Consider the following 1,153,433-nt stretch of genomic DNA (forward strand, 5'->3'; position numbering starts at 1 on the left):
GAATAAAAATGTAAAATTTAATTCATTTAATTTTAATGTAATTAATTTAATTTTAATTTACAAATTGCATAAACTGCCCTGCCCAGCGGTTTCACTTCTTGGTGTATACTCTTGAGAAACTCCTGTGCATGGAAACCAGGAGACCCGACAAGAATGTTTACAGCAGCTCTGTTTCTGCAGAGAGCCAGAAACCCACACAGCATGGATGAATTCAAGAAACATATGCTAAGTGACACAAACATGAAGTATAAGAAAGTAGATAGTAAAATGTCATTTTCAGAAAGTTAAAAGACAAGCAAAACTATAGAGCAGTGTGCAAGGATATAGACATAGTGATAAATCTATGAGGGTGATTCTAACATTTACGATACTGGTTAGAGGGTGAGTGGTGGTGGCGGCTAGGGGCAAGGTCTAGAAGGATCTTATTACGGGCAAAGTTGTTTTGATGTTGACTGGTGGGTCTGTTTCACTGTTAGGCTTTGGAGCTGATCCGTGACATCAGTTCTCAAGGTGTCGATGTCAAAGGCTTTTTTTAAAAATGGAAGAAAGCTGAGCACGGTGGCTCACGCCTATAATCCCAGCACTTTGGGAGGCCGAGGTGGGCAGATTGCCTGAGCTCAGGAATTTGAGACCAGCCTGGGAAACATGGTGAAACCCCATCTCTACTAAAATACAAAAAATTAGCCAGGTGTGGTGGTCCATGCCTGTAGACCCAGCTACTCAGGAGGCTGAGGTGAGAGAATCTCTTAAACCTGGGAGGCAGAGGTTGCACTGAGCTGAGATTGCACCATTGCACTCCAGCCTGGGCAACAGAGTGAGACTCTGACTCAAAAAAAAAAAAAAAAAAAAATTTGTGCATGGAGCACCCCAGCTGAGTTTCTGTCCTCAAATGGTTCAGAGCCCAGCTCCGCCCCAGACCAGCCAGCTGAGAACAGGAGGGATCTGCATGATGAGAAGGCAGCTGGGATCCTGGGACCTTCTGAAGGAACTCTGGGGGAGGCTAGGCATCAGCCCTCCCAGCCGAGATTCTTGCCTCTGTTTCCCTGGCTCTGCCCCACATCAGCTCTTGCTTGGGGGACCTTGGTTTTGGGATCCCTTCCACCAGCTGAAGCCCCGACTTGGTGGGTGTGAGGCCCAGCCCCAACCCCTGGACTTCCTAACCCTTCCCCAGGCAGACTCCGTGGCCTCAGCTGTCTGTACTGGACTTAGCTCCAAGTTTGTCTCCCTCCTGGCTGAGGGCTTGATTCATACCCCTTCCACCTCCACACCCACCTCCACCTGCCACACGGTGGCCTATTCCCATGGGTGAACTCTTGTAGGTGCCAGGCAGCTCCAGCCCCTCTGTCTACCTGTGTACCCTCACTCCCTTGGGCCTCCCCCACCTCCACCCAGAGAGGGTGCTCTCTGAGCTCCAAGCTCTGTGAAAGTGAGGGGCAGAGGGAAAGCATGGAGCCACCATCTGGCTGTGAAGACGAGTTTCAGATATGTGAGCCAGTTCACTAGGGAACAATCGACACAGCAGATACTTAGGAAGGAGATTCTGCGGGAAGCTTCAGAGGAGCAGAGATGAGGGGAGGAGGACATGGAGAGTTGAGTAGGTACGGTGGGGGGCCCAGGGCCTGGTCCCAGCTCTTGTATCCGGGGTTAGTTCCCTTGCTTTCCTAAGGATGCCCTCTCTGTGACACAGTAGACACAGATAAAACTGCCTTTCTGGCGCTGGTCCTGGAGGGTTGGAGGCTGCAGCCCTGGACAGCAGGCACTGCTGGGAGTTGGGGGAGGGGACTGAGAGCTCTCCCAGGTGGCTTGTGAAGGACTATGAGAAAATGCGCAGGCAAGGCTACAGACAGAGGAGGCCTGCGGGCAAAGCGGGAGTGGGGAAGGGATCGGGTTCAGGCAGCCCTGGGCCAGTCACCCCCATGCGCCCACAAGCACAGCACAAGGGCCTCCCCTACATTCTGGGGAGAAGTTCAAGGTAGCACTTTGGGCCATGGCTGGGCAGTGTCTGCGGGGAGGCATTTCTGATGTCGTCTGTGTGCCCTTGAAGCCTGAGCTCAGCCAGGAGCACAAGGGTGAGTCTCCCGGCCGCGCTGCCTTGCTTTCTCCCGACCGAGAAAGGAACCAGACCAAAAGCCAGTGAAGAGTTGGGGACTCTGAGAAGTGTGACTTTCCAAGGCTTGGACCCCTTAGCAGCCTTGCAGCCCAGGGGCACTTGACCCGTGTGTTAAGCTGAATCCCCGCTGTCTTAGGTGGCGACTTGGTGGCTGGCTCATGGGCTGTTTTGTCATCCCTTGTCCCAGCAGTGTGGCAAACACTTGACCAACTGTGGTGAGGGACTGGACGACAGAATCCCATGACTGCTTCAATACTGACCCCCTGAGGGCACTGAGAAGGCTCTGAAGTTGTCCCCAAGAGCAATTTCATGTGTGCTAGGAGCTGCAGCTGCATGGGACTGGGGCTGTGTGTGCTGTACTGGGGGTTCAGGAGAAACTAGCCCTCTAGGCTGCTAAGCAACCAGCAGCAGTGCTGGGGCCAAGGCCCTGCATTCTGCCACCGGCCACCCTTGGGTGGGTGAGGCTATAGGGGTCTGGACTGGAGTTCATGGTTGGGAGCCACAGGTCTAGAGCAAAGGGAGGCAGGTAGGTGGGCCTTGTAGGGAGCTCCCAAAAGTCCATCAGATGTGGTGGTCCTGAAGCAGGTTCTTGTTATCTGCCCAGGCAGCCATCAGGGGCCAGTCCCTTTCACCAGGAACGGTGAAGCTTGCCCACCACCCCCTTGGCCTCACTTCCCCACCCCCTCAGTTTCACTTTCCCCACCCCCTTGGCCTCACTCTCTACCCCCTCAGCCTCGCCCCCCACCCCCTCGGCCTCACTCTCCGCCTAGTGCAGCCACCATGGCCATTCCCAGTTCTCTATGGGGACCCCAGGACTTAGCACTGCCAGGCCCTGCTGCTGGTGGATCTCTCCAGGTCTTCTGTTAAGGCATTTTTATCTTTTTTTTTTTCCTTAAAATTCTCATGACAGATTACATAAAAGCATTTTTAAAGCATGTTCACTGTACTAAAAAAAATTAGGATTTAGAAGAAAACCTAAAGCAGGAAAAAGCACACCCTGTAATCCTGCCCCTCGGGAAGCACCAGCAGTGAACCTGCAGTGGACTTGCTTCTGGGCAGCAGCCGAACTCCCATGCAGGACAAGTGCTAGGCAGGCTTTGAAGATGGAGTGGGGTGACAGGAGTAGGAGGCAGAAGAAAGCCTCAGTGTTTTGTTCTTTTTTTGAGACAGGGTCTCACTCTGTCACCTGGGCTGGGGCGCAGTGGTGCAATCCTGGCTCACTGCAGCCTCAAGCTCCTCAAACTTAAGTGATCCTCCTGCCTTGGCCTCCTAAGTAGTTGGGACTACAGGCTTGTGCCATCACACTGGGCCAAGTTTTTGATTATTTAGAGAGATAGGCATCTCCCTATTTTGCCCAGGCTGGTCTCAAACTCCTGAGCTCAAGAGATCCTCTCACCTCAGCCTCCCAAAGTGCTGGGATTACAGGTGTGCGCCACCACACCTGGCCTTGGGAGGTGTCAGGAGGGTATAAATAGTGTCCCGTGAGAGCATGATGCCAGAGGGTTTCCATCCTCAGGATGGAACCACCTGGGGCACATCAGGATCCTAGATAAAATGAGGGGTCCCCAGTGCTCCTGTGGCTCCCCAGCGTAATGTGAGGTCCCAGGGGCTTAATTCCTTTCCTGTCACCTTCCTGCTGCTGGTGGGGGTGGGCTCAGAGCCCCTCAGGGAGGAAAATCAGGCTGCTGGCTAGACCAGAGGGGTGCGGGCCGCCAGGGCTCTCTCCAGAATTTGCTAGCATTGCAAGATTTGCAGATGGTCCCCAATATCAAAGCAGCTTCTAAACATCCTGGACATTCAAGGGGACAAGATGCTCAGAGGTCAGGAAGAAGGCAGGAGTCGGGCGACAGAGTTCAGAACTCGTGGTTTATTGACACTTCTGCACGGTGGGCCCTTGGGAGACTGCCTTTCTGGCATCTTGGGACTTGTCCCTAAGAACGGGGAAGACAGTCGCCCTGTCCTGGAACAAGACTCCCCTTGCACAGGAACACAACTCCCTCGCAGAAGCCCACTGAGACGCACACAGATAAACCCTTGGCAAGGCCTTCATGGCACATGAATGGCAGAGTTATGGAGCCTTCGCAGAACACTCAGGACTCCAGGGGCTGCCTGCTCTCTTTGAGCTACAGATGCAGAATCGAACCAAAAACACCACTTCCTTTAACACAGCCCACCACACTTCCATTTAGCTTGGGGCGGGGCTAGGCCTAGGAAGGGCCAGAGCTGTCCTTCCAGCCCCAGGAACACGGCTGAGGAGGCCTGGTGTTCACACTGGGCTCACCAAGGCAGGGGAGGGGAGAGGGGGTCGAATGCTGGCCCTGCCACCAGCACCCTATCCCTCTCCCCTGGAAACACACACATTTCCTATCCTGGGTTCTGAGGCTGGAGCTGCCTCTGCGATTCTGAGGGACCGCCCTCCGCCCCTGCAGGCCTGGGCTCAGAGTCAGTCACACCTGTAAGGCAGGCCCTGCTTCCCTGGCTTTTGTGTTCCATATACGGTGCTGGCATCTGGAGCTCCATTCTTCTTCAGCCCACTTAATTTTAAGAATAGACACTAATAATATTAAACCACCCCACCCCACTAGCAGTGGGAGGGGCCCCTAAGCGCTGGCAGCATCTCCCCAGGACACGCTGGCTCACCTGCATCCACAGCATTCCAGGAGGTTGCAGCCTCTGCAGAATCAGTGCAACCCTGGACCTTACAAAAGGGACACTCAGAGGTGCACTGCCTGTTCAGCTCATACAAGGTACAAGTGGAGAGCTGAGGCTGGAGAGAGGATTACAATGTACAGACCAGCGTCCCTGGCTAGGGGCCCTCGTGGGACTGTGGCTGGAAGAGGTCGCCCAGGAGGCTGGGGGCTGAAGACGCCTGGTGGCTCTTGGTGCAGTACCAGTCAAGATGGAAGAGTGCTCCTCTGTGCCCAGCCACTGTGCAGGGGTGGACGAGGGCTCCCTCGGCCCCAAGGCAAGGATGGAGCAACTCCCAGTGCTTGCACCAGACCTCTGCCAGGCATGGGGCACAGCCATCCTCTGGGGTCCTGGCTCAGGGGTGGGGAGTGGTGGCGCTGGGATGAGCCTGGGGAAATGGCTTCCTGTACACTGAGGCTGCGAGATCTTCTGGTGGATCCTCAAACCAGGGTATGAATCAGACCACCAGGTGATATGAGCCAAACCTCCACAGGGTGAAACTCCACTCTTGGCAGCCAGGAACAGAATTATTAGCAAAGAAAAGAGAAAAGTAGATGCCAATCATTCTTTCCCTTTGTCAAGGTTATGCCCATGGTGGGGTGGGCTGGTGCTGAGGGTGGACCTGCGTCCCTGTGTCTGGCCGGGCTGAGAGGGCACCAGGGGCTCTGGTTGCTGACCCTCAGAAGGAGGCAGCAGGACTTCAAGTTAAGCAAGCAATTCCCAGTCATTGTTGGTAGCCAACCATTCTCTGAATGTCTAAATGACAATTACTATGTTGAAGATTTTTTTTTTTTTAATCAAGAGACCCTAAGTAACACATTGACTGCAGGGTCTCAACCTAATCTGTGCTGTGAGAATGAGGGGTAAGGCTGGGTGTGCAGGTGGGGCCCCAGCAAGGCTGGCTCCCCGCTCCCTGTGGGACAGAGGGCTCCTCTCAGGAAGGCAGCTCTAGCGTGCCTCCTCGGCCAGCTGAGACGAGGCTGAGACGCTTGAGGTGCAGCTGTGCAGATCTTCCTGGGGTCCCCGCTGTCTGCAGGTGAACTCTGAATGCCTCTATGGAGACCACATAGCCCAGCTTCTTCCCTCTCTCCTCTCTTCCCCCTGCCCTGCTTGGAACAGCCCTGCCCACCTTTAGCTCAGCCCTTCCTGCAGCTCGGCTCAGCCCTGCAGGAAGCCTCTGAGTCCTTCCCCAGTCCCCTGACCTCTTCCCTCTGCCTGATGCCCTCCCCCAGCCTCACCAGACGCCCTCAGTGAGCTCTCTGAGGCACCCCGAACTGGTTGCTTGTGAGCCCCCTCTCAGGGTGCGCTAGGATATGTGGAGCTCTCACACCTGCTCAGGGCACGGGGCAGAGCAAGGCAGGTGCGCTGCCAGCCACCGCAGCAAGGCAAGGGGCTATGGCCTGTGCTGTGGACTCCTAGCAGCATCCCCGCTGCCTCCAGACTAAGCCAGAGACCCATGGGCTACCTCTGTGCTTGCTTGAGCCTCTTAATTAAGCGTCTTTCCCAATGAGGCCATTTTGATTACAAATTCACAAGACATTTGGGAATGTTCCAATCACACAGCAGCAAGGTCCAGCCAGGCCAGAGAGGGTGGGAATGCAGGCAGACGGGCCAAGGTCACGTGGGATGCCCAGAGCCCCACTGTTGGGCCCAGGCACCGTCACATGGCAGCCGCAGGTCCTGCCAGTCACCTGGCGGGGGGAACCTTGGGGGTACTCAGCATCACCAAGAAGCAGAAAACTCTTCCAGAAAGATCTCACCAAAATCATCCCTCCCTAACAAAACAAATCCTGCTTTTCTAAAAAACTCAATGGGCCTCTCCGAGCCCACTGCATTCCTAGTTTCTTCAAAGCTGTGTAAGGCACTTGAATGGCTTATTAACACCACCTGGAAAAGTTCCTGTTTCAATCCTGATTTAGAAAATAAACTCAATAATACTGCAAAAAAAGGTTTCTTGAAAAATAGCTTTAAAAAAGTAAATACTTAAGTCTTCTAAGGAATAAAATAAATGCTAAGCTCTGCTTAAATTATATGACACAACAGATCATCTTGGCACTGATAAAACAAAGAGAAAACCTGGAATACTGCTTCTGAATTAGACTTCCCTGGAAAAAACAAACATACCAACAAAAGACACATGTGCGTCACCGGTTCTGAGCTCAGGGAAGAGAGCAGCCCAGAAGGCCTTGGTGGGTCCAAGCACATCATGGCTGCCCTGGAGTGGGGGTGGGGGTGGCTGCTACAGAACAGTTCCCTGGCCCTGCTGTGCTCTCCTCTTTGAGACACCAGTATGGCCAACAGGACCTGCTGGGCATAGCTGTAGATATGAACCCATCCGGCCCCGGCCGTAGAGAGGAGCCATGGGAAACCCGGGCTGGCCACCCCGCTGCTGGGCCTGACCCAGGGGGCGCTTCAAGAGTTTGGCTCCTGGGTCCGCCCCAGGGTCCCACATGCATGACTGTGCTGCTCCACGCACACTGTGTCTTTGGTTTGGCTGCCGCTGGGCACCTATGACCTCTGGTCCCACCTTGGCCCCATGGGAGCCGGGAACAAGAGCTAGTCCATCTTTTCTTTGGTGAGGTCTCCTAGGCTGCCTTCTATCATCTGCCTGCCACTCAGTGCAGTTCCACAGCCACCAGGACGGGCTGCAGGGGGAACCCTGAGTGGCTCTGGGTGGGAATGCACTGTGGGGCGGGCGCCCTGTCCACTGCCTGCTGCCTGTTGGGTCCTGAGGCCTCTGAGTGGGAGAAGGACAAGGGCAGGAGGAAGGGGAGGGCGGGGGTCTGGACCACCTAGCTTCTTGGTAGAGCCTGGGTCTCAGGTTCTGGGAGGCTGGAGGGCAAGTCCTGGCTCCTCCCATCTGCCTGGGAGTCCCCTGCTCCCTGGTTCCCGCCTTTCAGCAGCTCTTGGGGGTCCCTGAGGAAGACCACCATGACCGTGATGTTGTCGTGGGAGCCCCGCTCCCGGGCTGCAGCCACCAGCTCCTCAGAGACATGGAGCCCACTGCCCTGCTGCCTGGCCAGGTGGCTCTGGACGAGGCCAACAACTTCCTGGTGGGGGACGACGTCGAAGAAGCCATCGCAGGCAAGCAGCAGGTAGTCCTCAGAGCCCGTCAGCACCCGGGAAGCTGCATCGGCCTCCCCAGACACGTAGGGCTTCTGGAAGACATCCCCTAGAGAGGCAGAGAAGAACCTGGGTCAGAGGACTCCAGTGTCTGCGGCTTCCTTCCCACTCGCCCAGGCCCTGACCTCACATCTTGCAGAGACAGAGACCAGCCTGCTCTCATAGGGTCTGTTGCTCCCTTATGCAAACTGCCTAGTGCTTCCCGCTTGCCTGAGAATGGAACCCCCTTGCCTTGACCTATGAACTCCCCCTTTGTCTGTCCTAGCCGCCCCATCCCAGCCTTGCTTCCTGGAGTGTCCAGAGACACAAGGGAAGACGCAGCCTGCGGAGGAGTTGTCAATAAGGTGCTATATCTGCCAGGAAGGACAGAACGTTTCAGTGGGGTCAGAGGGATAGATGCCAAATCCCTGGCAGTCAGCTGGGCAGGGAGAGGTTTTTAAGTCAGGAAGGAGCAGGTGTGGTCATGGGACCCCCAGACTGAGACCCAGCAGGGACAGCATGCTGAGACAATGAGATGCAGGCTGGACTACTTTTTTTTTTTTTAATTTAAGACAGAGTCTGGCTCTCTTGCCCAGGCTGGAGCGCAGTACCATGATTTCGGCTTACTGTAACCTCTGCCTCCAGGGTTCAAGCAATTCTCTTCCCTCAGCCACCCGAGTAACTGGGATTACAGATGTGTGCCACCACACCTGGCTAATTTTGTATTTTTAGTAGGGATGGGGCTTCGCCATGTTGGCCAGGATGGTCTCAAACTCCTGACCTCAGGTGATCCGCCCAGCTTGGCCTCCCAAAGTTCTGGGATTACAGACATGAGCCACCATGCCCAGCGGTACCCACTATTTTTTTTTTTTTTTGAGATAGAGTCTTGCTCTATCACCAGGCTGGAGTGCAGTGGTGCGATCTTGGCTTACTGTAACATCTGCCTCCAGGGTTGAATCGATTCTCCTGCCTCAGTCTCCTGAGCAGCTGGGACTATAGGCGTGCACCACTACGCCCAGCTAATTTTTTAATTTTTAGTAGAGACAGGGTTTCACCATGTTAGCTAGGATGGTCTCAATCTCTTGACCTTGTGATCTGCCCACTTCAGCCTCCCAAAGTGCTGGGATTAGAGGCGTGAGCCACAGTGCCTGTCCTTACTTCTTAATTTTCTTATTATTTTATTATTTTTTATCCCCACCCCTTGTCCTTACTTTTTAAAAAAATATTTTATTTTTTTGAGACCGATTTTCACTCTCGTTGCCCAGGCTGGAGTTCAGTGGCACAATCTCGGCGCACTACAACCTCCACCTCCCGGGTTCAAGCGATTCTCCTGCCTTAGCCTCCTGAGCAGCTGGGATTATAGGCATCCGCCACCACGCCAGGCTAATTTTTTGATATATTTTTTAGTAGAGATGGGGTTTAATGTTGGCCAGGCTGGTCTTGAACTCCCGACCTCAGGTGACCCACCCATCTTGGCCTCCCAAAGTGCTGGGATTACAGGTGTGAGCCACCATGCCTGGAGAACCCACTACTTTTTTTTTTTCCCAAAAGAGAAGGATCATCAGCATGAATTGGGGAGGAGGATAAACCTCATTTTCAGAATACTGAAAGCGCTACTTCCAGCACATAGGGTAGAGAGCCACAGGTTTCCACTAGATTTGGGGAGAGCTGTCTTAGATGAGGTAATAATATACAGTATAACTTACACTGAAATCACTTGTGCTGCAGTCTCTGAATCTGCCCTATTCCCTTTACAAAACGAAGGTATCACCACAGCGCATGACAAATCCCCCTTGGCTCATTGCACTGCCACCCCGAACCCCGGTGAGCTTCGGGCCACACTCTGGAGGCCTGGGCTTCTGAGTGACCTTCCCCCACTTGGGTTGGCCTCCCTGGCTCTCACCGATGGCTCTGGAGACGGCCAGGGTCCCGTTGACTCTCCAGCAGTCCATGTGAGACACAAAGCCACCCAGTGCTTCAATTCGCGCCTTCTCATCCTGCAAGGACACAGCCAGAGTCGGGGGCCTGGGCCAGGGGATGGGGCGTGGGGGCCCCTGCTGCCGCTTGAACAGAGGCTGAGCTGCTTCTAAGACAACATTCAAAACTGCAGCATTTGAACAAAGCCAGGAGGTTCAGAGATGCACCCAAACTAGGATCATTAAAAACTGAGAAATGATAAACAACTCGCATTTCCTTTAGTTGCAGGAACGGCAAAGTGAACAAATCATCTGAGGTCACCGAGCACTGCCTGCGCCCCTGGGCAACGTTCTGGGGTTAGGAAGGCACTCTGTTTCCCTGTCTCTAGCTCGGGGACACTGTCCCTTTCCTGAAAGTTGCTGGGCCAAGATGGATCACGTGACATGAGTGGTGGCATGTGATACAGCAGGGTCAAGGAAGCCTGAGCCAGGCCCTGACTGCAGCCTGTGCCTGCCCAGTTATTTTCTTTCTTTCTTTTCTTTTTTTTTAAGACAGTCTTGCTCTGTTGCCCAGGCTGGAGTGCAGTGGCACAATCTTAGCTCACTGCAACCTCCACCTCCCGGGTTCAAGCAATTATCTTGCCTCAGCCTCCCAAGTAGCTGGGACTACAGGTGCACGCCACTGCACCCGGCAAATGTTTTTGTATTTTCAGTAGAGATGGGGTTTCACCATGTTGGTCAGACTGGTCTTGAACTCCTAACCTCATGATCCGCCCGCCTTGGCCTCTCAAAGTGTTGGGATTACAGATGTGAGCCACTGTGCCTGACCTAGTTCTTGTCCTCCTTGACCCAAGCTCAGCCCAGGCACAGTCTCCACTCACCAGGGGACCACAGCACCGCAGGCCTAGGGTTCCTCTAAGGACAGGACAGAGGCTTGGTCCAGCCACAAGTCCTCTAGAAACCTCTTTGTTCCGCCGCGCACGGTGGCCCATGCCTGTAGTCCCAGCTACTCAGGAGGCTAAGGTGGGAGAATCGCTCGAGCCCAGGAGTTCTGGGCTGTAGTGCGCTATGCCAATGAAGTGTCTGCACTAAGTTCAGCATCAATATGGTGGCCTCCCAGGAGCAGGGGACCACCAGGTTGCCTAAGGAGGGATGAACCAGCCCAGGTTGGAAACGGAGTAGGTCAAAACTCCCATGCTCATCAGTAGTGGGATCATGCCTGTGAATAGCCACTGCACTTCAGCCTGGGCAACATAGCAAGATCCTGTCTCTTTAAAAAAAAAAAAAAACCAAAAACCTCTTTGTTCCTATCAGCCTCTGCTGGAAGGAGAGGCCGCCCCAGTGACAGTCTGCTGCCTGAAGGCTGCACAGCAGCATCCCTGATGGAGTGACAGAGGCACCCTGGGATTGAGGCACCTCCCAAGCCTATTGGGGAAAGAGGGAGTCCTTTACCTGTTTCCCTATCAGGTAAACCTCCTGACCCCACACAGCGCCAGCTCTTCTGGTCCCCGGCATGGTACCAGCTGGGCATGAGAACTCTGATGCCCCAGGTGATGGTGTCCCCCAGACAGACTGAGGTATCAGCCAATCCCCTCCCCGGAGATGCACACACACTGCGGAGGCCTGGGGGACAAAGCCCTCTCCAGACACCCCACCAAGGACCAGGCGTCCTTGTGTGGCTCCCTTGCAGAGGGCATCACGGTGGGAATGATGCGGGTGTTCAGGAGTCCTGGTCTTACTGGACACCCCATGGGCCTGTGTGGCGAAGACAGGTGCCTGGTAGGCTAGGTGCTCCTGTCCCAGCTGAGCTGAGGAATCAAGCCAAGGAGGAGGCAGGAACAGGGACCTTGAAGGCTCTCTCCGGGTCTGAAATCCACCACCCTGGGGTCTGAGCAGGGCAAGAGAAAGGCAAGGAGGACGAGGAAGGAGGGAATATAGGAGGAGAGAGCCAAGAGGAGGAGGGCAGGAGAAAAGGCGTGGGGAGAGGCAGGTGGATGAACACACAGTACAGATGCATATTCACACATACATGTGCCCACACACATGCATGAAGATGCCTGCAGAAGGCGAGGAGCTGCAGAGGAAGCAGCGCCTTCTCCCCTGTGCCTCAGAGGCGTTCCCTGGGGAGGGGCTGTGAGAGTGGGAGGCTCCAGGGAGAATCGGGAGCCTTTCTCTGCTTTTGTCTCCCACACAGTCCAGCCCACTCCAGCCCCTCAATGTCCTAGAGGCAGGCACGTGGGAGGGTAATGGAGGAGGAACTGCAAGCTGGTCCCCATGCCCTCTGGAGGTGGGCTCTCCCCCACAGGGGACCATGCAGGCTTTCTGAGCTTAGAACCTTTCTTCCTGAAGCCCTTCCCCACCACCAGGGATGGCTGTGAGGACAGGGCGAAGCCAAAGGGCAGGAGGGCACTGGGACTACGCTACTACCCTGCAGCCTACAAACCCTCTGCCACCATGCCCCAACTCCCGTGCTGGATGGGCTGCACTAACCCTGGCTGCACAGCCTCCCCGGGCTCACCGCTCTAATCCTGGCCCTGCACCTGGGTCCTCCTACCTTCCAGTGGCTCCCACCTCTGTCACGTGCTGGTCAGGCTCAGCCTTGTCTGGACCAACACATCCGTAGGCTAAGGTGCCCATGTGTATTCCTCAAAGCTGCTCTGGGCTGCAGCTAGACCCCCGTTGAAGCTCGAAGCTTGCCTCCTGACTCCCCAGCGCCCACTCCCGACTCCCCAGCGCCCACTCCCTCAGCAGCCAGCTCTTCCCTCTGCTCCTCACACCTCGTTCTTCCCACCTGCCTAAAACAGCTTCACAGGTCAAAGCTGGAGCTGATGGCCCATGGGTTCCTGTGAATAGCCATTTCCTGCCTCCTAGGAGCACAGTGCTCCACCCAGCCGGGCCACAGCAGCTCATCTACAGCACCACCATCATTCTGGACGCCCAAGGCTCTCTGTGACGTCTCTGCTCGCAGAGCCAGGACTCCTCCCTTTCTCTCCCAGGCTGCCCACCAGGTGTGCCAGTGTGACCTGTGACCACTCTCACTGCCCTCCTGGATGCACTTTTGTGACCCAGCCCTCAACTCGTCCTCCAGTAACCTGATCACTTTGGAAGCTTCTAGAGAGTTCTTACAGAGTTCCTCCCAGCCTGGGGCAGCCCAGCTCCTCCAGCTGTAGGGGAAGCATGTGGGTGGTCTTCTCCCCTTCCCCTTGAATCTCCTACCCACTGATTCTGGCTTTTTTTTTTTTTTTTTTTCTTGGAGACAGGGTCTTGCTCTGTTGCCAAGGCTGAGGTGCAGTGTCATGAACACAGCTCACTGCACCCTCGACCTCTAGGGCTCAAACCATTCTCCTGCCTTCTGAGCTTAAGAGGTGGGAGGATCGCTTGCGGCGCGCCTCCATAGCCAGCCCTGATTCTGTCCTTTCCTCCTAGTCTCTCCCCGGGCCTGCAGGAGTCGCACCTGCCTGAGATGCAGCTCCATTCCATTCATCTCTCTGCTACATCCTGCCTAGCTCCTTGCCCTCCTCCTGCTTCCCCATTAGACTTGGAGGCAGGAAGGGGGTCCTGTTTTATTTCACTGCCTCAACAAAGTATCCTGTGCAGAGTGGGCACTCAGTGTTTACAGGCTGAACTGAGTGCAGAGGCAGGAGACTGCTCAGACAGCTGCAGAACAAGGCAGAGCACCACACACTCCCCACATACTCCTCGAAGCTGCTCTGTGCTGCAGCTGGACCCCCGCTGAAGCTTGCCAGGTTGAGGCAAGTTTCCTGTCCTTGTAACTGACATGATGCTTGCTTTTGTGGGAGAACCTTGGCCTGGATCTGTGATTAATTCTCTAGGGTGGTGAGCTGTGATCAGGATCACAGCAGGAGGAGCCAAGCCTGGAGAGTGTGGCAGCAGAGAAGGGGAGGTGGGGATGGATCTGAACTCCTTGGCCCATGCAGGCTGCAGCCAAGAACACAGACACCTGTGTGTGCTTATCCTGTGCGGGCTCTGATGTCTGCACTCCACATGCACTGAGCCACTCAATCCTTAGCCCAAACTTCAGGGACTCCTGTGTGATAGACTTGGAAGTGGTGGAGCCAGGACCAGGCAAGGCCATCTGTCCATCCTCTTTGTCACGGTGCCACATTGCAGGGCTCAGGCAGTGTTTGAAAAAGTCCCCACTGGGCTTCAAGGGGGTACTGAATGCTGAGCCAAAAGGGGTGCAGGCAGCAGGTGGGAGTGGGCCCAGCACGAATCTTGACTTGACCATATTTTACCTGACTGCATATTCTGGGGAGGAAGAAGGTGCCAAATGCCCCATGGTGGTGGAGGCAGGGGAGTGGCAGAGACTATCTGTGACTTTGGCGGTGTGCTCTGGGCAAGTGACTGAGCCTCAGTTTTCTCCTCTGTACAATGGAGACAGGACGTGCCGGAGGCCCAGCCCAGACAGTGAGCCACAGTGAAAGGCCAAGGAACATGGCCACCCCTGACTGTTAGAATCATCAAGGCCCGGTGGTCTCTGCCGTGCTTTCCAAACCCAGAAGCCACAAAAGGAAAGACTGCTCAACTCAACTACAGAAAAACACAAAGCTTCCATGTGGCAAAAGCCCATAAACAAAAAACAGAAAAGACGTGGGAAAATGTCTGTAAATCATCACAGATAAGGAACCAATTTCCTTAACATATACAAGGAACCTATACATTGGTGAGAAAAATGGGCAAAGGAAAGAAACGGTGTCTGCAGGAAAGGCTGAGTAAATGATCTTCAACTTTTGAAAAGATGCTTAAACTCACTCTGTAACAGAAAAGCAAACTTAACAATTGCCCTGAGACAGCCTTCTTACCTGACAGGAAGAATCCTGTAGGCTGGTAGAACTGTGGGGAAATGGACCTTCTTGAGCAAGTAGTGCCAGTCCAGGCTGGCATGGCCTGAGGTGGGCAGCTTGGCAAATCTACCCAGACTGTATGTGTATCAGTTCCAACCCAGCTATCCCACTTCTGGGGATGTGTCCTACAGATACAGATACACTTGACTCTGATCAATTAATGCTGCACAAAGTAGGCACAGATGCATTGTTTTTAGCACCAAAAGACTGAAAAGATCTCCAGGCCCACCCACGAGGGAGTGCATGATGAACGCAATGTCTGCAGCCCCAAGAAACGGCGGGTGCTCCTATGTGCTGGTATACAATTACCTGCCAGGTGCATGGATAATCTAACGTAGCTGGTGGAGAGCAGCATGTGGGAAAAGTGGGGTTTCAGGGATAAACAGTCATTCTGTGATATCTAAATGCTCGTGATCTGACCTCAGGAGACACACAGATGAGACAGTTTTGTGACATGGGGTCTGAGTGGGACTGTCATCCTCAGGTGAGTGACCTGAGTGCCAAGGTCCCAGGCAGCCTCTACTCAGTACAGCCCTGAGCCAGGTTCCCTCCAGCCCCAGAGCAGTGTCACCTCCCTGAAGCCCACCTTGCCCACACACAGCCTGTGGCCTCCCTACCCGTGTGTATGACGGGTTCTGGTCTGCACTGGGCTGCGTTGACTGCACTGAGCTGCCTGTTAGTGGGGAGGGCTCTGCTCTACCTTGGAGCTCTGGGCTGCGTATAGCCTGTGACCCACAGAACTCTCAAAAAGTGCTCACATGGGACTCCCCGGCCACTCAAGTCAGGTGGGGAGCCCTCTGCTCTTGAAAGGTGCCAGGATTAGTACTTCCCAAGGTTCCCAGGCTGGGGCTCCCCTGTGGGCCCAGCATGACGGGGGCCGGGAACATCCTGGGCCTGGGCGCAGGGATCCCCTTACCTGCCGTTCTGGTCTGTGTGGCTCCATCAGCTTCACCACCTGTCCCTGCTGCACCAAAATGACCTGGGAGTCCCCGAGCCAGGCAACATGCAGGGTCGGTCCTGCAATGAGTGCACACACACCCGTAGTGCCGCTCTGCAGCCGCTGCAGGGAGAGAGGGCCCACGAGGGTTGAGAAGAGGCGGGGACTGGGCCCACACTGCAGGCACATGCGGTGCAGGCTGAACAACTCTAGCCAGAAATGGGACTGAACCACTGAGCCACGCAATGGCTCGGGTGAATCTCATACTGAACTTCACACTGAGGGGCAGAAGAGTGTATCCTGAAGCTTCCCGTTCATATCCACCTTTGGAAACTGCAAACCGTCTGCAGTGTCAGAAAGGAGATGAGTGGTTGTCTGGGGAGTGGGCAGGGAAGAGCAGACGATGAAGCTTCCAGTGGTCCTGAATATGCCTGTTATTCGTATAAGCCAAAATTTGCCAAATTGCGGACTTTAAATTTGTAACACTTACTATGTGTCAATTGTATCTCAATAAAGATATTTATTTACTTATTTTTTTAGACAGTCATGCTCTGTCACCCAGGCTGGAGTGCAGTGGCGAGATCTTGGCTCATTGCAACCTCCGCCTCCTGGGTTCAAGTGATTCTCTTGCCTCAGCCTCCCAAGTAGCTGACATTACAGGCGTACACCACCCCATGGGCTAATTTTTTGTATTTTTAGTAGAGATGGGGTTTTACCACGTTGCCCAGGATGGTCTTGAACTCCTGAGCTCAGGTAATCCACCTGCTTTGGCCTCCCAAAGTGCTAGGATTACAGTTATGAGCTACTGCACCCAGCTATTTATTTATTTAGAGATGAAGTCTTGCTCTGTCACCCAGGCTGGAGTGCAGTGGCACAGTCTTAGCTCACTGCAACCTCCACCTCCTGAGCTCAAGTGATTCTCATGCCTCAGCCTCCCAAGTAGCTGGGATTATAGGTGCCCGCCACCATACCTGGCTAATTTTTGTTTTGTTTCTGAGATGGAGTCTCACTCTGTTGCCCAGGCTGGAGTGCAGTGGCACGATGATCTTGGCTCACTGTAACCTCTGCCTCCCAGGTTCAAGCCCTTCTCCTGCCTCAGCCTCCCGAGTAGCTGGGACTACAGGTGCCCATTTTGGCCAGGCTGGTCTTGAACTCCTGAACTCAAGTGATCCACCCGCCTCACCCTCCCAAAGTGCTGGGATTACAGGTGTGAGCCACTATGCCCAGCCTCAATAAAGCTGTTATGCTTGCAGAGAATCCCTTTTCTACTCTGAGAGGCAGCCCTGAGCTCAGAGGTCTTTGTCACTTCCTGGGGTTGAAGTGAGGGGCCAGGAGTGGAGGCCTGCCTGCTTTTCACTGGGCTCCTTGCAGCTGCAGAGACCGCATGGTTTTCTATTGAGATGCAAAGCTTGGCTCTGCTAATTTCCATGAAGGTCTGCTCAAGCTTGTGATAAAAGTGCGGCTTTCCCCTGGTGTCTTCTCACTGGGGCATGTCTTTTAAGCAACCTGAGCCTCAGTCTCCCAGTGTCTAAAATGGGTACGATATTAGTATTCACCTCGCAGGGCTGCAAGGAGGACCTAGTGAAATTATGCTAGTGAGGTTCAGAGTGGGTAAGTTCACAGAAGAGGGGCCTGATGCATCTGTGTTCTTTCTTCTTTCAGAAACAAATGTCTCATACCTACCTGTGGCTGTAACTCCCTAAGAAGGAATGTTCCCAGAGGACATCAGCAGCCTGCTGAGAACCTGCCTAGAGGAGGAAGGGGAGGTGGGCAGTAGATTAATCAGGTTTTTTATTTTCTGCCTTTTGATGCTTTGACATCTTGGGGCCTTGCTGGTCCTGGAGGGGCTGATTCTCGAGACAGAAAACACCTGGGGAGGCTGTAGAGAAGGCTCCGGGTCCAGCTTGCCTCTTTCCCCTCTGTGTGCCAACTACCTCGGTGCTTCCCACACATGGCCCTGTGTGGCGTGGCCCCTCCTCTCAGGAACTTTGAGTAGCAGACTCTTTGTTAAGGTACAGGTCTGTGTCTGTCACCTTGCCACATTTCATTAAAACAAAATCCCAGGAACGCTTGACCACAGGCTGCCTTCCTCAAGGCCTGCAGACCCTCTGTGGGAGGAAGGTCTGTGGAGCCGAGAGGCCCAGCATGCTGGGTCGGGGCAGGCTTTGTGTTGCTTCCATTCGAGTGAGAACCAAATCCCCTTTACCCCACACTGTAGAAGAAATGGAAGGAGCACTGGCAATGTTCAGTGAGGACCTTCCGGCACCACCAGCCCCTTTGGCATTTTTCCCGCTGCAGAGGCAGGGACTCTCACTGGCCTCTAAACTGCACCTGAGGCCCAGCTGCTGGTTCTCACCTCTCGTTTGGCTTTCCTGAGAAACATCCGGTCGGTGTGCTGGAAGGCTTCTTTGAGGGCTCCCGCAGGGTCTGTGGGCAACTCTGGATGGTGGGCAGTGTTGGTGTGCACGTGGACAGCGGCGTACCTTGCAGCATCCACACCTCCGTGACCGTCAAACACAGCAAAGTAGGCGCGGTCCACGGGGTCCTGGTGGGGATGCAGTGGGAGTCACAGACCCGCTGACCTTTCCCGGGACCCAGGCTGCTCCCATGGGGGTATGGCGGCAGGCACTGATGGGGTAGAGTCTGAGAGAATCAGTATGGCCTTCGCCATCCAATAGGCAGCCCGGCTTATGTGTGTATGAGCTGGGAGGTTTGCAAAATAACAGCTCGCAGGAGCCTCGGTTCCACCATCTGCTCTGAGTTGCTACAAGCATAAAATGAGGGGCTGCCCAAGGTGGCTCCTGGTGCTGGAGTCTGGGGAACATGGTGCCCAGGCCTCCCTTATAATAGATTCACATTGTTGCCCTTCTTAGTCTCTTGCTGGGCAAGTTCAAGACCTGGCGACTGCCCTGGCGCAAAGATGCTGGGATGATGAACTGGGCCTCCCAGACTCCCCAGGGAAGAGGATTCAGAGCTGCCTGCACTTCCACCTGGAGACAGCGGCTGATGGGTGTCTCTCTTGCCTCAGCCTTGGTGGGCAGCTCTTCTCGGTACCCAGGGGACCCCCACCCTCGCCCCAGCCCTCCGAAGCTGTCCCCAGGGCCCGCACAGGAGCACTCACAGACAAGCCGAAGAGCTGGTTGAAGGCAGGGAGGGACACATGCCGGTCTTCCATCTTGCGGCGAGTGTTCCGGATGGCATGAATGGAGACCAGCCACTGCCGCTGTGAGGCCTGGGCAGCCAGTGGCATCTGATTCTGCCACTGGCTGGCGACTTCCCAAAGCTGGTTAAAGAAACTCCGTGCCAGGCCTTGGGCATCTAGCACTGATGGGCACAATGGAGGGATTGTCAGGGAAGTGCCAACCAAGCCAGCTGAAGCCTTGCTGGCTCCCTGACAGCTCCCACAAGGGCTTGCACAGCCCCCATCACCTCCCGGGGCATTCTGAGCACATCAACTCAATAAAGCGCACATGGCAGCCTGTGACCAGAATTAGAAATGTCTAGTTTGGCAACTTGGCCCTTGAAGTCTTCCATCCCGCCATGGAGCGACTACTCATGGGAACCCACCCTAAAGAAATTGTCAGAAACACAAAAACAATTTAAAGACAAAGTACAGAATCACTTATAATTGCCCATTAATTATAAATGCTATATATCCAGTGACAAAGGAATGATATTTAACTTATGATCTAGTCTTTTGATGAAGAATTAAGCTGCTATTGAATATGATTTTCACAACGAAACATGCTACTCCCATATGACCCCACCATGGCACTGCTGCAGACTTATCCCAGAACGATGAAGGCTGTTCACATAAGAGCTTGAAAAACTAAGAAAAACTAAGGCTGGGCGCGGTGGCTCACACCTGTAATCCCAGCACTTTGGGAGGCTGAGGCGGGCGTATCACCTGAGGTCGGGAGTTCGAGACCAGCCTGACCAACATGGAGAAACCCTGTCTCTACTAAAAATACAAAATTAGCCAGGTGTGGTGGTGCATGCCTGTAATCCAGCTACTTGGGAAGCTGAGGCAGGAGGATCACTTGAACCCGGTCGAGGCAGAGGAGGTTGTGATGAGGCGAGATTATGCCACTACACTCCAGCCTGGGCAATAAGAGCTAAATTCCATCTCAAAAAAAGAAAAAAAAGAAAAAGAAAAGAAAAACTATCCCAGGCACTTTGGGAGGCAGAGGCAGGAGGATCATGAGGTCAAGAGATCGAAACCATCCTGGCCAACATGGTGAAACCCCCTCTCTACTAAAAAATACAAAAATTAGCTGGGCATGGTAGCATGTGCCATGTGGTGGCAGCTACTGGGGAGGCAGGGGCAGGAGAATTGCTTGAACCCAGGAGGCGGAGGTTGCAGTGAGCCGAGATTGCGCCACTGCACTCTAGCCTGGTGCCTGGCGACAAAGCAAGACTCTGTCTCCAAAAAAAAAAAAAAAAGAAAAGAAAGAAAAAAAAAACGATTCCAGGCATAGTGGCTTATGACTATAATCCCAACACTTTGAGAGGCTGAGATGGGAGGACTGCTTGGGGTCAGGAGTTCAAGACCAGCCTGGATAATATAAAGGGACCTTGTTTCTTAAAAACAAACAGGCTGGGCACAGTGCCTACTGTCTGTAGTCCCAGCACTTTTCTAGGCCAAGGCAGGCAGATCACTTGAGGTCCGGAGTTTGAGACCAGCCTGGCCAACAAAGTGAAACTCCGTCTCTACTGAAAATATAAAAATTAGCTGGGTGTGTTGACATGCACCTGTAGTCCCAGCTACTTGGGAGGCTGAGGTAGGAGAATCACTTGAACCCGGGAGCCAGAGGTTGCAGTGAGTTAAGACCGCACCACTGCACTCCAGCCTCTGCAACAGAGCGAGACTCTGTCTCAAAAACAAAACAAAAACAAAAACAAAAAACAAAAGAGAAAGATTAGCTGGGTGTGATGGTATGATATGTAGTCCCAGCTATTCAGGAGGCTGGGGCGGGAGGTCAAGGTTACAGTGAGCTCCGATTATACCACTGCACTCCAGTCTGAGTGACAGAGGGAGACTTGGTCTCTTAAAATAGAAAACTAAAAATGGATTTTTATAGTTTACAAGCACGTAAATTGCTTATGTCATGACATTAAGTGAAAAAAGGAGGAAAATTACATATGCAGTTTAACCACAAGTCCATGAAAAACCACCAAAGCCAGAAAAAAAAAAAGGCAGGAAGAGCACACAACCAAGGTGTCAGAGCGGGACTGCAGGTGGCAGTTCCATGGGCAGCTTTTTTCCGGAAGTACGCTTTCTTAATACTTTCCCAATTTTCCATTACAAGTGTTAGTTTTGTGTGGCGGTGGCTTTAAAGCACGTCCACAAATTCTCTGACTTCTCCTTTTGCAAGGTGGAGCTCACTTCCTGCTGAGCTCCTCTGGCTGAGTGAGAGACTTGATTGCTTCTGATGAAGAGAGTGGCAGTGACCATGCGTACTTCAGATGCTATAAACTCAGAGGATCTGTGCCTCCTGCCTATGTGTAGAGCCCTCTTCCTCCTTCCCTCTTATCGCTTGATCTGAGCTGTGAGGATGCTCAAGCAGCGCCATGGAGAGTCCACAAGGGACAGAACCGAGGCCTCCTGCCAATGGTCGTGTATCAGAACCACCTTGGAAGCAGACCCTCCAGCCCAGCTGGCATCCATGTGATCACAACCCGCTGAGAACCAGCTAAGCTGCTCCCACATTCCAGACCCACAGAAACTGGAAGAATAAACGTCTGTTGTTTTAAGCCACTACATTTGTGGCAATTTGTTACGTAGCAACAAATAATACAAGCTACAATACTCACTTGAAAAGGAAAAACACCCAAATCCTACCTAAGCCTGGCTTCTCAAGAAAAGATCAACCAGTAACAGGCCCAAAGGAGACCATGAAGGCTCTGCCTTCAGAGACTCACATCACTTCAATGCACAAACCCTCCTGGAACTCCTGCCAGGGTGCATGTGTCAAGCACGGTGAGTCTGGGCCAGTTACCTGAGGGCAGGAGTTCAAGGCCAAGCAACTGAAAACAGGGCAGAAGCTGAGTGTCACAGGCCATACCCAAAGGACATGGGGAACTGAGAGAAGGAAAGAGTTCCTGCCCAAAGGAGGAGGCTATGGAAGAAAAGGAGGAGGGCTGAGGTCAGAGGGGCCCACTGAAGAAGAAACATGAACACAAGGGCTTGTGCACACAGGAGGTCACAGAAAGGTCCTTGGGAATCCATGCATCAAGGCAGGGGTGGGGGCATCCAGAGCCAGCTGCTGCTGCCACGGCCAAGACAGGGGCCCATTCAAGCATATGGCAAGAACTGGGGACCGGCAAGGCTGTGGGTGCAGGAGGGGCCTGATAACTCATTTGGGCAGGCCCAGCTCAGGGAAGGTGGCTCCATACAAGTTTGGCCAGTGGATCCCCTGCAAACCAGGAAATCCCCCCTTGTCCAGCCAGTACTCGCAGCGCTGCCTCCTCTTCCTCTCCCTGAGAGCAGCTGTGCCCAGAAAACTGCCCCTAAATGCCATGAGCTCCTCCTCACTCCCTTTGGAAACTGTGGGTTCCTGGTGCCTACCAGGCCTGAGCTTGGGGGGAGACTCGGCTGCTGCTGTGGCTCATGGTCTCGCCCCTGGTGCTGCTGCTATTTTGATCAGCTCGCTTAGCCTAGACTCTGCTCAGGCAAAGGCCATGGCTGAGGCAGTGCTGCCCGGCCCACAGACTCCCCATGCCAAGGGCTGCAGCCCCACGACCTCAGGAATCGCTTCTGGATTCTGCTCTGATCATAGTCATCCCAGGGTCCTGCCTGGGACATGCCCTAAAGGCCCTCAGCCCTGAATCACTGCACTGTGCAGATCTACCCTGATTCCGGTCTCTGCAGGGCAGGCTCCTACACAAGACAAGAAGATGCTCCAGGGACAAGCCAAGGTGTGTGCAAGGGCCAGGTGCCTGAGAAATATTTGTCTTGCCAACCTTGGGGCAGGGGCAGTTATAGCGGTTTACAGTCTAGTTGCAGAGATGAAAACTACACTCAAATTATTAGTGTATGGTATGCACTGCTCAGGGATCCAAATATGTGACAGGAGGCTGCAAACAGGAGGGCTGGCTGGCAGCCACACAGAGGTTTTAGCCACTTGCTTCCCTTCAGTGGCGATTCTTATAATATAGTCCCCGCCCCGATGCAATTTTGTAAGAATGGCTCAAAGTCCAAAGACTTTACTACATTCTACTCTCGTGACAGGGAGGGCATGATCAAGGCCGCTAGGCAGGTCTGCGTTCGAGGCGCTCTGACAGACAGGGAAGCTCCCAGGCCTGTAGGAGCCCCGGGCGTGGGACTGGGCTGGTGCTGGCGCGGCAGCACTCCTTCACACCGGCAGGTGGCGCTGTCTCCCCCGTGGACCCACAGAGACCCTCGGGCGGGGCCAGGCGGCAGCGGCGGCGGCCCCTCGGTGGGGCCGCAGAGCTGAGGAGCAGCAGCTGCCAAAGGCCGGAAGCCTGCTGGCTCTGCCGAGAACAATGGCCGCCTGTCACTGTGGACAGCTGTCTCCCAGTCGAAGGCGAGGCTGCGCTCCCAGGCAACGCGGGCAGGAAGCCAGGGCAGAAGGCAGGGGACCAAAGGGAGGAGGAGAGCGCCGGCACCGACTGATGCTGGCGGCTTCGGGTATTCGCCTTCTCTCTCTTCCCCCATCTTGTTCCTTGCTTTTCCTTCGATGCATGCATGCATGCACTAGTAATGCTGAATTTAGAACAACAGGAAAAGGAAAGGAAATGGCAAAGGAAGAAGGGAAAGGAAATGGCAGACAGAAAATGGCAAGGAAGGGAAATCCACTGCGCCTCTGCTGCCTGCTGGCCTGTGGAGGGACAAGTTTTCAGCTGGGTGGGGCGTTGCTACCCCCTTGTGGCACCCCTGCTGCAGCCTGCAACTCTCACTCCCTGTATTTCTGGTCCAACATCAACCAACGCTTTGGTGAAATATAATAAAATGTAATTACTAGGAGAATGAAAGAAAGTCACATAAAATCTCTGCTTTTTAATTAGATCCTCTGTCAAATGGCTCTGTGTCCTCTCCATTTCTGTGTCACATTGTGCTGATGGCTGTCCCAGGAGCAGGCTGACAGACAAGTGTCCACCAGCGCCTAACCATGGGGCTCACAGACACCATAGAGCGTCTCCGCCTGATAGCATCCTGACTTCGGCCGCTGAGGTAGGGGGCCCGAGTGTTGAGGGGACCACACTGCTGCCCCTGAGACCCGCCGGTGTGCCACCTGGCTGACCCTGACTTCACCTGCCTGGGCACATGTTAGCTGAGGTACAACAAACAGTGCACCTGAACCTGGCTGTGTGACTGTGAGATTGCCTGTGAGAACCTCTGTGAAACGAGACAAGCATCATTCATTTCCTGGGCTGTTCTGGAACTTCAGAGAGACCAGGACACAGGAGGGTGTCTGTGCCACCCACCCCTGCCTCATGGGCTGACTAGAAACTGCATGACCTGAAGAGGGGTATGACTGCCACCCTCCACCTTGCTGGTGCCCCAAGCCGCCTCTGATCCTTGATTCTGCTGCTGTTATGAGCGAGGGCCCCAGCACCCTTAGGGACCCCAATCAACGGGGCTTCCCACAATGTCCTCCTCACCCTTTGTTACCTGCTAAGCAGCCCTGGGGCTACCTCAGAAGAAAGAGAACTCACAGGTCACAGGGGCATCCTCCTCATCTTCATCCTCCTCCTCCTCTTCTTCCTCTTCCCTGGGCAACTTCCTGAATTCGGAAAGGTCCGTCTGTAGTAGCTGGGAAACTGCTGCGTGGGCCAGAGCTGCAGCAAGTGGTGGTGGGGCCTTCCTAGGGATGAGGAGAGGAAAGTAAGGGGCAGCTCCCAGCAGGAGACCACACCTAGCACCCCTTCCCCAACCATCAGCCCATATGCTGAGGAGTCACAGCGAGCAGGGTGGCCCCTGTCCTCGGGGAGCTGGGACAGGAAAGTCATACAACAGCAGAGGCAGATGCGCAAGCATCTGCTGAGGCACTGGACCAAACTTGGGGCTAGAGTTGGCAGGGAGGGGGCTGTTGATGGGTAAGCAAACTGCCTGACATCCATGCAGATGATGGCTCCCGGCCACAGGAGGGCAGAGGAATCACCCATGCCACTGGGGACCCTGGGGGATGAGGAGTGTTCTGGGTTGAATTGTGTCCCCCCAGGATTCATACCCTGAGGCCCTTACCCCCAGTACCTCAGAATGGAGCTAATTTGGAAACAGGGTCATTACAGATGGAATTAGTTAAGATGAGGTCATGCTGGAGCAGGCTGGGCTCCTACCCCAATGACTGACATCTCTATAAATAGGGGGAATTTGGACAGACACACACACAGGGAGAACGCCATGGGAACATGAGGCAGAGACCCAGGGGATGAGACTACAAGCCAGGGAACGCCAAGCGTTGCTCACACAGCACCAGAAGGAGCCAGTTGTGTCAACATCCTGATCTCAGACGACAGCCTCCAGCATGAGGCACGCTTCTGTTGTTTAAGCTGCTGGGTCAGTGGTTATGTGTACAGCAACTCCAGGCAACTGATCCTGGGGTGTGGGACCTGTGGGCACACTTGGCAGAGGCTGTGTGTGGTCTACGAGGTCCCTGGGCAGATGGGGCCTTAGGGGCCACTGGGGTGAGGGGCTGTGGGAACAGGGCAGGCCAAGCTTTATGGTAACAGGGAAGCACTGCCATTGGTTTGTGTTTTATTTATTTTTAGAGACAGGGTCTTGCTCTGTCTCCCAGACTGAAGTACAGCTGTGCAGTCATGGTTCACTGCAGCCTCAAACCCCTGGGCTCAAGAGATCCTCTCACCTCAGACTCCAGAGTTAGGGCTGCAGGCATGCATCACCACGTCTAGCTAATCTGTAAAATTTTTGTACACGTGAAGTTTCACTGTGTCGTCCAGGCTGGTCTTGAATTCCTGCCCTCAAGTGATCCTCCCATCTCAGCCTCCCAAAGCCCTGGGATAATGGCATGAGCCACTGCGCCTGGCCAACTTTGGTCTGTTCTAAAGAGGGACATGGTATTATCAAATGGGGCTTTTAGGCCTCTCTGACCCTGGTGTGGAGGGTGGGCTGGTGGAGAATGATGACTGTCCAGAGGAGAAAATCCAAGACCTGGGCTGGGCAGGGCTGTGGTGGCGAACAGGAGGGGACAGAGCTGGGCAGTATAGAGGGAGGGGCAAGGATGGTGTCGAAGTTTCTGTTCTGAGCAACTAGGAGGCTTGTGGTAGAGTTAACTACCCTACTGGGAACAGAGCAGGGCCAGGCAGGGGATGGGCAGTGGGCTCTGTTTCCATGGAGACTCTTGGGTTCCATGGAGGTCAAGAGGCTTGAGGGCCTGCAAGAACAAGGTCTGGGCAGGAGATGGAGCTGCGGAATGAATGAAGATGGGAGGCTGGTCCCACAGGGCCAGAGCATGGCTAACAATGTGGGGATGACCCAAGGGTGGCCTTCTGGGGGCCACGAAGGAACGGTTCTAAGAATTAAGACTCGGTCACTGCTTTCAATGTCACAGAACAGAGCTGAGGAGTTGAGGAGGTGTAGATGGGTGGAAAGGGAGGTCACAGCAGGCTGAAAGCAAAGCGAAGGGAGGAAATGTTAACCTTGAGTTAGCATCTTTTAGCAGGTAGGCAGTGCAGAAGAGAGACATGGGGCAGATCAGGGAAGAAATTTAGGGGTAGGGACACTGAAGCCAGCTGTGGCTGAGGAGGGCAGTGGAGAGAAGTGTCTGAACGGAGCCATCCCGGAGTCTTCTGGGCAGAAGGGATGGATCCCTCAGTGGCCCTATGACCTCTATCATGCATTTTGACTCCTGGAATCTGCCTACCCTACCCAGTGGGGGCCCCGGGAGCTGGGTGACACACATTCACCCCTGTGTGCCTGTCCCTGAGAGTGGGGGCCAGGGGGTCATGCCTGGGGTGGCGAGGTGATTCAGCACTGGGCTGACACTCCCAGCTTTAACTGGAAGGCGAGGACCTTCCAATAGCATGGGCTGACAGACAGGTCTTGTTCCATGGGGGCTGGGCGCCCGAGCTACTGATGGTCTGAGGAATCTACCGGGATGGATTCCTGAGTTTTTAAAATGAAAGGGTGACTCACAGAAGCCTCTGGAACTGTCTCTGAAAAACAACTAGCCAAGACATGAGAAATGAGTTCCTCTGCCATTTGGGGGTTTCCTGCCAACTGCTGGGTTTTCCTCTTGTGCAGCGGGAGGAGGGACGCCTGTTCCCCTTGGTCCCGGTGAGGTCAGGCCTCAGCTTCCTGCCCACCCACTGCTGCTGCTGGGGGCAGGGAAGCAGCTTCCGGCTGTGGGGACCCAGACAATGCCTGGCTAAGGCCACCAGCATCCCCTTCCTGGACACAGTTCCCGCCTCATCCCAGGGTTCTGACTGGGACACACCCTAGAGGTCCTCAGCCCTGAGTCACTGCACTGTGCAGATTCACCCTGATTCTGCAGGGCAGGCTCCTACACAAGGCAAGAAGATGCTCCAGGGACAAGCCAAGGTGTGTGCAAGGCCCAGATGCCTGAGAAACATCTGTCTCACCGACCTTGGGGTAGGGGCAGTTACAAGGGGTTTACGGTCTAGTGGCAGAGATGAAAACTACACTTGAATCATTAGTGTGCAGTATGCACTGCTCAAGGACCCAAATATGTGACAGGAGGCTGCAAACAAGAGGGGAGACAAGACGTAAATAGCCCCCTGCGGACTGGGTGTTCTGACTTCTGGACGGCCTCCAGAAGCATGCGTTTTACAATCTGTGAAAGAGCCCAGGGATTGAGATGCTCAAAGCCCTTCATGCCCAAGAGCCCATCCTCAGGCTGGGGGATGGGAAGCAGAGCTCAGAGGTGCAACTTGTGACTATGTATGAGCATGTGTGAGTTTGTGTGTGTGGACAGTCGGACTCAGTGTAGACAACATGTGAGGTTCAGACCCCAAGTGCTGACTACACCTATGCACATCCACACCTGTGTGTGAAAGAAGATGCTAGAAAAGAACAAAAATGACTTAAAAGATAAATCCAGTAAGACGGCAGGAAAATATAAGACCTTCAAATACTCCACTTTACTCCACCATGTAGGGTGGGTTTCTGGGGGCTGAGGAGGCTCGGGAGCTCTGTGCCCCTCCCGCTTGCACCCATCGCTAGGCAGCTCACAGAGTGGCCGCTCAACAAGTCCTGCTGCTCCCTCATTAAACCTGAAACCCACTGCCTCCCCTGGACCCCTGGCACTGACCCCAACTTCAGCTTGGGGCCCTGCTGGGCAGGTCACCTGTGCTGCCTACTCACTCCTCAGCCATCCAGGCCCTCCCACCTTGGATCCTTCCCCAAGGCCCTGTTCTGTGCCCTTCTCCCCTCCGTCCAGGAACTGAAGGCTGATGTCGTCACCCTGTTGCTACGGCCCGTCTGTCTTCCGCACCTGTGCTGCACGCAGGTCCAGCAAACGCCTGGGCTCTGTTGTTCCCCAGGATGGCTTCTCTACCCGATTCCCAACTTGCAGCTGGCACCGCTTGGCTCTGCCTGCTCACCTCATGCTTGGGCCAAAGTGCACCAACTCTTCTGTCCCGGTCCTGGGTTTTCATCTCAGGGCAGCGACGGCCCCCCGCCACCTCCGCAAAGGCCCAGTGGCTGTAGAACTCCCTGGTCTGGACTCCCCTGCTCCCTGCCAAGTGCCACCTGCTCCTCTAGAGAAGGCAGAATGTGGGGCCTTCCCTCACTTCCCGTCCCGCTGGGCCCACTCTGCTCCACCACTAGGGGCTGATTCACTTTGTGCCACATCTCTAAAATACTTCCCCAGAACAAGCCAATAACAGCCTTTGCACATGCCACAACCCTATGGAATGTGGTCACCAGGCGTTTCCTCCTGAGCTCTGGGCAGCTGTGGGGGATGCTGGGTGGCATGGCCTTTGCATGTGGCTGACACTCAGCAACGTTTGTGCCCATACCGCACAGGGAGAGTGCAAGTCATTGACTCTGCTGGGGCCTGGGGTCAAGGAAATTAGGCCCTTGATGGGTGTCAGGAACAGTGTTGCTTTGCTGCAAGGGGCAAAGGAAGTGCATGCTTGGATACTGAGGCAGCTGCCAAGTTCGGAGGCTCTGTCAGAGGGAGCTATGGCTGAGGGCCCGTCACAGCTTCAGGGGATATTTCAGGTGATTTGGGTGATGCTTGGACTGGGGACCATGGGCACATCCCCTCAGAGAGGGACTAGGTCCACAGAAACAGCACGTGGCCCACCAGCTCGCTTGCCTCTATGAGCAGCCCCTGTGCCAGACAGAGAGCCTGACTCTAAGACCCTGTCTGAGCAGAGAGGGTTAGAGAAGAGACCTTGTCCTTCACCATCTCTCATGGGACAAATACTTGCAGAATGAATGAATAAATGAAGAAGGGGAGGGCATGGCAAGGAAGGGACCTCTGAGGTCAGCCTAGGAAACAGCTACACCATCTGCTGGTGGATACACTACTCTCTATCTTCCCCAAAATCTGCTAGCTGGTTGTGCCACTTTTCTGTGCCTCAGCTTCCTCACCCGTGGAATGGGGACAGCGCCAGCTACCTCTCAGATCGTGGTGGCCAGGGTGCTATGTGGCCCTGCCACTCTTTGACTATAAGGCCTCGGGTCAGTCCCTTAATCTACCAACCTCTGCCTCCTTGTCCATCACACGGATCAGAAACCGGACTTACTGCTTATCACCTCTTATGCATTAAATTGTGTTCCCCAAAAAGGTATGTGGAAGTCCTAGCCCCCTGTGGCTCAGAATGTGATCTTATTTGGAGTTAATGTCTTTGCAAATGTAATTAGTTATGTTCATATGAGGTAACAGTAGCTGGGCACAGTGGCTCATGCCTGAAATCCCAGCATTTAGGGAGGCAGAAATGTGAGGATCCATGGAGCCCAGGAATTCGAGACCAGCCTGGGCAACACAGCGAGACCCCATTCTCCATGAAAAGAAAAAGAAATAAAGATGAGGTCACAATGTAGGAGGGTGGCCCCTGGTCCAAAATGTCCAGTGCCCTTACAAGAGGAGGAGCCACAGAGACACACAGCAGGCAGGGAGGGGAGGTGTGAAGGCACAGACACACAGGGAGATGCCGCGTGCAAGAAGCCCAGCTAGGAGGGATAAATCTGTAAGCCAAGGACCTCCAGGAAGTCAAGGCCAGGCACTAACAGAAAGGCCTGGAGCAGACTCTCCCCTGCAGCCTTTGAGAGAGCATGGCCCAGCTGCCACCTTTATCTTGGACTCTGGTCTCCGGTCCTGTGAAGGAATAAGCTGCTGCTGCTTTAATAAGCGCCCAGTGTGTGCTTTGCCACAACAGCCACAGGAAATCCACACAGTGCTGCCACAGGGATCTGGGGCTGCGGATCCCTGTGTGGAGCTGGATGTGTGGGGGCCTGGTCGGCTCTGGCGCCATGCCCTCACTCCCCATCCCCTTTGGGGGTGCACAGGCCTACCTGCTGGCCAGAAAGCCCATGGCCAGCTCGGCCAGCTCGCCCTCCACCTCCTCCTGGCTGAGCACGGTCCCCAGGGCCTTCCACGGCAGAGGGTCTTCCAGGTTTAGTGGGGCTGGGAAGTCTTGCAGGAGTGCGTCCAGGAAGCCTGGGGTCTCCTCAGCTCCACCGGCCATCTGGCTGCTCTTCTGTGGGGCTCCAGAGGCCATGCCCAGAGCATCCCGGGGGCCTGCAGCTGGGCCAGGGCGAAAGGGTCTCCAGACTTCACCCTAGGGAGAAATGTCACAGTCAGCAGAAATCAGGCAGCCATGGCACCAGCAATGTGAAGTGCAGGTATGCAAGCACCATGCGGCAGGTGCATGGCCTCATGGTTCAGGGCCACTATTAAGTGGAGGGACAACCCTGGCCACTGTCCTGACATGGGTCCAGGTGGGGACTTGTGGGCATCTAGAGATACGGCCTCAAGAGACAGTGCCAGGAGCAACAGCTGGGTGGACATCTTTAAGTGACAGAGAAGGAAGACTGCTCCTGGCAGAGGGTGGCTGGCATGGCCAGAGATGAGCTGGACAGGGATGCTGGGGCCAGGCACTGAGGCAGGTGAGGGGGTTCAACCTGATCACAGGTCCTGAGCAGCCAGAAGGGCTCTGGGGTGAAGGAGTGAAGCCACCAGGTCTGTGAGTCTGGACGTGGTAACCAGATGCCAGGAAAGACACCTGCTGGGGCTCCAGCAGTGTTCAGGGAAGGAAAGAGGAGGGTGAAGATGCAGGAGGGCTGGCCCAAGGCTGTTGTGGAGACAGGCCAGAGTGGGAGCAGGAAGGGATCCCCAGAGGCTGCTGGGGCCACCCGACGGGTAGCCAGGAGAGAAGCAGAGGCTTAATCCCAGACAGACAGGAGGTGCTCTGGGATACCATCAAGCCTATTCAATACTCTCTAATCGTGGGAGGGAACTGTGAGCCTAGAACGGCTCAGGCCTGCTAAGCCCTGGCTGGAGGAGAGGCACTGGGATGGTTCCAGGCACTGACTCACTGTGGGGCACATGGGCTCTTCTTCCGTAAGTCCTTAGGAATGCCCAGAGATGACCACCCCTGTGAGTTTCCCCTAACATCCCATGAGCCAGGACAAGCCCCCATTTCACAGATGAGAACCCCAAGGCTTAGAGAGGGGTAGTCCCTCACCTGAGGTGTCAGGAAGAAAGATGGAGCCGAAGAGGGATCCCAAAGCCTGTGCCTTCACTCCCTCACCTGCTCCCCTCTCACCGGAAAAAGGCACATGGTGCCTCAGAGCCTCCTCCCTGGGTGACTCCAGCTCCTCTTCTTTCCTAACTCCTCAGAACCTCCACAGTCGCCTCCCCAGCCTGCCTGCCTCGCCTATACCCAAACAGCCCTTGAGCACCCTGCTTCCATGCTCTTTCCATTGCCCTGGGGGATTCACCTCCCAGCACCTGCTCAGTATGGGCCCTTCTCTTTCCCACCCCCTTCCCCAAGGGTGCCTGACCCCTCCGATCCTTCCCACAGTGGGGACACCACCTTTGGCTTTTTCACAAACGGGCTGGGAAACTTTCAACAAGTCCCTACATAGAAATAGATGAGATTGGATACAGAAAAAAGTAAAAAAGAAGTCCTACACAGTTGCTAACCTGGGGAGAAAAACTGCGTTCCTCTATGGTAACAAATGGACATGAAACTCCAAGAAACACCCCAAGTTCTAGGATGGAGAATTTGGGGAACAGTTTCATAGCCCATCACCTTCATGAGGACTTCCAGGTTCTGAGAACTGAATGAAGAAGGCAAGGAGAATCTCCTAGAATCATCAGTTTTAGAATATCCACAGACTCTGCCTACAAACTTTGCTAAAAGACTGGCTGTGGCAGGGGCCTGCGGTGCAGGATGGAGAGAGTGGGTAGTAAGAGATGCAGGGAGTTCACAGCCCACAAAAGGGCTGTCCTTATCAGGAATTGCTAACTTGTAATAAGCCTTCTGGAAGCCTAAAGACACAAAAGAGAATAGGGTGGGCAGGGGGAAAGGTCCCAGCACCAAGTTAAATGTCTAATCAACGAGGGATTTGGAATGCAAGAGGTGAGGGTGGTAAATTAACAAAACACAAAACCTCTCTCTTCTTTTAGAGGCAGGAATCGAAAAGTAATTTAAGTAGAAATATACAAATAATGTAGAAACAGGGATGCTTGTTACTGAAGGTTCTGGGTTCTGGGGATAGATTAAATTCATTGTCATGGTTCACATTTGCTCACAAGTAGGAGTAAATTTAATGCAGCCCAAGTTACAGAAGGCAAACAGGTAAAAAGATAACATAAACAACTGGTGAGACGCTGTGGCTCAGGTCTATAATCTCAGCGCTTTGGGAGGATGAGGCAAGAGGAGTGTTTGAGGCCGGGAGTTCAAGATCAGCCTGGACAACACAGTGAGACTGCCTCCCCCTCCATCTCTACCAAAAAAAACCCAAAAAACAAAAAACACATAAATAAGGAAAAATCACTCTGAGAGCAAGAGAGACATTGACATTTGAATCACAAAAGGAAGACTGTCAGCCGGAGAAATGAGCAGAGGCTGGGAGCCCTAGCCCCCATCAACCAGGAGGAGGCAAGGCATGCCAGCCACACCCCACCAGAGCTGCAACGCATGCAAAGATGGTGTACATGTCCCAGCAAGCTTGGCTGCCCTCAATCAGTGAAAGTGGCCAAGGCCCCCTCTTCTGCCTGGCACTGCCCTGGCCCCTGGAGCTTCTGGGAGAGAAATGTGAACAATGCAGAGCTGCCCCCAGCAACCACCAGTGCCTGGGGCCTCCGCCCACTTCCTTGCAATTCCAAGTGATCTGGAGGCTCTGCCATCTCACCACAAAATGAGCTCATGTAAATTTATGCTTAGGATTCAAGTGAGAGGACAGCCTGCTTCTCCCTAGAGCACACAGAGACCCCACTGCCCACCCTGGAGAAACCCCTGCCCACAGTGTAAAGCCCCACTGTCAAGGGCACAATTCAAGACCCTTCACTTCCATCCTACTTGTTGGTGATGTCTGCTGGACATTTTGGAACGCAGGTGCCTCCTTCTCACCTCCTGACCTTGGGGTACTCTTTCCTGTGCCTGGAGCCCCTCCCCACAATTGGCTGGTTCCCTCAGGGAGGGCGGCCCCTCCTCTCTGCAATGCAGACCCTGATTCACCGTGGCCACCTCCCCGCTCTCTCTGTGCCTTGTGCCCACTGTCTGCGCAGGCCTCAATGGTGTCTGTGCCATGCATGCTAAGTGGGGTCTGGGGGTGTGTGATGATGTCTGTGTGCGAAGCTCTGCCTGTATCTGTAGAGGAAACGGGCTGGCTTACTCTCAGAGCCTGTGCCAACTGCCTGCTTTTGCTAGAAAGGCAAGGTGTCCAGGGCCATCCTGCTTGCTGGGGACCAACTAAGCACTCTTGTTTCTGCAGCACCAAACTAAGGCAAGGGGTAAGGAGAGAAACCAGGACCCAGCTTTCCCTCCCTGAAGCCCAGATGGTGAAAGGGCCAGGAATAATTTCCTTCCTTTTCCCAATAAGCTCCTGAATCTGATGCATACCATGGTACATCCCACAGGAGGGAGAAATTCCTCACCTACGGGGAACCAGAGGCAGCCCTGGGAGTGCCTGGAGGGGCAGGGGACAGTGCTGTGGCTCTGAGTTGTTTGAGGGATCCACTGTAGGAGATGGTATCAGGAAAGGCGTGGCCAGCGGCAAGCCGCAGGGAAGAGGCAGCGGGCTGGGAGAGCACCAGAGGTGGCGGGGCCTGGTGCAGGGCTGTCCTGACCAGGGCACACTAGTGAAAGACTTGGAACGAGAGGGACATGTGCATGAGCCTGTGCAAGTCACCAAGAGCCTGGGGTGGGCATGGGAAGGACACTGGGCTCCCGCATCCCACTGCCGCCTGTCTGGACCAGTCTGGCCAAATGCAACTGGCAGCTGGTTCCTCCTAGATCAGGGTCTCTCTGCACACCAAAAGTGCACTCACCCTCCTAGAACCTATTTGTTTAAGGTCTCACACAGGTGGGAAAGGGCAAAGCAAACTCATCAGGGGGCAGCTGCAGGGGTGGGGCTGACGGTGCTGCCAGCTGCCACTTGCCCCTGCTCCGAGCACTCTTTCTGGGATGGCTTTTAGCCTCCCAACAACCTCTTGTGGTTATCCCCACTTCACAGGGCAGACTGTAGCAGAAAAGCTAAGGAACTTGCCCAAAGTCCCAGGGTGGGGTTCATGCTGGGGAACGTGGCCTCTAACCATGACGACACCTGGGAAATCATTCTGATTCCTTCTGTCCCTGACCTATCCCTCATCGGCCACCAAATCTGAACTTTGGCTCTCTCAAAGCTCCCCCTCCTATTTCTGCACCTCCCCAACCCAGGGAAGCCCCTCCCCTCCTTGCTTTGTGGTGTCATCTGGCACCCTCCTTCCATTTTGCCTCCCAAGATATCTCAGATCCTTTCAGGCTTTGCTGAAATCTCCCCATCTTTGGATCCAGGATGCTCTTTCATGTCTCTACGGCATTTTCGCTCACATCTGACTTGTAAAAAGTTTTCTTTTTTTTTTTTAAAGTTTAAAATACTTATTTTCCTCTAGTACACCAGTTTTGACTCCTAAGTTCAATGAATGCAGGGTTTAACAACTGCGGTTTTTTAGGGGGTATAGAAAAAATACTTGTGGAGTCTTGCTTAACTGCAGAACTGGGGTAAGGAAAAAACCCCAGCAATCCTTAGAAAAGGAAACTGCATCACTACGGTGTAACCAAAGTATCATATTCACTGTTAACTTTATATATATATTTTTGAGGCCAAGTCTTGCTCTGTCGCCCAGGCTGGAGTGCAGTGGTGCAATCTTGGCTCACTGCAACCTCCGCCTCCCGGGTTCAAGCAATTCTCCTGCCTCAGCCTCCCTAGTAGCTGGAATTACAGGCAGCCGTCACTACACTCAGCTAAAATTTTTGTATTTTTAGTAGAGATGGGGTTTCACCATTTGACCAGGCTGGTGTCGAACTCCTGACCTCAGGTGATCCATTCACCTCAGCCTTCTAATGTGCTGGGATTATAGGCATGAGCCACGACACCCAGCGAACTTTATTCATAACTACTGAGGTTAGATGCAAATCCTTCTAGATTTTTTCCTACATATATAAATCTATTGTTGCAAAATATACATATTATGTATCCTTTTAACCATCTGTTAAGTGTACAGTTCCATTAAGCATAGTCACACTGTTGTACAATGAGCACTTCTTTCTACAGGCCTGACTTTCTCTATATACTGTAAGCTCCCTCTGGTCAGGGAGCCCATGCTGGCCCTTTGTGTACAGCAGGTGGTAAGTGTGGTGGCAGAGGGAAGAGTGACTGGCGGGTGGCATGGGCTGAGACAGCGACACTACTCAGTGGGCAGCAGTGCCAGGTCTTAAAAGACTTGGTTAGCTTCAGGTGGTTTTTGAGACAGATTTTCGCTCTTGTTGCCTGGGCTGGAGTGCAATGGTGCAATCTCAGCTCACTGTAACCTCTGCCTCCTGGGTTCAAGGGATTCTCCTGCCTCCATCTCCTAATTACCTCTGTCTCCTGAGATTACGGGCATGCGCCAATCATGCCCAGCTAATTTTTGCATTTTTAGTAGAGATGGGGTTTTGAAAAGCTGGTCAGGCTGGTCTTGAACTCCTGATCTCTGGTGATCCACCCACCTCAGTCTCCCAAAGTGCTGGGATTACAGAGGTGAGCCACGGCACCCGGCCTTCAGGCCATATCTCAAGGAATTCCACAAATGAACTTGTGTGGAGGTTCATGGCTTTCAAAAAGGCATTCATTTTGTTTACCTCTCAAACTACGCTGAGAAGTACATACTGTCTGGCTACGGTGCAGCTGAAGAAATAGATTCTAGGAGGGCAAGCGCCCGTTTAAGGTCTCACACAGGTGGGAAACGGCAGAGCGAACTCAATCAAGGTCTCTGGATGCCTGGTGCCTCTGGCACTTGCACCTTACCCCGCAGGAGGAAAAGAGCGAAATGTGACAAAAGGAGTGACTGGAGATAACCTCAGAGTGCTGGCCGGCTCCACTCTCTATACCCCGTGGTGAGAGCACAGCTAGGCCCAAGAAACTTGTCCCGGGGAATGCCATCACCACGTGTGACTCAGTCTCTCAGGGTGGAAGGCTTCGAAGGAGCCGCCACCATGCAGTGGGCCTCACTGTGCGTCAAGCCCCGTGCTGAAATCCCTGCGGTCAGAGCCAGTTCTTCCTGTTGCACAGACAGGTTCAGGGGCTTGCCTGACCAAACCCAGCGGCAATGTGCTTGGCCTCCGTGCCTGAGGCTCCGGCTCACAGATGCCTGGGAGGCCGCGGAGCCGGGGCCCCTCGGGCAGAGAGTGGGCCGCTAGAAGGTGCGGGAACTGGGGGGGTATGGGCAACGTGCCAGTCCAGGGGCTCCTGGGGGGTGGGGAGAGGCCAAATCTTGGAAAATGGGGCGCGTCCCCTCTCAGCACCCCATTCTGCCTCATAGCCCTCGGTCCCTACCAGGCCCTCGGCTCGGCCACACCCCCTCCGACCCCCTAGTTGTGCCCCCTTGGTTCCCCAGCACCCCCAACTCCCAGTCTCAGGTTCCTCAGGTCCGCAGAGGCCCCTCGCTCCTCAGCCGCCCGCACTGCAACCCCGCACCCTTTGGGTGCCCCCATGTGAGCCTCGTCTCGGCCTCCTTAGCCTTCTGATTCCGCCCCTCCGGTTCCTCGGTCCCATTTCACCCCTGTGCGCCTTGGGCGCTCGCCTGACCCTCGCCCCAGCCCCATCGGCCCTCCAATCCCGTCCCCCTGGCCTCACCCTAGGTCTCCGCGGGCCTCAGCAGTCTGCTCACCGCTCCGCGTCCCGCAAGCTGCTCCCGGTCGGCCCCGCCCACTTCCCGTCCCCAGCCGCCGCGGGCGCCGCGCAAGCGCAGTCGGGCCTTCAAGCTAGCCGGGGGCCGGGCCTCTGCTGTCCCCTGGCGGCCGCGCGAACCGTGACTACGGCCCCTTCGTGGTAGGCGAACAGCAGCTCCATCTCGGCTCTAGACCCGCCCCACTCCCCGGGCTCTTGTTTGTTTTGTAGCTTTGGGTGGGCGGCTGGACGGGGAAAGCAATCTCTATCTCACAGCGCCCAGAAATTAAGCAACTTGTGCCACCACCATGTGGTACGTGGCAGAGCAGGGATGCAAATGCAGACTGCCTAGGCAGGCTCATCCATCAGGGAAGGAGCCACAGTCCTGGGCCCATTAGGGGTTGTTTCCACAAACGTTGAGGCTTACAACTACACAGATTTGTTATCTTTCCATTCTGGAGGTCAGAAAGTCACTTGGTCTCAGTGGGCGAAGATCCAGGAGTAGGCAGAATGCGTTCCTTTCTAAGGACTCTAGGGGAGAAACTGTTCCCCTGCTTTTTCCAGCTCCTAAGGGCAGCCCACATAGCTTTTGGCCCCTTCCTCCAGCCTCAAAATCAGCAATGACCAGTTGAGCCCTTCTCACACTGACACCTCTGGTTCCCTCCTCTGCTTCCCTCTGCTACTTCTAAAGACCCTCCTGATGCCATTGGGCCTGCCCAGACAATCCAGGATCATCTCTCTACTTTAAATCAGTTGATCAGAAACCTCAATTACCCTTTCCCAGGTAATTTTTTTTTTTTTTTGAGACCAGGCTGCAGTGCAGTGGCATAACCTGGACCCACTGCAACCTCTACCTCCTGGGTTCAAGTGATTCTCCTGCCTTAGCCTCCCAAGTAGCTGGGACTACAGGCACATGCCACGACACCAGGCTAATTTTTTTGGTATTTTTTAGTAGAGACGGCATTTTACCATGATGGTCAGGCTGGTCTCAAAACTCCTGACCTCAAATGATCCACCTGCCTCGGCCTCCCAAAGTGTTGGGATTACAGGAGTGAGCCACTGCATCCAGTTTGCCATGTAATCTAACACAGGCACAGGTACAGGACATGAACATCTCTGAAGGGCCATTTTTCTGCCACCACAGAGGTTCATAAAAATATTTTCTCTGTTTTTAGAGACAAGGTCCTTCTCTGGTGCCCATACTGGAGTGCAGTGGCATGATCATAGCTCACTGAAGCTTCAAACTCCTGGGCTGAAGTGACCCTCCTCTCCTGCCTCAGCCTCCCCAGTGTCTGGGACCACAGGCAAGTATCACCACGCCCAGCTGATTAAACAAATTTTGTAGAGACAGTCTCACTATATTGCCCAGGCTGGTCTTAAACTCTTGGGCTCAAGTTGTCCTCCTGCCTCAGCCTGCCAAAGTGCTGGGGTTACAGGTATGAATCATCACACCTGGCCAAAATATTTTATTTTAAAGGCAGAAGAAATAAACCTTTAAGTCAAAGAAAATGGTGTAGTATTACATAATATTATATTAATCTTTGTACCAATGCAGTTGTAAACTATATATATATATATATATATATATATATATATTTTTTTTTTTTTTTTGGGATAGAGTCTCACTCTGTGTCCCAGGCTAGAGTGCAGTGGTGTGATCTCGGCTCACTGCAACCTCTGCCTACCGGGTTCAAAGTGATTCTTCTGCCTCAGCCTCCTGAGTAGCTGGGACTACAGGTGCGTGCTAACATGCCTGGCTAACTTCTTTGTATTTTTTTTTTTTTTAATATCTGAAAGCAAGTTTTTAAGGATGTGGAAACTTCTTTGTATTTTTAATAGAGACAGGGCTTCACCATATTTGCCAGGCTGGTCTCGAACTCCTGACCTCGTGATCCGCCTGCCTTGGCATCCCAAAGTGCTGGGATTATAGGCATGAACCACTGCGCCTAGCCAATATTTTTAAATGGAGAATGGGGCACCCAGATCTTACTGTGGCTCTGCCCACCTGACCTTCAGGCCCATAGGCCTGTGTCCTTGCCAGGAATGAATGTCCCTGGGATGGTTCTCTAACAGGAGGGTTTCAGTGGGTGAGACCAGGAACCTGGAGAACTAGCAGCTGGGTTATTAGAAAGGAAACCATTTGGGGTGGGGTTGGGTCTGCAAGGCAAGAGGAGTCTGGGCAGGGAAAGCAGGGCTGGGGCAGAGGGTCCTGCCTCATCCCACTCTCCTGCTCACTCCTTCCTTGATCCCCGTCAGGGCAGTCACCACGAGCAAGGCTTGAGGCTACTTATAATCAGCGGCCTTGGGCACATTCCTTAGCTCCCCTGAGTCTCAGTTTCTTGATCAGTAAAGAATGGGGACAATAGCAACCATCCTATCTCAGAGAGCTGTTGCGAGACCCTGAGCCACCGTTTCTCAAACTGCCCCTGATTTCACCTACAACAGAATGGCTGTGGGGTGAAGTTTGAGAACCACAGCACAGGTGAGGTGGTGCAGGCGCAGGCCCTCCCACACTGTAAGGTGCAGTATGGTGCAGCAGAAGCTGATATTCCCACAGGTCTCTTCGGAGGGAGCTGTATTAGACTCTTGAGCACTGATTGTATTCGAGGTCTGTGGCTTAGAGATCATGGCAAAGTGAGGTACCACCAAGAGTTTGTCCCTATGGGCTCTAGTCCAAGGACATGCCTGTGAGATTCCTGCCACGTGGCTCTGTCAATGCCTCACTGTCCGCATTCCATCATGCCTGAGCGCCTGGCTCTTGGCTTATCCAGGTGAAAACAGTCTTTCAATATCACCTACCCAGCCACAGATGCTTTTCTGTTTCTCTGGCAAGGCTACGCCCCAGGCTAGGTGGGCCGGGCCGGGGCTCTCTGGGCCAGCCTGCAGCCACTGACCTCTCCAGTCTGCAGGGCAGAGGTACAGTCCCTGGAGTGTGGCTGATCTGAAGGCAGTTCTGGCCTGAAATGGGCCTTGTCCCTTCCTTGTCCTCATTGCTCCCAAGGCCAGGCTGGCAGCAGTAGCAGCGGGGTTGGATGCTACTGGATGGGAGAGGTGAATGGACTTGGGAGTGCAGAATCAGGCTGTGGAAGCCAAGGGCCCTGAAGGAGGGTCCTGCACAAGGGCCAACCGCAGAGGAAAATAAACGAACATTTGTATCAGCCCTGCCAGCGGCTGAAACTGCAGTGCAGAAGCATGGTAAGGAAGGAGTGGCCTGGGTTTAAGGCCCAAGACACTGTCTCCACTCCTCTACGTCTGAATTAGCCCTATAACCTAAGGGTCCTGGAGGTCCTAAAACCTTCTACAGAGAAGGCTCTGGGTCCACTGGGCCTTGTGGGTGGAAGAGCAGTCACAGCCCTGCACTGGGGACCCAACAGATGTGGCCTTGCTAGGGCCTCAGAATTGGACCAGAGTGGGTGGGAGGGGGCACCCCCTCCTTGGAGACACTCCCTCCTTCCTGAACCCTGTACCTCTGAGACACATCCCAGGACCCACTGCATGGCTCCCCATGTCACTGCATATTTTCATTCAGCTTCGAGTAGCTCTCCAAACTGTGTTCCAGGGAACCCCCGCCTTAACCTGTGAGGGCCTCCAGGAGGGGAATCCAGGTGGGTCGTGCTGTGCGGGCTCTGCGTTTCCTTACGGGAGCTCTCATATATGTCCTGGTGCGGACTGGGAATCTACTACTTAGTAGGGGGTCTGCGTCCAAAACATTTCTGACCTGCCCCTTAAAGAAAGGTTCCACTGAACAGCCTGGAAAGCTGTTTTGCTGAGCTCCTGCCACACTCAATGAGGCACGGGCAAAGTGTCGAGTGGGTTTCCAACAGTGGACCCTGCACAGGTGTCCCTCCTTGGAGAGGGGCGCACCAGAAGGCACTGCGGTCAAAAGGCACTGTCCGCATTCCATTACACCTGAGCTCCTGGCTCTTGGCTTCCACCCTGGTGAGAGGAATCTTTCAACATCACCCACCCAGCCACAGGTGCTTCTCTGCTTCTCTGGCAAGGCTGTGCCCCTGGCTAGGTGGGCAGGGCTGGGGGCTCTCTGGGCCAGTCTGTTTAAGTGGTCTGGGTTTAAGGCCTGAAGTACAGTGTGGTGCCATAAAAGCTGATATTCCCGTAGGCTTCCTCAGAGGGGGCCGTATTAGACTCCTGAGCACTGATTCAATTTGAGGTCCGTGGCTTAGAGATGACGACAAAGTGAGGTACCACCAGGAGCTTGTCCCTATGGGGACAGGGGTGGGGATGCAGGGAAGCCGCTGCCAGCACCCGCCACCACAGGGTGGTCTGGCCTCCAGGGTATTTTCTAAACCTGGCAGGAGAAGCGTGGGGTCAGGAGGGTGACCCCGGGCAGGAGGCTGCAGCGAAGACCAAGGGGATTCATGAGCCAGATCCAAGGAGAGTGTCTCCTAGCCCAGCCTGCTTCACTAGACTCCTCTCCTGCTGGAGCCACGGGCTGTCAAGGCTGCCTTCCTTAAGGCATCAGGGCTGCTGCTTGTGCACAGAGCCACCATCAGCTGCACAGACTGAGATGGGGCGTGAGTGCAGACTGGTCTATTCTCCAGGGCTCCGGGCTTGGGGCCTCCCTGCTTACACTGCCAGAGTGTAGGGAGAGCAGGGAGCACTCTGGATATGTGTGTGCAGGCTGAAGGGAGTATTGGGTTTCAGAGAGGGAAGGAGGGCCCCACAGGTGCCCAGTGACACAGTAACCCTCTGACATTGTTGCACCAGCAAAGGGTTCCCAGCTCAGGAGAAGACAAAATGCATTTTAATAGTTTGAAGTGCCATGAGGTGTCTGCACAGCACCGCAGCCTGAGTGAGGGAGGGCAGGGCCATCATACGAAGTAGGCGGCCAGGGCTGACATCTTGTCCTTGGGCCGCCTGGGGTTGGGCTTCCCAGGGGGCCTTCTGGCCCGGCCCCGCCCTCGACCCTGCCTCCTCCCTGGTCCACCGCGGTGCATCGGGTGGCAGGAGGCCGCATGCTTCAGCTCCACCAGCTCCTGGAAGACGGGGTCACAGAAGACACAGCCCATGTGCTGTGTCTCGTCGCCCGGGAGTGGGGACTTGGCCTTGTTGAAGTCCACGTCAAGCAAGGCGGCCTCACAGACACTGCAGGTGTCGGCGGACACCCGCACGCGGTGGGCGTTCTCGAAGCAGTGCGCCACCACGTTGCACTTGTTGCAGGCCACCTTCCACTTGGGGCCCGAGGTGGGGTCCAGCACCAGCACCCCATTCTCGCATTCCACACACTGGCCGATGCCCAGCATGCTCAGCGAGTGCTGGCAGGAGGGGTGTGTACATTCATTGCAGCCCATGCCTGGTGGAAGACGGGAGCCCTGTGAGGCACGCTTGCCACACCTGCCTGCCCTCTGCGGCCTGCTCCCAATGCCTCAAGCTCCTGGATCCCTCGTCCCAGCAGAAGGAACTCTTCTTGGCCTCGCTCCTGGGAATAGCCTTGCTTATGCTTCGGCTCCTGGCTGCCATTACCTGTTTTCTGCTTATCTGAAACCTCCTCAACTCTCGAGGCCCCCTGCTGGCGCCATCCCAGTGGGTTCCAGCTGACTCCATCCACCCTTTGCTTTGCTGCCATAGCTCGTTACTGGTAATGCCACATGACCCTCATGTCACTGGGCCACATAGACCACCCTGTCAGCTGCTCTGGAGGCAGCAGGAGGGTGGAGATGGGGCCTCACTCTCCCAGCAGCTCGGGGCAGACTGAGGCCTGAGGGGGCTTCCTGCAGAGCCCACGGTGAATGTGGGCAGACACCTCACTCCCGCAGGTTCCTGGTCTGGCTCAGTGCTCTCTGACCTGCCTGCCTGGACACATGCTCTCCCTTCTCCAGTAATGAGGATGAGGATGGAGGACAGTGGTGGACGCTGACTGGGGGTGCCCGCTCACTGGGTGAGTCCTCGTGCTCACTCAGCTCCAGAGGGAGCACTGCACACCTGTGCCCAGGTCCTGAGAGTAGACCAGGGTTGCCTGCTTGATTCTGACACAGAGAGATGGTGGCACTGGCTGGCTGAGACCTGAGCAGTGTCCCAGCTATATCCAGGGTCTCTCGTCTCAGTGCCAATGAGTGCAGTAAAGGCCAGGTTGAGGGGTCCCCTCGGAGTCCAGCTTGGTGCAAGGCAGGAGATGGCACTGAACAGAGACTGCAGCTGCCTGTGGACAGGAGAGAGCGGCCGCACTCACCTTTCTTCATGTCTCGGAAGGGTGGGTGGTTGTAGCAGTAGGGGCACAGTGGGTAGCTCTTGCCCCGAGAGCCTGATGACCACAGGACCAGCTCAAAGTCGTCCAGAGGGCAGCGGAGCTCCTTGTAGAGCTTGATGGTGCCATTTTGGGGGAGTGTGTAGGTCTCGTCGCAGTGGGAGCAGTGCAGGCGGCTTGGCTTGGCCTGCGGTAATGCCAGGCAGGGGGTGTGAGGGTCACTGAGGCCACCTACTTGGCCCCTGCCCCAATCCCTCTCATAATACACAATATGTAACCTGTCATGCAGAACCTGTGACACACTACCAGGCAAAGACCCTGAGTCTCTGGCCCTTGCCCCAAGCATGCAGAAAGGCAGTGTGAAATCCCTGTGCATACGTCAATGCCCACAGTGGCAAGTGGCGTGCTGTTAAGAAACGCACCATGTGTTTGCGTGGCTCAATGGCTGTGTTTGAGGGGTCACGGGGACACTGGGTATTTTTTGGCAAGTTGCTTTATGCTCATTCTTCTGTGACAATCAGGACAAAGAATATAATTCCTATGTGACCAACGATAAAGCTGAAGCCTACAGGGGTGAGGCAGCCTGCCCGAGTCAGTGCTCCCCGCACCTACCTGGATGTACTTCATGAAGCGGTGGCACTTCCCGCAGCGTGACAGGGGCTTGCCTGTGGCCGCCAGGGGCGAGAAAGACACCTCCATTAACTCATCCATGCCTGTGGGCAAGCAGAGTGCAGAAATCACCTCTCTCATAGTCTCTGGCAGAAGGCGCCACGATACGTGGTCAAGGGTCTGAGTGTGAGAGGGTCCCTGCAGGCGCTGGTTTCTACTGTCCGTGGCAGAATGGCAGGGCAGCAGCCCCATGCATCAGAGCGCATGCTCCTGGCCATGTGTGGTGTAAATGCACCTGCTCTTTCAACCTAGCCAGGTGGTGTCACTGCCATGACCTACAAAGGCCTGGGGCCCAGATCTGGGAGCTGGTCTTATGTGGGGACCTGGGTCCCCAGATGTTGGCTGTGCTGACAGAGGGTCCTCTGGTGAGGGGCAGGCCAGAGGCAGACTCTACCGGCAATGGAGTCGACGAAGTAGTGGAACTTCCTCTTGAACACATCCAGGGTGTGGCCCAGGACCTGGCGGTAATCAGCCTTGCCCTGGGCGATCAGGTTCAGCTGCTTCTCTACTGCACTGCGGATGGTCGGGAGCACCAGCTCTGCATCTGTGAGTGGGCAGGGGGCAGATGCTGCCCTGAGTACTCACACCCAGAGCTATGCCACCCCCTCCCAGGCGGGGCTACTGCCCTGCCCACTCCTCCTGCTCTGGCCTGTCTTCCTGGCCTCTGCCCTGCCCACCAGTCCATAGCCTCAGATGGTACCAGGCTGGCTCCTATGCCCCCAGACCTTTCCTGACTTCTCACCTGGAAATCTCAGGCAGAGTGGCCAGTGGCTAGAACCTCATCACAGATGAGCTCCAGGCCGTCCTTGGGCCAGTTCTGTGCTCCTCCCTCTCCTCTTGGCCTCTGGGGAACCTCCAGAGGATAGAGCTGAGGCACCTTTGCCTCCCCTTTTGGTTCCCTCACACATGTCCGTTCAGCTTTCAAACACGCAGCTCCTGCTCTGGGCAGGTCCTGCGGGTCCTGGGGTAGCGTCCCTTCAGTGGTGTTGAGGGAGAACATGTGGGGCTGGGGGATCACTGCAGGGCAGGGCCTGTCTGGAGGGAGCGGCAGAGCCAATGCCCAGGAAGAAGCTAGGGATCCCCGGTGAACCCTGGGGGCAGGGCTGAGGGACTCACCAATCTTGTAGTAGCCGTGCACCAGGACGATGCCGAGGTTGGTGGGTTTGAGCCGGCGCCCGCTCTCCACAGTGACATAGTTGCGCTGGCAGATGTTGTTGATATGCACAGGGATGCTGGCATCTGTGCCTGCAACGTACAAGGCCCCAGGGTTCCTGGTCTACGCTGGACACGCCCCACTGAACTACATGCTATAGCACCTGCCACAGGGCCCCTGGTGCTCAGGCTCTCTCACGGCACCTGGCTACCCACAGGAGGGAGGGCTGTGCTTTAAGCACCCACTGCACTGTGCTGGGCACCAACTGCATGCCTTTCACGTTCTGCCTTGAGAGCACAAGGGCAGCCCTCCCTGCATGGGGTCTACTGCTTTATGTAGAGGCTCAGAGGTTAAGCAACTCTCCAAGGTCACAGTGCTTATTCTGTGCCTGGTAAACGTGACTTCTTTGGCTTCTCCTGCCTGGATCCTGTGACACCCACCTGGTCCTGGGGCCAGAGCCCCCTCCACCGGAACATGGAGGTGCTTACAAGCTCACTGCAAAGACACTTCCTGTCTTCCATCTCCTCCCTCTCTGCAAGGCCTGTCACAGTACCCAGGGCAGGCTCCCAGTCCCCAGGATTCCACTCTCCCGCCCAAAGCCTTCCTGGCAGAGGGGTGCAGCAGAGGCTGAGGCGTTCTGACTATGGTGGGTGCCAGTCAGAGGGGCAGAAAAGAGGCTTAGGCTCCCTGCACGCTCACCAGCATGGGCAGGTGAAACACACCTTCCCAAAGCAGCTCGCAGAGAATCTCACACGGGAAGAAACTGGCCTCCAGGGGCTAAGGAGCCTGCCGAAGCTCGGCACCTGGTGTGGCAGGCTGTGGGTGGTGTGTGCTGCCACCGTCTGAGTCTGACGGGTGCCATGATGTGTGGTGTGGGCTCCTCTACAGCATGTGCCCTGCCCACTGCATTCTCACCCCAGACCTGGGTGGCAGCTCTGGTTAGGCCCCTTTTACACACTCCTGAGGGCTCAGTCACAGGCTCAGACCATTCTCCTGTTTAGAAAAGTAACACCAGAGCCCTCTTCACTGTCACAAACTTGTACTGGTGATTGGGTCTGGCTCACTGGCTACCATAGGGCTGCCAGGAGCCACAGTATCCCATCAGTGGGAGACGGCAGCGGACACAGGCGGAGCACAGCCCACACTCCACAGTGGGCCGAGGGCTGCTATTTCAGGACCTTGGCAGGTGCCCTGGACCTCTGGGAGGAGCAAGCCCAGAGCTCTGCTCTCCTGCCAAGGTTGCCATGGTCACCAGGACCCTAGCCTGGGGAGAGACACTCTCTGAGAGTCCACCTCAATGACCACTGCTGGAGCAGAGCCTGGACACAGTGGCTGTGACATTCCACAGGCCTCTGAAGCCCATCAGTCAGGCGCAGCTGGAGATGGAGCCACAGGCAACAGGCAGTGCCCAGCAGTACGAGTGGCACCTGGGAGAAGGTTCTGTCAGTGAGGCTGGCCCCCAACATGTGAGACCTTACTCAGCCCTAGGCCTGAGAACTTGTGAGGCCACTTCTCCTGTGAGGAATGTGCACTGGTGACTACATTTTTGCTTTGATAAACTCCCCTGGGCTGCCTGTTCTTGGTTAGAAACTTCCTGGTCACCCTTTGGGGAGCCCTGTCCCTTGGACAGGCATTTCTGTTCTCTCCACCGGGAAGCAGCTCCTGTGAGAGCTCATTTCCCTGTCATGTGACTTCAGGACAGACCAGGCTGGCTGTGTGGACTCAGGAGACGGCCAAAATGATTTCTATGAGTCATTTGGCATCTGGGCCAATCTTCAGCCCTGTGGGCATTAGTCAGTGTGCGCCCACCCCACAGTGCACGAGGGCACATCTGGGCCTTCACAGGGAAGGCCAGGTCCTGAGTGGAGGCCTCGGGAGGGGATGCCTGCTGTGGACCTGCCTGGCTGGCCACATGCGGGGTCATCAGTTTCCAGACATCAGCCCGTGGACGGGTGCTGGGCTGGGCACACAGGGGTGGCTGGGCAGCTTTGTGAGTAGACTCTCAGCCTGAGTGCTGGAGACAGAGCTGGCTCTGGGGCCTGGGCAGGTGTACCCACCGATGCCGTGCTTCTCCATGAGCGTGATGAGCTCAGCCTCTGTCAGGTAGTCAGGTGGGCTCGTCTGTTTCTCCAGCATCTTTACCTCACTCACAGTGAAGGTGTCGCCCCGCTGGCAGGTGGGCAAGCTCTCCTCTAGGGGCACGCTCTGCCAGGGCATGATCTCCGTGAAGCCTGGAAAGACAGGTGCCATCACTCAGGGTCTCCAGCCTGGGGGGACCCAGGTCTCAGACCCTGGGCCTCCCATCCCCAGACACGATGTAGAATGGTTTTTTTTGTTTGCCCATGAAGGCGGGGAGGAGGAAAGCTGGGCCCGCAGTGTGACCTGGTGAGAGGACGGTCTTCCCGGAGCAGGTGAAGAGCTCGGGCCCGATCCTGAAGGAGATGGTGCTCTGCAGGTACTTGCAGTCATGGCTGACTGTGGCGATGAAGTGTCTGGTGATGTACTCATAGAGCCGCCATGCGTCACCCCCTGCAACAGGCCAGGGCTAGTTAGCTGGGAGCCAGCTGAGGGCTCTGGCCATGAGGAGCTCCCAGCACTCTCGCTTGAGCAGCAAGGTCCTGCTTACAGGTCCACTGTGCGGGACACACTGCAAATTCAAGGAAGGAGGAAAGAAAATGTGCAGGAAGGCTGGACGCGGTGGCTCACAACTGTAATCTCAGCACTTTGGGAGGCTAAGGCGGGTGGATCACTTGAAGTCAGGAGTTTGAGACCAGCCTGGCCAACATGGTGAAATCCCGTCTCTACTAAAAATACAAAGAAATTAGCTGGGTGTGATGGTAGGCACCTGTAATCCCAGCTACTCAGGAGGCTGAGGCAGGAGAACTCCTTGAACCTGGGAGACAGAGGTTGCAGTGAGCTGAGATCTGGCCACTGCACTCCAGCCTGGGTGACAGAGCAAGACTCTGTCTCAAAAAAAGAAGAAAATGTGGAGGAAGTGAACACCAGCCTCTGTGCCTCAGTGGTTCCTTCATGGCTGCAGCTCCCCTAACTATGCACAACCTCCTGCCCCTGCTTCTGGCAGGACTGCTCTTCAGGTGTGGGCCTGTCCTTCTACTGTCTCGTGACATGACACCATCACTTCAAACTCAGACTGTCCACAAGTGGCCTCTGTCTCTACCTGCACCGCTCTCCCTTCCCCATCTGCCTTCTCCTGGCACTTGGACCACTGGTACTGCCTCAGGCCAGCTAGGAGGTAGGAGGCGCCCCCCACCCCCCACCGCTGAAACCTGCCACTCTCTGCCTTGGTTTCATTTATGTCCCCTATGGCGTCTGCCCCTGCGCCTCCCTGCAACAGCCACCTGCACCTGCTGCCACCTCTTCATTCCTGTCCTGGTCCCACAGTAATGAAGCTCGTCTTCCAGGTGACTGCCCCCTCGCCACAGCCAGGGCAGGCAGAGGCTGAAGGAGCCCCACATTGCCAGCAGGGCCTGCAACCTTCACTGTCGCAGCTTGCCTTTCCCTTCCTGGAAGCATGGCGGGTATGGGGTGAGAGGGGTACCTAATTCGGCTTCTGTGGCAGACCTCATGGGGGTGATGGGGGGATGGTCACCGGCGTCGTGGCCTTTCCGTGGGCGGTTGATACCTTCTGCTAACAACTGCTTCACCTGAGGCAGAGAAGACAGAGCAGAGTCTGTGGCTGGGCTCGGCTGCCTGCCTGGGTTTGGCTGCCTGCCTGGGTTTGGCTCAAGTACCAGACCTGGTCCTAAGGCCTCAGTGACACACGCATATGTGGAGGCTGACCTGGTTCAACTCACCATGTCAGCCCAGTAGGGGTGGTTGGCCTGCTGCCGCAGAGCGCCCTTCAGGTCAAAGTTCTCAGGGTAGTGGGTGGTCTCTGTCCGTGGGTAGCTGATGTAGCCTTGCGTGTAGAGCCGCTCGGCTGTCTGCATGGCGTGCTGAGGTCCCATGCCTGTGAGACAGGAGGCTCTCAGAGAGCCAGGTGCCTGCCCTGGCTCCCCTCAAGGTGGCCAGCCCCTCCTGGAGGGTATGGGTGGCTCTGAACAGGCACAGCTAGAGTGCAGAGCTGCTGGCCAGGTGGGCACCTATGCCACACCGCCTTGTCTGAGGCTGAATCCTGCACCTTTGAGGGTGGGCCCAGGAGGGGCCTGATGGGAAATGCCACTCACTTGGGACTCGTGGCCATGGGGATGAGACATGGACTTCAGAGCACTGCTCCCCACGCACTGGCCACGAAGCCATAACCATGCCTTGGGTTGGCTGATGGCAGAGTTAGCACATAGCCCCATTTTGAGCCCTTAGGTGTTTCTGTCCTCACGGCACTCTGGGGCCACTGAGGGGGGCTCGTCCTGCTACTTCCTGGCCAGCAGAGGCTGGCACTTAGCTAGCAACCACTCCCAGCATTGCTGCCCTCTGAGGACACTGGTGCCACCACTCTGAGAGGACACTGCCCATAGTTCCCTGCAGGGGGACACCAATGCCTAGGGGCTGCCAGCTGCCAGAGACCACCAGCTTTCCAGCCCAACCCCCTCCTCGCTACTGAGGAGACAAGGCTAAGAGGTGACGTTCACACTGGTTCCCAGAAGGTGACATCTGGTAGAGGCCTCTCCCCTCACCAGGGATAGCTGCTCAGGGACTCTAACATCAGGATGTCCCCTCAGGGGGCAGCCAACTTTACCACCTTTACAACCTAAGGAGGAGTGAAATCCTCACGAGGCTCAGATCTCCTTGAAACCTCAGGTACCGCCTTGCCTCCTTGGGCACTCACTGCTCCAGGCGGAACCTGCTTCTACAAGCCTGCCTTAGGAAGCCTTCTGGAGACTAAATTTAGAGAAATGTCCCTAGGTACCCAGAGAAGAGCTGGCCACACGCAACATCTCCACGGTGTTCAGGGCCAGAGGCCTCTGCTTGGCCTTTTCTTTCCTGCTTGTGGCCTCCACCTGGAAGACAGGACAGTCAGTGATTTAGGGGAGGAGGAAGACACCACCATAAAGGAAACCAAGATGTGTGGATAATGAGACTTAGGAATTCTCTAAAAAAAAAAAAAAGACGTGGACGAAGGGTCTGGTCTCATTCATTTGGTCTCCCTGCTTCTCCAATTCAATTCATTTCTTCTCAACAGTTTAAAGACTTGATTGAATATTTATTCAGGACCAGGAAGGGTAAAAGAATAAAAATTCTCTTTAAAAAAGAGGCTGGAGTGCAGCTATACCATCAGAGCTTACCCTCAGGTACCATCAGTCTTGAACTCCTGGGTCAAGTGATCCTCCTGCCTGAGCCTCCTGAGTGGCTGAAACCACAGGAACATACCATCATACCTGACCAATTTTTTATTTTTTCAATTTCTTGTACAGACAGTGTCTTGCTATGTTATCCAGGCTAGTCTTAAACTCTTGGCCTCAAGTGATCGTCTCACCTCAGCCTCTCAAAGTGCTAGGATTACAGGCATGTGCCACTATGTCCAGCTACTTTTTAAATTTTTTTTTTTTTTTTTTTGGAGACAGGGTCTCCTTGTGTTCCAGGGTGGTCTCAAACTCCTGGCCTCAGTGATTCTTTCCTGAGAATTTTCTAGGGGAAGAGAAAACCTGGAAGACTGAGGAGGAGTAAGAAGAGTTGCAGATGGAAATCCTACAGAAGTCAGCATCAGCCAGACTACAGGGAGGGCAAGTGGGGCCCGTCCCAGGGCAGTGCTGCTCCTTGCTGTGGGGAGGGCTGCTGCCTGCGCCTGGTAGTATTGGTACCTCTTCTGATTTTTCAAGAGAAGCTGGAAGGCAGAATTTTAGTGTTAAATCTCCTAATTTTTAAGTACTGGTAACTACTCTGGAATTTTTGTAAACACCATATAGGTAGTGAAGTGCATCCGTGGGCTGTGCTTGATTGGGGTCCTACCACTGTCTACCTCTGCTGAACGCTTGTTCAAAGAGACAACTCTGTTTTGCCTACGGCGAAAACAATCCAAACAACTCAACCCCAGCCCCTTGCCCTTGCCAACCCCATGTAGGCTGGTCAGGGCAGTGCCTTCTGCATTCCTGACTGACAGATGTGGGTGCTAACACGGAGACCAGTTGTTATGTGCAGCAGGGAGGCTGTGCTCCCTGGAGTGAGGGCTGGAGGTGGCGACAGTGTCTCTCCAGGAATGTGATCAATGCTGACAACCTGGAGCAGCTTTAGAAGTCTCAGATGCCTGAGACAATGGCATGGTGGGCAAAAGCGCACTCAAGGAAGGCCGGAGAAGGACAAGGAGAAGGCGGCTAAGGAGGCCAGGCTGTGTCTCAATGGGTCTGGTAGCTGTCACACCTGTAGCATGTTTACTTCAATAGCCACAGATGTGCCCCAGCCCACGCAGCCAGGTCACCTCATCCTTTTCCTAACAACCAAGCAGCATGTCCTTTCGATTCATAGAAACCCTGAGTAAGAAACATAATCCCATAAAAGCATGCAAGCTGACTGAATTGGGATCTCCAGCCTCTCCCCTGCTAGCTGTGACCTTGGGCAAGTTCATCAATGTGCACACAGGTCCCTCTACAGTTGCTAGCTTGAATCTCTGTGTGAAATGGAGACCTGCCACACAGGGGTAATACCTGGTAGGTCACAAGGAAAGGGGAGAGTGGAAGGGGCCTGACAAGGTCACAGGTGTACACAGCGCCTGGTACGGAGTGGCCATGCAGTACACTGTGGCATTGGGCAGAAATATCTTAGTAGGAGTATATAGGGGAGTAACCATTCTGCTTTCCAAAAAGATGGCTGTGTTTCAGAAAGGGGGAGAAAGATGTGGCCTATGGTCACAGGCTGTTCCTCCAGTGGGAGCCATCTGAGACCCACCCTCACCCAAGGCAACTGTGATAGGTGTGGGTGGAGCAGACGCACCTGGGCTTCCTTCTCCAGCTTTGTCATGTTTAAAAACATCTGTGCGATCTCCCGGTCAAACACTCTTACTCGGTCCCAGTCCAAAAGGAGAGATCTGTCTTTGTCAGTGTTAACCTGCAGGAAAAAGGATAAAGGGTGAACACACAAGAAAAAGTCTCCAGGTGAGCCCAATACCAGGAAGAACCAGGACAGATGAAGCTGGTCCTTGTCTGGGAGCAAAATAGCCCTGGCTCTAATGGCTCACTGCTATACCTGTTGGGGTGGGCAGATATGCAAGCTGACATCCCATCCTCTCCACCCTAGCCCCGAAACCAGGCAGCCAGTCTCAGGAAGGTGGCCCGAAGCTGAGGCTGATGTGTCCTTAAGAAGCACCTGAGCCCCTTCCTCTCACACCACCCCTGCCTATTCCCAGTGCCTGGCCAGTGCTAGGTATGGCCACCATGGGGTTCCCAAGCCTCGTGGGCTTGGGGGCTCCCAAGCCTGTTAGCCAGAGCAGCTCCAAGACAGGGTCTTACTATGTAGCTTGGGCTAGAGTGCAGTGACATGATCATAGCTCACTGCCCTTGGACTCCTGTCCTCAAGCAATCCTCTTGCCTCAGCCTCCCAGGTTGTTGGGATTACAGACATGAGTGACTGGCCTAGCTGTATTAAGTCTTACAGTGAGCTTCTGCGAAGGCTTTTAGTTGAAGAAATGGTTCTAGGAATTTTAAAAAGTTTGAAAGTCAATGGCCTCAGTCCAGTGCTTGCACCTGACCACTGCAGCCACTGCTTCCTGTGGGGTAACCTCAACCTACACTGCCAGAATTGAACTCATTCCCACTTATCTAGATTCAGCACATACAGGCCCAGTCTCTTCCCACTGCCCTCATGAAGGCTGGGGTCCCTTAGCCCTGGGCATCACAGACCACTTCCAGGAAAGCTGCCCACACTTCTGCCCTCAGCCTGGGGCCTGCAGGCTGATGATGATGGAAGATTCTCAGAATCCATGCCCCAATCCCAGAAAGCCCCAGCATGAATGCAGAAAGGCAAGGAACCTTGGCCTGCAGCACCCAGTAGGTCTCTGGTTTGAAGGACTGGATTTTATCATGTCTCTCCACACAGAAGCCCAGGGTTGGAGTCTGACATGGCCCGAAGGAGATGAGAGAGCTGTCTAAATCACCGTATTTCCCCTGGAAATATTTAGTTTGAAACCTGGAGGGAGTGGTAGGGTAGGGGGGAGGGGAGAGAAAGATATTTTTGTCACCGATTCACTCAAGACACTATTATGGCCACCCATGTGAGTCCAGCCGGGGGTGGTTCGTGAGGGAGATGGCACCAGGTGGTGTCCCCGCTTAGAACCCAGTGAGAGCAGAGTGGGCACAGCCTTAGGGAAGATTCGTGTACATACATGGGTGATAGAGCCAGTGAGAGAGTAGATAGAGGTTTCTACTGTCTCGGGCCAGGAAGCCTTCTATTCTATTCCCTCTACTGCACACTCTCCTCAGGACTCCATAGTATGGACAAACATACTTTATCAAGCAGGGCCTATGTGATCTCTGTCAGCTAAACAAACAATTTTCTTCAGGCCCTTTTTGTTTTTATAGAGATAGTAGGGTCTTGCTGTGTTGCCTAGCAGGAGTACATTGATGGGGAATCATAGCTCATTACAGCCTTGAACTCCTGGGCTCGAGTGATCCTCCCACTTCAGCCTCCCAAATAACTGGGACTACAGGCTCACACCACCACACCCATCTAATTAAAAACAAATTTGGATAAGCACAGTATCTCACACCTTTAACCCCAGCATTTTAGGAGGCTGAGGCAGGCAGATCACCTGAGGTCCGGAGTTCGAGAGCACCCTGGCCAACATGGTGAAACCCCATCTCTACTAAAAATACAAAAATTATCTGGGAGTGGTGGCACACACCTGTAATCCCAGCTAGTCGGGAGGCTGAGGCATGAGAATCACTTGAACCCAAGTGGCAGAGTTTGCAGTGAACTGAGATCGTGCCACTGCACTCCAGCTTGGGTGACAGAGTGAGTCTCAAAAAAAAATTTTTTTTTTTGTTTTAGGTTGGGCACAGTGGCTCACATCTGTAATCCCAGCACTTTGGGAGGCAGAGGTGGGTGGATCACTTGAGCTCAGGACTTTGAGACCAGGCTGGGCAATAGAGTGAAACCCTGTCTCTACAAAATACACAAAAATTAGCCAGGCATGGTGGTGCACACCTGTAGCACTTGTAGTGGGAGGCTCAGGTAGGAGGATCACTTGAGCCCAGGAGGCAGAGGTTATAGTGAACGAAGATTGCGCCACTCCACTCTAGCCTAGGCAACAGAGCAAGACTCTGTCTCAAAAAAAATAATTTTTTTTTTTTTTGTAGAGATAGGGTCATTATGCTGCCCAGACTGGTCTCAAACTGCCAACCTCCAGCAATCCTCCCATCTTGGCCTCCCAAAGTACAGGGATTACAGGTGTAAGCCACTGTGCCCAGACTTCTTCAGGGTTGGTGAAATCCCCTGTTGCTCATCCTGGCTCCGGGAGGCCTGGGGGCCCCTGAGGGGGACCAGTAGAAGCAGGGCTCTGGCTGAGGGAGAGTAAGGGTGTGCCCAGGACTAAGCGAGTGTGGCCAGCACCTGGTGAATGCACAGCCGATGCGCAGGTCCAGCTCCTGGCGAGCATCCACTGAGAGCGCCTCGTTGTGGTCGGGCTCGCCCAGGCAGGCCATGGCATTACAGATGTCTGTGTCTGTGATGGAGCTAAACTTGGCCCGGAACACAGTCTTCTCGCTGCCATGAGCCTTGTTCATGACAGGCAGAACAGCATCAAGAACCTGGGGGTGGGGAGTGGCCATCTGTGACCCACCTCCCAGATCCCTGCCATGGCTCCCCACCCCACTGCGAAACTTGGCTCCTTCCAGGGAAGAGCACGTGTGCTCAGCCCCCTCTCCTGCCCCTGCCGGACCCTCTCTATCCCTTTGGCTTTCCAGAAGCCCTGGGTTCTCCACAACACCTCACCACGTGGCTTCCTTTCCTTCCATCTCAAAACACATTAAAACACTCCCTTCTCACTCCCACCCTCTCTGTTCTAATCTTCCACTTTCATCCCCACCAAATCAAGAAACGCTACTGCCAAGTACATGAGGGACCTCTTAGTCCCCAAATCCATCCCACGTGACCCAATTCCCTGCCTTCTAGAAGGAGGGAAGGCTTGGAAGGGTGGGTGGAAATTTTAAAGGACTGGAGAAAAGACAGGGAAGGAAAAAAGAATGAAGGGAAAAGGAAATGGGCAAGAGAAGGAAGGCCACAGGTGGTGCCAGCTTGTGGTGGGGGCAGCTTGGGCTAAAGCACAGCAGAGGTCCTAGAGCCGAGACTCACTAGGAAGGCCGTGCAGTGGGACTAGGGTCGCCGCTGGAGACTGGCCACACAGCTTCCTTACGGGGAAAAAGTGGCTTCATTTCTGAAGGGAGAAAGCCCCATGAGCTGCCCCCATTCTCCACTCCTAGATGCAAAGGCCCCCAGGGAGGATCCACCCTGCAGGGGAGGAAAGGGTATCTGAGAAGGGACAGTGTGATTGCATTTGCTGAGGGTGCTGTACTGTAATACCAGGTGCCTGAGCTCCCTGTCTTGCTGGAACCAGCTCTTGAGCCTTGGGTGAGAGCTGGGGGTGCAGGAGCACAGGGATGACCCATATAGAACAACAGCCTGAAGGGCACCAAGTGAGACCAGCAGTCACAACCACTGTGAGGGCACCATGGCCAAGGCAAGCATGGGGCTTGGGGTGTGCAAAGGGAGCTGCCACCTGCTTCTCTGCGGGGCTCCCAGAGGTGGCTGGAGGCGGGAGGCATCCTGGGTAGGGCAGGAGATGAGCAGAGTGAGGCCTGCAAAAGGAGCTCAGTGTTGAGGTCGGGAATCAAACAGCATCAAGCCAAGGTCCCTGAGAGGTCACGCTGGGCATAGGATGCTGAAAATCAAGCTGCCCTAAGACAGCCCCATTCCGAAACCTGCATCTACCCAGACAATTCTGCCCCTCCTATGTTCACTGATACAGTGCATTCCCAGCCGTGGAGGAACACTTGACCACCCTTAGTAGAGCCTATGCAGTTAAAAGCATCTGTGGAATTTCAAAATAAAGGGAGGGAGGAGGTGTTTTTAAACCAGTAGGGTATTCCCTCCTTTGGCCCCAGGAATGATGTGACTGCTGGTGTCAGTTTGGGGATGGTGTCAGAAAGACCATAAGTGAGGACCAAACTGAGCCTCACACTCACCTCAAAGCAGATGTTCTCCCCCTCCTTGTCACAGTCCAGCCACAGCACGATATAGTCGCAGCCTCTGCCCTCCACCTGCCACACAGCACACGTTCACAGGCACCCACTGCAGGCCCGGCTCGTGCCGCCTGCCCCCAGTGCTCCCATCCAGGACAGGGCTTGGGCCCAGGCCCTGAACCTCAGCTAGGAGAACTGGTACCGGGGCTGGACAAGGGGCTGGCTGTGGTGAGGCTGGCTCAGCTAACAGAAAACAATTAAGTTTATAACTGCTGTTTTTGGATCCCCCCCACCAAAAAAATATATATATATATATAGATATAGATATAGATATAGATATAGATATAGATATAGATATAAATGCAACATGATCTCAAACCCCAAAACTGCCCAGAAAAAGGGTTAAAATGAAATAACCCTAAATGATAGCAGTTGTCTTGGGAAGTATGATTATAAATAATTTTTTTGTCTTTCTACTTATCTGTACTTTCTAATTTTCCATATCTGTATGCATTTGTTTTAAAATTAAGGGGGGAAAAAAATCCCCAACCAAACAAGCTATTTTCTTTTTTTTTTGAGATGGAGTCTTGCTCTGTTGCCCAGGCTGGAGTGCAATGGCACAGTGTTGGCTCACTGCAACCTCCGCCTCCTAGATCAAATGATTCTCCTGCCTCGGGCTCCCAAGTAGCTGGGATTACAGGCATGTGCCACCACACCCGGCTAACTTTTGTACTTTTAGTAGAGATGGGGTTTCACCATGTTGGTCAGGATGGTCTTGAACTCCTGACCTCAAGATCCACCCACCTCCTAAAGTGCTGGGATTACAGCCGTGAGCCACCGCACCTGGCCGAAACAAGCTATTTTCAAAGCAGAAGACCTGCTCTCCAGGACTGAGGGCTGGCAATGGCAACTGCCTTATGTGTGTCGGAGGCGCCTGTCCTGGGCCAGCAGGGGGCACTCACAGAAAGAGCTAGCAAAGGCCCCCCTGTCCAAGGGGAATTAGGACTCAACCAAGGGTGGGCAAGGACATCCGAAACTGCCAGCTGTGGAGGGGTGGGGGCCCTGGTGTGCTCACGCCCAGGCCAGCCCCACACACCTGCAGGAACTTCACCATGTTCAGCTTGGGGTTAGCTTCTTTCTTTTCTGTGGGAGCTTGGCTGAACAGCTCTGCGGGGTCCACTTTGTCCCACTTGTTGTATTTTCCTACAAACCAGTCATAGTGACATTGAATCACATCTCAGTTTACAGGGGCTCAGCCTCTGAGACCATCATAACCCCAGGAGGATGTTGGTCTCATCCCACAAATGAAGAGGGGAAAGCCTGGAGAACAGTTTGCCCAGGGTCATCCTGATGATCAGAGGCAGAGCCAGGATACTGGATTCAGGCTTTTGGTAACCCCCTCCCATCCAGTCTCCTTTCTGCTTGGCTGCTGAGCTGACATCACACCCCGGCCAACCATAGGAGCCAAGTAAGCTCTCAGAGGGCTGCTGCTCAGGTCTCACTTCTGGGACTTTCCCTGTGGTTGGGAGCACCATTCCTGGACTGGCTCGCTTTGCCTGAGCACTGGATCCCACCACTGGTGCCTTCACTGGCACTTCCAACCTGGGTTTCTGGAACCCAGCACTCTGTGGGGCACACATGTGCTCAGTTATTCCCATTAGAGGACCCATCTTTTTAAGCCTCATGCTCAGCATATTCACCTAATCATCTACAGAGGCCCAGTTCTTGCATGCTCAGCCACCTGGCTTTCTTTTAGGCCCCATTTCTTTTTTTTTTCTGAGACAGGTTCTCTCACTCTTTCAACCAGGATCAAGTACAGTGATATGATCATGGCTAACTGCAGTCTCGACCTCCCAGCCTCAATCCATCTTCCCACCTCAGCCTCCCAAGACTACAGGTGCACACCACCATGCCGGCTGATTTAAAATGAATTTTTTTTTGTAGAGACAGGGGTCTCACGATGTTGCCAAGACTGGTCTTGAACTCCTAGGCCCCATTTCTTGCATCCTGGGAAAATAAGGTCAGACAGAGCCAAATTCAAATCCTGGCTCCCCACTTGCCAGCTGAAGATAAAACTTGGAGTCCAAATGCTCAGCCACACAAGTCAGTCACCATCGTTGTCATTGCTGTCATCAATGAGCAGCAAGAACTAGGGCTGAGGCTTTGCTGTGTGCCGGGCCCTGTGCTGAGTGCTCTGCCCTCACTGTCACACTGAATCTTTACAGCCTTGGGAAGCAGACGGCATTGCTGTGAGATCCATTTCACTATGAGAAGTGGAAACTCACAGAGGCTGTCATTGCCCCCGTCTCCAGCTAGTGAGCCAGCAGAGCAGGGGGAGAAGCCTGGAATAGACTCTTGCCAATCACACAGCCCTGCACCTACATCCAGCGGGTCCCTAATGTAGGCCCTTCCAAGGTAAGTGATAACAGTAATGATATGGGAATGACGGCAGCCACCAAATGACCAACAGATGATGGTCAAGTAGGAAACAGCAGCAGCCTTCTCTCAAATGCCTGCACAGGTCAAGCCCTTCCTAAGACAGGTGCTGTCACTTTATCTACACAGGAAGGTGCACAGGGAAGGCAGTGGCTAAGGGGTGCCACTACAATGGGCACCCAGGGCTGAGGTCCAGAGACTGGGTTCTGGGCAGCGCACTCAGGGACCCTCTCATCACCACTCCATGATCTGCTGGCCTTATGACTCATGGAGTCGGAACAAACTTCCCCGCCTAGAGGCATTTCCTGGCTTCAACTGGACCCAGGCCAGTGCCATGCAGAACTCCCTTTGGTACAATGGAGGGTAGGAGGACTTACCCAGGAAATCCAGGGTCATCACGTGACCACAGACAGATGTCATCTTGAAGCGCACCGGCTGGCCAGCAAAGGTCCCAGTGTACTCATGGACTGAGCAGGCTCCATTCAGTCCTTTGTGTGAGGATAGGCTCCCTGGGTGTGGGGAAGCACAAAGTGACTGGCTGCTCCAGCTGAGCTGAAGACACTGTGGAGACTCCGGCCCAGATGCCACCTCTCAGAGGGCCAGAGTCTTCCTTCCCCAGAATGATGAGTTTCTGCAGCTTCCGCAGACCTCTGCAGGTAACTGGGCACTGAGAGATGGGACGGCACTCAGGGAAAACAGCATCTGCCGACAACCTAGCACAATGCACTCTTGATGTAGAGCTCCAGGCTGCCGAGAGCCAGGAGCAGGAAGGGGTGGGCTCTTTCTCTACATTTATACTTTCACTCTTCAATTCCATTTTTGCCTCACTTCACTGAAACATTATTCATCATTTACTAAAACGGATTCTAGATCTACTCTAGGTTACCAGGGACCTTCTAATTATCGAATTCTCACCCTCTCCACTGACCATACTCAATCATACTTTTTCAGCTTCTGGGCACTAGGCACCATTTTTGGGGCCTCCTGTCCCCTGAGGACCATGCCTTCTCAGCTGAACTAGGGTCTCTTCCTCCCTCAATTACTGGACCAAGGGGAGGTCAGGTAGAGGCCTGTCATTTCTGGGTACCCAGTATCCAACACTCTTTCTATTTGGAGGGAATTCAAAGATGGCAGGAAACAGCACCCTACCAACCACCCTAGTGACCAGAGTGGGGAGTGAGTGGCAGACATTTCCTCTCCAGCTCCCTGGTGTCTCAGGAGTGCCTGTGGCCACAGCTCAGTGTATTGGCTACTCTGGAGTGACGTGAGGTCCAGAGGACAGTGGGAGTGCCCAGGGGTGACAATGGCTGGGGCATAGCCTCATCAGACCTTGACTGGGGTGTGGTCCTGGCTGTGTCTCCTTATTTCCAGGGCTGGTTTCTGCTACCCGTAACCAACAGCCTTGCCAGGCCCAGCACTTGGATAATGACTGTGCCTTCTGCTTTACTGTAAGCTGTGCCTTGTGCCTTCTGAGAACCCCAGCTTTGGCACATGCCAGAAGTGGAAGCAAATGCACCCCAAAGTGACATACTGAGACGCTTCATTACCACCTGCTGAACTGAATCAAATCTACCCCAGCCAGCGTGGAATCACATTAGGAAAAAGAAGTGTCCTGCAACACATAAATGACCATGCTTACAGACCAAAGCCAGAAAGCAAGCGTAGGGCTGGTTTCTCCTACCTCTAGAGAGGATTTTGGCAATTGACTGCGCCAAGGATGGCTTTTCAGCAACCATGAGCACAGTCTTCATCTTGTCTCAGCCCTTCACACTCCAGTTTCAGGGCACTGGCAACGAAAAGTTTAGACTCCACTCTTCTGCAGCACAGCACTATTATCAATGCTGACTCCTAAAGAGAAGAAAAGACACTTAATGCTGTCGACAGAACCTATACCACTACAAGGAAACTAACTTTAACAAAGAAAAATAAGACCAACCTGAGGTAAGAAGAAAAATTAGGGAAATCTGAAGACCTCTGAGATATAAAAAACTACCAGGTCAACTGAAGTGGCTCAGAGATGATCCTGGGAATCTGGTTCCATGTGGGGGAAGGTGAAGTGGCCCCAATTATATCAGGTCAATTTTATTCCTAAATCCATGCCAGGAAGAAGCTGGGGGCTGGGGATCTGCAGTGACGGGTCATGGCAGGTGGATGCCTGGCCCTCCTCTCTGGACTGGCTCTTCCACCTACAGGTGGATTCACCTGGAGAGAGGAACCATCGTGGCTGAGAGCAGCACCTCCACCTCAGGTAAGCACTGGGATGCCCTGGGACACTTCACAAAATGCAGATGACCAGGCTGGGATCCCCAGGTCCTTCCAATCCATGATTGGGCCTGAGACCCTCTGGCTGGTGGGCCCAGCCCCAAGCGGACATCAGGGCCCTGTCACATCTATCTTCTACCTACTCCGCTCCACCTCTTGCTTTGCAGGCCATGCTCTGGCCAAATTAAATCAAATACCATCATCAAAGCAAACATGCATTTGAAGCCTCTGTGCCTGTGCTCACCTGCCTGAGGGAAAGCTCCACCAGGCTGGAGGATGCAGCTGGACAGCCCACAGGCCCAGCTCAAGTTCTGACTCTTCTTTAAAGAGGTCTCCCAACACCACTGGCAGGATAAGTCAGCCCTCCTGTGACTGTGGCTCTTGGGCTAAGTCTCCATTCTAACCCATTCACATCATGTCATCATCAGCGACTACCTCACCCTTCAATAGGACACGACAGGCTTTGTGTCTGAATCACTGTTGGCCTTTGCAACAGCTTTCTGTGACTGACACATGACATTCAATACCTGCTGGCCAAGTAAAAGAGAACCACATGAACGCTTTTTGTTTTTTTTAATCATTATAAATGTAGCACTGATGTTTATAAATACAGCATTGTATTGAAAAAAAAGATTTGTATTGAGACAACTGGGAAAACTGCTGGGGAAAAAAGTAAAATTAGACTCCTGCTACCTAACTCCCACTAAAACTGATTCCAGATCTAGCAAAGGTTTGAGTAGAAATAATGAAACCAGAAGAATATTAGGAAAAACACGTGCTTTTAAAATAAATCTCATGAGCTGGGTGTGGTAGCACATGCCTATAGTGTCAGCCACTCAGGAGGCTGAGGCAAGAGGATCACTTGAGGCCAGAGTTCAAGACTGTTGTGTGCCATGACTGCACCTGTGGATAGAACAGCCACTGCACTCTGGCTTAGGTGACAGCAAGACCCCATTAAAAAAAAAAAAAAATGGCTAAATGAAATAATCTCAGCATGAAGAAAAAAAAAACCACCTAGCTGGGCATGGTGGTTCATGTCTGTAATCCCAATACTTTGGGAGGCCAAGGTGGGCAGATCACTTGAGGTCAGGAGTTCAACAATAGCCTGGCCAACACGGCAAAACTCCATCTCTAACAAAAATACAAAAAATTAGCTGGGTATGATGGTAATCCCAGTTACTTGGGAGGCTGAGGCAGGAGAATCACTTGAACCCAAGGAAGTGGAGGTTGCAGTGAGCCAAGATTGTGCTATTGCGTCCCAGCCTATGCAACAGAGACTCTGTCTCAACAAATAAATAAAATAAAATAAAATAAAACAACCACCTAAGTACCTCAAAACTGAGAAGTACTTGAGGCAAGTTTAAAAGCACTTGCTCTCCTTTTCTGTGAGCTGTCTATTCCCATTTGTTACCCACTTTTTTTGACTGTTGTTTTCTTATTTTAGGAATTGTTTGCATAATGAAGAAATTAGCACTTTGTGGTATCACATCATGTTCAACAACACTCAAGGAAGAAACTCAGAATACAATGAGCTTGTGCTTATCTCATAGGCAGACACTCAAAGTTGATGCACACACAGCAGACAAGGGTGTAGGGAAGTTAAATAGGAACAACCTCTATGTACAGCAATTCAGGGATCCTTCTCAAAGGACAAGTGTACATCCCAGCAATTCCACTCCTTGGAATGAACTTACTAGTCCAGTTATGTATTAAGCACCTACTGCATGCTTGGCCTAGTCCTGGGTGCAGGGAATACAGCACAAAGCAACACCAGGTCCTGTCCTCCTGGAACTCATGCTGTAGTACAGGAGCAGGGGAGGGAAAGGGCAGGGCTGGGTGACACCTGGGGGAAGAGTCCAGGCAGAAGGAGCAGGGAAGGTGAAGTCCTTGGGGAGGAGGTGGCTGGTCATGGGGGCTGGTGGAGCTGAGGGAGGGAGCAGGGGTATAGAATGTGGATCTGCTCTAGGGGTGCTGGGAGGCAGCAGAGGATTTGCATAGGCCTGGGATGATCTGACTTCAAGTGTTAAAGGGAACTCACTGGCTGCCACATAGAAGAGGGTGACTGGGCCCTGGGTAGCAGTGGTGGAGGCTGAGAGGGGAAGTCAGAGTCTGGGCAGGCCTGGGATGGGTGGGACATGGGAGGGGGAGAGGAAGGTGAATCAAAGATGACGTGAGGCAGGGGTTGGGCATGGGCTCACACCTGCCATGGGCTCACACCTGCAATCCTAGTGCTTTGGGAGGCCAAGGCAAGAGGACCACTTGAGGCCAGGAGTTTGAGACGAGCCTGACTAACATAGTGAGACCTTGTCTTTACAAAAAAGAAAAAGGAACAACCCATGAGTTTGGTTTAGGCATGACAGGAAGGGATTGGCAGTCTGAAGCGGGGCTTCAGGTGTGTTAAATGTGACCTGCCCAATGGACAGCCTGAGTGGCCTGGAGGCGGCGGCAGCAATGTGGAAGGAGCCCAGGCTGGGGGTTGGGAGATGAGGGGCTAGCAGGGTGAGTCAGGAGGGGTAGGGTCACGAAAGCCATAGGAAAGAGCACTTCAGGGCAGTCATCACCACATAGGGGACACTGACAGGCCAGGCGAGGTGGCAGCTGAGACCTGACCACGGGGTCTGGCAAACTGAGAGCCCTGGGTAACCCTAATGGAGCCATCTGGTGAGTGATAGAGGTGAAAGCTGCATGGGGTGAGCTCGACAAAATCTGGGAGAGGGGAGAAGGCCAGTGCACTGTCCCCTTTTGTTTTAGGATGGAAGCTGTGCCAACATGTTCTCCGTTGATGGGACTGCTCCTGCAGAGAATGAAAAGATGCATGCAGGAGGGGGAGGAACTGCTGGAGTGATGGCCTTGGGATGGGGAGGAGCAAGAGAGACAGCCAGTCAGCACCCAGGTGGTGCAGAGCTGTGAAAGGGCTACACTTCTCTTGGTGGAGGAGCCATGGTATGGCTGTCCACGGAGGAGGACAGGTGGTGACACTGCGGGCAGGCCCACAGCAGAGGAAGCACTGTAGTTAGTTAGATGGGAGAGTCCAGGTGAGTAGAAGGGAGAGGGAGTGGGGCAGGGGTTGAGGGGAGAGATTATGAGGACAGAACCTGACTCTGAGTTGGGTAAAGAGGGAGGTGAGGGTCCACAGAGGGTGTGCTCTGTCGGGTCCAGGAACTGATGCACGAGAGCAGGAAGTGGGCGTCAAAGAATCAATTCCCAGGGGGTGGGAGGCTCAAACAGGAATTAGAAGGGGCCCGTGTGGTGGTGACCCATGGAGGGCAAGGGCCACGAGACAGGTGGAGAGTGAAGTCACCTGGGAGAGTCACAGGAGCCAACAGTCGGCCCTGGCAAGACTGTCCACGTGGACCCTGAGTCCCCAGGAGGCAGGACATGGCACACTGGAGTGGCCTCAGGCTGGGCATGGTGGCACCTGTGATGAACCACATCACTGGAGGTTCTCTGCAGCATTGTTAATCATGATAAAAGATTAGAAACAAGCTGGTGTCTGTCAACAAGGAGGTGGTGAAATAAAAGCATGGCATTCTCTATAGTGGAGCACCCGGCAGCATTAGAAAGGAAAACATCTGCTTGGTACACACTAATGTGGACTGGATCACTGAGATAAACTATGCTAAGAAAGCTGGCGTGTACAGAGTGTTGCCATCTGTGATCACGCATATGCATGCACACATGTGCACTTGATTACAAAGAGGCGGTATGTGTGCGTAGGATGCAAAACAAACAGTCAAAGCAGTCACCTGGAGGGGTGTGAGGGACTGGAGGTTAGGGCTGGGGGGGCCTCCTCATCCCTTCTGTACCTTTTACAGTTAGCATCTGGACACAGGTGACTGAGGGAAAAGAACTAAGACAGGGGATTTTAAAATAAAATAAAACCAGAAAAATAGAGGAGGGTTGGCAAGCGGATGCTCAGAAAGGATGCCAAAGGAAGCTCCTTCACTAAAGGGGCTTCTGCTGCTTGTCAAGCTGTGCGGGAGGAGGCCCAAGGTCAGCCTTGGGCTGTCAACCTTGTCCTCCACTTCAGAGATCATAGGACCACAATGAAATCAGTAATACTGACCAGAAAGCTGCCCCAAATAAAATGGCAATTTGCTTTTTTCCTCAAAATAAATACATGGATGTTCCCCCTAAATACACAACCATCCCAGAGTGAAAGAGCCGAGACCTTGTGGAATGACGGCACTGTCTACAGATGAGCTCCCTGGCCCATGATAGCTCCAGCTGCATCTCTCACGGCCCTACTCTGCATCTGGCGCCAGCAGTCTCTCCCACAGTTGTCAGGTTCACTGCCATATTTCTGGCACCCAGCATGCACTAAATGCCTGCTGAGTGAATGAATGAACAACCGAAGTGCTTGTGATTGGCCTCTGCTCTGTTATGTGGACGTTTTCATTCTATCAAAATCAGAGGCCCAAAACTGAGGTTTAAAGGAGACCTAGAAATTAGACCTAGAAATTCCCCCTTCTCTCACCCTGAGAAGCCAGAGGCCAAAAGGGAAAACCCGCAGCAGAGAGGGATTGGTCGGTGAGGGTTTGAGTTTCCCATCTCTTCCAAAGTAGGAAGTTTTGTCCTAAAATGTTTCCTCAGATTTTCTCATGTCGGCACCACAGAGTAGGCAGCAATTATGTATGACATAATGAGGACACACCAGGCACCAGGCAGTCCTGCCAGCATCCTAGGTAGGGATGTTAACGGGTGTGCCATCGTACTGGCCTACAGTGGGACTGTGGTGTCAGAGAGACCAGAGCTCTAGTGCCTGGACTCCAAGCCTGATCCTGCCATGGCTCTATGAGCACTCTGATGGAACAGCAGCCTGGCTTTGCTTTCCTGTAGCACTCACCACTACACCAGGTACAGCCTCCATCTACTTATTTGGTTCTTGTCTTAAAGCTCCTAGAATGTAAGTAAGTGGCAGGAGAACAGGGGTTTTGCTTTGTTCATTCTCATGGTAAACAGATGGTGAACAAATACCGGTTGAATGAATGACTGAATATATAAAACAATAATTTTACCTGCAAGGTAAATAATAATAATGCTTTTAGCTCTCTAAAATGTAGAGTGAACATGTAAAATAAATATTGACTTTAGGCTGGGCAGAGTGGCTATTTTTCCATTAAGGCACATCTCCCATTTCAAAATGGAAATCAATGAGAACAAAACCTGAAAGCAATGGTCTGTAAATTTCATTTATACATCATTTTCAGTTTTGCTTTACCAACATTATTATTCACCTAAGTTTTTGCTTTTTTTTTTTTTTAAAGCATAAGTATACAAAAATGACAAGAAATAGTTTCTTCTCTTTTTTTCTTTTGAGATGGGGTCTCACTCTATCACGTAGGCTGGAGTGCAGTGGCACAATGATGGCTCACTACAGCCTCAAACTCCTGAGCTCAAGGGATCCTCCCGTCTCAACCTCCCAAGTAGCTGGGACTATAGGTGCACACCACCACGCCTGGCTAATTTCTAATTTTTTTTTTTTTTGAGAGATGGGGGTCTCACTATGTTGCCCAGGCTGGTCTCAAACTCTTGGCCTTCAGTGATTCTCCTGCCTTAGCCTACCCAGCCCTGTCCTCCTATTTCAAGAAGGGAGATTAGCAACAGCTGAGAGGGTGCTGACAGCAAGCACCCCAAACTGGCCTGTAATTAGGAGAACTGAAAGTGAAGTAAAAAGGGAGTAGCAGGTTAAGCTATTAGTACCTTGTCAATTCTCACCAGCAATACTACCAACGATTTGTGTCTTTGGGGACAGAGTAAACCTAGAAATTTCCTTTCATGTCTCTGTCTTAGAAACAAGCAGATGTGGTTTGGGAATAGAGGCCTAGCAGTAGTCTGAATAGCATTAAAATTCCTAGCATCTACCACCTCAGTAACTTTACCAAATACTTCTAGAATCAGGAAAAGAAGGAAACAAACGACCTTTTCTTAAGCTCCTCCTTTGTACTAGGCACACCATAGCTATCAACACTCTTCAATCTTGCCAAGAACCCTATAAGGCAGCCGTTGTAATTTTTTTAAACCGTGAGTAAACGGAGGTTCAGAACAATTCACACTAGTGTCAGGTGACCTTGGCAAAGAAATCCCAGGACTGGCTAGCGATCAAGCCCAAGTTAGGCTGGCCTCTCAGGTCCTGTTTCCAAAGGTGAGAAGATAAAAAGGCAAGACGAGGAACATCTTACCTTTCACTTCTGCGAGAAATTATTGCCCTGGATTCCAGCTAATTTGTTCACAAAGGTACCCTACTTCATTGACAGATAACAGGTCAGAGAACCTGGGCGCCTTTAAACGATCTGGGCCCCGGCGGATGCACAGCCTCCCTGAGCCTCAGTTTCCCTACCAGTGAGTGTTCCTACAGCAGACCTCACGTCAAAGAGCTGTGGGAGGGTTCGAGGAAGAAAGGTATTAACCACAGCGCCTGCTCCTTGCAGGCACAGGGCGGGCCCATCTCCACCTCCCTGAACAACCACAGCAAGCCCCGGGGGAGAGGGTCACGGCCGCCAGGAAAGAGGCTACAAGAATGCAGAGCCCGCCCAGGGCCCCCTCCCGAGCCCGCGGGTCTGCCGCCGGCCAGCGTTCAGGAAACAAGCCCGAAAAAGGCCCGCGCTTCCCGCTTTTTTGAGCCGCCCGGCGTGAGGCTGGCAGCCTGCCGCTCACCCGCAGCCACACCGCGAATTCGGCTCCGGTCCTTGCTCCTGGGGCGGCCACAGGCAACACCTACTTCCTGGTCCAGCCGCTTCTGGCGTCCCCGTGTCCGGTGTGCTAGCGTCTGCCCTCCGGCTCCTGCGCGTCGGCGTCCTTAGGTTCCGTGGCTCGCGGGATCCGGGGGCACCCCAGAGAGTGGCACTTCCACGCTGCGCGGACCGCAGGGGTCCCCAAGCTCTGCACCCAGATTCTTCCCCGCCACGGAGAGACAATCATGACAATTATAATTACAATGATTATGAAAACTGACATGAAAACATCTATGAAGCTAATAATTAAAATAATAATAATGCACAGATGTGTGTATAGCAGGCTTCTTTCGATGCTGTAAAACAAATGTGGAATGAATGAATGATCTGTGTAAAACATATCTGGAAGATACATTGTAAAATTAAGTTATTTATTTATTTATTTATTTATTTATTTATTTATTTTTTTGAGACGGAGTTTCGCTCTTGTTACCCAGGCTGGAGTGCAATGGCGCAATCTTGGCTCACCGCAACCTCCGCCTCCTGGGTTCAGGCAATTCTCCTGCCTCAGCCTCCTGAGTAGCTGGGATTACAGGCACGCGCCACCGTGCCCAGCTAATTTTTTGTATTTTTAGTAGAGACTGGGTTTCACCATGTTGACCAGGATGGTCTCGATTTCTTGACCTCGTGATCCACCCGCCTCGGCCTCCCAAAGTGCTGGGATTACAGGCGTGAGCCACCGCGCCCGGCCCTATTTATTTATTTTGAGACGGAGTTTTGCTCTTGTAGTCCAGGCCAGAGTGCAGTGGTGCGATCTCGGCTGCAACCTCTGCCTCCCGGGTTCAAGTGATTCTCCTGCCTCAGCCTCCCAAGTAGCTGGGACCACAGGTGCGTGCCATCATGCCTGGTTAATTTTTGTATTTTCAGTAGAGACAGGGTTTCACCATGTTGGCCAGGCTGGTCTTGAACTCCTGACCTCAGGTGATCCTCCTGTCTCTGCCTCCCAAAGTGCTGGGATTACAGGCGTGAGCCACCATGCCCGGCCTTAACTCTTCTTTAACATCTGCCTGGTACTTTATATTACACAAGTAAAATAAATTCTTTAATACATGTTGATTTTTTTATCTGTATAAAGTCATAATTCTACTTTTCTGAAAATTATCTTTTAACAATTAAAAGCTAAAAAGGCTAAAATAGGAAACAGCTAATATAATAATAGGAGTATTATTTCTGCTGATGTGACTGCACAAGTGTGCCCAGTATTTCCAGCAAGAACTGATTTGTAAATGTATAACGGCAGAAGTAACTTAGACACGTGGAATAAACCATTCACTCGTATTTTTTCTGTCATCTAGGGATGACAATGAATGTGAAAACATTATTAAGAATTTAAATATTTATGTAATGAAGTGAAATGAATAAATGGAAAGACATGTAACTGGATGAGGAGAGCAAATATTTAAAATAGAAATATTGTTACAATTAGGATATTATAAGCAATGTCTAAATAATTATAACTTTAATCTAGAAGAAATAACAAAAGAAAAACTAAGAGAAGACTATTGGAGAGATAATAATGTGAAATTAAACAACTCAAACTTTCAAGGTTTTGAAACTTGAAATTATTCTGAGCCTTGAGAGGAACGTGGCTATGTGGACTGAGTCATGTAATATGCAGCTGCAACATCTACTTCTCTGATTATAGATCAACTTTCTTCCTCATTCTTGTACTATAGAAAATTAGGAAGACCAAACGGCACCTAATAAGAGATAAGACTCCTTCAGATCACTACCTCTTCTCAGGGAGTAATAAACTTCCTTGGAATACAGCATTCTATAAACAATCAAATCACTATAATGAATGCACTGGTTTTGTATGGAAAATGCTGTAATCTTGCTAAAATTTCTCTGTCTCTGCCTATGTAAGGGAAACCTTAACTTCACTGCTTTGGAACTCTGACCCCATTCATCTGCAGTCAGTGTTTCCCAGGTGGCTACACTCCAGCTCTGTGCTCAAATAAACTCTATTTTTAATCATGTGTTCCAATCTCATTGTTTAACGTTAACACTAATATTACCATATGTTTACATAAAGCAATATTATATTGACCTGAGAACAGAAATCTATCAATGAAAACAAACAGAGGAAGCTCTTCCAAGAGCTTATAGTGTTATTGAAGGACCTGATTTTCAGTATCCAGAGCCTGACATAGGTAGCTTAGGCAAAAAGAGGAGACTTCTGGGAGAGGTTTCCACTGTACCTTACCTAACTGAAGAAAGCTGTTTAACAAAGTCAAGACCTTGGCAGCAGGAGACCCTGTCTACCCTCTGTTCCCTGCCCTCAGGGCTCTGCCACAAACCCAGCAGTAAAAAACCCTCCAGGATGGTTCCCTGGCTCTGTCTTCTCTTGTCAAATGTCAAATGTCTATGAGAGAGACAGATATGTAAGATGCATCACCTAGAAAAGAAAAAAACTCCTGCCAATAAAACTGATACCTATGAAGGTAAGACCCATACTGATTTTTCTGAGATTTCCATCTCTGACACATAATGAACAATGAGTGGGACTCCTTGGTTGATAAATGTATGTTAAAAGGTGGTGTACAGTGTTACGGTGAAAAGATTTGTTTTTGGCCAATAAACATATAAAAAGCTTTCAATATCACTAATTAGGGAGACACAAATCAAAAGCACAATGAGATACTACCTCATATCCATTAGGATGGCTACTATTAAAAAAAGATATGGCAAAATTGGAACCCTTATACAATGCTGGGAATGTAAAATGGTGGAACTGCTGTGGAAAACACTATGGTGATTCCTCAAAAAACTAAAATTAGATCCAGCAATTTCACTTCTAGGAATATACCCAAAAGAACTAAAAGCAAGGTCTTGAAGATGTATTTTTCCCCCAATTTCACAGCAGCATTATTCATAACAGCCAAAAGGTGGAAGCAACACAAATGTCCATCAGCAGAGCGGATGAATGGATGAACAAAATGTGATATGTAAACACAATGGGATAGTACTCAGCCTTAAAGGAAAATTCTGACACATGGTACAACATGCATGGACCTTGAGAACCATCGGCTTAGTCAAATAGGCCAGTCACAAAAGGACAAATACTGTATGACCCCACTTGTACTTCCAGGTTGAAGATTATTTTAAGCTGAAGACATTTTGAGATCTAGCAGATGCAAAAATAAGCCATTTTGGAGATTCTCTTATCTGGCTAAAGGCAGGGCCTTCTAAGAATGAAGCTGTCATAAATCCTCTCTTCAGGAGAGCTTCACTCCCAGCCAGGACCACTTGCAATAGGATGAGAAACTGCATAAGCAAACATTATCACCAAGTGTCATACCTTCCATTTTTTCTCCTAAAAGGCCATTATCTTTCCCATGGAAACCCTTTCTCCCCCAACCCTTTCTCCTATAAACCTGGTGTACAAATCCCTATCTCTACTTCTTTAGGGAGCTTCTCATTTAAATGCTCCTCCCCTACACATAAGTAAATAAATCTTGCCTTTTTCCTGTTAATCTGTGTTGTTTGGTTACTTTTTTTCCCCTGTTAATCTGTTAATTTACTCATTTGCAGCTCCCACACACCACTGGACCTGAGCTGGCAGAAGAAAAGCTTTCCCTTCCAGCACATTTATATACGATATCCACAGTAGTCAAATTCATAACAACATTAAGAATGAAGGTTTCCAGGAGCTTGGGTGGAGGAGAAATGACAAGACAGGGACCTCGTTCTTAGGGGCCTGGAAGCTCCCAAACATAAAAAATTTTAAAACACTTGAGTTCCTCCAAGGGAAATCCTAGATATAGATATCTAGCTAGTCCTAAAAAATAAATAAGTAACTTGCGGCTGGGTATGGTAGCTCATGCCTGTAATCCCAGCACTTTGGGAGGCTGGGATGGGCAGATCACTTGAGGCAAGGAGTTCGAGACCAGCCTGGCCAACATGGTGAGACCCTGTCTCTACTAAAAATATGAAATTAGCCAGGTGGTGGGACACCACCTGTAGTCCCAGCTACTCGGGAGGCTGAGGCGTGACAATCGCTTGAACCCAGGAGGTGGAGGTTTCAGTGAGCTGAGATGGTGCCACTGCTCACCAGCCTGGGCAACAGAGCAAAACTCCCTCAAAAAATAAATAAATAAAAATAAGTAACTTGATAAACAAAAGGTAACATGTTTTATAGGGTCTTATTTTTAAAAAAAGGTAATGGTAGCCTAAAACAATTGCCAAGGAAATTAGATCCAAAGATGTTTGGTTTTCCTATAAGAACTAAAAATAACATCTTAACATCTATCTCTGAGTTGGCTTTCAGAAGCCTGGACCCTCACCAAATGCAACCTGCTGGCTCATAGACCTTTGATAAGAGAGTTGGGGACTGAACTTTGACCACCATTCTTTTTTTTTTTGGTGGGGGGTGGAGTCTTGCTCTGTCATTCAGGCTGGAATGCAGTGGTGCAATCTCTGTTCACTGCAACCTCCACCTCCCAGGTTCAAGCCATTCTCCCACCTCAGCCCCTACACCCCCAATCAAGTAGCTGAGATTACAGGTGTGCACCATCATGCCTGGCTAATTTTTGTATTTTTTTTAGTAGAGACGGGGTTTCACCATGTTGGCCAGGCTGGTCTCAAACTCCTGACCTTGTGATCCTCCCGCCTCGGCCTCCCAAAGTGCTAAAATCACAAGCATGAGCGACTGCGCCCAGCTGACCACCATTCTTTGTTCTAAATTTTTTTTTTTTTTTTTTTTTGAGATGGAGTTTCGCTCTTGTTACCCAGCCTGGAGTGCAATGGCGCGATCTAGGCTCACCGCAACCTCTGCCTCCCAGATTCAAGCAATTCTCCTATCTCAGCCTCCTGAGTAGCTGGGACTACAGGCATGCGCCACCATGCCCAGCTAATTTTTTGTATTTTTAGTAGAGACGGGGTTTCACCATGTTGACCAGGATGGTTTCGATCTCCTGACCTCTTGATCCACCCGCCTCGGCCTCCCAAAGTGCTGAGATTATAGGCGTGAGCCACCGCGCCTGGCCTGTTCTAAATTTTTTCCTGAGAGGGCCGGGTGTAGTGACTCAGGGCTGTAATCCCAGCACTTTGGGAGACCGAGGTGGGTGGATCATCTGAGGTCAGGAGTCTGAGATCAGCCTGGGCAACATGACAAAACCCTGTCTCTATGAAAAATACAAAAATTAGCTGGGCCTGGCAGCATGTGTCTGTAGTTTTAGTTACTTGGGAGGCTGAGGTGCGATGATCACTTGAGTCTGGAAGGTGGAGGTTGCATGAGCCAAGATTGTAACACTCCACTCCAGAACCTGGCAAAATAAATAAATAAACACATGTGAAAGATGTTATTTAACTGGTTAGTGAGGAAACTGAGAAGGTGTTACAATCAGTTTTAGGGAGACTCCAAAATAAGATCAAGAATATTGAAATGAATATGCAAAAGGAGGTAAAATTGGCTTCCAGTGGGGAAAGAAGCCAATTGAATAGGACAAAATGCACGTGTCTAGATATAGGAATTATGCTGCAATGCCATCACCAGTCCTCCAAAGTAGCTCCAAACAGTGAAAGACTAGAGATAACCTGGAAGGGTTGTGATCTGAACAATGCAGTTTTCCACTGAAGTATTTTTTTCTTTTTCCACTTAGGATAGGACAGAATCTGTCATTCAGCCAGCTTATTATCCCAGGCCATACTAGATTCAAGTTTGAGTTCTATGAGACAGATTAAAATTTACAGGGCTATTTCATTACAAAATTCTAAAACATAAATTGACAATGATGGTGTCTAAAAAGAGAACAACTGACCAATCTCACTTACTAATATCAATGCAACGGTACTGTTAAGACAGTTCATTGGGAACTTGGAGCTAAGATGGCTCCAGCACCTCGAGTTCCTACCTAAGCCAACCAAAACCCAATTCAGTGTAAACAGCAAAATGAAACTTAAGCTTAACCAATCAGGAACTGCCAACTAACCTCTAACTAGGGACTTTCCACTTTAACCAATCAAATATGTTTTCTTTGTCTTGCTTCTGTGAATACTTGATCAGATTCCTCTGGTGCCCCCTTTCCAACCCACCCGCAGTGGAGCACTGAACTACTTGTGGTCGGTGCTGCCTGGTTCATGAATCAATGAATGCTCAAACTAATTCAAATTTTAATGTGCCTAAATTTGTATTTTAACAGCATCCAGCAGCACATGAAAATAATAATGGAGTATAAATACATGAGAAATACTAGTAATGCAAAGAGAGTTCAACATGAGCAAATCAAGTCACCATATATAATAAAACTTACCAAATTAATAAGACAAAAGAGGGAAAAAAGAAACATCTCACAAAATAATTTCCCCAAAGAAAAAAATACATAAAGATGCCAGGTGCCGTGGTTTAAGCCTCCCAGAACTTTGGGAGGCTGAGGTGGGCGGATCATCTGAGGTTGGGAATTCGAGACCAGCCTGACCAACATGGAGAAAGCCCAACTCTACCAAATATACAAAATTAGCTGGGCGTGGTGGCACATGCTTGTAATCCCAGCTACTCGGGAGGCTGAGGCAGGAGAATCACCTGAACCTTGAAGGCAGAGGTTTTGGTGAGCCAAGATCACACCATTGCACTCCAGACTGGGCAACAAGAGCAAAACTCCTTCTCAAAAAAAAATGTAAAGATTATTACATATTTTATTAAAAATATGTAATGTGTGAGACACCAATCCCGGTTAATTAAAAACTAATTTTTTTTTTTGTAGAAGTGGGGGTTGGTCTTGAACTCCTAGGCTCAAGTGAGCCTCCTGCCCTAGGCTTCTCAAGTGCTGGGGTTACAGATGTGAGGCACCTCGCCCAGTCTTTTCTCCCTTCTCACAATGAGCACATCTCCTGCTGTGTTGTGCTGGGACTTAACCCTTGTTCTATGCCAAGAGGAAAATTGGGCAAGATGGTGAAGAAGTCATATTTTGTCTTAGTAAGAGCAGCCTCTGAAAACAAAGGAGTTTAGCTCTTAATAGGCTGAGTTAGTCCACTTCTTCAGGCTCAGGAGATTAAGGAAAATCAGTGATTTAAGATTTTAGGGGCCTCAATCCAGATAACTCTATCAATATGTGGGGGTGTTGGCCAGGTGCGGTGACTCATGCCTGTAATCTCAGCACTTTGGGAGGCCAAGGTGGGTGGATCACTTGAGGTCAGGAGTTCGAGACCAGCCTGGCTAATATAGAGAAACCCCATCTCTACTAAAAATACAAAAAAATCCTACCTGGGCATGGTGGCACATGCCTTTAATCACAGCTACTCGGGAGGCTGAGACACGAGAATCTCTTGAACGTGGGAGGCAGAGGTTGCAGTGAGCCGACATTATGCTAATGCACTCCAGCCTGGGCAACAGAGTGAGACTCTGTCTCAGAAAAACTTAAAAATTAAAAAATCCCTGACTTTTCTCCAGCAGTCTGGATCAATCACCCCAACCAGTCCAGTAACCCCCGATGGTTAAGCAGCACTAGAACCCCAAATTTCTGGGGGCAGACCCTGCTTCCAGTTTGTTTATTAAGTTCCATGCACTTAATTCTTGTTCTGCTTGATTTTGGGTCAGCAGCTTCATGAACTCATGCGTTTCTCTACCAGTGTTCTGGAGATCTGGCTCAGTGCAGGGCTGTGGTTTCAAAGTTATTCAGGCAATGACACCAGAAGCCTGTACCCCATAATACCTGTCATAGGCCGTCCTGTCGATCCCTGAGACAGTGCCTTCTTGTTGAGGATGAAGCACTTTGGCCTGCAGCTGGTTGCTGGGGGAGGTGCCTCACATCTGTAACCCCAGGGCTTTCAGAAAAGCATCAGAGTAAAACAACCATCTGTGATAACAAACTTAAAATGGCTGTGAAGAGCTCTATTCATTCCTCAAATATTCATTGCTCTATGTTTTTTTTCCCTCTCCTTTTATAACTCCTGCTGTCAGGCTATTGGCCTTTCTACTTCCATCCTCTCCCCAGCATTGCCATCTTAGTAAATGACTCTACAAGTACTTCGGCTCCCATTCAAAGACCTTGGATTACCTTTGGGTCCTCTGTCTTACTCAACAGCCCATCCTATACCAACTCCTATAAATGCATCTCTCTCTGCCTCTCCAGACACACACACACTCACACACACACTCACACACACATTTATTTACAAACAATTATTTAAAAAAATCTCTCTTCTGAGGTTCCAGCTTTCTTTTTTCTTTCTCTCCTTCCCTTCCCTCCCTCTCTCCCTTCCTTCCTTCCTTCGTTTTCTTCCTTCCTTTCTCCCTCTCTCCCTCTCTCTTTCTTTTTCTCTTTTTTAATTTCTTTCTTTCTTTATCAGAGTCTCGGTTTGTCACCCCAGGCTGGAGTGCAGGGGCGTGATCTTGGCTCTTGGCTAACTTCAATCTCTGCCTCCTGGTTTCAAGTGATTCTCCTGCCTCAGCCTCCTGAGAAGCTGGGACTACAGGAATGTGCCACCACACCCAGTTAATTTTTTTTTTTTTTTGTATTTTTAGTAGAGACAGAGTTTCACTATGTTGGCCAGGCTGGTCTTAAACTCCTGACCTCAAATAATCTGCCCATCTTGGCCTCCAAGGTGCTGGGATTACAGGCGTGAGTCACCACCCTTGGCCTCCTCCTCTTCTGCTTTTTTTGAGACAGGGTCTTACTCTGTCACCCAGGCTAGAGTGCAGTGGTGTGATCTTGGCTTACTGCAGCCTTGATCTCCCAGGCTTAGGATGTCCTTCCACCTCAGCCTTCTTAACTAGCTGGGACCACAGGCATGCTCCATCGTGCTCAGCTAATTTGTGTATGTTTTTGTAGAGACAAGGTCTTGCTATGTTGCCCAGGCTGGTCTTAGACTCCTGGGATCCAGCGATCCTCCCACCTTGGCCTCCCAAAGTGTTGGGATTACAGGGATGAGCCACCACACCGAGTCACAGCTTTCTTTTTAGAGGTCACCACGGTTTGAGTGGTAATTTTTAAGTAGCAAAAATTACAACAATATATTTGTAAATAAGAGAGAATTGTGAAATGTATTTGAAATTTTAATTTTAATATTTTATTTAAAATACCCATAGTGAATGAAAAACATCAAAGTAATTACTTCTAAAAAAAAGGGCTTCATTTGGGTTAAAACACAAGAACAATGAACACGATAAAAATTCTTCAAAGTGCTTGCTTGGAATGATATGGAGAAGATTAGCAAATAAAAAAATATATATTTTTTGGGTAAAGATGGGGTCTCACTATGTTGCCCAGGCTGGTTTCAAACTCCTGAGCTAAAGCAATCCTTCTGTCTTGGCCTCCCCAAGTGGTAAGATTACAGGTGTGAGTCACCACGCCTGGCCAAGATGCTAATTTTATGGGAAAAAAAAAAAAAAAACCAAAAAACCAACAACAAAATCTAAATACTAAACTGTGCAAAATGTATTTAATCATTTTAATAGTACAGATGAGTTAACTCACGACGTGTCATCCCAGGCACTGCAGTGTCACATTGAATTTCACGTTCTAAAGAAACATCCTTGGCTGGAGAAACGCACTTGCATATCACGGCAGGACCCAGTGTCTCAGATTTAGTCTGGCAGCTTTGAATTTTGAAATCCTCTTTGGAGCTTCTTCTGACAGAGCGTCTTTTCTCTCTGGGCAGGTAGGTGACACCTGAAGAACAGAGGCGTGGTGGGGTGTCAGAGATGGAGGTAAGAATTCTTTTTCTCCCACAATCCCAGGAAATGCCTCTCCTGTTTCTGGTGAGGGTGAGAGCTCTGGCTGAGGATTTCCCCATTCTTCTTTCTCCTCCAAAGAGGATTTTGCAATCTCTCTGCAAATGGCTGCTTCACAGCCAGGGTTCATCAAAATGCAAACCACGGCTTGTCATGGTCAGTGGTTGGCGTCTCTCCAGTGCCACTCCATGCAAGAGTTTTTCCGTATCCCAGTCTCATGATGAATTCTGAGGGCCATGCTCCTCGTTTGCAGGGTTCACAAATATTCTGTAAATATCTGTCAGTGTTCCCATAACTGGATGACCCAGGACAAACTGACCATCTCCAGGGTTCAAGTCCTTGGACTTGACATCATTTTCAGAACCTAAGGATTTGGGTTTTGAATGAGGTTTTTGTGCAATCCAGGGTTTTCTCTTTAATTCAGATTTGTTTTGAACATGTTCTCTTACATCAACAAGATCTCCAGCCCCACTGTTCCATCCCTGCAGATCTGCTGTCAATGCAATTTTAGATTCAAAGTTTCTCCTGGTTTTTGTAAAGTCATCTGGCGCTTTCCTCACGCACCCCTTCCTATGCTCTGCTAGCCCAGCTGCTTGCTTTGCAGAGCACTGAACAAAACCAGTTGTCCCTGAGGAGAACAGTGATTTTGTTGGTATCCATAAGCCTTCCTGGTATGAAGGCAAGAGGCCCAATTGGCACCATGACCTTGTAAGACAGCCTATTGGGGAAGGTTCGGAGTCGTTCTTGGAGGGTGCTATAGTCTCCCCTACCTTTTGCCAGTGTGTGATTTCATCTTGGCACCTAGAGATTATCCTTTCCTGTGCTGCTTGGAGGCAGCCGAGGAGGCTGCCTGGTTGGGCACACAATGGGGCTCCATGCCTCCTGGTTTTGCGTGTGTGCTGCGGTCATCACTGCTCAGGCTGCTGTGCCCCCAGGCATGCTGCGCACAACTTCCTCTAGCTGGGTCCTCATAAGATTCCTTCTCCAACCAGTGCTCCCAGCTCCTCAGTCCCATCAAAAGATAAATCATTCTGGAGATAGATGGTGGTGATGTAGCATGACAATGTGGCTATATTCAATGCCGTAGAACTGCATACCAAAAATTGGTTTAAATGCTAAATTTTACATTATGTATATTTTACCACATTAAAAAGAATTAGCTGGGCACAGTGGCTCACACCTGTAGTCCCAGCACTTTGGGAGGCTGAGCCAGGAGGATAGCTTTTAGCCCAGGCATTTGAGACCAGCCTGGGCAACACAGTGAGACCCTATCTCTACCAAAAAACCCCACAAAATTAGCTGGTCAAGTTGATTACGTGCCTGTAATCCCAGCATCTCTGGAGGTGGAGGTGAAGGGGATCGCTTGAGTCCAGTAGTTCAAGGCCTCAGGGTACTGTGATCACACAACTGCACTCCAGCCTGGGCGACAGAGCAAGACACAGTCTCCAAAATAATAATAGTGAGAATAAATAATAATTAATCAGTTCCAGTTGGGATAATTATCACAAGAACTTTGCTGTTATGGCTGTGATTTTTTTTGGAGCAACTTCTCATGGTTCTAACTAAACCCAAATCGAAAGCAAAATTCATTTGAACGTCCATGCTCACAGCAGCATTATTCACAAAAACCAAAAGGTAGAAGCAATCCAAATGTCCATCAACAGATGAATGGATCAACAAAATGTGTCTCTCCACACAATTCGGCCTTAGAAAGGAAATTCCAACACATGCTACAACATGGAGGAACCGTGAAGACTTTATATATACTATCTATATACCCCACCTCACTGTATTCCTGTGTTGAAATCCCAACCCCCAAGATGTTTGTATTAGGATATGAAATTATTAGATTCAAACTTTGAATTCCTGACCTCAGCTGATCCACCTGCCTTGGCCTCCCAAAGTGCTGAGATTACAGGCGTGAACCACCTTACCTGACCTGTACTGTATTCGTATAATAAAGTAAGCTGGAGAAAAGAAAATGTTATTAAGATAATCATAAGGAAGATAAAATCTACTTAGTATTCTTTAGGTAGAAATGAATTATCCTAAGGAAGGTGGAGGAAGAGGAGGCGGTTGATCTCACAGTCTCAGGGGTGAAAGATGCAGAAGAAAATCAGTATATAAAGTGGACCCATGAAGTTCAAATTTCTGTTGTTTAGGGTTAGCGGTACACAAGGGACACTAGATTAGCTAAAGGTTGGGCTGGGCATGGTGGCTGACAGCTATAATACCAGCACTGTGGGAGGCTGAGGCGGGCGGATCGCTTGAGACCAGGAGTTCGAAACCAGCCTGGGCAACATGGTGAAACTCTGTCTCTACTAAAAATACAAAATTAGCCAGGCATGGTGGCACATGCTTGTAATCCCAGCTACTCAGGAGGCTGAGGCACAAATGACTTGAACCTGGAAGATGGAGGTTGCAGTGAGTAGAAATGGTGCCACTTTGCTCCACCTTGGGTGACAGAGTGAGACTGTCTCAAACAAGCAAGAAAGCAAACAAACAAAAACAGATTCGCTAATGGTTGAACTTTCAGTGATGAACTAAACAGAAACAATCTCGGAGACTGTGGACAGGAGAAGCAGCAAGCACAGATGCAGTTAAAACCCATGATAAATGCCCTGGCAAAAACAAGTGTTAGGCTGAGCGTGATGGCTTCTGTCTGTAATCCTAACACTTTCGGAGGCCGAGGCAGGAGGACTGCTTGAGGCCAGGGAGTTCAAGACTGCAGTGAGCTATGATCAAAGCACTGCACTCCTGCCTGGGTGACAGAAACTCTGCCTCTTAAAACAAAACAAAAAACTCAAACCCAAACCAAAACCCAGCATAGTCCATGAGAGAGGAAGAGCAGGGCAGGCCTACTCACCTGGGGCAGTCAAGGGAGGATGCCCAGGAAGGGTCTCTGAAGTGAGCACCTGGAGGAAGAGGGACTGGGATTCATCCTGGCTTTGGGATCATGGGCAAAGGTCCTGTGGTGACAAGGAGCCTGGTGGCAGCCTGGCTTAGCACCATGTGAGAGCAGAGGGGTGGAAAGGCACTAAGTAAGCATGCCTTCAGATGAGAAATGAGGGAGACAGGGACTGGGGGATCCTGACACGAGAGGAAACAAAAGGAGATGGGGAGAATGGGTGACCAGAGGGACCACTGGACCACCGAGGGTGGGGACTTGCTAAGATCAGAGAGCCACGTGCAGGAGAATGAGGTGCAATCTTGAACAGACCTCCCAGCGCAGCTGGTCCAGCCATCAGTGACCACAACCACATGCATGATTGCAAGTGGAACCGGAACCACCCAGGCAACCCACAGAACTGGGGAACTCATCAAGTCTTGCTTTAAACGACTGCATTACGGGTGGCTTGTCACATATCAGTGGATCACTGAAAGAGTCTCAAATATCTATCAGGTCAAGTGTGTGGTGAGTGGTTCACACCTGTAATCCCAGCATTTTAGGAAGCTGAGGCAGGAGGATCCCTTGAACACAGGAATTTGAGACCAGCCTGGGCAACATGGCAAGACCCAGTCTCTACAAAAACTAAAAAAAATTAGCTGGGCGTGGTGATATGTGCCTGTATTCCCAGCTACTTGGGAGGCTGGGGCAGGAGAGTTGTTTGAGCCCGGAAGTTTGAGGCTGCAGTGAGCTGTGATTGCACCTCTGCACTCCAGCCTGGGCAAGAGTGAAACCTTGCCTCTAAAAAATATCTACAAACCAGGCAGGAGTACTGAATGGCTCCTGTCTCCCCCAAGACCCTTGCAGACTTTGAGGTCTGTCACAGAGCTCACCAACCTTCTCTTGGTCTAGAATTATCTAAAAAGAGTCAAGTGCAGCCAGAGAGGACGGAATACATGGTGTTCTTCAACCGCATCAAACTGCTGTGCCCTACAGATGATCCTTGGGTCCAGGTGTGGGTGGGTTGAGGAGCTGCCCAGGGCTAGGAGAAGGCAGAGTTCAGAATGCATGACCTCTATCTAACTCCAGATGCTCCAGGGGTCTGAGGCCATCTCCATCAGGGTCTGGAAGGCCCTTCCCCAGAACACATAGTCAACACTGGAGACAATCTTTCCCTGTGAGTGGTGCAAGGGTCCTGGGGCAGTGAAGGTTGTGAAACAAAGTTGGGACCAGAGTGTCTCTATGGTTGAGGGGTGGGTATTTGCTCTCTCAGTGTAACTGTGTGCACTTACCTGTAAGTGCAAGTAGAAACACCTATCCTCTGAGCTTAAAAGGATCAAAAAGCTCTGACGGAGTCAGTGGTAGGGCTGGTTCAGGGGCTGCAGTAGTGCTGGTGCGTACAGGTGGGACCTTCTCCTGCCCTAATTCCCAAAGACTGGTGCTCTAGGAAGGTTCTGGGAGGCATGTTTCTCTTTCACAAATACATGCACGACACATGAATCAGCTACTGGATGAGGGAAGAAATGAATGACTGAGTGAACAAAGCTTCCTTTCTCCTCTCCAGGAATTAGCACTCTGATTAGTTCCCCACTGCCCACCAGCCTGTGCAGAGAAGGGAGGAGCAACAAGTCACAGACGTTGCAGCTGTGACTAGACAGTGGTCAAGATGCCCTGTGTCTGCAAAGCCCCACCCCAGCCCTCACCTGGGCAGCGGATCTGTTGGCCAGAGAGGCAGCGGGAAGAAGGGTGGGGCTCCCGGAGTCACCCAGCTGGCTGAAACAGGTGGGTTCTGCACCTCGCCAGGTAGAGAATGGATGTGGGCAGCTTGACACTGAGCAGGAGGCTCATCTGAGCCTCAGGGGTGGTTGCTCTATCAAGTGTTTGTGAGTAACGAGTCCCAGTGCACACCCAGCTGCTCAGTGCCACCTTGCCCGCCCAGAGCCACTTCAGCCCGATCACAGGCCTGCACAGGTTCCAGGGGAGGAGACACTCCAGTTTTTGGTGAGAGAGTGAACATGTGGGATAAGAGACTTTAAGTCCCTCAAGCCTGTAATCCCAGCACTTTGGGAGGCCGAGGTGGGTGGATCACAAGGTCAAGAGATCGAGACCACCCTGGTCAACATGGTGAAACCCCGTCTCTACTTAAAAAAAAATACAAAAAATTAGCTGGGCATGGTGGTGCGTGCCTGTAGTCCCAGCTACTCGGGAGGCTGAGGCAGGAGAATTGCCTGAACCCAGGAGGCGGAGATTGCGGTGAACCGAGATCACGCCATTGCACTCCAACCTGGGTAACAAGAGCGAAACTCCGTCTCAAAAAAAAAAAAGAGACTTTAAGTCCAAATTTTCCCTTCAATTTTTAAAAAACTATTTCAGGCAGTGTGTAAGCACATCTTTAATTAATTTATTATTTTTATTCTTATTTATTTTTTGAGGCAGGGTCTCCCTCTGTTAGACAGGCTGGAGGGCAGCGGTGAGATCTTGGCTTGGTGCCCCCTCAACTTCCCAGGCTCAAGTGATCCTCCCACCTTAGCCCCCCCAAGTAGTTGGGACTGTGGGTGTGGCCACCATGCCCAGCTAATTTTTTAATTTTTTTTTTTTGTAGAGATGGGTTTTTGCCATGTGGCTCAGGCTGGACTCAAACTTCTGAGCTCAAGCAATCCTCCCACCTTGGCCGCCCAAAGTGCTGGGATTATAGGTGTGAGACACTGCATCTGGCCTCCAAATTTCCCGTTTGTAAGGACACCAGTTGTACTGACCAGACCCCACCTCTATGACCTCATTTAACCTTCATTAGTTCCTCAAAGGCCCTATCTCCAAATATAGGCACATGGGGGGTTAGGGCTGCAACCTATGGATTTGGGGGATGCAATTCAGTCCATCACAGCACCAAAGTGTGAGACAGAAGGGGGTGGGGAAGGCGCCAGGGCCCTGGGGCTTCTTTCCCAAACATGAGTCACTCTGCTTGGTTCTAGGAGGGAGAGGAGCATGGGCTGAAGGCAGTGCTGGAGTGTGGAAGGGGCAGAGAATCCCAACCCGCTCTGGGCCCCCAGTGTCTTCTGCTGTACAAAGTAGGTGTTTTTACCCGCCAAGGATGTGTCTTCCCTTCCTGGCTTACCAACTGTTTAAGCGTGGACGGAAAATTTATTTTTCTGGGGCTCAGCTTCCTCAGGGGAAAGCTGAGGTCATGCCCCCTGAGGGACCCCAACCCGAAGGCCTTCAGGGCACTGGCCCAAGTGCCTGCAGCAGGTGCTTCCGCCCTGAATGCTTCCACATGGCAAGATCAGGGCCACAAGTGCTGCCCCCAGGCTGTTCCGGTAACCGACACTGCAAACCCAAGAAAGTCTGGGATGGTAGTGGCCAGGAACAGGGCATGCCACAGTCCCCCCTCTCAGAGCAGGGAGGAGGATGCTGGGCCAGCCCTGGGGACCCCAGGCACCGTGGCCACAGGAGGCAGAGCTCTGTGGGTCTGCACCATGTCCTGCACGCCTGTCCTGCTCATGCTGCTTGTCTACTGCACAGGTGAGGAACCCCCAGAGCCCGAAGATCCCAGCCCCTTCCTTCACCCTGCCCTGTGCCCACAGCCCACTTGCTTCTTTGTCACCAGGTTGTGGTCCTCAGCTAGTGCTGTATCAGCCGCCGGCCATGTCCTCGGCACTTGGAACCACAGTCCGCCTCACCTGTACCCTAAGGAATGACTATGACATCAGCGTGTACAGCGTCTATTGGTACCAGCAGAGGCTGGGCCACCCTCCGAGGTTCCTGCTGAGATACTTCTCACAGTCAGACAAGAGCCAGGGCCCCCAGGTCCCCCCTCGCTTCTCTGGATCCAAAGATGTGGCCAGGAACAGGGGGTATTTGAGCATCTCTGAGCTTCAGCCTGAGGATGAGGCCATGTATTACTGTGCTATGGGGGCCCGGGGCTTGGAGAAAGAGGAGAGGGAGAGGAAGAGGGAGGAAGAAAAGGAACTCACTGCAGCCGGGACACATGTCCTTTGAACTGAAGACAGCCATTGACGTCAGTTCTCCAAGGGGCATGCATCCCCTTGGAGAGGATGTCATGGAAGAGGCTGGAGCCATGGCCTGAAGTGTCGAGGAGGCTGAGCTACTCAGCTTCTCCTGGTCCTGCAGTGTTGCTGTAAACCCTCATCGGAGGCTGCATTAGAGAATTAAAGCTGCTTGCGACTTTTTGCTGAGTTTGGCCTGACTTGTATGATCTCGTAGTACCAGTCTCAGGCAAAGGCCCAGGGCGCCGGGAGACTGGCAGATCACGATCTGTTCAGCTGAGGCATTGTGGTGAGTACTCACCGGAACCCCTACTCTTGTGGGCCATGGGAGGCAAGGGACTGACTAAAACACCTTGGAGGGGCATCCCTGACAAGGACAGGAACCTCTAGTGTCCTCTGACTCTGCCCAGGAGTTACAGGGTAAACAAGCTTGGAAAGCACCTGGCCTGGGCCTCTGGGGAGAACAGGAGCCGGGTGACAGGCCTAGAGCGGGCTCTCCACCTTGGTTCTATCGATGTTTTGGGCTGGACAGTTCTTGGTTGTGGGGCTGTGCTGTGCATTGTCACATGGTGAGTGGCATCTGTGGCCTCTACCCACCAGATGCCCCCTGCCCAGTTGTGACAAACAAAAAACATCTCTGGACTTTACCAAATGTCCCCAGGTCGCAAACTCAGCCTGACTGTGAACCACTGGTCTAGATGAGCAAGTAAATGCATTAACTTCTTTGCACAAGAGAGTGGCAGGTGCTGGCAAACATGTTTTTTTCTTCCTTTTTAAAGAGACAAAGTCTTGCTCTGTAGTCCAAGCTGGAGTGCAGTGGTGCATTCATAGCTCACTGCAGCCTCACACTCCTGAGCTCAAGTGATTCTCCTGTATCAGCCTCCTGAGCAGCTGAGACGACAGGTGTGTACCACCATGCTCAGCTATTTATTAAATTTTGTTTTTGGAGATATAAATATCTCAGTATGCTGCCCAAGCTGATCTCAAACTCCTGAGCTCAAGTGATCCTCCTGCTTGGGCCTCCTAAAGTGCTGGAATTAGAGGTGTGAGCCACGGCACCCAACCCATTTTCTATAAAGAGCCAGATGGTAAATATTTTTGGCTTTGCTGGCTATGCGATCTCTGTCACAATTGCTCAGTTTTGTCCTTGTAGCAAGAAAGCAGCCACAGACAATATGTGAACAAACGTGTGGCTGTGTTCCTATTAAAATGTATTTAAAGAAACAGGTGGGGCTGTACTGGGCTGCGTATGGCACTCAGGCTGTAGTGTGCTGAGCCCTGCTCGGGAGCACTCCAGCTCTTGACTCCAGGTTTTAAGTAGCTCATGACTGGTGGGATGATCAGAGTCTCTCTTATCTCCTCCTGCCTGTGACTCCAGGCAGGAGCTTCAGGACCCATGGAGGGAACTAGAGGAATAAAGGACGTGGTCTCACTGAGACTGTGTTGGACTGGCTGGGTGAAGTAGAAATGCGGAGCTTCCTGCAGCCCTGGCCCATAGTAGGGCCCCCTGAGCCTGTGGGTAGAAAGTCTGAGTGTGTTTTGCAGAGAGGGACTCTCTACATTGGGTGTCCACACAACCTGTAGACATGCCTCACTCAGAGAGGTGCCAGGCAAGGCAAACCACCTCCCTTGTGACCCCAACTTGGCTTAGAACATGCATTCAACACAGCTAAAGAGATCCTGATGCATCTCCCCAGAGAGGTGAACGCATGTCAATATCAGCCTTCCATGTGTGGTCATGAGTCCTCTCTTGTTAAACAGTGGTCTCTAGAACTTTGAGGTCAGGAGTTCAGGACCAGCCTGACCAACATGGCGAAATCGTCTCTACTGAAAATACAAAACTAGCCAGGTGTGGTGGCACATGCCTGTAATCCCAGCTACTCACAAGGCCGAGGCAGGAGAATCACCTGAACCCAGGAGGCAGAGGTTGCAGTGAGCTGAGATTATGCCACTGCATTCCAGCCTGGGTGACAGAATGAGACTCAATCTCAAAAAAAAGAAAAAAAAAAGAAAAAGAAAAGAAAAGAAACAGTGATTTCTGGGCATCTGCTTCCCCAAATGCACTGGGTTCTTCCTGCATCAGGCTTTTACCCCTGGGCCAGGCCCACATTTTAAAACATTTATTATTTATTTGTTTATGATTCTATTTTAGAGACAGGATCTTGCTATGCTGTCCAGGCTGGACTGCTGTGGCTAGGTTCAATCACGATGCTCTACAGCCTATTTGGGCGCGAGCGATCCTCTCACCTCAGCCTCCTGAGTAGCCGGACTACACGTGTGAGTCACGGCACCTGGTCTAGGCCCACAGTTTTAAAGGCCAGCTAGATGGTTCCAGAGGAACTCTGTCTTCTGCTTATAGCCTGCCCCTCTCTTGTTTTCATCCTCCATGATTCTGGAATTCCATGCTACAACAAGAAATCTAGAAAGCAGGGAGCTGAGCTGGACTCCGCTGTCACCCTCACGCCCCTGCCCCATCAGCTCAATGGAGGATGTGACCTGGAACTCAGGCTTCAGGTCAGACCGGGCATGAGTCTTAGCTCTGGAGGAATCACTTGAAATCTAAGTCAAAATTTCCAATGTTGTATGTAAAAGTAATAATCATAGAACGGATTAACTTACATAAAAACTTTTTATCTGGCCTTGCGTGGTGGCTCATGCCTGTAATTACAGCACTTTGGGAGATCGAGGTGAGCAGACCACCTGAGGTCAGGAGTTCGAGATCAGCCTGGACAATGCGGTCAAACCCTGTCTCTACTAAAAATACAAAAATTAGCTGGGCATAGTGGTGGGTGCCTGTAATCCCAGCTACTCAGGAGGCTGAGGCAGGAGAGGGTGCACTGAGCTGAGATTGCACCACTGCACTCCAGCCTGGGTGACAGAGTGAGGCTCTGTCTCAAAAAAAAAAAAAGTTTTTATCCATCATAAGTGCTGAACAAAATAGTAGTATTATGATTTCCCCATCAGTCACCTGCCTGGCCTTTTTTCTTGTCAAATCCCTTCCTTTAGTCTGAGTCGTTGCTCTGGTCTCCTTCCCATCTATCCTCCTGCTGCATGCAGCCTGTACCCACCACTCCTCATCTTTGTTGCTCCTAGATCCAGCCTTGCCTGCACTCCTTCTCTCTAACCCTTTATTGTCTCCCACACTCTAAGGAACATATGCAAGCCACATCTGTAATTCCCAATTTTCTAGTGGCTATATTATTGTTAAAAAGTAAAAACAATTAGGTAAAATGATTTTTAATGATATATTTTATTTAACACAATATATCCCCAATATTACCAATTCAACCTACAATCAATATAAAAATTAGTTACTAGATAATTTAAACTTGTTTTTCTTTTTTTAATTCAGTCTTCAAAATCTGGTATGTATTTTATACTCATGTCTCGGATAATTGGACCAGCCAAGTGGTCCAGAGCTGCATGCGGCTTGTGAAGAGATAGCGTGGGTTGAAGGGTTGCAATTCAGCCTCCTTCCCATGACACAGCGTTTGAAGGCTGGCTCAGGCTCGGTCCCAAGTCCTGTTTCTCGTGCACCTTCTCCCTGTGTTTCAAGCCAACTGCAATTGACCAAACACCCGAGTCTCTTAGTTGCTTCCAAACATTTGTCCAAACTGTTTCCTGCCAGGACTTCCTGTCCCTTTGTGGTGGCCTGCAGCTGGCTGCACTGACTCAGGGCTCCACAACTGTCTTAAATCTCACTCCCTGGGCAAGACTCCCCTGAGTTCTTCATGCAGTTATCAACTTCCTCCACTGTACAAACAGCAGGTTTTCCTAACTATATTTAGCATCTGCTGTACAGTTCAAAATTTATTTAGCAAAGCTTCCTCCCCTACTAATCTGCAGATTCTCAGTGGACAGGATCTACTCAACCCACTGATGTGCCTGATAACCACTTGGCAATTAGAGAGTTGAATGAACAAATGTTGAATGAATGTGTAACTGAATGAATTCTCAGGTTCCAAATACCCTGCCATTCTGGGATCCCATCAGGTGGCTGGGGTCACAATTGTGATTCTCTAAGAAGGGAGAACCAGCCCAGACCTTCTCTGTCACACTAGTGACTGGCCACATTTCCTCTCCTTTCTCTCTCTCTCTCCCTCACCCCTTTCATGCATGACAATAATGATAAAATCCGCCTGGTCAACCCAACTACAACTTTCGGCCTCATCCCCATCCCTCCCTCAGCTTCTGACCAGGGCCACAGTCACCCTGTGAGTTCTTCCTCTTAAACTTCTGTCACTTACTTCCTCCTCCGTATCCCCTAGACCAGCCCCTATCCCCCCGGCTTGCTCTGCTGCCTTTTGGCTCTTTGTTGAACCCAAGACCAGGGATGTCCTTCTAAAGAGTCAGTTCCTTCCATCCGGCCTCCTTTTCACAATGTCTATCAACCCCAGATAAGGAAACAACCTAACCCCTCACTGTGACACATAAGGATATCTGCGCTCTGGATGCAAACGATCTTACCCAACTTTCCACTCCCACTTCACGTGCTCAAGTCCACTCTTAGCGGTATATTTTGCCATCCTCACTAAGCCATTTAAAGGGTGCGATTATCACCCCAAATTCCCTCTCTCTTCTTGGACTATGATATGCTTTCTTTGCCCCCAGCAGGACCCCACTCTCCACTCACACACCCAGGTTACAGTCGCCTCCTTTCCTGGCCCCCGTGGAAGGAGCTGCTCAGGCCTTTGCTCCCAGAACCCTCTGCATTCCCCGCTCCCTGCAGCCTCCTTAACTTGGACGGTCATCATATTTCCCAGGTGTCCCACGTGTCCTCCTAGGAATGCAGAAGTCCTCTGTGGAAAGGCTGTTTATTAATATTAGTTACTTTGGTCTGGGCACAGTGGCTTATGCCTATAATCCCAGCACTTTGGGAGTCTGAGGCAGGTGGATCACTTGAGGTCAGAAGTTCAAGATCAGCCTAGCCAACATGGTGAAATCTCATTCCTACTAAAAATACAAAACTTAGCTGGGCATGGTGGCATACACCTGTACTCCCAGCTACTTGGGAAGCCGAGGCACAAGAATCACTTGAACCTGGGAGGTGGAGGTTGCAGTGAGCCAAGATCACACCATGGAACTCCAGTTGGGGTGACAGAGCAAGACTTCATCTCAAAAAAAAAAAAAAAAAAATCTGTTACCTTGAGACAGAACAGGGGTGTGGCCATGGATGCTGTGGACCAACAGTAACCAGGCTGTCCGGTGACTCCACTCACAAGACTCCCACTGAAAGACTCCAAGGTGGCCAGTGAGCAGACAGGCCCACTGTGGGTCTGTCTCAGGGTCTGCACAGCGGGTACCCACAGTGGAGCCTGTGTTTGCTGCTGGGACTCATTGTCAGATCTACTCTTCTGGGGAATATCAGGTGCTCATAATGCAAGTTCCTCCAGGGCTAGACTTGTCAGAGCCTCTAGGAGGGGTGACTGCAAAAGATCCAGAGAGAAGAGGGGAGGCTTCTGTCTCACTTCCCCTGGGGTCTAGAGCACCGTGTACGCATCCCCGAGTTAGTGGAGGCATCTTTAGATCCAGAGAAGCAGCTGGGGATCCTGGAGCCCTGGTTGCTTCTCTGAGTCTGACTTAAAACTCATGAGCTATCTCCTGGCTTGTGCTGGTATCCACGTTATCACAGTCACCAACACTGAGGCCACTGCTCAGGGTGCGGGAGAGTCTGGCAGATGCTCCCAGAGATGCAGAGGAGGAGGTAACTGAGTCAGCACATGCTGGGAGAGGGAACCTGCAGACACAGACACTCGTGGGTGCTGGGGCGAGACCGAGATTATGTGTCTTGATGGTCAGAACCACAGGAGCTAACACAATCTAAGGAGGTAACCCTGGACTCCTGAAGCCTGTACTCACCTGTGCAGTGAGAATGGAGCACGAGGGGGAGAGGGGTCCAGGCCATGGTAAACACTGCCTCTGAGGCCACAGAGGGCTGGTGGTCCTGGCTTCTTTTATCTTTTTATCTTCTCCACTGTCCTGAAAAGGGAGGGGCCGTTCACACAAATTTGTTTTGCCTACTAGTGATTTCTGCTCCACCCTGAGAATCGGTTGAGATCTGACCTTGGTCTGAGGTGTGAGACTCAGAGTTGGCCCCACGGGAGAGATGAGGGAGGAATTAGCTGCTGGTACCTTCCACAGACCGGTGAGCAGAAGCCTTTGCCTAGCCTGGGAGCACACAGCTGCAGCCTGAAGACAAGGCTATTATTGTAACATACAGAATGACGTCACTATGCTTACACAGTGCTCTAGATCCAAGGGGAAGTGAGACAGAAGCCTCCCCTCTTCTCTCTGGATCTTTTGCAGTCACCCCTGCTAGAGGCTCTGACACGTCTAGCCCAGAGATGACTTCTATTGTGAGCACCTGATATTCCCCAAAAGAGTACATCTGACAATGTATGCTCTCTTTTTCAGTTCAACTTACGGGATGATCCATGGGTTTTTCTTTCTCACCTCATTGATGTTTCTGCTGGCAGAAATCCTTTGCTCAGAGATGAAAACTTCTCAGTAGAGATGTTGGAGCCATCAAGAGACTGATGCCAGCCATGCCTCACTCAAAGTCCAGGAGTGACTCACAATGCTGGCTGGGGCTTCAGTTTGGGTTTTTATGACACAATGTCCATCTGTAGAAATGAATTGTATTATATACACTAGCCATGAACCATCAAATATTACAAAATAAAAGCAATACCATTTATAATAGCACCAATAGGACATGCTTAAGGACAAACAGCAAAACAGAAAGTCTTGTAACCTGAAAACTGTAACAAAGCGTAAGATAATAGATACTATATTCCCAGTTGGTGTTTCCAAACACTCAATGTGGTGAAGATGATAAATCTTCCCAATTTGTTTGATAGATTCACTGCAAGGCTTTCCTGTAAAATAAGTTTGCAGTTAATAGGTAGAAATTTAAGCAAATAAATAAAAATATAAGAAAGGATGTCAAGGAAACATAGCTCTGGTATGTTAGCCCCAAACTTTGAGCTCTGACTCAAGGGAGGTAGGCTGTGGTCAAGTGAGTCCCTCACCCCTGACTTCAACGTCTTTTAGGTTCTCATTTCCAGGCTGGGCTGAGTCATCCATCCACGATGTTGGCTCAGAGCTCAGGAACATCCTCATCTGCCTCAGGAAGGCAGCAGCATTGAGACAAACAGTGTGGTCTGGCGGCAAAAGTCTCCAGGCAGAAGTCCTGGAAATGTGGGCCCTGGGAGTTTAACCCTCAGAGGCACTAGGGGTGGAAGTTCTGGCTACAGATCTCCTCTGGCCATCCTCCTGGGACAGCCCCACCCAGCCAGGCCCTGGCCTCTGCCTTGTGCCTCCTCCCTTCATCCCCACGCATGTGGGAGACTGCAAAGGAGGTGGCCACAGTCCCTCCCCTGCAGAGCTGCTCAAACGGGAAAGAGGCAACTGAGAATGGTGAGATTGAACAGATACATTTTCAGTGTAATGCAGTTGGGTTCCTCACAGTGACTGGGTTATAAAGAACCTCATGAATGAAGGAAATCTGAAATTTGAGTAATGAAACTGAAAAGAAGAAAAAGCAAGCTGCTTATAGCTTTCTTCCTCCACCCACTCCCTTCACAGTCCAGTTTCTCCCAGGACCTCTGTGGTTGGGGCCACATTAACTGTGGAGCCTCCTCTTACCTGCCCAGAGTGGGTGAGCTGCTACGGGTCCCCCTGGAAGCAACCAGGAGCTCCATGGGCAACACTCAGCATCAGTTGGTGACTGCGGGGGCACGATTCCTGGGAAAGACAGAGTAACCCCGGGGCACAGTGTCCCGCTGCTTCTCCTCTCCTGAGAGCCAGGGATGGGGGCTGGCCTGTGGCGGGCATATCATCTGTGTGTGTTGAATAACAGTTGAAAAAGTGAAAGATGGGACAGGTGCCTTGGGCAGGCTCCAGGATTAACTGATCTGGTGGCTGCGTCCCACTGCAGGGCCCTACAGGGACAGAGGTTTTGTGGAGAGGCCCGAGACATGGGAAGTAGAGCCTGAGGATCGTCCGGGACACCCATCTGGGCTCCACTCACAGGTGCACACACAGGGGCTCAGGGAGGTCTTGTCTGAGCCCTGAGTGTGAGGCAGCGCCTGGTCACTAGGGGGAGGCAAACTCTGTGAAACCAAATGGACCTGCGCTCTCGCTCTGAGCCCTGGCCTTGATAAACCCCAGCCTTGGGAGGGAGATTTGCAGGGAGGGCGATGTCCTGCCCAGTCCTGTGCTAAGGGGATAAGAGGCTGGGGCCCAGGTTCAGCTGAGGGCTCAGCATTGCGGCATCTCCACCATGGCCTGGACCCCTCTGCTCCTCACCCTCCTCACAGATCAGGGTGTGCAGTGATCAGTGCCTTAAAAGAAAACCCAACCTCCCAGACCTCAGACCCCCACCCCTGCTCTTTCTCCTCCAAAAGCTCATCGCTTGCCGCCACCTGGAGCCCTAATGGCTGCCTGTGTTTCCAGGGTCCCTCTCCCAGCCTGTGCCTCTGCCTCCCCAGGAGCATCAGTGACCTGCACCCTGAGCAGTGGCTACGGTGGTTATGCTGGGGCCTGACACCAGCAGAGCCCAGAGCCCTGGTTCATGATGAACATGGTTGCTGGGATCCAGGAGGGACAGGATCCCTGCTGGCTTCTCAGGCTCAGGCCTGGTTGTATACCTGACCGCCCAGAACACCCAGGAAGAAGCCGAGAGTGAGCCACACTGTGGGGAGACCATGGCAGTGGGAGCAGCCCTGTCTCACCCACAGGGACACATGCAGAGGGGAGCGAGGCAAACCCCTCCCGGCCCACCTGCCCTGTGCCCTCTTCCCTCCCACCACTGACTCTCAGCTCAGAGGGGGGTTATCCCAATCCTGCTTGAGAGTTTCCACCTTTCTAGACATTTTGGGAATTTAACTCACAGCAAATGTTGCCCTTTGTGCAAGTATTTTTCAGGAGTTTTTGAAGCATTTGGGTCTGCACATGGACATGTGGGGCTGCTGCTCCTCACCCATCCCCTGATGGAATTTTAGTTTCCAGGTTGCAGAACTGCTCACAGGGGCACTCACAGGACAATCACTGACACCTCCTCCTGCTCCCTTTGTCCATAGTCAACATCTGTGAGCTTCCCACACAGTGACAGAAACGAAGTTTCCTGGAGACCCAAGACCTTGACCCTGACCTACAGGGTCAACTGTGCTCATGGTCCACCTGGATCTAAGGGCTTTCTTGAGTTCCGTGACTAACCATCGTGAATTACCAAACCCCAGGTGTTCATGGGAATGCCTGAATTTGCAGCGTGTCTGTCCTAAGTGTGGTTCACCTGAAACCCTTAAACTTAGAGCCGGAGTGTCCACCTCCCACCATCTCATGCACATGGAACTCACAGTGCAGTAGGTGCCTGACTGCGACGGGTGGGGGAAGGGAGGAAGGGGGGAGGGAGAGAGAAGGGGGAGTTGTCCCATACTGGAGGATCTGCACCTGCTCAGTACCTGAGGCTTTGGGAGACGCCCTCTGCTCTCCAGAGTGAATTTGCTCACATGTGGGGAGAAAGCTTTGGGATAACCACTCTGCATTGCTTTTCTGACACTAACTACCTTAATTGAGGTCAAAGTTCACAAGATAAGGGAATAGCCCTTCACAGCATTGCCCCCAGTTCACACTCCAGCCCTAAGTTTAAGGGTTCCAGGCAAACCACACTTAGGACAGACAGGGGGCAAATTCAGGTGTTCCCACAAACACCTCAGGTTTGACAATTCACGATGGTGAGTCACGGAACTCAAGAAAGCCCTTAGATTACAATTTTATTATAAAGGATATAAATCAGGATGAGTCCATTGAGGAAACACCGGGAGTCAGGGCCAGGGGCTAGTGACACGGAGCTTATGTGTCCTCAGGATGCATCCCCTCCTGTGCACTGATGTGGGAGCACCGTGCATGGAAACGCACCAAGACGGCAGTGTCCAGAGCACTCAGGGTTTACTACAGAGAAATGACTGATTGAATTGAACTCAATCTCCAGCCCCACTCAACCCCCCGAAGGTCAGGAGGATGGAGTTGTATCAGTGGCTCAGAGCCCCAACTCTTTAGGGACCCAGGTTTTCTTTCCTACATGGCCACCCCACTTCCTGAATCAGTTAGGGGCCTACCATGAGTCACCTTGCTCTCATAAACTCAGGTGTGGTACTGGAAAAATTGGAGGATTGAGAGGTTACCTTCTAGGAGCCAGGACAAAAGTCAGACTTGTCTTAGCATAAAGCAGAGTCTTCACAACACACACCCTACTGGTTAAAGCATGTGTGATTTTTTTTTTTTTTTTTTTGAGACACAGTTTCACTCTGTCGCCCAGGCTGGAATGCAGTGGTGCAATCTCGGCTCACTGCAACCTCCACCTCCTGGGTTCAAGCAATTTTTCTGCCTCAGCCTCCCAAGTAGCTGGGACTACATGTGCACGCCATCATGTCCGACTAATTTTTTTTGTATTATTAATAGAGACGGGGTCCTGCCATGTTGGGCAGGCTGGTTTTGAACTCCTGACCTCAAGTGATCTGCCTGCCTTGGCCTCTCAAACATGTGGATGTTTAGGTTATGACATGCCCCCTGCTGTGAATGGCTGTCACGGCCTAGGCCTGGGAATGAAGCCAGGATGGAATGAGGATGGTGAGAGGATGCAGGGTTGTCAGGACCAAGTTCAGGCTCCATGTCTGCAGGACTAGACTTTGGGTGTCTCACTCACCACCCAGAGGAGACTGGGGTATTACAGAAAATTCAGGTCAGCCATCCCGCATGGAGTCAGACGTCTCAGGTAGTGAGCAAGAAAGCCCAAATCTAGTCAGTAGGTGTCCAGGAGCGGGCAGGCCTCCTGCCAGCATTGGCCATATGTTTATGGTTCCCATTAAGAGTAAGGCATGCCGGGCGCGGTGCTTGCCTCACTAACCCGGAGGGTGGGTGTCTGTGTCCTGAGGCTGAGCAGGGGGAGCTGGCCTCGGGACAGGATGTGCATGGGTGTGGAGCAGGAAGTTCCTGGAATGATGGGCAAGAGGGAGCAGGTCACTGGGGGCAGGTCCAAATCCTGGGGGCTCCGTTTGGATAGCAGAGGCCTCGGGCAGGTCCGCCCAGCACATAGACACCCCTCCCTGGCCCCTTCGCTAGGATGACAGTGGAGGTCCATCCCCAAGTGATGGTGAGGACAATCCTGACACAGAGACCCCAGCCCAGCCGGCAGGGGAAGGGGAGCCCCCAAGGGCCCTGTATGTTGGGGTCTGTCCCACCAGGTGGCCCTCCATGGTGCCCAGCAGCAGCCCTGCTTGCAGACCCTCTTCTGTTTTCATTGTTAAAACGTATTCAATGAGGCCGGGTGCGGTGGCTCACGCCTGTAATCCTAGCACTTTGGGAGGCCGAGGTGGGTGGATCACCTGAGGTCAGGAGTTCAAGACCAGCCTGGCCATCATGGTGAAATCCTATCTTTATAAAACAAAAAAAAATAAAAAATAAAAAATAAAAAAGTATTCAATGAAAAATGACCCTTGCTAAAGCACCGTACTATTCAGGACCATCTCACCAGGTGTAAGGGACCATGGCGATAAGACTCTGCAGTCGGGGAGAGAGACTGGGCTCAATTCCGAAGACAGCACGGGCAAGTGGGAAGTGACAGTCAAGGAGCAGGGTGGGGGACAGTGCATGGAAAGTGACTAAAAGGAAAGAAACTTCAGCGGCCGGAGATTCTGGCTAAACTCCCCTAACAGGATTCTTGCTGAAGGCGGGCCAAGACAGTCAGACCGCACCTGGGGGACATCTGACATTCTTGATCAGATGTCAAGGATGGGGGCTTCTCGCTAAACTGACTTTGCAGGATTCTTGCTAAAACTGGAGTTTATAAGGAAGTGCTCAGATGTGCCTAGGAGAAGCCTCAGGAGCCTAAATAAAGTTTGACCAAGCAGAGACTCTGTGTCACCAGCTGTGATGAGAGTGAGGCCCAGAGTGGGTCAGGGCTTACCTGCCCCAGGTTGTGCATTTAGGAGGGGTCCGTCAGGAGTCCAGAGTTTTCCCACTGGGGGCTGAGTCTGGGGCCCTCAGGGCACATACAGATGCTGGCAGGCCCCACACTCCACACAGGGCAGGCTGGGATGCCGGGGCCCGTGGCACAGACTGGTCAGAACCATCCCAGGCCAGGCGTTGTTTGCAGCGAGAGCTGAGGCTGCTGATGCCAGGAACATACAAACCAGGTTATTACCAGGTAATGAGCTCATTACCCACGTCAGGCAAGGCCACTACTGGGTAGAGTTGGCCTCCTGCGGAGCCACCTGCCCTGGGATGGGTCCCAGAGATCTGGCTAGCGAATGCCACAGGAGGCCAGGGCACAGTGCCAGGGCACAGTGGGCAGGGCAGGGGTATTCAGGGGCAAGGTGTGCCTGAGTCCCCAAAGGAAGTCCCAGACCCCTGCCGTAAGACCTGGAGCAAGTCATTCTCCTCTCTGAGCTCTCAAAAAAAAGGTCACCTCAGGGCTCTGGGAGACAAGATCTCTTAGAGTAGACTAAGCTGACCGCTGCCGTGGTCATACACATCCTCCCAGCCAGCCGCTGGTCCTGACAGATGAGGAAACTGAAGCTAGGCGTTTCACGAGGCCGCTGAACCCAGAACCCAGTACCCAGTGTCCTGAGCGAAGTTCAAGCCGGCCCTGCCAGCTTATGTCTACAGAAGCCCCACTATGCAGCCTGCACTCCAGGGATCTGAAAGGACCATCACCTTCCCTTCTACAAGTCCGAGCATAGCAGTTCTGCCCCAGCCAGGCCAACCTCCTTCCTCCTCCAAAGGCCCAGCAGCTGCTCCCAGAGCAAGCAGTGCAGTCACAGCAAAGGACGGACAGGTGTCCTGTTCTCTGTGGTCTGAGCAGAGGGCCAGGGGCCATGACCAGACCCTTGGCCCACATGGCCCCTCCAGGATCAGTTCCAGGATGAGCCTTCCTATCCCAACCAGCATGGCCGGGCCCTCAGCGTGGATCAGACAACCTGCTGGATGCTCCTGTTCCCTGCTCCTCCCGAATCTCCCGCCACCTTTAGGAGGCAGCTCCAAGACCCTGCCACCTCCCTAGCTTACCTCTCAAGCCCCTGCCGCGTGTGCCCCTTCCCACACAGACCCCAGAGCCAGCTTCAACGACTCTGCCTGCATCTCTACCTTCACTCTGATCACACCCTCTGCCTCTGCCCTAACCCTGCTGGGTCCCTGCAGCAGCCCTTGGAGGCCCCAGAGCCCCCTCCCACACGCAGAGCTGGCCTGGCCCTGCCGCCTGAGCGCTCTGCTGGCTCCCAGCTACCCTTGGGCTCTGGGACATAGAACCTCCAGCCGAGGTGGCTGCCAGGGTTTATTTAACAGCCATAGAGCACAAAAGTGATGACAATTAAGTCACATGGAGAGACGGCCCCATTGGGACCCCTGGTCAAGTTAGGCAGAGCCCTGGAGTTTCCTCTGACCCCCCACTGTGAATGTATTACTGAGTGGCAAGGTAGCTAGTCGCTCACCCAGCCTGCACGCCTGAATGCACAGAGCTACAGCCTGGGCCCAGGGACAGCCCTGGGAGTTGGTGGCTTCCCACAGGCACAGCCAGTCTTCCTGCCCCCACCGTGCCTGGCCCCTGGCCCAAAGCACACTGAGGGGGACAGGAGGGGAAGGAGCAGGCCCTTCCCGGGAGCCGCAGTCAGCTCCTCTATGCCGGGGCAGCTGGGGCTGGCTGGATTTGAGGAGCTTCCCAGAGGAACTGGAGAGCAGACCTGTGTACAGGCCCCACCCTGCCACTCTGCCACGCTCCCTGAGGGACAGCCCCCACGCCATCTCCTCTCTGCCAGTCCCCGGTGTCCACCCCAGCCCCACCGCTGCTGAAGCTCAGGCCAGGGTCCCCAACACCTACTTCACGGCCATCACTGCACTTGAGCTCGGGGGCTCAGGGTTGTGCTGACACACCTGCACGCCCGCCCCTCACCAACACCTCTGCAGTCCTCCTCAGGGCCCAGCAGGGTCCCTGGGACACCGCTCCCATTCTGCGCTTGCTCCCACCAACCCATCTTCTCCATGCCCATGACTTTGGGACCCTCTGCCACAAGAGCCAGCCCCCACATCTGTAGCCCCTGCAGGAACAAGCCCTAATCTGGACTCATTGCAAAGGCTCACCTTATCTTCCAGCCTGTCCATAAACCTCCAGGCAGAGATCACAAAAGTAGCAGCTCTTTCTGCCAAATCTGGACTCTCTCCTGCACCTTCTTCACTGCCCGGGCCTCCCTGTTACCCCTCCTGGGGACCTCAGAGGTATTTTCATTTCACACGTGAAGGCTTGGCTCAGAAAGGGCAGAGCCCCTGGGGTCACACAGCCAGTCTCCAGCAGGGCTGGGGAAGGAAACCAGGGCTCCTTTGTTGGCAGTGTTTTAATGACTGGGGGGATGGGAAGCATGGCCAATGAGGCTCTAGGGATCAGCAGAGCCAGCTGCTGGAGGTCCCAGGGGACAGGTGACTCAGCAGGAATGGGGGAGTCTGAGAGGTTGACAGAGTGCTGAACTCTCACCTCCTCCTGCACCTTCCAGAGAGGCAGGCTGCAGGCAGTGATCGAGTGAATGAACAATGACTAGAGGGACCCAGCCTTCTCCTCAGCAGCTGCTTGAGGACAACATTACTGGTCCCCTCAATTCCCCACCCACACATGCACACATGCACTGACCTGCAGCCCCCGGGGACACAGCTTCCAGGGGCTGTCTTGCCATGTCCCATTCCAGACCAGCCTGTGTTCGTGCCAGGCCCCCCTCCACAATTTGCTGAGGGAGGCCCCAGGGTCCAGGGCACCCAGAGTGCTAACTGGCCCCTGGGGGTACAGGGAGAACCACAGGCTGTGTGGGATACTACCCTCTGCCCATACCTAGGGCCCTGCAACGGCCACAGGCGGCACTGCTCATGCAAAGGCACTGGGGTGAGAAGGAACGGGGTGCAGCGGTGAGCGCTCCACAGAGGGTGGAAGGGCTGCAGGGGCAGGCATGCCAGCAGGGATACCATGAGGGCCTCAGATGCCAGGCTGCAGAGGTGGATGGGCTGGCAAGCTCCTCTCCCCAGCCTCCTACTGTAAAAGGGAAGAAGATCCCAGCCCTGCCGATTCATCCCCTCACTCCATGGCAAGACAGCCACTGACAGCTGTGTCCTGGGGCCCACGCGGGCCTGGCCTCTGTGCAGACTAGCACTCAGCATACTTAGTGCCACACTCAGTCCAGGAGAGATGACCCAGCCCTGGGCTCAGAAACCCCACTGTGGGTGGATGGAAAACAGAGTCATTTAAATACAACTGTGAAGGGTGTTGCGAGGGAGGGGCTCGAGGTCCCCAGTGTGGGATGGGGTGGTCAAGGAAGATTTCCCGGCCCAAGTGGGAATTGAGAGCCACCAGAAAAATGAGGGTTGGGGGAACTATGGAAAGACCCAGAGGGGCGAGGAAGTCTGTTGGGTTAGAGGAAGTTAAGGACAGACAGGGTTGGACATGGTGGCTCACGCCTGTAATCCCAGCATTTTGGGAGGCCAAGACAGGAGAATCACTTGAGGCCAGGAGTTCAAGACCAACCTGGGAAACACAGTGAGACCTTGTCTCTAGAAATTTTTTTTTTTTTTTGACGGAGTTTCACTGTTGTCGTCCAGGCTGGAGTGCAATGGCATGATCTCAGCTCACTGCAACTTCTGCCTCCCGGGTTCAAGCAATTCTCCTGCCTCAGCCCTTGGAGTAGCTGGGATTACAGGCATGCGCCACCACGCCCAGCTAATTTTTGTATTATTAGTAGAGATGGGGTTTTATCACATTGGCCGGGCTGGTCTTGAACTCCTGACCTGAGGTGATCCACCCACCTCGGCCTCCCAAAGTGCTGGGATTACAGGTGTAAGCCAATGTGCCCAGTTTACAAAAATTTTTTAAAAAATTTAGCGGGGCATGGTGGTGCACACTTGTAGTCTCATCGACTCAGGAGGCTGAGGTGGGAGGCTCATTTGAGCCCAGGAGGTGGAGGCTGCAGTGAGCTATGATTGCACCACTGCACCCCAGTCTGGGCAACACAGCAAGATCCTGTTTATAAAAACAAAACAAAACAAAACAAAAACCCAGCGTAAGATGGGCAGGGATTTCCAGAGGCCCTAGGCCGGCGCCTTGGAGAATAAGGGAGACCCTGAAGAGCTTGCATGGAGGAGGCGGCAGCTTGGGGCTGGAGATGCCACTAGGATGGATTCCTTCAGCTGTGTGGACTGGGGGCAGGGTGAGGAGGTAATGGCCTAGACAACATGGAAGGAGGTGGCCCTGAGCCATTGAGGAGGGCTGTGGAGCCCATGACCACCCCCGGCCTTCCCTTGACTATGATGGAGACAGTAGTTTCCAGTGGAAAATGTCAGCTCGGTTCCTGACTTGGGTCTGTGGGGGCTGGTCCCTGGGCTTCGGTTGGCGATGCTCTATGTCACCTCTGCCCAGAAACTGGGCCATGCCCTTTGTGGGGACCTGCCCACAACGTCTTTAGTCCTCCAGGGTCCCCTGGGAGCCGGACCGCCGCGATCAGCCCTGCCGGGGTTCCCTGCGCCCCAGGCCGGATCCCCCAGGGCTTTGGTGGTTCCCACAGCTGTCCCGGGGGCCCCCTCCACGGTGTGTCTCCCGGGCCCCAGCGGTCGCTAGGCTGCAACCTGGGGCTCCTGGCACTGGCAGCGGTGGAGGCGGCAGTGTGGATGGCGGAGCCCGGCTGCGCGTGGGCCCAGTCGCGTAGTGGGTACGGAGTCACTGAAGCTCTGCGGCGCGGCACCGGCCGCCGGCGGGACCCGGGGCCACAGCCCAATGGGCTGGGCCATGAAGAAGCCCGAGCCTCGGGCCGCCTGGCTCGCCTGCCGGGCCAGCTCCGGGCGGAGGCGGAGGCGGAGGCGCGATCCGAGATGCCGCGGTTGCTGAAGCTGGTGGAGCGCACTGGGGCCCGGGCGGCAGGTGCGGACGAGAGGACCGGTGCGCACAGCCGCGGCTCCGTGTGCTTGGTGTGTGGGGAGCCGCGCGGCGGGGCCACCTACCCAGCAGGGGTCCTGGAGGTGAGCGAGCGGCGGCTGCAGGAGGGCCTGGCGGCGGTGCGCACGGAACTGGGCGCCGGGATCCAGGCGCTGCGCGCGGAGCTTCGAGCGGAGCTCGATGCCCTGCGCGCGCTGCTGCCTCCGCCACCGCCACCGCCACCGCCGCCTGCCCGACGCGAGCGCCGCGCTGCGTCCCGCGGCCCCACCCTGCTGCGGACGCTTGGCACCGTGAGCGCCCTGGTCGCCACCTCCAGGCCCACCGACGACGCCCCGGACGGCCCAGCAGACAGCGGAGCGCACAGAGCCCCCGCCCGGAAGAACCACAAGAAGATGCTGGTGCCGCCTGGGGCCCCGCAAGGTGGCGGGGACTGAGGGCGGCCGCACGGAGGGCGGCCTAGGCAAGGTGCGGAAGGCGTCGCCGCTGGCTGGAGGGGCTCTGGTACTCCCAAGACGGGGCAAGTGAGCAGCTCGGTTCCCCTCGTGGACGGCGGCTCTGAGCCAGAAGGGTCCCCGGGTGCCGCCAGCTAGGGTTCTGGTACTGGCGAGAGGGGGTGGGCGCGGGATGGGCGGAGGGTGGGGTACGTGCATCTGGGGAGTGTGGATGACAGCCGGGGTCCTTGCTGGAGACTGAGTCCGGCTGGAGAACCGGGTGGAGCCTCTTGGAACCTTAGAGCTGGGCCTTTAGGCCTTTGGGCCTTGGGTCGGGATCAGGGCTGGGTCAGCCTCCAGAGGAACAAACAGCCAGGACTCCCATTCCTCCGGGCTGACTGCATGCAGGGTCTTTTCCTTTCCAGATCTCAGTGAGGAGGCAGGATCTCCATGCACAGGAACAGTGTCACCCACACATAAGGCCACAGACCCCAGGGACACAGGGTGGCTGAGACACGCAGACAGTGATGTACCTCAAGACGGTGTTAAACGGTATGTAACCACATTCCACATGGCACCAACTGCACAGCAACCTCCGGTCAGCCTCACTCTGACAGCGGCCCCCTCTCACTGGAGAGCATCACCTGGACACAGAGCCTGACCTAGTCCGTGTCCCGTGGACCCAGCTTTGCTTTGGACAGTGACACCAAGAATACTCACCCCTTTACTTAGACCCACAGGCAGCCACCTGGACACAAGCACCTCTCCAGAGTCACCCTCTATGCAGACTCCACAGCCCAACTCCCAGGGAGGCTCTGGGGCATAGTACACCAGGCAGCCCTCCACAGTGCCCAGCACCCACCCAGCTAGGAGAGCCTGCAGCGGAACCTGGAGCCAGCGGCTTCTCATCTCTTGGCCTTGGGAAATGGAGCCTCCCCTGGAGCCTCGGTCCCTGCGGCAGCCCCTTCTACCCACCAACCCTGCTCTTCCCCCTCCCTAGCAACCCTAGCACTGGGCTCTGATGGGCCTGGGGCTCAGCTTGTGGTTCTGTCAAGCGTGGGTGACCCTCCATGTGAAATAAACAATGTACAGGGTAACCTTAATGTGATGTGTGTGTGTGGGGTGTGTGTGTGACCCGGCATGGTCCCCCACTGCAAGAGGGGCATTTCCTGCCCTAATCCCACTGAGGCCTCAGTGTGCCTGCCTGTTCCGTGGGAGTCCTCTGAGTGACCCTCTCCTACCTCATCAGAACCCGGGCCTCTCCAGATTCCTCTCAGAGGGGGAGGGAGGGGGATTGAAACCAGCCTCCTCGTGCCCCGCTGACGCCATCCCCAGAACCCCCCAAGCCGGAAGACACCTTCTTCAGGCCCAACACAAAGGCGGAGAAATCGGTGTTGCTACAGTCCTGCTCCTGGGAGGGGCTCCAAATGGGAGGGGTTCTGAGTGGGGGCCTCTAAAGGGGGAACTCTGCTGGGGGAATCTAAGCAGGAGGCTCCCAGTGGCACGGGGCATCTGGCATCTGGGAAATGGGCTGGAGGGTTCTCACCCCCACTGACCCTGCTGATCCATACACTCCCACCACCCCATCCCCCCACAGATCCCATAGACCCTAGTGATCCCCCACAGACTCCGCAGGCCCAGCCTGTCCACTTCCGGGATCCCCATGGACCCCTTTTTCGGAAACATATGTAGAGTCACAGCCTTGCCCTCACTACCAGCACTGTGAGTCCACCAGCGTGGTGTGACGCCACCTCCACGTTCTGGTACTTTGTGTTCATGTGGACCGTGTGCATCTGGGGGGAGGCACAGATGGTGGGAGATACCCGGCTGCCCCCACTTTGCTCCCCCTCACCTCTGTGGGGCCCTCTGGCCACCCAACCCAAGTCCACCTCCATAGGCTGGCGCTGCCTGTCCAGGCTTTGCTCCGAGCCTGCTCGCCTCAGGCCCCCGCAGTGGAAGTGCAGCAGCAGTGTGAAGCAGGCAGGCAACAGCAGCCCAGGCCCCTGAATCTCCAGGTGGTTCTGAGAATCAGTGTCCATTCGGAGTAGCCCTGAAGGTTAGAAGGCACATGGCACCCTCTCTACCCCACCACCTGCCCACCTTGTGCCATTAGGGCAGGAGCATAGGGCCCTCCTCAAGCCAGGCTGCTCCCCAGTGGAAGGGGACCCATGGTGTCCAGAGCTCCTGCTGGTCAGAACAGGGCTCCACTGACTGCAGGGGAAACCCTGCCCCCACTACCACACACAGCATGGCGTGGAAGAGGGCATGGGGCAGCCCTCCGGGGGTGGGGCTCTGAGCCCAGCTATGTGTGGTCAGGGGTCCTGGCCCCATTCGAGAGCCTGACTACTGGTCCTCAGGGGCCACGGCTGGTTGTGATTTGTAGGGTGGGGCCTGGCACCTATGCAGAGGGTGAGTCTGGACTGCTGTGTGAGAATGCTCCTTCCCTGTGGAGCTAGCCCCTATGGAGGATTCTTGGCCCTGTAGGGTGTCTCAGCTCCCATGTGTAGGGGCTCCTGGTCCTTGCCTAGGAGGGGTCCTGACTGCAGGGTGCTGACCTGTGTGGCTGTCATTCTCCGGGGTCCAAGGACCTAGAGGTGCTGAGTCGTAGGTTCGGAAGATGAAGGGCCCTAGGGTAGAGATCCACCAGCCCCTGTGAAGGTCAGTGTTGATGGGGGACTGGCCTGGGCCCCCACAGGCAGGGGCCAGCTTCTTCCGGTGGGTGGGGCCTGTAGGAACAAGGACTGCCATCTCTGGGTTGGGTGGGAGTCAGACAGGCAGCCTGGGGGTGCAGCAGCACGGCCCCCATATACCCAGAGAATAGCCCAGCCTCAGGAAACCACTCATTCTCTGCTTCCCTGCACCTGAACAGGTCACAGTGCCCCCCTTCTCTTGCACCCTGCATCTGACCTAGCCACCTAGTCTGCAGGTCGACTGCCCCATGGTGAGATGAAGGCAGAAGGGGCTCCGGCATACAGCTGCACACCCACACTGGGACCTCTATCACATGCATGCGTTTGACCTGGCCACAGCAACAGGCACACCAGCCTTGACTGACTCAGGACTGGTGATCACAGCAGACCCAGTCTCACACACAGGGGGACAGTCACGCACTTGCACTTGATGCCCAGTCACTGGGGCAGAGGACTGCAGACAGAAACCTGCAGAGACCACAGAGTGCAGTGTGCAGACTGTCTCTTGGCCACTCTTGCACCACTGGCATGTGCTCTGGTGGTCCCAGGACACAGCCTCACATGACACTGTCCTCACCACACTTTGGGTCCTGTAAGTCGTAGCACCAGGCACCGACAGAGATAGTGGGCAGGGGCTGAGCTGAGAGGCCAGTCATGTGGGCCCTCTCCAAGCCCCATCCCGTCAGCTAGAGTCCAAGAATGAAGTAGGGGCAGGGGCTTAGGCCAGTGGAGGCCCTGTCACCCCTACCCCAGTATTTTCTGCCCCCAGTCCCTCTCCACCCTCAGTGGCAAGACCTAAGGGGGGGTGGAGCGTGGCGAAAGAGGGTAGATTGGAGACCAGATGGACAGAGTCCTGGTGCGCAGTCTCAACTGCACCACTAGAAAGGTGAGCACTCGCCAGGGGCCTGTGTGGTGCAGTGGCAGAGCAGCTCTGAAGGACTAGAAAGCGGCTAGAGCTCGGAGCCAGGCTGCTACATATTTACTCATTATCTAGGTGGACTAGGGGTGTGGCCGTCGAGGAGAGGGTGGGAGGGGGCGGTGCCCAGGCGGGGCCACCAAGAAGAGATGGAGTGCTCCAAACCCACCCAGATGCGCACTGGTCCCAGGGCTGTGCTGAGTGTCAGCAACAATTGCTGAGGTTAATCCTGCAGGGGAGGAGTGACCTATTATTACCTCCATTTATAGTCAAGGAAACAGGCTGGGGACCATAATGACATGCCAAAGCCACCAGCAAGAAAGTTCAGTGAGGGCACCTTTGACCCTAGCACCCATGACTTTCGGGCAAGGATGGGAGGAAGGTGTAGGACGTCTCCTGCCCCACTGTGGGCATGGAACCTCCACCCCACCCCAAGACCACAGCCTCCCTCCTACCTGGGCCCCTCTGGGGATCCAGGCCAAGACGGAGCCCTGCAGGTCAGAGGAGGGGACTGCTTTGCACCTTGAGCCTCTTTCCATTTCCAGAGGGCAGGGCCCTTCCTACGTAGGGGATGGAAGGTGGCCTCTACCCAGAGGCAGGGCTTGGGGCTCTGTCCAAGATGCTGACATCAACCTGCGTGCCCAGAACTCAACAATCCCATTCCACTCCTGCCACAGCAGATGGGATTCAAAAAAGAGGGGCTGCCTCCTTGAGGCTCCCATCCCTGCCAAGGGACTTACCAGTTCCTTTCCTAACCCTGACCCCTCTTGTATCCAGCCGCAGGACTTCCTCCAACATACGCACCTGGAACGCCCCAGGGCAGGACATGCAATTACCCTTCCTGGACCCCCTACCCTCTGAAACCTTGAGATGCCCCTGCTGGACAGGTGTGAAGCCCCAGAGGACCTAGACTACTCTGGAACCCTAGGTGGCTTGCACTGCAGGGAAGGTCTGTTTCCAGCCACCTGGATAGTAAGGGGAGCTTAGAGGAGATGGGGCTGATGGCCAAGTTCCAAGCCTTGCCCTTGCACCCCATCCCATGGTTGCTCTCAGATGGTGCTAAGCCTTTATGTGGATCCTGTGCAAGTCAGGAAACCCTGCCAAAGCAGCAACCAATGTCCCAAGCAGGGATGTGTGCTACAGGATAACTGTAGGCAGCCCAGGGTTGCTGCTCTCTGCACACCCCACCTGGGGGCTCCAAGCTCAGCTCTGCCTGGTCCTCAGGGGATTCGTGATATACCTGCAAGGGCTGCAAAGCCTAGGAGCATTCTGCTGAAAGGTGGGTGCTGCCTCTTCCACCTTAGCCTGTGGCAGCCATGGGGGTCACACCGAGGACCACGCCTCTTCCAGAACACAAGTTTATTTGGCATTTGGATGAAATGGTTCTCACAGCATCTTAAGAGTTAGTGCCAACCCAACCAAAATTAAACCCAAACTAAAAACCCTTAATGAAAGGAAAACATTAAAAAAGAGGCATTGAGACAACATACAGTATCAAATCCCACCTCTGCAAGGCAGGTCAGAGGGCACCTGGTCTCTGCAAATGTGGCAAGGTGGTCCTGGGGAAGGAGGATCCCTGGAGCACAGGGCTCGGCAAGCATGGCCCCAGGACTCTGGTGAGACTGGGGGCTGCAGCAGGCCTTGTAAAAGGGGCATTCTGGATGGTGGTGCAAGGACAGATGAGCGAGTCCGGCTCTCCTCACGCACCCTGGAGCTGCAGTGGCTGCGGAGTTCTGGGCAGCCATGCAAATGGGCATTCTGCCCAGCCTAAGGTGCCAGTTGACCTAAGTAATTGTGGAGGCCCATGGGGAAAGGGCCATCCAGAAAACCCTGGCCAGCTCAGAGGCCCACCCTCTGCAGCTGGCATGGTCCACTTTAGCCCCTTCCTCAATGCCCCCTACATGTCTAACTGGCCCTAATGTTCCTCTGGTCCCCAAAGGAAACTTTCCAGTCCTACACATCTCATGGTAGCCACCCTGTCCTGCACAGAGCTTTGAGGCCCGGTAGGAATTCTCTGAGCTCTTGGGCTCAGGTCCGTGGGGGACTCTGCAATGTGGTCCTCAGGCCCTCGACGGTCACCAGGCACCCGGAACGCACATGCCGCCTGCTCTGGAACCTGGCTGCTCTGTCCCATGCATGATGCGCTTCCTGCTTTGTCCTCTGCAGCCAGCATGGGAGTCTTGTGGCCAGAACTTCCTTGTCAAGGAAGTAGCAGCCCTTCTGCAAGGGGAGCACAAGCCTGCCAGCACACAGCCTCCAGTAGGCCAAGCAATTCAGTGACAGAACACAGATCTGGCATGAAGGCCAAGTCTGTGGCAACTCAAGATTCTCATTCCACACAGGATGGAAAAAAACGGGTCTCAAGACACAGTGTGAGAACGTGTCAAGAATTGTGGACTGTGTGTGGAGTCCATCCCCAAGCAGCACCACAGAACGGCATGCTCCTGCCAGACCTGCCAGGTGCTGTCATGCTGGTCTGAAAAGACTAAGCGAAACACAGCCCTGCCTCAGCACAGCCCAGGATGCATCGATGGCCCTGGAAGAGTGGGCCCCCGCCCATCAGCAAAGTTCCATGCACCACCCTCACCTGCAAACACTTGGCCACATACACACACAGAGACACAAACATATAAAGGAAAGATCCAGACATTCAACGTAGAAAAGATATGGATATGCTAAAAATCGCACAGAACCCGCTTAATCTGCAAACCTCAGAAACGTTAAAGGCCCTGTGTCAGGCTTCAAGACCACTGCCCGGTAGCAGGTAACAGGGTCTTTTAGGGGAAAGGGTCCCAGGCAGAGCCCCCAGCCCCTGCACTGCTGAGGAGGGGCCGAGGTGTGCATGCGGCTGCTGGGCAGAGCTGCAGCAGTGGTGGTGGTTTAAGGAGTCGACTCTAAGGAGACAGATACAGCCCAGGATGGTGGTTTCAGTCACCCCTCCCCCAATGAAGCAAATCTTTATGGCACAAACCAGGTCGGGGGCAAGCCCAGGGGCAATTCGACAGGAGGCAGGAGCTCATGGCTCCAGAGAGGAGAGGCAGGAGGCGGCTCAGCCCCCAGGCCCTGGCAGAGCACCTGGGGCCTCAGCGCCACTCCAGAGCTTCCTCCTGGGGAAGCCATGCACAGCAATGCTGGGAGGGACTGATGGGCTGGGGTCAGGCCTCCTGCCACAGAGCTGGGCTGCAGAGCGCCCAGATGGAAAGACACAGTGAACAGCTCAATCTCCTTCCAAGCTCTCCTTCTCAGGGCTTCAGGTTCCAGAGCCCCAGGGAGCTCCCAGCCAGGGGCAGGGCCACCGTGATGTTCACAACTGGCCTCGTGGGGGCCATCTCCAGGGCAGTCGTTGTGGCAAACTCAGAGGCTGTCTCCCTGAAGCAGACCCACTGCCTATACCACCCGAGAGCCCAGAGGCCCCTTCCTGAGGGCGGCCAGCAAGGGGCACCATGGCAGCCCCCGCTGTGCCCAACCCAGGCTGGGTGACTGGTCAGCAGGCCTCTCTGGACAGCACACTGAAGCAAGCAAGCCCGCCAAAGACATGTCGGGTGTGGCCATGGCCCCACAGTACCTTCTTCATTCCCTGCCTCTAAACTGTGGGTCTGAATAATTTTGTCACTCTTCTGCCATTTAAAAATGAGGAGACAGTGACCCAAAGCTATGCATGTTTCTGAAGCCCTCAGGGAAGCTTGGTGCAAGCCATCACTTCTTTTGGCAGGAGGCGGGCCATGGTCTTTGTACACACGCGTGCCTGCCAGTGATGTGCGGTAGTGCACGGGGTCGAGGCTGGGACAGGGGCCTTTCAAGTCTCCTACAGGTGTTTTCGACAGCATACATGTGCTCCCAGACCGTTAGGGTACAGGCTGGACCATCTACACCACAGTATTGAGGGAGCTGCAGCTGTGGCGGCCGCCCCCTGGCAGTGCCTCTGCAACTGGGGTGCTCCCACTCCGGGCAGAGTCAGGGGGCACAAGCAGGGCACTGCTGCTGTCGGCAGAGTCTTCCAGGTCTGCCAGAGAGACCCCTGCAGTGGGCAGAGGCTGCTCCAGGCACCGGGGTAATGCACCTTCACTGTCACCATCCCCAGGTGCTGGCAGGCTGACCTCCTCGGGCTCAAAAACATCATCATCTGCAGAAAGAGAGAGAGGGGTATGAGGCAGGTATGGGCCTGGCACAGGGGATGCAGGGGAGCTGGGCAGAACCAGGGAACACCTCCTGCCTGAATGCCCCGAGCCTCAGATTTTGAAGGGGAAGCCTGCCACACACAACCCCTGTTGTAGCGATCGCTCCCTGTGGCTGGGAACCTGGTATATGCAAGGTGCAGGGCACATCCCGAACAGCTGACACCGGCCTGTCCCGCCATCAGTGTGAGGTGAGGGAGACACACTGACCAGAAGTCACTAGAACAGAGGGGCCCAAAGGGAAACAGTCTCAGACTCAGTACGGGTGGAGACCCCACTCGGCAGGAAGGCAGCGGCATTTGCCATCAGGAAGGCACTGGGCCCAGGGTGGGTGGAAGAACATTCAGGGCTGCAGCTGGAATGTGGCAACCAAAGTGTGGGCAACAGGGCTGAGACATGCGAGCTGGAAAACCACACGGGTGTCTACAGGAAGCTCCAATCCAAGGCAGGCTGTGTGGTAGGGAGTCGACTCGCTTTGTTTTGCCTGATTTTTAGTACTTTTTTTTTTCTTTTAAGAGATAGGATCTTAAAAGGCTGCATGTCGGCGTGCAGTGACATGATCGTGGCTCATGACAGCTTTGAATTCCTGGGCTCAGGTGATCCTGCAGTCTCAGCCCACCCAGTAGCTGGGACTACAGGTGTGCCCACTATGCCTGGCTAGGTTTGAATTTTTTATGGAGATACAGGTCTCACAGGCTGGTCTTGAATCAACCTGGGCAACACAGTGAGACCCCTCCTCCCGCCTCAGCCTTCCAGAGTGCTGGATTACAGGCATGAGCCACTGTGCCTAGGCTGCCTGTCATTACCACAGGCCATCTCTAAAAGCTAACAGCACAAGGCCCTGGTGATGCACCTAACTCCTGGCCAGCCCCTCACAGCCCCCACCCTGCTCTGCAGCCTGGCCCACAGAGGCATCTGGGACTTGCTGCCAGCCACCGACATCCTCTGCGGGAAGCTGGTCCTAGCCTGGAAGACTGACAATCTGTGTCCTGAGGGCAGGGGTCGAATGCAAGTCTTTTCCGCACCCCCCAATCATGCAAGAGCTAAGGCAGCTAACCAAACAAGCAGGACCGAGACCTTTCAGCCAACAGCACCAGCCCCATGATGCCCATTCTGCTGAGACGTGTGAGTATGCGAGGAGCTGGCCTCCTTAGGGTGGCATTGCCTCCAAGTACACTATAGGTTTTTGTGTGTTAGGGGGCCTCATGCACAGGGGAGATGGGATTGGACACCTCTGCACTTCTCATCAGAGACAGAGACAGACCAGGGTTCAGCGGCCTGCCACTCCTCCTTAGCTACATAGCCTTGAGGAATGGTGCCCACTTTCAGATGGGTGGCAGACTCCAACTCTGGGCCAGCAGCACAGAACCAATGCTTTCCTCCCACCTCACAGAGCTGCCTGACATGACAAGAGGGACTGTCACCATGGTATCTTTACATACGAGTGACTGGCTCCTGGGTCTGGGCTATTGCCAGCAGGTGCCTTGTGCCCATACATTGCCCCCTCCGCAGCCATTGCCAGCAGGCGCCTCACGCGCACACCTTGACCCCTCCCCGCCATTGCCAGCAGGCGCCTTGTGGGCATACGTTGTCCCCTCCCCCGCCACTGCCAGCAGGTGCCCTCGTGCCCGTACCTTGCCGCACCGATCCATTAATGTCTCGCGTGCTTTGTGTGCCTGCCCCTCCCTCCAGTACCTATTTCGCGCACACCGCCCCGGCTCCTAAATTTGCCCGCGGTTGTCAGCAAGTGCCTTGTGCCCTTACACTGCCCCCTCCGCCACCATTGCCAGCAGGCGCCTCGCGAGCACACCTTGACCCCTCTCTGCCATAGCCAGCAGGCGCTTTGTGCGCATACGTTGCCCCCTCCCCCGCCATTGCCAGCGGGCGCCTCGCGCGCACACCTTGACCCCTCCCAGCCATTGCCAGGAGGTGCTTTGTGCCCATACATTGCCCCCTCCGCCGCCATTGCCAGCAGGCGCCTCGCGCGCACACTTTCACCCCTCCCCGCCATTGCCTGCAGGCACCTTGCGCGCATACGTTGCCCCCTCCCCCGCCATTGCCAGCAGGTGCCTCGCGCACACCTTGACGCCTCCCCGCCATTGCCAGCAGGTGCCTTGTGCTCATACCTTCCCGCACCGAATCGTTAATGTCCCGCGTGCTTTGCGCACGTGCCTCTCCCTCCAGTACCTATTTCTCCCGCTCCGACCGGGCCCCTCCATTTTCCCGCGGTTGCCAGAGGGTGCCTCGTGCGCGTGTCTTGCCACACCAGTTCGTTAACGTTCCGGGTCTTTTGTGCTCGCCTCTCATCCAGTACCTAATGCCTGCGCTGCCCATCCACCCCACCACCGCGCCGCCAATCCCGCAGTTGCCAGCAGGTGCCTTGTGCCAGTACATTGCCTCCTCTGCCGCCATTGCAGCAGGCACCTCGCGCACACACGTTGACCCCTCCCTGCCATTGCCAGCAGGTGCCTCGTGCTCACCCTTTGACTCCTCCCCGCCATTGCCAGCAGGCGCCTTGTGAGCATACGTTACCCCATCCCCCGCCATTGCCAGCGGGCGCCTTGTGCGCACATCTTGACCCCTCCCCGCCATTGCCAGCAGGTGCCTTGTGCACATACCTTGCCGCAACGAACCGTTAATGTCTCGCATGCTTTGTGCGCGTGCCTCTCCCTCCAGTACCTATTTTGCGCTCCCCGCCCCGGCCCCTCCATTTTCCCGCTTTTGTCAGCAGGTGCCTTGTGCCGGCCCCTCCATTTTCCCACGGTTGCCAGCAGGCGCCTTGTGCCCGTGTCTTGCCATGCCAGTTCGTTAAGGTTCTGGGTCTTTTGTGATCGCATCTCCTCCAGTACCTATATCTGCGCTGCCCTCCCACCCCCCACCGCGACCCCGTCGCGCAGTTGCCAGCAGGTGCCTCGTGCCCGTACATTGCCCCCTCCGCCGCCATTGCCAGCAGGCGCCTCTCGCGCACACCTTGACCCCTCCCCGCCATTGCCAGCAGGTGCCAAGTGCGCATACGTTGCCGTACCGATCCGTTAATGTCTCGCGTGCTTTGTGCGCGTTCCTCTCTCTCCAGTATCTATTTCGCGCGCCCCGCCCCGGCCCCTCCAGTTTCCCGCGTTTGCCAGCAGGTGCCTTGTGCGCCGGCCCCTCCATTTTCCCACGGTTGCCAGCAGGCGCCTTGTGCGCCGGCGCCTCCATTTTCCCACGGTTGCCAGCAGGCGCCTTGTGCGCCAGTCCCTCCATTTTCCCACGGTTGCCAGCAGGTGTCTTGTGCCCGTGTCTTGCCATGCCAGTTCGTTAGTGTTCCAGGTGTTTTGTGCTGGCCTCTCATCCAGTACCTATACCTGCGCTGCCCCTCACCCTACCACCGCGCCTCCTGTCCCGCAGTTGCCAGCAGGTGCCTCTTGCCCGTACATTGCCCCGTCCGCCGCCATTGCCAGCAGGCGCCTCGCGCACACATCTTCACCCCTCCCCGCCATTGCCAGCAGGTGCCTCGTGCCCGTACATTGCCCCCTCCGCCGCCATTGCCAGCGGGCGACTCGTGCGCACACCTTGACCCCTCCCCGCTATTGCCAGCAGATGCCTTGTGCGCATGCCTTGCCGCACCTAACGGTTATGTCTCGCGTGCTTTGTGCGCGTGCCTCTCCCTCCAGTACCTATTTCGCGCGCCCCGCTCCGGGCCCTCCATTTTCCCGCGGTTGCCAGCAGGCGCCTTGTGCGCCGGCGCCTCCATTTTCCCACGGTTGCCAGCAGGCGCCTTGTGCGCCGGCGCCTCCATTTTCCCACGGTTGCCAGCAGGTGCCTTGTGCCCGTGTGTTGCCATGCCAGTTCGTTAGGGTTCCGGGCCTTTTTTGCTGGCCTCTCATCCAGTACCTATACCTACGCTGCCCCCCACCCTACCACCGCGCCCCCTGTCCCGCAGTTGCCAGCAGGTGCCTCGTGCCCGTACATCGCCCCCTCCGCCGCCATTGCCAGCGGGCGCCTCGCGCGCACACCTTGTCCCCTCCCCGCCATGGCCAGCAGGTGCTTTGTGCCCATACATTGCCTCCTCCGCCGCCATTGCCAGCAGGTGCCTCGCGCGCACACTTTCACCCCTCCCCGCCTTGCCCGCAGGGGCCTTGTGCGCATACGTTGCCCCCTCCCCCGCCATTGCCAGCAGGTGCCTCGCGCGCACACCTTGAACCCTCCCCGCCGTTGCCAGCAGGTGCCTTGTGCGCATACCTTGCCGCACCTAACGGTTATGTCTCGCGTGCTTTGTGCGCGTGCCTCTCCCTCCAGTACCTATTTCACGCGCCCCGCTCCGGGCCCTCCATTTTCCCGCGGTTGCCAGCAGGCGCCTTGTGTGTCGGCCCCTCCATTTTCCCACGGTTGCCAGCAGGCGCCTGGTGCGCCAGTCCCTCGATTTTCCCACGGTTGCCAGCAGGCGCCTTTGGCGCCGGCCCCTCCATTTTCCCACGGTTGCCAGCAGGCGCCTTGTGCGCCGGCCTCTCCATTTTCCCACGGTTGCCAGCCCGTGCCTCGCGCGCATAGTTTGCACCTCTCCCCCCACCGCATTGTCAGCAGGTGCCTGGCGCGCATACCTTGTCCCGCGAATCCGTGAAGGTCGCCCTTCTGGCGCGGATCTCTCACTTGGCGCCCGTTTTTGCACGCGCCCCCACTCGCGCACGTTAGAAGGATGCGTTGCCCGGCAACAGGAGAAACCGCTGGCTTAGTCTTTAGCCGCGTTGGCAGCTAGAGGACGACGCTCAGAGCCTGGCTCTCGAGAGTTTAAGAATCGGAAATTTCCCCGCTGCTCCCAGAAGGGGCTACCTGGGCACTCTGTGCCCCTTATCCCTGTCCCAGCCCGAGAGTCGGGGACCTGCCAGTAGGGCTCAGTTGCCTTGAGCCCGCTCTCCCCATCCCTCCGTTGACTTTGCTTGTGGGATCTCCTCCTTGCTCCTGCCCCTGGGTGGAGTGGCAGGTCATCCTACAAGGGCCCGGACACTTGGAATCAGCAGTGTGTCCAAACAACTTCAAGAAGGTTTTCCAGCGGTCCTGCCTCTGCCTTCAATTTGGATGCACAGGTACCATAGCGAGAGTCCAATTCCACCCAAAACTCTCTGTGGGGCCCAGGAGCAGGGAGTCACCCCTTTGGGGCCCACAACACCCAGCTGTGGCCCAGACTCCTGTCCGGAGGAGATCATGTTGAGAGCACAAAGGGAGAGTGAGGCAGCGATGCCTGAGCAGGATGAGGACCCCAGAGTCCAACAGAATACTGACCATGTCCAAAGGGGCCCCGAGGGCACCAGGGATTCACGGTCTGCATTTAGGCCCGTACCGGATAATGGAGACCCCTTGCCCTTAGTGCCCAGGCCCGGGCCTCGGCAGAGAGACCTCCATGCCCAGAGGTCAGAAGGCAGACAGGACCAGAGATCCCAGCCTTGCAGGATGAGCCCCTGTCCCAAAAGGAATGCCATTTCCAGCTCCTACAGCTCCACGGGAGGCTTCCCGTGGCTAAAGAGGAAGAGGGGGCCAGACTCATCCCACTGCCATGTGACCGTGTCAGGAGTCACATGTCACAAGACATCCCAGCCTTCTGGGATGAGCCCTGGCCCAAAAAGAAATGCCATTTCCAGCTCCTACAGCTCCACGGGAGGCTTCCCGTGGCTAAAGAGGAAGAGAGGGCCAGACTCATCCCACTGCCATGTGACCGTGTCAGGAGTCACATGTCACAAGACATCCCAGCCTTCTGGGATGAGCCCTGGCCCAAAAAGAAATGCCATTTCCAGCTCCTACAGCTCCACGGGAGGCTTCCCGTGGCTAAAGAGGAGGAGGGGGCCAGACTCATCCCACTGCCATGTGACCCTCAGTTCCTCAGAGACAGTGAGTGAGGACAACTCTCAGGCTGTCTCTCAGGCTGTCATTCACACCCAGGGTGCAAAGGCAGCAGAGGCACCACCAGGGGAGAAATTGGCCCCCAGGAATGGCTCCCCCACATCTCAGGAGTCTAGGCCTCGTAGAAGAAAGTTTCCTCTGCTGCCACGCAGGCGAGGGGAGCCTCTGAAGCTGCCATCTCCCTTACGGCTGGGGTTCCGGGTCACTGCTGAAGACCTGGACCTGGAGAAGGAGGCGGCACTCCGGCGCATTAATAGTGCACTGCAGGGTGAGGCCAAGGCCGTCTCAGACTGTAGAGCCCCACGGCCTTCCCAAGCTTTGCCCTCACCTGCAACAGGGACTTCTTCTCCGCCTGCTGTCCCTAAAGCACCCAGCATGGATGCACATCCGGGGACTCACATGTCCCAACAGTACCTGGGCCGCGTGTCCCTCCTAGCATCTGCTGCAGGGGCCCCCTCTACACCTGCCGTGTCTGGGAGGAAGCGCCGCGCCTCCTAAGATCCCCTTCCTGACACCTCTTCACACTCCCGGGACACAGCCCAGGTCACCTCGCTGATTCCTGCCCCCTTCCCAGCTCCAAGTGTGGACTGCAGCCTGAGAAGCCCAAGGCCTGGCACTTGTGCTGCTGCTGCAGCAGCCGCAGGGGCCCTTACCCCTTCTACTTGGGACCCCATGTGGGGGGCCCCACCGAATGGAGGGCAAAGAGGCCCCTCACATCCCTGGGCCTCAGCCACAGCTGCAGCAGGTGCCCGGTCCGCCTTTCCTGCCTCTCCCGGCAGCAAAAGGATGAAATCCCCAACCCCAACGTGTGTGCATTTCCCTGTCCCCTTCACACAGGGACCCCTTGTTTCCACTGACCCTCTCTCTCCTGGTCTGCAGATCGCTGTATCTGGATCTGGTTCCAGTTCTGCAGCCAGCACATCTGCTAACCTGGCACCCAAGGTGGCAAGTGACTCTGAGGTTACCCCCTTAGATACCTGTCCCTTTTCCCAGCCTCTCTTTCTGGGGCCTCCTGCTGGCTCCAGTGTAAGCTTCCTCCAATCTCCTCAGGCCCATCTGATGCCCCTCAGGCACAGCACAGCCTCAGGAAAGGACACCAGCAGCCCGGCAGGATGAAGGGTCTGTGGTCCCAGCCCAGTACTGAAACTTCCTGTTACCGCTGCAGCCACCGCCCAGCCCAAACCTGCGGTCCTTCATGGGCAGCAGCCGGGAACCCGCACCTTGAAGCGCTCTCTTTTGTCTTCCGATCTGGCAGCTCCAGCTGCAGCCCCAGCCTCATCTGCTCCGAGACAGCCAGCCCAGGGCACCACAGCACACTCAGCTGCAGGGGTCTCATTCATTACCCACCACTTGCAGCTCGAGTCCCCCCGCCAGAAGCAAGTCGGTCTGGGCTGCTGGCTCAGCTGGGTCCCTTCCTGAGGCATCCGCTGCCTCTGTCTGTGAGGTGCATGCTGCCTCCTCACACGGTGCCTCTGCCCAAACTAGGCGGCCCCGCTAAAGGTTGAAAGCAGGGGCCCAGCCCCCTCGAGGTTGGTGGTTTCTGCAACACAAATGGGCCTGGGGAGCAGAGAGGCAGCCCCAGCTCTGAGTTCCAGAAATGGATCCCTCAGCAGCAAAGTGGCAAAGAGAAAGGCCCTGAGCACCACACCCAGCAATTGGGTATGAGGGGGCCTGAACACCAGGGGACCCCCAACCAGGCAGAGCACCCACATGGTGACCGGGGGAAGCAACACGAGGAGCGATTCTATTGGCTGGCACTTTTGTCTTTCCTTTCCATCATATTTCTGGGGGACCATTTAAGCAGTCACCCCCAATTGCAAGGCGGGGACTCAGTGCCACTGCAAAACAAGGCAGGCTTGAGGTGCATGTCTGGGCCAGCTTCTGAGCCTGGCAACCCCACTTCCCACGTGGGCACAGCAAGGAGGAAGCTGGCCTTTAAGGCTTCTTCGTTTGCTGTCCAGGGTTCTGCTGGACACAGGTCCGCTGGGCCATCCTCCAGCTCATCCTTCTTAAGGTCGGGCTTTTGAGATCTTCCTCACCGATTCCTTGCCTAGAGCGAAGTCCAGAAGAGTTTTCTCTAGGTTTTCTTCTAACATTTTTGTAGTTTCATATCTTACATTCAAGTCTTGGATGCAGCCGGAGGTGATGTTTGTATATGGTGAGAGATAGGGGTCCAGTTTCATTCTTCTGCATGCAGCTATCCAGCCCTCCCAGTGCCATTCATTGAAGAGGGCCTCCTTTCCTCTAAGTGTGTTTCTGGTGGCTCTTTTGAAGATCAATTGGCTGTCTGAATCTGTGACTGTCTTTCTGGACTCTCTCATGTGTCTGTCCCATTGAGCTATGTGTCTATTTTCATGCTGTGATCACGCTGTTTTAGTTACCACTCACTTGTCAAAAATTTTGTTGTTCTAATTTGTAGTAAAATGGGATGCCTCTAGTTTGTTTGTTTGTTTTTCTATTTGCCGAGGATGACTTTGGGTCTTTGAGCTCTTTTTTGGTTCCATATGAATTGCAGGATTTCCCAGTTCTGTGAGTGATGACATTGGTACCTTGGTAGGGGTTGTATTGAGTCTCTAGACTGCTTTGGGCAGTATGGTCGTTTTAATGCTCCGAATTCCTTCCATCCATGAGCACGGGATGATTGTCCATTTCTCTGTGTCCTCTTAAACTTTTTCATCAGTGTTTTGTAGTTTTCCTTGTAGAAATCTCGTACCTCCTCGGTAAAATTCATTCTGTGGCATAACGTCTCTCATTTTGTTGCTATTGTAAACGGGATTGCCTTCTTAATTTCTTTCCCAGTTAGACCATTATCGGTGTACAGAAATGCTGACTTTTCTATGTTGATTCTTTATCCTGCTAATAACTGTATTTACTTATTTATCAAGTCTAGGAGATTTCTGGTGGAGCCTTTACATGTTTCTAAATCCAGGATCACATCTTCATCAGACGAAGATAATTCGATGTCCTTGTTTCCGTGACTTGGGTTATGCAAGGCTCTGCCTGTCAGCTGGGCATCGCAGACCAGCTCTCTTCTTTCCCAGTGAGAACGCCCAAGCTCTTCCACCCTTGCCCCAGGTGTGACCGTGCTCCCCCTCCCAGAAGTGACCTCCAACCCGATCCTGCTCCCTGTCTTGTCTTGTGGCATCTGCTCTGGGGAAGGGCATTTTGGCCTCAAGGGCTGAGCGTGTCATTCCCTGTTTTCTGTTGATCTTTCCAGAGCTGTGTGGGAGAGCCTGTGCATTAGTCCGTGTACTGCTTCTATGGAGGCAATCACGGCTTTCTTTCAGGGGTGGATATAAAAGATCTTGAGGCTTCTGTATAAACTCTGCCTTCACCACATGGAAAGGACCAGCACGCTTCTGCTACACGACTGCGCAATCTGCCTTTATTTATTTATTATTTATTTATTCATGTATTTATTTTTACCAGGGCCTCAGACATAGATGGTTGTTTGACATTTATGTATTTTTTTTGAGACAGAGTCTCACTCTGTCACCCAGGCTGAAGCATATTGGCGGGATCTCGGCTCAATGCAACCTCGGCTCCTGGGTTCAAGTAATTCTCCTGTCTCAGCCTCCCGAGTTTCCAGGACTGTAGGCACATGCCACAACTCCCAGCTAATTTTTGTATTTTTAGTAGAGACCTGGTTTTGCTATATTGGTCAGGTTGGTCTCGAACTCCTGACCTCAAGTGATGTATTTGCCTCAGCCTTCCGAAGTGCTGGGATTACAGGTGTACATTAATTAATTAATTAATTTGATAGGGATTCTTGCTCAGTGGGCCAGGCCAGCGTGCAGTCGTGCATTCTAGACTCACTGCAACCTCGGTTCAAGCGACTTTCCGGCCTCAGCATCCTGAGCAGCTGGGGTTACGGGCGCCTGCCACTGTATGTAGCCAATTTTTGTATTTTTAGTGGTGATGGGGTTTCACCATCTTGGCCGGGCTGGTCTTGAACTCCTGCCCTTGTGATCCACCCTCCTTGGCCTCCCAAAGTGTTGGGATTACATGGGTGAGCCACCACACCTGGCCACATTTGTTTATTTATTTAGAGACAGGGTCTCCCTCTGTCACTTAGGCTGGAGTGCAGTGGCACCATTTCAGCTCACTGCAGTCTCTGCCTCCGGGGTTCAAGTGATTCTCATGCTTCGGCCTCTTGAGTAACTGGGACTACAGGTGTGACACCATGCAGGGGCAATTTTTTCTATTTTTTTTTGTAGAGACGGGGTTTCACGATATTGGTCAGGCTGGTCTCAAACTCCTGACCTCAGGTGATCTGTCTGCCTTGTCCTGTCAAATTATGAAGATTACAGGTGTGAGCCACTGCGCCCTGTCTCTCACTAGGTTTAAATGATGCAGTGACTCACGCCTATAATCCCATCACATTGGGAGGCCAGGGCAGGCAGATCACCTGAGGTCAGGAGTTCGACACCACCCTGGCCAACATAAGGAAACCCCATCTCTACTAAAAACACAGAAATTAGCCGGGTGTGGTGACGTGAGCATGTAGTCCCAGCTACTTGAAGGCCGAGGCAGGAGAATCAGTTTAACCCGGTAGGCAGAGGTTGCAGTGAGCCAAGGTTGTGCCACTGCACTAGAGCCTGGGTGACAGAGTGAGACGCCGTCTCAGAAAAAAAAAAAACAACGGGGGGTAAAATACATGCTGCCTGGTTATCTCAGTCTGAGTGCCTGCATGAGCACAGCCATGTACAGGCCAGGACTGCCGGTCGACGGCATGTCCCATCTTGTCCAGCAGAAAAGGAGTGAGCTTGTGGGGAGGCTGGAGAACAAGATTCCAGGATCTCAGCCTCTGCTCATGGATCGACTCTGAGACCCCAAGTGAGCTGGGGGTGCTCTGTGTGCCTTGGTTTCCCCAGCTATCAAGTAGAGAGATTGGCTGAGGAAGTCTCTTCAAGGTGGAATGAACTCAGATTTGGGGCGAAATGAATCGTCCTGCTCCCTGGTGGTGGTGACGCTCTATAAACAGGGTTGTTGAGAGAAGCTGAGAAGGGTCACACTGCAGGCAGGGGCCCGTGTGACAAGCCCCTCTCACCCCGAGAGAGCTGACCAGGCAGCTCAGGAACAGAGGCACCTCCTGGGAGCCTGAGAAAGGTCCTGGCTGGGCTCAGCAACCTCATTGGCCGCGGTAGGCTTTGCCGTGTGAGCCTTGCTCTCCTGGGGAGGCTCAGGCTGACAGCTGATGTGGACAGTGCTGAGGGTAAACCTGTGGCGCAGTAGATGTGGTCGGGTCTCCTCGAGCTGCACTCACCCAAGTAGGACCCAGGCTGCACGCCCATCTCCAGCCCATGGCAGCTCTCCTGTAAGCTGGACAGGCTCCTGAGGGCAAGACGATAGGTGGCTGAGAATACCCAGGGCCCACGCACAGGAGGTGGAAAGGCTGGACTCGGCAGCAACACCAAACCCCAGAGCAAGCAGAAACCACCCGAGACCAGGGGCTCGTACCAGAGCAGTGGCCGCAGGTAAGAACCCGGGCCCAGGCTGTGCGTGGCGGGAGTCCTCCCTGTCCCAGGGCCCAGCACAGCAAAGGAACACCAGCCGGGTCATCCTGGCAGCCATCTGTCCCGGACCCACCTGAAGGGGTAGAAAAGCCTCTCCCAAGGGGGGATTGTCTCTCTCCAGCAAAGCAACAGCGGTCCCTGCCCTAATCAGACTGCCCGACTCAGTGGAGTTACTGCTGCTGCTCCAGCGTCCTGATGCTGTCCAGCCGGCCCCTGCCTGTGCTCACCCACACCCCCCAGGCCTGCCTTCCCTGTGGCCTGTGCTTGGCCACCTTGGCCTGATTGAGCACTGAGGCCTCCTGGGCACCCAGCCCATCACTGCACCTGCGTTTTCCAGCCCCCACCCCACCGGCTCAGGGGTTCCACCCAGCGGCGCTGATGATATCAACAAGCACGCAGGTCGTGTCAGGACTTTAATGAAAGTGTCGGCAGTTCTTGCCACCACGATTCTTGCCACCATCTTTCAAAGCTGCGCGACGACTGGGCGGGCAACGGGTGAGTATAACGGATTGGCATGGTCCAGTCACGCGGACAAGGCACGTGTAAGTAACCAGGGGCGCATGCAATAGATTTCGGAAGGAGCCAGCTGGCTCAGAGGACGCGGGAGGAACAGCCCTGCTCAAAGGCTGCGGATCTGGCCCCTGAAGATCCCTGCTCTCTTGCTGAGGGTTGAGGGTGTTCGGCTGGAGGTGGCTGAGCTTCTTGCTAGGGTAGCGGTCCCTTCTCCTGGCCCCACCAGAAGGGACCGCTACCCTAGCAAGAGCTGTCGGTGCATTGTCTAAAATTGGGTCCCCACCTGGCAGAGGGGGCGATATAGGGGAGCAGGATTCTGGTGCCCAGCACGTGGTGCAGGGGATGACAGCTTTGAGATCAGCGCCTGTGGGTCCTCTTGCCCCCTTGCTGGAAGCCCTGGAGGGGAGAGTCGCTTAGAACAGCATTGCACAGGTCACCCAGATCCTGCTGAGGTGGCAACTGTGGTGGTGGCCAGGGTAGGTTGGAGGAACCTACTTTCCATAGGACTCAGCACTCCCCTTCCTGTGCAGCTGACCAAGAGAAATCAAAGAAAGCTTCCTTTTCTACAGATCTGTTTGAGTGAAGCTGGGTTGTTTTTCTAAGTTTCAATCAAACAATATCTGAGACAGGTTGAATGCAGGAGGAAACAGAAGAATCCAACTGTCCTTCACTTTGCAAAAATGTACAACAAGGTCACTCAGTCCCTTCTTTGTTTATTTGGTTTGGAGATTATCATCGCTTCTCTTTTTTCTTATAATGCTTTCCTGAAGCAGAGAGGATATTTTTCAGAAAAGGGTATTATTTGCATTTGCATGCAAGTGTGTTATTTTTCAATCCATTAATGGTTCTCAATTGCCCATCTTTCATTTCATATTTTGTTTTGAAAGAAATTTAGGCAGAAAAGCTGCAAAAAATAGGCAGAAAAGCTGCAAAAAATAAGCGCAAAAGTTCTATCTGTCCTTCTGCCAGCTTCTAATGTCAATATCTTGCACCACCTTAGTTACAAGTGTGGAAACCAGGACATTCCCATGGATATATGATTATCAAGTGAACTGCAGACCTTATTTTAATCTCACCAATTTTTCCATCACTTTCTTTTTTCTGTTGCAAGATCCAGTTGAGGATCCCACACCGCATTTAATTGGCAGGTGCCCCTTGGATGCTTCCATCTGTGCCAGTTTCTCACTATTTCCTTGTCTTTCATGCCCTGGAAATTCCGAAGAGTACTGGTCAGGTATTTTGTGGAGTGTCTCCGAATTTGTGTTCTTCTGATGTCTTCTCATGATCAAATTGAGAATTTGCTTTTAATGGAGAGGACACCACACATGTGATGCTTTTTTCCTCAGTGTGTCACATCTGAGGGTACCTGATGTTGCTGTGTCGTTTGTAAGGTGATATTCACTTGACCACAACGTTCATCTGGTGTCTCCCATGCTTTCTTATGGGAAAGTTATTATGTTATTTTTTGGTGTTAACTTTCCTTCCTTCCTTCCTTCCTTCCATCTTTCCTCCCTCCCTCCCTCCTTCCCTCCCTCCCTCCCTTTCTTCCTGCCTTCCTTCCTTCCTTTCTCTCTCTTTCTTTCTTTTTGTTTGTGACGGAGTCTGGCTCTGTCGCACAGGCTGGATTGCAGTGTTGCAATCTCTGCTCACTGCAACCTCCGCTTCCTGGGTTCAAGTGATTCTTCTGCCCCTGCCTCCTGAGTAGCTGGGATTACACGCACACACCACCACACCTGGCTAATTTTTGTATTTTCAGTAGACGCGGGGTTTCACCATGTTGGCCAGGCAGTCTCCAGCTCCTGGCCTCAAATAGTCCACCCACCTCAGCCTACCAAAGTGCTGTGACTACAGGCGTGAGCCACAAAGCCCAGCCCATACACAGAATACCATTTTTTTACTTAAGCATATTAATCTAAAGGAATTTTTTTTAAAAAATACAATATATCATTTTTATTTATAACACTTAAAGACAAGCAAAGCCAAACAACGCTATTTCAAGATAGCACATACCTAGGAAAAAAATCTATAAAAAGCAAGAGAAACATAATTCAGGCCCGTCTGGAGAGTAGGGAGTGAACCACTGTACTGATGTGGGGTAAATGTTGGTTGACAGGCAGTCCCTATGCTGACGTAGATGTTACATACTATTTCACATGTTATCACACACTCCAGTAATCACACCACATGAGAGAATAATTAACTGCCATCAAGCGTTCTCATTTTGAGACAGGAAGATGTAGAGAAAAGACCCTGACGTGGGTGTTAGTTACAAAGATACACCTATGACTGACATGACTTGTTGCAAATCTTGGGTAGAGATCTGCACTTAGGCTGTCTCATACCCACCTGCCAAGGCGTAAGGCCTCAGAGGGAGTTCCGTGGGGTGGGCAGGAATGGTAAGGGCCCAGGTGCGGCCACAATTAGGTACAGCCCCACCCCGTGCCATGTGCACACCCTCTCCCTGCTCCCCACCCCACGTGCACACCCTCTCCCTCCCGCTACCTCATGTGCGCATGCTCTCCCTGACCCCACCCCATGTGCATATCCTCTCCCTCCCCCCAACCCATTGTGCACACCCTCTCTGCCCCCAGTCCCTATGCACACCCTCTCCCTTCACCCACCCCTTGTACACACCCTCTCTCTGCCCCCAGCCCCGTGTGCACACTCTCTCCTTTCACCCACCCCTTGTACACACCCTCTCTCTGCCCCAGTCCCTATGCACACCCTCTCCTTTCACCCACCCCTTGTACACACCCTCTCTCTGCCCCCAGCCCCGTGTGCACACCCTCTCCCTCCCCCATCTCATGTACATGCCCTCTCCCTCCCCCTGCCTTGTGTACACACACTCTCCCTGGCTCCTCACCCTTGTGCACACCCTCTGTCCCCCTCTTCCTTCCTAGCCCGTGCATGCAGTGCTGCAGGGTGGCTGCAGCCTTCGTCCCCTCAAGGTTGGAGGGCTGGGAACCCTTGGGATAGGGCTGGGATGAGTACTTTGCCCCTCCTCAGGCATTCCCAGGCAAGGGGCACAGAGACACAGCCAGCCCAGCAGCTGAGCCCCTCCTGTCAGGCCAGGTGGGAAACTGAGGCATGAACACAACTCCAGATTGGAAATAACGAAGCCATCATGTACTGCATGCCTACTGAATGCCAAGCCCTATGCCCTATTCTTTAATGTCTTTAATGAGATGCCTTCACTCACTGATAGTGCACAGGATTTACGATGTGCCTGCTGCATGCTGGGCACTTTTCTGGGCTGTGAGGACTCAGGGAGGTCCCTGTTCTGGTAGAAGTCAAATCCAATAGAAGACACAGACTAGGGTCCCACACGCCAAGAGGAAAACCCAGTGCAGTGAGTGCCAGCAGGAAGCCACAGGAGCAAAGCCCGTAATCCCAGCATGTAATCCCAGCACTCTGGGAGGCTGAGGTGGGCGGATCATGAGGTCAAGAGTTCGAGATCAGCCTAGTCAATATGGTGAAACCTCGTCTCCACTAAAAATACAAAAATTAGCCAGGTGTGGTGATGCACACCTGTAGTCCCAGCTATTTGAGAGGCTGAGGCAGAAGAATAGCTTGAACCTGGGAGGCGGAGGTTGCGGTGGGCCGAGATCACACCACTGACTCCAGCCTGGGCTACAGAGTGAGACTCCATATCAAAAAAAAAAAAAAAAGCATAAAACTACAGGGCACAGGGACTGAGAGGTTACTACAGAAAGTAAAGTTGTGCTCTGAAGCGCCCCCTGCAGGACTCTGTCCAGAGAGACAGTAGGAGGTGAGGCCGCTGGTCAGCACTCTGGGCTATTCTGTGCTCCCTCCCACCTGCCCCTCCATTGGCCCAAGTTCTAGTCCCACTTGCTTTGTCACCCACTGCCTCTGGCAGCTTCCTCTCTGGTCTTCAGTATCCTCATTTATCCAGTGAATACAGCATCTCTCCTCTAATCACAGGTATTCATGCAGCGATATAAATGATGTGGAAGTGCTTTGAAAAATGTAGTAAGTGAAAGACTGGGGCACTGACTCCCATTTTCCCAAGTCCTGCTTCAGAACCACTCTCCTAGGCCCCAAGCCCCTAACTCCATCTTGGCCCTTTGACCAAACTTTGCCTACTGAGGGGCATAACTACATGGTATCCCCAGAACGGGGATTAATATTACAGCTCCCATTTCTTCTCTTTGCTATTTGCCATGATCACTCTTAAACCTAGAGACTGGGCCCCTTTCCCTGGTTGGTGGGGCACTCTCCCTAGACCAAAAGGGTGGGGCACATAGGAATCATAGTGGGCATTCTGACGCGGTGTGATGTGAGGGGTGGGCGTGACATAAATGCTGGAGCAGCTCTGGGCACACCCCAGTTACTCATTTGGACTCACTGGGACAAGTGATTAACTAGAATCCTCACTGAAGAAATGACAAGAAAGCTCCCTCTGATTTCTCAACCTCCATCCCACCTGATCCCACACCCTCCTAATACACCCCGCCCTCCTAATCCATCCTGTGTTCCTCATCCAACCCGCTCTCCTAAGTCAATCTGCTCTCCTAAGTCAACCTGCCCTCCTAAGCCAACCCACTTACCCCGTATTTCTCCTCAGTCTCACAGGCCTCTTTCTCTTCAGAAGTATGTAGATTTTTCAGTTTTCTGCTCTAACTGTTATCCCACTGTGGCTCATGCCCACCTTCCCCACTACCCTACCCTAAAACTCTTCCTGCCCTGCTCTTCTGCTGTTCATTACACAGCATTTATTTGCAAAAGCTGTGGTTTGAGAAGCTATGTGTCTAGCCCTCCTAAACCTGCTTGCCACTGCTGTGGTTCCAGAACTCTTGCCTGTGACTTCTCTACCTCTTCCCCTACTCCTCCTAACCCTGCTGGCCAACATGGTGGTCCCAGAACTACTTCCCATGACTCCTCTAGCTCTTCCCCTACTTATCCTTCTAGCCCTGCTTCCCAATGCCATAGTCCCAGGACTCCTTCCGACGGCTCCTCTAGCTCTTCCCGTATTCCTTCTTCTAGCCCTGCTTTCCAATGCCTTGCTCCCAGAATTTCTTCCTATGGCTCCTCTAGCTCTTTCTCTACTCCTCCTTCTCGCCCTGCTTTTCCATGCCTTGGTCCCAGGACTCCTTCTGATGGCTCCTCTAGCTCTCCCCCTACTCCTCCTTCTAGCCCTGCTTCCCAATGCCATAGTCCCAGGACTCCTTCCTATGGCTCTTCTAGCTCTTCCCCTACTTCTCCTCCTCGCCCTGCTTCCCAAAGCCGTAGCCCCAGGACTCCTTCCTGTCACTCCTCTAGCTCTTCCTCTACTCCTTCTCACCTTATTTTCCAATGCCGTGGTCTCAGAATTCCTTCCCGTGACTCCTCTAGCTATTCTGCTACCCCTCCACCTAGCCCTCCCCTTTTTTAGTCCCCAGCCTCCAGCCCCACCACCCACAACCAGACCTGGCGGTTCACACATCTCATCTTGGGGGTGGTTTTCCTGCTCCTGGAGCAGTGCTGGTGCCGTTCAGAATGGCCGGGACCATGGCTTCAGCAGCCTGACCTGGTGGACAAAGGAAAGCAAGACAATGGCAAACCAGCATTCTGCCTCAGTAAGTCACAGGAGCCCTTTCCGTGGCCAGGTCCTGGTCACCTACTGCCATCCGTATTTTGCCTTCATTCCCATTGTTAATCCTTTTCAATTTTCTTTCTCTAAACATTCTGCTCCTTTCCTTCCCTGCCTGATCAGCCAGGCTGCCTGAGCTTCTGCATGTGTCCTGGGCTTCTCCATGGAAGTCGGTCTGTAGCCACAGAGCAAACCACAGGGCCGGTGACAGAGAAGGTAGAGGGGAGTGAGGAGTGGGAAGCACCTCATCTGTTCTCTAGGAGGGTAAGTCCTGCCCTAGGTTCAGTGAGTATAAGAACCATGACCCCTGAGAGCTCACAGGGCACAAGGCCCCTGCTATAGATAGATGGAGACTCAGTTTTGGTTTTGTTCATGTTTTTAGGGTCTTGTTTATTTTGGAATTTATTTGTATTTACCCTAGGATTCCAGAACCATGGCAGGGACTTTAGATACAGAATCTCAATCAAAATCCCGCTATATTATTGAGAACTTGACAACTAAAATTTATATGGAAATGCAAAAAGCCAAGGTTAACCAACACTCTCCTAAGAAGACATTTTTGCCTACCAGATATCAGAACTCATCATGAAAATTATGGAAATTAAGGGAGTGGGGAAAGCACAGACAAATGGCACAGAATGAGAGCAGGAAGAGACCGCACACTGGTCTGCGCATGCGTGACTACTGAGCACTTGAGATGTGTTATTAAGTGTAGAACTTGCACTGGAACTTTTTTAAAAAGAATTGTTTATTTACCAAATCTGGGGCATATTAGATACAACCAATTTTAAACTTACATCTTTTAAATAAATTTTGAAGTGTTTCACACACAAAAATTGGCATGCAACGATTGTCCTAAGGTGAAAGTCACCTTATCAATAAACTGTTGCAAGTGTTCTCACCCAACATTGAAAAATTATTTATCCTGAACATGAAAAACGGTAACAAATTTCATTAATTATATAAAACTCATCACTTTTAGTTTTCCCCTTGCAAAGATCCAAATAAATGTACAAGTAACTAATATATATGAGTCTTAACACAATCCTGGATCATCCCCACACCAAAACCAGATGCTCTTTTAATTTCAAACCCATCATCAGAGAACAAGAGAAAGCCATGTCTCAAACAAAACAAAAACCCTAGTGCTGACACTGATGTCCGGTGCCCCAGTTAAACAGTGGCCCAAAGGTCACTGATCAAAAATAAAATAGCGGCTGTATATCACTGCAATTAAATCTAAGAGGCTTTAAACCTTTGGCATCAGAAATCCAGATGTTTCCAATTATGTAAATGCATATTTCCTACATGCCAAGAGTGGGGGAAGTGGATGTGCCAGTGTGGAAAAAGAAAGAGACACCCTTTACTGGGACATGCAGAAAATTGGCTTTAACAGACAATTAGAAGGTTAGGTAGAAACCCAAAAATGGTTATTAGCTGCTTGTGTCATCAATTTAAGTGGGCTCAGTGTTAAAATGTATAGGGCAAAATGTATGCCGAGTCATAGCTTTAGCAAAACAAGAAAACAAAGTATAAAACTACCCAGCCTGGCAGCATATGCCCAAGTCAGAGAGCTCTGCCATTAGGATGGACAGAAACTGTTAAGTTCTTACTGTTTTTTCTCATAAGGACTCAACAAAAATGAATCTTGAACCACAGAATGAGGAAATCCAAAGAATGCAGTCATTTTAGTAAAGTACTACCAGGCTTTGTGCTGATTTCATGGACAAAGTGCGACCTCAGATGAGGTTCATTTATTATGAAAACAAGAAAAGAAGAAATAATAAAAACTATACTCCCATGTTTCACTTAATAGTGTTTGAGTTCCTGGAAGAACCTATATAATGGAGGCAGCTTTCAAATAAGAAATTATGCCGATCAACTGTCAAGTTTTCAGTGTAACTTTCCTCCATCACACTCAGCTAATTTTTTGTATTTAGTAGAGATGGGGCTCACCATGTTGGTCAGACTGGTCTCAAACTCCTGACCTCAGGTGATCACCTGACCTCAGGTGATCTGCCTCGGCCTCCCAAAGCGCTGGGATTACAGGCATGAGCCACCGTGCCCGGCCATGTCTTAATTTTTATATTGAAACTTTGAAACTGTAATAATTTGGATATACAGAGTTAAATAAAACGTTAAAATAGCTTTATCAGGTTCCTTTTTCTCTCTCAATGTGGATACTAGATGATATTTAGTCTAGATGATAGACAATACATTAAAGATGCTATAAATGTCAGTGAAGAAGCAATAACCATAAAGGGAAAGACTAATATATCTGACCACATTTAAAGTTTCGGTGTCAAAAACACAGCATTGAGAGACTAAAACGGCAAGCCACACAGAAAATATATTTGCAGCACAGACGATTCTCAATAAAGAACTTCAACAAACTAATAAACAGACAACCAATCCAATAGAAAAACACGTTCAACACTGTCTCCCAGACACTCAAATGCACCCCGCAGCACATGGTGTCCAGAATGAATGAATGAACATACGGTGGAGAAGAGCACAGGCTTTAAAGTTGGTGTTTAGGTGCTCACTAAACTTGGGGTGTCTAATTCCCCCATCCTGGGCATACTTTTGGAATTTTTAAAGTAAATGATATTGTATAAAGTATCTAGAGTCATTCACAGAAAATAAAAAGGTAAGATGGGGGCTGCCAGGGGCTGGAGGGACAGGGAGATGCAGAGTTGTTTCATGTGCGTGAAGATGTTCTGGGGGCAGGTTTTATGCAATATGAATATCCTTAGTATGACTATACTGTGTACTTAAAAATGCCTAAGATGAGGAGGCCGTGGTGGGCAGATCAGAAGGTCAGGAGTTGGAGACCAGCCTGGCAAATATGGTGAAACCCTGTCTCTTCTAAAAATACAAAAAAATTAGCTGAGCATGGTGGTGCACACCTGTAGTCCCAGCTACTCGGGAGGCTGAGGCAGAAGAATTGCTTGAACCCGGGAGGCAGAGGTTGCAGTGAGCCGAGATCCTGCCACTGCACTCCAGCTTGGGTGACAGATCGAGATTGTATCACCAAAAAAAAAAAAAAAAAAAGCCTAAGATGGCGAGTTTTACATTATGTGTATTTTGCGACAATTCAATATTTTAAAAAACTCTGAAGTCCCCATGTTACTGAGGATGGGAAAGAGCTATTCTGTCTATATTAGATGTTGGTGATATTGGCTACATTGGCCAGAATGTTCTCTCACATGGAAAACCTCCAGTTTTCTGAGATAGAAACAGAGTTTAAATTCTGGACGTCTGCTTTTAAGTGGGAGAGATTTCTGGCTCCTTACAAAATTTCTTTTAGGGAATGATTGGCCAAGATGAGATCCAATCACATGTACATTGCCTCCTGGGTCGGCCACTTGGTGGTGAGTCCTTTCCAGGCCCTGTGCAGGGGCAGTTCCAGTGACCACGCAGGTGCTCAGAAGCCCGGGCAGGTCAGTTGAGCATTGGAAGGGGGTTGGGTGTGAAACAAGATCCTGAGAAGTGGGAGTGGGGAGGGGTGGATGGACAATAAGAACAAGATCTACTCCAGCAGGGTGGTACCACAGGGACATTTGCCTGGAGAAAGCATAGGATGCTGTTGCCTGGAGTTGGCAGAAGGCACGGAGCAGGCAGGCAGCAAGGGGGCGCTCAGAATCATCCTGACCAGACCAAGCAGCGTGGAGGCCACGGTGGGACACCAGAGGAAGAAGGTGACCTCAGATGAGGTTAATCAGGACCAGGTCTTGTGGGGACTCCCCGACCATATCAAGCAGCGTGGAGGTCACGGTGGGACATATGGAGAAGGCGATCTCACATGAGGTTAATCAGGACCAGGTCTGTCTGGTTTAATTGCAGTGATATACAGCCACTATTTTATTTTTGATCAGTGACCTTTGGGCCACTGTTTAACTGGGGCACTGGACATCAGTGTCAGCACTAGGGTTTTTGTTTTGTTTGAGAAATGGCTTTCTCTTGTTCTCTGATGATGGGTTTAAAATTAAAAGAGCATCTGGTTTTGGTGTGGGGATGATCCAGGATTATGTTAATATATTATATATATTTTATATCTAGGATTGTGTTAATCAGGACCAGGGGACTCCCTGACCATCAAGCAGCGTGGAGGTCACGGTGGGACACCAGAGGGAGAAGGTGACCTCACATGAGGTTAATCAGGACCAGATCTTGTGGGGACTGCCTGACCAGACCAAGCAACGTGGAGGTCACAGTGGGACACATGAAGGAGAAGGTGACCTCACATGAGGTTAATCAGGACCAGGTGTTGTGGGGACTGCCTGACCAGATCAAGCAGCGTGGAGGCCACGGTGGGACACCAGAGGGAGAAGTTGACCTCAGATGAGGTTAATCAGGCCCAGATCTTGTGGGGACTGCCTGACCATATCAAGCAGCATGGAGGATACAGTGGGACACCAGAGGGAGAAGGTGACCTCAGATGAGGTTAATCAGGCCCAGATCTTGTGGGGACTGCCTGACCATATCAAGCAGCATGGAGGATACAGTGGGACACCAGAGGGAGAAGGTGACCTCAGATGAGGTTAATCAGGACCAGATCTTGTGGGGACTGCCTGACCAGATCAAGCAGCATGGAGGCCACGGTGGGTCACCTGAGGGACAATGCGACCCCAGATGAGGTTCAGCAGGACCAATTTTGTGGGAATTGCATTTGAAAGTATTATGAACTCACAAATACTATGTGCAGCATCTCAAGTGAGGGACCTGGCAGGATGGAGGAAAGGCCAGAGAGGGGAGTTCACCCCTGGGAAGAAGGAGAGTCCTGGGGGCTGTGGAATGAGGGGTGTGGGTCCCAGTGAAGGAGAAGATGACTTCTCACACCCCACCTCCTTTCATAGACTTTAGAAGCGATGTCTTTGGAGGGGGCCTCGCCCACATCACATCAGGTGTATTAAATATGCTAAAATGCAGCCTCATCCCATGAAACATGTTCATTGTAGAAATGAGAGGCTGAATATTTTTTTCTAATTTTGCTTTTGAAATATAATTGTATTTTGGAGAATTGTTACATTGTGGTTTTCTTGGCATTCTGGTTTCTTTCTAATGAGCTAAAGGTTTCTACTCAGGCTTCTGATCTTCTCTCAGACCTTTGGAAAGCTCAGGGGTAGGAGCCTCCCTGCCCTCCACTCTCATCAGTGTGCACACTCCGTGGGCAGTCGCATCTGGGCCTGTCACATCAGCTCCCCCTAGGATACTGCGCCTTAGATGCAGCTTCAGACCCATGCACAAAACCACCTCCCAGCTGCCCTTCCTGGACAACCCACAGGTACTTAATTTACTGGGTGGAAATCCAGGCTCACCCTGCATCTTCTCCCCCATCTTCGCTACTCTAGAACTAGAAGGTCCTGTGTCTCATCCAAAGGCGCCAGTCATCTGCTCTCCCTGTTAGAAGCCCAGGACTCATCCCCAAGGTCTCTCCCTCACTCCACACACATAGGGAGACACGAGTCCTGTGAGTTCTTTCACATGAGTCTCACCTGATCCACCTGTTCCCACCTTGGAGAAAGACTCCACTGCGCATGCCTGCATCTCTACTCACACTGGTTCACCCTCTAAGCAGCACCTCAATCTGCCTCTCTCTCCATCCTCACTCTGAAGCCTCAGCAGGGCCCTGTTCTCTCCTGCCTGGATTGGTCTGATGGGCTTCCCAACTACTCTCTTTCTCTCCCATCCATCCCCTCCACCCCTGCTAGCTAGGGCTATGCTAGGAGGCCAGTTAGATCACATCAATCTCCACACAAGGTCTTTCAGTGGCCCTCACAGCTCCTGAGCTTAAATCAATCAGCACACATGGCTCCTTTGGTTCTGGCTCTGGTTCCTGCCTAGATTCACCCCGTACTCCCCTTTACCTCTTTATCTACATCTCTACTTATTTATATAAATAATAATAATTATTATTTGAGTTGGAGTCTCCCTCTGTTGGCAGGCTCGAGTGCAGTCGTGTGAGCTTGGCTCACTGAAACCTCCGCCTCGCAAGTTCAAGCAATTCTCCTGCCTCAGCCTCCTGAGTAGCTGGGACTACAGGCGTGCATCACCATGCCTGGCTAATTTTTGTATTTTTACTAGAGATGGGATTGTACCATGTTGGCCAGGATGGTCTCAATCTCTTAACCTTGTTATCCACCCACCTTGGCCTCCCAAAGTGCTGGGATTACAAGGCGTGAGCCACCGTGCCTACCGGCTCTTTTTTAAGAGCCAACTCTTAAAAAAATAGAATTTTTGAGAGAGGTCTGACTCTGTCACTCAGGCTGAATTGCAGTGGTGCAATCACAGCTCACTGCAGCCTTGAACTCCTGTCTGCCTCAGCCTGTGAAGTAGCTAGTGGTATAGATGCATGGCACCACAACTAGCTTTTTTTCTGTATGGAAGGATCTCAGTATGTTGCCCAGGTTGATCTCCATCCCCTGGCCTCTAGCAATCCTCTCACCTCAGCCTCGGACTCCCAAAGTGCTGGGATTACAGGCATGAATCACTGTATCCACCCATATAGATATATATAAATTCTTTGCTTCTCACTTTTGATCAGTGTAAAAAACCCAGACAGGGTAGACAGTTCTGATTTTAAATCCCTGCTCTGTGACACTGGATGTTCACTTTTCCTTTTCTGGACTTGTTTTTTATCTGAAAAATGGAAATACAGGTACAATCCATCACCTCCTGAGGGTTTTTTAAGAATTGAAGATTTATTTAAAGCATGGAGCTCAGAGTAGGTATACAATAAATAATGGCCATCACCACCCTATTAGTCACTACCCAGTGATTATGAGCCTTCACTTGTTCTTCTCTCCAGATAAAATAAGTTAATTTCAGCAGTGTGTTTCCTTACTGCCCACTCCCCACGCCTCTCTTTTCTGGCATCACCTCACATCACAGAGCAGCTCAGTGATGGTGCTGGCCAATCGAGTGTGTTTTCACATCTGTGTCCCTAGCACTCCATGGCACTAGCTCTACAGCCACCACTGTGGCCTGGCACAAAAGATTCATAAGCAAGATGGGTGAAAAGATGTGGCCCCAGAGGCATAACTAATCCAGAGGAAGGCCACCAGGAGCGCTTCTGGATCTACCAGGTACACTCTACTCTGACATCGACCTGAATTCTCCCTTTTAGGATTTTTCACATGGTTCTTACCTGGTATATTCAAACAGGCATTTTCTCCAAAAGTCTTTCCTTCTTGTCTTTTTAAACCAGCTTGGTTAGAATAGGGAGCCGGGCATTATTAGGCCAATGGAACCAAGGAGATGACTGACATGAAATTGCTGGTGAAGATGGAACTGACCTAAGATGATTAGGAAACTTTGTCTAGTAGAAAGTGGCTATTGTTTTTGTAGTTTTAAAACTTGTCAAACTCAAATGAACAGGGCATTAGACTTAAATTGATCATTATACAATGTGCATGTGTATCAAAACATCAAACTGTGCCTCATTAAGTATATACAATTATGTTTTAATTACATAATTTGGGCATATATCCAAAGGATTATAAATCGTTCTACTATAAGGACACATGCACACGAATGTTCATAGCAGCACAGTTTACAATAGCAAAGACCTGGAACCAACCCAAATGCCCATCGATGATAGACTGGACAGGAAAAATGTGGCACATATACACCATGGAATATTATGCAGCCATTAAAAACGAGGAGTTCGCGTCCTTTGTAGGGACATGGATGAACCTGGAAACCATCATTCTCAGCAAACTGACACAAGAACACAAAATCAAACACCACATGTTCTCACCATAGGTGGGTGTTGAACAAGGAGAACACATGGACACAGGGAGGGGAGCACTATACACGGGGGTCTGTTGTGGGGGAGTGGGGGGGACAGCGGGGGGGTGGGGAGTTGGGGAGGGATAGCATGGGGAGAAATGCCAGATATGGGTGAAGGGGAGGAAGGCAGCAAATCACACTGCCACGTATGCACCTATGCAACAACCTTGCATGTTTTTCACATGTACCCCAAAACCTAAAATGCAATTAAAAAAAAAAAAAAAGTGTCTTTCAATTAGTTTGGAGAACTAAGTGACATTATAAAAAATTAAAAATTGCAGGACAAATTTTAATGCAAGTTTTTACTTAATTGGCATATGGGATTTAAAACTGAGTATCATGGTTTAATAAGCAGGGAAATGAATTCTTCCTACATGTTACTGTGAGGTATCGTTTCCACTATTACAACCTTAAAGAACAGTGAAATAAACTCATATTAGAGTCACACACTCAAAGTCTTATAACAATAAAGCACTGAACCAGGTTTTCAAACTTAATAACTATATTTAATCACATTTTCACATAAAAAATAAATTCTATCCTTTCCTGATTTAATATATTAAAGGCAAATTCACTGACAACAGGACCTGTAAAAAGCAACAGCATTCAGAGAATGTTGAGATAGTACTATGTTTCAGATATGACGTGTAATTCAGTAAATGCTGCCAACATTTTTCAAAGACTCTCAAGTGTAAATTTAAAAAAAAAATCTCAATAGTAGAAGGAAATAACTTACGTGCATGTTTCTTAAACACAGAGTAAGTTATTGCCAAGGAAATAGCGACTAGGAAGAAATCAGAAAGAAAAGGGATTTATTTCCTTTTTAGGATTATTTTAAGAATTTCCCCCTAGCTTAGCTAATGATCTTCAAATCCCAAATACTAGATTCTCAAAGATCACACTATCACCTACTAAATCACATAGCAGGTTATAAGGTGTGAAAGGAAATAAATCTCAGGACTCCAAATCACTAACCCAAAGGGAAGTCAAGCTGGGAACGGCATCAGGCAAACCTGCTTCCAGTTTATTCCTAAATAAGAAAGCTACAAATATAAGGAAGCTCCATACCCCCTCACCATTAGCCACACAATGGACAGAACACAATGTCATCTCTCTGCTCACCTGAGACAAATGCACATCTCATTACTGCTTCCGCCCTATGGCTTCACTAAGCCAGACTAGGGCATAAGTGAAGAGTCCTCCTCTCCTTCCACATGTAAATTGTGTATTCAAAAAAAGGCTATGTTGAACCAGCCTTGCATCCCTGGGATGAAGCCTACTTGATCATGAGAGATAAGCTTTTTGATGTTAAAGGATGATAAATCATTCTATTATAAAGACATATGCACACGTATGTTCATTGTGTCGCTGTTTACAATAGCAAAGACCTGGAACCAACCCAAATGCCCATCAATGATACACTGGACAAAGAAAATGTGGCACATATACACCATGGAGTACTACGCAGCCATAAAAAACGATGAATTTGTGTCCTTTGTAGGGACATGGATGAATCTGGAAACCATCATTCTCAGCCAACTGACACAACAACAGAAAACCAAACACCGCATGTTCTCACTCATAGATGGGTGTTGGACAATGAGAACACACGGGCATAGGGAAGGGAACATCACACACACGGGTGGGTTGGGAGTTTGGGGGTTAGGGAAGGGACAGCGAGGGGTGGGAAGCCTGGGGAGGGAAAACACTGGGAGAAATGCCTCAGGTAGGCAATGAGGGCATGGAGATTGCAAATCGCCGTGGCATGTGTGTACCTATGCAACAACCCTGCAGGATGTGCACATGTATCCCAGAGCTTAAAGTACAAAAAAAAAAAAAAAAAAGGCTAGTCAGAGACTCAAAAGAATGCAACCATTTGTCTTATCTACTTATGACCTGGAAGCCCTCTCCCATGCTTCGAGTTGTCCTGCCTTTCTGGACAAAATCAATGCATGTCTTACACATATTGATCGATGGCTCATATCTCCCTAAAATGTGTAAAAGCAGGCTGTAAAAAAAAAAAAAAAAATGTGAAAACAAGAAAAAAAAAAAGCAGGCTGTACCCCAACCACCTTAGACACTTGTTCTCAAAACTTCCTGAGGGTGTGTCATGTCCATAACCTTGGGAACATAAGCTTCCCAAATTTATCGAGAGTTGTCTCAGATATTTTGGGTTCACAATGGAAAAACTTACAGAGAGAGGCCCCCTCAGCTTCCTGCTGGATAGAGTCTTCTTTGGTGATCACAGGGAGTTCTCATCAGGCCCCCTCCGGTGGAAGAGCACGCGGGCATTCGGTATCTTTGGCTTACACAAGTGTGTGTGTCTGCTTTACAGCATGGCATTAAGAAGCCTAAATAAAAAAGGTTTTCTTGTCATGACAATCTAAAACAAAGGGCCCACGAATCCCACAAGTAACTACTCACTGAATGTGTTATGTGTAAAGTGTAGGTAAAATGAGGGTCTTTTTAGGGTATTGCTTAGAGTGGAAGTCAAGGGACCTCAGTTCTGGCACTAAAATCGATCCCTCATTTGGAGGGTGATATTAGGGAGGAAGGGTAGGAAATAAGAGAGTTGTTTGGTAATAGAGTAAGGGAAAGAGGGTAAATATCCTATGGAAGGAAAATTTCAGCAAATGGCAATTAACATTTAAAACTATGTTCTGTGGCACAGGGTGGGATCATCTCTGGCTTCATTTGGCCATTTCTGCAGACCGGCCAAATCTAGGTAACTTCTGGCAGTGATACTCTGTGTAATCCTTAAAATTTACCACCATCGAATGCCTGACTACAGAGGCATGATCTAGAACTCTAATATAGTGAATCTAATACGGTGGACATTTGGAAATGCCCCTAGAATATCTCAAAATTAGGCTTCAGATAGCAAATTGTGGTTGGGTTTTTTGATGTACTTTCCCTCATACATTTTTCGTCCTGGGAGTGGGGGGTTTGGAGGTAACGACTGCTTTGCCACACTGACGAATCAATACAGTGGTAAAAGGCAGGGGCTAAAAATAGGTTCTCTAATTAATTATGCTCCTACATAAGTTAAAAAGAAATCTGAAAATTTTAGTGGACAACTACTTCTTCTGAAACTACTTTTAAGGTTAGATTTCTTTATTAGTTTCTCTTTGATACTCATTTCATCCCTTTACAGCATGCCTCCCCTCCCCCACCTACTCATGGTTCCACAGCTAGAGCAGCAGTACTAGGAAAAAATAAAGTCCATTCCATTTTCAATTTAAAGAATCCTACTTCCAATTTTATAGAAAACTAAATTAAAAACCAAAACTAATGGAAACTATCCGTTTGTAAATCCTTACCTTGATCATAAACTTGTGCTCTATTTTCTTCGCCAAAGCATTCACACTCCAGGGTCTCATCATTTAGGTCTAAGTCTTCTGTGACTGTGTCATTCAATTTATAGCACTTTCCTTTTCCATACCCCCTAGAACCCAGAGATCAGACAAACACGATAAGGTTAAAAACAAGCATCCTCATCCCCAGCATTTATCTCTATGCACCGTCTACAAATAAAGCAGCTAACATTTTAAACATCTAGAAAAATGTGGCAACAATTATTTCAATGTATAAAATAAACGTTTTAGTTTGAAGGGGTAAAACCAGTAACATCAAGCTATAAAAATTCAGAATGAAATGAGGTCAAACAAAGCCAATGTGTCCTGTACATAAAGGTGAGTGTGGCTGATAAGGGAGGCAGAGAGAGCAGGGGAGAGGCTGCTGGCTGGGTGGATGAGTGCGCACCGTCTCCAGGGATCCTCCCGACCTGTCCTTCATGAAGGAAGAGCAGGGGCCTGTGTGTGCTGTCCATTGTAATGACACTCAGTGCACGGTTTTCTGTGAGGGCACCTTTTTTTTGTGGGGACCCTCCACCTTCCTGGATTTATACTTCGCCCGTCTTCACCAATTTCCAAAGAGGAATTCTGCCGAGCCATTCCCGAAACTGTAAGGCTCCACGTTTAGCATCCAGGGAAAGTATGCTTTAGCAAAAAGACCATATTAATGTGGATTAATAACTACAGGATCCAATTAGGTCAGATAAAATAGGAAGATGTGATTTCCTAGTTTAATCCCAGAATAACTATCTCTTCAATTTAATTACAGTATCTCAGAAAGGCCAACTCTGGAAAAGCCTAAGTTGTCCCTGGTTGGAGCATTAAACATTTTCCTTCACAGCAATGACAAGGCTTCCCTCTAGAAATGAGGGCTGCTGTGCAGAGAATCTGCCTGTTTATGAGCAGCAGCTGCTTCAGACAAGGGGCTCCTCAAACACCAGGGCCACAGCCTTTCACATGGTGAATGAAACGTGAAAACAGAAGAAAGAATTGAGTGAGGAAATGGTTTTTAAAAATTTCAGGAAGAGAAAAAAGTTACCCCTTAATTGTTCATCATATTTAGTGGAGAATTTGATCTCCCAGTCAAATCCAAATCCCTTTAGGTCAATTCCCAAAACACCAGGTCAAGGCTTAATGTAGGTCCTTTCACTGGAACAGAATTCACAGACAGGTAAATACATAGAAAAGGTAAATGTAACAATGAATAAAATCCAGCTTGCTACAAAGTAGTTATCTAATTTTCTTTTCTGTTTTTTTTCCCCTGAAATTTAAAACTGATTATTCTGATAGAAAGTTGGTGTCGGTGGGTGGAGTCTAGTGTATCAGCTGGGTTGAGCGACAGGCAGGGTGTGGGAGGAGTCGGGAAGTCTGATTTTAGACTTGGCTTGCTACTCATCCCAGTGTTTCCCAGGAGAGGTACTGTACCTCAGGTTTCTCACCTGTAAAATGAGAGAATATTGTCTAGATACCTCACAAGCTGATCATTTCAAAGGAAGGTTTAAAAAATAAGGTAACATACAAACCTATGAAATATGTTTTTTGAGAACGGATACTTTATAATGGGTTGATAAACTACCCCAGTGGGCCCAGTGCAGCCTGCCACCAGCTCTCACAGCCAAAGTCTTGTTAAAGCACAACCATGCCCATTTATTATTGTCCATGGCTGCTTTTGCACAGCAGCAGCAAAACTGAGTCATCAGAGACCATATGGCCCACAAAGCCTAAAATATTTACTATCTAGCTCTTTATTTAAAAACAAAAACAAAACTCACCAACCCCGATCCATAATGTAACTTTGAACTTGATAAATGAATGTGTAAAGGTGATTTTAATGAATTATTGTATACTACTCCTACTGCACGTATCTTCATCTTCCTTCTAAATGGTCATGACCCCAAATCTCCTTCCTGGTTATAAAGTGATGTGGTAGAAAGATTCCTTTTGTTTTTGTGGCTTTTTGACTACAGTCCCCTGAAGAGACAATACAACGCTCATTGCATTTTATGGGTCTCTTCCCCAGAACTGACCTTTGGAGGGCATTTATTGGAATGGCAAATCTTCCTTTAATTAGAGTGGATGTGAATACTGAAAACACCTATATGCATAGACTCAAATGTGAAGAAGAACAATTTTCAAGTGTGCTTCAGGCTTCTAGGCCCCAAAGGGGCCCCATGAGTTCCCCTGCTCCCTGCCTGGCTTGTTCCCCTGTCGGCTGAACCAGTGTCCCCCATCAATCCTCAACCTCACGTGTCTCCAGCCCCTGCCAGCCCATGATGCAAACAAGCCAACCAATCCTCCCACAGGCACCAGAGGCCACCACACCCTCTTGTTCATATAAAGCCTGCCTCTGTGTCCCTCCGCTTTACTCTATTCCTGAGTGCACCCCTCGTGTGGCCCTGCCGGGTGTGTGGTGTCCTCTTCCTCAGGCTGTGAGTACATGTAATTTATAAACTGCTATTGATGACATCTGTCCAGTGCAAGGTGTCATGTAGTCAGCTACCTTGTGCTATTTAGGGTGGGAGATTCTTCCTTCACCAACATGATGAACAATGATGCTAGAACGGGGTGCAGCTGGGATCCACAGGCAGCCAGGCTATGGGTAAATCATTTCTTTTTTTTTTTGAGATGGAGTCTTGCTCTGTTGCCCAGGCTGGAGTGCAGTGGCACAATTTCAGCTCACTGCAACCTCCACCTCCTGGGTTCATGCAATTTTCCTGCCTCAGCCTACCAAGTAGCTGGGACTACAGGTGCATGTTGCCATACCTGGCTATTTTTTTGTATTTTAGTAGAGACAGGGTTTCACCGTGTTGCCCAGGCTGGTCTCGAACTCCTGATCCCAGGCAATCCGCCTGCCTCAGCCTCCTAAAGTGTTGGGATTACAGGTGTGAGCCACTGTGCCTGGCTGGGTAAATCATTCTAAGAAAGGATCTTGGCAAAGCACCATAATATTCACTAAAGTTAATCCCTTCCACTGCACAGATCAACTTGCTTTTTACATGGAGTTTGTTCCATTTGAGAAAAGCACTGGGATCCCTGAGCACTGAAGAAATTCTTCCCTCTGCTATTTGTGTGGCAGCAGGCTGACCTCCCACTGATAATCAGAGTCAATTTTCCTTGCAGGCTGTGACTTTTTTCTTTTCTGGATAATTTCTTGGCACCAGAGCTAAAAGTGATCAAGCAGCAGCCGTAGCTGAAATTTCAATGAGACTCTTATGCCCACTGATGGAAGTAATTTCCTTATGCAAGCCAGGACCTCTTAACATGTAGGGCTGGAAATTGCAGGGGCCAGAGCATAAATTTCAAGTGAGTCAGAGAGAGCCATGAAAAAGGTGGTGCCATCTCTATTTTCCATCCCTTATACCAAGTGAAGACACAGCGGTGTTACATAACAATCACTGATTTAAGGCGTATACTCTGCCCTGGAAAACAGTACATGTGGTAAATTGAAAATGGCTGAAGATTTTTTGCTACTGGTTCCATTGAGATATCATTGAGAGGGAGGGTCTGTTTCCCCTCCTCCTGAATCTGAGCCAGGTCTGTGACTCCTGCTGTTAACAGTGTGCTACAGAAGTGATACCCCTTGGGGTGGGGCGCAGTGGCTTATGCCTGTAATCCTAGCACTTTGGGAGGCCAAGGCAGGTGGATCCCTTGAGGCTAGGAGTTCGAGACCAGCCTGGGCAACATGGTAAAACCCCATCTCTACAAAAAATACAAAAATTAGCCAGATGCAGTAGCAGGAACCTGTAGTCCTACCTAATCAGGAGACTGAGATGGGAGGATCACCTGAGCCTGGGAGGTCGAGGCTGCAGTGAGTTGTGTCTGTGCCACTGCACTCCAGCCTGGATGACAGAGTGTGAGGCTGTCTCAAAAAATTAAAAATAAATTTAAAAAAGTGGATGAGATAAAGAAAATGTGTTGCTTATACACCACGGAATACTACACAGTCATAAAAGAAAGTCACTTCCTTGGCAGCAACGTGGATGGAGCTGCAGGCCATTATCATAAATGAACTAAGGCCTGAACGGAAAACCAAATGCTGAACTACGAATACACCCGAACATAAAGAAGGGAACAACAGACACCGGGAATGACTACCAGACCAAAAAAAAAAACAAGGGAGTGGGAGTGTGTGCTGAAGACCCATCCTGTGGGTCCTCTGCTCACTGCCTGTGTCATGAGACTGTTGGGACCCCAGGCCTCTGCGTCGTGCAATCAACGGATGTAACTAACCTGCATGTGTACCCTTTAATCTATAATAATAAGAGTAAAGAGCATTAAAAGAAAAAGTCAAGATTAGAAGCAAATAAAAACACAATCTATAGTTATCCAAACAATCCATGACTGTCACAAACACAGAACAAGGACTCAATGGACAGAATGAGGCAGCCAAATACTCAACCCGACATGATATGTAGGGAACATGTTTTTCAAAACACCAAAAAGACACCATGGGAAAGGGAGAGTCCGGTTCAATCAATGATTTTGAGAAAACTGAATATCCACATGCAAAACACTGAAATAGGACCCTTACATTGCACGATACACAAAATCAGCACAAAATGAATTAAAGACCTAAACTCAATCTTGAAACTGCAAAGGTCCTATAAGAAACATAGGTTGGATGTATATTTTAGGAAATCTGTATCTACACACACAGGCTGCAAAAGGTAAAAAATAATCATAACACTAAAGGGAAAATTAGGGGAACTACACCCACAGACAATGCAATGGCTTGGCTGTGTGTGTGTGTGTGTCTGTGTGTGTGTGTGTGTTGTGGTGATAGAGGTTTGGATTCAAAAATTACTGCTAACATGTGCAAATATAAATCATGACACTAGTGACACTTTAGAACTTCTACAGGGGAAGGAAGCAAACAAAATGCATCTTAAAGACTGGGAGAGAATTATGGAGGATCCTACCTCTGAGAGAGGCTGTTGTCTAACACCTACAATAAACTGACATCACTGAGTGAAAAACAACAAAAACCACAACAAATACCCAAGCTAAGAGGATCTGAATAGCCGTGAGTATAAAGAAGACACGTAACCTTTTCTCAGTATCACTAATCCTCACAAAAATGTGAGTCAAAACCATACTCAGATACCATTCAATTCCACTTGAATGAATGTTACAAAAGATAAAAATCAAAATTGTTCAAGGTGATGGCTGGTGTAGACTTGCTGAAAGGAGAACTCTTGTACGCTCTTTGTGGGAGTGTAAATTCGTATACACGCTATGCAAAACTGTTAGAGGTCCCTTTAAAATGTAAAAGGTCAAAGTAAAACTGCCACTTCAGGTAGCAATCCCACCACTGGGTACACATTTAGAGAAAACGAAATCCCTGTGTTGAAGAGGTATCTGCCTTCCCATGTGTCTTGAAGCACTAATCACAATAACCAAGATACGGAATCAATCGACCTGTCCATCCACAGATGAAGGGATAATGGAACCCTGTATTTACACAACAGAACACACTTCAGCCCTAACACTTTGGGAAATCACGTGATCTGCAGTCATGTGGAGAAACCTGAAGACAATTAGATGAGATGAAATGAGCCTGCTAAAGAGAGACCCACGCTGCATGACATTAGGCAAATGGAATCCAAAAAAACACTGTCTCCTAGAAGCAGAACTTTCAAGAGGGGTTACTAGAGGCTGGAGAGAGGAGGGATTGGTAATGGGTACAGAGTGACACTCAGAGAAGAGGAATCCACTGCGGTGTTCTATTCCACAGCAGGGTGAACACGGTCAACAATGTCTAAGGGAATTTTTCCAAATCAGCTGGAAAGGATGGTTCTGAATGTTCTCGCCACAGAGAAACAGTAACCATGGAAGGTCACAGACATGCCAGATGCTGTGATTTGATCATGAAACTGTGTATACATATATCAAAATGTCCCTTGCACTCTCTGGTTATATACATATACTCTACAGCAATGAAACTGCCATCAAATCTTGGTAGTACTCATTCTAACTTGAGTGAGACAGAACCTGAGTGTGGTTTTCATTTACGTTTTTGTGTGCAGTAGCCGTGTGGAGAATCTTCTCTTTTACCTGTGCATCAACCTTATGTTTTCAGGTCCTCTGCCCAATTTTACATATCAAATTAAAAACAAATTCACAATAACTTGGCAAATAGAACTAATCACCCCCCCCCACACACACACACACAATCAAAACCACCACTCAGATTCTATCTCATTCTAGATGGGATGAATACTACAAAAAAAAGTTTAAAAATATTAAAAGAAAAAAATGGTAGTGTGGATTTCCACAGACGGGGAACTTGTCTTCACAATTAGTGGGAACATAAACTAGTATCCACACTGAACAAACCACTTGGAGGTTCCTTCAAACCTCAAAACTACAACTATCATTTCATCCAGCAATTCTACTACTAGGCATATATACAGAGTACATGAAATCAAGCCATGGAAGAGATTATCTGCATTCCCAGGTGGAATCCAGCTCTATGCAGAATAGCAAAGATAAGAAATCAGCCTACCTGTCCATCTGCAGATGACAGGATAAAGGAACTGTCCCATGCATAGACACTGGAACATTCTTCAGCCAGACAAATACAATACAAATCCCATCATGGGAACTAATGGTTGCACCTGGAGGACATGATGGTAAGTGAAATGAGCCAGGCAGAGATAGACAACCTTTGCATCCTCTCACTCATGCAGAAGCTGAGAAACTTTACCTGAAAGACCTAGAAAGCATAATCATGGTTACCAGAGGTTGGGGAGAAGAAGGGGAATGGGCAGGGATTGGAAAGGGGTACAAAGTTCTACATAGATGAGAGGCAGGAAATCCTGTTCTTCTATTCCACAGCAGGGTGACCAGGGTTAACAGTATCATTGCATCTTCAAAACAGCCTGAAGAAGGATATGGAAGCTTCTCGCCACAAAAGAATAAACAATGGTACAAAATAACAGAGACACTAAACACCCTGATTTCATCATTCTACAATGTACGTAAAGACCAAAACATTGCACTCTACCCTCTCATTGTATTCCTTTACTGTTTGGCAAATTTGTTTAAATAAATATAAATACATGATGCTAAAATTCACATGGGACCATGAAACACCCTGAATTTCTTCCAAAGCAATCCTGAGACATCCAGACTACATCAGATGCATCTCATCCACTGATTTCAAATTTCATGGAAAAGCTGGGGACCTGCTTCCATACATAATGGTGGAACACAAGAGTGGACCCAGAAGTAAACCCACACACCAAAAACTGTCTGATCCTCAACAGAATCCACAACAATAATCAAAGGGGAAAGCATGCCCTATTCAATCAATGGTGCTGGGATAAGTGGCTAGCCATAGGCAGAGGACTAACACTGGGCCCCACCTCTACCAGGCACAGAAAGAAACTCCAGATGAATGACAGATTTAAATGGAAGACTCCAAACTATTAAAATCCTGAATGAAAACATACCAAACACCTTTCTCCACATAGGCTTTGGTAAATAATCTATTTGGCTATGTCCCCAAAGAAAATGACAACAAAAATTGACAAGACAGGTTTAATACTCTAAAGAACTGCCACAGCACAAAATAAATTAGCCACAGAGTAATAGACAGCCTACAGAGTGGAAGAACATGTTCCCTAACTGCATCTGACCAAGGTCTAATATCCAGAATCTTCAAGGACCTTATGCCAATCATTCAGCAAAAAGCAACAAAAAGTCCCATTAACATATGGGCAAGGGACGAGAACACACACTTCTCAAAGGACAATGTGCAAGTAACCAACAAACAGGAAAGCATGCTCAAACTCACTCATCAACGGAGAAATGCCAATCAAAAGCAGGTCGAGACACCATCCCACACCACCCAGAATGGCGATGACTATGCAGACAAACAGAACAGATACTGATGAGGCAGCAGAGGAAAGGAAATGCTGACATGGTCTGGGTGGGGATGCAAACTAGTACAGACACTGTGGAAAGAAGTTTGGAGATTTCTCTCTTTTTTTTTTTTTGAGACGAAGTCGCAGTCTGTCGCCCAGACTGGAGTGCAGTGGCACGATCTTGGGTCACTGCAACCTCTGCCTCCTGGGTTCAGGCAATTCTCTTGCCTCAGCCTCCTGAGTAGCTTGGATTACAGGCATGTACCACCATGCCCAGCTAATTTTTGTATTTTTAGTAGAGACAAGGTTTCACCATGTTGGTCAGGCTGGTCTCGAACTCCTGACCTCATGATCCACCCACCTCGGCCTCCCAAAGTGCTGGGATTACAGGGGTGAGCCACCGCGCCCGGCCAGCAGTTTGGAGATTTGTCAAGGAACTTAGAACTACCATCCAACCCAGCAATCCCACTCCTGAGGATCTACCCAAAGAAAATATTTCCTTCTATCCAAAAGACACAGGCACTTGTATGTTCACAGCAGTGTTATTCACAATGGCAAAGAAATGGAATCAACCTAGGCACTGATCAACAGTGGATAAGATAAAGAAAATATGGTACATATACACCATAAAACACTGCATGGCCACAAAAAAAATTCACATTTTTGGCAGCAACATGGATGGAGCTGCAGGTCATCATCCTAAGTGAACTAAGGCCAGAACAGAAATACAAATGCCACACATTCTCACTTATAAGTGGAAACTAAACTATGAATGCCCCTGAACATAAAGAAGGGAATGGGCGTGGTGGCTCATGTCTGTAATCCCAGCACTTTGGGAGGCCGAGGCAGGTGAATCATGAAGTCAGGAGTTTGAGACCAGCCTGGCCAACATGGTGAAATCCTTTCTTTACTAAAAATAGAAAAAAATTAGCCAGGTGTAGTGGCAGCATCTGTAATCCCAGCTACTTGGGAGGCTGAAGCAGGAGAATTGCATGAACTCAGGAGGTGGAGGTTGCAGTGAACCGAGATCATGACAACTGCACTCCAGCCGGGTGACAGAGTGAGGCTCTGTCTTAAACAAACAAACAAAAAACAAAAAAGAAGGGAACGATGACATCGGGAATGACTGCCAGACCAAAAAGATAATGCAAATGGGAGGGAGGGGGCACTGCATCCTAAAGACCCACCTTGCGTATCCTCTGCTCACTGTGTGGGTCATAAGGTTGTTGGGACCCCAAGCCTCAGCATCATGCAATCAACAAATGTAACTAACTGTGTGTGTACCCTTTAATCTATAATAAAAGTAGAAATTATTACACATACACACACACACTTAAGAGCCACATAAACAAAAAACAAATAAAACCTATAGTGATCCAAACAATCCCTTACTGGCAAACACACAGAAAGACTAACCTATGGACAAAATGAGAAAGCCAAAAATGCAGCCCCAAATTACACATGGTGAATGTATTTTTCAAGAGAACACCGAACATCACAACAGTGAAGAGAAGTCTGTTCTGTAATTGTCTTTGAGTAAAACGAACTTCCACCTGCAAAACACTGAAATGGGTCCTCATGTTACACAAGACACAAAAATCAATGTAAAGATCTCCATCCAAACCTGAAAATACAAAACGCCTACAAGAAAACATAGGGTAAGCATTTACTTCAGTGAAACTTGAATCTATGCACACAGATTGCCGAAAACAAAAGGGAAAAGCAGAAGGAAGAAACACACAGACGATGCAATCTTTTTTCCTTGTTCTGTGATGGGACACCAAAATCACCACGAACTCATGCAAATATAAACACGTAGGACTAGGGAAACCTTTAGAGGAGTTCCATGAGAATGATACCAATGAACCGAAAGAGAAGATGTCCTACAGATTTGGAGACAGATCTGAAAAACCATCTCTGAAAGCAGTAGTTATCTAACATGTGCAAGAAACTGACACCACTTTGGGAAAAAAACCAAAAAACCAAGACAAAACAAAAACAACACTAATGCCGAAGCTAAAACTGGGCAAAGGCCCTTGACAGACATTTCTGAAAAGATGACGTGAATTAACTAATGAGTCAAGAAGAAGTTGCTCAACTTTATCATTTCTCCCACAAAGGTTAAGTCCAAACCACAGATCTGCTGGGATCTTGGAGAATGTGAATTCTGACTCAGTAGGTCTGGACTGAGCCTGAGATTAATTTAGCTCATTGCTAAAAGGTTTCTTCCCTCCAAAATCCACAGATGTGTATTAATATTACCAAGTTAATAAGAATGGTCAAAAATAAAAAGGGAAGCCATTAGCAGACAACCTCAGTCTTCCTCTTCAGTCTCCTCCACTGTATAGGTTAAAGGATGGTCTTCAGCATCTCGATGACCCAGGTCACTGACACCAACTCCAAAACTCATGCCACGAATGTCCTTCCCTCTTCTCCTTCCTTCAGACCATAATGGGTGTCTCTTTTTCCAGCATCTTTCTCCTAACCTGTCTTCATTCAGCCACCCTCTGTATCTGCTACCCTGGGACGAAGGGTCAAACTCGCCTGCACCTTGAGCAGAAGCTACAGCTGCTGCCACGCAGACTGTCCCCTAGCAGTGCTCGGCGATGGGCACCAGGTTCACGATGCCAGTGGGGAGTGGTGCTGTTATTGTATCCTGTGAGGATGGAGTGGTTGTCCAGGCACAGACAGACAATCACACAGGAGGAACAAGTGCACATGCTGAAATTTAACAAAGACAGAATTACGGACACTTGGGGAAGAGAGGTCTCAATTGCAGAAACAGCGAGTTCCTCAAAAGTTAGAGGACTGGGGCCATCTCTGCCATGGCCAGGATTCCTCTCTCTTTCATCTTCCTCAGTCATCAAATAGATTCCATTAGGGTGTAAGCAAAGGAGGCTGGGGCCTGCTACTCACTCCCAAAAAACAGCAGCAAGTATTTTCCTGGGGAAAAAAGAAAATGCTCACAAGGATGGGGTTAGATTTAGCCATAAACCAGATTGTGTGGCAGGAGGGAAAACACACCTACCTCCTTTGGTCACTCAGAAATTGGGGGAGCTAATCTGGGGAAAGGCACCAACACCCATTCATCAGTGTCTCAGTCCTGTGTGGTCACGGGTCTGTGTGAGGTCTCAGCAGCTGCCTCTCTCAATGTCTCCCCAGGGGACAGCAGGGTGAACCCTGGGGCAGGAAGAGAGGGGAAGTTGATTTGCATAAAGAACTTTTTTATCCTGTTGGGTCTGGGGAGGCATGAAAAGGCCCTGAGGAAAACAAACCCCAGCTGAGAAGCCTGAAGAAAGACACTTAGCCTTCGTGAGTGTCCTCACCATGGCCTGGATGATGCTTCTCCTGGGACTACTTGCTTATGGCTCAGGTCAGGGGAAGGGACTCTATCCTTGCGGGGACCACAGAAAACAGGGTCCAGGTTACTCTCATCCTTATGATAACAACTGTGTCTCTCCTGTTGGTTTTAGGGGTGGATTCTCAGACTGTGGTGACCCAGGAACCATCGCTCTCAGTGTCCCCTGGAGGGACAGTCACACTCACCTGTGGCCTGAGCTCTGGCTCAGTCTCTACCAGTCACTACGCCAGCTGGTACCAGCAGACCCCAGGCCAGGCTCAACGACTGCTCATCTACAGCACAACCGGTCGCCCTTCTGGGGTCCCTGATCGCTTCTCTGGCTCCATCCTTGGGAACAAAGCTGCCCTCACCATCACGGGGGCTCAGGCAGATGATGAATCTGATTATTACTGTATGCTGTACATGAGTAGTGGCATTTCCACAGTGATTCAAACCTATGGGGAAGTGCAACTAAAACCTCTTTATATACTCAGAACAGTTCAGCCCTTAGAGACAGGAGGGAAAGGGAGAGGGTGGAAATGGTCAACACTGTGAGTGAGGAGTCCCCTTGCCTCAATCTCTTATGCAGGGGTTCAAATGCCAGGTGCCTCATCCAGTCTCTCCCTGGGTGTGTCCACCTCCCCAGTGTGACTTTTCCATGACTGTGCTTCCTCTCTCCCTCTTTACCTAGAATAATGTGGAGGGAGAATTATCTACAAAATATATAAGCTCACAGCGAGTCACAGAAACCCCAGTGCTCCTTAAGTAAGACACTTCTTATTCAAAGAGAATTAACAGGTACATGCTCATTCATTAATTTGACCATGGAGGCTGACAATATTTTATTACTGAAGGGGGAGCATTTTCAGGGGGCTTGTTAAAAATGCAATTCTCCAACCTAAACCTACTAAGTCAGCAACTTGTGTTGGTGCCAGATAGCCAGTATTTAACAAGCTGTACATGAGATTTTTTTTATTAGCCTTAATGTTTGGGAAGAACCCACTTTCATTATTATAAAATTATTCCTAGGGATCTCCATTTAAAATGATCTCAGGTCATATTCCATGATTCTACTCTCCTAAATTTTCATTTAAAACCCACCAATTACTCAGAAACAGATTGAAAATCTCAAGCCACAGCAAAAATTATAACTTGATTTATGCAGACAGAGTTGGGAGGAATTTCTAAAAGCATACATTCCTAGGTGCCAGGTGTGGTGACTCATGCCTATAATCCCAATACTTTGGGAGGCTGAGGCAAGAGGATTGTTTGAAGTGGGAGTTTGAGACCAGTGTCCTCCACATAGCGAGACTCCTTCACCACGAAAGAAAGAAAAAAGATACAAGTCCCTTTATCAATTTCCAAAAACATGTTTCCTTAGGGTATATTTAGTGGTGCATATGAATATCTGTTATTGAAAACCATTCCATAAATGACTGGCTTCCAGCATGACTTCTCTCTCTTACTGAGCTCACCTACGGCACTGGCTCTCAAGGTCTTCATAGGACACAGGACTCAGCCTTCCCCATCTTCCACCTCTTATCACAGATTGTTCCACAGAATCATGGTTCCACTGAGATCCTCTCAGCATAGATATGTACTTGTTTTGAACAGTGTCTCTTAACATAATGTTGCCAAGACAGAAAGGACCGAGGGGTGACGGAGCCTCAGAGCCACCAGAAGATGGCAGTAACCTCACTGCTGAGCTTTGCTGGGCTAGACTCAAGCTCCCACCCCCCTTCCTTCCTCTGACTCTTTCTCCCGGGCACCGGGGGTCCAGGAACTTCCTACACTCAATCTGAGCTCTGGGGTCACCTCAGGGAACCTCTCAATAAGATAGAGGAGGTGCTTCAGCAGATCTAACAAAAGTGAGGGCAGATCTTAAGACTATCCATACACTGTGAAAAGAAACAAACCAGCCTTACTTGTGTCTGTGCACCTGAGTCCTTAGGACTGTTTTCCTGATCTCCTGGCTGTGCTGAGATTGCAAATGTGCAGTTTATTATCCAGATCAAGAGAAATCCATGACAGTTTATGAGGACGAAGACGACAACTACCCCATCTACTTGTCACACAGTTAAGACACTGGCCTTAGATCTGTCAGTGGCCTGGAACATTCTGGAAGAAGAGGGTGATGGTTACTTGGCACATGTTGGGACTCAAACATGAGGATCTCATAATGACCCAGAAGGATAAAGGTGGGATCAGTTGTGAGGGTGGAAAATATGGATTTCTTGTCTCGTCTTCACTTCTCTGTGTCCTTTTCTCCTAGATGCCTAGCTTGTGTGGCCCTGTGACCTGCAGGTATTGGAGATCCACAGCTAAGACGCCAGGATCCCCTGGAAGCCTAGAAATGGAACCGTTGACATTTAGGGATGTGGTCATAGAATTCTCTCTGGAGGAGTGGCAATGCCTGGACACTGCACAGCAGAATTTATATAGGAATGTGATGTTAGAGAACTACAGAAACCTGGCCTTCCTGGGCAGACAAGCAACTTCATCAAGCAGCTCCCTGACAGCACAGCCAGGTAAATCCACAAAGATGGGAAAAAACCAGCACAAAAAAGATGAAACCATCAAAGACCAGAACACCTCTTCATCTTCAAGGCATCACAACTCCTCAACAACACAGGATCACAACTTGACCGAGGAGTGCGACAAATTGACAGAAACAGGCTTCAGAAGGTGGCTAATAACAAACATTTCTGAGCTAAAGGAACAAGTTCTAACTCAATGCAAAGAAACCAAAAACCTTGAAAAAAAGTTAGACAAAATGCTAATTGGAATAACCAGCTTAGAGAAGAACATAAACGACTTGATGGAGTTGAAAAACACAGCACGAGAACTAAGTGAAGCAAACACAAGTTTTAATAGTCAGATCGATCAAGAAGAAAGGATATCAGAGATTGAAGATCAACTCAATGAAATAAAAAGAGAAGGCAAGACAAGAGAAAAAAGAGTGAAAAGAAATGAACAAAGTCTCCAAAAAATATGGGATTATGTGAAAAGACCTAATCTACGCTTGATTGGTGTACCTGAATATGACGGGGAGAATGAATCCACGCTGGAAAACATGTTCCAGGATATTATCCAGGAGAACTTCCCAAGCCTAGAAAGGCAGTCCAAATTTCAAATTCAAGAAATACAGAGAACTCCACAAAGATATTCCTCAAGAACAGCAACCCCAAGGCACATAATCATCAGATTCACCAGGGTGGAAATGAAGGAAAAAATGCTAAGGGCAGCCAGAGAGAAAGGCCAGGTCACCCACAGAGGGAAGCCAATCAGACTCACTCAATGAAGATCTCTCTGCAGAAACCCTACAAGCCAGAAGAGAGTGGGGGCCAATATTCAACATCCTTAAAGAAAAGAACTTTCAACCCAGAATCTCATATCCAGCCAAACTAAGCTTTGTAAGTGAAGGAGAAATAAAATCCTTTATGGACAAGCAATTATTGAGAGATTTTTGTCACCACCAGACCTGCCCTACAAGAGCTCCTGAAAGAAACACTAAGCATGGAAAGGAACAAGTACCAGTCACTGCAAAAGCAAACCAGTTGGCAAAGACCATAAATGCAATGAAGAAAATGAGTCAACTAATGGGAAAGAAAACCAGCCAGTAACAAAATGACATGATCAAATCCACACATAACAATATTAACATTGAATGTAAATGGCCTAAACGTCCCAATCAAATGACACAGACTGGAAAACTGGATAAAAAGTCAGAACCCACTGGTGTGCTGTATTCAGGAAACCCATCTTACATACAAAGACACACATAGACTCAAAATAAAGGGATGGAAGAAGATTTACCAAGCAAATGGAGAACAAAAAAAAGCAGGGGTTGCAATCCTAGTCTCTGATAAAACGGACTTCAAACCAACAAAGATCAAAAGAGACAAAGAAGGACACTATATAATGGTAAAAGGATCAATCCAACAGGAAGAGCTAACTATCCTAAATATATACGCCCCCCAACACATGAACACCCAGATACATAAAGCAAGTTCTTAACTACCTAAAACGAGATTTAGACTCCCACACAATAATAGTGGGAGACTTCAACACTCCACTGTCAATATTAGACAGATCAATGAGACAGAAAATTAACAAGGATATCCAGGACTTGAATGCAGAGCTGGACCAAGTGGACCCAATACACATATACAGAACGCTCCACCCCAAATCCACAGAATATACATTCTTCTCAGCACCACATTGCACATACTCTAAAATTGACCACATCATTGGAAGCAAATCACTCCTCAGCAAATCCAAAAGAACAGAAATCATAACAAACAGTCTATCAGACCACAGCGCAGTCAGACTAGGACTCAGGATCAAAAAACACACAGAAACCCGAACAACCACTTGGAAACTGAACAGCCTGTTTCTGAGTGTTGACTGGAAACTCTGTCTCAAATAAAAAGAAATACTAGACTTCCATAGAATCAACCCAAATGCCCATCAATGATAGACTGGACAAAGAAAATGCGGTACATATACACCACGGAATACTACGCGGCCATAAAAAACGAGTTTGTGTCCTTTGTAGGGACTTGAATGAATCTGGAAACCATCATTCTCAGCAAACTAACACAAGAACAGAAAGCTGAACACCGTATGTTCTCACTCATAGGTGCGTGTTGAACAATGACAACACGTAGACTCAGGGAGAGGAGCATCACACACTGGGGGCAGTTGAGGGGGGTAGGGGAGAGACATTGGGGGGTGGGGAGGGATAACATGGGGAGAAATGCCAGATATAGTATGCACCTAAAGTAAATAATTTAAAAAAATACAAAATAGCTGGACATGGTGGTGCCTGCCTGTAATCTCAGCTACTCGGGAGGCTGAGGCAGGAGAATTGCTTGAACCTGGGAGGTGGAGGTTGTAGTGAGCCAAGATCGTGCCACTGCACTCTAGCCTGGGCAACAGAGCGAAAGTCTGTCAAAAAAAAAAAAAAAGGCACTTATTTTTGAGATGGGGTCTTGCTACATAACCCGGGCAGGTCTTAGTGTTTTGACCAGAAGCAATTCTCCAACTTTAATGTACCATGTAGCTATTACTACAGGTGTGAACCATGATGCCTGGTTCTCTGATAAAGGGATTTTTGTCAGCAGTCAGTGACAGATTTTCTTGGTGTCAGAAGACAAGCAAATAGGGCACCCTTTACTTTCTTGTCTTATTAATGTCACTGTCCATATGAATTTTTACTTTTTATTTTCCACTTCAAATTTGTCTATAATTTTAGATTCAGACATTTAGGGCAATATACTAGAATTTACATGTTGTGCCTGAATTAAATTAGATAATTAGTATGCAGGCAGGCAAAAAGGAATTATAAAATTTTAAACTGCTTCTGTTAGCCTATATCTAGAGAACATAATTTATTCCCCAAATATTTGTTTTTTATATGAGACTCTTACCATATTCTGCTAAATATGTGTGTGTGTGTATGTGTGTGTGTGTGTATACATACATATATAATTTAGCAATGAAAGGCTATTCTTTGCCTGTAAACTTGGATTACAGTAGTTTTATTTTGTGTAAAAATAGCATATATTTAAAACTTAAAAATTGACACTAGTTTCTTTTAAATGCTTATCTAGTAAAGTTTCTCATTAGCATCTCCTATTTCTGATTGTAGTGCATTTTCCCTGAAATTTTATTGCTATACAATAGATGCCAGTAATTTAAAATTCCTGCCTTCCACAAATGCACAAACGTTGCAGTTATCTAGACAAAATGTTTTTATTTATTTTTTTGAGATGGAGTTGTGCAGGCTGGAGTGCAGTGGTGAGATCTAGGCTCACAACAACCTCCGCCTCCCAAGTTCAAGCAATTCTCCTGCCTCAGCCTCCCAAGTAGCTGAGATTACAGGCATGTGCCACCACACCCAGCTAATTTTGTATTTTTAGTAGAGACAAGGTTTCTCCATGTTGGTCAGGCTGGTGTCAAACTCTGGACCTCGGGTGATCTGCCCACCTTGGCCTCCCATAGTGTTGGGATTACAGGCGTGAGCCACCATGCCGGGCCTATTTGTTAATGTACATTAATGTTGCAAACTAGATTTTATGAGTAAACATTTCTGTTATTATTGTCTTGCAGTTCTATATTAGTGTAATTTCTTAACATCAGTTTATTGTGTCTATTGGTTTTACTTACGTATTATAATTTTAGATAATTTACAATTGTTTGTATACTTTAAGTTAATGTGGGGTTAACTAAAAGATAAACGAGCCATATGTCTATCACCATCAGATTATATATATGTGTGTGTTTATATCCACAGATATGACCCCAATTTTGGTTATACCTTATCTTGTATATATTATTTCTTAGGTCACTTTCTTTATTTTTTCACTGAAATGGAGTTTTGCTCTTGTTGCTGAGGCTGGAGTGCAATGGCACAATCTCGACAATTCTCCTGCCTCAGCCTCACAAATTGCTGGGATTATAGGCATGTGCCACCATGCACCGCTAATTTTTTATTTTTATTTTTAGTAGAGACATGGTTTCCCCATGTTGGTTAAACTGATCTTGAACTCCTGACTTCAGGTATTCTGCCTGCCTCGGCATCCCAAAGTGCTGGGATTACAGGCATGAGCCACCTTGCCCAGTCCCTTAGCTCATTTTCAGTGTTGGTTTTATCTTGTTTAAGTGAGTAGCTTTGGAAATAGTCTTATTTTCACCATGTGTTTAATGATGAATATGTATATCCTTTGTGTGAGAAAAACACTTTTATGATTTAAAGGTGATTTTTTTTTTTTTTTTTTTTTGAGATGGAGTCTTGCTCTGTCACCCAGACTGGAGTGTAATGGTGCGATCTCGGCTCACTGCAGCCTCTGCCTCCCGGGTTCAAGCAATTCTTCTGCCTCGGCCTCCCAAGTAGCTGGGACTACAGGCACGTGCCACCACCCCCGGCTAATTTTTGCATTTTTAGTAGAGACGGGGGTTTCACCGTGTTAGCCAGGATGGTCTCAAACTCCTGACCTCATGATCCGCTGGCCTTGGCCTCCCAAAGTGTTGGGATTACAGGCATCAGCCACCACATCCGGCAATTTAAAGGTAATTAAAAAAAAGATTTATAATTACATATTTTTTCAAGTTTTTTTAAAAAATTGTAAAGATATATAATATATAATTTCCTTCTTAAATCTATTTAAATGTACATGTCAGGAGAAGACATGGTGGTGGGTCACATCTGTAAAACCAGGATTTTGAGAGGCCAGGACAGGAGGATTGCTTCAGTCCAAAAGTTTGAAAACAGCCTGGGCAAAATATGGAGACATCCTCTCTACAAACATTTTTTTTACAAGAAATGGCCAGGCATGGTGGTGTGCACCTGTGGTCCCAGCTACTTGGGAGATTGAGGGGCAGGATTATTTGAGCCTGGGAGTGTAAGGCTGAAGTGAGCCATAATTGTGCCACTGCACTCAAACTTGGGTGACAGATTGAGACGCTGTCTCAAAAACAAAACAAAACAAAACAAAACTATATTTCAGGCATGTCAACTACATTCACCTCATTATGCAAAACACTTCTTGAAATTTTACCATTTGTAAAACTAAAACTCAATATGCGTTAAATAACATTTACCCATTTTATGCTGTCTTGAGCCCTTGACAAACACCATTTCACATTCTGTTTTTATGAGTGTGACTGTTTTATATCTCATATAAGTGAAATCATAACATCCATCATTTTGTTACTGGCTTATTTCACTTGAAATATATTCTCAAAGTGTATCTTTAAATGTCACAAGATTTTTTTTAAGACTGAGTAATATTCCATTGTATTAACTATGTCTTCAAGGGTCCCATGTTGCATGTTTTATATATAGATTCATAAATGGAATTGCTGTATTTGATATTTTTATTTTTAATTATTTGAAGTACAGTTATAACATTATAAAATAATAGGTGTGTCCTCGTTTTCCCCCCGACAACCTAGTTAATTTTTGAATTTTTAGTAGAGATGGGGTTTCACCATGTTGGTCAGGCTTCTCTCAAAATCCTGGCCTCAAGTGATCCACTTGCCTCGGCCTCCCAATGTGTTGAGATTACCCGTGAGCCACAGCGGCCGGTAATTAGGCATCGTTACAAGGTAGTGATTTACAATTGCTTAGAGCTTACCTGGTTAGCCAAGGCCTATCTTTCTCAAATCTGTGCTGAAATTGGACCTGCTTGGTTACAGTATCTTTTTAAAAAAGTGACCCTGACTTAGAATGGTCAAAAAAAGAAAAAAAATCTGACCGAGAACTCCTGTGTTAAGAAACAGAGCGGTGAGCCTGTAATCCCAGCACTTTGGGAGGCTGAGGCGGGTGGATCACCAGATTAGCAGATCGGGACCATCCTGGCTAACACAGTGAAAACCCGTTTCTACTAAAAATGCAAAAAAAATTATCAAGGCACAATGGCACGCACCTGTAGTACCAGCGGTTCGGGAGGCTGAGGCAGGAGAATCCTTTGAACCCTGGCGGCGGAGGTTGCAGTGAGCTAAGATCGCACCATTGCACCCTAGCCTGGGCGACAGAGCGAGACTCTATCTCAAAACAAAACAAAACAAAACAAAAAACGGAGCTGCGAAAAGAAAATAATTTTTAGATTACCGCAGTTGGTTTTTGTTGTTTGTTTATTTGAAACAGAGTCTCGCTCTTGTTGCCCAGGCTGGAGTGCAGTGGCGCGATCTCTACTCACCGCAACCTCCGCCTCCCGAGTTCAGGCGATTCTGCCTCAGCCTTCTGAGTAGCTGGGCTTACAGGCATGTGCCACCACTCTCAGTTAATTTTATATTTTCTCGAACTCCTGAGCTTGGGTGGTCCGCCCGTCTCGGCTTCCTAAGGTGCTGGAATTGCAGGCGTGAGCCACGGCGCCTGGCCTACCACAGTTATTTCTAAGAAAATAAATGCTTCAAAGTCAAATCAATTTATTTAATTAAAAATTGTAAATATAGTAGTAGTAAATAAAATTAAAGGTATTGGCCGGGCGTGGTGGCTCATTCCTGTAATCCCAGCACTTTGGGAAGTTGAGGTGGGTGAATCACTTGAAGTCAGGAGTTTGAGACACCAGCATGGCAAACATGGTGAAACCCCATCAGTACAACAAATACAAGAATTAGCCACGCATGGTGGCACATGCCTCTAAAATCCCAGCTACTGAGGAGGTTGAGACACCAGAATCGCTTGAACCTGGGATGCAGAGGTTGCAATAAGCTGAGATCGTGCCACTGCACTCCACCCTGGGTGACAGGGTGACACTCTTTATAAAAAAGACAAGATAAATAAATTAAAGGTTTCTGCCTTCACAGAGTTTACACTGTCAAGTTTGAAAAATAAAGACAATTAGGGAATAAATGATCCCTCATGTGATGCTGGTAGCCAATGCCTACACGAGCTGAAGATACAAACATATGTTAATTATATGTGTGGTTATATATTTACATAATTGCACAATTTTTTCTTTAAAAATGCCCGACAGTTTATAGGAACACTAAAATATCTGAAAAATCACCAAAATGTTTATGCACAGTAAATAAACTAATTGTAGTGTATTTATATCACCTCACAGTGTAGAGCAATAAATGTGGATAAAGCACCACTACAGTCAACAACAGAGATCAATTTCACAATGTTGAATAAAATAAGATGACCAAGAATGAGAACTTATTGTTTTAATCTATTTATTTAAAGTTCAAAAACACGCAAATCTTATTTATTGTATAAAAAGTCAGGCCAGGTGTGGTAGCTCATGCCTGTGATCTCAGCACTTTGAGAGGCCGAGGCCGGTGGATCACCTGAGGTCAGGAGTTTGAGACCAGCCTGACCAATATGGTGAAACCCCATCTCTACTAAAATAATACAAAAATTAGCTGGGCATAATGGTGGGCACCTGTGATCCCAGCTGGTTGGGAGGCTGAGACAGGAGAATCACTTGAATCTGGGAGGTGGAGGTTGCAGTGAGCCAGGATCGCACCACTGCACTCCAGCCTGGGGGACAGGGTGAGACTCTGTCTCAAATAAAATAAAATAATTAAAAGCCAGGATATAAGTCACTCTTGGGAATAGTGACTGAAAGGGAGAATTAAAAAAAAAGAGAGTGTCCACGTTGTTCCCACTCTTCCATCACTGGGCCCTGGGTTCATAGTGTGTGCATTTTGTAAAAATGTTTCAAGCTGTTTTTAATGATATATGTGTGTAAAATTAAAAACAAGATTTTTAATGATATATGTGTGTAAAATTAAAAACAAGGTTTCTCATTAAAAAAATGTGGATTTCTTAAGGCCATTTTGTTGGGTCCTCTTCTCACTGCAAAGGATTCAAAGTGAAACACACATAATTTTTCTAATAAATGCTTATGAGGCTTTCCATTAAAATTAATCGTATTTTCTGCCATTATGAAAATAAAAATAGAAAGAAATAACATATACTTCCATAATGCATTACTGATAGTGTATCTTTAAACTAGAAGGAATCATTACTTCTAAAGAAAAATTACTAGGATTGTTTGCATTTTATCTGGGATCCTACATGATGGTGACAGATACAGCTGTTGTCCAAGGTTTTAGCCTGGAATCTCTGCCAATTCAATAGTAGAGGCAATAAAAATAGACACAAGTATTATAAAGACTTTCATTCATTTTGAAAGTTTTGAATGCTATGAATATCTACAAAGAATAAAATAAATTGTACTGAAAATTTGTTAGGATGAATTAAAAAATGCCAAATTCACAGTAATAAAATTTATTCCAAACAGTTCAAAATTCTTATCTTTGGCCGGGCGCAGTGGCTCACGCCTATAATCCCAGCACTTTGGGAGGCTGAGGCGGGTGGATCATGAGGTCAAGAGATTAAGACCATCCTGGTCAACATGGTGAAACCCTGTCTCTACTAAAAAATACAAAAAAAATTAGCTGGGCATGGTGGCGCACGCCTGTAGTCCCAGCTACTCGGGAGGCTGAGGCAGGAGAATTGCTTGAACCTAGGAGGTGGAGGTTGCGGTGAGCCGAGATTGTGCCATTGCACTCCAGCCTGGGTAACAAGAGGGAAACTCCGTCTCAAAAAAAAAAAAAAAAAAAAATCTTATCTTTTTTGTCTCAGTATAAAAAAATAAACATCTAAGGTATCTATTAGGAAATAATTAGCAATTCTGTAAATGATATAAAAGAAAATTTGAACAAATGGTAAAATATTTTCTTTTTTTTTTTTTTTGAGGCAATTATTTACTCCAGCCTGGCGCCTGGTGACAGAGCAAGACTCTGTCTCAAAAAAACTAAAACAAAAACAAAAACACAAAAAACAAAACATTATTTCTGGGAAAAAAAAGAAAAACATGCTTCTGGAGAGAGTTATAAAACACCCGGAAATAGGAATCCAAGAAGCCAAGCCAGGAGCCCAGCAGTCAAGGCTGGAAGCCCAGAACAGGTCCCACCAGGGTGATGATGGTCACGCCCAGAAATGGAAGACTGTTCTTTTCCTACTGGAATATTCTTTACCAACCACTTTCCTCTACATTAGATGTTAGTGCACTTACATTTAATGGGATCCTATAATTAGCAGCACAACAGCAAAATGGTGCTAGCAACTTTGGTTTTGAATTGCTACAAAATGTACTGTTTTGTAGTTACACACTATACAGAAAACACTAGAAATCAAGTGCTCCTACAACAAAAACCCATCTGGCTAAATCACTGACTTTGCTGCTCTTTTCTAACTTTGTTCATTTTCAGTCTTCACAGCAAATGTATTTTTTTGTTTCAGGGCTTGGAAGAGGTAATTTTTCTCAGAAAGAAGCTAACATTAATGTGTGCTGGGTACTGTCTGATGTCTTGGCTCTAAGTCCAAGGAAGTTGCCCTTGTCTTCTAAGTACTCTACAGAGTCAAAAGGTAAACCACCTTGAATTAAACAAATCTGAATGAGGAGCATCACCATTCTTTGTGTGTTTTTAAAGCCTTTGCTGTTTCCAAATGAAGAAATGCAGTATATTACACCTCTATTAAAGTAATTAAGACTCAGACATCTCAATTCCACCCTCTTCCTACCCCCCCCACCCATCAAATGTTATGACTGCTAGTGACACTGAATTGAAATTACAACCCATAATTGTTGCTCCAAAAAGCAAAACACCCGAGAAAAGCTCATTGTTTTAAAATCAAGAATCTATGAAAGCAATGTCACCCTAATCCTAAGGTGCTTCTAAGGTATTTCCAAAGCTGTTTGCTCTTTTATACTGCAGCATTTTCAGGAGGAGTCATGAGATACTGTCAAGATCCAAGAAATCACTAAAACAAAAAAAACCCTGAGACTCTTTTCTGCATTACCACCAGCTGCCCAGTACCCTAGGTCACCTTTTGCAGCAATGAGCACAGCAATCCATGCCACAAAAATCTTCACAAAACAAGGAGGAAAGGTAAAAAAAGAATTATATCAAAACAGTAACATACATTTGTGTGTGTAAGGGAGGGACATTTAAAATTAAAATATTGTATCATCACAAAGATCAGAGATTCCTTGCTCTGCCCTTGGGCAATCAAGAAAATTAAAGCCTGTCTCATGTCCCCAAAATAAAAGAGAGACTTGATGGAAGTAACAGCACTCAGTGCTTTCAATCCAAGTCAATTTATACTCTTGTTAGAAAAGTTCAAATTCTAAAGGCTACAAAAATTCTGTTAAATCAAGAGGAAAAAATTCATTTTAGGATGAAGTTATTCAAGATAAAAGAAAGGCATGTCTTCAGTGAGAGAACTGCTTGCTGTCGGATGATTTCTTGCGAATGTGTTTAAAGATTTTGGACTTCTCAACTTTCTTGGTTTTCTGGTGGCCAAATCCACCACCACCTCCTTGCTTCTTCTGCTTGCTTTCATTGCTGCTGACGTTCAAATCAATAAAGGGAGGCACCTTGAAACCAAATGACAGAGCAACTTGAGGCAAATTTAAGTTATTAACATTGAAGATCTGTTTCAGAGAATGGGAATCATAGGCTCATATGTATGACTTATATGCTTCCTAGGCTGACTTATGAAGAAAGTAGTTCTTTTTAATTTCTCAAGCTGAGACTGAATGTCAGAGATTTTAGAAAAAGGAAAAGTCAAATTCACTTAATGCAACCTTGGATTGTATCAAGTAGTGAAGAAAACCCAATTCTTCTGGGTGCAAAATGAGCAAGGCATGCCCTCTCCCATTTAGGCCTCTGGCTGTTTTACCCACATTCCGCAGGGTCATCTGGAGGATCATACCGAACGATCCAGTTGACTTCAGGAATGACCAGTCCTCTCGCTGCCACATCTGTACACGATAGTGTTCCTGAATCTGCCTTGCAGAACTGAAAGAATGTGGCTGTATGCTTATTTTGCTTTTGCTGTCCATGAATGGCACATCAATGTAGTTTAGCAACTCACAGTGGTATTTCACAGACATACAAGATGAAAGAAAGACCGTAAGCTTCTTCTTTTGATTCTCCTTAAGGAATGTAAAGAGCAGAAGGAATCTCTTTTCAGAAGGACAAACAATATATCCCTGCTCAAGACCATCCACTGTTGCATTAGTTTTATCATCATCAACACCAACATACAACGGGCTCCTTTGCAGAGGAGTTTGAGTAGCAGAAAAGAGCACAGTCTGTCTATGTGTTGGCAAAAGTTTAATAATTTGCTTTAATTCATCTTCAAACTCAACATCCAAGATACAATCAGCTTCATCAATAACCAGACACTGCAGGTTTTTATGCATAAACCCTGGGGTATTTTGCATATGGTCCAGCAGGTGACCTGGTGTGGCCACAATGATGTTGACCCCATTAGCAAGTTTCTGTGTTTCAGCAGATCTGTTACTGCCACCCATTATCGACCCCTAGGTGTGCACCTGGTGAGTCATTAGCTCCTTAAGAATACCAAAATTTGCATGGCTAGTTCTCTAGCAGGTGAGAGAATAAGAACTCCCTTTCCATTCCTGGGCATAAATTTTAACTTAATGAGTTCAACTGCAGGGATGAGGAAAGCCAGGGTTTTACCACTGCCTGTTTTTGCAGCTGCTAGATGATCTCTGTCTTCCAGAAGTGGTCTGATACTTTTATGCTGAATTTCAGTCATGTTTGTAAAACCCATTTCTTTTACTGCCTTCGGAGCGTTTTCACTGACAAGATTACATAGAGAAGCAAATGATGTATCCTCAAAAGCTCCTGTCAGTCCCAGGGCAGGCTGGGTACCTCATTGTCATCTCCATCATTATCTGGCTTCTCCACATTATTTTCTGTTTCTTTAGGAGTCTAGGCAATTTCTTCTTCAGATTCTCCTTTGTTTTCGGTTTTGGCTTTTTTTGTATCAGGCCCAGCATCGTTCACCATTTTTCTCTTTTTCTTCTTCTTTTTCTTTTTTGATTCTGAATTGGGAGACTGCATTGCTGCTTCTCCATTAGTTAATACAGCGGATTTCTGGGGAGATTTAAAAACTTTAAAATTTTCCACTGCTTCTTGAGACACATCTCCATTTCGAGCTTCTGACAGGCCCAGATTCATAGAATGTTTTGATTTTTTAACCTTTCTACCTCCCATTGTTTCTTTAGACACATCTCCATTTTCAGTTTCTGATAGGGTCAGATTTGAGGCTCCCTGCAACTTTAGGTTCCGCTGCTGCAATTTGAGGTTTTGCTTCTTGATCTTTTTGTGCAGGAGTTTCATCAGTAGGTGAGACATGCTGTCCAAGAAGTGCCTAGACCACAGTACCACTCAGTACATCTACTCAGCTTGGCGGGCTGATGTGACAACATTTTCTCCGCCCCAACCCCGCCCATTAACCTCAATAGGGGAAACATTTTCCTTTTTTTTTTTTTTGAGACAGAACCTTGCTCTGGCACCAGGCGCCAGGCTGGAGTGCAGTGACGCGATCTTGGCTCACTGCAACCTCCGCCGTCTGGGTTCAAGTGATTCTCCTGCCTCAGCCTCCCAAGTAGCTGGGACTACAGGCGTGTGCCACCATGCCCAGCTAATTTTTGTATTTTAGTAGAGACAGGGTTTCACCATCTTGGCTAGGATGGTTTCGGTCTCTTGACCTTGTGATCCGCCCGCCTCAGTCTCCCTAAGTGCTGGGATTACAGGCGTGAGCCACCACACCCAGCCAGGAAAACATTTTCTTATTTAAGGACACCAAATTAAAAACATTCAGGAAAGGTGCGGTGGCTCACATCTGTAATGCCAACTACTTTGGGAGGCCAAGGCAGGAGGATCTCTTGATCCAAGGAGTTTAAGACCAGCCTGGACAACATAGTGAGATCTCATCCTTACAAAACTAAACAAAATTAGCCAGGCATGGTTGCACGTGCCTATAGTGAGACCCTGTCTCAAAAAAAACAAAAACAAAAACAAAAAAAAAAACAAAACCCAACAAACATAAAACAAAAATTCAACAGCATGTAGATTAGTAATGTTAGTACTTAATTTTTTAAAATTATTGTTCACTTCTATGAGTTTTCCTTTGAGAAGGTGCACTGGAGGGTGCCAGCAGAGCAGATAGCACAGACGCCTCAGATTTCAGAAGCAGGGATCTGTGGTAAATTCAAAATGCCAGTCACCTGTCAGCATGCACAAGTGGCTATGCCCTCCCTACGTCAGGCTCTGTGTCGTAGTAATGTGCTCTATGAGTCCTTTTCAGAGTCCTGCATGCCATCTATGCTCAACCAGCCAGGCCTGTCACCTGGAAGTAACAGGCAACTCCTCATGCACTGGAATTAGCGTCAGACAGACTCAGGTGAATAATGTGGCCTGGCCACACCACCTCTCAGCAAAAGTCCAAGATATGTTGGACTTTTGCCTGATAGTTCCCAGTTCTCCTTAAGTAATTGATTCACTTCAACTGAATTAAAAAAAATCAATCACTTCACTATGACACACAAGGACATTCGCTCTCTGGCTTTGACAATCTTTACCTGCCTTGTTATTATCATTCCATGTGCCCAATACTGTTAAAAGATGTATTTTACCCTCTACATGCATTACATATGTGTGATTTTTATTTTCAAATTCTATCTCTCTTCTAGGAATATGGTATGTTTTATTTGTCCTGCTGCAGGACTGACCTCCCTACTCAGATTAAATTATTAAATTCCAGATAAAAAATTAACTTGGAATACTGTTGAATCCATACTAGAAGTAACAAAATAATGATATTTCAAAACAAAGATTCATTTTTAAATTTAAAAACATTACATACTCCACCTAGAAGAGACTGTGCTACAAATTCATTAGAACATCCCCTTCGTGTCAGGACTAGTAATGTCCCTGAACTTAACCTCTGTCTTCTCGGGTGAAGTTACAGGCCAGGGCCAGCATCAGTAGCCCAGGTTCCTCGTGGTGGAAGCTGGGAGTAGAGGCAGGAGCCTGAACTTGAGGCCTTGGCTGGGTGAAGGATGACATTTCCAAGGCTTCTTGCTTGGCAGTCATCCTCATGTGTGTGTGGCTTGGCAGCAGCACCGCAAAACCCAGGCATGGGATGCCCCTCCTACATGACCCAATGGCAACTGTGATGGCCGTTGGCATCTGGGGCAGATGCAGCCATGTGAGTTGTGAGCTGTGGCAGCCACCCTAATGATGGTTTCCACCCCTCCCAGGTGGTGGTGGCTAAAACCACCCAGTAGGCTATCCAACAGCAGCGGTACCATTAAGAGCTCCTGGAGGAAGACTAGAAGCAACTACTTGCATTGAAAGACTGTAGCTAGAGTGGAATAATTGAACCACATCATATTTGCAGCAAAGATGTAGAATGTATTATAGATTATGGGATGCCAAAGTTGAGGTTTATCTAGTAGAGAGCAGTGAATATGACACGGAAGCTGTCTATTGGGCGGATGCTATCACAGCGGCAGGAGGTGATGGTGCAATGCTTTTGCCAGTGAGTCAAGTCTCGTACAAACTTAAACCAGTTATGGGGTAAAGCCTGATCCAGAACCACCTGAGGGTTACTTATGTTGGCCTGTTCAATATACACATTTCTTCCCAGAAGCCTTACCAAAGGCCTATAGTAGTGAGTTCAGTATGGAGGCAGTGATCAGGTCATGCCTTGAAGGAACTGGCATAAACTCCAATCCTGTGGGACATGATGGACAGCAACTAAATTTGAATCAACAGAGTAGAGCCCTTGACACTGCAAGAGTTGACGGTGAAAGATCCGAGGCTTCAGGACTCTGACATTTGTAAATGAGAGCACTAAATGAAGTCTTTATTGGGGAACATCTATCCAGAATATCTTTTTTTTTTTTTTTTTTGAGGCGGAGTTTCGCTCTTGTGACCCAGGCAGGAGTGCAATGGCGCGATCTCGGCTCACCGCAACCTCCACCTCCTGGGTTCAGGCAATTCTCCTGCCTCAGCCTCCTGAGTAGCTGGGATTACAGGCACGTGCCACTATGCCCAGCTAATTTTTTGTATTTTTAGTAGAGATGGGGTTTCACCATGTTGACCAGGATGGTCTCAATCTCTTGACCTCGTGATCCACCCGCCTCGGCCTCCCAAAGTGCTGGGATTACAGGCTTGAGCCACCGCGCCCGGCCCAAATCTTTTTTTAATTGCATTTTTTTTTTTTGCTTTTTTAAAATTACACTTTAAGTTCTGGGGTACATGTGCAGAACATGCAGTTTTGTTACATAGGTATATAGGTGCCGTGGTGGTATATCAGGGCATATGTCTCAGGGAAACAGTATTCACAATAGCAAAGACTTGGAACCAACTCAAATGTCCATCAATGATAGACTAGACAAAGAAAATGTGGCACATATACACCATGGAATGCTAAGCAGCCATCAAAACGGATGAGTTCATGTCCTTTGCAGGGACATAGATGAAGCTGAAAACTGTCATTCTCAGCAAACTAACACAAGAAAGGAAAATCAAATATTGCATGTTCTCACTCATAAGTGGGAGTTGAACAATGAGAACACATGGACACAGGGAGGGGAACATCACACACCAGGGCCTGTTGAGGGGCGGAGGGGCGAGGGGAGGGAGAGCATTAGGAGAAATACCTCATGTAGGTAATGAGTTGATGGGTGCAGCAAACCGCCATGGCACATGTATACCTGTGTAACAAAGTCGCACATTCTGCACATGTACCCCAGAACTTAAAGTATAAAAACAAACAAAAAAGAAATGCAATCCCAAAATATAGCATATATTTTATTTCAGTTACATCTATGGATTAGTTTTATTTAAATGTCTATATTAGATCTCACCATTCCGTTGTTTAAATAGAGCATTTAAAATCTCATTGTACTACAACTGCCTGGTGATACATTCGCCAGTGTAAATATCAACATAACCATCCTGCTGTTTTTCTCCATCCTCATAAAATTCCCCAAACAAATATTTGTTAAGAGTCCAAGGTGCATCATGCCAGAGCTCATGCAGCCATAGACATAACCTGTTTCATTTTTTATTCTGATCAACAGAATTATCTTTTTTTCTTAAGTTTATTGTTTTTAGTTCGTTATATTCTAGATGCCATTACAGATCAATTTCTATCATTACACAATCCTTACACAACAATACGGAATAATTTATATTATCTTTAAGCCACCCCCACAACACTCACTACTGAATTTAAACCATAATTTTTCCCTAGAAATCCTAGTTGGGGTACTCAGTACTAAGAGCTACCATGTATCAGGCTCACCTGAGGACAGACTCTGGTCAAACCAAGTTAAAGTTTTAATTCTTCCCATCTTCAATGACTGAGCATCTCTGCTCTTTTTGCTCATGAGAGAAACATTCCAAAGTCATTTGCCAGGATCCCCTGCAGACTGGCATCCAGTGCTTGGAGAACAGACTCCTAGGCGAGATCCCTGGTCACAGTATTCAAATGATTATGACGGCAAATCTGGGGAAGTCGAGAGAGAACAAAGATTTACCAGAAAAACGCTCTGGGAATTCCTCCCCAGGGAATCCTAGAGGGAAGACTCCCTTTCTCTTCAGCACTGCAAGATCCATGGAGGAAGGAGAACCCTGGCCATCAGGAAGGAGCCAAATGAGAGGAGAGGACTTGGTGTCAAGCACACATGGGGAAGTGAGACCGTGCTGCTGGTCTCTGCTGTGGCTTGATCCTGACATAAGAGAACTTTGTGTTGACACCACCTGAGTCCTCTACAATGAATAGCTGAAGAGCCATAGATAGATTCACTCCTGAGGAGTCCAGCAGAGTGTGAAGACTGCCTTGAGGTTTCAGGGAGGAGACAGGCACCCCTGGGACTGTCTGATAGAATTCAAATGTGAATCTGTTTGGTCCTGGACTTTTTTTTGGTTAACATTCTTTTATCATTATTTTCATTTCAATCTCGCTACTTGGTCTGTTCAGAGTTTCTATATCTTCCTGGTTTAATCTAGGAGGGCTGCATATATTCAGAAATTTATCCATCTCCTCTAGGTTTTTTAGTTTATGTGCACAGAGGTGTTCATAGTAACCTTGTATAATCTTTTGTATTTCTGTGGTATCAGTAGTAATATCTCCTGTTTCACTTCTATCTGAGCTTATGTGGATCTCCACTCTTCTTTTCTTGGTTAATCTATTCATTTTATTTATTTTTTCAAATGATTTTTGTTTCATTTATCTTTTGCATTGTTTTGTGTTTCAATTTTATTTAGTTCTGGTCTGATCTTTGTATTTCTTTTCTTCTGCTGGGTTTGGATTTGCATTGCTCTTGATTCTCCAGTTACGTGAGGTGTGACCTTAGATTGTCTATTTGTGCTCTGTCAGACTTTTTGATATATGTGCTTAATGCTAAACTTTCCTCTTAGCACTGCATTTGCTGTATCCTACAGGTTTTGATAGGTGGTATCAAGATTTAGTGCAACTGCAACCTTACTATTGACTAACAGCTTATTTATTTATTTTTTTGAGACGTAGTCTCACTTTGTCACCCAGGCTGGAGTGCAATGGCGCGATCTCGGCTCACTGCAACCTCCACTTCCTGAGTTCAAGCGATTCTCCTGCCTCAGCCTCCCGAGTAGCTAGGACTACAGGCGCGTGCCACCACGCCTGGCTAATCATTTTTTTTTTTTCAGTAGAGATGGGGTTTCACTGGGTTAGCCAGGATGGTCTCAATCTCCTGACCTTGTGATCCACCCGCCTCAGCTTCCCAAAGTGCTGGGATTATAGGCGTGAGCCACTGTGCCCTGCGACTAAGGGCTTTTTAATTCCTGAGAGTGTGACCTCATTTTATCCTGACAACAGCTTTGTGATTGCTTTTCATGTAGTGGGCCCTGATTGGCGAGGGAGTGCTTGTTGCCTGGAGGTAGGATTCCACCATTTATCAAATAAAACACTGGAGGTCAGTTAAATTTGAATTCAGTAAAACAATAAAAAAGAATCAGTATGTGTATCTCGTACACGATATTTTTTATTTGAGATACAAACTTACCTGGGTGCCCTATAGTTTATCTGCCAACTCCTCACAGGGTTCAAAGCCTGGGGCAGAGTTGGGGTTGGCTTCCTCTTCCTGATGCCAGGTCTATGAGCTGAACCTCAAAGACAGAGCTTCTGTAACACAGCTATCTTCAAGTGAGCATGTTAATTAGCACTAAATACAGGGTATGTGACTCCCAATGAATAATGCCTTCTCACTTCCCTAATTCTTCTTTTTATTATTCTTCAAGTATGCAGACTCCAGATCTCTCCAGGGGTTGTTGAAGCCAGAGTTAGCAGTGAGGGACCTCATATGTCTCTTAAAATCAGATGCAAGGGGGCTCCTTGGTCTCTACACAGTGGGGTTTTAGCCAGAGGTAAATAAGTAACATGTAAGAGATAGAAGAACTCAGCCTGGCTCTCCCTCTGTCAAATGAGAGACCAAGCTCCAGGGTCCTTTTGATGCTGAAGGTGGGTGGACTGAGAGCAGTGGAAGACCCATCCTGAGAGCCCAGAGCTTCCAGGACAGAATGCAGGAGCCTGAAAAGGGGCCACATTCTTGAGTGGGGAAGAAGGAGGCATCTCTGGGCACAGACCTGCATTTCTGGTGGCTTCCCCTTCACCAAACTGGGCTCCCTGCTCTGGTGCCTATCAGAGAATCTCTTTCAGTGAGACCAACATCCCAGGACTTGACTAAAAATAGCAGCATGGACCAAACAGGTATGTCATGATACAGGAATTCTGTGCAGAGCAATAAGGACAAATGCAGCTTAACAAGGGCCATCACAGTCGGATCACTGGTGAAGGATAAAACAGACAAAGGCAAGGAGAAACTGAAGGACCCAGCTGGTCTAACACTGGGGCAGCACTGAGTGCTACAGGCTTGTCCTTGAGGGGTCTGCAGATAAGGACAGCTGGGAAGCCATCTTGCTGTGACCTGTATTATCTGTTCACTGCTCACTGGGCTCAGCAGCTGTGTCATCACAGGGAACCAGATTCAGCCAACTTGGCCTTCTCCACCCCACCTGGGAAATGTATTCCAGTGACTGTCTGGACTGAGGTTCTAGAAAGGGGCTGGAAGACAAGAAGAGGGGGCTGATGTGCGTGAAGAAACCATTGCACACATGCTTTTATCTAAAACCCAGTAATGGAAACTCTGGGGCCATCCATAAAAGTCTAGCCAGTCTCCTAAATTTGGGAGTTATGAAGGATTCATTCCTGATCAATCTACAGGAAGAGGGGCCATAGGCAGCAGGTCATCATAGTGAGGGAGAAACTGGCTTGAGAGACTCATCAACACAGCTGCCAACTCTGGGACAAACGGAGTCATTTGCTATAACAGTCACCCCAAGCTACTCACAGGAGCCTGAGCCTAGTCCTCTAGCCTTGTTGCTTCTGATCCTGGTCCATGACTCTGTTGTCCCTGGACCCCTTGCCCATGTCTGAGTCCAGGGTGGCAGGGGGAGCTCCATCCTAGTTAACATCTATACAGAAGTAACAGCTACTATGGCTTGAAGCAGAGAAAGAAAAAAGAAAAGAAAAGAAAGAAAGAGAGAAAGAGAGAAAATCTCTTATATTTAAATAAGCAAACAGGAAAAACCCCAAAACAAAATTAGGACCCACACCCATTAGAACGGCTTTACCAAAATAATAGAAAATAACAAGTTCTAGCAAAGATGTAACTCACAGAAAACTGTGACATTCAATAATATCATTTGTGTACAGAACAATAATACAGATTAAAATAATTCAAGAGAAGAGGCACACAGGCAGAGTTCAGGAGAATTCCAGGCACAAGGATCTAGCCGTCCTCTCCCAGGGGAGTAATCGGCAATGCTGCATTCTCCCGTCAACAGTGTATGACTCTATGTGTGAAGCATTGCCAGCCAGGAAAGCTCACCCAGGCTTGGCGTCTAGAGGATTTTTGAGTGCTGGGGTGGGTAAGAGTGGGATTGTTATGTAGACTTTGTTGATCAACCTCATGGCTCATTGAGTTTCCACTGAATTGACAATAAAACTTCAACCTTTGGTCATTTTCTGTTTAAAAATTATCTAAAGTAAATTATTTAAAGAATTATCACTTAAACCAGCTGTTTATCCAATATGAGGCTCAAAACAAATAGTTTCAAAAAGTCAGTAGGTCATTAAAACATTTTTTAGTCGTTCAAAACAGTTAGCTAACAATTAACACCATATAACACTTAAGTCACATTACAGTCACAGGGGCAGGATTTCAGCAACAGCAAGAGAAAGTACTACAAACAGGAATGAGCGAAGAGTAGACAAATAATGGGTATGAACTGGCCTGGGATATATTATGGCAATGTCAAAACATAAATCAATTGTGATTTGTTAAATAAGTGAAAACTACGCATTCTCAGTCCAGGAAAGCCACCAGGGGGCCCTCTGGGTGTCTTGGATTTTAAGAAGCTCAAGAGGTTGAGAGTTAATGAACCCTGCACAGTCGCTCACTGACTCATGTAAATGTTAGGGCAGCTGCTTCCTCCCACAGGGCAAATCCACAGCACACAGCCACCCTGGGCTGGCGTCTCACAGTGTAGCTGCTCTCGGGGCTGAGACCTAGGTGGAGGTAAAGGTAGCAAAGATTTGCATAAAGCAGCACACAACACACCCCCTCCATGCAGAGAGCTCAGTAGGAGATAAAGAGCCATCAGAATCCAGCCCCAGCTCTGGAGCCAAGGGTCCCTTCCAATATCAGCACCATGGCCTGGACTCCCCTCTTTCTCCTGTTTCTCTTCACTTGCTGCCCAGGTTAAGTGAGGTTTTAAATACCAGACTTTGGAGGGATCTCTTTTTCTCCCTTTCTAATTCCTAATGTGTTTGTTTTTTGTTTCAGGGTCCAACTCCCAGGCTGTGGTGACTCAGGAGCCCTCACTGATTGTGTCCCCAGGAAGAACAGTCACTCTCACCTGTGCTTCCAGCACTGGAGCAGTCACCAGTGGTAATTATCCCTACTGGTTCCAGCAGAAGCCCGGCCAAACCCCCAGAGCACTGATTTATGATGCAAACAGCAAACACTCCTGGACCCCGGCCCGGTTCTCAGGCTCCCTCCTTCCCTGACCCTCTCAGGTGCACAGCCTGAGGACGAGGCTGAGTACTACTGCTCACTGCACTATAGTGGTGCTCGGCACAGTGACAGACTCAGAAGAGGAAGGAAGACATAAACCTCCCTTGGCCCTTGCGATGTGAAGATCACATGATCACACATACCAGCTCTCAAGGCAGCCTACATGTGGACCAGCCATAGAAAGGGGAAGGGAAGGGTCTGAATTGATTTCTATCCCTGCTGAAGCCCTGAAGTGGAAGAAATGTTTGAATGATCTGGGAATAACTGGATCAAAAAAAGCAAAAGTTAATTGTTCTATATTCTATGAAGAACACCAACAGCTGGATCAGATTTAAAGGCTTAGTCTAAATGTATTTCCTCCAGAAAGAAGCATCTTTAATGTATGGGCTTTTTGAGATAGGAGCAAAGGGAAGAAGTTCCTTTTTTTTTTTTTTTTCTTTTTTTGGTATATTTCTGAAGTTTACTTTATTGAGTTACTTTCAAAGCAATACATGCCAATTATATAAAATAAAAATCTTACAAACCACCAAGTTCACTGCAAATCTACCTTATCCCAAACAATCAACATAAGTACATTTCTTCGTGTGGATGCATTGTTTCATTTTTGTTCTCAATATTTCCACAATGGTGACCATATTTTGTTCTTTTCCCTCTGGTTTGATGCATCTTTATGTTCCTATGTCATTTAAGGTTAATACAAGTAGTGTTCCATTTCTTAAAAATGATTAAAATACTTGAATATTTGCTAATTTTATTTTGATTTGAACACCAATGAAAAAATATAGCTTTATAGATAATTCCAATGGTTTTCTTATCAGACAAAAGCGTGATATTGTATTATTACTAAAAAACACCAGATTATTTCTGTGGATTTAGTGAAGTGAGGGAAAATGCCTGCAATTTTCAGTGGAAAGCCTTGAGTACATTATGCCTGATTTCAGAATGCACAACATAGACAAACGAGAGTTTCCAGCTCATGTTTGCTGAAGCGTAATAGGTTCAGTTATGAGGAACAATTTATATGCAAAACTGTATCAACGTCTTCATGCATGTGTTAGAACACTCCATCGCAAACTCAATTGTTTATCCCCATCCCCACAAATTATCTGGGATCCTACAAAATGCAGATTCTGATTGAATAGGTATGAAATGATGATGCAGTCTCTGCATTTCCAAAATATTCCTGCCGCAGAAAATCCACATGTGTTTTAATAATAAGTCCAGTCAGGAGAAGAGGCTCATGTGTGTAATCCTAGCACTTTGAGAGGCTGAGGCAGAAAGATTACTTGAGCCCAAAAGTTTAAGACTAAAAACGATTAACAGAGCAAGATCTTTTCTCTGCAGTTAAAACAACAACAACAACAACAACAACAAAACAAAGGAATTAGCTGGGCATTGCTCTGCATGTTTGTAATAAGGAGGCTGAGGCAGGAGAAGAGTTTCAGCCCAGGAGTTAAAAGCTGCAGTGAGCTATGATCATGCCACTGCACTCCAGCCTGGGTGGCAGAGTGAGACGTTGTCTCTAATAATAATAATAATAACGAGTCCAAAGGAATAGTATAAAATAAAGAGAATCCTTGGCAGATGAGAACTTAAGAAAAATCTCTGACATAGGAAACCAGTGAGCTTGAACGACGGAAGAACCCCACACTCCATGCAGTGAGATGACCAGGGAGGACAGCTGCAAAGCTGGGAGAGGCTCCCCTTTCTTTCACAACAAAATCAAAAGCAAACAAACAGCAAACCTGACCTCCCCTCTGGCTCCTGGCCAACATTCTTACCGTCTTCTCTTCCATTCATTCCTATAGTGTGGCCCATCCTTACTCTCTCCCCTGCCACATCTCTGATTCCTGAATTCCCTTCTTGGGTCTCTCATTTTTTCCTACCACTTCTCCCCTCTAACTTCCTGAGTGAATTGTTAAGGGCTCATTGCATTTTTCTAGATCTGCCCTTGAAAGTTGGCACTCATATTTTTTTTCTTTTTCTTGAACTTCTCTGATATCTTTAGTTCTGAAGAAGCCCAAAGTTGGCTGATTCTTCTTGTTCACCTAGGCCAGCACCTTCTCCTTCTCCTCCCTGGGGTTCTCTGTATTTCCAGTGAATTTAGCGAACCACACAAATACAATAATCAGTTATTTCCAACCCTCACCACTCTGTCTTATGTGCTGATCTAGCGAGGAACTAGAGAGACCCATGGATTTCTGTGCAGCCTGAGAAGGGAGTTCATGGCTGGACTCAGCTGCAACACCAGACACCTGACTGCCTGTTGACGTTTAGTGTTCACAGGGCCCTGCAGCAGCTGTGTCCTCCCAGGCTGCCTTGAGAGTCACTGGCCATGCTCTCCTACCTCCCACTCACCTCTCCTCAAGAACAAGCAGACTCAGCATCTTGTGTGAGAGGCACAGTCAGGGGTCAGGATAGCTTTGCACTGAGTCCCCTCCTCTAAGAGAGGCCAGGAAAGAGGGGCTGTTCCCCATAGTCTGTGTGGCCCAGGAAGCACAGATCTAGGGGCATGTCTACCATGGCATGGACCACCTCCTCCTCACCCTCCTCAGTTTGCACAGGTGGCTGGAGACAGAGAGAGAGGGACTGGCACTAAGAGAACCAGGGCTCTGCTTTGCTTCACTGGCTCACTGAGCTACCATCCTCACCCTGTGTCTCTCTCCTGACTCAGTACTGGGCAATCAGGGCTCATTTGGTAGCCTGCATAGTCTGTCTGTGGCTAAACCAGTCACCATATTCTGGACTGAAAGCAGCAGCAGTAAGGTTCTTGGAATTGTGTCCTGGTACCAACAATAACCGGGAAGTACCTTCAGGGATCCCAGATGGATGCTCAGAATACCAGTCTGGCAAGAAAGCCTTGCTAAGCATCTCTAGGCTCCAGGCTGAGGACAAGGCTGATCTCTCCCGTGGGCGTCAGACAGCCCCCTGGAAATTCAAACAGTGCTGAAGTCTGGGGAAGTGAGATGGGAACACGCCAGGTCTCCTAGGAGCATGACCTACAAACAGCACCACCCACAACCAGGACAGCTGGTCTGTTTACCATTCGTGTGGATGTTTCCTGGTGCTGCTGCTAACCAGGACCCAATGCTCAGCTCAGGGACAGTGATGTAGAGAATACAGCATTGTTCTCTCAGAGCCAGCCCACAGAGGAAGCCTTAGTAACAGCATTGTCAGACTGCCTGAAAAGAATCAGAAAGTCTTTAATTCCAGGTACAGGCTGTCCTGGGGGCAGACACAAGATGAGTCAGGGAAAGCAGGGACAGAATCCACCTAGGTCTGTCTCATACATGTGCACTAATGCAAAGGTCTGTTCATCCTTATCGTCTACTAAACACCTACTACGTGCCAGGCTCAGGGGAGGGCTCAGGATACGGAGTTTACAAGACAGGCAGGGTTTCTGCCTTTGCAGGGCTGATGCCACACAGAAGACTGAGCACCAACAAGGCAATGGGAATAAGGCACATTGTGATGTATATAAGAGGTGACATGGCAACAGGAAGCCATTAGGAGGTTATAAGCAAGGAAGACACACTCTAATTTAAGATTCAGGAGGAAAAGTTCAGCTTCTCTGAGAAATATGAAAAAGGAGGAGACAGAGTGAAGGCAGAGGGCCCAGTTAGGAGATGGTGGCTTTGTACACATGAGATATGAGGTCTCTGGCAAGGTACGTGGCAGCTGAGCTGGGAGGAATGTGTGTGACCCACACCATGGTGAGAAGAACTAAAGGAAAGAGGTCACTAGGGTGAGGCCCTGAGCTTGTCCTTGTGATGGAAACCCGACAACAGCCTGCAGCTGTGATCCAGTGGGTCACATTTCTTTCTGGAAAGCTCATAGGACTCAAGAATTAGTGCTGCCCGTCACGTTCAATAAGATTTATGTGAACCATTACTTTTCACACCTGAGAAGCCACCTGGTTATTTTCTTTTGAGCAAAACCACTAAGGGTCTGGACAGAACATTGTAAAGTGCATGGGATGATGCCCTACACACTCAAGGGGCTGCTGTTAATGCTCACAATCAAACCTCCCCAGAGCTCTGTCAGAAGGCATGAGAGGGGAGGTGTCAGTGCTGAAGTAGCTGATTTGGGGGTGCACTGCTTTGCAGTGTGTGCAGGTGCAGGAGAGTGAGGGCCTCAACACAGGCAAGAGGCTCCCAAGGTGTCACAACGGGGCAGGTGCTTATGAGCTGCTCCGTGACAGGTGTGGGTAACGGTCAATTAAAAAGCTAGAGAGTGGTGGAAAGGAAGATTTCTGTGTCTGGGCAAGGAAAGAAGGTCCAGCCCCGCCCAGGCATCTCTATCCACCCATCTCTTTACTTTCATTCCTCCCCGCCTTTTTTTCAGGGGAGGCTTTCAGGGCTGTGGTGTCTCTGCTGCTCTTTCTCCATCACAAACAGAGCAGTAGGGAGGTTATCTGAAGACAAAGTTGTCTCTTCACACTCAGCTGTCTGGTTACCCTTAGGAATTCCTCTGAAGGACGGGAATGTTCTGTTTTACTTCTGACCTACAGTAACATCCCAGCCATGAGTGAGGCAAGAAGAATGACCACATTCTGTTTACACGGGATTATTTATAACACACATAGTCAAATAACACCATCAAGTTCTGAACAAGTCAATCCATTCTTCAGAATTATAGAAATGCATGCCACTCAACTGTCAGCAAAGGGCTTTAAACCCCCAGGGAGACTAACTGGTCACCCTGTCACATGAAGATTATTTCACAGATAGTGACTCTATTCAATGTGTTTCCCCTGCTGAGATTTAAGCTTCATGAGATCGTTCATTGTTGTAGCTGTTGCCGTTTTCTGTCGTGTCATTGCTGTAGCTACAGAGCACAAAACACTGCCCGGCACTAAGGACAGACTCAATACATGTTTGTTAAATATATCAGTTCACCTACACTGGAATCACAGGAAAAGGTACAGATCTGAAGTCAAGATAATAATTTTTTTTAAGTTCTGGATATTTTGTGTTTGAAGTTCCATGTTCATTCACTAGAAGACATTAAATAAGAACTTTTGCCTTTGAGTTTGGGTAGCAGAAGGATATGGATATGAAAATACATATCTATCACACATACTTCCCCATGGCGTAGAGACTTGAGGGCCCAGCTAGTCTCTGCAGCTCCCAATCACTGCCTCTGTTTACTCATATATGGTCTGATTTCCATGGATCCATATATGCTGGATTCCATGGGTTCGTGTGGAGAAAGTGGAGAGGATGTGATGGGCTTTCCCAATCCTGCTCAAAGAAGCCACAGGAAGCAAGCAGATCATGAAGCAAATTCTGGGGAAAGAAAACCTCAAGAGCAAATAAACTGCAGAATATGGGTGAGTTTGGAAAGTTTCTGCATCATTTATATAACTAAGAAGCTTTACATTAGATATCCTTCAAGAAAATATTAATTATGGAGCTTCAAATCAGCCCTATGATCAATGCAACCCAAACATTAAACTCACCAACGCCAAGTCCCATAATAGGCTTGGATGAAGAAATTGTTGAAGGAAGAATGATGGCTTTGTGAGCTCTGTGTCCACAGAAGAGATATTTCTGCACTAGGAGAACTGGGTAAAGCCAATAAATAATTAGGAATGTAAGTGCTCATCTGCACTTTATTCTAATCCAATACGCAGTGTTGTGAGTCCTGCATCTGCAAACCTTAGCTTTCATTGTACTTACTTCAGTTTTCTAATTATTACAATAAATTCACTTTAAACATGGATGATTAAAAAACAAATCAATTAATGTGAGAGTCCTTAGAATCTGCCTTAATGCACAAGAATGATGGAACACATCAAATGTATATATTTGTTAGTTCATGTACCAATGATACGATACTGCTTCATTTATCTGTTGTAAAAACCATCTAGTGAGGGAGTAAGTTGATGGGTAAAAGAGTCTGAAAAGTTAAAAAAAGATGAACCACACTGATGGGTGCAAACAATTCATTAGAAAATTCTCTGTATATTTGTATGACTCAAAAGTTTCCATGTCAACCAGTGTTTAAAATATCCTTAGTTTGTGATGAGATGTTTATGTTCTGCTTTGACAGGTGTAGAATGTGACCAAAATGTAAGCTTATACTTTGATTTCAAGTAGAAGCCCATCACATATCAATAATCAGAGGAGAAGCTGGTTTGGAGGCTGTGGAAAAGAAAGAAGCTCAGGGTTTCCCAGGAAAGAGAAGTGAGTCTGGAGCTCTAAAAGTAAGGGGAGGAGCTATGAGTTGGGCTGTGAATGTGAGCAGGGGCCACAACGTGAAGGGCATGCTGCAGAGGCCACAGGGTTCAGATTTTATAATAACAGTGAGGAGTCACTGAAGGGGTTTAATCCAGGTAGTGCCCTGCCTGCCTCATCTGAATGAGAGGGATCTCTATGAATGCCTTGAGGAGAGAGTGCCTGAGAAAAGTGAGTGATCCTGATTCTAGATTATTCACTAAAGCACCTTGTGAGTCTAAAAATCAAGAAGCCATTTGCACAGTTAGCACAAGAATAGACGTGGCTACATTGAGAAGTGATGGTCTCTGCCTTTGTCTCCTCAGACATTCGACTCACTTTCAAGAACACTGTGAGGGTAAAACACGTACTAATCTTTCTAATTAAGTGAAAACATCAAGTAAACAGATAGAGGTGGTAATATCACAATACAAACAAATTGTATAACATCTAGTACAAATTTTTCACCAAAAAATCTCACACAACTGTGAAGAACATGACAAGTTTTACTTAGGGAGATAATGGCTAACTTCATTAAATAGAGAAATATGTCATGCTGTTCATTGGTAAAGGTAAGTCTACCAAATCTATTAATTTTGCTGTATCACTAAATTGAGTCAAATCTGTATAAAATGTATGAAAACATTATATATATAATGTAACTTTTGCTGAATTGCTGCCTTTAACATGTCATAGATCATTTATTTTTCCCGGAAAATTCTAATTTTTCACCGTACTTTTGAACGGCCCCTAGCTGCCCTTCAGCCTAACTCCTTAGCTGACCCCTTTTCCTTAATGCTTATCCTATAGGAATATGTGGGCAATCTGATTTTTCTAGAATGCTCTGTGGGGGTGCTGACACCATTAAAAGTTATACACGTCTGCACATCCCACAGACCAAGACTACTTTTGGGAGTGAGACATCACAGTAATAATGCATAGCATGGTTGAAGAAGTTTCTAGGAATCAGACCATGGATATGTGAATGCAGACAGTGACTGGTGAGCTGCAGAGACCAGCTGCATTCTGAAGTCTCTGAGCCATGGAAAAGTGTGTGTCCTGGGACCAGCATCGGATGCTGGCGGGCTGCCCTGTGGTTCCTACACAGCTGCTCGGTAAGGACCATTCACTCAAAGAAATCCAGGCCTTGGGGCTGTGCCCTGTGCTCACTGATGGGGACTCAGCAGCTGTGTCCCCTCTGGCCTGGCAGAGTTTCCTCAGCAGAGACCTGTGTATGGTCTCAACAGGTGCTTCCTCCCAGGGCCTTGCAAAAACAAGCGCAAACCTTCCTCCTGCTCAGTCTACAGAGTGAGTTTTTCTGCATCCCCAGGGCTCAGGGAGGGGCTGGACAGTCCCTGGGTGGAAACACATTGGCATGAGCAGCCCCTCCTATACAGAGGGTGGGAAGAAAAGGAGGCCTGAGGCAGCCCAGTCCTGCTGCTGGGATGAGAGGCTGTTTTCACCATGGCCTGGACTCCTCTCCTCCTCCTTCTCCTCTCTCACTGCACAGGTAGGAACAGGCATCAGAGACCAGGGCCAGTCACACAGCCTGATTCTGACTCTTCTGGGAAAGATTCCTGAAAAACTTTACCCTGGTTTCTGTCTTATCACCCATAAACGTCTGTGTTTCCAGGTTCCCTCTCCCAGCCTGTGCTGACTCAGCCAGCATCACTCTCAGCGACTCCTGGAGCATCAGCCAGACTCATCTGCACCTTGAGCAGTGACATCAATGTTGACAACTACTACGTACACTGGTGCCAGCAGAAGCCAGGAAGTCCGCCTCGGTATCTCCGGTACTACAACTCAGACTCAAATAAGCACCAGGGCTCTGGAGTCCCCAGCCGCTTCTCTGGATTCAAAGATGCCTCAGCCAATGCAGGGCTTTTGCTCATCTCTGGGCTCCAGTGACACACACAGATGTGGAAGTGGGACAGAAACCTCAGCCTGTTCTCAATCTTGTTCTGTAACAGTTTTTAAATTGAAAAAATAACTTGTCTATTTACAAACCATATTTGGAAGTACTTTCTTGTGGTAACAGGATTTCTCTCCATTTCCCGTTCATTGTTTCTGAAGTCTCGGTGTAACAAAAACAAACAAAACCACCTGAAGACACTAAAATGTTGGCTGATTGTCCATATATGCTGAAACCACTGCCTGTGGAGCTGGGCCTTTTTCTTTTGAAAGAAGCAAAATGAGCCTTTTCTAGCTCACATTACAGTCAGGGCCTGGGAACATTCTAGCAGGTAAACAGTACCCTGCAGCATGGATTCTGCTCTTCCAGCGTTTAAACCAGAGACCTCCCCTTCCATTTCCAGTAGTCTGCACTCAGAGCTATCTAAGGCTCTGGCTGTATCCCAGGAACAAAGCACTAAAATGTAAAATGCTCCATGAGGACACAGGTCAGGGAAGAATTCCTCATATAAAGCTGGGATGGCCCTGTCCTAGGTAACTGCATTTTCAGTTTCAATATCAGAAGAGCAGATTAGATGTGGGGATAACTAGATCCGAGGCCAGAAAACCTCTCTTTTTTTAAAAAAAAAATATATATATATATATATTTTATTGCACTTAGGTTCTGGAGTACATGTGCAGAACATGCAGGGTTGTTGCATAGGTACATACATGCCATGGTGGTTTGCTGCCTCCATTCCCCTGTCACCTATATCTGGCATTTCTCCCCATGTTATCCCTCCCCAAACTCCCTACCCTGTGCTGTCCCTCCCCTATTCTCCCACCAAAGGACCCCAGTGTGTGATGCTCCCCTCCCTGTGTCCATGTGTTCTTATTGTTCAACACCCTCCTATGAGTGAGAACATGCGGTGTTTGATTTTCTGTTCTTGTGTCAGTTTGCTGAGAATGATGGTTTCCAGATTCATCCATGTCACTACAAAGGACATGAACTCATCCTTTTCTATGGCTGCATAGTATTCCATGGTGTATATGTGCCACATTTTTCTTGTCCAGTCTATCATCGATGGGCATTTGGGTTGGTTCCAGGTCTTTGCTATTGTAAACTGTGCTGCTATGAACATTCGTGTGCATGTGTCTTTATAGTAGAACGATTTATAATCCTTTGGATATATACTCAGTAATGGGATTGCTGGGTCAAATGGAATTTCTATTTCTAGATCCTTGAGGAATCACCACACTATCTTCCACAATGGTTGAACTAATTTACACTCCTACCAACAGTGTAAAAGTGTTCCTATTCCTCCACATCCTCTCCAGCATCTGTTGTCTCCAGATTTTTTGATGATCGTCATTCTAACAGGCATGAGATGGTATCTCAATGTAGTTTTGATTTGCATTTCTCTAATGACCAGTGATGATGAGCATTTTTTCATGTTTGTTGGCATCATATATGTCTTCTTTTGAAAAGTGTCTGTTCATGTCCTTTGCCCACTTTTGAATGGGTTTATTCTTTTCTTGTAAATCTGTTTTAGTTCTTTGTAGATTCAGGATAATAGCCCTTTGTCAGATGGGTAGATTGCAAAATTTTTTCCCCATTCTGTTGGTTGCCAGTTCACTCTAATGATTGTTTCTTTTGCTGTACAAAAGCTCTGGAGTTTAATTAGATCTCATTTTGTCTATTTTGGCTTTTGTTGTCAATGCTTTTGGTGATTTATTCATGAAGTCCTTGCCATGCCTATGGCAGAAAACCTCTTTGTAGCATATGAGAGAGTAAATGGGAGGGGGGCTCCATCATGGCTTAGACAAGGCTGAGCCTGTTCTTGGGCCACTGGTAGAAGTAAGACCCCAGATGTGACTTTCCTCTACCTCATCCCACTCGGAATCAGGGGGACTGCTGAGGGTGAATTTCCTGGTCCCTTGGGGTCTGACTATGTTCTCTTATCTTCTCTTACACCATTAGAGCTTTTCACTGAGTCACAATCTAGTCAGTGCTATATCTGAGTAAAAAAGCTGCCCAATATTTGCTTCAAGTGACTCCTCCCTGTAAAACTCTTGAGGAGACCTATATCTTGAGGTCAGCTTTTCCTGCATGGGTAGCAGCAGAAACATTGGACATTCCCATGGAAATGGCCACTGAGGGTTCCCAGGAAGAACTGCTCTATTTGTGACCTAGGACAACAGTGATGAACCTCTAGGGGTCCCAGCCTGATTCTTCTGCTCTGGGTTTGTCCACACAGCCTCCTTGACCAGCTCTGGACTCCAGGTTGAGGACAAGACTGATTATCAGTGTCACAAAGCTGCATCCACACACCATGTAACCAAGAGCTTCTGATCCATGGAGAAGTGAGAAAAAGATCTGTCCCCCATTCCTCCTGTCTGACTCATCTCTCTCCTATCCCTGCCTGTTACCAACTCCAGTTCATGCCAAGGCTTCTGCTGTCACTTGTACTAATGAAAGCAGAGCATGGCTTCAGTGAAAATAATTTTTTTCTTACTAGCTCCAAATACAAACAATCAATTCATTTCTAGAAGCAAAAGGAGTTGCTCACACATGGTGGGATTGGATGAGGTAGAGATGACAAGGAAGAAGAATCCAGTCTGTGTGACCCAGAGACCCAGATGTCCTCTGCCTGGCCCCATAGGTGTCCCCTCCTTTTGGTGCAGGTGTGCTAGCCATTTCCTGAGCTCTGAGACTGACGGAGAGATGACAAGAAAGGGGAATCCAGCCTGTGTGACCAAGAGACCCATATGTGAGAGTGGAAGTCTGATACGACAGCTTTTAGAATGGTGAAAAAAGCTTTTAAAAGGTTTTTTTCCTCAGGTAAAAATTCTTAGAGGATTGACTCAAGAGTTGAGGGGAGACTGAGCCCCACTCTCAAGCCAAAAGAGCATAAGGCTTTCAAGGGAATTTGATATAATTGGTAGAATTAAATAGAATAGAAGGGAATTGGAAAAAGTTGACGCTGGCAACTGAGACATAAACCGTCTTAGCAGGAGCCCAGCACTGATACCAAAATGGATGACGACTGATAGATAAGTCTATAATAGCCTAGATGAAATAATCCTGGGGGCTTAATCCTAAATCTAGAAAGAGAAGTAGCTTTTACGGTATAAAGCAGATTGAGGATTGGATCTCGAATCTGAAGACTTTGACTTGAAGTCAGACACGGTAATGTGCCTCTGTAGTCCCAAGTTTTTGGAAGACTGAGACAGGAGGATCGCTTAAACTCAAAAGTCTGAAGCTACAGTGAGCTGTGGTTATGCCACTGCACTCCAGCCTGGGTGACAGAGTGACACTTTATCTCTAAACAAATAAACAAACATGTGGACTTGTGTTCTGGCATTTACTGGCCATGTGGCCTTGGGCAACCAAAATTTTTTTTATTTCCTGCCTTGAAAAATGGAGACAATGATGATAATTAATATCAGGAGGCAGAGCTGTGTGGGGGTTCTCCCCCGTCTCAATTACTGCACAGGTGGCTGGGCTAGGCATCAGGGCTGCGGGTGAATGGAACAAGGACCCTGCATGCTTCCCTCTCAACTGAACCACCTCTCTCAACCTGTGTTAGTCCAGATATAAAGTTTTTGGGACAACTCTGTGCTGATTCAGTGGTGTAAAGTGTTCTAGTGGGTGGGGCAAACTGCCACCGTCTAGCTCACTGGAAGCAGCAGCGAAGGTGGGTGTGTGCCTTTGTCCTGGTACCAACAGTGCCCCCAAACTCCTCATGTATGGCAGCAGTCATTGATCTGCACAGGTCCAAGCCCAGTTTGCAGGCCCCAGGTTGGGGATTATGGCCTCCCTGAGCATCGCTGGGCTCCAGGGAGAAAAGAAGGCCGATTCTTACGCGCATCTTAGGACACAAGCATCTATGCTTACAAAGCGCTGCAGGAAAGTGGAGAAGTGGGAGAAAAACATTCTGTCTTCCCAGTAACGTGTCTTGGCTGTTTCGCCTCCACCCCTTAGCCAAGTCAGCCGATTGTGTAACACTGGTCAAAATTTAAAGTTCTAGACCCACTCCAGTGAACATGGTCTAAAAAATGTGTCCCCTTCTGCTCAATTCTACCCACACATCCAATTCTTGGCAGCAACACATTTTCATCTTATTTTGTATTGGGGAAGAAAACATAAATACCAGGGTCAAGTTGGCCTGGGAACCAAGTCCATGATGGATCAGGACAAGACCAAGGACACAGAGTCCACCATGTCTGACCCAAGATGGTCGACGACCAGAAGCCTGTTTATCTACAGCATTCACTGAGCACCTACTGTGTGCCAGGCTCAGGGTAAGGGGCTCAGGACACAGGAAGGACAAGACAGGAAGCTTCCCAGTACACGTGGAGCTGATACCATCTGGTGGAAGAGGAAAGACAAGTAAGTAAAAATATCACTGCGGTAAGACGTCTTCACAGGAAACAGAGGAGGGCTTGGTGGGGGAGGGTAATGGAGCCATTAGAGGCTTGCACTGGGAGGACACAGGATCTGAGGTAAGTTTGTAAGAAAAAGTGCAAATGTCCCCAAGAAGATGGACAAGAAGGTGAGAAGAGTATGCCATGAGGCCAGCTGGGGTCACTAGAGAAAATGGTTAAATTCAGCACAAGTTTCTGGGGAGGAGGGACTGAAGCCTGGGTGAGAAAAAGGGTCAAGGCTGGCCTTAGGACCTGCACGGGGCACAGTGATTCCCCTGCTGAGGGGGCCTTCATGGGCAAGAAGGCTGGGGGAGGTCCTGAGTTTGTTTTCACAGTGAAAACAGACAACAGCTCCCCAGCCTTGTTCAAAGGCATCACAGGACCTTTTCCTCTTCTGATGCCAAGGGGGAGAATCTCCCTCTGAGATAGACGAGAAGTCACTTCCCATGGCCTGTCCTGCCACCTGGAAGAATTTGTATTTGAAAACCAAATGCCTCCCCAGTATCAGGCATTACACCCTCACAGAAAAAAAAAAAAAACCTTCCAGAATGAGGAAGATCTGCCCTCCTTGACTCAGTGGTGAGAAATCCCAGACATTAAGATGACTGGAATAGATCAGTCGTGCCACCTCCCATGACATCATTATGGTGGGCTAAGCTTATGGCTGGATGATCTCTGGTCCAGAAACAAGAGAAAAAGAACAGAAGTCTTGCCTACGTGGCCCATTGTGTGCGTCACTCTGCCCTCCACCTTCATTATTAGTTCATGATGGGTGTTGTCTAGTCAAGGCTGGAACCTGGGAAGCAATTCGGTCAGTGTATTTCCAACCCACAATATTTTATTTGGGATTTCTTGCCTTTCTGATATTCCTTTCACAAATCAATTCCAGGCTAAGAAACACCCATGCCCATACAGGAGGCAGCAATCTGAGAATTAGGTAGTATCAGGACAGACAGAAAGCAGATAAACACCCTCATGTTGGCCTCATAAGCCCAGAGGAGCTTAGGGAATAAAAGGAATTCAAGAAGAAACATAGGTGGTACTGCCCACCATCCCCTGGGCACCTGTTCTCCACCTGCCCCTCTCTCAGTGAGGACCAGACTCAGAGGCCTTGAGAAACACCTCTTCATCTGTTCACACTGCGGGTGTGAATAGGAAGTTCTGCGGGAAGTGCTGCTTCCCCAGGTCACCTGTGTCACTGCTAAAAGTCTTTACAGAGTCCTGTTCACAGGGTCTGGAATCAGTGTCAGCCTGGTTGTGACTCAGTGGTGGCCCTGCCCCTTCCGGACAAAAAGTGACTATTAGAGCTCTAATTGAACTCTCCTGGATTACTTAAATCTTAGATTCTCCTTCTCGGTATCCTTCTAAAAGTTCTGTCTCTACCCAATAGTATCATGTTATTTTCTCAGGTCCAGAGCCATTTGATTTCCAAAATTCTACACTCACTCTTTTGTTCTCATTCCCTCACATGGCTCATTTTCCACTCAGCAGCTAATGACGCCCACCATGCATCTACAGCCCATTGTCACAAAAAAATGAGGGGGAGGTTGTTCCTTCGTAAATATGGGGTTAGCAAAGAAAAGTTTCAATAACTTAGAAATCACTTCAGGATCCAAGAAAATTGATTCCAGAGCTTCAAGAGTTTACTCCTAAGAAACAACAGCATTAATACATTAGGTGTTGGGTCTTCAAAAAGATAGTGCATGACATTCACAAAAATGTAGTATTCACACATGTCAAAAATTTTCATTGTCTCATATGTTTTGGAGAAAGAGCAGTATGATGATAAGTAAGAGAAATGTTAAAAAGCATTTTAAAAACTCAGTGCTTACACCCACCAGGATAGCACCTGTGAAGCAAACTTCTGTGTTGAAGATACACTGTCTTTTAGAATAACAATATAGCTATGAATTTGTATTCTCATCTCACAATCTACAAACTAAAATGACCCCGTTTATACAAAATACCTAGAAAAATACCTGTACATTTGGACATGTCCATTTAACACCACCCATCCAGCCTCTTCTAAAGTGGAATCTTTTCTTTCTCTGCTCACATTCTCCCCCTCTCCACGCACCTGCCTGATGACATGTGGCTCCTCCCTGCCTTCCTTTCCAGTAGCGCCAGCAGATGGGGCCCACCAGGTGAACAAGCTCTTGGACTTGGGGTACAAAAGTGCATCTTCTTGGACTGCTGAGGACCTGCCCTGGCAGGGTCTCTTTCTGGATCACAACCCCTCTGTTCCTGGGAGTCCACTTTTGCTAGATCCTGTTATTCATCTCTGTGTTACTCCATCTAGGTCTACCCTGTGGACTTTCCTACATCTTCACCTGAACCCCAGGAATCTTCAAGTCAGGCCAATATCCCCTCAGTTCTCCTGTAATTACTTGTTTTCTCTTCTCCTGAGATCCCACCAAGTCATCCCTTCTCAGAACCCTGAGTGCAGCAGGGGCCTCTCTGGTCTCTGCCCCAGTGATGAAGGAGGAGAATGGGAAGTCCTCTGCCCCCTTACCGCTGTGTTACCATCAGGGTCAGCTTTATGAGGCAGGGATGAGGCTGTCTAGATCAACATGGCATTGCAAACATTGAGCTCTGTGCCCAGCACAAAGTAGGTGCTCAGTAACTATTTGAAAAAACCTACTTTTTTATCACACCGGCCACATTATACTGAACCCAGGATGGGGCTGAACTGGAAGAGCTGGTGGTAGAAATCTTCCTCTCTCTGCTTTTAGCCTAAGAACTGATGGGACAATTAGGAGGGAGAGCATCCCTTGGCAGAAAGCAGTCTTGGGCAGCCTTGTTTTGTATGGTAGACACTGCTGAGTTTGGGGGAACCCCTGTTCATGAAGGTAGGAGAAAAAAATAAACAAAATTCACTGTGAACATCTCTGCATCATCACAGAGGAGGCAATGACAGGAAAATACAAAGTGCAAGCCCAGTCGTAACAATTTGCTTTTACTTTATAAGAAATAAAACTTAATATGCCTGGTGTGTTATGTAAACACAGCAAACATTTTTCAAACACTATAAAAATATTTTGAGTAACATGGCTTACAATGAAAAGGAACATTTCAAATAATGACACCCTTGAAATGCAATCCTAAAAAATAGCACACATTTTATTTAAGTTACATATCTAGACTGGTTCTATTTAAATGTCTGTATTAGATAGCGATATTCTGTTGTGGGTTTGCTTTGTTTTGTTTTCAGATGGAGTCTTTCTCTGTCACCCAGGCTGTAATGCAGCATCACAGTCTCAACTCAATGCAGCCTCCACCTCCCAGGTTCAAGCCAGTCTCCTGCCTCAGCCTCCCATGCAGCTAGGACCACAGGCATGCACCACCACCACGCCTGGCTAATTTTTGTGTTTTTAGTAGAGATGGGGTTTCATCGTGTTGACCAGGCTGGTCTCAAACTCCTGACCTCAAGTGATCCACCCACCTTAGCCTCCCAAAGTGCTGGGATTGCAGGTGTGAGTCACCATGCCCAGTCTAGTTTGCTATTTAAATGGCGCATTTAAAACCTCATGGTACTACAACTGCCTTGAGACACATTCCCCAGTGTAAATATTGACATAACTATCCTGCTGTTCTCCAGCCACATGGGATTCACCAAACAAACATTTGTTGAGTCCAAGGTGTATCATGCCAGAACTCTTGTAGTCATATATACACTCTGTTTCATTTCTCATTTCAATAAATAGGATTATCTTTTTTCTTAAGCTTATTGTTTTTAATGTATCATATCCTAGATAAATCATTACACATCAAAGATGAATAATTTTTATCACCTTTAAGACATGCCCAAAGCGCTCATTACTGAATTAAACCATATTATTTCCTAAACATTCTAGTTGGAATGGTTGATCCTGAAAGCTACCACATGTCAGGCTCACCTGAGCACAGACTCTGGTCAAGAAAAAAGTTACAGTTTTAACTCTTCCTATCTTCAAATACTGAGCATATCTGCTCTTTTGGCTCTTAAGTAAAACACAATAAAGCCATTTACCAGGATCCCCTTCAGACTGGCATTCAGTGCTTGGAGAATCTCCTAGACGAGATCTCCCATCACAGGATCCAGATGGACCACAAGTCTGGCAAAGTAGATAGAGAACAAAGATTTACCAGAACAACCCTCTGGGAATTTGCCCCACGCATCCTGGAGGGAAGACTCCCTTTCTACTCAGCACTGCAGGATCCACAGAGGAAGGAGAGCTCTGCCCACCACAGGGAGCTGCATGAGAAAAGAGTACCAGGTGTCCCCACAGGTGGCGAAGTGAGTCCCCAGAGCTGGTCCCTGCTCTGGGCTTGATCCTGATCTAAGAGGACTTTGTGTAGTCAGCACCTGAGTTGTATATAGTGAACATCCAGGGAGTCGTGGACAAATTCATCCCTGAGGAACCCAGTAGAGGGTGAAGTCTGCCCTGGGGTCATGAAAAGGAAACTCAGGGGGCTGCCTGGCCTGGCCCCAATGGAGAGGGCAGTGGACAGAACAATGGGGAGGCAGGGGTTTCTCTGAGAAGCTCTCATCACCTTGTCATATACACGGTGTTGTACAATGTCGCACAATAGACACCAGGGGGCGCATGGGGACCATTCCTGTAAGACTGGAGGTGATGAGAGCAGGACCAGCCACCTGCTCTGCTTGGTGCCCTATGCTTAGGGCTCACAGATGTGAACTCTTCAACCCCTGGGACCATGAGGCCCCACCCCTGCCACCCCCTGACATCCTCAGGCAGAGGAGTTGGGATCAGAAAGCTGGAGGGTCTGATTTGCATAAATGGACCCTCCTTAGATGAGTATAAAGAGGGGCAGGGAGGATTGGAGGGAAGCTCTGCTTCAGCTGTGGGCACAGAAGGCAGGACTCGGGACAATCTTCATAATGACTTGGTCACCTCTCCTCCTCACCCTTCTCATTCACTGCACAGGTGCCGAGACACAGGGTCAGGGGAGGGGTCCTGGAAGCCCATGAGGCCCTGCTTTCTCCTTCTGTCTCTAGACTAAGAATCACCATGTCTGTGTCTCTCCAATTTCCAGGGTCCTGGGCCCAGTCTGTGCTGACTCAGCCGCCCTCAGTGTCTGGGAACCCTGGGCAGAGGGTCACCATCTCCTGTTCTGGAAGCAGCTCCAACATCGGAGGCAATTATGTAAACTGGTACCAGCAGCTCCCAGGAAAGGCCCCCAAACTCCTCATCTATGATAACAGCGATCGGCCCTCAGGGGTCCCTGACCGATTCTCTGGCTCCAAGTCTGGCACCTCAGCCTCCCTGACCATCACTGGTCTCCAGCCTGAGGATGAGGCCGATTATTACTGCTCAGCATGGGATGACAGCCTGAAAGCTCACACAGTGCTTTAGGCCAATGGGGAATTGAGACAAGAACCCCCTTCTTCCTCTACCAGGAAGGTGAGTCCCTGGCAGCTATTGCTCAGTCCTGGTCTGTGGCTTCTGCTGCTGAAACTTCCCTACTGGTCCCAGCAGCATCCAGGGCCCTGCCTGAGAGTAGAGGCTCCATTTCTTTGTACTCAGAGTCAGGAACAGGAACTCTAAGAAACAGAACTTCCTGATCCTGCATCTTGGGACACAGGGTCTCTGCACTGCAATCCTGGGCTGAGGTGGCAGGGCCAGCTGTGTCATCACAGACCTTCCTCTGATGGGGAGCCTGTGTCTCCATCATCCTCCTTTCCCCAATTCCAAAAGTTTCCAGAGGGGTGTCTTTCTCTCCTTGGTCCACAGTGTGAATCCCAGTTCTTTTCTCCTAAGCCTATTCTTTATTAATAAAATTCTTGGCCAGGCGTGGTGGTTCACGCCTGTTGTCCTACCATTCTGAGAAGTCGAGGTGGGTGGATCACTTGAGGTCAGGAGTTCAAGACCAGCCTGGCCCTCATGGTGAAACCCCATATTAAAAAAAATAATAATAAAATAAAATAAAATAAAATTCTTTTCATGGAGGAATTATGCACATAAAATAAACCACCCATAGTTTTTGTAGGAAATTAGACACATTTTAGCTTTTATCTGGATCCTTGAAAACCTCACCACCACTGAGCTATGCAACCTGTGTCCAACCCCAGCAGCTCTGCATGACGCTTTGCTGGCTCCCTCCCTCCCCGAAACACTGTCCTTAGAAGCCACAGATCTGCCTCTGTCACTGTTCGGCTTCCATTTTCTGGAATGTATCAGAGTTATCACACCTGATCTACCTATTTCTTCAGGCTTCGTTCACCCTGCACACTTCTTTTGGGATTCTCCCGGTCGATGCTGAATTGCACCCATCCCATAGAGGGCTAGTATATTTGACGGTCCCTAGGCCATTTCGCCTTTTTTACAGCAAAATCATATAGATGAAAATAATTCATGTGAAGAAACACATGGGCAGAGTTCAAGAGAATTCCAAGCACAAGCATCCAGGTGTCCTCTCCCAGTGGAGTAATAGACAATGCTGCAATCTTCTGGCAGCAATGTGTGATTCTGACCTGTGCTCGCCCTGGAGAGGTTTAACTGTGTGCTTCAACAGCAGTGATAACTGATGTGTTCTAGGTCAGAATCCATGAGAGCGGAGGTGTCAGTGGTGAGGTGCCTGTTTAGGGACACACCGATTTACAGAGTGGGCAGCTCTGATCTGGGGGTGCTAGTGGTGTCAGCCCCATGAAGACTTTTTTTTTAGGTATTCTTGGAAGACACGAGGAAATCCAGGGCAGAATTTGAATGGCAGCTAGAGAAAGTAGGACAGAATAAGAATGAGCAGGGTATAGACAAGGAATGGGTGTGAACGGGACTGGAAAATGCAGTGGTAATGTCAAAGAGATACATCAACAGTTATTTGTTAAGCGAGTGAGTCTAGAAACCCAGGGAAAGTTTGCACAGTTAGCACAAGAGTAGATGTGGGCTACGCTGAACAAGTGATGGTCTCTGCCTTTATCTGCTCAAACATTTAACACGTCTACAAAAAACAGTTTGAGGTTAAAATATCTACTGAACTGTCTAATATGCAGAAAATATCCAGGGAGAAAACAGAGGTGGTAACATTAATAGACAAAAATTTTATAACATTTAGGTCAAATTCCTGGCCAAAAAATATGACACGACTGCACGCAAAATGGCAAGTTTTACTGAGGGAGATAATGGCTAACTTCAAAAATAGAGAAACGTGTCACGCTTTCCACTGGTAAATGGAAGTCCACCAAATCTATTCATTTCCTTATATGACTAAATAGAGTCAAATCTCTGTAAAATGTCTGCAACAATTGTATACATAACTTCTGCTGAGTTGCTGCCTTTAACATGTCATGAATAATTTATTTTCCTTGGAAAATTTTCACTTTTCACTGTTCTCCTGAACAGCCCCTACGTGCCTGTCAATCTAGCTCTTCCGCCGCCCCCTTCTCTGTGATGCCTACCTGGAAGGCACACGTGAGCAATTAGATATTTAGAAGGCACTGTGAAGATGCTGAGCCCTTTAAAAGATGTACGTACATGTGAGCACACCCAAATGGACCAAGAAAGTTTCTGGGATTGAGAAATCACAGTTATCATGCATAGCATGACGGAATCTGTGTGTATGAATCACAGTACGGATGTGTAAATAGAAACAGTGACTGGTGAGCTGCAGAGACGGAATGAGCCACGGGAAGGTGTGTGTCCTCTAACCAGCACGGGATGCTGTGGAGCTGTCCCATGGTCCCTACACAGCTGCTCAGTAAGGACCATTCAATCAAAGAGCCCCAGGCCTTGGGACGAAGGCCCCATGCTCAGTGATGCAGACTAAGCAGCTCTGTCCTCCCCTGGCCGGGCAGAGTACCCCGAGCAGGGACCTGAGTCCAGTCTCAGCAGGTGCTTCCTCCCTGGGCCCTCACAAGAAAGAAAGCAAACTTTCCTCTTCCTCAGTCTGCAGTGTGAGCTGAACTACAGCCCAGGCTCAGGGAGCAGCTGGGTAGTCTCTCCTTAGAAACACATTTGCATGAGCAGCCCCTGCTCTGCAGAGAGTGGGAGGAAAAAGAGACCTCGGGCAGCTCAGCCCCACTGTGGGGTCAGGGGCTGAATCCACCATGGTTTAGATTTCTCTTTTTTCCCCACTTCTCTCTCACTGCACAGGTAGGGACGGGCTCCAGAGACCAGGGGCAGTCACCCTGCATGATTCTGGCCATTCTGGCAGAGATCCATAAAACATTCCACCCTAGGAGGTGTGTTTTCAGGTTTCCTCTCTCGGCCTGTGCTGACACAGCCAGCCTCTCTCTCTGCATCTCCTGGAGCATCAGCCCGGCTAATCTGCACCATCCGAAGTGATATGTTGGTAGCTACTGGATATGGATTGCTCCCGGGTATCTCCTGACCTACTACTCAGACTCAAGTAAATGCCAGGGTTTTGGAGTCCTCAGCCACTTCTCTGGATCCGTATGTGCCTCGGCCAATGCAGAGCTTTTACTCCCCTCTGGGCTCCAGTCTGAGGATGAAACTGACTATCACTGCATGCTCCGGCACAGCAGCGCTTTTCACAGTGACACATACAGAAGGAGACGTAGGAAAAAAAACAAGACCTACTCTCACTCTGGTTCTGTGACAATTTTCAAACCCACCCAAGGCTCCCCCTCTCTCTTCTCTCCCAGACACCCCCTGGCTTTCTCTTTCTACAGAAATAAAAAGGAGTTGGCCACAGAGGGCAAAGCGAGGTCCAGGCATTATCCTAGACAGCAGATCCAATGCTAAAATAACTGGCTTATACAGAAACTACATTTGGAAGTACTTTCTAGTTGCAAAGCACTCTTCCTTCAATTTCCCATCCATTTCTATAAAGTCTCAGTAAGACAAAAACCAAACCAAACCACCTGATGACGCCGAAGTGTTGGCTGATTGCCCACATGTGCTATTCATTCCGTAACACGAGTGACGGCAGCTAACGCCAGTGCCTGTGGAGCTGGGCCTTTTTTCTTGAAAGAAGAAAAAAGAGCCCTTCCTAGCTCAACTTACGGTCAGAGCCTGGGAACATTCTAGCAGGTGAACAGTCCCCGGGAGCATGGACTCTGCTCTTCCGTGGTTCAAACCAGAGACCTCCCCTCCCACCCCAGTGGTCTGTGCTCAGGGCTGTCTGAGGCCGACACTGTCCCAGGAACAAGGCACTCCAACGTGAAATGCTGCATGAGGACGCAGGTCAGTGGGGATTTCAAGCACAGAACTGACCTGGCTCAGTGCTGGGAGCCTACACTTCAGTTGTAATGTCAGAAGAGAGGGCTGGGTGTGGGGCTAACTAAGGCCGGAAAACCTCTATGTAGGACGTGAGACGGCGAAGGGGAGGCTCCACCATAGTTGAAACAGTGCTGAGCACGCTCCTCGGCCACTGGGAAGTCAGTTCCAGGAAGTGTCTTTCCTGCAGCTGATCTCACTCAGGACCACGGGGACTGCTGAGGGCGGGTTTCCAGGTCCCTCAGGGCCTGGATGTGTTCTCTTCTCCCCTTACACCACTGCAGCTTCTCACAGAGGCAGGTTCTAATGGTGGGTCTGTGGAACATCTGGCTACAGAAACTGCCGATATTTGCTTCAAGTGACTCCTCCCTGCGAAACTCTTGAGGAGGCCCATACCTTGAGGTCAGCTTTTCCTGCACGGAAAGTGACAGAAACATTAGGCATTCCCATGGAAGTGGCTGCCGAGGGATCCCTGAGAGAGCACACGTATTTGAGACCCAGAAGGGCAGTGAAGGACCTTCAGGCGTCCCAGCCTAACTCTCCTGCTCTAGCTTTGTCGACACAGCCTTCTTGGCCACCTCTGGGCTCCAACCTGAGGACGAGGCTGACTATCACTGTCACACAGCTGCATCCAGACTCCGTGTCACCAAGAGCTCCTGTTCCACCGAGAAATGAGTGAAAGATCACCCCGCCTCCTCCTGTCTGTGCAGTCCCTCCCCATCCCTGTCTGTGACCAACACCAGGTGACGCTAGGGCTTCTGCTGTCACTTGTGTTGCTGAAAGCAGAGCATGGCTTCAGTGAAAATCACTCCTTTTCTTATTGATGTCGCCGCGCAAACAGAATCAGTTTGTTTCCTGAAGCAAAAGGAGTTGCCCACACGTTGTGGATGTGGACGGAAGAAGAATCCAGGCTGTGTGACTCAGAGACCCAGGTGCCTCTGCCCGGCCTTTTCAGTGTTTCCTCTTCTTGGTGCAGGTACGCTGGCCGTTATCTGACCTCTGAAACTCAGGGAGAGACGACAAGAAAGGGGAATGCAGCCTGTGCGTCCCAGAGGCCCGTAGGTGAGAGTGGAAGTCTGATACTTAAGGAAAAGTGGGGTCAGCAGTTAGAGAGGTCTGGCTCTGGCTTGGCCTAGGGCTGGTCTAGAATAGAAGCAAGAGAGATGCTCAGCCTTGTAGAGCCCGGTCACAGCTGTCCTGTCAAGGGGCTGATCTCTCTGCAATGTGAACATCCTGCAGAGATGTCCATAGAGAAGCTGCAATCCCAGGATGATGCAAAAAAACCCCCAAAAAAACCAAAAAAACAAATTGAAGTGAGCAGGGGATGTTTTTAGGGGAATGAGGAATCAGGTGTGGGGTCAGATTGGTAAGGAAAGTGCAGCCTGAAAAACTACTGTCCATTGTGACCCTTAAGAGGAGGAGCCCCGGAGACTAGAGTGGTGACAAAGAAACCCTGGAAGGCCCTGGGCCCTGGAGACACATAGGGACAGGGGTTTGGTTCTGTCCTTCAGGGTCCCTGAGAAGTATCGTTAAAAAACCATGCGCAGTGTTTTCTATCCAGTGCTCACTGACCCAGCTGCTCACTGTCCCGCCCGGACTTTCCTGGTGTCCAGTTTCCTTCCCTGGGGTCTTTTCACCAGCCCCGGATCCCAGGAGTAGATTCGCCTTCTGTGCCCAGAGTGGGACTTGCACAGCCAAGTGGAAAAGACCAGATTTAGAAGAATACCCTGTGTCTGCCCAGGCTGTGAGGTTTGGATGATGAGGTGTGGACATCTGAGCTTCACCAGAGGCCTGAGGGAGCGGAGGTGCTCCTCAATACCTGCACTCCTTCCTTCACTCTCCTCCCGTTTCTCCACTTATGTTAGCTATGGCCAGGGAGGGCTCAGAGCTACCTGAGGTCCTTGCTAAGCTCAGGGCCTCTAGCCAAGGCATTGTCTTCAAACTCTGTAATGACTGTCTCTGAAACTGTGGAAACATTTATTTCCATGTGCCCAGGACAGGGTTCGAGGACACCAAACCCACCCATTGCAAGCTACTCAGCACCTCTCAGTGCCCCAGTGAAAAGAAGAGTCAGAAATCAGAAACCTACTTAAGTCTCCCCTCTCTCCTCTCTCCCAGACACCCCCTGGTTTCGTGTTTCTGCAGAAATAAACAGGAGGTGGCCACAGAGAGCAAGGGGAGGGCTAGGCATTATCCTAGGCAGCAAAGCCAGGCAGTCACCCCAGATGGTTGGGGGAGGTGGTGGAGGTGTCTGTGACCAGGGAACAGTGAAGACCCACTTACTAAAGTGAGGAGGGATGGCATAAACTGAGGCTCAGATGGTGGACCAGCCCTCCTGAGCCATCTACTTATTATTTTCTTGTGTTCCAGTTTGGGTAAGAATAGGACACACACACACACACACACACACACACACACACAATGTCTGGAAGATGTTCCTTTCCTCAAATAAGAATTCTTAGAGGATTGACTCAGGCATTGAGCGGAGAATGAGCTTCACTCTTAGGCCAAAAGTGTTGGGGGCTTTCAAGGGAATTGGATAGGACTGAAGTTCCCAGACTCCGGCATCAAAGACTTATGCCCTTTAGCAGAGCCTAGCACTGATACCAAACTGGATGAGGGCTGATAGATAAGTCTAGAATAGCCCAGATGAAATAACCCCAGGAGCTTAATTCTAAATCTAGAAGAGAAGTATGTTTTGTGGTATACAGCAGAATGAAGATCTGCACCAAACTAAACATCTGGGCTTGGGTCCTGGCATTTACTGTCCATGTGGCCTTGGGCAGCCCAACCTTCCTGAGCTTTATTACCGCACCTGAAAAATGGAGATAATGGTGATTACGCCTTCTCAGTAAAGTTGTTTGAAAGAGAAAATGAGATCAATACAAAGCCATTCCCTTACTATGAGAGATAAAAGCTTAGATACTGGAGGCCAGAGTTCCTCAGGCCTTTGAGGATTTCAGAACACCCTGTCTAGAGGCCAGACTGGCAGAGACATGCTTGGGACAGACTGAAGCCAGTAAAGGGCCTGATTGTGGGAGAGCTTCAGGGCCAGGATGCACCAGGGTTGCTACCGAAGAGCAGGGGCTAGAAAACAATCATTAATTAATTGCGCTTGGTGTCTTCATCATCCTAGAAGTTATGCCTGAGATTGACAAATATTCTATCTATCTATCTAGTGTATCTTTGTGCAATTTGTCAGTAAGGGACTGAGAAGGAGTGAGAGTTCAGAGGGAGAGGCAGGGCCTCTGGGAGCAGGCTCTGATCAGCCCAAAGAGAGAAAAGAGAGAGTACCTCTCAGTGCCTTGGAGGGAGGTGCTGTCCTGTCCCCCGGGCTTCCTGCTTTACAGCCCCCGGGGAAGGTTCCTCAGGGAGACCAAGCTCCCAGGACTGCCCTGTAAGCCACACCATGAGCTGAACAGGTCCAGGGGGAGAAGGGCTATGTGGAGATGTGAGACTCAGATGCTTTCTGGCCTGGACACGGCCCGGCTTCAACCTACTGGGAGAGGACAAAGTGTGCAATGGAGACAGTTACTTGGGCCTATCTCAGCCTTGGGCAGCAGGGGGTGCTGTGGATCCCAGAGGCCTGTGCTGTGGATCCCAGCTGGGAGCCTCATGCCAGCCCTGGGCTGAAGCCCCCTGCCCTTTCTCTGCAGGGTTAGCAGCTGAGTACTCACAGGTCCCTGGGGAGCCACAGAACAGACACACATTTCTGCCTTTCTTCCAGGGTCTGCTTTCAAGACACGGGTCAGAGTCAGGGCCCAGGTGGGGCTTGAACCTGAGGCTGCTTTGCATGAAGAGTTCCCCCTCACCCTGGACTGCTGGAGTGATAAGAGAGACTTGGGGAGCCCAGGTCCAGCTGAAGGTCCTCAGGATGCAGAACTGTGGGGGGTCCCTACCATGGCCTGGGCTCCTCCTTTTCTGTCTCTCCTCATTCACCGCACGGGTGGCTGGAGCCCTGTCTCAGAACTGTGAATGACAGGAATGAGGACTCTGTTTCCCTGTCCACTGACCCACCACTCTAACCCTGTGTTTGTTCAGATATCGTGGTTCTGAAACAATCTCTGCTGACTCAGTGGTGTGCCGTGTTCACATCCGTGGGGCAAACGGCCAGTGTTTATCGCACTGGAAGCAGCAGCAAGGCTGAGTGTGGGCCTGTGTCCTGGTACCAGCATCACCCAGCAGTGTCCCCAAACTCCTCATATGATACCAGTCACTGGTCTGCACTGGTCCAAGCCCGGTTCTAGGGCTTCAGGTCAAAGAACGTGGCTTCCCTGAGCATCTGTGGGCTACAGGTAGAGAACAAGGCTGACTCCTATGCTCCGCTGGAGACACAAGCATCCATACTCATGCAGTGCTGCAGGCCAGTGGGGAAATGGGAGAAAAACCTGCTGTCTACCCAGTGATAAGGCAGCCCTGTGCAGTCCCTCCCCTTGCCCAAGTAAGGTAATGAACACTGTATGGCCACAATTTAAAGTTTCAGACCTCCTCCAGTGAACATGGTCTACTGAATGTGTCCTGTTCTTTGCAATTCTATCCACACATCCCACTCTTAGCAATAACACATTGTCATATTGCCTCATAGAGAGAAAAACCTGTCAATATCACGGTCAGGCTACCCTGGGAGCCAAGTCCATGGTCGGTCAGGAAAAGACTAAGAGTCCACTGTGTCTGACCCAGGACAGCCAGCTACCAGAGGTCTCTCCACCCACAGCATTTGCACCTACTGTGTGCCAGACACAGGATGAAAGACTCAGGACACAGCGAGGACAACACAGGATGCTGCCTGTCCTCATAGAGCTGACACCGACTTGCAAAAAAGACACCCAAGTAAAAATATTAATGCAATAAGATGGCATCGCACAGTGAGGGGAAGAGAGCTTGCGTGGCGGAGGGTAGAGGAGCCGTTAGAGGGCTGGGCAAGAAGGACACAGGATCTGAAGTAAGTTTGTGAGGACAATTCCAGTTGCTTCAGAGAAGATGGACAAGGAGGCAGAAAGCGTGAAGGCCGTGGGACCAGCTGGGGTCACTGGGAGAGAGTGGTCAGACTGAGCACCGGCTTCTGGTAAGGAGGGACTGAAGCCTGGGTGAGGGGAGAGGCGGGCCTTAGCACCTGAGTGGGGCACAGTGATCACACTACTCGGGGGTCCTTCAAGTCTTGCGGGCTGCAGGAAGCCTTAAGCTCACTGTCACAGTGAAAACTTAGACAACAGCTTCCCAGCCTTGATCAGAGGTGTCACAGGACCTTTTCCTCTCCACGTGGAGCAAGAAGGAGAGAAAACATCTCTCAGATATATGAGATGTCAATTCTCCAAATCTCTCCTATCCACTGGCTGAATTCCTATTTGGAAAAAAATGGACTCCCCAATTTCACATATTACATCCTCACTATAAAAAGTTCCAGAATGAGAAAGATCTGCCCTTTCTGACCCACTGGTCAGAAATCTCAGCCTTCAGGACAAACAGACTTATTCATGCCGTCTCCCACGACAGCTTCACGGTGACCAGGGAGCCTATGTGACTGCTTTGGGCCACACATGGCCTGTCCCTAACATTGCAGCTGGGGACATTTATATGCTAAACTCATGGCTGGGAGATCTGGGGTCCAGACATGACAGGAAAAGAAAAAAAAAACAGGAGACATGCCTAAGCACCCCAGTGTGTGAATCACTCTACTCTCCACGCTCATCTTTAGTTCGTGATGCATGTTGTCTTGTGAAAACTGAAAGCTGGGCTGGGACACAGGCAAGCGTGTCTCTGTCTCATAAAACTCCATCTTGGGCTCTCTGACCTTTCTGATATCCTTTCACAGATCAGTTCCAGGCTAAGACACACAATGCCCATCAAGGAGGCACTGATAGGAGAATCAGGTAGTGTTTGGAGAGACAGAAAGCAGATAAACACCCTCATGTTGGCCTCCTAAGCCCAGAGGAGAAAACAATTTAAAAAAAAGGAAAAAGGATTTCAAGAAGCCACACTAGAGGTCACTGACCGCCACCACCTAGTCACTTGTTCTCCATCTGCTCCTGCTCCTCTTTCAACTGAGGACCAGACTCAGGGGACAGCACCTGCCCCTCCCCTCTGTTCACGTACTCCGCAGGGTGCCTCCTTCTGCTCACATCCCAAGGCTGCTGCTCCCCTAGGTCACCTGTGTCACTGCTGAGAGTCTTCCCCGGGTCCTTGTCCCTGGGTCTGAGATCAGTATCAACCTGGCTCTGACTCAGCTGTGGCCCTGCCTCTTCCGGACACGAAGCCAACTATTAGAGACATAACTGAACACTTCGAGTTTACTGAAATCTTAGTTTTTTCTTCTCCGTGTCCTTCTAGAAAGTGCTGTCGCTACCTAATAATGTCGTATTATTTCCCCAGGTCTAGGGCCGTTTGATTTCCAAAACCCTATACTCACTCTCATGTTCTCATCCCCTCACATGGTTCATTTTCCAGTCAGCAGCTAATGATGCCACCATGCACCTACAGCCATCGTCACAAAAAAGAGAGGTGGGAGCGTTCCTTAATAACCTATAGTCTCCTATAGTCTTTTCTTCTTTCTCCCTCTGTGATTCCACCAAATCATCTCTTCCTGGACCCTGGAGTGCAGCAGGGCCTCTCTGGTCTCTGACCCAGGGATTAAGGAAATGGAAGAGGACTGCGGTGCCCCTCTGATGCTTTTGTTTTTATCAGGATCAACTGCAAAAGGGAGGGATTAGGCTTTCTAGATCAACATGGCATTTCCAACACTGAGCCCTATGCCCAGCAAAAGATACATGTTCAATAACTATTTGACAAAGACCTACCTCTTATCACATGGGGTACATCCTACTGGCCCCAGGATGGGGCTGAACTGGGAGAGGTAGCTGTGGACCTGCTCATCTCTCTGCCTCACCCTAAGAGCTGCTGTGGCATCCACCAGAAAGAGCATTCACGGGCAGGCAGGGGACGGTGGGCAACCTTCTCCTGTCTGTGAGACACTGCTCAGCCTGGGCACAGAACCCAGGTGACTATGACCGCAATTCTGGGGAAGTAGAGAACACAGATTTACCAGAATAACCATCTGGGAATGTGTGCTGGGCATCCTAGAGGAAAGAGCTCCCTTTCAACTCAGTGCTGCAGGATCACAGAGGAAGGAGAGCTCTGGCCACCAGGGAGGAGTCACATGAGAGGAGAGGTCCCGATGTGGGGAAGTGAGTTCATGAGGGTCAGTCCCTGCTCTGGTTTGATTCTGACCTATGAGGACGTTGTGTAGTCACCACCTGAGTCCTCTACAATAAACAGTGAGAGCGCCAGGGGCAGATTCACCCCTGAGGAGCCCAGTAAAGTATGGGGACCACCCTGAGGTCACAGGGAGAGGATACAGGCACCACCTGGCCTGACCCAGAGAGGGGACAGAGAACAGAACAGCAGGGAGGCAGCGGCATCTCTGAGAGGCTCTGATCACCTTGTAAATGGTTTGTGTTGGTCTGGACACCAGGAGGCGCTTGAGAACCATTCCTGAGAAGACTGGGGGTGATTAGGGCAGAACCAGCCACCTGCCCTGCCTGGTGTCCTCTTCTCAGGGCTCACAGCTGGGTCCTCCCCACCCCTTAGGACCACAATGCCCCACCCCTGCCACCCCCTGACATTCTCAGGCATAGGGACCTTACCGAGGGCCCAGGGTGGGATTAGAAAGCTGGGGAGTCTGATTTGCATGGATGGACCCTCCCACTCTCAGATATGAAGAAGGGCACGGAGACATTTGGGGAAGCTCTGCTTCAGCTGTGGCACAGAAGGCAGCACTCAGGACAATCTCCAGCATGGCCTGGGCTCCTCTCCTCCTCACTGTCCTGGCTCACTGTACAGGTGACGGGATGGGGTCCAGGGGAGGGCCTGGGAAGCCTATGGATTCTTGCTTTCTCCTCTTGTCTCTACACCCAGAATCGTGATGCCTGTGTGTCTCCCACTTCCAGGATGCTGGGCCCAGTCTGTGCTGACTCAGCCGGCCTCAGTGTCTGGGAACCCTGGGCAGAGGGTCACCATCTCCTGTTCTGGAAGCAGCTCCAACATCGGAAGTAGTTATGTAAACTGGTACCAGCAGCTCCCAGGAACGGCCCCCAAACTTCTCATCTATGCTAATAATGAGCGACCGTCAGGGGTTTCTGACCGATTCTCTGGCTCCAAGTCCGGCAACTCAGCCTCCCTGGCCATCACTGGACTCCAGGTTGAGGACGAGGCCGATTATTACTGCTTAGCATGGGATAACAGCCTGAAAGCTCACACAGTGCTTTAGGCCAATGGGGAACTGAGACAAGAACCCCCTTCCTCCTCTGCCAGGAAGGTGAGTCCCTGGCAGCTGCTGCTCAGGCCTGGTCTATGGCTTCTGCTGCTGAAACTTCTCCAGTGGTCCCAGCAGGATCCAGGGCCCTGCCAGAGAGCAGAGGCTCCATTTCTTTTGTACTCAGAGTCAGGAACAGGAACTCAAGAAACAGAACTTCCTGATCCTGCATCTTGGGACACAGGGTCTCTGCACTGCAATCCTGGGCTGAGGTGGCAGGGCCAGCTGTGTCATCACAGACCTTCCTCTGATGGGGAGCCTGTGTCTCCATCATCCTCCTTTCCCCCAATTCCAAAAGTTTCCAGAGGGGTGTCTTTCTCTCCTTGGTCCACAGTGTGAATCCCAGTTCTTTTCTCCTAAGCCTATTCTTTATTAATAAAATTCTTTTCATGGAGGAATTATGCACATAAAATAAACCACCCATAGTTTTTGTAGGAAATTAGACACATTTTAGCTTTTATCTGGATCCTTGAAAACGTCACCACCACTGAGCTATGCAACCTGTGCCCAACCCCAGCAGCTCTTCATGACACTTTGCCGGCTCCCTCCCTCCCCCAACACCCTCCTTAAAAGCCACAGATCTGCCTGTGTCACTGTTCGGCTTCCAATTTCTGGAATGTATCAGAGTTATCACACCTGATCTTCCTATTTCTTCAGGCTTCATTCACCCTGCACACTTCTTTTGGGATTCTCCCGGTCGTTGCTGAATTGCACCCATCCCATAGAGGGCTAGTATATTTGACGGTCCCTAGGCCATTTCGCCTTTTTTACAGCAAAATCATATAGATGAAAATAATTCATGTGAAGAAACACATGGGCAGAGTTCAAGAGAATTCCAAGCACAAGCATCCAGGTGTCCTCTCCCAGTGGAGTAATAGACAATGCTGCAATCTTCTGGCAGCAATGTGTGATTCTGACCTGTGCTCGCCCTGGAGAGGTTTAACTGTGTGCTTCAACAGCAGTGATAACTGATGTGTTCTAGGTCAGAATCCATGAGAGCGGAGGTGTCAGTGGTGAGGTGCCTGTTTAGGGGCACACCGATTTACAGAGTGGGCAGCTCTGATTTGGGGGTGCTAGTGGTGTCAGCCCCATGAAGACATTTTTTTAGGTATTCTTGGAAGACATGAGGAAATCCAGGGCAGAATTTGAATGGCAGCTAGAGAAAGTAGGACAGAATAAGAATGAGCAGGGTATAGACAAGGAATGGGTGTGAACGGGACTGGAAAATACAGCGGTAATGTCAAAGAGATACATCAATAGTTATTTGTTAAGCGAGTGAGTCTAGAAACCCAGGGAAAGTTTGCACAGTTAGCACAAGAGTAGATGTGGGCTACGCTGAACAAGTGATGGTCTCTGCCTTTATCTGCTCAAACATTTAACACGTCTACAAAAAACAGTTTGAGGTTAAAATATCTACTGAACTGTCTAATATGCAGAAAATATCCAGGGAGAAAACAGAGGTGGTAACATTAATAGACAAAAATTTTATAACATTTAGGTCAAATTCTTGGCCAAAAAATATGACACGACTGCACGCAAAATGGCAAGTTTTACTGAGGGAGATAATGGCTAACTTCAAAAATAGAGAAACGTGTCACGCTCTCCACTGGTAAATGGAAGTCCACCAAATCTATTCATTTCCTTATATGACTAAATAGAGTCAAATCTCTGTAAAATGTCTGCAACAATTGTATACATAACTTCTGCTGAGTTGCTGCCTTTAACATGTCATGAATAATTTATTTTCCTTGGAAAATTTTCACTTTTCACTGTTCTCCTGAACAGCCCCTACATGCCTGTCAATCTAGCTCTTCCGCCGACCCCTTCTCTGTGATGCCTGCCTGGAAGGCACACGTGAGCAATTAGATATTTAGAAGGCACTGTGAAGATGCTGACCCCTTTAAAAGATGTACGTACATGTGAGCACACCCAAATGGACCAAGAAAGTTTCTGGGATTGAGAAATCACAGTTTTCATGCATAGCATGACGGAATCTGTGTGTATGAATCACAGTACGGATGTGTAAATAGAAACAGTGACTGGTGAGCTGCAGAGACGGAATGAGCCACGGGAAGGTGTGTGTCCTCTAACCAGCACGGGATGCTGTGGAGCTGTCCCATGGTCCCTACACAGCTGCTCAGTAAGGACCATTCAATCAAAGAAACCCAGGCCTTGGGACGAAGGCCCCATGCTCAGTGATGCAGACTAAGCAGCTCTGTCCTCCCCTGGCCGGGCAGAGTACCCCGAGCAGGGACCTGAGTTCGGTCTCAGCAGGTGCTTCCTCCCTGGGCCCTCACAAGAAAGAAAGCAAACTTTCCTCTTCCTCAGTCTGCAGTGTGAGCTGAACTACAGCCCAGGCTCAGGGAGCAGTTGGGTAGTCTCTCCTTAGAAACACATTTGCATGAGCAGCCCCTGCTCTGCAGAGAGTGGGAGGAAAAAGAGGCCTCGGGCAGCTCAGCCCCACTGTGGGGTCAGGGGCTGAATCCACCATGGTTTAGATTTCTCTTTTTTCCCCACTTCTCTCTCACTGCACAGGTAGGGACGGGCTCCAGAAACCAGGGGCAGTCACCCTGCATGATTCTGGCCATTCTGGCAGAGATCCATAAAACATTCCACCCTAGGAGGTGTGTTTTCAGGTTTCCTCTCTCGGCCTGTGCTGACACAGCCAGCCTCTCTCTCTGCATCTCCTGGAGCATCAGCCCGGCTAATCTGCACCATCCGAAGTGATATGTTGGTAGCTACTGGATATGGATTGCTCCCGGGTATCTCCTGACCTACTACTCAGACTCAAGTAAATGCCAGGGTTTTGGAGTCCTCAGCCACTTCTCTGGATCCGTATGTGCCTCGGCCAATGCAGAGCTTTTACTCCCCTCTGGGCTCCAGTCTGAGGATGAAACTGACTATCACTGCATGCTCCGACACAGCAGCGCTTTTCACAGTGACACATACAGAAGGAGACGTAGGAAAAAAAACAAGACCTACTCTCACTCTGGTTCTGTGACAATTTTCAAACCCACCCAAGGCTCCCCCTCTCTCTTCTCTCCCAGACACCCCCTGGCTTTCTCTTTCTACAGAAATAAAAAGGAGTTGGCCACAGAGGGCAAAGCGAGGTCCAGGCATTATCCTAGACAGCAGATCCAATGCTAAAATAACTGGCTTATACAGAAACTACATTCGGAAGTACTTTCTAGTTGCAAAGCACTCTTCCTTCAATTTCCCATCCATTTCTATAAAGTCTCAGTAAGACAAAAACCAAACCAAACCACCTGATGACGCCGAAGTGTTGGCTGATTGCCCACATGTGCTATTCATTCCGTAACTCGAGTGACGGCAGCTAACGCCAGTGCCTGTGGAGCTGGGCCTTTTTTCTTGAAAGAAGAAAAATGAGCCCTTCCTAGCTCAACTTACGGTCAGAGCCTGGGAACATTCTAGCAGGTGAACAGTCCCCGGGAGCATGGACTCTGCTCTTCCGTGGTTCAAACCAGAGACCTCCCCTCCCACGCCAGTGGTCTGTGCTCAGGGCTGTCTGGGCCGACACTGTCCCAGGAACAAGGCACTCCAACGTGAAATGCTGCATGAGGACGCAGGTCAGTGGGGATTTCAAGCACAGAACTGACCTGGCTCAGTGCTGGGAGCCTACACTTCAGTTGTAATGTCAGAAGACAGGGTTGGGTGTGGGGCTAACTAAGCCCGGAAAACCTCTATGTAGGACGTGAGACGGCGAAGGGGAGGCTCCACCATAGTTGAAACAGTGCTGAGCACGCTCCTCGGCCACTGGGAAGTCAGTTCCAGGAAGTGTCTTTCCTGCAGCTCATCTCACTCAGGACCACGGGGACTGCTGAGGGCGGGTTTCCGGGTCCCTCAGGGCCTGGATGTGCTCTCTTCTCCCCTTACACCACTGCAGCTTCTCACAGAGGCAGGTTCTAATGGTGGGTCTGTGGAACATCTGGCTACAGAAACTGCCGATATTTGCTTCAAGTGACTCCTCCCTGCGAAACTCTTGAGGAGGCCCATACCTTGAGGTCAGCTTTTCCTGCACGGAAAGTGACAGAAACATTAGGCATTCCCATGGAAGTGGCTGCCGAGGGATCCCTGAGAGAGCACACGTATTTGAGACCCAGAAGGGCAGTGAAGGACCTTCAGGCGTCCCAGCCTAACTCTCCTGCTCTAGCTTTGTCGACACAGCCTTCTTGGCCACCTCTGGGCTCCAACCTGAGGACGAGGCTGACTATCACTGTCACACAGCTGCATCCAGACTCCGTGTCACCAAGAGCTCCTGTTCCACCGAGAAATGAGTGAAAGATCACCCCGCCTCCTCCTGTCTGTGCAGTCCCTCCCCATCCCTGTCTGTGACCAACACCAGGTGACGCTAGGGCTTCTGCTGTCACTTGTGTTGCTGAAAGCAGAGCATGGCTTCAGTGAAAATCACTCCTTTTCTTATTGATGTCCCCGCGCAAACAGAATCAGTTTGTTTCCTGAAGCAAAAGGAGTTGCCCACACGTTGTGGATGTGGACGGAAGAAGAATCCAGGCTGTGTGACTCAGAGACCCAGGTGCCTCTGCCCGGCCTTTTCAGTGTTTCCTCTTCTTGGTGCAGGTACGCTGGCCGTTATCTGACCTCTGAAACTCAGGGAGAGACGACAAGAAAGGGGAATGCAGCCTGTGCGTCCCAGAGGCCCGTAGGTGAGAGTGGAAGTCTGATACTTAAGGAAATGTGGGCTCAGCAGTTAGAGAGGTCTGGCTCTGGCTTGGCCTAGGGCTGGTCTAGAATAGAAGCAAGAGAGATGCTCAGCCTTGTAGTGCCCGGTCACAGCTGTCCTGTCAAGGGGCTGATCTCTCTGCAATGTGAACATCCTGCAGAGACGTCCATAGAGAGGCTGCAATCCCAGGATGACGCAAAAAAACAAATTGAAGTGAGCAGGGGATGTTTTTAGGGGTATGAGGAATCAGGTGTGAGGTCAGATTGGTAAGGAAAGTGCAGCCTGAAAAACTACTGTCCATTGTGACCCTTAAGAGGAGGAGCCCCGGGGACTAGAGTGGTGACAAAGAAACCCTGGAAGGCCCTGGGCCCTGGAGACACATAGGGACAGGGGTTTGGTTCTGTCCTTCAGGGTCTCTGAGAAGTATCGTTAAAAAACCATGCGCAGTGTTTCCTATCCAGTGCTCACTGACCCAGCTGCTCACTGTCCCGCCCGGACTTTCCTGGTGTCCAGTTTCCTTCCCTGGGGTCTTTTCACCAGCCCCGGATCCCAGGAGTAGATTCGCCTTCTGTGTCCAGAGTGGGACTTGCACAGCCAAGTGGAAAAGACCAGATTTAGAAGAATACCCTGTGTCTGCCCAGGCTGTGGGGTTTGGATGATGAGGTGTGGACATCTGAGCTTCACCAGAGGCCTGAGGGAGCGGAGGTGCTCCTCAATACCTGCACTCCTTCCTTCACTCTCCTCCCGTTTCTCCACTTATGTTAACTATGGCCAGGGAGGGCTCAGAGCTACCTGAGCTCCTTGCTAAGCTCAGGGCCTCTAGCCAAGGCATTGTCTTCAAACTCTGTAATGACTGTCTCTGAAACTGTGGAAACATTTATTTCCATGTGCCCAGGACAGGGTTTGAGGACACCAAACCCACCCATTGCAAGCTACTCAGCACCTCTCAGTGCCCCAGTGAAAAGAAGAGTCGGAAATCAGAAACCTACTTAAGTCTCCCCTCTCTCCTCTCTCCCAGACACCCCCTGGTTTCGCGTTTCTGCAGAAATAAACAGGAGGTGGCCACAGAGAGCAAGGGGAGGGCTAGGCATTATCCTAGGCAGCAAAGCCAGGCAGTCACCCCAGATGGTTGGGGGAGGTGGTGGAGGTGTCTGTGACCAGGGAACAGTGAAGACCCACTTACTAAAGTGAGGAGGGATGGCATAAACTGAGGCTCAGATGGTGGACCAGCCCTCCTGAGCCATCTACTTATTATTTTCTTGTGTTCCAGTTTGGGTAAGAATAGGACACACACACACACACACACACACACACACACACACACAATGTCTGGAAGATGTTCCTTTCCTCAAATAAGAATTCTTAGAGGATTGACTCAGGCATTGAGCGGAGAATGAACTTCAGTCTTAGGCCAAAAGTGTTGGGGGCTTTCAAGGGAATTGGATAGGACTGAAGTTCCCAGACTCCGGCATCTAAGACTTATGCCCTTTAGCAGAGCCTAGCACTGATACCAAACTGGATGAGGGCTGATAGATAAGTCTAGAATAGCCCAGATGAAGTAACCCCAGGAGCTTAATTCTAAATCTAGAAGAGAAGTATGTTTTGTGGTATATAGCAGAATGAAGATCAGGCCTTGAATCCAAGACCTGGGCTTGAAGTCGGGCATGGTGGTGCACATCTGCACCAAACTAAACATCTGGGCTTGGGTCCTGGCATTTACTGTCCATGTGGCCTTGGGCAGCCCAACCTTCCTGAGCTTTATTACCGCACCTGAAAAATGGAGATAATGGTGATTACGCCTTCTCAGTAAAGTTGTTTGAAAGAGAAAATGAGATCAATACAAAGCCATTCCCTTACTATGAGAGATAAAAGCTTAGATACTGGAGGCCAGAGTTCCTCAGGCCTTTGAGGATTTCAGAACACCCTGTCTAGAGGCCAGACTGGCAGAGACATGCTTGGGACAGACTGAAGCCAGTAAAGGGCCTGATTGTGGGAGAGCTTCAGGGCCAGGATGCACCAGGGTTGCTACCGAAGAGCAGGGGCTAGAAAACAATCATTATTTAATTGTGCTTAGTGTCTTCATCATCCTAGAAGTTATGCCTGAGATTGAAAAATATTCTATCTATCTATCTATCTATCTATCTATCTATCTATCTATCTATATATCTAGTGTATCTTTGTGCAATTTGTCAGTAAGGGACTGAGAAGGAGTGAGAGTTCAGAGGGAGAGGCAGGGCCTCTGGGAGCAGGCTCTGATCAGCCCAAAGAGAGAAAAGAGAGAGTACCTCTCAGTGCCTTGGAGGGAGGTGCTGTCCTGTCCCCCGGGCTTCCTGCTTTACAGCCCCCGGGGAAGGTTCCTCAGGGAGACCAAGCTCCCAGGACTGCCCTGTAAGCCACACCATGAGCTGAACAGGTCCAGGGGGAGAAGGGCTATGTGGAGATGTGAGACTCAGATGCTTTCTGGCCTGGACACGGCCCGGCTTCAACCTACTGGGAGAGGACAAAGTGTGCAATGGAGACAGTTACTTGGGCCTATCTCAGCCTTGGGCAGCAGGGGGTGCTGTGGATCCCAGAGGCCTGTGCTGTGGATCCCAGCTGGGAGCCTCATGCTAGCCCTGGGCTGAAGCCCCCTGCCCTTTCTCTGCAGGGTTAGCAGCTGAGTACTCACAGGTCCCTGGGGAGCCACAGAACAGACACACATTTCCACCTTCCTTCCAGGGTCTGCTTTCAAGACAGGGGTCAGAGTCAGGGCCCAGGTGGGGCTTGCACCTGAGGCTGCTTTGCATGAAGAGTCCCCCCTCACCCTGGACTGCTGGAGTGATAAGAGAGACTTGGGGAGCCCAGGTCCAGCTGAAGGTCCTCAGGATGCAGAACTGTGGGGGGTCCCTACCATGGCCTGGGCTCCTCCTTTTCTGTCTCTCCTCATTCACCGCACGGGTGGCTGGAGCCCTGTCTCAGAACTGTGAATGACAGGAATGAGGACTCTGTTTCCCTGTCCACTGACCCACCACTCTAACCCTGTGTTTGTCCAGATATTGTGGTTCTGAAACAATCTCTGCTGACTCAGTGGTGTGCCGTGTTCACATCCGTGGGGCAAACGGCCAGTGTTTATCGCACTGGAAGCAGCAGCAAGGCTGAGTGTGGGCCTGTGTCCTGGTACCAGCATCACCCAGCAGTGTCCCCAAACTCCTCATATGATACCAGTCACTGGTCTGCACTGGTCCAAGCCCGGTTCTAGGGCTTCAGGTCAAAGAACGTGGCTTCCCTGAGCATCTGTGGGCTACAGGTAGAGAACAAGGCTGACTCCTATGCTCCGCTGGAGACACAAGCATCCATACTCATGCAGTGCTGCAGGCCAGTGGGGAAATGGGAGAAAAACCTGCTGTCTACCCAGTGATAAGGCATCCCTGTGCAGTCCCTCCCCTTGCCCAAGTAAGGTAATGAACACTGTGTGGCCACAATTTAAAGTTTCAGACCTCCTCCAGTGAACATGGTCTACTGAATGTGTCCTGTTCTTTGCAATTCTATCCACACATCCCACTCCTGGCAATAACACATTGTCATATTGCCTCATAGAGAGAAAAACCTGTCAATATCACGGTCAGGCTACCCTGGGAGCCAAGTCCATGGTCGGTCAGGAAAAGACTAAGAGTCCACTGTGTCTGACCCAGGACAGCCAGCTACCAGAGGTCTCTCCACCCACAGCATTTGCACCTACTGTGTGCCAGACACAGGATGAAAGACTCAGGACACAGCGAGGACAACACAGGATGCTGCCTGTCCTCATAGAGCTGACACCGACTTGCAAAAAAGACACCCAAGTAAAAATATTAATGCAATAAGATGGCATCGCACAGTGAGGGGAGGAGAGCTTGCGTGGCGGAGGGTAGAGGAGCCGTTAGAGGGCTGGGCAAGAAGGACACAGGATCTGAAGTAAGTTTGTGAGGACAATTCCAGTTGCTTCAGAGAAGATGGACAAGGAGGCAGAAAGCGTGAAGGCCGTGGGACCAGCTGGGGTCACTGGGAGAGAGTGGTCAGACTGAGCACCGGCTTCTGGTAAGGAGGGACTGAAGCCTGGGTGAGGGGAGAGGCGGGCCTTAGCACCTGAGTGGGGCACAGTGATCACACTACTCGGGGGTCCTTCAAGTCTTGCGGGCTGCAGGAAGCCTTAAGCTCACTGTCACAGTGAAAACTTAGACAACAGCTTCCCAGCCTTGATCAGAGGTGTCACAGGACCTTTTCCTCTCCACGTGGAGCAAGAAGGAGAGAAAACATCTCTCAGATATATGAGATGTCAATTCTCCAAATCTCTCCTATCCACTGGCTGAATTCCTATTTGGAAAAAAATGGACTCCCCAATTTCACATATTACATCCTCACTATAAAAAGTTCCAGAATGAGAAAGATCTGCCCTTTCTGACCCACTGGTCAGAAATCTCAGCCTTCAGGACAAACAGACTTATTCATGCCGTCTCCCACGACAGCTTCACGGTGACCAGGGAGCCTATGTGACTGCTTTGGGCCACACATGGCCTGTCCCTAACATTGCAGCTGGGGACATTTATATGCTAAACTCATGGCTGGGAGATCTGGGGTCCAGACATGACAGGAAAAGAAAAAAAAAACAGGAGACATGCCTAAGCACCCCAGTGTGTGAATCACTCTACTCTCCACGCTCATCTTTAGTTCGTGATGCATGTTGTCTTGTGAAAACTGAAAGCTGGGCTGGGACACAGGCAAGCGTGTCTCTGTCTCATAAAACTCCATCTTGGGCTCTCTGACCTTTCTGATATCCTTTCACAGATCAGTTCCAGGCTAAGACACACAATGCCCATCAAGGAGGCACTGATAGGAGAATCAGGTAGTGTTTGGAGAGACAGAAAGCAGATAAACACCCTCATGTTGGCCTCCTAAGCCCAGAGGAGAAAACAATTTAAAAAAAAGGAAAAAGGATTTCAAGAAGCCACACTAGAGGTCACTGACCGCCACCACCTAGTCACTTGTTCTCCATCTGCTCCTGCTCCTCTTTCAACTGAGGACCAGACTCAGGGGACAGCACCTGCCCCTCCCCTCTGTTCACGTACTCCGCAGGGTGCCTCCTTCTGCTCACATCCCAAGGCTGCTGCTCCCCTAGGTCACCTGTGTCACTGCTGAGAGTCTTCCCCGGGTCCTTGTCCCTGGGTCTGAGATCAGTATCAACCTGGCTCTGACTCAGCTGTGGCCCTGCCTCTTCAGGACACGAAGCCAACTATTAGAGACATAACTGAACACTTCGAGTTTACTGAAATCTTAGTTTTTTCTTCTCCGTGTCCTTCTAGAAAGTGCTGTCGCTACCTAATAATGTCGTATTATTTCCCCAGGTCTAGGGCCGTTTGATTTCCAAAACCCTATACTCACTCTCATGTTCTCATTCCCTCACATGGTTCCTTTTCCAGTCAGCAGCTAATGATGCCACCATGCACCTACAGCCATCGTCACAAAAAAGAGAGGTAGGAGCGTTCCTTAATAACCTATAGTCTCCTATAGTCTTTTCTTCTTTCTCCCTCTGTGATTCCACCAAATCATCTCTTCCTGGACCCTGGAGTGCAGCAGGGCCTCTCTGGTCTCTGACCCAGGGATTAAGGAAATGGAAGAGGACTGCGGTGCCCCTCTGATGCTTTTGTTTTTATCAGGATCAACTGCAAAAGGGAGGGATTAGGCTTTCTAGATCAACATGGCATTTCCAACACTGAGCCCTATGCCCAGCAAAAGATACATGTTCAATAACTATTTGACAAAGACCTACCTCTTATCACATGGGGTACATTCTACTGGCCCCAGGATGGGGCTGAACTGGGAGAGGTAGCTGTGGACCTGCTCATCTCTCTGCCTCACCCTAAGAGCTGCTGTGGCATCCACCAGAAAGAGCATTCACGGGCAGGCAGGGGACGGTGGGCAACCTTCTCCTGTCTGTGAGACACTGCTCAGCCTGGGAACAGAACCCAGGTGACTATGACCGCAATTCTGGGGAAGTAGAGAACACAGATTTACCAGAATAACCATCTGGGAATGTGTGCTGGGCATCCTAGAGGAAAGAGCTCCCTTTCAACTCAGTGCTGCAGGATCACAGAGGAAGGAGAGCTCTGGCCACCAGGGAGGAGCCACATGAGAGGAGAGGTCCCGATGTGGGGAAGTGAGTTCATGAGGGTCAGTCCCTGCTCTGGTTTGATTCTGACCTATGAGGACGTTGTGTAGTCACCACCTGAGTCCTCTACAATAAACAGTGAGAGCGCCAGGGGCAGATTCACCCCTGAGGAGCCCAGTAAAGTATGGGGACCACCCTGAGGTCACAAGGAGAGCATACAGGCACCACCTGGCCTGACCCAGAGAGGGGACAGAGAACAGAACAGCAGGGAGGCAGCGGCATCTCTGAGAGGCTCTGGTCACCTTGTAAATGGTTTGTGTTGGTCTGGACACCAGGAGGCGCTTGAGAACCATTCCTGAGAAGACTGGGGGTGATTAGGGCAGAACCAGCCACCTGCCCTGCCTGGTGTCCTCTTCTCAGGGCTCACAGCTGGGTCCTCCCCACCCCTTAGGACCACAATGCCCCACCCCTGCCACCCCTGACATCCTCAGGCATAGGGACCTTACCGAGGGCCCAGGGTGGGATTAGAAAGCTGGGGAGTCTGATTTGCATGGATGGACCCTCCCACTCTCAGATATGAAGAAGGGCAGGGAGACATTTGGGGAGGCTCTGCTTCAGCTGTGGCACAGAAGGCAGCACTCAGGACAATCTCCAGCATGGCCTGGGCTCCTCTCCTCCTCACTGTCCTGGCTCACTGCACAGGTGACGGGATGGGGTCCAGGGGAGGGCCTGGGAAGCCTATGGATTCTTGCTTTCTCCTCTTGTCTCTACACCCAGAATCGTGATGCCTGTGTGTCTCCCACTTCCAGGATGCTGGGCTCAGTCTGTGCTGACTCAGCCACCCTCAGTGTCTGGGAACCCTGGGCAGAGGGTCACCATCTCCTGTTCTGGAAGCAGCTCCAACATCGGGGGGAATAATGTGTACTGGTACCAGCAGCTCCCAGGAACGGCCCCCAAACTTCTCATCTATGCTAATAATCAGCGACCGTCAGGGGTCCCTGACCGATTCTCTGGCTCTAAATCTGGCACCTCAGCCTCCCTGGCCATCACTGGACTCCAGGTTGAGGACGAGGCCGATTATTACTGCTTAGCATGGGATGACAGCCTGAAAGCTCACACAGTGCTTTAGGCCAATGGGGAACTGAGACAAGAACCCCCTTCCTCCTCTGCCAGGAAGGTGAGTCCCTGGCAGCTGCTGCTCAGGCCTGGTCTATGGCTTCTGCTGCTGAAACTTCTCCAGTGGTCCCAGCAGGATCCAGGGCCCTGCCAGAGAGCAGAGGCTCCATTTCTTTTGTACTCAGAGTCAGGAACAGGAACTCTAAGAAACAGAACTTCCTGATCCTGCATCTTGGGACACAGGGTCTCTGCACTGCAATCCTGGGCTGAGGTGGCAGGGCCAGCTGTGTCATCACAGACCTTCCTCTGATGGGGAGCCTGTGTCTCCATCATCCTCCTTTCCCCCAATTCCAAAAGTTTCCAGAGGGGTGTCTTTCTCTCCTTGGTCCACAGTGTGAATCCCAGTTCTTTTCTCCTAAGCCTATTCTTTATTAATAAAATTCTTTTCATGGAGGAATTATGCACATAAAATAAACCACCCATAGTTTTTGTAGGAAATTAGACACATTTTAGCTTTTATCTGGATCCTTGAAAACGTCACCACCACTGAGCTATGCAACCTGTGCCCAACCCCAGCAGCTCTTCATGACACTTTGCCGGCTCCCTCCCTCCCCCAACACCCTTCTTAAGAGCCACAGATCTGCCTGTGTCACTGTTCGGCTTCCATTTTCTGGAATGTATCAGAGTTATCACACCTGATCTTCCTATTTCTTCAGGCTTCGTTCACCCTGCACACTTCTTTTGGGATTCTCCCGGTCGTTGCTGAATTGCACCCATCCCATAGAGGGCTAGTATATTTGACGGTCCCTAGGCCATTTCGCCTTTTTTACAGCAAAATCATATAGATGAAAATAATTCATGTGAAGAAACACATGGGCAGAGTTCAAGAGAATTCCAAGCACAAGCATCCAGGTGTCCTCTCCCAGTGGAGTAATAGACAATGCTGCAATCTTCTGGCAGCAATGTGTGATTCTGACCTGTGCTCGCCCTGGAGAGGTTTAACTGTGTGCTTCAACAGCAGTGATAACTGATGTGTTCTAGGTCAGAATCCATGAGAGCGGAGGTGTCAGTGGTGAGGTGCCTGTTTAGGGGCACACTGATTTACAGAGTGGGCAGCTCTGATTTGGGGGTGCTAGTGGTGTCAGCCCCATGAAGACATTTTTTTAGGTATTCTTGGAAGACATGAGGAAATCCAGGGCAGGATTTGAATGGCAGCTAGAGAAAGTAGGACAGAATAAGAATGAGCAGGGTATAGACAAGGAATGGGTGTGAAATGGACTGGAAAATACAGCGGTAATGTCAAAGAGATACATCAACAGTTATTTGTTAAGCGAGTGAGTCTAGAAACCCAGGGAAAGTTTGCACAGTTAGCACAAGAGTAGATGTGGGCTACGCTGAACAAGTGATGGTCTCTGCCTTTATCTGCTCAAACATTTAACACGTCTACAAAAAACAGTTTGAGGTTAAAATATCTACTGAACTGTCTAATATGCAGAAAATATCCAGGGAGAAAACAGAGGTGGTAACATTAATAGACAAAAATTTTATAACATTTAGGTCAAATTCTTGGCCAAAAAATATGACACGACTGCACGCAAAATGGCAAGTTTTACTGAGGGAGATAATGGCTAACTTCAAAAATAGAGAAACGTGTCACGCTCTCCACTGGTAAATGGAAGTCCACCAAATCTATTCATTTCCTTACATGACTAAATAGAGTCAAATCTCTGTAAAATGTCTGCAACAATTGTATACATAACTTCTGCTGAGTTGCTGCCTTTAACATGTCATGAATAATTTATTTTCCTTGGAAAATTTTCACTTTTCACTGTTCTCCTGAACAGCCCCTACATGCCTGTCAATCTAGCTCTTCCGCCGACCCCTTCTCTGTGATGCCTACCTGGAAGGCACACGTGAGCAATTAGATATTTAGAAGGCACTGTGAAGATGCTGACCCCTTTAAAAGATGTATGTACATGTGAGCACACCCAAATGGACCAAGAAAGTTTCTGGGATTGAGAAATCACAGTTTTCATGCATAGCATGACGGAATCTGTGTGTATGAATCACAGTACGGATGTGTAAATAGAAACAGTGACTGGTGAGCTGCAGAGACGGAATGAGCCACGGGAAGGTGTGTGTCCTCTAACCAGCACGGGATGCTGTGGAGCTGTCCCATGGTCCCTACACAGCTGCTCAGTAAGGACCATTCAATCAAAGAGCCCCAGGCCTTGGGACGAAGGCCCCATGCTCAGTGATGCAGACTAAGCAGCTCTGTCCTCCCCTGGCCGGGCAGAGTACCCCGAGCAGGGACCTGAGTCCAGTCTCAGCAGGTGCTTCCTCCCTGGGCCCTCACAAGAAAGAAAGCAAACTTTCCTCTTCCTCAGTCTGCAGTGTGAGCTGAACTACAGCCCAGGCTCAGGGAGGAGCTCGGTAGTCTCTCCTTAGAAACACATTTGCATGAGCAGCCCCTGCTCTGCAGAGAGTGGGAGGAAAAAGAGACCTCGGGCAGCTCAGCCCCACTGTGGGGTCAGGGGCTGAATCCACCATGGTTTAGATTTCTCTTTTTTCCCCACTTCTCTCTCACTGCACAGGTAAGGACAGGCTCCAGAGACCAGGGGCAGCCACCCTGCATGATTCTGGCCATTCTGGCAGAGATCCATAAAACATTCTACCCTAGGAGGTGTGTTTTCAGGTTTCCTCTCTCGGCCTGTGCTGACACAGCCAGCCTCTCTCTCTGCATCTCCTGGAGCATCAGCCCGGCTAATCTGCACCATCCGAAGTGATATGTTGGTAGCTACTGGATATGGATTGCTCCCGGGTATCTCCTGACCTACTACTCAGACTCAAGTAAATGCCAGGGTTTTGGAGTCCTCAGTCACTTCTCTGGATCCATATGTGCCTCGGCCAATGCAGAGCTTTTACTCCCCTCTGGGCTCCAGTCTGAGGATGAAACTGACTATCTCTGTATGCTCCGACACAGCAGCGCTTTTCACAGTGACACATACAGAAGGAGACGTAGGAAAAAAAACAAGACCTACTCTCACTCTGGTTCTGTGACAATTTTCAAACCCACCCAAGGCTCCCCCTCTCTCTTCTCTCCCAGACACCCCCTGGCTTTCTCTTTCTACAGAAATAAAAAGGAGTTGGCCACAGAGGGCAAAGCGAGGTCCGGGCATTATCCTAGACAGCAGATCCAATGCTAAAATAACTGGCTTATACAGAAACTACATTTGGAAGTACTTTCTAGTTGCAAAGCACTCTTCCTTCAATTTCCCATCCATTTCTATAAAGTCTCAGTAAGACAAAAACCAAACCAAACCACCTGATGACGCCGAAGTGTTGGCTGATTGCCCACATGTGCTATTCATTCCGTAACACGAGTGACGGCAGCTAACGCCAGTGCCTGTGGAGCTGGGCCTTTTTTCTTGAAAGAAGAAAAATGAGCCCTTCCTAGCTCAACTTAACGGTCAGAGCCTGGGAACATTCTAGCAGGTGAACAGTCCCCGGGAGCATGGACTCTGCTCTTCCATGGTTCAAACCAGAGACCTCCCCTCCCACCCCAGTGGTCTGTGCTCAGGGCTGTCTGAGGCCGACACTGTCCCAGGAACAAGGCACTCCAACGTGAAATGCTGCATGAGGACGCAGGTCAGTGGGGATTTCAAGCACAGAACTGACCTGGCTCAGTGCTGGGAGCCTACACTTCAGTTGTAATGTCAGAAGAGAGGGCTGGGTGTGGGGCTAACTAAGGCCGGAAAACCTCTATGTAGGACGTGAGACGGCGAAGGGGAGGCTCCACCATAGTTGAAACAGTGCTGAGCACGCTCCTCGGCCACTGGGAAGTCAGTTCCAGGAAGTGTCTTTCCTGCAGCTCATCTCACTCAGGACCACGGGGACTGCTGAGGGCGGGTTTCCGGGTCCCTCAGGGCCTGGATGTGTTCTCTTCTCCCCTTACACCACTGCAGCTTCTCACAGAGGCAGGTTCTAATGGTGGGTCTGTGGAACATCTGGCTACAGAAACTGCCGATATTTGCTTCAAGTGACTCCTCCCTGTGAAACTCTTGAGGAGGCCCATACCTTGAGGTCAGCTTTTCCTGCACGGAAAGTGACAGAAACATTAGGCATTCCCATGGAAGTGGCTGCCGAGGGATCCCTGAGAGCGCACACGTATTTGAGACCCAGAAGGGCAGTGAAGGACCTTCAGGCGTCCCAGCCTAACTCTCCTGCTCTAGCTTTGTTGACACAGCCTTCTTGGCCACCTCTGGGCTCCAACCTGAGGACGAGGCTGACTATCACTGTCACACAGCTGCATCCAGACTCCGTGTCACCAAGAGCTCCTGTTCCACCGAGAAATGAGTGAAAGATCACCCCGCCTCCTCCTGTCTGTGCAGTCCCTCCCCATCCCTGTCTGTGACCAACACCAGTTGACGCTAGGGCTTCTGCTGTCACTTGTGTTGCTGAAAGCAGAGCATGGCTTCAGTGAAAATCACTCCTTTTCTTATTGATGTCCCCGCGCAAACAGAATCAGTTTGTTTCCTGAAGCAAAAGGAGCTGCCCACACGTTGTGGATGTGGACGGAAGAAGAATCCAGGCTGTGTGACTCAGAGACCCAGGTGCCTCTGCCCGGCCTTTTCACTGTTTCCTCTTCTTGGTGCAGGTACGCTGGCCGTTATCTGACCTCTGAAACTCAGGGAGATATGACAAGAACGGAGAATCCAGCCTGTGTGTCCCAGAGGCCCGTATGTGAGAGTGGAAGTCTGATACTTAAGGAAATGTGGGGTCAGCAGTTAGAGAGGTCTGGCTCTGGCTTGGCCTAGGGCTGGTCTAGAATAGAAGCAAGAGAGATGCTCAGCCTTGTAGAGCCCGGTCACAGCTGTCCTGTCAAGGGGCTGATCTCTCTGCAATGTGAACATCCTGCAGAGACGTCCAAAGAGAGGCTGCAATCCCAGGATGATGCAAAAAAAAACCCAAAAAAACAAAAAAACAAATTGAAGTGAGCAGGGGATGTTTTTAGGGGAATGAGGAATCAGGTGTGGGGTCAGATTGGTAAGGAAAGTGCAGCCTGAAAAACTACTGCCCATTGTGACCCTTAAGTGGAGGAGCCCCGGAGACTAGAGTGGTGACAAAGAAACCCTGGAAGGCCCTGGGTCCTGGAGACACATAGGGACAGGGGTTTGGTTCTGTCCTTCAGGGTCTCTGAGAAGTATCGTTAAAAAACCATGTGCAGTGTTTTCTATCCAGTGCTCACTGACCCAGCTGCTCACTGTCCCGCCCGGACTTTCCTGGTGTCCAGTTTCCTTCCCTGGGGTCTTTTCACCAGCCCCGGATCCCAGGAGTAGATTCGCCTTCTGTGCCCAGAGTGGGACTTGCACAGCCAAGTGGAAAAGACCAGATTTAGAAGAATACCCTGTGTCTGCCCAGGCTGTGAGGTTTGGATGATGAGGTGTGGACATCTGAGCTTCACCAGAGGCCTGAGGGAGCGGAGGTGCTCCTCAATACCTGCACTCCTTCCTTCACTCTCCTCCCGTTTCTCCACTTATGTTAGCTATGGCCAGGGAGGGCTCAGAGCTACCTGAGGTCCTTGCTAAGCTCAGGGCCTCTAGCCAAGGCATTGTCTTCAAACTCTGTAATGACTGTCTCTGAAACTGTGGAAACATTTATTTCCATGTGCCCAGGACAGGGTTTGAGGACACCAAACCCACCCATTGCAAGCTACTCAGCACCTCTCAGTGCCCCAGTGAAAAGAAGAGTCGGAAATCAGAAACCTACTTAAGGCTCCCCTCTCTCCTCTCTCCCAGACATCCCCTGGTTTCGTGTTTCTGCAGAAATGAACGGGAGGTGGCCACAGAGAGCAAGGGGAGGGCTAGGCATTATCCTAGGCAGCAAAGCCAGGCAGTCACCCCAGATGGTTGGGGGAGGTGGTGGAGGTGTCTGTGACCAGGGAACAGTGAAGACCCACTTACTAAAGTGAGGAGGGATGGCATAAACTGAGGCTCAGATGGTGGACCAGTCCTCCTGAGCCATCTACTTATTATTTTCTTGTGTTCCAGTTTGGGTAAGAATAGGACACACACACATACACACACACACACACACACACACACACACACACAATGTCTGGAAGATGTTCCTTTCCTCAAATAAGAATTCTTAGAGGATTGACTCAGGCATTGAGCAGAGAATGAGCTTCACTCTTAGGCCAAAAGTGTTGGGGGCTTTCAAGGGAATTGGATAGGACTGAAGTTCCCAGACTCCGGCATCTAAGACTTATGCCCTTTAGCAGAGCCTAGCACTGATACCAAACTGGATGAGGGCTGATAGATAAGTCTAGAATAGCCCAGATGAAGTAACCCCAGGAGCTTAATTCTAAATCTAGAAGAGAAGTATGTTTTGTGGTATACAGCAGAATGAAGATCAGGCCTTGAATCCAAGACCTGGGCTTGAAGTCGGGCATGGTGGTGCACATCTGCACCAAACTAAACATCTGGGCTTGGGTCCTGGCATTTACTGTCCATGTGGCCTTGGGCAGCCCAACCTTCCTGAGCTTTATTACCGCACCTGAAAAATGGAGATAATGGTGATTACGCCTTCTCAGTAAAGTTGTTTGAAAGAGAAAATGAGATCAATACAAAGCCATTCCCTTACTATGAGAGATAAAAGCTTAGATACTGGAGGCCAGAGTTCCTCAGGCCTTTGAGGATTTCAGAACACCCTGTCTAGAGGCCAGACTGGCAGAGACATTCTTGGGACAGACTGAAGCCAGTAAAGGGCCTGATTGTGGGAGAGCTTCAGGGCCAGGATGCACCAGGGTTGCTACCGAAGAGCAGGGGCTAGAAAACAATCATTAATTAATTGCGCTTGGTGTCTTCATCATCCTAGAAGTTATGCCTGAGATTGAAAAATATTCTATCTATCTATCTATCTATCTATCTATCTATCTATCTATCTAGTGTATCTTTGTGCAATTTGTCAGTAAGGGACTGAGAAGGAGTGAGAGTTCAGAGGGAGAGGCAGGGCCTCTGGGAGCAGGCTCTGATCAGCCCAAAGAGAGAAAAGAGAGAGTACCTCTCAGTGCCTTGGAGGGAGGTGCTGTCCTGTCCCCCGGGCTTCCTGCTTTACAGCCCCCGGGGAAGGTTCCTCAGGGAGACCAAGCTCCCAGGACTGCCCTGTAAGCCACACCATGAGCTGAACAGGTCCAGGGGGAGAAGGGCTATGTGGAGATGTGAGACTCAGATGCTTTCTGGCCTGGACACGGCCCGGCTTCAACCTACTGGGAGAGGACAAAGTGTGCAATGGAGACAGTTACTTGGGCCTATCTCAGCCTTGGGCAGCAGGGGGTGCTGTGGATCCCAGAGGCCTGTGCTGTGGATCCCAGCTGGGAGCCTCATGCTAGCCCTGGGCTGAAGCCCCCTGCCCTTTCTCTGCAGGGTTAGCAGCTGAGTACTCACAGGTCCCTGGGGAGCCACAGAACAGACACACATTTCCACCTTCCTTCCAGGGTCTGCTTTCAAGACAGGGGTCAGAGTCAGGGCCCAGGTGGGGCTTGCACCTGAGGCTGCTTTGCATGAAGAGTCCCCCCTCACCCTGGACTGCTGGAGTGATAAGAGAGACTTGGGGAGTCCAGGTCCAGCTGAAGGTCCTCAGGATGCAGAACTGTGGGGGGTCCCTACCATGGCCTGGGCTCCTCCTTTTCTGTCTCTCCTCATTCACCGCACGGGTGGCTGGAGCCCTGTCTCAGAACTGTGAATGACAGGAATGAGGACTCTGTTTCCCTGTCCACTGACCCACCGCTCTAACCCTGTGTTTGTCCAGATATCGTGGTTCTGAAACAATCTCTGCTGACTCAGTGGTGTGCCGTGTTCACATCCGTGGGGCAAATCGCCACTGTTTATCGCACTGGAAGCAGCAGCAAGGCTGAGTGTGGGCCTGTGTCCTGGTACCAGCATCACCCAGCAGTGTCCCCAAACTCCTCATATGATACCAGTCACTGGTCTGCACTGGTCCAAGCCTGGTTCTAGGGCTTCAGGTCAAACAACGTGGCTTCCCTGAGCATCTGTGGGCTACAGGTAGAGAACAAGGCTGACTCCTATGCTCCGCTGGAGACACAAGCATCCATACTCATGCAGTGCTGCAGGCCAGTGGGGAAATGGGAGAAAAACCTGCTGTCTACCCAGTGATAAGGCAGCCCTGTGCAGTCCCTCCCCTTGCCCAAGTAAGGTAATGAACACTGTGTGGCCACAATTTAAAGTTTCAGACCTCCTCCAGTGAACATGGTCTACAGAATGTGTCCCGTTCTTTGCAATTCTATCCACACATCCCACTCTTAGCAATAACACATTGTCATATTGCCTCATAGAGGGAAATACCTGTCAATATCACGGTCAGGCTACCCTGGGAGCCAAGTCCATGGTTGGTCAGGAAAAGACTAAGGGTCCACTGTGTCTGACCCAGGACAGCCAGCTACCAGAGGTCTCTCCATCCACAGCATTTGCACCTACTGTGTGCCAGACACAGGATGAAAGACTCAGGACACAGCGAGGACAACACAGGATGCTGCCTGTCCTCATAGAGCTGACACTGACTTGCAAAAAAGACACCCAAGTAAAAATATTAATGCAATAAGATGGCATTGCACAGTGAGGGGAGGAGAGCTTGCGTGGCGGAGGGTAGAGGAGCCGTTAGAGGGCTGGGCAAGAAGGACACAGGATCTGAAGTAAGTTTGTGAGGACAATTCCAGTTGCTTCAGAGAAGATGGACAAGGAGGTAGAAAGCGTGAAGGCCGTGGGACCAGCTGGGGTCACTGGGAGAGAGTGGTCAGACTGAGCACCGGCTTCTGGTAAGGAGGGACTGAAGCCTGGGTGAGGGGAGAGGCGGGCCTTAGCACCTGAGTGGGGCACAGTATCACACTACTCGGGGGTCCTTCAAGTCTTGCGGGCTGCAGGAAGCCTTAAGCTCACTGTCACAGTGAAAACTTAGACAACAGCTTCCCAGCCTTGATCAGAGGTGTCACAGGACCCTTTCCTCTCCACATGGAGCAAGAAGGAGAGAAAACATCTCTCAGATATATGAGATGTCAATTCTCCAAATCTCTCCTATCCACTGGCTGAATTCCTATTTGGAAAAAAATGGACTCCCCAATTTCACATATTACATCCTCACTATAAAAAGTTCCAGAATGAGAAAGATCTGCCCTTTCTGACCCACTGGTCAGAAATCTCAGCCTTCAGGACAAACAGACTTATTCATGCCGTCTCCCACGACAGCTTCACGGTGACCAGGGAGCCTATGTGACTGCTTTGGGCCACACATGGCCTGTCCCTAACATTGCAGCTGGGGACATTTACATGCTAAACTCATGGCTGGGAGATCTGGGGTCCAGACATGACAGGAAAAGAAAAAAAAAACCAGGAGACATGCCTAAGCACCCCAGTGTGTGAATCACTCTACCCTCCACGCTCATCTTTAGTTCGTGATGGGTGTTGTCTTGTGAAAACTGAAAGCTGGGCTGGGACACAGGCAAGCGTGTCTCTGTCTCATAAAACTCCATCTTGGGCTCTCTGACCTTTCTGATATCCTTTCACAGATCAGTTCCAGGCTAAGACACACAATGCCCATCAAGGAGGCATTGATAGGAGAATCAGGTAGTGTTTGGAGAGACAGAAAGTAGATAAACACCCTCATGTTGGCCTCCTAAGCCCAGAGGAGAAAACAATTTAAAAAAAAGGAAAAAGGATTTCAAGAAGCCACACTAGAGGTCACTGACCGCCACCACCTAGTCACTTGTTCTCCATCTGCTCCTGCTCCTCTTTCAACTGAGGACCAGACTCAGGGGACAGCACCTGCCCCTCCCCTCTGTTCACGTACTCCACAGGGTGCCTCCTTCTGCTCACATCCCAAGGCTGCTGCTCCCCCAGGTCACCTGTGTCACTCCGAGAGTCTTCCCCGGGTCCTTGTCCCTGGGTCTGAGATCAGTATCAACCTGGCTCTGACTCAACTGTGGCCCTGCCTCTTCAGGACACAAAGCCAACTATTAGAGACATAACTGAACTCTTCGAGTTTACTGAAATCTTAGTTTCTTCTTCTCAGTGTCCTTCTAGAAAGTGCTGTCGCTACCTAATAATGTCGTATTATTTCCCCAGGTCTAGGGCCGTTTGATTTCCAAAACCCTATACTCACTCTCATGTTCTCATCCCCTCACATGGCTCATTTTCCAGTCAGCAGCTAATGACGCCACCATGCACCTACAGCCATCATCACAAAAAAGAGAGGTAGGAGCGTTCCTTAATAAATACAGGGTTAGCAGAGAAAAGTTTCATTACCTCTTAGAAAATACTCCAAGATCTAAGAAAATTCATTCCAGAGCTTCCCGAGTTTACTCCTGAGAAGCAACAGCATGAATACATTAGGTAGTGCACATTCCTGGCCTTCTCAATGAATAACCTCAGAAAGGTTCAGAGTATACATTTCCAAAACGTAATTGCGTGACTTTTACAAAAATCTAGTACTAACTAATGTCAACAATTTTACTTGGAATATATATTTTTGAAGAAAAGCAGTATGATACTTTAAAAAAAAGTTTAAAAGCCTGTTAAAAACACAGTGCTTACAGTGTACCAGGATGGCACCGGTGAAGCAGATTTTCTTTGCTGAAGATACACTGTCTTTTAAAATAATAGCAAAACAGCTTTGAATTTGTCTTCTTCTCTCACAAGCTAAAAATTTACACGTTCCCATTTATATGAAACATCTTTTTAAAAAAAGCCTGTACATTTGAACATTTTCGTCTCACACCTCATGCAGGCTCTCCTGGAGTGGAATGTCCTCTTCTGCTGCCCACGTTCTCCCTCTCTCCATGCCTCTCCCCACTCACACGTGGCTCCTCCCTGCCTTCCTTTCCAGTAGCCCCAGCAGATAAAGCCAAACCAGTAAACAAGTTCCTGGATGAGGGGAACAAAAGTACATCTTCTTGGATTCCTGAGGACTTGCCCTGCAAGGGTGTCTTTCTAAATCACAATCCCTCCTTCCAGGGAGTCCGCTTCTCCGAGATCCTGTTATTTATACTATGCATCTGTGTCTACTTTGTGGACTTCCCTATATCTTCACCTGAACCCAGGAATCTTCAGGTCAGGCTGATTTCCCTTGGTTCTCCTATAGTCTTTTCTTCTTTCTTCCTCTGTGATTCCACCAAATCATCTCTTCCTGGACCCTGGAGTGCAGCAGGGCCTCTCTGGTCTCTGACCCAGGGATTAAGGAAATGGAAGAGGACTCCGGTGCCCCTCCTATGCTTTTGTTTTTATCAGGATCAACTGCAAAAGGGAGGGATTAGGCTTTCTAGATCAACATGGCATTTCCAACACTGAGCCCTATGCCCAGCAAAAGATACATGCTCAATAACTATTTGACAAAGACCTACCTCTTATCACATGGGGTACATCCTACTGGCCCCAGGATGGGGCTGAACTGGGAGAGGTAGCTGTGGACCTGCTCGTCTCTCTGCCCTCACCCTAAGAGCTGCTGTGGCATCCACCAGAAAGAGCATTCACGGGCAGGCAGGGGACGGTGGGCAACCTTCTCCTGTATGTGAGACACTGCTCAGCCTGGGCACAGAACCCAGATGACTATGACTGCAATTCTGGGGAAGTAGAGAACACAGATTTACCAGAACAGCCATCTGGGAATGTGTGCTGGGCATCCTAGAGGAAAGAGCTCCCTTTCAACTCAGTGCTGCAGGATCACAGAGGAAGGAGAGCTCTGGCCACCAGGGAGGAGCCACATGAGAGGAGAGGTCCCGATGTGGGGAGGCGAGTTCATGAAGGTCAGTCCCTGCTCTGGTTTGATTCTGACCTATGAGGACATTCTGTAGTCACCACCTGAGTCCTCTACAATAAACAGTGAGAGCGCCAGGGACAGATTCACTCCTGAGGAGCCCAGTAAAGTGTGAGGATGGCCCTGAGGTCACAGGGAGAGGATACAGGCACCACCTGGCCTGACCCAGAGAGGGGACAGAGAACAGAACAGCAGGGAGGCAGTGGTGTGTCTAAGAGGCTCTGGTCACCTTGTAAATGGTTTGTGTTGGTCTGGACACCAGGAGGCGCTTGAGAACCATTCCTGAGAAGACTGGGGGTGATTAGAGCAGAACCAGCCACCTGCCCTGCCTGGTGTCCTCTTCTCAGGGCTCACAGCTGGGTCCTCCCCACCCCTTAGAACCACAATGCCCCACCCCTGCCACCCCCTGACATCCTGAGGCATAGGGACCTTACCGAGGGCCCAGGGTGGGATTAGAAAGCTGGGGAGTCTGATTTGCATGGATGGACCCTCCCACTCTCAGATATGAAGAAGGGCACGGAGACATTTGGGGAGGCTCTGCTTCAGCTGTGGCACAGAAGGCAGCACTCAGGACAATCTCCAGCATGGCCTGGGCTCCTCTCCTCCTCACTGTCCTGGCTCACTGTACAGGTGATGGGATGGGGTCCAGGGGAGGGCCTGGGAAGCCTATGGATTCTTGCTTTCTCCTCTTGTCTCTACACCCAGAATCGTGATGCCTGTGTGTCTCCCACTTCCAGGATGCTGGGCCCAGTCTGTGCTGACTCAGCCGGCCTCAGTGTCTGGGAACCCTGGGCAGAGGGTCACCATCTCCTGTTCTGGAAGCAGCTCCAACATCGGGGGGAATAATGTGTACTGGTACCAGCAGCTCCCAGGAACGGCCCCCAAACTTCTCATCTATGCTAATAATCAGCGACCATCAGGGGTTTCTGACCGATTCTCTGGCTCCAAGTCCGGCAACTCAGCCTCCCTGGCCATCACTGGACTCCAGTCTGCGGATGAGGCTGATTATTATTGCGAGTCGTATGACAGCAATCTGAAGGCTCCCACAGTGCTCCAGGCCCAGGGGGAAGTGAGACAAGAACCCCCTTCTCCTCTGCCAGTGGGGTGAGCGCTCAACAGCTGCTGCTCAGTCGTGGCCTGTGGCTTCTGTTGCTGCTTCCCCCACGGTCCAGGCCATCCAGGGCCCTGCCTGGGAGTAGACGCTTCTCTTTTCTTGTGTTCTGAGAATCAGACACAGCACCTCCTTCCTAGGAACAGGGCCTCCAGGAAACAAAACGTTCTGTTCCCTGTATCTTGGGACACAGGGTGTCTGCACGGAAGTCCCGGGATGAGGTTGCTGTTCCGGCTGTGTCACCTCAGACCCACCTCTTATGCGGAACCTGTGTCTCCATCATGCTCATTTCCTGATTTCCAGAAGTCCCCAGACTGGTGGCTTTCCCTCCCATCTCCTCAGGGTGAATCCCGTTGCTTCTTTCGTCCCCAGAATATTCTCTTTAATAAAATTCTTTCCAAGAAGGAATAATGTACATAAAATAAATCACCAATATTTACATTGTACTATTACACTCATTTTCAGATCTATCTGGATCCCTGAAAACATCACCACCGCCAGCTGTGCAACCCGTGTCCAGCCCCAGCAGCTCCTCCTCACCCTTTGCCATCTCCTTCTCTCCCCCAAAGCATCCCGGGAAGCCACAGATCTTTCTCCATCACTACTCCTTGGTTTTCATTTTTGGGAATGTTAGCGTTATCAAACATTGTCTTCCCATTTGTTCAGGCTTCCTTCTCCCTGCACACTTCTTCTGAGATTCTCCCTGTTGTTGCTGAATTGCATCTCATCCCATAAAGGGCTTATCAGTACCTTGGAGGATTTCTGGGCCATTTTGCATTTATGGCTATTTTTACGTTTGTAGAGACACATATACATCATCTAGGATAGATTATATTCCTTTTTTCTGATTAAAAAAAAAAAATACATTTTCTGGGGACTCTAACCGTATCGAGCCCTGCAGGCATTTCATCTTCTCTCTGCAGTGATGCACAGCCCTGCCTGCATCTTATGCTGTTACTTACTCACCTCTAACCAGGGCTGGACAATTTTGTTTTATTCTCCTGATTTTGAATGGGTACCACACAAAGAAGATGCCTCACGAGAACTATGCAAAGCACCTCCCCCTCCTACCTCCTGTCTCCTGGCCTGTTGGTTTCTCCCAGCAGAAGTGACCCAGGATGCTGATACTTACGTTCCCTCCCAGCCACGGTCTGCGTGTAGAAACCTGGGGGTCTGTCTGCGTCTCTTAGGGCAACCACATGACGTTTTCTTTAGCACATGCACAACCTTATATTGACAAACAACTTTTTAATTCCTGAGACTGTGACTCCATTTAATCCGGACAGAAACTCTACTATTGCTTTTCAGGCAATCGGCTCTGATTGGAAAGGAAGTGTTTGTGGCCTGAAGGTAGGGTTCTCTAATTTATCAATATAAACACTAGAGGTCAGTGACATTTCAATTTAGTAAAACAGTGATTAAGAATCAATATCCAGGCTAGGTGTGGTGGCTCACACCTTCATCCCGGCACTTTGGGAGGCTGAGGCTGTTGCATTGCTTAGCCAGGAGTTTGAGACAAGTCTGACCAACGTAGTGCACCTTCACATATCCTGAAAACATGAAAATTATCTGGGCCTCATGGCATATTCCTGTAATTCCACTTACTCAGAAGATTGATGCATGAGAATCACTTGTGCCCAGCAGGCAGAGGTTGCAGTGAGGTGAGACTTGGCCACTCTGCACTCCAGGTGGGGTAACAGAGTGAGACTCTGAGTCAAAAAAAAGACAGCATCTCTATCTCTGAGACAATATTGTTTATTTAAATATAGACATAACTGGGTGCCCCTTATTTCACGGGGAAACCTTACACAGTGTTGTAACCTGGAAGAGGCAAAGCTGGGTCCAGCCTCCCTTACTGATGCTGGGTCTAGGGGCTTAACCTCAAAGACAGAGCTTCTTTACCACAAGTACTCTCAAGTAAGCACATTAGTTTGCACTAAATGCATGTGATATAATTCCCAGGGAATGATGCCTACTCATTTCCCTAATTATTCTTTCTATTATTCTTCAGTCTGCAGGTTTAGGGCCTCCCCAGGGGTTGCTTCAGTCTGAGCTCTGGACAAGGAATCTCATGCTCTGTCACAACCAGATGTATGAGGCCCCTCAGTCCCCACGCAGAGGGGGTTCAGCCAGGGATGCATAAGTAGCATGTGAGAGACAGACGAGCTCAGCCTGGCTCTGCCTATGTCCGGTGAGAGACCAACTTCACGTTCATTTGATGCTGGATGCGGATGAGCTGAGAGCAGAGGAGAGACCAAGCCTTAGAGCACACAGCTTCCAAGAGAGAAATATGGAGCCTTGAAATGGGCCATACTCTTGAGTGGGGAAGAAACAAGCAGCTCTGGGCACAGCCCTTCATTCCTAGTGGGTTCCCCTTCATCAAGTTGGGCTCCCTGTTCTGATGTCTATCAGGGAACCCCTTCAGCAGGTTCAAGATGCCAGGACTTTACTACACATGGCAGAGTGGAGCAGGCAGGTATGTCACCATTCAGGAGTTCTGTGCACAGCAGTAAGTACAGATGCACATTCACCAGGACCCCCACAGCGGTCTCTTTTGGAGTGGAAGAAATACAGAAAGGCAGAGAGAAACTGAAAGACTCAGTGTGTCTGGGCCTGGGACAGCACTGGATGCAGTGGGCTTATCTCTGGGGGGTCTGCAGGTGACCATAGCTAAGAAGCCAGCCCCTGATGTGACCCTGTGTCATCTGCTCACCATTCACTGGGCTCAGCAGCTGCATTCTCACAGGAAACTGGGTGCAGCTAGCCTGGCCTTCTTCACCCCACCTGCAAAATGTGTTCATGTGACCGTCAGGACTGAGACCCTTTAAAGGCATGGGAGACAAGGGAAGAGGGCTGATTTGGATGACGCAATCATTCCACACCCTTTTCTTTAAATTAAAATTCATTAATGGAAACTCTGGGGCCATCCAAATCTAATCAACCTAAAAGAGGGGTTATCAGCTGGAGGTGGTCAGAGTGACGAAAAAAACTGGCTTTCTTGAAAGACTCATCAAAAAAAATAATAATAAAAATAAAAAAAAAGAAAGACTCATCAACACAGACACAAACTCCGGGACAAATGGGGTGAGTCCCTGTAACTGTCACCCCATATTATCCACAAGAGCCTGAGCCTAGTCCTCTTACCCTATTGCTTCTGATTCTGGTCTATTCCCCTTTTGTCCATGAACCCTTGCCTATGTCTGAATATAGGGTGGTAGAGGTAGCATCATCCCAGTCCACATCTATAGAGCGGTAACAGCTACTATGGATTCAAGCAGAGTCTACAGGTGTATCCATGAAGGCCTCCTCTGCTCCCCAACCCTCTAACACAGGTGACTACAGTTGTGGCTCTGGCAGAGTGGCCCCTGTCCTCTGAAGGACACAAGGTTTTCCTTTCTCTTTAAACAACGCATATAGTGAAGGAGGTATGGGTGGGTGTAGAGGAGATTGGCACTTTCAGATGCAAAGCACTAAGACCATTGCTACAGAAAAATTATTTCACAAAATCCCACACCCTTTCCTGACAAAAACACTCAATGAATTCCAACTAAAAGGAAACTAACTTAGCAGAGTAAAGCGCGTCTATGAAACTCCCTCAGTTAACATCATATGCAGTCTGAAGAACTGAAGATATTTTCTGTAATTTCAGGAACAAAGCAAGGATGTACACTTTCACCACTTCTTTTCCAAATAGTATGGAAAGACCTACTCAGAACAGTTAGCCAGGAAGAATAAATAAAGAGAACAGAAATTAGAAATCAAAAAGTAAAATAATCTCTGTTTTCAAACAACATAATCTCATATGTAGAAAAACCATAATACGCTTACCAAAATAGCATACTTTTTTGGGCTAAGGAAGCATGTTCTAACTCAATGCATGGAAGCTAAGAACGTTGATAAAAGTTTACAGGAACTGCTAATTGGAATAATTGGTTTAGACAGGAACATCAATGACCTGATGGAGCTGAAAAACACAGCACAAAACCTTTGTAAAGAATACACAAGTATCAATAGCTAAATTGATCAAGTGGAAGAAAGTGTATCAGAGATTGAAGATAAACTCACTGAAATAGGTGTGAAGACAAGATAAGAGAAAAAAGAATGAAAAGAAATAAACAAAGCGTCCAAGGAATATGAGACTATGTGAAAAGACCAAACTTACGATTGACTGGTGTACCCGAAAGTGATGAGGAGAATGCAACCGAGTTGGAAAACACACATCAGCATATTATCCAGGAGAATTTCCCCAACTCAGCAAGACAGGCCAACATTCAAATTCAGGAAATAGAGAGAACACCACTAAGACACTTCTTGAGAAGAGAAACCCCAAGACGCATAGTCCTCAGATTCCCAAGTTTCAAATGAAGGAAAAAATGTTAAGGACAGCCAGAGAGAAAGATCAGGTTATCAACAAAGAGAAGCCCATAAGTATAACAGTGAATGTTTCTGCAGAAACCATACCAACCAGAGAGCCTTGGAGCTAATATTCAACATTTGTAAAGAAAAGAATTTTCAAACCAGAATTTCATATCTAGCCCAACTCAGCTTCATAAGTGAAGGAGAAATAAAATCCTATACAGATAAGCAAATGTTGAGGGATTTTGTCACCACCAGTCCTGCCTTACAAGAGCTCCTGAAGAAAGCACTAAATATGGAAAGAAAAAACTGGTTCCAGCCACTGCAAAAACACACCAAAACGGAAAACCCAATAACACTATGAAAACACCGCATCAACTAATGTGAAAAATAACCAGCTAGCATCATTATGACAGAATCAAATACACACATAATATTAATTTTAACTTTAAATAGGCTAAATGCCTCCAATTTAAAAACACAGACTGACTAATTGGATAAAGAGTCAAGACCCTTTGCTATGCTGTATTCAGGAGACACATCTCATGTGCAAAGACACACATAGGCTCAAAATAAAGCGATGGTGAAATATTGATCAAGCTAATGCAAAGCAAAAGAAAGCAGGGGTTGCAATCTTAGTCTCTGATAAAACAAACTATAAACCAATAAAGATCAAAAATACAAAGAATGGCATTACATAATGGTAAAGGAATCAATGCAACAAGAAGAACTAACGATGCTAAGTACATACGTACCCAATACAGGAGCACTCAGATTCAAAAACCAAGTTCTTAGACACCTACAAAGAGACTTAGACTCCCAGACAATTATAGTGGAAGACATTAGTACCCCACTGTCAATTTTATACAGATCAATGAGACACAAAATTAACAAGGATATCCCATTCTTAGAAAACCCCATCATCTCATCCCAAAACCTCCTTAAGCTGATAAGCAACTTCAGCAAAGTCTCAAAATATGAAATCAATGTGCAAAAATCACAAGCATTCTGACATATCAGCAATAAACAAGCAGAGAGCCAAATCATGAGTGAACTCCCATTGCCAATTCCTACAAAGATAATAAAATACCTAGGAATACAACTTACAAGAGACATGCAGGACCTCTTCAAGGAGAATTACAAACCACTGCTCAAGGAAATAAGAGAGGACATATACTCAGCTCTGGACCGCGTGGACCTAATTAGATATTTGCAAAACTCTCCACCACAAATTAAGAGAATATACATTCTTCTCAGTGCCACATAGCACAAATTCTAAAATCAACCATATAATTGGAAGTAAAACACTCAGTAAATGCAAAAGAATGGAAATTATAAGAAAACATCTCTCAGACCACTGTACAATCAAATTACCACTCAGGATTAAGAAACTCACTCAAAACCACACAACTGAACAAAAATGGAACAACCTGCTCCTGAATGACGACTGGGTAAAAATGAAATTAAGGCAGAAATAAAGAAGTTGCTTGAAACCAGTAAGAACAAAGAGACAATGTACCGGAATCTCTGGGACACTGCTAAAGCAGTGTTCAGAGGAAAATTTATAGCACTAAATGCCCACATCAAAAAGCAAGAATGATCTAAAATTGACACCCTAACATCACAATTAAAAAAACTAGGCCAGGCGTGGTGGCTCAAGCCTGTAATCCCAGCACTTTGAGAGGCCGAGGCGGGTGGATCATGAGGTCAAGAGACCGAGACCATCCTGGTCAACATGGTGAAACCCTGTCTCTACTAATGCAAAAAATTAGCTGGGCATGGTGGCGCGTGCCTGTAATCCCAGCTACTCAGGAGGCTGAGGCAGGAGAATTGCCTGAACCCAGGGGCGGAGGTTGCGGTGAGCCAAGATCGCGCCATTGCACTCCAGCCTGGGTAACAAGAGCGAAACTCCGTCTCAAAAAAAAAAAAAAAACTGGAGAAGCAAGAGCAAACAAATTCAAAAGCTAGCAGAAGATAAAAAATAACCAAATCAGAGCAGAATTCAATAGAAACATAAAAAACCCTTCAAAAAAATCAATGAATCCAGAAGCTGGTTTTTAAAAGATTAGCAATATAGATTGACCACTAGCTCAACTAATAAAGAGAAGAATCAAATAGACACAATAAAAAAAGACAAACAAGATATCACCACTGATCCCACAGAAATAGAAACTACCATCAGAGAATACACCAAACACCTCTATGCAAATAAACTAGAAAATCTAGAAGAAATTGATAAATTTTTGGATACATACACCCTCTGAAGATTAAACCAGAAAGAAGCTGAATCCCTGAATAGACCAATAACAAGTTCTGGAATTCAGGCAATAATTAATAGCTTACAAACCAAAAAAAAAAAAAAAAAAAAAAAAAGCTCAGGACCAGACAGATTCACAGCCAAATTCTACCAAAGGTACAAAGAGAAGCTGATACCATTCCTACCGAATCTATTCCAAACAATAGAAAAAGAGAGACTTCTCTCTATATAATTTTATGAGGTCAGCATCATCCTGATATCAAAATATGCAGAGATATAACAACAACAAAAAAAATCAGGTCAGTATCCTTGATGAATATCAATGTGAAAATTCTTAGCAATATACTGGCAAACCGAATCCAGCAGCACATGAAAAAGCTTATTCATCACGATCAAGTCAGATTCATCACTGGGATGCAAGCCTGGTTCAACATACACAAAACAATAAACATAATCCATCACATAAACAGAACCAAAGATAAAAATCACAAGATTATCTCAATAAATGCAGAAAAGACCTTTGATAAAATTCAACATCCTTTTCTTCTGAAAACTCTCAATAAATTAGGTGTTGATGGAACATATCTCAAAATCATAAGACCTATTTATGACAAACCTATAGCCAATATATTACTGAATGGGCAAAAACTGGAAGCATTCCCTTTGAAAACCAGCACAAGACAAGGATGCCCTCTCTCACCACTCCTATTCAACATATTATTGGAAGTTCTGGCCACAGCAATCAGGCAAGACAAAAAATAAAGGGTATTTGTATAGGAAGAGAGGAAGTCTAATTGTCTCTGTTTCCAGATAACATGATTATATACTTAGAAAACCCAATAATCTCAGCCCCAAAACTCTTCAATAAGCAAATTCAGCAAAGTGTCAGGATACAAAATCAATGTGTGAAAATCACAAGGATTTCTACACAACAGAAATAAGACAAGCAGAGAGCCAAATTATAAGTGAACTCTCATTCCCACTTGCTACAAACAAAATAAAATACCTAGGAATACAACTTACAAGGGATGCGAAGGACCTCTTCAAGGAGAACTATAAACTACTGCTCAAGGAAATAAAAGAGGACACAAACAAATGGAAAAACATTCCATTCTCATGGATAGAATCCATGATATTATAAAATAATATAAAAAATCCATGATATTATGAAATATTATAAAAATGGTCATATTGCCCAAAGTAATTTATAGATTCAATGCTATCCCCATCAAAATACCACTGACTTTCTTTGCAGAAGTAGAAAAAACTGCTTTAAATTTTATATGGAACCAAAAAAGCTGGAGGCTTCATGTTACCTAACCTCAAACTACACTACCAGGCTACCATAACAAAAACAGCATGGTACTTGTACCAAAACAGATATATAGACCAATGAAATAGAAGAGAGGCTGCAGAATTAACACCACACATCTACAATTATCTGATTTTTCACAAATGTGACAAAAACAAGTAACGGGAAAGGGAAAAGGATTCCCCATTTAATAAATGGTGCTGAGAAAACTGACTAGCCATAGGCAGAAAACAGAAACTGGACCACTTTCTTACACCTTACACAAAAATTAACTCAAGATGGATTAAGGACTTAAATGTAAATTCCCAAGGCACAAAAACCCTAGAAGAAAACCTAGGTGATACTATTCAGAACATAGGCATGGGAAACACTTCATGACTAAAACATCAAAAGTGACTGAACAAAAGCCAAAATTAATAAATGGTATATAATCAAACTAAATAGCTTCTGCATGGTAAAAGAAATTATCATCAGAGTGAAGAGTCAACCTACAGAATGGGAGAAAATTTTTGCAAGCTACCCATCTGACAAAGGTCTAATATTTAGAATCGACAAGAAACTTAAACAAATGTACAAGAAATAAACAACTCCATCAAAAAATAGGTGACAGATACGAACAGACACTTCTCAAAAGAAGACATTTATGTGGCCAACAAACATATAAAAAATAGCTCATCATCACTTGTCATTAGAGAAATGAAAATCAAAACCACAATGAGATACCATCTCATGCCAGTTAGAACGGCGATTATTAAAAAAATCAGAAAATCATGGATGCTGGCGAGGCTGGGGAGAAACAGAAACACTTTTACACTGTTGATGGGAGTGTAATTAGTTCAACCAATGAGGATGACAGTGTGGTGATACCTCAGGATCTAAAACTAGAAATACTATTTGAGCTCAGTAATATCATTACTGGGTATATACCCGAAGGATTGATGATAAACAATTCCACTATAAAGACACGTGCACATGTATGTTTATTGTATCACTATTTACAAAAGCAAAGACGTGGAACCAACCCAAATGCCATCAATGACAGATTGGATATAGAAAATGTGGCATATATACAACATGGAATATTATGCAGCCATTAAAAGGAATGAATTCATGTTCTTTGTAGGGACATGAATAAAGCTGGAAGCCATCATTCTCAGCAAAGTAACACTGGAACAAAATACTGAACACTGCACATCCTCACTCATAAGTGGGAGGTAAACAATGAGAACATATGGACACAGGGGAGAAACATCACACACCAGGGCCTATAGAGAGTTGGGAGCAAGTAAAGGGAGAGCATTAGGACAAATGCAGGGCTTACAACCCAGATAATGGGATGATAGCAGCAGGACACCACCATGGCACATGTATATCTCTGAAAGAAACCTGCATAATCTGCACACATGTATTCAAGAACTTGAAGTATAATAAAAAAACAAATTAACAAGTCCCACCAAAAAACTGTCAGAATTAAATAACTATTAAATAAATTTGGTAATGTTTCAGGATACAAAATCAACACGTAAAACCATCTAATGGCTAGGCATGTTGGCTCGTACCTATAATTTCAGCACTTTGGGAAGCTGAGGTGAAAGAATTGGTGAGGATCAACAGTTCAAGACCAGCATGGGCAATGAAATGAAACCCTATCTCTACAATAATAATAATAATATTTTTTAAACAAAAAAGGGTTCTTATATTTGTATACTCAAACAACCAAACAGAAAACAAGCAGAAAGGACACAACTCAAAATAAAATTAACAATTCAATTTACAACAGCATCAGAAAAAATAAAATAATTAAGAATCAAGAAGGGGAAACACTTTTACAAGGAAAACTATAAAACATTGCTAAATGAAATTAAAGAATAAAAAATAAGGGGAAAGCAAGCCTTTGTTCATGTATTGGAAAACTTGATATTGTTAAGATATTAATAAAAACCAAAAGAAATCTACAGATTCATTTCAATCTCTATCAAAATTCTGATAATCATTTTTGCAAAAGCAAAAAAAATTAATTCTAAAATTTATATAGAATATCATGGAACCCCAAATAGCCAAAATAATCTTGTAAGAGAAGAATAGTGTGGGAGATTTTACACTGCCTGATTTCAAAACATACTACAAAGCTATACCAACCAAAACCGAGTGGTACAGATAGACAGACACAGAGACAAATAGAACAGAATTGAGCACAAATAATCTCTCAGTTATATGGTTAAATGATTTTAAACTAGGGTGCCAAGATCATTCAGTAGGGAGAAAACAGACTCTGCAAAAAATGTTTTTGAGAAAACTCTATATCCACATGCAATCTGGAAATGGATAAACGACCCAAATAGAAAAGCTACAACTATAAAAATCTTAATGAAAAACACTAGGAAGAAGTTTCACAACATAGGTTTTGGAAATAATGTTTTGGATTTAACGCCAAAAGCACAGGAAAAATAGAAAAAGGGGAATACAGATTAATTGGATTTCATCAAATTGTAAAACTTATGTGCATCAAAGGAGGCTATCAGCAGCGGGGCGCCAAGATGGCCCAGAGAAGCCAGCACAGGAATGTAGCTCCCAGCAAACGAGGCGCAGAGGGCTAGGGGACTTCACCATTGCAAACGAGGTGCCGGGTTCGTTTCTGTGGGACTCATAGGGCTCTGAAAATAGGCCCAGGAAAGGAGCCACAGGGCGAGAGCCACCCTGGGGGCAAATCAAGACGGGATGGGCGGGGGTTGCGTCCCCACCTGAAACGTGCAGCTGGCTTGGAGGGCCGGGGGAATTAAGGCCCTCGGTGCTCCAAATCGGATTCTGTGCTTACCTCATCTCCTGCAACCCATGGTCGACGAGAGCCCTGCCCCATGGTTGGGCGTCGTGGGCAGTCGATGTAAATCAGAGCTGCAGCTGCCGCTGGGCATGGCAAGTTGTCACGGGGACCTGGGCGGGAGTTTGGACTAAGGCCAGTGGGACAGACCCTCCCACGGAGGGAGGCAGAGTTCAAAGCAGGGAAACAGACCATAAGGCCTGGCAGGCCCCACCTCCACAGAGGTCAAACTGAAGCCCTCGCTAGAGAGCTGGGCAGCAAATACACCAGCTTGACCCCAACCAGGAAGATCTAGCTGGGGGAGGAGAGACGCCGTTGGGAAGGCGGGTCCAATCTCACCTGCAGACAAGCTCCAGGGAAGGACCACCCACCCAGCAACCGGACTGACCCGAGAGAGCCCAGCATGGCCCTCTACAGGCCAAAAGAGATACAGCTCCAACCTCAACAGAAAAAAACGTCCACTCAGAGACTGCTCCTGAAATCACCAACTTCAAAAATTAAAGGGAGATAAATCCTCGAAGATAGGGAAAAAAACACAGCGCAAAAAGGTTGAAACCGTCAAAGAACAGAACACCTCTTCCCTTCCCAGGGATCACAACTCCTCATCATCAAGGGAACAAAAAAAGACAAAGAATCTGACGAATTGACAGAAGCAGGCTTCAGAAGGTGGGTAATAACAAACTTCTCTGAGTTAAAAGACCATGTTCTAACCCAATGCAAAGAAACTAAGAACCTTGAAAAGAAATTAGACGAAATGCTAACTAGAATAACCAGCTTAGAGAAGAACATAAACGACTTGATGGAGCTGAAAAACACAGCACGAGAATTTCGCAGGGCATACACAAGTTTCAACAGCTGAATCGATCAAGAAGAAAGGATACCAGAGATAGAAGATCAAATGAATGAAATAAAATGAGAAGGCAAGATTAGAGAAAAAAGAGTGAAAAAAAATGAACAAAGCCTCCAAGAACTATGGGATTATGCGTATCACCTGAACCCAGGAATCTTCAGGTCAGGCTGATTTCCCTTGGTTCTCCTATAGTCTTTTCTTCTTTCTTCCTCTGTGATTCCACCAAATCATCTCTTCCTGGACCCTGGAGTGCAGCAGGGCCTCTCTGGTCTCTGACCCAGGGATTAAGGAAATGGAAGAAGGCTCCGGTGCCCCTCCTATGCTTTTGTTTTTATCAGGATCAACTGCAAAAGGGAGGGATTAGGCTTTCTAGATCAGCATGGCATTTCCAACACTGAGCCCTATGCCCAGCAAAAGATACATGCTCAATAACTATTTGACAAAGACCGACCTCTTATCACATGGGGTACATCCTACTGGCCCCAGGATGGACCTGCTCGTCTCTCTGCCCTCACCCTAAGAGCTGCTGTGGCATCCACCAGAAAGAGCATTCACGGGCAGGCAGGGGACGGTGGGCAACCTTCTCCTGTATGTGAGACACTGCTCAGCCTGGGCACAGAACCCAGATGACTATGACCACAATTCTGGGGAAGTAGAGAACACAGATTTACCAGAATAACCATCTGGGAATGTGTGCTGGGCATCCTAGAGGAAAGAGCTCCCTTTCAACTCAGTGCTGCAGGATCACAGAGGAAGGAGAGCTCTGGCCACCAGGGAGGAGCCACATGAGAGGAGAGGTCCCGATGTGGGGAGGCGAGTTCATGAAGGTCAGTCCCTGCTCTGGTTTGATTCTGACCTATGAGGACATTCTGTAGTCACCACCTGAGTCTTCTACAATAAACAGTGAGAGTGCCAGGGGCAGATTCACTCCTGAGGAGCCCAGTAAAGTGTGAGGACGGCCCTGAGGTCACAGGGAGAGGATACAGGCACCACCTGGCCTGACCCAGAGAGGGGACAGAGAACAGAACAGCAGGGAGGCAGTGGTGTGTCTGAGAGGCTCTGGTCACCTTGTAAATGGTTTGTGTTGGTCTGGACACTAGGAGGCGCTTGAGAACCATTCCTGAGAAGACTGGGGGTGATTAGAGCAGAACCAGCCACCTGCCCTGCCTGGTGTCCTCTTCTCAGGGCTCACAGCTGGGTCCTCCCCACCCCTTAGGACCACAATGCCCCACTCCTGCCACCCCCTGACATCCTCAGGCATAGGGACCTTACCTAGGGCCCAGGGTGGGATTAGAAAGCTGGGGAGTCTGATTTGCATGGATGGACCCTCCCACTCTCAGATATGAAGAAGGGCACGGAGACATTTGGGGAGGCTCTGCTTCAGCTGTGGCACAGAAGGCAGCACTCAGGACAATCTCCAGCATGGCCTGGGCTCCTCTCCTCCTCACTGTCCTGGCTCACTGCACAGGTGACGGGATGGGGTCCAGGGGAGGGCCTGGGAAGCCTATGGATTCTTGCTTTCTCCTCTTGTCTCTACACCCAGAATCGTGATGCCTGTGTGTCTCCCACTTCCAGGATGCTGGGCCCAGTCTGTGCTGACTCAGCCGGCCTCAGTGTCTGGGAACCCTGGGCAGAGGGTCACCATCTCCTGTTCTGGAAGCAGCTCCAACATCGGGGGGAATAATGTGTACTGGTACCAGCAGCTCCCAGGAACGGCCCCCAAACTTCTCATCTATGCTAATAATCAGCGACCATCAGGGGTTTCTGACCGATTCTCTGGCTCCAAGTCCGGCAACTCAGCCTCCCTGGCCATCACTGGACTCCAGTCTGCGGATGAGGCTGATTATTATTGCGAGTCGTATGACAGCAATCTGAAGGCTCCCACAGTGCTCCAGGCCCAGGGGGAAGTGAGACAAGAACCCCCTTCTCCTCTGCCAGTGGGGTGAGCGCTCAACAGCTGCTGCTCAGTCGTGGCCTGTGGCTTCTGTTGCTGCTTCCCCCACGGTCCAGGCCATCCAGGGCCCTGCCAGGGAGTAGACGCTTCTCTTTTCTTGTGTTCTGAGAATCAGACACAGCACCTCCTTCCTAGGAACAGGGCCTCCAGGAAACAAAACGTTCTGTTCCCTGTACCTTGGGACACAGGGTGTCTGCACTGAAGTCCCAGGATGAGGTTGCTGTTCCGGCTGTGTCACCTCAGACCCACCTCTTATGCGGAACCTGTGTCTCCATCATGCTCATTTCCTGATTTCCAGAAGTCCCCAGACTGGTGGCTTTCCCTCCCATCTCCTCAGGGTGAATCCCTCTGCTTCTTTCCTCCCCAGAATATTCTCTTTAATAAAATTCTTTCCAAGAAGGAATAATGTACATAAAATAAATCACCAATATTTACATTGTACTATTACACTCAATTACAGATCTATCTGGATTCCTGAAAACAGCACCACCGCCAGCTGTGCAACCTGTGTCCAGCCCCAGCAGCTCCTCCTCACCCTTTGCCATCTCCTTCTCTCCCCCAAAGCATCCCGGGAAGCCACAGATCTTTCTCCATAACTACTCCTTGGTTTTCATTTTTGGGAATGTTAGCGTTATCAAACATTGTCTTCCCGTTTGTTCAGGCTTCCTTCTCCCTGCACACTTCTTCTGAGATTCTCCCTGTTGTTGCTGAATTGCATCTCATCCCATAAAGGGTGCATTAGTACCTTTGAGGGTTTCTGGGCCATTTTGCTTTTATGGCTACTTTTACGGTTGTACAGACATATATACATCATCTAGGATAGATTATATTCCTTTTTTCTGATTAAAAAAAAATCAATACATTTTCTGGGGACTCTAACCGTATCGAGCCCTGCAGGCATTTCATCTTCTCTCTGCAGTGATGCGCAGCCCTGCCTGCATCTTATGCTGTTACTTACTCACTTCTAACCAGGGCTGGACAATTTTGTTTTATTCTCCTGATTTTGAATGGGTACCACACAAAGAAGATGGCTCACGAGAACTATGAAAAGCACCTCTCCCTCCTGCCTCCTGTCTCCTGGCCTGTTGGTTTCTCTCAGCAGAAGTGACCCAGGATGCTGATACTTACGTTCCCTCCCAGCCAGGGTCTGCATGTAGAAACCTGGGGGTCTGTCTGCGTCTCTTTGGGCAACCACGTGATCTTTTCTTTAGTACATACACAACCTTATATTGACAAACAACTTTTTAATTCCTGAGACTGTGACTTCATTTAATCCGGACAGAAACTCTATTATTGCTTTTCAGGCAATGGGCCCTGATTGGAGAGGAAGTGTTTGTGGCCTGAAGGTAGGGTTCTCTAATTTATCAATATAAACACTAGAGGTCAGTGACATTTCAATTTAGTAAAACAGTGATTAAGAATCAATATCCAGGCTAGGTGTGGTGGCTCACACCTTCATCCCGGCACTTTGGGAGGCTGAGGCTGTTGCATTGCTTAGTCAGGAGTTTGAGACAAGTCTGTCCAACGTAGTGCACCTTCACATATCCTAAAAACATGAAAATTATCTGGGCCTCATGGCATATTCCTGTAATTCCACTTACTCAGAAGATTGATGCATGAGAATCACTTGTGCCCAGCAGGCAGAGGTTGCAGTGAGCTGAGACTTGGCCACTCTGCACTCCAGGTGGGGTAACAGAGAGACTCTGAGTCAAAAAAAGAAAAAGACAGCATCTCTATCTCCAAGAAAATATTGTTTATTTAAATATAGACATAACTGGGTGCCCCTTATTTTACGGGGAAACCTTACACAGTGTTGTAACCTGGAAGAGGCAAAGCTGGGTCCAGCCTCCCTTACTGATGCTGGGTCTACGGGCTTAACCTCAAAGACAGAGCTTCTTTACCACAGGTACTCTCAAGTAAGCACATTAGTTTGCACTAAATGCATGTGATATAATTCCCAGGGAATGATGCCTACGCATTTCCCTAATTATTCTTTCTATTATTCTTCAGTCTGCAGGTTTAGGGCCTCCCCAGGGGTTGCTTCAGTCTGAGCTCTGGACAAGGAATCTCATGCTCTGTCACAACCAGATGTATGAGGCCCCTCAGTCCCCACGCAGAGGGGGTTCAGCCAGGGATGCATAAGTAGCATGTGAGAGACAGACGAGCTCAGCCTGGCTCTGCCTATGTGTGGTGAGAGACCAACTTCACGTTCATTTGATGCTGGATGCGGATGAGCTGAGAGCAGAGGAGAGACCAAGCCTTAGAGCACAAGGCTTCCAACAGAGAAATATGGAGCCTTGAAATGGGCCATACTCTTGAGTGGGGAAGAAACAAGCAGCTCTGGGCATAGCCGTTCATTCCTAGTGGGTTCCCCTTCATCAAGTTGGGCTCCCTGTTCTGATGTCTATCAGGGAACCCCTTCAGCAGGTTCAAGATGCCAGGACTTTACTACACATGGCAGAGTGGAGCAGGCAGGTATGTCACCATTCAGGAGTTCTGTGCACAGCAGTAAGTACAGATGCACATTCACCAGGACCCCCACAGCGGTCTCTTTTGGAGTGGAAGAAATATAGAAAGGCAGAGAGAAACTGAAAGACTCAGTGTGTCTGGGCCTGGGACAGCACTGGATGCTGTGGACTTATCTCTGGGGGGTCTGCAGGTGACCATAGCTAAGAAGGCAGCCCCTGATGTGACCCTGTGTCATCTGCTCACCGTTCACTGGGCTCAGCAGCTGCATTCTCACAGGAAACTGGGTGCAGCTAGCCTGGCCTTCTTCACCCCACCTGCAAAATTTGTTCATGTGACCGTCAGGACTGAGATCCTTTAAAGGCATGGGACACAAGGGAAGAGGGCTGATTTGGATGACGCAATCATTCCACACCCTTTTCTTTAAATTAAAATTCATTAATGGAAACTCTGGGGCCATCCAAATCTAATCAACCTAAAAGAGGGGTTATCAGCTGGAGGTGGTCAGAGTGAGAAAAATAACTGGCTTTCTTGAAAGACACATCAAAAAAAAAAAATAATAAAGCCAAACTCATTTTCTGGTTTTTGGTATATATCCATTCCATGCCTCTAATTTTAATGCCAACAAAATTGGTTGTAATCAAATTTTAAAATAATAATAATTTGGCCCCCTCCTTTAAAAATAATAATAATAAAAATAAAACAAAAAGAAAGACTCATCAACACAGACACAAACTCTGGGACAAATGGGGTGAGTCCCTGTAACCGTCACCCCATATTATCCAGAGGAGCCTGAGCCTAGTCCTCTTATCCTATTGCTTCTGATTCTGGTCTATTCCCCTTTTGTCCATGAACCGTTGCCTATGTCGGAATCCAGTCTACATCTATAGAGCAGTAAGAGCTACTATGGATTCAAGCAGAGTCTACAGGTGTATCCATGAAGGCCTCTTCTTCTCCCCAACCCTCTCACACAGGTGACTACTGCTGTGGCTCTGGCGGAGTGGCCCCTGTCCTCTGAAGGACACAAGGTTTTCCTTTCTCTCTAAACAACACATATAGTGGAGGAGGTATGGGTGGGTTTAGAGGAGATTGGCTCTTTCAGATGCAAAGCACTAAGACCATCGCTACAGAAAAATTATTTCACAAAATCCCACACCCTTTCCTGACAAAAACACTCAATGAATTCTAACTAAAAGGAAACTAACTTAGCAGAGTGAAAACACGTCTATGAAACTCCCTCAGTTAACATCATATGCAGTCTGAAGAACTGAAGATATTTTCTGTAATTTCAGGAACAAAGCAAGGATGCACACTTTCACCACTACTTTTCCAAATAGTATGGAAAGACCTACTCAGAACAGTTAGCCAGGAAGAATAAATAAAGAGAATAGAAATTAGAAATGAAAAGTAAAATAATCTCTGTTTTCAAACAACATAATCTCATATGTAGAAAAACCATAAAACGCTTACCAAAATAACATACTTTTCTTAGCTAAGGAAGCATGTTCTAACCCAATGCAGGGAAGCTAAGAACCTTGATAAAAGTTTACAGGAACTGCTAATTGGAATAATCAGTTTAGACAGGAACATAAATGACCTGATGGAGCTGAAAAACACAGCACAAAACCTTTGTAAAGAATACACAAGTATCAATAGCCAAATTAATCAAGTGGAAGAAAGTGTATCAGAGATTGAAGATAAACTCACTGAAATAGGTGTGAAGACAAGATAAGAGAAAAAAGAATGAAAAGAAATAAACAAAGCGTCCAAGGAATACGAGACTATGTGAAAAGACCAAACTTACGATTGATTGGTGTACCCGAAAGTGATGAGGAGAATGCAACCGAGTTGGAAAACACACATCAGCATATTATCCAGGAGAATTTCCCCAACTCAGCAAGACAGGCCAACATTCAAATTCAGGAAATAGAGAGAACACCACTAAGATACTTCTCGAAAAGAGAAACTGCAAGATGCATAGTCCTCAGATTCCCCAAGTTTCAAATGAAGGAAAAAATGTTAAGGACAGCCAGAGAGAAAGATCAGGTTATCAACAAAGAGAAGCCCATAAGTGTAACAGTGAATGTTTCTGCAGAAACCCTACCAGCCAGAGAGCCTTGGAGCTAATACTCAACATTTGTAAAGAAAACATTTTTCAAACCAGAATTTCATATGTAGCACAATTCAGCTTCATAAGTGAAGGAGAAATAAAATCCTATACAGATAAGCAAATGTTGAGGGATTTTGTCGCCACCAGTCCTGCCTTACAAGAGCTCCTGAAGAAAGCACTAAATATGGAAAGAAAAAACTGGTTCCAGCCACTGCAAAAACACACCAAAACGGAAAACCCAATAACACTATGAAAACACCGCATCAACTAATGTGAAAAATAACCAGCTAGCATCATTATGACAGAATCAAATACACACATAATATTAATTTTAAATTTAAATAGGGTAAATGCCTCCAATTTAAAACACAGACTGACTAATTGGATAAAGAGTCAAGACCCTTTGCTATGCTGTATTCAGGAGACACATCTCATGTGCAAAGACACACATAGGCTCAAAATAAAACGATGGTGAAATATCGATCAAGCTAATGCAAAGCAAAAGAAAGCAGGGGTTGCAATCTTAGTCTCTGATAAAACAAACTATAAACCAACAAAGATCAAAAATACAAAGAATGGCATTACATAATGGTAAAGGAATCAATGCAACAAGAAGAACTAACGATGCTAAGTACATACGTACCCAATACAGGAGCACTCAGATTCAAAAACCAAGTTCTTAGACACCTACAAAGAGACTTAGACTCCCAGACAATTATAGTGGAAGACATTAGCACCCCACTGTCAATATTATACAGATCAATGAGACAGAAAATTAACAAGTATATCCCATTCTTAGAAGACCTCATCATCTCATCCCAAAACCTCCTTAAGCTGATAAGCAACTTCAGCAAAGTCTCAAAATATGAAATCAATGTGCAAAAATCACAAGCATTCTGACATACCAGCAATAAACAAGCAGAGAGCCAAATCATGAGTGAACTCCCATTGCCAATTCCTACAAAGATAATAAAATACCTAGGAATACAACTTACAAGAGACATGCGGGACCTCTTCAAGGAGAACTACAAACCACTGCTCAAGGAAATAAGAGAGGACATATACTCAGCTCTGGACTGCGTGGACCTAATTAGATATTTACAAAACTCTCCACCACAAACTGAAAGAATATATATTCTTCTCAGTGCCACATAGCACAAATTCTAAAATCAACCACATAATTGGAAGTAAAACACTCAGCAAATGCAAAAGAATGGAAATTATAAGAAAAAGTCTCTCAGACCACTGTACAATCAAATTAGTACTCAGGATTAAGAAACTCACTCAAAACCACACAAATGAACAAAAATGGAACAACCTGCTCCTGAATGATGACTGGGTAAAGATGAAATTAAGGCAGAAATAAAGAAGTTGTTTGAAACCAGTAAGAACAAAGAGACAATGTACCAGAATCTCTGGGACACTGCTAAAGCAGTGTTCAGAGGGAAATTTATAGCACTAAATGCCCACATCAAAAAGCAAGAAAGATCTAAAACTAACACCCTAACATCAGAATTAAAGGAACTAGAGAAGCAAGAGCAAACAAATTCAAAAGCTAGCAGAAGATAAGAAATAACCAAGATCAGAGCAGAACTGTAGGAGACAGAAACACAAAAACCCTTCAAAAAATCAATGAATCCCAAAGCTGATTTTTAAAAGATTAGCAATACAGATTGACCACTAGCTCAACTAATAAAGAGAAGAATCAAATAGACACAATAAAAAAAGACAAACAAGATATCATCAGTGTTCCCACAGAAATAGAAACTACCATCAGAGAATACACCAAACACTTCTATGCAAATAAACTAGAAAATCTGGAAGAAATGGATAAATTTTTGGACACATATGCCCTCTGAAGATTAAACCAGAAAGAAGCTGAATCCCTGAATAGACCAATAACAAGTTCTGGAATTCAGGCAGTAATTAATAGCTTACAAATTACCACCCCCACCCCCCCACACACACACAAAAAAAAGCCCAGGACCAGACAGATTCACAGCCAAATTCTACCAGAGGTGCAAAGAGAGGGTGATACCATTTCTTCCGAATCTATTCCAAACAATAGAAAAAGAGAGACTTCTCTCTATATCATTTTATGAGGCCAGCATCATCCTGATAGGAAAATACGGCAGAGATATAACAACAATAAAAAACATCAGGTCAGTATCCTTGATGAATATCAATGTGAAAATTCTCAGCAATATACTGGCAAACTGAAACCAGCAGCACATCAAAAAGCTATTTCTCGACAATCAAGTCAGCTTCATCACTGGGTAGCAAGGATGGTTTAACATACACAAATCAATAAACATAATCCATCACATAAACAGAACCAAAGATAAAAATCACAAGATTATCTCAATAAATGCAGAAAAGACCTTTGATAAAATTCAACATCCTTTTCTTCTGAAAACTCTCAATAAATTAGGTGTTGATGGAACATATCTCAAAATCATAAGACCTATTTATGACAAACCTATAGCCAATATATTACTGAATGGGCAAAAGCTGGAAGCATTCTCTTTGAGAACCAGCACAAGACAAGGATGCTCTCTCTCACCAATCCTATTCAACATACTATTGTAAGTTCTGGCCAGGGCAATCATGCAACACAAAAAATAAGGGTATTTGTATAGGAAGGGAGGAAGTCTAATTGTCTTGTTTGAAGATAACATGATTATATACTTACAAAACCCAATAATCTCAGCCCCAAAACTCTTCAATAAGCAAATTCAGCAAAGTGTCAGGATACAAAATCAATGTGTGAAAATCACAAGGATTTCTACACAACAGAAATAAGACAAGCAGAGAGCCAAATTATAAGTGAACTCTCATTCCCACTTGCTACAAACAAAATAAAATACCTAGGAATACAACTTACAAGGGATGCGAAGGACCTCTTCAAGGAGAACTATAAACTACTGCTCAAGGAAATAAAAGAGGACACAAACAAATGGAAAAACATTCCATTCTCATGGATAGAATCCATGATATTATAAAATAATATAAAAAATCCATGATATTATGAAATATTATAAAAATGGTCATATTGCCCAAAGTAATTTATAGATTCAATGCTATCCCTATCAAAATACCACTGACTTTCTTTGCAGAAGTAGAAAAAACTGCTTTAAATTTTATATGGAACCAAAAAAGCTGGAGGCTTCATGTTACCTAACCTCAAACTACACTACCAGGCTACCATAACAAAAACAGCATGGTACTTGAACCAAAACAGATATATAGACCAATGAAATAGAACAGAGGCTGCAGAATTAACACCACACATCTACAATTATCTGATTTTTCACAAATGTGACAAAAACAAGTAACGGGAAAGGGAAAAGGATTCCCCACTTAATAAATGGTGCTGAGAAAACTGACTAGCCATAGGCAGAAAACAGAAACTGGACCACTTTCTTACACCTTACACAAAAATTAACTCAAGATGGATTAAGGACTTAAATGTAAATTCCCAAGGCACAAAAACCCTAGAAGAAAACCTAGGTGATACTATTCAGAACATAGGCATGGGAAACACTTCATGACTAAAACATCAAAAGTGATTGAACAAAAGCCAAAATTGATAAATGGTATATAATCAAACTAAATAGCTTCTGCATGGTAAAAGAAATTATCATCAGAGTGAAGAGTCAACCTACAGAATGGGAGAAAATTTTTGCAAGCTACCCATCTGACAAAGGTCTAATATTTAGAATCGACAAGAAACTTAAACAAATGTACAAGAAATAAACAACTCCATCAAAAAATAGGTGACAGATACGAACAGACGCTTCTCAAAAGAAGACATTTATGTGGCCAACAAACATATAAAAAACAGCTCATCATCACTTGTCATTAGAGAAATGAAAATCAAAACCACAATGAGATACCATCTCATGCCAGTTAGAACGGCGATTATTAAAAAATCAGAAAATCATGGATGCTGGCGAGGCTGGGGAGAAACAGAAACACTTTTACACTGTTGATGGGAGTGTAATTAGTTCAACCAATGAGGACGACAGTGTGGTGATACCTCAGGATCTAAAACTAGAAATACTATTTGAGCTCAGTAATTTCATTACTGGGTATATACCCGAAGGATTGATGATAAACAATTCCACTATAAAGACACGTGCACATGCATGTTTATTGTATCACTATTTACAAAAGCAAACACGTGGAACCAACCCAAATGCCATCAATGACAGATTGGATATAGAAAATGTGGCATATATACAACATGGAATATTATGCAGCCATTAAAAGGAATGAATTCATGTTCTTTGTAGGGAATGAATAAAGCTGGAAGCCATCATTCTCAGCAAAGTAACACTGGAACAAAATACTGAACACTGCACGTCCTCACTCATAAGTGGGAGGTAAACAATGAGAACATTTGGACACAGGGGAGAAACATCACACACCAGGGCCTATAGAGAGTTGGGAGCAAGTAAAGGGAGAGCGTTAGGACAAATGCCTAATGCATGCAGGGCTTACAACCCAGATAATGGAATGATAGCAGCAGGACACCACCATGGCACATGTATATCTCTGAAACAAACCTGCATAATCTGCACACATGTATCCAAGAACTTGAAGTATAACAAAAAAACAAATTAAAAAGTCCCACCAAAAAACTGTTAGAATTAAATAACTATTAAATAAATTTGGTAATGTTTCAGGATACAAAATCAACACGTAAAACCATCTAATGGCTAGGCATGTTGGCTCGTACCTATAATTTCAGCACTTTGGGAAGCTGAGGTGAAAGAATTGGTGAGGATCAACAGTTCAAGACCAGTATGGGCAATGAAATGAAACCCTGTCTCTACAATAATAATAATAATATTTTTTAAACAAAAAAGCGTTCTTATATTTGTATACCCAAACAACCAAACAGAAAACAAGCAGAAAGGACACAACTCAAAATAAAATTAACAATTCAATTTACAACAGCATCAGAAAAAATAAAATAATTGAGAATCAAGAAGGGGAAACACTTTTACAAGGAAAACTATAAAACATTGCTAAATGAAATTAAAGAATAAAAAATAAGGGGAAAGCAAGCCTTTGTTCATGTATTGGAAAACTTGATATTGTTAAGATATTAATAAAAACCAAAAGAAATCTACAGATTCATTTCAATCTCTATCAAAATTCTGATAATCTTTTTTGCAAAAGCAAAAAAAATTAATTCTAAAATTTATATAGAATATCATGGAACCCCAAATAGCCAAAATAATCTTGTAAGAGAAGAATAGTGTGGGAGATTTTACACTGCCTGATTTCAAAACATACTACAAAGCTATACCAACCAAAACCGAGTGGTACAGAGAGACAGACACAGAGACCAATAGAACAGAATTGAGCACAAATAATCTCTCAGTAATATGGTCAAATGATTTTAAACTAGGGTGCCAAGATCATTCAGTAGGGAGAAAACAGACTCTGCAAAAAATGTTTTTGAGAAAACTCTATATCCACATGCAATCTGGAAATGGATAAACGACCCAAATAGAAAAGCTACAACTATAAAAATCTTAATGAAAAACACTAGGAAGAAGTTTCACAACATAGGTTTTGGAAATAATGTTTTGGATTTAACGCCAAAAGCACAGGAAAAATAGAAAAAGGGGAATACAGATTAATTGGATTTCATCAAATTGTAAAACTTATGTGCATCAAAGGAGGCTATCAGCAGCGGGGCGCCAAGATGGCCCAGAGAAGCCAGCACAGGAATGTAGCTCCCAGCAAACGAGGCGCAGAGGGCTAGGGGACTTCACCATTGCAAACGAGGTGCCGGGTTCGTTTCTGTGGGACTCATAGGGCTCTGAAAATAGGCCCAGGAAAGGAGCCACAGGGCGAAAGCCACCCTGGGGGCAAATCAAGACGGGATGGGCGGGGGTTGCGTCCCCACCTGAAACGTGCAGCTGGCTTGGAGGGCCGGGGGAATTAAGGCCCTCGGTGCTCCAAATCGGATTCTGTGCTTACCTCATCCCTCCTGCAACCCATGGTCGACGAGAGCCCTGCCCCATGGTTGGGCGTCGTGGGCAGTCGATGTAAATCGGAGCCGCAGCTGCCGCTGGGCATGGCAAGTTGTCACGGGGACCTGGGCGGGAGTTTGGACTAAGGCCAGTGGGACAGACCCTCCCACGGAGGGAGGCCGAGTTCAAAGCAGGGAAACAGACCATAAGGCCTGGCAGGCCCCACCTCCACAGAGGTCAAACTGAAGCCCTCGCTAGAGAGCTGGGCAGCAAATACACCAGCTTGACCCCAACCAGGAAGATCTAGCTGGGGGAGGAGAGACGCCGTTGGGAAGGCGGGTCCAATCTCACCTGCAGACAAGCTCCAGGGAAGGACCACCCACCCAGCAACCGGACTGACCCGAGAGAGCCCAGCATCGCCCTCTACAGGCCAAAAGAGATACAGCTCCAACCTCAACAGAAAAAAACGTCCACTCAGAGACTGCTCCTGAAATCACCAACTTCAAAAATTAAAGGAGGATAAATCCACGAAGATAGGGAAAAAAACACAGCGCAAAAAGGTTGAAACCGTCAAAGAACAGAACACCTCTTCCCTTCCCAGGGATCACAACTCCTCATCATCAAGGGAACAAAAAAAGACAAAGAATCTGACGAATTGACAGAAGCAGGCTTCAGAAGGTGGGTAATAACAAACTTCTCTGAGTTAAAAGACCATGTTCTAACCCAATGCAAAGAAACTAAGAACCTTGAAAAGAAATTAGACGAAATGCTAACTAGAATAACCAGCTTAGAGAAGAACATAAATGACTTGATGGAGCTGAAAAACACAGCACGAGAATTTCGCAGGGCATACACAAGTTTCAACAGCTGAATCGATCAAGAAGAAAGGATACCAGAGATAGAAGATCAAATGAATGAAATAAAACGAGAAGGCAAGATTAGAGAAAAAAGAGTGAAAAAAAATGAACAAAGCCTCCAAGAACTATGGGATTATGCGTATCACCTGAACCCAGGAATCTTCAGGTCAGGCTGATTTCCCTTGGTTCTCCTATAGTCTTTTCTTCTTTCTTCCTCTGTGATTCCACCAAATCATCTCTTCCTGGACCCTGGAGTGCAGCAGGGCCTCTCTGGTCTCTGACCCAGGGATTAAGGAAATGGAAGAGGACTCCGGTGCCCCTCCTATGCTTTTGTTTTTATCAGGATCAACTGCAAAAGGGAGGGATTAGGCTTTCTAGATCAACATGGCATTTCCAACACTGAGCCCTATGCCCAGCAAAAGATACATGCTCAATAACTATTTGACAAAGACCTACCTCTTATCACATGGGGTACATCCTACTGGCCCCAGGATGGACCTGCTCGTCTCTCTGCCCTCACCCTAAAAGCTGCTGTGGCATCCACCAGAAAGAGCATTCACGGGCAGGCAGGGGACGGTGGGCAACCTTCTCCTGTATGTGAGACACTGCTCAGCCTGGGCACAGAACCCAGATGACTATGACCACAATTCTGGGGAAGTAGAGAACACAGATTTACCAGAATAACCATCTGGGAATGTGTGCTGGGCATCCTAGAGGAAAGAGCTCCCTTTCAACTCAGTGCTGCAGGATCACAGAGGAAGGAGAGCTCTGGCCACCAGGGAGGAGCCACATGAGAGGAGAGGTCCCGATGTGGGGAGGCGAGTTCATGAAGGTCAGTCCCTGCTCTGGTTTGATTCTGACCTATGAGGACATTCTGTAGTCACCACCTGAGTCTTCTACAATAAACAGTGAGAGTGCCAGGGGCAGATTCACTCCTGAGGAGCCCAGTAAAGTGTGAGGACGGCCCTGAGGTCACAGGGAGAGGATACAGGCACCACCTGGCCTGACCCAGAGAGGGGACAGAGAACAGAACAGCAGGGAGGCAGTGGTGTGTCTGAGAGGCTCTGGTCACCTTGTAAATGGTTTGTGTTGGTCTGGACACTAGGAGGTGCTTGAGAACCATTCCTGAGAAGACTGGGGGTGATTAGAGCAGAACCAGCCACCTGCCCTGCCTGGTGTCCTCTTCTCAGGGCTCACAGCTGGGTCCTCCCCACCCCTTAGGACCACAATGCCCCACCCCTGCCACCCCCTGACATCCTGAGGCATAGGGACCTTACCGAGGGCCCAGGGTGGGATTAGAAAGCTGGGGAGTCTGATTTGCATGGATGGACCCTCCCACTCTCAGATATGAAGAAGGGCAGGGAGACATTTGGGGAAGCTCTGCTTCAGCTGTGGCACAGAAGGCAGCACTCAGGACAATCTCCAGCATGGCCTGGGCTCTTCTCCTCCTCACAGTCCTGGCTCACTGCACAGGTGACGGGATGGGGTCCAGGGGAGGGCCTGGGAAGCCTATGGATTCTTGCTTTCTCCTCTTGTCTCTACACCCAGAATCGTGATGCCTGTGTGTCTCCCACTTCCAGGATGCTGGGCTCAGTCTGTGCTGACTCAGCCGCCCTCAGTGTCTGGGAACCCTGGGCAGAGGGTCACCATCTCCTGTTCTGGAAGCAACTCCAACATCGGGAGGTATACTGTGCAGTGGTACCAGCAGCTCCCAGGAACGGCCCCCAAACTTCTCATCTATGCTAATAATAAGCGACCGTCAGGGGTTTCTGACCGATTCTCTGGCTCCAAGTCCGGCAACTCAGCCTCCCTGGCCATCACTGGACTCCAGTCTGCGGATGAGGCTGATTATTATTGCGAGTCGTATGATAGCAACCTGGATGCTCCCACAGTGCTCCAGGCCCAGGGGGAAGTGAGACAAGAAACCCCTTCTCCTCTGCCAGGAGGGTGAGCGCTCAACAGCTGCTGCTCAGTCGTGGCCTGTGGCTTCTGTTGCTGCTTCCCCCACGGTCCAGGCCATCCAGGGCCCTGCCAGGGAGTAGACGCTTCTCTTTTCTTGTGTTCTGAGAATCAGACACAGCACCTCCTTCCTAGGAACAGGGCCTCCAGGAAACAAAGCATTCTGTTCCCTGTACCTTGGGACACAGGGTGTCTGCACGGAAGTCCCGGGATGAGGTTGCTGTTCCGGCTGTGTCACCTCAGACCCACCTCTTATGCGGAACCTGTGTCTCCATCGTGCTCATTTCCTGATTTCCAGAGGTCCCCAGACTGGTGGCTTTCCCTCCCATCTCCTCAGGGTGAATCCCTCTGCTTCTTTCCTCCCCACCCTATTCTCTTTAATACATTCTTTCCAAGAAGGAATAATGTACATATAATAAACCACCAATATTTACATTGTACTATTACACCCATTTTCAGATCTATCTGGATCCCTGAAAACAGCACCACCGCCAGCTGTGCAACCCGTGTCCAGCCCCAGCAGCATCTCCTCACCCTTTGCCATCTCCTGCTCTTCCCCAAAGAATCCTGGGAAGCCACAGATCTTTCTCCATCACTAGTCCTTGGTTTTCATTTTTGGGAATGTTAGCGTTATCAAACATTGTCTTCCCGTTTGTTCAGGCTTCCTTCTCCCTGCACACTTCTTCTGAGATTCTCCCTGTTGTTTCTGAATTGCATCTAATCCCATAAAGGGTGCATTAGTACCTTTGAGGGTTTCTGGGCCATTTTGCTTTTATGGCTATTTTTACATTTGTAGAGACACATATACATCATCTAGGATAGATTATATTCCTTTTTTCTGATTTAAAAAAAATCAATACATTTTCTGGGGACTCTAACCGTATCGAGCCCTGCAGGCATTTCATCTTCTCTCTGCAGTGATGCGCAGCCCTGCCTGCATCTTATGCTGTTACTTACTCACCTCTAACCAGGGCTGCACAATTTTGTTTTATTCTCCTGAATTGAATTGGTACCACACAAAGAAGATGGCTCACGAGAACTATGAAAAGCACCTCTCCCTCCTACCTCCTGTCTCCTGAATTCTTGGTTTCTCTCAGCAGAAGTGACCGAGGATGCTGATACTTATGTTCCCTGCCAGCCAGGGTCTTCGTGTAGAAACCTGGGGGTCTGTCTGCGTCTCTTTGGGCAACCACGAGATGTTTTCTTTAGTATATACACAACCTTATATTGACAAACAACTTTTTAATTCCTGAGACTGTGACTCCATTTAATCCGGACAGAAACTCTACTATTGCTTTTCAGGCAATGGGCCCTGATTGGAGAGGAAGTGTTTGTGGCCTGAAGGTAGGGTTCTCTAATTTATCAATATAAACACTAGAGGTCAGTGACATTTCAATTTAGTAAAACAGTGATTAAGAATCAATATCCAGGCTAGGTGTGGTGGCTCACACCTTCATCCCGGCACTTTGGGAGGCTGAGGCTGTTGCATTGCTTAGCCAGGAGTTTGAGACAAGTCTGACCAACGTAGCGCACCTTCACATATCCTGAAAACATGAAAATTATCTGGGCCTCATGGCATATTCCTGTAATTCCACTTACTCAGAAGATTGATGCATGAGAATCACTTGTGCCCAGCAGGCAGAGGTTGCAGTGAGCTGAGACTGGGCCACTGCACTCCAGGTGAGGTAACAGAGTGAGACTCTGAGTCAAAAAAAGAAAAAGACAGCATCTCTATCTCCGAGACAATATTGTTTATTTAAATACAGACATAACTGGCTGCCCCTTATTTTACGGGGAAACCTTACACAGTGTTGTAACCTGGAAGAGGCAAAGCTGGGTCCAGCCTCCCTTACTGATGCTGGATCTAGGGGCTTAACCTCAAAGACAGAGCTTCTTTACCACAGGTACTCTCAAGTAAGCACATTAGTTTGCACTAAATGCATGTGATATAATTCCCAGGGAATGATGCCTACTCACTTCCCTAATTATTCTTTCTATTATTCTTCACTCTGCAGATTTAGGGCCTCCCCAGGGGTTGCTTCAGTCTGAGCTCTGGACAAGGAATCTCAGTTCTGTCACAACCAGATGCATGAGGCCCCTCAGTCCCCACACAGAGGGGGTTCAGCCACGGATGCATAAGTAGCATGTGAGAGACAGACGAGCTCAGCCTGGCTCTGCCTATGTCTGGTGAGAGACCAACTTCACGTTCATTTGATGCTGGAGGCGGGTGAGCTGAGAGCAGAGGAGAGACCAAGCCTTAGAGCACAAGGCTTCCAAGAGAGAAATATGGAGCCTGGAAATGGGCCATACTCTTGAGTGGGGAAGAAACAAGCAGCTCTGGGCACAGCCCTTCATTCCTGGTGGGTTCCCCTTCATCAAGTTGGGCTCCCTGTTCTGATGTCTATCAGGGAACCCCTTCAGCAGGTTCAAGATGCCAGGACTTTACTACACATGGCAGAGTGGAGCAGGCAGGTATGTCACCATTCAGGAGTTCTGTGCACAGCAGTAAGTACAGATGCACATTCACCAGGACCCTCACAGCGGTCTCTTTTGGAGTGGAAGAAATACAGAAAGGCAGAGAGAAACTGAAAGACTCAGTGTGTCTGGGCCTGGGACAGCACTGGATGCTGTGGGCTTATCTCTGGGGGGTCTGCAGGTGACCATAGCTAAGAAGGCAGCCCCTGATGTGACCCTGTGTCATCTGCTCACTATTCACTGGGCTCAGCAGCTGCATTCTCACAGGAAACTGGGTGCAGCTAGCCTGGCCTTCTTCACCCCACCTGCAAAATGTGTTCATGTGACCGTCAGGACTGAGATCCTTTAAAGGCATGGGAGACAAGGGAAGAGGGCTGATTTGGATGACGCAATCATTCCACACCCTTTTCTTTAAATTAAAATTCATTAATGGAAACTCTGGGGCCATCCAAATCTAATCAACCTAAAAGAGGGGTTATCAGCTGGAGGTGGTCAGAGTGAGAAAAATAACTGGCTTTCTTGAAAGACTCATCAAAAAAAAAAAATAATAAAGCCAAACTCATTTTCTGGTTTTTGGTATATATCCATTCCATGCCTCTAATTTTAATGCCAACAAAATTAGTTGTAATCAAATTTTAAAATAATAATAATTTGGCCCCCCCTTTAAAAATAATAATAATAAAAATAAAACAAAAAGAAAGACTCATCAACACAGACACAAACTCTGGGACAAATGGGGTGAGTCCCTGTAACCGTCACCCCATATTATCCACAGGAGCCTGAGCCTAGTCCTCTTATCCTATTGCTTCTGATTCTGGTCTATTCCCCTTTTGTCCATGAACCGTTGCCTATGTCGGAATCCAGTCTACATCTATAGAGCGGTAAGAGCTACTATGGATTCAAGCAGAGTCTACAGGTGTATCCATGAAGGCCTCTTCTTCTCCCCAACCCTCTCACACAGGTGACTACTGCTGTGGCTCTGGCGGAGTGGCCCCTGTCCTCTGAAGGACACAAGGTTTTCCTTTCTCTCTAAACAACACATATAGTGGAGGAGGTATGGGTGGGTTTAGAGGAGATTGGCTCTTTCAGATGCAAAGCACTAAGACCATCGCTACAGAAAAATTATTTCACAAAATCCCACACCCTTTCATGACAAAAACACTCAATGAATTATAACTAAAAGGAAACTAACTTAGCAGAGTGAAAACACGTCTATGAAACTCCCTCAGTTAACATCATATGCAGTCTGAAGAACTGAAGATATTTTCTGTAATTTCAGGAACAAAGCAAGGATGCACACTTTCACCACTACTTTTCCAAATAGTATGGAAAGACCTACTCAGAACAGTTAGCCAGGAAGAATAAATAAAGAGAATAGATGTAATTACAGCACTTTGGGAGGCCGAGGCGGGCAGATCATGAGGTCAAGATATCGAGACCATCCTAGTCAACATGGTGAAACCCTGTCTCTACTAAAAATACAAAAAATGAGCTGGGCATAGTGGCATGTGCCTGTAATCCTAGCTACTCAGGAGGCTGAGGCAGGAGAATTGCCTCAACCCAGGAGGCGGAGGTTGCGGTGAGCCGAGATCGTGCCATTGCACTCCAGCCTGGGTAACAAGAGCGAAACTCCATCTCAAAAAAAAAAAAAAAAAGAGAATAGAAATCAGAAATGAAAAGTAAAATAATCTCTGTTTTCAAACAACAGAATCTCATAGGTAGAAAAACCATAAAATGCTTAGCAAAATAACATAGTCTTTTTAGCTAAGGAAGCATGTTCTAACCCAATGCAGGGAAGCTAAGAACCTTGATAAAAGTTTACAGGAACTGCTAATTGGAATAATCAGTTTAGACAGGAACATAAATGACCTGATGGAGCTGAAAAACACAGCACAAAACCTTTGTAAAGAATACACAAGTATCAATAGCCAAATTAATCAAGTGGAAGAAAGTGTATCAGAGATTGAAGATAAACTCACTGAAATAGGTGTGAAGACAAGATAAGAGAAAAAGGAATGAAAAGAAATAAACAAAGCGTCCAAGAAATATGAGACTATGTGAAAAGACCAAACTTACGATTGACTAGTGTACCCGAAAGTGATGAGGAGAATGCAACCGAGTTGGAAAACACACATCAGCATATTATCCAGGAGAATTTCCCCAACTCAGCAAGACAGGCCAACATTCAAATTCAGGAAATAGAGAAAACACCACTAAGATACTTCTCGAGAAGAGAAACTGCAAGATGCATAGTCCTCAGATTCCCCAAGTTTCAAATGAAGGAAAAAATGTTAAGGGCAGCCAGAGAAAGATCAGGTTATCAACAAAGAGAAGCCCATAAGTGTAACAGTGAATGTTTCTGCAGAAACCCTACCAGCCAGAGAGACTTGGAGCTAATATTCAACATTTGTAAAGAAAAGATTTTTCAAACCAGAATTTCATATGTAGCCCAACTCAGCTTCATAAGTGAAGGAGAAATAAAATCCTATACAGATAAGCAAATGCTGAGGGATTTTGTCACCACCAGTCCTGCCTTACAAGAGCTCCTGAAGAAAGCACTAAATATGGAAAGAAAAAACTGGTTCCAGCCACTGCAAAAACACACCAAAATGGAAAATCCAATAACACTATGAAAACACCGCATCAACTAATGTGAAAAATAACCAGCTAGCATCATTATGACAGAATCAAATACACACATAATATTAATTTTAACTTTAAATAGGCTAAATGCCTCCAATTTAAAACACAGACTGACTAATTGGATAAAGAGTCAAGACCCTTTGCTATGCTGTATTCAGGAGACACATCTCATGTGCAAAGACACACATAGGCTCAAAATAAAGCGATGGTGAAATATCGATCAAGCTAATGCATAGCAAAAGAAAGCAGGGGTTGCAATCTTAGTCTCTGATAAAACAAACTATAAACCAACAAAGATCAAAAATACAAAGAATGGCATTACATAATGCTAAAGGAATCAATGCAACAAGAAGAACTAACGATGCTAAGTACATACGTACCCAATACAGGAGCACTCAGATTCAAAAACCAAGTTCTTAGAGACCTACAAAGAGACTTAGACTCCCAGACAATTATAGTGGAAGACATTAGCACCCCACTGTCAATATTATACAGATCAATGAGACAGAAAATTAACAAGGATATCCCATTCTTAGAAGACCTCATCATCTCATCCCAAAACCTCCTTAAGATGATAAGCAACTTCAGCAAAGTCTCAAAATATGAAATCAATGTGCAAAAATCACAAGCATTCTGACATACCAGCAATAAACAAGCAGAGAGCCAAATCATGAGTGAACTCCCATTGCCAATTCCTACAAAGATAATAAAATACCTAGGAATACAACTTACAAGAGACATGCGGGACCTCTTCAAGGAGAACTACAAACCACTGCTCAAGGAAATAAGAGAGGACATATACTCAGCTCTGGACTGCGTGGACCTAATTAGATATTTACAAAACTCTCCACCACAAACTAAAAGAATATATATTCTTCTCAGTGCCACATATCACAAATTCTAAAATCAACCACATAATTGGAAGTAAAACACTCAGCAAATGCAAAAGAATGGAAATTATAAGAAAAAGTCTCTCAGACCACTGTACAATCAAATTAGTACTCAGGATTAAGAAACTCACTCAAAACCACACAACTGAACAAAAATGGAACAACCTGCTCCTGAATGATGACTGGGTAAAGATGAAATTAAGGCAGAAATAAAGAAGTTGTTTGAAACCAGTAAGAACAAAGAGACAATGTACCGGAATCTCTGGGACACTGCTAAAGCAGTGTTCAGAGGGAAATTTATAGCACTAAATGCCCACATCAAAAAGCAAGAAAGATCTAAAACTAACACCCTAACATCAGAATTAAAGGAACTAGAGAAGCAAGAGCAAACAAATTCAAAAGCTAGCAGAAGATAAGAAATAACCAAGATCAGAGCAGAACTGTAGGAGACAGAAACACAAAAACCCTTCAAAAAATCAATGAATCCAGAAGCTGATTTTTAAAAGATTAGCAATATAGATTGACCACTATCTCAACTAATAAAGAGAAGAATCAAATAGACACAATAAAAAAAGACAAACAAGATATCATCAGTGTTCCCACAGAAATAGAAACTACCATCAGAGAATACACCAAACACTTCTATGCAAATAAACTAGAAAATCTGGAAGAAATGGATAAATTTTTGGACATATATGCCCTCTGAAGATTAAACCAGAAAGAAGTTGAATCCCTGAATAGACCAATAACAAGTTCTGGAATTCAGGCGATAATTAATAGTTTACAAATTGCCCACCCCCCCACCCGCACACACACAAAAGCCCAGGACCAGACAGATTCACAGCCAAATTCTACCAGAGGTGCAAAGAGAGGCTGATACCATTTCTTCCGAATCTATTCCAAACAATAGAAAAAGAGAGACTTCTCTCTATATCATTTTATGAGGTCAGCATCATCCTGATAGGAAAATACGGCAGAGATATAACAACAATAAAAAACATCAGGTCAGTATCCTTGATGAATATCAATGTGAAAATTCTCAGCAATATACTGGCAAACTGAAACCAGCAGCACATCAAAAAGCTTATTCTCCACAATCAAGTCAGCTTCATCACTGGGTAGCAAGGACGCTTTAACATACACAAATCAATAAACATAATCCATCACATAAACAGAACCAAAGATAAAAATCACAAGATTATCTCAATAAATGCAGAAAAGACCTTTGATAAAATTCAACATCCTTTTCTTCTGAAAACTCTCAATAAACTAGGTGTTGATGGAACATATCTCAAAATCATAAGACCTATTTATGACAAACCTATAGCCAATATATTACTGAATGGGCAAAAACTGGAAGCATTCTCTTTGAGAACCAGCACAAGACAAGGATGCTCTCTCTCACCAATCCTATTCAACATATTATTGGAAGTTCTGGCCAGGGCAATCATGCAACACAAAAAATAAGGGTATTTGTATAGGAAGGGAGGAAGTCTAATTGTCTTGTTTGAAGATAACATGATTATATACTTACAAAACCCAATAATCTCAGCCCCAAAACTCTTTAATAAGCAAATTCAGCAAAGTGTCAGGATACAAAATCAATGTGTGAAAATCACAAGGATTTCTACACAACAGAAATAAGACAAGCAGAGAGCCAAATTATAAGTGAACTCTCATTCCCACTTGCTACAAACAAAATAAAATACCTAGGAATACAACTTACAAGGGATGCGAAGGACCTCTTCAAGGAGAACTATAAACTACTGCTCAAGGAAATAAAAGAGGACACAAACAAATAGAAAAACACTCCATTCTCATGGATAGAATCCATGATATTATAAAATAATATAAAAAATCCATGATATTATAAAATATTATAAAAATGGTCATATTGCCCAAAGTAAATTATAGATTCAATGCTATCCCCATCAAAATACCACTGACTTTCTTTGCAGAAGTAGAAAAAACTGCTTTAAATTTTATATGGAACCAAAAAAGCTGGAGGCTTCATGTTACCTAACCTCGAACTACACTACCAGGCTACCATAACAAAAACAGCATGGTACTTGAACCAAAACAGATATATAGACCAATGAAATAGACCTGAGGCTGCAGAATTAACACCACACATCTACAATTATCTGATTTTTCACAAATGTGACAAAAACAAGTAACGGGAAAGGGAAAAGGATTCCCCATTTAATAAATGGTGCTGAGAAAACTGACTAGCCATAGGCAGAAAACAGAAACTGGACCACTTTCTTACTCCTTACACAAAAATTAACTCAAGATGGATTAAGGACTTAAATGTAAATTCCCAAGGCACAAAAAACCTAGAAGAAAACCTAGGTGATACTATTCAGAACATAGGCATGGGAAACACTTCATGACTAAAACATCAAAAGTGATTGAACAAAAGCCAAAATTGATAAATGGTATATAATCAAACTAAATAGCTTCTGCATGGTAAAAGAAATTATCATCAGAGTGAAGAGTCAACCTACAGAATGGGAGAAAATTTTTGCAAGCTACCCATCTGACAAAGGTCTAATATTTAGAATCGACAAGAAACTTAAACAAATGTACAAGAAATAAACAACTCCATCAAAAAATAGGTGACAGATACGAACAGACACTTCTCAAAAGAAGACATTTATGTGGCCAACAAACATATAAAAAATAGCTCATCATCACTTGTCATTAGAGAAATGAAAATCAAAACCACAATGAGATACCATCTCATGCCAGTTAGAACGGCGATTATTAAAAAAATCAGAAAATCATGGATGCTGGCGAGGCTGGGGAGAAACAGAAACACTTTTACACTGTTGATGGGAGTGTAATTAGTTCAACCAATGAGGACGACAGTGTGGTGATACCTCAGGATCTAAAACTAGAAATACTATTTGAGCTCAGTAATTTCATTACTGGGTATATACCCGAAGGATTGATGATAAACAATTCCACTATAAAGACACGTGCACATGTATGTTTATTGTATCACTATTTACAAAAGCAAAGACGTGGAACCAACCCAAATGCCATCAATGACAGATTGGATATAGAAAATGTGGCATATATACAACATGGAATATTATGCAGCCATTAAAAGGAATGAATTCATGTTCTTTGTAGGGACATGAATAAAGCTGGAAGCCATCATTCTCAGCAAAGTAACACTGGAACAAAATACTGAACACTGCACATCCTCACTCATAAGTGGGAGGTAAACAATGAGAACATTTGGACACAGGGGAGAAACATCACACACCAGGGCCTATAGAGAGTTGGGAGCACGTAAAGGGAGAGCATTAGGACAAATGCCTAATGCATGCAGGGCTTACGACCCAGATAATGGAATGATAGCAGCAGGACACCACCATGGCACATGTATATCTCTGAAACAAACCTGCATAATCTGCACACATGTATCCAAGAACTTGAAGTATAATAAAAAAACAAATTAAAAAGTTCCACCAAAAAACTGTTAGAATTAAATAACTATTAAATAAATTTGGTAATGTTTCAGGATACAAAATCAACACGTAAAACCATCTAATGGCTAGGCATGTTGGCTCGTACCTATAATTTCAGCACTTTGGGAAGCTGAGGTGAAAGAATTGGTGAGGATCAACAGTTCAAGACCAGTATGGGCAATGAAATGAAACCCTGTCTCTACAATAATAATAATAATATTTTTTAAACAAAAAAGCCTTCTTATATTTGTATACCCAAACAACCAAACAGAAAACAAGCAGAAAGGACACAACTCAAAATAAAATTAACAATTCAATTTACAACAGCATCAGAAAAAATAAAATAATTGAGAATCAAGAAGGGGAAACACTTTTACAAGGAAAACTATAAAACATTGCTAAATGAAATTAAAGAATAAAAAATAAGGGGAAAGCAAGCCTTTGTTCATGTATTGGAAAACTTGATATTGTTAAGATATTAATAAAAACCAAAAGAAATCTACAGATTCATTTCAATCTCTATCAAAATTCTGATAATCTTTTTTGCAAAAGCAAAAAAAATTAATTCTAAAATTTATATAGAATATCATGGAACCCCAAATAGCCAAAATAATCTTGTAAGAGAAGAATAGTGTGGGAGATTTTACACTGCCTGATTTCAAAACATACTACAAAGCTATACCAACCAAAACCGAGTGGTACAGAGAGACAGACACAGAGACCAATAGAACAGAATTGAGCACAAATAATCTCTCAGTAATATGGTCAAATGATTTTAAACTAGGGTGCCAAGATCATTCAGTAGGGAGAAAACAGACTCTGCAAAAAATGTTTTTGAGAAAACTCTATATCCACATGCAATCTGGAAATGGATAAACGACCCAAATAGAAAAGCTACAACTATAAAAATCTTAATGAAAAACACTAGGAAGAAGTTACACAACATAGGTTTTGGAAATAATGCTTTGGATTTAACGCCAAAAGCACAGGAAAAATAGAAAAAGGGGAATACAGATTAATTGGATTTCATCAAATTGTAAAACTTATGTGCATCAAAGGAGGCTATCAGCAGCGGGGCCCCAAGATGGCCCAGAGAAGCCAGCACAGGAATGTAGCTCCCAGCAAACGAGGCGCAGAGGGCTAGGGGACTTCACCATTGCAAACGAGGTGCCGGGTTCGTTTCTGTGGGACTCATAGGGCTCTGAAAATAGGCCCAGGAAAGGAGCCACAGGGCGAAAGCCACCCTGGGGGCAAATCAAGACGGGATGGGCGGGGGTTGCGTCCCCACCTGAAAAGTGCAGCTGGCTTGGAGGGCCGGGGGAATTAAGGCCCTCGGTGCTCCAAATCGGATTCTGTGCTTACCTCATCTCCTGCAACCCATGGTCGACGAGAGCCCTGCCCCATGGTTGGGCGTCGTGGGCAGTCGATGTAAATCAGAGCCGCAGCTGCTGCTGGGCATGGCAAGTTGTCACGGGGACCTGGGCGGGAGTTTGGAGTAAGGCCAGTGGGACAGACCCTCCCACGGAGGGAGGCAGAGTTCAAAGCAGGGAAACAGACCATAAGGCCTGGCAGGCCCCACCTCCACAGAGGTCAAACTGAAGCCCTCGCTAGAGAGCTGGGCAGCAAATACACCATCTTGACCCCAACCAGGAAGATCTAGCTGGGGGAGGAGAGACGCCATTGGGAAGGCGGGTCCAATCTCACCTGCAGACAAGCTCCAGGGAAGGACCACCCACCCAGCAACCGGACTGACCCGAGAGAGCCCAGCATCGCCCTCTACAGGCCAAAAGAGATACAGCTCCAACCTCAACAGAAAAAAACGTCCTCTCAGACTGCTCCTGAAATCACCAACTTCAAAAATTAAAGGGAGATAAATCCACGAAGATAGGGAAAAAACACAGCGCAAAAAGGTTGAAACCATCGAAGACCAGAACACCTCTTCCCCTCCCAGGGATCACAACTCCTCACTATCAAGGGACCAAAAAAAGACAGAGAATGAATCTGACGAATTGACAGAAGCAGGCTTCAGAAGTTGGGTAATAACAAACTTCACTGAGTTAAAAGACCATGTTCTAACCCAATGCATAATCCCATAGTTCTTGGAGGCCTTGTTCATTTTTTTCACTCTTTTTTTCTCTACTCTTGCCTTCTCGTTTTATTTCATTGATTTGATCTTCTATCTCTGATATTCTTTCTTCTGCTTGATCAATTTGGCTGTTGAAACTTGTGTATGCCTCTTGAAATTCTCATGCTGTGTTTTTCAGCTCCATCAAGTCGTTTATGTTCTTCTCTAAGCTGGTTATTCTAATTAGCATTTAGTCTAACCTTTTTTCAAGGTTCTTAGTTTCTTCGCATTGGGTTAGAACAGACCTCAGTGTGTGATGTCCCCTTCCTGTGTCATGTGTTCTCATTGTGCAACACCCGCCTATGAGTGAGAACATGCGGTGTTTGATTTTTGGTCTTGTGTCAGTTGACATGTGGTTACTTTCTATTGACCAAAAGCACTGAGGGTCAGGGCAGAGTATAGCACAAGGAATGATACCCCTGTACACGGAAGGGGCTGCTGTTAAAGCTCACGATCAAACATCCCCAGAAATAGGTCAGAATCCATGAGAGGAGAGGTGTCAAGGGTTAGGTTCCTGATTTTGGGGCACAGTGATTTGCAGTGTCTGCAGCCCTAATTTGGGGATCCAGGGAAGTGAGGGCTGAGGCCCAGCAGAGGGAAGAGGGTTCTGAGGTATTATTATGGGTCATGGTGCTTGTGCTTACCTTGGTGATGGGTGAGAGTAAAGGTCAATTAAAAAGCTTGAAAGCAGTGGAAAATCAGGGTTCTGTATCTGACTGAGGGTGGGAGATCCAGCCCCACCTGAGGCATTCTTATCCACCCACTCTCTCCCTTTTTTCTCCCTGCCTCCTTCCAAGGGAAGGCTTCCACGCTATGGTGTCTATGCTGCTCTTTTCCATCACAAACAGAGCAGGAGGGAGGTATCTAATGACTAAGTTTCTTCCTCACACTCAGTTTTCTGGTTCTCCTTAGGAATTCTTCTGGAGAATGGGAATATTTTGTTTTATTTCTGCCCTTCAGTAAGTAAGATTCCAGCCATTAGTTAGTCCAAGGAGATTGACCACCTCCTGTTGACACAGGATTATTTACAGCATACATTGTCAAAAAACATCGTCAACTTCAGAACAATTCAATTAATTCTTCAGAATTATAGAAACGAATGTCTCTCAGCTGTCAGTAATGGGCTTCAAATCCTCAGGGTGACTAACTTGTCAGGGTGGGGTCAGCCACATGAAGACGTTTCATTACAGCTGGTGGCTTTATTCGCGGTGTTTCCACTGCTGATATCCAAGCTCCCTGAGAATAGGGATTGTTTATGGCTACAGTTTTTGTTTTCTTTCTTGTCATTGCTGTATCTACAGAGCCCAAAACACTGCCTTGAACTGAAGACCAACTGTATATATGTTTGTTAAATAACATGTGAGTTCACCTACATTGGAATCTCAGAAAGAGTTGTAGATATGAGGTCAAGGTAATAATTTTTTGTTTTGAATTCTGGACATTTTGTGTTCAGATTCCAAGTTCATTCAATAGAAAATATAACTCTCCTTGGCCCAAAGTCTTGAGAGCCCAGCTGTTCTCTGCAGCTCCCAATCACTCTCTGTTCACCCATCCATGGTCTGATTCCCATGGAAAATACAAGTGGTGATATTACAATACAAACAAATTGTATAATATCTAGGACAAATTCTTGACCAGAAAATATGAAACAACTTTGCAGAAAATGACATTTTACTGAGGATATAATAGTTAATTCCATGAAACAGAAAAATATGTCATACTGTTCACCGTTAAAAGTAAGTCTGCCAAATCTCTTAATTTTCCTATAGCATTAAATTGAGTCAAATCTCTGTAAAATATGTGAAATCATTGTATATATAATTTTTGCTGAATTGTTGCTTTTAACATGTCACAGACTTTTTTTTTGAAAATTTTTATTTTTTACTGTTCTCGTGGACAGCGCTTACCTGTCCTTCAACCTAGCTCCTCAGCTGACCCTTTTACTGTGATGTCCACACCGATGGCACCGTGGGCAAGTAGATTTTTCTAGAACGTACTGTGTGGATGCTGACACCTTTAAAATTTATATATTTACTTATGTGCACACCCTGTGGACCAAGACTTCTTCTGTAAGTGGGAGATCACAGTAATCATGCATAGCATGACGGAATCAGTGTCCAGGAATCAGAACATGGATCTCTGAATAGTGACGGGTGAGCTGCAGAGACCAGCTGGACCACAGAGTTTTGTGTCCTCCAACCAGCATGGGGATACTGTGAGACTGCCTTGTGGTTCATACTCCGATGCTCAGTAAGAACCATTCACTCAAAGAAATCCAGGCCTTGGAGCTAAGGCACTGTGCTCACTGATGAGGACTCAGCAGCTGTGTCTTCTCTGGCCTGGCAGACTTCCCTGAGCAGTGGCCTTTGTATGGTCTCAACAGATGCTTCCTCCCTGGGCCCTCACAAGAAGGAATGCAAATCTACCTCCTCTTCAGACAGCAGTGTGAGCTGAGCTCTGAACACAGGGCTCAGGGAGGGGCTGAGCAGCCAATGAATGGAAACACATTTGCATGAGCAGCTCCTCCTCTGCAGAGGGTGGCAAGAAAAGGAGGCCTGGGGCAGCCCAGTCCCACTGTGGGTGCATGGGCTGTGTCCACCATGGCCTGGACTCCTCTTCTCCTCCTGATCATCTCTCACTGCACAGGTAGGAACAGACCTCAGAGACTAAGGGCAACCACCCAGCCCGACTCTGGCCCTTCTGGCAAAGATCTCTGAAAAGCTCTACCCTCGTCCCTGCCTTTCTCTCACGAGTGTCTGCATTTCCAGGTTCTCTCTCCCAGCCTGTGCTGACTCAGCCATCCTTTCTCTCTGGATCTCCTGGAGCTTCAGCCAGACTCACCTGCACACTTCGGAGTGACATAAGTGTTGGTGGCAAAGGTATATTCTGGTACCAGCAGAAGTCAGAGAGCGCCCCCAGGTATCTCCTGTACTACCACACAGACTCAGATAAGCACCAGGGCTCTGGAGTCCCCAGCCGCTTCTCTGGATCCAAAGATGCCTCAGCCAATGCAGGCCTTTTGCTCATCTCTGGGCTCCAGTCTGAAGATGAGGCTGACTATTACTGTATGATCTGGCACAGCAGTGCTTCTCACAGTGACACACACAGATGGGGAAGTGGGGCAAAAACCTCACCCTTTCGTGCTCTTGTTCTGTGAAAATTTTCAAATTTTAAAATAACTTGCCTACATACAAACTGTATTTGTAAGTACATTCGAGTTGTAAAAGGCTCCTCTCAATTTTCCATTTGTTGTTTCTGAAGTCTCAGAAAATGAAAAACAAAATAACACGACCTGATGACGCTGAAATACTGTCTCGTTGTCCAAATGTGCTAAAACCAGTGTCCAGATCACAAGGTCAGCTTTTCCTGCATGTGGAGCGGCAGAAACACTGGGCATTCCTATGGAAATGGCTACTGAGGCCTCCCAGAGAAAGCTCCTAAGTTTGTGGCCTAAGACAGCAGTCATGGATCTTCAGGGCTCCCAGCCTGATTCTTCTACTCCACACAGCCTCCTTGACCAGTTCTGGGCTCCAGCCTGAGGATGAGGCTGATTATCACTGTCACACAGCTGTGCCCAGCAGACTTTATGTCACTAAGGGCTTCAATTCCATGGAGAAGTGAGAGAAAGATCTGGCCCCACTCCTCCTGACTGCCCCATCCCTCCCCTATCCCTGTGACCAACACCAGTTCATGCTAGGGCTTCTGCTGTCACTCATGCTACTGAAAGCAGAGCACGGGTTCAGTGAAAATCACTGCTTTTCTTACTGGTCTTCCAGTGCAAACAAATTTAATTTGTTTTTTGAAGCCAAAGAAGCTGCCGATACATGGTGGGTGTGGATGGGGTGGGGACAGGAAGAAAGAAGAATCCAGCCTGTGTGACCCAGAGATCCAGGTGTCTTCTACTGGCCCAGAGGTGTCCCCTCCTTTTGGTGCAGCTGTTCTTGTTATTTCCTGAGCAGCAAAACTGTGGGAGAGATGGGTTCTGTCTTTCTTCTCAGATTACACCCTGAAGGATGTTCTGAAGTCTTAGGTATAGCGTGGAAGCTCCCCATGGTTCTCGGGAGTCGGTCCTCAGAACCACACATGCTCCATTTCCCCTCTTTAATCTCTCAAATTCTGGTTATTCTTGCTCTGTATGTTTTTTAAAATCAATTGTTTGTTTGCGATGGCCCTGGATAAACCTCAGTTCTTTGGACCTAGAGCTTATGGTTCCAACCTACATTATCACAGGCGATCTCAATATTCATGAACATTTCCCAATCATCCTGTTATTCTTCACTGTCAGTTATGAAACATTTACCAGACAACCTTGATCAGGGATCAACATGTGTGAGTGTGGCACGGGGGACAGGCCACCGGGAACCCTTACCCAGGAGTGGAAGAAAAACCTCTAAAGAGGAGGGTCTGTTTATAGCTATAGTATATTTATATCAAGCCCCATGCCCAGAGCAATTTAAAAACAGACTCAAAAATCTTTATGACGTCAGAGAGTCACAAGAACATAATGAGGGCCAGGCTAACAACCAAGGACAAAGAAAAACCCAGAGTGGGAAGCAAGAGCAGAAAACAAGTTTTCTGGACAGCATCATATTCTCCTAGCAAAAAAGACACCAAATTCCTGAGCCTGTGCCATGAGGGTCGGGGGAATCTAGCAGTAAAGCCTCACACCAACAATAACTGATAATACTAAGGGCAACTATGGAAGAGACACACGTAGAATTTTTAACAGGTTAGAACTAATGGAGTCGTCTGGGGGAATTTTAAGCCTTAAACTTAGTTTTAGATGGTGCTGGATTGATAACGACTCCAGGAACCTGGAAAAAAATCTTGAATGCCCAATTATAATGAAATATCTGGTAACAATAAGGATGGTACAATGCTGTATGTATTGGGCAGCTCAGAGATCAAGAGTGACCAAAACGTAAATGATGTCTCAGCTCAACTCCGTTGGAGAACAACAACCATTCTACTGTCATGAGTGGTGGCATCAGAAAGATCCATCTGCAATAGTCAGGTTGCCCCTCCAGGAGAGCTGGGCAGTGTCAGAGGGACTGGAGGACCTGGGAACCGAGGCCAGCAGGGGGCGCTGTGGGACTGGTCCTGAAAGGAAAATACTCCACTGGCTCTCACATACATGAGCAGGCAGAGTCCTCCCTGAAGTGTGATCCTTACTTACTTCACATGTGATGAAAAAGTGTGATCTGACACCTGTTTGAGAATAAGAGAAAATTTAGGAAGAGACACTGTCAGTCCCAAAATTGAGGACTCAGACAGTTCAATTCTGGAGGCATATTCTTCATGCCCTGGATCTGCCTCCAGTTCAATCACTGAACAAGAAGGTCCTTCAGGGGCAAATATAAGGACTCTGAGGGGCACCCTTCATTCCCTTACCCTCCTGGCATGTAAGTACAAGTGTTGGCTCATCCTGTTCTTCCTGGAATTTGCCATGTGCCCTCTATTTTATGTCTTTGAAAAATTTTTCTTCATGTTTGGTAGCACTGTGTCATGACACCACATGACTTGGACTTTTGAATGAGAATGTTTGATCATTGAATACAGACACACACACACACACACACACACACACACACACACTTAGAGAGAACAGAGAGAGAGAGATCTGTGGACAGTTGAGCTAGTACAGGCTGGCCTAGGACACAGTGAGTAAAGAGACAAGCCAGGATGAATTAAAAAATGCCAAATTCATAGTAGTAAAATTTATTACAATCAGTTCAAAATTCTTATCTTTTTTGTTTCAGTATAAAAAATAAACATTTAATGTATCTATTAGGAAATAATTAGCAATTCTGTAAATGATATAAAAGAAAATGAATGAATGGTAAAACATTTTCTTCTTTTTTATTTTTTGTTTTTTTAAAATATGTATTTTATTGCGTTTTAGGTTTTGGGGTACATGTGAAGAACATGCAGGATTGTTGCATAGGTACACACATGGCAATGTGGTTTGCTGCCTTCCTCCCCATCACCTATATCTGGCATTTCTTCTCATGTTATCCCTCCCCAACTCCCCACCCCCACTGTCCCTCCTCTAATTCCCCCCCACAGACCCCAGTGTGTGATACTCCCCTCCCTGTGTCCATGTGTTCTCATTGTTCAACACCTGCCTATGACTGAGAACATGTGGTGTTTGATTTTCTGTTCTTGTGTCAGTTTGCTGAGAATGATGGTTTCCAGATTCATCCATGTCCCTACAAAGGACATGAACTCATCATTTTTTATGGCTGCATAGTATTCCATGGTGTATATATGTGCCACATTTTCCCGTCCAGTCTATCATCAATGGGCATTTGAGTTGGTTCCAGGTCTTTGCTATTGTAAACAGTGCCACAATGAACATATGTGTGCATGTGTCTTTATAACAGAAAAATGTATAATCCTTTGGATATATACCCAGTAATGGGATTGCTGGGTCAAATGGAATTTCTATTTCTAGGTCCTTGAGGAATTGCCACACTGTCTTCTACAATGGTTGAACTAATTTACACTCCCACCAACAGTGTAAAAGTGTACCTATTTCTCCACATCCTCTCCAGCATCTGTTGTCTCCAGATTTTTTAATGATTGCCATTCTAACTGGCGTGAGGTAGTATCTCAATGTAGTTTTGATTTGCATTTCTCTAATGACTAGTGATGAGGAGCATTTTTTCATATGTTTGTTGGCCTCATATATGTCTTCTTTTGTAAAGTGTCTGTTCATATCCTTCACCCACTTTTGAATAGGCTTGTTTGTTTTTTTTCTTGTAAATCTGTTTTGGTTCTTTGTAGATTCTGGATATTAGCCCTTTGTCAGATGGGTAGATTGCAAAAATTTTTTCCCATTCTGTTGGTTGCCGATTCACTCTAATGATTGTTTCTTTTGCTGTGAGGAAGCTCTGGAGTTTAATTAGGTCCCATTTGTCGATTTTGGCTTTTGTTGCCAATGCTTTTGGTGTTTTAGTCATGAAGTTCTTGCCTGTGTCTATGTCCTGAAGATTTTGCCTAGATTTTCTTCTAGGGGTTTTATGGTGTTAGGTCTTATGTTTAAGTCTTTAATCCATCTGGAGTTAATTTTAGTATAAGGTGTCAGGAAGGGGTCCAGTTTCTGCTTTCTGCACATGGCTAGCCAGTTTTCCCAACACCATTTATTAAACAGGGAATCCTTTCCCCATTGCTTGTTTTTGTGAGGTTTGTCAAAGATCAGATGGCTGTAGATGTGTGGTGTTGCCTCCAAGGCCTCTTTTCTGTTGCATTGGTCTATATCTCTATTTTGGTACCAGTACCATGCTGTTTTGATTACTGTAGCCTTGTAGTATAGTTTGAAGTCAGGTAATGTGATGCCTCCAGCTTTGTTCTTTTTGCTTAGAATTGACTTGGCTATGTGGGCTCTCTTTTGGTTCCATATGAAGTTTAAGGTGTTTTTTTCCAGTTCTGTGAAGGAGGTCATTGGTAGCTTGATGGGAATAGCATTGAATCTGTAAATTACTTTGGACAGTATGGCCATTTTCATGATATTGATTCTTCCTAACCATGAACATGGAACGTTCCTCCATCTGTTTGTGTCCTCTCTTATTATTTATTTATTTATTTATTTATTTATGTTGAGACAGAGTTTTGCTCTTGTTACCCAGGCTGGAGTGCAATGGCGTGATCTTGACTCGCCGCAACCTCCGCCTCCTGGGTTCAGGCAATTCTCCTGCCTCAGCCTCCTCAGTAGCTGGGATTACAGGCACGTGCCACCATGCCTAGCTAATTTTTTGTATTTTTAGTAGAGACGGGGTTTCACCATGTTGACCAGGATGGTCTCGATCTCTTGACCTCGTGATCCACCCACCTCGGCCTCCCAAAGTGCTGGGATTACAGGCATGAGCCACCGCACCCGACCTGTGTCCTCTCTTATTTCGTTGAGCAGTGGTTTGTAGTTCTCTTTGAAGAGGTCCTTTACATTCTTTGTTAGTTGTATTCCTAGGTATTTTATTCTCTTAGTAGCAATTGTGAATGGCAGTTTGTTCTTGATTTGGCTCTCCTTAAGTCTGTTATTGGTGTATAGGAATGCTTGTGATTTTTGCACATTGATTTTGTATCCTGAGACTTTGCTGAAGTTGCTTATTAGTTTCAGGAGATTTTGGGCTGAGATGATGTGGTCTTCTAAATATACAATCGTGTTGTCTGCAAATAGAGACAATTTGACTTCCTCCTTTCCTAATTAAATACCCTTTATTTTTTTTTCTTGTCTGATTGCTCTGGCTAGAACTTCCAATACTATATTGAATAGGAGTGGTGAGAGAGGGCATCCTTGTCTAGTGCCATATTTCAAAGGGAATGCTTCCAGTTTTTGCCCATTTAGTATGATATTGGCTGTGGGTTTGTCACAAATAGCTTTTATTATTTTGAGATACATTCTGTCAATATCTAGTTTATTGAGAGTTTTTAGCATAAAGTGCTGTTGAATTTTGTCAAAGGTCTTCTCTGCATCTATTGAGATAATCATGTGGTTTTTGTCTTTGGTTCTGTTTATGTGGTGAATTACGTTTATAGACTTGCGTATCTTGAACCAGCCTTGCATCCCCAGGAAGAAGCTTACTTGATTGTGATGGATAAGCTTTTTGATGTGCTGTTGTAATTGGTTTGCCAGTATTTTATTGAAGATTGTTGCATCTGTGTTCATCATGGATATTGGCCTGAAGTTTTTTTTTCTTGTTGAGTCTCTGCTGGGTTTTGGTATCAGGATGTTGGTCTCATAAAATGATTTGGGAAGGATTCCCTCTTTCTGGATTGTTTGGAATAGTTTCAGAAGCAGTGGTACCAGTTCCTCTTTGTATGTCTGGTAGAATTCGGCTGTGAACCCATCTGCACCTGGGCTTTTTTTTTGGGTGGTAGGCTCTTAATTGCTGCCTCAACTTTAGCCCTTGTTATTGGTCTATTCAGGGTTTCAACTTCTTCCTGGTTTAGGCTTGGGAGGATACAAGTCTCCAGGAATTTATCCATTTCTTCCAGGTTTACTGGTTTATGTACATAGAGTTGTTTGTAGGACTCTCTGATGATAGTTTGTATTTCTGTGGAATCTGTGGTGATATCCCCTTTATCGTTTTTTATTGCATCAATTTGTTTATTCTCTCTTTTTGTTTTTATTAATCTGGCTAGTGGTCTATTTTGTTGATCTTTTCAAAAAAACAGCTCCTGGATTTATTGATTTTTTGAAGGGGTTTTTGTGTCTCTATCTCCTTCAGTTCTGCTCTGATCTTAATTATTTCTTGTCTTCTGCTAGGTTTTGAGTTTTTTTTTTTACCTTGCTTCTCTAGCTCTTTCAATTTTGATGATAGGGTGTTGATTTTAAATCTTTCCTTGCTTCTCATGTGGGAATTTATTGCTATATATTTTCCTCTAGACACTGCTTTAAATGTGTCCCAGAGATTCTGGTATGTTGTGTCTTCGTTCTCGTTGGTTTTGAAGAACATCTTTATTTATGCCTTCATTTCATTGTTTATCCAGTCAACATTCAAGAGCCAGTTGTTCAGTTTCCATGAAGTTGTGCAGTTCTGAGTTATTTTCTGAGTTCTGAGTTCTAATTTGATTGCACTGTGGTCTGAGAGACTGTTTGTTATGATTTCTGTTCTTTTGCATTTGCTGAGGAGTGATTTACTTCCAATTATGTGGCCAGTTTTAGAGTAGGTGTGGTGTGGTGCTGAGAAGAATGTATACTCTGTGGATTTGGGGTGGAGAGTTCTGTAAATGTCTATTAGGTTTGCTTGGTCCAGGTCTGAGTTCAAGTCCTGGATATCCCTGTTAATTTTCTGTCTTGTTGATCTGTCTAACATTGACAGTGGAGTGTTAAAGTCTCCTACTATTATTGTGTGGGAGTCTAAGTCTCTTTGTAAGTCATTAAGAACTTGTTTCATGTATCTGGGTGCTCCTGTATTGGGTGCATATATATTTAGGATCATTAGCTCTTCTTGTTGTATTGATCCTTTTACCATTACGTAATGTCCTTCTTTGTCTCTTTTGATCTTTGTTGATTTAAAGTCTATTTTATCAGAGACTAGGATTGCAACTCCTGCTTTTTTTGCTCTCCATTTGCTTGGTAAATCTTCCTCCATTCCTTTATTTTGAGCCCATGTGTATCCTTGCATGTGAGATGGGTTTCCTGGATACAGCACACCAATGGGTTTTGACTTTTTATCCAATTTGCCAGTCTGTGTCTCTTGATTGGGGCATTTAGCCCATTTACATTTAAGGTTCATATTGTTATGTGTGAATTTGATCCTGCCATTTTGATGCCAGCTGGTTGTTTTGCCCATTAGATGATGCAGTTTCTTCATTGTGTCGATGCTCTTTACCATTTGGTATGTTTTTGGAGTGGCTAATACTGGTTGTTCCTTTCTATGTTTAGTGCTTCTTTCAGGAGCTCTTGTAAAGCAGGCCTGGTCGTGATGAAATCTCTGAGCAATTGCTTGTTCATAAAGAATTTTATTTCTCCTTCGCTTATGAAACTTAGTTTGGCTGGATATGAAATTCTAGGTTGAAAGTTCTTTTCTTTAAGGTTGTTGAATATTGGTCCCCACTCTCTTCTGGCTTGTAGGGTTTCTGCTGAGAGATCTACTGTGAGTCTGATGGGCTTCCCATTGTGGGTAACCCACCCTTTCTCTCTTGCTGCCCTTAGCATTTTTTCCTTCTCTTCAACCCTGGTGAATCTGATGATTACGTGCCTTGGAGTTGCTCTTCTTGAGGAATATCTCTGTGGTGTTCTCTGTATTTCCTGGACTTGAATATTGGCCTGCCTTGCTAGGTTGGGGAAGTTTTCCTGGATAATACCCTGAAGAGTGTTTTGCAGCTTGGATTCATTCTCTCTGTCACATTCAGGTACACCTATCAAACATAGATTAGGTCTTTTCACATAATCCCAAATTTCTTGGAGGCTTTGTTTGTTTCTTTTCATTCTTTTTTCTCTAATCTTGCCATCTCATTTTATTTCATTGAGTTGATCTTCAATCTCGGATACCCTTTCTTCTGATTGGTCAATTCAGCTATTGAAACTTGTGTATGCTTCGTGAAGTTCTTGTGTTGTGTTTTTTCAGCTCCATCAATTCATTTATGTTCCTCTGTAAGCTGTCTATTCTCGTTAGCATTTCATCAAATCCTTTTTCAAGGTTCTTAGTTTCTTTGCATTGGGTTAGAACATTGTTCTTTTAGCTCAGAGAAGTTTCTTATTACCCACTTTCTGAAGCGTGTTTCTGTCAATTCATCAGACTCATTCTCCATCCAGCCTTGTGAGGAGTTGTGATCCCTTGGAGGAGGAGAGGCATTCTGGTTTTGGATGTTTTCATCCTTTTTACACTGGTTTCTTCCCATCTTTGTGGATTTATCTACCTGTTGTCTTCGTGGTTGGCGACTTTCAGATGGGGTCTCTGAGTGGACGTCTTTTTTGTTGCTGATGAAGTTATTTCTTTCTGTTTCTTAGTTTTCCTTTTAACATTCAGGCCCCTCTGCTATAGGACTGCTGGAGGTCCACTCCAGACCCTGCTTGCCTGGGGATCACCTGCAGTGGCTGCAGAGCAGTAAGGGTTGCTGGCAGTTTCTTTTTCTGCTATCTTTGTCACAGAAGGATACTCACCAGATGTCAGCCTGAGCTCTCCTTTATGAGGTGACTCTTTGGATATACTGGGGTCAGGGAGCTGCTTGAGGAGACAGTCTGTCCTTTATAGGAGCTCAAGTGCTGATCTGTGAGCTCTGTTGCTCCCTTCAGAGCTGCTGGGCAGGCATGTTTAAGTCTGCTGTAGTGGAACTCATAACTGCCTTTTTTTCCCAGGTGCTCTGTCCCGGGAAGGTGGGGCTTTATGTATAAGTTTCTGTCATGCTGCTGCCTTTTTTCAGAGATGCCCTGCCCAGTGAGGAGGTGGCCTAGCCACAGTCTGCCAGCAGAGGTATTGCTGAACTGCCGTGGTAATGGCAGTCTGCCTCAGTAATGGTGGAGTGTCTGTGTAAAGGCAGGTTGCCTCGGTAATGACTGACTGCCTCGGTAGTGGTGTACTGCCTTGGTAATGGTGGACGCCCTTCCCCCACAGAGGTGAACTGTCCCAGATCCAGCTGTACTTGCTGTGAAACTCTCAATCCAGAGAGTTTCAGATTGCTGGTCTTTGTGGGGGTGCCGAGCCAGATCACCTGGCTCCTTGTTTCAGCCCACTTTTTTTCAGTCACATGGGCAACTCTGTCTCCCAGGTGTTCCAGTTGCCAGTTGAAAAGGCGCCCAGATTTGTGTAAGTTTTTGTGTGAAGGCCTGCTGCGCTGGCTGAAATGGTGGCACTGGGGGCTTGTGGCACTTTTCCACCAGGGAATCTCCTGGTCTGTGGGCAGTAAAAATTCGTTTGGAAATGCGGCCTCATCCTCTGCATTTTCACTGGGAACTGCAATCCAGCTGTTCCTTTTCAGCCATCTTGGATCCTCTCAGAATAGGTTTTTTTTTTTTTTAAACGTGCAGTGTTGAATCATTTCTTCATAGTGCTATCCCAAGTTGGGACAAGGGCTTCAATTTCACTTCTTAAAAAACATCGTCATATATTTGATATGCCCAGACTATATACAATTTTAAGCGGAGTACAACTACTATTGTAAAGCTAATGTGAAGTTACTATTAAAAAGGAATTTTTTCCAGAAATCTGGTGTCTTCAAATTATACCTTTACCTTGACATTTGAATATGAAGCCATTATATTTCTTAATGGTATAAAATTTCATTTTCAATAACTTATTAGTGCTGAAATTGTTCACTAGCTGTGGTCTGACCTAGTTAATTTAGAAACAGATTGAATAGGACCTACTAAAGCAGTATTTATAGAGTTTGATGGCAAATACATTAGGCAGAACTTCATCTAAAATATTCTTAGTAAATAATGTTGACATGTTTTCCATTTCTCATCAGTTTCATTCAACATTTTAAAATTTTTAATGAAGCTCTTAGAATTTACACATTTATATTTAAACATTGATATATATTGATTGATTGCTCATAAGTTAAACTGGTAAAGTTTGAGACAAGTATTCCTAACACTTCACCATTGAAATCTATATGCCACCTTGTCTTTCATAAAAACTGAATTGTTACCTAAAATGAAAGTCGACGTTTTGAAGATAGTTATTGATACTGTTCTTTGTTACAATTTTGGGCACCACATATTAAAACATAACTTTTATTGTTCCAATATGTAACATGGAGGGCCATGTCATAAATAATAACAGGGCTTTTGTACTGTTATTATTTTTCCTTTGGAATTTGAAGGTCTGCATGAGGGTTTTGGTTTTGAATGTTTCAATGTTTTTGAGAAGCCTTGCTTACATTTTATGGTGTAGTCATTGGAAATGGAAAAATAGCATTATATTATATGTATTATATATACAATTATATATTACGCATATTCTCCTTACTTTATTTCAGTTACCATCCCCATGAATCTGACAAGAATTGCTATGACCGAACGGTTTTCGAGTCCTAATTAAAACTTTATTTATGACAGCATTCATAATTAGCCTGAAATGCATTCTGTAGGTAATCTCTGAGTTTCTGGAATGTTTTCTTAGACTTTTTGAATGTGCAGCAGCTTACATGTCTGAAGTTACTTGAAGACAGCACTTTCAAGAAAGCTTACAATTGGGCCCTGTACCATCCCAAGTCCTTTGTAGCTCCTCTTGAACATGCTTGCCATACTTTTGAAAGGATAGTTGAATAAATACCATCACCTTTCTTTGCAGTGGCACAGGTTATAAACTTAAGTGGAGTTTACCTGCAGCATCAAATGTTTCAGCTTTAAAAAACAAAAATAGGGTACAAGTTAAATGTTTAGTTCTAGAAATTTTGTGCAATATGTTCATAACGATGGCTGTGGTTGCCACAAAGTGCCTCATTTACCTTTAAATACTGTTAATGTGTCACGCACGCAGATGGAAGGGGTGGAACTGGGCACTAAAGTGGGGGCTTTAATTGTAGTGTTTGGCAGAGTTTCCTTCTACCTGCTAGTCCAAAAGTTCAACCTGTTTTCATATGGAATATATATACTAAAAAATTTCAGTCTGTTAAACAGCCTTACTCTGATTTAGCCTCTTCAGATACTCTTGTGCTGTGCAGCAGTAGCTCTGTGTGTAAATGCTACGCACTGAGGATACACAGAAATACCAATATGCTGTGTACAGGATAATGCCTCATACCAATCAGATGTCCATTTGTTATTGTGTTTGTTAATAACCCTTTATCTCAGTGTTATAAACTTCACTTAAAACTGAAAAAAAAAACCTCTCTGTTAAACACCAAACATGACAAGACAATTTAAAAATAAAGTTAGCATTCCGAAGTTAAATGTGTAAAATATTTTCTTACAGATAGTAAAACATTTTGTTTAGGTGACTAATTTATATATAATACTCACTAATCTATTTTTAAAACTGGATGCATTTAAAATGCCACAGTAATGGACACCATATGAAATGTTCATCTGTAGAGATATTGAACTGATAATGCTATGATGCTTCTGTTCTGTAACACCATGGGGAACTCTCTCTCTGTCTCTCAATATATGACTTATATGTATGTATGTGTGAGTGCATACATATATACACACCATCTGGTGCATATATTTCTAGAATTTAAGTCATACAAACTTTTGTTTCTTTTTGTGGTTTTGTTCAATGTAATATTTTTTCAAAGCTTGATTTTAATGACAAAATAAAAATACTGCATATTCTTTTAAGAAAAATATTCTTAAATGTGCTTGTCATTTTTAAACAGACTAACAGCACTCACACCTGAGTATAATCCCATATAAATTTTTTCTTTAGCCCTATATTTGCAGTGGTTGATTCTAACACCTCTCACAAAGCAGGCTCCTGTGGGTCCTGGACAGAGGACAGAACAGTTGGCAGGCAGAACTAACTCTAGGGGGCTCAGATGACCATGTTGCAGGAAGGTGTGTCTATGTCAACACGAGGGGGTGCTCAGGGCCCATTCCTGAGGTATCTGGAGGTGATCAGAGCTGGCATCAGCCACTTGCCCTGCTTGGGCCCTCTGCTCCAGCTCACAGCTGTGACCTGCTCAGTCCCTGGAACCACATAACCTAACCCCCACCTACCTCCTGAGAGCCTCAGGAAGAGGAGCCTGATCTTTTTTTGTATTTTTTTATTAAGATAATGAAACATTGTAAAAAAAAAAATTAAAGTACTACAATTTAAAAATAGTCATTATTTCCCCATTTTGAGTCTTCTTCATCCATGGTATGTGCACACACCCTTTTGGTTCCCTGAGATCAAGAGATCCAAGAGCTCCTGTGTCACTCTCCCTGAATAGATCACCATAGAGATCTTGCTTTCCTCAGAGAAGCCAAGCTCACAGAGCCTTCCGTGCTTCCTCCAGTGAAGCTAAGATGCATGAGGTGGACAGTTTCTGAATGGAGAAACTGTGTCCAGTCCAGTTTAAAATAAGCATTATCTTCAGAAAATAGGAAACACAAAAAGATAAATTGAAAAATTGATGAAATCTGTGGATAGAGGTGTGATTTTATATTTAATTTTGACATATGTTTCTAAGGTTCCATGAGATTATATGGTTTGGATATATGTCCTCACCCAAATATCATGTTGAATTGTAATCCCCAGTGCTGGAGGTTTGGCCTGATGAGAGGTGTTTGGATCATGGGAGTGGATCCTCAGGAATGACTTGGGCCATTGCCTTGGTGATGAGCTCTCTTTCTCTTTGAGTTCACAGGAGATCTTGTTGTTTAAAAGTGTGTGGCATGCCCCTCCTCTTTCTCTCTCTCTTGCTCACTGCTTTTTTCACCATTTGAGATGCCTGCCCCACCTTCACCTTCCGCTGTGACTGAAAGCTTCCTGAGGCCTCCCCATAGGTCATGCAGATGCCAGTGTCATGCTCCCTATATAGCCTGCAGAACTGTGAGCCAATTAAACCTCTTTAAATTACTCAGTCTTGGGTATTTCTTTATAGCAATGCAAGAACAGCCTAAAAGAGGCATGTTAAATCTGTTTGACTTACCAGCTATGAAGATAAAGACTTAATCTCACTTAATTTGTGGTCTTTACAAAATCTAGTACATAGTAAATAGACCAAAACACTTATTGGATATGAACAGACACTTTGCAAAAGAAGACAAATATGAGGCCAACAAACATAGGAAAAAATGCTGATCATCACTGGTCATTAGAGAAATGCAAATCAAAACCACATTGAGATACCATCTCACACCAGTTAGAATGGTGATCATTAAAAAATCTAGAGACAACAGATGCTGGAGAGGATGTGGAGAAATAGGAACGCTTTTACACTGTTGGTGGGAGTGTAAATTAGTTCAACCATTGTGGAAGACAGTGTGGCGATTCCTCAAAGATCTAGAAATAGAACTTCGATTTGACTCAGCAATCCCATTACTGGGTACATATCCAAAGGATTATACATTTTTCTGTTAAAAAGACACATGCATACATATGTTCATTGTGGCACTGTTTACAATAGCAAAGACCTGGAACCAACCCAAATGCCCATCAATGATAGACTGGACAAAGAAAATGTGGCACATATACACCATGGAATACTATACAGCCATAAAAAAGGATGAGTTCGTGTCCTTTGTAGGGACGTGGATGAATCTGGAAACCATCATTCTCAGCAAACTGACACAAGAACAGAAAATCAAGCACCACATGTTCTCACTCATAGGCGGGTGTTGAACAATGAGAACACATGGACACAGGGAGGGGAGTATCACACACTGGGGTTTGGTGGGTGGAGCTAGGGGAGAAACAGCAGGGGGTGGGGAGTTGGGGCGGGATAACATGGGGGAAAAATGCCAGATATAAGTGATGGGGAGATGGAGGCAGCAAACTGCATTGCCATGTATGCACCTATGCAACAATCCTGCATGATCTGCACATGTACCCCAGAACCTAAAGTACCATAAAAAATAATATAAATAATAAAAAAAAAGATCATTTAAAATGAAAAAAAAAAAAAAAAAGGAGAGAGATGGTGGCTAGGGTGGCAGACAAGCTTGCATAAGATTACCTGAATGATAATACGCTTCACAGAGCCTTGGTAGGATTAACATGGAAATTTTTTTATTCTTGAATATGCCATCCTTTCTTGTGGAAGAAGGATGAAAGAAAGAAAGGATGAGCAAGAAAGAAATTAGAAACTGAATCCTTGTCTTTTTAGATAAAGGCCACCTAATGTAACATAAAATGGTCAGCTGACATATGGCCCTAACTCTTTGCTGTGATTCGGTGACAGAGCTCCCTCAGTCTGCCTGCCCTGTTTGATGCCTTGTTTAAACCTAAACTGCTTTAAATCTTCTAATTCCATTGGGTGCACATGTGCTGCTGCTGTTTTACCTGTTATGGAGGACTCACACTTGATTTAAAGCCAACTTTTATTGGGGGGCTGGAATGAATCCTAAAAAAAACAAAAAGCATTCTATGTAGTTACTCAGTATTGCTATGTCAAAGGATAATCATTTATAGGCTACTGGAAAATACCGCTACTTTACCAATGAAAATAACCATAATCCATGCTGTGTTTCCTTCACATCCCCAGTTTCTATGCCATGTGTGTGGGTCCATTGGGTTGGTGGCTGTATTAGGCCACAAATGCCAGTCAGCAGTGAGTTTGTTCATTATGGAGGACAGGCCGGGTGAATGCAGACGGTGCACAAGTGAGTTGCAACAGATGATGGAAACCAGGTTATACCCGGGTGGTATTTTGAGCATTATTGTAACTCTGTCTAGGGTTTTTATCTCACAGGATTCGAGCATTTCTGGGTCCGTGGTGGCAATATTAGCAAGTACACTATAAAATATCAATTGTATATGTCCTGGTCCAGCTGCTATAGTTATGACTTCAGAACTGAAGGTGTGGGCCACTATTTCCCACATGGTCTCTCACACTTGGGGACCTCTGTAGGCCAGAGCACCTCACAGCCCCTGAACTCCCTCACATGAGCTCTCCTAAGCCAGTGGCTGAGACATAGAAAGAAAGCACATTCCTTTCTGTGTTCTGCTATTTCACCAGGAGAACTGCTCTCCACTTGTCCTTCACAAGTGAATTAGAAGAGTACCCCCTCTGAGACGTTCTCAAAATGTCTGAGTGATGAGAGAGACACACAGTTTTATCTGTTTCATTGAGCTCCTAATATTTATAAGATTGTGTATGTATTTAGGCGTTCTGCCTGAGTTGAAGCCTCTAAAATGACAGGCAGTTTTTGATACTTGTGAAGTTAGACCCACGCATGGTGCTTGCACAGACATCTCAGTCATCACTGTCTCAACTCAGTCACTGATGGTGACACATCCAAGGGCACTAAAAACCAGAATCCTGAGGACACTGAAGGTGGGCCTATGACCAGCAGTGGGTGCTGTGAACGGTCCCAGGTCCTGCCTGGGGATTCTTCATGGTGGAGTGAGCCCCACTGGTCTCAGGCTGTCAGAGGCAGAGCTGCCCCTGTGCTCATGGTGAGACCCAGTGGCCTGGTGCTTTCAAGGCACCACAGAGGCTGCTGGGTAGGGGCCAGTGTGTGTTCCTGACAGCTTCTCCCTCCACAACCCTCCTGGGTTCACACTCACAGCAGCCTCAGCTTCCTCCATCTCAAGTCCCCTCTTAGCTTCCTGAATCAGTGGCCAGTTTGAATCTAATGGATCCAGGAAGGTCAAAGTCAGGGGTGATGTTACATAAGTAGCCTTTCTCCCCCTGGGGCAGTTGGGAGAATACCACAAGCCTGGAGCAGCCCAGACCCACTGTGGAGCCTCAGGACAGGGTGGACACCATGGCCTGGTATCATTTCCTCCATGTGCTCCTCTGTCACTGTACAGCTGGGGACAGGCTTTCAAGACTCAGAGCAGACCTCCAGTCTATGTCAGCCTCTAGGCTCAGAGCCCCCAGAGTTGAATCTGGCTGGGGCCCCATTTCCAATGCGTATGAGTGTTTGCAGGTTCCCTCTTCCAGCCTGTGCTGACTCAGACACCCTCTCTCCTTGCATCCCTGAAAACATCAGCCAAACTCACCTTTACCCTGAGCGGTGACATCAGTGTTAGTGGAAATGATCTGCACTGGACCAGTGAAAGCTGATGAGCCTTCCCTGCTATTTAGTGAGCTCCATCTCAGATTCAATACAAACCAGGGCTCCAGGGTCTCCAGCCACTTGTTTGAATCTAAAGATGCCTTGGCCAGTGTTGGATTTTTGTTTATCGCTGGGCTCCAGTCTGAGCATGAGGCTGATTGTGATGGTCAGATCTGATCAGAAAGTGCTATTTACAGAGACCCAGTCATACTGGGAAGTGGCACAAAATTTCCATCCTGCCCAAGGTCCCAGACTGTGCTTTGTTTCTGTCATGAAACTGTCAGTAGTTCTGGAAAAAGATGCCATCCCTCCCAATTCCTTATACAATATTTCTGAAGTCTTAGGCAAAAAAGAAAGAAAACAAAACACATGAATAAAAATGCACCTCAATGCCATACATGCCCCATAAAGAGAGCAAACCAACTTTCCTAGCTTCCTCGGTCAGAGCCCAGAAACCATCCATGCAGGTCAACAGTTGGCTGCAGTATGGACACTGCTCTATAAGGGGTTAGAGAAGATAGGTCCTCTTCTGTCTTCCCTCTCTGGTGGGCTGTGCTTGGGGCTGCTCAAGGGTCCCTATGCTCCAGGATGAGGCACTAGGATGTGAAATGTTGCACACAGTCTCCTTGAACAGTCCTGGTCTCTAGCCCAAGGACAAGTCTGATGATCATAACACAGCTGCATTCAAGCCGATGCCACCAAGAGTCACTGTCATATGAGAAAATCAGATTGAAATTGGCCTTCCAATTCTTCTGTCAGATCCATTGTTGTCCTCTTTCTGCCTGTTTGCATGAATATGACCAAGATCAGCCCAGGTTTTTGCTGGTGATATCACATATGCTACAAAACCCAGAGGGCTTAATGGTATTTTCTGTTTAATCTTTATGGGTTCGGTGAAAAGACTCCCTTTCTTACTGGTCTCCAATGAAAACAAAATCACTCTGTCCGCAGTAACAAAGATAGCCCTCATGATTGTTTGATGGGATGAGAAGGGTAGCAGAAGTTTGGCAGGTGTGGCCCTCATGGCCTTCACATATCCCCTACATCTGGCCGTGACTTTGCTGATGACCCTTTGGGCTCTGAACCCACAGGGAAGTTGGGTTTCTCTTTCTTTTGAGATTGCCTCTGGAAGAGCTTCTGTGTTCTCAGGTGCAGGGTGGCCGCTCTGCAGTAAGGACCCAGCTCTCAGAGCCATTAAGGCCTCAGGCCTCCACGTTGACCTCACATTTCTGGTGCTTGTCTCTGTCTGGTTCTTTGGTTGAAAAGATGTTGGATAAATTGAAGTTCTCTGAGACCTAGACTTTCTACCTCCCATTAGATCCAGGGAGGTTTTTAATGAATAAAATAAATCAAGATCCAATGAGGATGGGGAAATGGGACATGAGGGTTCCCTGGGCCAGGAGTACGGGGAGAGCATCTGAGAAGGAAGGAGGGGTTTCATTTGTAAGAATGGTCTTTTCATATTCCCCGGTTGAGGAAAATTACAAAATTACACTAAAATACCTTAAATATATAACATAGTCAAAATGAAAGAGGTATTGCCAGGATAACATTAAAAACAAATGAACTGAGAGGCAAAACAGAGCAAGAGACACTTCTTTTCTGACAGCATCATTCTTATGGGATATAATGCCAAGGCTTGTACAGTAGGAGCTGAAGGAATCTCACAGGCGACCCTCACAACAATGAGAACAACAATAACAAAATAAGTCTACCTCTAAAAGGAGCCCATGTAGAATCATCCCCAGGTATGAAGCACCTGGAGTCTCAGCAGAGCAGTAAGCCTTAGATTTGGTTCAAGATGACCACGGACTGGCGATGACCACAGGCCTCTGGGAGCAACATTCACATGGCTGGTTATGCTGATACCTTGTCAGTCATCACTGTGCATCCTGAAACACATCCTGTGATTAGCTCTCTGTAGGCCATGACTAACCTGAAAGAAACAATGTCTCAGCTGTAAACACTGCAGAGAGGACCTACTCATTCTTCTCCCTTAGGTCAAGAGTAGAAAGATCCATTTGCAATGGTCAGGATGCCCTTCCAGAAGAGCTGGGTCAGTGTCTGAAGGACCAGCTGACTTGGGATCCTATCTCAGCAGGAGGTGCTGTTGGACTGTTCCTGAGAGGGCAGAGCTCTGGGCCAGGCCACATAGGAATACTCTACTGGCTCTCACACGCTTGAGCAAGCAGTGTCCTCACTGAAGTATGACCTTTCTGCACCTGTACCACCGAGCAGGAGCCATTTTCTACACTTCAGGGGTCACTGAGCACTAGATTCTGACACACACCAATGCTTCGCTATTTTATCCTCCACCCTCATGGAGTCCTTGTCCAAGCCTGTTGTTCAAGCAGAGACAAACCACACAGTAGGAATAAATTTGCTCAAAGAAATTTGAACTACAATGCTTCCTGGGCAAAGAATGAGAAACAGGCCAGGCACAGTGGCTCATGCCTGTAATCCTAGCACTTTGGGAGGCCGAGGTGGGTGGATCACCTGAGGTCAGAAGTTCAGGACCAGCCTGGCCATCATGGTTAAACCCTATCTTTAAAAAAAAAAAAAAACACACTTGAGTTGGAGAAGTTTCCATCTCAACAACTTAGACTCAGGACGAAGAACTCTGGGGCTTCTCCAGCATGGCCAGACTCTCACTCCACTTCAAAATCCTTAGTCATTAGACCAGGAGTTCCTTTAGGGATCAGATCAAGAGTTTCTGGGTGCACATTCCACGGCCTTTTAGTCCTATCATCTGGGCATGAGTAGCTTGTCATCTCATTGTATCCACCACTTCTAAACCTCCTTCCTGAGTGCTGGGTTACGGGATGCTAACTGCCATTTATACAGTCTTATAAACACACACATACACGTACACACACACAAAAACACAAACACACATGCTTATTTTGATGTTCCAGCAAAAATAAAACTAAACTCAGCAGGAACAGAAACAGATTTGAATAATACAAGACAATCTTAATGAACATTGAAGCAGAAATTTCTCAGAATATCAGCAATTAGAGTCCATGTTATCTGAATGAGGAATCACCTTGACCATCTGGGGGGATGTGGGTTGAGACATTTACACAGTCATTGGAGGATGATGGACATGTTCTTTGAAAAAACAGCAGGTTTAGAGATATCAACCAGGGGTCAGAGGCTTCAATTAGAGAAAGAGCCTATGACATCTCAGTGCCGTTTCCCTGAAAAACTCTGGGAGAAAGCAATGGAGCGACTGGACATGATGCCATGGGGTTCATTGATCCTGTGTCATTGCTTGAGCAGCATGTACCAGCATGGCCTCACAGGGATGAAAAAGGGCATCCCTCAAAAAAGGCCATTTCCTGATAAATTAGTAAAGCCATATCACAATATTTTTACCAGTGAACTTCTGTTTCAGTGTATATGTTGAGTTAAATAATATCTAATACACACTTTTCTAAATGGATTTTTTTCTCACAAAATTGTAGAATTAAATTTTTTTTTTTGGATAAGAAATCAAGAAACACGTACATTCTTATGCTCTCATGAAAACCAGTTAAAGGAAAGGAAGTGTCCACTCCCAATTCATTTAAAAAGTGAAGATTTTGGTTCAAAGATAAGGAGTTGTCATGGTCAAGATGAGGTCAGTACCAGTCGTGGCATTTAAAGCTGTGGTACACGCATCTGTGATCGCCGCCCCACCCCAAAGAGAAGGAGCAAAACTAGAAAACAGATTTATCTTTTTGAGTTTCCAGTTGGAAGAGAAAATGAACAAAGAGTGAAAAATATGTTAGGAAGAATGATGGGAGGAGTAGGGTGAGAAAGGTGATGAGGAGCAGCTCAGCCTTCCCATTTTGGGAATCATCTTAGTGGAGCAGAGAAAGCTTCCTGTTGCCACCTGACTCTCCACAGTAGATAAAGAATAAATAACTAAACATAATAAAAAAAACCCTTAGGAAAAAGATTGTCATAATATCAATGCTATTAATAGTTCAGTTAATAAATCTGTAAAAATATGCAGAAACTTACTGGCTTTTATACGTGGAATAAGAACCTGAAAGGCTGCAGAACATGAAAGGAAGAAAACTCATATTGCAGTGTTCATTTCTTAAAAAAATATTTTGAGTGTCCTCCAAGAGCTATATATATTATTATGCAAAAACCAACAAACAAGGAAACAAGAATTATCCAGCCTTAATGGTGGAATTAAATGTGCATTTTATTTTGCTCGTAGGCATAGGTGAGTAATTCAGGCAAGGCTGCTGTGCGTGACTCATTTCCCCTTATGATGGAGGCTCAGCAAAAAAGTTTCGCGGGTTGGGGCTGGTATTAAGGGTTGGAATCAACTGAAGGTGACTTCATTCTGTAGTGAAGCTGGACTTGGCTGAATGACCTGCGACATCTTCCCATGTGGCCTGGGATTCTAGGAAGCTGGACAGTCTTAGAGAATTCAGAGCTCTGACTTGGTTTACAAAGTGTCACTTCCACAGAAACTGTCAGATCAGTACAGGGAGGGGCCTGATCTCACTGGAAGGTGAGGGAAAAAGAAAAAGCTGTGTTCACATAAACACAGGCAGATACCACTTTAAAACATACTCCAGGGCAGGGCTCCCACTCCAGAAGCTATGGTGCTGGATGTGTCACCTATGGCATGGGTCAAGGTAGAGTAAAGATAAGTTTGACATCTGTCTTGGTCACCCTGAGGTTTTCTGACAACTAAATATAAACACGTAGGGTGTCTCACAGCACGATTATATGACAACAAATGTAATGTGTGCCTTGAATGTTGCTCTATCAAGGAGGCAGTACCAGGTGTGAGCACATGACTTGCATGTCCCTCCAGCTCCCTGCACTGTGGTCATACCTGCTGCTGCCACATTCTCAGCGGGAGCATCCCTACACGGGCACAAATTTTATGGCTCAGGCTGGTCATCACTCTGGGTCCAAAGTAGCTGGTCTGAGAGAAACTGTCTCCAGCCCTGCCCAGCAGAAGAAAAGAGCAGTCCAGACTGATCAGCTGGGTTCCTGCCATCCAGGCAGAAGTCCTTATCTGTCTGGAGGCCCAAAACATGACTGTGCTTCCTTTGAGGATTCCTCCCACACCAAGGCTGTGGGCTCTGCTGCCCTCCTCAGGCCCTGTGCAGTCTGTTCTATCCCTGCTTTAGCTGCGGGCTAACCTGCTCCCCACAAGCTTCCTGCACACAGGACACCGGAGTCCTTCCAAGGGCTGCTCTTCCTGGAGAAGAAGGAGAACCAGGCAGTAAGGTCTATCTGAGCATCATGGGAAGGAAGTGATCCGATTCTGACTCCAGTGGGCACACACACCCTTGGTGTCTCCTGCTGTTACAGCCACAGGAAGAGGGGGAAATGTGTGGGTTGTGGTTCTAGCCAGGAATAATCCATAAAGGGTGAAGGGGCAAGGACACTAGGCATGGGGTCTCCTTGTTATCCTCACGGTGTCAACGGCCTGTGTTTTGCGTTTCCTGAGAGATCTATGGCTGGAGGTGACACTCACTAGCAGAAGACAGGAATCAAAGAGGAAGATCTCTAATAGAAAGATTCACAAAGGAGGAGGGAGAAAAAATTGGGCAACACGCTCAGGGTGAGAAAGATGGATTTGTGTTAAGGGCTATTTATTTAGCTTCTCTCGTTTTTTTTTTTTTTTTTTTGATGGAATCTTGCTCTGTTGCTAGGCTGGAGTGCAGTGGCACGATCTCAGCTCACTGCAACCTCTGCCTTCTGGGTTCAAGCGATTCTTCCGCCTCAGCTTCCCTCGTAGCTGAGACCACAGGTGCATGCCACCATGCCTGGCTAATTTTTGTATTTTTAGTAGAGATGGGGTTTCACCATGTTGGCCAGGATGGTCTCGATCTCTTGACCTTGTGATCTGCCTGGCTCAGCCTCCCAACTCTCATTTTTACTATTAAATAATTTAACAACAAAAATTATTTTTCAATGAATTTTCAGGAAATTCTAATCACCATTCCTTTATTAAATATCTAGATATGTACATCTAAACATATGTATATACATGTGCATATATAAAACATATGTAATATATATTTGTGTGTATGCATGTGTGTATTTTTATATATATGTATATATGCATGTTTATATAAACACAAAAAGACAAATTAAGAAATGGGGAGACTTCCTTAATTTCTTAGTAATGGTCTGTTTATATCTAATAAAAAGATATCCCTTAGGTTGAACCACTAGAATTATTTTATTTATAATGTGGAACAATAGAGTGCTTATGGCTTATAAAGATATTGGATCACATTTTTCTAGCAATATAAGAAATAAGCAAAAGTGTAAAACATTTTAAATTTAAATCAATACTTTTATTTTTTTTAGTTGCTATGTTTATCTACCAAGTAGACATTATATCATTCTGATGTTCTTATAAATTGTTGAATTAAAGCTTGTAAATACAAATGTTTTATGTGCAAATAGCATATCAACATTTATGTTTCTCACATATGCTTTCAGAAATCACTTTAAAATGTAGCAGTTTATAATGTTGACAAAATACCAAAACCTATAAACTCCAGGTTTAAAAACAACAAAATACACAGTGTACTTAAGAAAATAGTGTCAAAATGCACTACTATGAGAGACCATGATCAATATTGGAATTTTCTTTTACATGAAGACACTAAAAAAATTTTAGCAGTGACTAGATAAGGTTGTATAGATTCTCTTACATTTGTATTGCTGTCCTTGAGAAGGAGTGTGGGTGGGTATAAGCAGAGGTGGCTGTGCAGACCCAAGATGCTAGCCTGGCCCCCTTATACAGCCCATTACCCTAGTCCCGTCCAGTCTCACACGTGGTCCATCATCATCTTCTTGACTTGAGTGGAGAGAAAGACAGGTGGTAGAGAGAGAGGAAAAGAGTTAGTTTAGAGCATTAGAGACACAGTCAGAGAGTCGGCAGTGGGAGGGAAAGAGGCAGATAGTGTGGGTTCATGTAGTACTTTGACAACGGTGGACTTATTTCTGAATGAAGCATAAGTCATTGAGAGTGTGGAACAGTAAAACAGTATTTCAAAATAAAATAAAAGAAGATTCCAGTGAGCATGTGGGGAATCACAAACACAGCTGGGTGAATAAACAAGTTCTGCCATCTGGGGAAAAGTTTCTCTGTACACAAGGAGAATAAGTGTGTTTGCCACTGTCATGCAGAAGTTCACCCATACAGAGACACGAGGAAATGTTTATAAAGAGATCCTTATTGGGAGCAAAGTATTGGAAGCAATGTAGGTGTTCAACACAAACAGAAATTAGGAATTCAGAACACAAATAGAAGATAAATTGCTAGCCATTTGGAAGTAATATAATAACTTCTCATGCAATGTGGATAAAAATATAATTATCAGTTGAAAAATAACAACAAAAACTTTCACCAAATTAAAAACATCAAATGCTCTCAAGAAAAAAGCAATGTTCCACTGATTTAAAAACAGAAACATGCATAAAGGATTCTTCAAGCCTATATAATGGGCTTTTTGGAGAGTTGACTTGAAGCACATTATTTCACATAAATGGGTGTCTTAGGAAGAGATGGGGACACATATAATGGCTAAAAATTGAAATAAATCCGTAGAGAGGTCTTTTAGTGTCTAGTGATGAGAGTACTAATAATATTATGTAATTAAATTCCAAAATATAAAACAGAAAACTATTCTTGATTTGGGGGTTGTAACAGATGATTAAGTAAAGTGAGGATTCATGAGGGGCTGACGCAGTGAACGACAAGCTCTCTGCATCTCATTGTTAGTGGGAAGGGCATTGCTTTGCCAGAAACCCCTGTTACTTAGGTTTCACAGAGTCCCTGGGTCCCTCTCCAACATCATGAGCATGTTCAGAAGAGGAACAGAAAAACCCATGATTCTCTGGCTAACATGGCCCGGGTGTGTCAGAAGGGTTTGTGATCTTGGACAGAGTGAGACAGTGGGAGACACTCCTGAGATGACCCCACCCAGCTCAGAAACTACTCAGGGACTGCAGGGGAGTTTAGCTATCAGGGTGCTCACGAGACTCAGTTTGGGCTGCAACTCAGACCTGCTGGGACCCAGGGGTCACCATGACCCGGGCCACCTCCACCCCTGGATCAGTGCATCTCTTCCCTCTCTCCTTCTGATCTGTGAGTAACCAGGGCACAGAGGCCCAGGAAAAGTCAGATGGCAAGGTCTTATGTAAATGCTATGACTCCACCCCCATGAAGATTTGGGGGCTATAAAGAGACTTACGGGAGCTATCTCCAAAGCAGAGCTTCAGGAAGCACAGTGGGAATCTGCACCATGCCTTGGGCTCTGCTCCTCCTGTTCTTCCTCACTTACTCTGCAGGTGAGAGTGGATCTTATCCAGGGACAGGCGGGATCCACACCCACCTCTGGTTCAGCCCCTCCACTTCCTGCATCAGTGGATTCTGATCCTGCTCTCACATTCCTCTCTGTCCCCCCTGCAGTGTCAGTGGTCCAGGCAGGGCTGACTCAGCCATCCTCAGTGTCCAAAGACTTGAGACAGACGGCCACACTCACCTGCACTGGGAACAGCAACAATGTTGGCAACCAGGGAGCAGCTTGGCTGCAGCAGCACCAGGGCCATGCTCCCAAACTCCTGTCCCACAGGAATAACAACCGGCCCTCGGGGATCTCAGAGAGATTCTCTGCATCCAGGTCAGGAAACACAGCTTCTCTGACCATCACCGGGCTCCAGCCTGAGGACGAGGCTGACTATTACTGCTCAGCATGGGACAGCAGCCTCAGTGCTCACACAGTGCCTCAGATCAGTGGGGAAATGAGACAAAAACTCAAGAGCTCTCCAGGCCTCACTGAGCACACGGGGACCTCACAGTTTTACTGAACCCCCTCAAAAGTCAAGGGATGTATTCACAACAGTGTACACTATTTAGGACTGTTAAAAATAGAAACATGAGGCTGGGTGCGGTGGCTCACGCCTGTAATCTCAGCACTTTGGGAGGCTGGGGTGGGTGGATCACGAGGTCAGGAGAGTGAGACTGTCCTGGCTGACACAGTGAAAGCTTGTCTCTACTAATAATACAAAAAATTAGCTGGGTGTGGTGGCACACGCCTGTAGTCCCAGCTATTTGGGAGACAGAGGCAGGAGAATTGCTTGAACCTGGGAGGCAGAGGTTGCGGTGAGCTGAGATCGCGCCACTGCACTGCAGCCTGGGGAACAGGGCAATGAAGCGAAACTGTCTCAAAACAAAAAACAAAAAGGAAACATGAAGTGAAATTAGTAAGACTCCATTATTCACAAATGTGTGTGGGTAACATCATTGTTTTATATTAGTAGATATATATATGTATAAATATATGTGTATATATATAATTACTAGTGCATAAACATGCATATGCACTAGCAATTAGTAAGAAGGGAAACATATGTTTAATTAAGAAAATATTTATTATTCCAGAGTTTTCTTATCCATTCCATTTGAAGATGCTGGGATCAGTGCATTGAGGGTCCAGCTCTCTGGTCGTGAGAGTCCATTCAGCAGGGCCACCAGCAGCCTCTCCCTTCTGTGGCCTGGGCCTATGCCCTGCCTTCTCATTAGAATCCCCTTCCTCTCTGTCACAGGGATCCCTAGACTCCTCCTCCAGATCCAAACTTGTCCACCACAGTTGGTTGAAGCCTCCTGGGCCCCACATTACTGTGTACCCTCAACAGGACAGTGTTCCCAAGCGTGTTCTTCTTTTGCCTCATCACTGTCCTCTAACAGCCATGGGCAGTGTGTGGAGAGAGCAGGTGAAGCTGGAGCTTTGGGGTACAGTTGGCAAAGATGTTGACATTTTGAAAAAAAAGAAGAAAATGTATATAGCTGTTTTAAGGATAATTGTCCATCAAGATAAAAATCCATGCATGAGAGCGTCACTCTTCCAATGATGGATGTGTGGAGGACCCTTCTCACTCTATTGTTGAGTGGTGACACCTGGAAAACTTACTGTGCTATTTAGTGTGCAGACAGCTTGTAAATCACTTAACTGACACTAGGGAAGTTGACCAAACACTGTCCTCACTGATGTGTGACTTTTCTCCGCCTGTGAGGCCCTGCTACCCTGTCACTTCTTGAGTCTGCCTCTCCAATTCTGTTCCTTCAGATTTAAGGCATCTCTCCCTTATCTCTTTAAAGTCGTTGTCCAGGTCTGTTCAGGAAGTGCTAATGCACGGTGAGAATCCAGGGTGCATGTTGAGGGAGTGATTCTGCGCCTAGGAGAGCCTGGCCAGGGGACACAACACAGCTTGTGGGTGGGCATCCTCCCCACAGTGGAGCTTCTGGAGACAGAGCTCTGAGATGTCCCCACCACACCCTGGAGTTGGGAAAAGGCATCAGATAAAGCCTGACCTTCCTGGAGTGTTCAGCTGTGTCAGTCAATAAAGTAGAGGGTTGTCATTCTGTGGCCCTTAGGAGCTGCTATGGGTCTGATGAGAGAGAAAGTTTCCAGGAGGCAACTGGCTGAGCCTGTTCTAGTGGGAGTGGCTACAATTTCCCCATGGGTATGTGACTGTCCCTTAGCTGGAACTGCTCTCATCCTATAGGAATGACAAAAGTTATTTCTTCCTTTTCCACCCCAAATGGAAGTTCTATCTAAAGAAGAGACCAATCCTCAATCACAGCACAGGTCAGAACTGGGAAGAGAGCATGGCAGCAACGTATTTGCAGGAAGGGATTTTACTGCACAAAGATGAAGAGAAAGGGTAGAAAAGACCTAAGCATCCCCAGACCCCACTGTGGACCCCAGGAAGCTGTGCTGGGCATCCCCACGTGGATCCATGGACATTCACTTGTAACATACAATCCACATGAGAACACTGCCTGCTAGGCAAGTGCAGCGCAGCGGCAGGTTCTTGCCCTCACATATAATGAGGTGGTTGATGGCCCCTCACCCCAGGAAGAATTCCTGACCTGCCATCTGCCCCCATTCTGAAGAACTGACAAGCAGCAGCAAAATCAGCACAGTTCAGGTCCCTCCAGTAGTGACCACAGCATTGGGAAGGGAAAGTGGGGACAGACATCTGTGACTTAGAAGGGGGCTGTGAGGTGTGCTGTGAAGATGAGGGGCGGCAGATTGTTTCATATTGGAAGTCACATGAGGATGACAGACGGTAGGTGTGTGAGCCCAGAGGCTTCACTGAACTGGTACTGGACTGTGTTGTGACCAGGTCATTCTCCCCATGGGTTCTCTGTGCCCATCCAGTGCCTCACAGCCTCACACATTCACTCCACCCACTTCTGCATGTGCCTGGGGCCTTCCCTGGAGGACAGATCTTTCTGTGCAGATCCCAAGTGAACCAGGCCAAGGTGTCCTTCCTTCTGGCTTGGATGCTTCTCCCTCCCCTGCTTCTCCTCATGTTGCCTTTTTATCCTCTCCAGGGGGCCCCAACCTCAGAGCTCCTGTCCCTCAGGGCATTTACCAGCTCCTCCCAGGCCTAACACCCTGTCATCTTCACGCACATGAAGCGCATCTTGACTTTCCCTGGGACCCGGTGAGGAGCCCACTCTCCTTTGGTCAGTTTCCCAGTCACAGCCCTGCCCTGGGCCACACTCCTGCATGCCCCTCTGAATGCACTTTTTCTCTTTTTGTCTTTGCTTATCCTCTCACACCTCCCTAAGTGTCACACTGTCTTTGTCCAGAACTGGGATGCAGAGCCTGGCTCATCTCTGTGTAATGAACACAGGGATTGGACAACAGTCATCTATGGAGAAGGGACCCCTCCCAAGGTAATCAATGTGTGGAATTTCACGTGCCCTCCCAAAGGTCCTCAGTCCATTTCTCACTCATGCAAAGAGGTCAGATTTGAGGTAGACAAACAACAAGAAGGGGACTAATGGTCTATGAAGGCCTTCACATCTGAGAAGGCTCTTTGGTAGAGCTTGTTTCTTCACAACATAAGCCGTGCTTTGATGAATAAACATAAACTTTTGTCTTAAAATATGTCTTCATTTCTTTGTTATGTCCCATTTTAGACATTTATCAACTTTTAAAATAGCCTTCCTATATTTGAAAAACGCATACTTTATAAATCTCTGACTCTTTCTGCAGAAGATAAATGTCTGATATCTCCCAGGAACATGTACATATGTCATTGAAAATATTTCAGTAAATGAGCAGATAATCCCATAACACAGAATTAAAAATACATGGAAACTATATGAGAAGACAGTTGCAGATGTCAGGTGTAACAAAAGAAAACTTGAGAAAAATAAAGTTGATAATGTTGGTCCTCCACCACAAATTTCCCAAATGTATAAGATTGGGGAGAAACGTTGGAAAAGTTCTCTTTGATGGCCTTGATCTTGAACATCATGTCATGGCCATGGAAAGGGGAATAAAAGTCAAATTGGAGGGAGAATGAGGAAAGGAGGCATTGTAGGTTAGAGCAGAAAGTGTGACATGTTTAACAAGCAAAGAGGCCCTCGGTTGGTGAGGGCGTAGTGCCCTTGCCCAGGTGACACCACCTGTCACAAAGCACCATCCTCATTACTGAGGCACCCACGGGTGTGAGCACAGCAATGGTCTGAGAGTGGAGTCCCCTCCTTGATCTTCATGTGACTTTGTCACCTGCTATCAAGCAGAGGCAGCAGGTGCTTTTAAAACATGCCTTTCACTAATACTTGCATAAAGTATTAGTGAAATACATAAATTACGGTTTCCTCAAATGTAAAATGAGTGTTTGTGGCTTTGTATCCCCTTAAAGTAGCAGATGCTCTCATAGCTCCATGTTAATCATTTAATGCATCATCCCCACACAGTCCCCCATGACGGCACAGCCTGCTGTTTAAGCATTGCAGAGCTTCCTTTTATGTTGACATCTGCATCACTACCTGGCATCTAGCTTTCCAAAACAGAGAAACTAACACTCATCACAGCACCCTAAGCAGGTCCTAAAAAATATCTTCAATGAGAGCAGCATAACACCCAACTTGTCCACAGATGAGAACTTCAAGTTATGTCGACTTTTTTAAACCTTACCAAGGAAGCCAATTCATCACTAGCTGTGTAAATTCTCTCCAAGCCTCTTCCAAAGCTATCTGGTCTATTGACTTTCTATTCTACCTTCATGAAACTTACTGATTAAGAGCTCTAATTAAATTTTCCCAGACTCACACCTGGGCCTACCCCTCTCTGTGTCCTCAGAATCTTTCTGCTCTCCTGGTGTCTCTGATGGTGAAATATGACCCCTGGTCCCAGGCTTTCTCCATCTTCCTGCTTGAAAAGCTGGGTCTCCTCTCAGTGAAGGGTCCACGACCTTACCATGTGTGGTCCTACCTAGAAAAGACAGAGACATTGCTTTTGTTTCATTTAAACAGAGCCCATTTTCTCTGATATTCATCACCTCCAACCACACAAAGTGAATCTAAATGTTTTAACCAGAGTACTGGCTCCACTAGCTTTTTGCTAATCTGAACAGATTTGAAAGTTTAAAATAAAGTCAGTATTGGACGCTGAGCAGAGACCCCCTGGGCAGCAGCTGAAATTGTAAGGAGTGCAGGATGGAAGGACAGGGGCCCTGGGAACCAGCATCTGCCCGGGATCAACGTTACTTCTGCATCCACCAGAGGCCTCTGTGGTTTAAGCACTGCTCAGGCTCCCCAGTTCCCCAGCTAGTTTTCCCCCACCTGCAGGTGTTCCTGTGCCCTCCGTGGGGCGTAGCTCCTTATCCTTGTACAGCCTCTCCGTTTCTCAGCCAGAGCCAGTCTGAAGTCAAAGGAGGGGCTTGTGCAGGCTCCAGAAAAGGAGACATTTGCATGGAGACCTCCCACCCTGAGCATTACAGTGAAAGATAAGAAGGGTTGATGGCTCATTCCTGGCTGTGGTTCAGGAAGCAGAGCCTGAGGCATCTTCACCATGGCCTGGGCTCCACTCCTTCTCACACTCCTTGCTCACTGCACAGGTGGCTTCCTGCAGGGAATTCAGGGAGGGCTCCTGGATGTCACCTGGGATGATGACCTCTGCCTTCTCCCTGGGAACCAACTCTGATCTGTCCTCACTGATCTCTGTGTTGCTTCCTTCTTGCAGAGTCTTGGGCTGAGGTTGTGTTCACTCAGCCCCATTCTGTGTCGGGGTCTCCGGGGCAGACAGTCACCATCTCCTGCACCCGTAGCAGTGGCAGCATTGACAGCAGTTTTGTGCACTGGTACCAGCAGGTCCCGGGCAATGCCATCACCACTGTGATCTATGAGGATAAGCAAAGACCCTCTGGGGTCCCTGATCGGTTCTCTGGCTCCATCGACAGCTCCTCCAACTCTGCTTCCCTCACCATCTCTGGGCTGGAGCCTGAGGACGAGGCTGACTACTACTGTCAGTCTTATGATGACAGCAGCAATTATCACACAGTGCTCCAGCCCCGTGGGGAAGTGAGACAAAATCTCCCCAGAATGTCCCTACCTCGATCTGCCCTCAGCTTGTCCCCACTAGGGAGGGCTGCATTTTCCTGCCTCCTGCCTGAACTTTGGAGGTAAATTTTTCTGTTAATAGTTCCTGTATTTTCTTTCCAAAACACGAATATTTTCTCCCAAGTCTTGATGGGCGATCCTTTAATCCCTTTGTAATCACTTCATGGAACACATGTAGTTCAAAACTGTGTTGACATTATGGGCTGGACCATTTCTTGTGATGAGGGAAGCTATCTACATTACAGTTTATTTAGAAACATATTTTGTGTCCGTGAGTCAGATGCCAGTAGCAACATGCTCCCTGATATGACAAATAACAATATATCACTATTTCCATATATGCCCATGGAGGGGTCACATTAGTTTGAGAACAGGAGAACTTGGAAAAGCTGCATCTATTAAGACGACTGTCAAGGAGTCCCATTCATACCATTCAGCTGGACATGAGGCGGGGGCGTTAGCTCTCTGCTTCTGCTTTCCCATTTGGTCAGGAAACAGGTGCCCAGAAGCCAATTTATGGTTTCCATGGATGGATAATATTCTATGCAAAATGGGATCAGAAAGCCCATCACCCATCAAATGGAACCTTCTCTCACCCACTGTGGAGTGTAACTTTTGGCAAACCAGATGTGCTATAAATATTTTAAGTTTTTACAGAAAATTTATGAAAACATATAGACCCATCTTTGTTTATTCTTCCATGGAGTATTTTTCAAGCATAGGATACAAAGATTAATAATTATCTAACACAAGTTCTTGTACCCTTAGAGTTTAGATTTTAGAATATATGAGACAGCAAACAAGACCAGTCACAGAACTGAGTGGACAATGGTGTCCTTCCTTTTCCCATAGGGCTGGACCAAATTTGGTCCCACCTCTACCTTCATGCCCTTGACCCTACAGTGTCCACTGCACCCCCACTAACTGCATGTGGATATTTAAATTTCAATTACTTGAATAAGATTAAAAATTATATTTCTCTGTCCCACTGACTGTGTTTCAATTGTGTCATTAACTCATGTGCCCCATGGTTCCCATGCCACAGAGTGCAGACACAGGATAGTCCCATCATGTCAGAAGATCTTACTGGACAGTGCTGCCTTGGACAATTTATTTAGCATGACTTTACCTCGTTTCCTCACCTTCAAAATGGGAATAAAGTAAAACTCATAACGTGCAGCACCCCTCTTTGTTGGAAATGCATATTGTGCCTTATCACCCTGCTATCCTCAGGCTTGGCCATGTGACTAGCTTTGGTCAATGAGATAAACAGACAGGACTTGTGTCATTTCTGAGCAGAAGGTGGGAGACTGGCTGGTGCTTTTTCGAGTCCCCTGTCTCTCTGACATTATGTCATCAGGGTTCTCAGCAGAATTTGGTTTGCCAGCCCAGATCCTGGAATGAAGATGTAGTGAACCAGAGCCACAGCTGATCGCTGCCGGGGACAGCAAGGGGTGCCCTACAGCAGCTCCTCCGAAGGTCTGATGGGTGTGCTATCCACGGGAACCAGCCATCTGGCTCCCAGTGTGGGTCCTACTGCCTGGTGTTCCCTTGACCCCCTGGGAAATGCCAGGCCAGGCTCTTCCCATCTTTCATTTTTCAAATTAGCACCCGAAAAGGACAAACTTAGGGCACAGGTTTGGACTAAGACAGTCAGGGGGAAGAATAGATTTGCAGGAAGGCCACTTCCCTCCCCTAGGGTATGGGCAAAAACAAAAGGAATTAGAGGTGTTCTGTCTACACGGAGAATCTCAGAAGGCAGAGCCCAGTAGGGCCCTGCCATGGCTCGGATCCCTCTCATTCTCACCCTTCTCACTCCATACAGAGGTGGCTGACCCTTAGATTCTAGGAACATGGCCCAAGGAGGACTTAGGAGCTCTGCCCTTCCCCAGGTGCCCAGGCTATGCTGATGGCTGGAATTCCAGAATCACTCTCCCTGTGTCCTCCTCTTCTTTATTCTGGGTCCTGGGAACAATCTGGATTGACAGAGGAAGCATTGATATTAGGGTCTCTGAGTCAGATGGTCACCGTCACCTGCACTGGGAACAGCAACAACATTGGATACAATGGTTCTTACTGGTTGCAAGTTTCCTGGTGCTTTCTTCAAACTCCTTATGTATGATAGCACCAATTGACTCTCAGGGATTCCAGCTCCCTTCTCTAGCTCTCATTCAGGCAACATACCATTCTTCACCATCTCTGGGCTCAGCCTGAGGATAAGACTGATTATTATTGTTCAACTTTGGGCAAAAACATGAACACTCGCACAGTGCTCCAGACACAAGGAAAACTGAGACACAAACCTCCCCTCTGCCTCCCCTGGGTTGTCAATCACTCATTCTAATAGCCTGTAACCAAGAGCAGCTGAAGGATCATTTCTTTGTCATCTTCTCCCTAAGAATCGAGGGGTCTGATGCTGTTATGTCAGCCGTCACTTAATGTAACCTGCAACAGTGCCCACACTCATCCTGTCCTCCCAGGTCCACTAGCACACCAGGAGCTACACCCGTCTAGCACTACACTGGTGACACTCCCCTGAATCTCTGGTGAGGAAATTGTCCCACAAGCACACACCCAACTTTGCAAGCCATAATCTGTGCACATGGCAGACCACAGTGGGATAAAGAACTTAATGTCTGAAAAAGTAGTTCTGGCCCTTGCCCATGGTTCCTGAGAAGCCTTCTCTGAGCCCCCAAGAACTGGCCTACCGGTTAGGAGTTTCTGTGTTTGCTTGGAGACGTAGGACTGGGCAGATAGTGACAGCATAATGTGATAAAGGCTGGGAACTTTGGCCCAGTCTCAAGAGCCTTCTGAATAAAGAGTCAAAAATAAAAATAAAGATTACAATAAAGCAGATTTGTCAAAGTATTTATACTTATTTAATCTTGGTGATAAGTATGTGAAGATTCAATATAATGTTCTCTTTATACACATGCTAAAATTTTGTTTTTCTAAATGCCTCAATAGTAGCGTTTCTAAATTCATTCCTCTTATGGCACTTTTATATTCACTGTAATAATTTCTAGTGAGTTTTTTTAATTGGCAAACTACATAGTTTATTGGTTAGAAATCATTCAAGATAAACAAAAATTCTTGATTAAGCACCAATAAGTCAATACTAGATTATACTTAGCATATTAGTTTCTATTACTGTGTGACAATATTACAAACTTGGCAGCTTAAAACAACTAAAATGTATCACTTTACGGTTGCAGTGGGTCAGGAGCTGCGTGTGGCTTAGTTAAGTTCTCTTGCTCCAGCCTCACAAGGCTGCAATCAGGATGCCAACTGGAGCTGCAGGCTCACCTAAAGCTTAACTGAGAAAAGTCTTCTTCCAAGTCCCTGTGGTTATTGGCAGAACTCAGTTTCTTGGGGCTGGTTAGATGTAGGTCCTTGGTTTCTCAATGGTTGCTGGCGGGAGGTCACTCTCAGTTCCTTACCACATGGACCTTCTCAGCATGTCCACTCGTTTCATCTAAGCCAGTAACGGAACATTTCCTTGCAAGAAGCATGCTGCAATTTTTTGTAGTATAATTACATATATTCCATCATCATTGTCATACTCTATCAGAAGCAAGTCATAGGTCCTGCTCACACTCAACGGGATGAGATTCCTGGTGAATTTTTACTTTGAAATTACAAATCTCTCAAAAACACAGATCCCATTCATGTTAATTATATTGAACTGAACTCAGGGCTTGCAATCAAATGTTGCAATAAACACGAATGGACTCACAGTGAAAATATGAATGGCAAAGACTCTGGACCTATTTGCTCCACAGGGGCAATCAGGGAGCAGTTGCTGGGGGCCCATAAAGTGTGTTCCGAGATAAAGAAATCCCATAGAGACTGCAAATCTGGATGGATGTGGGCAGAGGGAGGTGGGTCCTGTGGTCACTGATGTGGACTCAGCAGCTGTATCCTCTCTGTGTGTGGTCTGTGCAGTCCCACTATCTGACTCCTCCCAGGTCTCTTCCATCAGGCAAACAGGAGCCTTGCTGATTGCTGCACTCGCTAGCCCGCAGGTTTCAGACTCTGAATACATGCAGAATAGAGAGACATTGCATGGAAAGGCATTCGCATAAGCATCCCCTTTTTGGGGGGACCAGTGCGCCAGGGATAAAAGAGGCCTGAGGCAACCCAGGTCCACATAGGTGGGGCCACAGAAGCCTACCTCCACCGTGGTCTGGCCTCCTCTTCCCCTTGTGCTTCTCTGTCATTACAGAAGACAGAAATCAGAGACCACAGTTAGCACCCCCATCTGTGCCATCCCCTCTGTCTCAGATCTCACAAGCAGCCTTATCCTGGTTGCTGCCTCAGAACCCATGAGTGTCTGTGTTTCCAGGTTCTCTTTCCCAAACTGTTCCCTCCTCCCACTCAGCTGCCCTCCCTCTCTGCATCTCTGGGAGCACCAGCCAGACTCCTGTACCCTGCACAGTGGCCTCAGTATTGATATCTATGCAATACACTATCATCAGCAAAAGCCAGTGAGCCCTCCCAGGTATCTCCTGACCTACTACTCAGACTCAAATACGTCCAGGGCTTCAGGTTCCCCAGCCACTTCTCTGGATCCAAAAATGCCTTGGATAATGCAGAGCTTTTGGTCATCTCTAGGCTACAGCCTGAGGATGAGGCTATTACTGTGTAATCTGGTACCATACTAACTTTCAGAATTACATAGGAAGATGCGGAAATGTAACAGAAACACAATCCCTGCAGGTGCTAGCTTATGATGTTTATTTTATTAATGTTAAAAACATGTATTTCTACTATTATAAAAAGTAAATGTCCATGTGAAAAATTGTCATCCAGTATTTCATCAAATAAACACAAAGTACTTTTAAAACTTCTTAATTGAATGCAACAATACAATTGCAAGAGACTGAGAGAAATTTTACAACTAATGTATATATGATGCTGAGGTTCAATCACACCCAGAAAGCAAGCTGCAATGACGGGTCTCGATCAGTCTGTGCCAGAGCTGACATGCCACCCTCCCCAAGGTTCTTGGCTCAGAGACCCCACCCCCCACCGTTGGCACATGGAGACTTCTGTCCTCCCTTCAGTGTCCACAGCAGAAACAGTCCCAGGGCTGGCCTTGTCACAGCAGGCTGAGAATTAATGTAGTGCTGAGAATCAAGTACTTAGTTGTAAGGAGGAGCGTGGTGGCAAAGACGACAAGAAACTGAAGGGTGGAGGTGGGGCTGACATGAGGTAATGTTCTCATCCATTAGTTCATAGAGTCAAATAGACTGCAGATACCAGGAGGTTAGTGCTCACTTCTGATGTCTACTTCGTATTTAGACTTGACACATTCACTACTGCTCATAGGACACTAAAGCCTGCACCCTCACAAATCCCATCTGTTGTAATAGCTTAATGGAGAATGCTATTTGATTAGATTCAAGATTTAAATATAGCAGGTAAAAGAGAGAAATACAGCATACTTCTACAGTAAAATTAATTCTGCAGCAAAGTTAATCTCTGTGGGTCGCTTTGGAAACTCAATGACCACAGCGATGATTTTTGTTTCAAAGAATTTAGGAAAGATCTTGCGACAACAGGGCATGGATTTCATGGAATTCATTCCTCACATTGGTTCTGAAAATATAAAAGAGTAAAGGTGCTATTGAACACATCTCATAACTCCAAACTGGTGTGGATTTCTTCTGCACTTGCTAGAATATTGGTGGAAATATAAGTGGTTTAACTTCCAGTCTGTGTTGTTATTTTAATTTCAAAATTGCAATGATATGAAAGTTGTGTGCAAGTGTTTGTCTTGAAAAATCACATCCTCGTTGTTGCTGTACTGAAAGTGAACAGGGGCAAAATCTTTGACTATAAATTTATCAAAGGACACGGGCCTCTTCACTCATTGATGTTTTAAAGTGGAATTCCTCCACATGAGGAATGTGATCCTCCTTTTCAGTCTCAATCAGAAGTGAAGGCCAGTGTGGACACTCCCCCGCCATTCCTTCAAGCATGAGGAGCACCTGTGACCACCTCTGCCCCTTAAACAAAGGAGATATACACTGTTTTAACAAGAGGGTCCCTGGGCGGAAATAAGAGAAACAAATATAGAAAACAGTTTTTCATTCAGTGAGCTGGGGAGTGAGCTTCCCACACTGCATTTGAGAAGAGGAGCTCAGCACTTGATCTACCTCAGGAGGAGAGAAGCAAGTCTCAGCCTTAGATGGAAAATGTCCATGCAGGGAGGACAACACAGCCCTCAGAGCTCTTCAGTGAATGTGGCGTTCAGACCCTCTTCCGGCTGGGGCAGCAAAGGAAGATGAAGGAAGAGAGGACCCCGAATGTCAGAAAGCACAAAGACCTCAGTGATTTTTCACCTCATGAAGGTCCAGGGGACTAAGGTGACCTGAAGAAGTAACTTTGTACCTCAGTGGACAAACCTGGTGTTGCCCCTGGGTTCTGTCCCCTGTCCTCTGCTTCGCCACAGCTGCCTCCACGGTTTCACCTCCACAGCCTCATGCCTGTCTCACTGCTGCTTTGTCCTGGTCTTTTTCTAATATTTCTGGAGTGGACCGAAGCATGCCCCTACGCACCATGCAAAACAGACCCCACACTCATGTCTCAGCGTCCAGGGCCCGGCTGTGCTGATCCACCCGTCCATGGTATTGGGGCCTCAGGAGAAACATCCTGTGTGGCAGGAGAGGCAGCAATGTGTGTAGCCTAAGAGCAAAATCATCCCGGATGGAGCCCAGAAATGTGAGACATTTTACCATTTACAATCTCCAACTATCAGTCGCCTCCTTCCCTGGCCCCTGGGGAAGAAGCTGCTGAGGCCTTCGCTCCCAGAGCCCTCTGCATTCCCACCTCCCTGCAGCCTCTTCACATTGGATGGTCATCAGATTTCTCACATGGCCTTCTCTTGGAAATCCAGAAAAACTTCATGAGTAAAGGATTTTTATTCATATCAGTAACATGGCACAGAGCCAGGGTCTTGCCTAAAAGATTATGTGGCCTGACAGTAGCCTGCCTCTCAGGTGATTCTACTCACACAATTCCCAAAGAGAGACTGCAGGGTGGCCAGCGAGCAGCAGAGGGCACTGCAGATCTGTTTCAGCGTCTGCACAGGAGCACCTGCAGCTGTGACACCCCGCAAACTCCCCAGGGCTAGGGCGGCAAAGCCCGTGTTTGCTGCTGGGGACTCAGCAGCTGTGTCCTCCCGAGCTGGGTAGAGTCTTCTACTCACAGGTCTATGGAAGGTCTCAGCAGCTGCTTCTGCTTTGGTCTCTCTCATGGGACAAACTCTGAGTCTCACCCCTCAGACCCTCTGTCTAAATAACCAAGCTCAGACCTCAACTGGTCCTCAGGGTGGGGCAGAGGTCACCAGTGGATCAAACAAATTTATATGAACAGTCCCTCCCCACCAGGAAAGTGGAGAAAATAAAAAAGGCCTGGGCAGCCCAGCACAGCACTCAGGTTTCAGGACGGCTGTGTCCAACCTGGCCTGGATCCCCTCCTCCTCATCTTTCTCTCTTATTGCACAGGTAGAAACAATTTTTTGATATCCAGGGTCAGGTCTTGAGCTTGTGTCATCCTCCGCTGGCTCATACTCCCAAAGAGCTTAACCTTGGTCACTGTTCCAGCACCCATGACTATCTGTCTGCAGGTTCCCTCTCCCAGCCTGTGCTGACTCAGCTGCCTTCCATCTCTGCATCCCTGGAAGCATCTGCCAGACTCACCTGCACCCAGAGCAGTGGCTTCAGTGTTGGCGACTTCTTCATACGCTGGTACCAGCAGCAGCCAGGGATCCCTCTCCAGTTTCTCCAGAGAATACTATTCAGACTCAAAGAAGCTCCAGGGCTCTGGAGTCCCCAGCTGCTTCTCTGGGTCTAAAGATGCCTCGGCCAATGCAGGGATTCTGCACATCTCTGGGCTCCAGCCTGAGGATGAGGCTATTACTGTAATGTATTACTGTAATGTAATGTGTAATGCATGACAACTCTAAGACAAACTCAGTGCCCAAGACCTATGGAGAAATGAGACAAAAACCTCCCTTCTGTTCTCTCGGTTTGTACAGTCATCTTGGCTGGTGACTTTTACCAAGTCTAGCTCAGGGGTGACTTCTGTTGTTAGTTATTCAAATGACACCTGATTTTCCTCAAACAACTAGATCTTTAGCTGTACCCATTGTTCATACTTTCTCACCGTAATTATGTTTTTTCAAGGAGATATTCTTTGTTTAAGATAAAAATATCTCAATGGAGACTTTAGTGGAGGTTGAAAGATGCTGATTTGGGTCAAGCCAAGCTTAGTTTGAAAAGTGTAAAAAATCTGAAGTAAAACTTAAGTCCTGAAAGAATCCTGTTCTGGGTCCACATGAACTGCTTCAATCTGAGGAAGGGGAGGTGAAGGATGTTGGTTAAAAGTCAGAGGAACCAGAGAAGGCGAGCCAAGGAAGCACAGCTTCAGTCGGGGAAGAGGCACAGACCAGTGCATGACACGCTGCTCTGGGGCTGATGGGCAGAGTGTGGGTGCAGCAGGCCTGGGGCTGGGCATTGCTGGGCTAAAACCATGCTGTCACCTATAACATGGATCTGGGGTGACATGGACCTGATAAGGCTCTCACCCAAGTAAGGTCTCTGTCATCTCCACCTTGGTGATGTGTTTCTTACTGTAATCTTGGAGGTAACTATATGGCTCAGTCTTTTTCCTATTTCTATCAAAGCTGTCAACTGATTGGGTAAAGGACATGACTCACATTATAAATAATGGACATTGCCAGGTATGGTGGTTCACACCTGTAATCCCAGCATTTTGGGAGGCTGAGGTGGTGGATCACTTGAGCTCAAAAATTTGAGACCAGCTTGGGCAACATGGTAAAACCCACTCTCTATAAAAAATAAAATAAAATAATTGGCCTCATGTGGTGCTGTACACTGTAGTCCCAGAAACTCAGGAGGCTGAGGTGGGTGGATTGTTTGAGCCTAGGAGGTTGAGGCTGCAGTGAGCCATGATCACACTACTACACTCCAGCCTGTCTCAAAACAAAAACAGAAACAAAAATCAACCAAACAAACAAAACAAGCAAAAAACAGATGAACACTAATCAAAGTCAACTACTTTACATGTGAATCCCATCTTCAAATATATGTTCATGGACACATCTAGAATTATACTTGAGTACATGAAGGGGTTCTGTGGTCTACCTAATTTGACACATAAAATGGATTATTATTGGATTTGAGGCAGCTCTGCCTTCTCTTTGGGTCCTCAGGAGCAGGGTTATGGGTGCCTTGGTAGTGGTGGACGCCCTTACCCCCACGGAGCTGGACCATCCTGGGTCCAGCTGTGCTTGCTGTGAAACTCTCAATCCAGAGCATTTCAGATTGCTGGTCTTTGTGGGGCTGGGACCAGCTGAGCCAGATCACCTGGCTTCCTGTTTCAGCCCGCTTTTTTTCAGTTGAATGGGTGACTCTGTCTCCCAGGTGTTCCAGTCGCCAGTTGAAACGACGCCCGACTTTGTGTGAGTTTTTGTGTGGAGACCCGCTGCACCGGCTGAAACAGCCGTGCTGGAGATTCTTGGCGCTTTTCCACCCAGGAATCTCCTGGTCTGTGGGCAGTAAAAGTTCCTTTGGAAATGCGGTGATCACTCACCCTCTACATTTTCGCTGGGAGCTGCACTCCAGAGCTGTTCCTATTTGGCCATCTTGGATCGTCCCCCTGTGAATACATTTTTAAAACCATAGAATTGTACATTTTAAATAGACGCGGCTCTTTTCCATCACAAACAGAGCAGGAGGAAGGTTATCTGATGACTAAGTTTCTTTCGCATACTCAGTTTTCTGGTTCTCCTTAGGAATTCTTCTGGAGAATGGGAATATTTTGTTTTATTTCTGCCCTTCAGTAAGTAAGATTCCAGCCATTAGTTAGTCCAAGGAGACTGACCTCCTCCTGTTGACACAGGATTATTTACAGCATACATTGTCAAAAAACATCGTCAACTTCAGAACAATTCAATTAATTCTTCAGAATTATAGAAACGAATGTCTCTCAGCTGTCAGTAATGGGCTTCAAATCCTCAGGGTGACTAACTTGTCAGGGTGGGATCAGCCACATGAAGACGTTTCATTACAGCTGGTGGCTTTATTCGCGGTGTTTCCACTGCTGATATCCAAGCTCCCTGAGAATAGGGATTGTTTATTGCTACAGTTTTTGTTTTCTTTCTTGTCATTGCTGTATCTACAGAGCCCAAAACACTGCCTTGAACTGAAGACCAACTGCGTATATGTTTGTTAAATAACATGTGAGTTCACCTACATTGGAATCTCAGAAAGAATTGTAGATATGAGGTCAAGGTAACAATTTTTTGTTTTGAATTCTGGACATTTTGTGTTCAAGATTCCAAGTTCATTCAATAGAAAATATTATGTAAGAACATTTGCCTTTGCATTTGTTGAACAAGAGAAGGATATAGATATAAAAATATGTGTATATTACACGCACCTCTCCTTGGCCCAAAGTCTTGAGAGCCCAGCTGTTCTCTGCAGCTCCCAATCACTCTCTGTTCACCCATCCATGGTCTGATTCCCATGGAAAATACAAGTGGTGATATTACAATACAAACAAATTGTATAATATCTAGGACAAATTCTTGACCAGAAAATATGAAACAACTTTGCAGAAAATGACATTTTACTGAGGATATAATAGTTAATTCCATGAAACAGAAAAATATGTCATACTGTTCACCGTTAAAAGTAAGTCTGCCAAATCTCTTAATTTTCCTATAGCATTAAATTGAGTCAAATCTCTGTAAAATATGTGAAATCATTGTATATATAATTTTTGCCGAATTGTTGCTTTTAACATGTCACAGACTTTTTTTTGAAAATTTTTATTTTTTACTGTTCTCGTGGACAGCGCTTACCTGTCCTTCAACCTAGCTCCTCAGCTGACCCTTTTACTGTGATGCCCACACCGATGGCACCGTGGGCAAGTAGATTTTTCTAGAACATACTGTGTGGATGCCGACACCTTTAAAATTTATATATTTACTTGTGTGCACACCCTGTGGACCAAGACTTCTTCTGCAAGTGGGAGATCACAGTAATCATGCATAGCATGACGGAATCAGTGTCCAGGAATCAGAACATGGATCTCTGAATAGTGACGGGTGAGCTGCAGAGACCAGCTGGACCACAGAGTTTTGTGTCCTCCAACCAGCATGGGGATGCTGTGAGACTGCCTTGTGGTTCATACTCCGATGCTCAGTAAGAACCATTCACTCAAAGAAATCCAGGCCTTGGAGCTAAGGCACTGTGCTCACTGATGAGGACTCAGCAGCTGTGTCTTCTCTGGCCTGGCAGACTTCCCTGAGCAGTGGCCTTTGTATGGTCTCAACAGATGCTTCCTCCCTGGGCCCTCACAAGAAGGAATGCAAATCTACCTCCTCTTCAGACAGCAGTGTGAGCTGAGCTCGGACCACAGGGCTCAGGGAGGGGCTGAGCAGCCAATGAATGGAAACACATTTGCATGAGCAGCTCCTCCTCTGCAGAGGGTGGCAAGAAAAGGAGGCCTGGGCCAGCCCAGTCCCACTGTGGGTGCATGGGCTGTGTCCACCATGGCCTGGACTCCTCTTCTCCTCCTGATCATCTCTCACTGCACAGGTAGGAACAGACCTCAGAGACTAAGGGCAACCACCCAGCCCGACTCTGGTCCTTCTGGCAAAGATCTCTGAAAAGCTTTACCCTCGTCCCTGCCTTTCTCTCACGAGTGTCTGCATTTCCAGGTTCTCTCTCCCAGCCTGCGCTGACTCAGCCATCCTTTCTCTCTGGATCTCCTGGAGCTTCAGCCAGACTCACCTGCACACTTAGGAGTGACATAAGTGTTGGTGGCAAAGGTATATTCTGGTACCAGCAGAAGTCAGAGAGCGCCCCCAGGTATCTCCTGTACTACCACACAGACTCAGATAAGCACCAGGGCTCTGGAGTCCCCAGCCGCTTCTCTGGATCCAAAGATGCCTCAGCCAATGCAGGCCTTTTGCTCATCTCTGGGCTCCAGTCTGAAGATGAGGCTGACTATTACTGTATGATCGGGCACAGCAGTGCTTCTCACAGTGACACACACAGATGGGGAAGTGGGGCAAAAATCTCACCCTTTCTTGCTCTTGTTCTGTGAAAATTTTCAAATTTTAAAATAACTTGCCTAGATACAAACTGTATTTGTAAGTACATTCGAGTTGTAAAAGGCTCCTCTCAATTTTCCATTTGTTGTTTCTGAAGTCTCAGAAAATGAAAAACAAAATAACACGACCTGATGACGCTGAAATACTGTCTCGTTGTCCAAATGTGCTAAAACCAGTGTCCAGATCACAAGGTCAGCTTTTCCTGCATGTGGAGCGGCAGAAACACTGGGCATTCCTATGGAAATGGCTACTGAGGCCTCCCAGAGAAAGCTCCTAAGTTTGTGGCCTAAGACAGCAGTCATGGATCTTCAGGGCTCCCAGCCTGATTCTTCTACTCCACACAGCCTCCTTGACCAGCTCTGGGCTCCAGCCTGAGGATGAGGCTGATTATCACTGTCACACAGCTGTGCCCAGCAGACTTTATGTCACCGAGGGCTTCAATTCCATGGAGAAGTGAGAGAAAGATCTGCCTTTATTCCTCCTGACTGCCCCATCCCTCCCCTATCCCTGTGACCAACACCAGTTCATGCTAGGACTTCTGCTGTCACTCATGCTACTGAAAGCAGAGCACGGGTTCAGTGAAAATCACTCCTTTTCTTCCTGGTCTTCCAGTGCAAACAAATTTAATTTGTTTTTTGAAGCCAAAGAAGCTGCCGATACATGGTGGGTGTGGATGGGGTGGGGATAGGAAGAAAGAAGAATCCAGCCTGTGTGACCCAGAGATCCAGGTGTCTTCTACTGGCCCAGAGGTGTCCCCTCCTTTTGGTGCAGCTGTTCTTGCTATTTCCTGAGCAGCAAAACTGTGGGAGAGATGGGTTCTGTCTTGAGGATGTTCTGAAGTCTTAGGTATAGCATGGAAGCTCCCCATGGTTCTCGGAAGTCGGTCCTCAGAACCACACATGCTCTATTTCCCCTCTTTAATCTCTCAAATTCTGGTTATTCTTGCTCTGTATGTTTTTTAAAATCAATTGTTTGTTTGCGATGGCCCTGGATAAACCTCAGTTCTTTGGGCCTAGAGCTTATGGTTCCAACCTACATTATCACAGGCGATCTCAATGTTCATGAACATTTCCCAATCATCCTGTTATTCTTCACTGTCAGTTATGAAACATTTACCAGACAACCTTGATCAGGGATCAACATGTGTGAGTGTGGCACGGGGGACAGGCCACCGGGACCCCTTACCCAGGAGTGGAAGAAAAACCTCTAAAGAGGAGGGTCTGTTTATAGCTATAGTATATTTATATCAAGCCCCATGCCCAGAGCAATTTAAAAACAGACTCAAAAATCTTTATGACGTCAGAGAGTCACAAGAACATAACAAGGGCCAGGCTAACAACGAAGGACAAAGGAAAACCCAGAGTGGGAAGCAAGAGCAGAAAACAGTTTTTCTGGACAGCATCATATTCTCCTAGCAAAAAAGACACCAAATTCCTGAGCCTGTGCCATGAGGGTCGGGGGAATCTAGCAGTAAAGCCTCACACCAACAATAACTGATAATACTAAGGGCAACTATGGAAGAGACACACGTAGAATTTTTAACAGGTTAGAACTAATGGAGTCGTCTGGGGGAATTTTAAGCCTTAAACTTAGTTTTAGATGGTGCTGGATTGATAACGACTCCAGGAACCTGGAAAAAAAATCTTGAATGCCCAATTATAATGAAATATCTGGTAACAATAAGGATGGTACAATGCTGTATGTATTGGGCAGCTCAGAGATCAAGAGTGACCAAGAGGCAAATGATGTCTCAGCTCAACTCCGTTGGAGAACAACAACCATTCTACTGTCCTGAGTGGTGGCATCAGAAAGATCCATCTGCAATAGTCAGGATGCCCCTCCAGGAGAGCTGGGCAGTGTCAGAGGGGCTGGAGGACCTGGGAACCGAGGCCAGCAGGGGGCGCTGTGGGACTGGTCCTGAAAGGAAAATGCTCCACTGGCTCTCATGTACATGAGCAGGCAGAGTCCTCCCTGAAGTGTGATCCTTACTTACTTCACATGTGATGAAAAAGTGTGATCTGACACCTGTTTGAGAATAAGAAAAAATTTAGGAAGAGACACTGTCAGTCCCAAAATTGAGGACTCAGACAGTTCAATTCTGGAGGCATATTTTTCATGCCCTGGATCTGCCTCCAGTTCAATCACTGAACAAGAAGGTCCTTCAGGGGCAAATATAAGGACTCTGAGGGGCACCCTTCATTCCCTTACCCTCCTGGCATGTAAGTACAAGTGTTGGCTCATCCTGTTCTTCCTGGCTTGTCTCTCTACTCACTGTGTCCTAGGCCAGCCTGTGCTAGCTCAACTGTCCACAGCTCTCTCTCTCTCTGTTCTCTCTGCGTGTGTGTGAGTGTGTGTGTGTGTGTGTGTGTGTGTGTGTGTGTGTGTATTCAATGATCAAACATTCTCATTCAGAAGTCCAAGCCATGTGGCATCATGAGACAGTGCTACCAAACACGAAGAAAAATTTTTCAAAGACGTAAAATAGACGGCACATGGTCCATAGTTATTTCTGATTCCAGAAAAGAATGGCACACAATCAACATGAATAGCAGTAGATATCAAAACTATAGTACAATCTCTTTTTTTCCCATAGACTCAAACTCTCTTTAGCATATTGGCAAGCAGTATCAATGTTCTACTGATAAAATTCTTCTTGACCACCATGAAGAAATTGGACTGAGAGCAGGATATCTCTGAAGTCTCTGGAGGAAATGTAACGTGACTGTGGGAGGAATGCACATAGGAAGAGGTAATGAATTACGTGTCCTGTGCCCCAACAAAATTCCTGGGCTGTCAGTGCTTATTTCTGACTCATTGTAGGGGAGAAAGGTACAATCACAGGACACACTGCCATTAGACTCATGAGACCTGATACTGCATCCCACAGTGGGCAGTCTGCATCGTTGTGGTTTTTCAGGGATAGAAACACAGCCACAGCCAACTCTCACCTGCTCAAGCAGCATCTCCCAGGAGCCAGCATGGGCGGGTCTCTGCTCTGCTTCTTCCTATACTACGTCCTAGAGCCCTGAGTTCTCCCTCATTCAGTTTTCCAATCTCCACCTTATCCACTGGTTACCAGGGACTAGGGGAGTGGGGATAAGAAATAAATGTTTAAAGAATAGAAACTTTCCACTTGGGATGATGAGAAAGCTATGGAAATTAATAATGGTGATGACTGTATCACTTTTTTTTTTTTTAGAATGGGGTCTTGCTCTGTTGCCCAGACTAATGTGCAGTGTTGCAATGATAGCTCACTGCAATCTTACACTCTTGGGCCTAGGCAAGCCTCCCGCCTCAGACTCCTGAGTAGATGGGACTACAGGTGCAACCCACAAAGCCGACAATTGCATTACATTGTGAATGTACTGAACACCACTGAATTCTGCAGTTAAAAGTGATTTAAAAGGCAAACGTTATGTTGTGTGTATTTTATGACAATTAAAAAATACACTTGTTCAAATGTCAAAATATATAAAATGTTATATTCATAAATTTTTCCTTTTCACACTTATATATTTATTCTATTATAACTCATTCCCATCAATTAAAAAAGTACTGTATTAACTGATCATTATAGACTAAATTGTCCATAATTCACATTGAAGCCTTAACCTCCAATGTTACTGTATTTGGAGACAGAGCCTTACAGAGAGTTATTAAGATGAAATGAGAGTATAAGGACCGGTATCCTTATAAGAGGAGGATATTAGAACATGGACAACATAAAATGAGATGAGGACACAGTGAGAAGGTGGTCATCTACAAGTGTGGACACATCTTCTGTATGCGTCGAATACCAGTTAAAGGGCTCACCTGTCCTATAACAAAAGTTGGAACAGGTGCCTTCGGAGGGCTCCAGGATTAACTGATCTAGTCACTGCATCCAACTGTGGGACCCCAGAGGGAAAGAAGCACTGTGGAGATTCCTGAGACATTAGAAATTGAGCCTGAGAAATTTCCAGGAGACCCACTTGGGCTCCAGGTGAAGCAGGGGCCCAGGGAGAATTTGTCTGAGCCCTCAGTGTGAGGCAGCACCTGGCCACTAGAGGGAGGCAAACTCTGTGAATCCTAAGGGACCTGCGCTCTTGCTCTGAGCTCTGCCCTTGTTAATCATCAGCCTTGGGACAGACTAGATTTGCATGCAAGGTGATGCCCCTGCCCAGTCCTACGCTGAAGGAATAAGAGGCTTTAGGGGCTCAGGCACAGCTAAGAGGCTGGAGAACACAGCATTGCAGCATCTCCACCATGGCCTGGGCCCCTCTGCTCCTCACCCTCCTCAGTCTCCTCACAGGTCAAGGTGAGCAATGGACAGGGCCTCCAGAGCGACCCCCACCTCCCAGCCCCCTGCTCCCCACCCCTGTTCTTCCTCCTCTAACAGCTCATCAGCCACCCACCAACAGGAGCCCTGATGGGTGTCTGTGTTTCCAGGGTCCCTCTCCCAGCCTGTGCTGACTCAGCCACCCTCCACATCGGCCTCCCTGGGAGCCTCGGTCACACTCACCTGCACCCTGAGCAGCGGCTACAATAATTATGCGGTGGACTGGTACCAACAGAGACCAGAGAAGGGTCCCCGGTTTGTGATGCGAGTGGGCACTGGTGGGATTGTAGGATCCAAGGGGGATGGAATCCCTGATCGCTTCTCAGTCTCAGGCTCAGGACTGAATTGGTACCTGACCATCAAGAACATCCAGAAAGAAGATGAGAGTGGTTACTACTGTGGGTCAGATCACAGCAGTGGGAGCAGCTTCGTGTAACCCACAATGACACAGGCAGAGGGGAAGTGAGACAAAAACCTCCTGGCTGATCTGCCCTGTCTTTACTTTCTTCCTGTTGGCCTCACTTGCAGTTCAGAGGGCTGTCTCCTAACCCTGTATTTAAAGTTTTCCCCTTCCTAGACATTTCGGAGTTCTAATTCACAGCAAATGTTCCCTGTGTGCAAATATTTTCTCAGGGGCTTTTGAAACAATAGAGTTTGCACGTAATCATTTATGGTTGTTGCCACTCACCTGTCCCCTGATGGGATTTAAGTTTCCAGGTTGTAGAGCTGCCCACAGGTGCATTCATAGGGAAATCACTATCACCAGCTTCAGTACCTCTGTTCATATTCAACATTTGCAAGCTGCCTGTACAATGTTGGCAACTGATAATTTTCCTGGAGACAGAAGGCCTTCACCCTGACTCATAGGGTCACATAATTAACATGGACTTCAGCCATCTCCCATCACCTCCATGTGCACAGAACTCTCGTGGTGCATGTGCTTGGCTGTGCTAGAAAGAGAGAAAGAGACAATTGACACATATAGAAAATAGGAGAATGTGAACCTGCTCTGTATCTGAGATTGTGGGGAGGCCCCCACTGCTCTCCGCAGAATGAATTCCCTCTCATGCAGGGAGAGAGCGCTCTGGAATTACTCTGCAATGCTTTCTGATGACAAATTCCTGAACTGATGTCAAATTTCACAGGTTAAGGGCACAACCCCCCTACAAGACTACCTTCACTGCAGATGCCAGTTCTCAAGCATTAAGCCTGAGGACCCCTGTAGACACCCAAGATGGGCCTGTGACCAGCAGAGGCAATGGGTGACTGTCCCAGGCCCTGCCTGAGGACTCCTCACAGCTGGGTGAGCCCCACTGGTCACAGGCTGGCAGAAGCTGAGATGCTCCCTGTGCTCACTGATGAGACTCAGCAGCCTGCTGCTCTCAGGGTTCCACAGAGGCTCTAGGGCAGAGTTCTGTGCCTGTTCCCAACAGCTGTTCCCTCCAGGACCCTCCTGGGCCCACACTCAGGGCATCTCCTTCCTCAGCCTCCTCTGTCCTCAGGTCTCCTCTCAGGCTTTTGAATCAGTGATGAGGTAGGGACTGAGCTAGCCAAGAGGGAGGGAGTGGATTTCCATAAACATCTTCTTATTTTCTCTGGGGGCAGGAGGGAAAATAGACAAGCCTGGGGAAGACGAACCCCACTGTGAGGTCGAGACTGTGCCCACCATGGCCTATTCCCTGAACTCCTCTCATACTCAAGCCTTTGTCTATGTTTACAGAGTCAATGAAAATATTCCCTTTTCTTACTGGTCTTCTAAGGCAAGCAAAATCATTTTGTCCCCAGAAGCACAGTCTTCTGGGTTGCTGGGTGGGATGACAAGTAGCACGGAAGTCCACCATGCATGGCCCCTTCCTGGCTCACTCATGTCTATGCTTTGTGCTTAGTCTTTGCTGGTCACTCCCTGAACTCTGAAACTTCAAGGAAGTTGTGTTTCTGTTTCTCTTGAGATGGTGGTCTTGAGGAGCTCCTGAATTTCCAGGCGTAGACTGACCCCTCCTCATTAAGGACATGCTCTCAGGCTCATCACTGGTTTACTTTTTCAGGTTTAGGTCAGTGAGTTTTAAACAGTTTCCCTCTGTTTCTTTGGTTGATGTAACATTGGGCAAATATATTCTTATAGATATAAACATTATAAACCCTTCCCCCAATAAGCCCTTAAATAAACTTGTTTGGGTCCCAGTTTAGATAAGAAGCTTGAGGGTTTGTCCGTTTGTTTCTTTGTTTACTGCAGGAGCAGAGGAGAATCTCTTAAAAAAAGAGAGAAGTTCAGAATATAATACTGTTATTTTTATATGAATCCTCCTACTTTAAAAATTATAGCTAGACCGATACCGAAAATATTTTTGAACATATCAGAGTCAGAAGAAAATGAGAAATTTCTGGACTAATATTCAAGGGCAAATAGGAATGCAGAGCAGTAACAAAAAGAAGAAGATAATTTTCCCTGTCAGTTTTATATTATTTTGTCAGGCAGACATCAATAGCTACACCCTCTACAACAGCAGCTGATAATATTAACAGGAGATTCTACCAACAACAGCAGCAAAATAATTCAACCTGTACAAATCACCCATGAAGGATTATTACCAGGTGAAAAACCCCTGGGAACACTAAGCCTTGAACTTGGTTAAAAATGGTCATAAACTGGTAATGACCCCAGGCACCTAGTGAAAACAAACTCAAATGGCAGGTAATCCTGAAATATCTGGGAACATAATTGCTGTGAAACACACCCTGAATGTAGCTGTCTGGATGTCATTGGTAACCCAGAAGAGTTAATGTCTCAGTCTCTAACACCACAGAGGTGACCTATTCATTCCACTGCCCTGGATAGTGACCTCAGAAAGATCCATGTGCAATGGTCAGGATGCCCTTCCAGGACTGCTGGGTGGTGTTGGAGGGGCTGGAGGAGGTGGGTCCTGAGGTCAGAAGCAGGTGCTGTGAGACTGGTCCTGAGAGGGCGCTCAGCCAGGCCACATAGGAAAAGATCCTACAGGCCTTCACCTACTTAGGCAAGCAGTGACCTCGCTGAAGTGGGATTTTGCTGTACCTGGGTGCCCAGGAGCCACCTGAGCACTGGGCTCTGATGCACACCCTTGCTTTCTACATCATCCTCCGCCCTCGTGAAGTCAATGTCTAAGCCTGACATCCAGGCAGGGATAGATGGATGGTCATACAGGAGGAACAAATCTGCATGAAGAAACTCAACCTACACAGCTACCTGGGCATAGAACCACAGAAACATGGAGAGGGGAGGGTCCACATGACCACTACTAGATTTCGGCAAGCAGAGCTCCAGAGACTTCCCTACCATGTCCTGGATTCCTCTCTTCACCTTCCTCACTCACTGTTCAAGGAGTTTCCACTAGGGGACTGGAGAAAGGACACAACAGGAAGATTTATTTGCATTGCCTTTTGCTCCTACCGTCTGGGAACGCGTGATCAGTCATCCCATTCTTTCTACCATCTTCTCACCCTCTTTCCAGAGTCCTGGGCCTGGGCCACGTGGTGCTGACTCTGTCATTGACAATGTCTAGGTCTCAGTTTTTTTGCTTTTTTTTTTTTTTTTACAGCTACTCATTCTTACCTCCCAAATCCTCTTTCCCACTTTACCATTCCCTCTGCTCCAAAGGCACTAAAGGGTGTTTTATTGTTTCACAATGTTCACGCCAACCAATTTATATACATCATTATTTCTATTTCTGATGAAGAGCATGTTTTCCCATTTTATATCTCATGTTGTGAGGAATTTCATAATTTCATGGGATCTTGTTACATTTCTCCTCAAAATTGCAGTTCCACTGAAGCTACTCCATACAGCTAATGGCTTCCTAGAGTTCCCTCCTTCCCCACAACCACTGCTACTGGAGGCAGATAAGAGAGCAAGAGAAATAGAGAGGGAGAAAGAGAGGGAGGGAGGGGAAGAGGGGGAGAGAGAGAGAATTAATGAATTAGTATGAGACACAGAATGTGGCCCAAACTCATTTTCTCATTCTTGCAAATTAATGAAGCCCCACTCAACAGAAACAATATCAGATTTGATTGAAAATTATGGCCATTTATTTATGAACATAGCTGATAATTGCAAAGCTTCCTTAACACATTAGCCATAAAATCCATGTTATATCAAGACAACACCAGGGAGAATTTGGGCTGAGGCTAGGATTATTTCTGCAATCCTGGATGACGAACTTGGAACATGGAGGGAGCCGGGCTGAAGAGGCACTGAGCCATAGTCAGATACCCTGATGAAGAAAGGTAGGACTGGGCTCAGTAGTGGGTTGTAGGGCACTGAAATTGGTGAGATGTCAACCCGCATCCCTCAGTGTCTCAGTCTCCATGTGGCCTTGGGTCAGTGTGAGATCCCAGCATCTGCCTCTCTCAAGGCCTCTCCTAGGGGATAGCAGGATAAACACAGGCAGGGAAAAAAAAGGGGAAGCTGATTTGTATAAATAACCTCAGTTAGGGGGTCTCCGGGAGACACGAAAAGGCCCCAAGAACAGCAATCCTAGCTGAGAAGCCTGAGGATGCTGAGGTCTCCTGAGTGTCCCCACAGTGGATGGCCGGGATGATGGTGTTTCTCCGCCTCCTCACTTATGGCTCAGGTCAGGGAAAGGGGCTTTGCATCCACAGGGCCACACACAAATCTAAGTGAAGGTTGATCCTCATCTCCATAGCAATAACTATGTATCTCTTATGAGTTTTAGGGACAGATTCTCAGACTGTGGTGACCCAGGGCCATCACTGTCTGTGTCTACATGAGGGACAGTCATGTGGTCTTAGCTCTCAGTCAGTCTCTACAGGTCACCACCCCAGCTGATCCAGCAAACACCAGGCTGGGCCCCCCATACACTTATCCACAGGATGAACAACCGCCCCTCTGGGGTCCCTGATTGCCTTCCAGGGAGACAAACAAAGCTGTCTTCACAGGGGCCCAGAATGAGAATGAGTATTACTATGCACTGTGTATGAATAGTGCCATATCCACAATGATTTAAACCTATGGGAGAGGTATAACAAAAGTTATTTTCCTATGCTCGGAGTGCCTTAGCCTTCAACAGCAGGAGTTAGAGTGAGATGGTGAAAAAGATAAACACCACAATGGGGAGAGAGTCTCCTTGCCCCATTCTCTGACACAGTGCTTCATTGCCTGGTGTTTTATCTGGTCTCTCCCAGAATGCGGTCCTCTCCCCAGTGTGCCTTTTCCAAGCCTGTGAATCCTGTCTCCTTCTTTGCCTAGAGTAGGGAGAGAAAGAGGCTCTGCTCCAAAATATATACACCACAGTGACACTCAAAGACCCACCACTACCAGGAAGACTCATTTTATTCAAGCAACATTAGAAAACCCATCCTCATTCATAAATTTGTCTATGGAGATCAAAAACTATTTCATTTAGTGTTGACATTAACTGGGAGCTTCTTAAAAAATGCAATTGCCCATCTTAAACCTACTAAATCAGAAACTTTTTTGGTGCCCAAAAATCTGTTCTAACAAGCTCACCAGAATGTTTATAAATATTAATATTTGAGAAGAAACCTTATTAATTATCATGAAGTTATTCTGCACATTTGTACTTGAAATGCAGTCAGTATTATATTCTGTGCCTCAGTCACTCCCAGTTTCTCATTCAAAAATATAAGAACAGAAACAAATTTAAATTCTCAATCCAATCCAGTGCTGAAAACTATGACTTGATTTTAAACTACAGTATGAAGATGAGAAAAATTTCCACCAACATAAGTTCTCTAAGTAATAGTTGATGGAGCAGATGAATATTGTTATGTTATTTGAAACCTTCCATGTGGGATTGGTTTCCAGAGACACTCCCACCACTCACTGAGATCACTCACCTGGTACCAGGACATGAAGGGGCAGAGTTGAAAGTTACATAATTAAATGAATGTTCCCACAGCATGCGGTAGATTGGAGAAACAGTGTGAAAGTGTGATGATTTATTTTTCTGCTGTCTCTATATAAACTAATATTAGAAAAGCATTAGGTTGAGGCAACAAACAATTTGAAGAAAAAAGAACAGATGAAGTTTGGGTCAACCTGCCATGTAAAGACCCATGAGAGGCGGAGGTACTTGTAAAAGCTTTCATGAAACAGAGGAGGAAGGGCCTGAACAGTTTTATTTAGAAGATTGCCAATAACTCATATGTATGTAAGCACCCTGGAATTTGCCCCATCTTGAAAATCTCTCAACCTCAGGAGCCTAAGCTTATAAATGCCAACCCTTATCCTCCATCAAATCCTTCTCAGCCAATTGAGCTGGGTCTATCATCCAGTCTTAATGCTAAACCAATACTTTCATTGTCTGAAAGAGGCTTAAAAAAAAAAAAAAAAGAAAAAGAAAAAAGAAAAGAAAAAAAAGAGCATCTGGTTTTTCCAATATCTGATTAAACCCCATCTTTACTGAAAATATTTAAAAATGAGCCAGGCGTGGTGGTGTACACCTGTAGACCCAGCTACTCAGCAGGATGAGGCAGGAGAATTGCTTGAACTCAGGTGGTGGAGGTTTCAGTGAGCCAAGATCATGCCACTGCACTCCAGCCTGGGTTACACAGTGAGAACTGGTCACAAAAGGAAAGAAAGAAGAAAGGAAGGAAGGGAGGGAGGGAGGGAGGAAGAAAGGAAGGAAGGGAGGGAGGGAGGGAGGGAAAAAGGAAGGAAGGAGAGAGAAAGAAAGAGAGAGAAAAGAAAGAAAAGAAAAGAAGAAAAGACACTGAGAATTTGGTTTCCCAATGCCATCTGCTCCCAGGTAAACACCAAGGGATCATACAATATTAGAAAACAATATACCCTTTGTATATTTTGGACGTCCCCTCCAAATCTCATGTTGAAGTGTGATCCCTATTGTTGCAGTGGAACCTGGTGAGAGGTGCCTGGTCCTGGCGGCGTGTCCCTCGTGGATAGCTCAGTGCCATCTCCTCTGGATGAGTGAATTCACAGGAGATCTGGCTGTTAAAATGTGTGTGGCACCTGCCTTGTTGCTGTTCTTACCATGTGATATACCTGCTTTCACTTCACCTACTACCATAAATAAAATCTCTCTGACGCCCCCCAGAAGCCCAGCAGATGCCAGCACTATACTTGTACAGCCTGCAAAACTGTGAGGCAATTTCTTTTCTTTACAAATTGCACAGTCTCGGGTAGTTCTTTATAGCCATGCAAGAATGGCTTAACACAGATCTCTTTTGCTATTGTGCTGAAGGTGAGGTTTGTACAATAGATAGAATTGAATGGCTTTTATGATTTTTCTTTCAAAATATATTACTTTTATCAAACGTTATATTTATCAAATATCACTGAATTAACTTTTTCTGAACATTTAAAAATCATAATTTATTTTACTTTGACAATGTTATTAAATAGATGGTGAAAAGCTGCAGCCTAGTCGAAACTCATTCTTTTTTTTTTTTTTTTTTGAGATGGAATTTCGCTCTTGTTACCCAGACTGGAGTGCAATGGCGCGATCTCGGCTCACCGCAACCTCCGCCTCCTGGGTTCAGGCAATCCTCCTGCCTCAGCCTCCTGAGTAGCTGGGACTACAGGCACACACCACCATGCCCAGCTAATTTTTTGTATTTTTAGTAGAGACGGGGTTTCACCTTGTTGACCAGGATGGTCTCGATCTCTTGACCTCGTGATCCACCCGCCTCGGCCTCCCAAAGTGCGCGCCCGGCCCAATACTCATTCTTTTACATTACAATAATTCATGTATCGTTAGAAGTTTTAGCACTATATAAAAAATTATTTTTGTTTGACTCATGTTTGTTGTTACTTATATTTAAGTAGTCTATCACTGTAATTTAAAACCTTGTCACAAGTACAATACCAGGTCCACAAGTACAACGATAGCTTCATTGGTAATTTTTTGTTTGTTTTTTGAGACAGAGCCCTGCTTTCTTCCTAGGTTGGATTGCAATGGTGCAATCTTGGATTACTGCAGCTTCTGCTCATTGGGTTCAAGTGATTCTCCCACCTTGGCCTCCTGAGTAGCTGGGATTTCAGTTGCACACCACCATGCCTGGCTAATGTTTGTATTTCCAGTAGAGATGGGGTTTCATCATGTTGGCAAGGCTAGTCTTGAACTCCTGACCTCAAGTGATCCATCCACCTCAGCCTCCCAAAGTGCTAAAATTACAGGCATGAGCTATTGCACCCAGCCGATAATTTCTGTAAAATATTTACAGTACAAATAGAAATGATCCTCTCAGAAAATACAGTGGGAAGCAACAATTCTCCACACTTTTATGAGGCCAGGTCTATCCTGACATTATAAGCAGATAAAGACTTTATGAGAAAAGAAATTAAAACCAGTATCCGAAATTCTTCACTATTCAAACCAGTGATAGAAAAATACTTACAATTCCATCTAACATTACAGAAAAAATGACCAAACTCAGGACTCAAAGTTGCTTTAACATTTAAAAATCAATGTAACTTACCCTTAAGGAGAATAAATTTTAACATTTAATAATTTTAATAGATAAAAAGTCATTTGAAAACATTCATCCACTCAACCTCCGTGCATTAAAAAAAAAAACCTCCAGAAATTAGGAACATAGGGGAATTTCCTCAACCCAATAAAATGCATCTATGAATATCCTGCAGTTAACATCATACTAAATGGTTAGAGACTGGATTGATTTCCCCTGAATCAGATACATGCTTCTGTATGCAACAGATCTTAATATTCCAGAGTTTCTATTTGCTCTAGAGATGAAAAAAGCATCGGCATTAGAGAGTCGGAGTGGAGTGTGGCATAATATATTCAAAATCTCTCCTTCCCTAACCATATCTTCTCATGTTCTTGACTCTTGTTTCAAGCTGGGAATCCAGACACTGAGTTATATCTACTTCAAGAACTACAGCTCCCAAATCTGATGGACGCCAGGTGACTTGCAACATCTTCTCTGTGAACACTAAAACGCGTTAAGGGTGAGCTTAGAGCACTGCATACAGCTGTGGAATGCTCCTGTAACCCGTGGCAGGAGCTTCAGGATCACCATGTGTGAGTACTCCACACCCATGACAACTGGAAGTGCGTTTAAAGACCCATGAGAGTGAAAATTGCTTGCATGAAGATTCTCACCTCCACTTGTTATACATGAGAGCTGTGGAAGCTCAACCCAGTGGCCAGTAGCTGAAAAGAACACCCTAAGGCTGGTGGGAGGCGTGTCCACCCTAGTATGAAAGCCTCTCCTGTCCTCACTAAGGGCTTATTGCACAGGTCACAGTAGACTTTCTGGGTTAGGAGTGGGGAAGAGAAACACTGATACTGCGTCTCCCATTTCCTGTCTTGATGATGTTTCTCTTTTCTGGGTTTCCAGAGCCACTTCACAGGCTGTGGTGACTACATTTAAAATAATGACACCCTTGAAATGCAAACTCAAAATATAGCATACATTTTATTTCAGTTACACATATGGATGGTTTTATTTAAATGTCTATATTAGCTCTCACTATTCCATTGTTTAAATAGAACATTTAAAATTTCATTGTACTGCTACTGCCTGGTGATACATTCGCCAGTGTAAATATCTACATAACCATCCTGCTGTTTTTCTCCATCCCCATAAAATTCCCCAAACAAATATTTGTTAAGATTCCAGGGAGTATCCTGCTAGAACTCATGTAGTTATGACATAATCTGTTTCATTTTTCATTTTGATCAACAGAATGATCTTTTTTCTTAAACTTACTGTTTGTTATATTCTAATGTCATAACAGATCAAAGATTAATATTTCCTTTTTATTATTATATTTTAAGTTCTGAGGTATATGTGCAGAACGTGCAGGTCTGTTACGTAGGCATACGTGTGCTATGGTGGTTTGCTGCATTTAAAGATGGATATTTTCCATCATCTTTAGGCCACCCCCACAACACTCACTACTGAATTTGAAACATAATTTTTCCCTAGAAATTCTAGTTGGGGTGCTTGATACTAAGAGCTATTGCATAGCAGGCTAACCCAAGGACAGGCTCCTTTTGCACATAAGTGAAATACTCCAAAGACATTTGCTAGGATTCCCTGCAGACTGGCATTCAGTGCTTGGAAGACAGACTCCTAGGCAAGATCACTGGTCACAGTATCCAGAAGACTATGACTGCGAATCTAGGGAAGTCGAGAGAAAGTAAAGATTTACCAGAAAGACCCTCTGGGAACGCCTCCCCAGGGCATCCGAGACAAAAGAGCTCCCTTTCTCTTTAGTGCTGCAGGATCCGCAGAGGAAGGAGAGCTCTGGCCACCAGGAAGGAGCCACGTGAAAGAAAAGATGCAGTGCCAAACAAAGGTGGGGAAGTGAGTCCATAGGGCCAGTCTCTGCTCTAGCTTGATCCTGACATAAGAGGACTTTGTGTTGACACCACCTGAGTCCTCTACAATGAACAGCCAAAGAGCCATGGACAGATTTACTTCTGAGGAGTCCAGTAGTGTGAAGACTGCCCTGAGGTCACAGGGAGGAGACACAGGTACCACCAGGACTGGTCTGGATCTGAGAGAGGGGGCAGTGGAAAGAATAGGGGGAGTCAGCCATGTCTCTGAGAAGCTGTGGTCTTGTCACACAATGGTTTGTCTTGGTCTGGACACAAGGGGGCGCCAGGGGACAATTCCTGAGAAGACAGGGTAATCACAGCAGAACCAGCCACCTGCCCTGCCTGGTGTCCTCCGCACAAGGCTCACAGCTGTGTCCTCCCCACCCCCTGGGACCACAGGGCCCCACCCTTGCCACCCCCTGACATCCTCAAGCCAAGGAGCCAGACCCAGGGCCCAGGGTGGAGTCAGAAATCTCGGGGCGGGGGCCTGATTTGCATGGATGGATTCTCCCGCTCTCAGAGTATGAAGAGAGGGAGAGATTTGGGGGAAGCTCAGCTTCAGCTGTGGGTACAGAAGGCAGGACTCAGGACAATCTTCAGCATGGCCTGGTCCCCTCTCCTCCTCACTCTCCTCACTCACTGTGCAGGTGACATGATATGGGGCCTGGGTTGGGGGGGTGCTGGGAAGCCCATGGGACCCTGCTTTCTCCTTTCGTCTCTTGTCAATCACCATATTTGTGTTTCTGTCACTTCCAGGGTCCTGGGCCCAGTCTGTGCTGACTCAACCACCCTCAGCGTCTGGGGCCCCTGGGCAGAGGGTCACCATCTCCTGTTCTGGAAGCAGCTCCAACATCGGAGGCAATTATGTGCACTGGTACCAGCAGCTCCCAGGAAAGGCCCCCACACTCCTCATCTATGGTAGCAGCAATCGGCCCTCAGGGGTCCCTGACCGATTCTCTGGCTCCAAGTCTGGCACCTCAGCCTCCCTGACCATCACTGGTCTCCAGCCTGAGGATGAGGCTGATTATTACTGCGAAGCATGGGATGACAGCCTGAGCGCTCGCACAGTGCTCCAGGCCCACGGGGAAGTGAGATAAGAACCCCCTTCCTCCTCTGACCAGAGGGTGGACCCCTGGCAGCTGCTGCTCAGGCCTGGTCTGTGGCTTCTGCTGCTGAAACTTCCCCACTGGTCCCAGCGGCATCCAGGGACCTGCCTGAGAGCAGAGGCTCCATTTCTTTGTACTCAGAGTCAGAAACAGGGCATCCAGGAAACAAAACATCCTGCTCCCTGTGGCTCAGGACACAGGGTCTCTGCACTGAAGTTTTGGGCTGAGGTGGCAGGTCCAGCTGTGTCATCACAGACTCACCTCTGGTGGGAAACCTGTTTATCTCCATCATCCCCGCTTTTCCCATTTCCAGGGGTTTCCAGAGTGGTGTCTTCCTCCCCTTGCTCCTCAGTGTGAATCCCTGTGCTTCTTTTCTCCCCAGCCCATTTTTTAAAAAAATAAAACTCCTTGTATGTAGGAATAATGCACATCTAATAAACCACCCATATTTATAACTAAGAAATTATATAAATTGTGGCATTTTTCTGGATCCTTGAAAACATCACCACCCCCATGGAGCTATGCAACTTGTGACCAACCCCAGCAGCTCCTCATGATCCTTTGTCATCTCCCTCCCTCCCGCAAAGCTCTCCCAGGAAGCCACAGATCTCCCTCTGTCACTCCGGTTTGGTTTCCATTTTCTGGAAGGTATCAGTGTTATCAAACATTATCTTCCCGTTTGTTCAGGCTTCTTTCACTCTGCACACTTCTGAGAGTCACCCTATTGTTGCTGACTTGCACCCATTCCATAGATGGCTCATTACTACCTTTGCGGGTCCTTTAGTTGTTTATTCCTGACTTTATTTATTTATTTATTGTAAAGTTTGAATTTATTGTCCATCAAAATGAAACTCTAGAAGTGGCATTCATCTAAGGTGACAAGAGAGTCTGTGATGGTTTGTCCGGATTCTTGGTTTTTCATCTCTTGCCTCTGTTTCTCTCTATAGTGGAAGAATTTCTCATCTTCTATTTATTTATTTATTTATTTATATTACTTATTTACTTATTTATTTATTTGGGTTTTTAAGACTTTTAGTGGTTTTTTCTTTTCAATTATTTAAAATTATTTTTTTAGTTTTAACAGGTTTTTGGGGAACAGGTTGATGTTTGGTTACATAAGTAAGTAAGTTATTTAGTGGTGATTTCTAAAATTTTGGTGCACTCATCACCCAAGCAGTGTACACTGTACCCAGTCTTTTATCCCTCACCCCCTCCTACCCTTTCCTCCAAGTGTCAAAAGTCCATTGCATTGTTATGCCTCTGTGTTCTCATAGCTTATCTCCCACTTATGAGATGAGTGAGAATATACCATGTTTTGTTTTCCATTCCTGAATTACTTCACTTAGAATAACAGTCTCCATTTCCATCCAGGTTGCTATGAATGACATTATTTTGTTCCTTTTTATGGCTGGGTTGTATTCCATAGTATACACACTCATACACACACACACACACACACACATTTGCTTTATCCACTTGTTGATTTATGGGCATTTGGGCTGGTTCCATGTTTTTGCAATTGCAAATTGTGCTGCTATAAACATGCATGTGCAAGTATTTCTTTGTTTAATAACTTCTTTTTCTCTGGGCACTTACCTAGTTGTGAGATTGAATGGATGAAAGAGTACATCTGTTTTTAGGTCCTTAAGGAATCTCCACATTGTTTTCCATAGTGGTTGTACTAGTTTACATTCCCACCAGTATAAAAGTGTTTTGTTTGAAGGAGATGGAGACACAGAAATCGCTTCAAAAACTCAATGAAACCAGGAGCTGGATTTTTGAAAAGATTAACAAAATAGTTGGACCACTACCTAGACTAATAAAATAGAAAAGAGAGAAGAATCAAATAGACACAATAAAAAAATAAAGGGGATATCACCACTGATCCGACAGAAATACAAATTACCATCATCTAATACTACAGACACCTCTATGCAAATAAACTAGAAAATCTAGAAGAAGTGGATAAATTCCTGGACACATACACCTTCCCAAGACTAAACCAGAAAGAAGTTGAATCCCTGAATAGACCAATAACAAGTTCTGGTATTGAAGTGGTAATTAATAGCCTACCAACCAAAGTAAAAAATGCCCAGGACCAGACAGATTCACAGCCGAATTCTACCAGAGAAAGGCACAGAGAGAAGCTGACACCATTCCTTCTGAAACTATTCCAAACAATAGAAAAAGAGACTCCTTTCTAAATCATTTTATGAGGCCAGTATTATCCTGATATCAAAATCCAGCAGAGACACAACAAAAAAGAAAATATCAGGCAATATCCTGGATGAACATCACTGCGAAAATCCTCAGTAAAGTACTGGCAAATCGAATCCAGAAGCACATTAAAAAGCTTATCCATCACGATCAAGTCAGCTTAATCGCTGGGATGCAAGGCTGGTTTAACATATACAAATCAATAAATCTAATGTATCACATAAACAGAACCAAAGGCAAAAACCATATGATTATCTCAACAGATGATGAAAAGGCCTTTGATAAAATTCAACATCTCTTTATGCTAAAAACTCTCAATAAACTAGGTGTTGATGGAACATATCTCAAAATAATAAGAGCTATTTATGACAAACCCATAGCCAATATACTGAATGGGCAAAAGCTTAAAGCATTCCCTTTGAAAACCAGCACAAGGTAATTATGCCCTCTCTCACTACTCCTATTCAACTTAGTATTAGAAGTTCTGGCCAGGGCAATCAGGCAAGAGAAGGAAATAAAGGTATTTGAATGAGAAGAGAGGAAGTCAAATTATCTCCGTTTGCAGACAACATGATTGTATATTTAGAAAACCCCATTGTCTCAGCCCAAAGACTCCTTAAGCTGATAAGCTACTTCAGCAAAGTCTCAGGATACAAAATCAATTTGCAAATATCACAAGCATTCCTAAACCAGAAATAGACAAGCAGAGAGCCAAAACATGAATGAACTCCCATTCCCAATTGCTACAAAGAAAATAAAATACCTAGCAATAAAACTTACAAAGGATGTGAAGGACCTCTTCAAGGAGAGCTACAAACTAATGCTCAGGAAAATAAGAGAGGACACAAACAAATGGAAAAACATTCCATTCTCATGGATGGGAAGAATTAATATCATGAAAATGGCAATACTGCCATATTGCCTAAAGTTATTTATAAATTCAATGTTATTCTCGTCAAGATACCACTGACCTTCTTTGAAGAATTAGAAAAAAAAAAAACTAGTCTAAATTTTATATGGAACCAAAAAATAGCCCGTATAGCCAATCCTGAGCAAAAAGAACAGAGCTGGAGGCATCATGCTACCTGACTTCAAACTACACTACCAGGCTACAGTAACCAAAACAGCACTATACTGGTACCAAAACAAATATATAGACCAATGGAACAGAACAGAGGCTTCAGATATAACACCACACACCTACAACCATCTGATCTTTGACAATCCTGACAAAAACAAGTAATGGATAAAGGATTTTCTATTTATTAAATAGTGCTGGGAAAACTGGCTAGCCATAGGCAGAAAACAGAAACTGGACTGCTTCCTTACACCTAATACAAAAATTAACTCAAGATGGATTAAAGACTTAAATGTAAAACCCAAAACCATAAAAAATCCAGAAGAAAACTTAGGCAACACAATTCAGTACATAGGCATGGGCAAATACTTCATGACTAAAAGACCAAAAATGACTGCAACAAAAGCTAAAATTGACAAATGGGATCTAATCAAACTAAAGAGCTTCTGCACAGTAAATGAAACTATCGTCAGAATGAACAGGCAACCTACAGAATGGGAGAAAATTTTTGCAAGCTACCCATGTGACAAAGGTGTAATATCCAGAATTTACAAGGAACTTAAACAAATTTACAAGAAATAAACAACCCCACCAAAACAATGGGCAAAGGATATGAACAGACACTTCACAAAAGTAGACATTTATGTGGCCAACAAATATATGAAAAACAGTTCAAGTTCATCATCACTCATCATTAGAGAAATTCAAACCAAAACCACAATGAGACACCATCTCATGTCAGTTAGAATGGCGATTATTAAAAAGTCAGAAAACAGATGCTGGAGAGGTTGTGGAGAAATAGGAGCACTTTTACACTGTTAATGGGAATGTAAATTAGTCAACTATTGTGGAAGACAGTGTGGCGATTTCTCAAGGATCTAGAAATACCATTTGAGCCCAGCAATCCCATTACTGGGTATATACCCAAACGATTATAAATCATTCTACTATAAAGACACATGCACATGTATGTTTATTGCACCACTATTTACAATAGCAAAGACTTGAAACCAACACAAATGCCCATCAATAATAGACTGGATATAGAAAATATGGCACATAAACACCACGGAATATTATGCAGCCATAAAAATACTAAGTTCATGTTTTTTGCAGGGACATGGCTGAAGCTGGAAACCGTCATTCTTAGCAAAGCAACACTAGAACAGAAAACCAAACACTGCATGTTCTCACTCATTCATGGGAGTTGAACAATGAGAACACATGGACACAGGGAGAATAACATCACACTGGGGGCCTGTCGCGGGGTGGAGGGCAAGGAGAGGGAGAGCATTAGGACAAATACCTAATGCATACAGGGCTTAAAACCTAGATGACAGGTTGATATGTGCAGCAAACCATCATGGCACACGTATACCTCTGTAACAAACCTGCACCTTTTGCACACATATATCCCAGAACTTAAAGTAACATAAAAAATTAAAAATTAAAAAGTCCTACCAAAAAAAAGGACTGTTAGAACTATTAAATAAATTTTGGTAAAGTTTCAGATAAAAAATCAACACAAAAAGCCACCTAATGACTAGGCATGGTGGCTCATGCCTGAATTCCCAGAACTTTGTGAAGCTCAGGTGAAAGGATTGCTTAAAATCAAGAGTTCAAGATCAGCATGGGCAATAAACTGAGACCCTGTCTATCCAAAAAAAGGGTAGGGGGTGTCTTATATTTGTATACTTAAACAACCAAACAGGAAAAAACCAGACAGGACATAACCCAAAATGAAATTAAGAAAACAATTCAATTTACAACAACAGCATCAGAAATAATATTCTTTCCCCTTCTTAAGAATCAAGAAGGGGAAAGACTTCTACAGTGAAAACCATAAAACACTGCTAAGATAAATTTAAAAATACACAAATAAATGGAAAGAAAATCTTTGTTCATGTATTGGAAAATGAATTATTACCTTTTTATTCATACATTGAAGTAACTTCCAAAAAGCCTTATGCCAATTGAAACTCCTTTTAATATACCCTCACTGACAGTAAACATTATAATTTATTTAATATTCATCAGTAAGCTACCATTGCTTTAATTTCCATTTTTGTTTTTGCAATGGAGACTGAATATTTTGCATTTATTTATTAATCAGCCATATTTACTCTTTATGAAATGGACAGGGATTTTTTTTCTTTCTTTTTTTTTTTTATTGCATTTTAGGTTTTGGGGTACATGTGAAAAACATGCAAGGTTGTTGCATAGTTGCATACGTGGCAGTGTGATTTGCTGCCTTCCTCCCCTTCACCCATATCTGGCATTACTCCCCATGCTATCCCTCCCCAACTCCCCACCTCCCCGCTGTCCCCCCACTCACCCACAACAGACCCCCGTGTATAGTGCTCCCCTCCCTGTGTCCATGTGTTCTCCTTGTTCAACACCCACCTATGAGTGAGAACATGTGGTGTTTGATTTTGTGTTCTTGTGTCAGTTTGCTGAGAATGATGGTTTCTAGGTTCATCCATGTCCCTACAAAGGACGCGAACTCCTCGTTTTTAATGGCTGCATAATATTCCATGGTGTATATGTGCCACATTTTTCCTGTCCAGTCTATCATCGATGGGCATTTGGGTTGGTTCCAGGTCTTTGCTATTGTAAACTGTGCTGCTATGAACATTCGTGTGCATGTGTCCTTATAGTAGAACGATTTATAATCCTTTGGATATATGCTCAGTAATGGGATTGCTGGGTCAAATGGAATTTCTATTTCTAGGTCCTTGAGGAATCGCCACACTGTTTTCCACAATGGTTGAACTAATTTACACTCCCACCAACAGTGTAAAAGTGTTCCTATTTCTCCACATCCTCTCCAGCATCTGTTGTCTCCAGATTTTTTAATGATCGCCATTCTAACTGGTGTGAGATGGTATCTCAATGTAGTTTTGATTTGCATTTCTCTAATGACCAGTGATGATGAGCATTTTTTCATATGCTTGTTGGCCTCATGTATGTCTTCTTTTGTAAAGTATCTGTTCATATCCATCGCCCACTTTTGAATGGGCTTGTTTGTTTTTTTCTTGTAAATCTTTTTTAGCTCGTTGTAAATTCTGGATATCAGCCCTTGGTCAGATGGGTAGGCTGCAAAAATTTTTTCCCATTCTGTTGGTTGCCGATTCACTCTATTGACTGTTTCTTTTGCCGTGCAGAAGCTGTGGAGTTTGATTAGGTCCCATTTGTCTATTTTGGCTTTTGTTGCCAATGCTTTTGGTGTTTTGGTCATGAAGTCCTTGCCTACGCCTATGTCCTGAATGGTTTTGCCTAGGTTTCCTTCTAGTGATTTTATGGTGTTAGGTCTTATGTTTAAGTCTTTAATCCATCTGGAGTCAATTTTAGTGTAAGGTGTCAGGAAGGGGTCGAGTTTCTGCTTTCTGCATATGGCTAGCCAGTTTTCCCAACACCACTTATTGAACAGGGAATCCTTTCCGCATTGCTTGTTTTTATCAGGTTTGTCAAAGATCGGGTGGTTGTAGATATGTTGTGTCACCTCTGACGCCTCTGTTCTGTTCCATTGGTCTATATCTCTGTTTTGGTACCAGTACCATGCTGTTTTGATTACTGTAGCCTTGTAGTAGAGTTTGATGTCCGGTAGTGTGATGCCTCCCGCTTTGTTCTTTTTGCTTAGAATTGACTTGGCTATGCGGGCTCTCTTTTGGTTCCATATGAAGTTTAAGGTGGTTTTTTCCAGTTCTGTGAAGAAGGTCATTGTTAGTTTGATGGGGATAGCGTTGAATCTGTATATTACTTTGGGCAGTATGGCCATTTTCACGATATTAATTCTTCCTAACCATGAACATGGAATGTTTCTCCATCTGTTTGTGTCCTCTCGTATTTCATTGAGTAGTGGTTTGTAGTTCTCCTTGAAGAGGTCCTTTACGTTCCTTGTTAGTTGTATTCCTAGGTATTTTATTCTCTTTGTAGCAATTGTGAATGGCAGTTCATTCTTGATTTGGCTCTCTTTAAGTCTGTTATTGGTGTATAGGAATGCTTGTGATTTTTGCACGTTGATTTTGTATCCTGAGACTTTGCTGAAGTTGCTTATCAGTTTCAGGAGATTTTGGGCTGAGATGATGGGGTCTTCTAGATATACAATCATGTCGTCTGCAAATAGAGACAATTTGACTTCCTCCTTTCCTAATTGAATACCCTTTATTTCTTTTTCTTGCCTGATTGCTCTGGCTAGAACTTCCAGTACTATATTGAATAGGAGTGGTGAGAGAGGGCATCCTTGTCTAGTGCCAGATTTCAAAGGGAATGCTTCCAGTTTTTGCCCGTTCAGTATGATATTGGCTGTCAGTTTGTCGTAAATAGCTTTTATTATTTTGAGATACGTTCCGTCGATACCTAGTTTATTGAGGGTTTTTAGCATAAAGGGCTGTTGAATTTTGTCGAAGGCCTTCTCTGCATCGATTGAGATAATCATGTGGTTTTTGTCTTTGGTTCTGTTTATGTGGTGAATTACATTTATAGACTTGCGTATATTGAACCAGCCTTGCATCCCCAGGATGAATCCTACTTGATCATGGTGGATAAGCTTTTTGATGTGCTGTTGTAATCGGCTTGCCAGTATTTTATTGAAGATTTTTGCATCTATGTTCATCATGGATATTGGCCTGTAGTTTTCTTTTCTTGTTGAGTCTCTGCCAGGTTTTGGTATTAGGATGATGTTGGTCTCATAAAATGATTTGGGAAGGATTCCCTCTTTTTGGATTATTTGGAATAGTTTCAGTAGGAATGGTATCAGTTCCTCTTTGTATGTCTGGTAGAATTCTGCTGTGAACCCATCTGGACCTGGGCTTTTTTTGGGTGGTAGGCTCTTAATTGCTGCCTCGACTTCAGACCTTGTTATTGGTCTATTCAGGGTTTCAACTTCTTCCTGGTTTAGGCTTGGGAGGAGGCAGCTGTCCAGGAATTTATCCATTTCCTCCAGGTTTTCTAGTTTATGTGCATAGAGTTTTTTGTAATAATCTCTGATGATGGATTGAATTTCTGTGGAATCTGTAGTGATATCCCCTTTGTCATTTTTTATTGCATCTATTTGGTTATTCTCTCTTTTCTTTTTTATTAATCTGGCTAGTGGTCTGTCTATTTTGTTGATCTTTTCAAAAAACCAGCTCCTGGATTTATTGATTATTTGAAGGGTTTTTTGTGTCTCTATCTCCTTCAATTCTGCTTTGATCTTAGTTATTTCTTGTCTTCTGCTAGGTTTTGAGTTTTTTTTGATCTTGCTCCTCTAGCTCTTTCAATTTTGACGATAGGGTGTCAATTTTAGATCTCTCCTTTCTTCTCATGTGGGCACTTATTGCTATATATTTTCCTCTAGAGACTGCTTTAAATGTGTCCCAGAGATTCTGGTATGTGGTGTCTTCGTTCTCGTTGGTTTCAAAGAACGTCTTTATTTCTGCCTTCATTTCATTGTTTATCCAGTCAACATTCAGGAGAAAGTTGTTCATTTTCCATGTAGCTGTGCGGTTCTGGGTTGGTTTCTGAATTCTGAGTTCTAACTTGATTGCACTGTGGTCTAAGAGACTGTTTGTTATGGTTTCCGTTCTTTTGCATTTGCTAAGAAGTGATTTACTTCCAATTATGTGGTCAATTTTAGAGTAGGTGTGATGTGGTGCTGAGAAGAATGTATATTCTGTGGATTTGGGGTGGAGAGTTCTGTAAATGTCTATTAGGTTTGCTTGTTCCAGGTCTGAGTTCAAGTCCTGGATATCCTTGTTAATTTTCTGTCTCGTTTATCTGTCTAATATTGACAATGGTGTGTTGAAGTCTCCCACTATTATTGTGTGGGAGTCTAAGTCTCTTTGTAAGTCTTTAAGAACTTGCCTTATGTATCTGGGTGCTCCTGTATTAGGTGCATATATATTTAGGATCGTTAGCTCTTCTTGCTGCATTGATCCTTTTACCATTATGTAATGTCCTTCTTTGTCTCTTTTGATCTTTGTTGCTTTAAAGTCTATTTTATCAGAGATGAGAATTGCAACTCCTGCTTTTTTTTGCTCTCCATTTGCTTGGTAAATCTTCCTCCATCCCTTTATTTTGAGCCTTTGTGTATCCTTGCATGCGAGATGGGTTTCCTGGATACAGCACACTGATGGGTTTTGGCTTTTTATCCAATTTGCCAGTCTGTGTCTTTTGATTGGGGCATTTAGTCCGTTTACATTTAGGGTTAATACTGTTATGTGTGAATTTGATCCTGTCATTTTGATGCTAGGTGGCTGTTTTGCCCTTTGGTTGATGCAGATTCTTCATTGTGTTGATGCTCTTTACCTTTTCGTGTGTTTTTGGAGTGGCTGGTACTGGTTGTTCTTTTCTATGTGTAGTGCCTCCTTCAGGAGCTCTTGTAGAGCTGGTCTGGTGGTGATGAACTCTCTGAGTACTTGCTTGTTCACAAAGGATTTTATTTTTCCTTCACTTATGAAGCTTAGTTTGGCTGGATATGAAATTCTGGGTTGAAAGTTCTTTTCTTTAAGGATGTTGAATATCAGTCCCCACTCTCTTCTGGCCTGTAGGGTTTCTGCTGAGAGATCTGCAGTGAGTCTGATGGGCTTCCCTTTGTGGGTAACCCGACCTTTCTCTCTGGCTGCACTTAGTATTTTCTCCTTCATTTCAACCCTGGTGAATCTGATGATTATGTGTCTTGGGGTTGCTCTTCTAGAGGAATATCTTTGTGGTGTTCTCTGTATTTCCTGGACTTGAATCTTGGCCTGCCTTGTTAGGTTGGGGAAGTTTTCCTGGATAATATCCTGAAGAGTATTTTCCAGCTTGGATGCATTCTCTTCATCACATTCAGGTACACCTATCAAACGTAGATTAGGTCTTTTCACATAGTCCCATATTTCTTGTTGACTTTGTTCATTCCTTTTTACCCTGTTTTCTCTAATCTTGCCTTCTCGTTTTATTTCATTGAGTTGATCTTCGATCTCTGATATCCTTTCTTCTGCTTGGTCAATTCGGCTGTTGAAACTTGTGCATGCTTCACAAAGTTCTCGTGTTGTGTTTTTCAGCTCCATCAATTTGCTCATATTCCTCTCTAAGTTGTCCATTCTTGTTAGCATTTCGTCAAGTCTTTTTTCAAGGTTCTTAGTTTCTTTGCATTGGGTTAGAACATGTTCTTTTAGCTCACGGAAGTTTCTTATTATCCACTTTCTGAAAGCTGGTTCTGTCATTTCATCACACTCATTCTCCATCCAGTCTTGTTCCCTTGCTGGTGAGGAGTTGTGATCCCTTGTAGGAGGAGAAGTGTTCTGGTTTTGGGTGTTTTCATCCTTTTTGCGCTGGTTTCTTCCCATCTTTGTGGATTTATCCACCTGTTGACTTTGAAGTTGTTGTCTTTCTGATTTTGGTAATTTTAAGTCTGCAGTGGCAGAACTCATAAACCCCCTGTTCTTCCCCCCAGGTGTTCTGTCCCAGGGAGTTAGGGTTTTATGATGTTCCCCTGTGCGGTTGCTGTTTTCCCTGCCCACAAGGTGGCAGCCTAGTCACACTCAGCCTGCAGATGCTTCGCTAAGCTGCTGTGGGCTCCGCCCAGCTTCCCTGTGAACTTCTGGGTGTAGTTAGAACTGCTTCCGTTATGTTGGCCCGCCCCTGTAGTGACGGAGTCTCTGTAGTGGCGGGTTGCCTTGGTAGATTGCCCTGGGAACAGCAGGGTGCCTATGGAGAACGCCCCTCCTCCACAGAGCTGGACCGTCCCGGGTTCAGTTGTGTTTGCAGTGGCGCTTTTTTTTTTTGCTCGGGAATCTCCTGTCTTCACTCCCTGTTTCAGGTCCTCTTGCTGGCTAAGAGGGGACACCGTCTCATCTGCTCTGCCTCTGGAGCCGCTGCGTTGGCTAAAGCCGCGGCTCTGAGATTCGTGGCGCTGGCCTGGCTCCCCATTTCAGCTCCCCTTGCTGGCTTATAGGGGAATCAGACTCTCTCACTCTGTACAGTGAGCCGTTGCCTCAGGGTGCCGGCCCTGCAGCTGCGCCTTTCAAACCAGCGGCGCTGGCGACCCGTGTGGCTCCTCTGCCTGTGAATCTCCTGGTCTGTGGGCAGTAAAAATCAGTCTGGAAATACGGCGTCCACTCACCCTCTGTGCTTTCTCTCGGAGCTGTATTCCCGAGTTCCTCCTAAGCGGCCATCTTGGATCGATCCACCGGATTTTTTTTCTTTACAACAGTTTTATAATAGTGCATTAGAGATTTTTCTTAGTAATCTTTAGAAATACTTCAGAAATATTTTTAATTAGCCCTTTCATAATCTCAGGCAATAATTTTCCTGTTTAGATGCCATAAAATGTGAACATGTTACATTATCAAAAAAAAAAAGCAAGGTGCAGAAGACTGTGCAAAATATAAATCAGTTATTTAAAAAAAAGAAAGAAAAAATAAGAGACTATCTGAAAGGTTACAAGAAGAATCTGAGTTGTTACATTTTTTGATGTTTGAATAATGTGAATATTATTCAAATATACTCAATGTTTTAAAATAAATGAACTTTTAAAAGAGTCCTCTCAAAATGGTCAGTGTCAGCCACAATGGCACACCACAGAGTGGGAAGGTAACACGATGATCATTAACTCAGTTTTAACTGTGTTCCTTGTGTCTATCTGTATATGGTCCACTCCCACATAGCCTCAGGGTTGCTCTGGGTGACCAACAGTATAGAACAGGGTGAAGTTATTTTACCTCCAAAGCTGTTATAAAAAACACTGCAATGCCTTCCTTGTTCCCTCTTGGATCACTCAATCTGTAGGAAGCCAGCTGACATGTCATTAGGACCACATCACAAGGAACAGAGGGAGACCTCCTGCCAATACCCAAGTGAGTTTGAAAGTCCCAGTCAAGCCTTCAGATGATATAGCCCCAGTCAACATCTTAACTGCAACCTCATGAAAGAAGCTGAGACAGAACCACTCAGCTAAGTGACTCCAAATTCCTGACCCTTGGAAACCATGAGATAACAAATGGTGGTTGTTTTAGCTGGTAAGTTTGCAGTAATATATTATACAGCAATAGGTAACTAATACAGATTTTAGTACCTGGAAGGGAGGTGCTGGTGTAATACCTAAAATGTAGAAGTGGCTTTGAAACTGGGCAGTGGGCAGAAGCTAAAAAACTTCAAGGAGATTGTTAGTGCAAGCCTTAATAGAAAACTGGACTCTGAGAAGGCTCTGGTGTAGCTTAAAATAAAGTGAGGAACACGTTATTAGAAAATTGAGCAAGGGGTTATGTAGTTATGTAGTGGCAGAAAGTTTAACAACTATCACCTAGTCAGGTGAAAGTAGCAATTGTACCTGAGTCATCTAGTTGAGATTTCCAGCCAGAATGCTGAAAGCACTGACTGGTTTCTTCTTGCTGCTTATAGTAAAATCTGAGGGGAGAGAAATAAGCTAAGGGAAGAAGTGTTAAACAAAAGGCCAATATTTGCTGGTTTTGAAAATTCCCAGTCTTTCCGGATGGCAAAGGATGCTAAAATTAACTGCTCCCAAGCAAAAGTTATATCCAGGACACTAAAGAAAGGTGCAGAAATGTGAAAGATGAGGGTAAAATCCTTTTTTTTTTTTTTGAGATGGAGTCTCAATTGTTGCCCAGGTTAGAGTGCAATGGCTTTATCTCAGCTCACAGCAAACTCTGCCTCCCAGATTCAAGAGATTCTCCTGCCTCAGCCTCTGGAGTAGCTGGGATTACAGGTGCATGCCACCATGCCCAACTAATTTTTGTATTTTTAGTAGAGATGGTGTTTCACCATGTTGGCCAGGCTGGTCTAGAACTCCTGACCTCAGGTGATCCACCAGCCTCAGCCTCCCAAAGTGCTGGGATTACAAGTGTGAGCCACCACACTTGGTCAGAGGGTAAAATCCCTTAAGGCTCTGAAAGATCAAAAATGATGCTTCAGAGTACAGTAGTCTCCCTTATCTGTGGTTTTATTTTCCATGGTTTCAGTTACCCACAGTCAATTGTGATCCAAAAATGTTAAGTGGAAAATTCCAGAAATAACTCATAGGTTTTATTTTATTTATTTATTTAGAGACAGGGTCTTGCTCTGTTGCCCAGGCTGGAGTGCAGTAGTGTGATCTTGGTACACTGCAACCTCTGCTCCCTGGGCTCAAGCAATCCTCCCATCTCAGTGTACTGAGTAGCTGGCATTAAAAGTGTTCACCACCACACCCAGCTAACTTTTGTATTTTATTAGAGATGGGGTTTCACCATGTTGGCCAGACTGGTCTTGAACTCCCGACCTCAAATGATCCACCTGCCTCGGCCTTCCAAAGTGCTGGGATTAGAGACATGACCCACCACACCCAGCCAACAATTCTTAGGTTTTAAATTGCATGCCATTCTGGTTAGTGTGATGAAATCTAGTGCAGTGGCACACACTTCCACTGAGGACATAAATCAACCCATTGACCAGCATCTCTATGCTGTGTATGCTGTGCTCCTATGGTGTTATGATAATCTATATTGGTTTTGTCCACAGTTCATAACTCCTATAGCCCTTGTTACAGTCTTTTGTTATAATGTTGGGTGTGTCAGGCTTCAGAGGCAGGCTTCTGGCCTTCTGCCATTCTTTTACCTGTCCCAAGGCAGGACTCTAATCTTTCTGATTGTGAGTTCTAAGACCCTCCCCAGAAAGAATCCTGCCCTATATTCTGGTGGGAGAGAATGCTTAAGTCATGAAGCTTCCATAAAAACCCAAGAAGTTTGGGTTCAGGGAATTTCCAGTTAGCTGAACAACACTTGGAGGTTCCCAGAGGGTGGCACACTCAGGAAAGCCAGGGGAGCTCTATGCCCCTTCCCCGACACCTTGCCCTGTGTGTCTCATCTGTATCTTTTGTAATATCCTTTATAATAAACTGGTAAACGTGTTTCCTCAGTTCTGTGAGCTACTGCAGCAAATTAAACCCAAAGAGGGAGTTGTGAGAACTCCAACTTGAAGTCAGAAGTTCAGGAGATACAGACTTGCATCTGTTGTCTGTGGGTATGGGGGCAGTCTTGGGGACTGAGCCCCTAAACCTGAGGGATCTGACACTGTCTCCAAGTAGACAGTATCCATAATAGCCACTGAGGATGTGAAAATAATAATAATAAAAAAGATAGTGTTGGAATTAAATTGGAGAATACCCAGCTGGTGTGCGTTGCTTGGTGTATGCAGAAAAACTCCCACATTTTTGGTCACAGAAGTTATCTTCTGGGCTGGGCGCGGTGGCTCATGCCTGTAATCCCAGCTACTCAGGAGGCTGAGGCAGGAGAATTGCCTGAACCCAGGAGGCGGAGGTTCCAGAGAGCCAAGATCGCGCCATTGCACTCCAGCCTGGGTAACAAGAGCAAAACTCCGTCTCAAAAAATAAAAAATAAAATAAAAAATAAATAAAAAAAAAGAAATTATCTTCTGTGTTGATGACTGTTGTGGTAAGAGTAGAGGAAAAACAGTTTGAGAGTTTTTCTGAAAATACCCCAGTTAGTCCCTTAGTAGCTGGATTTGGTGATCAGATTGCCACAGTATCACTTATGTTTAATTAACCCTTATGTTACTTAAAGCCCCAAAGTGCAAGAGTAGGGATGCTAGCAAGCTGGATATGCCAAAGAGAAACCATAAAGTGTTTCCTTTAAGTAAAAAGGTGCATGTTTTTGAAATAAAAGAGAAAACAGAAGATCTACATTAAGAATGAGTCTTCTATCCATGAAATTGTAAGTAAGACAAAAGTCAAGTCTTCTGTCTGTAAAATTTTAAATAAGAAAAAAAGTCATGTGTTATTCAGTACTATCTTTGGGTTCAGGTATCCACTAGGGGTCTTGGAATTTATCCCCCATAGATAAGGGTGGGGCGCACTTACTGTAACATTCAGTGAGGCTAAGGCCCTCTAAGGACTTTAAGGTTGTGCCCCAGAGATAATCTCAAACAACAGCACTTTCAGAAGCTTCACGTTATTGTGTCTCAGCTACCTTAACAGAAAACTAAGATAGAGAAGGCCTTATCCTGGCAGGCACAGTGGCTTACACCTTTAATCCCAGCACTTTTGGGAAGCCACTGAAGGATGATGCCATGAGGCCAGGAGTTTGAGACCAGCCTAGGCAACATAGTGAGACTTCCATCTCTAATCTTAAAAAAGGCCTTATCCTGAAGAGACATATGGTCGGTTTTGGAGTGGAGTTCTTTGGAGTAAACACCAGTTAAGATGAACAGGAAAAAAAGATTTTAAGAGTATGTATTTAGAGAAATGTCACTAAGCTTGAACTGAAAGGACCAGAAGGAGTACAAAATGAAGAGGTCACTGGACCTCTACCTTCCACAGGCAGAAAACAGGCTGAGAAAACTATTCAGCTATACCATATGCTACTTTTTATGAAAAAGGAAGTATGCTATAGGGCAAAAACCAAGAATCCAGAGTTCAGAGCCAAGAACCAAGAGAATTTCCAGGCATTGAGTCCTAATCAATGAACTGCTAACACGTGCCTGGTAGGATTTCAGAATTGCTACTAACTGGTGGTTCCTATGTGACACCTATTCCCCTATCCTCATTCTTTTTGGAACGGCAGTGTCTATGGAGGTTATCCCATACCTGTTCCACCATTCTATGTTGGATGGGGCTGTAGGCTGGCAGATAATTTGTCTCTAGTTCACAGGTCTTCAGATACAGAGAAACTATACTTGAGATACTGCACATAAGGAATACTAACTACCCAAGGGAGCCTGATCCATGTCTGGACCTGATTTGGATAATGACCTTCTAGACTTCGATTTAATGCTGTAATGGATGAAACTTTTGTTTCATCATTTCTCTAGGAGAAAGTGAATGTGGTTTGCACATAGGAGGTATGTGGTCAGAGGATGTACCTGGTGGCTGTAAATTATATATGCAAATCCTTTGAGGCTTTTCCCCTCAAAGATGGAGCTTGTTTGCCCTCTTCTTGACATGTGGACTACACTTAGTGACTCACTTTTAATGAATAGGATATTGTAAAAATGATAGGGTAATTTCCGAAACTATGTCATAAAAAGAAATTGCAGCCTCCTTGCTCACTCTCTTGGATCACTCACTCTAGCAGAAGCCAGCTAACCATGTCTTGAAAACACTCAAGTAAAGAGACCCACATGGAAGAACTGTAGTCTTCTCCCAATAGCCAGGAAGGAACTAGAGTCATCTGTCACCAGACATTCTAAAAGCAGACCAGACCCTCCAGCCTCAGTCAAGCCTTCAGGTGACTGCAACTTTGTGAGACCCTGAGCCAGAACTCAACTACGCTGTTCCAGGATTCCTGACACTCAGATATTACGTGAGTTTATGTTTATTTTAAGCTGTTTTGTGGTATTGTATTGTGCAGCAATAGATAACATACTCCCTCCCGTTTGCACAGCACACAATGCCATTCATCAAAAAACATGAAAAAGTGGTACTAAAGTTTTGACATGTATGTTTATACACACCCATACACACATCCCTCAGACAGCTGTTCTGTCATTTCCTGGACATGGTGTCTCTTTCCACTGTTTTGGACTCTTATCAATCCCTGGATAGGATCAAGGAATAACCCTATCTCATTCATACCCAAAGTTCTTCTAAGCCATTAGCCCACATACATGAATACAGGGGAAGATACCAATGAGTCTAACTTGTAACCTACAGCAGGGGTCAGCAAACCTTTTTCTGTAAAGTGTCAGGTAGTAAATATTTTAGGCTTTGCTGGGTGTATATGGGTCTCTGGCTCTAACAATGTTTTGAAAATTTAAACTTAGCCTAAAAGCCACAGTTTGCCAATGCCTGCCCTAAAGCTAAGAAAGATCTGTGTCTTAGTGGCAGCCTTGCCACACATTAACTGTTCTCAATTCAATCTCATAACCAGGAAGGAAAGAGTCTAAGAGGGCTAACCATTGAAATGGAATTTACTTTTTAAAATTTATATGATGAATGCTTTTTAAAGGCAAAATAACTCATTTACATAACATTTGTTTATTTGTTTAACAGAGTCTCGCTCTGTTGTCCAGGCTGGAGTGCAGTGGGACAATCTCAGCACACTGAAGCCTCCACCTTCCAGGTTCAAGCAATTCTCCTGCCTCAGCCTCCCGAGTAGCTGGGATTACAGGCATACACCACCATGCCCAGCTAGTTTTTTCTATTTTTAGTAGAGACAGTGTATCGCATGTTGGCCAGGCTGGTCTGCAACTCCTGGCCTCAAGTGATCCACCTGCCTTGGCCTCCCAAAGTGTTGAGATTACAGGCATGAACCACCATACCTGGCCAGCATTTGAAAGAATAAAAATCACTGAGATTAAGTAAACTCAATGGTATTTAGAATTTCTCATTCTTTCCATAGATATTACCATGAATAACTGCAATTACAAAGTACATATAACTTTATATGTTGCTTTTTTATTTTGCATTATAGCCAAATAAAACTTTGTACTGCAAGAGCTCCTATAATCATTACTTTTGACAACTGAAGACTGTCTTTAGTAGGTATATATCTAATAATTTCTTTGACTTTCAGTTTGGTTTCCAAGGTTTTTTTTTTTTGAGGCAGGGTCTCTTGTCACCTAGGCTGGAATATAGTGGTACAATCATAACTCACTGCAGTCTTGACCTCCTGGACTCAAGCCCTCCCGCCCCATCCTCTCAAGTAGCTGGTCAGACTACATGTGTGCACCACCATGCCCTGCTAATTTTTTTTTTTTTTTTTTTTGAGACGCAGTTTCACTTGTTGCCCAGGCTGGAGTGCAATGGCATGATCTCAGCTCACTGCAAGTTCCACCTCCTGGGTTCAAGTGATTCTCCTGCCTCAGCCTCCCAAGTAGCTGGGATTACAGGTGCCCACCACCACGCCCGGATAATTTTTGTATTTTTAGTAGAGATGGGGTTTCACCATCTTGGCCAGGCTGGTCTCAAACTCTTGACCACAGGTGATCCGTCCACCTTGGCTTCCCAAAGTGCTGGGATTACAGGTGTGAGCCACCATACCCGGCCACCCCGCTAATTTTTTAAACTTTAGTAGAGACAGGAATTGAACCTGGGAGTCAGAGGAATTTTTCCAAGTTTTGTAAACATTACTCTCAAATGAATATTTGCTTATTAATTTTTTAACTATATTCAACTGAGGGGAAACTGACTTTTTTTTTGAGACAGTCACTCTGTCACCCAGACTGGAGTGCAGTGGCACAATCTCAGCTTACTGCAACCTCTGCCTAGCAGGTTCAAGCGATTCTCCTGACTCAGCCTCCTGAGTAGCTGAGATTACAGGCATGGGCCACCATGCCCAGCTTAGGTTTGTATTTTCAGTAGGGATGGGGTTTCACCATATTAGCCAGGCTGATCTTGAACCCCTGACCTCAAATGATCTGAAGTGGGACAGATTTCTACAATTAAAACTCATTTTATAATTTTGGCATAGAAACCAAAAATATCCTTTTTCTTTTAGTAATCATGAAGTAATCTGAAAATGATTTTTATATAGAAATGTCAAGTACACACACTCTCCAAGGAAAATTAAATTCTCTTAAAACATTCAGTTTGCAAAATTTTAAATCTTTGGAATTAACTTACCCAAAAAAGTACCGAAAATAAAGGCTTTAATAAAGAAAAATGCATCAAAATATTTGGGATTCAGGGAAAGCTGTCAACAAAGGTAGGCAAAGGTTTGAATCCACTGATTGATTCAGACGGAGTCTCACTCTTGTCACCTAGGCTGGAGTGCAGTGGCACGATCTCAGCTCTCTGCAACCTCCGCCTCCCTTACTCTCCTGCCTTAGCCTTCTGAGTTGCGGGGACTACAGGCATGCACCACCATGCCCAGCTAATTTTTATATTTTTAGTAGAGATGGGGTTTCACCATGTTGACCAGGCTGGTCTTGAATTCCTGACCTCAGGTGATCCACCCACCTCGGCCTCTCAAAGTGCTGGGATTACAGGCATGAGCCACCATGCCCGGCTAGTTTGAATCCTTTATTTAAAAAGAAAAAAAGTAGGTCATGCATAGTGGCACACACTTGTAATCCCAACACTTTGGGAGGCCAAGACAGGAGGACTGTTTAAGCCCAGGAGTTCAAGACCAGCCTCAGCAACATAGCAGGACCCTGTCTCTATCTAAAAAAAGTAAATCAGAAACATTGATAAAACCAGGATGAATTAATGAAATGAGGAAATACACTTTAATATTAGAAATGAGAAAGGAAGTGAGATTCAGAGTAGTTAAAACAATATCCTACCCCAAATAGAACTAGTTTTGCTTCAGGAAAGGAAGTTTCTAACAAGAAAGTGTAAATGCAACCAAGTAAAAACTTGGGTTAGTAAAGAAAAGTAAATGACTGTCTTAACAGATGTTGTAAATTATAAAACTAAATAATTTTCTTTGAAGATTCTAAAAAACGGAAATAGAAATTCTTTAAGTAATATTACCTTCAGGGGCAAATCAATAAGGCTAAAAATGGACACAAATGGCAAGAAGGCAAAGATTATATAGTGGTACTGAATAAAAATTAAAAACTAAAAGTAGGCCAGGCGTTGTGACTCATGCCTGCAATCCCAGTACTTGGGGAGACCAAGGCAGGTGGATCACTTGAGGCCAGGAGTTTGAGACTAGCCTGGCCAACATGATCAAAGTAGAGAAAGTACAAAACTTAGCTGGGCATGGTGGCACACACCTGTAGTACCAGCTGCTTGAGAGGCTAAGGCATGAGAATCACTTGAACTCAGGAGGTGGACGTTGCAGTGAGCTGGGATTGCACCACTATACTCCAGCCTGGGACACAGAGCGAGACTCTGTCTCAAAAAACAAAAACAAACTAAAAATATCCCATTTTACTGATAGCGGAAAGACAATACAGCAACATTTGTTTTTCACAAAACATTTTATTACTATAATTGATATTTTGCTTATAATTTTTGGCAACATTAATAAAATAATAAATTTCATCTGAAAGAACAAGCGAGCAAAATAGACCAGGAAATTCACACAGGGTAATAACAAAATAGTAATCTTGACATATTCAATATATTTGTAAACAAAGTGACATTGCCTTAAAAATATATAGAGGTATCAATAGAAAAACAGAAACAGCTCCTGAAAGAACGCACTATATTAATTTTCATTTGGTTGCAGGCACAAAAATTGACTCAAGCTTAGCTCTACTCTAAGACAGAAGCAAAGCCCTTGATGATGATCGCTTTCCAGCTTTTTCATGAAAACCTAGGAAATTTAAACAGATTGAAGAGGGAAGAAAAGAGTAAGGAGAGGGTAAAGTGCCTTTAAGAGGAGAAAGTTAAAAGGTGGTTGTTTTTAAAAAAAAAAACAAAAAAACGAAGGGAGATTTCATTGTCAGTGTCATTCTAAGAGCCTTGAAGCTCAATGAACCAAAGGAAGTGTCAATTAAGTGAGGTAGCAAGCCATGCAGGCCAAGGGGAAGGACATTCTATGAAAGAAAATAGCATGTGCAAAGTCTTTGGATTGGGAAGAATGTGATTTGCTTAAGGAACAGCAAGGCCAGTGTGTCAAAATAGTGCATCATTGGGGAAAACAGTAGAGAAGCACGACAGAGAATGAAAAAGAGAGGAAGGAGATAGGCAGGGGCCAGATCACTGGAATCTATAGTTGGCAATTAATGACCATATGTACTCCTTAAGAGCATGCTTTAATGAAACAGCAAACAACAACAGTGTTTCTAATACCAACCAATCACTAAAACATACAACTAAAACATTTCATATTTTTGCCAAGAAACAGAGGATGGGGTAAGTATGAAAAGTCTGTAGATCTATTTATACACAGTAGGAATATCTACCTGAGACCAGAACAACTGGCACACACACCCAACTGCACACACATACCCTTTCTTCAACTAAAGACAGGATTCGGGCTGAAATTTTAGCAAAATGTCTTAACCCAAGCAAAGTAACCAAGGCCTAGTAAAGTGTTCAAGGTGCAAATCAACCAAGTGAGCGTCAGGCAAATAAATACAACAGAATCTATGGATCTAAAGTCAGAAAATTTTCTAAAACGTAGATAATAAAAAAATAAAAAATAAATAAAAGTTAAAATTTAAAAAACAAAAAACAAAACATAGATAATATATTCACAACTTTATTATCTCTACTGCCTTCTACTCTTGTTCTAAGAGGGATGTTAAACTCTTTTAATTATCTCTTCCCAACTTTTGGTGAAACTTTAGGAAATTTAACCAGATTGAGGAGGGAAGAAAGGAGTGCGGAAGAGATAAGGTGCCTTTAAGGAGAAATCAAGGAAAAAAGGAGATTTCTCCAGACCTATGTCTATAGTCAAGATGCCAAGATTCCTTGACTGGTGAAGACCGGCTGCTAGTCACCTCGGTCAGGGGTGGAGGGACAAAGGATGGCACCAGAACACAACCAAGGAGACAACTTAGGAATCCACAGAGGCAGCCAAGGCTGCTGATGTTCAGGAACTAATACTCAAAATGTACTCAAGAATTCTATAAAACAGCCTCTGGGGAGAGCAAGGGAAAAATGTTCCCCCATAGAACAGATTAGATAGGATAGATTAGATAAAGAACATTAACTCTTAACACTTACTGAATTAGAGAGACATTTCTTGCACACTGGTGTGTATCAAGTAAGACACAAACAGCATTAGTGTTGATAAACTGGGAAACTATACATACAACAGAATAACTGTAAGCTGTAATACATTCATGTCCAAGGCAAGACATAAGGTCACAAGCTTCCCATTAGGGTAAAATATATATGCACAAAAAATATAAAGCCATTATGGGTTTAAATTTAGTCAGTCACCCTGGGTTATTTTTGTCCACTGTATCTACTGTTCTTGGACAGTCCCCATTCCAGCTTAAAAGTAGGAAAACTAAATTTAGCCAAGTCCAAGAACTGGACAGATACCACTTGTTTGGCCCTTTTCAGTTAAAACTTTGGGTCCAGTATAGTTCAAATTATAGGTATCTTTCAAATTATAGATATCAGGGTATCTTCCCCTTGGGAAACTTAACTTGCTTTACTGCTGTGGCTGAGAGGAATATGGCCAGTTCATTCTCCACTAACAGCTAGCCAAAAGGGAGAGGAGAGTGAATGAATCAAATTCACCTTTAGGTCACAGAACAGGAAGTCAGCTAGCACCAGCAACCATTCTATTAAATTTTATTGCTACTTCATTCATCTCAAACCAATGATACGTGGCGACTGTTTGATGTCTGCAGGAGCCCCTCACCAAACAAAGGGATTTTACTTTGAATGGTTTGGCTTCCTTGGATATTTTCGGGTTAGGTAAACACACTCTGAAGCAGTGTTCCTTTTGACCTGGCCCCAAGACCAGAATGAATGTATGCCTATCCTTCAACTGGGACCAAGAGCCACTGCTCTCCCTTAACTAACTTCCAGTTTCTTGGTCTCTGCTCATGCAGCAGCTTCTCTTTCAATTCCACACCCTGGCTTTTCAGAATCTTTTCAGGTTATTTCATGCCAGCACATCAGAGGCACTTCTGGGAATTCAGCAGCAAGTGGCCAGGGCATAACAAAGCCATTCCAGTCTAACTAGAGTTAACCATGAAATCTTTAATGCATGGAAAAAGCTGAAAAGAAAACTAAGTATTTCAAAAATTCTATGAATTCTGTATATAGAAAGAAGAGCTTTCAAGCTTAGGAGTAACATGAAATACTAAAATAATAAATAGGTGCCAGGGGCAGTGGCTCACACATTCCAGCACTTGGGGAGGCTGAGGTGGGAGGCTTGCCTGAGGTCAGGAGTTCAAGACCAGCATGGGCAACATAACGAAGCTCCATCACAACAAAAAGTTAAAATAAAAACTTAGCTGGGTGTGGTGGCTGCGCCTGTAGTCCTAGCTACTCTCCAAAGGCTGAGATGGAGGAATGCTTGAGCCCAGGAAGAGTTCAAGGCTACAGTGAGCTAGGAACATGCCACTGCACTCCAGCCTGGGTAACAATGAGACCCTGTCTCTAAGAAAAAAAATTAAAAAAAATAAAAAAAGAAAATTAAAATTTAAAAAATAAATTAATACCTTTTTCTCTCTCACACATGCACACACACTTTTTATGTGGTAAGCCAGATACAGTTAACATGAAAACCAGATGCTTTAAAATACCTCAAAATTCGGATCAAATATTATATATCCTACATTTTGTTTTAAAAGTCACATATAATCCACTAACTTCACTATTTTTGGTGCCACTAAATAATGTATGGTTTGTATTTGTTTTTATGACATTTTAAAATTCAGTTTGAAATACTTGCTTTAAATTTACTGAAACCAGAATTAATGAAACTTTTTTGGAATTTTGCTTTTAGAACTGGGAAGTGATGGTTCGGAGTCAGATGTGCCCACAGTTATGGGCGCTACTTCCACTGATCCTGGCTGAAGAGGTTCCAGCGACACTTGAATAATAACTTTTGTTTCAGGATGTAATCCTTCTAGTTGTTTAGGCTTCTTAAATGTTTGGTGACACTGGGTCTTGTGCTCCATTTTCTCCTTGAAAGTTAAAAACTGTAGTCGGCACTTAGAACACTGATGTACATTCTTTCCCCAATGGCCCCTATAATGACACATGTATGGTGTTGCAGTTTTGAAAATTTTGAGACAAAAGGGACAAAGCAAATTCTTTGTGTTTTCATGGCACATTCTAAAATGTGTTTCCACATCAGCAAAGAACGATGATCTGTAATGGCAAACATGGCACATGTAGGGCATTTCACCAGGCTTATGATGGTCCTTCATGTGTTGTAAAAGGACCTGATCTGTTTCAAATGACAATTCACAGATCTTACAGACGGTAGAGGGCTCCTGGGCAGTGTGGACATTTTCGATATGACACTGTAACTGAAAGGGAGTGGGAAACTGCCGGTGGCAGTGCTGGCAGGTGGTGTGGTTTTCCCAGCTGTCGTTCTTCTGCTTCTCAAATTCCAAATGATGCTTCACGTGATTCATAAACTTAACATTTTTTAGAGTTTTCAAGCAGCTGAGGCATTTAAAGGTGGTGTGAGTCTTCTGTTCTGGCTGCCCATCTCCTTTATGCTGTCCATAGTAAAAGTCACTAAGTAACACAATCGGATTTTCTTTCTTCGGATCAACGGTCTTGTTTTGACTTGCTAGACTCAAAATGTCTGTTTTTGCCAATTCATTTTCCCTATCAAGATTTATATTTATAGTCTTGAAATGGATATTGTCCTTTGGAAAAGCTGCTCCATTTGGAACATGGCTTAATGAGGTATGCACATTGTTTGAGGGTGTACTTTGCTGAGTATTCACTATATTCACTGTATGCAAGGTATCTGAAGGGGATGAAGCTGAAGAATATCCTTCCATAATTCCATCTCTGAGTTTAGACCTTTTGGGATTTACGCTGTTTACTTCAGAAGTGGAAAGTCGCTTTGATACACAAGGACTTTCACTTATACCTCCTACTGAAAGTGCTGCACTTACTGGATGATGCAATGAATCTGTGAATGTAATCAAAGCAGAAGGTAGTTCTGAAGAGCTATTAGGCACAACTTGTGGTGAACTATTTTTATAATCAGGTTTAGACAAAGGCTCAATAATAATAGGACTATCTGCTGATCTCGATTCAAGCTGGGAAGCTGGCAAGACAGTCACTGCTTCTGATGTAAGGGTCTCATGACTTGTAGGCTGCAATTTGTGAGCAGTATCTTTTCTAAGGTGACCATATTTTCTTCTCCTTGACCATGAACCCGGGGTGACTCTGTTCAAAATGTTTGAAACGACTGGTTTTGAATTTGAAGTCACCCCAACAAAGATTAGCTCAGCATCTTCATTTACATGTTCCACACCAACAAAGATGAGCTCACCGTCTTCATCATCTACTTGTTTGGTTTCTTTTATGTTCTTTTGTGGTTCAGGCTCTTTTTCTTCCTCACATGATTGCTCCATTTTCTAATTTTTTTATTCTGGAACAGTGCAGCCACAAGTCCCAATGCTTCCTTGATATAACTGCCACCTAAGTACAAACACACTATACATCAGTAAATACAGAAAAATGCATTATCTTATTTAATTATCTTCCAAAACGCTAAGGTTTTTTATAAACATCACTATTTTACAGACAAGGCCACTGAGACTGAAAGAGGATAAATAACAGCTTAAAACCTATGATAAAAGATCAGGTTCCTATGAATCCACAATCATGACTTTGCTGTACTGATTATGCTCTCTTACATTTAAAAAGAAAGAAAAACCTTCCAGCAACTAATCACCAGGCAAAATTATATGGAAAAGGTCACATACTTTTACAAGGGCACTACTGTGCCATTTAGAAACATGGGCTTTGGAGTTGGAAAATAAGCTGGAATCCTTAGTCTGCCACACACAGCCGCATCCTCTTTAGCAAGTTTTTACTTTTAAATGTATTTTGCGCTATCCTAAAGGCGAAAAATCTTATTCCTTAGACTTACAGTAACAGTTGCTTTTTAAAAGCACCACCTACTCAATGGCAGTGTGTAGTGGAATTGGAAGAAAATTATATTAAATGTACACATCTCTATTGATTTATAGTAATCTCATAAACATTAATATAGAAAAGACCTATTAAATTTATAGAATTAGAGTACCTACACATAGCCAACAAACAGTATAGCACAATGTCAAGTGCCAGGCAGATAATCTCATCCAAACTCATGGCCTTCATTATAATCGATTCACTAATGCCGCCTAAATTTTTCTCCTCCAATCCTGACTTACCCACTGAACTTAAATACAACAGTGCTTCCTCCCTCAATCCATCTCAGTCTCTTCTCCATATGGCAAGCAGATTGACACTGATAAACCAAGTCAGACTGTATCATTGTTCAGCTCAAAACCCTCTAATGGCTTTCCGATTAACTAAAAGATCAAGTCTTTCCGATGCCTAGAAGACCACACTACCAACCCCACATACTGCTCCTGCAGTTATCTCATACTACTCTCCCCTATCTACTTCACTCTGGCCACACTAACCTCCTTGCTATATTTTTATTTAAATTTTTTATTTTTATTTTTTAAATTTAATTTAATTTTCTTGAGACAGAGTCCTGCTCTGTCACTCAGGTGCTATCTCAGCTCATTACAACCTCCACTTGCCAGGTTCAAGCGATTCTCATGCCTCAGCCACCTGAGTAGCTGGGACTACAGTCACGTACCACCACGCCCAGCTAATTTTTGTATTTTTAGTAGAGACGGGGTTTCACTACGTTGGCCAGGCTGGTCTCGAACTCCTGACTTTATGATCCGCCCACCTCAGCCTCCCAAAGTGCTGAGATGACAAGCGTCAGCCACCGTGCCTGGCCTCATTTTTCTTAAATTAACCAATGACCCACAAAATCAGTTAAGCTTCATCACTAAGTCACTACTAGTTGTTTGAAAAACTGGACTAATGCTAGTAAAATGTAGGTACTATAAACCAAGGTTCATAATGTACCAATTTCTAAAAACATATCAAGATTCACTGTATCCCAATGTGGACCCTTCAAACCAGCATAATCAAAACTGTAAAAATTAAACTGCCATCTAATATATGCCATGTACATTGTTTTAATTTTTTTTTTTTTTTGAGATGGAGTTTCACTCTTGTTGCCCAGGCTGGAGTGCAATGGCATGATCACAGCTCACCACAACCTCTGCCTCCTGGGTTCAAGCGATTCTCCTGCCTCAGCCTCCTGAGTACCTGGGGTTACAGGCGTGTGTCACCATGCCCGGCTAATTTTGTATTTTTAGTAGAGACAGGGTTTCTCTATGTTGGTCAGGCTGGTCTCGAACACCCAACCTCAGGTGATCCACCCACCTCGGCCTTCCAAAGTGCTGGGATTACAGGCATGAGTCACCTCGACCGGCCTGTTTTAATTTTAATTAGGATATTAATATCTAATTTTGTAACATATACACAATATTTATTCCTATAAATATGTGTATCACCTTGGAAGTGAATTTAAAAAGGAATACACCATGCCCGGCCCCTTCCTCATTTATTCTAAAACTATTATTTTGTTTGCCCATTTCTGGTCAGATATTGTGACAGTGGTAAATGCATGAAGCATACAGGCTGGTGTGTCATGAATAGTGATTTACAACGTAATTAGTAGGTACATAATGCAGAAAAAATATAAGGCAGATATGAATATACTGCTCTTTGGAGTCAACTAAAATTGGTTTATTCTGTGTATACACAACTTCAATCACCTACCTCCAGAATGATGCCACCTAGTCCAGTGTTTACTAAGCATTACTGACATTTGGGGCCAGATAATTCTTTGCTGGGGGCTGTCAAGAGCACTGTAGGATGTTTAGCAGCAACTGTCATCCCTACCCACTAGATACCAGCAGCAATCCCCCCGTGTGGCAGCCAAAAATGGCTCCAGGAATTACCAAATGTCCTGTGGGATAGCTCCTGACCAAATCCAATCTTCTTCTCAGGATCACTTCCACATTTCCAGTAACCACCTTCTAGGTAATCCTAAGTGTATTTTTTAACATCCTCTCTAAAGAAAACATTCTGGCTGGGCATGGTGGCTTATGCCTGTAATCCCAGCATTTTGGGAGGCCAAGGCAGGTGGATCACAAGCTCAGGAGTTCGAGACCAGCCTGGACAACATAGTGAAACCCTGTCTCTACTAAAAATATAAAAAATTAGCCGGCTGTGGTGGCAGGTGCCTGTAATCCCAGTTACTCAAGAGGCTGAGGGAAGAGAATCACTTGAACCCAGGAGGCGGAGGTTGCGATGAGCTGAGATCACACCATTGCACTTCAGCCCAGGCAACAGTGTGAGGCTGCATCTCAAAAAAAGTTAAAAAAAAATACTCTAAATCAAAATTATTAATATTTTCCAATATTCTAAAAAATGAGATGATAATCTGACATGGCCATTAGATTTATCCAAATATTAATTTATTATTACTATTTTTCTTTTCAAGATGGAGTCTTGCTCTGTCACCCAGGCTGAAGTACAGTGGCATGATCTTGACTCACTACAACCTCAGCCTCCTGGGTTCAAGCAATTATCCTGCCTCAGCATCCTGAGTAGCTGATATTACAGGTGTGCCATCATGCCCGGCTAATTTCTGTATTTTTAGGAGAGATGAGGTTTCACCATGTTAGCCAGGCTGGTCTCAAACTCCTGACCTCATGATCCACCCGCCTTGGCCTCCCAAAGTGCTGGAATTACAGGTGTGAGCCACCGTGCCCGGCCAATCTGAAGATTAATTTTTAAAGCCCCAAAACATTTATGACTTACTAAAGTTATATGGAGGGTTTGTAGACAGAGTGAGCACTAAAATGCCTAATTTCTGAATTCCGGTTTTGTCTTCTTGCTGCTAAAAGTGACTTAGTGCCCACCTATTTCTGATGATATTGCTCTTAACTGCCTAGTCTCTGGGAATTAAAAGTCTCATTAGATTCATTTTTTCACTCTTTATTTTTTAAACCTGTTCAAACCTTCTCTACCTCCCAGAAAATGTCAAAGTACCTTCTATGCCATTCTAAATAACTTTTAGAGCATGGCTCATTTTACCTTTCACGTCCATTCCTACTAATGGCCCCAGCCCAGGCCTCAAATTCTAGGTTTAGGTCCACTGGTTACTTCATTTTTGTACACTTGTACTAGACCCTAAATTGTTATCTCTTTTCTCTGTCCTTCACATTTTATAACATACCATCACTAGACGGATCTTAAAACACCACTGTAACTATATATATATCATTCTACTATTTCTAAGTGTTAAATGAGTCCTCCAATTCTAGAGAATATTTTAGGTACACATAATTTGGGTTATGCTATGGGCTGAACTGTGTCTCCCCGCCCATTGCCCCAAATTTGTATGCTGAAGCTATAACCTCCAATGTAATGGTATTTAGAGATGGGGCCTTTGGGTGATAACCAGGTTAAGATGTATTTATGAGAATAGGGCCCTCATGATGTGATTGGAACCTTTATAAGGAGATACTATAGACTTTGCTTCCTCTGTCATGTGAGAACACAGCAAGAAGGCTGTCATCTACCAGTCAGGAAGACAGCCTCCACTAGGGAACCAAATTGGCCAGCATCTTGATCTTGAACTTCCCAGCCTCTAAAAATGTGAGATATGAATTCCTATTGTTAATAAACAAAGAAGAAAAACTTAAACTGGATTCCAATAACGTTGCTGGACTTCCCAACTACCTGATCTTGGTTAGATTTTTTGGCTGCTATCCATACTGATTAACCCTCCATCCAACCATCACTCAAAATGAAAAAGAGGCATAGAGCAAGAATGAGGAACAAAGCTAGTAAGTTAATGAACAAGTTCATTAAGAACAAGAGTAGAACTAGACGATGAGAGAGTTTTCTTCTTCTCTAGATGTCCAGAGGCCCTTTTCTACAAATGTCTACCAATGGATGAATGAACTCTTATTTTCCAATTTACCAAAATCTTGAGACACTGGGGTAGGAAGGTTAGACATGCAAAGACATATCAGATCTAAAGAGTCTGTCTTCAAAAATCAATTCTCACCCCCGTGATGGGAGAAGCCAATAGGAGGGCTTCAACTCCAAAGAAAGCTGAGGGGTGGATGATAATCCGCTTTCCAGATTATTTCTGTGTATTCAAACAATGGCCCTTCTACTAGATCATTGTTATAATCACACATAAGTTGTCTTCAAGGCATCAATCCCTGTTAAGTAACTTCTGTGATTAGATTTTAGGCCACCAGGACTCCTTTGGTACCTATCTCTACCATCTTCCCTTGCCTATCACTTTCTTCACCCCACTGCTGCTTTCTCAAAATCCTGCCCCACCTCCCTCACTCTCCATCTACAGTACTTATCCCCTACCCCCACCAATAACTCTACACATTTGCTGCCTTAGAATTGAATGTCCATTAAACACAGATCCTTGGGGTAAATGGGAGTTTTATAGGACCCTTAAAACTAAAGCAAACATTTGTATTCCATCCTAGGGCAACTAAATAAAACAAAAATAACTTTTTCATAAATTTTTTTAAATAAATGCTTTTTCAAAAATAAGCTGAGGATGGTAGAGTGGTGTAAAATAGGGTTGAAACTAGCCTGAGAAGCCAGGCGCGGTGGCTCACGCCTGTAATCTCAGCACTTCAGGAGGCTGAGGCGGGCAGATAATCTAAGGTGAGAAGTTAAGGACCAGCCTGGCCACTATGGTGAAACCCCATCTTTACTAAAAATACAAAAATTAGCCAGGCGTGGTAGTGGGCATCTGTAATCTCAGCTACCTGGGAGGCTGAGGCAAGAGAATCACTTGAACCCAGGAGGTGGAGGTTGCTGTGAGCCAACATCATGCCACTGCACTCCAGCCTGGGTGACAGAGCAAGGCTTGGTCTCAAAAAAAAAAAAAAAATCTACTAGAAAGGCTATTGTTTGAATGCACAGAAATAATCTGGATGGTGAGTTATCATCCACTGATCTCTCTGCTTTCTTTGGAATTGAAGCCCTTCTATTAACTTCTCCCATCATGCAGGTGAGAATTGATGTTTGAGGACAAACCTGTTAGATCTGATACGTCTTTGCATGTCTAATCTCCCTACGCTAGTTAGAGTTCTGCATGGGATTTACTCCCTTTTTTTTTTTTTTTTTGAGACAGAGTCTCACTCTGTTGCCCAAGTTGGAGTGCAGTGGCGCAATCTCCGCTCACTACAGCCTCCACCTCCTGGGTTCAAACAATTCTCCTGTCTCAGCCTCTGGAGTAGCTGGGACTATCTAATTTTTGTATTTTTAGTAGAGACGGGGTTTTACCATATTGGTCAGGCTGGTCTCAAACTCCTAACCTCAGGTGACCCACCCGCTCTGGCATCCCAAAGTGCTGGGATTATAGGTGTGAGCTAGCATGCCCAGTCTGGGATCTACTCTTAAGCAACAGAGAAAATCAGTTATTTTTCCCTTTTCCCTTCCTTTCCTCCTGTGAGCAGAATCTGGGTCAGAAGAGTCTACAAAGGAGATCTGACAGCATGGCAGTTCAAACTAAAAGTGGTCTGATAGTTCAGAGTCAAGTTTCTTCACTAAAACTAGGAGGATTTTTTTGTTTGTTTGTCTGTTTGTTTGTTTTGTATGTGAGATGAAGTTTGACTCTTCTTGCCCAGGCTGGAGTGCAGTGGCGCGAACTCGACTCACTGCCGCTTCCACCTCCCAGTTCAAGTGATTCTACCTCAGCCTCCTGAGTAGCTGAGATTACAGGCGCACGCCACCACACCCAGCTAATTTTTGTATTTTTAGTAGAGTCAGGGTTTCACCATGTCGGGCAGGCCTGTCTCGAACTTTTGACCTCAGATGATCCGTCAGCCTTGGCCTACCAGTGTTGGGATTACAGGCGTTGAGCCACCATACCCAGCCTAAAGCTGAGTTTTTAAAGTACTTGGAGAATGATTTAAAGAGGAGTTGTGGAGGACCACAAAAAAGACAACTAAAAAAAGGCATAACGAAGTCAATTTGTTAAATGCTCAGAAACAGGGTGAAGTTAAGGGGAATGGCAGAATAAAGACCTATAAATAGCTGCTCCTTCATAAAAGCAAAAAGAACACTAGCAAAAACTATAAAAATTACATTTTTTGAATCCTGGAAATAAACAAAAGCTTGTGAAAAATCAAAAAATTTTAGTGCAAAATGGTTTGGCAGTTCCTCAAAATGTTAAATATAGACTTATGATCCTACAAATCTATTTCTAAATATATACTAAAAGAAATAAAGGTACTCAAATACATGTATACATGTTTATAGCAGCAATTCATAATAACCAAAAGGTGGAAACAACCTAAATGTACATCAATGGATGAATGCATAAACAAATCATAGTATATATATATATACAATAGAATGTTTATTCAGCCATAAACAATATACATGCTACAACATGGTAAACCGTAAAAACAGACCATGTGAAAGAAGTCAGGCACAAAAGCTCACATATTGTATGATTTCATTTACAGGAAATATCAGAAATAGATAAATCCATTGATATTAAACAAAGATTTGTGGTTGCCAGAAGATAGGGAAGGAGAAATGATGAAAAACTGTTTAATGGGTAAAGGAGTTTTATTTGGAATGATGGAAATATATCAGAACTAGATAGAGGCAGCACACGTACAATATTACAAATACACTAAATGTCACTAAATTATTTGCTTTAAAATGACTGATTTTATGCTATGTGACTTTCACCTCAATGAATTATTTCTTAAAAATAAAGAGGATATATTACAGAAATAAAGAGAATTATAAAGGAATACTATGAAAAATTATCTGCCAACAAATTAGATAACCTAGATGAAACAAATTCCTAGAAAGACAAGAACTAATGAACTGAGTCAAGAACAGAAAATACGAACGGATCCAAAACAAGAGATAGAGTTAGTAATCAATAAACTTCCCAAAATAGAAGCCCAAAATCAGATAGCTATGCTAGTAAATTCTTAATATTCTAAAAAAAATTAACAGCAATCCTTCATAAACTCTTCCAAAAATTAGAATTTTTGGAATTCTGAAGTTTTCTGTCTGGAAAAAACTTTGCACATCATTCTATGAGGTTAGTTATTACTGACACCAAAATCAAACCAAGAAATCATACAAAAAAGAAAACTACAGGCCAATATCCCTTATAGAGGCAAAAATCTCAACAAAATGTTAGCAAACAAAATCTAACAACATATATAATGATTACATACCATGACCAAGTGGGATTTATCTTAAAAATACAAGGTTGGTTCATTCTATGAAAATCAACCAACAGTATATCATTTTAAATAAAGGACAAAACCCACACCTGTCTACAGAAAAAAAACACTTGACAAAAGCTAACATCCTTTTATGATCTGAAACAAAAAACAAAACGACTAGGAATAGAAGGGAACTTTCTCCACCAGACAAAGGCATCTGTATGAGACTCACAGCTATTAAAGTATCATACTTAATGGTGAGATTAAGTATGAGATGAAAAGTATCACACTTAATGGTGAGACTGAAAGTTCCCTTGTCCCTAACATCAGGAACAAGACAGATGTCCATTTTCACCACTTCAATTCAACATTGTACTGGAGGTTCTACAGCCAAGGTAATTAGGCAAGAAAATGAAGCAAAAAGCATTCAGATTGGAAAGGAAGAAGTAAAACTATAATGGAGATGACAAATACAAGTAACTCAATTTTTTAAAAGGCAAAGAACTTGAACAGACATCTCTCCAAAGATGATACACAAAAGACCAAGTAAATATGTTCAGCATCATTAATCATAAAAGAAATGCACATTAAACCCACCATGAGATACTACCTCACACCTATTAGGATGGCAACTATTAAAAAAAAATTGTTGGAAAGAAATTAGAATCCTCACGCACGGTTATTGGATTGTAAAATGGTCTAACTACTATGGAAAATGGTACAGAAGTTCCTCATGAAATTAAAAGCAGAACTACTGTATGTTCTATCAGTCTTACTTCTGGGTATACGTCTAAAAGAATCTGAAAGCAGGGTCTTGAAGAGATATTGGCACACCCATGTTCACAGAAGGACTATTAAAATAGCCAAGAGGTAGAAGCAACCCAAATGTCTACCCAAAAATGAATGAATAAACAAAATATGATATACACATACAATGGAATATTACTCAACCTTAAAAAGGAAGAAAATCCTGTCACATGCTACATGTTTGAACCTTGAGGATATTATGCTAAATAAAACAGAGCAGTCACAAAAAGACAAATACTTACATTTATATGATTCTGCCTGCATGAGGTAACTAAAATACTCAATAGAAACAGAAGGTAGGGGCCAGGAGCAGTGGCTCACGAATGTAATTCCAGCAATTTGGGAGGCCAAGGTGGGCAGATCACCTGAGGTCAGGAGTTCGAGATCAGTTTGGCCAACATGGCAAAACCCTGTCTCTACTAAAAATACAAAAATTAGCCGGGTGTGGTGGCGGGTACCTGTAAACCCAGCTACTCGGGAGGTTGAGGCAGGAGAATCGCTTGAACCCAGGAGGCGGAGGTTGCAGTGAGTCGAGATCACACCATTACACTCCAGATGAGCAAGAAAAGAGAAACCCTGTCTCAAAAAAAAAAAAATTAGCCAGGCATGGTGGCACATGACTGTAGTCCCAGCTACTCAGGAAGCTGAGGCAGGAGAATCTTTTGAACTCAGGAGGCAGAAGTTGCAATAAGCAGAGATCACACCACTGCCCTCCAGCCTGGACAACAGACCAAGACTCCATCTCAAAAAACCAAAACAAAACAAAACAGAAGGTAGAGTAATGGTTAGCAAGGGCTAGGGGCAGAGGAAAGGGGTGAGTCGATTGTTTAATTGGCATTGTTTCAGTTCTGCAAGATGACTACTAGAGATCGGCTTCACATCAATGCAAATACACTTGAAACTACTGGATTATTCATTTTAAAATGGTTAAGGTGGTAAACTGAATGCATTTTTACCACAATAAAACAATTCATTTTAAAAACAGGCCCAGCCGGACATGGTGGCTCACACCTATAATCCCAGTACTTTGGGAGCCAAGGTGGGTGAATCAGTTATGGTCAGGAGTTGGAGACCGGCCTGGCCAACATGGCAAAACCCTATCTCTACTAAAAACACAAAAATTAGCTGGGCACGGTTGCACACACCTGTAATCAAAGCTACTTGGGAGGCGGAGGCAGGAGAACTGCTTGAACCCAGCGGGCAGAGGTTACAGTGAGCCAGGATCACGCCACTGCATTTCAGCCTGGGCAACAGATTGAGACTCCATTTCAATAATAAAAAAAAAAACATAGGCCGGATATGTCGGCTCACGCCTGTAATCCCAACACTTTGGGAGGCTGAGAGGAAGGATTGCTTGAGCTCAAGAGTTCCAAGATCAGTCCAAGCAATGTATTAAGACTCCTTCTCTAAAAAAAATTTAAAAATACAGGCACAGTGGCTTATACTTGTAATCCCAGTATTTTGGGAGGCTGAGGCAGGAAGACTTAGTGAGCTCAGGAATTTAAGACCAGCCTGTACAAAATAGTGAGACCCTACCTTTACAAAAAATTAAAAAACTAACCAGGCGTGGTAGCATAAGCCTGTGGTCCCAGCTACCCGGGAGGCTGAGGTGGAAGGATCGCTTGAGCCCAGAAGGTGGAGGCTGCAGTGAGCTGTGATCACTCCACTGCACTCCAGCCTTGCTGCTAGAGCAAGCCTGTCTCAAAGAAAAAAAAAATTATTTTTTTAAAATTTAGCTGGGCATGATGGCACATGCCTGTAGTCCCAGCTACTGGGGGTGGAATGAGGTAGGGTGGCAGCTGAGATGGGAGGATCACTGGAGTCTGGGAGGTCAATGCTGCAGTGGTCATAACTGTGTCACTGGACTGCAGCCTGAGTAACAGAGCGAGACCCTATCTAAAAAACAAACAATAAAAGAATGGGCTAAGGATTTCAACACTTTTCCAAAAAAGATACACAAATGGCCAAGAAGCACCTGAAATGCTGCTCAACATAATTACTCATTAAGGAAACACAAATCAAAATCACAATAAGCTATTACTTCACACCCACTAGGTCAGTTATAACCAAAAACAATCTCAAGTGTTGCAAGAGATGTGCGGATATTTGAACCCTCATATACTGCTGGTGGCAATATAAACGGGTACTTTGGAAAAGTTTGGCACTTGCTCAAAATTTAAATTTAGAGTTATCATATGACCCAACAGTATCACTCCTAGGTATATATCCAAGATAACCGAAAATATAACATATATATATATATATATATAAGCTAGCTGGCATATAACCATAATGCTGCTACAAAGTGCAAACAACCAAATGTAAATTAATTGATGAATGAATAAACAAACTGTGGTATATAGTGTAATGAAATACTATTCAGCCAAAAAAAAAAAAATGGAAGTACAAATAGGCCTACAATACAATGTACCTTGAAAATACACTAAGTGAATAACGCCAGACACAAAAGGCCACATATTTTACGATTTTACTTATGTCCAGAATAAGGCAAATACATAATGACAGAAATAAAGTAGCAGCTGCCATGGGCTGGTTGAAAAGTGGAATGAGGAATATAGTAGGTTTCAAAAATGGCTCCCAAAATATCAGGTCCTAATCCCTCAAATCTATAAATGTTATCTTACTTGAAAAAAGGATCTTTGCAGATGGGAAAATTATCCTGGACTACACAGGTAAGCCCTAAATGCCATCACAAGTGTCCTTGTAAGAGAACAGAGGGAGATTTCACACATACTCTAGGAAAAGGTGATGTGAAGACAGAAGCAAAGATTAGAGTGACATGGCCACAAGCCAAGGAATGTCACATCCACAAACTAGAAGGCAAAGAATGGATTCTCCACTAGAGTTTCCCAGGGGAGTATACCCCTGCCAACATCTTGATTTAGGTCTCGTGAAACTTATTTTGGACTTCTGACTTCCAGAACTAAGGGATAATAAATTTTTGTTGTTTTATGTCACCAAGTTTGTGATAATTTGTTATAGCAGCCATGGGAAAGTAATATAGAGAGTGACTGCTAATGGATACAAGATTTCTTTAGGGTTGATGAAATGTCTTGGAATTAGATATTGCTGATGGTTATACAATTTTATTAATATATAATACTAAAAACCATTCAGTTTCACACTCCAAAGGGTGTATTTTATGGCATATGAATTCTATCTCAAAGAAAAAAAATGCCTAGCAACAGGCTGGTATAACCCTCCATCTCCCAACAACTGCTGCTAAATTTTCTTTTTTTTAGACAGAGTTTCACTTTTGTTGCCCAGGCTGGAGCGCAATAGTGTGGGTTCAAGCGATTCTCCTGCCTCAGCCTCTGGAGTAGCCGGGATTACAGGCATGCACCATCACCCCCAGCTAATTTTGTATTTTTAGTAGAGACAGAGTTTCTCTACGTTGGTCAGGCTGGTCTCAAACTCTCTACCTCAGGTGATCTGCCCGCCTTGGCCTCCCAAAGTGTTAGGATTACAGGCGTGAGCCACTGAGACCAGCTGCTGCTAAATTTTCAAAGCACCATTAAGTAGACTCAATTCTTAACAAGGGTTAGGTAATTAGGATAATGGAACAATGAAAGTTAATCTAGCCAACAAAAAGAAGTAAGCTAGTATCAGGTGGTCAATTTATAAACTGTAGTGGGAGTCATACTTTCCCAAGGATGGAATAGTTATATCTCCTTGCAGAGTGAACATTTCTCCGATACCAAGGACTTGGAGGACCAAATAATCTATACGTAGGATTACCAAATTTGCTGGTATGACCAAGGCAGCTGCAGTTTAAACTGCTGTCCCTGTGTAATTATGGATAGCTGCCACTCTTCAGTCTTTAATAAGTCCTTTAGTTTAGATGATAAATTATATAATCAACCTAGTTATAAGGAATCTAGAGGTTTCGAAAAGCTGTGAGAGCATATTCTATGCAGGCCAGATAGCGCCTATCATGACTCCCTATTGGATCTCTGCGATTGGGACGCTCCCAGGGAAAAAGTCCCAGTAAGACTTCTACAGAGCATTCATATCTTGTTTCAAATTTATACAACACTAATACTTAAGCTCAACTCTCAGAATTGTATCATTCAGTATTATCCAAGTAACTGATTAATTTATACACTGAAGGGAAAGAACAAGAAATGGATCTATGTACACTTGTAAATTTACAAGTATAAGAAGCTAACAAAGAATAAGATTAAAATAGCTTGTGCCCACATTAACTGTTAAAAGCCAAAAGGTGAATGTCACAATTCTCTTTTCACATATAAAATTGACCCTAATGTAATATTTTAATATTGCTGCATGAGAATTGAGTTGGTGGGGGAGTACGTTAAAAAATTAGGGAGAAATTGTTCCTCTACAGAAAGACCATCATATAAGATGTGTAGCCAAACATACATGTTTGATGTTCTGATGTTCACTATTTTGGCGGAACTATAGCTATAAAATGTATTGAATCAGTAGAATTAAAACATATCCCAGTCCACAAAAAACTAAGAGAGAAATTATACAGGAATGATCAAGAATCTGCATACTTCTGATAATCTCATGACTACAGAGAAAAGGGATGGGGAAGCATCAAGGTGGCATTTGAGAGAAATTTAAGAAGACCATTCATTCAATAAAAGTTTGGTGGGCCAACAAAGTGCCAGGTGCTGGTCTGGGGATACAACAGTGATCCAAAGTCCTTCACTTCAGGGAGCTGACATTCCAGAAAGGGTAGTCAGAAAATAATGTTTTTAAACAAAAGTAAGATGGTTATATAAACAATAAGGAGAAAAATAAAGTAGGAAATGAAGGCAGGTTGACATTCATATAACATGAATATGGCTATCTGGAGACGAGTACTCCAGCAATGGGAACAGCAAACACAAAGGCTCTGAGACTGGAGCACTTAACACATGTAAGGACTGATCAAGAAAGAGGCTAGCATGGTGGGCCCAATAAAAAGGGTGACAAGTTAGAAATAAGATAAAAAATGAACTGGTTGTGGCAAAGAAAAACCAAGATCATGTAAACCATTCTAAATTCTTCAGCTTTGGCTGGGCGCAGTGGTTCATACCTGTAATCCCAAGTGCTGGTCTGGGGATACAGCAGTGATGCAAAGTCCTTCACTTCAGGGAGCTGACATTCCAGAAGGGACAGTCAGAAAATATTTTAACAAAAGTAAGATGGTTATATAAACACTAGGGAGAAAAATAAAGTAGAAAACTTTGGGAGGCCGAGGCGGGCAGATCACGTGAGGTCAGAAGTTGAAGACCAACCTGGCCAATATGGTGAAACCCCATCTCTACTAAAAATACAAAAATTAGGTCAGGCACAGTGGCTCACGCCTGTAATCCCAGCACTTTGGGAGGCCAAGGAGGGCAGATCACAAGGTCAGGAGACGAAAGCCATCCTGGCCAACATGGTGAAACTCCGTCTCTACTATCTCTACTAAAAATACAAAAATTAGCCGGGTCTGTCAGCATGCATTTGTAGTCCCAGCTACTCAGGAGACTGAAGCAGGAGAATTGCTTGAACCCAGGAGGCAGAGGCTGCAGTAAGCCAAGGTGCCACTGCACTCCAGCTTGGGAAACAGAGCAAGATTCCATCTCAAAAAACAATAATAATAGTAATAATACAAAAATTAGCTGGGTGTGGTGGTGGGTGCCTGTAATCCCAGCTACCTGGGAGGCAGAGGCAGGAGAATTTCTTGAACTCAGGAAGCAGAGGTTTCAGTGAGCTGAGACCCCATGATTGCACTCCAGCCTGAGTGACAGAGTGAAACTCCGCCTCGAAAAATAAATAAAAACAAATTCTTCAGCTTTTACCTTGAATGTGATGACAGATTACTGGAAGGTTCTGAGTGTGAAGTAATATGATCTGACTTTCATCGGGATTGCTCTGGCTACTGTGTGGAGAATAGACTATAGAGAGTTAACAGTGGAAGCAGAAGACAAGAAGCTACTGAAATATTATAAACAAAAGATGATGGTAGTATCAAACAGGGTGGAAAAATGGAGATACTAAGAAGTCAGACTTTAGATCAAAACCTAGAAGGCCCACGAGGTTCACTGATGTATTGGGTCTGGAATGTGAAGGAGAGGAGGAGGACACGTAAGAGGTAATGCTGAGCAGGTATATCTATGAGATCACAGCTCAAGGAGAGTTCCGGGGTAGGTACTTAAATTTTGAAGTCTTCAGTATGTAGCATTATTTAAAACACAAGACGGGATGAGATCACTCAGGGGAAGAGGTCTGAGATCCAAACCCTGGGGCATTCCATGGATTAGAGGTCATGGAAATGAGAAGGAGCTGGTAAAGAAAATTAAAAAGAAACAATTATTCGCAGCCATTCAAGTGAGAGGAGAGTCAAGAAAGAGAAGCATCCCAGGGAGGAGAAAAGGAACAACTCTAATACATGCTGCCAATAGATCAAATAAAATCAAGAAAATCAACTAAAACTGACCAATGGATTAAGCAAAGTGGAATTCATTGGTGACCTTTACAACAGTGGGTTTAAGGAAAAATGAGAATAGGAAATAGCAAATATAGACAACTCTGGAGAAATATTCCTTTAAGGACAAGCAAATACAAAATAAAATAAGCACACGGGGGATACGGCATCAAAAATGAGATCTTTAAGGTGAGGTAATAGTACAATCAGTATGTTTGCTATGTTAATGATCTGGAGAGACAGAAAACTTAACCCTAGACAATGAGAAGTCTTGCTAGAATAATATCCTTAAATATACAAGTGCACATGTAGAGGTTTTGGCCTTACCAAGAAGTCAAATTATTCACCCAGAGTAACAAGACAATGCTTTGAGATCATATGGAAAAGGGTTAAATGGAAGATAAATGGCTGTGGTAGCCATTCTCCAAGATGGCCCTAAATGAATCCCACTTCCTAGAATTCACACAGTTGTAGCCTTCTCCCACACTGTAACAGGGTTGGCCTGTGGGACCAGGGACCAAGCACATACAGCAGGAAACGATGGTATGTCACTTCTAAAATTAGGTCATAAAGACTCTGCCCTTCTTTATCTTGGGTACAAGGTCTCTTGAATCATTTGCTCTGAAGTAAGCCAGTTGCTGTGACATGAGCAGCCCCATGGAGACACCCAGAGTGAGGATCTGAGGCCTCTTGCCAACAGCCCAGTGAGTGAGCTTAGAGGCGGATGATCCAATCCAAGTCAATTCTGCAGAGACTGACAATCCAGCCAAAAGTTTAACTACAACCTCATGAAAGACCCTGGCTGGCCAGAACCAGCCAGCTAAGCCACTCTTGGATTCCAGACCTTCAAAAACTACAAGGTCGTAACAGTTTTTTATTTTAACTACTAAGTTTTGAGACAATTTGTTACACAGCAATTGATAACTAATACAATGGGTCTCACTGAGCTGTAATCAGAAATTGCTGGGCACAGAGTTCACCTATATTTTCAGCTACTAGCATGCATGACTTCAGGTGACCTCCTCCACGTCCAGCTGCATGGAATTACCTCATGAAATACAGCCCTTGAGAAAGAGGGTATGATAAAAGAAGTCGGCTTTATAGAACTTAACATCCATGATGCTCTTACTTTCATTTTTTTTTGAGAGGGAGTTTTGTTCTGTTGCCCAGGCTGGAGTGCAGTGACGCAATCTCGGCTCACTACAACCTCTGCCTCCCAGGTTCTAGCGATTCTCCTGCCGCAGCCTCCTGAATAGTTGGGATTACAGGCATACACCACCACACCCGGCCAATTTTTTTGTATTTTTAGTAGAGATGGGGTTTCACCATGTTGGTCAGGCTGGTCTCCAACTTCTCACCTCGTGATCTGCCCGCCTCGGCCTCCAAAAGTCCTGGGATTACAGGCCTGAGCCACTGCGCCCAGCCAGTTACTTTCTTTTTCAAGAGATCTGGCAAAAGAATGCCACTACCTTCCTCTCCTTTCTCAAGATAGCAATTTAGACGGTTCCCGAATTACTTACATCAACAATTGGCCTGAACTAATCATACACATTCAGATTCCCTCAGTAAAATAGTAAATACTAAACAGGGGGCCGGACGCGGTGGCTCACGCCTGTAATCCCAGCACTTTGGAAGGCCAAGGCGGGCGAATCACAAAGTCAGGAATTCCAGATCAGTCTGGTCAACATGGTGAAACCCCTTCTCTACTAAAAATACAAAAAATTAGCCAGGTGTGGTGGTGTGCACCTATAATCCCAGCTAGTTGGGAGGCTGAAGGAGGAGAATTGCGAGAAGTCGGGAGGTGGAGGTTGCAGTGAGCCAAGATCGCGCCACTGCACTCCAGCCTGGCACCTGGAGACAAAACAAGACTGTCTCAAAAAAAAAAAAAAAAACTACTAAACAGCCATGTTTTAGCACAGTTGGGCAAGAGAGCGAAACTGAAGGAAAAAAGATACAACTTTGGCACTTATTGAGGAGATCTCTCTCTTCTTACCTCAGGTTTACAACGCAACTTTTCAGAACTTGAGCTATTCCAGGAAGGAGGAGGTCACATCCTTGAGGTAACCAGAGAGAAGCTTTAGTTACTTACATGTTAAAAGAATATTTTAGATCCCACCGCCTACCTGACACTGCAATTTGGGTGTTTTATCAGTCACCTCACACTTAACCAGAACAGTGAACTGAACTTCCCCCTATCTGTTCCTCCAATCTACCCTTAGTAAAGGAAACATCCCACCCGCCAAATGCCCATATCAAAAGCCTCCAAATCACCCTAGGTCCTGGCTCTCACAGGAGGGACTCCATTAGGGTTCCAGGGGCTGCGTTGAGAGTCCCGGGAGCCACGCAGTAAACAAGACAACAAGACGTTGCCGTAGGGGAGAGAGGCGGATACATTCAAATGTCTTAAGGGGTCTGGGCCTACAGATCTCCAGAATGAGGGGGTGCCTGGGGTTACAAAACAGATTTCAGATTTTTAAATATATTGAGCGCCAAAAGAGACCCCGCGGGGGCGATGGGGGAGGGGAGCGCGTTGGGAGCCAGGAAAGGCCCCTTCCCCAGAGGCCTGGGCCCACCCCGGGGTGGGGGCGTCCGCGTGGGGGAGGGGAGACTGATGTGCAAGCAGCGCCGGCCGAGGTTAGGGAAGTAGGTGCGCCTGAGGGGACTGAGAGACCCGCTTCTGCCCTCACTCTCAACAGAAAGCGGCTGCACCGCAAAGGCCGCTCCGGCAGCGCACGGCCAGGCGTGGTGTCGCGACCCGCAGGGCTGCGACTCGCCAGAAATCCCTCAAGTTTCCCCTCAGGGAACGCTGAAGCCGCGCCACGCCCCCATCCTTACCAGTCTCAGCTGCTGTTCCTGAGCGGCCGGCCTCGCACCGGTCCCGGAGGCGCTCCAGGGGAAAAGCCGGCGGCGACAACGCCTCCTCAGGCCCCCGGCGCCGCCAACGCGCACGCCTCTACAGGCGCGCGTCCAGTGGAGACCTGCGATTGGCTGCCAGGTGCCGGCGCGAGGTCGGCGCGGCCAGCTGGGCGCATGCGCGCGCTCTGATGCCCCTGGTGGCGAATGAAGGACGCGGGGTTGGGTTCAGAGGGAGGAGGGCAGCGGCAATGCCCCTGAGGCTCTGGAAGGATCTCGGGTACTCAGGACTCCAAAGCTGAGGCTGCCAGGGCTTGGCGCCGGAGATGGGCTTCCAACCCATCAGGGGATAGTTGGCCGACTAGTAGTCCAGCTGTTATAATCCTAAGGTGTGGTCCGTTGGCCGACTGTCCATGCTTAAGGGATCTTGATGAAACAACTGAGCCTTACATCTGTCCTCTACGAGTTAATATCGGGGCCAGTCGAATCCAGCCTGCCACCTGTTTTTGTACAGCTGGCAGCAAGCTTAAGAACAGATTTTACGGGTTTTTTTTTTTAATGGCTAAAAAAACAAAAGGAGAGTATTATTTTGTGGCATGTGAAAATTGTATGAAATTCAAAATTCAGTGTCCATAAATAAAGTTTTATTGGAACAACAAGCATACCCATTCCTTTAGGTATTGTTTTCCTCTTTTCCTGCTACAACAGCAAAGTTAATTAATTGCCAAAGACCATGTATGAAAATCTTAAAATATTTACTATCTGGCCCTTTACAGAAAGTTTGCCCACTCTCAATTTATTTGCAGCTTTTGATTTTTTTTCAAATTAACCAATTCTGCCAAGTCTATTTTAGCAATCTTTTTTTTTTTGGTGGAGGGGAGTGTTAATCGCTTTTGGTTTCATTAATCTACAATATTATTTTCTTCTTTATTTCATCTATTTCTTCCACTCTATTTCCTTTCTTCCTGTCTTCATAGGCTTGCTCTGTTATTCCTCTTTATAACTTTTAGAGATAAATGCCTACCTTATTTGCTTGTAAACTCTTTCATTTCTCTTGTATTTAATGCCATAGATTTACCTTTAAGTGCCAATTTAACTGTGTCCCACCAGTTCTGCTTGGTAATATGTTCATTATTCTTCAATTAGTTATGTCCTAATTTTCCTAGTGATTCTTTCTCACACAAGGGTTATATAGTATATGTTATTTATTTTTGAAATCTATGAGATTTTTTACAGCTATTTTCTAATTCTAGATCCTTGAGGAATCGCCACACTGTCTTCCACAAATAAGGCACACGAAAGATAAACCTTAATATACATATATACACCCATAAAACCACCATCCAGACCCAAATATGGGACATTTCCAGTGCCCCAGCACTTTCCCCGTATGCTTCCCAGTTGACAGCCCAGTTTTTAATAAGGTAGGAGGCAAAACTTGAATAGACATTTAATTTTTTAAAAATATTCAAGTAGCCAATAACTATCTAATCTCAAGATCCATTACTCATCAGGGAAATGCAAATTAAAGCCACAGTGAGATACCACTACAACCTCAAGAGAAGGGCACTTACTAAAAGGACTGACAATACTAAGTGCTGGATCAGTAGCAATGGAATTCTCAGTATCGTGGTGGGAATGTAAATTGTTTCAATCACTTTAGAAATGTATTTGGCAGTGTCTACACTAGAAAGCTAAATATATGCAGTTCCAGCACTTCTCATAGCTATATATACTCACGAGAAGTGACTACATGCTTACCAAAAGACCTGCACAAGCTCATAGCAGCTTTATTCAAAATTGCCAAAGAATCAGCCTCAAAGTCCATCAACAGTGAAATAGATTTATGTAAATCTACCATCGTCACTCAACAAAATTCTACCCAGCAATGAAAAAGAATGTGCTACTGCTACACACAGCAAAAGTTCATCTTGCTCATTTTAATTTTATTTTATTTTACTTTATTTTGAGACAGAGTCTTGCTGTCACCCAGGCTGGAGTGCATGATCTCAGCTCACTGCAAACTCCCACTCCCAGGTTCAAGCGATTCTCCTGCCTCAGCCTCCCAAGTACCTGGGACTACAGGTGCGCGCCACCACGCTTGGCTAATTTTTCTATTTTATGTAGAGAAGGGGTTTCACCATGTTGGCCAGCCTGGTCTCAAACTCCTGACCTCAAGTGATCCACCTGTCTCAGCCTCCCAAAGTGCTGGGATTACAGGTGTAAGCCACCATGCCCAGCCAACTCACTTATTTTAAAAAGCCAAAGACAAGAATCTTTGTGTGATTCCATTTATTTAAAGTTCATAAACAAGTAAAACCTCTATGGTCAGAATAGGGGATACCTTGTTGGGAGGATTTAACTGGGAAAGGGCACAAAGACTTCACAGCTACTTCTTGATAATAGGGAACTGATGAGATGTCACTGTAAATAAAACCTGACAGTTGATGACATTACTTGTTAGCATCTACAGCCACAATGCACACATGGCCTAGCCTCGCTTCTGCCTTTCAGAACTCCTGGAAGTGAGTAGAACATATTTTCAGCTAGAATCCTTGCTGCAAGGGAGTCTGGAATCTCTAGTGTTCATAGTCATCTTTTTAGTTTTTACAGGTGACAGCTGAGGGTTGTCACCTGTAACGTTGCTCACAATAACGGATGTCACATCACTTGAGCCTGGCTGAACTGAAGTTCGAATAATAACTTTTGTTTCACGAGGCAATCCTTGCAGTTGCTCTGGCTTTTTAAATGTGTGATGGTTCTTCGTTTTGTGCTCCGTTTCCTCCTTCAACGTCAAAAACTGCAGCCGGCACTTGGAACACTGACGGACTCTCTTCCTGCTATGCCTCCAGCAATGATTCATGTATGGTATTGCAGTTTTGAAAATTTTGAGACAAAAGGGACAAAGCAAATTCTTTGTGTTTTCATGGCATGTTCTGAAATGTGTTTCCACATCAGCAAAGAATGACGATCTGTAATGGCAAACGTGGCACACGTAGGGCATTTCACCAGGCTTATGATGGTCCTTCATGTGTTGTAAGAGGACCTGATCTGTTTTGAATGACAATTCACAGATCTTACAGACAGCAGAGGGCCCCTGGGCGATGTGCACACTGTCAACGTGACACTGTAGCCAGAAGGGAGTGGGAAACTGCCGGTGGCAGTGCTGGCAGGTGGTGTGGTTTTCCCAGCTGTCGTTCCTCTGCTTCTCAAACTCCAAATGATGCTTCACGTGATTCATAAACTTAATGTTTTTTAGAGTTTTCAAGCAGCTGAGGCATTTAAAGGTGGTGTGAGTCTTCTGTTCTGGCTGCCCATCTCCTTTATGCTGTCCATAGTAAAAGTCACTAAGTAACACAATCGGATTTTCTTTCTTGGGATCAAAGGTCTTCTTTTGACTTGCTAGACTTGAAATGTCTGTTATTACCAGGCCATCAAAGTCATTTGCTCTCTCAGGATTCCTAAAATTGAAATGTGCCCTTTCATTAGTATCAGCCCAAGGAAATGTTACTCCATTCTGAACATGGTTTGATGAGTTGCAGACCCCCTGTGAGGGTGCATTTGTGCTTACAATAGGAGAGTTATCTGAAGGGACTACAGCTAAAGAATGTACCCCTGGGATTCCATGCCTGAGTTTAACCCTTTTGGGATTTCTGCTGTTTATATCTGAAGTGGAAAGTAGCTTTGGATCAAGAGAATTCTCATTTCTGCCTTCTCCAGAGACCACAGCTCCGACTAGACACTGAGTCCCTGGTGGGAGTGAATCTGAGGAACTGGGAGAGAGAACTTGTGGTGAGCTCATTTTACAACCAGGTTCAGATGAAGACTCCATAGTGACAGGACTATCTGTTGATCTTTCCTCAGATGGAGAAACCGGCATAATGGCTTTTGCCATAGAAGTCACATGATTGGCAGGCTGTGACACGTGAGCAGGATCTTGACGGAAATGGCCTTTTTTTCTTCTTGAATTTGAGCCTGGGGTGACTCTGTTCAAAATGTTTGAAATGACTGGTTTTGAATTTGAAATCACCCCAACAAAGAGAATTTCGGCATGTTTATGAACATGCTCCACCCCAACGAAGATCAGCTCCGGGTCTTCATCATCTTTGTCCCTCTGTTTGGATTCTCTCAAATTCTTCTGTGGTGATTTTGCTTCCTTACACAAAAAGACGTCTCCCATTTTCAATTTACTTTTTGCTTGAAGCCACTGGTCCCTTCAACTTCCACAGCTGTCTTTTTACAAACTGCCACCTAAGTGCAACCATGTGACAATAGTCAATATTTATTTCAGAAAACAAAATCATTACTTTATTGTATCCTCCCTTAAAACACTGAGATAACTAAGGCAGGGCGTGGTGGCTCACGCCTGTAATCCTAGCACTTTGGGAGGCTGAGGTGGGTGGATCACCTGAGGTTAGGAGTTCAAGACCAGCCTGGCCATCATGGTGAAACCCCATCTAAAAAAACAAACAAACCAAACAAAACACTGAGATAACTATTAACATCACTATTTGACACGTCAGAAATAAGGCTTGAAACATTTAAATGGCATGATAATTTCAAATTTACCTCTCTCTCTTCCCTCGGTCTTCTGCCTTTGTGAGGCAAAGGAAGCAAGATTTCAGAAGGTGCAGACGGAACATCTCAGAGTGCTTGCCTCTTTAAATTTTGCACCCTAGGTGCCTCTCTCATCTCCTCCTTATCCCACATGTACTCACTCACATGTCTAAGGTTTCTAATCAACTTGAACAAAACTTCTCTCAAAAACATTCTGCTCCTGGCCTGAGCAACATAGCAAGACCCCATCTCTACCAAAAAAAAATTAAAAATAAAAAAAATTTAGCTTGGCATGGTGGTACACAGCTGTAGTCCCAGCTACTTGGGAGGCTGAGGCAAGAGGAACACTTGAGCCCAGGACTTCAAAGCTATGATCATGCCACTGCACTCCAGCCTGGGCAACCAAGTGACACCCCATCACATACACAAAAAAACCCATGACACATACACACACACACTTTCCTGTTCCTGTAATGTTCCTTTTCTCAGTAAACCCTGTTGCTCAGTCTACAAACTTCAGAGTCATCCTTTGCCAGACTTTCTCTCATGACCTACAGCCAATCAATTAGAAAACCCAGTCTGCTGTATCCTCTAAAGATACCCAGAATCTGACTACTCCCTTCTGTATCCACTGCCACCTCCTGGATGGAAGGTACCATGTTCTCTCCCTGGATCACTGCATAAGTTGCCAGTCTTAAACATTTTGTCAGATCTCCCCATGGTGGCCCCAATGCCCCTGTTAAAATATACAGGAGAGCAAGTAAGTCTTCAATGACTTTCCATCTCATTCTTAGGAAATACCAGTAAACTTAAAATTTCCCCACAGAACCTTTGGTCATCATTGCCCTTGCTAATTCCTCTCTTGCTCTGCTGTAGCCATCCTGAGCTCCATGAGTCTGGAACACACCAGGCCTTTTTCTTTTTCAGAACTTTTATTGTTCCCCAACCTTGCAAGCCTCTTTCCCCAGATTAACCTCATCTGGGGTCCTGGTCTGCCAGAGGCCATGGTTCCTCTCAGCAAGGATTCCCCCATCACAATATCAAAAATCACAAGCTCCTTAACTCATATGTTCTAACCCTTAATGCTATTTTTCAACTTAGCATTTTCACTGCCTACCACACAATATGTAAAATATATCTTGCAAGCCCAAGAGTTTGAGGTTACAGTGAGCTATAATCATGTCACTGCATCCAGCCTGGGTGACAGAGGAAAGGAAGACTCTTTTTTTTTTTTTTTTTTGATACGGGGTTTCTCCATGTTAGTCAGGCTGGTCTCGAACTCCCAACTTCAGGTGATCCACCCTCCTTGGCATCCCAAAGTAGACTCTATGTCTTAAAACAACAACAGGCCAGGTGAGGTGGCTTATGCCAGCACTTTGGGAGGCTCAGGCGAGTGGATCACCTGAGGTCAGGAGTTCGAGACCAGCCTGGCCAACATGATAAAACCCTGTCCTCCTAAAAATACAAAATATTAGCTGGGTGTGGTGGCAGTCACCTATAATCCCAGCTGCTCGGGAGGCTGAAGCAGAATTGCTTGAACCCAGGAGGTGGAGGTTGCAGTGAGCCGAGATTGTGCCATTGCACTCCAGCCTAGGCAACAAGAGTGAAACTCTGTCTAAAAAAAAAAAAAGAGAGAGAGACAGGTGAAGTGGCTCAAACCTATAATACTATCACTTTGTGAGGCCAAGGTGGGAGGATTGCTTGAGGTCAGGAGCTCGAGATCAGCCTGGGCAACATAGCAAGACCCTTCTCTGCAAAAAATTAAAAAATATGACTTGTTTCTTTTCTGTGTTTACCCACTACAGCGTATGCCACATGAGGGCAGGGACTTGTGTTTCATTTACTCCTCAGCTTCTAGAGCAATGTCTGTCACGCTGTACATGCTAAATCTTTGTTAAATAAATCAATAGTAGCTGTTACTAATACGATCATGTAGGTGTACAATAGGCTCTAATCCATTATTCCAAGTTCTGTAAGCATTTAATGAAATCCAGATCCAAATGATTTAACACTGTTGTATAAGGGAGAAGGTAAACCTATGTGTATGTGTGTATAAATTAAAACAAATACCTTCACCTTCACCTTACTACAAGGGATAGGCTCTGATAGCTTTTATGCCATATTTTATCGATTGTACGGTACAGGCTTGTATTTCCATTTTAACATTTCTAAATCAGATTGCATCTCATCATAGCATCTCATCAATATGAAATACATTTCATAATTTGTTTTTGCAGAATATATTCTTATTTTACAGTGGAATAAAAAATGATGTATCTCTGATCCTTTTGTGAGGATAAGGATATGTTTGGGTTTTCACTCATGTGAGATGTGCCTCCCTCAGACCTTGTTTTATCAGCACGTTTCCCATCTGATGTAAAAACAAAAGAGAGAGTCATGTATCTTTTATAAATGATGGCATCTTAGAGTCAGTGAAAAATCCTATTTCTTTTTGTAAGCTGACAGCCCACTAAACTTATTTTATAGTTCACTAATAGGATATCAGCAGCATTTTGGCAAATAATGATTTAAGACAGGGATTGGAAAATCGGCCCTTCCCCTGTTTCTATACAGGCAGGAAGCCAAGAACGTTTCTTACATTTTTAAGATATTGTTTTCTTACTTTTTCTTAAAGATTTTTTAAAACTTTTACATTGTTAAATTTGGGGGAATAAACAAGCCAAAGGAGGCCAAGCACGGTGGCTCATGCCTGTAATCCCAGCATTTTGAGAGGCCAAGGTGGGCAAATCACTTGAGCTCAGGAGTTCGAGACCAGCCTGGCCACCATGGTGAAAACCCCATCTCTACTAAAAATACAAAAATTAGCCGGGCGTGGTAGTGGATGCCTGTAATCCCAGCTACTCAGGAGGCTGAGGAAGGAGAATCTCTTGAACCTGGGAGGTGGAGGTTGCAGTGAGCCAAGATGGCGCCACTGCACTCCAGCCTGGCCGACAGAGCAAGACTGTCTCAAAAACTAAACATAAAAATAAAAAAAATTTGAAAGCAAAAGGAGTATTTTGTGACATGTGAAAATTATATAACATTCAAAATGTCAGTGTTCGCCTTAAAGTGTTGTGGAACCAGCCATGATCACTTGTTTAGTGCTGTTGTCCATGGCTGCTTGTGCTCTTGTATGACAGAGTTGAGTACAGTAGTCTTCCCTTACCTTCAGGGCATATGTTCCAAGACCCCCAACGTGGATGCGTGAAACTGCAGATGGAACCAAATTCAATATGTACCGTGTTTTTTCATATTTATACATACCTATGATCTAATTTAATGTATAAATTAGGCACAGTAAGAGGTTAAAAATAACAGAATAATTATAACAATATATTCTACTAAAAGGTATGTGAGGCAGGGTGTGGTGACTCACACCTGTCATCTCAGCACTTTGGGAGGGTGAGGCTGGTGGATCTCCTGAGGTCAGGAGTTTGAGACCAGCCTGGCCAACATGGTGAAACACTGTCTCTACTAAAAATACAAAAATTAGCTGGGCGTGGTGGTGCGCGCCTGTAATCCCAGCTACTTGGGAGGCTGAGGCAGAAGAGTCACTTGAACCCGGGAAGCAGAGGTTGCAGTGGGCTGAGATTGTGCCACTGCACTCCAGCCTAAGCGACCAGAGTGAAACTAAGTCTCAAAAAAAATTTTAATTTACATACCTAATTAGTTAATTAAAGATATGTTAATGTCGTCTCTCGCTGACAAAATATTTTTATGTACTGTAGATCGTGACGACCTCAGCTTATGATTTTTTTTTCTTTCCTTATTATGTTGAAAACTTTCCCATTTTTACTCAAAGGAAGCACTTTACAGCTTCTCTTTGGCACATTTGAATCACCAGCATTGCTATCTATGCGTTTCGGGGCCATTACTAAGTAACATAAGGGTTACTTGAACACAAGCACAGAGTTACCAGCAGGACAGTCACTCTGATAACTACAGAGGCTCCTTAGTGACTAAGGGACAGAGAATGCAGACAGCCAACAGCATAGGGACTCAGGAGAAAGGGAGGATTATTATCCCAGGGCAGGGCTGACTCAAGATCTTATCACTACTCAGAAGACTTAAAACTTATGTATTGCTTATTTCTGGAATTTTCCAATTAATATTTTGGAACCTCAGGTAACTGAAACCACGAAAAGCAAAACTGTGGATAAGGGAAGACTACTGTAGTTGCAGCAGAGAATCACAATGCCTAAAATATTTACCATCTAGCCCTTCAAAGAACAAGTTTGTCAACTCTAGCTTTAGAGAAGCAAAATGAAAGATACCATCAGCTCACCAGTTCCTAAAGTTGCGTGTGCATCCAGATGATTCAGTGCAGCTCAGTATGTTCTACTCTAGGCCACAAGGGAAAGCAAAGTCGGAGTTTCCTTGTCTCCCAGCTCCCAGAGAAATTTGTCCAGCGACCAGTAGCACTGTTCCTGCGGGCGCTGTTTGCGCTGTTCCCTGGCTGGAGTGCAATGGCGCGATCTCGACTCACCACAATCTCCACCTCCCAGGTTCAAGCGAGTCTCCTGCCTTAGCCTCCCGAGAAGCTGGGACTACAGGCATGCGCCACCACGCCCGGCCAATTTTTGTATTTTTTAGTGGAGACCAGGTTTCTCCATGTTGGTCAGATTTGTCTCGAACTCTCTCGACCTCAGGTAATCCGCCCGTCTTGGCCTCTCAAAGTGCTGGGATTCCAGGCGTGAGCCACCACTCCAGGCCAGTCCCACTCCTTTTAAGTCCATTAAAACCCAATTATTTTCCAGTCACGTGTCTGAAGCAGTTTATCCTGATTGGATTTTCGGTTGTTGTCCGGCTTGATTGCCAAAACCTTTCCTCCAATTGCACTCAAAGGAAAGAACGAGGGTCGGGTTTCAGGGCCAAGCCCAGGAGCTGCCTTCCAGGTTGGCTCAGCTGGTGGCGGGCGTCCTCCCTCCTCTTTCCCACCTTCTCTGGAGTGTGCCTGGGCCCTCAGCTATTGGGGGTCAGAAGGGATGGGATGCCAGGTCGGGGACAGTCCACATGTCTGTTCCAACAGAGCTCAAACGGGTGAAGGAGTTAAAAGGCAGATGTCTTTCCAGTTGCAGGAAAGTGCTCACAGATCACTCCAGCTGCAGAGAATAAAACCTGCCGTTGTTCAGGGAGCCCCAGGGGGCAGAGTGGGTCTCACTGCCACAGCCCTTGAAGACTGGGCTCCCATGGGATTTCCAGGTGTCCTAACAGGGTCCTCACTGTGAGTCTTCATCAGCTTTCCCTAAGCAGCAGCCCACTCCCTTCTTAATCCATTTCCAGGGGTCAAAGGTCTATCCTGGTTCCCTCCCCTCCGCTCTCACTTCCTTCCCTACCTCTCTCCCTCCCTCCTCCTTCTCTAGCGCCTCCCTGGAAAGCGTCTCCCTGGAACCTTCTCCATTGAATTTCGGGCCTTCCTCTCACTGTTCTTACGGCCTCTGCAATACAGATTAGGAAGCGGGGGAGGAGGAGCCTCAAGAGTCCCTTGACAGGAAGAAATATTTATACTTCCACCTCCATTCCAATGCAATGCAATCAAGTATCAAAATTAAAACAAAAACCATTTGCAAATTAAAATGTTCTAAAGTACCATCTCCTGATAAAACTTTAAAAATACGTTTCTGGGTATTTTTACTTCTACTACTTGGAAGGCTGAGGCAGGAGAATTGCTTGAACTTGGGAGGCGGAAGTTGCAGGTTGCAGTGAGACGAGATCGCGCTACTGCACTCTAGCCTGGGTCACAGAGCGAGACTCAGTCTCGGAAAAAAAAAAAAAAAAAAAAAAACCTTTCTTGGCCAGTGGGCCAGGCATGATGACTCACGCCTGTAATCCCAGCTGTTTTGGAGGCTAAGGCGGGCAGATCCCTTGAGCTCAGGAGTTTGAGACCAGCCTGGCCAACATGGCAAAACGCTGTCTCTATTCTTGATAAAGTAAAATACAAAAATTAGCTGGGCGTGGCGGTGCACGCCTGTAATCCCAGGTACTCAGGAGGCTGAGGCAGGATAATCGCCTGAATCTGGGAGGCAGAGCCCAAGGTGGTATAAAAGTGTGTGACACAGGGTCTTTAATCTTGTCTAGGGGCTGGGGAAAGGCTGCTTGAGGGCATTGCAAGTAGCCAAGGGCATGCCCCTGGAAAGCAAGGTGAAATGAGGCCTGCTGCTCAGGTACCCCTGCCGTCCCAGCTACTAAAGGCTGAGGTGGAAAGATCTTTGAGCCCATGAGAGCCAAACCAACCTCAGCAAAATATCGATACCCCTTTTTCTACAAAATTTTTTAGTCCTGGCTACCGGGGAGGCTGAGGTGGGAGGATTGCTTGAGCCAGGGAGATGGAGGTTGCAGTGAACTACATTTGCATCACTGTATATTAGCCTGGGCAGAAGAGAGAGATCCTGTCTTATTCATTCATTTATAAATAAATAAATAAGCAAGCAAAGTTAAATGAAGTGCAAGACTTAGATAGTAAAGTCCTTCCAGGGGCCAGGCTTGATGGCTCACACCTGTAATCCCAGCACTTAGGCGGAGGTAGGCAGATGGCTTGAGCCCAGGAGTTTGAGACTAGCCTGGGCAACATGGCAAAACCACGTCTCCGCAAAAAAAAAAAATCCAAAAAATTAGCCTAGGTGACAGAGTAAAACCCTGTCTCCAATAAATAAATAAAAATAAAAATAAAGAAAAAAAAGGAAGGAAGAGAAAGAGAAAAAGAAAGAAGGAAGGAAGGCCAGGCGTGGTGCACTTTGGGAGGCTGAGGCGGGCAGATCACCTGAGGTCAGGAGTTCAAGACCAGTCTGACCAACATGGAGAAAACCCTTCTCTACTAAAAATACAAAATTAGCTGGCATGGTGGTACATGGCTGTAATCCCAGCTACTTAGGAGGCTGAGGCAGGAGAATCTCTTGAACCCATGAGGCAGATGTTGCAGTGAGCCAGGATCTCACCATTGCACTCCAGCCTGGGCAACAAGAGCAAAACTCCGTCTCAAAAACAAACAAACAAACAAAACAAGAAGGAAGGAAAGAGAAAGAAAGGAAAGGAAATGTGTATCCTGCAGAACTGATATTCACTCCCTCTTCTTCTAGAAGCAGAATCCTACTAGAAAGATTCCAGGAAGCCTAGGCAAGACAAGATCTTCCTTTGTCACCCGGGCTGGAGTGCAGTGGCATGATCATAACTCACTGCCGCCTTGAACTCCTAAACCCAAGCAATCCTCCCACCTCAACCTCCCAAATAGCTGGCACCACAAGTGCATGCCACTGACACCTGGCTAACTTAAAAAAACATTCTGTAGAGACAGGGACTCACTTTATTGCCCAGGCTGGTCTTAAACTCCTGTACTCAAGTGATCTTCCTGCCTTGGCCTCCCAAAGTGCTAGGATGACAGGCAAAAGCCACCATGACTTACTGCTATTCAGCCTTAAAATCTTTTTTTTTTCTTTTCAAAGATGGGGTTTCACCATATTTGTCAGGCTGGTCTCGAACTCCTGACCTCAGGTGATCCGCCTGCCTCAGCGTTCCAAAGTGATGGGATTACAGGCGTGAGCCACCACACCCGGCTCAGCCTTAAAATCAAAGGAAGTTCTGTTATTTGCAACAACATGGATAAACCTGGATGGCATTATGTTAAGTAAAATAATACAGACATAGACTAATACACAGCGTCTCACTTATATGTGGAATCTAAAAAAGTTAAACTCATAGAAGCAGAGAGTAAAATGGTGGTTACTAAGGACAGGAGGAATGGAGGGTGGGGAGAAAAAGGTTAAAAGGTACAAAGTTTCAGTTAAACAGGAGGAATTATTAGTTTTGGAGACCTAATGTATAGTATTACAGCATGGTGACGATAATTAATAATAATGTATAGTATATTTTAATATTGCTAAGTGTGTAGATTTTAAATGTTCTCATCACAAATTTAAGTATGAGGTGATTGCTATGTGAATTGCCTTGATTGATATGTTAATTGACTTGATTTAATCTTTACACGATATGTACACATATATTTATAGTGTTGCACATCATAAAATATATACCCAATTGTCATCTGTCAATCAAGATTTAAAAGAAATTCATGATCTGGGCACTAAGGATGCTCAGTTGCTATTGCTTCAGTAGACAGACCTAGAAAATACAGTGTACTCATATTTCCATTTAAAGTTAGTGCCATGGCGGAGATTCTTACCTTTTTTCATTTTATATTATTTGTGGGAAGTAAAAACAGTTCCTCTTTAAAGTTTCCTTTCTTGTTTAAGAAAAATTCATGAGTGTTAGAAATAATAGTTTGATTTAAACACTTTCTTCAAAAGCCTTCTTGCCTTTTTGCTAGAAGCCCTATCCTATGTAGCTGTTAAACATGCTTACAGGCACGTAGTGCATTCTATGCCCTTGTACTTTAACCAAGGTATCTCTGCTGGGCGTGCTCACAGGCATGTCCCAGCTCACAGCCTATGTCCCTTCCATATTTGGACTTCCTTTTTTTGCTCTCTGTTGCTTTTTGCCTGTTTCTAAAAGTTTCAAGTTATTAGCCAATCGGGTTTTAGTTTAGACTGTGAGGTCTGACTCTAGCCAATGGAGATCAGACACAGCAGTAAGGACAACCCCAAATGCGTAAGAAATAAATATGTCTGCTTTCCTTTATTTGTTGTACTCTTGTGGCAGGATTGCTAGTGGAACTACCCTTTCTGCAGGAAGTAAAAAGAATTGCTTTGCTGAGAGATCCTTTGTCCCAATACTAATTTTTCTTTGTAACATCAAAAAGAAAAATTTTATACACAACATTATTTTATTTATTTATTTTTATTTTTATTGAGACAGGGTCTCACTCTGTCACCCAGGCTGGAGTGCAGTGGTGCAATCTCAGCTCACTGCAACCTCTGCTTCCTGAGTTCAAGTGATTCTCCTGCCTCAGCCTCTTTAGTAGCTGGAATTACAGGTGCACACCACCACACCCAGCTAATTTTTTGTATTTTTAGTAGAGACAGGGTTTTACCATGTTGGCCAGGCTGGTCTTGAGTTCCTGATCTCAAGTGATTCTCTCATTTCAGCCACCCAAAGTGCTAGGATTACAGGTGTGAGCCCCTGTGTCTGGCCCCCTCTTTCATTTTATACTTTTATATATACTATGCTCAAGTGACCCTCCTGCCATGGCCTCTGATATGGTTTGACTGTGTCCCTACTGAAATCTCATTTTGAATTGTAGCTCCCATAATTCCCGCATGTTGTGGGAGGGACCCAGTGGGAGACAATTAAATCATATTGAATCATGGGGGTGGTTTCCCCCATAGTGTTCACATGATAGTGAATAAGTCTCACAAGATCTGATGGTTTTATAAGGGGTTTCCCTTTTCACTTGGCTCTCATCTAAGATGTATCCTTCCCCTTCTGCTGTGATTGTGAGGCCTCCCCAGCCACGTGGAACTCTGAGTCCATTAAATCTCTTTTTCTTTATAAATTACCCAGTGTCAGGTATGTCTTTATCAGCAGCATCAAAACGGACTAATACAGCCTCCCAAAGTGCTAAGAGCCACCATACCTGGCCACTATTCAGCCTTAAAATTAAAGGAGGAGATTCTGTTGTTTGCAACAATATAGATACACCCAGATGACATTATGTTAAGTGAAATAAGCCAGACACAGAGAGACAAATACACAGTGTCTCACTTATTTTAATTTTTTAAAAAATTAAATTGTTTGTACAGATGGGGTCTCACTATGTTGCCCAAGCTGGTCCCCAGTTCCTAGATTCCAGTAATCCTCCTGCCTTGACCTCCCAAGTGCTTGGATTACAGGTGTGGGCCACTATGCCCGACCTATTTATATTTTTAAATCCCATCATTCTTATTGTAAGACAGAATCTCTCCTAAGGCTAACTATATTAGGCCATTCTTGCATTGCTATAAAGAAATACCTGAGACTGGGTAGTTTATTAAGATGTTTAATTGGCTCATGGTTCTGCAGGCTGTACAAGAAGCATAGTGGCATCTGCTTGTGGGGAGGCCTCAGGAGGCTTACAATCATGGCAGAGGGTGGAGGGGAGCAGGCGTGTCACATAGTGAAAACATGAGCAACAGAGCAGAGGGGAGCTGCTACACACTTTACACAACCAGATCCACGAGAACTCCCTCACTGTCAGGAGGATAGTACCCAGGAGGATGGTGCTAAACCTCTCAACGGGCCCCACCTCCAACATTGGGGATTACATTTCAATATGAGATTTCTGTGAGCACACACATCCAACCTATATCATTCTACCCCGGCCCCACACGAATCTCATCTCCTTCTCACATTTCAAAATATAATCATGCCTCCCCAATAATCCCCCAAAGTCTTAACTTATTCCAAGTCTAAGACTTTGAACTCAAAAGTTCTAAGTCTTATCTGAGTCAAGGCAAGTACTTCCACATAGGAGCCTGTAAAATAAAAAATAAGTTAGTCACTTCCCAGATACGACGGGGGTACAAGCATTAGGTAGACATTCCCATTCCCCAAGGGAGATATAAGCAAAAGAAAAGGGCCACAGGCCCCATGCAATTCTGAAACCTAGCAGGGTAGTCGTTAAATCTTAAAGCCCCAAAATAATCTCCTTTGACTCCATGTCCCACATCCAGGACACACTGATGCAAAGGGTGGGCTCCCAAGGCCCTAGGCAGCTCCATCCCTGTGGCTTTGCAGGGTTCAGCCCCTGCTGCTACTCTCACGGGCTGGCATTGAGTGCCTGAGGCTTTTCCAGGCACAGGATGCAAGCTGTGGGTGGATCCACCACAGCTCCACTAGGTAGTGCCCCAGTGGGGACTCCGTGTGGCAGCTCCAGCCCCACATTTCCCCTCCACGCTGCCTCCGTAGAGGTTCTCTGTGAGGCTAACATTTTCTTTGTTTTTTGAGACAGGGTCTTCCTTTGTCTTCCAGGCTGGAATGCAGTGGCATCGTCATTACTCAGTGCAGACTTGAACTTCTGGGCTCAATAGATCCTCTCACCCGGGCCCCACAAAGTGTTGAGTTTACAGGTGTGAGCCACTACGCCCAGCCAAAACACGTGCACATTCTTATGTCAACCTAATAACAGAGAAGCTCTTTAAGAGAAAATGATGTTTATTTGGCAATAGAGTATTGCAACGAAAATAGGTATGGCCTTATGTGTGCATTTGGGGAGGTAAAGACACAGGTTTTTAAAGGAAAGACAGTAAGAATTACATAATTGTGTTAAGACAATTATCCTTGGCTACAAAGATCAATAACAAGGGTGAAGCTAGTCCAAGGCTGGATAGGCAGTTGCTGAGCAGATGCCCTTATGGAAGTATTTTTGCTTAAGGTTGCGACGGCCTTTGTACAAGGTTATTTCTGTAAAGCCGTCTGTCGTGGTTTTTGTTATCAGGCATGCAAGCATGGGAGCCCTCTCTTCTTGGCCTTCCCAGGCTCTGTTTGTCAAGTTTTGCTTTGTTGTTGTTTTTTTTTGTTTTAGACAGAGTCTCAATCTGTCACCAGGCGTTAGGCTGGAGTGCAGTGGCGTGACCTCGGCTCACTGCAACCTCTGCCCCCTGGGTTCAAGCAATTCTCCTGCCTCAGCCTCCCGAGTAGCTGGGACTACAGGCACGCACCATCACGCCCAGCTAATTTTTGAATTTTTACTAGAGACAGGGTTTCACCACGTTGGCCAGGATGGTCTCGATCTCTTAACCTTGTGATTCGCCCTCCTTGGCCTCCCAAAGTGCTGGGATTACAGGTGAGCCACCGCGCCCGGCCTGTTGTTGTTTTAACATTAGTGGCTCCATTTTATTCTGACAACTTTCATACTTCTAAGTTAGAATTCAGAAAATATTCTGCTCCTTTTTTTTTTTCTAGAAATGTATTTTAATTTATTTTCATCTTTTTTTTATGAGATGCAGTCTCACTCTATGGCCCAGGCTGGAGTGCAGTGCCACAATCTCGGCCCACTGCAACCTCTGCCTCCTGGGTTCAAGTGATTCTCCTGCCTCAGCCTCCCGAGTAGCTGGGATTACAGGTGCCTGCCACCATGCCTGGCTAATTTTCGAATTTTTAGTAGACTGGGGTTTGCCATGTTGACCAGGCTGTTCTGGAACTCCTGACCTCAGGTGATCCACTCAAGTTGGCCTCCCAAAGTGCTGGGATTACAGGCGTGAGCCACCACGCCTGGCTGAGATGTACATTTTTCACTTCACTAGTTTCTGAACTTAAGGCAAGTGGCACATGCAGAATGATGTGGTCCCTGACAGTCCACAGAAGTGTCTCTGGTGATTGTAGCAGCTTAATCTAAGAGTTATCCCAACTGTCATTGTCATCCCAAACATTTTAGGGTAGTCATCCCTGAGTATCTGAAAGGGATTGAATACCAGGATCCTTGGATAATTGAATTTCTCATATAAAATGGCCTAGGATTTGCATATAACCAACACACATCCACCCATATACTTTATTTTTATTTATTTGTTTTTCTGGAGATGAAGTTTCTCTCTTTCATGCAGACTGGAGTCCAATGGCATAATCTCAGCTGACTGCAACCTCTGCCTCCCGGGTTCAAGCAATTCTTCTGCCTCAGCCTCCCAAGTAGCTGGGATTACAGGCTTGAGCCACTGTGCCTGGCCACCCTCCCATATACTTTAGATCATCTCTAGATTACTTATAACACTTAAGACAATGTATTATAGTTGTTGTTTTGAGACAGAGTCTCATTCTGTCGCCAAGGCAGGAGTGTAGTGGCAGGATCATGGCTCACTGCAGCCTTGACCTCTTGAGCTCAAGTGATCCTCCCACCTCAGCCTCCCGAGTATCTAGGACTACAGACATGAGCCACCATGCCCGGCTAGTCTTTTTTTTCTCTTTTTTTGAAGAGATGAGTACTCACTATATTGTCCAGGCTGGTCTTGAACTCCTAGGCTTAAGTAATCCTGTTGCCTCAGCCTCCCAAAGTGCTGGGATTGCAGGTGCTAGCCACTGAGCCCAGAAATACCTATGACAAAGCAAATGTTATGTAAATAGTTGTCATATTGTACTGTTTGTAATTTTTTTTTTTTTTGAGACAGAGCCTCACCCAGGCTGGAGTGCAGTGGCGTGATCTCGGCTCACTGCAACCTCTGCCTCCTGGGTTCAAGCAGTTCTCTGCCTCAGCCTCCCAAGTAGCTGGGATTACAGGTGCCTGCCACCACACCTGGCTAATTTGTGTATTTTTAGTAGAGACAGGGTTTCACCGTCTTGGCCAGGCTGGTCTTGAACTCCTGACCTCGTGATCCACTTGCCTCGGCCTCCCAAAGCCCTGGGATTACAGTCGGGAGCCACTGCACCTGGCCTTAATTGTTGAATTGTTATTATTTTTCAACTATTTTCAATACACGGTTGAATCCTTAGATGAGGAACTCATGAGGTGGAGGGCAGGCTGTATATTATTTAGCAAGGCACCTAATCTAAGACTCTTAAGCCTGTGGTTCTCATCCTCTACACATTCAAATTGCCCAACCCGCCCCTGCTCAGTTAGATTAAAACTTAGTGTAGTCCCTGCTCAGATCCTGAATGGCCATGCGCCTCCACTTGAGAAAAGGCTAGTGGTGAGGGAAAGAATGTTTTTGTACCTCCCATTTGACAGAAGGCTTTTCTTTCACTGTTTTCAGTTTATTTTTATTTATTTATATTTTGAGACAGGGTCTCACTCTATCACCCAGGTTGGCATGCAGTGGCATGATCACAGCTCACTGCAGCCTCAATCTTCCAGGGTTCATGTCTCCCTCGTAGCTGGGACCTTTAGGCATGTGCCACCATGCCTGGCTAATTTTTGTATACTTTCGTAGAGATGAGGTTTCACCATGTTGCCCAGGCTGGTCTCGAACTCCTGAGCTCAACTAATCCTCCTGCCTCGGGCTCCCAAACTACTGTGTTTTGTTTTTTTAAGACAGGGTCTTGCTCTATTGCCAGGCTTGAGGGTGCAATGACAATTCACTGCAGCCACAACCTCCTGGGCTCAAGTGATCCTCCCATCTCAGGGTCCCAAGTAGTGGGGACCACAGATGTGAGCCACCACATCTGGCTGTTCATTTGATTCTTAATCCAGACAAATGGAATCTGTATTTCCAGAGGTGGGACCTGGGAGTAGGTATTATGAAAGCTCCCAGATGTCTAATGAGCAGCCTGGCTGGACAACCACTGCTCTTGATGGCCCTGGCCCCTGCTCAGCTGTCACCAAGTAAAGCACCCGGTGTGAATGAAGCCCTCACCATCAGTTCCTTTGATGGGCTGAGTTGTGCTTTCCCCAGTTCCTATGTTGAAATGACAACGCCCAGTACCTCAGAATGTAACCATATTTGGAGATAAGGCCTTTAAAGAGGTCATGAGGCCATTACGGCTGGCTCTGATTCAATCTGACAATACCCTTGTAAGGGGAGGAAACATGGAGACACAAGCAGACGCTGGGGAAGCGAACACATAGAGGAAAGGTCAGTGGCAAGCCAGGGAGAGAAGGCCTTGAGAGAAACCAAATCTGCGAACACCTTGATCTCTTACTTCCAGCCTCCAGAGTGGTGAGAAAATAGACATCTGTTGTTTAAGCTGCCCAGTCTGTATGTTATGGCAGCATTATCAAACTAATATACTCTGCAAAATGAGAGCCACATCATGCATAGGTAGGGGGTGGGCAGGGATAGCTTATCTCCCAGGTGACTCCTGGACACAAACAAATGCCCTTAGAGGGGGTTTCTTTTTCCTTTTTTTTTTTTTTTTTTGGAGTTGGGGTATTGCTCTGTTGCCTAGGCTATAGTGCTGTGGTGCGATCGTAGTTCACTGCAGCCTCGATGAGGTTTCACCATATTACCCAGGCTGGTCTCGAACTAGGGCTCAAAAATTCCTCCCACTTCAGCCTCCCAAGAAACTGGGGCTATAGGAATGTGCCACCATGCCTGGCTAATTCCTTTTTCTTTTTCTTTTTTTTTTTTCAGAGATGAGAGTCTCACTGTTTTGCCTAGACTGGTCCCAAAGTCCTGGCATCAATTGATCTTCCTGTCTGCCTCTGAAAGCACTGGGATTGTAGGCATGAAGCTACCACACCTGTCCAAGATTTTTTTTTTATTGTTATACCAATCTACCCTGATTTTCCAAGAAACAGCCTTCTCCTACTTTGGGCTATTTCCTAGAGACCAATGCTGGTAGGGACTCCCTCTCAATTCTCCCTCCCAACCCCCTTGATATCTCTCCTAAACTGTGAAGGACAAAACCTTGAGGACAGAAAGAGATCAATTTTCACACTGTTTCAAAGGCTAGGGGAATATCTGTGTTCTGTCTGGTATAGGTAAGAAAATAATTAAAAAAAAAATAACTGTATACTAGAATGGTCTGAATGCTGACAGCCTAATGTAAGAAAAGACCTTACAACGTGAAGTTACAAAGAAGCAGAGAGTGTAAGTCCAACATGGTCTACAGATGTTGGGCAGGTCTGCTGGGGAGAGCTGGCTACTTACCCGAGGTGGTTTCCATGGAGAAGGGTAAGATGCTTTCTGCAGACTGAGCGGAGAGAAGACAAAGTTTTCAGGTAGGCTTTGGGCCTGCAGTCAGTAATCTGACTAGAAGGAGAATTTTAAAAGGGGAGTCTATTCCTCAGTTTTCTCCACTTCTAGAAGGTCTTCACTATGAGCCTTGGGCAAGTGGGCTCTCTGGAACCGGGGAGAGGAATGTCGAGTTCTGACTTTAGGAAAGCCAAAACTGGGAGGGGGGTCTTGTGCCACCTCTTAGCAGTCAAAATGGGGATACTCTCAGGCAACAGGCTGGGCTCAGGAGATTACCTGCTCTCTTCCTTCTTGCTATGTGTGAAAGTTTTCTTTTTGGTAATGCAAAGAAAAAATTAGTACTGGGACAAAGGATCTCTCAGCAAAGCGATTCTTTTTACTTCCTGCGGAAAGGGTACCCCCATTAGCAATCTTGCCGTGAGAGTACAACAAACAAAGGAGAGCAGACATATTGATTCCTTATGCACATGGGGTTGTCCTGACTGCTGTGTCTGATCTCCATTGGCTGGAGCCAGACCTCACAGTCTAAACTAAAACCCAATTGGTTAATAACTTGAAACGTTTCTAAACGGGTAAAAGCAATGGAGAGTAAAAAAAAAGGAAGTCCAAATAAGGAAGGGACATAGGCTGTGAGCTGGGACATGCCTGTGAGCATGCCCAGCACAGATATCTTGGTTAAAGTACAAGGACATAGAATGTACTACGTGCCTGAAACCATGTCTAACAGCTACATAGGATAGGGCTTAACAAAGAGCTGCTAGCAAAAACAAGAAGGCTTTTGAAGAAAGTGTTTAAAACAAACTAGTATTTCTAACACTTAAAAATTTTTCTTAATCAAGAAAGGAAACTCTGAAGAGGAACTTTTCTACTTCCCACACTTCTTCCTCCAGGAGCCCCATGTGTACCTTGTTTATCTCCAACGTGTAAGTGAGAACATGCAGTATTTGGTTTTCTGTTTCTGAGCTGGTTCACTTAGGATAGTGGCTCTTGTTGCCCAGGCTAGAGTGCAATGGTGTGATCTCAGCTCACCGCAACCTCTGCCTCCAGGTTCAAGCGACTCTCCTGCCTCAGCCTCCGGAGTAGCTGGGATTACAGGCATGTGCCACCACACCCGGCTAATTTTTGTATTTTTAGTAGAGACGGGGTTTCTCCATGTTGGTCAGGCTGGTCTTGAACTCCCGACCTCAGGTGATCTGCCTGCCTCGGCCTCCCAAAGTGCTGGGATTCCAGGCCTGAGTCATTGCGCCCGGCCTATTTTATTTTGTTTTGAGATAGACTCTTGCAATAACAGAATCACAGCTCACTGCAACCTCCGCCTCCTGGGTTCAGGCGATTCTCCTGCCTCAACCTGCCCATTTGCTGGGATTACAGGCATGCACCACCATGCCCAGCTAATTTTTGTATTTTTTGGTAGCGACAGAGTTTCACCATGTTGGCCAAGCTGGTCTTGAACTCCCGACCTCAGGTGATCCACCTGCCTCAGCCTCCCAAAATGCTGGGATTACAGGCGTGAGCCATTTATTTTTCTTTTTTTGAGACAGGGCCTCACTCTGTTGCCCAGGCTGGAGTGCAGTAGCATGATCACAACTCACTGCAACCTTGAACTCCTGTGTTCAAGTGATCCTCCTGCCTCAGCCTCTCAATTATCTGGGACTATAGGTGCATGCCAACATGGCCAGCTCATTAAAAAAATTTTTTTTCCACAGAGATGGGGATCTTGCTGTGTTGCCCAGCAAGATCCCCATCTCTGTGGAAAAAAGATGCTTTAGAAGCAAGATGCAGCATTTTTCTTCCTTTACTTGCAGCAAGCAGCTAATAACTGTTATCCTGTGCTGGACCATCCATGTTCCATGCATTCTAATATGTGCTTTACATAAATTAGCCCAGGTGAACCTCACTGTGAAATTACAAGGTATGTATTATTATTATTATTATTTTTTGAGGTGGGGGTCTCACTCAGTCACCAAGGCTGGAGTGCAGTGGCTCATGCCTGTAATCCCAGCACTTGGGGAGGCTGAGTTGGGAGGATCCCTTGAGCCCAGGAGTTCGAGACTAGCCTAGGTAACATAGGGAGACCCCATTTCTAGAAAAAATAAAAACATAACCATGCATGGTGCCATATGCCTGTAGTCCCAGCTATTTGGGAGGCTGAGAAGGGAAGATCACTTGAGCCTCAGAGGTTGAGGGTACAGTGAGCCAGGATTGTGCTACTGCACTCCAGCCTGGGCGACCGAATGGGACCCTGTCTCTATAAAGAGAGAGAGAGAGAGAGAAAAAAAAGGGAGATATTTTAAAATATGGCAAAATGTGCCCACAAGCTGATGGGCCTGTTTCTGTTTCTGTTTTTTTTTGTTTTTTGTTTTTTGTTTTTGAGACAGAGGGTCGTTCTGTTGCTCAGGCTGGAGTGCAGTGGTGCAATCTTGACTCACTACAACTTCTGCCTCCTGGGTTCAAGTGATTCCCCTGCCTCAGCCTCTTGAGTAGCTGGGATTGCAGGTGCCTGCCACCACACCCTGCTAATTTTGTATTTTTAGTAGAGACAATGTTTCACCATGTTGGCCAGGCTGGTCTCAAACTCCTGATCTCAGGTGATCCACCCACCGTGGCCTCCCAAAGTGTTGGGATTACAGGCGTGAGCCACTGCACCTGGCCTATTTGTTTCTTACAGGGTTTAGGGTAGGAGACTTCAAGTGGGGGAAAACAGAAGAAAAAAGGGCAGAGCTGCTGTGTGTGGCGAGATAGGAAGTTGCTGACAGTCTGCAATGCCAGCAGCATGCATGGGTGGTTATCACCAAGGTAGAGACCTCAAAACAGGCTCAGAACAGCTGTGTGCTGGCACTCACAGCTACATGCAGCTAGAGCCCGCCCCGGGCCTTGGTGTGTGGCCTTCTTCCCAGGTGCTTCTTTGGGAAGCTGTGCAGTGAGGGAGGTGAGGCAGCCTAAGGGCAGGACATGGTAACGTAAGAGCACTGGCAGGAAGGAGAGCTGACTGCCCAGGGATTGTAGTGTCAACCTGCACAATATGACATCTCTCATCCTTTTGGACAGATCTTCTGTAGGGCGGCCTCCGCCTACCACAACTCCCAAATCTGACATTGATTCATCTGCTTTCCCCTAAGCACTCACTAGCACCTGCCATGAGTTTGTTCACAATTGGGACCCCAAATCCAGGGCATCTCACTGGCTCAGACTCAGCTTAACACCTCATTGATAAGTAGGTGGGCTGACACTTACGTGGAAGAAGTAATTTTCTCACTGACAGGACCACGAGATGATGTCCTTTTAATGTGGGTACAAATACTAAACAAGTATGATCTTAGTGTCTTGCTAAAAGGAATTTAGATTTTTTATTTAAAAAAAATATAAAATAAAGACGGGGTTTCACCACGTTGGTCAGGCTGTTCTGAACTCCCGACCTCAGGTGATCCGCCCGCCTTGGCCTCCAAAGCGCTTGGCTTACAGGCGTGAGCCACCACGCCCGGCCACAATTTAGACGTTTTTAACAGGCCACAATTAAATTCAAAAAGGGGCTGGACCTGGTGGGATGGCTTGGTGAGGCCCAGAGTTTCGGCTCCAGCTCATGTGGAGTACTGGACATCCCCTTCCAGCACGGGGGGTCTGACTTGTGCATAGTTAAGCCCAAAACTGGCACAGCCACAGGCCAGGGATGGAGGCTTTAGAGTCCACTGGAAAACATGGAGGACTGAGTCCAGTGTCTCAGTGGGTATAGTAGTGAGGGCTCCTGTGAACTCTTGGCTTAGGAGTGTTCATTATTGGCCCCTTCCTTAGTATGTTCCACACCCCGAGTATGTACCTTGCATGCTCTGACCCTTCGAACACCAAAGAAATAAGCAAGGAGATAACAGATGCTCCAAAAATGAATGGTGCTGTGAGATCTGAGAGCTAGGACCTGGTCCAGCCTATAAGCACCATTGATGAGCAATGTCTTCTTATTTAATCAGCAGCTGGAGATTTCCTGAGGTTTAACTGGGAAAGCAGGTTCATATACTACAAGACACCAGATGCTTCATACTGCTTCTCTTTATTTTCAACATTTTTTTTTTTTTTACAACAGTCCACACAGGGATTACCTCCCACATGTACTTTCCAAGCCAGAATCCCCCTTTAGAAATTCAGATTCTGTTTCTAACTCTATAGGATGCATCTTCCCAAAGATTCCATCAGCTCCTCAGGCCAACATCTGCCCACCCCCAACTTCCCCTTTTTTCCCTCACTAACACTGAACACTTGCCTCAAACTGTGGCTGCTGTGTTGCTTCAAGATGCACTTGAATCCTAGGCTTCAGTGTCCAAGTATGCAGAATGAAGCATTTGACACGTGCACCCAGCTAGGCAGGCATGAAACAGGGGCACAGGACGGGATCTGGGTCATAGAAGGTTCTGTCCCCACAGCGAGGACAGGGGCTGGCACTGAGCCAGACCATGCCAGGCCGCCCCAATTCGCACAGCATCTCCCTAAGCCTGGTGTGCAGATAGGCAAGTCTCCCCAGGTCGAGGGTGCCATTGATGTCCTCATAACTCTCCAGGGGGACAGGATAGAGCACGTGGCTCAGATTATTCAACCCGACGACGTGGTACACGAGGCTCTCCAGGACACACATGGAGATGGGATTCCCGCAGAAGCTGAAGGTGGTAAGCTGGGAGCAGTGGTTCAGGGAAGGCAGAAGAACAAGGAGCTGGATATCCAATATACCACACTCATCTAAGTCCAGGTCCTGGAGGGTGGCGGAGGTTCTCTGTAGCACAGCTTGGAGGATCTCGGGATTTATCTTGGTCAGCATGACCCCACTTAGACTCAGGACACTCAACTGACTGATGCTGGGGCTCTGGGACAGATGTATCACATCTTCTTCTGAAAGCCGGCAGTTAGTTATCGAGAGGGTTTCCAAGGGGTTTATCACGCATCTGCAAATAGACAAAGCAGTTAGTGCTGGGGAATGGAGGAAGCGGGGTGGGGAGACTGGAGAGAGGCCCATTTCACCAAAACCCAGTCTTCCTGATGATGGTTAACTCCCAGCATGCCATGTTGTAAAGGAGCATTCAAGTGAGTACAAGTTCAGGTGCAGTCCTTTCTCCATTATTTGCTGCTTAAGTGGGTCAAGTAAACAAAAATCTCAAACGCTCCCTTGGCTAATCTGTGAGGCAGGGTCCATCCAACACAGACCTCTTAGGTGGTGTGAGAATAAATTGAATTGAGAAAGAATGCCTGATCTGATGTCTCAAGCAAGAAAGACCACCAGTGAATTTTAGTATTTGAAGACAGAACCAAAAATTCTTTCAACTTGGGCTGCTTCTGGCCACTGCATGGGCCCCAGTCACCTGTATCTGTGCCTGATGAAGCTACTGGGGAGTATTCACAGAGGACAAACTTGGGCAAGGTCAGCAACACCCAAAGGGGGTTACCAGGCTGCAAGGCTACCTTAGATCACTGTACCATCAGCAAACCGCCTACCAATTCGTGCAATTCTTCACTCTTGTTGCTTCTCCCACATCTTCAGAATCCTGCATTTCCCACACATTACCTTAACTGGAGTTCTAAATCACCCTTTACAGACAAGAAATTTGAGGCAGGTTTAGAGGTAGCAGCTCATGTTGAGAAGCTGGTGAGCGCACAGCTTACAACTTCAAATCTCACCTTTGAAGGGCTTTCCCTTCTTCAATGCCCTTCTGGCTTATTTCTGGTCATCTTAGGCATCACTTCCTAAGGAAGAATGCCTAAAGGCACTCTTGCCAGGCCCCAACCTCCCATTACAGAGTTTTCTAACAAGGAGTCACTGTTAATGGCATCTATCCTAATGTATACCTCTAACCTTTATGAGCAGTAGTTACGTGATACCATGCTTGAGGACAGAGTGGTGAACAAGATGTGTTAACTTGTAGTGAGTTGCTCACTCCTGCATTATTGGTGTCTGGCACATAGAAAATGTCCTTTAATGTTTACTGCAATAAAGAAGGGCTTTCTCTGTTCTGCAGAGAAACCTCATCATCCCTCACCTGAGCAACTGATCCAGGTGGCCTCTGAGGAAAAATAAAGAGTCCAGGTAGAGCTCCTGGAGGCAGCGAAGATTGAGGAACTGAGAGGTGAACTGGGCGATACACCGCTCCTCCTTCTGTCGGGAAATGAAGGAAGACGGATGGATGTGGGCGAGGAGTAGTTTACGCAGATTACTCATCTGGCTCAGGTGAGGAGAAAATTTCGCCAAGGTGGGCACTTTCCAGGTGCAAGTTATTTCCAAATCTTCAAGAGAGTCCAGCTGCACCATTTTCAGGACCATCTTGATATTCTGCACAGGCATTGCAAAAATCCTCAGCTTCTTACAGCACAGGTGTAGTACGTCTTTCTTTCGCCTCACCATCTTAATCAGGTGGATGAACAATTCATCACAGGCACCTTCTTTGAGGGACAGGTCTACGAGAACCTCCATTGGAGTAAAGGGCTGCTCTGCCTCTGTGCTCGAACCATCTACTTTTCTCTTCTTTCTCACGGGCTGAGCTGCTTCTGGCTCTGGAAATGAGCACAGACTGACCCTTTTTCCAGACCATACGGTCCAGAAGTCCTGATGAGAATTCTTTCGTAAATCCAGCACTTTGAGTTTCCACCTCCTGTGGGGAAAACAGATAATTAGCTGAGATGCTTTAAGATCAACTCGGAATAAGACTGAGTCTCATAATGTAGCTAAAAACCAAACAGACATCCACCTTAGATCTGCACTTTTACTCTACACTCCAGGCATCAGCTGCTCCCTTTCCCACAAGGATTCTGGGATCCTTCCTGGTCCCCACTTCCCGCCCCACCAGGAAGCAGCAGGTGCATGTTCCTTCAGACACCTCTGCATTTTAATCAGTGCCCCATGTCCAGAAACCCATTCCAAGAATGACCCCTGCAGTGGCCCCAACGCCTTCCTGAGCTTCCTTGCTGGCACCATTGGAGCCTCTGGCCCAGTCTGAGATCCTCCACACTGTGACCCTAGCTGCATCCTGCTCAGGTTCCCAGGGCCCTACAGCAAGCTGCTGGATCACACTTACCTGGGGCGAACCTCCTGGGTAAGCAGTACATCAACTCCATCAAGCATAGCTTTGAAGGTGTCCACATGAAGCTGCTGTCCCTTCATCAGCACTCCCAGAGGGAGGCAGGTGAAGGGCCAGGCCTGCACCATTGCCTTCAGGATCTGGTTGTGTCTCCCGTCAAAGGCTGCCATGAAGAGCAGCGGGAAGAGCTCCCTGGGGAGCAACTCCAGGGCAGCGATGGCCAGGGCCTCATTCTTCAGCAGGCTCTGCCCTGCCAGGTCCACGAGTCTCCGTGGCTTCATCCACATGCTCATGCTGATGAATCGGCTCTGAATGTAAGTCTGAGAAAACATGCGGGGAACAAGGCATCCCTCTCAGGCCAAGCGCAAGTGACTCTATCTTTTCCTTACCCTTCTGAGGGACCAACTTAGGGCCAAAGTCACTGTGCTAGCAACAGCAGGGGAGTTCTCAGTTCACCCTGATTCCATTCTGCAGTCGTTGGCCACAAAGGCATAGCTCTGCTGGCACCAGGATGAGCATCTCATCAAGCGTAGAGGAGGGAACAGCATGACCACTGGCCCTATCCTGTATCTACCCACTACTCTATTTAATTCTAGTCCCTCTGGGGAGTGAGAACTAAGGAGCCTGAGAGCTGACCCTGCTCATTTTGGGAAAAAGTTTCTGATGATCACTCAAAGACAATTCAAACTGGAGTGTCACATAGCCCAGGACAGCCTCCTTCTCTGGTCCAACAAGAGAGCCAGATGGGAAAGATTAGGAACACATGCACAATGCACAATGGGTGTCATTATATTTCACTAAAAAAATTTGAATGAGAAAACTACAGAAGCAACCCAACAGTATTACACAGCATTCGGAAGTAAAATTAAACACATTCTGAGACATGCATTTTAAGTGTGTCTCTTTTATGTATATTAGAGTTACTACTTTGACATGGAAATCAGGGGAGCAAACACTTCACAGTAAAACAAAACCTGTTTCTTTTTCCCTAAAACATTACTTTTTAAAAATTGACAAATAAAAATTGTGTATATTTACGGTGTACAACATGATGCTTTGAAATATGTATACATCATAGAATGGATACCTTAAGCTAATCAACATATGTATTATCTCACATACTTGTGGTGAGAACACTTAAAATGTACTCTTAGTGATTTTCATGTATTCAATATGTTGTTAACTACGGTGACCATTTTGTATACTAGAGGAATTGAAAACGCCTACACTCTCCAGCACAGTGGCTGTGTCTATAATCCCATCAGTTTGGGAGGGCGAGGTGGGAGGATGGCTTGAGCCCGGGAGTTCAAGACCAGCAACCCAATGAAACCTCATCTCTACCGAAAAATAAGAAAATGTCTTTAATTCCAAAGCATCTGAAAAAATAAATCTATGGAATATTTTTAAGCTTTTAGTTAAAAAAAGGCTAATTAGCAAATCACAAATCATTTTTAAAAATCATCAATGATGCAAATTATAATTGCTTGCCACATACTATTTAATGGTGGTAAAGTAAAATTCCAACTAATTAGATGTCTTTTATTTTCAAAAAAAAGCTGTTTAAGAAATTAGTTTAAACATATACAAAATGGCAGAAATTAAAATGTTTGGGATTCAATACAAAGAAATAATAAATGTTCGAGGTAATGGCTATGATTAATTACCATAATTTGATCACTACACACTATATGCATAAACTAAAATTTCACATGTACTCCATAAATACGTATAATTATGTATCAATTAAGAAATCAATCCAATAATGAAATAAAAATGTTTGGGATTAAGTTAGAACTACATTTAGAGGCAAGAGCAAAGCCTGTTCCTTTGTAAGGAAAGAAAAATGAAAACCGTCTAAGCAGCATCGGCCCTCATGGCCCGTGGAGACGCTGGGCTGACAGTGGAAAGAAGGCAGTGGCCACAGCCTGATGACTCCCCAGACACAGGTGTGGTGCAGAAGCCATCTACCCAGAGCTCTGGGAGGACCACAACTTTGACTCCAAGGCCTCTGGGTCCCTCCTCTGGCCCCTCAGAAGCTATCATAGGCCTTTCTGGGCATACCTCTCCTTTCAACTCCATGCTGCCAATGGGAGAGCCAAATCTGATTACATTCCTGGATCTCCAGCCAGTGAACTTTGATGGGTTTGTTTTTATTTTTCACTTACTTCAGGTTCAACGGATTGAATGGGATGTCTACTTACAAAAGGGAAAGAAAAAGTCAACAAAACCACCCAGAAAGTAAAATTGTTGGGGGAATTTTTGGCCACATCAAAATTACCCAAATATTCCAGTTAAAAGAGCTTTATGAAGAGCGTCATGTCATTCCCCTTCCCTACTCCCAAAAAATCCCCAAGTATCAAATTGTCACTTAGACTCTGTGTTCCCTAACACAGCAAACCACGTGCCTATTCAGGGAGAAACAGAGGTACAATGGAGGGTTGGCTGGGCTTCCAGACTTTGAAGGTCAAGGCTGTCCTGAAGGAAGCTGGGTCAAAATTACACTACAACTAGGAGTGAGAAGTAAGGGTGGGGCTGGGCATTTGTCATAGGACTGAGTGGATCACCGCCAAGTCAGATACGTTTTGTTTGGGGAACTGAAAAAATTTGGCCTGGATGGAGAAATTAAAAAGGGGAATGGCTAAGGAAGACAAAAGATAGGCCTAGCAAAGCCAAGGTAATCACTGAGGCAGGGGGGCAGTTCAGTCTTCCTCCCTCCCTATGGGGAAAGGATGCTTTCTTCCAGAAAGTCAGGATCCTCTTGGCAAACAGTCTTGACCAGATTAAATCTAGGAATGTGGGCTGGAGAGGTGGGACAGAGGGTCATATTGGTGACCAAACCTAGGACGGCAATGTTTTCAAGTCTGAAAGCCACTGTGGTTTCTTAGGAATTTTGGAGCCAGGGAGAGAAATAAACAAGAGCCCAAAGCACACATCCCTGCCATGAAGGAAGGCATCAGAAGACCTTCTTTATGATCAGGTGTCATCTGCCACACTGGGCTGTTCACAGGCAGCAGGGCAGGGCTCTACCCAAAACATAATCTCCAATGGCCGGTCTCTTCCTATTACTAATGTTCCCATACTTCAAGAAAACAGCTGATTCAAATGCGGCCTCAAAAAGCCTCTTCTTGCCCTTAAGTTTCTCAGGTACAGAGATTCTCATCAGTGAGATACCATCAGCCATATCAATTATACTCAAGTTTTCTCTCTTTCCATGCTAGGCACAGTGCACAAATATCAACACATTTTCTTTCACAAAAACTGGAGTTATATTTGGCATTTAGGGATCTGCTTAGGGATGATTCCTATCCTGGGCCTGATCACATATTGGCGCTTTTGAAGTTTCGGAACCTCTCCACCCAAAGAATTCTCCAGGCCTCATGCACTGTGATATCCCCACAATTCTTATATTCTACTGGCAAGTGTCTAGCTAGGGATGTTTTGGGGGGCCTGACTTGGGTGAGGAGGCTGGAATTCATTGAAGGGTGTTTTCCATTTTGGTTAACTCTCTGGAGACGATGTTCTCCAAATTTTTACCATCAACACCAAATGGCCTTTGTGAAAATAGGGTTAAACTACAATATGCTCTACATTTTCTTTAATTCCCAGGCAATCATCTTTACTCTTCAGCTGCAGGAGACTTAGATTAGTAACAAAAGTCACTGTCAATGTCCCTAATCATTAAGCACCTTCTGGGCACAGCAAAGGCCACAGCAGTTCTCCTCATTACCTCAAATAGCCTTCACAGAAAATCTAACGTTCACTGTCATTTTCATGTTTAGCCTTGTAAGTCCTTGACTCTGTGCGGGGAACAACCTGCTCAGCTCCAGGCAGGCAGGAACTGTTACCCCTTATGTGAGGAGGGGTTTACACAGATCATTTCCCTCCTTAACAGTCAAACAATGTCAGCGTTAAGAAAGAGCTGACTGATTGCCAGGCATGGTGGCTCACGCCCGTAATCCCAGCACTTTGGGAGGCCAAGGTGGGTGGATCACCCGAGGTCGGGAGTTCGAGACCAGCCTGACTAACAAAGAGAAACCCTATCTCTACTAAAAATACAAAATTAGCCAGGTATGGTGGCACACGCTTATATTCCTAGCTACTCGGGAGGCTGAGGTAGGAGAATCACTTGAACCCAGGAGTGGAGCTTATGGTGAACCGAGATCGTGCCACTGCACTCCAGCCTGGGCAACAAAAGCGAAACTCTGTCTCAAAAAAACAAAAAAACAAGTAAGAGCTGATAAGTTTCAGAAAAACCATGGGAAAACAGAAAAACTGCACAAGTCCAAAAGTTAGGGAAGTTTCTATGGGATCCCAGCTTCCGGGAGATCCAAGGAAGGAGGAACTGCAATGAAGTCTGAGCTGTGCAATCTCCCTGAGGCAGGGGACACTCCTCTGTCCAGTTTCACACTGCCTGTTCGTCCAGTGGTAACGGAGAAAGCAGCACCAGAGCACAATTGCACAAAGGTGCTGTCCTTCCTCCCAGGGTCAGGGAAGAGTGAAGAGACTGGGGCCCAGCATGACTCCTAAGGTCCAGGCATGAACTGGGGCGACATTTCTGCATGTTCTGTTCTTATGGTCCTTGTGGGCTGCACAGGCCAGAGTGGCGTCTGAGCTCATGACAGGGGTGGCCCTCTTCTCTAGTCACAGAATCCCAATGGGGACCACGAAAGTATCTGCCCTGGGTCCTTTAGGTCTTTCAAATGTTTCTGTGCAGCTGATTTGCCTCTCCTGGCCTGTGCTGCCTCGGTGGTCCTCTCCTTCTGCACCCTGGAATGTCAGACTACCTCTCCTGGAGTCTGGGATGTGACTGAGATGCTGGAAGATACCCTTCCACTGGCATTTACAGAAATCAAAGAATTCTCCCCAATTCCACTGAGCTATTTTGGAGAACACGACAAGCCACAAGGTGTAGGGGATAAAAAAGCCCAGCTGTTTCCCTCCATCCAGAGGCACTGTGAATGCAGGAAGATGCTCCCTTCTGGGTGCCACAGGAAGACCCTGACTCCTCTGGTCTGCTGAGGGCTGGAGCCCAGTTCCCACGCCAGCAGCTCTCCTGAGGTTATTTTCCCAACCCTTCAACAGAGAAGATTCCACCGGAATCCAGGAAGTCTTTGATCTCCAGTCAGGTCTTTCATTAGTCTGACATATTTTGCCCTAGATGCCTTTTAAAAATTTTTACATCTCTGTTGACCCTTTCTGCCCCTTCCAGTACTCAATGGGGTTTGGTTTCCCTTCAGATAAAAAATCTCTAGACCTAAAAATGACAAGGTCACCCTGGGTACAGCCGGTTAATCCCATGGGATGTGCTTCTCAAGGCACAGTGTGGAGGCTAAGAGTCTGCTGTCATTCCAGGCTCAGGGGAGCAGAGGGACTTGGAAGGAAAGTGATGCTGGACAGGGAATGGTCCAGAGCTGCTGATGTGGACCAAGCATAAGGGGAGGAGAGCAGAGCAGGAAGCCAGGACTCCTGGCTCTCAGACAGCTGTGTCCCTTAAAAGCTGGTAACTTGTGAGTCAAGTGGAGACACTGTGGGCATAGTTTGGGGGATGGGAGTGTCCTGAGGGCCTGGCTTTGTTTGCCTCGGTGTGGGTGAGGTGTCAATGGGATTGACCGTTGCCCCACCCCCATGGCACAGTGAGACCAATGGAGAGTATGGGGAAAGAGCTGACTATCAATCCAGAAGCGGAAATGAGAAAGAGGTTAAAAGGGAAGCAGAAGGACTCAGTCTTGGCCTCTGGGTCAGAGAGGGATGCTCTCTGGGACTTTTCCACTTCCTCCTCCTCACTCGACAGCCTCATCGGACTCTGCTTTTCAGGACAGAGCCAGAGACACTGCAATCTGGTACCGTGTCCCGGTCTCCAGCTATCCCTCAATCTCTAGGCCATAGAGGTGATAGCAGCTGAGACGATAAGCAAGGTGCATCAGGCTGTCTGGCACTTTCCACTGGAACAACAAAGGGGAGCAACAGTCCTCAGGGATCCCAAGGGCACTGACCTCACAATGGACTGAAAAAAATCCTCTAGGTCCGTGTTGAGGGCTGGTAGGAAGCTGGGGCAGGCCGGCCCTGTGGACATACTCAACGCTAAGTGTCTGGCACAGCTGATCCTCTCCCCTTGATTTACTCAAAACCTCTTACTGAAAGTGTGGAGTACATCAACTGCTATTTTGGGTGACAAGGAGGAATACCTAGTCATGATCTTCCTCTCAGGGTACCTCTGAGGCCTGGACTTTCCATTCTTTATTTTTAGACAGTCTTGCTCTGTAACCCAGGCTGGAGTGTAGTGGCACAATCTTGACTCACTGCAACCTGCACCTTCCCGGTTCAAGTGATTCTCCTGCCTCAGCCTCCTGAGTAGCTGGGATTACAGGTGCCCGCCACCATGCCCGGCTAATTTTTGTATTTTCAGTAGAGATGAGTGTCACCATGTTGGCCAGGCTGATCTTGAACTCCTGACCTCAAGTGATCTGCACGCCTATTTGATTTTGCTGTGACCATTAAATATGTTTTTTTCAAAGCACTAATAACTCTCTCTGTTATAAATGTACAGAGAAGTGAAAAAAATAGCAAAACTAGTTTGTTGAGCATACTGTGATATAAATATTAAGAATCAAAATGTTTTGTTGCTTTGCAAAAAACTTATCAACAGGTCGGGGCGCGGTGGCTCACGCCTGTAATCCCAGCACTTTGGGAGGCCGACCTGGATAGATCACCTGAGGTCAGGAGTTCGAGACCAGCCTGGCCAACATGGTGAAACCCTGTCTCTGTTAAAAATGCAAACAATTAGCTGGGCATGGATGATGACATGGGAATGCACCACCATGCCCAGCTAATTGTTTATATTTTTAGCAGAGACTCACCATGTTGTAGTCCCAGCTACTTGTGAGGCTGAGGCAGGAGAATCGCTAGAACTCGGGAGGCAGAGGTTGCAGTGAGCCAAGATTGCACCACTGCACTCCAGCCTGGGAGACAGAGGGACTCTATCTCAAAAAAAAAAAAAAAAAAAAAACAAACCAACTTATCAAGAGTAGTGTGAACAGTGTCTGCCCCCTTCTTCCAACATGAAGTACACAAGTGTTCTATGTTTTGAACAGTGACACTGGGAAGCCTGGAGAAGCTTCCAACAATTTACCCTTTGTGCCTTCTCATGACACATCTCTGAGAGTGCCTTCAGTGTGAAGACTTTTGCCGTGGTCCCTCTGGGACATCTTAATCCTTTCTGTCACATCCATTTTCTTCATTTACTCTGCTCTAGAGATGGAGAATACAAGCCTAAAGCTGAATAAGCTGGATTCTGTCTCACAACGATGGGGTAAAATAACTCCTCATGTCTGGTAAAGCTTAAAAACTTACCAAAGCATTTTGCTTTCCTGGGCTCATTAATGCCTCACTCAAGATACATAACCCAGCAGCGGGCTTATTGAGTTTTCCCTTCTGGGTGCAGGTAACTGGTGGTCAGCAAGGGTGATGTGTGTGCATCCATCTGAATTGCAGTGCAGACCATGGGATGGTGACATGGGAATGCAGCCCCTAGCTCCTAGTCCAGGGCTCCCTACAGCTGTGTGTTTGTGCCAGCCTGCCATGGGTATGGCTGGAGAAGCGAGTTAAAATGGGGACACCCCATTCCATATGTGGCTGCCACAGACAGGTTAGGGATGAGAGCAGCAGCCTCCATATAGGTGGTATCCCTCACCTCAGTCTAGGAGACGGCAAGTCTATGTTTAGCAGAGAGGTCTGTGGGCTCTGCCAGGTCTTTCAGGAGGATGAGGAAGGGGGGTATGATATGCCCAGTAAAAAAAAAAACAAAAATCTGCACTCACTGCCTTGAGGCACCTTAGCCCAGCAGCTGTTTGCCTGCGGTGCCAGACTCAGAGCAACTCCTAGAACACCCCTTGCCAGGAAGGAGGAAGTAAATGCACTGGTGGCCTCAACCCCCAGCTCTGCATGGAGGCCCTTCCAACCTCTGTGGCAGGGATAAGAAGGGTGTGGGGAGCCTAGAAGGCAGAGCCCTGGGGCATCTCATTCTCTCTGCACAGGTGAGACACACTAAGGAGGTGATCTTCTGGCAGCCCAGGACTGACGACCTACCTGGTCAACCAGGGCTGACCCTTCTCTGTTCTCCCAAGCTTCCCTGAGGTCATGACCTCGCCCCTCTCCTCTCTGCATGCACCCCTCCTCTCAGGGTCTTGGGCTCAGTCTATGACACCAGCCACTCTTGAAGCTAGGGTTTTGGGATACGAGGTTACCATTTTCTGTCCTGAAGGCAGCAGCACCACTGGGGGGTTATATATTGGGTGTCTGGATACCAACAGCACTTGAGCACGGCCCCACAGTCCCACGTACAGGGTCGTCCTTGAGCCTCTGGTCCTGGCACTAGTCTCCAGGCTTCTAGCCAGGTGGCACCCAAAGATGAAGCAGTGCAATCTTGTTGCTCACTTTGCAGGACCGACACTTACCCCTACTGGCCCAAGGCCAAGGGGCAGTGAGACAAAGCCTCTCTGAGCTCACACTCTCCGACACCCCTCGAAAGTGCGGGCTTTGGTGGCTGATTACCCTGGTTCTGAATGTAATCATGGCTTTGGCAATAAGGTCCGCAACACATTAGGGTTTTTTCTTTTCTTTTTTTTTTTTTGAGAAGGAGTTTTGCTTGTCACCCAGGCTGGAGTGCAATGGCACGATCTCGGCTCACTGCAACCTCTGCCTCCTGGGTTCAAGCAATTCTCCTGCCGCAGCTTCCCGAGTAGCTGGGACTACAGGTGTGTGCCACCACTCCTGGCTAAGTCTTTTTTTATATTTTTAATAGAGATGGGGTTTCACTATTTTGGCCATGCTAGTCTTGAACTCCCGACCTCAGGTGATCCGACCGCCTCGCCCTCCCATACTGCTGGGATTGCAGGCAGGAGCCACTGTGCCCAGGATAGGGTTGATTCTTATACAAAAACAGCAGGACAAGATGAGTGAAATGCCCTTTTGGGGACATGACCTGAAACTATAAAAGCAGCTCCTGCCTCTTCCTCTGTGAGGGACTCAGGATGCAGCTCCCATCTGGCTCCTGAGGACAAGGACAGAGGGAAACAGGGCTTCTCTGGGCACCCGAGACGTTTCAGGGGACTTTCTTACCCGCAAATGCCTTCGTTCCATTTCGAAGCGATTCTGGCTGGCCTCAGGACCTCCGACACTTGGATTTCTAGGTCTCAGTCACCTGCTTCCATGCATGTTTGAGAGTAATAAGCAAGATGCTCCGAAGACAAGGACACATGTATAATATTTACGAAACAATGGCCTCCTCTGAAAACCTCTGCAAGTACTGCTGAGGAAACTGACAACCGGACACTCAATACGGCCCTTTCAGTGCAAATCTCTAGCTCCAAACCTGAGCACCAGTGTCTCCTGGGCTCAACCAGGCGGCAGTAGGAACAGACCATGTGTTGTGGTCAAGGACCCTGACTACCGTCCTGCAGCCACATTTCTGCGTCTGCTCCCGCCTTCCTAGGATGCCGACGCCACTGGGTGGGCCATTCCCAACCCCCGTTACCTTCAGAGGGGCAGAGTCCCAGAGCACGTACCGCACTGCGAATGCGCGCCCACCCTGAGGAGCTCCAACCACGAGAGCCGCCGCCGCGGTTCAAAGCATCGCTCTAGACACACCGCCTCAACTGTGGCCCGTGTTCCAGGGCAGGCGGCTCGGGGTGACCCAAGTGGGGTACATCATTTTCTTTGGTCTTCGACCCATTTCCAGAGAGAAAACAGGGACTGGGGACGAGGGTGGTGCCAGGGCACAAGCCCAAGGTCACCCTGGGGGGCAGCGAGGACTCAGGGTTTGAACTCACGTTTTTCCACAGATAGTGCGCCACGCCGCGAAGCTGCTGGAAGGAAAGAGCAAGATGGTGACTCAGCAAGCGCCCTAGCGGCAGCGGGGGGAACAGCAGTCCCGTCTGACCAATCCCCGTTTCTCGTTCCTTCCCGGGTGAAATCTTACAAGAACCAGTGGGGTCAGAACTGGGAGGAGGAGGGGCAGAGGGGGTAGGGGAGGAGGAGGGGCAGAGGGGGTAGGGGAGGAGGAGGGGCAGAGGGGGTAGGGGAGGAGGGGAGACGTGGCGGGCGATGAGATAAGACAATGGGGTAGGGGAGGAGGGGAGATGACAGTGGGAAAGGAGGGGGCGGGGGAGGGTCAGGTATGGGGGAAGGGAGATAGGACGGGAGAGGGATGGGGAAAGGCAATGGGGTGGGGATGGAGGATGGGGAACAGTCTGGGGGAAGGGTGGGGATGGGAGAAGAAAGACAGTGGTGGTGGGGGTTGGGATGGGGGAAGGGAGATTTCAGCGCAAATCTCTAGCTCCAAACCTGAACACCAGTGTCTCCTGAGCTGAACCAGGGGGCAGCAGGAACAACAGATCATGTGTTCCATCACAAGTGACCCCTGTGGTCAAGGACCTGCAGCCACAGGGTGCCTATACCTTCCTAGGTGCTGGGGGTTGGGGATGGTCCACCCAGTGGCATAGGTATTCTAGGAAGGCGGGAGTAGAGGGTGGGGGAGGGGTGGGGAATGGGAGACAGAGTGGGGGTGGGGTGGGGATGGGAGACAGAGGGTGGGGGAGGGGTGGGGATGGGAGACAGAGGGTGGGGGAGGGGTGGGGATGGGAGACAGAGGGTGGGGGAGGGGTGGGGGAAGGGAGAAAGAGGTTGGAGAAGGGGTGGGGGAAGGGAGACAGGAGGTGGGGGAGGAGTGGAGATGGGAGAACAGAGAGGGTGGGGGAGGGGTGGGGATGGGGAATGGAGACAGGGTGGGGGAGGGGTGGGGACGGAGGAATGCAGACGGTGGGGGAGGGGTGGGGATGGGGAATGGAGACAGGGCAGGAAGGGGTGGGGATGAGGGAAGGGAGAAAGAGGTTGGGGAAGGGATGGGGGGAGGGAGACAGAAGTTGGGGAAGGGGTGGAGATAGGGGAACAGATGGGGGAGGGGCAGGGATGGGGAATAGAGACAAGGGGAGGGGGAGGGGTGGGGAATGGCGACAGAGGGACGGGTGGGGATGAGGGAAGGGAGAAAGAAGTTGGGGAAGTGGTGGGGATGGGGGAAGGGAGAAAGAAGTTGGGGAAGTGGTGGGGATGGGGGAAGGGAGAAAGAAGTTGGGGAAGGGGTGGGGATGGGGGAAGGGAGAAAGAAGTTGGGGAAGGGGTGGGGATGGGGGAAGGGAGAAAGAAGTTGGGGAAGGGGTGGGGATGGGGGAAGGGAGAAAGAAGTTGGGGAAGGGGTGGGGATGGGGGAAGGGAAACAAGTTGGGGGAGGAGTGGAGATGGGAGAACACAGAGGGGCGGGGATGGGGGAAGGAAAACAGGGTGGGGCAGGGATGGGAAGGGGGAAGGGAAATGGTGGAGGTGGGGATGAGCGAAGAAAGGTTGGGGAGGGGTGGGGATGGGGAGGAAGATGGAGGGTGGCAGAAAGGGGTAGAGGAGTGTTGGGGACGGGTGAATGGGTGACGCCTGTGGCCTTGCCCACGGGACAGCAGCGGGGACAGGGTGGAGAAAGGGGGTATAGCTGGTGAATGGAGAGGTGGTGGGGAGGTGCCAGACTGGCTGGGAAAGTGGGATGGGGGGTTCTGGGATCAGGGAGAGGTCCAGGTGTGGACCCTGCCCTGGGTCTGTGCTTCTACCAACCCCTTTCTCTCAGTGGGATGCGGGGTGCAGGGGCCGGTTCCAGGGTCCCCTGGGCAGAGGTCCTCGCCCCATTCCGTCCCACTGGTCTAGAAAAGATGCCGCTGCCCTTGGCCGGGTAAATCTTCATATTTACCTACTTCTGCAACCCCGCAAGGCTGAAGAAACCCCCACTGGGATTCAATTTACTTGCGCTCTATCTTGAGCGCGCGTACTTCGTCCTCCCGCGAGTCAGTTTTCCAGAACCTTCTGACGCCTGCGCATGCGCCTCTCGCCTCCCCGTGCTTCCGCATTCCACAGAAACCCATGCATTCAGGCCACACCCCTTCCCCGTGCCTCCAGAGGACTCGGCCCTGCTTTCCCTGCATTGAGGACTGCTCCTTTTGTCGCCAATACATACCTGTTGATAGGTCACACCTGGGGAACGGGTGGGGTGTCCCGGAGCGGTGCCAAGTCACGGCGGGTCCTGCTTCTGGCCGTTGGGCAGCTGTGCCCTGAAGCCTCGCGGGGATCCCACGTCTGGTGCCAGCAGGGGGCACTGGAGTCAACAGGAACTGTAAGCAAAACTCACTTCCTCCCGGGCCTTCTAGGGGTACAGTCAGGTTTCTGCAGAGATGGGGAGGGTCTTTTCCGGGTGAGGGGAGAGGGAGGGGCTAGGAGCCAAGCGGAAGGGCCCCATGTTCCCCGCCCAGTCCACGTGTTCCTGCCTCCCTCTCCCTTCACCTGGAAAAGTGCTTTGCTGAGCTCCAGGAATCTCTTTGGGTTTTTAAAACTTTTCTCAGTCAGGCCTGGGAAGTACTCAGCCTCCACAAACTGTATTTTCCTGAAAGGGGGACCCCAAATCTCCTGCCATAGGCTATGATGATCATGGTGACTAAAGAGCAACAGGCAGTGTGGTGAGGCTGGCTGGCTTTTTGTGACTCTGGCCTGCCATTCCCCGACGGATCCCCATGCTAGTGAACAGAGCTGCAGGTTCCCAGCTGCGCAGCTGGATGAATGCGCGAACAGAACATAGGTACATACAAAGGAAGTCATTGCATTGATCCAGATTCGACCAGGGATTGCCACATAGAATGAGCTGATAAGGCCGGGCGTGGTGGCTCACGCCTGTAATCCAAGCACTTTGGATGCCAAGGCAGGTGGATCACCTGAGGTTGGGAGTTCAAGACCAGCCTGACCAACATGGTGAAACCCTGTCTTTAAAAAATAAATAAATAAATAAATAAAAGAATGGGGCTGATAAAAACCGTCATGTTTTCACCTTAGAAATGGAGACTCAGCCTCCCCCTCTCTGCTTGAGGCATTCAGCAAAGGTTTGTCCTTCAGTGGCTGTGGCTGTTGAAAGATTTGCAATTTCTGACGTATACAAAGTTTAGATTGAAAACATAACACAAAACAAGAAGACCATTGTTTTAAAGTGGCAGTTGTAGCTAATCATCTCAAGACAGCCAACAAGGCAGCCCCCTGGCAGGGTTGCCCAGGACTCCTTTTCTGAGACCTGAGCAGGGAGCAGCCATAGGAGCTTGAAGGGCCGGAGTTCAGGGCATGGGAATGGGCTGCACACGTCTTGAGGGAGTACGGTGCTTGTCCAGTTTGAGAAGGGAAAGAAACTGGGGCAGAGGGGAGGCTGAAGAGAAAGCAGTAGATGGACAGTGCGGGATTGAAAAGGGGATCCATTTGAAGACTGGCCACCATTATTTATTTTAGTCATCTGATTGCTGTTGCTCCACTGAGATTGATGCGTGGAGAACAAGTTGGGGAGTGGAGCAAATGTCAGGGAGGGGAGAGAAGAAAGTGAACATGACCCTGGTCCTGCCTCATAGAACAAAGCGTGATCATGGAAGTCCACAGAGGAGGACAGATAGAGAGGAATCATGGCATGGGCAGGTTGCCGGTAAGAGGGAGAGAGGAGAGAGGATTGTGGAGGATCCCTGCGGAGTGCTGACTGTCAGTTGAGGCTGGTCCTTTCTTTTATGGTGATGGGTGTGTGAAAGTTGCAGATACCAAAATAAACTTACCTTTTGTTGACCCAAACTAAAACCCTGAGGATATGAAAGGGAAGGGCTCCTGCTTACATGGCTGAGATAAAAGCCATCTCAGGAAGCCAGGCATATTGGCTCACCCCTGTAATCCTAGCACTTTGGGAGGCCAAGGTTGGAGGATCCCCTGGGGCCAGGAATTCAAGACCAGCCTGAGCAATTTAGCAAGACCTCATCTCTATTTTTAAAAAGGAATGGCTGTCTCAGGGCTTTCTGAAACACCTCTGCAAGACATTCCCATTTTAGGACCACAGCAATTTAGATAAGGTGTTTTTGAAAGAACACCTGCCGGCCAGGCGTGGCGGCTCACACCTGTAATCCCAGCACTTTGGGAGACCGAGGCAGGCAGATCACCTGAGGTAAGGAGTTTGAGACCAGCCTGACCAACATGGAGAAACCCTGTCTCTACTAAAAATACAAAAAATTAGCCAGGCATAGTGGTACATGCCTGTAATCCCAGCTACTTGATAGGCTGAGGCAGGAGAATCGCTTGAACCCTGGAGGTGGAGGTTGTGGTGAACCAAGATTGTGCCGTTGCACTCCAGCTTGGGCAACAAGAACGAAACTCTGTCTTAGAAAGAAAGAACTCCTGTCTAGGAACAGCATCTCCACCAATGAACTGATGTCAGCTGTGGTTTTGAGTCTCCATAATCAATGAACTCTGTTTCTAAGCAGCTTATCTAAACCTCTCCTTTTGCTGGTAAAACCTTCCCTTTGCCCTCCCCTCTTCAGATGCATATGCAGCTTGCCATAGCTATGCATCTTAGGTTATAATGCTTCTTTTCTTTTTTAAATTTCTTTTTTTTGTAAATGTGGGAATTGGAAAATTTCCTCTTCAAAGTTTCCTTTCTTGTTTAAGAAAAATTCATAAGTGTTGGAAATAATAGTTTGTTTTTCTTCAAAAGCCTTCTTGCCTTTTTGCTAGAAGCCCTATCCTATGTAGCTGTTAAACATGCTTACAGGCACGTAGTGCATTCTATGCCCTTGTACTTTAACCAAGGTATCTCTGCTGGGCGTGCTCACAGGCATGTCCCAGCTCACAGCCTATGTCCCTTCCATATTTGGACTTCCTTTTTTTGCTCTCCGTTGCTTTTTGCCTGTTTATAAAAGTTTCAAGTTATTAGCCAATCGGGTTTTAGTTTAGATTGTGAGGTCTGGCTCTAGCCAGCGAAGATCACACACAGCAGTCAGGACAACCCGAATGTGAAATACGTCTGCTTTCCTTTGTTCTTGGTATTCTAATGGAAGGATTGCTAGTGGGAGTACCCTTTCTGCAGGAAGTAAAAAGAATTGCTTTGCTGAGAGATCCTTTGTCCCAGTACTAATTTTTCTTTGTGGCACCAAAAGAAAAATTTTATACATAACAGTAAATTTATTTTTATTTCTATTTTTATACTTACTTGTTTTTTTAAACAGGGGTCTTGCTTTGTCACCAAGGTTGGAGTGTAGTGGCATAATCATAGCTCACCGTAGCCTCCAAATCTCTGGCTCAAGCAATCCTCCCACCTCAGTCTCCTGAGTAGCTAAGACAACAGGCATGCACCACCTCACCTGGCTAATTTATGTATTTACTTTATTAATTTTTTTTTTTGTAGAGACAGAGTCTCACTCTGTGGCCCAGGCTGGTCTTGAATTCCAGGCCTCAAGTGTTCCTCATACCTTAGCCTCTCCAAGTGCTGGGATTACAGACATGAGCCACTGTGCCCAGCCTATAATTCTGTTTTCTAATTCCTGAATAAATTAAACAATTTGGAGGTGTTTTTTGTCTGATGGTTCTTTTTGATCGACAGTTGGAATGGGAGAGGAACAGTGTGAGGGCAAACATCAAGTGCTTTGCTAAGCTCCGGATGCTTTTACTGGACAAGAGACACAAAATACAATAAGATGTCTGTAATGTTTGATTTTTTCCAGGTTTCCTGAGGTATAATTGACAAATAAAAATTGTATGGATTCAAGGTGTACAATTCATATACATTGATACATGTATATACTAATCAAATTAGTTAACACATTTTTCACCACAATAGTCAACGTATGTATTTGTGTGTGTGTGTGTGTGTGTGTGTGTGTATGTGATGAGTAAACCTAAGATATGCTCTCTTAGAAAATTTCAATTAATAATATAGTATTATTGGCCGGGCGCGGTGGCTCAAGCCTGTAATCCCAGCACTTTGGGAGGCCGAGGCGGGTGGATCACGAGGTCAAGAGATCGAGACCATCCTGGTCAACATGGTGAAACCCCGTCTCTACTAATACAAAAAATTAGCTGGGCATGGTGGCGCGTGCCTGTAATCCCAGCTACTCAGGAGGCTGAGGCAGGAGAATTGCCTGAACCCAGGAGGTGGAGGTTGCGGTGAGCCGAGATCGCGCCATTGCACTCCAGCCTGGGTAATGAGCGAAACTCCATCTCAAAAAAAAAAAAAAAAAAATATATATATATATATATATATATATATAGTATTATTAACTATAGTCACTATGCTGTATATTAGAGCCTTGGGACTTACCATCTTTTTTTTTTTTTAGACAAAGTCTCTCTCTGTTGCCCAGGCTGGAGTGCAGTGGTACCATCTTGGCTTACTGCAACCTCTGCTGCCTGGGTTCAAGCGATTCTCCTGCCTTAGACTACCAAGTAGCTGGGATTACAGGCACCCACCACCACGCCCAGCTAATTTTTTGTATTTTTTAGTGGAGACGGGGTTTCACTAAGTTAGCCAGTCTGGTCTTGAACTCCTGATCTCAGGTGATCCACCAGTCTCAGCCTCCCAAAGTGCTGGGATTACAGGCGTGAGCCACCACACCTGGCCTAGGACTTACCACCTTATAACTAAACTTTTGTAGCCTTTGACCAACATCTCTCCATCCTCCCACCCACAGCCCCTGGAAACCACCATTCTACTATGCCTCTGTGAGTTCCACTGTTTATTTTTCTTTTTTTCCCCTTTCCTTTAATATTTTTGTATTTATTGTATTAACAAATAATGTCAAAAGAGTTCCACTTTTTAGATTCCACATATTATTAGCTCATACAGTATTGTCTTTCTGCATCTGGCTTATTTCACTTAGCATAATTTCCTCCAGGTTCATTCATATTGTTGCAAATGACAAGGTTCCCCCTTATTATTTTTTTATGACTGATGATGTCTGTCTGCAATATTTGAAAAAAATGCAGGTCACATGAATGATTAATGTAATTCTATTCATGTAAAATTGTGTATGACCATAACGTTCACTCACACGCATATTTGATTGTCAGCTGTCTGCAACCAGCATTTCGAAACCAGAATTCTTTGTCAATGCTTGTGAATAATTTTGTAAAAAGTACCCCCCAGGATGACAGTGTTTCCTGTTGGCAGCAGGACTGTTTCCATACAGTAGGGCTATGCTGGGTGCAGTGCAGCCAGGCATACTGTGCCCACAGGCCAGTCTGTGCTGCTGACTCTTATCCCTGTGCTTGGGAAAACAGTGTCCACTGCTGAGTCTATGTATATCTGAATTTGCTGCTCAAGAAAAAGGTCATTCATAGCTGTTGGACGCTGAATCATATAGAGGGACAGACGGTGGCTGAGGAAACCTTATCTCTGATGTGCATAAGGGGTTAGATCTGCTGGTGGGACAGGAAGATGAAGAAACCTGTGGCTCTAAACCTGGAATTTCCAGCCCTCAGTCTCTGCTGTCCTTGGCCCTCTCATCTGTATGAAACCTGGAAAGGTGGACCACGTGGGTTAGGTGGGTTAGAGGTGAAGGAGATTAGGAAGCTTTCATGTTCTCTCTCATCTCCCTTGGTTATATAACACACTCTTCTACACCTACTTTATTAGAGTTTCTGCTCTACAAACATGCCTGAACTCTAGAGACTTTTGAAAGTGCAGAGGAATGCAGGAACTCGTTCCATCTAGAGAATTTTCTACCACTAGAATCAGTGAACACATCTCTGCAAGGCTCAGAATTTCAAGTGACAGGATTTGGGGATTTAAAAGAAAACTACATCTTTGGATAAACCACAAAGCAAAAGGGAAGCTTCACAGGTTTCCCTGCTTCTTGGGTCTCAGTGAGGACTGATTCAGCCAGTCTCGGGCACTTGAAGACCTCCTGGGAGATCTGCACTAGGAAATGCTTTTCAGTACAGCCTGGGGCAGGTAAGGGACCCTTGCTCTCATATTCTGCTGCCTGATAATGCATCCAGAGAAGAATGAGGCCTGTGAGTATGGGAAGATAAAATTCCACAGACAAGGTCTCATCATTCTCCCACGACACCCCTAGCTCTGCATTTCCAAAGAAGAGCATCTTCCCAGCATGAAGACCCAGGAACAAAGAGGGAGCTTCTCACATGGGTGAACAGGACAGAAGCTGCCTTGGTCAGTGGAAGGAAACTTCTTAGCTCACATCTGACCCAGAATCAGCCACACCTGTGCAGGATCACCTGCATGTGAGCATCATGTAGTTGCTCCATGAGTAAATGCCTTGTGTGACTCTTGGGTAAAATCCTACCAGTGGTGGCATTTTTCTGCCATTTGCTTCAACTGATGTATTTTGTAATTCACTTTAGGACACTTGAATAAGATAAGCATGTCAGGTGTGAGATGTATTGAACAGGAAAAGCAGAGGTTTCCTGTATCAATGCCTGTGGCTTGTGTTCACGCCCATACCTCATGGAAATGGAAAAACAAGAGAAAATGATAATCTGCTCAAAAAAGTGCTGAGAAATACTATTGTGTTAATATATCTACAACTCATTTACTGTGCTAAAGGAACATTAACTTAGGTCATTTTTATGGGAAGATCCCTAACCCTCAAACATTACAGTAAAAATATTTCAGTTTAAATGATCATTAAAAGGCCGACGTTTGATTAAAATCTGGAGTCTTTTGCTTTCGGTGTTCTAATCAGCCCATGCGTGCAGGGAGCTGGCTACCCTCCCAGGCCCTGCCTGGCTCCATGTTCAAGTAGAGCATGACCCCACAGGCAGCTGTAGGAACTGATGAGGGGAAACCGTTTGCATCAGGGACTCACAAATTTGGCTCAGGATTTTCCCAGGTCCCTGTCCCAAGCCCAGGCTGGTTCGAGGACATTCAGAAGAGCTCATCATTATGGGTCTAGGACTTCCCTGGTCCTGCTCTCCTTTATTCCTTCCCCAGTGACCTTGGAATTGTCACTCTGTCTCATAGGATCTTTCTTTCCCTGTCAAGTGCACTCCCGAAATTCTCTGCTCCTGGGTTAGCAAATCTCTAGAACTTTAGAAAAAGCAGTGCTGGGTCACCCACATGGGGCTGCAGAAAGCTGGCCCAGGACCAGACGCACAGGCAGCTGGCTGGGTCCCCACAGGGCTGCGTGGTGGTCACTAGGTAGAGGGGAGGGACCAAGAACCACTCCCCTGAGCGTCTTCAGGGCCGCGTGATGTAGAGAGGGGCTGGGACTGGTCTGGACTCATGTGAGCCACACATGTCCCCACACAGTAGCATCTTCCTAGAGGTCACGAATGATTTTGTTTGCTGTGCTGCCCCAGATCACCTAATTTATTACCTGTTAATTTCCCACACTACACATCATTTATGTCTCTGAATTCTTCACTTGTGAGCAAATGTCACATCTGACCCGAACTGGTTTACATCACAGATCCCCTTCAGGCGTCCCACTGTCTTTTCAGATCCTCACACACCCAAGACCCTTCCCTGCAGGGCACACAGGTAGCTCCTTGGACACACTTCCATCACTTGTTTCTTCACTCCTTGCTCAAAGGAGCTCCGCAGATTCTTCTTCAGGGAGGCCTTCTCCAACCAATAATCTACAGCCGTCGGCCAGTCAACTTCTGTCGGAACTTCCCATGATTATCTGCATAGAGCCTACAATTCTACATTTATTCTTCTATTATTAATTTGTGGATGGATTTATTTCTATTAATCATTGCACAATCAATCAGAAATGCTTTTTCACTGCAAGGACACGTGGCAGGAACAAGGGAGCATCCAACTTTCTCTGACAAAAATAAGTCTGCACGTACTTGGTGGTTTTTCTCCAGATGCTCAACAGTTCCATAGGAACCTCAAATATTTCTGACTTTCCATTCCCTTTGAATGCGATGCTGACTTTGCTTTCATTGTCGTTGATTACGACCTCAGCATGGCTGCTGCAGCTCCGGCTATCACACCATGTTCAAGAGAAAAAGCAAAGCACAAATCCAATCTAGCCCTTCCTTCACAAGAGGAAAAGTTCCCTGAGAAGAACCTCAACCATCTGATAGTTACATCCCATGGACCAACGCTGAGCCACGTGGTAGCTCCTGGTGGGGAGAAACTGGAAATGTGCCTGGATTTCAAGTGAATGGAGGAGATGACGCGCAGGTAGAAGGCGGTAGGGAGTATCTGCTGGGTCTGTAAACCCAGTGTGCCTACTGCACTGATCCCACAACAGGACGGGAAACCCCTGAGAGCAAGAAATGTGTTTTCCTCATGCTGAATTCCTAAAATGTCTTGCTGGGACAGAGTGGGTCAGGAATATTTGTTGGGTGAATGAGCTTCTGTCTCTGTTGAATTACAGGAGTCACCACCAACCCACATTGGCCCTGTATTTGTATCCAGAACCAGTCAAAGACACCCCTGAGTCCTGTATCTCTCAGTACAAAGCCCCAGTTTCCCTTCAGGACCACCAACCACCCAGAGACGTGCAGGGAGCCTCAGGATTGTCCTGTCACCTCCTCTATTACATGGAGTGTTTGTATTTCCATCAGGAATCTGAGCACCTTGTGCTGGGTCCTGAGGCAGGAAGGGGCCACACAGAGAAGAGGAATTTCTCCCTGAGGTCAGCAGTCCACAAATCAAAGAATCAGGGACCTTAGCAGCAGATTCTGAAGCTACATCTGGACCCGGGAGACCTCTGAGCCACCAGCAGCCAGTGTGGAGTGGCCACCAGATGGCAGCAGAGAGTATCTGGCAAAAACACCTGGGGATGGGGTAAGCCTGAGCATTGGAGATGCTGACATGCAGGGAGGGTCGATGGCCATGACCTGAGACCTGGAAGGAAAGAGATTCTTCTTGGAGTGTTTGTCCTTGACACTGATGTTTACATTCTTCTGACTTCCTGGTTCTCAGATCTGTCTCTTGGAGATGGTGCTTATTTTTCTGACACAGATTCAGGCACTTTGCCTCTTTCCATCGCCCTGGCCCCCATCCCACGGTCACACGTGCCATCCCATTCTGCAGTCACACGTGTCCCACCTCCCTGCCCTTTGCTCTGGGAGCCCCCGTCCTGCAGACACAGCGGCTTCTCCTTCCCCGCCACTCCTCCACGTTCCCGACTCTGTCCTGGGATCCTGCCAAATCACAGCTCTTGATTTCCTGATGAGGCACAAAATACTTGCTCATTAATCTTCTGTTGACTTCAGTTTTCATCCATTGATACACTTTCCCAGCAACTGAAGACACCTTAGTTATAATAAACATTCACTTCAGGGGTCTTGGAGTTTGCAGTCCCCTCTCATTCTCTCATGAAGCAAATGTTTCCTTTACCTACTGATCTGTCCCCGTCCTGAAAGCACCCTGGGGATACTGAGGCACAGCACCTATGACCTGGCACTAGAACTCACAGCCAAGGTAGAAACGTACCGCATCCCATGGATCTTCCACAACTCCGTGTCCACTTGTAACCAAGGAATTTCATTCTCCCCTAGCAGTGAGGAGCTGTGCCCTTGGGTGGGGCCTGTACCTGTTCAAAGCTTGTGCTGAAGAGTGGGGATAAAGGGGTTCTCTGCATTGGGCTCTGGAATGTGTCTTCAAAATGGATTTAAGCCCATACCAGACATCTCATGTCTGACATAAAATATTTATGATCAGGTTATTACTAGAGAAGCAGAAACAAGTTAACCACCTGCCTCCTGAGGCAGGATGAAGTAGAGGAAGGGACTGTGGATCCCAGGTAACTTCTCCATTACCATTGTGACTCTAGCAACCTCTTGAACAGGGCCAACCACCATCCCATAGGATGAACTTTATATCCCCTAGAGAATGCAGAGAAATTCATCTCTGAGCTTTTCCGTGACCAACCCAGCCCAGGAGCAAGGCTGGGCACAATCTGGGTAAAGATGTGAGCCCAGACTACGGGACCAGTGGGTGAAGGAGAATCCCATGGGCTGACGGGGTGGGTAAGCAGGGGTCACCCCTTCTCTCTCTGTGTCCCTTAGGGCTGAGCCCTTCTCTGGAAACCACAGAGCTCCTCCAGCACCTGCCCCTGACTCTGCTGATTTGCATCACGGGCCGCTCTCTCAGCAAGGGGATAAGAGAGGCCTGCGAGGAACCTGCCCAGCCTGGGCCTCAGGAAGCAGCATCGTTGGTGCCTCAGCCATGGCCTGGACCCCTCTCCTCCTCAGCCTCCTTGGCCTCCTCGCTCACTGCACAGGTGCTGTCCCCAGGGTCTCACCAACCTGCCCAGCCCCAGGTCTCTGGGTCCAGCGTGGCCTTGACTCTGAGCTCAGCAGAGCCCTGCCTGTGGTGAGCAGGATGCTCATGACCTGCTGCTGGGGGAGGGGCTGGCGGGGCTGAAGTCCCCCACTCTCTGCTCAAAGGCTTGTTAGAGCCTGAGGGGTTGCCCCTGCCAGGAGAGAGGAGTGGGTTTTCAGGTCAAAGGCTTCATGCAACAGGAAAGTCCATGGGCCACTGGGACTGGGGTGGATTGCAGGGGATACCCTAAGACCTCACAGAGTTTCTGTAGCTAGTCCCAGGCCAGGAGAGCAGGGAATTTAATAAAAAGGATCTTTTACCTGCAAGCAAACCTATCCTTTTATTCTCTTTATCTTTGCAGGCTCTGCGACCTCCTATGAGCTGACTCAGCCACACTCGGTGTCAGTGGCCCCAGGACAGACGGCCAGGATTACCTGTGGGGGAAACAACATTGGAAGTAAAAGTGTGCACTGGTACCAGCAGAAGCCAGGCCAGGCCCCTGTGCTGGTCATCTATGGGGATAGCGATCGACCCTCAGGGATCCCTGAGCGATTCTCTGGCTCCAACTCTGGGAACACCGCCACCCTGACCATCAGCGGGGTCGAGGCCGGGGATGAGGCTGACTATTACTGTCAGGTGTGGGACAGTAGTAGTGATCATCCCACAGTGACACAGGCAGATGGGGAAGTGAGACAGAAACACCCTCCCAGCCTCTGCCACCCTCTTGCTCCAGCCCTGGAAGGCCTGTGAATGAAACCATGAGTGAATCTGGATCAGTTCACCTGGATCTGAGCCCCTAGGGCTGCCCTTCCCTCCCGCCCCCTCCAGGAGTCTGGATCTGAGCCCCCGGGCTGCCCTTCCCCCCAGCCCCCTCCAGGAGTCTGGATCTGAACCCCCGGGCTGCCCTTCCCTCCAGCCCCCTCCAGGAGTCTGGGTCTGAGCCCCCGGGCTGCCCTTCCCTCCAGCCCCCTCCAGGAGTCTGGGTCTGAGCCCCCGGGCTGCCCTTCCCTCCAGCCCCCTCCAGGAGTCTCTACCAAGCATGCATCAGGCATAGACGTGGCCTGGAAGGACCAGAGTCATCTGGTGACTGTAAGGTATATTGCCGAGTCAAAATGAGGAAACTGAGGCCAGTGTGAGAAAATGAGAATCCAATTTATTCAGCTCCCAGGCGTGGTTCTGTGGTCCAGGAAGGGGCCAGAGAAGTCGCGCTGGGCTTCTCAGGGTGTGAGGTTTTATAGGGAGTGGAGGTAATTGATTGGTCTTTAGGGAAACAAAGAGCAGACAGTTTCATTGGTGAAGAGGGTTGATTGATCACTAGGGAAACAAAGAGCAGACAGTTTCATTGGTGAGGGGAAGTCAAGGTGCTGATGGGGCGAGCTACCATTGGTTGCCAGGCGGGACTACTGGTGGGCTGACTGGCTGGGGAGGTCAATGTTAAGCTACCGTTGGACAAATCTTTGGCAGGCTTTTTAAATTTTGAAGGGGTCGAGTGAGGAATGCAGGAGTGGGTGCATGGAGCCTGCATAGAGAGGCCGGCACGGGGAGAGATAAGTGTGTCCATTTAGCTCCTGGCGAGGCAGCCGGCCTTACAGTGACTTGGGGCTGCTGTGTGAGTTAGAGAGTGAGGGCCTGGGTGGAAAGACAGGCAGACACAACCTCTGTCCACTGACTTTGCCTTGGATGGTCATATGGTGGGGATGGGGCCAGTCCTTAGACCAACTGTATGGATCAGGCCCCAGAACTGCTGCCCAGCCCTGCAGAGGTCCTGGGCCCCAGGCTGTGTGGCAGCCTATGACTCCCAACAGAGCAAACCAGAGGAGGGGACACTGTGAAGTCAACCCTGATACCCTCTTCAATGTGACCCACCTAGCACTGCTGAGAACCCAGCAGCTCAGAGCTGTGCCCTCACTGGGAAGTGCTGTTGGTTGCAGAAAGCTTCCTCAAGGTGATGCCCCTTCTCAGAGGGGTTCAGTTTAATGAACCAAGACCTCAAGTCCCTGCCTCAATTAAGATGCCACTGAATGAAGGGGCTCCCAGCTCCGGAGCTCCCTGTGTGGACGCCAGAGGCCTCAGTGCCAACCCCATCATGTGTCAGGTCTCCTCCTGCCCAGTGTTGCCTCCTCACTCCACTCTAAATCCTCTGTGCATGGAAATCTGCAACCCAGATTCAGATTCCAGTGAGCCCCATCTAAGATGGCCATTGGTTCCCAACATGGGCCATCAGGGACCCGAGGAGGCCACGATACACTGAAAACTGATTTCTGTCCTAAATTTTCAAAGTAAATGTTGAAATGCCCAATCTGATGGTTCCTTGAAGTTTATGGAATGAAAAGGGAGCCTGACATGCCAGGTGCTCTGGGCTGAGGGAGAGTTGGAGTCAGATCTCCCTGCAGGGAACCCCGGGGCAGGTGGAGCAGCTTCACCCCATGCAGGGACCACAGATGCACCCACAGGGTGAGCTGCAGGATGGACGCTGCCCACCTCCACCCTCCACATCTTCTGCAAATGTCGCTCCTTTCTACAACCCCAGCCAGATATGAAGATAATGAACCACGGAAAACACAGGTCACTTGTCTTATCAAAAGCCACTGCAGACCACCCTGGTCAACAGAAAACCCATTCACATCCTTATAAACTACACAGTCCCCAAATAATTCATCTCCTGAAAAATAACAATAACAATAGACATGAAAATCTATGTAATACATCTCATAATTTCATGCTGATAACGTGAAAATAAATGATAGTCTTTTGCTTTATTGACATAAGTAAAATACATAAATTTACTTGCCTTATCTTCTTATATTTAACGTGGTGACTAGACACTGGGGGTCACAGGAGGATGGTGTCATACTGTTATTGGACAGAGCTGATCAGGACTCTTACAGGTGACAGGTGCTGTCGAGTAACCTGGTGCAGGAAGCCCCATCTCCCCCAGACGATGTAAGTGTGAACCCAGGAAGAGGCACTGGAACAATAGAGAGGAGAACCTGTTTGTGAGGAAGACAGTGCCCTTGGGCCCTGCTCCTGCTCCATCCTACGTGAGCCACATCCGTCTCACTGTGGATCATTTCGTGCCCTGCCTGAGCTCATAACTGGGGGGATCTCGCAGGTCTGGCTGTGTGGTCACTGCTGTTTCACGTGGTTCTGGATGTAACAAAGACCACGAACATAGAAGAGGTTGTTTTCAAAAGGTAAATAATAGTCTACTGCACATACATAGACTTGTTGCTAAATCCCATGGGTCTACAGTAGGATTCTCCTCTGAAGCTTTGCTTAAAGCACAAGGTTTCAGTTCCTGTGCCCAATTCTATTATGGTGGAGTCTGCTAGTTTCTCTGGCCTAATAGCAGGACACTCACATCCCCTCCTGCACCTGCTGCAGAGCCTTTCTGCTCTCGGCCCCAAAACAATGGGTGACACAGTTCTCAGACCCATGATTTACGGTGTCAGTATTCAGGCCTCAGGGGTCCCTGATGACTTCTCTGGCTCCAGGTCTGGAAACACAGCCTCCATGACCATCTCTGGGCTCTAGGATGGGGATGATGCTGGTTATTACTGCAGCTCATATAGGAGAGGCGGTGCCGGGAACTCTTGGCCAGCAAGAGGATTCCAACCTGAGTGGGGGCTGTGCAGGAAGAAAAGAAGACAGACAAGCGGGGTCAGGAGGGTTGAGAAGTCAACGCTCCAGCAGCAACTTTGTTTCTCAAAAGCTTTGATTATATACATTTTTCAGGCTCTGGTTTAGGTCAGTGCAAGAGGAAAAGGTGATCACTAAATCACATGCTCTATACAATAAAGATGGCAGATACACAATCAGTGGTCGTAAAGGGTAGTAGACATTCCTGGTGCTCACAAACAACACTTACGTCCAGACATTGTTTCTCGTGACTGCAGGTGTTCTGGTTCCAATCATCTGATTATCTTTTAACTAGATTCCCTTTTTCTGTTCCTGACTCCTTTTATCTCGACTTCCCTCTTTCAGGCATCCCTGTGTCTGGGCTCAAAACCATCCGTTTTGTGAAACTCGCTTTGCAAGCATTCACACGGTTGGGTTCCCAACAAGGTGGCACTTCCCACAGTGGTTCAAGTTCATGGGGAATTGAGACCCAAACTTGTCCCCGGCTCTCTGGCTCTCCATTGCTCTGAAGATGATTCTTCACCGTGTGCAAGTGGCTTCCTGCAGCACGGCCTTGAGAATTCCTCTCTCTCAGCTCCTCTCCTTTCTTACCAAAAAGTCCAAAAGGAAACCTGCTCTGTGGTTTCCCATCCACAAATAACACTGCAGCGAGCATCCCTATGCAGACTCCCTTGAGTTCATGCGTGCATATGACCACAGGATAAATTTCCAGAACTGAAATCACTGGATCAAAATAATGTGCATTTGTGATTTTTACCCATTGTTTTCACATTGCCCTCCACAGGGGATCTACCAGTTTACAATGCCAGTCCTAAATATTGATTGGAATTTATTGGTAAAAGTGCCAATTTTTGCCAACCTATCAGATATAAAAAGTTATCTTGTTACCTTTTGATTTTTGATTTTTCCTATTTTGCTGAGGTTGAGGCTTTGCTAGTTCAGTGCTCATTGCTTTTTAGGATTTGGTAAACTTTTTCTTAAATGTCTAGATAAGAAGTATTTTAGCCTTTGCCACACACGAGTCAACTTTGGGGATATATAGGTACAGATAGCACTGTAATCATTAAAAAATATAAAATATAAAAAATGAAAATATAAAAACCAGTATCAGTTCTGAGACCACTAAAAAAAAAAGTGTCAGTCCAGGGGTGTCCCATAGGATGTGGTGTAACGGTCCTGGTTTTTAGGGTCATTTGAAGTTGGAAAATTGCACCAGCGTGTGTTTTGGGTGGAGGTCTCCTTGTGAGGGTCACTGTATTTCACCTCCTCTAGTGGCCTGAGGTCTTTCTTTGGATAAGAACATACTTGGACCATCTATTTGATGGGATCTTTTGTCTACTCAAGACAGCCATGTGTCACAGGCTTATGACTTTCATTCTTATCCATTTCCTCTGAGTTTCACGAGGAATATCAGGAATAGAGACTCCTCGTAGGTGGTAAATTCGAGGGAGAGGGAGTGGCAAATGGGCAAGGAAGCTCACACCAAGTCGGGGATGATCCAGTGAGGGCTGAGAGATAAAAGGTCTTAACATCAGCCTTGTAGTTGAAACCAAAAACACACAAGATCACTGGTGTTCTGAGCATCATAACAAGTGAATAAGTGGAGTTCAAGTTTTAAATGTATTGCAATTTTTTAAAGCATGTAGATTGTAAAACTCAGAATGTAATAATAGGATAAAGAAGAGACTGTGAGGTTTTAAACCGTAAGTCCCCCAACTAAGTTACCCTGACAAGAACAGGATGGCGATAGTGGAAATATGTTATCCTGCAAATTATCATTTTGTGTAAAGGAATATTTTCCCTTTCTTAAATGAAGGAAATATCTTCTGAAACCTCCTTGTCTCACACTGTTTATGCACCATTAAGCCACAGAGAAACTGTAACATGAAGTAGGAAACAATTGTCCTTTTATATAACCATTGAGAGGTTTCTTCATTTGCACACCAAAATGTTGATGCTCAATGTTAAAATTGGATTTAGTAATTTAATATGCTTACAAGATTTTAGTTTTCTTTGGATTATATTATTTCTGTGTATGATGTATTTTAGTTACCCGGGAGATATTCTGCTCTAAAAACAATTCAACTTTTTTCTTATATTTTCTGTATCAACTATGAATGCTATCAGAAATAGCCCATGGCTACTGCTTATAAGATTCAGTTTTATGATCATTTAAATTATTATATACTCTAAATTATTTTAAGAATGCACAAATGTGAATTTTTCACATCTAACTCAAACATGTTGGATGTTAACTCACTTTTTATTTCTATCTTAATGAAGTAGGAGTTTACTTTTCTGGACACCCAGATGATAACAGGAGACTGGAGATAAAATCCCCCAAAGCTGTTTTCCTTTAAACCCTCAGGATAAATCACCCTGGAGAATCACCCACACTTGATATGAATGATGTATAAATTAGAATTAGGTCTTAGAGTTGGTGTTTAGAAGTTGGGCTTTTGGGATGAGGTGAATGTTTTTGCAAGGGAGAAAGACATGAGTTTTCTGGAGTCCATAGGGTGGGGAAGTTATTGACTAAATTACGTCCCCCAAAATTCATCATTGAAACAGTAACACAGTGTGTGACCAAAATTGCACATAGGGTTCTAAAGAGGTGACTAAGTGCTATTGATGAAATTAGGGTGGATTCTTATGCAATCTGACTGGTTTCCTCCTAGGAAGACAAACTTTGCACACACAGAAATGAGACACCAGAGGTGAGTGTGCAGAGGAAAGACCACGTGAGGACACAGCAAGGGGTAGCGACCTGCAGGCCAAGGAGAGAGGCCTCAGGGAAACCGAACCCACCGACACGTTTATCGTGGATTTTCCAGCTTCTAAACTGGGCGAAAATAAGTTTCTGCCATTTAGGTCACTGGTTCTTTTGTATCTTCTTGTGGGAGCTCTAGCAAATAAAAACAAGATGGACCGAAAGACCTTGGATGAGGGAGAAGGGAGAGATGGAGCAGGGCTCAGGAGGCGGGGCAGGGCGGGGCTGGAAGGCCAGGCTCTGAGGCGCATCTCCTGGATGGAATCTCGACTTCACTCACTACTGTCTGGAGGACTTGGGAAAAACATTTACCCTCCTAATAATGATTCACTAATAAAGATGGGCTTTGAGCATAGGGCTCCCATCATCCTATTCCGTATTATAAAAATCTTCTTGAGGTAACTCTTGTAAAACTCTCCCCATTACATCCGGCATGTATCACAGGCTACTAAGCAGCCCTTCTGAGTGATCTAATGATGTACAGAAAATGCCATTCACGCTGTGTGCACCAGGGGGCACTGTGAGGTTTAGTCTGAGGCTCCTAATGAGTCCAAGTCCCCTGGTAATGCTCAAGTGCAAAGGGCGTGACTGCTGCTTCTTTTGAGGCTCTGTTTGGTAAATCTGAAAACACAAACACACTTGGCCCTTCTTCTGATGTTGAGAAATTGCTCAGAGAAGGCCCTCAGGCTCAGGGCAGACAAGAGCCTGGACAAATATTTCAGGGAATGGAGAACAGATTTGCATCCACTGCTCACCAGAGCCACCTAACAAGACACAAGAATAAAGGAAGTCGATTTGCATGAAGAGCTTCCCCTTCCTATGATAAGAGAGGCCTGGAGGTTCCTCCTTAGCTGTGGGCTCAGAGGCAGAGCTCTGGGGTGTCTCCACCATGGCCTGGACCCCGCTCCTGCTCACCCTCCTCACTCTCTGCACAGGTGCTGCCTCCCAGGGCTCACTCCGTATTATCATATTAGCTGTGTCAGCTGACCGTGAGCTTCAGCTCAGCACAGGGAGTGGTGTAGGGTGTGGGGCTCTGGAAGTGAAACCCTTATCTTCACCTCTCCTGTCCTCTTTTGCAGATTCTGTGGTTTCTTCTGAGCTGACTCAGGACCCTGCAGTGTCTGTGGCTTTGGGACAGACAGCCAGGATCACCTGCCAAGGAGAGAGCCTCAGAAGCTATTATCCAAGCTGGTACCAGCAGAAGCCGGGCCAGGCCCCTGTGCTGGTCATCTACGGTAACAACAACCGGCCCTCAGGGATCCCTGACCGATTCTCTGGCTCCAGCTCAGGAAACACAGCTTCCTTGACCATCACTGGGGCTCAGGTGGAAGATGAGGCTGACTATTACTGTAACTCCTGGGACAGCAGTGGTACCCATCTCACAGTGATACAGACAGATGGGGAAGTGAGACAGAAACCCCTTCCCTCTCTGTGTCACCCTCTCTCTCCAGCCCCAGCAGGACTGTGAACAAAGCCATAAGCAGGGCTGGCCCAGTTCACCTGGATCTGAGACCTTCCGGCTGCCCTTCCCTCCAGCCCTCCAGGCAGGCTCTGCAGAAGGTGGGTTGGGATAGGATTTGAGGCCGGAGGGACCACACTGTTCTGGTGTCGTTTGGACTGAGTGTGTCTTGGCTCAAGATGCCCTGAGTGGAAGGACAGTAAGAGGGAGACAGACAGTCATGGAGTGTCCATGGTCTCTGGAGTTCCTCTTGTGTGGTGACTGGATCTAATGCAATGCCTGTAGTCTGTGGCCCAAATACCCTGGATTATTTCTCTGAATGACTCATGTTTAACTGAGACCCTCAAGTCCCAGCTCCATGCATCCTGATGTTCTGAACAGGAAAGTCTTTCCTAGTGAGCACTGTGGCATCCCTTGGCATCCTTGGCTTCCCACAGCTCTTTCCACGAAAAATGCCATTGAGTGCAAATAACAGCTTCCTGCAAAAATGTGCCTCCTTCAGAATGTGGTTCTAGAGCAATGACTGCCTGAGGCCTTAATCCCAAAGCCATACTTTAATTTAGGATGACCTTAAAATGCCTCCTAGCTGAGTGGTCAATTGTAACATATTCCCAGTCACGCCTCCCACATTTCTCTCCTGTCAGTGTATCCTGAAACCCTACTGTATGGAACCCTCCCTCTCAGAGTAGGATTCTAGGGAAATAAAAAATTGTAAAATAAAAATTTAAACATCCTAGTGGGAAGAGTATCAAAGAGGAGACAGTTGCACATGAAGAGAACTGTGAAGTCTGCAAATATTTATGCACTAATGAGCACTTGTGTGTAAAGAAACTCCCTCTGAAAGAGAAAAGTACCACCTAAAGACACTTGAGGGCACACCCCACAGAGAACAGACACACACTCACACACACACTCACACTCCAGTCACAGAGGAAAGGCCTGAGTTACAGGGCATGAGGTTGGCCCAACAGAAGGAAGGAAGGAAGGAAAGAAGGAAGGAAGGAAGGAAGGAAGGAGAAAATTGTACTGCTAATGTATTATTTGGCAAGCTGCTCAGTGGAACACCAAGATATTCATATATATGTGTGTGTGTGTGTGTGTATATATATATTTTATTGCATTTTAGGTTCTGGGGTACATGTGAAGAACATGCAGGATTGTTGCATAGGTACATACAGGGCAAGGTGGTTTGCTGCCTCCATCCCCATCACCTATATCTGGCATTTCTTCCCATGTTATCCCCCCGCAAATCCCAACCCCCACTGTCCCTCCCCTAGTCCCCTCCCACAGACCTCAGTGTGTGATGCTCCCCTCCCTGTGTCCATGTGTTCTCACTGTTCAATACCCGGCCATGAGTGAGAACATGCGGTGTTTGATTTTCTGTTCTTGTGTCAGTTCGCTGAGAATGATGGTTTCCGGGTTCATCCATGTCCTTACAAAGGACACGAACTCATCGTTTTTTATGGCTGCATAGTATTCCATGGTGTATATGTGCCACATTTTCCCTGTCCAGTCTATCATTGATGGGCATTTGGGTTGGTTCCAAGTCTTTGCTGTTGTAAACAGTGTTGCAATGAACATTAGTGTGCATGATATTCTTAAGAAAGTTGCACGTATATTTTATAATGTTATCACTGAAGTGGACTTTGAAAAATGAGAACATGAATACCTTTAAAAAGTGTTCAAGGATAAAGAGAGAATAATAAATTTGGATTGTATACATATGCAAAATGTACTTTAAAAGACAAGCTTGTCTTTTTTTTTTATTCCTTAAATATAAGAAGCAGATATTTAAACTTTTTATTTTATTTTAAAATTTAGAAAATGCTTACATCTTCCCACACTGAAATTTATACTAATACAGCTAATCTAATCAAGGGATAATAAAATCAAAACAGAATTCTCTTGACAAATCTGTTTCCTTTATTTTTCAGACTAAACGTATGATCAAAGAAATAAAACGATTTATAATTGATTCTGCTATTTGAAAGTATTTACTGATCACTTACCTTGCACCAAGTGATCTCCAGCTCTGAAGATAGGTCAGTGGAAAAATACACATAGTTGCTTCGTTAAGCTTAAAGTATAATGAGGAAGAAAAGAAGTCATTGATCAGGGACTTTAAAACAGGAGTGTTGTGATATGGAGGGAATTCTGATCACATACTGTGCTTGCTGTGTGGAGACTGGATTGAAAAATAGTGCAATGATAGAAGCTTAAATTCATATAGACTATGGCTAGCCTGTATTTTCAGGGCCCCTGAAACAAGAATGTATAATAGTTCTCATTATTTCCCCCAATAAATCTCTGCAGTAGAGCTCTGGCTTTGTGAGAGAAGTACTACAGTCAACATGTAGTGAGGGTGGGAAGGTGAATTAGCAAATCCATTTGGAGTTACTGCACTTTAAAGGGAAAGCTGGCAGGATAGAAAGAGAGGGAGAGAGAATAAGAACCAGACAGATACAGAATTTGAAAATACCATTTGGAATTACGGCACTTTAAAGGGAAAGCTGGCAGAATTTTCATACATGTCAGATCTGAAAATTGTGTGTGTGTGTGTGTGTGTGTGTGTGTGAGAAAATGAGAAAGAGAGAATGAGAACCAGACAGATACAGAGAGACAAAACAGAGCTGCAGAGACAGAGAGAATTAAAAGGGGACCCCAAGCATATTGAGCTGAGAAACTATAAAGTGGGAGTTACTATTAAACAGAATGGGGGAGAGCAAGTTTGGGGAGTGTCGGTGGCTCCATGTGAACTTATTAATTTTGACATTTCTAACAGACATCCAGGTGGAGACGTCAGATGGTGTTGGGTGTAGTCTAGTGTTATGGTATAATATACAATATCAGGAAATGAATGACACAAAAATTCGTAAGAAAGCAAAGATAAAGAGAAGTCAAAGTCCTGAGCCTAGTGGTTATCTAACACTTAAAAAGTAGTAAACACAAGAAGAAACCAGCAAAAAAGTACTAAGGGTAATTATCAAAAACGTCCAGAGGTAATGCAGGTAAGGTGTTCTGGAATTCTATCAAAGGACGTTTTGGGAAAAAAGGGAGAGATCAGCTGTATTAAATGCTGCTGATACATAAATTAAGACAAAGGCTGGGGAATTATGCTTCAATTCATAATTTGACAATATGGATTTCATTTGTGCTTTGATAAGAGCAATTTTCTTAAAGTAAGTAGGTGAGAAACCATATTGGAGTGGTTTCTCAAAGGAATGCCTGGTCTCCGGATTCTTAAGGAAATTTTTTAGTGAACAGTGGAGGCACAAATGGGATTAGTTTTAATTCTAGGGTCGGGACACACTTTAAACCTGTGCCTCTGCATGCCTTGCATTTGAAGGCTAGGTATTCCATTTTCTTTGAATAATAGATACGAAACCCAAATCCATTTAATTGACACACTTTACAAAGACTGGCACTAGAGGTTGTCAGAGAGGCTGTGGTTCCACATAGTATCTTATGAGTCTCTGATGGGCAGGGAAGCTGGAAAAATGTCTTTGGAAAACTCACCATACCTGCTATATTTAAACATCCGGATGCCAATCACCTGAAATTCCATACATATTCCATATATATTTCCACAAGAAAACACCAGGGACCTGTATTAAAATATTATTAGTTCAAATAATCACACTGGGTTTTCTAATTTTTTGTTTTGTTTTGTTTTGTTTTGTTTTTTGAGACGGAGTTTCACTCGTTACCCAGGCTGGAGTGCAATGGCGCGATCTCGGCTCACCGCAACCTCCACCTACTGGGTTCAGGCAATTCTCCTGCCTCAGCCTCCTGAGTAGTTGGGATTACAGGCACGCGCCACCATGCCCAGCTAATTTTTTGTATTAGTAGAGACGGGGTTTCACCATGTTGACCAGGATGGTCTCGATCTCTTGACCTCATGATCCACCCGCCTCGGCCTCCCAAAGTGCTGGGATTACAGGCTTAAGCCACCGCGCCCGGCCTCTAATTTTTGTATTAGCAACTCAGTCTCTGTCTGTTTTCAGCAGTACAGCCTCTATCTAACATATATTTTGTATTTTTAATCAACCACTAAGAAAAAATACTGTATTTTACCTCAAGTCTATATATAGTGCCTAAAATAGAAAACATGATTTTGTAGATTCAACAGAATTATTTGTTGAATAAATAATGAGTAACTTATTTATAGTGTCCATAGACAAATAACGTATCATCTCAGAATACAGCGATAACATTTGTTATGAAGAAAGTCATTTCAATCTCAGTTAAACATATTTTGGGCATATGAGTTACTGTCATATACAGATGCTCACATTGTTTATATGAAAATGTTTGTAGTTAATGTGTATTTTTGGTCCTTAAGCCTTTTGGTTTTGCTGCCATAGCAGATAGTGTTCCTATTAAGAACATGAACCTGGGGCCGGGCGCGGTGGCTCACGCCTGTAATCCCAGCATTTGGGAGGCTGAGGCGGGTGGATCATGAGGTCAAGAGATCGAGATCATCCTGGTCAACATGGTGAAATCCCGTCTATACTAAAAATACAAAAAATTAGCTGGGCGTGGTGGCTGGTGCCTGTAATCCCAGCTACTCAGGAAGCTGAGGCAGGCGAATTGCCTGAACCCAGGAGGTGGAGGTTGCGGTGAGCTGAGATCGCGCCATTGCACTCCAGCCTGGGTAACAAGAGCAAAACTCCATCTCAAAACAAAAAAAACCATGAACCTGAATTTTACTTCATTTTTAACAGATTTCTTAATAAAATATATGCCATACTATTTTGTTTGATACATAAGCAGACACGCTGTCAGAAGCAAATAGCCACTCACTCCACCATTGCCACCCATACCTCTGATAAGGCGGCTCCTGAAGATGTTACAGATAGCTGGGGACTTTGTGCGCATCCTCAGCACTTTATAGCCCTTTTATTTTCACCTAGGTACGAGATAAAATAATTCAGCAGCAATACAGCTCACACTTCTTAAAGAACGACCCTTTCTTTTGTGCCTGTTTAACATCACAGAGCAAGACAGAGTACACTTCCCTTTCCCAGGAAATCACTGTTGGCACTACACTCTGAAAACCTGTATTATTGACACTGTTTGGGCTTATAATTTAGATGCCATCAAATCATGTACAAAAATATGCTACTTCCTTCCCCTTCTCTTCTCCTCTTAACAGACAATTTGTCAGTTTTCTTTTCTCTCCAACTCCTTCTGTCTACTTGATTTTTTTGCACATTTCCAATTTTAGTAGTGTAGAGACCCAATATGTGGTCAAACTACATATACAGGAAGAGTTGAATTACATGCAAGCATTTTTAAATAAACAATTCCTCCTCAGTTTTCTGTGATTATTTTATATAATCGAACGTCTTCCAGATATACGTCCCAAACCAGTGGTTATCAAATTATGCTTTGTTGTCTAATTTTATCAGAATTATCCAAAATTCTTATCATAAATACATATAAATTGGCACACCTTCAGATTTATGAAATCAAAATTTCCAGAACCTAGGACTATGCATTGAAGAAGTGTATTCCTCTGGTGATGCTGACTTGATATTGGATCGGGTTTAGAATGCAAGAAAAATTACCTTCCTTGCCCTCTAGTCGACACTTATATCCAGAGTTCCTCTTCCCCTTTCACATTCTGCTGTCTCTCCTTCTGCACCTTCATGTTCTCCTCCCTCCACTTCTCACTCACATCCCAAGCCCTCCACCATCAATTCTCCTAAAATTCCAAATGGCCATTTGCCACTAAAGTTCCCTCTGTCCCATGAACAAGTTATGTGGGCAAACGGAGAATTTAAGTTTGGACCCAGCTGAATCAAGAGCTGCAATTAAATATTTCCCTCAACCCAGAGCCACCAGCAAATAGTTATAGAAGATCAGAAATTTCCTGTAGGTGCAAAGGGCTCAGGGTGAGCTGATGCTATAGATAAAATCTTATTGTCCTCTCAAATTCTTGTGTTTAAATCTAATTCTCTGTGGGATGGGATTTGAAAATGAGGCCTTGGAAGGTGATTAGAAAGCAGAGCCCCCATGAATGGGATCAGTGTCCCTATCAAAGGGACTGCTGGGAGTTCCCTCATCCCTTCTGTCAGGTGAGGACACAGTAAACAGCTGGCAGTCTATGAACCAGGAGCAAGCCCTCACCAGACATGACATCTGCTGACCACCTGACCTTGGATTTTACCATCTCCAGAACCATGAGAAATAAACTTGTTTCTCTGTGACGTAGTCTGTGGCATTCTGCTTTGGCACCCAGATTAGCTGAAGTACCAACATACCAACTTGTACACGTAATTTCTGGAAACCCTGTGATGCCAAATCTTTGATGGCAAAAGGCAATTGATCTGCAGGAGGAATGAACCTAAATGATCCCGCTTTCCACAATAAACCAGAGAGTTAAAAAAAACAAAAGTAGGTCAAGGTCTTCTAAAAGTCGTACTTGAAAGGTTTCCAATAACAGTTGATTAGATGGTAATTTCATCACACAAACAACCACAACAAAGAGACACCACTATCAGAGATTTTCAGGATAGACTCAAAAACACCATGTGACAACATTAGGGACCCCTCCTCCCAGGCTTCTTTTCCTGTTCTCCAGCGCCTCTTGCAGGCAGCAAACAACCCCAGCAGCAGCAGCAGCAGCAGGTCCTCCTTCAGCTGCAGGGCTGCAGCTCAGCCAAATGACAGAAGCCTCTCTTCATTGAGGCAGAGGAACCCAGGCCACACACCCTGGTCTTGGCCTCCATGTCTCCCACTGTGTCCAGGACACAGCGCAGCATGGGAGCTGCTGGCTGGGGCTGTGATGGCCACCCCCTCTCTCCCACCTCTTGCTGCAGCCATGCTTTCAGCTCCAGGGCTGAGGCCAGTGGCTAGAGCAGGTGCCACAATGTCAGGCAGCTCCTTAGGGCAGGGGCAGGAGGGCTCTGGAGCTGCCTCTAGGTCCAGTTCTGTCCCTGAAGGGGGCTCTTCCCTTGGTGCTGGCACTGCCTCATCAGCTAACCCTGGAAGGTCCTGTATTGCTGCACATGGAGCAGGAGCTGAAAAAGAAGAAAGATTCACCAATGACAGTCATTGTTCGCTGGAATTTCCACACATGGAAACAGCCTCACTGAATTTAAAGAATTCCAGCCTAAAAACACCGCACCCAGAAAGTCTCTGAGACTACAGGCCACCTCACCACGTGCTTGTGCTTTGAGGAACTCCAGAGGCTCCAGCTGGACAAGGACAATATGCAGATGTGGCCCAGATGGGATCACTGGTGAGGTCTGGCCTGGTAGGACCTGCCCTGGGCTGCCCTGTGGTATCTGGGGGTGCCTTTGGCCAAACGGCTCAAGGCTCCTGGAATGTGGGATGAGCCTGCATCTGCATCGTGGGAAAAGGCTGTCCCTCTGAGCCCTCCTGAAGCAGGAGCCTGGAGATGTGGGGATGACAGGTGCTCTGGGATCTGAGGGAGGTGGACATTGCCCACCTCCACCCTCCACATCCTGTGCAAATAAATTATTCTTTTCACCCCTCCTTCAGTCTATCAATTTTGACACTTAAAAAGCCACTACAGCTCATCCTTGTAAAGAGGAAGGCCATTCACATCACATTTTTCAAATAATAATGGCCATGAAAAGTATAGAAAATTTCTCATAAATTATTGTACTTAGATTACATATGAAAGGGATGATAGTTTCGATATGCTAGGTAAATAAAATATATTATTGAAACTCATTTGCTTCTTCTCTTTGTATTTCTAATGCAGTGACCAGACAGTGGGATTCCCATGAGGCTCACATCATACTGGGACTGAACAGTGCTGGTTTTCCCCCCTTCAGGGTACAGGGGCCCTGGAGTGACCTGGTGCCGGAAGCCCCATGTCCACCCATAGGACATCAGTGTGAACCCAGGGAGAGGCGCTGGTGTAAGAGAGATGAGAACACAGGGGTGAACCACCTGCTTGTGCAGGGGACTGAGCCTTCACTTTGAACCAAATAAGTTTATTTTCTGTGTTCAATCCTGAACAAGGGCTTTCTGGACTTCTTTCTGTTTTCAGGTTTGTGCCCCTTCAGGTTTAGGGCTGTCTGGAATCCCAGCCAGGGGCACTGAGAAATTCCAGGAGTCTCACACTGACTCTGTTGAATTTCATCTGCCGGGGCCATCCCGAACTGCTGCGCACGGTGATTTCCTTTCCCGGTGCTCAGAGAGCTGCTCCATGCACTTCCCATGGTTTCAGAGAAGAATCTAGGTGGGAAAACAGGATAGTGTATGTTATAATATTTAAATGGAACCTGAATCCATTAATATTTATTTTAATATGAAACATTAAAAGAATTTTGTCATAGGTAATGGGGAAAGATGAAAAAAGATTAAAAGTATTTTGAGAAAAACAAACAAAATGCATTTATTAAGTATCTGTGTGTCTTCAGTGTTGCAGGGTTGAGAGAGGTCGGCTTTAGTTTGCCCTGAGGATGTGCTCAGATCGGGAAAAGCAAGAAAGCAGGAAACACGCATCTCTGTGACCTGACACCTAAATCACAGCAAAATGGATATAAAGCTTTCAATAAATCAACCATTCACAATACATATCACTCTGGTGCACACAGAAAGTCCTATTAGCAAACTCCCTTTGTCCTGCTGGGTCATCTCCCCATGGATCACCTATGTGCAGAGTGGACTCTGTGGTCCCGGTTCTCAGGCTGAGAACCAGAGGCTGGGAAGGACAAGTCGCCTGCTCGCGAGTGGGAAGGGCAGGATTGGGAGCAGCAGATTCCGGCTCAGGACTGTGGCCCTAGTTGGTGCTCCATGTTCCCTCCACAGGGTCCCTCCCACATTTCCCTGTGTGGATGTGGGCGCATTTCCTGGGGCGGCTGACATGCTCCAGGGATTCGGTGCTGCAGATGCTTCAGCACAAAGCATGGGGGTGAGGATGGACGAGGCTGCACTGGGGAGACCAGAGACCAATGACACCCACCAGCAGAGAGTTCCACGGAGTGGGCAGCCCCATTTCCTGACAGTAGAGACAGCCTGGAGGTGGGTGCCCAGCAGAGGGCACTGCAGGGTGTGCCCAGGCCTGGGAGTCACAGAGACACAGACACCACACAGCAGAGACATGGAGGGCCAGGAGGTCACTCAGGTGAGGGGCTTCAGCAGATCTTTCTCTCCTGAGCAAATCAGGTACAAAGAAATTAAGTACTTACCATCAGAATAGACAAACACAGACTTTCATCTTTTCAGCTGAGCTGCACTGTCAAGGGAAACAGAAATCTTTGAGCCCAGACCCAGGTGAGGGTGGGATTAGGCATGGAGCTCACAACCCAGATTTGCATGGAGGTCCCGCCCTCCTCTGAGGCAGAGGAGATAAGACAGGGCTGGGGGCGGGCCCAGTGCTGTGGTCTCAGGAGGCAGCACTCTGGGGACTTCTCCACTATGGCCTGGAATCTGCTTCTCCTCATTCTCCTCAGTCAAGGCACAGGTGACACCTCCAGGGAAGGGACCCCAAGGACCTCTGGGCCGATCCTTGGTCTCCTGCTCCTCAGGTTAATGTGGGCCCAGCACTGACTCACTAGAGTGTGTTTCTTCCTCTTTCCAGCGTCCTGGGCTCAGTCTGCCCTCACTCAGCCTCGCTCAGAGTCTGGGTCCCCTGGACAGTCGGTCACCATCTCCTGCACTGGAACCAGCAGTGATGTTGGGAGTTATAACTCTGTCTCCTGGTACCAGCAGCACCCAGGCACAGCCCCCAAACTCATGATTTACGGTGTCAGTAATCGGCCCTCAGGGGTCTCTGATCGCTTTTCTGGCTCTAAGTCTGGCAACACGGCCTCCCTGACCATCTCTGGGCTCCAGGCTGAGGACGAGGCTGATTATTACTGCAGCTCATACGCAGGCAGCAACACTTTCCACAGTGGTCCAGGTTCATGGGGAACTGAGACCAAAACCTGCCCTGGGCTCTCACGCTCCCTTTTTGCTATGAAGATGTTCCCTCAGCTGGTCCACGGTCTGTCATTGGATAAGAACATACTCACTTCATCTATTTGATTGGATCATGGGTTTGCCAAAGACAGCCCTGGTCACAATCACAGAACATTTATCTGCATTGCTTGCTCTGAGTTTTAGGAGAGCTTTCATATGTCAGGAATAGACTCATCCTAAGGCAAAGTCTGAGGGAGAGGGAGGAGCAAGTGGGCAAGGAAGTTTGTATCAAAGCTGGAATATCCAGTGCAGGCTCAGAGAGAAGGGTCCTCACACCAGCATTTGACTGAAGCCAAAACAGAAGAGAACAAGGAAGTTCTGAGAATAACAAATGAATAAACAGTTTAAGTTTTAAATATATTGAATGCTTTTATAATCCATGAAAAGTCTAGGACAGAATTTAACAATGGGATAAGGAAAAGAGCTTGAGATGTTAAACTATAAAGAGCCCAAGGCAAGTTGCCAGAAAAAGAACAGGACCTTTTTGGTGGAACTATGCATATGCTCCAAATTATCGTGTGTGTGTGTGTGTGTGTGTGTGTGTGTGTGTGTATAAGGAAACATTCCATGGAACATTCTTCTTCCTATTTTTTAGTATATGTGCTGCCGAAGCGAGCACACATTCTTCTTCCTTACACTCAAGATCACTCTCGCCCCACAAGAAAACCTAAAGGGAATGTCAGGCTGCGGGGACAGAACTTAATCACGTTTGTAAAGTGCATAACACAGAGTCGCGCACACCACAGCTGCTCCTGAGTTGGCAGCAATTATTCCTGACATCACTCGTGAAAACTGGACCTGGGATGGAGGCAAAGCAGTGCAGAGGATTTCAGGGAGTTAGGAAAAGAGAGACTTTAATGATTTAAAAGTAAGATCTAGGAGTGCAGGCGAGCATCGCTGGGGCGTTCTCCTGCTAACTCTCACCATGTCTCAGAAACGGTTTTAAGGCGAAGTCTACTAGAGAGCTAAGGGAGGAGTTTGCAGAATCAAGGTTTGAAATGTCATGCACGAGGGGGCGAGAGTCAGGGGGTGGGAAGACACAGCTGAGCTCACCTAAGGGTGTTTAGGTTTTTCTGGCCCTAGAGTTTTTGGCCATCCCTATATGACCAGGGCCTCAGATAAGCAGAGAGTTTATCTGCTTCTCTCCTCCAACCATAGTTCCTGGTTACCCTGAGCCCAGGTCAGTGCTGCCGTGGCCTTTGCATCCTAAGAGCCCATTTGACTCCCGGTTGTGCTCGATGGACTGAGCCAGAGTAAACAGTAGGAGGTTCTCCTGCTCTCTGACCCCAGGGTCTCTTCCTTTCAGTGGCATCATCCCAGCCCTAATGTCCATCCATCTGTTCCTGCCCATCCAGGCCTCCATGCTGCCCACTGTAAATGGCCACAGGTCACAAATTGATTGTAAATCTTGAGTAGATTGTCCTGACTCTGCAAAACTGAACATCTCCTCCCAGCACCAGGATGTCACAAGCAAGGCCAGCTGTGGGAAGGCAAGTGGGGGGGTAACGTGCATCACAGAGTGTAGACAAGACAAAGTAGCTCTGATGTCTCTCAGGATGGCTCAGGTCCCTGCAATTGCAGGCACAGAACAGGACTGCAGGCTGGAAGATGGGCTCCCTTTCTCCTGTACACAAAGTGCAGTGTGCAAGGTTGCCCATGTATAGGAGTGTGCCCAGGTGTGTGCCCGTGTGAAAGTGTGCCCAGGGTTGTGCTCATGTGCAGGAGTGTGTGCAGGTGTGTAAATATGTGTGCTCGTGTGCAGGAGTGTGCACAGGCATGTAAATGTGGGTGCCTGTGTGTGGGAGTGTGTGCAGGTGTGTACGTGTGTGTTCATGTGCAGGAGTGTGCACAGGCATGTAAATGTGGGTGCCTGTGTGTGGGAGTGTGTGCAGGTGTGCAAATGTGTGTGCCCATGTGTAGGATTGTGCCCAGGTGTGTAAAGGCACCCATCCATGTGTAGGAGTGTGCCCAGGTGTGCCTGTGTACAGGAGTGTGCACAGCTGTGTAAATGGGGCACCCATGTGCGGGAGTGTGTGCAGCTGTGAGGGAGAGTGTGTGAAGGTGTGCACATACATGCACCCATGTGTGGGAGTGTGCCCAGGTGTGCTCCCCTGTGTGGGAGTTTGTGCAGGTGTGTAAATAGGTGCACCTATGTGTGGGAATGTGCTGTGTATACTTGTGTGTGGGTGTGTGCACATGTGTGTACATGTGCATGCTGGTGTTACCAGGGAGTGCTGCCAGTGTCAAATGTCCCAAACTCAAAATTTTTTTATTTTCCTCTCTTAACCACCTCCCTAAGACGTGCTTCTGGGTTAAACGAGTTCATGTGGGCAAGGCCCACAAACAGGCATGGCATGGGCTGTAGTCAGTGCTGAGTCAGTCATCAGATATTGTCATGCTTATATGCAACCTTGTCCAGGGTGGGCCACATGTACGCCCCTGTCTGGTCCTGACAGAGCAGTAGAAGGGGGACTCAGACACAACAATGGCCAGGGTCCTGGAAGCACAGAGACGCCTTTCACCCCTGTGAGCTTCACAGACAACCGTGGGTATGGGATTCCTGTCGTGCCTTTAAGATTGTTCAAATAAGCACTGACGATCGCTCCCAAATGTGGTATGAGGAGAAGAATAATTCCATATGAACCAAACACTGAAGCCCACACTGAAGCCTGCCAAGTGCTCTCCAGCCCAGTGCGATGGAGGGTGCATTTTCACTGGGACTTTTGAGAGTATGGAGAAGGCCTGAGGAAACCAGGCTCAGCTGTGGGTTCCAAAGACAAAGCTCTGGGATGTCTCACCATGGCCTAGACCCTTCGCCTGCTACCTCTCCTCACTCTCTGCACAGATGCTGCCCCCAGGCTAAGCCCCCACAGGACCATAAGCCTATTCCTGACCCTGAGCTAGCTCAGGTGATGCTTCAGGATATGGGGCCCTGAGAATGAGCCCCAAAGTGTCCTCAACCTTCAGTTTCTGTGATTTCCTGAAGACTCAGCTACAACCAGTAGAGATGGCCATGAGACACCTGTCCCCACCTGGCCAGGAGACAGCAGAGCAGGCAACAGTGCAGAGAGAGCCAGCAGGAGCCAGGCCAGATCCTGCATCCAAAGCAGCCCCTAATACCCACACATTCTCCAGCTCTAACCTGGGGTACAGCCCTCACCTTCTCCAGGCTGAGGTGGGCTCCTCAGCAAGGCTAGCCCATGATGGGGGATGTCAGTGTGTCCATGGGACACATCCCTGCTGCCTGCCTGGTCCTCATGCCCCCTCCCTCCCCACCTTGGTTAGGTTCTGCTCCAAAGGTCCCAGGTTCAGCACTCAGGATACTTGGATCAGTTCCTGGACTTGCCCCCGCTGCTTTCTGTTCTCCTGAGCCACATAGTCCTTTTTAGCCACAGCGTTAGGTGCTGTGAAGTGAGGAGGCTTATACTGAACTGAAGAAGCTTTTTTCTTCATTCAAAATTAAAAAGTAGAAAAGCGATGAATGTCGTATTAATTAAACCCCAATGAGAGGATGTCATTCAATGGGCTTCAGACATAGAACTTGTCTTTCCTCTGCAAGGATTCCAAGAAAGAGGCTCAAAAAGAGCTTGTTTTCTGTATGGTGGGAACAGCAGCCCCCAGCTAAGAATAAGCAGGAGAGTCTCAGTTTCATCAGGAAAACAGACTAGGCTAGTGTAGAAGTCCTCCTGGCAGAAACTCTGAGAAGTGTGGAATGAAATAAACATAAACTTGAAATTAATGGTGCTGACAATGGTGATGTCAGCTCACAACTAAGCTGCAGTGCAGGAGACATCAGGTGATCGTGGTGAATCATAGCTGCTGTTACTATGTGTGAGGTGTGCCCATTTTCTTCCTAAGTGCACAGGAAGTCTGGGTTCCTGGAGGATGGCATGCACATCTCTCTGACTTTGAAAGCTTTGCAGAGGAGCTCTCTCATTAGTCCTGATAGAACAAAACCACTAGAGGAGGGCATCTCAACCCTGAGACACTTTTACAGCAATTGCACCTGTCCCACCTCCCTGCACTGTGTGTGTGAACTCTCTGTGCTGGGCTGAGCAGGGTGGATTGGGTCACACTGGCACAGAATGGGGCTGGGCTCTCTGGTCCTCAGCTTCTGAGGTGACAGGTGCTGGAAGAAAAAAGATCCTGGAAGAAAAAAGATCCTGGGCCGAGTCTCCTCCACCAGCTGGGGGCAGCAGAGCTGCAGCCAGGAGCAGTCAGGAGCCAGGCTGGGTTTGCCCAGGTGGGGCAAAGCAAATCCCAGCCTGGGGATCAACAGGTGTCCAAGAATCAGTCTTCAGACTGAAAGTGAAGACAGTTCATCCTATCCCCTCGGGCTGCAGTGGCCACGTTCTGAGGGTCAGGCTCATACAGTGTCACCCCAGGACACTGACAGAAGCCTGCCACAGTGAAGGCCTCACCTGGGAAATGCAGCTAGAGGATCCTGGGCCCAGGTGTCAGCCTAGGCAGCCTCCTCAGGAAGGGGATACCCTGGGAGACGTCCCAAAGTCAAGGTGCTCTAAGAGCGGGCACAGTGTGAGGGGATGGGGCTCCCGGGGCCTGAGTCCTTCACTCAGGAAGGCTGCCTGAGCCTCCTGCCACTCTCAGGGCCTTGTTCCTCCCTGTCCAGCAGTGTCCTGGGGAGCTGAGCCCTCTGACCTGGACACTACCAGATACACTCAACCCCTGCTCCCTCTGCCTCTCCTTCCAGCTCCAGGCAGACTCTGACTCAGCGGGTGGCTCTCTTGCTCAAGCGAATCTCAGGTGGGTGGGGTGAAGATGCATTTGGGGCCCTGGTCCCTGCATGGGGCATCCCCAGCCTCCTCGAGGAGATGCTCTCCAGAGGGACGAGGATTCTCAACTGACTCAGGCCACAGCTCTGACCCCGAAGCTGTCCATGCTCTGTGACATGACAATAACAAGGGACTTGGCTGGAGTAACCAGGGACCACCCACCCTGTGGAACTCACTTGCTGTGCAAAGACCATGTCCCTGGGACCCTTGTAGAGACCATGGGGCCTAAAGTTAGATTCTCAGTCGAGTCTGCTGCTCTTTGCAAGTTTACATAAAACATTGATGAGAAAAACATAAATAGGTAACAGACGAGCTGAGGGGGCCAATTGCTAACTTCTTGTGGCAATGCGGGTTGGTACAGAAGGAGCAGCACCATGGATGAAATGAGACCAGAGGCCCTGTTGACTCCACAGGTGTGTGTGCTTGCTTAAATGACCCAACTATTCCTACTGAAATAATTAGCAAGTGTTCTAGTGACACAGCACAGCATTTAGATGAAATGAATAAGCGGGGACTGAGTCTGAGAGGGACCAGGAGGAGGAAGATGATGGGTCTCTTGTGCACCTGCTGCTGAGTCAGGTGTCATTATGGTTTCACAGCAGGGCCCAGATCAGCCCCATGGCCAACCTCTTGTAAGGTCCACAGCTCTGCTGAGCCTGGCCCAGGACAGACTTCAGGTCAGGTTTGGGACAGTAGCATGAGGTCAGTTCCTGGGAAGGTGACTGTGATCACAGGGCTTGAAGGCTGAGGCTGATTTTCTAACCACAGATCCGATCCTGCTTCCTCTTTCTCCTGTCGCCTGTGCTGCCCCCACAGCTGGTTTGAGTGACATCTCTCCAGGAGGAGTCCCAGAGGATGTAAATTTGCATAAACACCAAACACTGACTGCTCCCAAAAGCCTGAGAAGGAATAAGAGAGGCCTGGGGAGCCCAGCTGTGCTGTGGGCCCAGGAAGAGCTCTGGGTGTCTCACGATGGCCTGGACTTCTCTCCTGCTCCCTCTCCTCACTCTCTGCACAGGTGGTGACCCCAGGCTCAGTCCCCACAGATCCTAAGTTGAGCCTGCCCTGAATCCTGAGCAAAGCGTAGACACAGTCTCTGGGTGGGACTCCTGGGAATGGGTCCTTTGTCTTCAAGCCCCCTATCTTGTTCTTCCTTGCAGGCTCTGAGGCCTCCTATGAGCTGACACAGCCACCCTCCGTGTCAGTGTCACCAGGACAGACGGCCAGGATCACTTGCTCTGGAGAAGCATTGCCAAATAAATATGCTTCTTGGTACCAGCAGAAGCCAGGCCAGATCCCTGTGCTGGTGATATATAAAGACAGTGAGAGACCCTCAGGGATCCCTGAGCGATTCTCTGGCTCCAGCTCGGGGACAACTGCCACCTTGACCATCACTGGGGCTCAGGTGGAAGATGAGGCTGACTATTACTGTAACTCCTGGGACAGCAGTGGTACCCATCTCACAGTGATACAGACAGATGGGGAAGTGAGACAGAAACCCCTTCCCTCTCTGTGTCACCCTCTCTCTCCAGCCCCAGCAGGACTGTGAACAAAGCCATAAGCAGGGCTGGCCCAGTTCACCTGGATCTGAGATCTTCAGGCTGCCCTTCCCTCCAGCCCTCCAGGCAGGCTCTGCAGAAGGTGGGTTGGGATAGGATTTGAGGCTGGAAGGACCACGTTGTTCTACTGTAGTCTGGACAGAGTGTGTCTTGGCTCATGATGCCCTGAGTGGAAAGACAGTAAGAGGGAGACAGACAGCTGTTAAGTGGCCATGGTCCCTGGAATTCCTCTTGTGTAGTGACTAAATCTAATGTAATGCCTGTACCCTGTGGCCCAAATGCCCTGGAGTATTTCTTTGAACTGTGCATGTTTAACTGAGACCCTCAAGTCCCAGCTCCATGCATCCTGATGTTCTGGACAGGAAAGCCTTTCCTAGTGAGCACTGTGGCATCACGTGTCATCCCTGACTTCCTACAGCTCTTTCCCACTGAAAAATGCCGTTGAGTACAAAGAATGGCTTCCTGCAAAAATGTGCCTCCTTCAGAATGTGGTTCAAGAGCAATGACTGCCTGAGGCCTTAATCTCAAAGCCATGCTTTAATTTATGGTGACCTTGAAATGCCTCCTAGCTGAGTGGTCGGTGGTAACACATTCCCAGTCACGCCTCCCACACTTCTTTCCTGAGAGTATATCCTGAAATCCTACTGCACGGACTCCTCCCCCTCAGAGTAGGATTCCAGGGACTCAAAACATTAAAAAAAAAAAAAAAAAAAAAAACAGCCTAGTGGAAAGAGTATCAAAAAGAAGAGAGTAACAGTCAATAGAGTGAATCGGCAACCAACAGAATGGGAAAAAAAATTTTTGCAGCCTACCCTTCTGACAAAGGGCTGATATCCAGAATTTACAATGAGCTAAAACAGATTTACAAGAAAAAAACAAACAAGCCCATTCAAAAACAGGCGAAGGATATGAACAGATACTTTACAAAAGAAGGCATACATGAGGCCAACAAGCATATGAAAAAATGCTCATCATCACTGGTCATTAGAGAAATGCAAATCAAAACTGCATTGAGATACCATCTCACGCCAGTTAGAATGGTGATCATTAAAAAATCTGGAGACAACAGATGCTGGAAAGGATGTGGAGAAATAGGAACACTTTTACACTGTTGGTGGGAGTGTAAATTAGTTCAACTATTGTCGAAGACAGTGTGGCGATTCCTCAAGGACCTAGAAATAGAAATTCCATTTGACCCAGCAATCCCATTACTGGGTATATATCCAAAGGATTATACATTTTTTCTGTTATAAAGACACATGCACACATATGTTCACTGCGGCACTGTTTACAATAGCAAAGACCTGGAACCAACCCAAATGCCCATCGATGATAGACTGGACAGGAAAAATGTGGCACATATACACCATGGAATATTATGCAGCCATCAAAAACGATGAGTTCGTGTCCTTTGTAGGGACATGGATGAACCTGGAAACCATCATTCTCAGCAAACTGACACAAGAACACAAAATCAAACATCGCATGTTCTCACTCATAGACGGGTATTGAACAATGAGGACACAGGGAGGGGAGCACTATACACTGGGGTCTGTTGGAGGGGAGTGGGGGGGGACAGTGGGGAGGTGGGGAGTTGGGGAGGGATAGCATGGGGAGAAATGCCAGATATAGGTGAAGGGGAGGAAGGCAGCAAATCACACTGCCACGTATGCACCTATGCAACAACCTTGCATGTTTTTCACATGTACCCCAAAACCTAAAATGCAATAAAAAAAAAGAAAAATGAAAAAAGAAAAAAAAGAAAAGAAAAGAAAAGAAAGAAAAGAAAAAAGAAAAAAAAGAAGAGTCACACAAAGAGAACTCTGAAGTCTGCAAATATTCATGCACTGATGAGCACTTCTGTGTGAAGAAACTCTCGAAAGAGAAAAGAACCACCCGAGACACTTGAGGGAACACTCTACAGAACGTGTGTGTGTGCATACACACTCACACACACTCATACACTCACACTCATACACACACTCATACACATACACACTCACTCACACTCATACACACTCATACACACGCTCACACACACTCATACACATACACTCATACACTCACACTCATACACACATGCACTCATACACACACTCATACACATACACACTCACTCACACTCATACACACTCACACACACACACTCACACACTCATACATATACGCACTCACACTCACACACACTCACACACACTCACACTCACACACACTCATACACATACACACTCACTCACACACGCTCACATACACACATACACACACTCATACACACTCACACACTGTCTCTCTCTCTCTCACACACACACACACACATACACTACAGTCATAGAGGAAAGATCTGAATTACAGGGCAAGCAGTGGAGTCCCCAGCTTTGCCTCAGAACTGGAAAAATGTCACCCTAGACAAATGACCGCGAGGTCTCAACTATGAAGGTGTAAAAGCAAACAGAAAATCCAAGCGGGTTTCAAGTAACTTTACTGAATTCAACAATAAAAGACAAAGGTAGAGAATGAAATGCAAAAGAATTCTAAACCCAGCAGGAAAAATGTGCAATACCTTCGTCCTGCCAATATTTCCTGCAAGGTAACCAGAAAATCTATGCTATGTCATGCAGAAAAAGAAATCAATCCAAAGCGGCAATAAAATTGCACACGATAGACCACATAGGCAAGGATACGAAAGCAACTCTCGCAACGCTATTGTTTTACTTGTTCATGAGGATACAGGATTGAACAAGCATGTAAAGAGGAGACATAAAAAGTACAAAGGAGAGAGTCACCAATGTGAGTCACTTTCCACTAGAATTTCCACACACGGAAACAACCTCACTGAATTTAAGGAATTCCAGCCTGAAAACACTGTCCCTGGAAAGTCTCCGAGACTGTAGACCACCTGACCGGGTGCCTGTGCCTCCAGGAACTCCAGCGGCTCCAGCCGAACAACAACAATGTGCAGATGTGTCCCCTGTGGGGCTGTCCTTTGATCAGTGACAGGATCTGCATGGCTGGAGGAACTACTGACCACCCACCCTCTGGAGCTCGTGTCCTGTGCAGAGACCATGGCCCTGGGATCCTTGGAGACACAGTGGAGCCTAAAGTTACACTCTCAGTCCAGTGTGATTATCTGGTGCTTTTCGCAAGTTTACACAAAACATTGATGAGAAAAAGTGAATAAATAAAGGAAGAGCTGATTCCACCAAGGTGGCCGAATAAGAACAGCTCTGGAGTGCAGTCCCAGTGAGAGAGATGCAGAAGGTGAGTGATCTCCACTTCTCCAATCGAGGTACCAGGTTCATTTCGATGGAAATGGTTGGACAGTGGGTGTAGCCCAAGGAGGGCAAACCATGGCAGGGCGGGATGCTGCCTTACCAAGGAAGTGCAACTGACTGGAGGATCAGGGACTTCTCCCCCTACCCCACACTCCAGTTGAGATACTGCACTTCTCCCATGCCCTCTGCAACCCACAGACCAGGAGATCCCTGCCAGGCTGAAAAGCACCACAAGTTACCAGTACAGATCTGAGTGGCAGCTCCGCAGATGCTGCATGTTGTTGGCACAGATCTGGGTGAATGTTTTGACTAGCACTGAGAGAGCCTGCAGGATGGTGCTACCTGCTCCCCAGAAAGGGGGAGCTCAAAGCAGGGAGACAGGTGATACAGCTAGGTGGGTCCCACCCCCCAAAGAAAGACCAGCAAACTGAGCCCTCTCAATTAAGAGTTTTGCAGCCAGCACATCAGTTTGAGCTCGACCCAGGATGATCAAGCTCAGTGAGGGGAAGGGCATCCACCATTGTTGAGGCAGGTCTAAACCTACTTGTGTAAATAAAAGCCAGAGGAAGCTTACACAGCAGCTGGACTGAGTCCGTGACAGCCCAGCAGCACCACTGCAGGTAGACCAGGAATGGACTGCCTGCTCAAGCAGCTCCCTAAACTCTGTATAACCAAAAAGACTCCTCATACAGGACAGCTCTGGCTGTCGCCTGGTGGGTACCCTTCCAGGATGAAGCTACCAGAGGAAAGATCAGGCAGCAATACTTGCTGATCTGCAACCCCCACCAGTGATTCCCAGGCGAGCAACATCTAGAGTGGACCTTCAGCAGTCCTACAGCAGAGGGGCCTGACTGTTAGAAAGAAAACTAAAAAACAAAAAGAAATAGTTTCAACATCAACAAAAAGGACATCCACTCAGAGATCACATTCAAAATCACCAATTCAAAGATCAAAGGTAGATAAATCCACTAAGATGGGAAGAAACCAGTGCAAAAAGAATTAAATCATGAAAGACCAGAATGCCTCCGCTCCTCCTAGAGATGAAAACTTCTCACCAGCAAGGGAACAAAACAGGATGGAGAATGAGTTTGACGAAGTGACAGAAACAGGCTTCAGAAGGTAGGTAATAACAAACTTCTCTGAGCTAAAGGAACATGTTCTAACCCAATGCAAAGAAATTAAAAACCTTGAAAAAAGGTTAGATGAAGTGCTAACTAGAATAACCAGCTTAGAGAAGAACATAAATGACTTGATGCAGCTGAAAAACACAGCACGAGAACTTCATGAAGCATACACAAGTTTCAACAGCCGAATCAATCAAGCAGAAGAAAGGATATCAGAGATTGAAGATTAACTCAATGAAATAAAACAAGAAGGCAAGATTAGAGAAAAAAGAGTGAAAAGAAGTGAACAAAGCCTCCAAGAAACATGGGATTATGTGAAAAGACCTAATCTATGCTTGATCGGTGTACCTGAATGTGACGGGTAGAATGAATCCAAGCTGGAAAACACTCTTCAGGATATTATCCAGGAGAACTTCCCAACCTAGCAAGGCAGGCCAACATTCAAGTCCAGGAAATACAGAGAACACCACAAAAATATTCCTCAAGAAGAGCAATCCCAAGGCACACAATCGTCAGATTCACCAGGATTGAAATGAAAAAAAAAAAAAAAAAAATGCTAAGGGCAGCCAGAGAGAAAGGTCGGGTCACCCACAAAGGGAAGCCCATCAGACTCACAGTGGATCTCTCGGCAGAAACCCTACAAGCCAGAAGAGCATGGGGGCCAATATTCAACATCCTTAAAGAAAAGAACTTTCAACCCAGAATTGGACGCAAAAATCTTCAACAAAATACTGGCAAACTGAATGCAACAGCACATCAAAAAGATTATCCATCACAATCAGGTAGCCTTCATCCTGGGGATGCAAGTCTGGTTCAACATATGCAAATCTATAAATGTAATCCATCGCATAAATAGAGCCAAAGAGAAAAGCCACATGATCATCTCAATAGATGCAGAGAAGACCTTAGACAAAATTCAACAGTGCTTTATGCTAAAAACTCTCAATAAACTAGGTATTGATGGAACATTTCCAAAAATAATAAAAGCTATTTACCACAAACTGACAGCCAATATCATACTGAACGGGCAAAAACTGGAAGCATTCTTTGAAAACTTGCACTAGACAAAGATGCCCTCTCTCATCATTCCTATTCAATGTAGTATTAGAAGTTCTAGCCAGAGCAATCAGGCAAGAAAAAGAAATAAAGGGTATTCAATTAGGAAAAGAGGAAGTCAAATTATCGCCATTTGCAGATGACATGATTGTATATTTAAAGACCCCATCATCTCAGCCCAAAATCTCCTTAAGATGATAAGCAACTTCAGCAAAGTCTCAGGATACAAAATCAATGTGCAGAAATCACAAGGGTTCCTATACACCAATAACAGACAAACTGAGAGCCAAGTCATAAGGGAACTCCCATTCACGATTGCTACAAAGAGAATAAAATGCCTAGGAATACAACTAACAAAGAATGTAAAGGACCTCTTCAAGCAGAACTACGAACCACTGCTCAAGGAAATAAGAGAGGACACAAACAGATGGAAAAACATTCCATGCTCATGGTTAGGAAGAATCAATATCATGAAAATGGCCATACTGACCAAAGTAATTTATAGATTCAGCACTATCCCCATCAAGCTTCCACTGACCTTCTTCACAGAACTGGAAAAAAACACTTTAAACTTCATACGGAACCAAAAGAGAGCCAGCATAGCCAAGACAATCCTAAGCAAAAGGAAAGAAGCTGGATGCATGTGCTACCTGACTTCAAACTATACTACAAGGCTACAGTAATCAAAACAGCATGGCACTGGTACCAAAACAGAGATATAGACAAATGAAACAAAACAGAGGCCTCAGAAGTAATGCCGCACATCTACAACCATCTGATCTTTGACAAACCTGACAAAAACAAGCAACCAGGAAAGGATTCCCTGATTAATAAATGGTGTTGGGAAAACTGGCTAGCCATGTGCAGAAAGCTGAAACTGGACCCTGTCCTTACAACTTACACTAAAATTAACTCCAGATGGACTAAAGATTTAAATGTAAGACCCAACAACATAAAAACCCTAGAAGAAAACCCAGGAAATACCATCAGGACATAGGCATAGGTAAGGTCTTCATGACTAAAACACCAAAAACAATGGCAACGAAAGCCAAAATAGAGAAATGGGATCTAATTAAACTTAAGAGTTTCTGCACAGCAAAAGAAACAACCATGAGAGTGAATGGGCAACCAACAGAATGGAAAAAAAGTTTTGTAATCTATCCATCTGACAAAGGACTAGTATCCAGAATCTACGAAGAACTAAAGCAGATTTACAAGAAAAAAACAAACAAACCCATTCAAAAGTGGGTGAAAGATATGAACAGATACTTTTCAAAAGAAGACATTTATGAGACCAACAAACATATGAAGAGATGCTCATCATCACTGGTCATTAGAGAAATGCAAATCAAAACCACAGTGAGATATCATCTTATGCCAGTTAGAATGGCAATCATTAAAAAAGCTGGAGACAACAGATGCTGGAGAGGATGCGGAGAAATATGAACACTTTTACACTGCTTTTGGGAGTGTAAATTAGTTCAACCATTGTGGAAGATAGTGTGGTGATTCCTGAAGGATCTAGAAATAGAAATTCCATTTGACCCAGCAATCGCATTACTGGGTATATACCCAAAGGATTATAAATCATTCTATTATAAAGACATATGCACACGTATGTTCATTACGGCAATGTTTACAATAGCAAAGACTTAGAACCAACCCAAATGCCCATCAATGATAGACTGGACAAAGAAAATGTGGCACATATATACACCATGGAATACTGTGCAGCCATAAAAAAATGAGTTCATGTCCTTTGTAGGGACATGGATGAATCTGGAAACCATCATTCTCATCAAACTGACACAGAACAGAAAACCAAACATCACATGTTCTCACTGATAGGCGGGTGTTGAACAATGAGAACACATGAGCACAGGGAGGGGAGTGTCACAAACTGGGGTCTCTTGGGGGTTGGGGGACTGGGGAGGGATAGTGGGGGTGCGGAGGTTGGGGAGGGATAACATTGAGAGAAATGCCTGATGTAGGTGACAGGGGGATGGAGACAGCAAATCACCATGGCATGTGTGTACCTATGCCAATCCTGAAATATCTGCACATGTACTCTAGAACTTAAAATACAATAAAAAAAGAATACCATTACTAACATTAAATAAATAAAGAGCTGAGGATGGCAACTGCTGTCCTACTGTGGGGTTGGGGGTACCATAGAAGGAGCAGCACCGCACAGGAAATGAGACTAGAGGTTGTGATGCATCCAAAATGTGTGTGGTTGCTCAAATGACAAAACTATTCCAAATGCGATGATTAGCAAGTGTCCTAAGGACACAGTATATAATGTAGATAAAATTACCACGATGGGGCCTAGTGATTCTGCAGTATCCTGAGTGGAGATGAAGGAGGAGGAAGATGATGTGTCTTTGGTGCACTTGCCGTTGAGCCAGGTGTCATCAGTGATCTCTCAGCAGGGCTCAGCTCAGCCCCATGGCCAGGCTCCTGGAAGGTCCGAAGTCCTGCTCAATGTGACCTAGGACAGACCACAGGACACAGAGTTTTGGGACAGGTTTGGGACATGTTGTTAATCCCCAGGAAGGTGACTGTGGTCACAGGTCTTGGAGGCCAAGGCTGATTTTCTTACTAGAGAAGCAGATGAAGAAGTTGAGGACTCACCCCTTCCTTCTTAGTTTCTTATGCTGCCCCCAGAGCTGAGCTGAGTGACATCCCACCATGAGGAGTCCCAGAGAAGTAAATTTGCATAAACACAAAACATGCATTGCCCCAATGGGCCTGAGAGGAAATAAGAGGGGCCTGGGGAGACCAGCTGTGCTGCGGGCTCAGGAGACAGAGTTCTGGGCGTCTCACCAGGGCCTGGACCCCTCTCCTGCTCCCCCTCCTCACCCTATGCACAGGTGCTGCCCCAAAGACCTGTCCCATGCTCAGTCCTCACAGGTCCCTGAGTTGGTCCTGTCCTGAATCCTGAGCTCAGCCCAGGCATAGCCTTAGGGTGACACCACTGGAAATGTGTTTGTTATCTTCAAGCCCCCTCTCCTGTCCCCTCTTGCAGGCTCTGTGGCTTCCTATGGGCTGATACAGCCACCCTCACTGTCCATGTCCCCAGGGCAGACAGCCAGGATCACCTGCTCTGGAGATGTATGAGGGAAAATTATGCTGATTGGTACCAGCAGAAGCCAGGTCAGTCCCCTGTGCTGGTGATATATGAAGACAGTGAGCAGCCCTCTGGAATCCCTGAGTGATTCTCTGGGTCCACCTCAGGGGACACAACCACCCTGACCATCAGCAGGGCCCTGACTGATGATGAGGCTGACGATTACTGTTTTTCTGGGAATACTGACAGTTTCACAGTGACACAGGCAGATGGGAAAGTGAGAGGCAAACCCCTTGCTCACGTGTGCTATCTTCTTCCTCCAGCACCGGAAAGACTGTGGACAAAGCCATGAGCAGTTCTGGCCACGAGCTGAGACCTCTAGGCCATCCTTTTGTCCAGCCCTCCAGGCTGGCCCAACAGAAGGAGGTGTAGGAGCAGATCTAGGGCTGCTATAATCAGAATTTACTGGTGTTTTCAGGCCTCAGGAGTGACTTGGGGAAATAAGAACTGAATGGAAGATCAGAGAGATGTAGTAACCATCATTTGGCCTTAGTATTCCATATGGTGGTGAATGGGTCACTCCTTCTTCCAAATATCCTACATCCGTCCCCAAAAATGCTCAGCTCAGCTCAAAATGAAGGCCTGGGATTTTAAACAGGAAAAGCAGAGGAGGGGACACTGTGGCATCTGCCTAGATATGCTTTTCTGAATTCAGCCACCCACAATTGTTGGGAGGTTCTAGAAGCTCAGAGCTGTGCCCTCACTGGAAAGTGCTACTGGTTCAAGAAAAGTTTTTTCCTAATATTTAGGCCCAGTTTTGAGACTGTGGTGTGATGACTGCCTGAGGCCAAGATCCCAAGTCCCTGCCTTAATACAAGATGACACAGAAGGACCTTCCAGCTCCAGATCTCCCAGTGTGGATGCTGAAGCCTCAGTTACAACCCTATTGTGGGTCGTGGTCTCCTTCTGCAGGTGATGCCTCCCTCACCTTTTCCAAATCCTCTGTGCATGCAAATCATTATCTCAGGGTCTACTTCCAGGGAACACAAACTCAGATGGCCAGCTGTCACCAAAATGAGCCACTGTAGACCTGAGGTGGCCACCATACACTGGAAATCACCAGCAAATTTCCTAAATTTCCATTGTGTACCTCCAAGTGTCTAACTATATCTGATTGTTCCTTGTCTTCTTATAAACTGAAACAGGATCCTGACATGCCAGGTGCTCCGAGTCCTGAAGGAGAGGTGGAGTCAGATCCTCCTGCAAGAAATCCATGGAAAGGAGAGCAGCCTCACCCCATGCAGGGAGCAGAGATGCACCCACAGGTGGAGCTGCAGGATGGACAGTGCCCTCCTCCACCCTCCACATCCTGCACAAACAGTCATTCTTTTCACCCCTCCTTCAGATGATCAAAGCTGGCACCTACGAAGCCACCACAGCTCACCCTTGTCAATCGGACTCCTTCAAATCTCCATCAACCACACAATCTCAACATAAAGAATCTCCCAAAAATAATAATAGTAACTAGCTATAAAAACGTCTATAAAATATCTCAAATAATTTTAGATTGTATGCATGTGTAAATCTTATTTTTCATGCTTTGGGTTAAAAAAATATATCATTAAAACTAGTTTATCCTTTTTTTAAAAATCTCTAATATGGTGAGTAGGCAGTAGGATTCACATGCGGCTCTCATCACATTGTGACTGTACAGTGCTGCTCTGGCCTGACCCCTTCAGGTGGCAGGTGCTGTAGAGTAACCTGCTTCAGCAAGCCCCATGTCCACCCATAGGACATATGTGCGAAGCCAGGGAGAGGCGCTGCTGGAAGAGAAATGCGAACACAGGTGTAGACCAGCTGTTTCTGCAGGTGACTGAGTCCAGGAGCCCTGAGCCTGCTCTACCCTAGATGTGTCACATCCATCTCACCAGAGATCACTGCTGGCCTCCCTGAGCTCACAACTGGGGGGATCTGACAGTTCTAGCAACATGGTCACTTGATGTCCAGTGTGATCCTGTATCTCCCAGGGCCCAGTAAGACAAAAAGAGATGTTTTTTTAAAGGGAAGTAATCTCTACTGCACATGACATGGACTTCTTCCAAAACCCCATGAGTTTAGACTGGGATTCTCCAGTGGGGTTTGCCACGTACGGGAGGTTTCAGTTCCCATGGTAGAGTCTGCTGGATTCTCTGGCCTCAACAGCAGGACGCTCCCAACCCTGCCTGCACCTGCTGCAGGGCCTCCCTGCTCTGGGCCTGGAAAACAGTGGGCGATATTTATGGCTCCTGACATATGGGTTGGAACCACATCCCCACATGTAAATATGCTACTTATAGACCTTTATAGACCTTGCGTCTCTTTCTTCCTGGGGGGAATTGAAGGATATAATAACATGTTCTTCATTTTGTAGGAGATTCTCAGCTGCTCCAGACAACGAAACTCCCAATTTCAGCTAATATGGAGGAGGAAACATCTTAGTTTATTTCCCACTCTCAAAAGTGCGTGGATCTCACAAAAGCTTCCAATAGACCGTCCCCATCATGTACATATGATTCAACTATGATGTCCAGATGGTCTGAGCCCCCATGATGGTATCATGAAAGGGAAGGGAGAGCTAACGATGTCGGGCAGACAAAGTGTGAATGTATACTGTTGTCCAGCCCACGCGAATGCACACGGATTCTCATCCTGTTCTCTAAGGGGAATAGACAAGACCTCAGTATCTGTCTCAATGGTGCAACTGTGCACCTGCAGCCATAGCATTCTGTTCCAGGAGATCCCCATCTGGCGCAGATATTACAAATGCCACTATTGCCCATCTGGATCTGTACAAATCCTGGTTAACCTTCCAGGATCATTCAACTACTGTGGAGAGCAGTCCAGTAAACTGAAAACGAGGACCCCAGAAGTAATCAATAGTACTGCAGGAGAGAAGAGAGCTTTCTCAGAGGGCACAGTCCTGTTGAAATTTCTCTGCTCCTTGAGAAGAAATAGCCCAGAAAAGGTCCTAGGGAATGCATCTCATATGGGTTCCTGGATGAAGCATATCCTTTTACTGTGCTGAGATTTCACAGAAGCTGGGATTGAAGTGTGAACACCATCTTTGTTTCCCCTTGGATTAAAAAAAAAAACAAACTTTATTATTTTTTTGAGGCAGAGTTTTGCTCTTGTTGCCCAGGCTGAAGTGCAATGGTGCAATCTCGGCTCACTGCAACCTACGCCCGCCCACCCAGGTTCAAGGGATTCTCCTGCCTCAGCCTCCTGAGTAGCTGGAATTACAGGTGCCTGCCACCACACCTGGCTAATTTTTTTTTTTTTTTTTTTTGTATTTTTAGTAGAGACTGGGTTTTACCACATTGGCCAGGGTGGTCTCGAACTCTTGACCTCAGGTGATCCACCCACATCGGCCTGCCAAAGTGCTAGGATTACAGGTGCAAGCCACCGCGCCCAGATGGGATTTTCTTTTTAATTCAATTGTGTGAATTGTCATTTTGTCCACAATGTCCAAAGTCTCTAAAGTAGCTGTCTAATAGATACAGAGGTTCTGTTTGGGCTGATGAAAAAGCGCTCGGATTGGATTGTGGAGATGTTCGCACAACATTTTTACTGTACTTACTGCACTTAATTACACACTTAAAAATGCTTAAAAAGATAAAACATTATTTTATCTGTATTTTACCAAAGTAAAAATGTTGCATACTCTGGAAGCAAAAAAAAAAAAGGAAAGAATTGTGTACTAAGCACCACTTTGTTCTACATGCTACAGCTCAACTTTCTCTCTCTCTCTCTCTCTCTTTCCCTAATTAACAATGATCTCCTGTCTGGTCCAAGGTCACACCATTTTCCAGGAATGCCTATTGAAGCTGTTAGTTTGTTGCCAGGAAGAATCCTCAAACTTCTCATGCTCATATTTGATTGTCAGCTGTCTCCAGCCAGCATTTCTAAACCAGGATCCTTTGTTGAGGCTTGTGAAGAATTTTGTAGAAAGTACTCCCAAGACGACAGTGTTCCCTGTTGACAGTGGGACTGTTTCCACACAGTAGGGCTGTGCTGAATGTGCGTGGAGCCGTGCACACTATGCCCACAGGCCAGAGTCTGTGCTGCTGACTCTGACCCCTGTGCTTGGGAGGACCGTGTCCACTGCTGAGTCTACAACCGAATTTGATTGTGAAGAAAAAGGTCATTCATAGCTGTTGGACACTGAGTCACACAGAGGGACAGATGGCGGCTGAGGACACCTTATCTCTGATGTGCTTAAGTGGATTAGATCTGCTGGTGGGACAGGAAGATGAAGAAACCTGTGGCTCTAAACCTGGAATTTCCAGCCCTCAGTCTCTGCTGTCCATGTCCTCAACTGTATGTATCTTGGAAATGTGGACCACGTGGGTTAGAGGTGAAGGAGATTGGGAAGCTTTCACGTTCTCTCTCGTCTCCCTTGGTTATGTAATACACTCTTCTACACCTAGTTTGTTAGAGTTTCTGCTCTGCAAACATATCTGATCTCTAAATGAGAGACATTTGAAAGTGCAGACAGATGCAGGAACTCGTTCATCTGGAGACTTTTCTACCACTTGAAGCACTGAATACATCTCTGCAAGGCTCAGAATTTCAAGTGACAGGATTTGGGGGTTTAAATGAAAACTAAATCTTCGGATAAACCACGATACAAGAGGGAAGCTTCACAGATTTCCCTGCTGCTTGGGCCTCAGTGAGGACTGACTCAGCCAGTCTCAGGCTCCTGGAGACCTCCTGGGAGGTCTGCACTAGGAAACCCTTTTCAGCACAACCTGGGGCAGGTAAGGGACCCTTGCTCTCATATTCTCCTCCCTGATAATTTTGCATTCAGAGAAGAATAAGAACCCGAGTCCAGGAAGATCAAACCCCACAGACAAGGTCTCCTCATTCTCCCACGACAGCCCTAGCTCTGTATTTCCAAAGAAGAGCATCTTCCCGGCATGAAGACCCAGGAGCAAAGAGGGAGCTTCTCACAGGGGTGAGCAGGACAGAAGCCGCCTTGGTCAGTGGAAGGAAACTTCTCAGCTCACATCTGACCCAGATTCAGCCACACCTGTGCAGGATCACCTGCATGTGAGCATCGTGTAGTCGCTCCATGAGTAAATGCCTTGTGTGACTCTTGGGTAAAATCCTACCATAGGCAACATTTCGTTACCTATTGCTTCAACCGATGTTTTTCATAATTCACTTTAGGACACTCGCAGAAGGTAAGTGTGTCAGGTGTGGGATGTATCGATTAGGAAAAGCAGAGGCTTCCTGCATCAATGCCATTACTTGTATTTGGGCCCATACCGCATGGAAGTGGGAAAAACAGAAAAGAAAATGATACTCTGCTCGAAAAAGCACCGAGAAATATGATTGTATTAATATGGCTACAACTTACTAATTGAGCTAATGGTACATTAACTTAGGTAGACAATTTTTACAGTGGGATTTCTAACCCTAACACATTGTATTAAAATTTTTATCAGGTTAAAAGATCGTTAAAAGGTCGATGTTTGATTAAAATCTGGAGTCTTTTACTTTGGACTGCAATCAGCCAACGATTGCAGGGAGCTGGCTGCCCTCCCAGGCCCTGACTGCCTCCATATCCAAGTAAAGTAGCAATCCCCACAAGCAACTGGAAGAGCTGGTGAGGGGAAGGGGTTTGCATCAGGGCCTCAAAATTCGGCTCAGGATTTACTCATGTTCCCTCCCCAAGCCCAGGCTGGTTCCAGGACATTAAGAGGTGAGCTTCATGATGTGTCTAGGACTTCCCTGGTTCTGCTCTTCATCTTCCTTCCCCAGTGATCTTGAGATTGTCACTCCTTCTCACAGGCCCTTCCTTTCCCTGTCAAGTGCACTCCCTGAATTCTCTTCTCCTGGGTTAGCAAATCTCTAGAACTCGAGGGAAAGCAGCGCTGGGTCACCACATGGGGCCCCGGAAAGCTGGCCCAGGACCAGACAGACACACAGGCAGCAGGGCTGCATGGTGGGTATCAGGTGGAGGGGTGGGACCAGGAAACACTCCCCTGGGTGTCTTCAGGGCCAGGTGAACCAGGGAGGGGCTGGGACCTGGGCTGGACCCATGTGAGCCACACCTGTCCCCATCACAGGAGCACCTTCCTGGTCACAAGTGATTTTGTTTGCTGCGCTGTCCCAGATCATCTAATTTATTACCTGTGCATTGCACACACTACACATCATTCCTGTCCCGAATTCTTCACTTGTGAGCAAATGTCACATCTGACCTGAACTGGCTTACATCCCAGATCCCCTGCAGGCTTCTCACTGTCACTTGAGATCCTCACACAACCAAGAACCTTCCCTGCAGGGCACAGACATAGCTCCCTGCACACATTTCCATCATGGATTTCTTCACTCCTTCCTCAAAGGAGCTCCATAGACTCTTCTTCAGGGAGGCTTCTCCAACCACTCAATCTACAGCATCCGACCACTCAGCTTCTGTTGAAACTTGCCATGATTATCTGCATAGAGCCTACAATTCCATGTTTATTTTTTCTATCATTATCTTTTGATTGCTTTATTCCTATGAATCATTGCATTATCCGTCAGAAATGATTTTTCACTACAAGGACACATGTGGCAGGAACCAGTGAGCATCCAATCTTCTCCCACAAAAATAGGTCTGCATGTACTTGGTGGTTGTTTTCCAGATGTGCACCAGTTTAATAGGAACCTCAAATATTTCTAAATTTCCATTCCCGTCAATGCGATGCTGACTTTGTTTTCATTGCTGTTGATGTAAGACCTCAGCATGGCTGCTGCCGCTCCGGCTATCACACCATGTTCAAGAGAAAAAGCAAAGCACAAATCCAATCTAGTCCTTCCTTCACAAGAGGACAAGTTCCCTGAGAAGAACCTCAGCCATCTGACTCTTACATATCATGGACCAAAGCTGGGCTACATGGTCACTGCTGGCTGGGAGAAACTGGGAATCTGCCTGGCTTTCAAGTGAATAGAGGGGATGACGCACAGGTAGAAGGTGGTAGGGAGTGAGTATCTCCTGGGTCTATAAACCCAGTGTGCCTACTGCACTGACTCAGAAACAGGAGACAAAACTACTCAGAGCAAAGATGGTATCTTCCTCATGCTGAATTCCTAAAATGCATTCTTGCCAGGACAGAGTGGGTCAGGGTGAATATTTGTTGGGTGAATGAGCTTCTGTCTCTGATGCATTTCAGGAGTCACCAGCAACACACATTGGTCCTGTATTTGTATCCAGAACCAGTCAAAGCCACCCCCGAGTCCTGTATCTCTCAATACCAAGCCCCACCCAGAAATACATGCAGGGAGCCTCAGAAGGGTCCTGTCACCTCCTCCTGCACATGGGAGTGTTTGTATTTCCATCAGGAATCCGAGTGGCTTGTGCTGGGTCTTGAGGCAGGAAGGGGCCACACAGAGAAGAGGAATTTCTTCCCTGAGGTCAGAAATCCATAAATCAAGGAATCAGGAACCTGAGCAGCAGATTTTGAAGCTAACCTGGACCTAGGAGGCCCCTGAGCCTCCAGCTGCCTGTGTAGAGTGGCCACCAGATGGCAGCAGAGAGTAACCTGACAAAAACACCTGGGGATAGGGAGGGTCTGGGCATCAGGGGGATGCTGACACGCAGGAAGGGTCAGTGACCACGACCTGAGACCTGGAAGGAAAGAGATTCTTCTTTTCTTAGTGTGTTTGTCCTTGACACTGATGTTTACATTCTTCTGACGTGCTGGTTCTCAGATCTGACTCTTGGAGATGGTGCTTATTTTTCTGACACAGATTCAGGCACTTTGCCTCTTTCCATCGCCCTGGCCCCTATCCCACGGTCACACGTGCCATCCCATTCTGCAGTCACACGTGTCCCACCTCCCTGCCCTTTGCTCTGGGAGCCCCCATCCTGCAGACACAGCGGCTTCTCCTTCCCCGCCACTCCTCCACGTTCCTGACTCTGTCCTGGGATCCTGCCAAATCACAGCTCTTGGTTTCCTGATGAGGCACAAAATACTTGCTCATTATCTTCTGTTGACTTCAGTTTTCATCCATTGATACACTTTCCCAGCAACTGAAGACACCTTAGTTATAATAAACTTTCACTTCAGGGGTCTTGGAGTTTGCAGTCCCCTCTCATTCTCTCATGAAGCAAATGTTTCCTTTACCTACTGATCTGTCCCCGTCCTGAAAGTACCCTGGGGATACTGAGGCACAGCACCTATGACCTGGCACTAGAACTCACAGCCAAGGTAGAAAAGTACCGCATCCCATGGATCTTCCACAACTCTATGTGCACGCGGCACCCAAGAATTGCATTTTCCTCTAACATTGAGGAGCTGTGCCCTGGGGTGGGACTTGTATCTGTCCAAGGCTTGTGCTGTCCCCTGTAGAGTGGGAATGAAGAGGGTCCCTGCACTGGGCTCTGGGATGTGTTTTCAAAAGGAATTTAAGCCTATACCAGACATCTCATGTCTGACATCAAGTATTTACGATCAGGACATTCCTAGAGAAGTAGAAGAAAGTTAACCACCTGTCTCCTGAGCCGGGATGGAATGGAGGAGGGGGCTGTGGACCCCAGGCAATTCTTCCACCACTGTGACTCTGGAAATCTCTTGAACAGGCCAACCACTGTTCTAATGGAAAACCTTTATGTCCTCTGGAGAATACAGAGAAACTCAGCTCTGAGCTTTTCCATGACCAACCCAGCCCAGGAGCAAGGCTGGGCACAAATCTGGGTAAAGATGTGAGCCCAGACTACGGGACCAGTGGGTGAAGGAGAATCCCATGGGCTGACGGGGTGGGTAAGCAGGGGTCACCCCTTCTCTCTCTGTGTCCCTTAGGGCTGAGCCCTTCTCTGGAAACCACAGAGCTCCTCCAGCACCTGCCCCTGACTCTGCTGATTTGCATCACGGGCCGCTCTCTCAGCAAGGGGATAAGAGAGGCCTGCGAGGAACCTGCCCAGCCTGGGCCTCAGGAAGCAGCATCACTGGTGCCTCAGCCATGGCCTGGACCCCTCTCCTCCTCAGCCTCCTTGGCCTCCTCGTTCACTGCACAGGTGCTGCCCCCAGGGTCTCACCAACCTGCCCAGCCCCAGGTCTCTGGGTCCAGCGTGGCCTTGACTCTGAGCTCAGCAGAGCCCTGCCTGTGGTGAGCAGGATGCTCATGACCTGCTGCTGGGGGAGGGGCTGGCGGGGCTGAAGTCCCCCACTCTCTGCTCAAAGGCTTGTGAGAGCCTGAGGGGTTGCCCCTGTCAGGAGAGAGGAGTGGGTTTTCAGGTCAAAGGCTTCATGCAACAGGAAAGTCCATGGGCCACTGGGACTGGGGTGGATTGCAGGGGATACCCTAAGACCTCACAGAGTTTCTGTAGCTAGTCCCAGGCCAGGAGAGCAGGGAATTTAATAAAAAGGATCTTTTACCTGCAAGCAAACCTATCCTTTTATTCTCTTTATCTTTGCAGGCTCTGCGACCTCCTATGAGCTGACTCAGCCACACTCGGTGTCAGTGGCCCCAGGACAGACGGCCAGGATTACCTGTGGGGGAAACAACATTGGAAGTAAAAGTGTGCACTGGTACCAGCAGAAGCCAGGCCAGGCCCCTGTGCTGGTCATCTATGGGGATAGCGATCGACCCTCAGGGATCCCTGAGCGATTCTCTGGCTCCAACTCTGGGAACACCGCCACCCTGACCATCAGCGGGGTCGAGGCCGGGGATGAGGCTGACTATTACTGTCAGGTGTGGGACAGTAGTAGTGATCATCCCACAGTGACACAGGCAGATGGGGAAGTGAGACAGAAACACCCTCCCAGCCTCTGCCACCCTCTTGCTCCAGCCCTGGAAGGCCTGTGAATGAAACCATGAGTGAATCTGGATCAGTTCACCTGGATCTGAGCCCCCAGGGCTGCCCTTCCCTCCCGCCCCCTCCAGGAGTCTGGATCTGAGCCCCCGGGCTGCCCTTCCCTCCAGCCCCCTCCAGGAGTCTGGGTCTGAGCCCCCAGGCTGCCCTTCCCTCCAGCCCCCTCCAAGAGTCTCTACGGAGCATGCATCAGGCATAGACATGGCCTGGAAGTCATCTGGTGACTTGGGGCTGCTGTGTGAGTTAGAGAGTGAGGGCCTGGGTAGAAAGACAGGCAGACACAACCTCTGTCCACTGACTTTGCCCTGGACGGTCATATGGTGGGGATGGGGCCAGTCCTTAGACCAACCGTATGGATCAGGCCCCAGAACTGCTGCCCAGCCCTGCAGAGGTCCTGGGCCCCAGGCTGTGAGGCGGCCTATGACTCCCAACAGAGCAAACCAGAGGAGGGGACACTGTGAAGTCTGACCAGATACCCTCTTCAATGTGACCCACCTAGCACTGCTGAGAACCCAGCAGCTCAGAGCTGTGCCCTCACTAGGAAGTGCTGTTGGTTGCAGAAAGCTTCCTCAAGGTGATGTCCCTTCTCAGAGGGGTTCAGTTTAATGAACCAAGACCTCAAGTACCTGCCTCAATTAAGATGCCACTGAATGAAGGGGCTCCCAGCTCCGGAGCTCCCTGTGTGGACGCCTGAGGCCTCAGTGCCAACCCCATCGTGAGTCAGGTCTCCTCCTGCCCAGTGTTGCCTCCTCACTCCACTCTAAATCCTCTGTGCATGGAAATCTGCAACCCAGATTCAGATTCCAGTGAGCCCCATCTACAGTGGCCTGCTCTCCCCCACATGGACCATAGGAGGACACAATAAACTGAAAACTCTAGTTTCTGTCCAAAATTTTCAGAGTAGATGTTGAAATGCTCAATCTGATGGTTCCTTGAATTTTTATGGAATGAAAAGGGAGCCCGACATGCCAGGTGCTCTGGGTTGAGGGAGAGTTGGAGTTAGATCTCCATGCAGGGAGCCCCGGGGCAGGTGGAGCCACCTCACCCCATGCAGGGACCACAGATGCACCCACAGGGTGAGCTGCAGGATGGATGCTGCCCACCTCCACCCCCCACATCTTCTGCAAATTTCACTCCTTTCTACAACCCCAAGAAGATACGTAGATGTGATGAACTATGTAAAACACACGTCACTCGTCATATCAAAAGCCACTGCAGGCCGGGCGCGGTGGCTCACGCTTGTAATCCCAGCACTTTGGGAGGTCGAGGCGAGTGGATCACGAGGTCAAGAGATCGAGACCATCCTGGTCAACGTGGTGAAACCCCGTCTCTACTAAAAATACAAAAAATTAGCTGGGCATGGTGGCGCGTGCCTGTAATCCCAGCTACTCAGGAGGCTGAGGCAGGAGAATTGCCTGAACCCAGGAGGCGGAGGTTGCGGTGAGCCGAGATCGCGCCATTGCACTCCAGCCTGGGTAACAAGAGCGAAACTCTGTCTCAAAAAAAAAAAAAAGCCACTGCAGGCCACCCTGGTCAACAGAAAACCCATTCCCCTCTCCATCAACTACACATCCCCAAATAATTAATCTCCAGAAACATAACAACAATAGCCATGAAAATCTATGTAATATATTTCATAAATAATGTCATGTTGATAACGTGAAAATGATAGTATTTTGTTTTATTGACATAAAATATACTATTATATAAATTTACTTATCTTCTTATATTTAACATGGTGACTAGACACTGGGGGTCACAGGAGGATCGTGTCACACCGTTATTGGACAGAGCTGGTCAGGACTCTTACAGGTGACAGGTGCTGTCGAGTAACCTGGTGCAGGAAGCCCCATCTCCACCAGACGATGTAAGTGAACCCAGGAAGAGGCACTGGAACAATAGAGAGGAGAACCTGTTTGTGAGGAAGACAGTGCCCTCGGGCCCTGCTCCTGCTCCATCCTACGTGAGCCACATCCGTCTCACTGTGGATCATTTCGTGCCCTGCCTGAGCTCATGACTGGGGGGATCTCGCAGGTCTGGCTGTGTGGTCACTGCTGTTTCATGTAGTTCTGGATGTAACAAAGACCATGAACACGGAAGAGATTGTTTTCAAAAGGTAAATAATAGTCTACTGCACATACATAGACTTGTTGCTAAATCCCATGGGTCTACAGTAGGATTCTCCTCTGAAGCTTTGCTTAAAGCACAGGGTTTCAGTTCCTGTGCCCAGTTCTATTATGGTGGAGTCTGCTAGTTTCTCTGGCCTAATAGCAGGACACTCACATCGCCTCCTGCACCTGCTGCAGAGCCTTTCTGCTCTTGGCCCCAAAACGATGGGTGACACAGTTCTCAGACCTATGATTTACGGTGTCAGTATTCAGGCCTCGGGGGTCCCTGATGGCTTCTCTGGCTCCAGGTCTGGAAACACAGCCTCCATGACCATCTCTGGGCTCTAGGATGGGGATGATGCTGGTTATTACTGCAGCTCATATAGGAGAGGCGGCTCTTCCCACAGTGGTCCAAGTTCATGGGGAATTGAGACCCAAACTTGCCCCCGGCTCTCTGGCTCTCCCTTGCTCTGAAGACGGTTCTTCACCCTGTGCAAGCGGCTTCCTGCAGCACGGCCTTGAGAATTCCTCTCTCTCAGATCCTCTCCTTTCTCACCACGAAGTTCAAAAGGAAACCTGCTTTGTGATTTCTCATCCAGGACAGGGACAGCTTCCTTTTGCTTGTGTGCTGTGGTCCTCGAATGTGCAACTATTTTTAGCTCTTCAAATGCAGGCACCTGGTAAGAAGAAGTTGCCTGACTGGTGCAGTCGCTGCTGTTTTTAGGGATGTCCTCACCCTAGATGCATCCCCATCTCCGACACTGTGCAGACCAATCTGGACAGAAGTCATTACGAGGATTTCAAGAAACTGCATCTTACTCCACTCTGTGTCCCAATGCTCTGGTGAAGATGGCAATCCTGGCTGGGTTATTTCTCTGCCCATCTGTCCTGAAGCGGCGACCACTGTGAGGAGATCTGAACATGTTTTTGAGGGTTAAGAACAAGAGGAAACTGTTGTTTTTCTTTTCTTTTTTTTTTTTTTTTTAATGAGACAGAGTCTCATTCTGTCACCAGACTGGAGCACAGTGGCACAATGTCAGCTCACTGCAACCTCAGACTTGCAGGTTCAAGCAATTCTTCAGCCTCCCGAGTAGCTGGAATTACAGGTGCCCACCACCATGTCTGGCTAATTTTTGCATATTTAGTAGAGACGGGATTTTCCATGTTGGCCAGGCTGGTTTTAAACTCCTGACTTCAGGTGATCTCATCCCCCTGGCCTCTCAAAGTGGTGGAATTACACACATGACCCACTGCATCTGGCCGTGTTTTTCTTATTTTTCCTCCTTCTCTTTTCCTCGATACCTCAGGTTGCTGAGCTGGGGAGATTTTGAGTGACAGGCTCAGTGCTCCCTCAAAATCCCCCTCTATCACATTGCTGAGGCCCTGTCCTGGAAACTCCAAAAGCGGATGGTCTCCCTATAGAACAGGAGTTTCCAAAATGGCTCCACTGGGAAGAGTTAACCTGAGTCCATTCCTTCTTCCTCGTTGACATCCAGCATTTGTAATTTCCATGGGTGTCAATACTTCTGTAGCTGAAATCTTTATCAATCTACTAAAGCTAAGAATGAATTTAATAAATATTCAGACATATTTGCATCCAGTATTTAAATTTTATGAGTGAATTGGTAAACATAGCCATTACTATATATAGTTTAGGCTTCATAAACTTGTATTAAATGGATTTTATGAAAAACGAAGTAACCATTTTACTATATGTGTATCCTATATTAACATGTTGTGTACCTGAAATATCCACAAGAATATTTATTTCCAAAACCAAATTGTGTTTATTGTCTATTAATTGCATAAATTTGCTCCCTAACAGTTAGCATGTTAGGAGAACACGTGTTTGTGATCTTGTCACTTCAGTGCATCTGGAATTTGAGAGCAGTTTAGATTTGTGGTTCTGGCTGTGGGTTGATTATGAAGTTATAGCCAAGCTGTCAGGCCAGGCTGCATTCAGAGGCCAGAGCAGGTGGCCAGGCCCAGCCTGAGGGGGCTTCCACTGTCCCTAACTTATTTGGTTGATGTGGAAAAGCTCAGAGGAAAAGGAGAGAGTGGAATGTGAGGCCTTCGTCCTGGCCCCCTTGTCAAAGACCATCCCACGCATACACCATTTCCTGTTATTTCCTGTGACATCCTAGGCATAGAGCACTGCCCCATTCATTCTAAGGCTGCAGAGTTTTCCACAATAGAGTTTTAGCCATGCAGCCTGTAATGGTTATCACCATGAGTTTGATCTTACAAATAACACTGCAGCGAGCATCCCTATGCAGACTCCTTTGAGTTCATGTGTGTGTATGACCATAGGATAAATTTCCAGAAGTGGAATTGTGGGGTCAAGAGGATGTGCATTTGTAACCTTTACCCATTGTTTTCTCATTCCCCTCCAGAGGGGTTCTACAATAACGTAAAAATGACAGCCCTAATCTTGATTGGAATTCATTGGTGGAAGTACAAATTTTTGCCAATCTATCAGATATAAAAAGTTATCTTGTTACACTTTGATTTTTGATTTCTCCTGTTTGCTTGAGGTTGAGCATTTGCTCAAATATTTCAGCACTCATTCCTTTTTAGGATTTGGTAAACTTTTTCTTAAATGTCCAGATAAGAAGTATTTTAGTCTTTGCCACACATAAGTCAACTTTGGGGATAACGTGTAGGTACCGATAGCACCATGTGCAATATAATCATTAAAAAATATAAAAACCAGTGTCAGTTCTGAGGCCATTTTTAAAAAGGTGTCAGTCCAGGTGCGTCCCACAGGATGTGGTTTAATGGTCCCTGGTTTGTAAGGTCATTTGAAGTTGGAAAATTGCACCAGCGTGTGTTTTGGGTGGAGGTCTCCTTGTGAGGGTCACTGTATTTCACCTCCTCTAGTGACCTGAGGTTTTTCTTCGGATAAGAACATACTTGTCCCATCTATTTGATGGGATCTTGTGTCTGCTCAAGACAGCCGTGTGTCACAATCTCATGACTTTCATCTTCATCCCTTTGCTTTCAGTTTTGTGAGAGCTTTCGTATATCAGGAATAGAGACTCCTCCCAGGTGGAAAATTAGAGGGAGAGGGAGCAGCAAATGGGCAAGGAAGCTTGCATCAAGTTGGGAGTGATCCAGCGAGGGCTGCGATAAAAGGTCTTAAAATCAGCCTTGTAGCTGAAACCAAAAATGCACAAGGTTACTGGTGTTCTGAACATCATAAGCAAATGAATAAATGAAGTTCAAGTTTTAAATGTATTACAAATTTTTATAAAGCACACAGATTGTAAAACTCAGAATGTAACAATGGGATAAAGAAGAGACTTCGAGATTTTAAACTGTAAGTCCCCCAACTAAGTTGCCGTGAGAAGGACAGGATGTGATAGTGGAAATATGTTATCCTGCAAATTATCATTTTGTGTAAAGGAATAGTTTCCCTTTCCAGATGAAAGAAACATCTTCTGGAACATCCTTCTCTCCCACTGTCAAAGCACCATTAAGCCACAAGTAAACTGAAGCATGAAGTAGGAAACAATTACCCTTTTATATAACCATTGAGAGGTTTCTTTATTTGTACCCCAAACTGTTGATGCTCAGTGCTGAAATTGGATTTAGTAATTTAATATGCTTACAAGAGATTAATTTTCTTTGGGCTATGTTATTTCTGTGTATGATTTATCTTACTCAGACATATGCTGCTCTAGAAACAATTTAACTTCTGTGTATTTCGGTTATATTTTCTTATCAATTATGGTGCTTTCCCAAATGCTGTCAGAAATAGCCCATGGCTACTGATTATAAAATTTAATTTTATTGGCATTTAAATTATTATATTCTCTATTTTAAGAATGTGAATTTTTCACATCTAACTCAAAAATGTTGCCGATGTTGACTCACTGCTTTATTTCCCGTTTAATAAACCAGAAATACGAGAACAGGAGACTAGAGATGAACCGCCCCCCTAAAGCTGTTTTCCTTTAAACCCTCAGGATGAATCACCCTGGAGAATCACCCACACTTAATTTGAATTATATATAAATAAGAGTTGGGTCTTAGAGTTGGTGCTGAGTTAGTTTAGAATTTGGGCTGCTAGGATGAGGTAAATGTTTTTACAAGTGAGAGAGACATGAGTTTTTTGGAGTCCATAGGGTGGGGGCTTATTGGATGAATTATGCCCCCCAAAATCCATGCATTGAAGCTGTAACGCACAGTGTGTGACTGAAATTGCACATAGGGTTTTTAAAGAGGTGACGAGGTGAAAATGAAGAAATTGGGGTAGATTCTTATCCAATATGACTGGCCTCCTAAAAGAAAAGTTTTGCACACACAGAAAACAGACGCCAGTGGCGAGTGTGCAGAGGAAACATCACGCGAGGACACAGCAAGGGGCAGCCCCTGCAAGCCACGGACAGAGGCCTCAGGGGAAACCACACAACCAACACCTCTATCGTGGATTTTCCGGCCTCAGAAATGGGAGAAAACACGTTTCTGCCATTTAGGTCACTAGTTCTTTTGTATAATTTTCAGGAGCTCTAGCAAATAAAAACAAGAGAGACTCCAAAGACCTTAGATGAGGGAGAAGGAGGAGGCGGGGCAGGGCAAAGGAGGCGGGGCAGGGAGGTGCTCGAAGGCCAGGCTCTGAGGTGCATCTTCCGGATGGAATCTGGACTCCACTCACTACTGCCTGGAGGGCTTGTGAAAAACATTTACCCTCCTAATAATGATTCAGTAATATAGATGGGCTTTGAGCATAGGGCTCCCATCATCCTATCTATATTATAAAAGTCTTCTTGAGGTAACACTTGTAAAGGTCTCACCAATGCATCTGACATGTATTATGGGCCTGTAAGTAGCCCTTCTGAGTGATCTAATGATGTACAGAAAATTCTATTCACGCTGTGTGCACCAGGGGGCACTGTGAGGTTTAGTCTGAGGCTCCTAATGAGTCCAAGTCCCCTGGTAATGCTCAAGTGCAAAGGGCATGACTGCTGCTTCCTTTGAGGCCTCTTCTATTGGGTAAATCTGAAAACACACCTGGCCCTTCGTATGACCTTGGGAAATTACTCAGAGAAGGCCCTCAGGCTCAGGGCAGACAAGAACCGGGACAAATATTTCAGGGAATGGAGAACAGATTTGCATCCACTGCTCACCAGAGCCACCTAACAAGACACAAGAATAAAGGAAGTCGATTTGCATGAAGAGCTTCCCCTTCCTATGATAAGAAAGGCCTGAAGGTTCCTCTTTAGCTGTGGGCTCAGAGACAGAGCTCTGGGGTGTCTCCACCATGGCCTGGACCCCGCTCCTGCTCACCCTCCTCACTCTCTGCACAGGTGCTGCCTCCCAGAGTTCAGCCCCTGCAGAACCAGGGATTGGCCTAGACCTGACCTTTAGCTCAGCACAGGGAGCGATGCAGGGGGTAAGGCTCTGGGAATGAGACCCTCATCCTCAGACACCTCTCCTGTCCTCTCTTGTAGGCTCTGTGGTTTCCTCTGCGGTGACTCAGGACACTGCAGTGTCTGTGGCCTTGGGACAGACAGCCAGGATTACCTGCCAGGGAGATGGCATAGGAACCTATTCTGCAAGCTGGTACCAGCAGAAGCCGGGCCAGGCCCCTGTGCTGGTCATCTACGGTAACAACAACCGGCCCTCAGGGATCCCTGACCGATTCTCTGGCTCCAGCTCAGGAAACACAGCTTCCTTGTCCATCACTGGGGCTCAGGTGGAAGATGAGGCTGACTATTACTGTAACTCCTGGGACAGCAGTGGTACCCATCTCACAGTGATACAGACAGATGGGGAAGTGAGACAGAAACCCCTTCCCTCTCTGTGTCACCCTCTCTCTCCAGCCCCAGCAGGACTGTGAACAAAGCCATAAGCAGGGCTGGCCCAGTTCACCTGGATCTGAGACCTTCCGACTGCCCTTCCCTGCAGCCCTCCAGGCAGGCTCTGCAGAAGGGGGATTGGGATAGGATTTGAGGCTGGAAGGACCACGCTGTTCTGCTGTAGTCTGGACTGAGTGTGTCTTGGCTCAAGATGCCCTGAGTGGAAGGACAGTAAGAGAGAGACAGACAGCCATGGAGTGTCCATGGTCTCTGGAGTTCCTCTTATGTAATGACTGAATCTAACACAATGCCTGTACTCTGTGGCCCAAATGCCCTGGACTATTTTTTAGAACTTCACATGTTCCACTGAGACCCTCAAGCCCCAGCTCCTGATGTTCTGAACAGGAAAGTCTTTCCTAGTGAGCACTGTGGCATCCCTTGGCATCCCCGGCTTCCTATGGCTCTTTCCCACTGAAAAATGCCATTGAGTGCACAGAACAGCTTCATGCCAAGATATGCCTCCTTCAGAATGTGGTTCAAGAACATGACTGCCTGAGGCCTTAATCTCAAAGCCATGCTTTAATTTATGGTGACCTTGAAATGCCTCCTAGCTGAGCGGTCGGTGGTAACACATTCCCAGTCACGCCTCCCACACTTCTTTCCTGAGAGTATATCCTGAAATCCTACTGCACGGACCCTTCCCCCTCAGAGTAGGATTCCAGGGACTCAAAACATTAAAAAAAAAACAAAAACAAAACAGTCTAGTGGAAAGAGTATCAAAAAGAAGAGAGTCACACAAAGAGAGAACTCTGAAGTCTGCAAATATTCATGCACTGATGAGCACTTCTGTGTGAAGAAACTCTCGAAAGAGAAAAGAACCACCCGAGACACTTGAAGGAACACTCTAAAAAGCGCATGTGTGTGCGCATACACACTCACACTCATACACACACACTCATACACACACTCATACACATACACACACACTCATACACATACACACACTCATACACACACACTCATACACATACACACACACTCATACACACACTCACACACAGACACACACACTACAGTCACAGAAGAAAGGCCTGAGTTACAGGGCATGAGGCGGACTCCTCAGAAGAGCTTTGCCTCAGAACTGGAAAAATGTCACCCTAGACAAATGGCCACTAGGTCTCAACTATGAAAGTGTAAAAGCAAACAGAAAATCCAAGCGGGTTTCAAGTAACTTTACTGAATTCAACAATAAAAGACAAAGGTAGAGAATGAAATGCAAAAGAATTCTAAACCCAGCAGGAAAAATGTGCAATACCTTCGTCCTGCCAATATTTCCTGCAAGGTAACCAGAAAATCTATGCTATGTCATGCAGAAAAAGAAATCAGTCCAAAGCGGCAATAAAATTGCACACGATAGACCACACAGGCAAGGATACGAAAGCAACTCTCGCAACGCTATTGTTTTACTTGTTCATGAGGATACAGGATTGAACAAGCATGTAAAGAGGAGACATAAAAAACACCGAAGAGTCGCCAATGTGAGTCACTTTACGAGAATTTCCACACACGGAAACAGTCTCACTGAATTTAAGGAATTCCAGCCTGAAAACACTGTCCCTGGAAAGTCTCCGAGACTATAGACCACCTGACCGTGTGCCTGTGGCTCCAGGAACTCCAGAGGCTCCAGCTGGCAAGAACAATGTGCAGATGTGGCTACGATGGGATCACTGGTGAGGCCTGGCCTGGCAGGGCCTGCCCTGGGCTGCCCTGTGGTACCTGGGGGCACCTTTGGATTTGGCCAATGGTGCCTGGGCTGAGGGATGCGCCTGCGTTGCATAGTGGGAAAAGGCTCTCACTCTGGGCCCTCCTGAAGCAGGGGCCTGGAAATGTGGGGGTGCAGCATGAGAACATCTTGCTCTCCTGAGTGTCTCCCACCATGGGAGCTGGCTACAGGGCTGTCTCTAGGATGTGGGTGCCTGGAGACAGTTCTAAGTTCTGTTAGGGTCTGTCACCAAGGAAGAGAAGTCACTTCTTTAAGGTTCTGTCCCCTTGGCCCCTTCCTTTCATAAGGCCTACTCTGAATGCCCTGGGCTGCTGGCTGCTCACCCTCCCCCCAGGTCAACTCCTTCCCTGCACATAGGTAAGTCCGCCCAGGGCCTGCTTGTACACCTGCGCCTGATGTGCACCTGGGGCCTAGGAATCCACTTGGGGCTTGTGATTCAACAGGAGCCTAATGTTGATTAAAACCAATTTTGATTATTCCTGTAGAGGAGGGAAGGCCTCCTAGCAACAAGAAGCACAGTTTCACATCAAATATGTAAAATTGATCAAAATCTTGTGGAGGACTGAGTATCTTAATTTTAATCACCAAATTGTTAACTTTTTGATAACTATTTAAGGTTATAATGAAAAATAAAACAATGGTAATAAAATGACAGTTGCAGAGAATGCAACTGAGTTTCTCATTTGTGGTTTGAACACTCAAAGTCCCCACCTAGTTGTGGTCATAATTTTCTACCTTAATCTTCCTGTTTCTACGATTAAAAAAAAATGCAATGACAGTGGTGGTGATGATGGTTTAAGTACACAACTGAGGTTTAGTGGCAGAAACATCAGGTGCTCCCAGTTACAGTGCAGCTGTTCTTAGTGGGGTGAGAAAATCAATCTTGTTTTCTATATACATGGGGAGCAGGCGTACATGTGGGAATGACTGCATTTCTCTGGACTTAGGTTTTTCACAGAAGAGCTACAGTTTTTATCCTCCACTCTTCATTCTATGGTCAAAAACCATGGAAGACAAAAGAGCATTTCAACCTGAGACTCCGTTACCAGAACTGCACCTGCCCCACCTCCATGCAACCACATATGCCTGTCTGTGCTGAGCCAGAGGGTTCACATGTGGCACAGACTGAGGTCAGACTCCGTGATCCCCACCATCCCAGGTGGCAGGTATTTTCTGGGGTCACCTGGAGGAGGGAAGCTCCTGGGCTCCATCTTCTTCACCAGCAGGGGGCAGCAGAGCTGCAGAGACAAGAGACTGGGTCTGCCCAGGAGGAGGCTAAGAGGGAGGCCATCCCTGAAGGCTCAAGAGGTTTCCAAGGATCGGTCCTTAGTCTGGAAGTCTGGTAAGGTGCCTCGTATCCCCTCGGGCTGCAGTAACCCAGTCCTGAGGGTTAGACTCACACAGTCATCCAGGACACCGACAGGAGCCCGGACACAGTGAGGGCCTCACCTGGGAAATGCAGCTGGAGGTGCCGGGCCCTGGGGTCAGCCTGGGCAGCTCCCGCAGGGCTGGGATTCCCTGGGAGATGCCCTGAGGTCGAGGTGCTCTAGGAAGGGGGCACAGTGTGAGAGGCCGGGGCTCCCAGGGCCTGAGTCCTTCACCCAGGATGGCGACCTGAGCCTCCTGCCACTCTCAGGAGCTTATCCCTGACTGCCCAGCAGCATCCTGGAGAGCTGAGCCTTCTGTCCTGGGCACTTCCAGAGATGCCCAACCCCTCATCCCTCCGCCTCTTCTTTTAGCTCCAGGCAGACTCTGACTCACGGGGCAGCTCTTGTGCTCAGGGGAGTCTCAGGTAGGTGTGGTGAGGCATTCAGGGCCCTGGTCTCTGGATGGGACATCACCAGCCTCCTTGAGGAGACGCTGTCCAGAGGAAAGGGGGCTCTCACCTGCCTCAGGCCACAGCTCTGACTATGGGGCTGCCCTTGGGTCAGTGACAGGATCTGCCTGGCTGGAGGGTCAAAGAGCCACCCACCCTCCAGAGCTCATGCTCTGTGCATGGACTGGTGTCCTGGGACCCTCATGGAGACCACAGGGCCTAAACTTAGTTTCTTAGTCAGGTCTGGGTTTTGGGGGCTTTTTACAAGTTTACATGAAAGATTGATGGGAAAAATGTAAGGAATAGAAGAGTGAAGATGTGAACTGCTAGGCTATTTGGAGGGATGTGGAGATGCCATAGAAGGAGCAACACCATGTGTGAAATGACACTGGACTGTGTGTGATGAATGCACAATGCAGGTGGTTTCTCATTAAGCACACTGCCACACAGGACATGACCAGCAATGATCCTAATGACAGAAACACATTCTAATGAACTGACGGCACTGTGGAAATAAGTGATTCTGGGGGGCTCAGAGCAGAGATGAAGGAGGAGGAAGAATAATGGATCTGTGGTCCACCTGCTGCTGAGTCAGGTGTCATCAATGATAAGTCATCAGCAGGGCCCAGCTCAGCCCCAGACTGGGCTACTCAAAGACCCACAGCCCCACTGAGCCTGCCCCTGGACAGACCACAAGATACCATAGTTTGAAAAAGTGACCATGTGGTCAATTCCCAGGGAGGTTACTGTGATCACAGACTTTGAAGCCCAAGGCTGATCTTTCAACCAGAGAAGCAGAAGAAAGAAGCCAGGGACCCCCCCCTTCCTCCTCAGCCTCCTGCGCTGCCCCACAACTGGTTTTAGTGGCATCCCTCACTGAGAGTCCTAGAGGATGTACATTTGCACAAGCACCAAACAATTACTGCCCCAAAGGGCTTGAGAGGGAATAAGAGAAACCTGGGGAGCCCAGCTGTGCTGTGGGCTCAGGAGGCCGAGCTCTGGGTACCTCACCATGGCCTGGACCCCTCTCCTGCTCCCCCTCCTCACTGTGCACAGGTGCTGCCCTTTAGGCCCTGCCCCAGGCTCAGCTCCTCAGACTTCAAGCTGGGCCTGCCCCAAACCCCAGGCTCATCCCAGCACAGCCTCGGAGGGGACCCCGTGGGAAGGCATTCATCATTTACAAGCCTCCTCTCCTGTCCTCTCTTGCAAGCTCTGTGGCCTCCTATGAGCTGACACAGCCACCCTCGGTGTCCATGGCTCCTGGAATGATGGCCAGGGTCACCTGCTCTGGAGATGTGCTAACAAAAAAACAGGTTTACTGGTACCAGCAGAAGCCAGACCAGGCCCTGTGCTGATTATCTATGAGGATAGCAAGTGATCCTCAGGGATCTCTGAGAGATTATCTGGCTCCAGCTCATGGACCAGCGTCACCTTTACCATTAGTGGAGGCCAAGCTGAGGACAAGGCTGACTTTTACTGTCAATCATGGGACAGCAGTGGTACTTATCCCAAAGTGACATAGACAGATGGGGGAAGTGAAACACAAACTCCTTCCCTGTCTGTGTCACCCTCTTCCTCCTTCCCCAGGAGAACTGTGCGCAAAGCCTTGAGCAAGGTCTGGCCCACCGTTCACCCATATCTGAGCACCCCAGGCTGCCCTTCCCTCCAGTCCTCCATGCAGGATCTGCAAAAGGTGGGTCAGGAGAGGATTCGGGGCTGGCAGGACCAGGCTGTCCTGTGTTTGCTTGCCCAGGGTGTGAGTTGTGGATGGAGGATCTGAGTGGAAGGCTGGAAAGAGGGCGACATCCACACAGCCATGAAAAACCCAGGGGGACGAGGGGGGACCCTCAGCTCTCAGTTCATTTCAGTCATTATTATTGTGTCCCCTGGAAGAAGCAATTCTCTTCTGCAACTAAGATCTCTAGTCCAGCAAAGCAGAAGAACACAGGGAGAGAATGTATCATTTTTGCTAGTGGATCCCTAGGCATAATAGTGAGTGAAGCCAGTCCCACCTTCAGCCTTTGATTCTGGTCTCATGAATCCTGGCTGCTGTGGGAGAAGCTGCACCACATACCGGGACCTGATTTACAGCATATGCCCCATCCTGGAAGATGTGAGCTCATCCCTACACGTCGGCCACCTCACTGGCACAATAAACGACTCTTTAAACAACTGTTAAACGTTTTCCTGACATGAATCCATATGCTGAATATTTTAAGAGTCTCATGCTCTACCGACTGAGCTAGTTGGGTTGAATATTTTATTGCAGTTAACAGTACTACCTAAATTGGCTGTGTAAACTGCAAAGACTTCAAAAATGTTGTTGTTGTTGTTGTTGTTGATAAAATTAGAACTGCTTTTAATTTATTCAATGCCTTTGAATCCAATGTTTATAATTAATGAGCTGATGGAAGACTTAGTCAACTTAGGAAGTCATAGTACTTTTGGAAATGGAAATATATTTATTTAGTCAAGTGAGTTCTTGTAGAATAGATGAACTAGTCTTGTCAAAGTGCATGCAGAAGTTAAATGAAAATGATAGTGCCTGATTATCTTATTGGAAAACGTTAATGCGTGCTTGGAAACATTGAAGTATCTGAATCTACCTTATCCATGTAAATATTATGTAATCTAAATGCAGATGAAGTATTTATGATGAAAATATAGTGTCCAAATTGAGATATGCTATAAGTATCTTACACAATTAGGATTTAAAAGATTTGGTATGAAATAAAAAAGAATACTACAATATATGTCATAAATAACTTTAACTTGATTTACATGTGTAAATTATTTTTGATATACTGGAATAAATAAATATATTCCTGAAATAATATCTTTTTCATTTTTAAAGTAGCAACTAGAAAGTGAACATTCCTGTGAGGCTCACGTTGCACTGCCATTGGACAGGGCTGGTCTGGACTTCCCTCAGGCAAGAGGTGACTTGTGACCAGCAAGGGGCAGCAGTGCTGCAGTGGGGAAGCTTCTGGGAGAGGCCAGGGCTGCACAGGTGCATCCTAAGGACCCCAGCCCTGAAGGGAATCAACAAGGGCTCAAAGGACCTTCCCTGCTGAGTCAGGTGTCATCAATGATCTCTCAGCAGGGTCCTGCTAGGGACCTGCTACTCCATTCTGTCTCTTCGGGCTGTGGCAACCACATTCCGAGGGTCAGGCTCAGAGCCGACTTTCCAGGAGATGGACTGAGACCAGGCACCAATGAACCTCCTTCCTGGAAATGTGTCTGAAAGATGCCTGTTTGGTTTCACAAACCAAATTTTATTAATGGGTCAAGAAGACCTAATAGACATCAACAGAACTCTCCACCCCAAATCAACAGAATATACATTATTCTCAGCACCTCATCACACTTATTCTAAAATTGACCACATAATTGGAAATAAAACACTCCTCAGCAAATGTAAAAGAATGGAAATTATAACAACCAGTCTCGCAGACCACAATGCAATCAAATTAGAATTCAGGATTAAGAAACTCACTCAAAAGCACACAACTACATGGAAACTGAACAACCTGCTCCTGAATGACTACTAGGTAAATAATGAAATGAAGGCAGAAATAAAGATGTTCTTTGAAACCAATGAGAACAAAGACCCAACGTACCAGAATCTCTGGGACACATTTAAAGCAGAATGTAGAGGGAAATTTATAGCACTAAATGTCCAAAAAAGAAAGCAGGAAAGATCTAAAACTGACATTCTAACTTCACAATTAAAAGAACCAGAGAATTAGGAGCAAACAAATTCAAAGGCTAGAAGAAGACAAGAAATAACTAAGATCAGAGCAGAACTGAAAGAGATAGAGACATGAAAAACCCTTCAAAAAATACATGAATCCCGGAGCTGGTTTTTTTGAAAAGATCAACAAAATAGATAGACCACTAGACAGACTAATAAAGAAGAAAAGAGATTATAATCACATAGACACAATAAAAAATGACAAAGGGGATATCACCACTGATCCCCAAAAAAAATACAAACTACCATCAAAGAATACTATAAACACCTCTATGCAAATAAACTAGAAAATCTAGAAGACATTGATAAATTTCTGGACATACACACACTCCCAAGTCTAAACCAGGAAGAAGTTGAATCCCTGAATAAACCAATAAAAAGTTCTAAACTTGAGGCAATAATTAATAGCCTAGCAACCAAAAAAAGTCCAAGACCAGATGGATTCACAGCTGAATTCTACAAGAGGTACAGAGAAGAGCTGGTACCATTTCCTCTGAAACTATTCTAAACAATAGAAAAAGAGGGAATCCTCCCTAACTCGTTTTATGAGTCCAGCAGCTTCTGATACTAAAACCTGACAGAGATACAACAAAATAAGAAAATTTCAGGCCAATATCACTGATGAACATCGATGCAAAAACCCTCAAAAAATAATGGCAAACCGAATCCAGCAGCACATCAAAAAGCTTATCAACCACAATCAAGTTGGCTTCATCCCTGGGATGCAAGGCTAGTTCAACATAGGCAAATCAGTAAACATAATCCATCACGTAAACATAACCAGTAACAAAAAACACATGATTATCTCAATAGATGCAGAGAAGGCCTTTGATAAAATTCAACACCACTTAATGCTAAAAACTCTCAATAAACTAGGTGTTGATGGAACGTATCTCAAAATAATGAGAGGTATTTATGACAAACCCAAAGCCAATATCATACTGAATAGGCAAAAACTGGAAGCACTCCCTTTGAAAACCGACACAAGACAAGAATGCCCTCTCTCACCACTCCTATTCAACATAGTATTGGAAGTTCTGGCCAGAGCAATCAGGCAAGAGAAAGAAACAAAGGGTATTCAACTAGGAAAAGACAACAAACTGTCTCTGTTTGCAGATGACATCATTATATATTTAGAAAACCCCACCGATTCAGCCCAAAATTTCCTTAAGCTGATAAGCAACTTCAGAGAAGTCTCAGGATACAAAATCAATGTGCAAAAATCTCAATAACAGACAAACAGAGCCAAATCATGAGTGAACTCCCATGCATAATTGCTACAAAGAGAATAAAATATCTAAGAGTACAACTTACAAGGGATGTGAAGGATCTCTTCAAGAACTACAAACCAGTGCTCAAAGAAATAAAAGAGGACACAAATAATGGAAAAACATTCCATTCTCATGGATAGGAAGAATCAGTATCGTCAAAATGGCTATACTGCCCAAGTAATTTATAGATTCAATGCTTTCCCCATCAAGATACCATTGACTTTCTTCACATAATTGGAAAAAACTACTTTAAACTTCTTATGGAACCAATATGAGCCCGCATAGCCAAGACAATCCTAAGCAAAAGGAACAAAGCTGAAGGCATCACACTACCTGAGTTCAAACTATACTACAAGGCTACAGTAACCAAAACAGCATGGTACTGGTACCAAAACAGATATATAGACCAATGGAACAGAACAGAGGCCTCAGAAATAACACCACACATCTACAACCATCTGATTTTTGACAAAACTGGCAAAAACAAGCAATGGGGAAAGAATTCCCTATTTAATAAATGGTGTAGGAAAAACTGGCTAGCCATATGCAGAAAACTGAAACTGGACCCTTTTCTTACACCTTATACAAAAATCAACTCAAGAGGGATTAAAGACTTTAACATAAAACATAAAACCATAAAAATCCTAGAAGAAAACCTAGGCAATACCATTCAGGACATAGGCATGGGCAAAGACTTCATGACTAAAACACCAAAAGCAATGGCAACAAAAGCTAAAATTGACAAATGGGATCTAATTAAACTAAAGAGCTTCTGCACAGCAAAAGAAACTATTATCAGAGTGAACAGGCAAACTACAAAATGGAAAAATATTTTTGCAATCTATCCATCTGACAAAGGGCTGATATCCAGAATCTACAAAGAGCTTAAACAAATTTACAAGAAAAAAACAACTGCATCAAAATGTTGGTAAAAGATATGAACAGACACTTCTCCAAAGAAGACATTTATGCGGCCAACAAACATATAAAGCTCATCATCACTGGTCATTAGAGAAATGCAAATCAAAACGACAATGAGATACCATCTCATGCCAGTTAGAATGGAGATCATTAAAAAGTCAGGAAACAACAGATGCTGGAGAGGATGTGGAGAAAAAGGAATGCTTTTACACTGTTGGTAGGAGTGTAAATTAGTTCAACCATTGTGGAAGGCAGTGTGGTGATTCCTCAAGGATCTAGAACTAGAAATACCATTTGACCCAGCAATCCCTTTACTGGGTATATACCCAAAGGCTTATACATCATTCTACTATAAGGACACATGCACATGTATGTTTATTATAGCACTATTCACAATAGCAAAGACTTGGAACCAACCCAAATGTCTGGTAGACTGCATAAAAAATACAGACAGGATAACGATAGACTGGATAAAGAAAATGTGGCACATATATACCATGGAATACTATGCAGCCAAAAAAAAGATGAGTTCATGTCTTTTGCAGGGACATGGATGAAGCTAGAAACCATAATTCTCAGAAAACTAACACAAGAACAAAAAAAACAAGCACCACATATTCTTACTCATAAGTGGGAGGTGAACAATGGGAACACATGGACACAGGGAGGGAAACGTCACACATCAGGGCCAGTCGAGGGGTGGGGGACTAGGGGAGGGCAAAACTAGGAGAAATAAATACCTAATGTAGCTGATGGGTTGATGGGTGCAGCAAACCACCATAGCATGTGTAAACCCATGTAACAAAACTGTACATTCTGTACACATACCCCAGAACTTAAAGCATAATTTAAAAAAATTACTCAAGATACTTAGCATGATCTTGTGACTTCAATGCATCAGGAATTGGGAGCGACTTGGTTTGGTGGTTTTGGCTCCCAGTTGATCATGAAGTTGCAGCCAAGCTGTGAGGCTGAGCTGCATTTAGAGGCCAGAGCAGATGGCCAGGCCCAGCCTGAGGAAGGCTGCTACCATACTCTTTGGCAGATGTAGGTCAGCTCAGGGTAAAAGAAAAGAGTGAAGTGAAAGCCACTGTCCTGGTCCTCCATGTCAAAGACCATCTTATGCATGCACCATTTCTCATTCTTTCCTGTGACATCCTAGCGATAGCACACTGCCCCGTTCATTTGAAGGCTGCAGAGTATTACATGGTAGAATTTGAGCCTTGGAGTCTTTAATGGTTATCAACATGAATTTGATCTCACAAATAACACTGCAGTGAATAGCCCTGTGCAGACTCATTTGGGTTCATGTGTGAACATGACCATAGGATAAATTTGTGGAAGTAGAATTTCTGGGTCAAAAGGATTTGTGTTTGAAATTTTCACCTTGTTCTCAGATTTCCCTCCAGAGAATCTCTACCAGTTTACAATGCAGCCACAAATATTTAATCAGAGGACATTGATGAAAGTTTAAATTGTTGCCAACCTATCAGATTTTACAGTGTTATGTTGTTTCAGTTTGATGTTTGATTTCTCCTATTCTGCTTGAGGTTCTGCATTTCAAATATTTCAGTGCTCATTATTTTTTAGGATTTGGTCAACTTTTTCTTAAATGTCCAGATATGACCTATTTTAGTCTTTGCTATCCAGAAGTCAACTTTGAGAATATTATGTGGTACTTACATCATTTACTGTGTAAGCATTTAAAACTATAAAAACCACTCTCAGCTCTGGGGCCACACAAAAACAGGGGCCAGACTAGGGATAGCCCAGAGGATGTGGTTTAATGCTCCCTGGTTTTTAGTGTTCTTGCAAGTTTCAAAATTCCACCAGCATACGTTCTAGGTGGAGATCTCTCTGTGTGTCACTATTTCACTTCCTATGGAGGTTTCAGCTCTTTCTTTGGGTAAGAAAATACTTGTATCATTCATCTGATGAATCTTGGGTCTGCCCAGAACAGTCCTTTGTCACAGTCTCATAACTTTTATCTTGATCCATTTGTTCTAAGTCATGGAGAAGAGCATTAGCATATCAGGAATAGACTCCCCCAAGGTTGAAAATTAGCAGGATGAGGAGTTGCAAAGGGGCAATGAAGCTTGCAGCAAGTCAGGAATAGTACCGAGAAGGCACATAGAAAAGAGCCTTAAAATCAGCATTGTAGCTGAAACCATAAACATACAAGATTGTTGAAGTTCTTGGGATTACAAATAAATGAAGAATGAAGTTTATGCTTTAAATGTATTGGACATTTATATAAAGTATGAAGACTGTAAACCCCAGAATGGAACAGCAAAATAAAGAAGAGAGCTTGAGACTTTAAGCTTTAAAGACCCAAAAAAAGTTGCTAGGAAAAGAACAGGCCTTTGATATTGGAAATGTGTTAATGCTGCAAACTATCATCTTCTGTAAAAGCAGAAATTTTATTATCTTAGGTATAAGAAAATACCTTATGGAGCATCCTTTTTTTCCCACTGTCAAGAATATGTTCACCCCACAAAAAAACTGTAACATTAACTAAGAAACAATCATACTTTGTATTAGTAAATAACATTGACAGGTGTCTTTATTAGCACATGAAAATGTTGATGTTCAATACTAAAATTGGACTTAATAGTTTAATATGCATTCAAAACAGTGATTTTCTTTGGACTATACCATTTTTGTCTACGATTTATCTTATTAAGTCAGACATATTCCATTCTGAAAAAAAATTCAACATTTGATACTTTTTGTTTATTTTCTGTGTTAATTATGACTCTTCCAAACACTACCAGAGATACCCCATGGCTACTGATTATTAAATATAATTTCGTGGACATCTGAATTATTACAAGACTGCACAGTTGAGATTTCTCCCACATCTAACTCACAAACATTGCCGATGCTGACTCACTCATCTCTTTCAATCTTAGCAAATAATGTGGAAGTTTACTTTTTTTTTTAATTGAACTCTAGGTTCTGGAGTACATGTGCAGATCATGAGTGATTTTTGCATAGGTGCATACAGGGCAAGGTAGTTTGCTGCCTCCATCCCCCCATCACCTATACCTGGCATTTCTCCCCACGTTATCCCTCCCCACTCTCCTCACCCCCGCTGTCCCTCCCCTAACCTCCCCCAACAGACCCCAGTGTGTAATGCTCCCCTCCCCGTGTCCATGTGTTCTCATTGTTCAACACCAACCTATGAGTTAGAACATGCAGTGTTTGATTTTCTGTTCTTGTGTCAGTTTGCTGAGAATGATGGTTTCCAGATTCATCCATGTCCCTATAAAAGACACGAACTCATCATTTTTTATGGCTGCATAGTATTCCATGGTGTATAAGTGCCACATTTTGTTTGTCTAGTCTATCACTGATGGGCATTTGGGTTGGCTCTAGGTCTTTGCTATTGTAAACAGTGCCGTGATGAACATACGTGTGCATGTGTCTTTATAACAGAACGATTTATAATCCTTTGGGTATATACCCAGTAATGGAATTGCTGGGTGAAATGAAATTTTTATTTCTAGAAATTACCTACAGTGGAGGTCACGTTTCAGCATGAGATATGGAAGGAATAAACAAACAAATGATATCATCCTCTGAACACTGATATTGAAAAATAAAATGTTATGTGAGAACACTGTGAAAAACCGCATGCCAAAAATTAGATGAAAAGGAAAAATGTCTAAAAACATAAAAACAACTAAGCTGGTTCAAGGAGGTACAGAAAGTCTGATTAGTACTATAACAAGAGTTTAAATTAGTAATTGAAACCTCTCACAAAGAAAGGCCCAGGCATGGAGGGTTTCATTGATGAATTTTACGAACTGTTTAAGGAATTAATAATTATTCATAAACTCTTCCAAAAACACAAGAAAGGGGAACACGAGCAGCTCATTCTAAAAGAGAAACATGAAAAGTCAACTGTAGCCCAGTAGCCTCTATTAAAATAGGTGCAAAACAACCACACTGCAACAGAATACTAGCAAAATATTAAGAGGATTGAACTCCGTGGCTAACTAGTATTCATCCCCAAAATTCAAGGGATTCTTCACCTATGGAAATTCATTATTGTAATGCTCCATATTAATAAAATAAAAGATAAAACCACATGATGATTTCACTAGTCACATCAAATGTTTTCATGTAGGCAGACGTTACTTCCTGTTGTTTTCCCATTCTTGTTAAAGCCTCACAAAAGGTACGGTTCATGGTGCCATTGGATGGGGTGTCACTTCATGCAAACTAATATCTCATATCCAACTGTGAGGATACTTAGCAATAAATGCTAAAAGATTGTAATTTGTGTCAGAGACCGCTTCCTTGGCAAATAATAAGCACAGGCATCTGAAAGATACGTAGGATTTAGGCTGGTATTGGACGAGGAGGTGAGTCACACACAGAAAAAATTTCACTTAGAAAGAAAGTCTCAAAGATGCCTGAACATGGAAGATGGCATAACATGTCTGAGAAATAAACAAAGCCCAGGCTAACTGGAGCTGAATGGAAACAAGGCAAACCACACGAGCCATCTGTTTCTCTCTGGACAACACACTGAGACACTGCCTCCTCCCGACATATCACACATGTGGACTGTAAAAACGTCTGTTCCTAAAACATTTCTTGTGGATCGTAACAGGGTGTAGCACCTGAATCAAGCTCAGTTAAATGAGGACAGGGCAGTTAACCAGCAAGCCCAGGTGGCCTAGGGAGCACATCAGGGTGACAAGACCATGTTGTCAAAAGCAGAGGAAGTGAGATTTTCCATTGTGGCTGAGACCAGAGCATCGGAAATGTCAATGGGTACACAAAAACCACATCGGGTCTGGTTAAACTGCAGACGCAGCCTCTGCAGGTTTTAGTGTGGCCCCAGATTCTCCATGGCTAATAGCCTCCCAGTAAGTTGACTGATGCTGGTCCTTCAAGGAACACACTTCGGGTGACTTAGCTCCTGTGTACCCTCCTCGCTCAGCACAGCTGAAACTCACCTACAAAACGCACCTTCTGAGAAGCATAAGTGACCTAGTTCTCCTCCACTAACATGCCTCAGTCCATTTTGCTAAAATGGAATGTCTGAATCTGGGTAATTTGTAAAGAAGAAAAGGTTTATTTGGGCCACGCTCCTGACGTCTGTAAAGTTCGGCAGTGAGTCTCTGCATCCAGGGAAGACCCTGAGCCGCTTCCTCTCCTGACAGAAGGTGAAGAGGAGCCGGTGTGTGCAGAAATCAATGGGAAACAGAAGGCAGGTTCTTTCCTAAAAGTGCTGCAGGAATTTAATGATCACATTTATAGAGTATTTTACACAAGCCTGACACAGCTTAGCTGCTCATGAGCTGGCAGCAATGATTGCTGATGTCATTCATGGAAATCGGACCTCAGATGGGGAAACTGCCGTGCAGAGAGTTTGAAAAGGTTAGCGACAAGAAAGACTTCAGTGACTTAAAACCCAGTTCTAGGAGCTGAGGAGAGCAACCCTGCTTTTCCCGTGTCTCAGACACTGCTTCATTGTGAAGTCTGCCCCCGGGGTCTCTTCTCCTCAGTGGCACCAGCACTGCCCTATTGACCAGCAGTCCCCACCTGCCCATTCAGGCCTCTATGATACCTACTGTGAACGGTCACAGATCACAAGCTGATTGCCAACATTGTGCAGATCATCTTGACAGTTTCTGCAAAACTGGGTGCCTCCTCACAGAACCAGGAAGTCAGAAGCAAGGCCAGCTCTAGAGTAAAGCAACTGGGGGAGTAACATGCATCAGAGCACCCGGACACACAAAGGGATTTTGCTGTCGTCCTACTGGGACACATCCTGGTGATGTCTCTGAGAACCAGTGCAGGTCCCTGGAACAGAAAGCCCACTGAACAGGACAGGAGGCTGAGAGGTTGTGCAGTTTGTGCCAGGTGTGAGCTGTGTTGATTGTGCATGCCTGTGTATGTGTGTACATATGTGTACCTGTGCATTTGATGGTGCAAGAATGGCTTGTCAGTGTCAAGTGTCCCAAACTCAAAACTTTCCTGTTTTCCTAAATTATCTCCTTCTTCTATCTTTACTACCTTCGTACTATCATAAGAATAAGGACAATGACTGGGGTAGTAGAAATAGTAGGAGGAGGAATCATGTGTTTAATTACTCATTCATGTGTGTTTCATACACATCAAGCACTCTTCAAAACAATTCATATTTGCTAAATCGCTCAATATCAACCACTCCATGAGCCAAATATTGTCATTATCTCTCCACTTCCAGTTGGAGAATCTATGATATAGATTTTGAGACATGGAAAAGCTGAGGCAAAGAAAGGAAGAGCAACTTGCCTGACGTCAGAACTAGAAAGTGGCTGACCCGGGAGCAGAACCTGAGGTCTTCCAGTCCCAGAGATCCTGTTCCTTAACACCACGCTGTGGCCTGTTGCTGTGCTTTAAGGGAAAGCATTGACAACTCCTTAAGACTCCAGAAAGTTCTCTGTACTTTTCAAAATCAAGTAACTCATATTTGCAGTGATCTGCAGTGCAGCAGGAATACTCTGGTGTTGAGGGTTCTACTAGAACTATGATTTCAATGATTTTAAAATGTTTCAGTAGCCACATTTAAAAAGTAAAAAAGAACAGGTGGAATACACTTCCATATTATATTTTGTTTAAATGACATTATCCAAATATTATTTCAATATGTGATCAACATAAAAATATTGAGATATCTTATGTGATTTTCATACAACCTTTTTGAAATCTGGTGCGTTTCACACCCACATCACATCTTAAGTTGAACTACCCACATTTCAAAAACTCAGCAGTTCCCTGGGACTCACGGCCGCTATAGTGGACAGAGCAGATCCAGATGAATGATGGTCCATTTGGATCACAGCCTGTGTGGTACATACTTAGAACCATCTTGGGGCAATGGAGAGTCCCATGACCCAGAGGGTCTCCCTAAAGAAGAATGGATGTCCCGTTTTCCAACCACAGTAGAAACACAAGGGCTCTCAGATGAGGGGATTTTTACAATGTGTTTTGCACTTCTTCTCTTCTCAAAGACATTGACTATAACTTCCAATTTGAAGATAAATCTGAGCCATTAAAGTCATGTTTTTCTACTGGTCAGTGGAATGAATGGCAATGGTCCCTGTGAGTTGTGCTCCAAGGATCCCTTTCAGTGGAAAGATCCTTACCATAAAACCAACTAAAGGTAGGAAGTTATTATTTACACAGAGATCTGGATGAAAGGGGGCTGATCATGAAGAATATAGTATTGAAGCTGAGTGTGTTGCTATCTTCACAAAGGGCTATTTTTGCCTGACTCACAAGCATCGATCATTTTTATGATGGTGCATTTTCCCAGGGTGGTCTTAGCAAATTACATCCAATGCTGTATCAGGACCCACAAGCAAGGGTGTCAGAACTGACCTGCCTGAGTGGTCATCAGGGACCAATGTGGAGACTTTGAAGTGTCAAGTGACAGGAGGAGTGGAAGCACTGGTTGAGAAGTGCATGGGGGAGCTGCAGTGATGTGCCCAGCCAAGTACAGGAGCAGGCATATCGGTGTCATGTGGCCTCATCTTACCTCAGTTATCTCTTTACACCAAACTCCAAGGTGCAATGTGTGGATGCTTCTGTCTGTACCCATCGACATGTTGGGGCTTCACACATTATTTCCATTTCTAATGGGCCAGTGTTTTGTTCATGAATTCATTTCATCACATTCTCAGCAGTTCTGGGTTGGAAAAGCAATACATGTATCTAAGATATCAGGAAGGAAATATTCTGCCACCTGTATTCATTAAGGTTAAAATGTTTCAGTATCTAATGTGACAGTTGTCCAAATTCAATGGCCTCCACCTTGTTAGAAATGGAATTCCGATCCTAACTTGTCTGGAGAGGAGCCTGGCTTGAGGAGCATGACCAGACATCTGGATGTCCCTGATGTCACCACTAACACATGCTCCTTTGTCACTTGCCATAAAGGGAGCAGACAGAGCATCTACACCTTTGTCCAAAGGACTCGAAGGACATTGCATCTGATTAAAAAACGTAGGACCGTGATAGGTGGGTCCAGGGTCCTGGAGGATGGAGGAGAAGAAGATGGGGCATAGGGTAGGAGGCGGGGCAGGGAGGAGCTGGAAGGTCAGGCTCTGAGGATGGACGAAATCCTGACTCCAATCGCTACTCTCTGGGAAAATTTGATAAATCTTGTAACCTCCTCATGTTGATTCTCCCATGAATAAACTGAAGGAGAGGCTGTGTCTTAAGTGTATGCTTGCTGTGGGGCTACTGTAAATGTGTGGTTGAGGTGGTGCCTGTAAAACACTCTCCAAAGGGCCTGTCACATATTAATGTCTCAAAGGAGTCATTCTGCTTTATCTGGTGGTACATGAGGATGACATTCCTCTTGTGTGCACTAGAGGGCATTGTGTGCCTTGTTTTGAGGACCCTAATGACTTCCCTGGTAGGGCTCAAGTGCAAAGGGCATGACTGATGCGTCCTTTGAGGCCCCTTCTATCGGGTAAAATTCATGCTCCACTCATGACACCCACCTGGCCCTTCTCCTGACCTTGAGAAATTGCCAACGTGAAGTCCTCAGACTCAGGGTTCAGACAGTATCTCAGACAGATATGCTGGGAAGTGGAAAGCAGATTTGCATTAATAGCTCCTCCTTTCTTGAGCTTCAAGAAGAGGATAAGACAGGAGGCCCTTGTGTCGAGGTTCCACTGGGCAGCCTCACACAGAACTGTTGGAAGTCTCTCCAACCATGGCCTGGGTCTCTTTCGGCCTCCTGCCTTTCATTTTCTCCACAGGTCACAATATCCCAGGGAATCCAGGGAAACCTTTTCACAGCTATTTTCCCATGAGCACCACACCTCATGAGCACTTTTTCCAGTTCTCCTGTGCATTCAGCATCGTTCATGAAATTCTATGTTTCCAGGTCTCTGTGCTCTGCCTGTGCTGACTCAGCCACCGTCTGCATCTGCCTCACTGGGAGCCTCGGTCAAGCTCACCTGCACCCTGAGCAGTGAGCACAGCAACTACTATATTCACTGGTATCAACAGAGACCAGGGAGGTCCCCCCAGTATATAATGGGGGTTAACATTGATGGCAGCCACAGCAAGGGGGACGGGATCCCCGATCACTTCTCGGGTTCCAGCTCTGGAGCTGACCGCTTCCTCACCATCTCCAGCCTCCAGTCTGAGGACGAGGCTGAGTATCACTGTGGAGAGAGCCACACCATCGATGGCCAGTACGGGTAAGCCACAGTGACACAGACAAGGGGAAGTGAGGCCAGAACCTCCCATCTCCTGCTTCTCCTCATGGACTCAGAGTGAGAAGCCCCATGCCCCTCTCCAGAACCCTGAGAATGATGACTGCCCCTTGCAAATCTTCATATCCTCCCTCAAGACAACTCTAGGCAGAGGCAGATGCAGGCCATGATTGAGGAAAACTCATCATTCTGCTTCCTCCACACCAGGCTGTGGGGAGAGGCCAGAACAGCCCAGGCAGGAAAAGGACCCTGAGAGAGGGGCCAGGCTGGGATGACCGCGTTCACTGAGTGCCATTGCACCCTGCGTCCCATCGTGGGACTCTGAGGAGGAGCGTGAATCTTGACATGTCTCCCTAATGTATAAGAACTGTAGTTGTGCAAATCCTCATTAGCACTTGATATTATTGTCAGTTTCTATTTAAAGTCATTCTAATAGATCTGTAGTGATTTTCATCGTGTTTTTAACTTGTATTTTCTTAGCGGCATCATGCCGAGCAACTTTCCAGGTGCTTATTATCTGTGTATCTTCCTTAGTGAAATGTTTAATCAAATTTTGCCCACTTTAAAATTCAGTTTTCCTCAGTGTCCCCTTCGTGCAATAGCTTTGACAAATAAAAGTTTTTCTGACATTTAAAAACTTACAGAATGGGTCACCATCAGACTCTTGCTATTAGAATGGTAAAGGATATCTCAAGACAGAAGGAAAGTGATCACGCTGAGATGTGAATTTACACAAATCAGTAAAAAGATCGGGTCAGGCCCAGTGGCTTATGCCTGTAATTTCAGCACTTTGGGAGACTGAGATAGGAGGATCACTTGAGGTCAGGAGTTTGAGCTATGATTGCACTGCTGCACCCCAGCCTGGGTGACGTATTAAGACTCTGACTCTATAAAAAAAAAATAAATTAAAAAAACACATCAGATATGGTAACTACATGGATACTTATGGAAACCTCTATCTTGTGTTAATGTCTATGAAATACAATTAGCTCTTCAAAAATAAATTAATAAAATACATTGTGATTTATAATGAAGATAAAAGTAAATTATATGACAAAGGAATCACAAAAGCTGAGGTGGGTGAAGAATATGTCATCAAGGTCATATACTATATAGGAATGTATAACACCTGCAGGTAGATTTTCATAAGTTCTATATATAATATAAACACTAAAAAAGCCATTAAAACAAAACTCTTTGAACAAAAAAGAATTATAAGTTATATTAGGATTCTCCATAGAAACAAAATCAAAAGGATATGTGTGTGCATAAGTTCATATGTATTTATGCTTATGCACGTATGTCTATATGGAGAGAGAAACTTATATTAAGAAATTGGCTCATAGGATTGTCATGTATGACACAGACGAAATCTCATGGACAGGCTGGAGGCTGGAAATTCAGGTAAGAGTTGATGTTGTGGTCCTGAGCCTGTATTCAGCAAGGCAGGACTTCAGGAATCCTCAGTTTGCTCCAAACACGTTCTACTCATTAACGAGGCCAACCACACTGTGATGAATAATCTGCTACACAAAGTCTACCAAGTTAAATATGAGTCACATCTGAACAATGTCTCCACAGCAAGCTCTATGCTGGTATTGGACAAAATCAACCCAACACCACGTCCTAGTCAATCTGACACTTAAAATTTACCATCACTTAAGCCAACAAGGAGACAGAAAAGAATACTTTTTTTTAAAAACAATCAAACACCAAGACAGAGAAAGGAAAAGGACAACAATGAACATATGGCACAAATAAAAAATAGGGAGCAAGAAGGTATATTTCAATAGAATGATATTACTGATCACATTAATTGTAAATGGTCTAAATACAACAACTAGAAGTCAGATGTTGTCAGACTGAAATTAACAGCAAGACTCAACTATACATGCTGCCTAGAAAAACACCCACTTTAAAATTTAAAATCACAAAAATCCATGTAAACATCAAAGACAATCCTCCCCGCAAACACACACACACCCCTACCCACAGTGTGCCCCACAAAGCGGGACGAAGAATTCACAGCAAACTCTGAACCAGTTAGGACACACATGCGTCACATTTCCCAACTCTCCTTTCTCTACAGCCTCTAAGACCTAGGTCCTGGTGCCAGAACTGAGGAAAAGTGAGGCTCTCAAATGTTAAATCAAAGTGAATAAGGGAGACCCTCGAGAAGTGAGAAAAAAGAGAATGAGAGAATGGAAGCCACATGGCCTCACATGCATAGTGACAGTTCCTGCCTGAGGATGTCCACGTTCACGATGGACATAGGTCTGTAGTTTTTCTGTCACATGCTTGTCTGGCTTTGGTATCAGAGTAAAGCAGGCCTCAAAGAGAAAGTAGGAAAATGTTCCCTCCTCGTGTATCTTCTGAAGGAGTTCACGTGGGATTGATATCTTTACTTCCATAAAAATTTGATAGTGTTTGCCAGTGAAGCCACTTGGAACTGGGTAAGCTTTTTTAGCGGGAGGATTTAACTGTTAATTCAGAATCTTTATGTGTCATAGATCTATTCAGATTTCCTACTAACGAGTGAGTTTTGAGAATTTCTGTCTGTCCAGGCATCTGTCCACTTCATTTGAGTCATCTATGCTTTTGGCATTGATTGCTTATACTATTGCCTATAACCATACTTTGATAAGGTTGGTAGCAATGCCACTCTGTCAGTCATATTTTTGGTAATTTTGGTCTGTCCAGGACAGACCACAGGCCAGAGAAGTTTGGGACAGTGGCGATGTGGCCAAACCCTGGGATGGTGACTGTGACCAGAGGCCTTGGAAGTCGAAGATGATTTTCTGACCAGAGAAGCAGATGGAGGAAGCTGGGGGACCCACCCCTTCCTCCTTCGTTCCTGTGCTGCCCTACAGCTGCTTTGAGTGACATCCCTCAATAAGGAGTCCCAGAGGATGTACATTTGCATAAACACCAAACACTCATTGCCCCAAAGGGCCTGAGAGAGGATACAACAGACCTGGGGAGCGCAGCTGTCCTGTGGGCTCAGGAGCCAGAGCTCTAGGTATCTCACCAGGGCCTAGACCCCTCTTCTGCTCCCCTCCTCACTCTCTACACAGCCGCCAGGCCCTGCCCTAGACTCAGCTCCAACTGAGCTGAGACTGCCCAGAACCCTGAGCTCCGCCCAGGCACAGCCTCAGGGAGAGATACTCTGGGAATAGGTTCTTCATCTTCAAGCCCTCTCTCCTCCCCTCTTTTGCAGGTTCCATGGCCTCCTATGAGCTGACACAGTGGTCATCACTGTCAGTGTCCCTGAGTCAGATGGCCAGGATCGCCAGTTGTGGAAATATCGTGGGGAAAATTATGCTCATCCAGCTAAAGCCAGGCCAGATCATTGTGCCGGTGATACATACAGATCACTCGCAGCCCTCAGGGTCTCTTAGTGATTACTGGGGTCTAGTTCAGATCCGCAAACACAGCCACCCTGACCATCAATGGGGCCCAGGCTAAAGATGAGGCTATTACTGTCAACTGAGTGACAGCAGTAGTGCTCAATCCACATTGACCCAGGCAGATGGGGAACTGAGACAGACACAAACCTCTTCCCAAACTCTGTCTTCCTTTTCTTCCAGCCCCAGGAAGACTGTGAACAAAGCCATGAACAGGTCTAGCCCAGGTCACCTGGATCTGGCCCCAGGCTGTCCTTCCCTCCAGCCCTCCATTCAGGAAGTCAGGAGTGAACTGTGATGTATATTTTTGTTAGCGGGGTCACTAAGAGCATTAATGGATGGAGGAGCCACTCCAACCCACTCCCTGATTCCTGGACCATGAATTGTGGCTGTGGGAGGAACAGCACCACATATTAGCCACTGAATGCCAAACTATACCCCTCCTGGAAGATATAGCCCCAATCCTACATGTCCTTGCCACCTTCCTGGTGTAGTAAATGAGTCTTCTAAAGCCATTAAACCATTCATTTAAGCCGCATGCCTCAGAATGTTGGGGATGATGGCAAAGCACTTGAATTCTGTGAGACAGGCCCATGGCAGCCTTTAATTTGCTATTAAATCAGTTCCTTTGTCAGAGCCCCCTGTGGAATACCATCACAGTGGCTGAGGCATTGTGTAGTTCAGGGATTATAGTTTTGGCAGAAGCATTGCAGCCAAAGAAAGCAAATCCCTCTTTAGAGTAAATGTCAATTCTGCTACCAAAAAAAGAGCTACTCCTGCTATGATGGAAGAACTCTAATGAAATTAATCCCAGCCAGATGCCTGGCTGCCTCCCGCAGAGCAGTGTATCCTACAGGGATCTCCGTGCTGGTCTCTGCTGTTGGCAGATGGTCACTCAGCAGTGGCTACAGCCAGGTCAGCTCTAGTGAGTGGAAATCCACATTGATGAGCCCATGGACAGCCTCCACCCCTGCCACAATGGGTGCTTTGTCATTAAGCCCACTGGGCAATGGCAGCAGTGGCTGGGGGAGGCTGCCTGCTGTCCACAGAACAAGACATTCTACCCACCTGATTAGCAAAATCACTTCCTTCTCAGGTCAGACTTCGGTGAACGTTTACATAGAAGAGAAATATCTGCACCCCTCTGCCCACTGGGGGAGGTCTACACACCTTTCTTTTCCATATGTATTTGTGATGAATATTCTGATTGTTTCTCTCAAGTCCCTGACCATCCAGCCAAACTGCGAGCCACAGGACATGAATCAGGAACCTCTGCCCATCTCTCTTTCCAGGTGGGATGAGTTAGGTACACTGCTAACAATTCTGTCTCAAATAGAATGTTCCTCCACCACTGATGTCCAGGAACGCCCAGAGGCCAGGTGGAGTACGAACACTGTCCACGCCAGTGGTGGCTGCATGTCCTGCAGAAACCTCTGTGACCCCAGCCTGAGTGCCTCCTCCTAGGAAGCTGGTCCCAGGGTGCCCCTCAGGAGGCCAAGCCTGTGGGTGGGAGGATGGCCATGGGGTAGGGGATGGGTCTTGACTATTTGGCCACCTCTTCATAAAACTTACTTTTGCCTTGTGACCTGGTCCATCAGGTCTCAGGTTCAGTCCTGTCATGTGATGGCCCCAGTGTAAGGCTACTACTAATGGCCACCTGGAGCTGTGAGTCAGACCACACCCAGCTCATAGACAGCTCAAGTCTCACGGTGAGCCCTGGGGATGGTGAGCCCCAGGGCCACAGTCACGCAGAGCCCCTGCCAAGGCCCAGGAGCCCTCACAGTCTTTCTCAAATGGAGCTTTCTGCTCATACAAGAAACTAAGAATGGGGAGGCTGCTTACCTGCCTCAGGTTTGGGACACCAGGACCACCTAGACCACCCCCATGATCTTGTCTGACTATTCTGATTCCTTCCTTGGCTCAGCTATGCATTATAGTAATGAAGCCACAGTGTCTTTGGCACAAAAATGCCACTACTTGGCCCCTGACAATCCCGGGATCTTCTCAACCACAGTCTTGGTACCCAATTCAGGTTTCAGAACCACTGTGAGAAATCTATTTTTATGAGAAGTGTAAGATTTTATTATTTCCATTTTGGAAATTTTATAAGACAATTATGTGAAAATATTTTTAAAGATAGTTTACCAAGAGTGGAAAATCTTTTATAAAACCAGCCAGTAAATTGCTCACTGAATGGGCATGAAATTAAATCAGCAAATAAATACATCACCCATTGTGACTGCTCACAATGTCAGCCAATAATTCATTCAAAGCTTGAAAATATATATGCCCTGTTCTTAAGCTATGGATAAGTTGTACCATATAAGAGACACAGCACCATCAGTATTTGGGGGACATTATATCTCAGGGACATTGACATCTACAAAGAAATATATCCTGAAAAATTGAATGTGTGGCATAGGTATGTTTGAATCTCTTATATCTGTCAAAGAAGAATTTAAGATAGACATGAAGACATAGTTTGTAACATGAGAGACAGTCTCCATTTGTATGATGTCAAAAATCTGGATTTAGACATAAGAACAGAAAATCAAACACCGCATGTTCTCACTCATAGGTGGGTGTTGAACAATGAGAACACATGGACACAGGGAGGGGAGCATCACACACTGGGGTCTGTCAGGGGGCAAATAGGGGAGGGACAGTGAGGGTGGGGATTTGAGGAGAGACAGCACGGGGAGAAATGCCAGATATAGGTGATGGGGAGGAAGGCAGCAAATTACACTGCCATGTGTGTACCTATTCAACAATCTTACATGTTATTCACATGTACCCCAAAACCTAAAATGCAATTTAAAAAAAAGAAAAAAAACCAAGTTATATAACAGTATTCTCTCTGTATTTCAGGTTAAGTGATGCTTGCTTTGTCTTTGTATTTTTCTATATTGTTTTACTTTTTTGTAATGGGAATTTATTATTTTAACAAACCCCATTGTCTCAATTCTACTCATATTATTATGCAAATATACAAAACATTTGCGGAAAAAAAATCTGGATTTATTGGAATTACAAAACCAGAGGTCAATGCTTTTCTTATTGATTCTTCCAATGTATAATGCATATTGAAAACATTGGTGCTCAGGTTTCTCCAGCAGACACGATTAAAGTTATCATGGATGCAGTAGACATCATTTGGAGTAGACCTATAAATGCTGACTCATCACCAGGGTAAGAAGCTGCTGGAAGGAATATATGACAATGAACCTAACCATCCTGTGCTCCATGCCACACTCGCTGGTGACTCATGCAGGAGACTCACAAAGGTTTACAGTGTGCTAACTGTGATTCAAGATCTTCATGTAATGAAGAGAACACTTGGCAAAATCAATAATTAAGCTCCCCAAAATGACATTTGCACTAATGTTTTCTCTCTAGTATCCCACTGCAAGGAATAAACTAAATTTGAAGATCCAAAGAAAGAGAAAGTCTGTGGCCTTTCAAGAGGAGTATGAGAGTTTATATAAAAATAGAAACTTTTCATAATACAAATGAATAGTTTTATACATTTCCCTAACATGAATCAATATGCAGACTATTTTTATTCTAATCGACAGTATTGGATAAATTAGGTACAAACACTAATAATTTTGGGAGGACACTTTGCTGTTATTGATAACTTTAGAGTTGTTTCCCAACTAATGCAATTCCTGTTGATTTCAGTGCTGATACACTGAGTTGACACAAGGGTTAGTGAATGCACTTCACTCGGGCAAATCTACTACCTTTGAAAACCACATACTTTCGCTTCCAAGTCAATCAGTCCTTACAGAAAACATGAGCCAGTTTCGTCATCACAGATGCACATATGAAAGGGAAATGATATTTTTTTATTATAGATTGAAAAACTATTATTATTGCAACTTGGGTATGTAAATCCACTTAGCAATGGCAAATGCAGATGAAGTATTTTCAGATGAGAACTTAGTATCCAATGTGAGATATAGTATATACATCTAGCACAGCTAGAATTTTAAGATTTAGTGTGAAAAAAATGGAATATAGCTCATAAAAGATTGTACATTGATTTACATGTGAAAATGATATTTTCAAAATATTTGATTAAATAAATGTGTTTGTTAAAATTAATTTACTTTTCGTGGCCAGGTATGGTGGCTCATGCCTGTAATTCCAGCACTTTGGGAGACTGAGGTGGGCACATCACTTGCACTCAGGAGTTCAAGACTAGCCTGGCCAACATGGTGAAACCCTTGTGTGTTTTAGTCTCTACTAAAAAGACAAAAATTAGCCAGGTGTGATGGCGCACATCTGTAATCCCAGCTACTAGGGAGGCTAAGGCAGGAGAATCTCTTGTACCCGGGAGGTGGAGGTCGCAGTAAGCCAAGGTCACACCACTGCACTCCAGCCTGGGCGACAGAGTGAGACTCCATCTCAAATAAAATAAAATAAAATTAATTTACTTTAAACAAATTTTAAACTGACAACTAGAAACTGAATATTCCTATGTGGTTCACATTGTATTGCTACTGGATAGCACCATCTGGATTCCCTTCAGGTGAAGGGTATTATTTTTTACCAGCAGGGGGCAGCATTCCTACAGTGGGGAATATCGTTGGAGGGGCTGGGGCTGCACAGGTGAATCCTAAGGAGACCAGCCCTAAAGGGAGTCAATGGGTGCTCAAAGTCAATTCTTGAGACTGGCAGGACAGTTCACTCTCTCAGATGCGGCAACCATGTTCTGAGTGTCAGCCTCAGGCCATGACCAAAGAAACTGAGATCCCAGGCATCCGTGAGCTCTTAACTAGAAAATGCACCTGCGAGGTTCCTGCTTACATCTGTGTGTGGCAGGAAGCAGAGCTCTGGGCATGGTGGGCGTGCTGTCTCCACCCTTCTCGTTTTCACTCTCTGCACAGGTGCGGGTCCTGACCTCAGGCTTAGCCGCCACAGGACCCTAAGCCTGGCGGTGATCCTGAAATCAGCCCAGAAGTTGCTGAGAGTGAGTCCCACAAATTCCTGTACCTGCAGGCCCTGGGGTCTTCTAAAGTCTCAGCGGCCCCCAACAGAGGTGACCATGAGATACCTGTGCCCTACCTGCTCCAGAAGGAGTGGAGCAGGCTACAGAACACAGAGAAGGAGCAGGAACCAAACCAAGCCCTGTAGAGCTCCAAAGCAGCCCCCTACCCAATTCCCACAGATTATCCAGCTCTAACCTGGGGCACAGTCCCACTGATCCCACCACCTGCAGGTTGCGGTGAGCTCCTCACAATGGCCAGGCCATGATGGGGGATGGCAGAGTACCGAGTGAACACAGCCCTCCTGCCAGCCTTAGCCTTATGCCCTCTCCTTATCTGCCCTAGTCAAGCCCTGACCCTCAAAGCACATAATGCAAATTCAGGACACCTGGATTAACTCCTGGATTTGCAATTGCTTTTCTCTATTGTCTTGAACAACTCAGTCTTTCTGTCCTCAACTTTACTTTCTGAGAAATGGGAAAGCATACACTGACTTTAAGTGTTTTTTTTCTAATTAAATAATACAGATGAGAAAAAGAGCCTTATAAATTAAAAAAAAACTTGAGAGGCATCTGAACGAGTGGCAGAGTTCTTGGAATCCTGTTCTTGCTCTGAAAGAATCCAACAAAGAGGCTCAGCCAAGAGCATGTTTTCTGCATGATGAGAATGGGCTTCCCTGGTCAGAATAAACAGGAGATTCCCCCTTTCATTAAAACTCCAGACCAGGCTATTGTAGAAATCCTCCCACCAGAAACTCCAAACCTTTGTAATGAAATAAAATAACTGAAAAAGAGATAATAAGAATAATGATGATGAGGTGATGATGGTAATGGTGATGGTGGTGGTGATGATAGTGATGATGAAGGTGGAGATGATGGTAATGGTGATGGCAGTAGTAATGGCAGTGGTTGATGATGGTGATGGTGATGGAGGTGGTGATGGAGGTGGTGGTGGTGATGGTGGTGGTAGTGATGGTGGTAATTATGGTGGTGGTGGTGATGGTGGTGGTGGTGCTGGTGATGGTGATGGTGGTGGTGGTGATAGTGGTGGTGGTGATGGTGGTAATTGTGGTAGTGGTGGTGATGGTGGTGGTGGTGATGGAGGTCGTGATGGTGGTGGTGGTGGTGATGCTGGTGGTGATGGTGGTGGTGATGGAGGTCATGATGGTAGTGATGGAGGTGGTGGTGATGGTGATAGAGGTGGTGATGGAGGTGGTTGTGGTAGTGGTGATGGTGTTGGTGGTGGTATAGTAATGGAGGTGGTGGTGATAGTGATGGTGGTGGTAATGGCGGTAATGGAGGTGGTGGTGATGGAGGTGGTGGTGGTAGTGGTGATGGAGGTGGTGGTGATGGAGGTTGTGGTCATGGTGATGGAGGTGGTGGTGGTGACGGTGATGGTGGTGGTGGTGATAATGGAGGTGGTGGTGGTGGAGGTGGTGGTGGTGGTCATGGTGGTGGTGGTGGTGATGATGTGATGACAGAGGTGGTGGTGATGGTGATGGTGGTGGTGGTGGTGGTGGTAATGGTGGTGATGGTGGTGGTGATGGCAATGGTTATGGTGCTGGTGGTTATGATGGTGGTGATGATAATGGTGATGATGCAAGTGAACAACTAAGCTTTAGTGCCAAAAACATCAGGTATTCTCAGTTAATTGTAGTTTCTCCTATTGGGTGGAAAGAGCATCAGTCTTGGTTCTTAAATAAATGGGAACTCTGGGTTCCTATTGGATGTCACAAATGTTTCTCTGCACCTTGACACTTTGCAGAGGACCTACAGCTCACCATGCTCTCTCCTTTCTTCTTCCAAAAACCTTGGTTCACAGAAAGGCATTTAAATCCTCAGTCAGGGTTACAGTAATTACACCTGCCCCACCTCCATGGACACCACATTTGTAACCTCGCTGTACTGGGCAGAGCAGAGCAGGGCAGGGTGGGTTACACTGGCATAGAGTAAGGCTGGACTCCTCAGTCCCCAATTTCCCCCTCTCCTGCTCCACCTCCTCGCTCACTGCACAGGCGCTGCCCCAGTGTCTCAGCTATTCATCCAGAGCTCTGGGTCCAGCCCGGCCCAAATGTAATCTCCTGCCTGTGGTGGGCAGGACGCTCAAGACCCTGCTGCAGGTGGATGGGCTGGGCAGAGCTGAAATCCTCCCACACTGTGCTCCTGTGCTCACACTGCCCTAAGGGCTCTTTCATGCCTGGAATGCTGTCCAGGCCAGGCACATGGGAAGATTTTCTTGGAGGTCAGTTCGTTAGTTTCAAGACTTTCTTCCCTTTTCTTTTCTTGTAGGCTCCATGGCCTCCTATGAGCTGACCCAGCCATGCTCCATGTCAGTGTCCCCGAGACAGACAGGCAGGATCACCTGCTCTAGAGATAAATTGGGGGATAAACATGCTTCTTGGTACCAGCAGAAGCCAGGACGGGCCCCTGTGCTGATCATCTATGAAGGTAGCAGTCAACCATCAGGGATCCTCAAGTGATTCTCTGGCTCCAGCTCAGGGAACACGGCCACCCTGACCATCAGCGGGGACCAGGCTGGGGTCGAGGCTGACTATTACTGTGCTACAGATCATGGCAGTGGGAGCAGCTGGCAGTGACTCACAGTGACACAGACAGATGGAGACACAGGACAGAAACCTCTTCCCAATCTAGCTGTCACTCTAACCCACCTTCAGCAATGACATGACCTTCATTTCAATTGACTCTGTCTGTTCCTCCTGGAGCCCAAGCAACAGGAGAATAGTGTCAGATTTCCATATGTATAGTGGTTTTCACAAATAATTCATTTGAAATCCAAATATCTTGCCACTTGAAATGCGAGCCTCTGCAGAGACCAGTGCCACAGGTTCAAGGAACAGAAAATGTCTCTATAGAGAGCTTGGTTCCTGCATTGGTGACTAATCTTTCTTCGCCCTTTCAACCCACAGCATGGCAAGAGCGCCCCCTACAGGCAGCTGAAAGAGTCCACAGGGAGAAGCTGTCTCAACAGGGATCCTGAGAATTCAGGCTGAGGATTTTCCCATGCCCTCCCCTAGCAAGCTGGTCCCAAGATGCTCAGAAGACGTTATTGTTATGGGTCCAGGGCCTCCATGGTCCTCCTTTTCTCTCTCCATCACAAGTGACCTTGGGATTGTCACACGCTCTCTCAGCCCATTCCCTTCCCTCTCAAGTGCATTTTGCAGATTCTGTGCTCTAAAGTCCTAAATCTGTAAAATTTCAGGGTAAGAAGTGCTGGTCACCCACAGGGGGCCCCAGGCAGCTGGCCCAGGACCAGAGGCACAGGCAATAGTGTAGCACCCCATAGGGCTGCATCATGGGCTCTGGGTGGAGGAGAGAAACCAGAAACCACTCCCCTGAGTGTCTTCAGTCCCAGGTGAACTAGGAAGGGGCCACTGGGCTCAGCTGAACCCACCTGAGTCTCCCCTGTTTCTGGTCCAGCAGCATCATCCTGGAGGCCCCTATATATGCTAAGCAGCCACCAAAGAACCCGATTAATTACCTGGAAATTTCCCCCACTGCACACAACTACTCAAGACTCTTGCCCCCAAATTACTCACTTATTAAAATAGCACAGTGAGCCTAAACTGGCCTGAATCCAGGACCTCTTTCAGGTCTGCCACTGTCCTCTCAGACCCTTTCAGACCCTCACGCCTACCAGACCCTTCCCACAGGGGCCTGACTCTGCCGTTCCCTGCACAGTTCCTGGGACTCATTCCTTCTTTCAGTCCTGACTGCAGTTCCAGAGACACCTCCCCATTAAGGTATCCCAGGCTCTTATTATAATACGACCTACCTGTCATTTTCTGCCCCAATCTTTTAAATTTTCTGCATAACATTTACAATTGTAAGGTTCTTTGCCTATCATTATTTTATTAATTGATTAATTTGTGTCAGTTATTTTCCTAATTAGTCAGCAATACTTTTTAACCACAAAAGCACACATATGAAAACCAGATGCACAAACAGCTAAGGGCGTATTTCTCCCTGCAATAATACCCGCCACTTCCACGAAGACACCATGTCTTTCTCACATTCTGTTCCACCATCCGTATGATGTCGGCTTTGTTTTCATCCTTGCTGATGTAAGACCTCAGGGTGGCTGCTCCAGCTCCAGCTATCACACCCATAACCAAGAGGAAAAAGGCCTCATGCATCCAGTGGGTTTCTTTCCTTCACAAGAGCAAAACTTTCCTAAGAAGAACCTCACCCATTGACCTCACATCCCACTGATCAGGCCTGAGCCACACGGTCAGTCTCCACTGAAAAGGACCTGGGAATCACAGGCACCTGTCTTTTCAGAGAATAAGACAGTGCTTGAGTTGAAGGTGGCAGGGACTGTCTGCTGGGTCTGCAAACCCAGTTACACTGCATGGCCGAACCAACATGATGAGCAACTCACTTCAAGAAGGCTGTGTCTTGTTCCTGCCAAATTCCCAGCATGGAACGTGACCCAGCCCAGAGTGGGTGGCAGTAAACATTTGTTGGGTGCATCTTCTTCTGTCTCTTACTTTGGAACAGATGCCACCACTGAATGGTGCCATCTGTTCCCAAAGCGGGCAGCAAAAACAGACAGTCCTTGAGTTCTGTGACCCCACTCTGTTGAGATTCACTCAGGGGGCGATGGCAAAATATTAAGGAAAGATATAGATTAGAGTCTCAAACCTTACAGAAGGCTGAAAGGTTTTGTTGGGACAGGCCGAAGGTGGCTGGTCTATTACATTAAGGAAGAGATAGGGATGATAAAAGGCTTTCCCAGTTTACATCTGTTTACCCCACATCCCTTTGTCTCTACGCTAACTGCTTTCTCATGTAAACTTTGTGCTGGATGGCCCTCTCAGGGGGAGATCAAAGGGGAATTACCCATTAATAGTGTTTACTCTGGGCCTGGAACCTAAAGTTTTTAATCATTCATAAAACCACTCTTTTAACCATGTTTATTATCCACAAGCATGTTGACTTAGAACTTCTGTTATGAAATCTTTACAGAATAAATGTGTGGATGTACCGGGGGTCTTGGTCGATTGGCTGCATTTTGCTCTCTGAAAGCAACTGATGACCATCCCTAGCCCACTTAAATCACTGAACCAGATGTGAGAGTGCATTCATTCATTCGTTGTTGAGTGGTGATGGTCGACGTGTCACCACTTCCCTGAACCAAGCCCTGATATCACCCCCATGACCACCCACCACCCAGAGACATGTGCAGGCAGCCTCAGGTGGACCTGCCTTCTCCTCCAAATTCTCATGTTCGGATTCTCATGGGTAATCTGTGCCCCTCGAACCCGGTGTTGAGGCAGGCATGGGAATGCCTTCTCTGGGCCCAGTAGTCCACAGACCAAGGAGTCAGGGACCTGATCAGCAGGTTCTGGTTCTACACCTGGACCCAGGAAGTCCCCTGAGTCTACAGCAGCCAGTGTAGCGTGGCCACCAGGGGGATGCAGAGAGTCACCTGGCAAAGCCACCTGGAGAGGGGGTGGACCTGGGTGATAGGGAGAGGATGATGTGCAGAGAGGGTCAGTGACCACTACCTGAGACTTGGAAAGAAAGGCAGCTTTCTTCTACAGCATCGTCCTTAACACGGAGGTACAAATTCTCCAGGCTTTGTGTCTCTCAGTTTCATGTCTGGCTGATGTTGCATATTTCACACAGATCCAGACACCACTTCCCCACACACACTGGCCCACTCTTCTGTGATAAAACACTGTCACTCTCACAAATGCCATCCTCCCTGTGGGCACATGTGTTTCATCTCTCTCCTGTTTGTTCTGAGAGCTCCCTTATTCTGCTGGACAGCAAAGATTTCTTTCAGCATCTAAGCTGTACCTGACCCTGACCACACACTGGGGATACCGAGGCACAGCACCTGTGTCCTACCCAAGGAGCTCACAGCCAAGGTCAGTAACTTACAGCATCTCCTGGATCTTTCAACACTTCATGTGAACACGAGAAGGGTGACTCTGATTCTGGGAACCACCACTCAGAAGCAACAGTGGGTCCCTACACATGTGCAAGACTCATGGTGTCACCTGTAGAGTGGGGTCACAGGGTCACTGCACTGGGTTGAAAAGTGCCCTCCAGAGGAGGAGCTAGAACTATACTTAAGTTTGGACTCTGCCACAAAATATTTAAGAACAGGACACCCCATCCCTGGATTCCTAAATTACCCACATCACGCCTGAGCCAGGATCCAACAGAGGAAGGACCTGAGGTCCCAAAATAATCCCACAGTTGCCATTGTGTCTCCTTGACATCTCCAGACAGGCTAAGGAATGACCACATGGGCAGGACATAGATTCCCTGGAAGAGACACACAGAATTCCCCTCAGAGCTCTGCATGGCCAGATCAGCTCAGGAATGAGGCCAGGACACTACAATCTACAGTGGAGATGTCAGCCCAGACAATGGGACCAGCAGGAGAAGGAGAACTCTGTGTGCTGGGGCCTGTGTCCTCTCTCTGTATGTCCTCTCTGTGTCCCTTGGGGCTGAGCCCTTCTCTGGAAACCACAAAGCTCCTCCAGCAGCTGCCCCTGACTGCTGATTTACATCATGGGCCACTCACTCCAGTAAGGGAAAAAGAAAGGCCTGGGAGGAACCTGCCAGTCTGAGCCTCAGGAAACAGCACCGGGGGTGCCTCAGCCATGGCCTGGACCCCTCTCCTCCTCGGCCTTCTCGCTCACTGCATAGGTGCTGCCCCCAGGGTCCCAGCCACCAGCCCAGTTCCAGGACTCTGAGTCTAGCCTGGCCTGACTCTGAGCTCAGCAGGGCCCTGCCTGTGGTGGGCAGGATGCTCATGACCCTGCTGCAGGTGGATGGGCTGGAGGGGGCTGAAATCTCCCCATGCTGTGCTCCTCTGCTCACACCCCTAGGGGCTCTTTCATGCCTGGAGCCGTGTCCAGGCCAGGCACATGGGAGATTTTCTTGGAGCTCAGCTCCTCAGTTTCAAGCCTTTTCTCTCCCCCTTTCTCTTCCTGCAGCTTCTGTGGCCTCCTATGATCTGACTCAGACACCCTCAGTGTCAGTGTCCCTGGGACAGACAGCCTGGATCACCTGCTCTGGAGATAAACTGGGGAATAAATACACTTCCTGGTATTAGCAGAAGCCAGGCCAGTTCCCCGTGCTGGTCATCTACACTGATAGCCACTGGCCTTCAGGGATCACTGAGTGATTCTCTGGCTCCAGCTCTAAGAGCATGGCCACCTTGACCATCAGCGGGGTTGAGGCTTTTACTGTGGGAGCAGCTGGCAGTGACTCCCAGTGACATAGACAGATGGAGACATGGGACAGAAACCTCTCTCCCAACCTGGCTGTCACTCTCAGGCTGCCCCCTGAGCAATGACGATGACTTCCACTTCAACTGACACTGCCTGTCTCTCCTGCAGCCCAAACAACAGGAGAATCCTGTTAGATTTTCATTTGTATCATGTCTTTCACAAAGAATTCATTTCAAACCCAAACATCTTGCCACTTGAAATCCAAGCCTCTGCAGAGACCAGTGTGCCAGTTCAGGGTATGAAGAATGTGTCTAGAGAGCTCGGTTTCTCTACTGGGGACCAAGTCTTTCCTCTTCCTTTCAACTCAGAGTGTGGCAGGTGCGCCCCCTACAGGCAGCTGCAAGAGCCCACGGGGGGGACCCTGAGTGAGCTGAGGATTTTCTCACGCCCTCCGGGGCAGGCTGGTCCCAAGACATCCAGATGTTATTGTTCCAGGTCCAAGGCCTCCGTGGTCCTCTTTTTCTCTCTCCTTCCCAAGTGACCTTGGGATTGTCACACCCCCTCTCAGCCCCTTCCCTTCCCTCTCAAGTGCATTTTGCAGATTGTGTGCTCCCTGTTCCTAGATAATTTCAGGGAAAGCAGTGCTGGTTACCCACATGGAATCCCACACAGCTGGCCTAGGGCCAGAGGCAGCAGTGTGAGTCCCCACAGAGCTACATGGAGAGCACTGAGTCGAGGGGAGGAATCAGGAACCACTCTCCTGAGTGTCTTCAGCCCCAGGTGAACTAGGAAGGGGCCACTGGGCTTGGCTAAACCCACCTGAGTCTCCCCTGTTTCTTGCCCGGCATCATCATCCTGAAGGCCCCTATATGTACTAAGCATTCACCAAAAACCTGATTAATTACCTGGAAATTTCCTGTCACCACACCTGACTACGCACGACTCACCCCAAATTACCCATTTGTTAGAATAGCACAATGAGCCTACACTGGCTTGAATCTGGAACCTCTTGGGTTTGCCACTGTCCTTTCAGATCCTCACATGCACCAGACACCTCCCACAGGGGCCTGACTCCACTATTTCCCACGCAGCTCCAGGAACTCCCTCCTACTTTAATCCTGACCGCAGTTCCAGAGACACCTCCCAATGAAGGCGTCCACAGGCTCGTATTGTAACACGATCTGCTTGTCATTTTCTGCCTGAATCTTAATTATCTGCATAACATTTACAACTGTAGAGTTCTTTGCCTATTGTTATTTTATTAATGATTTGTGGCAATTATTTTCCTAATTGTCAGAAATGCTTTATTACCACAAGTGCACACACAGGAAAAACAGGCACAAACAGCTAAGGGCATATTTCTTTCTGCAGTAATACCCACTACTACCATGAACACACTGGGGTCTCTAACTTTCTATTCCACGATCCCTGTAACATTGGTTTTGTTTTCATCCTTGCTGTTGTAAGATGTCAGGGTGGCTGCTGCAGTTCCAGCTATCACACTCGCATTCAAGAGGAAAAGGGCCACACATATCTGTTGTGTTCCTTCCCTTCACGACAACAAAAACTACCTAAAAAGAACCTCCCCCACTGAATCTCACACCCCATTGACCAGTCCTGGGCCACACAGTCAATTCCGGCTGAAAAGGACCTGGGAATCACAGGCAGCAGTCTTTTCGGTGAATATACGAGACAATGCTCAGGTAGAAGGTGGCAGGGACTATCTGCTGGGTCTGCAAACCCAGTGTTTACTGAATGGCCAAACCAACATGATGAGCAGCTCACTTCAGGAAGGCTGTGTCTTGTTCCTGCTGAATTCCCAGCATGGAACATGTCCCAGACCAGAGTGCTTCTGGATAAACATTCATTGTGGTTCATACTCTTTTGTCTCAGATATTAGTGCAGCAGCCAACACAGCATATTGTCCCTGCATCCACAGCGGGCACCAGTAAGAGCCAGTCCCTAAGTCCTGTGACCCGCATCTTCCATCCCAAGCCCTTGTATCTCCCCCATAATACCCACCACCCAGAGACATATGCAGGCAACCACACATGGACCTGCCTTCTCCTCCATCAAATAATCATGTTCATATTTTCATGCGTAAGCTGAGACCCTTGTACAGTCAAGGACGACATAGATAAGAGAAATTCCTCCCCTGAGGTCAGCAGTCCACAGATCAGGGAATCAGGGACCTGAGCAGCGGGTTCTGAATCCACACCTGGGCCAAGAAGGCTCCTGAATCTCCAGCTGCCACAGGGGGAAGCAGAGAGTCACCTGGCAAAGTCACCTGGGGATGGGGTGGGCCTGGGTGACAAGGAGAAGCTGACATGCAGGGAGGGTCAGTGACCATCACCTGACACCCAGAGGGAAAGATGGCATTTTTCTACAGCATCATGCTTAACACTAAGGTACACATTCTCCAGGCTTTGTGTTTCTCAGCTCCATCTCTTGCCAATGTTGCATATTTGACACAGGTGCAGATACTTTGCTTCCCCCCACACCCATTGGGCCATTCTTCTGTGCTAAAATGCTGTCACTGTCACAAAGTTCACCTTTGGTTTTGTGTCTTTCATCTGCCTCCTATTTCTTCTGAGAGCCCACTCATTCTGCTAGGCAGCAAAGACCTCTTTCAGTGCCTAAGCTGTACCTGACCCTGACCACACACTGAGGATACTGAGGCACAGCCCCTGTGCCCTGCCCCAGGAACTCATAGCCAAGACCAGGAACTCACAGCATCTGCTGGACCTTGCAGCACTCCACATGCACATGACAAGGGTGACGTTTGATTCTCGGAACCACCACTCAGTAGCAACAGCAGGTCCCCTACACATGTGAAAGCCTCATGGTGTCACCAGTAGAGTGGGGTCACAGGGTCACTGCACTGCATTGAAAAGTGCCCTCCAGAGGAGAAGCTAGAACTACACCTAACATCTAGACTCTGCCACAAAACATTTAAGGACAGGGCACTCCTGGAGTCCTTAAATATACATATTACTCCTGAGCCAGGAGCCAACAGAGGGAGGACCTGAGGTCCCAGGATAACCCCTCAGTTGCTATTTGACTCTCTGGCCACCTCCAGGCAAGATAAGAAATGACCACATCGGCATGATATCAGATTCCCTGGAAAATGCACCCAGAATTCCCCTCAGGGCTCTGCAGGGCCAGGCCAGGCCACAGCCTACAGCGGAGATGTCAGCCTAGACTATGGGACCAGCCAGAGAAAGAAAATCCTGTGGGCTGAGGGCAGGTCTTACTGAGCCACCCCAACCTCTCTGTGTTCCTTGGGGCTGAGCCCTTCTCTGGAAACCACAAAGCTCCTCCAGCAGCTGCCCCTGACTCTACTGATTTGCATTATGGGTGGCTCTCTCCAGCAAGGGGATAAGAGAGGCCTGCGAGGAACCTGCCCAGCCTGGCTTCAGAAGCAGCATCTGGGACATGTCAGCTATGGCCTGGACCCCTCTCCTCCTTGGCCTCCTCGCTCACTGCACAGGTGCTGCCCCCAGGGTCCCAGCCAGCTGCCCACCCCCGGGCTTCTGGGTCCAGCCTGGCCCCGACTCTGAGCTCAGCAGGGCCCTGCCTGTGGTGGGCAGGATGCTTATGACCCTGCTGCAGGAGGGACAGGCTGGTGGGTCTGAAATCACACACACACACTATCCTCACTGACTTGTGTGAGCCTGACAGCTGCACCTGCCATGAGAAAGGGGGAATGCAGACAGAACTTCCCTGTATACTGTGGCATCCTGGCCTTACTTCTGAGCTGGCCCAGCCATGCAGTGCTCTGAGGGGAATTCCACCTTCCATTCTCCCATTTGTTCAAAGTCCCCATCCTCATACCATGCACGTGAACCACTGGGGCTGAGATCAATGGGATGGAGTGAACTGAGGGCTCACTGAGTATCAGGAGCTGATTCCAGGTACAAAAGGTGAGGAAATACCTTAGAACTTGGTTTTTCATTCTCAAGCCCACCTGTCTTTTCTCTCCTTGCAGGTTCTGTGGCTTCCTATGAGCTGACTCAGCCACCCTCAGCGTTAGCGTCCCCGGGACAGACAGCCAGCATCACCTGCTCTGGAGATAAACTGGGGGATAAATATGCTTACTGGTACCAGCAGAAGCCAGGCCAGGCCCCTGTGCTGGTCATCTATCAAGATAGCAAGCGGCCCTCAGGGATCCCTGAGTGATTCTCTGGCTCCAACTCGGGGAACATGGCCACACTGACCATCAGCAGGGCTGAGGCTGGGGATGAGGCTGACTATTACTGTGCTACAGATCATGGCAGTGGGAGCAGCTGGCAGTGACTCACAGTGACACGGACGGATGGACACATGGGACAGAAACCTCTGCCTTAACATGATGTCACTCTCAGCTGCCCTCAATGACCGTGACCTTCACTTCAACTGACTCTGCCTATTTCTCCTGCAGCCCAAGCAAGAGGAAATTTGCATTAGATTTTTATTTTTATCGTGGTTTTCACACACACACACAAAATCAGTTCAAGCCCTAACATCTTACCACTTGAAATCCAAGCTTCTGCAGAGACCAGCACACAGGTTCAGAGGATGGAAAACGTCTCTAGACATTTCCTGCATTGGTGACCAACAGCTTCTCCCCTCCCTTTCAAACCAGTGTGGCAGGCACGCCCCCTACAGGCAACTGAAAGAGCCCACAGGGAGAAGCGCTCTCCTTAGGGATCCTGAGAATTTGGGCTGAGGATTTTCCTTCCCCTAGCATGCTGGACCCAAAAGATGTTTTTGTTATAGGTCCAGGGTTTCTGTGGTCCTCCTTTCTCTCTCCTCCTCAAGTGACCTTAGGATGGCCACTTTCCCTCTCAGCCCCTTTCTGTCTCTGTCTAGTACACTTTGCAGATTCTGTGCTCCCAGGTCCTAGCTCAGTAGAATTTCAAGGAAAGCAGTGCTGGTCATCCACATGGAATCCTGGACAGCTGGCCCAGGACCAGAGGCACAGGCAGCAATGTGGGTCCCCACAGAGCTGCATGGTGGGCGCCGGGTAGATTGGAGGAACGAGGAACCACTCCCCTGAGTGTCTTCAGCCCCAGGTGAACCAGGGAGGAGTCAGCAGGCTGGGCTCAACCCACCAGGGCCTCCCTTAGCCCTGTCACAGCATCATCATCCTAGAATTTTCTGTATGTGCTAAGCAACCACCAAAGAACTTGACTAATTATCTGGAAATTTCCCCTCATCACACCTAACTACACATGACTCCTGCCCCCAAATTACTCGTGTATTAAAATAGCTAAATGAGCCTCCACTGGCTTGAATCTAGGACCCCTTTCAGGTTTGCCGAGTCCTCTGGGATCCTCACACATGCCAGACTCTTCCCACAGGGGCCTGACTCCGCCGTTCCCCACACAGCTCCTGAGACTCATTCCTTCTTTCAGTCCTGAAAGCAGTTCCAGAGACACCTTGCAATTTAGGTGTCTCCAGGCTGTTATTATAATGCAGACTGCCTGTCATTTTCTGCCTACATCTTTTTCATTGTCTGCATAGCATTTACAACTGTTGGATTCTTTGCCTATCATTATTTTATTAATGGATTGATTAGTGTTCATTATTTTTCTACTTGATCAGGAATACATTTATACTACAAGAGCACACATATGAAAAACAGAGGCACAAAGAGCTAAGGGTGTATTTCTCCCTTCATTAATACCTGCCACTTCCACGAAGACACCGTGTCTTTCTCATTCTCTACTCCACCAGCCCTATGATGTTGGTGATGTTTTCATCCTTGCTGATACAAGACCTCAGGGCGGCTGCTCCAGCTCCAGCTATCACACCTGTATTCAAGAGGAAAAGAGCCTCATGAATCCAATGGTTTTCTTTTCTTTACAAGAGCAAAACTTTCCTAAGAAGCACCTCACCCGTTGACTCTCACATTCCACTGACCAGGCCTGAGCCCCATGGTCAATCCCCGCTGAGAAGGACCTGGGAAACACAGGTGCCTGTTATTCAGTGAGTATAGAACCCAAAGTGCAGATAGAAGGTGGCAGGGGTCTTCTGGGTCTGTAAACTCAGTGTTTACTGAACGGCTGAACCAACATGATGAGCAATTCACTTCAAGAAGGCTGTGTCTTGTTCCTGCTTAATTCCCAGCATGGAATGTGTCCCTGAGTCCAGACTGACCTTGACTCTGAGCTCAGCAGGGCCCTGCCTGTGGTGGGCAGGATGCTCATGACCTTGCTTTGTGTGAGGGACTGGCGGGGCTGAAACCCCCCCACACTGCACTATGCTCTGCTCACTGGCTTGTATGAGTCTGACAGACTGCACTTGCCAGGAGAAAGGGAGTGTTTTTTCATTGATTCAAAGTCTCCATCCTCCTGCCATGCTCATGGACCACTGGGGCTGAGATTGATGGGAGGGGGTGAAATGAGGGCCCCTGGAGTCTCTGAAGCTGACTATAGGTACAAAACATAAGGGTGTCTCCTGGAACTGAGTTTTTTATCCTCAAGCCCACCTTCCTTTCCTCCCTTTGCAGGCTTCGTGGCCTCCTATGAGCTGACTCAGCCACCTTCAGTGTCAGTGTCCCTGGGACAGACAGCCAGCATCACCTGCTCTGGAGATAAACTGGGGGATAAATATGCTTCCTGGTACTAGCAGAAGCCAGGCCAGCCCCCCTGTTGGTCATCTATTGGGATAGCAAGCGGCAGGGATCCCTGAGCAATTCTCTAGCTCCAACTCAAGGAACCCGGCCACCCTGACCATCAGCAGGGCCCAGGCTGCGGAGGAGGCTGTTACTGTGCCATAGCCCATGGCAGTGGGAGCAGCTGGCAGTGACTCACAGTGACACAGACAGACAGGGACACGAGACAGTAACCTCTGCCCCAGCCTGGCTGTTACTCTCAGGCTGCCCTCTGTGCAACGACTGTGACCTTCATTTCAACCGGCTCTTGCTGTGTCTCTTGTAGCCCAAGCAACAGGAGAATCGTGTCAGATTTTCATTTGTATTGTGGTTTTCACAAATAATTCATTTGAAGTCCAACTATCTTGCCACTTGAAATCCAAGCCTCTGCAGACGGTGCACAGGTTCAGGGTATGGAAAATATTTTTAGAGAGCTTGGTTCCTGCACTGGGAACCAACAGTGTTTTCCCCTCCCTTTGAACCCAGAGTGTGGCAGGTGCGCCCCCTACAGGCAGCTGGAAGAGCCAACAGGGAGACGCCCTTTCCAAAGGGACCCTGAGAATTTGGGCTGAGGATTTTCCCATGCCCTCCCCTGGCAGGCTGGTCCCAGGACACTAAGAAGACTTAATGTTACAGGTCCAGGGCCTTTCTTGTCTTCCTTTTCTCTCTCCTTCCCAAGGGACCTTGGAATTGTTCCTCCCCCTCTCGGCCCCCTCCCTTCTGTGTCAAATGCACTTTGCAGATTCTGTGCTCCCGGGTCCTAGATCTGTAGAATTTTAGGGAAAGCAGTGCTGGTCACCCACATGGAAACCCAGAGAGTGGGGCCAAGACCAGAGGCACAGGCAGAAGTGTGGGTCCCCACAGAGCTGCATGGTGAGCAGCAGGATGAGGTAAGAAACCAGGAACCACTCACCTGAGTGTCTAGCTCCAGGTGAACTAGGAAGGGGTCAGCGGGCTGGGCTCAACCCACCAGGGCCTCCCCCATCACTGCCTAGCAGCAGCATCCAGGAGGCCCCTATATGTGCTAATCAGCTGCCAAGAACCTGATTAATTACCCTGAAATTTCCCCTCACCACACCTAACTACACATGACTCCTGCTCCCAAATTACTAATTTATTTAAATAGCACAATATGCCTAAACGGCTTGAATCCGAGACCCCTTTCAGGTTTGCCGCTGTCTTCTCAGATCCTCACACACACCAGACTCTTTCCACAGGGGCCTGACTCCGCTGTTCCCCACACAGCTCCCAGGACTCATTTTTCTCTTTCAGTCCTGACACCAGTTGCAGAAACACCTCCCCATGAAGGTGTTCCCAGGCTCTTATTATAATACAACCTGCCTGTTATTTTCTGCCTGCATTTTTTTCATTATCCCCATAGCACTTACTCTTTGCCTATTATTATTTTTATTAATTGATTGATTTGTGTTAATGATTTACTTAATTGGTCACGAATGCTTTTTTATCACAAAAGCACACAAAAAAACAGAGACACAAACAGTTAAGGGCATATTTCCCCCTGCAATAATACCCACCGCTTCCACGAAGACACCAGGATCTTTCTCACTTTCTGTTCCACCGTCCCTGTGATGTTGGCCTTGTTTTCATCCTTGCTGATGTAAGACCTCAGAGTGGCTGCTACAGCTCCAGCTATCACTCCTATATCCAAGGGGAACAGGGCCTCATGAATCCAGTGGGTTTCTTCCCTTCACAAGAGCAAAGCTTTCCTAAGAAGAACCTCACCCATTGACCTCACATCTCACTAATCAGGCCTGAGCCACACCATCAATCCCAGATGAGCAGAACCTGGGAATCACAGGCACCAGTCTTTTCAGTGAATATAGAAGATAATGGTCAGGTGGAAGGTGGCAGAGACTGCTGCGTCTGCAAACCCAGTTTTACTGCATGGCCAAAGCAGCACGATGACTAACTCACTTCAAGAAGGCTGTGTCTCGTTCCTGCTGAATTCCCAGCATGGAATGTGTCCCAGACCAGAGTGGGTCTGGATAAACATTTGCTGGGCTGATGTTCTTCTGCCTGACTTTGGTGCAGGAGTCACCACTGTACGTTGGCCCTGCATCCACAGCAGGCACCAATAAGAGTCAGTCCCTGAGTCCTGTGATCCCCACCCTCTGTGCCAAGCCCTGGCATTACCCCCATAACCACCCACCAGCCAGTACCTATGCAGGCAGCCTCAGGTGGACCTGCCTCCTCTTCTTCCAAATATTCATGTTCATGTTGTCATGGGTAACCTGCACCCCTTGCACCTGGTATTGAGGCAGGCATGGGTCACACAGAGAAGAGAAAAACTTCCTCCACTGGAGCCAGCAGTCCACAGATCAGGGAATCAGGGACCTGAACAGCAGATTCTGAGGATACACCTGGACCCAGGAGGCCCTGAGCCTCCAGCAGCCAGTGTGGAGCAGCCACCAGAGGAAGGAACAGAGTCACCTGGCAAAGCCATCTGGAGATGGGGTGGACCTGGGTGACAAGGAGATGCTGACATGCAGGGAGGGTCGGTGACCACCACCCGAGATTTAGAAAGGTGTCATTTTCTATAGCATCACCCTTAACATCCAGGTACGGATTCTCCAGGCTTTGACTTCTCAGCTCTGTCTCTTGCCGATGCTGCATGTTTGACCCAGGTCCAGACACTTTGCTCTCTCACACACTGGCCCACTCTTCTGTGCTAAAATGCTGTCATTACCACAGAGGCCGTCCTCCCCCGTGGGCAAATGTGTCTCATCTCCCTCCCGTTTGCTCTGAAAGCCCCTCATTCTGCTACACAGCAAAGATCTCTTTCAGCATCTAAGCTGTACCGTGGCCACACACTGGGGCACAGCACCTTTGCTCTACCCCACGAGCTCATAGCCAAGGCCAGGAACTTACAGCATCTGCTGGGTCTTTCAGCACTCCATGTGCACACGACACGGGTGACGTTTGATTCTGGGAACCACCACGAGGCAACAGCAGATCCCTGCACATGTGCAAGCCTCATGGTGTCACCTGTAGAGTGGGGTCACAGGGTCACTGTGTTGGGTTGAAAAGTGCCCTCCAGAGGGGAGCTAGAACGGCACCTAACATCTGGACTTTGCCACAAAACATTTAAGGACAGGACACCCCCAGAATCCTAAATTACCCAAGTCACTCTGAGCCAGTATCCAACAGAGGAAGGACCTTAGGTTCCAGAATAATCCCTCAGTCGCCATTGTAAGTCAGTCCCTGGCCACCTCCATGCAGGACAAGAAATGACCACATGGGCAGGACATCAGATTCCCTGGAAAATGCACATCGAATTCCTCGCAAAGCTCTGCATGGCCAGATCAGCTCAGGAGTGAGGCCAGAACACAACCTACAGTGGTGATGTCAGCCCAGATGATGGGACCAGAAGAAGGAGAATTCTGTGCTGGGGGTGAGTCTGCAGGGGCCACCCCTCCTCCCTCTGTGTCCCTTGGGGCTGAGCCCTTCTCTGGAAACCACAGAGCTCCTCCAGCAGCTGACCTTGACTGCTGATTTGCATCACAGGCCACTCTCTCCAGCAAGGGGATAAGAGAGGCCTGGGAGAAACCTGCCCAGCCTGGGCCTCAGGAAGCAGCATCGGGGGAGCCTCAGCCATGGCCTGGACCCCTCTCCTCCTCGGCCTCCTCGCTCACTTTACAGGTGCTGCCCCCAGGGTCCCAGCCACCAGCCCAGCCCCAGGGCTCTGGGTCCAGCCTGGCCCAAATCTGAGCTCAGCAGGGCCCTGCCTGTGGTGGGCAGAATGCTCGTGACCCTGCTGCAGGTGGATGGGCTGGGGGGCTGAAATCTCCCCACACTGTGCTCCTGTGCTCACACTGCCCTAAGAGCTCTTTCATGCCTGGAGCCGTGTTCAGGCAAGGTATGTGGGAAGATTTTCTTGGAGCTCACCTTCTCAGTTTCAAGACTTTTCTCTCCCCTTTTTTCTCCTGTAGGCTCCGTGGCCTCTTATGAGCTGACTCAGCCACACTCAGTGTCAGTGTCCCCGGGACAGACAGCCAGCATCACCTGCTCTGGAGATAAACTGGGGGATAAATATGCTTCCTGGTACCAGCAGAAGCCAGGCCAGGCCCCTGTGCTGGTCATCTATCAAAATAACAAGCGGCCCTCAGGGATCCCTGAGCGATTCTCTGGCTCCAACTCAGGGAACACGGCCACACTGACCATCAGCGGGACCCAGGCTGTGGATGAGGCTGACTATTACTGTCAGGTGTGGGACAGTAGTAGTGATCATCCCACAGTGACACAGGAAGATGTGGAAGTGAGACAGAAACCTGCCCTCTCAGCCTGGCTCACAAGGCCCTGCCTTCTCTCCTGCCCTGTCACACTGAGCAGGAGGGAGCCTTCCATGTGGAATGGAAGTTTCCAGCCCTGTCCCTGCCCTTATGTTCCTGAGAGATGGGAGCAAGTTCCTGCCCACCTCTAGGCTCAGCTCATCCCAGTATAAACTGAGCTGGTCATTTTGATGATCAAATGCCAGCTCCCAAAAGATCCCAGCAACCCTGATATCTAAGCAGCAGCAAGTCTGTCAGTATCCTAGGAGAACAGCCCTCGGGTGGATTCGTTTTAGTGTCTCAGAAGGCACAGGGCAATGGAAAATGTTTATAAGATTTGGGGATATGCACATAAGCCGTTAAAGGCAGGTCTTACAAGGAAGGAACTTACTAGAAATGGGGCCCATCTGTGACATCATAGCACACACAGGCTGGTAGATACAGGGAAGGGAAGGCCTTGAATCAAGTCTTGATTAGTAAATATTTATTGGATAAGTGAGTAATTTACCTAGGTGAGAACTGTGTGCTCTGTTGAGCAGACCACTTACCTGGATAACTGGCTTTCAGGAATTTCCTGAAGCAATGAGTGACATTCTTTATCATTTACACCCTCATCCTCCAGAGAAAGAGTGTCCTGGAACCAGCAGTTACGTTGACACAATTGGTCTCAGTCCTCAGCACAAACATTCATTGCAGGGGGGAAAGTGATAATGGAGGAGAAAGGAGTTTGTTCAATCCCTAGACACAAACAAATCCATGAGCAGGGATGAGGGATGAGATGTATGGGCTCAGCTGGCCCAGTCCCACAGGGGTCATTCCTCTTGTGATGGAAATGACCACATGAGGGTCCCCTAAGCGGTGCTGGGGGTCAGTCCAGATGGAGGGAACTGGCCAACTAGGGCTCCCTACTGCTTGGGCTGGGCCAAGGTCAGAGGGATGGAAGTCTGGACCCACCCTGGTCCAGTCCTTCCCAGCAGCATCTTCAGGTTCCTCCTCCCTCTATTGGGGCTTCCCCTCCACTCCCCAGCACCCTCATTGTTCCTCATCTCCTGCCTCCTCCCTGCCCCAGGCCCTCCCGGTGCCCACCCTGGCTCCTCCCCCTGATCCATACCCAGGCTCTGCAGAGCAGCCCTGGCCCAGAGACTCGATCAGAAGCTTTCATCCCACCAGGTGCAGAACCTTCCCTGAAGAACCAGGCCAGTCCCTGTGTCTCGTATTTGTAGAGATCCCAACCACTCTCAGAGATGCTGGGAGGGCTCTCTGACCCTAGCTGGGAAACCAGACCACATGAGCCAGGCTGTTGGGCATGTGGCCTTCCAGCTGGCCAGGCCCCACGTGCCTGCATCTCCCTGGCCAACTCCAACATCTGGGCTGGAAGTCTGGTATCCCAGGTTCCAGTTCCCATGGGCCATTCACTCCCACTAGGTTTGCTTCGAAACCCCCTGGGCCTCAGCTTCCTAGTCTTCCCACTGGAAGCAGCAACAGGCATTTTCCAGGGCTGCAGTGAGAGCCCTGGAACTCTCTCTCTCTGAGCCTCTGTTTCCTCGTCAGTAGCAGGGGCTAGAAGACCCCCTGCTGTCGGCCAGTCCATGATATCTACAGAGGAAGCAGGAACCTCTCCTATTCCCTGGAGGAGAGCTGGGGTGGAGGCTGCAACCCAGGATCATCAGAGGACCTAAGGTCTTCAAGGCTCCTAGGGACCCCTTAAAGGCGGATCGGAGTGGCTTCAGGGGTCTTATTGTTCAGTCCGGACAGAAGATGTTTCCAGTTGGGGAAAATTACTTCAGGGACAACAAGAACAGAGATTCACCTCTCTGGACACCGGTGGTTGATGTGCCTGGAGTGCTCCCCACACTAGCAGGGGAGAGAGTCCTGGAGAGAGGAAGTTCTAGGTGTCACCTCGATTTGGGGCCTCAGGGCCTGTATCGGGGCAGGTGATGTCACAGTGGGTTGATGCTCCGCAACCCCTTCCCTAGGAGGTGGCTGAGGGAAGAGCATGTGGTCATCTGAGGTGTGAGTGAGTCCAACCCTGAAGGTCTTCCCAAGCTGGAGGTCCCTGGGTGTACAGGAAAGAGATTCTGGTCAGACAGGCCTGGTGTTGAATCCTGGTCCATTTATTCATTTTGTCAAGAAATATTCATGGAGGACCCACTATGTGCCAGGTGCCAAGCCAGGTGACTGGGACACAGTGTTGAGTGGGACAGTTGGCCCCTTCACTGCTAGAAGTTTGATATTCTCAAGCCAGGACTCAGGGCTCTACAATTGTGTGTCAGGTATATAGCCCCCAAGTGCATGTCTCCAGAGACTGGTTTCCTGGAGTTCCAAGTGACAGCCATCACTCACCTTGAACACAAAAGTTAAAGGAGCATCCAAAAACGTGGTGACCAGATAAATAATGCAATATTTTCAAAAACAGAAATTATTGCCCAAAAAACCCACAATGAACAAAATTTCAGGATCTGACTCACTCACCTCAGTGGTTTCCCTCTTAGTCCTACCCACAGTCCCACAGGAGAGTGAGTGCCCATGGAGATGCAAAACCAGAGTCAGGCCCCTGCACCCTCTTCTGCCCAGCCACCAGAGCCCTCCCCTGGGTCTCCGCCTCCCGCTTCTGAAGAGCTCCAGCCGGGTCCTGCTCCTCTACTACTGGTCTCTGCTGCCCCCTACTGGACTCTCCCCTTACAGCTGCTCTTCAGGCAGCTGGTAGAGGTTAAAGTAACAGAAACCTCCCAAAATTCCACCCTCCAGTTCCAGGCTGGTTCCACCCCATATCCAAAAAGGCTGGTTCACCCAGGTTTCTGGCTGCTATTAGTAAAATCCCAGGACACAGTCTTCACACCAAGTTGCTGTGTGCCTCAGGCAAGAAATTCTCCCTCTCTGAGTCTCTGTTTCCACATCAGTAGAAGGAGCTAGAAGACTACCCTGCCAGGTTGGCAAGTCCAGTCTGTGACATCTACAAAGGGAACAGGAATCTCTCCCATTTTCTGGAGGAGAGCTGGGGTGGAGGCTGCAACCCAGGATCACCAGAGGAGCTGGGGTCTTTAGGGTTCATGGGGACTCCTCAGAGGGGGATCACAAGCTGCAGAGCCAGCTTCTAACTCTGAAGACTCAGAGGTCCAGAACCTCCATCACATCCCCAGCCAATACTTTGTCATCTTGTGCCTCAGATTCCTCCAGATCCCAGCAGTGAGAAGCTCAAGATGAGACAAGAAAGACCTGCCAGCTGGAATTTAGGGATGATGGCAAGTGGGGAGCTGGGGACCCCTGGGTCTGGGAGAGAGGAGTCTGCAGTGCCTGCAGGTGGATTTTCTGAAATCTAGGGGGTGGAGACTGGGCAGGGAACTGACCAGCAGGAAACCAGAATTGGGGACACCCTCAGACATGGAGCAGAGCAGAAGCGACTGGATGGGGTACACCCTTCTGCTTTGGGAGAGAAGGGCCAGAGCAGGACCCAGAGGGCTCTGCAGAGGTACTAGAGACCCTGAGCAGGGGTCTGCCAAGCAGGACAGCTGGACTTGACCTTCCCTGCCAGACCTGGGTCCAGCCCTTGCACCTCTCAGTCCAGGAGGACATGGGGCAGGCCTGGGTGGCCAGAGCTGCAGCTGCACCCGCTGGGAAGGCCCAGTCTAGCCCTCCAGGGACCCAGCCAGACTCGGATTTCCGACTGCAGCCACCACAGGAGGATGTGGTCTGCGGTGGTGACATCTGCCCAGTGGCCATAGCAGGTGCAGGGGTGGGGATGGGGGCAGCAGCTGGGGATACTACATTTAGGGACAGCCCCTTTTTATCCCCAAGACCTGGGACTGTCCCTGGAAGGAACCACAGCTTCTGGGTCCTGAGCAATGGGTGAGTGTCATACCCACAGAGGGGCTGGGAAGTCACGGCTTCGGCCTAGACCCCCAGGGCAGACTCTGCCCCAGCCCCTAAAATGCAAGAAGCCCAAGATCAGAGGCAGGAATAGACCAAGCTCCCCAGTGGAAGAGAAGCTGTGCTGGACTAGGGGTTTCCCAGGGGCCCCCCTTATGCCCTGAATGATGTCTGTTAGGGCACCCACACCCCATTACTGCTCAGTGCCTTACCCATCTCCAAGGACAGGGATGTGTGGTCATTGTTTATATAATCCAGCCCCTGGCACCTGGCCCTCAGAGGTTGCCCAAGCAATGTGTATAAAGATCCAGCCTGGAGAGCTTTGAAAACTGATTTGATGAGTCGAACTATTAAGTCATGGTCACCATCTTCAACTTCATCTCTTTCTTCCTCCCCCTTCTCCTCATTATCATCACCATCAAGAACTGTGAAGAGTCTGAGACTTCACCCTATTTGCAGACTAAAAAGTAAGCCTGCCACAGTGTTATGGATGCTGGCAGAAGATGCGAGACTCCTGGGTCAGAGATAACGGTTAGTCTGTCTTTCACAAAAATAGCAGTTGCCAAGGTATTAGCACTGTCTTGCACCAATTCCACGAGGTGATGCAAAGTGGGCCAGGCGACATCTGCATGCTAGAACTCAGGGATCCCAAACATTTTATACTTGACAGTAAGCATATCTGCCTTCTGCTCCAAAGAGTGGCAGCCTCTGTATCTTCCGAGGTTGTTCACTCTACAAAAATCCTTGAAAAGATCGTCCACAACAAAGGCAATCAGTGCCTTTGCCCAAGAGACATGCAGAAATGCAGAGATCCATAGTAGACAACTGCCTCCCAACAACCATCATCTTTATCAACGAAATGAAGTCCGAGGCTATTTGAATGTTACCATCACCCACAAAAATGGCTGCTCTGATTGTCACCAAATTTATCAGGGAAATTAAGGAGTATCTGACTCAAAATTCGAACCAAGCAATTCTCCAGGGGGCCCCCCAGGAAATTCACTTTAGGAAGTCCTAGGAGGCTCCTTTGAGAGTCGCTAAAACAAAACATTGAGAGCCCTAGAGGGCAGCAGATCTGAACGTGAGCAGATGTTTTTAGAGATTTTGTGGCAGAGAAAGTAACTGGAAAGCAAGAGGGCAGACCCTCACTGCATTTCCGTAAGGCGGCAGGGGAGGGGCCTTTCTCACCAGGGTATGGGGTCTTGAAGATCTCCTCAAACATTTTTATATACTAGGCTCTCAGGGGCAACAGAAAAGATGGGAGGGGTGAATGGGGGGTAAAGGAGTACAAATGACGCAAGGGGCCACACAAAGCAAAAGCGTTTTGTTCAACCGGGTCTATTCCATGTTTAATTCAGCCGCCCCTTCATGCTCCTCTGGGTTTTGAGTTTTCCTATGCACCAAGCAGCGTGTTACCACCTAGACCCAGAGAGCCATGTCATCGTCAGCAAAGCATGCCCTGGTGTCATGCAAGGACCAGGCCTCAGATTCCAACTCCAGCCCTACTGCCTCTTGGCCCTGGACATTAAAAAGGCAGGGGATCAGGCTGGAAGCAGTGGTTCATGCCTGTAATTCCAGCACTTTGGGAGGTTGAGGCAGGCGGATCACAAGGTCAGGAATTTGAGACCAGCCTGACCAACATGATGAAATCCAGTCTCTACTAAAAATACAAAAAAAAAAAAAAAAATTAGCCAGGCATGGTGGCACGTGCCTGTAATCCCAGCTACTCAGGAGGCTGACGCAGGAGAATCTCTTGAACCCACCCAGGATGCGGAGGTTGCAGTGAGCTGAGATTGTGCCATTGCCCCTCAGCCTGGGCGACAGAGTGAGACGCCGTCTCAAAAAAAAAAAAAAAAGTAGGGAATCAGCCTGACAGCATTTCCTCATCTTCAATTGTGGGGGACAGTGGATGATCTTAGCTCCCAGGATTAAGGCTTGTAAAGCACCAGCACTAAAGAGCATTGCTATTATTATGTATTATGCATCATATTCCCTTATCACAGTCAAAAAGGACCCCAACTCAAAGCACCTGCCAGCCCTCTCCTCCTCCACCACTGTCGAACAGAGCCAGGCACGAGTATTCCGGGTGGACAGATGAATAGGAATGCAGGGGGCGAGCTCCCTCCTAGATCCTAGCACAGCTTGCTCCCTGCTCAAGGAATGGCCTTGGGCCCTGCATTCATCTTCTCTGGATGGTAGTTTTCTCACCTGTAAAACAGGGACACTTGCCCCATGGAAACCCCACATGTTGTCCTGAATCCCAAACTAAAAGAACAAAAAGAGGACCCGAATCTGTTCAACACCCACTGATTGCTTAGCAAACACATGATGTCTTTAACCCTCATAACCTCCCTGCTGCAGAAGAACTCTCTCCCCATTTTACAGATAAGGAAACTGAGGCCCAGAGGTGCCCTGGGTCTGGATAGACTCCACATTTATGATTTCACCACTCTTCCTTGCCTGAAGGATATAGAATCACTCCCTGCAGGGCTCTTGCCTGACTCAGGAGAGGATCATAGGGTAGCCGGCCAGGCTTGACCAACCCAGCCAAGGAAGGGCTGGTCCCATCTGGCTGGAGTGCAGTGTGCAGGCACCCAGCCTGGGGGACTGATCAGAAAAGAAGCCACAGCTCCAGCCCTAGCCCCAACCCCCTGAGCTCAAGCCCTTGGAGACTCCTGGTGGGCAGCTCTCTAGGCCCTAGGGAGATGCTCCACAGACCAGGGCGCCCTTGGGGAACTGGGGAAGGGAAGTGGGTCAAGTGTTACCACCCAGGGCCCCAGGGGCGGGGCCAGGCAGGCGGCTGTGGTGGGAGGCCGTTGAGCCCTGGATCTTGACCACAGCAGGGCAGTTGGTAGCTGCCCCTCTGGGAGAGATCCCCAGGGATAACAGCCATGGACCCTGGAAGGGCCTGGACTAGGGACAGGGACCAGAGCCAGTCCAGGGAGAGGACACGGCCAACGGACTGGGGTGCACTTTAACAGCCCCGCTGGAGAGAGGGACCAGGGTGCCACCCTCCAGGGAGCCAGCGCTGCAAGTTGGGCCAGAGGTGCCTCTGACCCTGAGGGCCAATGAAACCCAAGACAAGCAAGTGGGTTGTGAGACCCCCAAGGAGCCGAGTCCTGGTCCCAGGCAGCGCTGGCCCCTGCTGTGGCTGGGTCTGGCCACGGTCGCCCCTGGCCTACTGAGCCCAACGGCTACACCGCAGAGCCGGGTCCCAGACCCTGCAGCCTCAGTTGGGAGCAGCCGGTCCAGCCTGTGGAGCCTGTGGGGCAGGTAAGGGGCAAGAGATTCCAGGGGATGTGGGGGTCCTGCGGCAAAGCTGGGAAAGGATGACAAGGGGAGACAAGCCAGAGAGGTGACGAGGAAGCTAACCCCTCAGAGGGTCCTGGGAGACACTGGCTTTAACTAATAGGTTGATATTTTGTCCATCACAGATTTGTTTGAATTAATTACTGTTTGTAATATCATATTAAACTATTATTTTTCTTGATTTCTAGGTTTTCTGGCCCTACTTAAATTTTGCACCAGGGTCAGTGCCTCAGTCACCTAGTCCTAGTCCCCTGGGTAGGGCAGGAACAGAGGCAGGGGCAGGACATCCACAGGGGGTGGTGGCCACTGTCCCCACAGGGTGTCCAGGCCTGTTCCTGCTCCTCCTCTTCCTCCTCCTCGTCTCTGCCCATGTGCCTCCTGCCCAGTGAGGGCAGGGGCCACTCCCTGGAGAAGGCAGTGAGGGCTTGGCTTGGTCTCCCCTAAAGCCCTCCATTCACCAACTTGCTCATAAATGCTGATTGGGGCCAGGCTCAGGGACACAGGGAGGGTGGGCTGAACCGAGGGGCACTGTCCAGTCATTGGAACAGGCGCATGGCCCATGTTTGGAGCAATAAAGGGAGAGGGGAGCTCCCTCTGTGGGGGGTGCCCAGGCTGGTCTCACAGATCAAGGGGCACTGGCTGGTGATGGGCAGCACCCGAGGAGAAGAGAGCGAGGGGTGAGGCTGGGGGTTCCTGGGTGACTGGAAAGGGGACGCATGAAGACCATAGGGTCCATGACCCATCCCAGGGTCCAGGACAAGTCCTTGGAGAGATTTAGGTAGGAGATTGATTATCAGAGTTGGATTTGTGTTTTTGGAAAAATTGTCACCAGATCGAAGGCTGATGCAAGGCCAGATTAGAGGAGAGAGGAGAGGGAGTGACAGCCAGGTCCAGGGTAGGTGGGGAGCCTGGAAGGAGCCGTGCCCTGGGGGTGGGGAGGAGGCACAGGTCCAGAGCACCCAGGATCCCAGATTCTTATGAAACAGGAGCGTGAAGCTGAAGTGATGGCTAAGCAGAGAGGAACAGGCACTCTGTGGGACTGTCGATGGGCATTGAAAATGTATAACTATTTTAGCAATAGGTGGTGAGTAAAAAAACAAAATGTATTTATCTAAATTGGGCAATTCCACTCTAGGAATTTATCTTAAGGGAGGAATAATCAAAGCTGTAACCAAATGTTTATAACAAGGGTGGTTAGCTCAGCATTATGAATGATGGGAGAAAACTGGAAGTAACCCAAATATCATATCTACCAAAAAGGGTGTGAAAAAAACACAATTGTATTTGGGGTTGTTTTGTTGTTGTTGTTTCAAAAGAAAGTCTTGCTCTGTTGCCCAGGCTGGAGTGCAGTGGGGTAGCCACAGCTCACTGCAGCCTCAACCTCCAGAGCTCAAACGATCCTCCAGCCTCAGCCTCCTGAGAGCTAGGACTACAGTTACAGGTCACTACGCCTGGCTAATTTTTATTAGGATTATTATTTTTTAGAGACAGAACCTCACTATCTTGCTCAGGCTTGTCTCAAATTTCTAGGCTCAAGCAATCCTTCCGCCTCGGCTTCCCTTGTGCTGGAATTACAGGCATGAGCCACTGCACCTGGCCCAATTGTGTTTTTAAAGTATATATGCATTTTCAAAAATCTGTCAGAAAATATAGAAAAATGTCAGTGATGTGTCTGTCTGGCTGGTGGGATTTCACCTAATTTTCATTGTGGCTTTATAATTTTCTGGTTTTGTGAAATCGGTCACAAAAAGGGACATTTCATTTTTATCTTTTAATATAATTTTTAATACAAGAGTAATGTACTCTTGTACATTATTGTTTTTGTAATGACCACTTTACAAAATGTAATGACTTCTGTACATTACTCTTTTCTCTTGCAAAAGAAAAAAAAGATTAAACAGAGAAGTATATAAAGTAAAAGCAAGTGCTTCTGCTTACCATCTCCCACCTTTTCCCAGAGATGGCCACTGTCAGGTTGTTCTATGTACTTCCAGACTTTTTCCTGTGTGTATGTCCCTGAAAACACACACGTATACACACACATACAGAACTGGTGTTGGGATTTTATTTTGGAAAAATAGAGCCATATTCCGCATATTACCAACTTTAAAAATAATCTATTATTGACATTTTCTATATCAGTCCATATGGATTAACCACATTCACATGGCTTTATAAGCAAAGTTTAGATGAGCCATAATTTATTTAATCATTCCCCTATTAATGGGCATCTAGGTTATTTCCACTAAAAAATCTAAATGACAAATGATGCTGCAGTGGAAATCCATGTGTGTATGCCTGCAAAGTGCATTCATATTATCTCCCCAGGATAGATGCCTAAAAGTGGAATTGCTGGATCAGAGAGACTGCACTTTTGAAATTTTATAGGTAATGCTTCCAAGTCTGTGTCCACTCATTCCAGTGAATGGTTGTGCCTTCTCTCCTACATTCTTGTCAATAACACAATATTGTCGATCTTTTTATATTCTGCCTATCTGATGAGCAAAAAAATGAATATGTTTATTGTTTTATTGTATATTTTATTACTGGTGAAATTTTTTATATTTTTATTGATTGACTGTATTTCTTATGTGAATTAGCTGGTTATCATGTTGCCTGCTTTTCCATTCAGTTGCTTGCATCTATATATTGGGATATATTTGGGATTTTAGCCACTTGAGTAGTATGCATATTGTAAATATTTTTCCCTAGTCTGTTTTATGAGTCTTTTGTTTATGGGGTCTCCCATCATAAAGATGTTGTAAATTTTTATGGGTTGAACTGGTTTAACCTTTTCTTTATGGTTTCTGTGACCCCTCCATGTGTAGGAAGTCATCTTTATTTCAATATTATAAAGTCATTTTTCTATTTTATTCTGGTACATTCAGTGTATTGGTGTTTTGTTGTGTGTTTTTTTTCTTTATTTCACCTGGAGTTTATTTTTGTGGATGTAGGAATAAAACCTTATTTCCCAAATAGGAAAGCCAGTCATCACACATTTGTTGCAACTTTTATCATCTACTACATTACTGATTTATTACATTCTTTCTGTGGTTCTCTTGCTATTGATCTATTCCTGTGCCCACCCTGTTTTGATTATTTTAGCTTTATAGTATGTTCAGTATCTGGTAGGAAAAGAACCCGTCATTGTTACTTTTTCTCAAAATAGTCATGTCTATTATCCGTCATTCTTAGAGTTGGACTGTAGAAGCAGTTCCCTAATTTTCAAAAATCATTCTTTTGGTGTTATGTTTGTAATATCACAGATTATGGGATTAATTTGAGAACTGCTATCTTTATAATGCTCGGCGTTTTTGTCCAGAGATATGATGTACTCTTCATTCACTCAGAGAAGTGATTTGATATTTTATTCATGCAAATCTTGCACACTTTATGTTTTTATTCATAAAGGGTTTGTGAATATAATTTTATTGAAGTTATAATTTTTTCCCAATTTTACATCCTGAGTGATTACTCTTTCTGTAGCAAGGAACCCTATTAACTTTTGTATGTTGCTCTTGTATCCAGCCACTCTAAGTCTTGTATTAATTCCAGCAGTTCTTCAGCTGATTCTCCGTGTGTGGGGCGGGGGCAGGGGGAGGCGGTGGGCAACTATCGCATCGTTTGCCAAGAACAATTTTCTCTCTTTCTCCCCAATATTTATACCTCCTCCTCTCCCCCTTTAATGTCATTTCATTGACTAGAATCTATAGAATATGTTGAATAATAAAAGTGAGAGTAGACAACCTTGCCTTGTTTCTGATTCTTTAAATGTTTTGCCTTTAAATATAATAAATATGCTGTAAATTTGGGGAGATGTTCTTCGTTGAGTTAAGAAAGTTTTCTTCAGTAACTTTAAAAAAGTCTAGATGTTTGCTTTCTTTATACCATAAACAAGTGCTGAATTTATATTACTATTATATTAAATTCTGTCTCAAAAATCTTCTGCACATGGCTTAAATACATGTGCATTAACTACAACCTGCTGCTAAGATGAAATTAGCTGGCCCCATCACAATGGGTATCTTCCCATGTAAACAAATTGCCTTGGGAAGTAAAATCAGATTTGGCAAAACCTGAGGATTCTTGCCATTGAAAACTCTTAGAGTGTGACCTGGGTGTTTTTCTTTTTCTCTGGAGGATGTTAATAGTATCTTGCTAGGATGTCTAGGACAGAGGACAATACAATGAGGGGAAGGCATTCTGGGATGTTCTCAGGCCTCTGGCTTGAAGAGTAACTTGCTGAAGTGAGGACTTTGTCGGGGAGCAAGGTCACAGAGAAATGAGTTTAGCTGGGATCTGTTGAGTTGGAGGTGTCTACAAGGCATCCAAGCAGACATAGGTTGAGGAGGCATAATATACATGAATCTGGAGCCTAAAAGAGAGATAAGGGCTGGAAATAGGGATCTAAGACCCCTGGACAGTTGTGAGTGTGCACAATGAGGGTCAGATGCAGAGACAATGAGGAGAATACAGAGAGCAGAACCCAGGGTGGAGATCTGGGAGTCAGCAGCTGGGCATGGGCCTGGGAGAAAGGGAAGCCAAGAAGGAGGAGAGGGGCCAGTCTCAGACACCAAGGAGGGGACAGTGACTAGAAAGAAGAGCTTCTTGCAGAGACACAAGGGACTGGGGAAGAACTGCAGACTAAACTGGGACAAGGGACTTTTTGGCCTTAACCAGAGAGATTTCGGGGAGAGATGAAGCTGAGAGCCAGGGAATCCTGCCATGTCCCAGCATAAAAACAGTATCTGATATAGATGGGTGCTTGGGAACTGTTGGATGAATGAGTGGATAGACGCATGGATGGATGGCTGGATGGATGGATGATAGATTGATGAACAAACAGATAAATAGATGAACAGCTGGATGGACAATTGGATGGATAGGTAGATGGAAAAAATAATCTGAGATATCAAAAAAAGCTTCATGCACAAAGTGGGACTGAGCTGCATCTCCATGGATAGAAAGTGGAGGAATCACACCACTTGAGTCAGCAATGACCCAGTGTTCTCAACCCAGAGACAAAGCCAGCCTGGCTTGACTGGGGACACTTGTGTGGAAAACTCAGAAGCCCTTTAAATGAGGCCAGATGAGGTTGAATGGGTCCAAGCCAACTCAGCACTCCTCTGCCACACTGCACAGGAGGGGATATGTCACTCAGGGAGTTGCTGGGACCTATTTGTCCCAGTGTTGCCGTCAGCATCTACAGCCTCAGAGAGGAAGGACACACACCGGGGTGACTCCAAGGCTGTGGGTGACACTTGCCGTGGACAGGGGACAGGTACAGGACACTTCTGGGGGCTGGCCACCCCCCTGCCTCACGCCTAGCCTGCCCACTGCAACCCTGTGCCCTTCATGCACAGCAGGCTCCTGCTCCAGCCCAGCCCCCAGGGAGCAGACCCCAGGTGCTGGCCTCTGGGGTTTTGGTCCGAGCCTCAGTCACTGTGTTACATCTTTGGATCTAAGACCCAGGTCATCATCCTAGGTAAGTGGCTCTCAGCTTTTCCCAGCCTGTCTCATCCTCTGCTGTCTCTGGAAAATCCGTTTGCTCTCTCTGGGGCTTCCTCCCCTCTGCCCTCCCAGCCTTAAGCACTGAACCCTACCTTTCTCCCTGAGGACTGGAGGATGTGCATTACTCTTGGGGCAACCGGCAGGAAGGGCCCCCACAGTGGGAGCAGCTGCCTTCAGTTTCCAACAGCGGGATGCAGCCTGGGCTGGGATCAGGCAGGGTGAGAACTCCTTCCCCTCTTCCAGGCCAGAGGTCTGAGTGAGGGACAGAGGCCGGTTCTAATAAGGGCCCTGCAGTGGCCTTAGAGACAGTCCCTGGGACCCCAGGGTCTAGGCTAAGGGCTGGATGCCCATCCAGCCTGTGAGGGCCACATAGGGGTGTGGGGACACAGAGGTCACCCCAAGGGGAGACCAATGAAGGGCACAGAGAGGGCTCTGGGTCTAGGCTGCAGCTTTTTAGCCTGTGCTGGGTCATGAGGACAGAGGGATGGATGAGACTGGGTGAGGTCCCAGAGCCCAGCCCTCCCAGGACAGTCATTAGAAAGGAGAGGGTCTCTTAAGGCAGAGATGTGTCTGTCCCTGGAGCCCCGTCACCTCTGGGGTCTGGTGTCTGTTCATGGATCAGACTCCTGCCTTCCTCAAAGGGCATGTTAGACTCAGGAGATGACCACACGGGAGTGAATGAGGGGTGGAGAGAACTCCATGGCTACCAGGAGAAGTTCAGGGTCATCAGAGGTTGCTGGGGTGGGCACAGAGGCTGCTGAGTCTCATAGTCTAAGGGAGCAGCCCCAAGAACACAGCTGAGGTGAAGCATTCTGTGGCTGGGCTTGCAGAGAGAAGAGACACCCCAGAGCCTCAGAGGAGCAGAGAGGCTTGTCTAGGTGGAGCCCACCCCCTGCCAGGAGAGCTGAGTGGGCTGGGCTGGGGCAGAGCCTGGTGCCTGTGGGGCTAGGAGGCTCCAGTTCAAAGCAGGCTCAGGTCTCCCCACACGCTGCCTGCCAGGACAGTCCTACGGGCTGAGCAAGGGACCTGCAGTTCACAGAGGGGGCTCTGAGTCCTGGAAGAATTAAGTGGGAAGTGGGGGGGTCTAGGGATGGGAATGAGGAATCCAGGGGGTCAAGGCCAGATTCTAAACTCAGACTCCAGAGATCAAGAGAGAAGAAACACAGCCTGGCATGGGTATATGGGGAAATGGAGGCTGTAGGAAGAGGAGCTGGGCCACCTGGGAAAGGTGACTTGGAAGGGCTCCTAGGAAGGCGCAGGGCTGTCTGCTTTCCACAGGGCACAAGTGGAAAGGATGGGGAAAAGGAGAGGAGCGGCCCCGGGTGGACCAGATGGCCATACCATGAACCCTCCCAGAGGCTTCAGACAGAGAGAGGGGCTCGACAACACCCCGGGGTTCTGTCTGCCCTCTCTCACCCCCTCCTCTGTCCATATAGCTCAGCCCAAGACAGCCCCCTCAGTCACTCTGTTCGCGCCCTCCACTGAGGAGCTCGGAGACAACAAGGCCACACTGGTGTGTCTCATGAGTTACTGCTACTCAGGCGCTGTGACGGTGACCTGGAAGGCAGATGGCACCCCCATCACCCAGGGTGTGGAGACTACCTTGGCCTTGTACCCAGCAGTGCTATGGATCTGGCCCTCCCTGGGCAGTCTCAGTTTTCTCATTCATGACCGTGGCCACTAGAATCCTTAAGCCTTCTTCTAATTCAGAAGCTGGGATTTGAGTCAGAGTTGGCTGTGATCAAGCACCAAAGGGCCCTTTCTCTGCCTCATGGTGACCGCAGAGCTTCCTGCCTTTGCAGGCTCTGTCCCTGGCCTATCAGGATCACCCAGCAGCTCTAGTGAAGGCAGCTGCCACATCCCTGATGTGCTGGAGGCAGAGACAGGAGGTCTGAGAGTACCCAGGCACTGAGGACTGACCAAGACGACTGGGGCCTCCACACCCAGGAGGCTGACATTATCTGCGTCGGAGACACTGGGATGAGTGTCTCTGAGATGAGGCAGCAGGTGTACATGGGATGGGGTGGGGAGGCTGCGCCACCATGGGCTAGGGAGGGAGAGGGTGCTCAGTGGACAGGAGGGTTTGTGGGATCTGACTCCTAGTGGAGGCCAGCCCTTGCCTGGAGCTGTCAGCCCACATTCCCTCAGCTCTTATCCAGTCTGACCTGACCCTGAAGCTCATCCTGAATTCAACTCTGATACAGCCTCCCCCGGGCAATCAATAGATGCAGAGTTTGACCTTGGATTGGTGACTTCTCATTTTCCCGATTTCCCCATGTCCTCTTGCTCCTGCAGGCTGACCATCATCAAGATCCATCCACAAACCAACCAGAAACTAACTTTACCTGGGCCTGACTTAGTGGTCCACACCCTTCCTGTTTGACCTCCAGCTCCATGCTAGTGTTCACCTTGAGCTTGATCCTGAACCCCCACTAGAACCGTGAAAGAGGAAGCTGGGGCCACTGCCCCTGGTGGCATCTGCTCATGAGGGAGTCCACACAGTCCCCACACTCAACACACAGAAAGAAGAGGACAGGTGACATCACTGTGACACACAGCATGATCCCTGGGAGTCCAGGCTTCTGGAGGACATAGGGACCTTGGATTTGTTTTTTGCACCAACCATCATGCAGGCACAGAATTGAATTTATTGGAGGGCATCAGTGTCACTAAGGAGTGAATTTCCACAGATTGGGATAGGTGGCCTCTTCTCTGCAAAGTAGAAACCAACCATTCAACTTTTGGTAACACCATGGGGTGATGCAGAGGGTGCCCCTCTCCTCCGAAGGAGAGGCTGAGGCTGGTGGCCCTAGAGTGCAGTGTTCTAGGAACCTTGGGGGTTTCAGCCCTACCTTCTGTAGTAGTTCTATCTGGGATGGGCCTGGTCAATGAGGCCTGGCTGGTTCCGATACGAAATGCCAGCCACATCTGCGAGGGTAACCTTGGGAGCATCCCCTGCACCCCTGAATTTGGTCTCATGTTGGGTGGGACAGCTGGGGTGGTGGCTGTCTTTTTCAAATGGGGGACATGAGGGAGCCTCTGGAGTACGGTCTCCAAATACTACCTCTCACTAAGGGAAGGGAGATCAGTGGGTAATTCCAGGCCTGGGGCAGGAAAGACTCATAAGACAAAAAAGAAAAAGACATGATAAAACAGAATCTCTTATCCTCTGACTAATCAGGAGCCATTTAATTCCCTGGAGCCATGCGAGGAAGTCTGATGCCCCTTTAGGAGACTCCCATTGGGAAAATATTCATTATTGGTGGCCACCTGTCATCACCAATTAAATAGAATGACAGTGGCTTCAAAAACATTAGATGGCTTGAATCCTAGAGTTCAGAGTGAGAATACACTTGAATTATTCACCCTGGATTGATGGCTGGGCCCTGGATCATCTGTGTGCAAAGTGGCTCCTTCCTAAAGCATGAAGCACACTCCTGGGTGAACCAAGCCTAGCTGCAGGGCTCTGACTTCACAGACACACTGCAGCGCTCATGAGAAGGAGGTGAAGCCTCAACCCTTGGCTTTCCTTCCAGCTATTGTCCATCCTATGCGGCTAACATTACTACAAGAGTGACAATCTGTCATGTGTGGCTTTGCTGGAAGTAGCCCCCGGTCCTTGGAAGCTATTCTGCAATGTCCAATCTGAATCCAGTTAGTCCCCTCCATGCTAGAATCATTGTCCAGAAAAATAAAAGCCGAGAAAAGCCCTAGCTTCCTGCTCCAGGAGGCACGACTGTATTCCAACCAGGGAAAGGTCCCCAGACAGCTCTCTGCTCCTGCAGCTCCTCCTGCCTTGCCAGGAAGCACTAGAGCAATTTAGGAGATATTCACCAGTGACAATCAGCCTAACAGCACATGTACCACCCTGCTGGGTACAAGGCCAAGGACCACTACGCCCTCCAAACAGAGCAATAACAAGTACGCGGCCAACAGCTACCTGAGCCTCACGCCTGAGCAGTGGAGGTCCCGCAGCAGCTACAGCTGCCAGGTCACGCATGAAGGGAGCACCATGGAGAAGACAGTGGCCACTGAAGGATGTCCTTAGGCCCCCAACCCTCACGCCACTCACGGGGCCTGGAGCTGCACATTCCCAGGGGAGAGGTCTCTCCCCTGAATCCCAAGACATCGAGCCCTTCTCCCTGCACCCAATAAACCCTCAATAAATATTCTGATTGTCAACCAGACATCTTGTTTTATCTTAGTTTTTCTTTTCTTACATATAATTCCTAACCTTTCCTGGGTTCTCAGTCTGGGGTGGACAGAATTCTGCATCCATTGGGAAAGTCACCCAAGGGAGGAGACTCACAGCCTCTCTCAGGCATCTCTCTGGAGGGTCCTATCTCACCCAGTCACCCCTTCCCCAACTCTCTACTGTACCCCTGAGCCACCAGCCTGGCATCAGCTCAGACCAGAGCAACACCCTCCTCAATTCTACTTCTCAATAAGGACCCGACCGTGTAAAACCCAGGGTTTCCAATGTGCCGTCTGTGTCTGGTCATGTGCCTGTGCTGAAGGGTCACTGCTGAGGGGCAGGGATAGTTCCAGGTGAGATCCCATGTCCCCGTCATCCTACGCCCCACCCAACCTGCCAGGGAATGGGTGAGCTCCCTGTGTCGGTGGGAACCATGATCCAGAGCAGAAAGTTGTCCCTGCAGAGTGGTCCCTGAAATGCAGTCCTTGCCCACCTGGGAAGCCTAGTGAGGACAGAGTGGTGGCCCTGAGCGGGGTATCCGGGGGGAAACAAGGAGTATTCCAGGGGCCCTGCTGTGGGCTAGAGGCAGAACACACTTGAGCCCAGGCCATGATCAGAGCAGGAACAGGGTTGAACTTCCCTGTCCCATCCATGATACGCAGTTAGGAGACCATTTACTAGGTGAGCGGCCCATGGTTGTGCCATCACAAGGGAGACATGAAAAGGCTGGAAATGGAACACATCAGTGTAGTTTTCACTTTCATAAGGCACATTAGTTATGAAAGGTACTGACAAGTCCTGCAGTTGGAAAACAATTAATTTTATATAACCTTACAAGTCAATTCTATTCACTGTCCCAACCAACTTAGAGAGCCCTAGAGTGCTCTTCAAGCCCCTGGTGTTCATGTCACTAGTGCTGGCACGTGGGGTGAGGCTGAGGAGCACAGGTGATTTGTTGTGATCAATGAGTCAGGCTCAGGGTTGACACTGGCCAGGCCAGAAAGAGACCATGGGGCTGAGATCTCAACTGTGAAGTCTCAAGTTCTAAAGTCAGGGGATGTGGTAGAGTTAGATTATGGTTATGGCTGGAGCCATGATGGTCAGCCTGTGTGAGGGTTGGACTTGGGTGGACTGGGTCAAATAAGGAAGACACCATCCCCAGCACAGAATGGGCATCCATTAGTTGTCTGATGGAGGCTGTGTCAAAATCGTATCCACCCAAGTATCAGGGCCAAGTCACACTAGGTCACGGCAGGGTGAGTGTGACTTGAGGGCTACAGGCAGTTCAGGTTTTCATGGGACTCAGCTACCCTAGACCCCACCCCACCAGGCCCTACTCCCTCCCTCCCTCACATGGCTCAGCCCCTCCATCTGCTCCTATAGCCCGAGGTCAGAGACACAATTGTCCCAGGGTCCCTGACAACAGGTGAAGTGGCCTTGGGAGACTCACTTCGAAGCCCTCCTCATCAGTGCTGGGTGCTGTCAGGTCCCTTCTTGGTGCCTCCAGGACATCAGCGATGTGACAGGTGCCTTCATCAGAGAGCTGCTGGGTGGCCAGGCCAGGCCTGGGACAGAGCCTGGAAGGGCAGGAAACTCTAGGGCCATAGTGGGGCAGAGAAGGGGGTCCTCTTGGAGCTTAATCACAGCCACCCCTTCCCCAAATCACAACCTACAAATTAGAAGGAAACTTAAGGGTCCTGATTCCCACCACCCCGTCTGGCCCCATTTCATGGATGTGAAAGCTGAGACCCCTACAGCAAAGAGGACCATGTTGGTCTCCACCTTCTCAATGGCCCTGCAGGGTAAGATGCCAGATTTTCCTCTGCTGTCCCAAGACTAAGCCCTCTCATTACTGCCTTGTAAAATATTACAGGAAACTGACAGCAAGAAAATAAGCAAACAGGAGGATAATACAGCTAATGTTGACCCACCCAAAATCAAGTAACTTCTCTTTTACATGGTTGTCTGAAGCAAATTGCAGACATCATGTCCATTAGTCTAAATATCCCATTTGTGTCTCTGAAAATATGGACCAAAAAAAAACTACATCCTTACAAACCTAAATAGAAATTATCAATAATTCTTTCATATCAAAAAAAAGTTTCCCATCAAACACTTCACAAATGTCCTATGCTTCTTTCACTAGACCTGTGTTTGTGTTGTTGGTATTTTGTGATTTTGCATTTCGTTTCTATGCGAATTCAATATGGTTTGAAATTGTGACTGGTGACTGTGTTTTTAGACCCGTTCCATCTGCAAGTGTCTTCCTAATTGATTTCTAATTTCCTTGCAAGGCGGGAGCTGCGGGAGCTGCAGGAGCTGAGTGCCGGTCCCAGGACCTTCCCATGATCAGGATGCAGTCTGCAGCCTCCCCAAGCTGGAACCAAGTGCTTCTCTCTGCTTCTGTGTTTCCTGAAAATGGGTTCTTGGACAGAAAGGTTTAACAAGGTTCAGTGTGACTTTTCAGCAAGACCACTTGGCTAGTGGGCTCCCATGTGGGGTCACCTATTTGTAACGTCACCTGGGCTTCACACTTAGTGTCCAGTGCCGTTAGATGGTATACGGATGCAAGGTGACTGCACTTCAGTTTGACCACCTTTCCTTCTACTGAGTGTCTGTAAAGCCCTGCCCTCATATGTTCTGTGCTTCTTTAGGAGTGTGATTCTTATTTCAGTAAGAAATAGCATAGACATGTTCAGTCTTTCCTTTCATTTAGCGTCTTAATAACGATGACCGTGTTGCCCGCCATCTTCTGAAGATAAACAATTATTTGGGAGAGATCCAAGATGGCTGATCACTAGCAGCTCGGGCACGTAGCTCCCAGTGAAAGCGCAGAGAACGAGAGGACGCCACACTTTCAGACGCACATTTGTAGCTCACGGACCAGGAGATTCCCAGCGGAGGAGCTCCACGGGTCGCCAGAGTGACTCTTGTGGCCGGCGCGGTGGTTTTGCTGGCGCCTTAAAGTGGCAGTTCTTGGTGCAGAGTCCAGAGATTCCTGGGCAGAAAGGCACCATCAACCTGAACACCGCTGTCTTGACCAGCGCAGTGGATTGCTCAGATTTCGGCGCTGGGAATCAAAAAGTTGGACGTCCGCTCAGAGACCTAGTTAGAAAGTCGGTAATTACAAAGACGACAGATGGATAAAAATATAATCAAGGGAAGAAAGCAGCCTAAAAAGGCAGAGAATACTCAAAATCAGAATGCCTCTCCCTCTACAGGGGATCGCAATTCCTCATCAGTAACGGAACAAGGCTTAATGGAGAACGAGTGTGTTCCAATAACAGAAGCAGGTTTCAAAATGTGGGTGATGAGAAACTTCTGTGAATTAAAAGAACTTGTTCTAACCCAATGCAAAGAAACTAAGAACCTTAAAAAAAGGTTTGACGAAATGCTAACGAGAATGGACAATTTAGAGGGGAATATAAGTGAATTGATGGAGCTGAAAAGAACAACACAAGAACTTCGCGAAGCATGCACAAGCTTAAACAGTCGAATTGATCAAGTAGAAGAAAGGATATCAGAAGTCGAGGACCAGCTCAGTGAAATGAAACGAGAAGACAAGATTGGAGAAAAAAGGATGAAAAGGAATGAGCAAAGTCTCCAGGAAATATGGGACTATGTGAAAAGACCTAATCTACGTTTGATAGGTGTACCTGAATATGATGAAGAGAATGAATCCAAGTTGGAAAATACTCTTCAGGATATCATTCAGGAAAACTTTCCCAACCTAGCAAGGCAAGGTAATATTCAACTCCAGGTAATACAGAGAACACCACAAAGATATTCTTCAAGAAGACCAACCCCAAGGCACATAATTGCCAGATTTATTAGGGTTGAAATGAAGGAGAAAATACTAAGGGCAGCCAGAGAGGAAGGTCAGGTTACCCACAAAGGGAAATCTATCAGACTCACAGCAGATCTCTCAGCAGAAACCCTACAAGCCAGAAAAGAGTGGGAACCAATATTTAACATCCTTAAAGAAAAGAACTTTCAACCCAGAATTTCCTATCCAGCCAAACTAAGCTTTGTGAGCGAAGGAAAAATTAAATCTTTTGCGAACAAACAAGTACTTAGAGAGTTCACCACCACCAGGCCTGCTTTACAAGAGCTTCTGAAAGAAGCACTATACATATAAAGGAACAACCAATATCAGCCTTTCCAAAAATATATCAAAAAGCAAAGAACATTAATACAATGAAAAATTTACATCAACTAATGGGCAAAACAGCCAGCTAGCATCAAACGCCAGTATTAAACTTATATACATTTCAATTGGATAAAAAGCCAAAACCCATCGGTATGCTGCATCCAGACCCATCTTACATGCAACAATACACAAAGACTCAAAGAGAAGGAGGAAGATTTACCAACCAGAGAGTACAAATAAACAAATAAACAAAAAGCAGGAGATGCAATTCTCGCCTCTGATAAAGTAGACTTTAAAGCAACAAAGATCAAAAGAGGCAAAGAAGGACATTACATAATGGTAAAAGGATCAATGTAACAAGAAGAGCTAACGATTCTATAGATCAACGAGATAGAAAATTAACAAGGATATTCAGGACTTGAACTCAGACCCGGAACAGTAAACTTAATAAACATTTATAGAACTCTCCACTTCAAATACACAAAACATACATTACCACCTCACACCTATTCCAAAAGTGACTATATAATTGGAAGTAAATCACTCCTCAGTAATCGCATAGCATTTCATAGGTTTAAATGAAATATTGGTTGGCTGTTTGTTTGTTATCTTCTTCCCTTCTTCCTTCCTGACTACATCATTAAGTATAATTATCAGTATACAAGAGGTTTTCAATACCCATTACTAAACTGCATTCTAGCCTGGGCAAGAAAGCAATACTCCCATTCTCTCTCCCTCTTTCTTTTCCTTTTTCCTCCTCCCCATTCTCTCTCTCTCTTTCTCTTCCTTTTTCCTCCTCCCTATTCTCTCTCTCTTTCTCTTTAAAAAAAAAAAAAAACAATTATTTGGTATCATGGTGAGCTCAAAGTTATGTTACTGTATGTGACACACTTGAGTCCACCACGGTTCTATTTTATTCATGATGACAATGACCCACCGTGGCCCATTGGGTGCCTCTTCTAGTGGACTCAGGATTCTCCTGAAAGAACCCAGTGGACCTCGATGGCTTTCTGCTCTCTGTTCACAATCTGTCCTGGGCACATCTTTCTCCTGCCTTGTGCTTGGAATTGCCCATTAACCCCAACTAGACTGGTCCCTGTAAGTGGGAGGTGGGATTTATCTATTACTCTGGGGTGCTACTCACACAGCCCTTTTGAGTCACACCCTCCAGACACACCCAAAAATGAGACAAGACCCTGAAAGGGTGACAGGGGCTTGCATCCAACTTCCTGGAGGTTGAGGCTGGCATTTCTTACTGGAACCTGGCGAGACCCATCCCAAACTAAGACAACACTGGGAGGATGGAAGTGAGACCCCCGGAGTTGTGGTTGTGATCACATCCCCCACCTGCAGCTGTGATGCAGGAAGCTGGGCCACTGCCCCTGGTGGGCATTTCCTCAGCAGAGTCCACACACCTGCCTTCCCTTCTCCTGCTGAGATGGGACAGTCGACCCTACCCACAGCAGAAGAACTAAACTACTCCCTTGGGCGATGATACGAAGCAAGTGCCAAAGTCATCGCACACTTAAATGGAGAGAATCAAGGATTTCTTGACATCATAATGAGGGTCTCATCCAATGTCTTGTGAATATCATTATGTATATTTTTAGTTGACTTTCTGGTGCTGTTGCATATTTGTGGTTTTTAATGTAGTTTCTAAGTGGATTAAATACTTGAAATACTTGACGTTATCATTGGTGAAGGTGTTTTTAGGCCCATTCCATCTGCAGCTGTCTCCCAAATGGCTCTGGCTTTCCCAGGCAAGGCCGGAGCTGCAGGAGCAGAGAGCTGATCCCAAGACTTCCCAGTCGGAATGCAGCCACCGTGACCCTAAGCAGAAACCTAGTGCTTCCCTCAACCTCTCTTTTCCTGACAAATGGTTCTAGCATCAAGAGGCTCAATGGGGTTCAGGCTAGACATTGGCATAATCCCTTCTCAGGACATGTGGCTACTTCCAGCAAAGCCACCCATGTTGTGTTGTCATTCTTTTAGTGACATTAGTTGCTTGATAATCAATAACTTAGCGCCTCAGATGAGAAGGAAGACTGAGGGTCCATTAGTTGCATTTGATGATCAATAACTTTACCCCTCAGATGAAAAGGAAGGTGGAGGGTCAATTGGTTACATTTGATAACCAGTAACTTTGTGCCTCAGATGAGAAGGAAGGCAGAGGGTTGAGGCTTCAGTTCACCTCCTTCTCGTGAGCGCTGCAGCACATCCATGAAGGGAGGGTGCAGCACCTGCCCTATGCACCCAGGAGTGGGCTTAATGCTTGGGGAAAAAGAAGAAATGTAAATTCTTCCCTTTTGTTCACCACTTTGATAATTGATGATCTGGTGCCCGGCCATCCTCTAGGGATGTAGTGCCAGAGTGAGCTCTAGCAGGTGAGGACACCTGACATGCGGGACCCACTGCGGTTATATTGAATTGCCAATGACAATGTGTAGACAAAACATGGACATGTACCCCTAGGTGCCTCCTCAGGTGGCATCTGGTTTTCTCCCATTGTCCCAGGAGCTTCCATGGCTCCTGATTTCTAGGAGGATGAGAGGTTCTGTCTCATCACGTCCCTTTCCTGCCCCAGGTCTGGGATCTCCCACTGACCTCACTTCCCTGAGCAGAAGGTGATATCTGGAGACCACACTCAGGAGCTCCCTTATGTCCCCCACATTTGAATAAGGCAATGGCAGCCACTACCCCACCTGGCCCACCAACATGAGACCAGGTTGAGGAGTGCAGGAGATCCTTCCATTTTACCCTGGAGAATGGAGCTGGCATTTCCAATGGGGACCAACCAGGTCTCACTGGCCCGGCCCATCCCAACTAGGACAAGCCCAGGGAAGGCGGGGCTGGGACTCCTGGAGTCAGAGCTAGGTTCATGGGAAGGTTCCCAGGACACTGCACTCTAGGGTAACCAGTTTCTCCCTGGAGGGAGACGGCACTCTCTGCTTCACCCCAGGGGTTCACCAAGCAGTCAGTATTGAGTCAGCTTCACTAGGGAGACCATTTATCCCTGACTATGGAAATTCACTCCTTGTGACACAATGCCCTCCAATAAAATCATTCCCAAGATTGCATGATGGTTTGGTGGGAAAACCAAATCCAAAATGCCAATGTCCTCCAGGAACCAGGATTTCTAGGGATCCTGCTGCTGGTCACAAGATATCACCTGTCCCCTTCTCTCTGTGGTGGGGAGGGTGGGGCCGTGTGAACTCCCTCATGAGCAGATGCCACCAGGGGCAGTGGCCCCAGCTTCCTCTATCACAGCTGCGGTGGGGGCTGCGGGTGGGGGTGTCCCAGGGAGGGTTTTTGTATGAGCCTGTGTCACAGTGTTGGGTGTTCGGTGGAGGGACCATGCTGACTGTCCTAGGTGAGTCTCTTCTCCCCTCTCCTTCCCTGCTCTCCCCAAGGTACTGGGCAATTTTCTGCTGTTTTTGTTCTTTTCTGACTCTTGTGTTGGCCTGTGCTGAAGCTTTCTCTCTGGAGCCCAAGCCCTGGGCAAGGACCTCATCCCTCCCTGTTCAGACCCTTGCCTGCCTCAGTGGGTCACCAAGACCCCTTCACCTCTGACTGCAGAGGTAGGGCACTAGACTGGATGACCTACTGAGACTCATCTGTCTGTCCATCTGTCTGTCTGCCTGTCTGTGTGTCGGCCAGGGCCAGGCGGCTTCCCTAAAATGTGCTCAGTTCTGTCCTCTCCTGCCTGGGCTTCTGTCTGCCTAGCAAGCTTTGTGCAGGGGAAGCTGTGGCCCATCTCACAGGGGAGAGGGAACAAGGGGCTTGAAGGAGTGACCACCTGGGAGACTTTAGAAGGACCCAAAACTCTCAAAGCCAAGATTGGGGAATGAAAAATCAGAGTCTCAGGGCCCAGTCCCCTGGGCTGTGGGACTCCGGATCCAGGCTGTGGGACTCTGGATCCAGGCTGGGAACAAGGTAGGAGGTGCGGGGTCCTCTCCAGGTTTCTATGGGCTCCCAAGGAGAGAGCCCTGAGCTGGCCTGGGACCCATGAAGCACAGTCAGGAGGGAGGGGAAGGCTCTGGACTTGAAGGAGCCACGTGAGGGTCACAGAAGGCCATGGCATGCAGGAAGGTGGCTATTGGCTCTCTGTGGGAAGCACTCCTAGAAGCAGGAACCCCTGATTTCACCAAGCCAGGCCTCGCTGGCCAGGCCCATCCCAACTAGGACAAGCACAGGGAAGGTGGGGCTGAGACTCCTGGAGTCAGGGCTAGGTTCATGGGAAGGTTTCCAGGATACTGCATTCTAGGAATACAGCTTCTCCCTGGAGGGAGAGGGCACTCTCTGTGTCCCAAAGGAGGAAACTTTAGATTGGCCCTAAACACAGACAGACTCTAGCACGGACTCCACAGAGAGAGAAATCAGGACATACAGACAGTGGGACTTGGATGAGCAAGGCCCTGACCCCACTGCAGAGGCTCAGGAGAGACAGATGTGGGTAGAAACAGAGTCCTTAGGTGAGACCCACTCTCTCCCAACCCACAGCAGCTGTGTCAGGTGACAAGTTTCTAGAGTGAATCCGATAGGAGGTTCACAGAGCTCGGATAACACAGCCAGAGCCCAGAGCCCGACCACGTCAGGATGACAGGGTGAGGCAGGGGCAGGCAGTTGAAGGTCCGCTGTCTGTACAATATCCCAAGAAGGCATAGGAAGGTTTCCAAACAGGTGATGGGCAGGGGCCAAGCTGAGAGGTTTTCTGACAGACTTGTTTTAGGAATATCATGTCACACCCTTCTGAGTGACAATGTTCTGAGACAGTTTGGACCACATCTGAGAGGTCCTGCACTGGCACTGGGGAGCCAGACCCCTCCTCACACACTGAGGTCAGGGGCTCTCCAGCTGGACACCAGCACTCTGACCTCCGGCCCTTTGCCCCTCTCCCAGGTCAGCCCAAGGCCACCCCCTCGGTCACTGTGTTCCCGCCCTCCTCTGAGGAGCTCCAAGCCAACAAGGCCACATTGGTGTGCCTCATAAGTGACTTCTACCCGGGAGCCGTGACAGTGGCCTGGAAGGCAGATGGCAACCCCGTCAGGGATGGAGTGGAGACCACCAAACCCTCCAAACAGAGCAACAACAAGTACGTGGCCAGCAGCTACCTGAGCCTCACGCCGCAGCAGTGGAAGTCTCGCAGCAGCTACAGCTGCCAGGTCACGCACGAGGGGAAAACCGTGGAGAAGACAGTGGCCCCTGCAGGATGTTCTTAGGCCCCCAACCCTCACCCCACCCACGGGGCCTGGAGCTGCAGGATCCCAGGACAGATTCCCTCCCACCCCAAGTCATCTAACCCTTCTGCCTACACCCGGTAAACTCTCAATAAATGTCGTCCTTGTCAATCAGAAAATATGCTGTCTGCTCATTTTTGTTTATATATGTTCCATCCTACTTTTGACCATCTCCAAAGGTGAACAGAATCCTCTGAACTTGTGGAAAAACAGTGGAGAGCATCCTGATGTTCCTCTGAGGCACACTTTGCTCATCACCCTATCCCCATAGAATGTTCCAGAACAAGGAAATAGTTGGACCTAGGCATCTTCCCTCTTACCCATGTCTCTGCTGTGCTTCCTGATACCCTGTGCACATGTCCACTTCTGGTTGCCCAAGATCACACCCTCCTCACATCCCCACGGCCCCAGAAAAACATCTCATCTCCTTTCCCTGTTGCCCTCAGCCCTCACTGTCCAGATGCTGTTCTCCCTCAAGGTGTTTTTCCACACCCCTCCAAGGCCATAGGGTCACCACACCTGTATTTCCTCTCATCAAAGCCTAAACCATGTCCTCTTATTCCTGGGCACACTCTGTTCCTGTCATCCCAAATACCCTGCCCTCTGCCCCCACAGGGCCTCCCTGGAACAATCACTGATAGGACCCTGACCCCCTGGACCCTGGTCACTCACTCCACCTTCCTCTCTGGGTGCCTCTCATCCCATATGTGTCACTGGACTTTCCAGCTGTATTTAAGGTTCCTAGGGGACAAGTGTCAGCTCCTCACTGACGCCACTATGAGTGCCTAATGTCCTGAGTGCACAAGTTGTCAATTGGCTGGTGAGTTGAGTTCAAAGTCAAGAGTCAGATTCTCGGCTTATGCCAGGGGCTTGGGTGAAGCTGACTTGTCTTCGGAAGAACGCAGCATGATAGCTGAGCTGTAACACACACACACAGTGCACACACACACACACGCCCATGTTGGGCATCCTTCTGGGAGGATCAGGAAGTGCCCAGGTAAAAAGGGCTTCAGTCAGGCCTAGGTTGGGACATGAGCAAAGCAAAGCTTGGACCTGCAGTCTCCAGGTTTTGGGACTAGGGGATCGCCCCCGGGCATGGGAAGATGGGGCGGGATTTTCTGTCCAGGCCAAGAATGAGACAGGACACGATGAGGACAGGATTCTGACTGGGGAGCAGCCGGCCACATCTCAGAGGTCAGGTGAGGCGCTTGCTGTGGGGGGACACTGTTGGGGACTGTAGGGTGCCAGGTGTGTGCCCCAGGTGTGAGCTCTTCAGGTGATGGGCCCAGACCAGGATGCAGGTCCAGGCCCAATGTGTCCAGGCCCCACACTGCACGTGCCCATCCACAGTGGGTGCATCCCGTGCAGGTGACACCCCTGAGGACAGGCTGTGTGGGTCACTGGTGTGCATAGGGGAATGCAGAGCATGTTATACATATGGGTGCAAGTGTAAGCCAGAAGGAGCTGAAGGGGACAGCAGAGACACCCACACATTGAGCTTCTGGAGGAAACCACTCTGCCAGTGAGGCCTATGACCCCCTTGAGGACCTCTCCTCTGCTCCATTGCAGCTCTGATCCAGCACCCACAGCCCATAGGGAGGAAGCTGCCCCATGGGCTTAGGAGGTGGACTCGGGCAGCGACCTATGAGCTGCTCCTTCAGATCAGCTGAGCCAAGGATGCTGGAGTTCAGGCCTTGCAGGAGGGTCTGTATCCCCATGGTCAACCTCATTCTCCCTACAACCCCCAGTTGCCATGCCAATCTGATCCCACCATGAGCTTCAGTGCTGAGGGTTTGGGTGGGGCATCCAGGACCCTCCCCACCATTCCCAGCTTCTCAGAGGGGTCCCAGCTTCACTATGTCAGTGGTGTCACCCAAGGTTCACCTCCTCCTCCTCCCTGGTATTCCTGACACCAGCTGATCCATATCACCCAACTGCCCCTCAGAAATGTGATTACCTGGAAGACAACTCCACACACAGACCTGTCAACACCTCCCATGACTGGGGTGGATGAACTCCTAAGCCCCGAGAGAAGTGATGTTCGGGTCAGTGGAAGGCGACCCATCTGTGGCTCACCCAACCGTGAGAAGTGGGGGCTGGACCCTGGTCCTTGTGAGCAGCTGCAGGGGGGCCTGGGTCGGGCATATCAGGAGGGTTTGTGTGCAGGGCTACATCACAGTGTAATGTGTTCGGCGGCGGAACCACCCTGACTGTCCTCGGTGAGTCCCCTTTTTCTCGTCTTCTGGGTCTAGGGTGAGCTCGGGAGACTTTCCTCTCCTTTGTGTTCTGTCTGGGGTCTGCTACCATTGCCTTTTTGCTGGCCCCAAACTCCTCCAGCCTGTCCCTTCTTAGGCACCTGAAACAGCAGGATAGGAAGATCCCAGTGACCCCTTCCTGTTCCCTGCTCTGGCCTGACCCTGCCACTCTCATTCATGGGCATTCTCCCTGGGCTCTCGGCTGTTCTGCTCCCTCCCTCAGAGTCTCAAGGACCCGGGGTCAAGCAGAGCAGAGCTCAGGCTGGGGTACCAGGACCGTGGGAAAGGGGAAGAATGTAGGAAACAGCTCAGCTCTTAGGGTTCTGGGTCCTAACTATGGGGCTGCTTTCAACGCCTAGAAGGGAAGCCTTTGACTGGGGACTTGGGGAAGTCAAAGGGGACAAAGACGGAGGAAGAATGTCCTGTGAGAAGGTGTCCCCAGGGTGCTGGGTCCTCCTCATCCCCCAGGACAGGCAGGCTGCCATGGACAGGGTGGGTCTCAGGACACTCAGGCCAAGGCTAGAGCCTCCCCTTCACAAAAAAGGAGAGACCCCAAAGCAGATGTTAGGGGAGGCACTCCTGCTGGGCACAGGTGACAGGGAACTATCAGGGCAGACAGACATCCTAGAACAGCCAGATCTCCCAATATGACAGGGAGACCCCATGGAGCGCACACGGCCCCAGGCTCAGAACAGATAATGTACCTCACATCAACCCCGCCATCTCCCGGACTCCCAGGGACTCCCAGGGACCCAGACCCGGGACTAACACCCTCTCCTCAACAAGGGGTCTCGGTAGGAAAGTGGGGTGGGGACTGCAGTCATGGTGCCAGGGGGACCCCTGGGGAAGAAACTCACTCCTCAAAAGGGAGGAGAACCTAAAAACAGGACACAGATGCCCTCGTGAACAGACCCACAGGAGGGACCTGGCAGGGCTTTTGAGACAGAGACATTCCCTGAGGATAGACGAGGGCCCAGGGCTAAACCCTGCCCAGCCAACAGCAGAGAGCACAGGTGAGGTGAGGCCTGGCTGACAAGGAGGGGGAATCCAGAGAGGAGGCTGGAGTGAAAGAGACCTGATTCTCCTCAGTCCTCGAACGCTGAGGCTTTTCCCATTGGGAGGTGAGCGTCCCCACCACCGCCGAGCTGACCTCATGCAGCAAGGGCCCTGCCTGAGGTCCCTGTCCTGGACCTTAGTCCTGCGCCCACCTCAAGACTGAGGCCAGGAGCTCCCCAGGTGGACACCAGGACTCTGACTTCCTGCCCTTTGCCCCTCTCCCAGGTCAGCCCAAGGCCACCCCCTCGGTCACTGTGTTCCCGCCCTCTTCTGAGGAGCTCCAAGCCAACAAGGCCACATTGGTGTGCCTCATAAGTGACTTCTACCCGGGAGCCGTGACAGTGGCCTGGAAGGCAGATGGCAACCCCGTCAGGGATGGAGTGGAGACCACCAAACCCTCCAAACAGAGCAACAACAAGTACGTGGCCAGCAGCTACCTGAGCCTCACGCCGCAGCAGTGGAAGTCTCGCAGCAGCTACAGCTGCCAGGTCACGCACGAGGGGAAAACCGTGGAGAAGACAGTGGCCCCTGCAGGATGTTCTTAGGCCCCAACCCTCACCCCACCCATGGGGCCTGCAGCTGCAGAATCCCAGAGGAGGGGTCTCTCTCCCTATCCCAAGCCATCCAGCCCTTCTCCCTGCACCCAGTAAACCCTCAATAAATGTCCTCACTGTCAACCAGAAAGCCTGGGTTTGTGTTTTGTTTAACTGGACCAACCTGCAAGATGAACAGAATCTTTCAGCCTTGTGGGAATGGAGCCAGGGAATGGAGTCTGGATTGCTTTTGTGGGGTAGTTCCACCAGCACCTAGAAAGGCCCAGAGAATATTCCAGAACAGAGTCTTGGGCAGCAGGCCCCAGGATTGCCCCTCTTTCCCATACATGCTGGGTTTGTGTGGACGTGTCCACCTCCATGGCCTGGAGCCACCTCTCCTTGGTTCCCCATGGCCTCCAGGAGAATGAGTTCCCTCCATGGATCGTCAGGCCTCACCCGCTGGACAGCCTCCCTCTCTCGAGGGGTCCTTCTTTCTCAGGCCAAAGGAGCCTCTCCAGTCCGTGGGCCCTTGGTCTCCCCAACTCCTTAGGGCCCCACCCTGTTTCTGACTCCCAAGATCCTGCCCTCTACCCCCACATCCATCTCTGAAGCAGGCACCCACTGGACTCTGACCCTCTGGACCCAGGTCACTCACCCCACAGGCCAGCTGGGTACCTCTGGTCCCACAAGTGTCACCAGTGTCCCAGTTTGTACTCAAGTCCCCTGGGGGATAAGAGTCAACTCTGCTCTCTCTCACCCCTAACTAGCCAGCTCCAAACTGACCACACCTCAAGAACCTAATGTCCAGGTGTCCATGGATGGTCAGTGGGACCTGGGGAGGTCAAAGTCAATCATGAGATTCCAGACCAGTGCCACAGATGGGCCTGTAAACTGACTGGGCTTTTTAAGAGCTGTATGTGGGGCCTAAGAACCCAGCTGATTATTGTCCCAGGAGGTAGCATGGGGTGGCAGGCCTGGGCTATGAGACAAACTCACATACACACAGATTCACAAATATAAACACACATGCGCACCTCATACGCACACAGGTATTCACAAACATGCCAGCATGCAAACACACACACACTGGCACGGACACACACACACATGTACAGACACACACAGACATACACAGATATACACACACACTCCAGTGATATTTAGAATCACTGCCACGTGGGCATCCCACTAGGGCCTGTGCTGGGCATCCAGGACCCTCCCAGGGGCCTCAGTTCTCCATAGGGGACCAACTCCACCTTCCCTGTGGCATAAACAGGCTTCTCACTTCTTCCATGGTGACAGTCTCCAAAGGAGCCTAGCTGGGACACATCGCTTCCTCCAGGACATCCAGATGTGATGTGCAGATATGCCTCCTCCCGCTCCCCATTCTGGAGGGATTCCTAACTTCCAGGAAAGTGTGCATCCATCATAGGGACCAACCGCCTCACCCTCCTATCGGCCAGACCTGCTTCATGACAGGGCCGCTGGACCTGGGCACCCCAGCAGCTGCAGCGGTTAATGGGTCGGGTGTGTCAGGAGGAGTTTGTGTGTGGGGCTGTGTGACTGTATGCTGTGCTCGGAGCCGGCACGCAGCTGACCATCCTTGGTAAGTTTCCCAGCTTCTTTCCTCTTTGAGATCCCAAGTGAAATGTGGGGAGCTTCTCCCCTTGCTTGTCTTGTCTGAGGCTAAGGTCTAAGCCTGCCTGGGTGTCTGGAATCTCTGCCTCTCCTTGTCTGGGCTCCTGGGTCAGTGTGGTAACCCAACCTCTCCTGGGATGCTGTCCTCTCCTGGGGTGCTGTCCTCCCCTGTGGTTCTGTCCTCTGGGGGTCCCAGTTATGGGGCTATGTTAACCACAGTGGAAGCAGACCTCGGACTGAGGACTTGGAGGGATGTAGGAGGAAACGGGAGGAGGACAAAGATGGAGAAAGAATATCCTGGGAGAAGATGGCCCCCGGTGCTGGGTCACACTCCCTCCCCCAGGACAGGCAGGACACTATGGACAGGGTGCTGGGTCTCAGAAAACTCAGGTCCTAAACGTGGACCCTTACCAATTCCCCCACTGGAGGAAGACCCCAGAGCAGATGCCCAGGACAAGGACTCCTGATAGGGACGGTGACTGGGATGGGTGCCTGCTTGTCAGGGAAAACCCACTGGAGACTCAGATCCCCAGTATAACTTCTCACGACATGGAGACCCTTTCAAACAGACACAGCTCCATTTTCAGCTCCAAGAGTGGAAAAAAAAATGCCTCAAATGGAATCCTTTGATCAACTGGAATCTAGCTCCTGAGATGGACACCCACTCTCACCAGGCAGCCCAGAGAGGTCTCTGCAGGGAAGTGGGGTGGGGGCTGCAGTGATGGTGCCAGGGGAATGTGTGGGCAAGAAACCCACTCCCTGTGAGAGAGAAAAGCCTGAACCCAGGACCAGCAGCTGCCCTGCATGAAGAGATGAGAACAAGGGGAGCTGGTAGGAGGCGTTCAGACAGACACCCCCAACACAGACAGATATCCGGGGTGAGAGGTGGTCCCGGATGAACGAAGAGGACTCCATCCCATCCAGTGTGGAGGAAGCACGGGTTGCAGTCAGTAGGTGATGGGATATATGAAAAAGAGGCAGATCCAAGAGGGGGTCTGTGACTCCCCAAGAGTGGGGCACTGGAGAGCCTCCCATCTGACAGTGAGTGTCTCTGCTCACCACTGACCTGATCTCAGTCCAGCACGGGTCCGGCCTGAGGTCCCTGTCCTGGGCCTTAGTCCCATACTCACTTCAAGACTGAAGTCAGGGACTCCCCAGGTAGACACCAGGACTCTGACCTCTGCCCCTCACTCACTGCACAGGTCAGCCCAAGGCCACCCCTTGGGTCACTCTATTCCCGCCCTGCTCTGAGGAGTTCCAAGCCAACAAGGCCACACTGGTGTATCTCATGAGTGACTTCTACCCGGGAGCCATGACAGGGGCCTGGAAGGCAGATGGCAACCCTTTCACCAAGGACGTGGAGACCACAAAACCCTCCAAACAGAGCAGGAACAACTGGGCGGCCAGCAGCTACCTGAGCTTGACGCCCGAGCAGTGGAGGTCCCACAGCAGCTACAGCTGCCACACCATGCACGAGGGGAGTATTGTGGAGAAGGCAGTGGCCACTGCAGGATGTCCTTAGGCCCCCACCCTGATCCCAGGACAGATTCCCTCCCACCCCAAGTCATCCAGCCCTTCTGCCTACACCCAATAAACTCGCAATAAATGTCCTTCTTGTCAATCAGAAAACATGTTGTGTCTGCTCATTTTTGTTTATACATTTTCCAACCTAAATTTGACCATCTCCCAAGGTGAACAGAATCCTTTGCACTTGCGACAAAGCAGCCACGGAGCATCCTGATGTTTCTTGAGGCACACTTTGTTCATCACCCTATCCCCATAGAATGTTCCAGAACAAGGAAATAGTCAGACCCGGGCATCTTCCTTCTTACCCACGTCTCTGCTGTGCTTCCTGATGCCCTGTGCACATGTGCACCTCTGGTTGTCTGAGATCACACCCTCCTCACATCCCCACGGCCCCAGAAAAACATCTCATCTCCCTTCCCTGTTGCCCTCAGCCCTCACTGTCCAGATGCTGTTCTCCCTCAAGGTGTTTTTCCACCCCCCTCCAAGGCCATATGGTCACCCCACCAGTATTTCCTCTCATCAAAGCCTAAACCATGTCCCCTTCTTCCTGGGCACACTCTGTTTCTGTCATCCCAAGTACCCTGCCCTCTGCCCCCACAGGGCCTCCCTGGAACAATCACTGATAGGACCCTGACCCCCTGGATCCTGGTCACTCACCCCACTTTCCCCTCTGGATGCCTCTCATCCCATATGTGTCACTGGATATCCCAGCTGTATTTAAGGTTCCTAGGGGACAAGTGTCAGCTCCTCACTGACGCCACTATGAGTGCCTAATGTCCTGAGTGCACAAGTTGTCAATTGGCTGGTGAGTTGAGTTCAAAGTCAAGAGTCAGATTCTCGGCTTATGCCAGGGGCTTGGGTGAAGCTGACTTGTCTTCAGAAGAACGCAGCATGATAGCTGAGCTGTAACACACACACACGTGCAAACACACAGTGCACACACACACACACGCCCATGTTGGGCATCCTTCTGGGAGGATCAGGAAGTGCCCAGGTAAAAAGGGTTTCAGTCAGGCCTAGGTTGGGACATGAGCAAAGCAAAGCTTGGACCTGCAGTCTCCAGGTTTTGGGACTAGGGAATCGCCCCTGGGCATGAGAAGATGGAGCGGGATTTTCTGTCCAAGCCAAGAATGAGACAGGAGACGATGAGGACAGGATTCTGACCGGGGAGCAGCCGGCCACATCTCAGACGTCAGGTGAGGCGCTTGCTGTGGGGGGACACTGTTGGGGACCATGCGGTGCCAAGTATGTGCCCCAGTTGTGAGCTCTTCAGGTGATGGGCCCAGACCAGGAGGCAGGTCCAGGCCCAATGTGTCCAGGCCCCACACTGCACGTGCCCATCCACTGTGGGTGCATCTCGTTCAGGTGACACTCCTGAGGACAGGCTGTGTGCGTCACTGGTGTGCATAGGGGACTGCAGAGCATGTTCATGTGGGTGCATGTGTAAGCCAGAAGGAGCTGAAGGGGACAGTAGAGACCCCCACTCGTAGAGCTCCTGGAGGAAACCACTCTGCCAGTGAGGCCTATGACCCCCTTGAGGACCTCTCCTCTGCTCCATTGCAGCTCTGATCCAGCACCCACAGCCCATAGGGAGGAAGCTGCCCCATGGGCTCGGGAGGCAGACTCGGACAGAGACCTGTGAGCTGCTCCTTCAGATCAGCTGAGCCAAGGATGCTGGAGCTCAGGCCTTGCAGGAGGGTCTGTGTCCCCGTGGTCAATGTCATTCTCCCCACAACCCCCAGTTGCCATTCCAAGCCGATCCCACAGTAAGCTCCAGTGCTGAGGATGTGGGGGGCATCCGGGACCCTCCCCACCATTCCCAGCTTCTCAGAGGGGTCCCAGCTGCACCATGTCAGTGGTGTCACCCGACGCTCACCTCCTCCTCCTCCTCCCTGGCATTCCTGACACCAGCTGATCCCGGCCACCCAACTGCCCCTCGGAAATGTGATTATCTGGAAGACAATTCCACACACAGACCTGTCAACACCTCCCATGACTGGGGTGGATGAACTCCTAAGCCCCCAGGGAAGTGATGTTCGGGTCAGTGGAAGGCGACCCACCTGTGGCTCACCCACCCATGAGAAGAGGGGGCTGGACCCTGGGCCTTGTGAGCAGCTGCAGGGGGGCCTGGGTCAGGCATATCAGGAGGGTTTGTGTGCAGGGCTCTATCACAGTGTTATGTGTTCGGCGGTGGAACCACCCTGACTGTCCTCGGTGAGTCCCCTTTTTCTCGTCTTCTGGGTCTAGGGTGAGCTCGGGAGACTTTCCTCTCCTTTGTGTTCTGTCTGGGGTCTGCTACCATTGCCTTTTTGCTGGCCCCAAACTCCTCCAGCCTGTCCCTTCTTAGGCACCTGAAACAGCAGGATAGGAAGATCCCAGTGACCCCTTCCTGTTCCCTGCTCTGGCCTGATCCTGCCACTCTCACTCATGGGCATTCTCCCTGGGCTCTCGGCTGTTCTGCTCCCTCCCTCAGAGTCTCAAGGACCCAGGGCCAAGCAGAGCAGAGCTCAGGCTGGGGTACCAGGACCGTGGGAAAAGGGAAGAATGCGGGAAACAGCTCAGCTCTTAGGGATCTGGGTCCTAACTATGGGGCTGCTTTCAACGCCTAGAAGGGAAGCCTTTGACTGGGGACTTGGGGAAGTCAAAGGGGACAAAGACGGAGGAAGAATGTCCTGTGAGAAGGTGTCCCCAGGGTGCTGGGTCCCTCCTCATCCCCCAGGACAGGCAGGCTGCCGTGGACAGGGTGGGTCTCAGGACACTCAGGCCAAGGCTAGAGCCTCCCCTTCACAAAAAAGGAGAGACCCCAAAGCAGATGCTAGGGGAGGCACTCCTGCTGGGCACAGGTGACAGGGAACTATCAGGGCAGACAGACATCCTAGAACAGCCAGATCTCCCAATATGACAGGGAGACCCCATGGAGCGCACACGGCCCCAGGCTCAGAACAGATAATGTACCTCACATCAACCCCGCCATCTCCCGGACTCCCAGGGACTCCCAGGGACCCGGCCCCGGGACTAACACCCTCTCCTCAACAAAGGGTCTCGGTAGGAAAGTGGGGTGGGGACTGCAGTCATGGTGCCAGGGGGACCCCTGGGGAAGAAACTCACTCCTCAAAAGGGAGGAGAACCTAAAAACAGGACACAGATGCCCTCGTGAACAGACCCACAGGAGGGACCTGGCAGGGCTTTTGAGACAGAGACATTCCCTGAGGATAGACGAGGGCCCAGGGCTAAACCCTGCCCAGCCAACAGCAGAGAGCACAGGTGAGGTGAGGCCTGGCTGACAAGGAGGGGGAATCCAGAGAGGAGGCTGGAGTGAAAGAGACCTGATTCTCCTCAGTCCTCGAACGCTGAGGCGTTTCCCATTGGGAGGTGAGCGTCCCCACCACCGCCGAGCTGACCTCATGCAGCAAGGGCCCTGCCTGAGGTCCCTGTCCTGGACCTTAGTCCTGCGCCCACCTCAAGACTGAGGCCAGGAGCTCCCCAGGTGGACACCAGGACTCTGACTTCCTGCCCTTTGCCCCTCTCCCAGGTCAGCCCAAGGCCACCCCCTCGGTCACTGTGTTCCCGCCCTCTTCTGAGGAGCTCCAAGCCAACAAGGCCACATTGGTGTGCCTCATAAGTGACTTCTACCCGGGAGCCGTGACAGTGGCCTGGAAGGCAGATGGCAACCCCGTCAGGGATGGAGTGGAGACCACCAAACCCTCCAAACAGAGCAACAACAAGTACGTGGCCAGCAGCTACCTGAGCCTCACGCCGCAGCAGTGGAAGTCTCGCAGCAGCTACAGCTGCCAGGTCACGCACGAGGGGAAAACCGTGGAGAAGACAGTGGCCCCTGCAGGATGTTCTTAGGCCCCAACCCTCACCCCACCCACGGGGCCTGGAGCTGCAGAATCCCAGAGGAGGGGTCTCTCTCCCCATCCCAAGCCATCCAGCCCTTCTCCCTGCACCCAGTAAACCCTCAATAAATGTCCTCACTGTCAACCAGAAAGCCTGGGTTTGTGTTTTGTTTAACTGGACCAACCTGCAAGATGAACAGAATCTTTCAGCCTTGTGGGAATGGAGCCAGGGAATGGAGTCTGGATTGCTTTTGTGGGGTAGTTCCACCAGCACCTAGAAAGGCCCAGAGAATATTCCAGAACAGAGCCTTGGGCAGCAGGCCCCAGGATTGCCCCTCTTTCCCATACATGCTGGGTTTGTGTGGACGTGTCCACCTCCATGGCCTGGAGCCACCTCTCCTTGGTTCCCCATGGCCTCCAGAAGAATGAGTTCCCTCCATGGATCGTCATGCCTCACTCCCTGGACAGCCTCCCTCTCTCGAGGGGTCCTCCTTTCTCAGGCCAAAGGAGCCTCTCCAGTCCGTGGGCCCTTGGTCTCCCCAACTCCTTAGGGCCCCACCCTGTTTCTGACTCCCAAGATCCTGCCCTCTATCCCCACATCCATCTCTGAAGCAGGCACCCACTGGACCCTGACCCTCTGGACCCAGGTCACTCACCCCACAGGCCAGCTGGGTACCTCTGGTCCCACAAGTGTCACCAGTGTCCCAGTTTGTACTCAAGTCCCCTGGGGGATAAGAGTCAACTCTGCTCTCTCTCACCCCTAACTAGCCAGCCCCAAACTGACCACACCTCAAGAACCTAATGTCCAGGTGTCCATGGATGGTCAGTGGGACCTGGGGAGGTCAAAGTCAATCATGAGATTCCAGACCAGTGCCACAGACGGGCCTGTAAACTGACTGGGCTTTTTAAGAGCTGTATGTGGGGCCTACGAACCTGGTTGATTATTGTCCCAGGAGGTAGCATGGGGTGGCAGGCCTGGGCTATGAGACAAACTCACATACACACAGATTCAGAAACATAAACACACATGCGCACCTCATACACACACAGGTATTCACAAACATGCCAGCATGCAAACACACACACACAGGCACAGACACACACACAGACATACACACACACTCCGGTACTATTTAGAATCACTGCCACGTGGGCATCCCACTAGGGCCTGTGCTAGGCATCCAGGACCCTCCCAGGGGCCTCAGCTCTCCATAGGAACCAGCACCACCTTCCCTGTGGCATAAATAGGCTTCTCGCTTCTTCCATGGTGACAGTCTCCAAAGGAGCCTAGCTGGGACACATCGCTTCCTCCAGGACATCCAGATGTGATGTGCAGATATGCCTCCTCCCACTCCCCATTCTGGAGGGATTCCTAACTTCCAGGAAAGTGTGCATCCAACGTGGAGGGACCAACCGCCTCACCCTCCTATTGGCCAGACCTGCTTCATGACAGGGCCGCTGGACCTGGGCACCCCAGCAGCTGCAGCGGTGAATGGGTCGGGTGTGTCAGGAGGAGTTTGTGTGTGGGGCTGTGTGACTGTATGCTGTGCTCGGAGCCGGCACCCAGCTGACCATCCTTGGTAAGTTTCCCAGCTTCTTTCCTCTTTGAGATCCCAAGTGAAATGTGGGGAGCTTCTCCCCTTGCCTGTCTTGTCTGAGGCTAAGGTCTAAGCCTGCTTAGGTGTCTGGAATCTGTGCCCCTCCTTGTCTGGGCTCCTGGGTCAGTGTAGTAACCCAGCCTCTCCTGGGGTGCTGTCCTCCCCTGTGGTTCTGTCCTCTGGGGGTCCCAGTTATGGGGCTATGTTAACCACAGTGGAAGCAGACCTTGGACTGAGGACTTGGAGGGATGTGGGAGGAAACGGGAGGAGGACAAAGATGGAGAAAGAATATCCTGGGAGAAGGTGGCCCCCGGTGCTGGGTCACACTCCCTCCCCCAGGACAGGCAGGACACTATGGACAGGGTGCTGGGTCTCAGAAAACTCAGGTCCTAAACGTGGACCCTTACCAATTCCCCCACTGGAGGAAGACCCCAGAGCAGATGCCCAGGACAAGGACTCCTGATAGGGACGGTGACTGGGATGGGTGCCTGCTTGTCAGGGAAAACCCACTGGAGACTCAGATCCCCAGTATAACTTCTCACGACATGGAGACCCTTTCAAACAGACACAGCTCCATTTTCAGCTCCAAGAGTGGAAAAAAAAATGCCTCAAATGGAATCCTTTGATCAACTGGAATCCAGCTCCTGAGATGGACACCCACTCTCACCAGGCAGCCCAGAGAGGTCTCTGCAGGGAAGTGGGGTGGGGGCTGCAGTGATGGTGCCAGGGGAATGTGTGGGCAAGAAACCCACTCCCTGTGAGAGAGAAGAGCCTGAACCCAGGACCAGCAGCTGCCCTGCATGAAGAGATGAGAACAAGGGGAGCTGGTAGGAGGCATTCAGACAGACACCCCCAACACCGACAGATATCCGGGGTGAGAGGTGGTCCCGGATGAACGAAGAGGACTCCATCCCATCCAGTGTGGAGGAAGCACGGGTTGCAGTCAGTAGGTGATGGGATATATGAAAAAGAGGCAGATCCAAGAGGGGGTCTGTGACTCCCCAAGAGTGGGGCACTGGAGAGCCTCCCATCTGACAGTGAGTGTCTCTGCTCACCACTGACCTGATCTCAGTCCAGCAAGGGTCCGGCCTGAGGTCCCTGCCCTGGGCCTTAGTCCCATACTCACTTCAAGACTGAAGTCAGGGACTCCCCAGGTAGACACCAGGACTCTGACCTCTGCCCCTCACTCACTGCACAGGTCAGCCCAAGGCCACCCCTTGGGTCACTCTATTCCCGCCCTGCTCTGAGGAGCTCCAAGCCAACAAGGCCACACTGGTGTATCTCATGAGTGACTTCTACCCGGGAGCCATGACAGGGGCCTGGAAGGCAGATGGCAACCCTTTCACCAAGGACGTGGAGACCACAAAACCCTCCAAACAGAGCAGGAACAACTGGGCGGCCAGCAGCTACCTGAGCTTGACGCCCGAGCAGTGGAGGTCCCACAGCAGCTACAGCTGCCACACCATGCACGAGGGGAGTATTGTGGAGAAGGCAGTGGCCACTGCAGGATGTCCTTAGGCCCCCACCCTGATCCCAGGACAGATTCCCTCCCACCCCAAGTCATCCAGCCCTTCTGCCTACACCCAATAAACTCGCAATAAATGTCCTTCTTGTCAATCAGAAAACATGTTGTGTCTGCTCATTTTTGTTTATACATTTTCCAACCTAAATTTGACCATCTCCCAAGGTGAACAGAATCCTTTGCACTCGCGACAAAGCAGCCACGGAGCATCCTGATATTTCTCTGAGGCACACTTTGTTCATCAGCCTATCCCCATAGAATGTTCCAGAACAAGGAAATAGTCAGACCCAGGCATCTTCCTTCTTACCCACGTCTCTGCTGTGCTTCCTGATGCCCTGTGCACATGTCCACCTCTGGCTGCCCGAGATCACACCCTCCTCACACCCCACGGCCCCAGGAGAACATCTCAGCTCCTTTCCCTGTTGCCCTCAGCCCTCACTGTCCAGATGCTGTTTCTCCCTCAAGGTGTTTTTCCACACCCCTCCAAGGCCATATGGTCACCCCACCAGTATTTCCTCTCATCAAAGCCTAGACCATGTCCCCTTCTTCCTGGGCACACTCTGTTCCTGTCATCCCAAGTACCCTGCCCTCTGCCCCCACAGGGCCTCCCTGGAACAATCACTGATAGGACCCTGACCCCCTGGACCCTGGTCACTCACCCCACCTTCCCCTCTGGATGCCTCTCATCCCATATGTGTCACTGGCTTCAGTCAGGCCTAGGTTGGGACATGAGCAAAGCAAAGCTTGGACCTGCAGTCTCCAGGTTTTGGGACTAGGGTATCGCCCCCGGGCATGGGAAGATGGGGCGGGATTTTCTGTCCAGGCCAAGAATGAGACAGGAGACGATGAGGACAGGATTCTGACCGGGGAGCAGCAGACCACATCTCAGAGGTCAGGTGAGGTGCTTGCTGTGGGGGACACTGTTGGGGACTGTGTGGTGCCAGGTGTGTGTCCCAGGTGTGAGCTCTTCAGGTGATGGGCCCAGACCAGGAGGCAGGTCCAGGCCCAATGTGTCCAGGCCCCACACTGCACGTGCCCATTCACTGTGGGTGCATCCCGGGCAGGTGACACTCCTGAGGACAGGCTGTGTGTGTCACTGGTGTGCATAGGGGACTGCAGAGCATGTTCATGTGGGTGCATGTGTAAGCCAGAAGGAGCTGAAGGGGACAGTAGAGACCCCCACTCGTAGAGCTCCTGGAGGAAACCACTCTGCCAGTGAGGCCTATGACCCCCTTGAGGACCTCTCCTCTGCTCCATTGCAGCTCTGATCCAGCACCCACAGCCCATAGGGAGGAAGCTGCCCCATGGGCTCGGGAGGCAGACTCGGACAGAGACCTGTGAGCTGCTCCTTCAGATCAGCTGAGCCAAGGATGCTGGAGCTCAGGCCTTGCAGGAGGGTCTGTGTCCCCATGGTCAACGTCATTCTCCCCACAACCCCCAGTTGCCATTCCAAGCCGATCCCACAGTAAGCTCCAGTGCTGAGGATGTGGGGGGCATCCAGGACCCTCCCCACCATTCCCAGCTTCTCAGAGGGGTCCCAGCTGCACCATGTCAGTGGTGTCACCCGACGCTCACCTCCTACTCCTCCTCCTCCCTGGCATTCCTGACACCAGCTGATCCAGGCCACCCAACTCCCCCGCAGAAATGTGACTACCTGGAAGACAACTCCACACACAGACCTGTCAACACCTCCCATGACTGGGGTGGATGAACTCCTAAGCCCCCAGGGAAGTGATGTTCGGGTCAGTGGAAGGCGACCCACCTGTGGCTCACCCACCCATGAGAAGAGGGGGCTGGACCCTGGGCCTTGTGAGCAGCTGCAGGGGGGCCTGGGTCGGGCATATCAGGAGGGTTTGTGTGCAGGGCTCTATCACAGTGTGCTGTGTTCGGCGGTGGAACCACCCTGACTGTCCTCGGTGAGTCCCCTTTTTCTCGTCTTCTGGGTCTAGGGTGAGCTCGGGAGACTTTCCTCTCCTTTGTGTTCTGTCTGGGGTCTGCTACCATTGCCTTTTTGGTGGCCCTGAACTCCTCCAGCCTGTCCCTTCTTAGGCACCTGAAACAGCAGGATGGGAAGATCCCAGTGACCCCTTCCTGTTCCCTGCTCTGGCCTGACCCTGCCACTCTCACTCATGGGCATTCTCCCTGGGCTCTCGGCTGTTCTGCTCCCTCCCTCAGAGTCTCAAGGACCCAGGGCCAAGCAGAGCAGGGGCTCAGGCTGGGGTACCAGGGCCGTGGGAAAAGGGAAGAATGCGGGAAACAGCTCAGCTCTTAGGGATCTGGGTCCTAACTATGGGGCTGCTTTCAATGCCTAGAAGGGAAGCCTTTGACTGGGGACTTGGGGAAGTCAAAGGGGACAAAGACGGAGGAAGAATGTCCTGTGAGAAGGTGTCCCCAGGGTGCTGGGTCCCTCCTCATCCCCCAGGACAGGCAGGCTGCCGTGGACAGGGTGGGTCTCAGGACACTCAGGCCAAGGCTGGAGCCTCCCCTTCACAAAAAAGGAGAGACCCTCCTGCTGGGCACAGGTGACAGGGAACTGTCAGGGCAGATAGACATCCTAGAACAGCCAGATCTCCCAATATGACAGGGAGACCCCATGGAGTGCACACAGCCCCAGGCTCAGAACAGATAGTGCACCTCACATCAAGCCCTCCATCTCCCGGACTCCCAGGGACTCCCAGGGACCCAGCTCCGGGACTAACACCCTCTCCTCAACAAGGGGTCTCGGTAGGAAAGTGGGGTCCCCACCCCACTTTCAGTCATGGTGCCAGGGGGACCCCTGGGGAAGAAACTCACTCCTCAAAAGGGAGGAGAACCTAAAAACAGGACACAGATGCCCTCGTGAACAGACCCACAGGAGGGACCTGGCAGGGCTTTTGAGACAGAGACATTCCCTGAGGATAGACGAGGGCCCAGGGCTAAACCCTGCCCAGCCAACAGCAGAGAGCACAGGTGAGGTGAGGCCTGGCTGACAAGGAGGGGGAATCCAGAGAGGAGGCTGGAGTGAAAGAGACCTGATTCTCCTCAGTCCTCGAACGCTGAGGCGTTTCCCATCGGGAAGTGATCGTCCCCACCACTGCCGAGCTGACCTCATGCAGCAAGGGCCCTGCCTGAGGTCCCTGTCCTGGACCTTAGTCCTGCGCCCACCTCAAGACTGAGGCCAGGAGCTCCCCAGGTGGACACCAGGACTCTGACTTCCTGCCCTTTGCCCCTCTCCCAGGTCAGCCCAAGGCCACCCCCTCGGTCACTGTGTTCCCGCCCTCCTCTGAGGAGCTCCAAGCCAACAAGGCCACATTGGTGTGCCTCATAAGTGACTTCTACCCGGGAGCCGTGACAGTGGCCTGGAAGGCAGATGGCAACCCCGTCAGGGATGGAGTGGAGACCACCAAACCCTCCAAACAGAGCAACAACAAGTACGTGGCCAGCAGCTACCTGAGCCTCACGCCGCAGCAGTGGAAGTCTCGCAGCAGCTACAGCTGCCAGGTCACGCACGAGGGGAAAACCGTGGAGAAGACAGTGGCCCCTGCAGGATGTTCTTAGGCCCCAACCCTCACCCCACCCATGGGGCCTGCAGCTGCAGAATCCCAGAGGAGGGGTCTCTCTCCCTATCCCAAGCCATCCAGCCCTTCTTCCTGCACCCAGTAAACCCTCAATAAATGTCCTCACTGTCAACCAGAAAGCCTGGGTTTGTGTTTTGTTTAACTGGACCAACCTGCAAGATGAACAGAATCTTTCAGCCTTGTGGGAATGGAGCCAGGGAATGGAGTCTGGATTGCTTTTGAGGGGTAGTTCCACCAGCACCTAGAAAGGCCCAGAGAATATTCCAGAACAGAGCCTTGGGCAGCAGGCCCCAGGATTGCCCCTCTTTCCCATACATGCTGGGTTTGTGTGGACGTGTCCACCTCCATGGCCTGGAGCCACCTCTCCTTGGTTCCCCATGGCCTCCAGGAGAATGAGTTCCCTCCATGGATCGTCAGGCCTCACCCGCTGGACAGCCTCCCTCTCTCGAGGGGTCCTTCTTTCTCAGGCCAAAGGAGCCTCTCCAGTCCGTGGGCCCTTGGTCTCCCCAACTCCTTAGGGCCCCACCCTGTTTCTGACTCCCAAGATCCTGCCCTCTACCCCCACATCCATCTCTGAAGCAGGCACCCACTGGACCCTGACCCTCTGGACCCAGGTCACTCACCCCACAGGCCAGCTGGGTACCTCTGGTCCCACAAGTGTCACCAGTGTCCCAGTTTGTACTCAAGTCCCCTGGGGGATAAGAGTCAACTCTGCTCTCTCTCACCCCTAACTAGCCAGCTCCAAACTGACCACACCTCAAGAACCTAATGTCCAGGTGTCCATGGATGATCAGTGGGACCTGGGGAGGTCAAAGTCAATCATGAGATTCCAGACCAGTGCCACAGACGGGCCTGTAAACTGACTGGGCTTTTTAAGAGCTGTATGTGGGGCCTAAGAACCCAGCTGATTATTGTCCCGGGAGGTAGCATGGGGTGGCAAGCCTGGGCTATGAGACAAACTCACATACACACAGATTCACAAATATAAACACACATGCGCACCTCATACGCACACAGGTATTCACAAACATGCCAGCATGCAAACACACACACACTGGCACGGACACACACACACATGTACAGACACACACAGACATACACAGACATACACACACACTCCAGTGATATTTAGAATCACTGCCACGTGGGCATCCCACTAGGGCCTGTGCTGGGCATCCAGGACCCTCCCAGGGGCCTCAGTTCTCCATAGGGGACCAGCTCCACCTTCCCTGTGGCATAAGCAGGCTTCTCACTTCTTCCATGGTGACAGTCTCCAAAGGAGCCTAGCTGGGACACATCGCTTCCTCCAGGACATCCAGATGTGAGGTGCAGATATGCTTCCTCCCGCTCCCCATTCTGGAGGGATTCCTAACTTCCAGGAAAGTGTGCATCCATCATAGGGACCAACCGCCTCAACCCCCTATCGGCCAGACCTGCTTCACGACAGGGCAGCTGCACCTGGGCACCCCAGCAGCTGCAGCGGTGAATGGGTTGGGTGTGTCAGGAGGGGTTTGTGTGTGGGGCTGTGTCACTGTGTGCTGTGCTTGGAGCCAGCACCCAGCTGACCATCCTTGTGTAGTTTCCCAGCTTCTCTCCTCTTTGAGATCCCAAGTGAAATGTGGGAAGCTTCTTCTCTTGCCTGTCTTGTCTGAGGCTAAGGTCTAAGCCTGCCTGGGTGTCTGGAATCTCTGCCCCTCCTTGTCTGGGCTCCTGGGTCAGTGTGGTAACCCAGCCTCTCCTGGGGTGCTGTCTTCCCCTGTGGTTCTGTCCTCTGGGGGTCCCAGTTATGGGGCTATGTTAACCACAATGGAAGCAGATCTTGGACTGAGGACTTGGAGGGATGTGGGAGGAAACGGGAGGAGGACAAAGATGGAGAATGAATATCCTGGGAGAAGGTGGCCCCCGGTGCTGGGTCACACTCCCTCCCCCAGGACAGGCAGGACACCATGGACAGGGTACTGGGTCTCAGAAAACTCAGGTCCTAAACGTGGACCCTTACCAATTCCCCCACTGGAGGAAGACCGCAGAGCAGATGCCCAGGACAAGGACTCCTGATAGGGACGGTGACTGGGACGGGTGTCTGCTTGTCAGGGAAAACCCACTGGAGACTCAGATCCCCAGTATAACTTCTCACGACATGGAGACCCTTTCGAACACAGCTCGATGTTCAGCTCCAAGAGTGAGAAAATATGTAACGATAAGCCAGGCATCTCGTCACAATCAAAAGTGGGAACATGTTCTATCCAAGGCCTCAGTATTGATGGGATTTGAACCTTGAGACACACACAGGTAACTGTCTGGCAGCCCTAGGACATGGCAATTCTCTCAAGTGCCTGAACAGAAAGTCACTGGCCATCTTTGGGAACATCATTTTGGCAACACTTCTCCATTGGATCCCGAACCTTCGCTGGAAAACCATGTCCCTCATCAGGACTTTCTCTGTAGGGCTCCCTGAGTCTGGGGCTCCAGCTGCTCTCTGAGAGAAAGGTGTTGGGGTAGAAAACACGGCCCAGCCCCTCCTGCATGGTCCCTGCTCCGTAGGGTGCTGGAAGGGTGGGCGCACCTGCAGGGGTCAGGCCTGGGTCACTGTGGGTGGGTCTGGGGAGGGACCATCAGGGCATCCTGGGGAGTCTCTCCCATGGCGCCTGTTTGACCTTCCTGTGGCTACTGTCACAAATGATCCCTAATTTAGTGGCTTAGAACATCACCCATTGATTCTCTCCCAGGTCTGCAGGTCAGAAGTCCAAAATGAGTCCTCGAGGGGCTAAAATCAGGGCGCCAGCAGGGCTGGGCTCTTTCTGGGGGCTCTAGGGAGAAATCGTTTCCAGGACTTTTCCAGCTTCTAGAGGATGCCCCTTCCTCCAGCTTCAGAGCCAGAGCTCAGCATCCTCAAATCCCTCTCCTGCTCTTCTCTCCCTCCCTACTTTCTCTCTCCCTCTCTCCCTCTATCCCCACATCTCCTCTCACTCTGACCCTCCTGCCTCCCTCTTTCTTTTATAAAGACCCCACTTTGGGCCCACCTGGATACCCCAGGATCATCTGCCACCTTAGGCCCCTGAACGCCATCACATAGGCAAAGCCCCTGTGACCACACAACATGACACAGGGACAGGTCCAGGATTGGGACACGACTGTCCCTGGGGGCCTAATTCAGCTGACCACAGCTCCTTTCCTGAGTTCCTCTCCTGTTCTCTGTGCCCAGTCCAGGCCCAGCCCCTCCCAGGGCCATCCCAGCCCAGCCCCTGAAGTCAAGAGGATGGTGGCAGAGGGCTTTCCAGCAGAGCCAACCTGACTTCAGAGACCCTCAGTTCCCAAGACGGACGGATGCCCTCCCTATCCCTGGTCTCCTGTGCTCCCTTCTCCTCCTGGGGTCTGAGGAAGGCACTGGGAGTTTAGCCACAGCTCTAGGGCACAGTCTTCCCACAGGCCCACTGAGACTAAATGCTCTCCCGGCCAAACCATCCTTGGAGAGAGATCCTATTAGGATACTGGCCCTAGGATGGTGACATCACAGCCCAGAGAGCCTGAGTGACCTGCCACAGGCCACAGCAGGGACTCACCCCTGGCCCACCCCTGGCCCACCCTACTCCAGATCTCAGCTCTGGACCCCAGGTGCCTGGCTGCCTTCACCCCACTTGTCCATATCTACCCACTGCATCCAGCTTCCTCCATGGGGAGCTCAGAGCCCGCCGGACCCAGACTCCCATCCTGGGACTCAGGATTCAAGTGACAGATTTATTGGACCAATAAGGGATGAAGTGGGGGCAGGGGCCTCAGGTCAGATTAGCAGGATTCCTCATGCCCTGTCTCCTTCCTCCGGGTCAAATATCAGGTCAGCGCACTCAGGGGAGGGACCGTGAGAGAGTCCCCTCTTCTTAGAGACCCCATCCCAGTCCTGGTTCTGGATCCAGGGCTTACAGTGTCCCCCACCTCCAGGAGAGTCAGTCCCTGGGAGGCGGCTCCTCAGTCTCCTCCACTTCTGGTCCCAGTTGCTCTTTCAAGATTCAAAAATTCCTGACAACATCTTCAGTCAGGGACAGTTCTCCCAACGGAAGAACATGTGGGGCTCTGGGTCTGGGGCCATGGGAAAGAGAAACCCAGGTCCTCTCCGGGTCCAGCACTGAGCAGTAGGTGTTTGAGGGGAGCTGTTGAGTGGTGGCATGTAGACCTGACTTCAGAGACCCTCAGTCCCTAAGATGGACAAATGCCCTTCAAGGGAGCAGCCGCCCCAGGCACAGGCAGGCTCCAGGCTGTCAGGACAGGAGCACATGGCCTTCTTTGACCCACTTTCTCCCTGCAATGAAATCTGTGGCCTCATTTCCCTGTGGTCACTGTAATTGGACCCCGCTCCAGCCCCCTTTCTCACTGACTCTAGGAGCTGAGGTTGATGCTGGGACTGGAACAGTGACCAGCCCCTGGTGACCCTGGCCCCATCCAGGTCCCAGGCCACCGGCCACCAATCACCTGTGGTTTCCCAAGCACCTGTATGTGCCCAGCCTGGGCTTGGGACCCAGCCTGGCCCTACCTGGCCCACGGCAGCAGTTCTCTCTTCCTAGAGAGAACCTGGACCACAGCCTCTCCGCCTCCACGTCTCAATATGAAGGGCCAGGGACCCTCCTGATGGTCATCTTAGGAGCACAGATGTGATCTAAGCTGTGATCCTGCCAGGATGCTCTTCGAGGGGGCAGCCTCGAAGTAATGAAATGCCTGGGCTGGAATAGGACCTATCTGTGACCTGACAAACTTTCCAGGGTTTCATGTTGGGGACATGTAAGAAATGGGGAATTGTGAGTGCGACACAGCCCTTCTAGGGACTGCATGAGGAGCCCCCTAAGCCTTCGCCACAGGGCACCCCAGCAGGGCACCTGACCTCTGACCTCCCTCCGTTGGTGGGCACCCCTGGCACTTCCACGTCACTGGGTCCCTCCAGAGCAGGGCAACCGGCCCTCTCCCTGACACCTCCTCACTCTGACCCTCAAGATGGCACCCCTGGGCCAATCCATTTCCCTGTCACTCTCCACACCTAACAGACCCCTCCCTCTTTAGCTCCTGCCCCTAAATCAGTTCCCTGTCCCCCTGGCCTTAACCTATGCTTCTCCCAACCTAGAACCCGTCTTGGATGCTGCCTTCCCTCCAGCTGCCACCTCCCTCTCTCCTGCCCTTTACAAGTGGTAATCAAGGGCTCCTGGAGGCCATGGTCCCCTCCCTTCCTGCCTCAAGCCCAGAAGTCTCACCGCCACCCCATCACGGCCCCAGTGGCCTACAAGTGACTCAATCCAAGGGTCCCCTCACTGTCCTCCTTCTGTTGACCTCTGGATGGGCTTGGCAACTCACGTCATTCTCGTCATCTTGAAGCTCCTCACCCACCCACCCCTGCCAGGGCCACTCCCCTGGGTCCTCTCCTCTAGGGTCCCCTCCCCCTTTGTTCTGCTGCTACCCTGTCAGGGCCACTGGGAGCTGGCACCCTTGGTGACTCTTTCTTTCACTGTGTGACCCATGAACTGCCAGCAGGGAAAAGGGCTCCTTGCTCCTTCCCCGGCCCCAACCTTCAGCCCTGAGGTGCCTCAGGTTTGATGTAAGCCCAGGGCTGCTGACCACGCTCTCCTGGTGCAGTCCTGCCCACCACAGCTCTGAGGCACCGCGGAAGCCTGAAGGCAGGGGCTACACCCCTCACGTCCTCAGATGTTCAGCCAGGTGCTGGGATGGATATCACTGAGCCCCTTGTTGGCCACTGCTCAACTGTGGAACTGCTCCCAACTCTGCTGAAGATGCTACCTCACCTGGCACTTGGCCCAGGGCCACTTCCAGAGAAACCCTGCACTGGTGTCTGTCCTCTTTATGTCATGGGATCCCAGACCACCCTAGGAGGCACATGTCAATGCCCCCCATACCTTACAGTTGAGGAGATAGAGGTTCAGAGAGCAGCAGCCTGCCCAGGTCCCACAGATGCTCTGGGCTGCACAGATGGTGGCCACTGGGACTCTGATCCCAGGTCAACCCAAGGCCACCTACTTCCCTAAGGCCGTTCAGAGGAGGCTAAACCTGCCCATGTCCTGCAGGTATTCAGGGCAGCATAGTGGGTGCTCAGGCCCCTGACCTGAGGCCACCCTTTCCTCCTGAGGCCGTACCGGAGCAAGGTCAAGAGATGGTGCTGAGAGCATGAACCCCCTTGTGGCTCTATGGGGTGGGGAGACCTGGGCTTCTCAGTCTCTGTTAATTCAGTGGGTGAAGGAAGCAGGCAGGAGGGGAGTCATGGGGGTGCCCTCTGAGTCTACAAAGCAGAGCTGGGGCAGGTGTTCCTGTGCCCATTTCACAGATGGGAGAACGGTGGCTCCAATGGGAGGGTTGATGACCCACCTAGAGTCATACAGTAAGTTACTGGCTGACCCACGCCCAGACTCTTTTCATGACTCCTCAGCCCTAAGAGCTTTTCATTCATTCATTCATCCATTCATTTGTTCACTGACTCATTCATTCATTCAATAAACTCTCAGCTATGGGCCAGGGGCTAGTGCATGCAGCCCAGGACCACCTGCCCTGGAGGAGCTCACAAGCTTGGGGAACGACATGGAGCCCCCACTGCCCCCAACCCTGTCAAGTCTCCAAGGTTGGCACTCTGCCCAGGGAGTGTCTGGGGCAGCAGAGCATCTCCCCACACTTAGGAAAAGATTTATTGGAAAGAAGCATCTGAGGGAGCCCCAGCTGCAATCCCTGGGCCACACTTGGAACATCAGTCCCTCATTGGCCCCCACAGTGACCCTGAGGCCTAGAACTGCCATTGCCTACTTCATAGAAGGGACACTGACTATGAAGGACACACTGGGGCTGCCTGGGACGGCTCCACCCAGTCCAGGAGTGGCCAAGCCAGGCCTTAGCCCAGGCCTATCTTCACATGCCACTGTGTCTAGCTCAGACCTGGGCCAGCCCCTCAGGAGTGATGGGCTCATGACACAGAAGGAGGGTAGGTCTGTGCTGGGGGAACCCCTCAAGGTACAGGGAAGAGTGTCACAGTGGGGGATGGGGAGGAAGGAACTCATCCTGGCCCTGGCCGTGCTTAGCTGCAGCCTGGGTTGAGGGAGGTAATCTGAGTCATACTGGGGAGGGTGCCTGCAGCTTCCTCTATAGCAAAGCCAGAGCCCAGAATAGCCTGGGTCGGGGTGCAGAGGCCTGTGGGGGGAGGGGAGGTAGCTGCTCAGGGAGGGCCCTGTGAAAGGAAAGGACTGGGAGCTACCACTGAGGTGAGTGGGTGAGTCTCCCATCTGGCCCAGCCTCCTGTAGGGCCTGCAAAGCCACCAAGAGAGTGTCCCCAGCCAGGCCTGGACAAAGGCACCCTTACCCTTCAAACCCCATATTCATTGAGTCCAGGGGCAGGAAAAGAGGCATTGACACTCACCTGGGGACAAGCAAACCAGGCCTAGATGCTTCATAATGAGGCCACCAGATCCCAGGCAAGCACCCACTCCCTGACACAAAAGTCTAAAACCAAGTTTCCAGCCAACTAGAACATGCGAATTTTAGGGGACAGAGGAAACAGTCACTTTCCACTTGCAATGCCCACTGCTAATGACACAGCACAATGTTGAGGAACACTGCCCCTCCTTCCCAAAACGTCATCCTCTTCTCCAGGGTCTCTGTCACCCCGGGGCCAGGTTCTGGATCCCCTACTTGCCACACTATCAGGACACGAGTCCTTGATGTTGAGCCCACACCCTGGGCTCCATCCCTGACCTCAGGACCAGCTTTTATAGCCCTGAAGGAGTTGCATGTCATGCCTTGATATCTGTCCTCTTCCCTGTCCTGAATGAGACGTGAAGGAGAAATGGCCCTAAATCTGCCCAGGGTCCCCGGCTCCACATATGAAATGCTCCAGTTCCCTTGGGGATTCAGAAGCATCCCTAGTTGACATCAACGGAGGCCAAGCAGGCTATGTCTTTCCCCAAAATGCTTAGTTATGCAAACACCCCAAGACGCACCCATGCCTCTTGTAATAACGCGAGCATGAGGACTCCCTCCTTCTGGGGAGATCTGGAGAAACTGCTCTACTACATGGTCATCTTGAGGATTGCAGATATGCCACGGAAATGTCAACATAGTGACATGAGCAGGGGCAGTAGGGTCAGGATCACGGTCAGTCTGTCACTTGGTCACTTGGGACCACATCAAAACTAACCCTGTTTGGCCAGTAATTTCTCAAGGGTGGTCTCCCCCAGAACCTCGCAGGCTCGGGGAGGTCAAAGGGGAGGGGGATGACCTGCAGCTTGCATTTTCCAGGACATTCCACTGACTCTGGGAGCTGAGGTTGACGCTGGGGCTGGAGCAGTGTCTAGCCCCTGGTGACCCTGGCCCCATCCAGGTCCAAGACCACTGGCCACCAATCAGCTGTGGTTTCCCAAGTGCCCATGTATACCTAGCCTCAGCTCAGGACCCAGGTCTGGCCATGCCTGGCCCATTGTAGCAGTGATGGTGGGCTCTGCCCAGAGATCCAGGCCAGGGCTGCCTCAGGGACCCCCACACATCTCTGTCAGAGAGCCTGGCGAAATTATTAATAGCAACCCTTCCACTCCCAGGAACATCCCAGTTTAAACAAGAAATTTTGGTTGCCCAAGCTCAGAGTAACTGTCTGCTAAATGACTGAATGATGTTCTTTATAATGGTTTATAATGAGGGGGAGGAAGCCAAGGCCCAGCCACCTAGCACTGTGGTAAGCAGTTCTGGACATTACAATGGGGCCAGGGGCCAGGTGAGCCTCACTAGGGGCCACATCCAGGCAGTCACCATAAGGTTCCTGGTGTCACATGGGCCCTGCCTGGAACTCTTAGCAATGAGCTCACTTGAGCCCAGCTCACAAGAGAACAACGGGTGACCTCCATCTCCCCCTCAGCAACAGCACAGCATGTGCAGAGACCAGCAAGAGACAGCTCCTCTGGGCAGCCCTTGTCCCTGGGGAGACCACAGGCAGCAGGGAGAATGTCTCCTGGCTTTGGGACAGGAGCCAGGGAGGGGCTGGGTGACTTCTGTGGCTGGCATCACAGAGCATCCGTGTCAATTCGGGGACAGAGTAGCCCATCGCTAGGGTGACCCACCAGGGCACCCGCAATGCATCTGTTTCCATACAGGCCACCCTTCATGGTGACCCCCTCTTCCCAGAGCAACGTCAACACCCCCTGATCTGGCCACAGGTCCCTTCTGCTTCTTACATCAGGTCTGATGTCCACTGAGTGTCCAGTGTGTCAGCTGCTGTGCCAGGCACCAGAGCCTGGACCCCTCATAGGTGTCCCTAGGATGGGCCATCCCTGCCCACCCAGTGCCCAGCCTGTGCAGGGACATGTTGGGGTCTTCTGACTATGGAGATGACAGAGGAGAAAGGGGTCTCATCCTCCCAGCTTCAGGCCAAAGGGGAGCCTCCTACTCAGACCCCCAGACACACCCTCTCCTGACCTGTCTGGGGAGGAAGATGAGAAGTGGTGGCCAGACTTGGCCTGGGCTCCCACAGGGGACAGGAAGTTTGCAAAGGCCTGGGCAGCAGAGAGCAGCTCCCAGAGAGAAGGGGTGCTGGGCCCCAGGGGCTGCTGGGCAGAGTGTCTGAAGAAGGTGAGACCCCAGACTGGCCAGGTAAGCCCCCTTTTCAGGGGCTGCCTAGAGCAAAGTCACATGTTCAGCTCTCTCCTGAGCACTTCCTGCTCCTAGAAACACAGCAGGGTCAAGGCAGGCACAGCCAGGTTCAGAGAGCTCGTGTTTAGGGGAGAGGGAAATCAACCCGACAGACAAGGAGCAATGGCATGAGGGGAGACGAGATTCGTGCTGGGGAAAAATAGGGCAGAGGATGGGGAGTCAGGAGCACCTGGCTGGAGTATCACAGGGGGTGACATTCCAAGGGCCAGAGGCAGCCAGGGACTGAGGAGCCCTGACTAGGGCCAAACCCTGTGGCTGGAGTTGGTGGCTCAGGCTCAGCCTCAGTTTCCCCTCTGTGTAGCTGGGTTGATAATAATGGAAACTGAATCCCTGGGTCGGGGAAGGGACAATCAGATGGAAAATGGACATTTTGTTTGTCTCTGCTGTTGGTTGTTTTCAACCTTGGGCTGTTCCAGCCCCGGACAGCCTCAGGCCAGCCCCCTACCCATGCTGGGCTCTCCACAAGCCCTGGAACCCTCACCCCAGTGCAGCTGGCCTGGTGAAACCAAGAGTGCCTGAGGCCCAAAATAGCCAGGAAACCCCACCAAGCCCCAGCCCTGGCAGCAGGTGCCTCCTTCTCCCCAGGGTTGGGGGCGGGGGGGGACCTCAGTTTCCAAAGCTTTCACGAGCCCAGCTGGAAGAATGGTCCTGTGTCCCAGCACCAAGGCACCCAAGCCCCATGCCCAGGCTTGAGTTAGACAGGGTCTGGAGATCATGGTTAATCAATGGTCAGAAGTAGCATCTTCTGCTCCAGAAGCTTCTATTCATGCAGGCCCTGCCGCCTACTCACAGCTCCCCAGGAATTGTTCTAAACACCAGGTCCAGAGCTGTGGCCAATTGGGGGCACAACCAGATACTTGGAGCTCAGAGGGGCCCAGCAGGCAGGTAAATCAACCCAATAGACAAGAAATAGTGTCTATTGGGGTGGGCAGGGCTGGCTGGGGCTTGACCTGGGACTCTGTAGGTCACACTCCACCTGCTGCCCCCAGGCCTTGGACCCTTTGAGGGGGCTGGGCCAAGGATGGTGAGGGGAAGGGAAACAAGGGCCCTTCCAAGAGTTTCCCTAGGAGCCCAGAGCCTGGGGCAATAACGAAGCTCCTGGAAGCACAGCTGCCAAGAGGACTTCCAGGGTCCCTCCCAGTGGACAGGACCTCAGACTGGTCAGTCACTTGTTTATGTGTCTGTCCATCCATACATCAGTACGTGCACACACACACACACACTCATCCTTCCACAAGCCTCCTGAGGCCTGGCCTGTGCAGAGCTCTTGACACATGTTGTCCCATGCAAGGCAGGACTGCCCTAGCCCAGCCCCGGTGAGACCTGGAGTGTGCCTGCTCAGGCACCGTGGGAGGAGGAGGCTGTGGCACTGGGGCACCCCATTCCCTGTCCAGTCTCCCCCATGCTGGGTCTAGATGCTGAAGTCAAAGGGAGGTTGACCGGTGTGAGGGACAGGCCACTGTGGTGAGGCCTGATGCCCCCTGCCCAGTGAGTAACCAGATCCCACCCACTGCCCCCGTTACAGGCCTCCCTGTCTTTCTCCACACAGAGGAAAGTCTCCCAGGATACTCCAGGGTTCCAGGTTCTAATAAGAGTCAGGGAGGGGACCAAGTACCCAGCCTCAAAGCCTGGGTTCATCCCTGCATATGGCAAATCCCATCCACCTGTGGGACTTCACCAGCTCATTCTCAGAGGACACCAGCCTATTGCTCCCTTGGCCCAGGAAAGCCAAGAGCCAGGCCCACCACACACAGCCATGGCACATATCCTGACACATGAGATGCGAAGTCTAGGGTGCGCAGGCCAGCGATAAGTGCCCCCACCTATGCCTTCCTCCCCACAGGCCCACCCACGAGGCTGAGCAGGGTAGCCCTAGACCCAGCCATCTTCAATCAGCTCATCCACTGCCATTCACTGGCATCCCCACCACCATTCCCTCAACGTGCACAGGATGCCAGCCAGCCAGTCCAGTTTCTGTGGTGAAGCAAGTGACGGGGGTACTTGTCCGTGTCCAGTCCAGAGCCCCGACTGCAGATAAGACCTCCCTGTGAAGAAGACAAGCGGCAAGGGATATTGGGGTTTCCATGTGGTAAGCAAAGGTGGCCTCGTGGCAGCAGCAACCTCAAACAGGCCTAGGAGCTGGACCCAGGGCTGGAGGGCAGAGAGAGCACAGGCGTGCTGCAGGTGAGTGTGAGCAAAGGCATAGGAGTGACCACAGTGCCCCTTCTCCCCACAGGGCCACAGAGTGCACAGGGGCCCTCATGGAAGCACCCCAAAAGCTCACCTCAAAGACCCTATACCTGTCCCCTGTGTCACCTGGCCTGCCACTCTGCTTAACACCCAGGAAGTCCTTGGAATCTGTGCCATGTGATGGGCTCCAAGATGGACCAGGTTTCCATAGGGGCAGGGGACAAGGGAAAAAGGAGGTCTGGGCCCTGAGTGGGACACAGGTAGTGACTACCTGGTGGAGGAGAGGAAATGAGCAAAGGATGCTGGGAGCCAGGCCCAAGGCAGGGACCTGCAGGGTGCACAGGAGTTCTCTCATGCTGATTCAGGCCAGTGGGTCAGAGTGTCCCAAGCCCCAAAGCCCTGCAGAGGGACAGGGGAAGGGACCAAAGAGAGCAAGGCCAAGAGTAGAGGCCCTAAACCTCAGGTCTGACCAGATCTGTGACTCCTAAAGGCAGTGTGTCCTGTGTTGAGATGCTATTGAGTGGCCTTATTTTCCCTGGACCATTGATAAAACACGCAGACATGTGCTATCCACCTGAGTCACTCAGGGATCCTGTAAGGCCACAGCCAGAATCATAATCCCATTTCACAGGTGGGAAAACTGAGGCTCAGAGCAGTTAAATCCCAGAGAGACAGAACCATCTCTGGGGTGTCCTGAAGTCCAGCCCAGGGTCTCCCATCTGACAAATGGGAAAACAGACCAGGACAGCAAGGGACCTGCCCAAGCTCTCACAGGCGCACCTGTGTGAAGGGACCTTGTGGAGGGGGCGGTGTGGAAGGAACTGTGTGGAGGGGCTGTGTGGAAGAACCCTTGTGGAGGGGCCGTGTGAAGGGGCCATGTGGAAGGAACCATGTGGAGGGACCGTGTGGAGGGGGCCATGTGAAGGGGGCCATGTGGAGGGGACTGCGTGGAGGGGCCGTGTGGAGGGGTCGTGTGGAGGGGGCCGTGTGGAGGGGACTGCGTGGAGGGGCCATGCAGAGGTGCCATGTGGAGGGGGCTGTGGGGAGGGGATTGTGTGGAGGGGCCGTGTGGAGGGATCACGTGGAGGGGCCAAGTGGAGGGGGCCATGTGGAGGGGCCACGTGGAGGGGTCGTGTGGAGGGGTTGTGTGGAGGGGGCCATGTGGAGGGGTCGTGTGGAGGGGTTGTGTGGAGGGGGCCGTGTGGAGGGGGCCATGTGGAGGGGCCATGTGGAGGGGGCCATGTGGAGGGGTCGTGTGGAGGGGGCCGTGTGCAGGGGGCCGTGTGGAGGGGTCGTGTGGAGGGGGCCGTGTGGAGGGGGCCATGTGGAGGGGCCATGTGGAGGTGCCATGTGGAGGGGGCTGTGGGGAGGGGGCCGTGTGGAGGGGACTGTGTGGAAAGGATCATGTGGAAGGAACCATGTGGAGGGGACTGCATGGAAGGAACTGTGTGGAGGGGACCATGTGGAGGGGGCCGTGTGGAAGGAACCATGTGGAGAAGACTGCGTGGGGAGAACCTGTATGGAGGGCACCTATGTGGAGCACTGTTCTCTGCCAGAGGCCAGATTGTTCACTTCCTCCACTATTCCCCTGCGCAACCCCATTTCAGGGATGCAGAAAGAGGCCTGAGAGCAGCATGGATGAGTCAGGGCTACAGACCCTGATGGCCATCCCTGCCCTGGACACTAGGAGATGCGAGGAGGGAGGGTGTCTGGCAAAGGCCTGGAGGAGCTCAGAGCATTGTTCTTCCCAGAAGGGCATCGGCCACGGGAGCCCAGATCCCAGGGTCAGACAGAGAAGGGGTGTCCCCCATGCTCAGCCCTCATCAACCCTTGATCTTGGGCAACTCACTTCTCTTCTGTAGGCCTCAGTTTCCTCATTTGCACAAGGGGGTGATAACAACAGTCCCTCCCCACAGGGTGGGTTTGGGGATTAATTGAGATGGTGCTTAAGGTGTGCCTGGCCCATGGGGACCATCACCTACCCCCCCGTCATATCTCTTGCCCAGGCCTGCGGGTGACACTGTGTGATCCTAGGTAAGTGCCTTTGCCTTCCTGGGCCCAGTCTTCCCTCTGGTCAAGGAGGAGCTGGGTCAGGCACCCAAAGTGCCAGCCATTCAGGAAACCAGCAGATTCCTGGGTGAAAGCTTTGGCCAGGAAGGCCTGGAGAGGCTCTGAGGCCTGAGGTGGGGGTAGGGTGGGGACCAGGCCAAGGGATGGGGGTGGGGGTTTCACCTCCTCAGCTCTGGTGGCTCTGCCTGCAGCTGGCCACCCCTGGAAATCCCCAGGCTAAAGTTAACCCCAAGTTGGCTGAAACCAGAACTCAGAGTGACAAAAGGAGAAGAATAAGAGGAAGAGAAACTGAAGCCACAGTCACCCAGGCGTGGTATGAGCGACAAACAGGACCAGGTGTGGCCCAGGAGGAGCATGGGGCAGTTTCAGAACTGCTGCTGGATGTTTGTGTAGCTCACAGATGGGGGCAGCAGTCCCTGTGCCCTACCCCACCCCCTCCCAGTCCAGCCCCTGGGCCTGATGCTGCCCCCTGGTTGCCTCCCCACACCCTGAGCTCCATCCTGGGTCCCAGGGTCCACCAGAAGGCATCTCAGAACCAGCCAGCAGTGGCCCTGATTGTCAGCAGGGCCCCAGGGAGGGATGTGACCAGGGCAGGGCTCTAGAGCCCTCACCCCGGGCCCTTCCCTGGGCAGAATGAGTGGGTGAGAGGGTGAAGAACAAGCACAGGCCTCCTAATTTCCCAAGCTGGCGATTCTGAGAGGCTTCGAGGCTGAGACACGGTTTGGCGTTTTAGGCCCTCCTGAATGTGTCCCCTGTCTCCACAGCCTGGGGACACATTCACCTTTGACCCAGAAATCCTGCTCATAAGAACTTATCATGGAGATGCCAGGGGACCACTGCAAGTGGATGCAAGGCCAGGGAGCTACAGCAAAACATTATGGAAGAGTCCAAGATCAGATGCCAGGCAGATGCCAGCCTCATATCCACATCCCCAGATGGCCTTGGAGAAGTGCCATAGACCAGCGTCCAAACAGGGCACGCGAGGAAAGAAGTTCCTATCTTTGTGATAAGCGCATGATCTCATGCAGAGAAAGATCTGGAAGACGCCACACCAAGGTGCTAACAGGTCCTCCTGGGCAGTGCAACATCCAAGACTCACTTTATATTCTTTATGATTTTCCATTTTCTGATTTCTCAAAAAACAGGAATTTGTTTTATAATCAGAGAACAAATCATTAAACTGATTTAAGATATAAGATCCTCTAAAAAAATGGTGTACTTGATGATTTGAATGGCATCTGAAAAGGCTTGAACATAATATTATCCCAAAGAGGTCACCAGACAAGATGTGACCCAACACGTGTGCATGAGTCCCTGCATCTGTATCTGTATCTAGATGCATATCCATATCCACATCTATTCCCTGGGGCTACCCACTGCGGGGGTAAACAGCAGATAATGTTGGTTTTCATTTTGTATATCTAACTTTTTTCATTTTTCAACAATAATGATACATTTATTGTGCAGTTATAAAAAACAGAAGGTTTTTGTCACTTAAATCAGCATGTTCATTCCAATTCACTTGACATTCAGCAAATATTTCTTGTGTGCCGGCTACACCCCAACAGGCAGGGTGCAGGGTCTGAGATTACACTGATGAGAAGATAGAGTGGTCTCTCTTGAGTAGTACAACGGGGGATTATATGGAAAGAGGTCACTATGATCCTAACACGGATTCACATCCTCTGCATCTTAGGTGCTGCCCAAAGCCCTGAAATTGTCTCACAGCTCCAGCCAGCACAGAGGCAGGAAGCCCAGGGAAAGTGGCTGAGCCATAAAAATGGAAAGAGATCACACCTGTAATCCCAGCACTTTGGGAGGCTGAGGCGGGAGGATAACAAGGTTGGGAGTTCAAGACAAGCCTGGCCAATATGGTGAAACCCCATCTCTACTAAAAATACAAAAATTAGCCAGACATGGTGGCGGGCTCCTGTAGTCCCAGCTACTTGGGAGGCTGAGGCAGAAGAATCACTTGAACCCGGGAGGCAGAGGTTGCAGTAAGCTGAGATCGCACCACTGCACTCCAACCTGGGTGATAGAGCAAGACTCCATCTCAAAAAAAAAAAAAAAAATGGAAAGAGAGGGTATTCGGGGGGGATGAGTACCTAGCAGCAGACATTTAGCAAAGAGGATTGGAAAATGCACCCCCTTAAAATACAGTTAAACACAGAGGAAGGAGCAACCACACACACACACAAAAAGTTGAAGCAATTTCTACAAAGAGCAATAAAAGCCTTGCTCCATAGAGTAACTTGGGACAAGGTCAGGTCAGGATCAGCAGAAGTTGGGAAAGAAAGAAGGAAGCCAGGATAGACTTTGAGAGTTTTTACCAGTTCCTCAGGCAGAAAGAACTGTATAGTAGGTGAGAGAATGATATTTCTAGGAAGACCTCAGTTGACAAATTTCTCTGTCACTTGGAGGTGACAATCTACCTTGGTAACTCATCTCTCTCCTCATGTTCCAATCTATTTGATATTGATAATATGAGTCACTACCTCCCATGCGTATAATGGGAAGTGCATGGGAGAATGCATGATAGTTCCTGAACAGAATATCTGGTTCCATGAATGATAGAAACAGGTTAGAATTTATTATTGGAAACTCACTCTACATTATCTATAGTTTATTTTAATTACATTTATATTCATTATATAGTAACATATATATTTGTCGCTTCTTTTCTTATATTCAAAATGTCTCTATATAAATAAACTCTCCACCTATAGTCACTGCTAGATATCTGTTCTATACACAGCAAGAAGCCAAAACCCCTAGCTTACTGGTTCACTTCCCAGCTTCTCCCTAGAAAAGAAAAATACAAGTTTTTAACTCAATTCTGTGATTCTACTACTGTGACCCAAAACCCAAAGGGCAGGAACTCAACAACCACCTCTCCATCCTGCCTGCCGCCCTGCCCACATTCCCCTTCCAAAACCCTCACTGATGAAGGAAAAGATGATGTCCCCAAGAGGTACAGCTGGTTTCCACATCTTCAGACTCCACCTCCTCCCCAGCAGCTAGCCAAGTGCCTGACTTCAAGACTTTCAATAAACAGTTTGAATGGGGAAAGAAAGGGAGGGAGGGAAAGAGGAAGGGAGGGAGAAAGGAGTAGGTAGATGGATGTATAGATGGGTGAGTAATTGATGGGTGGATGAGTGGGTGGATTGGCAGGTGAGTGGATAGTTGGGTGGGTGAGTGGATGGGTGGATAGATGAGTGGGTGGACTGGTAGGTGCATGTGTGGGTGGGTAGTTGGATGGGTAAGTGGATGGGTGAATAGTTGGATGGGTAGGTAAATTCTAACCATGAGAAGCACAGATTGGTGCTTGGCAGCTCTGTATAGACGAGATGGGTTCCAATGCCCGCTCTAATCCTGATTCCAGTGTGATCTTGTGCCCTTTCCTTAATGTCTCTAAGCCTTTTCCCTTCACCTGCCCTCACCATCTCACAAACTGCTGGGAAGAACACTGGAAGGACATATGCGCATGAAGACGCTTTAGAAATTCTAGCAAGCTTCCCAGGTGTGGCCTTAGCATTGGAGGGAACTTGGAGGTCATTGGGCTGTCTCTCCCTGTGGTTGGATCACAGTCTGTGGTAAGAGCCTAAGCTTAGAGCCCAGATAGATCTGGGTTTGTGTCCTGGCTCCACCACTTCCAAGTGTGACTGTCCTCCATGTGTCCTCCTCTGTGATGTGGAGGTGATGATTGTGGCAGTTTCCTCTCAAGGCTGTGCAAGGATTTAGTGGGATCATCATGGAAAGCCCTGGGTACAGCACCCAGCAAGGGAGCCATGATGAATCTAAGGTCTGCCCTCCAGGTTCCCTAAAAGGAGGTCCAATCTCCCCTTTCCAGAGTAGGATGTCCTACAGCCCATGGGATTGGAGAAGGGGCCTAGGATGTCGTGCTTATGGGTTCACAAACCTGAAAAGTGTCTGTATAAATGCTCATTGCAAGGAAAGATCTGTGGCTTTATGTGGAAAGAAGCCATGACCCATAAAGTGTTAACCATAGTCATCTAATCAAAGACTCTCCGTTAGGAAACTGAGACCTAAGTTCTGTCCACAGGCACTCGGTGGGTCAGGGGACAGCAAAGCACAGACATTCAGCCCAGCATGGAGGCCCTTCCCACCCAGGAGCAGGGCCTGCCTTGGAATCTCAGACCTGAGATAGGATTACCGCCACCTGGGAGCAGCATACACTGGTGAGAGGCAGGGGCAGGGGGAACACCACCAGGATGGGGAAAGGGGACAGCAGGAGCCACTGTTTGAATCAAGCAGTAGAATCATAAGAAAATTGCAACTTTCTTTTAAAACTTGTCTTTCAAGATTGTCAAAATGGAGTTTTAATAAGAAAACTGGGGGAGAAAGACATGGCTGATGTCAAAAAACATCTCAAGCCACGTGCCCGGGGGACCTGCAGTTCTCTCGTTTGTGAGCTTCTGCTAATAAAAAACACACTAAAACAGGGACCAAAACAAAAGGAAATCAACTTTATCGAACACAGATGACATGGAGTTGACCAAAACATCTGGAACCGAGTTTCCAGGAGGCAGATCTCTCTCCTATCTCTGGGACCATCCTAGGAGCGGTTCCAGGGCCCCCTGGCAGAGAGGTGCCACCAGGGACCTCAAACCTCAGGCGCAGGTGGAGGCCATAGGCGTAGTTGAGGCTACAGGGACACAGGTGTCAGCACAGCATAAGAGAGAGTCACCTTGTTTGTTTTCTGACTTCCTCTTAAAATACAGCTTATTGCTCTTGATCTTCAGTTTCAAATAATAACTATTCACAATAAACAATGTGTACAGTAAACAAGGAGTACAGTGAACAAAGTACAGAAAAACAAACAGGAGAAAACAATTCACCCCTTGTACTTCACCCAGAAAAGCCACTGCTAATATTTTGATGTATTTCTATTTCAATTGCAAACTGTAACAAACATTAAACAAATACAATGATTTGTAAAGTTTACCAAGTAGTAATAGGAATGATGATTGCACAACACCGTGAATGTACTAAATGCCGCTGAACTGTACACTTTAAAATGGTGAATTCTACATGATGTGAGTTTCACCTTTATTAGACTCCCAGGCTAGGAATACTGCCAATACCCCAGGAACCCCTGAATTCATCATCTTTTTCCTTTTCCTTAAAGTATGACCTCCTGTGTGTGCCCTTCAACAAACTCTTTTTCAGCTTGCCCTGCTTTTGAACTTCATACGGATTAGAGGAGACCCTGTATATGTTCCATTGTTTGCTTCTTTCTCAACACTGACTCTTTGATATTGATATGGATAAATTACTCATTTTCACTGCTGACTGTAAGCCCACTGGGTGGAGGTCCCGTCACTCCGCTGCCCACTCTGCAGTTTTGCCCAGGAGCAGGGCATGGCCAACACCCAATTGGAGTCCAGTGTGACAGTTTTTCCAGGGCCTGTCATTGTACAACACATCGTTTCACTTTGTTTTTCAAACATAGTGAATTCTCTCCTAATTAAAGAAAAGTTTCCAGCACAGCCTGGAGATCTGTGCTCATTATATGTGGAATTCCAGACTCAGCCTTTCATTTCACATAGCAGATAGACCATGATAGATAGATGATAATGATGATAATGATGATGATGATGAAGAAACATAGATGATACATACATGCATACATAGACAGACAAAGATTCTCTACTTTTGTCACTTAACACCACACCCGTGCAGGTGTGGATAAACTTGGATGTACATCACGTTGGGAACAAGCAGCTCCAACAACACTGAGGCAGCCTCTTCCCAGGTCCCTCTGGACAATTAGGCTGCTCTGCTTGGGTCGTTCACTGTTCTGAGCAGGACACAGCCAAAGTCCCTCACTCCCACTGCTGTGCAAGGATCCGATGACTGACTTGGGGTTGACCCTCTCTGCAAAGATCAAAGGTCATGCCTGTCTAACGCCTTGGACGCATGTCCCAAACTGACTTCCAGAAAGGAGAACCTGGGCTGCCCTGCTGAGTGCCCGAAGAGACCCCCCTGCATCCACGAAAGGGACCCACGAGGGTGTGGATGAAGAGGCACCCACAGACACTGGACTTCTACCTGCCCCACCTGACCCCAGCTCTACACTGAGACTAGGGACATAGAGGGGCCCCCAGGGCCTCCTCCAGACACCCTAGAGTATCCATGTGAGGTGGCCTGAACCAGGCCCCAAGCCCCCTCCTCAGGGGGAACTCAGATTCCTCCACCTCTGCAGCCTCCACTGTGACTGTTCTGTGTCTGTCTCTGGCAGCACCAACTACCCCCACTACTACTGACCACACCATCAGAGGAGAAGGCTTAGGGCTGTAAGCTCAGCTTCTGGCTGTTCTGGGGACCTAGGAAGGCATGAGGGCTGTGAGTGGGGGCTGGGAGAGCTACCCCAGGTCAAGGGTCTATGGGCTGGAGTCTGTGGGGTGTGCACATGTGGGGCTGAGGGACGGCTTGAGAGGCCATCTTGGTGGCCACTGTCTCCACAGTCAGAGCCCAGGAAGGAGATTTGGTTCCTCCTGCACCAGATAATCCCTAGCTCCTTAGTTCCCAAGGCTGCCGTGCTCAGCCTGGTCTTCCTGGAGTGGCTGTGGGGTTCTCCCACAGCTTGGGAGGAATCTCAAGCTGTGGGAAGCCAGGGGGATCTCTAGCCCAGCACCTCCAGCAGCAGGGCCTAGTGCCCCCAGCTCTGCACTGGCCCAGGTCTCAGAGCCTGGGAGAATGGGCCCCACCACTCAGCTACACAGGAAAAACTGAGCCCCAGAGGGGACAAAGAACTTGTCATGGGTCCCACTGGGAGCCTGCCTGCCAGTCTTAAAGCCCAGTCCTCCCCTACAGGGTGCTGTCACACACCCATGGCCCTGATGAGGTCCCCTCTTAGCCAGGCTCCAGTCCCATGACCTGCACCCCAAGACTCCACATTGGTCACTCTGAGCAGAGGAGCCCTTGGGTCTTTGTGGAGGTCAGAGAGCCGGCACCTCCACCCCAGGCTACCCGGCCCCGGGCCCTCTGGACAGGGGACCCCAGTGCAGCTCATACAGGTCCAGCCCTGCCTGTCTTCCTTCCTCAGGGCATGTGGGGCTGAAGCCCACTCAACACTAAACATCCCAGCACCTTGGTCCTGAGGCTCCTTGGATTTACTGAATGTGAGGGATATGCAGGGTCTGAGCAGAGCAGCCATCCCCCTCCTGCCTCCCCTTCCTTCCAGCCCTGGAGGCCAGAGTAACCCCACTGTCCTGTGCCCACCCCCAGCCCAAAAAGCCTCGGGACAACGTCTGGGACAGGAGCTCAGGGCTGTAGGAAGAGTGCCCCAGAGCAGGGCTGTAGGCTGAGTGGTCGGGAGTCCAGCCATGTGGTCACCGTGCACTGCACAGTGTCACCTGAACAGGGATGTCACTGTCCTCACCTGACTGCCCTCCATGGGCACCACGTGAAGGCATCCCGCCTGCATCCTTGGGTGACACATCCCAACTGTCCCTGTACAGGGGCTCCAAACACACATCCACACACACACTCACACCCATTCATGCTCACACATTTATCCATACACATTCATACTCATTCATCCACACGGTCTCACACACACACATACGCATTCACACACCCACCCACTCACATGCACTCGCCAGAGCCGACAGCGCCCTCTAGTGTCTGCTGTTGTTCCTTCCCTACAAGATCTCCGCCTTATCAGTCACAACCCCCAGGAGTCTTCATCTGAAACCCCAGGATGCACGAGTCTGGCAAGATTATTATCTCCTTTCACTGAGAGGAGAGGGATGTGACCTGGCCAGGGTCCCTCAGCAGGGAAGTGGTACAGCCCTCGCCCACCCCCCAATCTATGGTCTGAGTACTCCAATTCCAACTAACTCCAGCTCCTAAGGCCCTGTCATGAGCCCAGAGGCTGGCCCTCTCCTAAGGGAGGGGCTGGAGCAGAGGATTTAGAGAGCCTTGTATGTCCGTTTCTCACATACATAGGGTGCATGGTCCCCTGGGAGGTGAAAAAGCACCTTGGGGGAGAGGAATTTCCAGGCAAGAGAGTCCCAGAGATGACTCTCCTCTGTGCCAGGTGGAATGGGGTGTAGGAGGGGAGGGACTAGGCTTTAGGAAAACAAATGCCAAGAACATTGACCCACAGCAGTAACAAATGCTGGCCTGTTGTCAACTATCAGATGCTTTCACTAAGAGAGGAAATACAACTCATCAGGTTAGATTCCCCTCTGTTTCCCTCACTCCACATGCAGCCACTCAAAGGCTCTGGATGTGGCTTTACACCCAGGGGACCCAGTGGTGGCCTCAGGGGCCAAGCACTGGAACCAAGTGCCATTGGGTGACACAGGACTGGAACAAACACCACATGATGCTGTAATTTGTGATGTGATGAGTTCACACATGGGATTACAGGTGTGAGCCACTGCACCCAGCCCAACTAATATTTTTAATGCAATTGTAAATTGCATTCCTCTTTAATATTATTTTCCATTCACCTGCTGATGTACAGAAATATATTAAATAGTAGGCTTATATATTTGAAATCGGATCTGGTAAATTTGCTACACTTTTTTATAGTTCTAAAAGTATATCTGTGCAGTCTGTGGGATTTGCTGCACAATTAAACATGTCATCTGTGAATGACAGCAAAGTTGTTGCCGTCTTCTCAATTTCTATACTTTTCATTTGTTTCCTTCACCTTACTCCCCCTGCTGGTATTCAGTACAATGTGCAACAGAAGGGAAGATGATGGGCATTGCTGGGTATCCTTGTCTAAGGATGATTATCAACAGTTCCCAATAAAAACGATGCCTGCCAGAGGTTCTTCGCAGGAGTCTCTCACCAGATTAAGAAAGTTATTTTATATTTCTTGTTTGATTATTGGTTTCTAAAAATCATTTCTCAGATTTTATTCAATGCTTTTTCTGCATCTTTTATTGTGATATTTTTCTGCTTTAATATTGCAATTTGCATTCTTCTTCTAGCGTCAAACTGATTTTGCATTCTTGGAATGCAAGAACCAGAGTTGCCCATTATGTGTTAGCTACCACTGTACCTGGAATTAGTGCCAATGAGGTATCGTTTATTCTTCAGAATTGTTTCTCATTCTCTGGAGGAACTTGTGTAAGGTTGGAATTTCCTACCAGTGAAGCTCTCTGAGCCAGTTTTGGCTTTTTTGTTGTTGTTGTTTGCTAGTTTGTTTGTTTTGAGACAGTCTCGTTCTGTGGCCCAGGCTGGAGTGCAGTGGCGCCATCTCAGCTCACTGCAACCTCTGCCTCCCAGGCTCAAGTGATTCTCCTGCCTCAGCCTCTGGAGTAGCTTGGATTACAGGCTCGTGCCACCACACACAGCTAATATTTGTATTTTTAGTAGAGAAGAGGTTTCATCATGTTGGTCAGTCTGGTCACAAACTCCTGACCCCAAGTGATCTGCCCGCCTTGGCCTCCCAAAATGCTGGGATTACAGGCATGAGCCACCACACCCGGCCTAACCCATTTTTCTTTGTGGGAATGTTTTTCACTACTGATTCAATGCTTTCAGAAGAATTGAGATTTTCTATTTATTCTTGAGTCAAATATATGTATTTGATTAGATTTTTCTAAGAATATTCTCATTTCATCTCAAAGTATTGGCATAATGTTGTTAAAACAGACTCCATTACATTTTAGGTATTCCACATTTATAAAAACAACCCCCACCCACAGCCCTGTTTACACTTAATATGGGTGATTTGTGCTTTCTTTCTTCTGTTCTTTTTTTTTTTTTTTTTGATATGGAATCTTGCTCTGTTGCCTAGGCTGGAGTGCAGTGGTGTGATCTTGGTTCTCTGCAACCTCTGTCTCCCAGGTTCAAGCAATTCTCCTGCATCAGCCTCTCAAGTAGCTGGGATTACAAGCATGCACCATCACACCCAGTTAATTTTTGCATTTTTAGTAGAGACAGGGTTTCACCATGTTGGCCAGGTGGTCTTGATCTTCTGACCTCGTGATCCACCCACCTCGGCCTCTCAAAGTGCTGGGATTACTGGCATGAGCCACTGCACCCAGTCATGCAACTCCTGTTTCTTAAAAATTCTCAAATCTGGGCATGCAGCAGTTGCCTCCCTGTGCTTCTGTACAAGTGGACAGCGTCACCTAGTGGCAAAGTTGAGCAAATCCCAGACCATGTAGAGAAGGGCCAAGAGTATGGAAGAAGAAACATCCCCCTTCTCCCACCAGCACCCCTACAAAAAGTTTCTGTCCTCTTTCTTAACCGACCTGGGACCCATCAACTCCAGCAAAAACTCAATGACTGGGGAGTTCCTATAGGAGGACCCTGCAGGTCTCCCTTCCTGTGGCGGCTGAGGTGGAGTGGCCTGGCTCCTGGGGTTAGAATAAGCAGTGGCCTCCTAGAGCAGTAATTTCCACTACCTGCCTGCAGACCACCTGCCTTCTCCCTAGTTGAGAATTATCAGAAGGGTCCCTCAACCCAAAGCAGTCACCACAGCACTCCTAGAACAAGAGTTACTCAGTTAGTGTACTCAGAAGCACTTGTTCACCATGAGCGCATCCTCCTGGAATCTGGACACCCATCTCAGGGCCTTTCTTTGGTCAATTTCCTTCTGATTCTATGTGTAAGCCTTGTGTCCAAAATCTCAGTGGCCTAAATATCTCAACCTATGGTAGGATAGGTGGGGAAAGGAGGGTGGCCCCTGCAATAGCAAAGCCATCACACTTAGCCTTTGGCCACTAAAACCCCTTATGGCGGCAACAGGCTGCTGACCACTGAACATTCACCTCCTTTTCCACAGTGTATTCCTTTTCTTGAGACAGAGTCTCACTGTATCACCCAGGCTAGAGTGCAGTGGTGCATCCATAGCTCCCTGCAATCTCAGATTCCTGGACTCAGGTGATCCTCCTGCTTCAGCCTCCAGAGTAGCTGGGACTATAGGCACACACCACCACGGTCAGCTAATTTTTGCAATTTTTTTGCAGAGATGGGGATCTCACTATGTTGACTAACTTGGTCTCGAACTCCTGGCCTCAAGGAATCCTCCCACCTTGGCCTCCCGAAGTGCTGGGGTAATATGAGCCACTATATCCAGCTTTCATAGTGCCCTGTTAAAGAAGGCATCTGTTAGCCCAGGACTCCACTTTCCAGATCCCTAAAAGGGCAATGTGGGAAAAGATGATCAATCCAAGGATCAATTCCCTGGCTGCCACTTCTACAGACGAGCTCCTTCTGCATCCTCAGGCAATCAGCTTTCCACCCTGGGGCTGATCCTCCAGACCTGCCCCGACCCACCCACACGCCCCTGGGCAATGTTAGGCCCTTCCGTGGACCAGCTTCTGCTCATACTCTCTGGCAAGTGTCTTGGCCTCTAGCAGGCTACAGGTCACAGCAAAGCCACGCTGTCCTGGAAAAATCTGAATCTCAGCCTTGCCTGGGGTCCCATTCCCAAGTTCTTAGTTCCTTCACTGGCTGGCTTCCCTCCACGTGAGTCAGTAGCTGCTTTCTGAATCTGCTACTCGTGAATGGCGTACAGTCCTGTTTCATTATTTTCATGAGTTCACCACTCTTTATAGTTTAACAACTCTGAAAAATTCCATGTTCAAATTATTGGTGTGGTTTGTCTCCTGAGTCTACCCTGATTGACACAATATCTCGGCATCAAAAAAGATGGCATGGAAATGGAGGTCATCTCCGAACTGTGTCTATGATTGACCTTCAATCAAATGAAGTCAAATGAAGCCTCCAGGCATTGCATCTTGCAGAATGCAGACAGTCAGCTGCCTACAGCAAACTGCAGAAGACAAGCATTGTGACCAAATCCTAAATGCTGGTCAGCCCCGTCTAAATCGGGTTAAAATGGGGATAGATATCAGCCAGTGAGAACACAGGCAGCTTTCTTTGGAATGGCCATTTTGGGAGTGGGGGGGTGGGGAGCAAAGAATGGATGCAGATGCTCTGTCCTCTCCAACAAGCAACGTGGACTACAAAGTCCTCAAGGATTTGTGATATATAACCCCAGGATAACCACCCTAGAGAAGCCCACCCAGTAGGGTATAAAAGAAATCAAGAATTTCTGGTGGACTCAGAACGTGTCACAGCTTGGGGTCAAATAAATACACTCTTGCAAATGCCTCAGGCCTAGCTCCAGAAAAAAGTGACAGGACGACCATGTGTTCAAAAGCTCATGCATTGCACAGCAAGGACGAAACCAATTTTCCTCTAGCCTTTGCTCCCCTAGAGATGTCATATGGCCAGAGTAAGTTTGGACACTCAGCTCTCTATCTTTTCAAATATTTCCCCATTTCCAAGTTGACAGAAAGAGAGGAAACCATCATGTCACCGTAACAATGACGCCTCTAGTGATGGTACAGGGTGGAAAACTTCTAACTTCAGGGATGGCCTCACACAGGATGGACATGAACTTTGGTCCTCAAAACCCCAATGTCACATTTTTTTAAATCTGACCATCCCTCAATCAATGTTAGGGGTTTTCATGTGGGGAACCTCATGGAAGGTAAGAAGGCAGGGGAGGTGTAACCCACAGTAATTATTAATAAAACCAACATTCCAGGACAAACTACTGCTAGGGAGGTTGAATTTTTTTTCTCTAAATGATCCTTCACAAGTAAAATAAGGAACTGGAGTCCTTGGAACTGATTAAGCTAAATGGATGACAGAATACAGCTCAGAGGCTAAGATCATGAGCTTCCAAATGGCCACAAGGACAACAAGCTTTTCAGCCCTTGGGTAACAAAGTCAGGCAATCTGGCCTGGCAACCAAGAGATGGCAGAACTAGAGGGACATCCACAATGGGGCAGTCCCATCAGATGCCCTCTCTGCTGGAAGGACATTAGCTGCTGAGAATGACTGGATCCAAATTGTTTAGGTGATCCCCCACTGCTCATGGGAGGAAGAAAAAGATCTAGGGTGATCGGAACCCCACAAAGCAGGGACACAGATGCTTTATGTCCTCTGAAGGTCTAGTTGTAAAAACAAAACCCAAAAGCAGCCTCTCGGTTTTTCACTGCTGGCCAGCAAAACTGGGAGAGGACCATGTTGTGATGTCCCCAGGATATCCCTCATGATTGCCACCAAGATCTGCTGAGATAGGTGCCCAGGACCTGGAAGGAACACTGGAGACCCAGGGACACACATACCTTGCATGTTCCCTCAATGAGCCCAAACCAGACCCACCACAGGAGAAAGGCCAGCCAGTAGTTTGTGGACATGAATGCAGGTTGATTATTCCAGCCTCTCAGTGAACAAGCTCCAAATATGTTTCCTTGTAAAGCAGTTATGCAGGCAAAAAATCACCTCATCAAAAATGAAGTATTGTCAAACTACCACAAAACACATGGCTAAAATGTCTCATCACCAGAGGGTTCCAGAGACCACCAAATATAATCCAGATTCAAGGTAGGCCAAGTAACAATTGCCCACCAGGTGGCGGAAATGCAGGGAGAGGGCCCGCAAGTACAGATAATTCCTGTTTCCCAGGTCTGCACATCCTCTGATGAAAGTGAGTCTGACCCTAGAAGAGAACTGCACAACTACTTGGTTGCATTAGGGCTCAACTAGACTGTGCATGCTTCAGAAGGGCTCAGAAAAGTCAAATCCAAGTAGCAAGGGTTTTAGCCTATGAACCGAGGCGTGGCTAGAAAAAAAAATTGTTTGAATTTGAAATGAAGCCAGGAAGGTTGACTCACTGGGGCTTCTGATCCTCAAGCTGCAGTGAGAGATAGTGTGAGCAGTCAGCTGGCATTCACATACAGAGTGTGGAAAACCTCCCGGGGGTGGAGACAGGGGAGCTCCGCTTCCAGAATGGGCAATTGTGTGTGTGTGTGTGCATAAAATATTTAAGATATATATATTTACTTAAAGTCTCTAGAAATGGCCTTAGGACATATAGCAAATTAAAAAAAAAAAAAACACTTAATTCAAGAAAAGCTATTAAAACTTGGCAAGAACTGGGAGGGTCTGTGGCATTTCAACCACGACCTCCTCCATTCCTCCTACTGCCAGTGCAATATGACAGAAACTCCACTACAGGTGGGCGCAGCCAAGAACACAGCACTGTCTCCACCCAGCTCCCAGCCAAGGGCTATGGTATTTTCCCAAGAAGGAAAACCCATCAGCATTTTTCTTCCCACCTCAGCTACCTGTTGCAGAGACTGAATTCCAGGTGATTGTGGTAATCGGTTGAGGCTCTCTTCTTTTGCTCAGCCCCTACTTGTAGGACAAAAACTCTGCCTTGAGTACAACACACTGAGAATACTAGCACCCTCCCCTAGCTCACTTGTAAAGTAGAGGTTCCATTCTGTGAGAAGCGAGCTGGGAATGCCATAGACCTTCCAACAAGCACCCACTTCCTAAAGCAAGGGTGTCACTCAGAAAGAAGCTGCCACTGTCCCCACCCAGCCCCAAAGCCATAATCCAAAACTCCTGAAACATTTCCCCAAGAAGAAAGACAGGACATAGACAGCTCCAAAGCCCACCCCAAATGAACTGACTTTACTTGCAAACGAGTATGAAGTTCAACGTTAAGGGGACTCTCAATACAATGGCGCTTAGGGGAAACTGCTAAGTCCATTAGTGATATAAACCAGACCATAGGCCAGCTAGTTTATCAGAGAGAACCAGGAAGACACAGCTAAAAAGAGACATCTTGAGGTCAAAGCAAACCTCAGACACTGACCTCAAAAACTGTCCCTGCAAATGAGCCTGAGTTTAATTGAATCAGTCATCTCAATAAAGAGGTTTAAAAAAAAACCCAGCAATAACAATTACGTATTCTGGTCAATATGGAGTAACAGAAACTGGATTTATTCTTAGGCCTGAAATAATTTTTAAAACAACACAAAATATTTTTTAAGTCACTGAACATGAAAGAAGTTCATGACAGATGAGAAATGAAAAAGATGAGCCCTACGATTGCCCCACATTACTGCATGGGAAGTTTCAGGCTGAAGCTCAAGGAGGAGAGGATGTAGCCAGAGCCCACTGTCCTCCCCAAGCTGAAGAAACAGAGCTGCTTGGGATCCCAGGCTGCTGGAGTTCATAAGGCAGAGTGCCAAAGAGGAAGGAGCTTAGCATAAAGAGAACTCTGCAAATATGAGAGTGTAAGTGTTCTACTGAGTAGTGATCAGTGTATGCCTATGAGAAATGTACCTGAGGCCAAGACAATAACTACCCTGAAGCATTAAACAGAACAATCCCCAGAGAAAATTCAGGGCTGAGAATAATGCCTGACCTTATCAGCAAGTACAGAAAATCTCATAATTCATGAAGCATCAGGTAGAGTACTCCGAAGAATCTTCCTGATCTGTGAAGAAAATTAACCATAGACTTAATGCTCTTGTGGTCTCACGTAAAAATGTTAAAAGCAAGCTGGGGATACATTAAACTGTTTCAAAATAATTTAACTGTGTACCAGAACAACACTTAAGAATACAAAAATATCTAGCACCCATCAAGATAAAATTGACAATGTCTAGCATTCAACTACAAATTAACATGCAGGCAAAGAAGTGGAAGAATATGATCCATAGTTAGGAAACTACCAGCCAGTCAAAACTGATCCAAAATTGACATAGATAATAAATAGATAAGGACATTAAAGCAGTTATTATAATACTATTCCATATGTATAAGAAACTAGAGGAAAGATTAAACATTTTTGGCAAATACACAGAAAGTTTTGCCTAAAACCAAATTAAACTGATAGAAAACAGTGTGATAAAAAATACACCAGATGAGATTAATGACAGATTAGAAATTGCAGAAGAAAAGATTAGTGAACTTGAAGACACAGCAGTAGAAATTATTCAAAATTATCATAGTGTTAAAGGAGTAAAAAAAAGAACATCAGTGACCTGTGAGATAACTGTAAGTGGTAAAATATATACGTGGTTGAAGTCTCTGAAAAAGAAAGGGAGATTTGAAAAAATTATGACAGAAAATTCTCTTAATGTAATAAAAACTATATACCTAGAGATCCAAAAAGTTCAACAAACCATAACCACAAAAACATGAAGAAAACCATACAAAGGCACATCATGATCATCAAATTTCTTAAAACAACTTGTGACATGGTAAAAGCCCCATAAAACTGCATACCTCAACCATACCTCGGTTTTCTATTGAAACTGCTCTCTGTAACCCAAATGTGACAGGCAAGCAGTCCAAACCCATGCCATCTTGGCCCCTGCGACTTGTAATAAGTAATTAAGGACTGTAATTTCCACCCTACCCAGACAATGTGTAAACAAATGCCAATCTTGACTTTTGTGAACCACTTAAGTAACAATCAGAATGCCCAAAGTCCCCTGGCCCTTGGAATGTCCAGAGCCCCTCACCCTCATCTTCGCCCAGGAATCCACTGGAATGTCCGGAGCTCCTCATTCATCTCCGCCCAGGAGGTGATTTACAGAATCCACTAGCCATCAGAACGTCTGAAGCCCCTCACCCCCACCCCCACCCCTCACCCTCACTCCCGAGGTGGTTTTCTGGTATAAAAAGTCTTGACACCCTCCTTTCGGGGCCATGGGTTGGAGAGATGCAGGTCCTCCATGGCCGCCGGCAATAAAGACCCTGCAACTTGGCATACTTTTGTCTTGGTGTTGACTTTCTATGCTCGGGCCAGTACAATACAACTCATCTAAGAAAAAATTTTAAGTAGCCAGAAGAAAAAAATTACATTATATGCAGAAGAACAAAGATAAGAATGACAGCAGATTTCTCAGAGAAACAATGCAGGTGGCCAGGCACAGTGGCTCATGCCTGTAAGTCCAGCACTTTGGGGGCTGAGATGGGAGGATTACATGAGGCCAAGAGTTCAAGAGCAACCTAGCTAGACAACATAGTGAGACCCCATCTCTCCAAAAAAAAAAAAAAAAAAAAAAAAAAAAAAAAATTAATTAGCTGGTGTGATGGTGCATCTTTGCAGTTCTAGCTACTTGGAAGGCTGAGGCAGGAGGATCACTTGAGCCCAGGAATTAGAGTCTGCACTGTGCTATGAACACATCACTGCACTCCAGCCTGGGCAACAGAGTGAGACCCTGTCTCAACAAAATAAAAAATAAAAGACACAATGCAAGGTAGAAGAGAGTGGAACAACATCTTTAGAGAATTGAAAGGAAAGCAGTTCATTCTAGAAATCTTTACCTAGCAAAAATATCTTTTGAAAATGAAGGCTAAGATTTTTTAGACATACAAAAGCTGAATGTATCATCAGATTTTCACTATAGGAAATGTTAAAGGAAGTCTTCAAGCAAAAAGAAAGTGACATCACATGGAAATCTGGATCTACACAAAGGAATAATGAAAGGTGCCAAAAATGGTAACTATATGGATAGATATACAGACTTGTTCTTAATTATTTAAATCCCTTTAAAGAATATTAAACTATTTAAAGGAGAAAGAATAACATTCATAAATCAAAATTTAACATTAATAACAAATGTAAAGTAAAACATACAACAATATCACAGAGGCTAGAAGAGGAGAAATGAAGTACAGCTGGTATCTGTGGGGGATTGGTTCCAGGATCCCCAAAGGATACCAAAATCTAAGAATGTTCTAGTGCTTTATATAAAATAATGTAGAATTTGCATCTAACTTAAGCACATTCTCCCATATTCTTTAAATCATCTCTAGGTTACTTATAATATCTAATACATGTAAATTCTCTGTAAATAGTTGTTATACTGTATTATTTTGATTATATTACTTTTAGCAATAAAATATTTTTAAATTTTAATTTTGGTGGGTACCTAGGTAAGTGTATGTATTTATGGGATACATGAGATGTTTTGACACAGGATTGCAATGTGTAATAATCGAATCTTGTAAAATCGGGTATCCAGCCTTGTGAAGCATTTATTCTTTGTGTCACAAACAATTCAATTATACTCCTTTAGTTATTTTTAAATGTATAATTAAATTATTATTGGCTATAGTCACTCTGTTGTTCTATCAAATTCATTATTATTCATTCTTATTCATTCTTTTTACTTTTTTGTACCAATTAACCATCCCCACCTCCCCCTCTGCCTCCCACTACCTTCTCATCCTCTGGTAACTATCCTTCTACTCTCCATTTTCATGTGCTCAATTGCTTTGATTTTTAGATCCCATAAATAAGTGAGAACATGTGTTTGCCTTTCTGTGCCTGGCTTATTTCACTTACCACAATGACCTCCAGTTCCATCTATGTTGTTGCAAATGACAGGATCTCATTAATTCTTATGGCTGAATAGTACTCCATTGTGTATATGTACCACATTTTCTTTATCCATTCATCTGTTGATGAACACTTAGGTTGCTTCCAAATTTTCACTATTGTGAGCAGTGCTGCAACAAACGTGGTAGTGCAGATATCTTTTTAATATACTGATTTCCTTACTTTTGGGTATATATTCAGCAGTGGGATTGCTGGATCGTATGGTAGCTCTATTTTTAGTTTTTTGAGGAACCTCCAAATTGTTCTCCATGGTGATTGTACTAATTTACATTCCCACCAACAGTGTACAAGGGTTCCCTTTTCTCCATATCCTCTCCAGTGTTTGTTATTGCCTATCTTTTGGATATAAGCCATTTTAACTGGGATGAGATGATATCTCATTGGAGTTTTGATTTGCATTTCTCTGATGATCAGTGATGTTGAGCACCTTTTCCTATGCCTGTTTGCTATGTGTGTCTTCTTTTGAGAAATGTTAGTTTAAATATTTTGCCCATGTTTTGATTGAATTATTAGACATTTTCCTATAAAGTTGTTTGAGCTCCTTGTATATTCTTGTTATGAGTCTTTTGTCAGATGGGTAATTCACAAATATTTTCTCCCATTCTGTGGGTTATCCTTCACTTTGCTGCTTGTTTCCTTTGTTGTGCTAGAGCAGCCGGGATGCAGGGCACCAAGTCCCTAGGCTACACACAGAAGGGGACCCTGGGCCCAGCCCACAGAACCATTTTTCCTCCTAGGCCTCTGGGCATATTATGTGAGGGGCTGCCCCAAAGGTGTCTGACATGCCCTGGAGACATTTCCCCATTGTCTTGGTGATTAACATTTGACCCCTTTTTACTTATGCAAATTTCTTCAGCCAGCTTCAATTTTTCTTCAGAAAAAAATAGGTTTTTCTTTTTTTAAAATTTATTTATTACACTTTAAGTTCTGGGGTACATGTGCAGACCATGCAGGTTTTTTACATAGGTATACACATGCCATGGTGGTGGTTTGCTGCATCCATCACCCATCATCTACATGAGGGTTTTTCTTTCCTACTACATTGTCACACTGCAAATTTTTAAAACTTTTATGCTCTGTTTCCCTTTTAAAACTGCATGCTTTTAACAGCACCCAAGTCAATTCTTGAATACTTTTCTATTTAGAATTTTTTTTTCCACCAGATACCTAACTCATTTCCCTCAAGTTCAAAGTTCTACAAATCTCTACAGCAGGGGCAAAATGCTACCAGTCTCTTTGCTAAAACATAACAAGAGTAGTGATATCTTTCTCTAGGTTTTGGAAATTGCCTATATCTCTTTGAATAAACTTTCTACTCATATCTCTTTCTCTACCTCTTTTTTAAGGCCAATAACTCAGATTTGCCATTTTGAGGCTATGTTCTGATCTTGTAGGCATGCTTCTTTCTTCTTATTTTTCGTTTTGACTCATCTGACTGTGTATTTTCAAGTAGCTGTCTTCAAGTTCACCAATTCTTTCTTTTGCTTGATCAATTAAGCTATTAAAAACTTGGCAAGGCACAGTGACTCACAACTGTAATCCCAGCACTTTGGGAAGGCAAGGCAGACAGACTTCTTGAACTCAGGAGTTCAAGGCCAGCCTAGCCAAACATGGCAAAACCCCATCTCTATGTAAAAATACAGAAATTAGCCAGGCATGGTGGTGCACATCTGTAGTCCCAGCTATTCAGGGCTGAGGCAGAAGGATAACTTGAGCCCAAGATCTTGAGGCTGCAGTGAGCCATGATTGTGCCACTGCACTCCAGTCTAATCAACAGAGAGAGAGACCAAGTCTCAAAGAAACAAAACAAAAAACTCTAATGCATTCTTCAGTAGGCCAATTGTATTTTTCAGCTTCAGAATTTCTACTTGATTCTTTATTATTTCAATCTCTTTGTTAAATTTATCTCATAGAATTCTGAACTCATTCTCTGCATTATCTTGAATTGCTTTGAGTTTCCCCAAAACAGCTACTTTGAATTATCCATCTGAAAGGTCATATATCTCTGTTTTTCCAGAAATTGGACACTTACTTAGTTCATGTGCCTTATTTAGTTTATTTGGTGAGATTGTGTTTTCTTGGATGTTGTTGATGCTTGTAGATATTCTTCAGTGTCTGGACATTGAAGAGTTAGGAACTTATTGTAATCTCAGTCTGGGCTTGTTTGTAATCAGCCTCCTTGGGAAGTCTTTCCAGATATTTGGAAGAACTTGGGTATTGTGATCTAAACTGTATCTGCTTTAGGGGGCACCCCAAACCCAGTAACATTATGGTTCTCACAAACTCACAGAGGTATCACCTTGATGGTCTTAGACAAGATCTGGAAGAATTCTCTGGATTACCAGGCAGAGACTCATTCTCTTTTCTTACTTTCTCCCAAACAGAGAGTCCCTCTCTCTCTGTGCTCTGAACCACCTGGAGCTGGGGGTGAAGTGACACAAGCACCTCTCTGGCTACCACTAAGGCTGCACTGGGTCAGACCTGAAGCCAGCACAGAACTGGGTCTCGCCCAAGGCCTACTTTCACCACACCCTGGCTATGACTTGTTTGCTCAAAGCCCTAGGGCTCTACAGTTGATAGATATAAAAGCTAGCCAGGTGTTATTCCCTTTGGAATGATAAGTTCCTCCAGGCTCTGGGCATGTCCCTAGGTGCTGTCCAGGACACAGGAACTACTGTCAAAAACCTTAGAAGTCTACCTGGTGTTCTATTGTACTGCAACTCAGTTGACATTCAAACCACAGCTGCAGTCCTTCTTACTCTTTCCTTTCCTTTCCAAAAGCAGAGAAGCCTCAAACCATGGCCGCTGTCAGCAAAGGCCCGTGAGGATCCTGCCAGACTATCACTGATATTCCTTTAAGGCCCAAGGTCTCTTCTGTCAGCTTGTGGTAAATGCTACCTGGCCTGGGACTCACATTTCAGGACAGTGGGCTACCCTCTGGCCCAGGACAGATCCAGAAATGCCATCCATGAACCAAGTCCTGGAATCAGAGATCCCAAGAGTCCGCTTGATGCTCACTCCACTGTGGCCAAGCTGGTACCTAAGGTACAAGACAAAGTGTACTCTTTACTTTTTCCTTTGCTTTTCTCAAGTAGAAAGAGTCTTGCCCCATAGCAACCACAGCTGGAAATGTGCTGAATCTCACCTATAGTCAGCAAGTCTCAGAAGCTAACCCAAGGTACAATGGTAGCTAAGAAAGTGCTGACATTAATCCTCCCCCTAACCCCAGGCTGCACAGTGCAAGGCTCCAACAAGTTAGCAGGTGATTAATTCTTCTAGGACTGGCTTCTTCCCATCAAGGCAGCAGGTTTCCTTCTGGCCCTAGGTATGTCTAGAAATGTTATACAGGAGTTAGGGCCTGGATAGGAAGCCTCACGATTCTGATTGGTGTTGTATCTTTCTGTGACTGAGCTGGAATCCAAGATGCAAGAAAAAGTCCTCCCCGCTCTCCTCTCCTCAAGCAAAGGGAAGGGGTCTCTTTTGGAGCCTTGCACTGTGCAGCCTGGGGTTAGGGGGAGGATTAATGTCAGCACTTTCTTAGCTACCATTGTTAGTGTCTCGGTAGGTTGCATGCTCCTACCCCTGCCAAGGTCCACAGTTTCTGTGCCCAGTTCAGCGCTAGGACCTGCCTAGAAGTTGCAGTACTTGTGGCCTAGACTATCTTCAAGTGTATTTAGGGCATCAGAGCACTTTAGCTTGCAGTGGCAAGGCTTGTGGGAACTCAGGTTTGAACTACTGGGATCAGTGATCCCCTTCTGTCTAGTGCTGGTTTAAATGCTTCCTCCATGGGCAGACATCAGCTGAGTCTAGTCCAGTTTTGTTTTTTGATATAATAGGGCAGCACTGAGTTTAATGCCTCACGATTGCTGTGACCTCCCTCTCCTCAGCTCATGCAAATGCTCCCCACACCACACCACTACTTCCAGGGGATGGGGGAGGGGTGGTGTCCATGAGTCAAGATTATTTTTCTGACCTCTTTAGTGCCTCTTTTAGTGATATGAAATAAAAATCAGGTACTGTGAGTGCTCCCCTGATTTTTGGTTCTTAAGAAGGTGCTTTTTATGTGTAGATCGTTGTTAAATCCGTGTCCTTTTGGGGATGGGGGAGGTGATTGGTGGAGCTTTCTATTCCACCATCTTGCTCTGCCACAAGTCTATTGTCATTTAAAAAAAAATATTTTCAATCCATGAATGGTGGAATCCACAGATGCCTGTGAATACAGAGGGCCAACTGTATACCATTGTAGAATTCTTATATTATACTTAAAGTAACATCACTTGAAAGTAAACTAGATTAAGTTTAAATGTATACTACAAACCTTAAAGCAACCATTGAAATAACACAACAAAGAGTTATAGTTAATACACTAACAAAGGCGATAAAATGAAAGCACAAGTACACACACATTCATGCATTATCAGTTCATCCAAAAGAAGAAACAGAGAACATGAACACATGGGACAAATAAAGAAGAAACAGCACAATGGTATGTTTAAGCACAACCACATCAACACTCATAGTAAGTGTAAATAGTCTAAACATGCTAACTAAAAAGCAGAAATAACCCAATTAAATGAAAAAGTAAGATCCAACAGTATGCTAGCTATAAGAAACTCACTTTAACTATAGATACAAATAGGCTAAAAACTAAAATGATAGAAAAAGAGAGACCATGCTAACATTAATCCAAGAAAGCCAAAGTGGTTATACTAACATAAAAATAGATTTTAGAGCACAGGAGTCATCTTGCCACGGCAGAGATGTTTGTTGGGTGTGCAAAAAAAAGTTTGAAGATAACGGAGTGTACAGTATTAATAATAAAAAAGTTTAAAGATAACGGCGTACAGCATCCTTCTGGGTTGCCCGGGCAGGGGCTCTGAAGATTGAGTGCCTGTTTGGGGATCTTTCCCTCAGTGCTGTTATTGAATTACCAAGCCCATACATAGCTTTGTCTTGGCAACACATTGGGTCTATGTCTGGCCAAAGGACAAATGAGTCATCTGGTCACTTCCAGAGGACACCTGCTGCTCCTTCCTTTCCGGAAGTCATAAAACATGCATGGAGATCCAGAATACTCTGATTCCTTTCCTTCTTAAGATTATCTTTCCCCTAGTTCTTTTTAAGAATCATACATTGTTAACTGCAAGAGTTTACATGCTCACTGTAAGAAGTGAAAAATGCATAAAAACGTAAAGAACAAGTTACCATCCTTCCCCCATCCATTCCTATCTTTCTGAGGTAACCAGAGGCTATGTAGCTGTGTATCTTTCCTCCCCTTTCTTTTCTATCTTTTTTTTCTTGAGACAGAGTCTTTTCTCTCTTGCCCAGGCCGGAGTGCAGGGTGTAATAATACGATTTAGGCTTACTGCAGCTTTGAACTCCTGGGCTCAGACAATCCTCCCATCTCAGCTGGCCCAAACTCGTCTACTTTTTTGTAGAAACAGGGTCTTACCATGTTACCCAGTTTAGTATCAAACTCCTAGGCTCAAATAATCCTCCTGCCTCAGCTGCCCCAAAGTTCTGGGATTAGAGGCACTAAGCTTCCTCCCCTTTCTCAGTGCTTATGCAAATGGACACGTACGTAGAATTTTTGCATTGTCTTCACAAAAAGCAGGATTATATTGAACACATTACTCTGCAGCTTGCTTTTTAACTTAATATATTAGAGTCCTAAAAGGTACAATAGATAAATACAATAGATACAGATCTAGCTCATGTTTTAATCAGCTGTGCAGTAGTCATACAAACGTGTACTATTCAGCTCTTGCCTATTAATTGACACTTAGATTGTTGCCAGGTTTGTTTGTTTATTCTGTTGATGCTTTTCATTTGTGTGGTGTGGATTCCCGAGATTGAAATTGCAGAGTCAGAAGGACATGTTTACTTTACATTTTAACAGCTATTGCTAAATGGCAATCAAGAAAGGTTGTTGACATCTGCATTTCACACTGGCTGCATATGAGCATGCCCTTTTTCCCAGGATCTCCCCAGCCTTGACAGCTACTGCTTGTTTAATTTCTGCATGTGCCAATCTGATGGGTAAGTAGTAATGTCTCATTATAGCTTTCATTTTCTCTTCCCAAATGCTACTGATATAGGAGCTAAGAAGAAATCACTTAGGCAGGTAGTAAGGGTATAGGAGTCCTTGGTAAGGCTTTTCTCTTTTATAAAAAGCATCCTCAAATCACTTTCTTACAATGAGCAGCCTGTGAAGTCAAGCTGCAGACATAGACAAGCAAGCCAGGAGCTTATACAGGTGAATACTGGCAGAAAGCAGGGACTAGATATGTTCAAGATGACAGCTCCATATTCCTTTCTCTTTGTCAGCCACATGAACAGTAAAGAGCAGACAAGATGGCACTGAGCAACTGGTAAATTCATTTGCATAATAAGATTGGGGGGGTGCTGCAAACAGCCTATGTATATGTTCATGTCATACCTGATTAAATCAATCTGTGAGCCCTACATAAATCAGACACCACCTTCTCCAGCCTGCCTATAAAATCTGCTGCGGTTCGCTCTATCCCCCTATTCAGACTTCTCTCTATCTCTCTCTCTCTCTCTCTCTCACACACACACACACACACACACACACACACACACACACAAGGAGCTGCTCTCCTCTCTCCTTTCTTCTGTCTATTAAACTTTCCACTCCTTAACCCACCCACATGTGTCCATATCCTTGATTCTTTCCTTGTGTGAGACAACTAACCCCAGGGCATATGCCCCAAATAACATAGCCATTTCAGTTGGGGGTTATCTTCTGAGATTGGGATCAGAACAGAAGGTAGAATCATCACAGTGGTAAGTATGAAGTGAACCTCAAAATCTGTCCTTTCATTCCGAGGCTCTCTCAGCCTCCATTTTAAAATAAAATTAAATCAATAACATTTATCTGTCAGTCATTTGAAAATATGCTTATCATGACTGCCCTTCTTAAAGACTCCGATGTTGGACAGGCGCGGTGGCTCAAGCCTGTAATCCCAGCACTTTGGGAGGCCGAGGCGGGTGGATCACGAGGTCAAGAGATCAAGACCATCCTGGTCAACATGGTGAAACCCCGTCTCTACTAACACAAAAAATTAGCTGGGCATGGTGGCACGTGCCTGTAATCCCAGCTACTCAGGAGGCTGAGGCAGGAGAATTGCCTGAACCCAGGAGGCAGAGGTTGCAGTGAGCCGAGATCGCGCCATTGCACTCCAGCCTGGGTAACGAGCGAAACTCCGTCTCAAAAAAAAAAAAAAAAAAAGACTCCGATGTCAGGCTTATCGGGGAGAATATGGAAAATCCCTCAATACTCACAGGTCATTGGGCACACTGGCCATGCTTCAAACCAGCTTCCTTTCACAGAGAAGCTAACCACTGTGTGACGCCAGGAGAAGTCATGGACCAACTAAGTTTCGGTTCAGGGCACATCCTGGTGTTATTCAAATGTTTCTGGACTGAACCCAGCCTCTGACAGCCCATCCGTATGTTAGTAAAGGATCCCCAGCTATCTTGTTGCAAAATTTTCCTCCTTTCTCTATCCACAGTTGCTATGTCTCCTATCCTCTCTGTATGTTCAGTGAGTGGAAAGGTTTACAGTTCAGGGAAGTAATCGTGTTTGACAAGATCAGGTAATGTCACACTAACCAGGGATACAGCTCAAGAGAAGGCAACTGTGATTTTCTAGGAACAGAAGGTCCCCCCACACACAGTAAGCATTTCTCTCTGCCCTTGGTCCGGAGAGCACATGGCATTTCCAGGCCTCTCTCTGCCCTTGGTCTGGAAAGTATTCGGCCTTTCAAGGTCAACTGTGCCACCTAGTGGAATAGGGATCCTCTCCATGAGGCACTTTGTCGGTCCTTCACCAAAACAGCCTCGCTTTCCAATTCTCTCCTCTGTTTATGTCTCACTACTAGAAACCAGGCTTCATGCTCCTTCTGCAAATGGGAAAATTCTGCCTTCAACAGGAGGAGTAAAATATCCTCCAAAACCAAATTTTAGTCTCGATACTGTCCCGTCAGCAGGAAAATGGCCATTTGGTCCTTATGTTCTTTTAAGGCACTTATTCTGCCTCCAATTAGAATGGTACTTAGTAAGGGGATTTAAGTTTGGAAGTTAACCAGAACCATTCTCTAAGGGTAAATGATTTAGCATAGGCCAAAATAGCAGGATATAAAGCTCAAACCAGCACACATCTTCCATTAAGGAGGGAAGTGCAACAGTTGCCCAAATGTCACATAGTCTCTCTTGAGATCCATTTTTCAGGGAGCCAGGCAGGTCACACAAGTCTAGGAAGTCAAAGGGAAATCACAGGCAGAGGACTAGGGTCACTTGGGTGAGCATGACTAACCCTAGTTGTTTAGCTCCTCTGGCTCCATGACTGGGGGTCATGCCTGCAACCACGGGTGGCACATTTAACACAGTGCCAGGATCCAGGAATCACCGAGAAAAAACAGCAGGGGGAAGAACCTCACTGTCTTTCTCTCCACCCTAGGTCACATCAAAAGGAAGAAGACAAAAGGGATGCCTTTTTCTCACTTCTTTTCCTAGATGGGTGCCATCTTCAGCCTGCACTCCCAAGTGCATTCTGATGCACAGGGACTCTTTTCACTCTAAGACTTTAAAGAAAAAGTGGCTCATTTTCTTTTGCACAAGGAAATGGCCTTTCTACTAGACCTTTGCAATTGTTGCAAAAATCAACCCAGCTCTTCTAGCAATTATATCAGGCAGACCTAAAAAGAATAGTTTCCCAAAGTTAGAAAAGCAATTTCTGGGGGAACCATCTGAGGGAGCTACTGGGTGTCCCAGCCTTTCCAGTCTTCCTTATCTGGGGCCACTTCCAACCACACCACCAGCTCTTTCACCTCCACCATCTCAAAATTTCCCACTCCCCCACCTTCACTCTTACTCCTACAGGAAATGCCCAATGGAGGTGATGCCACTAAGGTTCAAGTTCCCTTCTCACTGCAGAACTTTAAGCAAGTAAAGTGAGACTTAGACCAATTTTCTAATGACCCTGATAGGTATATAGAAGCTTTCCAAAATTTAACTCAGATATTTGACCTCTAATGGAGGGATATTATGCTCTGCTAAGGCAAACCCTAACTGCAGCTGAAAAATAGGCAACTCTGTAGGCAGCAGAGAATTTTGGAGATGAGCAATTTGTCTCCTATAATAGGCCAAAATGAAAAAGAGAAAATAGGGGAGGTGAAGAAATGGAGAAAATACCATTGTCAATAGGAAGGAAAGCAGTACTTCTTAACCAATCTGATTGGAACCCCATAATTTCTACGGTATTTTCCTTCTTTCACAGTTTAAAATGGCTTGTACCTTCTTTTATAAGGTTCTTCCAACCTGGGAAAAGTTAATTTTCTAAACCTTAAAATGCTTGGCTTTGAGTTGAGTTAAGGGGAAGGGAGCCCAGAAGCCTACCATGCTGGCAAAAGGATAAAAATTTCTTACCAGTCAGGTTTTTGACTCCTCTTTCCCTGTGCAAACCAGTAAAAGGGATAATAAGCATCATTGTTTATATTCTCTGTAAAGTTTTAACTAAGTTGGTCTTAAGCTGTAGCCAATCTGGTGTGCTTTGTGTGGTTTTCTGTATAGTTCTGTCAAAAGAAAGGGTACTATAAGTTAGGATACAGACCCAGAACCCCATAAGCCTGCTGTTCAAGCAAGCCAAACAAAATGGTCAGTAACAAACTTGGCTACAGGACACCATCTTGTTTCATATCCTTAGGAACATGACCTGTAACCACGTGGCAATATTTTGGTTTAGTCTCTGCCATTTTACAATGGTGGTTGTCTTCTTGTGCTAAGTCAGTTCCTGGGTGAGGGACACAAAATCAGGTAAGCCAGTTTGTCAATCTGGGTGGTGCCAGCTGATCCATCAGGGAAGGGTTTACAAAATATCTTACGCACTGATCTTGAGAGCAGTTAAGAGAGGGTCAAAATCTTGCATCTTCCAGCTGTGTCACTCCTGAGTCATGGTTTCCAATCTTGTGGCTAGTTTTTATCTGGTCCCCAGACAAGAGAAAAGTATATCTTAGGAAAGAACGGTTATCATCTTTGTTTTGAACTATAAACTGTAAACCAGGCCCCTCCCAAAGTTGGTTTGGCGTATGCCCAGGGGTGGGCAAGGACAGCCTGGGGACTGGAAACAAAATGAAGTTGGTTGGGTCGGATCTCTTTTACTGTCTCAGTAACAATTTTGCAATTACAGCTTCAAAAGCTGCTTATCATCCCTTTAAAAATACTTCGCACACTCACGGTTAAGTCGTAACCTAAGCCTTGTTGGCTTCACCTGTGAGGTTAATTTTTATAAAGTTCAAAAGCCAAAACTCTTAACTGCTTGGCATGGCTAAAGTCGAGCAACAAGAGATTTAAAAGAACTTTCTTAAAGAGCACTTAGCTTAAATAAAAGTGGATATTCAAGTTATAGGTATATTTAAAAGGCCTTTATGTTTTTCTCTTCTTGGATTTTGTTTTTCTGGGAAGTTTTCTCTTCTCGATTGACTGAATTATTTTTTCCATTTTTTTTGTCTTGCCACTTTTAATACATGCACAAGAGGCCCTAAGATAACTTCTGGTAACATGGAATTCCTTTGTAAAAACAGAGACCACAAATCCCACTGGGGGAGGGAAACTCTGTTTCCCTCATAAAACCCCAGGAATTAAAAGTAAATAGTTCCCTCTCAAAATCAAAGACTTTGTTCTGTCTTGCATTGTGTTATCTAACAGTTTTAAGTTTGGGAGGCAACAAATTACTTCACATTATAGAGAGCTTTGGTGTCTAAAAACCAGGTAGGGAATATACTTAAGGGATGAATAATAGTAATTATAAATCAGAGAAGCGTGCTCTTGGTCACCTGAAAGATATGGAAACATTTCTACCCCACCTCCCCATGACTCCCACTGAGAGATGAGACTCCCATGGGAAATGGGCTGGTTACAAAATAAGCCAATTGTCATTGGGTTTTCTTGCAATGAAATGCATAGTAGAGGCACTGCACTATCTTCTTCCATAGTATCTCCCTCCTTTTGGGGATCCATTGCTGTAGTATTTTGCTTAATTAATCCTTATAGCAGGAATAATAGTTACCAATAAAAAGGAAGCATGAAAGTTTTAATATCACTGAGTCTGCTAGAACTTCTTCTTTAATTATTGGGTTTGGTAATATGTTACACCATGGCTAAGCAAGAAGGTTATAAAGGAAAGAGATATTATATAAGAACAGATCTTGTATGGCAAATACTTGTTGCAAAGAGAATAGTTGGTTGTTTAAAACATGGATATTAAGGACAAGGGTTTAAGCATGTTTAGATCGTTCATGGAAGTCATGAAAGGATTAAAAGATGATAAATACTTCTAAAAAGAATAGTTGGTTGTTTAAAAAGAAAGGTTTTTAGGACAAGTCAAAAAGTTTAAGCATGTCTTAGATGGTCTGTGGAAGTCACAAGGAGCTTAATAATTGCAAGAAAGATTTAGCCAAGGTTAACACTGAAGTTACTCTAGTCACCCAAAGTCAATGCCACTTATTCTAAAAAGAATGTTACTTTTATATTAATGTTTCAGCAGCATCTGGTGGAGGCAAACCAGTATCAGAAACCATTGGAATGACTGACAGCAATCAAACTCTAAATGGTGCTACAGATCAAACCACACATGGACACACCTTTCTTCAAAGGACCCTTAGATCAACCCAGGAGGAGCCCTAGCTGCTGTTCCACACACAATGCCCCTTTTCAGCAGGAACTAACCAGAAAGAGTGATCATCCAATACCCTCAATCGCAGTTAGGGTTACCACTCCAGGAGGAGGAATGATATAGGAGGTAAGAAGAAATCACTTAGGCAGAGAGTAAGGGTATGGGAGTCTTCCATAAGGCTTTTCTCTTAATGAAAATCAGCCCCAAATCATTTTCTAACAAAGAGCAGCCTGTAAAGTAGAGATGCAGACATAGACAAGCAAGCTGGGAGCTTGCATGGGTGAATGCCAGCAGGAACTAGAGAATACACGTATGTAAGATGGTAGCTCCATCTTCCCCTCTGTCAGCACGTGTACAGTAAAGAGCAGATAAGATGATGCCGATCAATGAGAAAGTCGATTTGCATAATAAGATTAGGGTGAGACAACCAGCCTTCCCTTCATGCTACGTAAATGTCATACCCGATTGAACCACTCTGTGAGCCCTATGTAAATCAGACACTGCCTTCTCCAGCCTGCCTATAAAATCTGCTGTGATCCGCCAACTCTCCCTTTTTGGATGTCTCTATCTTGCAAGGAGCTGCTCTCCTCTCTCCTTTCTTCTGTTAAACTTTCCACTCCTTAACTCACCTGTATGTAGGCCCTCAAATACTTACTGAATGCATGAAGTTGCTATATAGTGCTTATTGCTGTCTGTTATACTATAAAATCATCCTCTAATTTATTGTGTTGTTTCTCTTCTTTCCAAAAGCATGCCAAGCTCATGAGGGCAGGGTTGGGATTTTTGTCTATTTTACTCACTAATGTGTTCTTAACACCTACAATAGTATCTCACCCAGAGTTGGCAATGGACACTAATGCATGTGGAATTAATGATGACTTTTTTTTGAGACAGGGTCTTGCTGTGTCACCCAAGCTGGAGTGCAGTGGTGGAATCACAGCTCACTGTAACTTCCATCTCCTGGGATTACAGGTGCCCTCCACCATACCCAGCTAATCTTTGTATTTTTAGTAGAGACAAGGTTTTACCATGTTGGTCAGGATGTTCTCAAACCCCTAACCTCAAGTGATCCACCCTCCTCAGCCTCCCAAAGTGCTGGGATTCAGGCATGAACCACTGTACCTGACCATGAATAACTTTTTATTCTACCTTTTCATTTAATAATGTAATAAAAATATCTTTCTAAGTCTCTATAAATGTAGAGCTATTTTATATTTATATGCAGTTGCATGGTACTATATTATATAGATATTTCACTGTTTATGCACTGCATTACTGGGCAATTTAGACTGTAGATGATTTTTCACTATTACAATATAGTCAACATTCTCAACAGTAAAAATATCCATTACTCAAGCAATTATGTGCCTCTTCTAAGATTTTTTTGCCTTATATTTGTCACTGCTGAGATATTTAAAGCATGTATGTTCCCAACTATGTCTTGTTAGTACATTTTACCTTTTATACTTATCTTGAAAAAGTGTTTTCTTTAATGATTTTGGGTTATTTTCATTTTTCTTTTTTGAGATGGGGTCTCTCTGTTGCCCAGGCTAACATGCAGTGGCATAATCATGGCTGGCCATGGCCTCAACAACCTGGCTCAAGTGATCCTCCCACTTCAGCCTCCCAAGTAGCTGGGACCACAGGTGCATGCCACCACACCCAGCTAATTTTTGTATTTTTTGAAGAGAGAGGGTCTCACAATGTTTCCAAGGCTGGTCACAAACTTCTGGGCTCAAGCAACCCATACACCTCAGCCTCCCAAAGTTCTGGGATTATAGGTGTGAGCCACCACACCTGACCTGCTTTGATTTTGAATGGTACTTTATTTTATATTAACATTGTTGATGCTGTTTTATTTTAGTTTTCATTTACCTAAAAGACTTGTTGTTTTCAGCCTCTCCTGATAATTTGGGTTTAAGTATGTCTCATGTCAGCAGCATAATAGTGATATTTTGGTTTTGATTGCAGTGGTTACCACTGCTCCATTCAAAAGTTATTATTGGTTTAGGAGGTACTTTATTCATTGTAAATGCTTCTCAGATTTTTTTATTTTGAAAGTAACAGGTGTTATTTAAAAAAAAAAAAAACAGTTACAGTCGAAGTATAAAATTTGAAATTTCCTCTTCATCTCTATAACCAATAATTCCAGGCCCCAGAAATATTCTGTTACATCCACTGGTAGAATTACTCCCAGGCAAATATAAATATATATGTGTACAAGTGTAATAGACATAGATAAAATTTTAATAAGATTATATGTATTATTTACCTTATTTTTATGACAATAAGATACCTTATTTTATATGCATTATTTACCTTATTTTTATGACTTAATAGATGTAATAAAATGTACATCTATTTTTGTGTGCTGTTATATTTCATCATACTCATGTACCACAGTATTTTAACCAGGCTCTTAATCCTAGATATTTGTTAGATTGTTAAATTTTTAAATTACAGTATTTCAAACAAATTACACTCCTACAAATATTTCTGCTTTGGTGAGTTGCAAGTACAAGTTTAGTATCCTTTCTCCAAAGTGCTCGAGACCAGAAGTGCTTCACATTTTAGATTTTCTCAGATTTTGGGATATTTGCATTATACTACTAGTTATGATACAGGACAGGTAAGCCCCAAAGAGAGGCTTAGCCCATGAAGGCTCTTGGCTTTGCCCAGGAAAGAATTCAAGAGCAAGCCAGAAGTAGAAGAAAACAGTTTTATTGAAGAGGCAGTGTTACAGCTCCATACTGCTTTTGCAAAGCAGGGATACCCCATAGACAGACAGTAGTAGTTGAGGGCAGCTTTGCAGTCACATTTATACCCACTTTTATTGACATGCAGATTAAGAGACAGTTTATGTAGAAAGTTCTAGGGAAGGCGTAGTAACTTTTGGGTTTTCAGGTCATTGCCATAGAAAGTAGCGGTAACTCCCAAGTGTTGCCATGGCAGTGGTAAATTGACATAATTGGAAAGCTGCTTTCACCCTGGCCCTGTTTTAGCTAGTCCTAAATCTGGTCCAGTGTCTAAGCCCAGCTTCTGGAGTCCAGTCCCACCTCCTACCTCAGTTAAGCATCCCAAATTAAAAAATCTAAAATCCAAAAACGTTCTAATGAGTATTTCCTCATGTTAGTGCTCAAAAAGTTTCAGATTTCGGAGCATTACAGATTTCAGATTTTCAGACGTGGGACGCCCAACCTGTGTATTAGATACTTTACAAAAGAAGACATACATGAGGCCAACAAACATATGAAAAAATGCTCATCATCACTGGTCATTAGAGAAATGCAGATCAAAACTACATTGAGATACCATCTCATGCCAGTTAGAATGGCGATCATTAAAAAATCTGGAGACAACAGATGCTGGAGAGGATGTAGAGAAATAGGAACACTTTTACACTGTTGGTGGGAGTGTAAATTAGTTCAACCATTGTGGAAGACAGTGTGGCGATTCCTCAAGGACCTAGAAATAGAAATTCCATTTGACCCAGCAATCCCATTACTGGATATATATCCAAAGGATTATAAATCGTGCTACTATAAGGACACATGCACACAAATGTTCATTGCAGCACAGTTTACAATAGCAAAGACCTGGAACCAACCCAAATGCCCATCGATGATAGACTGGACAGGGAAAATGTGGCACATATACACCATGGAATATTATGCAGCCATCAAAAATGATGAGTTCGCGTCCTTTGTAGGGACTTGGATGAACCTGGAAACCATCATTCTCAGCAAACTGACACAAGAACACAAAATCAAACACCGCATGTTCTCACTCATAGGTGGGTGTTGAACAATGAGAACACATGGACACAGGGAGGGGAGCACTATACACTGGGGTCTGTTGGGGGGAAATAGGGGAGGGACAGCGGGGGGTGGGGAGTTGGGGAGAGATAGCATGGGGAGAAATGCCACATATAGGTGAAGGGGAGGAAGGCAGCAAATCACACTGCCACGTATGCACCTATGCAACAATCTTGCATGTTTTTCACATGTACCCCAAAACCTAAAATGCAATAAAAAAAAAAAAAGAAAAAAGAAAAGTTGTTTCTAGGATGATGACTTGTTCAAAGTATAATTTCCAAAAAACTTAAAAAAAAAAAGAGAGTGGCAGCTTAAGAACAGTTATTCTAATTTTTTCACTTTCTCTCTTGTTGCCTATCTTCTAATTCATGGTCAGAGGTTGTATGGAAGAAACATTAATGGGAATTCTGCCCAGGGAATCATTCCTTTTGAGAAACTGTGAAATTCAGTGGGAATGTACATTTGTGAGAATTAATTCTTGGAGTTGGGCTAAAAGTTCTGATATGTAGTCCTCTTTTGATTTTCAGATAGGTATATCTCTTTTTGCCTTGAATATTGGCAGTAGTCATATTATGGACCTGACTGGGATAGGCACATCTTCAGGAATTGCTATTGGGGCTGGTAAGTAGAATTTAAGTAATACTATTTGCAGCAACAAACTTCCATCTTTATCATTGTCCACATAAAACTCATAAACATAAAAACTTCCTGTCAACTTTAAGTAGATATAAAAGAATTATTGTGAAGTCATAGAGGAAAGAAGCCAAGTTTTTGACTTCTCAAAAGGATTCTGATTTCCATTCTACTTAGTAATGGAAAGAGAATGTTTACATTCCTAGGAAATAAGAATGCAGTGAAGAAAGAACTGTTAGTAGATAGGTTAAGAAAAGACCATATGAACATTAAATACATATACTGATATATATATGTGTGTGTGTGTGTGTGTGTGTGTGTGTGTGTGTGTGTGTGTGTGTGTAGAGACACACAGATACAGATATAGATATATAGATATATATGCACACATATAACTGTACATATATATTCTGCCCTTTCCAGTACATACTGAAAATGGGCTCAACCAAGCTCATTGAGATATTCAACTAGTAACTACAAATCTCCTGATTAATATCCCAGGAGAAACAGATTTTAACTTTGTAAACATTTGATTATTTAATTTGTAGTATACCTTTGTTATAGGAAGTAGAATTTATTCTCCTAAATTATAAATGATCTTATTATTCTTTGGCTATTAACCTATCTCCATATAAACTATTTGACATTTTAAAAATAAATCAGAAAGCTCTACCCTTGATGAGTCTCATCTTTTTTAAAATAAAGAATACTTCTACAGTCAAAACCTAATAAGAAGCCCTGCTCTTCACCACCATTTACCCCTCAGAATTTCCTTTTTTTTATTCCTGGTAGTCGTCTTGGTAAGATTGTGTTATACTTTCCATAGTTTCCATACACATTGTGTCAACATAATCAACAGACCAGTTGCAGAGAAGCCAGTGAAGCCCAAGGCTGTGGAGGCTGCTGGAAGATAGCCTTCTAAGCTTTAGAAATAATGGGCTTGACTAGGAGCAGATGCAAATTTCATTCTTGATTATGAGGTGGGGAAATCAAGTCCAAACATTATTGCTATAAGTATTTCCTAGGTCAAATTTGTTTTCTCCATGAGCCATTTGGTTTTAAGTTTCTCAAGTCATTTAGTGGTCTTGGGGCAGTTGTTCTGATCTACCTGTGGCTCCTTCTTGGAACCAGTGCAGTGGTTTGACCCCCATCTGCCTCTTCTAGAAAGGTTTCCACCCAATTCAGCAGCCCCAGTGAAGTCCAAGAATGCCATCTTCATTCTTTTCTAACTTGTATGCTGTGAATCAGGCACAGAGTCAGTGCTGGTTCTGCGTTAGAAGCTGAGCTTGGCCAGGTTTGGTGGGAGCCACAGAAAACCAGTCTGTTCATTCAAAATCGTTTCACAAGACATCTTTACATCTTTGAAGTTATCTACACATTTTACCACATCTCATCCCAAACCCTCAGTTCCTGGTGAAGGGGTGAGAAGATGCAAGAATGTATCTCCCTCAATTCAGAGCAACAGGGCCATTTTCTCTCATAGCCAGACCAGTCTGCTCTGATGGCATCAGAATGACAAATGTGGCTTAGTTTTGAGGGCCTGGGTAGCAGGCTCTGAAGGTGGGTGGAACATCTGCAGGATGCCACTCCTTCCAATAAAACCTGTGGGCTGCAGATCTGCTAAAAGTCTACATCTGGGCAACAAGGGAAAACAGCCCAAAGGCTGGGTCCAGGTAAAACCCCACATCAAGCCTCCAAATTCGATTTCCTGGGTCATGTCCTCATGTGACTAGGAAGCAACCTCAGACTTGGATTCCACACTCCAAGGTTGGGAGGGGCACCTTGCTGGCTATAACAGTCCAGGTGACAAACCCCAGCACAGGGAGCCAGATCACCTACATGGTAGTCCTGGAGCTTGAAGAGGTGTCTTTGCAAAGAGCACTCTAGGCGCTTGGAAATCTGCCCAGAGCTAGAAGCTAAGCTAGGAGCGAGGATTCCCAGGAGAAGGTGAGAAGGAAGTAAATAGATGGAGGGCACAAGACCTCATTGGATACATCAGTTTCTGGGGTTTTCTCAAGGGAAATAGTCATTTAAGCACAAGTGTCCTGATGAATCCAAAGGTACTCTGGTTCCTCTTGACCCATTGGGAGGCAAGCTATACAGAAAAAACTTAGGAACTCCTGGGGCTGGGAGAACCTGGGGTTTCAGTGATGATCACAAGGTTCTGTGAGAACCAGCTGCCTGGCCTCTCAGAATTTTTAAGTATCTTCTTTCTTCACATATTTAACTCACCTTACTTCTTCTTTGTAAAAAAAAAAAGAAAAAAATCAGATCCAAATTTATTATTTAATTTCAATTGTATGGAATGTTGGTATAGTTTTTTTCCCTCTTCCCTGAATGGTTTATTTTTCTTTTCTTTTTTAAACTATGTTTTTAATTTAATTATAAACCACCTTTATTCCCATCTGACAAACAATAAACTAAAAATAAATACCTTGAAAATCAGCTCAAATAACTGCCCCAAATTCAGATTGTATCCTTTTACAGGTAAAGATCACATGCCTGCAAATTAAGTTTGTGTGCTGGAAAATGTATCCAAGCGCCTTTGCTGGTAAGGTCCCCAGTAATGATACATTCATTAGGCAGAAGGCATAGGAAATAAGCTTGCTTTTCAAGCTTGGCCTAGATGAGATCCTGACTTAATTGCTATTTTTCCTCTTGGTTTCAGGCTGTATTTCTGCTCTATGGCATTGGTCGGATATTTGTTTCTGTTTATATTAAGGCTTGGGTAAGTGGTCATTATCAGTTACTTTATTCTTTACAATATGTTTTCTTATAAACATAATGTGTGTACTAAAAACATCCTACAGGACAAGTTAAACTTCTCAGTCTTTTGATCCTTGTGCTGACTTCCCTAAATCCTGAGATGCCTGAAATGCCATCATTCTGTTTGGAGCAAACAGACACCTATAACTCTCTGCTATTTAACTCTGGACTTTATTCAAGAGTTTACCTCTTAAAGATTTTATAGTAAACCTTTTTTTTTTTTTTTAGGAAGAAAAAGAAAGAGAAAGAGGGAGAGAAAATGGGAGTATTGCTTTATTGCCCAGGCTAGAATGCAGTTTAGAAATGGGAATTGAAAACCTCTTTTATGGCAATAATTGTGCTTAACAATGGAGACAGGAAGGAATAAGGGAAGAAAATAACGAACAAGCAGCCAACCAATATTTCATTTAAACCTATGAAATGCTATGCAATTATTGAGGAGTGATTTAATTCCAATTATATAATCACTTTTGGAATAGGTGTGATATGGTACTGATAAGAATGTATGCTTTTGAAGTGGAGAGTTCTATAAATGTTTATTAAGTTTACTTGTTCTGGGTCTGAGTTCAAGTCCTGGATATCCTTGTTAATTTTCTATCTCGTTGATCAGTCTAATATTGATAATGTGATGTTACAGTCTCCCACTATTATTGTGTGGGAGGCTAAGTCTCTTTATAAGTCATTAAGAACTTGTCTTATGTCAACTCCTGCTTTTTATTGTTTATTTATGTTTGCTCTCCGTTTGGTTGGTAAATCTTCCTCCATCCCTTTGTTTTGAGTCTTTGTGTATCGTTGCATGTGAGATGGGTCTGGATACAGCGTACTGATGGGTTTTGGCTTTTTATCCAGTTAATAATATATATGAGTTTAATACTGCCATTTGATGCTAGCTGGATATATTTTTGGAAAGGCTGATACTGGTTGCTCCTTTATATGTATAGTGCTTCTTTCAGAAGCTTCTGCAAAGCAGGCCTGGTGATGGTGAAATCTCTAAGTACTTGCTTGTTTGCAAAAGATTTTATTTTTCCTTCGCTTTTGAAGCTCAGTTTGGTTGGATATGAAATTCTGGGTTGAAAGTTCTTTTCTTTAAGGATGTCGAATATTGGCCCCCACTCTTTTCTGGCTTGTAGGGTTTCTGCTGAGAGATCTGCTGTAAGTCTGATAGGCTTCCCTTTGTGGGTAACCTGACCTTTCTCTCTGGCTGCTCTTAGTATTTTCTCCTTCATTTCAACCCTAATGAATCTGATGATTATGTGCCTTGGGGTTGGTCTTCTTGAGGAATATCTTTGTGGTGTTCTCTGTATTACCTGGAGTTGAATATTGTCCTGTCTTACTAGGTTGGGAAAGTTTTCCTGAATAATCTCCTGAAGAGTATTTTCCAACTTGGATTCATTCTCTTCGTCACATTCAGGTACACCTATCAAACACAGATTAGGTCTTTTCACATAGTCCCGTATTTCTTGGAGACTTTGCTCATTCTTTTTTATCCTTTTTTCTCTAATCTTGACTTCTCGTTTTATTTCGTTAAGTTGGTCTTCGAACTCTGATATCCTTTCTTCTGCTTGATCAATTTGACTGTTAATACTTGTGCACACTTCGCGAAGTTCTCATGTTGTGTTTTTCAGCTCCATTAATTCACCTATATTCCTCTCCAAATTGCCTATTCTCATTAGCATTTCATCAAACCTTTTTTCAAAGTTCTTAGATTCTTTGCATTGGGTTAGAACAAGTTCTTTTAATTCACAGAAGTTTCTTATCATCCACCTTCTGAAGCCTACTTCTGTTAATGGAATGCACTCGTTCTCCATCAGGGCTTATTCTGTTGCTGATGAGGAACTGTGATCCCCTGTAGAGGGAGAGGCATTCTGATTTTGGGTATTCTCAGCCTTTTTACACTGGTTTCTTCTCATCATTGTAAATTTATCCACCTGTCGTCTTTGTGATTTCCAACTTTCAAATTAGGTTTCTGAGTGGACGTCCAACTTGTTGATTCCCAGTGTCGAAATCTGAGCAATCCACTGCACCGGCCAAAACAGCGGTGTTAAGATTGATGGTGCTTTTCTGCCCTGGAATTGGCCAAAAGGGGACCCAGTCCCGCTCACTCTGCACCAAGAACTGCCGCGCTGAGGTGCCAGCAAAACCACCACGCCAGCCACAAGAGTCGCGCTGGCGACCCGTGGGGCTCCTCTGCTGGGAATCTCCTGGTCCATGAGCAACAAAAATTCGTCTGAAAGTGTGGCGTCCTCTCGTTCTCTGCACTTTCACTGGGAGCTACAATCCCGAGCTGCTAGTGGTCAGCCATCTTGGATCTCTCTCTATAGTAAACCTTTTAAAGCTCTATGAAAAAATAAGACCTAAACAAATGAAGAGAAAAGCTATGTTAATGATTGAAGACTCAATATCCTAAAACTGTTGGTTCTTCCCAAATTGATCTATATCGAATGTAATTCCAAATTTATCCAATTTGGAATTTTACAGGCTGATTCTAAAATATATGTAGAAGAGTAAAAGTAAAAGAATAGCAAAGATATTCAAGAAATACTTGCCCTACAAAATATTAGGACTTACTATAAAGTTGTAATCATTAACACTGTGTGACTTTGACACAGGGATAAACACTGATAAATGGAAGAGGGGAAAAGCCCAGAAACACTCACATATATGGACACTTGAATGATGACACTATGCACTGCAGGTAACTGAAGAAAGGAAGGCCAATTGACTATCGAATGGAAAAAAGAAAATTAGATTCCTACTATCCACAAAAACACTTTTAGATTGATTAAAAACCTGAATAGAAAAGGCAAACATTTTTAACATTTATAAGAAAGTACAGAATATCTTTATGTCCTTGAGATAGAGAAGGATTTTAAATAAGACATAAAAATCCCAAACCCCTGGCTGACAACTAAGTACACATGCATGCATGAGACCCCAGGGATCCCAGTCAGAAAAAGCAGAAACTAGAATGAGATCTATCCTGGAAAGGCATAACTGCACTTAGTGAGATTTGTGAGTTTATTGTGCTTTCAACTGAGTACATTCTTCAACTCACACAATGTAGGCAGTAGAAATCAGAAGTTTTACTGGTTTCAGGTGTCAAAGGACACAACTGAGGACTAGCAAAGCAACTGGAAATTTATGTGAGAGCTCCAAAAACAAAGAAACCAAAGAGAGAGTAAACTCCCAAATCTAAGTAGAAATACTGTCCAGATTTTTGGCTGACTGCCAAATTACACAGGTGCAGGGGAAACCTGCAGAAAGCCAGACTAAATTAGCAGCAGCTGGAAGCTAGGGGGGGGGAAAAAAAAAAGCAAAAACATTAGCTGCTGCACATTGCAGAGTGGGCATGGGGGATGGAATAAAACATTTTGTAGTTTGAGTCCAGTAAAGTTAATTGCCTACTAAAACAAGAAACAGCAAGCCCCAGAAAACCAAAACAGAGTGCTACATTGTATTATTTATGATGGCCAGTTTTCTGCCAAGACATACTAGACATACAAAGAAATGGGGAAATAAATGGAACCCAGGAGAGAAAAGGCAATAAACAGAAACTGACTCTGGGCTCAGATGTTGATTTAATGAACAAAGACGTCAAAACTACTATTATAAATATGTCCAAAAAGTAAAGGAAAATGTGATATTAATGAATGAACAAATAGATTCTGTCAACAGAGAAGTTAAAACTATAGACAAGAACCAAATGGAAACTTTAGAGATGAAAACCTAGTAAATAAAATGGAAAATTCACAAAAGAATCTCTACAGCAGATTTAAGATGGCAGAAGAGAGAATTAGTGAATTTAAGTATTATAAGAATTACCCAAGAACAAGGAAAACATTGAAGAAAAAGAAGCAAAGCCTTAGAGATCTGTGATTGAATATCAACCAGTCCAATTTACATGTAATTGGAGTCACAGAAAGAGAAGAGAGAGAAGGATAAGAAAAAAATTTTTTGAAAAAATGACTGAAAACATACCAAGTGTGGTGGAATATGTTACTATACAGATCTAAGAAGCTTACAAAACACCAAGTAGAATAAACACAAAGAAAACCACACTTAGGCACATCATAGTGAAGCTGCTGAAAGCAAAAAAATTAAAGTTTTGAAAGCAGTAAAAGAAAAATAATATAGTACATACAAGGGAATAATGATACACTTAATGGTTGACCCCTCATCAGAAACTGAAGGTCAAAAACCATTAGAATAACATATGCAAATACAAAAGGAAAGAAAATACTGTAAACCAAGAAGTCTATATTCAGCAAAAATATTTTTCAAAATCAAGGCAATTGAGTAAATAATGGTTTTTTAGATTGGCACAAACCATAGGAAAAGAAATTGATATTTTGAACTTCATCAAAATTTAAATTTTTACTCTTTGAAAGATATTATTAAGAAAATAAAAAGTCACCTGGGGCCTGCCACCACTATCACCAGTGTCTAGACACTCCACTGTGGGACCTGAGAACTAAGAACTTGCCCAGGGCTCCCCTGCCACCATCATCAGCACCAACACAGACTGTCCAGGGGCCTAAGTACCAGTCCATCACTGCCACCACCCGAGTGAGCCATCAGGAAGCCTGTTATTTAGGAGCTTGAGGACAAGCACCCTCATTTTCAGCAAAGCCTCAACACAGCCTTCAAAAACAACTAACCTAAGCCACTGAGGAACTTGAAGACACCACTGATGTTTTATAGCTGAATAAATCATATGGAGATTGTACTATGAAACCCACCCAAAATCAAAGCCAAAAGATCCTACCCAACTAACATTATAGATACATCTTTAGGAAAAGTCTTTCCCTTTGAAAGCTGCTTTATAAAACGAAGAAGCAACCATTGCATCAGATGCACAGATAGGACCCAAGAAACAAAAAAGCAAGGAATCATGACACCTTCAAAGGAACATGTTAACTCTTCAGTAACACACCCCAAGAAAAAGAAATATTTGAAATGCCTGAAAACAGATTCAAACTAATGATCTTAAGGAAACTTGGTAAGATATAAGAGAACACAGACAATATGAAGAAATTAGGAAAGCAATTTATAATCTGAATGATAAATGCACTAAAGAGATAGATATTTTAAAAAGAACTAAACAGAAATTCTGAAACTGAAGAATTCAATGAATAAAATAAAAAATACAACTGAGACCTTTAACAATAAACTAGATCATGCAGAAGAAAGAATTTCTGAACTTGAAGAGGAGTCATTTGAAAAACCCAGTCAAAGAAAAAAAAATTTTTAAAGCCTACATGACATATGGAACACCATTAAGTAAAAGAATACTCAAATTTTGGAAGTTCCAGAAACAGAAGAAATGGATAGGCTGCTGGTAACATGGGGTAATATGGATCTCTACCACCAGTAACATTAGAACTGGTAAACAAATTCAGTGATGTTCAGGATATAAAATCAGCATACAAAAATCAGTACCATTTCTATACACAAACAATTAACTAGCTGAAAAAGAAATCAAGAAGTTAATTCCACTAAGAATAGCTATCAAAAATATAAAATACCAAAGAATATATTTAATCAAGGAGGTAAAATTTATCAATGATAAAAACTACAAAACACTAATGAAAGAAACTGAAGAGGACACCAAAAAATGTAAAGATATCCCATGCTCGTGAATTAAAAGAATATTATTAAAATGACCATACGACTCGAAGCAATCTACGGATTAAAAGTAATTCCTGCTGAAGGAATTAAGAGTGAGACACAGGTGAAAGAAAGAAAAAAAAAAGGTAATTCCTCCCAAAATATCAACATTCTTTACAGAAACAGAAAAAATGAAAAAAAATTGCATAGAACCACAAAAGACTCTGTGTAACTAAAGAAATACTGAGAACAAAGGGCAAAACTGGAGGAATCACTCTACCTGATTTTTTTTTTTGAGACAGAGTCTTGCTCTGTCGCCAGGTGCCAGGCTGGAGTGCAGTGGCACGATCTCAGCTCACTGCAACCTCCGCCTCCCGGGTTCAAGCAAATCTCCTGCCTCAACCTCCCGGGTAGCTGGGACTACAGGCACATGCCACCACAGCCAGCTAATTTTTTTTTGTATTTTCAGTAGAGATGGGGTTTCACCATGTTGGCCAGGATGGTCTCGATCTCTTGACCTCGTGATCTTCCCACTTCAGCCTCCCAAAGTGCTGGGATTACAGGCTTGAGCCACCGTGCCCAGCCTTACCCAATTTTAAAATATACTAAACAGCTATAGTAACCCAAACAGCATCATATTAGCACAAAAATAGACACATATACCAATGGAACAGAATAGAAAACCCAGAAATAAACTCACATATTTACAGCCTACTGATCTTCAACAAAGGCATCAAGAACATACATGAGGGAGAGAACACCCTCTTCAATTAATGGTGCTGGACAAACTGGATATCCATATGCAGAAGAATAAAACTAGATCCCTATCTCTCACCATATATGTAAAACAGCTCAAAATGGATTAAAGACTTAAATGTAAGATCTGAAACTATAAAACTAGAAGAAAATGTAAGAGAACTGCTTCAGGACATTGGTCTAGACAAAGATTTGATTTTATGAGTAACTTCACCAACATGCAATCTACACATGTAACAAAATTACACTTGTACCCCATAAATGTGTATAAATAAGTAATGTTATAAGTAAGATTTAATAGGTAAAACTTTATTCTATGGGTAAAGCACAGGCAACAAAAACAAAAATGGACAAATGGGACTATATCAAACTTAAAAGCTTTTGCACAGAAAAGGAATCAATCAGCAGAGTAAAGAGAAACCCTGTTAAGTGGGTAAAACTATTTGCAAGCTATTCATCCAACAAAGAACTAATATCCAGAATATACAAGGAACTCAAACAACTCAACGGCAAAAACCCCAAATAATCCAATTTTAAGATTAGCAAAGTATCTGAGTAGACATTTCTCAAAAGAAGGCATTTAAATGGTACAAAAGTATATTAAAAATGTTCAACATCACCAATCCTCATGGAAATGCCAATCAAAACCACATCTCACCCCAGTTAGAATGTCTATTATCGAAAAGATAGTAGCAAATGCTAGCGAAGAAATGGAAAAAAGGGAACTCTTATGCACTGTTGGTGGGAATGTAAATTAGTACAGCCATTATGGAAAACAGTATGGAAGTTTCTCAAAAAGCTAAAAATAGAAATATCACACAATCCAGCAATTTCATTACTGGGTATTTATCCAAACAAAAGGAAAGCAGTATGTCAAAGACATACGTATATCTGCACACTCATATTTATTGCAGTGCTGTTCACAATAGCCAAGATATGGAATCAACCTAAATGTCTATCAGCAAATGAATAAATTTTTAAAATGTGGTATATATACACAATGGAACACTATCCTGTCATATAAAAAGAATAGTCTTATCATTCACAGCAACATGGATGATCCTGGAGGACATCATGCTAAGAGAAATAAGTCAGACACAGAAAGATACATATCACATGTTCTTACTTATATATGAGAACTAAAAAATCTGGGCTGATAGAAATGGGAAGAATGGGGGATCTGGGGAGGTTAGAGAGAGGTTGGTTAACAATACGAAGTTACAGCTGATGGGAGGAATAAGTTCTAGTGTTCTGTAGCACCGTAGGGTAAAGTTGGTTAAAAATAATTTAGTGTATATGTTTGAGAAGCTAGAGAAGAGACTTTTGAATGTTCACAACACAAAGAAATATTAAGTGTTCAAGGTGACCAATATGCTAATTACCTTTATCACTCCATACTGTATACATGTATTAAAATGTTACTCTGTATGCCATAAATATGTACAATTATTATGTGTCAATTAAAAATAAAAGAAAAAAGTAAAGCTAATCTACTAGAGACTGGGCAAAAATATTTATAGAACATATTTACAATAAAACACTTACATCCAAAATCTGTATATATTTAAAACTTGTAACTCAGTTAACAAGAAAGTTTGAACAGATGCTTAACCAAAAGATATATACAAATGGCAAATAATTATATTAAAAGGTTATCGTTAATCATTAGGGAAATGGTAATTCAAATAAAATACCAAGCCAGGCATGGTGTCACATGCATATATTCCCAGCTACTTGGGAGGCCGAGGTGGGAGGACTGATTGGACCCAGGAGCTCAAGGCCAGTTTGGGCAACAGAACAAGACACCATTTCTAAAATAAGTAAATAATGAGATATCACTACACACTCTTTTGTATTCTTTTATCAGCTGTCAGTTGGGTTGGGTGCAGCCACAAGAGGAGACACAGGAGAAGCTCAGGGGGAAAAATAGTTTCTTATACTCACAGGTCCTAGAGACAGGAGGCATGGCATGTCATGCAGGACCACATGGGAAAGATATCAAGTGGTCAGGAGGCAAAAGCAGAACCAAGGAGAAGGGTTGGGCTATTGCTTTTATTGAGGTTTCTCCAGAAAAGGCAAAGCAGGGCAGAATGAACAGTTTGCTTTGCTATGGCACCCCTAGCAAAGATGTAAGTAGTAAGTGTGAAACAGCTGAGGAAGCTTGGGACCTTGCTGGGAAAGTGAGCCATCTATGATTTAGAGCCAAATGAAAGGTGAAAATAATAAAAGCTATAGGTATTTAGAAGAGGGCATATGCTTCTCATGAAGTCCCCAGGTAAGTCTGATGAAGCAGGTAGAATTTGAGATAGAACTTAAAATAGACATGTTTGGGGTCAATGGACAAGAACACATGAGAATAGGAGAGACAGTGGAACAATATTCACTGAACAAGTATCTCTTCACTTACCATGAGCCAGGCACTAAGCTATTGTCCAGGAATATAGTGAACAAAATGGGCATGGTTCCTGTCCTGGTGTGCACAGCCTGAGATAGAGCAGGATTGTGTGGGACACCAATGTGCACACTGGCAGTGTTGGCACAGGACAAGTCACAGAGCTGTGGAGTCAGGACCTGTCTCTTTTGAAGACTGGCTATCTTTGTATTATGTGATTAAGCACTTGATTTTGCTCTATGATTATTCCATAAAAGGGATTTGTCATCATTACCATTCTCAGTTAGCTGGATTTTCTTCTACATCAAAGATTGCACAAGAAGCTGGATTCCAAACTCCTTGGAGACAGTGGTGCTGATTCTCCTTTCTTATTTCTCCCATCTTAACAGGTGCCAGAGGCAGTGACTCCCCATTCTTATATTCTTGGGCTACTCCCAGAATCAGCCATTTCTCTGTAACAACCACCTTGTGAGCAAGACTCATCCCCGTGGGTCTGCCTCTTCGGCACTCACTGTTGGTGGTGATCTGTCTCATTGCTTGTACAGGTGGTGACGGTGCCAGAATATTTCAAGAAGAGGTTTAGTAGCTATCAGAGTGAGATCCTCCTCTCCGTTCTGTATTTATTCCTCTATATATTCAATAAGATGTCAGCAAGTTATGTAAAAGCCAGCCCAAGAAACAGAACCAAGAAAAAAAAAACAGCAACAGGTGGGACTCAAGTTTATGCTGGATTTACCCCAGAAATTTATTCTGGGCTCCCTAAATTACTTGTTGTGGCCTTTGCTGTTAATACAGAGTAGAGAAAAAGTAACTTAATAATATTCACAAAAAATAAAAGGCAGAAGCATCTTCTTTACCCCCCAAGCCTACAGGTCCCTCCTCTGTATTCCCAGGAAAGCTTGGGCTTACCCATCACATATCAGTAGGTCATGTGCTTAAAAGAATCCAGGAGTTTCCACCCCCTGTACAAGAAAGCTTCAACTACTTGTTATGGCTTTTAAGGGCTGCCCTGCTGAAGCCTCAGTCTACCTTTCTAAATGGGTCTCCTTATTTCCTCCCATTTACACACTGTGCTCTAGTCACACTGCTTGCCTTACTGATTCTGAAGTCCAGCAAGCTTATTCCAACTCAAAACCCTTTAGACTTGCTCGGTACTGTGCCTGGAATGTTATTCCCCCAGATTTTGCATAGCTGACTCCCTGTATGATTTCTTGAAAGAAAAATAGCACTTCCTTGAAGAGGCCTTCCAAGAATGCACCCAGTCAATCTCTATTCCATTACTCTAGTTTTGGTTTTTAATTAGAGATGGGGGGGTCTTGCTATGTTGCCCAGGCTGGAGTGCAGTGGCTATTCATAAATGTAATCATCACCCAATACTGTGGCAGACTGGGTCTCGCTAACACAGGCCTCTGAAACAACTGCTTCCACACTGACTGAGTGGTTAAGTTAAATATTAAAAGCTGATAGAGCCAGAGTTCTTATACAAATGCTGTAATCTAATAAAGGCCCACCAAGAGTTTTGCCTAGGCCTTTCCTGGGCCTTGAAGCATGATAAGATAAAAAAGGAATTCTTAACAGGACCCATTTAGGATTAAACAAGTTTTACTGGGAGTCTGAAGAAACTCTCCAGGTCTCTCCACAAACAAGTTTATTGGAGGTCTGCAGGAACTCCCCAAATCTCCATAATTTATCAGGAGACAAGATAAGGGTAATCACCCCAGCACTTGGGCCCATTTAGATTAAGTAAATTTACTAAGACTCCAGAGGAAGGTCTTCAGAACTCAGATCTCAGTTATAGATTAGAAGTTAATCACTTATGTCTTCAGATAAATGCACACTTACATGTAGACATATAGCTTAGAAGGCATATAAGCTCTAGAAAACTGTAATTTTGAGTTGGTCTGGTGATAATTTCGACTTTCTCCCTGTTACAGAAATAAAAACTCTCTTCTTTCCCAGTTTACCTGCATCTCATTATTGGGCCATGAGAGTAAGCAGCCCAACCCTCAGTTTGGTCCAGGAACACTTGAACTTTAACTCCTGGGCTTAAGCAATCCTCCTACTGAGCCTCCCAAGTAACTGTGATTATAGGTGTGCACCACTGCACCCAGCTTCATTACTCTGTGTGTATTGTCTTTGAAATGCCTGCCACCATGTGAAAGTAATTTATTTGCTTGCTCATCTGGCTTCTCGACTTCAGTGCAAGCTTCCTGAGACCCATGGCCTTCCTGCCTTGTTCACTGCATTACCTTCCCCTTCCCCTGAGAACATGTTTAGCACATAAGGCACTCCATAAATGTTTTTTGAATAACTGGAATAGTGGCACTTATTACACTGCATAGAAAATGCCTATTTTGTGGTTTGTCTCCATTAAACATAAGCTCTTGAGGACAGCAACTAAGTTTTGGTAACTTGTGTCTTCTGAACACTGCTGAGTGTCTATGACATGATTGGCACTCAGTAAGCAGTTAGTGAATAAATGGATAGATGAATCTCTGCCCATTGTATCCCGAGCTTTGGAGATCAGAATAACAAAGCAAGGGGTAATCCAGTTTAATGATGTGCAGATGTTTCAAAATCAGTGTCAGCTAAGCCAGGGTTCGACAAATCCAGTCGGCAGGCCAATCCTGCTAATGATGGGCTTTGTGCAGCCCTTGAGCTAAGAATGATTTTTAGAGTTTTAAAAGGTTGTAAAAAACAGAGATGGTATGAGGCCAGCAAACTAGCCTTCATGGGAAAAGTTTGCTGATCTCTGAGATGTCATTCCCATTCCTTTTTTTCCAGTGGTAGAACTGTAAGAACAACTAACTCACTGAGCTAACTCCCTCTCCGAGCTAACTCCCTCTCCAGAGTGGAAGAGGCTAAGTTGTGCCAACTGGAAGAATTGGGTTGATTCAAGCCCTAAAAGTACTAACCTTGGCTGAACTCACAGGGCACAAGCCTACGCTTGGGTGAACCTCACCCAGTGTCCACTGGCGATGTAGTGCTAGTCAGATATCACCTCTGGTAGACAGCTTCTAAGGTCTGTGTCTTTGTGGAATCATTGTAGAGTCAGCTGAAAGTGAAAGTGCAGCCTGCTGACTGTATTCATTTCAGTTACAGGTTTTCTCTTATGCCATGTTTATGAAGCTAGTTTGGGAAACGGATGTTTACCTGATCATCACGATCTTTCTGAAAATTGCTGGCATTCATACCATCTCAGGTGAGGCTACTCTAACCACACGAGTGCTTACATCGGCATACTCTACTTCTTAGTGGAGTCCAGTAGTCATTGAGGCAGCAGTCTCTAGCTTCTGTGTTTACCCTAAGTCTGTAAATGACATTGCTAAGGCCTGAGGGGACTGAACAATGAAAAGAACAGAGGCAGAAGGGCCTAAGTTATGTCCTACAGAGTACTTGAAGCAGGAGCAACTTTCAGAAGAGTGAGTCAAACGTTGCTTTCTTTCTCTGTTTGCCTGTTCAGGTGGTTTGACAACTGTGGTCTGAACTAGCATCTTGAATGCTGGCGTTATACTTTTGGGATCAGTCATGTTAATAACCTTTGGTAAGTAAAACAAGAAGACTGCGTACCGTGGTGGAATCTTCGGATCTAGGGCTGCCTGGGCCTTCAGCACCTTTGTCTCACAGATGAGGATGATACAGAAGGGCTGGGCTCCCAGCTAAACCTCACCCTTAATCCTGGAACCGTGGCCCTAAGTGAAAACAGCTGACCCCATTTTTCCACCCAAATCTTGCCTTTTTGGCCTGCCCCACCCCTGTCCTATGCCCATAGAAAACTTCAGGGCCAGAGCAACACAAGCAGCTGAGTGTCGAGGTACAAACAGCTGAGTGGCAGTCAGAGAAGTAACTGAGCGTCAGAGACTATGGAAAAATGCAGCTAACTTCAGACAGTGCAGCTTTGGAGAGAGATCCGACAGGAGACAGTCAGGCTTTAGGAAAACATCACTTTCCCATCCTTTTTCCAGGCAAGTGGGAGGGGCCAGCCATTCAGCTGCATGGGACCCCCTAACCCCTGAGGCAGCCCTGGGGATTGGGAGGCGTGCTCTGCTCATTCCTGCCCTGCTTGGCCCTTGAACATGGCACATGCATGTGGCAGACATGCCCAGGCTCCTAAGCAGGGACAGAAGGGGGTAAGCAGAGGAACCACCATGCACCATGCCTGCCTACAGCTGTTGGAGTGAGGGTAGGGATGGCACCTCTAAGAACAAATGGGAATCACATTGTTCTGAACTGCATATCTAATGGCTAGGCCAAACACTCAATCTACATAACATCTCTGCAGTTTGTAGCAAAACCCTTAACATTATAAAAGAGATAGAAGCCATTTCAAGCCATCAAAGAAGAAAAGATACAAAGATATCACAGCAAAGTCTGGGGATTTTGGCCAACGCCCTTTAGAGCAGTAATGGATGGAGTTTAGTTTTGGGGCCTTCCAGCAACACTGAGGAGTGGCATCAGCCAGATGCCTTTGGTTCCCCAGGACCTTATTCCAGTCCCATGTGACAGCTAGACCTCCATGAAGGAAAACAGCCACAGAGCCAACATTCCTTTCACCCAAAAGAGACATTTCCTCATGTACTCACTTGTCTGACGTATCCCAGGCAAGCCTCCAGATGAGATGGCATAGTTCCCTTGACCCCCTTCATGGGCAGGAACTGGAGCGGCTCATTTCACTCAACCGGCATGGGCCACTCCTCACGGGCGGAAGCGTGCAAGCGAGAGAGTGAGGGAACCGGAGTAAAGAAATGCTGGAACCGGCCAATCACTCCTCTCTGGTAGGAACAGGTTCTGTGAGGGCCCGGCAGTGTCGTCCAAGCATGTTACAACCAATGCTCTTCCAGCTCTTATGTCTGGAAACAGCCAAGTACTAATCGGCTCAGGGTAGGGTCAGGGTGGCAGCCCCTGCCCTCTCAGCACCTGGGTTCTTGTCCAGCATCCAGGAAGCATCAGGTTCCATGAACTATTTGAAGGGCGATGCATGTGGAAGAATTAATTGGGTGGTGAGTGGCTCTCAACAGAAAGGCAGACTGGAAAGGGGATGGGACGGGGATCTTTCCCTGAAGCCCAGCCATCTCCAGCCAGGTTCCTCTCCGAAGCTGTACCATCTGAAGTTAGCCACATCTATCCATAGTCTCTGATGCTCAGTTGCTTCTCTGATTGCCGCTCAGCTGCCTCTGTTGCTCTGCCAGCTGAAGCCTTTTTTGGGCACAGGATAGGGGTAGGACAGGCTAAAAAGGCAACATTTGGGTGGAAAAATTGGCTCAAATATTTCACTTAGGGCCACAGTTCCAGGATTCAGGGTGATGTTTAGCCAGGAGCCCAGCCTTTCTGTATCAAGGAGACTGAGGCCCAAAGACAACCCTTGTTGAAAGTCATGCTGAAAGTTGAGGTGGATGTTTCTTTTCACTTCAGGAGAAAGAGGAGTCGAAGAATGGGAGTGGAAATGACAAACTCTAGTGCTTTGGTTCACCACACTCCTCCTCACCTCTGGGCCTTGACTGGTGTTCTTCCTCTCCAGTTAGAAGGCCATCTTCTTTTTGTCAACTCAATTAAATCTATCCACCAAGGTCAACAGAAGATCCACACCAAAGACATAATTCCATCATTATTCCATCAACACAGTTCTACTCTCTGGAGCTCACATCACTACCACAAAGTCAACATATTTAAACATATAACCTAATTGTTCATTGAGTGTTTCACTTAAATAATCATGCTTCCTACATCCAAAACTTCTTTTTTTTTTTTTTTTTTTTTATTGCATTTTAGGTTTGGGGGTACATGTGAAAAACATGCAAGGTTCTTAAGAACCAGAACCATGGTACTCCCTATACAAAGTGCTGTCTGATGCATTAAGTAGAGTCATGCATCACTAAACAACCAGAACACATTCTAAGAAATGTGTCATTAGGCAATTTCTTTGATGTGCAAACATCATAGAGTGTGCTTACACAAACCTAGAAGGTGTAACTTATTCCTCATAGGCTGCAAACCTGTACAAGTTACTGTATTGAATATTATAGGCAATTGTAACACAATGATAAGTATTTGTGTATCTAAACCTAGAAAAGGTAGGCCAAAAATATGATATAAAAGATAAAATGTGGTACAACTTAAAAGCGGTATGGAGCACTTACCATGAATGGAGCTTGCAGGACTGGTAGTTGCTCTGGGTGAGTCAATGAGTGGTGAGTGAATGTGAAGGCCTAGGATATCACTGTGCACTACTGTGGACTTTATAAACACTGTACACTTAGGCTACACTAAATTTATTTTACAATTTTTTTCTTTCTTTAAGGATAAATTAACTTTACTGTAACTTTTTTATGTTATAAATTTTTTAATTTTTTAACTTGTTTACTCTCTTGTAATACCAATCACCTTAAAATACAAACACAAACAGCTGTACAAAAATTCTTTATTTCCTTATTCTATATGCTTTTTCTCCATTTAAAAATTTTTAATTTTGTTTTACTTTTTAAACTTTTTGTTAAAAATGGCCAGGTGCAGTGGCACATGCCTGTAGTCACAGCTAATTGGGAGGCTGAGGTAGGAGGATGGCTTGAGCCTAGGAGCTCTGGGCTATAGTGCCCTAATGCTAACTGAGTGTTTGCACTAAGTTTAATATAAATATGGTGACCTCAGAAGCAGGGACCATTAGGTTGTCTAAGGAGGGATGTACTGACCCAGGTTGGAAACGGAGCAGGTCAAAACTCCCACGCTGATTAGTAGTGGGATTGTGCCTATGAATAGCCATGGCACTCCATCCTGGGCAACATAGTGAGACCCCCTTCCAAAAAAAACTTTTTAATTGAATTAAATTAAGACACAAACATGGCCAGGTGTGGTGACTCATGCCTGTAATCCCAGCACTTTGGGAGACCGAGGTGAGCGGATCACCTGAGGTCAGGAGTTCGAGACCAGCCTGGCCAACATAGTGAAACCCCATCTCTACTAAAAATACAAAATTAGCTGAGCATGGTAGTGCATGCCTGTAATCCCAGCTACTCAGGAGGCTGAGGCAGGAGAATCATTTGAACCCATGAGTTGCAGTGAGCTGAGATTGCATCATTGCACTCCAGCTTGAGCAACAAGAGTAAAATTCCATCTCAAAAAACAAAAAACAAAAAAGACACAAACACATATTAGCCTAGGCTTACACAGGGTCAGGATCATCAATATCACTGTTTTCCACCTCCACATTTTGTATCATTGGACAGTCTTTAGGGGCAATAATGCTCATGGAGCTGTCATCTCCTATGATAGCAATGCCTTCTTTGGATACCTCCTCAAGGACCTGCCTGAGGTTGTTCTACAAATGTCCTTTATTATAAGTAGGAGGAGCACACTCTAAAGTAACAATAAGTATAGTATAATAAATACATTAAACCAGTTACATCATCATCTATGATCATTATCAAGTTTTATGTACTATACATATGTGACTGTATGTGCTATACTTTGATATGAATGGCAACACAGTAAATATGTTTACACCAGTATCACCACACACATAACTAATGCAGTATAATATGACATTACAACACTTATGACATTACTTGGTAAAAGGAAATTTTCAACTCCATTATAATCTGATGGAACCATTGTCATATATGCAGTCTGTCATTGACCAAAACGTCAGTATGCCGCATATGATATAAATTGATTATCAGGTAACATATGGGCACTTTTCTATATTGCCTCCTTTAAGCATCCCAATTGCTTTGAGGCAGCATTAGTTTTGTTATCCCCATTTTACAGATGAGAAAACTGAGTCTCAGCTAAGTAAGTTGATCATGAGACACACCAAGAGTTGTATCTCTCTAATGCCCAAGGCTAATCTATGAACTAACATGTTACACCACCTGTAGTGGCAAAGTAGAATTATTGTAAAATGAAATTTGCTTCTAAAGCTGGGCATATGAGCTTAGTGAGGTTGGTGTTATCCACCACTCCATGGGTCAGAAATTGGTCTTGCAGAAACCCAATGGAGAAGCTTTTAGATCAGATAGTGAAAAGTTACTGAAAGAATATATGAGTGCAATTGAAGGATTATGCTTCCATAGAGCATGCTGCTAAGCCTCATGGAATGAGAACAGATAGAATCAAACAGAATCACCCAATCCTCAGTGGGACCATTCAGTAAGCATTAGTACGCCATGAAGTATGTTCAGTGTTGTGTTGCTGGGACACAAAATACCTCCCAGGCACAGCCCCCAAAATTGGATCATTTTAAAATGCACTGGGAGGCTATGACTAATTTGAGTGACACAACTACAGACTATAAGACACAATAAGCCACTGTGTCTAACTGTGTGCTAATGTTATATATCAGTATTTTTTAAACTTGCCAAGTCCACCCTAAAAGTTGATAATGGCATCCAAATAAACTTCAGGAAAGGTAAAATATTCCATTTAACATTAGCAATTATATGTCTAAATAATTATTCTTTACTGAGAAATTTAACAGGGGTAATCAGGTTAGTTTTTTGATAAGTAAAGTATTATAAAGTAATGAACTCATTGTTTTCTTTTAAAAATACACAACATCTTCCACACTCAAGTGAGTGTTACCCTTCAAACTAATCACCATGGGAACCCACTCTCATAAAATTTATTTTTTTTTTGCTTTTAATTTTAGGTGAACAAAAGGGTACACAATGAAGTACTGGTCACCTTCAGTTTCTCACTTCCACTCACCAGAGGCAATAGGTATTAAGTGTTTTGTGTGTATCTTTTCAAAGATATTCTTCTCATATACAAACTTTTTTAAATGTCTGATATATACATTTAATAGAATCATAACATGAAGTTTTACAGCCTGTTTCCCACCACTAGTAACATATTATAAACAGATTTCCATGTCAATGAGTAGAAATCTCATATGTCTTTTTTGGTTTTGTATTTGCAACAGACTTTTTACTGAATAGTGTACAAATCAAAGTGCAGAGTCAGATTGTGTTTAATTGTGTGCAAGTGTTAAATATCGGCATATTTAAAACTTGCCAAGTCCACCCTAAAAGTTGATAATTTGAGTGAAATATCACAGATTGAACATGTGCTGGTAGGTAAGCAAAGTATACTTTTGTTTTCTTCCTTTCCAAACTTTCTACTTCCTCTTTCTTTTCTTTGCCTTGTTTCACTGGCCAGGACCTTTAGCACAGCCTTGAATTGAAGTGATGACAGCAGGCTTCCTTGCCTATCTCCAGTCTTAAATGGAAAGCTTTGAGTATTTCACCATTAAATAAAATATTTATTGTCAGTTTTCTGTAGCTATCTTTGTCAGACTGAGTTCCATTCTTTTCCTAGTTTGCTAAGACTGTTTATCATTAATGGTTTTTTAATGGTATCGAGTGTATTTTCCACATCTACTGAGACGATGACTTTTTCACCTGTGTTCTGTTAATATGGTGATATGGGTTTGGTTTGTGTTCCCGCTCAAATCTCATGTTAAATTGTAATCCCCAGTGTTGAAGGAGGGGCCAAGTGGGAGGTGACTGGATCATGGAGGCCAACCTCCCCCTTGCTCTTCTCATGATGGTGAGTTCTCATGAGATCTGGTTATTTAAAAGTGTTTAGCACTTCCCCCTTCATTCTCTTCCTCCTTCTCTGGCCATATAAAATGTGCCTGTTTCCACTTCACCTTCTGCCATAATTGTAAGTTTCCTGAGGCCTCCACAGATATGCTTCCTGTATATCTTGTGGAACGGTGTCAAACAAACCTCTTTTATTTATAAATCACTCAGTCTTGAGTAGTTCTTCATAGCAATATGATAATGAACTGATACAGAAAATTGGTACCAGGAGTGGGGCATTGCCAACTGATCTTTGACAAAGCAAACAAATACATAAAGTGGGAAAGGGCACCCTATTCAACAAATGGTGCTGGGATAATTGGCAAGCCACATGTAGGAGGATGAAACTGGATCCTCATCTCTCACCTTATACAAAGATCAACTCAAGATGGATCAAGGACTTAAATCTAAGACCTGCAACTATAAAAATTCTAGATGATAACATCAGAAAACTCCTTCTAGGATTTAGGCTTAGGCAAGGATTTCATGACCAAGAATCCAAAAGCAAATGCAATAAAAACAAAGATCAATAGCTGGCACTTAATTAAACTAAAGAGCTTTTGCGTCAGCAGAGTAAACAGACATCCCACAGAGTAGGAGAAAATCTTCACGATCTATACATCCAAAAAAGGGCTAACATCCAGAATCTACAACAAACTCAAACAAATTACCAAGAAAAAAAAATTCCATTAAAAATTGGGCTAAAGACATGAATAGACAATTCTCAGAAGAAGATATACAAATTGCCAACAAATATATGAAAAAATGTTCAACATCACTAATGATCAGGGAAATGCAAATCAAAATCATAATGCAATACCACATTACTCCTGCAAGAATGTCCATAATCAAAAAAATAAAAATAAATAGATATTGTTGTGGATGCAATGAACAGAGAACACTTCTACACTGCTGGTGGGAATATAAATTAGTACAACCACTACGGAAAACAGCGTGGAGATTCTTTAAAGAACTAAAAATAGAACTACCGTTTGATCTAGCAATCCCACTACTGGGTATCTACCCAGAGGAAAAGGAGTCACTTTACAAAAAAGATACTTGCTCATGCATGTTTACAGCAGCACAATTCACAATTATAAAAATGTGGAACCAGCCGAAATGCCCATCATCAATGAGTAGATAAAGAAACTGTGATTATATATATGTGTGTGTGTGTGTGTGTGTGTGTGAATACTACTCAGCCATTAAAAAAAACAAGGAATGAATTGATGGCATTCCCAGCAAACTGGATGGGATTGGAGATTATTATTCTAAGTGAAGTAATTCAGGAATGGAAAACCAAATTTGTATCTTCTCACTCATAAGTGGGAGCTAAGCTATGAGGATGCAAAGGCATAAGAATGACACAATGAGGCCGGGCACAGTGGCTCACGCCTATAATCCCAGCACTTTGGGAGGCCGAGGCGGGTGGATCGCGAGGTCAAGAGATCGAGACCATACTGGTCAACATGGTGAAACCCCATCTCTACTAAAAATAAAAAAAAAAAAATTAGCTGGACATGGTGGTGCACGCCTGTAGTCCCAGCTACTTGGGAGGCTAAGGCAGGAGAATTGCTTGAACCCTGGAGGCGGAGGTTGCGGTGAGCCGAGATTGCGCCATTGCACTCCAGCCTGAGTAACAAGAGCAAAACTCCGTCTCAAAAAAAAAAAAAAAAAAAAAAAGAATGACACAATGTACTTTGGGGACTCAGGGGGAAACTACCAAAAACCTATGGAAATAAAAAATTAAAAGAAAAAAGTCATCATGTAGACAAAAGTATCTACCCAGAATCTAAGCAATATAACTACAGGCTTAGTTATATAGCAGTGTAAATTTGTATCTTAGTTGTATAACATTCTCTGTGCCCAGCAAAAAAATGAACATCTTTCTTATCTTTTCTTTTCTCTTTCTTCCTTCGTTACTTTTTTTTTTTTTGACAGGGTCTCCCTCTGTTGCCCAGGCTGAAGTGTAGTGGCACAAATCTCAGCTCACTGCAACCTCTGCCTCCCAGGTTCAAGCGGGTCCTCACTCAAGCCTCAGCCTCCTGAGTAGCTGGGATTATAGGTGTGCACCACCACACCTGGCTACTTTTTGTATTTTTAGTAGAGACGGGGTTTCACCATATTGGTCAGGCTGGTCTGGAACTCCCGACCTCAGGTGATCTGCCCGCTGTGGCCTCCCAAAGTGCTGGGATTACAGGCGTGAGCCACTGCGCCCGCCCTGAACATTCTTTTCAAGCACATTTACAAGTACTGACCATAATTAGGCTATAAAAGAAGACATATTACATTACTAAAGATTAATAATATGCAAACTATGTGTTCAAACTAATGAAACAGTAGAAAATAATAACAAAAGGATAGTTTTTAAAATCCCCTATATCTGAAAATTCAGTAACACATCATCAAATAGCTTACAGGCTGGAAAATCATTCATTAAAAAATTGTATTGTTGGCCAGGCATGGTGGTTCATGCCTCTGATTCCCATGCTTTAGGAGGCTAGAGGCAAGAGGATCACTTGAGGCCAGGAATTTGAGACCAGCCTGAGCAACATATCAAGAGCTCATCTCTACAAAAAAACTTTTTAAAAACTATTCAGCCATGGTGATAGGCACCTGTAGTTCTAGCTACTGAGGAGGGTGAGGCAGGAGGATCATTTGAGCCTAGGGATTTAAAGTTACAGTGAGCTATGGTTGCACTGTTGCATTCTACCCTGAGCAACAGAGCAAGACCCTATCTTTAAAAATAAATCAGGTCAGGCATTGTGGCTCATGCCTGTAATCCCAGCACTTTGGGAGGCTGAGGCAGGTGGATCACTTGAGGTCAGGAGTTTGAGACCAGCTTGGCAAACATGGTGAAACCCCACCTCTACTAACATTTTAAAAACAAAAGGATAGTTTTAAAAACAAAAGGATAGTTTAGTCCTCTACTAAGAATAAAAAAATCAGTCAGACATGGTGGCATGCACCTGTAGTCCCAGCTACTCGGGAGGCTGCAGCAGGAGAATCGCTTGAACCCAAGAGGCCAATGTTGCAGTGTGCCAAGATCATGTCATTGCACGCCAGCTTGGGCAACAAGAGTGAAACTCCATGTGGGGAAAAAAAAAAAGTCACAAGGAGGCTTCTAAGGTATCTGCAGTGTTCCATCTCTTTATTTGGATGGTGGTTACATGGTAATGTGCTACACAACTGTGTGTTTGTTTAATGTACTTTCAATGTATTACATCAGGTTTCAACATTACATAGAAGAAAATGCCACAAGTAGCTAACCCAGGTTGGAAAATGAAAAACAAAAGAGAACTTGCCCTACCAGATATTTAAACAAAGTAACAGTAATGAAAACACTTAGAAATTACTGTGAATAAACACAGAGTCATCGACCAGAATAAAGAGCTGAGAGAGAGACTTCCGTGTTTACTGAATTATTATTATTATTACTTTTGAGACAGAGTTTTGCTCTTGTTTTCCAGGCTGGAGTGCAATGGTGCAATCTCAGCTCACTGCAACCTCCGCCTCTCAGGTTCAAGCTATTCTCCTGCCTCAGCCTCCCAAGTAGCTAGGACTACAGGCATGCACCACCACAGCCGTCTAATTTTGTATTTTTAGTAGAGATGGGGTTTCACCATGTTGGCCAAACCGGAATTTAATATATATTCAAGTGGGCTCAACAAGTCAATGAGGGAGAGGCTAACTCTTTGATGATGCTGGAAGAACCAGCTTGCTTTTGGAGTAACAAAACTTCATGTCTACCTGACACTTAAACAAAGGTGGACTTCAGATGAATTAATGACTAACTGTGACAAGGAAAATATAAAAGAAGGGAATGTTAGGGAATATTTTTGAGACAGAGGGAAGTACAAATCATATCAGTTTATCACATTACATATAAGTCTTTTTTTTTTCTGAGACAGGCTCTCACTCTGTCACCCAGGCTGGAGTGCAGTGGTGTAATCATAACCCACTACAGCCTCAAATTCCCAGGCTAGCAACCCTCCCACCTCAGCCTCCCAAGTACCTGAGACCACAGGCACTCACAACCAGGCCTGGATTTTTTTTATTTTTTATTTTGTAGAGATGGCATCTTGCTATGTTTCCCAGGCTAGTCTCAAACTCCTGGCCTCAAGCAATCTTCTCTCCTCAACCTCCCAAAGTGCTGACTACTGGCATGAGCCATCATGCTCAGTCAATAAGAACTTTTTAACAAAGAACACTATAAACAAAGTTGCCAGATGACACATTAGGGAAGATTCTTGGAAATGTTTATAATGGACAAGACACTAATAGTAAAATCAATAAGGAAAATGAGCTCCAATAGAAATGTGGGCAAACGATGACAATTTATAGAAAAAGGAATTTCAAACAAGTGCAACTGCCAACAAGTGTATAACTCAGAGGTATCAGGGAAATGGATTTAAAGTCACAATGCACCTGGCAAAAATGAGAAAGCTCTGTAACATCAAGCATTGAGGATATGGATATTTAGGGACCCTTGTGCACTTCTGGGGGAAGTCTAGACTGCAGCTGTCTGTTCTGAGGGCAATCCGGCAAGATTTAATAAAACTAAATATGTTGTACTCCGTGACGTAGCAAGGATGTTCCCCAGAATCTACCTAAAACATCCTCACAGACGTTCATAAGGGAATAAGTGTGAGACATTCATCACAGGTTGATTGTGTCCATTACTGTAAAGTGGGTAGATGAGAGGAGGAGGAAACTTTTTGAAGTGCTATGCAGCAATTAGAAACAACAGGCTGGATGCACACTATGGATGGTGAAAATGTACTGAGTAGAAAAGCAAGAAACAAGATGAGATCTGGAGCACAACACGTGGGTATTCTCTATAACGTCGTTATTCTTTTCATATTCTTTCCCATCTATTTATTGTGTGTTTTATTGTCCTACTTTACCTAGAAAATAAAACAAAAAAACTTTCTATGTTTTTCTTTTCTATTTCTTCTATAACCATAACTGGAAAAGTTGCCTGTGAAACTTCCATGTCTGACAATAAGTAAACTAGACTTCCCGAACTACTTTCCAATAAAAACACCTAGGAATGCTGGGTGAAGTAGAGAAACATCTTTTAATAGCCACAGAGGAGCTCATCAGAGAGGAAGAAAATGTCCAGAAAACAAACAGATGATTGAAATCAAGAGAGGTAGGCTGACAGCAATGCTGAGAGTCTACTGATGGCATTTACCAAGCTTGGTTTTCAAAGTCTTAGATTTGAGTGGCCACATGAGAAAGGAGAAGGGACAAACATTAATGAGTGGTGAAGAGTAAGCCCTCCAGTAGAACTTCGATTTTTTTTTTTTTTTTTGAGGGAGGGTCTCACTCTGTCACCTAGGGCTGGAGTGCCTTGGCCTAGAGGGCTCACTGCAGCCTCGAACTCCCAGGTTCAAGCAATCCTCCCACCTCAACCTTCCAAGTAGCTGGGACTACAACCATACACTATTACACCTGGGTAAATTTTTTTCTGTAGACATGGGGGTCTCACTATGTTGCTCAGCCTTGTCTCAAACTCTTGGGCTCAAGTGATCCTGCCACTTCCATCTCCCAAAGTTCTGGGATTACAAGCATGAAGAACTTGAATTTTTGAAAGGTCTGTGGGCTAGGAGAGAATCTAGCCACCAGCAAAGAGATACAACAATAGAAAAAAAAACAAAATGCCTCAACCTGGGCTCCAGGAGCTGGAAAATAGTCTTCTCTAAGAATTCATAATGGTGATCCTTGCCATCCTATATATTTGGGACTTTTTTAAAAATTTAACCTTATGGTAAATCCCATGTGAACTAATGAACATAAAATCATCTAAAATTTATTATACTCTGGCCTGGCAGGTATAATGGCAAATTCTGTCTGCAGGGATGCATCTTTGCTATAGTTGGAATGCTTGTGTCCCTTCTGAAATTTATTTTGAAACTTAATCTTCAATGCAGCAGAAGTAAGAGGCAGGGCCTTTAGAAGGTATTTAAGCAGTGAGGGCTGTACCCCCATGGATGGGACTAGTGTCTTATAAAAAGCCTGGATGGAACTAGCAAGGCCCTTTTTTCCCTCCTGTTCCTTCTGCCATGTGAGGAAACAGTCTTCAAGGCACATGATGGAAGCAGAAATTGGCCCTCACCAGACACTGAATCTATCGGCATTTTAATCTTGGACCTTTCAGCCTCTAGAACTGTGAGAAATAAATTTATATTATTTATAAATTACTTATTCTAAGGTATTTTGTTATAGCAGCAGGAACAGACGAAGACAGCCCTCAACCAAAGTTTTGCAGGATTCCCATAAATAAATTGCTGCTCCAGTTTAGCCCTCAACCCAAAATTGGAAGATATGGAAGGATGAAACTATCATGAGGAAGAAACGGTACAATTAGTTACCCTCAAATGTCAGAAAATTGAAGTGCTAGGTCCCTGGTTCGATCCCGGGTTTTGGCACCACTTGTAAGGGTTCTTGGGTTCTTGCCGAGTTTAAAAATAAAAAACTGAGGCCAGCACAAGAAGATCCAATGTGAATTTATTTGGCTCCCGGGCGAGGTTCTGCGGTCCAACAGGAGGAGCCCGAGAAGTCGCATGGACTCCTCTCAGATGTGGGGTTTTATAGGGAGTGGAAGCATTCGACTGGTTGTGGGAGAGCAGGGTGTGGGCAAGGCAAGCTTGCTATTGGGTAGATTTACAAGACTTCGTTTGCATGCAAGACTCGTCTGCTATTGGGTAGATTTACAAGACTTCATTTGCATACAAGACTTCGTTTGCATACAAGACTCATCTGCTATTGGATAGAGTTACAAGACTTCATTTGCATACAAGACTCGACTGCTATTGGGTAGAGTTACAAGACGTCGTTTGCATACAAGACTCGACTGCTACTGGGTAAAGTTACAAGACTTCGTTTGCATACAAGACTCGACTGCTATTGGGTAGAGTTACAAGACTTCCTTTGCATACAAGACTCAACTGCTATTGGGTAGAGTTACAAGACTTTTTTTTTTGCATTTTGGCGGGGTTCTTTAAGGGAGGGCTAGGCTGTGCAAAGGGGGTGGACGTGTCCGAGCTCCAGCGGGGGGGCAGTGTCCGAGCTCCCGGCGAGGCGACCAGCCTTACAGATACAGTATAAAGAAATTGTTCCATTTGGTAGGTTGGTATCATCAGCTTCCTGAGAAACTTTGCTAAAATGGACTGTAAGAATAACGACTTTAAGGTCAGTATCTTTAATTTTAAATGCTACAGAATGGAAGAGCAGCTCTGGGTTGATGCAGGACCCACAGCTCACTATTAAACAATTGCTACTGAGTATATGTGATCCAAATGCCCAGGAGGTTATTCCTGAGCAAATGGCCAGCCTAGTGAACTGGATAAATGCCAAGGTAAGATCTATTTACCCTGAGAAGGGCACTTCCTAACTCTCCCTATAAAATGCCAAGTGAAGCACCACAGAGGAAACAGCTGAAATGCTTCCTATACAAGCCATCTGGGACTGGCTTTATGATGACCAGGTTATTCACCCACTGAATATGGCTGTTACCCAGGTCATGGTAAATGCTGTCATTAAGGGGGTCCCTTCTACATGGATACCCCAGGTCGTTACCAGAAAGGGGTCCCAATCTAGAACCCAAGAGAGGGTTCTTAGGCCTCACACAAGGAAGAACTTGGGGCAAGTACATAAAGTAAAAGCAAGTTTACTAAGAAAGTAAAAAAAACAAAAAAATGTCTACTTCATCATAGGCAGAGCAGCAGCATTGGCTGCTCAACTAATTATACTTACAGTTATGTTGGAAACAGATGCTCAGTGCCCCAAAGAAATATTAGCACTGAGTCAAAGGATTTTTCAGCAATGCAATTTCTACTTCCTGGACTGCAGGAAGGGTACCCTCGCTAGCCATTTTGCCATGAGAGTACAATGACAAAGGAAAGCAGACGTATTTATTTCTTATACATTTGGGGTCATCCTTACTGCTGTATCTGATCTTCGTTGGCTGGAGCTAGACCTCAAAATCTAAACTAAAACCCAATTGGCAACAACTTAAAACTTTTCTAAACAGGTAAAAGCATGGAGAGCTGGGACATGCCTGTGAGCACGTCCAGCACAGACATCTTAGTTAAAGTACAAGAACATAGAACGTACTATGTGTCTGTAAGCATGGCATGTTTAACAGCTACATAGGATAGGGCTTAACAGATTTATTAGCATACTTATGCTTTATTCTTTTTTTTTTTTTTTTTTAATGAGACAGAGTTTTGCTCTTCTTACCCAGGCTGGAGTGCAATGGCGCAATCTCGGCTCACTGCAACCTCCGCCTCCTGGGTTCAGGCAATTCTCCTGCCTCAGCCTCCTGAGTAGCTGGGATTACAGGCACGCACCACTGTGCCCAGCTAATTTTTTGTATTTTTAGTAGAGACGGGGTTTCACCATGTTGAACAGGATGGTCTTGATCTCTTGACCTCGTGATCCACCCGCCTCGGCCTCCCAAAGTGCTGGGATTACAGGCGTGAGCCACCACGCCCAGCCACTTATGCTTTATTCTTTAACAAAAAAGGAAACTTTAAAGAGGAAATTTTTTACTTCCCACAGTTATTTCTCAATTATAGAAATAAAAGATGGATTATTCATGAGTTTTCTGGGAAAGGGGTAAGCAATTCCTGGAACTGAGGGTTCCTTACACTTTTAGAACATATAGAGTATCTTCCTGATGTTGCCATGGCATTTGTTAACAGTCATGGCACTGGTGGGAGTGTCTTTTAGCATTCTAATTTATTATAATTAGCATATAATAAGCAGTGAGGACAATCAGAGGTCACTTTTGTCTCCATCTTGGTTTTGGTGGGATTTGGTTGGCTTCTTTGCCACAATCTGTTTTATTAGCAAGGTCTTTGTGACCTGTATTTTGTGCTGACCTCCCATCTCATCCTATGACTTAGAATGCCTTAACCTCCTGGCAGTGCAGCCCAGTAGGTCTCAGACTTATTTATTTATTTATTTATTTATTTATTTATTTATTTATTTATTTATTTATTTATTTATTTTGAGCTGGAGTCCCACTTGAGGCTGTAGTACAATGGTGTGATCTCGGCTTACTGCAACCTCCACCTCCCAGGTCCAAGCAAGTCTCCCTGCCTCCGCCTCCCAAGTAGCTGGGATTACAGGTTCCCATCACCACAACCAGCTAATTTTTGTATTTTTTAGTAGAGACAAGGTTTTGCTGTCTTGGCCAGGTTGGTCTTGAACTCCTGACCTCAAGTGATCCACCCACCTCAGCCTCCCCAAGTGCTGTAATTACAGGCATGAGCCACTGCACCTGTTCGGTCTCAGCCTTATTTTACCCAGCCCCTATACAAGATGGAGTTGCTGTGGTTCAAATGCCTGACAAGGTGACATTACTTCTGCAGAACAAATTTGCTGTTCTTCATGGGTCTTGCAGATGCTAATAATACATTAGAGTTAAAATAAAAATAGGGAAGGCAAATGGGAGTCAAAAGACTCATCCAAAAAGGGTAGAAATCTTTAGATGGTTACTAAGAAATGAAATAAATAGGCCAGGAGCAGTGGCTCATGCCTGAAATCCCAGCACTTTAGGAGGCTGAGGCAGGCGGATCATGAGGTCTGGAGATCAAGACTATCCTGGCTAACACAGTGAAATCCTGTCTACTAAAAACACAAAAAATTAGCCAGGCATGGTGGCATGTGCCTGTAGTCCCAGCTACTCAGGAGGCTGAGGCAGGAAAATCACTTGAACCCAGGATGCAGAGGTTGCAGTGAGCAAGATTGCACCACTGTACTCCAACCTGGGCAACAGGGTGAGACTCCGTTTCAAAAACAACAAAAAATTAGAAATAAGATGAAAATTGATGGGGTTAAAACAAAGGTCTTTACAACACTATCAAAGGTTATAACAGCTTTGATAGTGGTTACTACAGCTTGGCTATAATAGTCCTCCAAAGATAAACCAGGCTATAATTCCCTTCCTGATGTTTTTAGTTGATGCCCTAATGGAATCGGTTTCTTTTTCTGTTCTGACACACAAATTCTCTTCTGATTGTCAAATTATTGACTAAAGGGAGCCCCTGCTGGTCCCCAATATTAAAGGGCCCCATACTCAGTTCTTAGTTTTCTGCTTTCTGCATTTGCTCCAGATTGGAGAAATTTAAGAAAAATCAAAAGACACAGTTATAATGAGAGAGCTGACATTGCCTGGGGCAATGTCGAGGCAAATTAAGATAATGACTGACAAAAGGGCCTGAGTCCCTTCACCCAACCGCCTGCTGGAAACCCAAATTCTCTGTCACCAGGGGAGATTAAACGGTCTGGGATAGAGAAGAAAAGTTCCCAGAACAAGAACATATAAATATAAAGGTTGATAAGATTATGAAATTTGAGATGTTTAAACATCATTTAGGTAAAGTAGTTGTGACTCCTTTGCCTAAATGTCTTATGGAAATTGGTATTGTATTCGACTGGAGGATGTTTCCTCTACCTAGTACTAAAAACGTATAAATATATAAATCTGCCCTTTGAGAAATTTAACTGGACATGCTAAATGGGAACGAGTAGGATAGCCTGAGTCCATAGAATATAGAGAAGAAGCTGGAGTGCTGGCCAGGACCTATCCTCTACTTCATAGTCCTTTATGGAGCATTTACCGGGGCTTATAGCAAAAGCCTGTGAGCACTTCCCAAAGACAACTACTGGGATCTGGACTGGAGAATTTCCACTTGAGGGGCATTTACTGCCTTGCTGCAAAATGTTACCTGAAGCTATCACTGTACTAATGGAAATAATGGTGCCCAAAAGAGTTCCGTGAGATAATAGAAATGGTTTATGTAAGATCTTACTTCCTGGAAAATGCAAGGAGAAGATATCTGCAAGCAGGGAGCCTCTTTTCCTCCTTAGGATGAACACTGCATGAGAAGCTGCTAGATGCTACAGTGCTCGATAAATAGCTCTTCCCTGACTGACAAAGAACTGCTTAGTTTGTGTATGGCAGTTCCTAGGTGAACAACTGACATCCTATTTGGAAGGCTGCTACTCTGATTGTGAAGTATACTTTCATGAACAGAATTTGCCTTTCTTGCTACCTGATTTCCCCTAAATTCGGTAACTATTCACGAGTATTCTTACTTTATGGCAATATAGTTGTTTGCATAAGTCCAGTTAACAGGAGACATTGGTTATTTTACCAAGGCTTTCACTAAATAATATATTTTTAGGAGTTCGAGCAAAGCCAACTTGAAAAGAGCCTATGTGGCCAATCAATTCTTGCTGAATTTTATGCAAATAATTAGGCCAATATAGGCCTCAAACTTACCTTACACACAAATTGGCCTTACTATTATTTCTCTTTAGTGGAAAACAGGGTTAGAGAGAGAAAAATTGTTTCAAAAGGAAAACTAGTCACACACCTGTTACTAGATTCCAGCCCTGACCTTTGTTTCTGAGTGTAGATTAAATCATGAACTATTTCTTGGCTATAAGAGTGCTCTAAAGACAAACAAGGTTATAATTTTCTTTATGATGTTTTTAGTTGGCATTCTAATGGAATAGGCTTATTTTTCTGTTCTGACACACAAATTCTTTTTTGATGGTCAAATTATTGTTATTTAGTTCACACGGCTTTACCTCTTCTGAGAAAGCCAGAATTATGGCATTCTGAAGGCTAGAGACAACTTGACAAAGCCTGTGAATCTCTCTCATTTGAAATCCCACTGGGCTGGATGTGTTTTTCATTGCCAATGCTCTGCTGCTAAAACTATAAAAGCACCCTTCCTCTAGGCCCAGGGACAGTTTTGGAAAAGATGTATGTGTGTGAGCTTGTACGGGCTGGCTGGTTTTCAGGGATAGAATTAGTTCAGACCCTCCAAATCAAGAGTGGGCACACAGGTATCCCACACAAGAGGGGATACCTAAACAGCTGGTGAAATAAGAGACTTTGCCTCCTGGGTTATTATGTGGCACCTTTTAATCCATCCCAACCATAAAGAATTTTTTGCTTTCTTTAGAATTAAAAGAAAATTACTGAGCGGATATAAAGATAGTTAAGTGACAAAGCCTCCTGGGTATAATACTTCTAGTTATAAGATTTATACAAATAGATGTATAAAAATTTTATCAGCCACTTAGGACTATAAACCCAAAAGTATCTGAAACAGGTCTCAATCAATTTACAAGTTTATTTGGCCAAGGTTAAGGATGCGTGCTTGAGAAACAGGTCTGTGCCTCTTTCCAAAGACGATTTTGAGAGCTTCAATATTTAAAGGAGAAAGGACAGATGTTGGAGAAAGAGGAAGACATTTTTTTAAGGTGTGGGTAGGTAACAGGCAAACAACTGTATTCTGAGTATTTGATCAATCATTCACATGTGAGAGAAGGGTAGAGGAATAGTTACCTGAGCATTCATCTAGCTCAGTGAATCTGCATTCTTACATAAGACAAAATAAACAAGGCAGAGGAAACAATAAGATATGCATTTGTCTCAGGTGAGTAGACGGATGATTTTGAGTTCTGTCCTTTGTCCCCTACCTATCAATAAGCTATCAATTTACATTGTCAGGGTGAAATTCAACAGAATTATTTTAGGGTAAAGATCTTGGGGCCCACAAGGAATTTCCCAGGGGCAGATTGTGAGGATGTAACTTTTAAAAACTTCGTAGCTCTCTTATTTAGGAATTAAACGGGGAACAGTTGGATTGACACAATTTTCAGCTTGACTTTTTCCTTTGGCTTAGTGATTTGGGGGTCCTGATTTATTTTCCTTTCACAGAATAAACTACTAAAAAGACAGCAAAAAGCATCGCAGCACAACGAAAGTCTCTAAATTCCTTAGTTTAAAAGGTTTTAACAATGCCTATGTTTTGTATAGCTAATTGCTACAAGTCTGTAACTGAAACCAAGATCACAGTAGCTCAATGCATAGAAGTGACAGATAAGTCAATTTTGTAACTTTGCCTTTGGCTTTTTGTTTGAAGGCTTTTATTGCTTAAAGAACTTTGGGGCCGGGCGCGGTGGCTCACACCTGTAATCCCAGCACTTTGGGAGGCTGAGGCGGGTAGATCACGAGGTCAAGAGATCGAGACCATCCTGGTCAACATGGTGAAACCCCGTCTCTACTAAAAATACAAAAAAATTAGCTGGGCATGGTGGCGCGTGCCTGTAATCCCAGCTACTCAGGAGGCTGAGGCAGGAGAATTGCCTGAACCCAGGAGGCGGAGGTTGCGGTGAGCCGAGATCATGCCATTGCACTCCAGCCTAGGTAACAAGAGCGAAACTCCATCTCCAAAAAAAAAAAAAGAATTTTAAGGGTTGATGAATGTCTGAGTCCACCTTTATTCCTGTCTGGCCTAGAACATTTAAATTGGCTGTCTTTTAGCTCTAAGTCTCTTGGCTGTAGGAGTCCCACTTAGGGGCAGAATGGACCCCAGAATGGAAGAATGGCAGCCACACCACCCCCAGCAATGCTGGGGGACAAAATAAAAGTTTGGTGGCTTGGTGTTGCCTCTGGCAAATCTTGGCCAAAAGGAGGAGAATGTAAACAAAAATAAAATTCTAAGCCCCCGACTGAAATATGGACATCCCTCTTACCCAAGAGCATTCCAAAGTAAACCTGAAAAATTAGTTCAGGCCATGGTGGGAAGTGGGGGTCAGACATGGTCCTCTATAGCCTCCTCCTTTTGGAATTTGGGCATAACTGGCCAGCATTAACATTACAACAGAGATCTTAAAACTGACAATACAGACTTCCTATAGCAATAAGACACCAAATTCCTGGCTGACTCTAGTATAGCATCACATGACAGATGGCAGGCCCTAAAATAAAGTGTTTTAGCCCCAAACATGCTCCTTTGACTTATTTTGAAATGGCCCTGCAAAGCTGTCTCTTCTGGGGAGATCTACATTCTGTAGAGAATCCCCTTCCCTTGCCAGGTCTTTCCTCTGACCTACAAGAATTAACTAACAGTCTGGCACCCTTTAGGTATGATAAGAGCTCTGAAGTCTTCATCTGCATGATAAAACCTTGGTCATCACAATCCCTTATTTTAACCCAGATATTCCTTTCTATTGATTATAGGTCTTTAAGTAATAACTCTTTTAACCAATTGCCAATCAGGAAATCTTTAAATCCACCTATGACCTGGAAGCCCCTCCATCTTCCCTGCTTTGAGTTGTCCCACCTTTTTGAACTAAAGCAATGTACATCTTATATGTATTGACTGGTATCTTATGTCCCCCTAAAATGTATAAGACCAAGCTGTAGCCCAACCACCTTGGCACATGTTCTCAGGATCTCCTGGGGCTGTATCATGAGCCATTGGTCACTTATATTTGGCTCAGAATTAATCTTTTCAAATACTTTACAGAGTTTGACCCTTTTCATCAACATCATGTTTTGCAAGAGAGTCACTGAGCAGTTGGGTGTTGTCACAGCCACCTCATGGACCAGGGTGAGAGGTTGCCCTCACACTGTAGTTGTATTTGCAAGTGTTGCCCTAGAAGGATCTATTTCGCCTCATGGGTTTACACCCTGGCATCATTTGCTTTCTGAGACATGATTTTCTCCAGGCCAGGGTTGGTCCAAGCTCTTATTTGTTTTCCTCCCTTTGTAGTGTAATCCACTTTTAGCCATGCCATAGATTATGCAAAATTGCAAATGGTTCTCTTACACAGTTAGTTGTAGACAAATATTATTCTGTGGCCTTTGTACATGGATGTGTCATGCTTAGAGATTTCATGCCCACAGGGGGATGCGTAGCAGCAGGCTCCTTCCACCTTCCTTGCAGTGAGGAAGTAATTATTTAACCATCTCTTTCAGCCACACTTAACACCAAAGATCCCAACTAATGGCTCGATATTTTATCAGTAATACTGAAGGTGTAGCTTGTCAGACATTTTGTTTCTTTTTATTTTTGAGTCCTGTATTAAATCTTATTTCCCCTAACAGCAAAGCATAGCTGGTCCTGCCTGCCTCTCTGGCCTCACCCTCTGCATGCACAGCCCTAGGTCCCAGCCACTCCAAACAGCTCATAGTGCTGATTGCTGAAGAGTCCTATACCTTCTCTGGCCTTTCTTTATTTGCAGGGACTATTTTCTTTGCCAGAAATATCTTTTTACTCCTCCATCTGGCTGGTGCTTCCACCCTTGTGTTCAGTCCTCTAAACCAACCTGCCAGTGCTCCCTGCTCCACCCAGCTCAGCAGGACTCAGCTTAGCACTATGCATGTGGAAGGAGAGCACTAGGCTCCAGGGATGCCAGAGCTGCCTCTTTTCTCTCTGTGGGAAGGGCATGAGCAAGAAGGCAGGTGGTCACGGGACTCTGCCTCCCACCTGGGATGCCAACCTCAGGGTATTGGAACCTATCACCACAGAAAACTGGAGGATCCAGTCAGTGGCTCTCCTGCTACTCATGATCTGAAGTTGCAGGCACATTACACATACTTTCCTGGATTAGAGAACTCTCCAGGCCCTCTCTCCTGCCTGCCTCAGACAGTATGCTAATCTGGCTTCTGCTCAACTCCAGCAATGGTTCCTGTGGATCCTCTGCCTAGCAGCTGGATTTACCAATGGATCGGTGGCAGGGCAGAATAGAAAGAAACCAGGGATGGCTCCCAGATAATTTTTTACCTTGAGCAACCAGAGAGATGAAGGTGCCACGCAGACAGATGGGGAAGACTGGGTTATTTTGGACACATTTAGAACTCAAGCTAGTTGGGGGAGCAAGGATGAAGATGGTTTGTCTCATCACCCATCTTCCTCCCAGGTGACCCCAGTGGGCTCCTTCTTTGGTAGGGTGCCTTCTAGGAGCTGACTTGAGGGATGGTGATTGGCTTCTTTCGATTGAGGGTCAAGTGGGCCTATGGACCCTTGAGCTGCATGGAGAACAGCAAGAGCCCTTTGCTCATCTGCAGCTTACAGCACTGCCCCTACTTCATCTTGATGCTGCTCCTGGTAGTCTCAGCACGCTAGGGACCTCCTTACTCACAGACCCAATTCCTGATAAACAAGTAACTGCTGCCAGGTAGTGAGTGCTTTGGGATGCACCTTGCAGTCCAAATGAGTCAATAGGGTAATTCCTGCCGGGAGCAGTGGCTCACGCCTGTAATCCCAACACTTTGGGAGGCCGAGGCAGGAGGAACACCTGAGGTCAGGAGTTCAAGACCAGTCTGATCAACATGGAGAAACCCTGTCTCTACTGAAAATACAAAATTAGCCAGGCATGGTGGCGCCTGCCTGTAATCCCAGCTACTCAGGAGGCTGAGGCAGGAGAATTGCTTGAACCCGGGAGGTGAAGGTTGCAGTGAGCTGAGATTGCATCGTTGCACTCCAGCCTGGGCAACAAGAGCAAAACTCTATCATCTCAAAAAAAAAAAAAAAAAAGAATAGGGGAATTCCTGCATTCTCTTTGGAAAGGGGAGGGCTGGGGGTGGCACTGGGGTGAATTAGAAATAGGTGGGTAACCCTAGAAGGGCCCAGCTTAATGAAACAAAGCTGAACTCACTGAATGCTCTGCAGTGATCTGTCAATTAGGTATTCATTTACATAGAGAAGTTTGTCTTTTAAAATGCAAAATTTCCTTGGCAGTATTAAGTTCACCAACCTCTGTGTGAATTAATGCAATCAGGACAATCCCAGCTGCTACCCACCCAGGGGAATTAAGCCAATGGCAAGGGGGAGGGGTGGTGTTGCTGGCAGCTGCCCACAGCCTTCTCTTCACAAGCCATTTCCTTCCTCCCAGGAGGCAGGTGTCAGTCACTCCTGTTTTGAGTATTTATTACAAGGCCTGGGTTCAGAGAAATTAAGAAATTTGTCCAAGGTAACAAAACCACTAAGTGGCAGGCCTGGGCCCCAACCTGGCTCTAGAACTCGTGCTGGCTGTACCAGCTTGTTACAGGTAGTTAGATAAGCGTGAACAAGGCGAGAGAGGGCTCTCCCCCTACCCACTAGAAATGTCAGGTGATGGTTCAGCAGTTATCACATTGCCTCTCTAAAAATGACAATGCAGCAGTACCAGGGAGAGGCCATTTCTGATGCTCCACACCTGTTAACATCAAAATGTTAATTGAATGCAGACACCAGGGAGAAGCAACTTCCTGGGCATGCATGTTAAGAGACAAAAATGGTGAAGTATGATCTTCTGGGGGCAGAAAGAAAGCCTCAGATGGGCCCACATATAACTTCCTAAACACACTGCGCATGCTCATTTCCAAAGGGTAAGGAAAGCACTGGGCATGCAGAAAGCCCACCCTATGGGAAGAACTATGGGAAAGAGGCGAGCTTATAAAAGTCCTAGGATCATGGTTAAACGGGCACTTGATCTTCTCTCTTTCACCTTCACATGTCCCCTTGGGTCTCTTCCAAGCACATCTTCCTTTCTTTCCCATTCTAAGGCCTTTTAAAATAAACTTCCACCCCTGCTCTGGAACTTGCCTCAGTCTCTTTTTCTGCTTTATGCCCCTCAATCAAATTCTTTCTTCTGAGAAGGCAAAGACTGAAACTGCTACCGTGGAAAGTAGAAAAGTTCCTTTTTAAAGTTTCCTTTCTTGTTAAAGAATAAGTGTGCTAATAACTTTGTTAAGCCCTATCCTATGTAGCTGTTAGACATGCCATGTTTATAGGCACGTAGTACATTCTATGTCCTTGTACTTTCACCAGGACATCCGTGTTGGACGTGCTCACAGGCATGTCCCAGCTCTCCATCACTTTTACCGGTTTAGAAAAGTTTTAAGTTGTTAGCCAATCAAGTTTTAGTTTAGATTGTGAGGTCTGGCTCCAGCCAAGGAGATCAGACACAGCAGTAAGGATGACCCCAAATGCGTAAGGGATAAAATTGTGTGTTTTCTTTTGTTTATTGTACTGTCATGGCACGATGGCCAGCGAGGGTACCCCTTCCTGCAGTCCAGGAAGTAAAAATTGCGTTGCTGAAAGATCCTTTGTCTCAGTGCTAATTTTTCTTTGTGGCACCAATCATCTATTTCTAACACTATGAACCCATATGTATAGGCCACCAGTCACTCAGGGCAACTCAGATCTCTTCCACCGGTAACAAAGTCACCTACTCTAACAACTTAGCAGGACAGGGACTTGGCCCAACAGAAAGCAGCAGGAGGGAGGGTCCTGAGGGTTCAGCAAGTTTGGGGAGGACCACAGGAGGGACTGGGAAGAAGACGTGTACCTTTCTGCCAACTTTACCTGGGGTCTGGATGAGAGCTGGCACTTGGAAGACTGCAAGCCTCAGGGTCCCCCAGCTCCATCATGGGGATTTCCTCTCTAGCCACCCCACTTTTTCTGCTCAGCATTTTCCATTTGGTTCATTCCTCTCTTGCACACACAGCCTGTCTGGTAGAGGGACAAAGCACATGGGGAGAGGAGCTAGCTGCTCACACCCCATGTGATTGCCACCTGCATCAGTAACACACATGGAAGACTTCCCTGCTCCCGGCACTTATAAGAGCTGGGGGTGGCTGACTCTCTGGTTCCTGTTGCTCAGGGTCTCCGTCCATTGTGTCTGCATTCTTTTCTGCTGTTCTCCTACTCTCAACTTCTTGATGTTGCTCACTTTTTGCTTAGCCACACATTTTTTGAGTGTTTCCCACCTGTCTGGCCCCAGAGAACACAAATAAAGTAGCTGCTGAAAGGGAAGGGGAGAGGAAGGTAAAAATGAGTGTTTATGGCTCAGTGACAATGTGCCATGCCCTGGTCCACCATGCATGGCACCTCTGCTCACCACTGTCAGGGAAGGATGACTCTGTCCCCGACTTACACAAGCTCAGAAGCCCACAGGCACTGTGCAGCCCTCGGCCCCGGCTCTGCCAGTGACCTCATCCACAGGAAGCTGATTGTGTCCTTGGAAAGGCAAAATGTGCACATATGGCATCACCAGGAAGCAATTAAAGGCTAAGCCGAGTCTCTGTCATCAACCCAGCAGAATTTGAGTCCCAGCATCCTGGTCTGAGAGGTGGGGCTCAGGCTGGGGAGGCAGCACAGCCCAGCAGGGTTCTTAAACATCCCTGCTGTGGTTTAGCGGGAGAGAGTGTGGGGCAGAGCTTCAGATATCCTCTGCTGAGGCTGGGGTAACAGGTTCCAATGTATCTACTCTCCTACCTAACCCTTAAAACAAAACAAAACCACAACAATCAGCTGGGTTTTGTTACTTCTCAAAGTTCCCAGATACGTTTTTAGGAAGAGGGGAAAATAAAAGACCAGAAGGGAAATAGAGTGCCTCCCTCAGGATCTGCAAAGGTGCAGTTGAACTCTGCCCTAGGCCCAGGTGCCAGCTCTCCTGCACTGAGCTAGCACTGTCTCTGATGTCTGCAGAGGGCTCTAGAATGAAAGCAGCTCTGGGGCTGCCCTGTCCTGTGCATCCGCATGACAGAGCCTCCCCCAGCACCACTGTCAGAAGTAGACCCCAGCGTGATGCGCGGCTGCTCCCCATATGAAGAGGTTCACATTCCTGCACCCTCAGACTGGGAAAGAGCCATGAGCTCATTGCCTCCAACCCCTGCCTCGCAGCCGAGGGACACTGAGCCCCAGGCCAGTGTGTCACCCCTTGCCAAGATCACAAACCACAGGGTACCAGAGCCAGAACAAACTCCAGGGTCCTTATTCCTACACTTTCCCATCCATATTCTGTCTTTTGTTGGAGTCTAACAACCAGATTGCTTTTCAGTCCTTTGAGACCCTGGTGCCCGGCTATGGGCCAAGGCACTGTGTGGCCCTCATGGCAGGGTCCCAGCTGGTGATGCACCCCTCCCCTTCCTCCATGGCTCCACCGGCTCTGTTGGAGTTTATGCAACAGCCAAGAGGAAATGGTAGGTCGGGACACAGAGACGCAAAGCAGAATCCCCATTCCCCCAGCACAGCCAGGTGAGAGGAGGTTCCAAAGCCCTGGGGGCTCCTGTGTGCAGTACTCAGCACCCCTTGGCCCCATGCTCTGCATCCTCAGAAATGTCCTTCCAGGCAGAAGCCGGGCCATTCATTTTTCCTGAGACACCTCATGGGGATGTTTAGGGCAGATGGAGGTGACTGCACCTATGGGAGAGCCAGGTGGAGCCATCTGGGCTGGCAGGACAGGCATAAGAGAGAACAGAAGATGCACTTACCAGTAGCCCCTGGAGGTGCATGTAAGAGAAACACAAGGGTTGCGAGGGCCACTCCATGTGGTGGAAGAGACAGCGCAGGGGCAGAAAAGCAGAAGTACTTTGTTTCCTGGAAATGTTTTAGGGATGGGGAGGTGGTGAGGATCCACCAAGGGAAATGCTGATGGCTGAAGAAATATGAGGCCTGACGACTGGTGGTCGGGTTCCTACACACGGAGACCATGTCGTGCCCCACCAGAGCAACCTGGTAGTGTGGTGCCAGGGAGGGTGGGGGAATGGGATCACAGAGCCTGTGCAGGAGCTCCTCAGAATGGGCACAGAAGATGATCTATAAGGACCTGTCCAACACCAGTGAGGGTATGAGGGGCAGGGTTTGAGGAAAGCAGCCCCACATAGGTGGGGAAGCAGGTCTCGGGGAGAATTAGGTTTCAGTCCAAGAAAGAAGAGAGAGAATGTTCCAGGGAGAGGCTGCCCTGGGGTCTCCTGAGGGCTCAGAGGAAAGGTTCCAGCAGATGGGGTCAGAAAAGGAGTATTCAGGTCCATGGGGGTAGGGTGACCTGAGCTTCCTGCAGCCCCTGACGCAAACAGGGATAAAGGGCATAATGAGATTAGTCCTGAATCTGAGGCAGAGAGTGGTAAGGAGGCTGTGAGTTTGGGGGAGGGAGGGAATGGCATGGCTGGGAGAAGGCTGGGTTCTAGGTTCCCTACAGTCCTGTCAAGGAAGGTCAGAGCCCACAGAGCCAATGGCTCCCTCCTGACACTTGCACAGAGAGGCGTACACCCAGTCAGGGGGTGCTCTGTAGACTGCTGTTGGGCAGGGGAGCAGCTTCTCCTGGGCATAGGACCCCAGGTACCTGCAAGATGCAGGGCTTCAGGCTGCCTCAGATGCCTGCTGATGGCTCTCCTCTGTGGGGGTGTAAACTGGCTCACTGGGTACCCACAGTGCACAAGGTACTTGTTCTCAGTATGATGTATCAGGAACTGCCAGAACTATGTGATAGGCATAATTACTACCCCCATTTTAGAGCTAGGGAAACTGAGGCACTGAGCAGTTAATCAATTTGCCCCAGGCTCCATAGATAAACAGACAGTGTAGTGCTAGGGTCTCAACACAGGCAGGCTCCCTGCACAGTGTGGGCTCCAAGCCACTGGCTGTCCTGCTGCCACCATCCAGTCTTGGAGATTTTTTTTTTAAAAAAACCCTTAGCCAAATTAAATTTAACAGAGCTTAATTGAGCAAAGAATGATCTGTGAATCAGGGAGGCTCCTGAGCCAGAATAGGTTCAGAGAAAACTCCAGTGCAGCCACATGATGGAAGATTTATAGACAGAGAAAGGAAAGTGGCACAGAAACAGCTGGATTGGGTACAGCCCAGCATTTGCCTTATTTCAACATGGTTTGAACAGCTGGCCCCATTTGATGGGCCAAAACTCAGTGATCCGCACAAGAGTAGGTTGCAGTCTGTTTACACCTCCATTTAGCTTATACTTCACTATGTACAGAGAACCTATGGGGACAAATGTAAAATATGTTAGGAGGAAGGTTTAGGCTAAATTTGATGTAACAATTCCCCCCTTTTGGTTATGCTCTCAATTTTGATAGATTGACCAAAACTTTAGTCATTGATGTCACTATCACCATTGTAAATACACTTATTTAGATTCAAAATCTATGAAAATAGCAGAACACTGGATTTTGTAAGGTGAGAATAAGGACATCAGGTTATTTTTTTTGTAAGGGTTAGAGTAGAGGATACCTCCTTATGCTGGAATGTCCAGTTTACAGAAGAAAAACAAAACCTGGTCTGTTCTAGGATAGCTTTGTATCCTTAAAGTCTTAGTTTGATTATGTCACCTTTACCATAAGTTACTCCATTTTGGTTTGATCTGGTCTATTGGGGTTAGTAGAGGAGCTCAGTGCAAAACAATGGCCTTTCATTATTTTGGTTAAGAATTCCTCCCTTTTGGTCAGATTCTCACATAGGTGAGAGAGTCACCAAAACTTAGGGCCTTCGCACCACTCTCAGTTACCATCATTTTGGATTTCCAGTCTCAATGCATCATTCATAGTCACACATGCATTTGAGCTCTTGTCATTCCAGTTGGAAAGAGACCATTTGAAATTTTAGAGATGGCTGCAAGCAAACATTTTAAACTTTTGAGAGAATACAGCATACCAGGGAGACTACTATTATGACTATCAAGAGGATAATACACAGAATTTGGAGTATGCTCCTTAGCCAGGGTCCCCATAAACCAAACCACCTAAAATCAAATAGATCAAAGAATAAGCTAAATAAAGAATCTACTCACTTTAAACAGTCTGTTCATTAATCTCCTACAACTAAATCTCTATAATACCTGATTTATTTCTCCACAGGCAACAAGAAGTGCCAGCAAGTGCAGAGATAATTCTCTGTTTAGCCAGTAAATAATCTAGACAAATTCTGTTCTTTAGCATAACTTTCACAAGAGAATTTATTTATTTATTTATTTATTTATTTAGACAGAGTCTTGCTCTGTCATCCAGACTGGAGTGCAGTGGTGTGATCTCAGCTCACTGCAACCTCCACCTCCCAGGTTCAAGTGATTCTCCTGCCTCAGCCTCCTGAGTACCTGGGATTACAGGCACTCGCCACCATGCCGAGCTGATTTTTTGTATTTTTTAGTAGAGGCGGGGTTTCACTAAGTTGGCCAGGCTGGTCTCAAACTCCTGACCTCAGGTGGTCTGCCCGTCTCAGCCTCCCAAAGTGCTGGGATTATGGGGAGGAGCCACTGCACCTGGCCTTCAAAAGAGAATTTAAAGTCTGCTGTATAACCATAGCTTTTACAGTAGAATCTGCTATAGAGTCTATCACCGGGGATACATTTCTTTTTTTTTTTTTGAGATGGAGTTTCACTCTGTTGCCCAGGCTGGAGTCCAATGACGTAATCTCAGCTCACTGCAACCTCTGCCTCCTGGGTTCAAGAGATTCTCCTGCCTCAGCCTCCTGAGTAGCTGGGATTACAGGTGCACACCACCATGCCCAACTAATTTTTTGTATTTTCAGTGGAGACGGAGTTTCACCATGTTGGCCAGGTTGGTCTTGAACTCCTGACCTCAAGTGATCCACCTGCCTTGGAACTCCCACAGTGTCACCAGGGGTACATTTCTAATCATTGCCTCATTTACTCCAAACCATGGAAAAAGATACTCTTCATATAGAATTTTCTCTCACTTCTTCACCTAGAAGAATGAAAGATCATGGCAATGTTCTCTTTAGCATGTGATTCATTAATAGGTTAAGAGGAGTGACTCAGTGTTCTGTTTCTGCCTGCTTATGAGGCAACAAATGTGCCATTAAAATTTTTCACCTACATTGACCTTTTGTCTTCCATCTATCAAGGTATAAGTTTGTCCATGTATAAGGCTGGTTGTAAAATTCTTCATTTAAAAGTATACCTTATGAGCATACAAAAGACCCCCTTTTTACTTTTATTGTTCACTGAGGCATAAGCAAGGAAAAAATAGAAAGATGAGAGTCTCATGCTAGCAGAGAAGTCTTGATTCATGATCTTGGAAAAAAGCTGTCCATATCAAGGATGCTGTCTGCTTCTGGGGAGAAACTTCCCTGGTTAGCTTTACCTTAGGGTTTCCAATGGATGTACAGTTCCAAGAGTGTGGAGAGGACCCTTATGAGTTGTGAGATTAAAAACTCAAGATTCAAAGTCTGGAAGTTTTGCTGCAGTGTGGATGGCAAGTGTAGTCTTTCTTTGATTTTCTCAGCAGATTCAATCTTCTGGTTCTAGATTGTGAAGGTATTGACTGTCCTCAGTCAGTGGACCATGAAAAGCTTTTTTTATCTGGACATACACTTTGGCATAATGACCTACTGTTATATCAGCCCTCTTGCATGCATGGGAAAGTTTTTAATACAACCAGAAAACATGCATAGGAAATTACAATGGAATACAATCCCTCTATGAACATTTAAATGACCCTCCAGGTAGCAAAAATGTACCTGAAGTTTTATCTTTCCAGGAATTTGGTTTGACACACCAAATATTGGTCATAAACTATTTTAGCAAATTAGAACAGTCACCACACACACATATGTATATATATTTAATTTGAATCATTTTATCTCTTTCATAAGTCATGGAATGCAAAGCTTTTAATAACAAAAGCTTTAAGGACTCAGGAAGGATAAGGTGGGCATCCAGGTTCTCCATGAGTCCACACTTAACACTGGACTTATGTCCTCTTACATACTGGCTGTTTCTCCAATTTAGGTGCATAGCATTGATAACTGATAGGTTATCATAGGTAATTTGATCCGGACCATGGAGTTCATTCGAACTGCATATCTAAACAATTCACTGATTTAGCATGAAAATCTGGCGAAGTACCTTCTTGGTATTCGATACTTTTCCTGCTGTGTAGCAGTTTTATAAATCAGTCAGTAGTAGTTCTAATTACATATACTAACTATAATTTTAACTCTTAGTAACCCTAATTTCTAGTGAAAACCATAGAAAATAATTTTAAACTGTTTTATAGTCGTATTTGTAGAAAAAAATTATAATTTTTTTTAGAAAGATGGTTCTTCAAATTACTATTTATTAACAGATCTAAGTATGTTTGGCTTTTCTATACCATGTTAATAAAAAATGTCAAGGTATATAGACAAACTCATGTTTAATAATTAATATTTCAGTATTTTAAGTTATAAATGACTCAGACATTTTGTGATTATCTGTTACTTTAGCATAACATGACTTTAAAATTTTTAATTACCAAAAAGAATTTTGAAACTATAACCCAAGTACCCTCCCTAATTGTTGTAGGATTCTTAGTTCAGCTAAAGACGGAAGCCCTTGTCACATGGCCACAAAAAATTAGGCTCACAGACAATTTGAAGGGTGAGGAGGGCAGGGTTTATTGAGTGAAAAGGAAAAAAGAGAAACAGGGATTCTCCACAAAGCCAGAGTTCTGCTGGTGTGCTTCCCACCTCACAAATTGAATCCCAGGTATCACTCAGGAAGAGGAGGGGCCAGGCTCCTCCCCACTGAAAATGGCACAAACTTCTGTGGCACTCATAATGTCTTCCCCAGGTCATCTGGGGTCTCAAGTAACTATGTGGTACCCAGGAAGACTATGAAGGTCAGGACCTGTCTGAGTACTGAATTTATATACCGGGTGTAGAGGCCAGGACAGAAGACAGCTGCCTAGAGGATCCAACCCCTCCCAAAAATAGCCAGTAGGCAAGTAGGGAAAGCAGAGAAGAAGGGTCATATTTGGCTTGATTCTGACTTGCAGCTGCTGGTCTCGGAACTGAGAATGTGTCTCCAGACCTCATCATAGCCACCTGTTCACACCCCCAAATCCAGAGGCTCTAAACCAAAAAAAATATAAGTTCACAGTCAAATCAAGCAGGTACCTAATTATATTTAGCTGATAATTGTGAAGTCATTCCTATTTTTCCAACAATAAGCCAGCTTTATTTATTAAATATTATCACATACGCATAACACATATAGACATACAAACACACAGAAGCAGATCTTATAGCTTCCATAAAGGATTTTTATTTGCCAGCTTTCAAATAGTTTTCCTTTCCCTCATTCAGACTATCAATCTTCCAGTTATCTGTTTCACTGCCCTAAGCAATTGTTAACTAGGCAACAAATTTGCATTTCTAAAGGTACAGCTCTTATGTGAAACAAAAAAAATTATATTTCATAAGCACAGAGCTAAGATTTTAGGTATAAATATTGTATCATTATTTGCTCAAATCAAGGGAAAAAATGGTACATACATGAAAGTTGATCAAGATAAAGTGGCCAGAAAAGGACCTTAAGCAAAGGCAAGACTTAATATGTAAATTTAAAACAATGGTAAGAGTTTCTAATGTACACAGGCAGACTACCTTACAAATGGAGCTTTCCTTTATTGATGTAAACTTCTTTTACAAAAGGCTTTTAAGATTGCCACTTCAATTCCAGAAAGGTATATTTTAGTTCATTTGGTGTTCTTTTTAACTTAGCTACCGTTTCTTAGCTAAAATTACTAAGTTCAGGGTGGAGCTTCTTAAGGAATAGGGCAAAGAAAGCATTCTCTATGCCTGGTCTTAGCATGAATACATCTGAAAAAGAAGCAAGGCTATTTTAACTGAGGGACTACCTTTTATAAACACTTTATCTAGGAGAGCTTTCATTTCACCTTTGGGGCAGGATAGTAACTAAGCCAAAAGGTTAGCAGATTTAATTTTTCTTATCAATTAGTAACTTAGCTTTTTATGTGCCTTTCATAAAGTCTTTAAATAAAAATATTGAAATCTTTTTAGAAGCTTCTGCATATCAATGTACACCTCTAGATGAGACTAATTCGGGAGACTTCATTTTCAAATGCACTTCTTCAAGTGCAGTGTTGTTCATTTGGAACATTTCACTGTAACTTAAATTATCTTTAGTATGTTTTTGCCATTTCTGTACGCCTTTGCTGCTTCTAGGACCTAATACTAATATACATATTAGGTGGAAGGTACTCAGTTCTTTAGAAATTAAGGACTCCATTTTTACCTCAAATATTGACTTTGGCTCTCAGAACCCCTCAAGCAACTCTGCCAGTGATCTGTTTCCATACTTAAGTGTACAAGAAAAAAGAAACAAAGGGAGTAGAAACACAAAAATTTCTGTGAATTTCCAAAAGCCAAAGTTTACATCCCCTGCAATATTGCCATCTGCTACTGGTTTCTTTCTGACCCAGTCGGACAAAAGAGGCCCCTAACTGTATCCAAGCCAGTTAATTATCAGATACAATTCATTTGTAGACCCAGTTCAGTTTCTGTCAGAACTTCCAAACCCAGTATTGATCAAAAATGTGCTCAAACAAACTCAAGAGAGCTCAAAATACAAATCCGTGGAACTTCAGAATCTGAGGGAGAGCTTACCAAGATCCCCAGTTGCTGTGAGAGAGCAATGGAAACAATAGGCCCAGTGGGTACTTGCTTGCTCACTTGGCACTTTTGGGGATTACTAGAAGTTCTATCTCAGATGCCACTTCTGACACCATCTGTTAAAAAGAAACCCTCAGCCAAATTAAATTTAACAGAGTTTATGGTTTTTTCCCCAAGGATCAATGCAGACAGGAGGCAGGACTAGATACCAGCTTTCATTCAAACGGACCAGAGCAATGGTTGGAGTCTCACGTCATAAACTTTTGCTCCAGAACTACTGCAGGAATAATTCAGGAAACCAAGAGAACCCACAAACCCACAGAAAGAAGTGAAATGCTCCTGCAGGACCCAAGAAACATCCCTATTACTGTGACTGCCCAAACCGTGGGAGTGAGAAAGAGAGATTATCTGCCACCGAACACACACTATCACTGGGGAACCTGAAGGTCTAGATCACAGGAGAAGATTCTGACAATACCTAGAGTAGAGTCAACTTAGAGAGCTGAGTGGGGCGTGGTGGCTCACGCCTATAATCCCAGCACTTTGGGAGGCCGAGGCAGGTGGATCACGAGGTCAAGAGATTGAGACCATCCTGGTCAACATGGTGAAACCCCGTCTCTACTAAAAATACAAAAATTAGCTGGGCATGGTGGCGCACACCTGTAGTCCCAGCTACTCGGGAGGCTGAGGCAGGATAATTGCTTGAACCCAGGAGGCAGAGGTTGTGGTGAGCTGAGATCACGCCATTGCACTCCAGCCTGGGTGACAAGAGCGAAACTCTGTCTCAAAAAAATAAAATAAAATAGAGAGCCAAATGAAATACAGGGGTAAAGGGAGCAGCGGGAAAAGCCCTGTGGGCTCTCTGGGTTCCCAGGGAAGCAATCTCTGACTTGTCTCACAGGGCTACCTGGGGAGGGCTGCCAGAGGAACTGGGAAAAGGGCACAGGGAGAAGGAAACCTCCAGCTGAACTTTGTAATAATTCCAACCAAACAAGAAGTCTCCTGGCCAGAACTCAGGGGAGAGCATGAATCCAGTGTGCAGGCTCCACAGGCAGGGAAGCATGTAAGTCCTACCTGCCTTTGCAGCTGGGAGGCTGGTAGCCTGGGGCAAGTTCTTGGCCCTGTTCGTAGACTGCCTGGAAACAGATTTAGTGCTATTGTAGGGTAGGGCATGGTAGGAGTGAGACCAGTCTTCTGAGTTTCATGGGAGCTAGATGAGGCCTGTGACTTCCAGCTTTCCCCTACTTCCCTGACAACCTGCATGACACAGCAGAGGCAGCCATAATTCTCCTAGGAACATAACTCCATCGACCTGGGAACCTCACCCTCATCCCCCACAGCAGCCACAGCAAGACTTGCCCAAGGAGAGTCTAAGCTCAGACCTGCCTAGTCCTGCCCCCACCTGATGGTCCTTCCCTACCCACCCTGCTAACTGAAGACAAAGGGCATATACTCTTTGACTTCTAAGGCCCCACCCACCACCTGGTCCTCCCCATACTACCACAGCCGATGCTCTCTTGAAAGCGCCACCTCCCGGCAATAGGCCAACCAGCACAAAAATAGTGCATTAAATAACCAAAACTAAAGACCCTCACAGAGTCCCTCACCCACTGCCACCTCCACCAGAGCAGGTGCTGGTAATCAACAATGAGAGACCCACAGATGCTTCACATCACAGAACTCTGCACAGACAACCCCCAGTACTACACTGGAGCCTGGTAGACCTGCTGGGTGGCTAGATTCTGAAGAGAGACAAGAATCACTACAGTGCAGCTCTCAAGAAGTCACATCCATAGGAACAGAGGGAGAGAACTACATCAAGGGAACACTGTGGGACAAAAACCTCTGAACAACAGCCTTGAGCCCTAGACCTTCCCTCTGACACAGCCTACCCAAATGTGAAGGAATCAGAAAACCAACTCTGGTAATATGATAAAACAAGTTCTTTAACACCCTCAAAAAAATCACACTACCTCACCAGCACTGGATCCAAATTAAGAAGAAATCCCCAGTCTACGTGAAAACGGTATCAGTGAAACTAAACTTCATAAATGAAGAAAAGACAGTCTTTTCAGACAAACAAATACTAAGAGAATTCGCCACTACCAAGTGAGCACTACAAGAACTGCTAAAATGAGCTCTAAATCTTGAAACAAATCCTGGAAACACATCAAAATAAAACCTATTTAAAGCATGAGTCTCATAGGACCTACAAAACAAAAAATACAAATAAAAAACCAAAAACAAACAAAAAAAAGCCAAGGTATGCAGGCAACAAATAGCATGATGAATGGAATAGTACCTCACATCTCAATATTAATGTTGGATTTAAATGGCCTAAATGCCCCACTTAAAAGACACAGAATCACAGAATGGGTAAGAATTCACAAACAAACTATCTGTGGCTTTCAAGAGACTCACCTAACACGTAAAGATTCATATAAACTTAAGGTAAAGGGGTAGAAAAAGACATTTCATGCAAATGGACACCAAAAGCAAGTAGGAGTAGCTATTCTCATATCAGACAAAACAAACTTTATTTTTTTCATTTATTATACCTTAAGTTCTGGGGTACGTGTGCAGATTGTGCAGGTTTGCTACATAGGTATACACGTGCCATGGTGGTGGTTTGCTGCATCTATCGCCCCATCATCTACATTAGGTATTTCTCCTAATGCTATCCCTCCCCAATCCCCCCATGCCCTGCTATTACCCTCCTAGCCCCCCACCCTCCCAGGCCCTGGTGTGTGACGTTCCCCTCCCTGTGTCTGTGTGTTCTCATTGTTCAACACCCATTTACGAGTGAGAACATGTGGTGTTTGGTTTCCTGTTCTTGTGTCAGTTTGCTGAGAATGATGGTTTCCAGTTTCATCCATGTCCCTGCAAAGGACATGGACTCATCCTTTTTTATGGCTGCATAGTATCCAGTCTATCATTAATGGGCATTTGCGTTGGTTCCAAGTCTTTGCTATTGTAAACAGTGCCACAATAAACATACATGTGCATGTGTCTTTATAATAGAATGATTTATAATCCTTTGGGTATATATCCAGTAATGGTATTGCTGGGTCGAATGGTATTTCTATTTCTAGATCCTTGAGGAATCATCACACTGTCTTCCACAATGGTTGAATTTACACTCACGCCAACAATGTAAAAGCGTTCCTATTTCTCCACATTCTCTCCAGCATCTGTTGTCTCCTGATTTTTTAATGATCGCCATTCTAACTGGTGTGAGGTGGTATCTCAATGTGGTTTTGATTTGCATTTCTCTAATGACCAGTGATGATGAGCTTTTTTTCATATGTTCAAAACAAGCTTTAAAGCAACAGCAGTTTAAAAAGACAAAGAGAGACATTATATAATGATAAAAGGCCTTGTTCAACAGGAAAATATCACATATATATGCACCTAACACTGGAGCTCCCAAATTTGTAAAACAATTACTACTAGACCTAAGAAATGAGACAGACAGCAACACAATAATAGTGGGAGACTTCAGTACTCTACTAACAGCACTAGACAGGTCATCAAGACAGAAAGCCAACAAAGAAACAATGGATTTAAACTATACTCTGGAGCAAATGGACTTAACAGATATTTACAGAACATTCTACCCAACAACTGCAGAATATACATACTATTCATCAGTACATAAAACTTTCTTCAAGATAAACCATATGCTAGGCCACAAAACAAGCCTCAATAGTTAGGAAAATTGAAATTATATCAAGCACTCTCTCAGACCACAGTGGAATAAAACTGGAAATCAACCCCAAAAGGAACCTTCAAAACCATGCAAATACATGGAAATTAAATAACCTGCCCTTGAATGATCATTGGGCCAGCAATTAAATCAATGTGGAAATTAAAAAATTCTTTGAACTAAATGACAACAGTGAACAACCTATCAAAACATCCAGGATACAGCAAAGGCAGTGCTAAGAGGAAAGTTCATAGCCCTAAATGCCTATATCAAAAAATCTGAAAGAGCACAAACAGACAATCTAAGGTCATACCACAAGGAACTAGAGAAACAAGAACAAACCAAAGCTAAACCCAGCAGAAGAAAGGAAATAGCCATGATCAGAGCAGAACTAAATAAAATTGAAACAAAAATATACAAAAGATAAATGAAACAAAAAGCTGGTTCTTTGAAAAGATAAATAAAATTGATAGACCATTAGCAAGATTAACCAAGAAAAGAAGAGAGAATAACCAAATAAGCTCAATTAGAAATGAAATGGGAGATATTAACAACTGACACCACAGAAATACAAAAAGTCATTCAAGGCTACTATGAACACCTTTACATGCATAAACTAGAAAACCTAGAGGAGATGGATAAATTTCTGGAATGATACAACCTTCCTAGCTTAAATCAGGAAGAATTAGATAGCATGAGCAGACCAGTAACAACCAGCAAGACTGAAATGGTAACAAAAAAGTTACCAACCAAAAAAAGTCTAGGACCAGATGATTTCACAGCTGAATTTTATCAGACATTCAAAGAATTGGTACCATCCTATTGACAATATTCCACAAGATAGATAAAGAGGGAATCCTCCCTAAATCATTCTATGAAGCCACTATCACCCTAATAACAAAACCAGGAAAGAACGTAACAAAAAAAAAAAGACAACTACAGACCAACATCCCTGATGAACATAGATGCAAAAATCCTTAACTGAATCCAACAGCATATCAAAAAGATAATCCACCATGACCAAGTGGGCTTCATACCAGGGATGCAGGGTGGTTTAACAGACACTAGTCAATAAATGTGACCACATAAACAGAATTAAAAACAAAAATCACATGGTCATCTCAATAGATGCAGAAAAAGCATTCAACAAAATCTAGTATCCCTTTATGATTAAAACTCTCAGCAAAATTGGCACAAAAGGGACATACCTCAATGTAATAAAAGCCATCTATGACAAACCCGCAGCCAGCATAATACTGAATGGGGTTGAAAACATTCCCTCTGAGAACTGGAACAAGACAAGGATGCCCACTCTTATCACGTCTCTTCAATATAGTACTGAAAGTCCTAGCCAGAGCAATCAGACAAGAGAAAGAAATAAAGGGCATCCAAATCAATACAGAGGAAGTCAAACTGTCACTGTTTGCTGATGATATGACTGCATACCTTGAAAACCTAAAGACTCCTCCAAAAAGCTCCTAGATCTGAAAAAGAGAATTCAGCAAAATTTCTGGATACAAAATTAATGTGCACAAATTGGTAGCTCTCCTATACACCAACAGTGACCAAGCTGAGAATCAAATCAAGAACTGAACTCATTTTACAACAACTGCAAAAAATTAAATTAAAGACTTAGGAATGTACCTAACCAAGGACATGAAAGACCTCTACAAGGAAAACTACAAAACACTGCTGAAAGAAATCACAGAAAACACAAAGAAATGGAAACACATTCTATGCTCACGGATGGGTAGAATCAATATTGTGACAATGACCATACTGCCAAAAGCAATCTACAAATTCAATGAAATTCCCACCAAAATACCACCATCATTCTTCACAGAACTAGAAAAAACCATCCTAAGACTCATATGAAACCAAAAAAGAGCCCACATAGCCAAAGCAAGACTAAGCAAAAAGAACAAATCTGGAGGTATCACATTACCTAATTTCAAACTATACTATAAGGTCATAGTCACCAAAACAGCATAGCAGTGGTATAAAATTATGCACATAGACTAATAGAACAGAATAGAGAACCCAGAAATAAATCCAAATACTTACAGCCAACTGATCTTTGACAAAGCAAACAAATACATAAAGTGGGGAAAGGACACCCTATTCAACAAATGGTGCTGGGATAATTGGCAAGCCACATGTAGGAGGATGAAACTGGATCCTCATCTCTCACCTTATACAAAGATCAACTCAAGATGGATCAAGGACTTAAATCTAAGACCTGCAACTATAAAAATTCTAGGAGATAACATTAGAAAACCCCTTCTAGACCTTGGCTTAGGCAAGGATTTCACAACCAAGAACCCAAAAGCAAATGCAATAAAAACAAAGATAAATACCTGGCACTTAATTAAACTAAAGTGCTTTTGCATGGCAAAAGAACAGTCAGCAGAGTAAACAGACAACTCAGAGTGGAAGAAAATCTTCACAATCTGACAAAGAACCAGTATCCAGAATCTACAACAAACTCAAACAAATTAGCAAGAAAAAGCAAATAATCCCATCAAAAAGTGAGCTAAGAACATGAATAGAAAATTCTCAAAAGAAGATATACACATGGCCAAGAAACATATGAAAAACGTGCTCAACATCACTAATGATCAGGGAAATGCAAATCAAAACCACAATGCAATATCATCTTACTCCTGCAAGAATGGCCATAATCAAAAAATCAAAAAGTAATAGATGTTGGTGTCCATGTGGTGAACAGGGAACACTTCTACACTGTTGGTAGGAATGTAAACTAGTACAACCACTATGGAAAACAGTGTGGAGATTCCTTACAGAACTAAAAGTAGAACTACTATTTGATCCAGCAATCCCACTACTGAGTATCCAGAGGAAAATCAGCCACTACACAAAAAAGGTACTTGCACATGCATGTTTATAGCAGCACAATTCGCAACTGCAAAAATGTATAGCCAACTCAAATGCCCAACAATCAATGAGTGGATAAAGAAACTGTGGTACATACATAGAATGGAATACTACTCAGCCATAAAAAGGAATGAATTAATGGCATTCACAGCAACATGGATGAAACTGGAGACTATTATTCTAAGTGAAGTAACTCAGGAAGGGAAAGCCAAAATTGTATGTTTTCACTCATAAGTGGGAGCTAAGCTATGAGGATGCAAAGGCTTAAGAATGACACAATGGACTTTGGGGACTCTGGGGGAAAGAAAGGGTGGCAAGGGGATGAGAGATAAAAGACTACAAATTGAGGGTAGTGTATACTATTCAGGCGATGGGGGCACCAAAATCTCACAAATCACCACTAAAGAACTTACTCATGTAACTAAACACCACCTGTTCCCCAGGAACCTATGGAAATTAAAAAATTAAAAATAAATTCAAAACACAAATTAAATGTAACAGTTTATTTGAACAAAGAACAATTCACGAATCAGGCAGCCTCTTGAGCCAAAATAGGCTGAGAGACTCCAGTACAACCACATGGTGGAAGAAGACTTATGGACAGAAAAAAGGAAGTGGTATACAAAAAACAAAAGTGAGGTAAAGAAATGGCTAGGTTGTGTACAGCCTAGCATTTGCCTTATTTGAACATGGTTTGAACAACTGGTCCCCTTTAATTGGCCAAAACTCAGCGACTGGCACAAGAGTAGGTTACAGTCTGTTTACACCTCCATTTAGGTTATAGTTCATTATGTACAGAGAAACTTTTAGGACAACCTTAAAATATGTAAGGAGGCAACGTTAGGTTAAACTTTATTTAACTGCTGTTTGGGATGGCATTTGTGCCTTTGGACTGTGGGGTTGAATGACCAGCTGCTTTTTCCAGACTGGCTCCCAGACCTCTTAGGTCTCAGAAGCTGGTAACGGTATAATTAATGGGCATTTGAAAATAGAGGCAAGGGTGTGGTGCTCAGAACTTCTCAGTCCCAGCATAGGCTATCTGTGCTCCTGGCCCTTCCCTTGTAACAGGGGCTCCTCTGTCCCTGGCCGATGAGTCCCCTCATTTCTGCTTCCTCCTCAGCCTCTGCTGAGGGGTGGGAACCCAGGGGACACTGGCATGGAGGCTGCCCAGTGGGATGACATCAGAAGACATCACAGCTGGAAGCTGTAACATCCATCACTGCTGGAAGCCTGCTCTGACTGAAAACAGGGTCGTCCTGTCATCCAAGAGGGAACTAGTCCCAGGAGCTGACCATGGTGCTAAGCCAGGTGAGCAGGCCCCAAGGGACAAGCCAGCACGTGCTGCATGGACATCTGGGTGATGTTCAAGCCCCTCGGTTAGGTGTTTCCCATAGTTTGGCCTAGAGAAGTGAATGGCAAACCTCTCCTGATTCCTAGGCTCTCCTGGACAGCACCAAGTGTGCCTTCGAGGGCCCCAGGACAGCCTTACTGTGGGTCAAGCAGTGAAACTGAGAGTTGTCTCAAGAAGACACTCCCCAAGAGGTTGCCAAAGAGAATGGTATCTATTTTCATGACGCAAAGGGAAGGCTTCCTCTGTCCTCCAAAGAGCAATGATTGGAGCATGGAGGGGACATGCTCAGAGGATCAGTTACCATCTGCCCTAGACCTATAGGGACAGAGAAGGGTGATCAATTACTGCAGCATCCCAGAAAGGGCCATGGTCTTGTACCACCACCTCCACCAGCCAGTTGAGGGAATCTGGGCATGCTGAGGTCAGTTCTTTTATTTTAGGAGCAAGCACATGAGTCTTCACACGACCCATGGAGGCTGAGATGTCAGTCCCTACGAAGGCTTCCCTCCTGTGCCGTGGCCTGCCCACCTCCTGACCTTTGCCTATTCCCTCTGTTCTAGATGTAGGCAAGGAGACCAAGAGCTGCATCTGGATGATCTGGGACATGTTCTATGGGCTGGAGACAGGAGGGCCCCAAAGCGGCCCTAGCAAAGGCAACTGAGGAGGTGGAGCATGTTGACATGTTGTAAGGTGCATGGGTGCTGGCCCTGGAAAAGGCAGCTGAGAAAGTAGAGGCTACTGAGAAGATGGAAGGTACAGAGTGGGGCAACAAGTCAGAGAACCTCTAGTGGAGGAGAGTTGTGAGCATCCGCAGGATAAACCTGATCATGCTCAAGGTCCTTGGCCTCATCTACTTTGCCTGAAGCAGCTGGGCTGGGGCCGTCCAGGAGGAGGCAGGGCTGCTGCTTCTCCAGGCTCCCTCATCATGAACAGGGACAAAGCGTTTCCTACTGGGAGACCCACGGGCCTAGGGCCAAGGATTACATTAATAAAAGTGCTCCCTTGGTATCATGCATCAAGGGCTACCAGCCACAGTGCACACATGCCATGTGGCAGGACAGAGCAAAGTCCATTCGCCATTACAGAAAGTATGCAAATGAGAACATCTGTTCCTTTACAAAATGAGTCATTTTCTCCAAATGGCTTCACTGCATAAACACTTTCACTTTAAATTTAATTTTGGCTTTTCATCTCTATATATATTTGGAATTTTTGCTTGTGTTTACTTCACTCTCACCAATTCTTTCATGTACCCAACTTCCAGTGCTCAGTTCTCTCTTTATTTTCCAAGGTATGGCCCTGCTAGCCAAGATGCCAAGTTGTGAAGCCCCGCCTAACCCCTGCAGGGAAAGCTCACCTATAGGTGCTGCCCAGCACTGATGACCACACAGGCTGTGGGGCAACAGGTGCCAGGGATGGAAGCTTTGGCCCCTGCCTGAACCTCAGTGGGACTGAGGCAGACTCTGCCGTGACAGGCCTCCCACCACTCAACTCTGTTTAGCTTCTACTGTGCTGTATCCCTTGAGGACAGGTTAAGAGGAAACTCCCTCCAAGCCAGCTCTCCCCAGTCACACTCACAGCCTGCCTGGCATTGGGACATTATAGGGAGTTGGGCTTGTAGGTTAGATCCAGTTGAGCTATCAGACAAAGGCCACTCCTGAGCCGTGTTTCCATAGGGGTTCCCTAAACCTCTCCTTCACCTTTCTTCTTCCCAGTCCAAAATAAACGATTTGTGTCTTTAGGAAAAGTTCCAGGTTGCTTGAAGTTATTTCATCATGAGAGTCACACTCTGAATGTATATTCACATGACCTGCCCTCATCGTTTCTCTAATCCTTCAGCTGACATTTTTGAGTGACTAATATGTACCAGCCACCATGCTGAGCTCCAAACAAACAACCCTGAACAAAGCACATGGGAACTTCTCACCTGAGTATATGGTGTATGGTGGAAAATAAGCAATCACAGCAATAGCCAGTATTTCATGTGTACTGCTATTTTCAGGCCCAGGGTAAGTGCATTATCATATTCAAGCCACAGAACCACCCTTGTGGAGGATAAGAATTAGACATATTTCAGAGAGTTGTAGACTGAGACTTGGCAAGGGAACCTAGCAATCAGGAGGGGCACAAGGCCTACAGCAGCCCTGTCTGACACTCAGTTCACACACTGGCCCATCATGCAGTGTGTGCACTGCAAGAGTGCCCAGCAGAAAGCTCCATCTAGCCTCAAAGTCAGGGAAAGGGAGGATCAGTTGGCTGGATAATGGAAGGGAAATGTGTGAAAAGACATGAGGCAAGAGTACAAGGCATGTTTGAGGATGCTGAGATATGGTATGTGCATGGAGAACAGTGGAATGGAGACAGTTGGAGGCTTGACCAGCAGGTCTTGTATGCTTTGGGGACCTATGTCTCTGGAAGCATAGGCAAGGAAGTGATAGGATCAGATTTGCTTCCTGCTGCTGGGAAGATAAACGTAAGACAGGAACATCCACTAGGACACTGCTAGAGCAAAGCAGCCAGGTTGGTGGCAGAGAGGTAAAGAGATGGAGACCTTTGGAGGGAGGGGCCAGGGGTGACTCTGGCTGGAGCAGGTGAATGAAGGGGGAACCAATTCCAGAGACAGGATGCACTGGAGAAAGTTCAGATATGGGGAAAAGACAAACTTGTTTCCAACATGTAGAGCTTGAGCTGCATGAAGATGTTTATTGTCATCTTGACAATATTAAGTCTTCTAATCCATGAACATGGGATATCTTTCTATATATTTAAGTCTTTAACATCTTTCAACACTGTTGCATTTTCAGTGCACAAATCTTGCACTCCTTTTGCTAAATTTATTCCTCAGTATTTTATTCTTGACGTAATTGTAAATGAAACTGTTTTCTCAATTTTGTTTTTGGATGGTTTATGGCTAGTATATGTATTTTTTTAATAAAATTTTTTGTATATTGTATATTGATACAATTAATATTCATTTTTGTACATTGATCTTGTACCCTGCAACCATGTTGAACTTGTTCATTAGTTCTAATCATTTTTAAGTGTACTTCCTTGGGAGTTTTCTTATACAAAATCAGGTAATTAATTAATTTTTGTATACTGATCTTGTATCCTGCAACCATGTTGAACTTGTTCATCAGTTACAATCATTTTTAAGTGTACTTCCTTAGGAGTTTTCTTATACAAAATTATGTAATTAATTTTTGTATATTGATCTTATATATTGCAACCATTTTGAACTTGTTCATTAGTTACAATCATTTTTAAGTGTACTTCCTTGGGAGTTTTCTTATACAAAATCATGTAATTTGTGAATAGAGAGAATTTGCCCTTATTTCTTTCCAAACTGTATGCTTTTTTTTTTTTTTTTTTGTCTAACTGCCTAACTAGAACCTCCAGTACAATGCTGAATAGAGGTGTCTTGTTTTTGATATTGGGGGAGAGCAATCAGGTTTTTCTACGAATATCGTGTCAGCTGAATTTTTGCAAGTGTTCTTTATCATGTTGAGGAAATTACCCTCTATTCCTAGTTTACTGAGAGTTTGTTTTTCATCATGAATGGGTGTTAAACTTTGTGGAATGCTTTTTTTTTGCCTCTATTAAGATGACCACATGAATTTTGTCCTTTATTCTATCTATATGTTATATTATGTTGATTGATTTTCATATGCTAAACCAACCTTGAATTTCTGGGGTAAATCCTGGTTGGTCATGCTGTATAATGAATGCTTTTTATATATCGCTGGATTTGGTTTACTAATACTTTGTTGTGTTTTTGTCTCTATAATCATAACAAATATTGGTCTGCAGTTTTCTTTTCTTGTGATATCTTTGAGTGGTTTTTGTTTGGCTGGAGTGCAGTGGTATGACCTCAGGTCACTGAAGCCTTGACCTCCCATGCTCAGGTGATTCTCCTGCCTCAGCCTCCCAAGTAGCTGGGACTACAGGCACGCACCTCTACACCAGGCTAATTTTTGTATTTTTTGCTGAGACTCTGGGATGACAGGCATGAGCCACCATGCCCAGCTGATATCTTTGGTTTTGGTATCAGGGTAGTATTACACTCATAGAATGAATTGGGAGATATTCCCTCTTCTATTTTTTGTAACAGTTTGTGAAAGATTGGTATTAATTTTTGCCGGGAGACATTTAGGGTAGATGTTAAGTTGGACGTAAGAATCCAGAACTCAGGAGAGAGGCTGTGGTTGGAGACCCAGATTTGGGGGAGATGGAGGAGAGAGAGTAGGCCTAGCTCAGAAGACAACCTGGTAGAGAAAGCTCAAAGCCAGGCGGATGAGATTGTGCAGGGTAAGTGGGAGAAGAGAGGGCCTAGAACAGAGGCATGAGAAGCATCAGCACCACTAGCCACGTAAAGAAAGAAGGTTCTACAGAGGAGCCCAAGAGCACAGGATCTTGCAGCAGGGATTTTGGTGATCTTAGTCAGAGCCTGTGGTAGGGGTAGAGCCAGCCTGCTGTGTGTTAAAGCAAGACTGGGACCTGAGGAAATGGAGCCTCTCAGGCCTCTGTTTTCTGAAGGAGAAAAGGTTTCCTTTTAGGGGGACTTTTTAAAAGTTTTAGTTTGAGACTGAGTCTCACTCTGTCACCCAGGCTGGAGTGCAGTGGCATGATCTCAGCTCACTGCAACCTCTGCCTCCTGGGTTCAAGTGATTCTCATGCCTCAGTCTCCTAAGTAGCTGGGAACACAGGCATGCGCCACCATGTCCAGCTAATTTTTGTATTTTTAGTAGAGATGGGGTTTTGTCATGTTGGCCAAGCTGGTCTTGAACTCCTGGCCTCGAGTGATCTGCCCGCCTCAACCTCCCAAAGTGCTGGGATTACAGGAATGAGCCACTGTACCCAGCCCTCTTAGGGGTGCCTTTTTTGAGAATGGGAATGTACCTGAAACCCCAGATGGGTCCAGCTGCCCGTCGCTTCCACAACAAGAGGCCCTACTTGGATTCATCCTGTGATTCTAGGGACAATAAACTTCTCTGTGTTTCTTCTGGGAAAGTGAGGGCCCCTGGGGCTCATTGAAAGGACTGCAAGAAGGGGCTCCCTTTGAGATTCTGGTTTTGCTGAAAGGTTTATTCTGGGAGGAGTAGGCACCTCACAGGAAATATGACTGTCAAGGGGTTATACGAATGAGGGAAACCTTCTTCGAGACAGGGAGCCTCAAAGCTCCTGGGGAAAGAGTAAGGCTCCAGCTCAGCCCCAGAAAAAAGAGACCAGCCCCGAAGCTGAGTTTTGCTCCAGCAGCTCCTCCAACAGAGGCCAGGACAGGCTGCTTCTCTCCTCCACAAACGAGGAGAACCATTGCCTCACCAGACCATGCATAGAGGAGTAGGGGGAGATTAAGGAGCTTCTCCTGGTCATTCCCCAACCTCAGCCCTGCGCCCCAGAGCCCCTGCAGCTGGGCTTCTCCCTCCTCCTTCTCTCAGCCCACCTTTCTGTCCTTGCCTAAGCCCACAGCCTCCTTGTCACTTTCACTGCAGGGAAAAGCACAGATGAAGGCATAGGCAGAAGGCTCACCAGAGGGCTGCCCTGAGGGCCACATACATCCAAGGAAGAGGGGATCTGGGTGGCATGGGCTTCAGGCCAGCCTGGAGGCTACTTGAGTGACTTCTTTACTTTGGAGAAGAATGCAGCTGTTTGGGGTAAGATCTTAACAAGAAAACCAGAACCTACCCCTATCCTGAGCACTCATCCCTGAGGGAGCCTCTTATGACTGAGTCACCCTTTCCATGAAGAACCCGCATCGGGTTTCTCCTATCACCTTCCTTCTCATAACCCAGGGCAGGGAAGGGGCAGACCTGGCTGAGCAGGGCCACACCCAGTCACATCCCAGGGGTCAGTCACTCCATCTTCTGAAACCTGGGTGGTGGCTGGTGCATCTGGGTTCCCTCCTTCCCCCAGCCTTGTCCCTGCCCCAGCCTTGTCCCTGGAGGGCTCAGCCCTGCTCTCTACCTTCTCAGGGGGACTCTCGGCCCCAGCAGAGAGCACAACTCCAAGGCTACCTCCCACCCATCCCCAGCACTGAGTTCAGCTTGTGCCACCCAGGACCCAGTGCTTCTGGGCCTGGCATTTCCCCTTTGGCAAGAGAGTGAGAGAAGATGTGACTGTACTCCAGGAACAGGAAGTGCCATTTGAATACCAGATAAAGAGACTGAGCGCATTTATTCACACACACAGGTGGATGAGGGGCTCAGGGTTTGAACTCGATGACACTGACAGCAATCCGGGCCGCCCGCTGTAAGGCTTCGGACATGTGAGGCTTTTCATGAGGCTCCACCTCCATGGCACGGAAGGTGGGCACGTGTGCCTGCAGGACCTTGCGGCCCTCGGGAGCCTCCGCCAGCATGGTGAGGGCCTTGGTGGCGTACAGGCGCGCTACGGACATGGGGGAGTGCAGTAGCTCCAGAAGCGGGCTGATGGCTTCTGCCTCCAGGGCCGCATACTTCCCTGCAAATCACCAATACAGGGCATTCCTAACAGCCCAAGGGACCCTCTTCTCATCCCATCTCACCCTATCCCTCTCCTGACCCTCCTCCTTGTACAGTCTCAAGGGATTTATGCCTGGTTTATGCCCCCACCAACATGCTCTCACCCTCAGGGCTCTTGTACCCTCGCTGAGTCCAGCCTGGGCCTGGCCCCTTCATCTCCTGCCTTTCCAGCCCCAACTGGCTCCTCTCCATCCACCCTTGTTCCTGCCCAGGAGTTCAAAAGCAGCCTGGGCAACATAATGAGATTTCATCTCTACAAAAATTTAAAAATTAGCCAGATGTGGTGACAGGTGCCTATAGTCTCAGCTACTCAGGATGTTGAGGTGGGAGGATCATTAGAGCCTGGGAGTTTGAGGCTACAGTGATCATGACATTGCACTCCAACCTCAGTGACATAATGAGACCCTGGCTCTTAAAAAAAGGAAACCCAATAGTTCATTTATCTTGCCAATATTTCTTATACACCTACTCTGCACAAAACACACATGGTTCCCTGGAGATGCCCTCCACAACCCTTCACTGCCCCTTCCTGTTGTCCTTGCCGGCCCTACTCTCCTGCAGTGCCCAGCAGACTTTCCCCTTTGCTGGTGGAACCTCTCAGCCTGGGCCCTGCCAACTCCCATTGTCCTTGGGGTTGATCCCAAGCCCTAACCAGAGGAGGCCTGTCCCCTGTGTGTGCCCCACCCATGCTGAACTTCTCCTCCACATCCTTCATCACTGCCTCCCAGGGCCTGGCACATGGCAGGAGCTCCGGGACCCTCAGCTGGAGTGCCAGCTTGGGAATAAATGGCCTCATCCCCCTGGGTCCCAGCATCTTGTGTCTTGAGCCCCGTGGCTCTCCAAGCACTCCTGCAGGAAGGCTGGACCAAGAAGGACACTGGGCTGAGGCTGCCCCAAGATAAACATGCAGGGGGAGTCCCCACCACCATGCAGTCAGCATCCTGACTATACCAGTAAAAGAAGGGACTGCAGACTCCAAAAAGGCCCCAACCTCTTCCCATCTGCTTCAAGCAGCATTAGGGTCAGGTGTGGGAGGCTGATTGCAAATCCAAGCACAGATGGTCCTCCGTGGAACTCAAAGGAAGCACAGGGCCCCAAGCTGGTGGGTGTGTGGGGGCCAGAAGGAAAGTCAGACGCTTTCAGGGGTCCTGGGAGTGCCATGCCCCAGATTGCCAGGTGTAGAAACAGTCCAGGGTTCTCCCGTTAGCCCAGGGTTGGGTGACTCAGAGGAAAGCCTGACTGGCTGGGAGTCCTTCGGGGAGATAATTCTGTATTTGCCCCTTCCCCCAGTTTAAGAAAAATAATTATGATGAATAAACACCATAGAGTCAAAGCCTCCAGATTTGCTCAGACCTCAGGATAACGGAATCATGGATGGCAAACTAATCAACCCCTGAATCACAGCTCATGAGGGGCCTGGGTAGGAGGGGGGAATTCCAGGCCCAGGGAACAGACTGGTGTGAAGGCACAGAGGTCCGACTGTGAGTGACCGATGAGGGGCCACTGTCCTGGGGAGAAGAGGGAGGGCTGAGCCTTGGACCAGACCTTGGAAGGACATCAGTGATAGGCCAAGGGGAGGGTTTTTTGCAAAGTGTAGGGCTTGGGGGACAATACCCAGCCCCCGAACACAGAAAGTTCATCATGGCTGCTAGCCTGCTGGGGTCTCCCTCCCTGCGGCACCCCCCACCACCTCACCTTCAGTGATCACCATGGCGAACATCAAGGCACCAGCAGCGTTACACCTCACATGCTCCACCGGGTCTTTCAGTAGATGCACCAGGATGGGGATGACGTCAAACTGACACACCTGTTTCTTGCCCACATGAGATATGCTGGAGCAGAGAGGGAACAGAGAGGGGCTCTGCTTGGAAGGGAGAAGGCGGGCACGGCCCAGGAGTGCCCCAGAGAGACACAAAAGAATTGTGTTGGGACTACCCCAGGTGGTCATGGTGGAGATGCTGGGGTGCAGAGGAGCACTGGTGTGAACGTGGCATGCTGCCAGTGAAGGCCAGGGGGTGACAGGGCCTCATTCTGAGCCAGCACACAGAAAAGAAACAGGGCATGTTCTCTGTGGCCCCAAAATGGGGAAGAGCAAGACCCAGGGGTGTCAACCACAGGGAGACTCGTGTTGACTCCGCCTAAGAGCCAGAGCTGCCAGTGATGAGCCAAGCTGCCCCTGACAGCAGTGGCTGCTGGGCACTAGGCAACTGCAGCTGAGGACTCAGACCAGGTGACCTTTAGGCCACTTACTCTGGATTAAATGCAGTTGTAGAAATGAGGGTTATGGACTCCCCAAAACTTTCCTGTGAGAGGGTCAATTCTGTCCCCTAAAGAGAAAGGGCTCCCTGGGCCAGGAAACACTGTTCACAAGCCCTGCAGGAGTGTCACAGTGCAAAGATCCGTGTCACTTAGTTTAATCAACCTTTCCCAAATGTAGCCACCAAAGAACACTCATTTTTGTAGAGCTCTTAATGACCTCAAAGACACAGGTGTTCCCTGGGAACACAGATTGGGAAATGGGGTTGGCCAGCCACTAGCTGTGACATTGGGAGGCTGTGGAGCTTTCAGGACAGTGGGCCTCAACCCTGAGGCCCATAATCAAAGATGCAGAGTCCTGGGCCCCACATGCAGGGATTCCCCCGATTCATTCACACAGCGAGACGCTGAGCCGACCTGGGTTTCTCCAGCTCAGTGCTCTTTCGGGCCAGATAATTCTCAACTGGGGGCCAAAGCTCCTCCACTGCAAACCCTGGGTCTAGAGCAGCAAACAGAGGAAAGCCCTGTCCTCAGGAGCTCCCCTCAGGGATGATACACAAAGTAACGGCAGGGATGGTGGTCACAGTGGACACAGAAGGATGCGGATGGCAGGGAGGTTGCAGTTTCAAACAGAGAGCTCTCTCCTGGAGAGCCACTCTCTTGGTTCCATGGAAAGGGGACCTCTGAGCAGACCTAAGAATGATGAGGCTGGGATGGGGCCCGGGAATCTGCATTTTCACAGCCCTCCTGGGGGTCCGGGTCGGGGCCACATTTGCAGAAATACTGGCCTGGGCCTCTAGTGAGACTCTCAGAAGGAAGAGTAGCCAGGACTTAGGGAAGGCAAGAGGTCTCCACGAAAGAGACATAGCCACAGTTAAGGCGGGGACTCTGGCGGTCAGTAGCCAGCCCATCCTCATGAAGAGAGGCCCAGTGTGGGAACACATACTGCACCCCGCCCCTACAGCTTTGAGGTTTTGTGTTCAGTTTACAGGCCAAGAGGTAGACCGTGATCCTGTGTGACCTGGGGTGAGAGACAAGACTCTGTCTCCGTTCCCTCACCTGTGAAGGGAGACATTGCCTCCCTGGAGGGTTACCTAAATGTGAGGTTTGCAGACAATGCCTGGCACACAGGAGCCACTCAGTGACCACTGGGTGTCATGATCATCACGAGTGCTTCTCCCGTGCTGGCCTTCCTCATGGGGAGGGAGTGCCCAATTTGGCACTGGTCATGATCATCACCAGTGCTTCTCCCGTGCTAGCCTCCCTCATGGGGAGGGAGTGCTTTGTCTAGGCTGAGAGGTGTCCTGGGATACAGGACCCTCCCAGGTCAACAGGATGGTGGTCACCCTAGGGGGGAAGGTCATCCTCCCTCCCAGCTCCCTCCTGCCCCCAGCCACAAGCAGGCAAGGGGAAGCAGGTCCAGGGTGGCCGCCCTTGAGCCCTGGAGCAGCCCAGCTCCAGTGCTTTCTCCCAGCCTTGGCGGAAACCCAGCCTAGGCCAGGCCTCACCTGACATTAAGGAGCGCACGGGCAGCCTTGCTTCGGATGTTCTCGTCGGTGCTGATGAGCTTCTGCTTCAGGATGGGCACCACGTTGCTGTTCAGGGCCTCGGTGGCATCTTCCCGCAGGCAGAGGACCAGAGTGTCTAGGATGAGCTCCTGGAACTCCTCCTCCACTTCCCCCTGCAGCTTCCATACCAGCGGGGAGATCAGACCTTTGCTGATGATCTCTTCAGCCCCTACAGGACAGGAAATGATGCTGAGGGCAGGCCAGCCACCCACCCACCCATGCCAGTTGGCCTGCAGGGCTCAGGGAGGGTCTTGCAGAGCCAGTGAGTGGGTCTGACAAGAGGACTTGCAAGTGCCCCCCCGCCCCACACACACACACATACGTCCCGCCTGGCCAGGGGTCAGGTGGCTGCAGTGACAGCCACATCAGAGCCTGAGGGTGGAGGCACAGAGGATCCAGGAAGGGCCAGTCTTTGGTCGCTGGTGTCTCAGGGGGTATCCCCCATGGGAGGCACACAGCGGCCCAAAAGGCAGCAGCCACCCCTCAGAGAGCAGGCAGCTCACTCCTGCGGGGCCCAGGTAAACCAGGAGACCTCTACTCTTCCCTCCTCCTGCCCCAAGTAGGGGAGCCAGCCAAGCACCCCTTTCCCATCCACCAAAATATTTCAAAGCCGCTGGAGATCCCACACTGGTCTGACCGGACCTTGAGCAGAGCTTGAGTTCGACTCTGAGACGGACACCTAGAGTGTGGGCCAGTGTCTCACACACCAAAAGGCGCTGTGCCCCAACTGAAGGTGATGGGAAGCCAGAGGCTCTGGCCAAGGGGTCTTGAAGGGACCTGGGGCTCTGTGGGAAGGGGGCTCCACATGTCACAGCTGGGGTGCAGGTACTGGAAGAAGCACAGTAAGGCAAGACTCCCCATAAACAAGCCCCACCTGACTCCTCCCAGCTCCCTTCCCTCCTGAGAAATTTCAGCAAGTGGCTGCCTAGAGAACCCAGAACCCAGGCACAAGTGGCATCCCAAAGAGCCCAGGACAGTGGACAGAACAGCCCTCCTGAGTCACTGAGATGAGGAGCACAGAGAATGTGTGCAGAGTGCCCTTTCCTACGGCACACGGCTGCCCTCACCACTGCCCTGCAGCCGGGCCTCTCCCCAGACTCCCTGCAGCCCACTGCCCACTGCAAAGCCATCTACAGGCCCTAGGGAGGTGGCCACCAGCAGACACCTCTTTCTTCTGCCCTCCCCAGCTAAACCCTCCAATTTACATTTACTCTAGAGAGAGAAATAAACAGGTTAATTAGCCTAAAGGTCTCCAAGTGCCAATTAGTACCAGGGACTTCTTCTTTGAAGACATCACCCCAGCCTTCTTCCCTCACTCCCTGAGGACATCAAATGGCAGGTGCCCAGGGTAATGGGGTAGAGAGGCAAAGCAGGGTGCTGAGTGGCTCTTACTGCCACCCATGTCTCATAATGTCCAGTGGCTCCCAGTGCCCCATCCCCCAGGTCCCCTGGTGTCCGGTGGCTCCCAGTGCCCCTGGCCAGCTTCTCACTGGGGTGTCAGATGGAGCAGGTAGCTCTGCCTCATTTGTTCCCTGGGCTCCGATTCCCCAGGAAAAGCGGGTTCTTGTTACTTCTAGTGTGTTGGGCTTTTTTATTTAATACACACAGATTTCAAAAAAAAGCCTAGGTCTCATTCTAAACATATCCTTTCCAAGCTGTGTGACCTTGGATGAGTTACTTAACCTCTCTGAGCCTAGTTTGCTTATCACCTAAATGAGCCTACCTGGCAGGGGGTTGTGGATGAAAATGTGTTCCACGTGCCATGGTTTCCTCATCCACATAAGGGTCTGTCCCTGTGTGCCCAGAACATGTGGGCCTAGGGTGGCAAGAATCTCCTAAATTTCACCGAGTCCCAGCTACAAGCAAGGGCCTGCAGGGGGCTGAGGGGTGGGATACAAGACAAATGCTGCACAGTCCAAGCCTCGCAGAGCCTGTCAGTGCAGAGCCTCCACCACCTCTCCTGGGGGTCGGATCCTCTCTCTTGCTCAGTTCCCTGCTTTGCCCAGGCCACATACCTGGCCTCCTGCTCTTGCTCTGCTTCCCCCTCAGGTTCTGCCCATGGTCTCCCTACCCATTCCTGGCTATGGATCCAACTCAGCGGTGACCTGGATGACCCTCTTCCAGCTCACAGCAGGGAGGTGACAATTTGACCTTCTACGAATTTTGCTGGCAGATGGATGGTCAAGGTTCTGGGACAGGGACACCTGAGCAAAGACCTGGGGGTGAGGAAGTTGTTAGTTTTCAAATCAGGGCTAGACTGTGGCCTCATTTGCAACTATCTGAGCTTCCCAGGAAATCCCTGGGACAGGTGTCACTGCTAGAGCTGCGGCCTGAGTGGGGGGCACAGCTGCGGGAGGGACAGAGAGTTGAGGTCAGAAAAGTCAATATTCAAGGTGATCACCTCCATTGCCCACCTCTCCTTGATGAGGAAAGTGAGGGCCAGAGAGGCAACTTGAATACCCAAGGTCACACAGCAGATGGTGGCAAAGCCAAGCAGGGCCCTCAGCTCCTTGGGTTTTCTCAGTCATTTGTTTTGGACTTCTGCTCCTAGAAATGCTCAGCACGGGGACTGGGGTTCGTTTTGAGACAGAGGGAGATTAAAAATAAAACGCGTGCCGGGCGTGCCTTTCTGCTCGTTCACTTTGCTTCTTTTCAGCTAAAAGAAGAGTCTAGGGCCTGGCTATTTATAACTAACCCAGATCTGCGATGGTTTGCTCAAAGGGGGGTGGGGCACGCAGACCCCAGGGAAACAATCTGGGAAACCCACCCAATTGGGTGGCAGCCTGAGAGTCCACTGGGGGTGGGGGTAGTTGTGGGGGTGGTAGAACAGGTGGGGCACGGAGAACCAGCCAGGATGGGGTGGCAGCAGAGCAGGCCAGGCTCTGGGCCATCCATGGTTTAGAGACAAGCAACACATGCCCACCCCACCCCCGGGAAGTGGGAAAACTAGTGGAAGAGTCAGCTGGGGACAGGTCATTATAGAACAGGTTGACGTGTGTAGACCAGGAATTCCAAGGTCCAACAGACTCTGGAGGTGCACAAAGAGAGGCCCCAGGGAAGCTGGGTCTCATGGAGGTGGAGGAGAGTACAGAACAGCAGGGGAACAAAGGTGTGTGTTTGGGCTCGCCTGGCTGGGCAACCTGATCTGGCCTGGCTGATATGTACGGGTTCAGTGGTTGATGAGCCAAAGAGATCTATTGCGATTAAGGGGTCACAAATGCCCATGGCATGGAACCCCAGTGGTGGGGGTTGGGTCATTTTCTTTGTGGCAGGCGGTGGGGGTGGGTGCTGGCACTGATAACCATGTTTAGGGGCCACTCCTCAGCCAGCTGTGCTTGCTGGGTTGGGGAAGCGCTGAGTGGGCTGTCACCATGGCCCCCTTCCTCTGGCTACTGCAAAGCCCCAGCTGTTGTCTCCCAGCCAATGAGGGCTCAGGACAGTATCAGTGCCCAGGTTCTGGTCACAGCCACACCCTTCCTTTCCTGCCAGGGGACTGCACATCCACATATGGCATCTGGGGCCCGCCTTGCTGCAGGTGACCCACCTGTCCAGCTTTAGCCTTGCGTGTCCCTGTGCACTGAACTCACGGCCCACTGATGCCCACTGGGCCTGCCTTTGCTCCAAGGGGTGCTTCTCTGTTCTCAGCTTTCTCGGCTTCCCAGTAGCTGGGAGCATGATTAACAGCTTCTTCCTTCACCACCTGCTCTCTTCCCGTGGCTCCGGTGCTCTCCATTCTGTGGGTTCCTGACCTCTCCAACTGCTCCTCCATCTTTTTGGTAAGCACCACCTCTTCCTCCAGTGGTCCCCGCCCTCTCCCCTTCTCTCATCTCCCTGGGCCCTGATAATGCCCCGCCACTGTCTCCCAACATGCTCTTGGTCTCCCTGCCATCTCACAGCCACAGCGGACCCTACACTGAACTTGGCCTCACAGACGGACTTCTGTGCTCATTCCCATTTCCTATGGACTAACTGATGTTTTTGTTATTTGATTATAGGACAACTCACATTGTCTGTGGGAGCGTGCCTACTGTAAATAGAAAACAAAAACTTCTCCTCTTCCTTCTTAAATTTAAAATACTAACGTTAAAACTCTCTAGTGGTTCTTAGGCCAACATCCCCAGTCTACTGTCCCTAGCTGGCATCTGTGCATTGGCACTGGCCCCAGCCACACTGGTCTTCTCTGGGTTCTTTTTTTTTTTCTTTTTTCCTGAGACGGAGTCTTGCTCTGTCGCCAGGCTGCAGTGCAGTAGCGCAATCTCGGCTTACTGCAACCTCCGCCTCCTGGGTTCAAGCGATTCTTCAGCCTCAGCCTCCCGAGTAGCTGGGACCACAGGCACGTGCCACCATGCCCAGCAATTTTTTGTATTTTTAGTAGAGACGGGGTTTCACCATGTTGGCCAGGATGGTCTCAATCTCTTGACCTCGTGATCTGCCCACCTCGGCCTCCCAAAGTGCTGGGATTACAGGCGTTAGCCACCGCGCCCGGCCCTTCTCTGGGTTCTTTCTGGCCTCACGCTCCTTCATGTCCTGTACCCTCCCTGCCTTGGAACTCACTTCTCTCCCACCCTACGTCACTGGCCACTTCCACTCCTACTATGGCCTCATTCCAAGCATCTCTTCCTTTGGGAAGCTGGCCCAATGCCCAATGCTCCCCCACTCCACATGCCCCTAGAACCCCAGGGTCTCCTCAGATAGCCTCACATTACTGTAATGACCAATCCTTGTTTCCTTTCTGCCCCTGCGCTACAGGTGGAGAGTCTGCCAGAAAAGGGGCAGTCTGAATTCTAGAACTGTGTCTACAACTATACCCTGGTGAAGGAGGCTATCTGTAAGTGACTGCTGTGTGAATATGATACTGGTTTGATGCCAGGTGAGATGCCCCTCTCTTACTTTGAGGTGGTCACCAGGGTCAAGTCAGGGAGGTGGCAGCCAGCCCCAGTGGACCCCTCCACAGCCTAGCCTCTATGCCTGGATTACTGGAAAGGGCCATCCCACTCTTGCATGTGGGCTTACCGCTGCAAACAACTCAGCTCTGACCCCCTGACTCTGCAGTAGAAACAGCCTCTGGCTATCCTAAGACATGCTAATGTGCATTTCCTATGTACATTAACCCTCAGAATCACCCTCGGACTGCAGTCTGTTACATCCCCTTTTGACAGAAGAGGAAATGGAGGCTCAGCCAGGGTAGCACAGCTGGTCTCTGTGTGGTCCTCCTGGGGAGATGTCCAGCCTGACACAGCCTGGTGATGTGGAGGGCAAACACAAAGAGTAGCCCCTAAGCCATTGGCTGAATTCCCTTGGTCCTCACTAACCACCTCCAGCGAGCACTAGGTTTGCCTCCATGATGCCCGTAACAAATATATGTCCTGTTCCTGACAGTTTAGGCAGCACCTTCGCAGGTGGCCCACGACCCTGCGGGTACGTAATGCAATGGTCTCCATCTCACAGCAGAGGAAACATTCCCAGAAAGGTTATGGAATGATGCTGAGATGCCACAGTGTCCAGCTGGCAAAGTCAGGCACATGCCCCTGCCTCTCCCCCCCAGAGTTGGGATGGAGGGACCACTCTATCAACCTCTGCTGTGGTCAGTTCCAGGGCTTCTGCTCAAAGAATGGCATGATCCACATAAACTGACCACAAAGGTGTAAGGTGATAAGGAAGGTGTAGGCTGGGAAGGCATCTGCACTTTGCCAGGGATGCTCTAGGATACACAAAGCTTCAGGTTACAAAGATGAAGGCAGAGAGCAGCATTCATGTCTTGGCCCTCTGGCTTGAGAGTCTTTTAAGCATGGAACTGAGGGGCTCCTGGCCCTGAGGTCCACAGATAGGCTCTGAAATTCAAAGCAGAGTTTTGCAGCCTGTGTTCAGCTGCATTTTGCTAAGGGTCTGGTGCCTTCTACGAGCTTCCCAAAGGCGCCAATGGCCTTAACTAAACTGGCTCCCTCCCGCTTGTCTGGGCTGGGGGCCAGCTCCTGGGCCCTTCTCCCTCCCTTCCCTCCCAAGGCCACCTTTCCGTGGGCTAGGCTTGCTAGGGACGCCAAAGAGCCCCTACACGCTGTAGGGGGAGAGCAGCAGAGATGACTAACGCCCCCTCCCATCGCTGCACAAACCTCACCGGTGTAAATCTTTAGGGTCTGCATAGGCCTTTCACGAGTTCGGGGAAGGAGTGGTGAGACAATCCAGTGAAGCAGGTGCCTCTAGCTCCACTTTACAGAAAGGCTGGGAGAGGTCAGTCAGTTGCCCAAGGACGCAGAGCTCACAAGAGGCCGAGCTGGGTTTGAACCCGAGTAGAGAGAAGGTGAGCTGGGACTGGCTGAGGTAAAAGAGGCCAGGGCCAAGGCTGCCCTCAGGCCGAGGTGGCCCCGCTGGCTCGGCTACCAGGCCTCAGGGCAGCAGAGTCTCTGGGACGCCGGCGCGGGAAGCGCGTGCGGAATTGCGGCGCGCGCGGAGCCGCGACCCCGCCCCCGTCCATCCCCATTGGGCTGCTGGCCCGTCCGTCAGCCGCCTTTGCCCAATGGACAGAGGGCCAGCGCTTGTGGCAGGGCGGAGGGGCCCGGCGCGTGGTGCCCGGCGGGCGCGCGGCACCCCCGGCCCGCGGTTGCCCTAGCAACGGGCTGCGCTCGCGACTCCGCCCCCTGCCGGCGGCGGCGCGGCGCGGGGCGGGCGGACCTGCGGGCGGGCGGCGGGCTGCGGGCGGCGCGGGAGGGCGGGCGGAGGGAGCCAGGCCGGCCAGAGCGTGTGCGCCGCCCGCGGTCCGGTCACGTCCCCGCGTGGGCGCCGCCGCCCGCGTCGTACGGAACGAGGGCGCCGCGGCCCCGCGCTCGCCGCCCCGCCCCGCCCCGCCCTGCCCTGAGCAGCTCAGCAGATGCTCGGTGCCGCGGCCCGGAGGTGAGTGAGTCGACCCGCGGCCGGGCGCGCGCCGCAGAGCCTCGGGGGTCGGGGGCACGGCCGGGGCGTCCACCTCGCCCCCACTCGGGACTCCTCCCGGGCCTTTGTGCCCCGGATCCGCCGGGGCGCAGCGTCAGGGATGCCCGGCAGGGATGGGGGATAGCAAGGGCGGGGACGTCTGCGAGGTGGGCAGGGGGCGGCCTCCGGTCGGGCAGGTGCTGGGAGAGGGTGGCGCCGCCAAGCCGAGGACCCCGCGGGAGGGGGCGGCTGCGGGCCCGGGAGGGTGGACAGAGGGCGCCGGGGATGCCGCGAGGGGCCGCCGGGCGCCCCCGAGCAGCAGCTGGTGCGGAGCCCGGGCGGGCCGGGCGACCTGCGGGAGCGGCGCTGAGGCGGGTCTCCCTAGGGGAGATCAGGGAGGGGCGGCCTTAGCCGACGCAGGGCCTTGCCCTAAACCGAGGAAAGGGCCCCAGAGGCCTGGGCCCGAGGACCGGGGCCCGGAGACAGACGGCTCGCAGTTCTCGGTCACTGCTCTTGCAGCGAGCAGGTTCCTCAGGCATTTAGAGCAAGAGATGAGTATCGACCCGCTGCGATTGTAATATGTTCCTGGCTCAATATTTTTTCCCTTAAAAGGCGGTGGGGGTGTTTGGGGGAGGGGAGTGAGGGCCTCAGGGCTGGCGCTCCGTATCCTGCGGACGATCCGAGGGGGCTCTGCCTTTAGGGCGGTGCTGAGCCTTTCTGAGTGATGATGGCAGGATTCGGCCTAGGCCGAGAATTAGGGCTCCTGTTACTGAGACAAGAGGATGATGCCAAGCAAGACCAGCGTTCCCCGGAGTCCGTGTTGGGGTTGAGGGACCCGCCTGGTAGAAAGGACTGTGTTGCTTGGGGCAAAAGCTGAGCCCCCGACCGGCTCCTTTCTGCCCAAGTGATTTCCCTGCCCTGGGGATTGAGCTCTCTGGAGAAGGCTCCTTGGCCAAATTCAATTAAACAAATATTTACTGAGTGCTCACTCCCCCAGGGCCTGGTGCTGGGGTGTACCGGGTGGGAGTGAACTAGGTCTGCCCTCCCAGGACTGATTCCCCACCCCATAGGGGAAGACGTCTCCACTCGGTCAAACCCAGCCTTGTGCAGGTACAGGGGCCTTGGGAGGGACCTCAGAGAGGTGCCCTGAGCTGGGGATCTGGCAAGCCTGTGGGCAATATGACATTTGAACTGGAGCTTGAAGGACATGGGCACAGCTAGGGTGGACATTGAGGACAGAGAGGAGAATGGGCCGAGGCACTTGGGCAGTTAGGTCTGACAGGAGCACTGGACATGCCTGGGGAGGAGTAGGAGGTATGGCGGGAAAGTCTGGTAGGGGCTAAGGGAGCTGGGAAGTAGAATGACCCCACTGCTGGTTAGCTGTGGCTGTGGTGGAGACCACAGCTTCCTCGTCTGTAAAAGTGAAGCAGTTCCATGACCCCATGAGCTGGGGTGGGCCTGGGGAAAAGCTAGCTTTAAAGACTGGGGAAGGCTCCTTGTAGCCTGGGGCTGCACTTCCAGCCACTTCTCCCTTCAAGCCAGGGCGTTGGTAACCACCCAGGCAGCCCCCTATTCGGATGGAGTTGCCTGTTTCTGGGGATGATGCTTAGCTGGTGCCTCTGTGCCTCTGGGCTGTGGACGTCTGAGAGCAGTAATCGCGGCAGCCTGGGAGCATCCATCTAGGGGGTGCAGTGGGGGTGTGGATGGCCTGGCGGTGCTTGAATATAATATGCACCTTGAGCAAGCCTCATTCTCTCGGAATGAGGAGATGCTAGCATCTGGTTTAAAAGTCTTTCTGTGTGTTCCTCTAACAGACATTGATTTTCTGAGACAGGTGGTGAATAAGATGTAATTTCTCCCCCTCAAAAGCTGGTGTCACTTTCTGCCCTCGGTCTGCTCCCTCATTTCTGGGGATGTTTTTGCTCTCCCTCTGAAGGGGCTGCTCGTTACTCATCTTTGTAGTGTGCCTACCCTCCCTGTCCAACACACATTTGGCTTTGGCCAAGGCCCAGGTTGGTGCAGCGAGAACAGGGCCTGCCCTCGTGGGGTGTGCGGTCTGTGCTGTATGTGCTGAGCAGGGTGAGCTGCTGTACTCTGCCTGTCACCTGGACTGTTGCAGGGGCCTGGCATGGGACTGTGGATTTGGGACATAGGGAATGGATTCTTCCTCTGTCCCCAGCCTCTTAGGCCTTTTGTTTTCTAGAGTCTCAGGAGGAAAAGTGCTTCAGTCTGGACCTCAGGAGCTTCTAGGACAGTTCCAGGAATTTGCAGGTAACTGGATGGACTTGACAAGGCTGCCCAGGATCCCTGCAGAGAGGCTGGTTGGACAGAAATGCTGAATATAGCAATTTAGGAATGCTGAATTTAGTCATCTTGTGTGTGAACACATGTGTGCAGCTTCTTTCCTGGAGGCAACGAAGGCAGCCCTGTGCTATCTGTCCCACACTAGCCTCAGAAGACTTAAGTTGGTGTGTGGCAGCAAAGGCGCTCTCGCTGCTGCTCACCATGGCCCATGTGCAGGAGCACTGGAGGAGGCAGGTCAGCATGCTGCTCTCCCGAACTCTCCAGGAAGGAAACCTGGGGTAGCCAAGCCCCTGAGCACCTGTGAGCACTGTGCTTGGCTGGAAGGAGCACAAAGCAAAATGGACAGAGGCGTCAGTGCAGATGCCAAGGGTCAGCCCCAGGCAAAAACCCAGAGCAGAGGCTGTGCTGCAGCCTGGGCAGAATGGGGAGGGACATGGGAGCACCCAGACTCTTGTGGCCCCGTGGTGGTGAGGTGCGAATTCCAGTCCAGGCGGCAGAAGACCTGGGGTCAGGCCCTGGCCCCAACACCCTAAGTCCAGCCCTTTTTTCTCTGAGCCTCATTGTCCTCATCCATACCCAAAGCCAAGAGTGCCCTGCCTTGTCCCCACACTAGGCCCCCAGCCCTACCCCATGCATTTGGCTCCTTTGTGCAAACACCGGCAAGGGAGGCTCTTCACAGGAGTGAACCAGCAGGGACCACTTGACAGATCCTGGAGCACGTAGGAGGAGACATCAGCCCTCTGGACTGAGCCCGAGGAGCAGAACTTCACACGATTCATCCATTCATTTGTTCAGCCAACATTTACCAGTGCCTGCTGCATGCCAGGCACTGTGCCAGGTGCAGGGGTACAGCAGGGACATGGCATCCACTCACAGCACTCACATCAGACGGGCAGGGACTGACAGTAACACATGTGTAACTGAGTGCCACACTGTGAAGAACACTAAAGCAGAAGGTAGAGGGCAAGGGATGGGGGTAGGGAGGGCTGATGCAGTGCCTTGGAGAAGTGCTGGGTGAGTGGTGTGGCTGAGCAGGGAAGGGACAGCAGGTGCAAAGGCACTGAGCAGACACTCCCTGGCCCCTGGAGGCCCTACCAGAGTGGCTGGCACCCAGTGTAGGGGTGTGGGTGGGGTCTCAGGGCCAGGTCCTACCGGACTCAGCAGGCTCCAAGGAGATTGGAAGACCTTGGCAGGGTTGGAGCAGAGAAGAGACTGGAGCTAATCTACACTTTGAAAAGATCTCTGCTGAGGTGGGAGAATAGGCTAAGGTGGGGCAATACTGGGGGCTATCAGGGCCTATTGCAACATTCTGGGCAGAGAGGCTCTGACTCAGGGGTGGGAGCTCTGGAGGCCCTGAGAAATGCAGGTGGGAGATTTGTTTTTAAAAGCTGCACCTTTTAAAGCATAGCTGCAGCTTTGGTATGAGCCAGTAGACGGACAGAGCTGGTATTGGCTGAAAAGCAAGATGCAGAAAGACCCATTCTTGAGAGGTGGGGAATTAGGAGGTGGCTCTGAGACCTAGGGAGCCATTGATGGGCACATGTGGTGGCCAGAGGGAGAGTGAGGCTGGAGGTGGCAACCTGGAGCCCTTGGCACTGAGGTGTGTAGGAGGCTGGGGACCACGTGAGGTCACTTAGGGATCAAGGGTAGGTAGGATCAGAAGAGGCTGAGCTGGGCCCCAGAGCCTCCACTGCAGAGAGGATGAGTTGAGAAGCATCCAGAAAGAGAGATTGAGGATTGGCAAGCAAGTAAGGTGGAAGCACAGTCACAGTGGTGGCTCGGGAAGCTGGAAAAGGGTGGGTCCCAGAAGGCAGGTCCCTGTATCAAGCAGGTGGGGCATGCCTGGGGACTGAGCAACGCGGGCACAATTAGCCACATTATTTTTGGGGCCCTGTTTGCAAATGATTAAGGGCCTGACATGATGGCCCACACCTGTAATCCAACACTGGGAGACTGAGGTAGGAGGATCACTTGAAGCCAGGAGTTTGAGACTAGCCTGAGCAACATAGTAAGACCCTGTCTCTACAAAAGTAAAACTAAAATTATGCAGTTTGAAACAGTGACAGCAGAGCATTAAAACCATGTGGATGCCCAAGTGAGTGCCCAGGAAGCTCGCTGGTCACGGGGACCTAGAGGATAATACTGGGGCTATGGTGGCCCCTGTGGAGAAGGAAGGCCTGGAGGGTGGGCTGCAACCTGCCTGCTGCCCACTCCCCACATTTCTCCTCCCTTCCTTGAGTGGGCGGCTGTGTTGCGTTGGGTTCTCAGGGCCACTGGAGTCAGTCAGGCTCAGCCTGTGAATTTCACCTTGGCCCCTTGGCCCAGGGAGCCCAAAGTGAATGTGTTGCTTCTTGCCTCTTGGTCTGTGGACCCTCAGTAGCCCCTGGCCCCTGACCCCTGGCCCCATGGGCAAGAGGCAGCAGGAGGCACACCTCGACGTTGAGGTCTAGATGGTCCCATCGGCAGGCCCTGGACTAGCATGGCCACAGCTTCACACAGCAGTGGCTTCTTTGCATTCATCTCTTTTCCAAAGGAACCTGCCACATCACAGAGTTTTGAGTTATTTGCTTCTAAATTAAGGTATAACTCTCTTTTAGAGACGTCCCTGGAGAATCCATCAAAAAGTGCTAAGAAGCGAGACTGTTAAAAGCCACAGTGCAGGGAGGGGCCTTACAAATAGTGTTAAGCCCGGGGGTGTTCCTTCTAGCAGCCTCCAACCAGAAACACACCCTGTCCCTGAGGGCTCAACCAGGCTTCTCGTGGCCATGGGGGCCATGGTCAGAGCAAACCTTTTAGGAGACCGCTGGCCCCTGGGATGGAGAACTGCTAGGACAGGGCTCCCTGAACCCCTTTGTGAGGTCTGCCTTATGAGTCATGGAGGACAAGTTCCTTTGAGGTGTGGACAGTGGGCCTCATGTGTCCAGTGCCTTAGTAGGTCTGGACAGCCCCGCATCTGGGCAGCATGGCCCTTTCACCCTGGTTGGTCATAGGAAGGGTGGCTGAGGAGGACCAGCAGGGCCGGCTGTGCTGGGGGCTGACATGGCAATTAGGGCTGGCTCTTAGGCTGTGGCCCCTGCTCCAGACAGGGCTGGTGGGACCTCTAACTAGGACAGGGCCGTGTTCCTGACCACGTTTCCTGTGCCCTTTCCTGCTGCTATCTTTTTCCCCCTTAGCACTCACCACAGCATGACCTGCTCCCTGTTTGATTCATTCGTCATGTGTGTTTATGTATGCTCCATGAGGGCAGGGACGTTGCTGAGTCACCATTGAGAACCGGTGCCCAGGGAATCACTGTGGAGGGAGTGGACATTTGCAGACAGGCACACCTGAGTGGCCCTCTCCAGCCCCTTTTGCCCTGGGGCTGGTCTGTATGCTCTCACGCTGCAGAACCCCTGTTCCAGCTCAACCCTCTGCTCCTAAGCGGTTGTGCTTTTGGGTCCTCAGAGATGTGTCTTTGGGCCTCAGGTCTGGCCACCAAACACAAATGACCCTCAGGTGGATACTACCACCTGGGCCCCATCAGGCCCAACTGTGGGTCATTCTCAAGCCAAAGGCAGGTGGACAGATGCCTTGGGCTGACGCCAGGCTACTCCGTGATGCGTTGTGACTCTGTAGGGCCTTGGTCAGACACAGGGATTCACGGGTGATGACCTGCAGAGGCATGTCTGTGGAAAACTGTCTTAAGGGGGTGAGCCAAGACCCTGATGATAGTAAAGGAATAAGGTGATGGTAGAGTGGCCTTTCCAGGTGGCCCCGGTGCCCCAAGATCAGGGAGTGGCCTCTCAGGCCAGCAGAGGAGCTCAGGGCAAGGGATGGCACCAGGCCTGGGTGGAAGTCCAACTCTGCCTGTGATGGTGACCCTGTGAATGCTTTCCACTCTCTGGGCCTTGGTTTCCTTGTCTTTGAGTTGGAAGCTCTGAGCTGGGTCAAGGGTACAGATAGTTTCCTTGCTTATCTCAACTCTGGAGTGGCTGCCTAAAGCACACTGTGCTGAAGAGGATTCTAAGGCTGTGCTGCAGCCCAGAGGGAAAGAATCATGGCTGATTAGTGATGTCTGCAGCAGGCATGGGAGGCAGGATTTAGACGAGCTTGCCAGTGACTGGTGAACCTCACCACTGTGTCTCCCTCCTACCTAGCGGCTTTAACCCACCCTGTCTCTCCTTACATACCCTTTCCTTAGGGACACCGGTGTTGACCCCTTATTGGGAAGGACTCGCCTCCCTCTTCCTGAGTCCCATGAGCAGCGCAGGTCATTGTTTGCTGACTGTTTCTTCTCATTTGATGTTCAACTCCCTGCAGTGACCTCAGGATCCAACCCCATGCTTGGTCCATGGCAACCTCTTTCTGTACACTGAATGAATGAATAAGTGAATGAGTGGCAGAGAGTCAACCGCTCTACAAGGCCAGGAACCTTCTCTTGGGTGTACACCTGGTGCTGATCTCTGTTCCAGCAGGGAGCCCCTAAAAGCCTTTCTGGAATTGGGAGGCTGGATGACCATGGAAACAAGGTGCTAAACTGTGTGGTTTCAACTCCAGGTGTTGCAGGAGTAGGGTCAGCAAGGGAGGAGGGGGCAAGGTGACCAAGGAGGGCTGAGGCATGTGTCCCAGGCTCTGTGTCTGTGGGGCCCAGTTGTCCTGGCTGACGTTGGCTATGGAACAGCTTACCAGGCTTCCCCAGGGGTGAAGATGGGAAAACCTTCTAAGCTGCCAAGAGGGGCCTCCTGAAGACCCTGGCTCCAGCACGCCCTGACCCCCATGAACTGGTGATACCCCACCTCTACTCTTGTACTCCCACGCTAGTGTGACTGTGGCCCTACTCCTAACTGTGGCCAGGCCAGGGGAGGAGCAACTCTACCATAAGGGCTTGGCCCTCATGCCTCCTCCTGCCTAGCTCTGCATGGCATGTCCTCTCCACTCTGGCCTTAGCTGCCCCAGCTGCATGTGTCCTCAGGCCAGCCCCACCCACCCCTCTTGCTTCCTGTGGCCCTGTGGAGTAGCTACCAGGACCCCTGCTGGTGAAGGCGGGTATGGGTGGCCTGTCCCCGAGCTGGGCTTTCCTCCAGCGTGGTCACCCCCTCACCCGCTCCGTTACCTCTGATATGCTGTGCAAACATATTTCTCGATAAAATGCTGGGAAGAAAAATAATTAGAGTGTTGCCTCCATTATCCAATTTCTGATTAATCAAACTCTCTTTGTCCTCGGCCAAAATCTATTCATTTCCCTTAAACACTGGGCCAGTGCCAGGCATTGATTTCCTCTATGATAACACCACGCGTGCAAGCACAGACATGCCCAGACTGGCCCCACCCCATGGCTGGAACTCAGAGGCACTGGTGGGGCTGCCCTTGTCCCCCCAACACTGCCCACCTCCTCCAGGGATCCTCCTGACCACACTGGCACCCCTGTCTCTGCTGTGGCTCCCAGAGTGCTTGGCCTCAGTCTCCAGTGTGTTCGTCTTGCCACACTGGCTATTCTGGGGCTCTCCCTCCTCCCAGGATGGCGTGGAATGGATAGAAGAGGTGTGGAGGGTGTGGCCACTGCAGTCCTCAGGGACCACAGTGGATGGCTGCAGCCCCAGGCTCTGGGTGGGCCAGGGTTTGGAGAATTATCCCTGTCACTGGCACAGAAGGAAAGCGGAGGATGAGGACCAGGGCTTCTAAGAGGGCTGAGGGACCATGCAGTGGATGTGTGGGGTGGGAGCACACTTGCAGGGGCAACAACAGAAGCCCAGCCCCAAATGGCTTACAAGGTGAGGGGACATTCTGGCTCCTGGGCCTGAAGGCTCAATAGTGGGGCAGCATCAGGATCGGCCAAGTCCAGGTGGGAGGGGCCTGTACATCTACCCATGTCCACCCAGGGAAGGCCACGGGCTTTTCCAGAAGACCTCCCAGAAGTCCCCGACTATCCCTTCCATGAGCCATGTTGATGGATCTCTCACTCAGTCACTACAAGGGACTGAGATTGATTTATTGGCACCTGCTTGGTGCCAGGTCCATGTATCCCAGGCACATGGGACACATCAGTGAATGAACAGACCAACAGCCCCTGCCCTATGGCACAGTGGGAAAGGCGGCACAGTGGGAAAGGCGGGGGTCGATAAACACTCTAAGTGAGTTATATAGTATGCTAAAAAGGGACCGTGCTTAGGGCAAGACAGCACACATGGTGTGGCTGTGTGAGAGTATGGGGGTCATTTTCGTTGTAAACAGGATGGGCAGGGAGGCCTCCCAAGGAGGGGACATCTGAGCTATTGGATGAGGAGGGGGCGTGGAGGGCCACTTGGCTTTCTGGACAAAGAGCTTTCCAGGAGGAAGGAACAGCCAGTGCAGAGGCCCTGAGTTAAGAGTGAGGGATGGTGCTGGAGAGGGAGCTAGAGGCAGCATGGCAGGGCGGTCGGGGAGAGCATGAGGGTGGGAGTCAGAGAGGTCGGGCATTGCTGAGCCCTGCTCCCCTGGCGGGACTTTGACTCGGGGTCTGCCCTGTGGTTGGCAAGCATGAGAAGGTTTCAAGCACAAGTGAGACACACTCTGCCACGTTTTTATAAGGATCCCCCAGCTGTTGATGAAGCTCAGGGTAGAGGGGGCTGGGGACAGCAAGACCAAAGAAGTCATACTGCTGCAAAACAGATGAGAGGCTGGGGCTGGCTGGAGGGAGTGAGTGGTGGAATTCTGGACGGAGTCAAGGCAATTGAGGTTCTCCTGAAGCCAGCTGGGCCCAGCCACAACCTGAGGTGCCGGCCTCAGTTCTGAAGGAAAGGGACCCAGGGAAGGCATGCTGGCCATATAGTGGCCATGATGCCCCTAAGTCCCCAGTATAGGGGATGGGGTTGTGGGATGCCACACATTGAGGCAGGGGGCAGGAGGTTGCAGGGCCTCAGAGACCCAGAAGGTGAAATCGGATTCTCCACTCAAGCGAGGGGTCTGATGGAGTCAGCAGTTTCCTTCCCTGGGGAAACTGGGGATCCAGGAGCCTGGGGGTACCGCTGTCTCCAAGGCAGCAACCTCTTAGATTTGGCTCTTAATAAAGGCCCCACCTCTTCTCTGCTGTCATAGCCACCCTCCCCTCCATAGGCAGAACCTTTGCATATTTATTTATTTACTCCTGGCCCAGAGAAATACCTGGCTTGATTTCCTCCTGAGTCAGTGTTCCTCAGGCGACACTATCACCCCTTGTCTGGTCAGCTATGGTGGCTGTGGGCCAAAAGACAGGACAGGTGGCTGAGCATGTCAAGAGCCAGGATGGCACAGGGTTACAGGGAATGACCTCCCTGGTCATCTCATTTCCCCTTCCTTTAGCAGAAGGACACTGGGAGGCCCAGCCGGGGCAGAGCCTGGGGTTGTCTGCAGGGTGGGGACACTGAACACTAACCCCAGTCCTTCCTCCCATCTGCTCAGACTGTGGCTTCAGGATAGGCAGAGAGCTTTGAGGAGGCAAAGAAAGGAGGGCCTGCTTCTAAGGGGAGACCCACTGCAGATCTGCAGGTGCCAGGCTTACAGCTGGGTTGTGGCTGGGCCCAGCTGACCTCAGGGGAAGCCTCATTTGCCTTGACTCTGTTCAGGTTGTGAGGAGAGTGTGGGGAAGCCAGCCCGGTGGCCTGGGCCAACCAGTGGTTGGTTACTGTGGAGTGCCTGCAAAGAGCCCACAAACACAGGGTCACATGTCCCCAAACCACGGATCAGTGATGTCTTGCATGTGCACGTGCTATCATTTTTCAGACATTGCAAAAGCTATTGTGATAAATGAAATGCAGAGTCATTTACAAGCCTTGCAGAAATCTTGGCGTACAAAACCCTTTTTACCTCTGTCATCAGCACTCACTGGGTTAATGGGTGCTCTCCCTTCTCACTGTAAAGCATGCTGGCCTGTGTCAGTGCAGGGTGGGCCCTCCAGGGAGTGGGCACTCTCTAGAACCCCCTTGCCCTTCCGCATGCATCCCTTTGAGTCTGTTGTGATTGTCCAAAACCTGTTTATGCTGGTTACACTCATTGTAATCACAGCCTGGAATATTGTGTCAACTGATGGGCTGTGACTGTATGGAGGGCTTCTGTGGAAATGAAAGTGGATGCTTTGTAAAGCCTCAATAAAAGTCATGGATAGGTTTGGTGTGGGCAAGACAACTATGAGTTTGGGGACAGGGAGTCATAACAGCCTAAAGTTCAGATTCCAGTTACTTTGCCACCTCACTTGTGTTGGAAAAAGTAAACGAGGTGTCATGCAAGGTGTGCTATGATTCAAGCAAGAAGTGGTATCACCCCAGAACCTGCCACTGTACTTCAGGAAGAGTTTGTGTCTCTAAAAGTTGACAGACATATGAATGTATGTTTATCTGAGTAAAGTGAAAATGAACTACAATGTGTGTCATTTTTTAGGACTCCCCACTTTAATTCACTTCTCAGTAGATCAACCAGCCAGCAGATTCAGGTTTGATTGCAACTTTTGGCCATCAACAGTTATTAGAAATATATAGGCCAGGTGCAGTGGCTCACACCTATAATCCCAACACTTTGGGAAGGCAAGGCAGGTGGATCACTTGAGGTCAGGAGTTTGAGACCAGCCTGGCCAATATGGTGAAACCCTGTCCCTATTAAAAATACAAAAATTAGCCAGGTGTAGTGGCGGACATGTGTAATCTCAGCTACTTGGGAGACTGAGGCAAGAGAATCACTTGAACCCAGCAGATGGAAGTTGCAGTAAGCCAAGATCGCGCCTCTGCACTCCAGCCTGGGCGACAGAGCGAGACTCTGTCTCAAAAAAAAAAACACCCAGAAATATATGTGTAATAATGTTGGAATCTGCAGGTCGGTCTTTTTCGTTGTGTTTGTTTATTTTTGTTTTGCATGGGAGGATTATTCCATAATACTTGGAAAGGATGTAAACCAGGAGTCTACAACAGAGCCAAGGCCATAGGGGCGGAGTGTGGGGAGGGGGCTGCTTGATGACACTGCAGAGCTCCCATGGCAGGCCAGCCTGGAAGCCCCTCTTTCCCCAAGAGTAGGATTCACAAGGCCCTTGGAGCCCCAACTCACCCAAGTGGGAGAATCCAGGACAACCTGCAGGGAAGTATGAGGTTTTCTAGTACAAGGGGACATAAGGAATGGGCCTGAGGACTAGGAAATGCTGGTTTCACAGAGCCGAGGCTAGCTGGGCTCTCAGCCTGGGGTGTGCAGAGTCCACACTGTCTTCCCCTCACCTTCCCCCGAGAAGCTCCCATTTTAATTCAGCAAGGTATGAAGTGGTCATGTTAAGGTAGGGCGTGAGCTGGCTGGGATGGGAGAAGCAGGCAGGAGACTGGGAGACAGGAGGCTTCAGGGAAGGTGAGAGACTGAGAGAGGAAGGTGGGCAGAAGCTTCAGGAAGAGGACTCTTCACACAGCCAGAAGGAACTGGAAACCACACCAGAGTAGGGGTCCTTAGGGGCTAGCCTAAGGAGAGGGCAGGTGTGATGTACATTTGAGAAATATTTGTGGAAAGCAGTAGTAAGAGGCCTGTGGGAGGCCTGGGGTATTGGGGGTGGTAGGGGAAGGTAGGCCCAGGTGGAGGGGTCCCAGGGGAATCCAGTAGAGCTGGGTCACAGAGTCCCAGGAATATCACAGGCTCCAAAAGCAGGCCATGGTTCAGCAGCAATCTCAGGTCCTAAGGCCTGTGGACTGCAGAGTGACCCCTTTGCAGGCTGCTGGGAAAGGTCATTTTAGGTAATGCTCTCAAAAGGGAGTGCTGGGGAAGCTTCCGAGCTCTGTTCAAATATTTTTTGGTGTTCCTCCATCTACCCATCCATCTGTTCTGCGAATCTTTCACAGAGCACCTGCTTCGGGGGAAGCAGAGCTGGTGCCTGGGGGAGGGAGGGCAGAGCAGAAGCCCAGACCAACCTGCGGTGGGGACCCTGGGGAAACCACACACAAGCCATTGGAGGCGAAGGTGGGAGGAGGGGGTGTGGCCAGGTGTGGCCAGGGAAGGCGCCTGCAGGAGGAGCTGGCAGCCCTGAGGCCAAAGAGGGGCCGGTTTGTGGGGCATCCCTTCCATTTCTTCCCCAAGGGAGGTCCAGTCCCACTACCAAACCGGCGGCACATCACAGCTGTTCAAGGTCGCGCAGTCTGGGTGGCAGGCCCAGACTGAGGCCACTGGGGGTCCAGGGATCCTGATGCTGCCGTAGTCAGGGGTCCTCATGGGCAAGGAGGTTCTTCCTGGGCTTCACAGGGGTGTGTTTTCAGTCAGGTGGGGTGGAACAGGGCACTGTGGGCATGGTGGGTGGGAGATGCAGCCAGAGAGGCAGGAACCTTGGTTCTTTTGAAGCTAACAAGGAGGGAAGGATGGGCTATGCAGGCCATCTTTCCCCAGAGGACAGCCCCTGGGAGGGCAGCTTGTCCCTGCCCCATGTCCAGTGTCACTGGCATTAAGGCAAGTTGGGGTTTTTATCTTCTCCGGAAGATGTGGCTTTTTAGTCCAAAAATACGAGCAGTCCCCAACTTAGGATGGTGTGACCTATACAGTTTTTTGACTTATGGTGCAAAAGCAATAAACATGGAGTAGAAGCCTTACTTTGAGTACTCATACAACCATTCATTCTGTTTTTCCCTGTCAGTACAGTATTCAGTAAATTCTGTAAGATATGGGTTAGATTCTTTTGTCTAACTGCAGGCTAATGTAAGTATTCTGAGCACATTTAAGATAGGCTAGGCTAAGCTATGAGGTTCAACAGTTTGGTGGAAGTCAATGCATTTTCAACTTATGATGAGTTTATCAGGACATAACCCCCTCAAGGAGCATCTGTAGGTGTTGTATCAAAAGCCGTAAACTATCAAGTCTTACTGCAGACAGCCATGCTGGCCAGGATGAAGCAGCATGGGGAAGCGCTGGTGCACTGGGTATAAGTATATCCATGCTTATTTTTGCCTTCATCCCCGCCTGAGCACCTGCCCTTTGTGGCCCTGCCATGAACAATGCTGCAATGCAGCCTTGAGAACCGCAGCCCTGTCCTTCACCACCCCAAGGCCCAGTGGGGAGCTGGACAGGAAGCCATTCAGTAGGGATGCCACAGACAGTGTCATGCTGGGAAGGCAGGGAAGGCAGGTCCCTGGTCTCCCAGATGAGTGTGGGCGCAGACACCAACCCTGGCTCACTTGCCACAGGACACGCTGTCTGCGGTTTTGTGGTCACCCTACCATTGCATGTCCAGGTGATATCGCATGTCCAGGTGCCATTGCATACTGGAGGGTGTAATGTAGAAGTGCTGCTCCAGGAGGTCGTACCAACCCCCATCCTGTTCTGGGTCCCCTGGGGCCACCTGCCCCTAGGTGGGGAGCCTCATCTGGAGCCCTTGAATTTTCTGGGAGCAGCTCTCAGGCTGGAACCCTTACCTCAGAGAGATGGACATGATTTCCAAGTAGTTTCTCCCCAGGCTAAGTCCATCTGCTGCATCTGAGGGGTGAGCTCTGGGAATCACCTGCCCCTTGGTGTCCTCAGCAATTCCTCACTGCTGCCATTCTACATTTTTCTCTGTGCCTACTTCTCTATGGTGCTGAGCTTTATCCGAAATGGCCTGGTTGCCTTACATGCTCACCATCTCCCCAGCTAGAACATGAGCTCCTTGGCACATAGACTCAGCTTGTTCCTCACCATGTCCCCCTGTCCCCGAGCCGGGCCACACACAGCAGAGGTCAATTCCGGGAGAGCAAAGTATTGATCGGGGTGGGTTGAGTGACTGATCGGTTACCCATACAGATCTGAGAGTGGAGGACCTCAGGCCTGGGCACATGTGCTGGCTGATTTAGAAGCAACAGAAAAAGCAGTGGAGGATGCTCTGCTGAGCAGGCAAGTGGAACTGAGCCAGGGAGAGGGTGACTTACTTTGCTGAGATGAGAAATGGGCTCTGGCCTGAGGACGAGTGGTTTCATGTTTACGCAACAGCCCAAACAGCCCCCATCCATTCACCACCAGCACCAGCGCCTCCGCCCTGGTTGTCCCAGCAGAGAGGGCCTCTGGCCCTGGTTCCCCATGCACCCCACCTGTGTCCCCAGGAGGCAGTGGGGACAGAGCAGGGGGCTGCGACACCACCAAACCCTAGAAGGTGGCCTAAAGCCATAGCTGTAGGTGGCACTAACTCTTCCCAGAGGAAGGTAATCCTTTTTTATTTCTCTCAGTCCTTCTCCTTCAAGGAGAAAATCCCAGTTTGGTGCCAACGTGGCTCTCGCACCCTCCAGCAGGTGCTAATCCCCACTGTTTCAGCAACAGCCAGCATCCTTGCCTGGTCCCTCGGCAGGGTCCCCCCACTGGCTCTGGGCAGAAGTGGTTCCTCTACATTGTTTTGTATTTAGATTACTTCTGTCTGGTGAGTGAAACTGGCTTTCCACTGAAAGTAGGACTAAGAAGTTGTTTTGAAGTACATTTTTTAAAGTAAAAAAGGTAGTCAATTTAAAGAAAAATATTGAGTAAAAACAGCAAGTGATACCCAGATGTGGCCAGGTTAGGCAGACTGCAGTTCTGTGGTGCTCCGGGGTTGGAGGGCTTGGTAGGAGCTAAGGCCTGCGGACTCCCAGCCAGCCACCCTGAGGAAATCACCTCCATCTTTTCACTTTGGTTTCTACAGCCGTAAAGCCAAGGCCACCTCCTAGCCCTGCTTTTAATGTGAGATGACGTGTGTGAGTAAAGCACTCAGCCCAGCAGTGGCAGCAGATGGGTGGCATGGAGGTGCAGCTGTCTCCTGTGCATCTCCAACCACGGCCTTTGGGCCTAGGTTCCCTGGGTGCCTTCCTCTCCTCCCAGTGGCCTCAGTGGCCCAAGGAGGTGCACTATAGATGAGCAAAGCACAGCAGAGCCACGGCTGGGACCCAGCATCACCTCCCCAGCCCCACCATGCCCAGCTTGCCTGAGACAGACCCTCCCCGGGGCCCAGCCCGCAGTTGCCCCTGACTGCCCATGAAGATGTGTGGAAATGGCTCTCTGAAGAGCCTGTGGGGACACTGGACCATGACCAGACCACTGGAGAGAGGGGAACACAGTCATGGGGCTGCAGTGTCTGTGGAGCCCACTTCCCATTGAGTGAGGGCCAGATTGACCAGAGGGAAGGCAGTTGGACAGAAGAACTGGGCACCATAGAGGCACCTGGCTCCTCAGCGACCACAGAGAGCTACCACCAAGGAGGCCCCCACAGGTCCAGGCCAGCTTGGGAAACTCATGAGGGAATGTGTGGCTGGGGCAGGACAGGGAGTGTGCAGCTTGTCAGCTGAAAGCAAACGCAACTCAGATAAGCCAGGCGCAACTCAGATAAGCCAGGCGTAAAAGAGCAATGGAAAGTGCTTCCTCATTCAGCCAGGAGGAAACCTGGTAATCTGCAGTGGCCACAGGCACAGGCTTTTCCAGGCCTTCGGTTTCTAAAATAGCACAATGGTTGGAGCTATTGTGGGGACGCAGGCTTCAGAGTTGGGGGCAGCACCCACTCTTTAAGAGATGATAGGATGAGCATGGTGCCTCACACCTGTAACTCCAACACTTTGGGAGGCTGAGACAGGAGGATTGCTTGAGACCAGCCTGAACAACATAATGAGACCGTTTCTACAAAAAATAAAAAATTAGCTGGGCACGGTGGCATGCGCCTGTAGTCCCGTCTACTTGAAAGGCTGAGGTGGGAGGATCACTTGAGCCTAGGGGGTTGAGGCTGCAGTGAACCGTGATGGTGCACTGCAGTTGGGTGACAGAGTGAGACTCTGAAGATAGAAATACCACAGTCGAGCTCATAACCACCCAAGGGGTTCACCTTGCCCACTGCCTAGAGAGTGCCGATTCATCAAGACAGGAATTGCAATAGAGAAAGAGTAATTCATGAAGAGCCGGCTGTGCGGGAGACCAGAGTTTTATTATTACTCAAATCAGTCTCCTAGAGCATTCAGGGAGCAGAGTTTTTAAGGATAACTTGGTGGGTGGAGGGAAGCCAGTGAGCCAGAAGTGCTGATTGGTCAGGGAAGAAATTATAGGGAGTCAGACCTGTTTTCTTGTGCCCAGTCAGTTCCTGGGTGGAGGTTCAGATCAGATGAGCCAGTTTATTGATCTGGGTGGGGCCAGCTGATCCATCAAGTGCAGGGTCTGCAAAATACCTCAAGCACTAATCTTAGGAGCAGTTTAGGGAGTGTCAGAATCTTGTAACCTTCAGCTGCATGACTCCTAAACCATAATTTCTAATCTTATGGCTAATACTAGTCTTACAAAGGCAATCTAGTACCCAGGCAAGAAGGAGGTCTGCTTTGGGAAAGGCCTATTACCGTCTTTGTTTAAACTATAAATGAAGTTTCTCCCAAAGTTAGTTCAGCCTACACCCAGGAATGAACAAGGATAGCTTGGAGGCTAGACTCAAGATGGAGTCAGTTAAGTTAGATCTCTTTCACTATCTCAGTCATAGTTTTGCAAAGGCGGTTTCAAGCCTGGCCCGCAGGTTCTTATGCTCACACAGCATTCGAGTGATCTGAATTGTATGAACCATCTGCATGCCTAAGATGTGGGTTCAGGGTACCCCAGTCCATCTCCTCCTGCTGGTTCTTGCATGCTCTGAGCTGTGGGCTGGCTTGGGGTTGGAGCCTTCCCCACTCTACCCCACATCCTTGTGTGAGGAAGGGCCTGTGGTCACAGGCATCAGTGAACATGGAGATCTGTCACTGCGCTGGCCTCCTCCCTCCCACCCCCAGGTCACCACAGACCAGCCACTGGGTGCCAAGGTGGAGCTGGCAGGTACAGGGGCCGCTGCTGCCAGGACAGAAGGTTTCTCAGCAAACTGGGGTGGGGTGGGTGTGAGGCAGTGCTGAGTCATAGCCCTGCTTGGGGCATGCTGGGCAGCTCAGCCTCCACAGGGGACTCCAGGACAGGGCAAGTGGCAGGTAGGCGCAGGCAGCCCCAGAGTCAGCTCTAGTGGGGTGGAAAGGGCTTGTTGGTCTAAAGTGGGTTCCATGACTCCTGCTGCCACCCCAAGCCTGGGATAGTGAGCACCACTGGTACCCACACTGAGGCTGGGGAGTCCTGAAGGTCAGGGTGTGTGGTATCTGGGGAGGACTGGGAGTCCATCGGGCACTGGAGCTGTCTGTGCCCTTGCTCTGACTTGCTGGCCCTGTGGGGCTTGGGCTGCCTGCCACCTCTTGGGGTCCTAGTTCCTGTTACCAGCAGAGGTGGCCATCTGAGTGGCCTCTATTGAGCCTCAAGCAAGACTGCCAGGCCTCTCCCCCAGTCACAGTCTGGGTACAGTTCCATCTCCTCAGCAAGCCTAAACTACCTCTCTGGGTGCAGGGTCTGTGTGTTGAACCGTCACTTCGTCTTGGCTCACCCTTTCCGATGGCCCAGGCTCCGCATGGGGCAGGCTTTCCTGGGGGGTGAGGAGGGAGGGAGGGAGGTAGTTAGAGACCTGGAGAGTGAGGGGCTGGGCTGCTGTCTCTGAGGAAGTGGGGCACAGTGATGAGGGAGCCCGTCTATAAGCTGATAAGTCTTCCCACCCCTGGCTTAGCCGGCTTGGGCAGTGACACCTTTGATGACCTTGGCGCTGTGGGCTGTCTTCTTCTGCCTCAGCGGGGGGGGGGGGGGGGGGGGGGAGGCAAGGGGGGCCCCAAGTGAGGCTTTGGGAGAGCCTGGAGGTTAGGGCAGAGCAGGCTGGCTCCCATTGCCTGGGTGCAGGTGTGGGTGCTGTGTTGCCTGAGCTCTGTGCCCAGCAGCGGACTGAGCCTCCAGGGATTGTGCCTGGGGAGGGAGGTGACTCCTAGAGTGGAGGGCATACAAGATGCAAAGATCCTAAGAAAGGCAGCACTTTCCCACCATGACCATGTCCCCACCTTGGCTCAGGGCTATCACTCCACATCTGTTACAGAAACAGACTTGAGAGGGCCACGTCTGGAAGAAGGGTCATGATGGCAGGCCGGGCCTGCTGGGCGGTGGGCAGGAAAGGAGAGTCTTGAAGGGAAGTCCATGCTTGGGCCGAAGAGTCTGTCCTGAAACCCTCTCAGCAGAGGGTTCCTGAGTGGGCTCAGGGTTTGGGATTGTACCTTAGCAACCTTTGGGTAGGTGAGTCAGGGACCAGGATGGAACTCCTTTTCAGAGCCTACGGCCAAGAGAAGCTAGTTTCCTGAGGCTGCTGGGGAAGGGGCAGGCAGCCGCAGACTCTGGCCTGAGCACAGCCTACTGGGGCTTCTTGGCCTCTGGGTACCTGCATGTCGGATCTAGTGCCTGGCCCTGTGTCATACTAAGTCCTAAGCGACCTCCCGGTGAATTTGACACACTCTTCATGCCACAAACACTACATATCTGCTGGGGCGGGGGCTGGGGGCTGGATACTAGCTGGTGTTCACTGATACAGTCCACTCATCTGTACTGAGCCCTAGCCATAGGCACAGCAGGGTCCAGCACCACAGGGACAGCTGACAGCCCCCCTTTCCCAGTACCTGCCACTTTCCCCCAGTGTCCCCTCTCCAAGAGCAGCCCGTGCTTCAGCCTGCTGGCTGGACCCTGGAGTTCCCTGATCGTCTCCCTGCTCCACTCAGCCGCCACTCCATCACCAGGCACTGTGCACTGTGCAGCTCACACATCTTGCAGAGTTCATCACTGCATCCATGTCCCCCAGCCCTCACCCACATCACTCCCCTTTTATCACCTGGATGTTTGCATCCAGGAGCCTCCTCTGGTCTGGCTTCAGCCCAGCAGCCAGAGGGATGCTGGTCACATAGGGTAGATCATGGCACTCCTCACCCAAACCCAGGCTGGCTCCTGACTCGCCCTTACAGTGACCTCCTACCCTCTTGGCACCAGCCACACGGCCTCCTTCCTGTCCCTTCAGACTAGTCAAACATGTTCCCACTTCAGGGCCTTTGCACCAGCAGTTCCCTCATTCCTGATGCCTGCTTGCCTCCCTCCTTCATCACCTGTTCATACTTGTCTCTCACCTATCAAGAGGCCAGCCCCACCCACCTTTGCAGACTTGGAGCCCGCATGTGCCACCCCCAACCCTGCCCACCTGGAGCTCCATTTCCACTGTAGCACTGGGCACCTTCTGTCACTCGCTGTTTATCTGCAGTCTGTAGTCTGACTCCTGCCCTCCTACCTGAACAAAAATAGGGAATGGATCTTCATCTGCCTCAGTCAGCAGCTCCAGCCCAAGTGCCAGGCTCAAAGCCATAGTTCAGCAAGTAAGTGTGGGATGCTGGAGAGCCCCTGACCCATCTCCCTTCTGCCCCAGTCACTTCAGCCTAGCTCCACACCACAGCTGGTTCCTCCTCTCCAGGGCATCTCTGCTCCCAGGATGCCACATGCAACCACATGCAGATGCTCACAGGCACCAGCACACATGCAGCTGCACACACGCACAGCCACATGCAGACAGGGGCATGGACCTGTACACACCCACAGATGTATACATGGGCCTACTCACAGACACGTACATGGAGCTGCGCGTGCATATGAACAGATACATGCACACACTGGTATACAAGCAATCAGACACAGATGCATCCATGCACCTGCACACTCACAGACACACACGAAACTATGCATTCACGCACACACACCGTAATGGACCTGCACACAGGCACCACATACTGCCACAAACATGCAGATGCACACATGGCTTAAAACCTTTCAGTGGCTTCCCTCTTCAGGGAAGACCAAGGACTCAGTTGGACTTCTGGTGAGCCCTGCCCCTTCCAAGGTCTTGCCTGGTACCTCTCTCCTCTCCCTTGGTCCAGCCACTCTGACCTTCCTTCAGTCCCCCTGTCACCCATATTTTGTCTTGCCCATCCCTGACACACACCCCAACACACCACGGGGCCTTAGAGCATGTTACTCCTTTGCCTGGCACACTCTTTCCCTGGCCCATCCCACTGGTATTTCTAGCCATGCCCAGGGGCACTGTGGTGGGGGATCTTGGGTGTTGGGCTCTAGTGACCCATGAGTAGTTTCTGGGCCAGGGAACAATGTGGTTATCCAACTCTTGGCCTTTGTCTCTGGGCTAGCCATCATCAGGTTCCATCCTGGGACTTAGGGAGTCCTAGCATGTCTGGTAAAGCCCAGGTTAGACTCAGAGAGGCCTGGCTAGAGCCTTGTGTAAGAGCCAAGAAGTCAAGCCTCAGAATTAGTGGGACTGTCGTAAGATCCCATTTGGACCACAGCCAGGCTCCCATCCCAAGGCCTCCTTGCATCTGTGCAGAGCCCTGTCCCGTGCATGGTGCCCCTGCAGGGGGGACTCACACCCCCAAACACGACAGAGCCCCACAGAGCTGCAGGGAGAATTCTGGGCGGGGCCTTCTGCTTGTTTGGTTCGGGTGATCTGAAAGATGAGGGTCCTCAAGCAGGGGACCTGCCCTTGGTTGTGACTGTTTGTCACTGCCCCATGCAGACGACAGACTTGGCCCTGATGCACGTGGTTGCTACCCAGCCTCAGTGTCCCCTTTTCATCCCACATTGCCCTGTCGTTGCTGGTGCACACTGATCAAAAACTGCACGGGCTGCCCTTGGCTCCAGGCTTCCAGACAACAGCAGTTCAGGGCCCAGGCTGCCAGCCTAGTGTCCCCAACCTGCTTTTCCTGATTTTCCAGCCTTGGAGCCGTGGAGCGCATATATCCCAAAGCACAAATCACACATCTTTGGACAGAGCAGCTTCTCTGCCCACCACTGGGACAGAAGGCCAGGGGGGTGCCTGGCCATACCTTAGATTTTCAAACACTGAATTGAGAAGAACAGTCTTAACAACAGAGGACACCTCCTGCCTTCTGAAAGGAGCATGTTGGCTTCCTGCTGGAATGACGGCACTGGCAGGGATGACCCTAGGTGCCCAGGAAGTGGGCTGAGGGCTTTGGACACCTTTCCACACCTGAGGGACTGTCAGGTTGTCAGCAGGGACAAGGGAGCAGCCACAGAGTCCCCATCCTCCATGCACTGATGGTTTGTGTGCATATTACATATTATTATGTGTCATCTTAAAGCAGGTGTTCTGCCCACTGTGTGCTGGAGTAGGAGGGTCATTTCAAGGCTTCCATTCTCAGATGTAATTTTCAGCCTTGTTGAGATTGGGCTGAGTGACTGTTTAATCACTGCCCTCTGGGCAGAGACTTTTCTAGGACATTCCCTGGTGCACCTCTCATCGGTGGCTGTCCGGTGAAGCAGGAAAGTTCCTTAGCCTTTCCAGTGATTCCTTCCGTCCCTCCTTCGTCCACCAAACAGTGCTTACTGAACGCCCACTGTGCACCAGGCACTGCTTTGTTCCCAGTGGGGAGTGAGGCCACGACGGACCCTCCTTGCCCACACTCTGGCTTGGGGTGGAGGCGACGGCAGCACACAAGATCATGTAGGTCACACATTAGCTGAGGGCTGCTATGGAGGAGGACTGGGGCAAGGTGATGCTCACAGTGACAAGCACAGAGGGGCAGTGACTGCTACTGGCTGTCACTCTCTGAGCACCAGGCTTGTGCTAGATGCTTTACTCGTCACAGATACCTGTGGCTAGTGAGGGACAGGCTCTGAGTTGGGAGTGAGTTGCCAGAGGCCACACAACCTGGGAGAGGCAAGCAAGGCATGAAGGATGAGACCACCGTGAGAGTGGTGGGGCAACATCAGGGTTTGACCAAGGGAGAGAGGCAGCATTAGAGCCTCTGGCTGTCAGAGGCTGGTAGGGATAGGGAGCAGGTGTGAGAGGCCACCGCCACTGCCAGGAGAGACGAGAACCTCTGCCCAGGGAGAAGACAGCCCACCAGGGGCCTGCTTCAGAGCAGGATTGCCAGGACTAGTGGTCAAGGTTTATGAGGGGCAAGGGACAGTGAGGGGCATGAATGGCAGCTGGGAGGATCATGTGCCATTTGCTGAGGGTTTGACAGGTTGAGTTTCAGATGCTGGTCACACCCAGGAGCTGGGGGTGGGGCCTTGGCTGTTGGGGTCTGTCTGCCTCAGGCCACCTGAGGGCCTGTCATGGAGTTGATGGGTAGCATTAGAGGGGTGAATTCTGTCTATGGCAGGATGGGAGGCTGTGTGGGTCTTTCGACAAGGACAGAGGTCAGGGGAAGGAGCAAGAGGGGTGCCTGTGAGCTGGGTGGGGCTAGGCATCACCCTGGGCTCACAGCCAGGGGCAGAAGCCTGAGCTTTGGGCTGCCTCTTGTGTGGGGATGCCTGGTCTAAGCACCTGGCAAAGTCACAGGGGCATCCTAGGGTGTGCCCCTCCCTGCTGGCAAGAAAGGTGGATGAGGATACAGAGGCCCTGAATCTCGGGGTTGGTAAAAGATTCTGCCTGGGACTTTGGGGCCTCTAGGGTACCCTGCCTTGCCCTGGCCTCAGTAATTACAACTACCCTTAGGAGCTACTGTGACATCTCCTGCTCTCCCAGGTGGATTTCACCACAGTGTCACATGCAGGCCCCAGCTCCCTGGCCCCAGCCCAAGCCCCCCTCTACCTCCTTCTGCAGGAATGAAGCCACCCCTGCCCACTCTGCTTGGGCACTTCACGGTGCTCCCGCAGCCTGCTGCCTCCACCTTGCTCTGGTCCCTGCCCATCTGCTGGCTCCTGGGCTGGCCCAGCAGAGTATTCTCTAGGGAAGGCAGAGGCCAGGCCTCCCTTCTGGTGCTTGTCCTCCCTGTGATCACCAATGACCCAGCTCCTGCGGGGGTGGTGAGAGTCAGGGAGACACTCAGTTATCCTAGGGCTGGGTCAAGGCCTGGACACCCGTGTGAAGCAGGGCAAGGCTGACCTCCATCAGTGCTCTCTGGGAGGAGGGCCCCATGGGCATCACAGCAGGGTGACCTTATTGAATCCTAACTGGATGTGGCAGAAGTGAGTCCAGCATGGGGGCTGGGTGGGCAGAGGCCTCACACACACCCTCCTCTACCTCATGCACCTGGCTTCAGGTAGACGGGCTAGGCAGCAGCAGGCATATGTGTATACCGTGGTGTGGACACACCCTGCAGCGCCCCATGGAGGAGAGGGGGTTGGATGGATTGTTCCTAGCTCATTTTCTGAGGCCAGTCTCTGTTACTCTGTTTTCAGAAGAGCTCCCTTTCCCTGTCCAGCCTAAGGTGGGGCCGCGGGGAGGAGGCTCACGCTTTTCTCTGTGTTTGGCAGGTGAAGGGCTGGATGCACAGTGGGAGCCAGAGGCGGGGGGCTGCAGGGAGCACACCAGCAACCAGCCCTCTAACCCTCCAGCCACTCAGCAGCATCGCCACAGCAACCAGCAACCAGACGGCAGCAGCCGAGGCAGACACAAGCGGACGGCTTCCCACCGTCGGCCGAGGACAGGGAATGACTACGGCAAATCAGGCCACTTTGCCGACTAGGGAGGTGGAGTGTCACTAGTGGGGAGGGGCGGCCACCGCCCACTGCACGGAGCGCCATGCCAGCTGGAGAAGAGGCGCTCGGGCAGGGGCTGCACTGTGGCTCTGCCTCACCCCCCTGCTGGCACTGAGCGCCTCCAGGGCAGCTGGGCTCTCTGCCTGGTCTCAGCGTCCCCTGTGGCAAGAGGGAGAGGCACCCCGTCTGTGCTCCTTGTCTGGGCCCGCTGCTGCCAGACCATGGGATGTCGGCAAAGCTCAGAGGAAAAAGAAGCAGCCCGGCGGTCCCGGAGAATTGACCGCCACCTGCGCTCGGAGAGCCAGCGGCAGCGCCGCGAGATCAAGCTGCTCCTGCTGGGCACTAGCAACTCAGGCAAGAGCACCATTGTCAAACAGATGAAGATCATCCACAGTGGCGGCTTCAACCTGGAGGCCTGCAAGGAGTATAAGCCCCTCATCATCTACAACGCCATCGACTCGCTGACCCGCATTATCCGGGCCCTGGCCGCCCTCAGGATCGACTTCCACAACCCCGACCGCGCCTACGACGCTGTGCAGCTCTTCGCACTCACGGGCCCCGCCGAGAGCAAGGGCGAGATCACACCCGAGCTGCTGGGAGTCATGCGGAGGCTCTGGGCAGACCCAGGCGCACAGGCCTGCTTCAGCCGCTCCAGCGAGTACCACCTGGAGGACAACGCGGCCTACTACCTGAACGACCTGGAGCGCATTGCCGCAGCTGACTACATCCCCACTGTCGAGGACATCCTGCGCTCCCGGGACATGACCACGGGCATCGTGGAGAACAAGTTCACCTTCAAGGAGCTCACCTTCAAGATGGTGGACGTAGGTGGGCAGAGATCAGAGCGCAAAAAGTGGATCCACTGCTTCGAGGGCGTCACGGCCATTATCTTCTGTGTGGAGCTCAGCGGCTATGACCTGAAACTCTACGAGGATAACCAGACAGTAAGTAGGGCCTGGGGTTTTCCTCTGCTTGTTCCTGCTGTCATGGGTTCCCGAAAGCAAGAGGATTCGCAGGGTCTGGCAGAGTCTGCAGCCAGAAAGGGAACCAGGCACAGGCCCAGCCCTGCTGCACGATAACTGAGGCGACTCCAGCAAGGTGGGCGAAGAGGGAACAGTGTGTGGAGTGCAGGTGTCAGGTCCCGTGCCTGAAGTACTCAGATGTGCAGGCTGCAGGGTAAGAGAGTATGAGGCTCCGCCAGGCATCCGGGGTCAGTCCATCTGATAGTTTGGCAAATCCGTGAAGCTCCTGCCAGCACCAGTCTCCTTTTAGCATGTAGGTCCAGGAACAACAGCCACCCCTACAACCCCATCTTGAGCCTGACAGTCTGGCAGAGATGGGGTTAAGAGCTGTTTAGAAGGTAGAATCCCAGGTCCTGGTGGAGAGGGGACGACGTAAAAGCAGGTATTGGGATTCTTTCATAGTGGCATGGGTGCAGCCCAAGGGAGACCTGGGCCTAGTGCCAGGTGGTGGGGGCTTGAGAGTGGAGTTGCTAGAGAGGGTGGGGAGCTGGGCAGAGCAGAGGGCAGTGTGCACAGGCCCAGCCAAGACAGGGGAGTCCAGCACATGAGGAGGGGCCACATCCAGGAGTGTCAGCAATGGAGGCCGTGGCAGACAATGGAGGGGCTGTCTTGCTCAGCAGGACACCCTGAGCCCAAATTTCAAGTCTGCCCTTAAGAGAGAGAGAGGCCTTTGACCCTGGGAATGGGGGAGTCATGAAGTTGTGGGTGCCCTGGAGCTGGCTGCGGGAGGGTGATACTGGGAGAAGAGGGCCTAGCCTCCCCACTTGGGAGCACTGGCCTCTGAGGTCACTCCTTCCTGCACCCAGTCCTAAGGCAAGCTTCAGAGGTCTTTGGGTTCAGCCTAGAGCAACAATGGTTCTGGCTTTGGACCTGTGCCCCAGCCAGGGAACCTGGACAGCTCCATGCTGTGGCCACAGTGCTAGGAGCCTAAGTATTCTAGCAGAGGCTCTTTGGCTTTCATCAGGCAGCTAGGGAGGCAGCCTTGCCTACCTCCCCTTCTCACATCAGGGGTCTCCCTGGAACTGTGCCTAGGTGTTGATGGTACGTCTGCGGGGAACAAATGATGAGTGGGCTGCAGGCAGGTGTGTGCACAGGCGGCTCTATCCACCCTGCTCCCAGTGTGTATATCTGTATGATCTCTGGGGTTCTGGCCCCTTACCCTGTGGCTGCCCTCAGTTCTGCCCCATGTGTGATTCTGGACAAAGAGGACATCCCAGCAGATGAGTGAGGTCAGGCTCCCTTGATGAGGCATGGCTGTAGTCAGAGGGCTTGGGGCTGACAAGCTGCAAGGCAAAGTGAGGTGCTCAGGCTGGACCCCTGGGATGGTGCCATGGTGGGTCTGCTGGCCACCCTGCAGCTGCCGGTCACATGGGCTTGCACCACTGGCCCTCTAAACTTGTGCCCGCTTCCGCTGTGTGCTGAGGCTGCTGAGATCTCATTGCTGTGAGGCCTTCCTGATTTGGATCTGGTGGCTCCCTCATCCATCAGCTCAGTGGCAGGCGTGGCAAATTCCCCAGGCGCCAGGCCTGGTTCCCAGATGCATCCTTTGACAGGCCGTGCCCACAGGTGTGCTGGACCCAGGAGGCAGGATACCTGGGCCTTGAGTTGATTCCATGTTTCATGGAGGGCTTCGGCTGTCACCTTTCTGTTCTGAACTTGTCTGTGAGGAGATGGCCCTCACAGATGGGCCCAAGGCTAGGCCTTTGCCTGCCCACAGCCCTCTCAGCTCTACCTGGCCCGTGCCTACCACCTTGCTGCCTCTCTCTCCTCTCCTCCCGCTCCAGCCATGGTCAGCTTGTTTTGCTCCAGCAATACTGCTCTGTCCAGCCTTAAGCTTATAACCATCCTGATCCCTGCCTCTCATCCCCCTGCCCTTATCCTTTAGGTCTCATCCCAAGTGACGCCTCCTGGGAGGCCTTTTCTGACCTAGCCTGGCAGCTGCACCCACCTCCATCAAGTGATGTGTGAGCAAGCTCCTCAGGGCAGGCCCTGGAAGTGCCAGGTGGCCCCTGTGGGGCCTCACGTCTCTGGCCTTCCCTCTCCTGGGCCTGTCCCTGGGGAAAGCCATGGTGGGCAGCCATGGGCAGGGACAGCAGCCACTGGCCTGGCCTCAGGGATCTCTCTGAGGTTCCAGTTATTCATGGTGTTTTCTGAAGAGAGGGGCTAGCAGCCAGGCTGGCACACCCACCACCATCACCCTGGTTTCTGCAGGCCTGGGGAAGTGGTTGTACACCAGAAAAGGAAATTCTTGATGAGAAACCCAAGTGAGGCTGGAAATTCACTGGATTCCAAATGATTCTGACCTTTCATGCTCTACCAGTAATATCTGGAAATGGAGAAAAAACAGGCTGCTGAGGAAAGACAATCCCCTCCCGTGATTCCTCCCGCTGGCTGGGCTGGCCCTAGAGGTGGGCTGGCCCCCAGGGTGGTGCCAACAGTGAGGACAGCTCTCCTCCAGCCAGGCCAGGGCCAGGGCAGAGCTGGCACAGCGGCTAGCTCAGGACTGCCACTCTCTGCCGTCTCCTCTTGGAATGTGCTGAATTGTCCTCCCTGGGCCCTGTCAAAGGCAAGGCAGCCAAGAACAGGCCATGCTCATTTTCACAAAAGCCGAATGAACCTTGGGGCCCAGTGCCAGGGCTCTGGACACAGCTCCTCATAGCTCTCCTTCCATGCTTAGCTTTGAAGGCCTCATCTTCCTGATGCTGGCAGTGCCTCCCCGCCCCCACGCCTGGCAAAGGAGCCACAGCCCCCCGGCCCACCCGCTGGCTTCTGCGTCAGCACGTTGCCAAGGAGAACGTCAGCATCTCTGGGCTCCTGGGTGTGAGGGCTGCAGTGAGTGCAGGGCAGCACCTCAGAGCAGGGAAGGCAGATTTCGGGGTGCCTGTAAAGCATGGCAGTGAGCCATACAGGGAGCCACACCCCCTCAATGGCCATGGTTCCCACCCTCATCCAGAGGAATTGGCGGACCCTTGCCCTGACCAGGGCCGAGACTTGCAGGCGTGGCCGGTACCCCAGTGCCCCCAAGCCCACCACCCAGCTGGGGCTTCCTCAGGCAACACAGGAGGCCTGAACACAGCCCAGCAACGCAAGGGGGTTTTTCTGGTGCACCTGTCCCCTGAATGATCTTGTGGGATAGCAGCACCTGTTATTTTTGTCACAGATCGAGGCACTGAGGCTCAAGCACACAGCTGGCACTGACAGGCTCCTACCCCCAAGTCCACAAAGACAGCTCCTGAGAGGCCATGTGTCACAGGACCCCCCATGGTCCCCTCACTTGGCCAGGGCCATGGCAGGGGTTCTGCTCCTCCTCTTTAGTACATTCACACAAGGGTCAGTCAACAAAGATGGTCACTCTGCTGTCCTAGGGAAAGGCAAAGTGGAGAAGCTGGCACCTACCAGCCACACGGAGGGACAGACAGGTGGCTGTGACCAGCAGAGCCCGGGTCTTCACTCAGCCCCATTGGAAGTCCCTGGGTTGAGGGGGTAGGTGGGCACTTGCTGCCCAACCTCTGCCCTTGCAGATCAGCTAATGGACTCTGCCAGCTGCCTAATGGTGTGGGATCCTTCAGAAGGCACGGATTAAAAGTCTGGTTGTAAAGTGTCAAATATCCTCATGTGGAAACCCACAGGAAGCTGACTGCCTATTTCCCGATGGAGCTGTCAGCATTCCCAGCCCTGCGGCGGATCTGCTGTGTGCCCGTGATGGGCCTGCTGTGCGGGCGCAAGGCTCAGGTGGGGGCCAGATACGAGGGTGGGGCCAGATACGTGGGTAAGCCCAACTCTCCCAGCAGCGCAGGGAACTGGGGGACAAGGAGGAGGCAGTCACACCAGCACAACCACAGCTTCAGTTCTACAAACTTCATGCTGCCAGGGATACCTGCCCTGTCTTTCTAGAGCTGACAGGCAGCTGTTCCCAGCACTGTCCCCATTGTGCTTTCATCTAGGACTCATGGTAGTCACTCGGGCCCCACAGGCAGGCTGGGTCACAGCAAGGAGCACTGTGGGAGACCTGGTATCTCTGCCACTTATCTGAGAGACAGTTGGTCAACATGTTATCAGTGAGGGTACCCAGGGGACGAGGGATGTAAGAACATGCCTTTTGTGGGGCAAGTTCTGCAAGTGCTTCAGCAGCTAGCCTCCAGGCAGGTGGCCTCTGCCCAGCCCTGGATAATGGTCCCTTGTCCTGTGGCCATTGACTTCCTGCAGAACCCCTCCCTACTCCAGGACAGGTCAGCAGCCCCAGCACACCATGAGGGTAGGTCCACACCCACCCCCATGGCCTGTGCTATGAGCAGAGGGCCTGGCACACAGTGGGTGCCTTGCAGACTTTGTAAAGCAGACAGGAGACGGTAAGCTTGGGAAGAGCTGGAGCTCCAGGGCCCTGGCTTCTGGGTGCAAAGCAGCTGGGACACTCAGCCCTTCCCAGGGAGACCCGGTGGGTGCTGGTCCATAACAGGAGTGTGTGCAGTGCCCTGAGGAGGGGCTGCCAAGGCTGTCCTGTGAACACAGCATATTTCTGCCACCCTAGCACTATGAATTATCATTTAGCCCAAAAAAGGAGCTTGTTTTAGTGCCTTAAAAAATGGAGTTTTAACATTAGTGCCGTAAAATGGTATGTTGTGGATGAGACAAGGTATTTGCCATAAGACAGGCTTGCACCTATTGTTGACAGAGCTGGTTATATTTGTCCAAAGAGGGAATTACAAATGGGCAATAGCCAGATACCCTCTCCCCACCATACCAGGGCTTAGAGTTAGAAGGGACCTTACATATCCTTTAGTGTTCTTAACCAGCCAGCTTTGCAGATGGGGAAACAGAGGCTCAGAGAGGTTCCATCACATACCCCAGGGCTGAAACTCTGACTGTTAGGGAGGATCCTAGCACTGGCCCCTGGGAATTCCAGCAGCCTCCTCTTCCCCCTACTGGTCCCACATCCTGTGGGTGCTGGGGTGCTCCAGGAAGGGCCTTGGGGGTAGACTGGGTTCCACCCTGGGGGCTGGGCAGTGACACCTGGGCTCGGGAGAGGTGAGTGGCTGTAAAGGTTGGTACTCCCCTCCTCCCCTTGTCTCCTGGCCCAGTCAGTGGCAGGACCATAGGGAGCCCTAGCAGGACATAGCCTCACTCTGCCTCTTGTCCCTGACCTGGTCAAGGGCATAGCTCCAAGCCAGAAGGCCTGCTGCCCTTTTCCCGACACACACAGGTCTCCCAAGCAGCTCCTTCTGATCTTGCAATGTGCTGGCCACATGCAATTTGTCTGCAGCATCCTCAAGTTATCATGACCCTGGAATAGCAGAGACCTCCTGACCAGAGCCAGAGGCAGGGCCGGGCTGGCACACTGGGCTCCCAAGGACCGGACAGCCCCTGTGGCAGTGCACCTTGAGAGGCTCCACAGAGGTGGGAGACAGAGAAGACCAAGCCCACAGCAGTGCCCTGATGGCACCTCCCCATGGCAGGCATGGAATTGGGAGCAGGGTTCAGCTGGCCACACCATCTCCCCAGCCTGCATCCCCCTCTAAGCTTGTCCTGGTTTCCTCTCTATGGCCTGTTATCCTTCCCCAGCACTGGAATGATGGGACCAGCCTCAAGAGGGCTAGGCACACACCCATAGCTGGACCACCGATGGCCTAGAGGCCCCACCAACACTTGTGAACAGCTCCTGCCATCCCCTCAGCACTGACTCTCCCCATCCAAGTTGCCTTGCGTCATTGCCCGGCACTCTTCTTAGCCTTAACGGGGGCTGTGGCCACCTCAGTAGGCTTTGAGCCGCTCTGAGCCTGTGGCCAGTGCTGAGTGAACGATGGGTATCTGTTCAACTAGGGTGCTGGGCTTTATGCGTGACCGCATGGGGTGTTGGCTTAGGCCCAAGATGGGAGAGGGATGAGCAGGGAGGGGTGGAGAAGGCAGCAGGTCCTGGCACCTGTTTGAGGCCCTTGCTAGCACTTCAGTCCTCGGGTTAGCTCCTTCCTTCCTCTGCTCCCAGGGAGGATGCAGCCACGAGGCCCCTGTCAACAGCAGGTCCTGTCACACTGGGAGCTTCCAAGGATGGGGCCATTTCTTAGGCAGCCTTGTGCAGTGGCTCCTTGCCCTGGGGAGGTCCTTGGTCAGAGGTCAGCTGCAAGGCAGGAGGAGGCAGGGCCCTGGGCTCTAGCCTCATCTGCTTGGGCTGCCCCCACACGTGCTCTGCTAACATGGCCTTTTCCTTTGGCCCCCAACTCATCCTTGTAAACCTGGTGGCTCTGTGGTTCAGTGCATCAGCATCCCTCCAAGATGGTTACCTCCTGCTATCTCACTAGAGGCCGTTCCCGGGGCACAAGCTGTCACCGAACACAGCAGGGCAGCAGCCAGGACACCAGCCCCATCACTCCATCTCTTCCACCATGATGACATTGACAGGTGCCTTGGTAGAACCTACATGGGGATGTCCCTGATGTTCCTCAGATCTCTCAGGAAAGTGATTCTGCCACAACAGGCGGTCAGCCAGCCTGGGCTCTGCTGGGGCCTCCTTTATGGGCAGGTAGGGGTCAGTCTCTTGCCCTAGTGCTGATAAGCCTGGAGGGAGGAGAGCAAGTGAGCTCTCAGCACCGTGCAGGGAAGGGCTGCCCCCTGCAGAGGAGAGTGCCGAGACCCAGGGCTAATGGTGGCAGAGCCTCCCTCTGTGCATGCCAGGGCAGTGAGGGGCTGGAGCTGGCCCATACTGGCTCATGAGAGCTAATTTTTCAGTTTTTAGGATGTTTGTGAGGTGTTTGACATCACATTTGTGGTTTCAAATCAGCCAGGTGGGAGTAGTAATAGCCCAAGGAATTGGCAAATGCTACAAAACAGTTTTTTTCCTCCCCAGCCCTGCCTGCATGCCAGTTGTTAGATCTTTACCAGGACACCACAGCCAGTGACTCCCAAGCCCGGCAGGGAGTCTCCAGCCAGTCTCAGTCACTGGTGTATGGCCAGATTGATCTGCTGCTGCCATCTTACCGAAGAGCCAGACAGTGTCCTTGCCTCTCAGTTCCCCTCTTTGCTTCCCCAGTGACTCACAGCTCTGACCCTGTGGCCTCATGGGTTGTGTCTGTTCGTGTTTACCCCACTGGAGAAAGGGAATTTGCCAGAGCGGCAACTCACTTGTCCTGCCCTCCCTCCCGCTCTTCCTTGGTAGATTTAAGAGAACCCTACTCCACAGAGAGCAACCTTGGATTGGCTAACATGAGACCACCTGCTCAAGCTGGGGGTCATCCGATGTTCTCCACCTGAGAGAGAACAAGCCCTGTGACATCCATGCAGGAATCAGTCCTTGTACACCTAGCATGTGTGGGCCCTGAGCCTGACAAACTCAGTCTACTGACAGAAGCAGTCCTATCCCTTCCTCCCCCGAGGTTAGCTGGGGATGGCATCAAGCAGCCCCTGGAGGACCTGCGTAGTCAGGGCCGGCCTCAGGCTGGCTTCCCCGATACCCACTAATGCTGACTGCATGCTCACTGTGATTGGCCCTGAGCCTGCCCTAGGAAATAGTTGTCCAGGTCCAGAGAAGCCAGGGGGCCTCCTTGTCTCCAAAGACCAACTTTGCAGGAGAGAAGGGGGCCTGTACATTGGGAGCAGGGCCTGGGTAGATTGGGATGAACGTGAGGATGGTGATCTGATCTGGACCTTGCGGGATTCAGTCAAGGCTGTGGGGAGCAGTGGGGACAGCCAACAAAGGCAGGACTGAGGGGGCTGTAGGGGGGTCATGGGGAGCATAGTGCCCTGCGGCAGGGGTGATGGAGGACCAAGCGGCATAAGGTCCAAGTGGGCAGGGCAAGGTCCCAGGTGCAGTGTCGAATCCCCAGTGTGGCCCCGGGTGGGTGTCGCGCTGCCTGAGCACCCTGTGATGACGGAGCCAGGATTTATCCCCAGGTCCGTGTCCCTCCCTGCTCTGCCTCGTGATCAGGCTGGAGGCTCACAACGATGCCCTCTCTGTTCTAAGACCTTCAGGGCAGAGCTGCTTCCCACCCCACATCCCCTCAACCTGCATCCGCTAGGCCTGCCCAGGCCAACGGGTAATTAATTTCCTGAGCGCATTAGCTCTGCTCGATACACACACATGAGAACAGCTCTGGGTTTTAAGACATAGATTATTATTGTTTTAAAGGATTTGTATAATCCAAGAACTGAAAAACAATTTTCTATTATCTAGAACAGATTCCGAGGTGGAGGCTGGGAGTGCTGGGGACCTTGCTGACTTGGGGGTCCCCAGTAACCAGTATAGATGGGGGGATCTGCCACTCAGGGGAGTCCCGTGATCGGCCCTGAATAACACAAGAGCACAGTGAGGACGGGGTCTGGCAGCGAGGCTCTGGGCTGAGGACAGGGAGCAGCAGCGAGGCTCTGGGCTGAGGATGGGGCACAGCAGCGAGGCTCTGGGCTGAGGACGGGGGCTGGCAGCGAGGCTCTGGGCTGAGGACGGGGGCTGGCAGTGAGGCTCTGGGCTGAGGATGGGGAGCAGCAGCGAGGCTCTGGGCTGAGGATGGGGCACGGCAGCGAGGCTCTGGGCTGAGGTCGGGGAGTGGCAGCGAGGCTCTGGGCTGAGGACGGGGCACAGCAGCGAGGCTCTGGGCTGAGGACGGGGCATGGCAGCGAGGCTCTGGGCTGAGGACGGGGAGTGGCAGCGAGGCTCTGGGCTGAGGACAGGGTCTGGCAGCGAGGCTCTGTGCCGACCAGATGCATAGCCCTCTTCACCTGAGGCCCCACAGGCTCAGTCTAGTTTCTGGAGGGACTGGAATGCCAGCTAGGGGGCATGGCCCTGGGCATCTCGGGGGACACCCAGTGTTGGCCAGGTCAGAGTGAAAGGTGCCCCTTCTCCCTACACATGGCCTCTGTCTGGACAGTGGACAAGCTCAGGCCAGCCCAGGAGCCTGGCTGCAGCTCGCCCTAATCCCTGCTTCATCACACCTCATGGTAAACCTGTCCTCAGCTCATGTACTTTCTCTAATTTCATTAATAATGAAACCAGAGTCAGCTGGGGGCCCTGGGCCTTGTGTCCTAAGGTCCCCAGCTCAGGTGGGCCAGGGCCAGGGCCACAGCCTCACACACCTTTTCCTGGACTGTGGCAACCACAGGAGAAGCACAGCAGCATACTGACCAAGGGGCCCCAGAGCCTCCAGGGCAGCTTGGCCCAGCGGGAGGAGTGACTATGGGCAAGTCCCTGCCCCACAGGGCCACCCAGCTCGAGCAGTAACAACCCAAATATGTTTTTTTAAAGGATGAATATTTTTGAAAACCATCTTTTTGGCCACAGGCAGAGGTTCCCCACTGGGATCTCTCCCCCTCCTCCCAGTTTCTCATGTCCCTCCCAGGAAACAGCCTGAGCCTGCTGCAGAAGGGCTCACAAGCCCTGGCGCCTACAGGTATGGGTCTGAGGCTACAGTGCCAGCAGCCAGGAGTGCAGAGTGCATCCACCTAGCCGAACAAAGCAAAGGCGAACCAGGCAAGGGTATCAGGTTTGGGTTCCTGGGCATCCTCTGGAGCTGAAACTAGGAGGGGTTTCTCACACTGTGGCTTCTTCCCATGGTGATGGCATGCAAGCCCCTGGCCAGGACTGTGTCTGTGTTGACAGCTTCCAGTCTGCAACACACCTGTGTCTTGCTATTTGTTAATTTCCCTTCAGCAACTGACACTGGCTGGTGGGAAGGGAGGGGGCCAGTTTACTTAAGAGCAGCAAGATTTAACACAAAAACAAATAGGAAACAGTTATCAGCTGAAACAGAAATGGATGGGGCCTTTGGAAGAAGCCAGTCCTCCCAGTTGGGCAGGAGGGTATATGGGGTCAAGGTGAGAGCAGGTGGGACCCAGGTGCTGAGGGTGCCCATAGCCTCCCTTTCTGGGTCGGTGTGAAACCAGGGATCAGGACACAGGAGCTCCAGGCCCTTTCAGAGCCAAGTGCTGCCAACATCTTGGAATTTTCTTTCCCAGGACTGGGAGTCTTTGAGCATTGTTACATCACCAGCTCTGGTCATGTGATACCTGCCATATATCACACTTACCCTGAGGCTCTGCCTCCTCAGCAACTTTGACCAACACCTGTGGGAATAGGGAGGGTCCCATTTGGACCTAAGACCCTGCAAGTCACTGATGGTTTAGATCTGGTGAGAACAAAAAGGCAAAACAGAGTGACATGAGGATGAGGCAGGTGGCGCCTTGGGCCTGTGCTGGGGAACAGCACCTACCCACTTGCAGGGCTGGACAGGGGTGCCAACATCCTGGAAGCTGCACACAGACTTCTGGGAGAGCCCTGCCCACTGGCTGAAGCCCAGCTGAGGCATGAGAAAGTGCTCTGGGTACAGCACCATCTCCAACTCACACTGGGCCCTGGCACTATGGGTGGGGCACTGGCCTGGCTGTGGCCATCTAGACTGCCCAGGTGGAGGTTGGCCCAGCAGCACAGCTCCAAGGCTCCCGTCCTTCCCCTGGCTATTGAGGAGTTAGGGCAGTTCTGGAAGTACTCTGAACCTCAGGCTGTGGGATAGCACGTGTGTGCTGGCTGACAACAGAATCGTGGAAAGGGAAGGGCCAGAGATGTGAGCAGTTGTCAGAGCCTGGCCCAGGGTGTGCTGCTGCACGGCATGCACAAACTCTAAGCCTCCCAGGCCGAAGGGGATCCCCACCACACAGATGAGGAAACTCAGGTTTCAGTAAAAGTTGTCCCTGTGGCAAAGTGGGGGGCCTGGAGGTCCCGCCGCTGCCCAAGAGAATGGGCTAGGCTGGGAAGCAGCCCTGTGCTGGGGAACAGCAGCCACTCACCTTGCCATTACTGCAGGTCACTCACCCCCTCAAGCTGCACACGTAGGGAAATGAGGGAGGGCAGACAGGACTGCCCAGGCAAGGTGGCAAGGCTGAACTGCAGGAGGTGGGGAGCAGCTCGCTCCGCTGTTTCTGGCAGGTTCAGAGCCACGGCTTTTCAGGCCATTAGAGTCTGAGCTAGGGCTTTAGCGGCAGCCTGTTATCTTGTTTAAACAGCCCTTGCTGTTTGAAGTGGCAAGCTTGGCTGGTGCTGTTACTATGAGCATTACAATTGTCACTGGGCATAGTTGCAGGGAGGAGGGGGCCACCGGCAAGCAGCGGCTCTGACTTCTGGACTCGGCCAGAACACACCCCTGCCCTGGCCACCACCTCAGAGAAGCCCCATCTGTCACTGGCCTGGGACCTACAGGCCTGAGTACTCTCTAAAATGGGCCCCTCCCAAGCTGCCCATGCCCTCCTGAGCAGCCCTGTGGGGGTGGGCAGGGGCAATGGCCTTTCTCATCCCCGGAGAAAAGTTGTGGGCCTTATGAAAACCCAGGGCCTGAGAGTGTCTGAGGGCAGGAGTTGTTGCCACCCCAGGTTGTCAGTATTCCTGTGCCACTCGATAGTCTCAACTTCAGCCAGGTGAGTCCTGGAGGTGGAGGTTGGTGCAGAGCACCTGGGGGCCTCTGTCTGCAGGTGGCAGCAGCTGGGGTGTGGGGAGCAGGAGCTGGGGCAGGGGCAGGGCCCCCAGCACAGTGTTCCAGCAAGAAGCACAGGAACCCACCAAGGGAACACGACAGTGGCGTTGTGTCCTGGGACCTCTGTACACAGAAGCCCAGGGGTTTGGCCACAGCGTGCAAAAATAAAACCCACAGTTTCATTACCCAGAATGTAGTATCAGATAGTTCCTGATCGTTTTAAAGCCAGAAGAGCACCTACTTCTCAAATGCCTTTTCAGTCTGTTCTGCCAGATTGACCCATTGACCGACAAAGCCGCAGTGAGGAAGGATACAGACCAGCTGTCACTGGAGGGCCAGCCCAGGGCAGGGTCTGCTGTGGGGGAGGGAGGCCCAGCCCCAGGCCCTTCAGAGCCTCTTATGAGTGCCTGTCACCCACCCCTGCCACACCCTAGGCATCCCCAGAAGCAGTGGGGCTGGCTGTGAGGCCTGTGCTACCCACCCTGACCCAGCCCATCTGTGGGCCAGGAGCAGGTACACCTGTGCAGAAGAGTGGGGCCAGGGGCACACAGGGCTGGGGAGCAGCCAAGCAATCCCAACCCCTGCCCTCATACACAGCTGCCACGCCAAACACCTGCAGCACGCGCCATCTGGCCCTGCCTGCCATCCGCCCCACGCTGGGCAGAGCTGGGGAGAGCAGTCCCCAAGCAGACAGCACTGTGCTCATAGGCAGACTATGGGCAATGAGAACAGGGGCCAATGGTGCTAAAAGCTGTGCAGCAAATTAAAAGGGTTGGGGTTGTGACTAGGGGTTACTTCAGGTGAAGGAGTCTAGTAGCTGACCAGCCACACAAACCCAGAAGAGCAGCCAGTGCAGGATAGCACAGCAAAGGACTCAAGGCAAGGGGAATAGGAGTGGGAGTCAGGAGGTGAGCCGGGGAGGGGCCTGGATCACGCAGCCTGTCTTGGAAGGCACTGGAGGGTTTACACAGGAAGCAACCCCAGAGTAGAAGCAGGTAGACAGATCCTGAGGAGGCATGACTGGTGAAATGGGAAGGAGAATGTCCAGGAGGTACCCTCATGGGGCAGAACTCAGAGCCACAGCCCGAAACTGGGCCCTCTACATGCTCTGTACCAGGACTCCAGCTTCCTGCCTTGTAGGCGGTGTCATGGCCTGGGGCCCTTCTCCCTGGCAGAAGTCAGCTCCACTTGCCCCAAGTGTTAGCATCCCCTGCCTGCTGGAGAGGTAGTATCCCTCTTTGGGGATTCAGTACTCCAAAGTCGATTTCACAGTGCTCTTCTCATCCCTCGGGGCAGGAGAGTACTCTGCACGCTGTAGGAGTTCAGGAATTATCTGGGAGTGACCAGCGGTCCAGAGGAAAGGTGCTAGGAAGACATGGAGGCTGCCAGGGGAGGCTGGGCCTGAAGCTCAGCTCCATATCTGGTGTGTCATCTTAAGAAGAGCAGTGTCTTCATGAGACCTGGGCAGTGCCTGGGTAGGAGATACTGGGCGACACTGGGCTCCAGCCTCCTTGGAAGGCCTGTTGACACCATTTCTCTTGTGACTCACTTCACTGTCACCCAGAATAACTGTTGTCTCATGGCTGCCAGAACCCGAGCCTCAGGGTAAGGTAGAGTTCAAGGAGAACCAAGGCAGCCCAAGTGGGCCCGGCAGCAGAGCCGAAGGCAGTCCCACCAGAGCCATAGAGCTGGCCTTGCTGACACCCAGAGGCCAGGGTGGTCCTGCCCTCCCAAGCCCCAAGCTCTGCTCAAATCCTCCAAGGCAGAATTGCACCCTGCCTTGCTAAGGGATCAATTGCTGCTCCTCTCAGGCCTTTTTTGGGGGTCCTCAATCTGAAGTGAGCCTGGGAGAAAGGGAGTTGGGCAGAAGAGGGGCAGATGTTGAGCCAGATGGGGGTCCCAAGACCAAGGGGACCGACTCCAGAGCACGGGTACCCAGGGCCTGCACTTGGGAAGCCTGTGGCTGGGCCAGGAGACACAAGAATGAGGCAGTGTGGAGTTGAGAGCCGTGGAGTAGCAGGGAATGAGTGCCAGGAGCTGAGGTGTTCACACTGGAACAGAGCCCTCTGTGCAAGCAGAGCTGAGCCTGTCTCCCTCAGCATCTCAGGTGCTCACAGAACCGTGGAGGGGGCACTGAAGGCCAGGCTTTAGGAGTGGATACAGCTGCCCCAGCCCTGGCAGCTGTGGGAGTGGTGGCTGCCCTGCGAGAGAAGGCTCAGAGCACAGGCAGGCCTTCTGCCCCTGGGAGGCAGGACCCAGCAGTTAAGCAGGCACCAGCCCCCCCAACCCCTCCCAGGTCCTGAGCCTGGTTGTCAGCACCATGTGCCCTGTGCTGTCCCTGCAGACTGGCTCCAGGGGCAGGCAGGAGCTCACTGAGTCATTAGCCCTCGTAAATCTAATTCTCCAATCTGTCAAGGTAGCATTGAGGTTTGCGGGAGGAAGAGGGAAGAGCTAACCAGATTGGACTGGAAGTGACCCTGGTCATCCAGCTTTGTCCCCAGACACCGCCCCATTTCCTGAGGCCAGTAGCAGCAGGAGGATGACCAGGCCTGAGAGATGGTTCGGGCTGTCTGGTACTCTCCTTGGGGAAAGGGTAGTGGGCCAGGCGGAGGGGCCAGGTAACCCCTCTGAGACCCACTTTCCACATCTAGAATGGAAATGTTTCCAGCCTCATGAGCTCAGGAGCACCTCACAGCCACTTCTCAGATGAACAGGACTGGAGGGCATCATGGCAGCCCCCACACAAGAGGAAGTCTAGGCTGACAAGGCCACAGGGTGAGAAGGGCGAGCCACGTTCTGGAGCCCTTCCTCCAGTGCCCCTTCAGTAACGAGGATGCCTCCCCTCCCACCAGGAGGCCCACCCTACCCATGGTGCTCCAGCCAGGAACAGGTCACCAGAGGTCCTCCCCTCTCCCTGCCCACTGCCCTGTCTCTCAGGGCACAGCAAGCCACATCCTAGAAGAGACAGAGTGAGAACAGGGTACCCTCACTCCCAGAAACCCTTCTCCCACCACCTGAGCAGATGGGCAGTGAACAGTGTTCATCTGGCCAGCCAGGCTGTGTGGCCCTGTGAGGGGACACCTGCCGCACTCAAGGGTCAGCAGCTTCCTCCGCCACTGTTCTGTGCTGTGGTGTGAGACTCTGAGGGTGAAGGTGTCTGCCCTGGTTGTCATGGAAACAGCAGTGCATCTACAGAGAGTTCATGCTAAGCTCAGCAGAGGGAGGGAGTAGCTGGCCTGGGAGTCAGCTATTGCCATTGAATCTTGAGAGCTTAGTGTTGGGAAGGACCCAAGGGCCCACCACGCTCCTGATGCCGCAAGCACGCAGCGCAACTCAGGCCTCCCTGCCCACCATCTTTCTTTGGGCAGCTGCACCATGGCTGTGTCTGTCCTCTTGTCTATTTGGGGCCAGCGGCAATTCCATCTAGGTACTGGGTGAACCAAGCACAGGGGCACTGCCTCAGAGCCACTTCGAATGAGGGGACAGGATAGCATCAGGCTTCCAGCAGGGCATTGTCAGTCGCCGGAGAGGCCTGTGAGCATGAGCAGATATGACTCATGCCTCCTCCACCTGCTCTCACGCTGATCCTCTGCCAGGGAGTGGCCTCACTGTCTGCCTGGTTTTTGTTTGTCTGCCCCTCTGTCTCCCACTCCCATCACCCGTCATGCATCCTAAGCTCCTTGAGGACAGGGAAGGTGGAGAGCGGCAGAGCCAGAGACGCTCTCCTGTGACATGGCTGGCTGTCCATTGAGCAGGGGGTGTGACCACAAAGCTCCAAGCCCAGGCCAGGGGAGAGAGGCAAGCACACTGGACTTGGTTCCACCTAGCAGCAAAGAGAGGCCCAGAAAAGTCTTGAGTGCTTAAGGCAGGGCCCATCTGCATAGGATGTGTTGGGGCCTGGAAACGGAGACATCAAGACAGGCTTCTCTGAGGTCAGTGGTGATGCCAGTGAGGTGAGGCTCAGGCCAGTGCCAGCTGCACCAGAGACACCAAAGCACTCCAGGGTCCCCCAAGTCTACTTTAGTAGAACCAAGTGACCATCTTGGACAAACAGCTTATTTTACTGAGGCAGGAGCTGTGTCCCACAGGAGGAAGTGACATGCCCAGGGTCTCATTGCAGTTTGGTGGTAGAATTAGATTCCAGAATACAGGATAGCCAGCCCCTTCCTTAGGGAGCCAGCAGGGCCATGGGCAAGCAGCCGGGTTCCACAGGGCACCCAGGTGCCCAATAGAAGCCCCTTTGGACTTAACCCTGTTTGCGACAGCCCTGGTCCCTGACAGTCCTCAGATCCCAGGGCAGTGGACAGTGGGCTGTCTGAAACCCAAGTGTTCCTTGTTTCGAAACCAAAGGCATCTGATCACAGAGCATGTCCCTAGGAGCATGTCCTGAGAAGCCAGAGAGCCCGGTGCCCAGGTTCCCATCCTTAGACCAGTCCTCCTTCCCTTGCAGCCTTAGTCTCATCCACAGCAAGACTGGACCCTTGGGAGTAACCGGGAAAGGACGAGCACTGCTCCTGGCATTCATGCAGGGACCAGGAGGGCCTGCACACAGGCACCCTCAGCCTCCTGCCTTCACCCCGCAGCCCAAAGGAGGGCTCTCTGAACCCCCAGGTCTCACTTCTCTCCCACCACCAAGAAAGAGGCTTCCAGCTGCATTTCTGGTTTCTGAGGGGCCCTTCTGCTTCCCCAATGGCCACAGCCTCAGGCCCTGCCTGGGAGTCTCTAGAGGAAGCAGAAGAGGCATCCTTCACCCACCCTGCCCCCAAGCACACCAGGCTCTAGGGCCTAGTGCTCACCAGGCCGTTTGCTCTTTGCCTCCCAAGGTTCAGGGACCTGGTCATTGGCAATGCCTTCAGCCGGGTACATGGTTGAAGAGGTGTGGGGAGTATGCCAGGGTGCAGCCAGGAGGCTGGATGATCACAGCCAGGAGTACAACAGCCCTGAGGACAGCAGGTCTGTGGCCAGGAGGGCGAGATGGACACCTAGCAGGAGGCTGGGCTGAGCTCCTGGTGGAGCCAGGGTGGGACTGTGGCAGGAAGACTCCCTTCTCCAGCAAGGACAGGGCCACATCCTGAGAAATGGAGCATCAGACAAACAACGGGGGCGGAATGGCAAGTGCTCAAGGTGAGCAAAGCGCAGCTGCGACCTGCAGACCAGCTGCAGTGGGGGACCTGGCCAGGGGTGTCTAGAGATGGCCACCAAGGCCAGATACAAAGCACAGGAAGACCCTTTGTGGGGATAGGGACCTGACTGCAGGGAGCAAGGAGGTGGCTGATGTGGAAGGGAGGGGCCTGGGCTGGGGGCCCCACAGCTCCAGTTGAACGAAGCCACCCTGTGCTGTGCTGCGCCACGGAACACCAACCAAGAGACCAGGAGCAGGGAGTGTTCTGATAAGAACACCCAGCTTTCAGGTCTGATGTGGCCCACCTTTTACCAGAAGAAGGGGTCCTGCTCTGAGCACAGCAGCCCCCTCTGCCTGGGATCTCACAGGACTCACCTCCAGGCTAGCACCCTGGCCCTGCGGCTGACTCTGGCCAGGAAGACACATTAGACAGCTGCCTGGACTCAGTGCCCTGCTGTGGCTGCAACTCCCCTGGAAAGAGCTGAGTATTCTAACATTGGCTAGCACCACCTGGCCCTGTGCCCAGGCGAGGCCCTGCTGGTCCCAGCATCCTTCTCTCCCACAGACCATACCCCGGCTCCCACCCCAGCACTCTGGCCAGCACTGCCTCGCTGTGTCACAGTCCTGTCAGCCCCTCACACACTGGCTCCCAGCTGCTGCCACCCACATTGAGCTGCCTCCGATAGCCTCCTGCCTGTACCCCTTTGGCCTGAGGGTAGATGTGGGCCAAGAACTTGCACCTGTGAGCTCTCCCAAGAGAGAAGTGAACTCAGGAATTCCTGATGAGGATTCCAGGACTGGCTGGGGAAGCATGGGGCTGCAAGCATATAAGCTATTTCCTTTGCGGCTGACACCATCCTTGGAGTGGTTTTCCTCTGGTGTCTTCACTGTTCCACAGCTGCAGATGCATCTAACACAGGTGGTGGGTGCAGGGACACCAACACCACAGATTCCTCCACCCCGTGCACCTGCTGGGACCTCAGCGCATGGTCTGATGGTGGGGCCCACTCGCCCTCTCCCCACTAGAGAAGTCTGGGAATGCCTGTGCTCCAGACCACCTCAGCAGCACTCAGAATGATCCAGGCAGGTTGCAGAGGCTTCTGCCCACCAGGCCCAGCACACAGGGCTCTGGGAAATGGAGATGGGCAGTCAGTGCCAGCGGAGGGCAGGCATCACCACCAACGGAGGCGCGTTGGTCACTGTGTCAGCAGTGCCCCATGTCCTTCCAGCCACACTGTGCCCAGCAGACAGGCAGCCCCACTGAGGTGTACCCAAGCTTCCACCACAAAGGGAGGCCCAGAAGGGTCTGAGGCTTGGCTGGTACTTTGTGAAGGGTAATAGTGTGAAGCCCATCTTCGTATGAAACCTCTGCCTCTCAGTCAGGGTGCTGCCCTCCGAGCCTGGTACTCAGTGGCCCTGGCTGGCCAGGCCTGGTTGCTCAGCTGCAGGCTGGGTGGCCGCGGGGCTGGCCTGTCTGTGGTGAATGAAGCGCATTCATGTCCACAGCCCAGCCCCATAGCTCTGCTCCCAGCATGAAAAGCTAAATTCATGGTTTGGATGAACACTCCCGGCTTTTCTGCAATCGGGCTGACTTGAGCTTTTCAGTCTGTAACAGAACTGAGGACTTGTTCTACAGATGAGGAAACTGAGGCCCAGGGTGGGACAGTCTGGGCCCGGACCCACCCTTTCCAGCAACAAGTCTGCATCTCCACACCTCTGGGCCTCTGCTGGCCCCTCCTGCGATGCCTTCCCTTAAGGCCCATTCCAAACATCCTCCTCTGTATCAGCCCTCACCCGTTGCATTCCTATGGTGTGTCACCTGTCAGAGTCGCAGCTGGCCAGCACTGTCTGCAGCAGTGCCAGCTGTGCAGTCACCTGTGCCGGGGTGTGGGGACTAAGTTGTCTGTATGTGTCTTACATCAGCCCTCAGCCCCCTCAAGAGGGAAGTATGCTTACATAGTGTGTGTGTGGGGGGGGTGTTGGAGGGGGACAGGTTCAGAACAGCTGGCAGAGCAGGAGTTTGGGCGTGTGTGTGTGTGTGTGTGTGTGTGTGTGTTGGAGAGGGGACAGGTTCAGAACAGCTGGCAGAGCAGAAGTTTGGGTATGTGTGTGTGTGTTGGGAGGGGGACAGGTTCAGAACAGCTGGCAGCTGTGTGTATGTGTGTGTGTGTGTTGGGAGGGGGACAGGTTCAGAACAGCTGGCAGCTGTGTGTGTGTGTGTGTGTGTGTGTGTGTGTGTGTGTGTGTTGGGAGGGGGATAGGTTCAGAACAGCTGACAGCTCTGTGTGTGTGTGTGTGTGTGTGTGTTGGGAGGGGGATAGGTTCAGAACAGCTGGCAGCTCTGTGTGTGTGTGTGTGTGTGTGTGTGTGTGTTGGGAGGGGGTCAGGTTCAGAACAGCTGGCAGCTGTGTGTGTGTGTGTGTGTGTGTGTGTGTGTTGGGAGGGGGACAGGTTCAGAACAGCTGGCAGCTGGCCGAGCAGGAGCATTGGCCACTCCACCAGCTCCAGCATTTCATCCTGCCTGTCCCCAGCCACCTTGTTGAGAGCAAGGCTGTCTGCTCGCCTCCATCCCTCACACAGGAGCACTTGGAGAGCCTCTGCCCAGGGAGGCAAAGAAGAGGAGAAGGCACTGGGGGCTGCCATGAAGGGATCTCAGAAGTTGGCAGGGCTGAGGTTTCCAGGTCACCTGTATCTCATTTGGATCATGCTGGTTCCAGGAAGAGCTGAAACATTAGTCACCTGCACTTTATGTGAGGTTTGAGGCCCCTAGTTGGGCCAGCTGGCCTTGCTCTGTACTGTGGCCACTGCAAACTGCCTGAGGTCCTATGGAGTAAGGACCTGGTAGAGAGTGAGTGGACAAGACCAAATGGGTCAGTACAGAGCCTTCCCCAGCCATGTCACACCGCCACCACCCACCTATTCCCCAACACGGCACAGTCCGGGAGCCCTCACCTGGCTGAGGTGTGTGACAAGCCTCTGAACTAATAGTGTATGTTCAGTCTGAGTAGGTGTTTGCATGTGACTGCACCCAAACCACTGTGATCTTGGGCTGCATGGATTTGGGGTAGGGAGGTGAAAGTCCCACCATCTCTGGGGTATGTGCAGGAGTAGGGTTTGGGAAGAGGTTGGACTGGACCAGTGTCCCAGAGGACTGCCTGCCTGCTGGGAGCTGACATGGGAATCTGGGAGTGCACCTGGCTTCCTGGAGGGGTGCCCAGAGAGGAGCAAGGAACAGGCCCAGAACACACCCCCTCCTACAACAGGAAAGTGGGGTGACCCTGCAGGGTGGCCTCCCGCACCTCAGTGACCTCTAAGGCAGAAGGTGCGTGAAGCAGGCATGAGGCCCTGAGCACTGCTGACCACTCCCACAAATGGGGGGCCCCACCTGAGGTTGGGGGCCAGGGCACAGGCATTTTGACTGGGTCTTTTTCAGTTTATTTTCTAAACCTCAGTCTACTTGAAGCACAGTACATGATTGTTCACTTCAGGAAATTCTGTACAAGTTTTTATAGCAGAGTTACTCATTCCTTCATCTCTGCAGAGGGGAGGGTGGTGGTCATCATCACCACTCGGATCCCCCTGCCCCCCGGGGCCCTGTGTGAAGATGACAAGGCAGTGGGGTTGGCCAAGAGCCTAGGCCAGGCCAAGCACACCTGGAAGGTGCCAGATGGGGCCCCAAGGCCACTGGGGTCCCACAGCAAATGACAAAAACAGTCAAACTGTCATGACTGCCAGCCCGTGTCATGTGCTCACCATGTACCCAGGACTGTGTCTATGTGTTCGCCTGGGTAAGCCTTGCTTTGTGAAGCTGCTATGATCTCCGTCTCCTCACTGAGGGACACAGGGCAAGACTGCCAAGGGGTGATGCACTAGCATAGGGCAGGGCCGCATGAGGGGCCTTCTGGGGGCCACTGGCCTGCTCAAGGCATGGTGAGTTATAGGAACGAGGCGTAACTTGGGGCTGGGGGTGCTAAGGGAGAAAGACCACCTGGGTCGTGAAGGGCGGGGCTGCCCGGCTGAGGGGTCCAGAAGCACAGGGAGGATGATGTGGCTGCAGCCTGTGGTGGGGTACCTGGGGACATTCAGAGTACAGGAGGGAGAGCGCTTCAGAGCAGACCAGTGCCCCTCTCACCCATCCCGGTCCCCAGGTGGTCACTGAGCCACCACCTACAGGACCTTGGTCTCAGCAGGACATGTGGTGGCCTGTGAGGCAGGAACACGAAGGACACCCCATACTCTGGACTCAGGGAGCCGCAAGCCCAGCACAGGGCAGAGTACAGTACTCAGCACTGGGTATCTGTCAAGGCAGGGTGGAGTGGACTGGGCTTCAGAATGTTAGAGGCCCCGGATGAGGCTCTCGCCTCCCCACCGCCAGCCCAGGCACTTGTCCCACACGGCTGCCTCGGATGTCATTAGCTGGAAAGCCGTGAGTGCCTGACGGGGAAGTGGCAGGGCGTGGGGAGGTGTTTAGGCTGTGACAAAGGGATGCTAGCTCCAAAAACCGGCCCCCAGCCCAGAGGCATCTTAAAAATGCAAATACACCGCACCTGGGAGGGGGATAGGCCCCAGGCTACGCTGAGGAAGCCTAGAGGATGCCTCTGTTCCCTCTCCCACCACAGGCCAGGCCCGTGAGCTCTCAGACCACTAGGAGGCTGACGCTGGAATACACGCACACCTGCTGGGGGACGTGTGCGCCTCAGCTCCGAAGTGCAGGAGCCAGACTCCAGTGTTCATGTCAGGTCCCGTCTAGCTGGGATGCAGGAAGCCAAAAACAGCCCTCCTGTAACCCAGCATGAGGGCCAGACCTGTTACCCAGGAATGTCAGTAACTGGAAGAGCTCAGCCTGGGACTTGAGGCTGATCTGTGTCCCACAAACAGAGGGACCAACTGCAAGGAGACTGGCCTAATGGGGAATGAGAGAGGGGCTGAGCCAGAGGTGCGGACACAGTATGTTTTAAGTAAGGTCCAGGTGGCTGCAGGCAGGTAGAAACATGTCCACCATTCGTTGCATCGGCCATTGCATCTCTGGGCTAAGGGGCCACAGGAGCCTCTCAAAGAGCCAGGCTGACCTGGGTGGGCCCTGTGGCCAGCACAGAGGTGTTGCTGGCTGAACCCCGTCTGCAGAGTCAAGGCCTCTCCCCCTCCATCCCACTGAGCTAGCCCTGCATTTGGGTAGCCTTCCCTCAGTTGCCTCATGTTGAGGGAAGGCAGGTCTTCCCACGAGACCCTGCAGGTGAGAGGACATCCCAGTGTCAAGACAAAGCACAGTGGGTGTGGCACGGAGAGGGCCCACTGGGATGGCAGTGGTAGCCACAGGGCAAGGCCCAGCAGCTCTGGGTTCTTCTCATGTCAGCACCCTTGTGCCTTCTCACAACAGTCCCAACACTATACAGATGAGGAAACTGAGGCCCAGAGAAGAGAAATGACTTGTACAAGGTGCAGCATGCACCAGCAGTGAGTAAACCCCAGACCCTGTGTTCATGTCCGGGGACATCTGCTCCTTTGCGTCACCAGAACCTTGGTGGAGAATCAGGAGTGCGGGGCCTCAGCCCCCAACTAACCAGGCACAGGTTCCTTTCTGCTCCCTACCTTGCCCCGGCTGCTGGCCTGGGAATGTCCTCCCAGGTGCTGGACCTGGTCCACCAGCACCCTGGCAGCCATGTTCGGGGTAGATACCCCAGACCTGCAGGCCAGCAAGCTGGAAGCCCTTTAGGGATGGGCTGTCGGGTCCCCTGCTGTGGTGAGAAAGCCATGACCTGGAGCAGAGTGCCTTCCACAATCATAAGTCTATTGGGACCTGTCTGAGCAGGAGCTCTCTTCTCACAAATGGCCAGGAAATGACTTCCACACCACCCCGGGGACGTATCCAGCTGCCTGGTGGCCAACACACCTTGTTACAAATCACCTCACTGTTCCCTGACACCAAGCAGTGAGATTCCCAGCATTGCACAAGCTTCTTACAGGAACTGTCTGCTCCATGTTATTTATATAAATAAATGAGCAGACAAACCCCAGCCTCCTAGAAGGTGCCATCTCACTGGTAAGCAGGCCCTGGAGAGACCAGGAGAAGCACTGGAACCCTGGGCTGGCATCACAATGAATGGTGGGTGTGTTTCTACCCCCTCCCTGTGCCCACTGCTGCCTTGGCAGCTATAGAGGTGAAGGTAGGGAGGGCTTCTCACCAGAAGAGGATGCCATTGCAGTTGGAAAACACCAGGCTCTCAGCTGCAAGTCAGCCCCTCTCGAGGCCTTGAGCCCCATGTGTGAAGTGGGGAGCCCTCCCCCTTGCCATGGGGTCATGGTTGGCAGAGGTGGCTCCTCTGAATCCAGGGTCTGTCAGGCTAATTGGGGAAGTTACTGCAGGACAAGGGGTGATGCCCTAGCAGGGCTGTGTGACTCCAAAGCTGCATCCGGCTTTGCCCCAGTGGCCCAGGAGCCACAGGTGGGCTGTGCCAGGATGATGTTTAACCCTGCCACACCAGGGATGGCAAAACCCCACGCAGGCTAGGAGAGGCCAGGAAGGAGATGGAGCCATACCTACCAAGGATAGGAGGAGCCAGGGGAGCCCACAAAGGCCAGATGGGGGCCAGGCCCTGAAGGTCAGCAGATGGCATGCTGGGGCTTCATTCCTCCCATACGCAAGCTGGAGTCAGTTTCCAGAGCTACACCCTAAAATAGACGGCTCTGATTTCAATGATTGTGATTTGGGTGTCGGGATGCTGCCTTGCCCACCTGTCTGCGCTCTGGGCTGCAAGAGTACAGGCACCACAGTGATGCAGGCTCCCAAGGCCACCAGGCAAGCACTGGGGCCCAGACTGGGCACTAGGCCAGAGGATAAGACTGGGCCCGGCACTACCTTTCCCTACCACTTCCTCTGCAGTTGATCTTTCAGACCCAAATATGAGGCTCTCCTCTGGGTGTGGCCTCTCATCAACTTCGGCTTGTCAGGGTCCTAACTTTGTAACCGTCTGTGGTTCTTCAGCCTTCCCCTGTGTTTTGTACCCCATCTCTGAGATCTGCAGGCCTCTGGTCTAGGGACAAACCCAGGATGCAGCTCCTGCCTCACTTGCTGGTCCATCAGCACCACCCTATCCCATGCTAGGCCCCCTGACCTTCTTTATAACCTTCCCATTCTATAAAGATTCCAGGATGGGCCCCCACCCATCTCCTAAGCTTCACCTCTAGTAGGGTGGAGCCATGTGCAGCGAAGGCTCAGCCTGCATCAGGGACACTGAGACAGAGCGAGGCGGCAAGCTCAGCTGCTTCCCACACTCTAAAGCTTCCTGTCTGTGCCCGAAAGTGAGGCACGTGGTTGGTGTGCCTCCCGCAGGCTTTCCTAACTCCTGCAAGGCAGGGCCCAGGGACCCAGGCGTCTACACAAAGATTTTGTTATTATTTGAGGTCCATCATCTCCTGGGTGCCCACTAAATATTGGCCAATGTGGTTCCCATGGTTTGTCTCAAGGAATAGAGGAAACCAGGAAGTCTGAGCTTGAAAGGCCTGCAAAGCAAGGGGAGCCCTGGGCATGAGCAAGGGTCTGAGCTGAGGGCAGGTCCCACACTCAGGAGATGCCTGTCTGTCCTGAGGAGGCTGGTGAGAGTGTACTGTGAGGCACCGTGCCCACCTCCAGCTGCCTTATGATATTAAGTACTTGAGTTTCCATGACCTCTAAGTCAGGAACATGAGGCTCAAAGAGGTGTCCAGGGTCCCCAAGGTCCACTGAGAGGCATCGGCAGGGAAGCAGTTCAGAAAGCATCAAAGGGGCTCCTGGTGCATTGGGACAGCTTGACTCGCCCCAGGACTCATGGGGACTACAGTCAGGAGTGCTTCATGGTGTTGAGCAAGAGGAGTGGCTGGGTTGGCCTTGGAGAGAGGGGTCCACGTGGTCTGTTAGCCCCTCCCACTGCTGCTGGCTGAGCTCTTCCCACACATAGGTGCCCTGCAGAGGACCAGTCTGGTTTAGATCTGAGGCTTCAGATGGCCAGTACACATGCACTCTTTCCACGGTGGTGAGGCAGCCCTCCTGCTCCTCCTCTTCCCTAGATTCCACTGCTTGCCCAGGAGGTGCTGGGCTAAGCTGGATATAAGAACCTCCTCAGCCATCATCCCCAAGTGACCCATCAGGGCTCAGGGAGGCAGACCCAGGCCTAGCCCAAGCTCTGTGCTTGTCCACTCACCCTTGAATCCCCCAGGTCCATATCCTGCTAGTGGGCAGACCATGCCCTTCTCAACCCTGGAGGAAGCCCCCTACCCTAAAAGGACCCTGCCATCCCTGCCTGGCCTTGGTTCCCGCAGTCCCAGGGCTCCCACCTCGAGCTCCATCACCTGGCATGAGCGCTGATGTGGACTCAGGCCGTCCTCAGCAAGTGTTTGCTCAATGAATTAATGAATACGTGTTAATGGCCATATCTGTTATTAAACTGATGCAAAATTTGGGGTCAGAAGCACAGCCCCCAATTATAGCATCATTTCTATGAGAAGTGACAGCTCCGTTACCACAGTCCTCTACGATGTGGCTTCCAGGAATCCATTAGAGCTAATTACTCCCTCAGCAGAATGTGACAGTCCTAGACCACCACTTATCTCACATTTGGGAATGTGCAGCCAGGTTCACTGCAGAGGTGCTGGCTCCTCCCCACTCTGCTGGGGATGAGATCTTGTATGTTGCTTCTCTGCAGAAAGGTCAGCAGCACCCATCCCCAGACCTGAGGCTGCTCACTCTTCAGGGCCCCTGTTATTCCTAAGTTCATTCTAAAGAAAGAGCAAGACTGGTTTGGAAAAACAGTCTTCTAGGTGGAGTGCAGGGTTCCAGGGTAATGACAGGTACCTCTGGGTGTCCTTTTCTCCGCACAGATGCTGCCAGAGCCGTTCGTCAGAGAACCCAGGGGCTCTGAAGAGCAGGGTTTCTGTGCAGCATCCTGGATACCCCGACCCTCGGGCAGCCTCCTTTGGGTCCACCCTGCAGGAGCAGCCAGCCAGAATGCCTGGCTGTGGGGCTTGGAGCACATATCCTGCTTCTTCAAGACTCAGTTTCTTCATCTGTAAAACAGGAGTGGGAAGATGTGAGAACAGGCTGGCAGCTCACGTCCAGCTGTGGTTACCAGCATCATTGTCACTGTAGTCATTAGTGATGCTGTTGCTTTGTGCCTGAGTCATCGCCACCAGCTGCAGTTACCACTTGCATTACCATGGTCACTGTGATGTAGTCTAGTCAGAAAAGTTTGTTTGTTTTGAGATGGAGGCTCACTGTGTCGCTCAGGCTAGAGTGCAGTGGCACGATCTTGGCTCACTGCAACCTCTGCCTCCTCGGTACAAGCAATTTTCCTGCCTCAGCCTCCCAAGGGGCTGGGACTACAGGTGCCCACCACCATGCCCAGCTTTTTTTTTTTTTTTTAAGTAAAGACAGGGTTTCACCATGTTGGCCAGGCTGGTCTTGAACTCCTGATCTTGTGATCCACCCACCTCAGCCTCCCAAAGTGCTGAGATTACAGGCATGAGCCACCATACCTGGCCAGAAAATTTCTTAAATCTGAAGCATCAGATCTAAGCCAGACTGGTTCCAGACTTTGGATACTTTGCTCATTCAGTTTATCTCAGAAGCAGGGGCAGTTTTGGCCAGCAGCAATTCCAGGTAGTTACCCCTTTTAGAAGTTAGAATTTATTCATTTTGTGGGGAAGTGGTGAACTGGGGAGTCAGACAAAAGCATCATGCTTCTTAAAAGCTCAGACCCCTGACTATAACACGTAGAAGGTTCTCAGAAGAGAACTGAGGAGCGGCTGGGCACCACTCTCCATTGTGGTTGCTGCCACTTCCTGGGCCACCAAATTCCTGTCTTCTGTATGTACCGAGAGCTCTGTCCAGGATGCCAGAGTCCTGCCTGGGCAGAGAGGTGGCACCAGATGCCCCGCAGCAGCTGGTGGGAGTGCCCACAGCTGGAGGGTGGAGAAGCCTGGCCCTGGGCTGGTGTTTGGAGATTCTTGAGAAGTGGAGACTTTGGTTACAGAAGCGAAGGCTGCTCCCTCACAGACCTCCTGGTATCCAATGGTACCACATAGAAGGATTGGAGTTTTGAAGGACCGAGCCAGAACCCAGATAGGACACAAGGCTGCGTATGCCTGCACCGAGGCAACTGTGATGTGACGAGGGCTCCTGTAGCAGATGGGCTTCCATGTGTGGGTGTGGGGCAGCCTGCAGATGGGAAGAATGTGGGATCCTCGGAGCTGGAGATGCCCAGGTGTTTAGAAGGCTGTGGCACAGCTGTAGCCCCAAAGCTATATGTCGAGGTCACTGGCACCCAGAGTAGAGACCCAAAAGGGGCAAGAGAACATCATCCAAGCACGTGCCACAGGCAAGGAGGGTGGTGACGGCTATTTCTGTGGGAGGTGGGTGAGGACGTCTAGGCTGGGCCTCCCCAGCAGATGGAGGTGCCGTTGCAGGGACTATCCTTGGACTAGAGACCCTGGCAGGGGCTTCCTCCGGCAGGGCTGCAGGTCTGGGGTCTGCCTCTGCTTGCTGCGGGCCTGATGAACGCCAGTACTTTCCTTTCCCCAGAGTCGGATGGCAGAGAGCCTGCGCCTCTTTGACTCCATCTGCAACAACAACTGGTTTATCAACACCTCACTCATCCTCTTCCTGAACAAGAAGGACCTGCTGGCAGAGAAGATTCGCCGCATCCCGCTCACCATCTGCTTCCCCGAGTACAAGGGCCAGAACACGTACGAGGAGGCCGCCGTCTATATCCAGCGGCAGTTCGAAGACCTGAACCGCAACAAGGAGACCAAGGAGATCTACTCCCACTTCACCTGCGCCACCGACACCAGTAACATCCAGTTTGTCTTTGACGCGGTGACAGACGTCATCATACAGAACAATCTCAAGTACATTGGCCTTTGCTGAGGAGCCGGGCCCAGGCCCGCCTACCTGTGGTGAAACCCACGGGGTGTCATGCCCCAACGCGTGCTAGAGAGGCCCAACCCAGGGGCAGAAAACAGGGGCCTAAAGAATGCCCCCCGCCCCTTGGCCTCTGCCTCTTGGCCCCACATTTCTGCAAACATAAATATATATGGGTAGATTGCTAGGTAGATAGACACACACACACGCACACACACACACACATCTGGAGATGGCAGAATCCTCTAAAATGTCAAGGTCTCTTGAAGACTTAGAAGCTGTCACAAGGTCACTATGAGCTCATCCTGCCCCTTCACTTTGCCTTCTGGAGTTGGCCCCACTCCACTTGGGGGTCTGCATTGGATTGTTGGGGATAGGCAGCAGGACTGAAGCCAGGGTTGGCCAGTTGCACCCCTGTCGCCTGGAGGAGGTCCAGCTCACTGCCTGAGCTCTGGCCTAGGGACCTTGCCGCTGACCAAGAGGGAGGACCAGTGCAGGGTCTGTGCACCTTCCCTGCTGGCCTGCACACAGCTGCTCTGCACCACTTTCATTCTGGACCCAGGACCTTAGGAGCCAGGTGACAGCACTAACCAGACCTCCAGCCACTCACAACTCTTTTTAAACAGCTTCAAATATGCAGCAAAAACCAACACAATAAAACGAGTGGCACGATTTATTTCAAACTAGGCCAGCTGGGATTCCAGCTTTTCTTCTACTAGTCTGATGTTTTATAAATCAAAACCTGGTTTTCCCTCTCTGACATTCTTTTTTTTTTTTTCCTGGCCAAATCTTGTGGTGTTTCGCAGAAAAAAATCCAGAAAATTTCAAACGCAGTTGAGTATTCTTTTTTAAATGCAGATTTTCAAAAGATATTTTTTTTTCAGGTGGTCTTTTTTGTGTCTGGCTTGCTGAGTGTAAAAGTTGTTATCTGGACGATTCTGTCTCTTTGCTCCAAAGAAGTTTTGGAGTGAGTGGCAGTCCTGCGCCAGCCTCACGGGACACGTGTTGTATGTACATAAGCCTCTGCAGTGTCCTCTTGTTAATGGTGCGGTTTTCTGCTTTGTTTTTATTTAAGAAAATAAATGCAATGTATTTAAAGAAGGTTCTTTCACCTGGAAGCAAATGAACAATAGCTAAGTGTCTTGGTATTTAAAGAGTAAATTATCTGTGGCTTTGCTGAGTGAAGGAAGGGAGCAAGAGGTGGCGCCCCGGTCCCGGCATGCCACCGGCGCCTGAGACTGGCTGGGAACCCTCCGACTCCTGTGAAGGCACAGCCAGCGTTGTGGCCTGAGGGAGGCCCTGCTGGGACCCCAGTCTGGGCCTTCCGGTCCCAGGGCCTGTGGGCAATCGCCTTGAAAGGACCTTCGCCGAGGGCTGCGTGTAAATGGGAACTCCGCCATGGAGAGGAGAGGGCCGCCGGAGCCTGTACCCGATCTCCCTCCCTCTCTCCATGCAGTAGCTGTGTGTCCAAGGTCAGTGTGCGGAATCACGGCCAAAGACTTGAAGAGATGTACGGGCGAAAGAGAAGCTGGTGATTGGATGAGAGTCAAAGATGGTCTACTTTAAGAAAATAAAATACCCTGAATGGAGCACAGCGTCGTCCCAGTGTGCTATCTGTGTGGCTGACCTGTGGCTAAACTTGGTATCATACTGAGCTTCCATATTCCACTCCCACCCTATACTTCCACACATTTAGGTAGAGTCATTTTGCAATGAATATCAAGAATAAACATCACAAGAGGAAAGAAACTCAAAGGAGAAATCGCCAGGTCCATGCAGTCCTGGTGTGGAGGTTTGGGGGTGATGACGACTCCAGCCCCTCCCACTGCCCCCAAGATCCCACCCAACACTGACCCAGACTGTGCCATCCCCTGGACCCCTCCCACCGTGTGGACACCTCGGCCAACTCAGAGTCCTCTTATAGAGTGGAAGAGGTGCCCTGAGGGCCTGGAGGGTGCCTGTGCCCCCAGCAGTGTAGGGCAAACTTTGCAGGGTGTTGGGGAGGTGGGATCCCTGAGCATGCAGTGCTCACTGACTGGCTTGTGTGGTTAGAGGTATCTGGATATAGTAGAAAAGTGCTGATGAGAAGTCAATGGAATATATTCAAGGACCTGCTGCAAACCAGACACAGAGCCGGGCTCCTTACAAATGACTTTATGAAACACCCCACCTGGGCAGGTTTCCAGAGGTGCCCATTTTACAGATGAGAAAAGCTGCCTGAGGTCAGGGAGCAACCAGGCCAGGATTCACCAGGCCCGGGAGCTGTCCTGCTCACCCCTGGAGGAGCAGAGACGCTGATCTTTCCTGCTGCTGGGGTCCTCGCCTGGCTCTGCACCTGCACAGGACAGTAGGCTGCAGGCAGCAGCACAGAACCACCCCGCAGCCTCCTCCTCAAAGAAGGACCTCAAGCAAAGTTGGGGGTCAGCACACACACACACACACACACACACACCCATGCACACATGCACAGATACACACACAGCCCTGGCGCTGTCACCGCCCCATCCCCACTCCTGAGCCCACACAGGGACTCCCTTCACACCTTCCTACGTCATCAAACAGCGAGAACCCAAAGGGGCTTCTGTTTCCGAAGAAATAACGTGTGACTTACAATCGTTGAGGCTTATTTTATGCTTTTAATGCCAACTGTGAAAAGAGCAGTAATTTCACTGTGAGCATTTTTAATCTAAAAATACACAGCTAAAGGGAGAAAGGGATCGAGCCTCCCTTCCTCATATGTGCAAGGATCAGAGGAGGCCTTCTCCGGAGGGTGCTTTCTCCTGGTTCCCAGAACCCAGTCAGGAGTCTCCAGTTCCCCTGCAGGCTGCCGAGGGGCCCTGGGCACGGTCAGGCTCTCTGGCTCCGTCTTTCCCGCAGTTCACCTGCACTGGTCCTCCTGAGCCTGCCTCGTCCTGCTCTTGCTCCCAACGATCCCTTTGCCTGACATGTCCTTCCCCATCCTGACAGCTCAAAGTCACCTGGGCAGCTTCTTGGAAGTCTCCTTCTTCCCCGCATTCCACCTGCCAGGGCTCCAGGGTCCAGTGGGAAGGGGTGCTGGAAACTCCATTGAGCAGACCCACCTCGTTCCTCCAAACAGTGCCCCACAGGGAAGGCACATGCTGAGCAGGGAGGGTCCAAGAGAGTCTTAGCCAAGGAGAAGTAAACACCAGGATTCACTAAAGGAGCTGGTGAGAGGAGTCCAGAGCAGGCAGCAGGATGCCTGAAGGGGAGGGCCTGGGGGTGGCTGGGCCGGCCCTGCCCACTGCAGGTGATAACCCCACCTTGTCCTAGCCCCAGCCTCCTTTCCCAGGACCCACCATCATATGGCTCCCTGTGGGATATTGCCATCCTTGCCTGCAGCCCATGTGGTCACCCTCGTGGTGCAATGGGTCAACAACAGTGGTCACGATAATCCCAGCTCTCCTCAGTGACTGCTCACTGCGGGGCACACTCCTGGGAGATCAAGATGCTTGATTCCATTCTATAGAAGTGGAAGCAGAGACCCTGAGAGGTGATAACTTATCAGCATCACACACTGTGTGACAAGTGACCCCACCAGGCCAGGACCCGAGGGGCTTTAGTTTGTCCACATTCCCCAGGCCCCCACAGCAGCCACAGGCCCTGAGGCACCCTACTTCCAGCGTCAGCCATCCAGAACAGATGGGTCCATCTGGCTCAGGGGACAGTGCCAGGACAGGCTGCACTGCACCATAAGGACTCGGGGCAACACTGAGGCTAGACCTCACCCTGGACACTCACCTCACCCAGAAGACTCGACAAGGGTGGGAGGCCTGGCAGGCTGGGAACCAAGTGGCCAGAGTGTCCCTATCAGTGACCATCATTCCTGCTAAGTCCAGGAATGGGGTACAACTACTTACCAAAAACTATCAGGCCGAGGGTGTGCCTGGGGTCCTGCTGCACTCTGCCCTGAGGGCAGGCAAGGCAGGAAAGGGCCTGCTCCTGTAGCTGGCCTCCACCCCTCACCCTGTGGCATCAAGGGCAGGAGAAGGAGGGAGATGCTCTGGGCCCGTCAAAGGAAGCTGGGTGTCCATGGGTGGCTGCTGAGGAGGGACAGGGTGCACAGGTTGCAGTGGTGGCTCGCCTGAGGCCACCAGCCTGGGAAGAGGCACACCACTCACTGCAGTGGGAGTACCTACTTTGCTTCTCTAGCAGCCCCCGTGCCTGGAGTTCAGATGAGATTGGGTGCATTCTGGGTGGTTTGGCTGTAGATACCCCCAGATTTCTCCCTAGCCTAGATGCTATGACTCCAGGGATGTCCCCTGCACCCCCAAATGACTTGGATCAAACTGCATCCAGACATCTCCCCCTCAGGCGCCCTCCCTTTCCCAAGCCCAGCTCCACTCCTTTCTGAGACCAAGGAGCCAATTTCCGCAGGCAGGGCCCAGGTGCATCCTTGCTGCCTCCCTCCTCCTCCCAGGCCGGTGCTCTCCCCTGGGCTGGGAGGGTCATCCGTCTCCACCCCCAGCCTGCACACGTGCGGAGTCAGGGTCAGAGCAGTCCCCACCATGCTGCTGGTAAAGCTGGCCTGGTGTCTCAGAGCCTGGCACAAGGAGAGGGTGACTGGAGGCAGGGCCAGAGCAGACTCACAAGTGTGCCCAGTCAAGACCCATGGGCTGGTAAGGGGATACTTCCAGGGGACCCTGAGCTGTTCAACTGCACCCCAAAATCTGGTTAAAGAATAACTGTCAATTTCAGCCACAGGGTTCTCCCTCCCACAAAATGAAAACCTGTTTTCCCATGGGGTTAGAGAGGCTGGGGAGCAGAAGCAGACCCTGTGCGTCAGGGCCCAGCTGGCGGGGATCCTGGGCTGGCAGCCTGTATGTGGCATCTGCCTCTACAGTCCTAGTTTCTCCTTTCCTGTCATCGCACCACCAAGGGGCATGAGAAGCCAGCCTGGAAGGAAAGGACAGGAATGTGGAGCCACCGCTACGTGGTGTGGCTGAGCACTGCAGCTTGAACCCAAGGCCCCAGCAGGGCCAGGGCCCACCTGGGACGATCCTCAGTCCTTGGGTGCCCCCTCCTGGTTACTCTGGGAAATCACGCAAGCCAGACCTGGCCAGAGCAAGGACTGAGGGCCAGAGCAAGGACTCTCCCACAGACACCCATGACACAGCGGAAGAAACTGAGGCACAGTGGCCAGAACAGACCAGGGGCCCAACACATATCGTCAAACAAATGAATGAATGAATAAGCAGGTGAGTGAACTGTAGCAAGAAGACAACCAACAAATGATCCTTTAAAGTATGACCAGAAAAAACCTATTAAACAACCAATATTTGTTGAAAGCTAGCCACATGCCAGGCGCTCTGCCAGGTGCAGAGGGTGCCATGGTGCAAACGGCCTTCCGTTGTGGCCACTGATAGGAAACCACACCAATAGCCACTAGCATGGGCTGGGAGCCAGCTAAGCCCTGCTCAGACACTGTCCCAGCTAAGCCACACAAGTGATGACACCCACGCTCTCACAGGTGACGCTATTGCCCCAGGCCACACACTGGTAAGGGTAGAGCCACTGAAACAGATGCCCTCCCCCATCTTTGGCCCCTATCGAGAGGCCCATGAAAGATACCACCTGGGAGACAGTCACAACTGGCTAACCAGAGGCCATGGCACTCAGTGTACCCCAGAATGGATCTCCTGGGCACCCACCACATTGCCTCCTTCCCTTCCTCCCTCTGCCCATTGTCCAACTGTCCCCTGCACAGCTGGTGTCCTAGGCCTCCCTTCTGGGCACTTCACAGATCATGAGCAGCACCCAGCAAACCCTGCACTAAAGCCTGAGGCTCACCACCCGGACCCCCAGTGAGGGTTTCGTTCCTGAGCTTGTCAGTACCACAGCCCCCTACTCCTAATGGTGCACCCAATGTTTGTGGACTACAGAAAAAGCCAAGGGGAGGAGATGGGGAAAAGCAAACTTGTACATTTTAGAAGAAAATATGGCCGAATATCTTCATGAGTCAGAGTAAAGAAAGATTCTCTTACAAGGCGCTCAAAAAAAAAAAAAAAAAGCACAGAGGAAAAAAACTGATGAAATTTACTACATTATTCAAATGAAAAAGTGCTGGGGCCAGGCACAGCGGCTCACGCCTGTAATCCCAGCACTTTGGGAGGCCGAGGCAGGCAGATTATGAGGTCAGGAGTTCAAAACCAGCCTGGCCAACATAATAAAACCCCGTCTCTACTAAAAATACAAAAATTAGCCAGGCATGGTGGTGCATGCCTGTAATCCCAGCTACTTGGGAGGCTGAGGCAGGAGAATCACTTGAACCTCGGAGGTGGAGGTTGCAGTGAGCCGAGATCGTGCCACTGCATTCCAGCCCAGGTGACAGAGCGAGACTGTCTCAGAAAAAAAGAAAGACTGCTGGACAGTGACTCAACAAAGGCACAGTGAGAAGCCAAGCAAACAGTCTGGGAAATGATATTTGTAATGTAAGTAACCAACAAAGGGTTGGAATCCAGAATAAATGACATACTCCTTCAAATCAATAATAAATGGAAAAACAACTCAGCAACAGAATGAACACAAGCTCTCCAGAGGCACTGGGCAGGAGAGGAATCTGAGGAGGTGTCAGGCAGAGGGAAGATGTTGACTCTTACCAGGACAGGGATCACAGTGAAACACCACAGCACATCCATCAGGCCGGAATGTGCCTGGGCTCTCTAGAGGCCAGAGGCTGGGCTGAGGCAATTGCAATACCCAACAGAGCTGAAGGCAAACACATTCTCCCTAACCCAGCGATGCCCTCCCTGGCAGAGGCCCTAGGGGACTCTCCTTCCAGGGTACCAGGAAGCCCTGATCAGGAATGGCCATGACACAGTCCTTCTGCAGTACAGGAGTACAACCAACCAACAAGCCTGCCCGCCTGGGATGGGCAAGTGTATCGTGATACATTCAAACACGAGAACGGTGTACAGTGATGGAAATGAATGAAATACAGCCAGTGGCGTGACATGGATACATCTCAAAATTTCCACAAATCTCTAATGTTATTTAGGTTTTTTAAGGTTTTGGAAGTAGCAGAGGGATGCATACAGCAAGATCCACTTACATAGTTTTAAAACATGCAAATCAAGATTATATATAGTCCGTATGTAATTTTATCTGTGGTAAAATATAAAGATATTCATTTTGGGGACATAGTCACCAAGTTATTGGTGACTCAAGGAAAGGCAGGAGGAAGAGTGCTCTGGATGAGGGGAGGTTCACAGGGTGCTTGGACTATGCCTATGATTTCTTCAAATAAAAATTTCCAGCAAGTAGAAAATATGGATGTAGAATGTAAAGGTCTGGCAAAGCTGGCTGAGGGTATAATGTTCCTTATCACCATCTCTGTGTTTCTCTGAATGCTTTAAATAGGTCACAATTGTCATAAGAGGCCTGGTTGAGACCAGCAAGTCCCCTCTCCCCACACTCCAAAAATGAACAGACAAGACCCTCACTTATTCCTCAGGTTCCTTCATGGTGAGCACAGGGCATTCATTTAGCTCAACCCAGCACCGGTCCCCCATGGATCACCCCAATACCCCAGGGGCTCTCAACCCCAGGGCATGCATGACAATCATTTGAGGTACGTTTTCAAAAATATGTGTGCAGGGCCCCGCCCCCAGAAACTGATCCTGGTGGCCTAGGAGAGGACCAGGGGCATGGTGGTGTTTTTAAAAAACCATAGGCCTAGCGTGCTCACTCCCAGCCCGGTTCAGTGGCCAAGCAACAATCCTAGACCCTCATGGGCTCTGCTCTGTTGGGCCCGCCTATCTGCAGCTGATCCTGTAGTCATTTCTCCCTGAGCCTTCATCCAGGGAATGCTCACACCTGGCCTTGAACATTTACACTACATTCTTCGTCAGGATGCTGTGCTATACACCAGGCCAGCGTTTCCACTTCATCCGCTTTTCTGGCCTCTGAGGCAGGTCCTTTAGACCTCAGAAATAGCCTGTCCAGGGGCGCACGGGGAAGGACAGAGGGAACCCAGGTTCATCTGACTCCTGGGCTACAACGTCTTGTTTGTCCACTTGAGCTAAGGTATCCCCTTCAAGACCTCCTGTCATGGCCCTTGAGAGGATTCCCTCGTTTAAAAATACTCATTGCATCATGCGACCAGGCAGATATCTATCTGCCATAAATCTTAACTCTCTAGCTGCAGTTGTTGAGTAGCTGTTACCCCAGACTCTCCATCTAATCAGCAGGGGCATTGGGCCAGAAACTGCAGGCAACATTGCCTCTAGGGTGGGCCTTCTTTATCCCTTAAACATGTGCTATGGTATTTCACACAAGAAAATATTTACAGGGCATCCTCTTTTAGTCATCAGGGAAATATAAATTAAAACCAAAATGAGATGGTACTACACACCCACCAAAATAGCTAACATAAAAAGACAGAAAAAAATCTATGATTGAGGATGTAAAGCACCTGGAACTCTCATATACTGCTAGTGGGAGTACAGATTGGTACTAATATTTTATTTATTTTTTAGGGACAGGATCTTGCTATGTTGCCCAGGCTGGAATGCAGCGGTTATTCACAGGTGCAGTCCCGTTACTGATCAGCACAGGAGCTTTGACCTGCTCTGTCTGTGACCTGGGCTGCTTTACCACTCCTTAGGCAACCTGTGGTCCCCCCATCTTGGGAGGCCACCATATTGATGCCAAACTTAGTGCAGACACCCAACTGGCATAGGGCACTACAGCCTAGAACTCCTAGGTTCAAGCAATCCACCTGCTTCAGCCTCTTGTGTAGCTGGGACTGGGCATGTGCCAGATACGAATATTTTAGAAAACGATTGGGTAGTACCTTCTAAAAGCTAAACATAAACTTACCCAGGCCAGTCATTCTCCTCCCAGGTATGTTTCAAAATAAATGCATATACGTGTACATCAAAAGACATTTTCAAGAGTATTTATAGCCACTCTATTCTTGGTAGCCATAAACTAGAAACAATTCAGATGTACGTCAGCAATGGAACGGGTAAGTAAACTGTAGTATACTCACATGGTGTAAATACCATACTCCAGCATAAACCAGCAAAAATCAGTCATACATACCACATGGAAGTCTCGGAAATAAAACATTAAGCAAAAGTAGCTACAAGCAAGATATTACAAGCTGTATGTTTCCATTTATGTAAAGTTGTAAAAGAGGCATAATCTGTGGTCTTAGAAATTGAAGATACTGTTTGCCATTGGGTGAGGGTAGTATCCAGTATGGGCATATGGGAAGTTTCTGGAGAGGTGGTAATACTCTACCTATCTCCTTTGGGGTAGCAGTTACATGACAGGTTCACTCAGAACCATTTAATCAAATGTTCGTTTAGGACACGTGCTTTTGTTTTCTTTTGTTTTGAGACGGAGTCTCGCTCTGTCGCTCAGGCTGGAGCGCAGTGGCGCAATCTTGGCTCACTGCAACCTCCGCCTCCTGCAACCTCCGCCTCCTGAAGCAATTCTCCTGCCTCAGGCTCCTAAGTAGCTGGGATTACAGGCACCCGCCACCACACCCAGCTAATTTTCATAGTTTTAGTAGAGACGGGGTTTCACCATACTGGTCAGGCTGGTGTTGAACTCCTGACCTCACGATCTGCCCGCCTCGGCCTCCTATCTGGGATTACAGTGTGTGTAATTAAAGTGCTGAGATTACAGGTGTGAGCCACCGCGCCGGCCGGACATGTGCTTTTCTAATATGTATGTTGTGATTTAATAAACACTTGACGATCTACAGCCTGGTACATATGTGACCTGGAGAGGAGACCAACAGACACCCTGAGTGTCCGGCTGACATGTGTGCAGGACGCGAGCCTACCTCTAGGCACCTGGACCAGCTGCATGTATGCCTTGTACAGGTTCCTCCGGCAGACTGGGCTAGGGTCATTCAGCAGGAAGGACAGGGCAAGGACGATGTTGTGCTCAAGAAAGGCGAATCTAGGGAAGGGAGGGTGGATAGAGACATAAGTGAGACCATGGCCTGAGAGGGTCAAATATGAAAAGTCAGGGTCCCTGCTGGAGTCTGATCCATGCTATCTGGGGGAGACCACATTCCTGGCTCACACGTAATCCCAGTGCTTTGGGAGACTGAGGTGGGAGAATCACTTGGGCCAAGAGTTCCACAGCAGCCTGGCAACATGGTGAGGTTCAGTCCCTATGTAAAATTTTAAAAGTTAGCCAGGCATGGTGGTGTGTGCCTGTGATCCCAGCTACTCGGTAAGCTAAGGTGAGTGGATCGTTTGAGCCTCAGAGTTCGAGGCTGCAGTGAACTATAATCATGCCACTAAACTCCAGCACGGATGACAGAGCTGGATCTTGTCTCTTTAAAACTAAAAAGATTCCAGAAGGGTTGTGCATACAGATTATTTCACTAATGTCTTTGAGTTCTTGCTCTACTTTAAAGAAACCAAAGCTGCAAATCAGATGATGTTATGAGTATGGTTTAAGCAAAAAAATATGATGAGAAACACCAACCAGTGGTCTCATATCCAAGAAAAGGCCTGGGCCCCACATGGGGATGGGCGAATGCCTTATCCTTTGCGTTTTGGGTTGAAATGAACCATTTAAAGAGAATCATTTCTTCAGTTCCTTGTTTTGTAATCATTTCTTTTTGATTAACCGACTGCTGGACCTGAGTGCACCTGAAAGAGGCCTTCTGAGGTCACATCTCTCAGGCTGGGTTCAGGAATTAATAAGATGCATGCGGGAGCCCCTTAGCCAAGTGCCCACAGGAAGTGCCCAACCAGTTGTGCTACTGCAGCACTGGTCACAATTTCACTTACAGTGTGTTTTGAATTGTTCTCAAAGAAGAAAGTCACTGTGGGACACACAAGCTGCAGGGGTCTTCCCTGACTGTGGGGGCCTCCTTGGTCAGTGCCTATCACCCACTCCACGTTTCTTATGCTTTGAAAGTCAGCTGTGGCCAGGCATAGTGGTTCACATCTGTAATCCCAGCACTTTGGGAGGCCGAGGCAGGTAGATCACAAGGTCAGGGGATCGAGACCATCCTGGCCAACAAGGGGAAACCCATCTCTACTAAAAATACAAAAATGAGCTAGGCGTGGTGGCACACACCTGTATTCCCAGCTACTCAGGAGGCTGAGGCGGGGAATCGCTTGAACCCAGGAGGGAGAGGTTGCAGTGAGCCCAGATAGTGCCACTGCACTCCAGCCTGGACACAGAGTGAGACTCTGTCTCACACACACACAAAAAAAAAGTCAGTTGTGTTTGCCTGTGTGCCTCCTACCTGGGAAGTTCAGGGCCGCTACCTAGAGCTTATGGGGCTCTGGAAGCTGTTGGCACTGGTTATAAGATCACCACTGACCTCAGGGGAAATTTAGAAGTTGGCCACATTTCTGAGAACGCTGAAGGAGTGCACGGGCCAGGCCGTATCAGGTCCTTGTCAGGGATGGTCACTTCACCACGTTCCTGCCTTGCTAATGTGGACAAAGACAGGACCCTTGGCTTAGGCACTCCAGCCAATCTGCCTTCCTACTATTCTTTATAAGTAGGTTGATGCAAAAGTCATTGCGGTCTTTGCCGTGACTTTTAATCCCAAAACCGCAATTACTTTTGCACTAACCTAATAATTGCTCAGGTTTCAAGGACCTATTCTCTCAGCATCTGTCCCCTCTCACTGGGGGTTACTACTTAATGTCCATATTGGGTCCAGAAAATTGGGGAAAAAAGAACAGCAGGAAAGGTAACTTGCCTCCTGTGTGCCCCTGACCTTTGAAAGCACCTTGTCTGGGTCATCTGAGGTCTGCAGAGTGAGGCTGGGATCAGGAGTGTTGCCCAGGTCACAGAGCAGGAAAGAGTGGGCCCCCTGAGAGGCCGGGATTTGTGCCCCCACTTCACTGATCTGTCCGCAGTACCGGCCTGCCCTTCTTGGTACAAAGCATGTGAATTAGGGTGCTAGCCTTGGCACCACATCCACACACACACGGTTCACACGGGGCCAGGACTGCACCAAGGCAACGAGAGCTTGGGGACTGGCAGGGCTGAGTGACTTTGGGTTTTGTGAGATGTCCCGGCACTCCTGAAACGATCTGGAGCCTCTCTGAATGGGTACCTGTTGACACCACACAAGCCCCAAGGCAGTCAGCACCTTGCCTCTCTCGTTGTCTTTTCTTCCTTCTAGGCCTGTGCACACTGGGCAGTGGCCCCCTTTATCCAGAAGACCTGGGACAGGGCTTGGGGGTGTTTGTGATGTGGGGTTCTGTTTTTGTTGTTTGTTGTTTTTTAGTGGGAGGCTGGTGGGGAAAGCTTCCAGTGAAAACAAGAAAACCTGCCAGACAAATTCAAAAAGAGCTGTTAACATTGCGATTTTCTGTTTTGTTTGTTTGTTTGTTTGTTTGTTTTGAGACGGAGTCTTGCTCTGTCACCAGGCTGGGGTGCCGTGGCGCAATCCTGGCTCACTGCAACTTCCGCCTCCTGGGTTCAAGCAATTCTTCCGCCTCAGCCTCCCAAGTAGCTGGGACCACAGGCGCATGCCACCATGCCTGGCTAATTTTTATATTTTTAGTAGAGACGGCGTTTCACCATGTTGGCCAGGCTGGTCTCGATCTCTTGACCTTGTGATCCACCCACCTTGACCTCACAAAGTGCTGGGATTACAGGCATGAGCCACCGCGCCTGGCCGCGATTTTGTTTCTAATACAAAGTAAAACTAGTGATCACTGGACAAGAGAGTGAGCCAACAAGCACCTCCAACCATCCCCACCCTGTTGTCCCAGCACCTAAGTAAAATGCTATATGAAATACTTTAAAATGTGAATCTGTGCTTATACAGGAAAAGGACACTTCCAGGTGCCAGAAACCAAGAACCTGGCCATCATGAACAGGAAGTGAGGCCACCAGCCCAGACCAGATATGCACTTTAAGGCTGTTGTTTTAATACCCTCACAGGGACAGGAGCCAAAGCCACAGGCCCCTGAAGCTTTTTACAGAGAGCCAAAGCTGAAGAACTGGGCTCTCTGTAAAAAGCTAAGAAATGGCAAAATTGGGCCGGGCGCGGTGGCTCAAGCCCGTAATCCCAGCACTTTGGGGGGCCAAAGCGAGCAGATTACCTGAGGTCAGTTTGAGACCAGCCTGACCAACATGGAGAAACTCTGTCTCTACTAAAAATACAAAAATTAGCCAGGTGTGGTGGTGCATGCCTGTAATCCCAGCTACTTGGGAGGCTGAGGCAAGAGAATCACTTGAACCCAAGAGGCAGAGGTTGCAGTGAGCCGAGATCACGCCATCGCACTCCAGCCTGGGCAACAAGAGTGAAACTCCATCTCAAAAAAAAAAAAGAAAGAAAGAAAGAAAAAGAAATGGCAAAATTGTTGCAGAGGTAGGATGTGAACTTTCTTCCCACCTTGAAAGTGGGAAGCTTGGCTGGGTGCGGTGACTCATGCCTGTAATCCCAGCACTCTGGGAGGCCGAGGCAGGCAGATCATTTGAGCCCAGGAGTTCAAAACCAGAGTGGCCAACATGATGAAACCCTGTGTCTACTAAAAATACAAACATTAGCCAAGCATGATGGCACATGCCTGTAGTCCCAGCTACTCAGTAGGCTAAGGCACAAGAATTGCTTGAGCCTGAAGGTGCAGAAGCTACAGTAAGCTGAGATCATGCAACTGCACTCCAGCCTGGGCAACACAGCAAGAGACAGTCTTGTAACAACAAAGTAAGAAAAAGGAGGAGAGAGAGAGAGAAAGAAAGGAAAGAAGGAAAGAAAAGGAAGGAAGGAAGGAAGGAAAGGAGGGAAGAAGGAAGGGAGGGAGGGAGGAAGAAGCTCAGAGCTCGAAACATAAAAATCAGTCTGAACAGAGGGCCCATTAGATCCCCACAGAGGCAACCAAAACCACCCCACAAAGAGTCCCACTCTGGCTAAATTGAAGTCCCTCCAAAAACTGGTGCTGCGGACAAAACTCCAGAGCACTCTAGGTGGCTCAAGGGAATCCACCTAGATGCATGGGTAGGATCTGAACTACCCAGGAGAGAAGTGCGGCTCGCAAGTGTCACACTGGTTTCCAGAACAGCGTCCCACCTGCCCACGCTATGGCTCGCCGTGATGTAGAGCACCTCGGTGGTCTTTATCCGCACCAGGCTGTTTCTATCCTTCAGCAAAGCTTTCAAGTTCTCCATGCAGCCTACAACAAACAAACAAACAGACCCTTGAATGTTTGCCAGTCTCAGAAACCAACTAACCCAGAAGTCAACAAGTGGGCCAGTAGGGGCAGGAATGTACCAGAGGTTCCTCTGATTTGGGGACCTGAGGAATCATGCAGGTTATGCAGCATTTCAGAGTCACTGAAGAGGCTCATACCCAGGGACTGTCCCATCCAACCCTCCTAGTGATTATCCCTGCACACTTCCTACCAGTGCCTTCTCACAAAGTCTGCCATGGGGATAAGAAAGTGGCCTTTGTCATTTATTTGAACCCAAGAGAGACGTAGGGTCAAACTATAAACCTGTCTCAAACTAGTCACATGACCTTGAGTGGGTTACACCTAGGGATGCCAGATTTAGCAAATAAAAATGCAGCTTTGGCCGGGTGCGGTGGCTCACACCTGCAATCCCAGCACTTTGGGAGGCTGCGGCGGGCGGATCACTTGAGGTCAGGAGTTTGAGACCAGCCTGACCAACACGATGAAACCCCATCTCTACTAAAAATACAAAAATTAGCCTGGCGTGGTGGCAGGCACCTGTAATCCCAGCTACTCGAGAGGCTAAGGCAGGAGAATCGCTTGAACCCAAGAGGCAAAGGTTTCAGTGAGCCGAGATTGTGCCATTGCACTCCAGCCTGGACGACAGAGAGACTCTGTCTCAAAAAAATAAAAAATAAATAAAAATACAGCTTTATTTGTTTTTTCGGCAACCCTAGACTCACAACCCTTCTCTGAAGTGTGCTTTTCTTATTTGTTGGTTGAGAATGGACCCTCCTTTGTAGGTGGCTGCTCTGAGGAATAAGATAATCCAGGCTGGGTGTGGTAGCTCATGTCTATAACCCCAAAACTTTGGAGGCTGACCTGAAAGGATCAATTGAGGCCAAGAGTTCAAGAACAGCCTGGGCAACATAGCAAGATCTTGTTCATTAAAAAAAATTTTTTTTTAGGTAGTCAGGCATGGTGGTACATGCCTGTAGTCCTAGTTACTCAGGAAGGATCTCTTGAACCCAAGATTTCAAGGTTACAGTGAGCTACGATTCTGCCATGGCCTGGGAGATGGCAAGACCCTGCCCCTATAAATAAATATTTTTTAAAAAGAACCTGGGCACTGCACCTGAGGTGGAACTGGCCTGGAGTCAGGCTCAAACAATAGCAACACTGATCAACAATAGCTGGAACCTCAGTCACAATCACCTGTGCTGTGTCACGCTCACCTATGTTCATGGCCTTGTAGATATACTCGGGGTCATGCATGAGGCCACACAGGGCCATGAGGGCTTTCTGTCTCGTCTGGAGGTCCTCTGACTGCAGCTCCTCATTCAGCTTAGGCACTGCCCGATGGCCATAGGCAGTGGTAACTTGGGCGGCATTGATGTTAATGGGAAGTTCCATCGAGTTTCCTGATTGAGCCGTCTTTCTCCAACTATAGAGGCCTCTCCAAACGAAGCTCTGCAGAAACCACTCACTAAAAGAACCCAAAAAGCTGTTATGATTTCAATTATGATTTAAAAGCTACTTCTCATTTGATCCTCCAGACTCCGAGGGCAGGCAGATGGGTATTTTTACTTTCATTTTACAGATGAGCAAACTGAGGCTGAAAGCAATGAAGAGATGTGCTCAAAGTCCCAGGGAAGGTAAGCAACAGCCCAAACTGCAAACTCCAGAGCTCTCCCACACAATAGTGCTTCACTGAAGAAACCACTGATACTTTCGTCTGGATCTTCAGTCAAAGGCACCAAAGGACAAAACAAACCCAACAGGCAAACCCCAAGATGATTACTGTGTTTCGTGCTTATCTTGTGCCAGCAATAAGTAGTTCCAACTCAATAAGAAGGGGGCTTGTATTATCCACATTTTACAAATGAGGAAGCTGAGGTTCTGGCCAAGGAGCTTACTGGAGGCCATGAAACTGGTAAGACTAGGAGCCAATGTTCAAATCTGGGTCTAGCCCATTCACTGCTAGGGACCCATATTCAGATGTTTCTGACACATCCATGAAAAGGAATTAATGTTAAAAGGTGATTTATTTTTATTAAACACACACACACACACACACACACACACCCAGTTTTAGCAACTATAAGTAGTGTGGGTTAGTAGTTAAGAACTGGCTCCAGACTCAAGCCATGGGTGACCCTTGGCAAGCCACTTCCTCTATGTGTGTCTTTCTGCAGCTTCAAAGGGGAGATAATAACAGTACCTCCTTCCCTCCCTCCCACAGTTGTCATATTAACTAATACACATGAGCCTGGTACACCAGGGCTTCAGATACATTGGCTGTGGTTTTTATCATGGTTGTTTTCATGATTAGTCGTACGGACAGACAGGCCCCAGGCCTGTAGGAATCTACTCCGGTAAAAGGTAAGCCAGATGCTCACGCGGGACACCAGATGCAAACGGTAGGGGTGGGGGCCGGGCTGGGAGGAACGTGGCCATATTTGAGTTGAGCTCCCCTCGCAGGAACGGTGGGCGCCGGAGACAGGGGCCTGGGCTGGAAGCGTCCAGCCGGAGACGAAACAGGGTCATTTTGAGTGTGGGGACACGGGCCTCTTGTGAATGGGACTGGGTGGGTCACTGGGCCCCCCAGTCCCCGGGGCTCTAGCCACCGCCGCCGCCTCACCTGCTTCCGCAGCCGTTTCTGCTTGCACTAGCGCGCGCCCGCGGCCACCTTATTCAGTTGCCACGCGACTTCGTTGCCAGGAGACTCGGGCAGCGTCTGCCGCGCCGCTTTCTACGTACTCAGCGCCCACCGCGCAGGCGCAAACAGTCCAAGGCTGCCGCAGGCTGCAAAGCGGGAACAATAATTTACAGTTACCGTGGGGACCAAGGGCAGCTCAGCTTTGTTCAAGGTACAGAAGGGAAGGGAAGTGACTTACTTACGCCCTTCTCTGTGCTGGGTACTTTGCATGCTTCACTCTGGTAAAGATCCCCATGCGCATGTAAAACTGGTAACATTTGTATGCGTTTCTCTTGCTAATCTTCCTGGTGTTAATTTGGTTTCTAGATCCAGGCAAAGAGCCCACTTAAGAGCTAAAGGAGGGTTGAGGCTAGGTGGGGTGGCTCACGCCTGTAATCCCAACACTTCAGGAGGCCAAGGTGAACAGATCACATGAGTCCAGGAGTTCAAAACCAGCCTGGCCAACATGGTGAAACGCCGTCTCTGCTAAAAGAAAAAAAAAAAAAAAAAAACTTAAAAATTAGCCAAGCGTGGTTGGTGAGCACCTGTGGTCCCAGCTACTCAGGAGGCTGAGACATGAGAATCGCTTGAGCTGGGAAGCGGAGATTACAGTAAGCCGAGATCGCACCACTGTACTCCAGCCTTAGCGACAGAGCGAGACTCCATCTCAAAAACAAAAGAGCTAAGGAGGGTTGAGGGTGATCTCTATCTCGTGCCACATCCCCAAATCCAAATTAGTAATTGATCCCACAATTTAATCTTCCCTTCTCCTATATCCATTGGCACACTCCCTTCCCCTGATTCTCTATTTACTTCTCTGCTTCTCCCAGCGGACTCCAATTTCCCTGAGGGTGGACACCATGTCTCCCCATTGCTAGGTATATACCTGGAAGCTTTCAGTACGTGTAGGACAAATGAATGGTTAATGGACTTGAGTCAAGCTTTACAATATAAAAGCACTTTCACAATCTCATGTGGATCCCTTGAAGTAGGTAGTTGTGTTCATTTTATAATTGAGTAAACTGAGGTGTGGAAGGTGGAACTCACCTAAGTTCACCCCCTAAGCCTCAACCGTAGCAATGAAACTCACTAAATGACATTAAACAGAGACAAGTGTGGAGGCCGTTGCCTATAGTCCCAAGGACTGGGAAGGCTGAGGAGGGAGGATTCCTTGAGCCCTGGAGTTCAAGTCCAGCCTGGGCAACATAGCAAGACTCCATCTCTTAAAAAAAAAAAAAAAAGACATCAAACATCAGCTTCCAGCACACTTAGCTTTGGATTGAAGATGACTGACTTAAATCTATGTACCACGTATTCCACATTGTGATACAGAAAAGTTAAGGAGCTGAATTAAGTAGGTTCTCAAAGCTGAACTCCAGACTTCTCCAAAGCTGGTTCCACGGTTTTATAAGGGCCTCGAGAGGCCATCTAGCCCAAAACAGCTCACTTTCCAAACCTAAACTAGCTCAGAGAAAATCACTGACTCAGGGCAGCTTTTTATTAAGGAAATTAATTTTGTACTGTGAGCTCTAGAAGCCAGGCATATGATATTCAGACAACAATGGATTCAGAATTACGCAGACTAAGGTCAGTAGATGGTAGGTACGTACATCAGTGGTGCTTGATTCCAATTAAACATCAGTACTACATCAGGAGTTACGCCATGACTGCACCACCTCTCCCAGCCGAGGTGATCGCCAGAAGCGAAGCCAATCTCTCCATGGTCAGCTCCACCCACAGCCCAGGTTTCGTCCTTGGGCCTCCATGGCCCCGCCTACCGCCCGCCTATCCAGCACCGCCCTTGTTGTCTTGGTGATCTCCAGCGCTCCAGGGTGTCCGGGAGTCTCTCCGCTGCCAGACTCCAGGCAGGCTCTCGTTGCTACGGTGATCGCCGGCGCAAACCGGATGCTTGGACGCGCCGCTGCCAGTCAAACGCAGACCCCGCAAGGCTCTCGTTGCCATGGTGATTGCCGCCGCTGGTTCAGGTGGACCAGGCCGCGCAGAGCCCCAGCCTTCGCAGCCACCATCCGTGAGTCCGCTCGCCCACTCTGTCCGGCCTTGCCGGCTACCCACCCCCGTGCTGGCACATCCAGGAGGCCAGGGCCACGAGGGCACCGCGTCCGCGCCCACTTCCCACCCCTGTGACTTGAAAGCTGCCTGCGGCCCCGGAGCGTCCTCATTTCCTGGGCGCACACTCTGGGCCAGGCCCACGCTGGTCAGGGAGAAGAGCCGGATCAGATGCGGGAGGATAGCCAGACTCCGCCAAGGCCACCCCAGCCGGGAGAGGGACTCAGACAGAAAAAGGAGACAGAGGGCTGTTGAGGAGGCTCGAGGAGTCAGAGAGGCCTGGTAAGGTGAGGGCTTTCAGGGAAAAGGCCTAGTTGGCTGAAACTTAAGGCTCCCAGGCCCACCTAGAGCCTTCATCCTTTGCAGACTAGGGATAGGAGACCCCTCCCCACTCTACTTCCACTGCCTGAGCTGTGCGATGCCTCACAGCCCAGTAAGGTAAGCTCGGAGGGGGGACTCCTCCTTGGTAGACACCTGTCAAGGGGGGACCCAGGTCTTCTGACTCCCAGGCAGGGTGGGGCAGGCCTGGTTCCCCCATACCATGCTGCCTGCTATATGCAGATTGAGAGAAATGGCCTCTGCTCCATACTCCTGACAGAGCAAAAGGCGTGGATCTGATTTTATTTATTATTCTTGAGACAAGGTCTTACTCTATCACCCAGGCTGGAGTGCAGAGGCAACTTCATGGTTCACTGCAGCCTTGACCTCCCAGGCTCAAGCGTTCCTCTCACCTTCCTCCCAAGTAGCTGGGACTGCAGGCCACTATGCTCCTTTTTTTTTTTTTTTTAAGAGATGGAGATTTCACTTTGTTATCCAGGCTAGTCTCAAACTCCTGGGCCCAAGTGATCCTCCCACTTTGGCCTCCCAAAGTGCTGGGATTACAGGCATGAGCCACTGCACCCAGCCTGCATCCGATGAAAAGTTAGGTGGAAACTCGTGGGTGAGTCCCCAGGCATTTGCACGGCTCCTTAACTCTCTTTCTCCTGGTTGGGTCCACAGGACTCTGGAAGAATGAAGTCCTCCCTGACACCTTTGGGGCCCCCCGTGAGCCGCGACCGTGTCATCACCAGCTTCCCTAAGGTAGAGACACATTATGTCTGCAGTGCTCTCCTGCCGCTGCAGCCACATCGGCTCTCCCCACTCTACACTCGTGCCTAGAAGTAAAGCAGGTGAATTGAGGAGGTCCGTCCACTGCCAGATTTACCTTGAGAAGTTGGGAGACTGGCCATTGACTGCCCAAGGCGGGTCAGCAAGTTAATGGTGACACCGGGCAGCGGTGTGGCCTGGAGGTTATAAGGGCTAGGACTTTGCAGCCAGACAGTCCTTGATATGAGTCCTTAATTCTGATTCTGTCATTAAGCTGTGTGACTGTGGGCAAAGTACTCACAGTCTCAGAGCCACTGTTACATGGAGGGAATTGTTTTCGTATTGGGTGCCTGGTTCATGGTGTGCGGGAGCTCCCTTACAGTCGTAGTTGCTGTTGTTCTCATTACCATTGTTGTTACCAAAACAACATTCCAGTTCCCTGACGCCAAATCCAGGGCTCTCTCCCCTTGCCATTCTGTCTCTATTTTCTGCTGCAAACTCTCAGCTCTCTTCTGTCTGTATTAAAATCCAACATTAATTGCAGCAGGGAATACAAATTAAGTACAACCTCCACAGGGAGCAGTGGACAATATTTACCAAATGGCAGATGACCCTGCCCTCTGAGGTCCAGCCATTCCATTTCTTTTTTCTTTTTTTTAGAGACAGGGTCTTGCTCTGTCACCCAGGCTGGAGTGCAGTGGTATAATCGTAGCTCACTCCTTAAACTCCTGGGCTGAAGCAATCATCCCACCTCAACCTCCCGAGTAGCTAGGACCACGGGCTTGTGCTATCATGCATGGCTAATTTTTAAACTTTTTTGAAGAGATGAAGTCTTGCTATGTTGCCCAGGGTCTTGAACCCCTGGCCTCAAGCAATCCTCCCACCCAGGCCTCTAAAAGCACCGGGATTATAGGTGTGAGCCACCACAACTAGCCTTGCTATTCCATTTCTAGGAACTTACTTGGTAGATGTTCTGGCATGGGTTTACATTGTGCACAAGGATAGGCGCCGCAGCAGTTTGTAAGAATAGGAGGTCAGATACGACATAAATATCCTCAAAGAGGAGACTGGTTAAACAAGTAATGCTACTTCCTGGCACAGACGTGAGCAAGAATGAGGCAACCTCTTCAGGGACTGACATGCAGTGAAAGTCAAAATTAAAGGTTAAGTAAAAATGCAGGGCATGGCCGGGTGCAGTGGCTCATGCCTCTAATCCCAGCACTTTGGGAGGCCGAGGCAAGCGGATCACCTGAGGTCAGGAGTTTGCGACCAGCCTGGCCAACATGGTGAAACCCTGTTTCTACTAAAAATACAAAAATTTAGCCAGGTATGGTGGTGCGTGCCTGTAATCCCAGCTTCTCGAGAGGCTGAGACAGGAGAATTGCTTGAACCTGGGAGGCAGAGGTTGCAGTGAGCCAAGATCATGCCATGGCACTCCAGCCTGGGCAACAAGAGTGAAACTTTGTCTCAAAAAAATAAAAAATAAAAAAAGCAGGGCATGGAGCAGCATGCAGTAGAGAGTGTGCAGCACATTCCCATGTGTGTGAAAACAAGGTGAGGGAGAAATGTCTATGTTTGTTTATACATGCAGAAGATATTTCTAGAAAGATATATAAGCCGCTACTCTCAGTGGCTGCCTCTGTGTGGCTTAGGATAGGTGTGGAGGGAGAGATCCTCTCCATGGAATGGCCTTTCACATCTTGGATTCTGTGGCCAGGCTGGTGAGGAGGAGATGACTATAGATCCTGGGTATTTGGAGTGTGTGGCCGTTCCTCCTTCCCCTTCTTTACCTTTCTCCCTAAGTCCATTCTTTGCACACCCATAGAGAAAGTCTTTGTGTCTCAGACCCGTGGACAATTCCCCATGGGTTTTCCATCACAACAGAGGCTCAGGTAATCGTTTCCTCTGCAGAGTTTGACAGTGGTGACTAGGGATGACAGAGACTGGTGTCTCATGAGTCAAAAGGAAGGAAAGTGTGATTGGCACAAAACAGTCCAGGTACCATGAGATGAGGAACCCCATTGTCAGAGGAAGCTGTGAGGATCAGAGAGTTAAGGAGGGTTGCCTGACATCACACAGCTGCACCTGGTACCTCTGGGATTTGACCTGACCAGGTCTGGCTCCGGAGCTCCCTAACCCAGGGAGGCAGCCAGGGGAATTGGTCACAGGTGACATTCTCCCCTCCTGCCCGTAGTTCAGGGATCAAGGCCACGTTCAAGGCTGGCCAAGTTCATTCTGCACCCCAGGGCCATACCTGAGAAATTCAGTCAGGTTGGGCAGGGTCCTCAGACTGTTTGCCAGGCAAGTCCTGCCCTCTACTCCATGTGCCTCAGTTTCCCTGTCTCTGACATCAGCTTACACTTCCTACTCTGCAGCCTTCATTACCATAGTCTTCCAGTCATTCTTAATGACCATTGTGTCCAGGCCAGTCCCCAGCTTAAAGCTGTCATGGAAGTTGACAGAAAGAAGCAGGCAGCTTGTTCATGGTAGCTGCAGCTCTCCTGCAGGAAAGCAGACTATCAGGCTGAGCTGTTCGCTGCGTTGTTCAGCTACCCCTCCAACAACCACATGAAAAGGTGCTATTATGAGCATCCCTGTTTAATAACGTTTGAGGAAACTGGAGCTCAATAAAGTTCTGTAACTGGCCCTTTGCTAATCTCCTTTCACCATCCTTGCTGCCTCTATCACAGCTGGAGCAGAGAGGGTGGAGCCTAAATCCACGCCCGAGACACTGGGGCTGGGGGAGGGAAGCTGTGGATCCAAGCAGTGTCCAGAGGGACAGAGCAGGTGGCTGTGGCTGTGCAGGGATGGGGGCCGGTGGGTGGGACCATTGCCATACACAGATCACACCAACGGCCTCAACAGTGTCCTCCTCCCCACATCCTTGCCACATTCTGTATTTCGCCTGGCCAATCCAATGGCAAAAAATAATGGTCCTCTTTAGTTTGTTTAATCTCATTTTTTTCTAATTACACAGCAGGTGAGGGTGGGTGGGGTACGTGCAGTTTTTCCTGACCCTGAGGCCCATGCTCTTAAGCCATTGCTCAGGTCTGCCTTCCAAGAAATGCAAATGACAAAAAGCGCCTTCTAGGACATTTTTCAGGCACATGTATGCATGTTTTTAAAACAAAATGTCATCAGAGATTCGTAGAAGGTATGGATTAGAGACAGAGTCTCACTCTGTCACCCAAGCTGGAGTGCAGTAGCATGATCATAGCTCACTGCAGCCTCCAACTCTTGAGCTGAAGCGATCCTCCCACCTCGGCCTCCTGAGTAGCTTGGACCACAGGCATGTACTGCTGCACCTGGCTAATTGGGTCTTGGATGATCTTGGCACCAAAAGCCTCTGCTCACTGCTCACCCCTCATTTCACCCTGAGAGGGTTGAGGCCCAGAGCAGGCAGAGGCCTGTCACATGCATGCAGCAAGGGGACCGCCGCCCCAGGTGAGACCCAGATCTCCAAGTCCCTGCCTGGGCTCCCCCCTCTGGACTTACAAGACCCCAGAGCCTAAAGGCTGAAGAAATAGAGGATATGCATGACTGAGGGGTCAGGGAATGCTAATGAGGCTGACAGCTGTGAGGCCTGAGAGGGAAGGCTGGGAAGATCCTCAGGCCTCACTGCTTGGCTATGGGGATGGAGCTGCAGCTTTGCAGGATGATGTGTCTGTCTGTCTGTCTCTTTGCAGTGGTACACGCCAGAAGCCTGTTTGCAGCTCAGGGAGCACTTCCATGGGCAGGTCAGCACTGCCTGCCAACGCAGGAACACGGGGACTGTCGGGTGAGCCTGCAGGGCGTGGGATGGGGGAGCAGGTGGCAGAAAGGAATGAGTGCATGAATGCACATGTGAAAGAAAGAACAAATGGGGCCGGGCGTGGTGGCTCACGCCTGTAATCCCAGCTCCTTGGGAGGCGGGTGGATCACGAGGTCAAGAGATCGAGACCATCCTGGTCAACATGGTGAAACCCCATCTCTACTAACACAAAAAATTAGCTGGGCATGGTGGCACGTGCCTGTAATCTCAGCTACTCAGGAGGCTGAGGCAGGAGAATTGCCTGAACCCAGGAGGCGGAGGTTGCGGTGAGCCGAGGTCGCGCCATTGCACTCCAGCCTGGGTAACAAGAGCAAAACTCCGTCTCAAAAAAAAAAGAAAAGAAAAGTAAGAAAGAACAAATGAAACACACACAGACGAGGCTGGTGCAGCCCTGTACAGGCCTGAAGATGGCTGGGGTTTTCATCTGGCTTCAGTTAACACACCTCTGCCATACGGAATAGCTTTCCATCTTCTAAGTCACGCGGGTGATTTTTTGGCCTGAGGTCTCAGCACAGGTCCTTTTCCTCTGTCTGGAATGTCTTTCCTAATCCCCTCGCTTCCCCTTCCCCTTCTGGTCTCAGTGTAAGCGTCAAGTCCTCTGGGAGCCTTCTCTGACCCCCCACTACCCTTGCCTCCAAGCCTGGGCTGGGGAGGGTACCCCTCCTGGGTGCTCTTGCGCCCCAAGAACTTATCTCACAGAATTGCAGGCTGCATTTGTCACTAGACTACCCCAAGAGGGTAAGGGCTGTGTCTTTCCTGTTCCTGCCATGGCAGCACCTGCCACCACCAGCACAGGGATTGTGAAATAGTCATTCCTTCTTTCCACAAACATGTACAGGGGCCTGCTTTTGCCCCTTATCCTCGGGAGCTCATAGTCTGCTCAGGAAGTTGGCTGAGCTCACAGGGGTCTCACAGGTGTGATGAGGTTGCCAGAGAGTACAGCTAGAGGTCCCCAAGCTGCACAGAGTGAGTAAGGCAGAGCTCAGATCAGAATGGCCGAAGCGGCCATGGTGGTGGGATGAGGGTAATGGCATCTGTTGGGGAATGCTGGTGTTGTATCAGGTACTTCACACAAATGATCTCCCTGACCCCTGACAGCAGCACTGGAAGTGGGGAAACAGGATCAGAGGGTACCTGCTGTAAGACCTTGTCAATACCTTTTACTCACCGGGCGCAGTGGCTCATGCCTCTAATCCCCGCACTTTGCGAGGCTGAGGTGGGCAGATCACCTGAGGTCAGGAGTTCAAGACCAGCATGACCAACATGGAGAAACACCGTCTCTTCTAAAAATACAAAATTAGCCAGGCATGGTGGCGCAAACCTGTAATCCCAGCTACTCGGGAGGCTGAGACAGGAGAATCGCTTGAACCCGGGAGGTGGAGGTTGCAGGGAGCCAAGATCGTGACATTGCACTCCAGCCTGGGTGACAGAGCAAAACTCCATCTCAAAAAATATATATATATATATAAAAAAAAATATATATATATGTATATATATATCTTTACTCATTCATGGGAGAAATAGAGTCAGAACGAGAGGGCCCTCTGGGAGCAGGGTAGACACAATCCCTGCTCTTGCAGACCTAGTGAGGTGACCTGCAGCCCAAGTCACCAGATGACACGAAGCCAGGTCACCAGGTGACACAACAGTGCCCTCTTGCTGTCTACCGGCAGAGGAAGTGCCTGTCAGATATCCAGGTTGGTTGGTTGCTATGACCATTTGGCTCCTTTGGACGAGCTGCTTTCGCAGCTCTTAAAGTGTCGTCAACGGTCCCAGGAAGCTGGGCACAATGGCACCTGTAGTCCCAGTTACTCAGGAGGCTGAGGTGGGAGGATCACTACAGCCCGGGAGTTTGAGACCAGCCTGGACAACACAGCGAGACTCTGTCTCTAAAAAATAATAAACAGTCCCAGAAATGCCTCTATACAGAGTGTAGGACACACACAGAGGGGAGGGTGGTGGCTGCTCTTGGGGAGCAGTGACCCCCAGAGAGCCCAAGAACCTCAGAGCCAATTCACCTGAAGACACAGCCCAGATGTATAGAGCCTGAGCTCTGTTCAGGGTGTGCTCCTTGGCCTGTCTGACCCTTACAGATACCTCTAAGTGAGTAGGGCACAGTGGTGTCATGGTCAGGGAGTGCCTGCTTGCAAGGAGCCAGAGCCCACACAGGCACAAAGCCCCAGGGAGTGCATAGGAGGGTGAGGGGGCTGCCTGTCCCTTGTGCCGGGGTCTCCCTGCACGTGGACCCTGTGTTTGCACTGGCAGCAAAGACATGCTGGCGGCTGTTGGTTGGTTACCACAGCCACACCCTGGGCTCTTACCTCTGCCCCCTCCACCTGTGACTCAGCCTCTTGTCATGCCTATTCCTAATTCTCAGGATGGGGACTTTGGCCAAATATGGTGAGGGGTACAGCTCTAGGGGCAGCAGAGACCCCAGCTCTCCCATCTCCCCTCTGGGGACTAGAGAGGGGGACCACAGTATCTCAGCAAGGTGGCCCATCCTGTGTCCAGGAGTGAGGGATATCTCCCCAGCAGAGAGCTCAGGGGAAGAAGCATCTGTAAGTGTCTAAAGACACCCTGGAAGCCATGCCCGATGGCAACACGGCCATATTTCCCACAGGCTCAAACTCTCCAAGGTGGTGGTGGTTGGTGATCTCTACGTGGGGAAGACCAGCCTCATCCACAGGTACAAGGCTTCCCTTGCCCCTTCGGCCACCTCCCCCAGCACCAGGTTGTCACACCTTTGCCTAGGTGGCCCAGATAATATCAACATAGCGGAAATCATGTGGCTTCCAGGAACTGCTGGGAGCCAGAGGAGAGGGGGTGCAAGAAATCGGGGAAATGTCAGGGCTGGGCAGACAGCATGGCATTCCAGGAGCCTAGTGCTCGTCAGACTGTCCCCCTGGGGCCATGGGCTCTCCCCTCCACTGCCCTCCCTGCAAATGGCTGCTCAGTTTCTAACTTGCAGTTTGCCTTCTGGGCTCCTGCAGCCTCCACTTCCCATGCCCTCCTTGCTCGCTGCCCTGTCGTCTGTGGCCTGCATGGACCATCACTTCCTGCTGGGAAGTGGACCTTATTTGCCTAAAGACTTTCACTGTCGCAAGGGAAGCTTCCAGGCACATTTCTGTGAGTACACACCTGTAACGACTTCTTCATCTCCCACAGGTTTTGCAAGAATGTTTTTGACCGAGATTACAAGGCCACCATTGGGGTGGACTTTGAAATTGAGCGCTTTGAGATCGCTGGGATTCCCTACAGCCTCCAGATGTAAGTCACTGGTTCCCCCATGGCTCTCGGGAGGCTTCCTAGGGGCACCTGAGAAAGGATTTGGGGAGCTCCTTCACTGCGCCCATGTCAACGAGGGCTGGTCTAGACAAGCAGGGCCTGGGAGAGTTGTGTGACACTAAGCTTCCCATCACCCAGAGCCCCCAGACGCTCTGTCAGTCCCAAAGTTGTCTCATCATTGGCTCTGACCTGCCCACCTGCCCCGACCTCCCTGCTCCCTACACTACTCTTCTTCCTGAGGCCCTGGCTCCAGTCCCTCCCTGACCTGTGCCTCCTAGGATCCCACTCACCAGGCCAGCAGGGGGCCTCCAGCAGGTCGCTCTGAGCTCTGAGCCTCTGTTTCCACCTGTAAAATGGGGCCAAATCAGTTCCTGTGTACCAGGCTTGGGCAAGGAGGGCGGGGATGGAGTCGGCAGCACCCACTTCCTTCCTCAGGTCTGAGGCACTAGTCTTCCTCCTCACACTGCTGCCTTCACTCCCTCTCTGCCTCACTTTCCTTACACTTCTATCCTTTTTCTATCTCTTTTTTTTTTTTTTTTTTTTGAGACAGAGTCTTGTTCTCGCCCAGGCTGGAGTGCAGTGGCACGATCTTGACTCACTGCAACTTCCCCTTCCGAGGTTCAAGCAATTTTCCTGCTTCAGCCTCCCAAGTAGGACTATAGGTGTGTGCCAACATCTCCAGCTAATTTATGTATTTATTTGTTTATTTTTGTGACAGAGTCTCGCTCTGTCACCAGGCTGGAGTGCAGTGGCACGATCTCAGCTCACTACACCCTCTGCCTCCCGGGTTCAAGCAATTCTCCTGCCTCAGCCTCCCGAGTAGCTGGGGCTACAGTCACGCGCCACCATGCTCAGCTAATTTTTGTATTTTTAGTAGAGATCGGGTTTCACTATGTTGGCCAGGCTGGTCTAGAACTCCTGACCTCAAGTGAGCCACCCACCTCAGCCTCCGAAAGTGCTGGGATTACAGGTTTGAGCCACCACACCCAGCCCACTTCTGTTTGTCTTCTTTGCCAGGCCCTGGGAGTCTGGAGACAGAGGATAGCAAATCTTGCCCAAGGGAAAGTACAGGTCAGTCCAGAGCAAAGTAGGCTAGGAGAACACAGGGCTGTAGGACTGAGAGGAGCAAAGGGCTGGTGGGGGTGGCCCAGGTGGAGCTGGGAAAAACTGGCTGGGGGCTGGGCTCACCCCGTGTGACCACAGGCCATATCTCATTAGAGGGCCCTGAACAAAACAGGGATGCTGTCCTGGCTCAGCCTCTCACTGTCTTACATTGAGGCCTTTGCCAGCCTCCCCATGGGCTCGTCTCCAGGCCACCACCACCAGCTCCTCCCCAAGAGTCTTCCTCAGAAATGAAAGAACGTATGAATGAATTAATGAAAGAATGAAGGCCAAACCTTCTGTGTCATGCCTCATGCTGGATGATTTGAAAAAAATTCAGGCCATCGACGTCTTGTTTGTGACTCGTCTACTTGCAGTTTACTGAGAAAAGTTCAGTTTTGATCTGTTGACCTTAAAAAGCGATGGATTGAGGAAGGATTTTCAGACTCAGCCCTGCATATTGACTACCTGCCTTGTTCTAAACCAGGGCGGGTAGATCTCAGAGATCTCAGTAGGTGCTCTTTCCCTTCTTCTAGACTGTGCCCATGGCAGACATCATTAATACGCTGGACTCTTTTCCATGCGGCCAGGGCTTAGCTTCTAAGTTATTCTCACTACTGTGCTCCAGAGAGCTGGAGCTAACTGCTCAGACCCACCTGTTGCTACCCCTGTTAGGTATCCCCAACCCCTACTTTGGGACCTGCAGTGTGGAAGGTGAAGCAATGCCCCAGTCACACCCATCACCCAAGCAAGCGGCAGAGCCACTGCTGAGGCCCAGCCTGGAGCCCCAGTGCCATTCACAGAGCCTCTACAAGTGGACTGCTACATCTTCAAAGCGAGTCATGTCTTGGACCACATGTTTCTTTTTAATGTCTCAGTCAGAAGGGAGTGAGCTGCAACTCCAGCCATCCGAGCAGCAGAACAATGTATGTCACACCCCCTCCACTAGGGACAGGAGAAGTCCGCTGGGCGCACCCTAGGAAGGGATCGTAAGGAGCTGGGGGTAGGGATGGCTGGCTCACCACAGGCACTTCCTGAAGCCCATGCAGCTGGCACAGGCCCTCAGGGTCTCCCACCCATGGTCCCACAGCCTGTTGGCTTTAGACACTGTGATTGTGTAACCTGACACTGTTTCCCTTTCTTTCTCACCCACCTCACAGCTGGGACACAGCTGGACAGGAGAAGTTCAAGTGCATTGCATCTGCCTACTACCGGGGCGCCCAGGGTGAGCGACATGCCACATCAGGCCCTCAACTGCAAGCAGCAGGGGGGTCCCACCAGGCTCCACAGTGGGAATCCCAGGTTCTCTGCACAGGCACCAGTTTTCTGTCCTCCAAGACCCACTGAGAAAACACCCAGGCCACAGCTTGGGAACAGGGAAGCTGCCTTCATGCCCAGGCTCTGGCTGGCTTTGGTGATCACACCCTTTAAGGACCCCGTGGTAGTGGGTGCTGGCTTTAAGCATAAAGATGCTCAGAGATGAAAGTGATTTTCCAGAGGCCCGGAGAAGAGGGCAGCATTGGACGCCAGGCGGAGGTGGGAGGAAGCTTGTCCTATCTTAGCAGAGGTGGCTGGGCCAGGGAGGAGGAGTGACCCAGGGACCACAGGAGAACTGGCAGGTCCCAGGTGGGGGCCAGCAGGGCTGGGTGTCCACCACTTCTATGGCCACCAGCAGCCCAGTGGTGCTGGTCAGGGCTCACGGTCAGCAGGGGGCAGCAGCATAAGCTCCTACCCCACCCTCCAGGAAGAAGACAGAAACAGATTTCAGTGGGAGATGTGAGAGAACCTCAAAAGTATCCAAAATCAGACTCAAATTATAAGGCACTTTATGGCCGGGCACGGTGGCTCACGCCTGTAATCCCAGCACTTTGGGAGGCCGAGGCGGGCAGATCACGAGGTCAGGAGTTCGAGACCATCCTGGCTAATACGGTGAAACCCTGTCTCTACTGAAAAGTAGAGAAAATAAGCTGGGCATGGTGGCACATACCTGCAGTCCCAGCTACTTGGGAGGCTGAGGAAGGAGATGTGCTTGAACCCGGGAGGCACAGGCTGCAGTGAGCCAAGATCGTACCACAGAACTCCAGCCTGGGCAACAGAGTGAGACTGTGCCTCAAAAAAATAAAAAGACTTAAGCAAAAATAGGAAAGAAACCATGCAGCCATCAGCCATGGGTTAAGGCTCCAGCTCTGCCCTGGCTGCATGGCCTCTTGCACCCTTCACCTCTTTGGGCCTCTCTTCTTGAGGGGATGCTTCTCCCCTGGGGATGAGAGGTCTGAGGCACCTGGCCCACCTCTGCACACAGCAGCCTGGCTGCCGCCATCCCTTTCCTCAGTTTCTCCCTTCCTTTCTCTTCCCATCTGCCTTAGGAGGGGCACGGTTCCCTAGCCTTCAGCCACGGTGCAGAGGAAGCCCCTGTCCAGCCCTGGTCACACCCCTGGGGGGCAGTAGGGAGCATTTGCTGGAATGTCCTCCACATGGGGCTCTCCTCAGGACCCCAACAGGACCAGGGTGCGGCCAGAGATGAGAGGAGCTGAGGGCTGGGGCTGCATCTCCCAGTTTCTGCCCACCTGGATCCCCGGAATTATTTCCCTAAAGCGAGTTGTTGCTAACCATCACTGCCGTAGCTGCTGTTGGTGGAAAGTTGACCCTGTGTCTGGCCCTGGACACAGTTTTTTAAAACAGCTGCTCTTGTTTAATCCTCACAGCAACCCTGAGAGCTAGAGGTCTCGTCCTCACTGTTTTACAGATGGGGAAACTGAGGCTCTCAGCAGTTAAGGACCTCACCTGAGCTCCCTTAGCCGTAAGTGGCAGAGGGTGTCTGATGCCAAAGCCCATGTGCTCGTGGCACGCCCACTTCGCCCTGCCTCCCTATATCCCACCCTGAGGCTGGGCTGCCGGGTGCAGGCTGGAGGGTCCCGGTGGGGGAGAGCCATGGGGTGTCTCCTCCTCAGTCTTCATTGTAGGAGGTTCTGGTGCTGAGTGCCTGGGGGGGCTGCCCTGGCAGTTCCTCAGGCACTTCCTGGGGAGCCCCCTTGCTTGCCTCGCCTGGCACTGATTGGCTGTTGGCTTTTTCCGGGTGTCCAGTGATCATCACGGCCTTTGACCTCACTGACGTGCAGACCCTGGAGCACACAAGGCAAGTCTGGGCTCTGTGGCCCCTGCAGTCTCCCTGGGCTCCGGAAGCTACCTGGAAGTGCTCCCAAACCCCAGCCAGCAGGCCCCGACCCCAGGGTGGGTGTGAGTGACCGGGTCCCTTGTCAGAACCAGCTTTTCATGGGCCACTTATTCTCCAGCTGCCTTTATCCCTCTAGATTTGCCCCCATTTCTTCTGGAGGAGCCAGCTCATGAGTGCGAGTCCAGCACAGCCGCCCCCAGGCACGTGCTCAGTAGGGCCACAGCCTGCTGTAATACTCTGCTGTTACCATCTTACAAGTCCTCATACTTTTTGAAAGAGGGGCCCCACGTGTTCACTTCACTCTGACCCTGAAAATTGTAGAGCCAGTCTTTGAGGGGATATGAATTTGACACTTGCAGTCTTAAGAAGAGAGAATTGGCAACGTGACCCATTCAGGAGGCCATCCTACTTCGCTGGGAATCGGCCAGCTACGGGAGCAAAGCCCTCTCGCCTTACCTTGGTCTGGGGCATTCACACCCAGCATCTTCCAAACCCCTCGAGGGAGGGGGGTGATGGTTCTAGTTGATAAACATGCAGGGCTCACCCAAGGTCTCACCAGGAGAGGCCAGAGGCAGGGCCAGGAGGGTCTTCACCACCGCCAGCCAGGGCTCTAGTATTCTCACCACTTCCGGTGAACCAAGGCCCTTTCGGCTGGAGGTGCAGCATGCTGCTTAGCCAGTGTGGGCCAGGACGCCCTCCTTGCCCCTCCCAGCCCAGCACCCCAGCCCTGGGGAGGTCCCAAGTGTGCCCTCTGCCCCCTGTGTGGGGTGGGAGGATGGGTGAGTCTCTCAGCCTCTCTCCCTTGCATTCCAGGCAGTGGCTGGAAGATGCCCTGAGGGAGAACGAGGCAGGCTCTTGCTTCGTCTTCCTCGTGGGAACCAAGAAGGACCTACTGGTAAGCAGAGTGGCCCTGGAGGTCTGGGTGGCCCTCGGGAAAATACCTCCCCTTTCAGCCCTCATTGGAGGAGCCGTGAGGAGGGAGGGAGGTGGCACAGTGGGAAGCAGGCGGCTGCCTATCCCCCAGGGATTCCCTAAAGGCGAGCCTGGGATGCTGGGTCAATGAGGGCTATTTCTCCTAGTCAGGGGCCGCGTGCCAGCAGGCGGAAGCTGAGGCTGTGCACCTGGCCAAGGAGATGCAGGCCGAGTATTGGTCGGTGTCAGCCAAGACCGGTGAGTGGGGCCGGGGCTGTCGCCATGATGGGGCAGAGCCCTGCTCTCGGGCCAGTCTCATGGGGCCTGCCACGCAGCTTTTCCCTATGCAGCCGTCTGTTCCTTCTGTGGCTCTGGCACACACTGGCATCACAGCCCGGCTGTGCTGGAGCCTGGCAGCACCTTACGCTGCCTATGAGGAGCTGCCTCATCTCTAGAAGGAGGCTGGGAGGACTGCACCACCAATGGGGGAATGGCGACCCCAACCCTGTGTCATGCCATGCTGGCCTGTTCTCCAAGGCAAGCCCATAACCACTCATGAGGCAGGTTCCATTTCCCCCCTGTGAAGTCACGTCCAGGGCCACTGGGTGGCAGGGCCAGGATCCAAACACACCCTCACCTGTAACCATTGCACTGTCCTGCCCCCGGCCCTGAGATGCCAGGCTTGTGACATCACTTGGCATAAAGAAGGGCCCAGTGACAGGGGCTCCCACCCCTTCCCAGTATCACTGTGGCTCACAGACCCCAGCTCTCACTGAACCCACTACCCAGCGGGTCTACCCCGGCCATACTGGGCTCCCAGCCCCAAGCCAGATGCCTAGTGTCTTTGAGCCTCCATCTCCCGTCTGGGAAGCAGGTGATGCCTTCCATGTCCTTTTTTGTGTGAAAAAAAAAGTCTTAAATTGCAAAAGCCTTGTGTATTTACTAAGGAAATCAGAAAATCCGAAGACACAAAGAACAGATGGAAAACACAGGTTGTTGGAGGATGAAATGAAGTCATGCACATGGCCTGGCACACAGTAGGCCCACAAGGCTCTGGGGACTTAGGAATTGTGCCCAGTAGTCCTTGCCCTGTGTAAAAGGAGACCGCAGATACCTAGTTGAAGACTGGGTGAGCACTGAGGTTTGCGCCACAGTGCCCTCCGCTGCTCCTTCCCAAAAGTGAGAGCTGCTCTGTGAGAATCCTCCCTCCTTTATGAGAGCAACAGTGAGTTCACCGACAGCTCGATGTGGGCCAAGCAGGACTGCCCTGTGCAGTTGTGCAGGTTGCTAGCTGCACAAGGGCAGTGTGCATGTTAAGGGGCTGGAAACTGGCCTGCTTCCTGATGGGCAGCCACCTCTACCTGGAGGAGGATGCATAAAGGCTCCATTTGGGGGGCTGACAGCGACTCAGTCCTCACAGCCCCACTGGTGAGGTATGGAAAGTGACAGGAGGGCAGGTACACATCTGTCCTGAGCCCCACGTGTCCCAACACCTGGGCCATAGTAGCAACAGATTGGAAGAGGAGACGCTGGAAAGCAAAGGCTCAGAAGTTTGAGGGAGTGGCCTGACCAGGCGGCGGGTGGGAGGGGCCCGCGCAGGCAGCAGGTGGGAGTGGGGTGGCAGGAGCCAGGTGGGAGTTGGGAGGCTGGAGCCGGGTGGGAGGCCAGGCTGGTGGACCCTGCCCCTGGCACTGTGCTGCCCATGTGAGTGGGTGGGGCTGTGCCCTCCTGTGGTCACTGTTACTGTCAGGGTGCTCTAGAAAGGGCCACGTGCCAGCCTGAGGGTGGGCTGGCCTGGCTTTCATACCCAGATGCACTGAGGGGCAAGGAGAAACACTGATGAGTCCCAGCTGTCTTGTGGGCCCACAGGTGAGAACGTGAAGGCCTTCTTCAGCCGCGTAGCCGCCCTGGCATTCGAGCAGTCCGTGCTGCAGGACCTGGAGAGGCGGAGCAGTGCCCAGCTCCAGATCGGCGACGGAGACCTAATCCGTGCGTATAGGTGTGGCTGGGTTGGGCTGGGGATCAGGCTGGAGGCCTAGAATCCACATGCACCATCCTCCTGTCACCCGAGATCCTGCCATTTTCTGAACTTGTAGCCCTCTGCTGTCCTTTGACTCTCCTCTCGGGGTGTCACTGCAGCCTCAGGCCTGTAGCCTCCCTGATCACCTGCCAGGTCAGACACCCTCCTTTGCCCTCCCTGTTCTCCTAACCCATGGACCTCATGGCCCAGGCTGGGCATCCCAGGCTCTGCAGATGTGTCCTGGCCCCGGCTCTCCCAGTCTGCACCTCTGCCCACTCTGTCCCAGTGCCTGGAATGCCCCTCAGTGTCTTGTCCTAGGCCAGGTCATTCAGGGATTGAACAACAGGCCAGGAGCTTCCTCTCACAGCTCTGACTCTCAGGGCTGGCATCCCCTGCCCAGTGTCAGCTACAGGATTCTTGGTTGATGCTAAATTACTTTCCCCTCTTACAGGAATGGAAGGGAGTCCACCTGAGACCCAGGAGAGCAAAAGACCCTCTGGCCTGGGTTGCTGCTAGCTGGGGCCTGCATCAAGGCCTCCGCTCCCTGCACGCACATGGATGGGAACTTCTGTGACTGTGGAGCGGAGACTGGAGCTCGAGCTCTGCGGTGTGCCTGCCCTCAAGCTGTAGGCCTGGGTTCCAGTCCCTGTACCCACCCACCGCGCTCAGCCCCAGGGCACAGTCACTTCTCTGTTGCAGGTAGGGATCTAGAAAAGGCCCCTACTGGCTGCCTGGGAGCCCCACACCACCAGGCCAGTGCAGGCACTGTGGTGATCCCCGAAAGGCCAGTCCACTTCCAGGATCATCAGACAGTCACCTTTGGCCTCAAGAGGACTCAGAACTGCAAACTCCTGCCCCGGTCTATACCCCTCGGCCATGGCCCAGATCAGCAGTCAAGGCTGGCACTCTTTCCCAGCGATCTCAGATGAATCCTCAGGGTCCTTCTCATCACAGTGTTCCAGGCAACCTGGATTTGTCAAAGTCAGCACCTGAGGGAGAGGCCATCTGCCATCCTGTCTGAGAGTTTCCTGTTGTCAGCAGGATTTACGGTTCTGGGTCTCAGAGCTTCAGGCCTCACTGTCCTTCTGCCCCATGCTCAAGATTTCTGGGCAGACCAGCGCCTCTGGAGGACAATCGACAAAAGGTCTCTTAGACCTGTTGTGGCAGAAGGGTCATCTCTGAGATCCCTAGGTCCTGCCCTCCTGGTCAATGGGCCAGGATGTGCAGAACAAGCCACCCAGGCCTTTCTGGCCCACCTGGACAGCGGATTTACCTGTGTGCTACTGGAGGAAGGCTGCACAGCTGCCCCAGGGTAACTCACTCTGCAGCCCCTGAGCGTGGCACTGCCCTACTCTGGCCCTCATGCTGAGCCTGTGCCCACTGCTGCCTCTCCATCCCTCTCTCATTGGCCTGCACGTCTCTTAGGACCTTTGTAATGGTAGCCATGCATCGTTGGAGGCCTTCAGAGGCCCTGCCAAGTCGAGCATGTTTTGGTCTCCAACACCACCTCGTCCTGCACACGCAGAGCAGGCAGAAACACCCAACCTTCCCCAGCCTCTCTGCCCAGTAGGCTTGTCCACGGGGTCTCCTCACGGCTATGAACCAGCCCCACCGCCCATGCTCCTGTCGCCTGGCTGTGCCCAATCATCCCACCCACCTTGTGCTGTTGCTTCCTGTAGGTGGTAAGCACCTTGCGGGCAGCCTTCTGATCAGGTTCTCCTAGGGCCTGCCACACTACAGCTTCCCATAAATGTTCAACTCAGCGATTGCCAAATGCCACCTAGGGAAGAACACTGGCATCTTTTTCTGCTCGTTCCCCCTTCAACATATTTTTTGCACTTCTTTATATAAATGACTTCTAAAGGGGTTGTATGTTTAGTGTGAACAAAGACAGTACAAAGCATGTAAAATACAAAGTGGAAGCCCTCCCCCTGAAGTTGGCTGCACCCCTGAAGTGAGCTCTGCTAACAGTTGGGAGGATTCCTTCCAGACTCTGCGCCCTTGCCTGCACAGCCGGTGTTGATGGCTTGATGTGTTGTTTTCACCAGAGTGACCTCCTGTACACACTGCCTGGCAGCCTGCCTTCCGGAACTGGTGCTGAGCCCTCTCCCCGTTGGCACACGAGGAGCCTCCTTCCTGTAGCAGCACCGTTTCCCTTCATGGGGATGGACCTTCCCATCCGTGGGCCATCCGGCTTGTGTCCAGCTTTTAGCTCTTACCGAAGGTGCTGCAGTGGCCATTGTAGTTATAGCTTTGCATACTCCGGAAGGCCCTTCTCTGGACTGTGGTCTACTAAGTGCAGCCTGTGATCAGGGCAGATGGCACTGGGGTACATTAGGAAGGCCAGGTTCACTGGGGATAAGCTTCACAGGACAGGAGAACCTGGCCACGGTGGACTATCATTCTCCACAGCTCCCTTCCCTGCCCCTTCAGGCCTCCAGGATGTGTTTGGGGGGGTGGGTGTGGTGTCCAGCTGTTACCAACTTCTGAGCTAGAGAGCTGCACTGCCTCATGTACACCCCCACCTCTGTAAATGGTCATTGATTAAATCATTCTCATGTTACCTCCTGCAATGTGCCAACTAATTCCCGCACACCCTGACTGACACAGTCATGGCCTCTCCAACTGTGATATTTGGCCTGGCAGGATAGGAGAGACTAAGGTTGCCAGGGAAATGAAAGGGACTCAGTTGTCCCCCTACCCCAAGCTGATGCAGCATCTTCTCGGTCAGAATTGCTTCAGGTGGTTTGCATACCCTCACTTTGACGATTTCATGAAGACATTGCCTTCATTCCCAGCATTGGGCAGTAAGTTTCCTGGCAGAGGCACTTTCTACTGGTCTTGGTCCTGTGGTCCCGGCAAGCAGCCTCCTGCAGCCAAGGCACAGCAAGTAACCACAGTGACCGCATCCACATGCTATGCTGCCGAAACACCTTTTTCTCTTCCTTGTTTCCCTGGACCCTTCCCTGCTCTCTGTCCGTCTGTGTGTCCTTCCATTCATCTGCCCTTCTGCTGGAGACACTTACCCAAAGCAGGTCCTCTCCTGTCACTTCCTGGCTACCCAGGACGAGGTCCCAGGGTGCTCCCACTCCGACATTCAAGGCTCCTCGCCTCCCAGCCCACCCCACCCCCACAGGCCTCTGTGCCCGTTTTATCCCTGGTCACGATGTAGTCTTGACAGGTGCCAGGCCCCTCTTCTGTGCCCAACAGCTGGGACACCCCTAAACCCAGAGGCCTTTATGGACACCCCCACACCTCTCATAGCTCTGATACCTTGAGTGTGATGGGTCACATTTGGGCTTTCTCCCACACCCATCTGTGGAACCCCAAGGACCAGGACAGTGGCCTCATCACCTCTACTGTTTCCCCTAGCACCGCTGGGAGGAAGGCCCCATAGTAGGTTCTCAGTAGATGTGTAATGAAGGCAGGGAGGGCCGGACATGGTGGCACACACCTGTAATCCCAGCACTTTGGGAGGCTGAGATACGCGGATCACCTGAGGTTGGGAGTTCGAGACCAGCCTGACCAATATGGAGAAACCCCGCTTCTACTAAAAATACAAAAAATTAGCTGGGCATCGTAGCTCATGCCTGTAATCCCAACTACTTGGGAGGCTGAGGCAGGAGAATTGCATGAACCTGGGAGGCGGAAGTTGCAGGGAGCCGAGATTGCACCATTGCACTCCAGCCTGGGCAATAAGAGTGAAACTCCATCTCAAAAAACACAGGGTGGCCAGAAGGTTGCTCAAACAAGGACATGCTCCCAGCAGACAAATTGCACTCTGACCCAAGATGCCACCACACGAACCTTAGACCTGCCCGGGGCACAATCCTGTGCTTGGCTCTCCTTGGAGGCCAGAGACAGTTGTGCCTCATCACTCAGTTGCAAATCCAGAAGTCCTGTCTGACCCAGAGACCCTCACAAGGCATCAGCCAGTGAAGGTGGTTTGGGGGCCTGAGGATATGTTCTGGTCTTGGGAAGAGCTTGGTAGGAGCCAGCCACAGACAGTTTCAGGGCAGAGCTGCACAGGTCTTGGGAAGGATACTCATGCCAGCTAGAGAGGCTCTGGGCACAGGAAAGAATTGGGCTTGGGGCAGGAAAACATTTGTGCCATTTACTCTATGTAACAAATCACTCCAAAACTTCATTGCTTAAAGCAACAAGTATTTATTATTTCTCATGGGTCTATGATTTGACCAGTTATTCTTCTGCTCCCTTCTTGGTGGCTGGGCCACTAGGATGACTTTCCCAGAGTCCACAATGGCCTCACTCACATGCCTGGCAGTTGGTGCTAGCTTCAGCCTGAATGCTTGCCTTGCCACATGGCAGCTTGGGCTTCCTCACAGCATGGTGGCTGGTTTCTAAGAAAGAGTGTTTCCAGAAACAAGCCCCAATGTATAGGTGCTTATCAAGCCTCTGTTTGCATCACACTTGCTGTAATGGGGCATTTTGGCAAAATGTCCAAAGCCCAGAGTCAGTGTGGAAGGGGACTTCATAAGAGTGTGAAGTACTGGAGGTCTGATGCACTGGGGGCCAAATAAATGGGAGGCAATATAAGGAACTAAGAGGGAAAGCGAGAAGATGAAGGGCTCCGTCCCAATGTCTGCTCCTCTTTTGTCCTGAGGCAAGGCGAGGGCTTTCTCCCTATGCAACAGCTCCTTACCCAGACCTTTGCCAATGAACTCAGCGTAGAGGTGCTTCCTTATGGAAGCCTGCTTTGGAGCCTCTCCAGCTGGGTCAGATTGCCCTTGATCCCTATCCTGGTCTCCTTTGAGGCATCCTAATTTACAATTCCCTTACCATCCTGGTGGCCTTGGTGGCCTGCCTTGTTCACTGCTGTGTCCCCAGCACCAGCCTAATAAGTACGCCTCGGAATGAGTATGTAGCTAGTCTAATGGTGCAGCCTCATACAATGTTGCTAACAACTGGAACTCTACACCTTGGCTTCCAAGAGGAAGAGGCCAGAGCCCAGGTCACCGCTGACCCCAGCAGGCACCACCACCCACTCGAACCCACTTCTGGTGGAAATTCTGACCCAGTGTTCCCCAAAGCAGAAGTCATCCAGGAGTGGATGGAAGAGTAGCCTCCTGGGGGAGTAGCAAGAGCCCCCATTTATGGAGCACGCTCTCTGTGCCAGCCCCATGTGCAGTGGGATGCTCTGGAAGCTCGTTTACTCACACCAATGCTGTAGGCTCAGTACCACCCCCATCCTGTCCCTGCCTAACAGGTGAGGAGACCGAGGTGCAGACAGCTGAAAAGATGGGACTCACCTGAGCACCTTCTCCTCTTCCACACTCCTGGGCCCTCCCCTGCCTCTGTTTCCAATCCCACTTGGAGTCTGATCCCAGCAGGATTCTGCTCCAGGTGCCCTCACCCCTGGGGCCCAGTGTCCCTCAGTAAGGTGGCCCCAGCATACTGCCACCCTTTGGAGTTTTTACTTGCATGGCCCCAACCAAGCTCAGCCCTCCTCAGGGTCCTCCAGCTGAGTCTTCCCTTTCACTGCCGCTCCCTGCGCCCTCACAATGTGAGTCTATGAGTCCATCCTTCCCAGCCCAGCAGCCATGGTGACACAGGCTCCACAGTGACTGGAGCAGGGCACTTGCTCTCATGTCCTTCGACCTTGTGCCATGGGCACCTGCCTGCCTCCCCCTCCTCCCAGCCCTGCCACAGGCCTCTGGAGTGGAGGGGAGACCACCAGGATCCATTCAACTCACATTTCAGCCTGGGGGGGTGGGATGGGAACCACTCCCAGACAGACCTCTCTCACTGGAGGGATGCAGGGCATCTTAACCCAGCAGAGCTGAGATCACCTACAATCTAGGTAACTGACTATTGAAGTGGAAGAGGATCGGTTAAATTGACCCATTCATTAACTCTTTTTATTATTAAACTTTTTTTTTGGTTTTTAGAGCCAGGGTCTCGCTGTGTTGCCCAGGCTGGCCTCAAACTCCTGGGCTCAAGCAACCCTCCTGTCTCAGCCTCCTGAGTAGCTGGGACTACAGGCACACACTACTGCACCTGGCTTCATTTACTAATTTTTTTTTTTGAGATGGAGTCTCGCACTGTTGTCCAGTCTGGAGTGCAGTGGCATGATCATAACTCAGTGCAGCCTCAACTTCCCGTTGTCAAGCAATCCTCCCACCCCAGCCTCCTAAGTAGTTGGGACTACAGGCATGAGCCAGCTTGCCCAGCTAATTTTTAATTTTTTTTTTAAATTTCATGGAGACAGGATCTTACTGTGTTGCCCAAGCTGCACTAATTCTTACTCGTTCATGCATTCAGCTTTCCTGGAGCCCCCTTTCTGGCCCACCCTCTGCATTGTCCCATTCACTCCTCCCACAGCCCATACAGCAGGTGCCAACCCCACCCCATTTCCACAGGTGCACCAGGCTTGGCTGTAGGCTCAGTACCACCCCCACCCTGTCCCTGCCTAACAGGTGGCCCCCCCATAAGCCCTGGGGCCACACAGGTGGGGCTAGACTGGGAGGCAGCTCCCTCCAGCTCTTGGAGCCCTGCGCCCCTGGGGATGCTGGCAGGTAGCCAGGGAATCCCAGGCCTGGAGGGGACTGCAGGGGGGACACAACAACCAAGGGAGCCTACGGCAGGGACAAGAGAAGGCACGTGGGGGGTTTCAGAGGAAGAAACTCACAGCACAGAGAGGCACCCCTCCTCTTCTGAGGGAGAAGCAGCTCCTGGAGACTGGGCAGACCATGGGCATCCCCCTCACCCCGTCACACACACACACACACACACACACACACACACACACACCTGCCACTTCAGGCACTGTGTGAGATGAGACACCTTCTCAGCTGTTCCCAGGCTCCTCTGCCATCTGCTGTGGCCTCCCAACGTCACCTCCCATATGTCAGCCTTCCCCTGTAGGAAGCCGATGAGCAGCCGGGATGTGTGACTGTCACACGCTCCTTCCAGGCAGCACAGACCCTTCCTCCTCCCCTTGTCCAGGCACCCCCTCAGTATTCAGGGCCACCAGCCACTGTCTGAGCCTGGGCCTCAGGCAGAGGAGGGAACAGGCATGGGACCCCCTGCTCCTGGGCAGCTGTCAGCAGGCTCACCCTGTCTTCTGGGACATGTGGTGGGGGGTCTGGGAGGCAAACCAGGCCTAGGCTCCCTCTTCCCCTACAGGTGGTTGGCACCCCTGGCCAGAGGGTGCTCTGGGCCTCTGCCCACTGGAAGCCACAGCCTGGACCAACTCACTGGCCTTATCTTCGGGAACAAGCTCACCTTGTCCCAGCTCTTTTGCCCCCTGTGAAGGCTACCGATGGTGTCCAGGAGACTCCTCTGGGATTCTCCTGGCTGCAGGGCCTCATCAATATTTTGATTCTGCAGAAGGCAGTGGAATTCCTAAGGAGGGGCCCAGGCCTGGAAGGAAAGGCACACAGCCCCAGTCACTCGGATCCTGTGACAGTGGTTCCACGGGGGCTCGTTTCTTATTGTACACACAGACACACAGACCCTCAGACCAAAGATGGCCCTCAGATCTTTGCTCCCCACTCTGGCTGGGGGGAGGGATAGAGGACAGCTGTATTGATGACCCAGTTTTGTGATCTTGCCCCCAGCCCCCTAGGGCTGACGGATGACAGATGACGGATGATAGATGATGGATGGTGGTCACATGGCAACATCCCGCTTGAAGGGAGCCCTGCTCTGGCCTCCAGCCTCCCAAGTGGGTGGGAACAGGGGTGAAAACAGGGCGGAAAAGGAGCAAGAAAGAATAGAAGCCCACCCAGGCTTTTAAGTCAGGCTCAGGCAGATCTGAGGACAGGAAGCCCTGCCATCTACAATGTCTTGCCTGATGGTGCAAGGGTTAGAAGCACTGACTGTGAGTCAGGAGGTGGGGCTCAAGTCTGGGTCCCCAGTTATCGCTATGTGACTTGGTAGGGGGTCACTCTCTGAGCCCCTTTCCCTGCCTCTTGTTGGGGTGATAGCTGGGGAGGTGGAAAGAAATCATGCTGAGAGACCTCAGTTCCAGGCTGGGCACCTGGGTGGATGGGACCCCTGAAGACTGTGTGACCCTCATGGGCAGAACCACTGCACTCACCCACATGGGGCCTTTGGGTGAACTAGAAACAAGCACATTAGCCAGGTGCAGTGGTGCGCACCTGTAATTCCAGCACTTTGGGAGGCAGAGGTGGGCAGATTGCTTGAGCTCAGGAGTTTGAGAACAGGGCGACATGGCAAAGCTCCATCTCTAAAAAAACATAGAAATTAGCTGGGCATGTTGGTGTGTACCTGTAGTCCTAGCTACTTGGGAGGCTGAAGTGGAAGGATCACTTGGGCCCAGGAGCTTGGAGCTGCAGTGAGCTGAGATTGTGCCACTGCAACGCCAGCTGAGTGACTGAGCCAGACCCTATTTAAAAAAAAAAAAGCAAAAATAAAAAAAGGCACCTGTGCAGTTCCCCAAAAAGTGAAACATAGAATTGCAACATGACATGACCCGGAGATTTCATCCCTAGCTATATCCTCCAAAGAACTAAAAACAGACTCAAACAAGTACATTGTCTTAGTGTGGTCTGCCATCATCTAGGTGGTTCTTAAAACAACAGAAATGTATGTCTCACAGTCCCTGTGGAAAGTAGAAAAGTTCCTCTTCAAAGTTTCCTTTCTTGTCTAAGAAAAATTCATAAGTGTTAGACATAATAGTTTGTGGCCAGGTACAAGCCTCACGCCTATAATCCCAGTCCTCTGGGAGGCCAAGGCGGGCGGATCATCTGACATCAGGAGTTCAAGACCAGTCTGGCCAACATGGTGAAAGCCCATCTCTACTAAAAATACAAAAAAATTAGCTGGGTCTGGTGGCATGCACCTGTAACCTCAGCTACTTGGGAGACTGAGGCAGGGGAGTTGCTTGAACCAGGGAGGTGGAGGTTGCAGTGAGCCAAGATCACGCCATTGTACTCCAGCCTGGGTGACAGAGCAAGACTCCGTCTCCAAAAAAAAAAAAAGAAAGAAAGAAATAATAGTTTGTTTTAAACACTTTCTTCAAAAGCCTTCTTGCTTTTTGCTAGAAGCCCTGTCCTATGTAGCTGTTAGACACCCTTGCAGGCACGTAATACATTCTATGTCCTTGTACTTTAACCAAGGTATCTGTGCTGGGCGTGCTCAGAGGCATGTCCCAGCTCACAGTCTATGTCCCTTCCTTATTCGGACTTCCTTTTTTGGCTCTCCGTTGCTTTTACCTGTTTAGAAAAGTTTCAAGTTATTAGCCAATTGGGTTTTAGTTTAGACTGTGAGGTCTGACTCTAGCCAATGGAGATCAGACACAGCAGTAAGGACAACCCCAAATGCGTAAGAAATAAATACGTCTGCTTTCTTTAGTTCGTTGTACTCTTGTGGCAGGATTGCTAATGGGACTACCCTTTCTGCTAGATGTAAAAAGAATTGCTTTGCTGAGAGATCCTTTGTCCCATAACTAATTTTTCTTTATAGCACCAGAAAGAAAAATTTTGTACACAACAGTCCCGGAGGCTGGAAGTTCAAGGTAAGGGTACCAGCATTGTTGGGTTCTGGTGAGGGCTTCTAGGTCACAAACTGTAGAATTTTCACTGTCTCCTCACATAGCAAAAAGAATTTGACAGAGCTCTTCAGGGATCCTTTTATAAGGCCACTAATCCATTCACGAGGGCTCCACCCAAGACTTAATCACCTCCTAGGCGCATTGAGGGTTAGAATTTCATATATATACATATGTATTTCCCCCTCAGAGATGGGGTCTGCCTGTGTTGCCCAGGCTGGCGTGCAGTGGCTATTCACAGGCACAATCCCACTACTGATCGGCACAGAAGTTTTAACTTGTTGCACTTTCTCCCAGGCTTAAGCAATCTTCCCACCTAGCCTCCAGAGTAGCTGGGACTACAGATACATGCCACAATGCCCAGGTAATTTTTTTTATTTTTATCATATTTTTTTAGAGATGGGATCTCACTATGTTGCTCAGACTGCTCTCAAACTTCTCCTCCTCCTCCTTCTTCTTTTTTTATTTTTGAGATGGAGTCTCACGCTGTCACCCAGGCTGGAGTGCAGTGGTGCAATCTCAGCTCACTGCAACCTCCGCCTCCTGGGTTCAAGCGATTCTCCTGCCTCAGTCTCCTGAGTAGCTGGGACTACATGCATGTACCACCACATCAGACTAATATTTTTGTATTTTTTGTAGAGACAGGGTTTCACCATGTTGGTCAGGCTGGTCTCGAACTCCTGACCTCAAATAATCCAGCTGCCTCAGCCTCCCAAAGTGCTGGGATTACAGGTGTGAGCCACCATGCCAGCCTCTATTCTTTCATCTGTTGAGTGACACTTGCATTCTTTCCATCCCCACGGCTTTGAGGCATCAGAAGTTCTGCATTCTCTCCAGCAGAGGGGGCTGTTGAGTCCCAGCCTGTCCTAGTAAAGGGAAAGGGTGGCCTCAGCTGCTGCTGAGGGTGTGTGAAGGTGTGTCTGTGTTTTGTTTTGATTTTAAAATTACTTCTCAGCTGGGCGCTGTGGCTCTTGCCTGTAATCCCAGCACTTCAGGAAGCCATGGTAGGAGGATCGCTTGAGCCTGGGAGTTGGAGGCTACAGTGAGCTAGGATTGCAACAACCCACTCCAGCGTGGGTGACAGAGCGAGACTCCCATCTCAAAAAATATATAAGTAAACGAATAAATAATAGAATCATGTAACTACTCTCAGAGAATGAGGAAAATTGGGGGACATCACCGAAAAACCCTACTTCTCTGTACTATTTTAGTTTTGAGATTTAAAAACATAACATGGATTGAGGATGATGGAAATGCTTGTTATCTAATTGTGGCAATGGCTTTAAAGTATACACAGATGTCAAAACTCATCACGCACTCCTTATGCTCAGTTTATGACACTTCAATTATACCTCGATAAAGTTGAAAAAAAATTTTCTTTTTTTAATTACAAAAGATAGCGGGGTTTTTTTTGTTTGTTTGTTTGTTTTCTTAGGACAGAGTCTGCCACCCAGGCTGGAGTGCAGTGGAGTAATCTCCACTCACTGCAACCTCCCACCTCCTGGTCCAAGCAATTCTCCTGCCTCAGCCTGCGGAGTCACCACAGCCAGCTAGTTTTTGTATTTTCAGTAGAGATGGGGTTTCACCAAGTTGGCTGGTCTGGTCTCAAACTTCTGACCTCAAGCGATCCGTCTGCCTCAGCCTCCCAAAGTGCTGGGATTACAGGCATGGGCAATGGATGGGTATTTTATTATGAAGAATTTAGAAGAGCATAATGATGAAGAAAATACATGTCACCCACTGCTCAGAGACAGCTATGGAGCACTTGGCGAAGCCCCCTACTCCCGCTGAACCCCCCAGAAGGCTCCTGGGGTAGTGCTCAGGACTCATCCAGCCTCCAGCTTCTGCAGCCAAGCTCCAGGGCCTACCTCTGCACTGCTGGCCTCACGACGCCAGACCCAGCTAGCATCCTTCCCACTGAGGGCATGGCAGCTGGCAGCATGGGGCTCTCCCTTCTTCACTGAGTCTTCGCTCAGACTCCTGGGTCCCTGTCATCTCCCTGGCCAGTCCCTTTTCAGTCTCTCTGCCTCTACTTTCCCCCTAATCCAGACCTTGTCCCTTCTCCAACCAGTCTCATGCAGTCAGGGAGAGAGTCTTCAGCCCTGTGGCTAGAAACACCAGAGAATCAATGGCAACACTCCACTTTCTCTCTGAGGTCTTGTTTGCTCCTTGGTGCCATGGGGTCACCCTCATCTGCCTGACTCCTGCCTGTGGATGGGCCATGGGGACCTGAAGCCCTACGCAGGCTCCTCTGCTAGCCGGTTGCAGTCAGCATCCCAAAGTCAGCCCTGTAGCTGGCCCTCCCTCATTCCCCACTCCCATTCCATCTACAAGTCCCATGAATTTTCCTTCCAGAATGGTCCTGAAATCCAACCCCTTCTCTGGGCCACCTTGCTTCTGCCCTACTCTGGGTCACCAACGCCCTCCTCATGAACAATTGCCACAGTCCCCAACCACACCCCCTGCTCCCACCTCCCATGCCCAACCTTCCACGCAGTAGACCCCAGCAAGTAACCCACTGCCCCTGTGCGGTCTAATACAGCCACCACTGTGGCAATTGAAACTCAGTAAAATGAAACCAAACATTCAGTTATTCAGGTGCCCTAGCCCCATTTTAGATGCTCAGTAATCACATGGGGCAGCTCATGGCTGCCGTAGTGTGCAGCACAGATTACGGAACATGCCCACGGTGCTGGAAAGTTCTATCGGACAGTGCAGGTTTAGAACCTTTGAGCAGTTTTTCCTCTCATTTAGAAGAAACCCCAAATTTTGTACAGGCCTACAAGGCCCTGCCTTACCTCTGAGCCCACTTCCTACTGCCCACACCAGCCTCATCTCCCAACCTGGCTGTTCCTCAAACACAACTTTGAAGCCTTGTTCTCTGTCCACCTGGTCCTTGTCCTTAGGACCAGCTCAGGCATCACCTCCCCTGGCAAGCCTTTGCCAAGACTGTGCCTTCTCCCACAGGGCACACACACCTCTGCTATGGCTGGGCTGGGAATGCGTTATCATTTCCTCCCCTATACACACGCACCACTCATGGTGGCCTGTCTGCCCTGCGGGACATGCACACATCCGGTTCCTCATTCCACCAGTCCTGGCTGAGCACTTACCATGAGCTCACTATATGGGGGACATAGGGGAACAAGACAAACAGGTCTATGACCTTGCAGAGTTTAGATCTAGTTGGGACAGACACTGAGTGGGAGATTACAGAGTGTTACGTGTGTCTGAATCTCATGCCCATGCCACGCTGCACTCCTCCCTAGGGAGGGATGGATGATAAGAAAACTCTGCAGGAAAGGCCCAGAGGCCCAAGATAAGGGTGCTTTCAGGGAAGTCCTGAGGATAGAGCAGTGTCCTTGGGGCCAGAAGAGGCTGCCCCACAAGGGAGAAAGCCACTATCTGGATGTGTCTTTGTGCCTAACAAAAAGCCATTTGCTATGCCAGGAGAACAGAGCGTGCAAACTTAAACTAAACAGCTTCAGAGTTCAGAGTTTATTTAGAGACAGGGTCTTGACCTGTTACCCCAGCTGGAGGGCAGTGGCATGATCCTAGCTCAATGAAACCTCAAATTCCTAGGCTCAGTGCAATCCTCCCACCCCAGCCTCCTGAGCAGGCAGGATTACAGGCACGTGTCACCATGCCAGGCTAATTTTTAAATTTTTTGTAGAGATGGAGTCTTGCTATGTTGCCCAGGCTGGTCTTGAACCTCTGGGGTCAAGTGATCCTCCTGACTCGGCCTCCCAAAGCACCAGGATTATAGGTGTGGGCCACTGTGCCTGGCCTTTATCATATCCACTTTAAAGAAGAGGCCACAGCTGGGTGTGGTGGCTCACACCTGTAATTTCTGCACTTTGGGAGGCCAAGGTGGGCAGATCACCTGAGGTCAGGTGTTCAAGACCAGCCTGACCAACATGGAGAAACTCCATCTCTATTAAAAATACAAAATTAGCTAGGTGTGGTGATACATGCCTGTAATCCCAGCTACTCAGGAGGCTGAGGCAGGTGAATCACTTGAACCTGGGAGGCAGAGGTTGCAGTGAGCCAAGATCTCACCATTGCACTCCAGCTTGGGCAAAAAGAGTGAAACTTCATTTAAAAAAAAAAAAAAGAGGCCACTGAGGATGACAGCACTGCTCAGTGTGGTACTGCTGGGATTCCAGCCCCTTTATTCCCCATTACCCTAAAGCCACGGCATCACTTGCATCTCAGTCTCTTCACCTGCATAATGGGCTATTTGCAGCCTGACAGGAAGGGGTTGAGATCAGCTGGGTCCAAGGGACCAGGATGGCAGGAGGTTATCACCGCCTGCAGAGGGCAGCAGTGAGCTGTGCACCGCCCACCCTGACTAGAAATTGCATCCCAGGGGTTTTCCCAGCAGCAGGAATGTTCTCCAGGACACCAATGTTAACAGGCGATCACGAAATGATCCCTACACATCATTTATCAGGGTGTGTTTTACGTTTGCCCCATCTGGGCATTTTACACAGGATGTTCTCAACATTTTGTACCGTGGCCCACAGGGCTGGGTGAAAGACAGGATAGCCCAGAGCAGAGAGTGAAACAAAATCGGTGGGGGTTCTCTAGGGAAGCCTGCAGATCTGAGACAGGGCAGAGAGCAGGGAGTTTGATGAGCACAAAATGAAAATACCCAAACTAGCCTGCCGGGTTAGGGGAAAAGGAGGCAGGATTTGGCAAATGAAGAGCAGATGACAAAACTGAGGCTCAGAGAGGGGACGGACATTGCTGAGGTCACAGAGTCGGCGGGGAGACCTGAACCTATGCAGGGCTAGCCTGGCTACTAGCCTGGGCTCCGTACTTTAGATTGGACGTCAAAGCATCTGCTCCAGATGACAATGGCACTTGGAGGAGGGAATGATAATCCCTCACATCTACACAGGGACAACAGCCCTTGGAGGTGGATGTTCTTCTCACTTCAAGGAAACTGAGGCAGAGAGAGAGAGAGGCAGTCAGGACTCAAGCCTAGTAATTCATTTCCCAAATCCTGTTTCCTTTTCCCCTAACCCAGAAGGTTGGTTTGGGTATTTTCATGTTGTGCCCATCAGATTCCCTGCAGAGTGCTCTCTGCTGTGTCTCAGATCTCTTTGTCCCTAGAGAACCATCAAAGATTTTGTTTCACTCCTGCTCTGGAGCTCAGGAGAGGCCAGGGAACAAACGTATGGCTCAGCACACAGGAAGGCAGGTGTGGGTATTGAGTGACCTGAGGGAGAAATTCCTATTTATCATCCATCATGTGGTCCTGCTGTGACGACCCCGTGTGGCAATCACCCACAGCAGGTCCACCATGTGGGAGGCCCACTGAAACAGGGGTGCTGGCATTGGTGACCCAGTCTGGCCCTCCCTGCATTGCTGGGTGACCTGCCTGGTCCTGGCCTTCCTGTGAGTTGGGCCTGGGTGGTCCCTAGAGTGCCCAGCGTTGAGGCTGGTTAGAGGCCGGGCTGTGAGGTGCGAGGAACTCACTTGCTATGGAAGGTGCCCTCCCCATCGTTGGGCCAGATCTGCCCGACCTTGCGGACACCCACGATGGTGGCCCCGGACATGACAACTGGGCAGTGCCCCGGGCAGTGCCGGTGCCGCTTATGGCATTGCGGCGTGGGGGAGGGGAGGGTGGCTTGCTGCTGTCGGAGGACTACTGCGAGTTCTGCCAGGGAGAGTGGCTTTTGTCCCGGAACATGCGGTAGGTGGTGGGGCTTGGAAACACGCGGCTGGACTGGCCAAAGGAGAAGCCCTCCTCGCTGGAGGGGAGCCACATGTTCCCGTTCCAGGACTGCAGAACTGACCCGGCCCTCTTTGTTGGAAAGGTCCCTCTGGACCACGGTGTCTGGTGTCCTGTTTATGGGGAGCCCCTGGGCTGCGACTTGGACAGTCTAATTCGCCGTTGTTAGGGCCTCAGTTTCCCAAAAGGCACAGGGACGGGAGGAAGGGTGGCGGCTCGATGGGGAAGCCGCCTCCGGGTGCCTCCAGCCGTTGTCCACGGCGCGGCCCCTTTAAGAGGCCCGCCCCGCTCCGTCAGCCGCGCCGCGGCCACCGCCCCCCGGCCCTCCCCTTCCTGCGGCGCAGAGTGCGGGCCGGGCGGGAGTGCGGCGACAGCCGGCGGGCCGAGCGCAGAGCCCTGGGAGGCGGTGGCGGCGTGGCTGCGGGACGGCGCGGGAGCGAGAGGCGAGGAGCGCGCGGGCTGCGGCCAGGGTCTAGTGGCGGCCAGGCGGAGCGGAGGGTAGCGCCCGCGCCTCGCCGCGCGGAGGAGCCCCGCACACAATAGCGGCGCGCGCAGCCCGCGCCCTTCCCCCCGCGCGCCTCACCCCCGCCCGCGCGCCCCGCGCCCCGCGCCGCCTCACCTGCCACCGGGGAGGGGGCGGGCATTGTTCGCCGCCGCCGCGCGGGGCCATGGGGGCCGCCCGGCGCCCGGGGCCGGGCCTGGCGAGCCCGCTGCGCCGCCGCTGAGACGGGCCCGGCGCGTAGCGCGGCGGCGCAGGTGAGGCCGGCCGCGCCATGGTGGACCCGGTGGGCTTCGCGGAGGCGTGGAAGGCGCAGTTCCCGGATTCTGAGCCGCCGCGCATGGAGCTGCGCTCAGTGGGTGACATCGAGCAGGAGCTGGAGCGCTGCAAGGCCTCCATCCGGCGCCTGGAGCAGGAGGTGAACCAGGAGCGCTTCCGTATGATCTACCTGCAGACGCTGCTGGCCAAGGAGAAGAAGAGCTATGACCGGCAGCGCTGGGGCTTCCGGCGGGCGGCGCAGACCCCCGACGGCGTCCCCGAGCCCCGCGCGCCCGCGCCGCGCCCGCAGCCCGCGCCCGCCGACGGAGCCGACCCGCCGCCCGCCGAGGAGCCGGAGGCCCAGCCCGACGGAGAGGGTTCTCCTGGCAAGGCCAGGCCCGGGGCCGCCCGAAGGCCCGGGACCGCCGCGTCGGGGGACCGGGACGACCGGGGGCCCCCAGCCAGCGTGGCAGCGCTCAGGTCCAACTTCGAGCGGATCCGCAAGGGCCATGGCCAGCCCGGCGCAGACGCTGAGAAGCCCTTCTACGTGAACGTTGAGTTTCACCATGAGCGCGGTTTAGTGAAGGTCAACGACAAAGAGGTGTCGGACCGCATCAGCTCCCTGGGCAGCCAGGCCATGCAGATGGAGCGCAAAAAGTCCCAGCACAGCGCAGGCTCCAGCGTGGGGGATGCATCCAGGCCCCCTTACCGCGGACGCTCCTCGGAGAGCAGCTGCGGCCTCGACGGCGACTACGAGGACGCCGAGTTGAACCCCCGCTTCCTGAAGGACAACCTGATCAATGCCAATGGTGGTGGCAGGCCGCCTTGGCCGCCCCTGGAGTACCAGCCCTACCAGAGCATCTATGTCGGGGGCATGATGGAAGGGGAGGGCAAGGGCCCGCTCCTGCGCAGCCAGAGCACCTCGGAGCAGGAGAAGCGCCTCACCTGGCCCCGCAGGTCCTACTCCCCCCGGAGCTTTGAGGACTGCGGAGGCGGCTACACCCCAGACTGCAGCTCCAACGAGAACCTCACCTCCAGCGAGGAGGACTTCTCCTCCGGCCAGTCCAGCCGTGTGTCCCCAAGCCCCACCACCTACCGCATGTTCCGGGACAAGAGCCGCTCTCCCTCGCAGAACTCGCAGCAGTCCTTCGACAGCAGCAGCCCCCCCACGCCGCAGTGCCATAAGCGGCACCGGCACTGCCCGGTTGTCGTGTCCGAGGCCACCATAGTGGGCGTCCGCAAGACCGGGCAGATCTGGCCCAACGATGGGGATGGCACCTTCCATGGAGACGCAGGTGAGTTCTTCACGCCACGTGCATGGGCACACCTGCACCGAGGAGGAAAGCCATAGAGGAGTAGGGGATACAAAACAAGTTGGGAGGGAGGAATGGGTACTTTTGAGTGATTTGCAGGTGCGCTTGTGGTTCACGCTGATCCTGTGCCCGAACAAACTCCATCCCCTCCTCCTTCCAGAATGCAGATTGTCAGTGTTTGTAATGGGATTGGGTTGAGAATGCTCGTGTGAAGGATGGGAGGTGGTTTGTTCCTTTGGTGTTTGTGAAGTACAGCTTGTGAGTTGGAGGAAGATGCCCCAGGCGGTAACTTCTTGCTCTATGCTCTACCCTCTCGGGGACGTGAGGATGGCATAAAAGCCAGAGTCATCTCTAGCACCAGGATCGGATGCTGTTAGCAGGGACTGATTTGCGTCTTGGGCATTCCCCGCCACCCCACTGATCCTGTCCTGGAAGGGTTATATGACACATTTGTGAAACCCGAGATATGCTAGCTGCTCCCAGGCCATAGAAGCATCAGGTTTGCTTGCTAGCCAGCAGCCCTGAACGCAAGTCACAGCAGGTGAGACTAGGAATTAGGAGGAGGTGAGGAGCCAGGGAGTTGTGACTCAGTGGGCCACAGAAGATCAACTGCATAGAGATTTCATCTGGGGCTGAAGCTGAGCCACACCTGTTCTGATCTGCCTGGCTTTGATGGGAGACTTCACTCATCATTACTCAGCCCCAGGCTCCTCCATGCATGGTAACCCAGCCCCATTTACTGACCCTCCAGTATGCTCCTGCTGCCTCATCTTCCCAAGGATTAGCATCCACAGGTGCTTATTTGGGGCTCCCAGTCAGTGGTCAGACTCTAGCCCTAACGTTAGAACTATGGGATTGTGCACATCTGTTCTATATGCAAATACCATCAGGCGTTTTGGTCACTGTGTTTTGAGATCCAGGCACAGTTTGCCGTTGGTTGGGGTAAGGAAAGGGTAGACTGGGGTGTGTGTGAGGCTGTCGGGAATCTCTTGGAGACCTGGTCCCTGTTAAGCTGATCTGGTTTTCTGCTCCATTGATTTTTCTTTTTCTGCTGATGGAGGAGTTGGATGTGCTTGGTTTGTCAGAATCCTCTTGAAACAAGTGAGGCTATTTTTGGCTCTTGGAGCTGCCTTTTTGTGATGGGCACTCTGTCCTGTTTGTGTTAGGTACTTCCAGTTGCTGATCTTCCATTTGCAGCTGGGGTTGGCTGTGGTGCAGGCCTCCGACCTGCAAGCTGGCGCAGCTGCCTTCCCTAAGTCCCCATGTGGGGGCGGGGTGGATGCTCTGCTATTCAGAAGCCTGCTTTGCAGGCACATCAGCTCGTTCGGGTCTGGAGGATTGCCTTGTGGTTACCGGGCACCAGCCTCGTCTGGCCAGCTGTTGGCCAGGCGAGCCAGCTTGAGCTGGCCCTCAGTGCTGTGGTGCAGGAGAGTTATTAATAAAAAAGAAAATGAGAGATTTTTAGGGAGATGTGCAAATTGAAATGATAATCTTTGCTGGTGGAAAATTCTGGGTTTCCAGAACCGTGGTCCCAGCCTTTCCTATAGCTTCTGTAGACGTGGCCATGTTGCCCACCACATCACCAGGCCCCGAATGCAAGTTAGTAGATGAAAATAGGAATTATTATAGAAGGATGGAAAGCCCAGTGCCTTGAGTCACACAGGGAAGGTCCTCAGGAAATGGCTGAGGAGTTAATTTTACCACTTGGACCCACTTTTAGGTCTTTCTGGATCCTTCTCTGAATGCCCTCGAGGTCCCACAGTCTCTTTCCCATTAGGTTTTATTTTTTCCCCCTAAACTGCTTTTTGTTTGTTTTTTGTTTTTAAAAGACAGTGTCTGGTTCTGCCATCCAGGCTGGAGTGCAGTAGTAAGATCATACCTCATTGCAACCTCAAACTCTTGGGCTCAGGTGAGCCTTCCGCCTCAGCCTCCTCTGTAGCTGGGACTGAAGGTTTAAACCACTATACTGGGCTAATTTTTAATTTTTTTTTGTAAAAACAGTGGCTTGTTGTGTTGCCCAGACTGGTCTCAAACTCCTGGGCTCAAGTATTCCTCCAGCTTCAGCCTCCTGAGTAGCTGGGATTACAGGGAGGAGCCACCTCACCAGGCCTCTTAGACTTTTTTAATAACCAAGGTTATTTAAACATCTTTTTAAAGAGATTATGTATTTTCCCTCAGACAGTTTTTCATTTTTAAGACTTATTTATTTATTTTTTTTAGAGCACTATCAGGTTCACAGCAAAATTGAGCGGGGAAATAGAGATTTCCCATACACACCCTCCCCTGCCACACCCGCACAGTGTCTCCAGTTAACAACTCCCACCGGAGGGGCGCATTTGTTACAGTCCACAAACCTGCATTGGTGCCTCCTTATTACTCAAAGTCCAGAGTTTACATTTGGGTTCACTCTTGGTGTTGTACAGTCTACTGGTTTGGATACTGTGAGGTTTTAGAACTCCTGCTTGTTTTAAAAGCCCAGGCTTTTAGCCCTGGGCACCTTGACGCTCTTTGCCCAGCAGTTTCCTCTGGTGTGGAAAGAGGAATCCGCGCTGGCTCAGCCATCTGTCTCTGCTGGACTGTTTACTGATGTTCTTTAGAGGGCTGTGGAGCCTGCTGGTCTGAAAAGGAACAATGAGGAAAATCACTCATGGGGGTGGGTGGGGAGGAAGTCGCCCTAATGCTCTCCAGCGGCAGGCAGATATGGTGGCCTGGATCTAATAACCTCAGAATCAGTCTGTTTGTATGAATGGGCCGTCGCATTTCTGAGTTGAGGGCCCCTCAAGGGAGGGGGTTAAAGCCATCCCTGGGCACGGTGACGAAGTGCTTCCCATAGGGCCCCTCATGGGCTTATCTGTCACCTTGGGGTGGAATTGCCCATTTACAGGTGAAGACACAACTGGGAAGCAGCAGGGCTGGGATTCTGGGTCCCTGTGTGAATGCAGAGCTGTTCCCTCCGGAACATGGTGGCCCCTGCGGTGTTCTTCCTGCTACCCCACACTGCCACCTGCAAAGCACACTGGGGAGGTTCAGGGGGTCCTTCCAGTCTTTGCACCCTAAACCCGCCTGTGGGGATAATGATAGACAGCTGTGAGCCCTGCTGTGTAACTGTTTGGGACCCATGGAAAGAGAGTGTGGTTCTTGCCATCTAGAAACTTACAAGTTAATGGAAGAGAGGGAGACACACACGTGTATGTGTTGGAGGGAAGTGAGATCAGGAAGCTTCCAGACTGGGCAGGACTGAAGAGGACTTGATGAATCAGCGGAAGTTGGAGGGCAGAGAGTAGCCATTTGCCCTAAGGAAATACGACAACAAAGGCTTGGGGGCACCCACGTCTGCCCTGTGATTCTAGACTGTGTGCTTTTCTTTAAATGGTAAAATACACATAACTTAAAATGTACCATTTTTGTAATTTTCAGCAAGTTTGGTAAAATGCACATAAGAAAAGTTACCATCTTAACCCTTTTAAATTGTTTTTTTGGGTAAGGCTAGTCAAGTGGAAGATTTTAACCATTTTTGTTCATACAGTTCTGTGCGTTGACAGCATTCACGTTGTTGGATGACTATCACCACCTTCCATCTCAAACTTTTTCATCTTTCCAGTGGAAACTCGGTACCCATTAAATAATAGCTCCGCAGTCCCCGCCCCAGCCCCTGGCACCACCATTACATTCTGTCTCTCTGAATTTGACTAATATATCTCATGTAAATCCAATCCTGCAACATTTATCTTTTGTGATTGGCTTATTTCACTGAGTGTAATGTCCTCAAGGTTCATCCACGTTGTGGCAGAAATTGTATGCTTTATTGTTTTGTTTCATTTTGTTTTTGAGATGAAGCCTCATTTTGTCACCTAGGCTGGAGTGTAGTGTTGTGATCTTGGCTCACTGCAGCCTCTGCCTCCTGGGTTCAAGCAATTCTGCCTCAGCCTCCTGAGTAGCTGGGATTACAGGCATGCACCACCACGCCCAGCTAATTTTTGCATATTCAGTAGAGACAGGGCTTCACCATGTTGGCCAGGCTGGTCTGGAACTCCAGACCGCAAGTGATCCGCCTGCTCGGCCTCCCAAAGTGCTGGGATTACAGGCATGGGCTATTGCTCCTGGCCTTTTTCTTTTTTTTTTCTTTTTTCTTTTTTTTTTTTGAGACGGAGTTTCGCTCTTGTTACCCAGGCTGGAGTGCAATGGCGCGATCTTGGCTCGCCACAACCTCCGCCTCCTGGGTTCAGGCAATTCTCCTGCCTCAGCCTCCTGAGTAGCTGGGATTACAGGCACGCGCCACCATGCCCAGCTAATTTTTTGTATTTTTAGTAGAGACGGGGTTTCACCATGTTGACCTGGATGGTCTCGATCTTTTGACCTCGTGATCCACCCGCCTTGGCCTCCCAAAGTGCTGGGATTACAGGCATGAGCCACCACACCCGGCCCGGCCTTTTTCTTTTTTGTGAAAGGGTCTTGCTCTGTTACCCAGGCTGGAGTGTAGTGGCTCAATCACCACTCACTGCAGCCTTGACCTCCCAGACTCAAACAATCATCCCACCTCAGCCTTCCAAGTAGCTGAGACCACAGGTGTGCACCACCATGCCTGGCTAATTTATTATTTATTTATTTATTTATTTATTTATTTCTGTAGAGATGAGGTCTTGCTGTGTTGCCCAGGCTGGTCTCAAACTCCTGGGCTCAAGCAATCCTCATGCCTCAGCCTCTGCAAGTGCGGGGATTATAGGTGTGAGCCACCACTCTGTGCCAACTGCATGCTTTTTGAAGGCAGGAATCACTGGTTCATTTCTGGGTCTCCCATGGAGCCTGGTTCTGAGCTTTATACATAGCACATATTGGAAGGGCCCTTTCTCCTTTTCATAGCCTATGGGGTCAGGACTGGGGAATTTTACTGATTATTGGGACATGACTTATCAGTTACTTTGTCTTTTCCTCATTTCATCCCTCTACTTTACTTTCAGATGATCTTTTTCTTTTTAAGTGGCTTACAATAACAACCATTTATATTTTTCTCACAGGTCTCTGGTTGGCTAGGCAGTTTTACTGATGTGGGCTGACTGGGCTGAAATAGGATGGTCTAGGTTAGCCTTACCCACACATTCTGTGATTGCAGGCTGATTGGCATTGGGGAGGAGGGACTCCGTTATTTGTCTTGCAGTTGGCTTGATGTCAGTTGGGGCACCAGACATTTCTCCCTTTTCTCTTTAATTTTTTTGTCTAGACTGAATCTCCCTATGTTGCCCAGGCTGGCCTCGACCTCCTGGGCTTAAGCTTCCCAAAGTGCTTGGATTACAGGCATGAGCCACCACAGCCAACCTCGTTCTTTTTCTTTTCTTTTTTGCCTCCTGCTTTTATATTTTTAATTGATACATAATAATTGTACCTGTTTAGAGGGTGCCCTATGATATTTTGATACCTATCTACAATGCATAATGATCAAATCAAGGTGATTAGCATATTCATCACCTCAAACACATTTATCATTTCTTTGTGTTGGGAGGTCTGAGGAGTTCTTGATCCAAACACCCAGCCCAGTGTACCCATCAACCTTCTTCCAGGTGTCAGTCATGAGACGGGACAGATCTTGTGTTTCTTCATGGACTTCACGTGAGTGGCTGCCCTGTGTTTTCTCATTTTTATTAAGCAGCTTAATTTGCCCTTTGGATTCTGGCGATGTGTTGGCACCAGAGTGACCACTGCTTTGTTTTTCCCTTGAGTGATGGGCTGGACTGGCAGCCAGTTTGAGTGAGTAACTGTGGGGCGGGGAAAGGTCACCCGGGCCTCGAGTTGGTTCCATTGTCATCTCTTAAGGCCAGAGCCTCGTGGCCATCTCTCAGTTGAGTACAGGCTCCTCTCCATGGATAAAGACAGAGTGGGCAGATCTGGGTGGCGTCTGAGGCTGCTAAAGTCATCAACAGCATAGAAGCAGAGTCTAGATTAAATTTTACAAGCGTTCTCTGGTTCAGGAAGGCTGACTTGTTTTGGGAACAGAATGGAGCATTCTGAAACATATCACTAAAGAAGGAGCTAGGAGTGTTGTTGATTTGAGTGGGTTCAGGGGAGCATGCCTTATCCATGACTCCCTTTTGCCTAGTTCGTTGCTTCTAGCTTTATAACCCCTCCCTTCCTTGGTTGCAAGTCCTGTGGCCAGGAGAGCTCGTGTATGTGACTGCTGCTCTTACCAGGACAAAGAGCCCAGGTGAGCTATGTGCTTGAGCATACTTGGGAGAGGACACAGCAGTGTATGAGGCCCAGGCTGCAGCTCACCCCTGTGGTTTGAGAGGGTCCCCTGTTCACAGTGAATGAATGGGCATCTTGGAAGCTTTCTCAGGTTACCAAAGAGTAGGTGTGAGTTTTGACTGAGGCTGCTGCTTTTTGGACCAAGACTCAGTGGGTGGTGGATTAAATTAATTATAAACCCCAGGGAATATCTTGACCCTGGCTGGAATACAACTGGGTCTTTTCAGTTTTTTCCCTTTGAAAAGTGTAGTTATTTTAATTAAAATATGTTATTCATGTAACATGTTAGAGGTTTGTTACTGTTATTTTTATTATGGTAAAATTTATATATATATATATATTTTTTTCTATTTTTTTTTTTAAAGACAGGGTTTCACCATGTTGATCAGGTTGGTCTTGAACTCCTGACCTCAGGTGATCCGCCTTCCTTGGCCTCCAAAGTGCTTGGATTACAGGCGTGAGCCACCACGCCTGGCCAATTTTTTTTTTTTAAGACGGAGTCTTGCTCTGTCACCCAGGCTGGAGTTCAGTGGTGCGATCTCAGCTCACTGCAACCTCCATCTCCCAGGTTCAAGTGATTCTCCTGCCACAGCCTTCCGAGTAGCTGGGATTACAGGCATGCACCATCATGCCCAGCTAATTTTTATGTTTTTAGTAGAGGAAGGGTTTCACCATGTTGGCCAGGCTAGTCTCTAACTCCTGACCTCAGGTGATCCGCCTGCCTTGGCCTCCCAAAGCGCTGGGATTACAGGCATGAGCCACTGCGTCCAGCTAAAATTTATATTATAAAATGCACCATTTTATCCATTTTCAGGTGTACAGTTCAGTGGCATTAAGTACGTCACATTGTTGAGGAGCCATCACCCCTTGTCAATTTCTATAACTTTTTCATCTTCCCCTTTAAACTGAAACTTTATATTCATCAGACTCTAACTCCCCATTCCCCTTCCTCCCCAGCTCCTGGAAGCCACCATTCTACTTGCTGTTTCCATGATTTTGCCTCTCCTAGATTCCTCATACAAGTGAAGTCGTATAATATTTGTCCTGTATCTGGCTAATTTCACTCAAGTAGGGCTTTGAAGTTCCCAGAGCAGCACTCTCAGTCTTAATTCTCAGCTCTGATCCTTCACAGGGATGTTTTCTTCAGGAAAACACCTGTTAGTGATGGTGATCCTCCCTGGGCCTTCATGCCCCGTAGTTTTGAAGTGGCCCAGAGTATTAGTTTACCAAGGCTGCCTGCCCCATAACAAGATACCAAGACTGGGTGTCTTAAATAACTTATTTTCTCACACTTCTGGAGGCCAAAAGTCCAAGATCAGGGTGCCAACAGGGTTGCTTCCCTGGAGGGCTGTCTCTCTTTGGCTTGCAGGTGCCACTGTCTTGCTGCCTCTGCACATGGTCTTTTCTCTGCATGAGCACCCCTGGCATCTGTGTCTAAATTTCCCTTTTTTTTTTTTTTTGAGACAGAGTTTTGCTCTTGTCACCCAGGCTGGAGTGCAATGACACAGTCTCAGCTCACTACAACTTCTACCTCCCAGGTTCAAGTGATTCTCCTGCCATAGCCTCCTGAGTAGCTGGGATTATAGGCACCCACCACCACGCCTGGGTGATTTTTGTATTTTTAGTAGAGGCAGTGTTTCACCATTTTGGCCAGGCTGGTCTTGAACTCTTGACCTCAGGTGATCTGTTCGTCTCAGCCTCCCAAAGTGCTGGGATTACAGGCATGAGCTACCACACCTGGCCCAAATTCTGCCCCCCTCCTTTTTTTTTTTTTTTTTTTTTTTTTTTTGATTCAAGCTGGAGTGCAGTGGTATGATCTCGACTCACTGCAACCTCTGCCTCCCAGGTCCCGGTTCAAGCAATTCTCCTACTTCAGCCTCCCGAGTAGCTGGGATTACAGGCATGAGCCACCATGCCCACCTAATTTTTGTTATTTTTTAGTAGAGACAGGGTTTCGCCATGTTGGCCAGTCTGGTCTTGAACTTCTGACCTCGTGATCCACCCACCTCGGCCTCCCAAAGTGCTGGGATTACAGGCGTGAGCCACCACACCTGGCCCCAAATTTCCCTTCTTATAAGGACACCAGTCAGACTGGATTAAGGTGGGCAGTAAAGACCCCTGCTTAAACTTAATCAGTTCTTGAAAGGCCTTATTTCCAAATACAGTCACATTATGAGGTACTGGGAGTTAGAACTTTAACATATGGGGGTGATGCATGGTTTAGCTTGTAACACTTGGTGAGTCCCTTACTGGGCAGCAGAGAAAAGGGCTTCCAGGCAGAGAGAGAGGGTCCTTCTGCCAGCTCCCCCAGCCGTGTTAGGAGTAATGTGAGTCAAGCATCATGTGGGGTTAGGCAGCCTAGCAGGGTGTAGAGGGCACTGAGCTGGGCATCAGGAGGGCCGCTAAAGCTTCAGGTGCTGCCATCTCTCTCCACATCCAAAAAGTAGGGGTGGGAATGGATCATTGCCAAGGTTCTTTCCTTTGTTTCTTTAATTTTTTTCTTTAAAATTTATTACTTTTAAAAAAAATAGATAAAGGGTCTCGTTCTGTTGTCCAGGCTGGAGTGTAGTGGCACGATCGTAGCTCATCGTAGTAGCCTCAAACTCTCGGGCTAAAACGATCCTCTCTCTTCAGCCTCCTGAGTAGCAGGGACTACAGGCGCATGCCATCATGCCTGGCTAATTTTTAATTTTTGTTGAGACAGGGTCTCGCTTTGTTGGTCAGGCTAGTCTTGAACTCCTGGCCTCAAGTGATCCTTCCCGCCTCGGCCTCCAAAAGTGCTAGGGTTATAGATGTGAGTCACTGCACCCAGTCTGAATTTATTATTAACACAACTTTTTCTATCTCTTTCCTCTTTATCTTGGTTTATATGTCTCTTTTTTAAAATCCAAGGTAACCACCTCTCCCTATCCAATCACTCAAAAGGTATTTATTGAGCATCTGCTATGTGCCTGACACTGTTTTCATGGAAATCCTTTTTTGGCTTTATTCATGGATTTATGGAAAGGCTTATCTCCAAGGCCTTGTCTTGTTTTGTTTTTGTTTTGTTTTTTTTTTTTTGAGATGGAGTCTCACTCTGTTGCCCAGGCTGGAGTGCAGTCTCGGCTCACTGCAATCTCTGCCTCCCTGTTTCAAGCAATTCTCTGCCTCAGCCTCCCAAGTAGCTGGGATTACAGGCACCCGCCAGCATGCCTGGCTAATTTGTTTTTATTTTTAGTAGAGACAGGGTTTGACCATCTTGGCCAGGGTGGTCTTGAACTCCTGGCCTTATGATCTACTCATCTCCACCTCCCAGAGTGCTAGGATTACAGGTGTGAGCTACCATGCCCAGCTGGCCTTGTCTTTAAAATAATAATAATAATAATAATAATAATAATAATAATAATAGTAACAACAAACATAAAACCTTTCGAATGTGAAAGCATTTTCCCCTGCCTATCTTTAACAGTAAATTTGCAGCTGTTTCCTGTTAATCCTTTGTCTGTCTGGCTTCCTTGTTTAGGATGATGGGATCCTTAAGACAAGCACAGAGTATGCCCTGCTGTGGCGTCCTGTGGGATGGGCCACACTGGTCCTTTAATGGTGTTTGATGTGACAATTCACCTGAGCCCATGGAGGTCTGTCTGTGTCTCAGGCCCCGTGGGTGTTTGCAGGGTGAAAATGGAATGATACACACCATCTCTGATATTTGTATTTGCTCAGATCTTCCTGTTCTGGCCCAATCCCACTTAATCCTGTCTAGTAAGTGGTGATAGGTTTTGGGGGGGCCTAGTGATAACAGGTCGCCCGGCGATGAAACTTGTTGGCTTTGGAGATTATCCCACTGGTTCTATTTCCTTCTTTGCTGATGGTTAGTCCTCCCTGGCTCTCCCTTAGAGAGCTTCCTGAATCCTCAGACTGGGGCCTGCTAACTAGCTGTCTTAGATTCTAGCTCTCGCTGCCAGGACCTTGCAAAATGACTGTGGATGTGGATGGTGGCTGGTGACCGCGGGCAGAGCAGCCAGCACATTCATAGACCTGCCTTCCTGGGCCTGGGGTGGGAAGACTGGACACCCCTCTGACGTAGTAAATAGGACTTTCATGGAGGCCGCTTCATGGGCCCTTGAAAGATTCTTGTAAAGTGGCTGGATCAGCAGTAGTATTATAATTATACTCCCTCCACTGATTGGGTCTGAGGGTGTGTGTGACAAACACTCTGGCCTGGAGTAACCTGCCCAAGGTCAAGTGGTTGGTGGAGGGGCTGGCATTGCCTGTCTCCTCAGACTGAGTGGTTGTGTTAATCACATGAGAGCAGAGACACAATGACTCCACAGAGGTGGAGACCTGGATCAGTTGCTCAGCAAACCGGTTTTGGGCACCTGCTGTGTTGGGCACAGATGGTGCTCAGTACGCTCAGGCAGGCCTTCTAGCAGGTTAGCTTTGGTCTGGTGGGAAGACAGCCTCATTAACCTAAGTGCCATGATGAAAATCATCTGGCTGCAGCCTTTAGTCTGCGCCTCGAAGGTGTCAGCCATCGAGGAACGTGTTTCCCCTCTCTTATTTTGCAATTCTCCAAGATAAGAGATTTCCTGACTCTTGATAGCTCCTTCTGGGACACTTTGCTAAGACTTCTCCAGCAAGTTGTGTGGCAGGAACGCAGAACTGTTGGAAGGGCACTGCCCATCAATCTGCTTTTCCCACTGACAGTCAAGGGCTGTGAACGCTGACCTGCTGCTGACAGTGATGAGCAGTGCAGGTTCTGGGAGGGCCAGAGGGACAAGGTCTGACTTGGAAGATGTAGTGGAGATACGCGGAGGTAGCTAGCTGTGTGTGCATAGAGCCAGGTGCAGGGCGCGGAGAGCCAGGTGAGTGACCAGGGAGCTCTGGGAAGGAACCATCTCTAGGCAAGGCCAGGACATAGCCGAGGGGGAGACTCATGCAGCAGCCACAGAGAGAGAGCGAGCCAGGCAGAGCCAGGAATTGAGCAGCCCAAGGAGATCCTCCACTCAAGTGCCGCTGTTGGCTTGAGAAGAGCTTTTGAAGATTCACTTCGCTTGAAAGGCCTGACATGCTTCCGTTTTTGAAGTGCTGCTGGGGTCAGTTGGTATGCCAGTAGAGTAGGGAGAGATTTTCTGCACATGACAAAGTATTGGTGAGCATTCGAAGCAGCCTACAGGCAACATATGCTGACTTAGGGAAAGAATGCAGGCTTTGAAGGGAAAAGATCTGGACTTGCCCGGAGCCCTGGCACTTGCCATAGTGTGGCCTCGCACAGGGACTTAATTCTTCCTTGGCTGCTGTCAGCTAGAGAGGACGACCCTTCCCCTTGGGGGCTTCGTGGGAGTGGCGGGCGCAGACCATCTGGCCTTCTGTCTGGTCTTGTGGACTCTCCTGCTCATGCATCTAATGCCAGTTGATTGAACACCGCTTAGCAAAAAATTTGAGAGGAGAAATGCATAATTTAGTATGGACATTTCACCCATTTGGTCAGCCATTGCATGACCAGTTTGAGCTCTGGGGGGACCCAGGGGTGTTCCAGGGCCTTCCGTCTCCTCCCGTAATCCCCCTGGGTAGGTGGAATTCTTATATTTTAAAGATTATGCAATGGACTATGTGTGTGTGTCCTCCCCCCATTTTTTTTTTTTTTTCAGACAGTGTGTCTCTCTACTGCCCAGGCTGGCATGCAGTGGTGAGATCTCGGCTCCTGCAATCTTCCACTTCCCAGTTCAAGCAATCTTTGTGCCATGGCCTCCTGAGTAGGTGGTACTGTGTACAGGTGTGTGCCATCACACCTGACTAATTTTTTTTGTATTTTTAGTAGAGACAAGGTTTCGCGATGTTGAGCAGCTTGGCCTCAAACTTCTGACCTCAGGTGATCTGCCTTCCTCGGCTTCCCAACGTGCCAGGATTATAGGCATGAGCCACTGTGCCCGGCCTCCTGTTTTTAAACCTTAACCCCAGAGGTGACAGTATTAGGAGGTAGGCTCTTCAGAAGGTGATTAGGTCATGAGGGTGGAGCCCCCATGAATGCGATTAGTGCCCTTATTAAAAGAGACCCCAGAGAGACTCTCACATCTTCTCACATGTGAGGACACGGTGAGAAAATGCCGTTTATGAACCAGGAAGCAGGCCCTCAGCAGAAACCGAATCTGCCAGCACCTTGATTTTTCCGTCTAGCCTTTCCTTGCCTTGTCTGGGTGGCAGTTGGGCAGCAAGCCCCAAAGAGGCTGAGCTGACCTGTGTTCAAGGGAGCTGGGCAGAAGGCACTTTGTGTGGCCTGCTGCATTTTGCAGAATATCTTCCCTCACAGGCGTCCCTTTGGAGGAGTGGCGAGAACCCCCTTAGCTGAGTGTTTGGAGGTTTTAGGTGGAGGGCTCAAGGCCACCCCCAGGGGTCATTTGACTCCTTCCCTAGCTGGGTAGATAGGGTTATCTTTGTTTCACAGTCCCCTCCAGTATTGTGAAGTGATGCATTGACGTGAGCCCAGGGGTGCAAAGGGTGGGCTGGCAGTGCCCAAGTCCAGTTCTCTGTCCCTGAGGCACAAGGTGGTTGGGCTGGGCTTGGAGCCACCGTCCGACTGGTTGGGAGTCCTGCTCTGGTTTTGTGAATCACCCTAGTTAAGTGGATGATCAGCGTAGCCTGTTCGCTCTGTGGGAGTGTGCAGAAGTACTGTTGATTTTTGCTGAAATCTTAAGAGTGAGAAATGGACCTCATTTATGAATTTCGACTTCCGAAAGCTTTCCACTTTCTCCCTTAGGAACATGGATAAAAATTGTCCACATTTGTGTTTGGAGACATGGATTGTTACCACCTGAAACCTACTTTTCAGATATTCTTGATTTGAAAACTGGCTGGGCTGGGTGTGGTGGCTCATGCTTATAATTCCAACACTTTAGGAGGCCGAGGTGGGTGGATCTCTTAAGGCCAGGAATTTGAGACCAGCGTGGGCAACATAGCAAGACCCTGTCTCTACAAAAAATTTAAAAGTAAGCTGGGTATGGTGGCATGTGCTGGTAATCTCAGCTATTCTGGAGGCTGAGGTGGTAGGATGGCTTGAGCCCAGGAATTCAGGGCTGGAGCAAGCTGTCATTGTACCACTGCACTCCATCCAGCCTGGATGACAAAGCAAGCAAGACCCTGTCTCTAAAAAGCAAATAAATACACATACAAACCATTGCTTTTTTCGGCTGGGAGTGGTGGCTCATGCCTGTAAATCCCAGCACTTTGGGAGGCTGAGGCAGGCAGGTCACCTGAGGCCAAGAGTTCAAGACCAGCCTGGCCAACGTGGCTAAATGTCATCTCTACTAGAAATACAAAAATAAGCTGGCGTGTTGGTGCATGCCTGTAATCCCAGCTACTCAAGGAGGCTGTGGCAGGTGAATTGTTTGAACCTGAGAGGCAGAGGTTGCAGTGAGCCAAGATCTTGTCACTGTACTCCAGCTTGGGTGACAGAGCAAGACTCTGTCTCAAAAAATGAAATAAAAACCATTGTTTTTTTCATAACAGGTACAACTTTAAAAAAGAAAAAGGACCGGGCACAGTGGCTCACGCCTGTAATTCCAGCAATTTGGGAGGCCAAGGTGGGTGGATCACCTGAGGTCAGGAGTTTGAGACCATCCTGGCCAATGTGGGAAATTCCCATCTCTACTAAAAGTACAAAACTTAGCTGGGCATGGTGGCAGGCGCCTGTAATCCCAGCTACTCGAGAGGCTGAGGCAGGAAAATTGCACGAACCTGGGAGGCAGAGGTTGCAGTGAGCCAAGATCGTGCCACTGCACTCCAGCCTGGGTGACAGAGCTAGACTCCATCTCAAATAAGTAAGTAAGAAAAAAATCATTACCATCTTCAAATCTCCACAAAAATGGAAAGATGGTCAGTGTGCAGTTTGGTAGTGTGAAGCCTCCGGTGTTTTGTAAGTGGCAGAGTTGATGGGAAAATGCTGATCTTCAGGAGGGGTTTGTTCAGTGCCAGCGTCCCTCTGGATGTTCAGGCACATAAGGAAATGGCTTGGACTCAGTACTTAACTAGGTGCCAGGAGCCGCTGGGCCAGGATGGGAGCCAGGACAACCAGGCACCTAAAATAATGGTAACATAGGGCAAGTGGCGAGGCTCTGTGGATGGATCAGCACCAGGGGGTGTGCGGAAGGGAAACCTCACATCTATCCTGTTTCTCAGGGGAAGAGGTTGTGGAGGGGAGGGTGTTCCAGGCAGGGAATGTGGGCAAGAACTCAGGGACTGGAATCATTCAGTACAGTTGTCCCTTGGTATCCGCACAGAATTGGCTCTAGGACTCCCATAGGCAGCAGTCCCCAGCTTCCTTTTCATCACCAGTGACCAGTTTCGTGGAAGACAATTTTTCCACGCACTGAGGGTTAGGGGATTATTTCGGAATGAGACTGTTGCGGCTCAGATCGTCGGGCACTAGATTCTCATAAGGGGCCCGCACAACATAGGTTCCTCACATATGCAGGCCACAGTAGGGCTCGTGCTCCCATGAGAATCTAAGGCAGCTGCTGACCTGACCGGAGGTAGCACTGAGGCGATAATGGAGCGATGAGGAGCAGCTGTAAATACAGATGAAGCTTCAGTCTCCGCCTGCTGCTCTCCTCCTGCTGTGCGGCCCAGTTCCTAACAGGCAATGGACTGGTACTGGTTCGTGACCCAGGGGTTGGGGACCCCTGTCCTTGGGGGTCCCAGAATCCTTGGATGTTCAAGTCTTTATGTAAAATGGCATAGCTAGCTTTTGCATATAACCTATACACATCTTCCTGTACACTTTAAATCATCTTGAGATTACATATATTAGTCATGTACCACATAATGACATTTTGGTTAGCAATGGTGGTCCCAAAAAATTATAATACAGTATTTTTACTGTACCATTTGTACATTTTGATATGTTTAGAAACACAAATAACACTGTGTCACAATTGCTTACAGTATTCAGTACAATCACATGCTGTGCAGATTAGTAGCCCAGGAGCAATAGGCTGTACCATGTAGCCTAGGTGTGTAGTAAGCTCTGTCATCTGGGTTTGTGTAGGTACACTGATGTTTGCATGAAGATGACATTGCCTAATGATTCATTTCTCAACATATCCCCTTTTAAGCTAGATATGGCTATATCTGATACAATATAAATGCTTTGTAAACAGTTGTTATACTGTATTGTTATTATATTTGTATTATTTTTATTGTTGGTTATTTCTTTTCAAATAGTTTCATTCTGAGGTTGCTTGAATCTGTGGCCGTGGAATCTGAGGCTGTGGAGGGCCAACTGTGTGCTCAGAAAGTAGCAGACTCTAGTTGGAGAACTGGTGTAAAATGTGGGCCGCAGGGGAGGTGAGGGTGGATAGGAGAATTGGGGTCATCCTGTGTGGATCTCAGAAGCCAGGCTGAGGGTGTTGTGCTTTCTCTGAGGATAATAGGGAGCCACAGACGGTTGTTGAGCAGAAGAGGGGATGCCTTTGGAGCTTTCCCTTGTGAAGGTGAGTTTGGCAGAAGTGTGTGTGATGGTCCAGTGGGAGTCAGGTACCTGTAGCTGTTGTCTTGAGGGGAGGTGGGGAGGAGTGGGGAGGGATGGAGAGGGCAAGGAATATGAGCCGATTCTGGGAAGGGGGTGACAGAAAGGGAGGCTATGTGAGCCTGGGGATGGCGAGGGCTGTGCTGGAGGGCCTCAGGATGGGCCTTTTGGAGAGAGGACCAGGCCAGGAATGAAGAGGAAGGACGGAAGCAGGGGTTGCAGAGGGTGTGTGGAGTGGAGGGCTGGAGCAGGCCTGCAGGCCTTGCGTACTGGGGGAGGTCACATGAGAGAAAGAAATGGGGGAGTTTATGTTGCAGAAAGGCTAAAAGGAAGTGACTATTAGGGTTATGGGACAGAGGGCAGAAGCCAGGCTCCAAGAGAGTATAGGAGGAACCAGAGCAGTGTATAGTTTAGCAGAAACTAAATGTGAACCGAGGTGTCCAGCATTCTGGCAGCAGGGAGGATGGTGGTGGGATTCAGGATTGGGTCTGGGTGCTCCCTGAGTGTCCACCATGGACCTGCCCTGTTCCAGGGGCAGGGCCACATCCTTGTCTGCATGCCAAGGAGGGGACTGGTGGGCCAGAGTCCCAGGGGGAGATCATTCCAAGTAGGGGCTCCAGAAAGGTGAGCGATGTGTGTGGGTCTGTGGGAAGGTGGGTGGCCCCACAGAGGAGTGGCTGGGTTACTACTGAGCAGCAATCGGGGTGATGTGGCTCTGCAGGGGTCCAGTCCATGCACTTGATGTGCTATGGCTATGCTTTGAAGGCATTGTCATGGTGGGAGGCCACCGCAGGTGAGGAGAGGGAAAGCGTGGCCATGGCAGCTGATCCCCGTGGCTGGTGGCCATGGGTAAGTGGAGAGGAAAGTGGTGCTGGGCACCATGCTGGTGGTGCCCGGGGTGGAGCCTGGCCTTTTGGGGCTGTGGAGTCAGGATGAGGGTCTGGGATCCAGGACTGCCGTGCACCGGGCCAGCTCATGGCACCCACCCAGAGGAGGCATCTTGTCCTGGAGCAGTCTCATGGACCCGCCCTTGTTCCCTGGAGCAGCAGGTGAGGTACTGTTAGAATTTGGCCCTAACAGGGCTGGGCATGGTGGGTGACACCTGTAATCCCAGCACTGTGGGAGGCCGAGGCGGGCAGATCACCTGAGATCAGGAGTTCAAGGCCAGCCTGGCCAACATGTGAAACCCTGCCTCTACTAAAAATACGAAAATTAGCTGGGCATGGTGGCACATGCCTGTAATCTCAGCTACTTGGTAGGCTGAGGCTAGAGAATCGCTTGAACCTGAGAGGCAGAGGTTGCAGTGAGCCAAGATCACACCATTGCACTCCAGCCTGGATGACACCAAAACTCTGTCTCAAAAAAAAAAATTTGGCCCTAACAAATGCAGGTTGTGATTATTAACATAAGTCTGATTTCCTCTCCTGTGGCATTTCTTTAGTGGCCAGATGGTGTGAGTTGTTGCAGCAGAGTCTTCTCTGTGCAAGAGTCAGGAAGGCTCCAGAAAGGGGTGTCTGAGGAAGCGTCAGAGACTCGGTCCCGGCACGCCTGTGTCATCTCCTGGCTTCCTCCACCCTTGTGAGCCCTGTGGTTGCTTATTTATCCCACTAAGTCCGCAGTCTCCAGTTCCAGAAACTCTGGCAAGGAAGTCCAGGAAGGTTGATTGGGATGGGCTGGTGGGCTGGGAGAGGTGCTTTGTTCTCATGCCTCAGGAAGCCTGGTGGAAGTATCTTCTGCTGCCTTGGGCTAGGCAGCTGGGCCCCCAGAAAACCAGCTAGGGGCCTGCCCCCTAATTCCATGAGTGGAAATGATTGCAGTCAGCTGTTGGGATGCTGGGGGAGGTGGTGGTAGGACTGGGGCACCCTGTCTCCTTTGTCCCCATGAGTGCAGGGGATAGATCTGATAGAAGGGGGGAAAATGGATATTTCTTCTTTGTGTCTCCTTTTCCCCCTGCCCTCAAGCCGGTGAATTAATTGGGGTAGTTCCCAAGGGAGATGGGTCACTTTATTGAATTTTAAGACGAAGCATGATGGGGCATGACTGTAAATGAGACGTTGGACATCAAAGGCTGGAGCAGGACTTCCCCCTGGGGAACATCCTCAGATATGTAGGTGTCACCGCATGGGCTCAGACACTTAGGGTGGCCCTGAGCTGGTGGTTTAGGACTGCTGGTCTGTCCCTGGCTTCTATTTTTCCAGAGCTGTTTTGGTTTGAAGCTCAAAGGGGGCTTTTTATTTATTTAGAGACAGGGTCTTGCTCTGTTGCCCAGGCTGGTGCAGTGGCACAATCACAACTCACTGCAACCTCAACCTCCTGGGCTCAAACAGTCCTCTCCTTTCAACCTCTTAAGAAGCTGGGTCTACAGGCATGCACCACCATTAAAAAAAATTTTTTTTTTTTAAATTTTTTGTAAAGACAGGGTTTCACTATGTTGCCCAGGCTACAAGGGGTCTTTTAACTTTTTTTTAATTAAAAAAAATTTTGGGCCAGGCGTGGTGGCTCACACCTGTAATGCCAGCACTTTGGGAGACCGAGACGGGTGGATCACGAGGTCAAGGGATCGAGACCATCCTGGTCAACATGGTGAAACCCCGTCTGTACTAAAAATACAAAAAATTAGCTGGGCATGGTGGCGCGTGCCTGTAATTCCAGCTACTCAGGAGGCTGAGGCAGGAGAATTGCCTGAACCCAGGAGGCGGAGGTTGCGGTGAGCCAAGATCGCGCCATTGCACTCCAGCCTGGGTAACAAGAGCAAAACTCCATCTCAAAAAAAAAAAAAAAAAAAAAAATTTTTTTGAGACAGGGTTTCACTCTGTCATCCAGGCTGGAGTGTGACCACAGCTCACTGCAGCCTCAACCTCCCCAGCCTCACTTCAGCCTTCTGAGTAGCTGGGACTCCAGGCACATGCCACCATGTGTGGCTAATTTTTGTGTTTTTTTTTTTGTAAAGATAAGGTGTCTACATGTTGCCCATGCCAGTCTCAAACTCCTGAGCTCAAGTGATCCACCCACCTCAGCCTCCCAAAGTGCTGGGACTATAGGCATAAGCCACTATCCCTGACCAAGTGGGCTTTTTAAAGGCTGGGCTGGGCTGTTCATTTGGAAAAAGGTTGGGGGGTGTCTTCACTTCTACCAGTCAGTAGGCTGGTACATGGCATTAGGAGCCCAAGTCTTGGGTGGTGCTGATGGATGTGTCCAGGTCTGTCATCTCCAGTACTTGGTGTTGCTAAGCCCAAGGAACAGAGTACTTATAGGAAATGGAAGCATTTAGCCTGGCAGAGGCCGCTAACCTGGCTGCCTATGTAGTTAAAAAGTCACACACACACATGCACAGCTGGCCACCCCAGAGAGTCTGATTCATGAGTTTGTTTTGTTTTTTGATGTCACGGTTTCTGGGCCCAGCAGAGCTGGCTTCTCTGCTCGGGGTCTCCTTGGGCTGCAGTTGAGGTGTTGGTCAGGGCTACATTCCCCACGGGGCTTGGGGTTCTCTTCCAAGCTCACCTGGGTTGTGAGCAGGGCTTACCTCCTGGCAGTTGTAGGACTGAGTCCCCATTTTCTTGCTGGCATTGGCTGGAGGCCCCTTCCAGAGCCTACCCTGTTCACGAGCAGTTCACATGCGGCTGTTTGCTTCTCTCTTCCCAGTGAGTCTGGGTTTTTTGAAAAGCTCCCTGGGTGACGTGACTCTAGCCATCAGGGTTTGTCCCTTCGGTTTCTGGGAGTCTGTGGACACTGGCTGCACATTTTGAAAGGCTGACGTGTCGAGAGGAAGCAGATCTCTTCATGGAGAAGGTTTCTGCATAGTGTGAAGGAAGATTTAATTTTCTTGCCAACTTTTGAGATAATTATGTGTAAAATTTTTGTATATACTTGAGATGTTGCTGTGTAGTTGGGTGTCCGGCCTTTGCTGGTTAATGTGAGCATTTCCATATATTAGTCTTTTGGAAATATTATTTTAGGGGCCGTGTTATTACTTTGTAATGGAATTATGGTTTAATTTATCTAATTTTAATAAGTTTTTGTTGGACATTTCGAGTGGTTCTTTATGCAGCTGGTTCGTATAATGTTTCAGTGATCTCTCTCTCTTTTTAAACAGCTTCCCTGAGATAATTCGTATACCATACAATTCAACTATTTACAGCAGCCAATTTAATGGTCACATTATTACATTATTAATTTTTAAAAATTGTGGTAAAATATATATACAAATTTGACTTTTTTTTTTTTTGAGAGTTCTACTCTTGTTGCCCAGGCTGGAGTGCAATGGCGCAGTCTCACTGCAGCCTACACCTCTGGGGTTCAAGCAATTCTCCTACCTCAGCCTCCCAAGTAGCTGTGACTACAGGCATGCACCACCACACCCAGCTAATTTTTTGTATTTAGTAGAAATGGGGTTTCACCATGTTGATCAGGCCGGTCTCGAACTCCTAACCTCAGGTGATCCAGCCACCTCAGCCTCCCAAAGTGCTGGGGTTACAGGCAAATTTGACATTTTAACCACTAAAATTAAAGTTATGGTAAGATAACGCAAGGTAAAATTTCCCATTTTTAGCCACACAGCTGAATGGTAGTAAGTACATTCCCGTCATTGTGCAAGCATCACTACCATCCATCTCTAGAACTCTTTACATCTTGCAAAACTGAAACTCTGTACTCATTTCTACCTGTTAATCAATAACACTCCATTCCCCTGCTTCCCCAGTCCTGTAACCACCATTCTACTTTCTGTCTATGAATCTGACTACTCTGCATAAGTGGAGTCATGCAGTATTTGTCTTTTTGTAACTGACTTATTTCACATAATGTCCCCAGAGTTCATCTGTGTTTTACGTGTTTCAGAATCCCTTCCTTTTTAAGCTTGCATAGTAATTCAATTGTTTGCATACATATTTTTAAATCTATCATTCATTGATGGGCACTTGGGCCATTTTAACCTTTTTTTTGAGATGGAGTTTCACTCTTGTTGCCCAGGCTGGAGTGCAGTCTTGACTCACTGCAACCTCCACCTCCTGGCTTCAGGTTGTTCTCCTGTCTCAGCCTCCCGAGTAGCTGGGACTACAGACATGCACCACCATGCCCAGCTAATTTTGTATTTTTAGTAGAGACAGCGTTTCGACATGTTGACCAGGCTGGTCTCAAACTCCTGACCTCAGGTGATCTGCCCGCCTCAGCCTCCCGAAGTGCTGGGATTACAGGCATAAGCCACTGCGCCTGGCCTTTATTTTAACTATTTTTTAATGTACAATTTAGTGACATTGATTACATTACATTCAGTAAATTTTTTGTGTGTGGGTCTTTTTTTTTTTTTTTTTTTGAGACAGACTTTCGCTCTTGTTACCCAAGCTGGAGTGCGATGGTGCGATCTCAGCTCACCGCAACCTCCGCCTCCTGGGTTCAAGCAATTCTCTTGCCTCAGCCTCCCAAGTAGCTGGGACTACAGGCGTGCGCCACCACGCCCAGCTAATTTTTTTTGTATTTTTAGTAGAGACGGGGTTTCACCATGTTGACCAGTATGGTCTCGATCTCTTGACCTCGTGATCCACCCGCCTCGGCCTCCCAAAGTGCTGGGATTACAGGCGTGAGCCACCGCGCCCGGCCTTTTTTTTTTTTTTTTTTTAAGAGATAGAGTCTTGCTCTGCTGCCCAGGCTGGAGTGTGGTGGTGTGATAAGAGCTCACTGCAGTCCTGACCTCCATGATCCTCCCACCTCAGCCTCCTGAGTGGCTGGGACTACAGGTGCACGTCACTACACTCATCTTATTTTTTCTTTCTGTAAAGATGGGGTCTTGCTTATGTTGCCCAGGCTGGTCTTAAACTCCTGGAGTCAAATGATTTGCCAGCCTTGACCTCCTAAAGTGCTGAAATTACAGGTGTGAACCACCATACTCGGCCAAGTGAATACCTTTTTATATGAGTTTCTGCCCATGACATAGTGGGCCTCTGTCACTGGATTTACCAGATCAGAGATGTGGACGGTCTTAAGACCCTTGATGTCTGCTGCCGAGTCACCTTCCAGAAATCCTGCCCCAGTTTTCCCTTGGCTTTAAGGTTAGTTGCCTGTTCTTTGACTTTTTCTTCGCCCTCCTTCTGATTGCAGGATTGTACTGAGGCAGTTCCATCAAGTGCTAAAAAGTCTGAGGGGTATGGGTCCTTACCCTCCAAAAACCTAAAACTATGATGTGGGATTTTCATTCCAGAGAAGCAGAATCTGAGATTAAGGTTTGCTTTGGGTGAGAGGAGTCTGTGCTAGACTGGGCCCCATGGTAATTCCCGGTTCCCTGATGACCCTTGAGACAGCCCAGCCTTGATAGGGAGGGGCCCTGAGGTGGGGTCACACTGGTCTACCCTCTCATCTGAGAGGCTTCCTGAGGCCACTGGCTGGGTGACACTCAGTTCTTTGTCAGCTCTGTGCTTTTTGGTTGGGAAAGAACTTACTGTCCCCTCATCTGTTGTGGAGTTTGCTAGTTTATTGCTGTTGTGGGCTGCTTATAACTGAATCTGAAAAGCATTTTGGCTTCTCTTCCGTGCATCATGGGTTAGGTCTGCCAGATAGCACTGTCCAGTTAATTCTGGCTCATGAAGTTCCTGCTTGGCTTTCATTGAAGCTCCAAGGAAGCAGAAGGCCATGGTAGAAAAGAGATTTTACAAAGGGAGAGGGACTTACATGGCTGCACTTGGCTGGCAGAAGCTGGGCCGGGACAGGAAGACGCTGTTGGGTATATCAGGACAAACACCTCCCTGTGCTGGCAATAGGTTTGGATGGTCTTGGCCGAAGGGAGGGCAGATAATCATGAGACCATGTTTGGAGGGAGGGTAGCATGATGTCTCGGGCTTGGGGAGGAAAGGGGAGGAATGGCCCCTTCTTCAGCACTGACTAGTCGTCCCACACTGTGGAAGGTGTTCCATCTTATTTTCCAGTTCTCACAACTGGGAGCCAGCAGTTCAGGAGTTTCAGCCCTCCTGGCTCATGGATTATGGAGCTGGGACCTGTGCTTGCTCCTTCTCCTGCTCTGTGTTGCCCTTATTAGCTGTGCCATTGGCTGCCACGGTGACTCCAGTGACTCTCATAGACTCCTTGGGCCTCTGAATTCCTGTTCGTAAGTGATGAAGCTGAACAGTAGCATCTTAAGATCCATTAGTTGGCTGGGTGTGGTGGCTCATGCCTGTAATCCCAGCACTTTGGGAGGCTGAGGCAGGTAGATCACGAGGTCAAGAGATCGAGACCATCCTCGCCAGTATGGTGAAACCCCATCTCTACTGAAAATGTAAAATTTAGCTGGGTGTGGTAGCATGCGCCTGTAGTCTCAGCTACTCAGGAGGCTGAGGCAGGAGACTAACTTGAATTCAGGAGGCAGAGGTTATAGTGAGCCGAGATCGCACCATTGCACTCCAGCCTCGGTGACAGAACGAGCCTCTGGTCTCAAAAAACAGAAAAACAAATGATCCGTTAGTTTTGTGATTCCAAATAAAATTAGGTTGTGTCACTCTGAGTTCCAGCAAATTTGGAAATCCCTCTTGGTGGGTGTCCCAAAGCAGCCTTCCCGTAAGATCCTGGTTGTGTCCGGCTTCCAGCAGTGACATGGGTTGGGGTGGACTGGCCTCTGTGTGTGACCTTAACGGGAACCAGCACACTGCTTTGCTGGCTGATTTGTTGCCCTCCCTTACTGCCCACTGGCCAATCTACAGTCACCACCAGGACTAGAACAGATTTCGGAGGCCGTGCAGGTGTCACCTGGGGCAATGTGCCAGAGTGTAGAGCGTGGGCAGTGAGAGGCCCTGCCGTCAGCATGGATGGAGGAGATGGCAGCATGGGGGCGTCTGCCAGGGTGGAGGTGATGATGTGCAGGCAGGTGGTTGGCAGCAGGAGGCCCAGTAGTGCCAGCTGGTGTCTTGCCAGCCAGAGCACAGCCCTGCTTGGTCAGGAATGCATGTGCTGAGGCCAGCACTGAGATGAGCAGGCCTGCGTGTGTGGCCACCCTTATTTCTGTGCTATAGTGTGCGGGCACATTAGGTACTTTGGGGCCATCATTTTAGCTTTGTCACAGATGACCAGTCCCCCAACGGCCTCCCAGCCTTTTGCAGGCCCCACCTGGGATTGGAAGGCAAGGCATCCTTCCTGCAGGGGAAGGCTGCTAGTATTTTCCAAGCATTCTTAGTGCCAGCTGGAGTAGGGGCTGTCTTGGGCCTGAGCTGGCCAGTGCTGAAGATGGGCTGGTCAGTCTGAAGGGCACAAGGACAGGAAGGACACTGGTGCTGAACATTGTCACTCCCGTGGGATACAGATGCCTCGGTGGAAGCCACGCTTTCCTTCAGAATATTCATTTGGTGGCCCTGTCTCAAGGTGCACTTTGACTCTTGGAGACCTTCCTCCTCCTCCTCCTCACACAGATCTGCCAGTGTTCCCTTTCTGGAAGGCTTGCAGGAGAGAGAGGATCCCTCCCTTTACTGGAACTTTGTGCTTGGGTTTGGCTTTGTGCTTTGTAAGGGATCTCATTCACCTTCCAGGATCCAAGCGTTGCTCTGTTTCTGCAAGGAGCTTGGTGGTTGCTGCTCACCAAAGGGATACTCAGACAGCCAGAGCCTAGGAAGGATAAGAAGCTAGGGCAGCAGAGCCTGGATCTGAACCAAGAATGGTTTGGTTTTTTGACTTCACTACAGTTTTGGGATTGGCTGAACTTTCCTTAAATGGTCAGATAGTAAATAATTTTATCTTTGCGGCCGAGAGGCAAAATTGAGGCTACTCTGTGGTTACTTACGTAACCATTTAGAATGTAAGCGTGTGAAGCTATAAGAAGCTATAAAAAGCATTCTTAGGGCCCAGGTCACATGAAAACAGGTAGCAGTGGGCTGGTGGCCTGTGGGTTGCAGTTTGCCAACCTGTGTTTCACAGTGAGCTGCTTGAAATGCCGGTGATTGATGCGATTGATGACAGAGCCGGGTGTGGGCGTCTCACATCTGTGCTCAGGAGCTCACAGGAGCTTCTCTCCTAGAACCTGTGAGGCAGGTAGGGTCGGTCTTCCAGGCCTCGTAAGGATTCTTTCCTCGGGGAAGTTGCCGGAGGTGGAAAAGCTGGGATGAGAGATGGTCACTTGGTTTTATAAGTCCCCTTTCTCTTCCCTGTTTTCTGCGGCTTCTCAGGGCTGAATATTCACTGAAACAAAGCTGGCCGTGAGCTAATAAACCCTGAAGCCGAATGATGGGGTACGTGGGCATTCACAATGCTCTGCTCTCTTACTTTTGTATTTGTTTGAAATTTTCCAGGATAAAAAAGTTTAAGAAAACAGTCATTTTTTGATCAGAGGTACCAAAAAACCCTCCACATTGAGAGAACAGGGTGTTAAAACCCAGAAACCTTTTCAAACCCCAGGATGAGTAAACTTGCTCCTCTGTTTCCTACCAGCAGATGTTCCTGAGAAAGGGGTAGCTATGCTTGAGCCATTCCATCATTCATCCAAGCTATCCTTCTATCCATCCATTTATCATTCATCCGAGATCCAAACATTTATTCATTTATCCATCACCTATTCATCTATCTACCCATCCATCCAACCATTCATACAACCATCCGTTCATCTGTTCCTTATTCATTATGAATGCAACTAATTCTGTTCATCCCTCTGTCATCCATGCCTCCATCCATTCATCCATCCTCCATCCATCTTCTGTCTAACATTCAGTCAACCATCCATCCATTCAACATTCAACTGTCCGTTATTCACTGTTCACTTATCCATCCAAACTTTTCATCACCTACTCATCCATCCATTCATCCTCCAGCTACTCATCTGTTCATTTGAAGTTGATGTAACATCAACTGGGGTCCAAGCACAATGCTTAGGCCTTGACTTTGTCCTTGACCACAAGTAACCCATAGACATGTATTTAAAACAGCTGATAAAAGGATGCTGGGATGGAAATGAGGACCACTCAGGTGCTGAGAAGCGATTAACTCTGCTGGGTTAGCAGAAAGAAGACATTATGGAGAGGATGGTCTATTAGTTGGGTCTCCAGTGGACACAAAAGGAGTATATTGTAATCTCAGTACTTTGGGAGGCTGAGGTGGGAGGGTTGCTTGAGCCCAGAAGTTTAAAACCAGCCTAAGCAACATAGCAAGACCCTGTTTTCACAAAAAATAAAAAATTAACCAGGTGTTTTGGTGCACACCTTTAGTCCCAGCTACTCTGGAGGCCGAGTTGGGAGGATTGCTTGAGCCCAGGAGTTTGAGGTGCATTGAGCTGTGATTGCACCACCGCACTCTAGCCTGAGTGACAGAGCAAGACCCTGTCTCTAAAAAAACAAAACAAGCAAAAAGAGTGTGTTAGGCCATCGTAGGGGAGGAGGAGATGCCTTCCAAGCAGGGGGCAGTCATGAAGGCATGGAAGAGGGTAGCAGCCTGGCCTGCCGCAGGTTTCTCAGACACTTGGGATAGCTGGCACAAGGCATTGGGGTGAGAGACCAGCTGGTGATGATGTGGGGTGGTCTGGTGTTGACTCCCAGAGGCCAGAGAAAGCTTCTGCATGGAGGATTGGGTGAGTGTGGAGTATGCGACTTCCATAGGCCCTGCTTAGTGCTCCACACCCCGAGTGTGCCTGTGACACCTTCAGGCCTATGTGCATTCCCTGGACAGAGCACCCCTCACACACAGCTGGGCAGCAGACCCTGGCTGCTCTGACTGAGGCAGGTGTACCCACCTGTACCCACCTTTGCTTTGGCTCATTGGCTCCTGGCAGGCACCCGTCCTGACAGCATGATGTTTTGTGTCTGTGCAGAACAGACATACTGGAGCTTTGTGTTTGTGGAGCTTCATGCTTCAGCTGGTATCTTGTGAGGCTTGTGTGGGCAGCTGTTCAAAAACCTCATTTGGGCCCCCTGGTGTTTGTGAGAACCTTGGGCTGGAATCCACCCGGCTGGCGTGTAGGAGAGCAGCCCTTGCCCCTTGAGGGCCTTGTCCTCCTTCCCCTGTGCCCTGTCTCTGTGACACTGAGGCTTTGAGGGCGGTGACCCCCACTTGCCAGGCCCAGAGCATGCACGGTAGACTGTGGGGAATGGTCACTGGGATTTTTCATTTGATTTTATGTTTTTTTAATTGACGTAAAATACACATAAAATTTAGCATCTTAACCATTTAAAAATAATATAGTTCAGTGGCGTTAAGTACGTTCACGTTGTGCAGCCGTTTGTCTCTGAATGTTTGTTGTTCACCATCTATCTCTGAATGTTTTTGTCTTGCACAGCTAAAACTCTGGACTCATCTGGGTGTGGTGGCTCACGCCTGTAATCCCAGAACTTTGGGAGGCTGAGGCAGGCAGATCACCTGAGGTCAGGAGTTTGAGACCAGTCTGGCCAATGTGGTGAAACCCCATGTCTACTAAAAATAACAATAAAATTAGCTGGGCATGGTGGTGGGCACCTGTAATCCCAGCTCCTCAGGAGGCTGAGGCAGGAGAATTTCTTGAACCCGGGAGGCAGAGGTTGCAGTGAACTGAGATCAGACCACTGTGCTCCAGCTTGGGCAGCAGAGCAAGACTCTGTGTAAAAAAAAACAAAAAAAAACAAGCAAACAAAAACTTCTGGACTCATTAAATATAAGCTCTCTGTTTCCCCTCCCCGAAGCAACCACTGTTCTACTTTCTGTATGGATTTGACTACTCGGGGTACCTCATATGAGTGGATTCATACAGCTTTCGTCTTTTGTGCCTGGCCTATTTCACATGGTGTCATGTTCTCAAGGTTCATCAGTGTTGTAGCATGCATTAGGATCTCCTTTCTTTTTAAAGCTGAATAATATTCCATTGTACAGATATACATCACATTTTGTTTATCCGTCCGCCAATAGACCTTTGGGTTGCCTCCACCTCTTGGCTATTGTGAATAATGTTGGCAGGAACATGGGTGTACAGATTTCATGGTTTGTTTGCTAATTTATTTATTTTTAATTTTTTAAGAGGTGAAGTCTTGCTGTGTTGTCCAGGCTGGTCTCGACCTCCTGGCCTCAGGCCATCCTCCTGCCTTAGCTTCCTGAGTAACTGGGATTACAGCATGCACCACTGCACCCCCACTCAATGTATTTTTCTCACATCAGATTTTTACGTTATTTGCCCCTCACCCACTTTCAGCTATTTGTTTTTCAACCAACTCCCCTTCCTGTTTCAACAGATTTCCAATTACAGTTATTTTTACCCTAGGAAAAAGAAATTTGGGGTTGAAGATAAAACAAAAATACTTATCTTGTGAATTTTCTGTTCTTTTTCAAAAATCGTAAGGACTTAGGCTGGGTGCAGTGGCTCACACCTGTAATCCCAGCACTGGGAGGCTGAGGCAGGAAGATTGCTTCAGCCCAGGAATTTGAGACCAGCCTGGGCAACAATGTAAGACCCCATCTCTACAAAAAATTTAAAAATTAGCTGGTCATGGTGGCATGGACCTTTAGTCCTGGCCACTCGAGAAACTGAGGTGGGAAGATTGCTTGAGCCTGGAAGGTGGAGGTTGTGGTGAGCCGTGATTGTGCCACTGCACTCCACCCTGGGTGACTGAAAAAGAAAAAAAAAAATTGAAGACTGAAAGATGTCATTATGTCACTTGATGGTTGTATATGTACACGTATGATGTGCATTCAGATGTAATTTACAGACAGTGAAATCACTCTTCTAGGTACACTGTTCTGTGAGGTGTGACAGCGTTCTGTAATCATTACCATAGTCATAGTACACAGCAGGCCCGTCACCCCAGAAACTTGCATTATCCCTTGTTCCTGTAGGCATTTCTCCCACTTGCAGCCCACGCCACCACTGATGTGCTTTCTCTCCCTACAGTTTAGCCTTTCCCAATGTCATGTAAATGGAATCGTAGACTGTGTTACCTTTCGGCTCTGGCTTCTGTCACTTTGATAATGCACTTGAAATTCGTGCAAGTTGTGTGTACTGATGGCACATTCCTTTTTATTACTGAGGATGGTTTCATTCCACAGATCGGTCAGTCCTGTTCTTCCCCTTTCTATCCCACTAACAGCTTTTTTCACATTTAACATACATACTATAGAATTCACCCATTTAAAGTGTACCATTCAGTGGTTGTTAGTATAATCTCAGAGTTGTGCAGTTATCATCACTGATAGCAGATCATTTTTATCACCCCCAAAAGAAACCCTGTACCTATTAGCACCCTCTCCCCATCTGCTTCTTCCCCCAGTCCTGGCAACCACCAGTCCACTATCCGTCTCTATGGATTTGTCTTCTCTGGACTTTTCACAAAATCACATGGTACATGGCTTTTGGTGACAGAGTTCTTTTCTTTGAGCTTCTTTTTTTTTTTTTTTGAGATGGAGTCTCGCTCTGTTGCCCAGGCTGGAGTGCAGTGGCACGATCTCAGCTCACTGCAACCTCCGCCTCCCGAGTTCAAGCGATTCTTCTACCTCAGCCTTCCTGAGCAGCTGGGATTATAGGCGCCTACCACCACACCTGGCTAATTTTTTTTTTTTTTTTGGTATTTTTAGTAGATGTGGTTTTGTATTTTTATAGATGGGGTTGTTTAGTAGACAGGGTGTCATCATGTTGTCCAGGCTGGTCTCGAACTCCTAACCTCAGGTTATCCTCCTGCCTCGGCCTCCCAAAGTGTTGGGATTATCTTAGAGCTTCTAAATAGAAGTCCTATATTCCAGGCCACATCCCGCCCTCTGTGGGTAGGGGGTGATAGAGCTGTTCTCACTCATTTGTCCTCAGTTCCTCCTTGATCCTGGACCCTTCCCTCCAGGTTTGGGGCTGCTCCTCTCAGGGTGCCCCAGAACAAAACCCCCTTCTCTTCCCACCTACCCGCTGCCTGCAGGGCACCCCTGCCCCATAACCAGGGTCCTGCCAGCCCCACACTTAGCCTCCCGTAAGGGTTTGGATCCCAGAAGTGGCATGTGGATGGGAAACTGCACTCTCTGACCTCTGCAAGCGGACTGCCGCTTTCTCACGAACTTCTCCTCTTCCTACTGCTGGGTTTTCCTTTGTTATCTTTGCTGCTGGAGTGGCCAGACCCTGGAAAGCAGTGGAGAGAGGAGAGAAGCCATAGAGGCACATGGATGCCTATAGCCTGGAATCAGAGCTATGGTAGGATTGGCTGCGGTTAGGATTGGCAGACACACACTGGCTTTGCACAGGAGGGGACCCCGAAGGATGGGCTATGGTCAAAGTCAGATCCCTTCACTGCCTGTAGTCCTTGGATGTGAAACTGCTGACAGGTGCCCCTGCGAACTGCTGTGGTATTTGGAGTTTATAGAGACGCCCATTGCTCAGGCCCCCAGGGCCTTAGCAGTGAGTACACCGACTTCTGGGAAGCTTGATGATGGAGTTGTTGCTGCATAGTGCAGAAAATCCCAGCACTGGAGGAAGGCCTGGAGTAAGCCCCCACTGGGCTCTGTGGGGCCTGGGGTGGCCTCCTCTGTTGCAGGGCTGCCAGCGTCTTCAGCAGAAGCACAGTGCTTGCTCTGGGGACACAGGGGCCTTTTGGAATGAGCATGTGGACTTGCCTCATGGATTGTGCCTACCTGTGAGCGTTGCTCTGTCTCTTAACACACACAGCCTCCATGGACTGCCCACTCCAACTCTGGTGGAGAGGGTGTTTCTCTGTCCTTTGGTTTGTTTCCTCGCTGAAGAGGAAAATAGATGCACCTGCTCTCTGGCCAAGAGTTGTGGCAGCTGCAGGCTGCACATCCTGTTCTGAATATTACCCAGACCAGAGTATGAATTATTTGGTCATAAATCAGTGTCTTGTCTGCAGAGGACTTGGCGATGTGAGGGATGGCGGCTTTCACTCAATTCCTGGGAGGCTGCCGGCCTCAAAAAGGACAAGGACTGGCAGTCAGATGAGCATCCTGTCTTCTTTGGGAGGCTTCAGGCTTCCCCATGAAGTGCACCACAACAACCTCCCTTGTCTAGTTTTGTTCTGACCCTTGGGCTCATTCACCTGACTATCTCTTTGCTCGTCTGGCTCTCAGGAAAGCCTTCCCAGAGAGGACGCAGCTGACCACTGCAGCTGTTGCTCCATGGACACTCGTGGCCCTGAGCTTGGCTGTCCTTGGTGGGTATATCCAGGGCTCTGCCTGCCAGGGTAGGCACTGGCCAGGCTGTGGGATGGCAGTGTTGCTGACTTGTGCTCCTGACCCCTCAGAGCCCTGGGTGAGGCTCCATGCAGGAGTCAGGGGCTGGGCTGAGAGTTGTGGAGAGTCGTTCCCTTGAGGGATGGTCAGACAAAGTGACTAAGGGTTTAAATTCCCGAGGGACACAGAGCCAGGTCCCAGCCATGCACAGAGCATGTCATTCACTTTGAGATTCCCTCTAGGGTAAGGCACACCGTTAGTGGATGTGTCACTAAGAAGGAAGGCAACAGGCTGAGCGTGGTTGCTCACACCTCTAATCCCAGCCTTTTGAGAGGCCAAGGTGGGCAGATTGCTTAAAGCCAAGAGTTTGAGACCAGCCTGGGCAAGAAAGTGAGACCTCATCTTTCCAAAAAAAGTAAAAATACAAATTGGCTGGGCATGGTGGTGCATGTCTGTAGTCCTAGCTACTCAGGAGGCTGAGGCAGGAGGATCACCTGAGTGACCCAGGAGTTCAAGGCCATAGTGAGCTATGATTGCTGTATTCCACTGTACTCCAGCCTGGGCAAAAGAGCAAGACTCCTGTCTCTTTGAAAAAAAAAAAAAGAGGAGGAAGGCAACACTCCCAGTTATCATTTCAAGAGGCAGAGATATGAGATTCCACTTTGAGTTATGTTGAAATTTGGGGAAAATGCATGCCTGATAATGGATAAAATATAGTAAGCTTCCTCATCTGTAAAATAGAAATCCTAGTAGTCACTGACTCAGGGACTTGCTGTGAAGATTAAATGAGATGATGCGTGCAAAAAAAGCACTTAGCGTGGCTGCTGGCATGCCCTGAGTGCTTAATAACACTTGTTATTCTCATTTTATTGTTGTTATCGTAGTTGCTGTTATGACAGATAGCGGGAGAGGATGTTGGCTGCTTCAGCTGGCTGGATTTTTTTTTTTTTTTTTTTTTGAGGGCTAAAGTGGGAGATGAGAAGCCGCCAAAGTGGGAGACAAGAAGCCGCCTTTTTCCATCAGAGCTGGAAAAGCCTGGAGTGTTCATTTCTCAGCAGTAGTTTTTTTTCAAATGGTTTTATTTCAGGGATAGATCCCTTTTTTGCAAATGGTATTTCAGATGACCCCCTAGTACATGAAAAAGATGAAAGAGGAGCCACAGGTCCTGTAGCCTGCCCAGCTCAGCCTCCCCACCTGACCTGGGCTCCGGCTCCGAGGAGCTGGCTTGGGAGCTGCTGCTCTCGTGGTCCCAGTCTTCCACCCCTGTGGCTTGTGCCGTGGCCGGGAGGACCTGCGTTTCCTTCCGACTGTCTCTGGGCTCAGGCAGATTCATTCCCATTTTGTCTGCCCTCCCAGGGTGGGGACCGGGGAGCTGTGAGGATACTCTCTGGGGATCGGCTCCCTATGTTACCTATGTCTTCTTTCAGGTGGAGTTGGCTAGGCAGGGAACCTGGCACGACTTCCTTCTCAGAGCAGAGAAACAGAGTCGGTGTTGGTGAGCTGCATTGTCCAAATCTGCACCAAGAAGGGGTTAAAGCAGGCTGGGCTTTGTTTTTACTCTTTTTCTTTTTAAATTATGATAAACTATACATAATGTAAAATTTACCACTTTAGCCTTTTTTTTTTTTTTTTTTTTCCCAAAAAGATGGAGTTTTACTCTTGTTGCCCAGTCTGGAGTTCAGTGGCGCAATCTTGGCTCACTGCAACCTCCACCTCCCAGATTCATGCGATTCTCCTGCCTCAGCCTCCCGAGTAGCTGGGACTACAGGTGCGTGCCACACCACACCCATCTGATTTTTGTATTTTTAGTAGAGATGGGGTTTTGCCATGTTGGCCAAGCTGGTCTCGAACTCCTGACCTCAGGTGTTCTGCCCACCTCGGCCTCCCAAAGTGCTAGGATTAGAGTTGTGAGCTACTGTGCCCAGCCCACTTTAGCCATTTTTGAGTATATGATCGATCCATGGCGTTAACTACATTGACGATGTTGGGCAACCATCACTACTCTGTATCTCCAGAACTTCTTCTCATCTTCTCCATACTGAAAGTCTGTACCCATTTATAGCCAGTAAACAATAGCTCCCTCTTCCCTCCTCCCTCCTTCCTCAGCCCTCAGCCCCTGGCCACCACCATCCTACTCTGTCTCTATGAATTTGACTACTCTAGAGACCTCCTATGAGTGGAATCCTACAGCATTTGTCCATCTGTGTCTGGCTTATTTCATTTAATGTAATGTCCTCAAGTTTCATCCTTGCTGTGGCATGTATTAGAATTTTCTTACTTTTTAAGACTGAATAATATTCCATTATATGTCTATACCACATTTTGCTTATCCATCCATTGGTGGATGGAGACCTGGCTTGTTTCTGCCCTGTTGTAAAGCATGTTGCTTGAACATGGGGTATACATGCTTTTATTCTTGACCTCTTGCAGACAGGTCTGTCCTGCACATGTGCCCCAAGCACCACTCAGCCACTTGCTCACTAATGGGAGAGGGGAGAACCTTCCCCCTTCTGTTGTAGTAACTGCTGTGATCACAGCTTTCTGGAATGTAGCAGGTCACTTGATAAAGAGGGTGGGAGTTCTTGGAATGGAGGGTTTCTGGCTGCAAGCCCCATACCTGTTTTCTGCCATTTTATCTGCCAAGAGAGCTTGAGCCAGCCTCTGGAAAGTGGTGAGCCTCAGATATGGTTGAGGGGAGATGTTTCTGTGTGATTCCATCTGCTGATGAGGACAGGTACAAACCTGGGGACTGGTTGTCCTTGGGCAAGTCCGTGATGAAAGCAGAGTGGAGGTAGGACAGGGACCCCACTTGGTTATGATACCACCTCCTGAGTGGAACAAAGTGGACAGATCTAGTAGGGCCTTCTCTGTGGGGTGGGACGGTGGTTCTGCACCCCCACTCAGCAGCTCAGGAATTGAAGTTAGAGCCTGCCTTCAGGGGATGGGCATGTGTACAAGGGATATGGGACTAGTTATTCCAGGAGTTAGATGGTGACTGAGACTCCAGGAATTTCACCTTTCCTGTAAACATAGGTCATTTTCTAGAATTACCACATTCCCTTTAATTTTGCCATGTTTAGGAAATCTGGCTGAGCTGGTAATTATGAAGTCTAACTGAGAAATGTCCTGTATGTAACCTTCTGTCTCCCTTTGGGAGGAAGCTGTGGGCACGTTTTATGGATAGGTGCTCAGAGCTTTCCGCTTTGGTCCAGCCTGAGTGGCTCCGATAAGCGTTGGCAACATCACCGGTTTTTGTGGGGCCTGGTTTCAGAACCTGAATGCCTGTGTTTCTGCAAAAGCAAGTGTACTCACTGCCTTCTTTTAAAATCATGCTACAAGGATGTCTTTCACTTTGAATTCTGTGCTTACATTGTTCAAGAGGCATTACCATATTTGTAACCTCAGACTCAATAATCCCACCCTAGGGCATTTTCCTAAGGAAAAATTTCCCCCCTCTTCCTTTTTTGTACTATTATGTGAAGTTATTCATTGTATTCATAACAGTGGAAAGCTGGAAACAAACTCAACGTCCTGCAATACAAAAGAGGTTCCATTAGCTTGGCAGACTATTCTGTCATCATTGCATGATAAGGATGAAAATGAATTAGCAACATGGAATGTTGTCATAAGTGGAAAAAGTGAGATGCCCAAAGTGCGGTGTGCTAGCATTCGCGTCAGTTCGCGTCAGTTGACGATTCTCGTCAGTCTTCTCTTGCTGGGTAACTAACAGTCCCAAAGCTTAGTGGCTTAAAACAATGCGATGTCATCTCTTGTGACCCTGTAGCTTGGTGTGAGGTTCTTCTGCTGTCACACAGGCTTGCTCATGTGACCGCATTCAGTTTGTGGTTTGACTGCCGCTGGCATCTGAGGTGACCTAAGCCTTGTAGCTGAGGACTTGGTAGGGACACCGGAAGGCTGGGATCTCTCTCTCCTTGTGATCTGTCATGGTTCTACAGTGTAGCCTGAGTTGCTTCTCATGGAGGCTAGGTTCTAAGAGCAAAGATGCATGCTGCCAGGTTTCTTGAGGCCTGGGCTGTGGAACTTCTCAACTGAACTTCCACTGTATTCTGTTGGTCACAGTGTGTCACGAGTCCTGCCCAAATCCAAGCAGGGGTAGAAAGCTGCACTCTACCTCTTGTTGGGAGGAGCAGCAGTGTCATGTGGACACAGGGACAGACACAGCAGGTATGATTCTCAGGGGCTCTGGTGATTGCTCCCACCACACAATTTTAGTTACACAGTCACAGGACAAGGACTGGAAGTGGTTGGGGGAAAAACAATCCTAGATCATTGGTAGAGGAGGTGAGGTTGTGGATGACTTTTAGATTTTGCTGTTGCCATGTTATGTATTAGGTTTAAAGTAAAAATCCTTAGCATGTTATCCACTGGACTCCAGGTTCAAGATTGCTGGGGTGTGGGGTCCACTGTTAGGTCCTATAAACTTGGAGGCTCCGCCAGCACAGGACCTCTGCAGCCTGGCCTTCAGGAAGAAGACGTCCAGAGATGGTGACCACACCATGGGGTGCCTTCAAGCTCTGGTGCCCTCTCTTCACCTTGCTGGCCTTGATGGAGTGGATAGGCCTTGGGTTCAACCTGAATGGACCCAGGCCATGGGGGCATTGATTGGCCTCCTCTGTAAGGCAGGCGTGGGGCCTAGCCCGCAAGAGCTGACCGTACTTATGTAGGATTAGGGCACATCATGGGAACCCTGTTGTCCAAGGACAGTATTGTGTGGTTGCCTGGGTTAGGGAAAGGGGTGAGAATATGTAATTGTCAATCCTTCAGGCTCCTTTTTAAGGTCATTATTGTTTTCCTAAACAGATGGTTATTTGCACTCTTACAAGTTCTCTGTAAGTTTGTAAATGTTTGAAAATAAAAAGGGGAATAAATAAATACATGGGAAACCGCACTCTGCCTGCGTGTGGGATGCTCTTGAGACCTGGAGGGAGGGCACTCCCGTGAAGGCCGGGGGCTCCCGGGTGGGCGGTGATCTGCAGCTGTGGCTGCCAGCTTGGACAGGAAAGGCCTTGATGCCCAGATGCTGCTGGTGGAGAGCCATGGCCCAGGCTCCTAAATCACCTTGGGGAGGAGAGTCAGGCCCTGCAGGGAAGGGGTTTGAACCTGCTCTGGGCAAATGGCCCTGGCTCCGGGAAACCTCAGGCCTGCAGTAACCTTCCTCTGACCAGAGGAACCCTTCCCCTGTCACATCAGTGTCGCTGCCCTCACCGTTCTCTTTATTCTGGACTCTCTTGTCATCATGACTCCCATGCTGTCCCCTTGGTGTGGAGTTTGTGATCTGACCTGACCCTCGGGTCCTGCGAGTGCCCTAGCTTCCAGGCAGATCTGGGCAGGCAGGTCTGAGCCCTCAGAGCTGGGTGAGCATCTGGGACATGTGAGGATTGCAGGAGGTGACCCAGGACAGTGCCTTGAGCCCAGGGTGACGAGAAACTGAGTTCTCTTCCCTGACCCACCGGGTTTCGACTTTTTACTTGATAGCTGCAGAGCTCTTAATCAGACAACATTCAGGGGAGCCCCCACTATGTAAGGCAGGTAAAGCTGGTGGAAGGTCCCCCACCCACTATGTTGTCCCTGCTCAGCCTGGGCACAGGGCCGCTGTGGACTGGAGAGCTGGGAAGCCACCATCTTAGCTCCTACCAGTCTCTGGTTCTGATGGTGAGGAAGGGTCTGGTCTGCTCAGTGGCAGGGTGCGGAGGTGAGGCTGGTGGCCGTTCTTTAGCTGTGGGACTCATCTGATGACAAGCTGCATAGTGTGCTGATTTCTGATCACCACTCAAACCACAAGTGACTGGACAGGCATGGCCCTTGGTCCTCATAGTAAGGACCCATGGCACGTCACCCAGGATGGCCTGGCTCACCTGCACCCTGATGCTGGTGGAGGGGAGGCAAGGCAGAGGGGATTCCTGTAAAGGGCTGCTTTTTCTCTCCTGGAATGAGCCTGTTCTGACAGTGAACGGCTGTCAGCAGCCAGGACACATTGCCTGTTGACTTGTTTCATTAAGAGGCCCCTTGCCACGGGAGAGGTCGCAGCCCAGCCCTGCGCAGGGTGGAAGCAGTGTTTACAGAGCGGGCAGCTGGTGCCAAGTGAGGAGGTGGCTGATCCCTCGTTATGGAGCCGAGAGGGTCTGCGGCTTCCAGCCCGTTCCTGCCATGTCGCTGCCCTAATGGCTGTGACAGCGGATGGATGGATGGAGGGCTGGGCCAGCCAGGCAGTGAAAACAGGAAACCTAATCTTTTAAATATAATCCAGGGGGAGGGGAGAAAGTGAAGCAGGAAAGCCCTTAAGCCAACAGATGGCCCTGGGTGGGGGCATGTCTTCCAGCAGGGTAGGCGCTTCTCAAGGCTGAAAATTCCAGTGAGTTGGTGAAAAGCTGAGCGTGCCCACCAAAGACGCTTGAATGGGCGGCTGGCATTTTCAAGGTCTGTTCCTTATGTTAGAAGATGTTGTTTTAGCACATAGCCTCCCCACCGGATCCCGAGCCTCTCCCTACTGTGCCTCCAGAGTCGTCCCTATGTGGAGCCCAGCGGGGCAGTCTGACCCTGTCCCCTTGGCTGTGACCCTCTCCCACCCTTGGTCTCTGTCCCTGGCTCCTGCCCAGGTCCACCATTGTATGGCCAGATTTATCCTCACAGGGTCTTGATCGCTGCTCCCTTCTCACAAACCTCCGAGTTGCCCGTGGGCTGGAGGTCAAGGCCACACATCTCAGGCAGGCAGGTGTGCAGGGCCCTCTACGCTTGTGGGCACTGGTGGTGTGGGAGCACAATTCCCTCCCCACTGCTAGTTCTGAGAGTCCCCCATTGCCGCTCTATGTGCTTCCTGTCCCCTACTCCTTGCTTAGAATGTTCCTCACAATGTCTCTACCTGTCCAGCTCTGTCTGTCCTCTGTGTCCAGCTTTGAGACTACTTCCCATAGTCACCACTATTGTCCCACCCCATGTCATTCTCCCTGACCTGCATGTAACCTGTTTCCCTCTTCCTGCCACTCCCGGCCCCTTCTTCATGCCTCCTTCTGCACCATCTGGGCTCCCTTTGGTACTTGTATGTACACTGCCTTCTCGCCTCCAAGCCTGCAGTTCCAGGAGCATGGAGCCATCCTGTTACCATTGCTTCTTGCTCAGAAGACACAGCCTCTTGGGGCTGGCTGCTGTCATGTGTGGCTGCACAGAGGGGAAGCGCTGTTCTGCCACTTGCTCTTTAAGACTGTCCAGGCAAGGCTCCCTTGAGAGCTCCATGTCCAGCAGAGCGTGCAGGAGTCCTGCTGTGCCCCCCACTCTCATGGTGCTTGAACCACTTCACCCCTTGCATGGGGACCAGCAGGATCTACCTCCCTCTGTCGATGTGCTTCTGAAAGAAGGAAGGTTACATTGAAGTTTCATCTACAGTCCATGGGATTGTGACCCTGCTGTAGTGACAGCTGCGTGTTTGAATCTAGGGGAGAAGGGGTGACTGACTTACCTTAGAGAAGCCAGATCCAGGTGTCAGGGAATGGCCTCTGTGTCCTCCAGCTCCTGCTGCCTCTCTGCCCAGGTCATTTGGCTCAGTGGCTGTGACTTTTTTGCATTTGCTTCAAGGTCAGGTTCAGGTATGAAGTGCTGAGAACATGGGAATCCCTGAGCCCAGCCCCACCCGGGCTTGGTTTGCTAGGGGAGCTGGAAGCAGGGCTTCTGAGGCCCTGGGGCTGCCTGGGGAGTGCGTTTCTTCTCCACCCACTTGCGAGCTCAGCTCACTTCCCCCTTACTGTATAGTTGGTGTTTCATTCACACTCCTTGCAACAAGCTTCTGGAATATAATGAAAATCAGCTGTGGGTGTTGATTTCTGAGCTGGGCGATGATCCTCTCTGGTCCTGCGTTTCCATCTGTAAGATAGGAGTAGTAACCTCCACCCTCACTGCTTCCTGGAATTGCTGGTGCATCAGAGAGAGTAGCCAGCTTGCCCTGTAGGCTTCTAGGGAGATTTCTGTCATGCCGTGGTTCTGCACCTTTTGGATAAGGGGGTAGATTTGCTTTCATCAGACTGTCCCTGGGGATGTACACAGGAGTCATTCTCACGTGTTTGCCTCTTGGTATCTTTGAAGCCTCTCTGTTAGAACCTGCCCCCTTGATGGTAGGGCAGGATTTGCCTAGGCAATAGCTTCTTTGGGTTCTTTCTCACTCTAATGGGCTCACGGTACCTTCTGATTACCTCCTGGTTCAGCTTCCTTGACAACAAACTAGAATTGCTTCAGGTTCAATACTTCATTCTTCCTAGTGCATGAGTAATTCATATCCACAGTTTGCTCCCTCTTTTACAAATTGGAGGATGGTGATGCAGATGGAAAATGACCTGCTTATGCGTCAGACTGAGACTTCAGATTTCCGAGGCGCATGTTTGAGATTGAGCCTCCCTATGGAGAGTTGAGTCACCTTTGATTGACAGAGGAGCCATAGGGGACCATGTCTGAGCACCCCCGAAGGGTTTTCTGCCCCCTCCAGTCTGCTGCTTCTCTCTCCTCCCTCTTTCACCTGTTCCCCTTCATCAGGGATATAAATGATGGTTCTCCTGTCTCCCCATGCGCCTCCCTTAGGACCAGAGTAGGTGGGAGATGTCTTCACAGGAGAGGTCCAGGATGATGGGTTTGGAGCAAAGGGCCGAGGGGTTCCGTGGGATCTCACGGGAAGGGGAGTAGGGAGCCCCATTCCTGCACCTCCCTGCTGAATGCAGGGGCCACATGAGGATGCCCACACTGCTCAGTGCTTCTTAGGGAAAGCTGCTGGCTCTGATTGGGTCTAGTTGGGGGCAGGGTCCTTATTTCTCAGGACTTAGGAAAGATCCTCAGTCAGTGGCAAGAGTAATTTTTGTTTTCCCAGCCAGGCTCACTAGAGTTTCTGTCTATTCCCACTTTTCTTCATGGGGCAGCTTATAGAAGGGCAGGATTGTCTTTGTTATGAGAAGTGACAGCTGGCCAGGCCCGGTGGCTCATGCCTGTAATCCTAGCACTTTGAGAGGCTGAAGCGGATGGATCACTTGAGGTCAGGGGTTCAAGACCAGCCTGGCCAACATGGTAAAACCCCATCTTTCCTAAAGATACAAAATTTAGCTGGGAGTGGTGGCAGGTGCCTGTAATCCCAGCTGCTCAGGAGGCTGAAGCAGGAGAATCGCTTGAACCCAGGAGGTGGAGATTGCATGAACTGAGATCATGCCATTGCACTCCAGCCTTCCAGCGTCGGTGACACAGTGAGACTCTGTTTCAAAAAAAAGAAAAAAAAAAAAAAGAGAGTGAAGTGATAGTCCTTCCCTGTCTTCTCACCTGTCACTCCTCTGGTCTCCCTGTGGAGCAGGTTCCCTGCAGTTACTGTGTGCTTTATTCACTTCTACATCCCCAGTGCCTAGAACAATGCCAGGCACATAGTAGGTGCTCAGTTAATGCTTGCAGAGTGGACAGGCGACACACCTGGCTGGCGCATCTTGGGCCCCTTACTAGGCACAGTAAGGCACAGAAGCCATCTGATTCCAGCCAAGTTTCCAGCCTAAGTGGGAAGGTAGAACACAAGCATATGAAGATTAAAATGAGAAGTAAAGTAATAGTTCGCAGTGTATTGGTGAAAAAGGTTGATGTGATTGTCAGATAAATTGCACAAGAGCTAAGTGCTGAGAAAGTTCAGAACAGGGGAAATTGTTCCGGGGGAAGGAGGCAGAGGGGTGTAGATTTTGCAGAGAAGGCTAAGGGAGGGTGTGATTTGGCAGAGGGCGAAAGGTAGAAGGAGACATGGCCTGGGAGAGGGGAACGTGACAGGAGGCCTATGGGTTTGGGGGCCGTGACCAGCATCGTGCTTATGAACAGATCAGACAGGCCGAAGCCACATTGCCTGGGCCTGTGAAACTGAGTTCAAGATTGAGCCCAAGCCTTCCTCCCTCATGCCATTGGAACCTTGAGGTGGTTACATGGGTGGAATTCCTGTCCTGGTCTCTGGGCAGCATCTCTCCTGCTTCTGATAGAGAATAACAAGGTATCTTAGTCTGTTCATGCTGCTATAACAAAATGCCAGCCTGAGCAGTTTATAAACAAGAGATTTATTGCCCACAGTTCTGGATTCGGGGAAGTTTGAGATCAAGGCACCTACAGATTCCATGTGAGGTAAGGGCTCCCTGCTTCACAGATGGCGTCTAAGCTCTCCTGGGCCTCTTATTATAAGGGCATTTTCATTCATGAGAGTTCTACTTTTACAACCTCATCACCTCCCGACAGCCCCACCTCTTAGTATTATCACATTGGGGATTAGGCTTCAACATAAGAATTTTGGTGGGGGTACAACATTCAGTCCGTAGCACAAGGGCTGGCACCTTGGAGTCGGTGGAGGGTGACCACCTAGCAGTGTGACAAGAACTCCACCAAGGGAATTGGGGTGTGGGTGTGAGCATGTGTGTTTGTATGTGCACACTTGTGTGTGTACATGGAGATCTCCAAGTGTCCACATATGTGTGTGTGTGAGTGCATGTGCCTGTGTGTGTGACCCACTGGGGCACAGGAGCAGGGGCCTCGAGGCTGGGCTTTGGGCTTTGTGCACATTTCTTAGCATCTCATAGATGTGGATGCTGACTCCCTCCTACAGTTCCTCTCCGAAGATGAAATCAGAGCATATCCAAAGCCCTGTGTGCACAGTCGCTCCCTTCTCCCCTTTTCTCCTAGTATCAGCCCCCCTATTCTGGCTGGCCAGGCTCTAGGCTGCCGGTGGGGGTTACTTAGGGAAGGAGGGCTTGGGAAAGCAGCAGAGGCCAGGAGGGCCTGGCTCTGTGGGGTCTGCAACCTCCTCCATTCAGTTGGCGAGGGTCCAGTTAAGTGTCCCACCCTCCCAGTGCACAGTGAGAGTTCAGGTTTTGTTTCTAGACCCTGATTGCCATGTGGTTTTCACCTTACCTCTCCTCCTAACATTGGCAGTGGAGGGCTCTGATCCCTGTCCTCCATGTAATGGGAGCACTTTGCTGACCTTTTCCATCCTCTCCCCACTAAGTGATTCGTGACCAAGGCCCTGCCTCCCCGTGCAGAGCCGCCACTTCCTGCCTTTCTCAAGGGCACAGGCCCTGATGCCCGGGACCCCATGTGGGACACCCAGGGACAGACAGGAGTGCCCTTATCTCCGCCACCAGTTTGGAGGGACAGTTTATCTCTCTTTTCCACATGGTCTAAAGGAAGCTGGTGCTGAAACGGCAGAGGCAGGGACCGACTCCACAGCAGGAAGACAGGCATGTGCGCAGATCTCTTGGCTGTGGCCAGTACACAGTAGCCACTGCTGTTGTCCTGGGCCACCTCCCTGATCCCCAGGGCTCTTCTGTCCCAGGTGGTTGCCCGAATTGGTTTTTCGCACTGGCATTTATACCTTTACTTGGTTAACGATTCTTAGAGCTCTTCATGGACTGTAGGGGAGGACCGAGGCCTGGGTGGTGGTGACGGCTGCTTTCTCACTGGCAGTGCTGGGCAGGGCCTTGGGTGGATGGCATTTCATCAAAGCTCGACTCTCACTTGTGCTTCCGAGTGAGTCAGACTGCCCTCTTGCTCTGAGCCACCTCAAAGTGAGGTGAGCCACATTCTCTCGGGGAGGCAGGGGCTGGCAAATGACTTGAAGGAAGAGCTCACTCCCCACTTACCCACTCGTTGTGATGTCACCAGTCTGTCCAGAGACCCTTGCCTCTTCCAAGGAAAGACTCGCTCCAAAACCTGCTCAGAGGCCAGGCACGATAGCTCACGCCTGCAATCTCACACCAGCCTGGCCAACACGGTGAAACCCCATCTCTACTGAGAAGACAAAAATCAGCCGGGCGTGGTGGCACACGCCTATGATCCCAGCTACTTGGGAGGCTGAGGCAGGAGAATCACTTGAACCCAGAAGGTAGAGGTTGCAGTGAGCTGAGATAGCACCACTGCACTCCAGCCTGGGCGACGGAGGAGTGGCCCCTGGCAGGCCCCGCACTTCTCAGGGCTGAAGCGAGTGTTCTTGTAGATGTCTCTGGTCCTCTTGGCCACTGGCTCAGGGACTGCCAGGGAGACCTGGCGTTTGGGACAGCTGGCTGGAATGCTGCAGGGAGGGGTGCTTAGGCAGGAGGCTGCCAAGCCTGCCTAGAGCAGGATAAGATGAGCGCCCCCTCTCAGACTCGGTATTTTCTGTTGAATGAAAGGAACAGTCTAGTGTTTATGGCAGGAGAACCTGAATTGACTGGTCTGTGGTTCTTTTTTTTTTTTCCTGTCTTGGTTCTTCCATTTAAATACAGAAGACACCTGACCCTAAGGGCCGTGGACCAGAGACATCATCTGAACCAAGAGTAGCATGCATTGTGATTATTTTGAGATTTCCTCTCGCTCCCATCTGGGCTCATTCACTGGGTGGACCCCACCCTGCTTCTCAGACCCGGCCTATTGGCCGTCCAGGACAGGTGGAGGGCGTGGGCTTTGCCGAAGCCAAGACCGCTGGCTGGAGACTGGACTGCAGGACCATCCTCCAGGCTCTTGCCCAGGGACCTGGAGGAAGTGGCCTGAGCTCAGTCTCCTTCCATCTGCATTGGCAGCTATTTAGGACATGGGTATGGGGGAAATCCATGTAGGTCTGGAGGTGGCTGGGATGACCTAGGGTTTGTTTCTCACCCTTTACCTCTAGTTTATATCCCACTGACAGCGTGGTTTATTTGCAGTGTGCTTCAACAGATAGTGTGGTGGGGTAGAATCACAGAGCTGAAGAGTCCACGGTAAGGAATTCTGGGTCCCTGTGCTTCTCCGGCACCCCAGCTCTTCTGTCATTGAAAGGCAGTCATCCAAGACTCCCTTTTCTGGCCTTTGCTGTCAGGCAGCCTGGGGGCAAAATTCACTATTCATTTCGCACGGTCAGTGCATCCCAGGGCCTGAAACACACTTTGAGCCTTTATTTTTGTTTTCTTCCCAGTGGCCTTATTTTTACACTGTTTGATTTCTTAAGGCTGCTTTGGATCCTTTTAAAAGTAGGTGAGTGAAAAGCTACACAAAACTGCTGGGCTTGGCACCCTCCTGTGCCCACAGCCGGTGCCCTTTCTCTGGGACCTGCTGGAGCCTGGGTCCCTTGGCAGGGTGGGGCAGGGTGGGGTGGGGTGTTGCCTGAGAAACAGTGCAAACCTTCTTGCACTCCATAAATGATTCATTTCCTTCAACTGCCCTATGCTGTTTTCCAGCAGAATCTCCATTATGTATGAATCAGGATCCTGGCTGACATTTTCTGCCTCGGCTGTTGCGAGCTTTCCCATCAGAAATACCCTTCCCACAGGGCCTAAAGTAATTCTTTTATATTTATTGGCATTAAGTGTGTAAGAGTGAGTGAGTGAGAGAGAGTGTGTGTTTGTGTATGTGTGGTGTGGGGGGGTGTGTATCAGCTTCGACACAGTAAGACAGCAAAGGACATTCTTTTGTCTTATGGTGCTTTACCTGTGCTGATTGGTTCTTGGTAGCCTTTAAATGCCTAGGCAGAGAGGAGGAGAGAGGTTCCTAAGCTGCCTGGTGAATTTCTAAGTCTGTGTTGACTGTGGGAAATGTATGAGGATAGGATGGTGGTGGAGGCCTCTCCTCGCATTTAGGCCAGGGGTTGGCAAATTACAGCTTAGTCCTGTCTGCTGCCTGTTTTTTTAAAAATTTTTTTGAGACGCAGCTTGCTCATTGGCTTACGTATAGCGTATGGCTGGCTTCATGCTACGATGGCAAGCTTGAGTAGTGGAGACAGATGCCACGTGACTTGCAAAGCTGAAGGTATTTACTATCTGGCTCTTCACAGGAAAAGTTTGCTGACCCCTGCTTTAGGATTAAACAGAAATGGAGAGACTCGGAATAGCCAAGTATCTTTTCAACTAGATTCAATATGAATGAACATGTCCCCTCACTTGTACCTGAAAGGGGCCAGAAGCCCTGTAATTGGGATTTGGAGGAGATTGAAGTTAGACTTGCTTGGTTCAGAGACCAGACCAGGATTGAGCATTTGCCAGTGGTGATCTGGAGGTGTCTGGGGAGGATCCTTTTAAATAGGCAAGCTGCTTGCCAGGAACACAACTCACCTTGAGCTTTTGAAGAAATTCCTTCAAAGACAAAAACCCTGCAAATATGGAGCTGCCTGACAAGCTGAATGATTGATAGGGTAGAAAATCGGGTCTTTCATAAAGTATTTGAGGAGGTGGATTTTCATGGCAGGGAGAAGCAGGCTGACAAGTGCCACTCGTTAATGGTGACTACCACTTTCTGTGCCTACTGTGTGCCAGGCATTGTAATAGATGCTTTGTCGTCGTGTTCAGTCTCAAAACAACCCTGCTAAGTAGTTGCCAGTAAACCCCAGTTACCAGTGGAGGCTCCAAGGATCTCCATACATCTTTTGTATGAATCACACAGCTGACAATCAGGGAGGAAGCCATCCCCTGTGGTCCAGCGCTCTGCACAGGGAATGGGGAAATTAGCTGAAATTGTAGCCATCCTGTGGGACATAAGGAAGAGCATCTTGACTGTAAGCATGGTTAAACACTGGGATGAGCTGTCAGAAAAGTGTGAGAGACCCCCATCTGGTAAGAGCTTTGGAAAGGAGAAACCATTTGCAAGTCTACTTTCAGCTGCATGGTGACACAGGGTATTGGCCTTGCTGGCCTCTAGGAGTTGGCCTTTTGACCTTTCCGATTTCAGCATTCTCTCTCCTATCACTTCAGACCCTTTGCTGGTTCAGATCGCAATAGTGCTGCAAGTGCTGCACCCTTTTAGAACTTCTAAGGCCCTGAGTTATTGAAGATTTGGTTTCCGAGGTGGTTCTCAAACCTAAGAAGTCTTCTAGAAGCCTGGGCCATGTTGTGAGGTCCTTGTGCCTGTTGGGTTGTGGTTCTGTCTGCCTCAGGTTACTGTTGGCCCCAGGGCTCTTTTTCCTGTGGGCCTTAGTTAGCAGCACCATGAATGGTTAGGGGAATGGGGGTCAGGGTGAGTGGTCACCAGCAGGTTTCAAGGGATTAGTCCATTTAATCTAAATTGCCAAACTTATGTACACAGTCATTTGCGGTATTTCCCTAGGATCTTCTTAGTATGTGTGGGATCAGTAGTTATATCCCCTCTTTCATTTCCGATTTTGGTAATTTGTGCCTTTCTTTTTTTGTTTGTCTGCTAGAAGTCTGTTATTTCTTTTTGTTGGATTTATTTTGTTCATCTTTTAGAAAAAATTTAGAGACCTTTCTTCTTTTCTGATATAAGCATTTGATGCTGTAAATTTGCCTCCAAGCACTGCTTTAGCTGCATCCTACAAATTTTTACATATTGCATTTTTATTTTCAGTTATTCCAAACCATTCTCTAATTTTCCTTGAGACTTCCTTTATCATCTATGGATCATTCAGTAGTGTTTAATAGTAATGTTGTTTAATTTCCAAGTTTTTAGAGATTTTTCCAGGTGTCATTCTGTTACTGATTTTTAGTCAGAGATAAATGTATTAGTTTCCTATTGCAAGTGCAATAAATTACAACAAACTTAGTGACTTCAAACAACAAAACATACTACCTTATAGTTCTGGCCAGAAGTTTAAAAGAGGTCTTGTAGGGCTAAGTCTTAGTTTTCCTTCATCTGAGAAGGTCTTTATTTTACCTTCATTCCTGAAGGATATTTTCAATGGCTATAACATTATGGGTTGACAGTTCTTTTCTTTTAGGACTTGAAGATGTTTTATCCTCTTCTGGCCTCTATAGTTTCTGATGGGAAATCTACAGCCACTTGAATTCTTATTCTCCTGTATGTAATACGTTGTTTTCTCTGACTGCTTTCAAGATTTTTTTTCTGTAACTTTGGTTTTCAGTACTTTCATTGTGATGTGACTGCCTGTGGTTTTCTTTCTTTATCCTGTTTAGGGTTCACTGCATTTCTTGGGTGTGTAAATTTATGTCCTTCCTCTAATTTGGGACGTGTTCAGCTGTTATATTTTCTGATATTGTTTTCTGCTTCCAACTCTCCTCTCTCTCTGGGACTCCTGTGACATGAAATTAGACATTGGCATCTTTTGATGTTGTTCCACAGATCCTTGAGGCTTTATTCCATTTTTCTCCATTCTTGTTTTCTCTCTGTTATTTAGATTGGATAATTTCTATTGATCTGTCTTTAAGTTCACTGACTCCATTGTCATCTCCATTCTGCTGTTGAACCCCTCCAGGTAATTTTTTATTTTTTGATTCTAAAATTTCTTTTTAGTTCTTTTTTATAGCTTCTATTTTATTGGCTGAGAATGTCTCTCTCTCTCTTTTTTTTTTTTTTTGAGACAGAGTCTTGCTCTGTTGCCAGGCCCCAGGCTGGAGTGCAGTGGCGCGATCTCAGCTCACTGCAACCTCTGCCTCCTGGGTTCAAGCAATTCTCCTGCCTCAGCCTCCCAAGTAGCTGGGACTACAGACACATGCCACCATGCCCAGCTAATTTTTGTATTTTAGTAAAGACAGGGTTTCACCATGTTGGCCAGGATGGTCTCGATCTCTTGACCTCGTGATCTGCCTGCCTTGGCCTCCCAAAATGTTGCGATTACAGGCATGAGCCACTGTGCCCAGCCGAACTTCTGTCTTTTCATTTGTTTTGAGAGTCTTTGCCCTTTCTTCTTAGATCATGGTTATAATAGCTACTTTAAGGTCTTATTCTGATAATTCACACATTAGGGTCCTCTTGGGGTTGATGTTAGTTGATTACCTTTTCCTTTGACAGTTGTTTATGTTGCTTAGTTCTCTGTCAAGTAATTTTGGGTTGTGTCCTGGACATCTTGAGTATAATGTTATGAGACTCTGGATGCTATTTAAATGTTCTGAAAATGTCGACTGTTTTTTTTTTTTTTAAAAATACAGGCAGTCAACTCAGATTCAGATGGCACATCCTGGCTCACTTTCTCTGCTCTGTGGTTCCAGTATTCACCCTGCTGTTCACCACGCAGGGATTAGTTTGAAACTGGGCAGTGATCTGTGCTGTGCTGATACCAAGTGTTTTCACACATGTGTGGTTTGGGGGTGAGGTCAGGGCTTCTTATGTAGATTTAAAGGATCCCTTCTCCAGCTCCCTCCTCTCCATGATCTTCCCTATACTCTCTGCTTCCGCATGTTTCCCCTTCTAGCTCTTCTGATTAGAAGGCTGGGGCTCTAGCCTGTCACCCTGCACTGTCGCCAGAGTTCCGCCCTGAGGGTCCACTGCTGCTGTGCTGGTGAAGGGGGATGGGGCTTCACCTATTTGGTGGCGCTCGGCTAGTGTAGAGTGGAAAGAGTTCACGGGTCTCCACCCCAGGGAGGCTGCTGCTGCATCTCTGGGGAGAGGAATGGACACATTGTTTCTGCTGGGGCAAGGTAGATAAAGCCAAAAGAGTTCAGTCCACAGAATTCCTCCTTCCTGGGTCTTTCTAGAGAGAGCAAGCTTTTCTGTTTGGTCCTTTTTTTCCCTCTTGTCTGTGCCTATTGGTGGTTTCAGGCTACTCCAGTGCCCAGGCTAGGAGGCAAAATTCCCAAAACTGAAAATCCAGAAAAGTCATTGCCAAGGTGTCCTTAAAGTCCTGCAGTCCCTGCTCAGTCCTGCTGCCCTTATCTACCTTTTCGAGTCCCATGATAGCTGTTTCATGAGTTTTATGCAGGATTTGTACCTGTGGATAGTGGGCAAGGGTGTAGTGTGCCTTTTCCGTCTTGCCTGGAATTGGAAGTTCAAGATTCTGCCTTTTAAGTGGCCTTCTCTGCCTGTGTGGCGATGTTCCCTGGTATAGACCACCACTGCCCTTAGACAGCATTCTGAGGGTGGTGGCCCATACTGATCACCTCAGCCCACCCCGGTAACTTTGCTGTGGCCCCTCCCAAGACCCCCACCCCAGCAGGACTAAGCTCATGCACTCACTGTGGATGCAGGCCTGCCTGCTGGGCCTTCCTGGTGGTTTTTTTTTCTTTGAGATGGGGTCTCGCTCTGTCGCCAGACTGGAGTGCAGCGGTGCAGTCTCGGCTCACTGCAACCTCCACCTTCCAGTTCAAGCTATTCTCCTGCCTCAGCCTCTCAAGTAGCTGGGATTACAGGCGCATGCCACCATGCCTGGCTAATTTTTGTATTTTTAGTGGAGACAGAATTTCACCATGTTGGCCAGGATGGTTTCAATCTCTTGACCTCATGATTCACCCACCTTGGCCTCCCAAAGTGCTGGGATTAGAGGCATGAGCAACTCACCTGGCCCTGATGTTTTTTTTCCAGGCAAAGCACTTGTCTCTGCCTCCTGCTGGTTTGTTCAACAGTGTCCCAGGGTTCGCTCCTTGCCTGCTTTGCTTCAGGCCCTTCCATCAACTTCCATTGTCTCTGACTCAATGGTCTTTGCAGGATAGGCACAGCCATCTGCATGTTCACTAAAGGGCCTGCCTACATTTCCAGGGAGAGAAAGGCTTCAGGCCACTGGTGCATAAAGATCTTCAGAAATGTCCAGAAGATCCCAAAAATTGCTTCTCTCCTGCCTGTCTTACATACCAGGCCTTCCTTTCCACCAGCCTGCCTCCCAGCCGTGCATCCAGCTGTCATTTCCTAGAGCTCCTTTCCCAGGCAGTGGTTTTGGACACATAGCTTTCCTTCAGGGAATGTGTCCCTGGGGCCACAGGTGGAGTAGAGAGTACAGCATCCCGGACTATCTGACGGGCTGGAGTCACCCTCAACGCACACCAGGCCAGTTATGGTTCCTTTCTGTGTCTTATTTCCCCCTCCGTCAAATGAGAGTTATTGTAGAAACCTTTTAGTGCTGTGTTGGGATTAGCAGTGACAGTTTGGCCTGTGGTAGATGCTCAGGAAATGGAAGCCGCCCTTTTTTCTTAGTGGGAAAGGAGGGATTTTGTTTTTGAGACAATTCCCCTCCTCTGGTGCTGCATAGGGACCCCTGGGCGCCTTTCTAAAATTGGACCAGGGCACAGTGGCTTGCCTGTAATCCCAGTGCTTTAAGAAGCCAAGGTGGGAAGATCACTTGAGGCCAGGAGTTTGAGACCAGCCTGGGCAACCTAGTGAGACCCTGCCTGTACAAAAAATAAAATTAGCTGGACGTGGTGGTACACATGTGTAGTCCCAGCTATTCAGGAGGCTGAGGCAGGAAGATCGCTTGAGCCCAGGAGTCTGAGGCTGCAGTGAGCTATGTTCATGCCAATACACTCCAGCCTAGCCAACAGAGCAAGACCCATCTCTAAAAATAAAATAGAAGTGGGCCAATAGCCTGTGCTGGAAGGAGCCGTGGTGTTGAGAGGCCCATGGACTTGGGCCTTGCCTGAGCAGGCCGTGTGCTGCCTGCCACCTAGGCTGCCCCTCCCCCAGCCCTCTGCTTGTGTGGAGCAGGCATGGAATCCTGCAGGAATGTGAAGTTCATCCTTCCCTGGATACTTGGGCACCATCTGGCCAGGCTCATGGAGCAAATGGGCCTGTGAGTTATGTCCCCACCCTTGCCCACACCCAACCTTTATGTCCTGTTTTCAGTGGGAGAATCTTTGTTTGGAGCTGCAGGTGTTGTGGGGTGGCACGTCTCAGGCAAGAGAGGAAGTCTTTGGGGGTCTTCCTGTTCTCTTTCTTGACCCTGCTCCACTCCTTGGTTTCCTGGCTCTGTCTTGCCTGCCTGTTCCTTTGGGTGCCCTCAGTCTGTCCCAAGGCAGCTCATCCCTCAGGCCCTGCCGTGTCTTGTCTCTTCGGCCTTCCAGCCCAGGGGCTTGCTCTCGATGTAGTAACTCGTACCTTAGTGTGGTCCTCTCATTTTCTGTTGCTTTCTCACTTCCATAGTTGTTGGAAGCCTGGAGACCCAGTGCTCAGCCAAGGACAGGGCCTTCTGGTTTTAAAGCTCCTGGCCCAGCAGGGATGATAGGATCCAGGACCCCACGTGCTCTGAGTGGGCACTGTCCTGGGTGCTATAAAGCATGGTGCCCAGCCCCTCACAGGGACTCGGGGTGTGCTGGCTGACCTCCCGAGTCCACTTTTATTGATGAGAAACCTGGGGCCCAGAGAGATTAAGTAATATGCTAAGGTCACCCAGCTGGGCAGTGGTAGGGCTGGGTTTGAGTCAAGGTCTGCCCTACCCAGTTCATGAATTCTGCTCAGGAGCCAGCAGCTCAGGCACTGCTGCCACGGGGGTGGGAAGATCTCGGGCCTGTCAGAGAGGGTGGCTCTTTGGGGGTGGGGGAGTGCACCAGAGTGGGTTGGGGACAGGACCCAAAGCACCACCCTTTACCTGACTAGCATCTTCATGGGGTTCCCCACCTGGAAAGGCAGGACTCTGTGGGCGGACACAGCCTATTGCAGATCCAGGTTCTAGCCCAGCTGGGATGCTCACTGGCTCTGTGGCTCATCCGTGAGCCTACCTGCTGCACTTGTGAGCATGGGCAGCCCCATCTGCCTCCTCCTTCAGGTGAGATGGCAGGATCAGAGACAGAAGGAACACTGCCATGTCACACGCATGTAGGAAGGCCTTATTAACAAGCCATATGTAGCAGTCAGAAGGCCCGATGTGGTCAGGCCAGACCACAGAGCCCCTGTTCTGGATCAGTTTGACAAAGATGAGAGAGAAGCTGGGTTGGGCTTTGTTGGGTAAATGCAAATGCCACACCTGTGTGTGCGCACACCTAGGCTGAGACACTTTTATCAAGATGGGGGATCGCGTTGAGGGAAGAAAAGCTGCTCTGATAGCTTCAGCCTGGGCTTGGGTCTAGAGCTTCAGGTAAAAGCATCCTTCCAGGTAATTGGGATCCTGTAGAAAATCTGCCCTCTGAGGCTCCTCTGCCTGCTGTTGTGTCCTGGGACCCCTTGACGTCTCCAGGCAAAGCCTGTACAGAATGTCCGCATCAGAGCCCCCCATGGGCCTGAGCGCCTGTAGTTCTGTCTCCCGCTTGGATGCTCAGTTCTTGGAGCGAGCTTCCTGAGCAGCCTGTGCAGGCTCTGGGCTCTGGCAGTATCTCCACGCCGCTCCTGCCGGCCTTTCTCCTGGCGGAAGCAGTCTGCGTTGCTTCTCTGCCCGGTGGTGACAGGCTGTTCTTGTTTGGAAACAGAAGAGACACCACTGCTTCCCCTCACCCACTTCCTAAAACACGAGGCTTGCGTTCTGAGGTGTATGTGTAAAATGCCTGGCTCCTGTGTGCACATGGTGCATGCCTGGCCCTGGAGTCCTCACAGTCTTCAGAAGAGGCCGGGCACAGTGGCTCATGCCTGTAATCCCAGCACTTTAGGAGGCCGAGGCGGGTGAATCATTTGAGGTCAGGAGTTCGAGATCAGCCTGGCTCACATAGTGAAACCCCATCTCTACTGAAAATACAAAAGTTAGCCAGGCATGGTGGTGCATTCCTATAATCCCAGCTACTTGGGAGGCTGAGGCACAAGAATTGCTTGAACCCAGGAGGTGGAGGTTTTGGTGAGCTGAGATTGCACCACTGCACTCCAGCCTGGGTGACAGAGAGAGACCCTGTATCAGAAAAAAAAAAAAAGAAAAAGATGAGCACAGTGACTTCACCTGCCCAGTGAGGCATGCCAGCCGGGGGCCCATGGAGAATCAGCTATTCAGCCAGGGACAAAGGCACGTCAGTGGGCAGAGTGCCAGAGTGTGGGAGTCTGTCCGGGTGGTTGCTGACCAAAAACATCACTTTTGGGTTTTGTGACTCAGAAATGAGCTCAGCCTGTATACCCGCAGATGTGATGAGCCCCAGGCCAAGTCCTCTGTGGGGGTCATTAATGGCGTGTGCACGAGCATTTTCTTCTGGCATTTTTACAGAGACCGTGTGCAGCTGGACTCTCCCGAGATAGCGAACAGAAGTTCTGTTATGTGTCCTATCAGCTAATGAAGGAGGGGAGCTTGCCTTGAGTTGTGTTTTTCTGCAACCCTGTGTGTTTGATCCGTGTCTGCACCCAGTTTGGCCACCCTGACCTTTGTTGCTCCCAAATCTGAGGAACCAGTGGCTATGTGAATATGAAGTTGTTTGCTTGATCTGTTTATTTATATCTGGGCCCTGGGGTGGCCCCATGTGTTGAATAAGTGTATTCCACAGATGGTCCCTGGGTTCTGGGTGGTCAGTGGTGTGAGGAGGAACCGGACTCCAGCCTGTCCTAAGGAGCTTATGAGAAGTTTTGAGGGGACTGGTGCCTGGATGTGGGCTGTAGCGTAGGTGGAGTGTCAAGGAGGACCCTACACACGGTGAGTGGGAGAAAGCACCAGGGAGAATGTCCCCCAGCCTAGGAGGGTGACCAGGTTAAGTGACAGCAGGGATGGGGCTATCAGAATGGTGGGCTGTAAAGAGCTGGGAGGGCTAAGACCCAGGGAGGCCATCTGGATGGGGAAGGTATGAGCTGAGGCTCAGAATGGAGCACCCAGGGCACCCGGGCTGATGAGGTCGCAGTGAGCACGAGGGGCTGTGTGAAGTGATGAGCTTCAGACTCCCCAGTCGTGGGCCCTGATGTGGGTGTGTGTGTGTGAGCCGGAGCCATGGGACCAGGGCCGAGCCCACGTGCTGGACAGGCTTTGGGCCCCAGACACCCAGGGCCACCTGGAGCCTGTAAGAAAGTTGGGGAGTGGAGGGGCATGGGTTGTGTGAACAGAGCCCTACCATGCTCAGAGGAGTCAGTCAGTCGAGGTCAGGCTCCTCCCCCGACTGCGGCTGCACACGGTCCCTCATACTCTTGAGAAACCAGAGTGGCCTGGAGACTATGACCCAGTTCCCATTTATTTTACCTCTTGGGTCTTCTCCAGGTTCTGGGTTTTTTGTTTTTGTTTTTGTTTTTTGAGACAGAGTCTTGCTCTCTCACCCAGGCTGGAGTGCAGTGGCACGATCTTGGCTCACTGCAACCTTCACCTCCTGGGTTCAAGCAGTTTTCCTGCCTCAGCCTCCCAAGTAGCTAGGATTACCAGTGTCCACCACCACACCCAGCTAATTTTTGTGTTTTTGGTAGAGACTGGGTTTCACCATGTTGGCCAGGCTGGTCTCCAGCTCCTGACCTCAAATGATGTGCCTGCCTTGGCCTCCCAGAGAGCTGGAATTACAGGTGTGATCCACAGCACTGGGCCATCTCCAGGTTCTGAATTCCCTGAAAGCAGCTGTTCTATTGCCCTGCCCTCTGGGACAGAATGTTAGGAGGAAGTGGCTAAATGCCTCCCTGATTAAAGGAAAGATGTGTATTTCCACTGGGCCACTGGGTGGGAAGGACATAGATGTCCAGGCCCATGTGTTCCACAGTGTAACATGGGGACTGCAGAGAGAGGAAGGGACATGTTTATGTCCCATGTGAGTCATGGGAACTTGGAATATGAGGGTGTGCATGTCAGATTTTTTCAGGGAGGGGTGTCTTAGTCACTTCAGGCTGCTATAACAAAAATACTGTAAACTGGGTAGTTTAAACAACAAACATTTACTCCTCACAGTGCTGGAGGCAGGAGTCCAGTGTCTGCCAAGGGCCTGCCTTCTGGTTCATAGCCCTCTTCTTGCTGTGTTCTCACCTGGTGTGGAAAGGATGGGACTGTCTCTGGGGTTTGAAAAGGGTACTAATCCGATTCACAAGGGTTCCATCCTCCTGACCTAATTACCTCTCCAAGGCCCTACCCCTAAATACCATCACATTAGGGGTTAGATTTCAAAATAGGAATTTTGAGGGGATGCAAAGGTTCATTCTGTCTGCTGTAAGGGGCATCCCAGAGTGCCACCCCCACATCCCCAAAGCTGCTGGACCTTGCAGGTGGCAGCTGACTCTGCTGGGGCTGGTGGGACTGGTGGCTGGAGGCCTGGTTTGTTAACCCACCTCTGAGGTCTTCTGGATGCCACCTCCCTCACACCAGCCAGCCAGGTGGCCTCCAGGTAGTTTCTGTTCCATGGAGAAGAGCTGCTGCTTTCTTAACATAGGTTCCTCAAACCCATGGCATCTGGTCCCAGGTGACTCAGCATCTCATGGCTGCCTTCTCCCTGCCTGCACCCTCATCTCCACCCTGCTGCACTCTGTGGCTGAGCAGCATTGGGCACCATGGGATGTTTGTCTGCCCTGCTGCTGTGTTGTTGACTCATGAGGCCTCTTTGGAAGAGGCTTGACAGGTGAGAGAGACTGGTGTGGATCTAGTCGCCCTAATAGACCAGCCCAAACTTCTGAACATCCCAGGCTTTCCTGGTACAGTCCCCACTTGCCAACCAAGAGGAAAGCATAGCTCAGGTGGTATTCAGGCAAGAACAGGGCAATGCACACTGACTAGCCAAGTTACAAAGCACTTAATCCAGGGAGGAGCCACACGGGCAGAGTCCAGCTTGTCAGCAGGTCTGGGTTCCCCTCATGAGAACCGAGAAGGGGCTGACACCTGTTAGATGCCTGCTATGTGTCTGATGCTGGCCTGATGTGGGATGTGACTGAGTGTCTATTGCTCTCCTTTGCAGGGGGGCCGGTGATGCCTGCACTGGAGGTAAAGAGGCTTGGACAGCGACCTTAGGCAGCCAGCTGGGGTCTGTCTGTTAAGCTAGGAGCAGGAAATAGCCTCGTTCTCTACTGGCCTGTCTGGGAAGTCTGAGCAGATTCTGTGTCTTGAATAGTATCCGAATCAGCCCTGGCATGGGGTAGCCGTGGAGGCAAGAGTGTTGGGCAGGGTGACCTGATTGAGCCAAGCTGTTATTCTACCACCTGAGGATTTTCCAGGAGAAGTTCCAGGCTCAGAGCCGGTGTCAGATACCTCTGAGAGCCTTTCTAGTTCCACAGCTCTCCCAGGATCGTGGAGTTCTGGAAGGCCTTTTCCTGGCGTGTTTGCGGTGGCATGGTGATGTGTCCATGCTGCTCGTTTGTGAGCTGAATCTCTGCAGAACTTACTTTTTTCAGAAGGAGGTTTCAGAATGCAGCGTATCACATTCCTCATCAGGACCTGCTCATTTGGCTGGGCTGGCAGGTGGCTGAGTTGGCTCCCTGAGCCGGCGTCTAACAGCTGTGCCCATGGGGGCAGGCCGGGCATGTGAATCTCGCCTCCTCCCATACCCTCCGGGGAAGCAGGATAGGAGCTGGGCCTGGTTCCCAAGCCTGGATTGAGAGTAACAGGTGGGATCTGGACCAGGTTGTCACACCCGCAGCGACAGCTGGGATTATCGCCATGGGTGGTAATTCCCAATGACAGTTTCGAGTTTCAGGTCAAGAGCTGGGTCCTCTGTCTCCTCTTGCATCTGGACAGAGAGCTCCTCGCCGGCTGGTTTTCTGGCTCGTTCCTCAGCTGTTTTCTGTGGCCTGCAGAGTTTGCAGCCTCAGGGGAGTGAGGAAAGTTCTGCTGTGGCCTGATTTTTGCTGGAGAAGAGAAATGTGGAAGACAGGGCAGTGGCGTTTGCAGTGGGTCCACTTTGGGCTGCTGAGATGGGCAGCATGAAGGCTGGCATCCAGAGCCCTGGCTGGCCTCTGCAGTGGACGAGATGGACCAGATTGCCGTGCCAGGGTCACCCGTGGACCTGCAGTGGCCTGAGCAGACACATGGGCTCTGCCACATTTCCTGAAGTGGAGCCATCAGCCTCACATGGCATCCCCCAGAAGCCAGGCAAGAGGAGGTCATACGGTTTTCTGGAAAGGAGCAAAAGAGCGTGCTGTGAAATGTTGCTGGTGGGAGCGCGGGACTAGATGAGGCTTCCTGTAATTATGTTAAGTGATGCTTGTGCTTCTCCGTGCTGTTTCCTCCCTCTGATGGGGCCTGCTTGACACCTCGTAGGGAGCATGGGTGGAGAGTGTCATTATCCCCATTTCATTGGTGGGAACATTGAGAGATGAAGCGAAGAGTTTCACCTGCAGTCCCCCCGGGCCCTCTGGTTATCCCAGTCATCCTGCTTTGTTTTCTGTCTTGCTTTTTTAGGGGGATGATTGAAGAAGGCCTTGGAGGTAGGGTGGGGGAAACTGGTAACAGAGGGAGTTCGATTTCATTTTCCAAATACTTGTTTAAGAATGGGAGAGTTCCTGGCCACATAAACCGCATGCACAGATTTTCCAGGGGAAAATCCATTTGGGTTTAGACTTAGAGACTGTGCCACCTCCCGGTCTGTTCCTCAGCCTTTTGACATTTGCCCACACCTGGAACATCTTAAATTCTGGTGCAGAATACAAAATGTCACTCCCCTGCCCCAGCTCACCCCTAGTTCAGTCCACCAGGATACCTGAAGTTGGGGATCGCCCTTCTTAGCTGTGGAATTCAGGGTATGTTGGTTCTACATCCAAACCTTCAACCTTCATCTGTAAAATGAGGTAGTGAGGGCTCCCTTGCAGAGGCGTGGGGATTCGAGGCAACACTTCTGACCCATACCTGTTGCCATTGCTGGTGTTATCCCCCTGGCCCTGACCCAGGCTGGCGTCCTGGGCATCTGTGCATCCACAACTCCGTAAGTCTCCCAGGAGCACTATAGATCAGGGTGACCCAGTATTAGGACAAGGGTGGGAATTGCAGACCAGCCCCCAGGACTGACCTAGGGCTATACCCCTCCAGGGCTGGTGGGAACACAGTTGCTTCTTGTGTGTGTATGTGGCTTGGGGAGGTCTCAAACTGTTCCCTGGGCCGTCTCCTTTCCCTCAATAGAAAGAACTCAGGTTGTAGAATCATTTGAGGGCCCAGAAGGGTTCACACACACCTTGTCAATCTGTCTCTAGCATTGGGCTTTTCTGGTCCTGCCCAGCTTGTTGCTTTAGTATCTCAGTTTCCTTACCTGCATGGAAGCCCCCCCCAACCTCTCAGCTTGGATGAGGGGAGGAAAGCAAAGCCCCTGAGGCCCTGTGTAGGAAGGAGAGTCCAAAGGTGCAGGGGCTGCGCTCAGGAAGGTTGGCTGGCAGTGTTGTGCAGGACATTCAGAATGTGACTGGGTTTCTATAATTTCTGACTTGTACAAGCACAAGATACTCAGGTGGCTCTGGTCTGTTGTCTAGCAGGAGAGTCTGGGGTCAATCTGTAACAATTTAGCTTCTGAGCAAGTGCCCAAGAGAGCACAGATATGCTGTGTGGCTGAAGGGGGCGAGGCCCTGGGCTGCCTCCTACTCTGACCTTGTGCGCCTTGGTGTCTGCTCTTCCCCTCTGCCACTCTGAGTCTAGAACGTGGCATGTGGACAGCTCCTCAAAGCTAGTGTCTGAGCTCCACAGTGATTTCATTCACGTAATAGTGTGCTATGGCTGCGTAACAAGGAACCACGAACTCTGTAGCTCAAATCATAGAAATGTATCATCTCACAGTTCTGAAGCCTAGAAGTATGAGATTGAGATGTTGGCTGGGTTGGATCCTTATAGGTGACAGTCTTCAAGTTCACGTGACATTCTCCCAATATGCCAGTCTCTCTCCAAATTCCACCCACCCACCGCATCCCCCCCACTTTTTTTTAAGAAACAGGATCTCCCTCTGGCTCCAGTCCCAGGCTGGAGTGCAGTGGCTCAGTCATAGCTCACTATAGCCTCAGCCTCCTGGGCTCAGTGATCAGTCCCCCTGCCTCAGCCTCCCAAGTAGCTGAGAACTACAGGCATGACCACCACACCTGGCTAATTTTTGTATTTTTTTTTTTTCTAGAGATGGTCTCATGTTGTCCAGGCTAGTCTCAAACTCCCTGCCTGAAGTGATTCTCCTCTCTCGCAAAGTGCTGGGATTACAGGCATGAGCCACCATGCCTGGCCACCCTTTTTTTAAAGGACACAGTCACATTGGGTTAGGACCTAACCTAATGACCTTGTTTTAACTTGGTAAAGACCCTATTTTCAAATAAGTTTAGGGGTTAGGACTTCAGCATATGAATTTGGCAGGGAACACAATTTAGCCCCTAACACTGTACTTCTTTTCTTTCGTTTTAAATTTGAAAACCTGGCTGATCCTGTGTGTGTGTGTGTGTGTGTGTGTGTGTGTGTAAATATACATAACATAAAATTGACTATGTTAGGCATTTTTAAGTGTTCAGTTCAGTGGTATTAAGTACATCCACATTGTCATACAGGGCTCACCACTGTCCGTCTCCACAACTTTTTCATCTTCTCCAAACTTAAACTCCACTAAACACTAACTCCCTCTCCAGCACCTGACAGCCCCCATTCTACTTTCTGTCTCTGAATTTGACTACTCTAGGAACCTTATATACATGGAAGCATACAGTATTTGACTCTTTGTGTCTGGCTGATTTCACTTAGCATAATGTTTCAAGGCTTATCCAAGTCAGCATGTCTCAGAGTTTCCTTCCTTTTTGAGTCTGAATAATACTCCTTTACATGTATATAGCACATTTTGGTCTTCCACTCACGCGTGGATGGACACGGGGGTTGCTGCCACCTCTTGGCCATTGTGGATGGTGCTGCTGTGAATGTGGTGAATGTGCGTCTCCTCTCCTCTCCTGCTCCAGGCATCCTTCAGGAAGGGTAGCCCAAGACCAGGTTGGGGATAAGGTGGTTCTCCTGCCCTCCCAGGCTTGCTGGGTATCTGCCCATGGCTGGGCCCTGGCCTCAGGCTCAGGGTGGTGACTGCCAGCAGGGGGAAGCCCCTCTTCCTGCCATTTTTTTCCCCTTCTTAACCCTCTGTGTTTCCTCTTTGAAGGAGCAGTGAGTGGGAGAGGAGGACCCGCAAGTGTGCAGCGGCCACAGCCCACCTCCTGGCTGAGCACCTTTGCTGACATGGAGGGACCCCCACCAATCACTTTCAGACCTCGCTCCCCATGCTACTCCCATGCCAGGGCACTGTTCCCGTGCCATCCTCTTCTGAAGGGCACTGCTCCACCTTCCCTACCTTGCCCCCTCCCACTGTCTTCCCAGGGACACTTCTGACCAGTTCCCTGCTGCCACATCTGCACCTCAGGGACTAGAAAGCTCAGCGTCCCCTCTACTCTTCCTCCTCTTGTCTTTGTCCTCTTAGCCAGACCCATGATCACTTCAGTGCCCCCTGCCTGTGTTTTTCAGCCAACACCAGGAGTGACCATTGCAGAAGCCCCCAGCCCTGCCCCACCTCCTGTGCCACACTCAGATGTGCTGCTAGAATGTCACCTGTCCCGCTGTGGGCCCTAGGCTCCCCTCTTGTTCCAGACCCAGACACCTCCTAAATCGAGCCCAGGTCCTGGGCCTGCAGCCTGAGGCTCCCCACAGAATTACCCCCTACCTCCCTCTCCTCACTGCCAGCCTGTATCCCCTTTCCCAGCTGTATCTCCTTTCTCAGAGATTGCTTTCAGTCCCCTTTAGCTCTTAGTGGGCTCTGGCTGGATCTAGAAACCAAAGTGACACCAGGCACATTAACAGAAAAACACAGATGTCATTAGTTTTACAGGGACATGAGATTCTTCTCCAGAGTCAAGTCCAGAGAAGTGGCCAAAGCAAGATCCTTTTTAGATAACAATAAGTTTGAGAAGTGGCAGGACAAGGGGGGACTGGCTACGGGCAGTAAACTCTGGGGAGTCACTGGGAGATACATGAGGGGAAACCTGGTGGGAGATAAGGGTGACTTTGTTAAGTATATTCATTCAGGTCCACTGCAGCCCCTAATTCCCAGTCTCAGGTGATAAGGGCTATTTTCTCTCTTGGTACAGGGAGGGTACCTCTCCCAGAGGAATTTTTATGGCTTGCTGCCTACAGCAAGAAGCAGGTCAGCTAGCCCTTTCGGAAGCTGCAGTCTCTAATGTTGTCAGCTCAAGTCAGTGTACTGATGCAGCGTATTTTGGGACGGCGCTTCCTTCAGTCCTTCCCAGTCTTTCTGCATTTATAAGCCCCAGGAGAGCCGGCAGCTGAGTGGGCCTGAAAACCTCCATGGGGCATCTTTGCGGCTCCCCACCCCTGCTGGCTGAAGGCTCCGTTGGTCACATTCTTCTCTCTGTCTCACAGTCTCTACCCCTGCAAAGCCCTTCCAGGCCTCTCCCAGGGGCTGGGTTATCTCTGTCCTCAGACTCCATGGCACCCAGTCCAGGCCATGTCTTAGCGTCCTGTGGCTTCCTTAACAATGCCATAAGCTTAGTGACTTATAACAACAAACATTTATTCTCTCCCAGTTCTGAAGACGGAAGCCCAACATCTAGGTGTCAGCAGGTCCAGGCTGTCTCTGGAGGCTCTAGGGGAGGATCTTTCCTTGCCGTTCCCAGCATATGATGGCCCCGGCACTTCTCCAGTCTCTGCATCTGCCTTCAAACGCCCTCCTGTGTGCCTGTCTTCTGTCTCTTTAAATATACTTGTCATTGGATTTAGGGTCCGTCAGTGTGATACTGTGATATAATAAAAATATATAGATTTGGTCTTCTGGTTTTTGGCACAGGCTCTTAAAATCATTGTAATTTCCTGAGATGGGGTGACAGGAGCATCTTTTATTATTCATACAAGCAAGCCCTTTTTTGTGGGACCTGAGGTTATGCTAATGAGGTGATGCTTGATGGGCAGGCCCCCAGATAGCTGTGGAATGAGGCTGGTTGCCAGAGGAACCAGCCATGTGATTTGAAGGTTGGAAGTTTAGCTCCGCCCCGAACTCTGGGGACAGGGAGAGGGTGGAGATTGAATTGATCACCAGTCTACAGCCCTGCCAGGCTGACCACGCCTGATCTCAGCTGAATGGATCATCAGTGGCCAGTGATTTAGTCAGTCTTGCCTACCTAGTGGAACCTCCATGAAAACACTGTACAGTGGGGCTCCCAGAGCTTTCATATTGTGAACACATGGAGGTTCTGGGCGGGCAGTACCCCAGAGGCCATGGAAGCTCCCCCCACAGTACACACTCTATCACCCTGCCCTGTGCTTCTCTTCTGTTTGGCTGTTCCTGAGTGGTATCCTTTATAATAAACTGGTAAATGTGAGTAAAGGGCTTGCCTGAATTTTGTGAGCTGCTCTGCTCTAGCAAATTTTTTTTTTTTGAGATGCAGTCTCACTCCGTCGCCCAGGCTGTGATGCAGTGGTGCGATCTCGGCTTGCTGCAAGCAGTTCTCCTGCCTCAGCCTCCAGAGTAGCTGGGTCTACAGTCACATGCCACCGTGCCTGGCTAATTTTTGTATTTTTAGTAGAATGGGGTTTCACCATATTGGCCAGGCTGGTCTCGAACTCCTGACCTCAGGCCATCCACCTGTCTCGACCTCCCAAAATGCTGGGATTACAGGTGTGAGCCACCGTTCCCAGCTCTAGCAAATTATTGAACCTGAGGAGGGGGTGGTAGGAACACCCCACCCCCAGCTTTAGGGTCAGTAGGTCAGAAGTACATGTGGCCCAGACTTTTCCCCAGTGCCTGAAGTGGGGGCAGTCTTGTGGTACTGAGCCCTTAACCTGTGAGGTCTGACACTCATTCCATGTACTTACTGGCAGAATGGAATTAAATTGTAGGATACCCAGCTGGTGTCCAGAAACTGGGAGGATTGCCTGGTGAAAGGAAAAGACCCACACATATGTTGTCAGGAGTGTTCTGGGAGAATAGCAACACATCATAGTAGCAGTAGTTGGACAATCTAGGGTGAGCTCATCACAAGGCCTTTAACCTCATTACATCTGCAAAACCTCTTTTTCCAGGTGAGGTCACACCTGCAGGTTCCAGGGTTAGGATATGAACATGTTCCTTTGGGGGTCCACAACAGTGGGCTTCTCACCTTGGTGTTCCTCAGGGGAGCCAGTGTCTGCCTCCCCCTTTTTCAGTAGGTCCTGGCTCTGTGGTCATTTCCTCAGGGAGAGGCCCTGCTGTCCTGCCTGGGTCTGTCTGCCTCCCTCCTGCATGTACTCCGGTGCCAGCTGCCTCTCCTGTGGCCTTGGCATGGTTGCTGTGATGCCCATGTCACATGACTTGGTGGATTCCACTAGCTCCTGAGGGCAGGGGCTGGGTGTGCAGTGCTCACCATTGCATACCCAGCACAGTGCCCTGTATGTATTAAGTACTCAGTACATTTGTCTGGGGCTAAATCTTCAGGGCCTCCAGGAAGTCTTTCTGAGCCCCAGAGTCCTAAAAAGCCCAGGTGCTGCTGAGTAGTAGTAACTATATCATTCTGGGGCCGAGGGCGGCTGCCTCTTCCCAGCTGGGATTTCAGCCTCTGTCTGCCCAGCGCCTGCACCAGCCAGCCCCAACCTGAAGCCTGGAGCATCAAATTATTTTTGCCTCCTGGAATGACTGGGAGCCTTAGGCACGGGTGGGTCCTTGGAGACTGGGGAGGGTCCTTTAACAGTGTTCTGGATACTGATGGAGAGGAGGCGGGGTTCTCATCTGCCCGTACTGAGGCACCCTCCATTTGTGGAGGAAAACAGCTGTCTTTAGTGCCCCCAAAAAACTGCCAGCAAAGTTGACCTTCTGGTGATTCAGTCTCCAACCAGGTCAGCCTTCAAGCGGGCAGAGCCATCAGGGCTGGTTGTACGGGTTGGACTTTCTCCTCCAAGAAAGCTCAGAGCTGTAAATACCTGTTTCTCGTTCTCGGTGTCTAGGGTTGCCTGGGGAGCCAAGGTGTCAGGGAGTGGGGCAGGCTGAGGCCCTTCCCGACTGACATTTTCCAGCCTATGGGGTGGGGGCCTTGGCTAGCCTGGTGGCTTTCTTTGTGGCACATGCTGATTCATGACCCTGACCTCTATCTGGGCAGCTGAGGCTTTCTGTTCATGGGTGCTGGCCTGGTGATGTCATTATTGGGGTACAGCATGAGGGCTGGGAGGCCACGGGATCCTAGGGTGCTCTCTGTGCACCCGTCCACCACAGAACCAAGGGCCCTGGGGGCAGGCCTTTAGCCAGGGTGCAGTGGCTAACTGGGTGGGGGACATCTCATTTATAAAGAATTTTGAGCCACTTGGTGTGGATGCAAGAAGGGGCAGCTGCCAGCCTGGCAGAGGAGGAGAAAGTAGAAAAACCACCAGAACCAACCGCGTGTCTCTGAAAGCACTCACTGCCTGTGGGTGGCCAGGGGTTATGGCCAGGCTGTACTGACGTCCATCTGGAAGGATACTCAGCCCTTGGGAAACAGCGGAATTATGTTCCGGGTTCCGTGCTTAAGAGAGGAAAACAGGTCATTTAAAAAAAAAAAAAAATGAGGTAAAATTCACATAACATGAAATGAATCATTTTAAAGTGAGCAATTCAGTGGCTTTTAGTGTATTCACAGTGTTGTGCAACCAACAGCTCTTATTTGGTTCCAAAACATTTTTGTCACCCCAGAAGGAAACCCCATGGCCCATTAAGCAGTCACTGACCTACCTTCTGTTTTTATGGATTAACACATTCTGGACATTTAATATCAGTGGAGTCATACAACATGTGGCACTTTGTGACTGCCATATTTCACTTAGCATCATGTTTTCAAGGTTCATCGTGTTGTAGCATGTAACAGAATTTCCTTCCCTTTGAAGGCAGAGCTGGGTGCAGCGGCTCACACCTGCAATCCCAGCACTTTGAGTGGTCTAGGTAGGAGGACCGCTTGAGGCCAGGAGTTCAAGACCAGCCTGGACAACATAGCGAGACCCCTGTCTCTACAAAAAAAAAAAAAAAAAAATTATTTTAGCTGGGCATAATGTCACACACCTGTAGTGCCAGTTACTTAGGGGACTGAAGCAGGAGATCATGTGAGCCCAGGAGTTGAGGCTACGGTGAGCTTTGCTATTCCATTTAATGGATCTACCAATTTTTTTTTTTTTAATCCATCTGGTGAACATTTAGGGTGTTTCCTCCCCTTGTGAATAATGCTTCTGTGAACATTCTGGTACAAGTTTTTGTTTGAACACCAGTTTTCAGTTCTTTTGATTATACACCTAGGAGGGGAGTTGCTAGGTTGTAAGGTTATTGGTGCCGCATCTTAGAAATGCCTTCTCTTTGGAATGTGTTTGAAAGTTGAGCCAGTAGGCAGGTCACATAGGTGCACCTGGGCACAGTCAAGCTCTGCCTGAGACTCGGTTTTTCCTCTCTAAAAAATAGCAATCTAAAAGTTCATGCCCACTCAGGTGCATATTCCAGGAGATGATACGTGGGTTTTCAGCACCATGTGTGACCTAGAGGAAGTGCCTCGTAAAGGGTGGCAGGTTATTTTTTGCCTGCTACTTTAAAGATTTGGGTCTTTTTTGCTGTTAGAGGAACTTAATTTCCTGAAGCACTGCATGTATTCCCTGACCTTACCTGAGGTTCTGCTGCAAGAGCCAGCATCAGAGTCCCCAAGATCCATGGCCCTTCTCGAGGGTGGAGTCTGCTCTTGGTGGGTGCATGGCAGTAGGAAGAAGGTGTCAGGCTGTGGATGAGCGTGGGGTGCAGAGGCAGCTCTGACTGTGGACTGTGCACCCTTCAGTGAGACCCGAACCTTTTCTAAACCTCTCCTGGAGGACTGTGCCTCCAAAGGACGTGATCTGCTGTTTGTAGAAGTCCCCACACCATGCTGCTGTGGCTTGCTTGGGACCTGGGAAAAGATGAGAGGCCCAGAGGAGGGCAACTGCAGCCATGACAGGGTGGGGGCTCGATGCCTGCCTTTGTGAAAACCTCTCCACCACATCTGGCCGAGCCACGGATGTTTGATTTGCGTTTACCTTTGCAAATAAATACTGCCTAGTCTCTGACTGCCAGTGTAAACAAGGATGGAGACCACTCTGCTGATGATCGCTGTGGAGTTCCTGCCTCCTGCACCCAATTCCTCGAAGGGCCCCTTTGTTCTCCTGACTCCCGTACATGTTGATCGGAGGCCCCTTTACAGCTGCTCCCAGTGTTCTGGGTAGGGAGGGTCCAGAGCATGACCTCTGATCTGCTGAGGGCTTGCTCCAATCTCACCCATGGGCACATTGGCAGAGGGTGGGGCAGGGGTTGGGCTCCTGGAACCCCAACCTCTGGTGGCAGCCATGCCACTGAAGGAGGATCTGGGGCCTCTCTGGGCATGTCTGGTCTGGGAGAGCCTCCCCTGCTTGGCTGCACCCAGACATCACGTGGCTGGTGTTCCGAGCTCAGTTCTGTATGCGTTTCCTGGGAGCCCACCGTTCTGCCTTCTGCCTCTATGAATCCGACTGCTCTAGGTACCTCATATGAGTGGAATCATAACGATATTTGTCCTTCTGTGTCTGGCTTATTCCACTAAGCAGAATGTCAAGGTTTATCCATGAGATTGCATGTGTCAAAATGTCCTTCCGTTCGAAGGCTGAATGATACTCCATTGCATATATACGTTACATTGTGCTTATCCATTTGTCTGTCAATGGACGTTGGGTTCTTTCTACCACTTCCTTCCCGTGTTGTGATGAACATGAGTTTGCAAATATCTCTTCAAGTCCCTGCTTTCAATTCTTTGGGAGGCTGGGCACAGTGGCTCATGCCTGTAATCCCAGCACTTTGGGAGGCTAAGGCTGGTAGATCACTTGAGGTTAGGAGTTCAAGACCACCCTGAGCAACATGGTAAAACCCTGTCTATACTTAAAATATGAAAGTTAGCTGAGGGTGGTGGCGCACGCTTGTTATCACAGCTACTCGGGAGGCTGAGGCAGGAGAATCACTTGAACCCAGGAGGCGGAGGTTGCAGTGAGGGAGATCCTGGCACTGCACACCAGCAGTGTCCAGGCGACAGAGTGAGACTCCATCTCAAAAAAAAAAAAAAAGCCGGGCACGGTGGCTCACGCTTGTAATCCCAGCACTTTGGGAGGCCGTGGTGGATGGATCACGAGGTCGAGAGATTGAGGTTACTCTGGCCAACACAGTGAAACCCCATCTCTACTAAAAATACAAAAATTAGCTGGTTGTGGTGGTGCACACCTGTGGTCCCAGCTACTTAGAGGCTGAGGCAGAAGAATTGCTTGAACCCAGGAGGCCTGGCGACAGAGGAAGACTCCATCTCAAAAAAAAAAAAAAAAATCAGTTCTTTTGGGTATATAACTACGAGTAGAATTGCTGGATCATATGGTAATTCTGTTTATTTTTTTGAAAGTTTTTTTTTTGAACCAATGTAGTCGAGCAGATATGACCTCAGCACCTACTTGGGCCTGGGCTGACTGAGACCTACCCAGGCATTATTCTTCTCGCTGTATTATTTTTATTTTTTGGCTGCTCTTTTGTCTTTCATGAAAGAGTAGATTTGCGGAGTTCCGGGGTTGGGTTGCTAAGCAAACTGCCTGGAGAGGAGAGGGTTTCAGATTTCACTAGGCCCTCCTCTTCCACACCAACCCTGGGCTGTTTGCAGTGCTCTGGGCCAGCACTGGCCTTCGTCTCCCCAACCCCACTCCTAGTCTGGTTCCTGGTTCAGGTGAGCAGCAACCAGATTCCAAGCCCCGACCTCCTACCTTCTAGTGTTTGGGTTCTGCTTTGGATAGAGCTTTGCAGGAAGGATAGGGCTGATGAGACCACCAATTCCTCAGTCCTGCCAAGGGTGAGGAGGCCCAGAGAGGTTTTTCCACTGGGTATTCCTGGTACGTGGGCAGGGAGCCAGGCCTCCCAATTGGTTCTGGCTCTTGGGAGATGGTGGCTTTTAAAATGCCAAATAATGTACTTTATCCTCAAGAGGAAAGGGCCTTGGCTGGGCATGGTGGCTCAAGCCTATAATCCCAGCACTTTGGGAGGCTGAGACAGGAGGATTGCTTGAGGCCAGAGTTTAAGATCAGCCTGGGGAACATAACAAGACTTTGTCTCAAAAAAGATTTTTTAAAATTAGCTGGGTGTGGTGGTGCTCAGGAGTTTGAGACCAACTTGGGCAACATAGCAAGGCCCAGTCTCTGCAGAAAGTTTTAAAAATTAGCTGGACATAGTGGCATGCGCCTGTAGTCCCAGCTACTTGGAAGGATCCCTTGAGCCCAGGAGTTTTGAGGCTGCAATGAGATATGATCACTGCACTGCACTTCAGCCTGGGTGACAGCGAGACTATGTCTCTGAAAATAAAATAACAGGTGGGTGGTGGTGCTTTGTGTACTTTGGGGAACTCAGGTGTGAAGAACTGCTTTGTGAAAAAGCAGGTTCCTATGTGGTGGTTAGAATGGGGGGATGAGGAAATTGAGGGACTGTCCTCCCACCCCATCATTTGCCTTGGAGCAGACTGGAAGAGTCAGCAGAATGAGGGGCAGCAAGTCTGGATTGTAGGGCTCTGGGTTGGCTGAAACAGGGACTGAAGCCCGCATGTGAAATGCGGCAGGGATGAGCAGGCCATCTGGAATCCAGACTTAAAAGCAGCAGCCACCCAGACATTGATTTGAGATCTCTGCAGATGGGGAAATGGCTGGGGTTTTAGCTGTCTGGAGCGTCCTAATTCCCCAGCAGAATCTGGCCGTGAGATCTGGTCTCACTGGACATGGGTGGGTAAACCCTTACTGGGCACTTGATTCTTGCACCAGGTTTTAGCGTGGACGTTGCTAAGCCAGCATATGGCTTCGCAAATGTGGAGTTGTACAGTTCCTCTGGAGCGAGCCCTGGGTCCCCGAGTCTGACCCTGAAGTTCTTGCTGGGTTGACTTGACCTTGCATGGGAGTCAGTGTAGTCATGGGGGTGGAAAGAGCTCAGATAAAAGGTGCTGCACTAGGTGAAGAGGAATGTGTTGATGTCCTAAGATCATCTTTAGATAAACAGCAAAACCCTGGGTTAAAAGCTTGTCTAACCCGCCTTATTTTGTTGTTGTTTGTTTTGTTTGAGGCTTTCTCAGTCTGAAACCACGGTTTTAGTTTCTTTCTCTAGTGATAAGCAGAAAAGGGGAATCAGGAAGGGGCTTTACTGGCCCAATGTAAAACAAATTGAGAACTAATGAGTGTATTGTCTCCCTTGGACACTTGGACACCCCTGCTAGAACATTTAGTAGATGCTGACAATTCTGAGCTAATGTAAAAGCCAAGTCTGTCAGATTTCGTGAGAACCAACATAAAAAAAAAAAAGCCAAGTCTGGAGGGGCCATAGAGTGGGGGACTAGGGTGAGGAAGTTGTTGAAGGAGGCCAGGGGGATGGCAGGGCCTTCATCTAATAGTAACAGTAGCATTTTAGAGCTAGAGGGTCTTTATCGATTGTCTAGTTCACATGCCTGATTTTAAAAGAAGGAAGCTGAGGCAGGAGGATTGCTTGAGCCCAGGAGTTGGAGACCAGCTTAGGCACCATAGTGAATCAATGTCTCTGTTAAATTAATTAATGAAGTCAAGAAAGGCAAGGCGTGGATGGCTTCAGTGACCTGGACTAATACAGAGAGGTGGCAATGGGGAGGGTCAGAGCCTTGCTTCTGAGGGATTACACCACAGCTCGCTTCCCCCACCCAAAGGCCAAAGAAACTGAGCATTGACAGTCAACATAGTGATCTTGATACCTGGAGCCCACCCGATGTCCCGTGGATTAAGGAGACCATACTCCTCCATACAGCTTGTTGAGGGACTCGATGGGTGCTCCAGGCTCTTGGAGTCTTCCTGCTTTGACTGCTATGCTCAACCCAGAACTACCCTCTTCCTGGAATTCTCCTTTGGACACGCACAGAGGCAGAACCTGGCCTTGCCTTTGCAGCCAGTAGCTGTGTGCAGTCACCTGGGACAGTGCTGCAGGTCAGCAGCTGGTATAGTGCTGGACACTGGGTTGGGGTCGCTCAGCAGGTCTCAGCCCTGGCTGCCAGCTAGATTCCCCCAGGAAGCCCCTACAGCTTCGGACTCGGCACGTCTGTGTGGATCCCGGCGAAATTGTTTTCAGAGCCCCCCAAGGTGTTGCCAGTGTGGAGCTAGGGCTGGGGACACCTGTTAGAGGGCGCTGAGTCCTGTGGGACAGGAAGTGGAGAACCTGGGAGAGGGAGAGGCAGAGGCACACAGGGAAGCCAAGCCTTCGGCCGCCTGCACCCACAGCCAGTGGCAGATCACTCCAGACACACTGCTCCCCCCGACCCCGTCCCCACCATCCAAGTGGGAAGGACCAACAACAGTCCCCGATTCAGGATTGCTGGGTCAGCCGCTCCGAATGCCTGAGTGCCGCCCTGTGCCCACCCAGCCTGGATGTGTTTGTTGTCAGTTGTAAACTCGTGAATGAACACCAAGGTCACCTCTGCTGGTAACCTTTGGGCAGGGCTGCTTACAGGTGACTCATGTTGAGAGTGACGTCACCCCATCAGGGTGAGGTCTCAGAAGTCCCATGGGCCTCAAAGGCCCCCCTTGGAAGGAGTGGAGAAGGGACCCTCACATGTGCCACAGATCGGGCTAGGTCCTTGTGGGTTGACATTGGTGATGAGGAGTCCACTGGCTCAGAAAATTCAGACTTAGAACAGGCCATCAGGGAGCTCCAGATGGCTAAGGTCTTGGAAATGTGTATTGGGCTTTGTCATTCAGCCTGGGAGGAAGGGAGTGATTGTCCAGTTACTCTGTGTAACTAGTTAGTTCCAACAGGCCGGGAGCCTCTTGTAGGATAAGCCGTTCTGTCCTCCTGGGGGTACTCACATTGGGGTAAGAGTGGTCTGGGATTTTGACAGACGGTCTGGGAGGTGGGCTATGCCTCAGCCAGAAGGTGGGCTGGAGTGGGGGGTAGGGGAGCCTGTAGCCCCAGTTCCCTGGTTGGGATGGGAAGAGCATGATAGGACTCGCCGCTCATGGTGGCCAGGAGTTGCACCCCAGCCAGCATGTGCTCCTTACCCTGTCAGACCCCATAGGCAGATGCCCGAAGACTGTCCTGGCAGCAAGACGGTAGCATTTTGGGTCCCCTTTTCTTCTTTCTTTCTTTCTTTCTTTCTTTCTTTCTTTCTTTTCTTTTCTTTTCTTTTCTTTTCTTTTCTTTTCTTTTCTTTTCTTTTCTTTTCTTTTCTTTTCTTTTCTTTTCTTTTTTTTTGAGAAAGAGTCGTGCTCTGTCACCTAGGGTGGAGTGCGGTGGCGTGATCTTGGTTCATTGCAACTCCACCTTCCGGGTTCAAGCGATTCTCCTGCCTCAGTCTCCCAAGTAGCTGGGATTACTACAGGCACCTGCCACCACGCCCGGCTAATTTTTTGTATTTTTAGTAGAGATGGGGTTTCACCGTGTTGGTCAGGCTGGTCTTGAACTCCTGACCTCAAGTGATCCACCCACCTCGGCCTCCCAGAGTGCTGGGATTACAGGCGTGAGCCACTGCGCCAGGCCAGGGGTCCCCCTTTCTGTAGCAACCCAACCCGCCTGTATGGGAGAGAACAAACTGTTTTCTCTGTACACAAGCTCAACACAGAACACTTATGTGACCAAATGTGGGGACATTTTCCCACACCAAGCAGTTCTCTGCTGACACCAGGTGGGTGTCCTACAATTTCAACTCAGTTCTGACACTGTCTACCTGGAGTTAGCGTCGGATCCCACAGTTAAGGGCTCAGCTCTGGAAGACTGCCCCTAACTTCACATGTCAGTAGCAAGTCCAGGTTGTCTGGAGTAAATTGGAGTTTCTAGCAACCCCCTTTTTGAGTTTGATCCTTTGCTGGAATGGCTCACAAACTCAGGAAAATAACTTACTATATGACTGTTTTTTAATAAAAAGACACAACTCGGGAACAGCCAGACAGAAGAGGTACATAGAGCAAGGTCTGTGGGAAGGGGCGCAGAGCTTCCTGCCCTCTCCGGGCACTGCCACATTTTCAGCCCCAGAAGCTCTCCCAACCCTGTCCTTTTGGACAGCCTTCATTGTGTAGGCATGATTAACTGTATCACTGGCCATTGGTGATCAACCTTCAGCTGTGGGTCTTCCCCAGAGAGTTGGGGGTGCCAACTCTCTAATCATGTGGTTGGTTCTTCTGGCAACCAGCCCCCTTCCTGAGGCTGTCCAGGAGCCCCAGCCACCTGTCATTCATTAGCATACATAAAGACATTTATTACTTTGGAGATTCCAAGGTTTTTAGGAACTGTGTGCCAGGAAAGTAGGGAGTGGGGTATGCAAAGATCAAATACATAGTTCTTATGTCACAACCCCTGCCAGGGGGCAGACATGTCTCAGAAAGCCCCTTGTATTGTCTGAGGAGTGAGCCCATGTTCATCACCCCTCACTCTTGTGATCTTTGATCAGTCCGTCGTGAAGGTGACATCAGCATAAGGTCCTTGTGGGATGCTTGTCGGGGACAGAGATAGTGTCAGCTGGGTACATGCTGGGACGGGTTGGGTATGGATGCTCCCTTCTCTGTCTCTAACACAGGATCCTTCTTTGCACACGCAGATGGCTCGTTCGGAACACCACCTGGGTATGGCTGCGCTGCAGACCGGGCAGAGGAGCAGCGCCGGCACCAAGACGGGCTGCCCTACATCGATGACTCACCCTCCTCATCGCCCCACCTTAGCAGCAAGGGCAGGGACAGCCGAGATGCGCTGGTCTCGGGAGCCCTGGAGTCCACTAAAGCGGTGAGTCCCCACGACGCATGTGTGGCAGGAGGGCAAGGTGAGGCTCCCTGAAGCGCAGCCCCGTGCTCAGGGGTACCTAGCAGGTAGGTGGTGGAGCAGCCAATGGTTTGGAAGCCGAGTGGGTCTTGAAAAACTCCTTCCTCATCTCTACATGTGGTACACAGACAGCTTGCCAGATGTGTTGAGCCGGGAGATCGGGTGATGCTTTAAAGGAGGAGGAGGGCAGCACGTGGAGGAAGAGGCAGCACGTGGTCTTGAGGCTGAGAACGTCAGCACCAGAGACCACCTGCATGAAACAAGCAAGACCTGCATGGTGGCCCTGGCAATGCTGCTGAGCTGGGTGGTGTCTGGGCTCGGGTCCCTTTGCTTCATGAAGTTCTCTTGCTCCCTTTTACCAAAGCGTGTGCTGAGGATGGCTCCATCCATGTGACCAGAGCCTTTCCTGTGAGTTTTCACTTTACCTTCGTTAATAATTCTTGGCCTTGCTGTCACTTTCACTTTACAAATGTGGAACTGAAGTCCTGTGGTGGATTCCCCAAGGTTGCGCGGCTAGAGAATAGTGGCACATTCAGGAGATGCTCTGCCGTGCCCACTGAGAAAGCAGTGGACCTGCCCCCACCCACCGTGAGAACATAGCCTGGGGTGGCCGCAGGCTGGGTGGTGCTGGGCCAGCTCGGCCCTGCATGGAGGACTGACTCCTCTCTCTGGTCCCACAGCTCGGGGGCTGCTTCAGCCGTGCTCTGGGCCCAGATGCACACCCCTTGCCGTTGGTGCGTGTCCGGCCACTTGACCTCTTGGGCTGAGAAAATCGCTGCCCAGGGCAGTTGCTTCTTTTTGTCTTTTTAGTCCCTGATGACAGATACCTTTCCCGGTCTGCTTAGCTTATTTCTAGATGGTTTCCACCCCGATAACAGCATAGCCTGGCACAGTGGCTCACACCTGTAATCCAAGCTACTCAGGAAGCTGAGGTGGGAAGGTTGCTTGAGTCCAGGAGTTTGAGACTGCAGTGAGCTGTGATCTTCTCTCTGCACTCCAGCCTGGGCAACAAAGCAAGACCCCATCTTTAAATAATAATAATAATAATAAAAAGAATGAAAAGAAAAAAATAATAAAATAAAAAGAGCAAGAGAGGAATGGGCTTTACCCCATTTCTGTAAGGAAGCTCCAGAAGTGTATCTTCTCACTGAGCTGCTTTTCTCTGGGGCTGATGCATTAGCTGCAGGCCCGGGACTGCAGCTTATGTATATGCTTTTGTGATTCTGAAGGCCTTGGTGCTGGGCAGCCTTCTCGTTCTGCACCGAGAGGATGGGAGAGGAAGCCAGTGGGTAACATGTACCTGCTCCATGCAGCACACACAGGCTGCTGACTTAGGCAACTCTTCCTACCCCACATCAAGTGTCAGCTGTTTACCGACCAGGAGACTGAGGTTCAAAGAGGTGAAGTAACTTGCTTGGGCTGCACAGCTCCAGGGTTTGAAGCCTTCCTGATTCTTCAGTGGACACACTTTCCCTCCCTCAGCTGTCTTGTCTTTCTTGGTGCATCCCCTCTCTTGCTGCTTCGTGAGCATGGTTTGGTACAGAGAAGGACCAAGTTCAGGTAGACTAAGTACTGAACTTGAGAAAGGCTATTTCTTTCCATCATCCTTGGGGGCTGTCTTCACCCAGCCAGTCCTTGGTGCACCTCCTGACCCTGAAAGGAAGCTGATCTGCCCACTTGGTGCCCCTGGTTCCTGTCTGGGGGTGAGACCTCCCACTCACATCCGGCTCTGACTTGGAGTATAACCCTCACCTTTCAGTGTGGGGCTCCTCTTCTGTGAAGCCACCACGATCCATCCTGGTCCCCCGGCTCCTGCTCCCTGCTTCTGCGCTTACAACAGTTGTAGGCATTTTTCACAGTGCACGTCCTGCAGGAGGTTGCTTGTCTGTGCCTGCCAGGTCAGAGTTTCCAGTCCCAAGCACACCCCCTGGCCCAGAGCCGGTCTGAAGAGGAAGGGATTGGATTGGAGGAGAACTATGTGTAGCTCCTTTCCAGAAACCTTCGGGTGCTCCTCCCAGTGGTTGGGGCCCCAGGACGAGTGCCCTTCACTGCCGTGGAGACAAGCATAGCCTTGACTGGCTGGTTTCCCTGCCAGCCATGCAACAAGCCATGCACATATCATCTTTCATTTTTGATCTTTGGTTTGAAGATATGGCTGTCGCTTCCTAGGACACCCCACTTCCCCCAGGGAGAATGGTGCTCTTTTTTTCTTTTTTTTTTGAGACAGAGTTCTGCTCTTGTTGCCCAGGTTGGAGTGCAATGGCGTGATTTCGGCTCACCGCAACCTCTGCCTCCTGGATTCAAGTGATTCTCCTGCCTCAGCCTACTGAGTAGCTGGGATTACAGGCATGCACCACCATACCTGGCTAATTTTGTATTTTTAGTAGAGATGGGGTTTCTCCATGTTGGTCAGGCTGGTCTTGAACTCCTGACCTTAGGTGATCCACCTGCCTTGGCCTCCCAAAGTGTTGGGATTACAGGCGTGAGCCATGGCACCCGGTTGGGAGCATGGTGATCTTGAGGCCAGAGGCACCCTGATCCTGACCAGCTTGTGGGGCATGGGCATCAGCCTGCTCATCCCTTTCCTCCTGCACGTCCCCACCCACCCCGCATTTGGTCCCAGATGCTGATCTTGAGTCTTCTGGGCCATGGGGCCATCAGGAAACCCTCAGGGAACTCTTTGGCAATTTGGGGTCTCAGTGGACTCCTGTGGCACGGGTCTTCTCTGTGAATACTCATTCATAGTGTAGGCAGAGGTTGGACAGAGGCCAGACACCCCCTTGCCCAGGGTGCTGTGGGAAGGATTCACATAGGCTGGCCTATTGAGACAGCCTTCAGCCCCAGGACCCTGCACAGAGGTCATCCCCTCACCCTCTCTGTGCCATGAGGACCAGGTTTTTGGGGTGCTCGCTGGGCTGGGCTGCAGGGCAATGTCCAGCCTGTTGCTAATGAAAACCTGCCCTTACCCAGAGCAGAAGAGTGTCCTTTCTCCAGCAGCTGTGCTGGCTACACATTCCCAGCCCGGAGTAGCCTGTCCCTGTCAGTCAGGGTTCTGCACCCTGATCATCACTGGGCTCCCTCAGATTAGGGGGACCGGGAGGAGGGTTAGAAGGGGCCTCCTTGCTCTCTGCCCTGTCCTGAAACTCAGTTCCAGCTCCCGCCCTTGTGTGGGCCTGGCAGCCAACTGACAACGGTTTTGTTCACCTTGTTCCGTGTTGGCTTTTCCTGCTTGGTTGTCACAAGCCCAGTTGGTTTTGTGGGTTCTTTCTTGGCTTTTATTTAGCCTCAGGTTTTGTGTTTGCACCCGCCCGGAGAGGGTCGTGGTAGGAGGGCCTTCCTTCCATGTCACTGACTTCTTTTTCCAACTTCCCTTTACCTCTGGCTTCCTCCCCGCCCCAGCCTCCTTGTCTGGCTGCACGCCCCTCCCTGCGTTCACGTCCTTTCCCATAACTGGCACGTGCACAGCCCTGAGTTATAAATAGCCCCAGGCCTGGCCCTACCTTTTGCTCTCTCGTTTTCTCTCCATGGACTTGGCTGGTTTCTGAGCCATTCCTGTCTGATGCCACCAGCACTAGACTCTAGAAGACTCTAGAAGATTCTTAGTCTGAGGAGAAGTGCCCTCATCCTGTGTCTTGTCTCCACCCCACCCAGTCCATGCCCTGGGCCAGATGTTCCCTGAGCGGCCCCGCCCTTCAGAACGGGGAGGGAGAGCTGGACCGCGTGCCTTCCTGCCTGCGCTGTTTTTCCTCCTGGCTCTCCAAACCATGTGGACAGAAGGAGACACCGTGCTCCCACCCACGCGGGCACCAGCATCTCACACTGGGTGGGGCCATCATGGGCCCTGCTGCCCTGGCAGCCTCCCTGGGCCCTGCAGGCCCCCTGGTACTCACAGTAGCAAGATTGTCCTCAGAACATGAGCAGGGCTGGCAGGCTGGGTGGGTGGGTGGTGCTGCCCCAGGGGCCTGCCATTCCCTTCACCTCTTCCCCTCTTGCGGGGCAGGGAGCAGCATCTGCACACGGTGGGAGACACCTGTACAGGCAACCGGGGGCTGCTTTCATCGACTCCACCATTCATGATGGGCAGAGGGGAGGTGTCATAGGCCACCCCACCCCATGTGTACGTGCACCGTGGGCAGCAGACTTGCTGCACTTTGGTGGCATTTCAGGGCACTGAGGCAGGCTCAACTGGCACACTGTCATGTGGAAACCCTGAAGGAGCCCTCGTAAAAACGCTGCCAAAACTAGGACCCAGCCAGGTCTCTGAGATCCACTCATTGATTTAGTAAATGAATTTTAATTGAGCACCTGGGTGTTCTGGGCACCGTGTTAGGCAAGGAAGTTCCTAGCTCAGGCACAGCCATGGCCTGGAAGCTCCCGCCCATGGAGTCACTGCCTACCCTGCCCTGGGGGGACAGGTGTGCCTGGGACATGCTTGTCCTTTTCTGCAGCTGCTCTCAGCCCAGATCTTGATGGCTGTCCCCTCTACACATATGCTCGTGTGTATAAATGCATATATATGCACACATATACACAGGCACCTGGGCAGGCTCACAGTTCATGCACACATTCTCACAGGTATGCACACACTTAGGAGATTCCCAGGACAAAATGGTGGCCCAGGAAGGCTTTTTAGATGGTCCCAGTGGGCAGATGAGGCTTTGTGGTCTAAGCCCCAGGGACTCAAGTGGGGCACAGGGTAGAGCTCCCTCCCCAGCCAGTGGAGGCTCAGGGCAGGAGGACTTTTGCCTGAGACCATGGGGCAGCCCAGGCCCTAGGCCTTTCCTGTTGAACCTGCTGTCTATACCATGACTTGGCTCCCTCCTAGCAGGCCAGGGAAATAGGACAGCAGGGTTGGGTGTAGGCAGGCGCTGTGCTGAGACCCTGATTCCACATCCAGATTCTACAGATACCATAAGGCCTGAGCTGGCCTCAGTCAGATCCTTCCTCAAACCCATCAGTTTTCACTGGGGGTGATTCTGCTCCCAGGGCATATGTGGCAGCGTCTGGAGACGTTTGTGGCTACCACAGCTTAGGGGAGAGGGTGTTACTCACATATGGTAGGTGGAGGCCAGGGATGCTGCACTGAATTTTGCAAGGCACAGGACACCCCCTAGTCCCTAACAGAGCCCCTCCAGGATGTCAGTGGGGCTGAAGAGGAGCCTGCCTGCAGCCAGTGATTTTCTCCGAAAGTGGAAAACTGAGTGATCAGGGACCACCACCCCAGTTCCACACCCGTGAGCCCAGCAACCAGTGGAGAGGTAGGTGGGGCTGTCACAGACACAGACCCCACCCCCCACACATACACACACACACACACACACACACACACACACTCACTCACTCTCTGGCACTTCTCACTGACTGCTGGCGGAGCTGATGGGCACAGGCAGGCAGAGGGAGCACAGCCTCAGCCCGGTGGAGCACTGAGGTGCTGCCATGGGCATGGCCAGCCTCCAACGTTGCCGGTAGCCAGGGAGCAGGTGGGAGTGGCCCGGAAGTCAGGCGGCAGTTTCCATGGCCTTTGGCGTCATCTTTAGTGTCATGCCTTTGCTAGGGCTGTTGTAAGTAAACATCACAGACTGAGGAGTTTATTTTCTTGTAGCTCTGGAGGCCTGAAGTTCAAGGTCAAGGAGTTGGCAGGGTTGGTTTCTTCTCAGGCCCCTCTCCCGGGCTTGTCTTCTCTATGTGTCTTCACATGATGTTCCCTACATTTGAGTCTGTGTCCTGATCTCTTCTTCTTTTACAAGTCCTGGTGGGGTGCTATGGCTCATACCTATAATCTCAGTACTCAGGGAGGCCATCGTGGAAGGATTGTTTGAGCTCAGGAGTTCAAGACCAGCCTGGGCAATGTGGCTTTTTTTTGTTTTGTTTTGAGAGGCAGTTTCGCTCTTGTTGCTCAGGCTAGAGCGCAATGGTGTGATCTCAGCTCACTGCAACCTCCACCTCCTGGGTTCAGGTGATTCTCCTGCCTCTGCCTCCCCAGTAGCTGATATTACAGTCACCTGCCACCACTCCTGGCTAATTTTTGTATTTTTGGTAGAGATGGGGTTTTACCATGTTGGCCAAGCTGGTGGTCTCGAACTCGTGACTTCAGGTGATCTGCCTGCCTCGGCCTCCCAAAGTGCTGGGATTACAGGCATGAGCCACCATGCCTCCCCCCAAAAAGATTTTGTTAAGTTAGTAGAGCATGATGGGGAGATGCCTGTGGTTCCAGCTGCTTGGGAGGATTAGGTGCGAGGATTGCTTCAGCCTGGGCTCCGGAGGCTGCAGTAAGCTGTGACTGTGCCACAGCACTCCAGTCTGAGTGACAGAGGGAGACCTCGTCTCAAAAAAAAGAACTAGACATATGGAACCTTTTGGCTTTGGTTTAGCTTAATTACCTCCTTAAAGCCCTGCCTTCAAATACAGTAACATTCTGAGGTACAGGGGGTTAAGGCTTCAACATGAATTTGGGTGGGGGGCGGGGAGACGTTATCATAACTCAGAAGGCAGTCTCCCGGGGCCATGGGCTCTGTCCCCAACATTAACGTCCAACAGTGTGCCAGCTCCATCTTTTGGAGACAAAAACAGTAGAGAATCCCTGAACTTTCAGCAGGAACGCTGATGGGAAGGGTACTTTGTCATAGCCCACATGTAAGAGGGTCCCTGTCAATGATGTCAGGGTCTAAAAAGCAGGGTCGGGGACACAGGCCTTGATCCCAAGGGACGGGGTTCTTCTAGAGTAGGTGTTAACAATCCCCGTGTTTGGGAGGGAGGTGCTGCGTAGGCCCCATCAGTCAAAGGGTCATGTGGCAGCAGCAGTCAGAGAATCCAGGTGAGGGAGCCCCATGTGAGCAGTGGGGAGGGGAGCTTGGCTGCAGCAGGAGCCGGGTGGCCATGCCATGGGCTCCGTCGCCCCCTCGGGTCAGATTCTCCTTCTCCTTCCTTGACCGTGTCAGGCAGCTACTCCTGGGTTGCATGCAGAAGGCGTGGAGAGAGGCCTGGCCCAGTCTGCTCCGCACCAAACTTTCTGTTTCGTGGTCTGGCAAGAGTAAAGGTGGCTCCAGGTATTGCCCCTGGGATTCTCTGTGGCCACAACCCTGTGGCTGAGTATGTGTTGAGGGTCCCCTTCCTCCCTTTAATTCCATGTGGAGCCTTCATGGGGGTAGGGGTTTGTCCAGAGGTCAACAAGCTGACCCTCCTCTCTCAGAAGGCCCTGATGCAAGCATCCCCCTTCCACCCTTCCAGTCTGACGTCTGTCTGTTTCTCCTGCAGAGTGAGCTGGACTTGGAAAAGGGCTTGGAGATGAGAAAATGGGTCCTGTCTGGAATCCTGGCCAGCGAGGAGACCTACCTGAGCCACCTGGAGGCACTGCTGCTGGTGAGGAGGGTGTAGGAAGCTGAGCAGGGTGGGGCGGGGCAGGGTGACAGAGTTGTGGAGCCTCTTTGCCCATAAGTCCCAGGTCAGCTGTCAGAGCCTGGGTGCAGCTCGCTGTCCCTGGTGTGGATACCAGTGGAAGACTGAGTTGCCAAGCAAAGCTGGTTTTAAAATTGTATTTGTTATGTGATTTAAAAATAAAAGTGCATATGTCAAGTAACCGTGACTGTCCACTGTCATGCCGTGCACCTGACAGATGGCAGCCCCTCTCACCTGTGCCCTCTTCCAGCCCATGAAGCCTTTGAAAGCTGCTGCCACCACCTCTCAGCCGGTGCTGACGAGTCAGCAGATCGAGACCATCTTCTTCAAAGTGCCTGAGCTCTACGAGATCCACAAGGAGTTCTATGATGGGCTCTTCCCCCGCGTGCAGCAGTGGAGCCACCTGCAGCGGGTGGGCGACCTCTTCCAGAAGCTGGTGAGTGACCCAGAGCCGGTCCTGGCACTACAGGCATGTACCACCACGCCCAGCTAAGTTTTTGTATTTTTACTAGAGAGGGTTTTGCTGTGTTGGCCAGGCTGGTCTCGAACTCCCAGCCTCAAGTGATCCACCCACCTCAGCCTTCCAAAGTGCTGGGATTACAGGTGTGAGCCACCTTGCCCAGCCTTTTTAAAAAATGCTTATTTATATAGGTTTTGTTTGTTTGTTTTTTTGAGACGGAATCTCCCTCTGTTGCCCAGGCTGGAGTGTAGTGGTGCGATCTCGGCTCACTACAACCTCCACCTCCTGGATTCAAGCTATTCTCCTGCCTCAGCCTTCTGAGTAGCTAGGATTACAGGCGAGTGCCAACACACCCAACTAATTTTTGTATTTTTAGCAGAGATGGGGTTTCACCATGTTGGCCAGGCTGGTCTCGAACTCCTGACCTTGTGATCTGCCCGCCTCAGCCTCCCAAATCCTAGCCCCCCTCAGCTGGGATTACAGATGTGAGCCACTGTGCCCAGCCTTACGTAGGTACTTATAAAAAGAGACAGGGACTCACTATGTTGTCCAGGCTGGAGTGCAGTGGCTATTCACAGGCACGATTCCACTGCTAATCAGCACAGGAGTTTTGACCTCCTTTGTTTCCAGTCTTGGCTGTTTCACTTCTTAGGCAAACTGATGGTTCCCGACTCCTGGGAGGTCACCATATTGATGCCAAACTTAGTGTGTAGTGTACTACAGCCCAGAACTGGCTGAAGCCATCCTCCAGCCTCAGCCTTCAGTGTAGCTGGGACCACAGGTACGCACACCACCATACCCTGTGTGCACACACTTTACCTGAAGCAGGCTTCCTCTACAGGGAAACAAGTCCTCTAGGGGCAGGTGTGGGCTGAGGCCAGGCCCCCTCTAAGTGTGAAGAGCATGTGATTCCTTAAAAGCCCTGTCCCCAGCACTCCTGGACTACCCAGACACTCAGCTGTAGCCTCAGGCTTCTCTTTGGCTGGTGCTGGGGACTGAGTTTTCTGCTCTGAGGTGTGGCTTTCCTGTAGGCAGACCCCTCCCTCTGCTACCCTGTGCTGCAGACCACCCCCTCGCCCAGACTCCAGGCCAGAGCTAAGACTTGAGAAACACACAAGGCACTTTGTTCCAATTCTTGCTTCTTGGGGCTCTTTCCCCTATGGCCAGAGAGCAGGAGGCTGTATTTTGATGTACGCTGCGCCCTCCATCTTTGAAGCCCCCCATTTCTCCCTGTGTGTGGCAGCAGTTTTAAAAGTAGTGGACATAACTTGGCCTGCCGCCCTCCTGAGAAAGGAAGAATCGTGGTGTTGGGGGAAGAAAAACATCCAGAGCTCTTCCTAAATAATACTCAAAATTGTTCAGAGACTTTTAAAACATGTTAATATCTGATGAACACTGGAATTTAACTTTGGAAAGTTTCTGCTGGCTTCCCTGAAGGCCTTGAACTAGGTAGCCTTCATGAGTCAGATGATGCAGCTGGAAGACTCGGGGGAGAGGCTGGGGCTGCAGTGGGAAGTTTTTCCCCGTAACCACAAGCTGAGTACTCATGTGTGCCCAACCTGGACTGGGTGTTGGGGCCTCTGCAAGAACAGATAAGTCGGGTGCCTGCCCTTGTCCCTGCAGACCAGCTCAGTAGGGTTGGCCCAGCACTGCTCCATGAGGCTTCCTGGTTGGACAAGTCTTAGGACCAAAGGAGCTCACAGTGCCCTGCCCAGTTCTGGTGCTGCCTCCAAGCCCAGGAACTCATCATCCAAGTCCAGTGGTTTAGAAAGCCAGACCCAGATGCGGCTTCTGCCACCTCCTCCTGTGGGGCTGCACGGGCTGACTTCCCCACTCCGGGTTTTGTTTCTGGCTGCAGTTTTATCAACTCAGAATTTTTATTTTTCTAATTATTTCGGACTTACAGGAGAACTATAAGAACGGGACGAAGTATAGCCTTCACCCAGATACACTGATTGTAACTTTTTGCCACATTTGCTTTATGTCTTTTTGTGCACACACAAACACACATGCACACATACACACAAGCACAGGAATTTTTTCCCCTCTGAATACTTCATTGTGTATTTGCTGTGAACAAGGACATTCTCTTCTGTAACCCACAGTACAATTTGTTAAATTCAGGAAATTTCACACTGATGAGCTACTATGATTTAATATATAGTTCATATACATTTCCTCCAAATTAACAGTCGCCTTCTTCACAGCTGTTTTCATTCTCATTCGGGTCCCGGTTTAAGATCATGTTACGAACTTGGTTGTCACCTCTCTTTAGTCTCCTTCAATCTGCTCCAGTTCCTTAGACTTTGCTTGTCTTCCGTGACCTTAACTTTGTTTTTTTTGGAGGCAGAGTCTCTATCACCCAGGCTGGAGTGCAGTGGCATGCTCTCGGCTCACTGCAGCCTCTGCCTCCTGGATTCAAGCAATTCTCCTGCCTCAGCCTCCCACATAGCTGGGATTACAGGTGCACACCTCCACACCTGGCTAATTTTTGTATTTTCAGTAGAGATGAGGTTTCACTATGTTGGCCAGGCTGGTCTCACACTCCTGACCTCAAGTGATCTGCCTGCCTCAGCGTCCCCCAAAGTGCTAGGATTATACAGGCGTGAGCTGCTGTGCCCAGCTGACCTTGACACTTTTTGAAGGGCACAGGCCTGCTCAGGTTTGCCAGTTTCCTCAGGAATAGCTTCATGTTCTGCTTCTCAGTGCATCAGATCTGGAGGCGTGTTTTTGATTAGTGAAAAATGTGGAAAGGAATTGCTTAAAACTTCTCACAAGCCACTTGGAAGATGTGAGCTCCTGGAGCAGGAGGAGGAGAAGTCCTGAAAGGAGTCCTCCTCCCAAGACCCCACCCAGCTGTCACCTCTTCTGAGAGGCTGTCCTGGCCCTGACCACATTCTCCAAAGCACCCCCATTGCTCTCGGTCCCCATCCCGGTTGTAACCATCTGCCATCACGTTGCCCGTGTGTGTTCACACATGTGTTTATCAGGTGCTCTCCTGTTAGAACACCAGCTTCAGAGGGCAGCGCCTCGTCTGAATTATTCACCACTGTGGTGACAAGGCCTAAAGCAGGCCCTTAGTTTGGTGGGGAGATACTCAGTGACTTGCAGAGGAGGAAGGAGAGAAAGGAAGAGCTCTGGGCCTCATCACTGCACTGATAAGGAAGAACCTAGCATTGGAGGATACAAGGTTTCCTCAATGTGGCAGGGGCTGGTGGGTGTCTTCTGGCTGCTACCCTTTCCTTGTACACTCTAAGACCCTTCACACAGCCTCCATAGGGAGCAGGGCCAGAAGATCAGATAATACCAAGAGTGCCTGGTTTATCCAGCATCCGGAATTGTCATCTGTAGAAACATAAAATTCAATATAAATGCAAATGCACATGGAAATAAAATTAGGTTTGACACAAAACAAATGCCAGGAGCCATGAATGCCTTGGGCTTCCAGTTTGCAATCAGCTGCAGGGGGAGTCTCCAGCCCTGACCAGTGCATCTCCTGGGTCTGCTCTTCCACTCCCCAGGCCTGAGTTTGCTGGTTTTCCCTCGCTGCCCCTAAAGCTGTTGTGAGGCCCAGAGATGGCTGTGTCTGCTGCACTCACACACAGGGGAAGTTGTTGCCGAATCGAGTGTGTGTCTGAGCTGGAGGTGCAGTAAGGATATCTGTTATAGCCTTTGGTTTAATAGAGAACAAACAAAACACCTCTCACTTTACAGCCAGTCAGTCTCTCCCCTGCCAGGTGTGCAGTGTGACACTGGGGCACCCTCATCAGGCCTGGGATGGGCTTGTGTCTGTGCAGTGGGAGGCTCTCTTCTGCAGAGGCAGCTGGACTCTGTGTGTCTTATGTGTCTGAAGGGACTGGACAGGAGTGGACACTGGGTGGGATGAGGGGTGACCTCTGTGTCCAGGATACACTCCTGCAGCCAGAATGAGAAGATGCTGCGTGCAGACACTTGTCCAGATTCACTGACAACCTCGAACTTTAGCTGCCGCTCATGGCACCATTTCAGCAAGTGGGGTGGGAGGAATAAGTAGCTCTGGAAGGGAACTGTTACCTGTGTGGCGTCGTGAGTCACTTCTCAGCATGTCATTTTGGGAGCGGGAAGTGTGCTGGGCGCGTGGGGAGGGGAGCAGGTGGGAGAGAGCAGCACAGAAGAGCCGAGGCCCCTGGAGTTCCTGATGAGCTGTTGGAGGGGCTGCAGCACCTGTCGACTCTCTCTTCCTTCCTCCCTGCAGGCCAGCCAGCTGGGTGTGTACCGGGCCTTCGTGGACAACTATGGAGTTGCCATGGAAATGGCAGAGAAGTGCTGTCAGGCCAATGCTCAGTTTGCAGAAATCTCTGAGGTAATGCCTTGATGCCGTTCAGCCAGGTGCACCCTGACTCCCACCTGTACCCTCCACCTCCCCGGGAGAACAGAGCGCCAGATCAAGATCTGGTCGTGAAACCTAGCTGTTTCCAGATTCTGTTGGGTTTGCTGCATCAGCCCCATGCTGGGGATGCTATTGTGCCCAGACAGGAGGACCAGCTGACAGGATGTCCTGCCTCCCCAGGGGCGAGGGCCTGATTCTGGGGGTTGGCCGGGTTCTGGGGACACTCTTTGCACCTTCTGTCTGCAGTGAGGAGTGTTTGTAGTTCTGCCCGTTAACAGCTCTCACCACAAGTGTCCTGAGGCTGACTTTGTACCTGGCACTGGAGGCATGGCCGGAGGTGACCCACTCTTCCTTTTCCGGCCTTTCAGAGACTTTGAGAGCGGGAAGCATTGAGGGGCTAGTGCCGCGGGGCGAGGGCTCATGTCACCTGTGCTCTCTAGACCCATGTGAGGAGCAAAGCAGCAGGTTGGAGCTGCACTGCCTGCCCCAGGCCCCACGTTTGAGAGGCTACTGACTCCCTGCCTGCATTTAGCCCCAGGAAGCTGAAACCTCAAACCATGCAGTGTTAGCACCCTGGGCCTCGAAAGAGTCATTCAGAAACAGAGACCATGAAAGGGCCATTCAGGAGGCTGGTGGCCAAGCCAGGACCAGAACCCAGCCGCACCCCTGGTCTGCACTCTCCAGACTGGGGTTCTTCCTGCCCTTCCCCACCCTGTGTCTGCCTGGTGGCCACTCTGCGACATTTTCCTCTTCAGGGGCCTTTGCTTCTTGATGATCCCACCAACTCGCTGTAGCTTTGCCTTCTGACTTGGCTTTCCAGCACCCAGCAAGGGTTCTGAGCAGAAAGTAGGGGTTCTGCATTCACGCCCTACTTCTAGTACCCATGTCTCTTTCTAACCCCGTGGTTCTCGCATGGAGCAGAATGTGAGAACCGCAGGGTTAGAAAGAGACATGGGCACTAGAAGTAGGGAGTGAATGCAGTCACCCTTGCTGAGACACACCCTCAGCTGTCACCCCTGGGCTTTTGTTCTCGAGACTTTATGCCGTCGTCCTGTTCATCACAGGACGGCGCATCATGGTCCCCGCTCTGATGTTTCCAGTAGTAACAGTACCTGCCGCCCTGTTCCTCCAGAGCCCGTGGGGCACCCCGCTCCACCGGGTGCTGCTGGTAACAGGCTCTGCATGCATCCAGGGCTCCAACTTCCCTCCCTGCTGCCAGACTCCCTCTGGACCATTCAATCTGTTCTCTCTTCCTTTTTCTTTAAATGAGCAACTGTCCTCCCCAGCAGCTGGAATGGTGACACCGAATTTGAAGTGACCTTGACAAATCAGGGACCTGAGCTTTTAAGAGCAGGTTATAGTTAGACGGGCAAGTTCAAGTCCACCCGGACAGGTTTCTGCAGAGGAGGGAGGAGACACCATGGGACGCCACCTGGGGATCACGTGGTCCCACCAGTCATGCACCAGTGGATTCTGTGCTGTGGCTGGGATGCAGGAAGTACAATGGGGCTCAGGGTCAGCCGCAAGCTGGCCCACTGTGAAGGTTTGTGGCACTTGCACCGTCAGAGCAGCATGCACTTCGGTTCTCTGTGTTTCAAAAAAGATCCAGAGAAATTGGAGTCACCCAAAGAGAGCAGAGTCAAACGCAAGGAAGAGAAAGTGGCAAGCCCTATGGAAGTGGGAGGGGGTCAGTGCTCAGGCATGAGAATTTGAGGATCACCCTCAAGTACAGGAAGGAGTGGAATAGTGTCCATCTTCTCCTGGGACAGTCCTGAGAGATGGGCAGCGTCCAGTTAGATCTGCTTTCATGGAACGCCAGCTCTCCAGAGAGTAGGTAATAGGAATTAGATGAAAAGGGCTTTGGGAGTCAGGCTGGTTTGGGAGATACAGGGTTAAGCCAAACTCACACGTTTTCTTTTCTTTTTTTTTCTTTTTTTTAAGATGGGGTTTCACCATGATGGCCAGGCTGGTCTTGAACTCCTGACCTCAGGTGATCCACCCACCTCGGCCTCCCAGAGTGCTAGGATTACAGGCGTGAGCCACCGTGCCCGGCCAACTCATACGTTTTCTTGAGTCAGGTGTTCCTGGAACTTGCAGGTAACTCCCAAGCATCGCACTTTCCAAGGCACGTGGGCCGCCTCCCAGGCTCATGTGAGCCCAGCACCTGTTTTTGCAGTCTTTCATTTGGCTCTCCCACCCCCTCACACCCTTTGGGAACTGCTGAGTCAGATGTACAGAGGAACAGTCACTGTAAGGGCTGTTAAACTCTCAGGAAAGGTACCAAAGCGCATGGCAGCGTTTGGCCCCAGCGAGCTGGAAAACACTTTCTTTTGGTCTTGAGATGTTTCCTACAACACAAGAGGTTGGCAGAGTAAACCTCAGAATCTCTTCCATCTCTGTTGCTTATGCCTTTGTTCAGAAGCTTAGTACCGGGAATTAATCTCAGCTTCCCAGCAGATCTGAGGCACACAGGGATCTTTTATACCACATTTCTCCAGTGATGCGTTCAATGCACTTGTATCAAAACATCCTAGGCTCTTCACTTATAAGCCCTGCTCTTGCCCTGGAAATCTCATTAGCACCTCATTTTTTAGCAAGTACACTTGCAAATCCGGAGACGGCGGGTGGAGGGAGAATCCAGTGTCAGTCTGCAGTGATGGGCCTGCCCTGGCTGTTTCCAAAGGCGAGTGCTCTTCCAAACTGCCAGCCCCCTGCATGCCATCTAATTGCCCCAAGAAAACAGTGATGTGTGTTTAGGAGCGTGCTCCTGTTGGCCTCCATTTGCAGGATTCTCTGAGTCAGAGGATCTCAGCCAGGCGTGATTTTGTTCACAGGGGACAGACACTTGGCAATGCCTGGAGACGCTTTTGGTTGTCACAACAGTGGGAAGGCAGGTGCGCTCCTGTGCCTATAGGTAGAGGCCAGGGCAGCCGCTTAGCACCCTGCAGTGTACAGGACACCTGCTCAGAGAATCTCCAGCCCAAAATGTCAACAGTCCTTGGCTGAGAAGGCCTGTCCCAGGTGGACCGCAGCCTCCGGGGCATCCTGGGTGCTCAGCTTGCCCGTGGGTCCCTGCGCACCCTGTGATTTCATTATCAGCTCAGAATGCGCCTGGGTTCATTGCAGTGAGGAAAAGCCCAGATTGCTGCCAAAGGTGGAACTTTCTGCCGCATCAAAGCTGCTTCTGTTATCTGTCTGAACGTGTGCTTTTCTCTCTGCAGAACCTGAGAGCCAGAAGCAACAAAGATGCCAAGGATCCTACGACCAAGAACTCCCTAGAAAGTGAGTTCTGCGTGCTGGGGCCTCTGTGTGCCCTCGTGGGGGTGCTGCTGCCCTTATAGGTGGCGGTGTGGAAAAGCAGACACAGTGCCCACTTGGGTCACACCTGGGCGCCTTCCCTGTTCTACTCTTAAAATAGAGTGGGGATGGGGAAAAAACAGCTCAGGGAGGGCTGGGAAGGACATGGTCAGGACCAGTTTGCCAACAACAGTAGCAACAAGGTGCTGTTTAAACTGACTTAAATGTCATCGTGTTGTCCCCAGTGGCCTTGTAAGGAGGATTTTTTTTTTTTTGAATCGGATTTTTGCTCTTGTGGCCCAGGCTGGAGTGCAGTGGCGCAATCTCAGTTCACGGCAACCTCCACCTCCGGGTTTAAGTGATTCTCCTGCCTCAGCTTCTGTAGCTGGGATTACAGGCATACGCCACCACAACCAGCTAATTTTTGTGTTTTTAATAGAGACGGGGTTTCCCTATATTGTTCAGGCTGGTCTTGAACTCCTGACCTCAAGTGATCGGCCTGCCTTGACCTCCCAAAGTGCTAGGATTACAGGCATGAGCTACTGCACCCGGCTGTAAAGAGGATTTTATTTTCGGTTTTTGCCAATGACAAGTTTAGTCATGAAGTAACCTGTGCAGGGCACAGGTTCTAAGTGGCTGGGCGGGGTTTGAGTCCAGCGTTGCTGGGAAAGTGGTATCAGGAATTATCAGTCAGTTCTTTCTTTCAATTGTTAGGGTGTTGTGAATAGTTACAATTGCAAAGAATAGCCTCCAGAGCTTTGTGCTCGGAGCCTCAGTTTCCCCATCTGCAAAATGAAAGTAGCGATGTGTGCCTTATGTTGGTCGCGGGAGTGTCGTGAGGAAACACACCTGGCATGTCTCAGAACACACCTAAGCGTCCATGCCTGAGATGGGCCACGCTCACTGTCGTCACGGAGAAGCACAGGCGGCTGAGGTCGGCCAGGGGGCTGCTCCCATTGCAGTGGGGCTCGTGTGCCTCTGGAGTCCAGGTGTCCTCAGGCAGGTCACCAGAGAACCTATCAAACCAAGAGTTGTTTCGGCATCTGAGTAGGTTCTTGCCTGTCTTGGAGTCAGACATCTGAGACGTCCCGGGGTTGATGGTAAGGGCAGCCAAGAGGTCTGCTCTCAGTGTGCCCTCTGGGCTGGAGAGCAGGTCTCCCTCCAGAATTGGGGCCCCCCCAGCCCATCCTTGCCAGGGTGGGCTCCCTGACCCCAGGAGTGGCAATGCTGAGCCTTTTTAGCTGTTGTCACTGAGCCAGCCGTGCAGGCCCGGGTCTGACGAGCTGCTCTGAACGCCACATGCAATGAATGTCCAGGGCTTAAAGCTCAAAGTGTTCCAGGTGGGTGCTGTAGCCTTGCCCTTGTCACTGCACAGAGGGGAGATGGAGCCTGTGGAGGCTGGGGCAGCCCCCTGCCCACTCACCCTTGCACTGAGGGTGTTCAGGCAGCTGGTGTGCGTCTCCACGTGTGGCCTCTCTCACCACTCCTCTCTCTCCGCAGCTCTGCTCTACAAGCCTGTGGACCGTGTGACGAGGAGCACGCTGGTCCTCCATGTGAGTCATAGCACCCCTCCTGACTGGGACCAAAACTGCCCCCTAGGGCACACGCAACACCAGTGCTCTGTAGGGCGCACACAGCACCAGGGCTCTGGAGGGCGCACGCAGCACCAGGGCTCTGGAGGGTGCACGCAGCACCGGTGTTCTGCGGCATTTCTTTTGGTTGTCAAAGCTGCAGCCGAGGGGGCGCTGCTGACATCTAATGGGTAGAGGCCTGGGGTGGTGTTGGACATTTTGTAGTGCAAGGGACAGCTCTCTTACCCCCCAACAAAGAATTACTCCATGCAAATGTCAGCAGTGCTGAGGTCGAGAAACCCTACCCTAGACCCTTACAGACGAGCCCCTCTTGACCATGTGCATGCGGCTGGGTTTGCTGGAGCACATCCAGAACCTGCTTCCGGGATGTTGCTCACACAAGTATGGCCCAGGTGAGAGATGCCCGCACAGCCCGGCCCAAGTGAGAGAGGCGGTGCTGACATGAGGCAGTGCTGACACGAGGCAGTGGCGACATGAGGCAGTGCTGACATGAGGCAGTGGCGACACGAGGCAGTGCTGACACGAGGCAGTGGCGACACGAGGCAGTGCTGACACGAGGCAGTGGCGACACGAGGCAGTGCTGACACGAGGCAGTGGCGACACGAGGCAGTGCTGACACGAGGCAGTGGCGACACGAGGCAGTGCTGACACGAGGCAGTGCTGACACGAGGCAGCGGCGACACGAGGCAGTGCTGACACGAGGCAGCGGCGACACGAGGCAGTGCTGACACGAGGCAGCGGCGACACGAGGCAGTGGCGACACGAGGCAGTGCTGACATGAGGCAGTGCTGACACGAGGCAGCGGCGACACGAGGCAGTGCTGACACGAGGCAGCGGCGACACGAGGCAGCGGCGACACGAGGCAGTGCTGACACGAGGCAGTGGCGACACGAGGCAGTGCTGACACGAGGCAGCGGCGACACGAGGCAGTGCTGACACGAGGCAGCGGCGACACGAGGCAGTGCTGACACGAGGCAGTGCTGATACGAGGCAGTGCTGATACGAGGCAGTGGCGACACGAGGCAGTGGCAACATGCAGTGCTGACACGAGGCAGCGGCGACACGAGGCAGTGGCGACATGCAGTGCTGACACGAGGCAGTGCTGACACGAGGCAGCGGTGACATGAGGCAGTGGTGACACGAGGCAGTGCTGACACGAGGCAGTGGCGACACGAGGCAGTGCTGACACGAGGCAGTGGCGACACGAGGCAGTGGCGACACGAGGCAGTGCTGACACGAGGCAGTGGCGACACGAGGCAGTGCTGACACGAGGCAGTGCTGACACGAGGCAGTGGTGACACGAGGCAGCGGCGACACGAGACAGTGCTGACATGAGGCAGTGGCGACACGTGGCGACACGAGGCAGTGCTGACACGAGGCAGCGGCGACACGAGGCAGCGGCGACACGAGACAGTGCTGACACGAGGCAGTGGTGACACGAGGCAGTGGCGACACGAGGCAGTGGCGACACGAGGCAGTGCTGACACGAGGCAGTGCTGACACGAGACAGTGGCGACACGTGGTGATACGAGGCAGTGCTGACACGAGGCAGTGGCGACACGAGGCAGTGCTGACAGCGATGGAGCTAGCACTCTGGGCTCCATCTGCACCTCGTGTCTGCACTTTGCACACAGTGGCAGGTGCCAGGGCGCCTCTGTGTCTAACTCGTCTGTCTTCCCGGGGCAGGACTTGCTGAAGCACACTCCCACCAGCCACCCCGACCACCCCTTGCTGCAGGACGCCCTCCGCATCTCACAGAACTTCCTATCCAGCATCAATGAGGAGATCACACCCCGACGGCAGTCCATGACGGTGAAGAAGGGGGAGGTGAGTGTGGCGGGGGATGGCTTGGGTTTGCCCAGCCTGCTGAGCTGGGGGCATACAGGGCACCCTCGATCTGAGGCCTAGAGCCCCTCCTGGTCCTCAGCAGACCTTACCTTTTGGGATTGGTGAGCTTGGCAGCACACCCAGTCCTGCGTGGAAGGCGTCGGGGTGCAGTTGCAGGGGTGACTCGCACGCACCATGCCCTCCAGGAGACGTCGTCACCGTGCCTTGCTCAGCCACCTTTTTCCTTCTCTGTCATGGTGGGTTATGTCCAGGGAACCCTTTTTTATCCCCCACACTCTTGCCAGCTCAGGGTCCCCAGCCAAGGAGACCTGTGCGAAGGAGGTGAGTAGGAGGGTGGCATTTTGTCTGCCTAGAATCCTCCTACTTCCTCCTGAGTGCTTTCATTAAAAAACAGTTAAGATCGGATTTAAGGATTTGAGAGGGGGAAGAAAGAGGGGTTCACAGTTTGTGTCTGTGACGTGAGACTTCACATCTGCCTCCAGGAAGGCGCTCCTTCTTCCCCTACCCATCACTGACATACTCTGTGTGCACGTCATCAGTGGGCAGGCATGGCCTGTGTCTGTGCCGCTCTGAGCCTTCCTGGGTGGGGCCTGGCACATAGCAAGGCAGGTGCCTTCCCAGCCGGGCAGCAGCTACTGAGAACAGCTGAGGCCTGCAAGCTGGGCAGCCGGTGTCCAGTGGGAACAGCTTTTGTCAGAGGCAGCACTGAGGTGAGGGGAGCCGACCCATGGCCTAAGGGGTCTCATGCAGGGACAGGAACTGTCTGGCCCAGGCAGGACATAAGCTGGGCATGAACTGACTGTAGTTGGCTCTGAGAACCACCTCCTCCTCTTTCTTCTGGTTTATGTGCGAGGTGGTTGGCAGTGTGCCAAGGACACAGGCCTTATCTTCAGGGTACCCCCCAGGATGGACCTACCCAGCACATGGGGTTTTTTTCCTTTTCCTGCCCTGAGCAATCAGGCAGGCAGCTTTCAGCCTCATCCACCACACACTTCTTTGGAAATGGTACCCTGAGTGCCATTGGTCAACCCTGAGGGCTTGGTCAAGTTTCTCCTGGTGGGCCTGGCCCAAGAAGGGCATGGAGAAGGAGGGAGCTGTCCTCTCCATTCCAGTCTCCAGGCTTGTCCAAGCCCTGGAGCTAGGAAGACGCAGGGTCCATGCCAGCATCGTGAGGACCGACCCACTGGGTGGCCTAAAGCTTCTCCCAGCTGGGCCCATTCCTCGTCTTTGCAGCAGGATGGGAACATGGCCCCACCTCATTGGGCACCTGGGCTCTCAAATGGACATGATTTAGCGGCAGTCCTGGCCATCTGTGATGGCTCCTTGGCAGTCTGAGCTCATTGAAGGCAGAAGTGGGTCCCTGGCGCCTTCCAGGGGAGGTGTTGAGCAGTGCAGGTGTTCTCCAGCTGATCAGCCCATGACTGGGGCCTGGGAGAGGTGAGGGATCAGATCTTGCTTCTTGAAGCATCAGCGGGGCCCTGCCCCTGGTTCTCTTCCCTGGCTTAGGGCCACAGAAGGAGAGCAAGCCTGTGACAAACCCGTGGGCAGCCGCACAGATCTAAGTGGATGTTGGATTTGCTTCTCCTAAGCCTCCATGTGCTGGGTGGCTTCCTCCCGGGCTTGCTCTTCCCTCCTGAGACGCCTGCTCTTTCCCTTCTACTGACATTCTTCTATGAGCACTCTGACCTCCTGGGAGGCGAGTGTGGGGTCCTTTTTCCCATGGCTTCTCCTGTGCCGAGTCTGCTCCCTGCATCTCCAGCTGCCATTTATCATTGCTAGAGAGAAGGAAGGACCTTCTCACCACTCAGATCATTGGAATCCACTGCCTTGGGGAATTGAGAAAAATGGTGATGTTGCCTAGAATTTGGCAGCCAGGCCCTTGTTCCTGCATAGGTCCGCATTGCGGCCTCCTTCCACGATGACTCACGGCCAGGACTCGGGACCACCAAGGAGGAAGTGTAAGAAGGGCTGGGAGCTTCACAAAGGGAGGGGCCTGGATCTGCATCGTCACCAGCACCTTGCCCTGGTGGAGGGGCATTTGCTCATTGAGGAGGGGTCACCTGGGTGCCTCAACTGCAAAGCAAGGTGGAGGACTAATGACGCTAGGAAACATCACTGTGAGTCTGACCAGCACCCCCTTGTTTAGGGCTTTCTATCTGAGGCCTGTCAAGGGAGGTGGCTTGATGGTGGCTAAGCCAGGATGATAGACAGATGCCTTGCTGTGCCCCGCCCCTGCCATTCCTGAGGCAGATGCTGCTAATCAGTTGGCCACTCCAAGCCTGGACGTCCTCCTCAGTATCCCCTGGCACTGCCCAGCGAGTTTGCAGTCCTTTATGCAGAAAGAAGGATGCCAGATGGGCAAAGCCCTGCCAGGTTCCGCTCTCCCTTACTGCTTACCAGTGTACTGATTTGGGGACACCCTTTTGCTTCCCTGGGTGTCCCTGCTCTCTGAGGGCAATGATGCATGGTCCGTGGCCCCTCCACTGGGTGTTGAGACTGAACAGGTTTCACAGCCTTCGAGGGACTTTATGGAATTCAGGGGTGGTGACCTGCCTGCATGGCGCCATCTGTGTCAGAGGTGACAGGGGAGCTCCTCTGACATCACCAGCCAGGAAAGAGGGGCAGGAGCTGCAGGCTGCTTCCTCTTAGAATTTGCAGCCAGAGCGGGGTCTGAGCTTTTCTGCGCATCTCTCAGTTTGGTACATGACACAGAGTGTCAAGTTCCCAAAGGGAGAAAGAAACTGTGCCTCATGACAACTCTGTGGGGTCAGAGGTGATCTCCCATTTACAGATGAGGAAACTGCTACTCAGAGAGGTTGAGTGTCTTGCCCACAGTCACACAGCCACTAAGTAGCTAAGCCAGGATGCAGGTGAGGCCAGGGGTCCCCTGTGTGCACCTCGGGTGTGTTACTCTTTGGTTCCCTTCCTCCTTTGTGAGCCGATAGGACATGTCCACGCCTCCTCTTGTCCCTGCAATACCTGGAGGTAGGAAGAGTCACAAGGAGGAGGAAATGTCCCTTTCAGCTCTGCACACCACCCCATCCCCTGCTGCTCCTGCTGGGAGTGTGTCAAGGGGGTGGAGCTGTTTCTGGCTTCTCTGGCATTTGGTGTCAAGAGGAAAGCTGCCTCTGTCGGCCTGGGTCACTGCTGGGCCTCCTGGGAGGTGGCCCATTGCTGCCTGCTCAGCCTCGGCAAGTCTGACATCAAGGAGAGGCACAGGTGTGAGCCCTGTTCAGGGTCAGCTGCCCCAGCCCCCCACTGTGGCTCCTGTAATCTCATCACCCTTTTCACCTACATCCCACGGCTCCAGGGCTGTGTTCTTTGGGGGAAGAGTGACTTTGGGCTGCATTCCTGGTGGCCCCCTGATGCTGAATGGTGGCCGGCAGGTGCCCCGTCTTCCTAGTGTCCTGACCCAAGCACATCTGGGGGCCATGAGCCGCAGGTGCTGCCCAGGAGAACGCCCTCCTCAGCCTCCCCAAAATAACCGGATCAAAGGATCCTGCAGGCACTGTTTCTTTCCAGGCCTGGGTTCTGAGGGCTGGTGGGTGGGGCTCATTTGTTTAGCTGAATTAACTTCACAGTTAGATCACCGATCCTCGCTGCTGGCTGACTCCCCACGTGGTTGCCTGTCCGTCTCCTTGGAGCCTTGCACCATGCGCTGCTCAGCAACCCCTTGGCTCAGGCTTAGGGGATGATCCAATTGGGATGTTTTGTTTCCCAAGAGCCAGCCAGGCACTGACCTCCAATACCCATTCTCTGCCTGGGATTCCAGAGGCCCCTCCGTAGGAAGAACACAGGCAGAAGTCCAAACAGGAGCTGCCGAAAGGCTCTGGAGCAGGGAGGCACCACCGGTGCAGGCTGGAGGCTGAGAGGTGGTGAGGCTCGGGCAGAAGAGAACCAAGGTCTTTTAATCAGTTGATGATTAATGAGTTGGAGAACAGGCTGGGCATAGTGGCTCGCACTTGTAATCCCAGCACTTTCAGAGGCCAAGGCAGGTGGATCACTTGAGGTCAGGAGTTCGAGACCAGCCTGGCCAACATGATGAAACCCCGTCTCCACTAAAAATACAAAAATTAGCCTGTCATGGTGGCACATGCCTGTAATCCCAGCTTCGGGAGGCTGAGGCAGGAGAATTTCTTGAACCTGGGAGGCAGAGGTTGCAGTGAACGGAGATCGTGCCATTGCACTCCAGCCTGGGCAACAGAGTGAAACTCCATCTAAAAAAATAAACAGCTGGAGAACAGTTGGAGAGACCAGACCCTGTTGGCATAGTTTGCAAGGGGTGCTATGGAGAGGGAGGTGCCCAGCCCAGGGGTGAAGACAGGATGGGTGGGGTTCTCAGCTCCACTGGGCACCAGACAGAAGCTGCAGGGGCAAGGCTAGTGCCCACGTCGAGGGCTAGGCCTTTCTGGGCCCTTCATAAACATTTGCAAACAAAACTTGGGTTCTCAGCTTGTCTGGGCCAAGTTCTAATTCCTTCCTGGAGTGTGGGCATGTTGCTTACCTCTGAGCTGTTCCTTTTCCAGGAAGTGGTGGAGCCGGAGCCTGCTGCATGGGAGGGTTCTGTGGATTGAGAGATGTTTTACGTCACGCTCTTTTCACACCTTCTTGGCACCCAGAAAGAGCTCAGCAAACATTAGCTGCCACCAGCCACCCTGATTGTGGCTCTCAGCCGGCATAGTTCTTCCCAGGCCCCGCCCTACCCTCCTCCTGGTACAGTGTCTCTTGGGGCATAGGAAACTCTGGGCCAGCTTGGCCATGGGAGGCTTTCATGGGGACCAGAGAGTAGAGATTTGCTCTGCAAGGAGGGCAGGTGGAGAGCAGGTGAGAGGGAGGGAAGGGCGAGCAGAACCCTTGGCCTCATTCTCGGCTGCAGTGTGTATTGGGCTGCCTGGTGACCCTCGTTGCTCCTCGTCCCACTGCCAAACCACTGGAACCTGCTACATCCCTGCGTAGACAGGGTCACTGACAGGCAGTGTCAGCCAGGTCTCCAGGGGTGCGCACTTTGCTCTGGGGGCACGGTAGCGAGGGCTGAGGCCACCAGCCTCCTCCAGGTCCCCCCACCAGCCAGCAGCTGACAGCTCCCCCTTGGTCTTCACCTGGGTCCTGTTCTGTCTCCACTTCCTTAGCTGCTACGTGGGGTTCTTTGGCAACTTTTCCTGGTCCCACCAGTCAAGGCGCTGCTGATTTGTTGATCAAACTGCAGTTCTTGTACCTGGGGCAGTGTTCCAGCATCTCCGTGGAACCGTGGTCTCTGGTTCCTGGGGCATGTTGTAGTCGGTTTGAGCTGCTTTGTTAAGTACGGACTTCTGGGAGGCCCACACACAGACCTTTACCTCTCACAGTTCTGGAGGCTGGAGATCCAGGGTCAGGGTGCCAGCATGGTCAGATTCTAATGAGGACAGTGAGAAGCATGGCCGCCCTTCCATTGTGCCCTCACATGGCCTGCCTGGGATCAGACATGGAGAGAGAAAAGGACCCCTCTTTCTTCCTCTTCTAATCCCATCACATAGGTTCCACCCTCATGACCTCATCTGCACCTCCTTACCTCTCAAAGTCCCCACCTCCAGATACCATCCCACAGGAGTTAGGGCATCAGTGTGAATTTTGAGCGGGGGCAGAAACTTTGAGCCCTAACAGTGTGCTTCTTCCTTCCAGACTGGCCATCCCAGGAAGGCCCTGGATAGGCTGTGCCCTGGGCGGCGGGTGATGCTGCACTGGTGACAGCTGGAGGAGGTGGCTGGCCAGAGGGACGTCCCCTTAGGAAGGAGGTACCCCTCCTCATGCCCACTGGCCTGACACGACCCCCTCCTCAGAAGACAGAGGGCACACATGTGACCTCACAGGACCTCAGTTTCCTTGTCTGTAGAAATGGAGTTGGTGGTGCCTGCCTTGTAGAGTCCTCGTGAGGAGTGAGTGGTATGATTCACGGGAAGCTATGACTGTCATGCTTCCACCTGCAGAGGGCATGGCAAAGGGTGACAGCCCCACGTGAGGCCCTGCGGGTCGCAGTTTCGTTTAATCCTCAGAACATGCCACCAGACCAGTCTTTCTCACCCCATCATGTTTAAGGAAACAGAGGCTCCAAGAAATGGAGGAGTATAGCCAACATCATCGTCACAGAGAAGAAGGGTGGGCTCAGAAGAAGGATGGGCTTGGGATAGTGAAGGTGCAGTCTGCCCTTGCTTTCTGGGGGCTCCTGCGGGAATGATGATTTCAGTCGTTGAAGGAGGCAGTTGGCATTTCTTCCAGCTGATGTTACCCACCTGGGATGTGGGGAGGGGGCTCCCCAAAGGAAGTGTTGCCCTGCCAGTGGGGGCCTGCTCTCTCACTGCCCCGCCCTGCAGCACACACAGAGATGACACCCACACGGGGTTACTTGCACCAGGACACACACAGACCTGACACACACAGGGACATACCCTCACACGGGAACACACACACACACAGAAACATGGAGACGCACACAGTGACACACATGGGCACACACACCTCCCTAGGCCACAGGCCCGTGTGGGGTTCCACGCAGAAGGACACACTCAGGCACTCACACGAGAGTGAATACACCCGGAATCTTCCAATGCGCCCTTTTCACACACAGGCTCCCGCAGTCCAGCAAGCCAGCTCTCCAAACCGTGGTGCCGTCCCAGGTCCCAGTGAGGCCCTGGCCCTCTCTGTCCCCCCGCTCCAGCTGGGGGCGTTTGCCCTGGAGAGACGCCGAGCCGTAGGAACAGTGGTTTCCAGCCACGTGGCCTTATGCTGGCTTTGGGATACAGTCAGGACTGTGGCCCTGGCCCACCTTTGCCATGTGCCCTGGAGGATGTGACTCCAGTGGACTGTGCGGGGAAGCCTGGGCTGATTTCAAGGCTGAGCATCCTGTACTCCGGGCCGGGGACCAGGCTGCTGAGCACTTCTGAGAGGGATGTCTCCTGGGCAGGCAGTGACCTACGCCACATGGCCTCCCAGCCCCGTGCTGGTGCTGTGTGGGCTGGGAGGGCAGGGGCTAGGTGATGGGGACTGCAGAGCAGGGCCTGAGATGCTGCGACATGCTGGGGTGCCTACGGATTAGGGTTTCTCTCAGGTGAGAGCTGCACGGGTGGGTGGGGGTTTGGAGGCTGTGGTGGCATCAAAAGAGTAGCCCAGAATCATCCGAATCCACTGTCCAAGCCTCCCGGGCCTGCAGTCCACACCCCAGAGGGGCCACGTCCTCCCCACAGTCAGGCCTGGGTCCTCTCAGTGTGGCAGGCCGGCATGTGGGTGCTACAGGCGTCCAGTGTGACACTCAGTGGCCTTGCTGAAGGCCGAGGGTGCCCCTGAGGTGGGCTGTGGGGAACCTCTGCTGGAGAGGCAGCTGCATTTCTGGCACACGGGCAGAGTGGGCCAGGTCTGCGGCTTCTGAGCTGAGCATGGGGTGCCCTCTGCTGGTGATGGTGAGAAGCTCAGCGCCTTTGTATGAAGAAGGTTGCTGGCCGTCCAGCCCCATCAGTGCCCCACAGGGAAGGTGCCTGAGACCCCTCCTCCTTGGCAGGGAGGCCCTTTCTTGTGTCCCTGCCAAGCAGACATCCTGTAGTCCTTCCCTAAGGACCTCAGTGTCCTAGGATCCTACGCAGACCTGGTTCCCACTGCAGACCTAGCAGTGGGGATTACCCGGCTTCAGCGCTCCAGCTCTGCCTGATGTCTCTCCAAGTGCACATGCCGTTTCTTGCTTCCTGTGGGTGCCATCACCAGGCGGCCGTCTGCCCTCGGCAGGCGGGGTGTGGGTGAGTGCCTATGAGTCACCGCCTTGGCACGCCGGCAACCTTCCTAGCCTTCCACTTATGGGCACCAGAGGCCCCTGCATCAGTCATCGTTCCTCCTCACCAGAGCCGGCTGGCTGTCATGAGCCAAGCTGCTTATGATGGTGACATGCAGCCTCTACCCCTGAGAGTGTCGGAGGCCTGGCCCAGACTGTACATGCTAATGGGGAGCTCTGCTGCCTCCAGCCCCAGAGCGCGGGAGAGTTCAGAGAGACAGAGGCTCCCTGAGAAGAACCTCAGGCTGCAGGTGACAGCAGGGTGAGGTGCCTGGTTTGGCCCCAGAAACAGCCTGGCTCACCCAGAGCACAGGACCTCATCACTTCCCGAGATGGAGACAGGGGCAGCTCCTGTGGGGAGACACTGAATTTTCACACCCTCTGTTGCCTGTGACTCCCCTGCAGACCCTCTGGCTCTCAGCACAGGGCGGGGGTTGTCCTCCCTGTGAGCCTTCCCTGAGACCAGGGGGGCTGGGTGCCCGCTAAACACTTGGTCTTTCTCCCACAAGGTTGTGGGCTCCTGAGTGTAGAGACCTGTGAATGTTGCCGCTTGCTCTCTGCTGCCTGGGACAGAGTGTGGGCCTCGCTGAAGCTCAGTTTTCTCATTAAGGACCTGCCTCCAGGCTGTTGTAGGGATTGGATCAAATAATTCAGGCGATGTCCTCATGCGGTGCTCTGGTCCCGGCATGGGGAAGGCTGCTGCGACAGCCTCTCATCCTGTCCCCATGCCCTCCGCACAGTGCTCAACCCTGTGAGGTACCAGGCAGGGGTGACTTACCTAGACATGCCCATTCAGCAGCCTCTTCAGCAGAAAGGACCAACCCTTGCCTTTCAGATACAGACCAAGAGACAGAAAGACACGTGGCTTATTAGGAGCCTGTGCTCCTGTCCTGCACTCCCCACCTGCGCTCCACTTTAACCCTGCTCTCAGGCTGCGGGTGTCCAGGCAGGTGTCAGAGGTGTGGCCCCTGCACACCGGGGACCCTGCCCATCCTGTCTAGTTGGGAGGACTAGGAGTTCCAGGCATGGGGCCCCCAGTTCCTGCTGCCCTCAGAACTAGGCCCAACCCTTTGCCGTGACCTCGAGGGCTGCCACTTCCAGAGTGCACTGGGCCCATCTCCACCCACAGACCACACTGAACCTCCAGCACCAAGCTCTTCCCACCACAGGGCCTGTGCCTGACATGCTCCCTCTACAGAAATACTTGCTCCTGGCACGGCTGGCTTCTTGCCAGTTCTAGACCTCCGCCTGCCACCCCAGAGAGGCAATGGCTGCCCTGTTTAAAGCGGGTCCTCCCATCACCCATCTTCACAGCAGACCGTTTGCTTGGCTCCGTGCCCCTACAGACCCACAGCCGTTACCTCCCTCCTCCCCCATCCTCCCACCCTCTTCCAAAGGCTGAGCACACAGGAGGGATTGGGAAATTTGTTGAACAGAGAAGTTACGTGTAAGTCCTGATCTGTCAGCAGGACTGTGGGATGAACAAAACGTTCTGGAAAGTGAATGTGAGGGTCAGATGTGGAAGAAGTGAAATCTTCCCAGAGAGAATGTCTCTGGGTCAACCTGCTCCTGCTGGGCTGGGAGGGCCGAACACGCCCCACCCATCACCCCAGGCTGGCCCTGACCCCAGCCTTCCCTGTGCCCGCAGCACCGGCAGCTGCTGAAGGACAGTTTCATGGTGGAGCTGGTGGAGGGGGCCCGCAAGCTGCGCCATGTCTTCCTCTTCACCGACCTGCTTCTCTGCACCAAGCTCAAGAAGCAGAGTGGAGGGTGAGTAACGATGTGGTCCCGTCCCGGCGGTGACCCCGTCCGTGCTGATGCTCCAGGGCGTGGAGGGTCCGTCATGGCGGAGGCCAGCTGTGATGTAGCTAGGTGCTCTTTTTACATTCCATTGCTCCTTGGGCACAATGCCAGACTCCAGGTTAAAGACCGTCACTAGCAGGAGACGTCATGGGGCATCCTGGGGACCAGCTTTGACTCCTGTAGCGAGGGGTAAACCTGACCATGACTTCCAGGACCATTGTAGAAAGGCCACCTCAGGACCGTTTGAGGTCAGGGGCTGCAGGCAGTGCTGGGTGGTGGCTTCTGAGTTATTCTCAGCGTAGCCCTGCACACACTCCCCTCCTCCCTCCAGGGATTGGGTTCACCCAGATCACACCAGGTTGGAGTGGAGCATAGAAGGCCACACTGGGAAGACCAGCACAGGCTCTTCCCCACATCCTGCCCTGCTGAGTGGGTTTAATCAGTCAACTCAGAGGAGAGCCTTAGTTCCCCCATGTGTCAGGCGAGGGGATGACGCCCAGCTTTATCTACAGTCGTTGAAACTCTTACAGCCCTGGGGTGGACTTCAGTCCTGTCCTGTCATTGTGCAGCCTTGACGTGCTCCCACATGAGCCCTCCACCTTAGGGTCAGCATAGGATAAGATGCATCTAGACTCCTGAGATGCCTGGGGCCTGGGGTCACGTGTTCAGAGTGTCTGTTCCCAGGAATCACTGAGGCTGAGGCCGTGGCCACCAGCGCCTGCCAGTGGCTTCATCCCAGTCGGTTACATGGAACACGTGCTGGGTTTAGGTTGGGTAAACCATGCGTGGTCAGGAACACGGGCTCTTGGGTTCTTGACAGCAGTGACATCAGCCGTGGAAGGTAGTTGGTGCATGTCAGTGTTCTTCTCTCCCCACCCCCAGCAAAATCCAGCAGTATGACTGCAAATGGTACATTCCGCTCACGGATCTCAGCTTCCAGATGGTGGACGAATCGGAGGCAGTGCCCAACATCCCCCTGGTGCCGGACGAGGAGCTGGACGCTCTGAAGATCAAGATCTCCCAGATCAAGAGTGACATTCAGAGAGAGAAGGTGCGTGGCGGGGGGCAGGTGGGGGAAACAAGGGCCGGGCTCTGTGTGGTCTTACTGGGCAACAGCCCCCACACACGGCCAGTGGGTGCTCTCTCTGTCAGGCCTCTGAGCCCCAGGTCTGGTCTCTGGGACATATATGAGCTCTCAGGTCTTGGAGGGCTGGGCGTCTGGGCACAGCTAGGTGCCCGATTGTTCTAGGAACCCCCAGCTTAATGCGGAGCACCATACCAGAGGGGCTGCCAACCCAGCCTTCCAGAAGAATGAAGGGAACTGGCCGTGGTCTCTACAGTGCCTTTCATGGGACACTTCTTATACCTGGTGGACGGCCGCATGCTTAGTTATCTCATCTGTGACCAGGGGTCCCTTACGAGGGAAACTTGTTTACACTGGCAAGTTTAAACTGTGTCCAGTTTATGCCCGCGTGGCCATTGCTGTGGCACTGGGAGCCTGATCTTCTGTTTTCGCTGGCATCCCTGGGAAAACCTGACCTAGGAAAACACCGCCTAGGTTTTCAGAAACACACCACCACCATGAGAAACTAGTTCTGAGATCTTTTACCTACAGGTTTTGGACAAGGAGGTGCCATGAGGAGGGATGGCAGTCCTCTGTCCCTGGGTCACACGAGGCACAAGTGAAGAGTCAGAGAGATAGAGACAGCACGCATGACAGCTAACAGTATTTCTAAGGGAACAGAGTGTGGACACTTTTAAGTTCACAGGCAAATGCCTGGATGGTCCTTTTAAGGAAGCAGCAGGAATGCAGGAGCTCAGTCAGCCAGGCGGGAGAGAGGCTTCTGGGTTCTCACCTCTGGCCACTGGCTTGAGTTCAGTCTCCTGATGCCCAGGCAGCGTCCTTTGCTGTGTGGTTCCATTTTGTGGGTGAAGTACCAAGTCACCGGAGAAAGTCATAGCCAGATGCTGGAGGGCTTGGAATGGTTCAGGATGTGGGGCCTAGGGGAGGGGCTGGTTGTCCCCTGTTCAGCTACCCTGATGGGGGCCAGGCCCAGGTGGGGGTGCCACCCCTCCAGGTGTTTGGGACTACAGGCACTTAGTTTTCTCCAGAGATGTTTGAAGACTGTAAAAATGGTGAGAACAGCCCTTCAATCTGGTTAGCTAGGCCAGAGGAGGTGGGTGGCAAAAAGGTTGGGCCTGGGCCCAGGGATGCTCAGGTAGGGTGGACACAGCGGGACAGGAGTCCTCAGCCCTTGTCCAGCTGCCCAGCCTGCTGCACCCAAACCCAGCACACTTAGGAGCACAGGGCAGCTTCAAGACTGGGGTGAACATTGTGTTGTTCATCCTTGTGGGACCGTGACCTCCGTGGTAGGCTTTCTCCATGCAGAGTAGGAGCCAGTGCCGTGCCCTGAGGGCAGCTGAGGCCTGTTGAGTGTGACTGTTGCACTCTCCATGTTCAGTTCTTTGGGGGATGGTATGGGGCCCTATCTGGTGACGGGCAGCACATTTTCTCCCCAGGGATAGTGGCTTCTAGAGGAATCCACTCAGCTCAGCATAGCAAGGGCTCACCTGTCCAGGTTCTGTTGAGAGTTGTCTGCCCTTCTGCTGGGACCTCCACAAATATGCCCAGGGGGCCCAATGTGGAAATCTAACTGGATTAGGAAGTGGGTGAGGGACCGTCTAGGTCGCAACAGCCCCCTGGACATTGTCTGAATTGGGGAGAAAATGAAAGGCAGGGTTGTTTGTAAGTCTCTTCTCTCCATCCTTATGAGAGGAAAGACCTTGTTCCTCCAGGAAAGGTTCCAAGCATGTACTGCAGCGTGTGCTGCCTTGACCCTGTAAAAAGGCTGTTTTGTCCTCCAAAGGCCACCACCAGCAGCAGTCTGGGGCCCTGGACTGTGCTGAGTGGAGACACAAGATTCTCGCTCTCTGCAGGCTGAACACCACTGGTGGTGGGGATGGATGGAGCGGGAGTGAGTTGTATGGGGCGCTGGAATGGGAAGGTGAGGTTGTGGTATCTCCCCGCAGAGGGCAAACAAGGGCAGCAAGGCCACGGAGAGGCTGAAGAAGAAGCTGTCAGAGCAGGAGTCGCTGCTGCTGCTCATGTCTCCCAGCATGGCCTTCAGGGTGCACAGCCGTAACGGCAAGGTGAGCGCCCGCCACGCTGGTCCCTCCTGCTCTTCTGGCCTGGGATGGGCTCTTTACTGTCTAATGGCAGCGCATTTTCACTTGGATGCACCCCGCCCCGAGAGGCTTGTCCAGCATGGTGCATGCAAGCACACTCATTCCTTTTTCTGGGGTTTTGGGCCATAGCCCTCAGGTTGAGTGGCAGCTGGCTCAGCTCCCACAGCTGGGATTGGGCTGGGTCTCCAAGGAGGGTATAAGACAGGGCGCCTAGCAGGTTTGTGCAGACCTGGTCCTTGGTACAGGGATGCTGTCCCGGGGCCTTGAGGGCCAGAGATGCACCTTCTGTCCTGAGTCTGGCTCCTGGTGCCGTCTGTAGCCTGGGCCTCTCCTTCCAGGGGCATGACACGCACCTATCAATGTGCAGAATGGCTTGTTTTCTAGGCTGGCCAGGAGAGGCAACTGGTGGGCTCTGCAGAAGCCTCGTCTCTGGGCTAGTGTGGGGCTTGTGGGTTGAATGCAGGAGGTCAGGTCTAGATCAACCTTCACCTCTGCTGTTCCCACCTGGTCACCTCCATGTCCCTTAGCTGTGCCCCTCTGCTGGCATCACACCCTGACACGTGCAGTTCGGGCGAGAGCTTGTGTCAGAGGTGCTGTGACACCCAACTGGCAAGAAGGGCAGGGAGTGCCAGAAGCGACATGCCGGGCTGTGAGCACACCTGGCCACTGGGCTCCAGCCAGCTGGAGGTGTGGGTTGCGTGCTCCAAGGTGCCCCAGGCCGGCCGGGCATTTGCAGAGCCAGGGTGGAGATAACTGGGTTTGTTCTTCTCGCCCACCCTAGAGTTACACGTTTCTGATCTCCTCTGACTATGAGCGTGCAGAGTGGAGGGATAACATCCGGGAGCAGCAGAAGAAGTGTGAGTGTCCTCTGTCCTGAGAGGGCTGGGCTTCGAAACACCAGGGCCAGGCTGGCAGCTCCTGTGGTTTGAAACCTTCTTTTTTGTTTTGAGGGGTTTTATCAAGTGAAGTGTTAGGTGGAGGGCTCATTTAGAAGACAAGTTGGAGACGGCCATCCCCGTAGGCCTCCCAGCCGTCTTGTCTCTGTGCTCCTGACCGTCTGATGGCGCCGCGTTTTCACTTGGGCACACCCCGCACCTATCCTGCCCCCATCCCCTGGGCATTCATTTCCCCAGCCTGCTGCACATACACCCCACCCCCGGCCTGCCCCTTAGGCCTTTCCAGGACCCTGCCACCACCCCATTTTCTTGGCCTCCTCCATTTCCCCTCATCTGCCCCATGCTCCCCCAGGCCTTCCCTGCCCCAGTAGGTGCTGATGCTAAAGGGGCCCTTGGCTGGACCCACTTGGGTAGCCACACTGTGCTGGCCCCACTGCCCTGTCCACATGGCCCGGCTGCTCCTTCCCTCTGTCAGGGCGCTCCTTCTTTCTGTCCTGTGTTCAGCAGGGTCCGGAGGGGAAGGCACACCCAGTTTCCTCCTTGGAGGTTTGGGATTCACGTGCCATCCTTACCTAGATGTTCCCACTGGCACTCTGTACGCCACTGTCCCTCTTGCAGGGGGAGCTGGGCTGAGCACCATATCCAGGTGGCCTGGTCCTCCCACAGCTGTGGGCCATTACCTGCAAAGCATTGTTTTTCATAGGGATGCTGGGCAGGGGCTCTGTGCACCTCTGACCTGGCCTGACCTCCCATCCCCTCAGGCTCATCCTTCTCACCTATGCAGAGCCACATCTCAGCCCCCATTGCTCCCGTGGTCTGGGGCAATGAGGAGCTCCGAGCAGCCCTGCCAGTGCTCCTGGCCCCAGGTTTCCTGTCATAACATGGGAGCCTCAGCCATTTCTAGAGAGGCAGCATCTGTTCCCCGTTCAGCATTATGCCCAGAAATAAGCCCCTTTTTCTCACCCAGTGGAGAAATGGGGTCAGAGCTGTGGCTGCTGTCTGTCTAGGGAGACCTCACAGGGAGGTGCTCCCCGACCAGCCGCTTATTCTCAGACCTGCCTTGTGGCTGAGCATAGGTAGCGCGTGACGTGTGTGTTTGTGAGTCTCACGCCAAGACTCCTCCAGGCCTGGTCCTTCCAGAGCCACACCTTGCTCTGCTGCCGGACCAGCACTGCACTTGGGAGCCAAGTGCCCTCTCCTGAGCTTCCAGTCCTGGCACTAGTTCTTGCCATGCCCCTTCCCCAGGATGTGGTATGGGTCCAGAGGGTAGGGCCGGAGGGCCAAGGAGCACACTGACCAATTGGTTTACCTCTCTTCCAACCTCCCAGGTTTCAAAAGCTTCTCCCTGACATCCGTGGAGCTGCAGATGCTGACCAACTCGTGTGTCAAACTGCAGACGGTCCACAGCATTCCACTGACCATCAACAAGGAAGGTGGGTTCATCCTCCTGCGCACAGGGCACCTGCAGGGAGGGCAGGCAGCTGGCCCGGGGGCTGACCCCCACTTCCTGTTAGCACTTTTGTTGGGACTAATGGACTTTGGTTCGGAATGAAGAGGTGTGCTTGTTAGGGCCTCTTGTCTCCTCCCAGGAGTGGATGAGATGGGTTAGGAGCAGTTTCTCCCTGAGTGGCTGCTGCTGGGTGGTTGAGGAGACGCTCGGCTAATCACGTTCCTAGTCGTGAGGCCTACAGCATACGCTCCTCCGATGTTCCAGGCCTTGATCTGGCCCCACTCCCATCCTTCCAGCCCTCCCTCCTCCAGCTACTTGCTGGTTGGCACTTTGGGTCAAGCCGAGTTTTGCGTTCACTGTTGCACGTATGCTCAGTCACACACACAGCACATGCTATGCGCACCTGTCCACACACACCCCATCCATGTCCACATCACCCCGACCCCCTCTGCTGTCTTTGGAACATTATTACACTTTGGGTCCCTGGTTTGCCTGTGTTGTGAACCCAACTGGACCCTGAGATCCCCAAGACAGAAATCACGATGGGTATGTTTTTGGCCCGTGACACTGGCTTGCCTTGTGCTAGGCAGATGGCAGCTACGCCGTGTCTCCGGGATGGTTGATTCTGAAGCAGAGTTAGCCTGTCACCTGCCTCCCTTTCCCGGGACAACAGACACTCACCTCTTTGGTCTCTTGTACAGATGATGAGTCTCCGGGTCTCTATGGGTTTCTGAATGTCATCGTCCACTCAGCCACTGGATTTAAGCAGAGTTCAAGTAAGTACTGGTGTGGGGAGGAAGGTTCCACGGACCGAGCCATGTTCTCCACCCAGGAAGGACTAATCGGCCAGGGTGTGGGGAAGCAGGGCAGTTGTTCAAATGACCACGGGACACCTTTGATCACTGGCCGCTGTGGAGCATTGGTGCTGGTTGATGCCTTCTGGGTGTGGAATTGTTTTTCCCGGAGTGGCCTCTGCCATCTCCCGAGCCTGTCTCAGATCCTGGGAGCCAGTGAACTGACCCTTGCAGGTGGATCGTGTGATCGCAGGGGTTTGACAAGGAGTTTGACAGGCAGCAGCTGGAGTGTCCAGGAGTCTTGGGTCCAAGCTAGGAGGGCAGTCAGCAGTACACCCTCACCCCACAGCAGAGCAGATTTGGCTGCTCTGTCTAGCTGGATGAATAATATTCTTTTTTTCTTTTTTTTTCTGAGACGAGGTCTTGTCCTGTCACTCAGGCTGGAGTGCAACAGTGCTATCTTGGCTCACTGCAACCTCCACCTCCCAGGTTCAAGCAGTTCTGCCTCAGCCTGCCAAGTAGCTGGGATTACAGGCACGTGCCACCACACCTGGCTAATTTTTTGTATCTTTAGTAGAGATGGGGTTTCACCATGCTGGCCAGGCTTGGTCTTGAACTCCTGATCTTGTGATCCGCCTGCCTCGGACTCCCAAAGTGCTGGGATTACAGGCGTGAGCCATTGTGCCAGGCCCCCAATACTCTTTTTTACCTTGCCCTCTAAGTGGGGTTCTCCCCCAGCTGCTGGAGTCATCAGAACAGTGAAGACCTGGTAACACATCAGTTACACTATATAAGTTTCTAGAGGCCAGGAGCAGTGGCTTATGCCTGTAATCCCAGCACTTTGGGAGGCTGAGGCAGGTGGATCACTTGAGCTCAGAAGTTTGAGACCAGCCTGACCCAACATGGAAATCCTGTGTCTACTAAAAATACAAAGATTAGCCAGGTGAGGTGGTGGGCACTTGTAATCCCAGCTACTTGAGAGGCTGAGACGGGATAATCACTTGAACCCACGAGGCGGATGTTATGGTGAGCCAAGATTGTGCCACTGCATTCCAGCTTGGGTGACGGAGCAAGACTCCATCTCAAGAAGAAAAGTTTCTAAAAACAGCAAAATGTGGAGACAGAAAGCTTAGCAGTGATTGTTGAGGGATGAAGTTGGGAGAAAGAACTTACTGCGGATGAACCCAAGGGGACTTTTTAGCTGAGAGCAGTGTCATGAAAAGATTGTGGTGCCGTTTGCACTCGTGTTTAAATTTGCTGAAAATCCTCAAACCCTACACTTGGAATGAATGAATTATATGATGTGCAGATTACACCTCCATAGCATTGTAACACACATAATCTTTCCCCTGGGCCCCGTCTCTGGCGGCCTCATAAACGCTGGTGTTTCCCTCATGGGCCTTCCTCCATCCCTGCCTCTCCTCCCGGGTCCTGTCTGTGAGCAGTGCAGGATGACACCGTACGCTGCCCTGCGGTCCCGGGCTTGTCTCTCCTTGCCTCTCTGTTACCTTTCTTTCTATCTCTTCAATGTCCCATGCACTCAAACTTGCACCCCCAAACCAAATCTATTATTCATGGCCCCCAAACTTGTTCCTCTTATGTCCTGTTCCTTTGAGGGGCACCACCATCCACCCCTGTGGCCACACCAGAAACTGCGGTCCACTTTCCCTCTGTTAAATGCCGTTCTCCATCAGTGAGGCTTCTTGATCGTCTCTGGCTGCCTGGCCAGGCCCTGGCTGTGGCCTCCTCCCTGGTTGTAGCTCTGGATGTCACTGCAGAAAGGGTCCCCACCACCAGGCCTCTCCATCCCCCTTCTCAGGTGGTTTTTCTTTTTTTCTTTTTTTTTTGAGACAGAGTTTCGCTCTTACTGCCCAGGCTGGAGTACAATGGCACTATCTCAGCTCACCGCAACCTCCACCTCCTGGATTCAAGTGATTCTCTTGCCTCAGCCTCCTGAGTAGCTGAGATTACAGACACGTACCACCACACCCAGCTAATTTTGTATTTTTAGTAGAGATGGGGTTTCTCCCTGTTGGTCAGACTGGCCTCAAACTCCCAACCACAGGTGATCCGCCTGCCTTGCCCTCCCAAAGTGCAGGGATTATAGACGTAAGCCACTCAGGTGGTTTTTCTAAAATACAAACCCCACCCTGCCACTTACTGCCCACAGCCCAGCCCCACTCTTCCCCAGCCTCGTCTCCCTCCCTTCTTCCTGCACCCCACGGCTTTCCCAGCACCGAGCTGCTTCCTGTGCCCCACAGTGTCCTGGGGTGCCTTTTGCCTTCACTCTTTGCCCAATACTACTTAGAGCGGGGTCTGCTCTGGTTGTAGGAGCTTCCCACATCCCCCAGGACAGCTGGCCTCTGCCATGGCGTCACTATGGCTCACATCCCCTGTGTAACAATGGCATGTACGCCTCTCTGTCCCCAGCAGTGCAGGGCCCTTCTCATTGTAGGGGCTTTAGCTGTGGTTTGTGGACTGACTGCGTGAATGAATGTTGTGGGAGGTCCCATTTCCCAGCTGCACCCAGGGGAATTTTACAGATCAGGCAGGAGTGTCGCATGAGGTGCTGGTGTTCATGCCAGAACCCCATTTGGTGTTTTATTTATTTATTTATTTTTTTCCGGATTCTTCAAATAACACCTACTCTTATAGACCATGTGGGTGATGTGGAAAAGAGCTGCCACCTTCTCCATGTCCCTTTCTTCCCACAGATCTGTACTGCACCCTGGAGGTGGATTCCTTTGGGTATTTTGTGAATAAAGCAAAGACGCGCGTCTATAGGGACACAGCTGAGCCAAACTGGAACGAGGTGAGGAGCTGATTCCACAAGGGCTCAGCCTGCCAGCCGGTCACAGGATGTTGTCCACTGGAGAGAATCTAAACCTTCAGGGGCTCCCTGAGGGCTTCCCCGAAAGGCAATGCTGCCGAATTCCAGGAATCTCTTGGAATTCAGGGCCAGGAGGTGATGTGTCTAAGAGATTTTATCTCCCTGTTCCTAAGAATCTTACCCACCCCTGTCATCAAAAGAAGCAGTCTATTTTGCTCGAGAAGTGTTTTCAGGGCCGGGAGGTGAGGAGTCTAAGAGATTGTATCTCCCTGTTCCTAAGAATCTTACCCACCCCTATCATGAAAAGAAGCAGCCTATTTTGCTGGAGGTGTTTGTTTGGAAAGAGACTTGAAAGGGCTTTTTGTCTGCCTTTGTTATCGCTTATGTTTACTTGGTAGTTTCCATAGTGTTTTTCCACAGAAGTTGGAGTGAGCTCCCGTAACCTTCTTGGCTTCCGGAAGCCTGGGCTCTGCTGGTAGGACTGGGACAGGTACTGCAGGGTCCTGCTTGCTTGTCTCGGGGTGTTGGGTTTGTATTGTGTGTCGCTGTGCCTTCCTCCACCTTGGAGAGCTGCTGCGTGAGTCACTTAGCCATTTGGCACTGCCCTTCTGGGAGTGGGGGAAAGATTGCAGAGGGGCCAGTATTGACTAAGTCCCCAGATCCATAAGAGGTGCCATTTCCCAGCTTCTGCAGCAGCTGTGACCTCGACGGTCTCATTCTTGATGGTGCAGGTAGAGACAGCTGGGCCTGCAGAGCTGCCTCCCACCCCGTCTCCTGCAGAGGAGGAAGCCTGGAGCCCCCAGGCTGCTTGGTCTATATGGGTCATGAGGCTGGTGGAGTGAACAGTGGGGCTGGAACACAGGTCTCCTTTCTCAGCATCCACTACTCTTTGATCAGTTTAGATATGTTGTTGAATAGTATAAGGGCACAGGAGCTCAGGAAAATTACCTAGTTGTTGTAGCTCTGGACATCCCTGCGAAAGGGCTGAGTGGCAGCTATGGTGTGCGGGGGATAAGAGCCACATGGGATCCATCGAAGAAGCCTTTGCAGAGAGCAAGAGGGCCATTGCCCAGCAGAGACAACAAGAGAGGGGTGCCAGGCGGTGTGTGGAAGGTTCAGGTGCCAGGCAGTGACGGGAACTCCAGGGAGGCGTGAAGGTGTGAGGGTTAGATTGCAGCAGGTCACCTCCACCACCCTCACTGTCCATGAAGGTCTGGGCTCGGGGACACTCACATGTTCTTGGCACACACTCACACACACACACACACACACACACCCTCATTCAGGTTCAGAAATTCCTGCTGCTTTCTTCTCCCCTCACCCTCCTCCATTTCCCCACCAAGAACCCATGTGGGCGCACACCTCGGTGTGAAGTGCAGATTCACCAATGGCACCATCAGGGTAACGGAGTAGAGAGTTAACACCACACACCCACGGCAGACAACTTGAAAGCTAGGGGAGCAGTTTTTCCTCCAAGTCCCTCCCTCTCCCTCCCGTATCATCCCCAAGGATCACGCTTTGTCTCCTTTTAGACAGAGTTCATTTTTTAAGAGCAGTTTAGGTTCACAGCAAAATGAAGCATAAAGAACAAAGAGTTCCCGTATACCCCTGCCCTCCACTTCAATTATGGACATCCCACACCAGAGTAGGGTATTTGTTACAGTTGATGAGCCCACGATGAACCATCATTATCACCCAGAATTCATAGTTGATATTAGGTAGAGTTCATTCTTGATGTTACACATTTTATGGGTTTTGACAAATGTAGAGTGATGTGTATCCACCATGATATCTTACAGAATAGTCTCACCACCATAAAAGTGAACCCACATCGACAGATCATTATAATCCAGAGTCCCTAGAAATATCTTTTTTGTTGTTCTTGCTTTTTGAGGGAGAGTCTCCAACTGTTGCCCAGGCTGGAGTACAGTGGCATGATCTTGGCTCACTGCAGCCTCTGCCTCCTGGATTCAAGCAATTCTTGTGCCTCAGCCTCCCAAGTAGCTGGGATTACAGGCATGCACCACCATGCCCGACTAATTTTTGTATTTTTAGGGTAGAGACGAGGTTTTACCATGTTGGCTAGGTTGGTGTCGTATTCCTGGTCTCAAGTGATCTGCCTGCCTTAGCCTCTCAAAGTGCTGGGATTACAGGTGTGAGCCACCATGCCTGGCCCATAAAAATATCTTTTGATGAGCACCCTGGAGATTCTGAGACAGGTGGTGTGGGGATAACCCTTTCAGATTCTGGTGTTAGGAGTTTGGCTTAGGTTTGAGAGCCAGTTGGATCTTCTGGAAGCATGCAGGCTGGGCCACAGTCTCATGCCAGAGATGCTTACAGGGAACACGTCTATGCGTCCCAGGACTACAGGAGGAGGGTCGCAAACATCGGTCCCTCTGGGGCAGCCAGGGCAGCAGGGAGAGCCCCGGTTCAGAGGCCCCTTTGGCCATAACGCTGACCTGTTTGTTCACACTGGACTCGCCTTCTCCCTCGGGGCTGCAGGAATTTGAGATAGAGCTGGAGGGCTCCCAGACCCTGAGGATACTGTGCTACGAAAAGTGTTACAACAAGACGAAGATCCCCAAGGAGGACGGCGAGAGCTCGGACAGACTCATGGGGAAGGGCCAGGTCCAGGTGAGGCTGCCGTCCCTGCCATCCTTGCCTGATGCGTGGTGTCCTTTTTCATGCGGCCCTTTGGGACGCTGACGTGGCCTTGCACCCGGGGTTGGGTGGTGTGGGCAGCTGTGGCTCTGAAACATCCACCGTGGGAGACCTGAACCTGTGCCTGCGTGGGCCTTGATGGGTCTTGATGGATGGCCCTCTGTTTGCATGTCTGTTGCGTCGTCTCATCCCCAAAGAATTTCCATTCAACTTGGTTTTGCAGCTGGGGCCTCAGTTCCTGCCTGGCCTTAGGAGAACCTAAAAGCAGAATGGTTAGGTGGTGCCCTGGGCTGAAATTGGCCCATCCTGTGCCGATCTTCTAATCTTCAGTAAGTGCTGGCTTCATCCCCTCCTGCCACCCAGCCTGGCTGGCCACATCTTGGGAGGTGCAGCTCCTGCCTGTTTTTCTATCTTGGAAGCGTGTAAGGGAATTCAGTGGCTCCGGGCCTCCTGGGGCTCCCTATACTGAGATCAGTTTTAATAGCAAAAAGGCTCTTCTTTTTGCCCATAATCCAGCTACTCAGGAGGCTGAAGCAGGAGGATTGCTTGACCCCAGGTATTCAAGACCAGCTTGGGCAACATAGTGAGACCTGGCTAAAACAAAATAAATTAACTAAAAATTGCTCTCAGCTGTCCTGTCCCTGTCCCACTGCATTATCTCGTTCACCCTGCCAGCCTTTGTGTGGATTCTCATGGTGAGAGATTGTACCACACAGATGGGCCACAGCGCTCTTGAGGGAGCACTTGGCGCTGGTCTTTTTTGAGATCCCCGAAGTGTTTTAGCATCAGTCAAGTGATGGTCATAGTCTGGATGATGGTCACAGCTCAGGCTTTTTTGCACATGCTTTCTTTGGTTGTTTTTTGTTTTCTTGAGATAGTGTCTGGCTCTGTCCCCCAGGCTGGAGTGCAGTGGCAGGATCATAGCTCACTGCAACCTCAAACTCCTTGGCTTAAGCGATCCTCCTGCCCTAGCCTCCCAAGTTGTTGGGATTACAGACATGTCCCACCATGCCCGGCTAATTTTTTTTTTTTTTTTTTTGAGATAGAGTTTTGTTCTTGTCCAGGCCGCAGTGTGGTGACACGATCCCAGCTCACTGCAGCCTCCTCCTCCCTGATTCAAGCCTTGGCCTCCCAAAGTACTGGGATGCAGGCCTGAGCCACTGCGCCTGGCCACATGTGCTTTCTAATTTGGTCCTTGCAGCAGATCTTTGAGAGAGCTCATTTGACACTCAGGAGACACTTCTGTAACCTGCTCAGAATCAGGGTCCCCAGGCATTCAGGGAGGTGGAGGGAGCAGACTGCAAAGCCAGCAGTACTCCTGTCGCTCCCCCTTCCCTCTCCCTCTCCATGTTTTCCATCTGCCCCCACCCAGCCTACAGCATTCCTCCCCTACAGCCCAGCCTGAGTCTGGCGCAGCCTCACTGCTCAGCCCAGGAACAGTCATAGCCTGGGTGCTGGTCCCCTTATTCCAGCTCATCAAGCCAGGTAAGGGGAGGTTCAGATTCTGCCAACCATTGACTCAACTCATCATCCAAATCTTCAACCACTGGAGTCCTGTGAGTGTCTGTATTTGAACCAGGGTACTGTTGCTGAGTAACTGGTAGTCTCAGTGAAAAAGAGAAAAGAGTGGATATGCCTCTTCCTATGTTACCATGTCAGGCCTTCTTTTGAAACCCTTTTCTGCAATGCTACTGAAGTATTTATGCACATGACCTGTGCTTTCCTCTGAGTCTGAGGGTGTGGCTCATCACCCCACCCCATCTTAGGGAAGAGGAGAGCAGTAAGTATCAAAGAAAAACCCAAGCTGGACAGCAGTGAAAGTGGTAAAAGCAGATTTTATTTTAGCTATTGTGATGGGGGAAAGACCTCAGCCTAGAAAGGGGCCCAGTGCCGGATTCACACGGACGAGTGGGAACTTACAGCCAAGAGGCAGGGTAGGGTTGATGGATGGAAAATCATGAAGAAGTACGCTCAGGGGGAAGAGGGATTCTGGTGAAACCAACCTGACAGGAATCTCGCTGAAGACAGGCCAGAGGGATAGATATGCTCTGGGGATGGCATGGGATGAGGAATCTGATCAGATAGCAAGTGCGGGGGGCTCTGGCAAAACTGACTTAGAAGGATTCTTGCAAAAATTGGGCTTTTGAGAACATGCCCAGGGATGGGATCTAGCCAGAATAAAGAGCCGGAGGGACCACATGGGTTCAGTCAAGGAGAGTCTTTGTCACCCCTACACCACTCAGTGTGACCTGGGCGAGTTACTGTCCAACTCGTCCAAATGTGTTTCCTTACCTTTATTATTATTATTTTTGAGACAGAGTCTCACTCTGTTGCCCAGGCTGGAGTGCAGTGGCACAATCTCGATTCACTGCAACCTCCACCTCCCAGGTTCAAGCGATTCTCCTGCCTTAGCCTCCCAAGTAGCTTAGGTGCCCACTGCCATGCCGGTTTACAGGTGCCCACCACCATGCCCAGCTAATTTTTGTATTTTTTAGTGGAGATGGGGTTTCACCGTGTTGGCCAGGCTGGTCTTGAACTCCTGACCTCAGGTGATCCACTTGCCTCAGCCTCCTGAAGTGCTGGGGTTATAGGTGTTAGCCACTGCGCCCAGCCTCCTCACCTTTAAATTGGGGTGGGGGGCCATGGAGCCTCCAGGGTTGAGTGACATATGCTCTTACGGGTGGGGGATCAGTGTTTGCTGCTATTCTTTTTTTTTTTTTTTTTTTTTTTTTTTGAGATGGAGTCTCGCTCTTGTTACCCAGGCTGGAGTGCAATGGCGCGATCTCGGCTCACCGCAACCTCCGCCTCCTGGGTTCAGGCAATTCTCCTGCCTCAGCCTCCTGAGTAGCTGGGATTACAGGCACGCGCCACCGTGCCCAGCTAATTTTTTTGTATTAATAGAGACGGGGTTTCACAATGTTGACCAGGATGGTCTCGATCTCTCGACCTCGTGATCCACCCGCCTCGGCCTCCCAAAGTGCTGGGATTACAGGCTTGAGCCACCGCGCCCGGCCCTGCTGCTATTCTTATCCTTATTTGTCATCATTTGTGAGGAGGCGATGGAGCAGGCACAGTCTGGCTCCAGCCCCTGGTCTCTGTGTCAGTGGGAGCGGTGGGTGGGAACCATGGCTCCTGGCCTTCACTGGACAGGAAGGAATCTGATCGCCTTGTGAAGGGCGTTCATGACTCACACCAAGTAGGCAGTGGCTGCTCTGGTCCCTGGACTGCCAGGCTCCCAGCAGGGGGGGCTTGTTTGTGGGATCCCAGGAGGAAGGAAGTCAGAGGAGGGGCGGTGACTATGCCATTGACGCTCTGCGACACCAGCCTGGCTTCTTTCTCCCCCTTGGACACTGTTTTCTGCACAGGGATACCTGGGAGAGGGTGTGCATGACTCCGGGGCCCAGCCTTTTTGAATCTGGGCTTTTCCCAGCAACACCAGGTGCCTTCTGGGCTGTGCCGTGTGGGAGGCACTTGGCTCTCTGCAGGCTGCTGCGGAGGCTGCTGTAGGCTCCCACCCTGCTTATGCACCTAGACTCAGAAGTTGAGTAGAGAGACCCTCCGGTGATGTGAGGCTGATGCAGCAGGTACAGAAGCCGCAGCATCCCAGGAGTGTCCAGATCTAGCCATGAGGGCAGAGGCCCCTGGCAGGCCCCAGGGGCTCCTCCACGGTCAGGGGTCCAGGATGGAAAGGAGTCCTCAGCAAAGCTGCTCATGCGTCCGTCTGTGGGCAGCAGGAGTCGGGATCTTCTGTGCTGGGGTGTTGGCCCAGTCTGTATTTTTGCTCCCCTTAATGGCGCTGATGAGCTGGGTTCAGGAACCACTTGCCCAAGTCTCAGATTTTAGCCTCTGTTCTTCAAATGCCTGTTCTGGATGACTTGCTAGGTCCCCACCTCCCTTGCACAGTAGAGGGTCCATGAGGGTTGGGGGTGGGGTGGGCTCTAGAAATTGGGATGGGTGAGCTGCATTGTTCAGAGCCATCAGCCAGAAAGGCAAGGGGAAGGATACACAATACAGCAGGGACAAAGCTGTGGTGGTGCCCACAGTCCAGCAAAGAGCCACTGAAAGCACGAATCGAAGCCCTGTGTGTGGGCAGGTGCAGGAGGACACAAGCCGGGTGTCCTTTCCAAGCCAGCCGCAAGCCTGAATGAGCCATCTGAGCAAGCGAGGCCATCCCAGTCCATCCTCAGACACCAGGAACCTGCCATGCCACCCCAGTGATGGAGGGCTTCCTGTGTGCCAGGCCCCAAGAATAAGAAGACCCCTGCCCCCAGCCTTCATGGTCTAGATCTGAGAAGCTGGAAAGGAAGGGTGCGGTAAATGTGCCAGGAGGCGAGGCAGGCTTTGGCCCAGAGTGACTGGTGGCTCACGTGGCATGGTTATTTGGGAAGTGAGGTCAGGGGACAGAGAAGCCTTCACAGAGCAGGGGACATTGAGTCTGTATCTTCAGGGAGGGATTTTTCAAGGTGAAGGCATCAACATCCTGTGCTCCAAGATGAGTGGGAGCACAGGATTTATGGGACAGGTCGTGGGACACGTTGCTGGAGGACTAGTCAAGTCTGCAGCCTAGCCGAGTGTGGTGGGGCAGGGACAGGGACAGGGCCCCAGAGACACAGTCCCAGTGCCCCTGCACATGCTGGGCCAAAGCGGGAGTCACCACAGGTCAGAGCCAAGGAAATTGGAGCCTGGCTGCCATTAGGAATTTCTTCCTTCAGTTGTTTCTTTTTTTTTTTTTGAGACATAGTCTCGTTCTGTCCCCCAGGCTGGAGTGCAGTGGTGTGACCTTGGCTCACTGCAATCTCTGTCTCCTGGGTTCAGGCGACTTTCCCACCTCAGCCTCCCGAGTAGTTGGGACTACAGGCATATGCCACCCCGCCCGGCTAATTTTTTTTTGTTTGTTTGTTTTTTTGAGACGGAGTTTCGCTCTTGTTACCCAGGCTGGAGTGCAATGGCGCGATCTCGGCTCACCGCAACCTCCGCCTCCTGGGTTCAGGCAATTCTCCTGCCTCAGCCTCCTGAGTAGCTGGGATTACAGGCACGTGCCACCATGCCCAGCTAATTTTTTTGTATTTTTAGTAGAGATGGGGTTTCACCATGTTGACCAGGATGGTCTTGATCTCTCGACCTCGTGATCCACCCGCCTCGGCCTCCCAAAGTGCTGGGATTACAGGCGTGAGCCACCGCACCCGGCCATTTTTTTGTATTTTTTAGTAGAGATGGAGTTTCACCATGTTGGTCAGGCTGGTCTCAAACTCCTGACCTCAAATGATCTCCCCTCCTTGGCCTTCCAGAGTGCTAGGATTATGGGCATGTCTCTCTTCATTTGCAAATGTTTTAGGTTGCTAAATCCCGGTAGCCCTGTCTATTCTCCTTAGAAGGCAACATTGTATCAAGTCATGCTCCCATTTCTCCTGATCTATTTGTGTGTCTTGCTGAGCTCATGACTCACGTTCCAGTGGAGGCATCAGAGTTAATTTTTGTTGCTGCTAGTGTTTTTTTGTGAGCCTCAGGGACGAGATTTGGACTGTGAACCTCTGATGTGACCTGGTCTTCGTTTAAAGCTGGTGCTCTGACTGGCTGTCTGGAGTTTCCCAGACTTCTCTGCCAGCCTGGGTTATGTGGGCACCTGACCAGGCACAAGCCAGCAGGTCTGACTGAGGCCTCCTAGTGGCACCCTGACAGCTGCTCTCAAGTCTCCACCATGCGGTGAGGTCCACCCATTCTCGGGCAGTCTCCCTGTTGGGCTGCCCGCTCTGCAGCAGTTGTTCCCCCAAGAACCCATGGAAGTGCCTGGCAACAGCTTGTGAATGCAAAGATGACACCAAGTCAGGTGGCTGTGCCCATGTGCACAACAGCACTGACCATGCCAGCCTCAGACTGGAAAGAATCCAGGCGTCCACCTGCTGGTGAATGTCTGTCAATCCATACAGTGGAATATTACTCAGCCTTCAAGAAGAAGGACATTCTGACACATTCTCCAACATGGTGTGAGCCTTGAGGACATGCTGCTAAGTGAAATAAACCAGACACAAAAAGACAAATGCTGTATGATTCCACTTACATGAGGTAGCTAGATTAGTCAAATTCATAGAGGCAGAAAGAGATGAGAGGCTACAGCAGCTGGGGGCAGGGGGAAGGGAAGTTTTTCTTTTGGCACCTGCCCCCTGGGAGTTACTGTTTAATGGGTGTGGAGTTTCAGTTTGGAGATGATGGTGGTGATGGTTGCACAACAGTGTGTGTGCCTAATGCTACTGAACTGCACACTTAAAGATACCTAAAGTCGGACATTTTACATTTTGCATATTTTACAATTTTTTTAAAAAAGTAAAGAATTACTTTTCAGCCTTCTAGCTAAGATAAAAAGGCTGCCCACGGTACAGGGATGGATGTGGGAGCCCAGACTCCATGAACTCGCTGGCCCCTCACCATGAAAGCCCCAACCACCAGGGGGCACATGTGCGGTGTGGTGGAGAAGCCCCAGGCCCCCCAACCACCCCTGGGAACTTCAGCACCTTCACCTGTGAGAGGACAGCTGCCTGGCTCAGCAATTTCTAGTGCATGTAACAGTACTTGCTTTGTGCCAATATATATGTAAATTCTAGATCCCTTCAACAATGTATTAACTTCAGATGTAGATGTATGTCTTATGTCTCTGGATACTGGAGATACTACAGAGAACGGACTGGACAAATCTCTGTCCTCCACACTTACTTTCCAGCAGCAGGGACAGACATGAGCCAAAATAAAGAGCACGTCACAGGGGAAGTGATGGGAGTTGGGGAGGTATTGGCAGGTAAGGCAAATACCATCATGAAGGCACCAAGAATCCCCACTTGTATGTCGGGGATTATCTCAGGGCTGTGTAGGTCTTGGCCACACGGCCGTTCCACCCATGCAGGGTGCCTGATGCTGGGGGCATTCTGAGATGAATGAGTCATGGTCTATGTGGCAGAGGCGCTGATAGGAGAGAAGCTTATGTAGCTTCTTAGACTTGGAGTGGGGCAGGCCCCAGGGGGGTTTCTTTCTGCAGGAACACAAAATGAGTGATTATTTGTCTTGAACAAATATTTGGGGAAGATTTTAAGACATAAACATCATGAAATGTAATCACATGAGCAGATTCTTACACCGATTCCACGGAATTCTTCCTGAAGAAGCACACTACTGTCACCGTGGACAGTGACACAGGTCCTCCTTACTCTATTGGGGGCCACTTTTGGACCCTATATTTTTCTTTAACTTTTTGTACCATGAAATGCATCCATTTTTATAACTGAATGATTCTGTAGTAAATTTACAGAGCGGTACAGCTTTTACCAACAATCCAGTTCTAGAATATTTCCATCACCCAAACAATTTCCCTGTTGCCTCTTTTTTTTTTTTTTTTTGAGACGGGGTCATGCTCTGTTGCCCAGGTCGGAGTGCAGTGGTGCAACCACACTCAGCACCGCCTTGATGTCCCAGGCTCAAGTGCTCTTCCCACCTTAGCCTCTCAAGTAGCTGGGGCCACGGGCATGTGCCACCATGCCAGGCTACCTTTTTGTTTTGTTTTGTTTTGGTGGAGACAGGGTCTTGTTATGCTACCCAAGCTGGTCTCAAATTCCTAGGCTCAAGTAATCCTTCTGCCTCGGCCTCCCAGAGTGCTGAGATTATAGGTATGAGCCACCGTGCCCAGCCCATTCCCAATTACAACCACTCCCAAACCCAAGCTGATCTGCTTTTTATCTAGAGATTTGCCTATTCTTCACATTTCATAAAAATGGAATTATACTAGAGTGGCCTTTTTTGGCTGGTTTCTTCCACTTGCTATTATGTTTTTGAGGCTTCGTGTGTTAACATTGTTTCATTCCTTTTTATGACTGAATAATTTTCCACTGCATACGTAAACCATGTTTTTGTTTCTGCATTTACTATTTGACAGACACTTGGATCATTTCTAGTTTGGGCTGTTATGGTTAATGCAGCCATGAACTTGTCCTTGGTACAAGTCTCTCTATGGACATATGTTCTCATTCATTGAGTAGACACCTAGTGGGGTTGCTGGGCTGTGCAGCAAGGTGACTGGGGAACTGCCCTACGTTTCCTGGAGTGGCTACACCATCTTACATCCCCAGTGGCCATTTCTCCACATCCTCACCAATGCTGTTTATAGTCTTATCCTGAGGGAGAGAGGGTGTTCCTTTTAAAGTGATGTTAGAGACTGGTTGGGATCAAAGAAGAGCAGCAAAGAGTTAAAAGTGGAATGGGGGCTGGGCACGGTGGCTCATGCCTGTAATCCCAGCACTTTGGGAGGCGAAGTGGGTGGATTGTTTTAGGTCAGGAGTTCAAGACCAGCCTGCCCAACGTGGTGAAATCCTGTCTCTGCTAAAAATACAAAAATTATCCAGGCATGGTTGCAGGTGCCTATAATCCCAGCTACTCAGGAGGCTGAGGCAGGAGAATCGCTTGAACCCGGGAGGCGGAGGTTGCAGTGAGCCAAGATAGTGCCACTCCACTCCAACCTGGGTGACAGCGAGATTCCCTCTCAAAAAAAAAGTAGGATGGATCTCAGGAGAGCAGACTGTGGTCACTGGCCACAGCAGGAGGCCTGTCATGTCTCTCCTGGTGAACACACAGGTTCTCTGGTAGTCTCAGCAAAGACCCACCCCCGGGAATAGATTATGGTGCAGACACATGGGGCTCATACAGGAACAACCAGGGGCGCCCTACTGGACCATCCAGGCTGGTGACGATGGCCGTGGAGGAAGCTGTTGTCTACAAGGAGGTAAGGGAGGAGTGAGCGAGCATTTCCTCCTTTGGATGATTTATTCATAACCCCCACCCTACCCCTGCTGAGGGTGGGAGAGAGGATGTCCTCTGGCTGTCTATTGGTGACTCAATCCAGCCACGCTGACTACACAGCAAGCAGGGCAGTGCTGGGCCCCCAGCAGAGCCACCATGGAAGGTGATCAGTGACGCTTTAGGGCAGCACACAACACTTGCCCCAGTTGGGCTTCGGCCTTCCCCAGCCCCCACCCCACCACTTCCCTGGGATGGATGTGCAGGGTAGTTTTCTAGGCAGACCTCCAGGCCACCATCTGCTAGGCCTACTGACCACAGTCATTCTTCCAAGGCCCCTGCCTTACCCAAGCCAGTGGGAGATGAGCAGCGACCTGGTCTACCCTCCTGAGACCACTGCGTGTGAGCAGACAGGCCCCCACCCGGCCAGGCAGCAGGCGTATTCCTCACCAGACTTTGCAATCCAGGGAGACCCCAGACAGCATCTGGAGTGCCTCAGTTTTTCCCTTAACTGCTGTTTCCCACTTGGTCATCTGTTTTTCCAAAGCCTGGTCTTTTGCTTGTTTACTTCTCTGGTGCTTTAAATAACTGCACGAGAGAGCGTGCCAGTCTTGAGCAATGTTTGGGGTTGGCTGAGCCGAGGCACAGGCCTCATTATCATGCTATTTTTTACACGGCTTCCGCTCTGAAGCACACTCTGTTCTTTGGAGCAGAGCCAGCCTTGGGACAGCCTTTCCCATTGGAGCTGAAAATCAGGTCGGCTGTGAACCGGTGCTCAGAGGCCGATACTCTGATCTCCAATCACTGGGAGTCACAGAGAGGGGCCTGGTAAAGAACCCATCTGACAGCATCAGGGCCAGGTTGGGGTGGGTGATGGACACCACCAGTGCTGGGGAGTGGACACTGGCTGGAGCCCTGCCCAGGGCTGCGCTTGCTCTGGGGGAGGAGGACCTGAGCAGGGTGCCCTCCGCCCTGGATCCATCAGAGGCACTGCGTGTGATTCTTGTGGTTACCTGCTGGGGGTGGTACAGATTCTGGGCAGTCTAGACTGCTTCCAGCACAAGGCAGGCCGACCAGTCAGACTTTACTCAGCGTCTCCAAACTTGGGCAACAGGAAACTAGCCACTTAGAGAAGGAAGCTCAGCTTTTCTGGGCTTTAGAGGAGATGGAGACAGGTTGGAATTCCCGTAACCAATAGGCTGGGGTGGGAGGATGTTCTTCCCACACACAGACAAAAAAGTGGAATCCAGGGGTGATGGGAAGCTTTGACCTTGGCCAGCCAGACTGCGGGGCGGGGTTTCCCTCAAAGCCTGGTCAAAAGGCTGCGGAGGCTGGGAGCTCTCGTTCAGCTCCACCAGCTTCCCAGAGCAGCAGGGCCAAGCATGCGAGAGTCGCCGTCCCCCCCAGCCGCGATGCAGGGCCTCCTTCGGTACTTCCACCCCAGCTGGGCGGGCTGGAGCCGGGCAGCCTCCGCCGAAAAGCACCTGTGTGGTCGCGGCACCGCCCTGTGGACCCACATTCGAAACCTGGTGTGCAAGGGCAAGGTGGGCCGGCATGTGGGTTGCGGTTCCAGTGGGGATCGGAGGGGCAGCCGCCTGATGTCTGGACAGTTTCTCTTTCTATGTCTTTACTTACCTGGATTCTGGGTTGCTTGTCAGCTGCTTCTGCTACTTCTGGGTTTCCAAGGGAAGAGGGGCCCAGTGATGGCTGTTCTTGGAAGGAAGGGGAAGAATGTCTCCTGCTTAACATGTTTCTGCATTTCCAGTTAGTTAGTTAGAGCCAGGGTCTTGCTCTGTTGCCCAAGCTGAAGTGCAATGGCATGATCTTGGTTCACAGCAGCCTCTACCTTCCAGGCTCGAGTAGTGCTCCCATCCCAGCCTCCCAAGTAGCTGTGACTACAGGCACGTGCCACCATGCTTGGCTAATTTTTTTGAAAATTTTTTTTTTTTAATAGAGACGAGGTCTCACTGTATTGCCCAGGCAGGTCTCATGGGCTCAGGTGATCCTCCTGCCTTGGCCTCCCAAAGTGCTGATATTACAGGCGAGGTTTCAATTTTTTAAAGCTCCCCGCGGTGGTATTAAACTCTCCCTTTCCAGAGAAAGTGCACCCTTTCCTCATCTCTCATGTTATCCTCTCCTGCGTCTCCTTAGGATTCACTCTTGGGGAAAGTGCCACTTGAGAGATTCCTTTTTGTATATGGCTTGTGACTGACTGGTCCCTGCCCACGGACGCTGCTTCTCAGGGTGAGGTCCCTGATACCTGGAGTGTGGCCTCTGAAAACCTTCAGGGCAGGATGCAGCATGATAATCTGTGACCACATAACCCCTGGCGGGAGACATCCTGCCATGCTTTGCTATTCCGTGCCACTCTGGTGTACATTTCAGATCCTTGGGAAATGTTCACCAGTAGGAGCTAGAAGGGTAGTTAAGGAGGGGTCACCCCCCAGATGTGCCTGTGGTGAGCCTTCTTGCTGAGCGGGTGCAGGAAGGAGGCCCAGGTGCACGCACCTGTGAGGTAGGGGCAGCTGGCTGGGCTCCTTGACCTGCTCCAGCCCAGGTGGCTGTGGCCTCTAGGGTCCCTTGCAGTGGATATGATGCCGATCCTCAGCCCCTCTTCAGGCCTGGTGCTGTGCTCAGCACCGGTGTGTGTGTGTGTGTGTGTGTGTGTGTGTATGCGGGCATCCACGTGAATGTGTGCAGACATCATGAGGTGTGGTCCCTGCTCTTAGGCAGCTTGCCTTGTGGCTAAAATGAAGCATCCCCTGAAGCAAGGGATGGAAACACAAGCCCCGATGCAGTGGCCTTGTATGGAGTGAGATGGTGGCTCCCTGACCTGGCTTCACTCCAGAACTACCTGGGGTTTCTAGTTGTGCAAATCCCAGGTCCCACCCAGATTATGAGTCTAGTTCTCTGCACGTGGAGCCTGGGAAGGTGTATTTTTAACAAGACTACCCCTCCCCACCCAAGGTACCGCTCATTCACCCAGCCCAGCCGGTGATCTTGGCGTACCCAGGATAGCTGATGGAGCTTGTGCTCCCTGTAAAGCAGGAGACAAAGCCTTCACGAATGGGGCACGTGTGGGAGGGGCAGAGGGAGGAGGGGGTGCTGTTCCCCAGGCAGCAGGGCTCTGGGAGCAGTGGGGCCCTGGGCTCCAGGGTGTCGGGCAGGCACCCTTCTTACTCTACCTCTCTCAGCCTTTGATGGAGATGCTGGCTGCAGTTGGGCTCTGCCTCTGACTAAGGTGGGGAGAAGTGGTGGGTATGGGCTGAAGCCTTGTGGGGCCTCTGAACAGACCCAGGGCCTCTGCCAATCATGACTCTTTGCTTTCAGCTGGACCCACAGGCCCTGCAGGACAGAGACTGGCAGCGCACCGTCATCGCCATGAATGGGGTATGTGTCCATGGGACTCGGCTCCCACTTCCCCCAGAAGGATACGGTGGCCTCTGTTTGTTTCAAATCAGTCAGAGGTGGCTAAGTCTGAGCTGGCACCTGAAAGGGAGCCTGGTTGGAGGAGAGAAGTCCCCCAGAGAGCAGAATCGCCATGCATGGGAATCTTCATTCACTGGCTGGGATGCAGTTGCTGGTCACATCCTGAGCATCCCTCTTCGAACAAAGGTCTCATAGCACCACCAGGACAGGTGGGGCCTCCACTCAGGGACCTGGAGGCTGCCCATGTAAATAGAGACCCCTGATTTGTCTTTAGGTACCCCCGAAAGACTTAGACCTTAAAGCCATGACACACCCAAAAAGGCCTGGGCGTTTATCGTAAAATGTTAATAATTGATGATTCTTGGCTTTCTCTTATATTAATCTCAATACTCTTTCCTACCTAATTTTTATTGTCACTAAGAAAGAGAAAGCCAGGCATAGTGCACCTGTAGTATCAGCTACTCTGGAGGCTGAGGCAGGAGAATCACTGGAGCCCAAGAGTTTGAGTACAGCCTGGGCAACATTGCGAGATCCTCTATCTAAAAAAAAGTAAGCAAGCAAGAGGAGCAGCGGGGATTGTAGGAGGTGGTTCTGCAGAGGCCAGTCCTTGACGCCACCTTTAACAGCCCCGGCTCTTGCTGAAGTAGACTAGTGGCTTCTCTTAGCAGTGGCCCCACCTCACACTGAGACCTCTGCATGCCTTGAGCTTTGAAGTATTTGACAAGATCCCCAGGGGCCCTCGGGACCTCGGATGTGAGAACCAGGAGGATTAGAGGACTGTGCCCCTTCTCCCCACTGTAGCTTGAAGTAAAGCTCTCGGTCAAGTTCACCAGCCGGGAGTTTAGCTTGAAGAGGATGCCATCCCGAAAACAGACAGGGGTCTTCGGAGTCAAGATCGCTGTGGTCACCAAGTGAGTGGGGAGGAACTTGGGCTCATGCACTGAGGGCGCCCGTCCCTTCAGCTGTTTCTGCAGGGAAGAGCGTGTGTGGGTCTCCCTTCTCTGTGTGTGGTTGCTGCATGGTGAGGTCAGGCCCCAGGGAGCAGTTGGTGTGCTCAGCTCCCTCCTGTGTTTACTCCACACCAGCTCAGGAACGTCCTTGCCGCCTTGCTTGGAAGCAGTAGGCTGGCTCCAGGAACTGCCAAGTGCAGGGTTTCTGCCCTCGCTTGGAATTTGTCATGGTCCCGGGTTCCCGTTGAATGGTCATAACCCCTGCTCCTTTGTTATGAGTCAGTTGCCAGGAGAAGCCCGTTTGTGGATTTGAGAGCAGTTGAAAGTACATGAATTCCTCCGAGAATTCATTTGCTTCCCCAGGATGGAATCCGGCTGGGCCCCTGACCTTGCCGATCATGTGGGCCGGGGCCTCCATCAGTCACACCCGGGACACCTTTCTGTGTATAAACACCACTCCTACCCCCAACTGTATGGCAGCCACTTGCGTGGCACTCTGGGAGGGCTCTGGGCATGAGCAGCGAGGACTCCATCAGAAGCTCCCCCAAATGAGCACTGCTAAAGAGGATGGCTTGAGAAACAGCTTTGATGTGCTCCTAAATCCAGTTGAAAACCCAAACTTAAAAAGTTAAGGCCTCAGCACAACACTGTCTTCTAACTTTGAAATATTCGTACTCTAGTTTCCTGTGTGGCGGGCGGTATTGGAATTGTTCGCTGCTAAGACTCAGGAAGAAAGCACTTAGCATCGCAGTACTTGGAGCTCTGGTGCTGAGGCAGCCCTTCATTCATTCGTGCGATGTTTATTAAGGCCAGCAGCAGGGGTCAGGGGTCACAGATTCTCCTCTCACACAGCACATGGGTGGCAGGACCAACATTGGGTCTGATGTCCCAGCTTGGAGCACAGGCTGCTAACCCCAGACCTGGAATCTTTCAGATGCCCTTCCTGTGCTGACTTTATTAGACAGGCCTCCTGGCCTTCCCCCAAAGACCACGTGTGACTCGCAGGGGTTCTGGCTGCTTCAGCCTCTTAGAAAGGTCCTGAGGGAGTGCATGCAGTGAGGACTGAGCTGGCAGAGGGAGGACAGGCACGCACAAGGCTCTGTGTGCAGCCCCAGACCTGGGCACCTTCGTGACCATCCTCACCCCAGCTTCGGGTGTGCAGATAGGGGGCAGGTCTCCTGTGTCACGGTTCAAGCGGGGCTGCCAGGACACAGAACACGCCATCCTCCCGCAGGAGAGAGAGGTCCAAGGTGCCCTACGTCGTGCGCCAGTGCGTGGAGGAGATCGAGCGCCGCGGCATGGAGGAGGTGGGCATCTACCGCGTGTCCGGAGTGGCCACCGACATCCAGGCACTGAAGGCAGCCTTCGACGTCAGTGAGTGTCAGCTTGGGCAGGACGGGAGGGGGTGTGGGCAGCGGTGTCCATGATGAGATCTCACAGTGCTCCACCATGGCCCAGGCATGTCACATCCTTCTCTGTGTCTTTTCTTCATTTACTGTTCTATGATTTTTAAGAAAGACAAGACAAGAGTTGTAGAAGGAGCTTCTGTAAAAGCCAGTTTTTTGTTTTTGTTTTTGTGTTTTTGAGATAGAGTCTCACTCTCTGACCCAGGCAGGAGTGCAATGGCTCGATCTCGCCTCACTGCAACCTCTACCTCCCAGGTTTAAGTGATTCTCCTGCCTCAGCCTCCCAAGTAGCTGGGAATACAGGGGTGCCAGCAACCCCGGCTAACTTTTGTATTTTTAGTAGAGACGGGGTTTCACCGTGTTGGTCAGGCTGATCTCCAACTCCTGACCTCGTGATCCACCCACCTCAGCCTCCCAAAGTGCTGGGATTACAGGCATGAGCCACCACACCCAGCCTGTAGAAGCCAGTTTTTAAACCACCTACCCACCCATGCTGCTTGAAGGTTGGCTAGGGGCTTCCGCGGGGCCTTGGCCTTCTTGCTGTGGGGGTGGACGGGAGTTGCGGAGCCCAGGACTCAGTGTGTTCTGTCCACTGCCCTGTGTGAGGATGCGGCGGGCAGAGGGCACTGATGGACCAGCTCAGGCTGGGGCTGCAGCCTCTCCGCCTCCATCTCACCAGGTTATGAAGGACCTGGACATGCCCCAAATGCCAGGGGAGGGCACTGAGACCCCAGAAGGTCCTTGCCCAGCATCGTCACAGCAACAGGATTTTGTGCCTGTATACCTTTCTCGGGCACACACCACCCACCCTTACCGGGACCTGTAGAATGCCCAGCACCCTTGGGTGGGCCCTGGGGTAGTTTCAGCTCCCTCTGAGGTTCCAGAATGGACCTGGTGTAGTGGGGAGGTAAGCACCAGTGGCTAACTGGGTCCAAAAACAAGATACCAGTTCAAACACTGAAACCCATCAGATTCTCCCACAGCCTTCCTGCTATCAGAAGACACTGGTGCAGGGTGGTTGCTACACAGGGCGGAGTCCCTGATTCCCATGCAGGTTCTGTGTCCTGCCACGCTTGGCTCCTCCTGGCCATCACATCGGGCCAAGCAGGGGAGAGGTCCGGGGATGCACACGCCCCTCCATCAACGCTGCACAGACAGAACCACACACAGCTTTTGGGAGGAGTAAGATAAGCTGCTCACAGCAGGGGAGGGTCCCGCACAGCAGTCAGTGTGGCAGGGACGGTGCGTTAGCCAAGGCAGGGATGGCGGGAGACGCACTCGGGATCCTCAAGGAGGCTGCAGCACTTCCATTCTCTTTCCAGATAACAAGGACGTGTCGGTGATGATGAGCGAGATGGATGTGAACGCCATCGCAGGCACACTGAAGCTCTACTTCCGTGAGCTGCCCGAGCCCCTCTTCACTGACGAGTTCTACCCCAACTTCGCTGAGGGCATTGGTGAGCACTGGAGGCCTTGGCGTCCTGGGAGGCATCTCTTCGTCCATTGCTGCCCTTGGTGGCTGTGAAAAGTGAGGTGTGGGAACCCGAGCTGTGCCACCTCTGCCATAGTCGGTGTTTTAACCAACCTGAGAAAGCAGGGGCCAGAACCCAGCCTGTCCTGAAGCCCTTGCCCATTCTGAGAGGGCTTGCCATCCCTATTCCTGCAGGAGACCAAGAGGGTGAAATGGTCAGCACAGCCGTGCTGTGGGGTCCTAAACTCTGCTGTCCTCCTTTTTGCAGACCAGGGCTGAATGAGGGCGCCCGGGTGCTGTAGCCACAGGTCCTGGGGCTGTCAAGCACGGGTTCAGTCCTGGCCTGACCCTTAGTCACCCTGGAGGCTGATGGCTAAAGTGGAAGGCTGGCGCGTGCGGCCATGTAGCCTTCACATCACCCTTAGGGCAGGTCTGCCTCCCATGCACAGAGGACCTGCTCTCCCAGCCTGCAGGTGCCCCTGTGGTGTCCAGGGTGATGAGGGGGTCTATGTATAGCTGGTGGGGCTGGGGCCCTCCCACCTCCCACCTCCTTGTGTCCCTCCCTCCCTTATTTCATTCCATGCTGAGCCTCCCCTGCCTTAGGCTGTCTGGGGATGGCGTGGCAGCGGGAGTTTCCCAAGCGAGGCTCTGCCCATGGGCGGCTGCTCTCACGCCACCTCCTGCTGCTGTTCTCCGGGTGCTGGTGACCCCTGTGAGGTAGAGAAAATTCCTTCAGGTGGCTCACACCCCACACAGGCACCCTTCACAGGGTCATCACTGGGGACCAGCGCTGTGGGAGTGAGGATAATGAGGGGCCTGGGCTGCTCAGGGACACGAGTCCCGGGTGTTCCATGTGACCACCTCGGGAGAGGGCTCTGGCTCGTTGTGACCCGGAGGAGTAACCCACTGCCTTCTGCAGCTCTTTCAGACCCGGTTGCAAAGGAGAGCTGCATGCTCAACCTGCTGCTGTCCCTGCCGGAGGCCAACCTGCTCACCTTCCTTTTCCTTCTGGACCACCTGAAAAGGTAGCCCAGCTCTCCCGTGGCTGCCCAGGACTCCAGGGTGCCCCACTGCTCGCATCAGACCCCCAGTACCGAGGACCTTTTCTCCCGACCCCTGCCTGCAGTCCCTCACTGCCTCTGGGGACTAGTGCCACTGCCGCCCCCGCCCCAGCCTCTCCTCTTTGCCACTCTTCTCTCTCTGCACTGTGGCCTTAACAAACAGCTCAGAGCTTTCTCCATGTCCACCAGTGCACTTGAACCCCCCAGTTCCCTCCCACCCAGATCATGGAGGAGACATCCCCACCAGCCCAGAGCTGGCCCCTCGTCCTGGGCCACCTAGACCCAGAAATACCAGGGCTGGAGTCAGCTTCCAGCACAGCCAGGGTCGAGGTCGCTCCCTCCCTGAGGACTCCAGCACGGCCCAGCCCTTCCACCTCTCTCCTGTTGGTGGCGTTGAAACAGCCCCCTCTGCTTCGGTCCTCGACAGGGTGGCAGAGAAGGAGGCAGTCAATAAGATGTCCCTGCACAACCTCGCCACGGTCTTTGGCCCCACGCTGCTCCGGCCCTCGGAGAAGGAGAGCAAGCTCCCTGCGAACCCCAGCCAGCCCATCACCATGACCGACAGCTGGTCCTTGGAGGTCATGTCCCAGGTATGGGAAGACAGGCTCCAGCCCATGCCACCCAACCTGACAGAGGTGGCCTCTGCCTGCGCCGCCCTGAGTCCTGACCATCCTCCTACTTGCATTGTACCCGTGGAGGTGGCCAAGATTCAGAGAGAAACTTGCCTAGGTCTGCACGAATGGGAGTCTTATCGGGGGGCTCAGGCCACCTCCTGGTCCTGCTGGTGCACCGTGCTGGGAATTACCACCACCCCGAGTGTTCACCCGTGGTGGCTCATGCCTGTAATCCCAGCACTTTCAGAGGTCACGGCAGGATAACAGAACCCAGGTGTTTGCAAGCATTCTAGGCAACGTAGCAAACTCCATCTCTAGAAAAAATAGAAATATTAGCCAGGCATTGTGACATACACCTATAGTCCAGGCTACCGGGGAGGCTGACATAGGAGGATCGCTTGAGCCCAGGGGTTAGAGGCTGCAGTGATCCATGATGGAGCCACTGTCCTCCAGCCTGGGTGACAGAGCAAGGCCCTGTGCGGCTCTGAAATAAAACCATCCCCCTCAGTCACGCCTTGTGAGGACCCCACCCCACCCCCGTCTCACTGTAAGGGGTTCATGACACCAGCAGGGGCCTCAGCTCCTGGGCTGGACTTGGGGGCTTGGGCCCCAAAGACCTCCCCACCAGCAGCTGTGCTCTGAGCTGCTCTCACTTCCCCACTCTGTCTGGGCAGGTCCAGGTGCTGCTGTACTTCCTGCAGCTGGAGGCCATCCCTGCCCCGGACAGCAAGAGACAGAGCATCCTGTTCTCCACTGAAGTCTAAAGACCCCCGTCCATCTCCAGGAAGATACATGGCCTGGAAACCTCTGGTTAATGGGGCCATCTGTAGAGCGGGAATTCACCCTTCCTGATGTGTCCTTGGGCCACCCCCAAGCGGCGGGCCATCTGCCAAGAGACAGCCACCCAAAGCAGGAGGACAGCTGGCCTGGGGAGATCCCAGCCAGGCCTGGGAGCCCCAGGCAGGCCTCAGACGGTGGTTTTTGCACACGGCCACCCGAGGGCGCCCCAAGCCAGTGCATCTCAGAGTCCAGGCCTGGCCCTGGGGGACAGGGTGAAGGGAGTGGTTTTTATGAACTTAACTGATCAGAGTTTAAAAGATTTCTACTGGATCACGTGTCAAGATGCGCCCTCTCCGGGGAGAAGGGAGCATGGCCGGATTCCCTCACTGTTGTATCTTGAATAAACGCTGCTGCTTCATCCTGTGGGGCCACGGCCCTGTCCCTGTGTGGGTGGGGCCTCTCCCATTTCCCTGACTAGAAACCACACTCCATTTAGAGCAGGGTTTGAGAGGCTAAGTCGGCACTGAGCAGCGTTATGACTCCATTCAGGGCTTTCTTCTTTTCTCTCCAGAAGGATTTTTTGCAGAAATGGGTCTTTGTTGCCCTGTTTGTCCTCCTTGGATGGCAGCTCCAGGAGGCCTGTGAAATGTTGGGGGACTGGACCCCTGGGGAGTCCCAGGCTACGCACTTTAGGGTTCGTCCTCCGGGGAGCGGTACCTCGTCCCCCCATCCTGACTGCCCTCGTGGTGCACGCTCTCCTGTTTGGCTTCCACAGGCCAGGACTTCCCTGGCTTCTCCCTGCCCCAAGTGTCCCCCGCACAGGTGGCTACGTTTCCGTTCTCAGCTCAGAGGACGTGCTCAACTTTTGTAAAAGTCTCCACTGGGTGGCAGCAGCTTGCTGATGACTTGTTTTAAAACTTTGATCTGAAATAGTCTTTTGATACTTGAATATTTTTAAGTTTTATACATAGTTTCTAATTTTTTTCCTAACAGATTCCAATACCTAATAAGATGCTAGAATGTATTCCGTGGACAATCCGTGTCCTGGCTGCATTTTGTCTTCCTCTAAGCGCCTGACTCCGCTGCTCTCAGGAGTGGCTTCTGAGGTCTCTGGAGAACAGGATACATGGAGAGCTAGGAAGGAAGCAGGCCTAGGGACTGGGGGCTCCCTCCCAGAGCAGGTGGAGGCTCAGGACCACCCGCCGCCCCCTCTGTCGGCACGTGCATGGGAGTCCAGGCATTCTTTGCAACCCCACCTGACCAGCTTGCTAAAAGAAAACACAAGTGTAGAGGCTGCCACATATTTGCAAGAAATAAACCCATAAACAATTGCACCACTTTTTTAGAAAGAGGTTTGGGGCAGGGAAAGGGGAGAAGGGACCCGAAGCCGAGAGCTGAGTTTCCAGAGAACCCTTCAGGAGAAGAGGATGCATCTGCCCAGAGGAGGGAAGTGGGATCGCACTCAGGAAAGCGTGTGGGGTCCCAGGATGACACCAGCACCCAGCGTGGCTCTGTCCGGCAACCTCTCCCAAGGTCGGAGGAGTGAGTGTCCCCTGTGTGTAGATGGGCAGCTCCTGCTGAGCCCGCAGCACCTCAGGGAGCCTGACCGCAGGGCTGTGTGCCTCACACTTCTCTGCTTGTGGACCTGGTGAGTCTGGGAGCGGAAAACAGAGCCACAGGAAGGTTTTCTGTCTGCGTCTGTGTGTGGTGTGGATTTAGTTGTGCTTTATTCTTGCTGGGAGGGCACAACCACCGTTTGCAACAAGAGTCACCCTGGTGGGTGGGGAAGACAGATCAGGAGCCTCTCTGCCCTCTGTACCTTCCTGGGTCCGGTGGGCTCCCCTGTCCTGGCTTCCGTCTCTGTCTGTCTCCACGACCCTCCAGCCCTGCAAGGGAACACATGTGGCTTAGAAAAGCCAAATCCAGCCCTGGTCTCTGTCTCCTCTTGTCTCATGATGTGCATCTGCCGCCTTGAAACTGGAAAGCAATCTATCGATGTCTGTGCCAATTCTCGTCTCCCCTCTACCTGCGTCCCCATGCGACTTTTATATGTAGGATGTGTGTTCTCTAATGATGGGATGACCACACTTTCCATGTTCTAAAAGGGATCCTCCCCCACTGGGTTCCAGGAGTGATGATGGCTTTAGGACTTGAGGTGTGTCACTTACCTGCCTCCTGGCTCAAAAGCCTGTGCAGAGGCAAAGCTGGTGCGGGGCTGGGAAATGCAGCATTCTCCAGGACGGGACCCAGCTCTCCCCCCGCAACGCAGGCAAAGGCCTGGACGCCAGTGTGACCTCCCACAAGGCGTGGCTGCCAGACTCCCTGACCGGAAGTGATGCTTTTTTGCCTCAGGCCCTGGGTTTGAAGCAGCCTCGCTTTCTCTCTGTAAGTGGCTGGCGTCTAAGCAGCAGCAGTAGGAGCTCGGCCACCTACACAGCAGCGTGGGGGCAAGAACTGCCGACACTTTCATTAAAGTCCTGACACGACCTGCGTGCTTGTTGATTCCATCATCAGCGCCGCTGGGTGGAACCCCTGAGCCGGTGGGGTGGGGGCTGGAAAACGCAGGTGCAGTGATGGGCTGGGTGCCCAGGAGGCCTCAGTGCTCAATCAGGCCAAGGTGGCCAAGCACAGGCCACAGGGAAGGCAGGCCTGGGGGGGTGTGGGTCAGCACAGGCAGGGGCCGGCTGGACAGCATCAGGACGCTGGAGCAGCAGCAGTAACTCCACTGAGTCGGGCAGTCTGATTAGGGCAGGGACCGCTGTTGCTTTGCTGGAGAGAGACAATCCCCCCTTGGGGGAGGCTTTTCTGCCCCTTCAGGTGGGTCCGGGACAGACCGCTGCCAGGATGACCCGGCTGGTGTTCCTTTGCTGTGCTGGGCCCTGGGACAGGGAGGACTCCCGCCACGCACAGCCTGGGCCCGGGTTCTTACCTGCGGCCACTGCTCTGCTACGAGCCCCTGGTCTCGGGTGGTTTCTGCTTGCTCTGGGGTTTGGTGTTGCTGCCGAGTCCAGCCTTTCCACCTCCTGTGTGTGGGCCCTGGGTATTCTCAGCCACCTATCGTCTTGCCCTCAGAAGCCTGTCCAGCTTACAGGAGAGCTGCCATGGGCTGGAGATGGGCGTGCAGCCTGGGTCCTACTTGGGTGAGTGCAGCTCGAGGAGACCCGGCCACATCTACTGCGCCACAGGTTTACCCTCAGCACTGTCCACATCAGCTGTCAGCCTGAGCCTCCCCAGGAGAGCAAGGCTCACGCGGCAAAGCCTACCGTGGCCAATGAGGTTGCTGAGCCCAGCCAGGACCTTTCTCAGGCTCCCAGGAGGTGCCTCTGTTCCTGAGCTGCCTGGTCAGCTCTCTCGGGGTGAGAGGGGCTTGTCACACGGGCCCCTGCCTGCAGTGTGACCCTTCTCAGCTTCTCTCAACAGCCCTGTTTATAGAGCGTCACCACCACCAGGGAGCAGGACGATTCATTTCGCCCCAAATCTGAGTTCATTCCACCTTGAAGAGACTTCCTCAGCCAATCTCTCTACTTGATAGCTGGGGAAACCAAGGCACACAGAGCACCCCCAGCTCACTTGGGGTCTCAGAGCCGATCCATGAGCAGAGGCTGAGATCCTGGAAGCTTGTTCTCCAGCCTCCCCACAAGCTCACTCCCTTTCTGCTGGACAAGATGGGACATGCCCTCGACCAGCAGCCCTGGCCTGTACATGGCTGTGCTCATGCAGGCACTCAGACTGAGATAACCAGGCAGCATGTATTTTAAACCGCCCCCCCTTTTGTTTTTCTGAGATGGCGTCTCACTCTGTCACCCAGGCTCTAGTGCAGTGGCACAACCTTGGCTCACTGCAACCTCTGCCTACCGGGTTAAACTGATTCTCCTGCCTCGGCCTTCAAGTAGCTGGGACTACACGCTCACGCCACCACACCTGGCTAATTTCTGTGTTTTTAGTAGAGATGGGGTTTCCTTATGTTGGCCAGGGTGGTGTCGAACTCCTGACCTCAGGTGATCTGCCTGCCCTGGCCTCCCAATGTGATGGGATTACAGGCGTGAGTCACTGCATCATTTAAACCTAGTGAGAGACAGGGCGCAGTGGCTCACACCTGTAATCATCATAATTTGAGAGGACAAGGCAGACAGATCACCTGAGGTCGGGAGTTGGAGACCAGCCTGACCAATATCGTGAAACCCCGTCTTACAAAAAGAATAAAAAATTGTCCCTGCATGGTGTCACACCTGTAGTCCCAGTTACTCAGGAGGCTGAAGCATGAGAATCACTTGAACCCCGGAGGCAGAGACTGCAGTGAGCTGAAATGGTGCCACTGCACTCCAGCCTAAGTGACAGAGGGAGACCCTGTCTCTAAATAAATAAACAAATATGGCCAGGTGTGGTGGCTCACCCATGTAATCCCAACACTTTGGGAGGCCAAGGAGGGTGGATCACAAGGGCAGGAGTTCAAGACCAGCCCGGCCAAGATGGTGAAACCCCATCACCACTAAACATACAAAAATTGGCTACATACAGTGGCAGGCGCCCGTAACCCCAGCTGCTCAGGATGCTGAGGCAGGAAAGTCGCTTGAACCGAGGAGGCGGAGGTTGCAGTGAGTCTAGAATGCACCACTGCACTGTAGCCTGGCCCACTGAGCAAGACTCCCTACCAAATTAATTAATTAATTAATTAATTAATTAACGTACACCTGTAATCCCAGCACTTTGGAAGGCTGAGGCAAACATATCACTTGAGGTCAGGAGTTCGAGACCAACCTGACCAATATAGCAAAACCAGGTCTCTAGTAAAAATACAAAAATTAGCTGGGGAGTTCTGGCGTGTGGCTACTGTCCCGGAAACTCGGGAGGCTGAGACAGGAGAATTACTTGAACCCAGGAGCCGAGGTTGCATTGAGCCGAGATCCCGCCACTATGCTTCAGCCTGGGTGACAGAGTGAGACTCTGTCTCAAAAGAAATACATAAATGTCAAACAACCATCTATGTCTGAGGCCCTGGTAAAAATAAATAAATAAATAATAAATAAATAAAGGCAGATTGCGCAGTCGTGTAGCAGAAGCGTGCTGGTCCTTTCCATGTGGTGAAGGCAGAGTTTATACAGAAGCCTCACAAGATCTTTTATAGCCACCCCTGAAAGAAAGCCGTGATTGCCTCCATAGAAGCAGTACACGGACTAATGCACAGGCTCTCCCACACAGCTCTGGAAAGATCAACAGAAAACAGGGAATGACACGCTCAGCCCTTGAGGCCAAAATGCCCTTCCCCAGAGCAGATGCCACAAGACAAGACAGGGAGCAGGATCGGGTTGGAGGTCACTTCTGGGAGGGGGAGCACGGTCACACCTGGGGCAAGGGTGGAAGAGCTTGGGCGTTCTCACTGGGAAAGAAGAGAGCTGGTCTGCGATGCCCAGCTGACAGGCAGAGCCTTGCATAACCCAAGTCACGGAAACAAGGACATCGAATTATCTTCGTCTGATGAAGATGTGATCCTGGATTTAGAAACACGTAAAGGCTCCACCAGAAATCTCCTAGACTTGATAAATAAGTAAATACAGTTATTAGCAGGATAAAGAATCAACATAGAAAAGTCAGCATTTCTATACACCGATAATGGTCTAACTGGGAAAGAAATTAAGAAGGCAATCCCGTTTACAATAGCAACAAAATGAGAGACGTTATGCCACAGAATGAATTTTACCGAGGAGGTACGAGATTTCTACGAGGAAAACTACAAAACATTGATGAAAAAGTTTAAGAGGACACAGAGAAATGGACAATCATCCCATGCTCATGGATGGAAGGAATTCGGAGCGTTAAAACGACCATACTGCCCAAAGCAGTCTAGAGACTCCATACAACCCCTACCAAGATACCAATGTCGTCACTCACAGAACTGGGAAATCCTGCAATTCATATGGAACCAAAAAAGAGCTCAAAGACCCAAAGTCATCCTCAGCAAATAGAAAACAAACAAACAAACAAACAAACAAACAAACTAGAGGCATCCCATTTTACTACAAATTAGAACAACAAAATTTTTGACAAGTGAGTGGTAACTGAAACAGCGTGATCACAGCATGAAAATAGACACATAGCTCAATGGGACAGACACATGAGAGAGCCCAGAAAGACAGCCATATATTCAGACAGCCAATTGATCTTCAACAGAGCCACCAGAAACACACTTAGAGGAAAGGAGGCCCTCTTCAATGAATGGCACTGGGAGGGCTGGATAACTGCATGCAGAAGAATGAAACTGGACCCCTATCTCTCACCATATGCAAACATCACCTCCGGCTACATCCAAGACTTGAATGTAAGATATGAAACTACAAAAATGTTAGAAGAAAACCTAGAGAAAACTCTTCTGGACTTCGCTCTAGGCAAGGAATCGGTGAGGAAGATCTCAAAAGCCTGACCTTAAGAAGGATGAGCTGGAGGATGGCCCAGCGGACCTGTGTCCAGCAGAACCCTGGACAGCAAACGAAGAAGCCTTAAAGGCCAGGTTCCTCCTTGCTGTGCCCACGTGGGAAGTGGGGTTGCCAGGGTCAGAAGCTGGCCCAGACATGCACCTCAAGCCTGACTTGTTTTGCAGTGGCACTGAGTCCCCGCCTTGCAATTGGGGGTGACTGCTTAAATGGTCCCCCAGAAATATGATGGAAAGGAAAGACAGAAATGCCAGCCAATAGAATCGCTCCTCGTGTTGCTTCCCCCGGTCACCATGTGGGTGCTCTGCCTGGTTGGGGGTCCCCTGGTGTTCAGGCCCCCTCATACCCAATTGCTGGGTGTGGTGCTCAGGGCCTTTCTCTTTGCCACTTTGCTGCTGAGGGATCCATTTCTGGAACTCAGAGCTGGGGCTGCCTCTCTGCTCCCCAGGCCCATTTGTGTTGCAGAAACCACCAACCTCGAGGGGGCTGGGCCCCTGCTTTCAACCGTTAGCGGGGCCGCCTAGTTTTGGCAGAGGCACCGTGTGAGGAGGCAGCATGCACCTCACAGACAGAGGCAGCGGATGCCTCAGGAAGGGACCCAGCTGAGCCAGCAGCCCAGACCGACTTGCTTCTGGCGGGGGGACTCGAGCTGCAAGTGGTGGGTAATGAATGAGACCCCTGCAGCTGAGTGTGCTGTGGTGCCCTGGGCTGGCTGTCTTGGAGCAGATGAGGCTGGGGCTGCAGCTGGAGCTGCCAGATCGGAAGACAAAAGAGAGCGCTTCAAGGTGCGGGTTCCCGGCTGCTGCCCATGAAGGACCGCAGGTTTGGGCTGGGCGGTGGCTGCAGCGGTAACAGGGAGTTTCAGTACTGGGCTGGGACCACAGACCCTTCATCCTGCCGGGCTGCTGGTGTCCTTTCCTGAGTCTGTGCTGTGCCTGAGGGGCATCAGATGGGCCTGAGGAGATTGGAGGAAGCTGACACTGGAGCCAGCAGGAGGCCCCAGAAAGAGAGGCTGGGAAAAGGGACAGGTATCTAAGGGGGTAACCTCAGAGTCACTTGCCGCCTTGGGTGCCAGGTTAGCAGATGTGCTGGCTGCAGAACTGGAACCAGATCCAGATACAGCGATCTGCAGACCAGGAGAGAGAGGGTCAGTGGAAACAAGGGGTCCCTGTGTGAAGGGGACAGGGAAATGCACACACGTTGCGGTTGGGGATTTCATCCTTTTGCTGCCGGGAGAGGCAGGAAAGGCGGACTGGGCACCTGCTGCAGCTGTGGCTGAGGCCCAGGGATGTGAGGGGCCTCTTTGCCCTCCATTCGGTGGGGCCCCCCACATGGGGTCCCAAGTAGAAGGGGTAAGGGCCCCTGCGGCTGCTGCAGCAGCAGCACAAGTGCCAGGCCTTGGGCTTCTCAGGCTGCAGTCCACACTTGGAGCTGGGAAGGGGGCAGGAATCAGCGAGGTGACCTGGGCTGTGTCCCGGGAGTGTGAAGAGGTGTCAGGAAGGGGATCTTAGGAGGCGCGGCGCTTCCTCCCAGACACGGCAGGTGTAGAGGGGGCCCCTGCAGCAGATGCTAGGAGGGACACGCGGCCCAGGTACTGTTGGGACATGTGAGTCCCCGGATGTGCATCCATGCTGGGTGCTTTAGGGACAGCAGGCGGAGAAGAAGTCCCTGTTGCAGGTGAGGGCAAAGCTTGGGAAGGCCGTGGGGCTCTACAGTCTGAGACGGCCTTGGCCTCACCCTGCAGTGCACTATTAATGCGCCGGAGTGCCGCCTCCTTCTCCAGGTCCAGGTCTTCAGCAGTGACCCGGAACCCCAGCCGTAAGGGAGATGGCAGCTTCAGAGGCGCCCCTCGCCTGCGTGGCAGCAGAGGAAACTTTCTTCTACGAGGCCTAGACTCCTGAGATGTGGGGGAGCCATTCCTGGGGGCCAATTTCTCCCCTGGTGGTGCCTCTGCTGCCTTTTCACCCTGGGTGTGAATGACAGCCTGAGAGACAGCCTGAGAGTTGTCCTCACTCACTGTCTCTGAGGAACTGAGGGTCACATGGCAGTGGGATGAGTCTGGCCCCCTCCTCCTCTTTAGCCACGGGAAGCCTCCCGTGGAGCTGTAGGAGCTGGAAATGGCATTTCTTTTTGGGCCAGGGCTCATCCCAGAAGGCTGGGATGTCTTGTGACATGTGACTCCTGACACGGTCACATGGCAGTGGGATGAGTCTGGCCCCCTCTTCCTCTTTAGCCACGGGAAGCCTCCCGTGGAGCTGTAGGAGCTGGAAATGGCATTCCTTTTGGGACAGGGGCTCATCCTGCAAGGCTGGGATCTCTGGTCCTGTCTGCCTTCTGACCTCTGGGCATGGAGGTCTCTCTGCCGAGGCCCGGGCCTGGGCACTAAGGGCAAGGGGTCTCCATTATCCGGTACGGGCCTAAATGCAGACCGTGAATCCCTGGTGCCCTCAGGGCCCCTTTGGACATGGTCAGTATTCTGTTGGACTCTGGGGTCCTCGTCCTGCTCAGCCATCGCTGCCTCACTCTCCCTTTGTAACTCTCAACAGGATCTCCTCCGGACAGGAGTCTGGGCCACAGCTGGGTGTTGTGGGCCCCAAAGGGGTGACTCCCTGCTCCTGGACCCCACAGAGAGTTTTGTGTGGAATTGGAATCTCGCTGTGGTACCTGTGCATCCAAATTGAAGGCAGAGGCAGGATCGCTGGAAAACCTTCTTGAAGTTGTTTGGACACACTGCTGATTCCAAGTGTCCGGGCCCTTGTCGGATGACCTGCCACTCCACCCAGGGGCAGGAGCAAGGAGGAGATCCCACAAGCAAAGTCAACGGAGGGATGGGGAGAGCGGGCTCAAGGCAACTGAGCCCTACTGGCAGGTCCCCGACACTCGGGCCGGGACAGGGATAAGGGGCACAGAGTGCCCAGGTAGCCCCTTCTGGGAGCAGCGGGGAACTTTCTGATTCTTAAACTCTCGAGAGCCAGGCTCTGAGCGTCCTCCTCTAGCTGCCAACGCGGCTAACGACTAAGCGAGCGGTTTCTCCTGTTGCCGGGCAACGCATCCTTCTAACGTGCGCGAGTGGGGGCGCGTGCAAAAACGGGCGCAAGTGAGAGATCCGCGCCAGAAGGGCGACCTTCACGGATTCGCGCGACAAGGTATGCGCGCCAGGCACCTGCTGACAATGCGGTGGGGGGAGAGGTGCAAACTATGCGCGCGAGGCACGGGCTGGCAACTGTGGGAAAATGGACAGGCCGGCGCACAAGGCGCCTGCTGGCAACCGTGGGAAAATGGAGGGGCCGGCGCAAAAGGCGCCTGCTGGCAACCGTGGGAAAATGGAGGGGCCGACACACAAGGCGCCGGCTGGCAAGCGTGGGAAAATGGAGGGGCCGGCGCAAAAGGCGCCTGCTGGCAACCGTGGGAAAATGGAGGGACTGGCGCACCAGGCGCCTGCTGGCAACCGTGGGAAAATGGAGGGGCCGACACACAAGGCGCCGGCTGGCAAGCGTGGGAAAATGGAGGGGCCGGCGCAAAAGGCGCCTGCTGGCAACCGTGGGAAAATGGAGGGACTGGCGCACAAGGCGCCTGCTGGCAACCGTGGGAAAATGGAGGGGCCGACACACAAGGCGAATGCTGGCAAGCGTGCGATAATGGAGGGGACGGCGCACAAGGCACCTGCTGGCAACCGCGGGAAAACGGAGGGCCCGGAGCGGGGCGCGCGAAATAGGTACTGGAGGGAGAGGCACGCGCACAAAGCACGCGAGACATTAACCGTTAGGTGCGGCAAGGTATGCGCACAAGGCACCTGCTGGCAACGGCGGGGAGGGGTCAAGGTGTGCGCGGGAGGCACCTGCTGGCAATGGCGGGGGAGGGGGCAACGTATGCGCACAAGACGCCTGCTGGCAATGGCGGGGAGGGGTGAAAGTGTGCGCGCGAGGCACCTGCTGGCAATGGCGGCGGAGGAGGCAATGTATGGGCACAAAGCACCTGCTGGCCATGGCGGGGAGGGGACAAGGTGTGCGCGAGAGGCGCCCGCTGGCAATGGCGGCGGAGGGGGCGATGTACGGGCACGAGGCACCTGCTGGCAACTGCGGGACAGGGGGCGCGGTGGTAGGGTGGGGGGGCAGCGCAGGTATAGGTACTGGATGAGAGGCCAGCAAAAAAGACCCGGAACCCTAACGAACTGGCATGGCAAGACACGGGCACAAGGCACCTGCTGGCAACCGTGGGAAAATGGAGGGACTGGCAAACAAGGCGCCTGCTGGCAACCGTGGGAAAATGGAGGCGCCGGCGCACAAGGCGCCTGCTGGCAACCGTGGGAAAATGGAGGGGCCGGCGCACAAGGCACCTGCTGGCAAACGCGGGAAACTGGAGGGGCCGGGGCGGGGCGCGCGAAATAGATACTGGAGGGAGAGGCACGCGCACAAAGCACGGGAGACATTAACGGTTCGGTGCGGCAAGGCATGCGCACAAGGCATCTGCTGGCAATGGCGGGGAGGGGTCAAGGTGTGCGCATGAGGCGCCCGCTCGCAATGGCGGGGGAGGGGGCAACGTATGCGCACAAGGCACCTGCGGGCAATGGCGGGGAGGGGTGAAGGTGTGTGCGCGAGGCGCCTGCTGGCAATGGCGGCGGACGGGGCGATGTACGGGCACGAGGCACCGGCTGGCAACTGTGGGACAGGGGACGCGGTGGTAGGGTGGGGGGCAGCGCAGGTATAGGTACTGGATGAAAGGCCAGCACAAAACACCTGAAACCCTAACGAACTGGCATGGCAAGACACGGGCACAAGGCACCTGCTGGCAACCGTGGCAAAATGGAGGGACTGGCGCACCAGGCGCCTACTGGCAACCGTGGGAAAATGGAGGGACTGGCGCACAAGGCGCCTGCTGGCAACCGTGGGAAAATGGAGGGGCCGGCGCAAAAGGCGCCTGCTGGCAACCGTGGGAAAATGGAGGGACTGGCGCACCAGGCGCCTGCTGGCAACCGTGGGAAAATGGAGGGGCCGACACACAAGGCGCCGGCTGGCAAGCGTGGGAAAATGGAGGGGCCGGCGCAAAAGGGGCCTGCTGGCAACCGTGGGAAAATCGAGGGACTGGCGCACAAGGCGCCTGCTGGCAACCGTGGGAAAATGGAGGGGCCGACACACAAGGCGAATGCTGGCAAGCGTGCGATAATGGAGGGGACGGCGCACAAGGCACCTGCTGGCAACCGCGGGAAAACGGAGGGCCCGGAGCGGGGCGCGCGAAATAGGTACTGGAGGGAGAGGCACGCGCACAAAGCACGCGAGACATTAACCGTTAGGTGCGGCAAGGTATGCGCACAAGGCACCTGCTGGCAACGGCGGGGAGGGGTCAAGGTGTGCGCGGGAGGCACCTGCTGGCAATGGCGGGGGAGGGGGCAACGTATGCGCACAAGACGCCTGCTGGCAATGGCGGGGAGGGGTGAAAGTGTGCGCGCGAGGCACCTGCTGGCAATGGCGGCGGAGGAGGCAATGTATGGGCACAAAGCACCTGCTGGCCATGGCGGGGAGGGGACAAGGTGTGCGCGAGAGGCGCCCGCTGGCAATGGCGGCGGAGGGGGCGATGTACGGGCACGAGGCACCTGCTGGCAACTGCGGGACAGGGGGCGCGGTGGTAGGGTGGGGGGCAGCGCAGGTATAGGTACTGGATGAGAGGCCAGCAAAAAAGACCCGGAACCCTAACGAACTGGCATGGCAAGACACGGGCACAAGGCACCTGCTGGCAACCGTGGGAAAATGGAGGGACTGGCAAACAAGGCGCCTGCTGGCAACCGTGGGAAAATGGAGGCGCCGGCGCACAAGGCGCCTGCTGGCAACCGTGGGAAAATGGAGGGGCCGGCGCACAAGGCACCTGCTGGCAAACGCGGGAAACTGGAGGGGCCGGGGCGGGGCGCGCGAAATAGATACTGGAGGGAGAGGCACGCGCACAAAGCACGGGAGACATTAACGGTTCGGTGCGGCAAGGCATGCGCACAAGGCATCTGCTGGCAATGGCGGGGAGGGGTCAAGGTGTGCGCATGAGGCGCCCGCTCGCAATGGCGGGGGAGGGGGCAACGTATGCGCACAAAGCACCTGCGGGCAATGGCGGGGAGGGGTCAAGGTGTGCGCGCGAGGCGCCTACTGGCAATGGTGGCAGATGGGGCTACGTACGGACACGAGGCACCTGCTGGCAACTGCGGGATTGGGGGCGCGTTGGGGTGTGGGGGGGCAGCGCGCGCAATCGATACTGGAGGAGAGGGGAGCACAAAGGACCCAGAACCTTAAGGAACTGGCGTGGCAAGACGCGCGCGCAAGGCACCTGCTGGCAACCACGGGAAAATGGAGGGGCCAGCGCACAAGGCACCTGCTGGCGACCACGGGAAAATGCAAGGGCGGGGGCGGGGCGCGAGAAATTGGTACTGGAGGGAGAGGCACGCGCACAGAGGTTGCGAGACCGTAACGGATCCGTACAGCAAGGTATGCTCACAAGGCACCTGCTGGCAATGGCGAGGAGGGTTCAAGGTGTGTGCGCGGGGCGCCTGCTGGCAATGGCGATGGAGGAGGCAATGTATGGGCACGAGGCACCTGCTGGCAATGGCGGGGGAGGGGGAAACATATGCGCACAAGGCGCCTGCTGGCAACCGTGGAAAAATGGAGTGGCCGGGGCTGGGCGCGCGAAATAGGTACTGGAGGGAGAGACGCGCGCACTACGGACTTGGGACCTTAATGAACTGGTGCTGCAAGGTACGTGCACAAGGCACCTGCTGACAACTGTGGGATTGGGGTCGCGGTGGTGGTGTGGGAGGGCACCATCTTGGACAGGCTGGTCTCGAAGTCCTGACCTCCAAGTTATCTGCCTGCCTCGGCCTCCCAAAGTGCTAGAATTTCGGGTATGAGCCACCGCATCTGTCCCCATTTTCATATTTTAATCATATTAGAATTATATATAAATAGGGGCCGGGCGCGATGGCTCAAGCCTGTAATCCCAGCACTTTGGGGGGCCGTGGCGGGTGGATCACAAGGTCAAGAGATCGAGACCATCTTGGTCAACATCGTGAAACCCCGTCTCTATTAAAAAAATACAAAAAATTAGCTGGGCATAGTGGCGCGAGCCTGTAATCCCAACTTCTCAGGAGGCTGAGGCAGGAGAATTGCCTGAACCCAGGAGGCAGAGGTTGTGGTGAGCTGAGATCACGCCATTTCGCTCCAGCCTGGGTAACAAGAGCGAAATTCCGTCTCAAAAAAAAAAAGAAGAAGAAGAATTATATATAAATAATTCCTCATCTTTTGTATGATATCATAATTCTTGCTATGTATGTGATAATTTTTCATTTCCAGTTGGTTCCAAACCTTAGAAAGGAAATATGAAACAATAAAATGGCAAGAGAGAGAAATAGTAGTAACCTTTGACATTGAGGTACACCTTCAAAATGTTATAAATGCTATGTACTGTAAAGTACAGAAAAAAATACACTCTTTCCTGGGCACCAAGGAAATCAAAGTGCATCTGTTTTGCTAGGATTTACAAAAAATGAAAAAGTGTGTAAAAATTTCATTAATCATAAATATTATTTGGATATAAAATTGAGTCTTGGATAAAACAAACAGCCTGTGATTTATTGGAACTTGAAATATCCTTTATTTCTTCTGTACTTTCCAATAAAAATCTTAGAAAGACATGTTATTGTCTAGTTTCAGGTGTCTCTGGGGACATTTTCTGCTTTTTGTTAATGAACTTCTAAAACTACACCTCTGTGATCACTTTGTGTCTGAGTGACATTTTTAGAAAACCCTTCTGATGCTTTGGGAGGCTGAAGTGGGAGGGTGGTTTGAGGTCAGGAGTTTGAGACCAGCCTGGGCAACATAACAAGATCCCTGTTCTAAAATAATAATAATAACAAATTAAAATCAAAATATTAGCCATACTGGTGGAGCACACCTCTAGTCCTAACTACTCAGGAGGCTGAGATGGGAGGATCACTTGAGCCCAGCAGTTCCTGGTTGCAGTGAAGCCATGATCCTGCCACTGCACTGCAGACTGGGGGACACAGTCAGACTCTGCCTCTGAAATGAGAGAGAGAGAGAGAGAGAGAGAGGGAGAGAGAGAGAGAGAAACTTAGAAAGTTTCAGTACCTTTCTTGACCTGAAATGAGAGCATTTTTAATCTTTTGTCAGGAACTGGATCTGTGACATCCCAGCCTCTACACATCGGATGTCCAAGTCCATATTGTGCAAAATACGGTGTAGTCCCTGTGTAAGCTCTCCTTCAATTATTCCCTGGAGTCGGGCCTGGCTGGCTGGATTCATTCCTTTGGTGACTCCTTCCACAACAGTCCCCAGAGCCCTCGTGGATGGAGGTTGTGCTGAGAGCCAGGGCCTTGGAGATCATTCAAACTTCATTCCTTGTCCCCTGTGCCCAGAAGTTGCACTCCAGGCTCAGGGACAAGGGGACGAATAGGTATAGACCTTTGTGCTTTGGGGGCATGAGCTCCCACGGAGGACTGCCAGCTACTGTGATGTCCTTTGGCTCCAATATCACTCTGGTACAGAACTTTCTTCCTGCTCTGACTTAAGTAAAATCACTCCCCTCAGGCAGGGCCAGGGAGCCATCAGTCTTTGTGGCTTGTCACATTCCTTCCTGTGGCAGAAACTCTGTACGATGCCACGGGAGCTGTGCCGGTTTGGGCACATGACTTCCGTGAATGTTTCCCATACAGTGAGAGCTGGCAACTGGGAGGATGGTCACAGCCCAATGACTGCTGCCCCCTGCTTCCCCCCAACCCTCCAGCCCTGTAGATCCTCAGCATGGAACCAATGTTTCTTGACTTGTATCACCTGCCCAATGGCAATCTTCTGTGCCAGTGAGCTGGGTAGGTGAGAGCTGCCTAGTCTGCCCAGGTGTCCAGTCTGCCTGGGTTAGCTCTTCCACAATGCAAAGCTTTAGGAGATAGGAGACTCCATTCTTTGCTGGCTGCTCCACTCAATTCCTCCCTTTGGAGTGAGTGTAGGAGGTTTGAAAGATGCCACCCAAAGCCAAATTGATCTCCTGTGTAAGAACCTGGGGAAATGGAACTTGCCAATATAGACGTTGGCTGCTGTCACTCACCCAACATCAGTCTTTCACAACATGGGGAGCTGGGGAAGAGGAGAGCGGCCTATGTAGCTTTCAAGTCCACTTGGAAAAGGGATCTTACAACCTGGGACTGGGCAGGTGGGAGCTGCCCCATCTGCGATGCTACAGCCTTCCACGTTCTTACTGAGGGTTTTATGGAAAAAATGCTTCTCATCCACTGCTGATAAGAATGCAAACTGGCATGACTTTTCTGGAGGGAAATTTGGCAGTAGCCAACAAACCTACACCTGCATTTCACTTTGACCGAGCAACCCCACTACCATGTAGAAATACTTCCAATGACACAAAAGGAAATCAGCACAGTGTATTTAGAGCAGCCACATGTGTGAATGCAAAACGTGGGAAAATCCTAAGTGCCAAACATAGGATTTAGGGAAAATCCTAAGTGGAACTGGCTGTATCTGCTATGGCGCATTCATAAAGTGCAGTCAGGTGAGTGTAGACAAAGGATGAGGATGATTTCAAAGAAATCCTATGGAGCCATTCCAGGATAGACTGGAAACCTCAAAGGACAAAATGGTATTCATGTATGCCACACTTCATGAAAGAAAATGATGGGAGGAAAAATACACCAATCAGCTCATCTGTACGAAAGTAATACAGCCAGGAGAAATGAGACACTTACACGATTGGTACCTGGAGAACACACATGGACAAAGAGTGAGAATAGGAAGTGGTCACAGGGATGAGGAAGAAGTGCCTCTTAGATCCAGCATCATACTCCACACATCTGCAAAATAAATCATCAGAGTCAGCCAGGATTTGGGGAAAACCCCAAACAACAACAATTGAATCTCTATCTCTCATGAAAGAATAACATAGCTACAGTGATGGGGCAGGGAAGGAGGTGGTCTGTCTAAAAACTTTGCACAAGAGTATTTTGAAGGATAGCATATTGCTAAATGCAAAAAGACTAGTGGGAAAATACAGTCTAGCTAGCAAATGTCTCCCAGAGGTTCACGTGGATTCACGGTTCAGAAATTCCTCTGTAGGAATAAAAAAACTGAACCATCAAATGAGAAAAACAAAAAAACAAAAAGAAAAACAGCTGGGCACGGTGGCTCATGCCTGTAATCCCAGCACTTTGGGAGGCCGAGGTGGGTGGATCACGAGGTCAAGAGATCGAGACCATCCTGGTCAACATGGTGAAACCCTGTCTCTACTAAAAATACAAAAAATTAGCTGGGCATGGTGGTGCATGCCTGTAATCCCAGCTACTCAGGAGGAGGAGGCAGGAGAATTGCCTGAACCCAGGAGGCAGAGGTTACGGTGAGCCGAGAGCGCGCTATTGCATTCCAGCCTGGGTAACAAGAGCGAAACTCCGACTCAAAAAAAAAAAGGGGAAAAAAAAAAAAAGAAAAACAAAAAAACCCCTGAAACCCTGAACCATCCGTGGTAAAGCCTGAGGGCCAGGTTTCTCACTGTTGGAAAATGAAATGGAAAAATGAGATATTAGGATAGAATCTGTGGTGCTGGATGGTAATTGAGGGCATTTGTGTAAACTCGTGTATTTTAAAAATTATGTCCATTTAGTCTTAAGTGTATTAATAGATGTGTGTCCCTCTAAGGAGTTGATAGACTTAGGTATATTTTCTAGTTCTGTCCACTGGGGGGAGCTAGAAGCAACAGCAGAATCCTGTCCAGTACTCACTTTCCAACCACTCTCCTCTAATCAAGAGCCAGGTCTCATTGAAGAAGAACTTGATTTGAAAGCTGAGGGAAAAAATACAAGATGAACGCAAGACATCTTGTTATACAGGAGCAAAGAGGTGCTCACTAAAGGATGGAGCACGCTGGAAGGACACAGGAGCCAGTCTTAAGGAGCTCCCATTGGCCAGACCTGAAAGCATCTTAGCTAGAAAGTGCATATCAATAGTATGAAATTATTAGCCATACAATAAAGTAAGTATTGGCAAGTCTATACAGATACAAATAAATAACTGAATGAATAAACAAGTGTAGAAGAAGGGACCAGTTATACTTACGGAAGATTTCTAATTGATTAATGTAGAAAGAATGAGGGAAATAGAGAATCACGTTGAAGCAAGAAACCAGTGTTGCCGACAAGAATCCTTCAAGGTGGCTAAAATCTCTACACAGAATTCTGATAAGATGCAGGACATTGACATAACCTCAATGCACTGTCTCCAAAGTATGCCTTACCTATGAAAGTTAACAACACTAGCTGGGTGCAGTGACTTGTGCCTGTAAACCTAGCATTTTGAGAGGCCAAGGCAGGTGGATTACCTGAAGTCAGTAGTTCGAGACCAGCCTGTTCAACATGGTGAAACTCAATCTCCACTAAAAATGCAAAAAAAAAAAAAAAAAATTATCTGGGCAGGGTGGTGCATGCCTGTAATCCCAGCTACTTGGGAGGCTGAGGCAGGAGAATCACTTGAACCTAGGAGGCGGAGGTTACAGTGAGCGGAGAGTGCAACACTGCAGCCCAGCCTGTGCGACAGAGCCAGACTCCATCACAAACAAAAAGAAAGGAAGGAAGGGAGGGAGGGAGGGAGGGAGGGAGGGAGGGAGGGAGGGAGGAAGGAAGGAAGGAAGGAAGGAAGGAAGGAAGGAAGGAACAACACCAAAAAATAACATAATAACTTTCTCATAAGAAAACATGGCAGACACCGCATGAACTTTGTGGTCAAGTGAATATCACCTTACAAACGACAGAGCAACATCAGGTACCCTCAGATGTGACACACTGAGGAAAAAATCATCACATGTGTGGTGTCCTCTCCATTAAAAGCAAATTCTCAATTTGATCATGAGAAGACATCAGAAGAACACAAATTCGGAGACACTCAACAAAATACCTGACCAGTACTCTTCGGAATTTCCAGGGCATGAAAGACAAGGAAATAGTGAGAAACTGGCACAGATGGAAGCATCCAAGGGGCACCTGCCAATTAAATGCGGTGTGGGATCCTCAACTGGATCTCGCAACAGAAAAAAGAAAGTGATGGAAAAATTGGTGAGATTAAAATAAGGTCTGCAGTTCACTTGATAATCATATATCCATGGGAATGTCCTGGTTTCCACACTTGTAACTAAGGTGGTGCAAGATACTGACATTAGAAGCTGGCAGAAGGACAGATAGAACTTTTGTGCTTATTTTTTGCAGCTTTTCTGCCTAAATTTCTTTCAAAACAAAATATGAAATGAAAGATGGGCAATTGAGAACCATTAATGGATTGAAAAATAACACACTTGCATGCAAATGCAAATAATACCCTTTTCTGAAAAATATCATCTCTGCTTCAGGAAAGCATTATAAGAAAAAAGAGAAGTGATGATAATCTCCAAACCAAATAAACAAAGAAGGGACTGAGTGACCTTGTTGTACATTTTTGCAAAGTGAAGGACAGTTGGATTCTTCTGTTTCCTCCTGCATTCAACCTGTCTCAGATCTTGTTTGATTGAAATATAGAAAGATGGCAGGGCACAGTGGCTCACGCCTGTAATCCAAGTACTTTGGAGGCCAAGGCGGGCAGATCACCTGAGGTCAGGAGTTCAAGACCAGCCTGACCAACATGGTGAAACCCCGTCTTTAAAAAAAAAAAAAAAAATATATATATATATATATAGTATTTATCTATACATATCTATATAAATTTATCTATATAAATATATAGATATATATTTATATATCTCTATTAATATATATATATTTATTATCTATATAGATATCTATATATATATATTTATATATATATAAAGACAACCCAGCTTCACTCAAACATGTCTGTAGAAAAGGAAGCTTTGTTTGATTTCTCTTGGTCAGCTGCACAGGAAGGGGAGTGCTGAGTCCTATGGAAAGTGGGTTCCTCCAACCTACCCTGGCCACCACCACAGTTGCCACCTCAGCAGGATCTGGGTGACCTGTGCAATGCTGTTCTAAGCGACTCTCCCCTCCAGGGCTTCCAGCAAGGGGGCAAGAGGACCCACAGGTGTTGATCTCAAAGCTGTCATCCCCTGCACCACGTGCTGGGCACCAGAATCCTGCTCCCCTGTATCACCCCCTCTGCCAGGTGGGGACCCGATTTTGGACAGTGCACCGACAGCTCTTGCTAGGGTAGCGGTCCCTTCTTGTGGGGCCAGGAGGAGAAGGGACCGCTACCCTAGCAAGAAGCTCAGCCACCTCCAGCCGAACACCCTCAACCCTCAGCAAGAGAGTGGGGATCTCCAGGGGGCAGATCCGCAGCCTTTGCGCAGGGTGAGCTGGCTCCCTCTGAAATCTATTGCGCACGCCCCTGCCATTACCTACACATGCCTTGTCCGCGGGACCAGACCGCGCCGATCCGTTATACTTGCCCATTGCCCGCCCAATCGTCGCGCAGGTTTGAAAGATGCGCTCCCGGCAACAGGTGAAACTAAACTCTTATTGTTTGGCCGAGTTGGCAATTAGAGGAGAACCGTCGGAGCCCAGCTCTCAAGAGTTCGAGCATCTGACGGTTCCCCACTGCTCCCAGGGACAGTTACCTGGGGACGCTGTGCCCCTCACCCCTGCCAGTAGGGCTCAGTTTCCTGGAGCGCACTCACTCCATCCCCCAGTTCACTTTGCTTGTGAACAGAATGGCAGGCCATCCTGCAAGTATCCAGAGACTTAGCATCAGCGGTGTTTCCAAGCAACTCCACTAGGATATTCCGTGATACTGCAAGCCCTGTGTTTCTTCTTGGTGATCCTGCCTTCAATTTGGATGCACAGGTACCACAGCAAGCCAGTGCTGTGTGCTTGCAGTTCCAGAATGTCCTGCAGCTCAGCCAGTGCAATGAGCACAGGGACTCTCAGTGGGGCCCAGAAGCAGGGAGTCACCTGTTTGGGGCCCACAACACCCAGCTGTGTGTGCCCCAGACTCCTGTCCAGAGGAGATCATGTTGAGGACCCTCAGGGAGAGCGGGCAGGGATGCCTGAGCAGGACAAGGACCCCAGAGTCCAGGAGAATCCTGATGATGAGAAAAGGGGCTCCAAGGGCACCAGGGATGCATGGTCTGCATTTAGGCCCCTACGGAATAATGGAGACCCCTTGCCCTTAGTGCCCAGGCCTGGGCCTCTGCAGAGAGACCTCCACGCCCAGAGGTCGGAAGTCAGATATGACCTGAAATCTCAGCGCTCCTGGATGAACCCCTGACCCAAACAAAATCCCATCTCCAGCTCCTACAGTGCCATGGAGGCTTCCCATGGCTAAAGAGGAGGAGGAGGCCAGCATCATCCCACTGCCGGCTGCCCCTCAGTTCCTCAAAAAGAGTGAATGAGGGCAGCCTATGGGCTGTCTTTTGGGGTCACACCCAATGTGCAAAGGTGGCAGAGGCAGCACCAGGGCCAAAACCTCCAGGAACGACTTCCCCACATCGCAGACCTCTAAGCCCCATAGATGCAAGTTTCCCCTGCTGCCACGCAGGTGAGGGGAGCCTCTGATGCTGCTGCCTCCCTTACAGCTGGGATTCCGGGTCACTGCTGAAGACCTGGACCTGGAGAAGGAGACAGCGCTCTGGTGCATCAACAGTGCATTGCAGGGAGAGGCCACAGTCATCTGGGACTGTAGAGCCTCACGGCCTTACCAAGTTTTGTTCTCACCTACAGCAGGGATGACTCATCTTCCTCCTGAACTCCAGGACTCAGCATAAATTCCCAACACTAGAGACACAGGTCCCAGGACTGCCTGGGCCCAGTGGCCCTCCTAGCATCTGCTGCAGGGGCCGCCTCTATATCTGCTGTGTCTGGGAGGAAGCGCCACTCAGCAGGCCCCCTGTTCTCCTCAGATCCCCTTCCTGCCATCTCTTGCCACTCCTGGGCCTCAGCACCATTCACCTTGCTGCCCCCTGCCCCCTCCCCAGATCCAAGCACGGATTGCACCAGGAGAAGCCCAAGCCCTGCCTCTCCTGCTCCTGCAGCTGCTTCAGCAGCCCTTTCTCATTTCACTCAGCACCAGCAGAATGGAATCCCCGTCTCCAGGGTATGTGGATTTTCCTGTTTTCTCCACACAAAGCCCACATAGCCCTGACCCTAGTGCTCCTCTCTGTCACAGTCTGTGGATCACTGTATCTAAAGCCAGTTCCAGCCCTGCAACCAGCACATCTGCCAAACTAGCTCCCCAGCAACAACTGACTTGGAGGTCACCCCCATGGATACCAGCCCCGCTTCTCAGCTTCCCCTCCTGGGCCTCCTGCTGCCTCCAGTGAAAGCTTCTTTCCATCAATCCAGGCCCTTTTGATGCCCCACAGTGACAGCACAGCACAGCCAAGGACACCGCCGGCCTGGCTGAACTAAGGTTCTCCGGCTTGTCCTTCCCCATACCTTATCATAAAGCTTCTTATTTACATTATTTTCATGTGTCTGTGTCCTGTGGACCTAGGGGGAGAAAGTCTTGGTTTGTGTGAATTTTGATGTGTGAGGTCTGAACTAATTGCTGAGTCTCCACTGGCCCAGTCAATGGAGTGTAGTCAGTAGCACAACTTGATGGCTACAATGATGGACAGCAATTTAAAAAGTGCTCAGTGTTTACGGGATGGTGGCTCAGGATCAAGCAGGCGCCAGGGAGGGATAGTCTGGGAAACTCATTCTGCCTCTTGAAACTTCTGCTGCTCCCACACCTACATACACATCTCACCCAGAGAGGATGGGCCTGGCATGGAAGCTCCTGGGCCAGGGGGAAGGAGAAATGAAAATTCACTTCTGCTCTGTCACCAAAGGAAACATTAATTGTAGTATGTCACTTATTCCTGAGCAGCGTATGGCATCTTGCTTTGAGAAAAGGAGGATTCCTTGAGTATATGTTGGAAATAGATGCTCGGTGCCGCAAAGAAAACTCGCACTGAGACAAAGGATCTTTCAGCAATGCAATTTTGACTCCCTGGACTGCAGAAAGGGTACCCTTGCTAGCCATTTTCATACATTTAATCTCCAGGAACACCTCCACTGTCATGCTGTCAGAGGGAAGATAAGAGAAAAATACCCTAGTGCCTCCAGCAGGGGGAGAAAAAGAGTAACCATTCTGAAATAGGCCCGGAGTATTCCAGTCTGCTTACTCACTCGAAAATGAGAGCTGAGTTATCAGGATGCAAAGGCTTAAGAATGACACCATGGACTTTGAGGACTCAGGAGGAAAGGGTGGAAATGGGGTGAGAGACAAAAGACTACAAATTGGGTTCAGTGTATACTACTCAGGGGATGTGTGTACCAAAATGTCAAATCACTGTGAAAGAACTTACTCATGTAACCAAATACCACCTGCTGCCCCAGAAACCTTGAAAATAAAAAAGTGTTTTTTAAAGCATAAAAGATAAAACTGCCCTCAAGGAAAACTATTTTTGCAGAACATTGCCAGCCTGGGAAAGGGAAATGCCAAACCTCTATCCTTTCAATCTCAGCAAAGAGGGGAAAACTGAGAGGCACTTCTGGAGGGCACAGCACAGGGCCTCAGACTCCCTGGAAGCCTTGTCACAGGACTAGAGAACACTTCCCTCCCTCCATACCACACCACACCACTCCATCCTCAGGACATCTGTATACTACAGGGAGTGCAACAGAAGTAACTGCCAGTCTCAGACCTTGTGATGAAGTAGTCTCTACTGAACCTCCAAAAACAACAGGGAAGACAAAACATGGCCAAGCGTGTTAGCTCACGCCTGTAATCCTAGCACTTTGGGAGGCCAAAGTGGGTGGATCACCTGAGGTCAGGAGTTCAAGACCAGCCTGGCCAACATGGTGAAACCCCATCTCTACTAAAAGTACAAAAAATTAGCTGGGCATGGTGTCGGGCGCCTGTAGTCCCAGATACTAGGGAGGTTTAGGCAGGAGAATCGCCTGAACCTGGGAGGCAGAGGTTGCAGTGAACCGAGATCGTGCCAGTGTACTCCAGCCTGGGCGACAGAGAGAGACACTGTCTCAAAAAATAAATAAATAAAAAAGATATCAGAATCCCTTTTAGCTTCTGACACCTCCAGTGACAATATGAGTACAGCCTAACTCCTCCAGATTCCCATAAAATCTCCCATTAAGAGCCTATCTGGGCTGGGCACGGTGGCTCACACTTGTAATCCCAGCACTTTGGGAGGCTGAGGTGGGGGGATCACAGGGTGAGGAGTTCGAGACCAACCTGACCAACAGTGAAACCCAGTCTCTACTAAAAATACAAAAAATTAGCTGGGCATGCTGGTGGGCGCCCATAATCCCAGCTACGCAGGAGGATGAGGCGAGAGAATTGCTTAAACCCGGAAGGCAGAGGTTGCAGTGAGCCGAGATTGGGCCATTGCACTCCAGTCTGGGTGACAAGAATGAAACTCCATCACAAAAAAAAAAAAAAAGAAAGAAACAAATACATGTCTTTTGCAAGGACATGAATGAAGCTAGAAGTCGTAATTCTCAGCAAACTAACGCAGGAACAGAAAACTAAACACTGCCTATTTTCACTTATAAGTGGGAGCTGAACGATGAAAACACATGGACACGTTTCGGGGAAACAACACACACTGGGGCTTGTCGAGGGGAGAGACTGGGGGGAGGGAAAGCATCAGGAAAGACAGCTAATGGATGCTGGGCTAGATACCTAAGTGATGGGTTGGTCGGTGCAGCAAACCACCATGGTACACGTTTATGTATGTGAAGAACCTGCACATCCTGCACACACACCCTGGAACTTAAAAGTTGAAGAAAAAAAATCAAAACAAAACATAGTTTCCTTTAATTCTCTGAATATGGTTCTCATAACTAGGCAGCCTGGATCTGAATCCTGATTTCATCATTCACTAGCTGTGTCTTTGCATCCCAGATTTCTCATCTACAAAATGGGTGCTGTTATGGGTTGCTGGCTATTCTGGTTTTTTGTTTTTGTTTTTTTGAGACAAAGTTTCGCTCTTGTTGCCCAGGCTGGAGTGCAATGGCGTGATCTCAGGTTCTTGTAACCTCTGCCTCCCGGGTTCCAGCGATTCTCCTGTCTCGGCCCGCTGAGTACCTGGGATTAAAGGGGTGCACCACCATGCCTGTGAATTTGGTGTTTTTAGTAGAGACGGGGTTTCACAAATGTATTGTCTGTTCGGAAATAAATGGGCTGGGTGTGGTGGCTCTCACCTGTGATTCCAGCACTTTGGGAGGCCGAGACTGGAGGATCACTGGAGGTCAGGAATTTGAGACCAGCCTGGCCAACATGGTGAAACTCTGTCTCTGCCAAACATATAAAAATTAGCTGGGCAAGGTAGCAGGCACCTGTAATCCCAGCTGCTCGGGAGGCTGAGGCACGAGATTCCCTTAAACTCAGGAGGCAGAGGTTGTAGTGAGCCAAGTTCAAGCCACTGGACTCCAGCCTGGGCAATAGAGCAAGACTCAGTCTCAAAAAAATAAAAAATAAAAATAATGTTAAGACAAAAATCATAAGGAAATTACATAAACAACTTTATGCCAGCTATTTGTAAAAATATCAAAACAGACCATTTTTTTAAAAAATACACTTCAGTCTGGGTGGGGTGGCTCACACCTATAATCCCAGCTGTTTGGGAGGCCAAGGCGGGTGGATCACCTGAGGACAGGAGTTCGAGTCCAGCCTGGCCAGCATGGTAAAACGCCAACTCTACTGAAAACACAAAAATTAGCCAGGCCTGGAGACCCATGCCTGTAATCCCAGCTACTCAGGAGGCTGAGATGGGAAAATCACTTGAACCTGGGAGGCAGAGGTTGCAGAAAGCCGAGATCAAGTGACTGCAATCTACCCTGGGCAACAGAGAAACTCTGTTTCAAAAGAAAAATATAACTTCATAAAAATGAACTAGGAAGAAACAGAAAAGTTAACATCCAGAACCATTAAAGAAATTGAGACTGGGCGTGGTGGCTCATGCCTGTAATCTCAGCACTTTGGGAGGCGGAGGCGGGTGGATCACCTGAAGTCGGGAGTTCGAGACCAGCTTGACCAACACGGAGAAACCCCGTCTCTACTAAAAATACAAAATTAGCCAGGCGTGGTGGCACATGCCTGTAATCCCAGCTTCTCAGGAGGTTGAGGCAGGAGAATTGCTCCAACCCTGGAGACAGAAATTGCAGTGAGCCGAGATCCTGCCATTGCATTCCGGTGTGGGTAACAAGAGCAAAACTCCGTCTCAAAAAAAAAAAAAAAAAGAAGAAGAAGAAGAAAAGTTGAATGTTTATTTTAAAATCATCTGTCCCCCATCCCCTCAAAAATCTCACAAAAAACAAAACCAAAGAAAAACACCTGGTCCAGATGATTTTATAGACAAGTCCAGCAAACATTGCAAAGAACAAAGAGTCTTTATCTTCCACATAATTTTTTGTTTTTTTTGAGATGAAGTCTCTCTGTAGCCCAGGCTGGAGTGAAGTGGCATGATCTCAGCTCACCATAACCTCTGCCTCCCAGGTTCAAGTGATTCTCCTGGGATTACAGGTGCACGCCACTGCACCAGTCTAATTTTTTGTAATTTTAGTAGAGACAGGGTTTCACCATGTTGGCCAGGTTGGTCTTGAACTCCCGACCTCAGGTAATCGCCTGTCTCGGCCTCCCAAAGTGCTAAGAATTACGGGTGTGAGCCACCGCGCCCGGCCTACATAATCTTTCAGAAAAAGAAGCAAATGGAATTCTCCCCAACTCATTGTGAATTTAGTATAAGCTTAATACCAAACCGGACATGAATAGTACAAGGAGGCAAAAGTATAGACTAACTAATTATGGACAAATATGCAGAAATGCTAAATAAAGTATCAGCAAATAATCCAGCAACGTATTAAACATGTATAACAACCAAGTTATGGTTTTCCTAGGAAACTAAAGTGATGTAATAAAAAACTATTAAAGTAGCACAAACTATCAAAGGAAAAAACCTGTATGATCATTGCAACCTGTTCATTTGCCACATAATAGAATTTCTTTAGTATTATATATACATAGGTTGCTCGCTTATTTTTTTGTCTGTGTTCCCTTATGTATCGAGAGCGGCAGGAGGCAGGGCTTTGTGTTTTTCTCACCACTGTCTGGCTCATGCCTAGCACCGTCTTTGGCACACTGTAAACACGCTTAGGACAGTCTTTGGGACTAGCGCACTCTAAGCAACATTACGCAGGGCCCAATGGGGCCTCTAAAGGGACCCGCCTTGCTAGGCTCCGGCACAAGTCATGACGCGTGCGCATTGGCTGCCCAGTTTTTTGTTTTTGTTGTTTTTTTTTTTTTTCCTTGGCCAGGCAAGTGGTAGGGCGCCTGCGCGACACAGTGTCGGAGCGACGCGAACTAGAGAGGTGGGGCTGCGGCGCCTGCGCCATGCGGAAATGTGGGCGGGGTCCGCACGGCACCTGCGCAGGCGGCCGCAAGCCTGCAGGGCGCGAAGGGGCGGGCCAAGGGCGGGGACCGAGAGGGAGGCTAGGCGGTCCTAGGAAGCGTCTCCGAGGGGTTGGGTGCTATCCTGAGGCCGGACTCAACGGGTCCCGGCTGAGCCACTGGGTGAGCTCCGCCCGGCCCCAGCCACGAGCCTGCGAGGGAGCGATGCGGCGCCGCGCGGTAAGAGCCAGGGCCGCGTTCCCGCTGTGTTCGCCCGCGGGTCAGTTTATCGCCGCAGAGGCGCCCGCGCGGCCGGGCCCAGGCGTCCCCGCAGACCCCGGCAGGCCCCGCGCCTGCGCCGTCCCCCTCCTGGGCCCCTCCAGTCTGTCCCGCGCCTGCGCCTGCGCCTTCCCCTTCCCGCGCCGTCCCGATTCCGAGCTCCGAGGCTCTTGGGATAACCCGCAGACTTTGCCGCGGAGAGCCGCGGGCCTCCGTCCGTTGGTGCCGGGGTTGAGCTGGTTCTGGGACCCCGCCTGCGGCTCCTCGGTGTGTGGACTGGCTGGGTGCGACCCTCGTGCTAGCCTTTCCGGCGCTCCGGGACAGGCTGGGGCTGCTGCCCCATCGTCCCGGTTCCCTGTCTCGTGCTGGGACAGCATTGCTCCGTGGCCCCGAGGGCGCAGCGCGGGGAGCGGAGGCCACGAGCGGCGGCTCCAGGGCCTGCTGCGGGTGCTGCTTCTGCCGGGGCCGGCGCCCCAGGCCGACGGAACGTCTTTTCTTCTTGAGACCTGGCTCATTGCGTCAGGTTGGATGTGAATAATCTGGTGCTTTGCTGAGGAAATTTTGTATTTCCAGGAACTTGGTAATTGTATCAGCTTAAGTAGTTAAATCTACGACATCATAGTCATGGCAAGTTGGGCAAGCTGCCCTGGAGATGACGAAAAGAAATCGGTTTCCAGTAGTTTTACCCCATTTACAGAACACGCAGAAATTCTGTGATCATTCAAATGCAGGGACTTGATTTGTTGATGTCCTTGATCATTTGTCTGGAGTACGGGAAGGGCCAGGAAAAGATTCTCGTGACTGCTGCCCAGGTGATTACAGGGGACAGTGTTTTCTTTTGTCAAAAGAGCCTTTTAAGCCATTGATAATACTTCCCAAGTTTATAACAGATACAAGCCTTTAAAAAATGACATTTGCTGTCACCCAGTAGGGCACATCTTGAGATGAAATCAGAGCCGTAGGCTTTGTGGAGAAGAGCAGTCATTTCTCGTGGCTTGTGGGGGAGGGGGGGGCGACTGCAGTTTTACGAATGTAGGTGATACCAAAGGGAGTATAGTAGTTTTTTAGTAATTAAAAACCAGGCCAGGTGCAGTGGCTCGCGCCTGTAATCCCAGCACTTTGGGAGGCCGAGACCAGCGGATCACCTGAGATCAGGAGTTCGAGACCAGCCAATACAAAAATTGGGTGGGCGTAGTGTCACCCGCATGTAATCTCAGCTGCTCAGGAGGCTGAGGCAAGAGAATCGCTTGAACACGGGAGGCGGAGGTTGCAGTGAACCGAGATTGTGCCACTGCACTCCACTTCAGCCTGGGTGACAACATTCTCCCTCTCAGAAAAAAAAAAAAACCCAAAACAACAAAAAAACCAGACATAACAAGGCTGAGTGCAGTGGCTCACGCCTGTAATCTCAGCACTTTGCCGAGGGGAGTGGATCACCTGAGGTCGGGAGTTCGAGACCAGCCTGGCCAACATTGTGAAACCCCATCTTTATTACAAATAAAAAATCAGCCGGGTGTGGTGGTGCACTTGTGATGCCAGCGGCTCGGGAGGCTGAGGAAGGAGAATTGCTTGAACCAGGGAGGCGGAGGTTTCAGTGAACGGAGATCCAGCCACTACACTCCAGCTTGGGGGACGAACCGGACCATGTTTCCAAAAAAAGAAAACCAGGCCTAACAATATAAATATGTTGTAAAATAACCAAACCATTATATAGTGGAAGGAGAAGTAGAGTATTGTTCTGGGTAAAATTGTTTCTATAAATAAATGGCTGATCCAGTATTTTTTCCTCCATAAAAACATCTTTTCCCCTTTGATTTAGTGTACACCATGCAGAGTTGCTGAGCAGACTCAGTGACTTTTTTTTTTTTTTTTTTTTTTGAGACAGAGTCTCACTTTGTCGCCAGGCGCCAGGCTGGAGTGCAGTGGCACAATCTCGGCTCACTGCAACCTCCGCCTCCCAGGTTCAAGCAATTCTCCTGCCTCAGCCTCCCAAGTTGAGACTACAGGCGCACGCTACCACGCCCAGCTAATTTTTGTATTTTTAGTAGAGACGGGATTTCACCATGTTGACCAGGATGGTCTCGATCTCTTGACCTCGTGATCCACCCACCTCGGCCTCCCAACGTGCTGGGATTACAGGCTTGAGCCACCGCGCCAGGCCTCAGTGACTTTTTAGATAGGTGGAGAGTGTTTCATAATGGTTGCAGGTGTGTAGGGGTGTTCTTGACATTTTCAATAAGAAAGTGAATGCTGTGCCATAGGAAAGCTTTATCACTGGTGCACTTTGGTAGCAGACCAAATATGTGTCAAGTACAGTATCTAGTGAGTGGAGAATAACTGTAATAATTACAATTATAGTTAAAGTGAAGTTTGTATCAAAATTTCGGTTTCAAACATGAACTTTTGGAGGTGTATCTGCAGTGTGTCCTCTTCAGATGTGATTTCTCTGAAGCAGTGGTTCTCTATAACTGACTTGACACAATACATCTGATGTTTTGAATGACTTAAGTGATAATATCAAAATTGCTATCATATACAGATGTAAATCACTTGACTAACCCGTGGTATTACACAAACTGCTGAGCTCATTCAGTAAGGGAACAGTAAGGGACTGGCTGTCAGGAGGCTGGAGAAATGTTCTTGGCCTTACGGCTTTGGGCAAGTCAGCTTTGCTTTCTGAACCTTCATTTCCCCACCTGTGAAGTTTGGAGGGATGGAAGGAAGCTTGAGGTGCTAATGTTAACATTCAGCAGGTCCTGGCCTGTAGAGTCTTCTTCAGCTGCGGGTCGAACTGCGTCTTCTCTTTTTTTTTTTAATAATTAAATTTTAAACATTTCATGCATCTCCAATCATCATGTTTTATCTGTCCTCCAAAGGAGGAACAGGTAAGGATTATCCCACCTAACGATGGAACTGCGTCTTCTCACCAGTTCAATGACACTGTTTTGCAGTCCCTCTTCAAAGATGGGAGTGGGGAGGGTTGGTGACTTTGTAGTTGGTGAGAATGAATCGGAGACACTGTGATCAGTCCTCTAGAATGGAGTATTGTGTGGGCTTTAGCATAAAAAGAAGGAAAGGACCATATTAGGAGTCTTTTCCTACAATTAAATTTATCCGATTAAAGGACTATCCTTTCTAAAAAAAAAAAAAAGTCCTGCTTTCTTGATGTTAAAGCATCTTTTATGAAACGATGATAATAGTAAATGGTGATATATGGTGATTGTAAGTAGCAAATAAATACAGGGTTAATTATTTTATTGTGATTTTTAAAAATAAAGAGAGCCGAGAATCTGGTGTTTTGCTGCTGTTGTTAGGGAGTTTAGGAAAAAGTTCCTGGGGCTTTTGCTGTTAAGATTCAAATATAGATTATTTCTTTTTTTTTTTTTTTTTTTTTTTTTTTTTTTTTTTTTTTTTTGACGGAGTTTCGCTCTTGATACTCAGGCTGGAGTGCAATGGCGCGATCTCGGCTCACCGCAACCTCCGCCTCCTGGGTTCAGGCAATTCTCCTGCCTCAGCCTCCTGAGTAGCTGGGATTACAGGCACGCGCCACCGTGCCCAGCTAATTTTTTGTATTAGTAGAGACGGGGTTTTCACCATGTCGACCAGGATGGTCTCGATCTCTTGACCTCGTGATCCACCCGCCTCGGCCTCCCAAAGTGCTGGGATTACAGGCTTGAGCCACCGCGCCCGGCCAGATTATTTCTTAAGAGTAAATACGAGTTTACTTTGAGGTCGTTTGTCACAGTCTACTGAGAAATCCACTGAGAAAGCTGTTACATTTGCCTGGCATTAAAGATGTTCCTATTCTGACCATTGTTAAATCTTTTCTTATTGGATATAAAATGTCAGGAGATTTTCTTTGTGTGTGTGACGGAGTTTTGCCCTTGTTTTGCCCAGGCTGGAGTGCAGTGGCACGATCTCAGCTCACTGCAACCTCCGCCTTCCGGGTTCAAGTGATTCTCCTGCCACAGCCTTCTTAGTAGCTGGGATTACAGGTATACACTACCACCCCTAGCTAATTTTGTATTTTTAGTAGAGATGGAGGTTTCTCCATGTTGGTTACGGTCGTCTCGAACTCCTGACCTCAGATGATGCGCCTGCCTTGGCCTCCCAAAGTGCTGGGATTACAGGCATGAGCCACTGCGCCCCGCCCCAGGAGATTTTTTTTTGTGCTGTGGTGTGCCAACAAAGTAAGCCTAGGCAGGGAAATTCCTCCTAGTGGTTGGAATTGTTAGTATTGAATAGACTAGCTGCAAGGTAAAGAACCCCCCTGGGGTTCTCTTATTAGCTCAAATCTTTTAACACTGTGACCACAGTCTTTTTCTGTGAAACAACATGACCATTAAGAAAGTAGGCTTAAACAATGTATTTTGGGTATGTTGAGGGGGAAGGACAGTTATGATCTGTTCCAGAGCGAACATAACAGATGATCTCTGGTTCTGTGAAGACTTAAAAATTTATAATGCTCTGCTGTTAATCTCAGATTTAGAATTATTGTGACATACTCTTAAAAAACTGCAGTGTATCAAAAGATACATTTTTAAAGCATCTTGAAATGAAATTAATGATGTAATATCTACTTTCTTCATAATAGCAATTTTTTTTTTTTTTTGAGATGGAGTCCCGCTCTGTCTTCCAGGCTGGAATGCAGTGGCGCAATCTTGGCTAACTGCACCCTTCGCCTCCTGGGTTCAAGTGATTCTTCTGCCTCAGCCTCTCAAGTAGCTGGGACTACAGGCGCGAGCTACCACACCCAGCTAGTTTTTTGTATTCTTAGTAGAGATGGGGTTTTACTGTGTTAGCCAGGATGGTCTTGATCTCCTGACCTCATGATCCACTCAGCTCAGCCTCCCAAAATGCTGGGTTTACAGGCATGAGCCACTGTGCCTGGCCCACAATAGTAATTTTTACATTCTGAAGACTGACAGCTCTCAGCCACTTCTGAGTTCTGTTTTCAAAGGATGATTTGGTAATTCCATAAATGAAATTTTTAAAGAAGAGAGAAGAGAGTGAAATTTTTTTTCTGTTTCTTTTCTATATACCTTATAGAGTTTTATTTATTTTTATTTTTATTATTTTTTATTTTTGAGACAGAGTCTTGCTCTGTCCCCCAGGCTGGAGTGCAGTGGTGCAATCTCGGCTCACTGTAACCTCTACCTCCCGGTTCCAGCGATTCTTCTGCCTCAGCCTCCCGAGTAGCTGGGACTACAGGCATGCGCCACCATGCCCGGCTAATTTTTGTATACATATATATATATATATATATTTTTTTTTTTTTTTTTAGTAGAGATGGGGTTTCACCATGTTGACTAGGCTGGTCTTGAACTTCTGACCTCTTCAGATGTGATTTCTCTGAAGCAGTGGTTCCCTATAACTGACTTGACACAATATGTCTGATATTTTGAATGACTTAAGTGATAGTATCAAAATTGCTATCATATACAGATTTAAATCACAGGACTAAACTGTGTTTATGCAAATTGCTCAGCTCAGTAAGGGAACAATAAGGGACAGGCTGGAGCCTCCTGACAGCCTGTCCCTTATTGTACAGTGGGATCCACCCACCTTGGCCTCCCAAAGTGCTGGAATTACAGGCATGAGCCACTACACCTGGCCGAGAGTGAGTATTTTTAAGAATGTTTTTCCTGATCTTTTCCAATATCTTCATTGTGGTTTTGTCCTTTATTTTTGGTTAAATCCAGAGGTTTACTCCTGCCTATATCTTTCCAAAGTGTTAATCTGTTCACAGTCACTCTCCCATTTAAACCCTTCAACAGCCCCACTGCATTTGTAATAATGTCTCCTTTGCTTGGCATCCAGAACACTTCAGTACTGGTCTTTGACCCCTGTTTTCCCTGAACAGCTCTTGGCTCCTTGAAATCTCGCCAGTCTCCTTGTCTCCCTCTGATGGAATGTCCTCTCTCACTTCATCTAATCATCACCTTCAAAACTCAGCTCATTTTCTTATTTCCTAGCCCTTTTCATGTCCCTTGTTTTCCTCTGATTAAATTAATGTTCCAAACTCAAAAGAAAACTCAGCTCAGGTATTACCTTGCCTGGAAGGCTTTCCTAATCCTCCTGTCTCCTGCAGACTTGTCTGGCACCCTGTACATTTGGGATTTGGCACACTATGTCTCATCTGTGACCCCCACTAGACGATGAGACTTTAAGTATGTGGCTTGACGGAAAGTTGTTGAAATCTGCTGGGGTGCTGGTACAGTGCTGGGCATGGCAGTGTTACAAAGGAAGTGAGCCACTTAGTCCTTGCCCTTAGGAGCTTTTATTCCAGTTGCACTTGACCCTGCCAGGTGTGAGTCACCTCCCAGTAGTGCATACCAACTTTCAAAGTCTGTTTAATTGTATCTTAGTGTCTAATTCCAATCTTATTTCTTGAAGGAAGGCACTCTGTCTCTAATGTGTTATTTTAGCACCCAGAGACCACGTAGACATCATTTTTGTCCGAAACTCTGGAAGGAATGTACATTTGGCACAGATTACTTCCCTTTTTCTCTTGTACACCTTTCACCTTTTTTTTTTTTTTTTTAAGTTTGATGTGTTTGAACAGTAAGGGTTTAAGAGATTAAGATTAAATTTCAACTTTGTCTATTGTGCTTATAGCCTAGGGAAAACAAAAAGTTAAAGAGGAAAAATACATTGCCTCTAAAAAAAAGATTCTTTTTTTATTAAGCTTTTTTTTATTTTTAATTGTTTTTAGAGACTGGGTCTCATCCTATCATCCAGGCTGGAGGACAGTGATGATCACAGCTCAGTGTAGCATTGAACTCCTGGTCTCCAGGGATCCTCCTGCCTTAGCCTTCTCACTATCTGGGACTGCAGGCATATGCCAGCACACCTGGGTAATTTTTCAAAATTTTTTTGTAGAGACACAGTCTTGCTATCTTGCCCAGGCTAGTGTGGAACTCCTGGGTTCAAGCAAACCTCCTACCTCGGCTTCCCTAAGTGTTGGATTATAGGTGTTGAGCCATTGTGCCCAACCTAAACTTTTTTTTTTTTTCAAATGCTGAGCTGTACACAAAAGAAAGTAAAGGTCCTGGTCAAGCCTAGGAAAGAGGTATGCAAAGAAACTGGTAGCAGGCTGGATGTGATGGCTCATACCTGTGATTTCAGGGCTTTGGGAGGTGAAGAGGAGAGGATTGCTTAAGGCCAAGAGTTCGAGACCAGCCTGGGCAACATAGCGAGAACCCTGTCTCTACAAATAAAAATTTTAAAATTAGCCAGGTATGGTGGTGTGCACCTGTGGTCTCAGCTATTTGAGAAGCTGAGGCAGGAGGATCTCTTTATCCCTGGGGTTTGAGGCTGCAGTGAGCCAGGATCACGGGAGAGCCCAGCTCTCCAGCCTGGGCTGTGAAGGGAGAGTCTGTCTCTAAAGAAAAACATGCTCGTGGCAATGTCAAGATTTGTCAAGAAATAGCCATTACATTGGGCCCAGTGGTGCGCACCTGTAGTCCAGCTATTCAGGAGGCGGAAGTGGGAGAATCTGTTGAGCCTAGGAGTTTGAGTCAGTTTGGGTTGGATTGTAAGACCTCAATCTATAAAAATATAGGCCAATAAGATTTTTTTTAATTAAAAAAAGAAAAAGATATACCTGCTAAAATTTAAAGCTCTTTTATTCTTCCTCTCTCCCTTCTAGTGTTCTTGGGGAAAATCCTGACTAAGCCATTTTCCAATGGCACCTCTTCCACCATGAATTCCTGAGGCAGTCTGATGGGGCTACTTTATTTTAGAACAATCACAATGAGACCTTTTTCTCTCCTTAATATATTATTTTGCTTATAAAACACTAGTGTCTCCTTATCATGCTTTGGTTCTACCCCACTGGACCCAAGAATTCTTGCCCAGGAGCAATTGAATTTTCTTCTTGCATGCTTTTTAAAACTTTGGTGGGGTAGAGCCAATTTTAAATCTTCTGCCCCATTTTCTTATTGTTTTCTCTCCTTTTTGCATTTTCTGCAAACTCCATTGAACTGTTGCAGTTACTTAGGTTTGTTTCCTCTCCCCTGTTACAAACTACTTGCTGGATTTTTCAACCCTAGTTCCCTCAGTTTTATGATTTATGCTCATTTCTTTGTATACTTAGTCTTGCTCCATCTCCCCACTCAAAGCCTCTGGCCCTGGATTATTGCTTTAGTCTTTTATTTTATTTTTTGTCTTCTTCTACCTCAACACTTATCTTCCCCTCCCAGCCCCCTGTATCCTATCACCAAGGTTATCATCATTAACCTTTCATATTATTCCTCATTATCTGTGTATTCATTTGCAAATAAACATACATTAAAAAACAACAGGTTTATGGAGATGTAATTCGCATACCTTAAAGTTCAGGCTTTTAAAGTCTACCTTTCAAGTGGTTTTTGGTATATTTACAAAGTTATGCGTTGATCACCACTATCTGATTCCAGAACATTTTTGATACCTCAAAAAGAAATCTATACTCATTAGTAGTCATTTCACATTCACCGCTGCCTCCTGCTCTGGGCAGTCACTAATCTTTGTGTCTCTATGCATTTGCCTATTCTGGATATTTTATGCAAATGGAATCATACAACATGTGACCTTTTGTCTGACTTTCTTTCATTTATCAAAATGTTAGCAAGGTCTATCCCTGTTGTAGCATGTATTAGCACTTCATTTCTTATGTGGCTGAACAATAGTTCATACTTTATTTGTTCATCAGTTGATGAACATTTGTATTTTTGTCACTTTGGGCTATTATGAATAATGCTACTGTGAACAGGTATGTACAGGTTCCTCTTCAAATTTTTGTGTGGACATATGCTTTCAGTTGTCTTAGGTATGTACCTAGGATTTGAATTGCTGGGCCTTGTAGTAGCTATATGAAACATTTTGAGGAACTGCTAAAATGTTTTCCAGAGCTGTACCATTTTACATTCTGTGTATGAGGATTCCAAGTTCTCAACTTCCTCACCAATGTATGGCTTTTGGGGTATACTTTTTAAAAAATGGGATCAGGCTGGGCATGGTGGCTCACACCTATAATCCCAACACTTTGGGAAGCTGAGGTCGGAGATTCATTTGAGCCCAGTAATTCAAGACCAGCCTGGGCAACATGGAGAGACCATCTCTACAAAACATAATTTTTTTTTCAGACAGAGTCTTGCTCTGTAGCCCAGGCTGGAGTGCAGTGGCACAATCTTGACTCACTACAGCCTCCGCCTCCTGGGTTCTGTTGATTCGCCTGCCTCAGCCTCCAGTAGCTGAGATTACAGGCGCATGCCACCATGCCTGGCTAATTTTTGTATTTTCAGGAGAGATGGGGTTTCACCATGTTGGCCCGGTTGGTCTTGAACTCCTGACCTCAGGTGATCCGCCCAGCTCGGCCTCCCAAAGTTCTGGGATTACAGGCATGAGCCGCCGTGCCTGGCTACAAAAAAATAATTTTTAAAATACTAACTGGGCATTGTGGTGCACACCTGTAGTCCCAGCTACTTGCTGAGGTGGAAAGATTTCCTGAGCCCAGAAGTTTGAGGTTGCAGTGAGCCATGGTGGCACCACTATACTACAGCTTGGGTGACAGAGCAGGACTCCGTATTGGGGGAAAAAAAAGTGGGATTATAGTTTTGACACTTTTCTTGTTGTTTTCTTAACTTCATACTTCTGGAAATTCCATTCAATTATCTGGTTATCACTCACTGTGTTTAATGGCTCCATGGTCATATTGCACAATATGAATATACCGTTCATTCATCAGAGTTAGCAGATATTAAGTGACTGTTACGAGCCAGACACTGCTCTAGGCATTAAACAAAAACACACAAAATTCTTGCATTTTTAGAGTTTACTTTCCAGTGGAGAGGGTGGAGGGAGATAAGATATTAGGAAATAAGTTAATTACATATGTAGTCTAGGGTTTCACCGGTGAGTGCAATTTGAGTCATTGGCAACTTTCTTAGTAGTGTAAATAAAGTACTAAAGATGAAATTACTCTAAATGGTGTTACTTAAATTATTGCAATTGGTATTAGTATCAGTCACTTTGCAGGTGAAAGAGAAACACCATCCTAAAGTGGAAAATAGAAAACAGCTGGTAAATGTGGATCTGGGGTTTTCCTAGGACATAAACTGATGAGCTGGAAAAGTAAATGTGTCAGTGCTTGGTAGCAAAGTTTGTACATTTATCAATTGTATCCAAATCCTCTTAATCTAGTGATTAAGTAATAAACACTCTTCACAAAAGGATGAGTCAGGTATATGTGTATATGTTGAAAGGTTCTGATGGATGCAACTAAGAGTACTTTGGGGGACATGACAAAACTTCCAGGCCCATTCAAGAGTCTGGTTTCTTCCTGAACTTTTATATGTTTATTATATTGCCCTATTAATTATTGAGATTGTGCCTTACAGTAAAACCTGCTTTAAATTGTTGATGCTAATAATTTGTAATAATGTGGGTCACCTAGAGTGGTTAAGCCAGGAGGAAAAAGGATGTCCTTCCTACAAGGGCAGATTGTATGTAGATATGCAATCTGGTTGTGCCCGTGCTAACCCCTACTCTGTTGGCCCTAGAAGTAGTGTAGTTAAACGTTTTTGTTCAGATTAAAAAAAAAAATCTGACTTTGTTTATTTTATTTATTTATTTACTTTTATTTTTATAGAGACAGGGTCTCATTATTCTCCACAGGCTGGCCTTCCAAATGCTGGGATTACAGGCGTGAGCCACTGCGCCTGGCCTTAACTTTGAAATGAAGTTAGAAATGTACATTTGTTATTATTATTTATATTATTTTAGAAACAGGTCTTGCTCTGTTGCCCAGGCTGGAGTGCAGCAATGGTGCAGTCATAGCTCACTGCAGCCTCCACCTCCTGGTCTCAAGTGATTTTCCTCCCCACCCCGCCCCAGCATCCTGAGTAGTTGGGACTACAGGTGCTCGTTACCACAGCTAATTTTTATTTTTGTAGGAACAGGGTCTCACTATGTTGCCCAAGCTGATCTCACATTCCTGGGCTTGAGTGATCCTCCTGCCTTGGTCTCCTAAAGTGCTAGGATTATAAGTATAAGCCACTGTGGCCAGCCTAGAAATGCATGTTTTAGACACACATTTACTCAACTTTCCTCTTGCCTGCCTAGGACTATCCAACTGTATTTTTGTCCCTCAGAGTCCTTTCACATGTTCTGCTCTTACTGGGAACTCATAGGCAGTAAGATCAAATGCTGACCTTTGAGGCATCTACACACTTCCAAAACCTGCTTCCTCTCTCATTTGCCACTTTATTTATTTATTTATTTTGTTTGTTTGTTTTTTTAGAAGAAAAAAGGAAGAAAGAGAGAAAGAAAAAAAACAGAATGAAGAACAGGAAGAAAAAGGAAGAGAAAGAGGGAGAGAGAATGGGAGTATTGTTTTATTGCCCAGGCTAGAATGCAGTCTAAAAATGGGAATTGAAAACCTCTTTTATGCCAATAATTGTGCTTAACAATGGAGACAGGAAGGAATAAGGGAAGAAAATAACAAACAAGCAGCCAACCAATATTTCATTTAAACCTATGAAATGCTATGCAATTATTGAGGAGTGACTTACTTCCAATTATGTAGTCACTTTTGGTATAGGTGTGATATGGTACTGATAAGAATGTGTGTTTTTTGTATTTGAAGTGGAGAGTTCTATAAATGTTTATTTTAAAGTTTACTTGTTCCAGCTCTGAGTTCAAGTCCTGGATGTCCTTGTTAATTTTTTATCTCGTTGATCAGTCTAATATTGACAATGTGATGTTACAGTCTCCCACTATTATTGTGTGGGAGGCTAAATTCTCTTTATAAGTCATTAAGAACATGTATCTGGGTGCCCCTGTATTGGGTGCATGTATATTTAGGATCGTTAGCTCTTCTTGTTGCATTGATCCTTTTACCATTACGTAGTGTCCTTCTTTGCCTCTTTTGATCTTTGTTGCTTTAAAGTCTATTTTATCAGAGGTGAGAATTGCAACTCCTGCTTATTTATTTATTTATTTTTTTGCTCTCCGTTTGGTTGGTAAATCTTCCTCTGTCCCTTTGTTTTGAGTCTTTGTATATCATTGCATGTGAGATGGGTCTGGATACAGCATACCGATGGGTTTTGGCTTTTTATCCAGTTAATAATATATTTGAGTTTAATAATGCCATTTGATGCTAGCTGGCTGTTTTGTCCATTAGTTGATGTAAGTTCTTATTATGTTAATGTTGTTTACTTTTTGATATATTTTTGGAAAGGCTGATACTAGTTGTTCCTTTATATGTGTAGTGCTTCTTTCAGAAGCTCTTGTAAAGCAGGCCTGATGATGGTGAAATCTCTAAGTACTTGCTTGTTCGCAAAAGATTTTATTTTTCCTTCACTTGTGAAGCTTAGTTTGGCTGGATATGAAATTCTGGGTTGAAAGTTCTTTTCTTTAAGGATGTTGAATGTTGGCCCCTACTCTTTTCTGGCTTGTAGGGTTTCTGCTGAGAGATCTGCTGTAAGTCTGACAGGCTTCCCTTTGTGGGTAACCTGACCTTTCTCTCTGGCTGCTCTTAGTATTTTCTCCTTCATTTCAGCCCTAATGAATCTGACGATTATGTGCCTTGGGGTTGGTCTTCTTGAGGAATATCTTTGTGGTATTCTCTGTATTACCTGGAGTTGAATATTGTCCTGCCGTACTAGGTTGGGAAAGTTTTCCTGAATAATATCCTGAAGAATATTTTCCAACTTGGATTCATTCTCTTCGTCACATTCAGGTATACCTATCAAATGTAGATTAGGTCTTTTCACATAGTCTCATATTTCTTAGAGACTTTGCTCATTCCTTTTTACCCTTTTTTCTCTAATCTTGACTTCTCGTTTTATTTCATTAAGTTGGTCTTCGACCTCTGATATCCTTTCTTCTGCTTGATCAATTCAACTGTTAAAACTTGTGCATACTTCACGAAGTTCTCGTGTTGTGTTTTTCAGCTCCATTAATTCACTTATATTCCTCTCTAAATTGTCTGTTCTCGTTAGGATTTCGTCAAACATTTTTTCAAAGTTCTTAGTTTCTTTGCATTGGGTTAGAACAAGTTCTTTTAATTCACAGAAGTTTCTTATCATCCACCTTCTGAAGCCTACTTCTGTTAATGGAACGCACTCATTCTCCATCAGACCTTCTTCCGTTGCTGATGAGGAACTGTGATCCCCTGTAGAGAAAGAGGCATTCTGATTTTGGGTATTCTCAGCCTTTTTACGCTGGTTTCTTCCCATCATTGTAAATTTATCCACCTGTCGTCTTTGTGATAACCGACTTTCAAATTAGGTCTCTGAGTGGACGTCCAACTTGTTGATTCCCAGTGCCGAAATCTGAGCAATCCACTGCGCTGGCTAAAACAGCGGTGTTAAGATTGATGGTGCTTTTCTGCCTGGGAATCTCCAGTCTAGCTCCCTTCTTGAGTCCGTCCTTCAATCACCTGAATAGGTGACTCTGTCTTCCCGGAGCTCCAAACAACATCAGCCAAAAGGGGACCCAGTCCCGCTTACTCTGCACCAAGAACTGCCGCGCCAGCCACAAGAGTCGCTCTGGCGACCCATGGAGCCCCTCCACTGGGAATCTCCTGGTCCGTGAGCAACAAAAATTCGTCTGAAAGTGTGGCGTCCTCTTGTTCTCTGCACTTTCACTGAGAGCTACAATCCCAAGCTGCTAGTGATCAGCCATCTTGGATCAGTCTCCTCTTACTTATTTTTTGAGATGGAGTCTCGCTCTGTTGCCCAAACTGGAGTGCAGTGGCACGATCTTAGCTCACTGTAGCATCTGCCTTCTAGATTCAAGTGATTCTCCTCCCTCAGCCTCCTAAGTAGCTGGGAGTACAGGCATGTACCACCACACCCAGCTGATTTTCATGTTTTTAGTAGAGATGGGGGTTTCACCATGTTGACCAGGCTGGTTTCAAACTACTGACCTTGGCCTCCCAAAGTGCTGGGATTATAGGCGAGAACCACAGTGCCTGGCCTCATTTGCCTCTTTTAGTTGGAGGAGATGAAGAAAATTAAGTATCCCCCAAAAGCTCAGGGTTTCCTGTTTGGGACTTTAGTTACAGAGATTAATTTCACATTCTTATTACTTTAATATTTGTTTCCTGTTTCCTGGCTGGGTGCAGTGGCTCGCATCTGTAATCCCAGCACTTTTGGAGGCCAAGGAGGGAGGATTACTTGAGCCCAGGAGTTCAAAACCATCCCAGGCAACATAGTTAGACCTCATCTCTACTAAAAATAAAAATAAAAAAATTAGCTGGGCCTGGTGGCACTCGCCTGTGATCCCAGCTACTTGGGAGGCTGAGGTGGGAGGATCACTTGAGTCTGGGAGATTGAGGCTGTAGTGAGTTGTGATTGCACCACTGCACTCCAACCTAGATGACAGAGTGAAACCCTGTCTCAAAACAAACAAAAATATTTGTTTCAAAGTGGCATGCAAGGATGGTAGTAATCCCTGAGTGTTAAGCCTAGCAGATTTCACCACTTTGTTTTGTGTGCTCATTCAAGAAGTCAGGACACCTGATGAGTTGAGGTGTTGAAGCTAAGGCTCTGCTATGCTCCCTCCTTCATAGGCTGTTCTGCTTGGGCCTCCCAGTGATGGGGCTACCGCCTTGCTAGTCTGTAGTTTTCTGTTTTTTTTCTTTTTTGGAGATGAAGTCTTAGTCTGTTGCCCAGGCTATAGTGTAGTGGCATGATCTCAGTTCAGTGCAACCTCTGCCTCCCGGGTTCAAGCGATTTTCATGTCTCAGACTCCCAAGTAGCTGAGATTATAGGCATGTGCCACCACGCCCAGCTAAATTTGTATTTTTAGTAGAGATGGTGTTTCACCATGTTGGCCAGGCTGGTCTTGAACTCCTGACTGCAAGTGATCCACCCGCCTCAGCGTCCCAAAGTGCCAGAATTACAGGTGTGAGCTGTCACACTGGGCCATAGTTTTACATTAACCACAGTTTGTGACAGTCTCTACATTGTGAAGTGACAAATTCTTTTTTCCTTCTGCCTCTCATCACCTTTTTCTTCCTCATTTCTTTTTTGAATTATGCTGTCTTGAATTGGTGTCTAAAGGATGACATAGCAGACCAGGGGGACTAACAAATTAACTCTCGTGTTACTGAGGAATTTCTCAGTGCTCTATCTGTGTCATGTGCTCACTCTCTCCTTCCTAGATGCTAGCCTGCCAACCTGCTTTGAGAAATTGAAAATGAATCAAAGGGTCATCAGCCTCCCTGTACATATAGGGACAGCAACTTCATTGCCTTCCTTTACATAATAACTAATAGTGTTTTGCTTACCTGCTTCCACACAAACTGCTGATATGGTTAGGATTTGGAAAAGGGGAAGAAGGGAATTTTGGGTTTCCAGGAGCAGCTGGGGCTTGAACAGAGAGGTAGTAGTGAACATTCGTGGGGTAAGGAAATTAGCTGAGGGAGAATGTATATGATAAAGTAGGGATTGACAGACTATAAAGAGTCAGATAATAAATATTTTAGTCATTGAAGACCTTAAGGTCTCTGTTGCAACTAATGAATTCCATCATTGTAGTGCAAAAGTAACCACAGAGACTACAGAAATGAATGAATGTGACTATGTTTAAATAAAATATATTTATTCATTTATTTTTGAGACAGTGTCCCTCTTTGGCTCAGGCTGGAGGGCAGTGGCATGATCATAGCTCACTGCAGCCTTGACTTCCCAGGCTCAAGTGATCCTCCCACCTCAGCCACAACTAGCTGGGACTACAGGCAGATATAACCATGCCCGGCTAATTTTTGTATTTTTTGTAGAGGTTGGGTTTCATCATGTTGGCCAGGCTGGTCGTGAACTCCTGAACTTCTGGACCCAAAGTGTTGGGATTGCAGGCATGAGCCTCTGGGTCCAGCCCAAAATAGTCTTTTGATTTTTTTCCCCTGCCATTTAAAAGTGCAAAACATTCTTAGTTTGTGAACAAACTAAGAATGTCACTTTGTCGGACAAAGACAAGTGATGGGCCAGATTTGGCCCTGGATTGTGGTTTGTTGACCCCTGTCACAGAGGAACAGGAAGCAGAGAGGACTGGTTAGAGGGTCTGGGAAACCAAGCCAGGGAGTTAGACTTAAGGTAGTGTGAAAAAAAAAAACCATTTTTGTAATGTAGTGAAAACTTTAAAGGAAGGATATTTTGTATTTATATGTGTTCCTAGAAGCATCTCAGTTTTTATTCAAAACATATCTTCACTATGGAAAATTTCAAACATTTACAAAGTAGAATAATGTAACAAAATACCAAGTGATGTATTTGTGGTCTACCTTCAACAATGATCAATCCTAGGTCCTTTGCATTTCTGTGTGAATTTTAGAATCAGCTTGTCACGTCCTACCAAAAAGCTGGCTGAATTTCTGTTGGGATGGTTTTGAGTCTGTAGATAATTTCAGGGAAGGAATTGACTTCTTACTAAAATTGAATCTTTCAACCGACGAACATAGTATATCTCTCCTTTAATTTCTCTCAACAATATTTTATAGTTCTCAGTATATAGATTTTTCCTTTTTTTGAAGGGGTTTGGTCACATTTACTCCTAAGTATTTCATATAGTTTGATAATATTGTGAATTTCAACTTCCAGTTATTCATTCCTAATACACAAAAATACACTTGGTTGTTATATTTTGATCTTGTATTGTGAGACCTTGATATAATTTGTTCTCATAGTTTTTTTGTGAATTCCATTGGATATTCTGTCAATATTGTCTGTGAATAAAGATAGTTTTACTTTTTTCTTCCTAATCTGAATGCTTTTTATTTATTTTTACTTTCTTTGCTGCACTGGCTAGAACTTCTAAGTACATAATAAATAGAAGTGGCCGGGCGCGGTGGCTCACGCCTGTAATCCCAGCACTTTGGGAGGCCCAGGCGGGTAGATCACGAGGTCAAGAGATCGAGACCATCCTGGTCAACATGGTGAAACCCCGTCTCTACTAAAAATACAAAAAATTAGCTGGGCACGGTGGCGTGTGCCTGTAATCCCAGCTACTCAGGAGGCTGAGTCAGGAGAATTGCCTGAACTCAGGAGGCGGAGGTTGCAGTGAACTGAGATTGCGCCATTGCACTCCAGCCTGGGTAACAAGAGCGAAACTCTGTCTCAAAAAATAAATAAATAAATAAATACATAGAAGTGTAACTGCCCAGTGGGTTCACCTTGTCCGCTATCTAGACAGAGCCGATTCATCAAGACGGGAATTGCAATAGAGAAAGAGTAATTCAGGCAGAGCCCTCTGGGCAGGAGACCAGAGTTTTTTTATTACTCAGATCAGTCTCCCTGGGCATTTGAGGAGCAGAGTTTTTAAGGACAGCTTGGTAGGTAGGGGGAAGGCAGTGGTCCAGGAGTGCTGATTGGTCAGGGATGAAACTGTAGGGAGTTGAAGCTGTCTTCTTTCTCTTGCACTGAGTCAGTTCCTGGGTGGGGGCCACAAGATCAGATGAGTCAGTTAATCAATCTGGATGGTGCCAGCTGATCCATCAAGTGCAGGATCTGCAAAATATCTCAAGCACTAATCTTAGGAGCAGTTTAGGGAGGGTCAGAATCTTGTAACCTTCAGCTGCATGACTCCTAAACCGTAATTTCTAATCTTATGGCTAATGTTAGTCCTGCAAAGGCAATCTGGTCCCCAGGCAAGAAGGTCATCTGCTTTGGGAAAGGGATGTTACCGTCTTTGTTTTAAACTATAAACTAAGTTTCTCCCAAAGTTAGTTCTGCCTACACCCAGGAAGGAACAAGGATAACTTGGAGGCTAGAAACAAGATAAAGTCAATTAAATTAGATATCTTACTGTCTCAGTCATAATTTTGCAAAGGCATTTTCAATCGTAAGAGTGGATTTCCTTGTCTTATTTTTAATCCTATGGAGAAAATATTCAGTCTTATGTCATTAACTATGATATTAGCTACAGTTATTTTACATATGCCATTTATCAAGTTTAGTAGGTTCTCTTCTATTTACATGGAGTTGTGTGGGTTTTTTTAGTTTGTTTGTTTTTTTTTGAGATGGAGTTTTGCTCTTGTTGCCCTGGCTGGAGTGCAGTGGCATGATCCCAGCTCATTGCAACCTCCACCTCCCTGGTTCAAGCAATTTTCCTGCCTTAGCCTCCTGAGTAGCTGGGATTACAGGTGTGCACAACCACGCCTGGCTAATTTTTGTATTTTCAGTAGAGACGGAGTTTCACCATGTTGGTCAGGCTGGTCTCAAACTTTTTTTTTTTTTTTTAAGATGGAGTCTTGCTCTGTCACCCAGGCTGGAGTGCAGTGGTACAGTCTTGGCTCACTGCAGCCTCCACTTCCTGGGTCCAAGCAATTCTCCTGCCTTAGTCTCCCAAGTAACTGGGATTACAGGCATGCACCACCATGCCCGGCTAATTTTTGTATTTTTAGTAGAGGTTGGGTTTCGCCATGTTGGCTAGGCTGGTCTTGAACTTCTGACCTCAGGTGATCCACCGACCTTGGCCTCCCAAAGTGCTGGAATTATAGGCGTGAGCCACTGCGCCCAGCCGAATTTTGAATGTTAAACCAACCTTGCGTTTGTGGGATAAACCCAACTAGATTACGACGTACTATCCTTTTTTTCTAGATTGTTAGACTCAATTGCTAACATTTTGTTTGTAATTTTTTCATTTATTTTCACGAGCCATATGGGTCTGTAGTTTTCTTTTTTCGTAATGTCTTTGTCAGATTTTGGCATCAGAGTAATGCTGGTTTCATAGAATGAGTTGGGAAGTGTTCTCAGTTTTCTGGAAGAGTTTGTAAAGAATTCATTTCTTCTTTAGTGGAATTCCTGAGTGAATCCATCTTAGCCTGTAGTTTTTTGTTTTTTTTTTTGTAGCAAAGTTTTTAACTACAAATTCAATTTCTTCAATACATATAGAGCTATTCAAGTTATTTGTCACTTTTTGAGTGAGCTTCAACAGTTTGTCTTTCAAGAAATTTGTTTATTTTATCTAAGTTACTGAATTTACTGGCATCAAGTAGTTCCTGATAGTCCCTTGTTATCCTTTGATAGCTGTTGAATCTGTAGGAATCTCCCATTCCTAATGCTGGTAATTGGTGTCCTCTCTTTTTTTTCTGAGTGTGGCTAGAGGTTTATCAGTTTTTTTGATCTTCTCAACACATTTTTGGATTCATTGATCTCTGTTTTTCCTTTTCTGTTTCACTGATTTTTGCTTAGATGTTTATTTATTTTTGAGACAGTTGCCCTTTGTCGCCAGGCTGAAGTGCAGTGGCATGATCTTGGCTCACTGCAACCTCTGCCTTCAGAGGTTGTTCAAGCAATTCTCCTGCCTCAGCCTCCTGAGTAGCTGGGACTACAGGTGCGCGCCACCATACCTGGCTAATTTTTGTATTTTTAGTAGAGAAGGTTTCACCATGTTGGCCAGGATGATCTCTATCTTCTGACTTCGTGATCCACCTGCCTCGGCCTTCCAAAGTGCTGGGATTATAGGCGTGAGTCACCGCGCCTGGCCCATGTTTATTCTTTTCCTTCTTCTGCATAGTTTGTGTTTCATTGTTCTTCTTTTTCTTGTTTCTTAAAGTAGGAGCTGATTTGAGACCTTTCTTCTTTTCCAGCATCGGTGTTTAGTGTTATAAGTTTCTCTTTACTGCTTTAGGGGTCGCCCACAAATTTTGATATGTTTTCATTTTAAGTTCAAAATACATTCTAATTTCCCTTTTGATTTCTTCTTTAGTTCATAGATTTAGAAGTGTGTGAGTTCCCAAGTATTTCAGAATTTTCCAGGGATATTCCATGATTTTCTAATTAATAGAGAATCTTTAAAGAAAAAACAAACACAGCCACAATACCGTTATTCCCTCTTTAAAAAGCAACAGTTCAGAAAAAAGGACAATTTGAAGAAAGACAGAAAGAATCAGAAAGAGAGATCTGTGTCAGTCAAGGAAGCCTGATAAAAGGCCAGTGGAGTGACTCATGCAAAGTAGAGGGAGTGGATGACAAGAGAAAAGGGAGAGACACGTGGTCACCAGGGACAATCAAAGGAAAGGTAAGTGTAAGTTTGTAGTTGATTGAATGAGGAAGATGGAGGGAGGTAAAAGCAAGCTGTGTTAAACTCTGGCAGTGATCAAATCTGTGGTCGTTAGGGTTGGGAGAGGGTGGCACACACTTAGAATGGAGTGATGAAGTTTGTAGTTGTCTGGAAGAACCTCTGAAGTTTCTCTGCTTAAGTTGGAGTGGAAGCAGCCCTGAGGTTTGTAATAGAAAGGGAGAGCTATATGTCTGCTAATACTGTGATGAGATAGAAGTTAAGAAATAAGTTTAGGATAAAGGGAAATTTGTCTTCTGGTTGTAGTGGGAAGGAAAGGAGGTGAATGCTTATTGTAATTCTGTGGGCTGAGCATTTTCCTTGTTAGTTTACACACATTGTTTGATGTGGTTCTTTTACAGCATCCTGTATGTTAGCTGTTTCTACTTACAGATGAAAGACTGAAATTTGGAGATGAGTAATATGCCCAGAGTCAGATAACTAATAAGTGGTGGAGTTGTTAGCATTTGAATCCAAATTCTACCCAACCACAGTCTGAGTTCTTTCCACTTGTACGTAAATTCATGAATACAGGCCAGCAAATGTACCAGTCTGCTCCTATTCAAAGAGCTGCCTTCTGTGTATCACATGCTCTATGTTAAGTGTTATAACCCAAACAATACTGCTCTTCTTTTTTAAAAAGAAAATCTGTTGATTTTGTGTTTTGAAGTCCTTAGAAGGGATTATTGTTTTTTTAAGCTAAAATAATCAAGTTACTCATTTCTTCAGTAAATTGGATATGACAGGCAACATTCTAAGAGGCATGTATGTGTGTGTAGGGCTTTGGTGATTTTTTGGTAATGTTTGCACCCTAGAATATAGTTTTGAAGGCTTGGATTTAAGACTCCCATCTGATAAAGTGGGGATAAGCTGCAGTGAAATCTGCATTGCATGGTAGTCTATTCTTAATACCTGCTGTTAGTAACCTTTTACTGAAAGTCAAAATTTGCTGATGTCATGTAATATTGTTCTGAAAGTTTACTTTTTAAAAATGAGAATGAAACATTGGGAAGACACATCATAGTTATTTTACATGTTCTGTTTTTTTTTTTTTTTTAGTACCTGATTGGTTATGTTATATTGACATTCTGGCATGTAATTGCACTTTATTGCTTGAACTTACATTGCTCATGAGATGAAGACATAGGTGAAGCTTATTATAGGTTGGTAACAGCAAAAGTAGTGTATCAGCATTTTAACAGGGAAGTATGGACTGTGACACTTCGAACATGAAAGGGAAATAATATCCACTGTTTTCCTCTTTTTCTCTCTTATATCTTTGTCCTATCACTAAGAAGTGAGTAGAAGTTGTAGACTTGGTTATAGGATGTCTTATAACAGTTAGGCTGTAAACTGTGTAACTGATTAACTGACCTGTCTAGTAAGAGTTTGGATTTACTTCTGACATTCATGTACTTTTCAGCAATAATTCAGGCTATTCACATCATAGCTTTGATTTTGTCTGTTTTTCAAGTATTTGATTATAGTGTCCATATACTTACTAAATGATATTGGTATGGCTTGAATGTTTGTGCCCTCTGAAATTCATGTTGAGACTTAATCCCCATTGTAACAGTATTAAGAGGTGGGGCTTTTAAGGGTTGATTGAATCATGATGGTTCTGCCCTCATAATGGATTAATGTGTTGATGGATTAATGGGTTGTCAGGAGAGTGGGTCAATTTTGCCAGTTTGGCATGCTCTAGCCTCCTCTCTGTGTGATTCCCTGTGCTGCCTCAGGACTCTGCAGAGAGCCTCTACTGTCAAGAAGGCCCTCACCAAATGTGGTCCCCCAACCTGGGACTTCCCAGCCTCCAGAAACTATAAGAAATACATTTATTTTCTTTATCAATTACCCAGTCTCAGATATTCTGTTATAGCAACAGAAAATAGACTGAGACTTCTCTTTAAAGCACTTTTCCTGCCTTACCTCATCCCTAGGACCTTTGCATTCTGTAATAACTGTGACTTGTGGAAGAAGTAAACACACAATCGCCATCCGAAGGTCTGTTAATAAGTGCTAGAAGATTGATTGTTCAAGTGTTGGGGGCTTCGGCCAACACTTGAGGAAGACCACGTGTGATTGTGGGTATTGGGAGACATAGGTCCTTTGAGCTGTCCTTCATGGGGATGAGGTGAGGTGGGGGAATGTCCTTTGAGATTTGCTTTGAAGGATGAGGGACATTGGGGTTAGGGGAATAATACACCAGTTTGAGGGAGCCGTGTGAACCAAGCAGAGCACAGTGGCTGCTGTAAGAAGAAACAGATGCGCTGCTCTGAGCTTGGGTATTTGGAGGTGAGTCTGGAGGGTAGCTTTGGAATTGTGGGTCAGGCTTCCTTGTGGAGGAGGACTGGCTGCTTAGCCAGGGGGATTTGGGGGTAATATTCCTAGTGCTTACAGCACAAGACTTCTTTCCATCTTTTTTGCCTCTGGTTTACTTTTGTATATTATTCCTTGTGTTCTGGCTGCTCCCTTTTCTGCCAGTGCTTTTCCATTGTCCCTATTTGAGGGTCTGGTATGTGTCAGGCCTAGGGCTGCCAGGTAAATAAAATACAGGATGCCCAATTAAATGTGAATTTCAGGCCAGGCGCAGTGGCTCACGCCTGTAATTCTAGCATTTTGGGAAGCTGAGGCGATGGATCACTTGAGGTCAGGAGTTCAAGACCAGCCTGGCCAACATGGTGAAACCCCATCTCTATTAAAAATATAAAAATTATCTGGGTGTGGTGGCAGGCCCCTGTAATCACAGCTACTCTGGATGCTGAGACAGAAAAATCGCTTGAACCCTGGAGGCAGAGGTTGCAGTGAGCTGAGATCATGCACTACACTCCAGCCTGAGCAACAGAGCAAGACTCCGTCTCAAAAAAAAAGGAAATTAAAAATAAGTAAATGTGAATTTCAGATAAACTATGATGGCTTTTTTGGTTTAAGTATACCCTAAATGATGTCTGGATAAAAGACACTTAGGTGAGTGCTGTGGCCAGGAAGGTAAGAGGGATGGGGGGCCAACCAATTAGTGACAAGGGAAGGTGTCACTAAGGACACAGCACTGGAGGTGAGTCCTGAAGTGATGCACGAGCAGTTCTCAGGCAAGAAAATGGTAAGGGACTTTCAGGGATAGGAACAGTAGGACCCAAAGTGTGGGTATGTGAAAGTGTGTGGTATCGGTGCTGGGTGTTTGGCCTGGGACAGGGAGGGATTATTTTATAGGAGAGTGGCCTGGTAGCATGTGTGCTTTAGAGTGTGGACAAACAGCTGTGGCACAGAAGGACTGCTGGCAGGGGAGAGCGACAGGAGGCTGCCAGAATTGTCCAGCTGGACTTCTTCCCTGACACAGACAGGCTGGCATAGGATTGGTTGGGTAGTGGGGATGGGGAGGAGGGAATGCTGCGAAGTCAGGAACTTCTTCTAGTTGTCAAGAGACATCTTGATCGTTTAAAAATATCTCTGAAGATTTAGCACACCAAGGCCCTCTATAGTCCCAGGGTATAGGCCACCCTTGAGATTAGAAAGAAACCCCTGAGAGCTGTGGTGGGATGGGTGTGGCTTTTGGAGGTGCCCCCTTTCAGACTCCTGCTCTAGCATTTGCTAGCTGTGGAAGCTTTGGGATTACCTTTTACAGTGGAACTGATACTATTATGGCCATCCCCTATGATGAAAAGGAACTGAATGAGTGTGGAATCCCAGGGCTAGCGTATAGTGGGCCCTCAGGGTTTAGTTTCTTTCCTTCTTGCTGGTGAGGTTTCAGAGAGACTGGAGAACAGTGGATTTTGACCATCCATTTGGGGTTGTCAGTCTGTACCAGGCCAGCTGGGGACTACAAAAGGAGGTACAGGTAAGCAGTGAGGCCCTGTGGTTCATTTTCAAATTTCATTCTGGGAGATCAGAGAGAGCCCTTCCTGGAAGTGTACTCTTTCCTGGGAAATGTGGGTGGAAATGCAAGGGCCCTTTGCATAGGTTTTCCCTTCTCTTTCAGCTCTGCCAGCTGCTAGAACTGTGGCTTTCTTAGCAGATAGTACACATGAGACCTTGTTTATGGGATGGTTAACAGAAAGACAAAGCCTTCCTTCTGAGTTTAACCAGTCCTCTTATACCAAAGTCTCCCAACTTTGGCTGTATTGATTTTTTTTTTTTTTTTTTTTTTTTTTTTGAGACAGAGTTTCGCTCTTGTTACCCAGGCTAGAGTGCAATGGCGCGATCTCGGCTCACCGCAGCCTCCGTCTCCTGGGTTCAGGCAATACTCCTGCCTCAGCCTCCTGAGTAGCTGGGATTACAGGCACGCGCCACCATGCCCAGCTAATTTTTTTTTATTTTTAGTAGAGACGGGGTTTCACCATGTTGACCAGGATGGTCTCAATCTCTTGACCTCGTGATCCACCCTCCTGGGCCTCCCAAAGTGCTGGGATTACAGACGTGAGCCACCGCGCCCAGCCCTGGCTGTATTGATACTTTAGGCTGTATAATTCTTTGTTGTAGGGGGCTGTCTAATGTGTTAGAAGGAAGTTTATCTGGATTCCCGGCCTCTTACATACCTAGTGTCTGTAGCACCTTGCCTCCCACCCAGTTGTAATAACCAAAAATGTCTACAAACAGTGCCAAATATCCCCTAGCGTACGAAATTACCATCTACCCCTCATTAAGTACCACTGCTTTATACTCACTTGACACAAGGAAAAAGAACTTCTTAGCATTTTTTAAAAATTTCTTTTTAACGTAATCAGTGAAATGCTTATTGGAAAAAAGACTTTGTTTTTACTAAACTGAATTTGAATTCTAATCTGTTTTAACTTATTTAGTTTAGAAAGACTTCCTTTGAGCCATTGTCCAAACACTCTCAAGTCTAAAATTTTAAGTTTTTTAGAAAGGATTTTTTTACACCGTTACACTTGAACCACTAATGAAGTGCAAAATGAAATGTTTTATTCAGTATTTTACATAAGAGTTTGTTATAAATGTAGAAGTATATCAGATTGATGTTTTGAATTAAAACTATGGCTGACAGTTAATTTTATGGATACCAAATTGTGCAAGTTTAAACTGCCTGCCAAGAATCTGAGCGTAAAGCTGTGGTTTGAAGGGATCTTGAATAAACCTTTTCTTTTTGTAAATATTCAGAAACTTTGGCTAAGGAGGGGACTCAAAATTTCTTGCATTCTGGCAGTTTGAACTTTGGGAACCAATGTGTTTTGGACTAAATCAGGAAAAATTGCTTATGTACTGTTGCCAGAAATTCTTTTAGGCTGTCCTTTTCCAGGCTTGTCACTTGTCTGGAATGTTAAGTGTTGTCAGCAGTTTAACGTCCTTTCCAGCAGTTTGCGTTAAAATGAGAGAAGATCTCCAGAAATGGATCTGATGAGGTCTTGGTATAAGATTAGTTTTTTTTATTTCGTTACGTTTCGGAAAGTAGTAAGAAGGAGAAGACTTATATGGTTGTAAGTTTGAAAAGTCCAGGAGCTTCTATTCGTTTCTAATTATTTTCTTGTGTTAAGCCTCATAGAATAATAGAGAAATCATAAATTAGTATGAGTGAGCTTTTCTTTGGCCTAAACAAGTGGGAATACAGTTGTGCTGTTTAGTGGCCATTTGAATTGGTATTAATGATAACTACCTCCTTTTTGCAGCATCCTATATGTAGTTGTGGTTGGGCAAGCTGCTTGCTTTCCTCTCTAACCAAAGTTTCTTTCTCCTTTCCTCCATGTAGGGCTGCTATGAGAATCAATGCCCTAGGATTTGTGCCGTGTAGGCTTTCCACATTGTTTGGCTGGTGCTCTCCAGGCAACTTACTTTCATAAACAACAGCAACATCAACAAAGTGTCTCAGCCTCCTCATTACCCCCTGACTCTCTCTCCTTCACAAAGCCAAATTTTTGAGAAATTCTTTATCCTGTTCTTTCCTACTCAGCTTTTTATTCCACTCCACTGCAGCATGACTTGGCCTCCATCCCTCCACTGGGGCTTCATTGGCCCTGTTCACCATCACTCCCTTATCATGATTAAAGTGGGCACTCAGGCATGACTGAGCAGCATGGTCTTTCTCCTGTAGATTCACCTTTAGATTTTCTTAACTGGTTGAACAGGCAGAGAGGATGGAGTTGTGAGAAGAATAGGGTTAAAGCAGAAAGCTGCATTTTCCTTCTGTGGCCATGAGGGTGTTGAAAGGAGAGTGCATACCTGGAGTGGGGAGAGGACCTAGGGTGCAGTTTCTTTTGTCTTGAAGTTGGAGGTAGAAGGAGGGGAGAGGTAGATCTGGGTGCCATCTTTCCTCATTAAGTCATAATCTATATAATTGATTTCTGGAAACAGGAAACTACCCTACTAAATGTACTACACATTACATTTTTAGGCATAGTATAAAATTTGTCTTTAAGAATTAAGAAAATACTGTCTTAAAAAAACAAGCATTTAAAAATTGTGCCTCCTCAGTCAGTAAACATTGAAGTTTTTTGAGCAGTACTAGACTTCTGTCTGGATTCAAACTGAGCAGAGAATCACACATCCGAAGGCATCTTACCCCTGCCTCTCTCTCCTGTCTCTTTCATGCACCTTGAATATGTGCTGACTTGCACATGTGCAGTTTTTTGACATGACAAGGTGTAAGGTTTGTTGGGTTCTTGCCGAATTTAAAATGAAGAAACTGAGGCCAGCACAAGAAGATCCAATGTGAATTTGTTCGACTCCCGGGCGATGTTCTGAGGTCCGACAGGAGGGGCTGGAGAAGTTGCACGGACTCCTCTCAGATGTGGGGTTTTATAGGGAGTGGAGGCGTTCGATTGGTTGTGGGAGAGCAGGATGTGGGCAAGGCAAGACTGTTGTTGGGTAGAATTACAAGACTTCATTTGCATACAAGACTCGACTGCTATTGGCTAGGGTTACAAGACTTCGTTTGCATACAGGACTCGGCTGCTATTGGCTAGAGTTACAAGACTTTGTTTGCATTTTTGTGGGGTCCTTAAGCGAGAGCTAGGCTGTGCAAGGGTGGGGGTGTGTCCGAGCTCCCTGTGAGGCGACCGGCCTTACACAAGGCTCAGACTTTCCCTATTAGTAATCCTTGACTTTTTCAATGGAGTCGCACTCCAAGTCTTTAAAATATGTACATAAAATGTACTTTTCTGAATGTGTCATAATTCACCATAAGAAATGTTATGTATATGTTGAAGAATATACATAACCTTTCTTATGTAGGTACATAGAGTCCTATATAGAATATAGGATCAATCCATTACATTATGGTTTATTTATTTTAAACATTTCTTACTAAGTTTCTTTTCAAAGTTTTGATTTTTTTTTTTGTAAGACACATGATTTTTATCAAATTGATTGTTGATTTTGCTTCATTTAGCAACATTCACTTTCTGACTCCTATGTGGCCTTTTCCCTGAGTTACAATTTCCCTTGACTGTGATTCCTTCTCCTAAGTGTTTTAAGTCTGTTTTTAATTTACAATTTTAATATGAGCTCAACATTTTGAAAATGAAGTTTGTGACATAATAGAGATAAATATATTTAGATTTCTTAGGTTAAAAAACCCTTTTTGGATTTTCAGGGGGTATTGATAGGCATAAAAAGTCATAATTAATAAGCAGTTCCTCCTAAATTGTTTGAGTCCATGTTCTGAAGGTATAGATTATGAAATAAAACTTTTGAACTTCTGAAAGCTACTAATCCGCTCTCCTTTATAAACAAGGCTCACAGAGTTTGGGTGACTTGCACAAGGTCACATAGATGGTGCCAGACCTGGGACCACAATCCAGGTCTCTTGATTATCATTCCAGTAAACTCCCTACCATATATTTTCAGTATTTTCCTAATATGTAATTTTCCATAGGAAAAACCCAGAAGCTAATGTTGTTTGTTGACATCTGTGGGCCATGATATATAATTTAAAGTAAATAGTAGATAAAAACAATCTTTAGTCATTCCTTTTAAAGGGTTTCTCTTACAAAGTGTCTTTTGAATTGCTGCTTTTACTTTAATAAGGCAGTAGTCATACATGGGGCATGCAGTATATTCTTCTGTAAATTATGATAGCTCATGTTATCTGGTCTTTCCTCTGGACTGCCAACCTGCTCACCACTTTAGGTTCATTATTTCATTGCCTCCTCTCAACATCCTTATAAGGAAGGTACATAGTTTTACCAGCCCCGTTTTACAGTGAAGAAACTGACATTTCAGAGAGGCTAACTTACCCCAGGATACAGATTGGATCATATGTAGTTGAGCAGTCTTCTGGATAATAGTTTTTCTTTTCTTTTCTTTTCTTTTTTTTTTGAATAAGCACAGAGAATTATAAAATGTCAATTAAATAACTGCTATTTAAATGATTTTAAATAGTAGTCATTTTTGAAACATTGAAGGGAAAAGATTCTAATGGAGGTGAATAGGAGAAATTTAAAGGAAAAAGTAGTGACAGCAGTCAAGATCCTGGTGTGACTACAGAATGGAGGGGTTGGGGACTGCCTCTGTAGTTGCCCAGAAGGGTTCCTGTCCCACACTGTGCCAGGGCTGAAGGCACTTCTCAGAGCTCCCTCATGGTTTCCAGGATAATTTGTGTTGTCCTTTATTCAGGGTGGATCCTTCTGTATGTTGTATGACAATAAGATAAATTTATAATGTCCTTTTGGCATATTTCTGAAACTTGATTGGTGTGTTTTTCATGAGTGAATGGTTGGTGAGGGTGGGGTTTCTGAATCACTGAAATAAGTTGCCATCACTGACCTTGCATTGTTGCACCATTTTTTCCTTTGACTTTTGATCCCTGATAAAATAGCTTCTGGAACTGAGGTATCAGAAGTTACGTTCTTGTTGGTTTACACGTGTTAGTTTTTTTTTTTTTTTTTTTTTTTTAAAGATGGGGTTTCACCATGATGGCCAGGCTGGTTCTGAACTCCTGACCTCAGGTGATCCACCCACCTCGGCCTCCCTAAGTGCTAGGATTACAGGCGTGAGCCACCACGCCCAGCCCTACACATGTTAGTTTTTACAAGAACTCTATAAATTAGATTTTATCAATTCTTCTTTATAGGAGAAGAAACAGATTTGCAGATATATAAAGTGATGAAATGATTTGCCTATAGTCACAACTTGTATGGCAGAGCTGGAGCTTGAACCCAGTTCTCTCGACTTTAAGTTCAGTTCTCTACTCTCTGAATGGAAGACCCAGAAAGAGATTCTTGTGGTGTGTCACATAGCCTTACCATTGCTTTGTCCTGTGTAATGCCATGAATTATGTGAATTATCTTACAAGGTTTTTAGAGTCAGGAGGTGTCATAGAGAGGCCTTAGAATCCAACTTTCTTTTTATTGTAGATGAGAATACTGAGTGGTCAGGTGACTTAGATTAAAGATAGCACTTGTTAGAAGGAAGACTAACGAATTTCAAGTCAAAGTCAGAATTTAAAATTATCCTAAATGCTGGAACTTTTGAGTTGATTTGACTAGATGAAAATTTTAACAGATAAAGGTTTCGATTTTTTAGAATACAGATTACACAGCAATGAAGAGGAAAAGCTGGGCATGGCGGCGTGCTCCTGTAATCCCAGCCACTTGTGAGGCTGAGGCGGGAGAATTGCTTGAGACCAGCAGTTCAGGCTGTAGTGTGCTATGATAGAGAAAAAAAATTAAGAAGAAAAGGAAAGAAGTGGGGTATTGCTTACTGTGCACTTCTTTCAACATTTCTGCATGTTCGTAAAATTTTGTAATAAAACATTAGGAGAAAAAAGAGAAAAGTAGCTTAGCAACAGTTTGTATGGAAAAAGACTTGAAAATATTAGATAACCATGAACTCTGGAAGCTCCTAGAAAAGCAGATTTTTTTTCCCTTAGATTAAGGTAGGAGCAGCTCAGTGTCTTGATTGAGGGAAATAATAGTCTTGCCAAGCTCTGTGCTTGCCAGACCAGACCTGTCTTGTATCTGTGCATAGTTCCAAGGTGCCTGTGTAGTATGATGCCAGTGGATACAGGATACTGCAATCTGGAGGAGTGGATGGGGAATGTGTGGTACTGACTTGGAAGAAAGGCTAGTTTAGGGAAGCACCATGGTGGTCTTCAGATACTGGGGGAGTTGTGGAGTAAGAGTAGTACTTTTATTTTGAAGGTAGAGCTTTGATTAAGGCAGAGCAAAGACATTATAGGGAAGGAGATGTGCATTCTGTTTTTCTCATAACCGACCCTCCCATTCTGTACTTCAGTACAGTCTGTCCTCCACAGCAGCCCAGGTTAGTCTTTAGGAACTGCAAATCAGGTTATAGGACTGCCCGGCTTTTATTAGCATCCTGTGTCACATGAAATCCAGGTTGTGACTGGTCTTTTGGCCCTTGCCTACCGGTCCTCATTTTGACATTTCTGTATTCTAGCCAAGTTTTTAGAGTTCTTCAGTTGAACCTATGTTTACTGTTTCACCTTTGAGATGTACCTCTTGCTTTGTTCCCCAAAGTAAGGCAGACTTGGGGGTCTTTTGCTTCCATTGTATCCTGTACATAAGCTTGGCCTGTTTTTTGTTTCTTAAAGTACATTTAAAGGATGGGGACCTATTTTGTTCATTTATATGTCCTATTTCTTCCTCTAGACTGTGAACTCCTTGAAAGTAGATATTTTTGTCCTAGTCTTTTTTTTTTTTTTTTTTTTTTTTTGAGACAGGGTCTTGCTGTGTCACCAGGCTGAAATGCAGTGGCACAATCTCAGCCCACTGCAACCTCTGCCTCCAGGGTTCAAGTGATATTCTTGCCTCAGCCTCCCGAGTAGCTGGGATTACAGGCACGAACCATCACACCTGGCTAATTTTTATATTTTTGGTAGAGATGGGATTTCACCATGTTGGCCAGGCTGGTCTCAAACTCCTGACCTCAAGTGATCCACCTGCCTCTGCCTGCCAAAGTGCTGGGATTACAGGCTTGAGCTACTGTGCCTGTCCTGTGCTAGTCTTTATATACCCATATATTTGAGCCCTTCTTGACCAGGTTCCCAGAGAATTGGTGCTTGGCTTGCCTGGACACAGAATAAATGTTCATGGAATGTTGTGCCCACAATGACTTGCCTCATAACTTTTTAGTAGGCAGGATCCTCCCATAGTAGACCCTTGTTAACTACAATAATATTTTTTTTGTCAGTGATGTTGCATGTAGGGTTTCCTATAAAATGGCTTCCAAGATAGTTTTCATTTCTAGTAAGAGTCTGTGAGTTGATTTTTAAGTAGTATTCTGTCTACCTTTTGTGGAAGGTAAGGTTTAGCCCTTACCTTTGTTTTTCTCAGTAGGTTTTAATTATATGATCTCCTTGTAGATGTAAAGGAACTCTGGAGCTTCCTGTGTGTCTGTGAATGTGTAATTAGCTTTAGGCAGGGCTCCCAGAGCTGTGAATCCTGTCCTGAGGAGCACTGGGACATTCTGGTGAGCGTTCAGACCACCCAGATTGCAGCTTCGTAAAATGCAAGGTTTATTTCCTTTTTTTTTTTTGAGACGGAGTTTCGCTCTTGTTACCCAGGCTGGAGTACAATGGCGCAATCTCAGCTCACCGCAACCTCCGCCTCCTGGGTTCAGGCAATTCTCCGGCCTCAGCCTCCCGAGTAGCTGGGATTACAGGCACGCGCCACCATGCCCAGCTAATTTTTTGTATTTTTAGTAGAGACGGGGTTTCACCATGTTGACCAGGATGGTCTCGATCTCGTGACCTCGTGATCCACCCGCCTTGGCCTCCCAAAGTGCTGGGATTACAGGCGTGAGCCACTGCTCCCGGCCTGTTTCTATAATGAGAGTGGTTTGTGTCTTCACTCAAATAATATTTTAATACTAAATTATGACATATTTCAAATTTAAAAATAAGTATCTATAAGTTCATAAGATTTTAAAAAATAATTTCAATAATTGTTTAAAAAAGTAGTTTCAATACATTTCAATAATTTATTTTAGACTCAAGGGGTACATGTGCCTGGCTTGTGGCATGGGTATATTGCATGATGCTGAGATTTGGGGTACGGATCTCATCACCCAGGTAGTGAGCATGGTTTTTCAATCCATGCCCATCCCTCATTCTCTCCTTCTAATTAGTATGATTATAGCGAAGAATTTTACTTTTACAGCCCTAATTTAGTACATACTGATGTAGACCTGGCAATAAATATTCTGCTCTAAGAAAGGTTTTATGTTAAATAACATGGTAGTTAGTCCCTTCAAAATGAAAAATTTTGATACCAGCACTGATGACAATATTGGACAAGTAGACAAATCTAGAAGGGGCACATTGAGCTGAATAGTTTTAGTGTTGTTACAGTTTGTTTATATGTTGTGAAATATTCATTGAGATCAAGATCTCACATTCCTAGGGAAGTTCTTGTGTTATGTGTGTACTGGAGGCCATATGGAGTGGCAGAAGCAAAGTGGGGTTTGGATTCAGACTGTTGTCCCTGAAGAATGAATTGACCTTGAGAGAATTACTTACACTCTGTGATCCTTAGTTCCTTCATCTAGACATACCCACGTGGACTCTTGTGAGGACTCAGTGAATTTTACGAGGTATGGTACAGGACATGGTGCTTGCTGCCTGGGAAAGGCTCAAGGCTTTCAGTGCCTTTTCTTGTTGGTTTGGGACCAGTGCATCTCTTTTGGTGTTTATAAGAAATGCTGTTTGACAAATACATGGGGCATGTTTCTTGGATTATTACAGTTTTGGATTATTCTTAGAACACAGAAGCAGGATCCACAGTGTTTTTATGAGGAGAGCTACTTCTTATTCTCCCAAACCTTGACTTTATTGGACTTGAGATCTCAGTAATGTGTGCTGATGTGACACCCTTGAGCAAAGTTGGAGAAGAGATAGTGGTAACTTCCACGACTTCTCCTTCTCCAAGACACTTGTTCTGTGAACTGTGCTCCCTTGCTGCTCCGCTCTGTAATCTCTGCATGGGGGCTCTCAAGGGGCTCTGGGGAAGAGAGTCAGTCAGTGTTTCCTCCTCCTTTGACAAGGTGGGGAACCAAGATCTTCTGGTGAATTCTAATTTGTTTCTCCATGACCCTAGGGGTCGTTTTATAAGTTTGTGGAAGCATTTTTGATTGTTTCAATGGTTGGTGGATGCCACTGGCATTTATTTAATAGGTAGAGTTCATGGAATTCAGGGCTCAGTGCAGTGACAGTTCTGCAAAATAGAACTTTTCCTGTGATCTGCACAGCTTTAGAATAGATTTTTTTTTTTTTTTTTTTTTTTTTTTTTGGAGACAAAGTCTCACTCTGTCACCCAGGCTGGAGTGCAGTGGTGTGATCTGGGCTCACTGCAACTTGGGTTCAAGTGATTCTCCAGCCTCAGCCTCCCGAGTAGCTGGGATTACAGGAGTGTGCCACCATGCTTGGCTAATTTTTATATTTTTAGTAGAGGCAGAGTTTCACCATGTTGGCCAGGCTGGTCTTAAATTTCTGACCTCAGGTGATCCGTCCACCTCGTCCTCCCAAAATGCTGGGATTACAGGCGTGAGCCACTGCACCTGGCCTAGAATATCTTGCTGAATAATTTATGTAGCTAGAAAAACTGTTTAAGACTCAACATATAACTTAATTCCATTTTACATAAAGGATTTTTTAAAAAACATAATATTAGTATAAATGGAAATTTGAGTCTGGACTTTGAATGGAAATTATCTTTTTTATTCTAAGTTTTACTAAATGTCTTACTAGTCTGGGCTCTCTAAAGAAACAGAACCAATAGGATCTCCAGTAGGAGAGAGAGATGTTTATATATATAGAGATAGATAGATAGATACATGTTTATATATATATATATATATATATATGTTTAAATGTGTATATATTTAATCAATACATATGATTGTCTCATACATATCCTATTGGTTCTGTTTCTCTGGAGAAAAGTATTCATTAGTTGCCCTTTATCTATGGTTTTGCTTTCTATGGTTTGAGTACCTCTTAGTCAGTCACGGTCTGAAAATATTAAATGGAAGAATTCCTGAAACAAACATTTGGTAAGTTTTAAAGTGTGGACTGTTCTGAATGGCATGATGAAATCTTGTGCCATCTCACTGTCACACCTGGAAGATGACTCCTCACTTTGTCTGATGTATCCCTGCTGTGTGCGCTGCCTGCCTACGCTTAGTCCCTTAGTTTTCATTATCAGATTAACTGTCTGGCATCACCGTGCTTGTAACCCTTATTTCACTTAATAGAGGACCCACAGTGCAGGAGTAGTGATGCTAGCATATTGTTATAATTGCTTATTTTATTATTAGTTATTGTTGTTAATCTCCTACTGTGCCTAATTTATAAATTTAACTTTATCATAGGAGGTATGTATACATGCTCCCCAGCTTACTGCGGTTTGACCTAAGATTTTTCAATTATATGATAGTGTGAGTCCATCACAGTTTTGATGTAATGTATAATTTTCAGTAAATTACGTAAGCTGTTCAATACTTTATTATAAAATAGGCTTTGTGTTAGATGATTTTTGTCCACCTATAGGTTAATGTAAGTGGTCTGAGCATGTTTAACGTAGGCTAGTCTGTAAGCTATGATGTTCAATAGGTAAAGCGTATTAAATGCATTTTTGACTCGTGGTATTTTCAACTTAGGATGTTTTTATTCCATCATAAGTTAAGGAGCATCTGTATGAATAGGAAAAAACATAGTGTATATGGAGTTGGGCAGTATCTGCAGTTTTAGGCATCCGTGGTGGTTTCTTGAAACGTATCCCCCTTGGATAAAGGGGGAGCATTCTATATATAAAAAGATATTTATTGTAAGGAATTGGCTCATGTAATTATGGAGGCTGAGAAGTCCCAAGATCTACAGTTGGCAAGCTAGAGACCCAGGAGAGCTGATGGTGTCATTCTGGTCTGGGTCTGAAGGCCTGAAAACCAGGAGCACCAACAATGTAAGTTTCTGTCTGAAATTCAGCAGACTTTACACCCAAGAAAAACCAGTGTTCGTTTCAGTTTGAGTCGGATGGGAAGCAGAGATGTCCCAGCTCAGCAGTCAGGCAGGAGGAGTTCCCTCTTAACTTGGCCTTTTGTTCTATTCAGGTCTATGGTTGATGAGATAAGGCCCGCCCACATGAGGGAAGTTAATCTGCTTTATACAGTCCAGTGATTAAAATGTTAATCTCATCCGTAAACACCCTCACAGATACACCCAGAGTAATATTTGACCAAATGTCTGGGCACCTCATGATGCAGTCAGATTGACACATAAATTAACCATCACACTAAGAGTGATTCGCCTTTTTAGGTGAATGAATAATCACATTATTGATAGCATTCGTGATAGGTAGTGTGGTATATGAGTTGCCAAAATGACATACCCAAATGAAGAGTATTTGTAGCTGTGAAATTCAGTGATTCATCTTAGATATGTAGATTTCTGGCCATTTTAGTCCTAATATGGTCCTGCCTGAAAATTTACATATTGACATTTATATTTATTTTATTATAAAATATTTTTATATTATAGTTGCTAAGTTAAGTAGATATGTTTGGAATATATATGTAACAAATAAGTTATTTCTGAATTTCATTTTAGGATAGTAGAGGTACATTTTCAATAGTTTTTAAAGAAAGAGGGCCAGGAGTGGTGGTTCACACATGTAATCCTAACTACTTGGGAGGCAGAGCTGGGAGGATCCATTGAGCTTGGAAGGTCAAGGCTGCAGTGTTTTGTGATCGTACCGCAGCACTCCAGCCTGGGTGACAGAGCAAGACCCTGTCTCAAAAAAAAGGTGCACAAGAGGGTATTTGGGTCTGATGTGGCGAACAACCAGCAGTCTAAGTGATCTCAAGCTGCCAGCCTACTTGAACAGTCTGTATCTCAGTGTCTTTAAAGCTTTGACTGTGTTTCTTTTCTCTTCTTGGACCTCTGCAAAACCATAGTCTTTCTTCTTATCAGGTATCTTACAGTGTTCGGATGTATTTTCCAGAGTCCTTGTTCAATGTTGTTCATTAGGTTGGTATTTTTTACATTTTGGCTTTATTGATAGGTAATTTACATGCCATACAATTCATTTATTCAAAGTGTAAAACCTAGTGGTTTTTAATATGTTAACAGGATTGTGCAACTGTCACCACGATCTAATGTTAGAATTTTGCATCACTCCAAAAAGAAACCCTGTATCCATTAGTACCTAGCCTCTATACTCCCTACCCCAACCCCTGGCAATCACTAATATTGTTTTTATCTCTATGGATTTGCTTCTTCTAGATAATTCATATTAATGGAATCATATAATACATCGTCCTTTGTGGTCACCTTTTTTTTTTTCTTTATTCTAAAAAAAAAAAAAAAAAAAATCAGAAAAAAACAGTTCAGAGTTTGCAGTGAGCCGAGATTATGCCACTGCACTCCAGTCTGGGCGACAGAATGAGATTCTGCCTCAAAAAATAGAAAATAAATAAAATTCAGTTATTCAGTCATACTAGCTACATTGTTAAGTGTTTAGTAGCCACAAGTGGCTAGAGGTTTCCATATTAGCATAAATAGATACATACAACATGTGCATTTTTGCAGGAAGTTCCTTTTTTTCTTAAGATAGAGTCTTGTTCTGTCACCCATGCCGGAGTGCAGTGACAACATCGTAGCTCACTGTAGCCTTGAACTCCTGGGCTCAAGGGATCCTCCTTCCTCTCCTCCTGAGTAGCTAGGACTACAGGTGCACACCCCCACACCTGGCTAACTTTATTTTTTGTTTGATATTTGGTAGAAGGGATTTCGCTATATTGCCTAGGCTGGTCTTGAACTCCTGACCCCAACTGATCCTCCTGCTTTTGCTTCAGAAGGTGTGAGCTACTGTGCTTGTCCTCTTTTCTTTTCCTTTTCTATCCTTCTCTCTCTTTCCTTTTCTTCTTTTTTTATTTTGAGACAGAGTCTCGTTCTGTTGCCAGGCTGGAGTGCAGTGGCACAATCTTGGCCCACTGCAACTTCTGCCTCCCAGGTTCAAGCAATTCTTCTGCCTCAGCCTCCTGAATAGCTGGGACTACAGGCGCACGCCACCACACCCAGCTAATTTTTGGAGTTTTAGTAGAGAAGGGATTTCACCATGTTGGCCAGGATGGTCTCAATCTCTAGACCTCGTGATCCGCCTGCCTCAGCCTCCCAAAGTGCTGGGATTACAGGCATGAGCCACTGTGACTGTCTGGTTTTTTTTTTTTTTTTTTTTTTTTTTTTTTCTTTAAGAGCGTATCTCTTTCACCCAGGTGTGATTCTGTCTCACTGCAGCCTTGAACTCTGGGGCCCCAAGCAGTCTTCCCACCTCAGCTTCACAATCATCTGGAGCTATAGGTGTGCCGTACCGTGCCTGGCTAGGAAGTTCTGTTAGATAATACTGGTCTAGAAAATGTTAATTTTAATTTTTTTTTTCTTTTTTGAGTCAAGAGTCTCACTCTGTTGTCTGGGCTAGAATGCAGTGGCACAATCTTGGCTCACTGCAACCTCCGCCTCCTGGGTTCAAAGGATTTTCATGCTTCAGTTTACTGGTATGCGTCACCACACCCAGCTAATTTTTGTATTTTTAACAGATACGACGTTTTACCATGTTGGCCAGGCTGGTCTTGAACTCCTGGCTTCAAGTGATCTGCCCGCCTTGGCCTCCCAAAGTGCTGAGATTGTAGATGTGAACCACCATGCACACCTGGCCAAAAATATTAATTTGACAGAGGCTGGAAGGGTAGGCTGAGAACAGTTGAGTTTCTGAGTGGTGTAATAGAAAGGAGTGCCAGCATGGAAGGTGGTAGAAAGGTGAGAAGAAAAAAAAGTTTGGGGAGCCATTTACAAGACATAAGAGAAGCTAAAAAGTGAGAAACTGGCTAGGTGTGGTGGCTCATACCTGTAATCCCAGCATTTTGAGAGGCCGAAGGCTGAATGGGCCAGATCACCTGAACCCACGAGTTCAAAATCAACCTGGGCAACGTGGTAAAACTTTCTCTCTACTAAAAAAGATAGCCAGGTGTGGTAGCACATGCCTGTAGTCCCAGCTACTTGGGAGGCTGAGGTGGGAGGATCACTTGAGCCTAGGAGGCAAAGACTGCTGTGAGCTGAGATTGCACCCCAGCACACCAGCCTGGGTGACAGAGTGAAACTCTAAAAATAAATAAATAAATAAATAATAGTGAGAAGTTGAAGGAAACGTTCTTAATGATTTGATTTTTCTACAGTACCTTGAGTTAGTGAATGTATCCAATCTAATTCTTTCATTTTATAGGTGAGAAAAACATATATTACTGGTTAGCAGGAATCAGTATAATGGTATGTTTTACCTGTCAATGGATGCTCCTTGAATCTATCTTGGTCATTTTCAGTATCCCCTGGAATGAAGTAGGAAATAGATGAGAGAGCTGAACTAGAGAGAGTGCTTACCCTGGGCATATTACTCAACTGGATTAGGAAGGTAGAAAGCAAAAGGGTTAAGAGTAGATAGATAATTTGATTATTACCATATGCATCATTTTCTGTAAGGAATAACCAGGAAGTTGGGGAAAAGCTAGGAGAGTCTCTGAGGGTTCGTTGTATTTTGATTGAAGTTAGTGGCAGCATTCTTCTTCTCCAAGGCCTTACCATGTTGAGGGTAGAGCACAGCCCCCTTCACCCTGTCTCGCTGTCCCACCGCCAAACCAGTTGGTACAGCTTATTTTATGTAAAGGGAAGATAAATCTGGAGTGCCCAAGCACAGTTTAGGTAGAATATTCAGTAAAACCATTGGAGTGAGCCTTTTCCAAAAGGCTATTCTCTTTTTATTCATGTATAGAAATCCTCATAAAATAGAACAACCTCGGCTGGGTTCGGTGACTCACACCTGTAATCCCAGCACTTTGGGAGGCCGAGGCAGGTGGATCATCTGAGATCAGCAATTTGAGACCAGCGTGGCCAACATGGTGAAACCCTGTCTCTACTAAAAATACAAAAATTAGCCAGGCAGCAGTGGCTCATGCCTGTAATCCCAGCACTTTGGGAGGCTGAGATGGGCAGATCACGAAGTCAGGAGAAACCCCGTCTCTACTAAAAATCAAAGAATTAGCCGGGCGTGGTGGTACACGCCTTTAGTTCCAGCTACTCGGGAGGCTGAGGCAGAAGAATTGCTTGAACCTGGGAGGCAGAGGCTGTAGTGAGCCGAGATGGTTAGTTGGGAGGCTGAGGCAGGAGAATCGCTTGAACCCAGGAGGCAGAGGTTGTGGTGAGCCGAAATTACTCCATTGCACTCCAGCTGGGCACCAAGAGCGAAACTAAGTCTCAAAAAAAAAAAAAAAGACCAACCTCTTTTATGCTCAATATGGTTTATCAGTGTCATCATACATAAATCTTATATTCAGAAGAGACTCTCATTTTTGATAATTTTATTACTCTACCCAAAGTGATTCAAGGAATCTTTCTAAACATTATTATAGAGCCTATTTTTTCTTGCTCAGTTAACAAATGTATATTTAAGAGCTTATCTGGCTTCAGCTTTATGTATTGCCGGTGTTATTCAAGTCCTCTTAGCTGTGAAAGCAAATAGGTACCACTTAGGTGGAAGAATTGTTGCCATATTCTTTATAGGTATATAGAATGGTTTTGTTTTCTGAACCAATATTGGGGCTAATATTTTGCAAAAGAATTTCTGGCCAGGCACACTGGCTCATGCCTGTAGTCCCCAGCACTTTGGGAGGCCAAAGCAGGAGGATTACTTGAGCCCAGGAGTTCGAGACCAGCCTGTGCAACATGGCAAAACCCTGTCTCTACAAAAAATTAGCCAGGCTGGTGGTTCTTTCATGTAATCCCAGCTACTTGGGAGGCTGAGGTGGAGAAGCAACTGAGTCCAGAAAGTCGAGACTACAGTGAGCTCTGATTGCACCACTTACACTCCAGCCTGAAGGAAGGCTGTCTCAAAAAAAAAAAAAAATGTCCCTGCTGCCTCTTGATGAGAGAGGTATGCTTGGAAATAGGTTTAGATCCTGGATGTTGGGGTTTCTGAGATAGTCTACTGACTTATATAGGATATCACAGCAAATATTTGAAAGTAGGACTTTAATGGATAATTTGTAAAGTGTGATCACTTTTAGATACCTGCAAATGGCTAATTCCCAAATGCCGGGATGATTATTGCTTTATCAAATGCTGAAGATAATGTACACTGTGTTATATTTAACCATTTCTGTTAGAGATCTGGACATTCTTTTTACTAAATGAGCTAGAATGTGCAAAATAATTTCAAAATAGTAATATTCAAGGAGGAAGCCTTAAATAAGGTGTGTTCTGATTTGTACGTTCTGATTTGTACGTCTAAGAATTTTTCAACTTTTCTCTAGTGACATCTAGCTTTCAAACAGTTTTATCACATGGTAAAATTCTTCAAAAGCAAATTTCTAAAGAGCTTTCTTCCAGTTAGATTCTCAGTGTAATGCTGTTTCTTTCCACAGATTTGCTTGTAAATGTATCACGAAGAGGCAACCCAGAATGAAGAAAGCAAGCCGGAGTGTTGGCTCGGTGCCTAAAGTGTCTGGGATAAGTAAAACGCAAACAGCAGAAAAAATTAAACCTGAAAACAGCTCTTCAGCATCTACAGGAGGCAAACCTGTAAAACCTGGGACAGCAGCATCATTGTCAAAGGTATTCATGTGGTGATGTTTGAATACATGGTGGATTTTTGGAGGAGTGAGTTTAAATATGATGTTTAATATATTAAATGAGCATCCTTACAGGTGTGCCCTCTTCTGGTGCTGGGAACACTTGGCCTTTGAAGAGACCTTACAGTAGGGTAGACCTAATTGGTGTTTTTGGTCTGTCTTTTTGAATGAAACCAAACAATAGGCTTGTTCATGAAACAAATAATTGAGCACCTGCCTTGTGTAGGATGCTGTGATTGTGTGACCTGGAGGTACACTCTGACTTCAGGGAGCTTGTAGAGTAAAGGATGGAGGCAAGGCACAAACATAAATAAGGAAAATACTCAGGGAGAATGTCAGATACCCAGGGAGAGCAGTAAAGCACTGTGAACAGTTTCAGGTAGGTAAATATTGTTTCTAGCCTGGGAAGGTTTTATGAAAAGAGCATGTGAGCCAAGTCTTACAGTCCTGTGACCTCTAGACAGGTCTTTTTATCTGCCTATCTCCCTCACCTTCGTCACCACAAATTGCTGATCTTCTTTTGGCAGCTGGTTCATTATTATTATTATTATTATTATTATTATTATTATTATCATCATCACTTTTTTTTTTTTGAGATCTGTGTTGCCCAGGCTGGTCTCCTGGTTCAGTGGATCCTCCTGCCTCAGCCTCTCGAGTAGCTGGCACTGCTGGTGTGCATCCGCATGTACAACCGGAAACATAATTTGTTCAAAATCCTTTTTTCCAGGCAGAGCCCTGATAGATCATGGCTTAATTATTTTAAGAATGACCTCAGGAACAGCTGATGAGGAACTTCCTTATATGTGTTGAAAGATCTAACAGGAAATGCTGGTTTTTCTATTCTGAGGTTGTTGGAACCGAACCCAGACTTATTTCATTGGCTTGGAGATGCACACAGATTTTCTCCTGGCTATGACCCTGATGAATTGCTAGGTATCATCCTGTGGCCTATGTACCAGGAATAGACCCTTGCCCAGCTTCCGTTAGTCTCAGTGAACACACTGAATCATTTTGTTGGTAGCAGTGCTACCGCTCTTTGGTGTAAGATAAGCGGTGTTTTCTGACCTAACTGGTTACTCAGTTGCTGGGGCTTTCTTTGGCGTGGAGTGCCTGTGTGACTAGGTGACCTGTTATTTATGTGACTGGAAGAACGGGTTGAAATGTTGGCATTCGGCATGCACTGCCACCTTCCTTCTCTGGCCTCTTCATCAGTGGCAGGCAGTGTCTTTGGAGGTTTACTATGGAATGTGCATTGAACAGGCATGTTACATCTTCGAAAGCTTGGATCTGGAGTTGCTGGGAGTTTGGTCTTGGACAGTGAGTACTTTTCCACTGTAAAGCAAACCTGTACACTTGCTCTTGCCAGCACATGCCAGCTGTCCATAGCTTTGGCTTTGCTGTGTTGACAAGTTTGTTTAAGGTGTGTGTGTGTGTGTGTGTGTGTGTGTGTGTGTGTGTGTGTGTGTGTGTGTGTGTAGCAGGAAGGTCAGGGCAGAGGTAAAGCTTTTTTGGCAATACTTTTCCTGGAGTGGATTAATTGCCTTCACTTAAGAGAGGAGAAGGAAAAAGTAATGAAGTGGAGATTAAAGTAAAAAGAGACAGAAGGAAAGAAGAAAATCGTGAAAAAGAACAATGGAAACATTGAAGGGCTTTGAGACCCCACAGACTAAACTGTTATTTTATTTTTCTAATTTTCCTTATTTTACTGTGTTTCTCTGGCACATAGATACTTCTTACAACGTGAATTCCTGTAACTGTCATGAAGCATTGATGATTAACCTGGTGAATGAAGTGTTTGGCTTAATTATTGACATAGCATGTGCACACACCCATTCATTTATGGACACCCACACCTGTGTGTCTGTCACTGCACAATATTCTCATGACTCTCTTCTTGTAGTGACAGGGTACAGGATATGCATTTCTTCACCTCTCTCATTTCAAGTATTGTTTGAGGCTAAATGTAGTTGAGGGTTAAGGGAAGGACTCTTTTGATCCAGAACACTTCACTGCTGGTTGCAGCTTTTGTAAATACAAAACACTACTGCTGCCCGCAGTGAGTTTTGGGGACATTATTCCCACTTTTGTCAGGAGCTGTGTTATTGGGCTTTCAACCTTTGTATACTTAATTCTCCTTTGTCACAGTCAGTGGAGAGGATTATTTTCCATGTAGAGAGGGCCTCCTGCATGCCAGCACTTTGTAGCGTTCACTTACTGTTCAAGTGTTCATGATTAGTTCTTTTGAATTAATATGCTATTCCATTGTACTGATGATAATTTTTTCTAAAAATTATAGATATGAATTAATAAGCTTCAGTTAGAATTTACAATTGATAACTCTGCATAACTATTTGTGGTCATACAGTGTAAAAGTTAGTTAACAGTATGAACAATCCACCTCTGAAACTTGAAAGGTAAAATTTGAAAACAAATCTTCAAATTTGAGAGAGAAATGCAGACTGTGAAACTTGGACTTGACCTTGAGAAGTATATGTACCTGGTTGTAGTATTTCATTATTTGTTTCTGGAATGTTTTTACCAAATTATTTGCATTTTGCAGCAGTTATAAAAAAGTAGGCTGAACATTTGTTCCTTCATCAATTTCATGTTTTTACACTTGCTGATGGGGGATGTTTATGTGTGGGAATGCACATGCCCTTACATAATTTTGTAGCAAAAGTTAAAAGAAATAGGGAAAAACAGCAGAGAGCCTGCTAGTAGCTAAGGGTAAAAGGTAAATTGGAAAATGCAGAGGTTTTTGTTTTTGTTTTTTCCTTTTTTGTTGTTGTTGAAGTAAAGCATACATACAGCAAAGTCCACAAAGCATAGGTGTTGAGCTTAGTGAATCATCACAAAATGAAACATACCCTGCAGCCACCACCTAGAAACAACATACGTGCCCCTCAGAAGCTTCCCTTGTGCCTCTGCTTAATCATTGCCCTTCCTGTCCTTCCCCAAAGTAACTACCTTTCTGACTTCTAGCACCAGGGACTAATTTTGCCAGTTTTTGATCTTTACAGGAACATAGTCATATACCATGTGTTTTTAATGTGTATCTGGTTTCTTATCTGTACTGTTGCATCTAGCGGTGGTCACTTCCTTTTCATTACTGGTTAGTAATCCATGGGATGAATATACCACAGTTTGTTCATCTCTTCTACTATTGGCAGACTTTTGGAGTTTCTGCTTTGTTTCTAAGAGTAGTATTGTTATGAACATTCATATACATGTGTATTAATACACATGTGCCCCCATTTGTGTTGGTTCTAGAACAAGGAGTGAAATTACTGAACCATAGGGTATACCTATGTTCAGCTTTAATATTATAGATAGAAGAAAATCATTTTTTAAGGTGGTTACCAGTTTACATTCCTGGTTACTTCACATCCTCTCTTGCACTTAAATTGTTACTCGTTTTATGTTAAGCACTCAGGAATGTATAAAGGGGTGGAGGAGTGGCATTAATTTGCATTGTTACCAGTAAGATTGAATACCTTTTTATACATTATTTTTATGTGCTCAGTGGTCATTTAGATCCTCTTTTGCGAAATGCCTGTTCAAGTCACTTGCCCATTTTTCTGTTGCCTTTTTTTTCCAACTTTTTTTTTTTATTGTGGAAAACTGCATATAGCATTCATCACCTTGGGCTTTTATTTTCCATTTTATTTATTTTTATTTATTTATTTATTTATTTTTCTTCTTTTTTTTTGAGACAGAGTCTCACTCCGTCGCCAGGTGCCAGAATGGAGTGCAGTGGCACGATCTCGGCTCACTGCAACCTCCACCTCCCAGGTTCGACAATTCTCCTGCCTCAGCCTCCCAAGTAGCTGGGATTACAGGCTCACACCACCACACTCAGCTAATTTTTGTATTTTTAGTAGAGACAGGGTTTCACCATGTTGGCCAAGATGTTCTCGATCTCTTGACCTCGTGATCCACCCACCTCGACCTCCCAAAGTGCTGGGATTACAGACGTTATTTATTTTTATTTTTTTAAGAGATGGAGTCTCACTCTGTTGCCTGCCCAGGCTGAAGTGCAGTGGCATGATCCTAGCTTACATAGCCTTGAACTCCTGGGCTCAAGCCATCTGGCTTCAGCCTCCTGAACAGCTGGAATTATAGGTGCATGCCACCATACCTGGCTAATTAAAACAAATTTTTTTTTTTTAAGAGACAGGGTCTTGCTTTGTTACCCAGGCTGATCTCTAACTCTGTGCCCTCAAGTACTTCTCCTGTGAAGGTGGGATTTCAGGTGTGAGCCACAGTGCCCAGCCATCTTAACCATTTTTTAGTGTGCGGTTCAGTGCCATTAAATACATTCACATCGTTGTGCAGCCATCATCACCATCCATCTCCAGAATTTTTCATCTTGCTAAACTGAGTCTCTGTACCTATTATATAACTCCCCATTCCCTCTTCTCTCCAACACCTGACAACCACCATTCTACTTTCTGTCTATGAATTTCACTGCTCTAGCTATCTCATATAAATGGAATCATAGGCCACTTGTTTTGTGACTGGCTTATTTAACTTGGCATTATGTCCTCAAGGTTCATCTGTGTTGTAGCATGCGTCAGAATTCCTTCCATTTTTAAGGCTCAGTGGTATTCCATTGTATTTATATGCCGTGTTTTGTTTATCCATTCGCCTGTCAGTGAACACTTGGGTTGCTTCCACCTTTTGTCTACTACTAATAGTACTACTATGAATATGAGTGTGCAAATATCTCTTCAACGCCCTGCTTTCAATTTTGAGGGGGTATATGTCCATAGGTGGAGTTGCTACATTATGTGGTAACTCCATTTTTAATTCTTTGAGGAACTGCCTGTCGTTTCTCGCTGCTAGCAGCTACACCATTTACATTCCCATTAACAGTACATAAGGGTTCTCGTTTTTTTCAGGTGCTCTACAAAGTTGTTATTTTGTTTTGTGATAATAACCATTCTAGTGGTTATGAGAGGGTACAGTGTCTTTTTGCACTGATTTGTGGTTCTTTACCTTTTCTAGATGTGAGCCCTTTATCATTTATACATGCTGCACGATATTCCCCTGCTTCCCTCCCCTCCCTTTCTCTCCCCTCCCCTTCATAAAGGTGTAATACCTTTAAAGATATCTTCATGAACAGCAGCTATTTATTTTAATGTAGCCCAATTTATTAATATTTTCTTTATGGGGAGTGTGTGTGTGTGTGTGTGTGTGTGTGTGTGTGTGTGTTTTTAAGAAATCTTAACCTATCCCCAGGCCAAGTGAAGTAGTTTCTTATATTTTTTTCTCATTCTTTTTGTAGGAACAAGGTCCACTATGTTGCCCAGGCTGGTCTCAATCTCCTGATTGCAGGAGATCCTTCTGCCTCACCCTCCGAAAGCCTTGGGATTATAGGTGTGAGCCACCATGTCTGGCCCCTATTTATTTTTTTTCTAAAAGTGTTTTTCTACATTTCATATTTAGATCCTCAATCTGTCTGGAAATAATTAGGTAAAAGCTTTTTATTTTGAAATAATTTTAGACCTACAGAAAAACTGAAGGACTAGTACAAAAAATTCCAGTATTCTCTACCAGGATTCCTCACATTAACCTGTCATGATTATCATTTCCCTGTATATACACATGTATACACACATAGTTTTTTTTTAGCTGTTTGATCATGAACTGTAGACATAATGCTCCTTTACTGCTGAATATTTTAGTGCATATTTCCAGAAAAACAAGGGCATTCTTTTTTATAACCATAGTAAATTGCAAAATCAGGAAATTAACATTGATATGATGCTAGTATCTAATGTATTGCCTTTCATTAAATTTCACCAATTGCACTAATGTCAGATGTAGCAAAAGAGAAAAAAACATTGTTTTCTGGCCTAGGCTCCAATCCAGGATCATGTATTGCATTCAGTTGTTATGCTTTTCATTTTCTTTAAATTCGGAATAGTTTCTCACTCTGTCTTTTATGACTTTGACATTTCTAAAGAGTGAAAGGCAGTTATTTGATAGAGTGCCCTCCAGATTTGGGTTTGGTAGTATGTCCTTAATGATTAGATTTGGGTTATGCATTTTAGGCAGGAATATCACAGAAGTATAGAAATACTTGACTTCCATCTTTTCCATTGTGGGGGATGTTAACTTCCTTTGGTTAGGGTAGTGAAGGCTAGATTTCTCCACTGTCAGGATACTGTGCTTCCTTTTGTAATTAATAAGTAAGTGTCTTGTCAGAGGTACTTTGAAACTTTGTAAACATGTCTATCCTCTTTTCCCCAGACTTTTCACCCTGGTTTTAGCATTTGTTGATAGTTCTTTCCCAAATCAGTTATTACTGTGATTTTTGCCACACGACAATTTTCTAATTCTGTCATTCCTTATACATGTATTAGTTGGCATTCTGCCACAAGGAAGAGTTTTTTTCTCTTATTGTAATTCATAGATTCTTATTCAGTGGGCTATAAATTATTAGGATCAGTTAGTTTTATGCCTAGATTATCCCTTATTTGGCCACTGGGAGCCCCTTCAGGCTGGCTCCTGTGTCCTTTTGACATTTTCCTATTACTCTTGGAGCACTTCCTTAATTTCTGGCACAATAACTTCTGTACCTTTCCAGCTCAGCCCTAGAATCAGCCATTTCTTCAAGGAGACCTTGTTCCTTTTAGTGTAGGATAGTACTTAAAACCAAGACCTAGAAGTTAGATGTGTTCATTGCTTTTGGGACAGACACACACACACACTCCTATGTCAATTTCTCTACCTGTTTTTCCATATATTTAAATGTATGAGTTCACACTGATACTTCCAATTCTATTGACTTAAAAGGTTCATAACAGCCTTTCCACATTCTATAATTGTAATTCATTTATCCAACACTGAAAAACCTGGCCTCTACCACCTACATTTACTTATTTTCTCCACCCTATAATATACAGAAAATAGTTTTAGAATTACTTGTACCACTGTGAGAAACAAATTTCTCAATTGAAGTTTAATATTTGCATACGCTTTTGTCTTTGGCTTGAGAGTCTGAGGATTTATGGTCAAAATACTACTGTGTTGAAAAAATACTTGGGTTATGTTGTTCATTTGAAATATAGTTAGGTCTGTTTGTTCCTATCCTATTCCATTTTAGGCTTCTCCTATCTTTATTTAAATTTTATTTATTTGTTTATTTTCAGCATATGAAACACTAACATGGCTCCATGAGTCAGAACCATAACTGAAGATATATTCAGAAAAGTGCCCCTCCCTTCCCCTGTTCTCTCTTACTGGGTACCCACCCATCGCAGAAGTTTAGTTTTTGTTTATTCTTTCCATGTTTCTTTTTGCATAAATGAGGAAATACCTTTTTTTTACTTCTCCTTTCTTAACGCAAAAGGTGGCAAAATACATTCTTTTGCACTCTGAATCTTTTCACTTAATGTACTCCAGAAATTTCTCTCCATACCTATTTGTAGCAGTCTTCTTTATTTTTTATTGCTGTTTAATACCTGATTGTATTCACTGAAGTGTACTGCATATGCTTTCCTGTGTATACAGGCGTGTAAGGCAGACCAGTATTTTGCAATAGGAAGCAATGCTGCAATGAATAATTAGCCTTATGCATATGTATTCGTCTTATTGGAGGTGTATCTTAAGGTTAAATTCCTAAAAGTGAAGTTGCTGAGCAAAAGGTAGATACATGTGTAGCTTTGTTAGGTATTGCATGGGTCCTTTCATAACGCTTAAGTTAAGGTGCATTCCCATCAACAACTAAGGAGGGTGCCTGTTTCCCCATATTCTTCCCAAAAGAGTGTGTTTACCAATCTGATAAGTGACAAGTGCTGCTTAATTTGCATTTCTCTCATTATGATTTTAACATTTTTTTAATTAAAAGGATTTTTTTTTTTTTTGAGACAGAGTCTCACTCTGGAGTGCAGTGGCACGATCTTGGCTCCTACCTCCCAGGTTCAAGCGATTCTCCTGCCTAAGCCCCCCGAGTACTGGGATTACAGGTGCTTGCCACCACACTTGGCTAATTTTTTGTATTTTTAGTAGAGACAGGGTTTCCACCACCTTGGCCAGGATGGTCTTGATCTCTTGATCTTGTGATCTGCCTGCCTCAGGCTTCCAAAGTGCTGGGATTACAGGTGTGTGCCACTGCACCCGCCCAGGATTTTTTATTTTTAAGATTTTAATTTTAATGTAGTCAAATCAATCAAATCTTTGTTTTACTATTTCAGATTTAAAATCATAGTTAGAAAACCTTGGACTTTATATTTGATATGGTGTGAAATAGGTGTCAGCATTTATTTTTGCCCCTTTTGTATATACCTTTGACCTAGCACCATTTGCTGGAAAACTCTTGTTTTCTGCATTGCTGCTTTGGTTATAAATCAAGTGTCTATAAATATGCAGCTTCTTTATGGGTGATTTGATGCCCTTATGTATATTTAACTTTGTCATTACCCAAAGGCAAATTGTAACCAGAGAAGTATGATGAGTAATCTACTTCGACATAACAATGTATGGTGGTTTTCAAGTATAATTATTATCAAATGAAAGACTATTTAACTTATGGAAGAAGAAAGATTAGTTCAAAGATAATTTTACTCTTCTTAACAGGATGTAAAAGAAGATTGGAAATATAAGAATATGTCACATTTATTTACTGGCTAATAGAGAAGGGACAAATTGGCAGGAAAGTGGTATGACTTTCATTGTGTAACTTTTTGGCATCATAGTTGATGACCAGTTTTGTGAACAGAAACAAGTCTTAAAGAATATGAACAGACCAGGTGTGGTAGCTCACACCTGTAATACCAGCAGTTTGGGAGGCCAAGGCAGGTGGATCATTTGAAGCCAGGACTTCAAGACCAGCCTAGCCAACATGGCAATACCCCATCTCAACTAAAAATACAACGATTAGCTGGTTGGCCAGGTGCGGTGGCTTATGCCTGTAATACCAGCACTTTGGGAGGTCAAGGCAGACGGATCATGAGGTCAGGAGTTTAAGACCAGCATGGCCAACATGGTGAAACCCTGTCTCTACTAAAAATACAAAAATTAGCTGGACATGGTGGCAGGTGCCTGTAATCTCAACTACTCGGGAGGCTAAGGCAGGAGAATCGCTTGAACCCAGGTGGCAGAGGTTGCAGTGAGCTGACATTGTGCCACTGTACTACAGCCTGGGCAGCAGAGCAAAACTCTTCTCAAAAAAAAAAAAAATTAGCTGGGCATGGTGGCACACACCTGTGGTTCCAGCTATTCAGAAGACTGAGGCAGGAGAATCATTTGAACCTGGGAGGTAGAGATTGCAGTGAGCCATGATCACACCACTGCACTGCAGCCTTGGTGGCAGATGAAGACTTTATCTCAAAAAAAAAAAAATATATGAACAATCCTTGAAATTAATGCAGTGTATCCCTCTCTTTTTATGTATTCTAGATTTCATAATGTGACAGCCCTAAATTACCAGAGTTGAATTCTATTTAATTCATTGAAAATATTGATCCCTTTTTCTGCTCCCTTTTTTTGGGTGGGGGTAGGGACAGGATCTCACTCTGTTGCCTAGGCTGGAGTACAGTGGCAAGATCACAGCTCAGGGCAGTTTTGACCTTTTGGGCTCAAGCAGTCCTCTCACTTCAACCTTCCCAATAGCTGGGACTACAGGCATGTGCCACTATGCCCAGCTAATTAGTTTTTAAATTTTTCATAGAGACAGAGTCTCCCTGTGTTGCCCAGGCTGGTCTTGAACTCCTGGGCTCAAGTGATCCACCATGGCCTCCCAAAATGCTAAGGTTACAGGCATGAGCCAATGTGCCCAGCCTTTTCTGCCTCTTTTTAACCTAATGGTATCGTATTAGAACTTTCACAATCAAATAACAGAAATACACTCCATATGGAGTCACTGACATTTAGAACTGAAAGAGACTTTAGAGATTAGTTACTTATGAACTATTTTTAACTTGTAGAAATGAATTCAGTATGATTATCTGAGAGAGAGCATGGTACCAGATAGAAGATGGTATAAACCAGTTGGCTAACTTACACCAAAGAGACTTTTGGATTCTTTTGTTAAAAAGTAGTTTTTCCTTTTTTCCCCCATAGATTTTTAACTCTTCTGTGTTCCCTTCATTTCTAGGAGAAGTGAAAACATTTCTTCACTACTTTTTTAAATAATAAATGTACAGCCAATTTATTATCCATAGTGCTTTTTTTAAGCTCCTATTTTTAAAATTGTCTTTATAAAATATAAATATTGCACATGGTCTTTCAAGTAATATGATCATTTAGACAGCATAACCCTTGCTCAAACTATAAAATCTCTAGTTTTTATTTAATATATTATGCACATTTTAGAATATACCTCCTTTAAATTGTGACTAAAATTTGACTGGTACAGAATTATAAGGTAAAAAAGATAAATTTCAGAATTAATTCTTTTAGATACTGGTCTCATCATGGAATCACTTTAGAGCAATGAAGGTTATTTGACTCTTAGTGATATTTCTTTCTAGAAATTGCAAATTGACACTTCCTATGGCATTATAGGACTTTCCCAAGATGGCTCATGTGCTGTTCCCCATTATCTGAATCTGGCATGTGTGGACACATAGCAGGCTTCCATAATAATCAAGACTTTGATTCCATGTATGATTTTATTATTTTAAAAAGAAGTATGTGATTGTTTATAAACCTGTAAAGAAATTCTGTTTCTGTAGCACAGAGTGGTGTGCTGCTTAATACCTGTCAGAAAGCTTTGGTAATAGGGCTCTTGAACTCAGTCTATTAAGTCAAGAACTTTGTTGAGTCTCAAAATATCTAATCTTGCTTCATCTAGCGAATTTGTTTTTGTTTTCTATTGCTTCTAGACCAAGAGCAGTGATGATCTTTTAACTGGAATGGCCGGAGGGGTAACGGTGACTAATGGTGTTAAAGGAAAGAAAAGCACCTGCCCATCTGCAGCACCTTCAGCATCTGCCCCTGCCATGACCACTGTGGAGAACAAATCCAAGATTAGCACAGGTATGGGTGATGTTCAGTCTGAGGCTTCAACTGCTTTTTTGTTTGAATAGGCAGGATGCGTTGGTGTTTACAGTGTTTCATCTAATTATAGGAAATTTCAGACATGCAAAAGTAGATGGATTGATATTTCAGCCCAATATGCTCATCACGCTCATCACCGTTATCAACTCATAGTCATACCTCCTTGATACCCACCCTCCCCTCTTATTATTTTGAAGCGGGTTCTAGACATCATATCATTTCATTCGTGAACATTTTATTATCTTGGAAAGAGAAGGATTCTTCTAAAAATATAATCATAATACCATTATCAGTCCTTAAAATAACTGATAATCATTCCTTAAATCGTAACTTATTCAATGACTATTTAAATTTCCAACAGTCTTATAAATATTTTTGTTTTATTTACTGTCTGTTTTTATGTTTACATCAGGACTCATGTAGGTCCATATGTAATTGGCTGATGTGTCTCTTAAATCTTCTTTTTTAAATCTGTGTGTTTATCCTGATTCTTGCAATTTAATTTTTGTGGAAGCTGATCATATGACCTATAGTGTTTCGGAGCATCTGGATTTTTATATCATAATATCCCCATGATGTTTTGCCCATCATCCTTTGTTGTCTGTAGTTATTGTAAATGGCATTGGAGCCTTATAGGACAGATTCAGGTCCCTTGTCCCCCCATTTAAAAACAACAACAGCAACCAAAAAACACCCTTCATAGGTGGTGGTGTGTCCATCCATCAGGAAACACATAGTTTCTGATTGTCTCTCTTCAAATGACGTTGGAAGCCTCTGATATCAGTGCCTAGATCCATTCATTCTAATTCTGCCATCTTTATTCATTCAGTAGCAGTTGTTTGTTTTTAGATTTGATAGAGTTGATAAATTATCTTACAGTCCAAGGAGTAATGCTTTCATATTTTACTTCTTACACTTATAGAAAAAGAACTTTAAAACTTCTAGTAAGCATAAGATCAAATGTTTGTAATAAAGCTTATGAAAGCAAATTGTAAAAATTGTAGCAGATCCTTTTCTGTTATCATAATTTAGGCTCTTAGCCCCTCTTGTGTCTATTAGACTTCCTAGCCCAGGATTATCTACTGTTTTCTTTTTTGCTTTAACTTTTTGCAAATTCTTCTTCCATTTCAGATTGGGCCCGTCTGTTAACTACAATAGGTATGATTAACAAGAAGGAATATTGAAGTCCTTACTTTGTGATTTACAGGCATGATTTCATTTTATTTTCACTGTGTAGCCGTATGAGAGACCTATTATCCTCAGTTTAGAGATGAGAAAGCTTAAGTGTCTTGGCCAAGGCCATGCATTCATTTGCTCAGTAAATATTTATTGGGGATCTGTTTTCACAAGGCTGATGGTGGGGCAAGGTCTTTTACTCCCAGGGCTGGGGTCATCACCACATTTAACATTCTAGCTTATGTGGTGAGAAGGAAATTAAATACTCTTGCCATTTGTATCCCTTCCTGTTTCCTGCCTTTAGAATTGTACTGGGAGAGAGTCCATGTGTTTGTATACGTAGTTTCTTGCTACCTGATATAAGTATTCAGTTATCACCTCTCTAGATCAGCTGCCCCAGTATGGCTTTGTACATTTATTTTATTTTGCTGGGGATCTCATAACAAAATACCACAGACTGGGTGGCTTAAGCCATAGAAATTTATTTTCTCACAAATCTGGAGGCTAGAAGTCTGAGATCAGGGTATTAGCAGATTTGTTTTCTCCTGAGATCTCTTGCAGATGGCTATCTTCTCTGTGTCTTCACTGGTTTGTCCCTCTGTGTGTGTGTCCTCATTTCCTCCTCTTACAAGAATACCAGTTGTGTTGGATTAGGGCCCACCCTAATGACTTCATTTTACCTTAATTACCTCTTTACCTTAATTATGCTGTCTCCAGGTACAGTCACATTTGAGGTTTTGGGGTTAGGGCTTCAACATATTAATTTTGTCGGGGGACACAGTTCAGCCTATAACAGCATCCTTATTCTTCAGTTATCTGCTCTACCTTTACTTCTTCCAGTGACTTTCCTAAGACTGTTTGATTTCAGTGTATCAATTCACTTCTCTTTACCTCAGATTATTTTATCTACTCATTACAGTAATCCCAGAGAGGAATTTTTCTTATCTTTCAGACATGAACAGATTTTCTTTTTTGAAAGGATTTTTGGTTTAGATAAGGATGAAGTACTGCTTACAGAACTAGGGAAAGGAATTAATGTTGGGGGAAAAGTTACCCCAGCCAGGTGCAATGATGCACACCTATAATCCCAGCATTTTGGGAGGCCAAGGTGGGCAGATCACTTGAGCCTAGGAGTTCAAGACCAGCTTGGGCAACATGGTGAAACCTCGTCTCTACAAAAAATACAAAAGTTAGCTAGGTATGGTGGCATGGGCCTTTAGTCCTAGCTACTTGGGCTGCTGAGGTGGGAGGATCACCTGAGCCTCAGAGGTGGATTTGCTGTGATGGCATCACTGCACTCTAGCCTGGGTGACAGAGCAAGACTTTCTAATAAATAAATAAGTTATGCCATCTTTTTCCATTTCTGGCCTCTGTATTCAGTTGTTTTTCTCAGTCTAATTACTTTTGCCTTTGAAATCTGTCACAGATTTCTTGCACCTTCTCTGCTCTTACTGCTGCTCCTGAATGTAGGACCTCTTTCACTTATGTTGGTCTACCTGCCCACATTCATCCTCTACTGCTCTGCTTTCTTCCTTATGTGTTCTACTTAGTATCTGTATTAGTCCATTCTCATGCTGCTGTAAAGAACTTCCCAAGACTGAGTAATTTATAAAGAAAAGAGGTTTAATTTAGTTACAGTTCCACAGAGATGGGGAGGCCTCAGGAAACTTAGAATCATGATGGAAGGGCAAGCAAACATGTTCTTCTCCACATAGTGGCAGGAAGGAGAAGAATGAGAGCCAAGCGAAGGGAAAGCCCCTTACCATCAGATCTCATGAGAATTCACTATTACAAGAATAGCATGAGGGTAACTGCCCCCATGATTAAATTACCTCCCACTGGGTCTCTTCCAAAACACATGGGGATTATGGGAACTACAATTCAAGATGAGATTTGGGTGGGGACACAGCCAAACCATATCAATATCATCTAGATTAATTTTCATAAAATGCTATTTTCCTTACATTTTTTTCCTACTCAAGATCATTTATTGACCTAGTGTAACTCACTGAATTCTGCCTATCTTTCGGGACTCTATATGGACATTTCCCAGCAGCTTCCGTTAACTGTGTGACTGTACTTTTCCTTTCTGTGTGCCATGTTCACTTCTACTTCCTCTTCCTTGTCTATCTTCTTGCCAGCCTGAATTCCCTACCCACCCTCCTGTACACCTGGTCTGTTAGTGGCTATCTTTTTATATCCATGGAGATGCTCCCTGTTACCTTTATAGCCTGGATCCCACCACTTAATGAACCAGCAGGGTCTTTAAAAATATTTATTGAGTAGTTGTGGATCTTATTTTTTAACATAAAAATTCATTATTTCTTAAGTATTTACAGGTATTTAAACATATTCTTGGCCAGGTATCGTGGCTCTTGCCTGTAATCCCACAACTTTGGGAGACCGTGGTGGGCGGATCATTTGAGGTCAGGAGTTTGAGACCAGCAACATGGTAAAACCCCATCTCTACTAAAAATACAAATAAAGGCATGGTGGCATGTACCTGTAATCCCAGATACTTGGGAGGTTGAGGCAGGAGAATCACTTGAACCTGGGACTCAGGGTTGCAGCAAGCCAAAATCACGCCACTGCACTACAGCCTGGGTGACAGAGTGAGACTTTATCTCAAAAAAAAAAAAAAAATTCTGTTCTTTTTATATTAAACAAATGATTGTATCAGTTGTTTTCACAGGTTTAAAATTTTAGTAGTTAAGTAATTATGTGATTCATGTAGATTTGATTGGCAAATCATTATTTAACATTAATGCTTCATTGTTTTTTAACATTTAAAGAGGCACGGCTGGGCGTGGTGGCGCACGCCTGTAATTCCAGCACTTTGGGAGGCCAAGGCGGGTGAATCACGAGGTCAGGAGTTCAAGACTATCCTGGCCAATATGGTGAAACGCCGTCTCTACTAAAAATAAAAAATTAGCCGGATGTGTTGGTGCATGCCTGTAGTCCCAGCTACTCCGGAGGCTGACACAGAAGAATTGCTTGGACCCAGGAGGTGGAGGTTGCAGTGAGACAAGATCATGCCACTGCACTCTAGTCTCAAAGACTCCTTCTCAGAAAAAAAAAAAAAAAAAAAAAAGGAGAGGCAGTATAACATACTGGTTAAGGTGCAAATTGTGGAACCACTGCCTGGGTTTGAATTTTGGCTCATCTATTACCAGTGGGATGTTGGCAAATTATTTAACATCTGTGCCTGAGTTTCTTCATCTGTAAAACAAGGTAATAATAGCACCTACCTCAGTATTTAATGACGCTTATATAAGTTAATGTATGTGAAGTGTTAATGTATATGTTACGTGTATATATATATATAACCAAGTGCTAGCTGTTGTTATAATTGTTACTAGTTATGTGGCATTTTATGGTGTGAAAACTTTTTTGCATTTACTTTGGTCAGAGTAAAATTTTTGTGTTTCTTGTAGGCAGCTTAGATTTTTGGTTTGTCCAGAGGTTGCTTTTCCCTTCTTGCCCACCTGTGATCTCCTTTCACTATCTGTGTACAGTTAGTTTACCACCGACTGGCTAATCCTGGAGTCATCTTTGCTTGTCTTGCCCTATAATATTATGCCTCTGGCCAACTGGTTAAAACTCTGCTTCTGGATTCAAATTATTATATATCATTTAAATAGCAGCTTATAGAGATGTAATTCACATTCCATAAAATTTACTCTTTTAATAAAGTATAAAATAAAATGTATAACTAATTTTTCCTTGATAATTAAATGATAAATGATCTTCTGGTTTGGAAGAAGTTGAACTTTAAAGTAACAGAGTAAACTAAAGTAATCTAAGGCAAGATTATTGTGGATCTAAATCAACATATAGATCCTGGATTTCATCTCATTGCACCTGGAGCAGGAACTGTGTATTTTACTTAGCCTCTTATTGCTAACATTTTTGCCTTACATTTTTTGTATTAAACATATAGGCACAGCTTCTTCAACCAAGCGGAGCACTTCTACAGGTAATAAAGAATCCAGTTCTACTAGAGAAAGATTACGTGAACGTACCCGATTAAACCAGAGCAAAAAACTACCTTCTACAGGTCAGGGAGCTAATGACGTGGCATTGGCTAAACGTTCCCGTAGTCGAACTGCTACAGAATGTGATGTTCGTATGAGCAAGTCTAAGTCGGACAATCAGATCAGTGACAAAGCTGCTTTGGAGGCCAAAGTGAAGGATCTTCTCACACTGGCAAAAACCAAAGACGTAGAAATTTTACACTTGAGAAATGAACTGCGAGACATGCGTGCCCAGCTGGGCATTAGTGAGGAGCATTCTGAGGGTGATGAAAAATCTGAGAAGGAAACAATTATTGCTCACCAGCCGACTGATGTGGAGTCCACTTTATTGCAGTTGCAGGAACAGAATACTGCCATCCGTGAAGAACTCAACCAGCTGAAAAATGAAAACAGAATGTTAAAGGATAGGTTGAATGCATTGGGCTTTTCTCTAGAGCAGAGGTTAGACAATTCTGAAAAACTGTTTGGCTATCAGTCTCTGAGTCCAGAAATCACCCCTGGTAACCAGAGCGATGGAGGAGGAACTCTGACTTCTTCAGTGGAAGGCTCTGCCCCTGGCTCAGTGGAGGATCTCTTGAGTCAGGATGAAAATACACTAATGGACCATCAGCACAGTAACTCCATGGATAATCTAGACAGCGAGTGCAGTGAGGTCTACCAGCCCCTCACATCGAGTGATGATGCGCTGGATGCACCGTCCTCTTCAGAGTCGGAAGGCATCCCCAGCATAGAGCGCTCCCGGAAGGGGAGCAGTGGGAATGCCAGTGAAGTGTCTGTGGCTTGCCTGACTGAACGGATACACCAGATGGAAGAGAACCAACACAGTACAAGTGAGGAACTCCAGGCAACCCTGCAAGAGCTAGCTGATTTGCAGCAAATTACCCAAGAACTGAATAGTGAAAACGAAAGGCTTGGAGAAGAGAAGGTTATTCTGATGGAGTCTTTATGTCAGCAGAGCGATAAGTTGGAACACTTTAGTCGGCAGATTGAATACTTCCGCTCTCTTCTAGATGAGCATCACATATCTTATGTCATAGATGAAGATGTAAAAAGTGGGCGCTATATGGAATTAGAGCAACGTTACATGGACCTCGCTGAGAATGCCCGTTTTGAACGGGAGCAGCTTCTTGGTGTCCAGCAGCATTTAAGCAATACTTTGAAAATGGCAGAACAAGACAACAAGGAAGCTCAAGAAATGATAGGGGCACTCAAAGAACGCAGTCACCATATGGAGCGAGTTATTGAGTCTGAGCAGAAAGGGAAAGCAGCCTTGGCAGCCACGTTAGAGGAGTACAAAGCCACAGTGGCCAGTGACCAGATAGAGATGAATCGCCTGAAGGCCCAGCTGGAGAATGAAAAGCAGAAAGTGGCAGAGCTGTATTCTATCCATAACTCTGGAGACAAATCTGATATTCAGGACCTCCTGGAGAGTGTCAGGCTGGACAAAGAAAAAGCAGAGACTTTGGCTAGTAGCTTGCAGGAAGATCTGGCTCATACCCGAAATGATGCCAATCGATTACAGGATGCCCTTGCTAAGGTATTGTTTAAATAGATTAAAATGTTCCGGACAGCATTAGGCAGCTGCCATGCACAATGCTTACTGAGAACCAGGGTCACTGATTTGGTTTGGTGTGTTACTAGCTTTTTTTAAAGCTGATATTTTTAAAACTTGAGAATGATTTCCTTTTTTTGGAATAGAGTGAAAGTATTCTTAAGATAATGTCACTTTCTCTCACTTGTATTTTGTTTCTGTTTTCCTGCCTGTGAGAGGATGTGGCTGGTATTACAACTAAAACCAGAATTTGTCCCTAGTTCTCAGTATGCCTATGGAGCAGGTCATGAAACTTTACCTCCTCTCACCTCATCTTGAATCTGTTTTGTTATAATATAGATGGAGAGTAGTATTCCAGTCTGTAGCATCAGCAGTGCATATTTCCTTTTATCCCACTATAGTAATAGTTTTTCAAACAGAGAGCTGTTGAGAGTTTTAAAATATTTTTGGCATATGGAGACTCCTGTTTCTCAGAGGCCTGTGACTTATTGCTGGCAGGGACCTTAGTGATCATTAGTCCAGCCCCTTGTTTTACATGCATGCAGCATAATAGTGAGAACTCAGTTGGAACTGCTATCCAGGGCTGCTGGCATTCTGGCCAGGAATCTGTACTCCATGTGCTTGCTGATGAAGTGTTTATTTCCATGAGTTATCTGTTACTCTAGCTTACATTTTATTTATTTGTTACTTTAGTGCGGTGATTTTTAAAGAAATTTTAATATATCTTTGGCCAAAATTTGAATAATTTAGATTTTAGGGTTTTTTAGTGAATACTTTTGAAGTTACAGTTTAGGAGATTTGTATTCTTTCTTGGTACATGTATGTTGAGGGGCTACTATGAACTAATACTTTTGTAAAAACACTATTTGAGAATTGTTTTTCCCTTTTTCAGTTTGATACTGGAATCATCACAAATATGACATCATTTTTGTTAGGACAGCATGTTAATCATTAATCAAATGTACATGCTTTCCGTTCAAACTTGGGAGAAAGGAGAATTTCCAAAGTTTCCCTGTAAATAATCTGGTTAAGTTCAATGATAATATCAATATAATTTCAGTCAGTGTTACAGCAACAGTTTGTGTTTAAGGGTTTTATATGAAATCTTACCATGGAGTGCTTTTTCATACTTTTTAACAGTTATTACACAAGTTGTTCTAGTTCATCCATAGTACCTCACATTTAGCTCCTCTTCAAAATGGTGTGTACCTCAATTTTGAAACTTACCTTAAAACAACTCTTACTTTTCTAAAACTGCATCATCAATTTTATGTAGGTAGAGGATGAATACCGAGCCTTCCAAGAAGACGCTAAGAAACAAATTGAAGATTTGAATATGACATTAGAAAAATTAAGATCAGAGCTGGATGAAAAAGAAACAGAAAGGAGTGACATGAAAGAAACCATCTTTGAACTTGAAGATGAAGTAGAACAACATCGTGCTGTGAAACTTCATGACAACCTCATTATTTCTGATTTAGAGAGTAAGAGATAAGAACTTTTCATTCTTTTTTGTCCTCCCCTTTTATACATGTGGGGATAATTTGCATTTAGTAATAAAATAGGGCTGGCCACGTTGACTCATGCCTGTAATTCTAGCATTTTGGGAGGCTGAGGCAGGAGGTTAAGACCAAACCAGGCTGCGCCCAGAGGCTGATGCCTGTAATCCCAGCACCTTGGAAGGCCGAGGCAGGTGGATCACTTGAGTTCAGGAGTTTGAGACCAGCCTGGCCAACATGGTAAAACCCCGTATCTATTAAAAATACAAAAATTAGCTGGGTGTGGTGGCAGGTGCCTGTAATCTGAGCTACTTGGGAGGCTGAGGTGGGAGGATAGCTTGAACCCAGGAGGTGGAGGCTGCAGTGAGCTACAATTGTGCCACTGCACTCAAGTCTGGGCGACAGAGTGAGACTCCATCTCAAAACAAAAGAAAAAGTCACAAATTGATCCTGTGTCCATGGTACCTGCCTGGTAATGTCAGCACGATTGATGGGCATATAACCAGAGTGAGAATGGATTGTTTTTTATTTGTCAGAGAATAATGGGGTTCATAATCAAGAATGGGGCTCAAAGGTTATGAACTCTTTGTTAAATGGGTAGGGCAGTACCCAGAGTTGTTCAGAACAAAGTTGGTCTAATAACATTGAGACTAGCAGTTTGCCTGATCTCTAGAATAAAAATAACATTGTAGAAATTGAGTTATAATTTATAATTTAAAAATAGGAAGATCATAGTAGTAGTTCTTCTCCTTGGTAGCTCAAATGTTGATTTTGAGTTGAAGACAGTAGATGGCAGTGTCCCTCACAGTAGGAACACTGAAGAGGAAGGAAACTGCCATTAGAGACTTGAGAGTCGAAGAGTAATGCTGCTTTCTTTTTTTTTTTTTTTTTTTTTTTTTTTTTGAGACGGAGTTTCACTCTTGTTACCCAGGCTGGAGTGCAATGGCGCGATCTCGGCTCACCGCAACCTCCGCCTCCTGGGTTCAGGCAATTCTCCTGTCTCAGCCTCCTGAGTAGCTGGGATTACAGGCACGCGCCACCATGCCCAGCTAATTTTTTGTATTTTTAGTAGAGACGGGGTTTCACCATGTTGACCAGGGTGGTCTTGATCTCTTGACCTCGTGATCCACCCACCTCGGCCTCCCAAAGTGCTGGGATTACAGGCGTGAGCCACCGCGCCCGGCAATGCTGTTTTCTTGTGTGACCACAAATCATGCTAGATGGCAGTTTTGTAAACTAGTATTCACAACAAGAACTTAAGCACAAACTCCTTTGTTTCCAGGAAAACAATAATACATTCTGTTTCAGAGTAAAAATATAGGCATGATTGTAAAGTTTAAATCAAATTCCCTAGAGACACTTTTAGTTCACTTTATTCTGTCTGAGTATTGCCACTGGCTGCCAGTTTCTCTTTTATTTAAAAGGATTTTATTTATTTATTATTTATAAGAGGTGACAATAATAAATATGTAGTGACAGGGGACAGAAAAACACCTTTTAGAGAATCATGATTATGTGAATTCTGTGGCCATGAATGAAAAGGTTAATAAAGAGAAAAAGAACAAAATAAGTGAATGAAATTGAGAATTTATGAACAGTCTAAGATGGCCATGTAGCTTAAAAGGTCACCTGAGAATCAAAATGCCAAATGTTAAAAGTGAGCTTTGCTGTTGTTTGTCTTGTGTGTATTATGTTTAACAATAAGTAGATGTGTCCTTTGTGACCAGAAAATGAAAACAATTTTTTTTTTAGCAAATTTCAAGAGAAATTACACTCCTAACATTTTTTGCTTGCCTGTTTTTTGTTGTTTGTTTTGTTTTGTTTTTTTTTTGAGATGGAGTTTTGCTCTTATTGCACTGGCTGGAGTACAGTAGCACCATCTCGGCTCACTGCAACCTCTGCCTCCTGGGTTCAAGTGATTATCCCATCTGAGCCTCCCAAGTAGCTGGGATTACAGGCACCTGCCATCACGCCTGGCTAATTTTTTATTTTTAGTAGAGACAGGGTTTCACCATGTTGGCCAGGCTGGTCTCGAACTCCTGACCTCAGGTGATTGGTAGATATTACAGGCCTAAGCCACCATGCCTGGCTACCTGTTTTGATTATGAAATATTTCTTGCATATAAATGGATACAGTGTAAATGAAAGGTATAACCCTAGTGTTTTCAACATTACAAAATTTTCAGCTTCTGTTCTTACTCCTCATCTGTGTCCAAAACCCTGAATTTGTCTATGTGTGTGGTCACAAGGAGTCAAGTTCCCTTGCTGATTCCAGAGCCATCCTTGCCTCCAGAGATAAGGATCAGGGGGGCATAGAATCACCCACTCAGCTTGGTGTCTGCTTTACCCAAACCAGATTGGATGGCCTGTTTAACCCTTAGTTTGCAGATTGAGTCTGAAGTAGATTGTATATGAAACAGGCTTTAAAGTTTAATCCTTTGCTTAGGAAGTCATCTACCTTTGTTGTCTCAGCACAAGACTAGCCTTTTTGTCTCTAAGAAGATGAAGATTATGTCTTTTTCCTTTTCTTCTTAAGCACTTAAAAAAAAAAACCTGGTACAAAGTTGGTACATATGACACATTTGAAGAATTAAAGAGTAAATTTTGAACCCTTTTTATTTCACAGGACCTGACTTTGTTACACAGTTTTGGGGCAAGTTAACTACTGGCTACCAGAATTGCCCCTGCTGCCAACATTTTATCTCATTTATTTCTGATGCAGCTTTAGAAAATACAGCATTATTTATATAATTGTAATAATTATTATTCCACATATAATTGTTATAAATATTCAAGGCTCTATATTGTTAAAGTGAATGCATGCCATTTAAAAATATCAGAACACATATATACCAGCATCAGATGTAGAGTAGCAAAAAGATTTTAGAAGAGAAGATTCTAGTGGTATAAGGATAAGGAAGATGATGAGCCATCTAAGAAAAAACATCAGTATACTCATACTTTAGGGTCTTGATTAAAAGCCAATAAATTGTTAGCTACAGGAAAAATTTTTTGATTACATATGCCATTGCAAGCAGGTATTCACTATGCCTGAGTTCCTTCTGCTAAGTATAAGGAATGGGAGAATATGTTATTTACCCAGAAACACTAATGTCTAAAGTTATACTGTCCCTGATGACAAATTGTTAAGTTCTGTCAATAGGATACTTACTTAAAAAAACAAACAGAAAAAAACACCTAGGTAATGATTTCAGCATTGCTTTTTATTATGCTACCATTAGCCTGCACATTTATACATTTATTCCATTTTAAAGACCTACCACGTTTCAACTACTGAGTGTGTGAGATCATCACATGGCTTCTTCTGCCTTTGAAGTGTTTTTCGTCTAGTGGTCGAGACAGGTGTATAAAGAGATGTGGTAATGTTGGTGACAACATGATACAAGGCCTTGTAAGACAGAGTTGGAACACAGAGAAAAGCCAGGGATCTACTGGGGTGGGGCTGTAGGTAAATTAGATTAAGGATTTGCCACTAGTTGTAAGTACCCTTCCTTGCCCTTAACCAAAAAGTGATTGGTTCCTGAGCTGTCAAAGGAACCAGCTGTGAAAGGTTTCCTTAGTGGCATCTGTCAGCATAGCACCCTCCTAAGGCATTTCTCTCTTATGCGTGGATTTTAGAGTAGAACGTCCAAAGAGAAGGTGACTTCCCTTTATGATTCTGGTTTCAGGGAGACTGGCCTGTGCTGCACTTTCATCTTTGTATCCTCACTCTATCTAGAATGGTACTTTGCATCTTATTGGTACTCATTCCATGTTTTTAGAGTGAATGAAACTGTTTTAAGAAAATTCATATGTGATGAGTAATTTGAGGAATTATTGATTACTTTATAAATATATTTATTTAAAAAAATATTTTGTAGGATTAATTTAAATAGCAGCTCCCCTGGATATTATATTTTTTACTAATTTTGATTTTACTGATTCACTACTTTTCTGGAATTTATTCTAGTGTGTAAAGAAACATATGCTTCTATAAATACTGCAGATTAATAATGCTTATGATTAAAAGTTCATATTTTAGTCACAGTCAATATTGTTTTGATTGGTTATGTACCAACAAAGTGGATTTCTAACGGTTTTACATTTTGTTTCAGAATTAAGATATTGTGGAAGGAAGTGATTTAGAAATTGTGATTTTTAACTTGATATTTTCCAAAGAAAGTAATACTGGTTATTACTTGGATTGAATATTTTTTGTATTAAAGTTTTGTATTAAAAATTTTTGTTGTCTTTGGACAGGATAACTTTTTTCTAATGTCATATTTAAGTACCTCTTTTCTTTATATCATTCCTTTGAACATTGTGGTGAGAATAAATATTTAAACTTTGGTGGTCTCTTCAGATACAGTTAAAAAACTCCAGGACCAGAAGCACGACATGGAAAGAGAAATAAAGACTCTCCACAGAAGACTTCGGGTAGGATAAATCTTCATGTATTACCTTGTTAGAAAAGTTTTCTGAAATTTGAGGTGTAGTCATTGACTCTGTTATCATTCATCTTAAGCTTTAGATACAGTGATAATACTGGCCCCATTGGGCTTTGGGCAGAAAGCAAATGTTATCATTTCAAATTGAGACTGGTATTAAATTGTGGGTAGAAGAATGTACCATAGGTTGAGTATCCCTAACCAGAAATTCTGATATCTAAAATGTTCCAGAATTCACAACTCTTTGAGTGATGGCATGATGCTCAAAGGAAATGCTTATTGGAGCATTTTGGATTTCGGATTTTCAGATTTGGGATGCTTAGCTGTTAAGTATAGTGCAAATATTCCAAAATTCAAAACATGTTAAATCTGAAATGCTTTTGGATAAGTGATAACTCGACCTTTAGAAATTTATGGGTAGTAATTTTAGAAAGATAGATTTGGGGAAAAAGTGTTCTATTTTGTAAAGAAAGATTATTAGCTGTTGATTATAAGGTGCCCCAAACCAGTCTGTTTTCATACACGTTTTCTTCATTTTGTGCGTATGATCCATCTTGCCAACAGCAATGCAGCCATGATGCAGGGGATGGGGAGAAAGCTACTCAATCGTTTGGGTTATGCCACAGTTGCTTAGGCTACTTGCATGATGTTACAAAATTGCATTAGGGGTGTGAGGGTGTGAGGCTCATGCATGGCCCAGCTGTGGCTCTGATGGAGATGAGGCCCAGGGAGACTTCCCCACCTGGCCACACCCACATCCTCCATGACTGTGGGAAGCAACAGACCATGTAGTTCCTCACCATCTCTTTGTATAATTTTGCCTGCCTGTATTGAGTTTAGTGTTTTTCTTCTGGCTTCCTCTTCCTTTTCCTTTTCTTTTGATTTTTTTTTTTTTTCCTGTTAGGTTTTGATGTCAGGATATTTATAGTTTTTCACTGTATGGTTCACATACCATTTATATACCTTCTTGTGCTTTTCAGAAGTAAAGCTCCATAAATTCTCGATGATGTTTATGTTCATAAGACTTGCTTTGAAACTTGCATGAAGAAGGGAGGCTTGACATTGTTATCATTAATATCTGTTGAGCACTCTTGAGTGCTTGATGCCTCAGTAGGCAGATAGCTAGAGAATCTTTTCCTTATTAAGAACAAATTCACTAATAATAGTTGCATTGCCTGTTAGAAATAGATAATAGCAATTCTCTGGGATTAAAAAAATTAATCATCATTTGGAAACATTAGTGCATTATAGCAATCCAATCATAAACAAATTTTATTGCTTTTAAATAAAAAATAAAAAGTTAGTTTTTTTTAATATAGGAAGAATCTGCAGAATGGCGGCAGTTTCAGGCTGATCTTCAGACTGCAGTAGTCATTGCAAATGACATTAAATCTGAAGCTCAAGAGGAGATTGGTGATCTAAAGCGCCGGTTACATGAGGCTCAAGAAAAAAATGAGAAACTCACAAAAGAATTGGAGGAAATAAAGTCACGCAAGTATGTTCTGAGAAACCAGTTGTGTATTTATGTTTTAGTAGAGAACATTTAAATCCCAATTTTTGATGTGGTACTATGCAAAAAATGTGGAGTTTGATACTAAGTTTGCATCTGATGGAAGTTACTCAGCTTTTCTAGGCCTCCTTTTATGGCACATGTAAACTAGTGCTGTCTATGTGGATCTTTCTGTCAGTATCAGTGATCCACAACTCTGGAGGGAACCAGGATGGTCTCACGTGATTCTCCTTTCCCCAGTCCCTGATTCCAGCCCTGTTAATTTTCTTTAGATTGTAGCCCCATGATTAAGGATGACTCTGGAGACAGATAGTCTTGGTTCGTGTCCAGCTCTGCTTCTTACTAGCTGTGACCTTGGTCAGGAACCTTCACTTCCCTGGGCCTCAGTTTTCTCTTCTTTACAGTGACACAATACTACCTGCTGTACAGTGTTGTCATAAGGATTAAATAAGATAAAGCCTCCCAAGTACTCAGGGCAACGATCAGTATACTTTAGCTAGTATTTTTGGAGACCCAGGTAAAGACTGCAAAGTGACTTTCTCTTTATCACTCACTTGAGGAATTTTCACTTGTTTTATCTTATAATCACATGAATTTCCATAGTAGTTTTTTTCCCCACGTAACATAGAGATAATTGGAAACTGATGAAAATTATCAGATGAAATGACATTTGTGACATTCTCTGAGCTCCACACTGAGACTCCATCTAAGAGTAGTGGAAAGTCTTTTCGTATTTAAGGTTATTATTCAGAATTTGTATATTCCTTAGCTTGAGTAATTCTTAAGTAAGCAAAGGAAGAAATTTAGAAAACTAACAGTATATCTTTAAAAAATGGTCTCATTATTGGCTTACTCTAGTGAATGGCCCAGAGAAAAGTATTGCTAATCATTTTTCGTTGGATTCCTTAAGCAGAACATGGAATGAGACAGAAGATTATTTTTTCTCTACTGGTATAAAACGTGTATTACATTACTTTTTTTTCTTTATATTATTAAATGAATAACATATTAGAAATGCTTCATTGTTTAGTTATCCTGAGTAAATAAAATTCTACTGTTAAAGTTTTATTCCTTTGGATCTTAAAAATTCCCAAAATTTTGAGACACATGTTTTTAAAAATGCCTTCAGAAAGAGGTAGCATCTTGGAGAGCAGTGGTTCGCAGAACAAGGCCTGCAGATTCCTGGATGTCCCTAAGGCCCTTTAGGGAGTCTGTGAGGTCAAACTGTCTTTGTAACACCATCGTGTTGTTGCCCTTTTCACTGTGTTGACTTCTAAACTGGGAGTGAAAAGCAAGTGAAAACTGTTGATGAATCAAGGTCTCAGCAGTTGCACTCGTAGTCATTGTACTCTTCACCATCACATACTTCCATTTTTTTTAAAATGCAGGTTTCACTTAAAGATGTCCGTGGTGAAACACTAAATTATTTATTTTACTAAATCCTGGTCCTTGAATATCCCTTTAGCATTCTGGGTGACAAAATGGGAAGTACAGAAAAAGCACTTCTGCATTATCTGCTATACTCAAGACTGTACTGAAGAGTGAGGTCATGTTGAGGAAAGTGCTGTGATTATTTTAGTTTGAGCTGCTTTCTTTTTTCATAGACTGCCATTTCTTACTTGAGAACCACAGACAAATTGTGGATGATTCAGGCTTCAGTATTACTTGGTGGATTTTTTTTTTTTTTTTTTTTTTTTTGAGATGGAGTTTCACTCTTGTTGCCCAGGCTGGAGTGCAATGGCGTTATCTCAGCTCACCGCAACCTCCATCTCCCAGGTTCAAGCGATTCTCCTGCCTCAGCCTCCCGAATAGCCGGCATTACTGGCACGTGCCACCACATCTGGCTAATTTTGTATTTTTAGCAGAGACGGGGTTTCTCCATGTTGGTCAGGCTGGTCTCGAACTTCCGACCTCAGGTGATCTGCCCGCCTCAGCCTCCCAAAGTGCTAGGATTACAGGCTTGAGCCACCGCGCCTGGCCTGAAACTAACTTTTAAGTCACTACTTGTTGTGTTTTAGTGCAGTGTTGAAAAATAGCCACAGTTCTCTAAAAGGGCTATTAAAATCTTCCCTTTTCCACCTACCTTATCTATGTAAGACTTGCTTTTTTTCATATCAACATAGGTTGAATACAAAAGAGAGTTTAGCTGTTTTCTCTTAAGTCAGACATTAAAGAGTTGATTTAAAAATGCAAAGCACTGTTATTCTTACTAATTTTTTGTTTTGGAAAATATAGTTATTTTTCATAAAAATTATTAATAAGCCCTGTATTTATCTTTATTTTTAGATGAAGTAAATGTTTTTATATATTCTTAGTTTTAATTTAATGTAATGGAAGACAGCTCCCATAAACAAAAGCTTTTGGGGTCCTTATCAGTTTTAGGAGTAGAAAGGGGCTCTAAGATCAAAATGTTTGATAATCATTGTTATAGATTCTTTATTAAAAGTTCTAATTATGGCAGCTAAATGACCTTAAGATCCTGTGGTACATCTTGTGGCAAAAGACTGTCAGAAGAGCCAAATGGCCACCAAAGACAGATTTTTCCTAAGGACTGGCTTAATTTTTATTCACATACTTGATAGTTATATGACATGTACAAACTCTGCAATTGCAATCTCATTCCAGATGAAAGAATTCTGTGTTAGTCAGCACAGTGAATTAGAATGGGCCAGAAATGAAATGGAATTGATTTTTCCAGATGACTCAGGATTCATCACACTGAGCTTCTGGGGGACTCATGTTACTAATATGAGTCTAAGCTTTTTTTTTCTTTGTAGATTTCTGTTTGAAGTCTACAGCACTTTACTTGTTTTTATTTATGTTTTTTTTTCAAAAGAGTGTGAGCTTTGGTTTCATTTTTGTATTTCCATGTCTAAGCATGGCATATTAGCTAGAGCCAGTATAAATTATAATTATACAGTATCATGTGTTGGTGAATATCCAGACTCCTGAGAAGGGCCTTCTTGGGAGCACAGGACCTGGAGAGTCTCAGCTCTGAGCCAGTCCACCTCCTGTTTTACTGCTAATTGATTACTGATGTCCTTACCTTACACTTACTCAGATGAAAATGGAATTTGATGGTTGCTTAACTTACTTAGGATAACCTGATAGAAAAATTTCAGTCTCATTTCCTGGTATTTACCAAGCAAATGAGAACATTAGACCAGGTAATTTACTAAGCTCAACTGATACAATTTTTTTAAACTGATACTTTTTAATGCTTTTCAGCTGGGAGGAGAAAATGTGTATTTTCTCGTACATATATAAAAATGCTTGGATTTTAATATTGTTTTCAGGCAAGAGGAAGAGCGAGGCCGGGTATACAATTACATGAATGCTGTTGAGAGAGATTTGGCAGCCTTACGGCAGGGAATGGGACTGAGTAGAAGGTCCTCCACTTCCTCAGAGCCAACTCCTACAGTAAAAACCCTCATCAAGTCCTTTGACAGTGCATCTCAAGGTAATTAATTTCTCCTGCATTGTGCCTACTGTATGTGGTTGTGTTCACTTACCTTGTGTTCTCTGGTCTAGTTTAATATTCTTCACTGTCTTACACTCTTAGTCCCATTAACTTTCATATAGGATTAATGCACTAGACTTAACAGAAGGTGATATTTAATAGGAGATTTGGGGTCTATTCAGCTTCAGAGGTGTTAGTCTCAGACAGAAGCCTTAATCTCATGCAGAGATGTGTCTTCTCTCCCTCAGTGAATCATACACATTCCTGTTATTTTAAGTGTCTTCTCTGTGCCTAAGAACTTCCAGATGTATGACTTTAGCTCTTCTCTTCCTCTGAATTCCTCAGTCGTGTATATCCAGATGCCTACTTGACATGGACCTTCAGGTGTCTCCTGGACATGTAATGTCCAAAAACCAAACCCTTGTCTGCCAGCTGCAGCCTTTCACCATGTATAAATGGCAGCACCATTCCACCCAGTTACTTAAGCCAAAAGTCTGGGGATCTTTCTTAAATTCTTGTTCTTACCGCTACATCTACTCCACTACGAGCAAATCCTATTGATACAGCCTGCATCATGGATATCTTTGCTCTGTCTTCTCTCCATCTCTAGCAGCACAAACTTTAGCTCAAGCCACCATCAACCACTAGTTTCAGTAACCTCCAAATTAATCTCCCTTTTTCATCCCATGATAGAAATATCTTTTCTTGTTTAAAATCCTCTAATTGCTTAATTACCAAATGTCTGACCTTTACCTACTCTTTGCCTCAGTTGAACCACTCTTCCCCCACTTGCTATAGTCCTACATGGCACTTCAGGTTCTGAATCAAGCTGGGCTTTCTTTCATACAAGCTCTAGAAGGCTTACTCTCCCCACTTTGAAATGACTTGACTTTTTTTCATCTCCCTAACTTCCTCAGCTCTGGGAAAGGAAAGGGTATGTAGTTTTTTCAAACAATTAATTGTAATATGTCCTAAAGCTTAAATTTTTATCTAGAAGGTCTTTAAAATTTATTAACAGGCTACTAGAATCTGTATTCTGTGATTATACACAAATGAATTTTCTTTGACTTAAAAGCAGAGCAAAAGTCACATGTGTACTCCTACACATTGCTGGTATAGACATTCTAGAGGACCGTTAGGCAATACCTTCCAATTTAAAATGCCATATTCATAGACTCTGAAGTTGTTATACTTAATACTGGCACAAGTATTATATATAAAGATACGTACTTATACCGAGTTTTCAGTATAACATTGTTTGAAGAAATGGAACACCTAGAAATTGCTTAAATGCCTGTTAAAAGAATTAAGATAATTATGACCAATTGATACAGTAAAATACTATGCATATTTTAATAAGGATGACATAGATCTCAGAGTACTGATGTTAAAACATGTCTGTGATCCTTTATTCAAGTGTGCCACCTGAGCAGTCGCTCTGTGCTCTGCAATCTTTTATAGCAAGTTACAGACCAGTACATATATATATATGTATATAGTGTATGTGGTCTTATTTTTTATTTTTATTTTTAAGGTACATAGATAGCTAAGTATATTTGCATTTAAAGTGCAAGAAAGATGTACCCAGAACTGTTGTTAGTGGCCACCTCTGGGTAATATGATGGGGTAAGATGAAAGGAGAACTTTAAAATATATATGCTTTGAGCTGACAAGTGCCTATAGTTCCAGCTACTTAGGAGGCTGAGGCAGTAGCATGCTATCACCATACCTGGTAATAGCCACTGTACTCCAGCTTGGACAAAGACTCTGTCTCTAAAGAATAAAGTATACGTATGCTTTGAAAATCAAAATGATAATGGAATCTCTACATTAAATTAAAATTATACACCTATTCAGAATATTAATAAAGCATGCTTTAATGCACAAAACTGCTTCATACTAATCTTTTTTAAAAGCCTCATATGTTATTTTATAATAAAACATATGTGAATGACCCAGCAATTCCACTCCTAATTATATAAGAACTGAAAATAGATAATCAGACAAGTACAGTCCCTGACTTAACAATGCTTTAACTTTTTTTTTGACTTTACAGTAGTGTCAGTGATACACAATCAGTACAGTATTCAGTAAATTACTGGAGATATTCAACACAGCCTATTTATTATAAAATAGGCTTTATGTTAGATGATTTTGCCTAACTGTAGCTAATGTAAATGTTCTGATCTGGTTTAAGGTAGGCTAGGTTAACTGGGATGTTTGGGAGGTTGGGTGTATTAAATGCATTTTTGACTGGCTTATGATGGTTTTATGAGAACAAAGCCCGATCATAAATTGAGAAACATCTGTGCTTGTACATAAATTTTCATAGCAACTCTTTTCACAATAGTTAATAGATAGAAGCAACCCAAGTATCCGTGCATTCAATGAATTGGTAAACAAAATGTGGTATATCCATACAATGGAATATTATTCAGCCACAAGAAGGAATGAAGTAGTAACACATGCTTCAACATGGATGAATCTTTATAACATTATGTTAATTGAAAGAAACCAGACATAACAGGTCACGTATTGTAAGATTCCATTTACATTAAATATTCACACTAGGTCAATCCATAGAGAGAGAAAGCAGATTGCCAGAGGCTGGTGAGACGGTGGGTGGGAAGTGACTTTTGGGGTTTCTTTTTGGAATGATGACAATGTTTTGAAACTAGGTAGACGTGATGGCTGCACAATAATGTGACTGTACTAAATGCCACTATACTGTACATTTTTGAATGGTTAACTTTGTTTTGTGAATTTTATCTCAGTAAATAAGAATACCTCTAAATATATCAATTCTAAATATAAGTATATATATTTGTGTTTATATTGGCTGCATTAAAAAAGTCCACAGTGATCTGCTTCATCTTGCCACACTGTGATAGGCTTGAGTTCATTTTTGTATCCCATTTTTAATTTTTATTTTTTTATAATTCAGCATTAAATGAATAATCATTTTTGCAGCTTTTACCAGAAGCTGTGCTATCCCCAACTATCTAGAAATTAATAAATTCTAAAAACATAAACTACTTTTCAGCAGTTTATCCTGGTGAAGGAGACTGATTATGCAAACAAGTGATTACACATCCCTGCGTTAAATACAAATCATAAAATATATGTGACGTGATGAACTTTGCAGGAGGAATTGAGGGAAGACAAGCAAGAGTTCCTCATTCTTTTTATTTTTTTATTTTTATTTTTTAAAGACGGGGTTTCACCATGTTGGTCAGGCTGGTCTTGAACTCCCGACCTCAGGTGATCTGCCCACCTTGGCCTTCAGAGTGCTTGGATTACAGGCGTGAGCCACTACGCCCGGCCCTCATTCTTTTGTTTAATATGCAACTATTGAACATCATTTACATGCCAGGCTTCTTAACTGATACAGTTATGTAAATACTCCTCTTGGGTTTTAATACTTGAATTTCATTGCTTTATGGAGCACTTTAACTATGTAATGTAACTAAATAACAAAAACAAAATGACTGCCATAACCAGGGTTGGAAATAACCATGACTGCTCTACGGATACAAATAATTCACCTGATGGGAGGAAAAGCACCAGTGTGCTAAGACATGGCTGCTAACCTTGTGCAGCAGAGGTTAGACATCAGCCAAGACAGTGTCCAAGGGAATTTGAGAGCATTTGTTAGTCTGGTGAGTCCTTAAGTGGAATCCAGTTAAGCTTCCACTGTACAGTGACATTATTTCCTTTTTTGTTTGTTGTTTTTGTAGTACCAAACCCTGCTGCAGCTGCAATTCCTCGTACGCCCCTGAGTCCAAGTCCTATGAAAACCCCTCCTGCAGCAGCTGTATCCCCTATGCAGGTGAGTGCCTGGAACCACAGGAGGCTCTTAGGGCCTCAGAATCTGAAAGTTAAGGCCTTTTCTTCATAGTCATTTACACCTGTATTAGATGGGTAAATGACTGCCTCAGTAGGGATGTATCTAGAATTTGTTTTCTAAAATACTGTAAATATCTTTAATTGATATAAATTATATAGGTGTAAATTGTGTTATTCTGTTAGATTCTAATAATAACAGTTGCTATGTGTTCTACACTGTTCTGAATACTTTATTTATTTATTTATTTATTTATTTGAGACGGAGTTTCGCTCTTGTTACCCAGGCTGGAGTGCAATGGCGCGATCTCGGCTCACCACAACCTCCGCCTCCTGGGTTCAGGCAATTCTGCCTCAGCCTCGTGAGTAGCTGGGATTACAGGCATGCGCCACCATGCCCAGCTAATTTTTTGTATTTTTAGTAGAGACGGGGGTTTCACCATGTTGACCAGGATGGTCTCGATCTCTTAACATCGTGATCCACCTGCCTCGTGATCCACCTGCCTCGGCCTCCCAAAGTGCTGGGATTACAGGCGTGAGCCACCGTGCCTAGCTGTTCTGAATACTTTATGATGTTAACTCATTTAATCCTTACAACTCTTGGGTATTAGGTGCTGTTCTTATCTGTATTTTTCACATGTGGTAACTGAGGCCCGGAAAGGTTAAGTAACTTGCTGAGGTTCATGCAATTAAGTGAGGGAGCTGGGGTTCAAAGCTAGGCTGTCTGGCTTTAGTGACTTCAGTCACTACAGTAAGACACAGAGGTGTCTCTAAGTAGAATATGTGGTTGCCATGTCTCAGCCTTTACTGCATAGCAAATCACTTCAGAACTTAGTGGCTTGAAATAACAATTTTATTAGTTTTCACATTTCTGAGTTGACTAGGCAGTTCTCTGCTGGCTTTCTTGGGCTTATTCTGGCAGTTGCATTCACAGAGAGGGTGGGATGGGGCCTGGGCTCAGCAGGATTCCTGGGCCGCTTTCTCCATGTGATTTGTCTTCTCGGGCTCCTTCACAGCATGGTATCTCCAGCTCCAAAAGACTGAAGATTGAAGTTAGCAATGCCTCTGAGCACCTAAGCTTGGAACTTGGACAGTGACACTTCTGTCCTGCTATTTTAGTCCAGGCAAGTCACAGGGCAGCTCCGATTCAGAGTGGAAGGGATGCACAAGGCATGAATTCAGAGAAGTGTGATTCTTGAGGACTGTTTTGTAACAGGTCCAGCACAGGTCATTACTGATCCATTATAAACCAGTTTCAAAAGTAGCTCTTCTTTGCCATTGCATAATGCAGATGAGATGCGGGGCAGAGGGCTGTTATTCCATAGTGCTCAAGAGGCTCCTCATTGTGCATTTTATTCAGCCACCTTTGAATAGTGTAGCTGAGGCAGAGTATTTCCACATAGGAGAGAGCAGCCAAAGGAAATATGGCCTAAAACCCATTATCCTGTCATACAGGGTAGCCTTGGCTACACCTCTTCCCTAAGATGATGGTGTTGGGGAGCATTTTCATTTGGAGTTGTGACATTTGTGCTGTGTTTAATAGTGCGCTCCCTGTGCATTTATATTGTTGCAAGTTAGTGGCTTTGCATTTGCATGTATATACAAGATGTTATGTTTTTTTTTTTTTCCTCCCTGAGACAGGGTCTCACTCTGTCACCCGGGTTGGAGTATAGTGACACAATCTCAGCTTGCTGCACAACCTCTGCCTCCCAGGCCTGAGCAGTCCTCCCACCTCAGCCTCCCAAGTAGCTGGGACCACAGGCGTGTGCGGCTATTTTTTGTGTTTTGATAAAGATGGGGTTCTACCATGTTGCCTAGACAGGTCTTGAGCACCTGAGCTCAGGTAATCCACCTGCCTTGGCCTCCCAAAGTGCTGGGATTATTGGCATGAGCCACCACCTGGCATTATGTCGTTATGTCGTAATTTAAAAAGAAGGGAAGGGAATACCGTATTCCACCTATCCAATTTAATGACCTTTTTTTGGTGTGTGTGAGATGGAGTCTCACTCTGTTGCCCAGGCTGAAGTGAAGTGGCACGATTTCAGCTCACTGTAACCTCTACCTCCTGGTTTCAAGTGATTCTCATCCCTCAGCCTCCAAGTAGCTGGAATTACAGGTGTACACCACCACACAATTTTTGTATTTTTAGTAGAGACAGGATTTTACCATGTTGGCCAGGCTAGTCTCAAATTCCTGACCTCAGGCAATCTACCACCTCAGCCTCCGAAAGTGCTGGGATTACAAGCGTGAACCACAGCATCTAGCTGATTTAATACTTTTTTATGTGCTCTCTATTAATCAAACTTCATCTAAAGTTCTGAAGATACAGATAAAAGCAAAATAAAGATGCCAAATGTAATAAACTTCAAATAAGATGAACTTTCTTTAAGTGGTATTTATCAGTTGACATTTAATGTACATCACTTTGTAAATCTTTGCAAAGATAGGAGGTGGAAAAACACATTTCTATAAGTTGCAAAAAACTAATAATTGTGAGCTACATTCAGTAGCTTTATAGTACATGATTAGGTAATACAGTGCTTCTCAAACCTAATTGCATACAAAAATGGTGTGGAGAGTTTTTAAACACGTAAAACTCTCAGACCTCATCCTGGTAAACCAGAATCTCTGGGGACTGGGGCCCAGGATTGGGATTGTTAGGTTTTCAAAACTCCCTGGGTAGGAATTCTACTCCTAGCTATGTGAGAGTAACAGGCTGGATTATTCTGCTGTCAAAAACAACTATTAATAGAAAGATGGACAAAATATAGGAAGCAGTTATTTTCAGACATTGTACAAAGCTGTGATCCTGAACAAAAATTTTAAAATGAGGTAAGTCCTACTGCAGCTCACAGTCTTTTCCTGGAGGCAGTTTCCAGATGGTGGTGCAGGGAGGATGAACCTACATGGAGCAGGGAAGGGAAAACCAGCTGGATCTGAGTAGGCACAAAACAATATTCAAGGAAAATGATACTGCTCGAATTTGCAGAGCAGATACTGAGAGGAGGGAACTGCATAGAGAAAGGAGTATAGAAATCTACATAGGCATCCCTTTGAGTCTTTGCCTGAATACCAATCTGTACATGCATGGGGTGAAACCCCACAAGGCTGGGCAAGAATAATTTTCCAGGAACAATTTCCAGGAACAGGGAGCTATTAGGCAAACACTTCCTGGTAGTTTACCTAGGGCAGGGAATCATTTGCGTTCCCACCAGCCACTGTGGAGAGACCTCTATGAATAGATGGCATTCAGTATAGACTCCTAAAGGACCACATCTGAAAGTATTATAGAACTAAATAGCCTCAGAGTAAATACTATTCTAGATCTGCCCTAAAAGATCTTTAAAAATAAGATGTAGAAGGGCCGGGTGCGGTGGCTCACGCCTGTGATTCAGCACTTTGGGAGGCCAAGGCGGGCAGATCACATGGTCAGGAGATGGAGGCCATTCTAGCCAACGTGGTGAAACCCCATCTCTACTAAAATACAAAAAATTAGCCAGGTGTGGTGGTGCACACCTGTAGTCCCAGCTACTCAGGAGGCTGAGGCAGGGGAATTGTTTGAACCCGGGAGGCGGAGATTGCAGTGAGCCGAGATCACACCACTGCACTCCAGCCTGGGCAACAGAGGGAGACTGTCTCAAAAAAAAAAAAAAAAAGATGCAGAAGGACCAAGGAGATCCCTAAGTAGCTGTAGTAGGCAGCCTCTAAAATGTTCTCCAGTGATCCCCAACTCATAGTAATCACTTCTTGTGTAATTTGCTGTTGTTGAATGTTGGCAACAATTTGTGATTTGCTTCCAGTGAATATGGCAAAGCAAAAGAAGTAGTGGGACCATTTTACAAGGTTATCACTTGTAAAATGCAGTTATGAAAAGCTTTGCTTCTGCCTTGAATGCTCCCTCTTGCTATCATTTAGAGCCACTTACTCTGGGGAAGCCCCGTTCTCGTATTGTGAGCCAGCCCTGCAGAGAGGCCCACATTAGGAAGTGTGGGAACAGATCTGAGACTTGCCAGCAGCCATGTAGATGAGCTTGGAAGCGGATCTTCCTCTAGTCAATCCTCAAGATAACTGCAGCCCTGCTGACGACTTCATTGCCTCCTTGTGCCAGACCTGGAGCTGGAGGCACTCAGCTAAGCTTTCTGATCCACAGAAACTATGAGATCATAAATGGATTGTCTTAAGCCACTAAAGATTTGGAGTAATTTGTCATGCAGCGTAGATAAGTAACACAGTAGCGTACTTACTTGTCAAAACAAAGTAATAATTTTTAAAGGAATACAGCAAAATACAGGAATCGATAATATAAAATACATAATCTGGCATGCAATTAAAAATTACTAGACAATGAAGAAGGAGGAAAATGTCACCTATAACCAGGGGAAAAATCAGTCAATAGATGCAGACCTAGAATGGATAGAAATGATGGAATTAGCATACAATGATGTAAATATGATCTCTGTGCTTAAGTATGTGAAGGGAAACATGCACAGATGAAGAGAGAAGTGGAAGATATGAAAAAGAATAGAGGCCAGGTGTGGTGGCTCACGCCTGTAATCCCAGCACTTTAGGAGGCCAAGGTGGGTGGATTACCTGAGGTCAGGAGTTTGAGACCAGCCTGGCCAACATGTGGAAACTCTGTCTCTACTAAAAGTACAAAAAAAATTAGCCAGGCACAGTGATGTGTGCCTGTAATCCCAGCTACTCGAAGGCTGAGGCAGGAGAATGGTTTGAACCTGGGAGGCAGAGGTTGCAGTGAGCTGAGATCACACCATTGGACTCCAGCCTAGGCAACAGAGCAGAACTCCATCTCAAAAAAAAAAAAAAGAGTAGAGGAAATGATCCGTATATTTGAGGACATAGCAGTAGAATCTGTCCATAATGAGTAACAGAGAGGAAAAAAGACTGGGAAGAAAATGAAGTGAGTCCCTCACTTGTGGGATTAAATTTGATGGTCCTACATACCTGAAATTGGAGCCCAAGAAAAAAAGGCAGGTCAGGGAGCAGGGTGGGAAGTGTGTCTGAAAAAACATTTGAAGAAATAGGTGGGGTGTGGTGGCTCACACCTGTAATCCCAGCACTTTTGGGAGGCCAAGGTGGGCAGATTAGCTTAGCAGTTCAAAACCAGCCTGGACAACATGGCAAAACCCAGTCTCGACTGAAAATACAAAAAAATTAGCCAGGTATGGTGGTGGGTGCCTATAGTCCCAGCTACTCGGGAGGCTGAGACAGGAGAATCACTTTAACCTGGGAAGCAGAGGTTACAGTGAGCCAAGACAAGATCGCACCACTGCACTCCAGCCTGGGTGACAGAGCGAGGCTCCTCAAGAAAAAAAAAGTGTTTTTTTATTTAAACAAATAATAGCCAAAATCTGTCAAATTTAATGGAAATTATATACTCAGTTCCAAGAAAATCAGGAAGCTAGAGCAAGATAAGCACATGTAAATATACAAATACCTTCACCCCCATGCCCAGAAAAGCATTTCTGAAAATCAGTGGTAAGAAACTCTAAAGGACAGGCAGGTAAGAATGATCACAGACTTCTAGTTAGAAACTGTGCAAGTCAGAAGACAACAAAATGGGTTTTTTTCTTGCATTTGTTTGTTTGTTTGTTTGAGATAAGAGTCTAGTTCTGTTGCTCAGGCTGGAATGCAGTGGCATGACCTTGGCTCACTGCAACCTCTACTTCCTGGGTTCAGGCGACTCTTGTGCCTCAGCCTCTCAAGTAGCTGGAACTACAGGTGTGTGCCATGGCACCCAGCTAATTTTTGTATCCCAAAATGGGGTTTTCAGATGCTGAAAGAAAAACCCTGTCAACTTAAAATTCTGTGTATTCAATAAAAAGGTAAAATTAAAATTTGTTAGACAAACAAAAGCCGAGGGAATTCATTATTATCAGCAGACAGTTGGGGGAAAGTGGATGAGGAGTATTATGGGACTTTGCTGTAATATCTTTACAACTTCCTGGGAATCTATAATTATTTCAGAATTAAAGTTTAAAATAGAAAGCCTTCCCACAAACAAAATTTCAAGCACAATTGGTTTTACTAGTGAATTGAATCAAACCTTTGTGGAAGAAATAATCCTAATTGTATATATTCTTTCAGGAAACAGAAGAGTAAAAGGACTTTCCACTTCATTTTAGGAAGCTAGCATTACCTGGTAGCAAAACCAGACAAAGACATTGCAAACAAAGAAAACTGCTAGCCAACATTCCTCATGGTTATAGATGGTTATAGATGCAATATAAAAGCACACATTAACAAACTGAATCCAGCAATATATAAAAACGATTGTCCATCATTACCAAGTGTGGTATATCCCAGGGGTGCAAGTTTAAAATTTACTTTAACAGAATAGAAGAGAAAAAAACCATTAATCTCAATATTTGACAAAATTTTACATCCATTCATAGTAAAACTCTTTAGCAAACTAGAAATAGAGGGGGACCTGTGGGAACTCCACAGCTAGCATCATACTTAATGTGGGGACTGGATGCTTTCCCACCAGCATCAGGAGCAAGGCAAGGAGACCCACTCTCACCACTTTTGTTCAGCATTTTGCTTGAGCTCTTGCCCTGTGCAATTGCATAAGACCAAAAAAAAAAGAAGCATACAGATTTGGAAAGCGTAAAGTAAAACTGTCATTATTTGCAGATAACATGATTATTTATGTAGAAAATCCTATGGAGTCCACACAAAAGCTTTTTGAGTTGAGCAGTGTTAAGGTTTACACAAGGTCCTATACAAAAGTTGTTCGTTTTTCTGTATATTAGCATGAATAATTGAAAATTGAAATACTTAGCAATAAATATAATGAAATGTGTGCACAACCTGTGCAATGAAAACAATAAAATACTGCAGAGAGAAATTGAAGTAATAAATGAAAAGTGATGTCATTTATAAATCGGAAGACTCAATATTGTTAATATCTTGTAGTAGTCCTTTAAATTGGTCTATAGATTAAACACAACCCCAATTAAAATAGTAGTGCTCTTTGGGTAGAAATTGACATGGTAGTATTAAATTCATATGGAAATGCAAGAGCCCTGAATATTCAAAACATTGCGGTCAAGGGGTGCAAGTGGTGGACAAATTTGGAGGACTTGTGCTACCTGATTTCAACACTTACTACAAAGTTAGAGTGATCAAGACAGTATGGTACTGACAGAGGTTTCAGTGTAGACATGAGATCAGTAGAACAGAGAGTTCAGAAGTAGGCTAGTTGATTTTCAACAAAGATGCCAAAGTAATTTAATGGGTAAGGAACAGTCTTTTGAAGAAAAGACTCTGAAATGACAAGATAACTGTATAGAAAAAAAATAACCTTAGCCTGTACCTTATGACATACACAAAAATTGAAATAGACTATCATCCTAAATGCAAAAGCTAAAACTATACAGTTTTTACATGAGAACATGAGAAAAAATCTTCATGACCTTTAAGACTGCAAAGATTTATTAAGATGTAAAAAAAAGCATGAACTATAAAAGCAAGTTGATAAATTAAGTGGGCATCAAAACTTAAAACTTCTCTGAAAGACATTAAGAAAATACAAAGGCAAGCTGCAGACTGGGGAGAATATATTCATAATACGTTTATCTAACAAAGATTTACATTCAGTAAGAAGACAACCCAATAAATAATGGGCATAAGATTTAAAAAGATCCTTCCCAGAAGAATACAAATGTCCAGTGGCACATGAAAAGATGATCAAGATTATTAGTCATCAGGAAAATGGAAATTAAATCCACAATGAGATCCTATTCTGTATACTCCCAAATGGCCAAAATTTAAAAGGATGATGATCCGAAGCATGGTAGGGATGTGGAGAAGCTGGACCTTGTACACATTTCTGCTGGGAATTTGAAAGGAGTAGTTAGAAGTTAGCCAGATAAAAAGGACTGGGGGAAAGCTGTGGGAATGAACCACAAGAAAAACAGACAAGCAACATGGTCTGCGTGATAGTAAATGGTGGTGTTTGAGCATCTTGTAGAGGTGGCAGGAGAGCTGAGGAGTTTTAAGTGTTCATAGTGGATTCTTCTGGCTGCTTGCATATGCAAAAGTCTGGAGATGAGAAAGCCAGTGACAACCCATTGGTATAGTGCTGCACTGAGATGACAGGCTGTACTGGGCAGTTGCTGTAGTAGCATTAGCGAGCAGGTGGCAGAATTGAGATCTGTTTGAAGCAGGGCTTGAATGGGCAGTAAAATTACAAAAAGAGCACATCCTCATTTCATTTTGGAACACGTTTTTATATTTAGTGAACTGGATTGTGATATTTTAAAGATTCTTTTCCAACAAAATAATGAAACCACATTCGGAATACCGGTGGTTGCCAGGGGTCAGTGATATGGGATTGGGGATGGGGAGAGGGGTGTGACTATAAAAGGACCCCAGAAAGGATCCTTATGGTAATGGAAATGTTCTGTATCTTGACTGTATTAATATGTATGACTGTATAAGATATGACTGTATCAGTATATTGGCTAATGTCAAAATCCTGCTGGTGATATTTTACTATAGGTATATAAGATAGTACCATTGGGGGAAACTGAGTAAAGAGTACATAGGATCTCTCTATATTCTTACAACTGCATGAGAGTCTGTAATTATCCCATAATAAAAAATCTAATTTAAAAATAAAGTATATTGATCACAGTCTGTGCCTGTAAGGTGTGTTACAACCTTACTTTAGCAGTATGGAAGGAATTAATACAGATTTATAACTAAATATGTATTCTCTGCGGTGTTTACTTTATGAGTCCCATCACTTGATTTAACCTCGATATTGTTTATCTTATGATTTCAGAGACATTCCATAAGTGGACCAATCTCAACATCCAAACCCCTGACAGCCCTTTCAGATAAGAGGCCAAACTATGGGGAAATCCCTGTTCAAGGTACGTGTCATTTGCCACAGCATTTCACCTTTACTGTCAATTTTTGGATTGTTCTGGCTTCTTTGGTGAACTGAATTACTTCCTTTGCTCTTAATATTATTTCAGTCAATCTGGTATACCTTTGTATCAGAAGTTTACTAATAAATATATCTAAATTACAAGTGGGAAAAGTAGTTGTGAGTAAATGCATCTTTCATGACGGGAAATAGAGAGTGTACACCATTGCTAGACACTGTTTTCGCAGTTTCCCGTGGCATATGTATTATTGTCATCCCATTTTCCAGATACTAAAAATGAGTCTTAAAGAAGTTAACTTACTCAACTCAGGTTAACACAGTTAGTTACTTAGCAGTAGCCCAGGGTAGCCTGACTTCAGAGCCCATTTCAGGTCTCTCTGCTGTGTTTTGTTACCGTGATGGAGCTGAGACTCTGGAAGATGAGGGTCAGCAAGTCTTTTGAGCCCTTGGGAGGAACTTGCTGTTTTCACACAGCTTTTTTTTTTTTTTTCTGAGATGGAGTCTCGCTGCATTGCCCGGGCTGGAGTGCAGTGGCGAAATCTTGGCTCACTGCAACCTCTGCTTCCTGGGTTCAAGCAATGCTCCCACCTCAGCCTCCCAAGTACCTGGGACTACAGGCGTGTACCACCATGCCCGGCTAATTTTTATATTTTTAATAGAGACAGGGTTTTGCCATGTTGGCCAGACTGGTCTCAAACTCCTGACCTCAGGTGATCTGCCCACCTCAGCCTCCTGAAGTGCTGGGATTATAGGTGCGAGCTACCCTACCTGGCCTTCCACATAGCTTTTTATGGTAGAGCTGGCACCAGAACCCAAGTATCCCACCTTTTGAGGTTGAGGCTCCTTCTCTTACCCCCGCACTGCCTCTTCATGCGCACTAGTGAAGTGCATTGGACAGATGAACTGCAACATCAGGGTGTGGTGCTGGGAAAGCAGTGCTTCATTTGGGGTGGGTGTGGCAGTATTCCCAAATGTCCTCTCAGGGCCTAAGGGCTCCTAGCTGATGCAGACCAGTTTCTTCAGGAATTCTCAGTTGTGAAAGTTAGACTCTGTATGTTAGACTAGAAGGTTTCAACAGGTTTGGGTCAGAAATAAGCAGACTTGTGGAAAGTATCCAATTAAAGAACCCACAGGACTGGCTCCCTGGGCTCCACGTAGCACCAGGGCCTGAAGAGTTCAGTTTGGCAGTAGAACTGGCCCTTTATCTGTCAGTCTTCAGTGTTCTGATAAGCTGGTTTTGTACACATTTAGGGACAATAGAACACAAGATAGTGCTGCTACTACCTTCCTGGCACAAAGACTTGCCTTCTGCCCTGCTTCTTGGCTTCTGGTTCATTAGTCATTAGCTAAGCTCTTTTCTCCCCTCAGAAGGTTTTGCTAAGGGAGCAAATAGTGGAAGGTTTAAAGTTTTCTTAACCCAAATACTCTGCATCTCTCCTTCCTCTCTTTATATCCCACCTCCCAGATGAACCCACAAAAGATTTACATATGTGTGCGGAGCAGAGATCTTGACTCGCCATGGCCTGGCTGTTAACCTCAACCTTTTTTGGTGCTGTCTCCTCATCTGTAAATTGATAATGAATACCTAGCTTGCTGGGTTCCTGGGCTCTTAACCCCTGTGGTTGCTGAGGTTGTCAAGGACTGCTTTGTCCCCAACCCAGGGACAAAGCTCAGTCCTAATCTGATGTGACCTGTCAGCACCATTTGGCACTGTTGAGCGCTCTGTCGTCTAGGACATTCTTTTTGGTTTCCCGTATACCACACTCCTGTGCCTTCTCCTCTCTGTCAGACTGCTTCTCCTCCATCCCCCGTGTGTAGCTTTTCTCTTTTTTTGTTTTTGTTTTTGTTTTTTGAGACGGAGTCTCACAGCCAGGCTGGAGTGCAGTGGCACGATCTCCACTCACTGCAACCTTTGCCTCCTGGGTTCAAGCAGTTCTCCTGCCTCAGCCTCCCAAGTAGCTGGATTACAGGTACAGACCACCACGCTCGGCTAATTTTTGTATTTTTAGTAGAGACAGGGTTTTACCATGTTGGCCAGGTTGGTCTCGAACTCCTGACCTCGGGGTGATCTATCAGCCTTGGCCTCCCAAAGTGCTGGGATTACAGGCATGAGCCACCACGCCCAGCCTGGCTTTTCTCTTCCTGACCTGTACATGGAGGTATGGCTCAGAGCTCAGTCCGGGCATTTGCTCTTTGTCCTCACTCTCTGTTATTGTATCCTGTCTCTCATGACTTTATTTTTTTAATTTTTTTGAGACGGAGTTTCGCTCTTGTTACCCAGGCTGGAGTGCAATGGCGCGATCTCGGCTCGCCGCAACCTCCGCCTCCTGGGTTCAGGCAATTCTCCTGCCTCAGCCTCCCGAGTAGCTGGGATTACAGGCACGTGCCACCGTGCCCGGCTAATTTTTTGTTTTTTAGTAGAGATGGGGTTTCACCATGTTGACCAGGATGGTCTCGATCTCATGACCTCGTGATCCACCCGCCTCGGCCTCCCAAAGTGCTGGGATTACAGGCGTGATCTCATGACTTTAAATACTTTTGTGCTGAGGACTGTTAGATTTGCATCTCTCGCCTGTTGTTCTCCTCTGGACTCTAGATTCATGTATCCAATTGCCTACTTGACATCTCCATTTTGATATTGAATATTCTCAAACAGTGTGTCCAGGACAAGATTCCCCCATTTTCCAAACTTGTTCCACATGTAATCTGCCTTCCCCATCTCCATTCACGGCAGTTTCATCCTTAGAAATCTTGGAGTCATCCTTAAATCCCTTCTTCATCTTAGACTTGTTCAGCTGTTTAGGAAATCCCATTAGCTCTACTTTCAAAATATGTCTGGAATAAGAGCATTGCTCTTTTCTCTACTGTCACCTCCCTAATGTAAGCCACCAGAGATTATGAAAAGATCAAATTATGAAAAGATTCATAATCACCCTCACTGTCTATTCTTGACACTATAGCTTGAAAAACAAATTTAAACCTACTGCTCTAGTCAAACCCTCCACTGCTCCCTATTTCTTTCAGAGGAAGAGTCAGAATTCTCTCCGGGGCCTCCAGACCCTCTCAGCCTGGCCTCAGTGTCCTCTCTAGCCTCCTCACTTTCTTGCTCACACTGCCTCACCCCATGGACTTCTCTGCTGTCCCTGGGCACTTGGACATGCTCCTGAGTTAGAAAACTTGCACTGGTGCTTCCTCTGCTGGAACCCTCTGCCAGACCGAATCTCCTCAGCAAGGCCCTGAGCACCATATTTAAAGATGGAAACCACTCCTTCTCCCACACACCCCTTTCTCTGCTTGCTCTCCTTATCACTGGTCCCCTTCTAATATCCCATATGGTTTGTCTATAATTTTTATTGTCTTTCTCTCATTTCCCTAAATTGTAAGGCGCATAAGGCAAGATTGGTGTCTGTTTTGTTTGCCAGGCATCCTCAGCACCGTAGAAGTACTGGACTCTTGATGAAAAATTGAGAGATGAGTGAAAGAAAGAAGAATTAAAGCTTGTAAAGTGCTTAGCACAAATTCTAGCCCATAGTAAATGTTTGCTGTTCGATTTTATTATTGTATGTGTAAACTTTTTCTAAGTAGCACAAGTTTCTGATAGCTCTTACTGGTCCACAAGTCAAAGATTTTTAGATGCCTGAATTGCCTGTAGGATTTTGCTTAGCTGCCAGCAGATAACTAAAGCACCCACACAAGTTGTGTCCTAGACATCTTTAAAAAGCTCTATGTGTTGAAGGCAGAGATTGAAACCAGGATTTCAGGAACATTTCCACTGTGCTGCTTGGTAGGTGTGCCCTGGTTCTGTCAATAGTTAGCCTTTTGACCTTCTTCAGTCTGCATCAGGTGTGATCAGAGCCAGTGCAAGCATGCAGCAGCCTCTGAGATTAAGTATAACCCTGTACCAATGCCCTAAAGCCATGAGTCCAGTGTGGGCACAGTGGTATAGCTGCAAGCCTGAGAAAGCCCATGAGGAGATACCCTCATCTGAGGGTACTGAGGTGATCCTGGAGCATCAGAGCACACTGATGCTTCATGTTCATGGTGGCCTCTAAGGAGAGTGGAGTGCTGCACTGAGAAATGGCTCAGGGCCTTCCCATACCTCCTGAGCTCAACTGAAGCCAACCCTTGAGGCCTTCTCCACTCTCTACTGCTGCTTTCCAGGCTTATCTTGATGGGGTAAGAGCAGGGTGAGGTTTATCAGGGGAAGCCAGCACTGGTAGTGTCTCTCAAGCTTACCTGAATCATTTGTTAAAATATGGGATTTCAGGCCTACCCGTATGGCCTTCCCTCAGATCTACTGACGTAGACTACCCGGGAAAGGAAGGTTGGATATGCCATTTTCACAAGCTCCCCAAGTGACTCTTAGGAATGGGTAAATTTGGAATATTACTGTGGAAAGACTACCGTTTAATTATTTGTTACCTTGGCTTTTGTGGGTAGGGAATGGGTATGGAAGGTCTGTAGGCCAAGGTTATTGAAGACAGATTAAATGCATTAAGATTCTGTTCCTGGCTCTCATTTATCATCTGGTGATGCATCAAATGGTAGTGCCAGCAGTATAGGGTACATGCCATCAGTCTATGTAATGGTGGTCTCATTCTCTACTTCAGTCTGTTGTCATGCCTTAGTGGAGCCTGGTTGAAACATTGCAAATACTGGAGAAAGGAAACACACTTAGGTGAATCTGTATCACAGTAGTTGATACTGTGACCTTTTATCTTAAACAGTCATTTGAGAAAGGAACCATTCAGAAAACTAAGAACAACCAAATGATTCGTGGCCATGAAAGGCCACTGTGGTTTTCCAAATTGTGATGAGAGTAGCATTTTTGAGCTCTGTCTTGAACTGCTTTTCTTCCTTGGTTGTCTTATTTACTTTTAAATTTAAAAATATAGTGTGTAATTTTTGTTTTAAAAATTTCAGTGGCTTCATTACTGAAGTTTAAAAAGTTGCTGCCTCTTGTTCTACAATAGGTGGTTTTTTATTTATTATCTTTTGGCATCATGCACTTGCAGGAAAATGTTTCATACCAGAGCAATCTTACTATAAATGCACTTAATCAAATGTTCTTTTGTTGGTATTACCAGCAGTTGAATTAAATGCCTGGGGTCGTGACTGGTGTCACCTTCTACATTATCCACCTTGTAGATAGTGTATGAATTAGCACTTGTGCTACTTCATTCTTTTCCTCAAAGCTACATACACTTCTTTTCCTCAAAGCTACTTAGGCCAGTTCCTTTTCCCTACTCCCTTGTAGATAGTGTATGAATTAGCATTTTTTCTAAGCAGAAAAGCACAGATTCTACTACCAAGTACATGGATACAGGTAGTCGAAAAGTGCACAGTGACCAGATAAGCTCCAGAATGTTAAGCATAAACCTCAGCTGGTTGTTGTAAATGGTTGAGAAGCCTGGGGATTGCCTGTGTCCCTCAGCTCAGACATATAGATATCTTAGGAAGTTGGTTAGTCTAAGTGTAGTTGTGTTCTGTAAGGAAATTCATACCATTATTATCTGTCTAAATTGTGTTACTTGAGGCTAGAGATTTTTATAAACTGAATATTTTGAGAAAAATTGATTTATGTTATGGGTACATACCATAAATTTGTATGAAGTTAGGAGGTTTTACTGGAAAGCCAAACCTTCTGTTTAAAAAGTTTCACAGAATTTTCCTTTTTTACTCTAAATCCTATTCTGCCTCAGCTTTAAATCTAGCCTCAGGCCAGGAAAGTCCCAGGATGAATTAAGATAGAAATCCTTCCCTCTTGCACTTTATAGTCGAATTGGCTATTTAGTCACTCCCCACCTCTTCTTCCTCTTCCCTGTGGTTCTTGGTGTTTGTCTTGATAAAAATCAGAATATCTCGGCTCCTTTTTTTTCCCCAACATATTATGATGAAAATTTTCAAACATACAGAAGAGTTGCAAGAAGTTGTGCCATGAATTATCCACATACAGCCTAGATTCCGTGGCATTCTTTTATATTTGCTTTATCACAAAGTAAGTTATCATCGGTACCCTTCAGCATGTGTATCAGTATTTAAGGTGTTCTGTCTCTCTGTGTGTTTAAACTCTTCCTTTTGAAATAAGTTGAGACTTAAAAAAATTAGAGTTCCCTTCCCCCAGCTTCTCTTATAGGAGCATCCTACATAACTGTAGAATTGTCAAAAGTAAGAAATTAACATCAGTAAAATATTATTAACCTACAGAATTTATTTGGATTTTACCAGTTTTTCCACTAATGTCCTTTTCTAATTCTAGGATAAAATCGAGGGTCCTACTTGCCATTTAGTTGTCTTACCTCATTAGTCCCATCAGTCTACAATTGCTTCTCACTCTTTTCCTATCTTTCATGACCTCAACACTTTTGAAAAATACTGGTTATTTTGCAGACTGTCTCTCAGTATGGGCTCGTTTGATATTTTCTCCTGATTTAAGTTGAGTTTATGGGTTTTTTCCTTTTTTTTTTTTTGAGACAAGATCTCACTCTGTCACCCAGTCTGGAGTGTAATGGCGCTATCTTGGCTCACTTGCAACCTCCTGGGCTCAAGCAGTTCTTGTGCCTCAGCCTCCCGAGTAGCTGGGATTACAGTGGGATTATAGACACACAGCATCATACCCAGCTAAATTTTTTGTATTTTTTGGTAGAGATGGAGTTTCACTATGTTAGCCAGACTGGTCTCGAACTCCTGACCTTAAGTGATCTGCCCACCTTGGCCTCTCAACAGTGCTAGCATTACAGGCATGAGCCACTGCACCCAGCCTGAGTTTATGTTTTAATGGAAGGGATACTGCAGAGGTGATGTGTCCTTTTCAAGTTATTATTATCTGGATTACATGATACACCCCTGTCTTTTTACTTCTGATGTTAAATTAACCTTGTACACTTGGTTAGATGGTTGTCTGCTAGAAATTAGTAAATATTTTTGTGTTAGTCAGTTCTTGGATTGCTGTAAAGAAATACCTTAGGCTGGGTAATTTATAAAGAAAAGAGGTTTAATTGGCTCACAGTTCTGCAGTCTGTATAAGAGGCATGGTGCCAGCATCTGCTCACTTTCTGGTGAGGTCTCAGGAAGCTTACAGTCATGTTGGAAGGCAAATCATTAGCAGCCATGCCACATGGAGAAAGGGGGAGCATGAGAGAGAGGAGAGAGGTGCCACACGCTTTTAAACAACCAGATTTCATGAGGACAGCACCAAGCCATTCATGAGGGATCCATTCCTATGACCCAGGTATCTTCCACCAGGCCCACCTCCAACACTGGGGATTACATTTCAACATGAGATTTGGAGGGGACAAATACCCAGACTATATGAGTTTTGTTCTTTCCTAAACTTTGACTGATTTTAGCATTTATTGATGCATTTTGCCTGCAACAGTTATTACTGTGGTGTTTTTCTGGTGGCTATTTCCTTATTCCATCTGTAAGGAATTATTTATAGATATTATTCTATTTACATCATTTATTTATATTAGTATAGACTCATAGATGTTTATAATTTGGATTACAATGTACTACCATTTTTATTTGTTTTGTTGTCAGGTTATTCCATCAGAGGCTGTTGGGAGATCTTTCACATTGACTCCTTGCTCTTTCAGTGCACCTTCTCTCCACCCCTTGAAGTACTTTCTGGCATCACAAGATGCTCCAGTCTCATCTTGTTTTTTGTTTTTTTTTTTTCTGCACCAGCCCTGGAGTCAACCATTTCTCTAAGGAGTTCTGGTTACTTTTTTTTTTTTTGAGGCAGAGTCTCAAAAAAAATTCCTGCCACTGGAATGCAGTGGCACTTTCTTGGGTCACTTCAACCTCTGCCTCCTGGGTTCAAGCAATTCTTCTGTCTCAGCCTTCCAAGTAGTTGAGATTACAGGCGCATGTCACCACGCCCAGCTAATTTTTTTATATATTTAGTAGAGATGGGGTTTCACAGCCTTTAGTCCCTCACTGGATAGAACTAGGGAAATTGTATGTATATGTACCAACCTATGTATATATACTATCTATTCTGTCTGTCTGTCTACCTATCTTGTCTATCTACCTATCCACCCACCCACCTACCTAGCCAGCTACCTATCTTCCTACCTACCTGCCTATCTTATCTGTCTGCCTGTGTATTTATCAAAAACTGTAAGTTTGTACTGATACCTGACTCCAAGCCATCACCAAAGGGTTCATTCCAGCCTCCCTTTTCTTACCTATAACTTCTTTCTTTTGGGGGTGAGAAACCTGTCTCTCATTATCTGTAGTATATTTACTTATTTGTTCAACCTTAATATACATAAACAGTAGTTTCAGAGCTATTAAGCCATACCTCTGTGAGAATAAAACTGGTTTTATTTATGGGAAGTAAATTTACCAACTACAGTGTTTGTGTAGAGTTGTTTTTGTCTTTAACCTTATAGTATCTAGCTAAAACACTTCTTTTCCTCAAAGCTACTTAGGCCAGTTCCTTTTCCCTACTCCCTTCAGTTGTTCTGTCATGCTTTTATAATGCAGTTAGATTAATTTGTCGTAGTCTGTATTCTGTTCTCCTCTCCTCCTCTCCCTCCATCCCCCTTGTTCTGGTTGATTTTTTAAAAAATTTACATACAATAAAATCTCTGGTGTATAGTTTGTGGGTTTTGACAAACACATAGCCATTTGTCCATCATGATAGTTATACAGTTCTGTACACAAGAGTTCCCTCACCCCCAAAATTCCCTCAGGCTGCCCTTTTGTAGTCAACCTACCATACACCCCATTCCTGAGCAACCACTGATGTTTTTCATCCCTATAGTTGTACCTTTTCTAGACTACATATAAATGAAATCATACAACATATACCTTTTTTTTTTTTAAGTCTTGCTTCTCTCACTTGGCAGCATGTTTTTATTTTGCTGTTATTGGGCAGAGTGTTTTATAAATAAATATCAGTTAGATCTAGTTGATTGTATTGTTTAAGTCTAGGTCTTCTATATTTACTCATTTTCTTTCTGTCTGCTCGTTTCTAGCAATTACTGAGAGAATAGTCTTGAACTCTGAAAGTCTAGTTATGGATTTATTTCTCCTTTTAGTTCTATCAGTTTTGCCTCATGTGTCTTAAAGCTCTGTTGGTAGATGCATACACATTTGGGAATGTTATGTCTTCTTAAAGAACTAGCCCCTTTATTCATTTTTTTTTTTTAATCTCTGATAGTATCCCTTGTTCTGAAATTTAAAGTAAGTTTCTTATAGATAGTTTATAGTTGAGTCTTTTTTATTCATTCTGACATTTTATCTTTTAATTGGTGGATTTAGACCATTCTCATCTAATATGATTATTGTGATTAAATTAAAATCTACCACCTTGTCATGTTTTGTGTTTGACCCATCTATTCTGCTTCTTTTTCCTTTTTCTGCCTTCTCTTGGGTCCATTGACCTTTTTTTTAATTGTTTTATCTCCCATACTGACTTTTTATTTGTACCCATTAAATTCTTTCAGTGGTTGCCTTAGGTTAAGGTTTGTCAGCCTTGGCCTTATTGACCTCCATGTAACTGTTTTTGGGGGATTATTTTGTGCATTATAGGAGATTTAGCAGTATCCCTGCTCTCTGCCCACTAGAGTGCCAGTATCACTCCCATTTCCCCAGTTGTAACAATCAAAAATGCCTCTAATTTTTGGTTGTCATAACTGGGGGGATGGGGGTGATAACCTAGTAATCCCTTGAGGGGCAAATGTGCCTGCAGTTGAAAACCAGAGACATGGTTTTCACAGTTTTATTTGTCTAATTTTAGCAGAGAGATGGAAACTCTAAGAGAAAATCAAGTAGGAAATGCTCCCAATCTTGCATATTGTCTGCTTTTTCCCTTAGAGACTTTATTACACTTAATATCATGTTTTCAAGGTTTATCCATGTTGTAGCATGAAACAGTTTCCTTTCTTTTTAAGGCTGAGGCTGGACGCTGGCTCACGCCTGTAATCCCAGCACTTAGGGAGGCTGAGGGAAGAAGATTGCTTGAGCCCAGAAGTTTAAGACTAGCCTGGGCAATATAGTGAGACCTCATGCCTATAAAAATTTTATTTAAAAATGATATATTAATCATAGTTATTGTAAATGCCCTGTAGATAGTTCCAATATCTGTGTCATTGGGTTTTTATTGATTACTTTGTGTCTTGGTGTAGTGAGCTGGGTATGTTGGCTTTTTCCTGCTTTTTGTGTATTTTACAATTCTTTATTGAAAGCTAGACATCTTACATGGACAGTAGATAGATTTTATGCCTTGAAATGGACACCTCTTTTCTTCTACTTAGGTCTTTAAATGTGGGAGTTTGACTTAATCTGCTCAGGAGCTGGGCTGGGTTTGAGGTTTGTTGTTGCTGTAATTACCTTCAGTGCAGAACAGACTTCCAGTGTCTCCACTAATACTTTGTGTTTAGAGTGGGAAATAGTTTTCCAGAGGGCTTTTCTTTTTTTTTTTTTTTTTTTTTTTGAGACAGAGTTTCACTCTTGTCACCCAGGCTGGAGTACAATGGCTCGATCTCAGCTCACGGCAACCTCCGCCTCCGGGGTTCAGGCCAGAGGGCTTTTCTTAATGCCTATTCCAGTTTCAGTTTTAGTCAGTCCTTTGCATTTTATCTCATTGAGAAAGCCTTTATTACCCTCTTACAGTGCTTTCAGCTGAGCTTTCCTGTTTGTTCATTCACTGAGGGCATATTTTCCTTTATAACATTGATCATATTTCTAATAGCTGCTTATAAGTTCTTTTCTGCCATTTCTAGCACATAGCATCTTCAGGTAGGTTTCCATTTCTTTTGAGTATGGCTCACTTTCTTTTTTTTTTTTGTATGTCTAGTAATTTTGAGTTGTGTCTTGGGCATAAGAATCACGTATTTTAGAGGTTTTTGTTTGTTTGTTTGTTTGTTTGTTTGTTTGTTTGTTTTTTGAGACAAGGTCTCACTCTGTCACCCAGGTTGGAGTGCAGTGGTATGATCCTAACTCAGTGTAGCCTTACTTCCTGGGCTCAAACTGTCTTCCCACATCAGTCCCCAAGTAGCTAAGACTGCAGGTGTGCACCATCATGTCTAGCTAATGTTTTTGTAGAGATGTGATCTTGCTCTGTTGCCCAAGCTGGTGGTCTCAGACTCCTGGGCTCATGCAGTCCTCCTGCCTCAGCTTCCCAGAGTATTGGGATTACAGGTGTGAGCCACTGCACCTGGCTGAGAGTCTTGATTCTTTTACATTCCTCTGCAAAGTATTAGTTTTTGTTTTAGCAGTTAACTTAACTCACATCAGACTCCAAACTCTCCCTGCAGCTGAAATACCTGTTTGGTTATTTTGTCCTTAATTCAGCTTTTTGGAGCATGAGTACTTGTGGACTTCAGAAGTCAGTGAAGGATTTAGACAGAGTTTATATACAAACTGTTGGCTCCTTTTTGGTGGCTCCCCCTTTCTGGTATTTTCCCTACACCCTCACTTTCCAATTGCTGTGGTTGTCTCAGGATATGTCCTCTGGTTCTTCAAGACAGTAAGACTGGGTTTCTCTACCAAATTTTAGCTGTGCCACTTGGCCTCAATCAATAAAAGCTTCTATTTTAAAACCTATTTTGCCTATAACTTTGATTTGGGAAACAAAGGAACAACTACCTATACCTGTTTATTTCTGCAATTAGAGAGAATTAACTAGCAGACCTGGGACTCCCATGTTATGTATCTGTCTGAAGTAATCAGAATGTATCTCTGTTTAGGTTTATCCATTTATCTGAGCCCCGGATCTCCTCCTCTTGGGCTTTCTCAGATGCTGTTGACCTTATGCTCTTGATTGATTATTTCCTTCTCCTGTATCTTCAACTTAATCTTCTTTACTGGCTAGCTCCTTTCTGTCATTTAAAAATACAATTTTCCGGCCGGGCGCGGTGGCTCATGCCTGTAATCCTAGCACTTTGGGAGGCCGAGGTTGGTGGATCACCTGAGGTCAGGAGTTCAAGACCAGCCTGGCCATCATGCTGAAACCCCGTCTTTAATTGAAATATATATATATATACATCTTTCCTTCATTAAGAAGAAAAAGATCCTCTTTCTCTTGTCCACCAGCTACTATACTTTCTTTCTTACCCTTGCTCAATCTCCATATCTTTCCTATCTCCCACTCCCTCCCCACCACATTCTCATCTTACTTTTGTCATTGAATTAATTGCTCTGACCAAGACTACCGATAACCTCCATGTCACCAAGTGCACTCCCACCTCATCACCTATGTGCTGAGAATTTTCAAAACAATATATTCACTTCAGAGTTTTCTTTTATAGTCTCTTTTTTTTCTTTTTTTTTTCATTTTATTTTATTTTAGAAAGAAAGAAAGAATGAAGAAGAGGAAGAAAAAGGAAGAGAAAGAGAGAGAGAGAATGGGAGTATTGCTTTCTTGCCCAGGCTAGAATGCAATTTAGTAATGGGTATTGAAAACCACTTTTATACCAATAATTATACTTAATGATGTAGACAGGAAGGAATAAGGGAAGAAAATAACAAACAAGCACCCAACCAATATTTCATTTAAACCTATGAAATGCTATGCAATTACTGAGGAGTGATTTACTTCCAATTATGTAGTCACTTTTGGAATAGGTGTGAGGTGATAATGTATGTTTTGTGTATTTGAAGTGGAGAGTTCTATAAATGTTTATTAAGTTTACTTGTTCCGGGTCTGAGTTCAAGTCCTGGATGTCCTTGTTAATTTTCTGTCTCGTTGATCTATAAAATCGTTAGCTCTTCTTGTTACATTGATCCTTTTGCCATTATGTAATGTCCTTCTTTGCCTCTTTTGATCTTTGTTGCTTTAAAGTCTACTTTATCAGAGGCAAGAATTGCATCTCCTGCTTTTTGTTTATTTGTTTATTTTTATTCTCTGTTTGGTTGGTAAATCTTCCTCCTTCTCTTTGTTTTGAGTCTTTGTGTATTGTTGCATGTGAGATGGGACTGGATGCAGCATACCAATGGGTTTTGGCTTTTTATCCAATTTAAATATATGTAAGTTTAATACTGGCATTTGATGCTAGCTGGCTGTTTTGCCCATTAGTTGGTGTACATTTTTCATTGTGTTAATGCTCTTTGCTTTTTGATATATTTTTGGAAAGGCTGATATTGGTTGTTCCTTTATATGTATAGTGCTTCTTTCAGAAGCTCTTGTAAAGCAGGCCTGGTGGTGGTGAAGTCTCTAAGTACTTGTTTGTTCGCAAAAGATTTAATTTTTCCTTCACTCGTAAAGCTTAGTTTGGCTGGATATGAAATTCTGGGTTGAAAGTTCTTTTCTTTAAGGATATTAAATATTGGTCCCCACTCTTTTCTGGCTTGCAGGGTTTCTGCTGAGAGATCTGCTGTTAAGTCTGATAGGTTTCCCTTTATGGGTAACCTGACCTTTCTCTCTGGCTGCCCTTAGTATTTTCTCCTTCATTTCAACCCTAATAAATCTGGCAATTATGTGCCTTGGGGTTGGTCTTCTTGAAGAATATCTTTGTGGTATTCTCTGTATTACCTGGAGTTGAATATTACCCTGCCTTGCCAGGTTGGGAAAGTTTTCCTGAATGATATCCTGAAGAGTATTTTCCAACCTGGATTCATTCTCTTCATCACATTCAGGTACACCTATCAAATGTAAATTAGCTCTTTTCACATAGTTCCATATTTCCTGGAGACTTTGCTCATTCCTTTTCATCCTTTTTTCTCCAATCTTGTCTTCTCATTTCATTTCACTGAGCTGGTCCTCGACTTCTGATATCCTTTCTTCTGCTTGATCAATTCGACTGTTTAAACTTGTGCATACTTCATGAAGTTCTCGTGTTGTGTTTTTCAGCTCCATCAATTCACTTATATTCCTCTCTAAATTGTCCATTCTCGTTAGCATTTCGTCAAACCTTTTTTCAAGGTTCTTAGTTTCTTTGCATTGGGTTAGAACAAGTTCTGATTTAATTCACAGAAGTTTCTTATCACCCACATTTTGAAACCTGCTTCTGTTATTGGAACACACTCGTTCTCCATTAAGCCGTGTTCCGTTACTGATGAGGAATTGTGATCCCCTGTAGAGCGAGAGGCATTCTGATTTTGAATATTCTCTGTCTTTTTAGGCTGGTTTCTTCTCTTCATTATATATTCATCCCTCTGTCGTCTTTGTAATTACCGACTTTCTAACTAGGTCTCTGAGCGGACGTCCAACTTTTGATTCCCAGCGCCAAAATCTGAGCAATCCACTGCGCCGGCCAAAACAGTGGCGTTAAGATGGATGGTGCTTTTCTACCCAGGAATCTCCGGACTCTGCACCAAGAACTGCTGCGCTAAGGCGCCAGCAAAACCACCGCGCCGGCCACAAGAGTCGCTGTGGCAACCCGTGGGGCTCCTCCACTGGGAATCTCCTGGTCCGTGAGCAACAAATATTCGTCTGAAAGTGTGGCGTCCTCTCATTCTCTGCGCTTTCACTGGGAGCTACGTGCCGGAGCTGCTAGTGATCAGCCATCTTGAATCTCTCTCTCCTACTGTCTCTCTCTCGTTGCCTGGACCACATCTTTCCCTGGGTATCTCAGAGAGTTCTCAAATTAAGTGTGTTCACATCTCTTCCATAATCCTCCTCACCTTTCTTACCTCTGTATGTGGTACCTCCTTCCTTTTTACCTTCACATCCATCTGTAGGCAAGTCTGTTGATTTTGCTGCATCAAAGAGCCCTTGAATCTGTTTATATCACGTACTCACTTGGTACCACCCAAGTCCAAGTCACCATCATCTCTTACCTGCACACTGTAACTCATTGTCCTGTATAAACCATTACCCCTCTGCAATCTGCTGCAGCCAGAAAAATGCTAATGTGATAAAACTTCCATTGGCTCCCCTTTGCCAACTAAAGTCCAGACACCTTACCCTGGAGTTTGCCTGCATGACTCATGCTTGCCTGAGCTGGCCCTCTGACCTACCTTTGAAGGCTTACCTCACTCTGCTCTTCCACTCCCTCTGAACATCACCACAGTGTCCTCGATTTCTTTGAGGGTATGCTAAGCACTCAGCTGGGAACATTTTTTTTCTTCTAAGCTCTCGTTTGCCTGCATAAAGACTATTAGTTATCCTTCTAGTCTCAACTTTGCTGTCATTCCCTGAAGAGGCCTTTCCTGTTCTCCCCTCAAGACCAGGTCACATTGCCACTCTGTTCCCAGAACCCCAGTACTTGTTCTTTCTTAGCATCACTCATTCGTAGTGACTTTTCGAATGCTTGCTTCAGCTCTAGACTCCAGGTTCCACGAGAGCAAGTTTCCTGTCTCCTTTCTTTTTTTTCTCTGACCTTTGCACCAAGCCAAGTGCTTGGCAGGTAGTGGACACTCAGGTGATTTTTGTTTAATGAATGGATTAACGACAAGAATAGCTCCATGTGGCAATAGAATAGAATCTGTTACTGTAAATACAATATCTCCTGCCTGCTACACTCAATTGTAATAGACTAATCTTATTTCCTGAAGAGGGATAAACTGACAGTTGGACATGAACATGGAAACCAGCCTACTTACTAGAATAGTAAATGGACCTGTGTTCTTACTGTGACAAGTGCCTCTGGGCAGATTTGATTCTCACAGTGGAAACACTTCATGACATGGCAGCAGCCTGGATTGTGGCTGTTAAAATTTAACACAAATAATTTTTAAAAGAATAACCTATTTGGGTTCTCAGTACATTTTTGAGTATTTTCAGAAAGTAAGTACAAGGCTATGACAGGGACAGTCTGTCAAATTGAGGCAGACTTGGATCCTTAGACATGCAGTAAGAAACAGACTCAACAAGTGCTTCTGGGCAGCTTTGTTCTTTCTGATCAGGGTCTGGTGTGTGACTAGGCTAAGGGAAAGCCTGGTCACACGCCAGACCCTGATCAGAAAGAACACTTCTGGTTGTCCTTGTGACTGCCTCCCTGTGTCCTGGACTGAAGAGTCTCTCGTCGGGCTGTAGCCCTAGGTAAGAAGTGTGCGGGAAGAGAGCAGGGCAACTCCGATCTGTGTTTGGTGGGTGCTGGTGGGGAAGCAGGTCCCGGGGAAGTGATGTTCAACTGAGACCTGAAGGATGATCAAGTTAACCAGTATTAGGAGGGAATAGAGGAGGAGCCTAGGGGACAGCTTGTGCCAATGCTCAAGAAACTGAAGGAACTCCCAAGAAGCTTGTGGTTAGAGAATAAGAGAGAAGTAGAACAAGGTGAGGCTGCAAATGGAGACGGTGGAAGCAGTATCTGATTGTGTCCTTCCCTGAAGGCTCAACAATGTTTGATGCTTCCTTCTTGCCCTCAGACTAAAGTCCACATGCCAGGTAATGAAGGTTTTCCTTAATCAGCCTCATCCTCCTTTAAAGCCCCTTTCTCTGCTGCCTTGTTTGTTTTCCATCTACCTATGTTTTAGCCATACTTGGCCTTTATTATTCTCTAACTTGAATGTCTTTGTACCTTTCTCTGATTGTTGTTGACTAACATTAAGTTCCCCACCTCTTTTCAGTAAGGCCCAGCTTACTTAATGTCATTGGTTTTTTTGAAGCCTTCCCTGCTGCCTGAAATCAAAGGGAATGTCTTCTCCTCTGTAGTTTGATAATACTTTTATCATTCTGTGACTCTATTTATCCCATCCTGACTTATCTATGATTGTATATATTAATATGTGTAGCTTCCACACTAACTGTAGGCACATGAAGGCAAAGCTTTTATTTAGTTGTAGCTTAGACGTAGTTGCAGTAGAGGATCTTTGATTTTGGTGGAGTTGCATCAAACAGGTAGGTGGTAGCCCAGGATTTAGAAGTATTCCTCTGTGTGGGGCATCTCATTCCTAGAGGTGAAACATTGAATGGAATGTTCTACTGTGTTCTACGTATACATGAGTTGTTTTGGATAAACAGACTATGGGAAATTGTTGAAGTTCCCTGGATTGGGAATAAGGATGATCTTCAAGGTTGAAAGGAGTAAAACTCACCTTTTTTCTACCTTTATTACTTTAAAGTTCAGCATCAGATTTCTTTATTGGGATCCTTTCTACTTTGTGCAGAGCATCTGTTAAGAACATCTTCAACCAGCCGGCCTGCTTCCCTCCCGAGAGTGCCTGCAATGGAAAGTGCCAAGACCCTCTCAGGTGATGACTTTCATCTGAAATTTTTTTTTATTTTTTGTTTTTTAGAGACAGTATCTCACTGTATTGCCCAGGCTGGTCTCAAACTCCTGGCCTCAAGCTGTCCTCTCACCTTGGCCTCCCAAAGTGCTGGGATTACAGGCAGTGAGCCACTGCGCCCTCTCTAGCTGGGCTTTAAATCAATGGGAAGTCCTGTGATCAGCTAAAATTACCATCCCAAAGCCTTTTTTTCTGTGTGTGTGTGTGTGTGTCTGTTCTCCAGATTCTTTCTCAGTCTGTTTCCTCTATTTTATATAAAGTTCTGAGAGGTTTTCTCATCCAGTTTCCTAGCACACCACTTAAAAGAAACTACTGATTTAAGGACTATAAAGAACTGACATTGAACAAAAAAACCATAATTATCAATTATGCCAGAAATATATAAGCATGTCATTTGAAATCATCTAATAGGAGAAAGCATTTGTACCTCTGGATCTTTAAGGGCATTGCTTTACTAATGCAGAGTTACATATTCTGCTTATGGTTATCCTAAAATCATTAGAAAATTTTAGCCAATAAAGGCAATGGGGTGGGACAGTTTTTAGTTATCAGGGGAAAACGATTACTGATGTGTAACACTGACTGCATTAAATCAGCCCAGGAATGTAGAGTTAATGGCTCTGCAGATCCACCTTCTTCTGAGGTGAGAAAGAATCTGAGATTAGGGACTTTGTCAACTATGTCAGTTGTCACTGTGTTCAGCCCTACATTCTGAGCACCTGGCAATAGTCAGTGCCGCCTTTAGAAAGCTGCTGTTGTGGAGCTGATAGCAGTGACTGAAGTGGGTACTTCCATTCAACAGTTCTTGGAACATTTTATAATTCTAATAAGGTGGTACAATGTCTTACTGTGCCAAACTTCAGAATAGGACTTTTCCAAAAGATTGTTGCTATTTCCCAACAGTTGAATTGATACATTTTGGTTTTCTGTCTTATTGATTTAGACTTTTTTTTCAAATGTGCCCTGAGGCTGGGTGTGGTGGCTCATGCCTATAATCCCAACATTTTGGGAGGCTGAGGTGGGCGGATCACTTGAGGTCAGGAGTTCAAGACCAGCCTGGCCAACATGGCAAAACCCTGTCTCTACTAAAAATACAAAAATTAGCCAGGCACAGTGGCAGGCACCTGTAGTCCCAGCTACTCAGGAGGCTGAGGCGGGAGAATTGCTTGAACCCAGGAGGCAGAGGTTGCAGTGAGCTGAGATGCACTACTGCACTCCAGTCTGAATGACAGAGTAAGACTCCCTCACGAAAAAAAAAAAAAAAGGAAAAGAAAAGTGCCCTTAGCTAGCATTACGTGTAGACCTGTAATGAAGTATGTCTTTCCTTTCTGTCCCTTTAACAGTGTTTTTGGCTAAATTCAGAAGAGTTGTGTTGATTCGAATTGTGTGTGTTGGGCAGGGCAGAGTAGTTACAAATCTGGTTATAATTAACCTTTGGTTTTTAGTTGTATTTGTAATTAGACAGATGTTTATGTAGTATTCATTATGTGCTTAGTAGGTACCATGAGTGTTATAGGAATGGATTAGGCGAACTCCTTGTCTATAAGGAATATGGAGCTCCGTGCATATTTCAACTACTGTATCTTTTTACATTTTTTTGTTGTTCTACTTGTTTGTTTGCTTGTTTGTTGAGACGGAGTCTCGCTCTGTCGCCCAGGCTGGAGTGCACAGTGTTGCAGTCTTAGCTCACTGTAACCTCCATCTCCTGGGATTAAGCAATTCTCCTGCCCCAGCCTCCTGTGTAGCTGGGATTACAGGCATGCGCCACCATGCCTGGCTAATTTTTGTATTATTAGGAGAGGCAGGGTTTCACCATGTTGGCCAGGCTGGTCTGGAACTCCTGACCTCAAGTGATCTGCCTGTCTCAGCCTCCCAAAGTGCTGGGGGGGTTATAGGCATGAGCCACTGTGCATGGCCTCACAGTTTTTTTAATGGAAAAATAAGAAATACTTTTCCAGTTATCAGTATTAGTTTTTCCTCCCTCCTGTATGGTAATATCTGTTCTTTTTGGAATCTTCAGAAAAAATCTCAAGAACGCAGTCTAAAATGTTTTTGCTATAAAATACATAATGACTATTTCTCACAGTGTCTCGACGAAGTAGTGAAGAAATGAAACGGGACATTTCTGCACAGGAGGGAGCATCGCCAGCCTCTCTGATGGCTATGGGAACCACGTCTCCACAGCTTTCCCTATCCTCTTCTCCAACGGCATCTGTGACTCCCACCACCCGAAGCCGAATAAGGTAGAGAACAGTTAATATTCTTGCATTTTGTGTGTATCTTTCCTGGCCTTTTGATAGTAAATGATCAAGTTGTAAAATGGTGGCATTTGAGCACTGTGATTTTTTTTTTTTTTTTTTTTCTGTGTGTGGTTTACTAATATTTCTTATTGGGTAAATGGTATAGAAGACACTGACAAAGTAAAAGTGATAGTTCCTTTCCCTAAGCAACTGTATCTTTTTTTTTTAAATTAGAGAATGGTTGATTGCAAAAGAAAGTATTACGAAATTTAAATACTGAGGAATGGGTGGAGTGTTAAGGAAGGCGTCCCAGAAGGTTGAAATTTGAGTGGGGCCTTGAAAATTGTAGACAGGGAGGGCTGGGTGACATTATTGGCAAGGTCAGTAACTTGAGGGAATATACAAAAGGAATGAATAAGTGAGGAGTCTGGAGGGGGATGCTGCAGGTAGGTGGTTCTACAGATTCAGCACCCTGTTACAGAAGTCCAGAGGAAGGTGTACCTACCATATCAGGGAACAGCAGAAGAAAAGATTGACTAGGTAGGGGATGGCAAGGTGATGGAACTTCTTTAAAGTCAAATTGAGTCACTTTGATGTAGTAGAAGCTATAAAGTAGTGTAAATAAATTATCATGTCTGGGCCAGTGGAAAAGAGGTGAAGAGAGGGTTGGACCTAGGTGGTTTTTCATAAAGAAAGATGATTTCAGATCTTTATAAAAAGAATGCAAGAATGGAAGATATCAAAGATGGCTCTCTTTGTTTACACTGGGAGTCTGGGAACATGGTGCTACATTAATAATTGATTAAAAAGTACATGAAAATCTAAGAATGTGTATACACACACACACACACACATATGATAGAGTTTTACTCTTGTTATCCAGGCTGGAGTGCAGAGGCACGATCCCGGCTCACTGCAGCTTCCACCTCTCAGGTTCAAATGATTCTCCTACCTCAGCCTCCTGAGTAGCTGGAATTACAGGTGCCAGCCATCATGCCCGGCTAGCTTTTTGTATTTTTTTTTTAAGTAGACACGGGGTTTCATCATGCTGGCCAGGCTGGTCTCGGACTCCTGACCTTAGGTGATCCACCCACCTCATCCTCCCAAAGTGCTGGGATTACAGGTGTGAGCCACCACACCTGGCCTAAGTTTATAGTTTATTCATAGTTCTCTTATATCAGAAGTCTCTTTGGACTAAAAGGTATTAAGGACTTAGGGGGAAAAACAGATGTCAGAAATTTAGCATACATTGTTTATAGGGATGAAGAAAACTGTTGGCAAGCGTTAAGAAGAATTGAAGGAAGCAGCCAGGTGTGATGACTCATGCCTATAATCCCAGCACTCTGGGAGGCTGAGGTGGGTGGATCACTTGAGGTCTGGAGTTCAAGACCAGCCTGGCCAACATGGTGAAACCCCCATCTCTACTAAAAATACAAAAATTAGCCAGGTGTGGTTTCGTGCATCTGTAGTCCCATCTACTTGGGAGGCTGAGGCACTAGAATTGCTTGAACCTGGGTGGCAGAGGTTGCAGTGAGCCGAAATTGTACCATTGCACTCCAGCCTGGGCTTCAGAGCGAGACTCTGTCTCAAAAAAACAAAAAGAATTGAAGGAAGGATAGGAATGAGTGGCAGAAGTTTAGCCATATATTAATTTATAGTCTTGAGGGTAAAATGGAATATTTTTCAAACTAAAATTATGCACTTATTATAAAGCCGTGCTTCTAAGGGAGCCAACGTTTTAGAATTGTGGTCCGGTAAGCGGTGCCCCAGGGGAGTAGGTAGAAAACCGAGTGAGAAGGGTAGCTCAGGCCACCCTGCCTATGCAGGGAAAAGACTGACAGTGCTCTTCTCTGTGTCCTGGGTGATGAGCTCCCTGCATGGTGCTTGTGCAAAGGACACTGGTTTGGGAGACAGGACACACACTCCTCCTGCCTCCTCCACTTAGGAGCTTTGATCTTCAACAAGGTGTCTCCTGGCTTCAGTTTCTCATCTCAAGATGAAGAAGTGAGAGATGATCCTCCATTCCTAGGGGTACTTTTCTGTAGCTTCTCATTATGTCCATAGAGTTTGCTCTACTTTGATACTTTTTAAGCTGTTTCTGTAACAAAATGGACCCCACGTGAGCCAAAGTAAACCTTTCCCATTTATTATAATAGTGACTTTTATGTTGAGCCATGACAAGTTTTTGTTTTTGGCGTGCTTTTTTGCATCCATTCACATAACTGTGTCATTCTCTTTCCCTAAGTTTAGTGGTAGTATAACAAACTTCTTGGAATCCTTTAATGCAAGCTTCTCTAACCTGTGGCCCAGGACAGCTTTGAATGTGGCCCAACACAAATTTGTAAACTTTCTTAAAACATTGAGAATTTTTTTTGCAGATTTTTTTTTTTAGCTCATCAGCTATTGTTCGTGTCAGTGTATTTTACATGTGGCCCAAGACAATTCTTCTACTTCCATTGTGGCCCAAGGAAGCCAAAAGATTGAACATCCCTGCTTTATTTAAAGCAAAGCAGGAATCTTATGGGCTGGCACACAAAAATGTATATTTCTTCAAGAAGGCAGTCTAACTGCACATAGAGAAATAGTATTTTTGCTTTTGGTTTTTAGATAAATAAAAGTTGGTACTATTTCAAGGCTCCTCAATTAGAAAAGCTTGTTATAAATGTGCCCTCTTTGATTTCCTAGCATCCGTTGGAGGGTGAATACTGACAGAATAAATATACTGAGGAATACTAAGCTGCTTGTAACATATGAACCTTTAGGATATTTATTGGGCTGCTAAGTTCACAGAACAGGGGACTAGAGTCTCCACTTTGCTATAATCACTGAAAAATAGACCAATCTTTTAAGCACAGGCTACTAGTGAAGCTGCAGGTTATATTATACAGGACTTTCTTTCTCTGGGTATTCCTTAGTGTTCTGTTCCAATTCCAAAGTAGTGACCCAAAGGGAAGATATGGTGTACAATGAGTAGGATTCTAATTCTCTCCTGCCCCTTCACCAGGGGTGATCGCAAAACCTTTTTTGATTGAATGTCTGGCCTAAGGCAAGATGTTTATTTTGACTACAAGGCAATTTGCAATGTCATAAAGTACCCCTACATAGAATTTTTTTCAATGAATCATATGTATAGCCACTGAATTTTAACCCCCCAAACTTCTACAGTGTTTCTACTTACTATCTGAAGTTCCTTGAGGGGGCAGAGGTCCTGGGTTGTTCACCCTCAATTGCCTGGTGCTTGCACATTGCCTGGCACAGTGGTGCTCCATAAGGAGATGTTGAATAAGTAAGTTTGCAAAGAATTCCATTTTTGAGCAAGGTAAAATTCTAACTGCCTACAGTCAAAAAACGATGTACAATTAGCACTAAACACATCTAAGACATTTCATGGAAGCTATAAATGTTGTTAACTGTTTATTGCCATCTTTTGTCTGTCTTATCTGCTTCCCCCCATTGTAAACTCCTTGAAGGCAGGAACTGTTATGTCTTAGAATCCGACAACTTGCATAACCTTGCCCTATATATTTATAGTAAGTAGTTTTTAAAATGATGAGATGATAAAGGGTATTAACAGTTATTTTATTTATTTATTTTGAGATACTTTTGCTCTTGTTGCCCAGGCTGGAATGCAGTGGCACAGCCTCAGCTCACTGCAACCTCCGCTTCCAGGGTTCAAGCAATTCTTCTGCGTTGGCCTCCCAAGTAGCTGGGATTACAGGCGCCCGCCACCATGCCCAGCTAATTTTTGTATCTTTAGTAGAGACGGGGTTTCACAATGTTGGCCAGGCCGATCTCGAACTACTGACCTTAGGTGATCAGCCTGCCTCGGCCTCCCAAAGTGCTGGGATTACAGACGTGAGCCACCATGCCCAACACATTTGATTAATTTTTAATATGCTTTGTACTGTCTTTGCCACTTTCCATGTGGGTGATGATTATAGAGTCCCTCCCTTCAGTTAGCAGAGAATTCTGACAACAGTGGATCTATGGGGCCATAAACTAAAAATCAAATGTATGAAAAAATATGTCTTGCCTTTGTGTTTTCCTTACTGTGTGCATTTCTCCTGTTTAAAAATGCAAACTAATACTGTTCTCTTATTCTGGTGCCCAAATAAAAAATATTTCAACTTTGGGTTACTTGTTTTCAGAGAAGAAAGGAAAGACCCTCTCTCAGCATTGGCCAGAGAATATGGAGGATCAAAGAGGAATGCCTTGCTGAAGTGGTGTCAGAAGAAAACAGAAGGCTATCAGGTAATCATATGGTTCTTTCGTCCCATGTGAGTAATTGCCAAACCAAGTACTGGAGTGTCGTAGCTTACTACCTGTCACACATTAGAAATGGTGAATCCTGGCTGAGCACAATGGATCACACCTGCAATCCCAGCACATTGGGAGGCTGAGATGGGTGGATCACTTGTGCCCAGGAGTTCAAGCTTGGGCAACATGGCAAAACCCTATCTCTGTAAAAATAAAAATTATAATTAGCTGGCATGGTTCTGTGTGCCTGGAGTCTCAGCTTCTTGAGAGGCTGAGGTGGGAGGATCACTTAAGCCTGGGAGGCAGAGGCTGCAGTGATGAGTCGTATATAAAATTTCAGGAACACATTCTTAAAGTCCAGCCATAATTGACTATCACTTGGAGGAAGTAAGTTTGTTACCTTTCCAAAGTAGCCAATATTTCCATTATTACTCATCTATTGTAGCACTTTCTTATTTAAGTCCAGGTTAAATGCTTTTTTACCTTAAATGTAACTTTGGAGAGTGGACTCAAATTCTCCATACAAAAAGAAAACATGTAATATTCATCCATTCATACTGCTAAAAAATACAATTTTGTTACTAGTGTCCTCACGTACAGTATTAGTTGCAGAGATTCTCCCCAGCTTGCAGATGGTACTCTTGATTGCGTTTCCTACTTTGGCACAAATGCACAGAAGTACGACACAAGAAGAGAATAGAGTTCTATGTTCCTGGTGTCTTCACATCAGCCCTCATCTCACCAAAATAGCATAAAAGGTCTAGCTACAACATTTTCATACAAATTTTATGCAGAAGAGGTAATCATGTAGTAGAGTAACAGATTGATTAAGATCTGCCATTAACAGGTCGCTTTTGGATGAATTTGTACATTATTTTAAGTGATGATCCTTATTTAAGATTAAAAAGCCAAGCAAATTGCAGTGGGCATAAAGAAAAGTCATAATAATCATTGAGGATTTATTAAGACTCTCCATGTTTGAGCTTCAAGCCAGTGGCAAGTGAAAAAGAGAAGAGAAAATCATTAAAAAAAAAAAAAAAGGCTGTGTTCAGTGGCTCACGCCTGTAATCCCAGCACTTTGGGAGCAAAGGCTCATGGATCACGAGGTCAGAGTTCGAGACCAGCCTGACCAACATGGTGAAACCCTGTCTCTATTAAAAATACAGTACATAGCTGGGCGTGGTGGCTTGTGCCTGTAATCCCAGCTACTCAGGAGGCTGAGGCAGGAGAATCACTTGAACCCAGAGGCAATTGTTGCAGTGAGCCGTTATCGCGCCTTTGGATGACAGAGTGAGACTCTGTCCCCCCACCCAAAAAAAATCTCCATGCCAACTTCCACTGGCTAAAAAAGGAGATTAGTAGTGTTGGCAAAGATGTGGAAAAATGTGTAGGCTTATACTTTGTTGTGGGGGACCGATAAGATGTTGTAACTGTTGTGGAAAATAGTATGACAATTCCTGAAAAAAATAAACAGAATTACCATATGATCTGGCAATTCCACTTCTGGGTATATACCCAAAATAATTGAAAGCAGAGATTTGGAGAAATGTTTTAAGCACACCCATTTTCATGGCACTGTTACGATAGCCGAAAAGTGGAAGCAACCAGGTGTCCATTGATAAGATGAATGGATAAACAACCTGTGTTATATAATACAATGGAATACCATTCTTCCTTAAAAAGGAAGGAAATTCTTATACATGCTGCAACGCAATGCACATTGAAGACACTGTGCAGGCCGGGCGCGGTGGCTCAAGCCTGTAATCCCAGCACTGTGGGAGGCCGAGGCGGGTGGATCACGAGGTCAAGAGATCGAGACCATCCTGGTCAACACGGTGAAACCCCGTCTCTACTAATACAAAAAAAATTAGCTGGGCATGGTGGCGCGTGCCTGTAATCCCAGCTACTCAGGAGGCTGAGGCAGGAGAATTGCCTGAACCCAGGAGGCGGAGATTGCGGTGAGCCGAGATCGCGCCATTGCACTCCAGCCTGGGTAACAAGATTGCGAAACTCCGTCTCAAAAAAAAAAAAAAAAAAAAAAAAAAAAAAAAAAAAAAAAAGAAGACACTGTGCTAAATGAAACAAGCCATGTATAAAAGGAGAAATACTACACAATTCTAATTATATGGAGTACCTAGAGTAGTAATATTTATAGAGACAAAAAGTAGAATGTTGATTGTCAGGGGCTGGGGGAGGGAAAAAAGAAAGGGGGTGGATACACAGTTTAGTTTTATAAACTGAAAAAAGTACTGGAGGTGGATCATGTTGATTGTAGCACAATAATATGAATATACTTAATGCTGTTGAACTGTATACTTAAAGATGGTTAAAATGATTTGTTATGTATATTTATCCACAATAATAAAACAACTTTGCAAAAAGAAAAAAAAATGACTAAGACCAGATAGAAAATCAACAAGGGAATAGAAGACTTAAATAGTACTATATACCAGCTAGACCTAAATACGTATTTTATACAATACTGCACCCAAAAATAGCAGACTACACATTACTTCCTCTTCAACCTCCTGAGTAGCCGGGACTACAGGTGTAGGCCATCACACCCAGCTATTATCTAGAAAATCTTTTAAGAATTCACATAAAAACTGTTGGAACTAATTCAGCAAAGTTGCAAGATGCAAGATCAGTACACAAAAATCACATGCATTTACTTATACTAACAATAAATTAAAACATTTCCATTTATAGCAAAATCAAAAAGAATAAACTATCTAGAAATAAATTTAAGAAAGGAGGCGTGAGTCTGATACACTGAAAAATAATAAACATTGCTGAAAGAAATTAAAGACAATCTTAATAAATGGAAAGACATACCGTGTTCATGGATTAGAAGTTTTGATACATGCTGCAACTTGGACGAACTGTGAAAATTTTATGCTAAGTGAACGAAGCCAAACATAAAACTTCAGCCTAAAATGGCTTCCATACTCAGGCTGGGCGTGGTGGCTCATAGCCTGTAATCCCAGCATTTTGGGAGGCCAAAGCAGTGGATCATCTGAGGTCAGGAGTTCAAGACCAGCCTAGCCAATATGGTGAAACCCTGTCTCTACTAAAAATACAAAAATTAGCCGGGCATGGTGGCACATGCCTGTAATCCCAGCTACTTGGGAGGCTGAGGCAGGAGAATTGCTTGAACCCTGGAGATAGAGGTTGAGGTGAGCTGAAATCACACCACTGCAGTCCAGCCTGGGCAACAAGAGTGAATCTCTTATCACACAGAAAAAAAAAAGGACTTCCGTACTCAAACCTGAAAAGTCTCAGGCTTTGTTGAATGGCAAGAACATCAATGCTGGCAGTTACAAGTTGGTTATAGAACTGAAACCTCAAGCATAAATGAAAATTATACAATCACTTAGTTGTGTTTTTTTTCTTAAGAACATTTTTTTATTGAGATAGGCCACACAAGATACAATTCATCCAACTTAAAGTGTACATTTCAGTGGGGAGATTTTAAAGTATATTCAGAGTTGTAAAACCACTACCACAACCAGTTTTAGGATATTTTTACTACCCCATAAAGAAATCCTATACCCAGTAGCAGTCATTCTCTATTTACTACAGGCAACCACTAATCACTTTCTGTCCTATAGATTTCCTTATTATGGACATTTCTTATAAATGGAATCACACAATATGTGGTCCTCTGTGACTGGCTTTTTTCACTTAGAATCATGTTTTTAAGGTTTATCCATGCTGTAGCATATACTAGTACTTCATTCCTTTTTGTGGCCAAATAATATTCCATTATATGGATATGCTACATATTGTTTATCCATTCTTCTCTTCAGGATGGTGTCTGTGTTGCTTACACTTTTGGGGGGGTTATATATATCACTGTTATGAACTTTTTTTGGCATGAGGTCTTACTGTGTTGTCCAGTCTGGTCTCAAGTGATCTTCCCACCTCAGCCTCCCAAGTAGCTGAATCTACAGGCACATTCCACCCTGCCTGGTTGAAGACATTTGTGTACAACAAGTTTTCACATGGACATACGTGTTTTCTCATCTTCTTGTCCAGCTTCTAGCTTACTACCAAAGTGTTTTTGAAACTGATCTTGTTACTTCTCTTTAAGCTGCTTCATTTGTTTCTCCTTTGTCGTTTGGTTAAAGTCCATGATCTTGGCTTGAAGTGGCGAGACCCCATAGTTTATTGAACATTTTAAGCCCACTCCTTGATCTATGAGCTGCAGAATGGATGTTGTATTAGCAGACATGAAAACAACATTAATCTCCTTGTATCATCATTGCAGCTCCTGGCTGATTCGTTGCATTGTCGATGAGCAGTAATACTTTAAAAGGAACATTGGGCTTAAAGTGTTCAATAAACTATGCTGTCAACAGATGGGCTGTCATCCAGGCTTTGTTGTTCCATTTATAGACCACAGGCAGAGTAGATTTAGTATAACTCTTAAGGGCCCTAGGATTGTGGGACTGGTAAATGAGCACTGGCTTCCACTTAAAGTCACCAGCTGCTTAGCCCTTAATGAGAGAGACAGCCTGTCCTTTGAAGTTTTGAAGCCAGGCATTGACTTTTCCTCTGTAGCTATGAAAGTCCTAGGTGTCATCATCTTTTAATAGAAGGCTGTTTTATCCACATTGAAAATTGTCATTTAGTGTGGCCACCGTCATCAGGGATCTTAGCTAGATCTTCTGGGTAACTTGCTGTAGCTTCTATATCAGCTCTTGCTGCTTCACCTTGAACTTGTATGTTATGGAGATGACTTCTTTCCTTCAACATTGAGCCAGCCTCTGCTAGCTTCAAACTTTTCTTCTGCAGCTTCGTCGCCAATCTCAGCATTCATAGAATTGAGGAGAGTTAGGACCTTGCTGTGGATTCAGCTTTGGCTTAAGGAAATGTTGTAGCTGGTTTGATCTTTTATTCAAAGCATGAAAACTTTCTCCATATCAGCAGTAAGGCCATTTTGTTATCTTATCATTTGTATATTCACTGGTGTAGCACTTTTAATTTCCTTCAGTAACTTTTTCTCTGCATTCACAACTTGATTAACTGGCACAAGAGGCCTAGCTTTCAGCCTGTTGGCTTTTGCTCTGCCTTTCTCAGTTAGCTTAAGCATTTCTAGATTTTGATTTAAAGTGAAAGATGTGTTAGTCTTCCTTTTACTTGAACACTTAGAGGCCATTGTAGGGTTATTAATGGGTCTAATTTTAACATTGTTACGTCTCAAGGAGTAGGGAGGCCCAAGGAGAGAGAGAGAGAGAGAGAGAGAAAGTGGCTAGTCAGTGGATCATTCAGAACACACACAACTTTATAGATTAAGTTCACTGTCTTGTAAGGACACAGTTCATGGCACCCCAAAACAATTACTACAGTGCCATCAAAGATCACTGGTAACACATCATCATAACGGTTATAATAAAAAATATTGCAAGAATTACCAAACTTGACCCAGAGACATTGAAATGAGCCCATGCTGTTGGCAGAATGGTACCAACAGACTTGTTTGATATAGGGTTGCCACAAACCCTCAAGTTGTAAAAAACTCAGTATCTATGAAGCACATGAAGATGAAGTACAGTCTGAGGTGTACTTGTATTGTCTTCCTCGTTGTTAGGTGTCTTCTTTTAAATTTTCGTAGACAATAAATTAAGTAATTTAGGAACATTATAAATTACTTCTCCCTTGAAGGATTGCTTGTGCTTAGGAGTTTGAGACCAGCCTGGGCAACATAGTGAGATCTTCTCTCTACTTAAAAAAAAATTAACCAGGATGGTAGCGATCCTCCCACCTCAACCCAGCTACTTGGAGGGCTGAGGCAGGAGGGTTACTTGAGCTGGGAAGTTGAGGCTGCTGTGAGCTGCTATCACGCCACTGCACTCCTGCCTAGGCGACAGAGTAAGACCCTGTCTCAGAAAAAAAAAAATTACTTTTCCTTTGATTTTAGAACTTTGCCATGTATCAAGTTAATTAAATGGAGATAATTCAAGCATTAAGTCAATTATTTAATGCCTCTTGGGTTCTTCTAGTTTAAGTCCTATGATTCTATGATCTTAAGATATTTAATATATATATACACCTTAATCTATATGTAGAAACATATATATATACACAAATCACTTATTTCAATTAATAATTTAAAGTTTCTTTCCATTTACTTGGTACTTGAAATGCAGGGGGAAATATGATATAGGATGGTTAATCATACATAAGGCAAATTCTTTTTGTATACTTGACAATCTTTGCTACCAACCCAATTCTCTGCTTTCTTACTTCCTATGGATACTTCTTTGATGTTATATATGTATGGCTTGGGGGAGGCAGTTGGCTTTTGTTTCCTGTGAGACAGATATCTGTCTGTTCCTTACCTTTAGAAGTAAGGAGGATACTGGTTCTTTTATTTCAAGCTCTGTAAGTTAAAATTGGACAGTCTGGTTGATGGGTGTGGCAAACCACCATGGCATGTAGTTTACCTATGTAACAGACCTGCACATTCTGCACATGTACCCCAGAACTTAAAGTATAATTAAAAAAAAAAAATTGGACAGTCTGAAATGCATAATCTTTTTTTTTTTTTTTTTTTTTTTGAGGTGGGGTCTCACTGTCACCCAGGCTGGAAAGCAGTGGCGCAATCTTGGCTCACTACAGCCTCTACCTCCCAGGTTCAAGCAATTCTCCTGCCTTGGCCTCCAGAGTAACTGGGATTATAGGGGCTGTCACCACGCCCAGATAATTTTTGTGTTTTTAGTAGAGATGGGGTTTTGCCATGTTTGCCAGGCTGGTCTCGAACTCCTGACCTCAAGTGATCCTCCTGCCTCAGCCTTCCAAAGTGCTGGGATTACAGGTGTGAGCCACTGCACCTGGTCTGAAATGCATAATCTTTTAAAACTGAAAGCCATATCTAATAGTGCTCTTAATTTGTCAAGAATCATATAGGAAGGGCCAGCGCCCTTTCCCTATCTAGCTATAAATGGATGATCATGCCCATCCTTTGGATCCAGCAGTTTCGGTTCAGTCCTTTGGTCTCTGACTACTCACAGTTTGCAGAAAAAGGCAGGTTGTGACACTTGACTAGTTTATGAGAGCAGAAGCTGTTACGTGACACTTAGCACATACTGCTCTCAGAGGCCCCAGATGGATCGTTAATGCTTGGAACGTGCGTGCTTTATGAAGAAGCCGTCTAATCAACGGAGATAGATTCCCTAATGCCCATATCATCTTTCGTTAACTCTCTTAAGAGTCACCCTAAAATTACTGTGCTGATCACTGTAATTTCATTAAGCATCCATTACAAAACAAGCCCTTATGAGTTTAGCTTTTATTTAACAAATACATTTTTCTCTTTTAACTTGTGCCCTGCCATTTATCATACATTGAAGCTTTAGAATAGTAGAGTATTAGTGTTAAAAATATCTTGGAGTTCTGGTTTATTATCAGGTTTGCAGATCTGGGACTGAAACCCCCACAAGGATAAATGGCTGCCTCAAGGCTATCTTGTGAGTCCAGGGCATTGTGTAACCAGCTTTCAGTACTATTGCTTTAAGGGTTGCGTCTTCCTTTTTTTCTCTTTTTTAAAAAATCAGTGCCTCTGTTTATACACAATTATGTTTTTAATTTAAATATGGGACTATAATAATTTTTTTTTTCTTTTTTTGAAAAAGGAAGAGAAAGAGAGAGAGAGAATGGGAGTGTTGCTTTCTTGCCCAGGCTAGAATGCAGTTTAGTAATGGGTATTGAAAACCTCTTTTATACCAATAATTATACTTGATGTAGACAGAAAGGAATAAGGGAAGAAAATAACAAACAAGCAGCCAATCAATATTTCATTTAAACCTATGAAATGCTATGCGATTACTGAGGAGTGATTTACTTCCAATTATGTAGTCACTTTTGGAATAGGTGTAATGTATGTTTTGTGTATTTGAAGTGGAGAGTTCTGTAAATGTTTATTAAGTTTACTTGTTCCGGGTCTGAGTTCAAGTTCTGAATGTCCTTGTTAATTTTCTGTCTCGTTGATCTATAAAATCGTTAGCTCTTCTTGTTACATTGATCCTTTTGCCATTATATAATGTCCTTCTTTGCCTCTTTTGATCTTTGTTGCTTTAAAGTCTACTTTATCAGAGGCGAGAATTGCATCTCCTGCTTTTTGTTTATTTGTTTATTTTTACTCTCTGATTGGTTGATAAATCTTCCTCCTCCTCTTTGTTTTGAGTCTTTGTGTATCGTTGCATGTGAGGTGGGTCTGGATGCAGCATACCAATGGGTTTTGGCTTTTTATCCAATTAGAATATATATATAGGTTTAATACTGGCATTTGATGCTAGCTGGCTGTTTTGCCCATTGGTTAGTGTAAATTTTTCATTGTGTTAATGCTCTTTGCTTTTCGATATATTTTTGGAAAGACTGATATTGGTTGTCCTTTATATGTATAGTGCTTCTTTCAGAAGCTCTTGTAAAGCAGGCCTGGTGGTGGTGAAGTCTCTAAGTACTTGTTTGTTCGCAAAAGGTTTAATTTTTCCTTCAATTATAAAGCTTAGTTTGGCTGGATATGAAATTCTGGGTTGAAAGTTCTTTTCTTTAAGGATATTAAATATTGGTCCCCACTCTTTTCTGGCTTGCAGGGCTTCTGCTGAGAGATCTGCTGTTAAGTCTGATAGGTTTCCCTTTATGGGTAACCTGACCTTTCTCTCTGGCTGCCCTTAGTATTTTCTCCTTCATTTCAACCCTAATAAATCTGGCAATTATGTGCCTTGGGGTTGGTCTTCTTGAAGAATATCTTTGTGGTATTCTCTGTATTACCTGGAGTTGAATATTACCCTGCCTTGCCAGGTTGGGAAAGTTTTCCTGAATGATATCCTGAAGAGTATTTTCCAACCTGGATTCATTCTCTTCGTCACATTCAGGTACACCTATCAAACGTAAATTAGGTCTTTTCACATAGTCCCATATTTCCTGGAGACTTTGCTCATTCCTTTTCATCCTTTTTTCTCCAATCTTGTCTTCTCGTTTCATTTCACTGAGCTGGTCCTCGACTTCTGATATCCTTTCTTCTGCTTGATCAATTCGACTGTTTAAACTTGTGCATGCTTTGCAAAGTTCTCATGTTGTGTTTTTCAGCTCCATCAATTCATTTATATTCTTCTCTAAATTGTCCATTCTCGTTAACATTTCGTCAAACCTTTTTTCAAGGTTCTTAGTTTCTTTGCATTGGGTTAGAACAAGTTCTTTTAATTCACAGAAGTTTCTTATCACCCACATTTTGAAACCTGCTTCTGTTATTGGAACACACTTGTAATCTATTAAGCCTTGTTCCGTTACTGATGAGGAATTGCCATCCCCTGTAGAGGGAGAGGCATTCTGATTTTGAGTATTCTCTGCCTTTTTACGCTGGTTTCTTCCCTTCATTATATATTTATCCGTCTGTCGTCTTTGTAATTACTGCCTTTCTAACTAGGTCTCTGAGCTGACGTCCAACTTGTTGATTCCCAGCGCCGAAATCTGAGCAATTCACTGCGCCGGCCAAAATAGCGGTGTTAAGATGGATGGTATTTTTCTGCCCGGGAATCTCCGGACTCTGCACCAAGAACTGGCGCACTAAGGCGCCAGCAAAACCGCCACGCCAGCCACAAGAGTCGCCCTGGCGACCCATGGGGCTCCTCTGCTGGGAATCTCCTAGTCCATGAGCAACAAATATTTGTCTGAAAGTGTGGCGTCCTCTCGTTCTCTGTGCTTTGACTGGGAATTACAAGCCCGAGCTGCTAGTGATCAGCCATCTTGGATCTCTCCCCTAACTCTAATAATTTTTAAGTGCTTATTGTGAGAAGTGGTAATCCAGTTCCCTATTTCATTACCTCTAAAATTTCTGCTGTCCAGAGACAACCACTTTTAATTTTTTTTAGCTGTTGTCTTTAGGGATTGATAGTACAAGATTGATAATACAAGAGTAACCCACTGGCATAAAGAAAATATTTATACTTTCAGTCAACTTTTCTTTGGTTTTAGATTTTATATCTAAGAGCTTTTATTGTATCATTGATTTCTTGCCCTCCTGGAAAACCCTAATTGAATGTAATCAAGATGCCTCTAAAGGTTAACTTGAGAGAGCTTTATTTTGAATGAAAAATCTCATTGTTTTCTGATAAAATGCTAGACCTAGAAATGGATTGGTTAAATCCAAAGAATAATGAAATCACTTAATCTAGAACAAAAGACTTTTAATAATTGAACAAAATATTTTAGTACTGTCTGAGGTAATTTAACCTCAGATTAACATTGAGAATGCATTTTTATTGATGGATGTACTTCATTAATGTGTGGACCACAGAAGAAAAGATTGGATATGTCTTACTGGAGATAAGTGGAATTAAAAGAATTAATAGGCTGGAATGATTTAGCAGGCTTATATTTATGTGCTATGCTTTACTTCCATTCTAAGCTTTTTTTTCCTAATATAAAAAAGCTATTAGGCCAGGCACAGTGGCTCACACCTGTAATCCCAACACTTTGAGAGGCCGAGGCGGGTGGATCACAAGGTCAGGAGTTCGAGACCAGCCTGGCCAATGTGGTGAAACCTCGTCTTTACTAAAAATACAAAAAATCAGCCCCAGATTTCATGGTGGACACCTGTAGTCCCAGCTATTTGAGAGGCTGAGGCAGGAGGAATCGCTTGAACCTGGGAGGCAGAGGTTGCAGTGAGTTGAGATCATGTCTTTGCACTCAAGCCCAGGCAACATTGCAAGACTCCGTCTCAAAAAAAAAAAAAAAAATGGCTAATAATTTATCAAATAGTAAGCTCTGTGTCAGGTAGTGTGCTAAGTGTTTAGATAGAAGTTAGGGAATAAAAATCGTTTCTATTCTCAGGAAGTTTATAGACTAGTCAGTAAAAACTGTATCAGTAATTAAAATTCAGTAAAACTTTGTTTATGGTTATAACAGAATATCAGACCAAATCTCTGATGAGACTGCTGTAAAAACTGTTTAAAATACAAAAATAAATATCGTTAAAGGCATTGGGGACTAACCAAGACAGCCAGATCAAATTTGGCTGGAGCCAGAATTGTAGAGAAAAATCCTATTGAGTTGAGCCCATATTTACCCCTGCTTTTTACCTTAGGGCATTGGCTAATTCTTCCCATGGGGTAGAGGCCAGATAAAGCAGTGGTCCAGAGTTTGTTTCATAATCACTGAGTAGCAGGACTAAAGTTTAAAATGAAGGATTCTAAGGCAGCCAGGATTTGAGGGTCCAAGATCCTAGGGAAAAGACAACCTCAAGAGTAATGAACTCAGCCAACATGTTGACACATGCCTGTAATCCCAGCTATCAAGGAGGCTGAGACAGGAAGATTGCTTGAGCCCAGCAGTTCGAGGTTACAGTGAGCTTTGATCACACCATTGCACTTGACCCTGGTCAACAGAGTGAGACCCCAATTCTTTGGAAAAATAGAGAGAGAGAGAGAGAGAGAGAGTAGTAAACTCAGCATTTGACTTAGCTTTTGCTATTAAGGTATTTTTCAAATTAAGATATTTTTCAAATTCAGAAAAAACTCAGTAGAAAGCTGTTACCAAAGGCTAAACAACTTAAGCATAGTTTTTGTTCTCATAGGAGCAGGTAGACAAAAAATTAGATTTCAAGGCCAGCCAAAGTGGAATGACAATGGAAAATACTCCAGGCTTTCAATTGAGACCTCAAAAGAATTATGTCCTACCAATAAAGGCTGACCAGAAGTTACCAGCTTAAGATCATGGTTGGGTCTGTTTTTTTATTTTTATTTTTATTTTTTTTGAGACAGAGTCTTGTTCTGTCGCCAGGCGACAGGCTGGAGTGCAGTGGCGCAATCTCAGCTCACTGCAACCTCCGCCTCCCAGGTTCAAGCAATTCTCCTGCCTCAGCCTCCCGAGTAGCTGGGACTACAGGCACTCGCCACCATGCCCAGCTAATTTTTGTATTTTTTTAGTAGAGACGGGGTTTCACCATGTTGGCCAAGATGGTCTCGATCTCTTGTCCTTGTGATCCGCCTGCCTTGGCCTCCCCCAAAGTGCTGGGATTACAGGCGTGAGCCAAAAAAAATCAAAACTTTGATTGGATCGAGGTGATCAGCCGTTATTCTAGTTGCCTGCCAGAAGAAACTTAGCCCCTATGCTCTTTGAAACATAGTATCCTGCATTCCATCAAAATACCAGGCATTGCCAGGCACAGTGGCTCATGCCTATAATCCTAGCACTTTGAGTGGCCAAGGTAGGAAGATTACTGGAGGCCAAGAGTTGGAGACCAACCTGGCCACATAGTAAGACCCTGTCTCTATAATTAATTAATTAATTAAAATACCAGGCATGCCAATAAGCAGGATCAAATGAATGAAAATCAAGAGAAAGAATGAGTAACAGGAAAAGAACTTGAAGTGATCCAGATATTGGAACTCTTGGGCCTTAAAATAACTAATTTATGAGTTTATGGAAGCAGATGAAGAGATATAGGGTTTTACTAGAGAACTGGAATCTATAAAATAGAATCAAACAAAAATTTTATTTTATTTTATTTTTTCAGATAGAGTTTTGCTCTCGTCACCTAGGCTGGAGTACAGTGGTGCAATCTCGGTTCACTGCAACCTCCACCTCCTGGGTTCAAGTGATTCTCCTGCCTCAGCCTCCTGAGTAGCTGGGATTACAGGCACTTGCCACCATGTCCAGCTAATTTTTTTTTTTTTTTTAAGTAGAGACAGGGTTTCACCATGTTGGCCAGGCTGGTCTCTCCTGACCTCATGATCTGCCAGCCTGGGCCTCCCAAAGTACTGGGATTACAGGTGTGAGCCACTGCGCCTGGCTAAATGAAAATTTTAGGACTAAAAAATACATTAGCTTGAGTTAAGAACTCCCATACATGTGTTTAACAACCACTCAACACAGAGAAGATGTATGAATTAGAAGATTGATCAGTCAGAAAGATCTACAATGAATCACTGAGAAATGAAAGAATGAAAAATAATAGTGTAATGGCGACAAGGGACACAACAGAAGGTTTAAGACACATACAATTGGGTTACACTAAATGAGAGGGCTAGGAGTGCCATAATCAAAGTGCTAAAAGTCAAGGACAGTGAAAAAAATCTTTAATTGCTAGAGAAAAAAGATAATTAGATTAAGAGGAATAAGATTGGCTGCTGATTTCTCAATAGATAATAAAGAGTATTTGTCACCAGTGGGCCCATTCTGAAAGAAAAAGGAAGTCCTTGTTACAGAAAGACAGTAATCCCATAGGGAACAAAATTGCAGGAAGGAATAAAGAACAGTAGAAGAGTAAATATGAAGGTAAATATGTATGAATATTGACTGTAGTGTAATAATATATATGTAGGTTGAAAATTTAACATAAAATGGTTCAAAAGTTAGGAGGGGGGCAGTAAATGTAATTAAGGTGTTGCAAGTTCCTTGCATTGTTCAGAAGGTCAGGAAATTACTAATTTGTCATAGATTCTTAATAAGTTAAGGGTTGCACATTGTAAATCTCTATGGCTGCACTCTGCTACAGTTGACATTGGCTGCATGGAGTTATTGAGAACTTAAAATGTGGCTATTCTGAATTGAGATGTGCTGTGATTATAAAATAAACACCAGATTTTGAAGACTTAGAAGACTTAGTATGGAAAAAAAAAGAATGTAAAATACCTCATTTAAAAAATACTGAATATATGTTGAAATGATCATATTTTTAATATATTTGATTAAATAAAATATATTAATATATGTTTTTAACTTTTTCTGTGTGGCTGCTATAATTAAAGTCATACTGTTAATAAAGTGATAAAAGAATGGAATATAAGAGGCTAACAGAAGAGAACTGGAATATTAATATTTGCTTAGTCTAAAATAAGACAGGAAAGAAGAGAAAAGGAACAAAGAACTAAGGGTATAGTAATAGATGTAAACCCAAATATGTAAAAATTACATTGTAGGTAAACAGGCTGACTATTCCAGTTTTAAAAGACAAAGATTTTCAGATTAAAAACAATAGACCCGACCAGGCGCAGTGGCTCACGCCTGTAATCCCAGCACTTTGGGGGAGGCCAAGGCAGGCGGATCACAAGGACAAGAGATCGAGACCATCTTGGCCAACATGGTGAAACCCCGTCTCTACTAAAAAAATACAAAAATTAGCTGGGCATGGTGGCGAGTGCCTGTAGTCCCAGCTACTCGGGAGGCTGAGGCAGGAGAATTGCTTGAACCTGGGAGGCGGAGGTTGCAGTGAGCTGAGATTGCGCCACTGCACTCCAGCCTGTCGCCTGGCGACAGAACAAGACTCTGTCTCAAAAAAAATAAAAATAAAAATAAAAAAACAGACCCAACCATGATTCGTGTACAAGAGACCCACTTTAAATGGAAAGACTGAAAGTAAAAGAGTTGGAAAAGATATACTATGCAAACGCTAACCAAAGGACTACTGGAAGAGCTATATTAATTTCAAAGTGTTATTTCACAGAAAGAAATATTACTAGAGATAGAGGTTGTTCGTAATGATAAAGGATTAAAACAATAACAATAGCCAAGGCATTCTTAGAAAACAATGTTTTAAGACTTAACACTGCCCAGGAAGACTTTATAGGCACTTAGAGCACATCATAAATTCATATGTATCTAGTTGCATAGCCCCAGAAAATATAAAGGGAAACTGATAGATCTAAAAGGCAAAATAGGCATATTTGGAGATTTTAATATACTTCTCTCATTAATAAAAAAAAAATGAAATTTAGTAGAGCTACAGAAGATATGAGTAATGCTATTAACTACTTTGTCCTGACTAATCTATAACACTGCACCAAACAACAGGGGATTGCACATTCCTTCTAATTGGCCACATGTAATCTCAAAACATTTCAATGAATTAAAGTCCTTCAAAGTTCTCAAAATGGAGGGAAAAATGAGATCTAGTCAAAGTAGAAGAACAAAAGCATTTGATAAAATTCAACACCTGTTCATTAGTTTCAAAAAGAAAAAACAACCCACAGAACAAATATTTAACAAACTGGGAAGAAAGAGACTTTTAAAAATATGATAAAGGACATCTACAAAAAATAATATTTATAGTGGACATTAAGCTTAATGGTGACTTACTGAAAGCTTTCTTCTAGAGATGAGGGAACAGACAAGACCTGGCTCTCATCACTTCCATTCAATGTTGTATGTAAAGCTCTGTTGGGAGTCTGAGGCAGGAGGATCCCTTAAGGCTAAGAGTTCAATACTTACCTGGGCAACATAGACCTCTATCACTACAAAAAATTAAAAAATAAAGTTCTAGTCAGGGTAGTAAGGCAGAAAGATAAGAGGTATAATAATTGGAAAGAGAGAAAATTCTATTTGCAGACATGATTATGATGTAGGAAATACTAACAGATGCATGTAAAATATGAGAATAGCAAGTGAAAAAAATTTCAGGATCTAATTTTTATTAGCATTTAAAAAATAAAATACAGCCAGGCTTTGCTATGTGTGCAGCAGATTAGACACAGAATGTCTGATTTAAAAAGTTGATAATACCAAGTGTTGGCAAGGAAGCAGAGAAACAAGAACACTTGCACACTTTTGATAGGGTTGTAAACAGTTCTAGCCAGTTTGGAAAACTTTAACAGTATCTGCTGAAGTTAAATAGTCTTCGTAAGAGTCAAAAGCTGGAAACAACCCAAATAATCATCAAGAAGTGAAGGGATAATGAATTGTGATATATAAGGTACTACAAAACAAAGCAAAAAAGAACAAACTGTTGCAACATGCAGCAGCCTGGATGAATCTCACACACGTAATGTTGAGCAGAAACAGCCAGATACACAGGAATCCAAACGATGATTCCATTTAAATGAAGCCAGAAAAGTGGTGGAGTTAATCTATTATGATATGTCAGAATAGTGGTATCTTTAGGGGAATTGAGGGATGCTTTCTGGGATTCTGGTTATATTCTGTATCTTCATTTGGGGGAGGTGACTACATGGTGTATTCACTTTGTGAAAATTCTTTTAGCTGTAGTTACCATTTGGGTACTTCATGTATATTATACTTCAGCAAAAATTAAGGAAAAAAATTTTTTTGGTGTTGGCAGGAATGTTGTTGCCCCAATTATCTGTGGTTTTGAGGTTTTTATGTCACATGTTTCTGATATTTTGAGCATTTATTCCAGATGATTTACTAATATTTATTAGATTCATTTTCTTTTCTATATAAAACAAATAATTTATAATCTAGTGTATTCATTTTCTATTACTATTGAAATTACTACAAATGTAGTAGCTAAAACAACATATAATTTTCATCTTACAGTTGTGTAGGTTAGAATTCCAACATGGCTCTTACTGGGCTAAAATCAAGGTGTCAGCAGGGCTGTGTTCTTTTCTCAAGGCTATAGGGGAGAATCTATTTCCTTGCCTTTTCCAGCTTATAGAGACACTCATGTTTGTTGGTTGGTGGCCCCTTCCTCCATCTTCAAAGTACCAACTTGTCAGTCATCACATTGCATCACTCTGACCATAGGTTATCTGCTTTTGAGGCTTGTGTGATTAGATTGGGTCCACCTGGACAATTCAGGATCATCTTCCTGTCCTTATAATTCTTAATCACATCTGCAAACTCTCTTGCCATGTAAATAAATATGTTCATAGGTTCAAGAAATTAAGACATCAACAGCTTATGGGCCTACCACAGATACCTATTTTTTTTTTTTTTTTTATGGAGTCTCACTCTGTCGCCCAGCCTGGAGTGCAGTGGCGTGATCTCGGCTCATTGCAACTTCTGCCTCCCAGGTTCAAGTGATTCTCCTGCCTCAGCCTCCTGAGCAGCTGGGATTACAGGCACGCACCACCACGCCCAGCTAATTCTTACATTTTTAGTAGAGATGGAGTTTCACCACGTTGGTCAGGCTGGTCTCGAACTCCTGACCTCGCGATCTGCCCGCCCCAACCTCCCAAAGTGCTGGGATTACAGGCGTGAGCCACCGTGCCCGGCCCACAGATACTTATAAAGTAATCTTCTGAGAGTTGAGTTTCTAGGATTTAGTTGTGTTTTTTTAATTATAACTCGCATGCTGTACAGTTCACTAAGTTGAACAGTTCAGTGGTTTTTAGTATATGCACAAAGTTGTATAACCATAATCACAATAAATTTTAGAGTATTGTCACCACCTCACAGCCCTAGGCAGCCACCATAGGTTTGCCTGTCCCAGACATTTCATGTAACTGGGATCATTTGTGGTCTTTGGTCACTGATGTTTTTCACATACCATATTTTTGAGGTTCTTCCGTGTGGCATGTGTTAGTACTTCACTCCTTTCTTTGGCTAAATGATTTTTTTTTTTTGAGACAGAGTTTCACTCTTGTCACCCAGGCTGGAGTGCAATAGCGTGATCTCCGCTCACTGCAGCCTCCAGGTTCAAGCAATTCTGCCTTAGCCTCCCAAGTAGCTGGAATTACAGGTGCACACCACCACGTCCGGCTAATTTTTGTATTTTTAGTAGAGTTGGGGTTTCACCATGTTGGCCAGGCTGGTCTTGAACTCCTGACCTCTGGTGATCCCACCCGCTTTGGCCCCTCAAAGTACTGATTACAGACGTGAGCCACCGCACCCGGCCAATAATAATTTTTACTTGGTTGTTTGCCTTTGGTTGATTTGCCCTAAAATGGTAATTTGTGACACTTTCATCCAGATTTATATTTGTGTTTTGGGGCTTTGTTTTGTTTTGGATTTTTTAGGGAAAGGATTTATCTACCTCTTTGCTCTACCACAGCCAGAAGTTTCCTAGCATGCTTCATTTTGGAATTCTTTTTTATATTCCCCACCCTCTTTCCTAAGCAAGGAAAAGAAGTACTTAACCTTTATTCTCCCAGAACTGTGTGTCCCCATAGATTGAAGAATCAATAGAGTAAGAACTAGTGAACAGATAAAAATAGCTCAGTCCTTCACAGCTTCCTTTGTAATAATACAAATAGGAGACAAATAGGAGACAAGGAAGTGCTCTTTATAAAGTATTAAATATGGTATTTGCTACCTGCACAACCCAGGCATGAGAGTGGCACTTGGTGTTAGTCACGGTCCCTTAGACCACTACTCATTACCACCATTTAAAAGCCTATGGGTTGAGTAGATTCTTTGTATAAAGGTGAGTTTCCCAACCTAAAGAGGTTGGCCCCGAAAGCTCATTTCTTCTGATTCTTCCTGGACACTACATACTGGAAAAGACAAGGAATAGAGATGCTTCCTTTTCACATGTGATCCCTCTTTCCCTTATATGTCCTGCCTTAAGGGGGAATGTTATTTCTGCTCATCCCCCTACCCCCTTTAAAAAAAAAAGTAGTTTCCTCTCTGGAAAATATTCTAGAATGTCGCTCTTCCTTTTCTTAACCTTCTACCTTCTAAGCATCCTCTCTTCATGATTAGAGTTAGGACTAGGGTAAGGTAGGGTGGGATGAGAAAGGTCAGAGAAAGCTGGGAGTTCTTCCAGTAGACAGAATAGAGTTAAAATAATGCATTAGGAATTCCTCATAGTCCAAGCAGAGCTTAGTTGGTTTAATTTCCTCTTCTATAACTGGAATCTTAGGTCACAGGAATGACTTCCCAGAGTTAAAAAATAAAAAAAGGTGCTGCCAGTAGATAAGAGTTTTGATCTGAATCGAATCTAGGTTGAAAGTCTAAATCTTTTCGTTTTTCATTGTCACTTGCATGGAAACTAAGTATACAGAAAGATCTTATTGTTTGTAAATATCACTGTGTTCCAGGGGTTAAAAATACTTGAACAAAGGGGAACAAGAATGGCCAGCCTTGCTGTCCCACCCATTCTTTATGCGGACTGTATTTACTCATAACGCTTCTCCACAGTGAAGCGTTAAAAACTCCTGGAATCTAATCATTTTCAGTCCTGATGACAAGATATCTTCATCCAGAAGGCTCAGTGGCTGGCCAAGAACTTCACGTTTCTTGGAGCCACCAGGGAATAGAAACAGCTTGCATCTCAGAGCTCTTCTTGGGCCTGTGTTCTTGACTGCACACAGCAGAGGTTAGATGACGGCTTTTCGGTCCCAGTGAAGTGAAAGAACTCTTTTCTGTTTTCAGGGAATTCCTTTTAATGTCAAACATAGCAGCTGGGAAACAAAGTTTTCCCAGAATCACAATGTACTTACTGCATTCTGTTTAAACATGATCTCGATAGTTACTATTAACATCTATTTCCAGAAATTTCAGGGATGTAATTTAAAAAATCAGTTGCTTAGTGCTATTACCATAAATGAGTTTGATCAGTGTTTTTTGTGTGTGGTAGATGAGACTACTCAGTCAAGACTTTTTTCCCCCTGGCTGACACAAATTAGATCTTAAACAGGTGAAGAAGTGGAGGCCTTGCATATAGCACCAGTCTTTAAATGCTCATTTCACTCCCCTCACTGTGAGCATCTTTCAGAGCTGCATTCAGGACCAGTACATTTGGATTTGGAAAGATAGTCAAGAATGGTGCCCTGTTGGAGGCATGGTCTGTTGGCAGTAACAGCAGTAGCTTGGATGTACCTGTTGTTATTTCACCAACTAGATGGGCTGCCGGAGGTGGTGGAGCTGGGTGGGCCCGAGCAGTTTGAATGGAATTATAGAAGGTTGTCTTGCCTTTAGCTCAAGGTTTTGTTCCTTTTTCTTGCATTCTTTTTCCATTTAACTCCCACGAATGACATGGAGAAAACCTGCTGGATGTAATAAAATGGTTTGTTTGCCAATGTTCTTGGTTAGCTTTAAGATAATTGCCTCAGGGTGCCTGCCTTTCCTTAGATAAAATGAGTAGTTTATGTGAATCAGCACCCACATTCCATTCTCAGAAGTTAGAGGAAGTCAGACTTGAGACAGCCCCTAGAAATCATAAAAACCCGGGCTTCCATTTCACATCTGCAAAACAGAGAGGTGCCATGCTTTCCTAAGACCGACCATACAATTGGATCTCTAAGCTCCCAGCCCCAGGCCCTTTACAGTGAGCTATCCATCCATGGCAGGGCCCCAGACTCTTCAGTAAGTTTCCAATAAGTAGATATTTTTATTATGAGTAATGCTGAGAAAAAGAAATCAGATAAGTAACATTTTCAAGAGCTGCTTAATTATTTTGCTAAAAGCAGAATCATTAAATTCTCTGGGTCAAGTAATCTTTATGTATCATCTCAAGTAACAGGCACAGTTCTCAACTTCCTTGCCTCATGAAAAATCATAGTTTTCTTGTGCTTCATCCACTTTGGATGGGATGACAACATAAGGATGTGGCCTCCACAGACAAGTTGGAGTTCAACAGGTTGATTTCATTAGATACATGATTGCTCTGGATTTTCACAAATGAGTTTAGCCTGCAGTCATTCTGGCAATTTATGGTGACCTCTACATTTGTAGAAGCAGGTTATTTGTAAAGATGTCCTGTTGCTGCCTCATGATAAATGATTATGGGAAGGATAATTAGCCATTAGACAATGTAGGGCGAGGGAGAGAGAAACTAGTTTCCTTTCTGAATACACTCTTTAGATTCAATATAAAGGAGACTGGTTATCTGTAAACACCACCCAAAACTTAATGGCTTAACATAATGACCTCTACTAATATCCTGAGTTTACAGTTTGGATGGGGCTTATTTGGGATATCTCATCTCATCTCCGCTCCACTCAGTTTAGTACCACTGGAGGGCTGGCACTAGCTGATGGCTCCCTCCCTCACAGGTCTGGTGGTTGATAGTGACTGTGGCGGAGACTTTCACTACAGCTGTGGCCAGAGAACCTCTATGCAGCCTCTCCTGTAGTTGACCTGAGCTTCCTCAAAATGTGGTGGCCACATTCCAAGGACAAGTGTCTTGAGAGACAGGCATAAGCCACCTTTTATGACACAGGCTTGGAAGTCATGCAGTATCTCTTCTACCATACTCTGTTTGTCAAGGCAGTTACAAAGAGAAGGGAAATAGGCACCGCCTCTTGATGGGGCATAGCAGGCTTCTGAAGAGGATGTGGGGCCAGAAATACTGCTGTGATCCTTTTTGGAAAATCCAGTCTGTCACAGAGACTGTTATCTCACTTAATTAGAGAAGCTAATAATGTGACACTGACCTGACAGAACCTTATGATGCTTTTTTAATGTTGCCTCACAAATGAGAATGAATCAGGGTAGGTAAGGCAATATGAGGGTGAGAACAAGTGGTGGTGTGGTGAAGAATGCTACATGATGTAACCCAAGTGTGTTTGCAGCTGCAGGACTTTCTAGTGAATCATCAAAGATTTAGCTTATGTCCTGGAACACACAAGATGACCATCTGCCAGTTAGTGTCCACCCAGGATATCTTCCTCAGACCTCAGCGTTTTCACTGGGGTCCCTTGAACTGTGCCTGGACTGTATCCAGTTCTGCCATGGTTTACACCTGTACTACATTCAGTTAAAAAGCTCTAAAACAGAGAGAGCCTGCGTGGTACCTAAATGTGTTTGGGGCCCTGGATTTCCTTTATTTTTTTTAATAGTTGTATTGAGGTATAGTTGACGTATAATAAATTGTGTATATTTAAAGCTTACAATTTGATAACTTTTGACATACATATACATATGTGTCACATATATTCACCTGTGAAAACTATCATCACATGATAGACATACCGTTAGCATGAAAATGTCCTTGTACCCCTTTGTACTCCTGTTACCCTGCTTCTCCCCAACATCCCCCATCCCTGCATACCCACTGATCTGCTGTTGCTGTATATTGTTTGTATTTGTTATAATTTTATACAAATATCATGATCTGTACAATTTTAGGGGAGTTCTGGCTCCTTTCACTTAGCACACTGAGATTCATTCATGTCATTGTGTGTAACTGTAACTCACCGTAGCTCATTTCCTTTTTTTCCGAGTGTTAGTCCATTTTTTGGGTATACCACAGTTAGTAAGCCATTTAGCTGTTGATGGACATTTGGGTTGTTTCCAGTTATTGCTTACTGTAAGTAAAACTCCTATAACATTCACATGCAGGTGTTTGTATGGTGTCTTAGTCAGTTCAGGCTACTGTAACAAAGCACCAAAGCCTGAGTTGCTTATAAACAACAGAAATTTGAGGCCAGGCACAGTGGCTCACGCCTGTGATCCCAGCACTTGGGAGGCCAAGACGGGTGGATCACCTGAGGTTAGGAGTTAAAGACCAGCCTGGCCAACATGGCAAAACCCTGTCTCTACAAAAAAATACAAAAATTAGCTGGGTATGGTGGTGTGTGCCTGTTATCCCAGCTACTCGGGAGGCTGAGGCAGGAGAATTGCTTGGACCTGGGAGGCAGAGGTTGTAGTGAGCTGAGATCGCACCATTGTACTCTAGCCTGGGCGACAGCAAGACTCCATCTCAAAAAAAAAAAACAAATTTATTTCTCACAGGCCTAGAGGCTAGAAAACTGAGATCAGGATGCTAGCATGGTGGGATTCTTGTGAGGGCATCTTCCAGGTTGCAGACTGCTGTCCTGTGTCTTCACATGGTAGAAATAAAGAGAATGAGAGAGCTGTTTGGAAGCACACTAATCTCGTTCATGGGGACTCTACCCTCATGACCTCGTTACTTCCCAAAGAACCCAACCTCCCTATATTATCATATTGGGGGTTAGGATTTCAATATAAGAATTTGGGGAACCAGGAATATGCAGTCCATTGCATATGCATATGGACATCTGAAAAGTGGACTAGTCGGATCATGTAGTAGGTCGAACATTTTCAGAAGCTGCCCAACTGTCTTACAGACTCGCTCTACCCTGTCACTTTACCACCAGCAGTGAAGGAGAATTCCAGTCCTTACAAATCCTTGCCAAGACCATGTGGTCAGCCTCTAGATATTCAAAAGGTGTGTAGTACTGTTTTATATTTTTAATTTTGCTGTTGCCTAATAACTAATGGTGTTGAGCATCTTTCCACATGCTTACTTGCCACCTTATATCTTATTTGGTTTTTTGGTTTGTTTTGGGGGATTTTTTTTTTAGACAGGGTCTCACTCTGTCACCCAGGCTATAGTGCAGTGGTGCAATCATAGCTCACTGCATCCTTGAACTCCTGGTCTGAATCGACCCTCCTACCTCAGCCTCCCAAGTAGCTGGGACTACAGGCATGTACAACCATACCTAGCTAACTTCTGTATTTTTGTGGAGACAGGGTTTCATCATGTTGCCCAGGCTGGTATCAAACTCCTAGGCTCAAGTGATCTGCTTACCTCAGCCTCCCAAAGTACTAGGATTACAGGCATGAGCCACCACACCTAGCCAGAAATTCTTAATTTTAATAACATGCAATTTATACATTTTCTTTTATGAAGCATGCATGTTTTTGTGTTGCAAAGAAGAAATGTTTGCATAACCCAAGATCATGACAGCTTTCTCCTGAAATTTTATAATTTTCATACATTTGGGTCTCTGCTCCATTTTGAGTTCATTTCCAAATACGATGTGAGGTATGGATTGAGGTCAGCTTTTTGGCCTGTAGACTTAAGTTGGGAAGATTGCATGTGATAGAGTGAAGGATTTAAGAGCACCTTGAAGACAGTCAGTTACACCGACACATACAAGATGCCCCATAATACCAGAGAGGGACTGAGGGTCAAGGAAGAGGACATGTCTTCTCCAAGGAGAGATGTTTCATCAGGGTCAGTGACAGCTGCTCCAGAAAAGACAAAGGAAGAAGAGCAGGTTTGTTTAAGAAACATTTTCATGGATTGCAAAGGAAAGGATTTGGGGATCCAACTTTTTATATCAATACTCTTCAGAGAAAATAAATTTTTTGTCTTTTTTTGAGACAAAGTCTTGCTCTGTCGCCCAGGCTGGAGGTCAGTGGCATGATATCAGCTCACTGCAACCTCTGCCTCCCAGGTTCAAGCAGTTCTCGTGCCTCAGCCTTCCAAGAAGTTGGGATCACAGGCATGCACCACCATGCCTGGCTAATTTTTTTGTATATTTAGTAGAGACGGGATTTTGCCACGTTGGCCAGGCTTGGCTCAAACTCCTGGCCTCAAGCAATCCACCATGCCTGGCCCAGAGAAAATATGGAGGAAAAAAAGGCTTTTATCTTCTTGGGCTAGATGTTAGATCTCAAGTCATCAAGTAAGGCAAGATTCTGCTCTTGGCCTTGGTGTCAAGTGACAGAGTGATTCTTTGGGTTTATACCTGCTGCAGGGGACTGTCAGTGGATACATCTTCGTAATGCTAGCTCTCTCCTTCAGGCATCTAAACTTGTGGAAATTTTTCTTTTTATACTCTAAATCAATCATGAAATACATATTTGACACTTGCTGTGCACAACCAGAGAGGTAGTTAAATACAAGGAGGAATAGAATGCAGTATAGACCATGACCTTTGCCCTCAAAGAACTTTTTTTTTTTTTTTTTTTTTGAGACAGAGTCTGACTCTGTCATCCAGGCTGGAGTAGATTGGTGCAATCTCTCGGCCCACTGCAGCCTCTGCTTCGTGGGTTCAAGTGATTCTCCTGCCTCAGCCTCCTGAGTAGCTGAGATTACAGATAACTGCCACCATGCCCAGCTAATTTTGTATTTTTAGTAGAGACGGGGTTTCACCATGTTGGTCAAGCTGGTCTTGAACTCCTGACCTCGCATAATCCACCTGCCTCAGCCTCCCAAAGTGCTGGGATTACAGGTGTGCCACTGCACCCGGCCTCAAAGAACTTTCAAGATTATTTCTGAGACATATTATTATTTTCAGGCCTTTTAAAATTATGCCTTTTCCGGGGAATAATTTAACCTTTTCCACGTTCCAGTTTGTAATTAAAAACACTCATTTACTGTACTGCATGGAAATCCAGTTTCACGTGGCCTCTGTACTTCTGCTGCCATTGTGTTCCTCCATAAGGTCCTCAGTGCTTTTTATCTGGCTGTACCCTACTGTGTTTTAGTACAAGAAAACAGCAAGAAAAGCTGGTAACCAACTCTTATGTAAAATAAAACAAAAAAAATAAGCATGGGGTCAGGAGTAAAGTGCCACGCAGGGCTGCTCTGCTCTTCTTTGGGGTCCTGGTGACAGCCGTGTCGGTCGCTTTCTTTCAGTGGTGGTATCTTGTTATTTTTGATCCAAAATAAAGTGTTTTATAGTTTCCCTTCATCATTTATTGCACTAAAGGAAAGGTAAGTAGACTATTGGGCTTTGAGTTGAGTGCTCTGGAGAGAGGTACGGGAGTGTGATACCACAGATGTGTACCTTTTTTAGTTGTTTTCCCAGTTTCCGTCTGCCAAAACAGTACCTAGTAGATGTAGAAACTAATACATTGACAGATTGAAAAGAATGCTTCAGTTCCTGCTGTAAGCAATAAAATAAGTTCATCGTAAGGTGAGCACACTATATTGAGCATCTCTTTCCTGATATCATTTCCTTCCTAAGCTACTGCAAGACCATGGGGCATTTCACATCCAGGCTGCTGTACTCAGATGGCCTGGATATCCCAGGTCAGACTAAATGCATTGCCTGTGATTTCAGAAATAGGAAGTGTTGTGCCAGGGAAGACCAGTCATCCTTCTAGGCCCCCATTCAGTCTCAGCCAGTGTCAGGTGCTTGGAGGGTGAGCAGGGTGGGTGATATTCCTCTGAAATACTAGTACCAAGAGAATAATGATACATTCAGAAAGTGAATAAGGGTTCACCATCAATGCAGTGGTCTAAATCTTTTTGCTCTGTATTAAATTAATAGTATACTATAGTCTCAGTTTAGTAGTATATCGTTTTTTGTATAAGTTATATTTTTCAAATAGTAGGTATTTGAATGAGTACAAATACATTCTTTTTTTTTTTTTGGGACAAAGTCTCACTCTGTCACCCAGGCTGGGTGCAGTGGTGTGATCTTGGCTCACTGCAACCTCCGCCTCCCAGGTTCAGGCAGTCCTCCTGCCTCAGCCTCCTGAGTAGCTGGGATTACAGGCATGCGCCACCACGCCCAGCTAATTTTTGCATTTTTAGTAGAGACGGGGTTTCACCATGTTGGTCAAGCTGGTCTCAAACTCCTGACCTTGTGATCTGCCCGTCTCGGCCTCCCAAAGTGCTGGGATTACAGGCGTGAGCCACTGCGCCTGGCCCCAAATACATTCTTTGCCTATCCTTTCTGCTTTATAAAGTGTCCTCATATTTTTTTTTAGCAGATCTCATTTTTAGAAATGAAACATGTTTTTTTCTTTCTCTTTAAATTCTCTGGACTTTGTTTCTGGATGCAGTTTTCTTACACCAGTATGTATTCAACAAACCTTTGTTTGCCTGAAGAGTGTGCTAGGTTTACCGTTCAGCACTTGGTCAAGATTAAGCTCACCCCTGAGGAGCCTAAGAGAGAGAAGCAGAGTCGTATAAGTGCGTAAATTGCAGTTCACACCCTGGAGACCTGGTGACAAAATTTTCTCTGGCTGCTTGCAGACTCATCACATCTTCACCTCTGGCCACATGGCAGGATCTCCTGAAATTTGGGGGTACTGTCAAGAGAAAGGGACTCAGGAACCAGCATACCTGTCTTCTGATGTTCAGAGGCCTCTTCTGGGGCAAGGAGAACAATCTTGTGTTTCACACTTTTGTGTTGTAGAAACTGTAATTGACACCATCTCAGGGGCAAAGAGCAGGATGGCGGGGAGAAGAGGACAGGATGTGTTGAGCTTCAGCTGGAGAGCCTTACAGATGTTATCTTGTTAAATCTTCATTCATTATTTTTTCCACTGTGCATATGAGAAGAGTGAGACTCATACAAGTTAAAACTATGTGCCCACAGTCCTACAGGCAGTACAAAGTGCCACCAACAATCAAAGCACAGATCCATGGGATTCTGAAACCTTGGATACCTCTGCCATACCTCTCTGCTTTTCCAGTGATCTACAGAGACGTGGCTTTCAAATCAGTATAAAGAATTTCCAAGGACTTAAAATGGAGGAGCCGTTGCCTCGAAGTTTCTTCCTGTAATCACATGGTTCTAGCATAAAGAGGCTTTTCTCAGAGAAGGCATCTGAACAGGGTCTCTACTTAAGTCATGGCTGGTGACACCATTCAGATTTCACCACATTCATCTCTTTGAGCCTGAAGACAGAATTGGTGACATTTGTCCTGAGGACAAATTAAAGAAGGCCCCCCTGGATGTTTTGGAAGGCCTACTTTTCTTCACTCAAACACTCCAGTTCCCCTAAAGAAGCTGGGAAGGCTGTTGGGGGTCTGGATGTGGACAAGACTCTGCATCGTTACCTCCCTTCCTCCCTTGCCCAGTCCCTTCCTCAGAGCATGCACAGGGGCAGATCTTGCTTGAGGATTTCCATGAGGGTTGAGATTGCATTTTAGTGAGTAATATCCTCTGCCAAAGCTAAACTAAATCTGTGGGAAAAGACAATATTTATTCCTCAGCTGCTAATAAAACTGCTCACAACATGCTTAGAGTTCATTAATCAGCTGTGACCCAGCCAGTGGCTCTTGCCTGACACCCATCTCTGCCTGAGAGCAGTTTCCTAAGTTATCAGAAAGCAGATATCATGATTCCTGTGTGCATCTCCTTCTGGAGGAGTTTATGGGGACACTAATTCCTATCTCTTAGGGTGACATTGGCTGACCTATTTTATTCTTAACTGTCCCTCAAAATAGGTTCATTTGACTAAAAAGAGTTAAAGCATATTAAGTCCAAAATATGTTATTATACTATAGACTTTGTTTTTGTGAAGCTTCAATATAGTTGAAGCTATATCTGAGAAGTATGCTTGCTACTTTGAGCATATAGGGCAACATGGTCGTGAGTAAATACAGCTGTTTCTGTCACAGAATCAGTGATGGCTTCCCTTTCTTGGGAATAGCCATTTACAGAAGATGACATCTATCAGGTTCCTTTTGCCATACCAGAGGTGCTCAGTTTTTCCTACTGGTGAAGAAAGCTGACTGATACCCTGCTTCCTACCCTTAGCTGCTGCTTTGTTTTTAAGAAATGTATCTATTTTTAAATTTTTTAAGCAAAGCTATAATAGATTCTCACAGAACTCATGCTCATGCATCATCTGAGTTTTAATGTAACTTCTCAGTAAACACTCCAGGATAATTTAGTTGCGTATGAGATCCACCTAGTGTATAGAGTTACTGGGCATAAACTACTTCAGAACATCTGGCAGCTTTTTTTATTTGAGTAAAATGTATATAACAAAAATGTACCATTTTATCATTTTTAAATCTACAATTCAGTAGCATTAAGTGCATTTGCAATATGTATTCATCGCCACTACGTAGTTCCAAAACTAGATCACCCCAAATGGAAACCGCCTACCCATTCATCAGTCAGCTCCTTCCCCTTCTCAGCACTAGACAACCACTCGTCTACTTTTTGTCTCTGGATTTGACTACAGATGTTTCATATAAATAGAATCATATAATATGTGGCCTTTTGTGTCTAACTTTTACTTAGCATCATGTTTCAAGATTTATGCATGTTGTAGCGTATATTTGTACTTCATTCCTTTTTATGGCCAAAAAATACTCCATTATATGGAGAGACCACATTTTGTTTATTCATTCGTCAGTTGGTGGGCATTTGGGTTGTTTCCACCTTTTGGCTGTTGTGAATAGTGCTGCTGGGAACGTTCCTGTACAGGTATTTGTTTCAACATCTGCTTTCAGTTCTTTGAAGTATAGTCGAGGAGTGGGATTGCTGGGTTGTGTGTTAACTCTGTGTTTAACTTACTGAGGAACTGCCAAACTCTCCCTCAGCAGCGGCATCATTTGCCATTCCCACCAGCAAAATATAAGCATTCCAGTATCTGCATCCTCACCGTGTTTTTCTTTTCTTTTAAATAATAGCCATCCCAATGGGTATGAAGTGTCATCTCATTGTGGTTTTGATTTGCATTTCCTTAGTGACTAACCGTGTTGAGCCTTCTTATGTGCTTCTTGGCTATTTGTATATCTTCTTTGGGGAAATGTTCTATTTATGTCCTTTGCTCATTTTTATATTTGGGCAACTGGGTTGTCTTTTCTGTTGTTGATTGAGTTCATGTTTGTTTGTTCTAATGGAAATTTTCAGATATGCACTGAAGTCATGAGAATAGTAAAACAACCCTCCTGTACAAAACCCTAGTGACAAGTCATCAGCACACGGCTGCTCTTCCCACGCCCACCTGGAGGATTCGGAAGCAAACCCCAGCCACTTAATGTCACCACACACTAGCTCACACCTCCCACTGTATCATAATCAGTTTGCTTGAGTTATGATCCAAATAGGGTTCTCACATTGCATTTGGAGAATATGTCTCTTTTAGGTCTCTTTCAGTCCGTAAATTATCTTCTTTTTTTCTTTCTGTTTCTTTTTGAAGGAATGGGATTGATTGTGGATCCTATAGAGAGACCCACATTTTAGATTCTGTTGGTTCCATCCCCATGCTGTTGTTCGTGGTGTAAACTGGTAGGCAGAGCTGGAGGTTAGATCTGATTCCAGTTCATGTTTTCGGCAGAAACACCTCAGCTGTCCATTCGCAGCGGGACTGGCTGCCTCTTTCTGAGATGTCACTGCCTCTGACAACGAGGTCAGTCATTCTGGGTAATTCTGTCACTCCTTCCTTCATTAGGCTTCCATTTTACAGAGAAACCCCTTTGTCAGCTGTTCAACTGCCTTGACTATGGTTTGGTCAACTAGTTCCATCAGGTGCTTGGTCCTGTCCCTTGATTTTCCAGCTCTCAGGTTCATGAGTGGCTTGCAAGCCAGGTTGGGTGTACCTTTGTATAGGTATCACCATAAACTCACCAATGTCACATTTTAGATGTGCCACCCCATTGCACTTGCCACCTACCTTCGTTCTTCAAATGGTGAGCCTCCCTCTTGGCTGTGGATTCAGATCACCTGGGGACCTTTAAAAGAAAATTATGCCCTGACCCGCTCACACCACGTGAATGAACCTCTCTGGGGTGGGGCAAGCATAGGAAAACTCGAAAAATCTTTGCAGTGATTCTGGCACACAGTGAGGATTGAGGGTCCATATTGGATCAAAAGCAAAGATATACAGGGCCTGTCTCCGGAGGCTGCCAGCTCTACCTCAGCCACCTGTCCTGCCGCCCTTCTTGCTCCCTCTTTACCATATAAGTACAGACACCTGGGCTCCGTGATGCACCCAGCAAGACTCTCCCTGAAAATGTGCTGCTTCCCCTCCCTTTCTCTGCCTCTTCCCTCCCCTTTTATTCTCTCCCCTCCCCTGACCTGGAGCAGAGATTGGCCCAGCTTCAAGGAGGAGATGGAGCACTGTAGTGCCCAGGGCAGCACCCTTAGATCAGCAGCTAGAGGGCCTGGCCAGGTTACCCCGCAGGTACCACCGGCCCCAGGCAGGCGCCCGTTCATCATTCCCAGGCCCTTTTGGGCCTTCTGTGTTTAACAGCCACTATCTGGAGATAGCAATGAACATTCTCCATAGTTTTTTAACTCTCTTTCCGACCTTATGTCTTCTCCCACCATACTGCACAGGAAAGGAACCCCACCCACATCACTCAGGCTCCCAAGCTCTGCCCCACAGTGTAGGGGGGCGCCGTGGGCCAGGGCTTTGTTAGTAACTCATTCCTACCTCACGAGGCTGGGCTGTAATCCCCAAACAGGTTTCATCCGAATGCACTGGGTTGCCGCTTAACAGCGTGGTGTCCTTGTGAGGCTGGAGGACCAGTGACGGCCACCTCTATCAGAGTGTGGACCTGGGGACAGTGCTCTTCATGGCTCATACAGGCATGAGGAAGTGGATGCTTGCGTGTGTCAGCAGAGAGATGAATCAGAGCCTTTGGCTTCTTGCCCTGTGCCCATAAAAATGGCATTTCCTTAAATAGACCAGAACTTTAATAGCTATTTAAAGAGCATGTGGTACTTGGGAGTATATTTTATGGCCCTTAATTAAAGTTCAAACAAATTAAAACATTTAGTTATTTTATGACATATTTTTAATCTTTTTGTGGAGATTTGTGTAATCTCTTAGCTTTCACATCCCACCATAAGGCCACAGACAGAAGGCAGGGTCAGATCTACAGTTGGGGCTTCCGTCCTTGGTCAGGAAGCAGTGAGTGGAAACACTCAGCCAGTCCCTTGGAGGGGCAGGGGTGTCAGGAGTCTTTATGAGGATAGAAAGGACAGCAAATGGTAACTGTGAAACAGGCCCCGTCTTTCTGCTCTTACATCTCTTAGTCGACGTTTCCTGGTTGAAGGACATATGCCCTTAGGAGAAAATGGGGCAGAGCTTCTCATTCGAGTCTGTGCAGAGGCCATTTTGAACTTTTGTTCTGGCACATGTCATCTCTCTTGCTTTGTTAACCCTAATCCAAACATGGAATTATCTTGTAGAATAGAAAAGCTCTAAATTGACCTGAAAAAAACTAAATGCAAAATCTGAATTAGTAAGAAACTTACATTATAATTAGTAGTATGTTTTCTGTCTCTTTTTTAAAAAAAAAAAAGTTAATTTTTTTCCTTCTTGAATTGGCACCATTGCCTGTGAGTAGTGAACAATAGAAATTCCTTCCATTAGTGTGCATTTTCTCCCAAATAAGTGTGAGTTTTGGCTTTAAGAATAGTTTACTTTAAAGGGCTCTGTTGGCCTCCACCAGAAGCTGTCGCTGTAGGAGTCAGGACATGAGTGCAGAGTGGAAGGCCCTTGGCCCCCCAGCCTCTCCACTCTTCAGCAAAGCATGAACAGCCTTCCCTCAGAGGGAAACTCCTGGAAGATAAGGACAGAAAACACCACTTTTACAAAATAGAAATGCCATTTCTAGGCAAGCTTTGTGAAATAAACTCATAAGAAGAGATATCTGTGAAAGTTGTAACACTATTATAGCTCATCTAACTTCATGCTCTGCTGGCTTCTGAAAATTTGATTTGCGAGGCACATGCCCAGAGTCTCAGCTATTTGGGCAGCTGAGGCAGGAGGAACCCTTCAGCCCAGGAGTTCAAGCCTAGCCTGGGCAACCTAGTGAGACTCCCTCCCTTTTTTAAAAAACACACAAACCTGATTTGTGCCTGCTCTTCCCTTTATTTGCCATTGCTTCTAATGCTTATAATGGCAACTCGTGTTTCTAACTGCAGGAGACTGGAAGTCCTCTTGGCCTCTCCGCATCACTGCTGCATTGACCACTATCTCCTGACTTAAACACACTCTTCCTTTGCCTTCTAGTTTCTTTCCCCTAGCCCCCGGCCCCTTCCCTGTGTCCCAATAAAGGCCGTTCTCCTCATGGCCATTAGTTCTGGGAGTTCTGAGGGGCTGGATCCAAGGCCCCTTCTTGTTTATGGTCCACTACAGCCATCCCTAGAGGATCCCACACAGGACTCTGATGATGCCACACTTTGTCTCTCTGCACTGCTCTCCTGACTCACGTGTCAGTGCCACCGAGCACCTTTGGGTGTCTCCAAGGTACCTTGAACTTAAGGTATCAAAAACACACCCTCATCTGCTCAACGCCCACTCCAGTGAGCTCTGCCTCTGTGAAGGCCACCACCAGTGTCTGGTTCTGCCCACAGAAGCCAAGGCCCATCCTGAGCACTGCATGTGGTCTCCCTCCTCATAGCCAGTCTGTCACCAAGTCTAGTTTGCTTTATCTGCCAAGTATCTCCATGGCCCTCCATCTCCCACCCACCACCCCAATTTATCCTGATACGAACCTCTGCAGCCACTGCCCAGCCAGCCTCTGACATCAGCCCTCCCCCTGCTCTCGGCTGTACTTCTGACCCCCAGTCCAGCCACACTTCCCTTTAAACCTCCTTGAGCCCTGGCCCATGTCAAGTCCACATGTCACACCTGTCCAACAAGACACCCACCCATGAAACCCCAGGGGTAAGGACTCACCGAATGTGCAAATGAGTCCTCAAAAAGAGCAGCCCATCCCCAGGCCCTCTGCCCAGTCGGCCCAGCTGCCTTTTCCCCCAAGTTGTCCCTAGATATGTGACCATGGCCACGTCCACCTGTGGATTCCATGCTGAGGCCACAGATTTTAGGTTGCTGTGTGTCCTGCTCTCCAAGGTGGAGGTCTCCGTTACCATTAGTGGAAGAACACGACTCCAGGGCCTGCATTCTCCTATTTGTATGCCAATCCTGATAAGACCTTTGCAGGCCTGCAGAAAACAAAGCCACACACTGGGCAGCATGGCCCTCCTGCAGTGGAAAGCTCTGCCTCGTGGCATCCAGATGGCTTTGAAATAAGTGATTGTAGAACATGTTTCCTACCATTGTGTTTTGAGTGAGAACTTCAGCAGTGGGGATTTCGAGCTAGTTTGTTATCTGAGTTCCTCATCTAAACCCCCTTAGAAAGAATGGGAGAGGGAGGAAAGGAAGGAACCACACACCAGGGCATGTGATATTGCTCCATGTGCAGCAAAACGTGGAGTGGTGGAGGAAGGTGGAGGTTTTCAGGTCACATGTGTAGGGCTGTGGAGGCCCCACAGGGTCGTGGGGTGTCCCTTATGCTGTGCTGAGGTGCAAGATCCTAGAAGTAAAGAGACCAGACACTGAAGAACTGGTGAAGAGCATCTGGACTTAGGGGGCCACACCACCTGTGAGCAGAGATCAGCAGTGGCCCCCCAATGCCCAAGAGCATCTGTATTTATTGGGTACAAGCAGGGGGCAGGGTCATGAGTGAGGTCATCATCTATAGACTTAGTGATAGGGCATACATAATCACGTGAGTTACAAGCGAGGGGACCACCCCATTATGTCACCTGGGCAGAGAGGTGGGCCTGTGCAGCAGGGGGCTGTGCCATGCACAGTAGTAGAGGGTTGTGTACAGAAAAGGGGTTCACCCCCATTAGGTCGCCGAGGCAAGGAGGTGGGCTGTGTGCAACAGGTGTCATGAGCAACACTTCTCATCTGGGGGCTGGAGACTTCAAAGGATTTCTAATAGAAGGTTACTGTAAGCTTAATGCAGTGGGAGCTGACAGACTTCCGCTCTTCTCTTAAGATATTTATGGGAGGATTCTTTGCACTAGCACAGAAGCGAGAAAAGACTGACAGAGTATACAGCCTCAGTGACTGGTCACACCAGAGGGGTTCTTCTTCCTCGGTTACTTCCAGGATCTCAGGCCTGAGGCCTACTTTCCACAGGAACTGGATGCAAGGTACTACAACTCCTTTATCAGGAAGAGAGGCTCTTGCTCCAAGCCTGCCATACAGTGTATGCCCTTTCAGGCTGGGACGCCACCGCCTGGATCTTTGGTTCTTGTCCTGGTCTGGCTGTTTTCCCATGTACTGCTTCTGTTCTGTGGCTGCTTTAGGCATTCCTTCTCCTACAAACTACTATATGATTATATAGAAGGATTATATAAATCAGCACTAAATGCGTCAGTACAGCTCTGACGACAATTCCTATATGGTTGTATAGAAAGATTATATAGAACTAAGTATGCTAGATATATGTAAGCAGTAAGTTACTCTTCAAGCACTAATTCTATAAACTAATATATGATTATATATGAAGGATTATAGAAAGGAAACAGCTAAGCAATAACACTATAAACGTAGGTATTCTTCAGGCACTAATTGTGCCTGGGGTCTTGACAGTTCTCCTTCCTCAGTGCCAATGGTGGGTGTTACCCACCACATGGATATGATGAGGGTCAGCAGACTTGTGGCCACGTGCCCAGGAGCAGGGCTCCAGGAAGGAGCAGCCGAGGCACAAAACCCTAAAAAAACCTTACATGAGTAAAGCACATCACAGTTTCAGAAGGGGTCGAGGACTCGTCATCTTGTGTAGGCTGAAATCTGCTTCACTGAAGTCCAAGACAGCCAGGGCCGTGTGCCCAGGAAGTGTCAGACCTGGCTCAGACCCCTGCCCACAAGCTTCCTACTGGTGGCGGTGAGTTGTTTTTATCCAAGGCATAAAAGCTTTATCTTTTTTCTTCAATTGCCAAGAAAATCCAGGGTGACTTTAACCGTCTTGGGAAGGTAGGGATCACACACTGCAGGGGCCAGCAATCCACAGGCAGATTCACCTGCCTGTACCTGTTGCCAACTTAGAAAGCAACAGAAAGTTTAGTTCCAGACCTCATACAGTTGGAGACAGAACACCACGCTGCTCCCAGGCTCTTTGTGGGGCCAGGCACGGAACAGAGGCATGAGGGGCAGATGGTAAGAGGCAGGTCTGGGGGCTGCCTGCAGACACTTGGTGATCCCCCTGGTTTCGGGAGAGGAGTGCTCAGTAGGCAGTAGGGAAGATGGGGCAGGAACCCTTGCCCCAAGCATCCTGTGAGCAGTACCTCACTGTAATTCTCAGTCACTAGAGTGGTCTGGAAGGAGACTGAGGCTCCAAGAGGCCAAGCACAGAGCTGGTCTGTGGGATCATTCGCCTATCCCTGTGCTCCCCTGGCAGCCCAGAGCCCTCTGTGGTTTGGGTTTGGGAATAGCTGGTGGATCGTGTGATTGGTGGCAGCTGGGGTAGTAGGTGGAGGAGGCCTCACTGCGTTCTAGTCCCACTTGCAGAACAAGGGTCTTGACTGGGTGAGGAAGGGAGAAGCAAGCCATTTCTCTGGTGATTCCATGTGATTTTGTGTCGTTCCATGTGTTTCCTCTCCAAGCTACCGATCCTGTCATATTAATGGGCCATGATAGCCGTGTGGAGAGGAGCTCCCCACCTTCCTGCCTGGTATTCTAGTGCCGTGCCTTCCGGAGAACGCAGCTTTTCTTATATTTAGTCAATATGACTTCATCAGCAGTTAGACTTTTCAGCCTGGAACATTACAAACCATGCAACTGCTGGTGAGGCTGGGAGCAGAGGGCTGCAGGCTTCTTCCTCACTTCCGTGGAGGAACCCCTTTTTCAAAGCCTGGCTCATTCTCCCCACATGGTCACTTTGGATGGGGGAGGAGGCAGAGCAGTCAGTGGGCACTCAGGCTTCACTTGGGCTCCCTGCTTTCTGGCTTCCAGCTTGTCACATAGGGTGCCTTGGAGCCATGTGGGGCAGCCTGGCCTGGCTGCCCTCCAGCTCACTAAGGGTTAAGGGAGCCTTGGTTTGGGCTTTAGTTATATTGATAGGAAATTAATTGTCAGGTACTCAAACATGAACTCCCCCAGCCTGAAACTGAAGGAGCCATTGTTTTCCTCCCGGTTCAGGTCACTGTGGCATGCTTTGTAAATGAAATCTCTCTTCCCAGAGGTTCCAGTTGGGGCGGGGGTGCTGGAGCAGCAGCTTCTTCCCCGACGGGGTGTTGAGTTTATCTTGAGGAAGCGGAGGGAGAAGGTTGGGGTTCCCACAGCCAGGAGGATGGGACACAGGAGCCTCTGCCTCGAGGCGCCATGTGGCAGTGAGGCCAGGCACGTCCATGACCCTGCCAGAGGTGCCTGCATTTCAGGGAGCAGAAGGGGCGGCTGTGGCAGGAAGTGAAGGTTTGTTTTCCTCCAAAAGTGATTGTGACCTCTGGGGGCCAAGGGCTGCCATTGGCCTTGCACAGAGCTCCACACTTAGAAGTTTCCTGGCCCCGTCTCCCTGCAAAGATGCCTCTTTCATCAAACACTTAGTCCCTTAGACTTGGCTCTTTCTTTAGTACCTTTAATAGACTTTTTCCTCTGCATTTTGAACAAGGGGCCTTGCATTTTCATTTTGTAGTGGGCCCTGCAAATTGTGGAGCAAGTGAGTCCTGGCCCATTCTTAATTTGTCTTGCATACTTAATTCCTGCCTCTTCTCTGCACCCCAATTCTAGACTTACTTCACACTATGGAAAGGTGGACAGAGCATTAGGAACTCTTACCTAGATGCCTAAAGGAAAGCAGGCCATCCTCCTGTGATACACCTCACTTTGAATGATCCCACAGCCCACTCTGTGGCTTGGGTGAGTGTCTTGGCCTCTCAGAGCCTCACCCTCCTTCCAGACTGCTCTGGGTGACTGTGAGAGTTAGTGAATACTGCTCACAGGATGCCTGGGGCAAGCGTTCCAGTCCCGTCTTCACTGCCGCCTGCCAAGCACTCCTCCCTCGTCCTAGTTACCTCCCTGATGAGCTGCTTTCTGAGATTCAGATGAGATCAAAGAGGTGAAGTTGCGTGAGTGTGCATGTGTTCAGGGGTCTTCAGTCAGCAGTAACTGTCAAGCACTGTTTGCCACAAGGCACCTTCTTCATTAGGTCATCAGAACCCTTTATGGAGTGGTGACTGTTAAATCATGGCCAGAGCAGAAAGCCTTGTGGAGGGCGGGCCAGGCCTCTTGGGAATATAGTAGGGCTTACTCTCAGGATTGTGTCTTCATGGCCAGAAAGTGTGAGGACTGCAGCACTGAGGCAGAGGGCATTCTCACCCGGCCCAGGTGTTTGGGAAGAGCTGATGTCAGCGGACGCCTGGCAGCACACACACCAGCCACCACAGGCTTGCTGCCACCTTCCCCTGCGACTCTTGGCAGGTTTGCATTTCCTTGTTCCTTAATCTGGTGACTTTCCTCCCCACAGTTTATAACAATGTCTCCGGGTCATATCAGAGAAGCTGGAAGCAGCAGATGGTCAGGTTGATGAGAGGAAATGGCCAATGAAAGTAACTCTCGGGACTGCCGTCCTTGAAGGCTCATGCTTTGCATAGACACTGGAGCGTCCAGGCACATGCAATCAGGGGCCAGACAATACATTTTGATGATGCAGGTGATGAGAAGTCAGCCTCGTGATCCTCCACATGGTCTGCTGCTTTGTAAGTCCAGCTGAGAGGCTGGACTGATGGTTTCCCTCGCAAGGGCGGCCTGCCCAGCCTGCTCTACTTGGGCCCTTGCTGGTTGGACACATCCTTGCAGCTCCGAGCCTGGGTTCCCATGGCCCCCACCTGCCCTTGTCTCTGAGCCACAGGTCCCCGACTTGGTGTTATGTCCTAACAGTATATAAAGAGGGGTCAAGATTCATAAAGTGCTTTGTAAACTTTGTAAGACTATACAGATATAGTTAATAATATAATAAAATAGTGTTAATATTATTCTTTGAATCACTCATTCCTGGGAGGAGTATAAAATGTTCCCCACAAGCTGGATGGTTTGCCTTGAATAATAAAATTTGGGCTTTCTCAGTCACCTAGGAAGCTGACTCTTGGTGCAGTTGGAGATGGCATGAAATAATGAAATGTGGAACAGGGTGGTTGGGCGATGTTGTTTTTCAGCTTGTGGTGTCTACATAAAGTGTGTGAATTAGGAAAATTGAAATGTGTAGATTCATCTTCATAAGGAGTCTTGCAAATAAGGATAAAGGCTGCATACCAGCTGAATTGCAGAATATTTTATGTGATAAAACATTTTGGGCCAGGTAAGGTGGATCACACCTGTAGTCCCAGCACTTTGGGAGGCTGAGGTGGAAGGATCACTTGAGCCCAGGATTTCAAGGCTGCAGTGAGCTGTGATTGTGCGACTGCACTCCAGCCTGAAGACAGTGCAATCCTGTCTCTTTAAAAAATAGTAATAAGGCTGGGCACGGTGGCTTACGCCCGTAATCCCAGCACTTTGGGAGGCCAAGGCAGGCGGATCACCTGAGGTCGGGAGTTCAAGACCAGCCTGACCATTGTGGAGAAACCCTGTCTCTAGTAAAAAATACAGTATTAGCCGGGCATGGTGGTGGAGGCCTCTCTTTGTAAGCAACAGCTGTGTTACACCAGGCCCAGGCATGACTACGCAGGGGCAGCCATCTACAGTTGGTGGGTGAGACGGGTGGGGGAGTCATAGGCACCAGATAGCCGTCGGATGTAGCCCCCCACCTGCTGTGGTTTCACCAAAGCACCAAAGGCTGCCCTGCCCTGGGTTTGGTTTTGTTTTGGAGGCCATGCAGCATCTGAGACCTCCTGCGTCCTTGGCATCTCCTAAGAGGGTCCCAGCGTGTGTTTGTTACATGTTTTTCTTCTTTCCTTCAGAATATTGACATTACAAACTTCAGCAGCAGCTGGAACGATGGGCTGGCCTTCTGTGCCCTCCTGCATACCTATCTGCCCGCCCACATTCCATATCAAGAACTGAACAGCCAGGATAAGGTAGGCCACAGGGGACTAGCTCCTGGCATCTGCCTCATAGGTTTGGAGGGCTGAGAACCAAGGACAGTGCCTGCCATCAGCAGGTCACATGCCACAGTGCTAGCTTGCGATTGCCTTATGCCAGCTGGGTCTTATTCTGGGATCAGGTCATTCATGCTGAGCCCACCAGTCCCTGACCCACCTTGTGTGTAGTATTTGGTTGGTTCAGAATTCCCCAAGTGATATCATTATCAGTGGGAGCAGCCAGTCCTTCCTGAGTGACTACATTTAGGAGGAAGAGCTTCACCTTGAGGGGGCCAAGAAGCCCCCTGAAAAAGCAAGAGTAGTCAGGCAGTGCTGACCAGGCCAGGCCAGCCTCCTGCTATCTTGGGGAGGTCTGTCACTTCATGGCCCATTCTGCACTGTGGGCCTTAGAACTGCAAGAAACACGAACCCTGTGCACTCCCAGGGTGTGGTTTGATAGGTTCCATCCAGAGAGCTCCCTGGGGACAGGGTCAGGGAAGAAGCCCTGCCCAAGATGGCCGCCAGAGAGGATACAGGCCCGCAGCCCCACCCCAGTCCTCTGCTTCCCCATGTCAGCCCCCAGCCCTGCAGACAACCCTTGAAGACCCCTGTGGGGGAAGCTCATTGGATGAGCATTCCTAACTAGCTTTGAGGGGTATGTATTCAGGTGCCGTGGCGCTGGTGTGTAAGAAGTGGGATTCTTCAGGAGTGAGGAAGGAGCAGGTGTTGGTGGAGGGAGGGGAGTGGCCAGGGCCTAATGCAGGGTACTTGGTGCAGACACAGAAGCTCAAGCTCCCAAGTATAGGTTTGTTGTGGCACCAGGTGGAGGTGGGTGTCGTCCTTCAGGTGCATCTTTCCCAGGTAGTTGTGGAGGCCATGTGACCTTTCTCCATGCATTATTCATGCACTGCAGTGACACAGTTTCTTTTACAGAGAAGGAACTTCATGCTGGCTTTCCAGGCAGCTGAAAGTGTTGGCATCAAATCCACACTGGTGAGCCCTTGTCCCCCTGAGTCACTGGTAGGGCCCTCTTTCTGGTTAGAAAGAGTTCAGTCCTCTTTAAGCTGAATCCTCGTGGACGTGGGGTGGTGTGGCTGCCTGGTAAGAGGTGGCTACGGGGTGCTCTGGGGCCAAGGGAGGGTCCCATCAAGGGTGGGAACAGATGTGGGATCATGCGTCCTGGCCCTCAGCACTTTAGCTCACGTGAAGCGCCCTGAGGATGCTCCCTGAAAGGGTGGGAGGCCTGAGACTGTGTGCCCAGCCAACTTTACCTGGGGAGGCTCCTCACAGTCATCTCTTTCATAAGGGAATCCTCAGGTCAGGAGGAAAATATTACTGTCAAAAACACCATGCCAGCAGGTCCATTTGCCTTGTCTGTCTAGAGGGAGAGGGCAAGGCAGCTCCCAGACAAGGCAAGCGACTTCAGAGGCTGGATGAGAGGCTCCTGCACTTCCTCGCTAGGGCATGGGGAGAGACGTGTAGAAACCCAGCGTGTTCTCAGGCTCTTCAGGCCTCTCACGCTTCTACCTTGCTGAACCTGACTTTCTGGGAGAAAAAGGGTGTCTGAATCCAAAGCCAACCTTCTACACCCAGAGACACTTCTATTAAGTAAACTGAGTGCTACAGTATTGCATGAGACACACCATCAGGGGATTTTCAAAAAGGGCGGAGCGCCCACAGGCCCAGCCAGGCCTCAAACAGTCCTATATGTGGGGCCCCCCAGGGCCACCTCCCCCATCTCCAGTACCTCCACCCTAACTTGTAGCAAGTGGAGGTGCTGCGAGGAAGTGTTCCAACCATGTTCACTCATTAGCGTGTTCGTGCCACAGGTACATCTACATTTCTAGAAATGTGCTTTTTTTAGGGTGGTCTCTGTTCAACTGTACAGGGAAAAAATAAGTTAAATATTTCCCCATTCCTGGGTATTTTACAACACGTGTAAACTTCCAATATTTTTTAAAAGTGGGCCTTTTTCCCACCCTAAAAAGCTTCTATAGTCAAGATTCTTAAATTGAACAGACAGGTTTTCTGTTTTCTGCACCAAGTCACCAAGGGCGCCCTCCTGATCCTGCGTGCTCAGCCACACATCCTTTGTTCCTCACCCACAGGAAAAGGAAGGATCTCTCAGGCCAGCCCCTTGGGACACTCCCCGAGCCTTCAGCAGCGGCAGTGTATCACTTTTTGAGGCCTTCTTTTGCGTGTTAAAGGCTGTGAAACACTGGAGTAGGGTAGGGGTGGGTCCACAGTTTCCCAAGTTTATTTTCCTAAAACATCAGTTCACCGGTCACAGGCCACCTGGCTCTCTGCAGAGCACAGTTACAGAGCAGCGTCTTGGATGATTTCAGACTGTTGCCCATGGTGAAGGCCATCAGAGTGTTGGTTCTGGGAGCTCTCGACACAGGGAAATTCTCCTAGGCCAGTGCCTGGGGCTGAGAAGGGCTCTCAAAAGGGCCCCCCAAGGAATGGTTTAAGAAGAGAGGCAGATGAGGGAGGAGGGAGGAAGTTCCCCCCCACCCCCCATACTGGATGAAACCCTTCCAGTCCTGCAGAGTCACGGCAGGGAGCAGAGAGCCACCTTGCTTGTGGCTCTGGGGCAGGGGTGGGTGGCCTGGGGACGATGCTGATGCCCAGGGAGGAAGTATTCTTGGCCAGGCTTTTGCAACATGTAATTAGGCCCAGAAAATATTTCAGGGCCCCATCCAACCCCAAGAGCCCATGTTGCTGTCAGAGCCCAAGGGACAGCCTGGAGGTGACCTGCAGTTCTAACTGAGCCTCTTCCTTGTCTGTCAGGACATTAATGAAATGGTGCGGACTGAACGGCCCGATTGGCAGAACGTGATGCTGTATGTGACGGCAATCTACAAGTACTTTGAAACCTGAGCATGCCGGGAGGAGCTGCCCCAACAGCGGGGGGACCCACCACAGTGACCAAGCGACACCAACGCCATTAGCTACGCACCCCTGTAAAGCTTCCAGCAACTCTGGGCTGCCCCGCAGCGTGTGAGCCTCCAGCTCGGGGCTTCCGTATTGGCAGAACTCAGCCATGTGGCCCACAGCTCCCGCTGGGGTCCCTCCCACATGACCCATCCATTCAGGTCATGTGGGCTCAGCACACATCCTGCAGGCCAGTGGCTGCCGAAGTTTTCCTTCTGAAGAGAATATTGAACTACACTAGTGCTCCAGGGCACCAAACGAAAAGGGCTGATGCACAGCTCAACTTGGGAAAGCGGATTCAGTTCTGTGGGAAACTCACTGGGATTGATGGAGGCTCGGTCGTGGCACTTCCTGACTATTGGCCAGGGTGAGTTCCTTGCTGGTGAGAACCCAGAAGGAAAGTCAGCCAGCCAGCGCCTGGTATTTCCCAGCGCCCTGGACCCTTCACGATCCTAGTTTGGAGGAGCTTGTCACTACAGATGTGGGTCAGCTGCCCACACCTGACAGGGCTGTCCTGGCCGGCATAATCCAGGCATTTTTAGCATGAACTAGGAGAGCATCTAGAGGGTGCAGTGCAGGCACTCCAGGGCTGGAGGTGCTGCTGCTGCACTCCCGCAGCTGGGCTTTCTGACAGGAGGCAGTTGCAGGGTCCCCTTGCCTGGGCCCTGCCACCTGTCTTCCAGCCTGGACAGGGTTTGGAGTCCCAGTTCTGGCTTTAGATTTCTTCATCATAAGGAGTTTTTCCAGTTAAGATTTTTGTTTTGTTATGAGCAATATTGGAAAAAGTTGCTTCTGTTCTCTTAGTACCAAAGTTACATATATAAGCATAGAAATCTAAACACAAGATCTGTACATTAGCATGGTGAGAGCAAGGAATGAAGCAGGAAATAGGAGAAAAGTAAACAACTTTAGGGAGCCCAGGCACTGTCGTTACAGTCACTGAGTCACTTCATCCTAGGCCAGAGCTGAAGAAAGTGCCTTAACTTTTCTTGTGAGGGCAGCTGCTGCCCTCCATGGCCAAGGCGGGACCTCGTTCAGGGCTCAGTGGTTGAGTTGTCTCCCACCACCTTATCCACCCTCCCCAGGTACTGGGTCCGTACCCCACATGCCCGCCTTCCCCAGGTACTGGGTCCATGCTGTTTGAACCAAAGCCTTATTTAAAGGTGGTCACTGGAGATGCTTTCAGGCTGGGACTCAACAGCTCTTTCTGGGAATAGGGATCTCCTGTGTGCCTAACATGGTAACTATTGGTTTGAACGATGTCCAGACAAGACCTATAGCTTGGAGAATACAACCGTGCTTGTCATCTGCAGAGCACCACAAGGAAGACCAGCCACCAGTGGAAGCGGGGTCACTGCCCCACAGACTGGATGCAATGAGGGGCTTCCAGGAGGCCCAGCCAGCCCAATCATGGACTGAGGGGTGTGTATTTAAGCATGATATTCTAGACTAGAAGTTTAACATGTCTGTGTAGCCTAGAAAAGAGTGTGGTTATGAAGAAAGGGGCAGTGTGTGTGGGTGCAGCTGCCAGTACACCAACACCAGATGGCCAGGAGCTGCCCATTAGCCCTGTCCACACGTCAGCCTGGGAGCTCAGGCTGCTGCCGCTGGCTCAACACTCTTTGGTGAAATGCCTGTTTTCAGCTAAGAAAGGAGAAGCCAGGCAAGCAAAGTCACACCACAGAGTATTCCAGAGAAGCCCCTGCAGACACCTGGACCAGTCCCCTCTGTCTGAGTTGTGCTCTTGTTGTTGCTCTGTTGATGGCCAGCTCTGCTGTCGGCGTGAGTGACTGATGTTCGTATGAGAATTACTGTTTTTAATTGTCTCTCCACTTAGGCGTCCTCGGTTTCCGCTTGTGCTCTCATTTGCCTTCACAGAGCTGGTCCACCTGTCCGGATCCAGGTGTCCGGTCATGGTTTTGTTTATTTATTGTGTCCTTGGGGGCTGTTTTGCCCTAAGAATGAGGGGATTTCCCCAGGTCTGCAGTTACCAACTTGATCCCTTGCTGGCCATGTGAGCACAGCCCTGGTGCCTCATGGGGATGGGAGGGTGGGGGTTCCCAGGATCCTCTGGAGGAAGGTGGCCATGGATGGATGGGCTGTTATCTGTGTTTTCCCTCTGGGAGTCTCCTGGGCAGCAACAGGGAAAGAAGATGGGCATGGGGAGGGCCTGGCCCTGCCTCTGGAGGCTTTGCTTGGGCCCCTCCCTGGGGAAGGTTTGCATGCAGATCTGCAGGTGAGGGTGCCTTCTGCCTTGTCTAATAGGATCCTTAGAACACTGGGCTTCAACAGTGACTACAGATGGTCACACATGTTTAAAGTGACATTTGGAGATGCTCTCAGTCCTACGGCACCTGGCATGAAGCCTCCAGGAAGCCAGTTTGCCTTTTCTCTTTCAAGCACAAGCTTTACTGCAAAAGGGCCAGTCGCGTTTCTATTTCTCTTGATCCCAGGCTTCTGCTGACTGACGATACTTTTAAATGTTGTTCTAGTAAGTATTCTTGAATGTATTAAAATGGCTGAAACAACCAACTTGGGCTTTTCTAGTTTGCCCTCCCCTTCCTGCTGTCCCTCTTGACATTGAATAAACCAGAACCCAGCTGCCTCCTGGAACTGGCTGTATAGAAAAGGGCACCTCTGAGCCAGCCTGTGACCCCACCCCAAGGCGCACTTCCTCTCATGGGAAGATCCTGACCAGGAGTCCAGGGTGACCTCCCCTGGGCCATAGTATATCACCATGTGGCTCAGGGCTGTGGGGTGGTGAGCCTTGTAACCCCTGGGGTTCTGTGACAGATGCCAAGACCCCAGAGACCCTGGCAGCGCTGCCCCTAGGAGAGTGGAAGCCCCCTGCATAGCCCAGACACATGCCTTCCCTGGGGTCAAGGGAGTGTCTGGAGGGGTTTTGTTTTTAGGCATGTATCATCTTGGAAATAATTGTCAGGATGTATAAAATAGAGAAGAAAACAATTATACTACCCAGAGGCAACCAGATACACCTTTTTTCCTATGCGTTGTTTTTTTGTTGGTTTTTGTCGATCGTGGTTCACCACAGCCTTGACTTTCGGGGCTCAAGCAATCCTCCTGCCTCAGCCTCCTGAGTGGCTGGGACCACAGGTGTACACCACCATCTCCAGCAATTTTTTTTTTTGGAGTTGGAGTTTCGCTCTTGTCGCCCAGGCTGAAGTGAAATGGTGAAAGCTCACCACAGTTTCTGCCTCCCAGTTTCAAGTTATTCTCCTGCCTCAGCCTCCCGAGTAGCTGGGATTACAGGCATGTGTCACCACACCTGGCTAATTCTATATGTATAGTAGGATGGGGTTTCTCCATTTTGGTCAGGCTAGTCTTGAACTCCTGACCTCAGGTTATCTGCTCGCCTCAGCCTCCCAAAGTGCTGGGATTACAGGCACGAGCCACCATGCCCTATTTTTTTCTTTATTTTTTGTAGAGATAGGTTTTCACCATGTTGCCCAAACTGGTCTTCAAGCAGTCCTCCACCCTCAGTCTCCCAGAGCCTTGGGATTACAGGTGTGAGCCACTACAGTGATTGTGAATGCACTGAGCGTGGCCTGGAGAACACTTACTACCTTGCCCAGGTCACATGCAAAAGGGCCCGTGGCAGTGCTGTCTCCTGCACACGAGGGCCTGTGGTAAGTGCCCTTCCCAGGCGGGGACTCCCCAGAGTTGGGGACCCAGCAACTGCCTTGCCCCCAAGTAATCGAGCTGTGACCTGCAGGTGCTCAGGCTCCCCGGGGTGGGCAGCAGGCAACAGCTGTAGAGCCGGGGGCTGGGTGTGGAAGGACAGGCAAGACCAGGCTTGGACTCAGCTCCTCCCTGCTCAGCAGCCCCAGCGCTGTGTCCTCTGCCATGTAGAGGGGGTTCTGCCCTAGTGGCCAGCGAGTGTCCGTGGAGCCTGCGGGGTGGGCCCGGTGTGCTGCAGCCTCCACGCATTAGCAGGGGTCCGCCCTGCCTACCAGCGCACCTAAACCTCATCCGGGCAGCACAGGCCCCTTAGCCGCTGCCCCCCAGGTGGGGTGGTCACTCCTAGATCCTCTGTCCCTCCCACCTGCAGTGCAGCTGCCTTATGCTGACTAGGGTGGCCCTGAGGGGATCCTTCTGTAGCTGAGTTACCTGCTGGGGGCCAGCGGCCCCGTATACAATGCAGCGCCCCTCAATGCAGAGCTGGCTTTGCTGCTCCCCAGAGCAGCACCTCTGGGGAGGGCATCATTTCTACCTTGACTCAGAGAAAGTTCCAGAATGTCTGAGGGGAGGCTAAATTGGTGGAAGGGGGAAGCTGTGAGATTCCAGGGAGAGAGGAGAGATCCCAGAAGGATCCCCCACACCCCTCCAGTAGCCTCAAGGGGCTTCAGTCCTGGGCCTAGGTGCCATGCCCTGCCCCAGCAGCCCTACCTGGCCAGCTCTGTGGCCGCAGACCCCCAGGGCCAGCACTTCCTGCAGCCTTGGGGTAGCCTGGCATCTATTTTAGGTTGTCCCCTAGTTGAGGAACTGGGGCAGATAGAACCGGTCTCAACATGCTGGCAGCCACTGCCCTGTATGTCAAGTGGGTGAGGACAGACTCCTGGGTTGCTGAGATGCAGGGCTCGATTCCGGCAAGAGCTCTGACCCCAGTAGGTCTGAACTTCACTGGGCCTCTACAGGAGGCTGGGCTGGGCACAGGAAAGGACTCTACTTTCCCGGCCTGACCGGCCCCTCGGGCTTGGAGTGCGTCAGGGAGCAGCATGCTGTGAGGCAGTGGGAGGGGTGTGGAGAGACGTCATAGCCAGGCCCAGAGCAGGTGCTGAAAGCTGGTCTTGGTCTCCACACCCTCATGTGTGTGAGGAGGGGGTGGCAGAGGGTCTGCAGTCTTGGGATCTGAGTTCTGGAAGGCAGATGAGAAGGGCCCCAGCAGGCACCCACTAGGCAGGAAGCACATGTGCCCCGAGGGGAAGGACGGGCCATCACACAGCCGTGTTGCACCGGAGGCTTCTGCCAGGATGAGCGCGGAGGAGGAGTCGGGACACACAGGTCCTCCCCAGGTCGGCCACCAGCACGTGTGATGTGCTGGGCTGTTTCCACCTCTGCAAAGCGGGGACCCCATCCTGGGCCCTCCTATCAGGCACCCTCTCTGACCTGGGGTACAGAGGCCTGGCGGGTCACAGGGCTGAGGGCACAGGAAGAGCAGGCAGGTGGTGTAGAGCCATCGGGATGATGAGTGGCCAGCCCCAGTGTGAGGGGCTGCAGAGGACTGTGTGCCCACCCTGGGGCCAGGGTTCCACTCCCCTCGGGGCCTGCTTCCCCATCTACACCGATCATTCCCAAGGCCGGGTTGCTACCCAGTTGCTGTTTGTCCTGACACCCAGAAGCAGATACCGGGTGGGGTGAACATCTTGAGTGGGTGGGGGTGAATGGGAGGAGGGGGCTGCCCCTGCACCTGCAATGGTGGCCAGTGACTCGGGAGATCACTTTCTCCACATGACTCTTCTGCCTTTGCAGGACCTCTATTAGGATAAACTGGAGCCCTGTGAGGTCCCCGACCCATTGAAGAAGTTGGGGAGCACCCGGGGTGACCCAGTCAGTTTCCAGGGACCCTTCCCAGTGCTCACAGGCTGCTTGTCCTGGGCCTTACATGTCTTGCTCCTGATGCAGCTCAGCTGGTCCCAGAGCAAACAATGAGGGCCAGAGGCCACCAGGTGCATCCTGGGCAGGAACAAAGGGCCGGAATCCTGGAGCAGGGGAGGCCCAGCTGGCCCCGCCGCCTGGCCTGAGGAGCCTGGGCCTGGATGGAAGGAAGGGTGGGCGTCCACAGTCTTTTCAAAGACTGCCTGGGGCTGGGCAGGGAAACCAAGACCCAGAGCCAGAAGCCGGGGCCTGCCAGGGGCTTCCCTGTGCCTACCAAGGGGCAGTGGTTGCACTTGGCTCTGCCCCGCACCCTTGCTGCTCCCTTGGGCCTCGGGTGGGTTGGTGGCCCAGGCATTTGCACAGGGCCCTCCCCCTGCCCCACAGCCTTGATATCTGAGGACAGCACTCAGCTGAGGTGGGCACAGGGCTGGCAAGGGGACAGCAAGGCCAAGACTGAGGAGGCGGCCTTAAGGTGCATGGTGTCAAGAACATGGGCCCCTCTGTGAAGAAGGCAGGCCAGCCCATGGGGCAGGCAGTTTGGGAACAGCCCTCCCGGGTGCCGTTCCCCACCCCTGAACTGAACAGCCTGGCCGGTGCCCAGTCTCTGGGCAGTGGCATCGCTGGAGACCTGGGCCAAAGCACCTGACAGATGACACAGGACCGCGGGGCTCTCTGCCTCTGAAGGGCCAGGGAGGAGCCAGTAGGGGAAGGGTGGGGTCCTGGCATGAGCCTGCCCCTCACAGCCTCCTTGGCGCTGGCTCCCAGGCTAGCCCTGGGGACTGTGGAGCTGGTTCTGGGGCTGGAACCACTCCAGGCCCTGCCTGACCACCCCTGGCCTCAGGACACAGCTCCACCAGCGCCAGTGCTGAGGCATGGAACCGCCCCTTGAGCCCTAAAGGTGAATGTTAGTGGCTTTGGCACTGTGACCCTGAGGACCAGCTTTGGAATAAAGCCATTTGCTCCCTGCATGAGAACTTTGGGGCCGCACCCCTCCTGCTGTGGGACTGGCATGCACATGGCCAGACCATGCATGGGAACGACCACGCGGGAAGGGTGCAGGCCCCAGGATGGGAATGGGAGAGGAGTCTTCGGGGTCCACACTGGGAGACAAGAGAGACCACAGAATTGGCTGAGGGCTGGTTTCTGCTACGTGAGCCTCCGGGGGCCCCTCAGGAAGATGCAGAATGCTCCGTGCATGTTTGCTGGGTGAGGGTTTGAATGAATCGGCGTCCAGCAGGTGTGGGTGGGAGGGGTTTGTCCCTACTACGGGAGAGGTTTTACTTCATGGGGATCCCCAGAAGCAAGGATGGGGAGCCAAGGATGGGGGCAGGGGTGGGCCCCGTGGCCGGCGTCATCCATCACCCCTACCTCATGGTCTGGCTTAACCTCCATGGGGCAGGGGGAGCAGGGCAGACACAAGACATTCATTTTACCAGTGAGGGTATGGGTCCTGGAAGGTCTAGGAAAGCCCCAGCCTCTGGTCCCAGGGCGGTGTCCCCACCCAGAGGGGGAGCTCCTCCACTAGGGAAAGCCAGGGCCATGGGAGAATGAGGGCAGGCAAGCTCCTTTGAATAGGGGGTCAGCAAAGGCCAGGATGAGAGAGAGGGGGGCACCAGGGCCAGGTCTCTTTGGAAAGACCTGGGGACAGCACCCTGAGAGTCTCATGTGGGCCTCACCCCTTGGAGTTTAATTCAAGCTGTGTGGGTCCACACATTCCAGGCTTTTCTCTGCCTTGCAAGGGCCCCACTGAACGTTAGGGAACAACAGAACCAGGAGAGCTGGACTAGCTGAATGAGAAAGGGGCTCAGGCTTTGAACCAGGTATAAGCCAGGGAGGCTGCCGGATGATCAAGGCTGTGTCTGGGCAGGCAATGGTCACTGCCATGGGCCCCATGCTCCTCCCAGCACATTGGCCAGGTGCCTGTGCAACCACTGCCCACCCACCCTCTCCTCCCTGCAGTGAGTGGTGGCTGCTGTGAAAGAGGTTGTGCCCCCATTCTGGCCTCAGCCTTAGGGGCCAGCCTGACCCTGGGCAAGCCCCTCCACCCTGGGCCTCTAGCCACTACCCCACCAGTCACCAGAGGTTCTAGAATTGCAAGAGTTCCCAAAAGCCTTTGGCCACCAACACCCCAGTCTGACATAGGCTGTCTTACCATGAACAAAATTGGGATTAGTCCACATCCATCCAGAAGCGAGGGTAGAAGGCGGGTCCCCTTGCATAGTCTGGAGGACTGGACTTGAGGTTGTTCCCAGTTGGAAGCCTCCAGAAAACAGGCGAGTGGCGGGTGGGGGTGAGAGGGGGCGGGGGTGGGAATTCCCAGCCTCAGGCTCTAAAATTCCCAGTCTGGTGCATACAGGACTCCCTGCCTCCTTGTTCAGGAAAGTGGGGGAAGAGCAGGGCCACACTGGGCACCAGGAGCTGGAACAAGAGGGTCTCTGGCCCAGAGTCTGGGATGGGGAGAGGCAAAGGGGACATTGGAAATTGGGGACATATATCTGAACTGAGATACCAGCCCCTGGCCGGGCTCAGGAAGGGCAGGGCTAACGGTGGGGAGCTGAACAAGGGCCAGGCAGGGCCTTGAGTGCTGTGTTCAGGAGGCTGGCCTTTATCTCTCAGGACCTGGGGAGCCATGGAAAGATTTGAACAGGAGCGGGTGGGCACAGCTGGACACTGGAGAAAAGGTGACACGGGGGCACAGATTCAGCCCAGCTCTGATAAGGAACAGCAGAGTTCCACAGGACTGGGGCAGCAGAGGTGGCAGTGGGGACTTCTTAGAAAAGAGGGAGGCTCAAGCCTGTATTCCCAGAACTTTGGGAAGCCGAGGCGGGTGGATCACCTGAGGTCAGGAGTTTGAGACCAGCCTGACCAACATGGTGAAACCCTGTCTTTACTAAAAATACAAAAATTAGCCGGGTGTGGTGGCGCATGCCTGTAATCCCAGCTACTCCGAAGGCTGAGGCAGGAGTATCGCTTGAACCCGGGAAGCAGAGGTTGCAGATCGTGCCACTGCTCTCCAGCCTGGGCGACAGAGCAAGAGTCCGTCTCAAAAAAAAAAAAAAAAAAAGGAAGAAAAGTGGAAGTGTGGAGGTGGGGCCCAGAGCGCTCCAAGGGGCGGGGAAGGGGACTCCCAGGCCCCAGGTCTCTTGGAAGGGAGGGCGTGTGGCACTGAGGAGGCGGCGGGACGGATGCGAGGCCGGGAAGAGCGCGCTGGGGGGCTGAGGGCGGGGGATGCGGCGCGGTCCAGGCCCGTCGCGGCCTCGTCCTGCCAGGAACACCTGCGGGCTCGACTTGCCAGAAACACCTGCGGGCCTCGCGGTCCGACGCCTCCGGCCCCGCGCCGGCCTCGGTTTCCCCGTGCAGCGGGGCGGGGCGGGGGCAGCGTGGGTCTCAAAGCTGCCTGCAGGGGGCGCCCGTGAGCGGCGCGGCCGGAGCCGGAGCCCGAGCGGCAGCCGAGACAGTGGGAGCAGGCGCGCGAGCCGCAGGTCAGCCGGGGTACAGGGTCTGGGGTGCAGGGTTCTGGGTGCGGGGTCCCGGGTGCCGGGATGCGGAGTCCTGGGTGCCCCGGGTCCGGGGCTGGCGGCCGGGCGGCGTGGGGCCGTCGGGGGTGCGCGGCCAGGAGGGCTGGGAGGGTTCCCTCCCCTCAGGGTTCCTTTCCCGCCTCCCCGAGACCAGTTCCGCGGCGCGGGTCCGAGTCCTGCCCCGCGGCGGCGCCCGCACGGCCTGTGCAGGGCCAGGCACACTCACGTCCCGGGCGCAGTCCCGGCGCTGCGTGCGCCCCAAACTGCACCGGAAGGCGCGCGGGGTAGGCGGGGAGCGAAGGCAAGTGCGGCGGCCGGCGCGGCGCGGGGTGCGGAGCCGCAGGTGGCGGGTGGGGAGCGTCCGTCCGTCCGTCCGTCCAGGCGCCACGAACCGGCCCCGCGCGCTCGCGTGACCCTTCCGGGAGCTCCTCCAGCAGGGATGGGCTGGGGGCGCAGCGGCGCTTCCTGAAGGCGGGCGGCCGGGCCGGACCCCGGGCGAGGGAGGATCCCCAGGTGGAGGGGCCGGGCCGAGGCCGGTTCCCCGGGGAAGGTGCGGCACAGGCAGAGGCACCCGAGCTCCTGGGCGAGCCGAGGAAGGGGCAGTCTGGAACGCTAGGCCGAGCGTGGGCGCGTCCCGTGGACAGTGGTGGCGGGAATCGGGTTTGGGGGACGCAGGCGAGGACGAGGGACGGGCGGGGGTGGGTGCGTGCCTCGGACTGGCCCTGGCCGTTTGCATGGCTGCCCCAAGCGAAGGTAGGAATGGCGGGAATGGTGGCGGCTCTCGAGGGATTTGGCGCAAGGCGGCCCGAGGGCTCGAGGAGGCGGCCGTGGGCCGGCAGAGCTGAGATCCCTGTGTTTAGTTGCCCCGACTGTACCGTGGGAGAAAGAGGGAGACCCAGGGCTGGGTCCTGGGCTTGGGAAGTCGGGGTCGGCAGAGAGGAGCAGGTGTTCGTGGCCCTCAGGGAGGGTGGGTCACAGCTCGAGCCAGCTCTCCGTCCCCATCCTGAGGCAGCACCTCCTCTCCTGGGCTCTGCCCCTGACAGGGCCTTCTCCCCTCCTGCGGGGCGCTCAGGCCACCTCCACTCCACTCCGGCTCCCCCGGACTCCCCGGCGGGGCACACTGCCAATACTCCATGCCTGCATTAGGGTTGCCCCAGGGTGCCCCGGCCTCGGGGACCATGGCGGAGAGGTCTGTGGAGTACCGCGGGCCAGGGAGGCTGTTGCAGGGTGGGGGCTTCCTCACTGGCCCTGCTTTGGCCGCTCCCGGAGGCCTTGGGTGGGGCTGGGAAGGCTGGGCCCTGTGGGCAGCCCCCACTCCGACCCGGCAGATCCACGCCAGTCCACAGCCACGGTGTCCGTCCCTCCTTGTCCTGCCCTTGCTTTTTGGGGTCTCCCAGGCTCCCCCCAGTCCTAGTGTTTCTCAGGCAAAAACCAGCCACTACTTCCCCATCTGTGTCCCCTGTCTCCTTCAGGGCTGACCGGGCTCTGGGCTGAGCAGGCTGCGCTGTGAACTTCCCTGTCGGTTGCCTCGAAGAAGCTGGGGGCAGCCCGGACACCTCTGGCGGCAGGCGGGTGTTGGGCCAGGCTGACCTGGCTGGTCTTGGGGCTGTGAAGTGCAGATCCCCACACGTAGCTGGCGTCCTACCTCCAGGAGTCCGCGGTGGACCAGGGCAATGGCAATGACTGCCTCGTGGGCAACCCGATGGCCTGGAGATTTCTTTCAGTGCCCTCATCTGGGTTCTGGTCTTGCCTCCTGCCTCACTCCCTAGACAGGTCACAGCCCCCCGGGAATCTGATATCTCATCTGTAGAACAAGGATGATCTTAGCAGTGTTTAATGTGGAAAGGCTTTGACTTGGAGGCGAGCGGGGAAAGGTTTAGGGCAGACCAGAGGGCCGGTTAGGGATGTGTGCTGGAGCTGGGGAACCCGGGAGGGAGAGTATTAGCCTTGAGGGTCAGGGGACACCAGAAGGATTGCTGTTGGCAGAGGAACATGTGAACAGTGGTTGGCTTGGGAGCAAGTGTGTGGCTCGAGGGTATCAGTCCTGCCAAGTCCAGGTGGGGGCCTGGGCAGCGCCTGCCATGTGGGACCACAGCCCCTGGTGGCGCTCAGCTGTGTCTTGACACCCCAAAGAAGGTCTTGGTACCCTCTCACCAACCTAATTCCTGAGCTACCTAACCCCAAATGAGCTAGAATTGCTATCTCAACCGTTTTTGCAGGTTCTGTCTTGTCTGGTGCAGTGCAAACTGGGCCCTGAGCACGCAGGAGAGCAGAGGAAGGACGGGCAGACAGACAGATGGATAGATGAAGGTGGGAAGCACAGGCTGAGGGGATTTAGGGCATGTGTGGTGGGGAGGCTGCAGAGGGGAGACCGCACAGGCAGGAGCTGAGCTGGTGAAAGGGAGGGTTCTAGCCCCCAGGGGAAGGGTCTGGGCCACTGACAGGAGGGGCTTGGCCCGAGGGCCTTGGTCCGAGGAGGTGGGTGGTCTGGAGGTTGCAGGGAGCAGAGGGTCTGAGATGGGGAAGGAAATGGAGCTGGGTGGGGTGCACAGAGGAGCCCCTACACAACTACCCACCTCCTGCACACGGCCTGGGGCTCTGGGTGGTGGGAAGGGGCAGTTCCATGGCAGAGAGGGAGGCCAGCCCCTGCAGCCTGGATGCCGTGGATCCCGCCAGGGACTGGGGAGGATCAGGTGGAGGGAGAAGCAGGAGAGCAGCTGCCCCTTGGCCCAGCACAGGGGGTGATGGGAGTCCTGGGAAAACAGGACCCTGGCCTCGAGCCTCTGCAGGCATTTTCTCTGCTAGAATCTCTTGTCACCTCTCTCTCTTCACCTCCTTCTCCAAATCCCACCCAGATGCCCCTTCTCTGAATCGCCATGGGGATTCTCTCAGGCCCCACCCCTCCTGCAGGGCAGGCCTGTTCTAGGAGTCACCGGGCAGGGGCGGCTGCTGCCCTTCTGTGCCCCACCCCTCGGAAGGGCTGCTGCAAACCTGGTCTTTGTCATCGGCCGTCACCTGGCGGAGAGGCTGCCAGAGCTGGCTAAGCAGAGGGAGGCCAGTAGTGTCACTTGATGTCTCCTCTGGTGTCTGGGTAGGAGACTTCTCCCCAGAGGCCCCAGGCTGGTATCTGTCTGCCCCTGTGTCACAGGAGGACTCGCCTCTGGCCCCTCAATAGGCTCTGCAAACCCTGAGCCAGTCCTGGGGAGGCTGTGCAGTGGGGAAGAAGCAGTGGCCAGGCTCTGCTAGGTCACCCTGTCAGCCTCAGGGCTGCCTTGTCACACCTGCCCAAGGACCCACCAGCTGGTCCTCACCCCTCCCACCCTCGGTGTAGTCACTCTGGGGCTTCCTGAGGCCCTGCACCCAGCACCGCCCCTTCAAGCCTCCCGCCCAGGCCTACTAGGCTCTGTGTCCTCGGGGCCATCTAGAAACACTCCCTTGTCCCCACTTCTGCGGCATAGTACCTGTCGCCCGCCATCTGAGGGAGGTGCAGGTGCTGATCCTTCACATGACCTGATGTGCCTCACCGCAGCCTGTGTACATGTGAGCAGCCTCATGCAGAGGGGAAGCTCTGCCCGGGTCTTGGGGACTGTGACATGGAGCAGGAGCCACCCCCAGCCAGGCTGTTTTCAGCACAGCGTGGGCCCCCTGCACCTTCATATAGGGTGTGGCCCCTCGAAGGAGGGCTGTCAGGTGAAGCATCCTGTGAGGGGGTGAGTGACCTCTAGGCGGGGAGGGGTGGGGCTGTGACCTCCCTGGCCCCTGGCCTGGACACATGGGGGTGTGGGGATCAGGAGCTGCGGCCCCCAGTGCTGGCCCTGGGGCGTAACGTGGGGGCTGCTCTGTGAGGCGGGCTCAGGGCCTTAGCCTCCAGCTGCTGGGAGCTCGGTCTCGGCCCCATCTTGCCCACATCCTGCCACCAAGAGCAGAGAGCTGCGGCCGCACCAGGGCTGTGGGGGAGGGGTGCCAGGCATCTCTCTCCGGGTCCTGGGCCCAGCCCGCACCCAGCATCTGAAGTGGGGGCCGCCGGGCAGCCCTGGAGGGCAGGAGGGAAGCAGAGCCCACGCTGGGTGGACGCTGGGTGGCTGCTTGCCGCTGGGCAGTGAGGAAGGCACCTGCGCTGAGGAGTTTGGGAGGGGTTCAGGGATCCTGGGGCCCTGGGTTTGGGCCACCCCAAAAGCCAGTCATAGCGGGGGCTTTCGACCTGCTGTGCCCCTGCTGAACCCCCACAAGCCACTTGCTGATGCTTCTCAGTCCGCCCCATGCCTCTCAACCGTTTCCTCCTAGACTCGGTCTCTTGGTGGCATTTCTGTGAGGATTCCTCAGTGCTAGCCTCCTGTGCGTGCCTGAGGCCCATCACATCCCTTGTTTCCATCCCTCTACTTTTCAGTCCCTGGATGTGATATGATTTCTTGCTCATATCCACCTGTCCTTGCTCATTTCTGCCAATTGGTTCAGAAGTTCTCATTCTTGTCTGCCGATGCCATTCCTTTCTTTGCCTCTTTGTAGATCCTAAAGGTCTCTGAAATCATTATTAGATTACTGTCTTACCTTCCTTTCTTCTGCAATGAATTCATCTCCATATTTTTTATCCTGTTGATTACGTTTCTTAGCCTTCACTTACCTCCTGTGCTTTGAAATTGATTTGTAACTCATCTTAGGTTAGCCAAGGTTGTTGAGACAGGGAGTAATGTGCGGTGCCTGAAGCCACAGGGCAGCAGCCACCTCCCAGGAATGTCCTGGATCCTTTCCTCCTTTGAGGTCCCCTGCCATATGCTCAGGGCCCAGATGGGGCCAGGCACAGCAGCAGGCAGCACATCTCCCTGTGGCCCAGCAGTTGCCAGCCCTGGTAGAGGTACTTGGTAAACAATTGTTACAGGAAGGTAGCAGGCAAGTTCTTAGCTGGGGCTCTGGAGCCCAGGAACAGGCCGGCATGGCTGGAGTGGGTCTGAGTTCCTGCACTGTGCCCTGTTTGTTGCCCTTAGACACACTCAGGAGCAGGTGTGCAAGGCACTGCCTAGGAGCTGGTGGGCACCACCATGCAGCAGGCTCTGGGGGGTATAGCCACCATCTGGGCATGTGTACAGACGGCCTTGATAGTGTGACATACGAGGAACCAGAAGAAGTGGGCTAGGAGATGTGTGGGTTTTGATTAAATGGAGTTTTAATTAAAGTGGCCGGGTTGGGGGAGGTGAGGAGGAAGGGAAGCAGCAGCAGCTTTGAGTCTGACCGTATGGAATCCTATGGGGTTCTTCTTTCGAGAGGCATTATGCACATTCTGCAACATGAGTCCCCGTTTATATAGGGCAGCGTCTGCCCTCTGCCCTGTCCCCAACAAGGGGCAGTCACAGAGCATTACATTATTAATATTTAATTTCCCCTGCTGGTTAGCAACAGATGACTCAAGGATTAATCAGATGCACAGGGCCAACAGAGAGGGATAGGAAATTGCCAGATCCTGGCCCCTCCCCGGGGCCTCTGACCTTCCTGTCACTCTGGGAGGCTTCTGAGGGAGGGGAGGGGAGGCCCAGGAGCCCTCCTGCTGCTGTGCTCTCTGTGGGCAAGGCCCCAGCCCTACGTCACCCTCCAGTGCTCTTGGTGAGGCTGGGAGAGGTCGCTTCACGCCTTTTGGCCTCAGCTTCCTCATCTGTAAAATGGGCTTTGTGGGACCAGCGAGATTACAGATGACAGTCGTTTCCCAAGCTCCTAAGCAGGCTGTGCAAGCTGTGTTGGAGGGTCCAGTGCAGTGCTGGCCTCTAGGCAGGTGGCCCCGGGGACAGCTTAAGGTTTGACATTTCAGCAGTAGCTGGCACTGTGGCCAGCTGACTCTGTGTTGCTCTCCAGTTCTGGCCCACGACACATTAGTAGCCTGAAACTGGGCACAGGGGGAGAATTTACACTGCAGAAATCAGCCAAAGTCTGTAAGTCAGGGCAACCCCCCGGCCTGGGGCCAATTTGCCAACCTATGGGTAGCTCCCAGCCTTCCCCTGAGGAACGCACTTCTCCTCCCCTGCCTGCCCCGAGGGCGCCTCTGGCTCCACTGATCTGCTTTGCTCAGGGCAGAGAAAGGCACAGCCAAGAGTGGATTCTGGCTTGGCAGGGGCCCAGGTTGCCTGTGGGTCTGGGCAAGCCTCACCCAGGATGTGCTAGCAGCAGCTGGGAGAGCCTGCAGGAGCATTGTCCAGAGCTGCATCAGCCTTCTAGCCTGGGCTGGTCAGATTGGCAGAAGGCTGTGGTGTCCTTCAATGCAGATGCCCTAGAGAGGGCAGTGGTGGGAGGCAGGATGTATGGGTAGAAGCAGCTCCTCAGTGGTTCACTGGGCCTCACTAGACAGTCGCCTGTCACTGCTGCTGGTGGTGTTAGACCTGGGAGGCCACCTTGAGGCCAAAGGCCAGGCGCCGGGGTGGGAGGCAGCCCAGGTCCAGCACCAGCTTCACTTGTGCCTGTTGGGCAGGGGCCTGTTGTAAGTTGGGAGGCCTGAAGGCTGCCTGGAGAGAGGCCAGGAGCATCAGGGATAACTGTGTTCCTTGAGTGTGGCCAAGGATGGTGCCAGGAGACCTGGTCTGGTGCATCCCTGCCAGCGACATGCTTTGTGAGTGGCTGCCTGGCAAGTGCACCATGCAAAGCAGGGGCTCGGGAGGACTCAGCCCTCTCCAGCTGCTGCAGACCTCCACTTCTGTAGGGTCTTTGGCTCTGCTCCTCCCTCCTCCCACTTCTGTGTCAGAGGCTCCATTCTGAGCCTCCTAGTGGGGGCAAAAGGGCCCGCTGGGTGCAGGAGAACCTCCAGGCCCAGGTCTGGCTACAGCCTCTGCTGATCATGTTCCAGCCCCCTGAGGTGCTGATGGTATTGGAGTTATAGGGACAGTTGGGGTCCATCTGTTTGAGCTCCATCACATGGACAGTGGGGTAGAGGGGAGCCTGGCCCTTTGAACAGGGCTCAGGATCAGGAGTGACCTTCTTTCCAAGTTGCCAGGCCTGCTCCATCCCTCACGTCCTGGAGGAGAGAGATGAGGTGGCTGCTGAGTCCACATGAAAGGCAGGCAGGTGGTGGCTGCTAGCTATACACCCATAGGACCCCACGAGGGCTCAGGACTGGAGGGGGTGTATCTGGGGGCCTCTTAGCTCTCAAAGAGAGGTCGTTTAATGGGCAGAGGTCTGCTTGGACCCAGACCATTCACAGGCTGGAGGGGGACACTGGGAGTTGGGGCTGGGCTCAGGCCTGCTAGGGAACCAAGACTTCTCGGGGAGCCATTTAAAATCTATTTCCTTCTCATAGAATCATGGGTGAGGGCCAGGTGAGGTGGCTCATGCCTGTAATCCCAGCACTTTGGGAGGCCGAGGTGGGCGGATTACCTGAGGTCAGGAGTTTGAGACCAGCCTGGCCAACATGTCAAAACCCTGTCTCTAATAAAAATACCGAAAATTAGCCAGGCGTAGTGGTGGGCACCTGTAATCCCAGCTACTCAGGAGGCTAACAGGAGAATCGCTTGAACCCGGAAGGCGGAGGTTGCAGTGAGCTGAGATCGTGCCACTGCCCTCCAGCCTGGGCAACCAGAGCAAAACTCCATCTAAGGAAAAAAAAAAAAAGGAATCATGGGTGAGAGCTGGCATGGCCCCTAGAGGTCATTTGGGGTCCAGCCGCCTCACCGTATCAATGAGGAAACAGGCCCAGAAAAGCATTCTTGCCTAGACTCCCCCAGTCAGTCCTGGCTCAGTACCTGCTTTCTGCCAGGGACCAAATTCCAGTCAGTCATTCCTGGTGTCAGACAGGCAGAGGAGCAGGTGGGGGAGAGGGCGTGGGAGGAGGGAGGTGAGGCGGCTCCCTCCGAGGGGAAACTCATAGTCAGCTGCAGCGCCGCCCCTGCCCTGACTGCAGCTGGCTGGCGGGAGCACCTGGAGGCAGCAGGTTCGGGCACAGTGTGAGAGGGCTTACCCTCCGCGGCAGTGGGAGACAGGACCAGGTAGCTCCCCACATCCTTCCACATCTGAGCTCCAGGGATCTCTGGCCTGTCCTTTCACAGGGCAGCTAGTGGCCCTTAGGTGGGTGCTGGTAGTTCCTGGGAGAGCTGGTGGGATGGAGCGGGCCAGAGGCCGAGAAGCTGGCCTCGTGAGAGATGGTGGGTGGGATCGGGAAAGCCTGGGCAGGGAGGGGCCCTTCTGGGAGGGAGGGTCATGGGGCTGGCCGGGATCCAGGACCCAGGAAAAAAAACAGACTGCGGCTGATCCTCAGCCCCAAGCCCAGAGTGAGAGGCACCATGATCCCAATACCCAGAGCAAGGAATGCAGGGAGCCATGGATGATACTGGGGTGAGCTGGAGTCCTGGCAGGCACCCTGCCATGGTGCTGTAGTTCTGCAGAGCCTGGGAGAAGGGGCTGCCTCCTTGGGAGGGGTTTGTGTGAGGGTCGTAGCGGGAACTCTACTGAACCAGGGAAAGCAGACTAACTCAGTGACTTCTCTGGGTGTCCTCTAAAGTGAGGGTCAAAATCCTACCTCTCCCGCCTCCTGGCTATGACCACAGCACACCAGGCACAGGCCAGGTGTCAGCCTGAGGATGGCCCCCGACCATCCTCAGGTGTCAGCCATCCTGGGGGCCATCCTCAGGCTGACACCTGGCCTCTGGGTGGGGTGGGATCTGAAGCTGTAGGGTCTTCAGGGGCCAGCGTAGATGTGGAGTGAGGGGTGGCACTTTCCGCAGGGCCTCCCCTGTGCAGGTGGTTCAGCTTCTCACTGCTGTCCCTTTGCAGGTGCCTCAGGAACCCTGAAGCTGGGCTGAGCCATGCTGCTGGTGCCAGAGGCCCTGGAGAGGGCCTGGTTTTGGGAGACTCAGAGTCCTCTGTGAAAAAACCCTTGGAGAGCACCCCAGCAAAGCTGCACTTGGCTCCTGTGAGGAGGGGGCTCAGGGGCCTGGGCCCCTCTGCCTGGGCCAGGCTGGGAGCCAGGCAGGTGGCCGAGCTGCAGCTATGGACCGTGAGCTGGCCCAGCCCACGTCCGTGCTGAGCCTCCCTGTCTGTGGCCGTGCCCATCATGGGCTCCTGGGTGTACATCACAGTGGAGCTGGCCATTGCTGTGCTGGCCATCCTGGGCAACGTGCTGGTGTGCTGGGCCGTGTGGCTCAACAGCAACCTGCAGAACGTCACCAACTACTTCGTGGTGTCACTGGCAGCGGCCGACATCGCGGTGGGTGTGCTCGCCATCCCGTTTGCCATCACCATCAGCACTGGGTTCTGCGCCGCCTGCCACGGCTGCCTCTTCATCGCCTGCTTCGTCCTGGTCCTCACACAGAGCTCCATCTTCAGCCTCCTGGCCATTGCCATTGACCGCTACATCGCCATCCGCATCCCCCTCCGGTGAGCAGGGTCGGGGTTACATCTGTGCAAAGGCTGTCGGTGCCCAGGCTTTGGTCTGTGCCCGGGGCCAGGGTGAGCCTGGGGTCAGGGCCTGGGCCGCATTGTCAGCATGGGGAGCTGGGGATGGGGCCCTGGGCTCAGCAGGGGCTGCCCAGGGCCAGTATGTGGCGAGCAGTCACGCTGAACCGACTGATCCCTGTGGGCTCAGGGTGGCCTGGTTCTCCCCGGGTTTCCCCAGGCTGCCTGAGACCAGCCGTGCTCTGGCTGTTGGCAGATGAGTGTGGCCAGAGTATGGCATTAGGCTTAGCAGGGAGTTCTGGTCCCGGTGACCCACGTGCTGCCGATGGGTGTCTGGCCCATTCCTCACACATGAGCAAAACTCCCCACATGATGCTGGGGCAAGCAGGGAACCAGGGGAAACCACAGGACCTCAGTGCTAGGAGCCTCCCGCCACCTGCCTTCCCCTGGCTCCTCTGGGCCAGCCTCCCAGCATGCACGTTAGGAAAATGACCCAGAGAGGGGAAGTGACTTGGCTGAATGCCAGAGTGAGTCACTCGGACCTATATGCAAATTCTGTTGCTCCTTAGGTCACCAAGGACTCGTGGTCTTGGAGGCAGCCTGGGTGCTCAGGGGCTAGCTGTTGGGGGGGGTGGTTTATGGTGACTCTTTTGTGAAGTGACTTCAGCCAAGTATTGTGTAAATGAAGATTTTCCCGGAGGCTGAGTTTACTTGGCTTGGCTTCCACCTACCCAGGCCATAGATGAGGCTAAAGAGTTCATTCCCTCCCTTGGGGACCTTGGAGGCCTTCCGCCCCCACCTCCTGGCCCCTTCTCCACAGAGCTAGGTTCCACGGCCTGAGTGGTTGTGGGCCCTGAGGCCATGCATGAGGCTTGAGGCGGTCAGGGAGCAGGGGACACCATCCCTGTGGTGAATTATCTGAGACTGGTGTGGGTGCCTCCCTAAAGAGGAAGCCACAGCAGCCCCACTCGGGCTGAGGGTGTCCCAGCAGGAAGGAGGATCCAGCTAAGTGAGCAAGTAGAAATTCAGAGTGTCAAACCCAAGGGGGCCTTAGAGGTCATTTCCTCTCATCTTCTGGACGGAAAATGAGCCTCAGAGAAGAGAGTCAGCTGTCTCCGGGCCACACAACGAGTTGGTAATAGAGCTGGGGCTCGGCCTGGAAAAGAATGTGGCCTGATACCCACTGGACTTCAGTCACTGGGGAGCAGTCATGGGCAGCCTGTCTCCCAGAGCCTGCACCAGGCAGCCATCACTGTCACCTGGACTCTAAGTGGGAGCAGGAACCGCATTCAGGCTGCTCCAGGGAAGGGGAGGAGTCTGGACCTCACACTGCCGTCAGATGCTCTGTACCCCCGGGACAGCCTAGAACCCTTGGCAAAGAAGGGGACCCTGGCCAGCTCTATCAGGGGCAGAATTAGAGGTTGTCTGACTCCCAAGTGCAGTCTCTGGGGAGCCTCCATCCCTTGCGCTGCAACAGACAGAGCAGAGTTCAGGTTTGTCCAGTGACAGCTCAGAACACGGAGGCCCAGGAGGGGGCCTGTCTGCAGGTGCCCAGAGGGGCCAGAGAACAGAGGACTGGAGCCCCTCAGGAAACCTAGCTGAGCTGCGCACTCAGGGGAATGCTCCATGGGGAAGCAGAGGCTGAGCTTTCACTTTTTTCTCGATTCAAAGGGCAACAACCTTCTCAATTTAAAGGAGCTTGACTTTTTTTCCCTTTTGTCTCTCCCTTTCCTTCTCTGTTTTCTGAGAGTTGAGAGAGTGACTCCCTACGTAGTAGGACAGGATGGGCTGTGCGGTTGTGGAAAGTCAGCTGCCTCTCTCTGGGCCCATTTCCTCATCCATAAGTATCTCTGTCCCTCTGAGCTCACAAAGGGGGTCTGAAGGTCCAGTGAGTGGATGGGGTGACAGGGACCCTGAGGAGGGTTGGTGGGGTGGGGAGGGTGGGGATTCAGATCTTTGGGTTCAGTCATGGACCTGCCCCCTATCCTCTACCCATCTCATCCCAACTCTCTTGGACCTGGGCCTCAGTTCCACCCAGACCTTGAGCCATTTGACTCTGCTCCAGGAGGCTCTGCAAGGCTTAGGCTGGTCTCTTCTGCAGGGAGCCCTTGGAGAGGATGACGACGATGATGTTCATCCTCCCTCGTGGGCAGAGAGCTTTACGGTTGCCAAAGGATATCAGCTCAGCCTCTCCTTTCATCCTCTTGGCCTGCATTGTGGCCAGGGCAGATGTTCTGACCCTCCTGTTACTCATGGGGAGGCCAGAGAAGGGAGGACATACGAGTGTCTCCTGATGTGGATGGACTCCTAGCCCTTCAAGCTATTCCTGGCCTGCAGGTCCCTTCACTTTCCTGTTCAAGGCCCCTGGGGAGCTGGGCATGTGGAGGTGTCCATGTGGGCTCCCAAGAGCAAGTGGGGCATGAGGGGAATTTGGAGGCACTCCTGGCTGGCGCTGGAGTCACAGCCTGGCTTGGCACCCTCCCTCCTCCTTTCTCTGCTGGGAATCCGCCTCCTCTATGTGCCGTTTCCTGCTCCACAAGCCTGCCCCAATCTCCAGTAACTTTTTTTTTTTTTTTTAAGAATTCAGTTTTGGAAAAATCTATCTATCTATTCTTTTCCAAGTGGAGGGAACCTGTTGTGCTAGCACAGGGCCTAGTCAAGGAACTCTGTGAGACAGACACCACAAGAGGGGCAGAGATGTAGCTCTCTCTGTCCCCAGAGGATGGAAATTCAGGGCGAGAGACACAGGCATCTTTTCCCAGTTCCCAGGGACTTTTGTGTCACTGTCCCCTGCCTCTCATAGCAGCCCCTGGCAGATGCTCTCACTGGTTGAAGAACAGGCCAAGGTGCAGTCGGCAGTTGGTGCTGAGGCCTGAAGTCCTGTGACTTCTAAGAGAGCAGGATCGGGAGAGAGGGCTCCCTGGAGGAGGCGCCACCCAATTGGTCTCACAAGATGGGTAGGCAGGGTCTCATTGGCATGAGTGTGGTGGCAGGTCAGTCAGGAGCTGGAGGCAAAGCCTGGGATAAGGCCCTGAGGAAGGAAAGAGCATGTGAGCACTGGGCCAGGGAAGGGTGGCCTGGCTGCTGAGTGACAGATGATGAACAGAGTGGGCAGGAAAGGTGGAGGCCAAGTCGGGCCTGTTCATGCCAGGGAAAGGAATGTAGGTTTCCCTGATATGTCCATGGCTCTTTAGTTCTTGGATCAATTACTCCTTTGGACAACTTAGGAAAGCCCCACCTACTCCTCAGGGTGGTACACATGCACATAAAGCCCCAGCCGGAATCATGGGGCATATTCTTGGACCATAGGGTGAGCCCCCAGTGTGAGTAATGGAGATCCCCAGAAAGGGGCAGTCTGCAAGCCCAGGGAAACGGCTGCAGACAGCACCCCCAGAAGGGGTGGGCAGCAGCTCTGGGACCCACATTCTCTGACATACCTGGGCACCTCGGAGTGGCAGCATGTCATGCTAGACAGCCCTGGCATCCCTTCCAGCTGGATAGTCAATGTTTGGGGTCTAGGAGGGCAAGAGGTGAGTGTGTGAGTCACAGATGCAGCCCAGGGGACACTGCTGCGCCCGGCTGAGGCTCAGCCATGATTCCACCTAGGCTGATGCTGTCCCTGCCCCCTGGGCACCAGGTCCAGGGCTCCCAGCCTATGGGGCTTTCTTTTGATTACGCTTCGTCTATTTGTGTTTAAAAAAATGAGTAATAGTTGCCCACGCTAAAACATTAAAAAGGAACAAAAGAGTAGAGTATAGTAGAAAGTTGGCCTCCACACCCCCTGCCCCCGACTCCCAGTTCCCTCCCTGCAAGGCCATGTTAATCTTTCCAGAGATATTCTTTGCATATATAGGCAAGTGCTATTAATGCATGTTTTGTTTCTGTCCCCACACGGGGCTTTCTTTGCAGAGTGCAGTGGAAGACTCCCCTTGTGGGTTCCCTCTTCTGTACAAGTAAACAATTGGACAGACCGGGATTTCCATACTGTGTTCCCAGAAGCCTTCAGGTTGGCTCTGCTGGCCCCACCAGTTCACTGATTCAATAAACATTTAATAAGCCCCTTCCCTTCCCCAGCAGCTTCACCTCTGTGACTGCCTGGGAATGTGGGCGACAAGGTTTGCTGCTGAGAACAGTTTGGAAACCAGCAAAGCAGGTGGCCCCAGGGCCCAGGCAGCTCTGCAACACCCCTGTGGCTGCTTGGCTCTGCTCCACTGCTTCAAACTACAGGAAACAACTCACTAGTTCCTGAGGCAGCCCATCTCTCCTGTGAACCGCTCAGCTGAAAAACCATCCTGAGCTACTATCGGCCTCCCTGTAATTTCCACCCAATGATTCTCCATTCTGCCCTTAGGGGGCAGTGCTGACCGGTCCAGGACTTGGTCCCATTTTACAAATGAAGAAACTGAGGCTCAGAGAGACGAAGTTTTAGAACATTCCTGTTTACAGGGCCAGAACCCAGGGAGGGATATGCTTTTCTCAGGAATGATGTCAAAATTCATACAGCTTCCCAGTCAATGGGGACTATATAAATTACTATTTGCAAAGCACTAAAACAGTGCCTGGCACAGAGTCAGTGCTATGTAAGCATCAGATGTGAGAATGAGAAGCCTAAGATTTCATGTTTGTAAGTCTGACAGGAGGCAGGGCAGTGCCAGCTCCCTGTTGCTTGGCAGCAATGGGCAAATCTATGACCCTCCTGTGGAGGGCCTGTTGCAGGTGACCAAGCCCCCATGAAATGGAGCTGAGGAGCTCCTGAGCATGGGCTTGTCCAGTGACTGTTTGGACTCAAAATTGGCACAAGAGATTCAGAACAGACAGACTCGCCTTGGCCTGAGTTACCTCTGGGCTCTTGGAACGTCCACAGCAAGTCCATTCCTCTCCGCAGGCCTCAGTTTACCCACCTGTAAAGCGAGAGGACTGGACTATGTAAGAGATCAGAAGCCACAGGGCTTCTCTTTTTCTCTTTGAGGAGTTAGTTGACAAAATTTAAATCTTGGGAGATTTTACCCAGAAAACCATCTCCCCAGCCCCACCCAAGATCTGGTAACAGTGGGTGCACATTTTGCCTGACAGTGAAGACCAGCCCCACTGGCTGCCTCCTGTGTGTGCTACATGGAGGCGCCTGTTTGCTACTCGTGGATGAGGTGGTTTCTGTGGATGTTACCAACTCCGGAGTTAAGTAGAGCACATTTTTCCTTGCACCTTCTGAGTGTCGCTGTCTCAGAGCTGACAATGCAGAGATGGCTGTAGGAAAGCCCTGCCCCTGAGGGGCCCCGATGTGTTGGGGATCTGCTGCACTTCGGTAGGAAACTTCTCTGAGCTCTCTATCCCAGACTTGAAGGATGGGTAGGGTTTCTGCCAGGTAGAGGGGAGTGTAATCTGGTCTTGTCAGAATCAAAACTGTTCAACACAAGTCATCCCTCAGTGATCATCAAGGTTGCCTTCCTAAATTAGGAAAACAATTTTTCTTAATTGTTCATTCTTTTATGAAATCTATGCCACCTTTCCTGCAGGGCTGAGGTCTGCTTCCTGGATGGCAGATCCAGCCATTTCCCGAGTATGAGACTGGGAACCGGCAGGCTTGGATTTCTGTCTGGCTCTCACTTAGGAAGACTGAGTGATTTCAGGCAGATTACTGTCCCCCTGGACCTCAGGATTTCCTTGCCAATGTTAAGATGGCCATGTAAATGTTAACACGTAATCCTCTCATTTCTCTCCAAAGGGCTGTGGTGGGTTTGGAGGGGAGAAATCGCATCTCCTTTGGCCTGGGACTTCCTCCCCTCTTTTACCCACCATGCTGCCTCTCCTAAAGGGCTTCTGGAGACCCCAAGTCAAATGGGGAAGAGAAGACAGGGGTATGGAGTACAAGAGGCCTAGATCCTCTACAGGTCAGATCTGGCCAGTGCTGCCCACAGCCAGTGAGGACACCCTCCAGACCCCTCCCACTCTCTAAAGGGAAACATGTCATAGCCTTAACCAAGATCAACCATGACACATTTGCCTTTAGAGAAAAATCCTGTTTTCCCCCTCAAAAAGTCATGTGTTAATTCCCTCTAACCAAAGTAACTAAGTCCCAGGACTGCAAAGACTACTTAATGACCATCTGGACGTTTGTACATGGGTTTCCATTTCTGGAGTGACTGCTCTCCTGTTACCTCCCAGCAGCCCGTGAAAAGGAAGGCATACTCCTTCCACTTAATGGAAGAGGATGCTGAGGCAAGGCAGCAGGAATGACTGGTCCAAGACCTTATAGCCAGTAACTAGGGAAGAGGGTGCTGCTCTGGGGTCCTGAACTCTTGGCCCTGCTTAACCCTGGCTTCTCAGATCTCTGACGCTGGTGTCTTCTCCCCAGGTACAATGGCTTGGTGACTGGCACGAGGGCTAAGGGCATCATTGCCATCTGCTGGGTGCTGTCATTTGCCATCGGCCTGACTCCCATGCTGGGTTGGAACAACTGCGGTCAGCCTAAGGAAGGCAGGAACCACTCAAAGGGCTGTGGGGAGGGCCAGGTGGCCTGTCTCTTTGAAGACGTGGTCCCCATGAACTATATGGTGTACTTCAACTTCTTTGCCTGTGTGCTGGGGCCCCTGCTGCTCATGCTGGGTGTCTACCTGCGGATCTTCCTGGCAGCACGACAACAGCTGAAGCAGATGGAGAGCCAGCCTCTGCCGGGGGAGCGGGCGCGGTCCACACTGCAGAAGGAGGTCCACGCTGCCAAATCGCTGGCTATCATTGTGGGGCTCTTTGCCCTCTGCTGGCTGCCCCTGCACATCATCAACTGCTTCACCTTCTTCTGCCCCGACTGCAACCACGCCCCTCTCTGGCTCATGTACCTGGCCATCGTCCTCTCCCACACCAATTCGGTTGTGAATCCCTTCATCTATGCCTACCGTATCCGCGAGTTCCGCCAGACCTTCCGCAAGATCATTCGCAGCCACGTCCTGGGGCAGCAAGAACCCTTCAAGGCAGCAGCTGGCACCAGTGCCCGGGCCCTAGCAGCTCATGGCAGTGATGGAGAGCAGGTCAGCCTCCGTCTCAATGGCCACCCCCCAGGAGTGTGGGCCAATGGCAGTGCTCCCCACCCAGAGCGGAGGCCCAATGGTTACGCCCTGGGGCTGGTGAGTGGAGGGAGTGCCCGAGAGTCCCAGGGAGACACGGACCTCCCAGACGTGGAGCTCCTTAGCCATGAGCTCAAGGGAGTGTGCCCAGAGTCCCCTGGCACAGAGGACCCCCTGGCCCAGGATGGAGGAGTGTCCTGATGATCCATGGAGTTTGCCCCTTCCTAAGGGAAGGAAATCTTTATCTTTCTGGTTGGCTTGACCAGTCATGTTGGGAGAAGAGAGAGAGTGCCAGGAGCCCCTGAGGGCAGCTGGTTCCTGCTTTGGACTGAGAGGAGGGAGCCCCAGGCTGGAGCAGCATGAGGCCCAGCAAGGAGGGCTTGGGGTCGCAGGAAGCAGACATTTCATGCTGTGAAGCCCTGTACCAGGTGGGGGACACAGCACCAGCAGCATCTTTGCTGGCCAGGGCCCAGCCCTCCACTACAGAAGCATCTGGAAGCGCCACCTTGTCTCCACAGAGCAGGTTGGGCACAGCAGACTGGCCTGGCCCTGAAGCTGGGGAGTGGCTCCAACAGCCACCTGCCACCAACCCACCACTCTCCCTAGACTCTCAAAGTGTTCAGGAGCTGCTGGGCCCAGAGGTGACATTTGACTGTTTTTTCCAGGAAAAATGTAAATGTGAGGAAACCCTTTTAATTTTATTACCTTTTCCTCCCTGGCTGCTGGGTCTGCTGTCGGTCCTGCTGCTAACCTGGCACCAGAGCCTCTGCCTGGGGAGTCAGGCAGTCCTCTCCCGCTGTCATGAGCTGCCATCCACTTCTCAGTCCCAAGGCCATCTCTCAGAGTGACAATGCTGGGATCAAGGACAGGGAGTTAAAACAGAGCAGTGCCAGAGCATGGGCTCAGGCCCCAGGGGAGAGGTCAGGGCTGGCAGGCCACTGGCACGTGCCTAAGCAGCGCGGAGCTGCCTGGCGAGAGGCCTTGTCTAACTGCCTTTTCTTCTAAAGGGAATGTTTTTTCCTGAGATAAAATAAAAATGAGCCACGTCGTGTTTTAAGCTTGTCCAATGAGAATGGTGTCTGAGTTCATTTCCTACTCCATATCGAGACCTGTGCACAGAGAGAGGCATGTGTTGTGTATGTGTGAGAGAGTGTGTGTGTATATGCAGATACCTGCCTGCCCCAGGGGGCCTCCCCAGGCTCCTGTCCTCGAGGAGACAGGTGGCCTGTCTGCACCACAATCCAACCTGCATTTCTATGAGGGCCCACAGGGGCTGTGGAGAAGGGGCTTTCCCCAGCAACTCCCTCCCTCATTACCCTCCTAACATCTTTAAGGGAAGATCTCTTCATATGTCACCTCAGAACTGTGACCCACCACCCCTGCCCTGCTCCACCCCCCAGCAGAGGCCACAGAAGTATATGGAAACAGATCTGGCCAGGGGCTATACTTCCTTCCCCTAGAATCCCCCCTCCTATTCCCAACAGAAGAAACGAGGAGGAAGGGGTGTTTTTGCTCTGACCCCGGCCTCAGGGGCCTCCTGCCTGAGGAGGTGGTGCCATCTTTCTGTGATGGTGAAGTCTGAGGCCCAGAAGGCAGTTATCACCTGCCCCTGTCTGAGGTTGGCAGGGAGCTGATTGTCCCGGTTTGGTCTCACTCACTCTGGGACACCCAGAAGGAGTGTGAGAACTTCAAGGGTGATCCTCACACAGCCCTGGGAGCCCTGTTTTACAGATGATGAACAAGCCCATAGAGGTTACATGCTTGCTCCAGGTCACACAGCTAGTAAGTGGCAGAAGTGAGCCTAAAACCCAGGTCTGTCTGACTGCAAAATCCCTGTACTTTTTTTCCCATTAACTTATAAACTATTTGAACCAAACCAAAAAGTATAAAACAACATCATGTTCCCACTGCTCTACTTAAGAAATGAAACATTATAACTACAGATGATGCGTCTGGCCCCTGCCCATCATCACCCTGACTCCTAGGCCTGGAAACAACCACTTTCCTGAATTTAGTTTCTTTCGATTGCACTTTTCTTTTTCTTGAGACAGAGTCTCACACTGTCACCCAGGCTGAAGTGCAATGGCGTGATCTCGACTCACCGCAACCTCCGCCTCCCAGGTTCAAGTGATTCTCCTGCCTCAGCCTCCCGAGTAGCTGGGACTGCCTGGCTAATTTTTTGTGTTTTCAGTAGATACCAGGTTTCACCATGTTGGCTAGGCTGGTCTCGAACTCTTGACCTCATGATCTGCCCATCTCAGCCTCCCAAAGTGCTGGGATTACAGGCGTGAGTCACAGCAGCCAGCTATTTCCATTGCACTTCTTTACACTTTTAGTATACGGATGCTTGCAAAACTATCCCAAAACCAACACAGGATTGTTTTAGCTATCTCACTGTTATATCAGAGGTCCTCTACACTGGCTGCACAGGAGAAATACCTAGGAAGCTTTGATCAGCACCAAAGCCTGAGCCCCTTGCCCCAGAGACACTGGATTAATTGGCCAGGGCAGATCAAGTAATTCCCCAAGGGGTTCTTAATGGACAGCCAGGACAACCTATAAGGTGCCATTGATAGAAACGCACGGAGTCCACCCCGTCCACACCAGCTTCCTCCCTCCTAGGCTCTACACTGTCTGTGGGCTGAGAGTGGAACAGTGGCCGGGGTATGCCTGAGGAGATCAAGAGCACAGAAGGTGCCAGTCCTTATGAGCAATTGGTAGGAAGAGGCCTGAAGGAGAACTACAAAGCTATGGAAGAATGAAACTTCATCTCTCCAGCCTTTTCTGAGACCTTGGGAACCAGATTTTGAGTGCTGAGCTGGAGGTGTATAGGCTTTGAGGCTGAGAGGACAGGGGCAGGAGCTCAGGAAAGGCTTCTAGGTACAAATAGGCCCTAGTCCTCCCAGGGCCAGCTCCTGCCCAGTGGTAGAGCCCAGGCCTCCTCATGTCCTCAGAAGCCTATGGTCCCACGTCCATACCCACCCCATGTGGATTCCCACCGTCAGCAGGCCTGAGGGTAAGCACATGTGCACAGACATGAACACATGCATGCATCATTCCTCTGACCATAAGAGAATACATGTGTGCACACACAAGCATGCTAGTGTGCAGAGTCCACCTCAGCAGGAACAAGTGCCCACAGCAGCAGCATGAGGGAGATGTGAAGACTGGTGAAGGGCATGAGCAACAGCGCAGCACCATGGGGTGCAGACACTGCCCCCCTGGTCCACACCCTAAGCTCTGTCAAAGGGCCCCTCTCTACCCTCTCCCTGCTCTTCCCAAATGGCTGGGGGTGGATGGCGTGCTTCATTCAGGCCTGTCCCTCGTATGAGGGTCCCATCGCAGATCCATGTTCTTGATAGCCCCAGCCCCTCTCTACAGCAGATGTGGCCAGGCCACAGGGAGGCCTGAGAGCAGGGGTCTGGCTTAGGCTGGGTCTTGGCTCCTCATTGACCCTCAGTAGAGACAAGCCCTCCAGAGAGCTCCCTTTCACCCTCCTCTAACCACCCCTCCTGAAACCCTACCTTAATCTGGCTGGATTAAGCCCCTATCCTCTGGGAGGCATCACACAGGGGCTCAGGGAGCTGGGTAGAGCCACAGTTCTGTGTGCTGACCAGGGACAGCAAACCACAGCAAGGCAGGGAAGAGGGGTCACCTGGGTAGTGACAAGCAATGAGCTGCTGATGCCCCTGCATCTTCTGGGACTTGGTATCCCAGAAGTGGGAAACTGGCCTTTTGAACTGTTGTGGGGAAACAAGAACCCAGGGCAGTCCAACTGCTCAGCGCAGCTGCCCCTGCTCCTGGGGCCGCAGGGAAGGGGGGTGAGGCCAGCACTTTGTGCCTGGGATGCCGCTCCCCCGTCCTGCGATGTTATGCCACTCCCCTGCATGGCTGCTGCTACAGGCTCTTGCTGCAGCTGGACACTGTCCCCTGAGCTCCGGTGCCGGACAAGTGTTTTCTGAGCATGCTGGGCAATGCCCCTCTGCTGATGGGAGAAGCTGCTTTAGAGGGGACAGAACTTAGGAAGACCCAGATGTGCTGTGAGGCAAGTGGTTCCCTCCCTGACTCTTACTGCTCTGTGTGTAAGATTCGCACCTTCTCCTCCTCCCCATACCCATCCCCCCTCCCTCCAAAGGTGCCCCTCATTGCTGCTGTCACTCATCATTAGCAGTCACTGTCATTGTTAGGACAGCCCCTGTCAGGCTGCAAAGCCGAGGGAGGGGGCAGAAGAATGTCAGATGACTCACACAACCTCAAAAGAGGGGGGATGGACACACAGAACCTAGCTACAAGAAAAACCTTGTGAGACTCTGGTTCAACCCTTTCTGTTTCCAGAGGAGAGAGAGCAGATGAGCAGAGCTTCCTGACAAGTCCCTCTGCTTCCCACTAGTCAGGCTTGGATGGGGGCAGGCCTAGGAGAGAGGCTAGGCCAGGGAGTCAGCATGAGGCTGGGCAGGTGAAGGGTGCAGCCAACCCAGGGTCCTCTGAGGGAGGTGGGGAAGGCTTTGCATGGAGCCATCCATGCTTCTTTGCCTTGTCCAAGGAAGTGTTTCTGTTTTGGGGAGGAGGGGAGTGACTGTCAAATCAGCCATCTGGACTGTCACCTAATGACAAGCTAAGCCCTCAGATAGTGCTGGTTGGACCTGAGCCCTATCTCCTGGCTCTCTGTTCCTCTCCCAACCACTTAATGAGCCCTTGCTGATGCACACTGAGCTGGGGGCAGGGCACAGGGAGCCCACAACTGAGAATAAACCCAATGGAAGGAATAAGCCTGTGAAAGAGACACAAGCTCTCAGCAGAGGGGAAAGCCACACCCCAGTGGGGAGCCACGATGGGCTTCACAGAGGGGACCACGCCAAGCTGGCCTTTCAAAGGCCCCCCATCAGCTCCAGGGCCCCACCTCTCCAAGGTGTTGGTCAGGAAATAAGAACAATGAGGGGCTGCGCAAATCTGCACCTGATTTTCATCTGCCTACACTGAATTATGCCATCCATTTGGAGGCAATTTTCAAGTTAAAATGTTGTCAGAAGGTTGTCACAGTTTTGATCTTTCTTTTCTGTTCTTTCTCAACCCACCCACATTTTCTAGTTAGGTTGGAAAGGGGAGTGAGGAGGATAGAGCCTGGTTTATATTCAGAGATTTCTGGAATTGTTAAAGATAGATGATACTTATGGAAATTATCAAGTTTTCTCCTAGGATAACTTAGTCCCAGTCCAATGTCACAATTGTTCTCTCAGTTCCAGAACTTTTAGGGGAACTGGAGGCATCTGGCGAGGCATCCTGCAGTTATCCCCAGGGTATCTCTTGGGGTTTCAGCTCGATTCTCTCTGCTGCCTAGTTCAGAGATGCCAAATAATCCCACCACTCGCTCCTTCCAACCACCACCCTACTCCACCGACTGCTGAAAGCCCCAGTTTCAATCCCTGGCTTTGCCATTGACTTCTTTGACAGGACAAGTCACTGTCTGAGCTGCCACGCCTACTTTTAGATAAAATGAATTAATAAATGTGGGCCAGGCACCGTGGCTCACACCTGTAATCCCAGCACTTTGGGAGGCTGAGGCAGGTGGATCACCTGAGGTCAGTTCAAGAACAGCCTGGCCAACATGGTGAAACCCTGTCTCTACTAAAAATACCAAAAAAATTAGCCAGGCATGGTGGCAGGTGCCTGTAATCCCAGCTACTTGGGAGGCTGAGGCAGGAGAATCGCTTGAGCCTGGGAGGTGGCGGTTGCAGTAAGCGGAGATCGCGCCACTGCACTCCAGCCTGGGCAACAGGAGCGAACCACCATCTTAAAAAATAAATACATAAATAGATGTGGCAGGGCTTTGGAAGGTATATGGAACACAAATGCCCAGGATCATCATGATCATTATTTTTATTTTTTTGAGATGGAGTCTTGCTGTGTCACTCAGGCTGGAGTAAGTGGCGCAATCTTGGCTCACTGCAACCTCCGCCTCCCAGGTTCAAGCAATTTTCCTGCCTCAGCCCCCCAAGTAGCTGGTACTACAGGTGCATGCCAACATGCCCAGCTAATTTTTGTATTTTTAGTAGAGACGGGGTTTCGCCATATTGGCCAAGTTGGTCTCAAACTCCTGACCTCATGATCCACCTGCCTCAGCCTCCCAATATGCTGGGATTACAGGCATGAGCCACTGTGCCTGGCGATGATGATCATTATTGCTGAAATAATAAATCCATTCTCGGTTCAGAGAGAAAAGAGGGTAACCAATCAATAGCTATAGTGTTCTTGGTATCAGAGAGTGGAATGGAGGCTGGAAGTGAAGGAAGACAGGGTGGTGGGGGAGAGAGCTACTGACCACTTTTTATATTCTGCTCAGTGACATTGTCCAGCCATTGCCAGAGGGAGGAATGTGGTGGGTGTGAGTTCAAGCTAGGTGCCTGGAAGCCCCTGATCTCGGGGTGCCAGAAGGTGGGTGTGGAAAGGCAGACGACTGAGGAAAGGGTCATTGATTATGGATCATTTACTTTCTTCAACTTTATGCTGTCCCATCTGTTTATGAAAGTCTAGAAACTAGGAAAATTTAGGCTTATCTAAGAGGCGAACAGAGAAGGGACACAGTAAATGTCTGGGCTGACAGAGTCAGGATTCAAAATGACCTCAGAGGGCTAGACAGACAAAACTGAGCAAGGATCGGTATAAAGTCCTGCTTAGACCGGGTGCAGTGGCTCACTCCTGTAATCCCAGCACTTTGGGAGGTAGAGGTGGGCAGATTACTTGTGGTCAGGAGTTTGAGACCAGCCTGGCCAACATGGTGAAAACCCGCTTCTACTAAAAATACAAAACTAGCCAGGCGTGGTGGCGCACGCCTGTAGTCCTCACTACTCAGGAGTCTGAGGCAAGATATCACTTGAATTTGGGAGGTAGAGGTTGCAGTGAGCCGAGATCACGCCATGCAGGGAGGAGTGGGAAGAGAGAGAGACCCAGCCTACTATCAGTTCAGGTCAAAACAACATGGACACTTCAGTTACTAGGTTCAGCACTGGCTAACACCGTGGGACAGGCTGGGAAAGAAGCAACTGCAGCCTCAGGCTGTGTTGACATCCTAGTTACTAGGAAGTGAGTCCCAGGCTTCAGGGACTCACCAGGTCCCCACTCAAGGCAGGAGACATGCTCATTTCTCAACACCACACCTGCTCACGGACAAACTGAAATGAGCCGTTTGTCATTTTGTGCCTGCAAAATGGTAACCTCCCAATGACACTCAATGAATTAACAAGTAGCCAAAGGAAGGGATCAAGACAGGGAGAGTCCAGAAACTGAAAATAGTTGGAGGATGTGAGGTTGAAGAAGACTTAGGGAGAGCCATGGTGAACAGACCAGACAATGGAAACAGCTTGCCATGTGCTATTCCAAAAGGCACAACTGGGCTCACAGAAGCTCTGGCAGAATAACTAGTTCATGTTAAAGACCAAGATGCAACAATTTGAGACTCATGGCTGGGTCTTCAGTGATCCAAGGACAGTTATGTAAGGACATTCAGGCACTTGCTGGCCTATAAGAGGCTTGGACGCCCTTATCCTTGAGGAGACTCCTCTGTTTTTGTTTTTTTTTTAAAGATGGGGTTTCTCCGTGATGGCCAGGCTGGTCTTGAACTCCTGACCTCAGGTGATCCACCCATCTCGGCCTCCAAAAGTGCTAGGATTACAGGCGTGAGCCACCGCGTCCAGCCGACTCCTCTGTTTTTTAAGGGCACAAGGCTAGTGAAGATGGCTCATCTTTTGTGGCCAGAATTGTCTTAAGGTCAGTTCATGGAAGCCCAAAGCAGGTATGTGGCATAACACAGAGAATTAGGAGGAGGGGATGACAACGCACACATTAAAAAGTTGGCCGGGCACGGTGACTCATGTCTATAATCCCAGCACTTTGGAAGGCCTAGGCGGGTGGATCACCTGAGGTCGAGAGTTTGAGACCAGCCTGACCAACATGGAGAAACCCTATCTCTACAAAAAATTCAAAATTAGCCAGGTGTGGTGGCGCATGCCTGTAATCAGCTCCTCAGGAGGCTGAGGAAGGAGAATCGCTTGAACCCGGGAGGCGGAGCTTGCAGTGAGCCGAGATCGAGCCACTGCACTCCAGCCTGGACAAGAGCAAAACTCCATCTCAAAAAAAATAAAATAACAAATAAAACGTCACCTGCTGGGCGGGGTGGCTCATGCCTTAATCCCAGCACTCTGGCAGGCTGAGACAGATAGATCACCTGAGGTCAGGAGTTTGAGACCAGCCTGACCAACATGGTGAAACCCCGTCTCTACCAAAAATACAAAAATTAGCTGAGTGTGGTGGCGCGTGCCTGTAATCCCAGCTACTCAGGAGGCTGAGGCAAGAGAATCGCTTAACCCAGGAGGCGGAGGTTGCAGTGAGCCAAGATCACACCACTGCACTCCAGCCTGGGCGACAGAGCGAGGCTGCTCTCAAACAAAAAAAGTCACTACCTGAATCAAAATCTATTTATATAGGTGGGACCTGGCATGGATTGAAAAACATCAGAGGCCCAGAGTCCTGTGTTAACAGAATATACTCCAAGGCCTAAAATTCCTCCTTAGATGACAGCAGTGTTATCCAAGTACACTTCAGAGCAAATGTGAAGTACATTTGCTGTCTGAGGAGGGTACCATGATGATTTATTGGGTCAACAGGTGGACATCCGGCAGAGAAGCCTGGGGGGCTGAGACACAGGGTAGAGAAGGCCTCCTGCAGTCGAGTTAAGCAAACTCTGCCAACTTTACAAAATGCTCTCACCCAAGGCATGCCAGAGGACGAAGCAGGGGAGGGCCCTCACCCGCTTCCTCCATCCTACCCCATACTTCCTGTGGCCCCTCCTTACTTCCCTAATCCTATTAGTGGGAGCTCTTCTCCTTTCCTTATCTTCCCAAATCTAATCTACCACATTCTGTTCATTCTTTCTGAACATCTTTGGAATCTGTTCCACTCCACCCCTCAGTAGCCCCTCTAAAGTAATGGTCTTGGCAGAGGCCCTATCATCTCTACCAACCTGGATACACTCCAAACAGAACTCTTTGTTGATCTCTTTTACCACAATCTATTCAGTCCAAGCAGTCAGAGTAATATCCCCAAAGCACAGCATCAGCCATGTCCCTCCCTTGCTCTAAAACATTTAGTGGACCTAAATATCAAGTACACCTTCTTTCTATGGGTATTCAAGGACACAGCTTTGGTTTCCAGCCTGTCTCTGACCACTCACTCTCCTACCCACTACCCTGCCCCTCACTGTGCCAAACTGAACTGTCCACTGTTCTCTTACCCCACTCCTTGCCTTTGTCTTTCAGGCAGGCCTCTTCGCCTGGGATGCTGTCACTCTGAATCTCCCCTACTTTAGACACTTCCCATGCTTCAGGGACCACCTGAAGAGCTGTCTCCTCCTTGAAGATGGAGGGGGACTTTGCTGAAATCCTCTTTTCCCCCTCCTGAGCACCTTTAGATGCACGCCTGTCCCACGCACCAGGAGTTTATTACCTGCTTCTGATAACATCTCTTCTGCTGCTAAGTTATGAGGTAACACCTGAGTAATGTGCTGGTTTTCACCAGTGTGTGTTCTATTTTCCTACTTAGACTATAAATTCTAATCCCAGAGAGTGGAGTGGAGACAGTATCTCCTCCATCCTAGAGTGAAGCATAACGAGCACTTGGTAAGGCACACTGACCAGGTCAAGAGACCTGGGTTTCAGTTCTCTGCTGCTATTAACTGGTCATGTGACTTTGGGTTTCCTTCCCTGAAAAATGATGAAGCAGATGGATGGATACATATCGCTTCCAGCTCTGGTGTTTTCATCTATTTGACTGTGGGCTGACTCAGCTCTAGGCCTAGCTAGGGAAGGAGCAAGGCAGGCTATGGACAAGCCCAGGGAGACAGAGAGCGAGAGGGAGATGGGGAGCTAATAGCTCTGGAGGAAGGAAGGACATGCTGGGCTAATGGGATAATTGGATAATCCTCAGAGCTAGGGGATGCCAGGCTGGGGCCAGCTGTTAGAAGCAGACACAAATAGCACAAGCAAAACAAGGGCGCCGGTGCAGGAAGCAGCTTGCTGAGAGATATGGAGGAAGAAGGGTGGTGGCCAGAGGGTGGGGGAGAGGTAAAGAGAGACTGGAGCCCCTTTCTTTGGAAATGTTGAGGACAGGATCTTAAGGCTTTACACTCTGACTCCATTTAGAAAGACTGCATTTAAGGATCTTGGTCTTCTATGTACCAAGACCAATGGTTTATCTTGGCCTCAACAATGTCTTGGCCACCAAGGACCCTTAAGGACCATAAAGCCCTCATCTCTGCCCATTGAGGGTTATCTGCAAATGGAGCATCCATTTGACATGCCTGTGAAAATATTGCTGGACTCCTACAAAATAATTGTTTTGGATATATAGCTCAGTGGGTCCCTCCATTTCAGGTGAATAAGTGGACCTGTCAGTGGGGTTTGGCACAGAACAAAAGAAATTTTGGAGAAGTCTAGGACCCAGCTCTGCTGGGCCACATAAGTCATGACCTCAGTGACTGGATCTCAGTTAGCCCATCTATAAAATGGGGACAATAAGCATTACACTCCCTGCAGGGCTGTTGTGGAGATAAAATGAGATCATGAATGGGAAAGTAATTTGAAATGTTAAGTGCTCTGCCAAGCACTTTAGTTCCAACTCTGTTTCTAATTTTGTATGATTTTAGAAAGGCTATTTCCTTTCTCTGAGTTCCAGTTTCTTCCACTACAAGATGATGAGATCAGACTAGATGCTCTATAAATTCCCTTCTAATTCTAATGACTCTAATTCTTATTTTAAAATTGTATATTTATATTTGTATACACTATAAGGACAGTATGAGAAAAGAAAATTAGAGGCTAGTTTTATTCATGAACATAGATATAAAATACTCAAGATTAGCAAGCCATATCTAGCAATGAACTAAAAATATATATAAATCATTATCCAGTAGGGTTTATCCCAGGAATGCAAGGATGGTTTCACATTAGATAATCATTCAATGCCACTCATATTAATAAGTTAAAGAACACTACAGGAGAATCTCAACAGATGCAGAAAATTCATTTGATTTTAAAGAAGTCAACACCTAATTATAGAAAAAACACTTTAAAAACTAGAAATATAAAATCATTTTCTTAACTCAATAAAGGTTATTTTTCAACATCTCACTGAACATACCATAGTCAATGGTGAATTATGTGAAGCTGTCTCTTTCTGGTCAAGACCAGGCCCATTATTCTATTCAATACAGTACTAAAGTTCCTAGAGATCACAATAATACATGAAAAAGAAAAGAAACAAAGTGACATTATCTGCAGCTGAATTAACTGTCTATATAGAAAAATTCAAAATGTTTATTTGGAGTATTATTGGAACTAGAGTTTATCAAGGCTGTTGGATATAAAATCAATATTAAAAAAACAGCATTCTTATAGGGCAGCAAAAACTATTATAAGTAATTTAAAATATATCATTTATAATAATAGTAACAAAAACCAGAAGGTACCTAGAAATAAATCCAATAAATATGAACAAAAAGAAGACTCAGGTGAGGAGATGTGCTGTGTTCCTGGATGGGAAGAGTCAATACTATAAAACTGGCAATTATCCCCAATCCATCTGGAAATCAAGTGTAATCCTTTAAATTTTCCAATAGATTTTTTTTCATAAAATTTTATTTTGGATCCTAAAAATCATTTGAAAAGAAAAAAGGCCAGGAAGAACCACAATAATTTTCTTCCTTTTAAAGAAGTGAAGAGTTGTCCTAACAGAAACAATAGTATGGTACAGGAACAGGCAAACAAATGAAGTAAATGAGATACAAAAGTTAGAAGCAAACCTGTCTTTGTATGGAAATGTGATATGTGGTAGAGGTCACATTACAAACCATGGAAAAAGTATGGAAGGTTCATTAAGTGGTTCTGAAACAATGGGGTTCTGAAACATGGAAAGGTAAAATTGAAGACAAAGGTGAAAGAAACACAGATTCTTTTAACAATTTAAAAAGCAAATATAAAAAAAAAACAGCAAATATATGAAAATGTCTTTATGACCTCTGGACAAAGACAGATTTCTTAAAACACAAAAGCAAAGCCATAAAAGAATATGATGCTAAATTAACTAATAAAAATTTTTTAAAACTTTTTTTTCCGCCGGGCGCGGTGGCTCGCTCACACCTGTAATCCCAGCACTTTGGGAGGCCGAGGTGGGTGGATCACGAGGTCAAGAGATCGAGACCATCCTGGCCAACATGGTGAAACCCCGTCTCTACTAAAAATACAAAACATTAGCTGGGCACGGTGGTGCGTGCCTGTAATCCCAGCTACTCAGGAGGCTGAAGCAGGAGAATTGCCTGAACCCAGGAGGCGGAGGTTGTAGTGAGCCGAGATTGCGCCCGCCATTGCACTCCAGCCTGGGTAACAAGAGTGAAACTCCGTCTCAAAAAATAAATAATAAAATAAAATAATGAAAAATAAAAATAAAAAAACAACTTTTTTTTCCATGAAAAAGTAAAGTACAAAGACAAGCCACAGACTAGAAGAAGATGTCTGCAATGGATATAATCAATAAAGGATTGGTGTCTGTAATATAGAACTCCTATGAAAATAAAAAAAGATGTATCACTTTAGAAGAAAAAACCTAAACGATCAACAAATACATGAAAATAAATTTGATCTCACTAGTAATTAGGAAAATTAAAATTAAAATATATTTTACAGATATTCACAGTCAGCCAACTAGCAACAATTTAAAAGTCTTGGTAGGGAACAGAAATACATAATACCTAGTAGAGTTGAAGATGTGAACAGCCTATAACCTAGCATTTTCCATTTCTAAGTCTCAATCTTCAAGTCACACACACATTCCTTTAAAAACTATGTACATGGACTGGGCACCGTGGCTCACACCTGTAATCCCAGCACTTTGGGAGGCCAAGGCAGGTGGATCATGACGTCAGGAATTCAAGACCAGACTGGCCAAGATGCTGAAACCCCGTCTCTACTAAAAATACAAAAAATTATCTGGACATGGTAGCACGCACCTGTAGTCTCAGCTACTCAGGAGGCTGAGGCAGGAGAAAGGCTTGAACCCGAGAGGTGAAGGTTGCAGTGAGCTGAGATCATGCCACTGCACTCCAGCCTGGTGACAGAGCCATACTCTGTCTCAAAAAAAAAAAAAAAATGCACATGGATGTTCATTGTGTCACTGTAATAATAAAAATGTCAAAGCAACATTTTTAGTATTTCTTAGTATGTTTTGGAGGTAGAATGGATATATGAACTGTGGTTTACTACTTCAATGAACTATCATACAGCAGACAAAATAAATTAACTAAATATATCAACACCTGTTCTATATTCCAAGTTACATTTCTCTAGCTGTTTCCAGACCAGACCTTGAATTTCCACCTTTTTGCCAGTGCTCATGGTTATTGTCCTTCCTCTCACTGTTAGCCCAATAAATTTTAATGATATAATTTAAATGTCCCTTCCTCTGAAAACATCCCAGAATCCTTTAAATTCTGATGTTAAAGATTAGAAAACCAAGACCAAAAAAAGTTGAGTCATGCTAAGATCACATGGCAGATGAGTGGCAGAAGTGGAACCAGAACCCTGGTCTTCATACCTGCTGCACCATGCAAGGCCACAGATAATCTCAGAAGATCATAAAATACAGAACAAATCCTAACTCCCAGCCTAGGCCACTCTGTCCCTCAAACATCCCTGGACAGCTGTGGTCCCAGCTTCTACAACCCCTTCTAGCCTGTGAAGTGTTAAGATCTGGCTTTGAAGTGTTAAGATCTGGTTTCACTACTATATCTCTGTGTGACTTTGAGTAAGTCAAACTGTCTTGTGCCTCAGTTTCCTTATCTGTTAGCTGCCAATAATTTGTGCCTGGCTACTGCATAAGCTCATTAATAGTATCAAAATGAAATAAAGGATAACAAACTAGAATTATGTTAAATACATAGAAATGCTAACCTTTTTATTATTTTGAGGATATAGAAATGCCTGCCCTCTTGCTAAAAGAATCATGGGATGTCTGATCTGTAAATAAATTTAATTCTGAGAATTTGCCATTGAAGATAATAAAGCATGGTGATGGAGTGGGGATGTTGTCCTTAAACAAAAAGCAGGACTCTGAAAGCTCTACTCCCTTTTCCTGCCACCTGCTTGGAGGTTTTGTGCCACAGGAGTGTGAGTTCCTTGGCACAGGAGGACCAGCAGGCAGCCTGGGGTCCCTGGAGGCATGACCAGCTAGCCTTAACAAATTACTAAAGTTGGCCAAGTTTGTCTTTAAAATCTCTTTCCTGTGCTCTTTACCCCGGGTTAGCCTTCACTACATGTTTCTTGGGTTACTGATGAAGGGGTTCTGTACAACCTCCTCCCTCTCCACCAACCACTATTCAGTTTCCCGCTATTCAAGACCTGCAAGGGGCCAGGCATGGTGGTTCACGCCTGTAATCCCAGAACTTTGGGAGGCTGAGCTGGGTGGATCATTTGAGGCCAGGAGTTTGAGGCCAGCCTGGCCAACATGGAGAAATTCCATCTCTACTAAAAATACAAAAATTAGCCAGGTATGTGGCACATGTTTATAATTGTGGCTACTCGGGAGGCTGAAGCAGGAGAATTGCTTGAACCTGGAAGGCAAAAGCTGCAGTGAGCTGAGATCACACCACTGCATTCAGCCTAGGTGACAAAGTGAGACTCATCTCAAAAAAAAAAAAAAAAAAAAAGAAAGACCTGCAAGGACCATGAGGTTGGGAAGTATGCCTGGCCCCATTTGGGCAGAGAGTCCGTATTCAACAAATGCTAAACTGGGCCAAAAGGACTGCCTTTGTGTCTTCCCCTTTAACCAGCAGCTTTGTCCTAAGCAGGTTCTCCTGTTCATAAGGAAAATGTCTGATGGTTCCCTTCCCACAGATTACTGGGGACCACTCCATTTGCCCTCCCCTCCTAGGCTTATGCATTTTCAAATAGGCCCCTGGAGAGGAATGACAAACCTGGGGGCAGTCACATAGGGCAGTTGAGGGAGGAACAATGGTTGAGGGCTCGAGGACTCTACTCCCTTCCCTAACTTTCTTGCCCTGACTCCTGTGCCGCAGCCCAGACGTTTCACACTACCATGTTCCCTGACATCAGCAGACAGGTGGCCTGGGATCTCCACAGACAGAGCTAGGGCTAAGGAAGGCTTTGAATTACACAGGTTACACTACCTCTCTTTCCTCATTTTTAAAAGAGAGAAGTATTTTCCATTCTCCTGCTTTACAAAGCTGTTAAGAAGAATAAATGTAAAAATGAGTAAGAAGAAAAGTAGGACAGTCAAGTCATCCAGGCTCTCCTGCCTGTGATCCTTGGGTCTCTGCCAGCTTGGACCTCAGTCTAGCTTCCCAGGGCTCCCTCCGATGGTCCTCCTCTCACCCGGACCAAGGACATTAGGACTAAACACGGGAGGCCCTGCCCTCCTGAGTGACCCTTTATCTATACAGGATTGTTTTCTCTGCCAAATAGACCAAAAGGAAGGAAGGCCGGCAAGACATTAGTTCTTTTCTTAGCTCTCAAATAGCTGACATTTCAGGAAACTGAAATTCTGAATGGGACCAGAGGTGATTTCAATTCATTGTGCCTATCTGCAGCAGAGTCAGTCTACGTGAGGACTCCATAATATAAGATGTACTTCTAGAAGTTCAGGGAAGCCCTTATCAAAAAATCTCTCCCAAATTTATCTACTCATGCTTAGAAATCCATCATTAGACCTTTCTTTCTTTCTTTCTTTTTGAGACAGAGTTTCGCTCTCGTTACCCAGGCTGGAGTGCAATGGCACAATCTCGGCTCACCGCAACCTCCGCCTCCTGGGTTCAGGCAATTCTCCTGCCTCAGCCTCCTGAGTAGCTGGGATTACAGGCACGCACCACCGTGCCCAGCTAATTTTTTGTATTTTTAGTAGAGACGGGGTTTCACCATATTGACCAGGATGGTCTCGATCTCTTGACCTCGTGATCCACCCACCTCGGCCAAAGTGCTGGGATTACAGGCTTGAGCCACCGCGCCCGGCCCCTTTATTTCTTTGGTACAAGCCAAATGTGGGTTTTTGTCTTTTGTCTTTTACAAAAGACTTATCAGTCATATCAGTGACCTCAGTGTGAATGGAATATATTGGTCCTTTCCTGGGAGCAGGCTCATATGAAGAGAAGACTAGAACACTGTCTGAAACTAGAAAAGGGAAGATGGGCAGTGTGTGGAAGAGAAAGGATGTAGAGGGATGCGGAGCTGGTGAAGGCTTTCCACCTGAACAGTCAGGTATGATCTCCAAAGTACCCATCAAAGTTACATGTAGGCCAGGTACAGTGGCTCATACCTGTAATCCCAGCCCTTCAGAAGGCTGAGGCAGGAGGATCTTTTAAGACCAGGAGTTCGAGTCAAGCCTCAGCAACATAGCATGACACTGTCTCTACAAAGAATTTTTTTTTTTTTTTTTTTTTTTTTTTTTTTTTTTTTTTTTGAGACAGTCTCACTCTGTGACCTAGGCTGGAATGCAGTGGTGTGATCTCGGCTCACTGCAACCTTCACCTCCCGGGTTCAAGTGATACTCCTGCCTCGGCCTCCTGAGTACCTGGGATTACAGGCGCATGCCACTATGCCTGGCTAATTTTTGTATTTTTAGTAGAAACGGGGTTTCACCACGTTGGTCAGGCTGGTCTTCAACTCCTGACCTCGTGATCTGCCCACTTTAGGTTCCCAAAGTGCAGAGATTACAGGCGTGAGCCACCATGCCCGGCCAGAATTTTTTAAAAAATTAGCCAGGCATAGTGGCCAAAACTGTGGTCCTAGCTACTTGGGAGGCTAAGGCAGAAAGATTGCTTGAGCTCAGGAGTTCAAGGTTATATTAAGCCATGATTGTGCCACTGCACTCCAGCCTGGGTGGCAGAGCAAGACCCTCTTTAAAAAACAAAAACAAAACAACAACAACAGAAGACTACATGACTACATGTAACAAAGCCAGACAGAAAAAAAGATTATTCTGCATGATTCTATTTATATCTAGGAAATGAAAACTAATCTATAGTAACAGAAAGTAATCAGTGGTTGACTGGGCCAGGTTGGGAGAAGACAGGAGGGTGGAATTACAAAGGGGTATGAGGGAACTTTGAGGTGATAGACATCTTATGATGATGATTGCAGGAGTGTATATGTATGTCAAAACTTATCAAGTCATACACTGTACATATGTGCAGTTTATTGTCAGTTATGTCTCAATAACACTTTTTTTTTTTTTTTTTTTTAGACAGAGTCTCCCTCTGTTGTCCAGGCTGGAGTGCAATGGCACGATCTTGGCTCGCTGCAACCTCTGCCTCCCAGGTTCAAGTGACTCTCCTGCCTCAGCCTCCCAAGTAGCTGGGACTACAGGCATGTGCCACCATGCCCAGCTATTTTTTTGTATCTTTAGTAGAGACAGGGTTTCACCATGTTGGCCAGGTGGTCTCAAACTCCTGATCTCAAGTGATCCGCCCATCTCCACCTCCCAAAATGCTGGAATTACAGGTGTGAGCCACTGTACCTGGCCTGTAACACTTTAAAAAAAAAAAAAAAGACAGAGTCTCGCTATATTGCCCAGGCTGAAGTGTAGTGGCCATTCACAGTGCACTCCAGCCTTGAACTCCTAGACTCCAGCAATCTTCCTGCCTCACTTTCACAAGAAGCTGGGACTACAGGATCATGTAACCACATCTAGCAATAACAATTTTTTTTAAAAGAGTGACAAAAACAAAACTACAGTATTATGTGCCTGCCAAATAAATGTCTCACATGTCTCTGCTAAGTTCTGGCAGAAACGAGTGTTTTCCAGCATGATACTTCACCTTTCTGGGAATTGGGTTTTCTCTCTGTGATTTGATGGGGCTGAACTAGATGACTGCAAAGTCTGATCCACATATATTATATGTGGATCACTGCACTACAGCCTGGGTGACAGAGGGAGACTGTCTAGGCGGTGAGGATCAAATATGTTAACTGATAGAAACCCATGATGAAAGCTTAAAGTGTTTAATACAAATATAAGGTACAAATCATTACATAACTAGTATATATAGAGAAACTAAATAAAAATAGTGGATTAGGCCAAGCACAGTGGCTCATGCCTGTAATCTCAGCACTTTGGGAGGCCAAGGTGGGCAGATCACTTGAAGTCAGGAGTTCAAGATGAGCCCGGTCAACATGGGGAAACCCTGTCTCGACTACAAATACAAAAATAAGCTACAAATACAATGACTACAAATACAAAAATGGCCAGGACAATAGGTATGTCATTGTAAAATTTCTTAATGCTAAGGACAAAGAAATCCTGCAAGGTCGCACACAAAGAGTGAGGAATCAGAATGACTTTGGCCTTCTCAACAGCAGCTGGAAGCTAGAAGACAATGGGGCTGAAGTATCTAAGTTCTGAGACAAAACGACTTCTTACCCAGAATTCTACACTCAATTAATCAAGTGATAGACATTTTGAGACACACAAGATTTTGAAAACTTTATCTCTTGTGCACTCCCAGGAAACTCCTGGCGGACATATGACATCAAAAGGAGAGAAGAAAGCACAAAAGGAGAAAACATGGGATCCAGAAAACAGGCAATCTAACACAAGAAAGAGGCAAGGGGATCCCTTGGACAGTGGTAAACAGAGGTTCTGGGATAGCAGCTGTAGCAGGCCCCCAGAGTAGGAGGGGCTCCCAAGAGACTTTTCTGAGAAGAATATATTGAGAGGAGATCTAGGTAATTCGGAAAGTTTAAGTGGTAAGAGTGGCTAGTGGTAAGGCCTTAGAAACCTAAGTGCATGAAAAAAATAAACAAAATAGTGTGTTAGATAGGAAAAGCAATCATAGCTGACTCTATGGCTTAGCTGCAAATGGCATTCACACTGTCATAACAAACACTATCTAGCCAGGCATGGTGGTGCATGCCTGTAATCCCAGCTGCTCAGGAGGCTGAGGCAGGAGAATCGCTTAAACCTGGGAGTTGGAGGCTACAGTGAGCTGAAATCACGCCACTGCACTCCAGCCTGGGCAACAAGAGTGAAACTCCATCTCAAAAAAACAAAAACAAAAAAACACTATCATCTATGAAAAATTATACTATATTGGGAGCAAGGGGGCACGTAGGGAGGTGCATATGTATAGAGGAGGCAAATGAAGGAGGAGGAGCTAAATCCTCATCTTCCATAGTGGGAAGTCAACAGATAACGCCTAAAGGAAAAAACAGGAAGTAGTATTATAAACATGTTATTTAGAGATAAGTAAATTCCAAAAGAATTAAACAAGTTGAAAGTGGTCCCTCTAGGGAAAAGGAAATGGGGTTGGGGTGGGTACATAGAGGTTGAGGACTGCTCTTTGTCTTAACAAACTTTATAGAACTAGTTTCCATTTTAATCTATGTGCCTGTATAACTTTAATAAAATTTAAAATTAAAAAATAACTGTGGTGAAGGGTAGTGAAATGAACGCTCATGGAATGCAGACAGTGCAGATGGCTGCTCCCCATATAGGTGCTACCCTGCTGGTGTCCAGGCTTTCTGAGCTGTTACAGATCATGCCCAAGGTATGCACGAAGGTGCCTCCATTTGGGAAACAGCATGGGGGCTGGTCCCACACTGTGCTGACTGCTGCCTCAGTAAGTCACTTAGCCTAAGTCTCAGCTGCCTCACTTTGTGGAACCAGATTCAAGGAGTGGTCAAAGTTTCATGGGCAAGTGCCAGTAGAATACCTGGATGGGCAGCCAGCTACTTCAGGTCCTGATCTGGAGAAAAGAAAGCAGTACAAAAGTAGTGAGCAGAACTGAAAAACATGCAGTGTGATAGTGGAAATAGACTCCAGCCCTGGTGGCATGAAAAGGAGGAGACCCTGTAGAACATGGCTGCTTGTGAGCTGGCTCAGGCCGTGCATGTCAGACTCTGACTGTACTCCTGTGTGCTGGAGAGTTTCTGCTTCAGAAATGTTGAAATGGTGGTTTCTGAGAGTGAGCTCTCTTGTCAGATACTCTAGCAGCAGCAGCAGCAGCACAGTGTGAAGCACATCTCGGGAATAAACACCTATCAGAGGCTACAGTCTATTTAGGAAGCTGAGATCAACCATGTTCTAGGATAATTCACAATACAAGGTGTGGCAATGAAGAAAAATACCCCAAGCTCGGAATGAAAACATCCAGCTTCCTGGATGCTTTCTCTGCCACTTCTTGCTTTGTGACTGGGCAAGTCACTACCCATCATAGCTCACTTTTCTGTAAAAGGACTTGACTAGATGCTTTCGAGGGTCCTTTCCCAGCGAGTAAGAAAGTAAACTCCTAGCTGGGTGTGGTGGCTCACGCCTGTAATCCTAGCTACTCAGGAGGGTGAGGCAGGAGAATGACTTGAACCTGGGAGGCTGAGGTTGCAGTGAGCGGAGATTGCGCCACTGCATACCAGCCTGGGTGACAGAGCGAGAATGTGTCTCAAAAAAAAAAAAAAAAGAAAAGAAAGTAAACTCCCTGAGGGCAGAGACCTTTGCCTGATTTGTTTATTGCTCTGTCCCCAGTACCTAGCAGAGTGCTTGGCATAAGCAAGTGCTTGACGAATACTTGTTGAATGAATGAAATGGAAGATAAAAACAATCAGTTTTTTAGACTCTTAAAACTGAAAAATGACCCCAGTCAGTGCTTTAATTTCACAGATGAAAAAACAAAAGCCCAATGAGGAGGGGAAAAACGTGCTTGTGATCACCATAGCTAAGCAGGAATGGAGCTGAGACTCAAGTCCCAGCACTGTGGGAGCAATGAGGGTAGGTTCGGGTAGACTAGACGGGTGAGGGAAGGCCACATCTTTGACTATTCAGAGATGAACTTCAGGGCAACACTTTTTTGAACTAACTAGTAAAGTCTGGCTATGGAGCAAGATGTAGTGAAAAGTACATGCAATATCTGGGTTCGAGTTCCACCTCTGCTACTTACTTGTGTGATCATGGCCTAGCTACCTCATCTCTGAATTGCGGAAAAAGAGATAATAGTATCTACTTTACATAATTTTTGTCAGAATATAAGTAAGTTGGATACAGTATGTGAAAAAAATATTTTTCTAGCTGTAAAATCTCATAGGTTGTTAATCTGTTTGGCCAAGATCCCTCCTAGTAATATCTCACTAACAAATTAACATAGTTTATTAATAATGTTTTATTCAGCCAGTTAGTTGTCACTTTGAAAATCAAGTGGAAGAACTCTGAAGGGTGGGTAAGCTTTCATGGAGTAGAGCAGGAGGAAGAAAACATGGACAGTTAGAGTCTAGGTTGGGAGGGCCAGGTTTGGTGGTTCCTGCATGTAATCCCAGCACTTTGGGAGGCTGAGGGAGGAGGATCACTCAAGCCCAGGAGTTTGAGCCAGTCTGGGCAACATGATGAGATCTCATCTGTACTAAAAGTAAAACAATAAAACAGTAACAAAATAAAAAAATGTTAGCCAGGTGTGGTGGTGCATGCCTGTGGTGCAAAGCACAGAGAAGCCCAGAAGTCGGAAACCAGATTCCATACTCTGTGACTGGGAGAACCTGTTAACCTTCTTGCTCTGTTTCTTCATCTGAAGTGGAGAGATAATAACACTACCTCTGCTAATTTGGAGGCTGTTGTAATATCACATGAGATCATGGATGTGAAGAATTTTTAGGGATCATCAACTGCCATCTCCACAGATGGGAGATTATTCCTTTATAAGAGTAAGGATGACAGGCTAGAAGGCACACTTGAAATAAACCTTGCCCACTGTTATGGACTGAACTGTGCCCCATAATTCATATTTTGAGGTCCTAACCCCCAGGATAACTATATTTGGAGATAAGGCCTTTAAAGAGGTAATTAAGGTTATATAAGGTCATAAGAGTGGGACTCTCGTCTAATAGGACTGGTGTCTAAGAGAAGGAAGAGATACCAGGGATGCATGTGCAGACAAAAAGGGCCACGGGAGGACCATTAAGAAAAAGAGCCATTAAGACAGCCATTGGCATGCCCAGGAGAGACACCTCACAAGAAACCAAACCTGCTAACATCTTGATCTTAGACTTCCAGACTTCATAACTGTGAAAAATAAATTTTCTGTTTAAGTCACCCAGTCCAGGGTATTTTGTTAAGGCAGTCCTAGCAGAACTAAAACACCACCTTACAGTTTTGCTTCCTTTACTCCTTCCCCCAGAATAGATTCTCTCTTTATACTTAAAGGCATTGCACAAAATAGATTCTGGTCAGCCAGTAAGGCAGGAGGCAGCGTGACTAAAGGGCAGGACCGGGTGTTGGAACCTTGACCAGTCTATTGGCAGGTTGTACTCCTCCTGGACTGCTAGGTGAGTGGAACCAGCTTTGTCTGTTCTTAGACATCAAGTTTGTCTTCTTTCACCTGTATTCCAAGATTCTGAGGCTCAACAGAATGATGAAGTGTTTAAAGAGCTTTTAGTCACAGGGAAGGATGTAGGTCCATGATTAAAACTCAACTTCCCACTTTGTTATGTGCTGGGTAATTTGAATAATGATGCTTTAGAAATAGGGGAAGTAGGTCTGGCGCAGTGGCTCACGCCTGTAATCTCAACACTTTGGGAGGCCAAGGAGGGAGGACCATGAGATCAGGAATTCAAGACCAGCCTGGTCAACATGGCAAAACCCCGTCTCTACTAAAAGTACAAAAACTAGCTGGGTGTGGTGGCACATGCCTGTAGTCCCAGCTACTTGGGAGGCTAAGGCAGGAGAATCGCTTGAACCTGGGAGGCGGAGGTTGCAGTGAGCCGAGATCAAGCCACTGCACTCCAGCCTGGGTAATAAGGCAAGACTGTCACACCAAAAAAAAAAAAAAAAAAAAGCAAAGAAATAGGGGACAACATATATATCCTGATTAGAAGCTCCTAAAGTAAGTATGTAGGCTTCCTTGGGATTAAATTGTCAGAAATTTAAAAAAAACAAATCTGGTAACTCTGCATTATTCAGTCAACAAATTTTCTTGGCCAACTACCATACACCAACCACAAATTATACAGATACAATAGGAATAAAATAGACCTGGTTCCTAATCTCACAGAGTTTACAACTGAGTGCAGGAATGTAGACAAGAGTCTGAGGATAAAAATATAGTCATGTGTTGCTAATGACAATGATACATTTTGAGAAATGTGTCAATAGGTGATTTTTGTCATTGTGCAAATTCATAAAGTGTACTTACACAAACTAGATGGTACAGCCTACTACATACCTAAGCTGTATGGTGTAGCCTATTGTTCCTAGGCTGCAAACCTGTACAGCATGTTGCTGTACTGAAAACTGTAGGCCACCGTAACACAATGGGAAGTGTATATATCTCTAATCAAATCTAAACAGAAAAGGTACAGCAAAAACACAGTGTAAAAAATTTTTTAAACGGTACACCTGTAGAGATGTACAAGCTACACGAATGGAGCCTGCAGGACTGGAGGTTGCTCTGGGTGTGTCAGTGAGTGAGTGGTGAGTGAATGTGAAGGCCTACGGCATTAGTGTGCACTATTGTAGACTTTATAAATACTGTATACTTAGGCTACACTAAATGCATTTTTAAGCTTCTCTTTCTTAAATAAATTAAGCTTAGCTTACAGTAACTTTTTTTTTTTTTTTGAGACAGAGTCTTGCTCTGTCGCCAGGCTGGAGTGCAGTGGCGCAATCTCGGCTCACTGCAATCTCCGCCTCCTGGGTTCAAGCAATTCTCCTGCCTCAGCCTCCAGAGTAGCTGGGACTACAGGTGTGTGCCACCACGCCCAGCACCAAGTCTTGAAGCAGCCCTATAGAGAAGCCTGTTTCAGGAGGGACTGAGGCCTACCAATGACCACTTCAGTGAGCTTGAAACTGGATTCTTCTCTACCGTCTGATGAGCCTTTAAGCTGACAGCTTGACTGAAACCTCATGAGAGACTGAGCCAGAGGCACCTGGCTGAGCTACATCTGGATTCTTGACCCACAGAAATGTTGGATAATAAGTGCTTACTGTTTGTAAGCCACTAAGTTTTACAGTCATGCAAGAATAGACAACTAGGCTAAGCATGACAGTTCATACCTATAATCCCATCACGTTGGGAGGCTGAGGCAAGAGGATCCCTTGAGCCCAGGAATTCAAGATCAGCCTGGGCAACAGTTTAGTGAGACCCTGTCTCTCTGGGAAGAAAAAAAAAAAAAAAAAGAATATGCAACTAACACACGAAGTGGAGCAATCTGTTACACAGGAATAGATAACTAATATGCAAGACCAGTTCAAGTTGCTCCCCTGAATTTTCCTTGACCTAGCTTAGCCCAGAGCAACCTCTCCTCATGTGAACTTGATGTAGAGCTGTTCTTCTCATTTGTCATTTTGCACATGGGCAACATTAGTTACCTTCTATCCACCATGTCTCTTGTCCTTTCCAAGTAACCTGAGGTCAGTAGCTGCTTAAATTTCTTGTGTGTCTCTGTTTGGAGCAAGTATTTGGCCAAGTAAAGAAAAAGGCTTTGAGAGTCTAGAACTGCGTCTGAAGGGTCTTTTCATTCATGTTTGGTGACTGACTGATAAATGACTTGTTGCTGGGAAACTGTAGTGTATGTTAGAAGAGGGACCACAGCTTAGGAAGAGCTGATTTTTGATCCTCATCAAAATGAGGCTTCAGTGGCCAATACTAACAGCCAATCTTCCTTGTAAGTTCTTTCTGTTGATTTCCTTCTTATTGTGTGAAGGGTTTAGCCTTGCGTTGGTAGTTGTGACAGGCAGCAGAGAGAGGGTGGCTCTGGGACACTGGGGTCACTTCAGAGGAAGGGAAGTTGATTGTTTTCTCAGGGCCCCTTCTCTCGCGTTTATTCTTTTCAGGACCTCTGTAGCAAGACTGTGCTGAAGCCCATTTCCTACACGTAGCACCATTTATTTAAAACACACACTACATATACGCAATAGACCATTGCAAAGGAAAAAGGGGGAAAAAGGCTGCTGAAGGCCAGAGTCACTAAAAGTTCAGGCTAAGAATAGACAAGGAACTCTGAGAGCTGCTCGGCTATGTGACCTCCTGCAGGGGCTTGGCAAGAAGCCCAATTCAGCTTTGTTTTTTTTTGTGCTTTTACAAAGAAAGAGCACTAGCTTGGGAGTCAGGAGATCCAAGTACTAGGCTTTGCTTTGCCAGTGCCTCTTTCTGTGGGTCCTGGTTAAGTCTTTCCCCTCTCTGGGCCTCAGTTTCCCATTTGTAAAATGAAAGGGTAAGACTAGGTGCCAAGATTTTCCAACTCCAACGCTGAGAGGATACAAAGGAAAACAGAACACTGGCTGAGGAACCAGGAGACCTGCCTTCTTGTCCCAGCTCTGCCACTGACCTGACCTCTTTGGGCCTCTGCTTCCTCATCTATAAAATAAGGTGCTATATTCATTCATCCAATCAACAAATGTTTCTTGAGCACCTACTATGTGCCAGGCTTGGTGCTGGAGATATGCTGGTGAGTGAAGCCAGACACAGTCTATGTTCTTATGGAATTTCTAGTCTGTTGGGGGTGGGAGGGAGTAGGAGAAGATGAACTGTAATCAAACAATCACATAAATGAAGGTGCAATTAATGCCAAGGTAAGGATAACAGGAAAGAGTCACACTTGGTTCTCAGCAACTGAGGGACAGCCACAATGTCCACTGATTCCAATGTTCTGTGATCCAGTACATAGCTCTGTGGGGAGGCACGGATAAACCTTTGAAATATCTTATATCTAAAATCATAGAGTTTTTGTTCAGAACGGCACAGCTCAATTAACCTAAGCAACCAACAACCATCTACTGAGGACCTTCTAGTAGAAATCAGTCACCCACCTCCGGCTTCCCTGGAGCTTTACACTAGTGGGCAGAATGGACTCATACATTGACACAGCTATAAAATGCCTCACACCTTCTCTGATTGCTAATTACATGTTTCAAATAATAATGTATATAACAGTTAAGAATTAAGTGGGAAGGCCAGGCGCGGTGGCTCACACCTATAATCCCAGCACTTTGGGAGGCCAAGGCGGGTGGATCACGAGGTCAAGAGATTGAGACCATCCTGGTCAACATGGTGAAACCCCGTCTCTACTAAAAATACAAAAATTAGCTGGGCATGGTGGCACACGCCTGTAGTCCCAGCTACTCGGGAGGCTGAGGCAGGAGAATTGCTTGAACCCAGGAGACGGAGGTTGCAATGAGCCGAGATTGCGCCATTGCACTCCAGCCTGGGTAACAAGAGTGAAACTCCATCTCAAAAAAAAAAAAAAGAATTAACTGGGAATTGGATGTGGTAGGGCAATCAGGTACATTTTCTTACAAGTAGAAATTGAGATAGGCCCTAAGGGTTTGCTGCGTAGTTTCAGATAAACAGAAACAATGATTTCAGTGTGCAGTGGCCCCAATTCCCTCCTACTAGACAGTACAGGTACATGGAACATACAAGAGATACCTGAAGTAAGAGACTCCTAAGTCCCTTTTGGGGGCAGGAGAGATTCAAACCTTACATGTTTTGTCAAAAGCAAAAGACGTCTTCTGTGACCTACTCTGTCTTTTGGATTAGGAGGCCTGCTACTGATAGGATTCCTGACTTAGGGTAGCCATCTTGCCTCAATGAATCTGTTATCTCACCTGTAAAATGAAGGGATTAGATGATATCCAAGTCCCTTATAACACCCAGAAAGATGGCTAAAACTTCATTCTTTCTAAGAATTTTTATTACTTTATAATAAAACTGGTGGTTGCTGCTATGAAATATGAGCTGTGCAATCTTAGGCAAGTTACTTCGTTTTCTAAACCTGTTATACTTTCTTTTTAAAATGCATTTTAATTTTTAAATTTTTAATTTTCTTTTATATTTGTGAAACAGGGTCCTGCTCTACTGCCCAGGCTGGAGTGCAGTTGCACAATCATGGCTTACTGCAGTCTCAAACTCCTGGGCTCAAGCAATCCCCTCACCTCAGCCTCCCGAGTAGCTGGGACTGTAGGCATGTGCCACCACGCCTGGACAATTTAAAAAATTTTTTTGGTAGTGATGAGGTCTCTCTACATTGCCTAAACTGGTCTTGAACTCCTGGGCTCAAGTTATCCTCCTACGTTGGCCTCCCAAAGTGTTAGGATTATAAGTGTGTGTCACCTTGCCTGTCCTAAAATTAGTTTTTAAAATAAAAAAGGTAATACATACAAATTATTTTTTAAAAATCAAATATTATAAAAGACTACGGTAGTTAAAGTTTCTGTCTGGGGGATGAAAATATTTGGGAAATAGTGGCAATGGTTGCACCATGTTGTGAATGTAATTAATGCCAATTAATTATATACTTAAAAAGGGATAGGCCAGATGTGGTGGCTCATGCCTGTAATTCCACCACTTTGGGAGGCCGAGATGGCAGAATTGCTTGAATCACTTGAGATTATGGAATTTGAGACCAGCCTGGTCATAGTGAGGCCCTATCTCAACAACAACAAAAAATTATTTTAATTAGCAAGGTATGATAGCTCATACCTGTAGTCCCAACTACTTGGGAGGCTGAGGTGAGAGGACCACCTGAGTCTAGGAGTTCAAGGTTACGTTGAGCTATGATCATGCCTCTGCACTCCAGTCTAGGTAATAGAGACCCTGTCTCTTAAAAAAAGCGGGGGGGCCAATTTTACATTATATATATTTTAACCATATCCTTTTTTTTTTTTTTTTGTGAGACGGAGTCTCACTCTGTCGCCCAAGCTGGAGCACAGTAGCATGATCTTGGCTCACTGCAACCTCCACCTCCTGGGTTCAAACAGTTCTCCTGCCTCAGCCTCCTGAGTAGCTGGGACTACAGGTGCCTGCCACCATGCCTGGCTAATTTTTGTATTTTTACTAGAAACAGGGTTTCACCATGTTGGCCAGTATGGTCTCGATCTCTTGACCTCGTGATCCACCCACCTCAGCCTCCCAAAGTGCTGGGATTTCAGGTGTGGGCTACCACCCCAGCCAATCATAATCTTTACAAGTAACATAGTATATCAAACATAATTCATTCATATAAAGTGAACTATATACTTTAAATGAGTCTTATATGGTTTGTCAATTATATCTCAGTAAGAGGATGTTCTCCATCCCAACCTAAAACTTCTGTACCCTCTTCAGAGGCAATGATTTGTTTCTTAGCTTTCTTTCTAGAAAGAGTCTAGGCATAAACAAGTACATCTTAAAATCTATCATATTTTTTCTTTTCATACAAATGAAAAAGAGTGATACATCATCTTACACTTTCCTTTTTTTTACTTAGTATCTCTTAAGTTGTTATGTATCAGCATATGCAGATTTACTGCATTCTTTTCCACTTCTACATAGAAGCCCACTGGAGGGACCTATCACACTTATTTAATAAGTTCTCTTATTGATGAATATCTTACTTGTTTCTCATCTTTTTTTTTTTTTTTTTTTTTTTTTTGAGACAGGGTCTCTCTGTGTCACCCAGAGTGGACTGCAGTGGCATGATCATGGCTCACTGCAACCTTCAGCTCCCAGGCCTCAAGCAATCCTTTCACCTCAGCCCCTCAAGCAGCTTGAACCACAGATAGGTGCCACTATGTCTGGTTATCTATTTATTTGTTAGAGTCTCACTATGTTGCCCAGGCAGTCTCGAGCTTCTGAGCTCAAGTGATCCTCCTGCCTCGGACTCCCAAAGTGCTGGGATTACAGACATAAGCCACTGTGCCTGGTATTCACGGTTTTAGGCAGATGCACGAATATATCGTCTATAGGATATATACAGTTTTGGTGTTGCAGGGTCCAAAGGTTAGTGCATCTTAAATATTACTACTGCCAAACTGACTTCCTCAGAGTCTATACCAATTTACACTCCTACCAAGAATTCATTCACTTGTTTTTTTCATTCAACCAACATTGAGTACCTATCATGAGCCAGGCATAATTCTAGGTCTTAGGGACACAGCAAATGAACAATAACAACAGGAATACAAAGATAAAAATCCATTCCCTAATGGAGCTTATAGTCTCATAGATGGAGAGAGCAAACCAAAAAGTAAAATATATAACATCTTAGGTGGTAATAAATGCTATGGCTAAAATAAGGCAGAGAAAGGAGTGCTGGCCACAGGTAGGGGCTGGTAATTTAAATAGGTTGGTTAGTATATAAAAATTCTAAGCCTCAGCTTCCTTACCTGTAAAGCAGGACAGTAATAGTACCTATGCTAGCCTAGGGCTGTGGCTTATGCCTGGCCAGTCACATTTTGGGAGGCCGAGGCAAGCAGATCGAGGCCAGGAGTTCAAGACCAGCGTGGCCAACATGGTGAAATCACATCTCTACTAAAAATAAGAAAATTAGCCAGGCATGGTGGTTCATGCCTGCAATTCTAGTTACTCATGAGGCTGAGGCAGGAGAATTGCTTGAACCTGGGAGGCGGAGGGTGCAGTGAGCCAAGATGGTGCTACTGCACTCCAGCCTGGGTGACAGAGCAAGATTCTATATTAAAAAAAGTACGTATTCCATAGGATTGTTGAAAGAATTCATTGAGATTATGTCTGATATACAGCAAACATTTCCTAAATTAAAGTTATTATAAACAACTTTACGGCTAAGGAAATGTGGCCCAGGGACGAACACTTTGCCTGTGGTCCCAGGGAAAATTAGTAGTTGGGTAAGAACCAGAACCGGGCCTCCTGACCCTCCATGCGGTACACTTCTAAATACACCAAGGGACCAAAAGCACTAAGACGCCATCCTTCTGGGGCTGCTAACAGGCAATGTGGTTTTGGCTTCAAGAGTGCTCTAAGAATGTGATTTTCAACATGCAAAAGAAGGGAGGGGAGATGTGGGAGTATACAAGGTTCTTCAAGGAGAAGCAGGCCAACTTCGCTCAGGCCTAAGGCTGAGCCTGCTGGGGTTTGCTCACAAGACATTCAGATCCAGGATAGTGTTCTCAGCCAAAGGCAACAAGGGTTCTGGCTGCTGCTGGCCCATCTGCTCTGATGAGACTCTTCCAAACCCTGGACTCCCATTGGTTTCATTCCAAGGAATCTCTTGGAGGAAAGATAAGCAGCAGTTAAGTCACAGCTGTAGAAATAGTAAGATCTGGAGGAGCATTTATATCTGTTTAGGCGAGTCAGATTTTCAACCAGGCCAAGTATGTGTTGGTGGTGGTCTCTCAACTCTCTCTGTGCCTTTTCCTCACCCCATGGCACCTCCTCTCCCTGTCCACAGCCAGACACTCACTGTTTCCCCGGGCCTTTTGCCTACTCAGAGCCATTTCTTTGCATAGGTTCTATCCTTCCTTTAGCCCTATCCTTTCTTCAATGAGAGTTTCATTCCCTCTATTCCTCCTAACCCCTACCTTGGAAGCACATATTTTTAAAAAGGTGACGCTTACTGGCTTAACAGAGTCACTATGGAATAGAATTCAGGGAAGTCAGTGTTCTGGGCTTGACCTCTGTTAATGAGTGCCTATATGACCTTGGGCAAGCCAATTACCTTTTCTGAGTCTCAATTTCTTCATTTAAAAAATGTGTATCGGCTGGGCACAGTAGCTCACTCCTGTAATCCCAGGCACTTTGGGAGGCTGAGGTGGGTAGATCACCTGAGGTCAGGAGTTTGAGACCAGCCTGGCCAACAGGGTGAAACCCTGTCTCTACTGAAAATACAAATATTGGCCAGGCATGGTGGCTCACGCCTGTAGTTCCAGCTACTCGGGAGGCTGAGGCACAAGAATAGCTTGAACCTGGGAGGCGGAGGTTGCAGTGAGCCAAGATCATACCACTGCACTCCAGCTTGGGCACCACAGTGAGACGCAGTCGCAAAAAAAAGAAAAGAAAAAGAAAAAAAAGCATGTTATGGTTGGGCATGGTGGCTCATGGCTGTAATCCCAGCTGTTTGGGAAGCCAAGATGGAAGAATCACTTGAGGCCAGGAGTTCAAGACCACCATGGTCAACATAGCAAGACCCTGTCTCTACAAAAAAGAAAAAACATTAACTAGGTGTGGTGTTGTGCCTCTGTAGTCCCACCTACTTGAGAGGCTGAGGCGAGAAAACTGCTTGAGCCCAAGAGTTTAAGGTTTCAGTGAGCTATGATTGTGCCCACTGTACTCTAACCTGGGCAACAGAGGGAGACCATGTCCCCCAAAAAAAATTTTTTTAAGATGTATATCATGGGCCGGGCGCGGTGGCTCACGCCTATAATCCCAGCACTTTGGGAGGCCAAGGCAGGTGGATCACGAGGTCAAGAGATCGAGACCATCCTGGTCAACATGGTGAAACCCCGTCTCTACTAAAAATACAAAAATTAGCTGGGCATGGTGGCGTTCGCCTGTAGTCCCAGCTACTCAGGATGCTGAGGCAGGAGAATTGCTTGAACCCAAGAGGCGGAGGTTGCGGTGAGCCGAGATTGCACCACTGCACTCCAGCCTGGGTAACAAGAGCGAAACTCCGTCTCAAAAAAAAAAATGTATATCATGACATTTCAAGTACCAAAGTGTAGATTTTTCTGCAAAGGGCAGATCCCAATGATCTACCTGAAGACAAAAAGGTACACAGAGAAGTAGGGAGTCCAAAAGGAGAAACATTCAGAGGGGAGGTGCCAAGGCCACTAAAATGCTATTAAAAGATGTGTAATACAAACCAATATTTGTTGAATGGCATCCAGTATCTAGTCCTAGGGCAGCCAGAAGGAAATTCACACCTGGGCAAGAGATTTAGGTTTAAAATAGATTCTTGTATTGAGTAGACCTCAATGCAGGGGAAATTCCAGACCAGCTTTAGACCACGGCATCTCTACTCTTAAAAAGGGAAATTTAAGAAAGAAAAGGCACTTTGTCCCAAATCACTAGCCCCTTAGTTACTTGAACATCACAGTGTAGAGCTAGCTGTGAGGTTTCTCTGCAAGGCTAGAAAGAGGAAGATTGAGGATTCAATCAGGTTGATAAAAAGGGTTATTGAACTCAAATTTGAGAAAGTGACCTAAGAAGATTTCAAAAGATGTTAGAATTATAACCAAATTATGTAGATGTTTCTACTTCTGTTAAAACTGTGGACAATTACATTAACAGATGGAGCTTCTGCTGGGGCAATCTAAGAAATCTTTTTAAAAAAATCTTAGTGACTATCACTAATGTATAATGTATACGCTTTCTTTTTTTTTTTTTTTTTGAGACAGAGTCTTGCTCTGTCGCCCAGGCTAGAGTGCAGTGGCACGTTCTCGGCTCACTACAACCTCTGTGGCCTGGGTTCAAGCGATTCGATTCTCCTGCCTCTGCCTCCAGAGAGCCGGGATTACAGGCATGTGCCACCACATCAGGCTAATTTTTGCATTTTTAGTAGAGACAGAGTTTTAGCATCTTGGCCAGGCTGGTCTTGAACTCCTGATCTCATGATCCACCCGTCTCAGCCTCCTAAGATAGTATACAGGCTGGGTGCAGTGGCTAATCCCCTCCTGGGTTTACAGGCATGAGCCACTGCACCCAGCCTGTATACTATCTTTCAAGGTGGCATCCATAATCTTAATTTCACCCACAGAGGAAGGTAGAGAGCAGCAAAGGGAACTAAGACATGAGATTCTGAACTCTGAAATAATCTGATAGTCACTACATCATTGTTACTAACGGGAGAAACAATCCAGACCCTAAACTTTTCTTTTTTGATGTCCTACAGTGGGGTTGACAATAAACTTTCATAGGCTTGAGCCTTGTAGCATTATCAGTTAAGCAGAAACAGTTGGAGACATTTTGGGTGAAAAATCCACCAAGCCTGCTTAGATCACTCTGCTTGCTGGGACAAAAATATGGTCAGACCTCCAGAGTCAGCAATGCATCCTAGCAGAGAAACACTGAAGGAGAGATGGCACTGTTTTCACAGAGTCTTCAGTGACTTTCCACTGAGCTGTGGGAAAATCTGACAGTTGACTGTAGCTGAGTCATAACCCAGAGGTCCTGACCACTCAGATCTTTGAAGATTCCTTCCATTCCTTTCCCAAAAGGGGAACCTGGCAAACTCCAATCGGTTAATTCCATTTACCTCTTGCTCCTTGCAACTACATATAGGTATATAGTGTGCTCTCAGCAGTAGCAAGAGATTATCAGAATAACAGCATGTACACTTTGTAATTATATTAGCTTGTATTTATCTTCTACTTACTGTGTGTCAGGCACTTTTTATAGATTTTTTTTCATTGAATCCTTACAACTACCCAGCAGGATATTTACCATTATTATCCCTAGTCTACAGATGAAGAAACCGGGGCTCAGAGAAGCTAATAACTTACCCACAGTCACACAGCTTGGGTGTGAGGTGCTGAGGTTTAACCTAAGCATTCTAACTCCAGAGTTTGTGCTCTAACCACTTTGTTATACTGTAGCCAAACACCAGCATGGATATCCCAAGCTCAAAGACATTTCCGATATCACACATCGATCAATTTTGCAGCTGAGAGAACAGACCTAGTGAGATGATAGGAATTGCCTAGTGACAGAGTCAGGGTTCCAGGCAGGTCTCCTCACCCTTAGAGTTCTACATTCTCCCTACTGCATGAGCATACTTCAGGTTCATAGCCAAGCATGTGGTGCATACTTGTAGTCCCAGCTATGATTACGCCACTGCACTCCCGCCTGGGTGACACGAGTGAAACCCCATCTCTAAAAAAATAAAATAAAATAGAAAATAAATGCCTCAGGTGCTCTGCATCATGTTGAGAATCTGGAGTTTTTCTATATCTTATCCCTTATTCTTTAGGGAATGGAACTTAATTTTATATAAACATAAAAGATTTTCATATAGTTTTTCTAGCAATATACTGATTTCCCAATCCTTCCCCCTCAACTTTTTACATAGACTTTTTTTTTTGAAACAGCATCTTACTCTGTCACCCAGGCTGAAGTACATGGTGCAATCTTGGCTCAATGCAACTTCCACCTCCAGGACTCAGGTGATCCTCCCACTACAGCTTCCCAAGTAGCTGAAACTATAGGCGCACACCACCATGCCCAGCTAATTTTGTACTTTTTTGTAGAGGCAGAGTTTCACCATGTGGTCCACGGTGGTCTTGAACTCCTAGGCTCAAGCAATCCACCTGCCTTGGCATCCCAAAGTGCTGGGATTACAGGCGTGAGCCACTGTCCCTGGCCTATGTAGACTTTTAAAGGGCATTTTAAGTTCACAGCAAAAGTGAGGGGAACATATAGAGCTATCCCAGACTCCCTGCCTCCAGACACAGCCTCCCTTGCTACCGACATGCAGCACCAGAGTGATGCATTTGTTAAAACTAGTGAACCAACACTGACACGTCATTATCACCCAAAGTCCACATGTTTGCATTAGGGTTCACTCTTGGTGTTGTATATTCTATAGGTTTTAGCAAATGTGTAATGACATGTACCTATCATTATAGTATTATATAGTATAGTATCACATGGTATAGTTTAACTGCCCTAAAAATCCCATCTGCTCTATTTATTCATCCCTTCCTCCCAAAGCCCCTGACACCCAGTGATCATTTTACTATCTCCATAGTTTTGCCTCTTCTAGAATTACATCTAGTTGGGATTATATAGTATACAGCCTTTTCAAATTATTTCATTTAGTGATAAGCATTTAAGTTTCTTCCGTGTCTTTTCACGGACTGATAGCTTGTTTCTTTTTAGCACTGAATAATATTCATATTGAATGGATATACCACAGTTTATTTACTCATTTACCTACAGAAGGACATATGGGTTGCTTCCAAGTTTTGGCAACTGTGAATAATGCTGCCATAAACACTCCTGTGCAGGTTTCTGTGTAGACATAAGTTTTTAACTCCTTTGTGTAAATACAAAAGGACAATTATTAGATCATATGGCAAAAGCAGGTTTAATTTTATACAAAACCGCCAAACTTTCTCCCACAGTAGCTGTAGTGTTTTGACTCCCACCAGCAGTGAATGGGAGTTCCTATTGCTCCACATCCTTATCACCATTTGGTGTTGTCAATCTTTTAGATTTTAGCCATTCTAATAGGTGTACGGTAGTATCTTATCGTTGTTTTAATTTGCAATTCCCTAATGATGCATGACTTTAAGCATTTTTTCATATGCCTATTTACTATCTGTATATCTTCTTTGGTGAGGTGTCTGTTCAAATATTTTGCCTATTTTTTTTTTTTAGAGATAGAGTCTCACTGTGTTGCCCAGGCTGGTCTCAAACTCCCAGCCTCAAGCAATCCTCCCACCTTGGCCTCCCCAAGTGTTGGGATTACAGGTGTGAGCACAAGCCTGGTCACCCATTTTTTTTTTTTTTTTTTTTTGGAGATGGAGTCTCATTCTGTCACCAAGGCTGGAGTGCACTGGCTCAATCTCAGCTCACTGCAACCCCTGCCTTCCAGGTTCAAGCGATTCTCCTGCCTCAGCCTCCTGAGTAGCTGGGATTACAGATATGTGCCACCACACCCACCTGGTATTTTTGCATTTTTAGTACAGATGGGGTTTCCTATGTTGGCCATCTGGTCTCAAACTCCTGGATTCAAGCGATCCACTTGTCTCGGCCTCCCAAAGTGCTGGGATTACAGGCATGAGCCACTGTATCCAGCCTTCAGCTTTTTCTTTTTTCTTTTTTTTTTTTTTTTTTGATGGAGTCTTGCTCTGTTGCCAGGCTGGAGTGCAGTGGCATGATCTTGGCTCACTGTAAAATCTGACTCCCTGGTTCAAGCAATTCTCCTGCCTTAGCCTCCTAAGTAGCTGGGATTACAAACACGCACCATGACGCCCAGCTATTTTTATATTTTTAGTAGTGACGGGATTTCCCCACGTTGGCCAGGATGGTCTCAATCTCCTGAGCTCGTGATCCACCTGCCTCGGTCTCCCAAAGTGCTGAAATTACAGGTGTGAGCCACCGCGCCTGGTCGCCTTCAGCTATGATTTCTAGTATCTCCACATGATATCCTCCTCTACGCCTCCCTCTTAGGAAACGACCAGCTAAGGCTCCAGTATGCCCCCTCAGCTCCCATCTTTAGGGAGGCTTTCCATCTCTGGGTCTGGGTTCCCAAGAGGCCAGCACGTCTGCCGGGGACTCTTGGCCAGCAAAAGGGTTCCAACCTGAATAGGGGAGTGCACGGGAAGAAAAGTAGACAGAAAGCGGGGTCTGGAGTACTGAATAAGCAATGCTTAGACAGCCAATTTATTTTGCACACAATTAGTATACATATCTTTGTCCTACTTCATTTGCAGGAACAGACACCATTATCTCACACATCAAAGGGAACAGAAAGTCCTCAGGATACAAGCTTAGGCAGCAGATAACACAATAATAAAATCAGATACATAATTGGATACAATCAAGTCGTCCAGGTGGGTCTCATTATCGGGTTGGGGAAACCTATAGTTAAAAAGTTAACTATCTATGCAAGGCACCAGAGAGGCAGTAAGCCTGTTATCTTTGCAAATATCTGTCACAAGAACAAGCACAGGACCCAGCAAATGGGTAAACAAAGCATAAAATGCAGAAACAGAAAAACACAATGTCTTCTCAGACCACATAGGTATCACCTCATTGTCTAGCAAAGTTGTTTTCATATATCCTTTGATCTCAGCTCAGCTTCCCCATAGCTCGACTACCTCCAACGGGAAACTGTGTCTGGGCTCAAGCTCACCATATGGTGAGGCCCAATTCCGAGGGGCTTCACATGGAAGCGATCCCCACATCTGGGCCTTACTGTGTGTAGGTTATTCCTTATATCCTGCCTCCTGTCATGGGGACAGTGTCCCTGTTCCTCCCACAAAGTCTGTCTAATGGTGACCTTGGCCACATTAACATTCTCACCCTCTTCTGTCTCCAGACCAACAAATTATCCCCTTTCTTTTGTGATGGATTAGAGATGGGTAAGAGCCTGGAAACAGCCACACATAATGGAAAGAGTTTGGTCTTAGTAGTCAAACAATTATTGACTCCTCTGGGCAAGTTAGTTAACAATGCTGAGCCTCGTGCCCAGTGGATAGGACACCCTTGCTTATAAGGTGATGACGAAGATTAAACATGAAACATGTAAAGGGGTTAGTGCATATCCTAGAATACAACAGATAATGCTTTCTCTCTCTTTTCCAGCCTTTTTCCCACTTCTCACCAAAAAAAAAAAGTTCAAGAAACCTTCATTTTTAAAAAGCCCAGGCCAGGAACAGCGGCTCACGTCTACAACTCTACCAGTTTGGGAGGCCAAGGCAGGAGGATTACTTAAGCTCAGGAATTTGAGGCTGGCCTGGGCAACATATTGAGACCTCATCTTTAAAAAAAAATTAAAAAATTAGCTAGGTGTGGTGGCATGCACCTGTGGCCCCAGCTACTCAGATGGTTTGGGCAAGAGGATCACTTGAGCCCAGGAGGTCAACGCTGCAGTACTGATTGCACCACTGTACTCCAGCCTGGGTGATACTGCAAGACCCTGTCTTAAAAAATAAAAATAAATAAAAAATAAAAAAAGGGGGCCCTAATTTCATCTTCAAACAATGAACTCTTCTCTCTCCTTCCTGTCATTCCAAGTTTATCAAAAGTTTATCCTCACTTTCTTGTCCCATATTCAATTCATTCTGATCACCATTTATTGAGCCAGGAACCACCTTTTCAATACTCTCCCAAATGCTGAATACATAATTGCAAATTGGTCTCACTGCAGCATTAATACTGCTGGCCACTGACACGGGGTGCCTGCTGATTCCTGCATCCCCTCTAACTTCTCTGAGCATTTCTGTCTCAGGTACTTTATACTTCTCATATTTCCACATCCTGATCTCTTCTATGGCTTCAACAACCACTGTTTGCTAAAATTTCAAGTTTTCTCTCTCTCTAGTCCAAATTCCAATCCTTAGGCCCCAGACCTGAATTTCTAGCTATTCACAGGGATCTCTTTCTGGAGATCCCAGGGGCATCTTAATCTCCAAACTGGCTTTTTTCCCTCATGGCTCTTATTTCCTAAATGG

The 1,153,433-nt window shown here is 48.0% G+C and overlaps 15 protein-coding genes, 2 long non-coding RNA genes, 1 other non-coding gene, 5 pseudogenes and 2 gene segments (V, D, J or C); 12 read left to right on the forward strand and 13 right to left on the reverse strand.

Moving 5' to 3' along the window:
- Nucleotides 1-3,962: 3,962 nt before the first annotated feature.
- On the reverse strand, nt 3,963-36,972 carry PPM1F (protein phosphatase, Mg2+/Mn2+ dependent 1F). Its single transcript, XM_012466481.3, has 8 exons — nt 36,896-36,972; nt 30,086-30,351; nt 24,298-24,446; nt 18,740-18,942; nt 17,975-18,163; nt 15,598-15,741; nt 9,804-9,897; nt 3,963-7,970 (listed from the first exon to the last, which is right to left on the reverse strand). Exons 2-8 carry the CDS (start codon nt 30,289-30,291, stop codon nt 7,591-7,593), a joined length of 1,365 nt encoding a protein of 454 aa, XP_012321904.2. The 5' UTR covers nt 30,292-30,351; nt 36,896-36,972; the 3' UTR covers nt 3,963-7,590.
- Nucleotides 36,973-41,668: 4,696 nt separating this feature from the next.
- Nucleotides 41,669-67,519, reverse strand: TOP3B (DNA topoisomerase III beta). Of its 5 annotated transcripts, none has more exons than XM_012466477.2 (18): nt 67,434-67,519; nt 60,196-60,362; nt 58,892-59,023; nt 57,175-57,281; nt 56,082-56,156; nt 54,451-54,647; nt 52,872-53,028; nt 51,838-51,951; nt 49,820-49,910; nt 48,768-48,922; nt 48,512-48,617; nt 47,335-47,481; nt 47,010-47,183; nt 44,916-45,044; nt 44,194-44,343; nt 43,743-43,843; nt 43,116-43,317; nt 41,669-42,239 (listed from the first exon to the last, which is right to left on the reverse strand). In XM_012466477.2, exons 2-18 carry the CDS (start codon nt 60,263-60,265, stop codon nt 41,758-41,760), a joined length of 2,589 nt encoding a protein of 862 aa, XP_012321900.1. In that variant the 5' UTR covers nt 60,266-60,362; nt 67,434-67,519; the 3' UTR covers nt 41,669-41,757. The 5 variants fall into 5 exon arrangements, with proteins under 5 accessions (XP_012321900.1, XP_064227972.1, XP_064227971.1 ...); XM_064371902.1 differs by lacking the exon at nt 67,434-67,519 and adding an exon at nt 66,959-67,203; XM_064371901.1 differs by lacking the exon at nt 67,434-67,519 and adding an exon at nt 61,021-61,789.
- Nucleotides 67,520-83,364: 15,845 nt separating this feature from the next.
- VPREB1 (V-set pre-B cell surrogate light chain 1) lies at nt 83,365-84,263 on the forward strand. The gene is made up of 2 exons (XM_012466472.1): nt 83,365-83,589; nt 83,675-84,263. Exons 1-2 carry the CDS (start codon nt 83,418-83,420, stop codon nt 84,064-84,066), a joined length of 564 nt encoding a protein of 187 aa, XP_012321895.1. The 5' UTR covers nt 83,365-83,417; the 3' UTR covers nt 84,067-84,263.
- Nucleotides 84,264-89,223: 4,960 nt separating this feature from the next.
- On the reverse strand, nt 89,224-148,899 carry LOC105726899 (uncharacterized). Of its 3 annotated transcripts, XR_010340932.1 has the most exons (8): nt 148,783-148,899; nt 137,854-137,978; nt 136,728-136,884; nt 91,722-91,915; nt 90,829-90,952; nt 90,528-90,697; nt 90,138-90,263; nt 89,224-90,053 (listed from the first exon to the last, which is right to left on the reverse strand). It is a non-coding gene; the product is annotated as an uncharacterized LOC105726899 (long non-coding RNA). The 3 variants fall into 3 exon arrangements; XR_010340933.1 differs by lacking the exon at nt 90,829-90,952; XR_010340931.1 differs by lacking the exon at nt 90,138-90,263 and having other exon boundaries at nt 90,528-90,952.
- Nucleotides 100,770-102,556, forward strand: LOC135273041 (protein FAM246B-like). 2 transcript variants are annotated; one of them, XR_010340930.1, is made up of 3 exons: nt 100,770-101,499; nt 101,891-102,017; nt 102,198-102,556. XR_010340930.1 is itself a non-coding variant. In XM_064371883.1 (2 exons), exon 1 carries the CDS (start codon nt 100,770-100,772, stop codon nt 101,466-101,468), a length of 699 nt encoding a protein of 232 aa, XP_064227953.1. In that variant the 3' UTR covers nt 101,469-101,499; nt 101,891-102,556. The 2 variants fall into 2 exon arrangements, 1 of the variants encoding a protein (XP_064227953.1); XM_064371883.1 differs by having other exon boundaries at nt 101,891-102,556.
- LOC135273039 (uncharacterized) lies at nt 106,416-127,312 on the reverse strand (annotated as a pseudogene).
- Nucleotides 148,900-149,029: 130 nt separating the features above from the next.
- On the forward strand, nt 149,030-541,787 carry LOC105706714 (immunoglobulin lambda-1 light chain-like). 2 transcript variants are annotated; one of them, XM_064371880.1, is made up of 4 exons: nt 149,030-149,127; nt 149,228-149,531; nt 539,764-539,801; nt 541,331-541,787. In XM_064371880.1, the coding sequence occupies exons 1-4, from the start codon at nt 149,082-149,084 to the stop codon at nt 541,648-541,650; spliced, it is 708 nt and encodes a 235-aa protein (XP_064227950.1). In that variant the 5' UTR covers nt 149,030-149,081; the 3' UTR covers nt 541,651-541,787. The 2 variants fall into 2 exon arrangements, with proteins under 2 accessions (XP_064227950.1, XP_064227949.1); XM_064371879.1 differs by lacking the exons at nt 149,030-149,127; nt 149,228-149,531 and adding exons at nt 240,418-240,525; nt 240,633-240,936.
- LOC105706709 (ATP-dependent RNA helicase DDX18-like) lies at nt 161,832-163,788 on the reverse strand (annotated as a pseudogene).
- On the forward strand, nt 268,584-552,668 carry LOC135273040 (immunoglobulin lambda variable 5-39-like). The segment is given in 4 exon segments: nt 268,584-268,651; nt 268,774-269,095; nt 550,857-550,891; nt 552,210-552,668. Coding segments are annotated over 4 exon segments (723 nt in total).
- ZNF280B (zinc finger protein 280B) lies at nt 348,449-370,508 on the reverse strand. The gene is made up of 3 exons (XM_012437277.3): nt 370,419-370,508; nt 369,577-369,637; nt 348,449-352,646 (listed from the first exon to the last, which is right to left on the reverse strand). Exon 3 carries the CDS (start codon nt 352,577-352,579, stop codon nt 350,951-350,953), a length of 1,629 nt encoding a protein of 542 aa, XP_012292700.2. The 5' UTR covers nt 352,580-352,646; nt 369,577-369,637; nt 370,419-370,508; the 3' UTR covers nt 348,449-350,950.
- Nucleotides 372,979-374,616, reverse strand: ZNF280A (zinc finger protein 280A). The gene has a single exon (XM_012437271.2). The coding sequence runs from the start codon at nt 374,614-374,616 to the stop codon at nt 372,979-372,981; it is 1,638 nt and encodes a 545-aa protein (XP_012292694.2).
- On the forward strand, nt 377,276-377,370 carry LOC135273050 (small nucleolar RNA U13; annotated as a pseudogene).
- On the reverse strand, nt 394,836-397,844 carry PRAME (PRAME nuclear receptor transcriptional regulator). The gene is made up of 3 exons (XM_012437275.2): nt 397,534-397,844; nt 396,502-397,110; nt 394,836-395,412 (listed from the first exon to the last, which is right to left on the reverse strand). Exons 1-3 carry the CDS (start codon nt 397,827-397,829, stop codon nt 394,836-394,838), a joined length of 1,482 nt encoding a protein of 493 aa, XP_012292698.2. The 5' UTR covers nt 397,830-397,844.
- Nucleotides 436,889-545,663, forward strand: LOC105706716 (immunoglobulin lambda-1 light chain-like). The segment is given in 4 exon segments: nt 436,889-436,969; nt 437,087-437,393; nt 543,853-543,887; nt 545,205-545,663. Coding segments are annotated over 4 exon segments (708 nt in total).
- Nucleotides 443,847-462,128, reverse strand: LOC105706721 (uncharacterized). The gene is made up of 3 exons (XR_001104906.3): nt 461,745-462,128; nt 451,588-451,761; nt 443,847-443,983 (listed from the first exon to the last, which is right to left on the reverse strand). It is a non-coding gene; the product is annotated as an uncharacterized LOC105706721 (long non-coding RNA).
- Nucleotides 469,497-559,303, forward strand: LOC105706715 (immunoglobulin lambda-1 light chain-like). The gene is made up of 4 exons (XM_064371882.1): nt 469,497-469,598; nt 469,743-470,040; nt 557,515-557,552; nt 558,854-559,303. Exons 1-4 carry the CDS (start codon nt 469,553-469,555, stop codon nt 559,171-559,173), a joined length of 702 nt encoding a protein of 233 aa, XP_064227952.1. The 5' UTR covers nt 469,497-469,552; the 3' UTR covers nt 559,174-559,303.
- A 110,403-nt stretch (nt 559,304-669,706) lies between these two features.
- On the reverse strand, nt 669,707-749,782 carry RSPH14 (radial spoke head 14 homolog). The gene is made up of 7 exons (XM_021666328.2): nt 749,623-749,782; nt 748,217-748,467; nt 746,882-746,984; nt 742,664-742,782; nt 673,816-674,044; nt 671,747-671,883; nt 669,707-670,010 (listed from the first exon to the last, which is right to left on the reverse strand). The coding sequence occupies exons 2-7, from the start codon at nt 748,392-748,394 to the stop codon at nt 669,754-669,756; spliced, it is 1,023 nt and encodes a 340-aa protein (XP_021522003.2). The 5' UTR covers nt 748,395-748,467; nt 749,623-749,782; the 3' UTR covers nt 669,707-669,753.
- GNAZ (G protein subunit alpha z) lies at nt 680,712-734,441 on the forward strand. Its single transcript, XM_064371911.1, has 3 exons — nt 680,712-680,763; nt 704,146-705,314; nt 732,511-734,441. Exons 2-3 carry the CDS (start codon nt 704,592-704,594, stop codon nt 732,853-732,855), a joined length of 1,068 nt encoding a protein of 355 aa, XP_064227981.1. The 5' UTR covers nt 680,712-680,763; nt 704,146-704,591; the 3' UTR covers nt 732,856-734,441.
- Nucleotides 745,102-745,167, reverse strand: LOC135273051 (U7 small nuclear RNA; annotated as a pseudogene).
- Nucleotides 749,783-751,529: 1,747 nt separating the features above from the next.
- RAB36 (RAB36, member RAS oncogene family) lies at nt 751,530-769,693 on the forward strand. Of its 6 annotated transcripts, XM_064371875.1 has the most exons (12): nt 751,914-752,028; nt 752,113-752,184; nt 752,746-752,826; nt 756,519-756,610; nt 759,264-759,329; nt 759,809-759,910; nt 762,190-762,254; nt 764,114-764,169; nt 765,022-765,099; nt 765,284-765,374; nt 766,986-767,105; nt 767,588-769,693. In XM_064371875.1, exons 3-12 carry the CDS (start codon nt 752,758-752,760, stop codon nt 767,650-767,652), a joined length of 804 nt encoding a protein of 267 aa, XP_064227945.1. In that variant the 5' UTR covers nt 751,914-752,028; nt 752,113-752,184; nt 752,746-752,757; the 3' UTR covers nt 767,653-769,693. The 6 variants fall into 6 exon arrangements, with proteins under 6 accessions (XP_064227947.1, XP_064227942.1, XP_064227945.1 ...); XM_064371877.1 differs by lacking the exons at nt 751,914-752,028; nt 752,113-752,184 and adding an exon at nt 751,530-751,708; XM_064371872.1 differs by lacking the exons at nt 751,914-752,028; nt 752,113-752,184 and adding an exon at nt 751,561-751,708 and having other exon boundaries at nt 766,986-767,115.
- A 13,491-nt stretch (nt 769,694-783,184) lies between these two features.
- BCR (BCR activator of RhoGEF and GTPase) lies at nt 783,185-915,749 on the forward strand. The gene is made up of 23 exons (XM_064371896.1): nt 783,185-784,463; nt 856,246-856,427; nt 863,718-863,822; nt 864,109-864,294; nt 868,553-868,660; nt 871,909-871,969; nt 873,485-873,537; nt 875,263-875,403; nt 884,865-884,986; nt 885,902-886,070; nt 888,050-888,169; nt 888,987-889,062; nt 890,430-890,534; nt 891,253-891,327; nt 894,060-894,157; nt 896,678-896,809; nt 908,942-909,001; nt 909,842-909,951; nt 911,225-911,364; nt 912,719-912,853; nt 913,787-913,892; nt 914,356-914,518; nt 915,217-915,749. The coding sequence occupies exons 1-23, from the start codon at nt 783,185-783,187 to the stop codon at nt 915,304-915,306; spliced, it is 3,816 nt and encodes a 1,271-aa protein (XP_064227966.1). The 3' UTR covers nt 915,307-915,749.
- A 22,380-nt stretch (nt 915,750-938,129) lies between these two features.
- Nucleotides 938,130-938,245, reverse strand: LOC135273048 (U6atac minor spliceosomal RNA; annotated as a pseudogene).
- A 3,973-nt stretch (nt 938,246-942,218) lies between these two features.
- Nucleotides 942,219-1,092,469, forward strand: SPECC1L (sperm antigen with calponin homology and coiled-coil domains 1 like). Of its 3 annotated transcripts, none has more exons than XM_012454163.3 (16): nt 942,219-942,368; nt 982,833-983,022; nt 993,872-994,025; nt 999,163-1,000,793; nt 1,002,085-1,002,292; nt 1,006,671-1,006,744; nt 1,008,075-1,008,250; nt 1,011,562-1,011,725; nt 1,015,463-1,015,554; nt 1,024,378-1,024,468; nt 1,041,490-1,041,573; nt 1,043,696-1,043,852; nt 1,047,998-1,048,100; nt 1,086,884-1,087,000; nt 1,087,937-1,087,996; nt 1,089,794-1,092,469. In XM_012454163.3, the coding sequence occupies exons 2-16, from the start codon at nt 982,870-982,872 to the stop codon at nt 1,089,881-1,089,883; spliced, it is 3,354 nt and encodes a 1,117-aa protein (XP_012309586.2). In that variant the 5' UTR covers nt 942,219-942,368; nt 982,833-982,869; the 3' UTR covers nt 1,089,884-1,092,469. The 3 variants fall into 3 exon arrangements, with proteins under 3 accessions (XP_012309586.2, XP_064227958.1, XP_064227959.1); XM_064371888.1 differs by having other exon boundaries at nt 942,267-942,368; nt 1,041,445-1,041,573; XM_064371889.1 differs by lacking the exon at nt 942,219-942,368 and adding an exon at nt 943,013-943,219 and having other exon boundaries at nt 1,041,445-1,041,573.
- On the reverse strand, nt 945,182-945,315 carry LOC135273052 (U8 small nucleolar RNA). The gene has a single exon (XR_010340935.1). It is a non-coding gene; the product is annotated as a U8 small nucleolar RNA (small nucleolar RNA).
- A 6,534-nt stretch (nt 1,092,470-1,099,003) lies between the features above and the next one.
- On the forward strand, nt 1,099,004-1,116,554 carry ADORA2A (adenosine A2a receptor). Of its 2 annotated transcripts, none has more exons than XM_012454161.2 (3): nt 1,099,004-1,099,035; nt 1,107,814-1,108,416; nt 1,114,787-1,116,554. In XM_012454161.2, the coding sequence occupies exons 2-3, from the start codon at nt 1,108,094-1,108,096 to the stop codon at nt 1,115,691-1,115,693; spliced, it is 1,230 nt and encodes a 409-aa protein (XP_012309584.1). In that variant the 5' UTR covers nt 1,099,004-1,099,035; nt 1,107,814-1,108,093; the 3' UTR covers nt 1,115,694-1,116,554. The 2 variants fall into 2 exon arrangements, with proteins under 2 accessions (XP_012309584.1, XP_012309583.1); XM_012454160.2 differs by lacking the exon at nt 1,099,004-1,099,035 and adding an exon at nt 1,102,415-1,102,781.
- Nucleotides 1,116,555-1,153,433: the final 36,879 nt, after the last annotated feature.

Source organism: Aotus nancymaae, unplaced genomic scaffold (genome assembly GCF_030222135.1).
Source record: "Aotus nancymaae isolate 86718 unplaced genomic scaffold, 86718_ANA_hifiasm-v0.15.2.pri h1tg000210l, whole genome shotgun sequence".
NCBI classification, from domain to species: Eukaryota; Metazoa; Chordata; class Mammalia; order Primates; family Aotidae; genus Aotus; species Aotus nancymaae.

Coding starts and splice junctions, on each gene's coding strand:
- PPM1F (XM_012466481.3), bottom strand. CDS start 30,291: ATGGCCTCTGGAGCCCCACAGAAGAGCAGCCAGATGGCCGGTGGAGCT. Junction 18,943..24,297: donor GGAGGATGCCCCTGTGACCT/GTGAGTTCTCTT, acceptor TGTGCCCATCAG/TGCTAGATGCCCAAGGCCTG. Junction 9,898..15,597: donor CACACAGACCAGAACGGCAG/GTAAGGGGATCC, acceptor GTGTCCTTGCAG/GATGAGAAGGCGCGAATTGA.
- TOP3B (XM_012466477.2), bottom strand. CDS start 60,265: ATGAAGACTGTGCTCATGGTTGCTGAAAAGCCATCCTTGGCGCAGTCA. Junction 57,282..58,891: donor GATGACCCTGGATTTCCTGG/GTAAGTCCTCCT, acceptor ACTGGTTTGTAG/GAAAATACAACAAGTGGGAC. Junction 43,844..44,193: donor CTTCGTCGACTCCATTGCCG/GTAGAGTCTGCC, acceptor GCTTGCCCACAG/GCATGGATGAGTTAATGGAG.
- VPREB1 (XM_012466472.1), top strand. CDS start 83,418: ATGGTAGTGGCCAGGAACAGGGCATGCCACAGTCCCCCCTCTCAGAGC. Junction 83,590..83,674: donor GCTGCTTGTCTACTGCACAG/GTGAGGAACCCC, acceptor CTTTGTCACCAG/GTTGTGGTCCTCAGCTAGTG.
- LOC135273041 (XM_064371883.1), top strand. CDS start 100,770: ATGGCGGAGCCCGGCTGCGCGTGGGCCCAGTCGCGTAGTGGGTACGGA.
- LOC105706714 (XM_064371880.1), top strand. CDS start 149,082: ATGGCCTGGATGATGCTTCTCCTGGGACTACTTGCTTATGGCTCAG. Junction 149,532..539,763: donor CTGTACATGAGTAGTGGCAT/TTCCACAGTGAT, acceptor TGTGTCACAGTG/TTGGGTGTTCGGTGGAGGGA. Junction 539,802..541,330: donor GACCATGCTGACTGTCCTAG/GTGAGTCTCTTC, acceptor CCCCTCTCCCAG/GTCAGCCCAAGGCCACCCCC.
- ZNF280B (XM_012437277.3), bottom strand. CDS start 352,579: ATGGAGCAATCATGTGAGGAAGAAAAAGAGCCTGAACCACAAAAGAAC.
- ZNF280A (XM_012437271.2), bottom strand. CDS start 374,616: ATGGGAGACGTCTTTTTGTGTAAGGAAGCAAAATCACCACAGAAGAAT.
- PRAME (XM_012437275.2), bottom strand. CDS start 397,829: ATGAGCATGTGGATGAAGCCACGGAGACTCGTGGACCTGGCAGGGCAG. Junction 397,111..397,533: donor ACCCAGGAGGTTCGCCCCAG/GTAAGTGTGATC, acceptor TTTTCCCCACAG/GAGGTGGAAACTCAAAGTGC. Junction 395,413..396,501: donor CACCTGGATCAGTTGCTCAG/GTGAGGGATGAT, acceptor GTCTATTTGCAG/ATGCGTGATAAACCCCTTGG.
- LOC105706715 (XM_064371882.1), top strand. CDS start 469,553: ATGGCCTGGACCCCGCTCCTGCTCACCCTCCTCACTCTCTGCACAG. Junction 469,599..469,742: donor CCTCCTCACTCTCTGCACAG/GTGCTGCCTCCC, acceptor CCTCTCTTGTAG/GCTCTGTGGTTTCCTCTGCG. Junction 557,553..558,853: donor AACCACCCTGACTGTCCTCG/GTGAGTCCCCTT, acceptor CCCCTCTCCCAG/GTCAGCCCAAGGCCACCCCC.
- GNAZ (XM_064371911.1), top strand. CDS start 704,592: ATGGGATGTCGGCAAAGCTCAGAGGAAAAAGAAGCAGCCCGGCGGTCC. Junction 705,315..732,510: donor TCTACGAGGATAACCAGACA/GTAAGTAGGGCC, acceptor TCCTTTCCCCAG/AGTCGGATGGCAGAGAGCCT.
- RSPH14 (XM_021666328.2), bottom strand. CDS start 748,394: ATGGAACTTCCCATTAACATCAATGCCGCCCAAGTTACCACTGCCTAT. Junction 674,045..742,663: donor GCTGGTCCAGGTGCCTAGAG/GTAGGCTCGCGT, acceptor CCTGTCCTGTAG/GGGCTGAAGAGATCATCAGC. Junction 671,884..673,815: donor CGTGCGCTCCTTAATGTCAG/GTGAGGCCTGGC, acceptor TCTCTGCTCCAG/CATATCTCATGTGGGCAAGA.
- RAB36 (XM_064371877.1), top strand. CDS start 751,640: ATGGTGATTGCCGCCGCTGGTTCAGGTGGACCAGGCCGCGCAGAGCCC. Junction 759,330..759,808: donor AAGACCAGCCTCATCCACAG/GTACAAGGCTTC, acceptor CATCTCCCACAG/GTTTTGCAAGAATGTTTTTG. Junction 764,170..765,021: donor CCCTGGAGCACACAAGGCAA/GTCTGGGCTCTG, acceptor CATTCCAGGCAG/TGGCTGGAAGATGCCCTGAG.
- BCR (XM_064371896.1), top strand. CDS start 783,185: ATGGTGGACCCGGTGGGCTTCGCGGAGGCGTGGAAGGCGCAGTTCCCG. Junction 888,170..888,986: donor TGCACAGCCGTAACGGCAAG/GTGAGCGCCCGC, acceptor CGCCCACCCTAG/AGTTACACGTTTCTGATCTC. Junction 896,810..908,941: donor TGGGGAAGGGCCAGGTCCAG/GTGAGGCTGCCG, acceptor CTTTGCTTTCAG/CTGGACCCACAGGCCCTGCA.
- SPECC1L (XM_064371888.1), top strand. CDS start 982,870: ATGAAGAAAGCAAGCCGGAGTGTTGGCTCGGTGCCTAAAGTGTCTGGG. Junction 1,008,251..1,011,561: donor GAGGAAATAAAGTCACGCAA/GTATGTTCTGAG, acceptor TATTGTTTTCAG/GCAAGAGGAAGAGCGAGGCC. Junction 1,024,469..1,041,444: donor TGGGGAAATCCCTGTTCAAG/GTACGTGTCATT, acceptor ATTACTTTAAAG/TTCAGCATCAGATTTCTTTA.
- ADORA2A (XM_012454161.2), top strand. CDS start 1,108,094: ATGGGCTCCTGGGTGTACATCACAGTGGAGCTGGCCATTGCTGTGCTG. Junction 1,108,417..1,114,786: donor GCCATCCGCATCCCCCTCCG/GTGAGCAGGGTC, acceptor TCTTCTCCCCAG/GTACAATGGCTTGGTGACTG.